This window comes from Dama dama, chromosome 5 (assembly GCF_033118175.1).
Source record: "Dama dama isolate Ldn47 chromosome 5, ASM3311817v1, whole genome shotgun sequence".
In the NCBI taxonomy this organism is placed as follows: domain Eukaryota; kingdom Metazoa; phylum Chordata; class Mammalia; order Artiodactyla; family Cervidae; genus Dama; species Dama dama.
Window position 1 is genome coordinate 54,559,291 of NC_083685.1, and position 1,074,583 is coordinate 55,633,873.

A 1,074,583-nucleotide genomic window follows, 5' to 3' on the forward strand; every position below is an offset into this window, starting at 1 on the left:
AAATAACAATCATCATGTTTTATAGATTTATTTTCCATTTTCTACAGTAGATTCTGTGAATTTTTATGATTCCCATTTAAAATCTTAACTGCTACAAGTACCAGTTTTATTTTAATATTTAATCTTTCATGTTTAAGAATGCAAGTTACATGTAATGTTATGTATTTTTCTTTGAGGAGAACTTTTGATATGTCTACTACCCCATTCTTCCTTTATATTTTTTTTGATAATTTTTCCTTTTAGGTTTAAATGCTTCTTTGATTCAACCACTATCTCAAGGTGAATTTTCTAATTTTTATGCAATAAGAGCTCCCCCCTAAACTTTATATCTTCAGGATTAGAAAACTGATTTGTAAGATTTACACTTTTTAAAGTTTAAAGTTTATTGTTTTTAAGTTAGTAAATAAGATTTTTAGACATTCGGTGAACATACACAAAATACTATTAACTCAAGCTAAAGTTCCATAAATTGCTAGCAAATCTGAGAGTTGAGTGTTATTTCTTATTTATAAAATCTGTTCCATTTTAAAGCAAATATATTAACATCTCCTATAGTATGTCCCCTTCATTTTTTAAACAGTTTTAATTTTATATTTCTGTAGGATTAATTCAGATTTATGCTTTTTAAAAATAAACACTGCTTTTCATAGTTATATCATTTCCAGCATTTTTACAGTTTGCATTCTGGTAAGTGAATGCAACCTTCTCTATGTAATATCAGTACAGCCACTCCTGCTTTTTTTTGGTGGTTGCAGCTACATTTGAATAATATCTCTTTTAACATCTCTAATTTCAACTCAGATAAACTACTTTGTCTTCTATAAACAGCGTAATTTTCAAAAAAGTATAAATATTACAGTCTGCCACTTTAAAGGGAACTTTAATTTATTTGATTTTATTTATTTCACTTTACTTGTATATCTTTATTTCATTTTAATTCTTTTCTTTTCCCCTTATTTCTAATGATTCCATCAATTTATTTATCTCTTTTGTCCTTCTTGTTCATTCTTTCCATACCATCAAATGTTGTATCTTGTCTGATATTCACACAGATTTATCTAGTGTGACCTAAAAAAACAAACTAATAATTCCACACAGGCTACTTTAACTTTCCCATTCTCCTTCCTGCTCTATCTCCTCGCTTCTCTTCTTCTTCTGCCCTGTACACCCCAATTTCACTGTTCTACTAATCCAGCTTTGTACTTTGAGGTTCCTACTTATTGATAACATTCTCTTTCACTTTCTCACATCTATCTTAAGAATTCCTTTTTAAACCATTTATATGTTTAATTTTGTTTTGGTGGTATTTAAGCAAGAATATTTTATTGAATTTTTGCAAAGGCAAAAGCCAGAGAAGTCATTAGAGTTCGATCAAAAGCCTGTGATTCCTGAAGAATTCACAGAATCCATGTAGACCAAAGCAGGAAGCTAGGACAGGCGCAAAGGTATAGTAGGGTGGGTTGCAGTAGCTGTCTGAAGGCACTACACTTCTTGCACATTCCAACCCTTCCTCTCCAGGGGAAATAGATGGAGTTTCTGACAGATCCTGTCCATGGGCTATCAAAGCAGGAGCATGGATCTATAGTCACTTAGATTTACCCTCAAATTACTCCTCTGCCACATTTAACAGGGTGCTATCTGGCAGTCACCAGCCTCCAGAGCTTCAGTTTCCTATTTGTGCAAAGGAAATATGATAACCATCTCACAGGGTGGCTCTGAAAGCATAGAAGACCACACACCTCTGAAGTGGGTATTATTAGGCACACCAGTGACATTTGGATGTCTGTCTTTCCCTTCTTCAGAACTGTGCCTTAAGACAGTCAAACGATTTGAAATTAAAACCTCACATCCCACCTGCTGGGAAGAGGAGCAATTGAAAAATAACACCTCTCCCCTCTAGCCAAGCATGTCTTTTTCCATTTTTGTATGCAGTTTCTGTCTTTATCCTGACGCACATATAGAGTTGAAGGGCCTTGAACTGGCAGGTTTGTGTCTTACAGAAATATTCTTTTGACTTTGACATGCAGATACTTTTTGGCTCACCTCTTCCTAGTAAGAGATATTTATAAGTCACCAGGGTTTTAGATTTGAACCCAAGATCTAGTCAACTCCAAAGAAAAACAAAACTCAAGATAGTCAACAGAAAAACATTAGAATTAAATTTTAACGAATCTCATATCTTAGAGTGTCTCTAGGCAATGCTAACCTCCTCCTTAAGAAATAATTTATTGCCTAACCCGTCAGCTTGGGAAATATATAAGTTTCAGCTCAAAAGGACTCTTATAGGGCAACAGGCCCCAAACTGCCTCCAGGCACAAATTTCGAACATTATCACTATCTAAGTTCCTCTATTTTTTTCCCCTTTTTCTCGGACCTCAGGTTTGGATTTTTTTTTTTTTTCTGGACATATATTAAATAAAAGCTCATTTCTCAAAAGGACTCCCCAGGTGGCGCTAGTGGTAAAGAACCCGCCTTCCAGTGCAGGAGACATAAGAGACATGGGTTCATTCGATCACTGGGTTGGGAAGATCTCCTGGAGAAGGCAATGGCAACCCATTCCAGTTTTCTTGCCTGGAAAATTCCATGCACAGAAGAGCCTGACGGGCTATTGTCCTTGGTGTCCCAAAGAGTCAGACATGACTGAAGCAACTTAGCACCCATGCATTCCTCAAATGTAATTCATCAAAGAGTCTTTGGTTAGCTGCACCTAACATGTTATTGATGGAAATAGTCTCTTCTTTCCCACACAGAGGAAAGAGGCTCTGTATTTTAGTTAACCTTAAAGTCTTTATGAACCCACCTGCCAAAGAGGTATTTAAGTTCAATATCTGGGTGGGGGAGATCCCCTGGAGAAGGGCATAGCAACCCACTCCAGCATTGCTGCCTGGAGAATCCCATGGACACAGGAGCCTGGCAGGCTACAGTCCACAGGGTCGCAAAGAGTTAGACATGACTGAAGCAACTTAGTATATGCATACACGAGGTCCTTTCAATTTAGATGAATGCAAAGGTTTTTTTATTTTGTTAAAGCTCTTCAGTACACAACCTTGTATTAGAATCATCTCCTCCCATTGCTGGCTATGGGAGCTTGTACTGGGCATGTTATTTGGATAACCCCATGTAAGTGCAGTCATCCTCAAAGAGTGGTCCCCAGATAAGCATCATTAGCATCACCTGGAATTTTTTAGCAATGCATACTTTCAGACTCCACTGGAGACCTACTGAGTTAGAAAGTCCCAAGTTTGTGTTTTCAAAACCCCTCCAGGTGATCAGGATGTAACTGAAAGTTTGATTAGATTAGAGACAAACCATCACATTTCTACAGTTTATTTTCCAATCAGTGAAAAGTGCACGCAAAGCAACAAACATATGGCATGGTGCATGGCAAATGCTCCAAATGTTAGGTAGGAGCCTTGTTACTGAAAATCATTTAGAGATCCTCCACGTCCCTTTTATACATCCCAGGTTGGGAATTACCAACTTAAGCCAACAAGACAGAAAATGTTAACCATTTCACAAATTAGTTTATTTATTAACTGCCAATCATACAGACTGCAAGAATCCAGGGATCCCTGTAAGGATGAGAACAGAGTCTGAGATAAGAATTCTAGCCACTAGTAGAACTGTGTTCCCAGATTCTGGAATTAAAGTTAACTGGCCTCTCCACCTAGGAAGTCATCCATTTGGGAAATCAATTAGAATTCTCTTTGTGAAAGGAATAGTTCCTTACTAGTTGGGAAATTGTTGTTTATTTGGAAAATGTTGAAAGCAATTAGCAGGCAATTTTAGGTTTATTTCTTGGAAAAAATAAATGCAGTACTCTGTTAGGTGGTGCAGCCATTTCCTGAAGGGACTAGAAGAGGATCAGCCTATGAGCAGGAGATGGCTTTCTGTCACTGTGCTACTGGTGATTTACCTTCTAACAGCCACTTAGGGGTTTGGCTCCTTAACCCATCTTCAAGTCTCCTGAGCCAGATGTTGTTTGGTCACTAAGTTGTGTCCAACACTTTGTGAGCCCAAGGATTGCAGCATGCCAGGCTTCTCTGTCCTCCATTATCTCCCGGAGTTTGCTCAAAGTCATGTCCATTGACTCAGTGATGTTATCTAAGCATCTCATCTTCTGCTGCCCATCTCTTTTTGCCTTCAATCTTTCCCAGGATCAGTGTCTTTTCCAAAGAGTCGGCTCTTGGCGTCAGGTGGCCAAAGTACTGGAGCTTCAGCTTCAGCATCAGTCCTTCCAGTGAATATTCAGGGTTGGTGGTACAGAAACCAGTCCTTTGAATGCAGTCCCTCCTGACCTACTGGATACTGATTGGAGGGGTCACTTAGCTCCACCTGGGCAGTTTTGAGGATGTATACCCCTCCAGCCTCCAACACTGGATTTAGCCAACAGAAAACACAAACTAAGAGGCTTCACTTATTTTCCATCTCTGCTTTTAATTTTTGTAAACTTCAAACTGGATATTTTCCCTTAAGAAAGTATAGAGAAAAACAAATGGATGGACAAATGGTTATTCTAGTCCTAAAGTTTTTTCAAGTCTTTATAAGATAGTAGTACTTTTGTTATACAAATTTTTCCTCCAATTCATAAGAAAATAGTTTGTTTTACCAATTCTTCTTCCAACACCCTCTCAATCCCCTCTCTATTTTCTTTCTCTGAGAGTCCCTGACACAGTTCGGTTTTTTTTGTTTGTTTTTTTGAAGAAAGAAAAGAGATTTTTATTTGAGTCAATTGAGAATTATAACCTAGGAAACAGTCTGAGAAGCTCTGAGAACTGTTCCATTACTCAGGAGGTAAGATGTAGTTTTATACATCTTTGTGACAGAGAATTTGCGTTTCCTACTCATGTGATATTATTGCACATGACATTCTTCAAAGATATTTTTTGGTCAGTTATGCATGTACAGAGAAAGGCTTTAATCAATGAGTCCCCCTTTATAAGTGAAAACAGCTTAAAATTTTGGCATCTGAAGAAGGAAATCATTGTTCTCAAATGTTAAGTAGAAAAAAATTTTGATTCCTTCTTCATCAGACAGTTTTTTCAATGAGATTTAAAAAAATATTTATTTATTTATTAGCTGCACTGGGTCTTAGCTGTGGCATGTGGGATCAAGTTCCCTGACCAGGGATTGAACCCAGGCCCCCTGCTTTGGGAGCAGAGTCTTAGCCACCCGATCACCAGGGAAGTCCTCCCAACACAGCTTTAAAGATTTTTACATAAAGAAAAATGTATATCCCTCATGCCATCCAAACATTCATTCAATCTACAAACGTGCAAGAATGAGGCTTATTTCATCACAAACGTGGTGAGTAGGCAGCATATATATAAAATAAGAGGGGAAAAGAGAAGGAGTGTCAGAAGCTTGCTTTATCTATAATTCAGACTTGGCCATCTCTTGTTGTGAAAGAACATCTAGGGAAGAAGGAAAATGTCATGACTAATAAAGCCCGTTACTTAGGAAGAAAATCCTGCAGGGACCTCCCTGTGGGCCGGGCGGGAGTAAGAATGATTTCTTAACTTTCTCACTGGTTTTGAAGAGCAATCACTCGAGTCATTCCTACAAACGAATCTTTCAGGATTAAAATGGGCAGGATCTTTCAGAAACCTGTCTGTATTTCCCCCATCTGTGACTAGCCTTTATCTCACCAAAAATCTGAGATTGTTCAACACAGTCAGCTCACCCACTGCCTTAGGCATCCTCTATAGCTTCCAGGCAAAAACGTGGTTGAGTTCTACTCTGATAACAGTGAATTGTTTCTGGTAGAAACTAAAACCTTCTGGGCTTCACTGCTTGTTCCGAGAGTTTAGTTTCTCTCATTTTAGCAGTTTTCCTTAGCCCTTTACTTCTGACATTTCAGATAAGAGACAGAACCAAACCCAGCAGTGAGTGGATTCTATGGAAACCAAGGGGGTAAATGAGTAACTCAGAAAAGGAATATTTTTCTTTCTGATAGCATGTTTGTTATTTAGATGCACCATTACAATTGCCAAAGTATTTCAAGCTGCCCTGCAGGAGCCTGGTGGGCTACAATCTAAGGGATCTCAGAGAGTTGAACCCAACTGAGTGACTGAGCTCTGTAGACCTAAATATTTACCTCTTGTGGTACTGGAGAAGATTCTTGAGAGTTCCTTGGACAAGGAGATCAAACCCATCAATCCTAAAGGAAATCAACCCTGAATATTCATTGGAAGGACTGGGACTGAAGTTGAAGTTCCAATATTTTGGCCACCTGATAGGAAATGACTCATTGGAAAAGGCCCTGATGCTGGGAAAGACTGAAGGCAAGAGGAGAGAAGGGTGGCAGAGGATGAGGTGGTTGGATAGCATCACCGACTCAATTCAATGACATAAATTTGAGCAAACACTGGGAGACAGTGAAGGACAGGGAAGCCTGGTGTGCTACAGTCCGTGGGGTTTTGCAAAGAATCAGATACAACTAGTGATTGAACAACAGCAAGGGACTTGGCTCAGAATTTGGGGAAACAATTAGTTTAGAACTCAACATCTCTCAAAAATGATGTTTTTTTCCAAATTCACAGTTACTTCCTTTATTCAGATTCTCATCACCTGTTGTTTGCATGGCATCGTGAAATGATCTCTTGATGAATCTATAAGACTTTTCCAGTGGTTCTCAAACTGAAATGGGGAAGAATGTCACTACAAGAGCAGAGTCCTGTATTTTATCCCCCCAAAGTGCAAACACCAAGGAAATGCTGATGTAAGATCTCAAACTATAAATTTTATAAAATTACTAACTCCACCTCTCCCTGTCCATTCTTCCCATTGTGCCAGAGCACTCATTCTATAGTGCAAACTTAAGAACGTCAATGTCCACCAAAAATATAGTTGATACTGCCCCAATGCCTTGAAGAATAAGTTCAGACCCTTAATTAGCAATAGTACATATATATATATGTGTGTATATATATATATCTATAAATATAATATGTCTGATATTTTTCCAGAAAGTATTTAAAGACAATTATAAAGTAAATAGGGCTTCCCAGGTGCCTCAGTGGTAAAAGAATCCACCTGCCAATGCAGGAGACACAGGAGGCATGCAGGTTTGATCTCTGAGTCGGGAAGATACCCTGGAGGAGGAAATGGCAACTCACTCCAGTATTCTTGCCTGGGAAATCCAGTGGACAGAGGACCCTGGTGGGCTACAGTCCTTGGTGTCACAAAGAGTCAGACTTGACTTAGCGGCTGAGCATGCATGCATAAAGTACATATACTACTACCAAAGAAATGATAGATGTAGAGTCGTTATGGAGAGAAATGTAAGTAGGAAAAATAAGCTGAAGCTAAGAGTGAAAGTAATACCCATTTGAGATATACCCAGTGAAACTGTACAATTGCCGTGAGTGGGCCCCAGATTTGGTTCTAAATGGTCTAGCAGCAAATACAAAGAGATGTACATTACTGGCTAAGTAACTCACAGTTTTCTGGAAGGGAAAAACATATCTAGTTAATAAGGAGAACTGTGATTCATCTTGATATTGAGACCAGAGGGGATTTGTTCTTACAGGGCCTGAGCAAGTAGTTCCCTTGCAAAACAATGAAAAATATCCTTGAGATAAATACAGCAATACGTTTCCTAGGGCTGTTTGTTACGTTCCTATGTGTTGATCAGTGGTATTACACCTGACAGGAAGCACAGTTCTATAAACACCTTGAAGGGATCCAGTGTTTTCCCCCTTGGCTTAATCAAAAGATACATTTTAAAGTTCCTAGAGGAAAGTGCTACAAAATTTACTAGGAGTGGGTCAAGTTAAACAAATGTATTAAATTCTAATCTACCAGCTGTAACTATTATCACCCTTCACTGACCCTTAGGTAAGTATTAAATAGCTGAAAATCCCAGGTTGTACTCAGAAAAATAGCTGGAGTACAACCCTTGTGGGATATTGTTGAGTGTTGTTTGTTATTTAGTTGCTCAGTCATGTCCAACTCCTTGAGGCTCCATGGACTATAGTCTTCCAGGTTCCTCTAACCATGTGGTTTCCCAGCAAGAATGCTGGAGTGGGTTGCCATCTTTCTCCAGGGGATCTTCCCACCCCAGGGATTGAGCCCCACTCTCCTGCATTGGCAGGCGGGTTCTTTACCACTGAGCCACCAGGGAAGCCTTGAGTGTTGTTTAGTGACCCTCAAATTGCAGGATAGGCTTGACATTCTGTTGTGAAAATTAGTAGTCTAACAATAAGGAAATTAAAAAAAAATTTTTGTTGTTGAAGCATAGTTGCTTTACAACATCAGGCTAGTTTCTTCTGTACAGCAAAGTGATCAGCTATATGTATACATATATCCACTTCTTTGGATTTCCTTCCCATTTACGTCACCGCAGAGCATTGAGCAGAGTTCCCTGTGCCCATTACTTATATATTTTATACATAGCATCAATAGTGTGTATAAAGTGAAAGTGAAAGTGTTAGTCGCTCAGTTGTGTCTGACTCTTTGTGACCCCATGGACTGTAGCCCGCCAGACTCCTCTGTCCATGGAATTCTCCAGGCAAGAATACTGGAATGGGTAGTCATTACCTTCTCCAGGGGATCTTCCTGACCCAGGGGTCAAACCTGGATCTCGTGCATTGCAGGCAGATTCTTTACCACCTGAGTCACCGGGGAAGCCCAGTGTTTATTAGCTCATTCTAATCTCCCAACCCACAGTACTTTTCCCCTTCCCCTACTGGTGTCCGCACATTTGTTCTCTATGTCTGTGTTTCTATTTCTGCTTTGTAAATAAGTCTATCTATATCATTCTTCTATATTCCACATATATGTGTTAACATATGATATTTGTTTTTCTCTGACTTCACTCTGTAAGACCGTCCATCCATGTCTCTACAAACGGCACAGTTTCCTTCCAAGATGTCTTACACAGATGTGAGTGCTATTCTGTGCTAAATCTCTTCAGTTCTGTCCGACTCTTTGCAACCTAATGACTGTAGCTCACCAGGCCCCTTTGTTCATGGGATTCTCCAGGCAAGAATACTGGAGTGGTTGCCATGTCCTTCTCTAGGGGATCTTCCCCACCCATGGATAGAACCTGCATCACTTATGTCTCCTGCTTTGGCAGGCGGGTTCTTTAGTGCCACCTGGGAAGCCGAAGGATACTCACACAACACATGCTGGATGCATGCAACCTGAAGGTCTCCAGGTCTTCTCCTGGAACTATGCAACCAATTCAGACCTCCACCACGTTTTACTTAACAAGCATCTTCACTTCTTGCCAGCTCCAATTATAATTCTTGATAAACAACTCATGTAACTAACTTTGTAGTTTTGGTCTTCATAAGTGTTGGTCTTCCCTTTTTAGTGTGGTGGAACACAATTCAAGTGTTTCTTGAATCTGTTTCCTGAGTTGCAGTCTCAACAAACCCCAGGTAAACATCTTTTTTAGTTTGATCAGGTCTTGATTTCTAAAATTTTGGTTAACAGATGTATATGTTTGTCTTTAATCTATACCATGGGGGTGGTTAGTTAGCATCTTAAAGTGTCCTAATAAATAATGGACACAACAGAGGTAGACATTTAGCACTTCATATATTGTTGTTTGAGTCTATACCAGAGAGTTTGTAAATCAGCATGAAAGGTAATTGCTGTTTAGTCGCTCAGTCATGTCTGACTCTTTAGCGATCCCATGGACTGTAGCTGCCAGGTGCCTCTGTCCATGGGATTCTCGAGGCAAGAATCCTGGAGTGGATTGCCACGCCCTCCTCCAGGGGATCTTCCTGACCCAGGGATCCAACCTACAGCTCATGCATTGGCAAGCAGATTCTTTACTGCTCAGCCACCAGGAAAGCCACATAAAGGATAGTACACTTCTTTTCCTTGAAATCAATGCATCTCAAGATAGGTGGTGAATTAAGGCAATTTCTAAAGGCCACACTGTACTTGGATGAAAGTAGTATAAAATAAAAAATTTGGCACATTAGTGCAGTGTTTAAGTTCTAGCGCCCAGTTGGTCTTATGATCATCTACCTTTCAGGGGCTGACTAGTCCTGCTAACCTGAAGAGATATGTATCTTCCTTTAGAGTGCAACTTTTATCCAATGCTTAAGTCCTAGGAATAAGCTGTATTCTCTTTTGTGCTTTGTTGCTGTTTTTCAGACGCTCAGTCCTGTCCAACTCTTTGTAACTCCATGAACTGCAGTATGCCAGGCTTCCCTGTCCTTTATCTCTTGGAGTTTGCTCAAACTCATGTCCATTGAATTGGTGATGCCATCCAACCCATCTCATCCTCTGTCATCCCCTTACTTGTCAATAAATGCCATAGTCAACAGTAGTCTGAGATTTGTTTTCATCCTAATATACCACCCGGTAGTGTAATTGAGGGTGGGGAAAGTTATAGGCTCTGCTTAACCCTAATCAACCAAGAGCTACTAGATGTTTACTCAAAGAATCAAACTTCACTGATGGGCAAAATTGATGAGGTGAGTCTGTAACGTTGTCTTGGCTTGACCCTTCTGTGTGTAACCCAAATAATGCATTCTCTTTCTACTCTGATTTCCATCTTTTGTTTAATCCCATTAGATGAATAATTATGACTTATCTTACAACAATCTTTCTTGACCTTTTAATACTTTATATCTATCAATACCATAAAGATTTTATTTAACTTATTAAAAATTTGCAAATATAATGGGATATAGTATTACATATGCTTTTTGAAACCTCTTCAAGCTATTACTATTCCCAACATACTTATTATGTTAGATCTTTGATTTAACTTCAGAATGCCTGCTAGACTTACACACATGCACACATATTTCCTGACAAATTTTGAGCACCTGGGAAATATCTTATTCATGCATGCATAGCAAGTAGCTAGAAACAGGTCTTATATATAAAAGACAAGCAATAAATACCTGTTTAATGGGTACATTTTAGAAATAACATGTGAACATATATTCTGTGTCATTGGACTCTTCATCATTATCAAGGCACAAGGCAATGATTCATATTGAAGACATTTTCAGAAGACTTAATGAACCAATTCGTAGGCTGGTTCATTGAACCAACTTATCAGTGAGTCATCATTCTTTCCTTCCTTTGACTTCCCTTTCAGCCATTGGGATCTTTGCAAAATAATTTACATGCTTTCTTCTTAACCAAAGTTTTGACTGTATTTACCTAAGATCTGTAGTATGATGTGTTTTGTAAACCAAAACTCTAGCTAACGCTGAGATTGACATCTTATTACAATTTAATTTTACCAAACCATTTGTAAATAGTAAATGCTATACAATCAATAAATCAGCTAAATGTATGCTACTCAGGTGACTAGATCTAGTGCAGGCAATCAGCAGGTAAATTAAAGCAACTGTTGCCACAGGCATAACTTAGACAGTAATAGTGAGTGCAAAGAAGGGGGAGGATAATAGTGGGCTGAAATTAGACTGTGGTATGTTAGTGGAATGATTGATATCTTGAAATATCTCAAATGAGCAACATGAATGAAGTCAGGGAGTTGCTATACATGCAATAGTTTTCAAACTTAGCTACTCTGAAAAGACCTGCTATTCCCACTGCATCCTAGAAAATTATATCAGAATTTCAGCAATGTAGGCACTGGCATTATTTTTTTTTTTCACTCTCCAGATGATTCCAAGGTACAGCAAAAGGTTTCAGCCACTACTGTTATTCAAACTGACCTAAAAATGGCAAAACCCTGGATTTGGAGAACAGCATACGGTGGGGGTGAGCAGACACACTGAGAAACGTATAGAGTGACTTTGATAATCTTTCCTCAAAAGGTAGAAGTCTCTCACATGTGGGAGAGCTACATTTCAAACTTTATTAATGGTAAACTATTTCTTTTAGAGACTTTATATGGTCTATGGTGAAAAAAGAAAATGATCTGGTTTAGGATGCAGCGGGAAAGCATAGAAGTTGAGTTAGATATCTCAAAGGGCACAAGAGTCCCCTTCCCCTTTATGGAAGGACAGCGACCTGTTTTCCAGGCAGCCAGGTAGAAGGGAAAACACAGCAGATGTAATTTGTGTTGAATAAAGATCACACAATGTCCTTAATCACCACCTTTCCTTTTTATGGAGTAAGTGTAAATTATTTTCAGTTTCATCATTTGTATTGGAGCCTGAAACAGATGCTAAAGGTTTAGTTTAAGATGATATGTGTATCATATAACAACCTCCAATATGCTCTCCAAGGACTATTTACTTTCCACATTCCATAAACTCAGTATAAGGGAATTTATTCTTAAAAGCATTGAGGTAAATTAAACACAATGAACGCAACTTCCTTCAGAGATAACATTTAGTGGAGTTATTACAGGGCTCACTGTGTCTGCTTTGAGTGGGCATTTGCCTTAACGACTTTGTTTAACCAGCTTCCATTTCCTTGCTTATATGATTCAAAGAGCTCTTGCAATTGTTTGTCCTTTGGAGTTTTGCAACCAATATGCGGTAATCACAATTTGGCTTTCTTTCTTGCTCTCTCTCTTTTTCTATTTATTTTTTTAAACAGAATTGTATCTAAGATAAAAATATTTACAGTTTCAATACCAAGGGTAATGGTAAAATTCTTAAGATGGTTGTTTACACTAAACATTCTTTTCTGTCTGAAGCTAGGAGTTAGGGATTAGAATCTGGAATCCATAATATAAAATCCCCCCATCTACAAACAAGTAGCTCACTTTACTGTGTGAGGTGTCTAGGTATAGAAGCCAGTGCTCAGGAAATGATGGCTGATTAAGTAAGTAAGTAAGAATAGGCAGTAAAAAATCTATTTCTGCTTTATTGACTATGCCAAAGCCTTTGACTGTGTGGATCACAATAAACTGTGGAAAATTCTTAAAGAGATGGGAATACCAGACCATCTGACCTCTTGAGAAACCTGTATGCAGGTCAGGAAGCAACAGTTAGAACTGGACATGGAACAACAGACTGGTTCCAAATAGGAAATGGAGTACGTCAAGGCTGTATATTGTCACCCTGTTTATTTGACTTATATGCAGAGTACATCATGCGAAACACTGGACTGGATGAAGCACAAGCTGGAATCAAGATTGCAGGGAGAAATATTAATAACCTCAGATATGCAGATGACACCACCCTTATGGCAGAGAGTGCAGAGGAACTAAAAAGCCTCTTGAAAGTGAAGGAGGAGAGTGAAAAAGTTGGTCTAAAGCTCAACATTCAGAAAACTAAGATCATGGCATCTGGTCCCACCACTTCATGGGAAATAGATGGAGAAACAGTGGAAACAGTGGCTGACTTTATTTTTTTTGGGCTCCAAAATCCCTGCAGATGGTGATTGCAGCCATGAAATTAAAAGACGCTTACTCCTTGGAAGGAAAGTTAGGACCAACCTAGATAGCATATTAAAAAGCAGAGACATTACTTTGCCAACAAAGGTCCATCTGGTCAAGGCTGTGGTTTTTCCAGTAGTCATGCATGGATGTGAGAGTTGGACTATAAAGAAAGCTGAGCGCCGAAGAATTGATGCTTTTGAACTGTGGTGTTGGAGAAGACTCTTGAGAGTCCCTTGGACTGCAAGAAGATCCAACCAGTCCATCCTAAAGGAGATCAGTCCTGGGTGTTCATTGGAAGGACTGACACTGAAGCTGAAACTCCAATACTTTGGCCACCTCATGCGAAGAGTTGACTCATTGCAATAGACCCTAATGCCAGGAAAGATTGGGGGCAGGAGCAGAAGGGGACGACAGAGGATGAGATGGCTGGATGGTATCACTCACTCGATGGACCTGGGTTTGGGTGGACTCTGGGAGTTTGTGATGGACAGGGAGGACTGGTGTGCTGCGATTCATGGGGTCACAAAAAGTCAGACACGACTGAGCGACTGAACTGAACTGAACTGATAGGCAATAAACAGAGGGAGAAACATAACTACTGCTTCCCTTAGATGAATCAGTGAACAACACATATTCAGAAAATACAACACTGTGGGTTTCTTTGGGGAAAGGAAGCCAGAACCAAACTCTGTGTAGGGCTTCAATGAGACTTTTAGTCTGATCTGTAATTATTTGGTTTTTTATAAGAAAATTAGATGCATGTATTTATGTAACTAAAACTAGCTTTTACAACAAGGAGAAGACTAGAAGGAAATAACATTTTAAAAAAAGAAAGAAAGAAAGAGACTTTCTTTCTACCATTGTATAATCTTGCCTCCTTTGTCTTAGATTAATTGACCATAGGTGTGTGGGTTTATGTCTGGGCTTTCTACCCTGTTCCATGGATCAATATCTCTGTTTTTGTGCCAATATCATACTGTTTTGATGACTTTGGCTTTGTAGTTTGGGGGCAACTGGGTAAACATACATGTAAGGCTAAGTCATTTTGCTATACATCTGAAACTATCACAACACTGTTAATCAGCTATATTCCAAGAAAAAGTAAAAAGTCTTTAAAAACAGAAATAAAAAGGAAAAGGCAACAGAGAATTTAGAATCTATCTGCAAATGACTAAATTATAGTCTTCAATAACAAGTACATGAGAACCAAGGCAATCTCAAAAAGTACTCAAGAGAGAGAAAAAAAAAAAAAAAAAAACAAGAAAAAAAAAAAAGTACTCAAGAGGCAGAATTCAAAAAAATAAACTAAAAGGAATTTTTGAAAGGACAACCTAATTTTACTACAGAAATAAACAAAATACTAGATAGCAGCAATTTTGATTCAAACATCAATTTTTAAACATTTTACTTCATTATTTTTATTTATTGATTGATGTATATATAGCGTATATAAACGTTTGCTCTCCTTGCCTTTAAAAAAAAAATTGACCAGGTCATCCCCCCAAAGTGGGTAACTTTAGTATTTTACATTAAAATTATCCTTTAACTGACATTTTATCCCTGTTTTCCACCATTAAGGAAAACAGTTGCTATTTAATAAAGCAGTGTTTACTAGAGAGAGATCACAATTGGTTTATAGGAAGTATGGGGTGTTATGAACTCAATTTTGTCTTCCCAAAACATATATTGACACCCTAATCCCCAGTGTCACTGTATTTGGAGAAGGACATATTAAGAGGTCATTAAGGTTAAATGAGACCGTAAGGGTGGGGTCCCAAACCTCTTGAGTCTACTTCTTGGAGTGTATGCATGCATGCTAAGTCTCTTCAGTCATGTTCAACTCTTTGTGACCCTTTAGACTGTAGCCCACCAGGCTCCTCTTGTCCATGGAGTTTTTTAGGCAGGAATACTGGAGTGGGTTACCACACCCTTCTCCAGAGGATCTTTCCGACCCAGAGATCAAACCCAGGTCTCCCTCATTGCAGGCAGATTCTTTATTATCTAAGCCAGAGAGTTAATTTTAAAACATTCAAAAACCACTACAATATTATAAAGTAATTAGCCTCTAATTAATAAAAATAAATGGAAAAAAAAAAAAAAAGCTAAGGAGCAGACTCCATGGAGAGAGGCTTACCTATACCAATAGGGGGGTTGTAACTGCAATAGGCCAGGAGAAGAGTGACACTTGGCTGCTTCCATCATGATAGTGAAATAATGGCTCAGAACTGCCATGGGACAGTGAGAAAGAGCCTCAGGAAGTCCTTCTGGTTTCTGCCAGCCTAAGCATGTCAAGCAAGGAACCGGGGGTGCCCATGTGCCTGCTGAGGGGACAGAGAATTACTTGGATCTGGTTGAAGAGGCTACGGTGGGCAGATTTGGAAATTGGAGGCACATGGCCAAAATCAAGGACTCCTGTGAAGGATGCCAGTGCATGAAGCTCAAACTGCTAATGGGACCAGTTACACTCAGCAGGCACTGATCCCAGCAAGAAAGAGCCCCGCCATTTTCCAGTGGAGACTGAAGGGTGCTGGGAATTCAGGGCCAGTCTGAGGACTCCATCGCTTCTGATGCTGTGAGACTATAGTAAATGATTTGTGCAGATTGGAGTCCTTGTAGGTAGGTATAAGGAGCTTACGATCTCTTTCCATATCTATCACATGAACACGTATCTGGCCAGACTACCTGTGCTGACTATCTGAGTATTGCTAAAGACAAAATCATTTCTCTCCTGGAAAGTGAATCACTGAGGGTTTGGAGTGAGGGGTAGACCTCTTTGAATTACCTTCTTTACTGTTTTCCCCCTTCTTTTCCCCATAGTTCTCTCCAGGAGGGAAGATTCTTTCATTCTCTTTGTCATAGTCTCCTATCCTATGTCAACAAGTCTCCTGGATTAGCTCTCATACAAAGGACAAAGGTAGGAATTCTCTCCAAAGTCCACGGAATAAACACTTGGTTCTACATCCTCCATATATATTTAACTGGGAGCTGTGGGGTATGATTTTTTAAAAAAATGGATCTCTGAAAATGAAAATAATTTGACTTTTAAATATTATCTCCATTAAAAATAGAAGTAAAGAACTCATGTCAGTTGATAACAATCCCTTCCAAAATCAGAACAGGCTGTGCTAGAAATTCTCAAAGGAAGAAGTAAACCTATTAAATAACATTTAAGCTCACAAATAATCAAAGATGTGCACATTTAAAAGCATAAAACTGTATTAAATTTGCAATTAAAAGAAAAGCATTCCCAATGCTGGAGAAAAGTCTGTGAAAGTGTTTTTATTGTAATACTATTGGCAGTGATAATTTGTTCATAATTTTCACAAAACAATTTATCACTAAGTTTTTGTATTCTCCAAATTATCTCCTTAGATCAAGTGTTTTTTCATCATTAGAAAAGATAATAAATATGCTCTTAAACAAAGCTAAGTAACTCTCCCTAGCATCAGTTGCTGTTTACCATAGCTACCTATGCGGGGCTGGTGAGTCTTTCACCTGGCATTTCATATCATCCTTATCTGCATCCACCAGGCATTTATATCAGTAACTGATGACAGGCCGCCAAAGAGACAGGGGTATTGTGCTAGGACTCTTTAAGTAGCTCTAGTTTTTCTGTTCAACTAAAATGTGACATAAATTTATTTCAAATATATGTATAACAGTCAAATACAAACCAAACCAAACCAATGAGTTAAAAATAAGAATAGTAAAATTATTTTTCAAAGAAAATTCAAAGTTAGCAAGCAAATGAATGGTAGCAAAAGGACCTTTCCTTAAAGGTACAGCAACATGTGGCACATATAAATGTCCATGAAGCAACTTTGTAAAAGAACCCAACAATGGCAGTGACGTGAGGAATTATCAAAATGAAGATAAAATTCCAGATTAAAGTGACAAATGTTCAAGTGAATCACTGTCTCCTCTGACAGGTGACTTCCTAGGGACTGCATTAACATCTTAGAAAAGCAAACAGACCTCCCTTCTTTCTTCACATCCAAGATGCCTTTTTCACCAGGGAATTGGTGCAAAGTTATCCTCACACAAATAAAGAAGAAAGAATTCAGAAGGACTGAACAGAGTCAGAAAAGTACTATCTTCATGCCTTTAACATTTTTCCATAAAACTTGAGCATGCTCTGTCTCTCTCCATATATATATCATATATGTATATAATAATTAAAATTAATTAAAATTCAAAAATATGTTTTCCCTGGGCTTTTATCTGACGCTAATGAAAAGGGCCCTATTAAAAGAAGTGTACATTTAACTGCTATGTAAAATAGGACCAAGAGAACTCTTGTTCCAAAGCTAGCTTCCTTTTACTTTAAATGAAGAAGTATTTTTTTATATTCAGCTCTGGATTTTTCTACAAAGCATTAAAATCTTTGCTTCTCTAGTGTTGAATTTTACTGAAGAAGAGAGTGAGACTGATAAAATATTTTATTGTCAAACTTGAGAAATATTTCTTTACTATTTATGTACATAAATAGTATGTACACAGGATGCTGGAGATCATGCCAGTACCTTTATTTCACCTGTGAGAGCTCAGAGGCTCTCTGAGGCACAAGCCACTATAGGGAGGTTTTGCAGCTGGCCAATGCTCAGACAAGATCTGATGGAACGTATGAATGTAACTCATTCAGTTGCATCACTAAACTAGGGAAATTTACTCAGCAGCAAGCACAATGTCTTCCTTTCCATTTTTAACATCATCAGGCAATGATGTGCATGTTACCCATAACTTCAGGATGGGTCTAATGAAGGGAGGTTAAAGAGCATGGATAGTGTTTCAGGCCATAGGCTTCTCTGTGGTCTTTTCATTCTCTTTCCTAAGATCACTGATGTCAGGATGCCTGTTACTTGAGAAATCTAATACTGATTGCAACTTTATCTCTTATAGAAGCTTGTCATGTCATTCCACAGGATGAAAAAAAAAAAGAAAAATGCATTTCAAATAAACTCAAATCCTTCTGTGACTTTTTCTCAATACACATCACTCAACACCTATTATAATACATATGGGTTTCCCAGGTGGCACCTTCCAATTCAGGAGGTGGGTTCAAGCCTTGGGTCGGGACGATTCCCTGGAGGAGGGCATGGCAACCCACTCCAGTATTTTTGCCTGGAGAGTCCCATGGACAGAGCAGCCTGGCGGGCTACAGTCCATGGAGTGCAAAGAGTCAGACACAACCAAAGTGACCTAGTATATATACACATAATATGTATAGAAGGGTTTAATTTGGCCTATTGGACAGATACAAATCCAGCTGATTGAAAAGAATTTGCATTTATTTTATAAATCTGATTCCTCTTCCAACGGTCGTGAGACTTTGGAATCTTTCATGGCATTTACAATCCAGACCAGGAAGCTCTTACAATATAACTCTTAAAATTTCAGGAGAATAGGAAGATTATTTTACATCTTACTGACACATGTCAAGCTCCTACAACAGAACCAGGTGCAGTGTGGGCTCTCAAAATATAATTCAAAAGAATTCCAGATTCCTGTAAGCAGAGGAGCTATGCATATGTAAACCATGGCTACAGCTCTGATGTCTGAAGTCCAAGTTCACAGATCAGGCAGCAGCTCAGGGTGGGAAGGATGGGAACTTATTGTTCAGGGCCAAGAAGTCTGATTAAGAAACACAGCTTGTGAGAAGTGTTTCTTACAGTGTCAGGGGAATGTGGGAAGATAAGAAATTTCAGGGAGGATTTCTATGACATTGCTTCAATTATGAAATTATGAAAATTTTTCAGATAGTTCCTACTCCAGTCAAGATGACTCATCTTATCTTTGGGGCTGAAATTTTTAATGGATCCTATTTTAAGAAGAATAACACTGGGCTCAAAACCAACAATATCTTTGCTACAGGTTCATTGACTTGAAATCTGGACAATTTTCCTATCCACTAGACCAGTTTTTTCTTTTCTTTTTTCTTTATTGTTCTTTAAAGGAAGTCCTTGAGGACCAGAGATATCTTATTTTTTAATGGCATTTAATTTACCAATGTGAATCAGATTATTTAGAAATTAACTTTAATGAGTAATAGTTCTAGATCCTTGCCTTAAGATAATTTAAAAAGCAATGACTAGATTTACTAAACTAATTTGAATTCCTTGAGTTAATTAGAAATCTTATTAGCAGATATTATTAGGAAGAAATTTCTAATTTTCAATAAAGGTTTCTAAGCACTAATTTTGGTTTTGGCCAAAATTTTGAGATTGTAATGATGCAAATATGACCTGTATTATGGATCTTTATAAAAGGTAATGCTGTATAAAGCAATGCTGTCCATGAAAATAGTAGAATGTGGGCTATAGAAACCATTGCACAATTTAAAATTTTCTGGTAAATACATTAACAAAAGATGAAATAAATTTTAATAACATTTTTTTTATTTAACCCAAATACCTAAAATATTATTATTTCAACAGGTAATCAATATAAAAACCACTCCTCTTTGTCTCTCCAGGCAGCTATAACAAAATACCACATACTGGTGGCTTATAAAAATGTGCTACTCACTATTCTGGAGGCTGAAGTCAGGTATCGGGTTGCCAGCATGGTTAAGTGAGGGCTTTCTCCTAGGTTTTTGTATCCTCACATGGTGGACGGTGTAAGGAAGCTCCATAGAGTCTTTAATAAGGGCGCTAATCCATGAGGCCTCCACCCTCCAAATAACATCACATTGGGCCTTAAGACTGCAACATATGAATGTTGGGGGTACATTCTGACCATAGCACTATTAACGAAATATTTTACATTTTTTTTAGTTTTAAGTCTTCAAAATCTCCCTTCAGATATGTCACATTTCAAGTACTCAAAGCCACAAACAGCTGGTGGTGACCATCATGGGCAGCACAGGTCAAGAGGCTGAAAGATTTTGGAGTTTGACAGCTCTGGATATAAAACCTGGTTCAATCATTTACTAACTATTAGTCACTGAAGAAATTTAAGCATTCCAAGTGCCAGTTCCAGCAACTATAAAAGGGGAGTAATTTATAGCTTGAATATTTTTGTGAAGATTAGAAATAATATATATAAAACATCTACTACAGTGCTGGGAACTCAGGAGCTATTACTTCCTGAAGAAGCTGAAGTTTCAGTGCTTGAAACATAATTTCTATTAAATGCAGCTATTACCATCATCACTTCTTCACCTTTGAAATTGTAGAAAAAAATTATCTTAGTTTAACTTTCTCCACCAAGAAGCCAATTTTGCATTGATACAGGGAATAGACCATCTGACTGTGGACCATCTGCAAGGTGACCTCATTAGCACACAATACAAGAGATAATGCTGTTGGCACTTACTGTTAAACACACATTTATCATGAAGGAGCTCACCTTCTTCATTATAGATCACAAGAAAAGTGACAGGAGATATATTCATTTTGTAGGTTATTATCTTTATCAAAAGGCACACAATGCCTTGGTAAAATAATACATTTCATTCTGGAATATATTAAAACTTTTCTACATGCTCTGAAATTCATTTCCTCTTGTTTCAATTCACATCTCCCATACCTCAGTTACTTCAGTCTAATTAGATAAGCCTGATTCTTCTGGCCATTGCTCTTAAGAATATTCTCAAAGAGATCAATTGTGGTTTTCTTTGGGGAAAAGACTGGATTTACATTTCTAGAAATGGTGGAAAAGATTGGAGAGAAAGAGGCTGAAGATTTTGCTTGAAAATGTAATGGCAAAAGAAAGCACACTTTCCAGTCATACTTGAATACCAGTTGACTTGGTCTACATTACAGAATGCTCACAGTCAATGAAAGTGAATATTTTATGCTACTTTTTAAAGCTCTCAAAGTGTTCTGATGCCAATAATTTCACTTAATCAGGAAAAAATATGTAAGAATCAACACTAGCCGAATTGCGGTGAAACTTGATTGTTTGATCTGTATGAAATTTGTTTTGTTTGCTTTACCCAGACTCTTTGCAACACCATGGACTGTAGCCTGCCAGGCTCCTTTGTCCATGGGGCTTCCCAGGCAAGAATACTAGAGTTGCCATTTCCTTCTCCAGGAGATCTTCTTGACCCAGGGATCAAACCCGAGTCTCTAGTATCTCCTGCATTGGCAGGTGAATTTTTACCATCTGAGCCACCAGGGAAGTCCTTACCCAGAAAGTTAGCTCTATACAGAGGGAAATATTTGTTTTTTCTATGACAAAGCATGTAACAGATTTTAGAAAATCCTACCATTCCCATATAATGATAATTCAAGGGAAAACAGACTTTTAAGTGGATCTTGGTCAGACTCAGTCTATGGGAATTTAACATCAAAAACCTGGATTTTAAAATGGAGAATTACATCCTGGATGCTGCATTGAAGCTTACACTTAGGAGTTTTACCTTAGGAGGGGACAGAATTGTAATAGAGTCATAGCTATAGTTGAAAGTCTGAACTATCCCATCTTATTCAATTTAAAGGTGAGATTCAGAGAAATGGGGTGACTGATCCATAAGCAAAGTGATAGCTAAGGATAGAAAGAGTGAACCTGAGCAATTTGACTCAATCTAGGACTTCTGTTAGAGTTTAGGATAGGTTGATCTCAAATGCACTGAAGTCATCTATTGATTGCGTGCATGCTCAGTCACTTCAGTCAAGTCCGACTCTTAGCGACCCCATGGACTGTAGCCTGCCAGGCTCCTCTGTCCATGGGTATTTTCCAGGCAAGAATACTGGAGTGGGTTGCCATGTCCTCTTCCAGGGATCTTCCTGACCTAGGGATTGACCCATGTCTCCTGTGGCTCCTGCATTGAAGGTAGATTCTTTACTGTTGAACCACAGGGAAAGCCCCATATATTGATTATTCTGAACTAAAGTTAATTAAGAAACAGTCAGTGCAAGAAGAACACCCTGACTCTCCTTTGTCCCCAGAAAGCAGGATATAAATTTCCCACGTGAAAAATACCCTCCCATCACAGGATATACAGAGACATCCTTATTGCTAGAGACACAAATTTAGGGTCAAGAAGCTTGAGCAAAAAAACTCTGCTTAGATTCTTCACTAATTAAGCACCCAAGCTGAAGTTTCCTTGTCTTGTCAATTCCTTACACATCTATTGTTTCTTCATCTAAAAAATGTAAAAGCTGCCTGCCTTGGTCACTGCTTAGGTCCTACATCTATGAGACTTCCATTACATACAAAATTAAAATTTATTTTTTCCTGTTAACCTTTCTTATGTCAAGTGAAAGTGAAATTTGCTCAGTTGTGTCTCATGGAATTCTCCAGGCCAGAATACTGGAGTGGGTAGCCTTTCCCTTCTCCAGCAGATCTTCCCAATCCAGGGATTGAACTGGGGTCTCCTGCATTGCAGGTGGATTCTTTACCAACTGAGCTATCAGGGATGCCCTTCTTATGTCAATGTAACTATTAGATCAACCAAAAAAAAAAAAAAAAAAAAAGCATAGGGAGAAATTTTCCCTTCCCCAACACCTCTGAAGAAAATGATACATATGTTGAGGTGGGAGATAGTTGAGTAGAGTAAGAAGAATGTTTCTTGACATTTTATCCCTTTGGCTGAATATGCTCACTAATAATGAAGTAAAGAAACAATTAAATTAAGCTTTATTCTCAAGTACTAGAAAGCTTCAAACTGAGCTATGGAAATCATGGGTATTTGGAGTGAGAGAGGTGTGATTTATTCAAATAATTATTTCAATGCTGTGTTTTATTTTGACTAGAGATGCCATTGTCATATTTCCAGTCTGACTTTCATTGTCAATTGTTTTGTTATTCATGAATCATGGATAGAGAAAGACAAGTTATTACTACTGAAGCATCTCTAGGAAATTCTTCTGGGCAATTAAACAACCATTTCCTCCCTCATGGGTAGCTGCAAAGCCACAATGCTTAGCAAATGGATTAGATGAATACTGGTTAAGAAAATAACCAGCCGGCATTCTGGATGTCTCACAAGGAACATGTCCTCCTCTGTATTGTTACTTCATTCTGAGATTCACAGATTCATGTGGGCCTTGTGAAGGCATTACAGAACCAGTTCACACCTCGCTCTGCAATGAAGATACTGTTCCCCTCTGGCTGTAGGAATCTCGATGCCCCTGTTGTCTCTCTGTCTGGGGTCCCATTGAGCTTTTTGTATACAGGGGTCACTCTAAGTTATGAGAAGCTTATTTTTCCAAAGCAAATGGTGAGTGACTGTAAAATACTTCAATGTCTTAAAGCCAAGAAATGAAGTAAATTTAAGGCAAAAATTAAAATGCATATATGCTTTATTTTGTAGTAACCTATAAGGGAAAAGAACCTAAAAAGATTATACATATGTAACTGTATCACTGTGTTGTACACCCAAAACATGATACTGTAAATCAACTATACTTCAATTAAAACATTTTCTTAAAAAAACAGAAAAAATATAAATAAAATGTGTATATGTTAAAAAGTACAAAATGGGAAAAGTTATATAGAGAAATGCTTGTGTGTTAGTCACATTCAGTCATGTCTGACTCTTTATGACTCCATGGACTGTAGCTTGTCAGGCTCCTCTGTCCACAGAATTCTTTAGGCAATAATACTGGAGTGGGTAGCCATTTCCTTCTCCAGGGGATCTCAGAGGATCTTCTTGACCCAGAGAGCGAATCCAGGTCTCCTGCACTGCAGGAGATGCAGCAGACACAGGTTCAATCCCTGGATGGGGAAATCCCCAGAGGAGGGACTGGCAACTCACTCCAGTATTCTTGCCAGGAAAATCCCCTGGACAGAATTTCCTTGAGCACTTACCAAATTTCAATTTTCGTATGTGATGGCATTGTCTCTATTAGTAGCTATTTCTTTCATTATTGTTGACAATATCTCTCAGCCATGTTCTCTATTATATACTACAGCAATGCTTATTTGACCCCTCTCTGAGCTCTCTAGGTCATCTGCCAATAGTCCCCTTGACTAGTAGAATTAGAGTTGGTCAAAATTAGATTTTGTAAATGCAACATCTCTCTGTGTCATCTTTTGTCTTGTTAAGCTACAAGCATGTGCATGCTCAGTTGTGTCTCTTTGTGATCCCATGGACTGCAGACCGCTAGGCTCCTCTGTCCACAGGATTTTCCAGGCAGGAATACGGGAGTGGGTTGCCATTCCCAGTTCCAGGGGATCTTCTTGACCCAGGGATGGAACCAGCATCTCTTGCTTCTCCTACATTGGCATGCAGGTTCTTTACCACTGTACCAACTGGGAAGCAGACTGGATCACTAAGCCTCTGTGTTAATTTAGTCCTTCCCAAGATTCTGAGACTCTCCTTGACTGCAGAGAAAGAGGAAACATATGAATATTAATGTCAAAAGCTCTTTAGGGTCGGTACCAAGCCTCTCTTCTTGTTTCTCTAATTCTAGTTCCTGAGCGTGGCAAAGACTGACTAACCCCTCAGCAAAGCCCCTTTTTCTTTCTCCTGGACCCACCCTGGTAGGTCTCATTCTCCATTGTCTCTTTCCCAGTGGGCTTTCATGCCACCAAATTAAGTGTGATTGGAGTCATGTGTGTCCTTTCCATCCTGGGGCTTCCATGCCACCAGGGCTTCCCTGGTGGCCCATTTGGTAAAGAACCTGACTACTGAAGCAGGAGATATGAGACCCACATTCGACTTCAGGATGGGGTAGATCCCGTGGAGAAAGAAATGGACATCCACTCCAGTATTCTTGCCTGGGAAATCCCATGGAAAGAGAAGGCTGATGGGCTACAGTCCATGGGGTCACAAAGAGTCAGACATGACTGAGTGTGCATGGCATGCAGGCCTCCCCACCCCTCTCCCTGGGGGAAAAAAAAAACCCAAAAAACTTTCATCCCTGGCCCAAGAAGCTCTCTTACTCATGATCCCTAAATTCAGTTCTTCCTCCCTTGACTGCTGTGTGCAGACGGGCATGACAGCCTTGAAATCTTCATGATAAAACTGAGTCTTATGATGGAAAGAGTATCTATTTCTGAATCATCCCTTGAGGGAAAGACACTCATCAATCAGAAATATGCATTTAAAACTTAAGTGGAAAATAAAATCCCATAATGAAAAACCACTAATATTTAGTGCTTTATAGATTACAGTGGCTATAACTGCTTTATAGAAAACTGACATGCATATTCCTGCAATAAATCCCAGTCTTAATAGCATGGTTCCTGCCCTGCCCCTGTTTACAGGCCCTAAACGTCAGTTACTCTTTGGGGATCTACCTTATTTCTCAGTCCTTCCAGGAAACTGATTTGTTCTCTGTGCTCCACAACAAGTGAAGCCATAGGAACAAGAAGCCCACTCTCCACAACTAGAAAGTAGCCCCCACTCACCCCAACTAGAGAAAAGTCCACACAGCAACCAAGATCTGGCACAGCCAAAAATAAATTTAAAAAAATTATAAAATTGAGCTGGCAGAATTATTTATTACAGCTAAAAAATAACATACATATTTTTCATATAGTTTTCAAAATGGAAGAAAATCTAAAATCTTTTAAATGTATGGAATAAATTACGATACCTTGAATGAAATTAATAATACATTAATTGTGATGATGTGTTAATCACTCAGTCGTGTCTGACTCTACCTGCCGTGTACTGTAGCCCGCCAGGCTCCTCTGTCCATGGGATTCTCCAGGCAGGAATACTGGAGTGGGTTGCTGTGCCCTTCTCCGGGGATCTTCCCAACCCAGGGATCAAACCCACATCACATGTGTCTCCTACATTGCAGGCAGATTCTTTACCGTCTGAGCCACCTGATACATTAAGTAATCAGCATTAATCACCATAAGATTAGTGAGATTTCCAGCTTTCTAAAACAAGCAATTACAAAATTAAAGTGAACAAACACAATTCTCTCTAATAAACACCCTAATAAATAGTTTCTTATAACAAATGCTTATGTTTCCAATATTACAGTTCATAGTTAAGCCCCCCTGTCCATGTACCAAGGCCCCTGGAACTAGAGTAGTGCCCTTGCTAGTCCATATACACTGAATGTAGACTGACCCCATAAACTACAGAATGCTGCACAAATGATGCTTCCAAGTCTAAGCCATAAGAATCCTTACAGCATCTGCCTTGAAATATGTGCTGGGGGAGACCAATCACAAAGTAAGAAATCTAACTACCAGGAGACCCTCTTTTCTTCTTATGTGAAGAAGGCCTATCTGGCTATGTATGAGAGCCACATGGAGAAAGACAGATGATCTTTCATCTCAGCTGAGGTACCAGACCTGTGAGTCATTGTGGACATCCAGCTTGAGACACTAACTGAATCCAGTCCCTGCCACCTACCTGCAACCATATGAGAAATGCAAGGTTAGACTTGCCTAACTGAGCCCAGTCAATGCAAAGAATCATGACGAACAATACAAACTGTTTTAATTCACTGAGTTTTGAGGTGGTTTGTTACACGGAAGTAAATAACTGGAATACAGGACAACGGTTATTTTAAAACGCAAATGCAAACTTGCAAAAATAATGCAGTTCTTTACCCTTTGCAGTATACGCTAGTGTACTTTTATTCCTTCTCTCTACATGAGTTCAGAATAAGCTGGAAGAAAAATAAAGCAGTAAATGGAAGTCTGATATCACCTTCATTATTCATAAAGGCTAACGTGGAGGCTGTGCAGGAGCCAAATAAATTTCATGACACTAAGGGCTAAATGGCAATGGCACCCACTCCAGTACTCTTGCCTGGAAAATCCCATGGAAGGAGGAGCCTGGTAGGCTGCAGTCCATGGGGTCGCGAAGAGTCGGAGCCGACTGAGCGACTTCACTTTCACTTTTCACTTTCATGCATTGGAGAAGGAAATGGCAACCCACTCCAGTGTTCTTGCCTGGAGAATCCCAGGGACCGGGGAGCCTGATGGGCTGCCGTCTATGGGGTCGCACAGAGTCGGACACGACTGAAGCGACTTAGCAGCAAGGGCTAAATAGGGCCTCCCTGGGGGCTCAGATGGTAAAGCATCTGCCTGCAATGCAGGAGACCTGGTTTTGATCCCTGGGTCAGGAGTATCCCTTGGAGAAGGAAATGGTAACCCACTCCAGTATTCTTGCCTGGAAAATTCCATGGACAGAGGAGCCTGGTGGGCTGTTACTCCATGGGGTCACAAAGAGTTGGACACGACTGAGCTATTAACACAAGTCTAGATAGAATTATCTACCCTTTTACAGGTAACTGGACCTGCACAACTACGCCTACCTGGAGGGGAATTCCTGGGTAAGAGTCACAGCCCAGAAAGAGAAAATAACCTGTGGTTAGGTTTGTTTCCAAGAACAAACGGCATTTGTTTTCCCTAAATTACCAGTCAGATAAGTCACTTATGTCATCTGGGGTGAGGTCAGTAAAAGACCAAGAGTTGCACCAATTTCTTCCCTCCACATGGAAAGATAAACTAGGAGGAAGGAAAAAGATTCCTTCTATCAGTAAACAAATCTGACCAAAACTGAGTTAAATGAGTATATATATATATATAACTGAAATGACATGAAGTATGTAAATACTTTCTCATCGTCTCTATTTTCCTTTAAAGCAGAATAATGGCTATATTAGTGCTTTACACTCTCAAAAAGGCTTGTGACAATTTCTTTGTTGAAATTTTCTGATTAAGTACCTTTGAAACTTGTGCCTCTGATTTTATTTATAATTTTATCCAGGGAAACACCCAAGATCTGGTGCTTATAATTTTTCTTTCTTCATTGCCCATCATCAAGTGCAAACAAGGTATAATAAATGAAAATAAGTTACAGGTGCTTCTGAATAATACAAAGTTCTTACCATCTTAGATCAGTTTTATAACTCCAGTGCACTTAAACTCCACATCATAAACACAACTTCAAAAAGTTCGAGTGAGTAGGGAAAATAAAAAGAATCCAAGGTTCCACTTAGGCTAGACAGAGAATATACCTTAATGGGGTTGTAAGTGAGTTGAAGATAAGATAGTAAGAACAATTTTGCTTCGACAATTAGATTTTCCTTGGGCTACTGAGAATGTAAAATTTAACTAGGCGGTTGCTAGAACTCTATGAGTAGGGATGATTCACTAGAATCATTTAAGAAATTGAGATTCGGTGTATATTTATTTCCTTGATTGTAGGCTTCAAAAATTATGTGAAAATTAAAATTTTGTGTCTTTGACCACTGATCCAAATACAAATTAAACATTACCTAACAGTGGGGGGGGGGAATATATGTATACATATAACTGATTCCTGTTGTTGTACAACAGAAACTAGCACAACACTGGGAAGCAACTATACTCCAATTAAAAAAAACAAGTAACATCATCCTCATGGAGGAAGAACGATAAGAGATTTGCAAGGATACCCATAGCCTTAAAGATTGAATAGGGACCGTTTCCATTTTACATATGCCCACGATTAATATGCATTTAAAGGAAAGGTGTTGTCTCTGCTTTCAAACCTTTCATGTGGCAATTTTGCCCTTAAATTTTCATGCATATCATAGATTTGATAGGCTCTTTACATTAACAAGCACACCTCGTTCAAGCCATAGGTTTATTTACTTGCCATAGCTGTATTTTACTCAACAATATAGTTATATTTCATCACATAAATGACTGCTCTGATATTTCCCGCATTCCCTTATGGCGAACAGGAAATGTAACATTACAGACACTGTTTGAGGTTAGAACAAATAGTTAAAGACCCACTACTTATAGCGTGAGTGTAACTTTTACTGCTCCCAGGCTAAGCATAAAAACTGATCAGAGAAAGCTTCTTCAGTGGTATTAAAAAAGACTGAGTCGTGATGCTTGAATAGCTCTGCGATCTGGGAACAGAGATGTGAATGACCTTCTAGACCTTGATACCATCACAGGCCAGATTATGTGGTGACAAATGTCTTAGAAGTGGTGAAATGGCCAAATCTGCCTTGTGAAGACACCACTGAACAGTAACCCTAGTCTGGGCAACAAACCCTGGAGGAGACACAGAGTTTTTGTAAAAAGTCCATGAATTCTCACAGATACTAAACATTTTGGAATCAGACATGCATGCACAACATAGCTCCCTACTTGGTTATAAAATGCATTTATACCTATTTACAGTTTTAAAATGTATAATACCTTTTGGGGGCTTCCTAGGTGGTGCAGTGCTAAAGAATCCACCTGCTGATGCAGAGAGACATGGGTTCAATCCCTGGGTCAGGAAGATCCCTTGGAACAGGAAATGGCAACCCGCTCTAGCATGCTTGCCTGGGAAATCCCGTGGACAGAGGAACCTGGTGGGCTGCCATCCATGGGGTCACAAAGAGTTGCTACAACTGAATGACTGAGCACACACACACACACACACACACACACACACACACACACACACACACACACACACAATACCTTTTATATGCTTTTTCTCAATCAAGGGATTCTAAAACCCAGCTGCAACAGATAAGAACCTGGGAAGCCATCTCATGAGGGGCAGGAAAAACATACTTAAAAGTATTAACATTTTTTTTCTTCCTAACTTTTGACACTGTTTATCCCTAACTCTTTCACATCCATAGAACAGGTTAAGACTCTGCAACAAAAGCACATTTTTCTTGAGAGGAAGAATTTTGACAGCACCATTAAGCTGGAAATGGAGCCATTAAAGGGAAAAAGTTACCTTTGTGATTCCAAGCCGACCAGGAACCGACCCATGTGATTTCACTGGAGTCTGCAGGAAGGAGATGTGTCTATCTGGGACAATTTGTAGGTAGAGAAAAAAAATGCAGTATGATTTCCAAGAAGCCCTCAAGTATTGATTCTCATTCTTGGCTGCGTCTTAGAATCACCTGGGGAGCTTTTAAAATTCTGGACGCTCGGGCTGCACACGAGGTCAATAACACAAGAAGCCAGAGGCGCGGGGTGGAGAGGGGACGGAGAGCCAGGCGTCAGACGTTTTCAGGTTCTGAGTGATTTCCGTGTGCTCCCAGGGCTGGCGCTGATGGCCCTGAGGGTCCTAGGGAGATGGCCTCAGCTCATCATATCACTTGGTGCCTGACAGGCTCCTCCAACAGAAGCCAACTTAAAGATTTCACACCTGCAGCCCGTTACTCAATCATCCAGTCGCTCAAGAGACAGGATAACAGGATTTGTTGATTTGGCAAGAGAGGTTGTTATGGCCTCCCAGGCAACATTAAGCACATCTCACTACATATCCACAATCACTCTGCCTGGGCTTAATTTCAGATATACTCCCTTTTACCTTTATCAGATACAGCACTTCAGAGCCTGATCTAAATCTGCTGCTAAGTGGACTATGGTTTTATTTTTAAGCCTTCCCTAACAACCTCATTGAACCATTGCATGACCACTGTGTGGAATTCTCTCTCTGTATATGTCTGGGAGCATTGTTTTTCTCCAGTTTTCAGCAACTGTTTCCATTGAAGTGCAATCCAATTGAATGGAGATTGTGGTAGAATCAGATTTCGGTATTTAATGAGTACTTACTGTATGCAAGACGTACTGTTATATGCACAGGAGAAAAAGCATACTGTTACATGAGTTGAATTAGGAAGATATGATTCGTCTTCTTAAGGAAGTCCCACTGTAATCAAGATGGCCAAAGAGCAAAATGTGTAAGTCAAATAAAATACATTGAAATAAATACTTATCCTTTTTATAAAGACATTTTGAAAGAACAGGGTAACTTCTGAGGAAAGGAGGAAGAACCAACACAAGTTATGGTGACAACTGAACTTAGTCATTTAAACATTGTAACTTTTTCTGATTAATGAATATACAGTAAAAAAAAACTAGAAATATAAAAGGTGTAAAGAAGAGAAATACAATATTAATAGTAATCCCACAATCCAGATAAAGCAGATTTATTTTCTTTTTAGGTATGAATATGTGTACATATATGTGTGTGAGTGTGTATTTTTATATGCAAGTTAACAAATCATATATTCAGGTATATATACATTATACATGAGTATATGATATATGTTTATATATGTGTGCATATATAGTATATTTGAACACATCCTCTTTGTGTATTATATATACATATATACTCTTTCATTTATATTTGTACTAAATATTGATGTATTGTATATTCACACACACTACTGAGGTATCTGGAGGAACAGAAAAATAGCAGCCCTCTTTCCTGACGAGGTTCTTAATCAGTTGAGAAATAAAGAATAGAAGAGGAAGTCTGCGATAATTCTACTGCTGATAAAAATTAAGTTGGAGAACATCAGTTCAGTTCAGTCACTCAGTTGTGTCTGACTCTTTGTGACCCCATGGACTGCAGCACGCCAGGCTTCCCTGTCCATCACCACCTGCCAGAGCTCGCTCATACTCACGTCCAAAGAGTCAGTGATCCCATCCAATCTTCTCATCCTCTGTCGTCCCCTTCTCCTCCTGCCTTCAATCTGTCCCAGCATCAAGGTCTTTCTCAAGGAGTCAGTTCTTCGCATCAGGGGGCCAAAGTGTAGGAGTTGCAACCTCAGCATCAGTCCTTCCAAGGAACATTCAGGACTGATTTCCTTTAGGATTGATTGGTTTGATCTCCTTGCAGTCCAAGGGACTCTCAAGAGGCTTCTCCAACACCACAGCTCAAAAGCATCAATTTTTCGGTGCTCAGCTTTCTTTAAGGTTCAACTCTCACATCCAGACATGACTACTGAAAAAACCATAGCTTTGACTAGACAGACCTTTGTTGACAAAGTAATGTCTCGGCTTTTTAATATGCTGTCTAGGTTGGTCACAGATTTTCTTCCAAGGACAGCAAGTATCTTTTAATTTCATGGCTACAGTCACCATCTGCAGTGATTTTGGAGCCCAAAAAATTAAATTCTCTCACTGTTTCCCTTGCTTCCCCATCTGTTTTTCATGAAGTGGTGGGACCAGATGCCATGATCTTTGTTTTACAAATATTGAGTTTTAAGCCAGCTTTTTCACTCTCCACTTTCACTTTCCTCAAGAGGCTCTTAGTTCTTCTTTGCTTTCTGCCATAAGGGTGTTGTCATCTGCATATCAGAAGTTATTGATATTTCTCCCAGCAATCTTGATTTCAGCTTGTGCTTCATCCAGCCATGCATTTCACATGACGTACTCTGCATATAAGTTAAATAAGCAGGGTGACAATATACATCCTTGATGTACTCCTTTCCCAGTTTTGAACCAGTCTGTTGTTCCATGGCAGTTCTAATTTGCTTCTTGACTGCATACAGATTTCTCAGGAGGCAGGTCACGCGGTCTGGTATTCCTATCTCTTGAAGAATTATCCAGTTTGTTGTGATCCACACAGTCAAAGGATTTGGTGTAATCAATAAAGCAGAGGTAGATGTTTTTCTGGTATTCTCTTGTTTTTTCTATGATCCAACAGATGATGGCAATTTGATCTCTGGTTCCTCTGCCTTTTCTAAATACAGGTTAAACATCTAGAAGTTCACAGTTCACACACTGTTGAATCCTGGTTTGGAGAATTTACAGCATTACTTTGCTAGCATGTGAGATGAGTGCAGTTGTGCAGTAGTTTGAACATTCCTGATGTTCAGGCTGGTTTTAGAAAAGGCAAAGGAACCAGAGATCAAATTACCAACATCTGCTGGATCATTGAAAAAGCAAGAGAGTTCCAGAAAAACATCTATTTCTGCTTTATTGACTATGCCAAAGCCTTTGACTGTGTGGATCACAATAAACTGTGGAAAATCCTGAAAGAGATGGGAATATCAGACCACCTGACCTGCCTCTTGAGAAACCTATATGCAGGTCAGGAAGCAATAGTTAGAACTGGACATGGAACAACAGACTGGTTCCAAAAAGGAAAAGGAGTACATCAAGGCTGTATGTTGTCGCCCTGCTTGTTTAACTTATATTCAGAGTACATCATGAGAAACACTGGGCTGGATGATGCACAAGCTGGAATCAAGATTGCTGGGAGAAATATCAATAACTTCAGATATGCAGATGACACCACCCTTATGGCAGAAAGTGAAGAAGAACTAAAGAGCCTCTTGATGAAAGTGAAAAAGGAGAGTGAGAAAGTTGGCTTAAAGTTCAACATTCAGAAAACTAAGATCATGGCATCTGGTCCCATCACTTCATGGCAAATAGATGGAGAAACAGAGGAAACAGTGGCTGACTTTATTTTTGGGGGCTCCAAAATCACTGCAGATGGTGATTGCAGCCATGAAATTAAAAGACGCTTACTCCTTGGAAGGAAAGTTATGACCAACCTAGACAGCATATTAAAAAGTTGAGATATTACTTTGTTAACAAAGGTCCATCTGGTCAAGGCTATGGTTTTTCCAGTAGTCATGTATGGATGTGAGAGTTGGACTGTGAAGAAAGCTGAGCGCAAAAGAATTGATGCTTTTGAACTGCAGTGTTAGAGAAGACTCTTGAGAGTCCCTTGGACTGCAAGGAGATTCAACCAGTCCATCCTAAAGGAGATAAGTCCTGAGTGTTCATCGGAAGGACTGATGTTGAAGCTGAAACTCCAATACTTTGGCCACCTGATGCGAAGAGCTGATTCATTTGAAAAGACCTTGATGCTGGGAAAGATTGAGGGCAGGAGGAGAAGGGGACGACCTAGCATGAGATGGTTGGATGGCATCACCGGCTCAATGGACATGAGTTTGGGTAAACTCCAGGAGTTGGTGATGGACAGGGAGGCCTGGCATGCTGCGGTTCCTGGGGTTGCAAAGAGTCAGACATGACTGAGTGACTGAACTGAACTTGAACATTTCTTTGGCATTGCCTTTCTTTGGGACTAGAATGAAAACTCACCTTTTCCAGTCCTGTGTCCACTGCAGAGTTTACCAAACTTGCTGGCATATTTAGTGCAGCACTTTCACAGCATCGTCTTTTAGGATTTGAAATAGCTCAACTGGAATTCCATCACCTTCACTAGCTTTGTTCGAAGTGATGCTTCCTAAGGCCCACTTGACTTTGCATTCTAGGATGTCTGGCTCTAGGTGAGTGATCACAACATCGTGGTTATCTGGGTCATTAAAATCTTTTTTGTATAGTTGTTCTGTGTATTCTTGTCACCTCTTCTTAATATCTTCTGCTTCTGTCAGGTCCATACCATTTCTGTTTCTTATTGTGCCCATCTTTGCATGAAATGTTACCTTGGTATCTCTAATGTTCTTGAAGAAATTTCTAGTTTTTCCCATTCCATTGTTTTCCTCTATTTCTTTGCATTGATCACTGAGGAAGGCTTTCTTATCTCTCCTTGCTATTCTTTGGAACTCTGTATTCAAATGGGTATATCTCTTTTTTTCTCCTTTGCCTTAACTTCTCTTCTTTTTTCAGCTATTTGTAAGGCCTCCTCAGACAACCATTTTGCATTTCTTTTTCTTGGGGATGGCCTTGACCACTGCCTCCTGTACAATGTCATGAACCTCTGTCCACAATTCTTTAAGAATTCTGCCTATCAGATCTAATCCCTTGAATCTGTTTGTCACTTCCACTAATCATAAGGGATTTGATTTAGGTCATATCTGAATGGTCTAGTGGTTTCCCTACTTTCTTCAATTTAAATCTGAGTTTGCATAAGGAGTTCATGATCTGAGCCACAGTCAGCTCCTGAACTTGTTTTTGCTGACTATATAGAGCTTCGCCATATTTGGCTGCAAAGAATATAATCAATCTGATTTTTACTGACCATCTGGTGGTGTCCATGTGTAGAGTCTTCTCTTGTGTTTTTAGAAAAGGATATTTGCTATGACCTGTGTGTTCCCTTGGCAAAACTCTCTTAGCCTTTGACCTGCTTGATTTTGTATTCTAAGGCCAAATTCACCTGTTACTCAGGTATCTCTTGACTTCCTACTTTTGCATTCCAATTCCCTATGATGAAAAGGACATCTTCTAAGGGTGTTAGTCCTAGAAAGTCTTGTAGTTATTCATAGAACCGTTCAACTTCAGCCTCTTTTGCATAACTGGTTGGGCCATAGACTTGGATTACTGTGATATTGAATGGCTTCACCTGGAAATGAACAGAGTTCATTTGGTCATTTTTGAGTTAGCACCAAAGAACTGTATCTCGGACTGTTTTGTTGATTTGGAGAACATAGTTGTGTGAGAAAACAAAGGGCTGGTTAATTGAATTCCAAAATTATATACTTACCCACTCAACCACTGACAGTTCTGGACCTGGGGAGACCAAATTCCATTAGTAGTTGCCTTGGCCCTGGGGGAGTAGAGTAAAATTTAAATGTGTTGTAAGTAGGCTTGCTCCCAAAAAGGAGAAAAGTATGAGCTAAATTTAGTCTTTACAAATGTACAGATGTATGTAATTACTATGGAATAGAAAGTAATGACTATATATATTCTGTAACATAAATGTAATTACAAATATATATGATGCAGCGATTCAATCTAGTACAAAACACATTCTCAAGTAATTAGCCATTATTAATCTAATCCTCAAGCTGAATTATGTTTACCTATATTGGCCTACATAGGTTATCAGAAGTTTTGCAATGAGATTATATGGAAACACTATGATACTCTAATCACAAAATACATAAAGACCTCCTATTCATAAAATTTCCACAATAAAGATGCCTTAATTTCACCTCTAAGCCCTCCGTGAATATTAAATTTCTATGAAGAAATTAAAATTCAAAGATTAAATACTCTTACAAGTTAAATCCAGAGGAAATAAGGTTCAAAATCAAATCCCCTTGACTTAAAAAAGTAAAGTCCCAAAGTCCTCCTCTCCAATTTGTAATTCTGCTCAGTTAAGTCAGAGAAGTTCACCACAAATGGATAAAAATGCATACAGTTGAGTGTTTTTCTTTCAGCAGCTACAGCCTGGGATGGATGTGAATCCTTTAAGGCCTCAGAAATTTTTAGTTCACTGCCAAGACAAATCATTTTCACTTTAATGTGTGTGCGTGCTAAGTAGCTTCTGTCATGCCTCACTCTATGCAATTCTATGGACCATAGTCTGAAAGGCTCCTAGGTCCATGGGATTCTCCAGGCAAGAATATTGGAATGGGTTACCATGCCCTCCTCCAGGGGATCTTCCTGACCCAGGGATCTAACCTGCATCTCTTATGTCTCTTACATTGGCAGGCAGGTTCCTTACCACTAGCACCAACTGGGAAGCTCTTGCACTCTAATCAGTTCAGTACAGTTCAGTCCAGTTTGGTCACTGAGTCATGTCTGACTCTTTGCATCCCCAAGGACTGCAGCACGCCAGGTTTCCCTCTCAATCACCAATTCCCGGAGCTTGCTCAGGCTCATGTCCATCGAGTCTGCAATGCCATCCAACCATCTCATTCTCTGTCATCCCCTTCTCCTCCTGCCTTCAATCTCTCCCAGCATCAGGGTCTTTTCCAATGAGTCAGTTCTTTGCATCAGGTGGTCAAAGTATTGGAGCTACAGTTTCAGCATCAGTCCTTCCAATGAATATTCAGGACTGACTTCTTTTAGGATTGACTGGTTTGATCTCCTTGTAGCACAAGGGACTCTCAAGAGTCTTCTCCAACACTACAATTCAAAAGCATCAATTCTTCAGTGCTCAACTTTCTTTATAGTCCAACTCTTATGGACTACTGGAAATATATGACTACTGGGAAAACCATACCTTTGACTAGACGGACCTTTGTTGGCAAAGTAATGTCTCTGCTTTTTATTACACTGTCTAGATTAGTCACAGCTTTTCTTCCAAGGAGCAAGTGTCTTTTAATTTCATGGCTGCAATCACCATCTGTATTGAATTTGGAACCCAAGAAAATAAAGTCTGCCACTGTTTCCATTGTTTCCCCATCTATTTGCCATGAAGTGATGGGATCAGATGCCATGATCTTTCTTTTTTGAATGTTGAGCTTTAAGCCAGCTTTTTTCATTCTCCTCTGCCACATTCATCATGAGGTTCTTTACTTCCTCTTCACTTTCTGCCATAAGAGTGGTGTCATCTGCATATCAGAAGTTATTAATATTTCTCCTGGCAATCTTGACTCCAGGTTGTGCTTCATCCAGCCCAGCATTTCCATGATGTACTTTGCATATAAGTTAAATAAGCATAGTAACAATATACAGCCTTGACACACTCATTTACCAGTTTTGAACTAGTCTGTTGTTCCATGGCAGTTCTAACTTGCTTCTTGAGCTGCATACTGATTTCTCAGGAAGCAAGTCAGGTGGTCTGGTATTCCCATCTCTTGAAGAATTTTCCACAGTTTGTTGTGATCCACACAGTCAAAGGCTTTAGCATAGTTAATGAAGTAGACATAGATATTTTTCTGGAATTCTCTTGTTTTTTCTATGGTCCAACTTATGTTGGCAATTTGATCTCTGGTTTCCTCTGCCTTTTATAAATCCAGCTTGAACATCTGAAAGTTCTTGGTTCATGTATTGAAGCCTGGCTTGAAGAATTTTGAACACTACTTTGCTAGTGTGTGAGATGAGTTCAATTGTGGGGTAGTTTGCACTCTAATAGAACTCTTTAAAATACTCAAAAAGTAACTCTAATCTCACATCCACCAAATTTAGAATATAAGCCGAACCCTCACTCCTAGAGCAGTGATCCATGGTAATATTTCTGTTCCCTAAACCCAGTATGTATGTTGTCAAAGACCATCCCACTGGAATCTGAGGAAGAAAGGCAGATGAGAGATAGTGACCACCTTGGCTTGAGCTTGGCTGCTTTGCCAGTCTTCTTTTCTAGAATCCACAGCCTGTGAATGTAATTGGTAGGAACCTCCCAGCAAATGATTAATTCTGTCATTCTGAATTTACTGTATGTGGGATGGGGGACATTCCAGAAGCCTAATGTCTCCTCAGGAGGGTGGTATTGAGATGCTGCTGCCATCTTTGTTTGCAATGGCAGCAGCCCTCCCCACAAGGTATTATTTGAGAATCCTTTCTTTTTTCCTCACACAACCTATTCGCACCCTCTTAACTTCCTTTTCCCTTTATACATATGAGTCCTGAGGTTGAGCTTTATCATTAGTACTGAATCCTAGCTATTCTGTGAAGTGTTTAGTGCCTGTGTATAGCAGCACATTTCCTTTGCCTCTTTTTTTAATAACAAATGTGAATCATTTGTTCACTCAGCAAACATTTATTGAGTAACCTTTGCCTCTTGGAATAGAATTAATTTAGCCTAAAAATACCCTGCCCCTTAGAAAAGGATTTCATCTGAGAGCCACATTTATTTCAGCTGACAAAACAGCCTAGAATTTCTCAGTTGACGCTGCTATCGAGCTGGCCCTGAGGTCCCAGTGGGGACAGATGCCCCAGCTGTGTGTTCCTCTTAATGTCCAGACAATCTCCTTCTTTTCCATCCCATAAATCCCCTGGCTACCATGATACCTACATGTTCAGTGACAATCATTGTTTTGAAACTCACCCAAACATCGTTGGAAAAGGCACCCCACTCCAGTACTCTTGCCTGGAAAATCCCATGGATGGAGGAGCCTGGTAGGCTGCAGTCCATGGGGTCATGAAGAGTCAGACACGACTGAGCGACTTCACTGTTACTTTTCACTTTCATGCCTCGGAGAAGGAAATGGCAACCCAGTCCAGTGTTCTTGCCTGGAGAATCCCAGGGACGGGGGAGCCTGGTGGGCTGCCGTCTATGGGGTCGCACAGAGTCGGACAAGATTGAAGTGACGCAGCAGCAGCAGCAGCATACATCGTTTTCTATTTTCATTTTCTATACGAGGTTTTGGACCAGGCACACAGTTGAAGGTCAAGTGCTCCAGAGTCTCGGCCTGTACTGTGAAGGCAGAAAGGAGCACCGCCTCCTGCTGTTTAAGCCTCGGTCACAGGATATTTCAACGATTTCAAGCTAGAAGCTCCCTAGTGTTCTATGACTCACGTGTGACTTTGCTGCCTGGCCTTGTACACGCAGGTCACAATCTATGTTAGCCTGGCCAGCGATGGCAGGTCAGGCTGTGTCTGCACTGCGATCAACTATTGCCTCCTGCCGCCTGAGGCCTTAGCACCTGCCAAAGGCACAGCTTTGCTGACGTCCTCGCATTGCACTATAAGTTTAAGGTCAAGCTGCAGCAGTCTGCACTCTGAGGCCATCTGTGCTGGCTGAAGGCTTGTGCCTTTGGCCCTATCTCCACAGAAAGTCTTTTAAGGTCAGAGTCACAACAAGTTGCAGCCACCTGACAAAGCCCAAAATACCCTAATGACGAATGCTTCAAGACTCTCAGCTTCTGTCAGCAAAGCAGACTTGGCAAGGTAAAAAGTTGACCTGGCCTGGTATAAAATCTCCCCACCAGGAATGTCAAAATTCCCTGCCTAGGCATTAAACACTAAGGTCCCATCAGAAGTTCATTTCATAGGAAATTTGCTTTACAAATTCTTCTTATAGCCTTTCTCAATGTTCTCAGTCACTAAATATTGGGTTTAAACCTATATATGTATTATATATGCCACAGAACACATATTTCTCATGGTATGATCTTAATTTAGTAAAATAGAATAAACACCTGATATAGTTTTTCCATGTCCAGTGTTTGTTTTATTTAGTGACATTCATTAAGTTGACTGTAGCCCACCAGGCTTCTCTGTCCTTGGGATTCTCCAGGTAAGAATACTGGAACAGGTTGCCATTTTCTCCTCCAGGGGATCTTCCCAGTCCAGGGATTGAACATGGAAATCCCACGTTGCAGGCAGTCTCCTGCATTGCAGGAGGATTCTTTACCGACTGAGTCACCAGAGAAGCCCATGTAATATCCAATTTAGTTAAAATACATTCCAGTTCAGTTCAGTTGTTCAGTCATGTCCGACTCTTTGTGACCCCATGGACTGCAGCATGCCAGGCTTCCCTGTCGGTCACCAACTCTTGGAGTTTGCTCAAACTCATGTCCATGGAGTCAGTGATGCCATCCAACCATCTCATCCTCTGTCATTCCCTTCTCCTCCTGTCTTCAATCTTTCCCAGCATCAGGGTCTTTTCTAATGAGTCAACTCTTCGCATCAGATAGCCAAAGTATATATAGTCAGCAAAAACAAGACTGGGAGCTGACTGTGGCTCAGACCATGAACTCCTTATTGCCAAATTCAGACTTAAATTGAAAAAAGTAAGGAAAACCACTAAACCATTCAAGTATGGACTGACCGCACTCAAATCCCTTATGATTATACAGTGTGAGTGACAAATAAATTCAAGGGATTATATCTGATAGACAGAGTGCCTGAAGAACTATGGACAGAGGTTTGTGGCATTGTAGAGGAAGCAATGTTCAAGACCATCCCCAAGAAAAAAAGAAAAATCCTTTTAATACACATATATTTAACTTAATATTTTAATAAATAAAATGAATATCTGATATATTAGAAAAGACATATACATATATGCCAGGTGTTTATTTTATAAAATTTATATCATACTATAGAAAGAATTATGTATTCTGTGTTCATCCATTAAAAATTCTTTAAAAAAATTTCCTAATATCACCAATTATAAAGTGAAAAATCAAGATATTTTAAATCACAGTACCCCATGAACCTGGTGAAAACACTAAATAATATAGTAAAGCTTTATGCAGGCTCCTCCCCAATTTCCACTTTGGCTATTGACAGGGAACCATGTTTAATTCTTTTAGCTAACCTTCTATTTATTTTTTATTGAGATATAATTGGTATATAATAATATATTTGTTTTAGTTGTACGATGTAATGATTGGATATTCATACATATTGTGAAATGATTACCACAGTATCTAGTCAACATGTTACCTCACATAGTTACAATTTTTTGCTTTTTTATGATAAAAAGCTTTAAAGATCTATTCTCCTAGCAGCTTTAAAATATACAATACAGTATTATTAACTATAGTCACCATGTTATACATTATATGCAGGATTTATTTATTTTACAACTTGAAGTTTGTAATTTTTGATTCTAGCTGATTCTTTTCTTTAATCCTCATACCCTGAATACTGTCTTGAACAGCTATTTTTCAACTATTCAGTTTTTAAAATTATTTATTTACTCTTTTGTCTCTTAATCCACCAAACTTCTAGTATAGTTAAATCATTATATTTAATTAAATCAATAAGCTATGTAAATGTAGTTTACTTGAAAACCATAGTTTATTCTCATGCAACTTTTTCGTTTATCAAGAGTTTCTAATTTCCTTTTTCACCCACTATTTCTCTTTATGCAAACATTGTATGTAAATTGTTTAGCTTATCACATTCAATGGAGTGTTTGCTTGTTTTTTACTGATGGTCCCATGGGACAGTCTGTCTCTCACCTGTCATCTAGACAAGTCACTTTGTAGGATAGCTTCCAGGTGGTCATCCTGAGATTTCTTTTTGGGAAAGAGGTTTTTCCTGGAACTTATCTTTACCTTTCTTGGATTACCGAGTTGTTGTGCTAGAGCAGAGTGTGTGGGAAGTGATATTTCTGAAAACTTGTGTTTATAAAAATGTGCTTATTCCAACATTTGACTGACAATTTGTCTAGATATAGAATTTTCATTCTACATCTGTTTCTTTCAGATCTCTGAAAGGTTTGCTCCACTACTGTCTAGCATCAGTTATTAATAAGAAGGCTGGTGCCAATTTGATCAGTCCCCTGTAGATGACATATCTTTTTCTCTCTGGAAATTATTAGGGCCTTGTCTTTATTACTTTGGTACCAAAATCACACAAATACTTGTCTAGAAGAGGGACTTCTTAATGCATTTGTTTGGCATACAGAAGGTGGTTTAAATCTGGAGACTTAAGTTCTTCAACTCTGGCAAATTCACTTGAATTGATTCTTTGATATTCTATTAGGTTGGTGTAAACATGATTACGGTTTCAGACTGAATTTTAAATCATTATAGTTGTTATTCAGTCACTCAGTGATGTACACCTCTTTGCAACCCCATGGACTTCAGCACACCAGGCTTCCCTGTCCTTCACCATCTCCCAGAGCTGCTCAAACTCACATCCATTGAGTAGGTGATGCTATCCAACCATCTCTTCCTCTGTTGTCCCCTGCTCCTCCTGCCTTCAATCTTTCTCAGCATCAGGGTCTTTATAACTAGGCATAAACATGTCTTTACCAATCAAAATAGGAATCATTACAATCAACATATTTTTGCCAATGAGAAATAAGTTTGTTTATTCCTGTAGCATAAAAATTGATGCTTTGGGGCTCAATGAACTCTTGGAAAGCATTTTCTGCATCCTACGGACTGTGGGAGCATTTGTTCTGTGAAAAGTTGTCGAGATCCTTGAAGAAGTGGTGTCCGTTGGCGAGAGGTCAGGTGAATATGGTGGATGAGGCAAAACTTTGTAGCTCAATTCATTCAACTTTTGAAGCACTGTTTGTGCAACATGCAGTCAGGCTTTGTGGTGGAGAAGAATTGAGCCCTTTCTGTTTACCAATACTGGCTGTAGGCATTGCAGTCTTTGGTGCATCTCATCAATTTGCTGAGCATACTTCTCAGGTGTAACAGTTTCACTGGGATTCAGAAAGCTGTAGTGGATCAGACCAACAGCAGACCACCAGACAGTGGCCATGACCTTTTATTATTGCAAATTTGACTTTGGGAAGTGCTTTGGAGCTTCTTCTTGATCTAACCACCAGCTGGTTGCCCCTGGTTGTCATATAAAATCCACCTTTTGTCGCACATCACAATCTGATTGAGAAATGGTTTCATGTTGTTGCACAGAATAAGAAAAGATAACACTTCAAAATGGAGTTTTGTTTTTTTTTTTTTTTTAATTTGTGATCAGCCCATGAGGCACCTGGGCTTCCCTGGCAGCTCAGACAGTAAAGAATCTGTCCACAATGCAGGAAACCTCGGTTCGATCCCTGGGTCGGAAAGATCATCTGGAGAAGGGAATGACAACCCACCTCAGTATTCTTGCCTAGAAAATCCCATGGAGAGAGAAGGCTGATGGGCTACAGTCCATGGGGTTGCAAAGAGTCAGACTCTACTCATTTTCACTCATGAGGCACCCACCTGTCTAACTTTTTCACCTTTCCAATTTGCTTCAAATGCCCAATGATGTGTAGTAATAAGAGGATCAGCTTTGATGGTGGCTCTCAATTGGTCGTTACCAACTTCCAATGGCTGGTCATTAAGCTCCCCATCTTCGAGGCTCTCGTCTCCTTTGCAAAATTTCTTGAACCACCACTGCACTGTACATTCGTTAGCAGTTCCTGGGTCAAATGTGTCATTGATGTTGTGAGTTGTCTCCTTTGCTTTACGACCCATTTTGAACTCAAATAAGAAAATTGCTTGAATTTGATTTTTGGTCTAACATTTCCATAGTCTAAAATAAACTTAAAATGAACAGCCAAGTAATGAGTCATTACCAAAAAAGCATAAAGAAATGCACATTAAGATGATGTATTATATGGCCGCATTTATTTAGAATGAATTCCAGTATTAAATGGTAAATTTCAACAGTATGAAAACCACAATTGCTTTTGTACCAACCTCATGTAAGCTTCTCTTTTCTAGGTCCTATCAATTTAAATTGCTAGCAATCAAATAAATATTGATTATTTGTTATTCAATAAAAAATTAGAAATGAGGTACAGGTTCCATTTAGATTCTCAGTCATTTTGAGTGTTAGAAAAATAAACTCTCAATAGTTCCTTGAAGGTTGAATTTTCAGACCTTCTCATAGGCAAGGTCATAGAAGCAGTAACTGGATTTCGCCCAGAGGTCAGGTGGAAACCAGCTCTTTATTTTATGGGCATAGATACCTAGATAATTAGGTCAGTTTCCCAAGATCTTACAGTCAGTTATTGGCAGAGCCTGGATTAGACTGAATCATTCTCATTTTCTAGCTGGGTTCCTTTTCTGTCACATATTTTTCTCATCTGTCACAACTCAGTGGCTTGAAGCAGAAATTCACACATCTTAAGTTCAAACATAATGTGTAGGGTTTCCAAAGGAAATTCTAGGGACTGTAATAAAAACAAACAAACAAAAAGTGGAGAAGGGCTACTGAGATGGCAAAAATTAGAGACATCTTTCAGAGGGGTGGATTTTCACCTCCCCTCCTGCCATTCATCACTGCTAACAGCAACTTCTGCAACTGCTGATGAAACCATTTGCTAAGATACACAGTGGTCAGAGTATACATGTGGTATTTAAACATAACTTTGCTGGGAGGGAACTAAGATGGTGGAGGAATAGGACAGGGAGACCAGTTTCTCCCCCACAAACTCATCAAAAGATAATTTGAACGCTGAGCAAACTCCACAAAACAACTTCTGATTGCTAGCAGAGGACATCAGGCACCCAGAAAAGCAGCCCATTGTCTTTGAAAGGAGGTAGGACAAAATATAAAAGATAAAAAGAGAGACAATAGAGTTAGGGATGGAGATCTGTCCCGGGAAGGGAGTCCTAATAGAGAAGGTTTCCAAATACCAGGAAACCCTCTCACTGGCAGGTCTGGGGGAAGTTTTTGAATCTTGGAGGGCAACATAACTGGGAGGGAAAATAAATAAAACCCACAGATTGCATGCCTAAAAGCAACTCCCAGCAGAAAAGTACCCCAGACGCCCGCATCCGCCACCAGCAAGTGGGGGCTGAACGGAGAGGAGCGGGCAGCATTGCTTAGGAACAAAGGAAGGACTGAGCAATTCCAGAGAAGAGCTCACTGGTGGTGGACCGGCCCATCCCTGACGGATGCAGGAGGCAGGGGGGAGGGGAAAGGGGCAAACTCAGCCCCAGAGACGGCATCCCTACCAAACTGCAAACAGGCTTCCAGTCTCTAACAAAAGACTTCATGAGATTCTGGATTGTCGACATCCGCCGGGAGGGTCACAGCCAGAAATCAGCTTCCCAGAAGGGACACAAGGCGCACCAGACCAGAGCACCCGGAAACTGAGGCTGGGACCGTGGAGGGGAGAAGGCGCCCTGCACCTGGGGAGAGTGTGCTTGTCAAGCTCCTGGCTGCCTGAGCTGCTCCAGAGAAGGCACAAAACGCAGGCCCAACCGAGTCTGCGTCTTTGTGGAGTACCCGAGAACCTAAATCTGAGCGGTTTAGGGCTGGGAAGTGCACGCAACTCAGGGCCCACTCCCTGGAGAGCAGCCTGGAGCCTGAGCAGTGTAGAGGGGGAAAGCACACTCCGCAAGCAGGGGCAAACCCAGTGTGGCTGGAACACTGCGAGTGCTCCCCACACAGGCCAGTGACATTTGTCTGCAGCGCCCCTCCCTCCCCACAGCATGACTGAACATGCGAACCTAAACAAGACACCACCTCCGCCCACTTGGGTCAGGGAGGAAATTAGACACTGAAGAGATCTGCAAACAGAAGCCAAATAAACAAAGGGAACCGCTTCAGAAGTGACAGGGGCAACAGATTAAAATATCTGTAGTTAACACCAACTACACCAGATGGGGCCTATAGATATCGAGAAGTGTAAGCTTGAACAAGGAGGTATCTGAAACTGAACTGAACCCACACTGCCCACAACAGCTCCAGAGAAATTCCTAAATATATTTTTAATATTATTATTATTTTTTTAACTAAAAAAATTTTTTCTCTTTCTTTTTTTTTTTAAAGTCCTCTAGAAACGCTGGGCTGGAAGAAGCACAAGCTGGAATCAAGATTGCTGGGAGAAATATAAATAACTTCAGATATGCAGACCACCCTTATGGCAGAGAGTGAAGAGGAACTAAAAAGCCTCTTGATGAAAGTGAAAGAGGAGAGTGAAAAAGTTGGCTTAATGCTCAACATTCAGAAAACTAAGATCATGTCATCTGGTCCCATCACCTCATGGGAAATAGATGGGGAGACAGTGGAAACAGTGTCAGACTTCATTTTTTTGGGCTCCAAAATCACTGCAGATGGTGACTGCAGCCATGAAATTAAAAGACGCTTACTCCTTGGAAGGAAAGTTATGACCAACCTAGATAGCATATAAAAAGCAGAGGCATTACTTTGCCAACAAAGGTCCATCTGGTCAAGGCTATGGTTTTTCCAGTGGTCATGTATAGATGTGACAGTTGGACTGTGAAGAAAGCTGAGTGCTGAAAAATTGATGCTTTTGAACTGTGGTGTTGGAGAAGACTCTTGAGAGTCCCTTGGACTGCAAGGAGATCCAACCAGTCCATCCTAAAGGAGATCAGTCCTGGGTGTTCATTGGAAGGACTGATGCTGAAGCTGAAACTCCAGTACTTTGGCCACCTCATGCAAAGAGTTGACTCATTGGAAAAGACCCTGATGTTGGGAGGGATTGGGGGCAGGAGGAGAAGGGGGCGACAGAGGATGAGATGGCTGGATGGCATCACCGACTCAATGGGCATGAGTTTGAGTAAACTCTGGGAGTTGGTGATGGACAGGGAGGCCTGGTGTGCTGTGATTCATGGGGTCGCAAAGAGTCAGACACGACTGAGCGACTGAACTGAACTGAACTGAACTGATTACTCCTCTATTACTCTTTAATTTTCATTTTTATAACCCACTATAACCTGGCCAAAAAAAAAGACCCTATTTTTAAAGTAAACTTCATATATATTTCTTAATTTTTTTGTGTTTTTGTGGTTTTTTAATATTGTATTTTTAAGAGTCTAACCTCTATTCTAGATTTTTAATCTTTGTTTTTCAGTATTTGATATCAATTTTGGACATTTAAGAATCCAACCTTCAGTACCCATTTTTACTCAGGAGTGTGATTACTGGTTTGATCACTCTCTTCCCCCTTTTGACTCTCCTTTTTCTCCCCCTGATCACCTCTATTTCCTCCTTCCCCCTTCTCTTCTCAATCCAATTCTGTGAATCTTGGTGGGTGTTCTGGGCTGTGGAGAACACTTAGGGAACAGAGAACACTTAGGGAACAACCTAGATCTCTCTCTCCTCTCTTGAATCCCCCCTCTTCTCCTCCTGATCACCTCTATCTCCTTCCTCCCTCTCCTCTTCTTCATGTAACTCTATGAACCTCTCTGGGTGTCCCTCACTGTGGAGAATCCTTTCACCATTAACCTAGAAGTTTTATTATCAGTGCTGTATGGAGGGAGAAGTCTTGAGGCTACTGAAAGAATAAGACTGAAATCCAGAGGCAAGAGGCTTAAGCCCAAAGCCTGGGAACACCAGAGAACTCCTGACTACAGGGAAAATTAATTAATAAGAGATCATCCAAAAGCCTCCATACCTACAATGAAACCAACCACCACCCAAGAGCCAATAAGTTCCAGAGCAAGACATACCACGCAAATTCTCCAGCAATGCAGGAACATAGCCCTGAGTGTCAATATACAGGCTGCCCAAAGTCACATGAAACCCATAGATCCATCTCAAAACACACTACTGGACACTCCAGTGCACTCCAGAGAGAAGAAATCCAGCTCCGCCCACCAGAACACCGACACAAGCTTCTCTAACCAGCAAACCTCAACAAGCCAAACATCCAGCCCCACCCACTGGGAGAAACCTCCACAATAAAAAGGAACCACAGACTACCAGAATACAGAAAGTCCACCCCAAATCCAGCAATCTAAATAAGATGAAAAGGCAGAGAAATACCCAGCAGGTAAAGGAACATGAAAAATGCCCACCAAGCCAAACAAAAGAGGAGGAGATAGGGAATCTACCTGAAAAAGACTTTAGAATAATGATAATAAAAATGATCCAAAATCTTGAAAACAAAATGGAGTTACAGATAAATAACCCGGAGACAAGGATTGAGAAGATGCAAGAAATGTTTAACAAGGACCTAGAAGAAATAAAAAAGAGTCAATTAAAAATGAATAATGCAATAAATGAGATAAAAAACACTGTGGAGGGAACCGAAGATAGGATAAGTGAGGTAGAAGATAAAATGGTGGAAATAAATGAAGCAGAGAGGAAAAAAGAAAAAAGAATTAAAAGAAATGAGGACAACCTCAGGGACCTCTGGGACAATGTGAAACACCCCAACATTCGAATCATAGGAGTCCCAGAAGAAGAAGACAAAAAGAAAGGCCATGAGAAAATACTCGAGGAGATAATAGCTGAGAACTTCCCCAAAATGGGGAAGGAAATAGTGACCCAAGTCCAAGAAACCCAGAGAGTCCCAAACAGGATAAACCCAAGGCGAAACACCCCAAGACACGTATTAGTCAAATTAACAAAGATCAAACACAAAGAACAAATACTAAAAGCAGCAAGGGAGAAACAACAAATAATACACAAGGGGATTCCCATAAGGATAAAAGCTGATCTTTCAATAGAAACTCTTCAGGCCAGAAAGGAATGGCAGGACATACTTAAAGTTATGAAAGAGAAGAACCTACAACACAGATTACTGTACCCAGCAAGGATCTCATTCAGATATGAAGGAGAATTCAAAAGCTTCACAGACAAGCAAAAGTTGAGAGAATTCAGCACCACCAAACCAGCTCTTCAACAAAGGCTAAAGGATCTTCTCTAGACAGGAAACACAGAAAGGTTGTATGAACGTGAACCCAAAACAGAAACCAAATGGCAATGGGACCATTCTTATCAATAATTGCTTTAAATGTAAATGGGTTGAATGCCCCAACGAAAAGACAAAAGACTGGCTGAATGGATACAAAAACAAGACCCCTATATATGCTCTCTCCAAGAGACCCACCTCAAAGCAAGGGACACATACAGACTGAAAGTGAAGGGCTGGAAAAAAATATTTCATGCAAACGGAGACCAAAGGAAAGCAGGAGTCGCAATATTTATATCAGATAAAATAGACTTCAAAATAAAGTCTGTGAAAAGAGACAAAGAAGGACACTACATAATGATCAAAGGATCAATCCAAAAAGAAGATATAATAATTATAAATATATATGCACCCAACATAGGAGCACTACTATATGTAAGGCAAATGCTAACAAGAATGAAGGGGGAAATTAACAAGAACACAATAATAGTGGGAGACTTTAATACCCCACTCAGACCTATGGATAGATCAACTAAACAGAAAATTAACAAGGAAACACAAACTTTAAATGATACAATGGTCCAGCTAGACCTAATTGATATCTATAGGACATTTCACCCCAAAACAATCAATTTCACCTTTCTCTCAAGTGCACATGGAACCTTCTCCAGAATAGATCACATCCTGGGCCATAAATCTAGCCTTGGTAAATTTAAAAAAAAAAAAATTGAAATCATTCCAGTCATCTTTTCTGACCACAATGCAGTAAGATTAGATCTCAATTACAGGAAAAAAGATATTAAAAATTCAAACATATTGAGGCTAAACAACACGCTTCTGGATAACCAACAAATCATAGAAGAATTCAAAAAAGAAATCAAAATATGCATAGAAACAAATGAAAATGAAAACACAACAACCCAAAACCTATGGGACACTGTAAACGCAGTGCTAAGGGGAAGGTTCATAGCAATACAGGCTTGTCTCAAGAAACAAGAAAAAAGTCAAATAAATAACCTAACTCTACACCTAAAGCAACTAGAGAAGGAAGAAACGAAGAACCCCAGGGTTAGTAGAAGGAAAGAAATCTTAAAAATTAGGGCAGAAATAAGTGCAAAAGAAACAAAAGAGACCATAGCAAAAATCAACAAAGCTAAAAGTTGGTTTTTTGAAAAGGTAAATAAAATTGACAAACGCATTAGCCAGACTCATCAAGAAACAAAGGGAGAAGAACCAAATGAACAAAATTAGAAATGAAAATGGAGAGATCACAACAGACAACTCTGAAATACAAAGGATCATGAGACTATTACCAGAAGCTCTGTGCCAATTAAATGGACAACTTGGAAGAAATGGACAAATTCTTAGAAAAGTATAACTTTCCAAAACTGAACCAGGAAGAAATAGAAGATCTCAACGGACCCATCACAAGCACGGAAATCGAAACTGTAATCAGGAATCTTCCAGCAAACAAAAGCCCAGGACCAGATGGCTTCACAGCTGAATTCTACCAAAAATTTAGAGAAGAGCTAACACATAGCTTACTCAAAATCTTCCAGAAAATTGCAGAAGAAGGCAAACTTCCAAACTCATTCTATGAGGCCACCATCACCCTAATACCAAAACCAGACAAGGATACCACAAAAAAAGAGAAAACTACAGACCAATATCACTGATGAACATAGATGCAAAAATCCTTAACAAAATTCTAGCAAACAGAATCCAACAACATATTAAAAGGATCATACATCATGACCAAGTGGGCTTTAGCCCAGGAATGCAAGGATTCTTTAATATCCACAAATCAATCAATGTAATACACCACATTAACAAATTGAAAGATAAAAAACATATGATTATCTCAATAGATGCAGAAAAAGCCTTTGACAAAATTCAACATCCATCTATGATAAAAACTCTCCAGAAAGCAGGCATAGAAGGAACATACCTCAACATAATAAAAGCTATATGTGACAAACACACAGCAAACATTATCCTCAATGGTGAAAAATTGAAAGCATTTCCCTTAAAGTCAGGAACAAGACAAGGGTGCCTACTCTCACCACTACTATTCAATATAGTTTTGGAAGTGCTGGCCACAGCAATCAGAGCAGAAAAAGAAATAAAAGGAATTCAGATAGGAAAGGAAGAATAAAACTCTCACTGTTTGCAGACGACATGATCCTCTACATAGAAAACCCTAAAGACTCTACCAGAAAATTACTACATCTAATCAATGAATACAGTAATGTTGCAGGATATAAAATTAACACAGAGAAATCCTTTGCATTCCTATACACTAACAATGAGAAAACAGAAAGAGAAATTAAGGAAACAATACCATTCACCATTGCAACAAAAAGAATAAAATACTTAGGAGTATATATACCTGAAGAAACAAAAGACCTATATATAGAAAACTATAAAACACTGATGAAAGAAATCAAAGAGGACACAAACAGATGGAGAAATATACAGTGTTCATGGATTGGAAGGATCAATATTGTGAAAATGGCTATACTACCCAAAGCAATCTATAGATTCAATGCAATCCCTATCAAGCTACCAACGGTATTTTTCACAGAATTAGAACAAATAATTTCACAATTTGTATGGAAATACAAAAAAACCTCGAATAGCCAAAGCAATCTTGAGAAAGAAGAATGGAACTGGAGGAATCAACCTGCCTGACTTCAGACTATACTACAAAGCCACAGTCATCAAGACAGTGTGGTACTGGCACAAAGACAGAAATATAGATCAATGGAACAGAATAGAAAGCCCAGAGATAAATCCACGAACCTATGGACACCTTATCTTTGACAAAGGAGGCAAGGATATACAATGGAAAAAGGACAACCTCTTTAACAAGTGGTGCTGGGAAAACTGGTCAACCACTTGTAAAAGAATGAAACTAGAACACCTTCTAACACCATACACAGAAATAAACTCAAAATGGATTAAAGATCTAAATGTAAGACCAGAAACTATAAAACTCCTAGAGGAGAACATAGGCAAAACACTCTCCGACATAAATCACAGCAAGATCCTCTATGACCCACCTCCCAGAATACTGGAAATAAAAGCAAAACTAAACAAATGGGACCTAATGAAACTTAAAAGCTTTTGCACTACAAAGGAAACTATAAGTAAGGTGAAAAGACAGCCCTCAGATTGGGAGAAAATAATAGCAAATGAAGCAACAGACAAAGGATTAATCTCAAAAATATACAAGCAGCTCCTGCAGCTCAATCCCAGAAAAATAAATGACCCAATCAAAAAATGGGCCAAAGAACTAAACAGACATTTCTCCAAAGAAGACATACAGATGGCTAACAAACACATGAAAAGATGCTCAACATCACTCATTATCAGAGAAATGCAAATCAAAACCACAATGAGGTACCATTACACGCCAGTCACAATGGCTGCCATCCAAAAGTCTACAAGCAATAGATGCTGGAGAGGGTGTGGAGAAAAGGGAACCCACTTACACTGTTGGTGGGAATGCAAACTAGTACAGCCACTATGGAGAACAGTGTGGAGATTCCTTAAAAAACTGGAAATAGAACTGCCATATGACCCAGCAATCCCACTCCTGGGCATACACACCAAGGAAACCAGATCTGAAACAGACATATGCACCCCAATGTTCATCACAGCACTGTTTATAATAGCCAGGTCATGGAAGCAACCTAGATGCCCATCAGCAGACGAATGGATAAGAAAGCTATAGTACATATACACAATGGAATATTACTCAGCCATTAAAAAGAATTCATTTGAATCAGTTCTAATGAGATGGATGAAACTGGAGCCCATTATACAGAGTGAAGTAAGCCAGAAAGATAAAGACCTATACAGTATACTAATGCATATATATGGAATTTAGAAAGATAGTAACAATAACCCTATATGCAAAACAGAAAAAGAGACACAGATGTACAGAACAGAATTTTGGACTCTGTGGGAGAAGGCGAGGGTGGGATGTCCTGAGAGAATAGCATTGATACAAGTATACTATCAAGGGTGAAACAGATTACCAGCTCAGGTTGCATGCATGAGACAAGTGCTCGGGGCTGGTGCACTGGGAAGACCCAGAGGGATCGGATGGGGAGGGAGGCAGGAGGGGGGATTGGGATTCGGAGCACATGTAAGTCCATGGCTGATTCATGTCAATGTATGGCAAAAACCACTACAATACTGTAAAGTAATTAGCCTCCAACTAATACAAATAAATGAAAATAAATAAATAAATATAACTTTGCTTTCTTGGAAACGGCAATCAAACAAGTATTCAAATTATGGAAATCATTAAATATATGTTTCAAAAAATTTTTGTAGTAGAACTCAGCATGAAGACTGAATTGTGGTATTAAAGAAGACCCAAAATGTAGATACAGTTTGAGCAGCCAACCCCTACAGCCATGTAACCAAAACATAAATTGCCCTGATTTCCCTGAATGCTAACTCTGTTTTCAAACAAAACTCAAACTTTTTCCCATGAGTCTTTCTAGCCAGTCAGCTACAAACAAGCATATACAGCACTACTACACTAAAAGGAATGTAAGTTTCTAGCAACCAATCACAATGGAAAACAATGCATTTCTTCATTCATGCTTTATAAACCGAGCTAAAATTGCTGAGAGTATGGCACTTTCGGTTTTGATGTTTCCCTGTTTGCAAACAGTTTGTTTCTTGTTCAATAAAATATTCATATCAACTAATACTCTCCAAGTTTTCTTTTGACAATTTCTATCATACCCACTAGCTATGCCAGTATAGATAAGTTAGTTAAATTCTGCAAGTTTTCTCATTAGTAAAATGTGAAAATGATGATAAGATTTATTAGAATATTCTTTAGAACATTGGACAAAATTTTAAGATTTATTAGAATATTTTAAGCATTGGACAAAGTTATGCATAAAACTGAACTAGCATAGTGGTTGGTACATGGAATACACTCATAAATATTTGTTAAATCAATCAATATTAGGCTATGCTGTTTGTCATACAGACTTTGTTTTTTCACACATACAATTACTTGAGGGCATGGGGAATTTTGCTTTCATCCAAAGTTGCTGAAAAATAGTATTATTTCAGTTGACTTGCTTATAAAATAGTAATAAAAAAGTTGTAAATGACAAATTCAATCTGAGAGAATAATTTAGGATATGTGTCATTTTTGCTATTGTAAAAGGTTAGAACATTTTGCACTAGGCTAGCATGTTGTCTTCACTGAATAAAATGATTTTTTCCTCTAATTTTATATTCACAAGACTGTGGAATGTATATATCCTCAAAACGTACTGGAAGAATTGATCATCAGTAATAAAAACAATTGTTTACATGTATGATGTAGGTGCTGCTCAATAGTCATTCAAAAAATTGATTCAACTGGTTGTCCATCAACTCATTTGTTCATTTATTGATTGTGTTTTACTGAGTTTCAAATCAGTAGTGCTGAGATCCTGAAGGGAAAGTCATTGCCCCGATGCTAGCAGTCTTACCTCCATTGCTTAATTCATTTGGAAAAATTAGGAACAGGAAATTAGAGCAGAAGTGGGTGAATGTTCCTTGCTGTTCGTAGTCCCTCCTCTTCTAAGAACTATACCAAGCATATAAACCAGCACTGTCCAATAGAAATAAAATACAAACTACACATGTAATTTTAAATGCTCTAGCAGGCACATTAGAACAAGTAGAGAGAAATAGGTGAAATGAATACTGAAAATATATCTTAACTTCATCTTTTCAAAATATTACCATTTCAACGGGTAACTAATACTAAGGTTACTAATAAGATTGTTTACATTCTTTTTTTCATGCCAAATCTTTGATATCTGATGTGTATTTCACACTAGCCATGTACCTCAATTTGGACTAGCCATATTCAAATGTCCAATAGGTTCATGTGACTGTTGGGTAACATACTAGTGCAGATGATAGGCTTTGGGACGTGGACATCTCTTTTTGGAGATCATCATTCAACTTACTACATTGCCTTAGAGCCTCTAGAAGGAATGCAGTTCATGAACACCTTGATTTTAACCCAATGATATTTATTTTGAAGTATCTAATCTCCAATTCTGATACTATAAGATAATAAATGTGTCTTATTTTAAGCAAGTTTGTGACAATGTGTTACAGCAGCTGTGGGCAACTACTAGAATTTATCTTAAATCTTGTTTCCTCCAGCCAGGGGTCTTTTATTGAAACCATTGAGTAAGAATCATGTTAATAATCTACTAGTAGTAGAGACATGATTATTGTCTTCCCTGCTGAATGAAAAAATTCTGGTTTGGAGCTTGATAGCAAAATAAGAGTTATAAAACCATGTAATTGATTCAGGAATGATAATAATCCAGACATTTGCAGTAAAAGTTGCAGTATAGTTTTGACTAAAGGTCAGTTGGTCAGTATATTGTGTCTTCTGATACATTTCTGTATCTGGCCATTTTTGTTCTAGGGCAGAATATAGCCCCATTCTGGGGCTTTCTGAAGAAGGCACAGATAAACTTGCTTATTCTGAGGAACTACATGGAAAATCAAGGAACAGGGAAAAGGAGGAAGGAGGGAAGGGGAGAAGGGAAGAAAGAAGGAAGGAAGGGAAGCTGGATCTGTGAAAATTCAGAATTCATCAAAATAATAACCCAAAGATCAAGTAGCTATGTCATATGACCTGGTGCCTGCTAAATAATGAGAAGCAATGTGGACCTGGGTTCATAAGATGGCAAACTTTTAAGCCTGTAAAACAGCACTAAAATAAAGAGTATTTTGGTGGTACTTTCTAGAGACATAACATAGGCCTCATTTATAGTGTTTTTAATATCAGTATCAAATCAGTTGCTTAATTCATCTTTGTTGAAAGCAGTGTAACAAAACACCCAGGGATACACTTTTGCTTGGTTACCTAGTGTCAATTACTGCAGAAAATACATTAAAATAATAGTACATAAGGTATAATTAAGAATTAACAATAGGAACCAGTGAAGTTGCTCAGTCGTGTCTGACTCTTTGCGACCTCATGGACTGTAGCCTACCAGGCTCTTCCATCCATGGACTTTTCCAGGCAAGAGTACTGGAGTTGGTTGCATTTCCTTCTCCAGGGGATTTTCCTGACCCAGGGATTGAACCTAGGTCTTCTGTATTACAGGCAGATGCTTTATCAGCTGAGCCACCAGGGAAGCCCAGCAATAGGAATCTAGACCAATTAATAAGACCATAGAACTCATTATTAGACAAAATATTTGCTGTTTCACAGATTGTGGGGAACATTAATTAGGGATAATAGATAAGAAAGAATTTGGTGTTCCTGTTGTCACTTGGTAATTGTTGGAGTCACCAAGCAAGACAGCAGAAAGGACTTTATCAGATGGAGCAAGACTACAGGCCACTCTAGGGGGAGACCAAATAAACACAGAGAAAGAGATTCAAAGGAATTTATTGTCAGTACATCTCTAATTAATATATAATATGATAAACAAAATTGTGGACATATAAAGTAATGGTCATAAGGGAATCAATATCTTAAGGTAGAATAAACTTAATCTGTGAATCCTGAGAATACTATCTTTACCATATAAAACATAAAGAAATGAACATAAATTTTCTCTAATAAGGTTCTTTTCTAAAGTAGAAAAAATTAGATTAGGATTTTTACATTATGAAATGTTTAAAAACAAAGTGTTTATAAATTGAATTCATTGGTTATTTGCCAAAATACTTTTTAAAATCTTCATAAGATAAAAATTAGAAAGTCCAACTCTTTCTTTCCTGACTTTGATCCCAAAGGTATTCATATATAAGCTTGCCATATATAGCATTGACAATTTTTACAAAGTATATTTCAGTCATAAACATAGAGTGTAAAATGAAGAAAACTTTAGTCTCATTTATTATGATACAAAAAACCAAAACATTGATGCAAGGAAGTTTTATAAGAAAATGTAATAGATATTTTTTGGTTTATTTTGTTGTACAAACAGTATTCTTCGGATGTAATGTTGGGAGATGTTTGCAAATTTGGCAGAGTACAGATATCTTTTGGTAAGATTGATCCAAGAAGAGTCTATGTTTGCCACAACTCAGCCCTTTCTTGCAAAGACAAATCAATTCAATTTATTTACCCAGGTGTTAGGAGGAGATTTCCTGGTGACTCAGATGGTAAAGAATCTGCCTGCAATGCAGGAGACCCAGGTTCTATCCCTGGGTCAGAAAGATCCTCTGAAGAAGGGAATGGCTACCCACTCCAGTATTCTTGCCTGGAGAATTACGTGGACAGAGGAGCCTGGTGGGCTACAGTCCATGTGGTTGTAGAGTCAGACACAACTGAGCGACTAACACTTTCATAATTTAGCATGGGCACAAAGGAGGCAGAAATGGAAAATTCCATCTCTCGTTCATTGCAGCAAAAAAAAAAAAAAAAGCTGAGAACTAGTCAACTTTTGTTTTATATCAAGGTAACTACATATTTTTCTGCTTTTTTTATTCTTCCAGTATTCTTAGAATTTTACCACATTTTCTAATTCTAAAGCCAGAAATTTAGTTAAGTCTTGGTATTTCCTTAATTGAACTATTTATGCCAACATATACATAGTTACTTCCTTCATTTCTTCTATAAATATCCGTTCAGTTAGTTTTCAGATGATTGACTGAGATGGGTAGAATAATGGTTATTGAAACAAGTTGAGACAAGATAAGTAACTTGCCTGAAATAGTAGGCATGTATTTTAGGATTTCAATCCGCATCTGGTTAACTCCAAAGCCATCTACTTTCTATCAAGTGCCAATGAGTTTACCTTCATCACAACCGCCCTTAGTTATTTGCAATCATTGAAGTTTAGATGAAAACAGTTGTTTATTGAAGAAATTTATTTTCACCTCAAGTATTTCAAAATTCCTGAGTATAATCCATCTTACCATTATATTTTATAGTTCTTATAGTCTTGCATAGTGCTTACTATGAAACCCAACACATTATCTGTTTCTTCTAGCCAGTAGGAACTGAGAATGGCCATAACATTGAAAAAAAAAAAAAGACTATTTAAATTGTGGTAAGAATGGACTATATTTTCATCATTTTGTTACTTTCATTAAATTAGAAATATGGAAATGCTTGCATATGATATCATTTCTACTGAAATCAATTCTGTTGTGAATGCTGAAGGCATTTTCAAAATTATTATTTGTTTATGCATCTCCTTCCTTCTCGCTCTCTTTTTCTTTTGATTGTCCATAAATTGTGACAGGCTGCTTTCTCAACTCTTTTGATTTAAATGCTTGTTAACTTAGGTGGGAAATTTAAATTGTTTCTAATAAGGAAGTCAGTGTATTAGGTAAAGCGTGCCATCTTGTTTTAGAAATTCTACAAAAATGGGAACGCTAATTACAATTTAAATCCATGGTGGCCTTCAGGGAAGAGAGCATTTTCTATCAAAGAGAAATATATAGATTCTTAGTCTGTATAGGAATTCAGTCTTCAACCCTAAATTTGTCTCTATGGTTTATTATTTTGCCCTCTAAGCAATATGTTAGAGGAAATTAGTAGAAGAGGTGGTTTTTGTTAAAATATTTTCATGATAATGATTAAGCATAATTTGAAAAGAAAAGAAGTGAATCTATGTTATTGAAAAGGTCAAGGTTGCTTTTGTATGATTATATAATTTGAGCAGTTTAAATTGAGAGACAATTTGTCAAAAAGTCAACATTTGGCATGCTTAAACATTTCCTATTAACTCTGGTTAACCCTATTAACTACTTCAATGGAAATAAAAACCACCTATGTTCACAGGAAGCCAAGAAAAGTGGGAGTCACTACACAGAATGCCTTGGTGCTTTAAACCCTTTTACATAATTGAAGATAATTAGGCCTGCCTAAGAAAGCCATTGTCACGATACAAATTTGGCAGGAAATTAATAAAATCAGCTATGCATTGTAAAACTATTTAACTTATTTTTTATTTGATTAGTTGACAAATCAAATGAATTACAGAGATGATAAACTGACTTTAAAATTCTACATTAACATATGCCCTGAAGTCTGTCTTCAAAGTCCATTACTGTATAAAAATATTTCTATTGAAAGAAAAAAAAAATCTAAGTAGGAAACTTACATTTTCAAATGGGTGCTGCCTGGCTAAAAGACAAAAATAGAAATCTGTGGCTCAAAAAAGAATGTCCAACCCACAAATCCTGAGAGATTATCAGGGGAGAGGCATTTCTGACTTTAAAGATGCTGTTATTATAAATAAGTCACATGCATATACTTTAGCAAATAAATTATCTCACATACTAAATAGCAACCCCTCTTAAGGTGCTGAGGACAAGGGTGAAGTCCTCTATAGCATGAGTCCAACAATTGCTCCTTAATAAAAACGATCAATGCGTTGGAATTGACATCTGTTGTAACATGCACATTGATTAAACTAGGCTGCAGGTTAATCAATGCAACTCAAAACATCCTGGTGTGATTATCCAAGTATATGTACAACAAAGAAATCTGGGAGTCACTATAGTTCAAAAGTCAATACCTATAGGCTGTATGGTGCTATTTTAAAAGAAAACAAAGTGATTGGCTGGATATCAAGGGATATAGCTTGTATTTGACATGGGAAAGAAATAACATAGAAGAAGCCCAGCTAATAAGGTCGAAGAAATTAATAGGATTACATAATTGTCATTTTGCAACCCCAAATGGCTTTACTGATCCAGCTAAGGATGATCACCTAAAACAATGAGGTGGATGGTCGATGGGGAACATGAAAAAATTGCAAATAGGGAATGGCAATCCACTCCAGTATTCTTGCCTGGAGAATCCCATGGACAGAAGAGCCCAGCAGCCTACAGCCCATGGGATTACAAAGAGTCGGACATGACTGAGCGAGCGACTAACCTCTTTCTGAATATCACTGGCTTGCAAAAAGGGAAAATTACTTTATTAAAAAAAACAACAACACACACACACACACACACCAATTTGTCAGTCCCTCAGCCTAATGTTTAATCTTAGCAACACTCATGGCTGGCCAACCAGAAAATAAGTTTTCTGCTGCAATTCAATGTGGTATTCAGCATTACTTATTAAGTATACTTACCTCCAAATAATTCTGTTTTTTGGTTTTTGGGAATTATAGGGGATGAAGACAGAAGCTAGACAATGAGAGAGTTTGGAAAACTCTCATTGTCAAAGTTTGGGCAGGATATGGCAGTACTTTCATTTTTGCTTTTGGAAAACTTAGACCAGTGAGGGTTTGAATATATTGACATTGCAGAACCATTTAAGCTGAAGTAGAGTTTCTTCAGTACCTATCTTAGCTCCTCAGTTTTACAGATAAGAAAAGCTAAGTTCAAAGGTCACCAAAGCTAGTAAGAACCAGCCAACATTAGTAATGCCCCAGATCCTAGGCCTGGAGCTCTTTGCAAGACCTCATGTAATTCTTTAGGGACATGTTGGCACCTCATCAAGTACCGTGGTCCCAGTGACTATAGATGTTGCAGAGAAGCCTGGAGGAAAATTTGCAAACGATGCTACAGAGAAAATTAAGCAGCAAAATTACGTCTGTATTAGAAGAACATCTTTAAGGTCTTCTCTGAGAGTGCATATCTTTTTGAGCAATTCACAGCTGGATCTATCAGAGTTTAGAGGATTAATTTAGGAATCTTACCCCCGTGTGTTCTTTTATCCTTAGGAGTAATTTTTGCATAAGGAGTAATTTTTAAGAATACCTGACTACCTTGGACCATATCATAAAATGATGAACTTCTTTTAGTCCTCTGGGAATGGATACAGCAGGCATTACTGTTGTTTATTTTTCATTATTTTCTAATAATATTCACACAGAAAAATGTTATTCTTCTGTCAAATTCAATTATGTAATCACTTCAGCTGTACTTTTCTATAAGGAAAAAGAAATACCACAATCCAAATATTTGTAATCAGTCTATAACCCAGCAGCTACTCATCCTACTCAGGTGAAAGATTGTTTTGGAAACTTGCAAAGTGGGTATTAGAAATCATTTTATTCACTTCTGCAATGACCTTCATAACTGCTTTGTACTAAAGCATGCTGGGTAACTCACACGCCCAAGTGGATTTAAAACTAAGGCCCCAAGTCAACATAGTCCCCCTCAGGCTAATGAGAATCAGTAGCAAAGATGTGCCATGTGTAGTTTTAAAATGTTAAAAATGGTGTTAACAGATTAGGTCCTGAGTTTCCTCATGAGATTATTATTGCCTTTTAAAGCAAACTGTTGTAAGACATGGCCTTTTAAACCATGCTGGAAAATCAATGGCCCAACAGTTTTATTCTCTGTCTTTCACTCCAAGTGTATTGAAGATCTGTCTTCAAGAAAGGATTCTCAGAGAGGTGGCTCTTACACTCATGGAACAGAGGAATGTGGTATCGATCTGTTTATTAAGAGAAGGAATGGCTCCTGAGAACTTTGGGTACAGGCCTACATTTCATTTTCTGCACCCATCAAAATGGAACAGAATAGGCTAAATAAAACCACAGACCACAACCAAGACAAAAATTTATTTTCGATATTAACTATAATCTCTCATTTTATGCTGTACTATAACTATGAATACAGTCCCCATAGGTGAAATGCTATTAAACAATAACATTTTTCTAACAAGGGCAACCAGGGCAGGAAAAAAGAAAGCCAAAAACATGGCTAGTCTACAGTAAGAGATTAAATAGCTTTTCTTTTCCCCCCGCTGCCATTTACAAACACACTACACTAATGTGCCACACTTGAAGAACTGTGTTGGAGGTTAAGCCTTTTGAATTATAAATTTGCCACTTATTTAAAGTGAGATTACTGGCAACTCATTTTGTCTTTATTTTCAAAGTCATCCCGATCATACATATAATAATTCCTATTTAATATCTATCCCTTATGTCCGAGAACATGTTGTTTCTTATTCCATTTAATCCTCACTACTACTCCATGACATAGAAATTATCACTGTTTAACAGATGAAGAATCTGAGACCTTGCTTTGGCAAGATTCACATAGTGGGAAAGTAGAAAACTGGGATTTGAGCCGTCTCCCTGATCCAAAGTTATGTTATTTTCTCTATACCACAGTCTTATTTCCTTAAGCAACTAGATGAACTTACAGTGAACAAACAGGCTAGATTCTATTCTATTTTAACCCTTAAAAAATGTCAATATTGTTTACTTCGAGTTTTACGTTATGTGCATGCTAAGTTGCTTCAATCATGTCTGACTCTTTGCAACTCTATGGACCATAGCCCGCCAGGCTCCTCTGCCTATGGGATTCTCCAGGCAAGAATATTGAAGTGGGTTGCCATGCCCATCTCCGAGGGATCTTCCTGACCCAGGGATTGAACCTGCATCTCTTGTGTCTTCAGCACTGGCAGGCAGGTTCTTTACCACTAGCCCCACCTGGGAAGCCCTACGTTATTAATTAGCATTACATAAATTAATACCTAAGACCATATTTGAAATATAATGAGAAAAAGCTTATAAATAGGTTATATGGAATTTTAAACAAAAAACTCCCCAGATCTTTGACATTGAATTGTACTCTAAAATATATTTTCCCATCATAGTAATATCAGCTTAAATCTATACCCTAGGTATAGTCAAGTGCTCTAACCAGTACTCACTCTAGGAAAAATTAGCTAGTATTCCATCAAAAGGATGTATTCCAGATGTGGCCAACACAAATGGTCAGCTCTATTTATGAATGTTCGATATCACAATCTTCTTAATTTGTGGAACAGATGTTAGAGATTATGTTTCTTTGGTGAGATGAATGGCTTTGAAGATTTGTGGATATGCTGAACCACTGCAGAGAAAGGTGCATGGCTAAAATACAAGAATCTAGTCCTTCATCCCTGAACCACAGTATTGACTACCTTGATCTTACTCCTTAATGGTTCTGTAAACACAGCTAACAAATTTTTGGCCTTGTGACACAGATTAACATGGTCAGCTGGAATAGGGTCAGATTTGCCTTGAGATAAACTTTTCCTGGTAGCTCAGTGGTAAAGAATCCACATACCACTGTAGGAGATGTGACTCAATCCCTGGGTGGGGAAGACCCCCTGGAGAAAGAAATGGCAACCCACTCCAGTATTCTCAGTCTGGGAAATCCCATGGACAGAGGAGCCTGGCAGGTTATAGTCTATGGGATCACAAAGGGCTGGACATGACTTAGAGACTAAACAACAACAAAACTTTTCATGACAAGTTTTGTCAGGACACACAAGGGACTCTTTAAGCATACAGAAGGGCTCATGCCCTTATTTCACACCTGCCAGCAACTCTATGTGTGATGAAAGTCAGTCTGAGATTTGCTTTTATCTTATCAATGCAGGGAAAGAAAGATGTATTTTCTCACCTAACTCTAACTATTAGAAATTACTAGTATTTATCAAGGGCTTCAAGATAAATATTATTCATCTCTGTGTAGTATCTCAGCATCAACTCTCCCACTACCTGGATCAATTTTTCTTCTTTCACCAATGTCACCTCTCTACCAGCAAAATGTAAAGCTAGAGGTCAGGCAGGGTGCTCTTGTATCATTTCTAAACTTGTTTTTGGATGCACTTGGTCTGTGGAAAGATTGAAAATTTAATAGGCTTCTTGAAGACACTTCCATCTATTAACTTATAGAACCAGGCCTCCAAATGGTCCAACAAGCTCTTATTCCCTTAAAGCAAGGACTCAATCCAGAATCAAAAACCAAAATACATATAAATGTGAATAAATATCCTAGATTTAGGAGCTACTCATTCAAAGTGTTCAAGGTTGGTGGCAATATCTCATAAAAATTGGCAGGTATTTTCTCTCTCAACAATCCTTGAACATGGCTTTCTAAGACAGTATGTCGTCATTAAATCTAGAAAAATTACCCTCTTCATTTTTTACCTCATGGTAGTGGAGAAATGAAGAAAAGCACCATAGACTCTTGTGATAGGAAATTTAGATTGATAGATAGACCTGGTATTTCGATGTGTACTCTGAGCTCCATGGAAAGAAACAGTGTGAGCAGTTTTACTATCATAAGGCATAAAGCAGATGAAATCTCACTTTATAGAAAATAAGATTTAGTTAGGGTGTACTTAAACCACTGTCTTACAAGTTGGATTCCTACCTAGAATTTCTGATCTGGGTAACATTTGACAAAAGAACTAATTTAGGACCCATTCGTTATTTGGAATAATATACATTTTTATTATTTTTATTTTCAAAGCTTTAAATTCAAATGACTTCCCTCCTACAGGCAGATATTTTCTTGGTTGTACAGTGGCCAGGAAAATGTATCAGGTCATAGTGAGTTAAGCAGCTTTTAATAATGAATCTCAAGTAATGGGCAGAGAGAAGTTACATGGAAAATATCTGTAGCTTGTTAGTTTTTCACTCACATACATTGTCTGTAGAGGGCAACCTCACTCACCACGTTGTTCATGACTTTGTGACTACTGATATGTAAGAAGTTTGGGAGGAGGCTGCAATAGTTGGGAACAAAACAAGTTCTGAACTCAGACTTGGGGGCAACTTTCATATTTTTCTCTCACTAGTATAGCAACAGTATCTACCTCATACGATTGTTTTGAGGATTGAATGAGTTCATCACCATAAAGCAAGCAGCACAATGCCTGGCATGTAGTAGTGACCTATATGTGTTTACAATAAACAAATATCCAGATTCCCTATTCAAATTCCTTTAAAAACAAATATCTCAAAAAAAAAAAAAAAAAAAAAACACAAATATCTCCTAATTTTTCTATCATAAATTTGGATTTTCATAAATTTTTCTTCATGTGGTCACTGCTAAATCACATCATGGTCACTAACCCTCCATAGTGTGTGATTTTGCCGAAAGCCTCAGAGAGGCAGATAGAATGCAAAGTGTATTGGCCTATAGTCAGAAATCCTGGTTTTCATTCTAACCCTGTGACTGGCAACAGACTTCTTCACTTTTCTAGGCTTCATTTGTTCACCTTACAGTGTTGGTTCTGAAAATTAAATGAGGTCAAGTGTACCACACTGCCTATCACTGAGCCAGCATGTAACAGAGGCTCAACAAATAAGAATTGATTCTCACCAGCTAAGGTTTATATTTTGGGGGAGTAAGAAATAGGATATGGATTTCTCCTCATCCCTGTGTAGCCCATGGATTGGCACATCCCTGATATCTATTTAATAATTAAATATTCCCAGACTTCATGAATAAAATGTACTTCCAACTTTATTTCACTGTGTGACAAAAGACCTGGGCATGTGAATTTGATTGTTTTCTCACTGAAATGTCTGAAATGCTCTTCTGTATCTTATGGCTCTGAGGATGCTATTTTCTTTGTTAATGATGTCCAAACAAACACATTGTTAAAAATAAATTGCAGGGAAGCACAGTGGGAAATGAAACTTACCAGGTGGGAGATCAAGAGGAATTAAGCACAAAAGCTCCAGCCTATATGTCTGTAAAATTGATTTGACTTAATAAGTTTAATGCAAATGGAGTTGTATTGTTTGGAATGTATGAATACACACACACGCACACACACACACACACACACATTTGTAACTGTATGAGTCCATCTTGCTGCTGTCCATTTAGAATTCTCATGAATAAATAAATATAAATAAGTTGTTTTCACTTTTAAAAATCAGCTTTTTATCTGAAATTCCAAACTAAGCATAAATGAGCATATGAAGAGACAGACTTTAAAGAACATGGTAGATTGGGGCATGCCCAAAGACAGGTCATGGTTGCCATATTCTTCTTGGTAAAAGAAGTACAGTATCTCTTATCTCATCTTCTAGATTAAACTTGTTTGTTGTTTACTGTCCCTGTAAATCATTTTGTTGTAGCCACTGCTAGATTTATAACACGCAGTTTCTAGTAATCAAACCAGTTTTTCTCTCCAAAGCTTTGCTGTGTGATTTGGTATAAAATGTTTTAGTCTGTTCTCCTAGCTAACCCTGCATATATTTCAGAATTCAGGTTGCATATCCTCCAGCAAGTTTTCCTTTATTCTTTCTTCCTATTCAGGACCAGCAAAATGACCTTTCCTTGTACTCTTAAATTACTTCTTGTAATTTACAAATTGTAGCTTTCTTGTTCGTCTTTTCCATGCAACCTTGCTTATTCTTCAATCCAATCCCTTGCCACAATGCCTAGCACAGAGGAAATGCTTAATACTTGTTGAACTCAACTGAATCAATTCACAGGTTATTTTGTGTAACTAAGCTTATTCCAAGGTGATTGCCAAGTTTCCACTAATCCGAGAAGAATGTTTCATGTACAATGTCCTAAAGGAAGCATTGATATTAAGAAAGTGGTGTGTTTCCACCTTCTCACTCTGATATCTGTGAAACATCTACTCAACACATGAAAGTTGTAACATGCAACTCCCAGTGGGCTGAGTTCAGGGACGTGAGTTCTTTAGATATGTGAAAATTTCCCCTCAAGAGTGTTTGGTTTTCTGCTTTGCAAAATAAAAATAATGATTACACTTCCTTTTCTCATAGAAGGGACCAGGACAAGTGTCTGGCCCAGTCAGACAAATAAAAGATGAATTCTAAATTGATTATAGTTCATCTTCTCTGAGAGGGTCTTTTTACTTACCTGATGGTCCCACTTATCAAAATTGTAAATCTGTAAAGCAAAGGTAGAAATAACAGATGACTTTAGAACTATGATTTGGTAACACACAAAAGGTGGTTAAGAGGGAAGAAGGATGCTAGCAGATATAAAAATACAATTCCTAGTTAGTACAAGTTCAATATACAACATTTGAACTTTCTTTCATAAATGAAAGATTTCTTTCATTTGGGAAACAGACATCTTATGGACATTTGTAGTGATCTTACAGAAAATCAGAGGATGTATTTTTTATTCTTTATTAGAAGACTAAAAAAATAAAAAAAGCAATTTTAGTTGCTCAAATTGACATAGATCACATCTATCAAAAATACCAGGCAGGGACTGCCCTGGGGGTCCAGTGGTTAAGATTTCACCTTCCAATGCAGGGAGCACAGGTTTGATCCCTGGTGGGGGAGATAAGATTTCACATGCCTTAAGGCCAAAAAACCAAAACATAAAACAGAAGCAGTATTGTAACAAATTCTATAAAGACTTTAAAGAAAAGAAAATATGTTTAAAGAAGTATGCAAAAAGAATTCACAAAGCAACTGAAAATATCCTATTCATAAATGATACCCAATATTCAAGGACTCCAGATCTTTTAAAATGCTATATTATTTCAAGAAAACAAGTCATTCCTTTCTGAGTGTTTTGGATCAACTGTACTAACCCCATTTAAAACTGGAGGAAAATAAGCAAAAGAGATAGAATCATTTCTGACACAGTAACACTAGTAAACCAACAGGAGAATTAACCTAGTTCATCGTTTTACTACTTGCATATATGGGAGTCGCTTTGCTAATTTATTTCAAAATTACACTCAGAATGAACAGGAGTTAGAGCAAGAGTGAATTTCATTTTTGGTATGATTCTTTTAAGATAAAACAATACACACATCATTTTAGGCCAGATGACTCTCTGTCCGAGACAAAACAAACAGACCAAAAACTCCTGAAAACTAAGAAAAAATATTTTATCAATCCCTATACTGAAAGTAATTTTACAGAGCAGTTCAGTACAATAAGCAGTCCTCAGCAGAAAAAGATGTGGCAGTGTTAAAAAAAATAATACAACCATTCCCAATGAAGTCACTTATGCTAAGCCCCACATCACTAAGACCGAGATTTAACTTAATCACAGTTTTGGTTTCCCCAGAAATGAAATCTTACATCAATCAATCAATCAGGAACTGTATGATCAGCTTTAGTGAGGTCATTTGCCTGATAGACTCCTGCCACCTTTTAAGAGAAAGTAACCTTGCAATGACCAACCTACTTTTTGCCTAGAATAATTTCCTTGATCTCACTCCTGTCTTTCCTTTTGTACAGCTCCTCAGATCTTTCTATCTATTGGGTTGGATGCTGCCCTACTCATGTATCACGGGGCAAAGCTAATAAGATCTTTAAAATTGACCCAATTGAATTTTGGTTTTTAATGTATTTTTGTTGCCTTTAACTTGTTTAAGAAGAAATATATTTTACTTGGTACCTTAGCACCAAGGCAGCCTTCACTGATCAAAGGTCAATTCAACTCATTAAGAAGTTATTGAACGCCTAAAATGTATTAAAATTTGCATTGAAGTCTATGCTGAGCTTTCTAGGTAGTTAAAATTGTATCATATAAGTGAGTAACTTCTCTTTGCTAATCTTAATGACTGGATTTAATGCAAGAGCAGCAGGTGCTTTTTAGCTTTCTTGATGATTTACTCCATCGTCTTCGAATCTATTTTCTAGTGCAGCATCTGTGAGCAAAATCAATTGCATATTCCAGGCAGGTTTCTTCTTTTCTCTTTTTGAGAATTCATTATACATCTTAATATATTAAAAAAGTTTTTCGGTAGTCTCTTATTGGTTTTGGGTTCCAAGGTATTAAGAGTCAGATAATGTGTTCACTTGCTTTGTCTAAGTGCTTTCCCCCCTTGTCCAGAACATTTTTAGCATTTGGTCTAAGCTGATCTAAAGATTTTCAACTATTTTATATGCAACATGGGTGAAATTTGAATTAATTTATACAGAAAAGCTTTTTACAGTTCTCTCATTTGTAAATGTTGAGTGCTCATATTCTTTAAATGGAAAAAAAATCCATGCTCAAAAGGATATTGGTGTAGAATTAATGTAAAGACAAAAAAAACAAATGTATGTTTTTCTTAAACACACGAAGTTAAAATTTAATTTCTACTGTCATCCCCCAGGTAGAGAATAAAACGTTTAATATCCTTGCAGCTTCCTCCCTCAGAAGAATATTCTAGGAAAAATAATTTAAAGAAATGCCTCAAAAATATTTTCTTATTTTTATGAGAAAGGTAAGTTTCTCTCATAAGGCATATTTTCCATTAAGAATTTTTAAATCATATTTAAACTATTAATTTTCTCTCAGGTATTTATATCAGATCTCTTGAATCAGCCTATTCCTAAAATATTTAGAAAATATGTTTACTAAAAAGATTTACAAACAGAAATAATTCAAATAAAATTCTCATACAAATCTTCTTAGATGGCCTGCCAGTTTTGAAAAAGACGAGTGATAAAGTTTGTGCTAGAAAAAAAATCACTTCATCTAATATCTGTTATCACATCTAAACTAAGAATTCGAACAAAAGTTATTTTTAAGGGAGATTTTAGGGAATTAATATGTATCTCCATTTCCTGTCCATGTTCTGAACAAATTAGGAGGTAGACAATGAGTCGGGTGTCAGATAAAGAAGTACTGGAGTTTTTCTAAATTCTGAGGTAATTTTAGACTTACAGAAGAGTTGTTAGGGTCGTACAGAGTTGCCATACAACCTCCACCTGACCCTTCCTGAGGCTGACATCTTACACAAACATTGGTACAACACTAGTCACTAAAGCAGAGACTTGATTTACATTTCCCAGTTTCTGTTCCAGGGTCCCACCCGGGATCCACCCCTCGTTCAGTGTCACGTCTGGTCACCTCTTGTATCACACTCTCTGTGTTTCTTTGTGACTCATGAACTTGGCAATCTGAAAAGTACTGGTTAGGTGTTTTGTGATTACCTGATAGTTTTTCTATATTAGACTGAGTTGATAGATTTGAGGAGGACCAGAGTGGTGACAGTTTGTAATGATATTGATATATTTTATCGCTAATGACCATGAGAGTAATTGGGCTTCCCTGGAGGCTCAGTTGGTAAATAATCCACCTGCAATACAGGAGACTTGGGTTTGATCCCTGAGTTGGGAAGATCCCCTGAAGGAAATGGCAACCTACTTCAGTATTCTTGCCTGGGAAATCCCATAGAGAAAGAAGCCTGGAGGGCTACAGGCCAAGGGGTTGCAAGAGTCAGAGACGACTTAGCGACTAAACCACCACCACCACCGCGACCGAGAGTAATTGCTAAGGGTGACTTTCTGCTGTCTTTTCTCCTATATCCATCAATTGGCATCTTTTGTTAGGCTAAGTTGCTTCTTTTCTTTCATTTATTTATTGATGCAATCATTTATTTTTATCTCATGCTTATTTTATTCTGAGGCTCATAATTTAATACTATTATTATTTACTTTGTATTTCTAATTTTTCCAACTGTGGGCAGACTTGTTCAGGCTGACTTTTGTGTTCTCCTGATATCTTCCCACTGTGTTTTGTTTTGATTTTTGTTCTTTTGTTTTAGTTTGTGTTTGTCTTTACTTTCTGGCACCTCGAGATGGTCCAGATTCACCTGCACTTTCTCTGCCCCCACCCTGGAATAAACCATTTATTCAAGTAATCTTGCTTCCTTTTATTAGAAAATGAAATTTAGAAACCAATATCGAGGTGTGTTCACTGCTACTGGTGTATGACTTCTAGGTTGTCTTAGTGCACAGAGTAACGAAATGTATATATGCATACTTTTCCAGGCACATACACAAATCTGTGTTTTTATATCCACCTATCTCTGTGTGTGTATACATGTACATGCATGTATGCTTATGTGTATGTGTATCTGTGGTGGTGGTTTAGTAACTAGGTCATGTCTGACTCCTGTGACCCCACAGACTATAGCCTGCAAGGCTCCTCTATCCATGGGATTTCCCAGGCAAGAATACTCAGTGGGTTACCATTTCCTTCCCCAGGGAATCTTCCTGACCCAGGGATCGAACCCGCATCTCCTGCATTGCAGGCATTTTCTTCTTATCACTGAGCCACCAGGGGTTATGCATATGTATATATGCTTATAAAGATATATACAGTTAAACATAAACTTATATTGATGGTTCTGATTCCAGTCCACTACCACAGGGTTTATTTTATCCTTCCTCTTTCCTTATTTGTAACTATCTTCTCAGGGCGAAACACAGCTTTCATCATCTGCAATTTATTTATTTGTTCAACCACAGTTTTGTGAATACTTCTGGGATGACTTTATTGCCACCAGAGGGTTTTTAAATGAGCCAGCATGGAATATTAAATAACTCCAAGCTCTCTATATTTCACTCTCAATTTTGTTTCCCAAGTTATATCCATCCAGATTGCACGCAATTCTGTAAGATTATTTAATAAGAATAAATAACAATGTAAAAGTGAGCCAATATAAAATGACAACAAATAAAGATGCCCACATTTATTTCCATTACTAAATTCCAGGGGAGATTTAAAATCTACAAATGAAATCCTCTTGTAACTTACAATACTAAGATGTCAAAATCTAAAGAATTTTAAAGTGAAAATTCAAATCATCTTGTCCTTATGAGTTACAAAACCAGGAGAATTTAGGACTTCACCAATTCATTATATGCTCAGTTTTAGCCTAAGGGGTTTTTGCATCTGGGTGAAGTTGCAGTTTCTTCAGCAGCTATAATCTAAGCAATTTTGGCAGGGAATATTTCTTTCATAGCCTCAGAGTTGTTTTAGTTTAACGCCAAATCTCTCAGAGTCTCAATTCTAAAGCATCCAGAGTTAACAGTGGATACATATACAGTTGTCAGTGACCTGCACTTGATTGAAATGCCAGTTTCTCCCTGCCCCTAAGTTAGCATTTAGTACTCACTGTTGTCCATACAGAAACTCAAATGGCATTTAGAGATGAAAAGATAGATGGTGAAAAATCTAGATTTTGGTCTAATCAGCATGCCCATCTGGAGTTCATGAGCTATGAAGTTAAACTCAATTAGAAGTTTTCTTCCTTTAAAGAGTAGTTAACCAGATCTGAATATAAAATTACTATATCTGTGTAAAAATTTACTATTGTATCCTTTCTCCTCTCTCAGAGAATGATGTTTGAGATGTTGCTCTCGGTTTACAGTTGTTTTTACTTTTCAATAGACTTTCTATTTCAGAGCAGTTTTTGGTTCCCAGCAACGTTGAGAGGCGGATACAGAGAATTCTGATACCTCCTGCCTCCCGACATACACACCCTCTCCCGTTATAGATACCCTTCTTCACAGTGATCCACCCAACGAACCTGCATTGACACATCATTATCACCCAAGATCATGCTTTACGTTAGAGTTCACCCTTGGTGTTGTATAGTTTTTTGGATTGTGACAAATGCACAGCGGCATGAGCCCACCATTACTCTATTATTCAGAAGAGTTTCATTGCCCTCAAACCTTCTGTGCTCTCATCTTCCTCCCTAACTCCTGGCAGTCACTTTATCCTTTTCCTATAATTTTGCCTTTTCCAGAATATCATATAGCTGGAACCATACAGTACATACCCTTTTCAGATTGGCTTCTTTCACTTCGTAAGACACATTATTCCAGGTATTTTCTTGATAGTTCATTTCTCTTTAATGTTATACATTATTAAAAAATTGTAAAGTTTTCTTCATTTTATATAGATTATGGATTTTGACAAATGCGTAGAGTGCTCTGTATATTACCACAATCAAGTTGTAGTATAGTTCAATCACCTCCAAAAATTTCCTCATGTTATCTTTTTGCACTCAGACCCTCTTCTCAGGTACAGTTCTTGGCAATCACTAACCTCTTCTCACCAAAATGCCTTGAAGCATACAGTATGTGGTCTTTTGGATCTGAATTTTTTTAATTAGCACAATGAATTTAAGATTTATCAGTATTACTGTACAGGGAAGTAGTATGTTCTTCTATGCAGTTGAGTAGCATTATAATGTATGAATGTATTAGTTTTTTTCTATCCATTCGGTGATTGAAAGACATTTGATTTGTTTTCAGGTTAGGGCCATAATAAATTTCCCATAAACGTGTACAGGTTTCTATGAATATGCACTTTTATTTCTCTTGCGTAAATGCCTAAGAATGAGATGGTTGAATTACACAGTAAACTTACGTTAACCTTCCCTGGTGGTTCAGACGGTAAAGAATCTGCCTGCAATGCAGGAGACCTGGGTTTGATCCCTGAGTTGGGAAGATCCCCTGGAGGAGGGAATGGCACCCCACTCCAGTATTCTTGCCTGGAGAATTCCATGGATAGAGGAACCTGGCGGGGTACAGTCCATGGGGTCACAAAGAGTCAGACACAACTGAGTGACTTTCACTTTCATACTATGTCAACCGTATAGGAAACTGTCAAACTGTTTTCCAAAGAGGCTAAATCATTGTGTGTTCCCAGCAGCAGCCACGTGAGAGAATTCCAGTTGTTCCACATATTTGAACATCTTATAGTGATTAATCATGTCAAGTATCCTTTTGTGTCATTTTAGCCATCATGTATCTCCTTTGGTAAGGTGTTTATTCAAACACTTTGCTCATAATTTTTTTAATTGACTAGTTTTTTCCACCTATTGTTGAGTATTAAGTTACTAAATAACTTTTTAAGTACACATTCTTTGTTTGATATATGATGGACATATATTTTCCCCCAATCTGTGACTAGACTTTTCCTTCTCTTAACAATGTAAAATGCAGAGCAGAAGTTTCTAATCAATAAAATTCAATCCTTCAATTCTTTTTTATGATTTGTTCTTATGATATAATATATAAGAATTCTTTGCCTAACCTAAAGTCAAAAATACTTTAACCTGTTTTATCTAGAAGTTTTATTATGTTTTACATTTACATTTTGAGTGAATTGTTGTATAAAGTTTAAGGTATTCATGAAAGTCTTTTTGTATGAACATCCAATTGTTCCAACACCATTTATTGAAAAAAATCTTATTGACTTAACTTTATATCTTTGTAAATGGTACTTTTATTGTATTTACATTGATCGTTAGGAATACAATTAATTTTTGTACTTGACTTTGTGTTCATAACCATGTTAAATTCACTTTTACATCTAGTTTTCAGTGTAGATTCCACTGGATTTTCTACATCACGTTGCGTGCAAATAAAGATGGTTTAACACCTTTTTTCATAACTGGGCGCCTTTTGTTTATTTTCCTTGTCTTGTTGATCTGCTCAGAACTTTAGAAAGATTTTCAGAAGTAGTGAGAACAAACATGCTTGTCTTATTCCTGATCTCAGAGGGAAACAACACAGCCTTTTACCATCAAGTAAAGTATTCACTGTAGGTTTTGTATAGATGCTGTCTATCAGCTGAAGAGTTTTCCCTTGTACTGCTAGTTTTATGATGGTTTTGTTTTTTAGGAATGAATTTTGCATTCTGTCAAATGATATATGAGATGATCATATAGCTTTTCTTCTCTAGGTTGTTAATATGATGAATTATACTGATTCATTTTCAAATATCAAACTAGGTTATTTCTGTGATAAATCCCACTTGTCGCACTTGATTTGCTAAAATTTTGTTTAGAAACTTTCCATCACTTTATGAAAGATGCTGGTCTGCAGTTAATTTGCTTTGTCATGTTGTTGTCTGGTTTTGATGTCAGGATAATACTGGCCTCATGAAATGAATTAGGGAATACTCCTTCTTATCCCAATTTCTGAAAGAAAATGTCACACCTGTAGGTACATGAATATCAGAAAAGAAGAGAGAGGCTAACCTATGGATATCCCCACACCAATCGGAACAGTGTATGAATTGTTATGTGTATGTGTATTGTCAGTGTATGAATAACAATTTGTACAATGTGTAACGAGAGACCACAAATATTTTCCTAGAGGATATTGCTCACTGGAAAACATGAAACAAAAGTGAAAGGATGTTTAGCCCTCCATTTTCTTTCTCTTTAAAGGCAAATCAATTCAAGTCCGAGTACTTTTCTTTAGACATAAGTCAGGGACCTCTGAAATAAAAGATATTCCAGAGGTGATACATTCACTTTCCTTTCAGGTGAATTCTCTCCTTGTTCATGAAGCTAACAAGCTAAAGGCATAGAGTTATGCCATCTTCAGCTAACATGGGGGGGAAATGGAAAATAACAATGAACTGATTCACTTGGGGTTAATGGCAAATCCAGACCTCATTAGACCTCTTGCCTCTCACTGTGGTGTTATAGTTGTCTCTTCAGTTATATTTATTTCAGTGAAATTGCTTTTCATTTTTATCTTACTAGTGACTTTAGAATCGATCTCCAAGATAAAATGCAATTTTACAGTAAAGTAATTCTTATCAAAAGCAGGCTGCTTTTACTATAGCCCAACCTTTTAATGTTAAAGTTCCTGAAGGCTTGGTCTTAGGCTTTTTCTTACTATACTTACTCCCCAGTTGAAATGGAGGTCCATTTCCCCTCTGGCTTTTCCTCTTGGGAACTGATCTTTTCTGGTGCCATATAAGGGCTGCTCAGGGGACTCAGATGGGAAAGAGCCTAGCTGCAAGGCAGGAGAGTCATGTTCAATCCCTGGGTTGGGAAGATCCCTTGGAGAAGGAAATGGCACTACACTCCAGCATTCTCGCTTGGGAAATCCCACGGACAGAGGAGCCTGGCAGGTTACAGTTCACGGGGTCTCAGAGAGTCAGACACGACTTAGCGACTTAACAGTAACAACGAGGACCATATAAAGGATGGAGAGGTGCCCATTTCACCTGCCACAGGGGTGGAGAGGGGCACAAAAGCGCCCCTCAGAGTCTCCACCCAGGACACACTGGCTGAAGAGAGTCCTTGTGGGGGCTGAGATCATTGTTGAGAAAGGATTTCTTTCTTCTTGTGAGACGTATGCTGAAAACACTGTACTGGCAGAGACTTTCTGGAAAATTGCACTAAGACATAGGAAAGAATAGCAAAAAAAAAAAAAAAAAAAAAAATCATGATGGGAGGGAGTAGAGAGAGTGAGAGAGAGAGGTTGAGATAATGCAAATCACCACTTAAAGATTTAAACATCCTACAGCAGATGTGCCTATAACTCAACCCCTGTTCTTTTTCAGTTTGAGTCAAGAAATTGCCTTTTCGTTTAAGCTAGTGAAATTTTTTTGTCACTTTCAGCCAACAAGTGCTGACTACTATTCTGAGTGTTTCTATTCATTTACTCATAATGACAGCTTACACTGCTCTTCTATTCCCACTTTATACTCTCCCTGGATCCACTTCCATGAATTCCATACTTGAATTTCGGCTTGCACTGGAGGAGTTAGGCAGCTGAACTTGCCATGTTCAAAGCCAAACCACTGGCTTCCCCTCAAACCTCCTCTTGTTCTCTCTTTTTTTTTTCATCTCAGTATGTTACCACCACTTTTCAATGACTCAAGTCAGAAATTAAACTCACCTTAATTACTTGGTCCCTCTATGCTCCCCCACTGCCAGATCATCAACAAGACTAGCCACTCTTACTTCCTAAATATTACATCAGTTACTCTCTCTACTTTTAACTTTTACCGTCTCATCCCAGTCCAACACCATCACCCATTGTATTGCAACATCCTTCCAGTGACCTCACACTTTCAGTTTTGATTTCCTATAATCCAGCCTCCACAAGCACCTGGAGTCAGGCTTTAAAATCATAAACTTAAGTCACTTTGATCTCCTGCTTGGAACCTTGTAATTTCTTCTAATTGCACATAAAACAGAACTTAAATCCTTTTTCCATCACTTTAATCTTGCTTTCTCCATGCCCCAGACTCTGTGGTTCCGGCATTGGTTTTACCACACTGTTTGTCCCTATCTTCCTTTGGTTGGATAATTTCTCCTCCTTTATAGCTTGACCACCTTTTATAAATCACCTACATGGTTACTCTCTGTCAAAACTCCTAGATCAATTACTTCATATCATACAGATTCCTCATAATCACTTATTGTCATTGTTTGGCTTTATTTTTATCTACCTACATCACTAGCGTGGACTGTGAACTTCATGAATTTTAGACCCATACCTCTTGTCTACCCCTAAACACCTGGAATCCACCTTGTCTGCCAGCTACATAGACACCCAAAGTATCTTTTGGTTGTTTGAAGATTCTTTGATGTGGGCCATTTTTAAAAAGTCTTATATGGAATTTGTTATAATATTGCTTCTGTTTTATGTTTTGGGTTTTTGGCTATGAGGCATGTGGGATCTTAGATCCTTCACCAGGGATCAAATCTGCACTCCCTACATTGGAATGTGAAGTTCTAACCACTGGACTACCGGCGGAGTCCCTGCAAAGGATCTTTTGAATGAATGAAAGATGGAGAAAATTAATATGCAAATGAATGAATAGATGGCACAGGGTATATTACAGAAGAATTTGAATGGTGGAGACTAATTCCATTTAGAGTTATATGAGAAAATTGCTCTAGAATAAGAGACATAGGAAATTCCACTTTGAGCAATAGCTTTGGAAATGGTGAGAAGAAAGGAAATAGCCTCAGAGAAAACCTGGGAGAAAATCTGGATGTCGTGTGTGTGTGTGTGTGTGTGTGTGTGTGTGTGTGTGTGTGTGTGAAAGACACCCCAACTCCTAGTGTATATATGTATGGAGGATAAACTGCAGGAGATAGGAAATAAGCCTTGGAAGAGAAGATAAGAAAGATATTCCAAATTGTGGATTTCACTGAATACCAAACTTCATTTAGTTTGAACAGAACTATAGTCATGAAGGTGATGAAGAATGCATGTGAAGAAAATAGCTGTGGCTATGAAAGGGGGAAGTAGAAGATTTGAGAGATATGGTGGTAACATGGACAGACCTTAGTGACAAATGGAATATTATATGTAAACAGAGATAGGAGACGTAAAGCTGATTCACAATTGTCAACCTGTGTAACAAGGATACAGATTCTGTTAGCAGAGACAGGAATCCAGGGAGGGCTGTGTGTAAATTGGGAAGACGGCGATGATATTAAATACATCGTAAAACATATACATACAGAAATAAGCAGCAGCTACTTGGAAAAGGTGGTGCTGAATTCCACCTGAAAAATCAAAGATAAATAAGTTAATGAGCAACAACTCTACAAAGAAAACTGTATTGAATAAGTTCTATAGGCTGAGGCCATCAACCAGAGTTCAGTGCTTAAAATGGAATCCTGTTATCTTTAGCAGAAAATAATATAGTATACGTAATATGGGGAATTTGACATTTATATTATCATTGGAAAGATTAGAGGAACTTCATGTCAGAAGTGGATTCTTATCAGGTTCCTGACATCAAGCCCCTTTGATCCAGCCTTCAGGAACCACCCCAGCCCACAAGTTAGGAAAATGCTATTGCTATGGCATCACCGTGCTGAAGTTACAGTCACTGTCATTGGCAAGCTGCAGGATTGACAACAGGTGTGGGAGTCCAACTGCGCTTACTCTCCACTTGGATGTGTCCACTTAGGTTCACAAGAGGTCACTTCCTAGCCCTTGCCATCTTCCTTCCACTTTCCTGATATGGCATTGGTGGGTGTCATTGGCAAAACCTGTATGATACCCTGAAGTCTCATGGGAAGGGAGCTGAGGAAATGTAGTTTTTAGTCTTCTGGCTCTTATGTTCCAGGAAGTGGGATTTCAGGGGCTTAAAGCACATTGGAAATGGAGGCTGAGGGCCAACAGAGAAGAGGGGCACAGGGCTAAACATATGTGTTCTCACTCACTTTTCACTGAGAAATACTGCATTAAGTCATACTTTTGAGACAGGTCTGGGATCTGGGACCCTTTGCTGCAGTGGTGCAATACTTGGAGCTGGACACACCTCTCCATGAGCGACAAAATGCAAAGAAACTGTATGGGACTAAAAATAACTGTGCATACACCATTAGGACAAATTCTGGACAAAGTTACAAAGATTCCAAAATACCCTACTACCATTTTCAAGAGTCTGGAGCAAAAGCTGGGTACTGAGCATGCCCCCTGCACTCAACACCACCAGAGGGGTGGGCAAAACACCTAAGCCACCCCTCCAGCCAGCCCCCTGGACACACCCCTATCCTCACACTGTATAAGAAACAAGTTCAACCCCCTTGAGGAACAAGCAAGCTGGAGAACATGTTGTTTGCTCCAGCTCCCCCTTGTTGCAGCAGGGGCCCCAGTAAAGCCTTGCCTGAATTTGTCTGGCCTCTGACCAATATATTGATTAAGGAGGCCAAGAACCCTGGTCAGATAACACTATAACCCTCATTTTACAGATAAGAATATGAAGACAGGGAAATGTTAAGTAACTTGACATAAGTCTGCATTATATGTCTGCATTTAACAAAGTAGGGGAATCAGATTTGCACCCAGGCATTCGGATTCAAAAGCCCACATTCCTTAGCCCTGTCCTAGAATTTTCTCCTTAGAAATAACAATTGAAGACCTCAAAGGAACACATTTTGAATGAGAAAAGAACAAAACTGAGTGCAGACCTTTGGGCAATCCTTTGATGTAGGAAGCAAGCAAAGGAAACAGATCACTTAAATTCAAAGGTGAATTATCACCAAGAATGTGGTGGCTTATGATCTATCTGTTTGAAAACTGAGAAGTTATCACTCTAGGCAAGCAGCAGATCATCAGCCTCACTGCTATTGTTTAATTCTGAAATGAAGGGCTATAGCAGTAAACTCAGATGGCTTAGGAGAGAAGGGAGATTTTGGTAGCTCAGTGTCAAATTCTTGGTATTCTATCCCAGTGTGCTTTCCTCTCTCATTTTAACTTCTCAGTTAAAATGTATTTAAAAATCTGTTCTTGGGTCACCCTTACTCATCAGGATCATTGAGAGAGCAGAGAACTCAGTTTTTGTTGTCATAGGGAGTCACAGAAGCATGACCATGTGGCTACTTTGGATTTTATGGGTGCTGGCTGAACACGCTCCAACTATATCCATCTACCCTCCAAACTTCCCTCTCGATAGCTCATATTTTCGGAGTCCCTTGTACTCTGACTTCATGTGCGTGTCATTTACAACACTCAAGGAACCTTTGCATGGGTGTTTAAGACAGAAGAGTATTCTTACTTCACTCACGCTACTCTACTGGTTTTATGGCAGGTAGCATTTTGCTATAATTTGCTATGAATTGTTTCACCATGGAGCTCCCTCTAGTACTGTTCCTGATCAGATGTAGAAAGACACATTAATATGAACATGTACTGATGATGATGACATTACTAAGAGTTTCTTGCTACAGGATCAGATATGCTATTGAATTCTCCAGATGGTAAAACTCCTTTCTTTCTTTACATGTCTCATTGTTTAATTTTTTTTTCTATAACATGGAATTAAAACTCTTTGGGATTTACCTTCTACTATCAACTGCTATAATGAATTATAATTGACCAGATCCAAAGATCCAATAAGGAAAAGTTATCTTCTGTGCTCAAATGACTAATATCATCAGGATTACAAAGATCAGTGATTTGCCCAAAGATGAAGCATCTGGTTATTGCATCTTTTAAAATTATAGTTGATTTTAGTCCCATAGAATAGCAACTCTGAAAGATGCATTCTGCTATTAATAGTTACTAACCTAGTATCAATGTAAAATTTGCACTGCATTTACACTTCATCAGAAAATTAGTCTATGTTTTTTTAAATACTATTTAGGCTACACTTCTGCTATTTTAATAAAGTTTTAGAGATTTCTACATTGACAAAAATGAAAAAAAATGTATAATTTGATATTTGAAATGAAAAAGACAGAAACATAAAAAATAAAAATCACATTTATTAAAAAATATACACAATGTACAATGAATATGGTTTTCACAGAACAATAAAACAAAATTATTTTTCTTCAAATGACAATATAAAGTGATCTAACCTATTTGTGCCTCATTTCTTAGGACTATACATTATTGGTTGATCTGGAATATATATTTAACACTAAAAGAAAACAAATGCAAATGTTTCAGCTAAGTACCACAAGAATCTGAAAATCACATATTAGGTTAAATAAAATAAAATATCCACAAGAGTGTATGTGTACAAAGGATTGCACATGTGAGGTGAAATGGGAGTGTCTATACAGTTACAGAAATGTGGCATCTGCCTTTTAAAATTTGAAAGCTCTCTGACATGAAATGGCTTTTAATATTTATAGTGATATAAAAGCATCATAAGAGCTACTAATATATAGATAATAGAGCAATCTTGCTAATATTTGAGTCAATACTGCCTGCCAGTCAATAAAATTGCACCAAGTCATCATCAAAGATGTACTGTTGAGCTGCACCCTTGTATGACCTTAGAATATTCTGATAATTTAGGAAGACTATGAATGTTTCATACCATGAGTATGAAAGTGCAGCATCTTAAAGAAAGACTAAAAGATAAGTGGCTCAGTGGTAATGACTATACCTTCCAATGATGGAGTTGCAGGAGACATCCCTAGGTCAGGAATATTCCCTGGAGGAGGAAACAGCAACCCACTCAAGTATTCTTACCTGGGAAATCCCATGGAGAGAGAAACCTGGTGGGCTACAGCCCACGGGATTGCAAAGAGCTGGACATGACTGAGCAACTGAGGACAGCATGAAAGATAAGCAACATACGATTTACCAGGCAACAATACTTGTAGTAGGTCTTCTCTCTAATGTTCAGTCTCTCTGGGTACTATACTTAACTGTGAGTCACGTTTTCCTTTTTAAATTTAAAATTCTGACTATTCATGCAATCTATAAAAGTTTATGCTCAGGAGAGCTGGTGGCATGTACATATTTTAAGTTAATACTACCTTACAATGTTTTCCTACCTCCTTGATACTAATAGCCAGATATGATTTCTTTCTTTGACATCAGAAATGCTTTAGATTTCCTCTTACATGCTTAGAAATAAAACTAAGAGTGTTTAATCTGCACTATAACTCAGAAAGAAAAAGCCCAAACTTCCATACCTTAACTTTATACCTAATTGGCTCGCCATATTTTATCTAAAATATTAACTGCATTTTTCTGTTCTTGAAGTTTTTGCTAGAGATAACAGCTGTTTGGAAAGTTGTAACTTAAATTTCTTCCAAAGAAACAAAAGATCTGATACATTGGTAGTTTCTTTATAAAGTAATGAAACATAAATATGGAGGGGAAAAAAGCAAAACTCTTGCAGATTGCAGCTGGGCTAAATGAATGTGGATTCTGTGAATTCACCTAAAATTGTCAATCCACTATACAGCTCTCAGCAAATTATTCTCTTAAGTGGCACATAATCTGTAAAGCCTCCAGCTATTAGAGATGCCTTGTGTTTAATATATTTGCTTCACCATGCAACTGCTGGTCACAGTTTTTCTCAGACCAGTTTCTTAAACCTGTGATGAAAGTTGATTTATTTCTCAAAAGATTATAAAAGGTGGCCTATATAGGCCAACATATGGCCCATAGGTTCAACATATGTTGAACAAAACCTCTGATAGACCATCTTGTTTGGAAATCAAACACCTAAACATTTGTGTGATTTAGCGTACTGCCAGAGTTTAATTTGTTTAATCTAACAGTTTGGTTTCCAATTTAGCTATATTTATTAGAATCTGGGCCTGGTAGTATGTTACTGCTTTTCCAGCTTTTAGCAAATGCTAAAATTATAAACTTAAAACTGATACTGAAGTGCATTTTTACTGATTTTCTAATTAGGCTAACATTTCCCTGAATTTTGCCTGAAGTTGTTATTGCTTACATGAAAGCTGTATTGCTCAGATTTCCCCTGCAGGACATCATAGAGAGATACATTTTTATCTATTTATTTTTAAATATTTCACTTTTTGGCCACACAGTGGGGTATTAGTTCCTTGACTAGGGATCCAATCTGTGCTCTGTGAATTGGAAGCATAGAGTCCAGTGGAGTGGAGCAACTGGGCCACCAAGGGAGTCCCCAAGAGACACATTTTTAAATGAATTGCTATGACTGTTTTAAATATGAATAAACATAAACAGCAAATATTACTGATAGTCTAACAGGAGTCTTTAAAGAGGGCATAAACCAAGTCAAAACTGTAGCCCTCTGAGGGTGACTGCACTTAGTATCATTGTAATAATTTAATTCTGCTTCCAAGCAGTGATTATTTTCTGGAGAAAAAGTGAAGGAGGCATCCAGTTTTGCGCTGGTCAATGTTTAACACGTGGTTTTCCAGGAATTCAAAGTATGGGTTGGTAGCATTTGGCAGTTTCCAGGGTGTAACACCCACCATGGTCAATTTCAAGTTACCTATGTGATGTTACTGCATGCGGAGTCAGGAAGTGAGGCCCAGTTAGCACATTATAAACATCATGTTTCCACTGATACAACTGGCATAAATAACCTCAGCAGCAGATATAAACAGTATAATATAGCAAAATAATTAGGCTGCATTAAGCTTTGATTATCATTTTTAATAAGATTTATTCAATTGTGTTCTGTAATTTAATATTTAATGATGGTTGTGTTTTGAAAACCGGCTTACAGGATTTAACAGTCAAGTATTGTGAGTCAGCACCAGCCAGTTTCTAGCACACCACTATTATCCTCTTCTCAGCACCTAGCAAATTTTACATAGGAGGGGCTTGGATTTGCTTGGGAAGAAAAGCATGAATCTTCTTCTCTCCCACGTCTAATTCTAGGCAAAACACCATACTTAGTTGAGAGAAAAAAAAGGGAAGTATCTCCCACCCAGATGCTTGCTTTTAAGACCTCACATCCTCAGAACAAGAGGTCATAGTCTTATAAAGTAAAGACTGGAGCTTAGTTACCTGGTGTCCTGCTCCCACTGGACAGCTGGTCATTTCAGTACAATCTGTCAGCAGGATCAAATATTTGCTCTGACACATGGGATTACTGGGTTGACCAAACTGTTTACATCAAAGGATTGTTTGGGCAGAGTGTTGACAAAACCCAAGTTAATACTGACAAGAAAGAAACAACCACACAAGAAATAAATGCAAGGGTACATCTAAAATATGGGTCTGCTTCAATAAAATATTTCAAACTTTTACATTGAGCTATTCTGCAGAACATTTTTCAGGCTCTGGATCTTAGGTCACTGGGTCAAACATAACTAGGATTGCATTTTCCCTTGTTTTAAGTATGTTTTCTGTAGGACTTTGTAAATAGCTAATACTGAAGTATTATCTACTTTTGATGACATCAGAGGGCAAACACGTTTCTGAGCAAAAAAATTATCTTGTTTGGAAATGTTTTCTTGGTTCAGTGTCTGACTCAATGTGATCTCTTCAAATAGAATGACTGGTGCATCTTTAAAATGAAAATGGAAGCAGAAAAGCATGACTGAGCCTGTGTTTGTACAAAAGAGATTTTAAAACTTTTTGTATAACATTTCCGCTTTGATTTAGAAAGATTTAGTAACTTAAGAAATAATGAAGTAGTTTTCCAAGCATACTTGAAATATCTCTCAGGAAAGGGGTGACATTATTGTCACTATGAAAAAACATTTGCTTGATGAAATCTACTTTTAGAACATGAACAAATATAGGTTTCCAATAGACAAATACAGAAAACTATGTTAATAATAAATGAGAAAGTACATTACCTTCATTTGTATTACAGTAAGTTCTACTCTTTGAGAACTTCTATAATAGTACTTCATAGAAAAGAAAAAAAAAAAAAAAAAACACAAAACTTTGAAATGTCTTCCACAAACAGAAAACCCTACAGTTGGTTTTCTGGTTAATAAATATTTTTTCCATATTTGAATCAAGAGGTTTCATTTTTAAAAATATGAACAAAACTATTGTTCATAAGACTATTTACAAGATGATAAATCATTTAAGGTAACTTGGAACTCAAGACTGCCATCTGATATACTGAATGTGGCTTCATGGTTACTCAAAGGAATCACTGTCATACCAACCACTTTACCTTAAATCCAGTGGGATAATGAAAATAACCACAAATCCTACCATTTTTAAATGAAACTGAACAATTCGAAGATTATATTTACTCAGTGAAATTGAGAATGAGGTATAAAGGAGAACAAGATAACCTGTCCATGAATAGATCCACAGCACACAGCATCTTTTCATGAAAAACACAGTAAATATTTTGACAACTGCCTCAAGTATAATGCCCACAAGTCCTTAACTAAAATAACAGATAGATAATTCTAGCATTAAAAGCCCCAGAGGGTTATCTAAAATTGCAGCAATTTAAAAAGCCCAACATGAGCCTGGAGATCTGCTTAGAATCTTTATTTCAATAGGTATCTTGGTTGAGGAGCTATCATATCAGCTAGGAAAGCTACAGATGATTTGTTGAATGTGGTCATTGCTAAGAGGTGTCTATGTAACAGGTCTTTGGCATTTCCAAGGGAGACTGATGCTCTGGATCGCAAGCTCCTCTGATGAGAAAAGAAAACATATAAATTCTTAAAATAGGGAGAAAATAAATGTCATTTATTTAGACCTCTGTACTCTGAGTTTCAATTACAGCAATACATGCCAAGGCCTATTTAACTAGTATCCTTCCCAAATTTTCATGTATATATTTAGGGTGGCAATTCACAGATCGGATAAGCCACAAGCTACAAGGTAAGAAGGGATTGTAACCAGGGTTCTGAAATCATCTAGCTGAGTAACTGGGAACACAGCTTCCTTGTACTTTAGTTTAGCCATTTATAATATTTATAACGTTATACATGATGATCTCTAAGGGAATTTCTGACTTGTAGTTTTAGGAAACTCATGGTGTTATTTTACCAAGTAAGGGCAAATTTGAAATTCAGTTTAGGAGAAATAATTGTTTTGGTTTATCATTAACTACGGTAGCATAAGTTTTAAAAGGTTCATTCACATATACTAATCTATGCCAGGCAATGCATACTTACATCATTGATTGATACATATTAAGATAAATGCTAGAAAACACCTCAAAGATATCTTACAGACTTTCATGAACTTGACTACATGAAGTTTAGGCTGATGGGGCAAATCAATCCAAGTCAGAGTTTTGAAAAGATACCATGTTTTCAAAAAGTATTTTTATTGCTTTATTAACACTGTCCATCAACATTTTTAGGAGGACCAGTCACACCTTTGCAGGATGACAGTCTTTACAAGCACATAGGAACTGCTTCTGTAGTCAGGATCACAAGTTAACACTCCCTAATTTCCATTCACTAGAAAAATATTTTTAAAGCCCGCAAATGGGCTCTCAGGTTGTATATAAGAAAGGATGGGGGATATCTCAAAGCCTCTCTCCTCTTGACACTCTCCTATCATCGCTTTGGAGTGGAGAATGCCACTCTCTGAATCACCTCCAGAGCCCCTAAAGCAACTTAGGTTTTCTCAGAACGTCTTCCATTAAAAATCCCAAGAATGAAATGTACACTTTTTGAACTGATCTCAACCAGTGAGGATCAATACACAGAAGCTTGGCACTAGAAACACAATATGATTTAAGATTTGTTTAATGGATTTCTTTCAGAGTCATATGCTGATAACTAATTCAAGTAACTTCTAGATTTGGGTGAACATTCCTGATCACCTCCCTCCACAAATTCATGACAATGAAAACAGAAAAACGGTGGAGATTTTCCAACGGAAGCATATTTGTGTTCCTGTTTATTTACATGTTGATAAACTTAGGTGTCAGCTTTTCCATAAGTCCCCTCTGGAGGTCTGTAGTACTTGGGGAAAGCCATCAGCTGTAGCATGTTGAAAGCATACTTCCTGCATTTGATATTCTTCAGTACATTTTCTATGCGGCATCCTTCTCTGGTGAAAGGGGAAAAAGCACAACTTCATGAAACACAGAATAAATAAATATGCTTTATTTGTTCAATGCAGAGTTGCAGCAACAGTCCGAGTAAAAATAACAAAGATTCAACTCTACATTTTTTTTTTCACAAGTGATGATACATCTTACAAAATTAAATCCTAGGCCAGGCCCAATACCATTATTGCCCTCGGAAAAAAGATGAGTAGAGTCCCTTTGCTCTTAACATATATTTCAGGTTTAATAAACTCTTTAAATATAATTTGATCCACAATACAGCTTCATTTTCATTTCATAAATATATCTGCCTTTTTATAACTTTTCCACAAATGAATTTCTCAGTCTCTTTAAAACACATGAACATCTACACGTAGCCCTAAGGATGTAGGTTCTAGGAATAAGGCATTTAATTAAGTCTGGCCCTATAGATTTTTAAAGGAAAGTTTCATCTCTATTTGACTGCATTATTTTAGCTGTGCAACGAGGAGGAAAATGGCTTTCCAAACAGCCTGGTCCAAGTCTCAGCTTTGTCAAGAGGAGTGCTTGTGGACAGATAGTACAAAAATCACAGGTGCTGAAAATGGGGCATCGAGACGCAAACAAGACTTGGTTAAAAAGAATAGAAAATTACAGTGAGCGCCAAACCAACCCAAACCATAGTTACAAATGGATTCATTTAATTACAAAACAGAAACAGCCATTCTCTCCAGAAAGTTACTTGACAGAAAAAAGGTTAATTGCAGCAAAGAAATCACAGAACTAACAGGTTAAGAAATCGAACAGAGGGTTCTATCAGCTGACGGCGACAATGAGATCAGCACAGTGGAAATCGAGTCTGGATGGAAGGAACCTCCCACATCTGTAGGACTTGTCTCAGGGTTCCGGGGTGTTGTGCAAATTCAGTCTTAATTTCTTTAAATAAATGGAAATGGGAAGAGGAACAGGAGGTGCAGAACTTCAAGCTTTCAGGATTCTGTTCTTTGTCTTATTCCAAAGACAGGAATTTAAAAATTCTTCTTGAGCTAGTTAACAGTTGGGAAATACTTTTCCATGAACAAAGGAGCAAAATAATTCACTTAATGCATAGTACTTCTTTTCTTTTAGCTTTTAGGAAAAACAAATAAAACACAATTCAAACATTTGCTTGTTCTTTTTTTTTTTTAAATTCTGTGAATCTGAAAATGTAGAAATTACAGCATTGTCCCCATAATTTAAAGTCCATTGTCAGTTGTAGAAAAGAAAGGAATGCAACATAAAACTTATTGGTATTTGGCTAAAAGTAATGCAAGACTTAAAATAAGCCACACAACTAGCAGGTGTGAGCTGACAAGCAGCAAGGCGACAGGATAGAAGTGTCGAGAAGTTGGCTTGTTATCAGTTAGACAGCCTGTTTCAGGATCGTCAGATTCATTCAGTGCTCCCTGGGTTTGTCTGCTGTTAAACAGGGAAGGGGGCAAGGAGTTAGGGGAGAAAAGAAAATAGTATAGCATTCACACAGTAAAGAAACTCAACCTTAGATATCCTGAAATACAACATATTATCTTATATCATTTGGAAGTTTCAGATGAAGTTTTTATGCTAAATAGACCCAAATGCATCCTGTGTGCTTTTTCTACCTGGACTACAGTGACAAATATATTTAAAAAAAGAAGATTCTTTTTGCTTTTTGTGCAAAAAGGAGGAGGGAGATGCTATGGTGATATTCACATGGGGCGAATATATATGCACAAGGAAAAACTCAAGAAGCATAACAGCACCAATAGAGAACATGACATGGATAAAACTAAAGTATGGATCAGCCCATAAAAAATAATCTGATAAATCAATACATCTTTGGAAAATGAAATGAGAAACACAGTATGTAGTGAAGGAAACAGATGTGTTTGGCACATTCAAACACACTGTCTATTGTTTATGTACCTATATAATGTATTTAAAGTTATAAAAATGATTTATGGAAATGGTTTAGTATTTTAAATGGATTAAACACCTGACATGTCATCCTTGCCAGCCATAAGATTAGTTTAACAAAACCTGACTCAGCACCCTTCCACTAGTTCAGCTCATAAATTATGTTGTCTCCCGCTTATCTTCCTAAAATGAGGCCAAAAATATCTCCTATAGACTCCTAAGCTTAAAGGAGATTATATTTGCAGAGTGACATGTCAAAAAAGAAAAGATTCTAAATTTCCAGGTTGTGTATTTTCTGTGTAAGTGAAAAACGAGCATTTGTAATTGGGCTGAAAAGCAGTTCCAATTATGCCATATTTGTAATATGCCATACTGATGTGAGTTGAAAACACAAATTTTTTTCTATGGTATAGTTCATCAGTATTCAGAGTATTCAGAATTTCAGTCACTCAGTTGTCAAGGCATTTTTGATCTCTAACAGCTCTTTCAGGTTTTAAAGCAGAAAAACAGGGGTTGCTCAGTCGATGAACGGTGCTATGTATGCAAAGGTACCTTCTAAATAAGCCCGTTACCATCCATGACACCTTTTTAACCAGTGGCAGCCTCTGAAGACCTCCTACACAGAGATTTTTGACCTGGTGTCCACTACAACCAGTGGCTACACATGGACAAACAGCAGTCTTAATGATTTTAAACAGTGATCTGACTTCACTTAAATCAGTCATGCTAGGCTGGGTTCTAGTGTTCCCTTGTTGTTGGGTGAAGACCTAAGGGTTTTTCAGCCAGTGACAAAGTGAAATACTCCTATCTGGAAAATGAGTAGCTTATTGTGTGAAATGGAGTACTATTTAATTCCTATTGTCAGTTGTACTTGGCTACTTGTTCAACTCTTACTGCTTACTAGGTAGGAAATATGTAGTAGATTTTAAAGTATGGATACTCCCCCATCTTTACCCCTTGGTATCCACATGTGGGAATGGGAGATTGGGATTGACATATATTCACTCTTGATACTATGTATAAAATAGATAACAAATGAGAAAATACTGTATATTCCAGGGACGTCTACTCAGTGCTCTGTGGTGAAATAAATGGGAAGGAAATCCAAAAAGGAGGGGATATATGTATATATACAGCTGATTCACTTTGCTGGACAACAGAAGCAGACATGACATTGTAAAGCAACTATGCTTCAATAAAAATTAACTGAAATATACATTTTGTGGCAGGTGGGAGGGAGGTTCGAGGCAGGGGACATATTGCACACTTATGTCTAATTCATGTTGATGTATGACAGAAATCAAACCAATATTGTAAAGCAATTATTTTTCAATTAAATTTAAATAAATTTAAAAAATAAGATATGGATACCTTTGAATGTGACTAACAAAAGCTTCCTTGTCCAATATTATTTCTCTAATATCACCTTTACTAACACTCACTCCTGTCCACTATTAAGATGAAGGTTATCTGTAGCAAATTAACTTTGTTAAAACCTTGGTTCCTTTCCAATGATTCTTGTTAAGAGAGAAGTACAGAGTTTCATGTATCATTTATCTATTATCTACTATTATCTATCTATCATAATATAAATATTACCTTCTGATTACAAATTAAGGTTAAATATTAACCTCAGTCTATCAGTCATATTATAGAAACACTTTCTCTTTCCCAATGAAGCACCCATTGACAGGCTCCAGCTGAGGCACAGACAACTGGTCGACAAGCAAGTTGAAACAATCTTTTAACAGTCCTTACTTCAAATACAAGGGACTCATTCATACCAGATGGCTTTTTTCCCTACAATTGCCAGGGCCCATTTATTACTTTCCAAGTCTTCTTGTTAAACATGTCTTTCAAGTCAAAGTACTACATTAAAAGATTAGGTTCTTTTGAGGGGCAGTTTTATAATTGAATTAATTGGTTGCTTACTAATTTTAGTCTCAGGAGATCAGAATAATATATTACAAATGCCTTTGACATAGTCATTCTATTCTTCAGCTGGAAGCAACATAACCTATGGCTGCCACAGCATGTAGAGCTTGAGGCCCTGACTATGTCACCCAGTGGGGACAGAGGCCCTTGGGGCTGCTTTCTTGCTTCCTGCTAAGAACAGCACAAATGTTTATTTCTTCAGGGCCACAAATGAAATTTTCAGCACTCTGCAAGTGTAAATGCAAAGGATGTGCTAAGTAATAATATTAGTAATTTCCTCCCTGGGAGATTATGACAAATAATTAATTAGTGGCTGCCTGGCATGGTATCCTGACAACCCAGCGTCATTAGCTTTAGCCATCAGTGACGGGTAGATCACCATGGAAGCAAATCACAATGTTGTCTCCACTGAAAATGTGACATGATGAGACATTTAAGGGCAGTTACTGAATCTGCAGGATAGAAAATGATTTTTTTTTCTTCAAAGACCTGTCAAAGCAATCACTTAAAATAGAAACAAGCAAAAATGCGTTTCACTCTTAAACACATCACTGCCTACACGAGGAGACATTTCCTTAGATAAAACCCAACGTGCATGACTTGATGATATTTGGTTTTTCCCCCCTCTTTTCTGTCACTGACTACTGCTGTATCCTAGATCACAAGGGTGACAAGTCCCCCACTATAGGTATCCTCTCAAATCATTCAGACCTCTGAAAATACAAGTTAGAGTCTTCCTGTCTCCCCCTGCTGGGTAATTATTCATGAATAATGTTGCTATTTGATATTTTATTCCTTTAACCACTGTAGCTCTTCAAGCTCCCCCAAAGGAAAATTAGCAATTAAAACTGAATTGAAAAATCTTTCCTTCTGACCAGAAAGCTGATTTCCTCCCATGCTAAAATGAGACCATTTCATTTTTAATTACATTCAAGTTTGGAGTTATAGGCATAGCATCTTGAAATGATGAGCCAAGATTTTAGAGCCAATATCTCACTGGGCTTTATTTGAGTCCACATTCATCTGATAAGTCGATCTTAATAGAGCACCATGTTTCAGGCTCTAAAATGTCGGATTGTGTCAGATTTTAAACTGGCAGACCTGTGTAGAGATGAATATAATGTAGGTCTTTATCAATAAGAGATTTGAGAGTGGTATCTACATCATAGAACAGGAGATTCTCAGACGCTAAGTGACTTTAAGAAGTCTTCAAGTTGAATTACACATTTTATAGATAAGAAAATAAATTTAAAGGCTTTGCCTAGGCTTCTAAAACAGTAAGTTGTAAGAAAAAGGATCCTGAGAATGTAGTTTGCCTAGCTCACAGTTTCATTATACGATAGCCTGGTAAAATAAGGGGAGAAGGGTTTTTTGCTTGCAGTTTAGATTTAGGTCCAGTTTTAAATATAATGACTCAAAATACACTTAGATGTCAAATTACTAAAATTTCCCCAAAATTTAGCTTATAATTAGAATATTGAAAGTATATTTCCAGGACTTCATTTAAAAAAAACTGTGCAACTGTTTAAATTGGGGGGGGGGGGTCATTTTAATAAAAGAATATCAAGGTTGTGATAATTTCCACTGGCTTAAAAGCAAGACTGGGCTTCCCACATGGCACTAGTGTTAAAGAACCTGCCTGTAAGTGCAGGAGAAGAAAGAGACGTGGATTTAATCCCTGGGTTAGGTAGATTCCCTGCAGGAGGGCATGGTAACCCACTCCAGTATTCTTGCCTGGAGAATCCCATGGACAGAGGAACCTGGTGGGTTATGGTCTACAAGGTTGCAAACAGTCAGACACAACTGACGTGACTTAACATGCACGCAGAAGCTGGATTAGCTTTTGTGGCCACTGAATCCTCAGAAACATTTAAAATGCTTTCTTCATTTTAACTGGATTTCAGAATCTAATACAAAATACATTATGTCACCCACAGGAAAATCCCCTAAATTAGGAAATTCCTCAGAAGACATAAGACTATGTCACTGTTTGGAGTGTCCAGATCATAGAATGTTTTCAATAATCATAGACAAGTTTGCTATAAAAGAGAGAGCAGTGTTAAGTGAAATCCCATTCAGAGGAAGCAAGAGCCCTTGGCATAGGACACATGGATTTCTCTGGATGTGACATTCTAAGGGGAGGGCTACTGTGAACTAGAGGATGCCAGAGCAAGGTAACCAGGAAAATGATAGTGGGCCTGGGAACTTGGAAAATGATAGTGAACCTGGGAACCTGGAAAATGATAGTGGGCTTGGCAACCTGGCAAAGCAGAAAAGACTGGAGGCAATGGGAGAGGATTCCATTGGCTTAGAGAAGAGGGACCTTTATGGTTAAGAGGTTGTTGATTTCAGATAGTCAAAGATTCAATCATTTAAGTCTGGGCAAACTGCAAAGCAATGGAAGTGTCTGAAGTAAGCAAAGAGATCTCCATGTATCATATCCAATCATGTGACAGCTACTGAATAGACATTACAGGAAGTCTCCAACATAATGAATGGGCTCCATTCTGAGAGCATGTTCGTAAGTTCAACTTGTTGGTAAGTCCAACCAAGTGAGCCTAGGTACCCAACTAACACAATCAACTATATAGTATTGCTACTGTACTGTAATAGGTTTATAATACATTTCACAAAAGTATACATAAAAAGCAAACAAACACTCAAAAAATAAAGAAAACATTTTTAATCTTACGGTACAGCACCTTTAAAAGTACAGTAATGCAGAACGACAGCTGGCTCACAGGAGCTGGCCTTGAGTGAGCAGGCGAGAGTTACGGACCAGAGGAGGGAGAGGAGGTGGGAGATGGTAGAACTGCAGGATTGTCAGCACTAGGAGACAGAGGGCAGGCTGCGGTCTCACTTGTGCCTAACACTGATGGCACAGGTTCGGATTGCTTGCTGGAACTAGATGGGTGTTCGCATCTTGGTAAGTTTGCAACTTAAAGGCTCATATGTAGGGAACTTACTGTATCTCATTCACTTCTTATAATGGGTTGGTATTATTATCCCCACAGGCTAAAAAGGATTATAAAACCTGCTCAAGCAGCAGATAGGGAATTTTTATCTTCATCTTATTAATAGAAAAACCATATTCCTTTCACCTTATGGTTGGGTTCCTTTCAGCACAGATTTCCCCCTGCCTCTCAGAAACTGGCAGCTGTGATTTCTTGCTAGTTGCTAGATTAGATTAAGCAACCTCTAAAATTACTTCCACCTCTACCTTCCTATGATTCCTTGATACTATTAAGACATAAAGTGTGTCTATTAAGACACACTCTAGAGACGCATATTTTTCTACTAATAAAATAGGTGACAGTTCAATAAGAAATAGTTGGGGTATGGGGCAAAAATCAAAGAATGCAAAGAATGTTGACATTGTATTTAGTCTCTAAAGTCTCTTGCTCATTCTTACCTGTTTTCAGAATTAAAAAAAAAAAAATCTGACCTATTTAATGTTTAATTTCTCCCCCACATCTCTTCTAGCATTCTTCTTCCAATTTCACTCTTTTAGTTTCACAAAGTACCTAGACAATAAGAATGTCTTCTTGTCAGAGTAAGGAAGGCTCTTGGTACTTCGCTGGTGGTCCAGTGGCTAAAACTCTGCACTCCCAATGCAAAGGACTCTGGTTCGATTCCTAGCCAGGAAACTAGAGCCTGCATGCCACAACTACGAGTTTGCATGCTACAACAAAGACCCTGCAGAGTCAAATAAATAAATACACATAAATCCTTATTTAAAAAGAAGCAAGGCTTCAAGAAGTGACACTTTCAGATAGTGTCTAACACTGCTTTGAATCCTGCAGACACCCAGAAAAACAAGATAGCTAAAAATGTTTTATAAAAAAGTTTAAAAAGGAAAAAGAGACAGAATGAATGAGTTCAAAGTATAATTGCTTCCATCAGACCATTTTCAGAGAATTGATACCAGTTTTGATCTTCAAATTTTAGCAAGGAGAATATTTGGATGGGGTCCAGAAAGAAATACCATAAATGATTAAAGGGCTGAAGAAAAAAAGCTTTTGAGGAAGTGTTTAAGGTTAATTTTGTTTGGATAAAAAAGAAGGTTAATATGTGATGTGGCTGCTACATTTAACAGTATGTAAGACAGTGGTAAAATCATTTTTGAGGTATTAAATTGTGTTTTGCTCTCTTACATTTTACCCTGTAGTATAAAGCACGACTCTGGGGATTTTAGCAGTGCTGAAAGCAAGAGCAGCCTGGACTAAATAGATTTGGTGTTCTTTAACCTTACAACAGAGAATATGTGAGGTGTCCATTGAGGGGGCAAAAGGATCTTTGAGCGTTGAAAGAGAAAAGAGAGGGAGAAGGAGAAGGAAGGGGAGGGAGGGAGGGAAGGCAGGGAGAGAGAGAGAGAGCAAGCACAGTGGGGAGAAGGCAAAGGGGCAAATGTTGGTGCTCCCAGAGGAGGACACCCCGTGTGGGGAGGGAGGACCATGCAGGGCAGGGAGAAGGGGGAAGCCAGCACATGCATCGAAGGAGGCTGGCCCTACATCATTGGTCTGCTTTGCCAAAGGTTCCCTTGTCTTGAGCTTGGTTTGGATGCAAGGATATGAAGCAGCTTAAAGGTATCATAATGAATAGGAAATGGGCATATCAGCAGCTGATGATTGATACAGACAAGCTTTCTAGAAGTTTCAGTGCAAAATAAGACTGTGACAAGCAGAGAGCTCAAAACAATAGGAATCGATTTTCCACCAGCCTGGCTGGACAGGAGCTGAAATGTGGAATGAAGTTTATTTAAAGAAATTATTTAAAAAGAAAACCAAGCCCTATTACCTTATATATACCTCGGTTAGTAAACAGGTTATAGGGCAGTTCTACAAAGAAGTATATAGATGCAGATATATGCCTATAACTCATTTTCTATTTCCCATGTGATGTTATTAGCTTTACTTTGTATAAGAGCTCCTACAAGTTGACTTAGTTTTAAGTATGGCTTCAAAGTATCAGTCAGAGAGAAGAAATCAGATTAGCCAATAAAACATTCTGTGAGGGGGAGGAGCCAAGATGGCGGAGGAGTAGGACGGGGAGACCACTTTCTCTCCTACAAATTCATCAAAAGAATAACTGAACGCAGAGCAAACTTCGCAAAACAACTTCTGATCGCTAGCTGAGGTCATCAGGTGCCCAGAAAAGCAGCCCATTGTCTTCGAAAGGAGGTAGGACAAAATATAAAAGATAAAAAGTGAGACAAAAGAGCTAAGGACGGAGGTCCGTCCCGGGAAGGGAGTCTTGGGTGGCATTGCTTGGGGTAGGGTCCGGGCCTGAGTGCCCTGAGGACAATCGGAGGGAGCTTCTGTGAGTTGCCAACTTGAACTGTGGGAGACCAAAAGAGAGAGAGAAAATTAACCGGCCAGAACACACTGCCGGCCGTTTGCAGAACAAAGAGACCGAGAAAGTCCAGAGAAGAGCTCGCAGGCTGCGGACCGGCCCAGCCCCGCCGGAGGCAGGAGGCAGGGGGGAGGGGAAGGTCGCGGCGAGACACAGGGCGCAGGCACCCGACCGGCGCGGGCGGGGACTGGGGCTGGGGACGCGGAGGGCAGAAGGCGCACGCACCCGACTGGCGCCAGCGGAAACTGAGACTGGGTCCGCGGAAGGGAGTGGGCGCGCCACACCTGGGGAGAGTGCGCCCACCAAGCCCCTGGCTGCCTGGACCGCTCTGACGGGGAAGGCACAGAGAGCAGGCGCAGCTTTTCGTTCCGCGCTTTTGTGGAACACCTGAGGGCTGGAACCTCACGCAGCGCGGGGCGCGCTCCATATAGAACAGCAGGAAGCCTGAGCAGCGCAGACGGAGAGAGCAGCGTCAGCCCCTCCCGGCAGCGCAAGCCTCTCCCTGCAGCGCCAGCCCCTCCCCGCAGAGCGACGGAACTAGCTACCTGAATAAGAGTCCACCTCCGCCCGCCTGTGTCAGGGCGGAAATGAGGCTCTGAAGAGACCTGCAAACAGAAGCCAAATAAACAAAGGGAACCGCTTCAGAAGGGACTGGTGCAACAGATTAAAATCCCTCTAGAAAACACCGACTACACCGGAAGGGGCCTGTAGATATCGAGAAGTGTAAGCTGGAACGAGGAGCTATCTGAAACTGAGCCGAACCCACACTGACCGCAACAGCTCCAGAGAAACTCCTAGATATAATTTTACTTTTTTCTCTTTTTTTTTCTTTTTTTCTTTTTTCTCTTTTATTTTCCTTTAAAATCCCCTATTACTCCCCCATTACTCCTTAACTTTCATTTCCATAGATTTTTATGATTTTTTTAATTAGGGGAAAAAAATTTTTTTTTGTCTTTTTTTTTCTTTCTTTTTTCTTCTTTTTTTCTTTCCTTTTTCTTTTCTATTTTCTATTTTTCTTTTTCTCTTATTTCTTTTAAAGTCCTCTAGTACTCCTCTGCTATTCCTTAATTTTCATTTTCAATACACTATAACCTTACAAAAAAAAAAAAAAAGAGAAGCCCTATTTTTAAACCAAAGATTATTCTCTCCCAATCTTGACTCTCTGTTTTCTACCTAAGAACACCTCTATTTCCTCCTTTCCCCTTCTCTTCCCAATCCAATTCTGTGAATCTTTGTAGGTGACTGGGCTACGGAGAACACTCTGGGAACAGACAGCTGCGTAGATCTGTCTCTCTCCTCTTGAGTCCCCCTTTTTTCTCCTCTTGCTCATCTCTATCTCCCTCCTCCCTCTCCTCTTCTTCATGTAACTCTGTGAACCTCTCTGGGTGTCCCTAACGGGGGAGAATCTTTTCGCCATTAACCTAGAAGTTTTCTTATCAGTGCTGTATAGTTGGAGAAGTCCTGAGACTACAGGAAGAATAAAACTGAAATCCAGAGGCAGGAGACTTAAGCCCAAAACCTGAGAACACCAGAAAACTCCTGACTACATGGAACTTTAAGTAATAAGTGACTGTCCAAAAGCCTCCATACCTACACTGAAACCAACCACCACCCAAGAGCCAATAAGTTTTAGAGCAAGACATACCACGCAAATTCTCCAGCAACGCAGGAACATAGCCCTGAACGTCAACATACAGGCTGCCCAAGGTCACACCTAACACATAGACCCATCTCAAAACTCATTACTGGGCACTCCATTGCTCTCCAAAGAGAAGAAATCAAGTTCCACGCACCAGAACACTGACGCAAGCTTCCCTAACCAGGAAACCTTGAGAAGCCAATCATCTAACCCCACCCACTGGGTAAATCCTCCACAATAAAAAGGAACCACAGACCTCCAGAACACAGAAAGCCCACTCCAGACACAGCAATCTAAACAAGATGAAAAGGCAAAGAAATACCCAACAGGTAAAGGAACATGAAAAATGCCCACCAAGTCAAACAAAAGAGGAGGAGATAGGGAATCTACCTGAAAAAGAATTTAGAATAATGATAATAAAAATGATCCAAAATCTTGAAAACAAAATGGAGTTACAGATAAATAGCCTGGAAACAAAGATTGAAAAGATTCAAGAACTGTTTAATAAAGACCTAGAATAAATAAAAAAGAGTCAATTAAAAATGAATAATGCAATGAATGAGATCAAAAACACTTTGGAGGGAACCAAGAGTAGAATAACAGAGGCAGAAGATAGGATAAGTGAGGTAGAAGATAAAATGGTGGAAATAAATGAAGCAGAGAGGAAAAAAGAAAAAAGGATCAAAAGAAATGAGGACAACCTCAGGGACCTCTGGGACAATGTGAAACGCCCCAACATTCGAATCATAGGAGTTCCAGAAGAAGAAGACAAAAAGAAAGGCCATGAGAAAATACTCGAGGAGATAATAGCTGAAAACTTCCCTAAAATGGGGAAGGAAATAGCCACCCAAGTCCAAGAAACCCAGAGAGTCCCAAACAGGATAAACCCAAGGTAAAACACCCCAAGACACATATTAATCAAATTAACAAAGATCAAACACAAAGAACAAATATTAAAAGCAGCAAGGGAAAAACAACAAATAACACACAAAGGGATTCCCATAAGGATAACAGCTGATCTTTCAATAGAAACCCTCCAGGCCAGAAGGGAATGGCAGGACGTACTGAAAGTAATGAAAGAGAATAACCTACAACCTAGATTACTGTATCCAGCAAGGATCTCATTCAGATATGAAGGAGAATTCAAAAGCTTTACAGATAAGCAAAAGTTGAGAGAATTCAGCACCACCAAACCAGCTCTTCAACAAATGCTAAAGGATCTTCTCTAGACAGGAAATGTAGAAAGGTTGTATAAACGTGAACCCAAAACAACAAAGTAAATGGCAACGGGACCACACCTATCAATAATTACCCTAAATGTAAATGGGTTGAATGCCCCAACCAAAAGACAAAGATTGGCTGAATGGATACAAAAACAAGACCCCTATATATGCTGTCTACAAGAGACCCACCTCAAAGCAAGAGACACATACAGACTAAAAGTGAAGGGCTGGAAAAAAATATTTCATGCAAACGGAGACCAAAAGAAAGCAGGAGTCGCAATACTCATATCAGATGAAATAGACTTTCAAATAAAGGATGTGAAAAGAGACAAAGAAGGACACTACATAATGATCAAAGGATCAATCCAAGAAGAAGATATAACAATTATAAATATATATGCACCCAACATAGGAGCACCGCAATATGTACGGCAAACGCTAACGAGTATGAAAGAGGAAATTAATAGTAACACAATAATAGTGGGAGACTTTAATACCCCACTCACAACTATGGATAGATCAACTAAACAGAAAATTAACAAGGAAACACAAACCTTAAATGACACAATGGACCAGCTAGACCTAATTGATATCTATAGGACATTTCACCCCAAAACAACCAACTTCACCTTTTTCTCAAGTGCACACGGAACCTTCTCCAGAATAGATCACATCCTGGGCCATAAATCTGGTCTTGGAAAATTCAAAAAAATTGAAATCATTCCAGTCATCTTTTCTGACCACAGTGCAGTAAGATTAGATCTTAATTACAGGAAAAAAATTGTTAAAAATTCAAACATATGGAGGCTAAATAACACGCTTCTGAATAACCAACAAATCATAGAAGAAATCAAAAAAGAAATCAAAATATGTATAGAAATGAATGAAAATGAAAACACAACAACCCAAAACCTATGGGACACTGTAAAAGCAGTGCTAAGGGGAAGGTTCATAGCATTACAGGCTTACATCAAGAAACAAGAAAAAAACCAAATAAATAACCTAACTCTACACCTAAAGCAATTAGAGAAGGAAGAAATGAAGAACCCCAGGGTTAGCAGAAGGAAAGAAATCTTAAAAATCAGGGCAGAAATAAATGCAAAAGAAACTAAAGAGACCATAGCAAAAATCAACAAAGCTAAAAGCTGGTTTTTTGAAAAAATAAACAAAATTGACAAACCATTAGCAAGACTCATTAATAAACAAAGAGAGAAGAACCAAATTAGCAAAATTAGAAATGAAAATGGAGAGATCACAACAGACAACAGTGAAATACAAAGGATCATAAGAGACTACTACCAGCAGCTCTATGCCAATAAAATGGACAACTTGGATGAAATGGACAAATTCTTAGAAAAGTATAACTTTCCAAAACTGAACCAGGAAGAAATAGAAGATCTTAACAGACCCATCACAAGCAAGGAAATCGAAACTGTAATCAAAAATCTTCCAGCAAACAAAAGCCCAGGACCAGATGGCTTCACAGCTGAATTCTACCAAAAATTGAGAGAAGAGCTAACACCTATCTTACTCAAACTCTTCCAGAAAATTGCAGAGGAAGGTAAGCTTCCAAACTCATTCTATGAGGCCACCATCACCCTAATTCCAAAGCCAAACAAAGATGCCACAAAAAAAGAAAACTACAGGCCAATATCACTGATGAACATAGATGCAAAAATCCTTAACAAAATTCTAGCAAACAGAATCCAACAACATATTAAAAAAATCATACACCATGACCAAGTGGGCTTTATCCCAGGAATGCAAGGATTCTTTAATATCCGCAAATCAATCAATGTAATACACCATATTAACAAATTGAAAGATAAAAACCATATGATTATCTCAATAGATGCACAGAAAGCCTTTGACAAAATTCAACACTCATTTATGATTAAAACTCTCCCAAAAGCAGGAATAGAAGGAACATACCTCAACATAATAAAAGCTATATATGACAAACCCACAGCAAGCATCACCCTCAATGGTGAAAAATTGAAAGCATTTCCCCTGAAATCAGGAACAAGACAAGGGTGCCCACTCTCACCACTACTATTCAACATAGTGTTGGAAGTTTTGGCCACAGCAATCAGAGCAGAAAAAGAAGTAAAAGGAATCCACATAGGAAAAGAAGAAGTGAAACTCTCACTGTTTGCAGATTACATGATCCTCTACATAGAAAACCCTAAAGACTCTACCAGAAAATTACTAGAGCTAATCAATGAATACAGTAAAGTTGCAGGATATAAAATTAACACACAGAAATCCCTTGCATTCCTATATACTAACAATGAAAAAACAGAAAGAGAAATTAAGGAAACAATACCATTCACCATTGCAACAAAAAGAATAAAATACTTAGGAGTATATCAACCTAAGAAACAAAAGACCTATACATAGAAAACTATAAAACACTGATGAAAGAAATCAAAGAGGACACAAACAGATGGAGAAACATACCGTGTTCATGGATTGGAAGAATCAATATTGTCAAAATGGCTATTCTACCCAAAGCAATCTATAGATTCAATGCAATCCCTATCAAGCTACCAACGGTATTTTTCACAGAACTAGACCAAAGAATTTCACAATTTGTATGGAAATAGAAAAAAACCTCGAATAGCCAAAGTAATCTTGAGAAAGAAGAATGGAACTGGAGGAATCAACCTGCCTGACTTCAGACTCTACTACAAAGCCACAGTCATCAAGACAGTATGGTACTGGCACAAAGACAGAAATATAGATCAATGGAACAGAATAGAAAGCCCAGAGATAAATCCACGAACCTATGGACACCTTATCTTTGACAAAGGAGGCAAGGATATACAATGGAAAAAAGACAACCTCTTTAACAAGTGGTGCTGAGAAAACTGGTCAACCACTTGTAAAAGAATGAAACTAGAACACTTTCTAACACCATACACAAAAATAAACTCAAAATGGATTAAAGATCTAAATGTAAGAACAGAAACTATAAAACTCCTAGAGGAGGACATAGGCAAAACACTCTCCGACATAAATCACAGCAAGATCCTCTATGACCCACCTCCCAGAATATTGGAAATAAAAGCAAAACTAAACAAATGGGACCTAATGAAACTTAAAAGCTTTTGCACTACAAAGGAAACTATAAGTAAGGTGAAAAGACAGCCCTCAGATTGGGAGAAAATAATAGCAAATGAAGAAACAGACAAAGGATTAATCTCAAAAATATACAAGCAACTCCTGCAGCTCAATTCCAGAAAAATAAATGACCCAATCAAAAAATGGGCCAAAGAACTAAACAGACATTTCTCCAAAGAAGACATACACAAACACATGAAAAGATGCTAACAAACACATGAAAAGATGCTCAACACCACTCATTATTAGAGAAATGCAAATCAAAACCACAATGAGGTACCATTACACACCAGTCAGGATAGCTGCTATCCAAAAGTCTACAAGCAATAAATGCTGGAGAGGGTGTGGAGAAAAGGGAACCCTCTTACACTGTTGGTGGGAATGCAAACTAGTACAGCCGCTATGGAAAACAGTGTGGAGATTCCTTAAAAAACTGGAAATAGAACTGCCATATGACCCAGCAATCCCACTTCTGGGCATACACACTGAGGAAACCAGATCTGAAAGAGACATGTGCACCCCAATGTTCATCGCAGCACTGTTTATAATAGCCAGGACATGGAAGCAACCTAGATGCCCATCAGCAGATGAATGGATAAGGAAGCTGTGGTACATATACACCATGGAATATTACTCAGCCGTTAAAAAGAATTCATTTGAACCAGTCCTAATGAGATGGATGAAACTGGAGCCCCTTATACAGAGTGAAGTAAGCCAGAAAGATAAAGAACATTACAGCATACTAACACATATATATGGAATTTAGAAAGATGGTAACGATAACCCTATATGCAAAACAGAAAAAGAGACACAGAAATACAGAACAGACTTTTGAACTCTGTGGGAGAATGTGAGGGTGGGATATTTCAAAAGAACAGCATGTATGCTATCTATGGTGAAACAGATCACCAGCCCAGGTGGGATGCATGAGACAAGTGCTCGGGCCTGGTGCACTGGGAAGACCCAGAGGGATCGGGTAGAGAGGGAGGTGGGAGGGGGGATCGGGATGGGGAATACGTGTAAATCTATGGCTGATTCATATCAATGTATGACAAAACCCAAAAAAAAAAAAAAAAAAAGAAATAAACCCCTGGTCGAGGAAAAACAAACAAACAAACAAAAAAACCAACATTCTGTGAGTGCATTTGTGGCAAAGGTACTTAAAAATATAAACAACCCTTGTCTCACCACACTGTCTTGGACTGAGAAGAATTTTTACACCCCAGTAAAGAGAAAGCTAACAAGAAAATATATAAGACTTCTGATTCCATTCTTGATAGGCACCAGGAAATTTTAATGAGGTAAATCTATGGATACCCAGCTTTCCTTGTGGGGCAGGGAACCCGGCAGAGCAGGCAGCCTGACTCTGTTCTTAGCTCTCAAATAAAAATAAAAGTCCATGTATGCCTATGGTATTCTGAAGGTAGCTTGGGAAAATACTGGGTATCTAACAACAGATATGCATTTGGACACACCTAACAGGAAAGAAGGACTTCCCCGGTGGTCCAGTGGCTGAGACTTTGTGCTCCCAATGCAGGGGGCCTGGGTTCAATTCCTGGTCAGGGGAATAGATCCCATATGCTGCAACTAAGAGTTTGCATGCCTCAAGGAAGGTGGACGATCCTATGTGTTGCAACTAAGACTAAGCATGTTGAAAAGCAGAGACATCATTTTGCCGACAAAGGTCTGTATATCAAAGGTATGGTTTTTTCCAGTAGTCATGCATGGATGTGAGAGTTGGACCATAAAGAAGACTGAGCACCAAAGAATTGATGCTTTCATACTATGGTACTGCAGAAGACTCTTGAGAGTCCCCTGGATAGCCAGGAGATCCAACCAGTCAATCCTAAAGGAAATCAATCTTTTTTTAAAATTTATTTTAATTGGAGGCTAATTACTTTACAGTATTGTGGTGGTTTTGAATATTCATTGGAAGGGCTGGTGCTGAAGCTGAAGCTCTGATACTTTGGCCACCTGATGGGAAGAGCCAACTCCTTGGAAAAGACCGTGATGCTAGGAAAGACTGAAGGCAGGAGGAGAAGGAGACAACAGAAGATGAGATGGCTGAATGTCATCGTCAATTCAATGGACATGAATTTGGGCAAATTCCAGGTGATAGTGAAGGACAGGCAAGCCTAGCATGCTTCAGTCCATGGGGTCGCTAAAAGTCAGACATGGTGACTTAGCAACTGAACAATAAAAACAACAAAAAGAACATCAGCCCAGCTTCCCAACATCCATTTGGTTAAGTTTCAATCTTCCCTTTTAAAGGGGGAATGTTAAGATCTATCCAATAGCAATACTGAGAGATTATGTAAAGGCACCTACCATATTCTCAGCAATAAAAATAAGCAAATAGGAAAATAAAAATTCTCTCCCTATCCCTCCTTTTGGGCTTCCCAGGTAGCTCAGTGGTAAAGAATCTACCTGCCAATGCAGGAGTCTCGAGAGATGTGGGTTTGGTCCCTGGGTCAGGAAGATCACTTAGAGAAAGAAATGGCAACCCACTCCAGTATTCTTGCCTGGGAAATTCCATGGACAGAGGAGCTGGGGGGCTACAGTCCATGGGGTTGCAAAGAGTTGGACATGACTGAACAACTAAATAACAACAACAAATCCCTCCTTTTGTGAAATCTCAGTTTTCAGACAAGAAGTATGTTGACCAGATGGACAGTCACTTAGCTCTGGCTATTTCTCCTCTCACTCTCCCTAATGGGGAGATGCCCCAGGATTCAGGACAGCACCCTTCTGCTTCCTGCACTACACATACTGCCTCCAGGTGATCTCAGCCAGCCCCCTGACATAACTACTAGGACATGATGATGAGTCTCAAATTTCTCTCCCCTTCCTTTACACTTCTCTAAATGACAGACACATATATTGCATCTTCACTTGGATGTTTACCTTACAGACATTTTAAGGTAATGAAGCATGGAAGAACACACCACCCCCAAATATGCCACATTGGCATAAGGATCATTTCGCGCTAAAGGCACTTGAAAAACAGCAGGTGCAGGAAGAGTACTCTGACCTCCCTTTTTCTTCCTGAAAGCGAGAGATAAAACCGCCGTATGACAGACGCCCTGCCGCTACAAGGAAGAAAGAAGCATTCTTATCAGCAGAGACGGGGAGTCAATGCCGAGAGAATTCTATACAGCAGGCCTAGATGAGAGAACTCTTATCTCCTTCTAGCCCCTCCCCCGCACGCCCCATATATTTCAGTTATTTTTCCACAATCACTTTTCTTCGTTCAACCTGGTATAAACGCATTTCGGTTTGACATTTCTTTGGATCTTCATTTTCTTTTGAGAATTTCCACGTATATGTACTGTGTTTGCTTTTTCCCTGTTAATCTGTCTTAGGGCAGTTTCATGCTCAGGCCCAGCCAGAGACCCTAGGAAGGCAGAGGAAAACTTTTACCTCCCATCTAGTTTCAAGGTCACGTCTTAAGTTGAGTCTATGTTCTCGGCCATCACTACACACCAGTTCCTCCTTTCCTTCTTATCACAGGAAATGACACTCAGCCACTCTCAGCCATTCATGTTAAGCACCTCAATTCTCACTGATTCTACCCTGCATCCCGCCAACCATCAACAAGTTGGACCACTTGGCACCATCTCCTCTGGTGCGACCTGCCTGTGACCCTCCATCATTGTGCTCTTATACTAATGGAAGTTGGTTTCCTGTCTTCTCCACTCTTGCTCGTCTATTAAATTTTAGTAAATGGCAAAGCAACCAACACACTCTTCTGGTCACATCCAAAAACCATGTCCCCAAGAGCTTTTATGGAATGAAAATCCATCTGCATACCAGGCTCCCATAGGGAGCCAGGCTTGTCAAAATACCAGCGGTGCTTATCTATATGCATGGAGATGCAAATATTTTCAACTGCTCAGCACTGAGACCAAGGCTCCTGAATCTCAAGGAAGAAGTTCAGCTATATCTTCTTTCACTACAATCCCTTGGGTTTTTCAGGTTTTTTCAATCCCTCCCCACTCTTGCCATTTCTATGAGATTCTAGTCAGTGAGATAAATCTTGCCAGCCTTTCAAAGTGATGGACTTTGGGTTTTCTTTGCTGCATCTGGAATGGATGAAGCCGAGTATGGACCAGTTCAACATCAGACATCACCGCCACAGTACTGATATTATTAAACATTCATTTCTACTCCATCTTGGAATCTGATGCTCCAGAAGGATCACCTTAGAGTTCTTGCACCTGGAATTGTCATTTTCTTCTCTAGGATATGGTTTCTTTTTCCCACTTTCAACTTCTCACCATTTCTCGTTCCCAGATCTCTCCTATTCCCACCATCCCAAGCAAACAGCACAATGCTACAATTTATATTGTCAACATCTGAAACTGAAGTCTTATGAAAATCCTAGTGAAAAAGAATAAATACATTCAACAACCATAGAGTGGGTTTTTGGATACAAGTGCATGGCTAAAAACAATAGCTACATAACTATGACAATGACAGAAGATAAAATATAAAGTTCACCAAGGACGAAGAACTCCAAGGTGTGACTCAAAGTGCTTTACACCTAGACTATGGAGATTTAAAGATCAGGGAAGGAAGGCATCTTAGAGAAATTAACTTTTGTGATGGACAGTGAAGGCTGAACAGAATTTCAATGGTGCAAAATTGGGTGGGGTTTTGGGGGATGTAAATAGCACAGAAAGTCATGGAGAAAGGAAAATGTCAGATGCACTTAGGAATGACCCACAGTTCAGTTTGGTTGTAATAATGGGGCAGCAGGGAAATAAATGAAGACAGAAAAATTAAAATTAGTATTTTCTTTCTTGTTGGTTATCTATTTTAGATTTTTTTTCTAAAATAAACACCTCTTTTGTGACAAGAAATTCAACTACATTGTTTTAAAATGAGATAGGGCTACATTGCAAATGTTTGTATTGTCGATAAAAACTTAGACTTTATTTTCGAAATGATGGGTGGACAAACGCTGAGGACCTATGAGCAGTGGAACGGCGTGATGAGCTACACACAGCACCCAGGTGCAGTAGGCAAGATGGCGTGAGCCAGGCCTGCAGGAGGGATGGAATAAACCAGAGGCATGGAGACCAATCAGGGCTTCTCTGGTGGCTCAGACAGTAAAGCATCTGCCTCCAACGCAGGAGACCTGGCTTTGATCCCTGGGTCAAGAAGCTCCCCTGGAGAAGGGGATGTCAATCCATTCCAGTATTCTTGCTTAGGGAATTCCATGGACAGAATTTTCAAATATTTTTTGAAATTCAACTGGACTGCTGGGCTATATAGTCCATGAGGTTGCAACGAGTTGGACACAACTCAGTGACTAACACACACACACACACACACACACACACACACACACACACACACAAGGAGACCAGTTGAAAGTGTTCATTGCTCAGTAACGTCCAATTCTTTGTGACCCCATGGACTGCAGCCCATCAGGCTCCTCTATCCCTGGGATTTCCTAGGCAAGAATACCTGAGTGGGTAGCCATTCCCTTCTCCAGGGAATCTTCCCAACCCAGAGACTGAACCTGTGTCTCCGGCATTTCAGGCAGAATCTTTACCACTGCAGTGAGAAGCCCGCACACTGTAATGAAGAACAGCCCCCACTTGCTGCAACTAGGGGCTTCCCAGGTGGCACTAGTGGTAAAACTCACCTGCCAATGCAGAAAACGCGAGATGTGGGTTCGATCCCTGGTTTGGGAAGATCCCCTGGAGGAGGGTATGGCAGCCCACTCCAGTATTCTTGCCTGGAGGATCCCATGGACAGAGGAGCCTGGCAGCCTACAGTCCATGGGGTCACAAAGAGTTGGACACAACTGAAGCAACTCAGCATGAACACATGTGTGCTGCAACTAGAGAGAGCCTGCACAAAGGCAATGAAGATCCAGCTCAGTCAAAAAAAAAAAAAAAAAAAGAAAGAAGAGTTTAGGGAGGGGAAGATGAGGGAGAGAAAGTTATACAAATATGTTCAGGTTTCAGGAGGAAACGCATTCTATTCAAATATGCTGCTGTGCTTGTCGCTCAGTCGCGTCCGACTCTTGCGGCCCCAGGGACTGTAACCCGCCAGGCTCCTCTGTCCATGGGATCCTCCAGGCAAGAACACTGGAGTGGGTTGCCATTTCCTTCTCCAAGGGATCTTCTCCACCTAGGGATCGAACCCAGGTCTCCTGGGTTCACATCACAGGCGGATTCTTTTAAATTTTATTTTTATTTTTTATGATTTCACGGCTTCCCTCGTAGCTCAGTCAGTAAAGAATCTGCCTGCAGTTTATAATAGCCAGGACATGGAAGCCACCTAGATGCCCATCAGCAGACGAATGGATAAGGAAGCTATGGTACATATACACCATGGAATATTACTCAGCTGTTAAAAAGAATTCATTTGAATCAGTTCTAATGAGATGGATGAAACTGGAGCCCATTATACAGAGTGAAGTAAGCCAGAAAGATAAAGAACATTACAGCATACTAACACATATATATGGAATTTAAAAAGATGGTAATGATAACCCTATATGCAAAACAGAAAAAGAGACACAGATGTACAGAACAGACTTTTGGACTCTGTGGGAGAAGGCGAGGGTGGGATGTTTCAAGAGAACAGCATTGAAACAAGTATACTATCAAGGGTGAAACAGATCACCAGCCCAGGTTGGATGCATGAGACAAGTGCTCGGGGCTGGTGCACTGGGAAGACCCAGAGGGATCGGGTAGAGAGGGAGGTGGGAGGGGGGATCGGGATGGGGAATACATGTAAATCCATGGCTGATTCATGTCAATGTATGACAAAACCCACTACAATACTGTAAAGTAATTAGCCTCCAACTAATAAAAATAAATGAAAAACAAAACAAAACAAAACAAAAAAGAATCTGCCTGCAGTGCAGGAGACCCAGGTTCAATTTCTGGGTTGGGAAGATCCTCTGGAGAAGGAAATGGCAACCCACTCCAGTATTCTTGCCTGGAGGATCCCATGGACAGAGGAGCCTGGAAGGCTACAGTCCCTGGGGTCGCAAGAATCGGACACGACTTAGCAACAAAACCACCACTGAATGAAAGATTCTTTAAGTTCTATGGTGCTTTATAATTCTCAAAAGCTTCAAACACATGATTTCATATAATCTCATAATAACATTTTCTTCCTCTATCAATATATTACCACTCCCTCCTTCCCTGTTCTGACTGGTAACCATGAAATTGTTCTTTATACTGGTGAATCTGTTTCTTTTTTGTTTTATGCATTAGTTGGTCATATTTTTTAGATTCCACATATAAACAATACCACACAGTGTTTGTCTTTTTCTGTCTGACATTTCACAAAGCATAATGCCCTCCAAGTCCATCCACATTATTGCAAATGTCAGAATTTCATTTTTTTACTTGACTAATATTCCATTGTACACACACACAGACACACACACCCCATGCACCACATCTTCTTTATCGATTGGTCTGTTGATAGACACTTAGGTTGCTTCCATACCTTGGCAACTATAAATAATGCTGTTTAAATATGCCGTGCTTGATATAAGACTTTAGATATTCTTAAGAAAGGTAGGTCTAGACAGGATCTATATCATACATCTGGAAGTTACCCTCAAGAAGTGAGTTAATTAGAGGAAGCCACCCACGTAGAAAGTGTAAGATAAGCACAGATGAGGGCTGAGGGTAAAGCTCTGGGAATGCTTGCATTTGTAAGGCCAATGAGGAAGGAGGCAGAGCACACACAGTGACTTGCGAAAACAGTCACAGATTCAAAGAAAGAGAATTAACCTCTGTGTCAACTGAAGCAAGGAGGTTGAAAAGTAAATAAAGGCTACTGGACTCCATAACTTTATGACTTGTAGCCTTTGACTTTCAGTAGAATTTTAGAAACAGAAATTAGTATATAAACGACTGATAAATGAACAGCAAAGAATGGGAGGCAGCACATTATTTTAACTACTGTGTTCAGAGCCTTGATAGTGAAAGGAAGGAAGAAGAAAGACAGCATAGAGCCTCCAAAAGGCAACAGAATCGACCAAGTGTTTTGGGATCTGTGAGATAAGTATGCCTGGAAGAAAAGAGGAAAGAGAATATGGGGAAGATTCAAGAAAAAGTGAGAGTTTGTCATCTTTTTGTTTTCAGGAAAAAAAGTAGATATTTATGGGTTGAGGACTAGCTACAAAATAGGGAGCTTTCATTGCTTATCAAAAAGTCCTTCCTAAGTGTGTGTTAGTTGTTCAGTCGTGTCTACTCTTTGTGACCCCACGGACTGTAGCCTGCCAGTCTCCTCTGTCCATGGAATTCTCCAGGCAAGAATATGGATTGTGTTGCCATTTCTTTCTCCAGGGGATGTTCCTGACCCAGGGGTCGAACCCGGGTCTCCTGCATTGCAGGCAGATTCTTTACTGACTGAGCCACCCAAGAAATCCACTAACCAAAACACTCCCTGGCTCATCTGGACATGGAACCAAAGGTAACCATAACCTAATTAGAAGCTTCATCTCTTTCCTCTTTGTGACACAATCAGTTTTCACAACATATTATCAGTGGTTTAGTAAACAAATGAAGCCAAGGTTGAATTTTTGATCATGTAAGCATTCATGCCACAATTATTCAGAACATATATGCTGCTGCTCCTGTGGTTGGAATAGCATCTTTGTACAGTTTTGAAGCCCAATATCTGTAAGTCCCAAGTATTTATATTTTACATTCACATACAAGTTTCAGTTTATGTTGCTTCTGAACTGTTGTCTTTTCATATGGTTCTTTGGATTGAAGAACCATATGATCATATACATGATCATATACACACAAAAACAACTAATTAGAGCATTTTTATCAACACAAATGACTATCAAATTGACTACACTAGAATGTATTGTTCTGCTTCCCTTTTAATTCTAATACTGCTAGTGACCTGTAATTATCTGGTGCCTGATATTGTATCCAACATGCTATTTCTGATTATAACCACTGGGAAAGCCTTACAAATGGCTTCCCAGAACTTCTGTACCTTGAGTTAGCAAATGATCTTAAAAGATATCCACCTATCTTCTACTGATACAGACAGGTGCTTCCTCTTGCTTTCCTGTTCAAAGCTGAGTATTTCTTTTTCTTTTTAAAATTGATTTGGTATGACTATAAGTTATAGGCAATTGACCATGAATCTTGATTAATTTGGGCTTCCCAGGTGGCATTAGTGATTAAGAACCTGCTTGCCAATGCAGGAGATGTAATAGATGTGAATTCAATCCCTGGGTTGGGGAGACCACCTGGAGAAGCAAATGGTAACCTACTCCTGTATTCTTGTTTTTTAACTTTATTTTTTAATTGAAGGAAAATTCCTTTGCAGAATTTTGTTGTTTTCTGTCAAAACTCCAACATGAATCAGCCATAGGTATACAGATATCCCCCTGGAGAATCCCACATACAAGGAGCCGGGTGGTGACAGTCCATTGGGTCACAGTCGGACACGACTGAAGTGACTTAGCACGCATGCATGCTAGATTGGTTTTCCTTTTTGACCTATACCTCTCAAGTCCTCTAAGAAGTACAGAATACAATGCCATGAAAACACTATTCTCTAAGATATCTCTGATGAAATAAGTTGGGAAAAGAACTGAGTTAAACACTCAAGCAGGACTTTTTATTTACATAGCTATCCAAGGAATATTTTTTGAGTACCAACTTTGTGCCTTAAATAGTTTGAGCTGACTACAATCTAAGAATAAAAAGAAAGAGGAAGGGGTTGTCATATAGAATAAGTTGACTGATCTTGAAGTAAGAGAAGCCTCTGAATTCTAGGCTAAAGAATTTTTAATATTACTCTCTTTGTGTTGGGAGTCATATGACTAGAGTTGAACTTCAGGAAAATCTCTTTGGGAGGAATGTGTACAACAGATTAGAAGGTGGGGGATGAGAAGAAAGAGTAATTAAGAGAGTATTGCAGTGGTCCAGGTCAAAAGTTATAAAGGTCTGGAGTAAAGCAAAGTAAATAGAAATGAATGAGAAATGATATATGTGATAATTAAGTGGGGTTCAACGTCTGGAACCTACCCTATAAGAATGCTAGACAGAAGGAGTGATTACAAATTGCAAGACCCAGGAGAGAGTATTTGGTCTCAGATACATTTTTTTTTTCCTTCTCTGTTTGCTTTTGTAACTACACTGATGCAGATAATCAAACTGAGTCTAACAGAGCCATTACTTCTGACACTTGCAACCATTTCCTGCAATAATTCTTGAAATGGCTGTGCTGTTTGCCAAACAGATGGTTATCAGCGAGAGGACAAAATATCACTTGGAGCCAATCGCAGTAATTGCTTTGAGTTTTTTTTTTTTTTGACTCATCAATATGATATTTCTTTTTTGGTGCTTTTATTATTATTTATTTTTAATTGGAGGTTAATTGCTTTACAATATTGTGTTGGCTTCTGACATACAACAACATGAGTCAGCCATAGGCACATATATGATCCCTCCCTCTTGAACCTCTCTAATACCCTCACCATATCCCACCTCTCTAAGTTGTCACGGAGCACCAGCTTGCGCCCCCTGCGTATCACAGCAACTTGCTGTTAGCTATCTGCTTTAAATACGGTAAGGTGTATGTTTCAGCGCTACTCTTGCAATTTGTCCCACCCTCTCCTGTCCTGTTGCGTCCGAAGTCTGTTCTCTATGTCTGTGTCTCTATTTCTGCCGGGCAAATAGGTTCATCAGTACTATTTTTTTTTTAATTAAAATAAAAAATGTGTCAGTAGTTTCATTCCAGTAGAAGCAAGAGGATCCTAAGGGCCCCACAATTTCTTTTTCTACCCACCTGGCTTGTGTTTTGCCCCACATCTGTTAGAAATTACACTCTGTATCAGCTCTCTTCTGTTCAACTGAGTAAGACACAGAGACACAGAGCTTAGAAAAAGGGGCTTTTCCCTTCTTTTCTCATTGGTGTATGCTAGTCGCTCAGTTGTGTCTACTCTTTGTGACCCCACGGACTACAACCCACCAGGCCCCTCTGTCCATAGGATTCTCCAGGCAAGAATGCCATTCCCTTCTCCAGGGGATCTTTCCAACCCAGGGATCAAACCCGCGTCTCCTGCATGGCAGGCAGTCTACTGTCTGAGCTACCCGAGGAATCCTTCTCTTGTTTAGGCTCCCTCTAAGCTGCTTAAAGTTTTTCTTTGACTCAGATTGTTACTGCCAGAAGGCAACCTTAGAGATTACATCATCAAACCCCTTCATGTTTCAGAAGAGGAAGCAGTAGCTCCAGAGGAAGACCAGGAGCTCATTAGCAGTCTGCAAGGTACAGAGAAGAGATTATGTGCAGAACAGTGAGATTAACTATATACGCTTCAGTTTATACACAATGAAACAGAATCTCCTCTCATGTTCCATCCCTAACAAGGAGCCCTTTTCTTACTCCCCGGGTTTTATACATTGTGAGCACAAGCTGTCTGGCACATTGTTGTACAGAAACACATTCAGGCTTGGGAGGAACCAGAGCTGGAGAACCTCCATATATGACTCACTATGATCTCACTGTTCCTCAGAAATCCCTATGGTCCTTTGGCTCATTTTTCTAGGTAATTATGGTATAAAATTGTCCTTTCTGAACCTGCCACTGTGGCTACTGCTGTTTCGACTTATAAACCACTGAGAAATTCAGGAAGGAAGAAAACTAATGGATGGTTCCTATAACACTCATGCATAAAGCATCAACTAAGCTCATAGAAAGTTAATAATAAAGGTTACCACTTCCTGAATAGTGACTGTTTCACAAATACCAATCACTTCACCCAATGATTTCCTTTAACCTTTATATCACTACTGTGAGGTAGGTACGGAGATTTACTGTGCAAATGGGGAAACGCAGATACTAGGTAGAATATCCAAGCTGACTCTTGGATAGAGGTAGAGCTAGAATTAGAATCTGGTTCCAATGACTCCTGTCTGTTCTTAATTATTGTGATACACTTTCCTTTTCTACATTATGCATTGTGCCAGAAACTATACAAATTACAGTACCTGAGAACACGGCCTTACAGTCTAACCAGAGCAGCCCAACATACCAAGAATTAGTGAAAAATATGTAGTATTGTCATACAAGAGATAAAGTTTTCTTATGTTTGTGTGCTAAGTCGCTTCAGTTGTGTCCAATGCTTTGCGACCTTATAGACTGTAGACTGCCAGGCTCCCTGTCCATGGGATTTTCCAGGGAAGAATACTGGAGTGGGTTGCCATGCCCTCCTCCAGGGGATCTTCCTGACTTAGGGATTGAATCTACTTTTCTTGGGTCTATTGCATTGGTAGGCAGCTTCAAGGGTAATAAAATAATATAGTAAATTTACTATATAGTATATATAGAAATAAAGTATATTTTGCATGCTAAAATGTGAATGAAATGTATGCTAATCAAGATGATAATCAGATGAAGAAGTACATAGGGCGAGATCCCCAGGACAGAATTTGTCCCTTACGGAACTGGGGTGTGTAACCCTCCCAGCATTCAGATGTCCTCACCAACCTGGACGTTCATCAAATCTCTTTGCTCAAGAGCTTAATTTCCAGCCCATTCCCCTGCAATCTTCTACTCTCTTGATCATTCTGGTGACCGACATCATCTTGATGCTACTTAGGGGGTCCAGACTCAGTCATCTCATTAGCATAAATGCCTGTGTTCTCAAAGGATTTTTCTTTTTTTAATTTTTATTTTATTGTATGTAGAATTTGAAAAAGGATAGATACATGTATATATATAACTGAATCACCTTGTTACACACCTGAAACTAATACCAACATTGTTAAGCAACTATATTTCAATATAAAATGAAATAAAGGTTTTGAATCAAAAGAGTTGTCAGTGTGGGCTTAGGTTTAGGGTGACCACATGTGCCAGTGTGCCTGGGATAGCCCCAGTCTACATTGACTCTCCCAGTAGAAGTTAGATGAAAGGAGAGACAACATCTAGGTATTAAAAAAAATAAAAAGAAAAAAAAGATAGAGGCAAAGATTTGCGATTTTTGTTATGCTTGTTACATGTTTGCTGAATGAGTGTGTAGTGGCATATATTTATGTCAAAACATGGTGAAAAGATGAGTGAGAGAAACAGAGAGGGCATGATCTGACAGAGATGAGGAGAAGATAAAATGACACTACAGGATTGTATGGTTCAAACACTATATTTGGATTTTAGAAAAATTAGTTTGAAAATATTATACAGGGTAGATTGAAGCAGAGAGACTGGAAGCAGAAAAGGCAGGAGAAAGAATATTGAAATAATCAAGGTGTGTGGCAAATAAGAAAGGGCCAGGGTGGTGGAGAGAACCTGTCAAAGTCAGAGAAATGTTCAGGGGAATAATTGGCATAATTTCAGTTGACAGACAAGTAACTAGGACTTGCATTGCTGTTTATGATGACATTGGTCCCAACTTTTAGACACTTGTCTACATGAGCAGTGAGAGAACAATGCAGGATTGCCTACTGTCCTCAAGACACTTTGGCACTAAGAGGAAGCAAACTGAAATAATGGTACCTGCTACCCATAGGTTTTATACTTATTTTCAAAAATAAGTGATGGGAGAAGTGTGTCATATAGCACACACAGTATATGCAAACTGAAGTGCTGTCACATGCAATTTAAATTCAGCCAAACAGTATCAAGTCACAGGAAAGGAACTGTGCTAACTCAAATTCTGTTGGTTTCGCTTTGTGTAATTTGTGTATTGACTTTGGCTTTAGAGTTGTATCCATGCTAAAGGCATGGGGAGCTCCTACCTGGTTTTATGTCTGAGTGTATGTAAGCAACATTATACTAAAAAGAATTTATGTCAGAAAGGAATGTATGTAATAATTCTTCTTCTAAAGAGGTCAGCACACGACTCAATTTTGAGACACAGTATGTAATATAAATAAGACTGTTATTTATATCACTGTCTTTGACAAGAGAGTAGTTATCAGTGATATTCAACTGAATAGTCTAAGTGGACACATGAATGGGAGTCAAATGACAATGGGCTAGGAAGAAAATATGGGATTAAAAAGTAACAGCAGCAGTTGGGACCACAATAAGAAGTGTATATCGTATATGACAAATTCTGAAGGAAAACCGTAAACTAAAGGAATACAAGCAGTAAAACCAACCATATAAGCTATGATTGATACCCAAGACCTAGTACAATGCTGCACTTGGCTAAAATATGAGTTTTGTGGTTATGTGGTGAACATTAAATATGTTTCCTTCCAGAAAGGTGAATATATCAATAGGCAGGAATTTTATGGCCAAATTAATAAATGACAATTTGTAAGATTCATTAAAAGGCAAGGTTTAAGAAATACGGAAGACAATCCAGGTGTCGTATGTAATTACCTCAGACCACAAATCAGTTAACAAGAGGTCCATGGATCATACCCATGTGCCATTGATTTAGGAGCTGACTTTATGACTTACAGTCAAGTTGTTGAGCTCTAGAACCACACAGCTAAAATACTGACATTCATTCTTTTAATTTCTTCCACGATATAAATGAAAATAATTTATTGAAAGCCAGTTGCCAAGAAATTAGTTAGGGGATTATGAAGACCTGACGTTGCATAAGTAAAATTCCAAAATTAATCTGGGTATGATCTAAGATTTTTATACAGAAACATGAAACTAACATTTATTAGGAGGCTTATCCTTTGGTTCTACAGAATTATATCCTAATGGGTTCCATGTTAGTAAAACAGGAATTAGCTGTCATTCTCATTACCTTAAAATAATTCCCACTAGAGGGAGATTAATAAAAAGTAAAGAGCCGATTGAAAACCAGAGTACAGATTATTAGCCTATCGATTCTTATTTCTACAAATTATTAGGTTTTCTAAGAAGTTCCCAGTGGATAGAACAGTACATATTATGTAATGATTCTACATTTCTTTATAGCATGGTGCTCACATACTAGTAATACAAACCTGGATTTGAATCTAGCTTTGCCTCTCGCTACCTGTGTAACTTGGACAAGCTGCCTAATTCTGCTAAACTTTCATTTTGTCATCATTAAAATGAAGATGATAAAAATACTGTCCTCTTTCATATAGGTTAACATGAAAGTTAAACACATTCACATACATAAACAAACACACACACCCATGTATTATATTTAGCATACCCAACATATATTATGGGCTTCCCACGTGGTGCAGTGGCAAAGAACCTGCCCGCCAATGCAGAAGCTGCAGGAGACACAGGTTCAATCCCTCTGTCAGGAAGATCCCCTGGAGGAGGAAAGGGTAATCCACTCCAGTATTCTTGCCTGGAAAATTGCATGGACAGAGGAACCTGGTGGGCTACAGTCCATGGGGTCTCAAAGAGTCGGACACGACTGAACACGTGTGCTCTTTTATCTTTTATTCACTTTACTGTTAATATTATACTTTTTCATTATGTCCTATAATACACATACATTGTGATACTCTGAGATATAGACAAGCTTTTCTTTTTTCTTTGAACACTTATTTAATTTCACAAATGTAACTGGTGTTCAGAGGAACACAAATTAGGAAATGGTGACTTAATGAAAGTTCAGAATAAAGTTTAAAGCCATAGACTAAACGGAAAACTAAACCATTTACTCAAGTTAATATCTGCACACCAAGGTCATGATGGCTCACACGTTAAGTAGGAAATCAATTCAATCATTAAATAATTCTGACAAAATGTCTTATTCATCTACACATGTATTTAGAGTAGGTGTCATTTTATTTTCATTTTTAACTAAGATAAATGTCTCAATTTTCTTTTCATTTAGTAGTAAAAGATGAAATCCAGGGCTGTCTTATAAACATTTGTAGATTCAGAACCCATCACTGCAAGAAAGCAATGTGGATATTTTATTATTGTAAGTCAAGATAAAGACCACTTCGCTCATCTCTTCATTTTCTTTGGTAGCTTTGTTTTGAACAAAGTATGAAATAATACACTATACTGAAATAATATGTTGTTCTGATTTCCTTGGAATCAACACTGAGTCTTTTTTGATCAAGAATAAACTATTTTATCATATTCCCGTCATATTTAAAGTCTTTTCTAGTATTTTACAAAATACCCTGAAGACAATTTTGTTATTCTCTAGATATATTTCTTAAAAATATGATTGTTTTTACTGGACTGAATAAAGCATTGTGGATATCAATTGTACAACATGGGGGTTGGCCAAAAACTTGTTCATTTCTATAATATGGAAAAACCCAAATGAACTTCTTAGCCAACTCAATAAATATAAAACATTTCCAAGAGTCAAGACATGTACAGATAACTTATTTTCTCTTGGTTTTCTAAAGATTCTAATAATCATTTTAGAACTTCGTAGTAATGATAGGAACTCTCTTGGTGTTATTTAGACATCGTTATTTGAAGGAAAGTTTCCTCTCATGGAAGAGGATTAAAAACGAGGCCAGGGTACTGGGACAAATATGAACCACATGGTACACAGGAAAGAGACGTAGAGGAGGCATGGGGAAACAGGCGCTGGGCTTAGTGCTCTGACTAGTGGCATGTACTTACACCTAAATAGACTTAATTATTGTGTGTATGTGTGTGTGTGTGTATGTGTGCATGTTCAGTCACTCAGTCATGCCTGACTCTCTGTGACCCCAGGGACTATGGCCCGCCAGGCTCCTCTGCTCACGGAATTTTCCAGGCAAGAATACTGGAGTAGGTTGCCATTTCCAACTCCAGGGAATCTTCCTGACCCAGGGATCGAACTCACATCTCTTGCATCTCCCGCACTGCTGCTGCTGCATCACTTCAATCGTGTCCGACTCTGTGCGACCCCGTAGACGGCAGCCCACCAGGCTCCTCCGTCCCTGGGATTCTCCAGGCAAGAATACTGGAGTGGGTTGCCATTTCCTTCTCCAATGCATGCATGCATGCTCCAAGTCGCCTCAGTCATGTCCGACTCTGTGCAAACCACTAGCAAGTGGATTCTTTCCCATTGCACCATAGTTGAGAGAATTGGCCTTGATACTCTCTAAGCCTAAAGTCTATGTTCCCTCAGGATTTCCATCTGTAGAATTCTGACTCTGCATTTCTAACTCCTCATCCTCTACCATGTACCAGACATTGTGTAAGATGCATAAATATGTACCTGCTTTCAGGGCTCAGAGAGGGAGAAAAGATATCCAAATTATACAAATACCTACATCTCATGATGAATGTCTGTACAGTCAAGCATTGAAAAAGGAACCAGGAAACATCACAGTGGAAGTATGATTCAGGGCAGACATTATAAATGCATGATCGTTTCTTAGGCAAATTAAAGGGAAGAATACAGCAGACACAGACAGTATGTACAAAGGACAGTGGCTTCAAGGACCCAGGGTTTAGGAGGAAAAGAGTTGTGGACAAGGAAAAGGCCAGGAAATGAGTGATAATGTGACAGGCTACTTACATGTTCTTAAGCACACAGGGAACTGATCAGATGTGTGTTTCAACATAAATATGAGCCAGTACACCAAGGATGGGCTTTCAGAAGCACTCTGGGGAGGGAATCTGGGGAGAAATGGTACTGCCTGATCTGATGCAGATACTAATTAGATGCCAACCTTCTGTGTTGCTAACAGAAAGGAAATCTGCATGTTTCTAGACACTGGTAATAGTGGGGCCACTGGTATCTTATTAAGAAACATGAGAGACCCTGACTCATATTTTTTGTCCCAGTGTTGGGCCACCACCTTCTCACACGAAGAAAAGTTAAAATTGTACCTATAGTCATGTGCCTGCTTCTGAAAAACTAGATATGTCTGAATGTTTAACTCAGAATTTGCCTGCATCTTCCAATCTCCAAGAAACTATGGAGAGAAGATAACTGACATGTAGAAAATTGTGGGAGGACAGTAACTTACTAATTACCAAGCTCTCTACCAGACAGTAAAAATGATGCAGTTAGAATTAGAACCCTGATTCAGATCTTGTGTCGATTTTCACATGGTGACATAAACACCAGCAACCTCATCCACTGGAGGCTTAACTTATTCCTACTTGAATTCTGGCCTATTAAATATCTAAGACGGCACAGTCATTCATCCATGTCCACAAAATGTAATTTAGTACTTCAGTAATAAAATACTGAATGATGCCTATGACAGTCAAAGGAATGAATGTGTCTTCCTAAAAGCTTAAATGGTTTTAGGGGACTATTTGGACACTGGGGTAATCTGTTCTTTTTTTAAAAGAAATATTTTATGATTCTAATCAACCTATCACTAAATGTACTTAGTGATATATTATACATGACCAACCTTTGCCACCATGTATTTTCTTTGGATAACATTGCTGACATTTGATGCATTAATTGAGAAACTTCTGATGGGAATGCAGTTCTATAGGTCATTTTACAAAATCCTCAGATCACGCTATAATGCTGTTCTGTCATCCTGTTATACAGAAATTAAAATACAACAAAACCTGACTGGCTGCCCTGTGCTCAGCAATAATTTGGGGAGCCGTAACAACTCTGTTTTTCATCGGTATCTGCAGAACTGAATGCTTTCTGAATGGTATATGGAGACACTGCTACTGTATCTGAACACTTTGATATGCGCATATGAGATAATCACTGTTGCAAGTTCAAGTTCATTACAGCCTCATTTTAAGTTCCAGCTGGGAATTAAACTAAAATTGAGACTGAAATGGGTTTTGTTATCCCTATTGAGCTACTTAGAGGAAGATGGCTCATAATGATAGAGCGAGTGATTGCCTCTTGGGTCTGAAAACACATAGAATTTGAGATGGTTCACTACATACACACACACAATAATCTAAAAATCAGATCATTCCACCAATAGTCCATAGAGTCCTTTTTTTTCCTTTCTTTTATTGGGAGCTAACTTAATTGTGAGTGTCTGCTTGCCCAGATTAAGGATTTGCAACATTGATTTTAATATTTTTCCAATCTATTACCAAAACTAGTGCTGTGATTATAGGAGGCTGCATAGTCACAAAAGATTCCTAAATCATGTTTAAATATATTCACAGACATATAATGACATTGTTGAGCATTAAGTGTTTAGGAAATGGAGATAACAATATACATAAGTGATAATCTTTATTACATACTATTTATAAAAGAGAAATGGGTGAAGTTCTTTATATCAGCTATCTTATTCAGAATGATCTGTTCTACTGAATTTGTGTGGATGCTTCACAATCATCTAATTTTAACTATAATCATTAGCTGAAGATTGCTTATTAAGCATTTTGTGGTATGTACCACCAAGTACACACGTGTGTGTGTATAAGATCCTATTGACTAGTTTGAACCTTTCAGATTCTTTATTAGCCTCATATTTTCAATGAATATTTCTTGTGGACTCACTCGTGTGGCATCTGTAATTCCAAAGTCACAGGAACCATGGAGCTAACTATTATCTATCTATTTTTAATAGCACAGTGCGGTAAAGTTGGATTGATGGTTAAATAAACCACTATCAATACTGACAATCACTGATTTCTAAGAGGCATCTAAATAAAGATTGAAACATTGCATTCCTTTTTGCCACTTTTAATGATACACACGACTCTGAGATACAAATGGACTCTGGAGTTTTCATACGGAAGAGGCCATGGTAAATAAAACCATCAATCCCAAATTCATAAACTAAAATGGGTCTTTGTCAAATAGCAAAGTCATTTTCTCTCTTTTCTCTGATGCTCATGTATACTTTAAGGTTGATAGTATAATGCCTATTAAATTAAATTAAATGCCTATAAATAAATGCCTAGTAAATTAAGTCAACAGCAGAAAGGAGACATTTAATCTAACTACTTGTGTCCCATTCACAAATAGTTTTAAAATAAACATTATTCTATCATGAGGCTATTATTTTTCAGATGGTTTAAATTTTTTTTTTTTCTTAGAGCATTTTTGAGGAAGGTATTTTAGGTCTAATTTGCTCTCTATTCCAACAGCATACGATAGTATAAGAGGTTAGCTCTCCAGTTCAATATTATGTTTAAAGCACTGAAGAATTCATAAATTACTCTCCCCTAACAATTATGAATCAGATACTCAAGAACAAGAAGGGTTTGAGATTTAAAGAAACTGAATATGACAATTAAAGTAAAATTCTATGTTGCAGCAGTGATATTTTTTAAAAAATTAAAAATTTTGATTTAGTTTTACAATAAATGGAGAGGGTTCTTACACAAAAATTCATTCATGATTATCTGTTGCAAGGTGTCTGGCCCTAACAAACTTCTCTTCATTCTTGGAATAAAGGATGGAGGTGAATTTGGGTTAAGTAGTTATGATGTTTACAATTGAGAGGAGGTCAACTCAAACTGAAACTAATGGGAGATGTTAGGTTTGGTTTGCATCATAGATTTCTCTCCCAGATGTACTTACTGTCTTGTTTGCCTCATCAGGCTAATGATGCCAGTTATAAAGGGGAAAGGTGTAGACAGGTTAAAAATCAATGTATTTGGAGAAAACCAATGTATTTGGAGAGGGATAAGGGCTCCTGGACCTGGATACCTGTAAAAGTCATATTTCTAGCCTTTTTAAAGGTCATTACCTTTTCAGAAATCATAACTTGATAAAGTAATCTACTTTTAATATTTACTGTCAATATGTGGCAATCTTAGACCTCTAGCAAAACATACTGAAGATTAGAGAATAATCAATAGCTTTTAAAAAGAAAACCAGAACATTAATGTCTCTTGTGGGTAGAATATGTTCATTCTTAATTTACCCATCTCATAATAATACCAGGGTCACCTTCTTTCTGAAGCACCAACAGTGTTCCACGCTTCCCCCACCACCTCTCTGGGAATCAGCTGCTCTCTTATCTTTGTTTCCAAAGCAGTTTACACATAATATCATAAAAACTTAATCCACAATTATTTATTTACTTGTGTTTCTCTCTCAGAAGGCTATGAAGCTTTTTGAGGACAAAGGACACATCATATTTACAGATATTGGGTTGGCCAAAAATGTTCATTCTGGTGTTTTGGCTGACTTATGGAAAAACACAAACGAACTTTTTGGCCAATCCAATATCTATCTATCTATCATCTATCTATCTATCTATCTATCTATCTATCTATCTATCTATCTATCTATCTAATGTGAAGCATGATGTTCAGCAAATAATATGCACTCAAAAACTTCTTTCTTCTATAAGAGAGAACTCAGAACTACCCATTTCTTATGGTTAGTGGCTTCCACCATAGTGGCATAACAACCCGGGATAAAATGAAATACTTTTATAGGTAGAATTAATAGGGTTCTGGTCAACCATGAATAGCCTATATAGGCCCTGTGTTGCCGAAAGAAACAGAACGAAGAAGTAGGTCATCACCAGGCTGGAAATTTGCCCTTTGTGATATTAAGTAGACCTTGAGGGAGACTTGGCTCCAGCCCAACAATGGTACAAAATTGAGCTTGCTCAGGTGTCCACTTCACTACCTGACTGGTACTTTGGGGCTTTTATGAGAAAAAGTAACTATACAGGCCCCATGTAACTTCAGCTCCTCACTGACACCCTGTTTTTTTTGACATCATTACTCTGCTTGTTCAGTGGTGAACTGAAGTGAACTTGAACCAAATCCAAATTGCATATGTTAACACCTTGCAAACTTGGTTAAGACTCTGTGGTCTGGTTAGGCCAACAGTCAACCACAAATTGGTTTCAGAGTCATTACATGCTATTACACATGAGTAAGTTTTGGTTTTACACCTTGGGTGATTTTTCAATGTAGGTATTTCACTGTATCCAAAAGATTGCTTTCATGAATATCTCTTTTAAATATTCATTTTTTAATTTATTTATATAAAATTTTAAGGTCCTTAAATTACCTATTAATTAGATATCATTGTTTAGAAATATATTCTATTATAAATCTCAGCCCCATTTCTTAAAGCATAGAAAATATACAATATGGCCACCATACTTCTTTGGGTCATTATAGTTATCTCAGAGGTAAGGTTGACAAGAATAAAAATATATATATTTAAATTTACTGCAAAATATCAATTATCCCAGTAGAGCTCAAGAGAAAGCTTGCTAGAGAGCATATATATGAAAAAGGACTACATGTTTCAATTTATTACACAGTGCGAAAAAACTTTTACAAAGGTCATGAAATGTATGGATCCAAGAACAAAGAGGTAAATACAGGTCGGGAGAGACATCCAGGCTCTTAGAAGCATCCACCTGGATTCAGATGGCCTCACACTGTTTCCCTAGCTGAGAGCCACCGAGCAAGTCATTCAGCCCCTCGGGGGAGGTTTTCTCATTTTAAGCCTTAATCCGTAGGCAATAAAATAAAGTTTTGGGAAGTTCATTTTCTTGAAGTGCTTAGAAAAGTGCCTGGTAGATTGTCAGCATTATATATAAAGAAAGGAAGAAAGGAGGAAGAAAGGGAGCGATGAAGGGAAGAAAATGCAGACCTTTGTTCTATTTTATTCTGTGTTCTCCATATTACATTTAGACCACGGGGTTGGATTCTGCTTGTAATCATTTACATAGGGCATTACGTGGAATCTTGGAAAATGGTACAGAGGCACCTACTTGCAGGGCACAAACAAGAGATGCAGATATAGAGAAGGGCCGAGAATGGACATGCGCACACGGCGGGGGGAGAAAGGCGGGGGGAGAAAGGGGAGGGCGGGCTGAATTGGGACATCAGGATTGACATATACACACTGCTTGTGTGTAAAACGGACAGACAGTGGCAAGCTGCTATATATCACAGAGAGTTCCGCTCAGTGCGCTGTAGAGACCTAGAGGGGCGGGATGGCGGTGAGGGTGGAAGAAGAGATGTATGTATACATGTAGCTGATTCATTTAATTGTATAGCACAGACTAACACAACATGGCAAAACAATTACATGCCAATAAAAAAAAGAATGCATTGAGAGATAGTGGCAATATAGTTGAGGAAGGGCAGAAGGAGAAACATCTAATTTTATATCTTAAGTGGATTCACACAATTAAGCAGAACACAGCAACAATCTTCAAATACTTGCAGGCTGACAAAAGACAGGAAATACTGACTCTATGTTGATCTAGGCAGATGAGTGGATTGATGACTGGGAATTCTAGGGTGACAGATTTCAGCTAAATATGAAGGCAAATGTTATAAAACGTATAGCTGTCCAATTATGGCATGGGTTGATACACAAAGTAAGGACCTTCCCACTATTGGACATGTACAAGTAAAGGTTAGCTGACAATCTGTCAGGGATGTTGTATAAAGAATTCCTGCCTTGGTTGGCAGGGTCACTAGGTAATCTCTAAGGTTCTTTCCAAATGCTGAGCCTTAAAATACCATTAGTATGAAAAGTTACAAGTGCACAGAAAAGGAAGTGGTTTGAAAACTGACTTTTGGGAGAATAATAATTAATGTTTGAAAAACATTTTATCCTGTACCAAAAGCTTGTAGTCCTTCACCAACCCATGTAAATATTTAGGGGAAGTTGATATGTCAAGAAATGATTATCTTTCGTTTCTCTGTTTGTCTCATTTTGAGACATAACATGATGGATTTTTTTTTTTTTACTTAATATTAAACTTAGCAATTGAAACACTAGTGTAAGAATGGGTATATCTCTCAGAAGTCATAGTGACTGGGTCACCTGAAGTGAAAGTCGCTCAGTCGTGTCCGACTCTGCATCTCCATGGACTGTCCATAGAATTCTCCAGGCCAGAATACTGGAGTGGGTAGCCTTTCCCTTCTCCAGGGGATCTTCCCAACCCAGGGATTGAACCCAGGTCTCCCACATTGCAGGTGGATACTTTACCAGCTGAGCCACAAGGGAAGCCCAGGTCATCTGAATCAAGATGTAATTTACAAACAAGATCAAATTAGGTCCAAGCAAAGCAAATAGTAAATAATTTATATATGTATATGTGTATATAAACATATATATATTGCTTAATATCTACATCTTTGGCCTTGGAAGTTAGTCAAAGAGTAATACTTAAAAAGTTCATTGCCATTTACTTTTTCATTTCAGTTATTTTATTTTATTTGGATCATAAGTTTTGTAAGGATGACAAACTCATTTTGACCAAAAAAAAACAAACAAACAAACAAACAAACTAGTGACTTTAGTCTATTCTCTGAAGTGGATTTAGACTGTTTCCTCAAACACAGAGATTTAAGCTTGCTCCAGTATATATTCTCACTGTTGCTCAGAGAAGTATATCTTCTCACAGTCGAATCAGTTCAGAATGAAGAAGGAATGTCCTATTTTACTGCAGCATGTCTGTTCTCACCCACCATCACATTAGATACAAGTACAGAACCTTTCCTAGTGGCTCTGATGGTGAAGAATCTACCTGCAATGCAGGAAACCTGGGTTCAACCTCTGAGTTGGGAAGATCTCCTGGAGAAGGGAATGGCTACCCACTTCAGTGTTTTTGCCTGGAGAATTCCATGGATGGAGGAGCCTGATGGGCTACAGTCCATAGGGTCACAAAGATTAGGATATAAGTGAGCTGGTATCTTTCTTTCTTTCTTATCTACAGAAATCAGAAAACTTATTTTTCCCCTGCATCTTGCACACACATAGGTCCAGATTTGTTCAAGATATTTTTGTTTCATTTTTTCTTGATTGTGATAAAATGAATTCAATCAAAGTTTTGTTTCTTTACTAATCAAACTTTAGGAAGAAATTGGCAGAGTTCAGCAACATATTGGCAAAATGTGCTAATACTATTTTAACATTTAGGTGGAGAGACGGATATTCAAAGAGTATTACTTTGGAATTTAACTTAAAATTAAAAAAATAAACACATAAACTATTTTTCATTAGCACTACTAAATCAACATCCCCAGATCCTCACCCCTTTTTAAAGCATGGTATATTTCTCATTTTTCTTTCACTCCAATTTCTGTACTAAGATTGTTAGTATTTCCTTCTTTTCTTATTCAAGCAATGTGAGCAAAGGTAGCAAAATAAAAATACACATATTTATCATAAAACTATGTAAAGCAGATTGCAAAAAAAAATGGCTTTCTTTTATCTTGCCATAAATAGAAACATAATAGTTTCCATCTTCCATTATGATCTGAAACTATAACCTTAGGAACATAAGATTGTAATTTATAAAAGAACTTCAAAGACTGTATTTTGAATTTATAACTGACTACATGAATATCAAACAGGATTACTTTCTAAAAGTAGATTTATTTAACCTCCAAATAAAGTTTCATGATTTAGAATTAATTTCCCATTATCTAGGATATCTATTATCTGCTCAGGAACCACACAATCTATTAGCAACTTTAAAGTTATTAACATAAACAGTAAAATCAATCATATTTATGTAATCCAACCACAGAGGAAAAAGATTAAACTCAGCAAATGCTCGTTGTAGTCTGGACTTTCCACACATTTCTCATGTGTTCAGGCTGAACCCATGGCAAGTCTATAATATAGCTGCCTATGTTGCCCTTTTACTTTATGACCATGTAATATTTGATCACATGGACCCTGTATATATGCTTCCCTGGTGGCTCAGATGGTAAAGAATCTGCCTGCAAAGATCGAACCTGGGTTCAATCTCTGGGTCAGGAAAATCCCCTGGAGAAAGAACTAGCAACCTACTCCAGTATTCTTGCCTGGATTTCATGGACAGAGAAGCCTGGCAGGCTACAGTTCATGGGATTGTAGAGTCGGACACGACTGAGTGATTAACACACACACACACACACACACACACACACTCCCTCCATATATTCATGGGAGTTTTTCTTTTTAATAGGAAAAGTGGTTTTCCTTTTTTTTTTTTAAAATAGGGACTGGAAAGCACTAGGAAGGAATTTTCAATAAATGTATCTATTTCAAGACCAGCTGCTACAAAATCAATTCATTCTTGTAAAGGGAAGGCATTTCCCCCATCTTTTTCTAGCAAAAATAATATCTCTTAACAGCTCTAAGATGTCTTTTTCTCACTTTTGTTCTAGTCTTTCCAAGAGAAAAAAATATTTATCACAAAACCAAATAAAACTGTTATAAAAATTCCACCTCTGAGTTTGTTATAAAATTAAACAGGGGAACAGAAACTGAACAACCGATGAATCTATTGTATTTCTATTTCCTAAAGCAACAAAGCAGTCAAGGTGATTTGCAAACTGAGGCATATACAAATATTATTTTCTCAAATAGTTGAGAGGAGAGACATCACTTTGAAAAGACATAAATTCAGATACTTCTGTGTTAGAGACTAGTTTCTTTCCATTTTTTTTTTTTGCAGTTTAAAAAATCCTCTAGATTGATATTATTCAACTTGATTTGATGAGTGCTAAGAGCAGATCTAGGGAAAGTCTTGTGCCTAGTAGATAAGGAATGCTTTATGTGATTTTATTCTTAAGTATTTACATCCCATCTTGCTTTAAGAAGAATTTAAGGCAATCTAAATGGATATATAAAATGTAGTAAGTTATCAAGAATGGGTTGTGAGAAAGAGCTATAGAGGGCAATGGTTGTGTCATAAAACTGAACCAGAAATGAAGCCACTATATTAAAAATAGAAAGCATATAAAAGAATGCTATACACTTGAAGTGCCCAGAACACTTACATTACTCATTTTAAGTTGAAAATATCATATGTCAAAACTGCATTTAATGCATCTAACCTACAGATCGTTATAGCTTAGCCTAGATTACCTTCAGCATACTCAGATCACCTATATTAACCTACAGTGGCATAAAAATCGTCTAACACAAAGCTTATTTTATGATATAGTCTTGAATATCTCATGTAAGTTATTAAATATTGTACTAAAAGTGAAACACAGAATGGTTTTACTTAATGTGACATCCTGCTCTCTACTATGCTGGCTTGATGGTTAGATTTTTAGATGATTCAGGGCAGTGAAATTCCAAAAACAATTCTGTGATACTTGAAAAGTATCACATGTGATTTGTTACTACTAATCAGCGACCAATTTTGTAAACGATATATTTTATAAATTATACCCTTGATCCCTATAAAGATGTCATTCACAATCCCATAAATTCTGATGGGCTCAATGAATGGAAGAGAATGTAGTGTAATTGTGCATATTATATTTTTGCCCACAGGACTTGAGATCATTATCCTCAGATACAAATGTATTACACAGGGCATTTGAACTCGGTCATCTGTGATCTTCTGATCAGGAGAAAAGTTTGCAATATTTTGACTTCTTTTTTCATAAAGTCTATTGCCTCCCGGTCCAGTTTTCATTAGACAGCCTGTGAAGACATTCAGTTTGTTACCCTGGGCTAGTGAGTGGCGCTCTACAATCAAAATTCAGGTTAGAAGGAGAGTTGAAACTCTTTTAATGAAAGTGTTTTCCTGAGTATAGTAAGCACTTCAACAAAGTCAGGAGTTTTTATGCAGTACAGTGACAATACATTGATTTTAATAGTTTCAAATTTACTCTCATGTGCTTTAGGGAAAACATAAGAAACATAACAAGTGCATAAATTCATGGACATCCTTGCCCTGGTCAAGACTAAAGTAAATGTCTATTCAGGTGACAGCTGTAGAAAAATCATTAGGTAGTTAAATGAATAACTGAGATTTGGGTAGCATTATTGTATGGGAATGGAATGCCATAACAAACTTGGAAAAGACTCATTAGAAGACCCTGATGCTTGAGGGACGAGACTGAGGGCAGGAGGAGAAAGAGATGACAGAGGATGAGATGGTTGGATGGCATCACCGACTCGACGGACATGACTTTGAGCAAACTCCGGGAGATAGTGGACAGGGAAGCCTGGAGGGCTGCAGTTCATGGGGTCACAGAGTGGGACACGGCTTAGTGACTGAACAACTGCAGCAATAAACTTGTAAACTTCAAAGCAAATAGGATTTGAAATAGAACTACGATATCTGTTCCATGTGCATACATATTTTTTATTTCCTCTCTGAACACAGCATTCAAGTTCAACAATATGAGGCTATAGCACTAGCTTCCTTGAGTCTTGTGTTTCAACTTCCTGGGAGCATATATGAACTTACTGGATTTCAGCATAGCCATGGTCCACACCTCATTCAGGCCTGGGCTGACTGTATCTCTAGCTTCTCTAATGAGAACAAGCCATTTCTAGGACTAGTTTCTGCTACACCTCATTTTCCGAGAGCAAAAACATCAATCATCTCCCTAATCGCCAATAGGTTTTTGTTGTGTCTCAGCTGGAAGTTTCCTTCTCTTGTCTAAAAGGGAGCTCTGAAAAGTCTCAGATCACCTCACAGGCTCCTGTCAAAACACTGTGCATTTCACTTTCCAAACCCAAGAGATTTTTCTGTCCTATTTCACTGTGCTTTCATTTTTAAAGAAAATAAACAAAACAAATAAAAATGTTCTTTAAAAAAAACTACCACTTATGAAACCCTCTTTTCTAGAACTTGATTTAAATGCAATAAACCGGTGCTTTATAAATGCTGGGACCTTTTTGGAAAGTCCCAGTTATATGCAAACTCCCACTATATGAAACAATAAGGATCAGCTGTCAAGAGTGAAAACCAGGATGGCCAGGAAATATTTATAAAGATGTTCAATATAGCATGTTATTAAGAAAATACTAAATAAGCCAGGATATCATTTTTTTACCCATTGGGTTGGTAAATAAAAAAAGTCAAAAACAAAACTCATAGTACAAATATGGGGTCATGTAGAAAAATGGAAGCATGTGTATGCCTAATGGAATATAAATTAGTGTAGGGCAATAGGATAGCATCTAGTAATATTGAACATATGAATACCACCCATTTTACTTACAGGTTTACATACCCTTATGCTCATATTCATAATTATACATGTGAATATGTCTCTTACACTATTGCTTATAGTACCAAAATATCAGAAACAACCTAAAATTCAATAGAGGAATAGATGAATTGTGGTCTATGCACACAAAGGAATACTATACAACTATGAAAAGGAAAGAGCAGAACTTATATGTGGACACAGATCTCAAAAAACATGATATCAGCTGAGGAAAATGAGTGCTGAATGTGAGACACACCATGAGAACAGTTTTGTAAACAAAATCTCTAATAAATGTGAGGAATTAATAAATAATACTCTTAGCCTGGACCACTTAGATATTCCTAGTCAAGAACTCTTAACTTTTCTTTGCTACTTATCTAAATTGTACTAATCCTCAAGACACAATACAAATTCTACTTTCCTCTGGACCACTCCAACCCACAATGATTCCTTTTCCCCTTTGATCCACTCTAATAATAATAGCCTTAAGTATGTGACCTCATCTATCTCATTTTCTCATTGTGGTGACTAATAAACATTCCTCATAGAGAATGTTTCATGTAATTCTTCGTGCGCAGCAAGAACTCACTGACTCTTAGTTGTTGGTATTATAAGTTTCTGTCTCCCTTTGTTTAGCCCGGCACTCTGCCATAGTACTCAAGAAATGTTTACATTTGACTGTGACTATGATGGAGACATATTTCCACTAGTGATAATATTTGCCCAGGTCATCTCCTGAGGTAGGGCCCTGGCTCAGGAGTCACTGGATACTCAGTCAAGTCCGTGGGCATTTGGGAGTTGGACGTTCCCAAGTTTCACTGGCCGATGTTGAGGCACTGCTCTGTGGGGATCACCGAGGATCACTAAACTCCTATTTTGCACTCAGGTGCTCCTAGACTGTCCTGATGTTATTAGCTGAACTCTGTCAGTCAGAGTCACTGAGGGAGTTTAAGCGTTTCAGAACAACTATTAATCCTGAGAGTTTTCTTCTAAGATCTAGAACACCTGGGGAAATTCCTCAATTTCAGGAACTTCAGAGGAGGCACTTTTAGAGAAACATGGGACAAGAAAGGTTACACAGGGTAGCTTAAAAAAATGCGGAAATCATGAACACTTACTAAGCGGAGCACCTAATACCCGTCAGGCATAGAGAATTCACATATTTGATCTCATTTAACACGATGCCTCCAGGAGAGAGAGAGGTAAGTTATCCCTCGTTTACAGATAAGGAAACTGAGGCCTGGAGATTAATTAACTTAAAAGCTGCATAGAAAATGATTTCCAGAATTAGGATTTAATCACAGGCCTTCTTGATTTTAAAAATCTATGTTTGTGGCAGAAGTTAAACTTATTTAAGTTAGATTCATTTATATTTCATTTCATTAAATTAAATAAAAAACACATTCCAAACACTTATTTATCTAGGTCCTTAGTTAATAATTTGAGGAACTGAGAGAAATGACTTATTTGGAAAGGTGTGTCTAAAACTGGTAACATGGCTCTGAATGTTAAACTCCATACTCACAGGGTCTCAAGTTACTAGTACTTGAAAACAAAATTAAATATCAATACAAAACACATTAGGGAAAAGAAAGATATCTGAAAATGACTACTTCTAGCAGCAAAACAACCTGACACATATAAATATACGAAGAAGATAGCCTAAAATCAGCACATACATTTTGTTTAGGAAATTGAAAGTTTTTAGGTAGCTCATTCTTTGATTTCTCCAGTAAGAGCAGTTCTTTATTGTGGGTCATCTGTGGACATCTTATTAAGAGATATTTGCTCCAACATGATTTTTATAGAAGTGTACTCTCTGCAGCATCTTTTACCTTACTAGAGGCTGAAGCAACAACATCCTAAGTGGTGTAAGTTTTCACATTATTATTAGCAAGCCTAAGAAGATGGTGACTTCATCTGGGCTTATTACTGTTATTTGTCACAGATACAGGCTGAAATAATGCAGCAGACACACCGCTGAAACTCTCAAGGGAAGAGATAACTCTAAGTGATAATGAAGAAACTGTTCTCACTTGTGCTGTTCTACACAAATATGTCCCTTTCCAATAGTCAAGAGATAACTGAAAGCTTCAATTACCCATGTCTGTGATGCTTCTTATTCACTTCAATATTTGAATTAGGGGATAATATGAAATAATGGAAGCTCTTCTCCAACTAGTACAATCAAACAAAAGCTAAAAAAAAAAAAAAAAGCCAAAGTGGAAAGAAGACTAAGGAAGGAAGATGTGTTTCTATCTAAACACAAGTGATCTCCATGACTTGAAAGTGAACCCCACAAGAGAGTAAGTCATGAGAAATAAAACCTGTACTGACATCAGTAGATTGAGGTCATTTATTTATAAAGCAGAACATTTCATAAGTTATGCTCCCTGACACATAAATTTCGTGTTGAGAATATGACATTCAACAGGATGATAAAACTCAATAAGGCTGATGGGCCTTTTAATCTCTCTCTTGTGAATTAAATATTTACTAAAATAGAATGATTAAAGCCCTGTATCTTAAGAGGGATAAATAGGTTGGATGCTGAAACATACCCTGATTAATCTTACTAAAGGCATCTCAACTATCTTTAGAGTCATTATAGAATGACAGATTGCAGAGTAATATAGCATAAGGAAAATAAAAGTTACAGACTGACAACTAAACAATATTGTGTCACACTATTACACTGCATACACACATAATCCTAGAGTTCCTCTTAAAGGAAAATAACAGAGAACAGGTGTTATCATTTTAATTTACTTTTAAGTGACAATTAAATTTTCCAACACTATTTTTGGATAAAATGTGACATTTCTAGTCAAATTTTGTATTTTTAAATGCAGTCTTAACCGTCTTTTAATCAAATATAAGTTTGAAAGTTCCTACTAAATATGCTTTTTGCAAAAGCATTGGGACAAGAAAGCTTTTAGCACTCAACGGTGACTTCAGTATGAAACAACTGAGCGCTGATACTGCATTCATTCTTCCTTTCTATTTAAAAATAAAAATGCTGCTGATTATTCAGCCATCATTTTATAAATTTCTGCTATAGATATCAAGGAAGAATTTGGCACTACACATACACTTCAAAGAAAGGATAGATACACCAGGTTTATAGTCGTTTCACAAAGTCAATAAAGTCGGTTACTGAAGGGTAGTTGGTTTACCTGAGGCAGACTTGAGTCAAGTGGCTTTCAACCCCAGCTCTATCCCAGATCTTAGTCTGTGGTGGGACTCTGTGAGAATCTCTGCTTTGGTTTTATAATATCGGCAACTGCTGAGAGTTCCTTACAGAGTCATATCTACCCCAACTCCTCATCAGCTTCCTAAGAGGAAGAGGATTTTGTGCCACTTCAGTCAAACAGACTGTAAACAGTGGCACATGTTGGAAGCATGAAGCTGTTAAGTAATAATGGATATGTAGGAAAAGAGAGAGTCTGAACTTTTTGAAAACAGGACAAAGGCTACAATGACAAGTTGAAATTATCATGGAGTAATCATGGTGAAGTCGCTCAGTCGTGTCTGACTCTTTGCGACTCCATAGACTGCAGCCTACCAGGTTCCTCCGTCCATGGGATTTTCTAGACAAGAATACTGCAGTGGGTTGCCATTTCCTTCTCCAGGAGACCTTCCCGACCCAGGGATTGAACCCGGGTCTCCCGCAGTATAGGCAGACGCTTTACCGTCTGAACCACCAGGGAAGCCCTCACAGGCAAACAAAAACTGAGTCATGTGACCATTGAGCATCTAGTGTCAGACAAGTCTCTGCACCACTGGGAACTTGAACTTTCTCTGAGGTATACTAGACCCAAGACCACCACCAGTCGTACTCAGAACAATGCCTGTCAGCTGCAAACTTATGGCCTCAGGGTCTCTCCTTGTAACTGTGCAACCATTTGGGACGCCAACCAGTCCTCGCTTAACAAGCACACTTACTCTTGCCACACACAGTAGTGTTCAGTCATGTCTGACTCTGCAACCCCATGGACTGTAGCCTGTCAGGCGCCTCTGTCCATGGGAATTTTCAGATAACAAGACTGAAGTGGGTTGCCATTTCCTTCTCCAGGGGATCTTCCTGACACAAACCTCAGTCTCTTTTGTCTTGCCAGTTCCAATTATAATTCTTGATAAGCAAATCATGGGGCTAACTGTAACCTTGTGGGTTTTTGCCTTTAAAAGCCTCCCCTATTTTGTAGTCTGGTAGGACACAATTCAGGGCTTCCCATGTGGCTCAGAGGTAAAGAATCAGCCTGCCAAGCAGGAGATGCAGGTTCGATTCCTCGGTTGGGAAGTTCTCATGGAGAAGCAAACAGCAACCCACTCCAGTATTCTTGCCTGGGAAATCCCATGGAGAGAGGAGCCTGGCGTCCATGGGTTTACAAAAGAGTCAGACACAACTCAGTGAATAAACACAACAATAAAACACAATACAGTTGTTTGTTGAATTTGCAGTCCTAAATAAACACCTTTTTATTTCAATCATGTCTGTTTCTAAAATTTTGGTTGACAGATTCAGCCTGTGATGATAGATTGTTTGTGGCCTGTTTGTTTTTGAATTTGTATCCAAACCTCTTAAAACTTTCTCTTTCATCTTGTGGAACTTCTGCTTATAAAATATGTCACAACTGAGTGATAATTTCCCTTGCTTATTTCCAACTGTCTATGTATGTGGAAAACTTCCTAACAGATAGGACCTGAACATTTTAGAAACCTATGCTATTCATTCACTCATTCATTGAATATTTATTGAGCACCTACCGTAACTAGACTTTATTCTAGTACTGGAGATATATAGGTGAATAAGAAAAAAAATCCATACTCTCATAGAGTTTATTCTGGTGAAAGGGCTTCTGAACAAGCAGGGAGATGAAGCTTTATTTATCGATAACACTTCTCTCATCCATAAGTAATTTGAAACTTACAGCAATAATCAGTATAAAAAAGTAAAATTTAATATAGATAGGGGAAAAAAATAAAACTAGCAAAACAGCAATAGTATTATAACCCTGGTAAACTTTTAAAAATATCCAGAGTAAATAGCCTGAAAGGTGGTTAGAATAATTCAAACATAAAATAAACCACAACTGATATTAAATAAAATAATTTAATATCTTTAAAATATAATCAAACTCCATTAAAATGCTAGTTTTTTTTAATCCAGGATTGTGTCCTAGAATATTTATAAAGTTCTTAAAAATTCTGTCTCTGTCTCAATGATGAACTGTGCACAGTCCAAATATAAGTAGTTTTTAAATGCCTCTGAAGCAGTTCCAATGTGCATCTAAAAGTCACCATCTGAAGGGTAGGACTTCTGATCAGGTGGCAGAGCGAAGAGCTCTGCAAATCTTCGTCCTCCTCCCAAAACCATGATGCTGAAAAATATTGTCCAAACCAATCATTTAAGGACCCTAATAATCAGCCGAAGTCAAGCAATGAGTGGAAAAGAGTTTCTACCTGGAAAATTGCTGACTGGGAGGGAAGAAGAGAGCCAGGCTACGGTCTTCCTATCTGGGGCTGCTCCCACTCATGTCCCTCCACCAGAGTGCAGCCACCATGGAAACCAACAACTTTGCTGCCCCAGGCTCTGAATGCATTTGAAGAGGAGTGGGAAATCACACACCCCAGCACTGTCAGAAGCCTTAGTAACCTTGCGCTTGTGCTAAGGTCACTTTAGTCACGTCCGACTCTTTGTGACCCTATGTAGCCCGCCAGGCTCCTCTGTCCGTGGGATTCTCCAGGCAAGAATACTGGAGCAGGTTGCCGTGCAAACAAATGCTTCCAGCCATCCTCACAGCGGGACTGAGGCTGCATTTCCATTTGGGCTACTCCCCAGAGCAAGTGGACTAGTTATGAATGCAATAGGAAAGGAAATCCTGGACATCAAGAGAGCCATGGAGGCCTATGATCAATTTCCACACATCTTGGGTTGACTAGTAGGACCTAAAAAGGCCTGGTGGGAAGAAAAGGTAGGATGGATACAACAGTTCTTGAACTGGAATATGTTTCCAAATTAACACACAAGATACATCAACAAAGCCTCTAACTGGATAGAACTGTTTGAACTTGCAACTTCTATCTAATCAGTGACTGACACTAAATTACAGAGAGCCAAATGCAACCCCAGGAAATAAGGCTGAGACATTAAAAAAACCTGAACTACAGTTTCAAAATGTTATTGAAAACATAATTTTAAAAAGAGATGGAAAAGTTGCTACACAGTTCTGAAAAACATTAGGCAACAGAATGCATTCACATTAATATTTATATTATTCTTCATTTATTCAGCCACTGTTTATATTTATTTAAATCTGGACCAGACTTCTCAGGTGGCACCAGTGGTAAAGAATCCACCTGCCAATACAGGAGACTCAAGAGATGCCAATTAAATTCCTGGGTTGGGATGATCCCCTGGAGAAGGAAATAGCAACTCACTCCAGTATTCCTGCCTGAAGAATTCCATGGACAGTGGAGTCTGGCAGACTACAATCCACGGGTTGCAAACTGTCAGACGTAACTGAGCACACACACACACACACACACACACACACACAGAACCAGACACTGTGCTCAACACCAAGGTATTAATACAACCGTGAACATGATAAGGTTGAAAGCAAAAAGTTTGTATTCCAGAACTAGAGTTTTCTCTTCAAATCTCAGATTTTGGTCAGACGACTCTGGTCTGGTACACAGTCTCAAATTTCTAAAAGTATGTAGTTTTTATGACATATGACTTAAATAATATTTTGAATAACAGAAGTGAAGTAGTCAAATACATAACCAAATAATTTTAAGTGACAGCATTTTGTTTTACTTGGTATAAAGAAAATAACATTAAATATAACTAAGGCAAACAAGGTCTTACTCTACAGCACAGGAAAAAAATATAACTAAGGCATCTGTGTTTTAGTGGCAGCTCTAGTACTTTCTGAGTAGTCTCTGCCAAAACACTCTACCGAATTCCATTTCTTTGCTCTTACGGTGAAGCAGATTTGACTAAATTTCTAAGGTGATGCCTTAATCTCAAATTCTATGACTATTAGTAAGGGCATACAATAATATACATTAACATAAAATATTTATAAGAAACCTATCTAGACTAACTTTAATGAATGCAATCCACTCATAATTAGCTTAGCATTTGTAAGCACATGTACATTTTCAAGGTGGTATTGAAATAGCTTATTTTCTTAAATAGATAAAACATTGCATGAGAAAGCTTATTTATAAGGTTTTATATTAATATATGATATTGGAGTCAAACCATATGTCATAATATATTCACAAAAATATACAAGGGTCATAACTGCCTAGACTTGATTGTCTCAGGAAGATCAAGACCCTTGATATTTATTTTTCTAACAAATACCATACAGTGATTGTTCACAAACATTGTTCTAATCATGTAACACATATCAGTTCATTTAATCCTTGATACCTTCCTAAGAAGGGCTATTATTATTAGCATATTTGTTTTACATAAGGAGAAGACTGAGGTACCAACTTGCCTCAGGTAATAAGGCAGGATGAGATTAACTTCCTCTTGCCTGGTAAGTGGCACATGACCTCGGTTCAAACTCAGGACAGCTGGCTTCCAAGTCCCTTCCTCCCATCTACTCTGCCCTGTGGCCAGAGCTTATAAAGCTATGGGCTTGTAAGATGGTACCCAAAGAGGGAAAGTATGGAAGTTATTTAAGACAATAATATATCTTATTTCCCTTAAACACACACACACAGACAAGTCCTCACACTCTCACACAGTACTCACATGTACAAAAAACCAAAGGATAAATGTGTCAGATTGGAAATTTACATATATATATATATGTATAAAATCACCAAAGTAGTGGGGATATGGAAGTCACGGTCTTCAGTATTTTGGGATTAAATTTCTAGCGCCTTACTTTAGGTCACAATCCAAAACTGAACCCCCATAAATGTCATTAGCAAACATACTGAAGTATAATGTTAGTTCCTCCAGCCTTTATGCTTTACCAAAATATTTAGTTTTATATTTCAACATGTATATGACAGATACATCCTTTATTTACCAGTTGGAAAAAATACCTTTCTAATTTAAGGGTCCTCTCTTACCTCTACCTTAAATAAACAAGTAACAAATTCAACTTCCAAATTATTTTATGTTGGCTGACTCATTCTAGTCCTCTGAGGTCTCTGACCTGGAATAGCACATGCCCTGCCCTCCACACTGGCATCTTTGTTCCATCCATAGTGATATTTGTACTTCTCAAATGCACAACAGAACGTTTCATGCCCAGATCCTGAATCTTCCCTATGAGTGCTGAGAGATAATTTTTGAAAAGAGTCTTTTCTAACAACCAAACGTGTGTGTATGGCTGAGATGCTCATGTCAGGCCTCAAAGACATCCTCATACATTTATCCAAAAATTATGGTAGAACTCCACTGAACAAAGAAAATGCCAAGAGACATGAAATGGGGTAAAAGAGAGGGCTTCAGAAACCTCTCAGAAAACATACAATACAGAAAGATCACAGGCAAGCGTCACCTCACCACGGAAAGACCACAGCCGTTAAAAGAAAAGTGAAGCTAATGACATGCCAGATAAGAAGCAGCCTTTTCAGTGCATCATATGACATTCCTTTTTGCAATCTGGGAGCCTGTCCCATGTTTCCTGTTGTGCTTTTGAGTCAGTCTTTGTAGGAAAGAGGTAAGTTCACTAAAGTTTCTAATTAACGTATGTCCTTGCTGATAGACCCTGGGAAAGAGGCACTTCTTCCTTCCCATTATGGCTTATATTTTAGATTTAATTACTGTAGAAATGAATCAGGAAACATGACTTCAGGCAGAGCATTTTAAATGTCGGCAGAGTGATCATATTAATTCTCCATTTTAAAGGATCCATTATCCCATCTTTATGATGAGTGATGTGAAAATAATTTTTAGGAAAGAGGTTAAAGATGGGGAGACCCTACAAGCCATGGTAGGATGACCCGTTTGTTGCCATTTTTTGGATAGTTGATTTGTTTGGATAAAGACTTAGTTTTATTTTATGTGTACATATAAGGACTTATACATAAAGGAGCTGTACTCTTCAAATGTTATATATGAAAGAACCTGAGCCCTTCAACTTAGGTTTAAATCTGTTAATGAAATATATCCTCCATTCACATGATCAAAATCTGGCCACATTTTTTTATTGCCTAAAATGAATAGAGGAAATACTTAAAATTATTTTCTCTTTCATGTCATGAGCTCAAAGTCAAGGAAATGCAGTGAAGTTACTAAATGCTTGCTCCTCCAGTAAAATATGTATTAGGAAAAAAAAAACTTAAAATAACCATAAAAGAAAAAATAAGGTCTTACTGTACAGCACTGGGAACTATATTCAATATCCTGTGATAAACCATAATGGAAAAGAATATGAAATGAATATATATATATATATATAACTAAATAATTTTGCTGTATAACAGAAATTAACACAATATTGTAAATGAACTACACTTCAATAAAAATTTTTAAAAAAGAAAGAAGTTGAAAACATGTGGGCTACCTTCTCATACAATCCAGTGCTCGGATAAAGAAGTCCTTGTGTAACTGATGCTCATCTCTCAGGATTGAGCACTGTTCAAGCGTCACAGACATCGACGTCCTGTCTTTGGCACTTTTACAACAGGTGAAACGAATGCCATTTAGTTTGCGGCAAATCTGTAACAGACATAGACATGGTGTCTTGTTTATTTGTAGATTACTCTTCGAGCGTCAGAGTCCTCTAAATACTCATAGTCTAAACTTACCAAATTTATGCTAATTTATGAGAGTCAGCTGTTTCAATATGCCCTGTGTAATGGAAAAATAATACCTTTTCATTTCAAAAGTTGATGGAATAGATTTAAGTTATTTATCTCTTTGTACATGAGGTGTGGGGCTGTTGAAGGCATGTAAGATAGTAAATATTCCTCAGAGGCAGCGATGCTCTGAGAGGGTATCTAAGCTGCAGGGGCTAATGATAATAATCACAGCTCAGAAGTAACATCTTACTAGTGAAGGGGGAAAAAAACCTGTATTTCCTGGATAAGCCACTTGATTTGAATCTTAAAGAGCTAATATCGTCTCACATATGTTTGAAATAACCTTTGCTAATCTCTGTGGGATATTATGAGACTTTAAACATCCACATGGTGCCAAGTGCAGCAGATAAGGAAACCACTCATCAATGCAACTAACAAGAACTAGGACACCAACAATGGCCACTGTTAATTGCATATCCACTGTGCACTGGTACAATGCTAATAAATTTCACATAGATCTGCTCTTCTAATTTAACTGCACATGAACCCTGGAGGAAAGCATATTCATCTTATTTTACAGATGAGAAAACTGAACTTTAGATAGGTAAGAAGGCTTATGCAAACAGAGCAGAGCCAGGGTGCTAACATCACTCTATCTAACAAGGACCAAGTTTTTAACTTCTGTCCCATTCTGCTTCTCTCTGTAACTCTTTTTTTCTTGTTATTCTGATGTAAGCCAGAAGAAGAATCTCTGAGTAGCAATAATTTATGGGCTCATTGCCTTCTAGGTAACAGACAAATCACTCCATTCTTTTTTCTTCCCTAGCCCTGGTAATGCTCTGATATGAGATACCAATCATCAACATAGCGTCAACAATGTTAATCAACATGCACTTAAGATACATTTAATGTGATGAAATACAGGTCTGCTTTATTATCTGCCATCAAGGAAGCCCTAACAGTTGCCTGCTTTGAAGAGAGGGTATAATAATACAGTTCATCAAGGGTTTTTACCATGATTCAAATATGACTAATACTTACCTTTAGGATTTACAACTCCTTAATAGACCTTAAGTAAATACTTTCTCACCATCTTTAACGTGGCTAGAGAAATGTGAGAGCATGATTTCAACATATAATCTTTTTTTATTTAGAAAACTCTAATGCTTTTAAATAAACAGTATTTCAAAATTTTTCATATAAAATAACAAAAGCTTTACTAAATTTATAATAACAGTATATAGCCCTCAGTGGTCACTTACGAGAGATGATCTTTAAAAAGAGTGAATATTCTTTAAAATGCACTGCCACAGTCATATGCAGCTGTCCTATTAAGGAGATTTCATGTGTCAAATTTAAAACAAAGAGAAAGCTTGGGCAATTCCTTCAAAGCAGACTGGCTGGGTCTTCATTTCTGTATTTAGAGCTAAATGAGCTTAATTTAACATTTAATTTAACATTAGCTTAATGTAGTGTTTGGTATTTTTAAGTTCTCATTTTCAGCTTTAAAAATTCATTAAGATAAAATCGAATAGCTTTGCATTTTTAATTAGAATGTAAAACAGTAAAAAAGAAAAAGCAGTATTTCATTGCTTTAAAGAAGAAATAGAGACAAAAATAAAAATTTTGTGGAAGATGTTGAAGGGAATTTCTGTATTTCTTGAAGAGTAATACCAAGGTCCCTGGTTTACAAAGAGGATACTGAAACTCATGTATCACTCTACAGACATGCTATTTATACTTAAGCCAATATTCCTACAGAATGTCAAATTTGCACACTATGGGTGGTGTACATTTATCAAGGCAGGCAAACATTCACTCATTCAGTGGGAAGTTGTAAGTAAGTCATATTTGACTGGTATATACATTTCAAAAACATTTTCAGAAACATGTAGGATTTATGGGAAATTTCTTTATATATTCAAATAAGAAAACTACATGTACTAGGAAAAACATACATTTGTGGTTCTATGCATCCTTAATTTACCAATTTACATGACTGCACAATATGTATATAACGACATATGTATATGTTCCTAAGTTGTCAGATAGCCTTGGGAAATGATCAAACTCCTTTTCTGCTATCATGTCATTAGTAATGTTGCAAAAATAACTTATGACCTGTCTTTGTGAAATTTTTCTGAGAATTAGCAACCATAGTAGTCTTTGAAGATGTAAAGAACAGACATGGGAGAAAGAACTATTAAAAACAACCTTCATGTAATGCAGGATGACGCTAAATGGGACCAGTGTAAATGAGCTGCTCAAAAGCAATCTTTCATACTGTTACCTTTGATGTTCTTCCCTGGGGCTCCAAGAGGGCATGAAGGAAAACCAAAGCAGCTTTCCCTCTGCCTTGTTCTTGGTAAATTATTTTATATATACTCATGGTAAATTATCCATTCCTTTTTCCCAGAAGAGAGTACGTAATATTGGACTATAATTGAACTGTTTGCAGTAGGGGAAAGCCTTTGTTTTAGATGCTATTGATAGAAAATGAATAGCACACAGGAGAAGATCTGTTACATTGAACTCCAAATTACATAAGCAGCCCTGTATGTGCAGTAAGTACAAATATGGCATGCATCAAAAATATCTCCAAAGCGTGTCCTTCCTGATGAAAAGATCCTTTCCTAGTGAAGGGATCTCTGAGCCTGAATGTTTAACAAAATTCATACGTTCATGTGAGCTATGCCTGAATGGCTGCCAGATAAGAGCTTAAAAATACAGGCACAATTTTCTCCCCCCTCAATCTTGCAGAAACGTGGGGTGGGAAAGCAAGTCTATCTTTGACCTTGAGGGTGCCATTAAATGAGAAAAGACCATACAAAATATAGCTCATTACCCCAAGAGCCATCCATCAGTGATAAATTCTATGGCAATATCTAGATGAACAAGTGCATTTACAAGCTCATTAACAAAACACTATGTCCAGGAGCCCTACCAAGGCTGTGAGTCAGAGATCTGATAATCACATTCTGTTGAAACCATACTTCTCTAGGGCATCAACTCAAGACCTTATTGAGATGGGCAATTGACATTGTAACACACAATATCAAGAAAATCAAAGACACTTGGTTTTAACCTCAAAGTATCAAACACATCCTGAATTTATAAGAAAAGCCAATGAATAGAATTTTTTCTTGTTGAACACATCTTCTATCTTGTATTCTAGCCTATTGATAAGCTAGATGCCTAATCTCTTGGATGATGGAGAGTGACATCTGGTAACCCAAAGTGCAGAAGTTGGACTCCACAGAGCAGATACCCAATATGTTTGCTGATTGATCATCATGGTGACAAGGAGTAATATTTGACAGGAGAGTGCCTACCGTTGCAGCCAGCCACATGATTTCTACATTCTTTCTCTTTTTGGCTTGGATATTTTGATGGAGATTTTCTAGTAATCCTTTTAAATCATTTTGTTCTTGAAAATGTGAAATGTCTGAAAAACAAGAAAGGAGGGGGGAAAAGGAAATTTGTGTTAGAGTTAAGCTGCCCACAGTGTTTTTCTTAACATATTTGTAAATGCAATTTCCAAAACAACAAATGCCACTTTGGAGCAGAGAGTATTTGAGGATAATCATACCTGGTGGGCTACAGTCCATGGGGTCGCAAAGAGTCGGACACGACTGAGTGACTTCACTTCACTTCATATTTCCTTACCTACTCATGCGTCCGGTTTTATTCTTTACTTAGAAATATGCCTCAGTTTCCCTCATTCCCTACTGTGTATAACTGGTCACATAACACTCAGTAAGAAGGGAAAAGTTTTAATGATGAGGGCTGCCTCACTTCAATGCAAGTATACGATGTGGATGAGGTGTGAGACACAACCTTCCATTTTTGGTGACCTAGCAGCTAGTCTGAATTACCAGATTATATCAAACTTAACATCTCAGACAGAGGTGAAATTTAAAGTTCAGCCAAAACACATGAAATCAGTTTCTACATAGAAAGATTCTTCAACCTAGGCAATACTGACATTTTGGACTGGCTAACACGTTATGGAGAGTGGGCCTATATTCTGTGTTGTGGGATGTTAAATTGCATTCTGACCTCTATCATTTAGAAGTCATTAGTACCCTTGCATTGTGATAATCAAAAATATCTTCAGATATTGCCAACTGTGCCTTGTAAAGTCTATCTTGGTTAAGAACAAGTGTTATAAAGGAGCAGAGGTATGGGTGGAAAGAAGAACAATGCAAAAGGCAAAAGTTAATTATATGCAATAATTGAGGAAGGGAGCAGGAAGTGACTGACTGCTCAGATCTCTACATACTCATAACTAGAGAATGGGTAACCAATGGCATATGGTTCATATTTAAACCTAAGGAAATGTACATTATGACACAGTGTCCCTGAGTCTCAGTGAGATAGGAGTCAAGTTTAGAATATAGAGATGGACACAAAAAGTCTAAGAGAATGGTTGGCTTAGCACCATACTACACTCTACCATGAAATCCACAAGTTGAGGGATGAAGAACTCCTGAGCACTATAACTGAGGCTAAAAGCAGAAGAAAATACATAAGAACAATATGTACTACACACAGGCTATCTTGTTACATTGAAGAGATAGATATGTTCCTGAATTTGATTACATTAAAAATGACACAAATAAGCTTTACTTACAATGAAGCTTTGCACTTTACAAAATTTTACTAGATAGTCCTTTTATTAAAATAATATATCTAAGTAGTTCTTGACTTCAGCTCCAGAGAGTAGAGGAAATACTTCCTAATAAAATGTATTTGCAATTTACATCTACCAAGAGTGGAAGTGGTTGGTGAAATGGAACTAAGCATTGAAAACAATTATATACCATCTTAAATTTCATGTCCACAAAATAGAAGAAGGTCAGGACAATCTAGATTCATATCCTGCTTTAGGGAGGTGAGATTCAAATTTTTAAATAAATATACGCATGATTCCACTTTATTAGTTCCTACATGGGAAAACTGTCAAAAGTCAATCTTTTACTGTGTTCAGTAAAAAATTCAGTTCAGTTCAGATCAGTCGCTCAGTCGTGTCTGACTCTTTGCGACCCCATGAACCACAGCACACCAGGCCTCCCTGTCTATCACCAACTCCCGGAATTTACTCAAACTCATGTCCATCGAGTCGGTGATGCCATCCAGCCATCTCATCCTCTGTTGTCCCTGTCTCCTCCTGCCCCCAATCCCTCCCAGTATCAGAGTCTTTTCCAATGAGTCAGCTGTCTGCATCAGGTGGGCAAAGGATTGGAGTTTCAGCTTCAGCATCAGTCCTTCCAATGAACACCCAGGACTGATCTCCTTTAGGATGGACTGGTTGGATCTCCTCGCAGTCCAAGGGACTCTCAAGAGTCTTCCCCAACACCACAGTTCAAAAGCATCAGTTCTTCTGTGCTCAGCTTTCTTTATAGTCCAACTCTCACATCCAGACATGACTACAGGAAAAACCATAGCCTCGACTAGACGAACCTTTGTTGGCAAAGTAATGTCTCTGCTTTTTAATATGCTGTCTAACTATATATGATTCCTTTTTTTTTTTCTTTTCTAATTTTTTTGGCCACAATGTGTATGTGGGATCTTAGTGCCCCAGCTAGGGATAGAATCCACACCTCATGCATGGGAAGCAAGGAGCCTTAATCACTGGCTGACCAGGGACATCTCAGTGATTCTGTTGAGAAAGAGAAACTTTCCCTAAAGACCTCGCACTGTTAGGTAGGAGACTCTGATACACAGAGATTTGAACAGGACACAGCCTAAGGATAAAGGGGAGGAGGGATAATACAGAAGGCCTTGAAGAGAATTGCTGAGTCAGCTCAGGACTCCCTAGTTAATGGAAAATACTAAGGACAATAATGGTGCCTGCAGGAGGAGTAAGTCAGGTCTGCCATCACTGCTCTTAATGCTGATAAATGGCAAACAAATAAAACCCCAAGAATCCATGACTTAGAATAATAATCAGCAATTTTAAATGATGAAAAGGGTGTATCATTGACTTAGTGTCCTTGACATTGTTGAAAGAAAAATCTTGTCATATTAAAAAATGAATTTATTTATATAACATTGTGTGTGTGTGCGTGAAATTATTTCTGTACCATAGTGTGTGTGCACATGCTTGCCTCTCTATGAAATTGCAGGCAGAATAAGACACCTGTTTAGATACTAACAGTGTTCATCTTTGGGTTGTGAGACTTAGGGTGATTTTTCAACTGCCTTTAAAAAAAAAATATATATATATATATATAATATTGAAATATAACTGATTAACAATGTGTTAGTTTCAGGTGTAAAGCAAAGTGATTCAGTTATACCTAAACATGTACCTATTCCTTCTCAAATACTTTTCCAGCTTAGGCTGTTACAGAATATTGAGCAGAGTTCCCTGTGCTAAACAGTAGATTCTTCTTGGTTATCTATTTTATTTATTTTTTTTTATTTTATTTATTTATTTTTAATTTTTATTAGTTGGAGGCTAATTACTTTACAATATTGTAGTGGGTTTTGTCATACATTGACATGAATCAGCCATGGAGTTACATGTATTCCCCATCCCGATCCCTCCTCCCACCTTCCTCTCCACCCGATCCCTCTGGGTCTTCCCAGTGCACCGGGCCCGAGCACTTGTCTCATGCATCCAACCGGGCTGGTGATCTGTTTCACCATAGATAATATACATGTTTCAATGCTGTTCTCTCGAAACATCCCACCCTTGCCTTCTCCCACAGAGTCCAAAAGTCTGTTCTGTACAACTGTGTCTCTTTTTCTGTTTTGCATATAGGGTTATCGTTACCATCTTTCTAAATTCCATATATATGTGTTAGTATACTGTAATGTTCTTTATCTTTCTGGCTTACTTCACTCTGTACAATGGGCTCCAGTTTCATCCATCTCATTAGAACTGATTCAAATGAATTTTTTTAACGGCTGAGTAATATTCCATGGTGTATATGTACCACAGCTTCCTTATCCATTCATCTGCTGATGGGCATCTAGGTTGCTTTCATGTCCTGGCTATTATAAACAGTGCTGCGATGAACACTGGGGTGCACGTGTCTCTTTCAGATCTGGTTTCCTTGGTGTGTATGCCCAGAAGTGGGATTGCTGGGTCATATGGCAGTTCTATTTCCAGTTTTTTAAGAAAGCAATCTATAGATTCAATGCAATCCCTATCAAGCTACCAACGGTATTTTTCACAGAACTAGAACAAATAATTTCACATTTTGTATGGAAATACAAAAAACCTTGAATAGCCAAAGTAATCTTGAGAAAGAAGAATGGAACTGGAGGAATCAACCTGCCTGACTTCAGGCTCTACTACAAAGCCACAGTCATCAACACAGTATGGTACTGGCACAAAGACAAAAATATAGATCAATGGAACAGAATAGAAAGCCCAGAGATAAATCCACGAACCTATGGACACCTTATCTTTGACAAAGGAGGCAAGGATATACAATGGAAAAAAGACAACCTCTTTAACAAGTGGTGCTGGGAAAACTGGTCAACCACTTGTAAAAGAATGAAACTAGAACACTTTCTAACACCATACACAAAAATAAACTCAAAATGGATTAAAGATCTAAATGTAAGAACAGAAACTATAAAACTCCTAGAGGAGAACATAGGCAAAACACTCTCTGACATGAATCACAGCAGGATCCTCTATGACCCACCTCCCAGAATATTGGAAATAAAAGCAAAAATAAACAAATGGGACCTAATGAAACTTAAAAGCTTTTGCACAACAAAGGAAACTATAAGCAAAGTGAAAAGACAGCCCTCAGATTGGGAGAAAATAATAGCAAATGAAGCAACAGACAAAGGATTAATCTCAAAAATATACAAGGTTATCTATTTTAAATATAGCAGTGTGCACATGTCAATCCCAAACTCCCAATCTATCCCTCACTCAACTGCTTTTTTTATGTCATTTGAGACACTTACAATAAATATGCATTGCTTTAAAATAGTAGTTATTTTAAAAGCAAGGGAGAACAGAGTACACATGTATAAGAAAAGGGGGAAAAAACCCAAATTCTCATAATACAAGGACCTGACCTCCCAGTCTCCAAGGTCAGCAGGGTGGGATAGGTTTTTAAACCATTACTAACTGCAGTCAAGTGTATGCGGTCATATGCTATGACACAAGACAATAAAATAATATTAGGGGTCTAAGAAAAGGAGTGGCCAATTCAATGAAGAATAGTTGGATCTGGAAGGGTTTCTAGCAAAGGTAATGCTTTGTGTCTACTGAGAGCATTTTATGCTGAGAGAGAAGTGTCAGCAAAGGCGTGGACCTGTGAGGCTGTAGTGCAGAAACAGGAAACGTGGGAGTTCACCACATCCTTCGGGAGCATGATCTCAGAAGCAAGAATTGTGAAGAGTTTTGCTACTACTCTGAGATATCTGAGCTTCCTCCTTAAAAAATGGGAGCACCTGGTGAATTTTAAATACGGACATAACCATATTTGAGAGGTCCCTGAGACACTTTCCGAAATCACCTGGTATAAATGACTTTCAAACATTTTTGAAAGCAATACCAAAGAATTTTACTTCATATAATTCTCCAGTTAGGCACATGTTTATCCCTTTGTAACAAACATTTTATGAAATCTATTTATCCTTGGGCTTCACTGGTGACTCAGATGGTAAAGAACCTGCCTGCAGTGCAGGAGACCCAGGCTTGATCCCTGGGTTGGGAAGATCCCCTGGAGAAGGGAATGGCTACTCACTCCAATATTCTTGCCTGAGAAATCCCATGGACAGAGGAGCCTGGCAAGCTACAGTCCATGGGTAGCAAAGAGTCAGACAGGACTGAGTGACTAACACTTTTATATTCACATTCCATGTTATTTTCTTTTGAATGTTGGTCCCAACCCACCAAACTGATTTAACATCTATAGGGTCAACATAAAAAAAAAAAACTAGCAAAGCATGGATTTAAGGCAATCCTATATTCAAGATGTTTAGGTGACTGTTTCATAAGGTTCAGAGTCACAAGCAGACAAGTCAAAAACCCAGTGTCCCCAGTACTGTGCCAGTAATTTTCCTCCAAACTGTGTTAGTGTCTTCACAGTTAGCTGGCAGTATAAAAAAGCAATTCCAGTGTTAACACAATAGACCAGCTTCTTCAGAATTCTGAGAATCCAGAACAAAGCATAATAACTTTTCAAAATGATTTAGTTTCATAGTTGATGTGAAGATTTTTAAATCAGCCACTTTAAACAGACTACAAGACTCCTAAAATAAGTCAAATGGCCATCCTTTGCTCATTTCTACCACAAAAAGACGGTGCTTTCAGATACATAGAAATTATGTTCCATAGAAATTTCACCCCTTCTTCTTATGGCATGCTTTTTAGAAGGAAGACATTTGATGATCTTAAATTTTTCAAGCCACTGTTTCTATTTCTGAAAGATAAAACTTGCTTTATTCAGAGCACACCCCATCAGTCCATCACTTTGATTGCAGCCAATTTTTTTTAACCTGACACAAATCCTGCAGGCCCAGGAATTCCAGTCTGGTTCTAGAAACATGCAAAGTTAGTAATGACTAGATAGGTGAGATTTCAAGATATAATGATAGATCCTGAAATAGCAACTGAAAATCCTGCTATACGTGGAACGTGGGTTGGTTTTGTTACTGAACCAACTGGGGTCTGCTCATCCACTTGTAGGGAAGCTAATCTACTGACTCTGAGTTGAGGTGAAGGTCAGTGCTGTGTTTACTGTGGGGCACCAAGCAAGGGGTCCTGGACGGCTACTGCTCAAAAAGCCTGAACTCCCCAGCTGACCTCAGCAAAGCATTTTTAAAGGCAAAATGAGGGAGTGGCATCCCAGGGTATGTGATCAGCTTGTGCACAATTCTCTGATTGGTTGATGGTGACCTAACAGGGCAGTGTCACAGGGGTTAACATCATACCTTAGGCGTCAATAGGTCTGGGGGTTACATGCTCACGGTGGTCAGTAATTGATTTCTTCTGTTTGGTGGGGGTTTTAAATATTTGTAATACAACTCAGAAATGTGCATCAGATACTGTTATCTGAGTACTTAGGAGAGGAACTACAGCAGAGTGTCTAGGGGAGGGGTGTGTCCCATGAAGGCCTCATATGGAGCATCCTGCTCAGTTACAGTTCTAGACTTAGAATGAATTTCCTCCAATGTAAATATAGCTGATAAATGTTGCTTTTGATACCCACTCCTGCATTACTCTAGGACTGAATTTAGACAGAGCAACTGAATCTCTATACTTATCTCCATAAGAATATATTTTTTTTTTCAAGCAGGGTTTAAGAAAGTAATCAGAAGGTGAAAGGTACAAGAATTTACATTGCATTATTGCTTATATTAAATAGCAGCAAAAATCTAAATGATGATTAAAGAGAGGTAATCTGTCATATATTTGTATATCTATACAATGACATGGAATCTTATTCCTTGTACCTCAGATGGTAAAGAATCTGTCTGCAGTGCAGGAGACCCGGGTTCAATCCCCAGGTTGGGAAAGTACCCTGTAGGAGGGAATGGCAAACCATTCCAGTATTTTCTTTTTTTAACTCCAGTATTCTTGCCTGGAGAATTCCATGGACAGGGGAGCCTGGCAGGCTACAGTCCATGGGATTGCAAAAGTCAAGACACAACTAAGTGACTAACATACATACAAAATGAATAAACATGCTGTATGTATTAACATGAATGCATACTAAAAACTATATTGAGCAAAAAAAAAAAAAGATTCAGACAAGATAAGAGCAATAATATAAAGCCAAATGTGCAAAACTGTACCATATTTTTATGGATACATACATATAAAGAATATAATCTGAGAATATAAAATACCAAATTCAGGATATTGATTTTCTCAGGGAAGGAGAAGTTAGGGATGCGAACCAAACAGGTCACAAAGGAGATTTCCAGTCTGTCTAGAAATACATGTTTCCTATAAAATTTCTGAGACTGACTGATGGGTTCCAACATGTTTGTATTTTATGAATTGTGCTTTTTTGTTGTTACTTGAAACTTTCATAATTCTTTTTAAAGAAAGCACTGAGCCAAGATTCTAGGAAATGACTTCTAATGCCAACTCCATCCCTGCTTTGACATTTTGTCACACACAAGTGGTTTAACCCTCTGTCCCTGCTTTCTGAACTGCAGAGTAAGGACAATAACTCCATCATGCTTCATCAACCTGAGGTGGAAAACAATGAATAAAACTCTTGGCAGAAGAGGTAACATTATTAAATTCTGTGTCAACTCTGAAAAACAGAGGACGATATTTGTGTTCTTAAGAAAGAGCTCATAGTCTCGGACAGAAAGCTACTTTCTCAGTCAAAAGTCAACATTTATCCAAAGTAAGAAATATGCTCTGACGCAGTCACAGGTGCACACACGGTCATGATTCCAAACATTTCCCCAAAGCCAGTGACTGTTCCCTCACCACTCCCTGATGGGACAGAGCAGCTAAGTTCAGAGTCACTTTGCAGTAGCTACTTTTGTCTTGTTTTGTCAAATGGGATTTCTTGAACAACAACAGTTCTGAATATGACATTGACCTGATTCAAAGGCAGGGTGCTGACAAGTGAGAGGAATGAGACCATGAACTCTCAGCTCACTGAACTGTGATGCTAATGAGGCCAAGGCAATAGCTGCATCACCTCACAGTCAAATGACTTTATGTTGCCAGAGAAGGTTCCAAGATGAAATGGAATTTACAACTGCCTTCCCATCACCTTCCACCCATTTCTCCGTGGGGAGCAGGCACAACATTAACAAGGATCCCTCTCACCCTCATTCTGAAGTCAAGTGGTTTAATCTCATCCCCGCTGAAATCAGGACTAGTTCAGGAATGAGCATTTAAATCTCAGCCAATTGGAACTTGACTTTGACCTTGAAAACTGTTTCAGGGTTATGTAAGTGACCTAAATTGTTCCAGATAAGTGGGGGTCAGGCCTCTGTGTGGCAGAAGAGGAGGAAAGCTCTTTTAATCTCTTTACTTTAACATACAATTCACATGGGCTTCCCCGGTGGCTCATGGGTAACAAATCCATCTGCAATGCAGGAGACCCAGGTTTGACCCCTGGGTCAGGAAGATCCCCTGGAGGAGGGCATGGCAATCCACTCCAGTATTCTTGCCTGGAGAATCCCATGGACAGAGGAGTATGGCAGGCTATACTACATAGGGTCACAAAGAGTCAGACATGACTGAAGTGATTGAACAGGCACAGTTGAGGATGGAGATTAGAAGGAGGATAAAGTCAACACTAAGAGTGATGGAAAAGGGAGAAAAGTATCTTTTTAGTGCTTCTAAGGCACTGAACCAACCCTCTCAAAGGGTTGCCTACCTTACCAATGACATTTTCAATTTTTTTTCAGTGATGCCAGGTTGAGTTAGGGTTTCTGTCACTTTCAACCAAAAGCATTCTAAGGTACATATCTGGTTATATAGGGATTTTTAACACTGACCAGCCATATTGCAAATGTGTAATGTTGCATTAGAGGTGAGGAATTACAAGTAAGTAGGCAAGACACTTACTCCTTGGAAGGAAAGTGATGACCAATCTAGATAGCATATTAAAAAATAGAGACATTACTTTGCCAACAAAGGTCTGTCTAGTAAAGGCTATGGTTTTTCCAGTGGTCATGTATGGATGTGAGAGTTGGACTGTGAGGAAAGCTGAGCACCGAAAAATTGATGCTTTTGAACTGTGGTGTTGGAGAAGACTCTTGAGAGTCCCTTGGACTGCAAGGAGATCCAACCAGTCATCCTAAAGGAGATCAGTCCTGGGTGTTCATTGGAAGGACTGATGCTGAAGCTGAAACTCCAATACTTTGACCACCTCATGTGAAGAGTTGACTTGTTGGAAAAGACCCTGATGCTGGGAGGGATTGGGGGCAGGAGGAGAAGGGGACGACAGAGGATGAGATGGCTGGATGGCATGGACGACTCGATGGACATGGGTTTGAGTAAACTCCGGGAGTTAGTGATGGACAGGGAGGCCTGGCATGCTGCGATTCATGGGGTCGCAAACAGTTGTACACGACTGAGCGACTGAACTGAACTGAACTGACTGAGGAGTACTTATGGAAAGCATCCCATCCATCACTTCTACAGCGATGGTTTTAAAACATCTTTGTTTTACATTATTTGACACTGCTTCTATTAAGAAGATGGCATCTTTGTACCTTCATCTGGAAGCTGGGTGGGCTTGTGACTTTGTTGACAAATAGAGTATGGCAGATGTGATGCTCTGTGATGCCGAGGTCATAAATAACTATGAAGCTGCTGCCTTATTCTCCTGGAATTTTGCTGTCTACACTCCCTCTTTGAGGGAATCGCCTATGGTAAATCCTGTACTATGCTTGCAGAGGCCCAAGTCACGTGGATGGTCTTATTTAGGTATGCTAGTTAACAGTTTCAGCTGAGCCCGGCTTTTGAGCCATCCTAGCCCAGGTGTCAGAATGAGTGCAGAAGCCTGTAGACGACTTCATTTCCCAGTCATTTAAAGGACAGCAGTGATTCTTCTTTCCAAGTGACATTCCAGATATCTTGGAGTGAGGACAAACACCCCCACCCGCCCTGTCTGAACATCTAACCTACAGAACCTGTGAGCACAAATAAAATGATTCTCATATTAATCAGTAAACATGGAATGATTCATTACCTAGTAATAAATTACCAAATCAACTACAGTAAGGAAAAGAAAAATTTGGAAGGGACTGTATTTCTAAGTATGAAAAAACGAACATATCAAAAACAATGCTGAATACATGTAAATCCAAGGCTGATTCATGTCAATGTATGACAAAAACCACTACAATATTGTAAAGTAATTAGCCTCCAACTAATAAAAATAAATGAAAAAAAAAAAAACAACAACAGCAAAAAAAAAAAGAAAAACAATGCTTTTATAGGCCACTCTGGTTAGTACTATATTCTGTAACATTGTATCTTTTCTATAATTGATTCTGAAATAATTTACAGTTAACTATACTAGCAAGCAAACAAATGCTATTAGCCAAAAGCCAATGAGATGTCTTAAAATTGGAAATTATGTTTTTGGGGGCTATAAAATCCTGAAAATTATGAAGAAAAAGCCCCACTGAAACCATCTTTCCTTGAATTGTATTTTCAATTTATAATTTATGAAAAAAGCAATATTAGAAATCAAATATCAAACTCCCAACATGATCAGAACTGAATAATACTTTTGGCCTATATACTTTCATTGTTTCATCTTAAATAAACTTCAAGGTTGCATCACCCATAACAAAGAAAAAGACACACTTCAAAATTAATTGTTAAAATATATTAAAAGTAATGTGTTAACAATTCTTTTAGAATTTCCACATTCACTATTGCACATTGAAGGCTTTGGGACTTGGTGTGTAGGGAGAATAATATAACACATTCATATTTTTCTATTTTCTTTCTTCCAAAGAAATCAGTCATGATTTAATTTCAGAATCTCTGAGCAATCTAGAGTCATGTTGAAGGCTGGGAGATGGACTGTTGGCAGGTGATACTCAAAAATTTAAGTTCTGCTTTCCTCTAGACACAGAGATATTTTTATTAATGGAAAATAGAAAATGAGAGTATGAAAAGGGTCTTTATGCAACTAAATCCCCAGGTCAGTCTTCCTGAGAAGACTGGCTGCACTGCTTGGATTATTTTTTGCCTGCTTTCAAGTGGCCTGGGTCCTTAGCACTGAGGAGCATTGGATGGTCACCTTTTCCCCTTTCAACTCAATTTCCAAGTTCCCCGCATTTCAGAAAGTAAGAAAATACCTGTTGAGAGCATGTTCTACACACAAAAATCCGAAGACCAAAGAAAGAATAGATTTCTCAAAGCTTAGGACTGAGAGGGAAGCAGCTTTGGGGGTAACTTCAGCACCCCAGCTCTCCGCCCATGTAAGAGTCAGGCTGCCCCCTCTTAAATACACCAGGGTCAAATGGGAGCCCAGAGGGGCAGACACATAACACGGCCTTCTCCGCAAAAGAAGGGTTCACCTCTGCCACGGCCCTCCTTTTTCTGATAATGAAGAAGGAATTGACTCCAAAACCACCAGAACAGAGGAAAAAGAAAAGAGAAGGTAGTTGAGAAGAATGAGCTTTTCTCCAGTGGTCTCTGAATTACCTCTTTAGGTTCCTGGAGGCAAGTAAGAATGAGATATTGAAACAGACTCACTGACTTAAGGAAAGAACTTGTGGTTACCAGAGTGGGAAGCGGGGAGGGGAGGGACAGACTGGGAGTTTGGTATTGACATATCACACTAGTGTGTTTAAAACAGATAACCAACTACTGTATAGCGCAGGAGACACTGCTCAATATTCTGTAGTAACCTAAACAGGGAAATCATTTGAAAAAGAGTAGGTATGTGTATATGCATAACTGAATCACTTTGCTGACACCTGAAACTAACATGATGTTGCTAATCAACTATGCTTCAATATAAAATAAAAATTAAAAAAAGCATGAATCTTGAACGTTTCACACTATATAGAATAAAATAAAATAAATAACTCCTGAGGTATTTAAAAAGTCATGAATGAGGTAAAACAGAAGAAGCAGATTTCGGAAATGAGGCTGCTTTGCAAGGCTCTAAAATGAAAAGAAGTAGTAAGAATATAAGGCCTTCCTTTTTATTCCTTTTATATAGCTCCTTTTTGGCTTGAAGTGACCTCTAGTTTGATAATCTAGGATTCTCATGTATTTATAATTTATTGACAGTAACAAAATGTATTGATCTATGCACATTGCCATAGTTCCCTTTTCTGATGCGCCTGATAAAGATAATTTTATCTTTGAGTCTTTGATTTGTGATCCCTACCTGACTTCAAAGAAGAGTTGTGCTTTATCTGGAGTTGTATTCTGAGAAACTGGAAGCATGAAGAAAGAAAAGTAGTTGGGGAGGTGAACTGGAATGTAACTGCACTCGTGGTTCTTGGAGAGGCGAAATGGTAGGTAGAGGGGAAATGTTTGGCAGTGATTTCTCAATAGATGAGTGAATTACACATTTGGAAAAAAGCATTTCAAAAGTAAAATAAGTTGCTGTCTCCTCTTTGATGTTTAATTGAAAGTTGGAACTAATTTTTACTTATCTTTATTTGTTGGGCACTTTACAGGATGTGGGCTTGCCTTGTAGCTCAGTTGGTAAAGAATCTGCCTGCAGTGCAGGAGACCCAGGTTCGATCCCTGGGTTGGGAAGATCTCCTGGAGAAGGAAATGGCAACCCACTCCAGTATCCTTGCCTGTAAAATCTCATGGACAGAGGAGCCTGGCGGGCTGCATTCCATGGGGTCGCAAAGAGTTGGGCATGACTGAGTGACTAACACTTACTTATAGGATGTGATACTATCTTGAAACTGAATTCACAGGAAACTGGCATCAAATCAGGTCAAATTCAGATATTTATTTTCAAAAGGGAAGACGAGTCCTAAGATCTCTAATACACCCCTCACACCTCACTGTGGGACCAATGAATTATCCTAACAGTGGTGATTTCAGGAGCTCATCCTTATGAGGGTGCTCTAAAAAAAAAAAATGTACTTTTTAAAAAAAGATTACCAGAGAAGCAATGATTCATACAGATACCTATATGGATAGATCCATATAGAGAGCTGGGCTTCCCTTGTGGCTCAGCTGATAAAGAATTCACCTGCAATGCAACAGCCCTGGGTTCAATCCCCGGGTTGGGAAGATCCCCTGGAAAAGGGAAAGACTACCCACTCAAGTATTCTGGCCTGGAGAATTCCATGGAATGTATAGTCCATGGGGTCACAAAGAGCCAGATATGACAGAGTGACTTTCACTTTCATATAGATTGCTACAGAAAGAGCTTTACAATCAAATTTAACTAGATCAATGTGTGTACACAGGAAAAATAGAACTCTCTTGAGAAGCTCAAAGCACATACAACCATTATCTTATCTGTCTTGCTAATGTTCATAAGTGCAATGTGACAACTTCTCATCCTGGAAACTGACACTGAAAATATTAAGTTCCTTTCTCCAGTGAGATAATGGTAGATGATGAACAGGTACATAAGGATTAATTATTCTCATTTAGCTCATAATGAAATGGAGACACTCAAAGCAGCAAGTGATTCACCTAAATGAACTTTTAATTGAATTCATATCTTTGGATTTCATGCCATTTGGTGCATACTAAATAGACTGGTTTACTGGGAGTCCAGCTAATCTTCAGTGAGTGGTGAAAAGTCTAAAGAAAGAAGACCCCACTGAGAAGAAAGGAATGTAGAAAAATGGAAGGATGACTAAAAGGCTAGAAATCTGAGCCTTGATCCACACAAATTGGAGAACAGGGTTGATGGATCTGATTCGTGAGGGGCATGAAGTGACAAAGAAGATGCAGAGATCAATGGTGACTTGAACAGGGAGGTGGCCATTTGCATGTGTGTATGCGAGGATGTGTGTCTATCTTTGCTATTTGCAGCATTGTTTGTATTTATTGCTGTGATTCACCCTACAAGTTAAGAGATACTAGAAGTCTGTGTCTAGTTTTACATGATATGGAAAATTGAAATTGAATAGTTTTGTATCACTTTTTGAAAAGATACAGGACTGCTTTAAGAGACATATAAAATTTAAAAATTATCTTAATCTATATCAACATTAAAAATTTTAACAGGTCAGTACATCAGAGTCTCTTCTGCAATGAACTGAAAATAAATTTTAAATTCAGAAGATCAGGGTCCTTCAATAGCCGTGGAAGAGTAGCAGCATAAGAAGTGAGAAGAACATTTAAGTGATAGTCAGAAATTAAAGAATTTATCCCTGTTCTCCCATTACCTGGGTGTGTGAATTTAGCAAAAGCTATCCAGGATACCAAACTCTTCATAACCAATTATAGGGTTAAACTACATTAGTGTTAATCTTAACTATGTCCTGAGGAACACATAGTTAAGAAGATGATGAATATTCTATGGGTTTTTTGGTAGTTCTACAATGAAATAAAAATGCTACTTTAAACAAAATTAAATAAGTTTAGTCTTAATTTAATAAGTCTTAATTAAATAAGATTATGGCATAGTGGTAAAGAATCCACCTGCCAATGCAGGAGATGCAGGAGACTTGGGTTGATCACTGGGTCAGGAAGATCCCCTGGAGAAGGGAATGGCAACGCACTCCAGTATTCTTACCTGGAGAATCCCATGGACGGAGGAGCCTGGCGGGCCACAGTGCATGGGGCTGCAGAGTTGAACACGACTGACCACACATGTGTGCGTGCGTGCACATACTTAGATTAGGGTTGGCAAACCATGGCTTGCAGGCTAAACCCAGCCAATTCTGTGTTTTTATAAATACAGTTTCATTAGAATTCAGCCAAGTTCATTAATTTACATATTGTTAATGGCTTATTTTGCACTTCAATGGCAGAGTCCAGGAGTTGTGACAGATCACATGGCCTGAAAAATCTGAATTATTTATCGCCTGATCCTTTACATAAAATGAATGCTTGCTGTGCTATAGATCTTAAAATTTTCAGTGTGATCAAGTGAAGCCCAAAATCATTTGACTATACAATTCTTTCATTCCCCAACAATTATTAGGAGCAAGAGTATTCTTTGGAATACTTTAGATTATTTCCAAGATCCAGCTGTTCCCTGATTCTTCAAAACATTTGTTGTTCACTTGTTGAATTGTGTCTGACTCTTTGCAACACTATAGACTGCAGCACACCAGGCCTTCTTGTCCCTTACCATCTTCAAAACATCCGACTAAACAAATGACCCAATCTATCCCACTCACTCATTCATCATTCAACAAATATTTACAGAGTATAAGGTATGTGCCAGACAATATTTTTGGTTATTGGGAAAAAAAGTCAACAAATAGACAAGGAGCCTTGTCCTCATGAAGCTTATGTTTTAATGAGGAGTTATAGCCAAGCAAGGTACTTCACATATTGTATACTAGATAGTGATAGATGTTAGAACATAGATAGAAAAATAAAGCAAGAAGGGGACCAGGGCATTAGAGATCGGAATTGTCAACAGGGTAGTCAAGAAAGGCCTTACTGAGAAAGTGACATTTGGACAAAGACTTATAGGAGGTAAGTGTTTTAAATGGTGGGAAACATATAAGGCAGAGGAAACAGCCAAGAGAAAAATTCCTAAGAAACAGCTAGAGGTCTGTGTGTGGCAGAGTGAAGCAAGTGATGGAAAGAGGGAAAGACAAACAGAGGGAAGGAGAGAGAAAAAGAGATAGGAGAGTGGAATCATAAAATCAGAGGTTTTGCCAGATTATGAGGAGCTTTGTAAGAATTTAGATTGTTACTTTGTAATAAAAAACAAGGGGCTATTGGATGGCTTTAAAGAGATACATGATCAGATTTTCATCTTTAAAAGGTCACCTTGGCTGCTGTGATAAAAAAAACTATTGAAGGAGGTGGAGAGAGGAAACAAAGAGAACCTGAGAAGGTTTTTGCCATCATCTGGCAGCAGGAGGAACAAGGATTTGCACATAGTCATAGCAAAACAGGTGGAGAGAGCTGGTCATACATTTTGAAAATAGAGCCAATGACATTTTCTGATGGACTGAAAACGGGGTGTGAAAAAAAGAGGAGTCAAGGGTGACTCTCATTGTTTTCCAAAACAAGAAAAAGTTAGAAATGATAAAAACAGAAATGTGGAAGACAGTGGGAGGAATACATTTTTAAGGGCGCATAAGGAACAGAGTTTGAGCTGTTGAACAGGATGGATGAGTTCAGGGACGAGAGATGGGCTGGGGATGCAGGTATGTGTGTGTGTTAGTTGCTTAGTCATGTCCAACTTTAAGTGACCCCAGGAACTGTAGCCTGCCAGGCTCCTCTGTCCATGGGATTCTCCAGAATCCTGGAGTGGGTTGCCGTTCCCTTCTCCAAAGAATTTTCCCAACCCAAGGATTGAACTCAGGTCTCCCTCACTGCAGATGGACTGTATGGAGGTGGATAATGAAAGGATGGTATATAAAGCAATGAGGCTGTTCAACAAGGGAACAGAGTGGACATCTGTGGACTGGAGGCTGGTACCCTCAGCATTTAGAGGTCAAAAAGGTAATGTGGAATCAATAATGGAGGTTGAAACACAGCAGCCAGTGAACAAGACCAATCACAGAAAAGTAGGGGGGTGGCCTGGAAGACCAATGATGAAAGAGGGGAAAATAATCATGTCAAAACTATTACTAGACCATGTAGGATGAGGACAGAGAGGAGTACTGGCTTTAAGAGATAGAAATATTGACAAAATCAGTTCCAGTAAAGTAATGTGGACCAAAGGCTGACTAGAATGGGTTTAGTAGAAACATGAGAGGAGAAAAATTGAAGACAGTAATCTTTGAATTGCATTTTTGCCTGCTTCGGGGAAACATTTTCAACATTCAGGAAGCCCTTCATTATAACACAATTTTCCCATGTACTGCCAAACCCTTTCCCTCATCTTTTTATATGTCTCTGCAATGCCAAACATATGGATAATATGTGAAAAATTCCTCAGCCATCTGAATGTTTCCAAATACACATAAGTTTGAAATAAAAAGCAAAATATTTGGATGACTAACTAGATTTTTCATTTGTATATCTGCATGTCTACATAGTATCAAGGTTGAGATGTCTGGAAAATAGAAATTACTACTAAATAAATTATATAATAGTAATTTATAGTTCCTATTGGAAGGATTATCATGTGTTAAGAAAATTCTTGAATCTTCTGCCATTTTACATCCTTAAGTTTATTAGAAATGCCCAAACAGCCTATAGTATTCAGATTATTCTTTGTGCTTAGGAAACTGAGACACATTAATTCAACTTGACACAATAAATCAAGATCATCTCACACTGAACAGAATCAAGATTACAGCTGAATTGTTCTATATACACATTTCACTTAGGTCAATAAATGTTTGTTAAACAACAAATAAATAAAAGATATTACAGTTTTACTATTCTGAAAATGTTCACTTCCTTCTACGTTCACGGCAAGAGTTTTAATGAAATGCAAAACACAGATTTACACTTTGATAGATAAACGTGTAACATCTTACAAATCTAAGCTAGTGGGTCTCAAATCTTGGGCTTCCCTGGTGGTTCAGATGGTAAAGAATCTGCCTGCAATGCAGGAGACCTGGGTTTGATCCCTGGATTGAGAAGATCCCATGGAGGAGGGGCTGGCAACCCACTCCAGTATTCTTGCCTGGAGAATTCCACGGACAGAGAAGCCTGGTGGGCTACAGTCCATGGGGTGGCAAAGAGCCAGACACAACTGAGTGACTAACACACACACACACACACACACACACTCATATCTTACTGTTCAATACAGAGGGGGCTTGTTAAAACACAAAATGCTGACCCCACAACCCCATACGGATTTGTTTGAAATGATTCTTGCATGGATGAAGTGAGGAGAGGTGCTGAGTGGCAAAGGGTAGATTGTGCTGGTCCACACTGATCAGCTCTCACTATTTGAACCCTTTCCCATTCTGCTGGCAATAGCAGGTAGCCTCATTTCCCAGGCTACTTGCTGCCCTTTGATTTATAATTAAGTTAAGGCAATGAGGATTGAGAAGGAGATTAAGTAGGAGAAAGAAGCCAGAAACTAGGATATTTCTCTCTCCACCTATTTTTCTTGCTGTCTCTGGAACTGGTTGTGGCTTCTCCGTGACTTCAGCTTGCACAGGGCAACTTCTCTGCCCACGGTCCCACCTTCTACTGGACAGTCCCCACCAAGAACCTAGATGGAGGTGGGGAAAGGCAATTTTTGTGCCCTGGGGCCAGTCGACCTAGGTCTCTTCAGGACCTGGGTTAGCTACTGCTAGATTCCTGCTATTGCTAAATGCTGGGTGGCTACATCACCCTGGTTAATTTCTCCTCAGTTTATTCATGTTTATCTCTGATCTTCCACAGTAAATTCCTAAAATGCTCATCTGCATGACTGGGCTCTGACTAATACGGCTACTAAGAAATTTGCATTATTTTTCAAGTTACCACAGGACAGTCTGGGCTAGCATATTCTATCAAATTCAGACACCTTTCTAACCATCTGCAGGTTAGTCATACCCTGATCTCACCCTCGAATTTTATAGACAATGGGAAGGAAGCAAATGAAAGAGATACTCAGAAAAGGAGAAAGGTGATGGGGTAAGGGTCTAACAGTGCGTTTTGTCACCCACAGCTGACACTTGGTTGACAGAATTAAACAGCAGCCTCTGATGTCACTGTTCTGGGAATGCTAAGGGTCTATCCTCATGTTCCTAAAGGGTCTCTCTACATTAATGTGAACTTTTCAGAGGAAGTCTAGTATTACCAGGTGTGGGGAGAAAGGTAATAAAGAGGGAGGTGGGAGCGGGGATTGGGATGGGGAAGACGTGTAAATCCATGGCTGATTCATATCAATGTATGACAAAACCCACTGAAATGTTGTGAAGTAATTAGCCTCCAACTAATAAAAAAATTAAAAAAAAAAATAGAAATTTACTTTGAAAGCTGCAAAATAGTTAACCTGTATCAGAAAGTTCTTTCACTCAGTAGAAACAATCAGGATTGTTGACTTTTAGTTAGGTGTGTGTGTGCGCACAATCATTGCATGTGTGTGTTAACGCCTTCTGAGATATTTGCTTTCCTTCATTTCCTTACTTTATAAATTCAAGTCACTTGCAAAGGCTTCAAAGGACTGGAGTGCTGCGCTCAGATGTGTCTGACTTTTTGTGACCCTGTGGACTATAACCTGCCAGGCTCCTCTGTTCATGTGGTTTCTCAGGCAAGAAAATGAGTGGGTTGCCATTTCTTTCTCCAGGGGATCTTCCCAACCCAGGGATCGAACCCACGACTCCCATGCCTCCTGCATTGTATGCAGATTCTTTACCAAGGAGCCATCGGGGAAGCCCCAGGACTGGAGGCCAGGCTCAATTTAAGTGGTAGTCCAGGGGCAGAGAGCTCTGAAGGGCAAGGACAAGAAACACCCACCACAGCTTATTCTATGAAGTGAAGGCAACGTGTTCAAACTCATAGTGACAGCAAGCCGTGTTGTGTGCATCTATATATGTGGGTTCCGATTGTAAGCAGTAAGTGGATGAATATGCAGAGACAGCTTTCTTTGTTTAGGGAGCACTGCCTGTCGACCCAGAACACAGAGCTGATGCTGTCAGTATTGATTTCATCACACACTTTCTGTTCTGCAACAGAGCTCATAAAATAACCACTAACTGAAGAAAATATCCATCTAAGCAGCCTTAATTTTCACTGATAAACAGAGCAAATGTGGTACAACTCTTCTCTCTGATACATGTTCAGTATTCCAAGAACTGATTTATATGTGGCTCCTTGACTTTATCCATCTGTAACACAAGATACCTGTTAGCATGTGACCACACTCCCTGGTCACCACACTCCCTGGCTGCCAACAGTGTGGAGAATCCAACAGGGTGATAGGTTAAAGACGTCTGCCAAGACCTAGGGCTGATTTCTTCCGGGGCACAATATGTGCTATAAACATTGTAGTTAGTTCTTTTTCAGCAATAATCTGAAGTGTATCCATTTGTAAACTCATTTCATACAAAGTACAATTACGAATGATATTTTAGTGGTTCCAGTCTTTTCATTTCTTCTAGAAACAAAATGCAGTATTACCATTCAGGAAACTATTACCACATATTTGTTCTAGAAAAATTATCTTGATTTACTAGAGAGATGTGTTAAGTTTGAAAAACTGGTTAAATTTTCAATGACGATATTTTCTTTTTTAAAAGATATTTTTCTTGACGTGGACCATTTTTAAAGTCTATATTGAAGTTGTTACAATATTCCTTCTTTTTCACGTTTTGATTTTTTGACCCCGAGGCACGTGGGATTTTAACTCCCCAACTAGGGACTGAACCCGCCCTCCCTGCGTTGGAGGCTAAGTCTTCACCACTGGACTGCCATGGAAGTCCCTCAATGGCAATACTTTAAAAAGACAAAGTATGAGATGTTAAGGGGTGAGTTGATTCATTCTCTGATCTAACAAAAGCCACTTTTATATATTCAACTCTGTATTCACAGTCAAGTTTTTCTTTTTCATTTATTTCTGGGAAATCCTCTCATCTGAAGGTTTTTCTTGTCCCAGTGGAGTCCTATTACTTTTTTTTTTTTTTTTTACTATTTCACATTATTTTGAGTTTTAATATCTATAATAACTTTCTTTCTAATTTTATCCTTAACTGAACAGCTTTGCTCCTATGCTCTATTTTTAAGTGAGAGGTAAGATAAATCGAAAAACTTAAAACAAAAAATGTTAACTGAAAATATAAATTCAAAGCAACAAAAATCAGTAAATTGCACCTTGTTAACCAAATCTTAGCTCAGCAAAAGTGAGCATCGGAATGTGTGGCATTCCTGCACAGCTTTTACGAATTATAGTTAAATAATTAACTATAAATTATTTAAAAGAGCTTGATAAGATAACAAGGGAAACCATGATTGATCTGATTTTGAAAGTTAGTATGGTGGATGTGTGGAGAAGGAAATGGCAACCCACTCCAGTATTCTTGCCTAGAGAATCCCGTATACAGAGAAGCCTGGTGGGCTGCTATCCATGGGGTCGGCCAGAGTCGGACACGAGTGAAGCGACTTAGCATGCATGCATGCACTGGAGAAGGAAATGGCAACCCCCTCCAGTGTTCTTGCCTGGAGAATCCCAGGGACGGGGGAGCCTGGTGGGCTGCCATCCATGGGGTCGCGCAGAGTCGGACACAACTGAAGCGACCTTAGCAGCAGCAGCACGGTGGATGTAAACAACATCTTTTTTCAAGGTTTTTCCTCCGAAGCCATCAGGGGACCATGGCAGACCTGATGACGTTGGTAGACCATCGGGGGTATAAAGACCAAGCCAGAACTTCTCTTTGGACTCCTTTCAAACCATCTGTACTCAGAACATCAAACTAAAGAATTATCTGTGACCTTTGGTTAGAATTCTTCAGGTGTTAAAGGGCTTCAGCCAGGCAGGGCAGCTTTCTTTTTCTAAAAACCAGAGTACTACTCTTTCCCCTTCAGTGAGGGTTCTGACTTTGCTTGCTATGGGAGGCCTGTCCTCTGCTCTCTCTCAGAGCCCTTTGCAGGCATTCTGGTCAGTTCCAGAGGCCTCACCATCGTACCCCTCTATAGAACCTCCAGATAAGGTGGTCAAGGGCATGTGTTTACCTGCTTACCCTCAGCAATTCTATCTGTCTTTATAATTTCTGTTTCTCTTAGGAAACTAAAGCAAAGAGAAAGCTTCTCACTCAATTCTTGCTTTGAGTCTGCTTTTTCATTTCTCTACTTTGCATTCACGTTACGTTTCCTAAGGGTGACTTTTGCTCTGTTTCTTTACTTGTACATCATGAGTTCTCTGCATGAATGTTTGTGATGTGGTTTCAACCCATGCTTTTATTAAAACTACTCCATCAAATATCATCAAATACTCTTAACCACCAAATCCAACAGCTTCTCTTTAATCCTCATTCTTCTTCCTTCAACAACACATTCTTTTTCTATTTTTGAAGTTCTTTATTTATTCATTTGTTTGGCTGGATCGGGTCTTAGTTGCAGTATGTGTGATCTTTTGTTGTAGCACATCGGTTTCTCTCTAGCTGTGATGCACGGGCTCAGTAGTTGTCGCACAAGGGATCTTAGTTCCCTGATCAGGAATGAAACTTGCGTCCCTTGCATTGCAAGGCAGATTTCTTAACTACTGGGCCACCAGGGAAGTTCCCACAATTGTTATTCTTGCTCACCTTCTCCTAGTTGATATTCTTTTCATTTAGCTACAGTGATGCTCGATGACCCTGAATCTAAACATTTCTCCATTTTGTCGTGGGCTCCTTAGTCCTCCTTCTCCTATACTACAGATACTCTCCTCCTATCATGTATATTTTCTCATTTCCTACATGGAATACATAGAAAAGTATTTAAACAATTCCTCTAAAATGAATTATCCATAAAATACTAGTACTATAGTCCATGGGGTCACAAAGAGTTTGACACGACTTAATGACTGAACAACAACAATCCTATTCTCTTATTTCTGAAGATGGAAAGAATTCATAGGCACTTTTCTTTTTCCCCATGCAGAAGTGAAATCTGTGGCAATTCATGACCACACAATGAATGTCAGAAATGATCAAGGAGAAACTAACACTTTTTTGACAACAAAAGCAACAAAAACAAAAGTAAATTATTCACAGAAAGGATCAATACTAAGAAAGAGCAACTAGTATTCTGGAAAGAGGGCTCCCCTTGTGGCTCAGACAGTAAAGAATCCACCTGCAATGCGGGAGACCTGGGTTCAATCCCTGGGTTGGGAAGATCCCCTGGAGGAGGATATGGCAACCCATTCCAGTATTCTTGCCTAGAGAATCCCATGGACAGAGGACCCTGGTGGGCTACAGCCCATGGGGTTGCAAAGAGTCAGACATGACTGAGTGAAGAGATTTAGAGTTAAGATACATGATTCCTTGATCATGCTGAGTCATGAAAGTATAAGCTACTAGGGGCAGAGTCTTTCATCTTTCACCATCCATAGCAATAGGCACAGAGTCTTATACATGATACGGTCTCTCTCAATGTCTGGTAAATTGAATGGGAGACTTACAGCAACCACAGCCAAAAAAATACAGGATGAAATATAACAATGACATTTTACTTACCCTCATCATCAGCCTAAGATTTTCTTCTAAAAAATATTTTGTGCAATTGTTATGCTACAGTTGATGAAATATTATATGTAAGACAGGGACATCAAATATTGTGGAGGTAGTTGACATCAGCTCACTAAAGGCCCTGCCTGATCCCCCTTCTAAGCTCACAAGCTAGAATAGCCCACCCTTAAAGCACTCACACAGGGACCAATAAATGGCAGCCCTCCAACAGAACCGCATGAAAATATCCTTCTCCTTTGCTTTGGAAAAAAGACAAGAGAAGGGCATTATTACCAAAGAGAGAAAAGAGAGATTGGAAATTACAAATTGACACTTGGTCAGTCCTCATTTAAAGGGAAAAGACAGCATTTTGTCTGCTCCTTTCATGAAACTCAGGGGCCTTGAATCATGTGAGATGAGATGGTTACTCTAAATCATGGAGCAGTCCGTGCCAGCGGTTTACAGCAGTACTTTATTTTATTTTGCTAACCCACCCCTCAAGTGTCTTAATGCTTTTGGTAGGGTATGAAAGGGGCCTTGAAAGGTTTCTGAACTCATCAAACCCATCTGGAAGATCAGAGCCAGAGAGAGAGAAACACTCATACCTGCCCCATGGGAGCTTCCCTAGTTGATCAAAGGGGCCAGTGATATCACAGGCAGGACCTGAGGGGAAGTAGCTCCTGATGATTTATCGTACCTTAGAGTCAAGGCAGCAAGAACAACTGTCTGAAAGCTGCATCACTAAGCCAGGAAAATGTCAAGGGAGAAATCCACAACACAAGGTACCCAGACAGAGCACAAACCTCTCAGCCATCAACAACTCTGTCTGATACCAACCTCAGATAAATATATAATACATACATGTGTATATGTATATATACGTTTGCGTGTACATGCATTCATACATATATCTGTATACACGTACACATATATCTACACAAATGTATATACACATATACATGTATCCATTCCATTAGCAGAATACTTGATAGGTGGGAATGGCCTCTCTCTCGGCAGATTCATGGGATATAGGGCTGGGAAGTGCCTGTTACAGAGGAGGGAGCCAAGAATGGGTGATTCCTTTCCTGTAAATCTTTGCTGAAACGTCTATTGGAGCAAGAAATATACATATATATGTAAAAACATATGTGTATATCTAAATGGACACCTATACATACACGTGTATGTACAGCTCTAGATCCCATGAGTCTGCTGAGAGAGAGAGACAGACAGAGACACAAAGAGAGAGAGAGGCCATTCCAATGCACCAAGCCTTTCACTAATGGCCCTTCTGCAGATACAAGGAAGATGGAGTTGGAGGATAGTAATTCTTGAATTTGATTATTTCTTCCAAATGAACTTGAGACTTTCAAATACATCAGTCTATAAATCACCAGACTATGCTGAACACGCTGAAAGGAAATGGGGTTCTGTTGCCTGGCAACTTTAATTTTACTCCCCTCCCCACTAATAACTCCTAAGGGATGTGTGTCCCATCAGTACGGCTGATAGAACTATTACGACAAAAGGATTCTGCATGTGTAGACTGCTGAATTGAGACTATCAACTGAACCTACTACATATTTAACAGACTTGGAGAATATTTGGTGAAGAATCAGTGTTTTAGACCATAAAAGTTAAGTATAAGAAAAGTAAAAGGATGGTACTGCTTGATTGAAAGTGAAAATATAGGCTAAAATAACTTATTCATTAACTCCTGATATTGCAAAACTAGGGGGCATCCCTAAATTTAAAAAAAAATATCTTTGGGGATAAAAAGGAAAGTTTTTATTTACTAACAGAATTTGAATAGTTCATAAATCATAAAAAACCAGGGTAAGTAAATTGATGGATAGGATATCCAAAATGGATGAATAAGTGAAAGTAATATGGTTAGAGGTTAACTTATCCTTTTAACACTACTACAAATTATCCCTTGATTTCACTATGAAAGAAAAATAGTAATTATACGGATTAGGTATATGATCCCACATGGAAATTTTTTCCTCCTTAACAAATAGCCTAACCTTTATTCCCACTCTTAATAAAACTTTTTGGTTCTTCCTTGAATGGAGTGCAATCCAGTGACACTTTGGGTTATAATATTTCTGCATGAGGAATAATCCTATATATGTCAGTATAATTTCATAGATATGGTTCAGACTTTTGTTACGGAAAATAACCACAGTCACGTCATACCTTCATTCTGCGCCAAATCTATGATAGTCCTGTCTCAAAAATATGTTGATGCAACAGGAAACAAAATATCAGAAAAATTCAGTATGTTAAGACAATTTATTTCAACTAATGAAATAAACCTGATTTGATGCAAAAGTCCAGCCTGTTTTCAAGGATGAGATATATTTATATGTTTCTAAAACTGTTATTTTAATTAGCAATATATTATATGAGATCTTATGTTCTTCAAATTTTTAAAACTTACACTCCCATGAAGAGTTTAAATGACTTGAATGTAGGGATTACTTTGTATTTCCTATCTGAGAAACACTTCAACAATTATTTATACATATTTCTTTTTTGGAGTGCATAATTGTTTATGTATACAGTATTGAAATCTTCCAAAGACTTTATCAACAACCTACTTTTTAATATAACATGTGTTGTGATTAGAGATGGTATAGCATTGGTTCTCAAATATTAGTATGGATCAGAAATCACCTGGAAGTCTTATTAAAAGATTGCAGGGCAAATGCAATCTGCAGAGGGCCCTGAGTATTTGCATTGATAACAAATTTCCAGGGGATACTGATGCTGCTGGTACAGGGATCTCACTTTGAAGGGACCCCTATAAATAGAAATCAAGTTGTCTATAAAAATTCTGGGAATTACTTCCAAATTACAAGTAACTGTGAGAGAATTATCCAGAAACATCCAAGTTATAATAAACTTTTCCCATTACTTACTAAAGCAAGATAGTTTTGTTTATATTATTAACCTTCCAAGTAATTTACAAATCTGAAATTCATAAGTATGCTGACTGCCAAAGAATCCCTCTGTACTTAATTTCATTTTGGCATTAAAAATATTTTATGTGAAATAAAACATAAAAACAGCAGTAAAATTTTCTAATGATACATACATGGATGTGCTTATGCCACTGTAATATTCTGAAGTAAAATCACTGTGTTATAAAGAGACCTAAATACTCTGCTACCTAAGCTATTTCAAACTAAGTATCAGAATACAGATCAGCGAACAAATTGCCAGCAGATAGACGACAGGCAGAGTTTAATTACAGCTTTTGGTAACAATATTTCTTACTTTATTAAAACCTAGTTTCTTATTGTGACTATCTAAGTAGCTCTACTTATTTATGTATAGTACTTATGGAAGAGCTCCAAATACATTCTTGAATCTGTGATTTTGGATTGCTAAAACACGTGCTTAATTTTGTGGGGGAAAAAAAAGATGGCAGTACTGAACCATGGCCCAAAAGAAAACAGAAAACAAAATGTAAAATGTATTTCTATAGGTTTACACCCCAACATGTTCACATAAATATTGCAGTGTGTTCAATAATTTGTGCCTTAATTTATACTACTTTTAATTACTTGCAAAATTTATGTTCTGATTTATATGTATAGGAATATATAGAAACATACACACACACAGATTCTGATTCTGGGAAAGATAGAAGGCAGGAGGAGAAGGGGACAACAGAGGATGAGATGGTTGGATGGCATCACTGACTCAATGGACATGAGTTCGAGCAAGCTCCAGGAGATGGTGAAGCACAGAGAAGCCTGGAGTGCTGCAGTCCATGGGGTCGCAAAGAGTCAGACACAATTAAGCAACTAAAAACCAATACACATACATATATATGCTAGAGATATATCTGATGTAGACTACAAATCAGAAACCTACATCTTTATTAAAGTCTTCTATGTAGTTAAGAATTCTACAAAATTTCTGTTGGATTCAATTGAGATTTCTAATTATGAATTCCTTATTTTTCACTTCTGGCACTTTCCAAGGGCACTGAAATTAATGTCCTGGTATGAGCAGCAGGACACACTTGAGTGCAATCAGAACAACGAGGCAGGTGTCTGCGAGGCCACCTTGGCAATCAGTCTCTTTGGTGCAAACAATTTCAAAATCACTCTCACATTCCCACCCCATGCTTTTTTCTTCTGTTGACCTTTATGTCTGTCCTCTCCCAAAGAATTATTAATCAAGAAATTATTATTGTTGTGGTTTTTTCTTTTTTTGGTAACTTGCATACTTACAATCAGGAGGCATCTTTTCCATAAATACTGTGCAATACTCTTTAAGGAGTTCAAAATTTTCCTGATTAATACTTTCTTGCAAAGAGACATCTCCAAACCTAAATATAGAAAAAAGAGAATAGTTATGATTTATAAAACAGGACCCAAAAGTAACTTTTTTTATCTTTCTTTTTTAAATAGATGGTAATAGTTTTGCAAGGGAGGAGTCTGTTTTTTGAAACAACATTGCATAATGGTGAAATCTAACATATTCCAGTTTCCACTGGCCCTGATTCCACCAATCTTTTTTGACATACCAAAGTATTCTTACAATCATCATACGTGAACCTGAATGAAATAAATCTAAAACACTAACCCCATGCCTCTGCATAACTGACACTCTGTCCAAGTTAGTTTCTCCATCTCTGCAGGGCTGTATCTCTAAAGACACAAAAATTCTCCCCTCTCTTTTGATCCCTCCAATCTTCTTCACCAATGATAGCTTGAGGAGCGGTCCAGAAGACCAGGACCAGATACTGAGCTGCATATAGCCTTAAACACACTGCTGCAGGCACACGGAGAGCCCTCCACTCTCCCAGGGACTAGCTCACTTCTGTGAACTGTTTTTTTCTATCCACACCATGAAGGATGCCAGCCTCCTTACTGGTGCTCTTCTGCTGTCTTCTATAAATGTAGTGGTTTTTTAGTTTAGTTAAAAAAACAACAGTAAAGGATTAAAACATTCTTATCAAATCATGGCAAAGAACACACTAGCTAACGATGTGGGTAGGAGATATATAGAGAGTAAATTATAGATAAGGAAGCATTTTAAATACTCTCCAAAAGTTTAGCTTTGGGGAGCTTTTTCAGCCAGGCTTTACAGCAAGACAGTAACTTCTTTCTGTAAGAAGTTTTAGAGAATCTTTTAAAAATGTATTCTGTGAACCTTAACTCTTACGTGTTTTTGATAATCTCTACATGTGAACTGCCGGAAAATTGATGCTTTTGAACTGTGGCGTTGAAGAAGACTCTTGAGAGTCCCTTGGACTGCAAGGAGATCCAACCAGTCCATCCTAAAGGAGATTAAGTCCTGGGTGTTCACTGGAAGGACTGATGCTGAAGCTGAAACTCCAGTACGTTGGCCACCTCATGTGAAGAGTTGACTTGTTGGAAAAGACCCTGATGCTGGGAGGGATTGGGGGCAGGAGGAGAAAGGGACGACAGAGGATGAGATGGCTGAATGGCATCACCGACTCAATGGGCATGAGTTTGAGTAAACATCAGGAGTTTGTGATGGACAGGGAGGCCTGGTGTGCTGCGATTCATGGGGTTGCAAAGAGTTGGACACGATTGAGCGACTGACCTGAACTGAACTGACATGTGAACCATCTAAGATGCTAAAGTAATTCCTTTAACTGCTAAAAAATGGTTTCTTACCATTACTTATGAAATCACAGAAAATCATCTGTCATTTAACTGAGTAAACTAATATGAAAGGATGTGTTCATATAAGGATATACAGGATATGTGTTCATATAAAGGATCCTCCAATAACACTTATTTTAGTAAATAAAGGAAAGGATAACATGTTTTAGGTCCAGGAAATGTTGACAAAATTAGCAGAGTTTACAATGCTGAAATACATGTGAGCATAAAACAATTCTAAAATTTGATACATACACATAGGTATTTGGAAACATGAAGAAAGCTAACCCATGTGAATATTCTGGTATTGACACCAATATTTTCCTTATTATTTTGCAACATTTAAACTTAATAAGAGCCAGGAATCCTTAAATACGAATAATTCTGTCTGCTATATCAAGTAACTTAGTATGGAAGAAAGGAAAATGTTACCTATGAATCCAGCATCTATGTACAGGAACATGTGGAATTACTCAGCATATTCATAACAATTAAAAAAAAGACTGGTCTTATATCTGAACCTTACCTCTCAGCAAGAGTTTGCTGTTCATTGATTCCAACATTAAAAAGTACTGGATACACGTGAAGCAATTGTCCTTCTTTAATCTGCAGAGGCAGCGACTCAAACATTCTCGCTGGAACCTTCACCTCCACAACGTAGTGCTCACTGGAGACAGAGGAGGACAGAGAGAAGCAGCGTTGCTTTATTTCATTCAATTTTATTTCTTTAGATTCATTGTAAAGAAACAACAAAATAGCTGGAACATAGCACTGATTCAGGTTTTTGGTTGTTATTTGCTTATTTTCTATTATTAATTCATCTGATAATCATTTCATTCATTTCACTATTAAATTACTTGGCATAAAGAATTGTTTACATTTACTTCTATTACTCTGAGTTGTTTTAGGAAAGAAAGAACATTTCGTGCATGTTCATATACCATGTACATAAGAGCTTCAGTATTTGTTTTCTTGATTTTAATTATTTTAAGACCAAGTCTCAATGATAAGAAAAGCAATTAAATGATGGATTTTCAATATAGTGAAACTAATGAACGAAATCATTTATAACATTTTTAGCATAGCCTAATTGTTATTATTGATGAACCTCCTGTTTGTGATGGCCTGATGGAAATGCAATAGTTTTATTATTCAAGATGCAACCTTGGTGGTTCCTGATCATTTCTCCACATTATCATGGGAACATTTTTTTCATTGGAAATTTCCATTAAAAATTACTCCTAATGTTTAGTGTTGAAGATTTAAATTAGGATTCACAAAATAAGGTCAAGAAGAATAGCTGCTTATGTATTCTGAAACGTATCTTTTGATCCAGTATGAACTGAGAAAAGAAATGTCAAGCTTCACCTGGAATTAAGGAAAGTCCATGTGTTTCCTGAACTATACAGCATGCTAGTGTTATAATATGTATATGGTGTAAGGAAGAACAGGACAATGAGCGGGTCTCTGTGAAAATCTTTTCAGTTTCTCTAGTATAATAACACTGATGCTTACTCTGAATCTTCAACTGCCAGACTTTTTCACCTCAGCTTTGAACGAGAGAACTGGGAAATACCATCCATCCAGCAAGCAGGGATGTTAGCACCACCCTCAGATGGATGGACACTTCATTTTTCTTTTAAAAATTGCTTTCAGTGTCCTTTACAATAGACTAATAGATGGCTGATATTTACTTATTTCAAAATTTTCTGGAATATGAGAAGATTCAGTGGGTAAAGTCTGCTCTGCATTTCAAGATTGCTCTGAAGGTGAAACATTATACACTTCATGATAGCTTTTTAAAAAACTGAAGTATAGTTGATTTACAATGTTGTGTTAGTTTCAGATGTATAGCAAAGTGATACAGTTATACGCACACACATCTTTTCAGATTCTTTTCCATTATAGGTTATTATAAAATATTGAATATAGTTCACTGTGCTATTAAGTAGGTCCTTGTTTATTTTAAACATAGTAGTGTGTAACTGCTAATCCCACACTCCTAATTTATCCCCCCATTCTCCTTTGGTGTGGTAGCCATTCCCTTCCCCAGGGGATCTGCCCAATCCAGGGATCAAACCTGGGTTTCCTGCGTTTTAGGCAGATTATTTATCATTTGAGCCACCAGGGAAACCCCAAGAATACTGGAGTGGGAAGCCACTTGCCCTGGTGGCTTCCACCAGGTTAAGAATGGTAAAGAATCTGCCTGAAATTCAGGAGACACAGCTTTAATTCCTGTGTTAGAAAGATCGCCTAGAGAAGGGAATGGCTACCCACTCCAGTACTCTTGCCTAGAGAACTCCACGGACAGAGGAGCCTGGTGGGCTACAGTCCACGGGGTCACAAAGAGCCGGACATGACTGAGCTACTAGCACTTTCACTTCCCCTTTAGTAACCATGTCTGTTTTCTATTTATGCTTTTTAAAATAAGTACATTTGTATTATTTTTTCGATCCTGCATATAGTGATGTCATATGATACTTGTCTCTGTATGACTTGTTCCACTTAGTATGATAACCTCTAGGTGTATCTATGCTGCTGCTGCTGCTAAGTCACTTCAGTCGTGTCTGACCCTGTGAGACCCCATAGACGGCAGCCCACCAGGCTCCCCTGTCCCTGGGATTCTCCAGGCAAGAACAAACACTGGAGTGGGTTGCCATTTCCTTCTCCCATGCATGAAAGTGAAAAGTGAAAGTGAAGCTGCTCAGTTGTGTCCGACTCTTAGCGATCCCATAGACTGCCGCCTACCAGGCTCCTCCATCCATGGGATTTTCCAGGCGAGAGTCCTGGAATGGGGTGCCATTGCCTTCTCCGTATGCTGCTGCAAATGGCATTATTTCATTCTTTTTTATGGCTGAGTCATATTCCATTTTGTACATATGTGTGTATATATGTATATACATACACACCTCAATCTTCTTAATCCATTCATCTGTCAGTGGGCACGTAATTTGCTTCCATGTCTTGGTTATTTTAAATAGTGCTGCTATGAACATTGGGGTGTATGAATCTTTCTGAATTACAGTTTCTGTTTTTCCCAGGAGTGGGATTGTTGGATCATATGATAACTTTTAGTTTTTAAGAAACCTTCATACTATTTTCCAACTAACATTCCCACCAACAGTGTAGGAGGGTTCCCATTTCACCACAAACCTCTCCAGTGTTTACTATTTTTAGTTTTTGATGATGGCCATTCTGACTGGTGTGAGGTGATACCTTTTGGTAGTTTTGATTTGCATTTCTCTAATAATTAGCAATTATGGTGAAGGACAGGGAAGCCTGGCATGCTGCAGCCCATGGGGTCACAAAGAGTTGGACACAACTGAGCGACTAAACCACAGAATAATTAGCAATGTTGAACATCTTTTCATGTGCCTGTCGGCCAAATGTATGTCTTCTTTGGAGAAATGTCTGTTTAGGTCTATTGCACATTTTTTTTGATCAGGTTGTTTGTGTTTTATATTGAGCTGTATAAGCTGTTTGTATATTTTGGAAATTAATCCCCTGTCAGTTGCATCACTTTCTCCCATCCCATAGGTAGTCTTTTTGTTTTGTTTATGGTTTCCTTTGCTGAGTAAAGACTTTTGAGTTTAATTAGGTCCCATTTATTTATTTTTGCTTTTACTTCCATTGCAGTCAGAGACAGATCCAAAAAAACATTGCTGCGATTTATGTCGGAGTGTTCTGCCGATGTTTTGTCACTCCATTAAAATATAATTGACATAAGCTCATTGTTTTAAGTATATGATTCAGAGTTTTAGCAAATTTATAGAGTTGTGCAATCATGACCATAATTCACTTTCAGAACATTTCCACTGCCTTAAAAAAAATCCTTTGTTTGCATTCAAACCCCAACTCCATAGTCAGCCCCAGCAAACAACTGACCTATTTCTATGTCTCTGCAGATTTTACTTTTCTACATATTTCATATAAAGAGAATCATACAATGTATAGTCTTTTGGGTCTGGCTTGCCTCATTTAATCATTGTTAGGTCACGTGTGTCAAAGCATGTGTCAGTAGCATGCTGAAGAGTGTTCTGTTGTTTAGGTATACCACATTTTGTCTGTGCATTCAAGTTGATGAACACTTCATTACTTCATGATTTTGGCTACCTGTGTTCTGAAAAACTACCAGTTTTGAATGGACATTTCCTCTTGGGTATATACTGATGAGTCATGCAGCAATTTTAGGTTCACTCTTTAAGCAACTGCCAAATTGTTTCCAAAGTGACAAAACCACCAATCATGAATGAGGATTCCAGATCTGTGAATATGGACTGTCTTTTCATTTACTGGATCTTACTAATTTCTCCAAGCATTATCTTGTGTGTTCTGTTTCCAATTCTTCATGAAAATTGCTCAGTCTTGTCCGACTTTGCAACCCCATGGACTATACAGTCCATGCAATTCTCCAGGCTAGAATACTGGAGTAGGGTAGCCTTTCCCTTCTCCAGGGGATCTTCCCAACCCAGAGATCGAACCCAGGTCTCCTGCATTGCAGGCAGATTCTTTACCAGCTGAGCCACAAGAGAAGTCCAAGAATACTGGAGTGGGTAGCCTATCCCTTCTCCAGGGGATCTTCCCGACCCAGGAATCTGGGGTCTCCTGCATTGCAGGCGGATTCTTTACCAACTAAGCTATCAGGTGTGGTGTGCGTGCTCAGTTGTGTCTGACTCCCCAAAATCCCATGGACCACAACCCACCAGGCTCCCCTGTCCATGGGATTTTTCCAGGCAAGAATACTGGAGTGGGTTGCCATTTCTTAGAGTGCTTTATTAAATTTAGTCTGATGTAGTTATTCTATTTGATGCTATCGTGAATGGTTATCTAGTCACCACTGTTTCTAACAACTTTTCAAGAGTGCGCTTTATTCTTTTTCTTCTCTGGTCCAAACCAAGTCAGCCCACTCTGGCAGGAGACTGCTGGATTTTATGGCCTGCTTTGCCCTCATAAAACTGTGCTGACAGAGTTGAGGAAGATGGGAGCAACTCGGCAAAAACGCCACACACTCCTACTGACTTATCCAATGTACACCAGTTTTTCACGAATAAGTACTTCTAAATTTGTGCACAAATTTAGTCCTTAGTTGTAAGATGGTTGCTTTAGAAAATTCTGTCCAATTATAATGTCACTTTCTGGAGAAAGATTTTGCCAAGCTGCTCACTTTGCCATTCCAGTTTCATTACCATCCATATGATAGCTTTTGAATTTAGATACAGTCTAAACTCCCTCAGTTCTTTAAACTCCCTCAGAAAAAAACATCTGCACTCTGCCTATAGCAAATGACCTGGTAAGCTTCCATTATAAATTGTGATAAAAGTATCAGTTTCTCACTTTTGATAATAATCTTCATAGTAATACAAGGTGGCACTGTTTTCTAGGCATGTGTATGAGCAATTTTATTCCTTTTTCTTCCAATGAATGGCAAATTAAGCATTAGGCTGCAGTTGAGATATTTAGTTTTAAAGGGATGTGTTTTTTCTTTATATATAAGAAACAGTTACCTTTCAATCAACCATGGACTTCTGGGCATTCTTTACACAAAATTTTAAATAATTATATGTTTATTATAGAAAGAAAACAAGTTTAGTTTGAATTTTTATATTTTATACCTAAGTCTCTTCATCTCTCTCTGGCACAAAAAGGGCTCTCTTTAGAAAATTCATTTTTTTTTTAACTCTGATCTGAGAAAGCTTCAAATTTCAAATATCTTCATGCAGCATTTAAAAGTGCTAATGCCAGAATGGTTAAAATTTCGAGGACTTCTGACTGAAATAATTTATCCATAGGATATAATTCTTCTATTGGAGGTCTATTCTACACACCATCATTTTTCTTAATTATTTGACATTTGCCCATCATACAATGACCTTCAAAGCTATTTATTTAAAACTGTTCTTGGAAATCTCAGTCTGACAGTGAATTGTCAAAAATAATTAAGAAAAATGGTGGCATATGCCCCTGACATAGGAATACATCTTTTCTAAAATGCTGCTGCTTTTAACAGAATTTAATACCAAGTCATCTCAAGAATTATGACACTATTAACTAAATGATTCCAGCAAAAATAAAAACACCCAGAGCTTTAGACTAGATAGTAATAAAAAGAAAAATGTTTTTCTCATGCTTGCTATTACTTTGAATTCCTCACATTTCACGGGGGAGCATTATCCTATTTATTTCACTATAGTGCAATTTACAAACATCCATGAGACTTCTAAGAGTGTTTCAGTATCTTCCTCTGTCATGTCACCTACATTTATTTCTCATTCAAAAAAGGAAAAGAGAACAAAAGAAACATTTCCAAGCCAAATCTCAATTCTCCTTGGCTCTGTTGTCAGGGGTTAGTAAGAAACATCTAACAAAACTTGGTCTTTAGGAAATGGGCACCACTCACCGCCTTCCTGTTATAACTGGCAAGACATCATTGGATGTGGCTTCGATTATTTTAAATGCGACTTTTTTCAAATCCGAAATACCAACGGCCATGTCCTCGAGCATTCCAATTTCCTCACCTAAGCAAGGGCAAAGGAACCTAGTTACAAACATACTATTTGAAGAGAATGTCTCTTTGTACTCCGCCTTCCTGCTAGAATTTGTTCTAACAATTTGGTGAATGAGTTCCTGAATGCAGTGAATCCATTCTAAGGACATTTGCCTCAGTCTGAAGGTTTTCAACAGTGAAATCAGAACCGTTTCAATAGACTCCAGCTGTCCATATGCCCTTTGAAGGAAGGAAGGAGGTATACCTTTGCTGGAAGGCTAGAGAGAAGCTTTAGTTCTTTGATGACACAAAGTATCGTGCAAATCTTTCTCCCTTGGCAGGACTGACATTTGATTTCTAGAAAATAGAGATGGTTGCATTGAAGATCACTGACCTAAGCTCATGCTAGTTTTATATTTAATACACTGAAAAAATAAAGCCTAACGAGGAGGTAATTAAATAAGAATCTGTCCTGTGCAAAAGAAATATAATATGAGCCACATACAAAATTTTAAATATCCTAGAAGTCAGATTTTTAGAGTAAAATTTTAAAGGTGAAATTAGCTTTAATACTGTTTTCCTTTAGCTCAATATATCCCAAACAGCATTGCAGCTGTAAATCAATATACAATGATTAATTATTCATTAATTATTAATATAAAACTGTTTTCTACTAGTCTTTGAAATCTGGTGGGCATGTCGAGGATTTATTGATCTGGACTAGATATGTTTCAAGGGCTCAAATGCCACACCAACCTATGTATTGAACAGGGCAGTTCCAGACATTAGAGACTTGGGACTTTAAAAATCCAGTCATTGAAACTAGGTTAGCAAAAGCTTTTTATATTTAAAAAGCCAGATGGCTGCTCAGGACTCCACTGTGAAGTAATCTATAATTCCATTTTCAAAACATAATGAGGGTAAAAGCACAGTGACAAGGAGAATGAATATAAAGAATTGAAAGTTATATTCTTTCTCTAATGCTTGATGCAAGAAAGGTTGACCTCTTATTTTTATGTTTAACTGAAGAATATATGGATCACATAGCTTTACGAATAGGGATATTATTTTAACATGGACTAAAGCAATACTCACTATATGTACTCAGCAGTCCTTCATATTGTACTATCAATCCCACTGTGTGAAGCTGCTCAAGGAAGCCAGGGTCATACAGACTTGTGTGCAATTTGATGATAAAACCACAAACCAATCCAGCAAGCTAAAAAAAGAAAAGAAAAACACTGAAGAAATTCCTGGGGTCAGTGAGCTTTAATTTAAAAATATTTAAGACTTTGAGACATCACAGACTTAATTAGAAATTTCCAAGCATGTGTAACAAAATTGTAACTATTTATATATCCATTTTGAAACCATGGATGTATAAACCTATGCTCTAGGACGGTTTGAGAAAGGCAGCACTGTGAAAGGGGAAAGACCAGGCAGTAAACTCATAAAAAGTCACTTAACACTTCCAAAACGTTCTCAAATATTTTTGCACACAAGGAATAGAGATAATAGTTCTCATTCCACAGAGTTGTAGTGGAGAGATCTGTATAAGGCAGAGCAAAGTGCCTGACACTTTGCTCCATTTACTACTGGGTCATCCATGAAATCGTAGGGGACAAGGGATATTTTGGTTAAATTATTCCCTTTATCTGGATGGTTTACAAAGACAAGTTTCCATCTCTTTCCCTCCAGGTGTGTGTCTATAAAACTCAATCATGGCGGAGCAGGCAGGAGGGGAGTGGGAGCACGGCTAGTGTGACGGAGGCCAACCTCGTTGCCATGGGCTACAGTTGGGTGTCGGCAAAGGTGATACTGCCATAATTCCATCCAAGACTATGGCCTGGCAAACTTCTATATAAACGACAAAAACAAACAACAACAACAAAACAGACTATTATAAGGCCCTGTCCAGAATTCACAAGAGAGCTGTAGAAATAAGGGGTTGCAAACAGATCCCTTTTGCCAGTCCTGGCTGCTATCTGCATGGTGCATGGTGCAGAGACCCCAGGAATAATATGAGGACAGGACAAGGGTCTCTTTCCCTCAAAGACTCTGTATCCTATGAAACAATGGACATTTCAGAGACATGGCCACCTTTTTGCAGAAATAAATATTTAAGGTCTCACACACTGTTTCTATTCAGCTAGGTATCTGTTATGAATAAGAAAAGCTGAGTATCAAAACCTTAAGAACAGGAGACCCTTAAAGAGCAAACTACTGGACTTTCCTGGTGGTCCAATGATTAAGACTCCAAGCTTCCAGTGCAGGGGGCATGGGTTCGATTCCTGGTCAGGGAACCAGGATCTCACAGGCCAGGCAGTATGGCCAAAAAAATAAAATTAAAAGCAGACTATCGTAAGAAGATCTCTTTCCTCACTGAGGATACTATTTGACAGCCCACCAGTGTGCTGGGCTCACAAAAACAAGAGGCACCTACCGCTTGGCTGAAGACAATGTCTCTTCTCAACGTCAGCATCAAACACTGGGGCAGGCTGTAGGCGAGCTCCTGTAGAAGCACGAACGTCAGGGACTGCTTAGCTCGATTCACCACTTCTCCCATGCAGTCCTTCAGGGCGAGGATAAGGGGATACAGCTGCTCATACCAGTCCTCTGCGGGGCGGACGGAGCATAAGAACAGTGGGATAGACAGATTAAGGAAGATCTGGGAGGATAGAACCAATTTATTTACTTTCAGCAATGTTCTACACAGTACTTAGAAGTTACAAAGATAAGAGATTTCCAATCCCAATCTCTCCTCTGAACTCCCGATGTCTATAACCAGCCACCCACTGGATCTCTCCACTTGGATGTATTTCATTTATAGAAGAACTCCTCTCCTCTCTGCTCATCTCTAATCTGCGCATTGCCTGGATCTTGGTGGATGGTGCCACCAAACTCTTCCCCTGCTGGAAACATGTTTTCCTGGACTCCTTCTATAGTCTTCACATATACTGGGTCATGAAATTAGTTCTACCACCATAATCGGGCTTTCCTGTGGCTCAGATGGTAAAAAAATCTGCCTGCAATGCAGGAGACCCAGGTCCTATCTCTGGGTCAAGAAGTTCCCCCAGAGAAGGGAATGGCTACCGCCTCCAGTATTCTTGCCTGGAGAATTCCATGGACAGAGGAGCCTGGTGAACTACAGTCTAGGGGCTTCAAAGACCCATCAAACACTCATCTTCCTTTTGCCCTCTCCCATTATCAGTTACCCATTTCCCACGGATCACTTCCTATCCTGCTCCATAAGTGACCCCTCTTCCTCCAGGCATATCCTTCTCCAATCTTTTCTCAACAGAGTTGCTACAGGGATCTTTCTAATCAGTTTGAATTCCACCACTCACTCTTTCATTTCCTTACTATTTTAAAGACACCAAAGCATTCAGAACAAAGTCCCAAAGCATGACAGACCCTGCATTATCTGATCTCGGCCTATGTGTCCAGTCTCATCTCTCAGAACTTTTTCATTTGTAGCCTTGAGTCCCAGGGGAGCTGAACAGACACATTTCCCCACATCTGTTCTGCTCTCTCATCTCAGTGTCTCTGCAAATCCTATGTGCAATCCTGGAGCATTCTTCCCATGCTTATCTTCCTGACAAATACTTTATCTTCTCTGCAGACTCAATTCAGGGCTTCTCTCTTCCAGGAAGTCTTCTTGATTTCTCCCCTAAATCCCCTCCTCATTTACTAAAATTTGGGTCAGGTTCGCTTTCTTTGTGTTCACAGCTCCTTGCCCATACTCTTCTGCAAGATAGTGAACTCACTGAGGGCAAGAGATTTCTGTTTTAATCACCGGATCTCCAGATTGCAGCATATCAAATATTCAATTTTTAATTAAATGAGTAAAGTTGGAATAAATAGAACAAAAGTCTTTTAACATATAGACATGAATGAGAAAATCAAGTTTTTGACAGTATTTGGAATCTGAATAGCTTTTCTTCAAGTCAGGATACAAAACTGAAACCATCTGTGCTTTCTGTATGCCTAGAAATTTAACATGTTTCAGTTATATAATTATGGCTTTGGCATGTGATATAGAAACAAGTTATATTCTATTTCAGTCTATTTGAAAATCAAACCTTGACAAATGTCAAATATTATAAATTCCAGACTGTGTATTCCATTAATATATAAATTGACAGAGGTATGACAAATACAAATACGATTGAAAAGAAATGAGTGCATGCTGAAAGTTAACTATGAATCAAGATCTGAAGTGATACAATCTTCTCAGTTTACAGAGTGAGTAATGTGAATGGTCAATAACCAGTTAAGACCTTGAAAGAGTTATAGGTAGTGATGAAAAGAATCATAATCACTATCTCACCCTATCTACTGTCACTAACTTGTTTTATGTTCTATAATAGATTAGATGAAATAAACCAAAATGGTTGAAAGGATAATTAATGGTCCCAACTTAATAAAAAGAGGTGCTCTTGTTAATACTCTACGTAAATGCTTATGTGAAGTTGTAATACAAAATACATTAGGAACATTAGGAGTTATTATTTTAAAATATTGTAGACTTAAGTGTTATGACAGGAATAAAAAACACTAGAGAAAAGATAATTCAATGAAGCCCTGTTAAATCTGTAATCATTTAATAAAGGACTCATTTGTGGGCAGCTTAGGATAAAATATGAACAGTGGTTCAGTTGAAATAGGCACCAGGTAACCATTGATTTTTATGTCATTAGTAGACATAAAAGGGCAGATGGAGGTACATCAGACTTATTTTCAGAGTAAAAGACACATCAAGAGACATCAAGAAGGAACACTTGACATTCATATTGTTTTCATAGTTACATTGTCTTACCTTTCACTCTGCTATTTGATTATTGTTCTCAATATGAACAGACAAATACATGTGGAAAACAAATATCTCAATAAATCGACCCAGATGTATATCTTAAAAGATAACAGACTGAAAACCAATTTTGCTTTGTGTTTAGGCCTGCAAAAATGAATTTCTACTGAAGAATTCTCCAACGTAAAATAAAGCCTGTGTGCAGTAGATGGCGCTGCTTTATCAGCCTGAAGTAAAACTACATGGTCACTTACTCCATTCTGTAACTGATTTATCCTCTTTTACACATTTGCAAAGTTCCCAAATAGCAGGTATATGTTGTCCGGGCGCCTTGCATCCTATTCTGTGTCAAGTGATCAATAACCTCGCCAAAAGTGTGATAAGCTCTTTCTATCAGAAAGTGGAAAATTAACTTATTCCCCGCCCCCCGGAAGATACTAGCTCAAATTAAACAGAGCTGATGGCTTTTCTTAAAGATCTTTAAAAGGAGAATCTTCACAGATTTCTTCATCAGCATAATTTCGTCACTTCTAAACCTATCTTCACTCTAATTTAACCATTTGATTCCTAATCAGAAATGCAATGAGATTAAAAAAGAAAGAGATCACCTGATCTAGTCCTACTGGAATAAAACTGAGGATCTGAAAAATAAACAAACACACTGAAATTCTACGTCTAGAAGTGATCTTAGGTATTTGACACTAACCACTTTCCAGTGTCTTTGCTTACTCTAATTATATATACTTCTTATGACTAAAATTTAAGGAAAAGGACAATATAAGAAAACAGTGATAAATAAGAAAATGACAAGTTGGTGAGCAAGGTAGAATGTCTTAAAGATAGCAGTAAGCTTCCTATAAAGAAGTATGAGAAAGCTAAAAGTACTTTTTTTTTTTTTTCTAGAAAAGAAGCAATTTAAGTTTAGCAGATAAAGGTAAACCTCACTGGCAAATGCAAATTGCCATGACTTCAGGTTTTGTTCCCTGTTAATATTCACTCAGTGTAAATCTCAGGTTCTGAAATAAACACAATGGTGTGTGACAGGGCAGAGACAGGCTGAAGGAATCAGTTCATAAAGGGCCTTTTTGCTTCAACGAGCATTCCAAATCACTCTGAGAAAGGCACAGCAAATGCTTGTGTTTTTCCTGAAAAATATTTTTGGGGTACAACAAAAAAAGCAGCAGGTCCTGACAATCCTGAGACCACTGTGACATCATCCCTCACGGCTTCCTGTCTCTCCTTATTTCACAATTTACATGGGGTTTGTTTTGTCCCGATGGGAAAGTCATTTTCTGGGATGGATGAAGATGGAGTTCATTCTGCATTTTCTAGTTCAAGTAAGAAATCTTGAAATGAGATTCAGACTTATCTTTAAACAACTAAAAGTGTGCCTGTCATGTATGAGGGAACCTTCTGAGGCACTCTAAATTATTTATGTCTTTATGTGAGTGGTCTTACATGGGTGTATATAATATGCAAAAATTCATTAAGCTGTCACTTAAGATGTATATACTTTTCAGTATCTGTGTTATAGCTCAATAAAAGGCTTAAAAAAATAAAAGAATCTTGAAATGCACACATCCACACTTCTGAGTTTAGCTTCTTCATGTTTCAGCGGAGATTTTTACACACACACATATACACATACACACCTACGATAAACCCAGAGACGCCAGGTAGCTAAGGGCTTGCCAACACGTAGCCACTGCGCCTACACCTCTCCCAGAAGCTAACTGGCCCAGCAGGCACGTAAGTGCCCACATCATTGATTCTCTCCCCTGGGCTCCTTTTAGTGACAGAGGAAAATATGAAGAGAATGTTTTAGTATCTCTATAAAAACTTGCTGAAACTCCTTAACCCTGAGACCAACAAGCAGAGTCTTTCCTCAGGAAAGCATAAAATGTGTGTGGCTTAGCTGAGCTTTTCCTGAGCTTTGTGAAGTGTGCTGGAAGTCGTCCAAGCAGAGCCTGTTTTCCAGCCCTTGACTCGCTTCTCTAACAGGATTCAAGTGAACTCACTGAAGGATTCAAAGAATGACGGCGGGGTGCCCCCCTCACCTCCTCCACACACCATCTATTTCCTGTTCAGGATGTTCACGTCCTCTGAGCTCAATGGCTCTTATGTCGCTCAGGAGAAAAATAAAAGGGCCAAATTCCAACCGACGGTAGCAGAATATAATGTTTTCTTTCCAATTTCTGAGCCATTTTCTTCTTAGGTGCTCAGTCTCCTTCGTTCATTTAAAATAAATTGAATAATTTAAAATAATTAACTTCACAGAAGCTTGTAGCCAGTATTATTTTTGTTATCACAACTTTTCAGACATTGGGAAAAAAGGAAAAGCTCAAAGCTTGCCGACCCATTAAACTTTATGCAAAGAGACAGAAGAAATATATGAGCCTGGCTCGTAGGATTCACCTAAGTTCAGGAGATGATGAACTGTGGAGCAGAACAATTAGAATGGCCTTTAAGGAGGGCGAAAAAATTCCCAAGGTTGTGAGAGGAACAGAGACCCATTCTACAGCTGACAGGGTTTCTAACAGGATGTCCAAACCTCAGGTGGCATAGAACTGGCAGTGGTTTCAAGGTTGGGGGCTGGGAGTGGGTATATCTCTGCCCATAGAGTCATCGATGGTGTTGAAGGGCCTGTGTTCTATATCAGAGCTTCCCAGTTGGCACAGTGGTAAAGAATCCACCTGCCAATGCAGGAGATGCAAGTGACATGGGTTCAATCCCTGGTTCAGGAAGATCCCCTGGAGGAGGAAATGCCAACCCACTCCAGTGTCCTTTCCTGAAAAATTCCAAGGACAAGGGGGAGCCTGGTGGGCTACAGTCCATGGGGACACAGGAGCCAGACTGAACACATACACACATTGCTCTGCACCAACTCAGAGATGGCGACCTGTGTGACCGTCTATGCTTTGGGCACAGTTTTACAATGTGAATGTCAGTGCTTGGAGGGATCAACTAATGATAAGGTTTCCTCTCCAGATACCTTACAGCAGGACTCCTTTGTATAACACACACGTGCAACTTTGGTCATAGACCCGAGACACCCAGCCATCGGAGGGCTCCAAGGATCAGCCGAATCCCGGGCTACAGAACACAGAAATGAAGCTAACCCAGACAACAGAGGAGTAATTCAGGGAAAGAGAAGCACCTGCAGAGGCTGAGCTGCCTAGAATGACGTCCCTGGCCACTAAGAATGCCCTCCTCCAAGTCTTCCTCACTCCATTTCCATCGTTATGAATCATCTCCTGGCTCTGCTCCAGGAATTAAAAAAAGAAAAAAAAATCTATATTTATCTGTCTTTAACGAATGCTAAGCTGTCTTCCTTGTATCAATTTCCCCTTTTTTTCATTGCCCATCATGAGAAATACTGCATCTGTGGAGGGCTGGCTACCGGGACTCCTTGATATTCACCCCCACGGATGCTCATGTCCCTTCTAAAAAATGGTGTAATGCTATCAAGCCTCCATACCCACAGGTTCTACATCTGGCGATTCAACCAACCACAGATGCAGAACCTGCAGACACAGTGGGCCAACTATACACTCATTTGTTAGACAAATAGAACCTCTTCAGTATGAGGTCCTGGGGTGATATTAATATTAAAACTCATGACCACTACCCTCAAGGAGCTTAAAATACAGAAGAGAAAGTCTCAGGAGCTGTTAAGTAATGCCTTCGGTGTAAGGAGGGTATAAGTGCTAAGCAAGTTGGGACAAGACACATCTAGCAGGGTTAAGGGTTTAGGGGCAAGAGAATGCATCTCTGGTATGAAGATCATGTTCAGTCATGGTCCTGTCGCTTCCTGAACAAGTGAAGGGAGAGCTACGCAGAGGGAGGTCAGGGAAGCTGCTTGGTATATAGGGAGTGAACACCAAAATAGTGAGTCTTTGTAGGAACAGTCGGGGAGGGATGTCTGGTTTGATGATGCCGAGTGCTGTAAACAGAAGCCAGGAACTAACTTGGAGGAGCTCAGAAGCGGGACTGGAGGGGAGAGGGGATGGGGCTAAGATGATGAAAAGACTTGAAAAAGGCAGGAATAAAGGGGAAGTAAGTATTGAATGACAACCCACTCCAGCATTCTTGCTTGGAGAATCCCATGGACAGAGGAGCCTGGTGGGCTACAGTTCATGGGGTCACAAAGAGCTGGACATGACTGAGTGACTAAGCATACACACACCTGAGCTGCGCCTGAAGCCCTGTTAAATGGAAAATCAAGTGGACAGTCACCATGGTAGGCATAGGGAATGGAGTAAGTAGAAGTGGGGGGAGAAACAGGAAGATGTAGATTTTAGATGAGCAGGGAGACAAAAGCTAAGAAGCAAGGCCAAATCTAGAAATAATGGGTATCAGATGCACGCATGCGTGTTAAATTGCTTCAGTGGCATCTGATTCTTTGTGACTCTATGGACTGTAGCCCACCAGGCTCCTCTGTCCATGGGGTTCTCCAGGCAAGAACACTGGAGTGGGTAGCTATTCCCTTTTCCAGGGACCTTCCTGACTCAGGGATCAAACCTGTGTGTCTTATGTCTCCTGCATTGGCAGGCGGGTTCTTTGCTACTAGCTCCACCTGGAAAGCCCCTGGGTATCAGGTCGGGCAAGGCTAATGGTATCTCTGGGAGGAAGATCCCATATAAATGCTGTGTCTTCCTTTGCCTCTAGGAGGAGCAGTCTTAAAGGCACCAAGGGTATTCGCACAAAGGGCAAAGATGCATCTTCAGATGTAATCATCATAGCATCCAGTGAACTATGACCCAAAGTAAGTGACTGATCTTGGTACCTCCCAGATGTATGAGAAATGAGTGGACTGCCTGACTCCAGACAAACTGCCAGGCGAAGAACAAAGCAACCTTTTCTCACGTTAAGGAAACCTTGTTTGTTTAAATCCTGCCAGTCTGAGAACAATGTCATAAAACTTTCCAGTCTTGCTCTTAGCCAAACAGCAAAGGAAATGCATCAACTGCTACCCTGGTTAAACTTCTCATCTCATAGCACAAAGTTGAAAGCTTGAAGTAAATTCTGCTAAGACAGTTTCCAGGAACTAAATCCATTAATCAAACACACTCTGTATAGGTGGAAGCAAAAAAAAAAATTCAATCAGGGCTTATGCTGGAACAGGAAGAGTCACGTGTTCACATTCCTTGGACTTATTTTGCCTTTTGACCCCTCAAAACTATAATCTCAGGACTCTGATCTACAAACATGCTGAAATTGAAGAGTAAGTACATAGGTTATGAGTCAACAAGTAACCTCAAATCACCAATACATATACAACAGAGAGCTCTTGTCATTTAAATTTTGTCCACTAACTATGATTGAGAAGAGAGGCGTGGTGGAGAGTGAGTTGATGAAAGCTTGATTAGAACACCAAGAGGACAGAAAATGAAACACATTTCTACCCTGAAGTGCACTAGGTGAGTGAGTAGTTTCCTAGTTAATTTCAAGGCCAGTGGAATACAGTGCACCCTTAGAAAATTATTTCTACAAATCCAACAAAGTCTGAAGTAAATAGATTCAACTTATAAGTGCTGAGTAAGTAGGCAAGAGGGGCTTGCTTCCCCAGTGGCTCAGCGGGTAAAGAATCCTCCTGCAATGCAGGAGACACAGGAGACATGGGTTCTTATCTTCCTGGGTCAGGAAGATCTCTTGCAGAAGGAAATGGCAACCCACTCCAGTATCCTTGCCTGGAGAATTCCACAGACAGAGGAGCCTGGTAGGCTACAGTCTAAAGGATCACAAAGACTCAGACATGACTGAGCAACTAAGGTAGGCAAGTAACCAACCATAATGAAATACAATACTATTTTCCATCCTATTCTATATTTATATGCCTCACATTTCCCACAAGGGAGATATGAATCTTTTTTTTTTTTTTCTTTTGGTCTATCCCACTTTCTCTGTGGGTATGAATATCATCAGATATATGAGAATGAGAAATATTTTTTCAATTGTGATTATGAATACGTGGCAACTCTTTCTGCATAAGGTACAATTCCATAGTAAATGTTTGAGAGATACCGATGGGATTGATTTTCATGAAGTTATCTCATAATACTGCTAATTTGTATCTGATAAAATTTAACATTTTGTGCCAAGGGTGATTGCAAAAAATTTATCTGTACAGATTTAAGATTTAGCAATGCTTTCTCCCGAAAAGAACAGAAGCAGTGCAGAATTGTGATTGAGGGGACAGGTCCTCAACTTGGACCACCAGGGTCTGAATCCAGGCCAGGCCACTGGACTTGGCATGAAAGTACATGTAACATCAACTGTCTACTTCTTTATCCATTAAATGGGTCGAACTACTCCTATGAGTGTTGCAAGGGTGAAATGATAAAGGCAGCATCTTCAAAATAATTTTGGCACATATGAAGCAACACCAAACTGTTGGCTACTACTTTAAAAAGATGGGAGGGAACAAGCATTAAGTCATTTAGACATATGATCTGATGTCTGTCCACTCACCCACATTTCTTATGCTCTTCCTTCTCTCTTTTTTTTTAAATTAAGTTTTATTGGGGTATAGTTGCTTCACAACGGAACATGTTTCTGCTGAAGAGCAAAGTGAATTGCTGTGCATATATCCCCTCTTTTTTGGATTTCCTTCCCATTTAGGTCACCACAGAGCATTGAGTAACTCTCTCAGCTATTTAGTTATCTGCTTTATACACAGTATCAATAATAAACATATATATATGCGTCAATCCCAATTCATCCCACCCCCGCCTTTCCTCCTTGGTGCCCATATGCTTGTCCTCTCTGCCTGTCTTCTCTCCTATTTCTGAGGACGAACTATTTGTTCTCTAGCGAAGACCAGCTCCTCTATCTGTATACACCAGATCATCCCTCCTCTCACCACTGAAGGGTATCACTCAAGCAGTTCCCTCCCCTGCCTCCGACATCATCAGTATTTCTTTGTTACTGGATTGTTCCCATTAGGACACATGGTTATCATCCCATCTTTAAAAAATAATCCTCTTTTGTCTCTACTTCCCTCTACAGCTTCCACCCTGTTTCTCTGCTTCCTTTCGTGCTGAAAGTCCTCAGAGGGTTGTTCATACATGCTGTCTCCAGTTCCTTTTCTTCTTTTCCTCGTAACCCTCTCTACTGAGGCTTTAATCCCTGTGTATTCTAGTTCAGCCACTCTCAGCAGCATCATCAATGTCTTCCACGCTGCTAAATCCAAAGTCGCTTCTCAGCTGTCATTTCCCTTACCTACCAGCCACACTGGGCAGATGGATCCCTCCTCCTCTGTTGAATACCTTCTAACCCTAGATTTCGGGATGTCATATGTGTTAACCTCCTAAGTCACTGGTCACTCTTTATCCAACCCTGATGTCGGCTCCTCTGCTTGTTAACATCGGATTGTCCCCATTTGTGATCTGTAGGTCATTTCTCTTTTCTCTGAAAACTCAATTCTTTTTTTTTTTTTTTGCTGACATTATTCAGTTTCATGACTTTAAATTACCTGATAGCAATTCCCAATTTGAGACCATTTATCTAACCCTCTCTCCTGAATTTCAGATTTTTATATCTAACTGCATACTTGATACTTCCATGGTAAACAAGATATTCAAAGAGAACATGTCCCTATTCCTGACTACAAAACTTGTTCTTTCCAGAGTCCTTGCCAGCTAGTCCATAGCCACCCCATCCTCCAGCTCATTCCTGACTTCCCCCTTCTCTCATTTTCCCATCCAAACCATCACAAAACTCTGTTGGCACCACTTTCAAAGTAAGTACAGAACCCAGCTACTTTTCATCATGTCCAGGCTATTTTTCTTAGTCCAGGCTACTACCATCATGTCTCAATTAGACAAATATATTAGCTTCTAACTGGTCTATGCCTGGTTCTATCCTTATCTACAGTCTAGTCTGAATATAACAGCCTGGGTGTTAAAATCTGTCAAATCAGGTTAGTCCTCTGCTCAAAACCCTCCAATTGCTTCTTGATTTCCTCAGAGTAATAGTCAATACAAAGGCTTTAAATTATTTAAACTCATGGTCTACACTCTCCCCTTCACTTTTCATATTCAGACCAAATGAGCTTCTTTGCTGTTGTCTGATTGTGGAAAGCACACATATGCCTCAAGGCTTTTGCATTAGTTGTTTTCAATACTCAATATATCCTTACCCCAGGTATCCATATGGCTCACTCCCTTATCTCCTTGCTTCTTCCTTCAAACATCAACTTTTCAATGAAGCTTGCTCTATTAGACATCAACAATATTCTGAAACCCTCTTACTTTGCTCTGTATTTTTCCACAGAATGTCACTTTTAACATATTAGGCAATGTCTTTCTTTCTTATGGTATTTATTTTGTCGAGAGACATGAAAAGAATATAAAATTCAGGAGGTCAGGTGTTTTGTCCGTTTTGTTCATTCCTATATCCTTGTGTCTAGAATAGTGCCTGACACACAGTAGATGCTCAACTAAAATATGCTGAATGATTGAAAAGAAAGAAAAAAAAATTCACAAATTATGTGACATCTTATCATAGAACTTCAGAACTGGAAGAGATCTTAAAAAATTGCAGATGACCTTTATTTTACCAACAAAGAAAGTGAGGTCCAGAGAATTTAAGTGACCTGCCAAAGGTCATGTAGCCAAATAAATAAATTGTGGACTGGGCAAGTACAATATCTTGGTTCTGAGTCAACTGTTATTTCGTTATAAGTCGCTGTACAATTTTTAAGGGACATAGCATAAGTTTTCTGAGAAAGCTGAATGTTCAAAATGTCATAATGTACCATTATAATTGGAATTCTAAGTTTGTAATAAAATATGTTATCATTTTTATTTTTACCAAATATTTTAAAAAATTGTAAGTGTACTTTACAAGTTGTTTTGCTTACTGGCCTATGAGTTTTAAAGACCCTTATTCATTGATTTTTTTTCTTCCCAATGAAATTCTAAATATTCATGTGCAGAAATTCATTAAATCCAAGAGTATTAATATATAATCCTGTTGATGAAAATGATGCTCTGCACTTGCATATTTATACTTTACAAAGTAAAATAGACTTGTTACACATTATAAAACCACTGAAACAATTCTCATGTTAAGTGTAAGTTCTGAGGATATGATGATTTTCAGGCATGTATGCATAAATACTATAGAAGGAAACGGCAACCCACTCCAGTACTGTTGCCTGGGAAATCTCATGGACAGAGGAGCCTGGCAGGCTGCAATCCATGGGGTTGCAGAGTCAGACATGACTGAACACATCACAGCAGTGGCATGCATAAATGTGCACATACACTGAAGATAGTCACTTAGAAATATTGAGAAAATTGAGCATTTCTTGTCCAGTAGCAGTGCAGATCAGAGTGATTCAGCCTTTACCCCACGGTGTTGGCCTCTGAATGATGTTAGGCTCTGGAGATTCAGAGAAAATAAAAAAAAATACTTGGCATATTCTTTCATAGAGCCAAGGCTAGGAGTGGAGATAACATTTAAAATAATGTTTCCAATAAATCAGAAATACAGAGGCTGCAAACCAGTGGCCCAGGAACAGCTTCATTTGACCCTCAAATGTATTTTATTTGGCCTTCCTCACATTATAATGATTAAAAAAAACCTATTATCAACTTTTAAAAATTGGGATATTGTATACAAAAATTCAGATTCACTTGAAAAATCAGAAGATGCGGTAACTTTAGGTCCAGGTTCCCATATGGGAATGACTGGCTGGAGCTGGAGTGGTGGCCCTCTTTTGAAGGGATATATGCTTCCTAGTTTGGTCCAGTGTCCATCAGCTTCAGCTGGCTCATTCAGGTGAACTTGATCATTATCACGCATGATGTCTGTGGGACTTTGTACCTGCAATCCTTGTAGAAAGCATGATTCTATAATTTGCAGAATTCAATGAAAAAATAAAATTGTGAGACTTCTGCTTGAGAAGCAGTAAGCAAGCTTTTTTCTTCCTTCCTCAGTTGTATCTCCCTGACCTGTCATGGTGATTTCTATTTACTCTTTTGTGTCCTAGTCCTTTGGGCATGGTGATAGCCTGCGTGCAGATCTTCAAAGGCACCTAGCCTGAGTCTGCCTCTCTAGCACTTGCACCCAGGCCCCTTGGTAGGTAAGGGTGGGAATGGGAGATGGTCACTGGACTGGGATAAGGATGGGGAAGCTGGGCAGGCACTGGAGAACCAGCGGGGGCAGAACTGGAGATGAACTAAGTCTCCATGTTCCAGACACAGCCTTCTCCACACTACTGGACTTTATTCACAACATCACGGCTAACAGTATTAAAAAGGCGTGATGACCACAGAGCATTAATCCCATGGCATGGGGCCCCACTGAGAGAGGAATCCATGCACTTACACTGCTCCCATGCTTGTAATGCCAGCTGTGGTCTGAAAGATCAGAAAAAGATGCCTCAGTGGATAAAAAGTTAGAGCCTGCGGATGGTAGAGGTGGGCAATCCTTTGAAAGCCCAGCACTGCAAAGCAAAAGATGAGATCTCAAAAGAGTCCAGTGTGACTGGGTAAGAAAGGATGAAGCAGGATGAGATGAAGAAGGGAGCCGAGCACTGTGAAGAGACAGGTGGGAGTCTGGGAGTTGAGGCCCTTGTAAGACAGGGAGAAAGATAAGAAACAAGTGAAGCATTAGCTATGACCACCTGACAAACCATTAATCAGATATTAATAGCAAACATAAAGGAAAGTAAACTCACATGCAAGACTGCTCTTAAGATTTTATACTTATGGCTGATTTATGTTGTACAGCAGAGACCAACACAGCATTGTAAAGTGACCCTCCAATTAAAAAAAATTATTAAAGATAAAAAATTAAGCATTCCTTTTCACCAGTTATTCTACAGCCCCAATTCTTTTCGACAAATTCAATCAGGAAACACTCTGTCTGGATGTGAATCCTTGCTCAGATATCTACCAGCTCTGTGATTTTACAGTAGTGCTCAACTTTCTAATCTATAAAATGGGAATAAAAACAATATCCCCTGTAAGTTTGTTGCGAGATTGAAGGGAGGGATGGATAGGAAATTTAGCAAAGTACATGTCACATAAATGTGAGTGCAGTCAGTTTTAACTATTAAAATGATTATCTTCTCTCTTTGGATACCTTTGTTTAGTATCCAAGTTGCATTTGATTTTCATCCTTTGGGGCTTCCAACTCCTCAGTTGAAGGCAGTTTCCATGACCCAAGGCTCAGCAAGATAGATTTTGCTCATCTTTTCCTATTCTTTCTCTAGTTTCATCTATCTATCTGCTGATGACTCCCAAATGCATACTTCCTCTTTTATGTTCTTTATCTTGCAGAAGCTGTCTTTGGAAAATCTCTGTGCGTCTTCTTTCAAATACAACTGTTTATCCACCAGACTTCAAGAACAGGGCAGTGACTTAATGTGTTTCTAGATACAGTGCCTGGTATAGGACAGATGTTCAAATAATATCTATTGAATGAATGAAAGGATCTTCATCTTTGTTTTTCAACTAACATGTATTTGGTGTGTCTCTTCCATAAGGCCTAATGCCATGAACTATTTTAGATATAGTTGTGTCAACTGATTAATTGTTCTAGTCATTAATTATTTCCAGTGTATTAGGAAGATAGTTACTGTGGCCAACCAAAGATATAAGATAAAAGATGGGAGATTTGCTTAAAACAAACAAACGAAAAACCTTGGATTTGTCCCTATTTGGAGGATGGGGTGCCTTTTTCAGATGACTTATATTTGGCATTAGCAAGCTATGGATAACAAATGGTAATAAATTATTGAAATAAAATGAATTCTTGATGGTTATCAGACAATTTTGTTAACTGGAGACAGCTGGAAATATAATAAAAGATGTGGGAGGAAGAGTGAATTCTCAGGTCCAATAACGAGTGTGTCTGAAAGTTAAAGGAAAATTATGAATTGGGAAAGGACATGAGACTAACCACTAGTAAGTGAACTAAGTCTGTGATATGCCTGATGTTTACCATCTTTGTACGAAGAAAAAGTGATGACGTGAAGGCAACCTGGGCTCATTAGGAAAAACTATGTCACAGGAACCTCATCTTCTTTTTGGCAGGACTTATAGCTGTGTGGATGAGGAAAAAATAGTATTCAATGACATAGGGTATTTGGCCTTTCACAATGCACTTCATGATACCCTTGTGAAAGACAGAGAAATACAGGCCATCTAATAGCATGAATGGGTCAACATATAGCTGGATGAACACATGTTCCCAGAGTAGTGATTAACTAGTGTATTTCAATGCATGCAATTCTTTTTTGAAATGTGCCTCAAGGATCTATATTTAGCTCTGCTTTCTCATCATTTTAATCTATCGCTTCTGTGAGTAGATGGAAATGTTTACAACATGTGAATAAAATAAACCTTAGTAGGGCAGTAGGCATGATGGATGAAAGAAACAGGTATTTTTCAGCTTGTACTCAAAAGTGTATTATATTACAGTCATAGGCTTAGACATCAATCTCTTCGATAAAATTGAGACAGACTGGGTCTTAATCTTCTTGTGCCCCTAATATTTCAAAATGTCTAGCACAGAGTAATGCTTAAATATTACTTGAATTTTGAGAAGCCTGAGGTATAGGTCCAATTTAGCAAGGTTTATGGATTTCAATGGAGCTATTAGTGAAAGTGAAAGTTATTCAATCATGTCCGACTCTTTGTGACCCCATGGACTGTATAGTCCATGGAATTCTCTAGGCCAGAATACTGGAGTGGGTAGCCTTTCCTTTCTCCAGGGGACCTTCCCAACCCAGGGATCGAATCTAGGTCTCCCGCATTGCCAGCTGAGCTGCAAGGGAATAGCTAATAAAAACATAAATATCATTAATAGAATAGTATGTAAAAGCAGGGAGGCAGTCCTGTGTTGCACTGTACTTGATGCTATACCTTTGAAAAGTGAAAATGAAAGTGTTAGTTACTCAATCATGTCTGACTCTTTGCGACCCCATGGACTGTAGCCCACCAGGCTCCTCTGTCTATGGAATTCTCCAGGCAAGAATACTGGAGACCGTTGCCATTTCCTTCTCCAAGGGATCTTCCAAACCCAGGGATCAAACCCAGATCTCCTGCACTGCAGGCAGATTCATTACCAACTGGGCCACCTGCTTATAAGTATGTTTAAATGTACAAAAATAAGAGGACAATCTTGTTTGTTAAGAAAACATATGGATATACATCAGCATGAGAGTTTGGAACAATTATTCTATTACTCGTTCTCAGAATGTACAGAAAGATTTTCTTCTCTCAGCACTATTTGCAGTAATCCTGAAAAAAAATTTATGAAGTAAGATATAGTGAAAAATTCTAGATCTAAAATAAAAAACCTTCAAAACTACAGGTTTAAAACATTATTAAATTGATACACTGTAAAGAGAAAAATCTACATGTTGAGAAGAGAAATATTTGCAGTTATAAAGGAACATTAAAAAATGAAAAAATGTAGCAACAGTTCAGAAGACCATCTGTTTAACCAACAAAGAAACACGATGATTATAATGTAAAAATACAAGATGATGGTAAAGAAAGAAAAACCAACTATCATAAGGTTAATCATGAGATTTCAAAACATATCCCAACATAAAACACACCAGTCAAAAGCACATGAACAAAATTTTATTAAGTTGGTTAACTGATCAGAAATCAACCACAATTATTTTATTGATTAAAATATTTGCAGAACTGAATTCTAAGGAAAAAACTACTCTAATGTTAGGAAAATAATCGCTTATGATGATGTGGCAAGAAATGCCTATCAGTGTTTAGCACATCACACATAACAATAAACTTTAGATGACTCAAATCACTCACTAAATCAGTTTATTAATTAACTGTGGAATGAAAATAATGTGATGGCTTTTCCACCACAGCTATGCACTGAGGATAAATGTGGTGTTATTGAAGAAATGGATTTCATTAGCAAAAATATTATTTTGAAATACAGTATTTAAAAAGTTACATAATGTGTATATGCATGCATGTAAAGTCATGTCTGACTCTTTCCAACCCCATGGACTGTAGCCTACTAGGCTCCTCTGTCAGTGAAATTTTCCAGACAAGAATAATGGAGTGGGTTGCCATTTCCTACTCCAGGGGAATCTTCCTGACCCAGGGATCAAACCAGCATCTCTCGAGTCTCCTGCACTGGCAGGCAGATTCTTTACTGCTGCACCACAATATCAAGACACAAATAATTTGAAACTACAATATGATGATTTCTGTCCAAAATGGCATGGAATCACTGAAAATATCTAAAGCTGATAAGGTAAAAGAGGGCCCGTAGGTACTGCTGTTCAGAGTACCTATTGTTACAAAGAACCATTAAAACATCTCCACCCAACCAAATGTTGGTTTCTAAATGTTATTCTCCAAAAAAGAAACCAGGGTTCCTTGGAAAATAGCTGAACCACAAGCTGGGACAAATACAGATGAACCTAGAATAAGTTTTTTTATGAAACCAGAGAATAAGAGAGTGAATCAAATGTAAAAGTAAGGAAGTAAGTGAGAAACTAAATACATAGTCTATGGCAAGAGAAGCTACCAAAAGGCCACCAAGAGCTCCTAATAGCTAGCCCTTGAACAATTTGAGCCCCAAATAAATAACAACATTAGAGGCATATAAACCAAAGAATAAAGTAAGTATTCATGAGTCCACACTGATTTCAACAAGTCATTGTATAAATAAATACATGGGAGAGAAGGAGTAATTCTTCCTTATAAAATAATTCCACTTGCAGCAATCTGACTTAGAGGATAATTTCTGAGATGTAGTTAAAGATTTTCATGTTCAAAGATGCTTACATTTTACAGTTAGAATTTGACATGGAACAACAGACTGGTTCCAAATAGGGAAAGGAGTACGTCAAAGGCTGTATATTGTCACCCTGCTTATTTAAATCATATGCAGAGTACATCATGAGAAACACTGGGCTGGAGGAAGCACAAGCTGGAATCAAGATTGCCGAGAGAAATATCAATAACCTCAGATATGCAAATGACACCACCCTTATGGCAGAAAGTGAAGAAGAACTAAAGAGCCTCTTGAAGAAAGTGAAAGAGAGTTAAAAAGTTGGCTTAAAGCTCAACATTCAGAAAACTAAGATCATGGCATCTGGTCCCATCACTTCATGGCAAATAAATGGGGAAACAGTGGAAACATTGGCTGACTTTATTTTTTTGGGCTCCAAAATCACCACAGATGGTGATTGCAGCCATGAAATTAAAAGATGCTTACTCGTTGGAAGGAAAGTTATGACCAACCTAGACAGCATATTGAAAAGCAGAGACATTACTTTGACAACAAAGGTCTGTCTAGTCAAGGTTATGGTTTTTCCAGTGGTCATGTATGGATGTGAGAGTTGGACTATAAAGACTATAAAGCGCCAACGAATTGATACTTTTGAACTGTGGTATTGGAGAATACTTTTGAGAGTCCCTTGGACTGCAAGGAGATCCAACCAGTCCATCCTAAAGGAGATCAGTCCTGAGTGTTCATTGGAAGGACTGATGTTGAAGCTGAAACTCCAATATTTTGGCCACCTGATGCAAAGAGCTGACTCATTTGAAAAGATCCTGATGCTGGGAAAGATTGAGGGCAGAGGAGAAGGGGACGACAGAGTATGAGATGGTTGGATGGCATCGCTGACTCAATGGACATGAGTTTGGGTCAACTCCAGGGGTTGATGATGGACAGGGAGGCCTGGCGTGCTGTGGTTCATGGGATCGCAAAGAGCCAGACACGACTGAGCAACTGAACTGAACTGATCTCAAATATCTTTTTTCTGAAATAGTTAAGAGGATAGTATATGTAAACTGCAACTTTAGCTTGTTTGCTTTATAGTTCAGAAAGCCATTATTAAATTCTCTGCTGCATTGTTTAATGTGACAAAGTTCAGGGTAGAAACGAAAAGTGCATTTTTCCTAAATTAAGAGGAAGATTAAAATAAATGAATAATAATTATCATTTTTATTACTTAATAAAAATAAATTTTACTTAAATAACTAATTAACAATCCCACAGCAAATATGCAATAACATCCATCACATATTTAATATATTATAAGTATACCTGAGCACACATTCATTTGCAATACATCACACTTTTATCTGTTAATCATCCCTTTTATGAACCAATATCCTTACCAAAACTTTCTATTATGCATTCTATACACAATCATCCAACACATAAAATGTTAACAGCTTTAACTTTAGAATTATTTGATAATACTACATTATCTAATACTAAGTAATACATTATCCAATACTAAATAATTTTCAGACCAAAGTATGTATTTTATTTTATTAATTTAAACAATATCTTATCTCCTAAAAAAGTTTATAACTCAAAAAAGAATGATTGAAATAAACATGGAAAATAAGATATTAATAAAACTAATAAAGATAATGAAATAAATTATAAGACACTGTGTTATAATTTGACTCCAACTATCCACAAAACTGATCTAGTTATGAATTCGCTTTAGGAGCAAATTCTCCATGGTTTTTAGGCTATATCCAAGCAATATTTTACATTCAAATGAAGGTGATTCATCTAATTGTACAAATGACTTACCTACCAAATATTTTTACTTTTTAAATGGAAACTGATTGCACAGATACGATCTTCTGATAAAATACAAGATATGAATAAATGCATAATTTCCAATACTTTGGAACTCTGTTCTCATCAATAAGCAGTTTTCTGGAACATCAAAAAATGTGGCAAAATTCAGTATCCCTTAACCTCTTAATCTTACTCTGCCCCAAGTGCCTTGAACAGTTAATGGACAGAACAAATCACTAATATGGATTCTGCTTCTTTACCTCATTTTCCAGAGCACAGAACAGTGCCTGGCTCATCGCTGATGGTCAAGAAATATTCAATTAAAGAAAACTGAAGTATGCTATTTCTTTTTGACATAAATTATGATAGGCTTTCATTTTGATTCATGTGAAATTATGAATCTGGACCAGCTTCATTAATAAAATTGATATTATTAAAAAAGAAAATCCTCATATACAGTTAAATCAAGTAGAACATTAAAAAAATCAGTGTAAACTTTCCACGTAAGTGAGTGTACTATGGAGGATGAGAAACATCTACAATAAGAAAACTTTAGAAAGCCACTGTTGACGAATGTGATTTAGAAATGGTTCTACTGTTAATCAGGTGATGAAAGATTGATGGTTCCTGTAATTAAACTCCTGATGAAGCTGTGAGTAATAAAAAATCAGGAAAACAAATTGAGAAAACAATTTAATTTGATAAGCAGCCATATTTTCTTATACTCATTTTCCTTAAGGAAAAGGGAAAGCAGATTTTAGAAGAGGGTAGGGTAGCACTTTTTATCTCCAAACACTTAAGAATCTGGCTGGAACAACTCTAGGAGCAAGTCTTTCTATCACAGAGAAGTGCAGATATCTGACTTAGTTTTTGTTGTCAAAATTAATCAAATTAACAAAAAAATTTTAACAAAAGAAGCCATATTTGCTAGTCAAGCTTGTAATAAGACATACTTTGAAAGTATCTCTCTCTGTCTCTATACATAAATATGTGTGTGTGTCTATAGTGACACACACCCATATGTGTACGCATATATATGCATCAGTGTATGTGCCTATACATGTATCTATGAAAATTTAAGCTTCATGAAAATATGTCTTTGGAATAACACACAAACACATTCTTCTTATATGGTATTAAGACATATGTTTTTGAAATAATTCACAAACTCACTCCCTCGGAATAAGGTGAACAGCATTTTACCATATCACCTTTTCAGAAACCTTTTTAAGATGTTGCATCCTGATAGTCCTCAAAGTTTCTAAGTGTTTTCAGATGCTTGTTTCTGTTCCTAATAAAATTTTGGAGGAATGTGTATAAAAGTAGATTAAACTATATCAGACTCTTTAAAAGAAAACACTGCTCTCCTTTCAAGAGGGTTTTTATGTAGTTAAAAAAAAAAAAATGAGCATTGCAAGCAGTTCTGAAAACACAACCAAGATGCAATTTGATAAATAGCCTTCCATCACCCCAGCCAGAGCAGTGGAAAAGCACACGATCAGCGCTTTCATCAAAAGCACTATTGACTCCTCGTTTTTCTATCTCATTTTATCTTGGCTTTCTCATTTTGTTTACTCAGTCAATGATTGGGGAAAAAAAAATGACTCCTTACCCTTTGGATGAGTTATGATGGAGTCCACCGGAGAAGAGTCCTTTTCTACATCTTTGAGGCTGTCACTGCCTCCCTCGCCACCGCTCTCTCTTTCGATCAGTTTATCCACCATTGCAATAATGCAGTTCAGGCTCTTCCCCACACTGGCCCACACCCTGTCCTGAAAAAAGCATGAGTATCACTATGGATCTTTATTGCAAAACCAAGGTGAGGCAAAATCAGATGAATACACTTGAGGACAGCAGGAAAAGGAGCAATCATGCAGACTGAGCGACTCTAATGCCCCCATTCGTTTGGCCAAATTATGGATAGACAAGAAATCTATTTTCTCTTAATAAAGCATAAATCAAGTGCTATGATCTTTCTATCTAGGTCATTGTTTTTGCCCTGTCATAAAGCAGTGATGAACTATTGTACAATGTGGATCCATAATTGAGCACAAATTACATTTTACACTGGAGATATCTATTTAATTTATCAATAATTAGTATGGAAGCAAAGATTCACCAATATTTTAAAATAATGACTGCTGCTTGCATTCAAATTTCTTGTTTTTGTTTTTATTGTGATAATATAGATATAACGTAAAGCTGACCATTTTAACCATTTTTAGGCATACTATTCAGTGGCATTCAGTATTGATACATTTACACGGGTGTGCAGCCATCATCACCATCCGGCTCCAGCAATTTTTCATCTTCCTAAGCTGAAAATTTGTACCCTGTAACATGAATTGTCCATTCACCCTTTCACCCACCCCTGGCAACCACCATTGTACTTCCTGTTGCTATGAATTTGACGACTCTAAGAATTAAAAGTTCTTAAAGTGTGGTCTTCAGATCATCCTAACAGAATGACCTAGAGAATTAAAATGCATATCCGTGGGCACCACCAAGTTTTCAGAACAGTTTCAGATGAACAGATACACACTATGAATAAAGCAAATGATCAACAAGGACCAACTGTATAGCATAGAAAACTCTATTCAGTATTCTGTAATAGCCTACATGGGGAAAAAATCTGAAAAGAATGAACATGCGTATAACTTCATACATGCAACTGAATCACTCTGCTGTATACCTGGAACTAACACAACACTGTAAATCAACTCTATCCCAATACAAAATAAAAATTAAATTATTAAAAAAAACAATTGGGAACACTAAGTTGAAATTTCAATAAGCTTTTTAGGTGCTCAGAAATGAGGTGATTTTCCAGTGGGAGCCCAGTGACATGGTTTCTACAAAAGTTCTTGGTAAATTTGTTGCAATTTGGCAAAATCACATCCTATCCTCTTTCCTAAATAAATCATACTTGCTTTTCATAACCTTCTATCTTAAGTATAAAATATGCTGTTAATCACAAGTAATCATAGCAAATTTTTCTCTAAACACAGATCATTCCTCCTAAGAATTAAAAGCACATTTCTTTTGCTTTTAATGGAAGGTGATAAGTCCATAAATTATATCATCTTCTGCCTAGTACCTGAAAAAATGAAGTGGAAATCTTGAGACCTAAAAAGCTCATCACTTCCAGGAGGCACTGCTGGAGAAATGTAAGCAAGCTGAGTTTGTGACATCACTCACTGAGATTTGGTGAGGAGTTTATATTCTAGATCATATAACCAAACTGTGCTGTGCAATGCTATGCTTAGTCACTCAGTCCTATCCGACTCTTTTGTGACCTCATGGATTATAGGCTCCTTTGTCCATGGGATTCTCTAGGTAAGAATACTGGAGTGGGAAGCCATGCCCTCCTCCAGGGAATCTTCCCAACCCAGGGATAGAACCCAGGTCACCCACGTTGTGGGCAGATTCTTTACTGACCGAGCCACAAGAGAAGCCCAAGAATACTGGAGTGGGTAGCCTATCCCTTCTCCAAAGGATCTTCCTGACCCAGGAATTGAACCAGGTCTCCTGCATTGCAGGTGGATTCTTTACCAGGAAACTTTACCAGGTAGCTTTATCAGCGACCAGGGAAGCCCATAACCAAACAAAACAGTCCCTATTCTGAATATCCCTTAATCACCACCATCAACCTTATTTTTCAGACTATAAGCTGAAAAATGAAGCAATTCTCCAGCTAATACTGTGGATAAACTCTGTTACTGAGGAAAAAAGGAGGAAAGAATTTCTCTTAATTTTTAGAATAGCTCTGTAGAGGAGATAGGCTTTCAACTCTCTTCCTGTTACTCATGATGAGAGAAACTTTACATTTTGATCAAAGATGAGTAGTATTGCATGCTATCTTTCTTATGTCAAAGGCATATAAAGGATGGATCAACGCTGTTAATCACATCTTTGAAGAGCATGAACAGAAGGATATATAAGAGGGTGATTTTACATTCTCCACCTAGCCATTGTTCTTCTTCCTTCATTGATATGTCAGGTTATACAACTCTGCTGTGAGCAAAAAGTCACCTTTGCAGCCAGTACAGAGATCTTCACTGGCATGAAGAACAAACTAAAGTGTGCTCATTGATTAAGATCAACAATCATATAGCAAACAGTTGTGTTGTGTGTGGCAAACAGTCTTAAAACACTTAAATGGGTGGAGGGCACACAAACTGGGAGGATGTTTTTGGGGGAAGAAACAGAGCAGGTACTTATGTAACTAATACATGATTCATGCACAGTCAGATATTCTGCTGAAGGCACATTCAGCAGCAGACTCAGTCTGTTCTTTATCTTTTGGAGAGCAGATCCTGCCAGGCCGGTGGTGAGAGAACCCTGAGCTTTGCCGGACACTGCTTCCTTCTCTTCTAAGGCATCGACAGAGGAAATTAAAGTCACTGATTTACATCGCTGTCCCTCATACTAGACTGGGAGTTATCTGAGAGGAGAAGGAAATGGCCATCCACTCCAGTATTCTTGCCTGAAAAATCCCATGGATGGAGGAGCCTGATGGGCCATAGTCCAAAGGGCTGCAACAAGCTGGACACAGCTGAGGGACATGTGTCCTCAGTACATCGCAGAAGGTCTGGAAGAAAGGCAGAGAGGGGACGAAAGAGGGAGGAAGAGAGAGGACGCCAACCCAGAGGCAGACTGAGGATTGCTATTTATATTCACCTGATATATGAACATCATATTTAACCTTCAAAAACCACCACATAATATCAATATTATTGACTCAGATTTTAGAGCTCAGGAAACTTCTGGTAAGAGATACTGAATAACATCCAATATTAAAATGGTAGAGGTAGACTAGAAATTCCATTTGATTCCAAAGACTTAATTCATTTTTTATGATTTCCCACAGAATTCTGGTATCCAATAGGAATTCCTCTTCATGAAATCACCAGAACTCTGGGGACAAGCTTCGGGGAGAGGGAGCCCAGGAAGGGTTAGGTATACGTGCGTGTCACCTCACAAAACTAAGATTAGGTTTCAGTTATCTGAGGCTTTAAAATGAGCCCAGTGGCAAACTCTGAACTAACAGAAGATTCTACAAAAAGGTCAGGCTGGTCCCATGTACCCTGAAGTCTGAAATCAACAGTACCACGTAATTAGGGGTGTAACAATCACTTCACTAAAGGACCAATCAGTCTGGGTCAAAGGACATAAGTAGCAAATATTAACAGAGGGCAACGTTAGCAACAAGGCCCCAAATCCATTCGTGGGCCTAGGATGTGAAACAGGGAGTGGCCTACAGGGAGGGAAGGTGATAATTCACTTGTTAGAAGATAATTAAGAAATATTATTAACTACCAGCAAGATAATTATCTTGGAGCTAGGATGCTAACAATGAGTAGCAAACATTTTTGAAGATGTACCTCGAGTATCTGATTTCTAAAAAAGCCATTTTCCATCATGTCTCTGAGAAAGCATACGCTCAGAGGAAAATAACCAGCCAAAATCCTTTCTCATTTTGGTGACTTTTTATTCACGAGGCCAGTCCATGTGGGGGATTCTTTTAGTTCCGATTGCTGGTGTGACTGTGACGTACTCCACTTTCTTTCCCACTAAAATCATGAAGAGGATCGCCCGCTTAGCAGGGAGAAGACAGTGGAAGCATGAAGCCTGGCTGGAGTTCTTCATGTTTCCAGCCTTCCCCCTCCCCATTTTCAGGCAAGAGAAATATGATCTTCCTCCAGATTTTGTTTATCCCCTCAGCCACGTGACAGGTTTAGAAACACATACACACATACACACAACAACAACCTATCAGAAAAGTACATGGCTGGGCCTTCCTTTTTCTCCCCCTCCAATAGCAGTCATTAGCCTACTACTGAAGACAGTAACTGGACATCGGTGGGTTAAAGTCTAACCTTTATTAAATGGAGCTTAATGCTGTCCTCGACCTTAATAACACCTTCAGAAAACCCAACTTCTAGAAGGTGAAGTGGCTATCAACTTTTGCTCAGCAATGAGGGGAAAAGTCAGTGGGGAACAAGCAATACTATTTATTCCATTCTGAGTCAGGTTCTGATCTTGGTTCTTATTTATTTCTGGGTTAGGACCTAAGCTAACATGCAGGTCAAAGCCAATGGCAATGGATACACACATTTGAAGGGTGTAGACATGAGTAGCCAGGGGGCTATTACACCTGGCAGAGTAAACCATGAGGGTAGGGAATGTGGTGCTTACTCAGCATGTCACACATTTATGAGCTCAAGAGAAATCCTTATTGCTTTGGATCAGCAGTTAACTTTAAAAACAAACAAACAAAAAAACTCATTCAGCAATCCTTAGCTGATTAACTTTTCTAGGGATGACTTCTGATCAGCAAGAATGTAAAGGCTAAACTAGAGTTGATAAGGGGACCCTGTTATATCTTTATCTCCATGCATAATTTGCCACTGGTCACTATGAATTTCTGAGCACTCTGATTAGAACCAGTTAGTAAATTAACAAGACTGATCTCATCTTTAAAAAGAAGCTTCAGTCTGTCCTTGAGTTGACTGAGAGTAATCTGCACTCCACAAGCCTGGTTCTTCCACACTGCAAATCTGTGTTCATCCCAGAGCTTGATAACTCTCCTTTCTGAATCCTGGAGTTGCACATATAATACTCTATGGTACAAGATGGCACATTCATGGCCCAAGCTACATAATACACACATACCTACACACATGTATATAAACACCACGCCCATGACATACATATCATGTCCACTAGAATCAGCCAGATATGTGACATCCTTCAGAATTGAGATGCCCCCAACCTTTGCTTCTTATTCATCCTCCTGCTTAATTTCATCCACCTACTCATGCAATAATCCCTGATCTCGGTTTCCCCATGAACACGCTGCTGGCCTTACCCTGAAATTCAGTGCCTCGTTGCATAAGTGAATCAGGTGGTCAGTCACTGTTTCTCCAATAGGTGACCTTTCCAATCCCTGGTTTGGATCTTGCCCAGACCTATTGATTAGCTCTCACATGATCAAGCCTACACACCAGAGCCACATTTATCTTCATTGATAACCACGCCTGTGCCATCACTCCTTGATCAAAAGCAGGCTGAGTACTGCAGCAAGTATTTTCTCTTCTCTCAGCTTAGAGGCACCTCTGTAGTTAGGTCAACCAAGATACTAACTCTACACATGTCTCTTTAGTTTTCAAAATGAAAACTTCATTCAGGTCAGTCTCCTTGTTGCCCTAGAAACATGCTGCTAATTAGCTCAACATATATTTTCTGGGCATAGGCTACCTGCCTACTGAGTGCTGAACATCAAAGATATGACGGAAACCTTGGAGGAACTAGTGTTTCTAACTTGACACATGCTGCTTTTTATGCTTCGAGGGCCTTCTCCTTTACCTTCCCTCAATCCAAATTCGCACCCTTTCAGGTTCCATGTACCCAAGAACTGTTCCTGATATTCTCTCTCTGCTTAATGCATCTTTTCTTTCTAATACACAGTGCACTCTACAAGGGAAATGACTATTATTTATTAATCCTTCTCTTCGCAGGTCCTAGTACTCATCGTGCATGCATGCTAAGTTGCTTCAGTTGTGTCTGACTCTTTGTGACCCATGGACTGTAGCCAGCCAGGCTTCTCTGTCCATAGGATTCTCTAGGCTAGAATACTGGAGGGGGTTGCCATGCAATCCTCCAGGGAATCTTCATGAGCCAGGGATCGAACCCACAATCTCTTGCATTGGCTGGTGGGTTCTTTACCACTAGCACCACTTGGGAAGCCCCTAGTATTCACCAGGTTTTAGATAAATAAAAGAATGAATAAATGAAACAAGGAAGGAAGAAAGGAAGAAAGAAATGATTTTTTCATCCTCTTCCACCTTCATATAACTTCTCTCTGAATTCTTTTGACATTTTTAATGTGTGTCACATAACTACTTCCATTCTGAGAATATCTTTCAATATCTCTGCTTGTTTTATGAGTGCTGGCCATTTACTTGAATTAGATGATATGGCTGTTGAAGTCAGAATCCATTTTTTTTTTTGGACTGCATTTGTTTCCCCCCAAGTATCCATAACATTGCTGTACATTATTGATGCTTAATTACCATTTGTTGATTAACTTAATAGCCTGCTATTTAGAAGTAAAAATAAATTAAGATACAACTATAAGAACTATTATCACAAGTATCTTCAAATTGAAGTTAGAATTAAGCTCATATTCTGAATGGATGAGTTTACCTTAACATGTGTCACATCAAGCTATAGATTCCAATCCATGGAAATATGAAATAAAGCTTTTGTTTAATAATAAATTAAAAATAACTGATCTACTAAAGCTTTTAATTTTAAATTGGTAATTGGGTTTCAGCTGCACACCATCAAACCAGGCATTGTAACAGTCAGGAAAGTATTCAAGGGAGATGATGGTATCCAATATAAAACCACAGGAAAATCAGTCTTACATGAATAAAAATAAAATATCTCTGTTAAAAACAGGGGCTTGAGTTGGAAGATGAATTGCTGAGTCAGCAAATCCATCCATTCACTTCTTCCATCAATTCTGAAAAATACATTGAACTGGTCTGTATCAAACACTGTATGAGGTGCTATAAAACAGGGGGCTGAAGGTGAATGTATTAACTGCATGTGGAAAACTCTTGAAATTGGTAGGATTTCATGAATATGCATGCCCATAAAGATCTCATTTGGGGTTTCTTTTCTTTAATAGAACATTTGTGCATTTTAATGGACAGTCATGAACTTTGCTTAATCACCTTTTGTGGACTTTAATATCAGATAAGATTTCAGAGCACATCTCTCCCGGGTGAAATGGACTGGAGAAGTTCAGGAAGGTTTCCCATCTATCAAGAAAACAGATGATGGAACACTTTCCATTGCTATGCAGGGAACAACTGGTCTAATTCTCCCTGTCTTTTCTGATGGGAAGAATGGATGCTTTCAATGTCCCCTCCTTGTAATAATATGAACAAAACTAGACAACCCTATTAGGCATGACTTAGGAAGGAGAAAGAAAAAGCTGAGACAAGGGTAAAATACCTGCTCTCAATTCATATTTGCTGGGAAATATCTGAAATTATTTCTGTGTAACCAGAACCTTTGCAATCAGCACATAAATAATCAAATAAAATGCAAATTACCACCACTGGGTTTCTGGAAGCTGTTGGAGACCTTCACTCATCATTTTATTAACTTTGGTCATCTCTGATGTTCTATGTCCATCTTGAATTTTACCACTTCTATGCTTGGAGATAAATGTGAAAATGGCGTGAATAGTTGAGAGTTGATTATGACTCTGGGAAATATGCACTAAGGAGAGAGGGATTTAACACTTTGAATTGGAAGAGAGAATTGGAAGAGAGAAACAAAATCCTCCAAAAAAAAAAAAAAAAAAAATCCTGAGTTCTAATGGCGGAAAAGGTACCTGACATGGTGCTGAGTTAAGTTAAATTTAATTATTCCATGTTTCCAAATATGAAGGAACACAAGAATAGTAATTTGAGAGGAAATTTCAAAGTCATTAATGTATTCTACAAATGAGTATTGGGTACCTTTAATGAGCGAGTGCTCTGCTAACTAGGGGGACACAAAAGTGAGAATGGCATTATCTTTGCCCTTAAGGAACTTATAAAGTTGAATATATGGAAGAAATAGACATATAAACAAGTGACTACAGTTCAGTGCTTACGAGACTGTGTGATCATGGGATGCAAGAATAATGCTTTATTATACAAAATACTTTGGAGTTGAATGTATATATAATATAAAATTTGTAAGTAAATGGCCAAATTTTAGTAGACATCTTACTGACTTTAGGTAAGTCTTAAGGTATTGCTTTAGAAAAAGACAGATTAGTATCTAGCTGCCTATAAGATATCATTACCTTTAAAAAATGAGAATGATTAATTTCCTTCTTATTAAGATCAGGTCAATGGTTTCACATAGCATAATTCTAGCCAGTCAGAGAACTGAACAGAAATGCTTTGGAATATCAATTTTCATAGGAACATTATGCATGACCTCAACTATTTTCCCTAGAGGTAAAGTCTAAGATGAACAGAAACTGGCAAGAGAAGTTGAGACTACAGGTCACTGAAGATTGTTCATAGATGAGGAATCTGGCTAGATAAGTTTTGTCATCAACAGTATTTTGCAACCAGGTATGCTCACTGCCACCAATAATGACAATATACATAGCTGTATCAATCATCTGTCAAACTGAAACCTGCATATTTGTTCTACACACCATTAGAGAAAGGTGAAATACAAAATAAACTGTGAAAATTTGGTAAAGAACATATCAGAAAGATGTAAATCTTACTCCAAAATTCAATCCTTGGGAATTTTGAGTTGCAGAGAAACCACATTTTTTTCAGGTTATATAGAGACTTCATTCCAAAAAATACCTGAAATAAGTATTATTGTGAATTTGTGCTATTGTTTCTATATGCTATGAAATTACCAAACACTTATTATGGATTAATGCAAACCATCTATTATGCTTATGTGACATAAATACATTTTGCCATAATAAAGCATAGTAAATGTTCTCCTAGCTTAAGAATGGAAACTAATGTTAAATTTGATTTACATTTACGACAGGAAGAAGGGAAAGTAATTGGCTAATCTGGATGCTGAAATGTTTCCTGATATAGAAAAGTAGTCCAGCTAAAAAAATGAGTTAGGAATATGGCTAAATAATAAAGTTTTCTTAGTCTCACATTTTGCTGGAATGGATCAAATCTAAAAGATCAGAAGTTTATCTTTATTCTTTAACAATTATTGAATGAGAGTAGGCAGATTTAGCCCCAAACCCAACAGTGTTAAATCACAATTTCCTGAGAACAGTATAATTACTGAAAGCCACAAAAACTGGGTCAATTTAATACTTTGGTGGGATGACATGCTTTAATATTTTGGACAAACTAATCTTGGAATCCCAGCTGTTGGCAGCATCTGCTGTAGAGATGTAGAGAAAGAAAAGCAATATGTCATCTTTACCAGCTAAAACATGGAGAATGCTAGATTAGTCTATTTCTTTGCACAGACTGTCACAAAAATCCCCCTATTCCTTCAGGGTTTAATTGTCTACTAACTTTTCAGGAAAATAAGCCTTTAAAGCTCTCAATTATTTAATAAGTAAAATTCAGCAAATAATAGACTTATTTTTGGCCAGTGATCATTTTAGTTTCAATCTCTTCCTTATTGACTAATTATTATCTAGATTCATATGTCATTAATTTTTCCAACAAACAAGTTGAACATTCTCATTCTCACATTGATTAATAGAGATTCTCTCTCCTGACCTCCAAAAGAAAGGTTTTTTACATGCATTAGCTCACTAGAACTTGAGTAACTTACTAACATGAACTTACTTTCCAAATATTTATTATGAAAAACTAAATGCAGTTGTTCAAGTTAGGTAATTGTTAAAACTACAGTCACTGCCAGAAATTAAATAAATCAGATTTTTAAAAAATAGAGCTATTATAATCTTATGTACAAGCCTAAATTAACCTACACGATCAGAGTGTTTTTGTATGCTATCACGGAAACCCAATTAAATTAATTGTTTAAAATGTTAAATTATTTCAGGAAGTTGACTAGACTTGTAATCAGTGCTGAAACTTTTCTAACACCTAATTAACCAAGAAAAGCGGTACACAAAATTATGTTTCCAATTCATTTAATAGTACAGTCTCTAAAGGCATTTCCAATTAGCTACATTTTCATTGGATTTACTCAACTTTTCAAAGTTAGATAAAGATCTGAAAATAATGTTAATTTTTTTTTCATTTTCATTATAACCATTTTTTTCATGGTTATAACTTCAGTACTATTTTTTAAAATAAAAGATTCCCATATTTTATTTCTATTTTTTACATATATTTGCACCTATTCTTTTTCAAATTCTTTTCCCATTTAGACAAAGGGATCTTTCTAATAGAAAGTGGTCTCCAAGGAACAGCAATAAGAAGTTTGATTGTTATATAACATTTTATTGAAGTTGGCCCTCTTGGGCCCTCTTGGCTGGCCCTCACAAGGTCTGGAATTTCTAATTTTTCTCAAATGTTCTAGAAACTAACTTCCGCCACTTTGTTTGGTGTCTATTTGAAACTTCCACCACTCTGCTCAGCCTGCCCTCTCTGCCCTCTTCTGCATATGATTCTGCTTTAATGATAAAAGAAGACATCCAGGTTAATGTCTGAAATATAAAAATAACTTGTACAACTCAACAGAAAAGAGCAAAGCAAATAATTAAAAAACAAGCAGATGAACTGAACAGATATTTTTCCAAAGAAGACATGAAAAGGTGCTCAACATCACTAATGATCAGGGAAAAGGAAATCTAAGCCACAATGAAAGACACCCCACACATTCTAGAATGGGTGTCATCAAAAAGAAAATAGATACCAGGTGGTGGAGAGGATGCAGAGAAGAAGGGAACCTGTATGCACTGTTGGTATGAATGTAAATTGGTGCAGCCACTATGGAAATCAGTATGGAGGCTCCTCCAAAAATTAAAAATAGAACCACCATATGATGGTTCCACTTCTGGATATATATTAGAAGGAAACAAAATCTCTATTGCAAAGAGATATCTGCACCACCATGTTCATTGCAGTATTTATAATAGTTAAGATATGGAAACACCTTAAGTGTCCATCAACAAATGCATGAATAAAGAAAATGTGATGTACATACAAGCATACACATACACACACACACACCAACCCACAGCCACAAAAGAGGAAGTAGGAAGACTGCTCTCTGGGTGCCTTTGTGCAGTTCTGGTCACTCCGAGTGGAGCCAGAAAACCTGAAAGGGCATGATGGCTATGAAACCCAAGCTCCACTAACCAAACAGACAAGGCCAGATGGAATCCGGGTTTAAGATGCTGATGGAGTCAAGTTTGACAAAGAATTTTTATTTTATTTTATTTTTCCCATTTATTTTTATTAGTTGGAGGCTAATTACTTTACAATATTGTAGTTTTTTTTAATCATACATTGACATGAATCAGCCATGGATTTACATGTGTTCCCCATCCCAATCCCCCCTCCCACCTCCCTCTCCACCCTGACAAAGAATTTTTAGAAACAAAACAACTGTTGCAAAAGTTGCAAGATGGTAACCATCTGCTCTTCTAACAAGTACCAATGGTTGAAACTGATGGGATGAAGCTGGTGCAGACCCAGAGCATCCTCCACTACACAGCAGATTAGCACCGTCTCTTTGGCAAAGACCTCAAGGAGAGAACCCTGATTGACATGTATGTAGAGGGGACCCTGGATCTTCTGGAACTGCTTATCAAATGTATCCTTACCTCAAACCAGATGATCGGCAAAAGGAAGTGGTTAACATAGCCCAGAAGCTATAACTGGATACTTTCCTGTGTGTGAAAAGGTTTTATGGAGTCATGGACAAAGGTTTTTTGTTGGCAATCAGCTAAGCCTTGCAGACATAATTCTACTCCAGATCATTTTGGCTCTAGAAGAGAAAACATTAATATTCTGTCTGCCTTCCTTCACCTTCAGGAGTACATGGTGAAAATAAGCAATATCCCTGCAATCAATAAATTCCTTGAACCTGGTAGTGAGAAGCAGCCTCTGCCAGATGACATGTATGTGAAAACCATGTACAACATCTTCACGCCATAGGACAGCAGCGCAACTGGAAGTGAGCGCTGCCCCCAGAGACCGCTGTGTCCACAGCAGTGTCTTAACTGAAGCCGGGCTGCCATGATCCAGCTCTGCTGTGGTGCTGTGTATACTGTTCCCAAGTTGGTCTTTCATATCCTGATATCTCTTCTAGAAACTTTGACCTTTTTTTGGTCCAGTGAGTGATTGTTATGGGACCTCTTCTGAAAACCTTTTGTGGCGAGGCCAGCATTTAGGTCAGAGATGCTCTGTCTACTCATTTCCCAGCAATGAGGATGGGCAGCATCTCATGTTGTCCCCTGAACTTCTGTCCTCTCCTTATCCCAATCTCAACACCCTCCAGTCTCTTCCTATTTTTAGTGTCCAATAACAATGGAGTTCACCAGATAGTAGCTTGCCTCTGAGCTAAAATAGATCCATGGTAGTGATGAATGCCTTTGATAGTCACCAAAATAAAGGATTTACTAATTAAAAAAAAAAAAAGGAAGGAAATTCTGCCATTTGCACCAACATAGATGGGTCCTGAGGGCATTACATTAAGTGAAATCAATCACATAATGGGCATACAAATATTGTATAACTCACTTATATTGAGAATATTAAAAAAAAAAACCAAAACAGATTCATGGAAGCAGAGAGTAGATTGGTGGTTGCCAGAAGTGAGGAGGGGGACAAAATGGGTGAAGGTGACTAAAAGGTACAAACTTCCAGTTATGAGAAAAGTTAAGTCCTGGGGATGTAATATACAATATGGTGACTATAGACCACAAAACAGAACTGTATGTTTGAAGGTTGCTATGAGAATGGGTATCAAAATTTTCATCCTAAAAAAAGAAAATCATAGTCCTGTAAAGTGATAGACATTAAGTTCTTGTGATTATATATGTGGAAAAAATCATTTTGCTGTATACCTTATACTAATATAGTGTTATATGTCAGTTATAGCTCAATAAACCTGAAGAAAACCATTTCAAATAAAGAACAAAGAAGCCATCCAGCCCCACCCACCCTCACAAAAGTAAAATCCATTTTTACACCCTCTCTGCATTCTCAGCCCAGCAGCACACTTCTGCCCAGGACTTATCCCCTGCATGCCTACTGGAATTGATTATCTTCTCTTCTTTGTAAGGTCCTTGTTCTACCAGTCACTGCCTCTCAGCCTCTCAGCCTTAAATGCTTTTTGGAGTAATAAACATAGTCAATTGTGCCACCTTTAAAACAAACCAAGTAAAAAACTAATAAACACAGACACACATCACAACTACCATTGTCAGCTAATGTCTGAAAGGTCACCTCATCCTCCTTTTCATACTGTTATTTCTACTCATATTAAATTCTCAGGAAATACTTCTGGAAATCCCACTGTGACCCCCAGATTCCCACTTCCTCCTATGTACAATCCTAAGTTGCACAATCACTGTCATTGGTATCTCAAGAGCCCGGAATAGGCTGTGGAACCCTTGCATCTGTAGGCAGGTCACCTCTGGGTCCCCAGCACTGGGCACAGTAACCCAGGCAGAACAAGCACTTTGTAACACCCACCGTGCTGAACGCTTCACCATCGACCTCAACTCACCATTTTCTCTCGCTGTCTTCCTTTTTTTCCCATCATAAGTTTATTTAAAATACTGACCTGAAGTCTCTTTAGCAAAACCTAACTTCTTCCACCTGTCTTTCTACATCCTTGTGGCAACATTTTGTGACTATTTATTAACATATTTTTATCTAACACTAGAATCTGAGCTCTAGGATCTAACAACCTAGCATGATTTATCTTGCCATTTGGAGTACCTGTGATATAGAAGGTCTCAAAATGTATCTAAAGAAAAGGGAGGAAGGAAGGAAGGAATGTGAGGGATGACTTGAGCAGAAGGAGGAGGAAGAGGAGTGGGAGGGAGTTTGCATAACACAATAAGGTGAAACTTATGACAACAAAAGATACACAGTTCCAACAATCTCCCTTGATTTAATATAAAAGTGGTAATTATTTGTCAAAAAGTTAACAATTAGTTAAGTCACTCAGTTGTGTCCAACGTTTTGAGACCCCATGGACTGCAGCACAGCTGGGCTTCCCTGTCCATCACCAACTCCTGGAGCTTGCTCAAATTCATGTCCATCACCAACTCCTGGAACTTGCTCAAATTCATGTTCATTGAGTCGGTGATGCCATTCAACCATCTCATCCAGTCTTCCCCTTCTCCTCCTGCCTTCAATCTTTCCCAGCATCAGGGTATTTTCAAATGAGTCAGTTCTTCACATTAGGACCCCAAAGCATTGGTGCTTCAGCTTCAGCATTGGTCTTTCCAGTGAATATTCAGGACTGATTTCCTTTAGGATTGACTGGTTGGATCTCCTTGGAGTTCAAGGGACTCTTGAGTCTTCTCCAGCACCACAGTTTAAAAGCATCAATTCTTTGGCACTCAGCTTTCTTTATGGTCCAACTCTTATATCCATGCATGACTACTGGAAAAGCTATAGCTTTTGACTATAGGGACCTTTGTCAACAAAGTAATGTTTCTGCTTTTTAATATGCTGTCTACATTGGTCATAGCTTTTCTTCCAAAGAGAAAGTGTCTTTTAATTTCATGGCTGTAGTCACTATCTGAAGTGATAAAGTCTGTCACTCTTTCCATTGTTTCTCCATCTATTTGACATGAAGTGATGGGACCAAATGCCATGATTTTAGTTTTTTGAATGTTGAGTTTTAAGCCAGCTTTTTCACTCTCTTCTTTTACTTTCATCAAGAGGCTCTTTAGTTCCTTTCCACTCTCTGCCTTTAGGGTGGCATCATCTGCATATCTGAGGTTATTGATACTTCTCCTGGCAATCTTGATTCCAGCTTGTGCTTCATCCAATCTGGTGTTTTGTGTGATACATTCTGCATAGAAGTTAAATAAGCAGGGTAACAGTATCAGCCTTGATGGACTCCTTTCCCAATTTGGAACCAGTCCATTGTTCCATGTCCAGTTCTACCTGTTGCTTCTTGGCCTGCATACAGATTTCTCAGGAAACAGGTCAGGTGGTCTGGTATTCCCATTTCTTGAAGAATTTTCCACAGTTTGTTGTGACCCACACAGTCAAAGGCCTTGGCATAGTCAATAAAGCAGAAGTAGATGTTTTTCTGGAATTCTCTTACTTTTTCTATGACCCAACAGGTGTTGGCAACTTGATCTCGTTCCTTTGCCCATTCTAAATCCAGCTTGAACATTGGGAAGTTCTCGGTTCACAGATTGTTGAAGTCTATCTTGGAGAATTTTGAACATTACTTTGCTAGTGTGTGAGATGAGTGCAATTGTATGTTAGTTTAAACATTCTTTGGTATTGCCTTTCTTTGGGATTGGAATGAAGACTGTCCTTTTCCAGTCCTGTGGCCACTGCTGAGTTTTCCAATTTCCTGGCATATTGAGTGCAGCACTTTCACAGCATCATCTTTTAGGATTTGAAATAGCTCAACTGGAATTCTATCACTTCCACTAGCTTTGTTTGTAGTGATGCTTTCTAAGGCCTGCTTGACTTCATACTCCAGAATTTCTGGAGTTAACAGTAAGTTCACTTCATGAAATACAAGTTCTATTCTATATCTACTCAAATTCTTTCAAAGTCACAATTAAAATTTATTTATTGGCTATGCTGGGTAGCATGTGGGATCTCAGTTCCCTGACCAGGGATTGAATCCATGTCCCCTGCATTGGGAGAAAAGAGTCTTAACCACTGGACCACCAGGGAAGTCCCACAAACCAAATTTATGATCTATCCCATTTCCTCACTTATCTCAAGGACTATTATTGATCCTTATACTGAGGATCATATATAACTTACACATCTAAAAAAGATAACATACAGCAATAATAGTAAAATAATACAATTCATGTGCCTGGGCCTTTGCAGGACATGGGGCATTATCACACAGGCAAATCGTCTATCTCTGGACCACACAAAGAGCTATACAGAACAGGTGCTGTTATTTTCACTTTACAGTGGAGAAAACTGAACTTCAGAGAGGTTACGAGGTATGCATGTCTCAGAGCAGTAAGTAAATTGAAGTAGAAGGTGACAGTAAAAAGAAGAAATACTAGATTTTCTCTTTTGAAAATGATTCAGTGGGAGAAATGTAATCTTAATCAGTGACAACAAATACTTATTCAGCATTTACCTCTTGGAGCCCAGTGCTGTCTTTCCTGCGATAGTAATTTCATCAAAAGAAAGAGCAGGTATCACTTCATAGCCCTGCAGACAGCAATTTTTTTGAGCGACCTGAGCCTTTCAAATAATTTACTCCCTGAACACTTCTAAATTTAGAGTGGCAGGGAAAATAATCATTAACTCTTTAACATCTAATACAGTTAGCATACAACAGCATTTTCTTGGTTAAGCATGTGATATAGTAAGGAGTTTCTTTGTGTGTGTGTGTGTGTGTGTGTGTGTGTGTGTGGTGTGCATATACTTCAGAAAGTTCTTAGATAATGGAATATGTATTGATTCAGGAGAAACACACTGTTCCCTCTCACCCAGAGAGAGAAACCTTGGTTTTCTTCTGTTTTATTCTGCCCACTTAGGGTTCCTATCACCATGTTGACTTATTTGCTTTATTTGCCTTTGTGTGTGCTTGCATGCTAAGCTGCTTCAGTTGTGTCTGACTCTTTGTGACCCTATGAACCACAGACCACCAGGCTCCACTGTCCATGGGATTCTCCAGGCAAGAATACTGGAGTGGGTTGCCATGCCCTCCTCCAGAGGATCTTCACAACTCAGGGATCAAACCCATGTCTTTTATGACTCCTGCATTGGCCAGCAGTTTCTTTACCACTAGCGCCACTTGGGAACCCTTTATTTGCCTTTACTAGTTATTTTTTCAGATGCTTTCATGTGGCCCTTCTTTTGCCAATTTTAGAGCCACCTGGAGCAACATTTTTTAAATAACAAACTCAATAAACAAAAGAACTTAACAGATCTCTATGTCCACTGCTATTTAAATGTTAATGATTTTTAAGTATGCCCAAAACTAACACACTGGACTGCACCAATGAAAATACTTGTTGTATCCAAGTCATGGATTATGGATGATTACTGACTCTTTTTCTAAAAACAATTTTAATGGTTTGTATCTCCTTAACAAGTAAGGAAAGTATTACAGTCTTGCAATTGTGGCATCCTTGCTTTTGAGAGAGTCAATTCCTACATAGGTTCATAAGAAGTCAAGGGTTCCCAAGGAGGAGAAAGAGGTCCAGAGCCCTGAAGAAGGAGAAAGGGGTCTGGGACTCTCAAAGAGAAAAGGACAAACTTTCTTTTCTATGTTGCTTTGTCTTAGTCAATATAACAATGTATCCTGCTCGAGGACATGTTTCTCCTTAAGAACGTTCTGACTAATTTTGTCGTCTTAAAATATATAATATGGGAGTGGGTCTGGTAAGAACTTTCTATTGTTGGTTCTAATCTTGTTAATTTAAGATGTATATATTGTGGGAGTGGGTCTGAAAAAAGTATATAAGGCCTTGATAAGACTAGCTAGGGGGCCATTCTCTGTCCCCCTTCTGATGTCTGATGTCTATGTCAGAAGCTTTCTCTGTCACTTTTTATACTTTAATAAAACTCTGCTACACAAAAGTTCCTGAGTGATCAAGCCTGGTCCCTGGTCCTGAAGCTAAATCTTCTTCTTTGGAGATCAGGAATCCGACATGGTTCTCTGTAAGCTATCACGTTGATGACATTTATTGGAGATAATTATTATTTGACTACATTATATGTACATTAACATATATAATGTAGCAGTTCAGTGGTAAAGGATCTGCTTGCCAATGCAGAAGATGCGGGTTCAATTCCTGGGTGGGGAAGATCCCCTGGAGAAGGAAATGACAACCCATTCCAGTGTTCTTGCCTAGGAAATCCCGAGCCTGGTGGGCTATAGTCCATGGGGTGACAAGGAATTGGACACAACTTAGCAACTAAACAGCAAGAATCACAACAACATATGTTTTATATATATACATATATATATGCATATATATATTTATTTGCTATCAAATAGGTTATATATATATATTTATATATATTTTATTATATATTATATATATATTTATATTTATATATATATAAAACCTATTTGATATCAAATAAATTTTCACATCAAATAAATGTGGTTGGGTTAAAACTTTCATTTGTAATTTGCCCCCAAGGAAAAAACCATGACCTATTTACCCACAATCTGTATCATGACTGCTTTCCAACATGTTTTGATGAAAAGGAGAGATTTCTTGACACTTATGCTCTGTTTTACAGTACTAAACATGGGGAGTCAAGGTAAGTTAAAAAAAAAATAAAAGACTTACCCACTCCTCCTCATCATAGTCTGAATGGTGTGGAATGGAGTCCTGCCGTCTCATCGGCAGGGGTGGGTCCTGGGAACTGCTCTCCTCTGCGCCACTCTTAGGAGAGGGTGGTTTCGTCAGGACACCTCCCGGCCTGGCGGTGTAAAGTGCTAAAAGGGCACTTCTGACCAGCTGATCCTTGAAGGCATGCACAAAAAGCTCTGTCTGGAAAGAAATTGACAAGGATTAGAAACGCCATGGTAGGCATCTCAGCAGAGAGCTATGGAAAGGTCAGTGGCAGATCTGCTGACACTTAAGCGGTGTGGATGGTGGAAAAAGTACATGCAACAGAGAGAGAAAGTGATTCATACCAATCAATGGAAAATAGCTTGCTTTCAGGCTGCTGCCAAGGCCTTGAGTTCTAAAGCTAATGCTGAGGTTCTATATGCACTATGAACACCATCTGTCTCCTCGAACCCCCTCTCTTTTTTTTCCAAATCCTGTCGTTAGAGATGGATTTCACTGGGGATTATCATTTGAACACCATCTACCTGCTGTGTCTTTCAGGTAATTTCCAAATATGCCTTTAAAGACAATGTTATCAGACTATGTTTATTTTGTGTTTTAAATAGAGTTAAAAGTTGAAGAATGACATATCTTCGCAAAAAAAAAAGAAGAAAAAATAGAGCCAGGAGACCTTGATTCTTTTTAGCATCATGGACAGATTTCACAAGTAGAGATGACACAGGCAGTCTTCCTCAGGAAAACATTTGGCTTTTATTCCCTATTATTATCCTCTAAACTGTCTCCTCCACCAAATGGTTTCAGTAATGTTCAATGTTAACGAGGTTACTGTGAAATTTGCCATGGTAGATTTTTACAAGCTGGTGGTAAATACCAAGTAAGTACTACTGTAATGACGCCTTTCCAACAATAAAGAACTTTACAGCAGTACTTTGCATTTTCCTGATGAAATGTTTAATGGCTTCACCCTGTTATATACTGGAGGGTGCAGTCATTGATTTTCTGTATTATAGTACACTGAACATGCAAGTAGCCTAACAATCTGTTCAGAGTAGAGAAATAACACAAGCATTGACTCACACTGTTATACTTCGTAACCCGTTGGGAAGGGGCCCCTTAACCCACAGCATCATGCTGAAGAACACATCATTTACTGAGATGATCTTGGCTAAAATGTTGTCTTCACCAATGCTATAACTCAAGGTAATCATTTATTGGTGCTCTCTAAATCAATCCTAATGTAAATCAACCCTGACTATTCATTGGAATGGCTGATGCTGAAGCTGAACCTCCAATACTCTGGCCACCTGATGCGAAGAGCTGACTCACTGGAAAAGACCCTGATGCTGGGAAAGATTGTAAAAAGCAGGAGGAGAAGGGGGTGACAGAGAATGAGATGGTTGGATGGCATCATCGACTCTATGGATATGAATCTTAGCAAAGTCCGGAAGATGGGGAAGGACAGGGAAGCCTGGCATGCCGCAGTCCATGGGTTCACAAGGGGTTGGCCTCGACTGAATGGCTGAACGACAACAACAACTCAATGGGTGGTCTACAGTGCCATGCCCAATCACTGTTACTAAATTGTCTCTAAATTTCCCTGTTGTGTCAGCAATTACAGAAAACCAGTTAAACCATGTGCACCTGGTAAAACTAAGTCATATCTGTATAGCTACATCTTTGCAACAGATTGTGAAATTCTAGAGCTAGAAGGGACCTGAGTGGACCTCTTCACTTGTAAAAAAACTAAGAAAAAAGCGTGGTGACTCATCCTAGGGCCGACTGTTGATTGGAAGTACGAATGGAACACAGCCAAGGTTTTCTAACAAATTCAGTTATCTCTCCCCCTTATTCCACAACACCCACCATGACAGTCAGCCTAGATGCTTCTGTCCATTTTCCTCTTCTCTACCCCCAGCTCACCAAGTGTTCCAAACATCCACCAGCTCTCACAGTTAGTTGTGTCTACAACTGAGGATGTAACTCTCTTCCCTGAGAAATTTTAGCAGATGGTTTTAAACACTCGTTTAATCTGTTAGTCATATTGGAGGCACTTTGAAGGTAAGTAGACAAGAAATATGATTAAAACAGGATAATATTTTAAGAATAAGCAGATGGAAAATATTTTATAACAAATAAGTTTTCTTATTTTTAAAAATAAAAAGGCAGTTTTGTTTTTGTTTTTTTTTTTACTAAAAAGAACTGATGAAAAAGTTAGCTACACAAGTACAAATCAGGATAGTTGTAGCAAAATGGGAAACATGCTGTTTACGTAATTTTTCAGAGAGCATGGATGTCTCTGTCAATGTGAATTCAAGTCAATGTAGGCAAAACCAAGGCAATATTGTAAAGTAAAATAAATTAATTTAAAAGAAAAAAAGGAAAAACCATAAAATAAATAAATAAATATTAAAAACATGAATGTACTTCCACTCAACTTAACCAAACTATTTCTCTCCTGATAGTTTCAATAAATTCTTTTGATTTATTTTTAGAGCAAAACAGCTTGACTTCTTTGACTTCTGCTACTATAGCTCTAGTCTCCATAATGCTCACTAATTACTATGTAGCTGCATACTATTCACACCCAATGAAGTTTCCTATGGTTCTTGTAATCACCACTATTTCTTCCCATGGTAGCACACACAGAGTTACTCAATTTATTCAAATCTCATTTGGGTTGATTTAGCACCAATGACATGTGAGCTAATGTATACATTCTTGGAGTTTTAAAAACCTAGAATTTTTTTTGGGGGGGGCAGGGGTAGCTGAATATAATGTTCAAAATCTAAAACAGAATAAAAACCGATCTTCTACTTTGTGTCTATACTGAAACATGTATCTGACTCCCTTGGAAACTCTCTGGATCACCCAGATCCTGAGCATAGAATCAAACTTTGTTACACAATAGCAAAAATATTGTACTGCAATTTCCATGTGACCTGGAAAAATCTTAATTTTCTTGACCAGTGTTACTTGCTACATGTGGACCAATACAGACCCAGATGTTTTACCATCAAAATAAATTAGTTTGAAGAGATTAATGAAGTCATTCAATCCTATTATAGCTGTATTGCATTATCTCAGTTGCTGTCCTTGAGATAATACCAGTGAAGTCAAACTCAAGGAAGGAAGCGACCATGTCTCTCTGAGCTACCTACTGACTCAGAGTTCTGAAAGCCATTTTCCTTTTCTTACCTAGCTCCCACTACAATAAATGAAAGAAGAAAGGCTGTCTAAATATTATTGTAAGGATTGGCAAAATAATTCATTTAAAATATTAACATAAATATACAGTAAAAAAGCATAAACTCTGAACCCAATGCAGATCTATTTCATTTGTTCTATATTAAAAAAAAAGAGAGAGAAAGAAAAGAAAATGTTTTCTTGCCTTTCTGCTGTTTTCCCCATTCATATGCTCATACAAGTATCCTTCAAAGTAACACACAGAATTATCTGCAAGTACAAAACTACTAAAAATTACTTCTCTTGGGGATACATTTGCTAGCTTCCTGAATATTAATGCAGGATGAATACTTAGAATATGTTCATTTAAACTCTCTCTTTTAAACTAGAGAACTCAACAAATTAAGCAAAGTCCCCTTCCTTTTAGAATCTCCTTATATTCACTGAAAAAATCCAAGGCCATGCCTAATCTCAGTGGCAATACGAAATGCCATAAACAAGTAATTATCGTTTTAGTAGTCATGCATATGACATAAAAAGTATCCTGCTTATTTTTAAATGTTGTTGTTCAGTTGCTCAGTTGTGTCTGATTAATTTTTAAATTAGTATGCCTTAATTATTTCATGGGCTTCCCAGGTGGCACTAATGGTGAAGAACCCACCTGCCAAGGCAGGAGACAGAAAAGCCACGGGTTTCACCCCACGACTTCACGGGGCAACAGTGTTTACTTGACATTAGCACCCTGATTAGTGTTTGGGGCGGCTGCTGCTGAGTCACGTCTGACTCTTGGCGATCCCATGGACTGCAGCCCGCCAGGCTCTTCTGTCCGTGAAATTTTCCAGGTAAGAATACTGGAGTGGGTTGCCATTTCCTCCTCCAGGGGATCTTTAAGACCCAGGGATCGAACCCAGGTCTCTTGCATCTCCTGCATTGACAGGCAGATTCTTTTACTACTGAGCCACCTGGGAAGTCCCCTTGATATGTGTTTAGCGTTCCCTAAAGCAAAGAACATTGAGCTTTCAGCCAGGAAAGATACCTGACATCTGGACAGCTTATATAAACTATCCCCTTGACCTTGACTAAAATCACATAACCGCTTTTTCCCGGTATGTACAAAATTACAGTGCCTATCTGTGAAACCCTTATGGGATTTCACTGTAAAGAGTACTCTTCTATTTATTCTTCTTTTTCTTGACCCACCTTTTCAGTTTCTGTTGCTGACTCATAATCCCCTGCTCACTCAAAATGTAGATAAATGGACCCTAAGGGACCGTAAACCACTTTCTTTTTTTAATTTATTTTTTTAAATTTTGTGGCCACACTATGTGGCATGTGATCTTAGTTCCCTGACCAGGGATTGAACTTGTTCTCCCTGTGTTGTAAACACAGAGTCTTAACCACTGGTCTGCCAGGGATGTTCCTAAACCACTTTCTTAAAAGCATTTTTTCTACTGGTGATGTTATTCTATCACTTCAAGAGTCACTTTTTGTTATGCCAAGGTCTTCATTTCTGCCTACCTCCTGAATCAGCATGGTAAAGGGTTTCCATCTGCAAGTCTTCTGAATGTACAACCTCAGCCTGATCTCAAGTTTTTAAAATAAATGTGTTCTTCCCTGTGTTTCCATCTGAGGGGTATCATTACTGTTCAGCAAATCTGAGTCCAAACATCTGGAGCATCTTCAGGAATATTATCTTCTGGGTTAGTGATCAATTTCTACTGGTTAGACCTTTTCAGTAATTTCTAAGATTGACTCTTGTATTATATTCCTACAGCTAATCCTAGTGAATAACCTTTCTGTGTTCCATATTGATATTTCCTTAGTCTTCTTACAGGTTGATTCCATTTTCTTTAACCCTTCTTTTTTTCAGGATGTTATCCAAATAAAATATTGACATCTGAGTTCCAGCTCAGAACTCCTGAATCAGAATTTGTATTTTAGCAAAAGCTCCCCAGAAGCAGTACTGACATTTCGTGATGCTCAATATTCAAATCCCTCTGTTCTTACTCAGCTTAGTTGTTGCTCAAAGGATGATCTTCACAAAGCAAGTCACCGGGTTTCCAATCTCAACAACCTTTCAGTGCCTACAGAATAGACCTTCTCTCAGGTAAATGAGATTAAGAAGGCTAGAACATATTTCTTTTTTAACTTTATGAGACACTGCTGAACTGATTTTCAAGCTGCAAACGTGTACCCATCAATGATGGATGAACGTTCCAGTTATTTCACATCCTTCCCAACTCTTCCTACGCTCAGGCCTATTGATTTTAACTCCTCTAGTGGGTGGTTTTCTGTGCTTAGTCGCTCAGTCGTGTCTGACTCTTTGAGACCCCACGGACTGTAGCCCACCAGGCTCCTTTGTCCATGGGGATTCTCCAGGCAAGAATACTGGAGTGGGTTGCCACGCCCTCCCTCCAGGAGATCTTCCCAACTTAGAGATTGAATCCAGGTCTCCTGCCTTGCAGGCGGATTCTTTATCTTTTGAGCCATAGGGAAACCCAGTGGGTAGTCAGTGGAACCTCATTTTAGTTTAAATTCGCATTTCCCTAATAACAAATGATGATGAGTATGTTTTCATGTGCTTGTTTGCCATCCATCATTTTTGGTAAAATGTCTTTACAATTCTTTTGCTCATTTGTAATGGTTTTATTATTAAGTTGTAAGAATATACACTTGGCTACAAGTCCTTTGTCAGACATCTATTTTACAAATACCTTCTCCTAGTCTAGACTTGCCTTTTCATTTTCTTAATAGTGTCTTTCGAAAATTTTGACAGTTTTTAATTTTGAAAAAAGTCTTATGTATCATTTATGTTCTTATTTATTAGTTCATGCTTTCTGTGTTCTAAGAAATATTTGCCTCATCCAAGATGAAAAAAAATTCTTCTGTTGTATATCTGCTTACTTATTTATTTGCTTTTTTCATTCTTCTTCTGGCTGTGCTGGGTCTTTTTTGCAGCACGGGGGCTCTTTGCTGTGGTGTGCAAGATTTCTCCAGTTGCGGCACAGGCACAGGGCCTTCTCGTGTTGTGGAGCACGGGCTCTAGAGCACGTGGGCTCAGTAGTTGCAGCTAGCAGGCTTAGTCGGCCCATGGCATGTAGAATCTTAATCCCCCCACTAGGGATTGAACTGGCATTCCCTGTATTAAGAGGTGGATTCTTAACCACTGCACCACCAGGGAAGTCCTTGCTTTTTTTCTTTTAGCTTGTATATTAAGGTCTATGATTCATTTTAAATTAATTTTTATGTATGTGTCAGGTGTAGATAAGGAAAGGTTTACTCTGCATGGAGATATCCAATTGTTCCTGCACTATATGTTAAAAAGATATCCTTTCCCCAATGAATTTTCACTGCATTTTTATATAAATTTAATCACCTGTGCTGTGCTTAGTCACTCAGTCATGTCTGACTCTGAAATCTCATGGACTGTAGCCCGCCAGGCTCCTCTGTCCATGGGGATTCTCCAGGCAAGAATACTGGAGTGGGTTGCCATGCTCTCTTTCAGAGGATCTTCCCAACCCAGGGATCGAATCCAGGTCTCCCGCATTGCAGGTGGCTTCTTCACCATCTGAGCCACCAGAGACATCACCAAATGATCAATACTGAAGTCAGCTGATTATAATCTTTGCACCTGAAGATGGAGAAGCTTTATACAGTCAGCAAAAGCAAGATCTCGAGCTGACTGTGGCTCAGATTATCAGCTCCTTAATGCAAAGTTCAGGCACAAATTAAACAAAGTAGGAAAAACCACTAGTCCATTCAGGTACGACCTAATCAAATCCCATATGATGGTACAGTGGAGGTGACGAATAGATTCAAGGTCTGGTAAACAGAGTGCCTGATGAACTATGGACAGAGGTTTGTAACATTGTACAGGGGGCAGTGACCAAAACCATCCCAAAGAAAAGGAAATGCAGGAAGGCAAAGTGGTAGTCTGAGAAAGCTTTACAAACAGCTGAGAAAAGAAGAGAAGCAAAAGGTGAGAGAGAAAGAGACAGATATACTCGGTTGAATGCATAGTTGCAGAGAATGGCAAGGAGAGATAGCAAGGCCTTCTTCAATGAACAATGCAAAGAAATAGAGGAAAATAATAGAATAGCAAGGACTAGAGATCTCCTCAAGAAAATTAGAGACACCAAGTGTTCATGTCATGCAATGACAGGCACAATAAAGGACAAAAATGGTAAGGAGCTAACAGAGGCAGAAGAGGTTAAGAAGAGTTGGCAAGAATACACCAAAGAACTGTAAAAAAAAAGGTTTGGAAAGTGAAAGTGAAGTAGCCCAGTCATGTCTGGCTCTTTGCGACACCATGGACTGTATAGTCTACCAGGCACCTCCATCCACGGAATTTTCCAGGCAACAGTACTGGAGTGGGTTGCCATTTCCTTCTCCAAGGGATCTTCCTGCCCCAGGGATCGAACCTGGGTCTCCCACCTTGCAGGCAGACAGACACTTTACCATCTGAGTCACCAGGGAAGCCCTGACCTGCATAACCACAGTGGCATGGTCCTTCACCTAGAGTCAGACATCCTGAGGTGTGAAGTCAAGTGGGGGTTAGGAGGCATTACTACAAACAAAGCTAGTGAAGGTGATAGAATTCCTGCTGAAATTTCAAAACCTAAAAGATGATACTGTTAAAAGTGCTGCACTCAATATGTCAGCAAATTCGAAAAACTCAGCAGTGGCCACAGGACTGGAAAAAGTCAGTTTTCATTCCAATTTGAAAAAAAGGCAATGCTAAAGAAAGTTCAAACTACTTTCCAGTTGCACTCAACTAACATACTGGCAAGGTTATACTTAAAATCCTTCAAGCCAGGCTTCAGAAGCATGTGAACTGGGCACTTCCAGATGTACAAGCTGGGTTTAGAAAATGCAGAGGAACCAGAGATCAAATTGCCAACATCTATAGGATCATAGATAAAGCAAGGGAATTCCAGAAAAACATCTGCTTCATTGACTATGATAAAGCCTTTGACTGTATGGATCACAACAAACTCTGGAAAATTCTTAAAGTGATGGGAATACCAGTCCATCTTACCTGTCTCCTGAGAAATCTGTGTGCAGGTAAAGAAGCAACAGTTAGAACCTTACATGCAACAACTGACTGGTTTAAAATTGGGAAAGTAGTATGACAAGGCTGTATATTGCCACCCTGTTTATTTAACTGATATGTTGAGTGCATCATGCAAAATGCCAGGATGGATGAAGCACAGCTGGAATCAAGATCGCTAGAAGAAATCAACAACCTCAGACATGCAGAAAATACTACCTTAATAGCAGAAAGCAAAGAGGAATTAAATTAAATTCCACCTTAATGAGGGTGGAAGAAGAAAGTGAAAACGCTGGCTTAAAACTCAACATTCAAAAAACTAAGATCATGGCAATTGACTCCATCACTTCATGGCAAATAGAAGGGGGAAAAGTGGAAGCAGTAACAGATTTTATTTTCTTGGGCTCCAAAATCACTGCAGATGGTGACCGCAACCATGAAATTTTCTTCCATGCTTCCTCCTTGGAAGAAAAGCTATGACAAACGTAGGCAGCATATTAAAAAGTAGACTCATCACTTTGTCAACAAAAGTGTATATAGTCAAAGGTATGATTTTTCCAGTAGTCACGGACAGATGTGAGAGTTGGACCATAAAGAAGACTGAATGCCAAAGAATTGATGCTTTTGAATTGTGTGGACTCTTGAGAGTCCCTTGGACAGCAATGAGATCAAATTAGTCAATCCTAGAGGAAATCAACCTGAATATTCAATGGAATGACTGATGCTGAAGCTGATACGCCAATACTTTGGCCATCTGATGTCAAGAGCCGACTCATTGGAAAAGACTGATGCTAGGAAAGATTAAAGGCAAAAGGAGAAGGGGGCAGCAGAGAATTAGATGGTTTGGTGGTATTACCAACTCAATGGACAGGAATTTGAGCAAACTTTAGGAGATAGTGAGGGAAAGGAAAGACTGGCATGCTACAGTCCATGGGGTCACAAGGAGTAGGACACAACTTAGTGACAGAAATTGCTTTGTGATGAGCAAAATAATAATGTTATTGGTTGTTTAGTCACTAAGTTGTGTCAGACTCTTGTGATCCTACAGACTGTAGCCTGCCAGGAAATTCTATCCATGAGATTTTCCAGGCAAGAATACTGGAGTACAGCGCCATTTCCTCCTTCAGATCCTGACCCAGGGATCAAACCCACATCTCCTGCATTGTAGGCTGATTCTTTACCTCTGAGTCACCAGCGAAGCCCCAGAATAATAACAGGTTTCTTAAAAAAAGGTCTATCCATCTCTATAAACTGGAGACTATCGTGTGTATTTGAAACTAATGTCAGACATACATTTGATTTATGATATATATGCTTACATTTAGGTCTTTATTTTTTTCATTCTGAATTTATTTACATTGCTCTCCCCTCTCTCTCCCTCCTCTTTTTGTCTCTTTTTGGTCTCAGTGCAGTGTAATTTTAGCCTAGGGAAAAGTAAAATGTGTCTTTTATCCCCCTCTATTACTAACCTTTCATATCTTATGTTAAAATTTTGGTTTATGCTTTGTCTTCTCTGTTTGGATTATTCATGTATAGTCAGAATTTGTCTTTTGCTATAATCCTACATCATAACATTAAATAATTTCTTTACTATTTCCATAAACTAATATGTAGCAAACAAAATCCAGTTATCCATCAGAAGATATACTAAGAATTAAAAAATTAGAAACACTTAATTGAGCTTGTCCATATTAGAACATGAAAAATGTATAGAAAATTTTACTGTGGAAATTCACTTAGGTCCCTATTATGTACTGAATATCTATAAGGATGATTTTCTAAGAAAATAACTCAAGAACTTGTTTTCCAAATATGCCAGTTCAGATTCAGTAAAAGAGAAAAAGGGGGCTATCAATAAAGAAAAGATTTATTTTCTAATCCATAGTGTGCAAGTCCCCGAGCTTAAAAGCAAAATATTTTAATTTAACTCTTTCTAATATTAAACTATACTAAAATTTAAAGTGCTATTTATGTGATTTACCTTTTATGTTAGATTTATTGCAGGCAGATTCTTTACCCTCTGAATCACCAAGGAAGCCCTCATGGATAATATTTTATTGTAAACCAAGAGCTAGTAACTGTCTTCATACACTATGCAAAACTCTGTTAACTTAGGTACTTCTTTGAAATTCTGGGCATGAATTCTTAAAGAAATGCATGGCTTGCAAACTTAACCTAAAAAAAAAAAATCCTTCTCATTTCAAGCGCTGACGGATTTATTAGTAGACAAAACTTGTCTACTCAGTAAAAAAAAAAAAAAAGGGACGAAAGTTGGACCAATGCTGAATTAAAGGAGGTGAAAATATTATACATGCCCCCTGCCCCCTCCCCCAAATCACTGCAGCAAGTTGTAAATGATGTATGAAATGACAAAGCCCTACCCAATGCACAGGACGAATATAAATACTGCTCTGAAATCACCACTGTGAGGTACTATTTGCTAGAATTTTCTGCATAGCTGAACCCAGGAAGACCTCACCTCATCTACAAATCCAAAAAAGAAATGAACTGAAAACAATTCTATTATTTTACTTTATGCAACACCCTCCTCCTTTCTTTTTCTTAGCCATAACATATTCATTGACTATTAGAATACTTAAGTATTGCTGAGGAGTTTAATAATTTTTTATTTTTTAACAAAGGAAATATCAATACATATATTACATGGAAAATACCATAAAGGGTTTCCATTCCAGAGTCAACTAGACGCTGGGTCTGACCGCTAGTTTTGTTTGAGTCCTGGGTTTGACTCTACCACCTGATTTTGTACATGCTTTAAACTTCTTTGAGCTTCCATCTTTTTCCTTTGTAAAATGGAGATGATATGGACACACAGTTTGAAGGTTAAGTGAAATAACCTAAGCCACTGAAATCACTAGCATGATATTGGACAATGTAGTTAGTTGTAAAGTTTGGGTCAATTTTTTCCTCTCTTTTCATAATGGAGGCACATATCCTAGCATGAAAGGAAGATTGCATTTTGAACTAGAAGTCTTGGGTTTTAATTTTTAACTTCTTAGTTTATTAGACAATTCACTTGACTTTTCTGAAGGCATCTTAGATATTTTTCTTCCGAAAATAGATGTTGATTACATCCTATGAGAAAAATATATGATAATATAGACTTTAAAATGTTAAGTAAGGGCAAAGTGGTACAAATTAACTTATCTGAGTCAAATATATATATATATATATATACAGATATAGTATTCAGGTTTCTAGGAATCTGTTCTTCAGGGATGCAATGAACTACACTATTTTATTCTAAAATGTTATCATGAGAATTTTCTTTGGTCAGTTTCTTCAAGGGCATATTTATTAGAAATATCTCATAATAAATTGCAAGATGTCCTCAGGATGCAGAGGTTATGAATGAGTGTACCAGAATTGGACTCCAAGACACTTGACTTTGCATTTCTAATCAAGCAGCAATTTGATTTTTTCTATCTTGGTTCTCCATATCATTCAGACGCCCTAATTCATTATGGAAATTGATGTTTGAGTAGCTACCCCATGCCAGACTAGCTTTTCTCTTTACATATACAAATGCAAGTCACCTTTGGAAGAAGGCAGACCTAAGTCCCAGTACATTTCAAACATTAACTAATAATTTTGGAAATTTTTAGAATCTTCTTCCAGGAGGCAATGTTGTAGAAAGCAAACTGAGGCACAAGAATCACCCCATGCTACTGATGAGAATCCACATGAAAGTTCTGCTCTCAAATGAAGTGACATTCCTACTCAAAGGGCTAGCTTCATATGCATAAAAATTAGGTGCTCGCCAGAGGAAAATACTTTTCAAAATCTAATTTAATTCATTTAATACAACCATGAAGCAAAGAAAATGAAAGATGTCAAGGAAAAGAGAAAATATACTTCAACCAATAATAGGTTTCATTTCCTACTAGGAAAAAAAAAAGTGTTCAGTAAGATTTGAAAAGAGAATGAGGCCAATTCATTTTGATCCTGTGGCAATACTTTGAAGCTTACTTTCTAACCTGGTCTATTTTACATTTCCAGATGCTATGAAAGGTAATGTATGCAGAAAGTAACACCAGTGGGGATTTGGGTATTTCGTTTTCCCCAGTGCAGTGACGATTTGGATCTTACTTTTTCTGAAAGCATCTTTAAAGAATTCTTCAAGCTGTCTGGAGAATGCTGGCTTGCAGAATTAAGCAGTAGGTCTGCATGGGTTGCTATCAGAGGTTGTAGTTGATTGATGTTGCTGAGAACTTCTTTTGCTTTGGCTGTGTTTTCAGGTGAATAGTAAATAAACTGGTATCCAGTACTGCAACAACAAAGATAAAGGCGAATTACACAACAAGCAGAAAGAACTGTCAGCACTTAGTACCAGATGCTAAGAGATAAACAGAACTCCTAATAGCACTACTTCCTATTGAACAGATAAGAATTATTCTAAGAGATTTTTGTGATATTCTGAGTTTTCTCAAGTCAAATGACCAAGATATTTTGAAAGACTAGATGAAATGATTCTAGTCCTTGCTTAAGCACTAAGAAGATTTTTCATGATTACATACATCAAGAATTAGCATTCAAAACAAATTTAATTACTAATGAACCTGAGGTCACACAGTACAGGGAGAAGAGTATGAGCCTTTATATTTAGGCCGTTATGGATACAGATCCTGGCTCTTCCACTTGGTAGGCCACATGATCTTAGGGTGACCTTAGTTTCCTCATCAGGAGAGTGGGAATAATTAACCAAACAGTTCTAAGAGGTGGGTAAGGTCGGCCATCATTCATGTGAAATGCCTACAAAGTGCATGACACAGAGCAAGCATTTAATAATTACTATGTATATTTTCCCCATGATAGTTAGGGCAGAGGGCACAAATTCTAATAGCTGAGAAATAGGGAGAATATAAATTAAGGCCAAGTGAGCATATGGAGAATTTTGTTGTATAGAAAAGGGACATTGATGACATAAAAATTCCATTATGCTATTTTTTTCACCACTCTTTTTGTTCACCTTGCAGTTTTCTCATTTGATTTGCAAAAATATCTAAAACTGACTACAAATGAAAGAATTACTGACTTTTATAATCATGTTTTAAGAACTGGACAAACACATTATAGCGGTAAGATTTCCATCAAATGATGAAGTCTTTGTCCAGTTGCATTAAGAAAGATGAAGGAGACATTCCAGCAAAACTTCAAAGAAAAAGAAGAGTGGCCACGGTTGGTACATTTACATGGTGGGTGCAATACTTGGTTATATCCCTTTATATCCAACCATCAGTGCTTTTTTTCATTATACCACTGAAACTAAGTCTTCCTAAAACAAAGTTTCCTTACAGAGTTTACAATTCCTATCTCTATTCAAAATTTGATACCCATTCTTGTCCTCTTTGACTTTAATCTTGCGCTTATCAACCAGTCAGTTGATTAAAATTGCTGTTGTCTGTACCCCTGTCAACATACTATAATTGTTGTAGATATTATCATTAACTTACAAACTCAGGTTGTTTCTCCAGGGCATGATGAACTAACAGGCTCAAGTTATGGACCACCTGGCCGGAGAATCATAAACCAGAGATACCCTGAACTCCCAAAAGTGGCCCTTTCTTCTTCTTGGCCCTTTCTTTTTATTATCCTGGCCCTTTCTTCTTCCCCTTTAAAAAAAAAATCCCAAACTCAAAGACCAAGATGGAGTGGCTCTGAGGCTTGCCTGCCACTTCCTCCTTGGTGTTCGGCAATAAATCCTTACTTTGCTGTCAGAGTTGAGTTTGGCTTTATGACCCATGGGCCCATAAACCCTTTGCTGGATTTCACCTTGCAACCCCTGTTGAGTATATTGAATATTCTCTTTACATTTACCAGCTCAATTATTAACATTCCCATAATTTCATTTTTCTTCTATTCTTTTTTCCACTTAAAAAAATTTATTTTTGTAATTGAAGGATAATTGCTTTACAGAATTGCATTGGTTTCTACCAAACATCAACATGAATCAGCTATAGGTATGTTGGAATATAGTTAACAATGTTGTGACAATATCAGATACACAGCAAAGCAACTCAGCCTTACATCTATACATACCCATTCTCCCCCAAATTCCCCTCCCATCCAGGCTGCCACATAACATTAGCAGAGTTCCTGTGCTATACAGTAGGTCCTCATAATTCTTTCCATTTCTTATTTCAAAATATTAGCATCCAATAAGAAAAATTAACATCTAGGAAGAACTCTCCCTTCCCTTTACACTAATGATTTACAGAACAAAGTATCTGTTTCTTTAGGGAGACAATACAATAAATCTAGTATTTTATTTACTTTTTTCACAATTATATTTAAAATGTCCTTGGTTGCTTGGACTATTTGGGAGACAGGACAAGAAGCTTAATGAACAGGTTTATAAAGGCTAAGAAACATGATGAGAATTTGCTCTTAATTTTGTACTCAAAGTTTTTTTTTTTTTTTTTTTACATTTCAGAAGCAGGAGTTTAAAAATAAAGCACACCACTTATTTTAATGCATACCGAAGCAAATGACAAGTAACAACGGTGAGGAAGAGAGAGAAAACAATAGTCCCTGACAATTATCTCTCTTTCTGGTTCTGATCTCCTGGGAGACTGTGCTGAGGCCTTTAACAAAAATCATGAACTGGAATGTCCTCCTACTCACCTGTACTCAGATTGGATACAAAATTAAATTCACCAGAGTCTTTAGTAAATCAAACAACTCTGTGTTATTACTGCAAAAAAAATTATTATCTAAAGATATTGACATACCCACTCAGTTCATACCCACTACTAAATATAAAATAGATAACCAACAGGGATCTACTGTATAACAACAGGGAACTATTCTTAATATTTTCTAATAACCTATAAGGGAAAAGAATCTGAAAAAGAATGTGTGTGTGTAAATGAATTACTTTGATGTACAGTGAAAAAAAGTAACATAACATTGTAAATTAACTATACCTCAATGAAAAAAATACACAAAGTTACTGATGTGTCACCAGGGTGGGGATGATGTTTAATACCCAGCATTTTTGACAGCTGAGAATAGGACTTATTAAGGACCATATACAGAAAACAGCCTGTGGGGGCTGCTCCGTGGTCTGTTTTAACTGATCTGCTCTTCTATTGCTTTCTGGTTTCATCTTATGGGGATGGACAGGTCTCCCATGCCTTAGCTCAGGAAAGCCAGTGTGGTCTTCCCCCCTTATCTTTCTGAGTGTGTCATTCCTGGCCTCTCACGTGTTCACTCCCATGCACTCTTTTATTATTATTATTTTTACTTTTATTTGCTTATTTATTTGACTGAGCCAAGTCTTAGTTGTGGCACTCGGGATCTTCGATCTTCACTGTGGCATGTGGAATCTATAATAGTTCCTTGACCCGGGATGGAACCCAGGCCCTCTGCATTGGGAACAAGAAGTCTTACCCACTAGACCACCAGGGAAGTCCCAGTCCATGCCCTTTTTTTAACCTGTCACCATGACCTTCCTCTTTGACTCATACCATACTTCCCTGGCAGTTCACTGTTACTTTATTTCTGAACATTTTCCATTTTCGTTATTTTATCTACACATTTCTTACTCTGCAAATTCCCTGAGAGTCTCCTCTCCACTGGAGAGAATACACTGTCAAGAATTATTTCTTGCATATTCTTTCCTTATAGTCTAGTTCAGTGGTGCTAAAATTTTAACAGGCATGATTCACCTGAGGATGATGTCAGGGCCCGGGTATTTTTAATAAAGAATGCAGGTGCCCTGGCAACACCAACAGATTCTGCTGCAGTGGATTGCAGCTTTCCTAACAAGCACCTTGGGAAATCCTGATGCAGGTGAACAGTGAAGCACATTTTAGAGACATGCACTGCCACTGTTTTGTAAGCTGTCCTCTACACCTCTGATCACACTACACAATGACTCTGATCAAAGTTCCTTCTCTAAGGCAACTTCTGTACACCTACTTTATGCTCACAATTCTGTTCAATATTAGTCTTATTTTTACTTGTTTTAAAAATTGAAGTAGAGTTGATTTACAATGTTAATTTCTGCTCTACCACAAAGTGATTCAGTTACATATAGGCATATACTTTTTCATATTCTTTTCCACTATGATTTATCACAGGATTGAATATAGTTCCCTGTGCTACAGTAAGACCCTGTGGTTTACCCATTCTATATATACTGGTTTGCAGTTGCTAACTCCAAACCCCCATTCTACCTGTCGCCTCCACCTCCTTGGCAACCACAAGTGGTTACCAGTTAACAGTGGTTAAGACCTGTTTTCTAGGTCTGTGAGTCTGTTTCTGTTGCCTATATTCAGCACAAATTGCTTTGGTTCAGTTCTCATTATGAGTGTTGGCCCCACCAAACTTTTCCATCACCTTTTCATCTTTTCCCTCCCAATATATTCCTACCTTCTTCCTCTTCGTCCCTAATGCATTCTTCAATCACCATCCCATCATGGGGCATAACCGAACTCCTGTCCCAGGCTCCTGAGTCAGTTTCTTTTTGAACAGAGTTGTGTAGTAGGCATTGGTTCTCCTGGTTAAGCCTTTTAATGATGAGCATCTCACCTAGTAAGGCCGAAAGACTCATTTTCCACAATAAAAGCCAATGTTGGTGTCCAATTTGAAATAGTATGGTATGAAAAAAAATTACAACCCACAAAATAAATTTAAATGCACATAAATCTCATCTACCTATTCATTGCCTTACTCTTTACACATGTTATTTATTTTAACAGTTAAAGCTTTTTAAATAGAAAGTTATGAGTATAATTTAATTATTGAGATAAAAAGAATATAGCTAAATTCTATTTTATAGTGGTCTGAAATTTAAACTGAATCCAAACACTTGAATCAACTATCAACCAGACAAAGACAAAATGTTTGCCTGGACAAAAAATATTGAATAGGATATAAATATTATAGCAAATCATGGGTTGAATATTTGAAAGTAGTATCATAATAGTTTTATATTGATGAAATAGTAAATTAAAGTATATAGATGGATGTATATACAATATACACTTTAATTTAATATATATTTACTTAAATTATTTAATACCCTATTAATTAGCATATGTACATACACATACTCAAATGTTCATGAGCATATTGTTATTAGAGGTAGGTATAAATTTTGAGGTATAAACAAAAATAAAGCACATAGTAAAATAATATTCATATTTATAAATGTGAATTGATAACTGAAATACGATTAAAACAATGATGTATGTTTTTGTGTGTATCCCAGCACAGTCACTTCTCATTGGTCCTTCTTATTTTCCCATCCTCTAGTATTACTTGGGATTCCCAGGTGGTGCTAGTGGTTGAGAATCTGCCTGTCAATGCAGGAGACAGAAGAGACAAGGGTTTGAATCCTGGGTTGGGAAGATCCCCTGGAGGAGGGCATGGCAACCCTCTCCAGTATTATTGCCTGGAAAATCCCAAGGACAGAGGAGCCTGGCAGGCTATAGTCCATAAGGTCGCAGAGTTGGACACAAATGATGCAATTTAGCACACACACACTAGTGTTACGTGTTCCAAGGCTCAGTCCTTGGAAAACTTCCTTGCTTTTATCAACATGTCCCTTCTAAGTAATCTCATTTAAACTTGTGGTTTATAAACTTCAGTTGTATTAATGATTTTCAAATTCATTTATTCCCATCTAGACTGTTCCTTAAGCTCCATTAAAAGCAAAAACTTTTCTCTTGACAGTCCCAACTTATCATATCCCAAACCAAACTCCTGATTTGCTCCCCATTCTCTATAATAGCTCCCTACCGTGGCTCACACCAAGCTCATCTGATGTGGCCAACATCTCTTTCTCTCCTAACTTGTGCCAAATTTTCCAGAAAATTCTGCCTTCTTCTTCCAAACATATGCAGAATCTAACTGCTCATTTCCACACTCACTGCAACCATGCTTTTGTAAGCCACCACCATCTACCACCAGGATTATCACAATAGCCTACAAACTGATTTCCCTCCTCTGTCCTTACACTGACACTTTGAAACCTTTGCCTCATGTTTAGGTTATGTTGTTGTTTAGTCACTAAGTCACATAGGTTGGATGAAGGCAGGAAGCAGGCAAGAAGAGAGAAACAAAACAGTTCTCTCTTAGCCCGTTGCCCATGCCTCAAATTCGGGAACTTGCTCTGCTGTTTATCTGTGCGTTCCTTCCTCCAGGCCGCTGCTATCTCCATTCCTTAACCCATTTACTCGAGTGAGCTACTATTTTGGTAAATGGAGTCATGGAAAAATACAGATGAGACAGGATGAGGTGGCAAGGAGGGAAACATGAAGAAAACAGAAGGAGGAGTGGCATGGCTGGATTAGGGTGGATGAACTTAGGAAAAACTGCTATGGAGTGCTGTGTTTCCACTCCTGCTGCAGAACTAAATCTCCTGGGGAAAATCACAGGACAATTTCCACTTCTTTTTCTCCCCCTACTCAAGGACTGCTTTAGAAAAAACAAAACGAATGATTTCCTGAATCCAGAGAGAGGGATAGACATGCTTTCAGTTCTGAGAAGAAAACCATGTGGATAATAAATGAAAATGTACACCTTAGTGCATTTGAATATACCCTTCTGGCTTACAGGGTTTAACAACGTGCTTCAGGAAATTGTAGAAATTAAAACACACACACACACACACACACACACACACACACACACACAAAATCATAATGAAATCATATGGCTCTGCTTTCGCCCATTCATCCTTTCCATTCTTTTTTCCCTTTTTTTCTTTTTGCTAGAAGTGTAGCTTACAAAAAAGAACCCGAAGGAAAACAGTATTTTCTTTTGTTTACCTCATATGGACTTCACTTTTATAATTAAACGAGTTACAAAATCTAAACTTAAATTGATGTTTGTCTCTGAAAATACTCTTTTTAAAAATATTGTTTCTTGGAAATTTTAGAATCAGTTTTTGAACAAACCTTGATGCTGCTGTTTATTAGCTCTGTGACAAGTAATGCTAATCAAGAGGGAAAAAAAAAAACCACCTAAAATTCATTTTAGCTCAACTTGCCCTCAAAGAAAATGTAACTACTGACTCTGACCACACTGGTTCCTACAATCTTACTTTTCAGTTTGAATGCTCTTATCTGCCATTTTTTGACCATTTGGACCATATGTGTGTGTGTATAATATATGTGTAATATATAACATATATATACTACATACATATATACACACGTTCTTTCCTTAGTCCTATTCTTGCTCTAATAAAAGGCACCAGACACTATTATCTGACAAAGTTCAATGAGTTTTCACTTCCATGGCCTATCCCCATTTATCCATGGTTTTACTTGCCCTGATTTCTTTTTTCCAACTTCCAAGAGTTTGATTGATCTATTCTGCCTAGTTTGGCTTCTGGTATTTCATGCTCACTCATCTATGAACCTGTAATAGAGAAACACCCAAACCAGGTCCCCTGATTTCCTTCCATCCAAAAACTTTCTGAACTCCATCCTGGGCATTATTTTTCATACACCTCATTAAAATACAGAGAAGGTTGTCATTGAGTCTCTCAGTCATTTGCAGCTCTTTGTGATCTCATGGACTATAGCCTGCCAGGCTCCACTGTCCACGAGATTTTCCAGGCAAGGATACTGGAGAAGGTTGCCATTTTCTTCTCCAGGGAATCTTCCCGACCCAGGGATCGATTGAACTCTCATCTCCTTCTTGGCAGGCAGATTCTTTACCATTGAGCCACCTGGAAAGTCTATAAGATAAGGTATAAGAACAGAAACCATCTTCCAACAAACAAAAGCCCAGGACCAGATGACTTCACAGGTGAATTCTACCAAAAATTTAGAGAAGAGCTAACACCTATCCTACTCAAACTCTTCCAGAAAATTGCAGAGGAAGGTAAACTGCCAAACTCATTCTATGAGGCCACCATCACCCTAATATCAAAACAAGACAAAGATGCCACAAAAAAGAAAACTACAGGCCAATATCATTGATGAACATAGATGCAAAAATTCTCAACCCCAAAATTCTAGCAAACAGAATCCAACAACCTATTAAAAAGATCATACATCATGACCAAGTGGGCTTTATCCAAGGGATGCAAGGATTCTTCAATATTCAGAAATCAATCAGTGTGATACACCATATTAACAAATTGAAAGATAAAAACCATATGATTATCTCAAAACATGCAGAGAAAGATAAAAACCATATGATTATCTCAAAACATGCACAATTCAACATCCATGTATGATAAAACCCTCCAGAAAGCAGGCATAGAAGAAACATACCTCAACATAATAAAAGCTATATATGATAAACCCACAGCAAACATTATCCTCAATGATGAAAAATTGAAAGCATTCCCCCTAAAGTCAGGAATGAGACAAGGGTTCCCACTCTCACCACTACTATTCAACATAGTTTGGGAAGTTTTAGCTACAGCAATCAGAGAAGAAAAAGAAATAAAAGAAATCCAGATTGGAAAACAAGAAGTAAAACTCTCACTATTTGCAGGTGATATGATCGTCTACATGGAAAACCCTAAAGACACCACCAGAAAACTACTAGAGCTAATCAGTGAATATAGTAAAGTTGCAGGATATAAAATTAACATGCAGAAATTCCTTGCATTCCTATACACTAACAATGAGAAAACAGAAAGAGAAATTAATGAAACAATTCCATTTACCATTGCAATGAAAAGAATAAAATACTTAGGAATAAATCTACCTAAAGAAACAAAAGAGCTACATATAGAATACTAAAAATGTTAAAAGAAATCAAAGATGACACAAATAGATGGAGAAATATACCATGTTCATGGATTTGAAAAATCAATATAGTGAAAATAAGTATACTACCTAAAGCAACCTATAGATTCAATGTAATCCCTACCAGCTACCAATGGTATTTTTCACAGAACTAGAACAAATGATTTCACAATTTGTATGGAAATACAAAAAAATCTCGAATAGTCAAAGCAATCTTGAGAAAGAAAAATGGAACTGGAGGAACCAACCTGCCTGACTTCAGACTATACTACAAAGCTACAGTCATCAAGACAGTACAGAAATATAGATCAATGGAACAAAATAGAAAGCCCAGAGGTAAATCCATGTACCCATGGACACCTTATCTTTGACAAAGGAGGCAAGAAAATACAAGGGAGAAAAGACAATTTCTTTAACAAGTGGTGCTGGGAAAACTGGTCAACCACTTGTAAAAGAATGAAACTAGAACACTTTCTAACACCATACACAAAAATAAACTCAAAATGGATTAAAGATCTAAATGTAAGACCAGAAACTATAAAACTCCTAGAGGAGAACATAGGCAAAACACTCTCCGACATAAATCAAAGCAAGATCCTCTATGACCCACCTCCCAGAATATTGGAAATAAAAGCAAAACTAAACAAATGGGACCTAATGAAACTTAAAAGCTTTTGCACTACAAAGGAAACTATAAGTAAGGTGAAAAGACAGCCCTCAGATTGGGAGAAAATAATAGCAAATGAAGAAACAGACAAAGGATTAATCTCAAAAATATACAAGCAACTCCTGAAGCTCAATTCCAGAAAAATAAATGACCCAATCAAAAAATGGGCCAAAGAACTAAACAGACATTTCTCCAGAGAAGACATACAGATGGCTAACAAACACATGAAAAGATGCTCAACATCACTCATTATCAGAGAAATGCAAATCAAAACCACAATGAGGTACCATTACACACCAGTCAGGATGGCTGCTATCCAAAAGTCTACAAGCAATAAATGCTGGAGAGGGTGTGGAGAAAAGGGAACCCTCTTACACTGTTGGTGGGAATGCAAACTAGTACAGCCGCTATGGAAAACAGTGTGGAGATTTCTCAAAAAACTGGAAATAGAACTGCCATATGACCCAGCAATCCCACTTCTGGGCATACACACTGAGGAAACCAGATCTGAAAGAGACACGTGCACCCCAATGTTCATCGCAGCACTGTTTATAATAGCCAGGACATGGAAGCAACCTAGATGCCCCTCAGCAGATGAATGGATAAGGAAGCTGTGGTACATATACACCATGGAATATTACTCAGCCATTAAAAAGAATTCATTTGAACCAGTCCTAATGAGATGGATGAAGCTGGAGCTCATTATACAGAGTGAAGTAAGCCAGAAAGATAAAGAACATTACAGCATACTGACACATGTATACGGAATTTAGAAAGGTGATAACGATAACCCTATATGCAGAACAGAAAAAGAGACACAGAAATACAGAACAGACTTTTGAACTTTGTGGGAGAATGTGAGGGTGGGATATTTCAAAAGAACAGCATGTATGCTATCTATGGTGAAACAGATCACCAGCCCAGGTGGGATGCACGAGACAAGTGCTCCGGTCTGGTGCACTGGGAAGACCCAGAGGAATTGGGTGGAGAGGGAGGTGGGAGGGGGGATCGGGATTGGGAATACATGTAAATCCATGGCTGATTCATATCAATGTACGACAAAACCCACTGGAAAAAAAAAAAAAAAAAAGGTGACTTACAAGTTAGAGACAATACCAAATAGAGTGATATAAATATAATGATGCAGAATAAAATAATAGTAACAATAAAAAAAAAATGGATTAAAGATCAAAATGTAAGACAAGAAACTATAAAACTCCTAGAGGAAAACATAGGCAAAACACTCTCTGACATAAATCACAGCAGATTTATCCTCTATCACCCACCTCCCAGAGTAATGGAAATAAAAGTAAAAATAAACAAATGGGACCTAATTAAACTTAAAAGCTTTTGCACAACAAAGGAAACTATAAGCAAGGTGAAAAGACAGCCTTCAGATTGGGAGACAATAATAGCAAATGAAGCAACTGACAAAAGATTAATCTCAAAAATATACAAGTAGCTCATGCAGCTCAATACCAGAAAAATTAATGACCAATAAAAAAAATGTGCCAAAGACCTAAACAGACATTTCTCCAAAGAAGATATACAGATGGCTAACAAACACATGAAAAGATGCTCAACATTACTCATTATCAGAGAAATGCAAATCAAAGCCACAATGAGGTACCATTTCACACCGGCTACTATCCAAAAGTCTACAAGCAATAAATGTTAGATAGAGTGTGGAGAAAAGGGAACCCTCTAACACTGTTGGTGGGAATGCAAACTAGTACAGCCACTATGGAGAACAGTGTGGAGATTCCTTAAAAAGTTGGAAACAGAACTGCCATATGACCCAGCAATCCCACTACTGGGCACACACACCAAGGAAACCAGGATTGAAAGAGACACGTGTACCCCCATGTTCATCGCAGCACTGTTTACAATAGCTAGGACATGGAAGCAACCTAGATGTCCATCAGCAGATGAATTGATAAGACAGCTGTGGTACATACACACAATGGAATATTACTCAGCTATTAAAAAACACACATTTGAACAAGTTCTAATAAGTTGGATGAAACTGGAGCCTATTATGCAGAGTGAAGTAAGTAAGAAAGAAAAACACCAATACAGTGTATTAACACATAATATGGAATTTAGAAAGATGGTAACGATGACAGCAATAGAGACACAGATATAAAGAACAGACTTTTGGACTCTGTGGGAGAAGGTGAGGATGGGATGATTTGAGAGAATAGCATTGGAACATGTATATTACCATATATGAAATAGATCACCAGTCCAAGTTCGATGCATAAAACAGGGCACTCAAAGCCGGTGCACTGGGACAACCTTGAGAGATGGGATAGGGAAAGAGGTGGGAAGGGGGTTCAGGATAGGGGACATATGTACACCCGTGGGCTGATTCATGTCAATGTATGGCAAAAACCACTACAAAATAGTAAAGCAATTAGCCTCCAATTAAATTAACAAATTGAAAAAAAAAAAAAGAGAATAGAAACCATTCCCAAATATATTTTGAGGTAAATGTTCCCCTGACTGCAAATAGGCCTGAGGGATATCTTTAGGCATTATGGAAATGCCCTAAGTTTGGATTGTGATAAGGATCACACAGTTTTACAAATTTACTAAAAGTCCCTGAACTGTACACTTAAAATAGGTCAATTGCATGGTATGCAAATTACACTAAAGGAATAGAGAGTAGAGTGCTGGTTCCCAGGGGCTGAGGAAAGAAATGGGGAAATACTGGTCAGATACTGGTCAAGGGGTATGGAGTTTCATTTATGCAAGATGTTTAGTTCCCAAGACCTAAGGTACAGCCTGGTGATTAGTTAACAATGCTGCAGTGTTCTTGAAACTTGCTAAGAGGTTAAATTTTAAGTGTTCTCACCACAAAAGAAAAGAAAAGAAAATGCTAACTATGTGGAATGACGGATAGGTTAATTAGCTTAATTGCAGTGATTATTCACAATATATACATATATCAAAACATCAAGTTATACACCTTGAATATATAAACATTTTATTTGTCAATTATACCTCAACTAAGCTAGCATCTGCCTGCAATGCGGGAGACCTGGGTTTGATCCATGGGTTGCGAAGATCCCCTGGAGAAGGAAATGGCAACCCACTCCAGTATTCTTGCCTAGGGAACCCCATGGACAGAGGAGCCTGGTAGGCTACAGTCCATGGGGTTGCAAAGAGTTGGACACGACTGAGCGATTTCGCTTTCACTAAGCTAGGGGAAAAACTCAAATGTTCCCAGCAAATGATGTTATAATGCTGGTAATTATGATTCTGGGATAAAAGTACAGGAAAACAGAAGATATATTTAGGATCCATTTCATTTTTTTCCCTGTTAAGTCTGATATTTTTATGGAGGAGCTCTAAAAAAGCCAATTATTTATACAGTAGAATTTATACTAAAAATCCAAGTCTCTCTCTCTCATTTCAATAGCTAATAATTATTGGGTCTATAATACAGGGCTAGAATTATGCTGATTTCCTTTCAGGGATTATTTTATTTAGTCATGACAACAATTTTCTGAAGAACAAATATTATTCCATTATATAGATTTAGGAATTGAAGCTCCAGTAGGTTAAGTAACTTGGTCTAGAACATACAACTACTATATATGTTAGAACCAGGATTCAAATGCAGGTTTGAACATAGGATTCAAATACAGTTTGAGCTGTTAATGATGTTTTACTACCCTTCTCCAAAACCATGTTCATAAGGTAGCAAATGTTCATAAAACATCATTAAGATTTCAAACTCTATAATAATAATAACCTGCATTTGAATCCTGGTTCTACCATCTACATAATAGACGAAGTTACTTAACCTACTGAGGTTTCAATTCCTAAATCTATATAATGGAATAATATTTGTTCTTCAGAGAGTTGATTTCATGAACATGGTATTGATCCATTTTAAGTTTGAAAAAATTATAATCCCTTAGCTAACACAGAAAATATCTCTTAGTTAGAAACATATTGGTAGGTACAGCATATAAATATTGAAACAAAATATAATTGGAAAGTTCTCACTTTCTAATTAAAACAAAGCTCATTAAAAAGATGTATAATTCTATGTTATAACACATATTAGACATAAGAAAGAGTTCGAAAATCATTTCACCATCAATTGTTTTCGACAAATATTTAATGACTGCTACTCGGTCAATGCTCAGAGAAAAGCAATAGGTTGGAGTTGTTCAGCAAGATAATCATTGGATGAGTGTGAAGATGCCTATCCCCTAAATGCTACAGACAGGGCTGGTAGCAGAGAAGAAGAAAAAGGGGGATAAATAGCTGCTTCCCATAAGAACTTGAAAATCTAAGGTTCTACATTTTAAATGTGTGCAAAAATTGCCCAGGTAACCACAGTTTCAGGGTTTGTTTACTGACTACTCAGTACTATAGGTCTTTACATTTCTAAGAGGTCAGAACTCTGTTTAAGAGCAACGAGAGGGAGGGGATATATGTATACTTATAACTGATTCACCTTCTTGTACATCAGAAACTAACACAGCATTGTAAAGCAATTAAGCTCAAATTAAAAAATAAATTAAAAAAAAGAACAATGTAAAAGAATGTCACATTGTAAGTTTTCTAGGTATTTTGTTTTTGGAGATCTTTTTCATGATACCTAGTTTTTGCATATTTGCTGAAAGTGTTAGCAGCAAAGGGTTTGAGAAAGACATTTCTCTTATTCCATAACTACATTAAAAAGAAAAGGAAGGACAGAAAACAAAGGGGAAAGTCCTAAAGGAAATAAGACTCTCTGTCTACCTCTACCACGCTAAGTAAATTTGTTATCCTTTCCAAAACATTCACAGATGCATCTCCCCTGTGTATACAAGATTTCATGTTTTCTTGAAAATACATTTTATATACATCTCCCAGTTCAGTTCAGTTCAGTTGCTCCCCATGAATCGCAGCACATCAGGCCTCCCTGTCCGTCACCAACTCCTGGAGTTTACTCAAACTCATGTCCATTGAGTCAGTGACGCCATCCAGCTATCACATTCTCTATCGTCCCCTTCTCCTCCTGCTCCCAATCCTTCCCAGCATCAGTGTCTTTTCCAATGAGTCAACTCTTCGCATGAGGTGGCCAAAGTATTGGAGTTTCAGCTTCAGCATCCCTCCTTCCAATGAATATTCAGGACTGATCTCCTTTAGGATGGACTGGTTGGATCTCCTTGCAGTCCAAGGGACTCTCAAGAGTCTTCTCCAACACCACAGTTCAAAAGCATCAATTCTTCTGTGCTCAGCTTTCTTCACAGTCCAACTCTCACATCCATGCATGACCACTGGAAAAACCATAGCCTTGACCAGATGGACCTTTGTTGGCAAAGTAATGTCTCTGCTTTTTAATATGCTATCTAGGTTGGTCATAACTTTCCTTCCAAGGAATAAGCGTCTTTTAATTTCATGGCTGCAGTCACCATCTGCAGTGATTTTGGAGCCCAAAAAAATATAGCCTGTCACTGTTTCCACTGTCTACCCATCTATTTCCCATGAAGTGATGGGACCAGATGCCATGATCTTAGCTTTCTGAATGTTGAGCTTTAAGACAACTTTTTCACTCTCTTCTTTCACTTTCATCAAGAGGCTTTCAGTTCATCTTCACTTTCTGCCATAAGGGTGGTGTCATCTGCATATCTGAGGTTATTGATATTTCTCCCCGCAATCTTGATTCCAGCTTATGCTTCTTTCAGCACAGCGTTTCTCATGATGTATTCTGCATATAAGTTAAAAAAGCAGGGTGACAATATACAGCCTTGACATACTCCTTTTCCTATTTGGAAATAGTCTGTTGGTCCATGTCCAGTTCTAACTGTTGCTTCCTGACCTGCATATAGGTTTCTCAAGAGGCAGGTCAGGTGGTCTGGTATTCCCATCTCTTTCAGAATTTTCCACAGTTTATTGTGATACACAGAGTCAAGGGCTTTGGCATAGTCAATAAAGCAGAAATAGATGTTTTTCTGGAACTCTCTTACTTTTTCAATGATCCAGCAGATGTTGGCAATTTGATCTCTGGTTCCTCTGCCTTTTCTAAAGCCAGCTTGAACATCTGGAAGTTCTTGGTTCACGTATTGCTGAAGCCTGGCTTGGAGAATTTTGAGCATTACTTTACTAGCGTGTGAGATGAGTGCAATTGTGTGGTAGTCTGAACATTCTTTGGGATTGCCTTTCTTGGGGATTGGAATGAAAACGGACCTTTTCCAGTCCTGTGGCCACTGCTGAGTTTTCCAAATTTGCTGGCAAATTGAGTTCAGCACTTTCACAGCATCATCTTTTAGGATTTGAAATAGCTCAACTGGAATTCCATCACCTCCACTGGCTTCGTAGTGATGCTTTCTAAGGCCCACTTGACTTCACATTCCAGGATATCTGGCTCTAGGTGAGTGATCACACCATGGTGATTATCTGGGTCGTGAAGATCTTTTTTGTACAGTTCTGTGTATTCTTGCCATCTCTTCTTAATATCTTCTGGCTTCTGTTAGGTCCCTACCATTTCTGTCCCTTATTGAGCCCATCTTTGCATGAAATTCTCCCTTGGTATCTCTAATTTTCTTGAAGAGATCTCTTGTCTTTCCCATTCTGTTGTTTTCCTCTATTTCTTTGCATTGATCACTGAGGAAGGCTTTCTTATCTCTCCTTGCTATTCTTTGGAACTCTGTATTCAAATAGGGATATCTTTCCTTTTCTCCTTTGCTTTTCACTTCTCTTCTTTTCACAGCTGTTTGTAAGGCCTCCTCAGACAACCATTTTGCTTTTTTGCATATCTTTTCCATGGGGATGGTCTTGATACCTGTCTCCTGTACAATGTCATGAACCTCCATCCATAGTTTATCAGGCATTCTATCAGATCTAGTCCTTAAATCTATTTCTCACTTCCACTGTAGAGTCATATACATCTCTAGGTACCTAATAATCCATATACTAATTGAAATGCCTATACAGTGTTCCACTTTAGTGATGCAGAATAGCTTGCATATATATATTCTTTCAAGATGTTTCTAATATTTCACTATTATGAATAGACTCTATGAACACCTGAAATATTTGCCTTTTTAAAGGTTATTTTTGTTATATGTATATTCCTAAATAAGTGGTTTTCCTGAGGTGTATTTTGGAAGGTTGTAGACAGAGAACCGGTGAGGCTGTATGTGTGTGTGTGTGTGTGTGTGTGTGTGTGTGCACGCTCAGTCATGCCTGACTCTTTGTGGCCTCATGGACTTAGTCCACCAGGCTCCTCTGCCCATGGAATTTTCCAGGCAAGAATACTGGAGAGGGTTGCCATTTCTTTCCCCACGGTATCTTCCCAACCCAGGGATCAAATGTGCGTATCTTGTGTCTTCTGCATTGGCAGGCAGATTCTTTACCAGTAGCGCCACCTGGGAAGCTCCTCAGTGAGGCTAGAGTCTTAGAAATATTTTTACTGCCTACTATATAGGAACAGATTAAAATAGGAACTGATCTGCATGCAAAATTACTGTATCAAGTCAAGCATCCTTTTTTATAGTATAGATAATGTAATTTACCTTGAACATTATATTGTTCTCATAAGGGCCCAGAAAGAGTTGAATAGATCAAAGTTTTAAAAATTTCTATTCAATTCCTAGAAAGGTCATCTGTAAACTAACATTATTTGTTTGTTAAGAGCATATACATTTCATGCGGAAAAGCTACTGATAGCATGAGGATGAATGCATACAGAATCTGAGTGACCACAGAAGTCTGCTTTTCCAGCTACATCATTAGCTGCATGAGCAATTCAGTCTTTGAAAATCATTATTCTCACTGATAAATAGGGGAATTTGTACTCTCTGAGATTCTTTGTAAATTCTAAGTCCTAAAAGATTACTGCAAAAAAGGCAGACTCAGTATTTTATTTCCCCCAAGTTCCTTTCATTTTGAATATAGACGACTGATCTTATTAAGCAAGCACTGGAAACAAAGGGTGAAATTTCTAGATTCCCCTTCCAAGTGACCCAGCCATTCACCCAGTGAAATTAACCAAAAACCTAAGAGCCTTTCAACCCTGCCAAGTTACTGCAATTCCTCATCCACTTGCATTTAAATCCTATAAAAATGTCCTTAGATCTTCAACTCCGTACTCACCCATTTCCTCCCATCGGTGCTACTGTAGTAGCCTGTTTGCTCTTGTTAGTTCTCTCCACATAGTAACTCAAAATGCACATCTGATCATGTTCCTCTCCAGACCAAACTTGCCATCCTCTTAGCCTATATGATGAGCTGTCAAGACTTGACACAGCAAACAAGTGTCCTCCCAATCTGGCTCTCATCCTTTATCCCTTCTTTCTCTTTCTCTGCTCTTCTCTGTCTGTCTCTTCCTTTCAGCTGCTCTATGTTGCTAGAGTCCCCAAGCCAAGGTGCAGTGAATGGCACCACCCTGTCCAGGTGCACTGACAGAAGCCTGGGAATGTTCCTTGACACCCTTGGATTTTTACCTCCCATTCCAAACAGACACATGAAGTCCAAACAGTTGCCAAGTCCTTTAAAATATCTCTGCAACTGATCGCCTTCTCTCCACCTGCGCTTAAACCATCCTAACCAAGCCATCTTTCTCCAACAGAAACACTGCAATAAGTACTCACTTACACAAGCCTCCCGACAGGGAAGAAGACATTGGAATAGTTCAGGCAAGGTCTCAGCTAATAAAGATTGTGCAGTGACACTACTTTCCTCATCCCACAAGCCAACTGTGTGATCTTTCCATGACACAGATCCCATGTGTACATATTTTAAAGTTAGTGTGTGCGTGCTGTTGTGTCCAAATCTTTGTGACCCCATGGACTGTAGCCTGCCAGGCTTCTCTGTCCATGGGATTCTCCAGGCAAGAACACTGGAGTGGATTGCCATGACCTCCACCAGGGAATCTTTCCGACCCAGAGATCAAGTTCATGTTTCTTATGTCTCATGCATTGGTAGGTGGGTTCTTTTCCACTGAGCCACCAGGGAACCCCTTTGTAAAGTCAGTACTTTCACTAATAACAGTACTTGCAAAGAATGAGGTGCTCTAGAATTAGTTTGTAAGGTTCTGGGAAAAAAGGGTATTTTTAAGTTTTCTGGTGATTTATGACTGCAGTCACAAAATTAAAAGGCTTGCTTCTTGGAAGAAAAGCTATGACTAACCTAGACAGTGTATTAAAAACCAGAGACATCACTTTGCTGATAAGGTCTGTCTAGTCAAAGCTATGGTTTTTCCAGTTATCATGTATGGATGTGAGAGTTGGTCTATAAAGAAGGCTGAGTGCTGAAGAATTGATACTTTCCAACTGTGGTGCTGGAGATGACTCTTGATAGTCCCCTGGACAGTGAAGAGATCAAACCATTCAATCCTAAAGGAAATCAACCCTGAATATTCATTAGAAGGACTAGTGCTGAAGCTGAAGCTCCAATACTTTGGCCACTGATGTGAAGAACTGACTTCTTGGAAAAGACCCTGATACTGGGAAAGATTAAGAGCAGAGAAGGGGGCGGCAGAGGATGAGATGGTTGGATGATATCACTGACTCATGGACATGAGTTTGAGCAAACTCAGGTAAACAGTGAAGGACAGGGCAGCCTGCTGTGTTCAGTTCATGTGGTTGCAAAGAATCAGACACAACTTAGTGACTGAACAACAACAATTTGTAGATGACTTTCTTTTCTGTTTTCTGACTTTGCGATTATGGCTATAAACATCTAAGCCAATAGAGAGCTTTTAGGGCTTCCCTGGTGGCTCAGATGGTAAAGAATCTGCCTGCAATGTGGGAGAGCTGGGTTCAATCCCTGGGTCAGGAAGATTCCTTGGAGAAGGAATTGACAATCCACTCCAGTATTCTTGCCTCAAAAATCCTATGGACAGAGAAGCCTGGCGGGCTACAGTCCATGGGGTCGCAAAGAGTCAGACACAACTGAACGACTAACACACAGACATAGAGAGCTTTAAAGAACATGTTGGAAATTACTCAGGATTTAATCTGAGTCTCCATATTTTTCCTCAGATTAAATGCATACTAGTTAAAATAACATAACTATGTCATGATTTTAAACCTTTTTTTAGTTTATAGTGAAGAAATGCAATTCCTGATTTATATAAAATAAGTCATCAAACCACATTTTCTTCTCATATTTAGTTTTTTAAGTAACCAGAAAACAATGTTTCTGAGCCTGCTGTATATTTCACACTTAAATTTAAGTTCTAATATTCCTATCAATTAACTTTTTCTTCTGAGATAAAACCAAAAGTCATATCTCAATAACTGTGTGAAATGAAAATATTTAATTGTGAAGTCAAATTATCTTCCTCAGAATGATATATTTATCTTTCCTCAAAAATCTCAAGGTTGTGACCACTGTTTCTAACTATAAAATGATTTCAACAGAAATAAGCTACAACTACAGTGTATATAAGAAGCTATAGGGTAACTGCTCAGTGATTTTCTGAGATCACACCATAAAGATTATGTGTTTTAGCATTTTCAGACACTGTTCTCTTTACTTAATTTATTATCACTCAAAATTCTATTATCATTTAGAAAACTTGCTTGCATTTACAATTAAAGTCATTTTCTTTAAAGGAAAGATTTAATTTTTAAGAAGTTTGAACTGTCACACTTGACAGAGTGCGTCTTGCTTCAGATCATACCTGGCTTCACAAGCTTTTGGGTAGGTGACTGGAAGAAGGTTGCCAAATTTTAAATGTTAAAGTCACTACTGCATGGCCAGTATTGAACCAGATTTTAAGTTGGCTATTTTTATAAAAATAAAAATATCTTTTATAAAATAAAAAAGCTCCTTCTTTCAGAACATATGAAAGTATACTTTCCCTTCTTAGTCAGGCATGAGGAAACACAGACATTGTAATCACCGACAGACGGCCACCTCAAAGTCTACAAGTCATTTGCCACAAGTGTCCCTGTGTTTCTGTCACTTAATTCAGACACAACAGTCTCTTCAAGCACAGTAATTTGTTCTTCCTTTTACTCCTATGACAGACAAAGCTTTCACTTCTTTCATTTACGCCCTGATACACTTACTGCTTCAAGGAACACTTATCAAATCAGTTCCTCGGGAGGCAGACATAGTCAATGCCGTGGCATACACATAGCGTAGAATGGAAGAGAGGCAATTAGGAACACTGGAGGGTAAAAACAGATGTGGCCTTGCGAGAGGTAAGTGAAGACTTCCAGGCAAAGCTGGAAGAGAAGGACTTCGATCTGGTTCACCATGGAGTGGTGTGCGTGGAGCAGATGATGGTGTGAGTGGCGAAAGATGAAGCTGGAAAAGAAGTCAGGGTCAGACTTGTTGTTTAGTCATTAAGTCGTGTCTGACTCTCTTGAGACCCCATGGACTGTAGCTCGCCAGCCTCCTCTGTCCATGGAATTCTCCAGGCAAGAATACTGGAGTGGGTTGCCATTTCTTCCTCTAGGGGATCTTCCCAACCCAGGGATAAAACTCCCATCTCCTGCACTAGCAGTTGGATTTGTTTCCACTGAGATACCAGGGAAGCCCCAGGGTCAGATTCCACACGAAAATATTATGCACCTTGGGCTTTATTCTCCAGGCAAGAGGCAGCTATGAAATGTTTAAAATAATGAAATCACAAGATCATATTTGCCTTTTAGAAATATTATTTCAAGCAAGGTGAGAATAATAAGTGAGATGAGAGCCAGTCTGGAAGATGGAGAGTGATTAAGAGATATGGCAGTAGAATATTTAAAAGATGTTGGATCTACAGATTAGGGCTATCCTAAACCACAAGTGACTATGGAACTTAATGACTTCCTGAGAAACAAGAAGTGACAGAACTGATTTTTTTTTTTGGAAGTGGAAGCAAGGGAAGAAAAGTAGTCAAGGATGTTTGCATTTTGAAGTTGAACATCTGGTGGTGTCTTAATTAAGAAAAACAGTCCCTAAGAAAAGTTTGTGGATAAGAAGATGAGAGATGGCTGCATACATTGACTGTGAGGTGTGTGAATGACACTATTAATGTGGAGCTGTCTACTAAATGGTTATGAACACATGTCTGAATCTCAAGAGCCATGCCTGGGCTTAGCACAAAGATGGTATATGAAGCCCAACGCCTAAGAATACGCGTGGGCAAGGACCTTCTGTATGGCACAGGAACTAATTCAGTATCTTGTAACACTCTATAGTAGAAAAGAGTCTGAAAAAGGATGTGTGTGTGTGTGTGTAAACACATATATGTGTGTGTATGTGTGTGTAAACATGTATATATATATGAAATGTGGTAAAGGGAAGTGAAATGAAAATCATATCCAACTCTTTGTGACTCCAAGGACTATACAGTCCATGGAATTCTCCAGGCCAGAATACTGGAGTGGGTAGCCTTTCCCTTCTCCAGGGGATTTTCCCAACCCAGGAATAGGACCCAGGTCTCCCACATTGCAGGCAGATTCTTCACCAGTTGAGCCACGAGGGAAGCCCAAGAACTCTGGAGTGGGTAGCCTACCCCTTCTCCAGGGGATCTTCCTGACCCAGGAATAGAAATGGGGTCTCCTGCATTGCAGGTGGATTCTTTACCAACTGAGCTCTCAGGGATATATGTATACACACATATATTTGTATAACTGCATCACTTTGTTATACGTTCAAAATACTACAAATCAACTGTACTTGACTAAAAAAAATTTAAAAGAACATGTGGGCAATTAGCATCATATGCACAGTGATATAACATTTTCTGGAGGGCATTATATAGCATCTCTAACACGTAACCACTTCAACTGAGAAATTTCACTTCTAGGAATTTTAAAAAAAAGAAACAAACTTTCAGAAACATAAGAATAAGGGTGTGCAAAGAGAGAATTATAACAAAAAACAAAAAAATCTAAATGACCACCGATATTATATTGGTCAGATAATTATGCTATATTTAATCAATAAAACCCTACTTAGCTTTTAAAAAAATAATGAGATCTACACATATTGAAATGAAAGGTTGTCAGGACATTTTTGAGTAAATGAAATACTTGTTTACACGTTTTATATAATTAATAACTAAGCTCTCATTATGTGCCAGGTATCATTATAAATGTTCATTGTATATGAAGTCACCACATCTTCAGAACAACCCTATGAGGTATGCAGTATTATTTCTATATTACAAATGAGGAAACTGCAGTACAGAGTGGTGAGGTCATTTGACTAATGTCGCAATGCCAGTAAGTGCCCAAGCCAGGATTCAAATCCACACAAGGAGTAGAGTCTATGAATTATCTGAGATGAAAGCTTCTGCCCTGCCCCAGAATGAAAACCAGAAAAACTAACCTGAGTTATAGGAAAGTCAAGAACATTACATTCTCATGACCTGAGTTAGAAGATCAAGAATCATGATCACTGAAAACTCTGATATTTTTACCTAGAATAAAATGCACAGGGAAAAATACATTAAGCTGTTCAGATTGGTTTACTCAGGGGAAGGAAAATAAAAAAGGCAAACTTTTCAAAACCTTCTTCATTCTCTGAATTTGTGTGCGACAAGCAAATATTATTTTTGTATAATTAAAAAGAGAATGAAGCAGGAGAAAAAGTGCATTACAAATTCATTTCAGATCATATATGCTGTGCTGAGTCGCTCAGTCGTGACTGACTCTTTGCAGTCTCATGGACTGTAGCCTGTCAGGCTCCTCTGTCCATGGGATTCTCTAGGCAAGAACACTGGAGTTGGCTGCCATACGCTGTTCCAGGGCATGTTCCTGACCTGGGGATCGAACCCAGGACTCCCACATTGCAGGCCGATTCTTTACCATCTGAGCCACCAGAGCAAAAAGCCTTCGGTTCCCTTGTATTACATTTAGTTCAACGCTTTGCAAATGTCATCATTTAGGTTGTAGTATATGGCCAAGCCTTAGCAGGGCTATTTAATTGTTTTATTCTTTCCTGACTTCACGCTATAGATGTGCAAGACCTAGAACCCATGTATATTTGAAGATTTGTTGTGTACAGGGGCTGCATATAGAAAAGCATATATTGATTGGGAAAAGCCAAGTACACAGTTTTGGCAGATCTAGTGTTGTATTTGTCAAATATGAACAACATTGAACGCTGAGAGTGGTCATGGAGAAACTGATCCACTGGAAGTAAATAAACCTCCAAGGAATCAAGTTATAATAAACACAAAAATTAAATTCCTATCTCCTTGAAGATGATATATTGTCAACTACTAGGCAGAGTTCAAAAGAAAAAAAGAACAGATAAGGCTTTTATTCACACTTCTTATTTCTATAGGGGCTGTATGATTTTATTATATTTAAAATTTTTCTTTATTTTTTTGATGCTATAAAGTGTTTTTTCCAAAAGGGAAAAATGTACTTAAAAGTGAATAGGAGATGAATTTTAGCTAAAACCTGTAAGACTGATCTTACTAAATGGAATACCTTTGTTGTATTGGGCATGACTTCCAAAATCCAAAAACACATAAGGATTATTAAATTAAGAAGACTCAATTAATATACTTCGAAGAATTAGTCATTTTAAGCCATTTTGAACCTTTCAATTTATAACAGAAAAGACACAAAGATATAGATTACATACAGAAAAATAAACTGGATGAGACTGTATGCTCTCAAAAACTATCCTGTTGAGGACAAAGATTATGGGTGATTTTTACTTCCTTCTTTTGACTTTTCTACATTTGCCAATAAACTTATTTTAAAAATTGGAAAACTGTCAATAGCAAGCAATATATTAAAATATATATATATCACTAAAATATCAAAATATTTCCATTTAAAAGATATATGACATGATATATGGATTTATACAGAGTTATGATGTGAGTCTTTAAACTACTCTGCCAGTGAGTAACAAGATGAACTTCTGAAAGAAATCCAGAGACTAAGGTAGAGATAGAAAAAGAGCTCCAAGTAGGGGGGAAAATTGGCTCTCAAAGTTAAACACGGATGCAGTCTTACTGCTTTCAATGAATACATTTGAATCAGTCATTCCCTTTCATAAAAAGAAATAAGAATATTGTTTTAAGCATGAAAGTAAAGATCTTGAAAATAAGTATCTTTGTAACTGCTGCCTAGTCTGTTCATATGTTACTGGAGAAAGTACATAAAAAGAAGAGCTGAAAAACCTTGACTCCTTTGCTTAGACATCTCAGCTTTATACCACTAATGAAAAACGTTAACTTATGTTTTAACTCCTATTAAGCAGCAGTTAGCAATTCTATCCTGAAGAATACATTTCAAAGCTAGTGGTATGATTTTGAATCCAATTCTCCCATTTCTGGTTTACTGGATGTTTCTTACACTCTAGGCTACAAAGAACTTATTTCCCTAATGTAATATTTCTCCTTTTAACCCAAGAAACCTCCAACTTAGAGAACTAGGAAATTATGCTGATTTTTCTGACAATAATAAGGAAAATTGATCTCATAAAAGGTAAGGCTGGTTTGTTTAACTATTCATATTGTTTTACTTTCCTTCAGAAAATTCCTCTAAATTCTAGTATATACTCAAGTGTTGTAGGCTCAAAAACAGGCTATAACATTTCTGTGGGTAAAATTTTACTTTGCTTTCCTTTTGACTTTTCCAAATAATTTCTTTCTCTCTTCAATTAGAAATTGTGGGGCTGTCAATGTTGATAATCAACATTATCAACAGATTGAGGGAGCGCATTGAGGGGGTGAGGGTAGTGGAGAGAAAGACATGGTAGATACTCAAGGTAGGCATTTGACACTAAAATCTCTTGCAGGGAGTCAGCTGTGAGTTTGTCCTTAATGAACAGGTAGATCACAGGGAATTAATATTTTTGAGAAGTGAACACTGCCTGTCATTGGCTTTTCTTCTTCTTTACAAAGGCTCTTGGTTTTCATGAGGTGCCTTTTTATCTTAATGAAAGGGCTATGCCTTCAGGTCATGATCCTGCTCAGTGAAAGTTCTGGCTGAATCTGAGGTTCCAGCTGAATTTAGAAATGATCAAAGCGGGCAAAATATGTGTTGTCATGGTAATTTTTCCCTTTCTTTTAAGTAATACTGGAACTAAAGAATTGATTCATATTTTGATAGAGGAATCTATAAGCTTCTAAACAGTCTAGGTAAATCACCAGATCCAAGAACATGTAAGTGTTTGATGAACAAATGAATACATGGGTTACAAACAATGTGATTTTGGTCTTTTAAGTTAATACACACACACATATGCATATACATACATTATCTACATATACATGTATATATATATGTGTATACATATATTACTAAAAAGACCAAAATTAGGATTTTTGTAAAAAGAATATAAATTTACAAACCGATATGTACATAACTTTTCTGTACATCTGAAGCTAATACAACACTGTAAGTACACTATATTTTAATAAGATTTTTTAATGGTTAAATAGATAAAATGGTAAATTTTATATGTTACCAATATTTTATTACAACAAAAACCTTAAAAAACAAACCCACCAAAAAATAATATATGAGTAATTTGCATTTTGATTCTTAAAACGTCTCATCTCTAAAGCATGAAAAGCTCTATAATATGCTTGGTTTTTATTCATTCATGTTATTCAGACCCAAGCTTTCCCAGATCAAAATTCTTACTGCTTTATCACCATCTTTGGTTCCATTTTATAACAATTTAATGAGTGAGGGATTCTTTAAAGAAAAATTTCCATGTAACAAGATGTAATGCTTTTCCTCTGTATTACAACAAATATTCCTTTGCATAGATTTTCTTTCCTTCTGATAGAGGCTAATTGAGGTTCTATACAGTTTTCAAGTTTAACTCCCCTGTGCCGCTATTCCTGTTTCTAGCCTCCACACCATTCTGTCTTCTCCCAGCACTATTCACTATTTGTATCAATGGTTCTCAACCCTAGGCACACATCAGTCTCACCCGAGAAGCTTTTAAAACTTAACAATGCCTGGACTCCATTCCCAGGACTGACTTAAATATTTTAAAGCTCCAAAGGTGATTCTAATTCGCAGCCAAGGTTGAGCACCCCTACTCTATATAATACTGCCCTTACTGCATTACGATTATTTGTGAAACTTTATCTCCCACTGAAGTTTTTGGAATTTTAAATCAGACTCGTGTGAATTCCAATGCCTGTTGAGTTTGATCTATGGAATCTACTCTGTGGAACACTCCAGAAGATCTAAAATTCAAAAAGACATCATCTCTTAGTTAAGGAAATCACAAACTATTATAAAAGTACTGGACTAAAACAAACCTAGCATGCCATAACTGTGACCTAGGAAACTATATGGGAAGTAAAAATAAAACATTGGGATGAAGAGTCAGATCAACTTGAGAAATCAGGAAGACATGATGGAGAAAGTAGAGTCTTAGGATGGACTATGTGTAGAATTTCAAATAGGATTATGTATATGATTTTTACAGAGAGAAATGAAAAATAGCGGGGAGATAAAAACAGTAAGTTTTTGTAAACAGCAACAGAGTAAGAAAAGGGGAAGAGATGGAAAAGTGAAATCCATTAATAAAATAGTTTCTGTACCATAAAGAAACAACTTCAAGAGAAGGAGGAAATGAATGTAGAAAGTCAGTGAGGTGAAATCATGGAGGTTTTGAATGCTCAATGAATGAGCATGGATTCCTTGATGGTTTCCGAACAGGGACTAATGTACTGAGACATTTGTGCTTTAAAAAATATCAATCTTCCTAATTAATTATCTTGTAGTCTTGAAAATACTTTTTATGTGATCTGAATTACATTATATGAATACTATAAGCAATGCTTTCTTATGTTAAAATGCTTTTCATTATGTGGTCAATGTATTCATCAAAAAATAGATCACGAAGGAACAGACACATAAATTACATCTGTTCCTAGATGATGGTATTTCATTGGCTTAGCTGAGAAGAAAATAAATGAAGGGGAAGTCGTAACAATAGCTGCGGTGGGTCACCTAAAAATATCTAAAAGATGCAGCTATCTCTTTTTGGGCGGGGGAAGGGTTATCAAAAGAAAGAAAAGGTGAAGTAAAGTTTTTTCACTTAATGCTATTTTCTGTCCTGCCAAATGTAAATAAGGTCTCATATCATATAGTCATATGTATTTCTATATTACTGTTTGTGGCTGAAAAATGCAATATTTGTTGCTGAAAAGGCCTGCAGAAAATTATTTGATTAATGTGATATCACTTTAGGTGTGACATGTTTGCTCAGGTTATTGCTCAACTTGATGAAGAGGCTGATACTATACTCATCTGGGTATTGCCTCAACAAGCTGTATTTGTCCCATACCACTACCCTATAGAGAGTATTTTTAAGATCTAGGCTAAGCTATTGTTTTAATTTTAAAAATGGCATTTCATCAATAAAGTCATCAATAAAGCAATGGGATAAATAGCACATATGAAAAAGCTAAAGCAAATCAACATTTACAAGCATTGGACTCACTTTTTTATTTTAGATTTGATCTTAGAGCTCTGTGTGTTTGTGAATGTGTGTGTGTGTGTTTATATATACATAAACACCCCAACGAGAAGTGAAGAACACTGGAGAATTCATATACTCATGCAGATATTTAAAGCTCAAAATATCAATGTTTAAATATACAACTTAACATTTGTCTTTGCCCATAGCATATAGTGATATTTTATGAAATTATATGGATAGATTCCATGTTTCACATACACGTGCTTTATGTGCTCAAGTAAATTCTATGTACCCTGTGGGCATTTTCAATCTTTTAATTGTATTATGCACTTTAAAATTTGATTCCAAAAAATAGTAAATTCTCAAGATAGAGGCTTCTAGTTCTAGACAAGATGGAATAAACACAATCTATTTTACTTTTCCCTTTAACCACCAAAACCAAAACAAAACAAACTACTCTGTACAAAATATATAACTCATTTATCAGAAGACACCAAGAGGTGGAGAGAAGAAAACAGATTGGCTAGGAGCCTCAGGACTTAAGGAATGACATCATAATTATTTCCACATTTGCTTGTTTTTTTGTCCTTCTTTGCCTCCTAAACATTTCACTTTGGATAGAAGGGAAGCCCTCAGTGAAGCAAAAGGTCAAATAAATAGCACCCAAGAAAAGTCAAAGGACTAATAAAAGGGTAGCCCAACAGAACAGTAAGCTTTTAACCATAAAATGCCTGAGGGTGAATATCACAACATAATAGTACCCCTCCACTCAAAGGATGGTGCAGCAAGGGGATAGTGAGAAATATCCCTGCCCAGTAAAGCCCTCAGGCACAAACCTGTATTCCACTCTTCTTCTCATTTCAGTAAATGGATGGCATCCCCTTCCCCATGGGGTCTGTCACTGAACTGACATCCAACCTCCATGAATTAAATAAGAGGTGACCCTCCTCTCAGAGCCCCTAGTTGGAACTCTGATGTCCACTCCCTATTCCAACAGTAATGCAATGGAACCACTTTCTGCAGCAGAAGGGTTTGGGGGAAGAGTGTGACTATTAGGGGATAACACTAGGGAGTTTCTATGTGATAATGGGATGGTTGTTTATGATGACTATGGTGATGGTTAGTCCAATTTACATCTGTGATACAACCTCACAGAACTATATTCCTTACCCACTGAAAAATTAAAACCAAAATAAAAAACTGGAAAAATCTTAATAAGAACACTAGCTGATTTAAAAGTATTGTACCAATAGAAAGATAATTTCTTTAAAACAAGAAAGACATATATATTAAAATGTACACACACACACAGACACACACACACATATATATATATACACATTGCTAGCTTGTACATTTATATAACAGTACATCAGTTGTACAATTCCAACTTATTTTAAATGCTTTCTTCCTGAACATCTGGACAGTGAATAACAAATATGTTATGTGATAAAGCTTTTTAAAAATGGTTTTAGTTTTGCCACTCAGATTATTTAATACTATTACTAAACCAACTATGACTAAACATAACTATTTCCCCCTAACTTTCAAAATTGGAGTTCTTTGTTTTTCTTTTGGCTGCCTGTGCACCTTGTGGGATCTTTGTTTCGTGGCCAAGGACTGAACATGTGACCCCGCCATGGTGGAAGCTCAGAATCCTAACCACTGGACAACCAGGAATGCCCCAAATGTGAGCTCTTAATTCAAGAAGAGTAACTACTTGAAAGGGAAAAGAAAGTTACTCTTCACACTTGGATAACACTCGTTAAAATTTACATGAGTATGGTCATAACCAGAGGATATAACAGGGTAAATTTGGTTGGTACATGTGGGGATAAACTACAGTACTAATGCAATATTTTAAAGTAGCTAAGAACAAAACAGAAGGTTGAGAAAATAAATTAAAATTATAAACAACACTGACAATACTTCGGTTTTTGTGTCTCCTTTTCTGTAAGGAATAGAAAGTTTTCTCTTTTAACTTCATCACTTAAGTAATAGAGTTCTGTATGGATGGCTCTTTTTAAAATGGAATAATTAAATAATAGGACAGTTAAGTGCCTTGCCACAGGCCACAGTGGAAATCACTAGTAGGGTCAGAGTCATAAATTAGGACTCATGCTCTCCATTAAGTGTCTTTGCCTTCACAGAAAATTAGACTATGCTTTCAGCTAAATATCTGTCTGAACATCATTCCATTGAGTTACAATAAATTGATACTAGAATACTATTTATTAGTAGGATGGCTTCCGGAAAACTTTTCTGCTAGCATAGTTCTACTCTATTAGTAATATGCTTAGCCATCACAGCCATTTCATTTATTTTAATTTCTGTTCAAGTTTTTTGTTTTTGAAATTCAACAGCTCTAAGTTCCTGAATGGCATGGTTGGAGATGTCAAGAACTATTCATTGTGATGGATCAAGCTTACTTATCCTAACTTGATATACAAAAAACCTTCCCCAAAGGGAAGATAATATCATGAATGCATTCTGTTGTCACTTACTTTCTTCTTTCTGCTTCAAATCTATGCAGGAGTTTCCGAAGACCACCATTCTTAAATCCCTGAAAATGGGCAGCTGGGGCCCCCACGGTGATGACGTCGTAGAGAGCATCTGTAACAAGATTGGACACGGAGATGAACACTTTGCAAACATTTATCTCCAGCATGCTGTTTGCATTGAAGCATTCACACTGTGGGAAGTGTGAGGAATTATTCTGTTTAATTTTGCAGGAATAACAATGAACTCACATCTCAAGGGGGCAAGACGAGCTAATCAATCTTTCTAAAAGCCACCTGTGCACCTAAACAAGTTATAATATTTGCTTGATTTATGACTACATCTTAATTATATACTACTGTGTTGAACAGCATGTTCTCTCATTCTTCTATATACTTACTGAGATAACACATTAATTGGTCTTTTGTGCATTTTACTTCATTGTGTTTTGCATCATTTAATTTGCAATCATATTGAAATTCAACAATAATGAACAATCTTTCAACCAAAAGTTGCAGAGAAAAGAGCCAAAATATTACAGTACTTTGATTCAAGGACACAACAGTACTAGTGCCTTTAAAATAATCTATACACCACAGTTTTTTGCCTGTGTATACTACATCACACAATTTTGAATGCATGCAATTGAATTTTGCAATTTCCTTAGGTGGCATGGAAAGAATACACAAAATGTCTTGATCTATTTTCCAGTGAGATATTTTGTTTTTTTTAATAATAAAAAACCCATACATTTAAATTAAAACTCAATCCTTTGATCTTGAAAGTCATCAAGTTTGATACATATTAAGTTTACCACTTCAAAACATGCCATCATCTTACATTATAATGAAAAGTATCCCTATAATAAGAAAGACAAAGTGAATGCCCTCTTGTTAAACCACATTTTATTTGAAAAATCTAATTTCATAGTAGATCCTTTTCAAATTGGTTTTGATATCTGACACCTTGGTTGTTTTTCCAATCTCATTTACAGGGAAAACATAAATTATTTTATTAGCTTCAGGTAAATACCATGACTTTTTCATAGTGGTTCAAGCCAAATACATCTGAAACAGTAAATTTTTTAAATAAAATAGGTCCTCAAGTGAAAAGACTTCAGCTGCATTCAGAGAACTCAAGGTCACAAAAAATCCCCAGAAGTACAACCCAAACTAAAGAGCCATTAAGGCAGATACTGAATAGTCACTTAATGGACTGTTGGAGTGCTGAGCTTGTCTTCTTTTAAAAAGTCACTAATCAACTGAAAGTCCTGCTAAGTCACTCCAGTCATGTCCAACTCTGTGAGTCTCTATGGACTGCAGCCCACCAAGCTCCTCTGTCCATGAGATGCTCCAGGCAAGAATACTGGAGTGGGTTGCCGTGCCCTCCTCCAGGGATCAAACCCACATCTCTTACATCTCCTGCATTGGCAGGTGAGTTCTTCACCACTAGCACCACACCTGGAAAGCCATCTTTTCTTAAACTAGCAACATATTAGATTTGTGTGAAATTTAAGATTTCTTAGTCCAAAGGATTTTAACCTAAGACCTAAGAAAAGGATTCTAAGGTGTCCACGAACAGACGTTGATTGTCTTAGTGACTCTGTTCTCCTTCATGGAAGGGGGGATCACAGCTTTCTCAAGTGATCATGGGATCACTCAAAACCGCCAACACTAAATTCTAGTCCACTTTCACTTATCTGATGAGAAACTTGAGGACCCTGAGTAGTTGTCTGCTTCATCTAAAGTCTTAAAGACCTTATACCCAGGGATTTCTGACTTCTAACCCAGGAATGGAGAGTGAAGAGTTTGTTACTGACTGGACTCTAAGTCCATGGCTCCAAATAACAGCTCTGCTAGGTATAAGTTGTGCAACACTGGGAAAAGTATACAATCTCTCTATGACATGGTTCTTCTGCTAGAAGATGGAGTGGGAAGTAGTTATAAGAAGTTAGCATTTAGTAAGTACTAGCTATGATTATTTTCCCTATAGAAAAAAATCCTATCAATTAAGCATAGAAGGCTGATAATTCAACTTTTGCTATTTCTCTAAAAAAAATAAAAATTTTAGTCTGAAAAGGAAAGTGATAGTGAGGCTCAGTCTTCTAAATAAAATCAGTTTGTGCATCAATTTAAACTACCTGTGGGTCGGGCACGGGGGGCATGATGCTGCAATGAATTACACTACATTTCTGCTAAAACCTGGGTGATCAGCAATAGCAACAATATACCAAAGTGACTAAAAACATGTGGATAATTCCACATGTCTGATCAAACACAAATCAAACATATTCCAAACTCAATTTTCCAAAAGAGACATCTATGATTTTTATTAGATCCAAGAAAACTTGTGGCCTTTCCAACAACACCCAAGAAGAGGAGGGAAGAGAGCAGTTTTTGTTTTGTTTTGTGTTTTTTAAGAGAGAAGTTTTAATTGATGGAGATTAACCTGTGGAATGGTCATGTATGGATGTGAAAGTTGGACTGTGAAGAAAGCTGAGTGCTGAAAAACTGATGCTTTTGAACTGTGGTATTGGAGAAGACTCTTGAGAGTCCCTTGGACTGCAAGAAGATCCACCCACTCCATCCTGAAGATCAGTCCTGGGTGTTCATTGGAAGGACTGATGCTGAAGGTGAAATTCCAATACTTTGGCCACCTCATGCGAAGAGCTGACTCATTGGAAAAGACCCTGATGCTGGGAGGGGTTGGGGGCAGGAGGAGAAGGGGATGACAGAGAATGAGATGTCTGGATGGCATCACCGACTCGATGGGCATAAGTCTGAGTAAACTCTGGGAGTTGGTGATGGACAGGGAGGACTGGCGTGCTGCGATTCATGGGGTCACAAAGAGTCGGACATGACTGAGTGACTGAACTGAACTGAACCTATGGAAAATTCTTAAAGAGATGGGAATACCAGACCACATTAACTGCCTCCTGCAAAACCTGTATGCAGGTCAAGAAGCAACAGAGAACCAGACATGGAACAACAGACTGGTTCCAAAGTGGGAAAGGAATACATTAAGGCTGTATATTGTCACCCAGATAATTTAATTTATATGCAGAAACATTATGCAAAATACTGTGTTGGACGAAACACAAGCTGGAATCAAGATTACAGGGAGAAATATCAGTAGCCTCAGATATGCAGATGATACCATCCTTATGGCAGAAAGTGAAGAGGAACTAAAGAGCCTCTTGATGAAGGTGAAAGAGAGTGCAAAAGCTAACTTAAAACTCAACACTCAAAAAAATTAAATATGGCATCTGGTCCCATCACTTCATGGCAAATAGATGGGGAAACAATGGAAACAGTGACAGACTTTATTTTCTTGAGTTCCAAAATCACTGCAGGTTGTGACTGCAGCCATTAAATTATAAAGGGTCTTATTAAGAAGCCCATGCACATGAAAAGGCTTGAACCTAAGCTTTGCTAGCTTCATGGAGAATCTGTCTCTTCAATTTATCCATAGTTTCAGGCATCCTCTGAAGCTACTTTCTAGGAACAGAAACCTTCTCTTTATTCATCCATCTCACTGAAATGTTGGGAATCCTAGTCATCTATGTTGGAACTAAGATACTTTGAAACAGTAGACAAAGGAAGAGAACCAAGCGACTCAAACACGCTCCACTCAAAAAAGAGCCAATTATCTTTAAGTCTAAATGAAGAAACTAGCATTCTTTAAAACTCATCTATAGTTAAGAACCTCAAAAGTTATGAACAAGCTCTTTCATGTTCAAAATTCTGACTTTTACTCTTTTCTATTCTATTTTCTATTTATGAACTCATCTCTTTTAGTTTTAACACTATATTTTTACAGAAGCCTATAAAATCTCCATCTCTGGCTAGTCTGACTTCTTCCACACTAAACTATCCAGTTCCTAACTTGTCTTATGAACATCTTCGAGTGTCAACCAGCTATTAAACTTAACTTGTTCTGGCTTAAAAAAAAAAAAAAAACTCTTAGAAAACATGTATTTTACATATTTAGATTTTATAAAGATGAATTATTAAAAAACATATTAGTGATAAACTGATATAGCCACTATGGAGAACAGTAGGGAGATGCCTTTAAAAACTAAAAATAGAACTACTCTGTGATCCAGCAATCCCACTACTGGGCATACACCCAGAGAAAAGCATAATTTCAGAAGACACATGCGCCCCAGTGTTCACAGAAGCGCTACTCACAACAGCTATGACAGGGAAGCATCCTCAACAGAGGCATAGATAAAGAAAATCTGGTGCATACACACAAAGAAATATTACGCAGCCATAAAAGGAACAAATTGGGTGATTTGAAGTGACATGGATGGACCTAGAGAGCGTCATACAGAGTGAAGAAAGTCAGAAAGAGAAACACAAATACTGCATAATAATGCATATACGTGGAATTGAGATAAATGGTATAGATGATTTTATTTGCAAACCAGAAATAGAGACACAGACATAGAAAACAAATGTATAGACCCAGGGGAAAGGGGAGGGATGGGATGAATTTCGAGATTGGGATTGATATATACACAATATTGATAGTATGTATAGATACAACAGTACAGATGACTAATGAGAACCTACTGTATAGCTCAGGGAACTCTACTCATTGCTCTGTTGCAGCCTAAACAGGAAGGAAATCCAAAGAAGAGGAGGTAAACATATATATATATATGTATATATATATAAGGATTCACTTCATCAGAGAAACTAACACAACATTGTAAAGCAACTGTACTCCAATAAAATTTAATTTAAAAATAAAATAAAATTGAAAAGTGTTATATATTCTAAAATGCTCACTGAAGTCAGTTATTCATTCTATTCAACAGCATATTTTAAATATATCCTAGGAGCAGTTTTATTCCTTTAAATTTAGTTAGAATTAGCTACAACTGATTGCTTTTCTCTAGGACAAATCACATAGGCTACAAAAAAAGAATCAATCAAAACATTAAAATTCTAAGATAATCTGATCAGTGATATTTGTCTCATTTTAAGATGTTCCTCATTTTATCCTCCTTACACTATCTTTTGTGATATGAATAGCCCTTAACTTCCAGATTTTTGGTACTGAGACAATTATAAAAATATAGATGGGGCTTTTATTTTAGAGGAAAGTTAAGCATTTTATAGAAAAAGGTTTCCATTTTATAGGAAAAAAGTTAAACTTTTATAGGAAAGTTATTTTATATAAATGTTATAAAACCTTATTCTCTTTTAAAAAATAATATGCATATTTTCTTTGATATTTTGTATTTCAAAAATTTGTTGGCTTTAGGAAAATGGCATCTCCTGCACCATATAAGGAAAGTGGAGTTCAAGCTGTTGAGTCTCCTTAAGCTAAAGATACTAGGTTGTTTGAAATCTAATAGTAGGGCTACCTTATAGCCTTTTAAAAGCCACTTATTAATAAAATGAGATAATAAGTCTTTTTTTCCCAGAAGATCTCTTTCATATTCCTACAACTATAAAAATCGTGCTGATGAAAAAAAAAAAAATGTAGACCTGCTGATCTCACTTCAAGGAACAATTTAAAACATAAACCCTGACTTTAAAATGGCCCACAAAATAAATTGGATATGAATCACAAGACAATAGGGAATTTTAAGGGAAATCTGTTTCAAAATAGTCCGAGCAGGTTGGCATCACCATTAAATACATCTACAAGATAATTGTGTTTCATTGATAAGGTGATATACCCAGGCTCTTGAGATACAGAAACACGGGAGCTCTTAATAGCTCCGCTTGTGTAGAGATTAGAAGAGGAAGGGGCAGAAAAGTCAGCTGACTCATCCATATTAAACAGTAAATCCAGGCCGATCTTGCACCTGATTCCAACTGCAGCTTTACAGTATAATATAGTAGTTTCTTTCCTTTTTCCTTTCTTTCTTTTTTTCCTTCATTTCTTCCCTCCTTTCTTTCTTCCTTCCTCCCGTTCTTTTCTATGTATTATATACTATTATATATGTGTCACATATAAAATAACTTAAACATAGAATATCACAAGAATCCATAATGTGTAATATTCACAACTATTTTTCTATGAAAGGAAAATGTACTGGAGATGGAAACTGTCTTCTTCATTCCAGGGCTTTGTGTTATTGTAGTCAAAGCTGCTAAGATCCCTATAGTGGTGGCTATTCTATTTGCTGCATATAAGCAATGGATAAGGATGAAAAATTCACTTAATGGGTCTGGGGGCGCCTGAAGTTAAATGAAGGTTATTTCATTTGTCAGTATGAGACATGACAACATTAGTTCCGCTCAGTTAGTTGTTTCAAGAGCTAGACATTAGCCTTGTCTTTGGTGAATCTTCCTGCTACTGTTTGCAAAACTACCTCTCCAAATATAGCAGATAGATTAATCAAATGTGCATAGATGCAATTTACTAATGGTAAGAATGAAAAGAGATGTGTACTACCTCGAAATAATTCACCAGTGAAATACCAAGGCTTGGCGAATCTTACTTGCATCATTACCTTGCAAAATGTTGTCTGTAATTCAGCTAAATGTTCAAATCAGTAACTATAGATCTTAAATACATTTAACTATGATTCATTTAATCTGCTATTAAAAAATATGCTATGTAAGTAGAAAATCTGATTGACTACCATTTATAAACATTATACTTTGCAAATAAAGAAAATCAAAGCTCAGAAAGGTTATGAATTTGGTCAAACTAGGAAAAGTAAGGCGTAGAGCCCCCAAAAAGTCAGTCAAGTTTTTAATTTCTATGATAATATAGAGTTGGTGATCTAGTCCAGAAAGCACCTACTTTAACTGAATTTCAATTTAAAATAATGTTTAAAATTACAAAAACATAAATATTTTAATACATACAAATTTTATAATGTTATATGTAGGACTTGCATGTCTCATATATATATATACACACACACACACACACACACACATATATATGATATGTGAGTAGCCTTGGGGGAAAATTTATATGTAATAGAATTCAGTACTTTCAAATTAATTTTTGATTTAATTAATTTTAATTAATCTCTAGTCTTTTTGCACATTTTTTCCCTTAGGTGTTCAAAGAAAGAAATCAGTCTTTCTGAAAACATGTGAAAAACTCTCTAGTTGATGAGTTGTACCCTATTTCTCTCGCCTGCCAATGCAAGAGACACAGGAGATGTGAGTCTGATCCCTGAGTCAGGAAGAGCCCCTGAAGGAGGAAATGGTAACCCACTCCAGTACTCCTGCCTGGAAAATTCCATGGGCAGAGGAGCCTGCTTGGCTACAGTCCATAGGGTCGCAGAGTTGGACATGAGTTAGTGACTGAGCACGCACACCCTAGTTCTGTAACTTCAAAATCTAGCTTTACTCTCTACTGTTTGGTATTTGTCATCACAAATAAAAAATTCTTTTATATATCTTATTATGGGTTGAATTGTGCCCACCCTCCCCTCAGAAAGGTATTTTAGACTATGACCTTAATTGGAAATAAGGTTTTCAGAGATGCAATCAAGTTGAAATAAGGTAATTAGAGCAGGTCCTAATCCAACATGACCTAATCTGGTATGTCCTTAAAGGGGACATTGAAGCAAACACAGAAGATGATATAAAGACATAAAGGGGAATGACATGCAAAGACTGAGGATCAGGTGATATATCAACAAAGAAAACTAAAGAAAGCTAAAGATTAAGCTAAGATTAAGTTTCAGAGGAATCATGGCTCTGCCAACACCTTCATTTTAGCTCCCAGCCTTCAGACTGTGAGTCATTACATTTCTGTTGTTTATGACGCCCACTTGGTGGTACTTGTTATGGCAGCTGTAGGAAACTGATACATATCTCACTAAACTAATCAGAAGAAATTCAGTTTGCTTTTTCAAATGTCTTTATTTTAGTTGCCAGTTCCTTTTACACTGCAGAAACAACAATTAAATAATTTAATGCCTTGTATCATACCAGTTCACTCTAGTCTATTTTCAGATATTAACCTGGGAAAAAACAGCATAATATAAATGGTTCTTTTGTTTTTAAGAAGTAAGTAGAAAGTAAAAGCCCACCTAGCTAATAATTTCACTTTGTATACTGGAAGTATTTTAAGGATCATCACCAAATATTTGAACGGATATTTAAGTATAAATTCATATCAATTTGTTTCCAACAGACTATTTGGTTTAATGATACTGCTATCCATCCATAGCTGTAACTTGAGTTATCATTTTCTCTCTTCTTTTTATTTCATCTGTCATAGAACTTGCAAGTGATGATTTTTCCAAAATGCCTCTCTAAATCGTCGTTTCTCTAAATGTGGCTACTTTTTTGGTTGAAGATTTCAATGTGTCTTAATAGGCTCTATACTGATCACTTTCCTCCAATTTTAACTGTCATGAAAAAACCGGCAATCTGCTTTGTTCCAGTGATGGCAACTATCACATGTATCACAAAAACTATTATTGTTGATTCTATATGTTTTATATGCTCTCGCTCACTTAATCAGGACAGGAACAACACTACTTAGAAAGATTAAATAACAGGCTTAAGGTCAAACATAAAGTGGTAAAGCTGAAATTCTATTATACTTTAAAATATATAAACTTGGTACTGTATCATAAAAGTCTCTTCATATTGGCTATTAGAAAAAAAAATTATGTTGCTGCCAGATAGATTTTGAATGTCCTAGCTTCTTTATGACTTTGTTTTTGATGATTTTTAAAAACCATTAGTAGGTCAGATGGTAAAGCATCTGACTGCAATGCAGGAGACCCGGGTTTGATCCCTGGGTCAGGAAGATCCCGTGGAGAAGAAAATGGCAACCTACTCCAGAATCCTTGCCTGGAAAATCCCATGGACAGAAGAGCCTGGTGGGCTGTACAGTCCATGGGGTCACAAAGAGTCAGACAAGACTGAGCAAATAACACATGTTCAAATTATTAATAGACACAAGTAATCAAGGAAGAGCTTCTAAATGCCTTAGGGCCAATCCGTCTTGCTTTTAATTCAGTGCTTTCATTTGACATAATTTTTGGTGAACAAGATGCATGTTAAAATTTCAGATACTTGATAAGGTATATGATGATGCAATTACAATTATAATTAAATATAAATAATCAATATAATTATAATATGTTTATAATACAACAATGGGCTTCCCTGGTGACTCAGCTGGTAAAGAATCTGCCTGCAATGAGAGAGACCTGGGTTTGATCCCTGGGTTGGGAAGATCCCCTGGAGAAGGGAACAGCTACCCACTACAGTATCCTGGCCTGGAGAATTCCATGGACTGTATAGTCCAGAGGGTCGCAAAGAGTTGGACATGACTGAACAACTTTCACTCACATCAATAATACAATCATATGTCAGAATGATTTTAATTACGTTTGAACTTGTATGTTAGCTAGTTGTGTATAGACAATCAGTATACACAAACTTATACAAATTTTTTTGATTACAAAACTTCAGGTAATTTTAAAGTAGATTTCATTTTAACTTTTTAAAAAAAGTCTAACCTCTCTATTTTGAACTGTGGTGTTGGAGAAGACTCTTGTTGGAGTCTCTTGGACTGCAAGGAGATCCAACCAGTCCATCTCAAAGGAAATCAGTTCTGAATATTCATTGGAAGGACTGATACTGAAGGTGAAACTCCAATACTTTGGCCACCTGATGAGAACTGATTCATTTGAAAAGACCGATGCTGGGAAAGATTGAAGGCAGGAGGAGAAGGGAATGACAGAGGATGAGATGGTGGGATGCCATCACCGACTTGATGGACATGGGTTTGAGGAAGCTCTGGGAGCTGGTAATGGGCAGGGAAGCCTGGCGTGCTGCAGTCCATGGGGTCACAGAGTCAGACACGACTGAGCAACTGAACTGATTGGACCTCTCTATTGTGACAATGGCTGCAAAATTGTGTGTTAGAATGCTTCTGTAGATGCATCTGTGAATGACTATGTGCGTGTTTGTATGTATATGTTGATAGACTTAGCATGAAAGATTGACAATCTGAAGGAACTTTTGGCTATCTAGGAAGATGAGTAGGATGACCATAGAATTTATTATTCACACAGAGAGAGCTTTGAGAGGTAAAGGATGTGGATGGCATCTTTAACAAAGCTGTTGGACAAATATCATAATATGGTCCTTTTGCTGATAAATAGTGGCAGATGGCTCCCCCAAATATTCACAAAAAATGATACAGCAATAAGTTAAAGAAAAAGGGAAATGAGAAGAAAACTTAAAATATACTTCATACTGAGAAATGGCAAGGAATTATGTAGCAGCAACATCTTATTATTCACTCTACAGCTATTTAAGTATGTTATGAAAATTTATATGTATTTTCTTGAAAAATGTATCTCAAAACTGAGTACATCAAAATACTCTACCACTTTCTGATAAATCCACTTCTCCTAGAGAAGGGTATGATCCTGTTGGTAGTCACCACTAAGTCAGAGAAACAGCCTTTCAGTCCACCTTTGGACTTTGGTTTCTCAGGATAGATACAAAATGAACCAGTCTTGTTTTACCTTTTTTTCTTATTCAAATAGTAGCACAATGGGAGGCTATTAGGAATTGCTGAACATACTTCAGGAAGCTAATACTTATTTTGTGTAGTTACTAGCAACTGAGTCCAAGCACCATATTTACAAAGTGTTGTCCAGAAACACAGCAACAAAAATACAGTGGTTTCTCTCGCAGTGTTTAAGGTCATTATCAGCTTCAATTGTTTCATCTTCATCTTTGTATAACTGCTAGAATTTTAAATTCTTCCAAAAGTCAAGCCATTTAAAGAAGTACACACCAACATGATTTGTCCATTGGAAAAATAAAACTATATCCCTACCTTTCAAATGAGGGCTGTGTACGTGCATTCTTTGCAGATGTAGATTTATTGGAACAAATTCTAATGTTTTTTCTCCTTTGCTGCTGCTTGATTTGAAAGAGGACCCTAGATGGAAAAAATTGAATATCATTAGTAAATAGGTATGTGCATGTGTGTGTGAGTGCACAAACAGGTGTTGAAAAGTCCATCTGATATAAAAGTTCAGAAGAAAAATATTTCCTGCACGAGCTGCTTTTTTTCCTCAGAAATTTAATTTAAAAAATTCTGTTACCCATAAATGATGCCATGAGGGAAAAAAGTACAATTTTTTCTTCTTTGCTTTTCATGCCAAAATGGTAGAGTTGAAAATTAAAAAAACAAAATTGGCTTTTCTACATTCATAATAATACTTATGATTGCTTTCACATAACATACATGAAACTCATTTCACTTTGAATATGTGAAGTCATTGATTTCACACCTGTTTCCTTGCTGAGTTCTGTCAGAATGTCTTGGTACATATTCAGCATTTGATCACAGTGAGTAAGGACGTTTTTTCGTAGATTGTCCCAGTGTGGAGAAAGCTCACCAAGTTCTTTTAGCTCCTGGTTTCTGTTAAGTATGGAAAGAAGAGAAAACATTGATTGTTATCTTAAATCCATCCATACAAAATGCTTTGTCAGGGTTGCCAAACTAATTGACCGACCATCCCTTTCAGGAAAACTTTGTGCTTATTAGGAAAAAATCATTTTAACACAAAGGAAGATATGAATCGTTTAGCTCACACAAAAAATTAAAAGTTCTGTATGCTCAGTCACTCAGTCATGTCTGATTTTTTGTGACCCTACGGACCACAGCCCGCCAGGCTCCTCTGTCCATTGGATTTTCCAGGCAAGAATACTGGAGTGGGTTGTCATGCCCTCCTCCAGGGGATCTTCCCGACCTGGGGATTGAACCCACGTCTTCTGCATTGCAGGTGGGTTCTTTACCACTGAGTCACTAGGGAAGCCCACGGTTCTATATATCAAGAAACAAAGTATATTTAATTTATTGACAAAAATTTCACAAAGATGGCAAAGACGTACTACCCTTAATATATAGAGAGGCCATTCAGTTTTTTTTTTTTTTTTTAAATCATACTAAACCTCAATAGAAAAATAACTAAATTCTAGGCTTTGACTATTCAAACTAAAATTATCTGGAATGAGCTATCTAACCATGTCTGAAGTTTATGTATAATATAGCTATAATTCTTTTAAAGCCCATAAATAGTATGATCAAGTATGATTTTATTGGTCTTAATTTCTGCCAAGGACAATTTAAGTAAATACTATATGCCTATATTTTGTCCCATCTTTATCAAAAGACCTAATCAAGTCATCTAGGTTTTAATTATTAACTTTTATCTAATTCTCTACCCTTTAGCCAAGTTAATTTAAATCATCAGAATGCCTTTTTAAATTATAATGATAAATGATTTAATATGCTGCTTGGTTAGATTTCTTATTCATTTCTGTAACCTTTTACCAACAACATTTTCATGAGGCTAATTTAACCAGCAATAATGAACCATCTTTGCTATTTTGGCTGTGAACCATGCTAAATACCAAGCTAATAAATTCAGAAGATGTAGAATCTTTAACATCCTGTTAAATGCACGAATAATGGATGGTGTGCAAAAATGTGACTTGCTTTCAAATTCCTGTAGCTGCTTTTGCTTTGTTTCAACAGGAATGCAATATAGTATTGCTGCATCTTCCACCTGAGGTCTTTATAATTCCTGTGAACATTAATCTCAGTCTCAACTTTTCCATAGATTAGCTTTCATCACACAACATTCACAGAGGTAATTAATCAATGGACAATTAGAGTAAGGGAAGTTCATGGCAGAAGGGGGATTAGGAGGGAAGGTTGAAGAATTAGAGAGTCAAGTTCTCTGTGTGGACTCAGATGACAGGGTGTTCAAACTCAGCACAAAGTAGCAACAACCAAAACAAACACATAATTTAAAAAGCTAAAGATACCCAAGTCTAGAAGAACTCGGGTGCTTAGGTCAAATCTGAGGTACATAGCAAATGTGATACATCAGCTTACTAGGTAAGATTTTGAGCTTTATTTTCAATATATGGTTCTAATAGAAATATTAACTTAGTATTCCTGTTTAATACTAATAAATGTACCAAGGGTTTACAATGTATGTTGTCCCTGAATCTCTATCAGAAATAATAACTATAAGGGGGAGTGGTGAGAAAGGGAAGCAGTGATTGTAAAGTCCCTGACTATGGTGTGGAATACTACAATGGAGTATACCTCCCTGCCTAAGACAAGTCTGACAGTGTGGTCTGAAAAGCTTAGTGTTCTATAGGAAGTGACTTAGGGAAGCAGGGAGGAAATCTGTAAACTGATATTTAAAATGTATTATATTACTCCAGTATGTCAAAACTTATATACAGGAATACGTAGATGAAACCTGACATTCACTGCATGTTTCTCCCAAGAAAACATTCAATAGATACACATCCTGAAAGTGACAACCAACCAGCGTAAGGTTTCTCTGCATTAAAAAAAAAAAAGTTCAAATGTAAGAGAACTATAGAATAAAGGTGTAATAAACCAGAGCAATGAAAAATGCATAAAACAAAATGGGGCAGAGGAAAAAAATCACTGTAAGTTTTTTAAAAAGAAAAATTACATTGCTTGCTAAGTCACTTTAGTTGTGTCCGACTCTTGGCGACCCTATGGACTGTAGCCCACCAGGCTCCTTTGTCCATGGGATTCTCCAGGCAAGAATACTGGACTGGGCTGCCATGTCCTCCTTCAGGGGATCTTTCTGACACAGGGACTGAACCCGTGTCTCTTACATCTCCAGAATTGGCAGGTGGGCTCTTTATCACTAGTACTACCAAAAAAAAATTACATTAATACATTAAAATAGTGAATATAATTGGGTGCACCAAAATCGGGAAGCTTTTCAATCAGGAAGGCTAGAGTTGTTTGTACCATAGTTTAATTTTGAATCGGTAAGCAAAAACTTTTGAGTTTAAGAGCCTTGCTTTCTCGAAGGCAGGGCCTGAGATCAAACAATCCCAGGACAGCCAGAGGGAGGAAAAAAGAGAAGGGTTGAAAGGAAAAAGCAAAAGCAGACATAAGGTGGTCTGTTAAGGAGCTGGGAAGAACTTCACAAGAAAACAAAGCTGGTTACTTGACCACATGGAACAACTCCAGAGAAGTCATAATGGAATTTCTCCTCTTTGGAAAGATTATCTAGGTGGAGGAAAAGTCGTTTATTTATACCAGTTCCTTACCATCTTCTTTAGTTCACTAATAAAGACCTCCATGGGGCATTAACTCCTTCATACCTCCAGTAGTATAATCTGTCTCCTCTGGGCAGCATCTGGGGAGTAATATCCCAGTGGAGACAGAACTTTCCTGGGTCTGGTCTGGAAAGCCATACAGATTCACTCTGGATATTTCCATGGCAGATATCATTGGGGTCACGACAATGGCTGGTCTTCACCTTAAGGGAGACTGATAAATTGATGGAATTAGGAGATAAAGAGACAGTGGTGGCACTGGCTGTGGCTCTCGATCGAGCAAGTGGTCAAAAGCTGAAGACATGTTGGGGGTGAGTAGGCATCAGTTCAGTTCAGTCACTCAGTCGTGTCCGACTCTGTGACCTCATGAATCACAGCATGCCAGGCCTCCCTGTCCATCACAAACTCCCGGAGTCCACTCAAACTCATGCCCATCGAGTCGGTGATGCCATCCAGCCATCCCATCCTCTGTCGTCCCCTTCTCCTCCTGCCCCCAATCCCTCCCAGCATCAGGGTCTTTTCCAATGAGTCAACTCTTCGTGGGAGGTGGCCAAAGTATTGGAGTTTCAGCTTCAGCATCAGTCCTTCCAATGAACACCCAGGACTGATCTCCTTCAGGACAGACTGGTTGGATCTCCTTGCAGTCCAAGGGACTCTCAAGAGTCTTCTCCAACACCACAGTTCAAAAGCATCAAGTTTTCGGTGCTCAGCTTTCTTCACAGTCCAACTCTCACATCCATACATGACCACTGGAAAAACCATAGCCTTGACCAGACGGACCTTTGTTGGCAAAGTCTCTGCTTTATAATATGCTATCTAGGTTGGTAATAACTTTCCTTCCAAGGAGTAAGCGTCTTTTAATTTCATGGCTGCAATCACCATCTGCAGTGATTTTGGAGCCCCAAAAAATAAAGCTTGTCACTGTTTCCACTGTCTCCCCATCTATTTCCCATGAGGTGATGAGATCAGATGCCATGATCTTAGTTTTCTGAATGTTGAGCTTTAAGACAACTTTTTCACTCTCCTCTTTCACTTTCATCAAGAGGCTTTTTAGTTCATCTTCACTTTCTGCCATAAGGGTGGTATCATCTGCATATCTGAGGTTATTGATATTTCTCCCGGCAATCTTAATTCCAGCTTGTGCTTCTTCCAGCCCAGCGTTTCTCATGATGTACTCTGCATATAAGTTAAATAAGCAGGGTGAAAATATACAGCCTTGACATACTCCTTTTCCTATTTGGAACCAGTCTGTTGGTCCATGTTCAGTTCTAACTTGCTTCCTGACCTGCATACAGGTTTCTCAAGAGGCAGGTCAGGTGGTCTGGTATTCCCATCTCCGTCAGAATTTTCCACAGCTTATTGTGATCCACAGAGTCGAAGGCTTTGGCATAGTCAATAAAGCAGAAATAGATGTTTTTCTGGAACCCTCTTGCTTTTTCAATGATCCAGCAGATATTGGCAATTTGATCTCTGGTTCTTCTGCCTTTTCTAAAATCAGTTTGAACATCTGGAAGTTCCCAGTTCACCTATTACTGAAGCCTGGCTTGGAGAATTTTGAGCATTACTTTACTAGCATGTGAGATGAGTGCAATTGTGCGGTAGTTTGAGCATTCTTTGGGATTGCCTTTCTTGGGGATTGGAATGAAAACGGACCTTTTCCAGTCCTGTGGCCACTGATGAGTTTTCCAAATTTGCTGGCATATTGAGTGCAGCACTTTCACAGCATCATCTTTCAGGATTTGAAATAACTCAACTGGAATTCCATCACCTCCACTAGCTTTGTTTGTAGTGATGCTTTCTAAGGCCCACTTGACTTCACATTCCAGGATGTCTGGCTCTAGGTCAGTGATCACACCATGGTGATTATCTGGGTCGCGAAGATCTTTTTTGTACAGTTCTGTGTATTCTTGCCACCTCTTCTTAATATCTTCTGCTTCTGTTAGGTCCATACCATTTCTGTCCCTTATTGAGCCCATTTTTGCATGAAATGTTCCCTTGGCATCTCTAATTTTCTTGAAGAGATCTCTTGTCTTTCCCATTCTGTTGTTTTCCTCTATTTCTTTGCATTGTTCACTGAGGAAGGCTTTCTTATCTCTCCTGGCTATTCTTTGGAACTCTGCATTCAAATGGGAATATCTTCCCTTTTTTTCTTTGCTTTTTGCTTCTCTTCTTTTCACAGCTATTTGTAAGGCCTCCTCAGGCAACCATTTTGCCTTTTTGCATTTCTTTTCCATGGAGATGGTCTTGATCCCTGTCTCCTGTACAATGTCATGAACCTCTGTCCATAGTTCATCAGGCTCTTTGTCTATCAGATCTAGTCCCTTAAATCTATTTCTCACTTCCACTGTATAGTCATAAGGGACTTGATTTAGGTCATTCCTGAATGGTCTAGTGGTTATCCGTACTCTCTTCAGTTTAAGTCTGAATTTGGCAATAATGAGTTCATGATCTGAGCCACGGTCAGCTCCAGGTCTTGTTTTTGCTGACTGTATAGAGCTTCTCCATCTTTGGCTGCAAAGAATATAATCAATTTGATTTTGGTGTTGTCCATGTGTAGAGTCTTCTCTTGTGTTGTTGGAAGAGGGTGTTTGCTATGACCAGTGCATTCTCTTGGCAAAACTCTATTAGCCTTTGCCCTGCTTCATTCTGTACTCCAAGGCCAAATTTGCCTGTTACTCCAGGTGTTTCTTGACTTCCTACTTTTGCATTCCAGTCCCTTATAATGAAAAGGACATCTTTTTTGGGTGTTAGTTCTAAAAGGTCTTGTAGGTCTTCATATAACCATTCAACTTCGGCTTCTTCAGCATTACTGTTTGGGGTATAGGCTTGGATTACCGTGATATTGAATGGTTTGCCTTGGAAATGAACAGAGATCATTCTGTCGTTTTTGAGATTGCATCCAAGTACTGCATTTTGGACTCTTTGAGTAGGCATAGAAAAGCACATAAACTGGGCCCAGGACAGGCAAACCTCTTGCATAATTCAGGTTCACCTGCATCATTTTATGAAATCCAGATAGCATGTAGAACAACATTCTTCATCTTCCCCAAGAAGGAAGTTCAAGTACAATCATTCCAAGTGATGGCCAGTTGCAATTCCCCAAAGATTTAAATAGAAGCAGTACACCAAGTACAATAGTTGATACTCGTCCTAATTTGGGGGGCCTTAACTGATGTTGATCACCCATCTTTTCTACCACTCATTCCAGATTTGCCTCAGACTCTACTGGCACTTCAGCTGGTCTAGGATGCTGCCTTGTGAGGTTATCTAGATCTTAATCCCAAGAGATTAGGCTCTTAGTTTTCTTTCTTTCATGGAATTTTAGTTGTGGCAGTTTCCCAATTATTTGGACATGGAACATCTCTGAGTTCTAGTCATATTTTTCTTGGCTCAGATTGTGACACAGTAGCCCTGTTTCCTCATGGTGATGAGCATAGTACCTCTTACTATCTCTCCTGGTCCATTTAGTTAGAAGTGTATGGTGGTCATATCACATGCAAAATCAATCACAACTCTCAGTTAATTTTGACTCTTACTGGGTCCTCTGATAGAACTGCCTCTGCCACTACTCTAAGAATCAGTATTCTAACTGGCAAAGTCTAAGGTTATAGGGAAAGGATATTGGGAAAGGATCTCCAAGTAGGGCATTGTGATTGGATATAAGGGCCCACCCTTTCTTCTAGAGGTGGTTATTCTGGCTATGACTGGCACAACATCTGATATGAGCTGTTGGTTTAGTATATAAACTTCATCCTGGAGGTTTTTTGCCCAAGTTGATACCTTAGCTGAGTCTTTCAAGGTGAATATTATTCCACTGTCCTATCAGGTCAATGGCTTTTTGTTGGGGGTGGGGTAGGGGAGGGGCTGAATGGAGTGCCGTGATTACAAACTCGTATTGCAGCTCATTTGATGTAGCAAAGGTCCTTTGGTTGGAGCAATGTCATGTGGGACAGCATATCATTGGATCAGGCATTCTGTGAGCCATCAGATGTGGGAGCTAGCAGTGGCATTGTGAGCAGAAAAAGCAAACACAAATTCAAACTATGTTTCATATCCCAGTATTAACTGTTGCCTTCTCCAAGGTCATAGGGATCCAACTTAATTGACCTGCCACCAAATAGTTGCTCAGTCTCCCCCACAGAATGGTACAATATTTGAGTCCACTGCCAATGTTAATGCAATGTTAATTTAGCAGTAATAGTGGCTACATCAGTCTTGGAGAGGGAGGCCATGCCTTTAGGTTCAAGTATAACCCCTGTGTCTATCACCAAGGCCATTCTATTCTTGGGTCTATTTAACAAACTGGGGTGTCTGAGAGTCTGGCTAATATCAATGGGCAGGTAATAAAGTCCATCTGGTTGTAAAGGGCCTTCTCTGCAGTATTTGTTTTCTGATGAGCATGGCTCTCAGGCATAAAGGTATTTGTGCTAACTCCTATAAGCCCATCCCCATACCCCTGTCCAGACTCCTTGAATCCAATCTTCTAGTCTGATTTCTTCCAGATCATTCACTTTGCTAATACTCAATATATATCCATGCCTGAAGCCATCTCTTTCTCTAAATGAATAACAATTACACTGTTCTTCAGATCTACCCACAGGAAGGATTTTGTCATTACTAACCTTTGTTATCTACCTAACACATCAGCCTGACCCATCTTTTTAAGCATTTGAATTCTTTCCTCCTCCATGAGTCAATCGTATGAGATCTCCCATGGGGCTATAAGTATGAACGAGAGAGAAGCATCATGAAATAGAGGTACTGACATGAGGTCGTGACATGAGACTCTGGGACAGCTCTTTATGAAACATATTCATACCTCCCAGACCTGCTTAAACTCAATTCCAAACGTATTACTCCCATCTCACAATACCTTACTCCTGTATCATAAAATGGGATCACATCAGTACCTATGTCATAATGGGCAGCTCCAGGCCAGAGCTGTGTCCCATCATCAGAAGTTTTGTCTCTTAACTAGGGTCCAGTATTAGACTGGGATGATGCAGGAGGCATCAGCACTTTTCAAAACCCTAAAGGTCTGCACTGAAACAGTCTTCTCTGGATTTGCTGAAGCTTCCCCAGGCTAAAACTATTTCTCACCACAGATACTTTGAGGCCCAAGGCTGGACCTCCATGGTCATGCACTCAAGGGCTTGCAACACAGGATCTTCTGAAAGGTTCCTGTTACTTGGGCTCTATTTGACACATTTGCTTCTCCATTAATGATTTATATGTATATGTAATAATTTATATATATATATATATACACTTTATAGAAATAAATATATATTATATAAATAAGTATATATATATATAACTACTATATATCATATACATCAAATATATATATGATATATAGTGATTATATACTTTTTTGTGTATATGACTTTTATGTATATTAATGATATGTGTATCAGAAATACAGCTCAAAAGCATAGCAATCACTTACGTACATAGATGAAAAAGGTCTTTTTGTGTATGTATATGCATGTGCTGTATTCCTGATTTTCCCCATTATTTGTCATTGAACCAACTTATGTTAGAGATGAAGCAACCCTATGTTACTCCACTGTAATTATTAGCATCTCCTTCATTTGTGAAATATCCCATTAGATAATCCAAATTATAGGATACCAGAATTAAGATATCCTTTTGATATAGACTATAAGAAAACAACTACAAACTCACACAATATCACAGTTGGAAGGAAATTTAGGAAACAGTTTGAAACCTCTTGCTTCACAGAAGGAGGCATCTAAATAGAACTGCTTGTTAGTCTAGAAGTCACTAGAATACTCTAAGACTTTTAGACTATAATCCTCATGTACACACTTTCCTCATCCCATAAAATTCTGCACTATAATGGCAAAGAAATACATAACAAATTAACAAAATAACAAACAATAAACAGTTGCTTGTTTGTTGAAGGTACTCAGAGAATATATGTTGAGTGAGTTGCGTTTACAGCCTGGACATATTGACTTTTAGAAGTACACTTATAATCTTTCATGTACTCTTAATATTAAACCTGAACTCAGGATAAGTTATAATTAGGAACTTTTACTTCTGAGTCATTCAGTTAGAATGGCATGGCACCTAGGTACCCAGTACTAATCTCTAAAATGTGTTCAAGTGTATAGTGGTGTCCAGTATTCTGAGACCCACAGATAAGGCCCCTGTGGTCCAGCCTGCATGTGCCACTTTTACCTAATAGAAATCTGGCATCCACCTTATAATTACATAGTTACCCATCTTTGCTAAGTCTTTGGTATGAATGATAAAGGTGATAAGCTCTGTAAATGTATTTTCAATTCATAGGAAAATATTTTTTAAAACACTCCTTGCCCATCTATAAATTTCATCGTTTTACTCACAGTAACAACAGCTTCTGCTTTCAAAAGCTGTGTACTGGGAAGACCCAGAGGGATGGGATGGGGAGGGAGGCGGGAGCGGGGATCGGGATGCGGAACACATGTAAATCCACGGCTGATTCATGTCAATGTATGGCAAAAACCACTACAATATTGTAATTAGCCTCCAACCAATAAAAATAAATGAAAAAAAAAAAAGCTGTCTCTTTCAATTGTTACCCTACAACAATAAAAACAAAAATTTCTGGAAAATCTCCTGTCCTGCTAGAAAACATACAATTTTTTATGAATTCCCTACTCTACTCTTACTAAAGTTCTATTTTTAAAACAAATCTTCTAGCTAGTCTCTAACTCCTTCTGATTCTCCAAGACTCTAATAGCGAGGCATGGAAAGTTGAAAAGACTGAATATTCAAATATTAATAAGCTTAGGCCGGTTACATGTTAAAGTTCTTTTGGCACTTACTGCCATCCATCCACTTTCACTTGGTTACCTACAAAAATAAAAGGCAGATTATATAAAATAAGTCTCCAAAGGAGACAGGTGATTGCTAAAGCCTACTTGAGAAATATCTAATGCTCTATGGTTCTTGACATTTCAACTGTAAAGTTTGACATTCTTGATAGTTGATGAAATATTCATACAGCACTCTGGAAATAACCTGATGGGGCACTTTTTGTCTATATGGTTTATTTCATCTTGCCTTGTTTAAACATTTCAAAAATACATGCTTTCCCTCTGCAGGAAAATTTCAAGTAGTTCCTGGCTTATGACCTGCTGAATTTTCCAAAATGTGAAACACATAATTAAATATATAACAACCTTGAAAATGCAGGCTATTAAATAACATAAAGAGAAAATGAGACCACCCCCCTCAAGAAAAAAAAACAAACCAAAGGACTCCTGGAAGAATAAAGAGGAATCACTGAACACAAAATGAGTCATATAAACTAAAAGGGAAATAACCAAACCTGCCTTACAACGTTCACATATGATGCATAAAACTTTGGAAAGATAATTAAACGGAAAAAAGTTCTGCAGACTTCCTTACTTACACCCCTGGGTGTCATGGCTAAAAGAGCAGGGAGGGTGTTGGGCAATAGAGAAGCCAAGTAAGCAAACTAACATCAGACCCTTTTCCTTACTCTAGCCACCCACCTGCTCTAACTGAATCTCTCTAATTATACAGAGCTATTAAAAACATTTCTGCTGGTAAAAAATAAAACTAGGTTTAAGACTACCAAAATAGAACAACAGTTAAAAGAGGAGAAAGTTTATCATATACTTAAAGCTTCTATTTTAAAGATAGTTTTAAAGCCTGCTGATAATGTATTTAAGAGGGGGAATTCCAACACAGGGAAATTTGCTCTGAGTCTTTGAGTCCCTGAGACTTGTCTTTGTTATCATTTTGTTCAACCACAGTCCTTAGTCCATGGAAAGTGTGTAATGTAGGCCTGCTGACTGAATGAATGAAAGGACTGCTTGCAGACTGTAGTTCTTAGATTTTTCTGATATTTGACAGAAGGTCAGAATATAAACTGACTCTGTATAGTCAAGGACCCTATAGTCAAGGCTATGATCTTCCTAGTGGTCCATACAGTTGGGAGAGCTGGACCATAAAGAAAGTAGAACACCAAAGAATTGATGCCTTCAAACTGTGGTGCTGGAGAAAACTCCTTCAAGTGCCTTGGACAGCAAGGAGATCAAATCAGTCAATCTTAAGGGAAAGCAACTCTGAATACGCATTGGAAGGATTGATGCTGAAGCTGAAGCTGCAGTATTTTGGTCATCTCATGAGAACAGCTGACTCACTGAAAGAGTCCCTGATGCTGGGAAAGATCGAGGACAGGAGGAGTAGAGGGCGTCAGAGGATGAAATGGCTGGACAGCATCACTGATGCAATGAACATGAACCTGGGCAAACTCTGGGAGATGGTTAGAGACAGGGAGGCCTGGAGTGCTGCAGTCCATGGGGTCACAAAGAGGCCGACACAACTGGGAGACTGAACAACAACAGAATATAAACTAACCCTGAAGTAGAATGCTGAGATCTACTTCAAATACAATGGACACATGTAATATATAAATGTGTCACTGTTGAGTCCTCTAACCTTATATGGCCTAGGTCTGTAACCCTGACTTCTTTAATTCTTCCTCAGGGACAGAGAAAGATTTGAAATATATCTTCATATAGTGTTTCTTACTGCAGTGGTTTATTCTGTGTGTCAGTTTGGCTGAACCACAAGGCATCAGATATTTGGTCAAGTGTATTTGCAGATGTGTCTATGAGAGTGTTTTAAATGATATTAACATTTAAATCTATAGATTGAGTAAAGCAGATTGTCTTCCCTATATTGGGTGGGTCTCATCCAATAAGTTGAAGGCTCACATAGAACAAAAGGGCTGAGCAGAAGAGAACTCCTCTGCCAGACTGATTTTGAACTCGGACATTGGCTTCTCCTGGGTCTCAAGCCTGCTGGCCTTTGGACTAAAACTATATCACAGTCTCTCCTGGGTCTCCAGCTTGCTGACTCACTCTGAAGATTTTAGGATGAGTACACACAGACACACATACACACACCTCCTACTGGTTCTGTTTCTCTAGACAATCTTGAGTAACACACTATGTGGAGATTTCATCACAAAGCTTTCTCTCTGCTTATGTAAAAGAAGTCGAGGGGTAGTGATGAGATATAACTGTCTAGAATATAGTTTAGGCTCTTTCATGACGTTTTTTACAAATACTCTGCTGACTTCAAAAGAAAAATAACCACAGAGACACTCAGCTTGTCTAAGGGACATACACAAAACATTGTTCTAGTCCTGGGGTCAAGCTCCACACGTGAGCATCTATTTTATGTGCAAACCCCCAAAAATAAACATAAAAAAATCTGGTATGTAAATTCAAAAATCTTTGATATTTTGAAAAGTAATTATTGTAAGAAAGAATGCCAAAGAATAACAGTTAATTCATTTATAAAAATGTAGTAAGACCAAATAGCCTGATAAAAGTTTATCTACCAAAGGATACAGCCCAGTAAGAAAAGCATTAACATGTTATTTGAAATTGTTATTATCTAAGCAAATAGAAATATTTTCCCACAGTGAGCTGTGTAATACCATTTTGTAAAATAAAAATAGCTACACAATTTAAATAGAGCTTTTGGTAGTTATCACACTCTAAAACTACATGTGGGTATACAGAGGTGGCAAGTTTAATAGCCACATGACTTTCATTCATTAAGTAAAATTAGACCTCAAATCAAACTTGAAAGAAGTCATAAAAATTTACCCATTAGGAAAAAAATTAAATACAAAATAGTCAATGAAGAATAGACTCCATAAATGACTGGCGGGTGGCTTCATTTCATCAAGTGGTCAGGTGATAACATAAAACTGAGTAAAGTTTGGAAAAAATGACTGGACATTCTGAGCAATAATTTACTCTGGATCTTGCTTGCCATTAAAATAAGTGGCTGTGGTATTATACACTCAAGGTAACTATAGGAATTAGTTGTAATCACAGAATCTGTTTGTATCTGATAACCAGCCAAGTTCTATAATTTAATTTTAGGTAACTTCATTAGAAAAAGAATGAGGAGTGATGAGCATGTTTTATTCCATCCTGAGAGTCTATTTTCTGTTCCTGATAAAGGTGATTTGGTGTTTATTTACTTCTAAATAACATCTCACTTACCCTCCGAAGTTTGTCAAACACATTTATTATTATTATTATTTTTTTTTTTTATTTCTTAAAGCTCAGCATTCCACTTATACTTAAAGTGATGGCATATTCTCTGAAATTTATCCTAAATCCCACATATACTAATACATGTCTTTTCATTTTGGGTAGCCAGGAAAATTACTAACTGTACCTGAAAGGTTAGTAAAGCAAGAACTTGTGCTCACAGTATCATTATCTTTCCATTAGTCCTACCCATTCTTTTAGAAAGTGTAAACATTTGTGGGTATTACCCCTGTGAATTCTCACCCCTGCATCTGGAATGTAGATGTCCCTAGTTCAGTTTCAGAAAGTGAAAGAAAGTGAAAGTGAAGTTGCTTAGTTGTGTCCAACTCTTTGTGACCCCATGGACTGTAGCCTGCCAGGCTCCTCTGTCCATGGGATTCTCCAGGCAAGAATACTGGAGTGGTTTGCCATTTCCTTTTCAGAGGTATATGGTAATCCAAGAGGTTCCACAAAGTTCTTGGCAGCAGAGCTCTCTGAGGGACACCATGAGGTTTACCAGGTCATCAAGGTTACTTTGGTATAGAATGTGTCTCTTTCCTTTTTCTTAAAACAATCCTCAGATATAATTGCTTCAAAGTCCAGACTAAACAAAATAAAAAGTTCATTCCCACTAGGCACATTTCAAGGGCTCAACAGTCACATGGCTATCAGAGTAGGCAGTGCAGTATAGAACATTTCCACCATCGTGGAAGTTACAGTAAACAACACTGCTCTAGACAAATGAGAATTTAAGTGAGCAGAGCAGTGGCTTGTCTGATGCCATATTGCGAGGAAGTGGCAGAATCAAGACTTGTACCACAAGGTCTTGTGAATGCAAATCTTGTCCTCTTTTCAATCCCTAGTGAGTATGATTTCCTCAGCAGCTAAAAGGTAAAGAATCTGTCTGCAATGCAGGAGAGGCAGGATCGATCCCTGGGTCAAGAAGATCCCCTGGAGGAGGAAATGGCAACTCACTCTAGTGTTCTTGCTGAGAAAATCCAATGGACAGAGGAGCCTGACTGACTGTGGTCCATGGGGTCACAAAGAGTCGGACACAACTGAAGCGAATGAGCAGACAGGCATGATTTCTCTGAAGAAAGTTATTCTGCCATAGAAGGACAACATGGGAATCTCCCATGTGAGGGACTCATCTGAACGTCACTTTCACCCAGGTCAACAAAGCTGGTGCAAATAGTTTGCTCAAGTATGCACTTACCAGACAGCCTTGGCTACCAGAAATGTTAGAATCTCAAACAACTGAACAAAACTCTTATATATTTTTTAACAAATATTTACGTAGTGCTTATTACACTTATTCATGCCAAGTATGATAATAAGAACTTTACAAATGTTCACTCATTCTATATGCATAACAGTCCAGGGAAGTAGCTATTATTATTATTATTACTATACTTATTTTACAAATGAGGAGACTGAGACTCAAGGAAGATCAGTAATCTACTCAAAGTCATTCAGATAGTAAGCAGCCAAGTTGGGATGAAACCCAGTGTTTAGGGAGGATGCCCATGTTTTCAACACTGTTAGAAAGACCCTCCACTAGAAACAGCACAATCTCATTCTCACTAGATATCACAGCAAGAACATATATCTGTATACCTTCAACTTGGGGAAAAAAAAAACAAGAAAACCTTCTGCATTTTGGTGTCAATGACACAGCTTGATATCAGCCCTCTTATTCTTTACATTAAATTCCAGTGAGCAGCAAGAAAGGAGGATTTTATGTTATTAGTGCTCTTCACTAAAGATGCTACTGCTCGTGATCCTCGATGAGTGCGGTCCAACAGAACTCTGTGTGATGGGACTGTTCCAAAGTTGTGCTATTTAATTGTGATGGTTACTATCCATAGGTGACTACTGAGCACTTAAAATGTAACTAAGGTGATGGGAAAACTAAATGTTTAATTTCATTTCATTTTAACAAATTTTAACTTAAGTTTAAATAGCCACTGGCTCAATTAAGAGCCACAGAGGGCTCTAGTTTTTCTTCTAAACCTTGTGCCTGACCACTATGTACTGCAAGAATGACTTCAGTCATGCAGATCAGAATGTTTGAATTATTCTACACACCTTACTCCCCGATATAATCCATCACTAAACTCTGCTGAGTTCAGCTCATTAAAAAAAAAAACAAAAACTAAAATGTTTGTACATTTCACCATCTTCCCCCAACCACCAAGGTCTTAGCCACCATCATGATAAGCCTAGGCAACCACAAATGCCCTAAACTGTTTTACCTCTACACACTTCTCTGCCTTTTTCTAACTGTAATCATGTCATTCTCTCACAATTTCAGTTGTTCCTGGGAGAAGATTACATTCCTGAGTTTCTTATACGCCAGGTATTATGCTAGGTTCCAAGAATAGTACAAAAAGAAAATTGACAAGTTCTTCCTTTTCTGTGTCCCAGGAGGCCCTAACTAATCTGAAGCCTGACTATCATTCCAAAATCACTCTCAACTCTAAATACACAAGTTTTCTGGGAGAAGGCATGCCCAGTCCATTTTTCTGACCACTTGGAATTTGTAATGCCGTACAGTAAACATATACATGAGGTATGCTAAGTTGGTAAACTAAAGGAGATTACAAATATATTATAGACTCAGTTTTCTATCTGAAACACTGTTAACATTCAGGCAAGATAAAAACAGTGATAATAGTTTTGATATATTGCATGTCTCCTGTGTATATGGGGCTTCCCTGGTGACTCAATGGTAAAGAATCTTCCTGCCAATTCAGGAGATGTGAGTTCGACCCCTGGGTTGGGAAGATCCCCTGGAGAAGAAACTGCAACCCAGTCCAGTATTCTTGCCTGGGAAATCCCATGGACAGAGGAGCCTGGTAGACCACAGTCCACTGGGTCTCAAAGAGTCAGACAGGTCTTAGCACCTGAGTATGCACGCACAAGAGTGGTTTCTGCATATTAAAGCCCTTTGTACATATGTGGGCTTCCCAGGTGGCACAGTGGATAAAGAATCTGCCTGCCAATGCCAGAGATACAAGAGACTTGGGTTTGATATTTGGGCAGGGAAGCTCCCTTGAAAGAGGGCATGGCAACCTACTCCAGTATTCCTACCTGGAAAATCCATGGATAGAGGAGCCTGGTGGGCTACAGTCCAAGGGGTCACAGAGAATCTGGCATGACTGAGCAACTGAGCATGTATGCATGCATGCATGTACATATATACCAGTCATTTTTCATCAACAGCTCATTTTAAACCTCACAATAATTTTGTGTATTTATTATTTAATCCTTTATTTACAGTTGAGGAAACTGAATATTAGGGCATTTACATAAATTGTGGGTTTGGAAGAGTCAGATTTCAAATCCAGAGTTGCACTTATACACACACATACACACACACACACAACAAATACTGTAGTCATTAAGTGCTAGAGTTTCTTGATTATTCACTTAATTACTACACTAGCCTTTCAGGACAAATGATAACATTGTCTAAAAAGTGATACAGAATGAAAATTGAGAGATTAAGTAATTTTCTAAAATTATAAGTGTGTATCAAATGGTAGATACAGAGATTGTGGACTTATTATTATTCCAATTCTGTGGTTGTATCATCACAACACACACTCTCCCCTACTCAATCCATGTGAAGGAAAGAATCCTGGTACAATGGGCAAACATGCTTCTGAATGAGTTTTGCCTTATTTGTCCCAGAAGGGTTATTATTACAATAGCAAACAGCAAAATAAAACACATATTTCTATCACCAGCTTGGTGATACTAAGCACTCTCCAGGACCTCTCATTAAATGATACCAAGAATCCATAATGATGAACTTAATGGCACACAGCATCTGTCCTCAAAACTAGGAGTTGGTAGAACAAATGTGCTTTCTATGATAAATAATATACCACATGGTATTCCAACTGTGCATCAGCATTGCATGAAGAAAAATGAGCAGAAGAAATAACACTAATCAGGTAGGAGTCAATAATGGAGTCCTGACGGGATATTTTTATGCATCATTGTTAGATCTTTAGGACTTCAGATTTTTCTCAGAGAAAGCAAGCAAGAGAGACAAGAAGAAACATAAAGATAAAACAGAAGAGATAAAACATCTATGAGATTCATCAGCTTGAGGTTTATTTGTTATCTATGAAACCTAAACAGTATAGCTGCTCCTATTGCTTTTCCCATTAATCACTGTTTCTTTCAGGTCAGTAAGGATTTTCAGCGTGCCTCTATTTTATCCAAGTATGCAAATATCAATAGACTCTCAAAAGTTATATGCTTCAGCCAGGCCAAAATAAACAAAGTATAGCTGAAACTGGAGATGTGGGTAGACAGTAAGGAGCCCTAGCTTGCCTTGTAGGCTGGGTAAAGGGGAAACCTAGTGTGGTGAAAAATTTTGAAAAACAGTACATAAATTATACTTGAGATGGTTTAATTCCATGGACAGAGTAGCCTGGGGGACTACAGTCTATGGGGTTGCAAAGAGTTGAACAGACTGGGCTACTAACACACATACAGGCACAACCATGTTCAGTGAACAGGGTGGCTCGCTATGTGGTAAAATTCTACTGTAAAACTTTTTGTGCAATGAGGATATTTCTGAAGTAGAATTTATCTGAATACATTTTAGTTCTAGCTCATAATTCCTAGCGAATGCTTTCAACATTTCTTAAATGGCAGCCCTGTAGCATTATCAGCTTGAAATCATGTGAACCTTTTTGAATACAATAGTCACAAAATATTTTTAAGATAAGGTGCAAGATCAGAAAATTAAAAATCTTCAGCATTTCTTTCAAATTTTATATAATGCTTAGAAAATCCATTTAATAGTATATGGTAATATTTAAGTGAGCATATATTAACAGAACATGTCTCTGAAATGTAACTTGGTGCAGCAAACAGGCTTAAACCTGGGATTTCAAAGTATATTACTATTATTTGCATATATAAGAATATATATTTGCATATATAAGAATATATTGTATTCAAGAAATAGATTTAAGATTAGATATTCAATAGATAGATACACTTGTCATAGGTCGGTAATATGGCTCAAAAAGTGAAGCGTATAGAATATTTGAAATATACAGTATTGAACAAAAAGGTGTTTATCTTCATTGGCAAAAAATATTTTATTATCATGAATTTAGTATATGTACAATATTTACAAACGCTAATACCTAAGAGAAAGCACTCACATTCTCTCAAAGAAGTGCTAGGAAAACTTTCATTTAAAGATGTTATGTCCCAAATTATATCACATTTTTCCTACTAAAACGTTTGGTCCATATGTTTTATAGTCTATTTATAGGATTGTACCTCTGCCTAGTACACACAAAGGTTTATGTCTTAAATAAGACCTAAGAAAGTCTTAAAGTTAATTGTCATAAATTATTCCTATCCTTTCTTTTAGACTCTCGAAATTATACACAAGGAGTTTCACTCCTTCCTTACCCCTGGGACCGATGAAAAAAAATATACAAAGAGAAGAAATGAAGCAGGAGAAAAGGAGAAAAACACATGATATAAATCAAAATAATTTTTTCCTAGGGAGTTTTATGGACCATGAGGTTCATCTTCACTGAAATACTTCATTTCTTAAAACACTGTACCATAATAAGTTTTTAAACATCATACTATAATGTAGAAAAGTATACATTTTTGACAAAACACTCGATGACCACCCAAACCTCCCATCTAAACATACGCATGTGTACATCATCATTTAATATGGTATGTGTAGCTGTCATAGAGCTTCAATGCCACAAGTTCCATCATGTCCTCTAGTAACTACATATTTCAACGTAGACTAAGCACAGCAAACTTTCGAAGTAGCACAAAATCCAAAGATAATACTCAACATAAAATACATGGCAACACTAAAACAAGCTATAAAAATTTTATAGGTGGTAGTTTGGCAAGACCTACATAACTTGCTGCATTCAACCCATGTTGAGGGACTGTAAAACCTGAGGCATGATAAACACAGGCAAAGGTGCACATAAAGACGCACACAAGTGCACATGTACCTTCTATGTATTTAGGATCTCTGCGCTGCCTTCAACATGTCACTCTCTCCTTTTCTCTCCATTATAATAACTCCAGAGTAAACCAGTGGTCTTCCCCCCACCCCACATCCTTCAAGGAGGCTAGGTCAAAGAACTGGGCTGCTTTACAATGCCACATCCCTTATACATCATGATTATGGAGTCATTTAGTAAACTCCTTAGAAGCACGGTGTTATACTGATACTTGGTAATAAGAACCTCCCCCTCTTTCCTTCCCAACACATAATTTCAGTCTAGCTTTCAAGAGGTTACACATGAAGGCTGTCTCCTTGATACTCCTGCTGGAAATCGGCATTATTACAACATTTTCAAACCAATTAGGTGAGTCTGTAAAGAGAACAGTGAATTTTTCTTATTGTTTATTTTTTTTAATTGCTCAGCTGGTAAAGAATCCGCCTGCAATACAGGAGACTGGTTTGATTCCTGGGTCAGGAAGATCCCCTGGAGGAGGGATAAGCTAACCACTCCAGTATTTTTTTTTTTTTTTTTTGCTTTAAAATATTGGAATTTATTACATATATATTTATACATACAAATATATATAAGTGGAATTTATACATATACATATATATTACATATATAATGCATTTGTTAAGAGATCATCTAGATACCGTTATAGGTTAAGAATTAAATATATATAATGCATTTGATAAGAGATTTTCTAGATCTCATTTGTTTCTATTCAGACAGCAAACATAAAGAAATCATAGAGAAATTAAGGTGATACATAGCATAGGGCAAGGGGAGTCAGGAGTCTGGAAACGGGAGGCAGGTTTCGATGAGGGTGGTCAGCGTGGGTCTCATGGAGAAGGTGACAGGGGGGGCAAAATCTTTAACATCTAAAGAAAGAATGTTCCAGGCAGAGGACCATAGGTGCAAAGGGCCAAAGGCAGTACCTGTGTTCAATGGAGGGGCACGGCCAGGGGGTGGAGCAAAGTGAGTGGGGGAGAAAGCAAGAGAGGAAGTCGGAGAAGTCATAGAGAGATAATGATCACATAAGGGCTTATGTCTCAGGCCTCCGACTCCAAATCCAGAGTTATTTTTGCCATTTGCCCTAGAAGAAATCAGAAGGAGCGCTCGGCATCGAGAAACAATCATTACAGTTAAAGATGAAGTCCACATAAGAAAGTCTGGATGCCATTTAGATTCTAATTATTTCCATATTCCACTCATTAACTGTGTAAGTGAAAGCAACTTACACAGGAGACACCACTCCAGTATTCTTGGGCTTCCCTGGTGGCTCAGATGGTAAAGAATCCCCCTGTAATGCGGGAGACCTGGGTTTGATCCCTGGGTTGGGAAGAACCCCTGGAGAAGGGAAAGGCTACCCATTCCAGTATCCCTGCCTGGAAACTCTCATGGACAGAGGACCCTGGTGGGCTACAGCCCATGGTGTCACAAAGAGTCGGACACGACTGAGCGACTAAGCACAGCACATACAATGTCATGTTAATTTCCTTTATAATTTAATTTTTATTATTTTTCAGCCACAATCATGCAGCATGCTGGATCTTAGTTCTGCAACCAGCAATTGAACCCGTGCCTCCTGAGATGCAAGCATGGAGTTTTAACCGCTGGCCCACAAGGTGAGTCCTGGGTTACTTTCAGGTATATAGCAAAGTGATGCCGTTTTATATATATACATACAGTTATTTTAGATTTGTTTCCATTATAGGCTACTATAAGATATTGACCATAGTCTCCTGTGCTATACAGTAGGTCCTTGTGGTTTACCTATTTTATATATGGTAGTGGGTATATGGTAATCCCAAACCCCTAATCACCCCACCGTGATACACCCCTTGGTAACTGTAAATTTGTTTCCTATGTCTGTGAGTCTATTTCTGTTTCGTAAATATGTTCATTTGTATCATTTATCCATAAAAAAGTGAACCATAGATTTTGAGGAAGCAAGGTCACCAGCAGAAAAGCCATAATAGATTGTTAAACTATCACAGGGGAGAAATGATGGTGGTTGGGATTTGAACGGAAGGAGTGAAAATGTAAAAAATAAATGAATTTAAGAGCAATTGTGGAATTAGAAAGATGAGAAATTGACACTTGAATGTGAATGTGGATAGATGTAGTGAGACAAGATAAAAATATTTATACTTTACATTTCTGCATTAAACTGTTGAAGAGTGAATGTTATTTACTAAGATAGAAACTAATTGAGGGAGAATAATTTAAAGGGAAAGACATGGCAAAAAATCAAGAATCTCTCTTATGGATGCTGTCATGAGAACACAGTAAGTCCATCCTCATTTACTACACATTTTCTTGAAGAAGGAAGAAAACTTAAATTCTAAATAGCTGGAAATTTTCCTAAAAAACAGAGTCATCCAAATTTTTTTTTTTAATTTGAAGGAGAGATAAATTTAGAATAGACTTTGATGTTCAGACAGAAAGTAAACTCTAAACAAGAAGAAATCAAGATAAAGCTAACTGGCAGTCTAAGTAGTTTTTACTATTTGTACAAGTTATTGTCAAATGGTAAAGAATCTGTCTTAAATGTATGAGACCTGGGTTCAATCCCTGGGTCAGGAAGATGCCCTGGAGAAGGGAATGGTTATCCACTCCAATACTCTGGCCTGGAGAATTCCACGGACAGAGGCGCCTGGAGGCTACAGTCCATGGGGTCACAAAGAATCGGACGCAGCTGAGCGACTAACTTTCTCTCAGAGGTTATCTCATTTGTTTTCTATTGCTGTGTAACAAATTATATTCTAAATACACCATCCAGAAATAATCTTTGTTTATGTTAGTGTGCATATTACTAGTAGTTCAGTGTATTACTAGTCTGTTTTCCTTCTAATTTATTTATGTATCAATCAAAATTAAGATGTCATAAGTTTGAATAATTAGTAGACTGCATTTTTAGCATTATATAGTAGATTCACAGGTTATTCATAATACAACTCAGATGCGGAAGGAAAATTAACCATGGTACGGGGTCATGATAGTTGTGGGGACCAAAAATCTGCTTTCCAGTGAGGCTGATGAAAATGTGAGTAGATGTAGAAAATAAAGACACAGTATTTCTTCTGGGTAGTGGGTTGAGAGTGATTTACTTTTTACTTTTTATATTTTCTATATTCTCACTGTTGTCTATAGTGAACATATTTTATGGAAAAAATGTACCATATAGTTTACATATTTGTAAAATATGGCTTCAAGAGCAAAGAAGCAGGAAATTGCTAAGTCCACAAGCCTTTCTTCATAGCAGTAAACATAACTTGATATCTATAATTTCTTGCTTGTGAATTTTTTGGACCTAAACTGTAATATCAAACTCAATGTATAGTGTTGTGGAAACCCTTCACAGCCAATGCAAAGGCAGTTAGGCAGCTGAACTTGAACTCAGAAGGCATTAATGCTTAGACGTATTAGAGGGAGGCCCCAAAGAATTTAAACTCTATCACTGCCCTCAGACTCTGTGTGTGTACAATCTCAAATTTAATAAGTGATTCACCTTGAGATCAATGCATACTAAGAGACTAATAGCAAGAGAGGTTTTAGAAGGCTGTTGCATGCGATGACAGACACTGTGGGTGATGGAGTAGCTGTTGCACCATTATGTCCCTGATGACATTTACACTCCATGTCATGATGGGTGGGATACATAACATTTTCCTCTTTATAATTATAGGTATGCATTATGCAAGGAGGTGAACCTGCACACACACGGTCCCTGCAAACAGAGTCACACTTAGTCTGTTAAGTGTATACCAAGCTTGAAATAATAAAAATAATAACATGCTTACATGTATGAGTGGGATATCATTCTTATTGAGCTAAGTAATTTATGAACTACTAATAATCCCTTGTCTTTAAGACAATTGTGACTAGACATATACTTAATACCCCTTTAATTTCCTACTTTACTTGCTATTTTCTTTTATAATTAAATCCAAACTCAAACTCAGGAAATCTCTACTTGCAAGTTTACGAAGCTGATGTCAATCAGAGTAGTCTTTTCAATTTTCCCTTTTCTACCCCCTTGGTAAATGAAGGGAAGTCATGTAACAAAATATTCAAATAATACCCTAAACACTCCTCTGTGTGTGTGTGTATGCTAAGTCACGTCAGTTGTGTCCGACCCTTTGGGACCCTATGGACTGTAGTCCACTAGGCTTCTCTGTCCATGGGATTCCTCAGGTAAGAATATGGGAGAAAGTTGCCATGCCCTCCTCCAGGGGATCTTCCCGACCCAGGAATTCAACCCATGCTTTTCTTATGTCTCCTGCATTGGCAGGCAAGTTCTTTACCATTAGCGCACCTGGGAAACCCAAACACTCCTATAGGGAGATGGCAAAAACACACCAACTTGAAGTTGTAGAGAAGTTTACATCGAGTATGAAAACAGAGATTGCAAGAGTCAATGGATTATGAAAGAAAGTGTAAGATTTTTTAAATCCAGATTTTCACAGAAGGCGAGGGCTTACAATCTTTGTAAATTCATCATCTTGGTAACTGAGAGGGAACAGCTCACCTTTGCAAAATGTTTATTTTGGTTCTTTAAGGAAAAATTTTTGTGACCCCTGTTATACAGCTAAATTCACACTGTATTTACTAACTTTCCTTAAATAAAAGAGAGATAAATGAAAAGGAGAGGAAAAAATATCATATATCTATGACTGTGTGTGTGTCTATCCATCTACAACTATCTCTATGCATCCACAAAGCCTATGCAGAAGAAAATATAAAAAGGGACTTAATGGCAGCTTTTATCTGCTACTCATTTACTTACTGCTCTTCACCAACTAAAATGATATAATTTAGTTAATGGTTATTTTAAAGATTCAGGAAATAATTATTTCTGTTCCTTAGCAATGAAAATGACCATAATATAAAGTTGCCCTGGCAACTTATTTTTCTCTGTTGAAGAAAAGACTCCAAGCTTTTTTAAAAAAATGACTCTTTCATTAGAGATTTCCAAGCTAAAAATGAAGCATTTTGCACCCTTTGCAAGCGCTGAAAGATAAGGGCACAATGGCACCCACAGCCTTCGTCAAACAAGGTAAGGAGACCCGTTAAAGTTGTGCGGTTGGTAGGAAAGTTGAGGCAAGTGAAATACTTTCTAGGATGTGCGTGAGACTAGGGTTAAAAGAAGCCATCTGCAGCACCATGGATGGACCCAGAGATGGTCACACAGAGTGACGTATGCCAGAAAAACAGACATTGTATGGTACCACTTACATGCGGAATCTAGAGAAACAGTACAGATGAACTTATTTATAAAAACAAAATACAGTCACAGATATAAAAAACAGGGAAACCAGTCACAGATATAAAAAACAGGGAAGCCCCAAAACACTTGATTACCAGGGGGAGAGGGGAGAGGGATAAATTGGGAGGTTGAGACTGACGTACAGACACTGCTATGCATTAAAAAGAAACCAATAACAACATACTGTAGACAGCACAGTACTCTGTAATGACCTATGTGGGATAAAAATCTAAGAAAAGAGTGGATATATGTATATGTAAAACTGATTCACTTTGCTGTACAGAAGAAACACAACATTGGGAATCAACTATGAAAGTGAATGTGCTAGTAGCTCAGTCTTGCAAACTCTTTGCAACTCCATCAACTGTAGCCCGCCAGGTTGCTCTGTCCATGGAATTCTCCAGACACAAATACTGAAGTGGGTTGACATTCCCTTTTCCTGGGGAACCTCCCAACCCAGGGATTGAACCCAGGTCTCCTGCATTACAGGCAGATTCCTATCTGAGCCACCAGGGAAGCTCTATCAACAACACTCAATTAAAAATAAAAAAAAAAAAAAAAGAGGCCAAGAAAAGAACTTCGGAGTAAAGTTCTTTTTAGGTTGGAGATTCCACCCAACCAAGAAAAAAGTCTCAAATTCTTTTGTAGGATAATGTCCTATTCTTACATTCTTAATTTGTTATATTCCGCATATTAATTTTATAGAATAATATAATGATTACAGTGTATTATAAACATAATAATTTAAAATATTTTATCAGTTGGATGGCATAAGTAAATCTTCAAGGGCAGATTTTTTAAGAAAGTTTGCTGGATGATATTTTCTGTGCTTTATAAGTATGCCATTTCCACTGTCTTCATTCCTAAAAAATATTATAACCAGACCCTATATAATAAAGTGGAGACATAGCCTTTTTCTCTCAATAATCAGTAGATATTACTCCATAGACTTCTGCAGAGAAATATTAAGGTTAGCCTAATTTTCTCAACAGCATGTAAAGAAATAAAAACTGCATACGTTTTCTTTCAAGATTTTTGCATAAATTATTCTTTCCCCAAAATGCAAAAATTTTCTGGTAGTTTCCAGCTTTTTGTCCTAAACATCTAACATCTTCCCTCTCATCATTTTGAACGTTTTCCCACCTTTGTTTAGTATTTGAGAAGAACTCCTATTTGTGTTCCACATCTCTGATGTGATTTCTCAGTGTCAAATCTGTTCTGATTCTGGATTTTTTTTGCCTGTTGCATTTTAAATTTTCATTATTCTCCATTATTTCTTTCTTCTCAGCAATTTTCCCAAAGGTGATTTTTTTTTTTGGTCATGCTGTGAAGCATGCAGGATCTTTGTTCCCTGGCCAGAGATTGAACCCAGGCCTCCTGCATTTAGAGCACAGAGTCCTAGAGTCTTAACCACTGGACCACCAGGGAAGTTAAAAACGTGATGGCCCTTAATTTAGATGGTTCTGATTCCTTTTCATAATAGGCATCCCTCCTTACATTCTACTGAGATCACTAGCCAGTTTTCTTACAATTTTTTCCTATTTCTCTTTTGAATCTTCAGTATGACTTTCTCCCTACATTTCTTAAGAAAATATTAAAGATTCATTGTTGAATTTTTTCCAACACATTTGAATAATAGGAGATTTACACAAAAAAGGTGCAATGTAGGGAGAAAAAGATGGCAGAGGAGTAGGTGGATGTGGAGTAGCTCTCTCTCCACGGATACATCAGGAATACAGCTTCAGACACAATAGCGCATGCAGAACACAAGCTGGGAGCAGACAGGAGTACCTGAGCAGTGGAAAAGAACATACAGAACCACGCAGAACTCGGTAGGACAAGGAGCTAGGGGGAAAAACAGGAGTGCTAGTAGGACTGGACCTGCCCTCAGTGGGAGGGGGAACTGAAGCAGGGGTCTGATCCCCACATCGGGGCAATTGTCTGAGTCAGAGGAGAAACACTTAAGGCTGAGAGTGAAACAGCTGATCTGTGGCAGCCTAAATGGAATGAGAATCAGACAGTCCTTGCTGCAGCCATGCATACCCTGGACAGGGATGCAGGTCATACCCTGGAAGGGGCAGCGGCTGGGAACTGGAGTTTAGGGATTGTGGAGCCATCCCAGGGTGAAGGCTGCTGTTGACTGCAGACAGATGGCTCGAGGGGATGTGAGGGAGGAGACTGTGGTGGAAAATTTCTGTGGTGGAAAGCCAGGCAGCCATGGAAGAAGGCCATATTGCTGAGTCACACGTAGGGGGTGGAGCCATCACCATAGCTTCTCACTCCCCACACACCAGCATTGGCAGCTGAACAATAGAGGCTGGCACGTCAAACGGCTGATGTATTGAACTACAGAGTAGGACCTCACCCAGGTGCCCCTTTAAGTGACTGATGCACCGATCTACAGAGTAGGACCCCAGCCAGGGGGGCCGCTCTCTGGGCCTGACATGCCGAACAGCAGAGAAGGACCCCAGGCAAAGGAGCCCTCTAAGTGCCTGAATGAGCGGAGCTGCAGAGAAAGACTGGCCAAAGGGGCCTTCTACAAGCTTCTACAAGGCTTCTACAAAGGGGCCAGCTACAAGAGGCTTGAAAAAAGACTCTGATAGGGCCATAACTTTTGCTCTGCCAGGGTCCCCACAAGCCAAGCAGCCATACCCCCTTCACACTCAACTCTCAAGGGGGCAGAGCTGCCACAGGCAAAAAATAAATAAATAAATAAACTTACATCTATGCGCGCAGGGTCTCTTTGGTTGTGTCCAACTCTTTGCGACCCTGTAGACGGGGGCTTGCCAGGCTTCTCTGTCAGGGTGCTTCTCCAGGCAAGAACACTGGAGCATATTGGCCAATACTGGTTGCCATCCCCTTCTAGAGTGCTACATTTCCTGCTGCCCTAGGTGCCAACTCCCCTGAGTACCTGGTGCTGCCAGAACCCCTGAGACCCAAGCAGCTGCACCACCTCCTCCCCTGGCCCTCACAGGGGCAAATCCAAGTCCTCCTGGGCAGCCTCAGAAGCAAACCCCAGTGGACGACCCACATGCAGAGGTGGAAATAAAAGCATAATTGAAACCCAGGGGCAGTGTGGCTAAGGAAGAAGACCCAAAACCTTCCCACCAGCTGTACAAGCTGCAGATTAAATCCACACAATCAACTAGGCAGACTCAGTGTCTATGGAATATATAAAAAGACATTGAGAGCTCCTATAAAAGAAAACACACTAGTTCTGACAGCTGTGGGCATTGGAGGCAAGAACACAGAAGAGGAGGACCAGATTAGAATCTGAGCTGCCCCCACAGCAGGTCCAGAGATCAGCACGGTGTCGAGGGCATCCTAGGGAGGGGAGGTGGACTGTGACTCCCAGCGAGGGAAAGGACTCTGACAGCAGTGACTCAAGGAAAACATTTATTATTCTTATGTTTTGACTTGCTCTGTATCTTCTTTTGGATTTCTTTCCTTTTTTTCCTTTTATTTCCCCCCTCTGTTGTAGTTGTCGATTTTATTTGCACTATGAAATCTAATTAATCTTTTGAGTTTTTTCTTTTCTCAGTCACATTTTTTATTGTTGTTATAAACCTCTGCCTCTACATTGGGCATTTGTAGTTCTGTGGAATCTTCCTTTTCTTTTTATTTTTCCTTTTTTTTTTTAATTTTCACTTAAAATTTTTTTAAAATCTATTATTATTTTTTCTACATTTATTCCTTTGTTTGCTTTTCCTATGTTCTTTTCCCTTTTCAGTTAATCTTTAATGTATATAAATCTTCTTTATCTATCTGTATGTAACTCTGCATATCTATTCTTTCTTCCCTTTCCTCTGAACACATTTGTTAAGTTTTATTTTCACTATTTTATTCCCCAGTTGGCACCTTGCTTAGTTTTGTTTTCCAGTTTGTGCTTTAGTTCATTTTGTTCCTAACTGGTAAGTATAGTTTTTTATTTCCTTTGTTCACCAGGTCAATCTACTGTACTTTATTTTAGTTGGACTGTTTTGACTTTGCTTATGGGTATATATATGTATATGTGTACATTCCATTATTTTAATTATCTTTTGCCTGATTTTGTAGCTGCTATATGTCTGAGGTTCATCTTTGGTTTCTCATTTTTGGGTATTTGCTTTAATCTCACTTAATGCCATAAAAAAACACTTGTGGAATTTTCATTCCTGACCAGAGATCAAGCCCTGAGCCTTTCGAGTGGAAGCACTGACTCCAAGACCCTAGACTACCAGAGGACAAACCCTAGGGAGTATCAGATACAAAAAGGAAACCACTTGAACATAAGAGCCATCATCATCTCAACACCAGTAGCACCCTGTGCAGGATGCCTCATCTAAGCAACAAAGAGAACAAAAACACAAACCCAATCATCAGCAGACAGGAGTACCACCTCATTCAGCCTTTCCCATCAGACGAAAAACAAGCAAACAAACAAACAAAAAAACTCAGCACACATCTCACCCTATAAGAAGCTTACACAAAACCACTGGACCAGCCTTAGGAAGGTAGAAACCAAAAGGAAGAAAGAATTCAGCCTTGAAGCCTGGGAAAAGGAGATCTCAAACATAATAAGTTAAAAAATATATATATATAATGAAAAGCCAGAGAAATACCACACAAATGAAGGAACAAATTAGAAACACAGAAGTCCAAATAAATGAAGAGGAAACAGGCAAACTACCTGAAAAAGAATTCAGAATAATGACAGTAAAGATAATAAAAAACAAACAAACAAACAAAAAAAAACCTTGAAAAGAAAATGGAGAAAATGCCAGATCAGTTAACAAAGACCTGGGAGAATTAAAGAATAAACATAAAGAGACAAACAACACAATTGCTGAAATTAAAAATGCTCTGGAAGGAATCAACAGCAGAATATCTGAAGCAGAAGAATGAATCAGTGAGCTGGAAGATAAAATAGTGGAAATAACTTCTGAAGAGCAGAATAAAGTAAAAAGAATGAAAAGCAAGTCTCAGAGACCTATGGGACAAAATCAAATGCACCAACATTCGAATTATAGGGGTCTCAGAAGAAGAAGAGAAAAACAAAAGGTATGAGAAAATTTTTGAAGAGATTATGGTTGAGAATTTCTCCAACATGAAAAAGGAAATAGTCAATCAAGTCCAAGAGGCGCCAAGAATGCCATACAGGATTAACCCAAGGAGAAACACACCAAGACACACACTAATCAAACTAACAAAGACTAAACACAAAGAAAGAATATTAAAAGCAGCAAGAGAGAAGCAACATACAAGGGAAACCCCATACGCTTAACAGTTGATCTCTCAGCAGAAACTCTGCAGGCCAGAAGGAAATCGCAAGATATATTTAAAGTACTGAAAGGAAAAAATCTACAACCAAGATTACTGTACTTGGCAAGGATCTCATTCAAAATTGATGGAGAAATAAAAATCTTTTCAGACAAGCAAAAGTTAAGAGAATTCAGTACCACCAAACTAGCTTTACAACAAACATTAAAGGGACTTATAGTGAAGAAATATGATAGAAGAAAAGAGATCTACAAAACAACTCTGAACAATTAAGAAAATTAAGAAAATGGCAATAGGAACATATATATCAATAATTACTTTAAATGTAAATGGATTAAATGCTCCAACCAAAAGACACAGACTGGCTGAATGGATACAAAAACAAGACCCATATATATGCTGTCTACAAGAAACCCACTTCAGACCTCACGACATATATAGACTGAAAGTGAGAGGATGAAAAAATATATTCCATGCAAATGGGAAGCAAAAGAGAGCTGAAATATCAATCCTCATGTCAGACAAAATAGACCTTAAAATAAAGAATATTACAAGAGATAAGGAAGGACACTACATAATGATCAAGGGATCAATCTAAGAGGAAGACATAATGATTGTAAATATCTATGCACCCAACATAGGAGCACCTCAATACATAAGACAAGCACTAACAGACATAAAAGGAGAAATGGACAGTAACACAAAAATAGTAGGAGACTTTAACACCCTATTCACACCAATGAGCAAATCATCAAAACAGAAAATTAATAAGGCAACACAAGTCTTAAATGATACATTAGATGAGATGGACCTCATTGATATCATCAGGAAATTCCATCCAAATGCAAAAGAATATACCTTCTCAGATAGACAAAGAATATTCTCCAGGATACTCCACATCTTGGGTCACAAATCAAACCTTAGTAAATTTAAGAAAGTTGAAATTGTATCAAGCATCTTCTCTGACCACAATGCTATGAGACTAGATATCAATTACAAGAAAAAAACTTCAAGAAACACAAACACATGGAGATTAAACAATATATTTCTAAATAACCAAAAGGTTACTGAAGAAATCAAAAGGGAAATAAAAAAATTTCTAGAAACAAATGACAATGAAAACATGACAATTCAAAATGTATGGGATGCAGCAGAAGCAGTTCTAAAAGGGAAATTTATAGCAATACAATCCTACCTCAAGAAACAAGAAAAACATCAAACAGACAACCTAACTTTACACCTTAAACAACTGGAAAAAGACCCCAAAAATTAGTAGAAGGAAAGAAATCATAAAGATCTGAGCAGAAATAAATAAAAAAGAAATGAAAGAAACAATAGTAAAGATTAATAAAACTAAAAGCTCATTCTTTGAGAAGATAAAAAAAATTAACAAACCTTTGACCACATTCATCAAGAAAAACAAAGAAGAATCAAATCAACAAAATTAGAAATGAAAAAGGAGATGTTACAACAGACAATGTAGAAATACAAAGGATTATAAGAGACTATTATAAACAGTTATATGGAAATAAAATGGATAACCTGGAAGAAATGAACAGATTATTAGAAAAGTTCAATCTTCCAAGACTGCACCAGGAGGAAAACAAAATTATGAACAGTCCAACTACAAGCACTGAAATTGAAGTTGTGATTAAAAAATCTCCCAAAAAACAAAAGCCAGGATCAGATGGCTTCACAGGAGAATTCTACTGAACATTTATTTATTTTTTTAATTTCATTTATTTTTATTAGTTGGAGGCTAATTACAATATTGTAGTGGTTTTTGCCATACATTGACATGAATCATTTAGAGAAGAGCTAATGTCTGTCCTTCTAAAACTTTCAAAAAATTGCAGAGGAAGGAACACTTCCAAACTCATTCTACGAGGCCACCATCACCCTGATACCAAAACCAAAGACAACACACAAAAAGAAAACTATAGGCCAGTATCACTGATGAAAATAGATGCAAAAATCCTCGATAAAATTTTAGCAAACAGAATACAGCAACACATCAAAAAGCTCATACACCATGATTAAGTTGGTTTTATTCCAAGGATACAAGGATTCTTCAATATATGTAAATCAATCAATGTAAATCAATCAATGTTTACCCGTATTATGAAAGGTAAAAACCAAATGATTTCAATAGATGCAGAAAAAGCCTTTGACAAAATTCAGCACCCATTTATGATTAAAACTCTTCAAAAAATGGGCATAGAAGGAACCTACCTCAACATAGTAAAGGCCATATATGATAAGCCTCCAGCAAACATTATTCTCAATGGTGAAAAACGGAAAGCATTCCCCCTAAGATCAGAAACAAGGCAAGGGTCCCCACTTTCCTCACTATTATTCAACATAGTTCTGGAAGTCCTAGCTACAGCAATCACAGAAGAAAAAGAAAGAAAAGGAATACAGATCTGAAGAGAAGAAGTAAAGCTCTCACTGTTTGCAGATGACATGATCCTGTACATAAAAAACCCTAAAGATAATATCAGAAAATTATTAGAGCTAATCAGTGAATTTAGCAAAGTTTCAGGATACAAAATTAATACACAGAAATCACTTTCATTTCTACATATTAACAATGAAAAATTGGAAAGAGAAATTAAGGAATCAATCCCATTTACCATTGCAACAAAAAGAATTAAGTATCTAGGAATAAACTTACCTAAGAAGACAAAGGAACTGTACATAGAAAATTATAAGACACTGATGAAAGAAATCAAAGATGACACAAACAGATGGAGAGATATTCCATGTTCCTGGGTAGGAAGAATCAATATTGTGAAAATGACTATATTACCAAATGCAATCTACAGATTCAATGTGATTCCAATCAAATTACCAAAGACATTTTTCATGGAACTAGAACAAAAAATTTCACAATTCATATGGAAACACAAAAAACCCTGAATAGCCAAAGCAGTCCTGAGAAAGAAGAATGGAGCTGGAGGAATCAACCTTCCTGACTTCAGATTATACTACAAAGCTACAGTCTTCAAGACAGTATGGTACTGGCACAAAAACCAGAAATACAGATCAATGAAACAACATAGAAAGCCCAGAAATAAACCCATGCACCTATGGGTACCTTGTATTCGACAAAGGAAGCAACAATATACAATGGCATAAAGGCGGCCTCTTCAATAAATGGTGCTGGGAAAACTGGACAGCTACATGCAACAGAATGAAATTAGAACATCTCCTAACACCACACACAAAGATAAACTCAACATGGATTAAAGACCTAAATGTAAGACCAGAAACTATAAAATTCTTAGAGGAAAACACAGGCAGAACACTCTGTGACATAAATCAAAGCAAGATCTTCTATGACCTGCCTCATAGAGTAATGGAAATAAAAATAAAAGTAAACAAGTGGGACCTGATTAAACTTAAAAGCTTTTTGCACAGCAAAGGAAACTATAAGCAAGGTGAAAAGATAACCTTCAGAATGGGAGAAAATTTCCAAAACATACAAGCAGTTCATATAACTCAATACCAGAAAATCAAACAACCCAATCAAAACATGGGCAAAAGACCTAAACAGACATTTCTCCAAAGGAGACATACAGATGGCTAACAAACACATGAAAAGGTGATCAACAATACTCATTATTAGAGAAAAGGAAATCAAAACAATGCAATATCACCTCACACTGCTCAGAATGGCCATCATCAAAAAGTCTACAAATAATAAATGCTGGAGGGGGTGTGAAGAAAAGGAAATGCTCTTGCACTCTTGGTGGGAATGTAAATTGATATAGTGACTATGGAAGACATATGGAGATTCCTTAAAAAACTAGGAATAAAACCACCACATGACCCAGCAATCCCACTCCTAGGCATATACCCTGAGGAAACCAAAACTGAAAAAGACACATGTATGCCATTGTTCATTGCAGCACTATTTACAATAGCTAGAACATGGAAGCAACCTAGATGTCCATCGACAGATGACTGGATAAAGAAGTTGTGGTACATAGACACAATGGAATATTACTCAGCCATAAAAAGGAATACCTTTAAGTCAGTTCTAATGAGGTGGATGAATCTAGAACCTATTATACAGAGTGAAATGAGTCATAAAGAGAAAGATAAATATTGTATTCTAACACATACATACGGACTCTAGAAAAATGGTACTGAAGAATTTACTTACAGGGCAGCAGTGGAGAAACAGACATAGAGAATAGACTTGTGGACATGGGGAGAGGGGAGGAGAGGGTGAGGTGTATGGAAAGAGTAACATGGAGACTTACATCACCATATGTAAAATAGATAGCCAACGGGAATCTGCTGTATAGCTAAGACACTCAAACAGGGGCTCTGTATCAGCCTAGAGGGGTGGGATGGGGAGGGAGATGGGAGGGAAGTTCAGAAGGGAGGGGATATATGTATACCTATGGTTGCTTCAGGTTGAGGTTTGACAGAAAACAACAAAATTCTGTAAAGCAATTATCCTTCAATAAAAAAATAAATTAAAAAAAAAGGTGTAATGTAAGCTATAAATGAGGATCACATACGTGATGAAAAATTTTCAAGTGCTCAGTAGTCATATTTAAAGAGCAAAAAGAGACACATATAAAATTAATAATATATTGTATCTAACCCAAATATAGCCAAAATGTTATTTAACATTTCATTATGAAATTGGTCTTTTTCATTTGTGTGTAAAGAATTCAAAACCTGGTTTGTATTTTACACATATGTAACATCTCAAATTGAACTATTCATATTGCAAGTGATTAACAGTTCTAGCAGCCAAACATACTGGACAATGCCAGTCTTGATTTTTATGTTAGCATCATACTTTACGACATGAAATAAGTCAGAGAAAGACAAATATATTATACTGCTTGTATTCACAATCTTAGAAAAATAATACAAATGAACTTATTTATAAAATAGAAAGACTCACAGACTTAGAAAACAAACTATGGTTACGAAAGAGGAAAGGTGAGGTATGTGATAAATTGGGAATTTGGGATTAACAGATACACACTGGGTGTATAAAATGGATAAGCAATAGGGTCCTATTATAGAGCTCAGGGAATTCTACTCAATATTCTGTAATAACCTATATGGGGAAAGAATCTGAAAATGAATGGATATGTATGTATATATGGGCTTCTCCAGTGGCTTAGCAGTAAAGAATCTGCCTGCAATGCAGAAGCTATAGGAGACATAGGTTTGATTCCTGAGTCAGGAAGATTCCCTGGAGGAAGGCATAGCAACCCACTGCAGTATTCTTGCTGGGAAAATTCCGTGGACAAAGGAGGCTGGTGGGCTACAGTTCATAGGGTTGCAGAGTCAGACACAACTGAAGCCACTTAGCATGCACGCACATACGTATAACTGAATCACTCAGCTGTACTCCAGAAACTGACACGACCTTGTAAATCAATGGCAGTCCAATATAAAATAAAAATTTAAAAGAAGACTAAAATAAAAAAAGCAAATTTTTATAGAAAAAGTAATTAATGTAAGAGATGATCATAAACCATTTTCTCTTACCTACACAAATCTTCTTTGATTTGAAGAGAGATCAATTCCTTAGGAATATGAAAAGAAAGTATGCTCTCTGACATCTGCTCCCGGATTTGCATCCACTTATTGTCAGATGTGGGAAATCTGTATAATTTACACACTGGGTTCTTTAACACTGGAAAAGGAAACAAAAATCAAGGTTAATAGTCAGATTACAAAGATATGTCCATTAGATAAAGATCAATTAACAAAATCATTAATCAGGCTACCATTCTAATTATTTATTTGATGAAAAATTTTTATTATAATCCATAGTGTATTTGAGTTCCTAAGAATTTTCTCCATACACCTTATTTTTTTCAGTAGCTTCTGGAACATCAGTCTTTATTAAATTAAAAAGTGATACATCAAATTCCAATTCATAAAGTGGCCACTGTGGTTCTCTGATATACTGCCTAATAACTCTTTTCCCTTCTAAAGATTTTCTTATAGTATATGTATTTATAACTATAGATGAAAATATATGGATTTATATATCATACATACTTTGAAAAAATATATTTCTGAATTTCTTCCAATCACTCTTAGTCAACTTTACCCACTTACATAGTAGGTGACAACTGATATGTTATATTAAAGGTTCTAAATGACCCTACTACCAAAAGTGACTTATTTCTTAAATGTCAAAAGGTTTATTCTTAGTTTAAGATCTATTACAATTCAAATATTATTCATACTTCAGTGCCACGAAGTCAATAACACACTTTCCTGAAACCATACATTATTAAAAGCAGAACAGGGAAACTACGGAACAAACTGAATATTTGGGGTGGGTGGGCAGTGATTAGGGGAAAAGTAACATGGTCATGTCATTAAGGATTTTAAAAGATTAAAAGAAAAAGTGCAAGACTAGATATTAAGATAACACTTGAGACACCTTTTATGAGGCCAGTATTCCTGCTGCACTACCAAGCCCTGTATTTCAGGGCAAGGTTTTATCTCCACTGCTGTAGGGCAATGAATGTAAAAGAAGCTTTTGCACAACAAAGGAAACTATAAGCAAGGTGAAAAGACAGCCCTCAGATTGGGAGAAAATAATAGCAAATGAAGCAACAAAGGATTAATCTCAAAAATATAGAAGCAACTCCTGCAGCTCAATTCCAGAAAAATAAATGACCCAATCAAAAAATGGGCCAAAGAACTAAACAGACATTTCTCCAAAGAAGACATACAGATGGCTAACAAACACATGAAAAGAGGCTCAACATCACTCATTATCAGAGAATGCAAATCAAAACCACAACGAGGTACCATTACACGCCAGTCAGGATGGCTGCTATCCAAAAGTCTACAAGCAATAAATGCTGGAGAGGGTGTGGAGAAAAGGGAACCCTCTTACACTGCTGGTGGGAATGCAAACTAGTACAGCCACTATGGAGAACAGTGTGGAGACTCCTTAAAAAACTGGAAATAGAACTGCCATATGACCCAGCAATCCCACTCCTGGGCACACACACCGAGGAAACCAGATCTGAAAGAGACACGTGCACCCCAATGTTCATCGCAGCACTGTCTGTAATAGCCAGGTCATGGAAGCAACCTAGATGCCCATCAGCAGACAAATGGATAAGGAAGCTGTGGTACATATACACCATGGAATATTACTCAGCTGTTAAAAAGAATTCATTTGAATCAGTTCTAATGAGATGGATGAAACTGGAGCCCATTATACAGAGTGAAGTAAGCCAGAAAGATAAATACTATTACAGTATACTAACACATATATATGGAATTTAAAAAGATGGTAACAATAACCCTATATGCAAAACAGAAAAAGAGACACAGATGTACAGAACAGACTTCTGGACTCTGTGGGAGAAGGTAAGGGTGGGATGTTCTGAGAGAATAGCATTAAAACAAGTGTACTATCACGGGTGAAACAGACCACCAGCCCAGGTTGGATGCATGAGACAAATGCTCAGGGCTGGTGCACTGGGAAGACCCAGAGGGATGGGATGGAGAGGGAGGCAGGAGGGGGGATCGGGATGGGGAACACATGTAAATCCATGGCTGATTCATGTCAATGTGTGGCAAAAACCACTACAATATTGTAAGTAATTAGCCTCCAACTAATAAAAATAAATGAAAAAATAAAAAAAAAGTAAAAAAAAAAAAAAGAAAGAAATACATCAAAGTTTAGTGAACAACAAAATATCATGTCCATCACCAGTCAAGTATCTATGATTATTTGGCTTCAGTTTACCAATAAAGCTAACTAAAAACAGAATTTGATATTGAAGTGGATCTAAAACTTTAATAATGCCCAGCCTGGAATGTGGCCCAAGTCTCTTCAATGTATAGAGTAAAACACCTTTCAACATTTCAGAGTTCCAAAAGCCTTGTGCATGCAAGTCACTTCAGTTGTGTCCGACCATTTGCAACCCTATGGACTGTAGCCTACCAGGCTCCTCTGTCCATGAGGTTCTCCAGGCAAGAATACTGGAATGACTTGCCATGCCCTCCTCTAGGGGATCTTCCTGACCCAGGGATAAAATCTGTGTCTCCTGCATTGGCAGGCAGGTTCTTTACCACTAGCACCATCTGGGAAGCCAATAAGCCTGTACCACATTTATTACTTGGATAAATATATATATATATATATATATATATACATATATATATATATATATATATACACACATACATATATATTTTTGAGCATTAAAATGAGGGACGACTCATCCATTCTGCAACCACCATTCTCAGTGGCTCAGTCTGGACATTATCATTGTTAAGAACTGAGAGTACATCAGAAACCTTGACATCAAACATCTCATTCTTCAATAACTAGATTCAAAGCTCCCAGTACACTTCTTTATTTTCTATAAGTGTTATCTAGAATGTGCACTTTTTAAAAACACCAATGTGGTTTAGTCACTAAGTAGTGTCCAGTTCTTGCGACCCCATGTGGACTGTAGCCTGCCAGGCTCCTCTGTCTACGGGAATCTCCAGGCAAGAATACTGGAGTGGGTTGCCATTTTCTTCTCCAGGGGATCTTCCGACCCAGGAATCAACCTGTGTCTCCTGCATTTCAGGCAGATTCTTTACCCACTGAGCAATGAAGGAAGATAAAAACACCAATAGAAGCCAGGAAACAGTAGTATATTTCCAGTACGTTGAGAGACAATATTTTAAATCTAGTATTGTATGTCCAAAAGGATTATGTTTTTTGCCATAAACATGACCTTTAAGTCTTGTGAATCAGATTATACCACAGACCATATATAAAGCTAATTACACTTTCTCATTTTTATGAATTATAATTGACATAATATTATACTAGTTGCAGGTATACAGTGTAATGACTCAGTGTTTGTATAATTATTGTTAAATGATTACCACAATGAGTCTTGTTAACATCTGTTACCATACATGATCACAAATTTTTTCTTGTGATGAGAACTTTAAAAATCTCCCTCAGGAACTTTCAAACATGCAATATAGTATCATTAACTATAATCATCATGCTGCATATTATGTCCTCAAAACTATTTTATAACTAAAAATCTGCATCTTTTGATCCCTTCACTCCCATCCTCCATCCCTCATCTCTGGAAACCACCAATCTGTCTTTGTATCTATGAGTACTTTTTTTTTTTTAATTGGTTATGTTTTGGTTTGTTTTCAGATTTTACATATAGGTGAAATTATACAGTAGCTGTCTTTCTCTGTCTGATATTTCACTTAGCATAATGCCCTCAAGGTCTATTCATGTTGTCACAAATGGCAAGATTTCATTCTTTTTTATGGCTGAATAATATTCTATTCAGAGAGAGAGGGAGTGTGTGTGTGTGTGAGATCTGTATATCACATTTTTTAGGCTAAATAATATTCTATTCAGAGTGTGTGTGGTGTGTGTCGGTGTATGTGTGTGTGTGTGTGTGAGATCTGTATATCGCATTTTTTAGGCTGAATAATATTCCATTCAGAGTGTGTGTGAGTGTGTGTGTGTGAGAGAGAGAGTGTGTGTGTGTGAGATCTGTATATCACATTTTTTAATCAATTCATCTGTGGACGCTGAGATTGTTTCCAAGCCTTGTCCACTGAAAATAATGCTGCAATGAACACTGGGATGCATGTATCTTTTTGAATTAATATTTTCATTTACTTTGGATAAACACCCAGAAGAGGGAATGCTAGATCATATGGTAGTTCTTTTTTTAGTTTCTAAAGAAATCTCCATATTGTTTTCCGTAGTGGCAGTACCAGTTAACATTGCCATCAATAGTGCACAAAAGTTTCCTATTCTCCACATCCTTGCCAACAACACTTGTTATCTCTTTTATTTTTGATATCCTTTCTAACAGAGATGAGATGGTATCTCACTGTGGTTTTGATTTGCATTTCCCTCATGATTGGTGATGTTAAGTAACTTTTCATGTACTTGCTGGCCACCTTTATGTCTTCTTTGGAAAAACATCTATTCAGATCCTCTGCCCATTTTTAATCAGATTTTGTTGTTGTTATTGAGTTGTAGGAGTTCTTTATATATTTTGGATATTAGCCCTTATCAGATATAGTTCCTTTTATATGAAATACAGAAAGCTACAACCCATGAAAGAAACTATGGTATTTAATTCATCTTTAAAGTGACAATATTTCAAAGATGTAAGAATTTTACTAAATCCTCTGCTGTCATAGACTTGGAAAAGAAAAAAATATATATATGTAGGCAATTCAATATATTGTAAGTCAGGTTAAATCACTTATAGGATATTAGGAATTCTAATATAACTAACATGGTCAGGAATATAAATGAATCATTTTAGAGTAAGATAAAAACTCAGCCTCTGTCCAAATTTTCCCTTTGTAATCTAAGTAAATATTCAATTACTTGAGTTATCTATATTTAGTACATGTACTGCTTATTAACCTCTGTTTTGGGGTTTTTTTTTTTTTCAAGATTACACAGAATCTTTGTCTCTTCCAAACGATGGTTAAAAATCCTTGGATTTTTCTTGTCTTTAATAAAACAATAATTATTTTTAGAGGATTTATACTTTTAATTAGGTTGCAAAATATAATATTCTTTATCTTATTTATCTCAAAACCAGCCCTTCAACTTTTGATTCTGCTGTTTTCATTTTAATGCTCTTCAATGTATTCTAAATATAAACCTTTGTTGAAATAACGTAAGTAGAAATCAAGGACAGTATGATTAATGTGCTCCAGAATTCTCCTGTGACCACCCCAGACACAAGGTCCAAGACCCTGTGAAAATGCTGCTAGTTTTTAAGGAAAATGCTTGAGGCAAATAATAGACAAAAAATCAGGCCACTTGATCTACCTCCCAGAATTCCCAATAATGTCTGCTATCTAACTTTCATGCTATACATTCTAAGCTTTTGAAACTCATAAATCTCTAAACACTAATACTAAATTTTATATAGTTACAAGGGTCTCAATGCAGATATAGTGGAATCCACTTTACACCCCAGTTTGATCCAGCAGCATTGCTTATTGAAAACCTACTAAAAGCAAGAACATCTACTCTGTATCCTAAAATGTCATTTAACAGAGTAAGACTTAGAAAGTAAAAATCAGTATATGGTCTGCAGAAACTATGAAACTCTTAGAGGAAAACATAGGCAGAACACTGTGACATAAACCACAGCAAGATCCTCTATGACCCACCACCTAGAGTAATGGAAATAAAAATTAGAATAAACAAGTGGGACACAATTAAACTTAAAAACTTTTGTAGAGCAAAGGAAACTATAAACAAGGTGAAAAGGCAACCCTCAGAATGGGAGAAAATAAAAGCAAATGAAACAACTGACAAAGGATTAATTTCCAAAATATACAAGCAGCTCATGCAACTCAATACCAGAAAAACAAACAACCCAATCAAAAACTGAGCAAAAGACCTAAGCAGATATTTCCCCAAAGAAGACATACAGATGGCTGACAAACACATGAAAAGATGCTCAACACTGCTCATTATTAGAGACATGCAAATCAAAATCACAATGAGATATCGCCTCACACCAGCCAGAATGGGCTTCATCAAAAAACATATGAACCATAAATGCTAGAGAAGATATGGAGAAAAGAGAACCCTCTTGCGCTATTGGTGGGAATGTAAACTGATACAACCACTGAGGAAAACACTATGATGATTCCTTAAAAAATCAGGAATAAACTACTGCGCGACCCAACAATTCCACTACTGGATACATTCCTTGAGAAAATCATAATTGCAAAAGACACATGTAGCCCAGTGTTCATTACAGCACTGTTCACAATAGCGTGGACACGGAAGCAACCTAGATGTCCGTCTAGAGAGCAATGGATAAGGAAGCTGTGTACATATACACAATGTATTACTGAGTCAAAAAAAGGAATGTAGTTGAGTCAGTGATAATGAGGTGGATGAACCTAGAGCCTCTCGAATAGAGTGAAGCAAGTCAGAAAGGGAAAAATACAAAGTATATTAACACATACATAAGGAATCTAGAAAGATGGTATGGATGACCAGCTTCACAGGGCAGCAGTGGAGATGCAGACATCAAGAATGGACTTATGAACAATGTTGTGGGAGGAGAGGGTGGGATGAAGAGAGACAGTAGCATGGAAATATATACACTACCATATATAAAACAGATAGCCAGTGGGAATTTACTGTATGCCTCAGGGAATTCAAACTGGTGCTCTGCAACAACCTAGAGGGGTGTGATGGGATGGGAGGTGGGAGGAAGGTTCAAGAAGGTGTGGCCATATGTATACCTATGGCTGATTGATACTGATGTATGGCAGACACCAACACAATACTGTAAAGCAATTATCCTTCAATTAAAAATAAATATTTAAAATTCAATATATGGTCTGACTTTTAATTACCATGAAGTTTGTTCCACTGGTTACAAACAGATCAGAGAAGATGTTCTCAGCTCAAAATTTTGCTGGGTTGATAGTAGGGAGATTTTTGCCATCCTCACATAAAAGAGAGTCATGGTATTCATGTATCAAACATTGAACAGTGGGCCATAAATAAAGAATGCTTTTGTCATTTTAGAAATGCTTCTGCCCTATAGCAGAGACACAATTTCAACAATTCTGCACACACACTCCAGCTGTGGAAATGAGCCCACCAATTTCAGCTCTGGCTTTCCACTGATGCCAAATGTTTCTTCATATAAAAGGTGCATCGCTGACCATATAATAAGCTCAACTCACTTCCCACGTGGCTCGGTGGTAAAGAATTCACCTGCCAGTGCAGGAGATGTGGGTTCGATTCCTGGGTCAGGAAGATGCCCTGGAGTAGGTTGTGCCAACTCACTCCAGTACTCTTGCCTGGAAAATTCCATTGGATAGAGGACCTTGCTAGGCTACAGTCCATGAGGTCCCAAGAGTCAGATGTGGTTGAACACACTAACAACAACTATTTAACATCTATTACAAGTTATTTTTAGAGAGTCCTGCATATATTATCTTCCTTTTTTCCATTGCTTTTGCCAGAACAACTGCTAAAAATATCATGTGATAGATTCTACCAAGAGAATAGTAGTAAAGAGATTTTAGATCCCACCATGGTTCCAATAATGACTTAATAAGAATAAAGTTCTAAGCTAGTCCAGATCTGAATACATTCCCTCTGAAATCCACCCCCTAAGGTGAACACAGGGACAGAAAGCAAATGACAGATTTGTTTCTCATAAAATTACAGCACAACTCAATTGTCTAGATTGTTTATTCCAGACACTGTAAAGGGCCTTTTTAATAAGGTGGCACACAACCTGCTTTTCTATGGCTTTCAGCAATTGTGGAAGCAAAGTGTTCCACCTCTAAATTATCAAGGTAAAGATGCCAAGGATATGTTCAACAAAGCCCACACTTAGGTGGCACATAAAAAAAGATAGCTGTTCAAGCAACCTGGGGCAGGAAAAGATAAACCAAAGAGGTATCATAGGGTCAATTCTTTTCTATGTCTGTGTTGGGACATCAGAGGATTAGACAAGGAATTTTGTAAATACGGGAGACCCGGGTTTGATCCGTGGGTGAGGAAGATCCCCTGGAGAAGGAAATGGCTACCCACTCCAGTATTCTTGCCTGGAGAATTTCATGGACGGAGGAGTCTGGTGGGCTACAGTCCATGGGATCACAAGGAGTCAGACACGACTGAGCAACTTTACTTTTGGGAATATGGATTCAGGGTGGAAGAGATCATCAAAACATGAAACAGTTATCTCATCAGGTTGTCTTTTTTTTTTTTTTTTTAGAATGTTCCTTTAATAATTTAATTAAATCCTGTAACAGTATAACATAACAGCAATGAATTATTGAGAACTGAGTCTTACTAACACAGACTTTAATTAATAAAACTAGAATTTAATATTCAGTGAAACACATTTTCTTTCCTAAAATTATCCCATTTCTTTTCCTTTTTTTTTTTTTTTACCAAACACAGCCAAGGCTAATTTGTTTTTTTTTGTTGTTGTTGTTGTTGTTGTTGTTTTGGCTTTCTGGATGTCTTTATTTTTTTTCCATTTATTTTTATTAGTTGGAGGCTAATTACTTACAATATTGTAGTGGTTTTTGCCATACATTGACATGAATCAGCCATGGATTTACATGTGTTCCCCATACTGAGCCCCCCTCCCGCCTCCCTCCCCATCCCATTCCTCTGGGTCTTCCCAGTGCACCAGCCCCGAGCACTTGTCTCATGCATCCAACCTGGGCTGGTGATCTGTTTCACCCGTGATAGTATACTTGTTTCAATGCTGTTCTCTCAAAACATTCCACCCTTGTCTTCTCCCACAGAGTCCCAAAGTTTGTTCTGTACATCTGTGTCTCTTTTTCTGTTTTGCATATAGGGTTATCATTACCATCTTTTAAAATTCCACATATAAAAAATAATAAGAAAAAAATAAAATTCCATATATATGTGTTAGTATACTGTAATAGTATTTATCTTTCTGGCTTACTTCACTCTGTATAATGGGCTCCAGCTTCATCCATCTCATTAGAACTGATTCAAATGAATTCTTTTTAACAGCTGAGTAATATTCCATGGTGTATATGTACCACAGCTTCCTTATCCATTTGTCTGCTGATGGGCATCTAGGTTGCTTCCATGACCTGGCTATTATAGACAGTGCTGCGATGAACATTGGGGTGCACGTGTCTCTTTCAGATCTGGTTTCCTCGGTGTGTATGCCCAGGAGTGGGATTGCTGGGTCATATGGCAGTTCTATTTCCAGTTTTTTAAGGAATCTCCACACTGTTCTCCATAGTGGCTGTACTAGTTTGCATTCCCACCAACAGTGTAAGAGGGTTCCCTTTTCTCCACACCCTCTCCAGCATTTATTGCTTGTAGACTTTTGGATAGCAGCCATCCTGACTGGCGTGTAATGGTACCTCATTGTGGTTTTGATTTGCACAAATCACTCTCTGATAATGAGTGATGTTGAGCCTCTTTTCATGTTTGTTAGCCATCTGTATGTCTTCTTTGGAGAAATGTCTGTTTAGTTCTTTGGCCCATTTTTTGATTGGGTCATTTATTTTTCTGGAATTGAGCTGCAGGGGCTGCTTCTATATTTTTGAGATTAATCCTTTGTCTGTTTCTTCATTTGCTATTATTTTCTCCCAATCTGAGGGCTGTCTTTTCACCTTACTTATAGTTTCCTTTGTTGTGCAAAAGCTTTTATGTTTCATTAGGTCCCATTTGTTTATTTTTGCTTTTATTTCCATTATTCTGGGAGGTGGGTCATAGAGGATCCTGCTGTGATTTGTGTCAGAGAGTGCTTTGCCTATGTTCTCCTCTAGGAGTTTTATAGTTTCTGGTCTTACATTTAGATCTTTAATCCATTTTGAGTTTATTTTTGTGTATGGTGTTAGAAAGTGTTCTAGTTTCATTCTTTTACAAGTGGTTGACCAGTTTTCCCAGCACCATTTGTTAAAGAGGTTGTCTTTTTTCCATTGTATATCCTTGCCTCCTTTGTCAAAGATAAGGTGTCCATAGGTTTGTGGATTTATCTCTGGGCTTTCTATTCTGTTCCATTGATCTATATTTCTGTCTTTGTGCCAGTACCATATTGTCTTGATGACTGTGGCTTTGTAGTATAGTCTGAAGTCAGGCAGGTTGATTTCTCCAGTTCCCTTCTTCTTTCTCAAGATTGTTTTGGCTATTCAAGGTTTTTTGTATTTCCATACAAATTGTAAAATTATTTGTTCTAGTTCTATGAAAAATACTGTTGGTAGCTTGATAGGGATTGCACTGAATCTATAGATTGCTTTGGGTAGTATAGTCATTTTGACAGTATTGATTCTTCCAATCCATGAACATGGTATATTCCTCCATCTGTTTGTGTCCTCTTTGATTTCTTTCATCAGTGTTTTATAGTTTTCTATGTATAGGTCTTTTGTTTCTTTAGGTAGATATACTCCTAAGTATTTTATTTTTTTTGTTGCAATGGTGAGTGGTATTGTTGCCTTAATTTCTCTTTCTGTTTTCTCAAGCATTACCCTCAATGGTGAAAAATTGAAAGCATTTCCTCTAAAATCAGGAACAAGACAAGGGTGCCCACTCTCACCAGTACTATTCAACATAGTTTTGGAAGTTTTGGCCACATCAATCATAGCAGAAAAAGAAGTAAAAAGAATACAGATAGGAAAAGAAGAAGTGAAACTCTCACTGTCTGCAGATGACATGATCCTCTATACAGAAAACCCTAAAGACTACCAGAAAATTACTAGAGCTAATCAACGAATATAGTAAAGTTGCAGGATATAAAATTAACACACAGGTTGTCTTTAATATAGTTCTCCAGACAAAGCTTATATGTGATTGTCCTTAGTCACAGAAGTGTTCAACTCTTTGCAACCCCATGGACTGTTACCTGCTAGGCTCCTGTGTCCATGGGAATTCTCCAGGTGAGAATACTGGAGTGGGTTGCCATGCCCTTCTCCAGGGGTCTTCCCAACCCAGGGATTGAATGCAGATCTCCCACATTGCAGGAGGATTCTTTATCATCTGAGCCACCAGGGAAGCCCTCATCTGTGATTATCTTCATGCTATTTCTTGCTTTCAGGAGGTGGTAGAAATCACATATATAAATGGAATCTGACTTTATTAGTTTCAATCTTTATAAAATCACTATTTTAATGTCCTGTAGATTCTTGTAGAGAATCTGTTTGTTTGGCAGCTTTTAATTATGCAGTTGTTTAATAGTTTCACTATTCAGCTGAATATCCATGCATTGCCTCTTCTCCAAATGCTGGATAATACTTAGAGAAGATAAGTCTGGGTAATCCAATTAGATAATGACATTCTCTCATTTGTAGTTGAAAATATCTTAGATTTATATATACACATCTTAAATGTAGATTGGCTTTTTTTAAGATTAAATGAGATCTAAAAAAAAAAACCTAAACAGAAATCATGAAAAGACTGTCCTAAGCATGGTTATAGGAAAGAGAACATAAGAAACCATGACAGGAGTTCTGAAAAACAGCAAAGAGAGACCACTTTTTAAAATAATGAAGATGAAATAAACTGTTAAAAATTAATTCCCCCAAATTTTAAAATTACTTTTTTTAGGTGTGTCATACAATCCATACTATGTTATTGCTTGTGTTGCTATTAAGCATCAAAAAAAAATAAGAACAGAAATAGGATATAAGCTCAGTTGGAAAAGTGCTGCTCCCCTTGTGTAGTCAAGCCCACAAGCCCCTAGCACTCCATCTTCAATGCAAGGCCATAAACAAGAAAAACTATTACAGATGTCAGAATAAAACATAAAGGTAATATTTGTGGGAATTTAGTCTCCAACTGGTGATAACTGGTGAGTTCAGTGTGTATAACTTGTATTTTCAACGTTGGTTGGTCAGAGAAGTGATTTGTTTCATTCATTCTAGTTTCAATGATTTGTTCTGTTTATTCTAATCATCTGGTCCCATCACCTCATGGCAAATAGATGGGGAAACAATGGAAACAGTGACAGACTTTATTTTACTGGGGTCCAAAATCACTGCAGATGGTGACTGCAGCCATGAAATTAAAAGACATCTGCTCCTTGGAAGAAAAGCCATGACAAACACTAGACAGCATGTTAAAAAGCAGAGAAATCACTTTGCTGACAAAGGTCCGTATAGTCAAAGCTATGGTTTTTCCAGTAGTCATGTATGGATGTAAGAGTTGGACCATAAAGAAGGCTGAGCGCCAAAGAACTGATGCTTTTGAACCGTGGTGCTGGAGAAGACCCTTGAGAGTCTCTTGGACTGCAAGGAGATCAAACCAGTCCATCCTAAAGGAAATCAGTCCTGAATATTCATTGGAAGGATTGATGCTGAAGGTGAAGCTCCAATACTTTGGCCACCTGATGTGAAGAGCCGACTCATTAGAAAAGACCCTGATGCTGGGAAAGATTGAAGGTGGGAGAAGAAGGGGATGACAGAGAATGAGATGGTTGGATGGCATCACTGAGTCAATGGACATGAGTTTGAACAAGCTCCAGGTATGGTGAAGGACAGGGAAGCCTGGTGTGCTGCAGTCCGTGGGGCTGCAAAGAGTTGGACACAACTGAGTGACAGAACAACAACAACAATTCTAATCCAGTCACTAGAGCAAAGGAAAAAATCTAGAAAAGCGTCCCTTTCTGGTTCATCTTTCATGCTGAACAACCTGGAATGACCTGCAGTTCATGGAACTCAAGTTGTTTCCTGGCATTTTGCCTCTGTTCAAGGCATTCTCTGAATCTCAAAGGAATGCTCCTTTTTCCTGGCTACAGGTAATTATCCCATAAACTCAGCTCACCTAGTACCTCCTCCAGGAGGTCCTCCTTGAATTCCACCTCCTCCCTCTCTGTAGGCATCTCTCCTTGGTACTCCCCATCCCCCTCTCTGTCACGGTTCTCACCAGTTGTGCTATAATTGTCTGTTTACTGCTCTGTGCCCCCATTAGAAGGTAAACTTTGTGAAGGCCATGACTGTGCTGTTTTCTTTACCTTCATTTTATCTCCTGATTTCCCAGGCAAGAATACCAGAGTATGTAGCCATTCCTTTCTCCAGGGGATCTTCCCGACCCAGGGATTGAACCCGCGTCTCTTGCATCTCCTGTATCGGCAGCTGGATTCTTTACCACTGAGCCACCTGGGGAGCCAAACATTACCTTCCCTAGTAGGAAAACAGAATGGCCCTGACTGTGTAAATTGAGAGGAGAAAAAGCAAGAGGGAAGGACATAACTAAAAACCTCACTTCAATGAAGAGCACAGGCATCAGAATGAAGGAAGGAATACCAGAGCTGAAAGTCCTTCTCATATTTGTCCACAAAATATTACCTTTTTGACTACATCATCTTCCTGCCTTTATTTTCCTTCTAGTTTACATAAGGTGGGCAATAGACGGGGTGATAAAAAACAGGAAGAAAGCTGAAGCATTAAAAGTGTCTGATGATTTCACTGATTCCTATCAATAGATAATGAAATTTACTCTTCCACTCAAGCTACTTAACACTCTATGTTAATACACAGTAAAGAAAACATGAAAATTCCAAAAGAGCAAGGTTAATGGTGTGAACTACTAATGCCACCAACCACAGAAGTAAACAAAAGATGTTACAGATATCAAGCCATCACATGACAGCCACCTGGAGGGGGAGTCCTGAGGAAACTCAGAATGAAAACAAAGAATGCCTGCCATCTAGCTGTCAACTGCCGCAGACACGCCCGACTGTGCACTCTGAGGAAACTCAGGATGACAGAACACAGGATACTGGCCCCGGATAGCTGAGGTGCATCTTAAAGGAACGACTGCAATAAGCCCAGACTTTGCATCTTCCCATACACAGAAAGGACTTCCCTGGTGGCTCAGATGGTAAAAGCGTCTGCCTACAATGCGGGAGACCTGGGTTCTATCCCTGGGTTGGGAAGATGCCCTGGAGAAGAAAATAGCAGCCCACTCCACTATTCATGCCTGGAAAATCCCACGGACAGAGGAGCCTGGCAGGCTACAGTCCATGGGGTCACAAAGAGTCGGACACGATTGAACGGCTTCACTTTCACACACAGAAAAGGGCTGATTTCATTAACTTAAGATTCCTTAATTATCAATAATCTTTTGATATTCTGGCTCCCTGCCCTTTGTTGCAAAAACTCCCATACATCCTGGCTCTTCAAAGCAGTCCCTCAGAGTGATCTGAGACTTCTGTCCCCCGGGCTCAAAGTCCTGAGAAAGTCTGCCTAATAAAACATAGCTCTCATCTTTACGGTTGTGCATTTTTTTCTTTGCATTGACAATGGGCTCCACTGGATTTATTGAAACAGCAAGGAGCAAAGAAATCTAGTGAGTGAGTATAAGGATAAAGGGCCAATGTTATAAGCCAAGATGGTCCTATATTTTATATATCATAGAGTTATAAATACAAGGGCAAATCTGTTCAACTAGTATGAAGAACATATGAGGCTTCCCCAGTGGCGCGTTAGTCAAGAATCTGCCTGCCAATGAAGAAAACACAAGAGATGCAGGTTCAATCCCTGGGCCAGGAAGATTCCCTGGAGAAGGAAATGACAACCTGTTCCAGTAATCTTGCCTGGGAAATCCCATGGACAGAGGAGCCTGGTGGGCTACAGTCCATGGGGTTGCAAAGAGTCAGATGCAACTGAGCAATAGAGAACATACCACAGAGAAACTTTTGTTATTATAAACTGATATGATCTAAAATTTGACAAGGTAGTTAATTTAGTACCTCATGAATGAAAAGGAAAAAAAAATAGAAAAAAAAAGAGATTCGCTTTTTTGGTTGGAATTCCTTAGGACTCAAAATGAACATAGAAATATTTTTTCAAAGTCTCTAAGAATATTTCTTAAAATATTCAGAGTCACCAGTTGCTTTAGATGGGGTGGTATTGAGGAGAATGTTGCCTGTAATTAGTTCAGTTATGTGGTATTGTGAAAAGCAATTAAAATACATGGTGCCAAATGAAGCAGAAAAAAAATTAAAAATGAGAATTTAACAGTAATTTTTAGGGAAAGTAATAAATCATTTTAAACAGAAATAATTCAATTTGAACATCTTTCTCAGGGACAGAAGAATAACAGTGCAGTTTTCTGTACTTGGAGCATAAATTCAAGTGGTAAGATATACCCATTATCAGTCATTTGACAAATATCTGCTGAGTCCCTATTGTTTTCTGTCCCTGGAGACACAGAAATAAATAAGCAATGTTTCTTCTTCTTAAACAGCTCATAATTGGGCAACTGCAGTAAAGCAATAGAGCATGTGTGCTAAGTCACTTCAGTCTTGTTCAACTCTGTGACCCCATGGACTGTAGCCTGCCGGGCTCCTCTGTCCATAGGATTCTCCAGGCAAGGATACTGGAGTGGCTTGCCATGTCCTCCTTCAAGGGATTTTCCCAACCCAGGGGCTGAACCCACTTCTCTTACATCTCCTGCATTGGCTGGCAGGCTATTGACCACTAGTGCCACCTGGGGAAGTAGATGACTTAAGCCTATTTGGGGGAAAAGAAAAAAAGATACAGTGGACTATTTTGAGAATACTTGTGATTCATCCATGAGGCAAGAAGATAAATAGCAATAAACTCTCCAAATAGGGGGGAAAGTATCTGTATTTAGGACTGAAAACAGGATAGTCCTCACATTGAGGTTTAGATTTTTTACAGTCATGGAATTCATCGCTGTCAGATACACCCTCTGTGAAGAGGATGGACAGCATACCCGTTAATATACAGCATGAAACTGGTCTTCAAAAATATCATGGATAATTTCATGACTCAAGAAGTATAGAATTCAACCAGGAAAGATGCTGTATCAGATCAAATGCTTGCTGACAGAGGGAAACTCACTCAAAATGTGAAGATAATAGGAAATGATGACAGGGTCCATTAGCTTCTCAGATTGATCATGATAATATCAAAGTCCATGGGCTGAAGTATTCTGTAGCATTATACTTTAACAAAGAAAATGGGTAGATTTAGGAAATCTAGAGAGAACTGTTGATCTTGACAACATTTTTTAAAGAGTTTACTTCTGGCCAGGCTTGTTAGATATAAATAACTCCCGAGAAAGACAACTGTAAGTGACAAAGAATTGGATATAGGACTCCATGTGAAACTGATGAAAATGAAAACTTTCATGAAATATTTCTAAAATGAAGGAAAACATAGCAAAGGCTAAACTATGCTCTGTAGATTTCAGACATGGAGGCCCAAAAAGGAAATTGAAGACTGTCGAGGTCAGTTTGGTCATCCGAAAAGTACTGATGTCCAAAGAGGCTGACCAGTCCATCAGAGTCACACTGCTGTTAGCAAATCTAGGCTGTGACACCAGTTCTTCCCAGAGCCTGTTCAGCACACTGGTAGGAAGACCATCAGAGCCTGTTTGTTCTTGTTTTGCTGTAGACAAAGGCGCCTCAGTTAATGGACACCCAACTCTGTGACCAGGTAAGAGACTTGGTTGTTTACACTTTCCTGTGTTCAAAATTAACTTTCCCTACCCTCATCCCTGAAGCAACACCCCAACAACACACAGTTTTATGTGTTCTCACTTCCATTTTGCTTAAATGAATGCACCAATAATTAAACAGGTAACTTTTCAACAACTTTCATAAACTATTATAAAATCAAGCAAAACAAGAACCTCACAATTCTTAACACTACATCTTCTAATTCATTTCCTCTTTCAGAGAATATAAAGTCCAACAGCCAAAAGGAATTTATTTTCTCCTATATAGCTAAAGTACTTATATATCTTTTTTATGGAATTGTAAATCCTGCCCCCTCTCCTCCTCCTCATCGTTTTTTCTCCTCCTGCCCTCACCTCTCCAGGCTCCCAACATATACATTCAACTTGAGAGGCAAACACAGCATGAAGACGGTGAGGTTCAAGAGGGAAGAGCTTTTTCCTCTGTAGTCTCACAATAGATAAGTGAATTTTCTGAGTTATTCATTAAACTTCTAGAGATATAAATAGAATAGTGAAGAGCAGCTATGAGCTATGACATCCTCTTGCGCTCAATCAGTAAGAACTTCATAACTCACTTGAGACTGGCAAGTTCCATATAATACATGAATATAAAGGCCTGGGAAGAATGTCAATAGCTCCCTCCGCCTACAGATTGTGAAAAAGTACCTCATGGAAATATAATAGATTAATTCCAAAGTTGCTGAGTTTAGATGGATAAATAAATAGAACAAAAGACCAAGGTACACACAGACCAAAGTCATGGGTGCATATTCCACTTACATATTCTATTCATGTGCAACACATTTTAAGATTACGAACAGAAGCATTTTATATATATCACTTAGTTGTATTTTAAAATATTTTTTTTTAAATCAAGCTTTTAGAACATTTGACAGTCATTTTGTCTTATCTTTCCCTAATATACCCTGGAGAAGGAAAATGGCAACCCACTCCAGTATTCTTGCCTGGAAAACCCCATAGACAGAGGAGCCTGGCAGGCTACAGTCCATGGGGTTGCAAAGAGCTGGACACGACTGAGCGACTTCACTTTCCCTAATATAAGAAGGCTCATAGAACATATCTGTGGGACTTCCCTGGTGATCCAGTGGTTAAGAATCTGCTTTGCAATGCAGGTGACCCAGGTTCGGTCCCTGGTCAGGGAACGAAGATTCCACAAGACACAGAGCAACTAAGCCCATTAGCCACAACTAGAGTGCCTGTGCCACAGTGAAAGATCCCACAGGATGCAGCGGGGATCCCACGTGCTGCAACTAAGACCCAGCGCCGCCTAATAAACAAGGCTGAGTTTAAAAAAATAATTTCATAAAAAGAAAATATTTTTGGCAAATGTTCTAGGCACTTTCAGATTGCCTGGACCAAGGACACAGGAAAAATCATCAGAACAAAGGATAGAATCACCACCCAAACCGTCACCTCCAGGAAAAGGGAAAGCGGTAATCAATCCTGACTCCGTTAGTGAGTGTATTTAAATTGTAGAATGTAGCTGCTCCCAAGATTTCCATGTTGCTTGTCTCTGTCATATTACAAATCAAAGGTTAGGAATCATACCCTAGACACTTGGAAGAGTTAATAGGCTTCCAAAACTCATGCCTTGCAGATTTTATGGCACAAGGATCAGAAGGTGCAGATTTATTTTTCTCATGTTCCCTTTGTCTCATCTTCCTTAGGTGATATATTTCTTTCTACCCCGAGAGCCACTTTTCTCTTTCTCTTTGAAATTTATATTAAACCAATCAGTATTTTAAAATGGCATTTCCCTTTGTGTGCATAAAAAAATTACAAGGTTCACACGAGTGAATCACTTAAAAAGTGTCTTATAATTACAGTGTAGATGATTTTGATGATAATTTGACTCATTTAAACTGTATTTAACATGAGTGCAATATCTCTCACATTCAATTTTACTTCTCAAAATTGACATTTGGAGAATTAAATAGATTATCTAGATATATTGAAATCAAGGTTTAGAGGTTTGGTCAGCTTTTAAAAGAAAAAAACATATATGAAGAAGACCCTTTGAGGATACATTAGTTATTTTAGCCATATGGATAACTTATCAAGTATTTTTATGGTATCTGGCTGGTGTAGATGTGCAGACAGCCCCTTCCCTGTTTAATGCACATTCCTCTTGATAATATATCCTTAATAAACATTTTTTAAAACATGCCATTTGGTCCTAGGTTGAGAAGCAGCTGCTCTTCTTTGGTTTAAGCCCCCATTCTATTAAGTACAATTCATGGGTTTTTGGTTGCTATATTTTATTTTGAGTTCTTTGATTCAAAGTGTTGCATGTTTTTCTCTATCTCTTATTATTACTGGGTTTCTGCAGGGGAAAATTGCTCATTGTTTAGGGGTTCTGTCTTAGTAACTTTGAAGTTTGGTATCACTCAATCTGATTATCATGCTATCCATGTCACTGCTGAAATGCATAACAGAGCAAGGCTACGAAAATGTTAAAGTTTATTTTACTGTTATACCTGCTTGTTAATTAATGGCTTTTTTAGTAACAGCATGATCTAGTAATTAAAAGCAAAGGCCTTGGGATTAAAACCAAATTAAATGCTGGACCTGCTACTGGCTAGGTAGTAATCTTGAGCAATTTCCTCATCTTTAAAATGGAGGTAATAACAGTGCCTTCTTCATAGCACATATTAGAAAACAAGTTAAGGCAAGGCACATGAGGCATTCAGCATCTTGCCTGTCATTGTACTAATCATTATTTGCTAATATCATCATATCACTACTGGTAACACAATGTATGTTATCATTCAAAAATTAGTTCCATGATTTACATATATATATATATATTATCACATATTTTGTAACTGTATCAGATGTCAAAGTCATCATTTACCACACTGTTCAGTGCCTTTTTGAAATTCAAATATATTAGCATTATTAACACTACATATATATGCATATATATATGCACACACACACACTGGAATGTATAAGTGTGTGTATGAATTTTTCCTACTGAATCCATATACATACTGTTTTAACAACCCTGTTTTAAATTCTAGAATTAGAAAGTCAAACTAATTAAGAGCTTCACATTTCTAATACTTCCTCCATCATCTGAAACGATGTCTCATTTCAAATAAAACAAAACCCAATAGATAAAGGGAATTAGTTTTGCCATTTAGCCAAGATATACAAATATATTTTTTATGGAATTTCCAAGTTTACCCCCACACTGCTGACTCCCATGATTACCAATATTTAATAAATGTTTATAACAGTTCTGTGAGAATGGTATCCAGGTTCAGTATCAACTTCTTAGAAAATTAAAATGTATGTTCACATGAAATGAACTTAAGTTTCCAAAACTGAGGTACATACCTGCATTCAAAAAAGGTAGGTTATCTTTTCTGCTCACACTTTCTGGGGCTGAACATTCACAAACCAGTGCACACTAGAAGGAAAAAGAAGAAAGAAAACATAGTTGAACACAATCAAATAAGGAATGAGATTCTTTTATTTGCAAAACATGAGGCCGTGCACACAGTTTCAAAAAGTTTTGAACAAGACATTTTTGAAAAACTATTTTGAGCTGTATCTTTAGGATGAATCTAGTTTAACTTGTGATTATTTACTTACATATAATATGATTTTATTATGCAGTTATAGACTACATTTCAGATCGAGTTAAAGACTTCTTAGGAAAGAAAATTTGTACTTTCTTTATGGAAAAGAACCCTCCCTAACATGCTAGAAATAGGTTCCCATTACAGCAAATCACCTAGGACAAGGTGAATGGCTTTGTATTTCTGTCACCTGGGTGGGTCGATTTTGGATCAATAAAAAGCAAATTATTTTCTAGTTTTTAAGTAAAGGCAACTGTAAGTAAAAGAGAAAATATATTGTAGCATCTAATTTCACAATGCAAAAGGAGACTTTTTGTCTCTGGCAAAAGATACAAACACTTGCTCATAAAGGATGAGGGTACTTTATAAATAAGCTGATGTCCCATTTATGAATAAGTAATTTATACACAAACTAATCTAGAGATAATAGATGATCTATTAACCCATGATAAACAGATTCAGCTCATGACCCTTTACAGAACAGATACTGCTCCGGACAGGAGAGCGGAGAGACAGAGAGAGACACAGAAACCCACCTCCCTTCTTCTCCAGGGACTGGCCCAGCTTTGAGATTCACAGCCACAGAGGTCATTGTTCATGATAGCAAAGTGTATGTCTCTCAAGTATTTTGAGAAGGGACACAAATAATTTAAAACCTTGATTTAAATGCTACTTTCTGTATTCTTAAAGTCTGCTACTCATTCTTCTATCATAACATTCATCACATTACTCAGGAAATTTCTAGATGGAGAAGAATGGTCTTTCCTAAATTTTCTAGTGCTTATATTGAGATCCCACTGAAAGAATGAATAACTGCAAATAATTCTTTAAATTTAGTGTTCTCTAGATCATTTTTGCCACCAACCAGAAGTCAGAGGTGATTCCTTTTTTTAATCCACAGGTATTTTGGATATGCACTTTCCAAATCACCACAGCAATGTGCAAGGATCCTTAGACACATTTAAAGTTCTTTATTTCTCCTATTTTCAATATTTTCTCTACTTCTTTCAGCCTACATAGGGCTGTTAAAGTAATCTTTGGTAAATATTATATTCAACATATCAGTGCTTGGTTCTAGAATGTAAAATGGTTATTTACTGTCCAATCAAGTTCAATATTCTCAGACTGGTCCTCAAATGCTTTTATGCTTTGTCCCTGACATCCTTCCACATAATAACTAGGTACATGGCTCTAAATCATCTTCCTTTCCAAAAGAATATCATCATCTACAATATAACTTATAGGGATGGTTTAGATTAAACCTTTTTAGTGAAAAAGTTCCTAATTCCCAGAAACCAGGCTATTATCCTGAGAAACTGCTTCTTTTTATGGAGGCAGTCCTGCCTCTTTGAAATCAAAGATAACTTTCTGTTTCCAAACTAAAGGCCTGTTTCATTTCACCAAATGAATACAGACATATGACTTTTATATAACCATATCTTCCATCCACACTGGAAAACCGATATTAAGGACATTTTAAACTAATATTCTTATTTTGCAAAGATACTGTATTTTAAAGTTCTACTATTCAGGATCCTCTCAAGATTTAAATCCATCGAACATAAACAGAAAGTATCTAATAAACACTTACTAAATTAATATTTTCATACTTGGACCCTGGTTATTGCTTTCTTCAATTGTTTCCTGAAGTGTACACTTTGTGTCACTATTTAGATTGAAAGTTCTCCAGGCCAAGAATCCTATTTCTTATTTCCTTCAGCTATATTTCAAAAAAAATTTTTTTACATTGACCTTAGAGTCATTGTTACACTGTGCCAGTTGCTACAAAGAATGCAAAGATGGAAATGAGGTGGAAATTGTGCTTAAGAAGGTTCAGCTATTTATACTGTTCATTGCTATTATGATGATGGATATTTGCAGCATTACACATTTGCATGGTGTGCACTTGCAATGTAATGACTCTACATTTGTGATTCTGAGCAGGAATAACAAAACATCACATGCTTTTTGCACCAGATGTAGCACCATAACCCTATTGATTGTGATTAATAATTTTAAAAGTATCTTTTGATGGTAAGTGTGGCCAAGCAGAAGAAACATAAGATATGTAAAATTCTTAGAGCTAAATGATTTTGACTCTCAGCTAATATATCAATTTGCTACGTGTTGATCTAGAAAATTAGCAGTATTGTAACTGTATGAATCCATCAAGACCAACACATCATGGCTAAGTACTTTCACATTTGTTAGTTTATTCCATCAATCACGGTTCTCAATGTTATTCTGGAGTCTCCTGGAAATTCTTGATGACTTTTTTTAAAGACACTTTCACTTAATTTATTATACTTTTTGGCTGGGTCACACAGTATGTGGGTTCTTAGTTCCCTGACCAAGGATCGAACTCATGGCCTCTGCATTGGAAATTCAGAGTGTTAGCCACAGGACCACCAGAGAAGTCCCCCTGATAACTTTTGTCTTGGTAGCCTTTGTAGCATCTAGCACAGGGTAAAGACAATTTTATTTTCAAATTAATACTAAAATATTATTTGTCTGTTTCCTTCTCTTTCTCTTATAAGCATATAGTAGAATTTTCTAGAATATATCACCCAATCAAGTGATAGCTAATGGAATGTGTACTTATATACTCTTCTGTTTTAAACATTTCCTGTTTGACTTTCTAATATGATAAATGTCTACAGATATAATTCAAATAAGTGAATTATATACAGTATTATTACAAATACAGTAAATGTCAGTAGATAAAATCCACCTAAATATAAATTTCAAGAGTGTAAAACAGAATTGCCATGCTTTTGTGATCTCATTCAGTCTCATGACTTAAACACCACCTAAATATCATCTGGTGACTCACAAATGCATAACTCCAGTTTGGACAGCCCACCTGAATTCCAGACTTGAACCTCCAGCTGCTTTGATACATATATACTTAAATATCTAAGAGGAATGTCAAATACAGCATCTCAAAATCTCCCATCTTCCTCCACCTGCTTCTCTCAGTGTTTTTGAGAAGATGGTAATTCTATTTTTTAGCTATCCTTTTCTCCTGGAGTATGGCCACAATTCACTTTCTCCATCAGCATCACCCTGATCCAGCCCATCTGCATTTCTACCCTGAATCTTCACAATCATTGGGTTTCATTCTGCTGTCCATGCCTCATGGTAGGCTCTACTCAATACAGCAGCCAGAGGGTCCTCTTAAAATATGAATCAGACTTCACACCTATACACTCGTCTCCTCAACTGTCTTCACACGTAGCCCAGAGCCTAACGGGCTTCAAGGAGGTACACAATCCGTCTTCCCTGCTTCAAGAATCTGTCCTCAACTCCTATCACTCTCCTCCTTGGCCCTTCAGTTCTAGTCACACTGACCTTCTTGCTGTTCCTTCAACACAAGGAGCTTCCTGGCCATCTTAGGACCTCTGCTTTCTGCTCACTCTGCCTATAATTCTTTCTCCTTTCAGAAATCCACAGTTCTTATTCCTTATTTCCTGCACGTTTCAGCTCAAATATCATACTACTAGTGAATCTATCCTTGACCTTCCAGTTTAAAATGGCCATAGCCTAGGACTCTCCAGTCCTTTTTTCCCTATAGCAAATAGCACCATCTGACCAACAATATACTGCTTATTTTTTACTGCTGCTTCACAAGAAGGAGGCATCTGTGCCTACTTGGTTCACTGATGAACCACTTCATCAGTGGTATGCTCAGTCACTTCGTCGTGTCCGACTCTTTGCGACCCCATGGACTGTAACTGACCGGGCTCCTCTGTCCACGGGATTCTCCAGGCAAGAATACTGGAGTGGGTTGCCATGCCCTCCTCCAGGGGATCTTTCCAACCCAGGGATGAGCCTGCATCTCCTGCAGCTCCTGCACCACAGGCAGATTCTTTGTGGCTGAGCCACTGGGGAAGCCCTTGTACAGTGCTATATGTAGCCAAATATTTTCCCATCTAGGAGACAATTTTGGATTTAATTTCTTCCAAATTAAAATTGACTTCATTTATTCATTGATTCAGTTTCCTTCTGTCAGGCTCAGTTCTGGGCACTGAGGGTAGAAAAGAGAACAAAACAGACAAACACCTTTCTCTCAGGAAGCTTAATTCTAGTGAAGGAAATAAACACTACATGAGATAAATAAAAAACACACATGAGGTTGGACAGCAGTAAGTACTAAAGACAAAACAACTCAGAGGAGAGAGGGTGTTTTCGGCAGGCATTGCAGTTTTAGATATGGTGGCAGAGAAGGCTTCGGTGAGAAAGTGATTTTGTATAAAGACCAGAGGAAGTGAAGGAGTGGAGCACAGATACTGGGGAAATGCTACATGGATAGATTGAATGACAAAGCTCATGGACCCAAGTTGGAAATGTATCTGGAATGTTTAAGGAGCAGCAAAGAAGATAATGTGGCTGGATCAAGATGGACAAAACTGAGGAGCAGAAAAGGAGGTGAAGGATGTGAAGGGGACCAACACCTGTAGGACTATAAGTGAGGATTTAGATTTATCGGGGCTTCCCTTATAGCTCGGTCGGTCTTCGGGAGATGAGAGGCCACCTGAGGAATGACACATTCTGTATTATATTTTAGTAAGTGCTCTGCTGAAAACAGACTATAACGGTGGTGAGGATGGCAGGGAAGGAGGCTGGAGGGAGTAAGGGAGACATGCAAGAGACCACAGTAAGTCCCCTACCTACGAACCTTCAAGTTGTGAACTTCCAAAGATGCAGACATGCATTCTACCAACGTAAGCATGGGTGAAACTGCAGCCTGCCCTCCATCTCCTATTGCTGATGACCCTTCAGCTCTCTCATCTCCCACCTCCTCCTGCTCCTGCAGGCAGTAACTCTTCTTGCCTGTTCACTCGATGCCAGCCCTCCTATGCCAGCCATTGTATGGTACTACTGCATTTTGTAAGGTTAAAAATATTTCCTTATTTAATGTTCATGTTTGTTTTTTATGTATTATTTGTGTAGAAAGTATTATAAGCTGATTACAGTACATTACTACAAGCCGATTGCATGAGTTGGGTACCTAGGCTAACTTTGTTGGATGTATGAAAAATTGGACATATGAACGTACTCTCAGAATGGAACTTGTTCATATGTAGAGGACTTACTGTACTGCAAAAATCTAGGTGACAGACAATGTAGGTCATAGTGCCTTAAGCGGTCACAAGTTGTCAGATTCTGAATTTATTTAGAAGTCAAAATGAACAGGATTTATTGCCATATTGACTATGAGAGGAACGAAGGGTTGAAATATAACCCAAAATTTAACAAAAATTTTTTAAATAAACTTAATGTTTTTCACCTTACACGTTAGCTTTATAAAAGGACAATGTTAGTACTTCTTTTGTGAATTTTTCTTTGTACTATTCTGTCATTTTAACACTTTGTGTTCTATTTCTGTGTTTTTATGTATCAAATAGAAGTTTGAACCAGTAGAATATGGTGAAGGACCCTACGCACAATCTTCCTTTGATTTAAAAACAAACAAACAAAAAAAACCCCCATAATAATATGGTTTTAGGAAAAACAAGTAAAGGTGTGTGAGAGGAAAGAGCTTGTATTTTCATTTACAAAGATTCAAGATTAAAATGTCGTATTTTACATCAGAGGTACTATTATGAACTGAATCACATTCCTTGGAATTCACATGTTGAAGTCCCAATGTTTCACATCACTGTATTAGGAGATAAGGACTTTGTGGAATGGGTTAAATGAGGTCACAAGAGTAGGACCTTATGTTACAGCCCATGTCCTTAACAAGAAGAGGAGGAGACACCAGAGTTCCCTCTTTCCCTCCATGCACGTGTCCCATGGAAAAGCCTTGTGAGGACACAGCAAGAAATCTGCAAGCCAGGAAGAGAGGATTCACCAGGAACTGAATCATCTGGCACTGTGGTTCGGGACTCAGTAGCATTTCAGAACTGTGAGAAATACATTTCTGTTGTTTAAGTCATTTAGTCTATGGTATTTCATTACGGCAGCCCAAGCAGGTTCATATAGGTACTAATTTTTTATCTGCTCAGTATATATAAGGGATAACATGTGCCACTTAGTACACGACTATGGTGCAAAGAGTTGTTCCATTTCTTCCCCCGCATTCGTGCAAACCAGTGAGAGGGATGTGGTTTTAGGATAACCTCAATCTCAGTTACTTTGTCTTTTCATATATTTCAGCCATTGACTAACTTCAAAGATTTAAATCACTATTAGTAACAGGCCATGTGAATACATTTCATAGAGAGTTTTTGATTTAGCAAGTCTGCAAAAGGGTCCTCATATTTGAATTTCTAACAAATACTGTGATGATTCTGACCACACTTTGAAAAGCACTGAGATAGCGTTCTTTCCACATAACTCTTCTAAATATCATGCAGAGTGGACCTTATGACATGCTCTTCATGACTGTTCCTAGGGATTGCCAACAGGGTTTATAGTAACTTTATAAAAAACTTTACAAAAGGTCAAGAATGCAGATAGGATAAAGCTAAAACCAAGAATGCTTGATGTGGTTAGCATTTTAGTCCACTTATGACAACTACATGGTACGTGCTGACACTGCCACCTATTTTTAGAACAGCTCAGTTAACTCATTTTTTTAAGTTCATATTACTAAAGCAGAAACATTATGTACGACTTTAGTGGGGCATATTCCTGAGTATCAAGTTCTCCATTTATGAAAAGAACATGACTCAATTTTTGCTATCCCATAATAGCAACATTGTAAAGGAGTCAAGGGGTGAGCCAGCTTTGGGAAAAAATAGAGGTGGCTGGTAATAGGTTAGGAAAAATGGAAAGCAGGCTTCCTTTGAAATGGGAAGAGTTTCAGCTCCTGGTCTCCATGGGTTCAGGCACAACTATCTGCCTATTTCTGCCTTTAGTTCATCCTGTCCCCCTGACACCCTCCCCACCTTCCTAACCTACAAATCCTCCCTCTCTAATCTTGACACACACAAGCATCCATGTGGCGATGACTAACAGGAGTCTTACACAGAACTCCAGAGTTAACAAGGGCTGAATGACTGAACCTAGCCACAAGACAGGAATCTTAAGAAGATCTGCTGCATAACTTCAACATGGCCCTGCCATTTGCCAGCAACCTGATTCAAACATTGGACCTCATTGAAATATGTTCATGACTTGGAATACATTCTGAGGGAGAGTAGGGAACTGAGAAGAACAAGGCTTGGGGAAGTGCTAAGACCCTAGCCTATGCAAACTAAGAACAACATTTTTTTTGAAAGTCGGTTTAGATTTTTTTTTTGTAATGTTAACAATTTGTTAAGTGCTAGATAAGTACTGTCTCTCCCTTGTAGATGCTTCTTCAGTACCAAAAATTAAAACATGCTCCCAGACAAGGGACACTAAGCCAGAAAATAGGTCACAATGAATCATGTTATTAAAAATGCTCATTTATGAAAAGGCAGACATTCTAATATATAAACAAATTCATTTCCCTGAGGTGGGGGGGAACTATTAGTTTATAACTCAATCCCCTGTCCCTCAGTGAGACAGGCAACTCCCTTCCTAAATCAGGACTTTAGACTAATAATTGTCTCTCTATTTAAAGAAAAGAAAGTAGAAAGGAAATAAAAATCCTGGATACTGACAATATTGGGGCTTTTATTCTGGACTTCAAGGAAGCTGGCACTGGCCCTCCCCCTCCAGAGTCCCCATCTCCCCCACCAATCCTCCCAGCCCATTTACCACTTCCTGCTTATTTTTTTCCACAATTTCCTAAGGCACAGAGTTGTTCAATCTGTCCTCCTTCACGTGAAAACAAAACCCAAACTCCAACTATATCGCTTTCCAAAGAGAATTTTTGAGAGCAGAGAAGTGGTTACATTTGGCAATAGGCCTCCCAGAATGTTCTGTGCATCTCACATAGGGCTAATTACTGCAGGATACAACAGCGATCAATACTTTTGTTCTAACTGAGAAGAGGCTGTGCCAACACAGAGAGCCAGCTGCGAAGAGAAAGGTGTTCTGAATGGTGCGTGGCTTTGCATAGTTTCATGCAAACAGGCCGTCTGGGTTGTGAGGATGAGACACACTTAAGGTACTCCCATTCCAAGGCTGATTTCTCATTTAGCTTTTGAATAATGAGATTCCATACCCCACAGAGGTGATGGTGATCCGGGCAGCTGGCAAAGCTGATCGTTTCTAATTTAATTTGTGCAGTGAGCTGACTGGGAGCCTACCTTTTGTCCCTGCACATCTGTCGTGATGTTGTCGGCTTCCCCATCCTCAATCTCCCCCATCTTCACGACACTGACTTCTATGGTGCCGACAACTTTGCCACCATCTGAGGTTCTGCAACCAAAAATACATGAAAATGAATGAAAGGTAAGACTCTTCTCTTTCCAGAAAGTATATCCAAACATGTTTGTTTCTGAAAACCACTAGGACTGCTTTTTACCTGCATCGGTTGTAATGAACAAATCTGCTTTTTATACACCAAAACCTGTACATCATGTTGCTGTTGTTTTTAATTTCCAGAGAAAATTAGGCATGGTAAGTGCATGGGCTGTCAAAAGCTACCTCATGAAGGTAAAATCACCTCCAGGCTCTCAAGAGTAGCCAAGACTATGGATTCATGCTCCATTTGATAAGCCCATGTCCCTACAGCAGCATCAGTCATGTCTCCTCTGTACCCATCTCATGGGATACTCTCCACATCTATTACAGACACTACATCTGAATAAAACAGAAAAGAGTAAAAATAACCTTCTATTCCTCTATGACCCAGCCGTTGGCTATAAATTCTGATTTTATGCCTTTTCCTAATGTCATTTTTCTTTCTCAGGGACCAGTTAAAGATGATTCTCTCCCAGCAAACATCAGAAAGTTATAGCACAAACAAAGCAGAAATTAACCACTGAAGTCATTTAAGATAACCATTGCTTTTTCAGATAAAGAAACTGAGACTCAAGAAGATAGACTCATTCGTGGAAACAAAGTGGCAAAACCAGAAACCAAGGTCTGTATCCTTTAAGTCTGTTGACTTAAAGTAGTCCTCCCTATTTAATGAAAATGATAATTTTATATTAAGATTTTCATCATAATCACTGTTACACAAATTTTATGGTTAACATCAATAATGAAAACAAAAATAAAGTTAATAACAACAATCCTCTAAGAGTCTCGCATTTATTTTCTGGGCAATTAAAACATACAGAATAAATGATGGCATCATGTCATGGGAACACTGTAAGACATAAGGATGCTCTTCCCTTTAAACTTACTTGGAAGATAGGCAGGTAAGTCATTCATTGGTGGGGTGCGGCTGTGGCTTCTCTCTAAGGCTAACTGACTAATGTTACTTACATAATCTTTCATTTTCTTTATTTAGTCATTTAAAATTTTTATCTTAAATTTTAATCTGAATATAAATGGTATATTTCAACCAATTCCTTAAAAATGTCACTATTTTATTATTAGAGGTGTCAGAAAAGGAATAGGAAGATTATTATAAATAATTTACTAAAATGCTCATTAAAATAATGAACAAGTTAGGTGAAAAGGAAATCCAATTTTTACCAGATCATAAAAAGTTTTTCTCAAAATATACAGAGTACAAATTTAAACACACCTTTTGAATTACGCTTCTAAGAAAACCAAATTAGAAAAATTCTAGAGACTATACATAGGGAATGCAATAATGTAATAAAATGAAGATTATGTACATAGAAAAATAAAAGTGATTTACTTAAATAGTGTATTAAGGTTCTTATTAAGTGTAAAATAAAATGCTTCTTGGTGATTTTTAAATCAGTGTAAATCATAATATTAACTCAATTATTTTAATTAATATGGAAAATTTAAGTATTTAATATAGAGAAGACGTATATGCAGATGACAGCATTATCTATGATATTGTAAAAAAAACTATTTAAACTCCAATTCTGAGATAATTTTAACAATCAATTATACCATTTTCCCACTTGAAAATTATGTAATAACTTATAAATCATGAATGTAACATATCTCTGTCCAATTATTCAGTATCTGATAGTTAAATAAGGAATTTAATAAAAGCCCTGGTACTACTCATAGTTTTTTCTGGAAATCTGCAGACTCCTCCTTCCCACAATTTGATAATCAATAACAATTAAAGACCCTTTTTTCTTCCCATAGGCATTGTTTAAAAATTTTGCTTAAGCTAACTGCTTAATTTCTAGGTATACAAAGCTTGTGTAGAGCTTTCTGAATTTTTTCACTGAACTAAACTAAATAATGTCATAGTGATTTGAAAGAGAGTCCAGACTTCTTACAGCCTCATTCCAGCACTGAGTAACAAACCAATATTTGCAATAGTAGGTGAAAGTCTGAATTCAGGAGTTTGAGTTACCTGCCAGCTTCATGACCTTGGACAAGGAACTTAACCATGTGAAACTTTGTAAAATGGAGATGATAATTTTATTATAAGGACTACTACATGATTTACGTAGTTCTCAGCATGATGACTTACACAAGATAAGTGCTTCTTCCTTCTCCCTCTCCTCTTCATCCCAGTAGCAACAGTAGAAGTATCAACAAAATTGCTATTGTCATTAATGTCTTTGTTGTTGTTTAGTCACTAAGTCCTGTCCGACTCTTTTGTGACCCTATGGACTGTAGCCCTCCAGGCTCCTCTGTCCATGGGATTTCCCAGGCAAGAATACTGGAATGGGTTGACATTTCCTTCTCCATGCCGGTAGCAAGAAATACTATAATCTTTTAATATAGTCTTCGATGCCTATTTTAGTAAAATTTCTGAAAACAACTGAATTCAATTCAGAATTTTACTAAAATGGGCATCAAAGACTGTATTCAAAGATTATAGGATTTCTTGCCACCTGCATCTCAAGAGTGTCTAACTGCTCATTAGAGATGCAAAGAATTCATAATGACAGATGACACTATAAAGTTTACATTCCTAGTAGTGCAAAAGAATACAAGTTCATACCAGTTACAGTGCAACTGAACCTTTCAAAGTGCTAAAGTTAGATGAAGACGCAACACACCATGGGCTTATGGGAATAAGCTTCTGAACTGTAGCTATACATAGTCCCTTTAAAAAACTATCGGTCTGCTTTTTAAATACAGGCATATCTTGTTTTACCATGCTTTGTTTTATTGCTCTTTGCTTTTTTTGGAGCATCACAGTTATTGAGTCAGCTTTTTACAAATCGAATGTTCATGGCAACCCTATGTTAGTCTAGTCTATCAGTGCCGTTCTTCCCCATAGCGTTTGCTCTCTGTGTTTCCGTGTCATTTTAGATTAAGGAATTCTTGAGGGATTCTAAAACTTTTTTTTCTTTTTGGATAAGAATCTCTAAGTACCCTAAATCATGCTTCTTCATCCGAGATTTATGGGAGACAGAGTGGTGAATCTAGATTATAAACTGGAGAGCTGAACCCAAGATACCCAAAAGCAAGGGTCATCCTGCCAGTGAACTGCAATGTGAAAAGTAGAGGCAGTTTTCTATTTATCCTGTACAATTTACTACCCACAGAGCATGGGTATTCAACACTTCTCTTCAATCAGGCAAATCATAATCGAAATACCTATCTCATGTTTCCAAAGGCTGCTGTTTCAAAAGTGATTAAAAGAATTAGAAAATATTCATTCTTAAGTGATTAATGATGCTTTCAATTTATCACTCATTAGGTTTAGGAGGCTACTAATAATTGTGGGCATGTGTGCATGCTAAGCCACTTCAGTTGTTTCCAACTCCTTGCTACCCTATGGACCATATCCTGGCAGGCTCCTCTGTCCATGGGATTTTTCAGGCAAAAATACTGGAGTGGGTTGCCATGCCAAGGGATCTTCCTGACCCAGGGACTGAACCCAGGTCTCCTGCACTGCAGGAGGATTCTTTATAGTCTGAGCCACCACGGAAGCCAGTATTCAATGTATCCGTATATATTTTACTGCCATTTGACACTGCATCTTGGCATTTTCACAAAGATACAAATTTCACTGAACTAAGAAACAAAAGCAATCTTCATACACTTTCCTAGCAATTTATATGGTCATAAAAACAAAATGCATTAATAAATATCTCAATCTATATAAAGAAAAAAAAAAACTATGTCATTTCAGCCTCTTGCCAGGTCATTACCACTGCTTAATGCAGAGAGCTATAAGAGATGTAAAAGATGAATAGTTCATGGCAGCTACATTATTTCAATCACAACATCAAGTTCCTACTTCCCTCAGCAGATACACTTAAATAATTAACCATGCCAACAAGATGGAAGACAGAGAAGGGAAAATTTTCAGCAAAGCAAATCTATACTTCCTTATCACTTAGGTTTTCATGCTTAATGCATTAGTGATTAACATTCTTTAAAACCTTCCTTTAAAATAGCTCCCCTAATGCTTCCTAATGAAATATTCACCCTCACATGCTGAAGCATATAAACATTTTAGAAGACTGAAGCAAAAGGAGTGTGAAACAGTTTTCTAACAAAAGACAATTTAATGACATTTTTCCTCTAAACTTCTTTGTCACCTATTGTACCATCCTTAGTAGAGTAAAAAGAAAAAAATAATGCTATGGAAGTATTAAACAGCAACATGCAAATAACTCCTCTATTTTGGAAATGCCACAGAGATACAAATGGCTCTGTAAACATCCAGGGGAAAACCATCATTAGCACTGCCAATCTCTGTGAATATAAAGTAGCCTTGGGGCTAAGCGCAGGAATCATCATCTGGGAGACATGCGTGCTGGACATACAACCAGGCAATGAAAATCTCACCTGGACAGAAAAACAAGCAAAGGCTGTAAGGAAACAAATGGGATTACTGACTGAGTGGACTCAGACGATCGTTCTAGAGAATGCATTGGGCCTCAGAGAAGTGAGAATTCTACTGAAGTAGGTATGACTAAACACACCTCTCTTCTGGCTGAACTCCACACATTTCAGAAGCCATATAATACTTACAAGCTAACACTCAAAACTTTTCAGTAATTCTTAATATCATAGCTTACACACTTTAAGGTTTAGTCTTTAGTTTTCTTCTCTTCTCTCATTATAAACTTATCTCCAGAAATTTTATCCATTATCATGGGATGCAATTATCCTATCTTTGAGGATCTAGCACATTTCTATAGGTCCTATTCTTTTCTTTTCTTTTTTTTTTTTTTATTAGTTGGAGGCTAATTACTTCACAACATTTCAGTGGGTTTTGTCATACATTGATATGAATCAGCCATAGAGTTACACGAGTACGTGTAACTCTATAGGTCCTATTCTTACTTGGTTTCCTATTCTAGAACTCCAGATTCCTTTTGTCCTGATAGAAGTTTACATTCTATAAGCTTGCAGTCTAACTCGTCCTCTTCCCAAACCCCAACTCACATCAGTAGTGTATCATTCTCCAAAGGCCAAAACCACAGAATATTCCATTTCTACCAGTGCTTTGCCCCTACCATCCAATAAGTCACTACACCCTACTGATTCTTCCCCGAGAATACCCCTTTTTTTTGTCCCTTCCAGTGGCAACGTCTTAATGAGTTTCACCAAATTTCTTTCATTGCACTTGAAGGACCTACTTCCCATTTTCCAGAATCTTTCTCTTCCCTCGTGTTCATGTTGGGCTTTCTTCTTAAAGACCTGCTATCACTATTTTATTTTCTCTGCCAAATTTCCTTAGATACTGACCAACGTCTACCCAGAGAGTTTAAAGTGTAGACTGTCTTTCAAAACTTATCCAGGGTTATGGACAGCTTGGTATTTTTGGTTTAAACTGATCCATGTCATCACACACCAGTAAATGACTGAGTATGATATTAGAGAAAAGCACAGAGATCTTTGAGTGACAGAGTGCTTGGTTACAATGTTGGCTCTTTAAACAACTAAGTGATCATGAGTGGGCAATTCAGCCTCTATTAAGATTTATGAGCTATAAAATATGAAGGTAGTAAGCCATCCTACTTATCTCACAAGGTTTATGTGTCCCAAAGTAAAAGATCTTAAGTTTAAATATAAAAATGCTTTTGTGGGAATTTCCTGGTAGTCCAGTGATTAGAACTTGACACTATCGTTGTTGGGACTGGTTCTATCTCTGGTCAGGGAACTAGGGTCCCACAAGCCACACAGCATGGTCCAAAAAATTGCTTTCATGTATGGTAATGGGCACAACTGTTATACTTATCTGGGCCACAAAGTTCCAAGAGCACATCATAGATACGTTGACTATCAGTTTTTCAGACTACTTGGCTTGTAAATTCCTCTTTACTACTGAAAACGGTACTATCCAAATATGAATAACTGCCTCAGTACCAATAAGCTAAAGAAATAGTTCTCTCCTCATGACTCTATTAAAATATATACATATATATCAACATATAGTGAGTTGTATTTGGAAACTTGATTCAATGCTAGATGTAAAGCACAAGCTATTTCTTTAAATTTTAGAAATAGCCATCTCTTTAAATGCAATAAATACCTCATCAGCAAGGTGAGACAATACCTTGGCATCTTGTAAATGTCCTTGTCAGGATTCCCAGGGAACCAAAGCTACATTCAAGTTGACAGGTCACCATCATCTGTTCTTTGGTACATAAGATGTTGCAAGTAAGATAGAAGAAGCACACATCATACTCTTGTACCCACTGGATAAAGCTTTAAAACCTGGACAGGCTGAAGAGAGCAGCTAATTGAGGACTCAAAGTAAACAGTGCCAGACACACTGGGGAAGAAGATCAGAATTTTAAATACCACTGTCCCAGAAGTTAATTTACCATTTTTTCCCCTATCATACCTCATGATCTAGACTTAATACAGCCCCAAGCCCAGAGATGGTCATGGCATACACAAAGAAAGCTCCAGGAGAAGCTCTCTAGCCTGGCTCAAAGAATAGAAAAGTTGTCTCCTAAAATTCAGAAGAGTGATGAAATCACTTTTCCTGTCTCTACTCTCTTGGATCTTAGCCCCCAAACAATCCAGTGGTGGCAGCAACAAAAATGACAGCTAGGAGGAAGTGCAGGAGCCTAAAAGGATGAGGAAAGGAAGGATTCCTCTCTGATTGGAGCTGTGATCCCAAGGGGATGGAGTGAAGGTCCTTTACTTTCTCTTTCTCTCTGTTGTCCCCTATGTCTTGGCCTCCAGAAGAGGGTGTAGTTGCATGGCAGAGAAGTGAAAATCAAACCCCACCTTTCTGGATAAAGAATCTTTTGATCCTTCCCTTTCAGGGAAGCCACAGGAAATGGGGATGTGCCAGAGTATAGAGAGGAGGGAACTTAGAAAGTTACATCTTAATGTTTTTCATGAACTTCTGGGCTTACCTCAAGCTGTGCATGCATGGATCTAAATCATGTATGAGACACTTTAAGAAATAATCTATGGACTACACTACCCCCAGGCCCCAGACTGTCACCTGGGTGACAAACTTGAAGGATAGGTACGAATAACACTGTGAAAGTTTTGAAAACAGAAGTGATATTGGAACTGTGAAGTTTCATAAGACACAAGGTCAGCATACAAATAACAGCAATTAATAATTAGAAGCTGAAATTTTTTAAAACATATATTAATCATTTATAGTAAGTCCAAAACAAATCTATCCTTAGGTATCGATCTAACAAAAATATACAAGATCTATATGCTGAAAATGACAGATGTTGATGCAAGAAATTTTAAAAGTTCTAAATAAATGGTGAGACATACTGTGTTCATATATGGGAACAAATTTATTAAGATGTCAATTCTTCCTAAATTTATCTACAGTTTTAAGGGAATACCAGTTAAAATGCCAGCAAGGATTTTTTGTGTATATTGACAAGTTCATTCAAAAAATTATAAAGGCAAAGTAAATAGAATGGCCCACATAATTTACAGGAAGAACAACAACAATGGAGAAATTAAATTTACTGATTTTTAAGATTTACTGGAAATCTATAGTAACCAGAACTGTGAGGTAATGACAACAGGACAGATATATTGACAAATGAGACAGAATACAGAGGCAATATAACCAACTGTTTTTGACAAAGTTAATCAGTACAATGGGAAAAAACGCAGTCCTTTCAACAAATGGTACTAGAACAAACATTCACTTGGGGGGAAAATGAAACATTACTTAAAACTTCAAAACTGAAACAAAAGTAACAAAACAATGGTTACTGATCTCAATGCAAAACAAAAAATATAAAACTTTAGAAGGAAGACAAAGAAGAAAAGTCTTCATGAACTGAGCTTTGTCAAATTGTTCTTCAATATGACACCAAAAGCATGCTCTAAGAAAATGATAAATGGAACTTCACTAGAACTGACAACTTTTGTTTTGTAAATGATACTTTTACATGAATAAAACAACAAGCTACTGACTGCAAGAAAAATATTTACAAATCATGTTCTGACAAAAAAAAAACAAAAAACAAAAAACAAACCTTGCATCGAAAAAACACAAGAGCCTTCAAAACTCAAACACGAAGAAATGAACAACGTAAATAGCAAATGGCCAAAGTTGAACAGAAGTGTCTCAGGAGAGGATATATAGATAACAAATAGCCCGTGGAAAATTGTTTAACACCGCTGGCCATTAGGGAAATGAAAATTAGAAGGATTATGAGACATCATGCTATATCTTAGAATGTCTGGTGAGGATGCAGAACCGCTGAAACACTCACACACTGCTAGTGGGGAAAACAGCACAGCAGTTTCTAACAAGAGTTCAACACACACTTAACATCTGACTCAGAAATTCCAGTCCTAGGTATTGATTGACTCTAAAGGAATGAAAACTTAAGGTCACAGAAATACCTACACATGAATGTTTTAGCAACTCTATTCATAATTACTCAACACTGGAAACAACCAAAATATATTTTTATATGAATGGTTCAACAAATAGTTGTACAACCATATCATAGAGTACTACTCAGCAATTAAAAAAAAATTATTGACATGTACCACATCTTGATGAATTTCAAAGACATTAGACTGAATAAATGAAGCCAGTCTAGGAGGGATCTGTAATCTATGATTCACCGATTGTCTCAGAAAGCATTTCTCTATGGTGATGGAGAACATACATCGTGGTTCTGAAAGACTGGCGTGGGTGGAGGCGTGAATCATCAGGGCAGCAGAAGGCGGTTTCTCTGCAGTGATGGAGCAGTTCTGTATCCTGATTGGGGTGGTGGTTACAAGAATCTTTATACGTGTTAAAATTCACAGAACTGTACAACAATAGAACGTCAATTTTACTGAATGTTCATTTACTAAATAGAATAAATGAGAAAAGACATAGCTGTTTTCTATGGTAATGAATAAATAACAAATTAATAGCCATTTAATCTGGGAATACAAAACCAAACTACTAAAGGTTATTCCCTTCCATGTGAACAAAATATTCTAATTTGTGGCAACATTTATTTGTAATGATAGAGTCAAAGTGTCAATTCATCCCATATCTTGGGCTTCTAAAATATCTGGGACATAAAAATGCCATGTGCTAGAGAAAAATGTTCTACCTGAACAATGTGGGGTGGTACTTCAACAGAGACTGGAAAGTAAAATGCTCTTGCGGGAGGTGCAATGAAATTTCCAAGTCAATGACTCTTATTCATGGGGTAAACTAACTGGCCACTCATGTCTGAATTTACTCATGTTTAGACCTACAAAAGAGAAACTATTGCTAAGGTTTTCTGTTAGTTTATGTTATTATATTTATTTGTTTGAATTTTAAGAGAAAGAAAAATGTTGAAAGGAAACGAGCACTACAAAATTAAGCAGAGACCATTGGAAGAGGAAGAGAATAGTAGTAAGAAAGGAATTATAGGGCGTTATATGTAGATTGCTGTGGAAATCCAACTTAATGCTGACATTTTTAAAAGCAAAAAACACAAATATTTCAAAGACCAAGTATAAACAACCTTGAAAGACAGTTAAGCAATATATATATATATATATATATATATATATATATATTTTTTTTTTTTTTACTAACAATGGACATGCTCCTACAGCAAAAACTCTTTATATGAATGGTTTGCAAATGTCACCAAAAAATCAAAATATTCTAAGCCACTCTGAAAAAACTGCAAAGATAACAGGCATGGAAGATTAGAGGATTTGATAATTAAATAATTAGTATTAAATGCTAGTGATGGGTCAATATTTACTATTCAAATTTTGAATTATATATATTTTATTGGATTTGTTGTTGTGGTGGTGGTGGTTTAGTCTCTAAGTTGGTCTGACTCTTGGGACCCCATGGACTGCAATGCAGCCTGCCAGGCTCCTCTATCGTGGGATTCTCCAGGCAAGAATACTGGAGTGGGTCACCATTTCTTTCTCCAGGGGATCTTCCTGACCCAGGGATCAAAAATGCATCTCCTCTGTCTCCTGCATTGGTAGGTGGATTCTTTACCAACTCAGTTACCTGGGAAGCCCATACATACAATATATATATAATGTCTGGATATGTATGAAAGGCCTCTCTAAAACAATGCCATTTGAACAAATACCTAAACAAATACATAAAGAAAGTAAGGAAGTGAACCACATATCTTCATTAGGAGAAGATCTTAAAGATAGAAGAAACAGATGGTCTAAAGGTACACAGTGGAACACAGTATCCATATTCAAGGAAGAACAAACCATACTGTGGCTAAAGCTGGGTAGGCAGGGAGACAGGATTAGAAGACTAAGTCAGAGAGCCATGCATTAATTCTACATTGCTGCATCAGTTCAGTTCAGTTGCTCAGTCATGTCCGACTCTTTGCGATCCCATGGACTGCAGCTCGCCAGGCTTTCCTGTCCATCACCAACTCCTGGAGCTTGCTTAAGCTCATGGCCATTGAATTGGTGATACCATCCGACCATCTCATCTTCTGTCGTCCCCTTCTCCTTCTGCCTTCAATCTTTCCCAGCATCAGGGTCTTTTACAATGAGTCAGTTCTTCACATCCAGTGGCCAAAGTGCTGGAGTTTCAGCTTCAGCATCAGTCCTTCCAATGAATATTCAGGACTGATTTCTTTTAGGGTTGACTGGTTTTATCTCCTTGCAGTCCAAGGGACTCTCAAGAGTCTTCTCCAACACCACAGTTTAAAAGCATCAGTTCTTCGGTGCTCAGCTTTCTTTATAGTCCAAATCTCACATCCACATATGACTACTGGAAAAACAATAGCTTTGACCAGACAAGCCTTTGTCAGCAAAGTAATGTCTTTGCTTTTTAATATGCTGTTTAGGTTGGTTGTAGTTTTTGTTCCAAGGAGCAAGTGTAATTCATGGCTGCAGTCACCATCTGCAGTGATTTTGAAGCCTCAAAAAATAAAGTCTGTCACTGTTTCCTCTGTTTCACCATCTACTTGCCATGAAGTAATGGGACCAGATGCCATGATCTTTGTTTTTTGAATGCTGAGTTTTAAGTCTACTTTTTCACTCTCCTCTTTCAGTTTCACCAAGAGCCTCTTTAGTTCTTCTTTGCTTTCTGACATGAGGGTGGTGTCATCTGCATATCTGAAGTTATTGATATTTCTCCCAGCAATCTTGATTCCAGCTTGTGCTTCATCCAGCCTGGCATTTTGCATGATATACTCTGCATATAAGTTAAATAAGCAGGGTGACAACATACAGCCTTGATGTACTCCTTTCCCGATTTGGAACCAGTCTGTTGTTCCATGTCCAGTTTTAACTGTTGCTTCTTGACCTGCATACCACAAACCCAGTAACTTACAACACCACCCATTTACCATCTCACAGTTTCTACAGATGAGAGGCCAAATCAGATCCTCTACTCAGGGTCTCGTAGGACTGAAGCAAGATGTAGGCTGAGCCACACTCACACATGGAGACTCTTCAGAAGAACCCACTTCCTGGCTCATTGTGGTTATTAGGGAAATTTATTTCCTTGTGGCTTTATGACGATGGTCCCCACTTTCTTATTAATCCCACAACAGGTACAAAAGGCAACCACTTGGCAGGGCTGTGGGGGAGACAGTCAGCTTCCAGTTAAAGAGAAATGATTGGGGATAGGGAATGGAGCTGAGGATGAAGCTCAAGGATCAGAATAGAGTTAGGGAGCAGAGGGCACCAGGGCCAGGGAGTGGACACACAGGCAAAATGATGGGCAGCTATGTGGATGAAAGACGTAGAGAATGGAGTGGTGGACACAGTGGGGGAAGGAGAGGGTGGGATGAATTGGGATAGTGGCACTGACCTATACACACTACCATGTGTAAAATCAGTAGCTCGTGTGAAGCTTCTTTATAACACAGGGCGCTCAGCTCGGTGCTCTGTGATGACCTAGAAGGGTGGGATGGGCAAGACGGGGATGGGAGGGAGACTCTAAAGGCAGGGGATATATGTATACATAGGCTTCCCAGGTGTCGCCACGGTAAAGAATCTGACTGCCAATGCAGGAGATGCAAAAGACTCGGGCTCGATCCCTGAGTTGGGAAGATCCCCTGGAGTAGGAAATGGCAACCCACTCTACTACTCTTTCATGGAGCATTCTATGGACAGAGAAATCTGGCAGGCTACAGTCCACGGGGTTGCAAAGAGTCGGACATGACTGAGTGTACACACAGCTGATTCATGTGGCTGTACAGCAAAAACTAATGCAATGGTGTAAAGCAGTTATTCTTCAAATTAAAAAAATTATTAAAAAAAGGTGACCTAGGAATCCAGGTCATCTTACAGTGCAGGTCAGCTACAATAAGGAAACTCAGTTTAGCTAGGCAAATATACATCGGCAGATAGGGCAGCAGTGATTAAAATTACTCTACAGACCTGAAATTTCTCATTTTCTGATTTTCACTTGTTCTGCTTACCATCTTTATAATGCTTTACTAAATCATCAGGTAATTATTTTCAAGGTCAAAATGTGACTAACCCATAGTTAAAGGAGTCTAAAGATTTCTACAAAACTTTTCTTGTTAAAATGAAGAAAAGCAATTAAAGCAAAATTCAAGACACTGCTATACGGAAACAGTTCACTGTTCACTGTGTGTGTGCTCAGTCATGTCTGACTCTTTGGGACCCCATGGACTGTAGCCTGCCAGGTTCCTCTGTCCATGGGATTTCCCAAGCAAGAATACTAGAGTGGGTTGTCATTTCCTTCTCCAGGGGATCTCCCAGACCCAGGAACTGAATGTGCATCTTCTGTATCAGCAGGCGAATTCTTTACCACCGAGCCACTTGGGAAGCCCCATGGAAACACTATACTGCTTTTATTCATGCTAAATAGATTCTGAAGATCAGCAGAAATAAATCAAATATTCTTTTTTTTTCAAATGTTCTGTATCAGTGTTTCAACCTAAAGTATACGAGAAAGCAATTACTTGTTCTTCAGATATCTCCCTGTTAAAATGTTATTTTAAAATTTCTGATTATAAGAAGGCATATTTATTAGTAATTAAAATGTCTATCACATCATTAAAAAAAAATCCATGTAAGAAAACAAAAGGACTTTGGTATTTGGCAGACTGACATGCTAACAGAAAGTAGAAACACAGTAAAAATAAAGTCACAGAATTAAAATTTTCAATTCGAGTGATTGTTCTATATCCTTTTGTAAATATTTGAGAACTGAATTGAAGTTTGTGTTCCAAATAAGTTTCACTAGCTTTCAACAGCCTTGGATGCAGCTATTTTCTCTTTCATTCTAAGATAACTCCTCAGAACTTAGGATCAGGATTGCATAAAATCAGAGAATGCTTAAAACAGAAAGTAAGCTTAAGAATCACCCAATTCACTCTGTAGAAACTGAAGCTGAGAGATGCCAAGTGAAAGGCTCACAGCCACCTCACAAGTCATCAGTCGTGCTGAGATTTGCCAAAGAACAGTAGAACCCAGAAGCCTCTCTCTCTCTCTCTCTCTCTCTCTCTATATATATATATATATATATATATATATATATATATCCCAGGCCTTACTTGTTGCATGCAGCATCTAGTTCCCTGATCAAACCTGGGCCCGCTATACTGACAGCCTGGAGTTTTAACCATTGGGCTACCAGGGAAGACCCTATTTTTTTCTTTTTTTGGCCCTAATTTTTTAAAAAAATTTATTTCTGAAAATCAAAAAAAGGAAATTGCAGTAAATTTTAAATGTATTTATTTCCAGCTTCTTGGTCAGTAAGTTGCTTGTCCTTATCTGGAAAATCCTTCATAATGTGACATTTTGGTCCAGCTCTCACTAGCTCACTCCAAAGCCTGGAGGAAACTTGCTTTCTGAATTACCTGATCTTCAGAGCAATAGATATTTTGAGATAATTCCACTTTCTTTTTTTTTGGCCATGCCTCACGGCATGCGCGATCTTAGTTCCCCAACCAGGGATCGAGCCTGTGCCCACTGCAATGGTGGTGTGAAGTCTTAACCACTGGACTGCCAGGCAAGTCCCGCCACCTCTTCTTTTAAACGGTTTTCTTAGGTGTCTTCTCACAGCTTGGACCCTTTCCTTCAGCAGCATTATCTTTCTCACACACCTCTGTGTCTGGAGGTACCTTTGTGTACTGAGTGAATTATTTCTTATAAGCATCACCACCTCCTTCCATATAGAATCTGCAATGTTCTGATACATGCCGTGCTTCCCAAATACTTCTGCTTTGAATTCCTTATTTTCCAACCAAGGATTCATTTGGTTCCATGAAGGATGGAGAAGCTTCTTTCCACCACTCTCTTTAGAGGCACCCAAAGTTTCTCTCCAGTGGTAGTTCTCAGGTGAACTGAACTCAATACAAAATACCTTCACACTATACTTTGGAAGTTCCTGAGTATAAGCTGCAGGCTATCACAGTCTCTTCAACACAGGCATAAGAAAGCTGACAAATGAGCTCTCTGTAACATGAACTATCACCCCATATTTGAGTGTACTGTATTTATCTGGGGGCTTCCCCAGTGGCTCATGTGCTATTATGAAATGCTGCTTGCTGCACATTCTCAGCCTCTTCTATAGCTTCAGAATTGCCTAAGATTACATTCTTAAAATTAGTTCCAGAAGGAAACCCTCCTCATCTCTTAGAAATTCATCAGTCTTCCCTTCTGACTCCATCGCTCTGTATGGAAGGCAGCAGGTAGAAAGTCTGTAAAACTTTAATTGAGGAATGCACCTGTAGTATGTAAAGAAGGAAAACCACTCTCCAGAAAATATATACTTCCATTTTTTAAGTTTACCTGAGTCCTGAAACTCAAAGCTCCAATACTTTGGTCACCTGATGCAAAGAACTGACTCACTGGAAAAGACCCTGATGCTGAGAAAGACTGAAGGCAGGAGGAGAAGGAGGCGACAGAGGATGAGATGGCTGGATGCCATCACCGACTCAATGGACATGAGTTTAAGCAAATTCTGGGAGATGATGAAGGACAGGGAAGCCTGGCGTGCTGCAGTCCATGGGGTCACAAAGAGTCAGACACAACTGCGCGACTGAACAACAATAAGCATCACTGAAGTCAAAGAATTTATAAAAATAATCTCTGAGAAAATAAGGACATTTCATAACAAATACAATAAAAACAATTATGTTTTATTTTGTTTTTACCACTTCCTCCCTATAAGGAGACTTCACATAGCCTTTATAATCACAATATATTTTTCAAATGAACTTGGCAGGAAAGAAAACATCACTTGAAAAGTATTTGTTTCAAGGACTAGTGGGGGTTCAAGGGAAGAAGAGACGGAATGAAAAAACGAAAAGAAGAAGAAAACACTTTTTTTTCCTATTAAACTATAAAGGGATTCTTTTCTTAAAGTCCCTCCTATAAATCCATAATCTAAGCTCATCTCAGTGTCATTATTACCATTAGTAGACAGATGAAGTAATGTAAGCAAAGTAATTACCTTTTGGTGACAGTAATGGCATTCTAACTTTCCAGTGTTATAATCACATGCCAATCCTTAAAGTACTTTAAAAGCTATATCACTGGGTCATAGAAGCAATTCATGGTACTAGAAGCAAATCTCCATAGCCCAGAAAGTTAGTGTTAGTCGGCAGTCTGCCCAACAAACAAGCAAACCCCAAAACTGTTAAGAGACAGTCTCCTCCTTATTGTGTAAGTCCCTGGAACATCTTCAATTTGATTCTAGATAAGAGAAAAATAATTCCCACTGTATACCATTTCTAAGTTTAGGATCAAAACGTTTAAACCTGCTTCAAATTAGAGACTACATCAATGTTGAGGGAGATTAAAATAAAATTCTAGTTATCTGGTCTGGTCTTCAGTGGACGGATGAGGATTAGACCAAATTTATAACAGCACCCTAAATTTGGTTTTAGCAGTAAAGTTTATATTGAGTTCTAAAGGAATGTGTTTACTGTGCAATTTGCATGTGTGAACATCAGAAAGAAGTAGTATACAACATGTATCTACAAGTAAAACTGGTCATTCTATTTGCTTATCATATTGTAACACATGCTAAGTAGCACTTAGATCAGGTCTAATTAAACCTGGGTCAATGATTTCAATTGATTTATAAACCTATTTTATATTCAAGACAGTAAACTGTTCCATAATGTAATAAACTCATCAGGGCCAGACAATGTGTAAAAAGAATCTTTAATTACCTAACATTTTCTATCAAATTCTAATAAGCTTAAGTACCTAGGTAAAGGGACCCAATAGGTCACTGACAGGCTGGGCCCATTGCTAGAAGCCACCGACTCCTGTTGTAATACAGACTTGAGAAAAACCATGTGCTTACACTGGTATCAAAAGTAATTAAGTGAAGGAAAATCAGTGGGCCCATTCTTTCTTCCCTTATTCTACATCTTTTTATCTTTGATCTCATCCTTCTCTTCTGCCTTCTTAAATCTTTTATCATATGACTTTGAATATTTTCTAGTTTTCCTATCTTCCATTATAAAATTGTATTAATGCTTGTCTTCCTTTCCCTGACTCAGTTCTTCATCTACCTGAAACCTTACTGCAAACACTTTTCATTCACCCACACTGTTACTCTGAGGCATCATGCTATACTACAGAACAACAGACATTAGTGAATTTCACTTGATGGATTAGGGTAGAGACTCCTAGGCTAGAGGACACTGTTGGGAGAATAGGTTGTAAAGGGGCAGGTAACTGTCTCTGGTTCTGCAAGGACAGTACCTCCAGCTCAGCTCAATCATATACTGTAAGTAAAACTGGCAGTGTGTAAATGGAAAAGCAAAGTCAATCCTAGTTAATCTCACTAGGAGCACAGTTAAGAACAGTGACCTTCAGTGACCATTAAGCCTGTTAACTGCAGCAGGAATAATGAGTGCTGACCTGCTTCTTCAAAAGCCTGATGATAGGGAAATGGCCAATTTGGTCTTAGAACATCGAGGAACCTGGGAAGAAGACCAGCCCCTTTCACTGGCCCTCCTGGGGACTTCTACCTCTCATTAGTTCACTAATGAATATGGAGAGTGAACATGGAGAATACTAGGGACTTCAGATGGCTAAAACCATCCCAGGTAAGGGATACAAAAAGATGGAGGGAAAATAACAGGACGTCAGTGTGGGGAAGAACCGTGGGAGTACCATCTGCACATACCGACAGCACCGTGCTCCTCTGTGACCTGAAGTTTGGAAACCGAGCTCGAACCCCTGAGAAAAGGGGTTTCCAAAGAAGTATGGGGACTCTGACTCTATCTTTATAAAGTGTTACGGGCACATAAGCCACCATAAACAACAAAGGAGGTGGTGATCAGTGTCAAGGGCAATCTGTGTGGCTGCAGATGAAGCTGAAAAAGTACTTGCTATCTTGTATCTCTTGGCTGAAGTTTTTGCACACTTCTGTTCATGTTCATGTGGGGGAGGGGAAAGTAAGAACTACAAAATTTAAGGCAGAAAAAGAGCATAATCATATAAAAATTGTAGAAAAAGATGAATTGAAAATGGATATGACCCAGCAATCCCACTCCTGGGCATACACACCGAGGAAACCAGATCTGAAAGAGACACGTGCACCACAATGTTCATCGCAGCACTGTTTATAATAGCCAGGACATGGAAGCAACCTAGATGCCCATCAGCAGACGAATGGATAAAGAAGCTGTGGTACATATACACCATGGAATATTACTCAGCCATTAAAAAGAATTCATTTGAATCAGTTCTAATGAGATGGATGAAACTGGAGCCCATTATACAGAGTGAAGTAAGCCAGAAAGATAAAGAACATTACAGCATACTAACGCATATATATGGAATTTAAAAAGATGGTAACGATAACCCTATATGCAAAACAGAAAAAGAGACACAGATGTACAGAACAGACTTTTGGACTCTGTGGGAGAAGGCGAGGGTGGGATGTTCTGAGAGAATAGCATTGAAACAAGTATACTATCAAGGGTGAAACAGATCACCAGCCCAGGTTGGATGCATGAGACAAGTGCTCAGGGCTGGTGCACTGGTAAGACCCAGAGGGATGAGATGGAGAGGGAGGCAGGAGGGGGGATCAGGATGGGGAACACATGTAAACCCATGGCTGATTCATGTCAATGTATGGCAAAAACCACTACAGTACTGTAAAGTAATTAGCCTCCAACTAATAAAAATAAAATAAAATAAAAATTACCAAAAAATGAAGAAAAAAAAAGAAAATGGATGCTGGGATTTCTAGTTGTGGCTATAGTTAAGGTACCTAATGGTTCAGGGGCTTCTCAGGTGGGACCAGTGGTAAAGAACCTGCCTGCCGATGCAGGAGACATAGGAGACCCGGGTTCGACCCCTGGGTGGGGAAGATTACCTGGAGCAGGGCATGGTGACCCACTCCAGGATTCTTGCCTGGAGAATCCCATGGACAAAGGAGCCTAGCAGGTTACAGTCCATGGGGTCGCAGAGAGTCAAACGTGACTGAAGCGACTGATCACACAGCACACAGTGGTTCTGAGTTTAACCAAGAAAGGAAAAGCGCCTAAAGGCAGGACTTTCAGAAAAAGGCATAAATTCAGTTTGGGGCAGCTGTATTAGGTGATTGTGAAAATAACTACGTGTGCACTTAGGCAACCTTAAAAACAATCTGTCCATGATATAAAAGAGAGAGTAGGTAAGGTCACTTCTTTCCCCTTTCCACATATTCATGTGTATGAATTTCACAAATACATGTCTATATAGGCCATGACATGGGCGTAAAAAGCCATGGGGTTGACATGCTTACTGACTGGGGTGGGGGATGGGACAATCAGGGGTGGGAACTGCATGTGGGTGGGGCAGAAAGTGTGGAGGTGCAAGGCATGTGTGTAGGACTGAGGGGTCATTTGGAGAAGATCACAGACCTGTCTATAGAGGCACGGATTAGAGGATGGCGGGGAAAAGTGGATGAATGCATATACAAGTCTCTCACAGATTTCTCTGGGAAATGCTTGGTTGTTTCTATTGTTCCAAATCAGCATTTTCTGAACTATGCAGCTGTTTTTCTTTGAACACAGTGTTTATTTGTATATTGCATGCGTGCATGCTAAGTCACGTCCGACTCTTTTATGACCCATGGACTGGAGCCTGTTAGGCTCCTCTGTCCATGTCATTCTCTAGGCAAGAACACTGGAGTGGGTTGCCAGTTCCTTCTCCAGTGGATCTCCCCAATCTCCAGGGATCGAACCTACATCTCTTTTGTCTCCTGCATTGTCAGGTACGTTTTTTTACCACTAGCGCCACCTGGGAACCCACTGTGTCTGATAAGCATTTGATAAGGGGTTGCATGAAGAAAGCTTCTTGGGTTTAAATTAAAGAAAAGTTGTAGGCAACGCTGTCTCTGAGAGTCCCTGAAGGACATGAGAATAATGAAGACTCTGAGAAGTCCTACAATCAGGTTACCTACTTCATTTTTTAAAATATAACATTTCAAACTTACTAGACATAAAACTTCTTCACTCAAAGAACACATACTAAAACTGAAGGGATATCGGTGTTCTAAAGAACATTCTTTGGAAAAAGATGATATACATGCATCCAAAGCAGCAGAAATACAGGGTGACAATGATGAAAGTGGCTTTGGTAAATACGGGCAAATCCAATATAAAATTTTCAGGTCAAATATAATTCCTTGCAGGCCTAATCACTCCTGTAAATTATCTTCAAAGATAAATAAGCTCTCAAACTTCTTAAGCAGGTAGGTTGTTGTGTACAGATATTAACTCTATGTGATTTGCATTTTAAAAGATGGAAGAGCGCAGGCTTTTCTTTACAAATTGAGGAGCTATTGAAGTGTACTCCAAGTACGAGTTGTATCTTCAGTGACTAAAAACTCTAATTTGCAATCTGACAAATACGACATCTTTTGAATAATGCAAACTAAGGAAGTGCTAATTGGTTTCCATGGTCATATCTCTGGCCTCATGAAAATGGATTAGGAACATAAAGGAAAATGCAGACTATAGCACTGCAGAGCCATTTAAATTATAAATGAAAGACAGGCTACAAGGATGAAGAGGGAAATAATAATACTGATGATGGTGATAATTTTAGTAATGGGTGACAGCATGATGAACACCTGCTTTGCATCAGGTACTGTTTCGGATGGGTTGGGTACCATTTATCTAATTCTCACCTGGGTGGGAATAACAAAAACAACATCAAAAACCCTAAGGCTAGAGAAGCTGATCAATAAAAGGAAAAAAAAAAATCCACCACTAACATTTATTGAGCACTTACTATGTGTCAGGAGCTGTTACAAACATTTCACGTTAGTAATTCACAGGAACCAAGGCTGTCACATGGCCACTGTCATCCCCATTTCACAGATAAGAAAACTGAGTCTCAGAGTAATCAATCATGTTGCTAGGCAATAAAAAAGCCTGGATTTGGGCTCAAGCATGTCTCTAAATCCACTATCCTAAGTCCACAATATTTGTATGCTTTGCATTCCCTAATTTTATAATAAATTAATGTCATGTTGTCACTTTATTGCAAAGTGGCTCATGTTACAGCCTTCTGATAATTTTAGGTGGTCTTGTTCCTAAATGGCATTAATACAGTTACATATAAGAACAAAGTCAGCTTCAGAAGCAAATAGCCCTACTTCTGTTTTTGATGTCTTCCTTCCTTTTCACACTCCAGTCCGGAGAAACATCACTTGAATTTATTTCTGTAGACATTTTATCACAGAGTCAGCAATAAAATGCATCAGTCAACTCTAAAAGCAATTGACACTCTGTGTCACTTTTACGAATTTCTACCCTGATTTCAGTGCTATATTGCTAAACTTTCAAGTCAAAAAATTTTTTAGATTTTTCAGAACACTATCAGAACGCTGCCTGTTTTAACCAAATACTTTCCCTAGGTCTCTTGCTGGTATCTGGTATCTGGTATCTGATAAGAGCCAAATCTGGTGTCAGTGTAATTAAAGCCAGAATTTGGATTTCAAGGAAGCACCCATTCTTCAGATAATAAAAACGTAATGTTCAGATTAAATCAATCTCTTTGCCATTGCCCAGTTTAGAGATTTGTAGATGTCACATTTTAAGAAAGACCTTCAACAAACTAAGTAAGCAAACTAAAGAAAATGTTACGCGACGGGTGAAGGAATTAGTAAGCTTAATACAAGAAGAAAGGAAAACAATCTTAATAGAGTGTTTTTCTCTAACACATGGCAATGCATGGAACTTCACTGCCTTTATTAATTACCCAGAGCCACGGTAGGAGGGAGGTTGTTACTACTCCCATTAACAGATGCTAGAGGATAGACAACAGGCCTGGGGTGACACAGCTGGTAACACAGCTGGGACTGGAGCCCAAGGCTGCTGGGGAAGTCAAGTGCTCTTTCTAGTGTTAATATATTACATTACTTCACAAGGAAAAAAGAAAGGTGGGGAGATTTAAAACTGGGCAAAAAAAGCTGCTTTCAAAGTGATCATAGAGAAAACAATGGAGAATAGTCAAGATCTGTGAGAAAGCAAAAGAGCCTGAAAATAATATAACTGTATAAGCATGTCTATCCATACAGTCTAAGAGGTATTTGCATGAATATGCACACCGAAAAAAGTTACATAAAATAGGGGGGAAAAAAGTATAAGTTCACTGTTAATTTCTTTCAGAGCCCTTCCCACACATCTGTATATTACAAAACACAACACCATATGTCTATTGTGAGACTTCTCCTACTTAACAGCAGGAGGGAAAGTGAGGAATAAGCAAGAAGATAAAATCTAGGACAAATAGGAACACTTTTCCAACAATGATCTGTTGGAAAATGGGAGAGGTGTATAGCCTCCTGAGTCTGAGTCCTAGGTCACTAAAGAGGCCCAAGAAGAAGCTGAGGTGTCAATCTCTCTTCTAGCCTCTAAACACATTTCATTCTAAAATTCTAAACAAAATATAGCCTCTCTAGGAAATCTTTGATATCAAGAACTCCTCTTCTAATTACCATGCTGCCCCAGCTGTGTCACCTTAAGAAGTCATACTACTGTTACTCCCTTTCCTTGTAAAATAGGAATAATATCATCTTCCAGGCAAGGTTATCAGAAGATTCAATACGGTAAGACATTTGAAATGCTTAATCCATCATAAATTTCAAAGAGTGTTAGTTATATCTTCCTATTCCCAGGTGGCGCTAGTGGTCAAGAATCCACCTGCAATGCAGGAGATTCTAGAAACACAGATTTGATCCCTGGGTCGGGAAGATCTCCTGGAGGAGGAAATGGCAGCCCACTCCAGTACTCTTGCCTGGAGAATCCCATGGACAGAGGAGCCTGGTGGGCTATAGTCTATGGGGTCTCACAGAGTTCGACATGACTGAAGTGACTGAGCAAATCACACATGGATCTATGAGGTTCGGGTCAGTGTTTTGGAGGAGCTTCGGGTCTTCATTCTGAATCATGTCAAAAGCATGGTGAATAAAACATTCCAATGATTCAAGGCGTTCCACATAAAGGTGCATCTGAATCAAACATGAGCGTGCATTTGCTACTGATGTGCATGTTTTCTTGCTTGCTCACTCCCAAAGGAAAAAAATGCAGTGCTCTTATGCATTGCTTTCAGGGGTTAGGATGGGCATTTTTAGAAAATTCGAGTCAAGCGCATCAATTAACTTTTACATGCTATTCTTATCGTCAAATTTTTCCATTGGTGCCTTTCATAATTTTAGCAAATAATTTCTTTAGTAAAATAATCACTGATACACTATTATCTCTCAAAGCAGGCTTTTTGGCCACCAATCAATGCCCATTGCCTTTATTTAATATAGAGAATATTTTAGATAGGCATACAAGTTAGTGTGGTAAAACCAGAAGAATTTTTTGCTCAAATTCTACTTTCTGGTAACTAGAAACACTAACCAGAAGTGACTTTTAAAAGAGAATAAAACATCTTCAAAATATACGTGACTGTTAAGATACTTGTACATGATCTTATAAATCATCTCTTAAGTCCAAGTAAGTGCTGATAAGAAAAGATGTTGTTATGAAGTATCCATCACACATACAATTTTAAAGACGGCATCTGGTGCTTAAAGTAAGCATCATTTGCATGTAGGAAAAGAGTAATAGTAGGCAACCCATAAAGAAAGTTTAATTTTATTTCAAACGAAAAATACATTTATCAGTTAAAACTCTATGGTCAATATATGGCCAAGGTTGGTCTCAGGTTACTATGGAAGTTCAGATGCATTCATGCCTCACAGTAACAGACAGATTCTGACCCACTGCCCTATAGCCTATAGAACATGCCCTGGTTCCCAACATGCAAGATGCCAGTGACATTTACTCTTTTTATTTATTTATTTATTTTTTTACCACTCTGCATATGCTTGTGTGGAAAACTGTATGTTACAGCCTAAGGAACCTCTCCTTAATATTGCTTCCTGCTCTTAAGTTAAGAGCATGCCTTTCGGAGATTCAGTTTAAAGTATGTGCGCTTTTTTTTTTTTGCTGTTGTTCCATTTTTGGAAACAAAACTGAAACATGTGTACCTGCTGTGTGTGTGTGAGGAGGCTAAATTAAGCAAAACACCAAAAAATAAAACAAAACTTAAAAGACTCCAAAATTTGTATCTTACCATCTCTAAACACATGCATTTAATACTAATGTAAAATAAATAGCAAAGGTTTGTGAGGAAAGTAAAAGTCCTAAAATAATATAAACATATCTATCCATATAACCTATGAAGTATTTGCATGAATATATACATAAAAGTGTTACTTGAAATAGGAAAAAATTAAATACAGTAGAAGTTTATTATCTGTTTCTTTCATAGCCCTTACCATACATCTATACATTATAAAATATAACACCATATATCTATGCAGGATCACTGAAGTCTTACGTTGTATGTTACATGACAGTGCTAGTGTACATGTGGAGGAAGTAATAAATGAAAAGGAAACATAAATTCTATTTTTATGGGTAAACACTCCTCTATTCAAGAAAATTTTCTCACATCTACTATGACAAAATTACATAAATGTTTGCTTAACTTGGGGGGACTACATGTAGGAGATTACAAAAGAAACAACAGAATAGTTGTTAAGATGAGCTGAAAATTTCCCAAGACAAGACAATGTGACCTACACCGAAATAAATGTGAATTCCAAGTAAGGCTTTCAGCTTTTCAAGCCAATTACAATCCATCACTCACTATTACTCTGGAAGTTACATGTCTCAGATATACGCTAATACTTAGGTTGCATAACGTTCACTAATTTAGGAGTCTCCGACTCAGAAATAAACGGCACCAGGTTCATATTTAGCATCCATAAAAATATAAGAAAGTCATCATCATGAATCAAAATCCCAGCAAAATATGTTTGAACCTCTACTATGTCACAGGCATTTAGAACTGAATTTTAAGTTTAAAGTATTAAGAAAAAATAATTGAGGTCCCTAAAATTTTCCAAAAGATAGAATATAAAGTAGAGAACAGGGTAAAGATTCAATGGGATCATTTGCTTCCTATCAGGCAGGAAAACCAAGCAGAGGAAGCTCTGGAGTCAGACTCAACTGAATTCTAATCCTACAATCAGCAGCTGTGGAATCTTAGACAAGCTGCTATAAAACCGGGATGATAAAACTGCAGAAATTACATTAAAAAGTGTAGGAGAAGCACCCAACACATCCCTTGCATGCTAGTAGATGTTCAATGAATAACGGGATTTTTTGTCATCATTCTTATTAGTAGTATCAACTGCAAAACATGAACTCTGCTGCTATTTTTAAAAATCTGTTAAGAACCTATCACTATAGTTAGCATATGAAAAATTCATGATAAATGCTTGCTCAATGAGCAAGAACTGAATGAAATCCGCACTGCATGGAGATGGGCAGCAAAGGTCAGACAAGGTCAAATTATTGGGTTGGCCAAAAAGTTCATTTGGGTTTTTGGTGACAACTTACGGGGACCCAAATGAACTTTTTGGCTAAGCCAATACTTCTTATCTGTCTCAGTTCTGAGGAGGATTTCCTAGGAAAGTATTTTTACCCTTCCCTACTTTTTCTGCCTTTGTGATTGTCTGACTACTTTATGAGCAACGTAATTTTTCCTCTGACCTTTAGCACCATTGCCAGACAAAGATCTGCTTCTCCATTCTGTTGTTAAGTCATTGTTCTAAATTTTGGTTTGTTACAATTCCAAGAGACTCAGGTTAGGTTAGCAGAGCAAGTAATTGTTAAGTGCTTGGGCAGTAAACCAGGTATAGAGTCATGGTTCTGGGGTGAGAAGAGACGGCCCGGGTTTCCCTCAGTCTCCACTTATCCTTAACCCAGGAGGCTGATGCTTGCTCACTCCATTATGGCTAACATTCCTGAGCTCTCCACGGCCACTGGGACTCATCAGGCCTTCATTTGCTATAAAATGAGTGGTGAAAATCAATGTGGAAGACATCTTGAACAAGTGGTCCTTGCCCCGTGTCTTTGCTTTGTCCTGCCATTACTAAGTCATGTAATGTGTGACATGTTTTAACTAGGTCTCAGTTTTCTGTTCGGTCAAAGGAGACAAAAAGTGGGTCACTAAAAGCACAGGTTTGGGACTCCCCTGCCGATCTTGTGGTTAAGATTTCGCCTTCCAATGCAAGGGAAGTGGGTTTGGTCTGAGGTGGGGAGCTAGGATCCCATCTGTCTGGAGGCCAAAAAACCAAAACATTAAAGCAGAAGCAATATTGTAACAAATGGTCCACATCAAAAAACAAAAAAAAAGAAAGAAAGAAAAATTCGAAAAAAACATTTAAAAAAAAAGAGCACAGGCTTTGCAGACAGAAATATGTGGCTTCACACATTGGCTTTGCAATGTAACAGCATTGTAACTTTGTGCAAATTACTTAACTTTTTCTATACCTCAGTTTCTTACTATATAAAATGACAAAAATAGTAACATCATAGGCTAATTTGATAAGGGTCAATGAAACAACATCTCTAATATACTCATCAGAGCATAAAACACATAATGTCTCATTCTCCCCAATATAAGCAAACAGGTTTTAGTCTACAATTTCAGAAATGCACTGTCATATTTCATGAAATTTAAGTCTAAAATAAGGCACACACTTTTTGCCCTTTTTAAGATTTCTGTGGGAAAAAAGTTCACCTCAAACTCAAAAATCCCAGTTCACAGCATATAGGATGCAGTGGCCACATTAAACTATTAAATTCCATGGAACGACTTTGGGAGCTTTAAATCTGAATTATCTGAAATGAAGCAACCCAAAGGGACAGTGATCACAAAAAAACTAGACAGATTTCAGAGGTATTCGCCATCCAAGTATGGTGCCAACAAGTATGCCCTTATTTCTGTGAAGTGTTTTTTAACAGAAATCTGAGAATTCTATTGCTTTAAAAACAATGACTAGAGAATAGAAGGAATAAAAGTGATATATTAGTGTAAAGGCATAGTAAAAATAAAACCAATAATCAAAAAAACACAAAACTTCTTATCCTCGATCAAGTGGGACTGGTGGTAAAGAACCTGCCTGCCACTGCAGGAGATGCAAGAGATGCGGGTCCGATCCCTGGATCAGGAAGATGCCCTAGAGGAAGGCATGGCAATCCACTCCAGTACTCTTGCCTGAAGAATCCCCTAGACTGGCCAGCTACAGTCCACAGGGTCACAAAGAGTGAGACATGACTGAAGCGACTTAGCACGTAAGCATGCGTGCATCCCTGATCTAACACTTTTCTGACTCAGTACCTTCAGAGGCTGCCAAGTCAGTGGAAAGAAGATAAATGACAACAGATGTAAAAACACAAAGCACCAGAAATCAACAGGTTGTAATAAGTGTATAATCTGTCTTGTTCACAGGCAAAGAAATCCACAAATTTGGCAAAACAGTAACCTAGCCATTTCAAAATTTATTTTTTCTAGAAAATGCAATGTTTTGTTGCTAAATTTGGTTTCCTTTTATACAATCAAAATCAAATAAATAAGAATCAGGAGTTTAAAATCAAAAGTGTCTTGATTTCCTGTAAATCTAGAATAATGTTACTTTTTTCAACCTGTAAGTGGAATACCTTAAACTAGATCTTCCTGTTCCTACTCTTCCTCTAATTGTGTGTGTTCAGGTATTTTCCTTCCACTAAAGATTTCTTGGCTCCTGATATCTTTCTCAAAGCCAGTATCTAAACATTGTGCAGTAGGCTGCTGCTAATAACAGCAGTTATGATACAGTCAATACTACGGAGTGTTCAGCAAGGTGAGGAATAAAGTGTCATGTAGCACGCACAGAAAACGTGTAACCTGCTAGTGGTTCTCAGCAAGCCCAATGTCTGCCATCTCATATCACGAATCTGGGGCACTCAGGTCAAATTTAACTGCCACGCTAGATGGATAATAGATATCTTCTAGAATATCAGTGATAATGATAGATAGACATTTTAGCTGGCACTTACACACTTCCTATGGAAAATAACCACAGCAAAATTCTATCAGGAATAACATCACAAAACTACAAACATTTTTAAATGCCTTCCTCAATAAAATACAACAAAAACAACAGCCAAAAGGAAGCCAAAAAGAATACAACCACCTTTGTAGGAGCCATCAAAACTTATTTTTCTATAAGACTGTGAATTACTTTAAATTATTTTAAATCATCTCTTAAGTCAAAATGCAAATCTATAAGGATCAGGAAAAATCAGAAAGCAGACAGCCAGCAGTAGATTCCACCATAAGCCGTGGCATCTACACTGAAATAAATTGGTTATAATGAATCCTCAGGGGCTGGGCAGAGGGCAAACACACTTAAGACACATTGCCTGTTCTCTTATGCAAATCATCCAAGATTTACAAACAGTGCTGTATATAATTTTTATCTTTATATATACTGTATAAATATTGTAAGGTAGTATTCTCCAAGCATACATAATTTTAAAGTTATTATACAATTGGAAAACAGCATATGATTTTCTTTTAACTTATAAGGAAGTTAAGAAAAATGATTACTTAATACTCTCCTCGGTATTAAAACACTGTGCAACTTCCTAAAGATTGTTGTATCGTCTTCTGAAATCTGTGTTGTGTTTAGTCGCTCAGTCGTGTCCGACTCTGCAACCCCATGGACTGCAGCCCGCCAGTCATGGACTGTTCTTAGGGATTCCCCAGGCAAGAATACTGGAGTGGGTTGCCATGCCCTCCTCCATGGGATTTTCCCAACCTGGGGATGGAACCCAGGTCTCCTGCATTGCCACCTGGGCTTTCTACCGTCGGAGTCACCATTTACCATCCAAGCCACCATTGTTATCATCCCCAAAATCATCTCTAAACCTGTTGTGTGTTGCTATATGAATCTGCTTTAACTTATGTTTTACATTTAATTATACAGCAACAAAATAAGCTCAAAAAAGAATAATCAGCTTACCCTTTATTATCATAAATCTGCCAGTTGCCTCTAACAAACATATTTCAAACCAAGAAACCCACCTGATTTAAAACATAATTTTGAAATAGTATTTAATAACATGCCCATCATTTCTATTTACTTTCTTGCTTTCAAAGAGTTTCCTCCCCTTATTTTTTTGAAGTTTCATCATTTTTTGAAGTTTCATTTAAAGTTTCATCACTTTATTTTTTATTTTATACTGAACAAGGGCTGCTTACAATATTATATTGGCTTCAGAGGTACAACATAGTCATTTCATATTTTTATAGATTAAGCACCATACAAAGCTATTATAATACTGACTATATCCACATGCTGTATATTACACCCCTATGGCTTATATAATATATAACTGGTAGTTTGTACTGTTTAATCTTCTTCACCTCTTTCACCCCCCCCCCCACCACCCCGTCCCCTCTAGCCAGCACTAGTTTCTTAATAATATCATTTTCTTCCCCTACAAGAACTGATAACCTTTGACTGTCTGAAACACAAACTTGAATGTGAACTTGAATAATTGCTGTTTCCCAGTAACTTACTGCAGTGGAGAACATAAGCCATTTGAGAGCTGACATCTAACCAACTGTAAGAACTGCGACTTCTCAAACCCAACCAGCATCCCATAAATATGATGGGCTGTTAACTTTAATAGCATTGAGACCTACCTCAGGCTCAGAGCCAGCACTTGCTCCTTGGACTTCAGTAGCTCCCCGACTTTAAAACTGGCATAGCCCAGGAAACTTCGCTGAAAATAAGAAAGAATGGTTTCTATTAACTTCCAAGATTCTTAATATTTTGTATCACGTCAATCACACAAAATTAGTCTTTAGAAGAATGAAATGTTAACTCTATTAGCCCAACAAAAATTCCACTGACTAAAGTACAACCGTCAGTAACATAAATCTACTTCACGGGGTTAGATTGAGGGGGTGTGAATTCATCCTTCTCTCTAAAAACAGAGATGAAGAGCCTGGAAAATAATAAAACAGCCAACAGAGAAGCCAGGACTTTTCCACAAACAAACCCCACATAAGAAAACTCGTATAAAAGAAAAGATGACAAACGGTCAATGTTTACCAATGCTGTGCTTGTTCTTATTAGAATTCCTCAAGGCATGGGCAGCACTAACTATGTATTCCAGATATGAGCAAATCTGTTAGTTGAAGCTATTTTTATGTGGGACTCTGTACGAGCTATAAATAGAAATGCTATATTTCTCCCCCATCACAGCAATGTTTAAAAGTATTTGTTTCCTTTGTTATTTCTACACTATCATGGGACAATTTCATTCCAACACACAAAAAAGAATGGTACTTATTTAGTTACATTTTCTAAAATTGTTTTTTAAATCTATCATACTGGGTATTGGCTATCTATGAATGTATCTACTTTCTACATTCTCTGACTTATAATATGAAGAATAAAACACTAAATTGGTTTTCCTTTTCCAGGATAAAAATCTTTCATCTCTTTTTAATATTCCTAGCTGCTTGCAATTTAAAAGTCAGAATATTATGGTATACCATAAATAGGATTTTTCATTCTCCTTTCAAGGTCAAGATGTAAACATGAAAATATCAAACCCATATTATTACCCATACCATTGCTGCCTAACACTTTGCAATACTTTACAAGAAGTCCACACTACATCTTCCAGAACATTCTCTCCTCATAAGTCTGTTGCTGGCCTGCCCTAAAATGAGATGCCAGGTTTAAGTCAACTGGGTCTTTTCAGAGGAAAGTGTGCAATTATTCCATACATAAAAGGCTGCACCTACACAAAGGGATCACTGGCCATAGGGGAGAAAAGCTTCAGGTCAAAATTTTTCTTCTCTTTTCAAAGCTCTAACTTAGAAGAACTGGTTCAAAAGTCATAAAGGCAAAAATCTGAAATATAACTTGGTTGTCAAGTTGGAGATAGCGGTATGTGAGTAATGATAAGCCCAACTGATTCACATGAATTGCAAAGAGGTGGTTTAGACAACAAGTCCCAAATCCAGAATCACAGAGGACTAAATTATCAGATGAAGAATGTTATGTGAATACAGAAGATTTGTGGAAACAAGGTCTGATGACATGAGTGAAGAGAGTGAATCAAGGCAGAAAAGAAGTCCATGAGCTGTATGAACAAAGGTTCAAGAAATTTAGGGTGACTTTTCAGTACGGGGCCGAGCTAGTTGAGGAGACTCCCAGCTGAACAAAAGCATTTACACCACCTCAGCAGAGGCCTACTAGGCAGTCTCTGTGTAAAAGAGCTCCCCACCCCCCACACTGCTAGTGTCCATTCCTTATCCTGATGTATTGTTTCTATTGTCACTTAAATACTATGCATTTAATTGCCTATTTTCCCTCCCCTCAAAATAAAAATTGAGATTTGAAGTTCCCCAATGAGTTTTGCTTTCTGCTAAAACACTGCTTCACATTTGGTGTGTGATAGTGAGTGACGATAAATCAATGAACAGATGGCATACACACTACCTTTCAAGTAAGTTATTCTATGACACATAGAAGAAATCCTCCTGCAGATATTTACAAACTATTTAGTGGTAAAGAATCTGCCAACCAATGCAGGAGACTCGAGAGATGCAGGGTTCTATCCCTGGGCTGGGAAGATATCCTGGAGTAGGAAATGGCAACCCACTCCAATGTTCGTGCCTGGAAAAATCCCACGGACAGAGGAGCCTGGTCAGCTTACAGTCCATGGGGCCACAAGGAATCGGACATAACTGGGCGACTGAGCACATAGTTCACTGAACTGTGGGAAATCAGAACAATTTTTTAGCCTGCAGATTGTGTACTATGTTAGTGAATTTCACTTTAGCATTTAAGTACTTTGAAGACATGTCTCACTTAACTCTTTCACTGGTAATTAGGGATTTTAATTTAAATTCCACCCCTTACTCATTATCCTCACTCGAAGAAAACGCTTAACTCAGTGGAAATGTCAGTGTCCCCAAAATTCAACTTATTTCCTCCCTCTGCCTTTTGAGATTTTGAAGGTAGAGATAGTTTTAGAATTAAGAAAACAAACTGCACATACCACGCATGTTATTGTGGTCTTTTCAGCAATAAAAGTGGCAGATGTCCCAGATGGGAATGTAGGAAGGAACAGGTGGAGGGGCTATTTTCAGAAATGCTCTACAGACGCACCGAGACACAGCTGCACGTAGTCTGTGACCACAAGCCACTGATGTCTCTCCTGCCCACCAGACCCGGAGCTGCTGAGGAAGCAGGCCCCTGGCTCATGCATCTTCTAGCTCAGGCCATCGTTCAGAACACAGGGACTGTATGCCACGCTCACTGCTGCGCTGTGAGAGCTTGCAGTATGCCAAAAAAGACACTCATGAGTCAGTCTTCTCCATCACAACTCTCACTGCCATGATTAACTTCAAAGAACAATATCCTTTGAGAGAGCTTACAGAAATCATACACGCCATTACAAATCACCTTAGGTGTTATGTGTGCTCAGCTGGTAAGTCATGTCCAACTCTTTGCAACCCTATGGACTGCAGCCTACCAGGCTCCTCTGTCCATAGAATTTCCCAGGCAAGAATACTGGAGTGGAGTTGCCATTTCCTTTTCCATGGGATCTTCCCAACCCAGGGGTCGAATCCTCGTCTCGTCTCCTGCCTTGACGGGTGAATTCTTTACCACTGAGCCACCTGGGAAGCCGAATGGTATTATGAAACCATGTCAAACCAGAGCAAGTGTTATATATTCTAAAATTTTTAAATTTTATTTTAAAAACAACTATACACTAGGACTTCATGTTGCAAAAAATGCACTATGACTACCTAGAGGGTTGGGATGCAGGAGAGTGAGAGGGAAGCTCAAGATGAAGGGATGTATGTATACTTAGGGCTGATCCATGTTTTTGTATGGCATAAACCAATACAACATCGTAAAGCAACTATCCTTCAATTAAAAATAAAAAACCAAATAAAAGGCATTAATAAAATCCCCCAATTTACAGACAGTGCATAATTTCACATTGCAATACTGACCAAAGGACTTGTCCATACATTTACTTTCTAGCAGGTTTTTATATGCTTGCTTCACTTCAATGAAAATATTAATAAGATTATGACCTTCCACACCTCAGAAGGTGGAAAACATATCATTCGTTTACATGAATATTCACTGGAATCTTGGTAAAAGGATGAATTAGAGAAAATAATCTTCTCTATTCCTGAAACTTGAATTCCCATGGAGGGAAAATAGCACAAGTGCTAATGCAAAAGAAAAACTTAATATAGTTACTCTATCTTACTGCCATTTTAATCATGATCATATAACTTAAAAAAATTATTTTTAACAATTTTTTTATATTGCACGTATAACTTAGGGAACATTTTTATCTCTCCTTCAATGTTGTTTCTAAAATTCTTATCCTAAAAGTTTTAAAATAGAAGCTCCAATATTAGGGGGAAAATTAAAAAAAAAAATAGCGTCACTAGAGTCGGAGGTCTGAAGTGCTATTCTAAATTCAGGATTATATCCAAAAATTAAAATCTGGGCAAATAAATCATTTCTCCAATCCCCCAGGCTAGTTGTCCACTGATGGGCATTGAAGAGCTCTGTAGGTCTGTCTTCTCGCTCACAAACCTAGGAACTGCACAATTCATTCCACCACATTAGGCCTTTTACTTTCAATTTCAGTTCAGTCGCTCAGTCATGTCCAACTCTTTGTGACCCCATGAACCGCAGCACGCCAGGCCTCCCTGTCCATCACCAACTCCAGGAGTCCACCCAAACCCATGTCCATTGTGTCGGTGATGCCATCCAACCATCTCATCCTCTGTTATCTCCTTCTCCTCCTGCCTTCAATCTTTCCCAGCATCAGGGTCTTTTCAAATGAGTCAGCTCTTCACATCAGGTGGCCAAAGTATTGGAGTTTCAGCTTCAGCATCAGTCCTTCCAATGAACACCCAGGACTGATCTCCTTTAGGATGGACTGGTTGGTTCTCCTTGCAGTCCAAGGGACTCTCAAGAGTCTTCTCCAACACCACAGTTCAAAAGCATCAATTCTTCTGCGCTCAGCTTTCTTTATAGTTCAACTCTCACATACATTAGGCCTTAGTTTCTATATGAAATAGTTGCATATGATAATAGTTCTTTCTCATAGTTACTGTTATAAGAATTAAAGTAATCTAGGCAAAGCACTTAGTACATTGCTGGGAAAATTGAAACCACTGCATAAATATTAGATTGTATAGTGCTTAAGGAAAATATGCCCAGAAGTCAGATGACTTAAACATAAGTCCACTTTAAGTATTTTTGGAAAAGGCAGAGTATTAAAAAATGTCTGAGAGAAATTCCAGTTATAAAAAAGGAAAACACATGTTTAAAAATAAAAGCAAAATATAACTTGAAATAAACTCTAGTGAAAAATAAGTTTTTCTGCCAAATGGGAGAAAGTGAAGAGGAACTAAAGAACCTCTCGATGAAGGTGAAAGAAGAGAGTGAAAAAGCTAGCTTAAAACTCAACATTCAAAAAACTAAGATCATGGCATCTGGTCCTATCACTTCATGGCAAATGGATAGGGAAAAAATGGAAACAGTGGCAGATTTTATTTTCTTGGGCCCCAAAATCACTGTAGACAGTGATTGCAGCCAATTAAAAGACACTTGCTCCTTGGAAGAAAAGCTATGACAAACCTAGATAGTGTGTTAAAAAGCAGAATCATCACTTTACCGACAAAGGTCTGTGTAGTCGAAGCTATGGTTTTTCTGGTAGTTATGTATGGATGTGACAGCTAGCCCATAAAGAAGGCTGAGCACTGAAGAACTGATGCTTTCAAACTGTGGTGCTGGAGAAGACTCTTGAGAGTCCCTTGGACTGCAAGGAGATCAACCAGTTAATCCTAAAGGAAATCAACCCTAAATATTAATTGAAAGGACTGATGCTCACACTGAAGCTCCAATACTTTGGCCACCTGATGTGAAAAGTTGACTTACTGGAAAAGACCCTGATGCTAGGAAAGATTGAGAGCAGGAGGAGAAGGGATTGACAGAGGATGAGATGGTTGGATGGCATCACCGACTCAATGGACATGAGTTGGAGCAAACTCCAGGAGATAGTGAAGGACAGAGAAGCCTGGCATGCAGCAGTCCATGGGGTTGCAAAGAGTTGGATACAACTTAGCAACTGAACAACACCCTAGTGAAAAGAGATATGAATGTTATGTGGTCCCTTGCAGTTCATAGCGCTGAGTACATGATAGCTATGCTTTCCTGTAACTCAAATTTTTATGAGATCATGTGGAATGTTTATCAGAGACCAAGAAATGTCTGGATGAGATCAAAGAAAGTTAATACTTGTGGAGACATGGCCCACCTGTAGATAAAAATCAGGGACCCATAGGAATTAACTGGCTTACACCCCGTTACAAAACTAGTTAATGTGCAGAGGCCAAGTTAGAATCCAGGTTTCTTACTCTTCAGTCCAGAATTCTTTCATCCTGCCTCATGCTGTGGGCCTTATTTCCAGGACAGGTGGCAATCCCCTTTCCTTCTGACAGGCTCTCTGTCCCCACTCTGTGTAGCTCTGACACTTCTGGCCTGCTCACGACGATGCAATACTCACAATTATCATTCTGATGCAAGCACCCAAAGTAGATGACTATTATGTTGCTAGATGCACGATTTCAATCATTCACCTGGCTGGAGAGTGATATCAAGCAGGGTGGAGAAAGCAAGCCATCTGTGTCAATCCCGAGCCCTGCTCTATGGGGAGTGTACAGATAAACAGTCCCTCCCACCAGTCCCAGCAAGGACTCTGAGTCACAGACATCCAGGGTGCTCAGCAAGGTTGCATACTTCCCTGAAGCAGGTCCTCAGCAGTCTGGTACCCTGGTATTACACCAGGACCCAGTGGAAGTACTGCCCCTATATGCATACCTCCAACAACTATGTTCATCTCACAAAGCCTTTATGCCAAGTAATAGATTTTCCTTATACTTCGACTTGTGTGAACCACCCAAAATTTTTCAAGTGCTGTCCAGAGCTGCATTATCCAGCTTGAGCACTAGTTTGCAGTTATTGTGAATTGTGATGTATTCTACATATAAATACACATCAGAGTTATAAGATGTGATATGAAAACAGTGTGACATATATCATTAATGATTTTTACATTGATTACATTTTAAAATGATAATACTTTTGCATGAAGTGAAGTGAAGTTGCTCAGTCAGTCGTGTCCGACTCTTTGCGACCCCATGGACTGTAGCCTAGCAGGATCCTCAGTCCATGAGATTTTCCAGGCAAGAATACTGGAGTGGGTTGCCATATGTCTTTTATACTCTGTTCTATTCTCATAAAACTATATACAGTAACTGTGGTGTACGTTGTAAAAGGTCTTTGAAAACTTGAAGTTGATATCGTGAGGCTGATATATAACATCTCCTACAAACTTATAGGACAGGGCTTTCTTCATACCTTTGTACAAGTATTTTTTTTTTGCATAGATAGAGTTAAATAAAATATTTAATTTATTTAATTAATTTTAAAATTTTCTAGTAGCCCATGCTTTAATTAAATTATATATGTAGCACACATTATATTTCTATTAGTGCTGGTTTTGAGGTTAAATGTATATGTCTGTTATACTCTGTCCTATTCTCATAAAACTATATAGGGTAACTGTGGTGTACGTTGTAAAAGATCTTTGAAAACTTGAAGTTGATATCGTGAGGCTGATACATAACATCTCCTACAAATAACTTACAGGACAGGACTTTTTTCATACACCTTCGTACAAGTATTTTTTCTTTGATCTCAACCCTAACAGACATGGCTGCACAGTCTCCCACCCCAGAGGGAGGGACAGAGCACAGATGAACTATTTGGGCTGAAAAAATACATCAGAAATTTAAAAAAAAAAAAACTGAGAGGAAATATATTTAACGTGATGAAGAGTCTACAAAAAATATTAAAAAGCACTTTAGGGTGAAGTCATATATATTATAAAATTACAGCTTTATTATGAATATACCTGAAAAGTTCTCACAGCACAAATTGGTATGCACTTGACTAAGTCATCAACAAAGGTGTGGGTGCATCTAATAGATGCTGCTGAAGAATGCAAAGAGACGTGTGGAACATATTTGAAAGATTTATAATAAAATGTTTAGCTCATTTTTAAAATAGGAGTACTTAGTGGCTAGAGTTCTTGACACACTGACCAAGAACTTAAACCCTCAGGAATTTTTTCAGTATCCAAAAAAAAAATGTTCTGAGGAGTGAAGAGATGTATATCAACCAGTGGTCCTTCATAGCTCCTCAAGGTGTGGCAATTCTTCCCTATCAGAATATCAAGTATTTTGAGAATGTTAGAAAGCCAAAGCACGCTTTAAAGTGTTAGTTGCTCAGCCATGTCTGACTCTTTACAACCCCATGGACTGTAGCCCACCAGGCTCCTCTGTCCATGGAATTCTCCAGGCAATAATACTGGAGTGGGTTGCCATTCCCTTCTCCAAGGAATCTTCTTGATGCAGGAATTAAACGTGGGTCTCCTGAATTGCAAGCAGATTCTTTACCATCTGAGCCACCAAGGAAGCCCCCAAGGCATGCTGACTTATTTTTATTTAGGCTCATGCTTATCATGCTTCTGTTCAGCAATATAACTGCCATTTCACTGTTATATGATGTGTCCTAAAACGTACTAGATTCTTACCATGTTATGTGATTATCTTTGGACACATCTGCCCTTTGTATTCTGGTGGTCTAAACAAATACAAGATAGTTGGCAAACCAAAATCTTGGAATGGGAGATAGCACCAGTAGGGAGCAGCAGCTGGGCAGGGAGACTGCATGGGGCCTGCTGGGAGGGAAGCCTGAGGCTGGAAGGACTTGCTGGTCCCTTGGGGAAAAGTATAGAAGCCCCCGTAGTCTTGGCAGTGACACTGGTGGTGGATGTAAGAAGGGCAAAAGAGGCTGAAGGGAGAGGCAGGAAACCAAGCATGAAAATTCACTTGAACCGGAGTTATGCAACCCACCCCAGGAAGAAACCTGAAATCAGTGTTCAGCATGAGCGAGCATGAAGCATCATTTTTCTTCGCCTTCGCTAACAGATGCAGAGGCGGCTGACTCACTTTTCAGCCAGTTCATACTTTCTGGATGGCTCCCTTTCACCAGCTGGAACAGCAGCTGTGGGCAATGAGGAAGTGAATGCTACCTAGAACAGGGTTCCCCACACCCACCGGAAGAACGCTGCTAATTGCATGTAGGACTTCAGGGAATTTCAAATAGGCCTTTCAGTTGGCTCAGCCACAGGGTCTCTTAGACTCAACTTATTTCTGGACTTTTTCCTCCTTTCTGAATGCAAAATCCCCGGGACACGCCTCCTGGGGCTATCTTTTCAAGAGCTTCCCCCGCCTTGTCTAAGCAAAATCACCTATTAACCTCTTATTCTCCCTACTTCTAAAAGCCAGATAGGCGATGATTCTGATGCAGCAGGATAACCTTAGCTGGATCTCCCAACACTGGGCCACACTTTGGTGGCAGTTTCTCTTTGACTTGCACTCTAGGAGATCAAACCAGTCCATCCTAAAGAAAATCCACCCTGAATATTCATTGGAAGGACTGATGCTGAAGCTGAAACTCCAATACTTTGGCCACCTGATGCGAAGAACTGACTCACTGGAAAAGATCCTGATGCTGGGAAAGACCGAGGGCAGGAGGAGAACGGGACGGCAGAAGATGAGATGGTTGGATGGCATCACCGACTCAGTGAATGTGAGTTTGAGCAAACTCTGGAAGATAGTGAAGGACGGGGAAGCCTGGAGTGCTGCACTCCATGGGGTTGCAAAGACATGACTAAACGACTAAATTCAACAGTGTTGAAGCCACAGGGAGCAGAAACGTCACAGTTCCATGGCCAGGTCTCTGTCTCCTTGCTGGACAGGTAGAGCTCACATCTTCAATTTCCCAGCCTCCTGCTGGTCCAGGAATGTTGATTCCAATGGCATCTCAGTTTCCTGCAGGGCAATTTCTAGACTTTTCTCTAGCCAACTAAACTAAAGATGAATTCACATCATGATGATTTTTAGGAGAAAAGGAATGAAGTCCATGCAATTCAGCAAATATGTGACAATATCTCCTTGCATAGTCACACCCAGTTAATTTAACTCAATTTTACTTGTCAGCTACCAGGCAGTAGGCCAGAGAAAAACCCAAATGATTAGCTTAGAAGCAACATGCATGCCTTTTGGAAACAGAAGACACACTTACCCCAACCTCTGGTGGGGGGTCCTTGTGTTCAGGCACAACACTGGTTCGAACCTAAGGAGAAAAACAAGCATTTTCTGAATGACTTTCAGAAGTAGAAACCAGTGAAGAACCACTTTCAGAGTAGAAACCAGTGCAGAAGCGTCATACAGGTGTCCTTTTCATTTTCCTTCATCTGGCATCAATTCAGACTCTGTGGTTAATCATTACTGAAGGTACTTGTGTATAGCTTCGACCGTGGGTAGCTACAAAGCTGTCCTTTTATAGTTCCTGAAATTCCTGATGTCCCTAAGTAGACACAGCTGCCTGAATCCTCAGCTCAACACTCCTTGTCAAATACAGAGATATCAGGGCTTTAGGTGAATCACTTTTAATCTCTTGGAAAAGCAACCTTCACTCAGCATTCCAGGGAAAGAACAGAGTGACCTAGAGAATGCCGTTCCATGCATGCTTATACATATTTATTCTCTGCATAAGAACCAAGATGCACCATCCTTTTAGTATACCCTTCCCACTTAAGAATTGTCAGACAAATTCTGAGATAACTGTATCCAGATTCATTTGAAAACTAATTCTCAATTGTGGAAGAGAAAAAATGAGAGTAGTCGTTTAGTTGCTAAGTTGTGTTCAACTCTTTTGTGACCCCATGGCCTACAGCCCACCAGGCTCCTCTGTCCAAGAGATTTCCCAGGCAAGAATACTGGAGTGGGTTGCCATTTCCTACTCCAGGCGGTCTCCCCAACCGAGAGATCAAGCCCCTGTCTCCTGCATTGTAGGTGGTCTCCTGCATTGCAAGCAGATTCTTTACCACTGAGCCACCAGGGAACCCCCAAAGAGGAAAATACTATAATAGTCATGTGGGGAAGATTTTCTTATGTTTCAAAAGCATTTCAGGTGAAAAAATCAACTCCTTACATAATAAGTAGACATATTTCTTCTACTGAGTGGTGATCCTCAACCCTGGTTGTACATTACAATTACCTGAGGCCCTTTCAAACTATCTTGTGTTCTTTCCTGGCCCAAGATATTGACTCTGATGTATTGCTACTGAGTCTATGATTCTCTATTAAAAATTTTTTTTCAGATAAAAAGAAATCACAATTATCTTTCTCACTTAAGAAAAAGCTACTAACAGCAGGAAGAGAACATAAATCCTAGATCTACTATATCTAAATTTGCAGTAAAGATGTGATAAATAAGTTAAATGAATACAGAGCAATATACAAGAATACTGTGCTTAATTGGAGAGCAGAGGGTTGGTGAGACAGATGGGAGAGAGGAACCCAGGAACATATAATGGATCAACATTTTAGGGGGTCATTTAAACAAAATCCCTTTGGAGGTGCAGCAATGGCAATCATATCCTTTGTTTCTTTATGACAGATCCAGCATTATCACTTGTCAGTCATTACGACTCAAAATCGTTCACCAGAGCACAAAATAATGACAGGAGAGATCCCAACAGAGTAAACAACATAATTTACAGAACACACTCAACTCGGGATTTCATGACAGAGTGCTCACCAGTTAAGAGCATCTCCAGGTTGGTAGCTGCATTAACATTCTTTGGTCCAGAATGTTCAAATATACCTTCAGTCTCATTATCTGGAAATCATTAGCTGGCCTCAAAGGATAAGGAAACTCAGAAACAATATATTAATACATGGCAAGCTGTAATGTAATGTGTGTGCGTGTGTGTATGTACATGTAGACTAAATACAGTCTGTGTGTATATATATATATGTATATGCAGACTATATACTGTATGTATATATGTATATATACACACATACTATATATGTATATATATATATAATAGAAATATATGTAGTGAATATTCACATATATGCAACCCATATACACATACATATATGTGTATCTGTGTCATTTTAAGAAAACATTTGACATCCAAAAAGCATTAACCAAGGAGATATGTTTGAACTTAGAAAGAAAGCAAAAGAAGTAAAAAAAAAATGGTGAGAGTAAACATATATAGGACTGCATAAAGTGAGTGCATGTATAAATATATATACACTATGCAATATAATATTGGACAAAGGTATACAAATACTGACAATTGTTGCAACATAGTCGTTAAAGTCCTAAATTTATACTGGTGTTATCAGTAGAACACTTATACCTTATTAATATGAATAAACTGCATAGAGAAAAAAAGATTCTTAATCCAAAGTTGCAAACTATGAAAATGTCTAAAGCTATTCACAGACCAGTTTGCCTATTCAGTGTGTGTGTCTGCCTGTCTGTCTGTGCACACATGCGCAAAGGGGAGGGAAAGACAGAGTGAACTTCACTTTACATAATAGAAGTATTTTTAAAAAGTATCTGTACGTCATATTTTCCTGTACTGTGGCACGTTTAAATCACAAGCGGAACTCTTAATGTAGAGGAACTTAAAGACAAAATAATAAACCAATTTTAAATTTTATAAAGTCAAATTTGTATAGGAAATGTTTGTTTAAATCAGTTTATATGTAGAGTTTTAATTTATATATTTAAGATCAATACCACTGATGTAACAGTATATAGGTTACAAATTAATCATGCTTTTCTTACATAATATACATCCCTCTTCACAGTGAAAACACTGGGTTTGTCAGTGATATAAGGTCCCATTCCTTCTCTTGGGGACTTTAGAGTCTAGTGGGCAGCACAAATGTATGAATAATCCAGGACAATGCAGTAAGTTCTAAAATGAAAATGTGGGTACATTCCTGTCTTAATGCAGAGTGAGGAGTAACTGATGCAGCCTGTAAGCATCAAGAAAGGCTTCACAACAGAGGAGGTCTGGGTTCTGAACAGTGAGTAGGAGTTTGAGGCAAAGGAGAAGGCAACCAAGCAAAGAAGGTGTTATGTAGCAGGCATGGAGTCATAAGCCCATCTGTGTTTGGAAAAGAGAGAGTATTCAGAAGACAGTCTAACATGGGGCCTCTAAGGACGCAAAAGTCAACTCTGTTTGGGGAGAGAGATCAATCTATCATGTTATGGAACTGGAGTTGTATACAATTTCTAGATAATAGGAAATTAAAAAAAAAAAAAGTGTGTATTTATTTTACTGTGCCAGGTCTAAGTTGCAGCACATGGGATCTTTGATCTTCACTGTGGCATGTGGGATCCTTTGCTGTGGCATGTGGGATCTAGTTCCCCAACCAGGGATCAAACCCAGGCCCCCTGCATTGGGAGCACAGAGTCTCAGCCACTGGACCATTAAGGAAGTCCCCTCCTGGATCATTCAAACTCTGCCCAGAGTCAGGTTGGGAGATTATTTAACCTCTTTATGCCTGCTGTCTTTTCCCTTACAACAGTGATCTCTAACATGGGGTTAGTAAGACACTCCATAGGTGGTTGTGAGTGAGACATCTTTCCAGCACTTAGAACAGTCTGTGGCACAGACAGGAAAGGAGGAAGAAATGAGAAAAAGAAGGGGAAGGAAGAAGAGAGAAGATTGTGGGCAGTGAGAAAAAGAAAGAGAGAAGGAAGAGATGTCAGAGAAAAGATGAGAGGAAGCATAGAGACAGGGAGATAGGAATGAGAGAGGAATATGTCATTAAAAAAAAAACACAAACCCCATAAATAAACCTTGGACAGATTTAGCAGAGACCTCTTGGTGAGAAAGGGATAAGCAATGACTATCTCTATAGCATCTGGAATATTCCAGTGCATCAGCAATGTCATGCCTCCTGAGATTTTCTGGTCTTCTTTATAAATTCATTTTTCCTTTTTTGGTCTTATTAGCAGTTCTTCGCTCTGTTTTGCTTCACCATACCCCTCCCCCACCCCCTCCTGGGACATAAGAATGTCTGCCTGGCTACATATTTAAAGTTCTTACAATTTCCTTTTGTCTGGACTTTTACGATATCAACAAATAAAGCAAGAAAGATCAATTCCTAGGAGTGGTCATGTAGAAAATTATATATTCCATCTTGAATATTCCTTGAGTCCTGTAAAACAAATTCATTTCCTTCTCTATCAACTTTATAAGCTCAACTTCCTACATATTAAATTTACCCTGAAAAAAAGAAACAAAGGAAAATCAGGTAGCATATAGTGAGTGCCACCCTTTCATCAAATCCTTATTGACTCATTCATGAACTAATTGTTCAACTAAGAGACCACTTGGGCTATCCCTGCTGTGGCTGAATAAAGCACTCCACAAGGTGATATAAGAAGTTGTTCTTAAATGAGTCACCCTTGTTACAAAAAGCCTAGGCACTGAGCCCTAAGCGTAGGAGGAAGGTGATTGCTGTATTTTTTCATATGTGAGTGGTGCTAGGCTATTGTTAGTATCCAGATCCAGGGAAGAAGAGGACACGCACCAAGGTGTCCAAGCCTGGACTTCATTGGTAGGTGAAGTAGCAATCTTTCCCTGAAGGGTCTCAGCTGGAAGGAAGAGGGGAAGGCGTTGGCAGTAGTGGAGAAATACACTTGGGACAAGGGGAAAACCCAGATCCTTTCCGCAGACCATTGTCACATCCAGGAAGGTCCCTTGTTATGAATGCGTCATTGAAATATACCCTTTTTTCTAACAAAAATGTTACTATAATTCTCTGTATCTCAAATTAAAATGTATAAAATCATCAGATTTACTTGTTCCACTTGAAATGAGATAAAGAATAACCTTACTGAAACAAACACATGGAAACCTGACCATAACAGCAATGTCTGGCTCTCCTCCGAATCCTATATAAGTTCACAAAAATGCACTGTTTTATGGTCAAAGAGATAGAATATGGCTACATTTTATTTATTTTTTTTATTTATTTTTTATTTTATTTTTTTTTATTAGTTGGAGGCTAATTACTTCACAACATTTCAGTGGGTTTTGTCATACATTGATATGAATCAGCCATAGATTTACACGTATTCCCCATCCCGATCCCCGCTCCCACCTCCCTCTCCACCCGATTCCTCTGGGTCTTCCCAGTGCACCAGGCCCGAGCACTTGTCTCATGCATCCCACCTGGGCTGGTGATCTGTTTCACCATAGATAGTATACATGCTGTTCTTTTGAAATATCCCACCCTCATTTTAAAAATATTGCTTTTTTTTAAAAAAGTTAACAGAATCTCGGAGCTGGAAGCAATCTTAGGCATTATTTATTGGGCAATGTTTCTTAAACTTCAGCATACACAGTCATCACTCTCTGATCTGCAGCTGGTTAGGAGGATGGTCTGAGGACCGTCCTGTGAAACTTGTTGCAGAAATGCAGAATTTCAGGCCCCTTCCAGACATATTGAAAGTGAAATATTAGTCACTTAGTTGTGACCAACTCTTTGTGACCCCATGGACTGTAGCCTACCAGACTCCTCTGTCCATGGGGTTCTCCAGGAAAGAATACTGGAATGGGTAGCTATTCCCTTCTCCAAAGGATCTTCCCAACTCAGGGATCAAACCAGGGTCTCCTGCATTGCAGGCAGTTTCTTTACAGTCTGAGCCACCAGGGAAGCCATCCTGTCAGTCTTCATTTCATTAAGATCTCCAGGTAATTCATATGCCTGTTGAAGTTTGAGGTCTAGTCCATCTAGTCAGAGCTATGGTTTCTCCAGTAGTCATTTATGGAGAGTTGGACCGTAAAGAAGGCTGAGCACTGAAGAACTGATGCTTTCCAATCACGGTGCTGGAGAAGGCTCTTGAGAGTCGCTTGCACAGCAAGGGGATTAAACAAGTCAATTCTAAAGGAATCAACCCTGAATATTCTTTGGAAGGACTGATGCTGAAGTTTAAGCTCCAATATTTTGGCCACCTGATGTGAAGAGCCGACTCACTGGAAAAGACCCTGATGCTGGGCAAAATTGAGGGCAAAAGGGGAAGCAGGACGGCAGAGAAAGACATGGTTAGATAAGCATCACTGACTTGATAAACACGAATATGAGCAAACTCTGGGAGATACTGAAGGACAGGGAAGCCTGGTGTGCTGCAGTTCATGGGACTGCAAAAAGTCAGACATGACTTAGCGTTGAACACACACACAATAGAAGGCTTACGAGTGAAATAGCCACAGATGACAATGGTAGCTATTCATTTGCACTTAAAAATGCCTAATAAGGAAGGGGATTTGTCTTCTGGTTATGAAAGCACTTAGTAATTTTCTTAAATGTCAAGCATCTATAAAAGCTCCAGATACTATTTGCTTTCAAAAATATCCTTTCCTTTGTTATGCTTTGCTGTAATCATGCTATGGAGGAGAGGTTGCTCTGGTCATCAAGTCAGGGATTGATTTGGGACAGAGATGGGCTGGAAAGATTCAGTGTTTCAGACTGAGTCCCTATCTTCTACCCCTAACTCCTAACCCTTCACTCCCCGACCCAGTCTCAGTTTCATCTTCTGAAGCCCTAATCACAGCACCTTGGAAATGACTACAATTGGAGATAGGGTAATTAGGTTTAAATGAAGCCACTAGGATGGGGTCCTAATGCAATAGGACCAGTGCCCTGATGAGAAGAGGAAGACACATCAGAGGTGCAAACACAAAGGGATGATCAAGTGAAGAATCAGCAGAGGACTTCCCTGGTGGTCCAGTGGTTAAGACTTAACCTTCCAACGAAGGCAGGTGCAGGTTTGATTCCTGATCAGGGAGCTAAGATGCCACATGCCTCCTGGCCAAAAACATAAAACAGAATCAATATTGTAACAAATTCAATGATGACTTTAAAAATGGTCCAAATCAAAGAGAAAAAAAAAAAAAAAAAAAAACAATCTGCAAGGAGGGTGGTCAACTGCAAGTCAAGGAGAGGTCTCAGAAAACCTCATCCCTGCTGACACCTTGCTCTTGGACTTCCAGAGGCCAGAAATGTAAGAAAATAAATTTCTGCTATTTAGGCCACTCAGTCTGTGGCACTTTGTATGACAGCCTTAGCAAACTAAGACACTCAGTCTATCTGTGTTGTAGGGTATGGCCTTCAGTGGAGAGCCTAATTCGTCTTTGCTCCTCAACCCTTGAAAGGATGTTAGAGATTCTCAGATGTCTCAGTGGACCACTTTTGCACTGGACCTCAGCTTCAACATCTGTCTTTAGAGACAGAGCAGCCACGCATTTGAGTCCCTTTTGGTCTCTAAGTTTGTTATTTCAGCTACACATGAAAACCCAAATCTCTGCTGGGTTCTGAGCCAGCCGACTGCCACCTTGTGTTTAGTAAAGACCGATACTCTGGCTTCCAGCTACAGAGAGAAAATCTGTTCATTGCCCCAGGTGAGAAATGGCTTTTTAGCTCCTCAGCATCAATTCACCGCTCCCTCTGGGACTGGGGCTCTTGCTTGGTTTTGGTCCCTTTGCCTGGTTTCCTAAACACTGTGAAATGGTGGGAGGTTTCACTCTGCTTTTTTATAAACCTTTGGCCTGGTTCTTTTGCTGCTGCCAGGGTCAGGACTCAGCGAGTCTCTTCTGAGAAAATAATGGCCATTAATTTGAGGACCCTCAAGTCTCAGTTTCTCATGCCATCCAATACAACTGCTGAAAGCTCGGCTAATTTCTCTTTCTCTGAGCAGCAGCCCTCTGTCCAGGTAAAGTCCTGTTCTTTCGCCCACTCTCAGAATCACCAAAGGCCTGGGAAGGCAAATACACATGCTCCTGATAGCTCAACTCTGAAAGGTCCTCCTTTCTCTGGAATTTTAGTTTCTCTTGAACCTGCCTGCAATTCAGCAGATGCAAGTTCAATCCCTGCGTTGGGAAGATCACCTAGCAGAGGAAAGGACAACCTACTCCAATATTCTTACCTGGAGAATCCCATGGACAGAGAAGACAGGCAGGCTACCATCCATGAAGTAGCAAAGAGTCAGACATGACTGAGCATGATCATATTAGTTGTTATTACTATCATGGCTTGATGATGTTTTCAAACATGACTTTTGTAGCATTTGACTCATTTCTATGTGGTGTCAGAGAGAGCTGCTTATCCCAACTACCACATACTAACCCAACTAAATTTTTTAATATCTGAAAGCTACTGCAAAGCTAAGGAATCTTCCAAGCACACAATTACAAAATGAAAAAAAAAAAAAAATGATCAAGAGAGCATAGTAGTTAAATATGATTGGAGGGGGAAAAGGATGCCATTATATGTTGGTCTACTGAGTAAAGTGAAAGTAAAAGAGTTAGTCGCTCAGTCGTGTCCAAGTCTGTGTGACCCCATGGACTGTAGCTCGCCAGTCTCCTCTGTCCATGGAATTCTCCAGGCAAGAATACTGGGGTGGGTAGCCAGGCCCTTCTCCAGGAGATCTTCCTGACCCAGGGATCAAACCCACATCTCCTGTGCCTCCTGAATTGCAGTCAGATTCTTTACAGTCTGAGTCATCAGGGAAGTCCTGTCTATTGAGTGAAGTCTTTAGTAAACCAGTTACAAATGGATAACTGCAGGTAGTTCTCTTAGGAAAAGCAGTTAATCCGAAGCCTGAACGCTATCCAAGAAGGATCCAATAAGTAATGAGTGTGACTTGCAATCTTGGCCTCTGCTAGGCAAATGTGATCATATTTCACGTGTCAAAGCATATCATGTAAATAATGTACACAGGAACATTCTAGAGATTTCCAAGCAAAAAGAGATCACAGTGAGAAAAATGTAAACACTCTTAGTTTGGATGCATCTAATCTTAGAGGTCTTCCAGAAAGAGACTCACAGACTTACGAGCTTATGATTGCTGGGGGGAAGGATGGGGGCAAGGGGAAGGGAGAGTTAGGGAGTTTGGGGTCGTTGTGTACACACTGCTATATCTAAAATGGATAACCAGCAAGGACCTACTGTATAGCACATGGAACTCTGCTCAATGTTATTTGGCAGCCTGGATGGGAGGGGCGTTTGGAGGAGAATGTATATATGTATATGTATGGCTGAGACCCTTTGCAGCTCGCCTGAAACTATTACAACATTGTTTGTTAATTTGCTATACCCCAATACAAAAAAAAAAGAAGTTTAAAAATATCTTAGAGGATTCCCATGTCTCTAAGGCAGTGATGTTCACACCACAGATTTCTGGTAACATGAATCCCTTTATGCTAAATTGGTGGCTCCTTAAGACTGTTAATTTCACCAAATGAATGTGACTTATACTAAATTCTACCAGTCATATAGGAGTCCTGTGGTTCTTTACATTAATGGTGACTGAAACTTGGCTCCGGAGTCATATAACTCTGGGTATCCCTGCCATTATCCACATTTTATACCATTTCCCTTTCCAGCTCTTACAGAGATCTATTATGGGCTGGCAAAAAAAAAAAAAAAAAGTACTGAAGAGCCAAAATATCTTTAGACATTCTCTTCCTTTGTTGGAGAGTCACTGAAAAATATAAGCTCTGCTGAAAATAAGAGATGCTAAAACTGAGGTCTAGTTCTCATGAAATCAAAAGAAGTCTCTCTATCACGGTTCTGTGAGTAAATCCTGCCTTTCAGACTCTTTGCTCCTGGCTCCTCCTAAAAGGGTCACCAAGCTAGGAAAGGCAGCATTGGTCAGACCCCATGGGGTGTCCTGCACTGTGTCTCAGAGTCAAGTCTTGCCCTGGGCACCCACCTAAACCAAACAGGACAAAATTCCAAAGAGCTGTACAATCTAAGGCCAAAGTTGTTTGTTTTTTTTTGAGAGGGGTGTATTGGCATATATACATTACTCTGTATAAGATAACTAACTAATAAGAACCTACTGTATAGCAGAGGGAACCCTGCTCAATGCTCTGTGAGGTCCTAAATGGGAAGGAAGCCCAAGGAAGAGGGGATATATGTACGTGTCTGGCTGATTCCCTTCAGTGTACAGCAGAAACTAACAGAACTTTGTAAAGCAACTCTATTCCAATAAAAAATAAACTAAAAAATAGATAGTTAGCTATTTTTAAAACAGAAATAAAGAATAAAGGACTCTTTATACCACAAGAACAGAATATAAAAATGTGTTTACAGGCACTGAAGATATTAACTAATAATCTGCTAAACAACTGCACATGATAGTTGAGAATTCCACTCCTGCTGACTTCCAAAGCCCCATATGAGAATATTAACATTTCAGGACACAGAACACTCAATTCAAGTATCATATATCCATATTAATAGCCTTTTGGTAAGGTCAAACCTCCATCACTGTTTTCACTTCCCTATCTCTATTTCTCCACTTCTCGAACATACAAAAATAATTGTATCATCATTCTGAAAAAGGAAAAGGAAGTCAATGGGAGCTGATCTCTTGATCCCAGCACTAGACCTGGGTTGACCTGGGTTGAATATTTGCTACCCTAGAAACTTTCTACCCTAGAAAGAAATAATACAAATCTATAATTGATAAAGAAGGATAATGGAATCAATGGAAATAACTATTTCCTTGTCCTATGGGTTAAGTATTTCAGAGGTACATGTATCAGTTTTTTTTACTTGTATTATCTCGCTTAATTCCTTAGTTCTGGGTTATATTATTCTTCTCTGGCCCATTTTACAGATGAGAGAACTCAGATTCAGAAAACGAGTGATTTGCCCACGTCAGTAGCAAGTTACAGCTCAGATTTGAAATGCTCTGCTTAAAGCATCTGCACCCCTTCCATGACAATGTGCCTTTTCTGAGCCCAGACTGGTGGTGACTTTAATTGTCTTCCCTAAGGCTGCTTAATGAGTTTTAAAAACCAAAAATCTATTAGCTTCAGGGAAAAGAAACAGACACAATCCGTCACATTACCAGACTCAAAAACACCATCCTTAATATATTAACAGCCCCCGATTAAGACCAGAGTCATGAGTTAATGAATGAGTCATTAGACAGAGAACAGTAATATCAACACAAGCACATGTCTACTAATATGTTGCTCAGTGAAAGTCAATTAGTCCCAGCATTGTAAAGGCTAAATAATTTCTAGGTAGCTTTAAAACGAAATTATTGTGATATCGCTTAGTATTTTAAGAGTTCATTTGTAACTCAGGCTTTCGTAACCCCAATCAAAAGAAGATCACCAAGCCCAGAGTAAAGAGCAATTGATTGATAAGATCAATTCACAAAGTACATTTTTTTTCAACAAATTGGAAAAAAGTGGTGTACACAGACACAGAGGGAAGAGGCTTTTATTGTATCTATGCAATGAAGTGTTGTGGTTATCTATTCTATTCTATTATCACATCACTTTCTTTCTCTATGGAATTCCACCAAAGTATTGGATTGGCCAAAAAGTTTGTTCAGGTTTTTCTGTATGAGGTTATAGAAAACTCTGAACGAACAAATTTTTTGGCCAACTCAACATCTAATAATTTATTCAGTCATTAGGTCTAAGTATTGGCCGCACTTGAGAACCACCTGAAGAAGCTTTAAAAATGCTGATAAATTCTTTACATTCCTTTAATTAATGGTTTCTAATCACTCAGAATTGTTTTTCATTGCTTTCCCTTCTCATTCGCTCCACAAACCACTGTATGAGATAGCTGACGCTAACACCTGAAGTTCCTTTCAACCTGTCTGAAAACAAAACTCCAAAACAATTTATGTTTCTCCCCAGGTTACATGGCTGGTCCACAAAAGGGCTAGTATTTCAACACAAATCTGTGTTCTGAAACAAACGGTCTCAACCCCTCCATTGCTGTGTTGTCTGCAGCTTAGGCTGAAATGAGAGTTCACATCCACTACAGTGGACTGAAGGCATTGTAGAGAAACTGAAATAAAACTTTGCAGTTTCTCAGCAGCAGAGGGAAATGTGACTGTGGCACCTCAAATTGGGATGAGTGAAGATACTTCTCAAAGAAACACTATTATGAAAGAAATAGAGGAAATCAATAGAAGGGGAAAGACTAGAGATCTTCAAGAAAATTAGAGATACCAAGGGAACATTTCATGCAAAGATGAGCACAATAAAGAGGAGAAATGGTATGGACCTAACAGAAGCAGAAGATATTAAGAAGAGGTGGCAAGAATACACAGAAGAACTATACAAAAAAGATCTTCATGATCCAGATAACCATGATGGTGTGATCACTCACCTAGAGCCAGACATCCTGGAATGTGAAGTCAAGTGGGCCTTAGGAAGCATCACTAGAAACAAAACTAGTGGAGGTAATGGAATTCCAGTTGAGCTATTTCAAATCCTAAAAGATGATGCTGTGAAAGTGCTACACTCAGTATGCCAGCAAATTTAGAAAACTCAGCAGTGGCCACAGGACTGGTAAAGGTCAGTTTTCATTCCAATCCCAAAGAAAGGCAATGCCAAAGAATGTTCAGACTACTGCATAATTGCACTCATCTCACACGCTAGCAAAGTAATGCTCAAAATTCTCCAAGTCAGGCTTCAGCAGTACATGAACCATGAAGTTCCAGATGCTCAAGCTGGATTTAGAAAAGGCAGAGGAATCAGAGTTCAAATTGCCAACATCCATCGGATCATCAAAAAAGCAAGAGAGTTCCAGAAAAATATCTATTTTTGCTTTATTGAGTATGCCAAAGCCTTTGACTGTGTGGATCACAACAAACTGTGGAAAATTCTTCAAGAGATGGTAATACCAAACCACCTGACCTGCCTCTTGAGAAATGTGTATGCAGGTCAAGAAGCAACAGTTAGAACCAGACATGGAACAACAGACCTGGTCAAAATCGGGAAAGGAGTACATCAAAGCCTTATATTGTCACCTTGTTTATTTTACTTAAATGCAGAGAACATCATGAGAAATGCTGGGCTGGATGAAGCACAAGCTGGAATCAAGATTGCCAGGAGAAATATCAATAAACTCAGATATGCAGATGACACCACTCTGATGGCAGAAAGTGAAGAAGAACTAAAGAGCCTCTTGATGAAAGTGAAAGAGAAGAGTGAAAAAGTTGGCTTAAAACTCAACATTCAGAAAACTAAGATTATGGCATCTGGTCCCATCACTTCATGGCAAATAAATGGGGAAACAATGAAAGACTTTATTTTGGGGGGCTCCTAAATCACTGCAGATGGTGACTGCAGCCATGAAATTAAAAGCTTGCTCCTTGGAAGAAAAGCTATGACCAACCTAGACAACATATTAAAAAGCAGAGACATTAGTTTACCAACAAAGGTCCATCTAGTTGAAGCTACAGTTTTTCCAGTAGTCATGTATGGATGTGAGTTGGACTATAAAGAAAGCTGAGCACTGAAGAACTGATGCTTCTGATCTGTGGTGTTGGAGAAGACTCTTGAGAGTCCCTTGGACTGCAAGGAGATCCAACCAGTCCATCCTAAAGGAAATCAGTCCTGAATATTCATTGGAAAGACTGATACTGAAGCTGAAACTCCAATACTTTGGCTACCTGATGCGAAGAACTGACTCATTGTAAAAGACCCTGATGGTGGAAAAGACTGAAGGCAGGAGGAGAAGGGGATGACAGAGGATGAGATGGTTGGATCGCATCACCGACATGATGGACATGAGTTTGAGTAGGCTCTGGGAGTTGGTGATGGACAGGGAAGCCTGGCGTCCTGCAGCCCATGGGGCCACAAAGAGTCGGACATGACTGAGCAACTAGACTGAACTGTAGGTCTCCTGCGGGACACACTCAGGGTTGTCTTAAAACAGCAGAGTGTTCAATTGAGTGCTGTAAAATCTTCACAAGAAGAAATAATGATGAAAAACTATGGTTCTATAAAAGATTTATTTATAGTTCCAAAGACTTCCAGACTTAGGAACACAATCTCGTTAGTGGAAGACATCTCTTACTGTAACAAACCAGATGCCCACTGAATCCTGTGACACAGCAGCAGGGATACAAAATGCTTGCAATTAACATCTTTTATTTTTCTTATTTATTTATTTGGCTGTGCCAGGTCTTAGTTGTGGCACTTGGGGTCTTGGACCTTCATTGTGGCACGTGGGTTTTTTGTTTTTTTTTTCCAGTTACTTCATGTGGGATCTAGTTCCCGGAAGGGGGATTGAACCTGTGCCCCCTGCATTGGGAGCACAGAGTCTTAGCCACTGGACCACCTGGGAAGTTTCCAGTTTACATCTTATTCAAACTCCAGATCAGCAGTATGCTAATGAGGTCCAATCAGGGGATCTGCAAGGTCAACACCGTTTTCATAATAATTCTAAGACAGGATTTTTCCTTTCTACTTTCATTCTTTTACAAATGTACAGTACAGGGTGGAATTTTCTAGATGCGACAAGAAATGTGATTTACCTGTAGATTGAAACATGACAACATAGGTCTCGCCTATTAATCAGACATTAAGAGACTTACACATATGTAAAACAATGGCATTCTCCCAATAATTTTTTTTTTAATTTTTATTATTATTATTTTTTTTTCCAGTGGGTTTTGTCATACTCCCAATAATTTTTTATTTTTATTTTTCCAAAACAATTAATTTTGAAAAACATGTAATATATATGCTAACATATAATAGGTTTATTATTAGCTATTTTAAGTGAATTAATACATATTTTTTAATTCTCTAAGTTTTAATTTTTAATGTGGTCAGTAGCCACAGTTATTAAAATCCACATAAACAAATGCACCTTGAGATTCTGGAGAATATTTCAGTCTTAGCATTTTAAAGAAGATTTCTGCCATAGAATCTCTTTCAGAGACGGATGTGATGTTTACTACATGAACCCACTCATCCAGTCGCTCTGAATCCCCATGGGTTCCTTGAACTTGTCTTTCTTCCATCTCTCTGCATTCCATTGCCCACAATGATCTGTCATTCTAAGAGTGAGGGACAGGACTGTGAAAAAGGAATAATCAATTTATAGGCCTACATTCTAGCAACAGGAAGAGATGGATATATCAAAATGGATAAATTAGTAAGTATGCATAGAAGTAAAATAGGGCAATGGAACGAAGAGTTAAATGGATAGGAGTATTTTATGTCCAGTAGTGAGGGTGAATTTCTCTGAGCAGGTGACTTTAAGACCCACTAAAGAAGAGAAGCCAGTCCAGAGAAAAATAAGGGGGGACAGTGTTCCAGTCAAAAACAACATCAAGTGCAAAGGCCCTGAGGCCAGAGTGGCTGAAAAGAAAGTAGTTGAAGAAGGAGGTAGAAGAAGAAGATATATTAAAAGGAAGGAAGGGCTTTGGTAGAGTCAAGTCTACATTCTAATTTCAATTGGAAACTATAGCAGGGTTTTGAGCCAAGAAGAGATGTGATCTTTCTCATACTTTAGAAATATTCTAATTGTATATGGAGAACAGACTACAGAAAGTCAAGAGTGGAAATAATGAACAATTAGGAGTTATTTGCAAATTAGAGTTTTATTACGACTGCTTTACTTTTTTAGAGACAAGATCAAGTTACATATTTAGGTTTTAGAAGGATAATTGTTTAGGTAACCTTGAGCCATTTAAGTTGTTTCTGAATATTGATAGAAAGTACATTGCTACTGACAGAGAAATAGTTTTTAAATTTCCTGCATGTGTAATTACATTAATCTCTGAGGATAATAATGCTCAACCATCACAAGAATGTCTGTGGATGAATATTTAAATACATTTAGTGCTAAATAATAAATGTACTATTTACATTACAAATATTAAAGAATAGCACAGCTCTTGAAATAGAAGAATCTTCAGAAGAAGCATGCTACCTTAAAGCATGAAGGGATTCAATTCCCTGAAAAGAAGCTATCAACAAACTGAGTGATAACAGAATTATAATTACTGAAGAAACCCCTATGAGTAGGATTTTTTATGGATGGATTCAGCATTTCTGGCAGGTACCCATGGCAGTACAATTTAGAGAATATTTTCATTGTTCCATCTTTGCATTTAAACCGTATCAGTAAGCAAAGATTCAAAGACCCATGAATGGCAAATAATGATGGATGGATGGAAGATCATAAAAAGAAAGAACAGCATCTTCAATTTTGAAACCAAGCCCCTACTTTTCAGCACTGCTGCTGCTGCTGCTGCTAAGTCGCTTCAGTCATGTCCGACTCTATGCGACCCCATGGGCTGTAGCCCACCAGGCTCCTCCGTCCATAGGACTTTCCAGGCAAGAGTCCTGGAGTGGGGTGCCACTGCCTTCTCCATCTTTTCAGCACTGCTGCTGCTAAGTCACTTCAGTCGTGTCCGACTCTGTGCGACCCCATCCCTGGGATTCTCCAGGCAAGAACACTGGAGTGGGTAGACACTTGTAAATGGGACTTCTGAAAAACTACTCTCCATGTAAGCAAGATTTTGCCCCTGATAGGGCCTGACTTACAACACATTACAAACTGGAGGAGTTTGGGATTAACATATACACACTACTATATATATATATATATATATATATATATATAATAGATAATATATATTATCTATATATTATATGTTATCTATATAGTATATATATACTACATATATATAATAGATAATCAACAAAGACCTACTGTATAGTACAGGGAACTCGACTCAATACTCTGTAATAACCTAGATGAGGAAAAAGTTCTGGAAAGGAATACATACATATATATACATATATATATGTATATATATATATATTTGTATAATGGAATCACTTTGCTGTACATCTGAAACTAACAACATTGTAAATCAACTATACTCCAATATAAAAATAAACATTTTAAAAATATATCTAGGAAATCCAACTCTAGATTTTTTGAAGTTAAAGCTCTGGAACATTGTTCATCTGCACTGAAGCTGCCTTTGAGATGGCCCTTTCATTTCCTAATTAGTTTTTCTGTGTATTTTAACCAAAGACACACACATCCATAGGACTGCACACTCATTTTCAGTAAAGCAATTCAATTTAAAATGTAACTATTCAACAAAGAAACTATTTCTTCAAATCATTCAAGGCTTTTAAAATATATCTTCTCAGATGTTGAAGGAATTTACCATCTCAAGGAGACATTTACAACCTAGAATCTTTAACACTTAAAACTCTTTAACAGTTGGGAGTGTTTCCATCATTTATAATGCACATTTGTGCTTAAAATGAGTTTACACTTGCTATACTGGCCTGCCTCAGTGCCCAGAGAGCAGGCTTTTTGGAGCTAAGGAGATTGGGCACTTAAGAGGGAACTGCTTCAAACTAAGAGCGCCGCACACAGTCCGCTCACAGGGCCAACAGAACCAAGTGACAATTTCATGACTTCTTTTCATCAAAAGTTGTGCTTTCACTCTCCCCACTTCTTAAAGTGACTTTCCCTTTGATGTCAGTAGGAAACCTGCAAATATTCTCAGATAAGGGTGCTCTTTATTGGCCCCAGATCATCCCAGACAGAATTCTGCCTTTCAGAGGAGCTGTTTCCAGGTAAAGATTTAACAACTGATTCTCAGAGGCTGGAGATGGGAGGAGAAGCTATGACTTCTAGAGTGTGCCAATTTTCATGGGGAAAATACTCACCCTGGCCCATTACAAGCTACCACTTGGGATAACTGGTCATGGAGTTGGGAAGAGGTGTGGATGATCAGCTCTCCAGGGCTGGTGGAAGCAGGTTCCAGCACCCTACTATGGGATCATGGCAGAGAAGTCTACACGGCAGAGGAACCTGGGACCCAGGTCAACTGAGATCTCAGTATACCGTGAGCCTGACTGTAGTCGGCTTTGGCATCTATTCCAGGAAAAAGTAAGTACAATACCACTATATTAACATTAATAATTGAAAGTAAAATTATCCTTAGTCTCATATCAGAGGGAATAAGACCACATCTCAGAAATCAATGATTTTTTTTTTAAGTATAGTTGATTTAGGCTTCCCTGGTGGCTCAGTGGTAAAAGAATCCACCTGCAATGCAGGAGATGTGGGTTCGATCCCTGTGTTGGGTAGATACCCTGGAGGAGGGCATGGCAACCCACTCCAGTATTCTTGCCTAGAGAATCCCATGGACAGAGGAGCCTGGTGGGTTACAGTCCATGGGGTAGCAAAGACTCAGACAAGACTGAAGAGACTGAGGATGCACACATGCATAGTTAACTTACAATGACATGTCAGTTTCAGTTGTGAAGCACAGTGGCTTGGCTTTATATATATATATATATTCTTTTCAGATTATTTTCTCTTATGGGTTATTACAACATATTGTGTATCATTCCCTGTGTGATGCGGTAGGTCTTTGTTTTTTACATATTCTATATACAGTGTATATGTTAATCCCAACCTCCTCATTTATCCCTCCCCCTCCTTTACCCATTGGTAACCATAAATTTGTATTCTATGTCTGAGAAATCAATGGTTTTAATCAAGTTTAAAACTCAGGGGAACTTAAATATCTGGCTAAGAGGTGAGCAGTACTATCTATTCAATCAGATTCCCAGTAGCTGCTGAGAAATTCTTTAAAAATGAATGGAAACTTTGGCCATGGGAAAGATCCAGAAGCACACAAATAATCTGGCTAACCAGAACTAGTCTCATGACATATCGGGGCTCTAGGGTCAGTTTCTAAGTGCCCTGGTAGCTAGTATTGGGATGCTACAAAATGTTCTGTAACTTTAGAATCTCTTGATTGTAAACATTACAGGACACAGACCATGTTATGTATCAGTGTTTAGAAAAATGTTGTCACTAAATGTACCACAAAGTTGGGGGAAAAAACCTAAGGTTGTCAGTATATGTCCTAATCCATAAATGGACTTATTCAAATAAAAGATTTTTGGAGTTTAAACTCTTAAGAAAATCTTCCATTAAGGAATTTTTAATAGCTGTTTCAGTTAAGCAAACAGACATTTCTTTAAGGGAATGAACATGCCAATAATTCTGTCGCCTTGAGAAAAGCTAACTTTTAGGACAGCTGTCTTGTACAAGTTTTATTTCACAGCTTATTCCAAACCAAGCTACACAATATGACAGTTTGGGCTTGTATTATCATGTTTCAGGGACTTCAGACAATTTTATATTAAAAAAAAAAAAAGAAACTGACAACTCAATGAGACTTTTTTACTTTTTCCCCTTTCTTTGAAATAAAAACCGGGGTGGGGGGGTGGCGGGGTAAATATGGCTAGACATTTAGCACAGGTTTTGTAATAATGGATTAGTGGACTTCCTACAGGGCTGCCCTTGTGGCTCGGTGGTAAAGAATCCCCCTGCCAAGCAGGAGGCGTGGGTTCAAGCCCTGGGTCAGAAGATCCCTTGGAGAAGGAAACAGCAACCCACTCCAGTATTCTGACCTGGGAAATCTCACGGACAGAGAAGTCTGCCAGGCTACGGTCCCCGGGGGTCCCAAGAGTTGGATGCAACTTGTTTAGTCAAACAACAAGCCTTCCTAGGCATATTAATATTCATAAAAAAGAGAAATGGATCAGAAGGGCATTAAAAGCTATTCTTAAAGCAAAGGAGAAATATTTCTTGATGTCCTTGAGAAATGAATAGGGAACCTTATTAAAGAAGGAGAAAAACACTTATAGTGAGGAAATTTAAGAAATAGGGAAAAAAGACAGGATCACATTTATCATCATGAAAACCCCCATCAGAGTGTTCTATCATTTATGAGCTAAGGGGCCTTGGGGCTAGAAAAGACATTAGAAATAATTTAATCCAGCAACTTGAAAAAGTATTGCAAAATGAAAAAAAATTCCATTTCTTCCAGCTTTACTGGATATAACTGAGAAAAATTATATATATTTAAAGTATACAATGTAAAGATCTGATATACATATACATTGTGAAATCATTACTGTTATCAGGCTAATTCACACATCCATCACCTCCCTTTAGTTACCTTTCCTGAACGTGATAGAAGATCATCTCTTAGCAACTTTCAAGCATGCAATACAGTAGTGTTAATTACAGTCACCATGCTGTGCGTCACATCCCTCAGAACTTCATCCTAGAACTGGAAGTGGGTACCCTTTGATCTCATCTCACAATTTAGCTCAGAACATCTCCCTCATCTCACAGTTTAGCTCAGAACAAAATTAGGTCCAGGCTCAGCTCAGTTGGTAAAGAATCTGTTGCAATGCAGGAGACCCTGGTTCAATTCATAGGTCAGGAAGATCCGCTGGAGAAGGGATATGCTACCCACTCCAGTATTCTTGGGCTTCCCTCATGGCTCAGCTGGTAAAGAATCTGACTGCCATATAGGAGACCTGGGTTCAATCCCTTGGATGGGAAGATCCCTTTGAGAAGGGAAAGGCTACCCACTCCAGTATTCTTACTTGGAGAATTCCATGAACTGTATAGCCCATGGGGTCGCAGAGTCAGACACGACTGAGCGACTTTCACTTTCACCCTTTGATCAATATCTCCCTCATCTTGCAATTTAGCTTAGAACAAAATTAGGTCCAGGCTCCATGTTTTTATTTTAAAAACTTATAAAATGGTAGACAAGTAGCCACGAGAAAAACTCTGAAAGATGGAAACAGATCCTGGGGAAGCACCCATCTCAGGTGTCTCTTGAGCATCTGGTCTGACTGCATCAGAGGCGTTTACTCTCTGTGTCCCTGCTCCTCAAAGCCAGGTTGTTGGATTTGAAGCACTGGAATCCTTTAGGGACTTGCTAAAAATGCAGACTCTCACGTTCTGTCCCAGACTGTAACTTAAGAATCTTTGTTTCCCAAGGTTCTCAGGTGATCCCTGAGTACATTAAGCTTTCAGAAGCCAAGATGCAAAGGATGCATTCTTTCAAAATGGAGGAGAGTTTGCTAAATGACCAAACCTTTCCTTTCTAGCCTTTATTTTTCAAATTCTTTTTTGTAAGTCAGGAAGACTGGAAAACAATAGTACATTTAGTTAAAATACATAAAGATGTATTTTATGATGTTACATTACAATGAGGTTCTCATATTTAAGAAAAGGATTTGTACATAAGTACTCTAAAATTCAACAGCAAAACTACATGATCTTATTGTTATTACAGGTACTAAACTCACTTGTTTTTGTTTGGTTTTGCTTTGTTTTATAATGCATACTGCATTTGGGCAGCTGGTGAGCTGCATTTAAATAAAGGATGGATAAGTAAATTATCTAGGGAGCAACCATACCCATGGCAACTGCTCCCCTGAAATCCCATTAGAAATTTGGCTTCCTAAGACCTCCCAAGAAGGATGTCTATAACTCGGTCTGATTAATGTTCTGTCTGCTACTTCCTGGGAAAAAATGCAGGAAAAAAAGTCTCTCTGAGGATCCAAGAATTCCCAAAGCAGCTGGAGGAGTTATAAAAAGAAAGGCATCTGACCATTTCCATGGGAGCTTCTTCACTTCTCCCATTATCTTTATTTATAGTAACTCAGATTACATTTTTCAACACAAAACCAAAAAATGCTAGTGAGCTGGTTCCTAATGTTTGCTTACAGTACAGGATGCTTCTCTTCCCCAGTTCAGCTCTGGTCCTGTTATTTTTTTAGTCCAAACTATCTTGTGTCAAGGGCGTCCCAGGTGGCCCAGTGGTAAAGAATCTGCCTGCCAATACAAGAAACATGGATTCGTTCCCGGGTCGGGAAGATCCCCTGGAGAAGGAAATGGCAACCCACTCCAGTATTCTTGCCTGAGAGGAAATCCCATGGACAGAGAAGTCTGGCGGGCTGCAGTCCACAGGGTCATAAAGAGTCAGACACAATTGAGGCTAAACAACAACAATCTTGTGTTAATTCCTCACCTCATCTATCTTACCCCTTAGGATTTAACTGTTAATAGCAGCCTTGGTTTTCTGCCTCATGACATCAAGTTTCTCATGCATACCCTTAAGGATGGCTTTGCTTTCATATATTGGAAGTGAATAAATATACAAATCTAGTTGACATTTAATATTTGTTCACATTTTTGTTAGGACAGCCATATTTATTTTTAAGCCACTAAAATATAAATCTGAAATTTAAAAATCGTGCCTTAAAACACCCTTGGGAGACAGGCAGAATCAATCATCAAACTGTAGGACATGGAGAATGGAGAGTCAATTGACTTTTTAAAAGTTGTTAATCTATTTTTAGAGAAAGGAGACTGCATAACTGCATAATCATGTGTATATAGTTTAATATGTACAAATTAACACCAGTGTAACCAGTACCACTTACCTTTTCCATGAAAGATAACCATCGTCCTTTTCCTTTCTTAACAGCATAATCATTAAAGATTGCCTAAACAAGAACACATGGACTTTCTTTTTGCCCTATATTTTCACCTATTATAAAATATACAAATGCTATATATATATATCATTGTGACTTGCTTTGCTTACTCAATCATTTTTTTTTTCGATTTATCCAAGTCGTTGCATATAACTAAGGTTCATTTATTTTCATTGCCAGATAGTAATTTATTGTATGACTATACCACAATTTATTTACCCTTATTACTCTAGGTGAATATTTGGATTATTTCCAGGTACTGGCTGGAATGAACTGCTCTTGTGAAATTCTTCACCCATACTCTGGAGCACATGTGCACAATCACTTTCTAGGATAATTACCCAGGAGAATTGCTAGGTCTTTAGAGATCACATCTTTCACTAAACTAGAATGCCAGTTTGATTTTCAAAATGGTTATGTCATTTACCTCCAACTGCATGAAAGTCTCACACCTTTATTGATAGATATGTGAAATGATTAGATGTTTAATTTTTTTGCCATCAGTGGATGTGTAATTATACTTCATCATAATTTTAATTGACATTTCTCGGTTTAATGAGGCTGATTCCCAAACATTTACTGGTCACCTGAATTTTCTCTTTGGTGAAGTGCTGTTCCAAATCTTTTGTCTTTTTTCCTACAATTATTTGTCTTATTTTTATTGACTTGTTAAGATATTAAGAAGAGGTGGCAAGAATACACAGAAGAACAATACAAAAAAGATCTTCATGACCCAGATAATCACTATGGTGTAATCACCAACCTAGAGACATCCTGGAATGTGAAGTCAAGTGGGCCTTAGAAAGCATCATTATGAACAAGTCTAGTGGAGGTGATGAATTCCAGTTGAGCTATTTCAAATCCCATAAGATGATGCTGTGAAAGTGCTGCACTCAATATGCCAGCAAATCTGGGAAACTCAGCAGTGGCCACAGGACTGGAAAAGGTCAGTTTTCATCCCAATCCCAAAGAAAGGCAATGCCAAAGAATGTTCAGACTACTGCACAATTGCACTCATTGCACACGCTAGTAAAGTAATGTCAAAATTCTCCAAGTCAGGCTTCAATAGTACGTGAACCATGAACTTCCAGATGTTCAAGCTGGATTTAGAAAAGGCAGAGGAATCAGAGTTCAAATTGCCAACCTCCGTTGGATCATCAAAAAAGCAAGAGAGTTTCAGAAAAATATCTATTTCTGCTTTATTGACTATGCCAAAGCATTTGACTGTGTGAACCACAACAAACTGTGGAAAATTCTTCAAGAGATGGGAATACCAGACCACCTGACCTGCCTCCTGAGATTCTGTATGCAGGTCAAGAAGCAACAGTTAGAACTGGACATGGAAGAACGACTGGTTCCAAACCAGGAAAGGAGTACGTCAAGGGTGTATATTGTCACCTTGCTTATTTAACTTATATGCAGAGTACATCATGAAAAACATTGGGCTGGATGATGCACAGCTGGAATCAAGGTTTCTGGGAGAAATATCAATAACCTCAGATATGCAGATGACACCACCCTGATGGCAGAAAGTGAAGAAGAACTAAAGAGCCTCTTGATGAAAATGAAAGAGAAGAGTGGAAAAGTTGGCTTAAAACTCAACATTCAGAAAACTAAGATCATGGCATCTGGTCCAATCACTTCATGGCGAATAGACGGGGAAACAGTGGGAACAGTGACAGACTTTATTTTGGGGGCTTCCAAAATCACTGCGGATGGTGACCACAGCCATGAAATTAAACGACGCTTGCTCCTTGGAAGAAAAACCATGACCAACCTAGACAGCATATTAAAAAGCAGAGACATTACTTTGCCAACAAAGGTCTGTCTAGTCAAGGCTATGGTTTTTCCAGTAGTCATGTATGGATGTGAGAGTTGGACTATAAAGAAAGCTGAGTGCCGAAGAATTGATGCTTTTGAACTGTGGTGTTGGAGAAGACTCTTGAGAATCCCTTGGACTGCAAGGAGATCCAAGCAGTCCATCCTAAAGAAAATCAGTCCTGAATATTCATTGGAAGGACTGATGCTGAAGCTGAAACTTTAACACTTTGGCCACCTGATGTGAAGAACTGACTCATCTGAAAAGACCCTGATGCTGGGAAAGGTTGAAGGCAGGAAGAGAAGGGGACGACTAGGATGAGATGGCTGGATGGCATCACCGACTCAATGAACATGAGTTTGAGTAAACTCCGGGAGTTGGTGGGACAGGGAGGCGTGGCATGCTGCAGTCCATGGGGTCACAAAGAGTTGGACGACTAAGCGACTGAACTGAACTGAACTAGATGTCCTTTATATATTTATATTTATAGTGGATTTTAATTCTTTGTAATATATATTTATGCTTTCTCTCCTCTATAACTTGTCTTTTCACCCTTTTTATGGTGTCTGTTCCATCTGACTCTTAAATGTTCATATTTGAAAGCACTATGACAAGAAGAGGAAAAATGAGTATAAAACCATACAACTTTAAAAGGCATCTCAAGAACATATCCAATATCATTATCTCCAATTTTGTATTCTAGAAATGATCTGTCAGCACTTACATACCTGTTTTCAACTATATCATCCTAAAATTGCCTGTGTCAGCCTCTTTGCAGATATTTTCAAGACTCTCCGTATGTGTCTGAAACCTTCCCTGCCATGGAACCTGATACGTCGATACTGACCTATATCTAACACTTATGTTAAAAAAATCCAATTGATTAAGTGACACATGACAGACTACCATCCAGCTGTCTGAGGAGTTTATAACTAAAGGCAACTTTGGAAGAAAATAACTTGCTTGCATATAGAAATCTGCTCCTTTGCCTTGATATAGGCCCTACTAAGGAGTGAGTTGTTATTTTTCCCACCTTTCAAAATCAGAAAAGTAAGGCTCTCAAAGTAAGGCTTTCAAAGCCTCAAAAGTACTAAATATTTGCTATTAATTTATACTGATTATCATTTCCTAATTTCCATATGTTGGAATTTGTACCAAATGTGCCAGGTCCTATTTATTCTTCCACCCTTTCCCACCTGCCCCTGGGAGCTGAGCTCTGGAACATATCTAGGGGCTTCCTTGTCCTTCAACTTTTAGCTGCATTCTCATGGTGGGGGCCCTGGAAGCAGGCTGGCTGGCCCAGAGGGGAAAGGGAGGAGAGGATGACTTACCTCTAACTTCCTTTCCCAGGAAAGGGGCTTCCCTGGGGGCTCAGACAGTACAAAGACCAGACGTGCTAAGTCACTTCAGTCATGTCCAACTCTCTGAGACTCTATGGACCTTAGCCTGCCAGGCTCCTCTGTCCATGGGATTCTCCAGAATACTGGAGAATACTGGAGTGGATTGCCATGCTCTCCTCCAGGGGATCTTCCCAACCCAATCTCTTATGTCTGCCTGCATTGGCAGGCAGGTTCTTTACCACTAGTCACCTGGAAAGCCCTAAAGACCAGATAGTTAAAATCAAAAGATCACTGTTAATTAAAGAAAACCTGCCATCTCAAGGGCCCCCCTGGTGGCTCAGACAGTGAAGAATCCACCTGCAATGCAGGAGACCAGGTTCGATCCCTGGGTCAGGAAGATCCCCTGAAGAAGCAAATGGCAACCCACTCCAGTATTCTTGCCTGAAGAGTTCCATGGACAGAGGAGCCTGGCGGGATATAGTCCATGGAGTTGAAAACAGTCAGACATGACCGAGCAACTAACACTTTTCTTTCTGGGAGGTAACTTTTGGTGGCCATGTTTTTTGACCAAACTGGCTGCGAATGAAAACTACTGCCTGCCAGTTACAGGCAGTTATGTACGTTATAGCAAGCAGGTAGCTAGGTGTGAGCAAAGAACTGGGAGCAGGGGCCAAGTGGCAAGAACTCATGCATCTTGTAAACAGCAGCGGTGCCGGGGCAGACAAGAGAAGGAACATCCTGACTGACAGGAAACCACACCTTCTGGGTGACAAGTGTCCTGGAAGCAAACAAAGAAAGGTGGGGAAAGACTAGAGTTTCCTGTATCTGAATGTAACCTGTTGCTTATTATGCTCTCATTACAATAAAATTAGCCTTGCAGATAAGAAGTATCTGTCAAGCACCTAAGCTATGACACTGCTGATTTAAGCTAAATAGGGACAAAAATCCCTCCTCCTTTTGGGAAAATGGAGTTGGGATGAAAATTAGGGAAGACGACCCCCCAAACTCCTCCTTCCCCAGTGAATGTTCCACCCGTCATCATGCCCCTCATAACTGGCTTGGCTTCCCAAAGCAGCACAGGGCAGAGCTCCTCACCTGTCTGCCTGTTCTCACTCTGAGAGCATATTCTTCTTTAAATAAATTCTCACTTTATTTTCTTTTTTTTTTCCTCTGTAATCACCTTCTGTGTTTTTTTTTTCTAATTTATTTATTTTTAATTAGAGGACAATTGCTTTACAATATTGTGTTGATTTCTGCCACACATCAACACGAATCACCCATAGGTATACATTTGTTCCTCCCCTGTATGTCCTGAATTCTTTCTAATCAGGAGAACACTATCAGTAGACACAGAACGCATTATAGCTGCCCAAAGCGGACTCAGGGTAGAGAAAAGCAGGACACAGGCCCCAGATGAGAGGTCCATAATGTAAGAATGATTTCAGTGAGCCCAGACTCATGTGTATCTTTCCATAAATGATTGAAGTAAGTGAAGTCGCTCAGTCATGTCCGACTCTTTGCGACCCCATGGACTGTAGCCTACCAGGCTCCTCCATCCATGGGATTTTCCAGGCAAGAATACTGGAGTGGGTTGCCATTTCCTTCTATTATAAAAGGCTAAATTCCTTAACTTGAGATACAAGGTTTTCTTTAATTAACAATAATCTTTTGTTTTCAACTATCTGGCCTTTGGGCTTCCCTGGTGGCTCAGATGGTAAAATGTCTACCTGCAATGTGGGAGACCCGGGTTTGATCCTGAGTTGGGAAGATGCCCTGGAGAAGGAAATGGCAACCCACTCCAGTACTCTTGCCTGGAAAACTCCATGGATGGAGGAGCCTGGTAGGCTACAGTCCATGGGGTTGCAAAGAGTCGGGCACGACTGAGTGACTGCACTTGTATTCACTTGTATCAGGTCTAAATTTAGGGCTTTCCAGATGGTGCCAGTGGTAAAGAACCTGCGTGCCAATGCAGGCAGACCCCGTAAGAGATGTGGACATGATCCCTGGGTCAGGAAGATCCCCAGGGCATGGCAAACCACTCCAGTATTCTTGCCTGGAGAATCCCATGGACAGAGGAGCCTGGTGGGCTACAGTCCATGGGGTCACAAAGAGTCAGACACAACTGAAGTGACTTAGCACCTCTGGTCTTTGTTGCAAAATTCCTATATATTCTGGCTTCCCCTTGCCTCTTCAGAATAGACTCTCAGAGTTATCTGAGATGCTGAGTCCTGGGTTTGAAGTCCTCAGAACGTCCACTGAATAAAACATAATCCTCAACTTTTAGATTATGCTGTATTTTCTGGTCGACATGGCCTTCTCTACCCAAGTCTCTCTCACTTTTTTCTGGAAACTGATTCCCCTCCCCGTCCTTTCTTTCAGGCCCAGCAATGATAACAGCTCTGCCATTATTCAACCATGTTACTGCACAACTCTTTGTGGGTTCCACTTCGCAAACAGTCTCTCTGTAAATAAACCCGACTGGAATTATCCTAAATTGCAAGTGCCATCTGTTTTCTACTGGGACTGAGACTGATAGAGACTTAATGGCCATGCTTGTATGCACAAAAGAGAAACAAAACAACGTATTGAGGTAGAGTCCTGTAAACCAGGCTTTCCTGGGCTCCCATCTAAAGCATGGAGAGGCAGGAGGACAGTTTTCTATGGAGCTAATGGAAGAGTCAAGGAACATAAAAGTTATGTTGGGCCCTGGGAATATCAGAAATAACAACGAGCAGAATTACTCCTCCCCTTGGACGATGGGTTGTTTTTACCAGGACTAGGTGGTAGACCACAGTCATGACCTGCCAGCAGAACAGCATTCACAGGACTGGTGAAAAGCACTTCCCTCACACAGCAATTCTTTAAGCCCTCTTGCTCACCTCATTCATTCTCACCTCCACACTTGGAAACTGAAAGGGGACATTACTTTAGTGCAGGGAAGTGAATTATGTTTCAAGTGACCTCCATGCTTCCTGGTTTCATTCACAGTATTTTTTTCTTCCTGTTTTTTTTTAAAATCCCTTTCCCTGAACCTCATTCAGAGTTTTGTTTTGTTTTTTGTTTCTTTTCTTACTGTTTTCTTCTCTTTTCCCTAAAGAAAAAAGGCACTTTCATTGATGCTTATCTACTCCCCACTGCGTAGGTTTCTTATTTTCTCACACTTTGATATCATATTAAATAACAAAGACATTTTTTCCTCTTAGTCGTAGTTCAGGCAAATGAAAAAAAGCAACTATTGAACTGTAAAAAGGGAACAAATTATAATTAGCTACATGAAGAAATACCTCAGGATGCTACAAAAAAATATTTTTATTTTGCAGCTACAAAGCTGTCCTCTGAAGGAAGAGCCTTATTATTTATGTACTTTAGACATGAGAGTCTTTTCATATATACACTGCTATATATAAAATAGATGACTAATAATTTACTGCATAGCACAGGAAAATCCACTCAGTATTCTTTAATGACCTCGATGGGAAAAGAATCTAAAAAAGAGTGGGTGGGTGTGTAACTAATTCACTTTACTGTACAGTAGAAACGACAACATTGGAAATCAACTGTACTCCAATAAAAATTTGAAAAAAAAATAAAATTTCTTAAACCAGAATGTATTTAATACCACAAAAAGCACGTCAGACAGAAGAGAGATTTTCTTAAATGAAATTACTAACTGGAAGTAAATAAGCTGTAGTATCTGGTAGAGATGGGAGCAGAGAGGGGCCTTTTCCTACCAGTTCTCCTACAGGAAAGGCAGCCCAAATTCCATAAAAACAAGAACAGGAAGGCTTAATCTAAGGGTCTCTTATTTCCCAATTTACTGGATGCTGTAACAGGTAACAGAAAAACACTGGATAAGAGAGGCAGTCACTATTTAAGTAAAGATCTTCCCCTTCCTTAAAAAAAGCACAACCCCATGTGGGGTCCTTCTCTCCCCCAGAGTGTAGAGGGGCCTCGGGCTCTATGTTCCTCCTCTCTTAGCCATCAATGCAACTAAACAGGAAGTAATCTGAAGGCCACCTAAAGCAGGCATCAAATCCTGAAGGAATTTTTTTCTAACAGGTTTTTAAATACCATCTGGAGAAAAAAAGAACTGCAGCTCTCTTGCTTACTCATTTCTAGTCCTAAAAAATACCTAGACAGCTAAAACTTCACAGTTACAACATCATACTTTAGGAGCTAAAAGCACAGTTCATAATGCATTTGTCACTACTTTACAGAAAGATTTTAATAAAAATTAAGTTACACCTTTTATGTAGAAAAACACTACACAGGTTCCACTGTGCTTACTAGTGAATATATAAATACACTTATTACATTAGAAAATCTCCCTTGACACTCCTCATTAATTTTTGAAAGCAATAATTGCTCTCTTTATGTTGATGCTATTTGGTATCTAATTCAACTCTATACTTCTTGTTCTAAATAGATATGCTAAAACAGATACATATTTAATTTTAAGGGATAGATTAGTATTGCAAATGTCTCCAAATGTAGAAATACATCACTTAAGTAATACTTTTAAAAACTAATCATGCACAGAGAATATTAATATTAATTAACATTATATTAATAATTAATCATTGACAGTATTCATCAAGTACATGCAGACCATGATCATATACAGTTGTGTTTTAATTCCTTTGGATCTTATGTAGATGGGAAAATATGGTAGTTAATGCATGGACATTTAAGCCCATAACATCTAGTTCTGAATCCTAGCAGCTGTGTGACCTGGTTAATTTACTTAATGTGGTAGACAGACTTCAATGTGCCCCTCATGATCTCTGATCCCTGGTGTTCCTCTCTTTTATAATCCCCTTGCCTTGAGAGTAGACAAGACCTGTGACTTGCTTCTAATCTGGAATATAGCAAAGGTGCCAGAATGTCACTCTTAAGATTGTTATATTACATGACAGAGGTGATTAATATGTCATCCTGTGACTACAGTACATTACATAGCACACTATTTTAGCAGACTGTATTCGCCAACAAAGGTTCATACAGTCAAAGCTGTGGTTTTTCCAATAGTTATGCACAGATGTGAGAGTTGGACCATAAAGAAGGCTGAGTGCTGAAGAGTTGCTGCTTTTGAACTGTGGTGTTGGAGAAGACTCTTGAGAGTCCCTTGGACAGCAAGGACATCCAACCAGTCCATCCTAAAGGAAATCAGTCCTGAATATTCATTAGAAGAACTGATGTTAAAGCTGAAGCTCCAATACTCTGGCCACCTTATGCGAAGAGCCGACTCACTGGAAAAGACCCTGATGCTGGGAAAGATTAAAGGCAGGAGAAGGGGACAAAAGGGGATGGTTGGATGGCATCACCAACTCAATGGACATGAGTTTGAGTGAGCCCCAGGAAATGGTGGACAGGGAAGCCTGGTGTGCTGCAGTCCATGGGATTGCAGAATCAGACATGACTGAGTAACTCAACAACAATAAAGACAAATATGTATCATTTGAAGGTGCCAAATTCATGATGATTTGTTGCACATTTTTCCTAATCCTCAGATCCCTTACATGTAAAATACATATGATAGAACCTTCCAGAGTAGCTGTGATCGTTAAATGCAATTCTTTTTGCAACACACACTCCCAGGACCTTGAGCTCATTCATGGAAAGCTCTCGAAAATCTGTAGTACCATTATTACTACCAATATCCTAGAAAGTTAAATCTCAGAAGAGTGAATATAAAAAAAGGCCTTAGGAAGAGGTGAGAGTACTGATTAACCAAGAACTTGACAAATTTGATTTTATTACACCTGCTATCTAGAACAGTATTAAAGAAAATTGAGAAACAGAAGAGATTGGTCTTGAGCACCCTTCCTTTATTCCTTCAAGCCCTCCGTACCTTTTCCCCACCTCTTTCAGTCCTTAGGTACTTGATTTCTCTTGGTAGCTGTGTACACTGAGGATCAAGGAACCTGTTTTAAGGGTAGGGATGTTTATAATAGCTTAAAGTGCATGAAAAACACAACTGCTTCTTCTGCCAAAATACAAGAATTGTCATACATTTGCAAAAGGAGTTGAAATAAAATTACAGGGAAATTTTATAGGACTATGAACATTTTCATAATACAGAACAATTTCAAAACAGACCACATTTTGTATAGAGAAATTTTGCCGAAAAAGCATTCATGTTTCTTAATGGCAGTCTGAACTATCTTGTTTACTACCTTGATCTCTGACACTGAGCTTTATTTATTACTCTCATTTTGATTTCAGATCTTTTTAATTACCAATAAAAAGCAAGTACCACCACTGAATGGATTATTACTTTTGCGGATGCTTTTAAAACTCGAATAGTTAGTCGCCTCATTCCAAAGGTTCTATAAACCATTTTTATAAGGGAATACTGTCATAAAATTTTTGAGAGAAACCCTGTTATTAGTGGAGAAATGTGAAGCTAAGAGTGACTAGTACTTTAAGTGTTGTCAAGTACAAACCAACATCATTAACTTAAAAGTGAAAAATTGCATCCAGCCCTCAATTTCATTAGAAGAAAAATCATCAGTAAGATGACAGAATTCATTCCCATCCTGTCAGCTCAAAATTCTGAATTAGAAGAAATTTGAATGTTAGCAGCATGGAAGCTGATGTAAAACAATTTTATACCTGTTGAATAAAGAGGATATTTTCCAATATCGCCAAAGAGGTGACACCAAAATTGATATCCTAATTAGTAAATTAACCAGGCATCTCAAGAATTGACTAGACTACAAAGCCCATTCTAAGGGATGCATTTCTTATTGTCATGGCAAAGAGCGTGACGTTCTAGAGATGAAGGGAAAGATAGAAATAGGTCATTTATTTAATGGATTCTAAGAGCAATCTTTGCTTCTGAGTTTATGTAAATCCCTATACCTGTGAAGGCTTAGATATCTGAAAGCTTGTAATAAATCAAACTAACATAAATTGGTTTTTAACTAAACTAGGGAATTGGAATTTTGCCTGTTTTTTTTTTTAATATGAATTTCATAATCAGAGTTCCCAGCTGATTGGATAGAATAATGACTAATAGCTCTAAACCAAGCCAAAGACCTTTTATGCTTACTTTTATTTACTCTATATTCTGATCTACTTATCTCCTTATCAACTGGAATGTTAAATTCCTTAGTTATTACTGATAGCTTAGCCACAAATTAACTGCAAGTATAGTCAAACTACTTAATCTCTTTGACCATTTATCTCTAGGGCTAAGTGCTACGTTGCTTCAGTCTGTCCCACTCTTTGCGACCTCTGGGACTGTGGCCTGCCAGGCTCCTCTGACTGTGGGATTCTCCAGGCAAGAATACTGGAGTAGGTTGCCATTTCCTTCTCCAGGGCATCTTCCCAACCAAGGGATTGAATCTGTGTCTCTTTTGTCTCCTGCATTGGCAGACGGGTTGTTTACCACTAGCGCCTCCCAAGAAAGAGAGTAAAAACATTTCCTTTACCTTTTTCCTTTCATTAGGGCTCAGCAGCAATAAAACAAGTGAAAACACATTGAAAACAGTAAGGCAGTATACACATTTAACAAAATATTATAAGTATTAGTATTACATTTCTGGTCCTAGATAGCTCATTGAGTATCAGTTTTGCTAAACAATAAGCTGCAACTTAATAATATTTATTAACAGTAAGATTTCCAATGCTTCCAAGATGTTTGCATTTAGCCATTCTTAACCCTGATGCTGTGAGGGATTGGGGGTAGGAGGAGAAGGGGATGACAGAGGATGAGATGGCTGGATGGCATCACCAACTCGATGGACATGAGTTTGAGTAAACTCCGGGAGTTGGTGATGGACAGCGAGGCCTGGCGTGCTGTGATTCATGGGGTCATAAAGAGTCGGATACGACTGAGGTACTGAACTGAACTGAACTGAATATTGAGTGTATCTGCTTATCAATTAGTTTTAATCCACCCACATTCTCTAAAATAGCCACTGATTTGTGAAGAATAGCAGTCATTTAAAGAGAAATAACCACAGAAATAAGAAAAAAAACTTTGCAGGTGGAGCAAACATTAGTCTCTTTAATAGTAAAATACTCTAGCCAGACCAGGCTGCAAAACAGGTAAGCTAAGAGGGAGGGAAAAATAAATGTGTATGTGTATGCAAATTTGTGTGTATGTGTGTGTGTGTGTGTGTATGCAAACTTGTAAACTATAAAAAATAATGTATATTTTATATAGAGAGAGTTGTATAGGTCCTTTACCCAAGCTATAAGGTTTAACAACTGGAAGGATGGCATCAGAATAGGAAATGTAGATGTATCAAGTTTTCCTATTTCCATCATATTTGTTCCCAAGTAACTTTGCATGAGCATACACCTTCCGCAAGGTGTAAATTTACATCACTGGAAAAAAAAATATCAGACAGAGCAAGAACATCATCTCCATTTCCAGCAACACAGTCATTAGTCACCCAAGAAACAAGGGCAGAGCTTTGTTTGACAATATGATAAATGCTCGTTATTACTTAAGATGTTGATTGCTTTTCTTTAAAATATAAAGATGTAAAATAACCCTCAATTTCAACTTTTTTTCCTGCCATTTTGTGTCACTTGGTTAGTACACAACAACAGTTACTCTAGGTGGAGTGTTTAAAATTAAACGTCCTCTTTCTTGGTGTCTGTTATCTCATTCTCATTTGATTCATATAGAAGTGCTTTATAAGCTCTTCTTAGCCAAGCTAACTGCTTAGTTCTGCTTATTTCTATGAAGTCTTAAATTCAAAACTTAATAATGTTTAAGTGCACCTAACTCATTTATATTTGGGGAAATGTGCACAATAAAAAAATCTTTATGGAGGCATATATGCATTGCAGAGTCATAATATTACTCGTGAGTAGAGGCAGAAAACATTTACATAGTAGCAGATGTACTCATAACTAATTAGATTCTATTACAAGGCACACTACAGGTGACAGATCTCTAGAAAAAGAAAGCATTTTTTGATAAGGAGGATCAATATTCACTGTTATAGAATTATTTTCTGATTTAAAAAAAAAAGCCAGAGTGGCGGGGGGGGGGGGGGGACATTGTTGAAAAGTAAAGCATTTAAAAAATAATGACAAGAAAAAAATGTAGAGAAACGTACACCACACAGTCACAGAGTTGTGAAGGAGCCTATCAAATGCCAAGAATGATTAAGGGGATGTGCTCACACCACCCCATGTGCATGGCATTTTGGGCTGGGAACAGTACATGTGCGTACTTGGTGGTACATTGAAATACGAGCCACACCAGAGCCACATTAATTCAGAAAAGGTAGAATCTGAGCAGAGGCATATCATTCACTTGATTCCAGTCAAGCTTAAATTGTCCAAGTCCCATAACTTCTGGTGGTCTTGAAAAGAAAACAGAGTCACAGTAATACATGTTTGATTTAACAATGACCAAAAGAACCAGAATAGTCAAAGAAAATAGAGGGCTTATGTTGCCATAGATTTAGAGCTTACAGTTGTCCATTTTCCCTACAATTGCTAATATTTCACCTTCTTAATGTGTACCTAGCTTAGGAAGGGATGTGTGCAAGTTCAGTCACTCAGTCATGTATGTCAGACTCTTTGCGACCCCATGGACTGTAACCCACCAGGCTCCTCTGCCCATGGAGTTCTCCAGGCAAGAATACTGCAGCGGGCTACCGTGTCCTCCTCTAGGGGATCTTCCTGACCCAGGGATCGAGCTTACTTCTTCTGCGTCTTCTATGTTGGTAGGTGGATTCTCTACCATGGAGCCACCTGGGAAGCAGCTTAAGCAGGGAACCTTTGGATAAATGGCATCTAGATCTTTCGTTTTCTGTTATGTAACTATGGGTAGTTTGGCCTAAGTGATTTTCATCTCAGCCGCTCATCTCAGTTTGCTAATGTAAACACACAGCTGCAACTGAGTCACGCAGATACAATCATAACAAGGAAGAAATGGGTTTGTAGAAAGGCACGAATAGCAGTAGCTCTAATTTATCGGACAACGTTATCATCACCGTCTGTGGTCCTGAGCTGAGTATGTGATTTAAATAGACATTGTCTTTGCAGCTTAGGAATTTATGAACTAAAACATAACACACCCTTGTTCCTTTCCAAGAAGAGAAGGTAGATCTGCCCTGTGGGCTTCCCAAGTAAATCCAAGCATTAGAACTTCAACATAAATTGGTCATTAGCTTTATTTCATTTCACCTTTTTTTTATTTTATACTCTTGCCCTCTACTTTTCCCATCATTTAAAGAAACTCTGGAAATGAGAAGGCTTACAGAAGGAATCCAAAGGGCAAATATCCTCAAACATTAAATAGCATGAGAAAAGAAGCCAAAATGAGACTAGAAAGAAAAGTGACATATTGATGCTGTGGAAAATGATAAAAGTCTCTTTCATAAACCAAACTCCCAACCAAATAAACAAAGGAAGTAAGAGATATTTGGATGAAAAATGATAACAAAATAGTTTTAAAAAGGTCAAGAACAGAAAAGGACTCGATAGTATTAAAAAAAAAAAAAAAGCCAGTAAATAATATTAACAAATAAAACAGAGAGCTTGGGAGCTTTTTAGCAAAATAAATTTCCCACAATGGAATTACGGTTCTAGAAACTCAGCAAAAAATACCAAATTAAGACAAATATTAAATAATTCAAGCCAACACTATCTAGATTATTGAAATATTTGGTTTAAACTGGACTCAACGCTTTTTAACATAAAGCTGCCATGTTGAGTAGCATTAGTATAAAAGTGCTGAATAATGACATTCTGAGAGGCAAAGCAAGTTCCGCAAAGCTCCTCCCCACTTGAAACGACATAAAAGGCAGTGCCTGGAGGAGGGCATGGCAACCCACTCCAGTATTCTTGCCTTGAGAATCCAGTGGACAGAGCAGTCTGGCAGGTACAGTCCACGGGGTCGAAGAGTCAGACGTGAACAAGTGAGCGCACACGCACCAAGCTTAAATGCTGTCTGCAGCTGCTCTGACTACTCGTTTCTCTTGGTGGAGCTACGGCCCCAGTCCTCCCTTCTGAGAATGTTGAAGCAACCTCTCTGTAATCCAACGTGTGGTCTAGAAATGCCTAGATCTTTAAAATAGGAGGAAAAAAATGAGTAATGACTTTTGATTTCATTATGCTTAATGCCATTCCATTGTGAGTTCAATATGGTAAATAACACATTTTTCAAATTAAGTAAATGGGTGCTTAAATGTAAATGAAATGATTGATGTCACTTTAATTTCAACTTTCCAAAGATATTCAACAAATATCTATTGGATATTTATCTTGTGTCAGCCACCAGGACAAATATTCTTTACCTAGCAGCTTAATAGGGATAACACAGCGAGTCTTAGAGATTCAGGACTTGTGTGTATTAGTTTTTCAGAGGAAAGTGCTAAATACACTCCAATTACCTGACTATTATTGACCAGTGGTCAGAGGGGAAAGTAGAGTCCTTATCATTATGAAGCATTAGCAGTATTGCATCAAAGTTGAAACACAAAAGGCAGGCTGGAGCATGCCAAGTCAATACTGGTGTGAGCACTAGTCTCAGGGGTCAAAAAAATTCACAGTGAAATTAATTTATTCAATCCCAGCTAAATTAGCAATGATGCTAATATTTTTGTTTAATTTTCCAAGTGGAAAAGTCAAAATGAAAAATATTAAAATTCAATAAAAAACATTATTAAAAGTAAGCCATCAATTAAAATATCTGAACAAATCATTTCCATGTGACATTTCTCCTGAGACCTCTCTGATATCAGAATATAAAAGACCGAAAATGAAGTAGGAAGGCATTTATGAGATGGGGAGAGTGCACTAGGAGAATATTTTTTTTTTCTAGATCTAGGTACACGTCTAAGAGCAGTAGTTCAGAAAAAGGGGACAATCTCCTCTCAAGGGTAGCAAGGGTCACCATACTTGCACCCAGAAGTTAAACATTCCCATACTGCTGCTGCTGCTGCTAAGTCACTTCAGTCATGTCCAACTCTGTGCGACCCCATAGACGGCAGCCCACCAGGCTCCCCGGTCCCTGAGATTCTCCAGGCAAGAACACTGGAGTGGGTTGCCATTTCCTTCTCCAATGCATGAAAGTGAAAAATGAAAGTGAAGTCACTCAGTCGTGTCCGACTCTTAGCAACCCCATGGACTGCGGCCTATAGGCTCCTCCACCCATGGGATTTTCCAGTCAAGGGTACTGGAGTGGGGTGCCATTGCCTTCTCCGATTCCCACACTAAATCACACCAATTTCCTGAACCGTGAGGAGAAAGAGAGGAAGAATCAGGACACTATAATTGTCCAAAACATGATAACACATCTCAACCAGACCATCCATAAACTCTGTTGTATGATTACAAAACAGAATCATAGCTTCATTATGTGGCTGCATACACACCCATGTGACTCAGTGGTAAAGAATCCATCTGCCAATGGAGGAGATGTGGGTTCAATTCCTGGGTGGGGAAGATCCCCTGGAGGAGAAAATGGCAACCCACTCCAGTATTCTTGAAAAATCCCATGGAGAGAGGAGCCTGGTGGGCTACAGCCCATAAGGTCACAAAGAGTCAGACACACCTGAGCGACTAAGCACATACATACATGTCCACACATTTTGACAAAGTGTACATCAATAAGGCAAACGATGAGGTCCATCTTATGAATAATATTCTTTCATCTTGAAGACCTTCTTATCAATAGGAGTGGGATGGGGCAAGGGTTTTAGATGTGAGGAGGGGGCATTGCAAAGACTCCCATCCCAACACTGCACCTGCAAAAAGGTCACCAAGGAGGACCCTTTGTTCCCATTAGCCTCTGAGTCAATTGTTCCACCATTACCTCAAGAGGGAATAAGAGATGGGTTGACTTTTGCCATTTAAATGAAGTTAAGGCATCTTTAGTCTCTCCCATCTCTCAGTTTCTCCCATCAGGAAGTTTCCATATACCTCTTATGTTTATCTGTCAGAGGGCAGACAGAATGAAAACCACAGTCACAGAAAATTAATCAAACTGATCACATGGACCACAGCCTTGTCTAACTCAATGAAACTATAAGCCATGCCTCGTAGGGCCACCCAAGATGGACAGGTCATGGTGGAGAGTTCTGACAAAATGTGGTCCACTGGAGAAGGGAATGGCAAACCACTTCAGTATTCTTGCCATGAGAACCCCATGAACAGTATGAAAAGGCAAAAAGATAGGACACTGAAAGAGGAACTCCCCATATCGGTAGGTGCCCAATATGCTACTGGAGAAGAGCAGAGAAATAACTCCAGAAAGAATGAAGAGATGGAGCCAAAGTGAAAACAACGCCCAGCTGTGGATGTGACTGGTATGGAAATAAAGTCCAATGCTGTAAAGAACAATATTGCATAGGAACCTGGAATGTTAGGTCCATGAATCAAGGTAAATTGGAAGTGGTCAAACATGAGATGGCAAGAGTGAACATCAACATTTTACAAATCAGTGAACTAAAATGGACTGGAATGGGCAAATTTAATTCAGGTGACCATTATATCTACTGCTGTGGGTAAGAATCCCTTAGAAGAAATGGAGTAGCCCTGAGTCAACAAAAGAGTCCAAAATGCAGTACTTGGGTGCAGTTTCAAAAACAACAATGATCTCTGTCCATTTCCAAGGCAAACCATTCAATATCACAGTAATCCAAGTCTATGCCCCAACCAGTACTGCTGAGACAGCTGAAGTTGAACCATTCTATGAAGACCTATAAGACCTTCTAAAACTAACACCCCAAAAAGATGTCCTTTTCATCGTAGGAGACTGGAATGCAAAAGTAGGAAGTTAAGAGATACCGAGAGTAACAGGTAAATTTGGCCTTGGAGTACAAAATGAAGCAGGGCAAAGACTAACAGTTTTGCCAAGAAAATGCACTGGTCATAGCAAACACCCTCTTCCAACAACAGAAGAGAAGACTCTACACATGGACATCACCAGATGGTCAATACAGAAATCAGATTAATTATATTCTTTGCAGCCAAAGATGGAGAAGCTCTATACAGTCAGCAAAAACAAGTTCGGGAGCTGACTATTACCTAGATCATGAACTCTTTATTGCCAAATTCAGACTTAAATTGAAGAAAGTAGGGAAAACCACTAGACCATTCAGGTATGACCTAAATCAAATCCTTTACAATTATACAGGAGAAGTGACAAATAGATGCAAGGGATTAGATCTGAAAGACAGAGTGCCTGAAAACTATGCACAGAGGTTCCTGACATTGTATAGGAGGCGGTGATCATGACAATCCCCAAGGATAAGAAATGCAAAAAGGCAAAATGGTTGTCTGAGGAGGCCTTACAAATAGCTGAGAAAAGAAGAGAGAAAAGAGAGAAAAATAAAGTGAAATCACTCAGTCGTGTCTGACTCCTTGAACCCCATGGACTGTAGTATACCAGGGTTCTCTGTCCATGGGATTTTCTAGGCAAGAGTACTGGAGTGGGTTTCCATTTCCTTCTCCAGGGGATCTTCCCAACCCAGGGATTGAACCTGGGTCTCCCGCATTGCAGGCAGATGCTTAACCATCTGAGCCACCAGGAAAGCCCACCAGGGAAAAGAAGAGAAGTGAAAAGCAAAGGAGAAAAGGAAAGATATACCATTTGAATGGAGACTTCGGAAGAATATCAAGGCGAGATAAGAAAGCCTTCCTCAGCGATCAATGCAAAGAAATAGAGGAAAACAACAGAATGGGAAAGACTAGAGATCTCTTCAAGAAAATTAGAGATACCAAGGGAATATTTCATGCAAAGATGGGCTCAATAAAGAACAGAAATGGTATGGACTTAACAGAAGCAGAAGGTATTAAGAAGAGGTGGCAAGAATACACAGAAGAACTGTACAAAAAAGATCTTCATGACCCAGATAATCACGATGGTGTGATCACTCACCTAGAGCCAGACATCCTGGAATGTGAAGTCAAGTGGGCCTTAGGAAGCATCACTACAAACAAGGCTAGTGGAGGTGATGGAATTCCAGTTGAGCAATTTCAAATCCTGAAAGACGATGCTGTGAAAGTGCTGCACTCAATATGCCAGCAAATTTAGACAACTCAGCAGTGGTCACAGGACTGGAAAAGGTCAGTTTTCATCCCAGTCGCAAAGAAAGACAATGCCAAAGAATGCTCAAACTACTGCACAATTCCCCTCATCTCACAGGTCAGCAAAGTAATGCTCAACATTCTCCAAGTCAGGCTTCAACAGTATGTGAACTGTGAACCTCTGGATGTTCAAACTGGATTTATAAAAGGCAGAGGAACCAGAGATCAAATTGCCTGATCAGTTAGATCATTGAAAAAGCAAAAGAGTTCCAGAAAAACATCTACTTCTGCTTTATTGACTATGCCAAAGTCTTTGACTGTGTGGATCACAACAAACTGTGGAAAATTCTTCAAGAGTTGAGAATACCAGAACACCTAACCTGCCTCTTAAGAAATCTGTATGCAGATCAAGAAGCAACAGTTAGAACTGGACATGGAACAACAGACTGGTTCCAAATAGGGAAAGGAGTATTCAAGGCTGTATATTGTCACTCTGCTTATTTCACTTATATGCAGAGTACATTTCACTTATATGCAGAGTACATCATGAGAAGTGACGGGCTGGAGGAAGCACAAGCTGGAATCAAGATTGCCGAGAGAAATATCAATAACCTCAGATATGCAGATGACACCACCATTATGGCAGAAAGTGAAGAACTAAAGAGTCTCTTGATGAAAGTGAAAGAGGAGAGTGAAAAAGTTGGCTTAAAGCTCAACATTCAGAAAACTAAGATTATGGCATCTGATCCCATCACTTCATGGCAAATAGATGGGGAAACAGTGACAGACTTTATTTTTTTGGGCTCCAAAATCACTGCGGATGGTGACTGCAGCCATGAAATTAAACAACGCTTGCCCCTTGGAAGAAAAACTATGACCAATCTAGACAGCATATTAAAAAGCAGAGACATTACTTTGCCAAAAAAGGTCTGCCTAGTTAAAGCTATGGTTTTTCCAGTGGTCATGTATGGATGTGAGAGTTAGACTATAAAGAAGACTGAGCACCAAAGAATTGATGCTTTTGAACTGTGGTGTTGGAGAAGACTCTTGAGAGTCCCTTGGACTGCAAAGAGATCCAACCAGTGAATCCTAACGGAAATCAACCCTGAATACTTTTGGAAGAACTGATGCTGAAGCTGAAACTCCAATACTTTGGCCACCTGATGCGAAGAACTGACTCATTGTAAAAGACCCTGATGCTGGGAAAGACTGAAGGTAGGAGGAGAAGGGGATGACAGAGGATGAGATGGTTGGATGGCATCACTGACTCGATGGACATGAATTAGAGCAGGCTCAGGGAGCTGGTGATGTACAGGGAAGTCTGGCGTGTTGCAGTCCATGGGGTCGCAAAGAGTCGGACACAACTGATCGACTGAACTGAAGGTATCTTCCTTTCAGTCACTTCCATTTTTACATTGTTTTAGGAGAATCTTTTTCTTCTGGAATATTTTACTTTTAAGGAATAATCATTCACCAGTCATTTGTGGACCCAAATCCATGTAATTTTGGAGCCCCAGTACCAGTCACCTGCCCTGCCTTCTAATTCTATTTCGACACAGATGATCATGGAAACACTCAAAATCAGGATGCAGAAAGCCTTTTGTGTATTCTCCTTTTTTCACCATTACAATGGACAAGTGCAAGTCTGGGATATAAGGAAATGCAGGAGTGTCATTCTTAATATGAGTTTGACAACACATTAATCTCAAGTAACGTAGCTCCAGGGTGGCAAACCAGAAGTGTGCGATGATTGTTTAAAATATCCCCCGTGAACAATTTGAAGCAAGAGTCCTTCGTTCTATAGCCACAGAAGGTTAGCAGAGCAAAGCCTTCTCTGTCTTAAGAATTCCCCCTGTCAACTGCAGTGAGCACCTCCTCCCAAGGGCTGTTCTGTGGGAAGAAAGAGTGAATTCATGCACTTCACAGCCGGCTCAATGCAGGGAGCTGGAGCCTACTGCTTTTGGGAAGCTAATGTTTACAGCTCAGCCTTGCCAGCCCCAGTGAGGAGCACAGAGCAGATGTTATTTTCCTGGTGTTTTTACACTCCTCTGGATTTCTTGCTTCTCTTCCAAATTTCCACCACATTTGGCTCTTTATCATGACTGCTACATATACACTGTCTGGTCATCAAGATTGTTACAGCGATAGCCCTTTATGTATAATGAGTTAAAATAAACTAACTTGGGTCCATTGCCAGCATTAGGTATTAATTTAGACAGAAATTTAGACATCACAGAAGAGAGCCCTTTCTCAACATACCTTTTTTTTTTTTTAATTTTTCCATTTTCCCCTAAGAGAATAAGAGCATCTCATATACAGTGAGAAAAGAAACATTCGTGAATCACTTTCCAAAGGAGGAGAAAAAAAAAAGATGACATAAAAGGGATGTTATTTTTCATGTTGCCTGTTGAACTGTCTTTGTAAGTTAGATCATTAGGAAGAAAGATCTACTTTGTTATAGTAGCTTAGCACTAAATGGTCCTCTAAGAGAGGAAAGTCATATTACTGTCATAGCAAATAACTTAAAATCAAAGAGTAATTTAGACACAAGGAGAATCTTCTGGATCAGCTTTTCCATCTTCTTGCAAAGGCATAGGAATATTATATTTCACTGAAAATATAAAACATAGGCCATTTTTCAGTATTAACAATGCATGAAAATATTTTATAAAGATTTATTATACAGCCACAAAACACTCTTTGAAGTGGAAAATTTTGTGAGAAAAAAGGAAAAATAGTAATCACTCTATCTGAAAATACTATCAAGAATTGTCATTTATAAAACACATTTTTGATCCCCCTACCTCACCACCATGGAATCACACATCACTTCTTTATTTTCAGCTATGGTTTAAAAATAGACAAACCAAGAATTTTACACTCAAATAATTTCAAATATTCCTGAACTCAATATCGTCAGAGAAGTTGTACAAAAAAATCAAGCCATGATCACTACTATCTAACCAGAATATGTTTATTCTCTTAAATGGAAGACAGAAATAAAAGTTATTCTTCTTTTTAGATACTCAATACACTCTAAAAATGAAAATAATCTGTTGTAGGACACAGACTAATATCACCATAATCAGAGTTATTTCCTAGGCTCTTAGATACAATAAGCCATAGAAAGAAAATTATTGTGAGACATGAGGCTGAGGACCTTGGGTGGTAAGTTGTTTTCCATTGTTGAATAGCATACTCTCTGTGTGGAGAAAAGGGAATCCTCCTAACACCATTGGTGAGAATGCAAACTTGTATAGCCACTATGGAAGGCAGTGTGAAGGTTCCTTAAAAAAACTAAAAATAGTTACCATGTCACCCTGCAATCCCACTCCTGGGCATATATCCAGAGAAAACTCTAATTGGAAAAGATACATGCACTGCAATGTTCAGTTACTCCTTGGAAGAAAAGTTATGACCAACCTAGACACCATATTAAAAAGCAGAGACATTATTTTGCCAACAAAGGTCCGTCTCATCAAAGCTATGGTTTTTCCAGTAGTCATGTATGGATGTGAGAGTTGGACTATAAAGAAAGCCGAGCACTGAAAATTGATGCTTTTGAACTGTGGTGTTGGAGAAGACTCTTGAAAGTCCCTTGGACTGCAAGGAGATCCAGCCAGTCCATCCTAAAGGATATCAGTCCTGAATATTCATTGGAAGGACTGATGCTGAAGCTGAAACTCCAACACTCTGGCCACCTGATGTAAAGAACTGACTCATCTGAAAAGACCCTGATAACTGGGAAAGATTGAAGGTAGGAGGAGAAGGGGATGACAGAGGATGGGATGGTTGGATGGCATCACTGACTCAACGGACATGAATTTGAGTAAATTCCAGGAATTGGTGATGGACAGGGAGGTGTAGCATGCTGCAGTCCATGGGGTCGCAAAGAGTTGGACACAACTGAGCGACTGAACTGACTGAATGTTCATGGCAGCACTATTTACTATAGCCAAGACAGAGAAGCAGCCTAAATGTCCATCGACAGATGAGTGGATAGAGAATATGTGGTAAATACATGCAATGGAATACTACTCGATAATAAACGAAATAATGCCATTTGCTGAAACACGGATGGACCTCGAGATTATCGTACCAAGTGAAGTAAGTTAGACACAGACAAATATTATAGGATATCACTTATAAGTGCAAACAAATGTGTTTACAAAACAGAAACAGATTCATAGACATAGAAAACAAACTTATGATTAGCAAAGGGGAAGAGGGATGAAGAAGGGGTAAATTGGGAGTTTGGGGTTAGCAGATACAAACTACTATATATATATATATATATATATATATATATATACACATATATATATACATATATACATACACACAAGGTTCCACTGTATAGCACAAGGAAATATAGTCTATATCCTATAAAAAACACAATGGAAAAGAATATGAAAAACAATAAATACATATGTATAACTGAACATTTTGTTGTACACCAAAAATTGACACACTATAAATCAACTACACTACAATTTAAAAATTAAAAAAAATAAAGAACAGCCTACTCTCTTAGCCTTTCTCTATGAGTTTCAGTTCAGTTCAGTTGCTTAGTTGTGTCTGACACTTTGCAACCCCATGGACTCCAGGGCACCAGTCTTCCCATCTCCATCTCCCAGAGTTTGCTCTAACTCATGTCCATTGAATCAACAATGCCATCCAATCATCTCATCCTCTGTCATCCCCTTCTCCTTCTGTCCTCAATCTTTTCCAGCATCCGTGTCTTTTCCAGTGAGTCAGCTCTTCACATCGGGCAGCCAAAGTACTGGAGCTTCAGCTTCAGCATCGGTCCTTCCAATGAATACTCAAGGTTGATTTCCTTTAGGATTGACTGGCTTGATCTCCTTGCTGTTCAAGAGACTCTCAAGAGTCATCCCCAGCACCACAGTTTGAAAGTATCAATTTTTTGGTGCTCAGTCTTCTTTATGGTCCAATCTTCACATTCATACATGACTATTGGAAAAACCATAGCTTAGACTAGATAGACCTTTGTCACAAAATGATGTCTCTGCTTTTTAATACACTGTCTAGGTTTGTAACAGCTTTTCTTCCAAAGAGCAAGCGTCTTTTAATTTCATGGCTACAGTCAGGGTACTTTATTGTAGCCAAATAAGCATACTATTAATAAGTTGTTGAGCCTCAATCATAAGAGGGCCACAATGCTGTAAATATGAAGTACCCTGCTGTTGGTATGATATGTGAACAACACAGAAGTCATTTAATACCTAAGGAACTATTTTTTTTCAAGATCTAAAACAGCTAAAATATTAATGATTATAAAATTCCATCTTTACCTTTTAAAATTATAATCCACATCTGTACCTTAATTTTCAAAGCAGTATTTTTAAATCTGTTTTACATATAACTGTGCCATGATTCCACCTCTTGGCTTCAAATCCATTGTCTGCACTCTGCCATGTGATGCTGAGGCTGAAAGTCTCATAACCCTGCTTCTGCTTTCCCAACTGGCTCTATGTTAGCCTTTTCTACCAGAGTATACTAGATGGAGTCTAAGAAGTCTGGAGGAGGAAGAAACATATTCCTTTCTGTGAGCTGGTAGTCCTCTTGCTGCTCCTAAGACCTCACATGGGTAAAGAATCTGCCTCAAATGCAGATCCAGGTTTAATCCCTGAGTCAGGAAGATCCTCTGGAGAAGGACATGGCAACCCACTCCAGTATTCTTGCCTGGAGAATCCCATGGACAGAGGAGCCTGGTGGGCTACAGTCCATGGGGTCACAAAGAGTCAGACATGACTGAGTGACTAACACTTTCAAGAGCATGGACCCAGTTACACTTCTGAGCCCCAGGACCATCTGTCTCTTGCTGCAGCACAAGCCAAAACCAGTCTGCAATACTCCAACATCTGCAGCCTGAAGGCAGCCCTCTCGGAGATGCCCACACTAGACCTGCCCTCTGCAGAGTGACACTCAGGCTACAGAATTTTTTGCCTAAGCTCATCAACATCACTAGGTCATCAACAAATTTTAGCTCCACTGGTCCTTTCCTCCACGGTTCTAAGCTTCAATCATTTCAAACCCTTGCCTGAACAGCTGGAGCTGTTCCAACACCTCTAGAGACAACAGCCACCTCTTGTAGCTGCCATCTTCGCGGTAATTTTACCTTGTTCAAAATACTGCATGTGTGTGTATACATATAGCTGAGTCACTTCCTTGTACAGCAGAAATTAATGCAATGTTATAAAGCAGTTATCCTCCAAAAAAAAAAATAAAGATATAAATACTATGCCTACTTAATTACTTATATTCAATATCTGTGTTCAAATAACTGGTGTGATTTCTGTCTCCTGACTGAGCCCCGATCAATTCAATAATTCCACAGGGGCAGTTAGAGCAAGCCTTACGGTTACCATTTCACAAACATTCACAGAGTAACATTTTAACCCTGGGAAAGGATCACCTGGGATTTGAACTCCAATCTTGGCACTATTTTCTTAGAAACTGCTTCTATGTGTAAACTGAATAAAGTACTTCTCCTAGGTACCCCACATATGCAATTAAAACAACATAGGCAAAAATATCTAAGGTGGCTCAGATGAGCAGGGCTATTTAAAAGTCAGATCCTTGGACAAAGCCCCAAGTTAATTTTTAGGTCAAAGTTCTTCAATTTCAATCCATTTTGATAGTTTTGAGAATTTGAGTTAAGAAGTATTCTCCTTCCTGTAGTGTAATAGTCATGATCCACGCCATCAGAGCCCATTGAAGAATGTCAAAACCATGCTTGTGAGCCCATCCTTTCCTATACAGTTTTAAAAGTGGAAATTAAAAAGCAAAACTACGAAATAAAACGTAGCTTTCAGGATTACATTTGCTTGCTGCCAGGTATTCTATAAATATGAAAACGGATCTCGGAAGCTGCTTCTAAAATGAAAGCAATGAGTATTTCCTGGTGGGATGTTCAGCAAGCTTTTCTAGACATGGACTTCCTTACTTTTTTTGGCCAAATAGTGTACTTTATTCCTCCTGTCTGCTCAGTGGATGTGTTTCCAAAGGTTGCTCTGTGTTCCCGTAAATCACAGGGATTCCTTTACCATACAGCTGGAGGTGCTGGCAGGAAAGACGGATTAAGCAGAAAAGAGAACCAGACGGGCTTTCCAAATGGCCTTCTTCCACAATGGCACCATTAAGATAACAACAACAAAAAAGTGAAAACAGAAGGTTCAGAAGCAAATATGCCAACTTTCACTTGTCCTCCCTTATTAGAACCTCAGGGCTGAGACACAGGGAAAAAATAGGCTGAAAGTACAACCACATCTGTCGTTCCTATGCTACATGTTAAAATCCATATCCTATACAATATGAAAATTACATTTTTACTCTTAAAGTACAAATAGAGAGATAGATGCATACAGATACTATTTTTCAACACTGGAAAATATTCTCCAGTCATATGTCCCTCTGTCTCACCAAGAATTTAAGAAATTCACCTGCTAATTTAATAGGATAGGACCCATTTGATGGCTTATGACACTTCACTCATGGAGAACAAAGTAAGAAATGTCCATTAATTAAACACCTATGATAAAGCGGCCTCCCCTCCATCTTTATAGCCTCAATGTGACCATGATTTACCACTGAGAAACTAATGTTGAATGACAGCATCTGATTGTATCTGGTATAGCCTACTGCATGAGAGGCGCATCCTACCACAGTGAAGAGCCAAATGGGCCCTAGGGACTTTAGCTGATGGCAAGTGGCCTATAGAGGGCGGCGTTTCCCAACTCACTACTCAGATAGGTGTTAAGTGTTAGTCCCTCAATCATGCCTGACTCTTTGTGACCCCATGGACCATGGCCCACCAGGCTCCTCTGTCTATGGAATTCTCCAGGCAAGAATACTGGAGTGGGTTGCCATTCCCTTCTCCAGGGACCTTTCCAACTCAGGAGTCAAACACAGATCTCCCTCATTGCGGGCAAATTCTTTACAGTCTAAGCCACCAGGGAAACCCTTCACTACTCGGATAACTATACCAAAATCAATTTGATTTTGAAGATTACCTGATACTTCGTATCAGAGAAACCAAATGTGCTACCACCCAGAACATGTTAAAAGGTTAGAAGTCATCTAATGTTATTTTTTAATGCCTATCATCAAAGAAACAATGTCTATGACTCCAACCTTTAACTCATGACGTACAACTGTGGATATTCTACCTTTATTCTGTTAACATTTATAAAAGTAATGAATACATAGCACGCTGATACATTAGTTAGAAAATTGTCTAGACTGGAACAACAGGGCTTCCTACCGTGAAGTGCTCTTCAAGTTGCATGTATAAATATTAGCCTCTAGGGGGAACTCAAGGCTCTTCACCTTAATGTTCCTAAAGCCTAAGTTAAAAGGAGAAATCTCCATTGCACTATGAGAGAATGATCTGGCTAGCTGGATTCCAGAACATCGATTGGCCCATGTTTTATAGGACTGGAGCTCTAGGAGGGTTAAAAGTTGTCTAGAGGGATTATTTTTCTCTTCATGCTATTTATTTTTTCCACATGGCAAACAGTGGAATCACTGCCCTAGAAAATTCCTCTCCATCTCTTTTGTGTACATACAGATACACACATGTGTGTGCACACATATGCATATGCATATTCAAGTACACTGAGGATTATCTGATTATCATCTTTGCTCAGCCATCCATGTCCATGTTGTGAGGGAAAAATATCGTGCAAAGGAATCCAGCACTCCTGATGCTCTGGTCATCATATCACATCACTTGAGATCTTCCTCCGATTTCTAATAATATGCAGCAATAGTATGGAGCACTTATTTTCAAACTGCCCTGAATACCATTAACTAGTGTGGTGACTCTGGGCATATCCTTCTGCTCTAAGAGTTCCACTTTTCTCACTAAATAGTTTCTGCAGCGCCTTCTGGCTCCAGTATTCTATACATTGCATCTTTATCAATTCCTTTCCGGTCTTAAGAGCAATTACGTTCAACAACTACTGGCAATCTAAGTCATTTTTCTCCACTGGGTGATTTCATTGATGTAATGCCACTCGGGGTCACGGGGCAAAACCCCAAACATCCAGCAAGCATATAGAACTCACATCAAATATATATGACCAGTGGGCTGAAGAGACCTGGAGCACAGCTGCCCAGCCCAAATCAACCTAAACAGACAAATCCCAGCGGCATACTCACAATCTGCCTTTAGTGGAGCATACTGCGTATCGTGTGTGACGAAATTTTCTTAGAGCTTTGGGTCATGGGCTCAGCAAATGTGCACACTGACTCTCACAACTAAAAATTCAGTGGAATGCACAGACATCTTTCATCAATCATCTGCCTGCCTGTGCCTGCAGCTTTTCCCCCCTGTAACTCATGTGGCAATTCAGAAGAGTTTGGGATGAATACAGCTTATCTACATGAAGAAGGAACAAGATTTAAAAAAAAAAAAGGCAGAGTAAAAGCACTCCTGCCTCTCAATATACTTGGAATTCACACCCATTTCTATTTTGGAACTTTCATCTACTACGGATGATCAAGGAATAAATTGGCCAGAACAATTCAGGAAAAGGACAAAAAAAGAACATTAGAAATATGCATTCCACTTCTTTCAGAGAATCCAACTATCAAAATGAGTTGATATTTTGGAAAATAGACCAAAAATGATCTTAAATGCATTTAATGCAAGGCTCTCAATTTACAAATCAGGAAACTGCAACTCAGAGAGGTCCAGTCCTTCATTGGATGATCTTGATTTGGGGTTTATCTTAGATGCTATGATGTGAATAGGAAATTTTGCTTGTGCCCACACTCCAGAGTTAAGAGAATCAAGCTCAATACACCTAACTCACATAAGTCTATTGTATCTGTTACCTATTTCTGCATAGCAACCGTCAGGATACTTAATGACTTTACGTAAGTGCTGCATCATTGCATGCACTGTATTAGTGAACCAGGCAGCTTTGTTCACCTCATCTGGACCCACTCAAGGTGGGTGACTCAGTGGCTTGGCTGGGGCTGGATGCTTTAAATGACCTCATAGCCTGAGGGCTCAGCTAGAATGGGTGGAAAAGCTGTAACACCCAGGACTCTCTATGAAACCTTTCATTTGGGCTTTTTACATGATACTGGCAGGACATAGGCATTCCCAATGGCTCAGAGGGTAAAGAATCCACCTGCAGTGTAGGAAACGCAGGAGATGCAGGTTCAGTCTCTGGGTGGGGAAGATTCCCTGAAGGAGAAAAACTCACTCCAGTATTTTTGCCTGAAAAATTCCATGGACAGAGGAGCCTGGTGGGCTACAGTCCAAAGGGTCTCAAAAGAGTTGGCCACGCCTGAGCAACTAAGTATGGACATGTCCCAAGAAGGCAAAAGTAGAAGTCATAAGGCTGATAGAAACAGGATCTCCCAAGTCCTGTTTGGTCATTTCTGCTGCATTGTGCAGGTCAAAGTAAATCACAAAGACAGACCAGACTCAAAGGGTGGGAAAATATTTAGACTCCACCTCATTTTGGAGGAGTTGCAAAGATGTGTATGTATAAGTATGTGCATGCAATCTACCACACCCAGACAGACAAAAGAAGTTAGGAGGTTAAATAAGATGCAGATGTTATTTCCTTTGTTTTCAACAGAACATCTCCTTAGGGACAAAGGTGACGCGACAGGTCACTGACTAATGCTTTCAGATCACCCGTTATTTTGAATTCCAATAAACGGAAACTATGCCATTGCTACACTTTTATTCAATGTTTACATTCTAACTGGCATCCACTAAATCCCCAGTCATAAAAATGGGGACAGAAGGAGGGGCTAAAATAGATTTTGTCAGTTTATTTTTGAAGCACATATTCTTATCTACTACGAAAAGGCATGACCTTTTCAGCTGAGGAAGGCAATTACGTTTTTGCACAGAGATTCTTTATATAACGACACAAAGGAGATTCACAAGTTACCAGTTTCTGGCAAGACTAAGGAATCCAAGGCAGGCAGAGTGTATCACGCAAACTTTGTGAAGAAGCTCAGTACATCAGAACATGGGGCTATTGAAGTCAAGGCTTTGATCCTCAAATAGGCCAATTACTTTCGTGAAGGGAAACCTTTTTCAATATAACAGTCTGATCACTCTTCTTCCTACAGAATTCTTTACTAACCTCAAGAGAAATTGAGAACATGATCTAACAAAATTCACATTTTGTTTATTTGCCGCATATTCTGGTAGATGCTACAGGGCTGCAAAAATAAGAACTATGTAGTTTTATTCATCCAGAGTTTTTAAGACTACTACCAAAACAAAAAGGACTATTCAAGCAGTTAGTTTACAGTGTTCAAATTGATAAAGTGATGGAGGTATAAATTACAATACAAATTCAAAGGAGGAGGATATTACATTGGGGGATCTAAAAAAAATGTAAAAATATGGTGATGTTTGCACTGCACTTTTATAGACACATGGAGGAAGGCATTCTAGATAGAAGAGAGAGGAAAGTGTTAATTAAACAAAAGTGAACGATCTACCTTTGTAAGAAGGTAGGGTCTTAAAAGAGAAAATTCATGGGACAAGAGTATAAATACAGCTCAGAGCCACATTACAAAGAATTTACCTTGTTTTAGAAGGTAATGAGGAGCTACTGATATAAAGTGCTGGTATTTTATTAATTAGGAAGATTATTCTAGCAGCAATGAATGGAGTTGATTAAAGAGGAAATGAGCAGATAGGAAGAGAGGTCAGGTACCTACTAAGATAAACTACACAAGAACACTAAAGTCAAGGACCATGAGCAGAAAATATCAAGAGTACCAATGCACAGTTTACATCCCTTAAGAAGATGGTTGAACTACTTTTCTTAGAGACAGGTCAAGTCAGGAAGGAATATAAATCTTATACAAATGCTTGAAATGAAGAGGAGAAAATCTGAGCAAAACATGGATAGCCTTAGTATTTTCAGTTATCTAGATTCTAGTTTCTAGAGAAGGACGTTGTGCTTTGTCAGAGTAGTTGATCAGTCTGGAAACTTCACCATCCTCAGTGCACTGGGGAAGTTAGAAGGCAGGAGAAGCAAGGCGAACAGTGGTGAAGGAGACGTGAAGATCAGATGCATGTCTCTGTAGGAGAAGCTACTCAGCACGATTTTGTAAATTTCTCCAGCCATACTCACAGTCTAGGGAGATGAAATGAATTGAACAATGGGAATCACCCAAGCTGGAAATCAGGATGAATCAAGCGAAGATGGTGAGAGACTCGAGGGTTACCCTATATTCTCTGTTGAGGACGTTTTTGAAAACACATTCTATGGTTCTGGCTGAGTAAGGAGTCGGGGGAAGGCAGAACGAGATAGGTAGACTGACAAATAGAGTGGGGTGGAAGTGCTGTGAATCCTGGTCAGAAGAAGGCAAAGACCTGTAAGAGTGATGAGAAGGCTCTGTAAGAGCGATGAGAAGCCGGGAAGACAACGCGGGCTATCGAGTCACTAGAGATTGATGCAATCCTTCACCTCCATGGTGTGGGCAGGGGATGGGGTCACACCCAGCACTCCAGCCTCCTTATCCTCCTTAGTCAAACCTCAAAAACAATGTAACCCATGGATAATGGAGAAAAGACTTCATCTTCCCTTAGGAAAGCCCTTATACTCATGAATATAATATGAGTTATGACTGAGATGATTTTGTGGTCCTTTCTGGCATGCTTTTATGATATAGTGCTTTCATCTATAGTCATTCTCACCCACTGACCTGTGAACTAATTTGTAATTAATATCAAACACACAGAGGATGATGGAGATAATAAAACATAATGCAAAAATATTCCTATATCTATAATTAATTGAATCAAACCATTTGCCATATTCACTTTACTTCTACTTTTAAAGGAAGATGTAGATAAAGAAACACAATAAGCATTATATATGTCTTTTCTTGATCTCATTTATTGTTCTCCAATTTCAAAAATAGTATCTGTCCTGAATTTAGTTGTTAATGTTCCTATGTGTGGATGCATCCACGACTTTTTATTTTTAACTTTTTTGCAAATTATATTTCATTATAGGTTATATCAAGATATTGGGTATAATTTCCTGTATTATACAATAAATATTTGTTGTTTATCTATTTTATGTATAGTAGCTTGTATCTGTTAATCTCATATTCCTAAGTTGTACCCTGTTCCAACTGGTAACTATAAGTTTGCTCTCTATCTCTATTTCTGTTTTGTATATACATTCATTTGTGTTTTTTAAGATTCCACATATAGCTGATATATAGTATTTTTCTTTCTCTGACACTTCACTAAGCTTAATATTCTCCAGGTTCATTCATGTTGCTGACAATGGCAATATTCCACTCTTTTTTATGACTGAATAATATTCCATCATGTATATACATCACATCTTCTAAGCCAATTTTCTATTGATAGTCACTTGGAGAGTAATTTTTATTTTAAAATCTTTTTTTTATAATATACCTAAAGAGTTCATTCATTTTTAACTGCTTTAATAGTGTGAATATACAATTTGCTCATTTATGTGAATGGGCATTTAGATCTCTTGTGATTTTATAGTAATACAAAAACCATATTGCAAAGAAATTTCAGGAGACTGGATGGCAGCCCTGTCTGAACATGATAATTATCTGGAGAGTTTTGTTTTCTTTCCTTTTTGTTTTGAATCCAGATGCCCTGTTCTATGGCTATGCGTACTATTCTGTTTTACATCATGACAGACCTAAAAAGTGATGATGTGTATAGGGTGAATTACAGTAAAGGAAAAATGTTACTCCTAGAAATTTAAAGTAGACCAGTCATTTCTACCTCACCAAACACACACAAATACCCCAAGGGCTAAAGGAATCAATTTTCCATAGATTGAAAATTGTTTCCATTTCCCTGCAATGATGTGAAGGTGACGCTGGCTAAGCAGCCCCATTCTAGAGCAAAGATTCTCAGGTTTGGCTGCGCATTAGAATCTGCTGGGGAACTTAAAAAAATCTGCTCGTGCCCTGTCTGCACTCTAGACCAATTAAATTAGAATTAGGAGTATCAAGACTTCAATTATTTTTTAAACCTCTCAGGCGATGCCTTGATTATGAGAGTCACCTAAAACACTTGTTACCAATATATATCTCCAGGCACCAAACTCTTTAATGGCCTGCCTGGGGAACTGGATGCTTAAAACCATCTCAGGTATCCACCTAGAAACAGAATTCCTGTGTCTCAACCAAGCAGTCATGAGAAGACCACTTTCTTTTTCTTTTGCTACTCACAAGATTTTTATTTTGAGAGTCTTCTAACACACTCCAGAAGCCTGAGGCCATTCTTGAAACAACATTCTTGAAACATCTTTCATCAAGTCAACATTTAACCAATTTCGAAAATGTCTCCAGAACATATGAAATCTCTATTATCTTTCCTCCTTTTATAACGCCAATAAATGACATAGCCCATTTCTTCCAGGTACCCTGACTTAATCGTCCTCCATCCACTAGGACCCCTTCCAATAATTCTTCAGTCTGCAGTCAGAATAAACTTTGAAAATTTGGAACACGATTTATTCATCAAAACCAAAAGCTCCTTTAAGAGCTTCTATTGTATTAGAACAGGTCCTCAATCCTCATCTTAGCCTTCAAGTAATGACACGGTCCACCCTTTACCCACCACTCCAGCTCCAACTCACACTGTTTCTCTTCCCTATGGACTGTTCAATCCAGCCAAATTTTCAGCGTTTTTCTTGGCTCTCACTTAGATAGAGAAGGCCACTTTAGAGTCACTTGAGAGCCTGTATTTGTTGGAGCAATCATTCCAAGTAAGCAATCTTCCCTTTCTAGATAGCATCTGTGTTTAAGTGGTCCCTCTGACTTATGGACTGCAATGGTTGGTCCGATTGGAAGTGAAAAAATTAACTCCCTCAGGAAAATACCCCAGTTGGATATCATTAGCTTTCTGAGGGGCTTCACCTCGTAGCTGCAGCGGACACTGTCACACCACTGCAAGTGGCATATGTCATACTGTCCACTAATCCAGGGAATAACCTTTCAGAATCCAGCCAAAGGACTTCTTACCTTTGTTGATAAGGCAGTAAGGAATACTGGAAAAGAACAGGCTGTGGATCCAGACTGCTTAGGTAAGTCCCCGCGCCACTAGCAACCAACTGTGCAAATGTGGGCTACATACTCAATCTAACCACACTTACTGCCCTTATCTGTAAACATAGTCATGGTAATAGTAGCTACCTTCACATTGTTGTTGTGAAGAGTAAATAAATAAGACAAATAATTATATGAGAGAGGGATGGATTGGAAGTTTGAGTTTAGCAGATGCAATCTATAATATACAGAATGGATAAACAACAAAATCCTACTGTGTAGCACAGGAAACTATATTCAATATCTGGTGATAAACCACAGTGGAAAATAACATTATAAATGCATATATATATATATATATATATATATATATATATACGAGTGTGTGCGTATACACACATATATGTATTTATATACATTTATATATATATACATGTCTACATATATGCATTTATATATAGCTATATAAAACTGAGTCACTTTGCTGCACTGCAGAAATTAACACAACTTTGTAATTCAACTATACTTTAATTAAAAAAATAGAAATGCCTGGAACTTAAGTGCCTAATAAAAGTTTTATTATTATTGCTCTCACCAGTTTACATTTTTCATTTCTCCTTTTATACAGGTATTCTTGCATTTTTGTCATCTAGCATTCTTCCAATTTTCACCACCCACACCACATTCCTTTTTTCCTATTGATTCTAGCAAAGGAAAAACAAAGTAGTAAAAATACTAAAATGACTAAACCTTTTATCAAATAAAAAATTCTGCATGTTTTCCAAAACATATTAAATATCATTCTCTCCATTTGCCACCATCATTAGTAAATTATGCTGAGAGACAAGAATTCAAAAAATAATACCTTAGTTGTGTCTACTTGAGTAATGCTTTGTGTTATTCTGATTCAGTTTTTTAAATGATCTCTGGGTCTTGGAATCCCTAACCCACTTTAATAACCTATACAGTTAAAATAACCCTTTGGCAGGAAATTCTCTTCTGTGTCAAAGTTTATTCGGTCATGCTGAATTTTAGTCCCATTTTCTTTAGGTTTGGCTTTTGTGCCCCTTTTATAAAATAGGACTTGTGATAACTATCATTACTTAGTATTTATTACAAAAAGAAACTTCCCATCTTTAAAATTTACTAGGATGTCACAATATATTTCTTTTTGAGTTCAATTTCATATAGAAAAAGGGCTTTTAAAGAAATATCAAAGGAAATGTTATCTGAGGTAATTTTAACCATAAAATGGACCCCATCATACACCCTAAGATCAAGACTTTGATAACATGTATATGAATTTTGACTATAATATAAACACATTATAAATATATGTTAATATAAGTTAATATAATATAAACATACTATATATGTTAATATAAACATATTATACACCTGCCAGTAATTAAGATGAATAATCCCAAAGGCTACTTTTGGAGGGCAAATGACAGTAAACCAGCAGACATAAAAATGAGATCAAATTATAAAGTTTGTTCACTTACACTTTTTAACAATATTCAGTACTTTGTCTTGTCCCTAGTCACCTAAACCATCCATTCTTGTGATGGATAGAAAGAGGTCAAGAGTCAAGGTGTTAAGACAGTCATCACCACAGAAGTATACATATTTGGAACCAGAGAAATTCACTGCAAGGTACCCTGAAAATATATCTCAGACACTTTTACTTTCAAGGAGTACTTCACAGGACAAAGCCAAGTGTAGTTACTGATACACTGAAAATAATTAACGCTAAAATCCCTCTGTAGGCTGAGAAGAATTTAGGTCATTTCAGGGATGGGATAATGTCTCTCTTAATTCTGCAAATCCCCTGGAATCCAGGCCAGAGATCTACACACTCTAGAGAAAGGAAAATAAAATTTTAGATAGTGGTTGAAGATGGTGATTATGGTGACTACAAAGATGGAAAAAATGCTTACCATTTATAAAACACTGAGAAAAAGTAAATCCCAATAGCCATGTAAACAGTTTGAAAAATCTACCAAAGTGACTCAAAATCTCTATTAGTGACTTAAAAATCTCAAAATCCTTGCAGTAGCTGAATAGAAATATTTATAGAAATGCAGCTGTCATTTTATGTATTGTTACATGTGTGCATATTTTGTGTATATCATTTAGGAGTCATCTTTGATGCTTTCTTTTTATTTCAACTGCTTTATCCTAAGTCTAGTTGCTTTTGTTCCTAAGTATGTCTAAAATACAACCACGTCTCTCCATTTCACTGCCAGCATGGTGGTCCAGCCACAGCATCTTTTCTGTTTACTCCTATCCCCTTTAAGTCCATATTCCACATAGCCGCTAAAGTAACTGTCTAAAAATACAAATAGAATTAGGTCTCATCTCTACTTAAAGCCAATCAGAGGTTACCTAAATCAGATAAAATTAAATGAAAATACCTTTAAGACTGACTTTAAGGCTGGCCCTACACCTGTGTGTGTGTGCTAAGTCGCTTCAGTTGTATCCAACTCTTTGTGACCCCATGGACTGTAGTCCACCGGGCTCCTCTGTCCATGGGATTCTCCAGGCAAGAATACTGGAGTGGGCTGCCATGCCCTCTTCCAGGGGATCTTCCCCACGTAGGAATCAAACCCACATCTCTTACTCCTCCTGCATTGGCAGGAAGGTTCTTTATCATTAGCATCACCTGGGAAGTCCTGACCCTACTCCATCTTTAGCCTAATCTCTAATAAAGGCTATAACTAGTTCAGGTAGATGGGACAGGCACCTACCTATTTGGAACACCTCTTATTAATTTGGCACCTCTTTCTTATTGCCAGAACCCCAATTTTGTTGGAACTGGCAGTTTTCTCAACTTTCCTAATAGTTAAGATTTGGCATCAAATTTCAGTCCATGAGATGAAAGTAGGTATGTTTGCTAAGGGATTTCCTCCAAGTTTCCAACTGTGTATCACCTACTCAAAGATGCTTTCTCTAATAACCCCTGGTAGAATTAAACCCCCTCCTTCTAATCTCTCAAAATCTTACCTCTTCTTTAGCACTGATTACAATTTGTTATCATATTATGTATCTGCTGATTTGTTTGTGTCTCTCTGAGTCCTCTGCAAGTTCTGTGACAGTAATGAACATTTACACCTTATTTACGGCTGTATATTGTCAACTCTCACAGTAGGAGATAAATATTTGTGGACAAGAGAATGAATAAAATAATTACTTTCATGAGCATCACTGTTATGAACTATATTGCAAATCCATTATGTCAACAGACATTTGTCGTCTATTTCTTTTGGTTAAGGTACTATGATTGGTGGTGTAGGAAATATAAAAGTAAACAGAACATGTTCTTAAGAAAGACACAGGGACTTCCCTGCCGGTACAGCGGTTGGGACTCTGTGCTTCCACCACAGGGGGCAAGGTTCAAGCCCTGGTTGGGGAACTAAAATCCTGCATGCCACATGGCATGGCCAAAAAAATTAAAAATAAAGTCTCCTGCCCCTGACCAAAAGACACAGACTTAATGCAAAACAAAAACATGTACACTAATAACCATAAAGGGCAACAGGTGACATAAACACAGCATAGATGCTACGGAATTTGGAGAAAGGGCAATTCCTAATGAGTGTTAGGAGTTTGAAGAAGATACCCTGGGAGAAGGTCTAAGCTGACCATGAATAAAGGTGTTGAGTGTCCAGTTGCGTCCGACTCTCTGCGACCCCATGGACTTAGCCTGCTGGGCTCCCCTGTCTATGGGATTCTCCAGGCAAGAATACTGAAGTGGGATGCCATGCCCTCCTCCAGGGGATCTTCCCAACCCAGGGATCGAACCCAGGTCTCCCACATTGCAGGCAGATTCTTCACTGACCGAGCCACCAGGGAAGCCCATGAATATTGAAGGGGGTAGCCTATCCCTTCTCTAGGGGATCTTCCTGACCCAGGAATTCAACTGGGGTCTCCTGCATTGCAGGCGGATTCTCTACCAGCTGAGCTACCAGGGAAGCCCATATACAGCTATATCATATCAATATATATTCATACAGAGGTACTCAGATATATTTCAAAATACATTGTGTGTCTCATGGACTACTCTTATTTCCTATATATTTGACCCTTTGAGTGCCTCTGAGGGGAAAATAAACCCATTATTCTGCTAAATATTTTTTTTTTTTAAATACTGAAGTAAACATCAAGAGATGACATAACTTGCCTAAAGAAATAGTCAGTGTTCAAAGTCAATAGGAACCATGATGTCAAAGCTCGTTGAATCTGGCTGGGGATCTTTCTATTACATTTAGAAGAGCCTGAAGACATCACATCAGATGGAAGAAACATTAGGGTCGTGCCTCATATAAACGCCACTTAGGTTTATGTATCACATTTCTTCCAAAGTGTTTGCAGATATTATCACTCGTTTTCCAACAACCCTGAAAGATAAGTGGGAGCAGCAGCTCCATCTGCATTCTCCAAGATGGGTTATCTGAGGCGGGGAAGGGTGTTGTCCCAGTGAGCTACTGAGCTCTGCAGAGGTCAGACTAGACTCCAGGTCCCTGTTTCCTGCCCAGGGCTCCTTCTACTGATCTGGGTAACAGACTCTCCCGGGGAGAGGTGATGGGCGATGGGAAGTGAGACTGGAGAGATTCCAGAAGAGGAATATGGTTCTTTCTAGCATCTCTCTCTGGTGCCTCTGCCCACAGGAATATGAGACCAGGTAACAAAATCTTAAATGGGACTTTTCCTAGCTTCAAATTGGTGATTAATGTTTAAGAATGGAAAGAATATAAGTAGCTCATACTCTAAAGAGAACTACAAATAATAAGGGCTTCTCATCTTGGGAGCTTTCTAGAACAGTGTGCATGCTAAGTTGCTTCAGTCACGTCCCACTCTTTGCGACCCTATGGACCTTAGCCACCAGGTTTCTCTGTCTGTGGGATTCTCCAAGGCAAGAATACTGGAGTAGATTGCCATTTCCTTTTCCAGGGGATCTTCCCAACCCAGATATCGAACCCAGGTCTCCTGCGGCTCCTGCATTGCTGGCAGATTCTTTACCGCTGAGCCACCAGGGAAGCCCTTCTAAGACAGTAAAAGGAGTCTTACCACCACCAAACCTCACTTTACCCTCCTGATTTCACCTACCTGTCTACTAAAAAAAGATTGGGAAAGGAGAAAGGAAAGAGGTTTTCCAGAGTGATAGATTCCTGACCCAATGGGAAATTAAAATCTGCCCCCCATTAAACAAGCTAAATACAATGGATCAGAGAGACTCTGTACTAGAGGTTGGGATTCTAGTACCTCACTGGTTTCCCTTATGACAAGGCATCTTGACCTTCCCTGGATCTACCTACAGGAAGGAAAAGGAAACTGACAAAACACCAAGGCGGAAGGAGATGATGTGGGTGTGGTAGCTTGTACATGCAGTACTTGATTCCAATGGTCAAACGGGCATCTTGGAAGACCACTGAAACCGAACTGCAAGTCAGGTGAGAGTCCCAAGCTGCCAGAGGCTATGGGGTACCTGAACAGGAGAAGTTCAGGAAGCCATGCAGAAGGATGTCACCCCCGTACCCCACGGAGACCTTCAGCACTCTCCCACCCCCACTCAGGAGAGAACCAGCTACTAAGTTACAGCCACAGGAAGACAGCCACAGCCTGGGGAGCAGCAGTAATGCACCGAGAGGAAATACAACAGTCCTCATTAGGAAGGGACAACTTTTCTTTTTCCGTTTTTCTTTGACTTTATTTATTTTTATTGGAGTATAGTTGATTTAAAATATCATGTTAGTTTTTGCTGTATAGCAAAGTGATTCAGCTACACATGTAGTGAATTGGCCAAAGAGTGTATTTGGGTTTTTCCATAAGGTCTTACAGAAACACCCAAATAAACTTTTTGGCCGACCCAATACACAGATCCCCTCCTTTTTGGATTTCCTTTTCATTTAGGTCACCGCAGAGCATTGAGCAGATTTCTCTCTGCTCCCACCCAGGCACACAGGGATAACGAGAGGAAGAAAGTGTCCAAAGGCTGGCCAACCAATCCTGCCCTGGGCTGGCAGGTGAAGAAGGGGTAGGGGGAGTGGACAAGCAAGCCATGCCGCTCCCCATGTGTCAAGGGGCTGGAGTCTCATCCATGATGTTGGAAGGGAAAGTTTTCTAAAAGAAACGAGATTGGAATTTTCCAGTGGACAGAATTTGAGTAATGGGAAATGACTTCAGAGTTCAGACATCCGCCTAGGATGTCATTAAGGAATCTGCTACCCAGCTGGGAAGAGGAATTTGACATAACACAATAGGGGAGCAAAACTGGTGAAAAATAAAACCAGTACATGTGTGTTTCCCACTGAGCTGGGCCTTCTCCATAAACTAGATAGACAAAAAGCAAAAATCAACAGGCACCATGAAGGCTTTAGCAGGGAAAGAAGACTATTAATAATATTAATATTTATGCTTCTCTGCAGAGAAGATTTGCAACCCACTCCAGTATTCTTGCCTAGGAAATCTCATGGACAGAGGAGCCTGGTGGGTTGCAGTTCATGGGGTTGCAAAGAGTTAGACATGACTGAGCACACACGCATGCACAGAGATGATTTACTGGAAGAAAAACAACCCATAAGTAAAAGGCAGAAGAAATAAAAAGCGAACATCCACAGGCCTCTCTCTCAGCAGAACCTGCAATTTTCAGATTCCTACTTTTACACTCAGATGTGGACAGGGCACAGTGAGGAATCTGGAGAGGTTTGTACTTAATACTACAAGGAGCATTTATTTCAGACATGTGGCTACATCAATTAAATGCAATGTGTATTCACAACATTAGTCATTTCACACAGAAGCTCATTATAATGTGTGCGCCTTGCTAAAGCAGCCAAGAGTCAGTGAGGCATAAAAACCACAAAACATCATTAAAGATTGTATATCACTATTTTAGAAAAACATTAAATTTTTACAGTGGTTTCCTTCTTCAAATGACTAATGGTCCAAATAATCAAATATTTTCCTTACTGACTCCACTTGACCTCGTATCCTGATTACATAAACTGACCCTATCTTTCTTTAATTCAACAGTGATTTTAAAAAGCGTCTTCCCATATTATAAACTGACAACCATAATTTTGTATAAAATATTAAAGAATAAATGGCTCTAATAAAATATTATTAGAGGCAGCAATTTCTAATTTAAAAGACTCATTAGTTTCTGAATGAGAATAACTAAGGTAAATCATATATGAGAAAAGAAAAACAAAGGGCAATGTGATTATAGAAATAACTATTTTAGGGTTAGGTAGGCAAGCTGTCACTCAACAATCTATGTGCCGTTCAGCATTATTACCCATGGTGTCCAATGCAATGAAAGTAAGAATTTCAGTGTGAATTTACATCAGTTCAACTGATCAAAGATATCCTTAAAGCATCCTATGAGGAATGCAAAGTGCTGAGAGTTGATCCAAACTCAGAAGGGCAAAGATAAATAGGGCATAGTCAGTATGGAGGAAAGAGTGAATGGATGTAAATGTCCTAGACTTTGAAGATTTCGCCATCAGCAAAAGGCTATGTAATAAACAAGACATTTCCTGTCTAAAGCAAGTCATATTTGCTACATCAATCAGGGCCTAGGGAGAACCAGATGGCACACTCACAATGGTTTAACTGAAGAGGATTTAAAAAAAGGACTGTTACAGACTCACAGGGGGGTTAGGAACCTAAGAAGGGCCAGGGGCGCACTGGGGAATATAGCCACAGTTATTGGTTCTCAATACCAATGGTGAGAAAGCTTAAGGAAGGGACCAGATTTTCAGGGGACCTACTGAGAGATGGAGCCTGGAGTGGTTCTGAAGGACCAGACAGGAATGGCAGAAGGAGTGGGGAGCAGACAATTCTAGAACCCCAGCAAGGGTTAAGGAATGGAAATGAGGGCTACATTATCTAAGTTCTCTCTCCCTCCATCTCCCTTCCTTGGTAGCTCATCTGGTATAGAATCTGCCTGCAATGCAGCAGACTCCCGTTTGATTCCTGAGTCGGGAAGATCTGCTGGAGAAGGAATAGGCTATCCACTCCAGTATTCTTGGGCTTCCCTGGTGCCTCAGTTGGTAAAGAATCTGCCTGCAATGTGGGAGACCTGGGTTCAATCCCTGGGTTGGGAAGATCAACTGGAGAAGGAAACAGCTACCCACTCCAGTATTCTGGCCTGGAGAATTCCAGGGTCTGTATAGTCCATGGGGCCGCAAAGAGGTGGACACGACTGAGCGACTTTCACTTACACCTTCCCTCTCCCTTAGTTTGTTCATACATATAGGTAGTCAGGAAAGGAGGTCTAATTTGATTCCTTTATATCTGGTTTTTCCCCTAGTTATTTCCATCTCCACCCAGAAATGAGAGCTCAATACTTCCTGCCTGGTTAATAACTGCATGATTTTTCTTATCTTGATTTGAGTAGATTAAAGATGGAGGAGTGGATTTTCTCTAGCACACAATTTCTTGCAAATTACAAATACAAAATCATCCATTAAAACAAAGGTCATTGTCCTTGATTCTGGAATTAAAACAGTTAATTTTTCATATGTATTACAAGTAACACTGTAACATTACAGTCACATAGAGTTTAGTTTCAAGTGATGATTCTTCTCTGTATCTAATTCCACACATTGAGTTAAATTCCAATGTTTTCATTAGTGCCAATATCAACTTAAACTCAGTGTCTCCAAAACCAAATAATAATTTCTTTCTTTTCTAGTATTCAGACTTTTGGACAATGACATCCCTATTCCGTCAATCATGTGATATTAGTAATTACTGTATTTTTCCTTTATGTTTTATAATAACTAATGCCTGTATAGCATGGAGGGCTTCCCAGGTGGCACGAGTGGTGAAGAATCTTCCTCCCAACACAGGAGACCTAAGAGACATGGGTTTGATTCCTGGGTTGGGAGGATCCCCTGAAGGAGGGCATGGCAACCCACTCCAGTATTCTTGCCTGGAGAATCCCATGGACAGAGGAGCCTGGTGGGTTACAGTCTATAGGGTCGCAAAGAGTCTGACATGACTGAAGCGACTAAGCACGCATGCATATAGCATGGAACCACCTATGAAAAAAAAAGTACATATTTATTTGTTCATTCAAAAACCACATATCTGAGAGACAGTGAGGCTAAGGAATGGTGAAAAATACTACCTGTAAGTCAAAAGGCATATGATCTAGGCATGCAAAGAAACAACATGCTCAAAGTACTCAAGTAATTGCTCAAATATTTGTTTGTACCAACTGTTATGGTATCAGAGAAAATAATGACAAAATAAATGAAAACAGGCATCAAGCAACGCTTCCCAAAGGAGCTTCACAGGAAGTACTAGGCAGATGAGTGTAAGAGGAGAATTGGTGAAAATGTGTCTATAAAGGAATAGATGTGATGGGATGCCCAGTAACCAAGAATAATAAGTCTTTGGACTTACTATTCTTACATTTTATTTGATAATTCAAATTATCTTATTCAGTACAGGACTCCCAGTATGTGTAGAAGAATAAAGGAAAACACTCGCTGAGATAATACACCTGGGTCACTGCTGGAAGAAATGTGTGTGCCAGGTTAAAGAGTCTGGATGCTTCTCACAGGCTTCTCATAGAGAGGAGGAGGAGGAGGAGGAAGGGCCCACAGGAAGGGAGGGAGGGAGGAAGGAAAGGAAAAAGGGAGAAAGATAAGGAATGCTGGAATTTGTCAGCTCCTCTGAAGTATCCAGGGGTGATTCTTGTTCAAGGATACCTAGCTCCTGGTACTAAGTACTGTCTGGACTCTTGGGGTTCTGATTTCCACTCTTGTTCGCAAACAGATTTTTCCCAAGAAACAAAAAAACTTATGAGAATTTCATCTTATGCCCTAAAAATAGGGCTTTTACCTCCAGTATTTCCAGGACAAACAACATCCTGATAGATCAGTTAAAGTTTCATAGGCCTGGCTTAGGCCACATGGCTACAAAACTTTTGACAGGACAAACTCATATGTCAATACAAATAAATACACTGATTATATAGACAATATTAGCTTACATAGAAAATATTGCAGCTTATATCCATTTTCTTATTCATGCCTCGCCAAATGAGAAAAACTTGACACTCAGCGTTAACTGTTCAAGGTCTTCACAGACATCCAATACTCAAATCCAAATCCATTTATCCCCAATCTCCATGCTCCAGATATAAATAAATGCCTTCATAGTAGTCAATTATCAGCCTGGGACAATGTTGCACTGAAAAATCACCTACTCTCATGAAATACATCAACCTCTGCACAATGAGTCCCCACAGAGTTACTGCAGAGTTCTAAATGTCTTTTGGGTTTTCCTGAAAAATATATCACCTTGGTAAAAGTAGTTCAGATTTTGACTAGATACCCATGCCTAATGTTTACATAATACAATACTGTACACTGAAGAAAGTCAAGTTTTAAAGTTGAGATTTAAAAACAACAGCAAAACAGGCAGCAAATATCACTTGGAATTGGTTCTGCAATGGAAAAGGGCAGAGAGGTTTGTCACGGTTTCAATGAAGGGCAATTTTCCCTTCCCAAATCCTTGCTTCGTTTTCAGTCAGGCTTCTGACAAATAGTAGGGATGTGTGTCTCTGCTAAGCTGCCTGACACATTCTAAAGAACAAATAAGTAGGCTGATGACATCCTGTTCATCCCTACCATCAACAAAAGTGTTTCCTCTCCAGGAAGGCACTTTAGCTCCACCTTCTCATATTGGAAGTGAATACCTGAGCGTCTTTACTTACTATTACCCTAAACAGTATCTCACAAGATGACTTAAGTCAGTTTTACTAATACCTTGATCTCAGCCCTGATACCAAGGACTTGCCCTCTGGATCTGCCTACAAGTAAATAAATAAATACAAGGGCATGCAGGGCACTTCTCTCCTCAACTTGAAATATAGAGCGTTTTAAATGGAATCATTTCTTTTCTTTGCCAGAACAGGCAAATAGCTGCAGGCTCTCACAATTGCTATTTTGAAACTCTGAGTCTACACAATGCAGTATAGTGGAAAGAACGATGATTGAAGAGCCAAGACCTGTACGTGTCATAAATTCTACTCTTGCATCTATATTGAATAGATGGGTGCCCTTTCATAAAGCAGAAAGTGTTTGAGAAGATGAATAGAGTAACAACGTTTGACCTTTTAAGGTGCTGAAATCCTAAGATCATAAATCTCGAACACTTAGTGAAAAATATATTTTAGTGAAATTGCTAGAATTTCCCCCTTTGAAACCTAAGCTATACAAGGAAAAATACTTCTGTGGTAAAATATAATAGGTATCTACACAATAAGTATTATTTACCATGCTATTTCTGGTCATTTAAAACATAGTGATTAAGTAGACCACAGATTCTGGAACTAAATGCCCTGGTTTATATCTGGACAGTTCTACTTAAGAGCTTTGTACCTCTCTGTGTCTTATCTTTTTCTTCTGGAAAATGATGATCATACTCATAGTATCTATCTTTCAGTATTCTGTAAAGCTTAAATGAGTAAACAGGGAAAGCCTAGAGAACAGAGCATTGACAGAGCGGTATTTTTAAGGTATTGTTTATAAGGTAAGGATGATGATGACTGCACATACAAAATAGAAATAAAATTTTTCTGCATGTTCACTCACATGTCTTTAAAGAGAAAAATGTAGTCATGTAGGAAATACTAGGCTTTTTATCACATACCCAAATGAGACTCTTTCTGCAGTTATTAAAGCAAACTAACAAAAAGCAACTTTTTCAAAAGTTAATTGTAGTGGTAAAATACAAACAAGTATTATCACCACCACCACTATCACCAGCACCATCATCATAACCACCATCACCATCACCACCACCACCACCACCATCATCACCAACACTGCCATCTCCAGCATCATCACCAACCCCAATACCACCACCAACATCATCACCAACACCACCATCTCCAGCATCATCACCAACACCAATACCACCACCACCAACAACACTGCCATCTCCACCATCATCACCAATACCACCATCACCATCATCACCAACACTGCCATCTCCAGCATCATCACCAACACCACCACCACCATCATCACCGCGAACACTGCCATCTCCAGCATCATCACCAACACCACCACCACCATCATCACCAACACTGCCATCTCCAGCATCATCACCAACACCACCACCACCATCATCACCAACACTGCCATCTCCACCATCATCACCAACACCACCACCACCATCATCACCAACACTGCCATCTCCAGCATCATCACCAACACCACCACCACCATCATCACCAACACTGCCATCTCTAGCATCATCAGCAACACCAATACCACCACCACCACCATCACCACCATCACCACCACCACCACCATCATCACCAACACTGCCATCTCCAGCATCATCACCAACACCAATACCACCACCACCACCAACACTGCCATCTCCACTATCATCACCAACACCAATACCACCACCACCATCATCACCAACACTGCCATCTCCAGCATCATCACCAACCCCAATAGCACCACCACCATCATCACCACCATCACCACCACCACCACCATCATCACTAACACCGCCATCTCCAGCATCATCACCAACACCAAAACCACCACCACCATCATCACCAACACTGCCATCTCCAGCATCATCACCAACCCCAATAGCACCACCACCATCATCACCACCATCACCACCACCACCACCATCATCACTAACACTGCCATCTCCAGCATCATCACCAACACCAAAACCACCACCACCATCATCACCAACACCAAAACCACCACCACCATCATCACCAACACCAATACCACCACCATAACCACCACCACCACCACCATCACTACCACCACCATCATCACCATCACACTGAGAACTCCAGCAGTAGCAGCTAGCCTGCACTTAGCAGCTTCTACATGCCAGGTGCTACACCAGAAAACTTACACCAGTCATCATATTTGTCCTTAAAACCATGCAGTGTAATATTTACTCCTATAATCATTTCATTGCTGAATGAACTGAGGCCAAGAAAGAGTAAGTTACTGGCCCCTGCTCACACATTCAGTAAATATCAAAACCTGGAAATAAACCCTGGTTCAGAGGAGCACAGTTCACCAGCTAAGCCATCATCTTGGAGACTAACATTCCAAACAAAAATGCATTTTCCAAGCTAACATTCTCCTTGTAACTTTTTTCCCCAATGATCTGGATTTCTTTGCAAAATCATTTTGGTAAACATTTTGGAAGATATAGAATAAAGAAGAATATCCCTCAAAAGAGAGAAGGGTGTTCTGTCTTGCACTGTTTTTGAGATACTTTGTGCAAAGAGCATATAAACCATCACTGAATGTAATTTCATATATACTTTCTCTCATTCTTCCATATGATTTTCTTTTATCATAAAATTTTGGAATCCTGGGACTTGCCAAACTAGTTAAAATGTATTTTCATTGAGAAATGATTAGGCAACACTCATGATATGTTCTTTAAGGAAGTGCTATAATTGGTGACTTTCACATAACACAATTTCCTTCCCACTAGAATCTCCAAACACATCATAAAAATAATTATCATTTCCTCTTGTTACCCAAATGAGATAGGTTCAAGCCAAGTATTTCATTATTTCTCATTTGGTAAACTGATCCTAGAAAGAGATTGTAACATAAACACTGCTGCAGAAGAAACTTAATAATTAAATAATAACAAACCAGGAATTTCTAGTAAAAGCAAGAAATTTCTAGCTCTCTGTCCTAGACTCCTATTTCACACAACTCCAGAATTCCTGGGCACTCCTATAGTTTACTTAGGTGGCCCAGATCTTCTTTACAAGTATGTTCAAACTTAGCCCAAACTAAACCATTTTGTGTGTTCATTCACGTCTCTCCTCTTTCTTCTTTTTGCTATCCAGTCTTTACAATCTTAGCACCTCACTTAGTCCTGATTCCTTGGAATCCAACTATTTTCTGAAAGGTTAGTAACTTCCCAATCACAAAATCCAGTGGGCTTTTCTCACCTTTCTTGGTATCTCTGAGAGCTAGGCAACACTGACCTTCATCTCTATATTAAAACTTTCCCCTAATTTGATTTCTAGGGCACTACACTATCTGGTTCCCTTCATTTTTTTTTTTTATTACTGTTTTTTTAAATTGTTTTTCCTATAGATTTTTTTTTTTTATTCAACACAAATAGTGGGTTAGAACCTAAGGATGCAAAGATAACCCAGATGGAACCCCTTCTAAGAGTTCACAGTCTAAAGGAGAGCTAGACTTTACATGGAGGATTCTGAGATTAAGTGGTAAGTCTTACATCACAGCAGTGATTCCCAAAGTATGACCAGTGGACCACCAGTATCAGCAGTACCTGGAAACATGTAAGAATTTCAACTTTTTGGTCCCCAATCCAAACCTACCATAGCAGAAAGCTAAGGTACTGATTAAAAAAAATAATAAGGTGAGGAAAAAACACAAGCTATATCATACCTATTTTTAAGTAGACAATTCAACAGTGTTAACTATATTTACACTGTTGTAAAACAGATCTCCAAATATTTTTCATCTCACAAAACTGAAATTCTATACTTATTAAATGACAACTTCCCTTTTCCCCTCTCCCCAGCGCCTGATAAGCACCACCATACATTCTGTTTCCACAAATTTAACTACTTTAGATATCTCAAATACATGATGTCATACAGTATTTGTCTTTTTGCGACTGGCTTATTTCACTTAGCACAGTCAACAAGGTGCACCTGGTTGTGACATGTGACAGGATTTCTTTTTTTCAAGACTGCATAATATTCTATTGTATATATATTTTATCCATTCAACAATTGACAGAAATTTGGGTTGCTTTTACCTCTTGGCTATTGTGAACAGTGTTACTTTGAACATGGGTATGCAAATATCTCTGAGATCCTGATTTCAATGTTTTGGGCATATACCCAGAAGTGGGACTGCTGGATTACATCGTAATTCTATTTTTAATTTTTTGAAGGACCTCCATACTGTTTCCAGTAGCCTTTGCACCATTTTGCATTTCTACTGACAGTGCATTTCTATATCCTAGCTTGTTATTTTCTGGTGTTTTGGACAGTAGCCGTCTTAATGGGTATGAGGTTGTTCCTCATCTCTTTACTGAAAGCTAGTCAACTCTTATTCATCGGAAGTCATGGTTTCCAACTGTCGGACTTTGATCATTTTCTCCTATTTCTCTTTTTCTTGAGTCTCTCATTTTAAAAAATCACTTCTGTAAAGGTGTCTTCCAAATCTTTGTTCCAAATACTGTGGTTACTGCCTAATGCAAAAGTCATTTACAACCTGCTTCTTTTTTGTACATTCAAGTAAAGAAAGTTGAAAAGAACAGATACTTGTTTTATCAACTTCCCTTGCTACTACTGGGTGACTGTGTGTCACAGTTCTAGCCAATGAGATGCAAGAAAAAATCTGGGACAAGTTTCCTTTTCTGAGGAGACAGATTAAAATAATACTCCCCTTTCTCTTTTGCTGTGTGAGAAAAAATACAAAATAATTTTTAAAGAGATGGTTAGGTGTTTCTAGATTATATGAATCTTGTCACTTTCCACTAATTCTGTGCACCTATTTCCAAATGATTGCTTAAATATTTCTACATGGATATCTCATTCGCATGTGAAACTTAAGATAACAAAAATCAAATTATATAAAGAATCCTGTGCATTTGTCACATTTTTATGTTTTTTTGATATAGCCAACATTTTACAGACTAAGTATAACTGCATTATGTGTATTAATAAATCCTGATATGACTAAACAGTGCAGAGCAAATAATCTCTAGGAACTTGCAACTGGAGGAAACAGCATTAAGATATACAGTTTTCTTCATTTGACTATTTTTATCATGACATTGTCAGCAGCCTGAAATAAGCTCTCATGATCACTTGGCAACCTGGCTTAGCTCCTCTTGGATGCTTGTTCATTGACACGGAAGCCTCACATGCTATAACTCAGCTAACTTGAGACAGGTACCAAATGACACTAACACAGCTATAGCTACTACAGGGTGACCTAAGGTAGGCTTGTCCAAACTGAAATGAACAATAGAAGGGTCGTCACTGCTTTTAGCACCTGAAGTCAGTTACACTGACCCTAGAGAAAGATGCATTAGCTAAGGCAGTCCAGATACTGACAGATCCTTCAAAATGTAAATTCTCCTTCTTCCCTTTCCTGGAGGTCAATGTAAAGAGGAAGTTCTTAACCACATTTACAAGGGTGGTTACCTTCAGCAGCAGATTGATTGAAAGTCATCATCAACTTCAAATTATTCATAGAGTTAGGAAACTTACTGCTCCTGCAAAATCTCCCACAGTCCAACAGATTCAATATCAGAAGCCTGAGAGTTTGGCTGGCATCTCAGTATGACCTTGAGCAAATTGTTTAAAATTACTTTCTAGTTCTCAGACACAACCAGGTCTTTCAGAAGTTCAACGGTAACACTACATGTACAAATTCTTTGTAATTATTAAATTTTACAGCATTTATTTGTTCTTTACGTTCTGTGATGCCCCAATTACAATCAGCACTGCTGTAAAAGGTGAAATAATTTGTATGGCTATAGGGTAAGATAATCCTCCCTTTCATCTGCCATCCAAAAACATTTGTACTCTGGTTTGCTGTTTAATTAATTAATCGCAACATCTTTTCTTATATTTTACCTTTGGTGTTTCTGGAAGTCTAAATGGTTAAGCCATTTGCCTTGCAGAAGAAAACACAGGAAAAAAAATAAGTTTTTTTCATAACTTTTAGGTGGCTATGGTCTCAGAAGTTCCTTCAGACAATTTCATCTAGTTAAGCATTCATGAATTTCATGAGGTCAGACTAGAGAAGAAACATCCTGCTTCTTCTGCCTAACAAATGTTTTGAGACAGAAAGCAAATTGTAAGGAAAGTAGAAAATAACTCTTTATTTTCCACTTTTACTTTCCACTCTATCCAAGGTCAAAGAATCCTATAAGAGCCTTTCATTTTGGGCAGTTCGAATGATGTCTCAAAAATCAAACTGGATGATGACTCAGAGTTGTACGACCGAAAAAGAGGTACAAGGTGATTCATTGGTCAGCCCATCTGGCATAGGTGTGATTTGAAAAGTGAATCTTATATAAGAAGAGGTTTTTGTTTTTTTTTGTTCTCATTCTTTCTCAAGTGTGGTTTCAGAGGACAGACCCATAGATGCAAGGTCCTTTGAAACCCAAGACAGAAGATGAGAGTCAAGTATCAAAATGACTCTCATAATGAAAAATGTGGGCATGTTCCTACGTTATGTTTTGCTGTTTTTCTCCATTTTTGGAAAGAAATACTCAGGAAATGAATATTGGAATATCAAAATACAGAGTACTGGGTTAATAACATATTCAAATAAGAACAGAGAAAATTGGTTCTTATTCAATGCTGCTCACTTGTTTCAAACTGAAACAAAGAGCACAGGCTCAGCACCCACCCACACATCCTCTCAAGAGAACACAGAGGAGATCTTCAGACTGATCAATTCATGGAAACACGGTCAATCTTGAGTAGTCTGATACCAGAAAAGCACTAACCCTTCTCTTAAAAATATACAGCTTTCACTCAGGAAAGAATGCCCTGAGTGCAAGAATAATATCTGCCATAAACAATGAAGACACCTGCATTTCTACTGTATTTTTAGCAGTTCTTAAATTTTAAAGCACGTTTACATGTGTTAGCCTCTTTTCCTTCCAGCAGTAGAAAGAACAGGTACCGGTGCTTCCCTGGTGGTTCAGATGGTAAAGAACCTCCCTGCAATGTGGGAGACCTGGGTTTGATCCCTGGATGGCAAAGATCCCCTGGAGAAGGAAATGGTTACCCAGTCCAGTATTCTTGTCCCGGAGAATTCCTTGGACATAAGAGCCTGATGGGCTACAGTCCATGTATTATAGTCTCTACTTTAGAGCTGGAGAAACTGATATTCCCAAGAAGATAATCTGTCCAAAGCCACACAACTAAGTAGATGATCTGAGATTACAGCATCTGATTCTAAACTCGATGTTCTTTGTTCTCAATGCGGCATCATGATTGGGTAGGGATCCCTGAGGAGACAGGGAGTTGTATCCTTGACCCCAAGTTTGAAAATGCCCTTGCTACATTTGTTTCCGACACTATGTGAACCTGATTTTCCCAGGAACCTTGTTCTTGCATTGTTGGTGTGATTTTCAAACGCTTCTTATGGTCTCATAATAATTCATCTCCAGTTTGGTATAGTCTTTTCTCAGATACTTGTTTAGGTTGCAAGTTCAAAGTCAAAGATGCTAATACCAAGGGGAAGCAACTACTACGTGTGTGTGCTGGGGAAAGCAGAATGGTGAAGCCAATAAAACAGAATTTGAGAGACATGCTTCTGCCTTTGAGCCTACACTAACTGAAAAGCTCTCTTTACAGATAGAAGAAAAATTATCTGAATATTAACACTATCTTAAGCATATTTTTGGCCTTCCTTGGGACCAAATGAACTTGATTCTGGAATTTAAAGTTTGAAGTCTTAGCTAATGTACACATACATACAAATCTGTGTCTATTACTCTATGTACATACTCATGTTTAAAACTTATATGCATAGATTTGAATATACAAGCACACGTCCAGAGTTTCTAAAATGAGCCCTCAGTTTCTCTGCTGCTCAGAGACCAGAGAAAGCCACTATGCACCTTTCAATATGCCTCAACTGAAACTCAGGAATGAAAAGCAAATGCTGTAGCCATAACACACGCTCCAAATTCCCTGAGTGGGAGGAGGCAGGGTGAGGTGGATAAGCTCTTGTTTACCTTTAAATCCTATCCAATTAAGATTTTCCTGAGAAACTGCTTTCCCATATTCCAACATGCTAAGATGACCATCAGTACTCTTTAAAAAAAAATCAAAATGGCAGTTTAAAAAGAAAATCAGTACATTGTTTAAAAGTTTAAATATCCTTAGGATTAAACCAATGCAGAGGGTGCAGGTTCGATCCCTGGTCAGGGAACTAAGATTCACATGCCTCGTGGCCAAAAAAACAAACACACCCCAAAAAAATAAAACAGAAGCAATATTGTAACAAATTTGATTTTTGATAAAGAGTTTTAACATGGTCCATATGAAAAATAAAAAAATCTTGGGGGAAAAAAAAAAAACTATATCCAAGTTTATGTAAAATACCAGTGTCTCTGAACTCACACTGAATTCCTTAGGACAGCTGCCCCCTCGGTGTGAAGCTCAAGAAATTACATCTTAGAAGATGGATTGACTTATTGTCATGAAACCTGAGTCACTCAGCTAATGGCAACTTGAGAAGAAAATCTCTGTGATGTGGAACCAGATGTCCTTTAACTTTTTTCAGAATGTGGCCTCACCTTCTGCTTTGGTATATACTCATAACTTTTCTCCATATGTTTAAAAATACTTTTCACGTGAATTTAAATACCAGCTGGAACCTAGTTGTAAGGATCATTCCATTCAAATGACTCCAAGGAAAGCCTAAATTTCTTTAGAATTTCCCTTTGTTCCTGCTGTGCCACATATATAAATCTAAGGTAATTAAAAGCTATTCTGAGCTGGAGCAGACTAACCTTTTAAAACACTAGATTCTGCTCCTTTCTAACCAGAAGAAATGTTTTGGCAACATATCACATTTCAGGTTTGCAAAAGCAAGCAGGAATGGGAAGCTGGTCAAGACACGTGTCCTCAGGGCCCACGTTGGGCTGTTCAGGGACCAGCCCCATCAGAAAGAATGTTCCCTAAGCTTCCACCTGCCCCACAGCTGTGCCAAGAAGGCTATTTCATGAACGAGACAAAGCTGGCCAGCCAGGCGCCCACAGCATAAGTCACTGGACAAATGGTAACAACCCATAACTGCTTGAAAACAGTCAGAATGAGGTCAGTATCTCAGAGGGAAATAAAGGCAAGCAGAAATAAACTCTCTCTCAGTTTAGGGTGCAAATTAGGTTCACAAATCCCAGTGGTCAGTTATCAGATCATTTGATGGGCATTAGCAGGTAACATAAATAAATAAGTAAATAAATAGATGGATGGACGGACAGACAAATAAATAAGTGTTCCTAGATCTGTTTGGAAGCATGATTTCATTTTCCAGTTTGCTGACTACAACGGCATGAGAAGATGGAGCTCCCACTTGCATCTCAGGTCCTTGAGTCCCCTACAAGTTCCCCTAGTTATTTCAGGGAGTTCCCAGAACCTCATCAAGTAATGCAAATGATGGCCATCTTCTTCCTCTTCTGCTCTGATTGGCCTGATGAGGTTTTCAGCTGCTGCCTTCATTCTCTACAGATGGTCCCCCTGACAGTGGGTCCCTCAGGTCCGCTATCTCCCCCAGCACTGCCAGCATTCCTCTAGGTGGCCACTTGTTCCTGGCAGTTGCCTCCCATGCAAGCTACCGGCAGCCCTCCTGTTTTGAGACTTCAGGATGCAAAAGTGACATTTCTCTGAGAACAATGTATTCTGCATGGAAGTAATATAAATGACACTTACCTTTTAAAATCACATTCATTCTGTTTCATTAAAATAAGGAAGTATTTCAGAAAATCCATTAGCAGTACTGTTTGATTATACTATTATTTTATTTCACACTCTCCTGTTTCTTTCCTTTTTCTCTCATTATCTGCTCATCTCCCTTATTCCACCCACTGCATTTATCCTCTTATATTTTTCTACATACTCTTATCCTCTTATATTTTTCTACATACTCAGGACAGCCATTTACAGTTACATATTGCTTAACTATAAACACAATATATATACATATATAAAGGCATTTTCTATTATTCATTTTCAAAAAATGGAATTCTATTACACACCATTTTCTGCATCTTGCTTTTCCCAAGAATGCAATGCCTCATGGATCTCCTTCCTAGTCTGCTTTTAGAGATTTAAGTAACTAACCATTTTTTTTTTTTCCCTAAGGCTTCATAATATCCCTAGTTCGGGCACACCAGAATTGACTCACACTTTCTCTCTTATTTTTCACTATTATCAGCAATGTTCAAACATTCTCCATATATCCTTAAGTACTGGTAGTTTTGTATCTCTAAAATTGAGAGCTACGAGTAAAATTGCTAAATCAAAGTGGACATTAACCTTTTATTTGCATAGAAGCTGGCAGATTTTTTTTAGGTTGTAAAATTTTGCATTCAATTAACGCTGTAGAAAGGGCACTATTCCCACACCCTTCCAGCAATGGTCTTTAAATTTTTTTGCCGGTTTATAAGCAAAGACTGATGATCACACTGCTCCTTTGATTTTGTGTACAATACAACAGAATACTTTTTTATGTTTCTTGGTCATGTGGATTTATTTTTCTGAGGGCCACCTCTTCAAATACTTGGCTCAAATTTTTGACCCTACTTCTAAACTTGGAAGAACTCTCTAAATCTCACAAGGATTACTACTCCACTAATCTCAGCATTCCATTAGGGAACACAGGGTGGATTATGCTCTGTGATCAACATGAATATAGTTGCCCAATTTGGGAAAGAGAATGGGAAAAAGCCTTAACTAATCAGTTCTACTTAAACTGGAAAAAAAGCAAATCAATTCTAGTTTTGGTTTTTATTTTCTCTTTTAGGCTGAGTTCAAAATGTTTCCATAACTCACACATCTGAAGACAACCAATGGTGAAAATACTGAAACCACAGTTTTGCTGGTCTCCATAAAATAAGGATGTGGCTATTTCACAGTCAAGCAGTCACTCTACTATGGACCCCAAAACTTTGTAAGAAGCTTATTGTGTTTCATGAGTAAACTCGTTTTCTTATTTTATTGTCAAAGGGTCAGACTTCTCCATGCAAACAACATTTTCTTCTGGAAGGTGAAGAGGTATCGATGAATATCCTTTTTTCTATTGTCGGAATTCAAAAACACCCCAAAATTTCTGAACAGATGATACAGAACAAGTACCACGCCCATGCAGAGGCTAGAGGCACAAAGAAAGAACTGGAATATTTGAGAAAAGGAAAAACAATGTAAAGAACAGCACAGAATGGAATGCACTTGGTATGTAAACTACAGAGAAGAGGAAATTAAAGACAGAGGTAGAAATGCAGATATACAGAGAGTAGCCTAAATGCTAATGGGAAGAAGTTAAACAAGCAGCACTTCTGCTTCTGGTTAAGATGCAAAAAGTTGCAAGATTGTCACTCCCATTGTTACACTGAGAAGTCAGATAAGTCACTAAATCAGAGATTTTATTAAAAGCAACAGAAAACAGAGGATGTAAATAAACCAAAATGAAATGAAATCCAGATGATGAGGGACCTTTCATAGAGAAAGTAATGTCCAGGACTGGTGTCACCGTTAGCTGAGCAGCAGGAAAAAGAAGACCTTCCATAGAAACCAGTTGAACTTGTCATGAACTTTTAATGAGCCCATGTGACCTGGTGTGAGAAATCGGAAACCCTAAGCGCCCTAGCCACAGCCTGAGTCTCACCCATCCATCTACTTTCTCCCACAGGACATATCATGCAGGAAGGTATTCCAACGAAGGACTGAGCAAAGACAGCAGAGACAGGGACTTCCCTGGTGGTCCAGTGATTAAGACTTTGCCTTCCAATGCAGGCGGTGCAGGTTCAATTCCTGGCCAGGGAGCTAAGATCCAACATGTCTCATATCCAAAGAGCCAAAACATAAGACAGAGGGAATACTGTAACAAAGTCAACACAGATTTTAAAAATGGTCCACATCAAAAAAATCTTTAAAAAGCAAAAAGAGAGAGATTCACTGCTAAAGTGCACAGAGCTTTCTCCAAGGCAAGGGTTTGATTCACCCACATACTAGAATGAAGTTTGGCAAAGAAGTAGAACAATGAATTGAAAAACAAAAAAAAAATTGCTCCAGGAATCTAAGATTGGTTTAACATACAAAAATTAAGTATTTCATTACACTAACAGAATAAGAGAAACATTTCAGCATCTCCACACAAACACCAAAAAAAAAAAAAAAAAAACCAACAACAATTGACTCAATCCAATACATTCATGATAAAAACACACAGAAAATTATAGATAGGAGAGAAATTCCACAATCTGACAAAAAAGCATCTGTGAATAAACTGCAGTTAAGATCACATTAATGGTGATTTATTAAACACTTTCCCCTTCAGTTTGGAAACAAAACCAGGATTTCCACTGTTACCACCTCTTATCAATACTATACTAAATGTCTTAACTAGTTAGAGGAACAGAGAAAGATAAAATGCACAATGACTGGAAAGGGAAACGTCAATCTTTCATTATTCACAGATAACACAATTGTGTTTTACGAAACTCTATAAAATCCATGAAAAAAATCCTTTAGAATATGTGAATTTCACAAGGCTGCAGCCTTGGATACAAAGTCAATATATAGGAATGATTATATCTCTACCTATTAGCAAATGACAACTAAAATTATACTTTTAAAATGATACCTTATATCATTTTATGATTAAAAAGTCATAAGCCTGGAAATAAGTCTAAAAATATTATGTCTTGTATACTGAGCACAAATATATTGCTGATAGAAGTTTAAAGTCCTAAGTAAATGGAATGATATCCATACCATAGTTATAGATCAATAAACTCAATATTTTTAAGATGTCCATTTCTCCCTTGCTTCCCTGTTGGCTCAGACTGTAAAGAATCCACCTGTAATGCAGGAGACCTGGGTTCAATTCTTGGGTTGGGAAAATCCCCTGGAGAAGGAAATGGCAACTCACTCCAGTATTTTTGCCAGGAGAATCCTACGGACAGAGAAGCCTGACAGGCTACAGCCCATGGGGTCACAAAGAGTCGGACATGACTGAGTGACGAACACTTTTTCATTTCTCCAAACTGATCTATATATTCAATACAATTCAAATCAAAATCTCAAAAGGTGTTTTAATGTGACTGACAAGCTGTAATAAAATTTACATGGAAAGATAAAAGGCTTTCAGTTTGACAAAAACAACAACCTCAATAAAAACAAGCTGGTAATGACAAAAAATTTAAATTACCAAATTTCAGGACTTACTTTGAAGCAACAATAATCATGTCATTGGCATACAGCTAGACAAAGAGATCAATGGAACAGAACAGAACATCCAGAAACAGACCCACATATATTAGTAGACACTGACTTTCCAGTCAAGGTACCAACTAAAATCAGTGGAGAAAAAAAGTAACTTTAATAAATGATGCTGAAATAACTAGGTATCTACACAGGAGAAAATAACTTTAATGCTTACCTTAAAAGGAGTACATCAAGGCTGTATATTGTCACCCTGCTTATTTAACTTATATGTAGAGTACGTCATGAGAAACGCTGGGCTGGAGGAAGCACAAGCTAGAATCAAGATTGCCAGGAAAAATAGCAATAACCTCAGATATGCAGATGACACAACCCTGATGGCAGAAAGTGAAGAAGAACTAAAGAGCCTCTTGATGAAAGTGAAAGAGGAGAGTGAAAAGTTGGCCTAAAACTCAACATTCAGAAAACTAAGATCATGGCATCTGGTCCCATCACTTCATGGCAGATAGATGGGGAAACAGGGGAAACAGTGGAAACAGGGGAAACAGTGGCTGACTTTATTTTTCTGGGCTCCAAAATCACTGCAGATGGTGACTGCAGCCATAAATGAAAAGACACTTACTCTTTGGAAGGAAAGTTATGACCAACCTAGACAGCATATTAAAAAGCAGAGACATTACTTTGCCAACAAAAGTCTGTCTGTAATCATGTATGGATGTGAGAGTTGGACTACGAAGAAAGCTGAGCACCGAAGAATTGATGCTTTTGAACTGTGGTATTGGAGAAGACTCTTGAGAGTCCCTTGGACTGCAAGGAGATCCAACCAGTCCATCCTAAAGGAGGTCAGTCCTGGGTGTTTATTGGAAGGACTGATGTTGAAGCTGAAACTCCAATACTTTGGCCACCTCATGTGAAGAGCTGACTCATTGGAAAAGACCCTGATGCTGGGAAAGATTGAGGGCAGGAGGAGAAGGGGACGACAGAGGATGAGATGGCTGGATGGCATCACCAACTCGATGGACATGGGTTTGGGTGGACATCAGGAGTTGGTGATGGACAGGGAGGCCTGGTGTGTTGTGGTTCATGGGGTCGCAAAGAGTCAGACACGAATGAGCGACTGATCTGAGCTGAACTATTCCTATGTATTACAAAAAATAATTTGAGATGAAGTGTAAACCTATTATAAATGTAAAGGCTAGAACTATAAAATATTTTGGAGGAAAACACTAAAGAATATTCTCCTGGCCTGAGGTTAGGGAGATTTCTTAGGGCAGGACACTTAATGTAAAGGAAAATATTGAAAAAGCAGACTTAATCAGATTTTTAAATTTCTGATGAAAAAATACATTGAGAAAAGTATTAGGCAGGACAAAGATTAACAAAAAAACTGTAACATATATTCAACAAAAATGTCTGTATCCACAAAATATGAAGAATTTTTAAAAATCAACAATATAAAGAAAACCAATCTTTTTTTACATAGGCAAAAGACTTGATCAGAAACTCCATGCTTTTTAAAAAAAGAGATGAGTTGCCAATAAGAACAGGAAAAGGTGCTCAGAATCATCAGTCATCAGGAAAATGAAAATTAAGGCCACAATGAGCTACCACTTCATTCCACTAGAATGCTAAATGCAAAAGATTGACAGCAGCTTTGTTGGTAGAGTAACTAGAACTCTCATGCATTACTAACAGTAGGAGAATAAAATTGCAGATAATTCTGAAAAGTAGTTTCTAGAAAAGTTAAACATGTACCTGACCCACAATATAACTACTATGCTCCTCAGTATTTACCTCTAAAAATAAAAGCCCAATTTCATGCAAATACTGGCACCCAATGTTTGTCATTGTTATTAAAAAGCTGGAAGCAAATAAATGTCTATCAATATGAGAATGAATAAATAAATTGTGGCATATCACTACAATAGAATATCATTCAGTTATCAAGTCACTGAGGAACATGAATGAATCTCAAAAACATGCTGAACAAAACACACCAGATACAAGAGACCACATACTATGTGATTTCATTCACAAACATTTTAGCAAGCAAAACAAATCTATGTTGGTAGATATGGGAAAGGGATTCTGAGGCATCCGGATCAGGGAGGTGGTGGTAACCAACTGCAGAAGGACACAAGGGAGCCTTGTGGAATGAGCTTTCCATCTTGCCTTGAGTAAAGGCCACATGGTCATGTGCGTTGTCAGACTCACCGAACTGAATGCTTAAGGTCTTTCCATTTTATTATGTGTAAATTATACTTCGCTGAAATATAAATATGCTCTTTGTAAATATAAACCACTTATCAACAGGTAGAAAGGAAGAAAAATTATTTATTAATGATGGCAACATGTTGGAACTCTACTTTCATATGGAATAGGTAACTCCTCTTGTGAACTCTGCCAAACTTAAAGGGGAAGGATGTCCTTGGTGGTCCAGTGATTAAGAATCTGCCTTCCAAAGCAGGGGGTGCAGGTTCAATCTCTGGTCGGGGAGTGAAGATCCCACATGCCATGGGGCAATTAAGTCTGTGCTGCAACTACTGAGCCTGGGTACTACAAATAAGACCCAACATAGCCAGAAGTAAATTAATTAATAATTATTTTAAATTACTTAAAAAAAAAAAAACAAAACATAAAGGTGAGCATTCCAAGAGGCCAAGGCTGAGTGAATGAAGAGGTTGAGAAGACCACATAGCACACATAAAAGAGAAGGAAAGAACAAGGCTGGGGTCACAAAAGCAAAAGCTGAGACATAAATCTAGCCATTTCAAAACAAGCAATACAGCTATTTTCTTTCATGAACAGTAGCTGGTCACTCCATTAAAAGTTTTCCAGACATCCGCAGTTAGTTATCTGTACTTAAAAGTGCTTAAAATGTTTGGATATAAGTTTTTAATCCTGTACTTGAATACTGACTTTTTTCTCAATCAAATTTTAGGCTCCAAAATCAAGAATGCTTCTAAAGTTATCAGTTGAAGTAAAAAATACCATATTGTGGGAGTGAAAAATGGGAGAAATCCTATCAACTATGTCTGTTCCATAGTGTAGCATGGAATAATCTACATCTTTGACTTGACCTACTTATACTTTCAGAATCCCCATTTCTTCACTTCTAAAATGGGCATAATGATACTTCCCTCAAAGAAGTTTTATAGAGCTTAAGGAAGAAGCTAAAAGCTAAACATAGCACTTGGTATATACTTCAGTTCAGTTCAGTTGAGTTCAGTCACTCAGTCATGTCCGACTCTTTGCGACCCCATGAATTGCAGCACGCCAGGCCTCCCTGTCCATCACAAACTCCCGGAGTTTACTCAAACTCATGCCCATCGAGTCGGTGATGCCATCCAGCCATCTCATCCTCTTTTGTCCCTTCTCCTCCTGCCCCCAATCCCTCCCAGCATCAGGGTCTTTTCCAATGAGTCAACTCTTCGCATGAGGTGGCCAAAGTACTGGAGTTTCAGCTTCAACATCAGTGCTTCCAATGAACACCCAGGACTGATCTCCTTTAGGATGGACTGGTTGGATCTCCTTGCAGTCCAAGGGACTCTCAAGAGTCTTCTCCAACACTATAGTTCAAAAGCATCAATTTTTCAGCGTTCAGCTTTCTTCACAGTCCAACTCTCACATCCATACATGACCACTGGAAAAACCATAGCCTTGACCAGAAGGACCTTTGTTGGCAAAGTAATGTCTCTACTTTTTAATATGCTATCTAGGTTGGCCATAACTTTCCTTCCAAGGAGTAAGCATCTTTTAATTTCATGGCTGCAATCACCATCGCAGTGATTTTGGAGCCCAAAAAAATAAAATCTGACACTGTTTCCACTGTCTCCCCATCTATTTCCCATGAGCTGATGGGACCAGATGCCATGATCTTAGTTTTCTGAATGTTAAGCTTTAAGCCAACTTTTTAACTCTCCTCTTTCACTTTCATCAAAAGGCTTTTTAGTTCTTCTTCACTTTCTGCCATCAGGGTGGTTTCATCTGCACATCTGAGGTTATTGATGTTTCTCCCGGCAATCTTGATTCCAGTCTGTGCTTCTTCCAGCCCAGCGTTTCTCATGATGTACTCAGCATAGAAGTTAAATAAGCAGGGTGACAATATTACAGCCTTGACGTACTCCTTTTCCTACTTGGAACCAGTCTGTTGGTCCATGTCCAGTTCTAACTGTTGCTTCCTGATCTGCATACAGGTTTCTCAAGAGGCAGGTCAGGTGGTCTGGTATTCCCATCTCTTTCAGAATTTTCCACAGTTTATTGTGATCCACACAGTTGAAGGCTTTGGCATAGTCAATGAAGCAGAAATAGATGTTTTTCTGGAACTCTCTTGCTTTTTTGATGATCCAGCGGATATTGGCAATTTGATCTCTGGTTCCTCTGCCTTTTCTAAAACCAGCTTGAACATCTGGAATTTCTCAGTTCGCGTATTGCTGAAGCCTGGCTTGGAGAATTTTGAGCATTACTTTACTAGTGTGTGAGATGAGTGCAATTGTGCGGTAGTTTGAGCATTCTTTGGTATATACTTAGTGATCAATAATCTTAATTTCTTTTTTCTTAACCAGTGCACCATATCTTCCAGGTAGAGAAGGACAACCACAAACTCTGTCTCAATAAGTACAGTTAGACATAAATCTTGTAAGAAGACAATGGAGAAAATCAAACCAAGTCAAAATATATTAAATAGAAAATGGTTTTATTTTCCTTTGAAAAACATAAAAACTGAACTGGATAATTCTGCCTAGGGAAGTGTACTAGAACTAAACTTATTTGTACATATAACACACAAAATACAATAAATTAATATCCAATCTAGATAAGGTCAATTTTTTTTGAAAGGTACAAATAGGGAGTTGTCAGTGAAAGGCAATTAAAAAAAATCTTGGGACACATGTCCTCACCTGAGACGTGTTCAGTATCTATTGAACATGGGGCTCTGTCCTACAAGCTAAACATCTAGCAATCTGGAGAGACAGCAAACATTTAGTAACTCTAGAGCAAAAGGAGTGAAGTCAATGGACCCTCCTGCAAAACACATCAGCAGTTTAAATTTCTACCACGGACAAAAACACTTTTGTGACCTAATCAGGTGTTTATAGAAAGATGGATGTCCTCAGCTGGGTATTAAAGGAACCTTGTTCAGTACTTTCCAAAACACTGTGTTGCTTGGGAAAAAGAGGAAAGAGAGAAAAGTTTAATGGTGATATTCTTTTCATTCATAAACTTCTCCTTCCTCTGAGTTTTGCTGTAACATATGAAAGACCCAGATTCCCAGCTTGATTCCCTAGGGCAGAACATTGTAAATGATGTGCTAAAAACACATTTGTCTGTCTTGTTTCAGTTTGCAGACTGCTAAAATAGAGCATACAACCAGTATATATCCAGAAGACATCAACTTCACTGTTATAACTTAGGCTCTCATACTTTAGCCATGGGCTTCAATTTCAATCTTCAAGAGTGTTAGTGGCTAAGTCGTGTCTGATTCTTTTGGAACCCCATGGACTGTAGCCCGCCAGGCTCCTCTGTCTACAGAATTTCCCAGGCAAGGCTCCTGGAGTGGGTTGCCATTTTCTCCTCCAGGGGATTGTACCAGTCCAGGGATCGAACCCATGTCTCCTGCACTGACAGACAGATAGTTTTTTTACTGCTAAGCCACCAAGGAAGCCCTAATTAATTTCCTTAGGTAAGGCAAATACCAAAAAGGTGACTCTAATTCTAATAATGAACCCATGTCCCCCCTTCCCTGCCTCCCTACCTGCCAAGCATTATCCATCCATCTGCTACAAAGAGAGACTGATTGCTATGAATGGGAAGGATGAAGAATGTGGTAGGAGAAAACAAGAGTCATTATGAATCAATAGACTCTTCTCATTCTTTACAATGACTGATTGCATTTCTGTTGAAGTTATTATGAAAGATAATCTTATGTTCAAAGAACCTAACAAGACCAAGTAGTTATTAATTATAACTACTTGGTCTTGTTAGGATAATAGCCACATCAAGGGCACAGATAAAATATCATTATCTCTTTAAAACTTCTAATAGTAATATGTATGTAAACAAACATGAGATTGCAAAGTAACAAATCTATTTGACTGGTTAATTCCAAGCCATAATGAATTCAATAGAAAAAGACAAGGAATTTAGTCAGCTGACTAAATTAATTTATACTCAGCAAGTAAAGAATATCTCATTGTCCTGTCCTAATATGATGAATGGTTTACTGGGATCAAATATTTAGACCAACTTTTAAATACATGCACATTATTTGTTGATTTTCCAAAATACATAAACATTCATAATCTCATTTCATAACCCTTAAAAGTACTATGATCTTAAAATATTTAGGGTCATAAGTGCCCCTAATCTAAACTATACTTTAAATTTACTTGTTACCTTCTCCAATTCTGTATTCACTTCCATAATAAAAAAGCAAAGAACAATAACAGAAACTTAAATAAGAGAAAGGGCCCCAGCTATTAAAAAGATGAAATAATGTCATCTGCAGCAACATGAATGGACCTAGATGCTATCATACTGAGTGAATTCAGACGGAGAAAGACAAATATCATATGATATTGTTTATATGTGGAATCTAAAAAAAAATGGTACAAATGAACTTTTTTTTTTTTTTTTACAAAACAGAAATAGAGACACAGATGTGGAAAATAAGTTATGGAGGGGAGGGGCAGAGGGATAAATTGGGAGATTGAGATTGATATAGATACACTACTGTGTATAAAATAGATAATAAAGTCCTACTGTGCAACTCAACAACTCTACTCAATACTCTGTAATGGCCTATACAGCGAAAGAAAACAAACTAAAAGAGTGGAGATATATATATATGTATATATCAGATTCACTTTGTTGTACAGTAGAAACTAACATTTTGTATCAACTATGCGTGTGTGCTAAGTCACTTTGATCATGTCCAACTCTGCAGCCCTATGGATGGTAGCCTGCCAGGCTGCTCAATCCATGCGATTTTCCAGGCAAATCGATTTTCCAGGGTTGCCATGCCCTCCTTCAGGAGATCTTCCTGACCCAGGGATCAAACCAGCATCTCTTCTGTCTCCTGCATTAGCAGGTGGGTTTTAACCACTATACTCCAATTAAAAAAGAAAAAAAGGAAGAAAGGCGCCAGGATAAAGACTAAACATACATGACATACATGGAGACTATTAGCATATTAATGAACTGTGTTTCTATTTACACTTCCATCACTAGAACTAATTGTTAGCTATTTTAAGGAAGAAGTTATACTTTAATTAACAGCATTTCATAAATGAAAGCTGGCTGTATTTCTTAAGTATGTTCAAATTTCACAAGTCTTATTTCACAGCAGGGATTCCAGTTCATTCAATACTTTTATGTGATAACACCTCTAGATCAAGGAAGAAAATCTTTAAAAGACCCTAATTAATAAGTTTCCAGAATAAAAGCCAAAAAAAAAAAAGCATACTTAATGAGTAAGCTAATTATCTATCCCTAGAGCATTAAAATACCTAACATTTTAAACGAGGCAGATTGAAGGAGAGAGAAACACCTTTGGTATTTAATATTTCTAACTCTGCTGTTCCTAAGGACTTTACCAACCCAAGAGCTCAACATTTTCATCTCTGTAGCATAGTGTTTCTATACCTCTGACCCTTCCATATTCTTCATCCTGTCTACACCTTGGGACCTTGGGAGCACTGTATTTGATCATGTGCTTGGAAAAAACATAAAATCCCAGAGTTTCTGCTTTATTTTCCCCATCACCCTGATCACTTCCCTGCTTATTACTTCTCTGCAAAATTGTGCCACCTTCTCCTACTTTTCATTTAAACCATATCTCCCTTTTCCCCAATTTTATGCTTTTGTTCCCCCAATTTCCCTCTCTCTTTGGCAGAAGACAAAAAAAAAAAAGTCATGCTGTAGGCTTTGTGTGTAATCTTTGGCCCAGCTCTCCCAATCTACTCCTTTTCCATGTCACTTCAAAAATCAAGGAAAAGCCATATAAAGGGAAAAGAAAAGAATAAAACTTCAAAGCAAAACCTTTTTAGTTGCCATCTTTAACCCCAAATGTTTGTCTCTTAAAATATTTTTATCTTTCCCTTTCGATCAGAAATAATAAATGTAGGATTACTTAGAAAAACACAGCTAGTAAATTGGATAAAACTTTGGTTAATATTCTTTTATTTGATTTTTACTATTTATGAGAGACGTGAGACAGCAGCCAAAACAATAACTACAGCAATTAAGCTTGCAATTACTACTCTGTAGCTGTTGCTCTTCTACATATTTTACACATATTAACTTATTTAATCTTTACAACACTGCTCCCCCAGGTAAACAGAAATGAGGATCAACTCTCCCAGAGTCACAAAGCTAGTGAACAAAACGGGAACCAGACAGTCTGCCTTGACAACTCTACCTGACCGCCATCACTGTTTCTTTACCACGCACGTGCTGTGCATTTCATTGGGCATTCCTTTTGCATATTTAAAGACATGAACTTTTCTGGGTCTGAGATGACTAGAAATGCCTTCAAGACAGAATATTTTTTCTCTATTACATATCCCCACCATCTACCTATGCTATATATTTTGTGGTAAAGAATGAAAAGGAAAGAAAGACTCATGAGCAAGACAGAAATGCCTAGTGAGGGCAGAAATGAAAGCTGCACTTCCCCTTGACCAGTTATGACTGACTCTCCAAGCCCAGCAGCACCTGTCAGCTTCAAGCAGAATTCTCCCAGAACCTACTGGTCTACCTGCCTTCAAAGTGTTTCCTGACTTGCATTTCATTGTGGATCGTCAATACTCCCATGGCTCCCCACTTTCAAGCTTTGAAAACAGACAAACACTCATTCTCATGGGAAAGATTTAAAGAAGAAGGCTCCTGGCAAACCATCCCCTTCCCAATACCTATTGATAGCATTCTCTCCTGTCCTGAAATTTTCAGAGTGGCCTCCGGTGAGAGTGGCTGGGTACCTAATGGTCTCACTTGAACCACTGATTCAAGAGGAGGAAAATTCAGACCCTGTAGGAAACCTAAAGAACCTAGAACAAAAGACCATCAGGACCCGACATGACCTTCCTGTAATGAGGCCAATTCTGCCTAGTGCTGACAGTTACTTCCTCCTCTGTTTGCTTTGGTGCCACGAACAACATCAGAAGAATAGTGGGAGTTAGGGTTATACGTAAAAGAATAAATTGTGAAAGCAGAACACTATCAATCTCTTTTTAGAATAATGGCAATATTATAAAGTTTTGATGTATTATTTAATCTCTTCCATTTGCTTTCTGCCCACAATGTTACTTCTTCAACAGCACTTAAAGCAGCAACGACAAAATATAAACCAACACATCAAGCCAGCCTCCCTGAAAAAGAAGAAAAAACTGTTCTGAAAGCTTTTGCTCCTAACCAATTGCCAGTGTGGCAGGAAGCCAAAAGAATTTGAAAAAAAAAAAAAAAATCCCAGCAAACTATAAACATAAGACAAGCATAAACAAAGCACAAAGCACCTCTTTGAAAAATGCCAGTTACATCACAAATCCGACGGTTTGGAAAAGCCCATTTCTTTTCCCAAAGAAAAAAATTAAGTTCAAGTACTTACAGTGTCATGAGACTTATCCTTGACATCATAGACTGTTAGCTTTATTTTGGTCTCCTCATAGATGGGATACTCAGATGGGAATGTGACACCAGTCAAGAACAGTGGGTCTCTTGTTCCCTGTAACAGCATAAGCAGACAACTTTGATTCAATGAGGCAGCAACTGCAGTTGGCAGCCTGTGGTGACACAAGAGAATGCAGAGTGTCTGGGTCTGTTTGTTTTTCTAGGAAATGATTCTATTAGAAGAGAGATCTGAATTGCCAAAGAGTGCCCATGGGGAACAGCATGGCCCAAGGCCCCAAAGTACTGATAGAGCTGTAGATAGTAAATACCTTGCATCCTTGTCAAAGCTGCTAAGAATCTTGAAAAACAATTTATTTTAATTACATGCAGAAGCATTGTTAGGGTCAGCTGTCATTACACTTAGCATACATTTAATGGATATAACCTGTGACTTATGCAAATAACCTGAGATACTGACTGATCAAATTAAAATGAAGCTCTTTTCTCAACCACTTGGTAATCTTATGCTGTCCATTTATTTCCTTTCTGTAATGATTCAACTGAAAGCCACGCTCTGATAGCATTCATTTGTTTTTAGATGTTCAGCTGTATTTTTTTTTTTTCTCAGACTGATTTGAAAACTAATGAAAGAAACTAAATATGATGGATTCAGGGCTATGAAATTACTATCTCAGGATGCAGTGCACAGAGTATTTCCACACCTCACTCAGAATTCATTTTTAGAGAGCTGACATCCAACATTAAATTTTGCATCTATATTTAAATATGCACAGTGCTGAATGTTTGCTAGAGTTTTGTAAGCCAGTCATTTTATGGAAGTTTCTGGAACCTGAAGTTATTCATTTATTCATTCATTCGTTCTTCCTTTTATTTAACTAATACTGCTTTTTGTTTGGCACCGTGTTAGACAATGTGCAAAACACACAGTGAATGAAACAATCAACAACAGCTATATATATTCAAATCAATGTGTCAAAATACATAATTTATCTTAAATCTTGACAATATTTTTAAAATAATCAAGTTGGGATAATGCTTGAAACTAGTTTTCATATAAATGAACAATTTTCCAATGTTGGTTTTCTTCGAATGAATAAGATTATTTCTGCTTATTCAACCACAACTTTAACTACAAATGATACCAGCACTGGAACCTAAAGTTTCCCAAGGACAGATTCAGGGTTACGTGTAAGATCCGGGTCACTCCCATTGGTGAAATGTGTGGACTTTTGTCTGAATCATCTATTCCACCAACGGCAGTTAGCAAGCCTGGTCTGGAGTAGACAACTTAAACTCCTGCAGAGAAACTCCTCCTTCAAAATAGACAGGGCTCCCAAGCCTAAGAAAAGTGAAGCTCGGAGTTTAGAGGACAGTTTCTTTAATGCCAGAGACTAAGTAACCCTCATTCAGTAAAGCTGTGAAATATGTGTGATGAGAACAAAATAATCAAAAGGGAAACACTTCCTCTTTTGAATCTGATCCAGCACAATAACAAGTTTCCTCCCAACACATTTTGAATGTTATATAAGCAACAATAAATGTAAATAGGAAATCTCTCATCGGATGAGTAATATTTACACCTTTTGCCTAGAAACATTACAGTGTCTCCAATTAATCATCTACCTTTCTTTGAAAAACACCATACTTTAAATAAAAAGACACACATGAAAGGCAGAGAATATGAAGTTTCCACAGACAGTCTGAAGGAAACAAAAAGATGAGAAGGGCAAAAACAGTTTTAAACGTCTCTAGGTAATTTACAACTTTCTTTTTTCCCTGCAAAGATATACTCATTCCATTTAATTAAAATTTTATATACAGTTTTTTCTCTACTTAGTCCTCTATTCAAAGATTCAAAGTGGGGATTTTCCTTTTACTTACTAAAGAAAAATAAGGTCTTTTATAAAAATTTTTAAAAAGGGCAAGTTCTTTCCCCATTTGTTTATCCTGGTCAGTTACAAATGCATGCTTAGTAAGCTCAGGTATGCCTTCCTAAATGACAGAGGACAGTAACAACACAGCTGTCAGCCAGGATCTAAGGTAATTCAGCTGTTTGCTCAAATCCAGACAGCGACCTGGAGACAGTGGGAGGAAGGCAGGCACAGAGCACGCTCACCTCAACAATTTCGGTGCTGGAGTATCTTGTCAGCCCCTGCTCCGCGGGGTGGATTACTGAGATCTGGACCAGAGTATTCAGCTTCCGATCACGGACAGGAGCCAAGAGATCCTTGCATGCTGCCGACGGCAAAGCAGAAAAAGAAAAGAAACTAACACCGTATATCAAGGAAAACTTCTGTCCCGGGTTGGAAGGAACCTTAGCGCTGGCGCTGAATGAAATCTTCTGGGAGTTCTGGGCAGATTTTAGAGGAAGTCCCTTGGAAGTACCTTACAGAAATAGGAAGTCACGTGCTGCGGAGCTGAACTGAGAATTCATTTCCACTGGCCACATTTGCAGCTCTTGCGAGTCTCTACTGCCCTGGGATCCTCACTCTCCCGTGTGACTGTGCACACAGGGCGCAGGGACTTTGAGTGACTTTAATTAGTCACTAAACCCCAACTTTAACTCACACCCCTAGACTACCCGGGTGGCACTGGGGCCACATCCGGGAAGCTTGCCGCTGCTCCTTATTGACACGGGCTGGATTAGTTCACTTGTCAGAAGGCACACTTGGTATTTACCTATCTATTCACTATCCGTTCACCCTTACAGTCCTACAGATTCAGGGCTGGGTGGTTGCCTTTCAGCTGCACACAAGCTGAGGCAAAGGGCAGAGGAGGAAGAAAGAGGAGGGGTTAAAAGCTCCTTTGTCCAGATTCTAGCCAGGCCTGGGAGGCAGAAAAGTGGAAAAAGGATGGGTTAATTCTTGCCCTTGCCCCGGGGGCCACAGACCCAGAAAGACCTTTCCCTGGAGATAGGAGGCTCAAATTACAGAGGCTCCTCACCATACCATATTTACTTGAATATTTTCTCCACCTACATATCATTCCCACAATTTGGGGAAGAAAAATCCAAAACATATTCCTTTTCAGCAAATCCATTATCTCCTCAGGTGTTTCCCTTCCTGGCTTTGAAATAGTAATTTTACTACCTGCATTTGGATCGTGAAGTATCATGCAAAGTGTACCCTCTAGAGAAAGTGTCACTCACTCAGTCCTGTTGGACTCTCTGCCACCTCACAGACCTTGGTCCTCCAGGCTCCTCTGTCCAAGGAAGTCTCCAGGCGAGAACACTGGGGTGGGTAGCCATTCCCTTGTCTAAGGGATCTTCCCCACCTAGGGATCCAACCCTGGCTCTCCCACATTGCAGGCAGATTCTTTACCATCCAAACCACCCCTTCACTAGATAAGAAGGTTGAAATTAGGTTGTGTTGGTGGCTGGGGGCGGGCTGACACTGGGCTTGGGACTGAAGTGGGCCCCAGCCCTGGATTCATGGCGAATGTGTGCTGAGCTCTATACTATGCACACCTCACACCTCTGCCCGTTGCAAGGAAAAAAAGAGGGAAGGACACAAGTATTTAAAATACATTATTTCTCTTCAGCAGTACACAAGACCTTCAGCCCCTAGGCCAGAGGTACTAGGGCTTAAACTTGAAAGCAAAGGAAATTATAAATGTAATTATCACCTTTTCTTTGCTTACAAATTAGCTCATTTACAGAAGCAGACCGGGACAGAGGAAAAAAGCAACAGTTTTGCAATGAAACAGAGGTGGTTTTCAGCTAGTTCTACTAGCTAAGCAATGCTAGGCAAATTATTTAACTTCTTAACTTCTTGATAAACTTTGAGATCTTTTAAATCCTGCACTGTATTTTTGTTATTTTTTTTTCCCTTATTTAAACTATAGTCTCGAACCATACAAGATAGCTTAGCAAAGCATGTGTGGAAAATAGTAGCAACAGTTTACCTAGCCATCGCTAATTTTGAGTCCTTTTGCCAATTATCTCTTTATTTCTGAAAATGATGCTTTGAACTATTATTTAAGTTTTATGTACTAAGAATTGGAGGCTTAGAAACATTAAGCACTCACATTTGCAACCCTAGAACTCTCTCGTAGTTTGTTTACATCATACCCCGACAGTTCCACTTCTTTTCTTGGCATACTGAATTCCTTTCTGACACAATGGGACCTCTTTTTGGGAGAGTGACTGCCATAATTCTTTATTGTCTAACCGAAGAGATCTAGTTTTAGAAAATACTGATGCAAGGTTTCAATAATGTCAACATATCACCGGAAGGAAAAAAAAAAGATAGATTTAGACTTTACTGTTCTTTGGTGGTTATTTTGATCATTTCCTCTACTTGCCTAATGAATATTTATCACTCATTCTCTTGGCTTTCTGCTCACCGTGTACAGTTCTCTCTTCATTTACTGATACTGACATATATCTGTCCAAGGATTTTGAAGTTGGAGCCAGTTTGTTCCAAACACATGTATTGTGTCCAAGTCCTGCTGGTAGCTTTATCTCTACCTTATGGACTTACCACATTTTCTCAAAGTAAGTTACTTCTTTTCTGATTTTTTATCAGACTTGATTGTGGGATGTGGTTAGTTCTCAGAAGTGACAGACTGTTCTCAATTTTATCAGAGAACCTCTCAGACTGACTCTTAAAGAAAAACAAAGACAATCTCCATTAAATGTTCTGTTGAACCCAATTTGACAGAATTGTCAAACCCAATTGTCAGATCCCCAGTACTGATGAAGTGAAAATAATCTTAATGGCACTTTGTATTTCTTTATATTTTAAATCTAAAGTATGGTCTAGAAAACAACAACTAAAAAGTTACATCTTGACTGCTCATATCTTTTCCTTCCCAACAGACCAGAGATTTTACTGTTCCCTAATCTTATGAGGCAAGTTATCAGGGAAAGACCCTGAGATCAGTTAGAATTCCTGAGCTGTATTCCCAAATTCCTCATTTTCTACTTATATGCCATTAAGTCACAAAATCTTAGAGGCTCAGTTTCTTCATCTATTTCTTGGGGTGGAGGTAAGGAATAAATTAGGTCCCTTTTATGAATGGACTTTTCTATATGAAATAAAGTTTACTAATATCATTATACTAACATTGACAAATATCGATACCAATATTTACCAATACTTAGTATTTTATTCTTCTGTAAAATGGTTTTTATTGACTCAGTTACATTCAGACCACTCCTTAAAAGCTCTCACTAGGCCCCACATTTCTTTGTAAGTACTAAACCAGCACATGAGTCACTGCATTTCACAAAGTGAAACCCATACACGCTATGGATCTATACATACTGAAACTGTCCCACAGGCGGGGTGATAAATGATGAGCGATTGAATTGCTTCATGGAGGTGTAACTCATTGGATCACTGTAAAGAATTATCTGCCTAGTAACTTTTCAGTATCCACTAAAGAAGCCTGCAAAATCTGGTTTTAGAATCAAAAAATGTCATATTAGTTTTCCAGCCACACTTAGCATACTACCCATTACCCACACAAAACTCTACTCTAGGAGGGAGTGACCTGCGTAAATGGCTTTCCTTGATTCACGGGACTCAAAGAACACTCTGGAGTTTCACTTCATTTGTTTGGTTTTATACAAGAATTCTTGAACCAAAGGGTAGCAACAAGTAAATACCTCTCTGCCATCATTCATTCATCATTAGATTTTTACTTTTATTTCTACCTTTTTACTGGCTTTGTTTTGGTCCAGACTATTTAAAAGCGTTCTCATAGTCCACAATGTTTAAAATATACAAGGTGTTGATAGTTGGGGATTCAAATGTGCTTATGTCCACTGAATTAACTTTATTTTTTAAAGTAAAGGGAGCAAAAATCATAATATGAAAACAATGATTATTTTTTTTAAAAAACTTACACTTTTAAACTTTTCTTTAGAAAATAAGTAAAAGAACTACGAGTGACTACTCCTGTTAACTTGTCTATAGTAACTGGCCACGTGAGGCTGCACTTCACACTGTCAGTGCTGGCGAGTGAGATGCTCACAGGCGTCTCCAGCCCAGATCTGTACAGGGCCCAGACAGCTCTCACTCTGCTGGAAGGGAATCCTCAGTAGCTGCTGCTGCTAAGTTGCTTCAGCCGTGTCCAACTCTGTGCGACCCCATAGACGGCAGCCCATCAGGCTCCCCCGTCCCTGGGATTCTCCAGGCAAGAACACTGGAGTGGGTTGCATTTCCTTCTCCGATGCATGAAAGTAGAGGTGTAGTGATAAAAACAAAGGGCATGTCAGTATCTCTGGAGAGGGCTGGGCACCGAGCAACAGGAAACCTATGCTGTGTCAAAAGCCGGGCCATCCATCCAAATCCATTGCCTGAAGAAATAAAAGCCCACTGTGCCTTCATTTAAGGGTTTGTCCAAAGCTTGAAATTTCAGTCACTGTGTAAGTTAAATCCATAGATCTGTGACTAAATTTGGCCTAAGGACTAGAAGTTTCCAACTCCAGTCTACATGCTTAAGCTACTGCTTAGGTTCTTAGGGAGAAAGTTCAGGTCATCTATTGCTCCTATGATTTCTCTACTAGCCAAGAATCCAGAAGCTAAAGGGCAGGGGTTTCTGGGTTCTCATTGGGTTAATAGTCTGTCCACCCCAAAATACTGTTTGTTTGTGTGTGTGTGTGTTTTTATAAAATATGCACTTTTGTTTCATGCAGTCATCATTTTTAAGTCACATCAAGTCTGTTGAGTCACTATATCTGTTCTATCATTCTAGCCAACACGGGCTGGAAGCTGAAAAATGTCTCCTGACTCTTGTCTCAGAGAACTCAGTCCCAGAAATTATCCATTTGAAGTAGAACACAATTGTCAATTCAGGTGCCTTTGAATTCAGCAGCACTGGCCAAATCCTAGTTGTCCTCAGACTTGCACTGGGTAATCAGAGGCGCCTGCCACAGGCTTTCACAAGGGCAGTGGCAGTTCAAGGTCAACTCCCAGCAACTGTCTCTTTCCCCTTAAGAACTTTCTTCTGTGAAGCCAGGTCATTTTTCTTGCCCCATTTCATTTCATCTCTCTTCTTGCCATTCAGTGTTAAGCAGATGTTAAGCAATGGTAAGCATCAAGCAGAGTTTATCCTTTGCCCTCTAGAAAAAAGCAACAGCCACAAGCAGAGGAGTGGACTTTGACAAGAGTTCACACAGCTCTATAATTCTGTTCTTAAATTAGCCAAAGGAAGCTTAGGCTACAAGAAGAAACCACACAGGAGAGCAAATAGAGAATAAAGACGTGTTTGTTTGTTTTTTAAACTCAGGATAAAATTGTATTTGAACCAGGATCTGGCCTAAGGAATTATGTGACTTTGGATACATTCCTCTCTTTCAGCCTCTATTGTCTCATCTGTAAAACAGAAGTCAAAGGACAGATTTCAAAGATTTGTTGTAAAGATTATATGATGTAATATATGTAGAATGCTAGGCACATAATAGGTCCTTTTTAATTAAGATTAATATGAATATAGACTCTTTGTGACCCCATGGATTGTACAGTCCGTGGAATTTCCAGGCAAGAATACTGGAGTGGGTAGCCGTTCCCTTCTCCAGAGGATCTTCCCAACCCAGGGGTTGAACCCAGGTCTCCCACATTGCAGGTGGATTGTTTACCAGCTGCGCCACCAAGGAAGCCCAGCTGAGCTACCAAGATTAATATGAATATAGTTATATGCTGACACAAAAATGGATTGTATCTATTCTGTATTCTTATAGTAATTAAATTCTCAAGATATTCCAAGTTGGTTCTGATTTGATATAACCTCATTCTTTTGTTAATACATTTATTTTATTAAATATATATCTGTGTTATTTTGGTACCTTCTTGTTTCCATATAGATAAACACAAAATAAAATGTACACTCCTTACTGGATTATCTGTTATTTTCAGAAATCATAGTTATCATGAGTATATTGCCTTCTGTGAAACCAGATGTGCATTTTATACTTGTTCATTTCCCCTCTGATGAGGCACTTCCAAATAAGAAGCCAAAAAAAGCAGAAAAGTTTTATTTATTTTCTGTCTGTCCTCAAACGTACTACATGTAAATGGTAAACTCGTGCTCTAAGCATGGATTTGTCTGGGAGGTTAGTGTCCCTTTACTTAGAGACAGCTGGTCCACAGGGAGGCATTGTCTTAATAACTGAGATGTCCCAGGGGGTCATGGGAAGACCTGCTCCTCTGTTCTCTGTATTCCTTCATCAAGAAAGGAAGACTGAATGCTTATAAAGCTTCTTTTTCTTGCAATTAAAAATAAATGTTACAGCTCAAACCCGAAACAAATCTTCTTCTCTGATGAAAGCTCATTTCTTATACACTGCCCCCCTCTCCTGACTCTTTATAGGGAAAAAGGAAGAGACCCTTCGTTTTGTCCCTTTTCCCTCAAGGGACCAAAAGAAAAAAAAAAAAAACAAAAAACCCCAAAACAAAACAAAACCAGGGTACGGAGGATAGGGGGCATCTTGAAGGGAAAAGCGGCCTTATCCAAACAGGGATCTAGGGGAATAACCATCTAGCTCCAGGCTCCACCAATAGCACTATTTGTATTTTCCCATCCTGAAGAGAATCGATCCTTTCCCTAAGGCTGTGAGTAAGCCTCTTGCTGCCGAGAAGGCAGTGTTGTGTTTACTTCTCAGATTCTTAAGAGTTTGGTCAACTTTCTCAAAAATGTCACATATATATATATATCCTTGTTCCTTGTAGTCCAGAAAATTAAATGCCATTTATCTATCAACTGATATGCCACCTTGGGATATGTTTCCAGTCCAATAAATCACTGGACTTTGGTTTCACAGTTACCATTCCATGCCAGTGAGTCCCTCTAGATTAAATCAATTTGCATCATACATTAAGAGAGATCTGTAACATTTTAAAAGCTTAATAGCCCCTCTTATGACTTAGCCAGTACAATATGCTTTCCTGTTCTTAGTTTCTTCTGCATTTCTGTTCTTTATTCTTCCTTCCTCTCAGGAATTTTAAGACAACAATTTTCTGAAGACTAGGATGTAAATCTGTGGTCCAGATCTCCTGAGTGGATTCAGAAGACAACACTGGCTTGTTCCTAGGTCACTGCATTCCATGATAACCAATTGTCTGCTGCAAGATGGCAGAAAGTACAGCGCCGAGTGTGTGTGTCTCGCTCAGCTCTGTGACCCCACGGACTATAGCTCGCCAGGCTCCTCTGTTCCTGGGAGTTCCCAGGCAAGGGATATTGGAGTGGGTTGCCATTTCCTCCTCCAGAGGATCTTCCAGACCCAGGGACTGAACCCGCCTCTCTTGTGTCTCCTGTGTATTGCAGGTGGATTCTTCACTGCTGAGCCATCGCAGAAGGCCAACTCATAGTAATATCCATACCAGGAACATGTGTTGGGAACACACTATTCACTTAGAAATATGTTTTTAAGGCTACTCCTCGAAAACCATGGCTCTATATCATGCTAAGCTGATTTATGCTCATTAATAATATTCTTCCATGTTTATTCTGTTATTTCCTGTAGAATCTTGAAGAATCTGTAATTCATTGAGCCTAGCACTACATCTTGCCCTCACTGTTCCTTTTAGTTTATTTTCAACTGATCGAGCCTACTTTGTAACTTTTCTCATTTGGTATTGTTTTTCTTATTTGTGTGCTCTTCTGCTTTCTCAAATGTCACCTGTGTGTTTTCTCTTCTCTTCTATTTCAGATGATGTCTTTGCTAACCTATGTTTCTCTCATCACTCTGAAAGATGAGGTTATCAAAATCATCACTTGTATATTTATTAGACTTGGGACTACTGGGGTCAGGAATACGTCTCTCTTAACAAACCACAGCATCTCCCGTCAGTTAAGAAAGTATCTTTTTAAGTCTTCATAGAAGTAAAACAAAAATGTGCACTTTTCCCCTTAACTGCAGTGTGGGAGATTTTAATTTACACACAGTTCCCTAAAGAGTATGTGAACTACACATAGCTACCTACATAAGAAATATTTGTTGGGAAAATTAAAGGACTGTGTAAAAATTGGATTGCTAGGTTAGAAAATGTGGACTTATTTTTCTTCCCCCTTCCCCCCCCCCCCCACCTAGTTTTCTTTTCCTTTGTCTTTTAGGATACTGAGTTCAAAATATTAATGTTCCTAATTGAAAATTAGGATCTCACTCTCAAGGGAGGATAATTATACCCATGTAACTTGAACTAACAATATTAATATTAGGTTTCTAGAAAGTTAGAGGGCAAAAAAGCAGCTCAGTGTTTAAGGTTGAAAGATAAGAAATCAATCCAAGGAATCAATACACACACACAAACTAAATAAATAAACTAATAAATAAAGGCATCCTCATGAAAAGATTCCTTAGACATACTGAAATAATCCTAGAATTTTTGCCCCTATACTACATCAATGAAATGCTAATATAGGGAATTCCTTGGCTGTCCAGCGGTTAGGATTTGGCACTTCCACTGCAGGGGGCATGGTTTGAACCCTAGTTAGAAACTAAGATCTCCCTAGCCAAGCAGGGCAACCAAAGAAAATGCTGATATATTACAAATTTTAAGGTTTTTCTCAATTAAGACAATAAAGGAAGCATGCAGAGATGATGAGGGTGGCGGGCAAAAAACACAATTTATTGTACGCTTATTATGTAGCAAGCGGCATTGGACTTAAACTTTGCTTGTGTTAGCTGGAGTCCAGAACAATAACGTGCCTATTGACATTTCATGGTTCCATCAGTTCTGTATCTACATTTTTGACTAATCAGTCAGATTTGTTGATCATGAAGGCTCATTATTTATTTATTAATTTTTTACCCATAGCTCAGTAACCTGAGTTAATTGTTAATGACATCATTCTGTTCTGTCTGGTTCTCTGTTCGTTGGTGATTTAGCTTTGTAATGAGAATTTTAAGACAACCAACACTCTGACAGTAGAATCCAAATAAAACTTGAGGAAACGATGAGACTAATGCCATATTAGGCACTAGGAAGCAGATGACAGAGTTATTGAGGAATACAGGTAATAATTTGCATGAGGGAATTGAAGAGATTTTGTTATAGAAATTTTGCCTCAGAATTCTTGCTACAATGAGATTTGAGTATAGCTTCTAAATTATGTTACAACTGACTCACTTATCTATTAAACAAAAGCCAGATTCAGATTGTTGAGAAATTGATCCTGAAATCAAATTTGTTACTTTTTCCCCTGTAAGAGAACAACATAAAAATATACCACCATATATTATGTGTATCTGTTCATCATATTAGCTTGAACAAAAAAATGGCCAAGAAGATGAAATTCACTTCTACAGTTGGGAATATTATACTAAACCAAACTAACCACTCAATTCTAGTTCTTAATTTAAGTATCACTGAACAATCTATAGAGAAAGAAGAGAGGAACCTCTGCCTGGAACAATGGTGCTCTCGAGAGAAATGCTCTTTGATTGTGCTCTGGAGCAAGGAAGACCGTGTATTTGCATATGAAAAGAGCAAATCTGGTTCAAAACACTGTTGTCAGTATCAAAAGCCTCTCACTCTCCAGTCTGTCCTCAGCTCCCCCGGCTTCTCTCATGTATTTTCCTGTTTTCATGAACAGCACCTAGATGGCTGAGACTCTGTCCTCAAGCAATTGAATTAAAAACAAGTCTGTGCTTGTATCTCTTCTGATTTTGATCTCCAATGCTATATGATGTCAACCCCAAACTGGCCTGGCGTCATTGCCTAACAGTTTGCTCAGACTTGGCTCATAGTACTTATGCTCCAAATTCCTGTTCCCCGTCAGATACAAGGGCTTGCAGCTTTCTGCTGCTCTTTTCAGCAGGAACATATGGGCTGCTTAAGAAGAGATGAAGATGTTATTCCGAGAATAGAGGCAGGTCCCCCTGAATACTAAAAGAAATATTGTGAGTCAGCTCATGGAAGTCTGTAGTGTTACAACTAGGGTCACAGAAGGGGAAGAAACACAAGGAACAACCTTAAATCTTTAACTCATCCAGGGACCAAGATGACAGTATTTTTCCAGAATTGCCATAGGAGCCCTAGGTTTCTGGTTCAGGAAAAGCATGGAGCCCACCCACGGATCCAGCGGTGCCCAAGATGAGTGGAGACAGGCTGCTTCCTTGATTTACCTCTGAACCAAAACATGAAGCCAGAGTGGCTAGTGGAGATGGGCAGTCACAGAAGGAATGGCAGAAAAGTCAGAGCCTGAGTTGCCAAGCGTGGATGTCTAAGAGAAGTGCGCCCAACGTTCCTAAATTCTAACTGGGGATACAGAATGATGTCCAGAAGGAATTTGAAAGTCTGAAGAAGAAAAAAGCAAACTGGGATCTGGGAATGTTGCCTTCTGGGGTTGACAGTCCCCTGAGGAAATCTGAGGTCCATTGGTTTGGGCAGGAAGTAGCAAGCACAGTGGAAAGCAGTTGTTGAACCTGGATGATTTCACGCACAGAACACTGACTCACCATCTGGGTTTCACTAAATCCTGCGTGAGGCAATTTTAGACATGCTTTCCTGAACCAAAATGCCACAGAAAATACATTGTATATACTGTACCCAAGGGCTTGAGGTTTATTTTATTTTTCATAAAGGACATCATTCATTTATTTATTTGGCTGCCCTGGGTCTTAAGTTGCAGCACTCAGAATCTTTAGTTGTGGGATCTAATTCGCTGACCAGAGATGGAACCAGGGCCCTTTGTGTCGGGGGCACAGAATCTGAGCCACTGAACCACCAGGAAAATCTCAAAGGCTTAAGTTTTAAAAGGTGGAATTTAAGGTAATTTTAAAATTTTGAGTAATATTTTTCTCACAAATGTATTGGACTTAGTAGTTATATGTGGGATTAATAGCTTATGAAACTCCCTGTAATGCCAAATATTTGACAAGTAGATTTAAAGTATTAAATCAAAGCCAGACAAGGCTAGATTAGGAAATAAGGAAGGGAAGGGAGGAGTGATGGGAATAGATGGTAAATTAACTTCTCATTGTATTGTCTATCTAGAACATCCTTTGTGGAGGGGCAAGTCAGCAGTCCTCATGTTTCTTGAGTTCCTTGCATCAAGCAAAGGTGTGATTCTTTTGGAGGCAAAAGAAAAGCTAAATACTCATGCTGAATATGAAGATTTAAGAGTGTTAATTCTCCCATCGTAAGATGGTTGACTCACAGGAAATAACACAAGCTTGGTACAGATAAGCTACAGCTAGAAATGACTAGTGAGCCAGGAGACATGACACGAGGAGGAAGACAGTGGATCTGCGGGTGAGGAATCAAATATGGGCTAGCTTGAGGGCAGAAAGTGTCTAGTTATTTGGAGCAAAATCCCCAAGTTCAACACTATGTGGAAATAGCCCAGATCAGACAGCTTGAGAGTGGGAGAGAGTGGTTCTAAGAGAATCAGACTTTGAAGAAAACGAAGAGCACACTTTTCAGAATATCTGGGATCTTTAAGGAGAGCCTCAAGCTCAGCAGAGTGCCTGTAGAATGCTTCAGAGCCCTAGCTATACAGGAAGTTTTAGAACAAAGGAGCCGTTGTGTACCTTACCCCAACTGAACAAGAGAATAACCACCTTCTCAGCAATTTCAAAACACAGGTGGGATTAGATAAGACTATGAGACACCTTCTGTTTGAAGGTCTCCTTGCCAGTTCTTTCATGCTCTGTGTGAAAGGGAAAGTGTCGCTCAGCCGTGTTCGACTCTTTGTGACCCCGTGGACTGTATCCCAACAGGCTCCTCTCTCTGTCCATGGAATTCTCCAGGAAAGAATACTGCAGTGGGCAGCCAGTCCCTTCTGCAGGGGATCTGCCCGACCCGGGGATCAAACCAGGGTCTCCTGCACTGCAGGTGGTTCCTCACCATCTGAGCCACCAGGTAGCCTTAGCAGTTCTTTCTTGCTCTGTGCAGTACAAGATCAAAGGCTCAGAGTCATAGATCTCAGTTCCGACCAAATGACTTTGGATTTGTTATGGAATCTCAGTATCCTCATCAGGAAATAAGGACGATAAATTAGTTATTCTCACTGGGTGCTTGTGAAGATCTAATTAAATATGTAGGGAAAAAAGATACATTAATTTCCTAATGATGTATTAATAATGTGCTTTTCCTTTCATGTTTCATAGCTCAAATACTCTGTGAAATAAGAATGACTATATACAACTTACTTATAGATAAGGACTCACGTGTTCAGAGAAGGTAAGGGATTAACCGAGAATAGTAATTTTAAGATATCACTTAGGCAATAATTTATACCCCTGGCACCATTCTTAGTGCTTTAAGTACACTACCTCATTTAATTCACAAAATGGCTCAGGAAAGATGAATTTTTCAGAACTGCACAGGAAAACAGTAGCAGAAGTGAAGTCATGTCCAACTCTTTGCGACCCCATGGACTATAGCCTACCAGGCTCCTCTGTCCATGGGATTTTCCAGGCAATAGTACTGGAGTGGGTTGCCATTTCCTTCTCCAGGGGATCTTCCTGACCCAGGGATCGAACCTGGGTCTCCCTCATTGTAGACAGACACTTTACTGTCTGAGCCACAGGATTCAAATGTGCTCAGAAAGGCGGCCCAGCCCACATTCTCAAATGCTGCCCGTGGACTGCCTCCATTCAAGGTCACACATGGTTAGGCTCAAATCTCTGGACCTCAGTCCATTTCTGCTATTTAGTTGTCTGTTATGCTTCTCGTTGTATATGTGTGTGTGTGTGTGTGTGTGTGTGTGTGTGTTCTTAAGAGCATCTCATCTAGGAAGATGAGGGAGCTTCCTTGGTGGCTCAGACGGTAAAGAATCTACCTGCAATGCAGCAGACCAGAGTTCAATCCCTGGATCAGGAAGATTCCCTGAAGAAGGGAATGGCTACCCACTCTAGTATTCTGGCTTGGAGAATTCCATAGACAGAGGGGCCTGGCAGACTACAGTCCGTGGGGTCGTAAAGAGTTGAACCCAACTGAGTGACTAATACTTTCACAGGAAATGGTTTACTTCCTGATGCTACCATAATACAGGAATCTTGAAGTCACTTTGTGAAGAATTTTGGGCATAAAAGCCACACAGAAAGTAATTGTCAACTATCCAGTCTAGTTACAGAACCTACTTGATCAACTCAGCCCATGACTGATTCTTCCTGTCAGTTCTCTCTAGGTGAACCCCAAGGGCAGTCAGGTTCTGCCTGTCTTAATATAACTTGCTAACAACAAAATATCAACAGTTAAATAGTTGTCTTCACTGAGAATACTAAAATGAATTGCTTTTTACAAATAATTGTGTTAGCAACAATTATAAAACATTTCAAGGTCATTTCTAAATCTAGAAATTTATTTTATGAAGCAATGTGAGTCAAGAAACAATGGCTTTCATGCCTACATTCAGTTTATGGATATTTACTGAATGTCTCAATGTGCCCAGCATGATTCTAGGTGACAGCCTCATAGCAGTGAACAGGAAGGCAAGTTCCTGGTTTTATGGAGCTTAGAGTCTAGCAAGACATAAAGTTAAAAAATAATGATTTAGTGAGAATTTTAAACAGGGTGATTAAACTGAGAGTGTTGGGGGGAGCATGGATCAGGAAAAGCTTCTCTGATGAGGTAAAATCTGAGTGGTGATCTAAAACATACTGAGAACTAGCTGAGGAGGGGAGAACGAATGTCAAGACTCAAATGTCTGGCCTGTTTGAGAAGCAAAAAGAAAATGCATAAGGATGAGAGTGAGGCTGCAGAGTGAGCTGGAAGATCAGTGCAGGTAAGGGCCTGCTCCCCGAGATTCATCTAGAGTGTGGTAAGATATTTCAATTTTATTCTTTTTAAAAAAATTATTATTGGAGTATAGTTGACTTACAATGGTGTCTTAGTTCCAGGTATAGAATGCAATGATTTAGTTATATATATTCATTCCATTATTTTTCAGATTCTTTCCCATATAGGTTTTTCAGACTGTTGACTAGAATGCTCTGTGCTATACAGTAGGTTCTTATTGGTTACCTATTTTCTATATATTTGTGTGTTTATGTTAATTCCGAGTTCCTAATTTAGTCCTCCCCTGACTTCCCTCTTTGGTAACCATTAAGTGTGTTACCAAAATCTGTGTGTCTGTTTCTGTTTTGTAAATAAGTTCATTTATATAATTTTTTTAAAAGTGGATTCCACGTATAAGTGACATCATATGATATTTGTCTTACTCTCGATTTATTCCAAGTGATTTCACTTAGAAGCCCCTGAAGGGTTTTAACTAAGGAAGTAAAGAGATCCCAATTCTACTTTTAAATGATTTATTCTGGCTCTTTGACTAGGAAGAGAGAGTGAAGGGGCAAGAGCAGATGCAAGCAGACCCAGGAGGACTTTGGTAACCAGCCAAGGGAGAGCTGATAGCGGCTGAAAATTGAATGCTGTCGGTGGCAATGGATAGAAGTGGTCAAATTCCAAATATATTTTCAACACAGAAAATATAGGACTGATGATGGATTTGGCATGAGGTTAGGGAAAAAGAAGAATCAAGAAGGAGAGTTTGAGGATTTGCATAACCTAATAGATGGTGATATATTTTAAGGAGATGGGTATCTTTGGGGAAATGAAACGTTTGGCGGACAGAAATGGGAATCAAGGTTTTACCTATCTTGAGTTTAAAATACCTCCTAGGACATCAAGGGTCTTGAGCAAACAAATGGCTCTGTGGCATGGAGAGCAAGGATCAAAATTAGAGGAAGGAAGTGCTCCAGGGGAGTGTTACTCAACTCTGTGACCACATGGACGGCAGCCCACCAGGCTCCTCTGTCCATGGGATTCTCCAGGCAAGAATTCTGGAGTAGGTTGCCATTTCCTTCTCCAAGTGCTCCAGGGACCAGATCCTAAGATCTGATAGTTTGCCTCTCAGACCCAGAATTTAAGATACAATGAGAAATAGAAAAAGTAAGGGAGAATTTTGGTTAGAAACCTTGGTCTTAAAGGTGTGTTCTCTTCTCATGCATCTTCCTTGATTTACTTAAGTCCCGGATATTTCTTCCCCTTAACAACAAAACGACTCTTGGTGTCTGAAATAGCCAAAAGTACATTTTCCTTCTTTAATTTCTCAAAAGTCGCACAATCCACAGTGACTAAGAGAATGGGCTCTAGAGTGAGCCTGCCTGGATTCAAATCTCAACTCCTCAGGTTCTCCATAATTCAGTTCCAAAATGTAGATGATAATGGTGCCTAAAACTAAACTCAACATTCATGATGGTGATGGACAGGGAAGCCTGGTGTGCTGCAGTCCATGGTGTTGCAAAGAGTCGGACATGACTGAGCAACTGAACTGAACAGTGCCTAATCAGAGTTATTATGAGGATTACATAAGATAAAATTGGTGAAGTACCTGGAACATAATAAATATGCAATAAATATTTGAGATCCTTAAAAAAAAAAAAAGATCTTCTAGATGAGCAAGTAGAGATATTTACTGGCCAGTTGAAAAGGAAGGAAGATTATCATATCAAGTGGCAAATCAAAGACAGAGATCATGATATAACTTAAATGTGAATCTAAAAAAATGATACAAATGAACTTATTTACAAAACAAAAAAAGACTCACAGACACAGATAAATGAATTTATGGTTACCAAAGTGGAAGGGAGTGGGAAAGAGATAAATTAGGAGTTTAGAATCAACAGATACACACCACTATATATAAAATTGGTAACCAACAAGGCCTACCATATAGCACAGAGAACTGTACTAACATATAAAGGAAAAGAATCTGAAAAAAATATATATATATATATAAATGAATCATTTTGCTGTACACTTGAACATAACACAACATTGTAAATCAAGTACATTTCAATTAAAAAAGAAAGAAAAAAGAGAAGTGAAGGCAAGAATTACAAATTTTGGAGCTAAAGACCTATACGTTTTGTTAAAAGCCATGGACTTTGAAACTGTTTAGAGCAAGAAGGTGTTTTAAGTTTTGTGACTATTAGGGTAAAACTGAGACTCTGAATCTGAACAAGTTTTGATGTAGGAATAACTTGCCTGTTCAAGCTGACTTCTGCCACCTGCCCCCAGAGATGATGGCCAAGAGCAAAGTCTCCGTCAAGGTCAAGTAGAGGCAATGGAGGAGCAAGGGGCTGAGCACTTGCAAAGCCGTGGGCTCTCCTGTGCCAGATACAGGAGCTCAGGTAAGTCACTCAACCCTGCTGAGAGTCAATTTCTGCTGTTGTCAAACCAGAAGAGCACCACCATTGCCAACTGCAGAAAGTCAAAGCTCAAGTAAGAAGCATGGGGAGAAGATTGTTCTATACAGTGGACATGCATGCTCAGTCATGTCCAGCTCTTTGTGACCCTATGAACTGTAGCCTGCTAGGCTTCTCTGCCCATGGGATTCTCCAGGCAAGAATACTGGAATGTTTCCTCCTCAGGGGATCTTCCTGACCCAGGGATTGAACCCGCATCTCCCTCATTGGAGGTGGATTCTTTACCACTGTGCCATCAGAGAAGCCTTATGGTGAACATGGGGAGGGACTATTCTTTAATCTCTACCAGGTCTTTTCCCAGGCTTGGTTCCCAGGTAGCCTAGGATATTTGGATGCCATCTGCTCAACAAGAAGCTGCACTGACAAATTTCAGCCACACACACAACAGCCATCATAGGACCTTGCTCCCTGATAACCTCAGTGGCTTCCTAATGAATAAAACTGCAAGGCAGTCCTGATTCCTCAATTACCCATAAGTAGCAACAGATGCTGTAAGGCAGACCTGTCCCAGTGACCAGCATTTTCAGTGATTAGACAATGGAGTGAGAAAAGTAATTGGGTAAATCACACACAAAGATAAATAAATGGGATGGAGCATGTTGATCATGCATGAGAGACAGATAAAGAAGGTAGAATGTGAACGTGTAAAAAACCCCTCTCATTTAACAAATAATTTGCTAAAGCCATGTGGAATAAACAATCCTGACCTTCCTTAACTAAATGTTCCTGTGGTATATTATTTAGAAAGAGATGGGAACAGAACAACAGGTATAGTTGATATAATTCACAGCAACAAAATTCAGTTAAATGGTACACCCCTGGCAAATAGGAAGTGAGGCCAAAAAAGACATTTGTTCTCTTACATACTTTTCGTTTATTAACTGATGCCACGAATCTCAACTTCCTAAGGGATACCAAGCTAGAATTATGACCAGTGGCGATAAGAACAGCTATGTTTCAGAGGCAGCATGCATTAAATCTTGAGTCACCAGAAACCACTACTCACATGATAGTCCTGTCAAGAAGCTCTAATTGAGGGACTTCCCTGGTGGTCCAATGGCTAAGACTCCAAGCTCCCAATGCAGGGGCCCAGGTTTGATCCCTGATTAGGGAGCTAGACCCTGCATGCCACAACAAAGACCCAGAACAGCCAAATACATAAACATTATTATTTTTTTTTAAATAGGAGCTTTAATTGGTTCATTTTCTCATCCTTTAATTAAATCTCTCATTATTTCAGCAGTACAAAAACATGATGCTGGTCTTAGATAACCTTTTCTGGTCTTCCCTTCCCCCATTCTGACCTTTCAGCAATTGGCCACAAAGAACATGACTTTTAGAATTAAGAATCTATATTCCTCCACTCCAAGTCCTATGCCCTTAGGCAAATAACCGACTTCACCTGCGAAAGGGGAATAGTAAGCAGCACCTGGAAGGCCTTTTGTTAGATCAGAGATAAAACAGGAGAAGATACATGAGGAGATTCCCGTGTCTGTAAGCTATGCATAGGTAGACAACTGTCACGGGCACAGCATGGCTACAGATTCTGCTCAGCATGGCTTAAGACTTCTCTGAGTTTCATCTAGTCAGCCTGAAAGCCAGTAAGACTCAACACCAGGCACTTAGGAGCTCAATGTGTGATAGCAAACTGTCATGCACAAAAATGCAGTTCTAAACCCCTGTTCAAAAAAGTACTCGCTGAGTACGATGAAGTGATTTATCCAAGGTTATATCCAAAGTAGCAAAGGTTAACCAATCATCAAGTACAGATATCATTTCAGGTGCTTCTATATATTAATACATTTAATCCTAATAAGAACTATAGCAGGTAGTTACTGACATCCCTTCCTATTCCACAGGAAAGAAAATAGAGAATGACACTGTGTCATTTCTCTAAGGCTGTATGGCCAGCTGGTAAAAAACACATTGATAAAAGGCAAGAGCAGTCTTCCCACTCCCATTACCTCCCCATTCAGATTACAGACAGAAATTTGAACGGGGAATGCAAAATCATTGACTGTTATTCTGGTTGTTGTGCTGATTCACTGTTGTTCTGAAAAAATATCTCTTCGAAAGTACTGCTAGTTACTCGATTCTGTCAAAATTGAGATAGCTCCAAGAAAGACAAGTCAGGCAAATTCTTGTGTCTGTAAGCTCTGCATAGGTAGGCGATTGGCAGGAGCACAGCATGGCGCAGAGCCTGTTGTGTTCAGCTCAGCATGGCCTGAACCTTCCCTGAGTTTCACTCTAGCTTAGCTCCAAAGCCAGTAAGACTCAGTTCTTCCTGATACCCAAATACAATTTGCAAGTGATCCAATAATGTTTAAAGACTTTCATTCATTTAGAATTTTAAAACAAGCTTCTAATGTATGTGTGACAATTGTAAAATATTGCAAAAGGATTTCTAGAGCCTTAATTTATTTTCAGAGTGGGATTATAAGTAATAAAGAGGAAAAAGTAAATGAGCATTAAACACATCACCCTGGGAAACGAGCTGTAGGGTTTTTTTTTTTTCGTGTAGTTAGCTACCACCTTCGCCTGAATTATCTCTTGTGTTTCTTCTAAATCAGCAGAAATCCTTCTCATCTTCCAGACCTGATACAAATGCCTCTTCCTCTGAAATGTTGTCTCTGATGCCACAGTTATAGTTAATCACTGCTTGCTCAGTACTCCCATAGTTCTTGACTTATGTCTTTATTTTGCCCTTATCACAATCTGCCTGATGTTATAGTTTGTTTCTATAATGTCTTGGAAATTTTTTAGAAACAAGGAGGGAGTATAGCCTGGTGGTTAAAATCAGGAGGTTCAGATCACACAAAACTCAACATGTAACTCATCTTCCATAAGATCTTTGTAAAGTTGATCACTGGGAATCTTAGATTTTTCATCTTTCCATTGAAGATAATATGAGAGACTCCTGGGTTCAAATTACTTTACTTGTTTATGTCTAAGTATCTTTTTCTATAAAACAAAGATGATAATAGAGCATTTATCTTACCAATGGAATTGTGAGAATTAAATAGTATATGTAAAGTATTTAGATCAATGTACATTGAATGAACAAGCACCCAATAAATGTTAGCTATTTTTTTTTAATTCCTATTCCTTGATCATAGCCTTGTTGTGGCAAAGGGGCTTGTGTAACTCAATGAAGCTATGAGCCATGCTATGTAGGGTGACTCAAGATGGGTGGATCATCATCATGGAGAATTCTGACAAAATGTGGTCCACTGGAGGAGGAAATGGCAACTTACTCCAGTATTCTTGCCAGAATCCCATGAACAGTATGAAAAGGCAAAAAGATATGACACCAGAAGATGAGCCCCCGGGTCTGAAGGTGTCCAGTATGCTATTGGGGAAGAGTAGAGGGCAGTTACTAAGAGCTCCAGAAAGAATGAAGCAGCTGGGCCAAAGCGGAAATGACGTCCAGTTTTAGATGTGTCTGGTGGTGAAAGTCCAATACTGTAAAAAACAATATTGCATAGGAACTTGGAATGTTAGGTCCATGAATCAAGATAAATTAAATGTGATCAATCAGCAAGGTGAACATTGATCAACATCTTAGAAATCAGTGAATTAAAATGGACAGAAATGGGCAAATTTAACTCAGATGACCATTATAGCTACTACTATGGGAAAGAATCCCTTAGAAGAAATGGAGCAGCCCTCACAGTCAATAAAAGAATCCGAAATACAGTGCTTGGGTGCAACCTCAAAAATGACAGAATGATCTCAGTTTGTTTCCAAGGCAAACCATTCAACATTGCAGTAAGCTGCCTATGCCCTACTGATGCCAAAGAAGCAGAAGTTGACTGGGTCTATGAAGACCTACAATATCTTCTAGAACTAAAACCAAAAATGATGTCCTTTTCATCATAAGGGACTGAAATGCAAAAGCAGGAAGTCAAGAGATACCTGGAATAATAGACAAGCTTGACCTTGGAGTACAAAATGAAGCAGGACAAAGGCTAACAGAGTTTTTAAGAAAACCCTTAAAGAGATGGGAGTACCAGACCACCTTAACTGTCCCCTGAGAAGCCTGTGTGCATGTTAAGAAGCAACATAAGAACCAGACATAGAACAATGTACTAGTTCAAAATTGGGAAAGGAGTATGACAAGGCTGTATATTGTAACGTTGCTTATTTAACTCTTCACAGAGTACATCATGAGAAATGCCATCCTGGATGAATCACAAACTGGAATGATGATTGTTGGGAGAAATATCAATAATCTCAGATATGCATATGATACCACTTTAATGGCAGAAAATGAAGAGAAACTATTTTAAGAGCCTCTTGATGAGGCTATAAGAGGAGGTGAAAAAAACTGGCTTAAAACTCAACATTCAAAAAACTAAGATCATGGCATCTGAGATCTAAGATCTATTTGCTATCACTCCATGGCAAGTAGAAGGGGAAAAAAGTAGAATCAGTGAAACATTTTATTTTCCTGGGCTCCAAAATCACTGTAGATGGTGACTGCAGCAATGAAATTAAAAGACTCTTGCTCCTTTGAAGGAAAGCTAAGACAAACCTAGTCAGCATATTAAAAACAGAGACATCACTTTGCCAACAAAGGGCCATATAGTCAAAGTTGTGACCTTTCCAGTACTCATGTATGGATGTGAGAGCTGAAGCATAAAGAAGGCTGAGCGCTGAAGAATTGATGCTTTCGAATCGTGGTGTTAGAGAATACTCTTGAACTGCAAGGAGATCAAACCAATCAATCCTACAGGAAATCAACCCTGAATATTCAATGAAAGGACTGATGCTGAAGCTGAAGTTCCAATATTTTGGCCACCCGATGTGAAGAGCCGACTCATTGGAAAAGATCCTGGGAAATATTGAGGACAGAAGGAGAAAGGGGCAATAGAGGATGAGATGGTTGGATGGCATCACTGACTCAATGGACATGAGTTTGAGCAAACTCTGAGAGATGGTGGAAGGCAGGGGAGTCTGGTGTGCTATAGTCCATAGGGTCAAAAAGAGTCTGACACGACTTAACAACTGAACACCACCACATTTTTTTAATTGGAGTATAATTGCTTTACAATATAGTGTTAGTTTCTGCTGTTCAACAAAGTGAATCAGCCATATGTATACACATATCCCCTTCCTCTTGAGTCTCCCTCCCACGCAACCCTCTGGATCATCACAGAGTGCTGAGTTGAGATTCTTGTGCTATACAGAAACTTCCCACTAGCTCTACCCCCTCACCTCCCCCACCACATCCTCATATGTGTTCTCTGTGTCTCTATTCCTGTCCAGCAAATAGGTTCATCTGTAATGTTTTTCTAGATTCCGTATATTAATACATATGTTAATACATGATATTTGTTTTTCTCTTTCTGACTTACCTCACTCTGTATGCTATTTTTAAGGTTATTATCCTGTAGAACTGTGGTAGGAAAAACATAGCATCTTGTTTGCAAAGAGATAAGCACATGGTAGGTGCTCAAAAAACAGTAGCTTTTACTGTGCCCATAATGCCTTGTCCTTAGAAGGTGCTCCTCAAAATTACTGTTCAATGGAATGCAATGTTTTATAAGGGAAGTATCATACTACAGGAATAAAGAAAATGGCCATGAACTTATAATGAGGCAACAAAATAGACCAAGTGCATTCTTAACAGTTGCTTCCCTTGCTTGAAAATCATCTGCAGCTTATATGAAGAGGTAATATTTTTATTAATATTTTTTATCAATAGGTTAAATACAAAAATATACCTCTGTGCTTAGTATTCCCTTTAGCTTACCTATAATACCACATAGAAGGTAAAAATACTAAAGATATAGTAAAATCTTCCATTCTCCCTTTGGAGCTTTAAAAAAGTCAGAGCTTCATGATCATTTATAAAACACAGATCAGCAGGAGAGGAGAAGTGTGAATACAGGAGAAAACTGGCAAGTTTGCCTTCCTTAATTTTTTTTTTCTTTCTGAGAAACATATAAAACAATGACTGATTTATAGAAATTCATAAACTATGAATGGATCTGACATGCAGGTTAATGAAAGGCTTAGCAAGCTATAAAAGCCGTCTATATAAAGAGATGAGACAGTTTTTGTGCAGCTTGTCAATTTGGGCATATTTTATACACATTTTCAAATTCTGAACACAGAAAACCGATCACATGATTTACATGACTTTTTTTTTTTTTTCCCTAGCTGGGCTATTAGATATATGGTAGCTGTTTATAGAAAACCTAAAATCAGTACATAGAATCACATATATGATCCAACAGAAGAACAAAGCCTTCAGAATCAGCATTCTCCTTGTCCTATTGAATGCCACTCTAATATTTGAAGTTATCAACCCAAGGACATCTTGCCTTTGTACCATGACATAATGCTGTGGTAGAAATGAATTTTAATCACTGAATTCTAGGCTGGTATACCTCATTTACCTGGTCCAGATATATAGTGGGTTGCCTGTCCACAGACTTTTTTTAAAAAAAAATTCTCTATTTCCGTCGAGAAAACAGAGTTTCTACAAGGGTGTACTTCAGTTTGTTTATTTAGTCACATTATATATGGCAGCGGAGAAGGCAATGGCACCCCACTCCAGGACTCTTGCCTGGAAAATCCCATGGACGGAGGAGCCTGGTAGGCTGCAGTCCATGGGGTCGCAAACAGTCGGACACGACTGAGCGACTTCACTTTCACTTTTCACTTTCCTGCATTGGAGAAGGAAATGGCAACCCACTCCAGTGTTCTTGCCTGGAGAATCCCAGGGATGGGGGAGCCTGGTGGGCTGCCATCTATGGGGTCGCACAGAGTCAGACACGACTGAAGCGACTTAGCAGCAGCAGCATATATGGCAGAACTGACGTGGCTTACAGAGTAAATGTGAAATAATTTTCTATAAAGTACTTGGAATCACTGATTTTTCAGTACATACCATGAGTTCAAAGGACCAGGAGGTATATGAATCAAGAAACCTACTTGAGAATACAGATTTTATTTTCTCCTCTAGGAGGACAAGATGGCTGCCTTTTAATACATAAACTGGTATACTAATACATAAGTACTTACTGCATGGACCTGGTGTGAGTGTGTGTTCTGAATTCAGAGTCTTATCTTCTGAACCAAACATCTGCTGCTGTCCTGGTCTAGAATGTGATTCCTCCTTTCCTCCCAGTTCGGGTGCTGTTTTCTTCCTTCACAAACTGGCTTTAGTTAAGTCTTCCTTGGAAGGGAGACCTGGCTGGCTCAAACAGTAGGAATCCACCTGCAGTGCAGGAGACCTGGATGCTATCCCCGGATTGGGAAGATCCCCTGGAGGAGGGCATGGCAACCCACTCCAGGAGTCTTGCCTGGAGAATCCCACGGACAGAGGAGCCTGGAGGACCACAGTCCATGGGGTCGCAGAGTCAGACATGACTGAGCGACTAAGCATAGCACAAGTCTTCTTTGAAAAGCCTTTGACTACTTTTTCTCATATTAGTTTGATCTTTTTATATTCTCAGAGACCCTGAAAAATAGCTTAGCTTTTAAGGATCTTTTTAATGACTTCAGGAGTCTTAGGCTGAACTAAACTAAGACTAGTTTGATCTCTTTAGCTATACTATGAGTTAATTGAAGGCAAAGAGCAGAATTTTACTCCTTCAAATATGCCCCCTTTTCTTGTTCAGCTTATTTAGGTGTTTACTTAAATAAATGAACAGTTAAGACTATATGAGCATGTTGCAGAAACTTTGGAAGATTAAATAAAATACCTTTATACTTTCCTCTGGAAAAGCATAACAAAGGAAATGGAAATTTTCCCAAGTTGTGAGAACCATGATTAAAATCTATCATGCCTGTTCTTCCAATCTTATTACTTTGTGCACATAGACACAATTAAATAAGGGTTTTGTTGTACATGCAGTTTGTTAACCTGCTTTGACAACTCTTACATTTCCTTGTTGAATAAAACATCCTTTTGACCCATGATTTTTAATGACTATATAGTTTTCCATCTTTAAAATATGTTTCATTACAAAAATAAACAACACATGCTGATTGACTCTGAGTTGGGGATAAAGTCACATGTTTACTCAGTCATGTCCAACTCTTTGCAACCCTGTGGACTGTAGCCTACCAGGCTCCTCTGTCCATGGGACTTTCTAGGCAAGAGTACTGGAGTGGGTTGCCATTTCCTAGAGTGGCTCAAACTTTCCTTTATTGGTTCTGTATTCGAGGTATTAGAAGAAAAGTCAAGAAATGAGATGGGCAAACAGAAATCAAGAAGACTGTCAGAGAACTTACTTCGTGGTTCAGTGGCTAAGGCCCCACTGCATTGCATGCTCCCAATGCAAGGGTCCTAGGTTCAAATCCTGGTCAGAGAACTAGATCCCAAATGCTGCAACTACTTTAAGACCTGGTGCAGCCAAATAAATAAATAAATATTTTTTAAAAAGAGGATTTGCTATCTGAAAATGTATGATGACATATGACTACATTGCAGAGGTAACTCTGCATTGCCTATTATTGATTTTCATCTGATATAGTTCTCACTATATTATTAATAAAATTATAGAAATTAACATGGGTTTATTGACTTTAGAGAAAATAGAAATATAAAGCAAGGATCTATTAAATAATTTGAACCTCAAATTAGTCTTATTTTCTGTGCTAATAAAATCTGTAGAAAGGAACTGATGCATTTTTTCAATTCAAGAGGAAGAAGTCTCTGGAGAAAAAGTCATTTTATCATTCTTAAAAGAGGAAACAGTTTCACAAAAGGCGAGGAATTGAACAATCATTTCAGTTGAATCCCACCTCTCTTCAACCCTTATTCTCTAGAGTCTCAGCAACACCCAGGCACCAGGATTGATCCATTGTCCGGAGGTTCAGTACAGGTGAAGGTGAGGGAGACTAAAAGCCATGGGAGCCGGAACTCGCTGGCTCAGCCCCTCTTCTCTCTTACCATCGTCCTATTCCGACCCTGACTTTCTAGTAGCCCAATAAACAGTCCTTCACTATTTGCAATATCCACTTTCACTTCAAGACCCATTCAACTCATAACTTGGTTTCACGCCTGATCCAACCAACAACCTGAGTTACTACCCTTGAGCCCCAGTATTCTCATTCTTCCAACCCTATTACCTGATGCGTAAGTATCTACTATCGTCTGCCCCTCCAGGCTGGAAAAGTCACCTGGGTCTTATGTTTAGTATGGACACTTCCCAAATCAGCCTCCACACCCTGCCTAAGTCTCTTGGGACACACAGAGGCCTTCCTCGACTCTCTATGTCCAAAATAGGCCCCCAATAGGCCCTCTGTTCTCCAAACCAACTCCTCCCCCAGGCACAGTCTATAGACTTGCCCTGTTTCTGTCTACACGAGACTTAATGCTTTCTGAGAGTGCTTTTTAAGTTTTCTACGCTCCCAGTAAAATTTAGGTGAATGAATTACTTTCATTTGTTAGGGGTTTCTCTCCTGCCACCATGTCCCCACGTTCCTATCATAACTGACACCAAGGCTGTTGACATGTAAAAAAATGTATGTCAATGTACCCTGCAACTGGTCACTTGGCTTTCATTAGGTATCACTCATCAGCATGTAAGTTATTTCAAGAACGTGACCTCATGCTGTGAAATGAAAAACACAAGAATCACATGCACATACACACATGCCATTCTCTCCTATGTATTAAAATGCATTAGTGACTATTGCCTTGGATTCATGATATATGTGGTGTCCATATAAAAATAGGAAAACATTCTTTTAAGTATTCTATTGACTTTGGAGGTAGTAAATGGAGGCATGACAATAAATGTTATAAGCATAATTAGGGAACTAAACTTAAGAAACAGTTCACAGGAATTTCTTTTCTTTCATATCTTTGTCAAATGACTTAATTCTATATATAATTTCCCACAATGGTTTCAAGAAAGAAATGTTATCTGAATGTGAGAAATGATCCCTCTTCTTAAATGCCAGCTTTGTTGAAATAAAACAATTTTACTAAACTGTAAACAAAATTGGTGTTCTCTTGGATTTTTACTTATTTTTCTGTTTGTGAAAATAAAAAGGGTACCTATATACTCAAGCTAAACAATGAAAGACACGTGAAAGTCCAGCTATAAAGGTACAGGTGAATTACACAATTTAAATGCAGCCAACCACTAGAAATACCATTGACGATGGGCATGAGCTCCACATCTTATTAGTACATGCTTATCTTTTACTATCAAGATATTTTTAACCAATCAGCTTGCTCAATTGACTAGACATCTCCCACCTGATTAACTTGAATAAAGATGTAGCAGAGGAACTTCAGCAAGATATATTGATTTTATAGACATACAGATAAGACAGAAACAAATCCCTGATGGAAAGTAACTCATACAAAATAATATGACACCTACAAAATTAGTGTGGCTGTTCCCAATTTAAAAAGCAAGGCCACTGAAACTCTCAATTTATTTGAATACTTTGGTACAGAATCAAGAATCAAATATAAGAGAAAAATTATTTGGATGGATAAACAACACAGTCCTACTGTATAGCACAGGGAGATATATTCAATATCCTGAGATAAATTATAATGGAAAAGAATATATTAAAATGTGACCTAGAAGAAATAAAAAAGAGTCAATTACAAATGAATAATGCAATGAATGAGATCAAAAACACTTTGGAGGGAACCAAGAGTAGAATAACGGAGGCAAAAGATAGGATAAGTGAGGTAGAAGATAAAATGGTGGAAATAAATGAAGCAGAGAGGAAAAAAGAAAAAAGGATCAAAAGAAATGAGGACAACCTCAGGGACCTCTGGGACACTGTGAAACGCCCCAACATTCGAATCATAGGAGTTCCAGAAGAAGAAGACAAAAAGAAGGGCCATGAGAAAATACTCGAGGAGATAATAGCTGAAAACTTCCCTAAAATGGGGAAGGAAATAGCCACCCAAATCCAAGAAACCCAGAGAGTCCCAAACAGGATAAACCCAAGGCAAAACACCCCAAGACACATATTAATCAAATTAACAAAGATCAAACACAAAGAACAAATATTAAAAGCAGCAAGGGAAAAACAACAAATAACACACAAAGGGATTCCCATAAGGATAACAGCTGATCTATCAATAGAAACCCTCCAGGCCAGAAGGGAATGGCAGGACGTACTGAAAGTAATGAAAGAGAATAACCTACAACCTAGATTACTGTATCCAGCAAGGATCTCATTCAGATATGAAGGAGAATTCAAAAGCTTTACAGATAAGCAAAAGCTGAGAGAATTCAGCACCACCAAACCACCTCTTCAACAAATGCTAAAGGATCTTCTCTAGACAGGAAATGCAGAAAGGTTTTATAAATGTGAACCCAAAACAACAAAGTAAATGGCAACAGGACCACACCTATCAATAATTACCCTAAATGTAAATGGGTTGAATGCCCCAACCAAAAGACAAAGATTGGCTGAATGGATACAAAAACAAGACCCCTATATATGCTGTCTACAAGAGACCCACCTCAAAACAAGAGACACATACAGACTAAAAGTGAAGGGCTGGAAAAAAATATTTCATGCAAACGGAGACCAAAAGAAAGCAGGAGTCGCAATACTCATATCAGATAAAATAGACTTTCAAATAAAGGAAGTGAAAAGAGACAAAGAAGGACACTACATAATGATCAAAGGATCAATCAAAAAAGAAGATATAACAATTATAAATATATATGCACCCAACATAGGAGCACCGCAATATGTACGGCAAACGCTAACAAGTATGAAAGAGGAAATTAATAGTAACACAATAATAGTGGGAGACTTTAATACCCCACTCACAACTATGGATAGATCAACTAAACAGAAAATTAACAAGGAAACACAAACCTTAAATGACACAATGGACCAGCTAGACCTAATTGATATCTATAGGACATTTCACCCCAAAACAATCAACTTCACCTTTTTCTCAAGTGCACACGGAACATTCTCCAGAATAGATCACATCCTGGGCCATAAATCTGGTCTTGGAAAATTCAAAAAAATTGAAATCATTCCAGTCATCTTTTCTGACCACAGTGCAGTAAGATTAGATCTCAATTACAGGGAAAAAATTGTTAAAACTTCAAACATATGGAGGCTAAATAACACGCTTCTGAATAACCAACAAATCATAGAAGAAATCAAAAAAGAAATCAAAATATGTATAGAAATGAATGAAAATGAAAACACAACAACCCAAAACCTATGGGACACTGTAAAAGCAGTGCTAAGGGGAAGGTTCATAGCATTACAGGCTTACATCAAGAAACAGGAAAAAAACCAATTAAATAACCTAACTCTACACCTAAAGCAATTAGAGAAGGAAGAAATGAAGAACCCCAGAGTTAGCAGAAGGAAAGAAATCTTAAAAATCAGGGCAGAAATAAATGCAAAAGAAACTAAAGAGACCATAGCAAAAATCAACAAAGCTAAAAGCTGGTTTTTTGAAAAAATAAACAAAATTGACAAACCATTAGCAAGACTCATTAAGAAACAAAGAGAGAAAAACCAAATTAACAAAATTAGAAATGAAAATGGAGAGATCACAACAGACAACACTGAAATACAAAGGATCATAAGAGACTACTACCAGCAGCTCTATGCCAATAAAATGGACAACTTGGATGAAATGGACAAATTCTTAGAAAAGTATAACTTTCCAAAACTGAACCAGGAAGAAATAGAAGATCTTAACAGACCCATCACAAGCAAGGAAATCGAAACTGTCATCAAAAATCTTCCAGCAAACAAAAGCCCAGGACCAGATGGCTTCACAGCTGAATTCTACCAAAAATTTAGAGAAGAGCTAACACCTATCTTACTCAAACTCTTCCAGAAAATTGCAGAAGAAGGTAAGCTTCCAAACTCATTCTATGAGGCCACCATCACCCTAATTCCAAAACCAGACAAAGATGCCACAAAAAAAGAAAACTACAGGCCAATATCACTGATGAACATAGATGCAAAAATCCTTAACAAAATTCTAGCAAACAGAATCCAACAACATATTAAAAAAATCATACACCATGACCAAGTGGGCTTTATCCCAGGAATGCAAGGATTCTTTAATATCCGCAAATCAATCAATGTAATACACCACATTAACAAATTGAAAGATAAAAACCATATGATTATCTCAATAGATGCAGAGAAAGCCTTTGACAAAATTCAACACTCATTTATGATTAAAACTCTCCAAAAAGCAGGAATAGAAGGAACATACCTCAACATAATAAAAGCTATATATGACAAACCCACAGCAAGCATCACCCTCAATGGTGAAAAATTGAAGGCATTTCCCCTGAAATCAGGAACAAGACAAGGGTGCCCACTCTCACCACTACTATTCAACATAGTGTTGGAAGTGCTGGCCACAGCAATCAGAGCAGAAAAAGAAGTAAAAGGAATCCAGATAGGAAAAGAAGAAGTAAAACTCTCACTGTTTGCAGATGACATGATCCTCTACATAGAAAACCCTAAAGATTCTACCAGAAAATTACTAGAGCTAATCAATGAATATAGTAAAGTTGCAGGATATAAAATTAACACACAGAAATCCCTTGCATTCCTATATACTAACAATGAAAAAACAGACAGAGAAATTAAGGAAACAATACCATTCACCATTGCAACAAAAAGAATAAAATACTTAGGAGTATATCTACCTAAAGAAACAAAGGACCTATACATAGAAAACTATAAAACACTGATGAAAGAAATCAAAGAGGACACAAACAGATGGAGAAACATACCGTGTTCATGGATTGGAAGAATTAATATTGTCAAAATGGCTATTCTACCCAAAGCAGTCTATAGATTCAATGCAATCCCTATCAAGCTACCAACGGTATTTTTCACAGAACTAGACCAAAGAATTTCACAATTTGTATGGAAATACAAAAAACCTCGAATAGCCAAAGTAATCTTGAGAAAGAAGAATGGAACTGGAGGAATCAACCTGCCTGACTTCAGACTCTACTACAAAGCCACAGTCATCAAGACAGTATGGTACTGGCACAAAGACAGAAATATAGATCAATGGAACAGAATAGAAAGCCCAGAGATAAATCCACGAACCTATGGACACCTTATCTTTGACAAAGGAGGCAAGGATATACAATGGAAAAAAGACAACCTCTTTAACAAGTGGTGCTGGGAAAACTGGTCAACCACTTGTAAAAGAATGAAACTAGAACACTTTCTAACACCATACACAAAAATAAACTCAAAATGGATTAAAGATCTAAATGTAAGACCAGAAACTATAAAACTCCTAGAGGAGAACATAGGCAAAACACTCTCCGACATAAATCAAAGCAAGATCCTCTATGACCCACCTCCCAGAATATTGGAAATAAAAGCAAAACTAAACAAATGGGACCTAATGAAACTTAAAAGCTTTTGCACTACAAAGGAAACTATAAGTAAGGTGAAAAGACAGCCCTCAGATTGGGAGAAAATAATAGCAAATGAAGAAACAGACAAAGGATTAATCTCAAAAATATACAAGCAACTCCTGCAGCTCAATTCCAGAAAAATAAATGACCCAATCAAAAAATGGGCCAAAGAACTAAACAGACATTTCTCCAAAGAAGACATACAGATGGCTAACAAACACATGAAAAGATGCTCAACATCACTCATTATTAGAGAAATGCAAATCAAAACCACAATGAGGTACCATTACACGCCAGTCAGGATGGATGCTATCCAAAAGTCTACAAGCAATAAATGCTGGAGAGGGTGTGGAGAAAAGGGAACCCTCTTCCACTGTTGGTGGGAATGCAAACTAGTACAGCCGCTATGGAAAACAGTGTGGAGATTTCTTAAAAAACTGGACATAGAACTGCCATATGACCCAGCAATCCCACTTCTGGGCATACACACTGAGGAAACCAGATCTGAAAGAGACACGTGCACCCCAATGTTCATCGCAGCACTGTTTATAATAGCCAGGACATGGAAGCAACCTAGATGCCCATCAGCAGATGAATGGATAAGGAAGCTGTGGTACATATACACCATGGAATATTACTCAGCCATTAAAAAGAATTCATTTGAACCAGTCCTAATGAGATAGATGAAGCTGGAGCCCCTTATACAGAGTGAAGTAAGCCAGAAAGATAAAGAACATTACAGCATACTGACACATGTATATGGAATTTAGAAAGGTGATAACGATAACCCTATATGCAGAACAGAAAAAGAGACACAGAAATACAGAACAGACTTTTGAACTTTGTGGGAGAATGTGAGGGTGGGATATTTCAAAAGAACAGCATGTATACTATCTATGGTGAAACAGATCACCAGCCCAGGTGGGATGCACGAGACAAGTGCTCCGGCCTGGTGCACTGGGAAGACCCAGAGGAATCGGGTGGAGAGGGAGGTGGGAGGGGGGATCGGGATTGGGAATACATGTAAATCCATGGCTGATTCATATCAATGTATGACAAAACCCACTGGAAAAAAAATAATAATAATAATAAAAAAAAAAAAAAAAGAAAAATAGGAGTAAATCTTTGAGATCTTGGATTAGGCAATGGTTTCTTAAATCTGACACCAAAAGCATAAGTGACAAAAGAAAAAATAAACTGAACTTCATCAAAGTAAAAAAAAAAATAAAATAAAATAAAATGTATATATATATATATACACATATATGTATGTATAACTGAATCACTTTTCTATACAGTGGAAATTAACATGACATTGTAAATTAACTATACTTCAATAAAAGGAAATCTACCCCCCAAAAAATTTTAGTTGGAAAATTAGTTGGAAAAAGGTCTCTTACATCCTTTATTCCATTTTCTTTCTAGATTTTTTTTAGTAAGATGCTTTGCCTTCTTTCTCGTTAATTAAATATGCACATTCTTAAACAATGAAAAAATATTTAAGAAAATATTACTCTCTCACTTATTAATTATGAAATGAGGCTAACTATATGATAGATGAAGTCTCGAATAATTTGTAAGATTAAAAAAAACTTAAAGAAAAAAATGGTGATAAAAATATACACTAAAACCTACATGGGTTTGGCTATATGTCTTTGAAAGAATAGTTTAAAAAAAAATCTTCAAGAAATGGTATAGTTAAGGATCTTTTAAAGTGCTGAGAAGCATAGCAAACAGTTCAGGAAATATATATTCCAGGATCAACAACACAATTCCCTGAAGATTCTAGATGACTTTCTTTTGTTTGTGCATCAGGGATTTCCTGCCATATGACAAAATAAAATTACCTGTTGTTAAGAATTCTAGTGTATTTTTTAAAAGACATGAAAAAAGAAAATTAAAGTTTGGTTTTTTAAATGGGAGAAATATTATTATGAATAAATTCTCAGAGCTGCTAATCTCTTAAATCTATGATTCAAACCAGAAATGTAAGTGATGACAGCGTTGTTCCCAAACTTGACTGCACTTTCAAAACAATTAGTATAGTTAGGTCTTTGAAAAAGACAGGTAACTTTAATTGAAATAGAGTGGGTATTTGGTCCATGCATTCTGTCTCCATGCTTGACTAACAGCCTCTACTCCAATTACTTCTGCCTAACTCAGATTTCCCCTATTTTCCAGGCTTCAAGTAAGAAAGCTTTTTTTGTGTTTTGAAATACTCCTAATGAGTCTAACAAATCTTCATTTTTCAGAAGTCTTGCTGAAAGGTTAAAAAAAGCAATAAATATATTACCTTAAAAATAAAAGATGAGTAAGTGAGTCAAGAGGTGCCAAGGTCTTTTTTGATACTTGATTCCCTTTCTGAAAAATGGATTTTTTTCTTTATTTGACAACATCTGAGAATTTTTTAGACAAATAAATAAATAAACAAAGTATATCTTTATCAGTGGTTGCCAGGCATTACCGGAAAGACAGGGCTGAATAGGCAGAGCTCAGAGAACTTTTAGGGCAGTGAAGATACTAAGTATGGTTCTATAATGATGAACACATGTCTATACATTGTCCAAACCCATAGATAATATATAACTGCAAGGATGAACCCTAATGTAAATTATGGACTTGTTGCTTAGTCGCTCAGTCATGTATGACTCTTTGTGACCCCATGGACTGTAACCCACGAGGCTCCTGAGTCCATGGGATTCTCCAGGCAAGAATACTAGGGTGGGTTACCATTTCCTTCTCCAGGGAATCTGCCTGACCCAGGGACTGAAGCCAGGTCTCCTGTGTCTCTTGCATTGGCAGGCGGGTTCTTTACCACTGAGTCACCAAGGAAGCCCCAAATTATTGACTTAGGATGACAATAATCCATCACTGTAAGTTCATCAATTGTAACAAATGTATCATTCTGGCAGGGGGATGTTGATAATGGGGGATGCTATACATGTATAGGGGCAGGGGAGTACCTAGGAAACCTCTATATCTTCTGTTCAAATTTGATGCAAACTGTTCAAAAAATAAAATCTATTAGAAAGAGAAAGAAAAACAAAACCAAAAAAATTATGATTGTTTTCTCAGTAAGTTATGCTTCAAAATGTAATATTTTGAGTGAAGAATATAAATTTGAAACATTTCATTATATAATAAAATACATATTCCTAAAATAATTGGAACTTCAAATCACTACAAACTACTACAGACAGTGGAGATATGTGTTTCAGCTTGCCCATAACTTCATAAAATATGTATGTATCAATGATTTGGATATTAAAATATATCTTGTGAAATTTCATACAAATAAATGTAAAAATATTAGGGACCTTTCAAAGTACTTCAGAACAATGAAAGAAGAAAAGGCTTTCTAAATAGTTCATAGGAACCATATTTTTACCCCCTTTAAATGCCATTTTGCAACTAATTCCCTAATAGCACTTTGCAGTCATACCCAATTCAAGTTCCTACTCACTAGCTAAGTAGTGGGCCAGCCTCAGGGTATGTATTTTTTTTTAAAACCACTGCTACATAAGCAAAAATTGTTTTTATTGAAGTGTAGTTGATTTACAGTGTTGTAGGGGTGCACATTTTTAATTCCTCCTTTGACAAATTTACAAATTTCCAGATGTGACAGATGCTTGGAGTTGCTTAAGCAAGTTAAAGCTTTGAATTAAAATTAAATTCTCAAAATCAGGGATCTTGCCACAATATCAAGATGGAAGAGCAAGGGAATATTTTTGAGTGAGTGAGACCAAAAGGGGAGCACAGACCCTGTAAACGGCATAAAGAAGGACAAAGGAAAACTCTACATGAGCCCAGTCAACAGCCCCAGGAGTGAGTAATTAGACACGTGGATTTTGAGAAATGATTTGCAACAAACTTCAGTCACTGTATTAGAATAAGTGTTGGGCAAAGGACTTGTGGTCAGCAGATCTGATTGACAGATACAAACCCATCACCACTGAAGTCCTCAATCCTTGGGTCATAAACTGACCTTCTCCATAGCTCAAATTCTTCACTTACAAACTGGGGAAAATAACACTTACCTTATAGAATGATTTTTTTTAACAGAACAATATTCATGAAATGTTAGAAACTATATTATAAATAACAATGATATCAGTAACATACCTAAAGTTGTAAACTATATGTACAAAAGGCTTATTACATTTATAGCTATAAATAAATAAGAATTTCTTACCAAGGATGAATTCCAACTGTGGTTCATTTGGAGTCTTCTGAATACCTATGAATAATAGGCACAAATTCAGATTGAAGATATTTAACTCATCAAAATTATGTGAACATAAATAACTTTCTCCCTGCCCACAATGTATAAATACACTATTTGGCAGAACAAATAAACTCAGTTAATCATCCAGACATATATAACAAGTCAATTCTCAGGGCAGGATGTAATATTTATAGAAAAACTAGATATGGCTAAAGATTTGATTGCTGTATTTAGTTCCATGGTCATAAAACAGAAATATTATTTCTGTAAGGCATGAAAAATGCAAAACATATTTTTCAACTGTTTCTGTTTCTTTTGTATATATGTTGACAGAGATGGAAACTTCACAAAGGATGACCTCATCCAAGTCTTCTCTGACACAGATTTCTCTTTCACACCACTTCAACCTTGTGTTAATGGTAAATAATTAAAGAGCTATTTCTGGTTAGGTTACTCAGGACACGATGATGGCGGTTATTCTGCCAATTTATTGATAGCTCAAATCAATATTCTGTTAAATGTTCTTTCCTTTTTTTGGCAGTTAAAAAAAATCTATTAACATGGGTAAATGATTTAAGATGAAGTGGGAGGGAAAGTTAAGTTCGAGAACAAAGGTAAGGAAAAGGGAACATCTAATGGCTAGAAGATAGAAAGGTAAGGCTGTGGCAAGTAATAAAATGGTAGATGGATTTGTTAAGACTACAGTCTTTTTCAGAGCTTCCTAAACAAGAAGGGCTGATGGGATATAGCCATTTTTTTCTTCAGTATCATTAAATGAAATATAATCTATAAAAATAATGAATCACTATGTTGTACACTTTCACCTAATATAATCTTGTAAGTCAACTATACTTCAATAAAAAAAGAGAAAAAGAAATAGATATCATAAAAAATATAAAAACAAATAAATAAAACTACAAAAAGTAAGTACAACAACAACAAAAACAAAGAGTGACTGAGGATTGGGATGTCATTTGTCACCACTCATGGGTGACCAAGAAATAAAAAGAGTATTATATAAAAATCTTCTTGTTTATCTTTACTGGTGCACTCATCAGATAAAACTTAAATTTATTAGCATTTAGTCATGAATATACTGTGTCCACTACACATTGGCACTTGCTATCCACCTCTGCAAGGATTAAATCATGAGCTGCTGCAGCTGCTGACCTTCAGCATCCCCTGAAAGGAATTTAGGGTGGAGATCATAAATGAGGCATCTGTGATTTGGGGGGAAAAAAAGGCAGAACAGGTTTTCAGATAGATATTTTCTGGAGACAATTTTACAAGCCCAATTCTTGCATATCCTCATATATAGGAAAGCACTAAAATCCTTCATGGTGACATCTGCTCCTCATGACTAGCAGTGACCTTCATGAGAAAAGCAGAAACCTTCTGCAGAAATATGTGCTTGATTGCATGGACTCCTCTTTCACCAAAATCACATGTACACTGACCTTTCCCCTACTTATTTGGAGCAGTTTCTAAGAGCTAGCTGAAATGCTGTCTCCCAGGCTATGGTTTTCATTTTGCCCCAATAAAACATAACTCATAACTTATGTTGTGCATTATTTTTCAGTCAACAACTGCTAGAACCATCTCTTTGTATAAAAACCATCTGTTTTTTATGTACAGAGTTCATATTTTTTGCATTTATGTTTACTTTTATTTCCTACTGACATTTAACAAATTTAGACTTTCTAAGAAGGGTTAGATTGACAATTATTATGTAGGTCTTTATTAATTTCAAATACTGTAATTATTTTAAAGGCTATTAACAATTCTGCTGTAAGCTCTGACAATCAAATTACTCAAATAAACTCATCCAACCACTATCATTTTCTCAAGATTATTTTTATAACGTAAATGAAATGAGAGGTTAGGCATATGTTTGCCAGGGCTAAATAACTGGACAAGAATCTTTTGAATAAAACAAAACACAATTTATGCTAAACAATCTAACCCTAACTCTAGAATGTTAAGCATGAAAGAAAACATATACTTCTTCCAATGATTTTAATTACTTGAGTAGCACAAAAATCAATGTTCATGTTCAAATGCTAATCCTGGCCAAATAGCCAAGCTTGCTTGCTCTGTTGATGTGACTTAGGTATGGTAGCAACTGCGAAGCAGCTAGTGTAATCATTGTGCCCTAATGTTTTCAACTGAAATGTCTTTGGTTTTAAAGAGAAAATTTCTAGGTTTCAAAACACAATACCACATGAGAGTAGAAATATGATCAACAGAAAGTGTGCAACCACAGCCTCCTAAATGGTGTCTCGGATCCGCTCTGTGCATCCACAGTCGGGTCTCCATCAACATCCAAAGTGATTTTTTCAAAATTCAAGTACTGCCTTAGTTTTCCAAGTGATCTTCAAATAAAGATCAACATCCTTAACAAAAAAAGAAACTACATACTGTCTTACTACACATTCAAGAAAATGGTTCTATTTGATATTGAACCATTTCATAGACTATCATCTACCTCACCCAGGATAAAAGAGGAGAGACATATCATAGACATAGAACACTGAAATAATAGTGCAAAGGAACAAAGTTATGTAATTTGGGGGTGCATTTATACTCACTTGTGAACTGAAAGTCCCCGGTGTCATTTGCATGGGGTGTAGGCAGAAAGTTCTGGCCTTCTTCTGATGCTCCTTCCTCTTTGATTTCCATGATCAATCTTCACAGTTCCTTAAATCTTCCCAATGTTTGTGCCCAAATGCCACGGCCAAAGATTCCTGGTTTAATATAGGCGTATTTTCAGCTAAAGTCCTGATATTCCCACTTTGAAATTCTGCATTTAGGAAACAGCAACAGCAAAAGTCTCAGTTACTTCAGGATAAAGTATAGCTTTATAGTTTACACTGTATATAGAGAGTTCAGTATAAAGCTAAAAACTCAAAGTAGGTAGAGCCTACAGCTACCTTCATATGAATTTCCTTCCCACCTCTCCCACTTTTATTTGCAGAATCTATCCACACAGTTAATGTATCATAAACTCTGGGTTAAATGGGTATTCTCTATGTAATCATTTTACTGTCATATGAGATACTTCTAAATCCTGAGAGGTATATTCTTTCTCTTCTAATTCATTTTGTAAAATAGCACATAGCTATAGGAGCTGCTAACTTAATATGTACCTAATTTAGCAGCAAGAGCAGATAGCATCTTGACAAAGCATTAGCATGTTCAGCCAAGGTATATCTTACTATCATTCCTTCCATTAGAACTGCCCTTTATGCTTATCTCTCTACCAACTTTTGTTACAACACTATTCATGAGCACATAAAGATCATTTGGCACAACACTCTTCTTCCAAGATGAGCTAACAGGTTGTTCAGGGAAGTTCCAACTTCATCATTATACATAGTCTCTTGCTTCTCTGCCTGATCAAAGTTTAAATGTTTAATGATTGGGATATATGGTGAAAAGAATGAGTAATAATTCTAAAAAGCTAAAGTTCCAAGGCAAACGAAAGGAACAGCAAAATGATGAAAATTAGCATGGGGAAAGAAAGCCTCCAAAAATTTAACACCCTGTGACACAGACAGACTCAAATAGTATTAAATTCATTTTTATTTTTAGTATGTTATACATGACCAAGAATGATATAGGAAAAAAATCAATGTTGTTTTAATTCAAGTTACCACCTGAATTAAAATGTATAAAAATCTTTAAAGGTCTACCCAATGCTATTTAATGAGATAGCAGCAATAGAGTTCGGTTTGGAATACTGATTTGGTTTCCAACTTCACAAGTTCACAAACTCACTCTTTGTTGTTTTTAACAAAGCAACTTCATTTATAATTCAGCTCTAGTGTTTAAATGTCATCTGGCAAAATTAAATCCAGAGAGCATCTTGAATCTTTAGGACATATTACAATAAGGTTGCAGATAAATACATGTTGGCTTCTAAGAATATAACTAGGAATACTTGCTGGGGTAAAAGGCTATAGTACTATCAATAAGACCAAATCCATTAATTTGATAATTATATTTTTTTATTTTTTATTGAGTTATAGTTGGTGTACAATATTACATAAATTACAGGCATACGACATAGTGATTCACAATGTTTAAGGTTATACTGCATCTATAGTTACTATAAAATATTGGCTATTATATTCCCTGTGAGGTACTATATATCCTTGTAGTTTATTTTATACATAATAGTTTGTATCTCTTAATTCCCTGCCCCTATATTGGAAACAAAAGCAAAAATAAATGGAACCTAATTGAACTTAAAGGAAACCATCAACAGGATGAAAAGACAGCCTATTGAATGGGAGAAAACATTTGCAAATGATATGACTGATAAGGGGTTAATAGCCAAAATATATAAACAGCTCGTACAACTTAACATCAAAAACAAACAATCCAATTAAAAAATGGACAGAGATCTGAATAAACACTTTTTCCAAAGAGGAGATGCAGATGTGCCAATAGGCACATGAAACTATGCCAAGCATCACTGATCAGTAAGGAAATGCAAGTCAAAACCACAATGAGAAAAAAAAAAAAAAAAAAAACCCACAATGACCTACCACTTCATACCAGTCACAATGGTATCATCAAAAAGAACACAAACAAATGTTAGAGAGGATGTGGAGAAAAGGGAACCCTCATACACTGTTTGTAGGAATGTAAACTGGTGTAGCCACTGTGGAAATACATACATACATATATATATATATAATTTTGCCATTTGAAACAACATGGATGAACTTGGAGGGTACTATGCAAAGTGAAATGTCAGAGAGAAGAAAACAAATACTGTATGACATTACTTAAATGTTAAGTCTAAAAACTGTGGTGCTGGAAAAGACTCTTGAGAGTCCCTTGGACTGCAAGGAGATCCAACCAGTCCATCCTAAAGGAGATCAGTCCTGGGTGTTCACTGGAAGGACTGATGCTGAAGCTGAAACTCCAGTTCTTTGGCCACCTCATGCGAAGAGTTAACTCATTGGAAAAGACCCTGATGCTGGGAGGGATTGGGGGCAGGAGGAGAAGGGGATGACAGAGGATGAGATGGCTGGATGGCATCACTGACTCGATGGACATGAGTTTGAGTAAACTCCGGGAGTTGGTGATGGACAGGGAGACCTGGCGTGCTGCGATTCACTGTTGCAAAGAGTCGGACACGACTGAGCGACTGAACTAAACTGAACTGAAGTCTAAAAAATACAACCAACTACTGAATATTATAAAAAAAAAAAAAAGCAAACTCACAGATACAGAAAATAGTAGTTTCCAGTGTGAGAGGGAAAGGGGGGAAGGGTAATATAGGGGTAGAAAATTATATTTTAAATTAAGATAATATTTTCTTGTTGGATTATTTAAATTTAGATATCTTTTTAATAAGGAAAGGTGCATATTTATTGTATCACATTCTTTCAAGAACCTATGACAAATGTATTAGCATTAGTGGACTGCATTAGCATTAATATCTGTGGAAGAGCACCATGTATGTGGGACTCAGATACACGGATTTTGTTAACTTTACTACACACTTTGATCAAAGACTCAATCCCTAATCCTGATCAGTCATTTTGAAAATTGTAAAGGAGATCTAAATAAGGCAATATGGATGAATCCTAGCAAAATAATAACCCGGGACACCAATGGTAAATAATTAACAAGTGTCAACTCTATGTGTGGGTTGTGTGCACTTGTGTAATTTGAGGTTGAGTAGAGAGGACTAAACTAAGATGCCCACAACGACCCACTAACATAGTCCCATTTTAAGCATGCCCATTCAAAACTGAAAAATGAACTCAATTTTAGAGAGAATGGAGCCAGTCCTATGAAACAAAGATTATTTGACAACCTCTTATGATTCTACTCATTTCCATTCTATCTTTGCTGCACTTGAGGATAAATTTCAGGTTTGATAGTTATTAGCAAGGCACAGACCTCAGAAGGAATCAGCTACAGTACCGGCAAAGTAAAAACCAAGAATTTCCAGCTGATAAATATAGCCTTTACTTAGGGTTATGGTTAGGTGCAATAGTTCCTTTTCTGTGTCTGTTTGGAAACTTTTTGGTTTGGAGATGATGCATAAAAATAGACTGAGGTTTTTACATACCACACAAAAGTTTAAAACAGCGAGAGACTAAACAATTCTTAAAGCAGAAAGAAACTACATTAAGTATACCTTTAGCAGAAGAATAACATGGTTACATTTGAATTTTAGAAAGTTTACTCTTGTTTAGTGGCTAAGTCCTGTCCCACTCTTTTGCAACCTTATGTACTGTAGCCCACCAGGCCCCTCTGTCCGTGGGATTTCTCAGGCAAGAATAGTGGAGTGAGTTGCCATTTCCTTCTTTAGGGCATCTTCCCAACCCAAGGATCAAACCTGCACCTCCTGCATTGGTAGGTGGATTCTTTACCACTAAGCCACAAGGGAAGCCCCTTTAGAAAGTTTATTGAAAGTCAAAGAGGAAAATATACCAGAATGTGACAACTCAGTAAGGAAATCAACCTGTTTGGAGGCAATTCTAATAGTCTAGAAAAATAAAAAAACAAAAAGAATCCATGCCAACATAGAAGCAGATAACTAGAGAAGAAAATTGGATCCAAACCAGCTGGAATCTGGATTCAAATCAATTACTAAATAGAATTACCTAGACTTGGTGATGGAATTAGATGTGATATCAGAGTTGAGGTAAAGGAAGACAGAAATTTCACATGGGACCCAGTATAGTTTGGACTATTAAGCTATCTGTAGGAAACAGTAAGTCCCCACTACGTGAACCTTCAAGTTGCAAACTCTCAAAGATGTACACATGCATTCCTTCCACATCAGATGTGAATGAAATTGCAGCTTGCCCTCTATTTCCTGTTACTGATGACCCTTCAGGTCAACCATCTCCCACCTCCCCTCCCTCCTCCACTCAGTAACTCTTCTTGCCTGTTCACTCCATGTCAGCTGTTGTGCTACACTACTGTACTTTTCAAGGCACCGCACTGTAAGATTTAAAATGTGTTCTTTTGTGTGTGTGTTTGCTTTCTATGTATTATGCATGAAAAGTATTATAAACCTATTACAGTATAGTACTATATAGCCTATTGTGTTAGATGGGGACCTAAGCTAATTTGTTGGACTTACAAACATGCTCTTGGAAAGGAACTCGTTCATACGTGGGGAACTTGAAGAAAGAATTGCAGTCAAAGATGATGAGTTTAATTTTAAACGTGTTGCTTCTGAGATGTCTTAAGATATTCAGAAAGCAATTGAACACATGGGTCTAGATCATGGGAGAGATATTAAGGCTGTTAAACTATAGTTTTGGTCAGTTATTGTTGTCTAATGGTTGAAGTCAAAGGGATGCATGCAGTCACAGAAAGCAAGTGCATGCAGAGAGAAGGATGACTGAGGACTCAACCTTAAAGCACAGAACTATTTCAGAGCAAGAAGAGCTGTCACCTGGGAAAGGGACCAGCAACGATAGGAAGAGCGGAGAGGAGTGACTAAGGGTAACAACATCATTGTTTCTCAGGTAAACAATGCCACTGGATTAAGAGATGACTTCACCTTTTTTTAAGCATGGGGACACATGTGCATATAATACTGAAAAGGACATAACCACAAGAATAAAGAGGAATTAAATATTAAGAAGAAAGGAGATGATTGATGGGACAAGGAAAATCTGGATGCTAGTATCTGCTATCATGAAAGGAGGGGTAAATAGAAAATTAGATACGATCTGACACGTAAGGGAGAGAAACTTAAGGATATTCGCCCCATGACGCTTTTTGTTTTTGTTTTTCTTTCAAGAAAAGGACATATTTGTGCACTCTGGGTAAGTAAAGATGTGTCAACCTGACTTCAAAAGCACAGTTCATAAAGAAAAATGTTAATAAACTTGACTACATTAAAATAAATATATTCTGTAAGCAACAGATACCATATAAAGTGTGAGATAATTTATATACAGGGAAAATAAGTTTGGAACACAGAAGTTTTCCATTTCTATTTACACAAGGATGGAAAGACTATTACTCCTACCAGAAACTCAAGAAGAAGCTGAATAGTATATAAAATCCTAACTTTTCCTTAACTAAGCAGAGAGCTGAGGTCTCAGAGCAACCAACCAGCCTGAGCTCTTAGCAAAGATAAATACCTCCAGAGAGCAGAGTTGTCTTTCACCGAGGAAGGGATGTCAGGCTCCAAACAAGTTTGAAATGGAAATTCAATCAAAATATTTAATGACTTACTAAAGGTCAGGGTAGGTTACCATGAGCATATACAGCTACTGAGAGCCACAAACTCAAAGGTAATTTGTATCCACCAACAGACTTTTTTCTTCATGAACCTCACCAGACGCTCATAAGAAAGACTGAGAGCAGAACAGGATATGAAGAAAGCATCCTTGGTAATGCAGGACTGTGGGAGCAGAAAAAAACAGCACATCACTTGGACCCGCCTCTCTCCAGAACAAAAATGGCCAACGCTCTTGCCATCAGGGCACAGGTGAAAACTCACTGTGATTAGTGGACGGAAGCAAGAGATGGGGGAGGAAAGTTTCCTGAGAGTGTTTCATTACAGATCCCCTATTTCTAAGAGAAGGACAGAATCGCTGAGAAAGCCCTATCCATAAGGCCCAAGAACTCAAGACAGCAACAGTAAAAACAGTCAGGAGAAAAGCAAATAAGCGATCAAGAAAACCGGACTCATGTGATGCAGAAGTTGGAATTATCAGAAAGAGAATACACTAAAAATTGCAATGGAAAAGGCAGACAACCTGCATGACCAGATGGATATTTTTAGCAGAAACTATTGGAAAGAATCGGAGAAGGCAACGGCACCCCACTCCAGTGTTCTTGCCTGGTAATCCCAGGGACAAGGGAGCCTGGTGGGCTGCCGTCTATGGGATCACACAGAGTCGGACACGACTGAAGTGACTTAGCAGCAGCATTGGAAAGAATCAAATGGAAATGCTAGGAATGTAAAAGACAAAAATATTTCAAGACATCAGAACCCTGATCTAGGATGCGCAGAAACGAGCAGGCAGATACTTGGTGATTTTTCACCAAGAAAATTTCACACACACACACACACACCCAATAATCAAACAAGCAAATTAAAAAAAAAAAAAAAAAACTTGTACATATATCATATTCAAACTACTAAAAAACAAAGTTAAGGAAAAAAATTTTAAGGTAACCAGAGCAAAAAATGCAAAGTACGTATAGAATGACAGAAATAAGACAACATTTTGGACTTGTTAGGAACTATGTAAGTGGCATATTTAAAGTTCTGAAAGAAGAAAAATGATCAGACCAAAATTCTATACAATGTAAAAATAACCTGTAAAAATTGAGAAAGATAAAGACTTTTACCCAGACAAATAAAAAGTGACAAATTCATTACAAGCAGACCTGCACAGCAAGAAATACTAAAGGAAGTTATTCAAGCGTGACATAACAGAGAAATATCTGGATCTACACAAGAAATGAAGAGCACTATAAATGGTGTAAAGGAAAATAAATGTTAATTTCATCTCTTTTTACTTTGAGTAACTATAAAAGATAATTTCCCAAAGCAGAGGTGGGCATAATTTTCCTGTTAAGGACAAACAGTAAATATTTTAGGCTTTTGGAGTCATGGAGTCTGTCAGAGTCACTCAACTCTAATGCTACAGTGTGAAAGCAAATACTGAAAATACATAAACAGGTAGGCCTGGCCAGGTGACACTAATATTTTATTTGCAAAACAAATTGGTATTCAGAGTTTGTTTGACCTGCAGACTAGCATCTACCAAACACTGGTCTAAAGCACAATTAGTAGCAACGTATTGTATGCTTCTAGCATATGTAAAAAATAACATTCGTAGTAAGATGATGAGAGTGAAGAACAGGGAGTTATTATTGCTTTTACACTAAAATGATAGACTTCTCTGGTCACTCAGATGGTAAAGAATCCACCTGCAATGGAGGAGACCAGCGTTTGATCCCTGGGTTGGGAAGATCCCCTGGAGAAAGAGATGGCTACCCACTCCAGTATTCTTGCCAGGAGAATCCCCGTGGACAGAGGAGCCTGGTGGGCTACAGTCCATGGGGTAGCAAAGAGGTGGACATGACTGAGTGACTTTCACTTTCGTTTTCATGCTAAAATGATAGTATACAAATTATATCACTAGAATATATAAAAGTAGACTGTTTGCTCTTAATCCAACCACATCAATAATTACATTAAATGCAAACAATACACACACACACAGATACTTCAATTAAAAGAGTGAGACTATCAGCTTGGATTAAAAAAGTAAGTCCTGACTATATGCTTCATGCTGTTCTATGCTTAGTTGCTCAGTTGTGTCCGACTCTCTATGACCCCACGGACTGTAACACAGCAGGCTCCTCTGTCTGTGGGTATTCTCCAGACGAGTATCCTGGAGTGGGTTTCATGCTTTCCTCCAGGGGATCTTCCCAACCCAGGAATCAAACCTGGGTCTCCTGCATTGCAGGCAGATTCTTTACCAGCTGAGCTACCCGGAAGCCCTTCATAGTTATATTTATGCTTCATATATATATTAAATTTATATATTTTTCCAGTATTCAAGTATGGATGTGTTGGACTATAAAGAAAGCTGAGTGCTGGACTGATGCTTTTGAGCTGTGGTGTTGGAGAAGACTCTTGCGAGTTCCTTGGACTGCAAGGAGATCCAACCAGTCCATCCTAAAGGAAATCATTCATTGGCTGATTGATTCATCCAATATTCATAGTCCTGAATATTCATTAGAAGGACTGATGCTGAAGCTAAAACTCCAATACTTTGGCCACCTGATGCTAAGAGCTGACTCATTTGAAAAGACCCTGATGCTGGGAAAGATTGAGGGTGGGAGGAGAAGGGGACGGCAGAGGATGAGATGGTTGGATGACATCACCAACTCAATGAACATGAGTTTGAGTAAGATCTGGGAGTTGGTGATGGACAGGGAGGCCTAGTGTGCTGCAGTCCATGGGGTCACAAAGAGTCAGACACAACTGAGTGACTGAACTGAACTGAAATATGAAATATATGCTTCATAGTTATATTTAAATAGAATGACATACATCAGTTCAGTTCAGTCGCTCAGTCGTGTCTGACTCTGCGACCCCATGAATCGCAGCATGCCAGGCCTCCCTGTCCATCACCAGCTCCCGGAGTTTACTCAAACTCATGCCCATCGAGTCGGTGATGCCATCCAGCCATCTCATCCTCTGTCGTTCCCTTCCCCTCCTGCCCCCCAATCGCTCCCAGCATCAAGGTCTTTTCCAATGAGTCAACTCTTCACATGAGGTGGTCAAAGTACATAGCTATAGGTTAAAGTAAAAGGATCAAAAAATGAAAACCATGCAAACATTTATCAAAAGAAAACTGGAGTGACTATATTAATGTAATTGAAATAGATTTCACATCAAGGAATATCAAAAGGGACATTACACACATGTGCCTAACAGCAAAGCTTCATAATACATGAAGCAAAAACTTAATTAAAAGGAGAAACAGACAAATCTACAATGATATGCTTGGAGATAGCAACATCCCTCTCTCAGTAATGGATAGAACAAGTAAACATAAGTCAGTGAGGATATCAGTTCAGTTCAGTTCAGTTCAGTTGCTCAGTCGTGTCCGACTCTCTGCGACCCCATGAATCGCAGCACTCCAGGCCTCCCTGTCCATCACAAACTCCCGGAGTTTACTCAAACTCATGCCCATCGAGTCGGTGATGCCATCTAGCCATCTCATCCTCTGTCGTCCCCTTCTCCTCCTGCCCCCAATCCCTCCCAGCATCAGGGTCTTTTCCAATGGGTCAACTCTTCATATGAGGTGGCCAAGGTATTGGAGTTTCAGCTTCAGCATCAGTCCTTCCAATCAACACCCAGGACTGATCTCCTTTAGGATGGACTGGGTGGATCTCCTTGCAGTCCAAGGGACTCTCAAGAGTCTTCTCCAACACCACAGTTCAAAAGCATCAATTTTTCGGCACTCAGCTTTCTTCACAGTCCAACTCTCGCATCCATACATGACCACTGGAAAAACCATAGCCTTGACTAGACGGACCTTTGTTGGCAAAGTAATGTCTCTGCTTTCTAATATGCTGTCTAGGTTGGTCATAACTTTCCTTCTAAGGAGTAAGCGTCTTTTAATTTCATGGCTGCAGTCACCATCCACAGTGATTTTGGAGCCCAAAAAAATAAAGTCTGACACTTTTAGTAGACTTAATAACACTGCCAACAACTTGACCTAATTGACATTTATAGTACAATGACATTTATAGTACAATTCAACAGCAACAGAATACACATATTTATTTCAAAGTATATTTGGAATATTCATTAAGATTATATCCTAGATCATAAAACAAACCTTAACAAATTGAAGATAATTGCAATAAAAACAAGTGTGTGTATATAAAACATACTCATACTCATTAGAATCAGAATGAAATTACTACAGTACATATCAGAATATGTTTGAAAGGAAATTTAGAGTATTAAATGCTTATAAAAAATATATCAAATCAGTGATTTAAGTTTTCCCTTACAACTAGAAAAGGAACAAATAAAACCTAAAACAAGTAGAAAAAGGAAATAATGTGTGCAATTAAGATACCCAATAAAGATTTAGTTTCCAGAAGAGTTTAAGAATGTTAGAAAAACAAACCCAACAGAAAAAACTAGCAAAACATGTAAATAAATAACTCAAAAATATTAAACACAAATTGTCAAGAAACATATTAAGAGATTTTGAACTTCACTAGTTATCATGGAAAGGCAGACTAAAATTACATAACCATCAATAAGTGAAAATTTTGAAGTCTCAATACCTCAAATATTAATGAAGGATTTGGAGTAACAGAAACTTTCAGGCACTTAAGATGTTCTAATCATAATGGAAAATAATTTGGTAATACTAGTAAAGTTGAAAAGCAATTCTACTTCTAAGCATACATTTGAGAAAAATTTAAACAAATGCATACCAGAAGACAGTTGAAAGGATGTTTACAATGAGTCAACTTCTAAAAATAAATATTGAAATGAGCCCATCAATAAGAAACTAGAAAAATATAATGTGGTCTATTCATCCTATATAGGATGAATTTTCATTTCAAGTATCAACACTGATTAACTTCACAAAGCATAGAGAAAAGAGAAAGAGTGAAGAGGGCCATACGACAGAGAGAGAGGGAGAAAGACAAGGGCACTCATAGAAAATTTTAAAACATATAAAATAATATTCCAGTTCTGTATTGCACAGGGGTCCACATACATCATAAGTACAATCACAGAGAAATGCACAACAAACATTAAAAACAGAATTGTGATGATATTTGGGAGGAAGGGTGTGTGAGATGTGATCAGGAGGGGGATCGGAGGTGTCTTCAACTCTACTGAGAAAGTTTGATTTACTAAACTGGGTAAGGACTTGCCTGGTGGTCCGGTGGTTAAGATCATGCTTATAACGTAGGGGGCACAGGTTCGATCCCTGGTCAAGGAACTAAAAATCCACATGGTATGTGGCACAGCCAAGAAAATTTAAAAAAAAAGAACTCTTATGTAAAAAACAAAACTGGGTAACAGGTATAAAACATCTACTATATTCTTCTTTGTGACTTTGGTATGTCATAAATACTCATGAATTTAACTAAATTATGTTAATGTGTTGAGACGAAATAGGAGGAACACAGAGCTTTGAGAAGAGGGATGGAATCCTGTGCTGGTCTTTCTGAGCACTGGGTGAGGAACATGTAGGTGGGACAATTGTATGGATCTGTCTGAGCCTGGAGACACAGGTTTATGGAGACTTCCGTCTAATCAGATGTGTGACTTTCTCCAGCAGGGCTCATCAGCCTGGTGAAGAAGGACAGTTCAGTTGACACAGTGTTGGGGTTCTGTCTACAGATGCAGCGAGAGAAGGGTGAAGCCAAGGATGTAATACTAATGTGGCTGAAAATTTCTAGGCTTGAGTGGGAAGTCATTAAGGGGATAGATGTGACATATTGGAAGCTGAAAGAAGAATTTAGTCCTAAGTGATAAGTCCAGGGAACGTTTATGGGATTAATGGGTAGATAAAAAAGAGTGGTATTCATGGTCACTAGACTCCATAAGACAAATGGTGCCAGGAAGGATGCTAGCTGGGGCTATTCCCATGGACATTGCAATGGCCCAAAAGAATATGTTGGCCAAGAGAAGACCTTGTGTCTGGTAGAAAAGTGTAAACAGAACCGGAGTTTGGCCAATGAGCAGGATCAACAGGGGTGGAGGTGTGGCATAGCCAGGCATAACAGCTTGGGAGGGCTCTCATGACACCTGGAAAACAGTAACCCTGCCTCCAGGCTCTGTATATGTGTCTTCATTACAGTAGACAGCAAGGTAGCAGAAAACTGCAGAAAAGCAGGTCCCCATTACATCAAAGAGACAAAATATTTTCTCAAGAGGTAGAAGGCAGGTGGGACTATTTTTCATAGGAAAAAAAAAAAGACTCCAAAGACTTTATGTAATTTTCAAAAGTGGGAGGATCCAAGGAAGATTGAGTCATAGCCAACGAAGCTCATGGCAAAATGGGAATGACATAATGGGCCAGAATACTTGACAAGAGGCTCTTGTGGTTCAGGATGTACCCCAGGATGACACGGGTGTGGCGACATCGTACCATGGACTGTTCTTTGTTTCTAAGTGAATCTCTGGTGAAAGATGCTTCTTGGCCTGTTCAGGCTGAAGTCCAGAAGGAGAGTATTTGGAGGCTTGATGACACTATATACCTGCGGCTTTCATTTAGGTTTACAAACAGTGCTTTGATGTAATGTGTCAGATGAATTGTTATTTCCCATCCATCTCAAAAAAAAAAAAAAAAAACTAGAATAGCAAATTTCTATTATGTTGATGGAGTGTAGCCTAGGTACTGCTAGTGGTAAAGAACATGTTTGCAATGCAGGAGACATGGGTTCCATCCTGGAGAAGGAAATGGCTACCCACTCCAGTATTCCTGCCTGGAGAATTAAATGGACAGAGGAGCCTGGCAGGCTACAGTCCATGGAGTTGCAAAGAGTCAGACACGACTGAGCAACTAACACACACATATTATGTTGATGGGATAACCTTTCATGGGCTTCCCAAGTGGCTCAGTTGTAAAGAATCTGCCAGCCAAGCAGGAGATGCGGGTTCAATCCCTGCCTCCGGAAGTCTCCCTGGAGAAGGATATGGCAACCCATACCAGTGTTCTTGCCTGCGAAATCCCATGGATAGAGGAGCCTGGCAGGTAAAAGAGTCAGACGCGACTTAGCGACTGAACAACAACAAATAGCCTTTCAGTAACTAAGTTACTAAACTGCTCACTTCATGTTATTGTTGCAAAACCTTCTGGAGCCAGGACTTCATTCTGATAAATCAAATACAATTCAGGATGCTAAATCACTTTAAAAACTTCTAAACATCCACAATTTGCAATATGTACATGGATGGGCTGAACTTCTGAGGATCAGCCAAATGCTATCTGGGGACAAGAAGAGGTGAAAGAAGGAATATGATCCAGGTGGAATTTACCTCTGCCTTCTCAGCTCCTTTCTCCTCATGGGAAATGTCAAGTGCTTTGAAGGCTACCATTACTGCAAGAGAATTACATTCACATTTGTTCAACCAGGACCATATTCTCAGTAACAGGGGTTTATTCTTTGTTTCATCATTCAAAAGTAATTGCAGAACTTAAAATATGACTTCAGGGAAAAATTTTTCTTTGGGAAAAAAATGGCATAAGTTGGCAGGTATTTTACCTAAAAATCAAAATCAAACATATATTTAAGGTCAAAATCCCCTGTCTTCTCATGAGGGTCCTCAACAGACACAGGATAACTCCCATCAGAGCAATGGATACACATTCAGGGGCAATGATTCTGCCCAGGAAAACCAATTAACCAATTGTGTCAGAGGACAATTGAATTCCCCAGGCTATCAGTATGGTTTTACCACTAATATTAAACTTGGTGAGGAGATACTTTGTCATGAGAGGAATAAAGATGCAAACTGTCAGGGCTCCACTTTGATTAGAAGTCCAGCTTTGGGGGCTCAGTACCGAATTAGTTAACTGTGCTTCCTTTAACATGAGGAAGTATCACAGACATGAAATAGAAGACACATGGATAGAACATAACCAAAAAACATTATTTGAAGGCTTTTCCACTTAAAATGTGGTTCCTGGATCTGCAGTATCTACATCACTTGGAAGCTTGTGAGAAATGCAGAACCTGAGCCAAACCCCAGGTCTACTAAATTAGAATTCACACCATAGCACAGATGATTTTTATGAATATTCAAGCTTGAGAAGCACCACTTTAAGGCAAATAATAAGGTAAGAAATAATTCTAAATCACAATGAGTATTAGATGGTCACTGAAACTAGCAAATTCTTGATGTTCAGAAGGACAGAACACAAAGAAGCAATACAGAGAACTCCCTAGAACAATCATAGTCAAAGATTTATGCTTTTGGCTCACCGTCAGAGGTCAGTCTGCCTGCTGCTCATTTGTTTCAGTTTAGGATAAGAACGACATGGATCTCCACTGTATACAAAGTAAGAAAGGGAGGCTCTGTCAATTCCGGTGATAATGTATTCTTAACCCTGAGAACTCAGAACACTTCAGCACCACAACAGATTTGCATCAGACTTTAAAATCTTACTCAGTCATGTCTGACTCTTTGCAACCCAGGGACTGTAGCCCGCCGGGCTCCTCTGTCCATGGGGATTCTCCAGGCAAGAATACTGGAATGGGTGCCATTCCCTTCTCCAGGGGAATCTTCCCGATCCAGGGACTGAACCCAGGTCTCCTGCACTGCAGGCAGATTCTTTACTGTCTGAACTACCAGGGAAGCCCAGAATTTCAAGTTTCTAACAATAATCAAAGATCCTAACAGGAAGCACTTGGACCAGCTTTGGAAATATAGCAAGTCTGCCACCTGACTTGTTAGACCGTGTTCTGTGTCGCCATAAAAAGGAAAGCAACCTGAAGAATTACAAAGTAAATATGTGAAAATATGCTTGATTTAATCTCAGTCAACTCTTGCAAGAGGTTGGTTACATATGTCTACTATCACTACTCTTTCAAACACTGAGATACAATGTTCTAACACAGTTCGGAATGGAGACTTAAGGCAACTAGGGGCCATTCCATTCAAGAGGTGGGAACATTGAGACCCAGGGGTGGGACAGAAAAGCTCCACAGGCTTAGCAGCCACTCTGGGGTTGGCTAGAAGTCCTCTTGTTCTAAGGTGGGCTTTTAACCTCCTCTTTCTTTCTTTTTTTATGATTTTTATGGAAGCATGGTGACAACGCTGTCAGTTTTACCGTGCACCAGCATGAATCAGGCATACGCGCACACAGACCCCGCCTGTGAGCGTTCTCGGCCCTTCCGTCACCACGGCGCACGAAACGGAGCTCGCTCTGCTGTGCGGTGCTCTCTCATTAGCGACCTATCTTACACTTCGGTACCAGTAGTGTACACGTGTCAGTCCCAATCTAATTCACCCCACACCTCCTTGGCATCCATGCGTTTGTTCGCTACACCTGTGTCTCTATTTCGGCTTTGCAAATAGGATCATCTAGACCATTTTTCTTGCCAACAAAGGTCCATCTAGTCGAGGCTACGGTTTTTCCAGTGGTCATGTATGGATGCGAGAGTTGGACTGTGAAGAAAGCTGAGCGCCGAAGAATTGATGCTTTTGAACTGTGGTGTTGGAGAAGACTCTTGAGAGTCCCTTAGGCTGCAAGGAGATCCAACCAGTCCATCCTAAAGGAGATCAGTCCTGGGTGTTCTTTGGAAGGACTGATGCTGAAGCTGAAACTCCAATACTTTGGCCACCTGATGCAAAGAGTTGACTCATTGGGAAAGATCCTGATGCTGGGAGGGATTGGGGGCAGGAGGAGAAGGGGACGACAGAAGATGAGATGGCTGGATGGCATCACTGATGGACATGGTGTTTGCCCATCAATGGACATGGGTTTGGGTAAACTCCAGGAGTTGGTGCTGCAATTCATGCGGTTGCAAAGAGTCGGACATGGCTGAGAGACTGAACTGAAGTGAACTGATACCATTTTTCTAGATTCCACAGGTATGGGTTAACATACAATATTTGTTCTTCTCATTTTGATTTTTCTTCACAGTATGATACTTTCGGTTGCTTCTCACACATCATCCAAAGGATAGGAATTTTCATCGAATGTTCCAGAAAAGGTTGAAATTTCAAGGAAATTTTTCTCTATAAATACTTCATGTGACACATGACATTTGCTTATTTAACAAAAGCTTATAAAACTGGTCACCAGCCCTAAATATGTTTTTTTTTCTTTAATTGCTATCATACAGCAGAGGTTTAAAAAAAAAAGGTACAAGAGAGTTTTATAGAAATTCACTAGATGCTTGGGTATTTTTAAATGGCCTTCTCTGTCATCTGAAAATTATCTAAAGGACAGGAGTCTACTGTCTATACTTAAGATGACAGAGCTTTTCTCCTGATACTATTATTCAGCAGCTGCATATTCCAAATGTAATGGCTCCTAGCAGTCCATCTCAAGCCTATCTCAAGAAGCAGAGGCATGCAGAAAGAAGTTTAATTTTGATGGAGGTTGATTCTTCCTTCACACATACTAAAGAGGGCTTTAAGAAGTGCTGTCTCAGCAACATCAAATACTGCAAAGTCCTTAACATCCCACACATCCACCCAAGGCCAGTTAAATACTATGTGTTTGAGAAAAACTAAAACTGAAGCTTTGGCTATATCCTCAGGCCATTTCTAATACAGACATCAGAAGTTATTCATTCACAGAACCAACTGAATTCCTTTTGCGGCTACATTTCAGGTTCAAATTAGTATTGACTGAATTAGCTATGGTTTCTGATGATTAATTTCTCATTTTCTTTTGAAATCTGAAATTTCAAAGTAAGACAGATAATGAATTTAATTAAAATTTTATCTTCTGCTTTTTATTATGACAGGCAAGAATAAATGCATATTTGTGATCATTACAATTTCGTTCTAACTCTCCAGAGATGTTCAGAGAGTGCCTGAGGTTATCTACAAAGAATATAGTGTGACCTAACTAAGATTTCTCCATCACACTGCTTACTGCATACAGATAATAAGTCTGAATTCTCTCACTCAAAGCAGTTTCTTTACACTCAAATGTGTACACAATCACACATTCTCCCTTAAAATATTTACTCAATAAAACTGCACTACAATAAGAGCAAACAACAGGTACTCAAAAAAATAAAATTTAACTGTTAAATCTGAATTGGGAAGAATAACAACAAAAAGAACAAGGCTGAATAGTGAAGTTTCAAGCCATTGTTCCACCTGTAAATTCATTTAGTTTCTCTGGTGCCTCTCATGCAACTAAAGAAATCATAGATTAATTGAGTGAATTCCGTTTAAAACATGAGCTAATCTAGGATCAGCTATAGTATGTATGTATGCTGAATCACTTCAGTCGTGTCTGATTCTATGCAATTCTATGGACTGTAGCCCGCCAGGCTCCTCTGTCCATGGAATTCTCCAGGCAAGAATACTGCAGTGGGTTGCCAAGCCCTCCTCCAGGGGATTTTCCCAACCTAGGGATCGAACTCACGTCTCCTGCAGCTCCTGCATTGCAGGCAGACTCTTGACCACTGAGCCACCAGAGAAGCCCTTTCAGCTAGAGTATATAAAGAGTTGTTACTGAGACAGTATGGAATTTAAGTGTAGTTTTATGTGAAAGTAAGTCATTGGTTTATGCCTGAATACTGAATAAATCTTTTTCCTTTCCCATCTTTTCAATCTCAAGCTAAGGCTCTCCAACTTTTAGGACTGTTTTTACTTCTCATGTAAGGAAAAGCAAGGAAAGAAAATATCATAATCATTAATTCATGTGACATGTATTTTTTGAGAATCTGCTATAGAGAATAACCTGTTCTGCTATAGAGAATAACCTGTTTAAATGAACAGGTTATTCTCTATAGCAGATTCTCAAAAAATACATGTCACATGAATTAATGATTATGATATTTTCTTTCCTTGCTTTTGGAAAAACTTTCTTTTATATTCTGTCCAAAGTACTAATTTTAATCCTTAAATAGCATAACCAATATAACATCCACCTCTTCACCCTCCTCCCCCTTCTCTCTCCAACCCCCTACTCCCCAAACCCCTCTCTTCCTCCCTATAAACATTTGAGCACTTAATACTGCCTCGTTCCTTTCCCATTAGTGAACTACTCTGGGAATTTCTTCACCAATTGTTTTCCCTTTGTCTGGCAAGTTCTTAAGCGTGTCTTTGTTTGACTTGACTATTTCTTGCTGTTGTTCTAGGGCCTTTTATAATTTAACTCTATGTTACTCTAGTGTGTATATCTGAATCCCTCTCATGCCTGTATGCTCAGATGCTCAGTTGTGTCTGACTCTGTGACCCCATGGACTGCAGCCGGCCAGGCTCCTCTGTCTATGGGATTCTCCAGGCAAGAATGCTGGAGTGGGTTGCCATTTCCTTCTCCAGGGGATCTTCTCTACCCAGGGACTGAACCCATGTCTCCTGTGTCTCCTGCATTGGCAGGAGGATTCTTTGCTGCTGAGCCACCTGGGAAGGAATGGCACTTATTGTTACAGTAATTCAGCATGACTGACATAGCAAAGTGGTGAAGAGAGCTATTCCGGACCCAGACTGCCGAGGTTCTGTCCCTTTGGGATCTAGGGCAATTAAGTAAATCAAATCATTCCTTAGTTTCCTCATCATAAGTTGGGAAAATGGTAATGCCTGTTTAATGAATTGTGGAGAGGATTAAATAAATATATGCAAAATTTTAGGTATTGCATTTCTAGCAGAAATGGACCAAGGAAACTGAATATCATATGCCTCACTGATTACAAGCAGACACAAAAATCAAGCTACTTGAGCATTTTGAAAAATAAACAAAAGCAGGAAAATTGTGAGAAAGAGATAAAATGTAAAGAGGTAAACCACATGCGGCTGACTTTTTCATTTTCCCCTCTCTTTTCTTTCAGTTCAGACCTAAAGGAAGTTCTTATTTTTTGACGTGAGCCAAAAAACTGTGGCAAGCTTAAAAGAATTTAAATCATATATGTATATTTTCAGAACATAATGTAATTAAACTGGAATTCAATAACAGAAAAGCATCTAAAAAATACAAATATTAGGGAAATAGGTTACATACTCTTATATAACCACTGGGCCAAAGAAGACATCACAAGAGTAATTAGAAAATAATTTGAATTATGAAAGTAAAGAATAATAACAATTTGTGGAATGTACCAAAAATAGAAGTACTTATAAAAATTTATTATATTAACATTAGAAAATTTTCAAATCTATGATCCAAGTTACCTTAGGAAACTAGAAAGAGTACATTCTAGTAAAACTAGTTTTCTAGTAAAACTAGAAAGACTACATACTCCCATAAGGGAGGGAATAATACAAATTTAAGCAGAAATAAATATGATTGAAAATTAAAACAATTGAAAAAAATTCAATAAATCCAAAAGCTATTTCTTTGCAAAGATAAATAAAATTGATAAACTTATCCAGACTGACCAAGAAAAAGAGAGAAGCTATACATTAGCAATATTAGGAATGGAGGATGAGACATCACTACAAACCAGAACTTAAACAATAAACAGATATTCTGAATAATATGAAAACAAATGTAACAATAAAACAAGGTCTTACTATATAGCAGAGAAAACTATACTCAGTATATTGTAATAAACCATAGTGGAAAAGAATCTGAAAAAGAATACACATGTGTATGTATAACTGAATCACTGCTATACACCAGAAAGTAACACAACATTTTAAATCAACTATACTTCAATTTTTTAAAGTATAATTATATAAAATTGAACAAATTTCTTGAACAAAAACTGCCAAATCTCACTCAAGAAGAAATGTATAAGTTGAATAGTCCTGTACCTATTACAAAACTTGGATTCATATTTAAAAGCTACAAACAAAACTCTAGGCCAGCTGACTTTCCTGATGAGTGGTACTAAAAATTTGAAGAACAAATAATAAAAATCTACACAAACTCTTTGACAAAACCAAAAATGGGGAATAATTTCCTATTTCTTTTATGACGCCAGCATTATGCCAGTGCAAAATCAAGGATGCTATAAAAAAGAAAAAAAAAAACAGAAAAATATGCTCATGAAATTTGACTCAGAAAAAAATATCAACAAAAGCTTAGCTATAACAGATCTAATTCAACAGTATACAAAAGTTGTTCATTCTAGAGTGAACTGGTATACAGAGGAGTTTATCTAGGAATGCAAAACTAGTTCAACATTCAAAAATTGAACACATATGATCATCTCAAAGATGCAAAAAAAGTAACTGACAAAAATTCAACATCCAGAAAAAAGAAACTCGCATTCAGAAAATTGTTTAATAAAAAAACAAACAAAAAACTCTCAGCAACTTAAGAATGAAAGCCAAGAACTTTGATTATGGAAATCTACAAAAGTGCAACAGTTACCATCACAACTAGAAAATAAAAGGCTCAGTATTTTGATGCTAAGATCAGGAATAAGTTAAGAATTTCCACTCTCACCTTTCCTCTTCAATTTCACAGCAGAAGTCATAAGCAAAGCAATAAGGCAAGGAAAAAACAAAAGACATACAGATTGGAAAGAAACAACTAACATTTTATCTATTTGCAGACAACATGATTATCTGTGTAGAAAATAGCCAAAAATATCTACCAAAAAAGCTAGAAAAAATTTTATCGAAGTTGTGCAATATAAAGTCAATATACAAAAATCAACTGTCTACAAAATAGCTATGAAAATGGAAAAATAAACTTTTTAAAAGTACCATTTATTATAGGACCAAAAAGCAAAAAATTAGAAACAAAACCAAACAAAATATGTACAGAATCTTTATGTTATAATCTACAGAACACCAATAAAAGAAATAAGACAAAATCAAATGAAGATATACACATGTGTGTGTGTGTTCATGGATTGAAAGTCTCATTATTGTTAAGATGTCAATTTTTTCTAAACTGACCACTAGGGGCAGAGCTAGGCTCCTGATTGCAAGGTACATAGCTGTCAAAACTAAGAATACATTTAGAAAGGCAACTGGACTCACAACTGTTGTTACTGCAACCTGGTGCTCAATGGCCTAAATTCATGCCACCAGTAACTCAGAAACCAGTGTTCAATCAAGCAGCAAACACTGTCAGAGGTCCAGGCCCTTGTTGAGCTGTTTGGTAAATGGTAACGAAAAGAGAGTGGAGGGTAAAAGGAAAGAGCCATTAAAATACAGTGTTGCTGGGCTCTCTCATTGGCTCTGTGTTCAGCATCACCTTATATATAAATGAATGGGCAACAAGGAACAGTGCCTGAACACAACACACAAGAAAACAGAAAGCAAAGTGGGTAAGATAATTATCTCAACAGATAACCTGTGACTGCTTCATGGAGGAGATGCTATTTGGCCAGACTTTAAGATATTGTACCAGAAAGGTGGGTACAGATAAAAGGAAAGGGGAGGGGAAGGCAGGGAAGAGGGAGGGAAAATGAGAGAAAATAAGGAAGAAAAATACCGAAAGTGGAGGCAGTGCGAACAAAGACCTAAAGCTACAAATGTAGAATATGCATAAATAACAGGAAATTAGCTAGTCAGATGGGAGCAGAGTGCATGGAGCAGCAACAGGAAGTGGGTTCATTATCATTGAATGAAATCATCCACAAGGAGGCATAACCGCTTGTGTTTCCAATGTTAGACATGGTGTTTGTACACCAGGAGATAGGGCAATCAGGGTTACCTCCTTCCTGTCCTGGTAGTTCACTGCCTCACTCCAAGTAAACAAATAATAACTGAGCAACTATTATGCATATTATTAAACAAATAATAAAAGAGCAACACAGAGGCAAAGTACTGTGAGTAATTCAGAAGCAGTATGTCACTATACCTTCAAGTGGGATTTACAATCTGGACAGCAGAATCCAGACTACTCACACACACACAAAAAAACCCAAAAAACAGATAGCTCAGGTAAAAGGATTAATGAACCTACCTTCTAGTCTTTGCCTCCAAGGCACAGAATCAAAAAGCAGTTTCTGAATCTATGGTATTGGCAATATTCTGTGCTAGATATTAAATGTACATTCTCAAATTTAGTTTTGTTTACTTTTACCTTTTCCCTTTTTTCCCCTTCTTTCTAGAACTGAACATATCTGGTCAGTGTGTAAGTCAAGAGACAAATGCAAAAGAAACCACATTGTAGAATGGATATTTTAAAAGGACATCTTAAAAATATTCATTTTATTAATGGGTAAACCAAGATTGAGAACAATTTGAAATTTTGTCCAGGGTCAAACAGTGAATGAGTTAGGGAGAAGGGATTTAACTCCAGTTTTAACACTTTAAAAATTCATTGTTTTTATATTGAGCAAAATACAGTCCCTGAAAACCATTTAAAGAAATTAAAAGAATTGTCATTTAGTTGTGAAAATTCCTTCTGAAAAAGGAAACAGTAAAGATCAATTTCATGCCAGAAAGCATGTTCCCCAGGCACCAACTCATTCTAAAATAGGTGATTATTCAATCTGGCTGTAATATTACCATCTCTGTTTTCCTCCCTGTTTTATGTTTTCATGTTAATCATTTTACTTTCTTTTCTTTTTTTAAGCCATATTCAATTAAGATTTTTAATTAGTTTTCAAATTTGAGACACATCTCTAGTAGAAAGCAAACAATAAGAGTAGTAATTAAGGGACAGCTGTCTCATCTTTCTGGGGATGAAACAAGGCTTTTTTGTTTCTAAGTTATAAATACTAGGGAAGTTTTCAAGATTTTTTTAAAGAAATAGTTAACTGAGTAGTTAACTGAATTGAAAGATACTGAATTGATCTAAAAAAGTCAACGTTCTTTCCAACACATGCTGAGAACCTTTCTTCTGGGATAACCTTAGGTTAACTCTAACACTATGAGTCCTTAAAACTTTTATTGCTGCAAATACAGAATCTCCACATTTTATACAAAACCAAATCATTTCTTTAGACTCTAAAGTAGGCACCAACCCAAGATATCTTCCTCACTTTTAAAATTCTGTGACTTTTACAAATAAAGGAGAATAAGCACTTTCAGTGGAGAGGAATAAAATTCAGAGCAGCTAAGATGCAGATACTATTTTTTTTGTGGTTTTCCTTTTATTTAAGAGAAGAAATATTACTAACATTAACATTGAAAATTACTTAGTAAGCTTTTATTCCAGTACTCCTTATTGGTACTTTCAGGTATTATTTTCACATGCAAAGTATAATCAGGATTTGAAACAATTAACCATATAATTCAGGTCAAGAAAAATCTTCTGCCTGAAAAGCTAACCCATAGAAGCAAACAGTTGTTTTTCTTTTTTTTCTCTTGGCTTGAATTATCCAGATTCTGGAAAATTATGAAACATAATTTAATGTGCAAAGCCATAAAACAGGTCAGGTTACCTAAAAGCAGGCCAGCCTCAGGAGGATAAGGAACCCCTTAAAATACATATTTCTAAGACAGAAACTTCTAAAACAGTTCCTCATGTAAACCTGGAAATAACGGTTAAGTAATAGCAAGTTCACTAAAGGTGCACACACATACACAAACACATTCACATATGTATATACTACAGAACTTCCCAGAACCTATATGGATGTGTGTTTAAAGCTCCTAAGAGTAGTACAGTATTCAGAAATTTTCAAACCTTTTTGATCCCAAACCATTTTATATAGAACAGATCATAGAACTAGTATCCGGACTCACCGAGAACCTTATTGCACAGTCATAAGCCTTTTATACTGTATACTGGCAGGAGATGCAGGAGGGTGGGGTTGGGTGGTAGATTTGAAAGTTTGTCTTAATACACCCAGGGGACCAGAAGAAAGACCAAATGACATAGGACAGAAATGCCAAGGGCAAAAACTGGCCAAGCAAAGCTGGTTTGAAGACTTTACCATAGTAAAGCTTCTACCATAACCACTAAGACCCTATGGGACTAGGCTGATTGCTATATTCATGTTCATTCATTTACTTTCTCTTTGGCTGCACCACAGAGGGTGTGGGATCTCAGTTCCCTGAGCAAGGATCGAACCTGTATCCCTTGCGCTGGAAGCATGGAGTCATAACCACTGTATCATCAGGGAAATCTCCATCTCATTTTTCAACACATCTATAATAGATTCCTCTCTTCTTTCCCAGTATTTTCCCTACAGAATTTCTCTTCATAACATTTATCACAGTTTTTATTTATATATTGATACTTGTTTATTTATTTCATGTCATGTTCACAGGACTACAAGCACCATGAAGGCAGGAATAGACTATGTCTGTTTTGTCGAAATTTATGATCACCAAATACCTCATAGATGAGTGTTTGCCATATAGCAGGCCTTTTATAAATATGTGTTAATTTAATAATAAATGATAATAATTAATTCCTTCACATATCTCCCTGAGTGAAAGTTGCTCAGTCGTGTCTGACTCTTTGCTTACCCCATGGACTATACAGTCCATGGAATGCTGCAGGCCAGAATACTGGAGTGGGCATCCTTTCCCTTCTCCAGGGGATCTTCCCAACCCAGGGATCGAACCCAGGTCTCCCACACTGCAGGCAGATTCTTTACCAGCTGAGCCACAAGGGAAGCCCATGTCTCCCTTGGCCTGGCCTAATTAAAATCCTCAAAATTGATTTAATGTATACATAGAAATAAGTTCCTCTTTAGGATATAATCATCTATCTAGAATATGAAGTCGCACACATTCTAAAACATCAGACTTGCATTTTTGTAAAATATTTCTATTTTACAAAATAGGGCTGTAGGTTTGAATAAATCATTAATCTAAATCAACATTATGGGTTGATTATTGAGAACCCCTCTCGTACCTGCTTTCTCGTATTCTTCAAATACTTCTACTCTTTTATTACTGCCTTGCTGATTTCAGAGCTCTGCAAAGAACAAAAAGAAAAATATTAGGATTTGTTGTTTCACCAGGAACTCCTCTCTTTAAAAAAAAAAAAATTATTGGAGTATAGTTGCTTTACAATGTTGTGTTAATGTCTGCTATACAGCAAAGTGAATCAGCTATACATGTACACAGATCCCCTCCTTTTCTGGATTTCCTTCCCCTTTTGGTCACCACAGAGCCCTGAGTCTATTTCCTGTGCTATACAGTAGGTTCTCATCCATTATCTATTTTATCCATAGTATCAATAATGCATATGTGTCAGTCCCAATCTCCCAATTCATCCCAGCCCTTCCTTCCCTCCTTGGTGTCCATACATTGTTCTCTACGTCTGTGTCTTTATTTCTGCTTTGCAAATAGCTTCATCTATAGGAATGCCTCTTTCCTAGGTAAAATATTTAATTTGCTTGTAATGCCCATTATTCCAAACTTGAGGACTTATGATCACAAGATCCATGGAATACAGCTATTTCTTATTTGTATTCAAATTAATCTGCTTCATTCAGCTCACAGAGGTCTATAGGAAAGAACTCTAGCTGACTCATTTATTTGCTTACATGCGCCAAGCACTATCCTAAGTTATTGGATCAACTCATTTATTCCTCATAACTACTGAGCAGACAAGGGTTAACTCAGCAGGCTTGAGTTACTGAAATACTACCCTTTCTAAAGAAAGGTCCTCCTTCAGAACTGGCCTTAGTCCAGCTCCTGGAAGATGACCTCTGAGCTCTCGGAATAGGCTGACTGATGAGAGAGTTTCCATACGTGTTTCTGCTGCTCCAGGTGGGCCAGATACATTTATGGTGAACACCTCTTTTCCTTGAAGAGGAGGGGCTGAAGTCTGAACAGTGAGGTCAGTCATCTGGTGCTGCAAGCTTCTGTGACTGACCTCTAATAAAACTCTAGACACCACAGGTCAGCTGAGCTTCCCTGGCTGACCACATGTGACCACTTCACACATGTGGTCACACACGCTGGCTGAGAGAATTAAGGGCATCCCCATGTGCCCTTGGGGGCTTCCCAGATGACTCAGTGGTAAAGAATCTGCTTGCCAGTGCAGGAGGCAAAGGAGACATGGGTTCGATCCCCGGGTCAGGAAGATCCTCTGGAGTAGGACATGGTGACCTGCTCCAGTATTCTTGCCTGGAGAATCGCACAGACAGAGAAGCCTGGTGGACTACAGACCAGGGGATCGCAAAGAGTCAGACACAACTGAGCATGCACACACGCAGGGGCCCTTAAGACACAAAACCTCCCCCCAAAAGATGTCATTTTCATAGGGGACTGGAATGCAGAAGCAGGAAGTCAACAGATACTCAGAATAACAAGGCAAGTTTGGCCTTGGAATACAAAATGAAGAAGGGCAAAGGCTAACAGAGTTTTGTCAAGAGAACATGCTGGTCATAGCGAACACCTTCTTTCTACAACACAAGAGATGGCTCTACACAGGACATCACCAGATAGTCAATGCCAATATCAGATTATGTTCTTTACAGCAAAGATGGAGAAGCTCTCCACAGTCAGTAAAAACAAGACCTGGAACTTACTGTGGCTCAGATCATTGGCTCCTTATTGCAAAATTCAGGCTTAAATTGAACAAAGTAGGGAAAACTACTAGGCCATTCAGGTATGATGTAAATCAAATCCCTTATGATTAGACAGTGGAGGTGATGAATAGATTCAAGCAACTAGATGTGGTAGACAGAGGTTGGGAACATTGTACAGGAGGCAGAGAAACCATTCCAAAGAAAAAGAAATACCAGAAGGCCAAGTGGTTGTCTGAGGAAGCTTTACATATAGCTGAGGAAAGAAGAAAAGCAAAAAAGCAAGGGAGAAAGGGAAAGATATGCCCAGTTGAATGTAGAGTTACAGAGAATAGCAAGGAGAGATAAGAAGGCTTTTTCAAATGAACAATGCAAAGAAAGAAGTGATACAAAAAGGGAAAGACTAGAAACGTATTCAAGAAAACTGGAGATATCAAGGGAACATTTTGTGCAAGGATGGGCACGATAAAGGACAGAAACAGTAACAATCTCTTCTTCTCTATCAGAAGAAGAGATTAAGAGGTGGCAAGAATACACAGAAGAACTAAACAAAAATGGTCAAAGTGAATCAGCTACACATACACATATATCCCTTCATTTCTGGATTCCTTTCCCATTAAGGTGACCACAGGGCATTGATTAGAGTTCCTTTGCTATACAGTAGGCTCTCATCAGTTATCTATTATATACATAGTATCGGTAGTGTATATATGCCAATACCAATCTATGACTGTGAGTATAACAGCTTTTCTGAATCTTGGGAACCCTTCTAACAAATAATTGAGACTAAGGGTGGCCTTTGGGATCCCCAACAAACCACCCCGTGAGATACTATTACCTGCATAATATAGACAGTGAAGTGAAGTGAAGTCACTCAGTCATGTCCGACTCTTTGCGATCCCATGGACTATAGAGTCCACCAGGCTCCTCTGTCCATGGAATTCTCCAGGAAAGAATATACTGGAGAGGTCAGCCATCCTTCTCCAGGGGTCTTCCTGGGAACTGAACCTGGGTCTCCTGCACTGCAGCCAGATTCTTTACCGTCTGAGCCATCAGGGAAGGAATTGGCAAAGAAAGGAACTGGACAATGAATTCTGAGCTAACCCAGAATTCCACAGCTAGTTTAAGTGTCAGTATTTAAATTTGAACCCAATGATCTGGTTTAGGTATTTTACCACCACTATGACATGTGGTTTATCAAAATATTTATTATGTGCCATTCAATACATGTATCAAAAAATGCCACCTGGTTCTTTTTCTTATTTTGTTGTCAGGAATGATAATTTTCAAATTGCAAATGTACCATCAATTACCAAATTTCATTTTGTCTGTCAACAAAAGAGCAATAACTTTTTTGAGTTAAAGTTGTACTTTCTGCTGTATTTTATTCAAAACAAACTTTTTTCCAGTCATGTCAACAATGCAGATGTGATGTTAAGATTTTCTCACTAACATCCTCATATATTTCTTTCTATATGGTTTTTAACACAGGGGGATGAAAACTACAGAGTTAGCTTTAAATCAAACACCAGGTTTTATTTAATTTGGGGAAAACAAAATACCTTATCACAGTTTTTCTTAAGATTTATAATATTTTAAGTCTAAGACATCCAGAATTGCCTTGAAGTGTCAGAAGAAATAGTTTCATAGTAGGAGAAAGCATGAGACTGATTAGTTGCTATTAAAGAAAATGTAAACCATCTACTGATTTCTAAACACAATGGATTAAAATAATATGCCAGTTATGTACAAAAGTCATGAGTTTGCTACATTAAGCTTTTTTAAGGTAGACTCTGCAAAAAGCACTTTGGTCTAATTAATCATCTTCATTAGCTGTGTGAAGTAGCTTTATTGATTCAACTTATTCTAACACTGGAACAAAACCATAATTCATTATCTTATCTTTTTAAATTCACCCTAAACTAAGCATTGGACACTGCTGTACACATATGGATTCCGTGTCTCATTTTCATCACTCAAACAGACTGTACATCTCTTGATATTCTGAAGTGTCATGACATCCGCAAAAGTAAGGAGTCTTCCTTGCAGTGTGGATATTCAGAAGCCAGTGTAGTCTCAGAGTGTCCAAAGAGTCCTTAAAATAACTTCCAAAAGTACAAGTAAAGAATGCAGGGGAAGGGCAATCCCTCACATAGTGATGCTGAAATACATGGAATGTAAACTGGATAACTGTGAAAATGCAAAGAATAAAAGTTTATGATGCAGAAGTATCAATGGTGTTACATGAGCCTGAGTCTTTCATACTTGTTTTGTCCCCTTTATCTTGTTATTTATTAATTCTCAGCTCCCATCACAAAACAAGAACTAATTTACCCAAACCCCCCAAGTGTTGGGTTGTCTTAAGTAAATATCCCACAGAGTGAATGCAAACAAAAGCCTTATTTAACACTTATCATTGCCTTCACAATAAATGATCAAGTAGAATACTGGCCTTAATTAGAACATAAAGTTTTCTTAAGAAAATAGAAAATTCTGTCTTAGACAACTTCAACTAAGTATTCAAATAAATTGAATATTATTGATTAGCAATAAATTAGGCAATATTTTTAAAAATGGAGTAGCCTCTATTGGGCTTTACCTTATGCTTCTTGGGTTCCTATATCCATCCCCTGTGGCCCTAAATGGGGCAGGCTCTCCTGACTCACGTTTTCCCTCCACTCAGGAGTTCTGGTGTGATGGGGATATAGCCAAAGTCCCAGCTGGATATCTTCCTTTTCCACATTGCCCCATGAAAGCATGCTGGGCTTAAGATGCCTTGTTGTTGATCTCAGACAGCCTGGTGACTAAAGGTCAAGAGTCCCATCAGTGAGAGGTTTGGGGATACTATGCCAAAGGCAAGAGCTAAGTGGGGTGGAGTTTAGAAAGGACTAGGAAGAGATGACATATATGTCAGGATGTTGTATAGTACAGAGATCCTCTCTGCTTCTGAAAAACTCAAGTATTTGTCCCCTAAAAGATCCAGCAGTTAAAACCTGTTTCACAGATATTATATATAACATATACACACACATATACACACATAGTAAAATTAGTAGAATTAGTAGAATTTGTCTCTGAAATAGATGTGAAAATAATCTCAAAAGTAGACTTTTTAAAAATTAAACTTTAATTAGAGGATAATTACTTTACAATATTGGGCCTCCCTCTTGGACCTTCCTCCCACATCCCACCCCTCTGGGTTGTCACAGAGCATTGGATTTGAGCTCTGTGCATCATACAGCAAATTCCCATTGGCTATATATCTAAAAGCAGACTTCTAAAATCTTACTTTAGGTCTTCAATTTCCAACCCGTACTGTAAAAACAAAACAGAATTTATAATAGCTAAAAATAAGATTATTCTCAAGTGCTGACAATCTTTACATCAACTAAAAGACTACAAAAATTTTCCTACAATAATTTAGAAAATGACTCAACAAAAGTCTCAGGATACAAGATAAATTTGCAATAATAACTTCTATATAACAGCAATAAGCAGCAAGTAAAATTTTTGAAGTAAATAAATGCAACTCCCAGTGGCATCAACCACCCTGACTCACTATAGCAGTAACAACAAAACCAACAAAGCACTTATGAATAACTCTTTAAAAAAAATTATTAAAAGCTATAAAGGAAATAGGGAACTATAACACATGCATGAGTGGGAAAGTACCTACAACATAAATATCACGACTTCTGAAATTAATTTATATTTTTAGCATAATTCCAATCAAAATTCTAGTAGGGGTAATTTTAGAGTCTGTCAAAACTTTCTAAAGTTTACTTGAAAGAGTCATGGATCATAGAGAAAATTTTTAATGTAAATATTAATGAGATGTTTTGTTCTAGCTAATGATAAAACACATTGTTGTGACACAACATTTAACATAGTACAGAACTGGCTTAGAAATTGACATATAAGATATCCCAGAAACATCTGTTTTATGTATTTATTCAACATATATTTAATGCCCGTCATATGCCAAGCACTATGCTAGTTATTGAAGTGAAAATTCAATTCCTGCCCTCAGAAAATTTGAAGGGGGAAAAACTAGCTATTTTCATTTTGATAGAAATTGATACAAATGGGCATAGGACTTTATGAATGTGTATAGAAAAGAAATCTAAATTCAGGGTATCATAAAATGGGCACCACTAATTAATGAAAAAGAAATTATTTAATAAGTAATGTTGAGATAATTGCCTATCTTTTGAAACAAAAATCTAATATATCCCATTAGATAGAGAGATAAATTGCAAATATCTTATGGAATTAAATACAAATGAAATGCAACATAAAAAATAAATTAAAATGGAATTGATTAATTATATTTCTCTTTGGAGAGGGTAAGTCTACTTCTGAAGTATATAAGTGCTAAAAGAAATTAGAAAGAATATAACAGGTTGATTGGACTATGTAAAAAAAACTTCCCTAGATAAAAAAGATAAAAAGAAAAAATTAAAAAGCAAAGCAGATATGAAATTATTTGCAGCAAATGCAATACACCAAAATATATTTTATATAAATACTAAATACCAAAATCAAAATGAAGAAAGAGCTCATTAATGAACATATGGAAAAATGTTCAACTTCATTAGTACTCAAGGAAATAACCATTAAAACAATGATCAACAATATTTCATCTAACAAACTGGCAATGAAGAGAAAATGTTCATCCCTGGTGTCATTTTGAAATTGTTTTGAATGCCACTTTTCTAAAACCTTTAAGAGCTCTAAAAGTATTCCTATCCTATCGCAGAAAATCTTGAAAGAATTCTCACTATATAAAATTCATACAAGATGCTCATTTCAGGCACACTCTATTTGAATACCCACTAATCCATAGCACCCTTTAGATAACTGCTGGTGAAATATTCATCATGCTATCACAGGTACCATACCCAGTTAACAGGAGGCATGCAAGACATGTCTTGAATATTGAATAGATGAACTAATGGGCTTATTTCTTCATCATTAAAATAAATAAAAGTGGGACTCTGGCTTCTCAAAAAATGTTTTCATAGTCTTTGATCTCAGCTCAGTTCAGTCACTCAGTCGTGTCTGACTCTTTGTGACCACATGGGCTGCAGCATGGCAGGCCTCCCTGTCCATCATCAACTCCCAGAGTTTACTCTAACTCATATCCATTGAGTCAGTGATGCCATCCAACCATCTCATCCTCTTTCGTCCCCTTCTCCTCCTACCATCAATCTTTCCCAGGATCAGGGTCTTTTCAAGTGAGTCAGTTCTTCACATCAGGTGGCCAAAGTAATGGACATCGGTCCTTCCAATGAACATTCAGGACTGATTTCCTTTAGGATGGACTGGTTGGATCTCCTTGCAGTCCAAGGGATTCTCACAAGTCTTCTCCAACACCACAGTTCAAAAGCATCAATTCTTCAGCACTCAGCTTTCTTTATAGTCCAACTCTCACATCCATACATGACCACTGGAAAAACCATAACTTTGACTAGACAGATCTTTGTTGGCAAGGTAATATCTCTGCTTTTTAATATGCTGTCTGGGTTGGTCATAACTTTTCTTCCAAGGAGCAAATGTCTTTTAATTTCAGGGCTGCAGTCACCATCTGCAGTGATTTTGGAGCCCAGAAAAATAAAGTCAGCCACTGTTTCTACTGTTTTCCCATCTATTTGCCATGAAGTGATGGGATCGGATGCCATGACCTTAGTTTTCTGAATGTTGAGCTTTAAGCCAACTTTTGTCATCTGCATATCTGAAGTTATTGACATTTCTCCCAGCAATCTTGGTTCCAGCTTGTGCTTCATCCAGCCCAGCGTTTCTCATGATGTACTCTGCATATAAGTTAAATAAGCATGGTGACAATATATAGCCTTGACATACTCCTTTCCCGATTTGGAACCAGTCTGTTGCTCCATGTCTAGTTCTAACTGTTGCTTCCTGACCTGCATACAGATTTCTCAGGAGGCAGGTCAGGTGGTCTGGTATTCCCATCTCTTTAAGAATTTTCCACAGTTTGCTGTGATCCACACAGTCAAAGGCTTTGGCGTAATCAATAAAGCAGAAAAAGATGTTTTTCTGAAATTCTCTTGCTTTTTTGATGATCCAACAGATGTTGGCAATTTGGTCTCTGGTTATTCTGCCTTTTCTAAATCCAGCTTAAACATCTGGAATTTCTCAGTTCATGTACTGTTGAAGCCTGGCTTGGAGAATTCCGAGCGTTACTTTACTAGCATGTGAGATGAGTGTGATTGTAGTTTGAGCATTCTTTGGCATTGCCTTTCTTTGGGATTGAAATGAAAACTGACCTCTTCCAGTTCTGTGGCCACTGCTGAGTTTTCCAAATTTGCTGGCATATTGAGTGCAGCACTTTCACAGCATCATCTTTTAGAATCTGAAAGAACTCAACTGGACTTCCATCAGCTTCACTTGCTTTGTTTGTAGTGATGCTTCCTAAGGTCAACTTGACTTTGCATTCCAGGATGTATGGCTCCAGGTGAATGATCATACCATTGTGATTATCTGGGTCGTGAAGATCTTTTTTGTATGGTTTTTCTGTGTATTCTTGCCACCTCTTCTTAATATCTTCTGCTTCTGTTAGGTCCATACCATTTCTGTCCTTATTGTGCCCAGCTTTGCATGAAATGTTCCCTTGGTATCTCTAATTTTCTTGAAGAGATCTCTAGTCTTTCCCATTCTGTTGTTTTCCTCTACTTCTTTGCAATGATCACTGAGGAAGACTTTCTTATCTCTCCTTGCTATTCTTTGGAACTCTGCATTCAAATGGGAATATCTTTCCTTTTCTCCTTTGCTTTTCCCTTCTCTTCTTTTCACAGCTATTTGTAAGGCCTCTTCAGACAGCCATTTTGCTTTTTTGCATTTCTTTTTCTTGGGGATGGTCTTGATCCCTGTCTCCTGTACAATGTCACGAACCTCCATCCATAGTTCTTCAGGTACTCTGTCTATCAGATCTAATCTCCTGAATCTGTTTCTCACTTCCAATGTATAATCATAAGGGATTTGATTTAGGTCAAACCTGAATGGTCTAGTGGTTTTCTCTACTTTCTTCAATTTAGGTCTGAATTTGGCAATAAGGAGTTCATGATCTGAGCTACAGATCATGAGTCAGCTCCCAGTCTTGTTTTTGCTGACTGTATCGAACTTCTCCATCTTTGGCTGCAAAGAATACAGTCAGTCTGATTTTGGTATTGACCATCTGGTGATGTCCATGTGTAGAGTCTTCTCTTGTCTTGTTGGAAGAGGGTGCTTGCTATGACCAGTGTGTTCTCTTGGCAAAACTCTATTAGCCTTCACCCTGCTTCATTCTGTACTCAAAGGCCAAATTTGACTGTTACTCAAGGTCTTTGATCTAGTAATTCTAATTCTGGGTTTCTATCTAGGGAGGTAATCCTAAATAGAGGGGGAGAAAAGGTGTACACATAAAGAATTACCACAGTAGATAAAACTTAGAGATTACCTAAATATTCAAGTATAAAGGAATCTTTGAAAATAGTGTGTTACTTTAATTTGGGGGAATAGTATGTCACCATTAAAAAGAAGAGTTTAGAATTCAGGTTTAGAAAGACTTATGCAAAATGTTAAAAGTGAAAAGCAAGTTTTATAGTTATATATCTCTTATATCAGTGGTACCCAAACTTTTTGGCACCAGGGGCTGGTTTCATGGAAGACAATTTTTCCATGAACTAGGGGGTGGGGGACTGAAGCTGAAGCTCCAATACTTTGGCCACCTGATGCAAACAGCAAATTCATTGGAAAAGACCCTAATGCTGGGAAAGATTGAAGGCAAATGGAGAAGAGGGTATGAGAGGATGAGATGGCTAGATTGCATAACTGACTCAATGGATATGAACGTGGGCAACTCCATGAGATGGTGAGGGACAGGGAGGCCTGTCGTGCTGTAGTCCATGGGGTCACAAAGAGTCGGACATGATTGGGCAACTGAACAGCAACAGGGGGTGGGGGATGGTTTTTGATGATTTAAGTGCCTTACATTTATTGTGCACATTATTTCCAGTATTATTATGTCAGGCCCACCTCAGATTATCAGGCATTATTAGATCCTGCAGGCTGGGAACCCCTGTACAGGTATACTATAGTGGGTAAGACTCAGCATAAAATCCTATCTTCATTAACCATAACTCCCTGAACAACTTAACCTCTTCAAGTCTCAGTTTCCTTATTTGTAAAATGGAACAGTAGTAACAATATTGTCTATTTAAAAGACTTTTATTTTTAATTAAATTCAAATTAGATAATTCAAAGTGTTAATATCAAATATTATATAACACATATTCAGTAATCACAGATATAGTTTTATTTGAAGTATTAAACAAAACCAAAACATATGCACACCAGAAAGTCCATATGCTAATACATCAATACATTGGCAGCAATTACTGTGTGATGGATTTGGCTGTTTACTACCTTTGGAACATCTCTCCTACATTTGGGAAATTTTCACATTCCATGTTTACACATCACAATGATGGATGTTTTCATGTTAAGAAAAAGAAGAAACTCTGACCAATTAACATATCTTCAGCCATTAACAGCCTTAAATGACAAACTTCACATGCATATCTCAGAATCTCAAGCTAGAAAGGGACTGCAAAGATCACTGTGGAAAAACTGTCATGTCGTCTTGCCACCCATCTGTCATCTGAAACACCTCCACTTTGCAGTCTTCTTGACATGTTAAGAGTCTTAAGTTATCCATGAATGGATACATATTTGGTGAGGATGCTAGGGTGAAAGCCTGTTATGAAGGCTTTTCTGATAATGCACCCTTGTACAAGTCTTCCATTTTTTAATTTATTTTTAAACAAAGTATAATTTACAATGTTGTGTTAGTTTCTGCAAAACTATTCAGTTTGATATTCTTTTTCACAGTCTTTCCTATTTTAGTTTAGTACAAGATACTGAGCATAATTCCCTATGCTATATAGTAGGTCCTTTTAAATCTATTTTATATATCATAGTGTGTATCAGTTAGTCCCAAATTCCCAATCCATCCCTCCCCCACTTTGTCTCCCCTTGGCAACCACAAGCCTGTTCTTCATGTCTGTGAATCTGTTTCTGTCTCATAGATAAGTTAATTTGTATGATACTATAGATTCCACACATTAAGTGATATCATATGATATTTGTCTTTCTCTATCTGGCTTACTTCACTTAGTATAATAATCTCTAGGTCCACCCATGCTGCAGTAAATGGCATAATTTTTTTTCTTTTAATGGCTGAGTAATATTCTGTTGTACACCTATACCACATCTTCTTTATCCATTTGTCTATTGATGGGCACTTAGGTTGCATCTATGTCTTTGCTTTAAATAGTGCTGCAATGAACACTGGGGTGCATGTATCTTTTTGAATTAGAATTATACACTATGCTTCAGGCACATGAAAATTTTCAGTTTAGAAGCATATGCTTCACAGAATCTATCTGGCAATCCATTCTAAGAGCTAAGATCCCTGCCCACCATCAGAGGTAGTGGGGGTTGAAGATCCACCGTCAGACTCAGGTGAAGGCAGTGGATCCTGTGCCGGGGGGGCGGGGGGCGGGGGGGGGGCAGGAACTGGGGGTTTGTCCAGGAGCAGTCGGTGCTCATGTGTATCCATTGGGCTTAGAGCTCTTGAATGGGCGGCGTCAGAGCCTGAGCCAATGTTCTTTAAGACTATCATGGATCCTGTGCACTTCTGTCTATGTCAGCCTTTTCCTCCATCACACACAGACACACATACACATCTGTATATATGTATATAATCATACTTCAGAACTATGTTGGTATAAAGATAGATACAGTGTCATATAATAAAAATTCTTCCAACCTAAAAATTCTTTCTCCTTCAGATTTTAAAAGAAATTAAGATATTTTCATGGGCCCATAAAATCACTGTTGGTCATTGTCAGCAGGCCTACTGGGCCCCTGATAGAAAAGTCAGTCCTACCTAATGTTTTCAGGTGAATTCCTTTCTCTTAAACTAGCTAAACTCTATTCTGTGTTTGCAGCGATGAAAGCCTGGTAATACAGATGACAAACCTACAGAGAAATTTTCCTTCTTTCAACTTTGTAGGAGTCCTCAAGTTTTCTGGAAAAGCATGCATTAGTCATTAAAGAGAAGATGACATGTTAAGAAAAAGAAGAAACTCTGACCAATTAACATATCTTCAGCCATTAACAGCCTTAAATGACAAACTTCACATGCATATCTCAGAATCTCAAGCTAGAAAGGGACTGCAAAGATCACTGTGGAAAAACTGTCATGTCGTCTTGCCACCCATCTGTCATCTGAAACACCTCTACCCCACCTCCCTGACCAAGTTATTACAATCATCGATACTGAGTTTAGTAGTTCCCTATCTCAGGAAGAAAATGTCAGAAATTCTGTCTCTTGTTATCTTAGACCATTAAAAAGCTCTTCTTTAAAAGTGAATCAAAATATATTTATTTACAAAATTCTCTTTTTTTTACCCGCTGAGTACATCTCCAACATCTGAGAATTCCTTATATTCCCATCTTGGATATGCAATATCAATGCCTTAGAATCACTTTATAGCAACCCAAGTCAAAAGACTTTTATATCTACCGCACACACTTGATACTTTGATTTGGTATCAGTCTATCATTCCCTTCTGCTCCAAAGCAGAGATGTGAATTGCTAGATCATAGAAACTGTCTCTCTTCAGATCACAAACTCATCATTTCTTTGACTTCCATCAGAGGAAAACAAACTTGTACTGGGCCATTGTTTTAAAAGAAATTTGGAACCCAATACAAAATTCACATGTTACTGTTTTGGAAAAGAAAATATTTCTACTTGTTTCTCTTGAAAAAGCTAGGCAAAATTAAATAGTAAAAACTGTTCAAAACTAGGAATCTAGCAATACAGCGTCTAAATCCAGATTCTGCTAACAAATCCTGTATCATCTATAAAATCCAGGTCCTTCCATCCCTTAAAGGATATTTTAGATTCTTAATATCTAATGACTGGATTTCTAATAAAGAATTAGATCTCTAAGTCATTATCAGATGAAGTCAATTTAAAATAAAACTAGTGAGCAATGTCACTGCATTTGTATTTAAGATTTCATTTTAACCAATAAAGAGAAATATTAAATGGGATTGGAATCAAATGCACATCACCATTAGTTATCCATCTGATCACCATCAGGTATGCAACTTTTTGTGTGTTTTCTTGGAAACTGACATCGTCAATAGATAATTGCATTTGGAAGATGTGATATATATAACCACATTACTCAGACATAACTAATGTAATGTTATTCAGCCCATAAAAAATAATGAATACTGCCATTTTGTAGTCACTTGGATGGACATAGAAAGTATTGTGTTTAGTGAAGTTAGTCAGACAGAGAAAAACAAATAACTTTATGATACCACTTATATATGGAATCTAAAATTAATACAAATGAATGTATATACCAAACAGAAAAAAATTCATAGATATAAAGTAAAACTTGTGGTTCTCAAAGGAGAGAGGGAATGGGAGAGGAATAAATTAGAGGTATGAGACTAACAAACTACATATAAAATAGATAAGCATCAAAGATATACTGTATAGCACAGGGAAATCACACCAGTTATCTTTTAATACAGGCTTCCCTGCTAGCTTGGCTGGTAAAGAATCCACCTGCAATTCGGGAGACCAGGGTTCGATCCCTGAGTTGGGAAGATCTCCTGGAGGAGGGCATGGCAACCCACTCCAGTATTCTTGCCTGGAGAATTCCATGGACAGAGGAGCCTGGTGGGCCACAGTCCATGGGGTCACAAAGAGTCTGACACAACTGAGCGACAAAGCACACAGCACACATCTTTTAATACATCAGAAATGGAATATAATCTGCAAAAATACTGAATCACTATTCTATTCACCTGCAATGAACACATTATTGTAGATCAACTAGAGGTCAATTTAAAAATGTTATTGACTCCTTGATCCAATTTTTGGCTGAGGCTGGTAGGGAAGGAGTCCTGTTTTATAAAGCCCTTCAGGACCCGGGCTAAGACAGACCTCACCATCTTTCAAGCAAGTGGCTTAGTCACCCTGAATATGGAATTCCAGCAGGGAGACTAGGGAAAAGAAAGAATGAGGATCACCAGAAAGCCTTATATGAGCCAGGTCTGTACTCTCACATTATGTGCCCAAGGGCAAGATGGCTTGAGCAGCCACACTACCCCTTTCTAAGGAACCAGGATCTCTGCTGGACAACCAACCATCTCCATGACAGCCCAGTATAAAGATTTTGTAGGTTTCAATTAGACCAAGGCAGTTGACAAATATTTGTCTACACCAATGCCAGAGACTAAATAATGAAGGAGAGAAAATGAATGCTTTGGTATTGAGGGCTTTGGTAAAACCGGCATCACAAACAGGTGAAGATGAGGATAATCAGACTGTGGTGATTATTAGCTGCACGCACTTCACAAAGGACAGACAACAGACTTCCAGGAAAAAAGCAGCTCTGGGTGAGAAATGTCTCTGACATTTTATGACATATTCTAATATGACATAGAAGTCATATGAGAAAAGAGAATTTGTAAGATTGTTATTTTCAATCCTATAACTGAACTGCCATCTTTTAGACCAGTACTTCTATGCCATGGTACAGAGATCAAGTTCAGGGATTGGAGGATAGACAGGGGAGGTACAGTCCCTCATTTTGCCAGTGTAAAGCAATCACCCCATTTTTCTTAAAGCAGGGCCAGCCAGATTAAAACCTTTAAAAGTCCTGAACTTAAAAAACATTACCATGTACCATCACCTACCTTGAAGTGAAAGTGAAAGGGAAAGTGACTCAGTCAAAGTCGCAACCCCATAGATTTATACAGTCCAGGGAATTCTCTAGGACAGAATACTGGAGTGGGTAGCCTTTCCCTTCTCTAGGATTTTCCTCCCCCCACCTTATATCATTTGAAATAAAAGCAATACTAAACTATACGATAAGTGTAACAAAGTCTAATAAAATTTTGATTTTTTTCTCAAATACACACACACACACACACACACTTCTCTTCCCTCATAGGTTATTACAAAATATTAAGTAGAGTTCCCGACACTATACAGTAGGTTCATGTTGGTTATATTTTTTATGTAAGTAGTGTGTATATGTTCAGTTCAGTTCAGTCCAGTCGCTCAGTCGTGTCCAACTCTTTGCGACCCCATGAATCGCAGCACGCCAGGCCTCTCTGTCCATCACTAACTCCCAGAGTTTACTCAAACTCATGTCCATCAAGTCGGTGATGCCATCCAACCATCTCATCCTCTGTCGTCCCCTTCTCCTCCTGCCCTCAATCTTTCCCAGCCTCAGGGTCTTTTCCAATGAGTCAACTCTTCATATGAGGTGGCCAAAGTATTGGAGTTTCAGCTTCAACATCAGTCCTTCCAATGAACACCCAGGACTGATCTCCTTTAGGCTGGACTGGTTGGATCTCCTTGCAGTCCAAGAGTCTTTAACACCACAGTTCAAAAGCATCAATTTTTCGGTGCTCAGCTTTCTTCGCAGTCCAACTCTCACATTCATACATGACCAATGGAGAAACCATAGCCTTGACTAGACAGACCTTTGTTGGCAAAGTAATGTCTCTGCTTTTTAATATGCTATCTAGTTAATCCTAACTTATTAATTTATCCCTCCCTCCTGACCTGCCTCTTGAGAAACCTGTATACAGGTCAGGAAGCAGCAGTTAGAACTGGACATGGAACAATAGACTGGTTCCAAATAGGAAAAGGAGTACGTCAAGGCTGTATATTGTCACCCTGTTTATTTAACTTCTATGCAGAGTACATCATGAGAAACGCTGGGTTGGAGGAAGCACAAGCTGGAATCAAGATTGCCGGGAGAAATATCAATAACCTCAGATATGCTGATGACACCACCCTATGGCAGAAAGTGAAGAGGAACTAAAAAGCCTCTTGATGAAAGTGAAAGAGGAGAGTGAAAAAGTTGGCTTAAAGCTCAACATTCAGAAAACTAAGATCATGGCATCTGGTCTCATCACTTCATGGCAAATAGACGGGGAAATAGTGGAAACAGTGGCTGTCTTTATTTTTCTGGGCTCCTAAATCACTGAAGATGGTGATTGCGGCCATGAAATTAAAAGACGCTTACTCCTTGGAAGAAAAGTTATGACCAACCTAGACAGCATATTAAAAAGCAGATACATTAGTACTTTGTCAACAAAGGTCCGTCTAGTCAAGGTTATGTTTTTTCCAGTAGTAATGTATGGATGTAAGAGTTGGACTATAAAGAAAGCTGAGCACCGAAGAACTGATGCTTTCGAACTGTGGTGTTGGAGAAGACTCTTGAGAGTCCCTTGGACTGCAAGGAGATCCAACCAGTCCATCCTAAAGGAGATCAGTCCTGGGTGTTCTTTGGAAGGACTGATGTTGAAGCTGAAACTCCAGTTCTTTGGCCACCTGATGGGAAGAGCTGACTCATTTGAAAAGACCCTGATTCTGGGAAAGATCGAAGGCAGGTTGAATGGCATCACCGACTCAATGGACATGGCTTTGGGGTGGACTCCGGGAGTTGGTGATGGACAGGGAGGCCTGGTGTGCTGCAGTTCATGGGGTCGCAAAGAGTTGGACACAACTGAGCAACTGAACTGAACTGAACCACCTCCCTTTTCCCTTTGGTAGCCATAAACTTGCTTGTTTTCTGTCTGTGAGTTTCTTTCTGTTTTGGAAATAACTTCATTTGTATCTTTTGCGGGTTTTCTTTTAAGGTTCTACAAAAAAGCAATGTCATATGATATTTATCTTTCTCTTAATGTGATGATCTCTACATTCATCCATGTTGCGGTTAATGTTATGTCTTTCTTTTTTACGACAATCTACTTTTTTTGACTCTTCACTATCACATCTCATACATGTTAAGAAATTAAATGGTTATTGAGTAAATGACTGAAAAAGTCAACAGATATATACATTAAACAAGTGGTATTTAAACATGTTGCATACCAGAATTACTTGGGGATTCAAGAGCCTCAGTCAGAATATTTGAGGTATTTTGCATTTTGAAAAAGCTCCCAGATGATTTGATTTCCAGATGATCAGTTTGGAAAAAAATTGATGACTGATCCCATTGAATCTAAGGTAAAACTTTTAAATCACATTTCAGACAAAAATGCAATGTGGCTGTAATTACCCAAACATAAATTGATAGGCCTATGGTTTAGCCCCAGAAAGTTGAGATTATTGGAATCTACTTCGTAGAAGGTGTAGTGAAAACCTTTTAAGGAAGGACATTTGTTCTATTTGTGTGGTCTAGTGTGTGGGAAGTAGTAAAAAAAAGATTCACAGTGAGTGAGCCTCAGAGTAATAATCATCACACTAACATTACCTTTAGTACCCTCATGAGAGTGAGAAAAGAGAGAAACAGTTAAATATTAGAGAGATAAAAAACATGGTGGCAATATGTGGGTATTAGGTGCAAAATCATTTTAAATTAAAATAGAGAAAGTCAATAGCCTACAAGAATCCTAATGACTGCATACCAGATTCCTTACTATAAACCCAGGAAAAATGCCCGCTGTGATTCAAAACTATGGGCATGGCTAACAAAGGGAAACGATGATATTATTGTAGGGGAAATGATACACGCTTTTATTTGTTTAAAGTTCAACCAGCTCTGTCAATTTGGATATAACACAGCTTTGAAATTTTGCTCTTTTGAGCAGCTTCACACACAAGCAGTAAATACTACGAGTCAAATGCCATAAACCATCCCTGTAAAAGATCATCCTTCAAAACGTGGTCAGATGAGCAGAGTGAAGATGACAGGAGAGCCCTCAAAATAGCCTACAGATGGAGTATTATCTAGGAATAAAATGTTTTCCCTCAAAAACAACTTTGAAGATTACCTTTCAAGGAATGTCAAAGCAAATAAAAACACTTTTTTTCAATATATCAAAAGCAAGGAGCCAGCTAGAGATTCAGAGAACCCATGATTACAGTCTGTCAAAGATAACTTAGGACTTAGAGTCTTAAAAAAATAAATAAAAGGAACAGACTAAATCTGATAGGATGCTTTCTTTGAAAGGAAGGACTTTAAGAGATACCATGTATTGTCCCCTAAAAATGTTAGATTAGAGGTACAGAATGAAATAACTATATAAAACTCTTATCGTAGCAGGTAAGCATTTTGAAGGATTCATTATTTTCAAGGCTGATGCCTAAAAATAATATCTCATTATCATTCTTGCTTTAGTTGTTTCCATATTAGAAGAACTGATTGAGATCCAAAGCAGTGAGGCCAGAAGAATAGGATCAAGGACCAAGAATAGAATTATCCTATGGAAGATGGGATCCAGAAAGCTATTGTGATGCATGCTGTTGCAGAGTTCATAACAAGAGCAATAAGAAAATCACACCTTGAAAACACCAATAGCACTAGAAAGAGATTTCAGAAACCGGGGTTATGGTTGAGTAGCAAAGGCACAAAGATCAGTGTCAAAACTCAGAATGTTACTGGGTTGATTTCAGTGTGGTTCCATAATTGTAGATGGAAGGCGGCCACTGTGTTTCCCTAAAGCAGGGCTGTATCAGAGCCGCTGCTCCAGCCCACGTGAGTCACATCTCCCCAGATCGGCACATAGTAGTACCATGTCAATAGCTTGAAATGAGCCATGGGAGTATTTATTTAGAAAATGGACAAATACTAAAAACCAGGACTTTTTGTTAGTTTCGTTCTTTAGAGAGCCAGTTTAACAGCATATCTCTGCCCTAGAGGGACAAGTTCAAGACACTTATGAACAATGACTCCAAAAGAAGAAAAAATTTAGAGGACATACACTAAAGAAAATACAAGGATGATGATCCAAGAGCTCATTTGGGTCTATATTAGATGTTGTCTAATTAGATGACAAAATACTTCTGAAATAATATTATGCCATTCAGGGAGATGAAGATAAACAAAATTAATGTGAATATTAGATGCTTTTAGTATATCTATAAATGGATGAGTTTATCTCTCTCTCAAAAGAAGCCCCTGAATTAAAAATTCTGAGGTGTATGATAGAGAAGCAAAAGCATGGACAAAAGTCAAAAAGAAAAATGACACTTAGATCCAGCAAACCCCATCTGTGCTACTAGAAGTATAGAACAAAATGGTCCAAAGTAAGAACCAGATCTAAAAACTATAAGAAATTGAAAAAAAGAAATTGAAGATGACACAGGTAAATGGAAAGATACACAATGCTCATGACTTGGAAGAATATTGTTAAAATACAAATTCAATGCAATGCATATCAAAAGAACACAGGCATTTCTCACAGAACAAATAATCTCAAAACTTGTATGAGTTCAGTTCAGTTCAGTTGCTCAGTCGTGTCCGACTCTTTGCGACCCCATGAATCGCAGCACACCAGGCCTCCCTGTCCATCACAAACTCCCGGAGTTTACTCAAACTCAAGTTCATCGAGTCGGTAATGCCATCCAACCATCTCATCCTCTGTCATCCCCTTCTCCTCCTGACCCCAATCTGTCCTAGCATCAGGGTCTTTTCCAATGAGTCAACTCTTCACACGAGGTGGCCAAAGTACTGAAGTTTCAGCTTCAGCATCAGTCCTTCCAATGGACACCCAGGACTGATCTCCTTTAGGATGGACTGGTTGGATCTCCTTGCAGTCCAAGGGACTCTCAAGAGTCTTCTCCAACACCACAGTTCAAAAGCATCAATTTTTCGGCGCTCAGCTTTCTTCACAGTCCAGCTCTCACATCCATACATGACCACTGGAAAAACCATAGCCTTGACCAGACGGGCCTTTGTTGGCAAAGTAATGTATCTGCTTTTTAATATGCTGTCTAGGTTGGTCATAACTTTCCTTCCAAGGAGTAAGCGTCTTTTAATTTCATGGCTGCAATTACCATCTGCAGTGATTCTGGAGCCCCAAAAAATAAAGCCTGACATTGTTTCCACTGTTTCCCCATATATTTCCCATGAAGTGATGGGACCAGATGCCATGATCTTAGTTTTCTGAATGTTGAGCTTTAAGCCAACTTTTTCACTCTCCTCTTTCACTTTCATCAAGAGGCTTTTTAGTTTCGCTTCACTTTCTGCTGGAAGAAGCACAAGCTGGAATCAAGATTGCCGGGAGAAATATCAATAATCTCAGATATGTAGATGACACCACCCTTATGGCAGAAAAACTTGTATAGAACCCCCAAATCCCTAAATAGCCAAACACTCTTCAAAAAGAAGAAAGCTGGAGGTTTCACACTATAATTTTGTTGTATAGTTGATTTTGAACTATGCAACAAAAATATAGTAATAAAAACAATATGTTAATACAACAAAAACAAAAACAGATCAATGGAACAGAAGAGTCCAGAACTAAACCCACATTTATATGGTTCTATGAACCATAGAGGCAAGACTATACAACGGGGAAAAGACATCCTCTTCAATCAATGGTTTTGGGAAAACAGGAGGGCTACATGAAAAAGAATCAAACTAGACTATTTTCTTACATCACATAAAAGATAAACTCAAAAAAACTTAAATATGAAACCTGAAATCAAAAATCTCCTAGAAGAAAACATAGAAAGTATGCTCTTTTGACACTGGTCTTAGCAGTAATTTTTTTTTTTTTAAATACATCTCCTCAGTCAAGGGAAACAAACAAACAAAAATAAACAAATGTGATTACATCAAACTAAAAATCTTTTCCATAGTAATGTAAACTAATCAATAAGATGAAAAGGAAACTTAATGAATGGGAAAAGATCTTGGCAAATGATATTTCTTATAAGGGGTTAATATCAAAAATATATAAACAACTCATACAACTCAATGCCAAAAAAAAAATACAGTTAAATTAAAAAATGGGCAGAGAACCTGAATAGATATTTTTTCAATGAAGATATACAGATGGCCAACAGGCACATGGAAAAGATGCTTAAAATTACTAATATTGAGGGAAATGCAAATCAAAAACTCAGAATAAGATAGCATCTTGCACCTATCAGAATAGCAATGATCAAAAAGACAGTGAATAATAACAAGTGTTGCTGAGGATGTGGAGAAGTAACTCTAGTGTACTGTGTGGCAATATAAATTCACACAGGCACTGAAGAAACTATAGAAAATATTTTGGAGGTTCCTCTAAATAAACAAATAAAAATAGATCTATCATATGATCCAGCAATTTCACTTCTGGGTATTTTCTACACGGGAAAAAAAAAAAAAACTCACTAATCCAAAAAAGTATACACTAAGGTCCACTGAAGTGTTATTTCCAATAACCAATATATGAAAGCAACTTAAGTGAATGGATAAAAAAGATTATATATACAATGAGATATTACTCAGCCCTAAAAAGAACAAAATCTTGTCATTTACAACAACATGAACTGAGAGGGATTATGCTAAGCAAATAAGTCAGACAGAGAAAGGCAAATACTGTATGATATAACTTATATGTGGGTCTAAATAACACAACAAACTAGGGACTATCCAACAAAAAAGCAGACTCACAGATACAGAGAACAAAGTAGTGGTTACCAGTGGGGAGAGGTAAGGGGGGAGGGACACTATAATGGTGGGTGAGTGGGAGATATAAGTTACTGGGTATAGGATAAGCTACGAGCATCTGTTGTACAACATGGGGAACATAAACCAATATCTTATAATAACTATAAATAGAAAGTGAAAGTGTTAGTCACTCAGTCATGTCTGACTCCTTGCAAGCCTATGGAATATAGCCTACCAGAGTACTCTGTTCCTGGGATTATCCAGGCAAGAACACTGGAGTGGGTAGACATTCCCTTCTAAAGGGGTTCTTCTAGACCTAGTGGTCGAATCCTGTGTCTCCCACATTGCAGGAGGATTCTTTACTGTCTGAGCCACCAGGCAAGACCCTGAACCGAGCATAACCTTTAAATATAACCACTTTCTTGTATACCTATAACTTAAATAATGTTGTACAGCAACTATACATCAATCAATAAATAAAATAGTCCAAAAAGTGAGTGTGTTTTTGTCTTAGGATCCAGCAAAATCCTGGAGTTCACTAATGCACCACCCTACCCAATTCAGCAGAGTGTTGTCCAACAGATGGTTCTTTAATGGTACGAATATGTCCTAACTCATTCTGTTCTAGAGTGAATCCACTACTACATCTGACTATTGAGCACTTGAAATATGCCTGGTGTTACTGAGGAACTAAATTTTTAAAATCTGATTTTAGTTAATTTGAACTTAAGTAGCCATATGTGGCTAGAGGCTACTGTATATTTTGCAATGCAGCTTTATAAGTAAAAATGAAACCGTCCACCAGATACACAAACAAGCAGCATCATTCTCAACTTTATAAGAACAGGACTTCCTGGGAACCAACAACATCCTCTTGCATAGGGGCCAGATTTCACTCTGGTGAGGCATGGAGTCAATCATCAAACCACATGCATTAAAGGAACAGAAAGAGCCTCATTGCGGTGTGGGATGGCTTCCACCCTTGACGACTCTATTTGGGATGGAATTGCACTCGGTTAATACTCCTGCCCTTCTCCTCCCTCCTGGACTTCTAACTCTGTTTCAAATCATTAGAAACTGTGCATTCTTTCTGCTTCCGACCTTGTGCTAAGCCTCGAAGTGTGGGATCTGCCCCAAGCCAGACATAGTCCATCTGCATTTGTCCAGCTCTGTCTGATTGAGAGGCTAAGTTTAATTTCAGAGTAAAGTATTAGAAGCTCCATCTGGCATCAAGTATGTCACATCATCTAATAAAGCTTTTATTAGTAATAAAGCTGTTATTTAAAGCTCCATTTGTCTGATTTGTGCCTAATACTAAGTTCCTTCCAAAACATGAAGAAAAAAAAAAAATTTATCAACAACCTCTCCTCCTCCCCTCAGAAAGTCAACACTCAATATAGCTGACGTTTAATGGCTTCAAAAGTAAAATGTAAAATGTGTCTTTCTGGTGGACTCTGTTCTGAAACTACTTGAATGATACTGTTTGGCTTACGTATGTATTGGCTTGTATTAAGGCAGCCATGTGTCAGAGAAGTAAATCATATCAAAGTGCTTTGTACTGACATTAAGGTCTTTCCTGACCTCCTTGAGCTGGTCCAGTTCTGCATTATTTGCTTTCATAGCACCTAGTACTTCTCCTTTGTGACATATCATATCCTAATTTGTGCGATTCATTAGTGAAGAGCTTACAATTCCCATTAGGTTGCAAACTCTGTAAGCTTCATAAGGAAGAAGACTTTGTGTACCTTTTAATCATCATTTTATTTCTAGCATTTCGAATAATGACCAGCCCATAGATGATTCGCTCCCTAAATAAATAATGCAATATTTCATTTAACTGCATAAAAGATTATCATCAGTATGAGCAGAGATTATGATGCCAGTTTAATTTTTGGCTTATTTTATGCATCAGCCCCAGAAATAAGGGTGCCATAGAAGGAGAACTCTAGTTTGGAGCATAATAATCTCTAGGAACACAAAACTAATAGTGGTCAAAGGATAGTGACTGGATTCATGCTGTTTTTGCTTCCATTTCACAGGTCAATGCCAAGAGTCTGACAACAGATTAGTTAAATAATTCAAACTACATAATAGTGGTGCTCAGCCAGCAAAACTAGCCTCCACTTGGTGAATGGCATTATGTTCAAAGCACACTAGAAAACATAAGAGTCAAGATTGGTAAAGGTTTGTTTTGGTTTTGTGTTTTTTAAACCACTTTCTCGAAATACCTCCTCTGGCATTTTTGGATTCACAGAGCAAAGGCAAGTAAGAACTCTCTGTGAGTAGATATTATTAATGGACGTAAGAAGCAGTAATACCTGTTATTCATCCTTAAAGTTTCCATGTTTTGCATCATAGTTTCCCTAAAATCTTAGTCAAATTTGTAAACTTGAAATCCCATGTTTTATGAACTTAGGTAGAGCCTGTGTTTATCTTTGGATCAAACTGGAAAGCAGGGAATTAAGACAGGATTAATGCACCTATGTGATTAAAAGCAGTGGGATGGTCTAGAGAAATAAACAGCAGCCAGAACAGTTCTGTGGAATTCAAGAACATTCTCTAGAGATCCTCAGAAATTCTTGCTACTGTATAGATGAAGACTAGAGATTATTACTTTTAGACATTTAAGGAAAATGTGATACTGAAAAGATGGCCAACCCATAGAATATGGGGCCCAAAATTAATTAGAAAAGGCTGAAATGGGGTCTGGAAATCTTTAGACTACTTTTTGAGAACATGAATCAGGAATCTTAGTGACAGAATAGCTGATAAGAATTAGAGATGTTGTACATTATAAGAGGTCTATTGTAAAGAATTTCAGAAAAATATTCCTTAGAACACTATGGACAGTGTGTATTATTGTTTTTAAGAATATTCGAAACTTAAGCAGACCAAGAAAACAGCATCTAAAGCCATAAGGTAAATGAAGTATGAGGGCTTCCCTACAGAGTTGAGTAAAATTTAACACTTTGCTAACTTGGAAACAGAAGCTGAGAAATAATATCAACATAAAAAATGAGCATTTTAAAAGTCAATATAACTTACAAATTTAATATACATTTGTTTAACAAAGTCCATATTAGGACAGACAAATATACTTTGAGGAAATAAAATTATCAGTATTTTAATAACACCAATAGATATATATCTGGAATATTCATATATCTGATAATTTATCTGATAACATATGAAAAACTTAGTTACTAAAGGAAACCTTGGATACAGCCTGTCTTTAGGTCTTAAAGCCACTACTTCCAATAACTATAACTTAAGACGTCCAAATACTACAATAAGAAGGGCGTGAGTATATAACCAATTAAATTCCAGAATATTTTGAAAAAAGCAATTCAAGCAATAGCTGATACGTAATCTTCTAAAAGAAAACATCTGGACATTAAGGAATTCCTCAGAAGAACTTTTCTTTGTTCAGATATTATGAAAACAATTACAATTAGGGGTCCTGTACTAAGTTTTTGATTAATAATGATTTCTATGTTTAAAATATCTACCCAGTCAAGGAGAGAGGGGGCTACAGTTTTTATCAGTTTTTATCAGAATGTTAACTTGTCATGTGGGGACTAAGATAGAGACCCCTGACTACTCTTCAGAGAATCCTGGTTCTGTGTGGGCTTTTAGCAAATGAGTCTGCTCTTTTCCAGAGAATGTAAATAGCTTTCAGAGAAAGCATGCATTGATACATTTTTTGACTTGACACAAGGGGAGATATAAAGTTACTTTGATAGAGAAGAATTTGATCTTAGGCCAGAAAGCTGACAGAAGAGAACAAAGCAATCAGAAACCAGGCACAGTCTCAACTTTCATTTAAATATTTTCAGGAACAACTCATTGGAGTGGGAATTTTCTCATTAAGAGAAAATAAACCAAATTAAAAAACCCTTAGGTATTTAACTTTTAGACTTAAAGTCTGTATTTCTGAGCCTCAAAAACCAGAAAATAATGATACTCATGCAAAAAGGGCTCTTTTCCAAAACCTGAGTTTATGTGAACATCATATAGATTAATATTCCTTTGTCAGCGAAGAAGGAAAATAATTTATTTCTCATAACATAGTTCAAATAGTTCATTTGATCCTCAGGACATTCCTAAAATGAATAGGAACAGGTATCATGATTTATTTCTTTACAAAAGTAAAACTCAGTCTTAAAGGACTAGTGAGCATATCAAATAGTTACTTACTTTATAACATCCATCACGTGAACTGATTTAATCAGGTGTTCAACTAGGTTAAGAAATTGACATTGCAATGAATCTGTCTGATTCTAATCCCATACCCTTAACCCACTATATTTTAAATTCCTTGTCCAAGGGAGCATGTATTTACTACTAGAACTAACGTTTAAACTCCCAAAATAGTGTTTCTCTCATTAGACAAGTGGCCTCCCATATCTGTCCATAACTGAACAGCAGTGTGTGTAAGACTGACACTGGCTTACACATTTTCCAAACCCTTTCCCTTTTTTCAGAAGCACACACCTAGACTATACCTCCAACCCTTCTGTGCAGCTGGGTGTGGCCATATGTCTGAGATCTGACTAAAGGAATGTAGGCAGAAGGTCTGTCTGGACACTCATCCCACACCTGAGCCATAAAATCCTCTTCCACAATCCACTGTGTTCTGCCTCCCTCTCTCCTAACTGAATGAGGAAGACATCAAGAAGTACAGATCCACAAGAAGGATCCTAGATCCCTATATCATGATGCTATACTTCTGTCAATACCTACCACGAATGGCCAAACTGAAATTTATATGAACAAGAAAGAAACTTTTATTTCAATAAGCTACTAAGATTGTGGAGTTTCTAAAGGGGTTGCACCAGTTCTTACGCTCACCAGCAAAATGTGAGAATTTCATTTGCTTCACAGTCAATAAAATGTGGTGGTGTTAAGTCTGTCAGTCTACAGATAGCAATAACTCTGGCTTTAATTTGCATTTTCCTGACAATTTGTCATTTTAAGCATTTTCCATATGTGTATCATTCACTTGTCACATGTTCATTTGACACTATTCCTATCTTTTCCCCATTCTTCTGTCCATAGGATTCTCCAGGCAAGTATACTGGAGCAGGTTGCCACATCTTTCTTCAGGGGATCTTCCCGACTCAGGGACTGAACCTGAGTCGCGTGTATTGCAGGAGGGTTCTTTACCACTTGAGCCACCTGGGAAGCCCCAAGTACAGAAATAGATTTGTGTAAAATTGGCCTTGTGCCCTATAACCTTTTCATATTAACTTATGATTTATAGTAGTTTAACTTTAGACTTGTCAAAATTTCCTACATACATGTGTCTTCTATGAATAAGGGCAGTTTTAATTATTCCTTTGAATTGTTACGACTTTTATATCTTTTTCTTATCTATTCATATTGACGAGGACCTCCAGTATAATGTAGAATAGAATCATATACCTTGCTTATTCTTGATCTTAGCTGGGAAGCATTTAGAATCTCACCATTAACTAAGAATGATGCTTGCCTCAGAGTTTTTCCCATGAATGGGTATTGAGTTTTTCAAATGCTTATTCTGTATCTATTCTGTTGCTCATATAATTTTTTCCCTTTCTTCTGCTAATGTGGTACAATATAAGATTAAATCTTGAATGTTAAACTAATCTTGCATTCCTGGGATAAACTCCAAATGCTCATAACAAATTATCCTTTTTATGTATAATGGAATTGCTTTGCCAATATTGGGTTAAGGATTTCTCATCTCTGTTCGTGACGGATAATGGAATGTTTTTCTTCTAATGCCTCTAGGTTTAGAACAATGATGTCATAAAGTAGGTTGTGAAGTGCTCATTCCTTATATTTTATGTAAGTTTGTATAACATTGGACATTTTTCCTCATTAAATATGTATAGATTTCATTAGTGAAGCCTCAATGGCCTGAAGTTTTCTCTATGGGAAAGTTTTGAATTATAGTTTATCAGATACAAGACTGCCATATCTTTTATTTTTTCTTATGTCAGTTTCAATAAGTTTTCAATAAGTTTTGACTTTTAAGGAAAATCTTCATTTCAACCAAATTGTAGAATTTATTGCCCTGAAGTAGTTCATTTTTCATAGCTCTTTATATTTCTTTTAATATCTTTAGGACATGTACTATTAGCCTCTCTTTCAAATCCAGTACTAATAATTTGTACTTGCTCTTTTCTTGATCAGTCTTGCTAAGGATATATCAACTTTATTTTGAAAAAAGAAAATTTCTAGCCTTTAAACATTTTTGTCTTTTTCCATTTATTTCTTTTCTGTCTTGTGTTTATTATTTTCTTTCTTCAGCTTACTTTGGTTTTAATTTTCTCTCTCTTCTCTAGTTTCTTAATGTGAAAACTTAGGTCACTGATTTTAAGTATTCCTTCTTTTCTAATATAAGCACTTAGAAGTGTTCATTTGTTCCCAAACACTAATCTGGCTGCATTTCACAAATTTAATGTGTTTTGTTTTTATTTCTACTTAAATTAAAGCATTTTCTAATTTCCCCTTGAAAATGCTTCTTTGACCCATGAGAAACTTAAGTCATGTGCTACTTAAATCTTAAATATTTGGTCAGTTTCCAGGTAACTTTTTTTTTCTAATTTAATTCTACTGCACATATTACGGGTCAGAGAAACTATTCTGTAAAAGGGAATTTTGGAAGGTATTGAAACTTCTTCTACGGTTCAGCATATGGTCTATTTTGGCAAGTGCGCCATGAGTACTGGAGAAGTGTGTGTTCTGCAGATGTTGAGAAAGGTATTCTACAAATATAAATCAAATCAATTTGATAGACGGCGTTTTCAAATTTTTAATGTGAAGTGATGGTTGCTCAATCGTGTCTGACTTTTTGCAATCCCATGGACTGTAGTTGGCCAGGCTTCTCTGTCTATAGGATTCTCAAGGCAAGAATATTGGAGTGGGTTGCCATTCCCTTCTCCAAGGGATCTTCCTGACCCAAGGATCAAACCTGGGTCTCCTGCACTATAGGCAGATTCTTAATCATCTGAGCCACCAGGGGAAGAAGCGATTTGGCGGGGGGAGGTCTTTCACTTGTTGGTGGGGAGGAGGTCTGTTAAAAACGCTTACTATGATTGAGCATCTGTGTATTGTCCCTTTAATTCTGTCAATTTATGCTTCATGTATTTTAAACTTTGTTATGGGTGCATAGCCCTGGAAAAGGAAATGGCCACCCACTCCAGTATTCTTGCCTGGAGAATTCCATGGACAGAGGAGCTTGGCGGGCTACAGTGCATGAGGTCACAGAGTCCAACACAACTGAGAGACTGAGCAAGCACTCACATATGGATGCATACATATGCAGTATAGTCATCTCACCTGACCTATTGACCCTCACATCATTATGAAATATTTCTCTCTTTCAAGTAACAATCCTACTCTTGATGTTTACTTTGTCTGATCTAAATATAGCTACATCAGCTTTCTAATTACAGGCTACTGTTCGCATGTTACATATTTTCCCATCTTTTACCATAACATACGTAGATGTCTGTGTAATAAGAGCTGATGTCTCATGCTCAGGCATGTCTAACTCTTTGCAACCCCATGGACTGCATATATATACTTATCAGATTTGAGTTTTTGTTTTCTTTGTAGAACTTCAAAGATATTATTCCATGGCTTTCTATATGCCATTGTTTCTGATTTTAAAAAGCCATTCATAATTCATGTTACAGTTCTCCTAAGTGTAATGTACACGCTTTCGTTGGTTGCTCTCAGTTTTCTTCATCTTTATTTTTCAGCAGTTTAACTATGATTATGATGAAGCATGATTTCTTTTTCATTCATCCCACTTGTGGCTTTTCTGGGTTCTTGATTTTATAGGTTAATTGTGTTATTTTCAGCAAATTTGGGGACTTTTTTCTGCCATTATTTATTCAGACATTTGTCACCCTTTCTCCTCTTATTCTGGGACTCTATTTTCACATACTAGACCTTTTGACATCACTTCAAATGTAACTGAGACTGTGTTCATTAAAAAAAAAAGTCTCTTTGTTCTTCAAATTGGTTTATTTCTGTTGGTCTTCCTTATCCTTTCTTCTGCAGTTTCCACATACTGTTCATCCCATCCAGTAATGTATTTAAAGTTTAAATTTTGTACTTTCAAGTTCTAGAATTTCAGTAGGATATTTTTAGCTTCATATTTTCTGTTGAGAATCCCTGTGTGTTTACTGATTTTGTTCAATTACTGCTTTAAGCCCTTGAGCATATTTATGATAGTTACTTTAAATGGCTATTATAAAGAGACTGCTATAACACCTAATTTTAGTGTTTTATTTTCAACATCTCAGTCATTTAGGTTTTGGTGTCTGCTGACTACATTTTTTTTTTTTTTTTTTCGCTCTGGGACACATTTTCTTCCTTCTTTACATGACTAGTAATGCACATTTTGCTTTACTTTATGCTAAATATTGTACATCTTACAATGAATGCAATCTTGGGCAAGGTGTTTTTCTCTAAATAATGAGTTTAGTTTGGACAGGCAGATAAATTACTGGGTGATCTCAATCTCATCAAACTTGTTTTTTATTCTTTGCTAGAAAGGATTTACTTTATTTTATTTTCAGACCTGTGATGTGGCCCTACCTTCATGGTATGGTCCTTACTTGCAAAGCATGACTTTTCTGGGATTTCAGCTGGTTGAGGTATTCATCAGTATTATTCTACCCTGGACAATTGGACTATCATCTCCTCTAAAACTGCAAAATTTCTGATACCTCCAGTCTACTAGTAGGCCCTCAACACATTTCTGTCTTTGAATCAGATACTTTAGCTCCAAATTCAATCTCTGTCTTTTCCTCTTATTAAATCTCCACTCTCTGCTCAGGATCACTTCCCTGCTTCAAGTCATAAATTTCAAAAGAGTGTGAGGCTCAACTGACTTTCTTTTCCTTTCAGTAAGGACCAAATTCTTGGACTATTACCAATGACTGTAGACAGTTGTTTACTATATTTTGTTCAGGTTGACAGTTGTTTACATCAGGAGGGTAAGTAAAAAACCAATTAATTTGCTATGGATGTAAGAAGTCTTGTATAATAAGCATCTTAATCACTAATATTCTACAAAGTTCCAATACTGTACTTTAAATTGAAAATATTGTATTAACCAATAAATGTTAGTTAAATATTGTACATAAAGTTATAAATGTATCTCTTAAAAACTTTAGTAATGCTTCCTTGACACTGATTCCCAAAAATTGACTGATCAAGGGGTAGGAAAATACTTCTGGTTCTCGAAAATCCTCAGCTCTGCTTTGAGACCAAAAAGAGGGTAAAATTATAAAAGCCATACATATACATATATAATATACATGTATATATCTATATATGTGCATATATATGTATGTATATATATGTATATATAGTTATTTTGATAATAATTGTATCAAAGTAGCACACCAATAGTAATGCAATAGAACATCAGGTTCCACATACATCTGAATGTGCTAAATATTTTATTTTGTTTCATAATGATGCAAATTAGGAATAATATAAATTCAGTATTAATCTTTGATATGGTAGAATATTAAGTTCTGCCAAACCTGGCCAAAAATAGGCAAAAGTTTCCCCAGGTTTCTCTGTCCTCCAGTAGTCTCCCCTGCCTGCAGCCATCTGGGGTTCTCATCCTGGGTTTTCAGCCTCCACTTAGCCCAGAAACCTTAGGTGTGCCCCTCAGCCCGAAAAAAGGTGCTAGCAGCTCTTCACTGTCAAGTAGCCACTATCATTTGACCGCTAGGATTTTCAACTCTTTTAAATCACGAGTTTGAGATGAAAGTAATTTCAAGCTGCCTTTCCAAGGCTTTTGGTATCCTTGCTTTAGTTTCATGAAAGCTTTAAAATGTATCACAACAAGTCCCTAATTTCTCTAACTTTTTAAAGAAGATTTATTTATTTGGTTTTTGGCCGTGGTGGGTTTTCCTAACTGTGCGCAGGCTTTCTCTGGTTGCAGAGAACGGGGGCTACTCTCCAGTCGTGGTGTATGGGCTGCTCACCGCAGTGGCTTCTCTCGTGGAGCTCGGCCTCTAGGCACCTGGGCTTCAGGGGTTGCAGCACGCTGGGCTCTAGAGTATGGGCTCAGTAGTCAGGCGTGGACTTACTTGCTCTGAGGCATGTGGGATCTTCCAGGACCGGGATCTAACTGATGTCCCATGCATGGCAGGGCAGATCCCTGACCCCGGAACCATCAGGGAAGCCCTAATCTCTAATTGTGTTGCTTTGATGCTGAGTGACTACTATGACTTTGTGGGAATAGTGCTTTTCTTCGGTCAATCCTTGCTCCATGGCTTCCAGTTCAGTTCAGTTGCTCAGTCATATCTGATTCTTTGTGACTCCATGGACTGCAGCACGCCAGGCTTCCCTGTCCATCACCAACTCCCAGAGCTTACTCAAACTCATGTCCATCAAGTCAGTGATGCCATCCAACCATCTCAGTCTCTGCTGTCCCCTTCTCCTCCTGCCTTCAATCTTTCCCAGCATCACGGTCTTTTCTAATGAGTCAGTTCTTCACATCAGGTGGCTAAAGTATTGGAGTTTCACCTTCAGCACCAGTTCTTCCAATAAATTTTCAGGATTGATTTCCTTTAGGATTGACTGATTTGCTCTCCTTGCAGTCTAAGGGGCTCTCAAGAGTCTTCTCCAGCACCACAGTTCAAAAGCATCATAGGTGCTCAGTTTTCTTGAGACCAACACTCTCATCCATACATTACTCCTGGAAAAACAATATCTCTGACAAGACTGACCTTTGTCAGCAAAGTAATGTCTCTGCTTTTTAATATGCTGTCTATGTTGGTCATAGCTTTTCTTCTAAGGAGCAAACATCTTTTAATTTCATGCTGCAGTAACCATCTGCAGTGATCATGGAGCTCAAAAAAATAAAGTCTCTCACTGTTTCCATTGTTTCCCCATCTATTTACCATAAAGTGACGGGACCAGATGTCATGATCTTAGTTTTTTGAATGTTGAATTTTAAGCCAACTTTTTCATTCTCCTCTTTCATTTTCATCAAGAGGCTCTTTAGTTCTTCTTCACTTTCACCATCTGCATATCTGAGGTTATTGATATTTCTCCCAGCAATCTTGATTCCAGCTGTGCTTCCTCCAGCCCAGCATTTCTCATGATGTAGTCTGCATATAAGTTAAAAAAGCAGGTGACAATATACAGCCTTGACATACTCCTTTCCCGATTTGGAACCATTTTGTTGTTCCATGTCCAGTTCTAACTGTTGCTTTCTGACCTGCATACAGATTTCTCAGGAGCTAGGTAAGATGGTCTGGTATTCCCATCTCTTGAAGAATTTTCCAGTTTGTTGTGATCTAACAGTCAAAGGCTTTGGCGTAATCAATAAAGCAGAAATAGATGTTTTTCTGGAATTCTCTTACTTTTTCTATGATCCAGTGGATGTTACCAATTTGATCTCTGGTTCTTCTGCCTTTTCTAAACCCAACTTGAATATCTGGAAGCTCTCAGTTCACATACTGTTGAAGCCTGGCTTGGAGAATTTTGAGCATTACTTTACTAGCATGTGAGATGAGTGCAACTGTGTGATAGTTTGAACATTCTTTCATATTGCCTTTCTTTGGGATTGGAATGAAAACTGACCTTTTCCAGTCCTGTAGCCACTGCTGAGTTTTCCAAATTTGCTTCCAGGCCCTGTAGGTAAAAGCTACATGGAAATGGCTGCTGTCTTCAGCTCAAGTTGGGAATGTTTTCCTCTCTCTAGATTTCCAGTACAAAAGCACTCACTGATTCTACAGCTTTCAGGTATCTTTGAAAATGTGATTTTTGTAATTTATCTATCTCTTCTAGTTCTTTTTTAAAATTTTTATTTATTTTTTAAATTAATTTATTTATTTTAATTGTAGGCTAATTACTTTACGATATTATAGGGGCTTTTGCCATACATTGACATGAATCAGCCACAGGTGTACACGTGTCTCCCATCCTGAACCCCCCTCCCATCTCCCTCCCCATCCCATCCCTCAGGGTCATCCCAGTGCACCAGCCCTGAGCACCCTGTCTCATGCATCGAACCTGGACTGGTGATCTATTTCACATACGGTAATATACATGTTTCAAGGCTATTCTTTCAAATCATCCCACCCTCGCCTTCTCCCACAGAGTCCAAAAGTCTTTTCTAGTTCTGTCAGCAGTATTCTTGGCCTCATGTGGCTTACTGCAGTCTTCTTTGAAGAAGAAGCCCAGTTTTGAACTTGATATAAGTGGAATTATATAATATATATCATTTATTTTTGTCTGGCTAATTTTGCTCAGCATTATTCTCATTGTTCTCATTATTCTTATTATTCTCATGTATGGATATGAGAGTTGGACTGTAAAGAAAGATGAACACTGAAGAATTGATACTTTTGAACTGTGCTCTTGGAGAAGACTTGTGAGAGTCCCTTGGACTGCAAGGAGACCCAAACAGTCCATCCTAAAGGAAATCAGTCCTGAATATTCACTGGAAGGACTAATGTTGAAGCTGAAACTTCAAAACTTTGGTCACCTGATGTGAAGAACTGACTCATTTGAAGAGACCCTGATGCTGGGAAAGATTGAGGGCAGGAGGAGAAGGGGACAACAGAGGATGAGATGGTTGGATGGCATCACCAACTCAATGGACATGGGTTTGAGTAAACTCTGGGTGTTGGTGATGGACAGGTAGGCCTGGCGTGCTGCGGTTCATGGGGTCGCAAAGAGTTGGATATGAGTGACTGAACTGACTGAACTGATTCTCATTGTTGTTGAGTATTCCATTGCATGACTATACCAAAATTTATTTATTCCTTCTATTGTTAATGTGTGTTTGAGAAATTTCTACTTTCTGGCTACTATGAATAGTGTTGCTTTGAAAATTCTTGTAAATGTCTGTGAATTGATAAATACATGTTTGGTAAGTGTATAGTAATAGAATTGCTGGATCATGGTACATATGTGTTCATTTTTAGTAGCTATAGTCAAACAGATATCAAAGTGACCATTCTTATCAATATTTACATTTCCATCTGCAGTGTATGAAAGTTTCCACTTATATATTTTTAATTGGCTATATTTTTTCTAAGATTTTTGCCATATTTTTATTAGGGCATTGCTTTTCCTATTGTTTAGATAAATTTTTTATCTAAATATATTTTACATATATTCCCATATATTACATTCTTTCTGTTTTATTTTCAACTATACCAAATATCCTAGAGTAGGAAATGGCAACCCACTCTAGTATTTTTGCCTGGAGAATCCCATGGACAAAGGAGCCTGGTGGGCTACAGTCCATCCACAGGATCTCGAAGAGTAGGACATGACGGAAGCAACTTAGCACACACACATGCCAAATACAATGTGCAAATTCCTTTAGATTACTCATACTGTGAGTTATTCATATACCGACTTCAGTTCATCAGAGTAGATAATTAAACCTTAACTTTATCACAACAGTAAATTCCTTATCAATAGATTTACCTGTCAGTATTCAATATAATGATGTGAAATATCACCTTAAGGCTAATATTTATAAAACAAATTAGGAAAAACCTAGATTCACTGTTTTTCTTTGGAGATAGAATTAAAAGGTGGTAAATACCATTAACCACAAAGCAGAAAGAAAAAGGGATGTTTGTATTTTAGAATTCTTACAGCTATATAATCAGAGTAAGATTGATCTGTAATTAATGAGGTGAAGCTATTTTTTGTTTTGTTTTTGCCTTATGTGGGCTTTCCACAAAATACTGCATATGAATGTTTCTGGCTGCCACATTTCTTCAGCATGCCCATCCTAAAGAGGCTTTTTTCACTCACACTTTATTAGCCATGTCAATTCTATTACCCCAGGTGTGACTAATACCTGGTGATAAACAATGTTGAGCTTCAACTCTCCAGTTCTAACTATAACTATTAGCATCACAGAATGCCAAACTAACAAGTGATACAATATGCCCAAATTATATTTATCTTGATATTCAATAAAACCAATTTCCAGCCACGTGTTTATAACACTGTCTTCTGGAGAGTTTACATTTTTAAAAAGCGCAACAGAGAGTTAAGGCTACATTTGTTAATGATAAAAATCTCAAATTGATATGGAAGAGACTAGCAAGCCCCAACAGTTTTAAACTGGCTTTAAATCCACAAAATGTGTCATACTGTTCTAATGTCCGCCTCAGAGTATATTTTTTTATTTTTTTTTTTACTTAGAGAATATTTTAAGCAAATGCCTTATTGGCTAGACACAGTATAAATAAACCAAAGAGTCAGTTATAAATAATTATATCTGCAAACAAAGTTGCTCTTACAGAAGGAAAACCATGTCTAAATACTTGATTTCCTTTCAGTTTCATTGACTTTTGCAACATTATCTTGAAACAACAATATCTTCCATCAGCAGACTTCTTCTCCTACCAGTACATTATCACTGGCTTCAGTCACTGCATTAAAAGCCTGCAGTATATTTTGTGCTGGACAGAAGGATGCAAAGGCTTACTTCTACTAATACAGGCCCAATCACTACCCATCAGAAGCATGTAGAAAAAATGAAAAAATATTTCAAAATGAGCTGAAGTAGACTACTTTCAGTTATGGCCAAAAAAGGCACAGATCAGATTTGCTGGCACAGAAAATGCTAAAGGTATTTACAAATAAAAAGACAGAACTGTAGTAAAAGGACTTATATATATATGAGCTATGTTTATGAGCTTTAGAGGGACTTGAAATCACGATATAACTTTTATTACTATCCTGCAACTTATTCTTTATCTTCATATTAACTTTTCTTGAGTGATTTCATCAGGGGAGTAAGTCAGTATCCACAAATGCCAACCCAAGCTATATTTGACCAGAACTCAGATCTACCAGGCTTTACCAATCACATCATTCTTCTAATGGATAAATCGCTTCCCACAAAGCAATGTGACACAGAAATTAACTGAGAGAATTATAGCTGCCTTAAAAGTTGAAGATGGCTATGACTGTGAGAAAGTCAACTATCATAACAATATACAATTCATTTGAAACACTCTGGTTTAGATTAAAAGATAATCTTCACAATGTATTATTACAAGGCAAAATTATTAGTTAGAATTGTCAAATATATAAAGAGCAAACTAAAGGCAAACTTGTGTGTCTTTGTAAATATCTAGTCTCCAGTTTTAAGAGAAGAAACAATTTTACAAAATGCACACGGCATTTTGAAAAGTTATTCAGACAGGCTTTTCTCCCTGTAAGGACTAGTTATCAGCATCTTTGAAGTTACATAATGCAGAAGCTGTTCCTTTATTCCTGTGATCTGCCTTGGATCTTTGAGGATAAAGAAAAAATGTCTATTCTGTAAAAACCATTCAATCTATCTAGGGAGCTAGAACCGAGGTTTAATCCCACTGAGAAAAGCTCTGGTTGTTTACTTATCGAGAAGCCAAAAACCCAGCAGTGAGAGACAAAAGAAAAATAATATTTAATAAAGGCCTCAACTCTGCAAAATAACAATAACCGATAACCTGAGAACAGGGAGACACTGTTAGCACATGACACTTGATTAAAAGGAGGTTTAGTCAGGAAACAATGGTTTAAGGTAATACAAAATAGAACTTAAAATAGCTGTTAATTGTGTCACATCTATGGGGCTTCCCAGGTGGTACTAGTGGTAAGGAACCCACCTGCAATGCAGGAGACACGAGGGACATTGGTTTGATCCTTGGGTTGGGAAAATCCCCTGGAGTAGAAAATGGCAACCCACTCTGATATTTTCACCTGGAAAATTCCATTGACAGAGGTGCCTGATAGGCTATAGTCCACAGGGTTGCAAAGAGAAGGACATGACTGAGCATACACACATATATACACACACACAAATGTATCTATACCTATGTGTGTGAGTTAGTTATTCAGTCATGTCTGACTATTTGTGATCTCATGGACTGTAGCCCACCAGGCTCCTCTGTCCATAGGGATTCTCCACACAAGAATACTGGAGTGGGTTGCCATTCCCTTCTCCAGAGGATCTTCCCCACCCAGGGATGGAACCTGGGTCTCGTGCATTGCAGGCAGATTCCTTACTGACTGAGCCACCAGGAAAGCCCCAAACCTCACCCATCATGGGGTTCGAACCCACAACCCTGAGGTTAAGATTCTCATGCTCTACCAACTGAGCAAGCCGGATGGCTGTCTATACCTATGGTCTCCTTTATTGAACAGACTCACTGAAGCCAACTAAGAATGAATTATGTTACTCAAGTTATAAAATAATTTTGTAGGTTTTTTAGTGATTTTATTTACAAGCTATTTTTTGGTTTTGTTTTGTCTGAGATTTACTGCACTGGAATAGGAATTGCTTTCCTCAGGAAACTGAACATGTAATTGTTCAGATAGCCCACGGGGACAGCACTTCTGAGAATGTTGTTATTTATCACCCCTCAGAGGTCATGATTAAAGAAAGATGCCAGCTACCAATTCAACAATTCTCCAAGTATTCCTCACTTTAACCAGTTAAAAAAAGATCAAACTCACAGGCTGTTAAGAAAGTATTTAAATCCCTTTAAGCCCTGAAAGTGTGGTAAAGAACCTGCCTGCAGGAGACATAAGAAACATGGGTTCAATCTCTGGGGTCAGGAAGATCCCCTGGAGGAGGGGATGGCAACCCACTTCAGTATTCCTGCCTGGAGAATCCCATGGTCAGAGGAGCATGACAGGCTACAGTCCATAGGATCACAGAGTCAGACACTATTGAAGTGACCCAGCATACTTGTGTACACACACACACACACACACACCTATATATCTTTACTTCTTTTTCACTACCCTAAGCCTGGACTCTGACCAAAGGCCCATCATGACTACTGAGAGTCAAAAGGCCAAGTCACTTGCCTGCACCTAGGCTTCCCCAAGAATGGCTTTGCTTGAGTCTTAGGAAATAAACTCAGGAGCTCCCCTCTATTCACATCAAGCTCTAAGGTTTTTGTCATTTCTGAGTTAAACCAATAGCTAGCACTCCCAGAAGCTAGGAAGGCCATGCATGGGAGAACATGCATGAATTTTCCTCCGTAAAGGATAAGGCTTGGTGAAATTCTGAGAACTTCACTGAAGGCCAAGAGCAGGACCTAATAAACTATGTTTTTGGAGACAAGCTATGTGGTTAAAACATCCATACTTCTGAGAAGGTTGACTTTAATAAACCTTGGTGTCCCCCATATTTGGGGATGGAGAAAATACATTAGGCATATTGAGTCTCCCTAACCTTGAGGCCAGAAGATTACAGAGAGACTTGAGAACTGAATGGTTTTTCAAGGAGCAATAATAATTATAAATTCTTGCAGTTGTAAATTCTTTCTCTACTTCTTTGATATATTAATCGTCTCTCAGCCTCTGGCCAATTTTACAACCAAAAAAATGTCCTTCTCAAGGATGCAGGAGTCTTCTCTTTGAAATGTAAGCATTAAGAAATAAAGTGCCAAGAAAGGGTAGACAGTTTGAATAAGCCAGAGTCTAGTAAAGAGACTGAATCAATAATTAAAATTTTCCAAAAGAGAAAGCAAAAATAATAAGAGTTCAGTGATGAACCTTCCTACCAAACATTTGAGGAAGAAATTATACTAGTTTCCTACAATATCTTTTAAAGGACAGAAACAGAAGGAATACTATCTGACTCTTTCTACAAGGCCAGCATAATTCTAATACCAACAATAAACAAAGACATTACAGAATAAAAAAAAAAAAAGAAAACTAGACCAATCTCTCTCATGAAAACAGATGCAAAAATCCTCATCAAAATATTAGCAAATTGAATTCAAAAAAAGCATAAAAAGAATTACACATGATAACCAACTGGGATTTATCCCAGATATCCAAGACTTGTTCAACATTCAAAAATCAATTAATGTAACCTATCACATCAATAGGCTAAAGAACAAAAATTACATCATCATATTGATTGATGCAGAAAAAACACTGGACAAAATTCAACTTTCATTCATGACATAAACTCTCAGAATATTATAACAGAGGAAGACTTTCTCAACTTGATAAAGAATACACGCAAAAAGCCTACAGCTAACACTATACCTAATGGTAAGAAATGTGAAACCTTCCCAGATGGGTGGATCGCTACTCACCACTCCTTTCCAACATGGCACTGGAAGCCCTTGCTAATAGAATAAGACAAAAAAGCCAAGAAAGGGTATGAATGCAGGAAAAGAAAGACAAATAGTCTTTGTACACAGATAATATGATCATTTATGTAGAAAATCTAATAAAAAAAGAAAAACTGACCAAAAAACTCCTGGAACTAATAAACAATTATAGCAAGGTTGCAGGGTATGAGGTTAACATACAAAAGCCAAATGCTTTCCTATATACCAACAATGTACAAGTGGAATTTGAGATTAAAACCACAAAATTATTTACATTAGCACCCCACAAAAATAAAATACTTAGGCATAAATCCAATAAAATATGTGCACAATCTATATATGGGAAACTTTAAACTCTGATGAACAAACTCAAAGAAGTACTAAATAAAGGGAGTGATAATCCCTCTCCATGAACAGAAGACTCAATATTGACAAAATGTCAATTCTTCCCAACTTGACATATAGATTCAATGCAATTCCAATAAAAAAAATCTCAGCAAGTTTTTTTTATGGATATTGACAAACTGATTATAATCATTGTATGAAGAAGTAAAAGGCTCAGAATAACTAACACAATATTGAAGGAAAAGAATGAAGTTTGAGGACTGACACTACTCAACTTCAAGACTTCTTGTAATACTATATTAATGAAGATATTGTAGTATTGGCAAAATAACAGAAATAAAATAATGGACTAGAACAGAGGACCGAGAAATAGACCCTCATAAACACAGTTTGACTGATCTTCAGTGAAAGAGCAAAGGCAGGTGCAATGGAGCAAAAATATACCCTTCAAAAAATGGTGCTGGAAAAACTGGATATCTTTATCAGTAAATATTATTCTAGATATAGACCTTTCTATAAATATTAACTCAAAATGTATGTGGACATAAATGTAAAACTCAAAACTACAAAACCCCTAGAATACAACATAGGAGAAAACCTAGATGACCCTAGGCAATGACTTTTTAAATATCCTATACACATACAGATGACGAAAAAAAAGTGATAAACTGGACTTTCTCAAAATTTAAAACTTCTGCTCTGTGAAAGATAATATCAAGAATTAGAAGACACACCATCAGGAGAATATATTTTCAAAACTCATATCTGATAAAGGACTATTACCCAAAATATATAAAGAACTCTTGAAACAATAATAATAAGTCAACTTAATTAAAAAATGGGTAAAAGATCTGAACAGACACCTCCCCAAAGAAGATATACAGATGGCAAATAATCATATAAAAGATGGTACACATTTTATGTCACTTGGGAAATGCAAAATAAAATGGCAATAAGATATCACTATGTACTTATTAGAATGGTCAAAATCTAGAGTACAGACAACACCAAATGCCAGCAAGAATGTGGAGCAAAAGGAAATCTCTCATACATGGCTAGCAGGAATGCAAAATGGTATGCCACTTGGGAAAACAGTTTGGAATTTCTTATCAAAATTAAACACACTCTTACCATTTGATCCAAATACTCCTTGTTTTTTACCCAAAGGAACTAAAAACGTCTATCCATACAAAAACCCATACACAAACATTATAGAAGCTCTATTCATAACTGCCAAAACTTGGAAGCAACCAACATGTCCTTCTACAGATGAGTGGATAAATTGTGGTATATTCACAGTGGAATATTATTCAATGCTAAATAAAATGAGTTATCAAGCCATTTTTACATACATGTTTTTCAGTGAAAGAACCCAATTTAGAAATGCCCACATGCTGGAGGATTCTAACTATACCACTTTCTGTAAAAGGCAAACAATGCAGATAACAAAAACGTTAGTGGTTGTCATAGGAAGCAGAGGGAACAGGAGTTGAATAGGCAGAGCTCAGAAGGTTTTTAGGACAGTGAATCTATTCTGTATAATACTATTATGATGAACATAACTCATAATACATTTGCCCAAACTCATAAAATGTACAATATCAAGAGTGTACTCAAAGGTAAGCTATAGACTTGGGGTAATTAGGATGTGTTCATGTTGGTTCACCCTTGGTAACAAATGCACCACGATGGTGAATGACACTGACAATGGGGGAAGCTATGTGTGTGAGAAGATAGAGGATATATGGGAAATCTCTGTACCTTCTTCTCAATTATGTTATGGACCTAAAACTCCTCTTAAAAATGAAGTCTTTTAAAAAAAGAAGTATAGTGCTTTCTTTTTTTTAAAGCTGAATAGTATTCCTTTGCCAGGCCTCCCCAGGGACTCAGAAGACAAAGAATCCACCTGCGATGCAGGAGACATGGGTTCAATCCCGGAGTCAGGAAGATGCCCCAGAGAAGGAAAGTGACAACCCAATAGTTCATCTAGGAATTGGTAACTGTTGGCTCTTATGTTGCAGACCCAAAGATGTAGAAACTGCAATGCCTGTCACCTTCCATAGAATATCCTAATAAGAAAACCTGAGTCACAATGATATAATGAAGGAAACTTACACTCCACTTTAGGAAATAGGAAACTAGAGACAAGAGAAAATTAGAGTAAATGGAAAATTAGAACTTCTGGAAAAGATAAATGGATATCTGAATAAAATTTATTTAAGCTCAGGCAAGTTTGTGGATGCATGTGGGTGTGTACACACACACACACAGTTAACAAAGTTGATTTCCAAACTAAAGATTTCATTAAATTGAATGAAAGAGTGGATTATCATCACCTGGAACTACAACTGTAGCTTCCAACTATAGCTTGGAAGATCAAGAGTTGCATTACAAAATTCAGAGCAAAACAAGCAAACAAACATTGAGGTGGAAAATATGAGGGAAAAGATAGTAGATATGAGATTTGGAGAAGATATATAACCTAATATTCAAATAACAGAAATATTAGAAAGAGAAAAAAACAGATGAAGGCAAAATGATAATGGAACCATAGTAGAAGAGAATTTTTCTGAGGTGAAGAATAATTTAAATGGACATTTCAAATGCCTTACCAAGTTCCAGACTTTATTGCTAAGAAAATATATATTCCTAGGCCTATGCAACTAAAAACTCAGAAGTCTGAAAACAAACAAAATAATGTATGAGCTTAAAACAATAAGGAACAAGATAGCTAACAGAAAAGAAAACCAGAACAGTATGAGATTTCTCATAGGAATCTCATGGACAAAAGAATAAAATTTACAACTAACTGAAAGGTAAGCCTGGCAACACTAGAATCCTTTCACCAACCACAATATCCATCACCCATTAGGGTAAAAAACAGTATTTGAGAAATGACAGTAATCACCCATACACTATATATGAAGAAAATACTTAGAAAAATACTGTATTCAAATAACTGGATTGGCATTTAAGATGAGGGAAGGTAAGTTGAACAAAGAATACAGAGTGGGCTGAAATAGTTATGTCTTACGCTCTGATTATGGGTTCTGAGAAAGTGAAGGTCATTTGTTAATGATAAAATAGGAGCACAGGGTATTTTGAAGTAATATATAAAAAACAGCCTTTAGGCTTTATCTTCTCTAGCAATAATAAGCTTGAAAAAAATGGAAAATTATAACATTTATAATATATATACAAAATACAGAGAAAAGTAATAAAATGGCAGAAGACATGATATATGAAGAAAAACACACAACTGTATTGAAAGTGAAACTGTTAGTCACTCAGTATATCCAACTCTTTTGACTCCGTGAACTCCTTTGCCCACCAGGCTCCTCTGTCATGGGATTTCCCAGGCAAGAATACTAGAGTGGGTTGCCATTCCCTTCTCCAGGGCATCTTCCCGACCCAGGGATTGAACCTGGGTCTCCCGTATTCCAGGCAGATTCTTCACCATCTGAGCCACCAGACTATTGTATTAGAAGATAGTAAACGAAATCTGAACCAAATAGGGAGGTCTTTGGGTGAGAAGACATAATATCATGAAAATGACCATTTCCCTCCCAAGTTAGCACATACATTTAATGGAATTACAAATCGAATCTCAACAGGAATTTAAATACAATTCAAAAAAATAATTTGTGAATTATAAGAGAAATAGATGTCCAACAACACCTAATGAAATCATGTAACAGAAGAACAGTGATGGGGTCTTAAGAACTTATGATAAAACCAGTGTACTACTACCATATTTAATATGACCTGGTAAACAACAAAACTAGATCAATGGAATGACAGTATAGAAATGGATCTTGCTTACATAGATTATTAGAGAAAGAGTAGATTATTAAATAAATGTGGGCACAATTAGTTACCTAAAAATATAATTATTTATCTCTATTTTATATCATGCGCTGTGCTTAGTCGCTCAGTTGTGTCCGACTCTTTGTGACCCCATGGCCTATAGCCCCCCAGGCTCCACTGTCCATGGGGATTCTCCAGGCAAGAATACTAGAGTGGGTTGCTATGCTTTCTTCCAGGAGATCTTCCCAACCCAGGGATTGAACCCAGGTCACCCGCACTGCAGGTAGATTATTTACCATTTGAGTCACCAGGGAAGCCCAGGGGATCTTCCCAACCCAGGGAAGATTTTATATCATACGCAAAACTCAATTCCTGATTACTTATAAACTTAATTATAGAAAAGTTCAATACTGGAATCCTGCAAATTATGTATATCTGGTTATACTAAAACTATAATCAGGCAAACAGGTCAGTAAACAAATGCCAAGCAAATGGTAGACTAAAGGATTAATTATCTATAATCTACAAATGTATTAAAATTAATGGAAAAAAAGACAAGCAGCTGAAGAAAATAAGAGCAAAAGACTATGAAAGGGCAAATAACAAGGAATAAATGCTTAAATCTACCCATCCCTGGGGAAATGCAAATAAAGCACAATGAAATATCACTTTACACCTAATAGACTTCTGAAGATTAAAAGGAAAAAAGCTATTACACCAAATAATGACAGGGGTGTGGGAGAAAAAGTCCCTCTACCCTATTTCTGGAAGCCCAAAGTGTTACAGGCTTTTTTGAAAGCAATACAGCAACATCTATTAGAATTATAAATGCATTTACTGTTCCCACTCCTGGGAATATGCTCCATAGAATAAAGACCCCAGTTCATTAACACTTATGTACCTGATGATTAGGGCTTCCCTGGTGGCCCAGTGGTAAAGAATCTACCTGCAAAGCAGGAGACACAGGTTCAATTTCTGGGTTGGGAAAACCCCCTGGAGAAGGAAATGGCAACCCACTCCAGTATTCTTGCCTGGGAAATGCCATGGACAGAGTAGCCTGGCAGGCTACAGTCCCAAAGAGTAGGACACAACATAGAAACTAAAGCACCACCACAATGGGATGATTATTGCTCTTTTGTTCACTCTGACCAAAAATAAACACAGAAACAAACAACAGAAGCCTTGTTAAATGAGCACCCATATACAGGGAAATGGCTGAGTGGATGATGACATATCGATATTATTCAGCTATTAAAGAGAGTGAATTAGAGGTTTACCAACTGTCCTAGAAGCATTTCTGCTGAAGAGCAGCAGAACATGCCACCCCGTATGCCACTTTGCATACAGATTATGTTGAGCTGAAGAAGAGACATTCTCTGTTTTCCCCTTACCCACCTGAAAGCAGAATATGCACTCCTCTAGTGAAGATGTCCCCTCCCTACTTCTCACACCAGGAAGGGAATACTAATTTTATCACTGGAGATAAGATCACACTGAAGAGTCTACACAAACATATCTTACTAACTAGACTTATCTATCATGAGCTTCCCCATAAATTTGTCTTCCTTCAATCTGCCACCCCTAGAACTTCAAAGTCCTTTTCCTTTGTCTTCTCCCTCCTCCACAAAATTATTTTGCTTTGACAGGATGCCATCTAAGTCCAAATTCTGGCAATCCCTTTGAGTTACTTATCACTAAGGTTTCTCCCATGTAATGTGAATGGAATGTGTTAATAAACTGTTTTTCTGTTCTTAGTATGTTGTTTTGCAATCTAATTTAAAGAAACCCACTCCAGTATTCTTGCCTGTAAGATCCCATGGACAGAGGACCAGGGTGGGCTACAGGACCCTTTGAGTCCATGGGGTCTCAAAGAGTCAGACATGGCTGAGCGACTGAGCATGCACACACAGGCAGTGAGCCCAAGATGGGTGGAGTAAAAAGTTTTTCTCCCCTACACCATACTGTATAGTTGAATCGGGAAACGAAAGGACATAAAAATGTGCAAAACACAATTATTTGCAATATAAATGATTACAAATATACATGTAAATGATTACAAATCACATAAACATATTTATATTATTCTAGTAGCATATAAAATGGAAACTTGGAAGGATCACTATTAGGACACCACCAAGAATTATCATGCTTTTGTAGGCAGTTAATATGGTGATTTGTGTTGAAGACAGAGGAGAACAGCAAAAAAAAAAATCAGCCCCCCCAAAAAAGAATAAAATAAAAGACCACTAAAAATGGAAATGATTTAAATATGCAAAATTAAATATATGAATATAATTTTAAAAAATTAAAAATGGGAGGAGGAGCTAAGATGGAGGAGGAATAGGATGGGGAGACCACTTTCTCCCCTACAAATTCATCGAAAGAACATTTGAACGCTGAACAAACTTCACAAAACAACTTCTGACCGCTAGCAGAGGACATCAGACACCCAGAAAAGGAGCCCTTTGTCTTCGAAAGGAGGTAGACAAAATATAAAAGATAAAAAGAGAGACAATAGAGTTAGGGACGGAGATCCATCCCAGGAAGGGAGTCGTAATAGAGGAAGTTTCCAAACACCAGGAAACCCTCTCACTGGCGGGTCTGGGAGAAGTTTTTGAATCTCGGAGGGCAATCTAACTGGGAGGAAAAATGAATAAAACCCACAGATTACATGCCTAAAAGCAACTCCCAGAAGAAAAGTACCCCAGACGCCCACATCCGCCACCAGCAAGTGGGGATGGAACGGAGAGGAGCTGGCGGCATTGCTTAGGGTAAGGACCGGGCCGAATGCCCTGAGGGCAATCGGAGGGAGCTAATGTGAGATAGCAACTTAAACTGTGGGATAGCAAGAAAGAGAGAGAAAATTAACCGACCTGAACACACTGCGGGCCGTTCGCAGAACAAAGGAAGAACTGAGCTATCCCAGAGAAGAGCTCGCCGGCGGCGGACCGGCCCATCCCCCGCCAGAGGCAGGAGGCAGGGGGAGGGGAAAGGGCCAAACTTGGCCCCAGAGACAGCGTCCCCTACCAAACTGCAAACAGGCCTCCAGTTTCTAACCAAAGACTTCCTGAGATTCTGGATGGTCGACATCCGCTGGGAGGGTCGCGGCTAAACACAAGGCGCATGCATCCGACCGGCGCTGGCAGAACTGAGGCTGGGACCACGGAGGGGAGAAGGCGCACCGCACCTGGGGAGAGTGCGCCCGTCAAGCTCCTGGCGGCCTGAGCTGCTCGGGCCAGGAAAGGCACAAAACGCAGGCCCAACCGAGTCCGTGCTTTTGTGGAGGACCCGAAAACGGGAATCGCACGCCACGCAGGGCCCGCTCCATATAGAGCAGCCGGGAGCCTGAGCTGTGTAGATGGGAAAGCACACACCCGTGAGCGGGGCAAACCCAGTGTGGCCAGAACACTGTGAGTGCTCCCCACACACAGCGATATCTGTCTGCAGCGCCCCTCCCTCCCCGCAGCGCAACTGAACCAGCGAACCTGAGCAAGAGACCACCTCCGCCCACCTGTGTCAGGGCGGAAGTTAGACACTGAAGAGACCTGTAAACAGAAGCCAAATAAACAAAGGGAACCACCTCAGAAGTGACCGGTGCAACAGATTAAAATCCCTGTAGGTAACACCGACTACACCGGAAGGGGCCTATAGATATCGAGAAGTGTAAGCTGGAATAGAGAGCTATCTGAAACTGAACCGAACCCACACTGACCGCAACAGCTCCAGAGAAGTTCCTAGATATGTTTTTACTTTTTTCTTTTTTTAATTAAAAAATTTTTTTTTTCTTTTTTTATGTTTTCTCTTTTATTCTCTTTTAAAATTCCCTATTACTTCTCTATTACTCCTTAACTTTCATTTTCATATATTTTTACTATTTTTTAATTAAAAATATTCTTTCTTTTTTTAAATTTTTTTCTCTTATTTTCTTTTAAAGTTCTCTATTACTCCTTAATTTTCATTTTCATTTCACTATAACTTTGCAAAAAAAAGGCCCTATTTTTAAAGTGAACTTCATATATATTTCTTAAATTCTTTGTATTTTTGTTCTTATTTTAAATATTGTATTTTTAAGAGTCTAACCTCTACTCTAGATTTTTAATCTTTGTTTTTCAGTATTTGATATCAATTTTGGACATTTAAGAATCCAATATTCAGTATCCAGTTTTACTCAGGACTGTGATGATTACTCTCTCCCCCTTTTGACTCTCTGTTTTCTCCCCCAGATCACCTCTATTTCCTCCCTCCCCCTTCTCTTCTCACTCCAATTCTGTGAATCTCTGTGGGTGTTCTGGCCTACAGAGAACACTTAGGGAACAGAACTGCATAGATCTGTCTCTCTCCTCTTGAGTCCCCCCTTTTCTCCTCCTGGTCATCTCTATCTCCCTCCTCCCTCTCCTCTTCTTCATGTAACTCTGTGAACCTCTCTGGGTGTTCCTCAGTGTGGAGAATCCTTTCACCATTAACCCAGAAGTTTTATTATCAGTGCTGTATAGTTGGAGAAGTCTTGAGGCTACTGGAAGAATAAGACTGAAAATCCAGAGGCAGGAGACTTAAGCCCCAAACCTGAGAATCCCAGAAAACTGACTATAGGGAACATTAAATAATAAGAGATCACCCAAAAGCCTCCATACCTACACTGAAAGAAACCACCACCCAAGAGCCAATAAGTTCCAGAGCAAGACATACGATGCAAATTCTCCAGCAACGCAGGAACATAGCCCTGGATGTCAACATACAGGCTGCCCAAAATCACACCTAACACATAGACCCATCTCAAAACTCACTACTGGACACTCCATTGCTCTGCAGAGAGAAGAAATCCAGTTCCACACACCAGAACACCGACGCAAGCTTCCCTAACCAGGAAACCTTGACAAGCAAATCGTCCAACCCCACCCACTGGGAGAAACCTCCATAATAAAAAGGAACCACAGACCACCAGAATACAGAAAGGCCATCCCAGATGCAGCAATCTAAACAAGATGAAAAGGCAGAGAAATACCCAGCAGGTAAAGGAACATGAAAAATGCCCACCAAGCCAAATAAAAGAGAAGGAGATAGGGAATCTACCTGAAAAAGAATTTAGAATAATGATAATAAAAATGATCCAAAATCTTGAAAACAAATGGAATTACAGATAAATAGCCTGGAGACAAGGATTGTAAAGATGCAAGAAATGTTTAACAAGGACCTAGAAGAAATAAAAAAGAGTCACTTAAAAATGAATAATGCAATAAATGAGATCAAAAACAGTCTGGAAGGAACCAACAGTAGAATAACAGAGGCAGAAGATAGGATAAGTGAGGTAGAAGATAAAATGGTGGAAATAAATGAAGCAGAGAGGAAAAAAGAACAAAAAGAAATGAGGACAACCTCAGGGACCTCTGGGACAATGTGAAACACCCCAACATTCGAATCATAGGAGTCCCAGAAGAAGACAAAAAGAAAGGCCATGAGAAAATACTCGAGGAGATAATAGCTGAAAACTTCCCTAAAATGGGGAAGGAAATAGTCACACAGGTCCAAGAAACCCAGAGAGTCCCAAACAGGATAAACCCAAGGCAAAACACCCCAAGACATATATTAATCAAATTAACAAAGATCAAACACAAAGAACAAATGTTAAAAGCAGCAAGGGAGAAACAACAAATAACACACAAGGGGATTCCCATAAGGATAACAGCTGATCTATCAATAGAAACTTTTCAGGCCAGAAGGGGGAATGGCAGGACATACTTAAAGTAATGAAAGAGAAGAAACTACAACCCAGATTACTGTACCCAGCAAGGATCTCATTCAGATATGAAGGAGAATTCAAAAGCTTCATAAACAAGCAAAAGCTGAGCAAATTCAGCACCACCAAACCAACTCTTCAACAAATGCTAAAGGATCTTCTCTAGACAGGAAACACAGAAAAGTTGTATAAATGTGAACCCAAAACAAAGTAAATGGCAATGGGACCATACCTATCAATAATTACCTTAAATGTAAATGGGTTGAATGCCCCAACCAAAAGACAAAGACTGGCTGAATGGAAACAAAAACAAGACCCCTATATATGCTGTCTACAAGAGACCCACCTCAAAACAAGGGACACATACAGACTGAAAGTGAAGGGCTGGAAAAAAAATATTTCACGCAAACAGAGACCAAAAGAAAGCAGGAGTCACAATACTCATATCAGACAAAATGCACTGGGAAGACCCAGAGGGATTGGGTAGAGAGGGAGGTGGGAGGGGGGATCGGGATGGGGAATACATGTAACTCCATGGCTGATTCATGTCAATGTATGACAAAACCCACTACAATAAAGTAATTAGCCTCCAACTAATAAAAATAAATGAAAAATAAATAAATAAAATAAAATAAAGGATGTGAAAAGAGACAAATAAGGACACTACATAATGATCAAAGGATCAATCCAAGAAGAAGATATAACAATTATAAATATATATGCATCCAACATAGGAGCACCGCAATATGTAAGGCAAATGCTAACGAGTATGAAAGGGGAAATTAACAGTAACACAATAATAGTAGGAGACTTTAATACCCCACTCACACCTATGGCTAGATCAACTGAACAGAAAATTAACAAGGAAACACAAACTTTAAATGACACAATGGTCCAGCTAGACCTAATTGATATCTATAGGACATTTCACCCCAAAACAATCAATTTCACCTTTTTCTCAAGTGCACATGGAACCTTATCCAGAATAGATCATATCCTGGGCCATAAATCTAGCCTTGGGAAATTGAAAAAAAAAATTTAATTCATTCCAGTCATCTTTTCTGACCACACACAGTAAGATTAGATCTCTATTACAGGGAAAAAAAAAAAAAAACTATTAAAAATTCCAACATATGGAGGCTAAATAACACACTTCTGAGTAACCAACAAATCATAGAAGAAATTAAAAAAGAAATCAAAATATGCCTAGAAACGAACAAAAATAAAATACAACAACCAAAAACCCATGGGACACTGTAAAAGCAGTGCTAAGGGGAAGGTTGATAGCATTACAGGCTTACCTCAAGAAACAAGAAAAAAGTCAAATAAATAACCTAACTCTACACCTAAAGCAACTAGAGAAGGAAGAAATTAAGAACCCCAGGGTTAGTAGAAGGAAAGAAATCTTAAAAATTAGGGCAGAAATAAATGCAAAAGAAACAAAAGAGACCATAGCAAAAATCAACAAAGCTAAAAGCTGGTTTTTTGAAAAGGTAAAGAAAATTGACAAACTGTTAGCAAGACTCATCAAGAAACAAAGGGAGAAGAACCAAATCAACAAAATTAGAAATGAAAATGGAGAGATCACAACAGACAACACTGAAATACAAAGGATCATAAGAGACTACTACCAGCAGCTCTATGCCAATAAAATGGACAACTTGGATGAAATGGACAAATTCTTAGAAAAGTATAACTTTCCAAAACTGAACCAGGAAGAAATAGAAGATCTTAACAGACCCATCACAAGCAAGGAAATCGAAACTGTAATCAGAAATCTTCCAGCAAACAAAAGCCCAGGACCAGATGGATTCACAGCTGAATTCTACCAAAAATTTAGAGAAGAGTTAACACCTATCTTACTCAAACTCTTCCAGAAAATTGCAGAAGGTAAACTTCCAAACTCATTCTACGAGGCTAGATATCATCACCCTAATTCCAAAACCAGACAAAGATGCCACAAAAAAGAAAACTGCAAGGCCAATATCACTGATTAACAGAGATGCTAAAATCCTTAACAAAATTCTAGAAAACAGAATCCAATAGCATATTAAAAAAAATCATACATCATGACCAAGGGGGCTTTATCCCAGGAATGCAAGGATTCTTTAATATCCACAAATCAATCAATGTAATACACCACATTAACAAATTGAAAGATAAAAACCATATGATTATCTCAATAGATGCAGAAAAAGCTTTTGAAAAAAATTCAACATCCATTTATGACAAAAACTCTCCAGAAAGCAGGAATAGAAGGAACATACCTCAACATAATAAAAGCTATATATGTAGAGCAAGCACTACCTTCAATGGTGAAAAATTTAAAGCATTTCCCCTAAAATCAGGAACAAGACAAGGGTGCCCACTCTCACCACTATTATTCAACATAGTTTTGGAAGTGTTGGCCACAGCAATCAGAGCAGAAAAAGAAATAAAAGGAATCCAGATAGGAAAAGAAGGAGTAAAACTCTCACTGTTTGCAGATGACATGATCCTCTACATAGAAAACCCTAAAGACTCTACCAGAAAATTACTAGAGCTAATCAATGAATACAGTAAAGTTGCAGGATATAAAGTTAACACACAGAAATCCCTTGCATTCCTATACACTAACAATGAGAAAACAGAAAGATAAATTAGGTAAACAATACCATTTACCATTGCAACAAAAAGAATAAAATACTTAGGAGTATATATACCTAAAGAAACAAAAGACCTATACATAGAAAACTATAAAACACTGATGAAAGAAATCAAAGAGAACACAAATAGATGGAGAAATATACCATGTTCATGGATTGGAAGAATCAATATTGTGAAAATGACTATACTACCCAAAGCAATCTATAGATTCAATGCAATCCCTATCAAGCTACCAATGGTATTTTTCACAGAACTAGAACAAATAATTTCACAATTTGTATGGAAATACAAAAAACCTCGAATAGCCAAAGCAATCTTGAGAAAGAAGAATGAAACTGGAGGAATCAACCTGCCTGACTTCAGGATCTACTACAAAGCCACAGTCATCAAGAGAGTATGGTATTGGCACAAAGACAAAATATAGATCAATGGAACAGAATAGAAAGCCGAGAGATAAATCCACGAACCTATGGACACTTTATCTTTGACAAAGGAGGCAAGGATATACAATGGAAAAAAGACAACCTCTTTAACAAGTGGTGCTGGGAAAACTGGTCAACCACTTGTAAAAGAACAAAACTAGAACACATTCTAACACCATGCAGAAAAATAAACTCAAAATGGATTAAAGATCTAAATGTAAGACCAGAAACTATAAAACTCCTAGAGGAGAACATAGGCAAAACAGTCTCTGACCTAAATCACAGCAGGATCGTCTATGACCCACCTCCCAGAATATTGGACATAAAAGCAAATGGGACCTAATGAAACTTAAAAGCTTTTGCACAACAAAGGAAACTATAAGCAAGGTGAAGAGACAGCCCTCAGAATGGGAGAAAAATAATAGCAAACGAAGCAACAGACAAAGGATTAATCTCAAAAATATACAAGCAACTCCTGCAGCTCAATTCCAGAAAAATAAATGACCCAATCAAAAAATAGGCCAAAGATCTAAACAGACATTTCTCCAAAGAAGATATACAGATGGCTACCAAACACATGAAAAGATGCTCAACATCACTCATTATTAGAGAAATGCAAATCAAAACCACAATGAGGTACCATTACACGCCAGTCAGGATGGCTGCTATCCAAAAGTCTACAAGCAATAAATGCTGGAGAGGGTGTGGAGAAAAGGGAACCCTCTTACACTGTTGGTGGGAATGCAAACTAGTACAGCCACTATGGAGAACAGTGTGGAGATTCCTTAAAACACTGGAAATAGAACTGCCATATGACCCAGCAATCCCACTTCTCGGCAAACACACCAAGGAAACCAGATCTGAAAGAGACACGTGCACCCCAGTGTTCATCACAGCACTGTTTATGATTTCCAGGACATGGAAGCAACCTAGACGCCCATCAGCAGATGAATGGATAAGGAAGCTGTAGTACATATACACTATGGAATATTACTCAGCCATTAAAAAGAATTCATTTGAATCAGTTCTAATGAGATGGATGAAACTGGAGCACATTATACAGAGTGAAGTAAGCCAGAAAGATAAAGACCGATACAGTATACTAATGCATATATATGGAATTTAGAAAGATGTTAACGATAACCCTATATGCAAAACAGAAAAAGAGACAGAGATGTACAGAACAGACTTTTGGACTCTGTGGGAGAAGGCGAGGGTGGGATGTACTGAGAGAACAGCATCAAAACATGTATACTATCAAGGGTGAAACAGATCACCAGCCTAGGTTGGATGAATAAGACAAGTGCTCGGGGCTGGTGCACTGGGAAGACCCAGAGGGATGGGGTGGGGAGGGAGGCAGGAGGGTGGATCATGATGGGAAATACATGTAAATTCATGGCTGATTCATGCCAATGTATGACAAAAACCACTATAATATTGTAAAGTAATTAGCCTACAAGTAATAAAAATAAATGAAAAAAAAAAGAAAATAAAAAAATTAAAAATTAAAAATGTCACAAAGAGTCAGATATGTCTAAAGTGACAGAATGGATGAATGGATCACTGCTATCATTAAAGCTCTTTCCTCAGTGATTAGGAAAGTTTCTGTGGATATGTTCAGGAAATGACTACGAGGCAGTAGGCCCACAGCCTTCGGCATTGACTGCAGAGTTCATGACCCATCCCTACCATGGACTGGAGGTGAGACTTCCACTGCACTGTACTGTTCATTTTTCCAAACTCAAAATTTTCACAATTGTGAGATAAGGTTGTGAAAACATAATGCAAAAATGTAATTAAACTGCCTAGCACACTGCCTGATACATATGAAGTGCTTAATAAACATTGGCTATTAATATTATCATTCTTATTATAAGTACTGCAAATGGACCAGTTGTGGGTCCTTGTTAGACAAAATGAGGAGAGGTGGACAGCAAGATGATTTTGAGGTTCAAGCATTTCTTAGAACCATGCTGCTATATTTTCGATTCTCCTTCCTAGGTTTTGATTGGATAGCAAAGAAAGTTAAAATCTTTTTATATGATCTTAAAGATCCTCAAAATTGGCCTTTCACCCAAGCGCAATAATTCTCCTGGGCCCAGACCTTCTGTTTCTCAAACAATTCTTGCCATACCTACTCAGAGTTGCTACTAGGATCCAATATGGAAGATGGTGACTCACATTTTTTGATAATCTAGTACATGCCAGGCATGATGTTATACAAAGTAATGTTGAAAAGTATGCTCTATCTCCCTCATCTTGTAGATAAAGGAACTAATATTCCCATAGTTTAAATCAATGTTAAAGTTTCTTTTGATGTCAGCTGTGTCTAGTTCCAAATCCCTGGCTTGTCTAGTGCAGCCTGTTGCCATCAACGTACACATGCACTATAAAGAGTAAATATTCTGAAAATGTAAAAGGAGCAGGATATTTAACAGGAGGTTTCAGTTGTCTTAGCGTCTTGGCTGAGGTCCTAAAATTCAGGACAGCAGGTGATAAATGTTCGCACATTCTAAATAGAGGTGCCAGACACTCCCACCCGGACGTGTGGAGATAAATCTAAACATGTCTTTACCTTCTTTGTCTATCACCAGTCTAAATAAAGTGGTTTAAGTAATGGAGCTTTTAAAGAGCTTGTTAGCTGAGGAACTTGTTGAGCTTTTTGCCTCCCTACTTTCAGATTATACTCAAGAAGCATCCCGTTACAGAAAGAGCTGGTGACTGGGCATCTGAAAGGAATGGCAGTGTACCAGATTACTAGAGCCCCAGGCATGAGATAACTTGTTCCTTTCTTTCTGTTTCCTCCTCCCATCCCAACTCTGGAGGATTCATAGACTTCAGCTCTAGGGAAAAAGAGGGTGTAAGAATGAAATGGAGGTAGAACAACAACAAAAATAGAAAATTCATCCATCCTTTCTTCCCCACTGTTGGTCTATGGAATTCTTGTGTCAGAATTAAGCTGGAAAGAGATGACTTTCTAAAGTCATTTTTATAGATGACTTTCTAATCCAATCTAAATTGGATTAGAGATTAGAGGTGAACATTATGTGATTGTAGCATATTCCTAATATCAGAAAATGGCAGTTCTAATATCCAATGTTTGCTCTAATATTATTTCTGGAAAGATATGGGATCTTTCTGAGAGAGTCTCCAGTGGCAGAGAAGGGAGATCCAACAAAATCTGTTGGAGGGCAATGATGAAAGAAGGAATAAGGCCAATTCATGATCATGTCTTACTAACTGGTGACATAAGAAGCCATTACTTCTTCCCCTCTGCTTTGGTTGACATTGTTCATATAGGTTGCTCTCTCAAAAATTTCCCATCATTCCAATGTCATCTTCCATGACCCTCTTTCCATAATTTCTTTCATAATGTGTCTGGATTAATTAATCTTTTTTTTCTTTTTTTTTTTACTGCATTCCCATAGACTTAACACCCAATCAATTATACAGTTGTAGCCATGAATATAGTCAGATTTCTCTGAAACAGTGAGTTCCTTCAAAACAGGCAGAGAGTCTTATTTTTTTCTTCCTTGTTTCAGCTTCCAAAGTGTTCAGTGATAAAGAACCCTCCTGCCAAGCAAGAGATGCAGGTTCAATCCCTGGGTTGGGAAGATCCCCTAGAAGAGGGCATGACAACTCACTCCAGCACTCTTGCCTGGAGAATCCATGGACAGAGGAGCCTGGCAGCCTACAGTCCATGGGGTTGCTAAGACTGGAACTCTACTTAGCAACTAAACAAAAGCACAGCATATTACTTATGATAAATGCTAAGCACTAGTTGATTAAATTGCTGTGGAATGAACTGCTCGTTGAAATCAGTCACAGAATCCAGGACCATGCCATACCTGCTGTGCCCCAATATTTCTCGAGGATATATTCAGACATCATCCTGCAGGCAGCAGGACGCTGTGTCTGCTTTCCTGTGGACTTCCCAGGTGAGAGTCAAGATAACTGACACGGACGGCCATTCATGAAAATAGAGACCCAGGACTTCCCTGACCCAGTTCAGTGGTTAAGACTCCACCTTTCAATGCAGGGGATCCAAGTTCGGTCTTTGATCAGAGAACTAACGTCCCACATGCCATTGGGTGTGGCCAAAAATTTAAAAGAGAGAGAGAGGAAAAAAAAACAGAAGCCCAGATGTTACCAGTGCACAAAGCGAACAAGTATTAGCCATTTGCTGTTTGTGTGTTCAGCCTTGGGAATGAGAGATAATGAAGATGACACCTGCTCTGTTATTTAAACCTATGTTTCGAGCTGTTCAAAGTGGATCTCAGGTTGGAAAGTGAATGATCATCATTTGCTGAGAGCAGTGGAGCTGAATCCCAGAGTTGATGGAACTCTGGCTGTGCAATGGTCACCTCTATAAGATGAATATATGGAACCTGAGGCCAGCATAGGCTGAGGGCCACGACCAGGCCATGGCACCAACATCAGACCCAACCCTTCCACAGACATCCTTTACTGGAGAGTGTGACAGATGCGAAAATCCCAACCCAACCCCTGACTTAATAATGGCATGTCCTAGATTTATGCTAAGTCCACAAGCTTATCAAAATCCTGAAAAAGAAGGCCTTAATATTTTCCTCAGCTTGACCAAACTTCAGATGTTTTCTTTCTGAGGATAGTCCCCTGACTTCTTTTTCCTTATTTACTTTAGAAAACGTGTAATTCTTTCTCTACCTCTTTGATGTGTAAATCTTCTCCCAGCCTCTTGCCAGTCTTACAGCCCAGAAATATCTTTTTCAAGGACCTCTGGACCATCCTCTTGAAATGCAATCAAGACAACCAGTGCCCTTAGCAACCAGTCTCTGTGGGAAGGTGGGGACCTCACTTTCAGTGTTGTTCAGTTGCTCAGTCATGTCCAACCCCCTGCAACCCCATGGACTGCAGCACATCAGGCCTCCCTGTTCATCACCAACTCCCAGAGTTTGCTCAAACTCATGTCCATTCAGTCGGTGATGCCATCCAACCATTTCATCCTCTGTCGTCCCCTTCTCCTCCTGTCCTCAATCTTTCCCAGTATCAGGGTCTTTTCCAGTGAGCTGGCTCTTTGCATTACATGGCCAAAATACTGGAGCTTTAGTTTCAGCATCAGTCCTTCCGATGAATATTCAGGGTTGATTTCCTTTAGGATTTACTGGTTTGATCTCCTGGCTGTCCAAGGGACTCTCAAGAGTCTTTTTTCTAACACCACAGTTTGGAAGCATCAATTCTTTGGTGCTCAGACTTTAATCTCCATAGGCATCAGTTAGTAAACACAGATGGCTTCATCATTTGTACACAGACCAACTGGCTGCCTAGTGTCCTCCAGTACCTTTCCATTAGCTCCAGCACTTTTCCACTAGTGCTGAAAAGTTCTCCAGCCTTTTGTTTCGCTGGAGTTAAGTGTGATTTCTCTTCACAGTTGCATTAGTCTTTATTAGAGTCATTCTTGCCTGTTAGGCCTCACCCAGGGCAACTGTTCTTTGATGAACACTGTAAAGTATTTCAGCCATAGCATACTGATGGTCACAGTTGTGATTAGTAAAATCTTTAATAACATTTCTTGACCCTGTCGACCAGTGGTTCTCAACCAAGAGCAATTTTGCCCAATAGGGGACATTTGGTAAAGTCTAGAGGCATCCCTCCTAAAGGAGATCAGTCCTGGGTGTTCATTGGAAGGACTGATGCTGAAGCTGAAACTCCAATACTTTGGCCACCTCATGCGAAGAGTTGACTCATTGGAAAAGACCCTGATGCTGGGAGGGATTGGGGGCAGGAGGAGAAGGGGACGACAGAGGATGAGATGCCTGGATGGGCATGAGTTTGAGTAAACTCCGGGAGTTGGTGATGGACAGGGAGGCCTGGCGTGCTGTGATTCATTGGGTCGCAAAGAGTCGGACACGACTGAGCAACTGAGCTGAATTGAACTGAGAGGCATCCCTGGTTGTCACAATTAAGGAGGAGGGATAGAGGAGGTTTGCTTCTGGCACCTAATGGGTAGAGGTCAGTGGTGCTGCTTATCATTTTACAGTGTACAAGGAAGCCCCTCAAAACAAGTAAGAATTTGGGGCAAATGTGAAAAATGCATAGTTGAGGAACTCTGCTAAAAAATAATCAGGATTTTAAAAGCACTCTTCCTTAAGTCTCAGGCTTGTCAAGAAAATTAGGTTGTGCCCAAAGGCTTGTGCCAGAATAAGTTAGATTATTGGTCCTAAAAACAACACAAGCTGGCAACTGAAAAATAACTATGAAGACAGTCATCCCGTGGTATCCTCAGGGGATTGGTTCCAGGCCCCACTGAATGGATACCAGAATCTGTGGGTTCTCAAGTTCCTGATATAAAACTGCAGAGTACACTCTGCTCTACAAAATGCAGAACCCACAGACACGGAAGGCCAGCTGTAACTCTGGAAAAGAACATCACTGAGAAACAGGAGTAGAACCAATAAAACTTATTTAATATTGAATTACCTTAATACCAAGTGAATCCACATTTTGCATTGTTGGAGGACATGTCTACAGCTGATGCTGTGCAGGTTCTGTTACTTCCTTACTATGGCAATGTGGACTGGTTATTTAATTCTCAGGGTTAGGTTTCTCATGGGTATAAAAGAGGGAAAATAATACCTGCCTCTCCACGTCACTGTAAAGGCTTGACAAGATGATACACAGTCTGACTTACACTGAACTCCCTGTATATGATGATGACTTAAAAACTGCAATAAGAAAGTCAAGTAGGGACCTCAGCACTGACTACTTAATAAATGAGGAAATAAATGACATCTAATAAAGTCCAAAGTTTATAATTTAATATTTTGAGACCACATTATCTCTTCAAACACCATTATTTTTATGAGAAATTAAGATCCAGAGAATCCAATTTGTGGGCACCTGGAATCACTCTGTACTCATAATCACACGAAGATATTTCCTAGTTAGAAACTAATTAGATGCTTAATTAGCCTATAGGGGCTAATGAACTGCCACCCTGCCATTACCTCCTTTAGAGGACTAGCTCAATCAATTTGGATACACAATAATAATTATGATTAATCTAATACAGGATGCCACCACCTATCAATATCTTACTGACAAAAGTTAGCCCATGGTCCCCTTCAAAGAAATTACTAAATCTGCAAACGTTCTCTTAGTAGCTGGCAAGTTAACTTAAATGGGTTACCTGATTTCTATTTCATTTACTCAAAGTTATGAGTAATTATTGTATGAGCAGTTATTGTAGCAATGATAAAGAACAAATACACATTTAATTCCCTTGGGACACACTGATCTCATTTTATTTGGCAAGCACACAATAAAAAATTAAACACCCGCCCTCCTTCCCTTTTTCACACAGCTAGAGAATCCGTATCAGGACAAACTGTCTTCAAGTGCTTCTACTGTAGTTCAGAGGTAAATGAGTTTAGCTCATTTATTTAATGAAGGACTCTAGTGAATTCTCATCAACTCCACCTTGAGTAATAGACCTAAGAAATTATGCCTTATTTTTATTTGTCCTACACTTAGAGCTTCTATTATTTATGTGGGTCTTGTGCTTTCTTGGCAATATGTTAAAAGATTATCTGAGTTTTCTCAAGAGCTATCTTTTAAATTTAAAATGTATTAGTCTATGAGCAGTGAAAGAGTGAAATCCCTTAAGCTGCCACTCAACAATTCACTACTCAATCAATATATGAAGAATGTTTTTAAACTACCAAACTAAAGGAAACTAAAAATTGAAAACAATGGATAACTTCCTTCCAAATTTTCTAAACTAATTTTTCCTTCAGATAGACTTGTCAGTTCCAAATTGAACATGACTTGGATTTCTGAGATCCTGGGAAATGAGAGAGATCTTGCTTAATTTTCTATTCCTATACAGAGCAGAGTAGAATTAAATTTTCAAATTTCGTCCCTCTTTATGAGCTCCAGAGGGTACATTTTGGTTAGCTCAATACGCTATTCCTACTTTAACTCATAAGTTCATTTTTCAATTTTATTCTAAAAATTGAGTCAATAAAATCTTCAAAGTGCTAGTTCTCACTAATGTACTTCTCAAAAGGGGAACATTAAGGGTAACCTCAGTGAGGTACAGATCAGGACAAACTGCTAAGAAGAATTTTTTAAAAAAGAAATATTAGGAGTAGAAAAGTCCATATCATCACACTTTACAATAACCTTAACATGAAGGCAAATGATTGGTTGGACAGTCCATTTAAAAGGGCAAATTTTTATCATCCAGAAATCTTCCTTAGACATAGGCTGGAAGGGACTTTTCTGTGGGACACTTAGTACCAGTTTTAGCTGCTGAGCTAACCAAAGTCAGGATGTCTGTTTGCTTTAAAAACAATACCATAGTCTAAGTAGAAAAGGGTGTTAACAATCTAATCTGTGAATCTCAGCCTTGGTTGTACACTAGAAGCACCTTTGAAGGCCGCCCCCCAACCCCCGCTAGTTTTTGGCTGTGCTGCACTTCACTGCATGCAAGCTCTTAGCTCCTCAACCAAGAGTTGAACTTGTGCCCTTTGCAGCCGAAGCACAGAGTCCTAAACACTGGACTGCAAAAGAAGTCATACCTTTGAGGCTTTTAAATACTCAAATGCCCATTCTGCCCCCAGAGCAACTGAAACAGAAAGTGTAGGCTGGAAACCAGACATCAGTAATTTTTTTAATATTTCCTCAGGTAATGTTAACATGCAGTTAACATTAATCAATGCTTTAAAGAAAAAATGAAAAGCTTTTTTTTTTCCATGACTTTTTCCACTATGACAGATTTAAGAGGAATATTTGGATGTATTTTCATGATTGGAAACAGAATTGGTTGGAGGAGAAGAACCACCTTTCCATTTCCCACCTATAACATTTAGAATGAGGTGTAAAGCCACTTCTGAAATAGCTTTTTTTAATTTTTATACTTTTTAAAATAATACTGAAGCAGGACTTTGAGATCATTTGCATGTATGTACATTTAAGTTGATGTAATTTGATTTGCCATAGACATTTATAAGTTTCTAAGATAGGAAGCTAAATATTGCAAACACATGCAATCGACTCCAGGGCAAACAGAAGCTTCAGTCACTGGTTATGCAACTTTTTTCACTAAAAGCAGAACAGCAATATTAAATGTGGCATAAGAATAGCTTAATATAACAGAATAAATAATGTTTAGTTCCAATATATTTAATATTATTTTAAAAATACCATAATTAGTATATTAACTTAGTTGAGGATCTTTTAGGTACCATATACCCACCATAGACCCTGGGGATAAAAAGGTATCTGAAAAGACACATCTCCTCCTCACTGACATACAGCTCAGCTGGCTGACTTGTAAGTCAGGCCAAAAATTTTGATCCCATATGTATACATCCCTTTTGGAAACAAAATACTATTAAACTTCAGTGATATATTGCCACAATTTTCCATTTGTCCATATAACACTTTTTCAAGTCATCTTGGTTGACACTCTGTATCTTTCTCTATACCCCAGCTTCTAAAAGATCAAAAAAAGACTGATAATGTGAACATTACTATTTGAGCTTGTGCAGATTTATGCAAAGACAAAATATGGTAAATGATTCTCAAATCTCCACTGCCCCCAAATTTTCTATTCCATTCTTTCTTTCCTACCATTTCTCATCATCATTGTAAATATCATGACTATCTAAGCAGTCTAAAACTTAACTGAAAAATATGTCTGAAAGCAAATCTGTGGCATGAGATCATTATTGTTGACCCACTTTGAATTTTTTCAGTTCTTAATTATTCTATGTTTCCTTATAAAATATTTGTGCTCAGTATACTGTTACATATTACAGGAGAAAATTACTCATAATACACCACCGTAGCAACCATATGTAATATCTAACATCTTTACAAGCTTTTCTCTGTCAAGCTTTTACAGTTAGTCACACTGAATTTAAAATTCTGTATGCAGCTCTTTCATTTTATTCATACTATATTTTAAGAATTTTAAATTTGCATTAACAACTCTATAAACCTGATTTGAATTGGTATATGGCTGAAATTCTTAATATTACAGAGCACTTCAAGAGCTTCAGAGTATTGACTTAATGAGCAAATATTTATACACTGCCTTCTATGTGCCAGGTACTAGATTCTGAAGACATGAAGGGGACAAAAACAAGATTCCTGCTCTGTGGAGGTGATATTTAGTGGGGAGAAACAGACAATGAAAAAATAAACAAATCAAAAAGATAATTTGAGGTCGTGAATTTTAACACTCATGGGATTCTGACTCTGGAAATCCTGGAGGTTCTTAGAGAGATATCCATTCTCCAAGTAGACAATGTTTGAGCTTAGATTTGAATTATAAAGTAAGAATCAGCCATGTGAAACTCTCAAGTGTATAAAAATGTAAGAGGAATGGACTCATGATACTGACCTGGAATTCCTCATTACCAGAAATAGATCCTCCTGAAGGTACAGGCAAAAAGTAAGCAAACTTTGAAAATGCTTCTATCTTGCCAGTCCTCACATGGTTTATCCTGAGCCAGATCTCAATCTTCCTTCATCCTTTCCCACACAGGCATTTAGAGGCCAATTCCTTCATCACATGGCTCACCAACCACAAGAGAACGTATATGACCAAATAGTGTTTAGTTGCTCAGTCATGTCCAACTCTTTTGCAACGCCATGGACTGAAGCCCACCATGCTCCTCTGTCCATGGCATTTCCCAGGCAAGAATACTGGACTGGGTTGCCATTTCCCTCTCTAGGGTATCTTCCAGGCCCAGGGATCAACCCAGCATCACCTGCATTGAGAGGTATATTCTATACCACTGGGAAGTTCTTGAATCTACTGGATATGACCAAATTCCTCCCTAAAGTTCATAACCAAAGATGTAGTTAGAATTTATAATATAATCTGATCAAAATCTATGCTGGACTTTCTTTTTACCATAAATTTACCATGAATCTTTGCATTTTAAGTTTATGTTGCTATTATTGTTGCTCTTATCAATTTTGGAGCTGATTTATGTCAAGCTTGTACGAGTGGTTTAGCATTGCAGTTAAGAGCACGAGCTATGGACAGATTCTAACAGTAAGGCCTGATCTAAGCTACTTAGACCAGCCACAATTTCCTTATCACAGTCAAAATTATGAGTCTGGTACAGAGAACTCAGCTTAGAGACTGACACACAAACTTTTAATTAACAGGTAGGGTAAAAAAAATAAATAAATAGCAGGTAGGGTAGGAGACCTCCTTGGCAGTCCAGTAATTAAGACTCTGCACTCCCAATACAGGGGGCAAACTTTCAATCCATAGTTGGGGAATGCTACATCTCACATGTCACGTGGCATGGCCAAAAAAGAAGATAGAAACAATAATTTAGGGAGTCACTGGCTTCTAATCTGTACACTTAAAAAAATAGGGTAGGTAGAGAGAGGAAGAGAGAAACAGCATAAATTCACACACACACACCCCTTGAGACTATTTTAAATATTGTATGGATGAAGATCTTACTACATGGCAGTTAAAACAAGACAGTCTAGTTATGCCATATTACTCTTTGGCATATTGAAACTTTACAGCTTAGGACACTGCATATGGTCTGCTACGAAGAGCATCCATTTTCACTTGGATGAATTATATAAGGTGGGACTGGGGGAACTGGAAATCCCAAACTTCACTAACCCTTGGTCATAGATGTCACGTCAAGTTTCAAACACAATCACAATGGGGCATTTAAAAAAAGATGCTAAGAGTCCTTTCAATTCTCTTCCATGTTTCCTTCTGTTCTCAAAGCCCCCATTAAGCTATTGACTATTTCCTTCTCACTAACACAAACACTCTCGGAGAAGCCTGTCTTGAGACCCAGAACTCTTCATTTGGAATAGAAATAAAAAAATCAGGGGGAATGACTGAACCCTGTATCCAAGGAAGGGAAGGAATCTAGAAACAGACAAAAACTCCATTGACATTTCCTCAGAGCAGTTGAAAGAGGGTTGACCAGAAAGCTCCATTTTCTTGTGCTTGAGATTACATGATGGGTTTCATGGCTAAAAGGGTTCCATGGCTAAAATAAAACTAGAAAACCACCAATCCAGGAAATGTGAAGGCTTTTTGTAAACTGTAGTGTGATTTACAAATGTTAGTTCCTAATATTATCATTGCTGTTTCTTGTTTCCTGTGAAAATTTAAATGTCTGTTTTATTGGGAAGTTTCTTAATTAGATAATAAATTTCAAGAAAAGGCACAGTTCCAAGTCAAAGATTCATTTTCATCTCTAGCATTCTGTGCAATAAGCACATGGAAAATGCTTCCTAAAGGAATTCCTAACGGGATTCATTTACTGGAGGAAGCAGGAATAGTTGACTAAACTCTTTTCCATCACAAATTTAATTCACATGGGATCAAGTCAGGCAGTCATCTTCTGTAGAAAAGAAATTTGCCACTGGGGACTTCCCTGGCTGTCCACTGGTTAAGACTGAGCTTCTACTGCAGGGGGTGCAGGTTTGATCCCTGGTGAGGGAACTAAGATCCTGCATGCCTCATGGTGTGGCCAAAAGGAAAGAAAGGAAAGAAAAGAAACTGGCCACACCTTTTGGTTCTTGTGAAGATATTCAGGGACATGTTCCCTGTTTTCTTCAGTTGGACATGAGATTCCTAAGGATCTAAATTCAATTACTGCAGCCTGGATGTTTAACCCCAGGTTATAGCCAGACATAAAAGGAATACTGAAAAATAACAACAGGACTCCAGTTTAGCTACAGGATACATGACTACAGGATACTACATGGGATTCATGTAACTAATAATAGAAAAGACATGTCAAACTATGTGTCAGGCACTGGTCAAAGTGCATTACTTATATTAGCTTATTTATTCTCCATGGCAACCTGATGGGCTCAGAACCATAATTAACTCATTGACAGATGAAGCCCAGAAAGTCATCATTAGAACTAGGATTCAAACCCAGGTCATCTCAAGCTCTAGAAATGACCACACAATGACTTAGCTCTTTAGTTTCAGTGGAGTCAGGAAAAAGAGAATAGATTATATTCTGTTCTGATTTCTGCCAATTATAAGTATGCCCTTGTGCTTGATACCTTCCTTTGGTCCCTCTGGGACTGCTCACCACACCTCTCCATCTTGCTCTGTGCTCTGACCTGTATGCCTAGCCTCAGTGATCAGTGGGCTTCCAGTCACGTCTGGCACAAGTTAGAGATTAGAGGTCGATGGGAGGGTAAAGTCAGGGTATTTATTTTCCCAGGTCTCTCAGTCAGGTCACTACTGGTCAGCGGTCTCCCTCTGTTGATGCCACAATTCCTGTCAAATGACTCACTTCACTCTGGATTTCCTTCCTCGTCCTGCCCCCAAAGAGTTAGAGATAACAATAGTTCTGTACTGCTACAACTGCCATAGCACAGAACCATAATTGTTATTTTCCCCAAACCCTGACCACATCTTTGTAAATGGTCTTTTATTAAACTTTCCTCAAGCCACTATTCCAGGATTCTGAGCAAAGAATTCCATTCTCCATCTATTGAGTTGGCCAAAAAATTCATTAGGGATTTCCCCAAACATCTTACAGAGAAACCCAAATGAACTTTTTGATCAACCCAACAGTTTACATATGACTGGACCCAAAAAAATAAAAGACGGCATAACCCTCACTATTCCAACATTCCACTCTCTGCACCTCAGGCCCAGGAGATAAATTCTTCAGCTGTCTAAAAAGAGCTCCATTCCCCCTACTAAAAACCAATGTGAAAATTATTTTTCAATTTTCTTGGTTTTCATAAGAGGCCAGAAATTGAGATCTACAAATAAAAGAGCATTGTTTTTTTCCTAGATTTTCAAGTTTATTGATACTTTGGATGTTTCTAATTTTATTTCTATTGTGTCTACATTGATTTTGCCTTGTCATTTGTAGTTGGTACAGTAGTTAAAATGAAAGAACTAGAAGTACCAGATTAAAGATGTGTAAATCTCAAAGATCTAATATTGATATGAATAAAACTAATTAAGAAAAAATACAATGGTATGAATATATTTGGGCTTCCCAGGTGATGCTAGTGGTAAAGAACCCACCTGCCAATGCAGGAGACATAAGAGACCCAGGTTCAAGCCCTAAGATGGGAAGATCCCCTGGAGGAAGGTATGGTAACCCATTCCAGTATTCTTGCCTGGAGAATTCCATGTCCTGAAGAGCCTGGTGGGTCTACAGGGTTGCAAAGAGTCAGATATGACAGAAGTGACTTAGCACACATGCATGAATATATTTATATAAAAAATTTAAACATGCAAAACAATGTTACATCCTACAGAATAGTATTTTTCTCTAATGATAGTCCTTGGGTCTATTAAAGCATCCTGAGCATCAGGAAGCAGGCAGTAACAGACTATTCATGATGGGTGTTGGTCTCTTTGAGTTGAATAACCTGCCTGACCTTATGACTCAGGTCTCATAAAGCAGACACACTTAGTCTAGTTAAATGCAAAATATCTGATCTATGAAGCTGATAACACTACACAGTTGACTTCTTGGAACCAGGTAGTAATACTTCCAGGAAATGTGATTCCATGATGCAGAAATATACCAGGTGCATCCTTGTTTTTCTTTCAATTTAATTAGCCATTCATCAGCAACAATGCATGTTTATGAAAATGCCTCAACTTTAAACAAAGAGTGTGAGCATCTGAACTGACTTTAACATCTTTTCTCCAAAACATCTCAAGCTGATCTTGTCATTTACTTTAACAGCTCACTCTGTGGTGACAATAGAGGCTATTTCCACTGAAAAGGATGCAAGAATACCCTGGGGCATAATTCAAAAAAAGTATGTTTCCCTACCTACTCTTCTTCCCTAACCCACTTTAACAGTGTTGGTAATCTTCACTGTTCTACCCTGGTTTTCATGTTGAAAGTCTAATTTTATAGCTATAGTTCCTCTGTCTTAGTTAGAAGGATGCATTTCATTTTACCATTATTTGATGTTTGCAAACCTAAATGCTTGCAGAGGTAAATTACTCACTGTTTTAGTTCATCATCAGAAGATTTCACAAAGGTCTTAAAAATCTGTGAGCATATACAACTACTAGTGGGATAGATAAAATGAACTGATATCTCTGAATTAAATCTTAGAAAACTGGCTGGAGATCAACACATAATACACTGACAGATTTCAGCAATAAGCATTTGGGGAATGTGTCAGGGTACTTTAAGCCTGACAGGAAACCATGATCATGACCAAAGGTTAAAAGACAGGAACTGTAGATTATACGCTTCTAATTATAACTTTGCCACCTTCTTGATGTGCCAGAACTCCTACACTACAAAATGATAATTATCTGTATAACCTGGTTGGCAGAGTAATTGGCATTAACAAAAGTGATTGATATATATAAAGAGTAATATAAAAGAAAAAAAAACAAAACTCTGTGCTACTTTGCCTTGAAGAAACAGTCAAAAATTATTTTAAGTGATTGAGAGCCACACTGTCCTGAAACAAAGTCAAGATATAGTGTCTCTTTTAAATTACAGATGCTGTTTCTTTTCCTCCCCACCCATATTAGGCAGCCAGCCCCTAAAGTAATCTCCAGTGATCATCACCTTCCGGTCTTCACACACACACACACACACACACACACACATACACAGAGTTCTCTCCCATACTGGTCAGGTTTGATCTGTGTATCCAATAAGATATTCTAAAATGATAGTGTGTGATTTCCAAGGTGAGTTTATAAAAGCCGTTTAACTCCTGCTTGTTCTTATATCACTCACTCTGGGAGAAAGCAATTGCAATGTTTAGGGGACATTCAAGTAGCTCAGTGGAATAGCCCATATGAGGAGGCATTGAGATGTCTTACCCAGAGCCAGCATCAACTGCCAGTCATGTGATTAAGTCATCTTAGAAGCAGATATTTACTCCCCCATCGAGCTTTCAGATGAATGCAACTTCAAATTAACATCTTGACTTTAACCTCATGAAATCTCAAGCCAGAATCACTCTGCTAGGGTACTCCTAAATTCTGAATCCATAAAAATTGTGTGAGATAATAAATGCTTGCTGGTATAAGCCACAAAGATTTTCTGGGGTGAGGGGTAATTTGTTATACAGAACTAAAATACTATTTATTCTGATTTTCTACTCTATACAAAATTTACCTTGATTGCATACATATTCTTTCTCCCAACCTTCTTACACATACACACACATTTTCAAGCAAGCCCTGTGTCCAAGAGTATGGCAAAATGTCTAGGAGCAACAGGAGGGTGTGCACACTTTGATAATGACACAATTTTAAAGAACTGATGCTCCAAGATATACATTACATGTCCATAGTTACACCTGTATAAATAATGAAGGTCTGTCCAAAAAAATGTCCTCAGCCAAGAAAGTGTTTACAGAAATAAATATCATGTATTTGATCTTCATAATGTATACAACTCTAATGTATTTATAACACAGTAGCTTATTCCATTGTCTTATAGCAGCCTAAGTGGAATACTGGTGATATCATTTTACTACCCAGGCAGTTATAAGTAGTGAGTTAATGGCCTGCCATTAAATCCTGTTAACTTCAGGAACTGAGTCATATTGTCTCAACTGATAGTGAAACAAATAAGCTACATGATTAAGAGGAACATCTTGCTGAAATCCTGTAGAGGTCTAGCAGTACATGTAAACTAAGTATCAGTTTCTTCAGTAGCAGATAAATTTCAAGCAATGATTCACTGTAACTTTGCTATGAAATGTGATTATTAATACATTATACAAAGAGAGCTAAAGGACTAATATTACCAGAAGCACCCAAAGCAGAAAACAAATCACTGTTCCCCACTTGCCTTTAACATTTCAGATCAACACTGAAAAGTAATAAAACTAGAGAAGATATACATTTATTGTTTTTATCACTATATTTCCAAGACTGAAATAACAGATGAAAAATCATATCTCTAGAAACTTTTGAGTACTTGTAGAATTTTTTAGCAAAACCACTTGAAAACTGTTTTCAGTATTAGATTTCAATATAGTAAAACACCTGAAAACACAGATTACTTTGATAGTATTGATGTGACTTTCTCTTAAGAAAATCAGAATTCTAAATCAAAATAATAATATTGAATTGTACTTCAAATGAGGTTTTACTGTACACAAATTTAGTTTCTGCAAAGGTCAGAAATTTTCTCTTATACAAGCCCATAAAATAATTTTTAAAGCTGCAAGAATTATACCAAAATGAAAAGTCTAAAAGAATGAGATTCATTATTTTATCTTCATAAAATAGCAGCAGAATTTTACCAAATAGAAGAATTATTTATTATTAATTAACAGAATTATACCAAAGGATAATGATTATGGAACAATTACAAAATGCTTTTCTGAAACACTCTGATGAGTTTTAACTCCTTAACCCTTTGAACTAGATCTTACACATCTATGGGCATACCTCATTTTACTGTGATTTATTGGATTTTTTAAAAATTGCAGGTTTGTGGCAAACTTGTCCTAGTGGCTCAACTGGTAAAGAATCTGCCTGCAATGCAGGACACCTGGGTTCGATCCCTGGGTTGGGAAGATCCCCTGGAGAAAGGAAAGGCTGGCTACCCACTCCAGTATTCTGGCCTGGAGAATTCCACGGACGTTATAGTCCATGGGGTCACGAAGAGTCGGACACGACTGAGTGACTTTCACCTTGTACCGAGCAAATCCATCAGCACCATTTTCATAACAGCATTTGTTCACTTCATGTCTCTGTGTCACATTCGGTAATATTTCAAACCTTCCCATTATATATAACTGATAATTGTTATAGTGATCAGTGATCTTTGATGCTACAATTATAATTGTTTGAGGGCAATTACAAACAATAAAAACACTGTTGAGACACAAAAATATTCAAATTCAGCCAACTAATAATCCAACAATGGCTGTTAAATGTTCAAGAGAAAGGAAGAGTCACACACCCTTCACTTTAAATCAAAAGCTAGAAATGATTCAGTTTAGTGAGGAAGGCATAATGAAAGCCAAGATAGGCTGAAAGGTAAGCCTCTTGCACCAAATTGTAATTTGCAAAGTTGTAAATGCAAAGGAAAAGTCTTGAAAGCATTCAAAGTGCTACTCCAGTGAACACACAAGTGATAAGAATGCAAAAAGCTTTCTTGCTAATGTGAAGAATGTTTTAGTGGCCTGGAATGAAAAATTAAACCAGTCACAACAGTCCCTTAAGCCAGAGACTAATCTGGAGCAAGGACCGAACTCTCTTCAATACTTTGAAGACCGGGAGAGGTGAAGAAGCTGCAGGAAAAAAGTCTGAAGCCAGCAGAGGTTGGTTCACGAGGTGTAAGAAGCCACCTCCATAATATAAAAATGAAGCAAGTGCTGGTGTAGAAGCTGCTCCAGGTTATCCAGAAGATGTAGCTAAAATAATTAATGAAGGTGGCTACAGGAAATAACAAAATTTCAGCATAGACAAAAAGCCTTCTATTGGGGAAAAAAAAAATGCCATCTAGGACTTTCATAACTAGAGAGGAAAAGTCAATGCCTAACTTCAAAGCTTCAAAAGATAGGCTTCCTCTCTTCTTAGGGGCTAATGCATACTAAATTGCTTTAGCCGTGTCCGACTCTTTGGAGCCTTATAGACTGTATCCTGACAGTCTCCTTTGTCCACAGGATTCTCCAAGCAAGAATACTGAAGTGGGTTGCCATTTCCTCCTCCAGGGGATCTTCCAGACCCAGGGATCAAACCCATGTCTCTTATGTCTCCTGCACTGGCAGGCCAGTTCTTTAACATTAGTGCCACCTAAAGCATTAGTCAAAAAATTTGTGCTTAATCAATTTATTGTTCCCTGGTGGCTCAGACGGTAAAAAACCTGCCTGCAGAGGAGACCCAGGTTCGATCCTGGGGTCGGTAAGACCCCGGGAGAAGGAAATGGCAACCCACTCCAGTAATCTTGTCTGGGAAATCCCATGGACAGAGGAGCCTGGCAGGCTACAGTCCATGGGGTCACAAAGAGTCAGACCTGACTTAGTGACTAAACATCATTGTGTCAAAATTATATCCTTGTGAACCAAGGAATTTAAGACATACCTAGTATTTACAAATCTTTAAATTAATTGCTTATTTAATAAAACTGTGAGTGGATTTATGCTTAATATCATTTCAAAAGGATTGAGTTATTTCACCCTGAGAAATCATTGATGATTTAATCTGAAAACCCTTGTGCATTGGATTGTATCTATTTATATATTCAAAGCAGTTATTTCTCTTCAATAATTTTATAATATCTGTTGAATGAGACAAAAAATTAAAAAATAAAAGTTTTCAGCAATCAGTTCCAGCAATGTTTTGGGATCAATACATTCCATTTGTTTGAAAATTAAAAATCAACCTTTATGTTGATCTTTGTGTTCTTGAGTTTTATTTTTTCTTTCCATATAAAATTTTATGGAAGAACTACTTTTACTATTTCTTCCCCATCAAAACCTACACTGAATATAATGATCTGCACAATAGTTTTTCAGAAAAATCAAGCCATCAAAGAATTACTTATATGTCCATTTTATGCCTAGCTAAAAGGAATGAGACTTAGGCTCTGACATCAAGGAGATGGAAACAGAACCAGAGAAATCAAGTTAAATTACATGAAATGATTAGGAAAAAGTTAAGTGCTATGATGTGTAACAGCATTTCCCCAAAGATCCATGAGATGTTAACAAATGTTTTATTAAAAAAGAAAAAAAAAAGGCTTCCATGGTCAAATAAGTTTGGGAAATATTTCATAAAACATTACAATGTTGGCAATTCACAAAGGCTATTAGCATATTAATGACAAAAGTTTTGTAGCAAATTAAATGATTGTACTTTGATTAAACCAGAATATTCAAAAAGTTTTCAGTCATAGAAGCCTTTGTTAAAATGGTCTGTTTTTGATGATGAAGATTTCATAAGAGGGGAAATAACACAGTATTTGCCACATTAATGTAGTATATTTGGTTCAGATTTTTTTTTATCAAAAGAATAATAAAAGAGGACTTATGCCATTTAGGCTATCCCTCCATCCCTTTTTCCTTCTTCTTTCCCCATTGGTTACCATCATCTTAAAATTGATGTATGTTCTTGTCCATATATTTACTTTTACTTAGATATATAGGATTTCTCTGTGTTTTAAATTTATAAAAATAATATCACTTTTGTACATACTGTAATGTATTGATTTTATTCAATATTATGTTTATGAGACAGATCCATAATAATGCATATAGGTTAACTTCATCTATTTTATTTGGAGAAGGAAATGGCAACCCACTCCAGTATTCTTGCCTGGGAAATCCCATGGACAGAGGAGTCTGGCAGGCTACAGTCCATGGGGTGGTAAAGAGTCAGACACCACTTAGCAACTGAACAACAACCTACACTATCATCTTTAGTCAGTACTTCAAACATCTCTCCAAAGTAATTAAGTTACACACCAGCCAACACACTGCAGGAATTCTCAAGGACTCACACCTGCAGGCACTCAGATATAACTTTATATTAATCTGATGTGTATGAACTTATACAATGCTAATATCCCTTTTTAGTTTTGAAATCTGAACATATTTTCATAACCACCTTGGCCATCTGGCTTTCCTTTTTTGTGAAGTGGGAAGATTTGACAGAGTTGATTCTATATTTCCTAAACCAATCCTTCATTGTTCAAATTTGCTGTGAATAATTTCCCTGGTTTATGGTTTAATTTTCATTTTGTCTATTTCTTTTGTTGTATTTTGATGAGATTTTATGATTTACAATTTTCTAAAGCTTATACTTTGATGTCTTATGTTTTCTTCCAAAATTTTCAGTTTTATCTTTCTCACTGAAGTTTGTATTCCAAGGGCTATTTATTTCTGTTTTATGTCATAGAGACATTTAATTGTCCCAGTGACATTTCTTGACCAATCTACCCATTTCATACCGATTTTCGATGTCCCCTTATCATATACCATGTGTTGTAATACAGAGGAGGTCATCAGCAGTTGAGAGAAGGGAGAGAATTTACTACTGCACTGACAATCACACATGAGTTAACTGCATGAAGAAAGTGGTCTTCAGGTAAGGGCTGAATACTGGATGGAAATAAAGGTTTTGGTGTCAGACAGGTGTTCATTCTTATCTCTTCTGTAATACTGCAAGTTAATCTTACTGCAAAGAAATTTCTTCACCTGCAAATGGTGATAATACAACTTATCTAATAGTATTATTTAATGAGGTATTTTAAATGATTATCACATTCTCTTGAATATAGTGGTTATTCAAAGAGGTTAATAGTAGTAATTGTAGGCCTGTTGTTGCAGTAGGCTTGATAGAAGATTCTGATTGGGTTAGGTGGAAAAGAGCAGATTTGAAAAAAATTTTTAGGAAAGAAAAATGATACAACTGGGGTATTATCTGACTATAAAGGTTAGAACTGAAGATGACTCTAAGCTGAGGCTTGGAGGGAAAGGTCAGAGGGGCTGAAGACACAGAGGTTCTCTTAGTGTGGTTCCAGCAGTAGTAATTTCTGAGAATTTAATACAAATGCAAATTCAAGACGCCAGACCTCCTGATTCAGTGACGCTGACACTTGGCCCAGTATTTTAACAATGCTCCCCACCCCCAGGTGATTCTGAAGTTCTCTCATGTGAGACACAGGGGTTTAGAATGTGATGAGTAAGAGGTGAGCTGAGAAACCAGGTAAACAAGGAGTGCATGAAATCAGAGCTGGATACGTAGATTTCTTACATCAAAGTCTGAAATTCTCCCTTTCTGCTATCTTTGCTTGCTTCCAGTTATTGGTCTGACTTTACTGAATGGCTTCCCAATCTCAGAATCACTTCTCAGCTTTCAGGTTCTCCTTGCGGTCCATCTCCTCAGCAAAGCAATGTCAAGTCTGCAAGCCTTAACTACTCTCCATCTTTCCCACAATCTCCCTCCCACATTGTTCTTCTCCTGCTTTCAGCTCGGAGGTTCCTCAGGGAAGGCAATTTGTCTGGCACCATTTCATCTCACACTAAGTACCATGTACATTTACAGAGCTTTATATATAATAAATGAGGGTAGTAATAGCTTAGAACACAGCTTTAATAGTAGGAATCCCTGGTCATTAAATATAAAATAGTGATCAATATATGCATATCTAGTGACCCTTCTCTGCCCCCCAAAAGACCTGAAAAGAATATGCTGGATCTGTACTGTTTAAGAGTACTTTTATTTAAAAAGCAAATTTCATCCCAAATCCGATAGGTGTAAGTGTTAAAAATAAAAAAGAGGTGAGCAGTAGCCAGCCACAAAAAAACTGTTACCAATTTTCAGATTTCTCCATTGTGTTTTTTAGAGTTCTATTGATTCTTTGAGACAGAAGTAATAAATAATAAGAGATTTCATTACAATAGCCTACCAGGGACCTGGCTGGTATACTAATTTCGGCCATAAAATATGTCAATTCCAACTGCAAAGGATCAGCTCAACCATGGTAACAAAGATCAATTGTGTAGACCTGTGTGATAAGTAAATCTGCTGTGGCATTGTTGGGAGCAGCATGCACATGGAAAAACCACCTTCATTTTAAACTAGTGCTGGCTGCCTTGTAACATCTGGGAATCCATGTTTTGTAAAATAAAATCAATCTTTAGGAACTTGGAACAGGTCACACTTCTTATTCTTAAATATAAGATAATTCCTATGTTTCTTTATGTGTTCTTCCTTTTGCTTTATCATTTGTATATTTGTCATGTTCTATTTGTTATAAGTAAATTGCTAAGTCCATCTCACACTTGAGGGAAGAGAATTACACAAGAGCATGAATCCCTAGGGGCTTGGGATCATCAAGAGTCAGGTCAGAAACTGCCATCTACAGTGGTCATCTCTGGGAAAAGCACTTGTGTGACTTTTGTGTTGCAAAGAGAACTAAATTCTCTCTTCATTACAAGCCATTTTTACTTGGAAGATTCATTAGCCAACAAACTTTAATGATTCACGCTTGGGTATTTTTTATATATTTGCAGAACTGAATATTTACTGAAAATGAACAAAGTCAGTTTTGTCAATTAAGGAAAACAATGTTGATATCCAATACACCGACTCATTGGAAAAGACCCTGATGCTGGGAAAGATTGAGGTCAGGAGGAGAAGGGGGCGACAGAGGATGAAATGGTTGGATGGCATCACAAACTCAATGGACATGAGTTTGAGCAAGCTCTGGAAGATGGTGAATGTCAGGGAAGCATGGGATGCTGCAGTCCATGGCATCGAGAGGAACCAGACATGACTGAGCTACTGAACAACAACGTTCAACACACTATAGACCTTAAATATTTAAACAAATGCTAGAATTTTGGAAAATTGTATCCAGTAACAGTGTTACCAGTTTCTCAATACAGCAAACCTTTGCTAAATATTTTGGCAGCAATTTAAAAAATGTTGAGCTTCATATTGTATAATGAAATGTGTTAATATTTGAAAGTGCTCTGAAAGCCAATGTTTTTCAAATGACCAACAGATGCTTTTACAGAATCATGGATGTATTAACTTAAATGCCAAGGCACACCAATGGAACTCACGGAACAGTATGAAAAGTTCATTAATGTGGTTTCAATTACATCTTGCAATCAGTCTTTAAGAAACTACTACTTCCAGAGCTCTGTTATCCTTCCGTCTCTAAGTCTTGTCTGACTCTGCAACCCTGTGGACTGCATCACGCAAGTCTTCCCCGTCCTTCACTATCTCCTGGAGTTTGCTCAAATCATATCCATTGAGTCAGGCATACAATCTAACCACACAGAGTGCTAGTGTGGTGTAAAAGAAGAATATCTACTAATATCTGAAAAGGGTATTAAAATACTTCCTTTTCAACTATGTAACTGAGGCTGGATCTTTTCCATGTACTTCAACCACAACAATAAATGGCAACAGTCTTACCACTGTGGAAGCAGATAGGATCATCTACCCAATTTCCATTAAGCCAAACATTGAAAATATTTACAACTATATTAAATGCATATCTCATCACATGAAATTATTTTTATTTGAAAAATAGAGTGTTTACATTAAACATATTTATATTGTTACTTTTAAACGAATTATTTAAGATGGCTAGTGGGACGTTGTTGTATAACACAGGGAGCTCAGTCTGGCGCTCTGGGACCACCTAGAGGGGTGAGATGGGAGCGGAGGTAGGAGGGAGGCCCAAGAGGGAAGGGACCTCTGTATACTTATAGCTGATTCATGTTGTTGTACGGAATAAAACAACACAACATTGTAGAGCTATTATTCTCCAATTAAAAATAATTTTTTGTAAAAAAAGAATGTCTCTTTAATTCCCAGAATGATATATATTGATAGATATAATCCACATAAACAAAAGTTCTTTGAGTTCCTCAATACATTTTAAGAGTGCTGTGGATCCTAAGACAAAAATATTTGTGAACCACTGAGCTAGATTTTGCTGTTTTAACAATCATCCCAGAAGCTGAGAAGTTTGAACAAGATGATTTATTTATTAGGCATACTACAAGTTCACTGGTGGAAGCTGAGGGGATGTGCTCATTGTTTCCTCAGGAAACCAGGTTCACAGAGACTATCTCATCAAGCTTCTACCCTCACAAGAATGAGATAAACAGAGCTATGGAAAAATCTGCAAAGGCTTATAAAGTTTACCTGGAAGTTACATACGCAACTCTTACTTACTAGTCACCTTCCTAAGAAAGCTACATAGCCACACCTCATTCAAGCCAACAGAGACGTAGTTTTTTCCCAAATGAAAAGGAAATCCATAAATAAATAGTGAACAATACAAACGACCACTAGATATGCCAACTCCCCTCCACAGACATTAGGAACACTGAGTTGAAAAGGATTATGAGGCTGCTGCTAAGCTCATGAGGCTCACTAATTTCCCAATGCCATTGAAACAAATACCACAAATTTAGTGTCTTAATTCAATGCAAAATGCATTTTATGAGAGCTTTGGAAATCAGAGGTCTTAAAATCTGAGTGTTGGAAGGGATGCCTTCCTTGCAAAATCTCTAGGGTCTAATCAGTTTTCAGTTTGTAGAAAATATGGATTAGAACAATATTCGTCCCTTCAAACAAGTATAACTGCCCACCTGCTAGGTATGAGGCACTATTTTAAATGCTGGAGTTACTGATCAGAACAAAAGGCACAGTGCCAGCTCTGAGAGCTCTCCTTCCAGTGGAAGGAGAAGTAGAATGAACATGTAAAGAACTATGCACATATGTGTTAGGAAACAGGCACAGCAAAGAAAAGGCAAGAGAAAGTGACTGAGCGTGATGCGAAAGGTGCTTCTTTAGAGAAAGGCCCGTCTGAGCAGGCAAGGATTGAGTTGAATAAGAGGAAGAAATTAGGAGGTCTGGAGGAAGAACATGCTGACATTGAAAATAGCAACTGAAGAGTCCTTCAGATGGGAGGATGCTTGGAATATCTGAGAGGCAACAGGTGGGCCACTGTGTGGCTGAGGAGGAGGAGAGGAGGTCAGAGAGAGAGAGCTGAAGTGCAAACAAGGTAGTGTGCCAAGGACCGTGAGGAAGACGGTCTGAGATGGGCAGCCACAGCGCCACTCACTTGTGTTACAAGGTGAATTACGTTTTGAAGGGGTCATTGACTACTGTGGGGAGAATATAACCCCAGATGGTGGTGGGTGTGTGTGCTCAGTTGTGTCCGACTCCTGGGACCCTATGGATTGTGGCTCACCAGGCTCCTCGGTCCATGAAATTTTCTAAGCAAGAATACTGGTGTGGGTTGCCGTTTCCTCCTCCAGGGAATCTTCCCACCCACGGATCGAACCGGAGTCTCCTGCATCTCCTGCACTGCAGGCAGATTCTTTATGGCTGAGCCATCGGGGAAGCCCTCAGGGCAAGGTTAAAAACCGGAAGAGTAATCAGCAAGTCTGAAATAACACAGAAAGGAGATGATATTGATTTGCATTAGAACTGCAATGGTGGAAGTAATGAGAACTGTCTGGATTCGAGATAAAATTTGGAAAAAAAAAAGAAAGAAAAGTAAGTCAATACTGATGGAGCCATCGATACTGATGGATTAGATGATTTGGGTGGGAAAGGATCCTTACCAAGAAAAGTGACCACTCTTCAAAACCACAGGATAGGGAGGGATGGAGGGAGGGAGGGAGAGAGGGAGGGAAGAAGACTCCAACCAACTTTTCAGCTATAAGATTTCTGTACCAGAAAGAATAGGGCTTCTTGGAAAATTAATTCTGGGACTTAGGGAAGCCCTTGGATATTAGTTAGAAGAAAGATGAATTTTACACAAGCAAAACATGCTTACTTAGCACCAAAAACATGAAAGGCATTAGGCAAGTCTGGCAAAAGTAGCTGCTTCTGTACATCTGTGTAGTCTCCAAGAAGCAATTTCCCTTTTAAGAGTCCAAGCTGATGATGTCGCTTTCAATGTTATTACAACATGATTTATTATTATCTAATCCACACTTGACTAAAATGGCCCTGTCCTTCTCTGAACAGAATAAAATTCCTTGAGTAGATATTTAACAAGCCCTTGTGAAGGTCACATTTGCTGTCAATTCCACAGTCTCGGGCTAAAGGTAAAGATTCTACAAAATAAACCATGACACTGGTAAGAAGAGGACTGGTTCTCCACAAAGGAGCCAGAATTTGCTAGTGCCATCTAGAAACTTCTGTTCCTTGGTTTCTTTCCAAAATATTGATATTAAAGCATTGATTAAGCTGAATAGAACTACTGAGCACATATATTATGCATGTGCTTTTTAATGCATGAGAACACTTTAAATAAGTAATATTTTTTAATTTACTTTTGTTTCAACAGCCAAACATTAAATTGAGTCAAGCCGCACTGAATTAGAAAATTGTGTTATAGATAGCCAATCTCTATTTTCAATTTATCACCATGTTAGTTTTATTTTCTGATTATCATTAGATGCATCCACTTATGTCCCTTGCCACTACCACCATCCTGATCCAAGCTAGATCCATCTGTAGTCTGGGAAGTACAATCTCCACCCGCCTGATTTCAGCATGTCTTGCCAGCTCTGATCCTTCTCTGCAGAGCAGTCAGAATCTTCCTCCCCTAAACTCAAGCCACATAATATTTTCCCTCTGCTTAAACACGTATAAAGGCAGATCTTCCCTGTGGTCCAGTGGCTAAGACTTCGCATTCCCAGTGCAGGGAGCGCTGGTCAGGGAACTGTATCCCCCATGCCATAACTAAGAGTTAGCACAGCCAAATGAATAAACATGTTTTTTATAAACTTAATAAAGGCTTACAAAAGTTCACAGCATAAAGAAAAACCACTGGGGACCTATAGACGCCTGCAAGTAGCCTCTCTACCTTTTCAGCTGGAGACCCCTCATTTCTCACTGCCCTTGGCTCTTGTCATTGCTGTAGTAATTTCCCAGACTAGTTCTGCTCCCAGTCATCCAAGATCTTTGCACAGGCTGCCCCACTGCCAGGACACTCTTTATTCCCATCCTCTCTTAGCTCTTCTTTAATTCAACATCTATATATTTAAATAATCAACTGTGATTGTAAAGGAGGAAAAGAAGCTTGGTAAATTCAGATCTTTTAACTCTACTCAAAGGCCATTTATCTGCTGACCTAATGCCTCCTGGGCTTCCTTGTAGCTCAGTTGATAAAGAATCTGCCTACAATGCAGGAGAGCTGGGTTCGATTCCTGGGTCTGGAAGATCCCCTGGAGAAAGAAATTCCAGTATTCTTGCCTGGAGAATCCCATGAACAGAGGAGCCTGGCAGGCTACAGTCCATGGGGTTGTAAGAGTCAGACACGACTTGGTGACTAAACCACCACCAATGCCTCAGGGATTTCCAGAAAATCTTATAATTTTGCTTTGCTGTACATCAGCAGCTGTAAACTCTAATGATAAGTATTAGTATTTTTCATAGTAGTGCTAAGAAAGAGATTCAGATGTCACTAACTAATGAGCTTTGAAAACAAATGAACCATATGTCAAAAAATAAAGCCTCAAGAAATAAGTGAATCAGAAAATCATTTCAGTGCTACAGTGTCCAAAATGACAAGTCTAAAAAGTGATTGTGCTATTCACCCTTTTATCTTTGGAGGTCAATGTTCAACACATATAAATACATCATCAGTCTCACAGTCTGAATGAGCTCAATTTCGGTTGTATGAATATATATATATACAAGACAAAGGTTCTCGCTGCTCTGGAGAAGTCATAAGGCTCTGCTCAAAAGACTGTCTGCTCTCAAATCACTGCAGGACAAATTGATGCATCTTTCTAGAGGGACTGGACATGAACTCTTTGATCTTTATCTGAGCTAAAGACTCAAAACCGTAAGCTTCCAACCTTGTCTCTAGATTATTAACAAACAGAAACCAAGTTTTTCCTGGATTCCAAAATAGACAAAAATACTTCTGAAAAAAAAAACCAAACAATAAAAACAACGCCAAGGGACTTCCCTCATGGTCCAGCGGTTAAGACTCCACCTGGCAATGCAGGGGATGTGGGTTCCATCCTTGGTCAGGGAATTAAGATTCCCCACGCCTTGGAGCAACTAATCCCACGCACCACACCTGGAAAGTCTGTGTGCTGCAATGAAAAATCCTGCATGCCACAACTAAGATGTGACACAGCAAAATAAATAATGTTAAGCTTTAGTTCAGGCTGACCCAACAATTCCCCATGAACATAGCAAGAATTATTTCTGACATTTTTAAGAAGGAGGAAATCCATTCTCAATCACCCTCCCCATACTACACTTTCAAAAATTTCCATATTACACTTTTCAAAAAAAACTAGACTTCGAAAATTAGTTTGACTTTCAGGAACAAAGCGGGGTGAAGCTAAAACTAAAAATTTCACTTTGACCTCATTAGCTAAATGCTAAAGGAAGTGAAATAAAGTGTTCATAGAAGCAGAAGGAATACAACCCACCTTTAAACTGTGATGACAATTCATGAATGCCTGGACCCGACATGTGCCTCTTTGAACACACTGTCAGAACCAGAGCTAGTGCGGTAGTCATCAGTGCCAGTCATCAAATTCCTTTTCTGTGCACACAGTAGGATTGCATTTATTAAGATGGCACAGCCATGAGGTTGCTTTGGCCAACAAAATATCAGAAGTTATGGGTGTCACTAACAGCTCATGCACAGCTGGTAATATTCCTTTCCAACTACTGCTGCGCTGGCATGCTGTAGATGGTGGAAACGCCATCGTTCTGGATCTCTAATTATAAAGACACGGATTAGAGCCCCAGCTAACCCCCTGTGGACCTTCATCTTGAGTGAGAAGTATGCCTTTGCTCTTTCAAGTCTTTCCAAGTTGAACTTGTTCATTTATCTAATATAACCTAGCCCACCCTGAGTGATAAACATCTGTAAATTCAAGTCATCAGAAATAATTTTGAATTTTATACTGTGATTATAGACATGTACATATAATCATTTATTTATATTTATATATGGGTATCATGGGTTTTCCCAGGTAGCTCAGTGGTAAAGAATCTGCCTGCAGTGCAGGAGATGAGGGTTCAATCCCTGGATTGTGAAGATCCCCTGGAGAAGGAAATGGCAACTCATTCCAGTGTCCTTGCCTGGGAAATTCCATGGACAGAGGAGCCTGGCAGGCTACAGCCCATAGAGTCACAAAAGAGCTGGACATGAATGGGAGCAAAGGATACACAAATTGTAGAATGTTATCAGATTTCAATTCATTAAAATTTCTTACTCTGCAGCTCTCTTAAATTTCCTTTTAGGCTTTTTAACCTGAGAGAGAAAACCTGTATGCATTTCTATAATCACTAGAGTAAGTAGTCTTTCACAGGTACAGAGCAATTTCCTGGTTGCTGAAAACAATACCATTTGCTCTTCAAATGCATCCCCTAGGGAAGTCAGAGTTCATTCTCTAGTGTTTTCCAATCTTATGTTCATATTAAAATATCTGAAAGAACATCCATTTTCATGTATTATCTAAAAGGAGTACATCTTTTATTATATTATCTAAAGGAGTACATTTGTACCATCTTGAGAGATGGTACAAATGACTACATTTATGCACAATTTGCTGAGCAATGCCAAACACTGGAAACATCATGAGTCAGCTGATGATTCAACGGAAGTCCCTGAGCACCTAGAATCACATCTTTTGTCCCCTGTCTGATGATGTCCTTTGAATTAAGTAACAACACAGAGACCAAGAAAACTGAGGGAGAGTTTAGTGTATCCACCTACACAGAACAGGGGAAATTTGCTTTTCTTTCTTCCAGAGAAATGTCAACAATTTTCATGGTATTTAAGTAAAAATAAAACTCTGAGCAGGGACTTCCTATATTTCAGGCAAAGCACTATTTCCCTGCCCACGCAAGTCTCTTAACTCTTCTTAGAAGAATCTGGACATAAATGAGAGAGAGATGTATGGCAGTGTAACAAGAGTAAGCAGTTTGCTTTCCTGTGGCTGCTATTCTTGATTTATGAAGAAGAAATGCAAGAAAAGAAATTGAGCTATAACGATTCCCTTTTTTCTAATACAAGGCTAATAATACCACTTACAATTTAGGGTTGTGAGGATTAAATGAGCTATTCCACACAAAATGCCTGGCACATAGTAGGGGCTCCATAAACTGTAGTTGCTATAATAAAATATTGTCTGAGCCCATAAGTTCTTGGCTTATAGACATTTCCCAAGTTTAATTTACAAACACCTTCTTTTTTTTTCCCACTCTATACTCTTTTTCAGTGGAAATCTCATCTAATCTCCAGGCTTCTACTATTAACTCAAAAGGAAGATTTGTAAGTTTACATATTTAACCCTCCCCTGATTTCCAGACCTATATTTGCAGTTCCTTCTGGAACACTGAGTGGACGACCCAATGTTTTCTCAAATTCTTTATGTCCACAGCATCCATCATAACCCCAATCTGGTACTGACTAGACATGGGTGAGGATGGCCCTTGTCTTAAAGTCTGATGTGGATTGGTCTACTTTGACAGCATTCCTCTTCAGGGAACTAGGATTGATTCATCAGAACAAAGAGGTCTCATCACTGTATAGTTGTAATTGCCCTGCTTTCTTCAAGGGCAAATAAAATTATTGACAGATTAATAATATAGAACTAAATTTCCCAATTATCTGTATAAGAATTAAAATAAGCATTCAATCCTTGGTTCATGAAATCTAACAAAGTCTTAAATTCAATATTTCTATAAACAATGCTAGTTGATTTGCTAAATCTCTTTTCTATGTATGACTTGGTAATTAACTGCCCTCCTTTTCTCCATTTTCCACTTCAGAAAGCATTTCTGATTTTAACTTCTAAAAACTGGGACTGAATGACTTCTAAGCAGGGAAAAGATAAATGACCATTAATTCAACTGATAATTAACCACCTGAAAATTAACAAAAGACTATATTACCATCATTTTCTGCCATTCTACAATTTAGGATTTTACTTTCCTCTAAGTAGAAAAATGATTATTTTTTCAAATCCAAAGAAGTGGCAACTGCATGTAGACGCGTATGCCCTGGCATTTCTAGAGCTGAAGTTGCCTCTTCCTGCAACTCACCAAAGAGCTTCTCTCAGAACTTAAGGAATTTGGGCAGTGCTATGCATGAATGGCACCCACTCCAGTACTCTTGCCTGGAAACTCCCATGGACGGAGGAGCCTGGTGGGCTGCAGTCCATGGGGTCGTTAGGAGTCAAACATGACTCAGCGACTTCACTTTCCCTTTTCACTTTCCTGCATTGGAGAAGGCAATGGCAACCCACTTCAGTGTTCTTGCCTGGAGAATCCCAGGGATGGGGAAGCCTGGTGGGCTGCCGTCTATGGGGTCACGCAGAGTCGGACACGACTGAAGCAGCTTAGCAGCAGCAGCAACAGCATGCATGATAGGAAGCGGTTGTCTCAACACCTGGAAGGCTACCGTGTTCCCTGATGACCCCCTCCCTCTATTAGCAATGAACTGATTCTAAGCAAGCAAAATAACCAAGATTGGAGGAAACGATATTGATTTTCTTTTCTGCCTCTGGCAAGGATCTACCAGGTCAATTGGACAGGTCGCTGAAATTTTTTCCCACTTCACGTTCCTCATCTCTCAAACGCACTGCCCTCTGGTACCTAAAATTATGCTTCTATATATGTGACTTTGTGGGAAACTTAAACACACTACAAATCACATTTTTAGAAGTGGTTCAACACGCTTCTTCTTTGCACGTGTATTATGATTCATAAGATCACTTGATTTTGGAAAACATGATGAAGAAAGACAAAAACAGCATGTAAAATCACTTGAATGAGGACATGAAATCAATGATACCATTGATTCAGTGGTTATAGGATAAGGTCTAGTCAAGGAAGTAGATACACATGATATACCATGTACTGATGATCACCAATTATCATTTGCAAAAGTCTACATTTCAGCTCATAAGGGTGCAGTTTCCAGGATTCCTCATATTCTTTCTCATCTATAATTTTGCAAATATTCCCTTTTTATTCTCTTAAGAATTGCCCATTTGGCTAGAAAACCCCTATACCTACTTGAAGATGCCATTCACTTCCTTCTAAGAGCCAACCTTGATCACTCCCAGGAAGGATTAAGAGTTAAATTAATGAAAAAAAAAAGTACTGTTTTGGTACCTGTTTATATGCCTGTGTCTCCTGCTAGACTGTAAGAATCTCAGTATTCCCAGACCTAAGATAGTGTTGGACATAAAGACAGAACTTGATGCAATTTAATAAATAATATAAAATTACTCAGTGAAAAAATTTTTAAGCCTGTATTTTTTCCTTGTCGTTTGACATTTCATTGCTATTTCATGAAATTTTTAAAGGTTAACTTTTTGTCTCACTTGGGCTCTTGTCATTATGATCTTAAAACGGTGTCGCTGTCACAAAATGTAGACAGTCAAGCATTATTTCTGTCTAATGTACTTGAAATGAGCTGAAGATTTTTACCTAATGTGTTTTCTCTGCTGGCACAACCAGTATAAGATCTAGCCAAATTTGATGTTTTACAAAAACCCTTGTATCTTTTTTCAAATCTTCTAAGGATTAAAAACCAAACTATGGTACCCAAATATAATTCTTAGAATTTAATCTAATGTTTATAGTGAGCACTCTTACAGATCATACTAGTCAATAATTACCATCTATAAGATAAATTTTACAGATCAAGTTAGAGGTATTTGAAAAGGATTCACAGTCTAAACAATATATTGTGATATTTTAGGGATTAACTCTGGAAGTATTATTGTGGCTTGATGAACAATATCATGTTGTAAATGTCAACAACCATCATAGTCCACCTAAAGATATGTTTTTATTGAACTCAAATATACTGTTTTAATATTAAAGGTAGAGGTCACAAGCCACTTCCTCAACACTGAAATGAAATTTTCCTTGGGACTTCCCTGGCAGTCCAATGATTAAGACTCAGCTCCCATGGACAGAGGGGCCTGGTGGGCTACGGTCCATAGAGTGGTGAAGAGTCAGACATGCCTGAGCGACTGAGCACGCACATACTACCACTGCAGGGGACATGAGTTCAATCCCTGATTGGGAAACTAAGATCCTGCATGCCACACGGCACCAAAAACAAACAAACAAAATACTCCTTTGGAATTCTTCTTTGACTCCTTGAACTTGGTTAGTACACTGAACTCCAGAGAGAAGACAGAGGGGAAATGAAATAGCCCGTGTCACTTACACATGCTGCAGTCATCTAGAACTTCAGCATACACAGTCAGTTCCCAGCACCTCCATCTGAGGCTTGAATGGGGCCGACCTCGGATGAGTGTAATAGTCGAAACTTGAACCTCTTTTAATGTGACTTTCCACTCCTACTTGCCATTCTCCATCCAACACCACTCCAGCCATCCCAAACAATTTTCAAAGAGTTTGCTAGGCATAGATTCCAGGAAATAGGGGATGATTAATCATGCTTAATTTAAAAAGACAAATTAATTCATAGACAGCAAAGGAAAACTCTCAAAGTAAACACAGTGGTATCCATTTGTACTGACAGCTGCTGAGTCCTGGGTGATCAGTAGATGTAGATATCTAGAGGTGCACATGGGGAATGGGAGAAATAGGGCCTCAGTGGGAAAATGGGCAGGCGGGATTCTTAAAGAGAAGCCAAAGAATATACCGTAGATAGAGGCTGAATACATACATGATGCTGCCTAAATGAACCAAATAGAAGGTAACAGTCTCAGAGAGCAGAAGTTATACACACATACATACACAGGAATGATGAAAACTATCTTAACATATGAACTCTAGAAATATTTAATAATTATTCCAAGATTCACCTATAATTGTTCAAATCTTAGTTTCAAAGTAAGCTAGAGTTCAAGATATATAAATTCTTATTTCAGGAAAACGTATTCTTCCCAGTCCTTTCTTGAAGACATTTTGTACCTTAAAAAACAACAAGAAAACCCTCACCTAAACTTGAGGATTCTGAGAAATGATCATCACTAATGACCTTTATACAAGAGGCACCTAAAAGCTCAGCTTGCTTTTGATTGCTCACCATGCCCCTAAGCCCTTGTGTAAGTGGCTTTCTATTCTCCTTTTCTTTGTAAGCATTATTTTTCAAACATGAACATGTTCAGCACTGACTGCTAAATTGGTTAAATCCACGTGACAAAAAGGGCAGCCAACAATCTGGAGTGTGTTAAAAATGGTAATACTTTAAAAATAATGTCTTGCAACAGAGTAGAAATTTATAAAAAAATAATGTTGACATTCTAACTGTGATCTAGTAAATTCATCAGGATCATGTGAGTGTGTGTATATATACATATATATACATACACATATATATGTACATGAGAGAGAGCTATAATCTATCAAGCAAACACATTATTTTGCCTAAATATCTGTAACACTAGGTATCATAATTTTTTGTGATATCACAAAAGAATCCCTTGAAAGAATATTCCAGTTTAAGAAAATATGACTCAATCTAAGTATAACCTTACAGGATTTGAAGGGTTCTCTTATTATAAATACTGAGAAGCATATAAATTGCACCTTGGTGAATAAGCCAATTTGAAATTCTAACTATTTTCAAGATAAATAATATCCATTCACATACCCATATTGCAGGCATGGGCATGAAGGTCAAGGAAGGTAAAATCACTTTCCCCAGAATTATTTTAACAAAATAATTTCCCTGCTTCCCCAGTGGCTCAGAGGGAAAGAATCTACCTGCAATGTAGGAGACACAGTTTTGATCCCTGGGTCAGGAAGATCTTCTGGAGAAGGAAATGGCAACCCACTCCAGTATTCTTGCCTGGAAAATTCCATTGACAGAGGAGCCTGGCGGGCTATAGTCCATCGGGTCACGAAAGAGTCAGACACGACTTAGCGACTAAACAACAACAACAAATTGAAATAAGACTTCCTTCCACTTAGATACTACAGAAGAACCTTTATAGTTACAAATCACACATTCATTTACCAAGAAACGCAAAAAGAATCAGTTTAAAAAAAAGGAGCTTGAGACAGAGACACACACCGAGGTTAGAAATTAGATGAAATGCTATGAACTTGATCCTAGCTCTGTTCAGGCCTCTTTTCTGAATAAGAAAAAATAAGGTATCAATACATACCCCGCTCCAAAAACACACACAAATATCATGCTAAGGAGACAGTCATTTGTGATAACAGCTCAGTGACAGCTGATGTAGACCAGAAATGTTCCTTCATTCTCCGAGCAAAAAGTTTGGATGATCTCCAGGTTGAGAATACAAGCCCAGCATCAGGCTGCTCACCACACCAGCTAGCTGTTTGCCAAGCTTGTCACCCGGATACCTGTGTGCCTGCAGAAGTCATAAACAGCCAGATGGCATTCACCTTGCGTATCCACAGGACAATATAACAGCAACACAAAACTATTTCCTACTGAAGCAGAACATGATTCAAAGTGTATTCGAATGAAGAATATTATCAGGCAGAATAATTCTGCTTTTAAAGATTTATCTGTATTAAGTCAACCAGTCCATCAATGAGGTAAGTTCTCATAGCTGATACATGATGGAGGTCACAGTAGCTGAGGACAACTGCATTGATGGATTGAACCGACGGATAAAATCAAAAGATTTGATCAGGAGTCAAGTCAAGAACACAGATTACTGTGGCCTCCTTTACCTGGCCTCCTCTAGTCATTATCACACTGTGTCTGGCTGATGTGAGAACAAAACCCAGATTATTTTACATAGACCAGTGAGAATCAAAGTTTCTCCCCTGGTTCCGGCAGTAAGGTTGCCTGTGAGAGCCCAGTGGGGGGACACTGACCAAACTGAATAAACTTCCACACCATTCCCAGCTCCAGGGTTAACATTGCCCTTACGAATCTGGTGTATGTTTTGGACTTCTGTTTGGGATGTTTGATTAATGAGTTTCTCAGGGAAAGTGGGGACTAACAGGGCTTCCGGGGGGGGCTCAGTGGTAAAGAATCCAATGCAGCATTGGATTGCAGTCAATCCTCCTGCCAGTGCAGGAAACACGGGTTCAATCCCTGGGTTGAGAAGACTCCGTGGAGGAGGAAATGGTAACCCACTGCAGTATTCTTGCCTGGGAAATCCCATGGACAGAGGAGTCTCGGGGGGCCACAGTACCTGGGATCACAAAACAGCTGGACATGGCTTAGTGACTAAACAACAACAGGGAGAAGGGGGGTACATGTTTATGGTAAACCAAGTTAGGGCATTTTAGATAACTTTTAGAAACAGTAAAATAATATATGGAAGGAAAATATATTACTGAGTTTTTAATGAAATGACTCATTCCAGGGGGAAAAAAAAACATTGACTATGGAAATAAAACATCTGTGCTCGACTCCGGATCCCCTTTCATCACTTGCCTATGTTTTGCTTCTTGTCAAAATTACTGAACAAAGAAGGCAAAAATCTAACTGTCTCCACTCCCTTGCTCTGATGTTCTGGGAGGCAATGTCACTTCTGCCAAGGAGATGTCTCATCCTGAGATTTGGAGGATGTGAGGGAGACAGTGGCACTGCAAGGGGCAGATGGGCTCCTACACACGTGGGTGGCAGCAGCCTCTCAGCTCCCAGTTCCTCCCTGGCCTGGTGGGTGTAGGGAGGCTTTGGCAGCAGTGTGGTGATGGCAGCAGCAGCTCCTGACCTCTGGAGCTGGGGTGGTGTAAAAGTTTGATGCCAAAGGCACCAGGTGGTTGCCTGACTTTCATGCCTGCAGCCTGTTAAAGATTTTCTAAGCACTGATCTTTGTGTCAAACCCATTTTGCCTAAAGTACCCAGGGTTGTTTTCTTGCACTGAACTCTAATGATAAAATGCCATTATGTAGGAAAAAAATAATGTGTACTCTGTAAGCATGTTTAATGACATTGAAATTCTGTTTACAGAGTATAAGGTTGATACAAATGCCTCTTTTTGTCCTACATTATTTTTCTCTTGTGCCAAAAACCTATCTAAGCATTGTTTCAAATTCTCCAAAAATCTCGCTCTCATTCTCTCTACCCCCACTCCCACTGCCGCTCCAGCAGCCCAAGACTTCTCTAATTTTCTAAAGCTTCCTGCCTTCTTGCCCTCCCCTGTGTTTTTCTTCCTTGTCCTACCTTCAGTCATTATCAGACCTCCTTATTCCTCTAATACCTAAAGGTCCTCTTGGAATGTCAGTATTCTCTCTTCTTCTCTATCAATCAAGATAATCCAGCTGTCCCAGCTCCCAGCCCCAAGCCAAGAAAGCAAATTCTGTCTCAATAATCAGCAAAACAAAAGAATATCTTTACAATTCTGGTGGGGTTTTTGGGGTTTTGCTTTTTATTTTGTTTTTGTTTTTAACATAAGCCTGACATTCTACTCTTTGCCTTAAAGAGCTATCCAAATTTTTCTTCTAAGTGTAATTCTCTTCCTAGCCAGAGTTCTGTTGCAAAAATAACAACAGAAAAAAAAAAAAAAATCACCTCTTCTTTATTAGAGCATAAATGACTAGCTGATTATCCAAAAGGTTTTCTTTCATAGTACAGAGTTGTGGATGGGAAGCAGTGCCCAGGTAGGGGTGACATTTCTGGGTCCTCTTTTTGTTTAAGTCAGCATCATGACAAGTTTTGGCCAAGAGGCTGTAAGATGAGCAATCTATGGGCTATGGTGGCTGTGTATCCAGTGCGCCTTCTCCATAATCTTGTCTTCTTCTGAAATGACCTGTAAGGCCATGGGGTGAGGATAGGGGCATTCAGATTGAAGGTGACAATACCCCTGAATGACTATGTGGAACAGAGTCCTCACCATCCATTAGACAGTGACATAAGCAAGCAATAAACTTTTACTGTTTTAAGACACAAGGATTTGGGAGGTTATTTGCTAAAGCCCTTAGTCTCACCATAACTGTTTCAAGCTCAACTTTTAACTTCAGTATCAAATTAACTTAAGTGTGTGCTTCTAGACTTGAATAGATTGGCCGCATCAACATTAATAAAAATGATGTTGCTAAAAAGCTATGGAGAAAGACTACTGAATATGTGGATGTGCTGAGGAAAATACCATTCCTCATCAAAATACACTTGATTTCTTAATAAATAAAAGTTTAAATATTTACTTTATACTAGTAGATGCTTCAATTTTGAAACCGTAATATGTTATGTGAATCTACAATAAAGCAAATAGTTGTGACATTCTTGCTTCTCAGAGCACCAAACAGTATCTTCTGAATTAGGACATCATTTGGGAAATAATGAGCTTTTAGCATCTATGCAACACCTGGGTTGGTCCTGTTTCATCAAAGAGTCATACATGAGTGAGCAACTAATACACACATATACACATAGAGAATAAGTTTCTTAAATTTACAGGTAACTCGAAGCTATATGAATCAGAAAACGTACTAAAAGACTTGAGTCATGTTTTCCAAAGATTTTAAAAGCTATCATGGTAAACAACTTAATTAATATTCTGATCTAAGCTTTGGTTCTGATATTCAATAGCATATGTATGAACAAGGAAGCAATTTATATGGAAAAAAAATGTACAGGTGTTAGTTCTCCAAGATTTTAACGAGCCAATATTTGAGGCAGCTGCTGACATTAACACAGTATTAGGCTATATTAATAAACGTGCACTCTTCAATTCATGGGCTGTTAGTCTCATTTAATTCTCCCCAACTATATCTGGACCATTTGGTTTGGTTCAGAGGGACAGATTTTAGAGGAATGCTGAAATATTAGAATCTGTGACCAAGAGAAGAATTAAGAGTGAGAAAGACATAGGGGTTATAACATATTTAATAGATTGGCTTAGAGATTTATCTTGCCTAGGGAAGAATTTATATGACAAAACAAAACAAAAAAAAGGTATAAAATTCTTGAATTTATGTTTTTTTAAAATTACCTACCTGACCAAAAAAGCCCAAAGAGTTTGGAAAATAAACAAGATATGCGCTAGGGAAATAAATAAAAGCCCTTGACTTTGTCCTTTTTTTTGCTCCAGATATGTTGGGGAAGTTGAATACAGAGGAAATCTGTGTCCAATATCTTATTGAAATCCTTGGGTGTATCAGGGCATGAAGATACCCCACTGTACTGGCATAGGTTTCAGAGGGTGGAGGAGATTCTTAGGAATATTCAGGAACAAAGTTGTATGGGAATGTCTCAACACAAAAGCTTCCCACATCAGAGAATGGTATAGAAGAATAGCCAGATATTTTGTGTCCCAAGAATAACACAGATCTTAAGAGGGAGGAAGAGAAAGAGAGAAAGGGAAGGAGAGAGAGAAAGAGAGAGTGTTAATGAATCTATAAAGGGCTTTAGCATCAGGACAATGGATACTGCAGCAGAAAATGATATTGGGTCACACTGCTCTCATCAGGCAGCAAAATATCAGATGTGTGCCACTGAGGGTCAGAGAACTGTGTGCACGGTCAGGTCAGAGGCTAAATGAGGAACAGGTCCGCACGGCCCCAGCTTTTGTTCCAGAATGTGATAAAAGTCCTCTAGGACATAAGTACTGCATAGAATGGAGGGAAAAGGGGAGGAGAATGACTAGGACCTGATTGAGTTCAAACTAAAATAGAGTTTATATGGAACCGAGAATGATCAGTGAAAGTGGTGCTAGAGGTAAAGAACCCACCTGCCAATGCATGAGACATAAGAGAATCAGGTTCAATCCCTGGGTTGAGAAGATTCCCTGGAGAAGGAAGTGGCAACCCACTCCAGTATTCTTGCCTGGAGAATCCCATGCGCAGAGGAGCCTGTTGGGCTACAGTCCACGGGATCGCAAAGAGTCAGACACGAATGAGGCGACTTGGCATGACAAGGAGCGTGTTTGCTGCCATGAGGCAGGAGAGAGCAATCTGATAATTGGATATCAGCATATCCAAACTGATAAGCATAGAAAAATAACATTACATTTTTACACCTCTAAATTTTGTGACCAGTAGAATCTAGATCCTCCAACTAAGAGCAAGGAGAGCCCTGCCCTCCACTTTTAATTGGGCTCTTGTGCTTTTATCCATTGAGTACGCATGTGTATGTTAGTCACTCTGTCATGGCCGATTCTGCAGCCCCATGGACTGTAGCCTGCCAGGGTCCTCTGTCCATGGAATTTTCCAGGCAAGAATACTGGAGTGGGCTGTCATTCCCTTCTCAGTGGATCTTCCCAACCCAGGGATCGAACCCAGATCTCCTACATTGCAAGTGGACTCTAACTTCCGAGCCACCAGGGAAGCCTTTTAAAGGGCCCATTATACTTATATCCACTGAGTAGCCAAGAAGGGACTTCTGGATAATCCTGGGGTCAAAGCACATCCAGTTGGATAGGATGGAATAAAAACTGTCCATGACTATTTAATCAATTCAGGATCAGAAAAGACACTGTATGATCACATCACCTTCTGTCCCGAATGTCTTGGGCAGAAATGGAAGTGGAGATCCTAATAAGTGAAAACTCAACCCCCCAAAAGAGATTTGCCTTCTATTTCTTGAGCCTAGCCTATTTCATTTCCAAATAGTGGGGTCAAATTTGTGTGACTCAACAATACCTTCGCATGGAGACTGGATGGGGTGGCCCTGAGAAAACCTCTCATGGCTAGAACCTCACAGGTGTGCAGACTCTGAACCTGAGTTGAAAAACCCAGCAATCCTGCTACTAGACTTTCTAATTTCCAAGCTTGAGCTCCTGCTCCTTTGTCTGCTTTCTGCAACTATTGTAGGGTTCAACCGCAATCTGGGCATAGATATACTCCTGTCATCTAGGTGAAGTCTGAGGCAATCTGTGTCTACAGGAAGTTCTCCTTGATTAAAAAAAAAAAAAGTAACAGATATGTGTTGAGTATCTTTGTATGCTAGAGGTGATATTTAGTGCTTTATATGCATCATTCTATTTAATGTACCATAAGATATGTGTTAACAACTCAGAGATGCAGATGATACCACCCTAATGGCAGAAAGTGAAGAGAAAATAAGACTTTTGATGAAGAAGAAAGAGAAGAGTGAAAGGCTGGCTTATAATTCAACATTCAAAAAAAACTTAAGATCATGGTATCTGGTCCCATCACTTCATGACAAATAGATGGGGAAACAATGGAAACAGTGACAGACTTTATTTACTTAGACTCCAAAATTACTGTGGATGGTGAATGCAGTCATGAAATTAAAAGACACTTGCTCCTTGGAAGAAAAGCTATGACAAACCTAGACAGCATATTAAAAACCACAGACATCACTTTGCCGACAAAGGGGCATTTAGCCAAAGCTATGGTTTTTCCAGTAGTCATGTATGGATGTGAGGGTTGGACCATAAAGAAGACTGAGTGCCAAAGAGTTGATGCTGTCGAATTGTGATGTTGGAAAAGACTTGAGAGTCCCTTGGGCAGCAAGGAGATCAAACCAGTTAATCCTAAAGGAAATATTCATTGGGAGGACTGATGCTGAAGCTCTAATACTTTGGCTATCTGCTATGAAGAGTCAATTCATTGGAAAAGACCATGATGCTGAAAAAGATTGAAGGCAGGAGGAGAAGGGGACAACAGAGGATGAGATGGTTGGATGGCATCATCAACTCAATGGACCTGTTTGAGCAAACTCCAGGAGACAGTAAAGGACGGGGAAGGCCCGAGTGCTGCAGTCCATAGGGTGGCAAAGAGTCAGACACGACTTAGCAACTGAACAACAAGGTATGTGTATGTCCTCATACACAGGTGTGGCTATGTGTATAATGGTGTATGTTTCTTCTTTACACACACGTGTGTATTATATATCTGTGTACGTGTGTGTGTAAAGAAAGAACACACACTGTTACATATATTGGCTTTGTGGCCAGAACACCTCAATTTTCTCTCCTTAAAAAATATGTATGTATATATTTATACACATATATAAAGTAACTACATATGGTTCAGCAGGTAAAGAATCTGCCTGCAATGCAGAAGACACAGGAAATGTAGGTTCTATCCCTGGGTGAGGAATATCCCCTGGAGAAGGAAATGGCAACCCATTCTAGTAGTCTTGCTTGGGAAATCCCATGAACAGAGGAACTTTGCGGGCTATAGTCCAATGGTTCTCACAGAGTTGGACACGACAGAGTGACTGAGCACATACACATAAAGTATATAAATTTATGTAAGGTGTATGTATATATATATATAATGTATATATAAAGTTATTAAGATAAATACATATATACATACAAATTTACTTTAGGGGGAGAGAATTGAATTTAAATAATTTGACAAGATCACTATGTGGAGTACTTTGCTTGCTTCAGTGGGTCAGATTTCAGAAGAATGCTGAAAAACTAGAATTTGTCATCAAGGAGGAGAATTAAGAATGAGAGGGATATAGGGATCATAATATATTTAATAGGTTGGCTTAGAGGCATCTCTTGTCTGGGGAGGTGTTGCCATGACAACTGCATCCAGCTCCTGAAGATCAAGATGGCCAGCACCACTCACCCCAGCAGCTTAACCTGGCAGAACGCTCAGGCTGTTCTGTAGCAGAGTGCCTCTGGGGATCCATCTTCTGATAGAGAAGGTAGATTTCCCGTAAGTTCCAGAGGGCACACGTCTGGGCAATTCTGCCAGCAAGGAACCTCAGCAATTTCTCTACTGTCCTGTAAAGATCTGGTTGTGCCCTCTCCATGGAGGTCTGAATCTCAGGTCTGAAGGCAGGAGGGAGGAAACTCTTGCTGAGGACTCTGTCTCAGCCCTGGAGAAAGTGACTATTCCTTCTGTCCACTATTTAAAAAAAAAAAATTATTCATTTTGGCTGCACAGGATTTTAGTTGTAGAATGCAGGACGTTCATTTGTTGCAGCATGTGAAATCTTAGTTGCTGGCATGCAGGATCTAGTTCCCTGACTAGGGATCGATCCCAGGTCCCTGTGTTTGAATCTAGAGTCTTAGCCATTGGCTCACCAGGGAAGTCCTCACTATATTATTAGTTGTTCCAATTTTCCCTTACAGTTGATCATTCCTTACATTAAACTTTCTTTGTTCAAATTAATGTGTGGTTTCCATCTCCTGATTAGATCTTGACTGAAAGAATAATCAAAACCTTTCTTCTCCATGAGACAATACACAGTCCTATTTATCAAAATGAATAAATCATCTCATTTTCATACATGAAAACTATAAGAAAAACTAGCAGATTATTTGAACCTCATCTCTGATATAAAACTTAAATGTCTGCCCATCTTTAATCTTCCTTAGCCTCAATTAATACACATGCATCATTGTTTAGGATGGCATCTGAAACATAAATCAGGACCATGGAGTCAAATATTAAAGAGTTAATTTTATGGAATACTGTTCTCTTAGGATTCAAATGAATCTTGACTTCCAGATCCACAGCTCTTGGATACATTTTTTAAATAACAAATTGCATATGAAGCTCATTTCCTTCTTGAGTTGGAAATACTATAAACCAATGAAGTCATTTGCCAGATCAATAATAACTAGATTATATTCTTGTAACACGCATAACTCAGTAAGACAAAATAAGATGCTGTGTATCCCAATGAAAACTAACTGAATGAATGAGTCTTTTACCCCATATAAACACTGTAAATTTTCCTTGTTCAAAATGAGCATCAATTGGTTTGATTGTATAATAAAATAAAGGTAGCAGATGTTCAGAAAGAGGAAAGAAATGCATATTTACATGCTCAAAAACAGTATCTTTCTCACTATCAAGAGTGAAAAAACCCCTCTGGAAATACCATATTTCTTGGGTCTGAAAAATTACATTCAGTGGAACTGGAAGCCCATTTCTGGAAGTATCAATGTTTTTTCATGATTTAAAGTGCATCTTGTTTACACTTACAAATTAAAGTATAATATTCTTACATTTAAATGCCTTAATCCCAACAGAAAACATTACAGTTGTCCACATTTCCCATCTTTCTATTTCAATCACTGCATAAATGCTGTTTCCAATTAAGTTTACTGGTGCACTTTGTGCTATGGTTTAACTCTGCTGGTACCATACCACTTCTTTAGCAAACTGTAAACCTGGTAAATATGAGTGCTTCTATTTTCAAGTAAATGAATTTTATGCAAACTATTTCCACTGTCACACGATTAATTTCCCTTTAGCATTATAATCTATTACATTGGTGGATGATAAGCAGAAAATGAAATGGAACTTTTCTTTCTGATGGAGCTAAATCCATTAGTGAAACTTCAAGCTGTGTAGCTAAAAAGGTCACTTTACTTCATTGTAATATGTGTTCTTTTTTCTTAATTTTAGAATCTAATTGTAGAGTCAGCATTAAAAGAAAAAAAAAAAAAAAAGCTCCCAATGATGCTCAGTAATGTTTGCTCTTCTTCATTTGCTGAGCACTTTTTCCTCTTCAGATCTTCAAACACTACCCAAACTTTAAAATACATAGGTTTCTCTGTGGCCTTAGCAAATGTTTCAATAATTTCATGTTGGATAAAGTTATTGAAACATTTCTGAACTATTTTAAAACTGTATGAAAATGTCTTACCTGTTCCAGAAAGAAAGAAAGTGAAGTCACTCAGTCATGTCCAACTCTTTGTGACCCCATGGACTGTAGCCTGCCAGGCTCCTCCGTCCATGGGATTTTCCAGGCAAAAATACTGGAGTGGTTTGCCCAGGGATCGAACCCGGGTCTCCCGCATTGAGACAACAGATGCTCAATATAAAAGGCATCGATGTAAGTGCAGATGTATCCACTGGGGGAGCCTCAGAAAAGAACCCCCCAAGAGCCAGCCACAAGGCTATGGATGCCCCCATTCTACACAAAGGCCTAATATGGGGAAGAAGAAAAGTGAAGAAAAGTCTATGTGAAAGTTTTCTTTAGAGAAAAATGCACCCTGTAACAGAAACCTAGTGAGAGGCTCTTCAAGGGGGTTCCTCAGAAAGTGTTACGTGTGACTGTGTGTGCATGCGTGCTGAGTCACTTCAGTTGTGTCTGACTCTTTGCCACCCTATGGACTTCAGTCTGCCAGGCTCCTCGGACACCTGGGAAGCCTGTAAAGAGTGACTACTGCAGGTTATTTGTGCTGGGTGTTGGGGGAGTGTGGTGGACCAGGGTCTGACTTCTCCCTGAAAAGTCTAAGGAGAGAGAGATGGAATGAGTAACTGTGTTGGCTGCATAATCACAGTGTTACTGATGGGTTGGAATCACCCTCGTTCTCCGAGCTCATCAGAACAAATCTGTGGGTGTTTTCTGTGAATCAGATGTGGAAGAGCTGGCCAACAGGGACTATTACTTCAAGAACAAAAAGACAAGGGAGTAAGAATAGAAAGAGGCCATGTAGCAGAGTTACCATAAAACCACTGGCAGAGTGGTTTCACCAGCTGGATGGATGGAACCCTTTCTCCAAGTCAGGGGCATTGCTATCAGAGGGAACCTTCTAAAGAACCTACAGAAGCATCCATGGAAGAAAAAAAAAATTTTGTAACGCCTCCTGCAAGGACAAAAAATAACAAAGTAAACTGTGATGCTGACACTCAGAAAAGAATGATCTCCATGGGAAGAAAAGGGAACCCTCTTGCACTGCTGATGGGAAAGTAAATTGATACAGCCACTATGGAGAACAGTCTGGAGATTCTTTAAAAAACTAAAAATAAAACTATCATATGACCCAGCAACCCCACTACTGGGCATATACCCTTAGAGAAGCATAATTCAAAAAGATGCATGTACCCCAGTGTTCATCACGGTACCACTTACAACAGCCAGGACATGGAAGCGACCTCGACGTCCATGGACAGATGAATGGATAAAGAAGATGTGGTGCATATATACAATGGAATATTATTAAGCCATAAAAGGGAACAAAATTGGGTCATCTGTAGTGATGTGGATGAACATAAGGTCTGTCACACTGAGTGAAGAAAGTCAGAAAGAGAAAAACAAATATCATATATATATATATATATATATACACATAAACTAGAAAGATGATACTGAGGAACTACCTGCAGCACAGGAATAGAGATGCACACACAAAGAATGGACTTGGGGACACGACAGGGAAGGTGAAGGGGCGGATTGAGAGAGTTGCATTGACATGTATATGCTACCACGTGTAAAACACATAGCTAGTGGGAAGCTGCTGTGTAACAGAGGGAGTCCATCCCAGTGCTCTGGGATGAGTGTGATGACTTAGAGGGGTGTGATGAGTAGGGGAACGGAAGGTCAAGAGGAAGGGGATATATACTTACCGTTGATTCATACTGTTGTAGAGCAGAAAGTAGCACAACATTGTAAAGCCTCCAATTTAAAGTTAATTAATTAATTTTTAAAAAAGAACGATCTCCATGCCCTGATGCTCCCTCCCCCTCTCGTCCTGTTTTGACTCTGGTAGGGTTGGAAGCAACATCAGGCAGGGAAGGAGGGGCTGACATGAAGATGGAAGGGCCTGATCAATTCCTGGAGGCAGGTCACCCTCCAAAACTGTGCCTCAGCTGGAGGAGGGCCCAAATAAAGATTGAGTGTGGGCTAATATATTAGACTAGACAACCTATTTTCTGAATCGAGACTGTATTGTTTTGTATAAAGTGACCCTAGAACTTCTTATTATCCAGGAGTAATAAACGTGTCGAAAGTTTCATCCAGTAATGGAGGAAAAACTTCTCCTACTGAATATATTTTACATGGATGGTGGAAAACAAAGTCCAATGGGTTTTATGGTTACATTCTGGCGGTTGTACTTTTTCAGTTACATATACGATTTATGGAATTCTTTAATATGAATCTGAGAGACCCTGATTACAGGTATGTAGGAAAAATTGGTTTATATAAATGTGTCTATGTTAATGCCCAAAGAGTCATGGGTTTTCAGGATTAGGATGCCACACACTGGGGCCTCCCTGGTGGTCCAGGGGTTAAGACTTCGCCTTCCAATGCAGGGGTGCCGGTTCAATCCCTGGTCGAGGAACTAAGATCCCACATGCCTCACAGCCAAAAAACCTAGGCATAAAACAGAAGCAATGCTGCAGCAAATTTAATAAAAACCTTTAAAAAATAACGCAATATATCAAAGAGGCAGCACCTATAAGGTGAAGATTTGATGTACTTACAGCTCAACCTTTTTACAATAATAATGGTAATAGCTAATAGCTAAGTACTTCTTTGGTGCCAAAGAAATGCCATGTCCTGAAGGCTTTACAGTGGGAATGTGCGTAAATGCTCTCATCAACCCTATGGGGTAGGTCATACTATTCTCCCCACTACTCTTCTCTAAAGAGAAGGTAACCAAGGCACAAAGAAGGTGTCAGAGTAACTCACTCACCGTCACTGAGAGACGACTGTAGAGATGAAACTCTCAACTCATCTCAGTGATAGCCACAGAGAAACAGAGGCGAAGAAGATACACATGTGCACTGTGGAACTCCAGCCCTGACCATCAGGAAAACTCACATGCAGACTCTAGTTCTCAGAAAGCTTCCTTTATCTTCAGTTACATTCCCTGTCACATACTATCCAATCTTGCCCGTGAAAGTAACAATAGATGTTAGATCTAGTACAGTTGCAAAAATGGATTGTAGTTTAAGTAATCGGGGCTGTAAGCTGGAATCGTGATTGCTGGGAGAAATATCAATAACCTCAGATATACAGATGACACCACCCTTATGGAAGAAAGTGAAGAAGAACTAAAGAGCCTCTTGATGAAAGTGAAAGAGGAGAGAGAAAAAGTTGGCTTAAAGCTCAACATTCAGAAAACTAAGATCATGGCATCTGGTCCCATCACCTCATGGCAAATAGATGGGGAAACAGTGGAAACACTGGCTTACTTTATTTTTGGGGCTCCAAAATAACTGCAGATGGTGATTGCAGCCATGAAATTAAAAGACACTTACTCCTTGGAAGGAAAGTTATGACCAACCTAGATAGCATATTAAAAAGCAGAGACATTACTTTGCCAAAGAAGGTCCATCTAGTCAAGGCTATGGTTTTTCCAGTGGTCATGTATGGATGTGAGAGTTGGACTGTGAAGAAAGCTGAGTGCTGAAGAATTGATGCTTTTGAACTATGGTGTTGGAGAAGACTCTTGAGAGTCCCTTGGACTGCAAGGAGATCCAACCAGTCCATCGTAAAGGAGATCAGTCCTGGGTGTTCTTTGGAAGGACTGATGCTGAAGCTGAAACTCCAATACTTTGGCCACCTCATGCGAAGAGCTGACTCATTGGTAAAGACCCTGATGCTGGGAGGGATTGGGGGCAGGAGGAGAAGGGGATGACAGAGGATGAGATGGCTGGATGGCATCACCGACTCGATGGACATGGGTTTGGGTGGACTCTGGGAGTTGGTGATGGACAGGGAGGCCTGGTGTGCTGTGGTTCATGGGGTCGCAGAGTCGGACATGACTGAGCGACTGAAGTGAACTGAACTGAACTGAAACTTCAGAAGAAATGACTGAGATATTCATTTCTCAGAGTCAATTTGTTTCATTGAAACTAGAATTGTTTATTGGATAGAGTAAAATACAACTGATAGAATGTTTTTGACCAGAGTATATATCCCAAAATGAGAAATCTAGGAGACTGAAGGGGCACAGTGAAGGCTCTCCTTGCTAATAAGCCACTTACCAGTTGGAGGGATTCTAATGTCATGTTGCCATAAAGATGTTAAAAGAGTCAACATGAACAGTGAAAGGGGAAGTGCTTAAAAGTTGTTCAGTAGCATATTTGTAATCTATTATTGTTATGTCCAAATAGAATCCTCAATGTTTTGAAGTTTTAAAATGCTTTTTATTAATCCTAAAATAAAAAATGGTCACATAACTTAACAGTGATGCAACCTGGACAAAATACACCCTTAAGTACATAGAAAAAAACCTAAGGGAATGTTGTATTCCCCATACATTCAATTCTCCACTCTATAAAAGTTATACATGCTTTTTGAATAATATGAAAATAAAGAATATAGAAATCACCTATAATTTTACCATCTGATGCAAACATTATTAATATCTTATGCTCTTGTTCAAAATTAAGATTATATGGTATAATCTCATCTGGAGTATTTTGGAGTATGTTCTTTCAAATAATACTTTTGACTGTACATTTCCTATTGTATAGCAATACATATGTTCTTTGTTCCTCTTTTCCTGATTCCATTGCTTTTTTAAAAATACTTTTTGTACATTTTTACCAAGGCAAATAGGACAGCAAATTAGCCCTCGAAAAGCTAAACAGTTACTCCTTACAAAATCAAAGAGAGAATTTACACTCAAATCAATAATGTATATGCAAATATATTTCTGGAGTCTCAGAAGCCTTTGAGAATACTAGGCCGGACCTTTTTAAAATAAACCTTCTGACTAAATACTGCTTATACTCCAACCCTCCCACTGAGCTCCTGGGGCTCTTTCAGATGGATTGAAGGACCTTTCAGCTTCTGGACCCTCAAGACCTTGCAGAATTGTCCAGGCAATAGTTAAACATTAACTACCATAACTACCTAAGGTACCTCCATCACTCTACACTGATCCCCTGCAACCCAATTAGCAACATTTGGCAAAAGAAGAGTGACCTTCATCTTGTGGCTCACTAGCAATTCAGACAGTGAAAGAGCCAAACAGGCCATCAGAGGTCACCGAGTTTATACCTCATTTTACATCTCAGGAAAATTAAAGACCATGAAGGTTAAGTGACTTGGCTGAAGTGACACAGTGCCGAGAGAGGGGCATATTCTGGCTGGCAGGAAAATGCTGCTTTTACCTTCCCTGGAAGGAAAATACCATCGCCAATTATTTTTACTAAAAGAATATCTTCTTGCTTCTATTGTATCATGTTTCCTTATCTGTGGAGAACAAATCTGGAGACCAATTTAGAATCGCATATATTTGGTCTCTTGAGACTAAAATATTATTGTTGTAGTTTAGGAGCTAAGTCATGTCTGACTCTTGTGACCCTGTGGACTGGGGTCTTATAGGCTCCTCTGTCCATAGCATTTTGGAGGCAAGAGTACTGGAGTGGGTTGCCATTTCCTTCTCCAGGGGATCTTCCTGACCCAGGGATAAAACCTGCAACTCCTGTATTGGCAGGTGGATTCTTTACCACTAAACCACCAGAGGAGCCCTTAAATATTATGGGAACCCATAGAAAATCACTGGTTCTGTAATATTCAGGTAGCCACAACCCAACTTCATGCATTGATCACCACCATATTTTATTTGAGAGACTGCATTCTTAAAGATTGAGAAAAAAAGCTGAAACATCCTTTGGTGTTTTTTTTGCAAAGAGATGTAAAAGCTAAGGATTGTTATTAACACAGGTCACAGTTAAAGAGGGAACAGGTTGTGACTCTGGTCAGGGGTAAGTTTGCAGAGAAGCCCAGAGAACAGCTTGGAAAGGTAAAAACTGTATCAAACTCCTCTCTAGTGACCATAGGGCTCTCACCCTGAAAGACTTAAAAACTGGAAGAACCAAGTCATTCACATCAGTCACTACAAAGCAATATATTTCCAGCACTCAGCGCTGAGAGACTAATGACTTGATGGCAAATGAGTGAAAATTCTAAGCAGTGATCTAAGCATTTTAAGCTTTTCTGTCAGTAATGCAACAACAGTCAGAACACTTCAAAGAATATCAATATCCAAAGAGAACACTGCTCTGTTTAAAACAGGTAACCAACAAGGACCTGCTGTGTAGCACAGGGAACTCTGCTCAATATTCTGTAAGGACTTGAATGGGAGAAGAATGTGAAAAAGGATAGAAAAAAACTTTTAAGTCATCAAAGGAAAAATCTCCTTCCTGAAGTAAGTGATAAAATCAATGTATAAATTAGTCAGAGAAAAGGTCAACCCAGGTGGGTCTATCTTGTAGAAGACAGCCAATATGACACGAAAGTAATGTGTTGAGACTTAAAATATGTGTTATTGGTAAAGCAAACCTGATTGCCACCATGGCAATCCATCTAAATTGTTTAATCTGGAAAATTTTTCTGTGATTGGTAAACGCTTTAGTATGAAGCAGTTATCTTGATCAAGTGCTGTATAGATATATTATGCTGCACTCTACAGAATCCTAAAAAGTGTCATCATTCTAGAAAGCATATTTTCAGCATAACAGGGTAGCAGCAAATAGAATATACGCTTTTTCCATTTAACATGCTGACATAAAATCATTCTAAAATGTATTAAACTTTATGAGGTCTTCCTTAAAAGTACATTGGGCATAATGTCATTTTCCTTGATGACCCAGAGTCATTATGGTGAATATTAATTATCACACTGGGCTTCAGTAAAATCATGTCTGTGTGACCCTCAGAAATGTATTCTTTCTATGGGCGCTAGAATGAAATGTCAGCATTAAAGAGGACTTGAGAGCTTGTCTAGATTATTCCGTTAAAGATGAGGAGGCTAATGACGAGACAGGAGCAATATGATGTAATGTGTAACAGTGACCTACCTCAGGTCTCCCAGCTTCTTCAGGGTCCTTTCTGTAATAGGGAAGAACCTTTGTCTTCTACTACAAGTAAATCACTAAAGGGATGTTGCCTGTGAGCTTAAATTCTATTGTATGTAATGGCCCATCTCTGTGAATCCTGCCTCCCAGGTAATGAGCATTAAAATACCTTTGTTTAGCTTACAGGAAACATCGTGACCAGGCCTACCTGTGAATGACCATAAGGAGGATGAAATTAACACATCCCCTTTGGAGGCTGATGGAAACCAGGAAATGTGTGACTTTATTCTCTCCCCTTTTAGTAGAAAAGGAGCCTGAATTCTAACTCACGCAAGACGTTTCTTTGGGATTGGGATGCGAGTTCACCATCCTTGTGGTTTGCTCACTTTTTGGATAAAATCACTGTTCCTGGTCCCAACAGCTTGTCTCTCGATTATGGGCCAGTCATGTGCAAACAGGATGAGTTTAGACTCAGTAACATTTCAAAAACCGCACACTGTACACCACAACCTGGGCTTTTCATTGGTTCCTCTTTTTTTTTTCCATAGTTTTTCTCTATCCCTTCTGTCAGTTCTGTGCTCACCCTCCTCACTGTGGCTGGTTATTCCATCTCCACCAGCCCATGGCAGTGCCCTCTGGAGCTGACCAGTGTGGTTCTGGTTCACAGGGAGGGCATAGGAAGCCCATGGCCATCAGAGGGTGAGGGGTGGAAGTCAGGATCTGGGGAGCACTCAGGGAAAATTTAGGAGAGTGACTTAAAATACAGAGTAAACTAACTGAACCTCAGTCAGGGGGTCTAGCCAAATGTTGGAGCCCAAGGTGCAGAGCCAAAGTGGGGAGGGGGAGCAAGAACCAAAAAGATGCAAAGGAGGAGGACAGTCCAGGAACGAGAGAGCCATGGGAGGCAGACAAGGGGAATGTGAGTGGCAGGGATACTGTGCTGTCTGCTATTCCTGTCCCGCATGACTACACACTAAGTTCCCTACATACGAACCGCCCAGCTGTGAACTTTCAAAGGTGCTAATATGCGTTTCATAAATGTCTGGTGGGAGTGGAATCGCAGCTTGCCCTCATCTCCAATGGCAGTCTTTCAGCTCTTCCCTCTTTCCTCCAGTCAGGACCTCTTCTCGCCTGTCCACTTGATGCCAGCCCCTGTCTGCCAGCTGCTGTACTGTACTACTGTACTTCTCAAGGTTCTGTAAGATAAGATCAAAAAGGTTTTCTTTGCTTTTTGTGTGTGTTTTTTTATGTATTATTTATGTGAAAAAGTATTATAAACCTATCACAGTACAGTACTATACAGCCGATTGTGTTAGTTAGGTACCTAGGCTAACTTTGTTGGATTTACAAACAAACGGGACTTACAAATGTGCTCTCAGAATGGAATTCATTCCTATTCAGGGGACTTACTGTACTTTGAAAGTAAATACAGTTGCAGGGATGGAGGATGCCTGCTTTCTTTTATAGTTCCTCAATCAATCCAAGTTTGAACCTGACTTAGAGAACTCATGCTTTAGATGGTGAGACATGGATGTCACAGAGATCTGGGTGAGTAACCTGATGGTCTGTCTTAACTGAGGAGAACAGGTTTTGGGTATAAGGCCTGGGGCTGTGACAGTTCATGAGTCTTGTTCACTTCCTGAAAATAGCTTTCCTGGCCTCTGAGGTTTCAGAGCTACTAAGTTCCAGGTGGGTAAAGTGTTCCCTTCTGCTTTGGGTCCCATGTCAATAAACAGATAAGCCAACAGCCCAATGTAGTAGTGGGGGAAATGGACTTTTAGAAGCCAGCTGCATTGGATCCTGTTCTAACGGAACAGTGAATTCTCACTTTTTTTTAAAAAAAAATCACCCTTTTGTCTAAAATGAGATGGCTGGGGCCCTCCGGGGGCAAATGACTTGTCCACGTTGACACAATGGCAAGGCCATTGCCTGCGATTAAAACTGTCATGTGTTAGGGGCTTCCCTGGTAGTCCAGCGGTTGGGACCCCGTGCTTCCAATGCAGGCAGTGTAGGTTCAATCCCTGGTCAGGGAACTAAGATCCCACATGCCACACAGGGCAAAAAATAAGAAGAAGAAGAAGAAAAACAAAACAGAACAAAACCCATCAAGTGTCAGAGCTCTGCACTCCCAGCGGTGGTCACAGGACAGGTTATTATCACCTCCAAGAGGAAACGCTCCCCGCCTGGTGGGCAGGGGAGGGTCTATGGCACTTTCTCCCTCATGTTTTCCTGTGGAGGCTTTGCTGTACTGTCTGCAAGACAAATTGGTATTCTCTGTAGGAACAGACAGGATGATTCATGCTGTGTGCTACATAATTAAGGTCTGTGAACTCAAAATGAGCAAGCCAGGATGTTAGTAATCTTGGGAGGAAAGTGGCTCACGGAAGCAGCCATACCTCATTCTTTATTTGAATCCCTTTGAGGTGGGAGAGTTAAACCGCTCTGAGATAAGGGAACTTACCTGAATAGAATTCTTTTCAAGGTTTTTCTCCCCTACCTCTCTCATCTCTATCATGAAATATATATGTGTGTGTGTGAATTTTTAATTTCACAGCCAAGAAACGAGGTTTTCCTCTCATCTCTTGTGCTTTAAAGTGCTTGTTCAAACCAAACAATGATTGAGCTGCTATAACAGACCATAGGACCAAGCACTTCAAAGCCACATATGAAGACTACATGGATTTTGTTTTCCTAAAAGCTCATAGTCTAGGAAAGACAGATGTAAATAATTTACATAGGCACTTACTTAACTAGCTGTGTCACTGTGGCTAAACCATGTAAATTCCATAAACCCGGTGTCCCCAAGTGTAAAGTGACAATATAATACTTATCTTGCTAATGCCATCATATTTTTAAAGTCAAAGTATATAAATCCTGAATGGTGGGTTTTGTATCTCTTAGTAACTTAATATCCACCAGTAAGTGATAACACAAGTAAATAAATATTCTAACCAAGGAAAGATGATAATGAGTCAGAAACACGAAGGAAAGAGAAGGCTACTCTTCCCACAAGTGCACATTTGTTGCTTTGTGGCTGCCCAGCAGGCACAGATCATTTCTTTGGCAACAACATCCAATTTCCTTGGACAAACCCCCCATCTCCCGTGCTCAGCCCATGTGTTTCTGAAGGAGTTCACACCATTTCTGACTGTGTGGCATCACAAGCAGTCCTTTCAAAGCTTCAGCAGAGTCTGGGTTACAAAGGCAGCCTAAATACTAAATTATATTGCACTAAAAATAGAAAGAATGGTGCATTTTTCTTCTGCCAATTTTCTTTCTGATATTGCATAGAAGTAAGTGGGGGGAGAGGGAAGGGCAAAAAGATGAGGCAGGAAGCTGGATCTGAACTGTAAAAATGTCCAAAGGGTATTTTAAGGCAAGGAATGGCTAATATTCTACCATTAAATTGTTCGCATTTGTGATGTAAGTCCTTTCCATTTCCCCAAACCTGTTGTTATTTGTCTTACACACAGAAGGTCTTGTGTGTGTTTCGGTTTGTTTGTTTTTAATCTGTGTTGACACAGAATAGAAGGACAGTACGCAAGGATGGGCACACTGATCCGCAAACTAAACCAACCCAGCTAACACAGAAGCTGGGAGTGGCAGATGGCCAAGAGAATGTCAATTACATGGATGTGTGTGTGTATGTGTGTGTGAGTTGCTCAGTCCTGTCTGACTCTTTGTGATCCTGTGGACTGCAGCCCACCAGGATCCTCTGTCCATGAAATTTTTCAGGCAAGAATACCGGAGTGGGTTGCCATCTCCTCCTCCAGGGGATCTTCTCGACCCATGGATCGAACCTGAGTCTCTTGCGTCTTCTGCATTGTCAAGTGGGCTTTTCACCACTGAGCCACCTGGGAAGCCCCAATTGCATGGAGCAAAATTCAAAAATCTGGATGGCAAGAAGGCATAAGCTAGGACATAGAGGAGTGATTTGAGCCCATTTCATCTACTTTTGAGGGAAGGGATACTTGAGCTGATGCTAGGGTTTTATTTTCAGTCCTATTCAGATTCATCTGAACCCTGATACAATAGACAGTTTGAGTTCCCTGTTTAAATCCCTGCCCTGGTTTTGTACTGGGAGCATATGACTGCCAAACTGTGGGGTGCCTATTTCAAAGGAGAAGGAATAACTCCGCATCAACCAATTAGGTCATGGGATTTCTACTACAGCCACGGAAAAGCTGTGCAAAGAACTCTAAAATCACACTTACAGAATCTGGGTGAGGAAGCTATTTGAGATCGCATGCTTGTGGCAGAAAACCAAGTACACGCAATGTTCTATGGGCTCCCAAGAGTATGTTCCTTAACTCCTTTCTTTTTTAACTTAGGGATTTTTTGATGTGGGCCATTTTTAAAATCTTTATTTAACTTGTTACAATATTGCTTTTGCTTTATGCTTTGGTTTTTTGTCAGCAAGGCATGAGGGATCTTATCTCACTGACCAGGGATCAAATCCATACCCCCTGTACTATAAGGCAAAGTCTTAACCACTGGACCAGCAGGGAAGTCCTTGCTCCTTAACTTTTGATGTGCATGTGAAATGAAAATGCAGAGTCTGATTAGTAGGTCTGAGGGAGAACTTGAGATTCTGTATTTCTAACCAGCTCCCAGACAATGCTAAAGCTGATGGTCTGGGGTCCATACTTGGAGCAGCAAGGCTAGATTCCCTCATGAGACAACAAACAGAGGTCCCTACATGTTTCAAACAAATTAGCCTCAACATATATAATATTCCTTGGACCTCAAAGTCATTACGGAAGAAAAAAGAACATATTTACCGGAACCCTGCACTATCAGGGTTCAGTGTCAGAGAAATTGGATTTCCACAATATAGACTTTGGAGTCTTTGGTAAGCCTCATAAATTACCACAAGCTAGAGATTTTGGAAATGATACCAAGAACTAGGGAGAATTTACAGAAGGAAATGATATTGAGTCTTAGAGAAATAAAGAATAAAACTGACAATTGCTACCATTTGTTTAATGTTTACCACCTGTCAGGCACTGTTCAAAGTGTTTTATCACTTAATTCTTAATATTACAGGAAAAACAGTTACATCTATTTTAGATATAAGGAAGCCGAGACTCAGAGTAAGTTAACTGCCCAAGATCACATGGCTAATATTTAGCAAGACAGGTGTTTAAACACAGGCAGTCCTATACTACAGTCTACACGTGCACGATCCCTAACTTGTCCCCTTCTGTTTCTTTACATTCCAGGTCCACCATCACTAAGTCCTACCAATTCTGTCCGTTCAGTCACTTCAAAGTCAACTTCCCCATCTCCTCTACCACCTCCTACTCTAACTTTCTCTCTCCTCATTGAGGATAGGACGTGCTAAGTCACTTAATCTTGTCCGACTCTGAGATCCCATGGACTGTAGCCTGCCAGGCTCCTCTGTCCATGGGATTTTCCAGGCAAGAATACTGGGTTGCCATTTCCTCCTCCCTAGGATAGTATAACACAGCTCTTATATATATATAAAAAAAAGTAAATCCTCTAACTGGACTCTTGTACTTGATTTAAAAAAAAAAAAACCTTAAAAAAAAAAATTTGAGGGCTTCCCTGGTTTGCAGCAAGACTATTACATCACACTCTGAGTACCTACTATCTAAATCCTTCAATGGCTTTCTGTGGCTTCTAAGCTAGTAACAGACACACTCAACCAGGGGCCAAGGCACTTCAGGATTTGATTTTGTTTTCCTTTCCTGCCCTCTCTTCACCATAGGACCCTTCACACCCTGGGCTCCACCCAGTCTGTACTTTAAACTGACATTTTTTTGTTGCTAATTTTCAACCTCACTGATGAATTTTATTGAGGTGTGAAAATAATTTAGTTGGTCAAGATCAGCATTTTAATGAAATGAGAGAAGAAAGACACATCAGAATGTTATTTATCAGACTTTTTTTTTTTCAATGATACAGGTGCACTTCATGATGAAAAACCTATTTATAACCAAATATCACAGAGAAAAGAATGATGCCTCCTTGTTCTCTCTTGCCGCCAAGCCTCAGCAGATGTCATTTCCTCTACCTGGGAAGCTTTGCCTCGACCCCTATGCCTAGGAATCCCTGTGTACCCTCCTGGGATCCATGGCACCCATGGTGGGATCTGAAGGACCCAGCGGGGCTGTCAGCATCTATATACTGTCAATATACACAAGTGAGGAAGGCTGAAAGGAGAAGCTCTAAAGAATCTAACTATTTGGCTGCAGGAGGGTGACCCAGGTGTCAAGACAAAGAGAGGGGCTGGGAGAGAAAGTGGGAGGTAGAACCAGCATAAGTTCCTTCAGCCATCAGGGCAGCCGATAGTTCCGCAGGACACTCGGGCTCACCGTGAAGGACACTCTGGAGGCTGACAAAGTAGGGCAAAGATGACATATTTAGAAAGCTAGTTCATCAGCCCAGGTGAGAACCCATAAGCACGCTTGTAAAGATAGCAACTGCCAGGGGGACAGCAAGGGCAACCATGAAAGACTCTAAGGAGGGAGGCTCTGCCAAGCCTGGTTACAGGGCAGTCCACCTCCTGCATTTATTAGATGTTGACTAGTGCTATATGCAGGTCAGGAAGCAACAGTTAGAACTGGACATGGAACAACAGACTGGTTCCAAATAGGAAAAGGAGTACACCAAGGCTGTATATTGTCACCCTGCTTATTTAACTTATATGCAGAGTACATCATGAGAAACGCTGGGCTGGAAGAAGCACAAGCTGGAACCAAGATTGCCAGGAGAAATATCAATAACCTCAGATATGCAGATGACACCACCCTTATGGAAGAAAGTGAAGAGGAACTAAAAAGCCTCTTGATGAAAGTGAAAGAGGAGAGTGAAAAAGTTGGCTTAAAGCTCAACATTCAGAAAACTAAGATCATGGCATCTGGTCCCATCACCTCATGGCAAATAGATGGGGAAACAGTGGAAGCAGTGTTAGACTTTATTTTTTTGGGCTCCAAAATCACTGCAGATGGTGATTGCAGCCATGAAATTAAAAGATGCTTACTCCTTGGAAGGAAAGTTATGACCAACCTAGATAGCATATTAAAAAGCAGAGACATTACTTTGCCAATGAAGGTCCATCTAGTCAAGGCTATGGTTTTTTCCAGTGGTCATGTATGGATGTGAGAGCTGGACTATGAAGAAAGCTGAGTGCTGAAAAATTGATGCTTTTGAACTGTGGTGTTGGAGAAGACTCTTGAGAGTCCCTTGGACTGCAAGGAGATCCAACCAGTCCATCCTAAAGGAAATCCATCCTGGGTGTTCATTGGAAGGACTGATGCTGAAGCTGAAACTCCAATACTTTGGCCACCTCATGCGAAGAGCTGACTCTTTGGAAAAGACCCTGATGCTGGGAGGGATTGGGGGCAGGAAGAGAAGGGGGCAACAGAGGATGAGATGGCTGGATGGCATCACCGACTCGATGGACATGAGTTTGAGTAAACTCCTGGGGTTGGTGATGGGCAGGGAGGCCTGGCATGCTGCGATTCATGGGGTCGCAAAGAGTCAGACATGACTGAGCTGAACTGAACTAGTACTAAGGCCTTCCACAGTAGCTCAGCGGTCAAGAATTCTCCTGTGATGCATGAAATAAAGAAGACCTGGGTTTGACCCCTAGGTTGGGAAGATCCCGCGAAGGAGGAAATGGCAGCCCACTCCAGTATTCTTACCTGGAGAATCCCATGGACAGAGGAGCTGTCCTGCTCCTTGGGGTGCAGTCCAAGGGATCACAAAGAGTCAGACATGACTGACTGAGCACACACAACTAACTGTAAATGGGCATTTTACAGTTGACTTTTATATAGTTTCCAGGGCCAACTTTAATAGGGTGAAGACCTTGAGGTTGGTTGGGAAAAAAAAACATTCCTATGTATCCTCCTACTGTCAGAAACTGCATCTATTTTTTTTTTTTTTTTCCTATTCAGTGAGGAAAGAAGAGAGTTCTTATCTGTGGGTGACCTGTGGGGACATGGAGGCAGGATTATAGAGATGGGCATGATTTTAATCCTCTGAGTGGTGGGTAAAGAAACTGATGCTCAGGGTTTCTTTGTCTTACAAGCTAAGTGCTAGAGCTGCAATCAGAACCCAGGGCCTTTGTGAGTTAGGAAGGGCTTTGTCCAGGAAACCTCACGGGGTCAAAGTGCAGTTCCTAAACACAACTCGCAAGAGTCTCCTCTTCACTTCCCTGGCCCCGAAGGTTCTGTGCCCCTTGCCACTGACCAAGAGGGAGCTCCATGAATCACCCCTTGGTCATTGAGACAGGTCACTGCTGAGGTCCATGAATCCAGCATGTATGTGATTAGAGAAAAAGAGTTACTGCTTTTTAAGTGAGGATATGGATGAGGGTTATGGGAACTGAAATAGAAAAAAGGGCAAATGTTAGCAACAATCTGGGGAAAAGGTGAAATAACTTAATGTCTGACTGGGTGGGAGGGATGAAGAGGAAAGAAGTGTTAAAAAAAAAAAAAAAGATACAGAGAACCCAGGACTTGGAGACTGGAAAGAAAGCTGATACCACTGACCAAAATGGGGTCACAGGGGAAGAAAAGGCTTCCAGGGTCACAGAGAGAAAGACCGTTAGCTCCGCCTGGGATAAATTAACTTTGACACCAGGGCAGGATATTCATACTGGAGCTTTCGTACTGATGTGTTATCTGAGGAAAGCATGTTTTATGTCACCTAAGGCAGTGTTATTTTCACTCTGAGTCAGAAAGATGAGCTGAGCGGCTAGAACGAGAAGGGAAAGGCCTGAAGAGGCGCACAAATTGCAGGGGAAAGTATTGATTGCAGTTTGGATTATCTAAGCTAAAGCCTGGGAAACCTGCACTCTCTCCCCATATATTCAGGCAGGAGGAGCAGGAAGACAGAGGGCTGGAAGGGGGTCTTTCTTCTCTTTTTGTGATGTATCAAAACCACACAGAGCTGACCACGGGGCAGCAGCCGCCTCCCGCAATCACAGCCCAAGCCAGGTTTTGCCGCAGCTGCTCAGCCCGAGAGAGGCTTTCAAAGCCGCTGCCTGGAGAGGCTCCTCCCGCAGGCGGAGCACCTTCTCCAGCGCTCAGAAGCCTGACGCAGCTGGAGGGAGGCTGGCGGCGTGCCAGCGGAGGGCTGCTGACAGGAAACGCAGAGAAACGGTGCGGGGGGCGGGGAGAAAAATCGAGAAGAGATAGAAGTCAGGGCCGAACTGGATGTTAAGATCCACCCCGAGAAGAGGCGAAGAGGGGAACGTATTGAGTGCCTTGAGCTCCCAGAAGTGGAACTTCTGTGAAAGGCAGACTCACCACAGAGGATGACTTCAGAGAACTGAAGACACACAGAGGCCGTGAAGTTCACCGAATCCACCCACCGCCGCTGCCTCCCGCAGAGAGACCCGAGGCCTCCGGAGGAGGGAGCAGTCAGGGAGGGCACATGACCCACCGGTGGTGCCCAGGCAGCTGTCAGCCGCAGAATAGGGCCACACACTCCCGATGCCACACACATGCTCCAAGGGACCTTCTTGCTGTCCGCGCAACATTGTGGCAGGTGTGGCTGCAGTAAGCAGAAACCCCCTAATTGTGGACAGTCGCCATAGGTATCTGATAAATAAAACAAACTATAGAACTGGGAATGGGAACTATTCATGATGAAACATAGGGTTTCCCAGGTGGCGCTAGTGGTAAAGAACCCACTTGCCCATGCAGGAGACGTAAGTAATAGACATGGGTTTGATCCCTGGGTTGGGAAGGTCCCCTGGAGGAGGTCATGGCCACCCACTGCAGTATTCTTGCCTGGAGAATCCCATGGACAGAGGGGCCTGGCAGGCTCACATAGAGTCAGACACAATTGAAATGACTTAGCACACATGCATGAGGAAATATAAGATGAAATTGAGATAAATGCCATATAAAATGAAAAATGGAATTGAGATCCCCAAAATAGGTCCATCAGAAATGGTAGGGTGGTCTCTGATATCTGTGCTTGCAGAGCTTCTGGTCATCTGTGGGATCAGCCATCCTTCGCCTTCTAGGCCCTGGCTTTGCCCCCAGACATGCCAGGAACTCCAAACAGGCGATTCAGAGACAAAAAGTCCCTCTGGTTTCAATGAGGCACAGTTGCTCTGGTCTGGGTGTGACTTCACTGCCCAGTTTTTGTCCATCAGAGGCTCTGCTTCCTTGTCAGGCCCTTGATTCATATCCATGGTACCAACCAAGACAACCACACTTGTCTTTTCAATCCTGAAGCACTGTTCACAGTCTTTCATTCTGAATTCTCCACCTTCCTTGTCATCTCAAAACTGTGGATGACCGCACAGCATGGCCACATTCCTCTGAGCCTTCTTACCACCTTGACCCCCAAATTCTAGCCCAGTCTGTGTACTTAGGTCACTGTGATGCCCATGAAGCCTGCTGTAGCTTGATATTTAGACCAACTCTGCTTGGTCCTCTGGATTCATAGTATTTATTTGTCCTGCCCCCTTTCCTTTCCACGGTAGCGTCTTCCAGATTTCATCATCCTGGCCCAAATAAGACACTGACCACAATTTGATTTTGGCAGCAGGAAAGAAGAAAGATGAAAACTGCAAGTTAAGGAGGAAATGTGGCTTCTTTTAGAAAGTTATTACTAATATACCTAAATATGAAGCCTAAAGGTAAGGAAATTATTCAATCCATTGGAACTGTTGGATTGGCCAAAAATTTCATTTTGGCTTTTCTATAAGATCATATGGAAAAACCCGAATGAACATTTTGACCAACCTAGTATTTATGGTAGACTAGGTTGTGCTCCTGTTATCAAATTTCCCAGGGAATCTCAGCAGCTTCACATAAGAAAGGTTTATTTCCACCCCCTCCTATATAGTCAATGGGTGTTTCATGCGTGCATGCTCAGTTGCTTCAGTGATATCTGACTCCTTGTAACCCCATGGACTGTAATCCACCAGGCTCCTTTGTCCATGGGATTTTTCAAGCAAGAATACTGGTGTCAGTTGCCATTCCCTCCTCCAGAGTATCATTCCAACCCAAGGATCAAACCCACATCTCTTGTGTCTCCTGCACTGCAAGCAGCAGATTCTTTACCTGCTGAGCCACCTGGGACAACCTCAATGGGTGTTAGGAGGTGGGAAAGAATTGTTTCAGGTAGGGACTAGGCTAAAAGAACCCTTAGCTTCTTAAAGTTTCATCAGAACCAAGTGTCCTTCTTGATTTCCTGGCAGGTGCGGAGGACCAGAGAATCACAGAGGGTTTTCACACCCTCAGTTTGGAATTGACTCTATCACTTCTTACAACTCAATAGCTAGAGGTGCACATAAAGTTCCGCCCATCTGCAAGGAAGTGAGAATCCCAGTTTTTCCATGTGGTTCAAAGGGCAGGAGACCTGGAGGCTGGTGATGCTAGTAACATCTGGGCCACAATGATTCTAGGTGACACAGCTCTGGCATTCTCCCAATTGCTCTATGAGCTGAAGGGCTAATGCACCTGCGGTTGTGACAGTGCTTCTCATTTTTAGTTGACAATAAGCCAAGCTGTCTGCAATAAGTGTGATAAAAAATGAATGAATCTGCACTGCTGGAATGATGAAATGACAGTGCATGTGTTAAATACTGTGAACCTGAGATATCTGAGCATGATTGTTGTTCAGTGGCTTAGTCAAGTCCAACTCTTTGCAACCCCATAGACTACAGCATGTTATGCTTCCCTGTCCTTCACTATCTCCCAGAGTTTGTTCTAACTCAATTTTATTTCACCCTTCCATTTTTGTGGCTTGAGGAGAATACTTTTTTAAATATTAGTTTGTAATGTCTACTTTGTATTTAATGAACCAAGATTAAAAGTGGAGGATCTGCCTCTGATTTTTATGGATAATCGCATATAACATTCAAAAGCATAAAACACCAACAGTATTTTCTTAACAGCAACTTTTAATGCTTCAATACAGCAGTAGAGTTGCAAATAGAAAATTATATGCATCCATTTTATCAATACTGTGATTTAATTCTAGAGTATCACCTACACTTCTACATATGTTTAATCTTGTAATCATAGCCCTCTACAGACAAATCCATGACAATTCAGTACATATATGAATTACAGCACTAGTTTACCTAGACCTGGCATCGGGGTGCATGCGTGCCCAGTGTGTCCATGGACTATATCCCACCAGGCTCCTTTGTCCATGGAATTTTCCAGACAAGAATACTGGAGTGGGTTGCGATTTCCTACTCCAGGCGATCTTCCCAACCCAGGGATCGAACTCTCGTCTTCCGATTCACCTGCTTCAGCAGGCAGATTATTTACCACTGAGCCAGACCTGGTATTAGGATGCTTTAAACTCTTAGTGCATAAAATGAACAACTTGCCAAGAGGACATTTAAAATAATGAGGAAAGAAAGCTATTGAATTACCCGTTATTACTGCTTGCTCTTCTTCCTCTTATTACATGTTGAAAAAGCTTTGAGTTATTTATTTACATTTAACTCATAGACAAGGCTGTTATACACTTGAAAAGCCTACAATAAGATTAGGATGGCTGTAATTCTGTCCATTAAATTTTCCTGAAGACATCTGAGCAGTGTGCTGGGTATGGTTTCTGTAGCACCTCATCAACTCACATCAGAAAAGCAGCAAGAAATACAAGTAATCAAATGTTTTTTAGTTGCTAAGTCTTGTCTGACTCTTCTGAGGCCCCATGGACTGTAGCCCACTGGGCTCCTCCATCCATGGGATTCTCCAGGCAAGAAAACTGGAGTGGGTTGCCATGCCTTCCTCCAGGGGACCTTCTTGATCTGGGGATCGCACCCTAGTCTTTTGCATTTGGCAGGCAGATTCTTTACCACTGAGCCACCAGGGAAGTCAAGTAATCAAACAGGTGTTCCCTAATTTCCCAAATGGGGTTTATCAAGCAATGTTTTCTCTACTGAGGTCACCAAAAAAGTGAAGTGTTTCAGCAAGACCTAATTCTCAACAGCTGAAGACTGTCATTTGAGAGACATCTTTCAAAAGGCTCCTCTGCCCCTATGCCTGTTCCAAGCATACCCAGCCCCCCACCAGGATCACAACTCTGAGTCCTCCCTTCTATAGCTCTAAGGCTCCATGAGCATAGGGCAAGCAGCCAGCCTGTCTGTGGGATTTAAGATACTTCTTAATCCCAAAAGCTCATAAACACTAGTATTGATTTTCAAAATCATTCTCACCCAGTTTCATAAAATCCTTACTATCATTTTGGTGAAAACTGAAGTGACCTTTTTAATACCACCTGTTGTTCTCCAGGGAATAGTTGCCAAAGCAGCAATATATATTCCAGAGAACAATATTTAATAAGACCACACTTAAATTTACAGACTATATATGTTAACACCAAACTCACTAATGATGTAACTCACAAATATACAGAATTTTAGAACTTATAATTTTTTTTATCAGAGCTAACAGAAGGCCAAAAAATTAAAAATTAAAAAAATTCTCTACTCACTAATTTTTCTATATCTATCTTCTGGTGGGAAAGAATACAAAGAGTAGAAAAGAAAGTGCAGAGAAGGCAATGGCACCCCACTCCAGTACTCTTGCCTGGAAAATCCCATGGACGGAGGAGCCTGGTGGGCTGCAGTCCATGGGGTCTCGAAGAGTCGGACATGACTGAGCAACTTCACTTTCACTTTTCACTTTCCTGCATTGGAGAAGGAAATGGCAACCCACTCCAGTGTTCTTGCCTGGAGAATCCCAGGGACGGGGGAGCCTGGTGGGCTGCCATGTATGGGTTGCACAGAGTCGGACACGACTGAAACGACTTAGCAGCAGCAGCAGCAGCAGAAAAGAAAGTGAAAGGAAGTGTTAGTCACTCAGTCATGTCCTACTTTTTGTGACCCCATGGACTGTAGTCCACTAGGCTCTTCTGTCCATGGGATTCTCCAGGCAAGAATACTGGATCTGGTAGCCATTTCCTTCTCCAGGGGATCTTCCCGACCCAGGAATTGAACCTGAATTTCCTGCATTGCAGGCAGATTCTTTACCACTAAGTCACCAGGGAAACCCAACAGAGAGTACTGCTAAAAAACAAACACAAAAAGAGACTTGAGATGAAAATATATTTCTGAAACAGAAATCAATTCAGAAAATTATTTCACTTGAATAGATACCCATTTTATAAACAGAAAAACTGAAAGAGAAAAACTATATGATGTGTTCAAGTTTCTAAAGTTGATTTGTGAATGGAGCGGGAAAGATAATGCTTTTCTCCTAACTTTAGTTCAAATATCTGAGATTTTTTTTTTTTTTTTTTTTGGTACTGATTCTCTAAAGATCTGTAAAGACTGAAATTGTGTGTGTGTGTGTGCACACACTGTTAAGAAAGATTCTAACTAAAGGATAAAAAATTTTTTTTTTCAAAAAAATTTCTCTGTACACTTCAAGTCTCTAGCATCCTGCCTAGATTTCTTTCTTCTCTTTTCCCGCTTTCTCTTTTTTCTCCTTGAGATTCTCACAGGGGAAAAAGAGGGAAAATGAGATTTCATGAGAGGATAGTTCTGACCTAGAAAGAGAAAAAGAAGATCTTTAACACAGAGAAAAACAGAGACAGATCTTTAAAGAGATGGGTGGGAAATGTTACTGCATTGTTTTGCTTTATGTGGATATAAAGAAAAAGGGACCAAATTTTTGTTGCTTGAACAAGGAGAGGGATTTTCTTATGAGGCCCTGAAAGGTTTTATAGTTGAAAAGTAATGTGAAAAATAATAACTTCTGCCACTGAATGATTGTTATAAGGCTCAACACCTTCAATAAAAAGATGCATCTGTTCAATTTCCAGTCACATCAAATTCTCATTACAAACAGCTAAATCTCATCTCTCCATGAGCCAGACTGTATCAAAAGTAGCAGCTTTATGCATTAAGTTTTGTAACACACACTTATATCCCATATCTCCCAGGTCACAAAGCAAATTCTAGGACCTTTTCCCCTCAGTGAATGACAGGCTTGGATGCTAAGCTTCCGTGAGACCAAGAGCAGGGAAACACTGGTGACCAAAGCGCCCTTGAAAAGAAGAAAGAAATTCTGGCGCTTTTTGGAAACAGATCCCAAGTGCTTGTATAAAAATAATTTTTGTGCTAAAGAAAAAAAAAATCAAATATTGTTGAAAGTTTAATTCAAAATCCATGAGAAGGAAAATAAAAGATGTATTAAGGCCAAAGAATAAATAAAAAAATAAATCCCTATGATAGAAAACTGAAAAGCCTGCTTAATAATTTCCATGCCATTGTCTCTTATGTGATTTGGAAATGTTCGATACTGTTATATCCTTCTAAGGTTTGGGGAGAGAATAAAATGCCAAGGGGTTTAAAGTTCCTAGACAAATCACGAAAATCAGGACAGAAAGGTGCAGACTCTAATGATGAATGCTAGGGTTCAGAGCGAGGGCTCTAATTCAAAGCATAACTTACCTTACCAGGACAGGGGCCAACGGACTTGACCTTAGACAGCTTTGCCCTTTAGAGAAAGGTCTTTTGAGCCATGAAGAGATCCTCCAGTAAGCAAAAAGATGAATATCACTTTTAAAACAGAAAATAGGTCAACTGATATGGCAGAATGAAAGCTGGATATTGTCAATTTTTTAAGGCGGTGAAGCTGAAAATGAAAGGTAAAATTCAGGGATACAGGAATGATATGCTTTCTTTTTGGCAGCATGTCCATTCTCATACCTAAGAGTCTGTCATTTGCTGCGCCTGGGAATGTTGGCTTCATTTAAGACTTAAATCAAATCCAAGTAATTAACTAAATGGTACACGCTTATTTATATTGCTCATGAATTGATGCAAACAGTACTCCAGAATAGGATAATTGAAGAAGAATTAGATGATAGTGCTGGAAAAAAAAATCAACATTTAGCAATAAAATGGTTTGAGGATTAAAGAAATAAGGGTATTTATAAGGCAAGAGCAGTGACAATGATGAAAAATTATATCCATCTTATATTATAATTATATAAGCTCCAGGGTAGACTGTCTATCCATTATGCAGATAATAATTATAACTATAAATTGTGATTATATTAATATAATTAATTTAATATATTATTTTAATTATAATTATATGATTATCATTGTAAATTATAATAATCAATTCATATACATAGACCCATGGAATAGATTGTAAAAGTGGCCATAATACTTTGTAGTGCCTCGAATCAATAAGTGCAGTTTATCTGCTCATTCTTAAATTTGAGCCGGTGTTATAACTTTCTTTGGTGAATAGAAAGTGGCAGAAATGATATTTTACCAGTTCTGAAACTAAACCTTTCTCTGTGTCTCTTTTAGACCCTGCCACCTCCACTTTGAACAAATCCCAAGTCTGGTTGGTCTAGCCTTCTATTCACTGAGGGAACCATTGAACAACAATTGCCATCCCTCCAGCCAACAAAAGCCAATCCTAGAAGCAGAGCCATCGAACTGACCAGAAGCTGACCACAGATGCAGGAGTGACTCCAGTTAACTAGCCAGTTGATCACAGACCAAATTGCCAACCCTCAGAATGATGAGCTTACATAAGCAGTGGTGATTTTAAGCCACAAAGTTTTGTGGTGATCTGTTACACAACAAAAGATAGATGATGGAATCCATATATCCTAAGAAGCCTCATAGAAATGTATTATTAATTTGCCAAAGCACTGTTGAGTATGAACTATTCACTGGGCAAAATGACAAAGTCCTCTAATAGTGCATTGAGGAGACAGAGTTCTCTGGAGCACAGTCCATCCTGGAGATGTCAGGGAGACTTACAACAAACATTCCCGAGTGAGGACTTGAAACTGACTGATGAGTGGGCTGGGTGAAGTAAGGGGGGAGAGTTATTTTAGTTCAAGGAATGGTAAATGCCTACAGAAGTTAAATAGCAAGGTGTAAGAATGAAGATGGGCTTCCCTGATGGCTCAGTTGTTAAAGAATCTGCCTGCAATGCAGGAGACCTGGGTTTGATCCCTGGGTTGAGAAGATCCCCCAGATGAGCACATGGCAACCCACTCCAGTATTCTTGCCTGGAGCATCCCCATGGACAGAGGAGACTGGCAGGCTACTGTCCATGGGGTTGCAAAGAGTCGGACTTAACTGAGTGACTAAGCATGCACACACAAGAAGGAAGATGCAGGAATTTCCATTAGTAGAACATAAGGTTTTAGTTTGGAAATGGCAAGATATGAGAATAGAGAAGGTAATAGGAACCAGAGCATGAAAGCTTTTGGTGGGCTCATAAACACCTTGGATAGAAGTGTCTTGATATAGGCCTAGGGACAGTAGTTCCCAGACATGAAAGCACATGAAAATCATCCAGTGGTGGTGTTAAGAATAGGAATTTCTAGGGCTCTTTCACCCATAAATTTTGATCCAATAACTTGGTGATGGAGCCTAGACTTTGGGCTTCAAATTTTGTTTTAATTTCTGTTTTTAATATATAACCCAGGAGGGTCTGATGTAGGTTGTATATGGGCCACACTTCAAAAAAAAAAATCACTAGGAAATGGGAGGTCTCCTGAAATGATTTCAAAAAGAGAGTGACTCAGCACTCCCTGTATTATTTTCAGGTTGGCATTTAAGACTGATTTTTCTGGCTGGGTTTGGTAGGTAATTGAAGGCACTCAGAGAAAGAGACAAGGACAAGAAAATCTGAATGAGGGCAGTGGAAGTAAAAATTGCAGACCAATATGTGAAATATTTATAAGGCTAAAGGCCAGGGATTTTGGTTGACTGAAGAAATGGAGGTGGAGGAGAAGGGAAGTGTCAAGGATGGCACCTAGATTAGATTAGATTTAAAATAGCTTTAAAATGTTCAGAAGGCACTAGTTTGGAAGTCACAAGTACATATTTAGGAGTCATCAGTGTACAGGTATAAACCAAACTATGGGAGCTAGGGAGAGTTCTGCAAAGCTCCCAGGACAGTGAATAGAGGAAGCAGGGATAAAGCCAATGGCAGAAGCCAAAAGTACAGAAACACTTGAAGGACACATGAAAGATGAATAGCAGGTTAAGAAGCTGGGAGAAAATGCTACAGAGTGAAGAGAAAAATAATGGCTACAGTGAAATTATATTCCCAGTGGCCATAAATTGGCACAGCTCCAGGCAAACTAAAATGTTTGGTCACCCTACTTAAAAATTAAAATGTGCCATTTAAAGTCTCTTGTGATCGCTGCCAGTCTCATTTCACTAGACTTTTGGGTGCAGAAGACTGAAGAGTGTGGTTTCAGTGTTGACCTTGAAATAAAAATATGAAAACAGAATTCATGTAACCCTTTTAAGAAAGTGTATACAGAAAATTATAAATAAAAATGCAAAAAACCCAGACCTACTTATGAACTTTGTTAAAAAACCTTGCAGAGTCTTTCTATCCATAAATAATTTTAAATTACAAGGATCTTTGATTCAAATTGTACATTTTACATACATACATATGCAGCTTCTCTGGTGGCTCAATGATAATCTGCCTGCTAATGCAAGGGACAAGGGTTCCATCCCTGGGTCAGGAAGATCCTTTGGAGAAGGAAATGGCAATCCATTCTAACATTCTTGCCTGGAAAAAATCCCATGGACAGAGGAGCCTGGCGGGTTAGAGTCCATGGAGTCACAAAGAGTTGGACACAACTGAGCGACTGAACATCATATATATATAAACACACACACACACACACGCACACACACACACACACAGACACACACACAGGAGATCAAATCGAGATGACCAGAGCAGGAAGATACAAAACTCATCTTCTCATGAATATATTAAAAGTCCCTCTACAATTCTTACTGAAGACTAACTGGAAACTGGCAGAAAGACTCCTGTACAACCAAGGCTGTAAGAAAGATACATGTGGAGCCAGGTAGGAGGGCAAGAGTAAAAAAAAGAATCCCATTTAAAATCACATCAAAAAGAATAAATTACTGGGTATTTTCTAAGAATAAACTTAACCATGGATGTGAAAGACCTATATTCTGAAACTATAAAAGATTGGTGAAGGAAATTGAAATTGATACAAAGAAATGGAAAGATATCCAATATTCTTGGATTGGAAGAATTAATACTGTTAAAACATTCATAGGTAATATGTGTAACAAAGCAACCTATAGATTTAAAGTAGTCTGTATCAAAATACCCAGGACATTTTTCATATAACTAGAATAATCCTAAAATTCATATGAAACCACAAAAGACCTTGAACTGACAAAGAAAAATATAAAACATATTTTGAAAAATATAAAACAGCTATAGTATTATGCTCCTTGATTTTAGGCTATATGGCAAAGCCATGATAATCAAAACAGCATGGTACTGAACAAAAACAGACACATAGATCAATGGATTAGAAAACTCAGAAATAAATCAATATACCTATGGTCAGTTAATTGACAACAAAAGAGGCTCAAGAATATACAACGGAGAAAAGACAATCTTCTCCATAAGTGTGCTGGGAAAACCAGACATCTCCATGTAAAGGAATGAGATTAGGACATTTTCTCACACCATGTACAAAAATGAACACAAAATTGATTAAATACCTAAATGTAAGACTTGAAACCATAAAAGTCTAATAAGAGAATATACATAGAACACTCTTTGACATAAATCACAGCAATATTTCTTTGGGTCTGACACCTAGGCAAAATAAATGAAAGCAAAAATAAAAAAACTGGAAAGTAATTAAACTTAAAAGCTTTTGCACAGTAAAGAAAAGCATCAACAAAACAAAAAACAACCTAATGAATGGGTGAGAATATTTGCAGATCATATGCCTGTCAAAAGGTTACTATGCAAAATACATAAACAGCTCATACAATTGAGTTGTAAATATACAGTTCATACAACTCAAAAAAATCAAACAACCCACTTAAAAACAGGCAGAAGACCTGAGTATATTTTTTCCAAAGAAGACATATACTAGCAGAAACTTGAAAAGATGCTCACTGGGCTTCCCTTGTGGCTCAGCTGGTAAAGAATCCGCCTGCAATGTGGGAGACCTGGGTTTGATCCCTGGGTTTGATCTCCAGATCCCCTGGAGAAGGGAAAGGCTACCCACTCCAGTATTCTGGCCTGGAGAATTCCATGAACAGTATAGTTCATGGGGTTGCAAAGTCAGACACTAATTATTAGAGAAATGCAAATCAAAATAACAATGAGATATCACTTCACACTTATCAGGATGGCTATCATAAAAAATCCTACAAATAACAAATATTGGAGAAGATTTTTTCTCCAAAAAAAGGGAAACCTTGTCCACTGTTGGTGAGAAGGTAATTTGATGTAGCCACTATGTAAATAGGATGGAGGCTCCTCACAAAACTAAAAATAGAACTACCATCAGTCAGTTCAGTTCAGTTCAGTCCTCAGTCGTGTCCGACTCTGCAACCCCATGAATCGCAGCACGCCAGGCCTCCCTGACCATCACCAACTCCCAGAGTCCACCCAAACTCATGCCCATCAAGTCGGTGATGCCACCCAGCCATCTCATCCTCTGTTGTCCCCTTCTCCTCCTGCTCCCAATCCCTCCCAGCATCAGGGTCTTTTCCAATAAGTCAACTCCTCGCATGAGGTGGCCAAAGTATTGGAGTTTCAGTTTCAGCATCAGTCCTTCCAATGAACACCCAGGACTGATCTCCTTTAGGATGGACTGGTTGGATCTCCTTGCAGTCCAAGGGACTCTCAAGAGTCTTCTCCAACACCATAGCTCAATGATCCAGCAATTCCATTTCTGGGTATATATTCAAAGAAAATGAAACCACTAACTCAAAAAGATACATGTACCACAATGTTCATAGCAGTACTATTTACAATAGCCAAGATGCAGAAGCAACTCATTTGTCCATCAACAGGCATACATATATATATGTATATGTATACATATACATATGTGTGTGTATGTATGTATGTATAATGGACTATTACTCTGCTATAAAAAAAGAATCAAATTATGTTATTTTCAAGAAAATTGATGGGCCTATAGAGTCTCAAGCTCAGTGAAATAAGGTAGACAAATATTTTGTTATAACTTATAAGTGAAATCTAAATAATTTTTAAAAAGAATGTATATAGCAAAATAGACTTACAGATATAGAAAGCTAGTGTATACAAGTGGAGAGAGGGAAGGACAAGATAGGAGTATGAGATTAAGGAACACAAACTACTATGTATAAAATAAACAAGCAACAAGGATATACTGTACAGTATAGGGAACTATAGTCATTGCTTTGTAATAACTTTAAATGGAGTATAATCTATAAAAATAGTAAATCACTATGTTGTACACTTGAAACTAATATAATACTGTAAATCAACTCTACTTCACTTATTTTTAAAACTTGAAAAAATATATATATATACAGATCTGTAGTAATAAATATAATAAAAATGTGTCTTTTTCAGAAAATATTGTTGTTCTGCATGTAATAATCTATATCCAAGTTGGGAAATGTTTGCTGTAAAGGGCCAGTAGTAAATATTTTAGGCTTTGTGAGCCATATGGTTCCTGTTGCAGCTACTGAACTCTGCCCTTGTTCAGGAGCATGCAAGCAGCTTAGACAACATGTAAATAAATGAGCAAGGATGATCTGGCCCATAGGCTATAGTTTGCCAAATGCTGATCTATATCACAATTTTAATGATTTCATACTGCTTATGGCTGTACCATAAATTATTTAACCAACCTTCAAGAAACATATCTCAAGGAGATTTTCAAATGTTTGGAAATGTATGTAGAAATATGTTAATACCACTAATGTATAACATCAGCAGGGGAAATTTGAAACAATGTAAATGTTCATCAGAAGGAGATTAATTAGATAACTTGGGGTATACATGATAATTTCTTTCAAAAATCCTAAGTGGTATATTTAGAATATCAAGTATAATTTTATTTCTCTTCTGAATTATCCTGCCCTTAATTTAGATCAGTTTCTTCAATTTCAGAGATCTGAATTACTTTTTAAATAAATAATAATGTGAATGGTCACGTTATTTTGACTTGACTATTACAGGAAGACAAACATGTACAATATTATAATACAATATGTGCTGTGTGCTCAGTCAGGTCCAACTCTTTGTGACCACATGGACAGTAGTTTGTCAGGCTCCTCTGTCCATGGAGTTTCCAGGCAAGAATACTGGAGTGGGTTGCCATTTCATCCTCCAGGGGATCTTCCCAACCCAGGGGTTGAACCTGAGTCTCTTGCAGCCCCTGCATTGACAGGTAGGTTCTGTACAATATACAGTATTATACAATCTACAGAACTTACATTTCTCCACTTGCCCCACTAATGTTCTTTTTTGTTCAGGATCCAACCCAAAAATCACACTGTATATTTAGTTGTCATGTTCTCTGAGTCTCTTTAAATTTGAAGTATGTCCTCAGTCTGCCTTTGTTTTTCACAGCCTTAACAATTTTCAAGAGTGTTGTTCAGGTACTCTGATATCTCAGTATTCAATGAGCCCATCTACTGCTCAAATCTTGGTTTCTAAACACCATGCTCCAATGAAATAAAACTATTAGTCCTTTAAGTCATTTTGCTAATTGCAAAACTGGTATAGGAAAAGTACAAGAAGGGCCTAAAATATCTTGTGGGGCCAGACAAAATCAAAGTGCTTGAAAAAAAGAGAGAGACAGATAGGTATAATCTAAAAAAGATACAGGAGCCAACAAAACCATGATTGTGATAGGTTAAAACCTGTGGAATAAAACAAATCCATTTGCCCATTCTAGTATAAACAATGTGTGAATAGATGAATGGATGAGTAAATGAGAAAACCTTTCCTTACAATAAATTTCCAACTGGGAAACACTACAGACATAATTGTTTTAGGCAAGAGTCACCAACAGATGCTAAAATCAGTGGTTGGTATTATTCAGTTGCTCAGTCCTGTCCAACTCATTGCAACCCCATTGACTGCAGCACGTCAGGCTTCCCTGTCCAAAATTAGTGGTAAAGGGTGATAAATAAAAGCTACATAGTTACCCTTCAATTCCTTCTCCAGGAGGTTCTTGTTAAAGAAAATGAAATACAGTAACTTTGCAGCGGAGAAGCCTGACAGACCTCACCCTCACCAAGGGATCGAAGTCACCATTTTCAGTAATGGAACAAAGTGACATCATATCCTTTCTGACTTGATGTTTGGAGAAGGTCACAACCTCACTTTTTGGTATCTTTGCCAAAAATGTAAAACCTGAACTTAAACAGGAGGACGTGTCAGAGAAAATGTATCGACTGCCATGGCCTCGTTGACCTAGTAGTAGACATACTAGGGTACATTCACATGTTAGATGTACTTTCAGTTTGGCCTTGATTCAGTTCACAGAGATCCACTGAGAGACTTTTAAGAAGAAAATGACAGGATGACAGCTGGGTCTCAATGAGATTAAGCTGGCAGCACAGGGTAAGATACAAAAGGAAGAGGATGGAAATGAAAGCCAGGGAAGGCACTAATGCCTGATAGGAATCTGTAACATTATTTCAGGCACATGGTCATAATAATCTCCATGGCATTTGAAATGGAGGAGAGGAGAGCAAGCCAAGAAATAATGGGAAGAAAAATCAAAATTAATTTTCCACTCACTGAATGTGAAGGGACTGGAGAAGAAGGAAAAAGGACGCCCGTGTTCCTAGACTGAGCACCTGGGTGTTTAGGTAGAAGGTGGATCAAGGAAGGAGGAGGTCATGAAATTCAGTTCTGTACAGATATTTGAGACTTCTTCAGAACATTCTAAATAAAACGTCGAGCAGGTAGCAGGCAAGATCAGTCTGCTGTCTGTGGGAAGAGATGTAGGCTATAGGAATGGGTGCATCTTCCATTAGGAAACTGAGGTTGAAGAACACATGTACGCTGGGCAGTGTCACGATGCCAGTAAGGGGCAGAACTGGTATCTAAACCCAGTTCTTCCCAACTTAGAAGTTTCCATGACCTAGAGGAAGTTCTATATAAATTGAGACTCTCCAAAGGATTAAAGAGCTTCCCAGGCAATGGTAAAGAACCTGCCTGCCAATGCAGGACACACAAGAGACATGGGTTTGATCCCTGGGTCAGGAAGATCCCCTAGAGGAGGGCATGGCAACCTAGTTCAGTAGGAGTCTGGCAGGCTACAGTCCATAGGGTCTCACAGAGCCGGACAAGACTGAAAAGACTCAGCATACATGCAAAAGATTTTTAAAAACTGCAAACAACAGCATTTATCAATTTCTAAGTCCACAAACAATCAGGCTTTGTACAAAATTATGAGCCACTCTTTTCAAAAAATGTAAAAGAGTAAGGTAAGTTCCCTTTTTGTCTGTGAGTCCCATTGGGCTTTACATGAAAGTAAAGGCCATATTTCAGAACCTCCCAAGACTTCCAACTGTTACTTGACTGGCAGCGCCTAGTCAACCTCAGATATTACTCACTCAAGTACTCTAATTTTACAGATCAGGTATCTGGTCCTGCACATTCAAATATTTATACATAGGCTAGATGGAAAAGCCTGGGTATAAGTAGTTGAATTCCTATCAGGTCTTCTAACCTGTTGTTGTTGTTGTGTGTGGTTTTTTTTTTTAATTTTTTATTGAAGTCTAGTTGATTCTGGGCTTCCCAGATGACTCACTTGGTAAAGAACCCATGTGCCAATGCAGAAGATACAAGAGATACGAGTTTGATCCCTGGGTTGGGAAGATCCACTGGAAAAGGAAATGGCACCCTGATACAGCATTCTTGCCTGGAGAATCGCATGGAAGGAGGAGCCTGGCAGGCTATAGTCCATGGGGTTGAAGAGTCAGGTATAACTAAGCACATGCTCTCTCTCTCTCTCTCTCTGACACACACACACACACACACACACACACACACAACTTCACAGTTGATTTACAGTGTTCTGTTAGTTTCACATGCACAGCAAAGTGGATCAGTTATGTATATACATATGCCCACTCTTTTTTTAGATTCTTTTTCCCTTATAGGTTAATACAGAATCCCCTGTAATCCCTAGAGCTAGAGTTTTAAATCTCAGTGCTCTGTATTAATTGGCAGAAGTGTTGAATCCTGAACATCTACATTGAACAGGAGTTCATTCTCTGAATATATTTGAATCCACAAAAAGCAACATAATTGAGGTCAGCTCTGAGGGTGGACAGGAGACCTATCACTCAACCTGTTGGGTTCTAGGGCATCACTGAGCTGTGACAGGAAGGAGGACCGGGGCAGAAGTTGCTGATCACTAACTATGACCATAACAGCAGTTCCCTCCCACTGGGGACAGGTGTTGTTCACATCCTACACCCCACATACTCCACCCCACTTTTACCCTTCATCATTCTGTTAAAGGCAGGTGATGAGAACAGAAGAATCAGAGTGGCCCCCACCCACTCCTTAGAAAGGGTAGCATAAAATAGAAAATCTATCATAGTTAATTCTTTAAAAGAATTTATATTTATATTTAAAGAATTTATATTGCTGAAATCAGTAAGTTTACTCTCATTAACTATGTTTTCCTGATTTCTGATACCTGTACTGACAATGAAATAAATATATGCACATTGAGAAAAGTACACATACAAGGGCATATCCCTGCATAAACACAGCTCTTCTCTTAAATTGCCATAGCCAAAGCGATCACATTCTTCAATCCTTCTCTAACCACAGTTCATTACATACTCTAGGAAAGGTGTTTCATTATTGTCATTTATTTATTTATGCACCTGAAAAGGAATAAAAACCATTCCTAATTCGGGTAACTCTCAAATCATACTCTACCTTCTTGCAATTAAAACACAAATTTACTTAAGACACTGCTTGCCTAAAACAACCCTGTTTTCAAATTAGACACTCCATGAAATTTGTTAGTAACAGCTGAATGCTCAGGAGCAGAGCAAAGCTTCAATTAAAGGATTACATTCCCAGATTTAAAATGGGAGAGGCTGGAAGCTCAGGACTGAACATTTCTGCTCTGCATTCATTGTTTCTGATTTGAGTTTGGTTTTGATTATTCTTTTGCCTTTTCCTCTCTTGCTTTCTTTTTGCCTTTGGGTAGAATTATAAATTATAGGGAGAAAAAGCATTCTGATCTTACCAAGGAAGTTGTTTTTCTCAAGGTGTTTCTTTTATTTTCAAGTTGGTTTCCAGCCCCACCTTTGTGCAATCTAAACCTTCATTTCTGGTGAGTCACCAAGGTCCAAAGTCTGCCCCACAGTGTTACCTGAATACTTGAATTACCCAGGAACCAGCCTGCTCGCAGGAACTCTGTTTTCCCTCTTATAAAAATGAGCTTTAGAAATGTTTAAGCAATAAAACAATAAAAAATATTTAAGCAAAAGAAAAAACCCAACTAAGTGAAGAAATAAAGGGCCTGGATGTTGGATTTCACTGCTACCAATCAACATGTCCTTTCTCTCTCTCAATAATACCATGTACATTTCTAAGCAACCCAAAGAAGTTACTGAAAATTGGGCACTTAATGGATTTTTCCGAAAACACACAAAACTGACAACTCGTAAAAATCATTGGTCGTTTTCCCATCACCGATATATTAAGAGCCGAAGGAATGCATCAACAATCTTGTTAGATAATAGTACTTTGCTACTGAAGATGATATTATTTGATCAGACACACTTCAATGTGTAATTCAGTGCTACTCAGGATTGAGGCAGAATTGCTTCTCAGCTGGATAAAAAAAATACCAAATAAATATTTTTGAACTTCTCAGTAGGTGATAATCCAGTAACTCTGAGAAACAATTCATAGGCATATGGAAAAAATTACTATGGTAATTGCAAAAGGATTATGAATACTTATAGGTCAGTAGTCTTGACCTTTTCAAAGCTAACCAATCCTCTGAAACTAGGACTTAAAAATAAACGAGATGGTTGCAATGTTCACCGATTTTTTTTTTTCTTTTACGTGAATGAGAGCAAGGCAATGAATTATTTAAAAATACCATCTACTTTTTTGATGGACTCCCAGGTGGCGCTAGTGGTAAAGAACCTGCCTGCCAATTCAGGAGACATAAGAAAAGCAGGCTGGATCCCTCCATCGAGAAGATCCTCTGGAGGATGGCATGGCAACCCACTCCAGTATCCTTGCCTGGAGAATCCCATAGTCAGAGGAGCCTGGTGGGCTACAGTCCACAGGGTGGCAAAGGGCTGAACAGGACTGAAGTGACTTGGCACGCAGACACCTACATTTTTACTTTGTATATGGGTGTGACCACATGTATACCTATGGCTGATTCATATTGATGTATGGCAAAAACTGTCACAATATTGCAAAGTAATTATCCTGCAATTAAAATAAGTAAATTAAAAAGCAAAGAATATTTTAGTTTTACTGGGAACATACCCACCTTCTATCCTGCTGTCTTACAGACTCTAGATGGCCCCTGGATGGCAAGAAAAAAGGGAAAACTACACAGTCTTCCTTTATTTATCTCAATTCTGACCTTACATTTGGAAAAAGTGAAGGATAATTCTGGCCAGTGTTTGTTCAGCTCTGGAACAGACAATATCAATTTCATAGCAATGCCATAACCATTTACTGCCATCACAGCAGGGCCACTTGCCTGATGAAAACATAATTGGAAAAAAATCTTCTTATGTGGCATTGTAAACCATCTACCATATTCAGGTTTTACAATATGTAGCAAACTCAAAAAAGAAAAGAAAAAAGAAACAGAAATTTCTGGAACAACGTCAGCATCTAAGAACTACAAATGATCACATTACTAGGGAAGGAAACATGAAAATAAACAGCAAATTAACATGTAAAAATACCTCCCACTGCAAATAATAATGGATCGTGTTCCTATGTGTGCTTCAATATATTCCCAACCTCTCAAGGAGTGATTTCCTTATTTTTGTTTGTTTACAACCACATAGTGCTATGTGTCCAATCTAAGTACTTTATAACTATGAAATAACTCTATTTGCATAAGAACATTATGCAGTAAGCATTGTTATCATGCCCATTTTACAGATGGACAACGTGAGCAAAACGGCCAGGATTGAAACAGACAGTTTATAAGAGTATCTTTAACCACTATACCATGTGATTGCTTCCTTTCTTTCCTATATAGTCATAAAAATGCCTCTACAGTGTAGGTTATTCTTAAAACTGAGGATCATATTCTGAGATGAATTTCAGAGCTAGTATTAACATCCAAATTCACATTCTAGTACTCTGTAATTTATGAAATATGTGCTTCTTTCCTGAAAAGCTTTCATATAAAACACAGGTCAACATAAAAGACTAAAGATGCTTTCATGCCGCCAGTGATGAAGAAGACAGAGATTAGACCCACTGTGTGTGCTGTATTGATATATACAAATATATGTATATTGTGTATAAAATGAATGCCACCTCTCATACAAAAATATTCTCTATATAGGAAATATATATGTAAGAAAATAAAATCAACATTACTTTCCCTCCTTCCTCCTCCAAAATATAATTTATTATTGTTTGTAGTGAATAGCTATGTGTAAGAATCAATAAGACCCTTCTATCCAAAAAAGAAGGTAGCAAAAAGTAATGAATAAATAAAACTAAGAAAAAAATTAATTATCGTCTCCCTACAGAGAACTAAATATATACTAAAGAAGTCACATCAGTTTTCAGTGACTGTTAAAGAACAGAAAGAAACCATATTTGCTTCTTTAGGTATTTCATTTAGTATCAAATAATGAACCAATTTTTAATGATATTAATAATATGTTCTCTTACCAAACAACCACATCCCAGGAGCCCCAGACTTTTCTCTCTTTCTCTCACTCTCTTTTTTTTTAATCCCTGAGCACTCATTTGAAAATTAACTTAGAGCCCTCATTACACTAGTTCCTTTATCCACTGAAAATTTTCAGTGCATTGTGAAAATTAAAATCATCAGCTTCCTGAGAGGTGCTGGGCACTGGTACACAGAGGCCTAGAGTGAAGTGTACCTGTGCAGACAAGCTCTGGGGTATCTCCCCTCCTGAAGGCTCCCCTAGGAGTAGGTGAGGAGCTACAGTGACGTTGGTGCAACAAAGAGACTCAATCTCTTAGCAATACTGAGGAGTTGCTGGGAAGTCGAAAGACATCAAAGTACAACATGGCTTCTCACAACCACAACACGACATTCTGGGGAAAGCACAAGGAGGTAAGAAATTTGCCTGTGGTTATTGTTTAAGGCGAAGGACTCCCTGCTCCTCCGCTTGGAAGATTAATACAGAGAGAGATAAATAAGCAAGGATTTAGTGATTTGAGAGTTTTTTTGTACAGAATTTTTTATCTGGATGAGACTGTTTCAGCTTCCCCTCTTATTAACTCTCCGACCTTAGACTAGATTGTTATGCTTCCAGTACCTCTCTTTGCTCTACTGTAAAATGTGATGGACAATATTCATGTACATTCCACATTTGGGTCTCATGGTTGGCACTTCATAAATTGTCAGTGAATGGCTGACAAGCATTAAACAGGCACTCAATAAATATTTTATACACACACACACACACACACACACACACACACACACACACATATATATAGTGCTCAGTCACTCTGTCATATCTGACTCTTTGCGACTCTATGGACTATAGCCTGCCAGGCTCCTTGGTTCATGGGATTCTCCAGGCAAGCATATTGAGTGGGTTGCCATTTTCTTGTCCAGGGGATCTTCTGAACCCAGAGATTAAAACTGCATCTCCTGTATCTCTCAGCATTGCAGGCAGATTCTTGACTGCTGAGACACTAGGGAAGCCCTATATATGTATATAGGGCTATATATAATATATGTATGTATATTTATATATACATTTTATATATACTATTATATATGCACAATATAAATATTATATATGGTATACATATTTATATATCATATAATCATATACTATCTATTTACTATATAATTATATGTTACATATAGTGTATAATAAACTGCATATTATATATTATAAAATATATTAATATTACATGTGATATGTATATCTATATACATATGTTTTATATATATATATATATATACACATATGCTTATGTATATTTTAAAGAACTACAGTGGCAGGGAGGGCAGATTGGCTGGTTTGGGTGGGCTACACAAGATGTGACTGTCCCCCACCCACAACTGTCTCTAGCTGTTGTGATCCTTACCCCAAAACTCCCTGTTTCTGCAGGAGGAAAGGAAATGGCAGTACCGTAAGTCCTCTACATATAAACAAGTTCCATTCCAAGAGCACGTTGTAAGTCCAACTTGTTCATAAGTCCAACAAAGCTAGTCTAAGTACCCAGCTAATACAATCGGCTATATAGTACCGTGGTTTGATCCCTCGGTCAAGAAGATCCCCTAGTGGAGGAAATGACAACCCACTCCAGTATTCTTGCCTGGGAAATCCCATGGAGAGAGGAGGCTGATGGGCTACAGTCCATGGAGTTGCAAAGAGAGTCAGACACGACTAAGCATGCATGCACTCTAAATAGTACTGTTCTGTAATAGGTTTGTTGTACTTTTCACGTAAGTAATAACATAAAAATAAACAAACATGAAAAATAAAGAAAATATGTTTAATCCCACAGTACAGGACTTTGAGTACAGTACAACAGCTGGCCTACAGGGGCTGGCATCAAGCAAACAGGCAAGAAGACTGACTGACCAGAGGAGGAGAGGACGTGGGAGATGGTAGAGCTGAAGGATCATCAACAGTAGGAGACAGTTATTGTTGTACAGTCAGTAAGTCAAGTCCAACACTTTGCGACTCCGTGGACTGCAGCACGCCAGGCTTCCCTGTCCTTCACTATCTCCTAGAATTTCCCCAAACTCATGTCCATTGAGTTGGTGATGCCATCCGGCCATCTCATCCTCTGTTGAAGGACAAGCGGCAAATTTCACTCATGCCTGACATGAGATGGAAAGCACGTTTGCATCTTTAGAAGTTCACAACTTGAAGGTTCATATGCAGGGGAGGTACTGGGCCCAATCCCAGTACCAAGATCTTTATCATATAAAAAAGCGTTGGTGAGGCCAGACAAAACCAAACCAAACCATTCTTCGGTCATCTGTTTCATCTACCCTTTTCACTGCTCTCTATGCCCTCCTGCTTTCCACAGTGGAGAACTACATATTTATGTGCCAGTGACTGGAAGTGGGGAGAGGACCACATGGGAAGGCCAGCCAAGCACATATTTGGAAACCTGCAGAATCATTAACTGACATATCAGAGTAATGTGTTATATGCCAACCCACGGAGAACTGCCAAGGGGAGAGGGTTCAGAAATGGCTTCTTCCATCTGTCTGGTCTCTCTTTCTTAGTAGTTCAGCCTGGCCTGGGTCCTCAGGACACATACATGTTTTTCCATAGAAAGCATTCCTCTTGTATTTTCTAACTTGTATCTTGTGCTACCCAGTCCCTTTGTTCTTTAAACAAAACTTTCCCTTTCCTCCATGCATGCCCAAGACCCCACATCCATTTATGGCTTGTTCTGGCACAGGTGAGCAGTGATTCTTTGCTCCTAAAATAACATTGCAGGAAGCAGAGAATTTTGTTCCTGAGGCAGGCTATCATGGTTCCGGCCTGAGGACAGAAATTTTAGAAATCAACCATACACCTGACTACCTGATTAGAGAGGGGTTCCGCCAGCCTGTTTCTAAGCCACACTGGGCGTAAAAAAGTATCAGTCACCATCTTACTCTCAAGGTCTATTTTTTTTAAAACCTCCAGCTATTAAATCTGGCTTGAGCCATATTAGTTTGGTGAAAAAGATGTGTGTGAAGGGAGCGGGGTTTAGCATACCATTATAGACTCCTTGCACTAAACCATAGGCTGACCGAGTTTAGCTTGAGAAGGTCACAAATGATTTCTGAGAGACCCTCTTACTAGATCACTGCCATTGCCACCTATGGTCTTGACTTTAATCTCCTCCTCATTAAAATCTTGAATTCCACTGATAATTACATTCTCCATTGTCTCATGTCTCTCTACTTATAACTTCTTTGCTATACATATGTTTATTTATTTGCATAGAATTCTACAATTTACAAAAATACTTACACACACACACATATATATTTGGTGGCACAGTGGCAAATAATCCACCTGCCAATGAAGAAGATGGAAGAGATACTGGTGTAATCCCTGGGTCGGGAAGAGTCCCTGGTGGAGGAAATGGCAACCCACATCCATATTCTTGCCTGGAGAATCCAATGGACAGGGGAGCCTGGTGGGCTACAGTCCATGGCGTCTCAGAGTCGGACATGACTAAAGTGACTGAGCACACACGCAAAGCTCACACTATTCCTCCTTTCTCCAGTGTGTATATTCTTTTAGTCAATTACTTTAAACATGCTGATAGGAAAAATGGTATTATCCCCATCTTACAGGTGTAAAGTTCAGGGAAATTAGGAAACATAATTGAGGTCACACAGCCAAAAACTGCCAAAGTCAAAATTCTAACCAGGACTGTCATCAATGCCAAATGCCTTAATATGATCCTTATGATGCTACAAAATCTGAGTTCCTCTATATCCAACAGTATACCCAACTGTTTACAGCTAACCTTTCTACTCTAGCAAAGCCAGTCTTTCAACTCTCCTCCATCTTTATCTGGAGGAATGCCTCCTTCCCTTGTACTCTCTGTCTCAACTGGAATATTCTTAAGCCTTCTTATTCACTGTGTCCCCTGATCTAGAATCTTTGATAGCCTTTCATTTGCTTCCAGTCCTGCCCAACTCTTTGCAACCCTATGGGCTGTAGCCCGCCAGGCTCCGCTGTCCCTGGGATTCTCCAGGCAAGAATACTAGAGTGGGTTGCTATGCCCTCCTCCAGGGAATCTTCCCAATCCAGGGATTGAATCCACGTCTCTTATGTCTCCTGCATTGGCAGATGGGTTCTTTATGACTAGCGCCACCTGGGAAGCCCTTATCTGCATATGGTCCAGTTCAAATCCACTGTTCCTCCCAGCTTTCCCACATCACCACAGCTGAGCACCGTCTCTCTTCCTTCATAATCTTTTGCTGTTATTTTCTACCTGTCACGTGGACATCATGAGTAGGCCCTCCTGTCATTAAATGCTGTTTCTACAGTAACTCTCAGCCTTCCCTTGGCTGGAGAAAGTGACACAGAGATTAGGGAATGAGAGGCTCCCCTGAGACACCATACACTCATGTCACCTTCTGTTGAGCTGTCACTGGAGACAGAAAATGCACCAATTTATCAACAGAGTACTTTTCAAAATTGTCAGGACTCAACTCACATATCTTCTCCATGTTGCCTTTTCTGTCTCTTTAGTTAGAACTTAGCAAGCTTTCTTCTACCCTCATATTAACTAGTGCTGGCTTCTTATGGACCCCTTACTACAACAAGCTATTAAGCATTTTGTTTATTTATAAAGAAGTCTCCTGCCTTCACTTCTATAGCTCCCTGGACACTGGAAAGTGACAATCACTGTGACCACTGTGGCCTGGCTCCAGACAGAAAGACTTCATTCTATGTTATGGGGCCAGGTTAATGAATGAATGAACAAATGAAAATGTAGATTTCATGGAAGCCAGAGTGGTCTCCCTAAATGACATTTAGCTAGCACTGAAAGCCTCAGGCTATCCAACGAAAGCCTTGTTAATCCTTAATTTGGCTGAAATAACTCTCAACTCTGATAAGGGTCAGAAGAAGAGAAATTTACTGCGGAACATGGTTTCCCTTAGGAAGTTTTAGCCACGTTATTTTTGGCTCTTTGTTCAGCCTCAAATCCCAGTCCCCTCATCGTGCAGCAGAATCACAATAAGAAGCCAAACAAAAGAAAAAAAAAAAATAGAAAAGGAGAAAAGAGAAAACAAGCAGAGTTTCCACTGGACAGAAGCAGCAGGCAGAGTCACTCAAGGAGAAAGTCAAAACAAGAGCTAAAGCCACTTAAAAAAAAAAAAAAAACCAACTGCGTATTTCTTTTTTATTTTTTTTAATTTGGAGGCTAATTACTTTACAGTATTGTAGTGGTTTTGGCCATACATTGACATGAATCCGCCATGGGTGTACACGTGTCCCCCATCCTGAACCCCCTCCCACCTTCCTCCCCACCCATCCCCCAGGGTCATCCCAGTGCACCGGCTTTGAGCACCCTGTCTCATGCATCGAACTGGGACTGATGATCTATTTCACATGTGGTAATATACATGTTTCAATGCTACTCTCTCAAATCATCCCACCCTCGCCTTCTTCCAGAGTCCAAAAGTCTGTTCTTTATATCTGTGTCTCTTTGGCTATATCGCATATAGGGTCATCATTACCATCTTTCTAAAAAAAAAAAAAATTGCGTATTTCAAAGACCTACTCAAATTTAACAGATGTGACTATGGTGGGTTGTGAGGTAACCAAGATTAATTAACTGAATCAAGATTTCCTACCAGCCATCTGCTTTCTGCACTGTACCTCCCTGCCTTTCTAATATATTTATATTGATGCTATATTATAAATTTAAAAGTCCTATAGTTTAAAAAATAACATAAATATTATTAATAATAGTAATAAAATAATAACATATATACCCCTGAGTCCTATTTCCTCATCAATAAGGTGAGTGATCAGAAGAGCTATGAGAGGAATTCACAGAGGCTTTATCAGTATTAAATAAAAGAATATAAAGTGTTTAGGACACAGAAGGCATATTGAAAACATTCAATAAATATTACTATTATTGGTAACTATCATCGGCCTCAAACGCATGCCTTTCTGAGTAAAGATTGTCCTGGAAAAGTTTGCATGAAAATAGAAGTACAAGCATGAGATATTTGATGGTGATGGTTTAGCCACTACGTCATGTCCAACTCTTGCAACCCTATGGACTGTACCCCGTCAAATCCCTCTATCCATGGCATTTCTCAGGCAAGAATACTGGAGTGGGTTGCCATTTCCTTCTCCAGGGGATCTTCCTGACCCAGGGATCAAACCCAGCTGTCCTGCATTGCAGGTGGATTCTTTACCGACCAAGTCACCAGGAAAAGAAAACTTAATAATACTATGCTCTACCATTATACCCTTGACCTCTGTGGTTACTATGTATTCACCCATGTGGTTGCTAATAATTCATGGTGCTATATGAAAATTACATCCTGTGTGTGCTCAGCTACATTTAAGAGATTGAATCCCAGCCTGTGCCCTTTCATAGGTATTATCAATCCACTATGTTACAGGGCAGGAGCTCTCAGCCTTTAAACCAGTCTGGATATCATTAGTGGTCTCCCAATATTGCACATGTAACATAGCTACAGTTCCACTCAGAATCCAGCTGGGACTAATTCGTTTGTTTAACAAATATTTATTGAGCTTCTAATACTCACCAGGAATATACCTGTGCTGGGAATGTAGCAGTGAACAAAGAAGATAAAAATCCCTGACCTATGAGATCTACATTCTAGTGGAGCATGATCCATAATAGTAAAGAGCAGAAATAAAAATGTTTAATCTTTGGAAATGCCATCTCATCAGCCCAAAGATAAGCTGTCTTTACATTTGAAATAAAGGGATTTTTTCATAAAAAGTTGTCTTTTACCATGACATTATACAATGGTAAGACTGGGGATATGACTTTCTATGTTACGACCTATTGTTTTTCCTGATACACCTTTAACTTCCCTATTTGCACACAGGAGATCAAATGAGAATAATCTATGAAAAGATTACAGAAAAATCTATTGGCAGTAAGAACAGTAATTATAGATAACTTCAAAACTTAAAAGGAAAGCATAAATCCTGCCTCCAGGAGAAATAAAAGGACCAAAGTCACTTTTTAGGCCCAATCTCCCTGTCTCCACCATTCCCACCTTCCTGCCTTACTCTGGTGTCTGAAACTTTTAAAATCGGAAGTAGCACCTGTGGTTACCTATCCACGCTGCTACCTATCAGCCTCAACCCCCCACACACCAGCTGGAATAGAATATCAAATCCAAATCCAGAATTTTTAAATACAAGAGAACAAATTGTTCTTTTGGAACAATTCCAAGAGAACAGAAAGAACCATCTGATCTTTGGCAGAATGTGCTCTCCTTTCTGTTATAAGGCTCATACTCTTTGTAAACATTTTATGTAAAAAGATAGAAATGGGTGATATGCAATGAAAAAAGTGGTGAAACGGGTCAACGCTTATTAAGTTCAAGGTGCTACTCTACACTACACATGGAAACAAACTTGGTTCTAGAAATGGGGACAGAAATGATGCCCACTTTATAGATGAGGAAAGTAGGAACTGAAGACTACCCTAACGTGCTCAAGTTTTCATGACCGGTAGCTGATGGAGCTATGGCTCACTCCATGACAGCTTACTGCTGGCTTCCATATGCTTAACCAACTGTCTTTCTCAACACCATCAGCTCCATCTCAACTCATGATTCCACATATTTCTTTCTGTTCTCTCTTCCCATTTCTGTTTCTTGTGGTTAACAGATAAACTCTTGTAAGACAAGAGTTATGTCATGTGATTTTATATTGACCACAGATATTGAAACAAGCTTAAAAATTATAAATCACTGAAAATCCCCCAATTCTCACAGTTCTGGGGGCTAGAAGTCCAACAGCAAGGCACTAGTAGGTTTGGTTTCTCCTGCAATGGCCTTTCTCCTTGGCTTGCCGATGGCCACCTTCTCCCTGTCTCTTCGCATGGTCTTTCCTCTGTACACATGCATTCCTGGTGTTTCTTTGTGTGTTTAAATCTCCTCTTCTTACAACAGTCAGATCAGATTAGGGCCTACCTTTAACTTATCCACCTCTTTAAAGGCCCCATCTCCAAGGTCCTAGCTTTTGACATAGGAATTTTAGGGAGCATAATTCACTCAATAGCCAATTCTAGCTTTTATAAATGTTGCAACATCAATCAACTTACAATCGGGTCTCCTCTGTCTGCACTCTTTAAAGTGATTTACCCATCTTGACTGTGACCCATTCCATTTTCTTGCAAAACTTAACTCTCAGAGAAATTATGTCCCTCTTAACTTTAAGTTTCCAGCAAACTCATGAGTGTGGACTCACAACTGAACTGTAAACATGCCTTATTTTTGTAATCTATCCCTACCAATATACACACACATACAAGCAATGGCTACAACTCTGCTAAACTCAGGGTGTTAAACATTGTATTGTACATCTGCCTTAGTTCATCTAACACAATTTATTGATTCCCTGAAACAAAGCTACATGGTCTCTCCATGCATGGAGCCAACATCTAAGAAGAGAACATCGGACTAGTGGGGAGGCAGATGATCAACAGGCAAGTAGGTAAGCACACAACACATTCATAATGTGAGTTGTGGAAATCTACAAATGTCAGGAAGAGGCTGTGAATGGGAATGCCAGTGAAATGGGAACACCAGTGGGTTGGGGGAGAAGAAACTTACTTGATGCTGGGTGGTGAAGAATGGTCTCCCAGAGTTGGAGACATCTCACTCGAGGTCATAAGGATAAGAAAGACCCAATCACAACCATATAAAGAGCAAGGAAAAGAGTGATTTCAAACCAGGCACTGCAAGTACAAAGACCCTCAAGGCAAGACAGATGCTGGTGTGTTTGGGGACCTGAGGATAGAATGCAGAAAGCAACGGGTCATAGGATGAAGAATCCAGCTCTTGCTTATGCTGCCTAGCAGCTGACCTGTACAAGCATTAACCAGTATAGCGCTGTGATCAAGGAAGGAGGCCCAGGCGTGAAGGGCCTGGGTAGGGATGACATGCTTGAGTTCTAATCCCATCTCGGCTACTTATTAGCTGTGCTGACCTAGATTCAACTTTCTAATTTCAAAAGCATCAAGGAGCTGTTGCATTTGCAGGTCCCTGCAAACGTGACGTGAGTTAAACAATGTAAGCATTTAGCATTTGGCACATCATCTACATTCTGCAAATATTAGCTATCTTAACATGAAATAAGCCAAATACACAGTTACCTCTCTTTGTGCTACTTCTTGTATTAAACTTGCATCTGTATGTAATTTTAATAGTTAGAAACTTTTTTTAAAATTAACGATCTCTAATTAAGAGATATAGTTAATTTGGGGAAGAGTAAGACTTCAAGACTTCACATGACAGCTGTGGTTAAATTCAGGTGTTAGTTTCTGCCGAGAAACAATATCCCAGTGCAGGTTACAAAGAATATATTTATATGATCTGTTTTTATATTCAAACACTAGAAGATGACAAAAACGTGTTAAATATCCAATTTTCTCTCTTTAGTGTTTTTGTTTTTGTTTTCCCTCTCCCACCCCTCAAATGCCTGAAACATTTTGGCAGACTCAGAGAAGGCAGAATCTGTTCCTTTCTATGGAATAAAGTTAAATCAGAGAGAGATATTAAATAAGGTCACAATCATTTAATCCACCTCTCACACAATTTCAACTTCTGGGGCAGATTAGAAGTTTCACGATTCAGCAAGCCCAAATTCACTCATTGTTACATGGGATTTTATATTATTATATAGCATCCAGACCAGGTTCAGGACATGTCTTAATTGCATATTATCTACAGGATTCATCTTTAGATCAAAGGGTAATTCCGGACTATCTCTCCTCTCACTTCATCACTGTGAGGTTTCTGGAAGAAATATGTCTGAAATAAGTGTAGAATAGGGGCTAGACAGGGCAGAGAGTAGCATATCTTGTTATTATTTGGGGTGTAAAGAACGGGACTGAAGAAAAGAGAGCTGAGAAAAATCCATCAGTTTCAGAAAAATATACTTTTGTTGGCTCTTTGAAGAAAGGATATGAAATCTGGAAGGACAAAAATAAGGACACATTCTATATTCCTTAAAGAGTTTTAGGAACTTTTTCTCCAAGTTTTGTACTGCACAAAGAAAAGCACTCAGGTATTTCCCCAGAGCCGGCATCTCTCAGATCTAGCTCCCAAGTCCTATTGGAAGTCAACGAAGGGCAAGCAAACATAGTACCCAAGTTACTGTCAGATTCACAGGCTATTGATTGATACGCTATCCTGCAAATCATCTTAAGGTCAGCAGGCAACAATTAATTCTCCAGGAACTGTGGGCTACAAAGAAATAGAGGGGAGTTCTGTTCCTCCCTTAGTAATCACTTCCAATAATTTATCTTCCTTCAGATTACCTGGAAAATGGACCATTACAATTATTCTAAATTGGGCATCAGTGCAGGCACATTGTTCTTTGAGTGAGATGATCCCAGAATATTCCAAGGATATGACTTTTGTAACCAGCTGATGCTGAATCTACACAAATTGAGAATGGGGCAGTAGATGCAACTTAAAAATTATTAGAGGCACAGGGGAGGGATAAATGAAGAGTTTGGGATTAATATGTACATACTACTATAAATAAAATAGATAAAGAAAAAGGACCTGGAAGGCACATGGAAGTATATTTAATATCCTGTGATATACCATAATGGAAAAGAACATAAAAAAGAATGCATACATATATGTAACCGAATCACTCTGCTGTACAACAGAAACTAACACAATACTGTAAATCAGTAACTACTTCAATTTTAAAAATTAATCAATTAAAAAAATTATAAGAGGCAATGGCTGGCATGAGTGAGGCTCACCATCTTCAGTAATTGCATTAAAATAAAAGAATATTAATCAAATGAAGGAACAGCCTACTTGAAACAACCATTAAGGGATACACCATTGCTGTGCATTGTGGGAGCCAGCAACCTAGCAAGCATGCATGTACAGACTGCATCTCTTCCCAAACACCTGACACCTACTGTTGCCAATTTGTTTTTACTGCGGAAGCCCTAGTGTTCTTAAACACCTTCTCCACTCACTTCCCTAATTGGCTAAAAAACACAATCATCAAATGGTTAAGAAGATACATCGACTCATGGATGGCTACCGGTTGGGAAAAAGAAGATGCTGCAAAACTATAAGTTCGTTTTTAAAAGACTGAAGATGGACCAAGAATCTGTACCCTATATTTAACAAAGCTGTCAAGTGAAACCACAAAAATATGCACGAGAAAAAAGCACATGCCCTTATGTTTGCTTTACCTAAATCAGTTCAAGTGGGTGGAAAGAAACTCAGGGAACCAGAGGTCTGTGAAACTTTAAGTAGACTGCTCAAACAATATTTTGCCATGTGTGTAGGAGAAGCTGGGCAGAGAAGATGCAAATTAAAATTTATGTCACCTGGAACTAGAGAGGTTCCAAAGAGAACATCAATGACTCATACAGGGGATAGCACTAGTTATTAATAGTAGCAGAATCAGTCTATAAAGAAGATGATCTAACCAAAGAGAAAAGTTCTTTTGTTTTAAAAAAAAAAAAACCTTTTCAACAGAATAATGAGTATAAAGTACATCTCTTCTTCAAATGGGCATGGGCCAAGGCCCTTATGGGAAGCATGGTGCACGGCCCCTATCTGGCATGTTTTAGACTTGTTCATCTGTGACAGCTGAGGAAAAATCAGAAAAAAACATCAACTACTCCCATAGTTCCCTATAAAACCAAAATGAATAATATAGTCCACATGATTGTGTCATAACACATGATGAGCTTGGCAGTTTACTGTACATTTTGCTATCAGTGTTTAATGTACAATTTCTCCTAACCAGAGATTAATTATCATTTATATTGGGTTATACATCTATAATACAGAGAATAAGCCACTAAGATTGAAGCTCTCTTTTACTACTTTATGAGCTGTGTGACCTTCATCTGAACTACCTAAACCTCATTTTCTTTATCTGAAAAATAGATATAATAATAATAGTGTGCCTCTTACCTCTAAGGATCAAATTAAATATATGTGCATCTCCAGCTAGCCTTGCCACTTTTTTTGCTCTGAATGAGGTCATATTTACTTTTAGACCAAAATTACCCTGATTCCCAAGACGCTACCTGCCTCAGTAAGAAGTCAGCCCCTCTCAAAGATGCCATCAATGACTTCCAAGACTCTAGAAAAGGGACTTTATCAACTGCAGCCATTCTCCCTCCCTTTCCAGCTTCCACTCTCCACTCCCGCTGTCCGAATCCTACGGAAAAGGGAGCCTTACCCCACCTCTCAGAACGAGGCCATTGTGAGAGCACTTTTGTGGTGAGCCACGGCAGCTACCAACGGATGCTTGTGAAGCTGCCAGTCTTCAACTTGCTAAACTCCCTGATTCCCTGTGGAGCTGGGTAACACGGTCTTCTTCCCAGCTCTGCAATACACTTTACAGCCCCATCAGCTGGAAGGCCACCTCTCCCTAGAATTTCAGAGTCTCCTAAGCCTTCCCTTTCCTTCCATATGAGATCACAGTCCACAGAACTCCATAGAGAAGCAATCCTTTGTCATCCCATCCAACTATCTGTCTTCTTCCATCCCTCACCTCAAACAAAACCTCTATGAAATCTTTACAGTTTCCATACAAGTGAAAATCACTAAGTTGTATCTGACCTTTTGCGACCCCATGGATTCCTCTGTCCATGGCATTCTCCAGGCAAGAATACTGGAGTGGGTAGCCATTGCCTTCTCCAGAGGATCTTCTCGACCCAGGGATTGAACCTGCCTCTCCTGTATTGCTGGCAGAATCTTTACCATCTGAGCCACCTTCCAGTTTCCAGACAAAGCCCTGAGCAAATAAATGAATGCAAACACATACTAGTGATAATTGCAAGATGGGTGGGATATACAAACAGCAAAAAAGACTCAGCACAATTAACTGAAATACCGATATGTGTATGGATGTATGTATTTATCCAATATTATTCCAAATATTCATGGAACCAGTTTATTGAAATAGCTGGGGATTTGTATCTAAAAACAATAGTATTTGTTTCATAAAATAGCTTTAAAATTCACTCTTTTGGATTATCCTTTCTTCCCTGAATAACACCTCAGAAATGCCCCATAGTCTTTTCTGATTGTGTTCAGGTATTGACAATTGCATCATTAGGTATTAAAAAATTCTCTTTCAATCAAAATGAAAACTTTAATCTCTCAGTCAATTTACGGTTTCTCTCCATCCCCCGCCTGTTGTCTCTGCCTTAGAAACCTGCTATGTGCTCTGTCCTTCTCCCTCCTTGTCTGATATTCTCTGTACTCTCCTTTCCCGGTGGCTTGGTGGTTAAAAAAAAAATCAGCCTGCAATTCAGGAGTTGCAGGAGACACTCAGTCCCTGGATCGGGAAGATCCCCTGGAGGAGGGCAGGGCAACCCACTCCAGTATTCCTGTCTGGAGAATCCCATGGACAGAAGAACCCAGTGGGCTACAGTCCATGGGGTCACAAAGAGTCGGACACGATGGAAGCAACTTAGCACATACTCTCCTATTCTTACAGGTAGAGAGGATGAACAAAAAGTAAATAAGTCTTGTTTTGTTTCTAAAAAGCTTTTTAAAGATAAATTATTTATTTTTTTAACACTTTCACGTACATATAGACAAATTAGTAAGATAATTAAGAGTTCTTTTACTAAGATAATTAAGAGAGTCCCCATGGATCCCCACCCCAGTTTCCACTATGTTCAGACAGCAGATGTGTTATTATTAAGGAACCAATATTGATTGATTGATATTGGGTTGGTCAAAGAGTTTGTTTGGGTTTGTTTGTTTGGGCTTATTGGAAAAACTGGAATGAACTTTTTGGCCAACCCAATATCATCAAAAGTGTATATATTCAGCCTTCCTTAGATTTTCCCGAATGTCTTCCTTAATTCTTAACCAGAATCTCATCCAAGACACTTTTATTCCATTTAGGCATCGTGTCCCCTTAGGCTCCTCTTGCCTAAGACACTGTCTCAGACTTCCCCAGGTTTCGGTGATCTCCTTCAGGGAAGACTGGCCAGCTGCTGCGCAGAGTGCTTCTCAACTAGAATTTGTCCCAACTGTTTTCCACATGATGAGACTGGGATTGAGGGAAGCCCATAAGGTAAAAAGCCATTTTCACCACAGCATATCAAGGATACATGTTATCAGCAAGACACGACTGCTGATGTTGACCTTGATCCCCTGGATAGGGCACCTTTTTGTCAGCTTTCTCGGCTGTAAAGTTACTCTTCTTTCCCCCATTCCATGCAGCAACTTTTTGGAAGAAAGTCACGTTGTGCTGACCACACTGAAGAAGTGAGAGATACATGTTACCTTTTTGAAGGCAGAGTATTTACATAAATCATTTGCAATTCTAATACAAGAAAGATTTATCTACTCTCTCCTATGTATTTACTCAGTTATTTCTTCCTATCTGAATGGATTCATAAGTGCTTATTTTATTGTTTGAGTTATAATCCAACGCTATTTTATTTTGTCATTCAAATTATTCCAGCTTCCGCCATTGAAAGTTCTTTCTGTTGGTCCCTTTGATAGATTCTCAGCATTATGTGTTTGTGTATGGGGTGGGGAGCTGTTCTTGTGGCTGTTGTGTGTTGTTATTGTAGGCTCTTTCTTGATTTCTGGCAGAACAAGACATTCTAGGTCCGTCTTAGGTATGCCTTAGACTCAACCATTTTTCCAAAGAGCCTTGGTTCATTTTATTGAAGACTGATACTAGAAAGAAAGATCTTTAGTTTTGTTTTTTCTCATTCTTTTTAATAACTACACAGTATGTGCTTTATGGATGTATCACAATAATACATTTAACTAGTCACTGATGGGTGCGTTTAGGATTTCCCCAATCAAAGTCCACATCCCCAGTTCTAACCTGTAACATTAAGGAGAAAAACATAAATAAACCTAAGTACTTCAAACATTCTAAATAATGTTGGAAAGTAAAGCAATTGCTATGACAAGGAAGTAATCCTCCCATGAGTATAGATCTTTTTCCTTCTGTTGGGTTATTTCACGAGGTAAATTTTTAGAAGTGTGTTTTCTGGGACAAAGTGGAGAACATTTTTATGGTGTTGCTGCTTCACATTTTAAAAGGTCTGTATCAGTTTCCAATGCCAATAGTAATAAAATAATAGCTAATATTTTTTAAATGTTTATTCTGCAACTGTCATTATTATAAGGGCCTTATTTCTATTAATTTCTTAGTCTCACAAAAACCCTAGAAAGTAGATATTATTATTTAACCAGATGAGAAAACTGTGACATGGAGAGAAAGTAATTTGCCTAAAGTTACATAACTGGTCAGAAACAGAGCTGGATTTGAACCCAGTTCATCTGACTTCAGAAGTTGGGGCACTTTATTATTGCTTTACATCGGCTGATTACATTTTGTTGTTTAGTAGCTAAGTCGTCTAAACTCTTTTGCAACTTCATGGACTACAGTGCACCAGGCTCCTCTGTCCATGGGATTTCTCAGGCAAGAATACTAGAGGGGATTGCCATTTCCTTTTCCAGGGGAACTTCCTGACCCAGAGATCGAACTCCCATCTCCTGCATTGGCAGGCAGATTCTTTACCACTTGAGCCACTGGGGAAGCTTGACTAATTACATATGTCATATCAAATACTTAGATATTAGTATTCTGGCAAGCAAAAAAAGGACATATATGATAGCATAAAACACTGTCTTAAGATTGCTTCACTTTGATTTCTTTGACCCTTAAGTATAATGACTTTCCTGTTTTTGTTGCTGGTGCCATTATTTTGTTTTATATGTGTTTTCCTTTAAGTAAAATGCCCATTTAAATACATTTTTGCAATCACTAGTGGAACTTGCACTTTAAGAGTATGTGAGGTTTGGTACATCTCCTGATTTTCAGTGACAGGGAGACAGATATTGAGTCTTTCCTGTCTTGGGGATACCTCTGCCCTCTGCCTATTTCTTTCTGATTCTCTCTCTTGGATAAAGTTAGTCCCTGGGCAGCTCCAACAAACAGTCTCACTCAATAGCATCCTCTTGCTAACAGTTTCCATAGCTACAAACTATATCAGGGACAGAAGTCCCTGAGATGGTGAACTTTTTTCTAATCTCCCTTCTTCAGATACATTCTTGTAACAAAGTGTCCACTGTGGGGCAGAAATGTCTGAGGTTAGTCAAAATGCTTTTTATTATGGCATGATGGAATCTCAAGGTGCAACATGTATACCATTGAACTATACTTAATGAGGACATAAAATGCATTAACCAAAGTTGGATACTTTGAGAGGGAAAGGGGAACTCTTGTTTTATTTTCACTGTGTTAATATATCTGGACATACAGTCATCCTAGCCATCGTAAAGAGTCAATCCGGCAGTAGGCAAGCCTGACAGTCATTCTAGGGGCCTCTTTCCTTCCACTCTTCACATTAGCAGGTTCCCCTCTACTGGTCATATAGCATCACTTCCCTTGTCAGAAATCTACCCTTTCTCCTTATGAAATGCTGAGATAAGATTTTTTTCCCCAAAGATGGCCAGTTCCAAGAATGATCATTGGCCATGTGATTCTGCCACTTATTCCGAGGTAGAGTTTATTTTCCCTCCCCTTAAATTTGAACTGGTTTTGTCATTTCCCTTGATGAACAATAATATGTGAAGGAAGTGATGTTTTGTGATGCCTAGAGACTTAGCAGTGTAAGCAGCTTTTTTCAGGCAGCTCACTGCAGGCAGCAGCTCCCTGCAGAAGATCCCTGGGTCTTGTCACTTCATCAAAGCTATACTGTGCCTCACTTTTAAACCAGGATTCCCCATGCGCTACTCATCTCCAGCCAAGCACACCTTTCTCATCTTTTGATCATACAATACCTTGCCTAACCTGTAGATTAAATTCTTTAGATCAAAGAAGTAAAAATGAAGCATACATAACTAACAATGGCCAGATCTTCTCCCAAGCTTCCCATTCAGTAATTTCACAAGCTGGGTGAACAAGACAGAATCTAAAGAAAGATCACAAGAAGTCAACAAGTCAACAAACAAGCCTGCACACAGTGGGGGATGGTGATGACTCTGACCCTCTATGTCAATGATTAACTGAGATTTCCTCCCTGTTACTGTTTTAAAAACTTTGATGGCCCAGTAGAATCTCTGGAATTGGTTCTTGGACATGAGTCCGACTTCTTCCCAGGTTGCCACTTCCTGAACAAAGCAACCTTTCCATTCCTACCAATACTTGTCTTGGAGTATTGACTTTTCAAGTGGCAAGCAGCCAAAGCTAAATTCATTAACAGCAGCTTTTTCCTTTCCCCCTCTATTTTTTTTTTTTTAAGAGGATAAGCAATTCACTCTATATCTTTAATTTATTTTTTTAAATTTATTTTTCAATTGGGGGAAATTGCTTTGCAGTGTTGTGTTGGTTTCTGCTGTACAACCCAAATCGACCCTAATTATACCATATCACCTCTCTTTTGAGCCTCCCTGCCCTTCCCCCATTCCACTCCTCTGGGTCATAACAGAGCGCCAGGCTGGACTCCCTGTGTTAAATAGCAGCTTCCCACTAGCTGCCTATTTTACACATGATAGTGTATATATGTCAATCCTTTGTCCTTCTAGAACCATGCACTGAGGCCACATTTACGTGAAGAAGCTCAGAATGAAAGCTTCAGCAGCAAGATCAATCCCCCCCAAGCAGAGGCCAGCACCACCCCCACCACCAACCTACAACCCTAAATGACTAAGCCCAGGAAAGACCAGTAGAAATACCACCCAGGCAATCCACAGAATTACAACAGTGAAAATGAACCATGTTTTGCTTTAAGCCAGTAAGTCTGGTTTCTAACACAATGAGGGAAAATTATAACAAAAGCTTAAAATAAATTATTTTTTCTTTCCACAGTTCCACTCTTTCCACTTTCCACTCTTGTAGTCTAATAACTGCAATAAAGCCAATGGGGATTTATCCAAGGCACCAAATTTTAAAGACTCTGCAGGTTTTAAAACCACCGCAATCTTGAGCAAATGGCCTCTCTGCTACCAGCTAAAGCAGCAAGCTTGCCCCTATCAGCTGTTTGGCATAAAATAGGGATTTTGTACCATCAAGATCCACTCATATCCCTACAGGTTTCACACTGCACAGGTTAAAGGGCATGATTTTCTGCTGTTTTGTTCTGCCCTGCAAAATTAATGTCAACTCAGTTACCCTCAAACAAACACCTTTTACTGCCTGGGCTCCAGAGCCACTGTTCTTTCATTAAAAGCTTCTATTATGATGAACCTGAATATTGAGCTGGAAGAATTACATCATGCCATCCGACTCTTACAACATCAACATGTATAGGACACCATGAAGAATAAATTTCTTGCTCTACTTTTCCCAAATAGATCAGGACTCCAATATAAGGACTGTCTTTTGCCAGAACTTGTGGACTTTTCTGCTTATTTATATATACTTTAATTCCCAAATTAGGAGGGTTTAAATATACCCTGCAGATTCCATGACTCCAAAGGTAGAGAATTATGAAAAGTCAATGGTGCCAACATTTACCAGATTCAGGGCTTAGACGAGGTTAATATCAGTTCTTAAACATTTCACAATAATTTTTATAGGCTTTTCAGATAATATCCAAAGAAAAAATAGTTGAGGTAAATGTGCAGATTTAGATGACATGTGTGCATGCTAAGTCACTTCAGTCGTGTCTGTCTCTTTGTGACCCTATGGATTGTAGCCCACCAGGCTCCTCTGCCATGGGCTACTCCAGGCAAGAATACTGGAATGGGTTGCCATGCCCTTCTTGGGATCTTCCTGACGCGGGGATCAAACCTGCATCTCTTATGCCTCCTGCATTGGCAGGTGGGTTCTTTATCACTAGCCCCACCTGGGAAGCCCTTTATATAACAAAGACCTAGGTAATTTTTTACTTGAGTGAGTCCTTGAGCCACTCAGAACTCCCCTTTACCCTAAAAACTAAACAATCCCCTCTGACACAGGGTTCAATTCTGGAAGGAGACTGTCAGCAGGTTTCAAAAGCAGACTTGTGCCACGGTAAACCCTTTTATCTGAAAGCATCTTCCCTTTGGGGAGACTCAATGAAAATCATGGTAAGTGTCATTTACGAATCAGTTGTAACTCACTACAATTTGTATTCACTGGGGTAAAATATCCACCATCTATCTTTAAGGCTACTATTTACCTTTAAGTCTACCATGCCTTTTTCTGAAACACCAAGAGGTGTAACAGGCAACAGTAACTAAAGTATCACCAGACTAGGAGCTTACTCCCTTTACCAGAACATAGTTTGAAAACAAACAAACAACAAAAAAAAAGTCCCTAACTCCACAGTAAATTTGCTCTGGAAATGAGTACTATTCTAATAAAAAGAGAGAGAGACTGAGGCAAACTTTCTGCATCAAGAAGAACTAAACAATTTAAAAATATCACATTACAACACAGCTAGATGTTCAAATATATATTGTCAAATATTTTGGATCTCAAGATTGTTTACCTAAAGGAATTTTTCAGCCTTTTCACATGCAATATTCTTGCCTTGAAAGTGCTAAATTCCATGAGGAAGCTGCTGGCAAAACGAGCATTTCATTACAGAAAGAATACTGAAATCAGTTAACTCTGAACTCAGATCAAATTATAAAATGAGAAGTACTGAAAATGACAATGTCAACTATCTGTGGTACATGGGTAAGACTTTTAAGTGAAAAGCAGAGGTAAATTCTTTAAAAGAGAAAAAAAAAACTAAAAACATTTTCAAATTATAATTTTGCATTTTTTTTCCTTATTCTAAAAGACTGTACACTCAGTGTAGAATTGGAAAGTCTAAAACTATAAACAAATGAATAAATATAAAAAATAAAACAAAATCTATAGAACATTTTAACAAGATTATTAACTCCTTATATTTTGCAATATTCTTTTTTCTTCTTACAGATACGGTAATACAATGAAAATATACTATTATACTCTCACATTTTTTACTCAATGTTTTGGCATGAGTATATTCCTTATGCCCTTAAATAAGAATAAAGAATAAAAACAACAACAAAAGATAAAAACACAAACTTTAATGCTATGTAAATTCCATCTTATAGCTGGCCAACAATTTAATCATTCTCTTTTTTGTTGAATATTATGGAAATATATAGAATGCAGACAAACATTTTATTTAAACATAAAATTAGGGACAAAATTGAGTATATATGAACATAAACCACAAAAACTACAGTAAAGGCTATCATGATAGTTTTTTGTTGCTACACACTCTGAGCACTCTCTACTTGGATAAATTAATACAAAGCTTTTATAAATTGGCATCTGGGTGTTTATACCTGTGATGTAGCTTCACATGTTCAAAGGGTTTCAGTCCTGGTGGATACAAAGCTTGACACTAACATTGGTCTGGTACTAACTTCTTAGTCTCTAGAGAGTGTACACTGGATTCTGGTCTGTCACTCTGATGCAAAATAAAAATTAGAGAACACTGAATTTGTTTTTTCAGATGTCTATGTACAAAACAAGTTAAAAACTAATAATATGCTAAACCTCTGTGCACAGACTTGCTTATTTTTGGCACATGATATCAGCTGTGTTCCACAGAATAAATATAGAGAAGACAAATTTATAAAGAAGCTATTTTTTAAGAAAATACATTAGCTTTTGCCATTAGGAGGTTTCAAGTCACATATCCTGCTTGGGATGAAGGGAAGGAAAGAACCTTCCATTATTGTCCTCAGTTATTAAATATTTGATCATCTATTTTTCAATATGGGTGGTTATATTTCTAAGGTGCAACTGGTCACAGCCCCTTCTATGGACAAGGACACCATGAAGCATCAGCATGGAACAGGGTTCTATGTCCCCCAGGGAATCCCTCCAAACAATTTCCCGTTACCTATTTACTGCCCCAGCTTCAGGGCACCGGGAAACATTTAAGAGGTTTTGTGGGGTGTTTTGTTTTGTTTGAGGATGAATGAATGAATCACCTAGGGCGTGATGCTTCCTAATTACAAACAGCTGTCGTGACTTCGGCCCCTCCCATTAGATTTCCTAAAATAAAGGTAGAGATTTCCTTTTGCAGTCTGCTGCCAGAATTACCTGGACTTCTTCCCTTCATTGGCCGTCTTGCACTAGGTGAAAGCCAATAAAAGAACAGTTATTCTACTCACTGCCACAGAAATATCACACCTTCAACATTATAATGAGTTTGGAGAAAACAAGGGATGACAAAAAAAAAAAAAACATGATATAAATGGTCAAAAAACAAAATCATCTTTTTTGCCAACATACGGAGGATTTATAAGCCTTGGAACTGTCCTTTGCTTCCTTGCATGTGTGCTCAGCCGCTCAGTCTTGTCTGGCTCTTTGCAAAGCTACGGACTGTAGCCCGCCAGGCTCTGCTGTCCAGGGGATTCTCCAGGCAAGAATAGTGGAGTGGGTTGCCATGTCCTCCTCTAGGGGGTCTTCTGGATCTGGGGATCGAACCCTCATCTCCTGCATTGCAGGCGGATTATTTACCCACTGAGCTACCTGGGGAGCCCCTTTCCTGTCTTACTATCTTGAAATCTTCCACCCATTTCTCTCAAAATCAGTCTCTGATTTGTCTCTATTGTATCCCTTGTGTCTATAACAATGCCTCAAAGAGAGTAGGTGCTCAAAAACCATTTAGAGACTTCCTACGTTAGTAACTACTAACTTCCTACAAGTACTACTTCCTACAGTGGTAACCTCTGGTCCCCATCATTGCTCCTCATCTGATCCACCTTGAACAGCACCCTTCAAAACTCACTGTCCTGAAAGACCAGTTTGGTCATGTCCCTCTCCAATCATGAATCAGCCTGCAGGGAAGGAATGGAGATACAGATGTAGGGAACAGACTTGTGGGCACAGCGGGGTAAGGTGAGGGAAGGACAAATGGAGAGCGTAACATTGATAACACTCAATGTCCATAGCAATATATGCACACTTGTGCATGCTGCGTGCTAAGTCACTTCAGTCTTATCTGACTCTGTGACGCCAGGCTCCTCTGTCCATGGGATTCTTCAGGCAAGAATACTGGAGTGGGTTGCCATGCCCTCCTCCAGGGATCTTATCGACCCAGGGATAGAACCTGTGTCTCCTGTGACTCCTGAGCCACTGGAGAAGCACACTACCATGTGTAAAATAGACAACTAGTGGCAAACTGCTATATGACACAGGGAGGGAGGGGATATATATATATAATTATGACTGATTCACAATGTTATACGGCAGAAACCAACACAAGACTGTGAAGCAATTATACTCCAATTATAAAATAATAAAACTGGAGTGCATTAAAAAAAAAATCAGCAAAAGTTGCTTTGGATAGCAGCATCCACAGCCAACCCACTTGCTCTCAAGCTCTGCTCTATCCTTGCTATAGCCTACCTCTCTAGTCAATGCAATCATCACTAATTAAGCTCACACTTTGTGATCCCATCAGGCCTTGCCAAGGTCTATTCCTAACCTCCACCCTCACCAAAATGCAAGCACATTCACATACATCTACATGACTCTTCATAACTGATCCAGAAGAGCCTATCTTTCTTTCTCTCTCTTAAAATCCCCTATGCTTCAAGAGAAGTTCAAATCTTGCTTGGTGAAATGTCTTGTCTCGCTCTATGTTGAGGTTTTCTTACTCGGAATTCATACTTACTTACTACTTCATTCCTCTCTGTTTTTTCCTGTGGTTTGCCTCTCAACTGGATTCCCTCCTTAATGCTTCCAACAATTTTCCAATGCTTTAATGTAATTCACCTTAAGGCTGCGAGGTTGTGCAGAAGCCAGAGATCACAGAAGCTGCCTAATAAGAGGTGCAAGGCTAATTCAATTCAGCATACAAATATTAGGTCAGAGGCCCCATACTGCCATGTAAAAGTCACAGAAATGAATCTGAAGGTTTCAGCTCAATCAAAATGAAGGCCTGTGAGTATATGATTACACATACATAAATAAATGTATGTTTTCATCCTAAAAGACAGAACTCAGCTTTCTCTCCTGTTCTTCTCTAGGTATTTATGTCTCTTTCCCCTTTTTTCTGAGAGATTAACCTGCTCAACTTCACATTGTTGGGTAGCATATTAACTCAAAGTGTTTAAAACTTCACTGACAGGGACTTGAAATGAACACTGTCCTCAAAATGCTTTATCAGTGATAAAAAATATGATCCAAAAAAAAGCTTATCTAGGGTACCATCTATAAATATCCATTGTGCTGATGGCTTCCTAAAAAAAAAAAAAATAGCATTTATCTGCTTAGTTGCACTTATTATCCTAATTTTATACATACTCATTTTCTCTTGGATAGGAAAAATATTTCTTGAAGAGTCAACTATTTTCTAAACCATTTGATACTGTTAGTTTGTTCGCTGTTCCTGCCACCCCAGTGCACCAGCTTAAACAAGAATTCAATCATAATTCACCTAGCAGTAAAGAATATGATAGCCTTAACGGCAACCCACCCCAGTATTCTTGCCTAGAGAATCCTGTGAACAGAGGAGCCTGGTGGGCTGCTGTCCACAGGGTCGCACAGAGTCAGACACGACTAAAGAGACTTAGCTTGCATGCATGCATTGGAGAAGGAAATGGCAACCCACTCCAGTATTGTTGCCTGGAGAATCCCAGGGACAGAGGAGACTGGTGGGCTGCCATCTATGGGGTCGCACAGAGTCAGACATGACTAAAGCGACTTAGCAGCAGCAGCAGCAGCAACTAACATAACACTGTCCAATAGAACTTTCAATGAGATGGAAATGCTATATAATTTGCACTGTTGGAGACAGAAGTCATTAGCCATACCTGATTACTGAGCACTGAAGTACAGCCAGTGGGATTGAACAAGTGGAGCTTTCATTTTAGTTAATTGAAACAGCCCCAGTAGCTAGTGACCATCATTTTGGATGTTGTAATTCTAATATAATCAACACTGTTAAGATTATGCATTTACTAAAATTACAAAGGATAAATAAATAACATTCAGGATAAAATGACACATATTTTAACAGTAAATGCCTCTCATACTTGAAGTTTGTCTCTTTGGGTAAATAAAAATAGAAATGGAAGATATTAAGATAATAACTTAATAACAGAAGATAGAAGATAATAGATAATAGAAGCAGAAGATATTAAGAAGAGGTGTCAAGAATACACAGAACTATACAAAAAAGATCTTCATGACCCAGATAACCATGATAGTGTGATCACTTACCTAGAGCCAGACATCCTGGAATGCGAAGTCAAGTGGGCCTTAGGAAGCATCACTATCAGCAAAGCTAGCGGAGGTGATGGAATTCCAGTTGAACTATTTCAAATTCTAAAAGATGCTGCTGCTAAAGTGTTGCATTCAATATGCCATCAAATTTGGAAAACTCAGCAGCGGCCACAGGACTGGAAAAGGTCAGTTTTCATTCCAATTCCTAAGAAAGGCAATGCCAAAGAATGCTCAAACTACCTCATAATTGCATTCATCTCACAATCTAGGAATGTAATACTCAAAATTCTCTAAGCCAGGCTTCAACAGTACATGAACTGAGAACTTCCAGATGTTCACACTGGATTTAGGAAAGGCAGAGGAACTAGAGATCAAATTGCCAACATCCGTTGGATCATAAAAAAAACAAGAGAGTTCCAGAAAAACACCTACTTGTGCTTTATTGACTATACCAAAGCCATTGACTGTGTGGATCAGAACAAACTGTGGAAAATTCTTAAAGAGATGGGTATACCAGACCACCTGACCTGCCTCCTGAGAAATCTGTATGCAGGTCAGGAAGCAACAGTTAGAACCAGACATTGAACAACAAACTGGTTCCAAATTGGGAAAGGAGTATGTAGGGCTGTCTATTCTGATCCTGCTTATTTAACTTATATGCAGAGTACATAATGTGAAATGCCAGGCTGGATGAAGCACAAGCTGGAATCAAGATTGCCGCAAGAAATATCAATAACCTCGGGTATTCAGATGACCCACCCTTCCGGCTGAAAGAGCCTCTTGATGAAAGGGAAAGAGGAGAGTGAAAAAGCTGGCTTCAAACTCAACATTCAAAAAGTCATGGCATCCAGTCTCATCACTTCATGGCAAATAGATGGAGAAACAATGGAAACAGTGACAGATGTTATTCTTTTGGGCTCCAAAATCACTGCAGATGGTGACTGCAGTCATGAGGTTAAAAGACGCTTGCTCCTTGGAAAAAAAGCTATGACCAATCTAGGCAGCATATTAAAAAGTAGAGACATTACTTTGCCGACAAAGGTCCATCTAGTCAAAGCGATGGTTTTTCCAGTGGTCACGTGTGGATGTGAGAGCATGTACACCCATGGCTGATTCATGTCAAAGTATGGCAAAAACCATTACAATACTATAAAGTAATTAGTCTCCAATTAAAATTAATTAATTAATTTTTAAAAAAAGCTGAGCGCCAAAGAATTGATGCTTTCATACTGTGGTGTTGGAAAAGACTCATGAGAATCCCTTGGACTATGATGAGATCAAACCAGTCCATCCTAAAAGAGACCAGTCCTGTGTGTTCATTGGAAGGACTGATTTTGAAGTTGAAATTCCAATAGTTTGGCCACCTGATGCAAAGAACTGACTCATTTGAAAAGACCCTGGTGCTGGGAAAGATTGAAGGCAGGAGGAGAAGGGGACAACAGAGGATAAGATGGTTGGATGGCATCAACTCGACGGACATGAGTTTGAGGAAGCTCAGGGAGGTGGTGAAGGACAGGGAATCCTAGTATGCTGCAATGCATGGGGTCGTAAAGAGTTGGACATGACTGAGCGACTGAACTGAAATAAAAATAAATTCTTGGAAAGAATATTTCCCAGGTGTCAGAAGATGTGTGTTTTCAGGTATGTTCCTAGTAGTTGTGTGGCACTGGGAAAATCGCTTCTTGTCTTGGGTACTTAAAAATTTAAAACATGTGATCACTCACTTTGAAGTTATTTGATTCTACATTAGTCTCATACTATTCAAACTACACTAAGAATATTTTTGAGGCTCACTTGAGGAAAAAAAAATACGTCAGAACACTTTGCAAATTGGTAAGTGACACACCAAAGCAAGACTACTTAAAGAAAAATATGATTCAGGAACACTAGTTCTCAGATTTACTAGGATTTTGATGCTGATTCCCTTGTTCCTAAGTTTTTCTGGACCACCACAGAATATATGATGGGATACACAAATAAGAACCTAGAATATTTCAGATCTTGTTTTGTTTGCTCCAAGGAAAAGCAAGTAATGACAAGCATAAAACACACAATAACTAGGAATTAAACACTTTATCTTGCCAGAGTATTTATAAAATAAATATCTTTTATTTCTTCATTTATGTGCAAAACCTTAACAAACTTATCAAATGCTTCAGTTCTCCTCTGGATGGTCACTTTGAAGGACTGGGTTTGGCAGCCCACTCTAGAGTGCAAGCAGGACTGTACACACTCTTTACAAATACAGGTGTGCTATCAACAGTCCCATTCAACTAGCCATGTTCAGGTACTGTCTTCCAGTCGTGGCTCTCTTGAAAATGACCTGTGTATTGAAAAGCAGGTCACCATCCATGTTGTTTCTGCCTTTAGTGTGAGGGCCCACGCATGCTTAGTCATTTAATAGTGTCCTCCTCTTTGCAACCCCATGGACTGCAGCCCTCCAGGCTTCTCAGTCCATGGAATTCTCCAGGCAAGAATACTAGAGTGGGTAGTCATTTCCTTCTCCAGGGGATCTTCCTGACACTGGGATCGAATCCAGGTCTCCTGCATTGCAGGTGAATTCTTTACTGCCTGAGCCACTAGGGAAATGCTTAAGAGGATATATTTGTATACAGAAAGAAAATATGAAACCTTTTTATATTTCAGTTCAGTTGCTCAGTTGTGTCCAACTCTTTGCAACCCCATGGACTGCAGCATGCCAGGCATCCCTAGCCATCACCAACTCCCAGAGCTTACTCAAACTCATGTCCATTGAGTCAGTGATGCCATCCAACCATTTCATCCTCTGTTGTCCCCTTCTCCTCCCAATCTTTCTCAGCATCAGGGTCTTTTCTAGTGAGTCAGTTCTTCCCATCAGGTGGCCAAAGTTTTGGAGTTTCAGCTTTAGCATCAGTCCTTCCAATGAATATTCAGGACTGATTTCCTTTAGGATGGACTGGTTGGATTGCCTTGCAGTCCAAGGGACTCCCAAGCATCTTCTCCAACACCACAGTTCAAAGGTATCAATTTTTCAGTGCTCAGCTTTCTTTACAGTCCAACTCCCACATCCATACATGACTACTGGAAAAACCATAGCTTTGACTAGTTGGATCTTTGTTGGCAAAGTAAAAGTATATTTAGTGTCTATATAAAGAAGCTAAGAGGAAACTCATGCTGCACAACAATGTAATATCCATTGGGCAGACATTACTAATCACCTATAGCAACATCCATCCTTTCTCCCTTAGTCACAAACCCCCAACTTTTAGTTCTGTGTGTCACTTAGAATGAATGTTGTCATCTTCTGATCTTCCTGGCAGCTAAGTATTGGGCACTGTGATTACATCACAGTGCTGCTTAAAATGTGGCTATAATGGCTAGAGACCCAGCAGTGACCTCATACCATGAAGAAAACCCACATGAGGAAAAAAGTTCTAGAAGAAGAGAGTTTTTTTCACCCAATGACCTTGTGGAGTTACCAAATATTCTTCAACTGTCAATCTCCAGATTTCACATGAAAGAAAAATAAAATGTCATCTAGTTTAAGATCCTATTTTTTTAAAATAATTTTTCTATTGTATACAACTGAATCTAAGCTTAACTGATATATACAGATTAGTTAATACTGTATTTTTATACTATGCAAATTACATAATATATGCATGACCTTTTTCTCTGATAGGATGTACAATAAAATAGCATCAAGATTTACAGGGCTCAAGGACTGTTACATGCAACTACCAAAGTCATCTCTACTTTGAATTAATAGTGTTTAATGCTTTAAACCATGGGCTTCCCTGGTGGCTCAGTTGGTAAAGAATCCACCTGCAATGTGGGAGACCTGGGTTTGATCCCTGGGCTGGGAAGATCCCTTGGAGAAGGGAACAGCTACCCACTCCAGTACTCTGGCTTGGAGAATTTCATGGACTGTATAGTCCATGGGGTCTCAAAAAGTTGGACACAACTGAGCAACTTTCACATAATCACAAATGGGTTACCATAGTTCAGACACTAATTTCACTGCAGCAGACTCTTAATACCTGGAAGCGCTATAACTATAGATCCTTGGGAAATCTAAAGTTCACAACATATAGATCCCTGGGGGCTCAGAAGGTAAAGAATCCTGCTGCAATGCAGGAGACCTGGGTCTGATCCCTGAATCGGGAAGTTCCTCTGGAGGAAGAAATGGCAACCTACTCCAGTATTCTTGGAGTAGGAATTTCTGGAGAATTCCATGGACAGAGGAGCCTGGTGGACTACAGTCCATGAGGTCTCAAAAGAGTCAGACATGACTGAGCAACTAACACTAATTTTTCACAAATAAAATTTCTGTCCAGAGTCTCATGGTCCTTGAATATATGTGATGTCCGTCACACATCACAAAGAAAAATGCTTAAATCACTACAAAAAAAGCTATTTAGTAATAAATGATGAATGTAAGAAGTATCAATATTTAGAGCTGGCAGTTGGCTGGATTCATCCATCAGTTAATGGCTTAGTCCCACACACCAGTCTCACAAAGCATATTACTCACATCCATAACTTAATTTGCAGTTAAAAAATAATGTCACGACCCTTAGAGTTGCTTGCAAATGATCGAGTCCTCCAAGGTCGATTCCACAATTAACACGGGTTTGCTGTACTAAATAGACTGCTTCTTCTGCAACCCTCCAAGCTCTAGAAAGACTCTTTGTTAATAGAAACTCCTACTTAAACTCAGTGGTCAAAATAACCCCTCAACTGACCAAAATGTGTTCAGATCAAGAGCTTTTCTACTCCTAGTTTGTTATCATTCAATCTACTCTTTGGCTTTCCTTGGGTACCAGGAGTTTCTAGCCTACCAGAAGGCTCTGCGCCTACAGCCACTGTCAATTAAGACAAACTGACACTAAAATAAGTATACTGCACCCATCCCTGGCTGCAGAGACATGAACGTAGCTGACGTATACTCACTCTAACTTGCACACTTTCATAGCTGCCCTGCCTCACCTCCCTCTGAGTCATATCCTCTCAGTGAGGCAGCAGGGAGGAGGAACACCTGACGACAGGGACCACCATCACTCACTGCCCTGTGCCCCCCACCCCCGACCTCCCCACAGCAAGACCTGCCCAACATCAACGGGAAGTTCACCACAGGGAGCCACCTTCCAGCCAGATCTTCACACCCAGAGGGGGTGCTCACTCACCACCAGGGGAGGCGAAATTTAGTGACTTAATGAGGGAACACTCTGCCACTAATTTCATACAATTGAGGCTGTGAAGCAATAAACAAAAACCTGTTGCTATTCCAGGTGCCAAGTATCTTGTTTCCAAGCAGCATCTCCTGGACTTCAGAAGAAACAGCACAGATGAAAGGCAGAAATTGCACGGACTAAATCGACTGTTAAATTTGTCAGCCACAGCAGAAATCCTACAGAAAACCCGGGATGGAAGACACACACATTTTCCTTCACCTGCATTGCCAAGGTGGATCACGTGAACACGACTTCCTGGAAATGAAACAGAGAGAACAGCACAACAGCTGGATTTTCTCATGTCACTTCTCATTCCTCAGGATTCATCTTCTCTTGTTGAAGACTGGCTACTAGAAATTATTACAATTTATCCATCAAAATATCACACTGAAGTAACAATATAGTAAAATGTCATCACAATGTTGATAGCATAATTCAAATCATACATTCTAGAGGGAATTAAGGAAAATGTGATGCTATACACTTTATGCATTGCATTTTTTCCAGTGGGTAGATAAAAAAATATATATCAACATGAGATTAAAGACTACATTTCAGAAACAGATAATAAAAAACAGGATGGAAAAATATATTTATTTAGCAACTAAAGTAAGGATTGTTTCTGAAATGTCTGGGTTCATGTGATTTAACACAGAATCTTAATTCCTGAATTTGAAACCAAGTGAGAGTAGTAGGGTTTCAGCTAGCCTAACCTCCTTATTTTAAAGATGAAGAAAATGGGGCTTTAAAAAGTAGAGGATATTTACAGAATTATACAGATAATTAACCACAGAGTCAGGAGAAGGAGAAGAACTTAAACTTCATTCAGATTTTGAAACTTAATTTTTCCTTATCTTCACATTCTTATTTGTATTTCTGAGATTAACCTTTTTATTTATTATTTTCCAAAGACTCACTTAAAGCATAACCTTTAAGGGAACTTTTTGGGGATGATGGAATTACTCTGTATCCTGATTGTACTAGTATTCACAGAAGCCTATATATATGCTAAAACTCATTAGAACTGCACACCATAAGAAGTAAATTGAAAACATATAAAAAATAATTTTCAGTGTTGTTGAAGAAGCTGATTTTTTATCTAGTGTATATAAATTTTTCACACTACAATTTATCATTTATTTTCAGGAGAAAACCAAGAATAAAATGAGAATATTTTAATCCCTTTGTCCACTATTCACTAATTCTATTGTATTTGGTATCCTACTATTTTATTGTATGCAATTCCTCTATCATCAAATATCAGTGTAAAATAAGGAAATAAGAATAAAGTGTAAATCTTTCTTCCTGTCATGGACCAAATCTGCCAGAGAGACAGAGGTGGGGGTGGGGGGTGGTGCAGAGGAAGGGATTTTTATGTATACGAGAAAGCAACCAGTAGAGAGGTAAGCTATTTGGTTCTACTAAAAATTTAGAAAATTATATCTATTTAGGTCAATTCTAAATAGTTCATGATGGGGGTCAATTATATCTAGTCCATAAAGTCATTCAGGAGGAAAACAAATATATTTTTAATGTCAATCATCTGTATTTAACACAAACATAAGGGATAAATTCAGAATATCACAGCATAGTAAAAAGGACATGATAATGAGTCTCACAGTGGAACTCAAATTGCAACTTCAATGTCTTTGAATCTTAGTTTTCTCACTCATAAACAAAAAAATCCTCTTTCTCAATAAATAATTATGTGGATGAAATATTATGATGCATTAAAAATAACAATTAACATTTATTTAGGGTCTGCTACATATAAGACACTTCTAAGTGCTGCAAATGGTATATTTATATGTCTGCAGGAAAAGTCCAGCGACAATTGTTGTTCTTATTCTAATCATACAGATAACAAAGACACAGGAGGTTAAGTCAGTAACTTATGGTTGTTGTTCAGTCACCAGTTTGTGTCTGACTCTGCAACCCCATGGACTGTAGCTTGCCAGGCTCCTCTGTCCTCCACTATCTCTCAGAGTTTGCTCAAATTCATGTCCATTCAGTCACTGATGCTGTCTAACCTAACCTCATCATCTGTCATCCCCTTCTCCTTTTCCCTTCGATCTTTCCGAGCATTAGGGTCTCTTCCAATGAGTCGGGCTCTTCACAGCATGTAGCAAAAGGATTGCAGCTTCAGTTTTGACTATATGGACCTTTGTTGGCAAAGTGATGTCTCTGCCTTTTAATATGCTGTGTAGATTTGTCATAGCTTTCCTTCCCAGGAGCAAGAGACTTTTAATTTTGTGGATGCAGCCACCATCCACAGTGATTTGGGAGCCCCCTAAAATAAAATCTGTCACTGCTTCCACTATTTCCCCTTCTATTTTCCATGAAGTGATGGGACTGAATGCCATGTTCTTAGTTTTTTGAATATTCAGTTTTTTTGTTTTTTTTTTTTATTAGTTGGAGGCTAATTACTTTAAAATATTGTAGTGGTTTTTGCCATATACTGACATGAATCAGCCATGGATTTACATGTGTTCCCCATCCCCATCCCCCCTCCCACCTCCCTCCCCATCCCATCCCTCTGGGTCTTCCCAGTGCACCAGCCCTGAGCACTTGTCTCATGCATCCAACCTGGGCTGGTGATCTGTTTCACCCTTGATAGTATACTTGTTTCAATGCTATTCTCTCAGAACATCCCACCCTCGCCTTCTCCCACTGACTCCGAAAGTCTGTTCAGCACATCTATGTCTCTTTTTCTGTTTTGCATATTGGGTTATCGTTACCGTCTTTTTAAATTCCATATATATGCATTAGTATACTGTATTGGTCTTTATCTTTCTGGCTTACTTCACTCTGTATAATGGGCTCCAGTTTCATCCATCTCATTAGAACTGATTCAAATGAATTCTTTTTAATGGCTGAGTAATATTCCATTGTGTGTATGTACCACAGCTTCCTTATCCATTCATCTGCTGATGGGCATCTAGGTTGCTTCCATGTCCTGGAAATCATAAACAGTGCTGCAATGAACATTGGGGTGCACGTGTCTCTTTCAAATCTAGTTTCCACGGTATGTATGCCCAGGAGTGAGATTGCCGGGTCATATGGCAGCTCGATTTCCAGTTTTTTAAGGAATCTCCACAGTGTTCTCCATAGTGGCTGTACTAGTTTGCATTCCCACCAACAGTGTAAGAGGGTTCCCTTTTCTCCACACCCTCTCCAGCATTTATTGCTTGTAGACTTTTGGATAGCAGCCATTCTGACTGGCATGTAATGGTACCTTGTGGTTTTGATTTGCATTTCTCTGATAATGAGTGATGTTGAGCATCTTTTCATGTGTTTGTTAGCCATCTGTATGTCTTCTTTGGAGAAATGTCTGTTTAGTTCTTTGGCCCATTTTTTGATTGGGTCATTTATTTTTCTGGAATTGAGCTTCAGGAGTTGCTTGTATATTTTTGAGATTAATCCTTTGTCTTTTGCTTTGTTTGCTATTATTTTCTCCCATTCTGAGGGCTGTCTTTTCACCTTGCTTATAGTTTCCTTTGTTGTGCAAAAGCTTTTAAGTTTCATTAGGTCCCATTTGTTTATTTTTGTTTTTATTTCCAATAGTCTGGGAGGTGGGTCATAGAGGATCCTGCTGTGATTTAGGTCAGAGAGTGTTTTGCCTATGTTCTCCTCCAGGAGTTTTATAGTTTCTGGTCTTACATTTAGATCTTTAATCCATTTTGAGTTTATTTTTCTGCATGGTGTTAGGAGGTGTTCTAGTTTCATTCTTTTACAGGTTGACCAATTTTCCCAGCACCACTTGTTAAAGAGGTTGTCTTTTTTCCATTGTATATTCTTGCCTCCTTTGTCGAAGATAAGGTGTCCATAGGTACATGGATTTATCTCTGGGATTTCTATTCTGTTCCATTCGTCTATATTTCTGTCTTTGTGCCAGTACCATACTGTCTTGATGACTGTGGTTTTGTAATAGAACCTGAAGTCAGGCAGGTTGATTCCTCCAGTTCCATTCTTCTTTCTCAAGATTGCTTTGGCTATTCGAGGTTTTTTTGTATTTCCATACAAATTGTGAAATTATTTGTTCTAGTTCTGTGAAAAATACCATTGGTAGCTTGATAGGGATTGCATTGAATCTATAGATTGCTTTGGGTAGTATAGCCATTTTGACAATATTGATTCTTCCAATCCATGAACACGGTATATTTCTCCATCTATTTGTGTCCTCTTTGATTTCTTTCATCAATATTTTATAGTTTTCTATATATAGGTCTTTTGTTTCTTTAGGTAGATATACTCCTAAGTATTTTATTCTTTTTGTTGCAATGGTGAATGGTATTGTTTCCTTAATTTCTCTTTCTGTTTTCTCATTGTTAGCGTATAGGAATATTGAATTTTAAGCCAGCTTTTTCACTCTCATCTTTCACCCTCATCAAGAGGTTCTTTAGTTCCTCTTCACTTTCTGCAATTAGAGTGGTATCATCTGCATGTCATATAATTATGTTGGAAACTGAGGTTTGGATCCAACATTCTGATTCCAGAGACCACATGCTTAAACAACAATGCCATCATTATTGCCTCATGTATAAATGACTTGGCACACAGTAGATGCCCAAATAATGGTTGCAACTGTAGTTTTTTATTTTTATGGTAAACTTATCTCTCTGGGCTCCTGGAATCTCAAAATGGGATAGGGCTACAAATGAGAATAATATAAATAAAACCACTTTTCTAACACTATGGTACTTTCCATTCCAATTTTCTTTCACTATTTAGTGAAGTCAGAGATTTCCTTTTAATGTGTATGTTAAACTTTTTAGTATGCTGAAGGTTTACATTCTTTTTAGAAAGCTCCCAGCCCTTAATCTCTCTCTCTCCCAAGCTCTGGACCCAAATGCCCAGCTGCTTCTAAACATCTCCATGTGCTTGGTATACATGTTTACAATGGTTAGAACTATAGGGGGTTGTGGAAGATAGAGAGATAGAACATAAAACAAAATAAAAATGGAAATTTTTGCAGTTCAGTCCTAGTAAATAAATTGCCTTACTTTGAGAAAAGAGCCCAAGAGATTGCCTAGGTAAAGAAGGAGAAAAGAACTCATCAGGAAATCTCCCTGGAAAACCAAGGTTACTTAGAAAAGAATCATCAATGAAGGTCAGTGATGATCCAAGAAAAGAAAAAAGATTAGGGAACTTCCCTGGAAGTCCAGTGGTTAAGACTCTGCCTTCCAGTGTAGTGGGGGCAGCTTTGATCCCTGGTCAGGGAACTGAGTTGCCACATGCTGTGCAGTAAGGACAAATAAAAAGATTGTCACAGCCAATCATGGCCCCTATAGAAAACATAAGGTACCACAGGATTTAGACACTCAGACTCTTATGTTTTAATTAAAAAAATCTGTGCTAAGAATTGGCTTTTACCAAGAAGGATGCTTTGGACCGTGAGACTCCTCTGTAGGTTCCTAAGTGTCCTCTTCTCCCAGACACTCGTATACTTCTGACTGCTGGGGGCAATCTATGGGAACTGCCTCAGACTATGATTCACTGCTCCCTCCGCTTTCTTTGCCTGAAGTCTGTCACAGCCTCATAGTGTGTATATCTCAGCCATCTTCTTTCCTATTGTACCTGCTCTGATTCCAGTTGATATTTTCCATATCCAGGACTACATGGAAGTCCTCTAAAAGTCAAGTGGGATAAATGTACAGAGCATCCACTGCTGCTGCCCACTCCCTTGCTTAATTACAAGGTTCATGCTTGCCTTGGTGAATCAGCACCAGACTCTAGGAAGCTCCCCTCATGTGACGGGAATTGGCACACAAGATGACACCTATCGGTTTTGTCCTCTTACCTGTCTTGTCTATCATTCATACTTCACCAGAATCACCCTCCTAAAACAGAGGTCCTGTGTAACAATCCTAAGATGGCCTCCAACAGTCCCACTCCTAATGCATGTGCCTTGTAGATTTCCTTCCTTTTGAATGTGGATTAACTGTGCATAGGATGGACTATCATCCTCATGATTATGTTAACAATCAGTTGGCTCTGATTTTTTCAAAAGGGAGAGATCTAACTAGGTAAACCCTTTAAAGGGACATGGCCCTTCCCAAGGTCAGAGAGATTTGACATGAGGGAGATTCTCTGATTCAGGCTATTAAGACAGAGAGCCATCTGGCAAGGACTCAAGAGCAACCTCTAGAAGCTGAGATCAACTCCCAACCAACAGTCAGCAAGAACTCAGGGACCTCAGTTTTATAGCTACAAATAACCAGATTCCACCAGCAAGAACAGGAGCTCCGAATAGGACCCTAAGCTCCTAGTAGGATTTCAGCCCATCTTACACCTTGATTTCACACTCATGAGACCCTGAGCAGAGAACCTAGTTATATCATGTCCAGGCCTCTGCTCCAAAGAACCATGAACAAGTAGATGGGTATTGTTTTAAGATATTGAGTTTGTAGGAATTTTTACACAATAATTAAAAAACACTAATACATCTACCCTATTGTTTCCCATTTAAAAATCTCATCTCCCCTAGGGGGCAGAAAAAAAGCTAATTGTTCTTAGCACTTGGTGAAATATCTTCAAATAAATATTATTTAATGCTCTAGGATGAATATTTCTTCCATTCTGCATTATATTTCTTCATCCAATAGCATCCATAAAGCTATGTTTCATCCATACATCACTCATCCAAATGAAAGCCTCAAACAACTAAGGTATGATTAAAGGACTCTGCTTGAGAGACGTGCGCAAGTGGCCATGTCTGCTATCACTGAAGCTTTCAGCACACAGCTCCCTTGTACAAGAGCCCTTCACCATGACACTAGAGCACGACCTGAATGACACTCTTCCATCTTGGCACCTTTGTGGAATATCAGTGCACTTCAGCCAACTCACTACTTTCAAGACATGTGTCAGTTTCTAGGGAGCCATTTTGTTGCTGTGATTATTATCTGTGATTATTATCTGGGTGTTCAGGTTGTTTATGTTTCTCTTTGACTGATCTTTTTGTTCTTTTTTTTTTTTTTTTAATTTTTTTTTTTTTCTCCAGTGGGTTTTGTCATACATTGATATGAATCAGCCATGGATTTACATGTATTCCCAATCCCGATCCCCCCTCCCACCTCTCTCTCCACCCGATTCCTCTGGGTCTTCCCAGTGCACCAGGCCGGAGCACCTGTCCCGTGCATCCCACCTGGGCTGGTGATCTGTTTCACCATAGATAGCATACATGCTGTTCTTTTGAAATATCCCACCCTCACATTCTCCCACAAAGTTCAAAAGTCTGTTCTGTATTTCTGTGTCTCTTTTTCTGTTCTGCATATAGGGTTATCGTTATCACCTTTCTAAATTCCATATACATGTGTCAGTATGCTGTAATGTTCTTTATCTTTCTGGCTTACTTCACTCTGTATAATGGGCTCCAGCTTCATCCATCTCATTAGGACTGGTTCAAATGAATTCTTTTTAATGGCTGAGTAATATTCCATGGTGTATATGTACCACAGCTTCCTTATCCATTCATCTGCTGATGGGCATCTAGGTTGCTTCCATGTCCTGGCTATTATGAACAGTGCTGCGATGAACATTGGGGTGCACGTGTCTCTTTCAGATCTGGTTTCCTCGGTGTGTATGCCCAGAAGTGGGATTGCTGGGTCATATGGCAGTTCTATTTCCAGTTTTTTAAGGAATCTCCACACTGTTTTCCATAGCGGCTGTACTAGTTTGCATTCCCACCAACAGTGTAAGAGGGTTCCCTTTTCTCCACACCCTCTTCAGCATTTATTGCTTGTAGACTTTTGGATAGCAGCCATCCTGACTGGCGTGTAATGTTACCTCATTGTGGTTTTGATTTGCATTTCTCTAATAATGAGTGATGTTGAGCATCTTTTCATGTGTTTGTTAGACTTAGGAGTATATCTACCTAAAGAAACAAAGGACCTATACATAGAAAACTATAAAACACTGATGAAAGAAATCAAAGAGGACACAAACAGATGGAGAAACATACCGTGTTCATGGATTGGAAGAATTAATATTGTCAAAATGGCTATTCTACCCAAAGCAGTCTATAGATTCAATGCAATGCCTATCAAGCTACCAACGGTATTTTTCACAGAACTAGACCAAAGAATTTCACAATTTGTATGGAAATACAAAAAACCTCGAATAGCCAAAGTAATCTTGAGAAAGAAGAATGGAGCTGGAGGAATCAACCTGCCTGACTTCAGATTCTACTACAAAACCACAGTCATCAAGACAGTATGGTACTGGCACAAAGACAGAAATATAGATCAATGGAACAGAATAGAAAGCCCAGAGATAAATCCACGAACCTATGGACACCTTATCTTCGACAAAGGAGGCAAGGATATACAATGGAAAAAAGACAACCTCTTTAACAAGTGGTGCTTGGAAAACTGGTCAACCACTTGTAAAAGAATGAAACTAGAACACTTTCTAACACCATACACAAAAATAAACTCAAAATGGATTAAAGATCTAAATGTAAGACCAGAAACTATAAAACTCCTAGAGGAGAACATAGGCAAAACACTCTCCGACATAAATCACAGCAAGATCCTCTATGACCCACCTCCCAGAATACTGGAAATAAAAGCAAAAATAAACAAATGGGACCTAATGAAACTTAAAAGCTTTTGCACTACAAAGGAAACTATAAGTAAGGTGAAAAGACAGCCCTCAGATTGGGAGAAAATAATAGCAAATGAAGAAACAGACAAAGGATTAATCTCAAAAATATACAAGCAACTCCTGCAGCTCAATTCCAGAAAAATAAATGACCCAATCAAAAAATGGGCCAAAGAACTAAACTGACTGATCTTTTTGATGGGCATTTCATAAGATTGTGCTAGGATGCTTCAGTCTTATCTGACTCTGTGCAACTCTATGGACTACAGACCACCAGGCTCCTCTGTCCATGGGATTCCCCAGGCAGGAATACTGGAGTGCATGCCATTTCCTCCCCAGGGGATCTTCCTGATGCAGGGATCAAATCAGTGTCTCTTACATTGACCTGCATTGTCAGATGGGTTCGTTACCACAAGCCCCACCTGGGAATATGACCCCACTATATCATGGAATTCCTAATGCTTTGTATCTTTGCAGAGAGAGCACATTCATTCTCTATGACACATTGATTCTTTCCAAGGAGTTCCCCAAACACAAACTAAGCACAAATATGTGTCTAGGCTGCACAACAGGAAAGGCATACTGTGGGTAGGGTGAGGTGGGGGTGAGGATGTTGGAGCACCAACAAAATATAAAAGGGATAACACAAAACATGTCTTTCTTGAGCAATAATCTATTACGATTCAGTCAAAATATGTCAGTAAGAGGCAAATTTAAAACCCCTCTCAAATTTCACTTATTACTCTCTTTTCACCCATTTTTTAAAATAAAAGCAGGATTTAACCAACTTTCTTGCAATTAATAACCCAACAAACAATATACACTACTACATATATGAGAGCATGGTGTTCTCTTTCAGGGCTAACGAAATAAATAAAAGTAATTAATGGCTAAAGAGCATGCTCAGTAGCTCCTTTCTTGACCCTAGGAAAATGAGGAGGCTCTTAGGCATATTATTAGAACTGCTTCCCAGGGAAACAGAGAGTCATTCAATGTTGACTGGTTAATGAAAGAAAGAAAGTGAAAGTGTTAGTCATTCAGTCATGTCCAAGTCTTTGTGAATCCATGGACTGTAGCTCACCAGGTTCCTCTGTCCATGGGATTTTCCAGCAAGAATACTGGAAAGGGTAGCCATTTCCTTCTCCCAGGTATCTTCCCAACCCAAGGATCCAAGCCAGGTCTCCTGCAGGGAGATTCTTTAACATTATGAGTTGAATTCTAAACCTTGGAGGATGGTGAGTTTCATTTACTCATTAACAAATGTTTGCAGCCTGTTTTTACAGTGGCAAAGTATATAAGAGATGGCAACTAACTGGAGATGATCAGAATTTGATGTAATAGACTACACATAACAGGATTGATGTCAACAAGATGGATATAGAGGGGCTGCTTCAGCAAGGAGAGATTATTTCCTGAGGAGTTGAAGGAAACTCTAGAGTGGGTGAACATGCATCTGTCTGCGTGTGTGTGTTTGAGTGAAGCGGGAAAGAGAGAATGCATATAGAGGTAATCCTTCAACTGTGTCTTTAAAAATGGGTAGGCAATGACAGGTTGTGTAACAGAAGGTATTTTTAGGCAAGAAAACAACATAAATTCATGAAAAGGCAAAGCAGATTTGAAGAAAAAGCTGACAACTTTACTGTGATAAGGAAAAATTTATAAAAGAAGCAAGAGTAAAATGTGATGTTGGAAGCAAAATGGAACTTACTTGCAAAAGGTTTTATGTGGCAGACCAAAGCAGTCATTGTTTTCCTATAAGTAACTGACCCTAACTGACCTTCTTCCTCATTCTTCACAGAGACCCTAATCACATGGCTGACACCTACTGTAGCCAATAAGAATAAGCCCTTCTAAAGAAACTGACCATAGTGATGGATCCATGATGAACATAGGATCTAAGCCAAACTGGAGAAATGGATGACAGTGATGATTCAAAGATAGGCATAGTACCTAAGCTAGCCATTTCCTCGGAGTCTTCTTAATTGGATGTTGGTGGCAGGGAGGAATGGTGGCCAGGAAAAGTCTCTTTCCCTCTTCTGGTGGCAAGATTTAAGGATATAAACTTAACACTATTGCAAGTTGTGTTCCCAGCCATGATGACAAAGCTTATCTGCCATAGTGTCAAGTCAACATCTAAAGAGCATACAAGGCACAAGAATCAAGGGAAAGTGTCATCCCAATGGCGTTTTGACTTTTTAAGTGTAATCATTACTAAGAGTAAGCTTCTTATAGCCCTTTTCAATAATATGCCAGATAAGCCAATACTTTTATGGCCAAGCTAATTAAAATCATATTTCTGTTATAACTAAGCCAATAACTCTGTGTTTTATTTTGAATCTTTTATTTTTGGCCAAATTAAATGCTTTAAAAAATGGCAGGTACTCATCTCACACCGGTCAGAATGGCTGCTATAAAAAAGTCTACAAACAATAAATGCTGGAAAGGGTGCGAAGAAAAAGGAACCCTTTTACACTGCTGGTGAGAATGCAAACTAGTACAGCCACTATGGAGAACAGTGTGGAGATTTCTTAAAAAACTGGAAATAGAACTGCCATATGACCCAGCAATCCCACTGCTGGGCATACACACCGAGAAAACCAGATCTGAAAGAGACACGTGTATCCCAATGTTCATCGCAGCACTGTTTATAATAGCCAGGACACGGAAGCAACCTGGATGTCCATCAGCAGACGAATGGATAAGAAAGCTGTGGTACATATACACAATGGAATATTTCTCAGCTATAAAAAGAATGCATTTGAATCAGTTCTAATGAGGATGATGAAACTGGAGCCTGTTATACAGAGAGAAGTAAGTCAGAAAGAAAAACACCAATACAGTATATTAATGCATATATATGGAATTTAGAAAGATGGTAACGATGACCCTATATGCGAGGCAGCAAAAGAGACACAGAAGTAAAGAACAGACTTTTGGACTCTATGGGAGAAGGCGAGGGTGGGATGATTTGAGAGAATAGCACTGAAACATGTATATTATCAATTGTGAACTAGACCACCAGTCCAGGTTCCATGCATGAGACAGGGTGCTCAGGACTGATGCACTGGCATGGCCCAGAGGGATGGGATGGGGAGGGAGGTGGCTGGTGGGTTCAGGATGGGGAACACATGTACACCCATGGCTGATTCATGTGAATATATGGCAAAAACCACCACAATAGTGTAAAGTAATTAGCCTCCAATTTAAAAAAAATTGCAGGTACTTTATTTCAAATTTTTAAAAACATTAGTGGCATTTTATGCTTTGGGGGTGGCATGGGGCAGTATTCAGTTTTTTAACAAGTAAATTAAATGAACTTGACCAAGGCTTCTACTTCTGTTCATCACAAACCGATTAATACAAATTAATATCGCTGCTGACAGCAACTAGAAAAGCTGAATAAAGTGTTATAAAAAAAATAACATACTTTAAAACTTTGTAAAGCCAACAAGGAGGCTTCTCTGGTGGCTCAGTGGTAAAGAGTCTGCCTGCAATGCAGGAGCTGGGTCGGAAAGATGCCCTGGAGGAGGGCATGGAGATCCACTCCAGTATTCTTGCCTGGAGAACCCCATGGACAGACGAGCCTGGCGGGTTACAGATGGTGTTGCAAAGAATCGGACATGACTGAAGCAACTTAGCACGCATACACGCAGAGCTAACAGAAGAGTAAAAAATTTACAAGGCCAAGATACAGAGGAGGACAGAGGTTCAGGAAGATAAGTCTGACTTTAGGGCCACTTTTTCACAGAATCTGAAGGGTCATTTAAGTATCACTCTATATAGTTCATCAGCATATGGAAGAATGAGAGTGGATCCAGGTCCTACTAAGGTGGGGAGATGAGTAAATCTGCCTCTTTAGGTTCGGACATAAAAAGGCTTAATGTTGGAGGTACCAGTGAACCACAAGTGAAACCCCCTCACAGGAGCTGCATCTCGGCTCCACAAACGACTGGAATGGATTCAAGGCACTCCTGTCTCATCAAAGCCATTAGGTGCCTGGAAGTAGATAATAGAAATCCTCTCAGGAGGAAAATAATATCATGCCAGGACTCTAGCTATTTTTCCAATTTAAAAATACTGTTTCACTGTATAAACCAACATGATGATACAGGGCAACAAGTCAGTAGGGATAAAACTTTCCAGATACCATTGAAATGGATTAATGTGACCTCAAAATAGCAGAGTAGACTTTCAAGTGACTAGGCTTATATCATCAGAGAGATAAGAAAAAGAGCTCATACATTCTGGCAGACAAGTAGAAGCCATAAAGAATAATAACATAACAATTCTAGAAACAGTAAGTATGAAAACAAAAATTAAAAACTCAATGGGTGATTTTAAAAGCAAAATAGCAACAGCTGCAAAAATACTCAGTAAACATGAAAATGAGTTGGAAGAAGCTATGTTTAATGAAGCATAAAGAGAAAAAAATTAGAAAAATATAAAAAAAAAAGAGAGTAAGTAACTCGAAATACAGAGGGTGAAGATCTATAATGTGGAAAATAGGAGCAAAATAAGAGGAGGAGAAAAGGGTAACTGTATTATATGAAAGAATACCCAGTAAGCTACAAATTCAAAAAACTGTAGAAACTTAAACTACACAAAATGAAATGTCACCAATAGCTAAACACATCACAGTAAACTAACAAAGAATTAAAGATGAAGAAAAATACCTTAAGAGGTAGAAAAGAAAGGATTAACTTTAAATCAGCAATAATTATTTTAACAGTTAACTTTTCAACAGAATAGAAAAGGAAGTTGGAAAAAATAAAATGACATTTAATGTTCTTTAAAATACATGCCAAACAGAGTTCTCTACCTAAACAATATATGCTTCAAAAATGAAGGTGAAATAGAGATGTATCAGACAAATAAAAACTAAAACAATTCATAAGTAGCAGACCCATAAAAAGGAAGCACTAACATAGATCAATGAAAATGAAAGTTTAGAAATAGAGGAAGAAATAAAAAGCAATGAGAATAAGATATATGTGAATATAACAAAATATTGATGCTATGTGATAAAAATAATATCTTTATTAGCTTTAATATATATGAAGAAGGGCTTCCCTGATAGCCCAGCTGGTAAAGAATACACCTGCAATACAGGAAACGCCAGTTCAATTTCTCGGCCGGGAAGATCCCTTGGAGAAGGGGTAGGCTACCCACTCCAGTATTTTTGGGCTTCCGTGGTGGCTCAGCTAGTAAAGAATCTGCCTGCAATGTGGGAGACCTGGGTTCAAACCCTGGGTTGGGAAGATCCCCTGGAGAAGGGAACAGCTACTCACTCCAGGAAACGGCAACCGACTCCAGTATTCTTGCCTTGAAAATTCCATGGACAGAGGAACCTCTCTGGCTACAGTCCGTGAGTGTGCAAAGAGTCGGACACTGAGAGACTAACACATACCCAATTAATAAAAAGCTAGAGGGAATGATAAAATAAGATAAACAAAATAGATGAACTGAAGAAGAAGCATCACTAAAGAGCTTGAAGACATGAAAAGATAAAAAAAGGTATTAGAAATATTTTTATGCAAATAAATTTAAATTAAATAAATTTAATTATTCCAGAAAATGCAAATTACTTAAAAATTTTTTTAATTGATGTATATAATCACATCACTATTAGAAAACTAAGAGCCACAATAAAAACTCCAAAGTTAGATTGTTTCACTGCTTGTTAACATTTAAGTATATGATCTATTTTGAATTAATTTTTGCAACACCTCTAAGATTTGTATCTAGATTCATTTTTGTGTGTGCATGAACCTACAGTTGTTCCAGTACAACTTGTTGAAGACATCATCTTTGTATTACTGTATGCCTTTGTTCCTTTTGGAGAAGGAAATGGCAACCCACTCCAGTATTCTTGCCTGGAAAATCCCATGGATGGAGAAGCCTGGTAGGCTACAGCCCACGGGGTCCCAAAGAGTCGGACACAACTGAGCAACTTCACTTTCACTTTGTTCCTTTATGTAAGATCAGTTCACTATATTTATGGGAGTGTATTTCCAATCTATCTTCTCTTTCATTGATCTATCTTTTCTTTCACCAATATTACACCATCTTGGTTACTGTAGCTTTACAGTAAGGCTTTAAGTAAGGTAATGTCAGCTCTCCACTTAGTTCTTCCTCCTTTAATATTGAGTGGGCAACTCTGGGTCTTCTGCATTCCCATATAAATTTTAGAATCAGTAACTTGCTGGGATTTTTATTGGAATTGCCTTGAATCTATAGATCAAATTGGGAGAAACTGACTTCTTAACAATATTGAGTTTTTCTATCTAATTAATGGCATATCTCTCTATGTATTTAGTTTTACTTTGATCACTTTATCAGAGTTTTGCAGTTTTTCTACATAAAAATTTTATATATATTTTGTGAGATTTATAGCAAGTATTTCATTGTTTTGATTACTAATACAGTAGCAATGTGTTTTTAATTTCAAATTACACTTGTTCATTGCTGATTTGTAGGAGAGTGGTTGACTTTGTATATTCAACCTTGTACCCTTCCACCTTGCCTTAATTGCTTATGAGTTCTAGGAGTGTTTTTTCTGATATTTAGGATTTTCCACATAGAGGATCACATAATCAGAAAAGAAAGATAGGTTTTTTCCTTCCCTCTCTGTCTACCTTTTATTTCCCCTTCTTGTCTAACTGCATTAGCTAGGATCTCCAGTACAATGCTGAAAAGTATAAGTGAGAAGGAGCACCCTTGCTATGCTCCCAGTCATAAAGCCTCTAGTCATTTCTCGTCATTAAGTATGATGTTAGTTGCAGGGTTTTTATTTCCTTTATAGATGCTTTGAGGCAATTCCCCTCTATTGCTGGTTTGCTAAGAGTTTCTATCATGAGGGAAGTTACATTCTGTCAAATGATTTCTCTATATCTCTTATGATGTGTACATCTCTTATGATATGATCATAAAACTTTTCATAATTTGATGTGATGGATGACATTAATTGATTTTTGAATGTTGAACCAGGCTTGCATATCTGGGATAAATCTGCTTGGTTATGATGCACAATTATTTTATGTATTATTAGATTTGACTTACTAATATTTTGTTGAGGAATTTTGCATCCATATTCATGATGGTCTGTAGTTTTCTTTTTTTGTAGTAATGTCTTTGTCTGGTTTGCATTAGAGGAATATTGACCTCATAGAATGAGTTAGGGTATTTTCCCTCTACTTCTACCTTCTGGAAGAAACTGTAGAGAACGGTGTAATTACTTCCTTAAACGTTTGGTAGAATTCACCCAAAAACCCATTTGAGCCTGGCGCTTTCTGTTTTTGAAGGGTATTAAATATTAATTCAATTCCTTTAGTAGATATAGGTCTATTTATATTTTGTATTTTTTCTTGAGTAAACTTTATCAAATTATGTCTTTCAAGGAATTGGTCCATTTCATCTAGGTTATCAAATTTGTGGGCATGGAGTTGTCCATGTTAAAATACCTCTTCCTGAATACTTTCACAGGTATTAATGCCTCTTCTCAAAGCATTGTTTCTTGATAAATATTTTTGTAAGGTATAATTTGTCAAGTATTCTATAGGCACAGAAGGTGCCTGACAAAGACAAAAAAGTCAAATGCCACAATTTCCCACCACCATCCTAGATCAGAGTGTGTTAGCTATTTCTAGCTCTTCATGCTTGAGTTCACCTCATTTTATCAATGACTACTCTGCTTGTTGTCTTTGAGTGGGAGATACTAATAACACTGTAACAGGAATTAGCTGAGAAAAGAGAAGTGGATCATTTATTTACAGATATAACCACAAGTAAAAATGGGAATTCGTATCACTGTATATGTGCCTTATCCAGTTCTAGATGTGTTCATGCAAGAACTAAAATTAAAAAGTAGAAGTCTTGGAAAATTTTCCTGCTTATTGTAATTTAATAATACTAATTAAAAGATGCAAAACTTCAGACAAATACTAAACTACATAGGATACCAGGAGTATAGATGTATACTAGAGGTGTTGCAGGCAAAAACCAGTAAAGAACATATTTTGCAATTCTATGAATTTAGTGTAATTCTAATAAAATATCAATGGATAGTTAACAAACTAGGCTTCCCTTATAGCTTAGTCAGTAAAGAATCTGTCTGCAGTGCAGGAAACCCGGGTTTGATCCCTGGTTTGGGAAGATGCCCTGGAGAAGGAAATGGCAACCCACTCCAGTATCCTTGCCTGGAAAATCTCATGGACAGAGGAGTCTGGTGGGCTGCAGTCTATGGGGTCACAAAGAGTCGGGCACAACTGAGCGACTAACACTTACTTACTTACTGACTTAGTAGTACTAGTAGTACTTAACAAACTAATTTTAAAATATATATGAAAATGTCAAAGGAAGAACTAAGATACTCTTTTAGAAGAATGACAAGATAGGAGGAATTTTCTATTGATAATCAAACCTTATTATAAAGCTACAGTAATTAAGATTATACAGGGGCTTTCCTGGTGACTCAGTGGTAAAGAATCTGCCTGCCAATGCAGGAGTCATGGGTGTGATCCCTGGTCCAGGAAGATCCCACATGCCTCAGAACAACTAAGCCCATGAGCCACAACTATTGATCCTGTGTTCTAGAGACTGGGAACCATAATTACTGGGCCCATGTCCTGCAACTACTTAAATTATTTTAAGAAAAGAGGACGCAGTATTGACACAAGGATGAACTAATAGAGAAACAGAATGAAACAGAGAGCCCAGACACAGAGTTATTAATGTATATATAGTTGAGTTCTGAGACAGTTGATGCTGTAGAGCTGTGGAATACAGATAATTTTTAAAGATAAGTTTCAGTATCTTCTACTAGAATGATTATGTATCTATATTTTTAAATGGTTTAAATATTGAAGCTAAAACAGCAAAGCTTTTAAAAGATAGTATATGGTAATATAACATCAACGACTCAGCAAAGGAAAACATTTCTTAAAAAAATTTAAACAGCACTAAACATAAAATGAATGAGGGATAGATTGGACTGCATCAACATTAAAAGCTTCTCTTCATTAAAATTTACATTAAAAGGGTAAAAAGGCTAGCCATAAAGCTGGAGAAGATTTTTGAAACACAATGAAGAATTCCCAGCAATTAAAAAAAATAAACAGAAGACAACTGACTCGATAGAAAAAGGGTTAAGGGCCTTTAAATAGCATTTGCAAAAGGAAGATAGCCAAATTGTCAATAATTATATGAAAAAGCACCCATGCTCATTAGTCTTCAGGGAAATGCTAATTAAAACCACAAGATATCACTATACACCCAGTCTAGATGTGTTCATGCAAGAATTAAAATTGGCTAAACTTGAAAAGATTCCATTCACCAGTATTGGTGAGGATGTGAAGCATCGGGAACTCTCTTCTACTGCTGATGGGAATATAAATCAGTACCACTTTGGAAAACATTTGGACAATATCTATTAATGTCTACTAATATTGTCCAAGGTATTTGGACAATATCTACTAATGTTGCAGATGGCTGTAACCTAGGATGGAATAGCTGCATTCCTAGGTATGTTTTCATCAGGAATATGTGCACACATGCCCCCAGGAGACAGGCAGAGAACATTTTAAAAGCAGTATCATCTGTAATTTTCCAAAAAGCAGACTAAACAGCTAACACGTGGCATCTTGCATGCCTGCGCGCTTGTGTGCTCAGTCGCGTCCGAGTCTTTGTGACCCCATGGACAACAGCCTGCCAGGCTCCTCTGTCCACAGGTTTTATCAGGCAAGAATATTGGAACAGGTTGCCATTTCCTACTCCAGAGGATTTTTCCAGCCTGAATCATGCAATAAAATGCACCAAAAATTTTAAAAGCTGCAGCTTCTCACAATAACATGATGAATGCCATAAACAAGCAAAAGGGGATAGAATAGTGTTTGCCTCACAGGATTTACATAATAAAGTTCAAAGACAGGAGAGGTTATACAAAACGATTAGTAAGGACACATCAGAGGTAAAACGACAAAGAAAAACAAAGAAGTAACTAAATCAACGTAACTCTAGCGACTGTATTTAAGGGAATGGGGGTACAAAGAGGATGGCTAGTTACAAGAGTAGTCACTTTGATCAGTCATTAAGGACTTTGTTTTGTGTGTGTGTGTGTTTATGTATGTTTGTGCAATTTTCTATATTTTTTCTATATTTCAAAACATTTTTAAAGGTAAGAGCTACCATACCAACAATTCATTTAATCCTCATCTCACCTCAATATTTGGAATATATTAAATTTAGGCTTATTTCCCTGATCTATTTTCAAGGCTTACTTAACAGACAGGTGGGTGGAGGTTTGGGTGAAGATTTCATAAAACGTCAAGTTAAGGCAGAGAGCAACAAGTTACTAAACAGAAAGTGTAATGCTGAGTGACTTTTTTTCATTGAGTCACATGTGAACAGAACATAACCAAGAAAACCAAGACAATAGCAGGATTCTACATCATCTCCCCACATAAGAATATCTACTCCTACTTGTGAACACTACAAGAATATTTTCTAACCAGAGTTTCAAAGATTCAGCAGATGATATTCTTTCTTCTTTCTCATCAAAGTGTTTAAAATTATGAACCAATTAGATGTGAAATAATATCACAGGATTACGCATTGTGCTTAGATTACTAAAACTTAAATTTAAGTCAAGACTTTTTGCCAAATTTTGGTGCTTAAAAGAATATTATTATCAACTAGTTTTAATTAATTTCAACAACAAATCACCTGCCAATGCAGCAGACACAGGTTCTATCACTGGGGCGGGAAGAGCCCCTGGAGGAGGAAATGGCAACCCATCGGGAAGCTGGTGGGCTACAGCCCACGGGAGTCAGACATGACTGAGCAATTGAGCACACAGGCACACAACAACATAAAATGACAGATAATTCAACTCCATGAAAGATTTTTATTTATTTTGTGACCGAATTTAAAGACCAAATAGAACCTGAGCTTTATAGTATTAATTTATCCTATTGAGGGAAAAAAAGTATATGCAAGATCTATTATAAATGATTATATAATTACTGAAAGTTAAGATGTATTAATAATACTTAAAACTGTGTTGACATTGCAAGCTGTTAGTCATCAACAAATAAAAGTATATAGGAGATATTAGATAATAAATCCATTCAGTAATTTTAAAACTTGCCTTTCACAATTATAGCAATATAAAAAAGGGAAGGACACTTGTAAACTGTAGTAGGGATTTTCAGAAAATTTAGTCAATGGAATTGGACAAAATTTCAGTGAAAGAAATTTCCTACTGACCAAAAAGAGGTCACAGGATTTGGTAATTAGGATGTAAAGGTGATATAAGAATGGATAGTTCTATGCCATAGTAGAGGCAGAAGTTTAAAAAAATGTTGAGTGGGCATCAAGGAGATAGTTGTATGTTCCAAATATTCTCTCTCCCTTTTTCCTTTAGTTAAAACCCCCAATTTAAATTTAGCTAAATAGGTAGCTGTGCTATTAAGACAAATATCTTATCCTCTTTGAAGTATGTATATGTGGCCATGAGTCTGAATGGTGGCCAATGAACAGGATGTGATGTTTGAAAATTCACAAGAGCACACCCTCTTCAATTTCCACTTTTAGAAAATTAGACAAGATGGTCAAGATAGAGAGAAGCATTTTTAGACCAAGAAGTGGAAACCAGGTGTTAAGGCTGATGAAACAATAAAATGAAAGGTGTCTGGGTCTTTGTCACTGGAACCATCATATCAGCTCTGGACTTATTCCTCAGACTGCACAAGACAGAAATAAACCCCATTTCTCAAGCTACTACCATTTTGCTCTTTTTTCCAGCAGTTGTATCCATCCTAATGAACACTGCAAACCATAAACCAAGAGAAACAAGAACTTCAGAAGAAAAGAAAAGAAATTGTAATACATTAGGTGGTTCAGCAGTGAGTAGCATGTAAAACTAAACAAGATTTTACCAAAGATTGTGATTCTAACTTTACTAATAGGTAGGAAGAAGGGGAAGATCTGAGAACTAATCCCCAACGTTCGTGGAGATAAATGAGTAAATACCATTTAGACTTAAATGCATAATTAAAGATGTAGCTGTTTAGGCCTGCTGTTAGCAGGGACGGGAGGAGCTACCAAAAGAAACGACTAAAATAGTTGAAGGTATCTGTTTACTTTAAGAAAGTGGGATTCAAGAGCCAGGAGGTGTGGAGCAGTGACCTGCTGAGTTGTTCTGTTTATTTATTTATTTATCTGGTTGTATCTTGGTATACATTTTAACTGTATACATATATCTTTTTTTTTTTTTTAATAAAAACAGTTTAAAAACAAAATGTAGTTAGCATAGGGATTATACATATAATGGCTATATGTATAATGCCTGATGCCAACTCTTTCTTGTTTTTATTGGTAAAAAGAAGACAGGACTAAAGAAAGAGATGCCGAGAAAAAAAAAGTAGAAAGGTCAACAATGACAAGTTGGGACATGAAACAATATTTGTCTACATCATAGTTTTACCTAAATCCTGCCCAGCTGTGTGTGGAGAAATAAAAGCTGACCTCAGAGACGGTTTATCTCTGTCATGGTCTCTGGAGCATATAGTTCAAGTGAAGTCCTGCTGATAACCCTGCATGACTTCAGTGAATCTTCAAATACTTCTTCATAGCTGTGGAGGGAGCACAGTATAGTTGAAGGAGCTTGGACATCAAAGGGAACAAACAGATCTGAATTCTAATCCTCTCTCTTGTCCTTATCACCCCAGTTACTTTAAGCAAGTTACTTCACCAAACCTCAATTTCCTTGTAAATAAATGTGGAGGTAACAGTATTTTCTACCCTGGATAGATATGAGAATCAAGTAAGATAGCATGTATAATACTGAACTAAGGGCCTTGCTCAAAGCAGATGCTGATAAGCAGTTCTTTCTTCTTGTCCTTCATTATTTTCTTTTCCACCATTTGCAGTAAGTGGTTTATTTACTACTTAAGTCCTAAATAAATAATTGCTTAATGACTGTATGCATGCACATGCATTCTCCCTCCCTCCTGCCTCCTCCCTCTGGCCCTCTCTCACACTCATCTCAGTTAGGTTCTACTATGAACTTCCAAATGCCTCACGATTTGAAACAAGGTAAAAGAAAATTCTTATAAAGAAACTCATTACTTCTCAGCATCATCCCTTCTACAAAAAAAAAAAAAAGAAGTTTTTTTTTTTTTTGGTTAGTTTGCTTACTATATTAAATAGCAAAATACACCTTTACTCAAGGCTATGAAACGAAATCACCTCAAATTAGCAGCAAAATACGTAAAATGAGTTAGTAAATTGAAACCATAAAGGGCAATGTTCTTAGCTCTGCTATACACAGTTCCTTGCAAATAGAACAATAATAAGTAAATCTTAACACCCTCTTCCAACAACACAAGAGAAGACTCCACACATTGACATCACCAGATGGTCAATACTGAAATCAGATTGATTATATTCGTTGCAGCCAAAGATGGAGAAGCTCTATACAGTCAGCAAAAACAAGACCGGGAGCTGACTGTGGCTCAGATCATGAACTCCTTATTGCCAAATTCAGACGTAAACTGAAGAAAGTAGGGAAAACCACTAGAACATTCAGGTAGGACCTAAATCAAATCCCTTATGACTATACAGTGGAAGTGAGAGATCGATTTAAGGGACTAGATCTGATAGACAGACAGCCTAATGAACTATGGACAGAGGTTCGTGACATTGTACAGGAGACAGGGATCAAGACCATCCCCATGGAAAAGAAATGCAAAAAGGCAAAATGGTTGTCTCAGAAGGCCTTACAAATAGCTGTGAAAAGAAGAGAAGCGAAAAGTAAAGGAGAAAAGGAAAGATATTCCCATTTGAATGGAGAGTTCCAAGGAATAGCCAGGAGAGATAAGAAAGACTTCCTCAGTGATCAATGCAAAGAAATAGAGGAAAAGAACAGAATGGGAAAGACTAGAGATCTCTTCAAGAAAATTAGAGATATCAAGGGAACATTTCATGCAAAGATGGGTTTGATAAAGGACAGAAATGGTATGGACCTAAAAGAAGCAGAAGATATTAAGAAGAGGTGGCAAGAATACACAGAAGAACTGTACAAAAAAGATCTTCACGACCCAGATAATCATGATGGTGTTATCACTGACCTGGAGCCAGACATCCTGGAATGTGAAGTCAAGTGGGCTTTAGAAAGCATCACTACGAACAAAGCTAGTGGAGGTGATGGAAGTCCAGTTGAGCTATTTCAAACCCTGAAAGATGATGCTGTGAAAGTGCTGCACTCAATATGCCAGCAAATTTGGAAAACTCAGCAGTGGCCACAGGACTGGAAAAGGTCAGTTTTCATTCCAATCCCTAAGAAAGGCAATGCCAAAGAATGCTCAAATTACCGCACAATTGCACTCATCTCACACGCTAGTAAAGTAATGCTCAAAATTCTCCAAGCCAGGCTTTAGCAATACATGAACCGTGAACTTCCAGATGTTCAAGCTGGTTTTAGAAAAGGCAGAGGAACCAGAGATCAAATTGCCAACATCTGCTGGATCATCGAAAAAGCAAGAGAGTTCCAGAAAAACATCTATTTCTGCTTTATTGACTACACCAATGCCTTTGACTGTGTGGATCACAATAAACTGTGGAAAGTTCTCCAAGAGATGGGAATACCAGACCACCTGACCTGCCTCCTGAGAAACCTGTACGCAGGTCAGGAAGCAACAGTTAGAACTGGACATGGAACAACAGACTGGTTCCAAATAGGAAAAGGAGTATGTCAAGGCTGTATATTGTCACCCTGCTTATTTAACTTATATGCAGAGTATATCATGAGAAACGCTGGGCTGGAAGAAGCACAAGCTGGAATCAAGATTGCCAGGAGAAATATCAATAACCTCAGATATGCAGATGACACCACCATTATGGCAGAGAGTGAAGAGGAACTAAAAAGCCTCTTGAAGAAAGTGAAAGAGGAGAGTGAAAAACTTGGCTTAAAGCTCAACATTCAGAAAACTAAGATCATGGCATCTGGTCCCATCACTTCATGGGAAATAAATGGGGAAACAGTGGAAACAGTGTCAGACTTTATTTTTGGGGCTCCAAAATCACTGCAGATGGTGACTGCAGCCATGAAATTAAAAGATGCTTACTCCTTGGAAGGAAAGTCATGACCAACCTAGACAGCATATTAAAAAGTAGACACATTACTTTGCCAACAAAGATCCATCTGGTCAAGGCTATGGTTTTTCCAGTGGTCATGTATGGATGTGAGAGTTGGACTGTGAAGAAAGCTGAGTGCTGAAAAATTGATGCTTTTGAACTATGGTGTTGAAGAAGACTCTTGAGAGTCCCTTGGACTGCAAGGAGATCCAACCAGTCCATCCTGAAGGAGATCAGTCCTGGGTGTTCATTGGAAGGACTGATGTTGAAGCTGAAACTCCAGTACTTTGGCCACCTCATGAGAAGAGTTGACTCATTGGAAAAGACCCTGATGCTGGGAGGGATTGGGGGCAGGAGGAGAAGGGGATGACAGAGGGCGAGATGGTTGGATGGCATCACCAACTCGATGGACATGGGCTTGAGTAAACTCCAGGTGTTGGTGATGGACAGGGAGGCCTGGCGTAATGTGATTCATGGGGTCACAAAGAGTCGGACATGACTGAGTGACTGAACTGAACTGAACTGAAGGAAATTCACACACTCAGAACTTGGGTAGAATTGTATCATTTCAAGGAAATGTCAAGGGCTTCCTTGATCAATTTTTTTTTTTTGGTTTGTTTCCCATTCTATACCCTTTTAGATTTTCTAGTTCTTGTTTTCAAAGCCAAACTTCCCTGTTTCCCAAGGAGGGAAAGAGGGAAGCCTTTATAGTCTCTCCTACCTAATACTACAAAGCAGAAAACCAAGTCTAGGCTACAATTTCATTGTCACTTGAAACTCAATTATTCAATTAAGGTCAAGCTATGGCTTTTCCAATAGTCATGTATGGGTGTGAGAATTGGACCATTAAGAAGGCTGAGTGCTGAAGAATTGATGCTTTTTACGGTGGTGCTGGAGAACTCTTGAGAGTTCCTTGGACTGCAAGGAGATCAAACCAGTCAATCCTAAAGGAATCAACCATGAATATTCACTGGAAGGACCAATGCTGAAGCTGAAGTTCCGATACTGGAGAGGGGGATAACAGAGGGTGAGATGGTTGGGTGGCATCACTGACTTGATAGACATGAGTTTGAGCAAGCTCCAGGAGATAGTGAAGGACATGGAAGCCTGGAGTGCTGCAGTCCATGGGGCTGCAAAGAGTCAGACATGATTGAGTGACTGAGCAATAACAACAACAAATATTTTTAAGGACACGTTGGAAGAACTGTGGTCAGCAATGAGGCAGATAAAATAGGGAGTAAGGAGAAGACCCTGTCCTCAAAATAATGTTCTCAAGTGTGAAATGACACAAATATCCAAAGAAGCACAATTCACAACAGATCTGGACTTCCCGGGTGGCCCAGTGGTTAAGACTTTGCCTTCCAATGCAAGGGTTGCTGGTTTGATCCCTGGTCAGGGAACTAAGATCCCACATGCCTGGTGGTCAAAAAAACAAAACATAAAAACAGAAGCAATATCCATTCATCCGCTGATGGGCATCTAGGTTGCTTCCATGTCCTGGCTATTACAAACAGTGCTGTGATGAACATTGGGGTGCACGTGTCTCTTTCAGATCTGGTTTCCTCAGTGTGTATGCCCAGGAGTGGGATTGCTAGGTCATATGGCAGTTCTATTTCCAGGTTTTTAAGAAATCTCCACACTGTTCTCCATAGTGGCTGTACTAGTTTGCATTCCCACCAATAGTGTAAGAGGGTTCCCTTTTCTCCACACCCTCTCCAGCATTTATTGCTTGTAGACTTTTGGATAGCAGCCATCCTGACTGGTGTGTAATGGTACCTCATTGTGGTTTTGATTTGCATTTCTCTGATAATGAGTGATGTTGAGCATCTTTTCATGTGTTTGTTAGCTATCTGTATGTCTTCTTTGGAGAAACGTCTGTTTAGTTCTTTGGCCCATTTTTTGACTGCAATGTTGTGAAGTGATTAGCCTCCAATTTATAAAAATAAATTAAAAAAAAAAAACACCAGAAGCAATATTGTAACACATCTGATAAACACTTTAAAATGGTCCACATAAAAAAAAATCTCTAAAAAAAATTCACAAAAGATCAATCTCAGCACTACCATAAGGGAATACAATCCTTTATTGCTTCCAAGGAGAAAATAAAGAAAGAGAGAACATGTAATTGAAAGGGTTCCTGAACCTAGTACCTGCGCAATTCACTTTCAAATATATCTTACTCAGTTCTCATAGAAACTACATGTAGGATGAGAAGTTACCAATTTGGTCTAGAATTGAGGGTTTCTGTCTTCAGATCCATTGCATTTCAGCATGGTTTCAGACTTCTTAAAAAACAGTAATAACAACAACAGTAAATAAAAACCCTCCTGTGAATCCTTTTATCATTACTGTACAGCGTCAACTTTCCTGGTTGAAAAGATACTTGTGAAAATCATCTTGCCTAGTGGTCCAGCTCAGTAGGTAAGCTCCATTATCTCCACAGTTGGACAATTCTTGTCATTTTATTGTCTAAACTTTCATCTACAGGAAACAGTAGATGAACATTTTCTGTACTTGGTGAATTCTCATTCTGCTATGGAGCACACCATGGTTCAGATGAACCACATACTCTTTCAAAATTGCCCAAATCTAAGTGAGAGAATCCTCTGCATGCTCATTTTTAATATCTGGCTTGAAAAATTACCTGACAAGTGCAGCTAATTTTGTGTACCCTCAATGTTAAGTGTTTTAAGGCACCTGAATGAGTTATAATTCTTTTTAGAAAATACCTTTCCTTACATTTTCCATAATTAACTAGCATGAAGCTATGGTTAAGTAATAAGACTTAAAAGGATTCTGTAAAGTTAATGAGAGGCACAATTAATTATATAAGTATAAAAATTGGAATCTGTGGCCATATATTGTGGATTATAAATTTAATGTAACTTGATTTTTATCATTTACATGCATTATTCCATTGAAAGTCCACATGAAGGGCATGGGGAGCTTCCAACTACTCTCTCTGCTATTTTATTAGCTTCCTGTATATTTTTGTTGGTTTTCAAAAGCAAGACTTAATGTCATTTAGAAAACTAATATTATTCTTAAATATTGACAGTGATATAATATGAGAATATTTGTTGGATTATTTCTGAAAGGCAAGCTGCAGGTAAAATTGACACTTCAATACTAAAGATTGAGAGCAAAATTAAATTATACTCCAGGAGAAGATTTTAAAATTATCTCATCCAAAGGGAACCCTCCTACATTATTGATGGGAATGCAAATTTGTACAGCCACTATGGAAAACAGTATGGAGATTCCTCAAGAAACTGAAAGCAGAATTATTATATGATCCAGCAGTTCCACTCCTGGGTATATATCCAGACAAAACTATAATTCAAAAATATACATGCCTTCTGTGTTTAGAGCGGCACTATTTACGACTGTCAAGACGTGGAAACCTAGAAGTCCATCAACAGATGAATGGATAAAGAAGACATAGTACATATACACAATGGAATACTACTCAGCCATAAAAGCAATGAAATAATTTCATTTTCAGTGACATAGACGGACCTAGGGATTATGGCACTAAGTGAAGTAAGTTAGAAAGACAAATACCATATGATATCATTTATATGATATTCATATTATTCATTTATAAGACATGACACAAATGAACTTTATGAAACAGAAACATACAGACATGGAGATCAGACTTGTAATTGCCAAGGGGGTTGGGGGCAAGGGAGGATTGTTTCGGAAGTTTGGGACTAGCAGATACAAACTATTATATATAGAATGGATAAACAATAAAGTCCAACTATATAGCACAGAGAACTATATTCAATATCCTATAAAAAATAGTGAAAAAGAAAAAAAATTAATAAATAAAACTATGGTATACAAGAGACTAAGAACATGTTCAATGATATAATAAATTTCAATGGGCTAAATATCATAACCAGCAATTGTCTTTATTCTGTGGAAGAATAACACAAGAGGAAATGAGCTTAATTTCCTCAGAAAAAATTTCAGTCAGATTCCTGACATGTAGTCCTTAAAATGAATTATCAACAAGATGAGGTACACTTTGAAAACAGGCTACAATCTCAGTATTAGCTAAAGTTTGAGAGTTTTTCCACTTGCAATATCATAATTTTTGTGATAAACTATGGGGGCTTCCTAATTTAGCAATTCTCTCACCATTGAAAAATCCTTTAAAAACATAAATAGATCTTTCTTTCATGCTCTGTCAGATCTTAAAGTGAAAGTGAAGTCACTCAGTCATGTCCAACTCTTTGCGACCCCATGGACTGTGGCCTACCAGGCTCCTCCGTCCATAGAATTTTCCAGGCAAGAGTACTGGAGTGGGCTGCCATTTCCTTCTCCAGGGGATCTTCCCAACCCAGGGATCAAACCCAGGTCTCCCACATTGCAGGCAGACACTTTACCATCTGAGCCACCTGGGAAGCCCTTAGGCTTCCAGATCTTAAGGATGCTTATTTAAAATATAAATCTTTCAACTCTCCTTAACCTATGGTGCACCAGCTGCTGACTAAGAAATAGTAAGGCTGCCACTTCCATCTGAAGTAACAGATGCTGGAAGTCTGCAACAAAGCAGGAGACAGTCCAACTGAAGCTGTCAGTAGGTGCTTAGTTGGGGAGAAAATGTTAGGAAATGGGACCCATGAAGTATTGCCTTGAGCTCAAGTCTTCTAAGATGATCAGATAAGGAGAGAGGCAGACAGGATTCCAAAACACAATCAAAGAATGGGAGACTTTGAACACAGTTTGATCCTTTGCACACATGTGGTCATGCTCTTAAAAACTTCCCTGCAAAATCTTGAACCGATCTTGTTACTGCTGTGCTGTTAAATAGCACCACAAGTGTGATTTTTGAAGTATTCATAATTTAATCTCTGATGGAATTGATGACTAACTGCCACCCCCCTCTCCAAAGTTTGCCCTCTCTGTTTCATAGCCTGGTGTTGATTCCAGGATGTACTTGCTCAGTCGGAGATACATTTTAGGTCTGTCCACATGACTAGCTCTCAACAAGGGAAGATGAGAAGGACTATATTATCTCCATCCTGAAGCTTTTAAGAAGCTGGAGATAGATTTGGAGGGAGCAAACTGAGAGGCACTGGAAGATGGTAGAATCAAAAGGCAGAAAGATAGAGTTCTCTGAGTAACCTCTCGGAGAAAAATTGTCTGCTAGCCAGGAATACCCACGTAGGACTCTTACCGAAGTGAGAAGCAAAGAAAATTTGGTGTTTATTAATCGGACTATCTAGAATAACCCTACAACTATGTGTGTGCTCAGTCAGTCATGTCCGACACTTTGTGACCCCGTGGACTACAGCCCAGCAGGCTCCCCTGTCCAAGGGATTTCCCAGGAAAAAATACTGGAGTGAGTTGCCATTTCCATCTCCAGGGGAATCTTCCCAACCCAGGGATCAAACCGGTGTCTCCTGCATCTCCTGGTTGGCAGGTGGATTTTTTACCAGTGAGCTACCTGGGAATCCTACAACGAGAGCAAAGGAAAGAAAAAATACCTAGGTTTTTTTCTCTTTTTTAAAATTCTTATTTTATATTGGAGTATAGATGATTTACAATGCTGTGCTAGTTTCGGGTGTATAGATAAATGATTCAGGTATATATATATTCATTATTCTTTAGATTCTTTTCCAATTTACATTATCACAGAATATCGAGTAAAGTTCCCTATGTCTTATAGTAGGTCCTTGTTGGTTATCTATTTTTTATATAGTAATGTGAATATGTTAATCCTGAAGTCCTAATTTATTCCTCCCCCAACCTTTCCCTTTTGGTAACCATAAATTTGTTCTGTATGCATCTGTGAGTCTGTTTCTGTTTTGTAAATAAGTTCCTTTTTATGACTTTTTAAAGATTCCACATATAAGTAATATCATATGATATTTATCTTTTTCTGTCTGACTTCATATTTATTTTAATCCCTGGCTAGCAAAAGGTCAGGTAAATGGTTACAATCCTAAAATAGATGGGTTGGTCCTAACATTGAAAAATTAAAACAACCGAAAGGCATTTCATAATTACAAACATTTTAAAATGGCAATGGTCATCTTTTTTATTAATGATTAAAAAATTACTGGAACAGGTTGGGAATCCCTTGTTGAGACAGCTTTCCTTGTTGGTAACTGAGAGACTGAAAGAGGTTAAAAATGTGGTTGAGGATAAGAGTGTGAGAGAGCAACAAAGGTCATTAATGTTTTTCTAGTCCAGAAATACTCAAACAAGTTATTCCATCTTAAATTTATTCTCTGTGATATGGTTAATATCTCTCTCAAGTATCTGCTAAAATATTAACTCAGATTAAAGATGTAACACACTTGAAAACTGTCAAGTACTAAGAAATGTAAAGAATATCTTTGCTAATTTTGTTGTTGTTGTTTAGGCACTAAGTTATGTCTGACTCTTTGTGACCCGGTGGACTGTAGCCCACCAGGCTCCTCTCTCCATGGGGTTCTCCAGGCAAAAATACTGGAGTGGGTTGCCATTTCCTCCTCCAGAGGATCTTCCCCACCCAAGGATTGAGCCCATGTCTCCTGCATTGGCAGACAGATTCTTTACCACTGAGCTGCCTGGGAAGACCATCTTTGCTAATAAATTAAGATAATCAGAACAGGTCTGTTAGATAGAAGGATAACAAAATTGCATTAATTTCATTTTTTTCTGATTAAATTGAGAAGTTCAAGGAAATCTGCAATTACACATTAACATAGAAGTCTAGAACTAAAACGAGAGTGAGAAGTAAGTGGGTGATATATTTAAGAATGGGCTGAGTTAACATTTCAATGCAAAGAATGTATCTTCTTTTAGAGAATAAGACTATTTGAACAACTAGATTTTTTTTTTCCAATACAGGAAGCAAGTTGTTTTAAGACATAGCCATTTAATTGTATATTTTAAAAAAGTCTATTCAAATTTGCTGAATAATTATATTTCAGAGTTTTAAACAGACCACATATTACTTCATAAAGAAAAACTAATAAATTTGAGATTTGTATTCATTTATGAGTTGAAAGACTATTTTAATTGTTTTGATCTGTTTCTGAGAATTTCTATAGCAACTGTCACCATAGTTTTTAGATTTTTCAGATAAAGCTATTAAAAAATTAGAAACCTTTCAATCAGTGAATTTTTTTCTCTGATAAAATTAAAGAGTATGGAATATGAGAACATAAAAAAGATGCATTTTTTTAATGCTTGCTTATATCAGCTATTTATCTTGGGAAAGTATTTCCAGATATTCCAAAAAGATGACAAAGAACTAAAATGTATCAGAGAAATGGCTCAGGTTTATGTGTTCTTTGAGGTAATTAGTGGAACTTCATTTTACTTGGGGAATGTCAAGAACCTAACTCTCAACCCTGAGGATTCTAATTCTCCACCCGAGGGGTCCACCAGGCTCACAATAGCTTCAGTTCTAGGCTGGACAGGAAGGCATGCCAGGCCCCTGCCTTGAAAGACATTAACTGAGCATCTTGTTGCTTTTTCCTACACACCACCATCTATGCCATCCATGCCAGGACTCTGATGGTAGAGGACAAAGCCATGCCTCATAAAAATATTTTCATCAAGGCTCTTAGAGCCTGACTGTGGCTCATCTACTTAGTCCTACTGCTCTCGAGGCACGCCGTGTTCTGCGTCTGAGCTAGGCCTGCCTGCTCCCACTGCCAACTATTTGCCTGCTTGCTGGACCCTGAATCTCTCTGCCATCTCTGCTTCCTACTGCATCCATGTAAGCTATGGCCCTCGTCAGCTTTCTATCTAATACTCCACAAACGTCTCACCTGGACCAGGTTGTTGCTGCCAAAATCTGATCCTATAACATAGACAAGCTGGGGAACATGTGGGTCCACCATGGTTTGTCAGACAGAGTCTAACACTGGAGAATAACAGAAATTTTTAAAAATCAGATTAATTCCCTTTTATTCAAAACCATGAAATAGACAACAAAAGAAAATAATAGGAAGTCTTATACTTAGTGTTTATAAATATAAAAATAAAGCTTTGAGCATTTATTCAATTTAAAGGCAAATACTGATAGGATGTAAATATTTTAATTCATGAAGAGAAAATGAAAAATAGAGACCTAAGACTAAACAAAATTATAAGAAAGCATGGTAAACAGAAAATATAAACAAGACAACTATAGTAAGAAATTAACACACATTTTTTTAACCCAAATTCTATATTTCATATATCTTTTTCTCAAAAAGTTCACTTCTAGGATTGTATTCTAAAGAAATAATGATTGCTGTATCTAAGATAGCTACAAAGTTATTCACTGCAGTTCTGTTTACCATTGCAAAAATGAAAATAATGTAAATAGCTAAAGGAATCTATTTAAAAATTATGATATAGTGAGATACAATCTCATTAAATCATACAATATCATTAAAATATTTCCACTAACTATATGAAGTGATAAAAAGTTTCAGAATATTTTATTAAGTAAAAAACAGCACTAAAAACAATAGGATCTCATATTTAAAATACTTTGCTTGCTAAATAAGTATATATGTGCTATATATATATAAAAAATTAAAAAGTATACATCAAAACACGAACAGTTGGGGGGAAGAGGTTATTGATTTACATATAACTGATATATAATTTCTAATTATTCTGCAAGAAACACACTTTTACATCTGTAATAAAAGAATAAATAAATAAATAAATATATATATATAAAATCTCAGATTAGGCTAAAGAAAAACTTAAAAATCTATAAATCACAGCAGGATCCTCTATGACCCACCTCTCAGAGCAATGGAAATAAAAGTAAAAATAAACAAATAGGGTCTAATTAAACTTTAAAGCTTTTGAACAATGAAGGAAACTATAAGCAAGGTGAAAAGACAGCCTTCAGAATGGGAGAAAATAATAGCAAACAAAGCAACTGAAAAAGAATTAATCTCAAAAATATATAAGCAGCTCATGCAGCTCAATTCCAGCAAAATAAACGACCCAATCAAAAAATGGGCCAAAGAACTAAACAGCCATTTCTTCAAAGAAGACATACAGATGGCTAACAAACACATGGAAAGATGCTAAACATCACTCATTATCAGAGAAATGCAAATCAAAACCACAATGAGGTACCATCTCATGCCAGTCAGAATGGCTGCTATCAAAAAGTCTACAAACAATAAATGCTGGAGAGGGTGCGGAGAAAAGAGGAACCCTCTTACACTGTTGGTGGGAATACAAACTAGTACAGCCACTATGGAGAACAGTGTGGAGATTCCTTAAAAAGCTGGAAATAGAACTGCCACATGACCCAGCAATCCCACTGCTGGGCACACACACTGAGGAAACCAGAATTGAAAGAGACACGTGTATCCCAATGTTCATCGCAGCACTGTTTACAATAGCCAGGACATGGAAGCAACCTAGATGTCCATCAGCAGATGAACGGATAAGGAAGCTCTGGTACATATACACCATGGAATATTACTCAGCTATAAAAAAGAACGCATTTGAGTCAGTTCTAATGAGGTGGATGAAACTGGAGCCTATTATACAGAGTGAATAAGTCGGAAAGAAAAACACCAATACAGTATATTAATGCATACATATGGAATTTAGAAAGATGGTAACGATGACCCTATATGTGAGACAGCAAAAGAGATACAGATGTAAAGAACAGACTTTTAGACTCTGTGGGAGAAGGCAAGACTGGGATGATTTGAGAGAATAGCATTGAAACATGTATGTTACATATATGAAATAGATCGCCAGTCCAAGTTCAATGCATGAAACAGGGCACTCAAAGCCAGTGCACTGGGATGACCCAGAAGGATGGGATGGGGAGGGAGGGGGGAGGGGGGTTCAGGATGGGGGACACATGTACACCCATGGCTGATTCATGCAGTGTATATGTGTATATGTGTATATGTGTGGCAAAAACCACCACAATAGTGTAAAGTAATTAGCCTCCAATTAAAATAAATATTTTTTAATCTATTTACAAGACATCTAGAGAAAATAACAGAAGAGTTTAAAAACACAAAGATAAGGAAGATGAAGCTAAAAAGTAATGGAAAATAAAGCCACCACTGGAACAAAAAAAATTAAATGAATTCAAAGAAAATTTAATGACATTATACAGCCATTAAAATCATGGCTCACTCAAGTTTATTAATGATTGTCCTGTGATACAGCAAAGTAAAAAATAAAATACCAAACTATGTGTACACTACAAGCCCAATTAATAAAATATACAATAGATATGACATATTACATTAAACTAATACACAAAATGCACATATAAGAAAGTTTAATACAACTATATTAAGTACAACACATATTACAGCATACACATTTGTCCTACACATTATAGAAACAGCCTGGAAGAAATAAAGTAAAACATTCATAATGATTTTCCTGTGTGATTCATAACTGATTTTTTCAATGTTCATAGCATATTTTCATATTTCTAGATAAATATATTATTTTTATAATCAGAGAAAACCTTTAAAATACAAAATAGGTGTCAGTTATTAAAATCAGTCATTTCATTGATATGAAAGATGAAATTTGAAGAGGTAAATAAAGGAAAAATAACAAAAATTAAGCCTTTAGGGTCATAGCACAGAATCTAGACATAAAGAGAATGATATTTTTAACAGCAGCAGCAAAAATCAATCAAATGAATTTCCTTCTTGTAACATTTTGGAGGCTGTTCTAAGATTTAGCCCTTGGAAAGAAAAATTTTTAATATGCAATTGCTATTCTGTGTGTTTGCAGGTGCTTTCTTTCCTATAATTCATTAACGTCCAATGACATCACCAGCACTGGCATGGGGAACAAAAGGGTACAGATAAGGGCTATCAATCAACCTTTTAATTTGCTAAAATCCCTTAATGAGAACTAATAACCCTTAATATTCATTTGCTTGATAAACAAGCCATTTGCTTTGAATGGAAGGTCAACTCAGCCTGAGGCTATTTTCCTGCTGTTCTGTCAGATTTTAATGGCTGAGGAGTGCAGCTGCTATAAAAACACACACCAAATGCCCACCCCTATAGTTAAGCATGGACTTTACAAATAAAGGAAGTCTCTGAACATGATGTATTTCTCCACAGCAGTCTTCCTGAGCCTGGGTCAGTCTTTGTGGTCAGACAATAAGAGCCAGCGTTCCGGGGGCAATGCTGACCTTCCTGACGTCAAAATGGGCTCAGGAACCACCATCAGATGAGGATCATCAGTAAGACCTGATGCCTACACGGCATAACTGGAAGGTGCTCAGGATCTGTGTGCCTAACTGTAGCCCTATTTCTCCACTCCCGCTATGCTTGTCCAACCTTCGTGTTTCACGTTTTCCTCATTTCCTCATCTGTCCTCCAGTGTCTTACCCCAGAGTCCAGACTCACTTGCTCAGGACTGCTCCACATACTGGAAGCTACTTTCACCATCAGGTTCCTATGAGAGAATCTTGCTCCACAAAGTCCCAACAACCAAGCCTGATAACCATACAGTGCTGTAACTGACTTGTTTGAATAGGACCTCTGCCTGGACATTAAAGAGGTCAGACGTGCAGGTTCTATGGTCAGACTACTGGGTTCCAGTCCTGTGTTAGTAACTGTCATGTCTGACTCTTTGCAACCCCAGTAGCCTGCCAGGCTCCTCTGTCCATGGAATGCTGCAGGCGAGAATGCTGGAGTGGGTAGCCATTCCCTTCTCCAGGGGATCTTCCTAACCCAGGGATCAAACCCTGGTCTCCTACACTGCAGGAGGATTCTTTACCATCTAAGCAACCAGGAAAGCCTTTGGAGATGATCTAGATTTAGAAATAACTGGGTTTAGGAGTACAGTTCAGGAACTAACTGCTGGGATTACAATTCAAGGTTAAATCTTTGTCCTAGGAAAGTCTAGATATCTAGATATGATTAGTGCCAGGAAAAAAGCAAGACTATCCTAATATAAATTTATCTGAAAAGCTATGTGCTGTGTGCTTATTCGCTCAGTCGTGTCTGACTCTTTGCGACCCCATGGACTGTAGCCTGCCAAGCTCCTCTGTTCATGGGGATTCTTCAGGCAAGAATACTGGGGTGGGTTGCCATGTCCTCCTCCAGAGGATCTTCCCAACCCAGGGATCGAACCCGGGTCTCCCACATTGTGGCCGGATTCTTTATGGTCCGAGCCACAGAGAAGCCCAAGAATTCTGGTGTGGGTAGCCTATCACTTCTCCAGGGCATCTTCCTGACTCAGGGCTCCCACACTACACGTGGATTCTTTACTATTTGAGCCACCAGGGAAGTCTAAGAATTCTGGAGTGGGTAGCCTATCCCTTCTCCCGGGGATCTTCCTGACCCAGGAATAGAACAGGGGTTTCCTGCATTGCAGGCAGATTCTTTACAAACTGAGCTACCAGGTAAGCCCAAAAAGCTATGATAAACCTTAAATTTCATTCAACAAAAAAGATAATTAGTTCTAGAACAGTAGATAGGGATGTAAATGTAGATATAGGTGAAAACACCAATGCTTTAGAGTTTGGAAGTGTATTCTATTGAAAGTCAGAGGGTCATTCCACCCACCTTTACTCTTGAGCCATATAAATCCATCCTAAGGACTGCTGACCCACCAGTCTTGCTAAAGTGTGCAAAGACCATCAGCCAACTCATCTTTCAGAGCCCTTGAATGGATTATAGAATTACATATACTCTCTTTTGCATGACATCATCATATGGCCCAACTTTCCTTTGTGTTCTTTATCCCAATATGTTCCTACCTACACTTAATGCTCCAATGAAACAACTTATGCACTTCCTGCATTCACAGTTTGGCTCTTACAATTTCTTCTTCCCAGAAATCCATCCTACTTTGTAAATCTGTTGCAACTCTAGTCATTTTTCAAGACCTGTGTCAAATGCAGTCTCACTGCATGATACTGCAACTTCAATTGGGTAGAAAATATGGGCAGAGAAACCAAGGAATAAAAGTAGTTGCAGTCCTATTTACCATCATTGCCAGTGACATTTGGGAAATAACTGCTGCTTGTCATCCTCATAAGTTTAGGCTCCGAGGGCATGGAAGTCTTGGTTCACAGAGAGTAACATTTTCACCAGGGAATACAATAAAAGTCACATTGAACCAATTAAGATTTTTATTTTACTAAGGTATAATTTACATAATTTACCCTTTTTAGTGTACGATTCTTAGTTTTGTTAAGTGCATATAATCGAAGTACCACCACCAAATCAAGATCTAGAATAATTACATCACTCCAAAACATACCCTCATGCTGATAAGTAATCAAACCCAGCCGGTGCTCAATGCCTCATATCTCAATGGTTTCTGTCCTTACAGATCTACCTTTTCCAGAGTAGAATCATACAGTATATAACCTTGTGCCTGGCTTCTCTCACTTAGTATAATATATGTTATTGCAGGTATCAATAGTTGATACTTTTTTATTACTGAGTAAGTATTCCACTGTATGAATGTACCACAGTCTATTTAGTAACCAGTTGCAAGACATTTACATGCTTTCCATTTTTGGATATTAGGAATAAAGTTGTTATAAACATTCACATACAAGTTTTATTGTACTTATGTGTGAATCTAAGTTTTCATTTCTCTAGAGTAAAACCTCAGAGAATGGCTGCTGGGTGCAGAGGATAAGAGTGTATCTACCTTTCCAAGAAACTTCCAAACTTCTTTTGAAGGTGGCCATTCTCTTTGCCTACCAACAATGTTTGAAAGTTCCAGATAGTCTGGATCCTTGCCAATCCTTGGTATAAGTATAGTCCTTTATATTGCTTTTAATAAAAAAAATTAGACATTCAAATGGATATATAGTAGTATCTCATTGTGCTTTTAATTTGCTTTTCCCTAATTTCTAATGATACTGAGCACTTTTTCATGTACTTAATTTACATCTGTATATCTCTTTTAGCAAAGTGTCTCTTTAATTATTTTGCTTTCTATTGGGCTATTCTGTTTTCTTCCTGAGTTTTGAGAATATTTTATATGTTCTAAATACAAGCCCTGTACTAGATACATGTTTTGCAAATATTTTCTCCCCATCCATGGCCTGGCTTGTCTTCCTTTTCATGAGTGTATTTTGAAGAGCAGAAGATTCTAATTTTGATAGTCTAATTTTCAATTTTTATATAAATCATGGTTTTGGAATATTTTCATAACCAAAGGTCATAAATCCTTTCTATTATTTTTCTACAAGCTTTATAGTTTAGGTTTTACATTCCAGTCCATGATTCATATAAAGTTAACTTTTGTGTATCATATGTGGTACAAGTTGAAGTTCATTTTTTTGCATATGGATATTCAGTTTTTCCAGTATCATTTTTTGAAATGACTACCTTTCTCCAGTGAATTAACTATGCTTTTTTCTCAGAGTCACTTATCTATGTACATGAAAGCCTATTTCTGAAGTTCTCAGTCTTTTTCATTCATCTATATGTCTGTCTTTTTTCTAGTGCCACACTCTCTGGATTACTTATTACTATACTAAGTCTTGAAATTAAATAGTGAGTCTTTTGTCTTTGTCTATCTTTAAAAAAAAATCATTTCAGGTCTTTTAGTTTCCTTGCCTTATCAACTTTTGAAATCAACATTCTGATTTCTATAAAAATGTTTATATTGATTGAGATCACATCAATCTTCTTCTATATAGGATTAATTTTATTTTTCTTCATATTAACATCCTGCTTCCCAGCATTTTAAAAGTTTATAAATAGCTCCAGAATTTACTACTTTTCCATTGTGGATTTTTTTTTCTGTTTTCAATATAGTAACTTTATGATATTTTCTACAAAATTTTATTATAAAATTGCTCAAATATACAGAAAAGTTAAAAGATTAAAGGTGGCTCAGATGGTAAAGAATCTGCCTGCAATGAGGGAGACCTGGGTTCGATTCCTGGGTTGAGAAGATCCCCTGGAGAAGGGAATGGCTACCTACTCCAGTATTTTTGCCTGGAGAATCCCACGGACAGAGGAACCTAGTGGGCTACAGTCCCTGGGACTGCAAAGAGGTGGACACGACTAAGCGACTAAAACTTACACAGACAAGTTGAAAGAATTTTAGTGAACACCCAAATACCCACCACCTAGATTCTGTGATTAGATTTTACCTTCCTGTGCTGGTTCTTAAGGTAAAAATATCAGTGCAACTTAGAAAATATATAAGAGAAAGTTAGTCACTCACTCGTGTCTGATTCTGTGAGACCTCATGGACTATAGTCCACCAAGTTCCTCTGTCCATGGAATTCTACAGGCAAGAATACTGGAGTGGGTAGTCATTTCCTTCTCCAAGGGATCTACTCATCCTAGGGATCAAACCCCCATCTCCTGCATTGCAGGAAGATTCTTTCCTGTCTGAGTTGCCCAGGAAGACCCTATAAAATGTATATAATTCATAAAGTTGCAGTGATACAATTTCTTTCTTTTTTGTGTAGCCACACTGGATAGCTTGCGGAATCTTAGTTCCCTGATTAGGGATTGATCCTGGGCCCTCGGCAGTGAAAGCTATGAGTCCTAACCACTGGGCTGCCACCATGGAATTCCCTGCACTGATATCATTAAAAGGAGTCCTGTTGAATATTAACCTGTAAATGCTGATGGTCACTCTGGGCTCTTCACATCAAAACACCAGTAGACAGGAAAAGAGTCACATATGTGACTCTGTTTGTCTTGATAAGGTAGGGATACTGTTACTAAGTGGGGGAAAAGAATAATAAATTTGAAATCTGATAATGATGGGCATTTCTTTGTCCTCTCCTACCCAGTACTGATGGTGAACTGGCAAATCCATGGTGTACACTGGCCTGTGCAGGGCATGGGAATCAGGGGCTCTGACCCTTCAGGTATAGAGATTAGCTCATCAGGTAAGCCATCTAGAAGCCAGCTAGACTGGCAGATGTTTCAGACAAGGGTGGATGTAATCTAGAATGAGTCCAAGCTGATGGAGATCCTGAATATCAGTCACAGCCACAGTCCTACTGCAGGGGCGGGACTGACATTGACCAGACTAAATTTCTTTTTCTTAATTTCTCCAGGAAAAAAAAAAAGTCTATGATGATCCAGGAGGAACCATTCCTAGATGAGGTGAGTTACTACTTAAAGCAAGTGAATCTGGATGAAGCCAGCACCAAGATAACCTGTCAGGCCCAGGCACTCACCTCCCTAGCTGCCAGGAGTGTTGGCTGTTAACAGCCCATGACCCAGAAGGCAGATGGGAGCTGTATCATCCTAGGTTACACTTCCACCAGGGAAAGTCTGCTTCCAATGACAGCCCTACATCCTTGCCAAATTCAGAATTATTCCAAAGCTCCCTATAGAACTGCCTGAAAGTACGTGAAAGTGTTAGTCACTGAGCAAAGTGGTGGACCCTTTGCAACCCCATGGACTGTAGCTCACCAGGCTCCTCTGTCCATGGGATTTCCCAGGCAAGAATACTATAAGTAGCCATCCCCTTCTCCAGGGGATCTTACTGACCCAGGGATCAAACCCAGCTCTCCTGCATTGCAGGCAGATTCTTTCTGTTTGAGCCACCACGGAATTGTCTGAGGCCTCCCTCTAATGTAACTACATTTCTGTTCAACCTTTCCCCCTGCCCACCCTGATCCTTCCAGTTTCTTACAGAAATTGTTTCCAAGAGTGCTTTCCAGTAAATCCCCGAATATAAACCTACTTAGAATCCGGAACCTGGGTAATCTGTCCTAAGCTACACCTGCAAGCACAGCATCTCTAATGGTGCTCTTTCTATATATCTGAGGTGCAGTCTAGCCCTATGTGGTCTTAAATCTTCCTTGGGTGTTCATGATGTGCACTCCTGATTGGGTACTGATGACCTTATGTATTGAGTTTGGCAATGTTTTGCCCCAATTCTGATAATATTTAAAAAAAAATATTAATATGCACCTGTCAAAGTTGTAAAGTACATGAAGAAAGACTTTTGTCATGTTGAGATCAATGGTGGTAACAACATAAATTTGCTTTTTCAGAGTCAATATCAATATGAAGGCAGATCATCATGACATTATTTATTAGAAGACTATGTTGGTGGTGTGCTGAATTAAACCTAAAAGGCCTGCTGACTGGCCATTAGGAAGAAGAATTGAGTCACCCAGAGAAGTGACTATAGTCCTATAGTTCTGCAACATTTCTGGTTCCTGCTAGTTAATAAAACCAATCTTATTTTGCTAGAAGAAATATTTAATTCTAAGTATCTGATACTGATCAAACTAGTAATAAAGACTTAAGTTCCTCTTGGGAAGCAAGGTTTTTAGATGGTATAGACTCTAGGGTCAGCATATATTATTATTAGACAACTGACTTTGTGTGTGAATTTGGGCAAATCAGTTTATACCACTAGGTTTCGTTTCATTTTCAAAATGTTCGTGGTGAGATAAGGATTCCGTAGGTTCATCTGACTCAAAAAGATGTTGAATCCATGATGGCTCAATCTCTCAGTTGTGTCCGACTCTTTGTAACCCCATGGACTGTAGACCACCAGACTCCTCTGTTAATGGGATTCTCCAGGCAAGAATACTGGAGTGGGCTGCCATTTCTTTATCCAGCTGATTCTATGATGTGATTCTCCAAAAAAGAAGACTGAGTATAAAAGACATTGAAAGCTCAATGTAAGAATGGTTAGTGAAAGGAAAGTTGTATTTGTCACATATGCATTCACGAGATAAATTTTTAAAATGTATTTTATACTGGAATGAATGTTAGACAGCTGGTCCTCAAATGGCTTTACTATAAACATGAGTAACTGACCAGAAGTTAGAGCAGCAATAAGCAAGTTGGATATCTCATCCACCCATGTATGACATCAGATTGATTTTTTAAATTATGAACATAGATAGGTTGCATTATTTCTGAATTTTATTTCAGGATTGTAAAGCAGGTATTCCAAAATAATTGTTATAGAGAGATTTCATGCACTAATTAAAATAAATGCCATTAGAGGGGTAATGTTAGTTGGTGTGTATTTAAGAACAGGCAATCTCCTCCCTGGTACCATTAGCAATCAAACCCATACAGAGGTTTGAGTTCTCATCCTCATCTAGCAAGAAAACACTATTCCAAAGAATAACCCTTCAGGGTGTCTCTATAGGATTCAATCTTTGCACAGAAAACACTAATGATCACACTCATTATACCAAGATAACCTTAAGTCAGCCAAGTAGGAAATAAGAGCCGTACATCCTTCAATTGTATTCCCTATGTTAATACATTTTTTTTTAAAGTAGATACACTATGATTTTAAGGTTGTAATGATGATCTGTGACCTATTTCCAAAGTGCTGTGTGGACATTTTTTTCCCAAAATGTTCAGAACATTCTGAAAGCATTTATCTTGATAACTCAATTCTGAATTATCTATGCTTATGGGAGTCTGAAAATGAATCAATACCTGAATTCCACAGTAAATGTGAAAATTGACTCAAAGCAAGGCCAAATTTTTATCAGTGCTATGAAAAGGTAGTATACAGTAACTGTCTTATCTTATTTTGGAGATACAAATGAGAATTTAAATTATGAGATGTAGGTAGCATTAAGTTTGCGGGATAATTGGAATAAGAAAAAAAATCAATGAATTATTTTAGAAAAAGATAAGTATTTTCTATATGATTGTATAAACTTTTATGATTATTCAACACAAAAATACAATTCTTCAATTAATTACAAAAATAAACCTATCCCTGTTCAGGGAACTAGGATCCTGCATGTCACCTGATGTGGCAAATAAATAAATAAAATTTCCACCGAACAACAATATATCACCTTTTAAAAAATAAATAAACCAAACTTCTGCACAGTGAAAAAACTGGAATATACTATGGTCTTATCTGGGCTTCCCAGGTAATGCTAGTGGTAAAGAAATCTGCCTGCAAATACAGAAGACATGAGATGCCGGGTAGATTCCTTGGTCAGGAAGGTCCCCTGGAGGAGGGCATGGCAACCCCCTCAGTATTCTTGCCTGGTGAATCCTATGGACAGAGGAGCCTGGCGGGCTACAGTCCACTGGGTCCCAGAGCAGGACAAGACTGACGCGACTTAGCATGTACACATGCATGGTCTTTTCTAGACATGGAGACTTTAACGACTAAATTTAGAAATGGATGGCAACTCTTCCTGAAAACATAGCTTCTCTTCTTATTGGTCTATTTTCTTTTCAGCAATGGACTGGCTGGCTGGTTTCAGCTAGCCTTACTCTTCGTCTACTTTGAGTTCTGATTTGGAGCCATAACCTCACAATGCATAAATCTAATTATAGGTCTTCGTTGGTGAATTCAAACTAGGCTTGATTATTTTTAGACTAATTTTAAAATGACATTTTAACATAAAATATTAAAACTTCACAAATTCCTATTAATTTGATTTCCTCACTTTGTGCCAGGAACCCTGGCCAAGAAATCAACAGGAAAGCAAACCAAAATATTTCTTAGCTAGACCACATTCCAAAATTACCTACCTCATGCCAAATCCTATTGCCCATTCTTACCCATCACATCCCCCAAGGGAAGCACTTCAACTAACATGATCATTTGTTTTCGGTTTGCTTCCAAATTAAAAAGGCATTTAGTTCCTCCTGTAAAGTAGCTATTGCCAAACAACCTGAATCTTTATCTATAACTGGTTATTCATCTCTAAATAACCATGAAAAATGAAAAAAAGATGGAAAATTATAGAACCAAAGACTCTTGCTTGATATTAAATGGTTTCCAGTAAGTATATAATTTAAGCCTCTTTTTTTTTTTTCTTTTTAACAAGTTACTTGCAGGCAATTTGAGAATTGAAGTCATTTTAAAAAAAGGTATTTTGGGAAGTAATTGTTTTTACTAGAGATGTGCTAATTCACCAAACACAGTCCTAAAATTATGCTGCCAATCCTAGAAATGTCTTTTCAGTTATCTTCTTATTTCCAATCCTCAGGCAACTCATTTGAGTTTTAGGCTTAGGACTTTCGAACTATCAGAGGCTTTCAAACTCCCAGGACAAAGAAAAGAGAACTGAAGCGGTTCTCCTTCCTTCCTCATGGTCACACAACTAGGTGTACTTAGACATAAACCCACAATCCACAGGAAAATCAGACACTCTTCCCAGACATTCATGACAGTCAGAAAATCCAAGTATCATTTACTCCTTAGTAAATTCTCTTGAGCAAATCCCTCTCCAGAGTTAAGGGGAATAATCCTGTCCAGCCCCAAGAGTATACATTCATATGGAAAGACTGCTGGGACTGAGTTTTTACTTAAATCTGTATACAATGTATGTTATTAACATATAGTTAATAGCAGGTTGCAAGCAGAAAACCCCACTTTTCCATAGTTTTAGTCAGTATATACTCCTACTGACAGTAAGTACACAGCCCTTTAAACAGTCTAAAACACACTTTTATGCTAACATTATTTTTTTCTAGTCTGTATGGTCTTTTAATGAGCCATAGATCTGAAGTCAATACCCTTTCCTAGCACAGGCATTATACCCCTATTATCCTGTAGAGACCCGTCCTGTTCAGAGCAACTGATTCCATCCACTTAACCCAAGGAAGCTAGGAACACGTCCTTTATATAACAAACATGGAAGAGCCCACTGAGCCAAATTAGACTTTACAAAATTCTAAATGCAATTCAACAGCAAGATAAAAGGCATTTCAAGCAACTGCAACTCTTCCTCCTTCTCATTGTGGATACTAATTAATTAGCTGCACTTGACAACTGGGTAAAGATTTAAAAAAAAAAAAGGCAGCAAGAGATTAAAAAGGCAGGAAAGGTCAGGTGTCCAAAGCTTAAAATTAAAGAGTAAATTTTAAAGAGTCATTAATTTTTGCATTAAAGCAAACATCTGGATAATAGACGGCCCAAAAAGAGAGGAGAGAAAGAAAAGAAGGGAAAAAAATGACTTTTCAAGGAGGTGGATGTCTGCAAATGCCAAAGAAATGAAGGTTCTTAATTATGAGAGAAGAAAGAAAACAAAAATGAGAAGACATAGCAGAAGGCAAAGACTGTCGATTTGTTCTAATGTCATTTTTTAATTTGCCTTGAAATTTCTTAAAATTCACATTGTATTAGATGGCATTTTAATGCCCCATGAGCATTCGATCTTAATAAATATGGCTAGCAGATATTGCTGTCTGTGCTTTACAATATTCCATCATGCATAATTACCCCACAGCCAAGCAGAAACAACTCAAAAGTTCAGTCCTAAAGCGCACCATTCTTTCTGCTCAGCGAGCAATCTCGTCTTGCCGTACACCTTGGGGAAGTTCTGCACCCTCCATTGTTGCACTGCTCCGTGAGTTTCAGCCTCATCCTTGAAGCAATATCTGTAGTCAAATTATTTCATCTGCTTCTGACATTTGAAAACAAATATTCTAATGATGTGGAAAATGGTTTTACAAGAAGTTAATTTATTCTTTCCATTTCCACGACTTCTCCAGTTTTTTTGACGCTTTTTCCCTGGAGAGAATATTCAATGTAATTACTTGGCAAGACTCTCTTTCTCTCTCTCACCTCCTCTCTCTCTGTCCCTTTCAGTTTTAAAACAATACCTCCCCAATTTAACCTTGTGCCGGGAATGTAAAATAAAAATGACATCATAAAAAATATGAAATGCTTATCACATTCTTTTTTGAATTAATTTTTTAATTGAAGAATAATTGCTTTATGGAATTTTGTGGTTTCTGTCAAACCTCAACATGAATCAGCCATAGGGGTGTGTGTGTATATATATATATACATACACACACATATCCCCTTCCTTTTGAACCTCCCTCCCATCTCCCTCCCATCCCACCCCTCTAGGTTGATACAGAGCCCCTGTTTGAGTTTCCTGAGCCACACAGCAAATTCCCGTTGGCTATATATTTTACACATGGTCATGTAAGTTTCCATGTTACTCTTTCCATACATCTTACCCTCTTTTCCCCTCTCCCCATGTCTATAAGTCTGTTCTCTATGTCTGTTTCTCCACTGCTGCCCTGTAAATAAATTCTTCGGTAGCATTTTTATAGATTCCGTATATATGCATTAGAGTATGATATTTAACTTTCTAACTCACTTCACTCTGTATAATAGGTTCTAGGTTCACCCACCTCATTAGAACTGACTCAGATGCTTTCCTACTTACGGTTGAGTAATATTCCATTGTGTATATGTACCACAACTTCTGTATCCATTCATCTGTTGATGGACATCTAGGTTATTTCCATGTTCTAGCTATTGTAAATAGTGCTGCAATGAACAATGGGATACATTTGTCTTTTTTAATTTTGGTTTCCTCAGGGTATATGCTTAGGAGTGGGATTGCTGGGTCATATGGTAGTTTTATTCCTAGTTTTTTAAGGAATCTCCATACCATCTTCCATAGTCACTGTATCAATTTACATTACCACAAACAGTGCAAGAGCATTCCCTTTTCTCCACACCCTCTCCAGAATTTATTGTTCGTAGACTTTTTGATGACGGCCATTCTGACTGGTATGAGGTGATATCTCACTGTAGTTTTGATTTGCATTCCTCTAATAATGAGCTATATTGAGCATCTTTTCATGTGTTTTTTAGCCTTCTGTATGTCTTCTTTGACTTTCCTGGTGGCTCAGATGGTAAAGCATCTGCCTACAATGTGGGAGACCCAGGTTAAGGAAACTATAGGCAAGGTGAAAAGACAACCCTCAGAATGGGAGAAAATAATAGCAAATGAAACAACTGACAAAGGATTAATTTCCAAAATATACAAGCAGCTCATATAACTCAATACCAGAAAAACAAACAATCCAATCAAAAAGTGTTTATCACATTCTTTTTGGAAGACTTTGTCACTAATGTCAATAAAAACATAAACACTGGAAAACAAGTCATATTTCTACAATAGGTAGCAAATACAATAATGATCCTTTAAAACTCATTAAATTATGTCAATGATAATATAGTTACAATATTATTTTTTCATTAAAATATTGTCACCATTTCCCCATAATAATCTTTAACTAAAACAGTGTCACTTTAATATAAACAAATGACTGAGACAATTTGCAGAGAAGTCTCACAGGAAGAACTCAGGCAGTTTGATAACTGGATTACCACCCTGACATTTTCATGTGCCTCTCTGTTATAGAATAACTCTCTTATTTAACTGACAAGGATTCAATGTTGGATGAAAATCAAACTTAGTCATAATTTACAAGAAGAAATCAACAACTTATTTTACTAAGATAAAATGTTATATTAAGTGAGATAAATATTACAGTTTAATTATCAAAATGAACATTGATTTTACATAATACAAGGTCACATCAGAATGGCAAACTCAGTATTTTTAATTATCTTAATGAATTAACAACAAAAAATTATTTCCATTTACTCTGTCACAACCCTAATCAGACACCCAACTTGCCTTATCATAGAGTAACTATTTTGATTGTGTAGAAAAACAACCAGATTTGAGAGATGAAATGAGTCCTTAATGTTTAGAAGTATTATACCACTGCATGCTAAAATACAGTTTTCATGCCAGGCATGAAATATGAGGAAGCAAAAGTTGATCATAATTTCATATTTTTTAGTTGGAGAGGAAATAATCAGACTGACAACATAAAAGATAGCCTCAGAATTTTGCATATATTTAAAATATACAATATTTGCTTGGGAATAAAATGTATTGCCTTGCTTCTATATGAAGCTGGACATCTTTAGAGTCTACCCTGATAAACACCAATCTTTTGTGTGTATTTATCTAATACATTATTGATTTTTTCCTTCCAGTAGCACCTATTATTTGACATGCACAGAAATGGTGAAATAGGGTTGTTGGGTGAATTAAATTGTATGCAGAGATAGCTTTGTTAGGAAAAGGTCAATAACCTATATTATCTATGGCTGCTCAAATCTCACCAAGGTTAATCTCAGTAAGGAGAGGTTAAACTCTAGCTATTCCCTAATCTAAGGCAGAAATTTCAGGATAAACTCAGGTTCATCAACACTGAATCAATAATTCATTACTCAATGTGTCTACCCTTCTCAGGGATAAAAAGCAGTGTGGCCACTAATATTTTTCCTTCTTGTCCTCACATTTTTTTATTAAAATGATGTTAAAGTTGATTTAAGAAAAAAATGTTAATTTTCTACTTTTACAATTATTATTAAAGAGATCTGCAAAGGTTTCTAATGAAAGCACCAAACAATGAACAATGAATTTATCAGTTATGCAAAAGAATAATTTCTCTATAAATTAAGTCCCAAGCATTTGGAGGTGAGGAGATCTTGAAGTTCAGCAGAGTCCAAATGAATAAGTTCTTACTAATTTATCAGCACTGCTCTACATCTGATTTAATAATAAAACATAGATAACATATAGAAATAACAATGACTCACTCACTGACAATCTGACTTTTATATCAAGGCACTGATCACATAACCAAAGTGAAACTGGTACCGCTGTTCTAACTGACTGCACAGTTGAACGTCTTTAAAGTAGTCATACTGATGCTTCTCTCCAGTTTTAAGAAAGCTGGCAATGCCCCTGCCCATGTGCAGAAGAGACAGATTCTTTCTTTTTTTTTTTTTTTACTGAAGTTTACAGTTGATTTACAATGTTTCAGTTACACAGAGAAGTGATTTACTTATATGTGTGCGTGTGTTCTTTTTCAGATTCTTTTCCACTATAGGTTATTACAAGATACTGAACAGAGTTCCCTGTGCAATACAGTAGGTCTTTGTGCTTATCTATTTTACATGTAATAAAATTATATGTCAATCCCAAATTCCTAACTTGTCCCTGCTTCCCCTTTGGCAACCATAAATTTGTTTTCCATGTCTGTGAGTCGGTTTCTCTGGCTGGTGGCTCAGACAGTAAAGAATCTGATTCTTCCCCAGGTTGGGAAGATCCCCTAGAGAAGAGAATGGCAACCCATTCCAGTATTCTTGCCTAGAGAATTCCAGGAACAGAGGAGACTGGCAGGATAGAGGCCATGGGATTGCAAAGAGTTGGACATGACTGAGTGACTAACACTTTCACTTTCTCATTTATATAATTCTTTTGATTCCATAGATAAGTAACATTATATGGTATTTGAGTTTCTCTGTCTGACTTATTTCACTTAGTATGCTAATCTCTAGATCCGTCCATGTTGCTGCAAATCGCATTATTTCATTCTTTCTTATGGCTTCTTTAAGAGAGAAGCGACATGCTGCTGCGTAAAACAAAACGTGTGCATCAGTCAAGGAGAAGAGCTCATCCCACTGACTCCTGTACACGCCAAATCCTCCACGGGGTTGGGGACAGCGTGGGGCTGGGCTGGGGACAGATCAGTTTCACTGCAACGTGCTGTGGCACCCAAGGACAAAAGGCAGACTCTCCACATCCTCACTTTAAAACATGATTTGTCCCCTTATCTGTCATTTCCTCTGGTTTCTTTTGAGTGATAGTGAGATGTGGAATAATAAGAGGGCCAAGTGCTGACATGTATGGAAACATGCTGTATGATGATGACTCTTGCAGTATTTTGATTCATACGTGTGATTGCTGAGAATAACTTATGTGCTTCATTTTTTAAATCTTCATTGCATCCTTATGTTGTGAGCCCTTTCACAGACATGAGAAATTTAAGATTATTTTAAGCTCATTCAGTTCAGTCACTCAGTCATGTCTGACTTTGCGACCCCATGGACTGCAGCACGCCAGGCTTCCCTGTCTATCATCAACTCCCAGAGCTTACTGAAACTCATGTCCACCGAGTCAGTGATCCCATCCAACCATCTCATCCTCTGTCATCCCCATCTCCTCCCGCCTTCAATCTTTCCCAGCATCAGGGTCTTTTCCAATGAGTCAGTTCTTTGCATCAGGTGGCCAAAGTATTGGAGTTTCAGCTTCAGCATCAGTCCTGCCAATGAACACCCAGGACTGATCTCCTTTAGGATGGACTGGTTGGATCTCCTTGCAGTCCAAGGGACTCTCAAGAGTCTTCCCTAACACCACAGTTCAAAACCATCAGTTCTTCAGCGTTCAGCTTTCTTTATAGTCCAACTCTCATATCCATACATGACTCCTGGAAAAACCATAGTTTGACTAGATGGATCTTTGTTGGCAAAGTAATATCTCTGTTTTTTAATATGCTGTCTAGGTTGGTCATAGCTTTTCCTCCAAGGAGCATGTGTCTTTTAATTTCATGGCTGCATTCACCATCTGCAGTGATTTTGGAGCCCGAGAAAATAAATCTCTCACTATTTCCATTGTTTCCCCATCTCTTTGCCATGAAGTGGGACCAGATGCCATGACCTTAGTTTTCTGAATGTTGAGCTTTAAGCCAACTTTTTCACTCTCCTCTTTCACTTTCATCAAGAAGCTCTTTAGTTCCTCTTTGCTTTCTGCCATAAGGGTAGTGTCATCTGTGTATTGAGGTATTTTCTCCCGGCAATCTTGATTCCAGCTTGTGCTTCATTCAGCCCAGCATTTTGCATGATGTAGTCTGCATATAAGGGGTGTTCTTGAGGACCCTCAATACTGAAGTGAGAATTTAAAAATACTTATAAAATATTTTATATAAAATAAACATAAATTTGTAAAAAAAAAAAACATTTGATATAAAATAAATATAAATTTGTAAACTCTTCCAGATTTCTTAAAGCTGTCTTTCCATACCAACTTTGAAAGCTTTTGTGAACTCGTTTCAAAGATGAAAGTGAATTTAAATTAATTTAATTTATAAAAAGACCAAGTCTCTTTTCTTTTGTATCCATATCTTAACAAGTTTCAAAAGTTTTAATTTTGTTATTCAATGACTGTAACAACCAATTTCTGCACCAAGTGTGTAATTCTTTGAAAAACTAAAACAAAGTGCTTTCTCTATTACAAGGAGTAGAAAATATTCCTGTAGAGTATTGGTGTGTGAAGTTAAAAATCTCTTCCTCCCAGAGACTCTGAACATGGGATTCTGAGAAACAGACAAGGAACTGATATTTGGTATTTCATCATCAAAGGAAGTGTTCTATTTTGAAAGTTTGATATTAATAGAAAATAATTTTGGTACCTATAAGATATCAATCAGTAGGACTGGAAAGAAGCCAAAAACAAGAATATTTTAATATTTTGGGGTGGCAGGGAAGAAAGTATTATACAATAAAAGCATCACAATGATTATATATTATGAATATATATGTACACACATATACATGATAAATGGAAATCCTCTCAGAAGGATTTAATTCTTGGGTTTTGAGTTAGATGACTATTATAGGTAAATGAAGGCTAACTCAGCCAAAACTTTTCTTATTATTTTTTGGTTGCCTAGCAATATGGCCCTAGAACTTCCTGAGTCGATTTAATAGAGTACATGCATGTTACACATACAGACTGCTTCACTTAAATGTGTCACCTTGGAAGAAGAGAAAATATTTTCTCAGTGTGTTTTGTTTGTGTGTCTGTGGAAGAGAAGGGGGACTAGAAGAGTTATTTCATAAAAACTTCAGTCAGGCACTGACAGCACAAATCAGGACCCTTGATGACAGCGGGACAGACCACAAGACCAGAGGGATGGAAATAACTTTCACCATCAGGGAGCCTTTTGAAGGACACTGGTGCACAGACAAAGCGTGGTGATTTACATAGAACACCAGACCAGCCTCCATGTGGAAGAGAAAAGGAAAAGCAAAGGGTATTGGCCTTTGGTGGTTTCCAAGGGGCATCAGTGAACAAGCTATAGAAGAGAGAAATACTATCTACACCCTGGAAGATAAAAGGACAACTGAACAGGCTTATAGGAGACAACCCTATGCCTATCAACAGCTGGGAAAGAAGTGAGACAAATGCCTTTTCGTCAAGTTACCGTCACCCTACACTTTGTTCTCTAGGCTGGAAGACCTAGGGATATAGGAATCACGTATGTAAACAAACCAGCAGATCGGAATACAATCTATTAACTATTAAAACATGTGTTACTACGGTGGTTTAGTTGTTCAGCAGTGTCCGACTCTTGCCACCCCACGGACCCCATGGACTGTAACTCACCAGGTTCCTCTGTCCATGAAATTCTCCAGGCAAGAACACTGGAGTGGGCTGCCATTCCCTTCTTGAGGGGATCTTCCCAACCCAGGGATCAAGCCCAAAGTCTCCTGCATTGCAGGCAGATGCTTTATTGCCTGATGCCCCAGAGAAGCCCTGTTAGTATAGAGTGACCTAAACAAGGGCGTTCCAGAGCCAAAGCCTGTTGAGGAGAGGGAGGGAAATTTAGGAAACCTTCACAGAGGAACTGGTGCTTTAATTGACTCAGGAAATGTGGCTATACATTTGCCAGACAGCAGTAGGCTTGATGCACATTCCAGGCAAACATACAGAGGCAAAAGAGAGTATGGTATGTTCCTGGACTAGCCATTATTTGAGTAGACTAAAGCATAGGGTATACAAACAGATGAAGAGACAATAAATCTAGAAAGGTATAACTTGGATTTGTCCATCGCAAAGCTCCTTCAATTAGTATGCATCAGAGAACTTTCTTTGGAATTTTTGCAGTTAGCATCCTTGCAAGTGATGGGTGAAGGGAGTTGCTACTAACAAGGTTGCCCTGTGGATATGTTTGCCAAGATTTGGTCGAGTTTTATGAACACACACACACAACTGGACATTGTTAAAAGGCATTTGGCCTTTGTGAGGGCTTTCCGGGTGGCACTAGTGGTAAAGAAGCTGCCTGCCAATGCAGGAGATGTAAGAGACACAGGTTTGATCCCTGGGTCGGGAAGATCCCCTGGAGAAGGGCATGGCAACCCACTCCAATATTCTTGTCTGGAGAATCCCAAGGACTAAGGAAGCCAGGCACACTACAGTCCACAGGGTCACACAGAGTCAGACACGACTGAAGCGACTTAGCACACAAGCACACACACACCATGAATGTCTCTACCAGAAAGGATCACACGTACACGATCCCATTGTGGAGACTCGATTACCACCAAGAGCTTCCATATAGATTGTCCAAGGGCATACAATGAGCTATGTACAGGGCTACAAGTGTTAACAATATTTTCAGACAGGAGTTCAGTCTAAGTTAACCATTGAAGGCTACTACAAAAATTCCCTCCACCATCTCTCCACTCCTACTTAGGCAGAAGACCTCCAATACTAGTAATTTCCAAATAGTTCAACAGGCATAGAATTTACAAAGGCCTGAGAATTTAGAAAAGTGGCATAAAAGTAGTTTGGTAATCTAAAAATAAAAATTCATCATTTAATTATGATTTTGTATCTGTCATTAATATTTCACTGCATTTCCCCAAGTGTTCAGGGACATGAGTTTTAAAAAGGCAGCCTTAATACTCAGCCACAGCCACTTCAGCTTGCAATGAAGAGTCAAAATGTGTTCAATTAAATAAGACCTTTTAGAACTGACAACCAAAAAAGATGTCCTTTCATTATAGGGGACTGGAATGCAAAAGTAGGAAGTCAAGAAACACCTGGAATAACAGGCAAATCTGGCCTTGGAGTACAGAATGAAGAAGGGAAAAGGCTAATAGAGTTTTGCCAAGAGAATGCACTGGTCATAGCAAACACCCTCTTCCAACAACACAAGACTCTACACATGGACATCACCAGATGGTCAATACTGAAATCAGATTGATTATATTCTTTGCAGCCAAAGATGGAGAAGCACTGTACTGTCAGCAAAAACAAGACTGGGAGCTGGTTGTGGCTCAGATCATGAACTCCTCATTGACAAATTCAGACTTAAACTGAAGAAAGTAGGGAAAACCACTAGACCATTCAGGTATGACCTGAATCAAATCCCTTACAATTATACAGTGGAAACAAGAAATAGATTTAAGAGACTAGATCTGATAGAGTGCCTGATGAACTACGGGACAGAGGTTCGTGACATTGTACAGGAGACAGGGATCAAGACCATCCCCAAGAAAAAGAAATGCAAAAAAGCAAAATGGCTGTCTGAGGAGGCCTAACAAATAGCTATAAAAGGAAGATAAGCTAAAAGCAAAGGAGAAAAAGAAAGGTATACCCATTTGAATGCAGAGTTCCAAAGAACAACAAGGAGAGATAAGAAAGCCTTCCTCAGGAAAGAAATAGAGGAAAACAATAGAATGGGAAAGACTAGAGATCTCATCAAGAAAATTAGAGATACCAAGGGAATATTTCATGCAAAGATGGGCTCAATAAATGACAGAAATGGTATGAACCTAACAGAAGCAGAAGATATTAAGAAGAGGTGGCAAGAATACACAGAAGAACTGTACAAAAAAGATCTTCATGACCCAGATAATTATGGTGGTGTGATCACTCACCTAGAGCCAGACATCCTAGAATGTGAAGTCAAGTGGGCCTTAGGAAGCATCACTATCAACAAAGCTAGTGGAGGTGATGGAATTCCAGTTGAGCTATTTCAAATCCTAAAAGATGATGCTGTGAAAGTGCTGCACTCAATATGCCAGCAAATTTGGAAAACTCAGCAGTGGCTACCAGACTGGAAAAGGTCAGTTTTCATTCCAATCCCAAAGAAAGGCAATCCCAAAGAATGTTCAAACTACCTCACGATTGCACTCATCTCACACGCTAGTAAAGTAATGCTCAAAATTCTCCAAGCCAGGCTTCAGCAATACGTGAACCGTGAACTTCCGGATGTTCAAGCTGGTTTTAGAAAAGGCAAAGGAACCAGAAATCAAATTGCCAACACATGTTGGATCATCAAAAAAGTGAGAAAGTTCCAAAAAAACATCTATTTCTGCTTTATGACTATACCAAAGCCTTTGACTGTGTGGGTCACAACAAACTGTGGAAAATTCTTCAAGAGATGGGAATACCAGACCACCTGACCTGCCTCCTGAGAAATCTGTATGCAGGTCAGGAAGCAACAGTTAGAACTGGACATGGAACAACAGACTGGTTCCAAATAGGAAAAGGAGTATGTCAAGGCTATATACTGTCACCCTGCTTATTCAACTTAATATATGCAGAGTACATCATGAGAGATGCTGAGCTGGAAGAAGCACAAGCTGGAATCAAGATTGACGGGAGAAATATCAATAACCTCAGATATGCAGATGACACCACCCTTATGGCAGAAAGTGAAGAAGAACTAAAGAGCCTCTTGATGAAAGTGAAAGAGGAGAGTGAGAAAGCTGGTTTAAAGCTCAACATTCAGAAAACTAAGATCAGCATCCGGTCCCATCACTTCATAACAAATAGAAGGGGAAACAGTGGAAAAGTGGCTGACTTTATTTTGGGGGGCTTCAAAATCACTGCAGATGGTGAATACAGCCATTAAATTAAAAGATGCTTACTCCTTGGAAAGAAAGTTATGTCCAACCTAGATAGCATATTAAAAAGCAGAGACATTACTTTGCCAGCAAAGATCCATCTAGTCAAAGCTATGGTTTTTCTAGTAGTCATGTATGGATGTGAGAGTTGGACAATAAAGAAAGCTGAGAGCTGAAGAATGGATGGTTTTGAACTGTGGTGTTGGGGAAGACTCTTGAGAGTCCCTTGGACTGCAAAGAGATTCAACCAGTCGATCCTAAAGAAATCAGTCCTGAGTGTTCATTGGAAGGACTGATGCTGAAGTTGAAACTCCAGTACTTTGACCACCTGATGCGAAGAGCTGACTCCTTGGAAAAGACCCTGATGCTGGGAAAGATTGTAGGCAGGAGGAGAAGGGGATGACAGAGGATGAGATGGTTGGATGGTATCTCTGACTCAATGGACATGAGTTTGGGTAAACTCCAGGAGTTGTTGATGCACAGGGAGGCCTGGCTTGCTATGGTCCATGGGGTGGCAAAGAATCAGACACGACTGATTGATTGAACTGAACTGAACGGAGATATATCTTGGTTGCATTATTCCCACAAGAGAAAAAAGACATTTCTCTAATACTAATTATTTGTCAAAATTATAACTGGACAAAATTAACATAGGACTATAAAAAAAATTAGCCAGAGTTATAATCCAAACCTCAAAAGGTCAGTTTGAGCACTGTATGCTGGTTATATATTAATAGAAGGGAGTAAATCAAAGAATGCGTGTGTGACTTTGAACATTTCTAAATTTTAATATATTTTAAACTGCTGACCCCCAAAAGTGGATATTTATTTTCTCTGACATTATTCCCTGATTCAGACTTAAGTGTGTCTTCCATAATTCTGAAAGGAATAATGCTGAGTGATATATCAAAGGTACACTGTGGCTTCAGATATGCTGCTTCCCTTTGACAAGCCATGGCAATATTACTTAATAAGCAGAAGCTGACTTCTGCCAACACAGTCCTCTACTTGCCTGAGACAGGGAAATATATAGTACTTTACAAGAACATTTGAATATTTACCATTTTATAGATCCTCCTTTACTGCAGAAAAGAGGGAAAAAGCCAATTGCACTTTAGAACAATTCTTCATTGGGGAGACATTTTTAGTGAGTAATATTTCAAAGACTGTTCAAGGATGAAAAAATGTTTTATAAACAGTAAATATTTTAGTGACTCCATGGTGAAAATGTCATAGTATGGGTTTTTTATATGGGGTTCTTCCATTCTACTATCTGCAGTCATTTCTTAAAGTAAAAATGGTCAAGAGTTTCCTACCAAGCTAAAGTCATCTGTAAATTTCCACATCAATTACACTTTCTCTAGAATCAGATAGGTTTCTATGTATTTGTAAATGTATTTAAAAAATACTTATCAAGACAACTGACTTAAATAGGTAAGTCTATGAAAATTATCTACTGTTGTAACAAGAGATTAACTTTATAGAATAAATGTACCATAGATTCAAAAATAGATTATTAAAGTTAGTAAAACAAACTACAAGGCACATGTCTGCATCCTAGAAAGCCTATTTTCAACATTGGATGCATCTGAACCCCTAAGATGCTGATCTGATTTTCCAAACCCTAGAATTGGAGTTGAGACAGGAAATATCAAGACTTTCAAGACTTTATCTTCTGTTCCCTAGATAACCCATAAGGGTTTATTAAATTCTCTAGAGTGTTTAAATGTTTAAGCAAATATTCCAGTTCTCAATTAATGGAAAGTGGAAGTCAAGACAAGCTTAGGGAAGAAATGAAAAAGTCACCAACTGTAGGTTCAGAACGCTGAGCAGGGGAAACACGGATTCTGATAACCGTGGCTGCCAACTTGAAAAGCAATATAGAGTTGTAACATGCATCAAAGCCAAGAAAAGAAGTCTGAGTTGAGAACCAGTCTGAGTTCAGTTGGCCCTCTGTGGGAGCTGCCCTGGTTGCATAACATGTACCCCCAAACAACTTCAATTATAAATGATTATCTTCATTTATTCCCGGGCTCCATATGCAATCTAAAATTTGGAAAAATAAATCTTTCTTAAGAGAGAATAACCCCAACAAAGAGAAGATTATGTGTCTTCTTTATGTCCTTTCCCTCCAGAAAGGAGAAAGCAGGCCATCTGACCCAAGAAAAACTGGAGAGCAGATAATGTTCATTATGTAGGAGATACAGGATGGTGACTAAGACTTGTTATTAAGAATAAAATAGATTTGAAGAAGAATATTTGTTGAAAAAAAAAAAAAGAATATTTGTTGTAAGGAAAGGTTTTATTTCCTGATCAATGGAAACAGTGATGATTTCAGAAGGAAAAAAAATCAGGATTCTTGAGAAAAGTGAGGAGAAACAAAGTTTTGCAACTAGTAAGATGGGGGATTTTTTTAATTGAAAGATAAGTGTTGAGAGTTACTAAAAAAAAACATCAGATAGAAGATGTGAAATTGACCCACTAACAAAACTGGCTCTAAGGCAGAGAGAAGCTGAGGGGATTATGTGAAAGGACGCATGAGAAAAGAAAGAGCATTTGATTACTTTTACTTATTAATTTTCAATTCATTTCAAAAAGGCTTCAAAGGACTTCCTAAAATAGCTACAATACCAAAGTACAAACTTAATCAATGAAAAAAAAAAAAAAGAAAGACAGAAATTAACCACTGAAAATTCTATAAAGCTCTGATTGGAGTTTGGACACAGAAATACAGAGCATAAGATCTTCTAGAATTGCTTGAGCTGAGAAACAGATTCAGCTTTAATTTTTCTCCTGGATTCAAGCAAAAAGGGATGAGGAGAGAGTGAAGTTACAAATTCTTTCCCTTAGTGGATTGTCCTTCTTCAGTGAAACCCTTGAAGGAAAACAAAAACCCAGGGCTAGTCCAGGTAACATGAGGTGTGAGGGTTCTGTAGGGCAAAGCCAGAAAGGGAGATGACGACCAGAAATAGCAAGAAAGTGGGAGGAGTGGAGGACACCAGGGCCTCTTGGTTGCTGTATCTGAATTGCTAGGAATGGAAGACAAGTCCTGGCAACTAGGAATGATATGGATGATATTCGCTCAGATGTTCCCAACAGTGTGGGATGCTGTGGGACTCTCCATATACAATACCCCAGGTGCCACACTTTTCATCCCCATCAGGCTCAGGAACCCCCTGTCCTACCAGGAAGAGATTGTCCTTGTCCCCATACCAATCTCTGCCCTGCCCGCCCCCATTCTTTATTTCCCTCTCCAGGCAGTCCCTTCCATCCCATCCTAGAGAACACCTCTGACGACTAACTTTAATCTGTGGCTCTTTGCCTCACAGAAACACAACCCTTGCCTGACAGCATAGGTGACCTATTCACCCTCCCATGATCCACAGTCCATGGATGGATAGCAAAGCTACACTCAGCCTTCTCCTACAGACACCTGTCATTTCTAGCCCCTCATCTTGTCTCATCTTACAGTATTTTATTTCAGATAATTTTGTCTTCAGGACATTTTCCTCAGTCATTTTATCACCAGAATAAGCTATGTAATCATTACTGAGTCATCGTCTTTAGTAAATAACTGAAGGCTATTTCCTCATCATGTATCTCACATCTGCTGCAGGCAATACAATTTGTTTCCTTTATGAATATTGAAATAAGAGCAAGATTCTAACAGGAAACACTTCAGGACCATACACACGCCCCTAAGGCAGTGCTAGTGGTAAAGAACTCAGTAGCCAATGCAGAAGATGTAAGAGACATGGGTTCGATTCCAGGGAAGATCCCCTGGAGGAGGGCATGGCAACTTATTCCAATGTTTTTGCCTGGAGAACCCCATGGACAGAGGAGCCTGGTGGGCTGCAGTCCATGGGGTCACAAAGAGTCAGACATGACTGAAGCGACTGAGCTCACACACACAAATACACTAGGATGTTTCTTGACTCCATTGTCTGTGCATGTTATTTTCTTTTCTCTGGGATGTTTTACCATGGCGTTTTTATCTGGCCAATATTACTCTTCCAAGAGTCTCCTCTTTTGTGGTACATGTCCTGTGCCATCTCAGGAAACCAGTGGTTCTCTTTTGTGTGATGACTGCACCATGTATAGACACTAATAGGAAAAAAAATCTCTCATAGAAATTAGTTAATATATTTGTTTGGTATACTCTACTGAGAAGGACTAGTACTTCAAGTGAAGGTTCCAGTACATTGGCAGACAATAAATTTTTGTGCAATAAGTGAAATTTTCTCAAATTGCAATATCTTACACAAAAAATATGTTAGAAGTGCTTTTAATAGGCAGTGCCAAACTACCATGATAATCTACTTGCTTATGTTTAAACCAAGAAATTATGATTCCTTTAGCAGACTCTGTTTCAGGACCATTTTGGACAAAAGGGCCATGAATTATTAATATTTGAAGAACTAGTGATATTACTCTATTTAGTAGTATCAAGTGTCAAGATCTGTGATACCAAACTTCTTAAAGGAGTAGCCCTAACTGGTAGTATAGTTTGTATGGGACACAATATGGTTCACATTAGAGCATTAAAAAGTATCACAATTGTTAGATATACACATTTTGCATAAAAAAATTCAGCTTCACATAAGTGCCATATGTTCATATATGGTGGAGGAATTCTTCAGAAAACAGTATTTATCTGCCTCCTTTCCTGTAGAGCTATGTTCACCAGTACTAAGTTTGGGTTTATGCAATTTTAAAAGTCAAACTTTATTTATCATGCGAAACAGGAAGGAAGGAAGGAAGGTAGGAAGGGACAGAGAGAGAAGGAGAGAAAGAAAAGAAAGATAGATAGATATGAACTACCATCTGCAAGATAAAGCGAATTGACATTTATACATTTAATAATCTTTTTCATGATGTAGTATCTTTTGTATTGTTTTGGGGTATTATTAAGAAAGTGAGTGACATGCTGAGCTATATTTTGCTGATAAGAGATCTGGTCACCATCAACACCATGCCTTTCCAGGTCAGCAACCAATTCTTAATATCTTTTAAAGACACAATAGGGCATTTTTATCGATCCATTAATATATGACTCAGGTGTGCTACAAAGCACGCAGTCACTGCCTAAGAACTTGAGCCAACAAAGTGCTGGCCCATAGGGTAACATGATCTACAGGGTTTTGGCCTAAATACAACACGGAGAAAAATGTTTCAAAGGTCATTTTTGTTCTTTTTAGACTAGAGAAAATATTCACCATATAAAACAAATGGTACAAGAGTGCAGAGAGGAAAAGACATCCAAGGAGAGAAAGATGTATTTTGAAATAAGGCAAAAGTCTTCTAATTTTGACTTCCCACTCCCCAATTTCAACAGTGGTTTCATCTGCTGTCTCCCCTCTTCTGCATCAGCTCCCCACAAGGGACCTGCCTGCCTTCAAAATTTTCTTCCCTTAAAAAGACTAGGTTGGGGCTTACTGTGCTCTTGATTTAGTGTCAATTTAACATTGAAACAATCTTGAAGGAAACTCGGCTCCCCTGCAGGGAACTGCTGGAAAATTGGCAAAAAGGACCAGAGAAGGCATTGTAAATGGTCACCTCCCATCTCTCCAACCGTCTCCCTGGTACCATCAACTTCATTAAAAAAACAAAAATAGACTTTTTAAATGATTCCCAATACTGACTTTTATATCTCAGTGAATAGTGAAATTGACTGTTGTAAAGGACAGCAGGGGATAGAAATTAGTCTGGAGGGCGTCCAGCACCTGCCCACTCACCCACCTCCAGAGACCTGGAATCACAGGTCCCAGACCTTTTCCCTAGCAGCTGTTTTTAGAGATGCATACTCAGAAGGTGTTTACAGCCAACAACTGGTCTCTTTTTTCCACCACTGTTTCAAGTTCTGAATATAATTCTCAGTTATCACAAAGCCTACAATTCAGTCCATGATGACCAGCTGACCTGCAGGACTTGACAAAACGAAGAACTCAGCAGGAGCCATCTGTTAAAATCCATCACCATGAGATGATGAAGCTCTAAGCGCATCTCAGTCCCCAAATGCGTCTCATTTCCTTTTCATCTTGACATGATCTTCAACTGTAACTGTCACCACATTTTCTAGCAAACTCTTAAAAGTCCAGTAAAAAAACTCAGAGGGAAATTATAGCCCTTTTGACATCAAGACTTGCATGTGGTTTTGAAGCATTTTGAAAGAGAAAAAAAACAGTGAGTCTAAAATGCCTACAAGGGCAGGCTTTTTGCTGTTGTGTTTTAGTATTCAGGATCTACAGCATACTACAACAGATGCCACAAAGTCCATGTTTAGAAAACAGACGCTACTAGAAAAATGTCTCCTGATTAATCCTGTGATACTCAGGCTGTGCACTTAATAAGGTCAAATAGTGATACACATTTATGAGAATCACCAAGAGGTGGGAAACCACTGAGGACAATGTCAGAGCAGGTACCCTATGTCTCAAAATCATTAATGAGACTGCACCTACTTATCCATCAACAATCCAGATGGAGAAACACAATCTCCGCATCCTAGTTACCTGACTCAGATAGCCTCAACTTATCCTCTGACTACGGAGTACTCTGCTTGCCATCTCTTCTCTAAACTTCTTCAGGCTAACTCAGGAAACAGAATGTGGGGTGGATACATATCGACTACAAAATCCCAAACTACTGACCTTGGGTTACAAAGACCCCTTTGTCTATGCGTTTAAGTGGGGCTCCACATTCATAAACTTAGGGGGAATCAAAAGGCTTGAGTTCCATGTCTGTCACTCACCAGTCAGGCAGGCCCATCACTTTCACTTTCTTGGGGCCCACTGCCTCCTCTGGAATGGAAGGGATGGATCTGATAACCTGAGAACTCCTTTCAACTTAAAGTTGATGAATTATCCAGTGTTCTCAAAACAACCTAATACTGGATCTTTATACAGAACAGAAAGCTTATGGGCCACAAGAAATGATTTCTCTAACCCACTAAAAACCTCATTCAGAAGCCACAAATTGGACAAATCAGGTTGAGTTCCCACATGACTTACTGTTTAAATGATTACTAGAAACAGATAAACGAACAATACTAGAAGAGAAATAAATATTGAAGACAAAAACAATACAGAATATTAATAGGAAGTATCCTTCCCATCATTTTGTAACTTATTTCCTTCACTTTGCTAACAGATTTACAGTGAACCTAGAGTGTTCTAGGACTTAACAAAATGTTCTCTGATTAAATTACTTAATATTCTTAAAAAATATATTTGCTTTTACTATATGCACGAGGATACAAGCTGAAGTTCCTCAGGAAAATATTTTTTCTCTAGTAGGAGCAAAGTCTTAAGAAACAGCCACTTTCTTCTTTAAAAACTAACTACATTTTACTATTGACCCTATAAGAAAATAAGGTCCTAGGGAAGGGACATGTGTGACTAATTCTGTGTTACCTAGAACATCTTCTTATCCATCTACTGGATTTTTTTTTTTTTTTTTGAGTATTAAACAACACTTAGGCCTGTGCAGTAAAATTTATAAAATAATCTATAAATTGCACAAAGCATTACTTGCAAAATGATCCCCTTTATGAAGACATCAAAATCACTGACTATTTCAGGATTGCACAAAGTTCTGAAATCAGGGTCCAATGAGCCAGGAAACTGAAGAGTCCCAAATATGGAGCTAATTCTCAAACAGACCTGCCAAAGTTGAAGCATGCATTCTGTTAGGCAAAAAGCTCAAAACAAATGATTCTGCCAAAACTGAACAGCTATTTTGTTTCCGTATAAGCAAACTTTAAAAATCAATGCATTGAGAGAAGTCTTAATAATACTGAAAACATTCTTTTCTATGTAAAAGATCTGAATGTCTTAGTCCTTAATGTACTGTTAAGCAAAGGATCAAGTACATGATTGCCACATTCCTCATGCAATTATCTGTAAATTGGTAGCTTATTTTTATTTGCTAATTTAAATTTTATTTTATATTAATGGGAGGATCACTACAACACTGTGGTGATTTCTGCCATACATCAACATGAATGAGCCACAGGTATATACATATCCCCTCCCTCCCCATCCCACCCCTCTAGATGTCACAGAGCCCAGACTTTGAGCTCCATGCATCATACAACAAATTCCCACTGGCTATCTACATTACATATGGTAATGTATATGTTTTAATACTACTCTCTGAGTAGCTTATTTTTAAAATACTATGCTCAAGTCTATGATCAGAAACAACTAGTTGAAGGAAAAACAAGATACTGTATCATGTGGTTAGCAGCATGTCTCAAAGGCGGGAACCTCTCCAACACATATGATTTAATAAACTGTGTGTTAAATCAGTCATATAAGCTCATTAAGACAGCTTCAGTGTTCTGTTCAGCAAAGTACTAAGCTATCCATCCATAGTGCCAATTGCAACCAAACCTTAATTGTTCAACAGAGGTCTCAATGGTTATATGCATGCCATTCACACAAATGAAAGCAATATTTATCAGGATATTAACTCGAAAGTGAAGTGAAAATGTGAGTCACTCAGTCATGTCCAACTCTTTGTGACCCCATGGATGGTAGCCTGCCAGATTCCTCTGTCCAGGGGATTCTCCAGGCAAGAATACTGGGTAGTCATTCCCTCCTCCAGGGGATCTTCCCAACCCAGGGATCGAACCTGAGCCTCCTGCACTGCAGGCAGATTCTTTACTATCTGATGGGATGGACCAAGAAGAACCAAAACCTCGACACTGTCACTCAAGCCAGAGGTCAAGTTCTAGGAGCACAAGCAGGGACTGTAGAGTGAGACAGGTGCCCTGGATCAAGCAGGGAAATGTTGAGTGTCAGAGGAGTGCTTGGAAGACGAAAAGATTAGGAAGATACTAGGAATCTAGAAAGACAGCGTTTAGGGTCAAGGCAAGCAGATAATGACACCGGTCTAATGAATGAACCAAACTGCATTCTGATCCCAAAAGAGGTCATTTCCTCTCTGCCCTGTTCCATGCCTTCTAAGATAGAGGGTGTTCCTAGACTTACTAGCACTGACTATAGTCCTTAAGAGGTCAAAAATCCACAGAAGAACTTCATAAGAGATTCTCATACAATAACCAATCTCATTTCATAACTGCCTAGCAGCTCCAGGAGAGAATTGTAAAACAAGGCTATCACCCTTAAAAAGAATAATACCTAGTTGAGAGGATAAAATATACACCCACATCTGTGCAAGGCAATAACTGACCCAGTGCCTAACTCTGTGACACAAACGCTCACCTAGCCCCAAGATCTGCCTCTTAAACAAATATACCACCAGGGTCTACCCAACTTCATCACTTACTTCTCTGCTTACACCTACTGAAGCTATCTTATCCTGGCATCTGCAGGGCCCACTCAACCCCTGCCTCCCTCTTTCTCACTACAGCTACTACTTACATAGCTCTCTTAACATCTCAAAATTAGGCACTAGACAGTCATCCATTTTTGTGCCTCTCAATTCACCAAGGCTTTTGTCATCCAGCCCACTGAGGGTCCTAGTGATGGGGCAAATTGGGTAACGCAAAGGATACCCAAGCAAAAGTAGATCCATAATTCTATCTTTTTATTGTAAAATTACTTATTCTATTACCTCCCTTTACAGGCTTTACTTGTTTTTATAAAAGCACTTTCCTCCAGCAAGGAAGCGGATAAAATCTCAGTGTGCAGCCCAGCATACTCCATTGTATGCATTTATTCTTAAAATGGTGAGTCTGAGAGAGTGAAGTACAATGGGGAAGCTGGCAAGCTTTCACTTTCTCTTAGTTTAAAAGTGTGTCAGTTAGAGTTTATTATCCCAAAGATAAATTAGAAAAAGCAAAACACAAACTTCTTAGAATCATCTTAAACATCTAATGCTGTTGTCAGTTGTAAGCAGCCTAAGTTATGGTTGTTATTAAATTGTCTGTTATACAATACTTCATAATTTCCAGGAAAAAGAGACATGTACATGGTAGACTTCTAATGAAAAGACATTTGTGACGAAACAGGGCAAACAACTCCAATCTCCCGTCCCCCTCTGATACTGCTAAGTTTTCCTCAACCCACACCAACGCCATCAACCTTACTTCCAGAAAAACTGCCTAAATTTATGGAGTTACCAGTAATAAAAAAGAGTCTGAAAGTGAATTATATATATATATTAGCATTTAAATCAAAATAATATTCTAACAAAACAGGTAAGCCAAGCTTACTCTTTCTGGTACTAGGTGTTAATCACATGACAATTTTCTATTCATCTTCTAAAATTCCCATCCAATTAGATAAAATTATCAGTCAATCTCAACTGAAAAAGGTTTAGACCACATATTCCTAGTGGACTTTTGTATAGGATATACACATATATCCTATAGATACATAACCCAAACTTATTGCTTTTCATTAATTTATGTGGTCAGTTTATACTAGGAACCTACAAGACATGCAGGAGACAAAGGTCAGAGATGTGTGAAGTGTAGAAGGAATAGAGCAGCCACATTTCTTAGTATCATGAGTCAAACACATTTAGATCTCCAAACTGGAGACCAAGTATAAATCCAGATCACTAGGCAGTGGGTTAAAAAAAAATTTTAAGAAGTCTTTATTGTATTTGTTACAACATTGCTTCTGTTTTATGTCTTGGTTTTTGGCCACAAGACATGTGGGATCTTAATTCCCCAACCAAGGATCCACGCCCCCTGCACTGGAAGGTGACGTCTTAACGACAGGGCCACCAGGGAAGCCCCTAAAGCTTCTTACACAGGGATGTGTGTGTGTGTGTGTGTGTGTATGTGTGTGTGTGTGTATGTGTGTGTGTGTGCGTGTGTTAGTCACTCAGTCATGTCCGACTCCTTGTGACACCATGGACTCTAGCCCGCCAGGCTCCTCTGTCCATGGTATTCTCCAGGCAAGAATACTGGAGCGGGTTGCCATTTCCTTCTCCGGGGTATCTTCCTTACCTGGGGACTGAATCCAGGTCTCCTGCAATGCAGGCATATTCTTTACCATCTGAGCCACTAGGTGTAAGACATTACAAATCACTTTCTAGGCAGTGACTTATTTAACCCGCCTTGTTCTTCCCTAGTCGAACATCATTACTACTACTATTACTACTACTGCTAATCATAACTCCCTTCATCCTTATCAGATACACAGAATTTTAAAGATTTTATTCGGGAATTTCAAATTCCCAGAAAATAAAAAGCTATATATGTTAAGACTAGATCTCAGAATATGACACATGCTTGAATTTACAGAGAGTAATGCACGAGAATCGGCTGTCAAAATTCTGATCTGTTTAAAAAACACTTGGTCTGACCTACAGAATGGGAGAAAATATTTGCAAATCATTTTTCTGATAATAGGCTAATATCCCAATCAGATAAATAATTTATACAACTCAATAGCAAAAAGGCAAATAATCCCGTTTTTAAAATGGGCAAAGGACTTGAATAGAGATTTTCTCAAAGAAGACATACAAATTGCCAACAGGTAGATGAAATGGTACTCCATATCATTAATCATTGCAATAGGAAATGGCAAGCCACTCCAGTATTCATGCCTGGAGAACTCCATGGACAGAGGAGCCTGGCGGGCTGTAGTCCATGGGGTCGCAAAGAGCTGGACACAGCTGAAATGACAGCACACTTGCAGCCTGACTAATCATCAGGGAAAAGTAAACCAAAACCACAATAAGCTAATACCTGATACCTGTTAGGACAGCCATGATCAAAAAGACGGTTTATAATATACATTGACCAGGATGTGGAGAAAAAGGAATACTTATACATGGGCGGTGGGAATGTAAATTGGTACAGCCATTATGGAAATAGTTTGATGGCTCCTCAAAAGATTAAAAATGGAACTAACATATGATCTAGCTATCCTCCATCCAGGTATGTCTACAATGGAAATGAAACGAATATCTCTAAGAGAAATCTGTACTTCCATGTTCACTGAAGCATTATTCATGATAACCAAGAAAAGAAGACAACCTAAACATCTTTTCGATGGATGGATGGATGGATGGATACAAAAGCATTGTATATAAATATAGGCAATGGACTCTTAATCAGTCACAAAAAAGAAGTAAATCCTACTATTGGGGACAAAATGGATAAATCTGGAGTGCATTATACTATGTGAAATAATCCAGACAAAGTCAAATTTGTGTGATATCAACTATATGTGGAATCTAAAACAAAACAAAAATGATTTCATGAAATAGACATGCTGGTTGCCAGGGGATGAGGGGGGATGAAAATGGGAGATATTGGTCAAAGGGTATAAACTTCCAGAAATAAGAAGAATAAGTTCCAAGGATCTAACATGAAGAATGGTGACTACAGTTAGCAATACTGTTAATTCAAAGTCGCCAAGAGTGACTTCCTTAGTGTTCCAGTAGTTATGATTTCACCTTTCAACACAGAGGGCATGGGTTAGATGCCTGGTTGAGGGGTTAAGATCCCATAGGCCTCACGGCCAAAAAGTCAAAACATAAACCAGAAACAGTATGGTAACAAACTCCATAAAGACTTTTAAAATGATCAAATTTTTTAAAAGAGAAAGTTGCTTAGAGTAGATTTTAAGCATTCTTCCCACACCCACCCACATTCAAAAGAATTAACTAAGTGAGGTGATAGACATGTTAATTACCTTGATCTTGGTAATTATTCCACAATGTATACTATATCAAAACACCACATTGTACACTTTAAACATACACTTTCTCAAATAGGCGTCAACTATTCCTCAATCAAGGTGGAACAAAAAAAGAAAAAAATAAACCACTCAGGATAAACTGAACCTTGGTTTAAATCAAGATAAGCAACCACAGGCATCTCATAAGCCCAACTGCTAGCAATAACACACCCTGTCGCTAAAGAAAACAAAGCAGTCACAGATCTCACAGTCTGAAAAAAAGTCATAATAAAATGTTATCTTGATTGATTTCAAATCAACAATTTATTCATAAAATATTTTTCACAGAAAAAAAAAAAAACACAGAGGAGATAAATTTTGACGCATCTTAGCACTGAAAGGAGAGGTCATCAGTTTTTTTTTTTCCTTTCCAGCATTTTTCCTGTCATAACTTCCCCAGATTTCAATTTCCACAGAGGTGACTCTGTCTTCTCACTCTCATGATTTTTCTCTCACCTTCTTTAGACCTCTCATTTCTATCACCAGACTCTGGATCTCATCATTACCAATATCCTGAGCCTCCAAACGTCAATTTCAAGCATCTCATTTCCTTACTTTCCACACTCACTCTCTGTAGACTCCAATCAGGAGCTACTGAGCAGTCCAGCTCCTGGCAAAAATTCTACCTGTGATCTTTCAGGCCTGAGCCTGCGCCGTTTCAAAGGCTGCCCTCCACACTCCAGACCGGATGCACAGCTGATGGCTCACAGGCCCTGAGCGGAGGTGTAGTCAAGGGCTCGGTCCCCAGGGTTGGCCACAGGCTCTTTGGCAGGCTGTCCTCTTAGCTCTGCGCCTTCATTCAGAGGCCTCTTTTTCTCTTGAATATTTACTTACCTGGCTGCGCTGGGTCTTAGTTGTGACATGTGCGATCTAGTTCTCCAACCAGGGATCGAACCCGGGCCCCCTGCACTGGAAGCCTGGAGTCTTTGCCATGGACCACCAGGGAGGCCCCCAGAGGCCTCTTTACTAGGATCTTTAGCCAAGACTTCCCTCAGGAACCTTCGCCTAGACCTTCTTACGAGAAGGACAGAAACCTTATTTTTTTAAATTTCTTCCTCTTTTTTTAAATTGAAGTACAGCCGATTTACAATGTTATGTTAAAGGGGAACCTTGAAGGTACTTGTATCCACTCTGACTCTGCTTTTTCACTCCTAGCCCTTCCTTTGGGCCCTCTTCCCCAAATCCGTAAAACTGCAGAAGACTCTTGTTCATGGCTCCCTTGGCAGTAAAGCGATCCTCCCACAACTGTGTTGATCCACAGACTCCTCAGCCAGCCCTGGAAGAAATGGAAAAAGGGTGTCCTTGCTTCCTCATGGGTTAGCGTCTTGCTTACACTCTCCTAATAAGTGATTAAAGCCTTGGCGGCTAATTTTTACTTTAATTTATTGTCTTATTCGGGCTTCCTGGGTAACTCAGCTAGTAAAGAATCCACCTGCAATGCAGGAGACCCCAATTTGATTCCTGGGTGGGGAAGTTCCCTGGGAAGAGACTACCTGCTCCAGAATTCTTGGGCTTCCCTGGAGGCTCAGGCAGTAAAGAATCTGCCTGTAACACAGGAGACCTGGGTTTGATCCCTGGGTTGGGAAGATCCCCTGGAGGAGGGCAGGGCAACCCACTCCCGTATTCTTGCCTGGAGAACCCCATGGACAGAGGAGCCTGGCGGGCTACAGTCCATGGGGTCGCAAAGAGTCGGCCAGGACTGAGCGGCAAACACAGCACGTTGTCTTCATCAGCGGCGGGTCTGATGCCTGGTAGTCCTGCTCAGCTCTCTCCACCTCTGTCTGGTACCTACTACCTACAATTAATTGTACCATCACCTCAGCTCTCCTTCCCTCCTTGTTGCCTCAGTTCTACCCTCACCCAGCTGCAAAGCAGTGAGTCTTTCTATACCACCTCCTATTTACCCCCCAAACGACCTTGACTCCTGCATGCTGTCTCACTTGGGAAAACCACACACTTGGTAAAACCAAGTCCCCATCGGTAGTCCTCTCTGTGCGGTAGAGTCTGTCTGAAGAAAATCTTATAACTACGCTGACCGGTGCCACTTTTGATCCATGATGTCCATCTCAGTAGGCTCCTAAGATAGCCTGGCAATCATACTATAAAGCACTGGTCCATTCACACTTCCATATGCCTTGAGGACTATCCAAACCTCTGTTTCCTATTAAATATCTGAAGCTTTCTCCTCTATACTTCTGTTTCTCTGATGACCTTCCTTCCTCTTCCTTTAATGGGAAAATATGAGCAATCAGAAGACATGCAAGCGCCCACATCATGTTCAACCCCTTAACTTCATCTGTACCTGTACATCCCTCATCTGTTCCATTATTATGGGTCAACTCTACAGGCTCTTGCTTCCCTGATGGCTTAGTGGTAAAGAATCCACCTGCCAACGCAGGAGTCGCAGGAGGCTTGGGTTCGATCCCTATGTTGGGAAGATTCCCTGGGGCAGGAAATGGCACTCTAATATTCTTGCCAGGATAATCCCATGGAGAGAGGAGCCTGGCAGGCTACCATCCAAAGGGTCACAAAGAGTTGGACATGACTGAGCGACTAAGCACACATGCATGGTGATGTCAGGTTGTAACTTCCAAAGCCACAAAATGTGGGGCAGTTAGACAGACAAAAATGAATAATCTGGCTTCAGAAGAGGAGTATTTATGCAAGACTTTTATTATTTAAAATGAACTCATCAAATTATAAGCTGCCCTTTTAACTTAAAAATGCACTAGATAGATTGTATGATTTCTCTTTCGTAAGTGTACAATACTGAATTAAGTACAGTTTTAATAATTCTCTTCTGTAAGGTATCTGGTAGTCTCTCAACTCAATCCTTAGGGAATTATATCTTCAAAGACAGGACCAATCAGATTTCTATAGACCTGTATATTTCTGTTCTTTTTCCCATTGTAGGATAGAGAATTTCTATTCTACATATCAATTTCAAATTCTGTTAACCCCCTTCATTATTTCTTTACAAAAAAAATTAATAAGAGTATTCTTATTTAAGAAAACAGCAAGCCATTGCATATTTGCCCAATTTATCAATCCTGTGACTTTGTTCTGGGTCATTCTCATGAAACTAAAATCTTTAATTTTTGCAACAAGTGCTTTGTTCTACCTTAGATTATAATCTTTTCTTAGAACCAGGTCACATGACCTTTCTGTGAAATAATGTGAGGTTTTGTGTTTTAGCACCAGTGACATATCTTGAATGTATACTTTTGTGTCAATTTTCAATATAAAAACTATCTGGACCAAGAACACTTAGTCAATATGATACCTAAAATATTGCAAAATGTTGAAAGCTCAGATGATCTAAACATTTGTCATCTCAGAAAATGTTAAGGTCACATACCACTCAGAGTTACAGATTGAAAATTGGTTCTGCTATCTTAAGCTATAAAGGAATTTACTGGGGAGATGCAGCTGATGAGAGGCTAGCAAACCAGTCTTGGAGAGCTGGTGGGAACCAGGGGACCCCAAGGAGACAGCAAGAATCACAGAAAAAGTCACAGAACAAGAGCAGTCTGGTCTGCATGCCACTGCTCACACAGCCTCTGCCTGAAAGTGTCAGGAAAATGCAGGTGACCCTTGAGTTCTGTTATTATTACTTCCTGACTGTGGCAAGGCAAGAGGAGAGGAAAATACATCCATCCCACTACCACGCTCCCTCCTATCCAGTGTCTGCACAGTAGGAGTCCCTAATAAGATGTGGTACAGCCAATGAAGTCGTGAAGGCCAACTCCAGGCCATCCTTGAAAGAATGCCTCATAGACTCCATCATACCAAGGGCAGCCACACCCCACCAGGAGGAGTTAGGCTGAAATTATACTCAGAAATACCTGGGAATAAAAACAAAATTGATACGAAGCACAGAGTAGCCAGGGAACAAAAAGGCAATATTACAAAGAAAGGGAAAGGGCTTTGCTTTCTCGTTCACTATACTGAAATATATGAAATAGTGCATCTACTTTTAACAATAACTGGAAATTGACCATTTCTTCAGCTAGATGCCTTCATAAGTCACTTTTTATATTCAAAGCTTTCAAAAATAAGAGGCTGGTACCTCCAATGATATGCAGAAAACAGAGTCAACTATGGAGAGACTAAAAATCTGACACTGTGGGGGTTAGTCCGTCTGAACCTCTATCGTTGTAGGAAAACAGCAAACTACCTGAGTTTCCCAAACATGAGTAAATATAAGGAATATCTAGAATATTATGACAACACAACATAAAATGAACTACATCCAATCAAGTTATTGGGAAAGAGGCTCCCACTAACAGTAAAAGCTCGCTTAAGTCAAGCCTAAGTCAGGCATTTGAGAGCTGTTAACAGCCTTACCCATTCAAGATTTCCCTCTCTTTTAACACCACACATGTCACTTGTCATCTTTTCTGTGCTTTTAGAGCCCTAGTCTCTGTAAGCTTTAGTTCCTTATTAAATTATTCTTTTAAGTTGGAAGTGTCTCTTACTGTTAGACATCTCATATGTGTAGTTCACACAGCTCTTACTGATGGGGCCAACTTTAAAATGATCTACTCCACTCTGCTACTCTAAAGTGATCTACTCTCCTCTAAGGGGAGTAAATCTTACAAGGTCTCAGAAAGAGGAAAAAAATCTTTGTTCTATTTTGTTGATGTTGTATCTGTATGAGATGACGGATGTTCACTAGACTTATTGTGGCCATCACTTTACAGTGTATGTAAGCCAACTCATTATGCTGTCCGCCTGAAACATACTCAGTGCTCTATGTGGGGATGCCCAGTCGCTTCAGACTCTTTGCAACCCTATGGACTATAGCCCACCAGGCTCCTTTGTCCATGGGATTCTCCAGGCAAGAATACTGGAGTGGGCTGCCATTTCCTGCTCCAGGGGATCTCCCTCCCTCAGAGATCAAACCCACAAACCCAGCACCTCCTGCATTACTGGCAGATTCTTTACTGCTGAGCTACCAGGGAAGCCCAGTATGTCCACTATACCTCAATAAAATTGGAAGAAACAGATAATCTCTTCTTTTTACCAGTCTTTGTCCTATTCCAGAAAGCTAACTTATTTATTCCAAAACATACAAAAAGAGACTATTTCTTCAAAAGATGAGTGTTTAAAAACATGGTATTTGGATTTACTTTGGATTGACAAAATATAACTTTTTTGGAGAAAGATGGATATTTGCAAATAATTTTTTCCTAATTTGGTTCCACAGAATTACTAATCTTGTCATGGGCTCCATATAAAGTCAGCAGACACTGAAAAAGTTCTTTTTTTAAAAGCAATGTTTATATCTATACTTGGTTTCCCTGGTAACTCAGTTGGTAAAGAATCCACCTGCAATGCTCTATTCCTGGGTCAGGAAGATCCTCTGGAGTAGGGATAGGCTACCCACTCCAGTATTCTTGGGCTTCCCCGGTGGTTTAGATGGTAAAGAATCTGCCTGCAACATGGGATACCTGGGTTTGATCCCTGGGTTGGGAAGATCCCCTGGAGGAGGGCATGACAACCCACTCCAGTATTCTTGCCCGGAGAATCCCATGGACGGAAGAGCCTGATGGGCTATAGTCCATGGGGTCACAAAGAGTTGGACACGACTGAGTGACTAAGGACATATCTATACTTATTGAAGACTAGCATATCTAGTGCACTTATTTCAGAATCACAAAGATGCACATTGAAGCCTGATTAAGAAACTTATTAGTTTTGCTACTGTGGACAAGTTCGTTAACCCTTTTTAGCACTGATTCCCTTATCTGCAAAAGGAAAATAATGATATTCAATGATTAAAAGGGAGAACTTGTGAAAAGAGCAAAAAACTTTGGTACAGTGCCTATTACTTTCTTTCCTCTCTCTGTGAGCCTCTCAAAGACATACTCATTCTTTAGTTAACATACATGGGACACCCCTGCTGTCCTCAACTGCCAACTGGTAGCGACAGAAGTGTCTGCATCAAACTCCCCCACCTGAAATCAAGATTTTAAGTTCAAGAAGTTTTATGAAGGGACTGCCTGTGGTTTTGGCCATTCTAAACAAAGCCATAGGCTCACAAACCACAAATCTATCTGAAATATGGGATATTTGTGGGGGAGGGGGGCGCTGCATTGGGTCATTGTCATGACACATGGGCTCTTTGCTGGGGCAAGCAGGCTCCTCTAGTTGCAGCATGTGGACTTCTCTCTAGATGTGCCTCATGGGCTCTGGAATGCGTGGGGTCAGGAGTTGTGGCCCACGGGGGCTTAGCTGCCCCACGGCAAGTGGGATCTTAGTTCCCAGACCAGGGATCGAACCTGTGTCCCTTGCATTAAAGGCAGATTCTTCATCACTGGACCACTAGGGAAGTCCCTGGATTTTTAATTAATAAAAAGTTTTCACTTTTTAAAGAGATGAGTAAATATCTTACAATAATAATGTTTTGACGTTAGTTGGAAACAATGGGTAGACCACAAAACTATTATGGCCAGAATTACTGTTAAGGAGATATCATGAGGGGCAAAGATGTCAGGATTAGAATTAAAAGGATTACTAAGAAGCCTAGGAAGAACAAAAGCTTCAGAACAAAAGTAAAATGAGCTCCTAAATTTGGCAATAAGTCTAAACAAACCAGTACAGAGTTTGGTACATAGAGTTTGGTGTTTATGTACACAGTAATTATGTAGCTTATACTCTCTGAGGCAGTTGAATCCACCTGCATCGTATCCGATTGTCCCTAAAAGGATGTTGCAATTACCAACATTCCTCAGTATTGGTTTCCTCACCCAAATTCATATGCTGATATCCTAATCCCCAGTGTGATGCTATTAGGAAGTGGGACATTTGAGAGAGAACTAGGTCATGAGGCTGGAACTCTCACAATGGGATTAGTGCCCTTATAAGAAGAGATACCAGAAAGCTTGCCTGTGGCCCCACCATCTAAACACACAGCTAGAAGGCCACTGTCTGTAAGTCAGGAAGAGGCCCCCATCAGGAACTAAATCATTCACATCACAGCACTGCTCAGCCTCCAGGACATGAGAAATGAATGTTGCTGTTTAAGCCATGCAGTCTACTGTATTTTTGCTTTGGTAGTTCAGGATGACTAAAACATTTATCCTGGGAAATTTAAAATTAATTTGTCACCAATGCTCTGAATGTTATCATCTCTCACTTGTTCAAAAAGTCCAGCCATTTGCATATCCTTCTTCCCTGAATCTTTTACCTTCTTCTTTTCTATTCACTCTTTTCTATCAGCAGGTAAACATGCTGAAGATTCCTTTTTGCTTAAAGGAATGACAAGAATGCTGTCTCCAAAATCCCTATTCCTCTATGCCACTACCCTCATTCCTTCCATTTGCTAATGTCTTAAAATAAATAAATGTCAATAAGCAAATAAATGTTCACTATATGCTTTTTACCCCCATTCTTCAAGCCATGGTAATCTGTTGTCTGCCCCTTGCTATTGTTGTTGTTCAGTCACTAACTCCTATCTGACTCTTTGCAACCCCATGAACTGCAGCACGCCAGGCCCCTACCTTTCTCTGAAAGTTCTTGTCATTGTTACTGTCACTTGACTATCACTACATCCAGTGAATTTCTCAGTTCTTCTCTTACTTAGCGTTTCAGAAACATTTAAAATCATTGACCATTATTTTCTTGAAACTCACTATACTCTTCTGGGTTTCCAACAACTATTATCCTCAATGTCCTTTATGGGCTCTTTTTCCCTCTGACTATTCCTGAATTACTGTTTCTGCTAGGTCATCTTTTATTCCCAATCTAGATACATCTCCTGAGCACTACATTCCCCTGGATTTGGTGAACACTTTGGTGTCTAGCACAGTCAGTTCTCTGTTGCTAATCCAGATCACTCTTCTGTTCTGTAGCTCCCGTAACTTCCTCAGCATCTTACGTCTAACAAATTCACATGAATTTATCATCTCCCACAAACGGGCTCATCACCAAGTTAATTAATACAGTTAAAAGTATAGATATCATCCTTCTCTCCTTTTAACCCTTACCAAGCCCCCTATCCCCCCACCCACAAAAACAAGTCAATCATATACTCCTCACTTCCAAAAAGCTTTTTACCTCTCTCATCAGCCCTTCTATGGACCAAGACCATTTATTACATTGATAGCTGCAGATGGAGGGGATGCGGCCTAATGGTTAAGGGCATAAGGTTTCCAAGCAGGGACTGAATCCTAATTCTGCCACTTATACGTTATGCTACTTGAAACAATTTGCTTCATCTTTCTACACTTTCATTTCTTCACATTTACAACTCGAACACTTATAAAGCCCAGTCTCACAGGACTATTATAAAATTAAGTAAGATAATGCAAGAGGCCTTGTCATGTGTTGGGAAAGCATTAAATACTCAGTATATATTAGATAGTATATTCAAGTTGTCAGCCTTCTCCTTGGTATATATTTTCCACAATGTAAAATGAGTGATTTTCAGAAATAGAATCTAGTAAAGTCACTACTCAAATTTAAACCATTTGGGGGTTCCTGTTGTACATGATATAAAATCCAAGTCCAGTAAGAGGTTTACCAGATTGTCTGAGACCTGGTCTCTGTCACCTTCTCAGTCTTTTATCTCAGTTTTTATTACTGCCCTCTATGTTATAGTCATGGGTAATTTCTGTCACTTCCCTATTGCTCTCACATCTCCAAATTTAGCAAATGCAATTCCCTTCATTTGAACATCTTTTCCCACTCTTCTTTGGTTAATATCAATACAGTCAAGTTCTGGCATTCATAGATAATGCCTTGACTATGAATACCCACAGCATCTTGGAATACCAAGAGCATTGTTCTGTTGTGATTACTAAATTGTTTGTCTCCTGCTCTAAGTTTTAAGTTCTGTGAGGGATGGAAGCATATTCATCTGTCTATCTAGAGATACCTATCTATTTCTCATTTATCTTCGTAAGTCCACAAACTCACATGCTTCTTGACCCATGGTAGATACTTATTAATAATAACAATTGTGGAGAGTGTATCAATAGATGAGTAAATGATTTAGACTGCTGAATGGCCTTACAGACAGGAAAGGGGTACCCTGTTCATCACCTAGCCTGCTCAGGAGTACACATTTAAGGGGAAATCTCTCTTGTATTTGATTGACATGAGTCAATCCCTAGAGCTCAGTCTTCAGGGTTGGTAACTAGACCTTAAGACCCATCTAATCCACTGAGCTGCAACCACCTTAGTCTGACTAGGCTGAGGCTAAATAAGTAAGCCTGCCTTTACTACTTTTTTCAAAGACAAATCCCACAGGTTTAAAGCAGGGATTTTACACTCATAGGCCTACAGGGGCCAGACAAGCATCCTAAGTGAATGGCATGGGCACATGCACATTGGGTAATTGGCAGGGAGCTGGGGAGAGGCGAGAACTACTGAATGAATGGACAATTCAGGCCTTTACTAAAGGAAATAGATATTATTCAGTTCCAGTGAAATATTCCCAGATCTTCTGGCTGTTTTGTTGGTTTTTTTTAAACCTGGAAAGCTAAACTTGCAAGTAAAGCTACTGATTTCAAAATCTGGCTTAATATAATGGGGAACAAACAAAAGAAATTTATGGGCCCGATCCAGCTTCTGTGAATTATCAATTCATGATCTTAGCTTTAAACCAATTGCAAAAAAGAAAGAATTTAAGAATGCAGACAGGTCTGTATCAACCCGTCACATCCCTCAATGCCCTGAACTTGGATCAGCTCCTTCTACTAAATGACAACTCTAAATTCAATGTTATCCTTAAGCACCCTCCAAACAAACACCCTCTCACTCTCAAAAAAGATCTCAAAGAAGATCTTTTTTTTCCATTTATTTTTATTAGTTGAAGGCTAATTACTTTACAATATTGTAGTGGTTTTTGTCATACATTGACATGAATCAGCCATGGTCAACAGAAGATCTTGATTACTAATTTATAAAGAAAACTACCAACATTAGTAAACAATCATCTCATCTTCCCATTCTCCATCTACAAACTTAACTAATACTGGAACCATCCAACCTCAAAGGAGAGGTGATCCTTCCCATCCTTAAGTGGAATTCTTCTACCATTGCTCCTAATATATCACCTCTATTAATTATCCCCTTCTCTCAAAAATCTTCAACATCATCCTTATGCTCAACTTAGCAACAATTTCACGTCTGGGGGGACAAACCTCTTTTGACTGCCTACTATCCCCTCCTCTTATTTCCTTTAAAGTAAAGCTTATTTTTCATACTGTTCTATAAGCTTTACTATTAGCATAGATTTATAGAACAGGAAGCAATCATTATTTTTATTGATCTACACTAAGTCCTCTGATGTCCACCCAAAATATTACTTAATGTCATCTGTTTATTTGATAAATATTTATTCTGCTAGGTAAATATCAAACACTGCTCACAAACAGTCTTCCAAATCCCAGCTGAGGTTAAAGCTTCTCAACACAGTTGACTCACTCTGCCATGAGTAACGGATCTTCTACTTAAATGTCATAGAGACAGAATAAAATAGGGAAACAGGCACAAATGGTTTAATTGGCAGGAAAACAAAACTTATCTATTAGCACAGTCATGAAGTCTTAGCAATAGTCAAAAAAGTGTGAATAAGTTATTCTGTTGATTATGACTACCGATGGAAGAATTAAAAACTCTGTATGTATAAAAGAAAACGTGTTTCTGAAAGTTTCAACACAATGGCCAAAATATGAGACTGATAGTCATGAAGGGAATGTGGGCAATGGTTATAATGGGCTATCGTTTATCTTGATCATGACTGTGTTTTTCAAATCATGAGTCAAGACCCCAGAGTGGGCTATAAAATCAATTTAGTAGATTACTGCTAGCATTTTTTAAAAGAAATTACATAGAAGGGAGTAGAAAATAGAGGACATGGCACATATAAAAAGTAGTAGTTATGTCATGAGAAACTATATAAATTAGTATGTGTGTACATGTACAGTGGACCACATGATAAAATGTATTTCTTACTGTGGATTGGGAAGTATAAATATATATAAAACCATTAGTCTTTGAATGAACAACCTATATTCTCTCTCTACACCTTTTCAATTCCCAGTTTCAACTGGTTGTTTCTGCTCTAGTGAATCCACTAAAATTTTTCCTGATAATGTCACCCACGGCCTTCTACTTGTCAGATTTGAGGGACTCCCTTCAGACACACAGTTGAATTCTCTGCCATGCTGAATAGCGTTCATACCTTCTTCTTATTTGGGTGGCCTTTGACTTTGTAATGATTCTCCTGCTATTTCCCTGGTGTTTCTAGATTTTGTTCCCTCTCTCAGGCTTCCTTGGTAATCCTGGCATTTCTGCAGATCAGAACACAGGCCTCTAAGATGCCATGCACACTAACACTGAACCTTGCCTCTGCCACTTACCAGCTCCAATACTATAATACCTCCCTGGCCCCATCCACTACCATCTCTTGCCTGGATTATTGCTGTAACCTAATGACTGATTTCCCCTTGTATCTATTCTCAAAGGGTAGCCAGAGCGATCCTGGTAAAAGCAAAGTCAGATCAACTCATTCTTTTGATCAGAACCACTCACTGACCCCATGGTCTTTGCTCAAACAGCATCTTCCTAGTGAGGTTTCCAAGCCTCTCTCTTTAAATATGCTATTACAAGACACCTTGTCCCTCTTTCCTGCTTTACTCATCTCCACAGTCCTTGTCTAAAATACAGTACAATTCTTTACTTTGTTTACTATCTGTCTCTTCTTACTGGAATATAAGATCCAGTAGGGCAAGGACTTCATATCCCCTGCATTAGGAATTAGTGGTCCATACCAGAGGTCTTCAACAGTACATGAACAGTAGGCTTCAACAGTATGTGAACTGAGAGCTTCAAGATGTTCAAACTGGATTTAGAAAAGGCAAAGGAACAAGAGATCAAATTGCCAACATCCGTTGGATCATCAAAAAAGCAACAGAGTTCCAGGGAAACATCTATTTCTGCTTTATTGACTATCCCAAAGCCTTTGACTGTGTGGATCACAACAAACTGTGGAAAATTCTTCAAGATATGGGAATACCAGACGACCTTACCTGCCTCCTGAGAAACCTGTGTGACCCCAAGGGATGGGATGGGGAGGGAAGTGGGAGACGGGTTCAGGATGGGGGACACATGTACACTCATGGCTGATTCATGTCAATGTATGGCAAAAATCACTATAATATTGTAAAGTAATTAACCTCCAATTAAAATAAATTAATTTTTTTTAAAAAAGAAGCAACAGTTAGAACCAGACATGTAACAACAGACTGGCTCCAAATTGGGAAAGGAATATGTCAAGGCTCTATACTGTCACCCTGCTTATTTAACTTATATGCAGAGTAGATCATGCAAACTGCCAGGCTGGGTAAAGCACAAGCTGGAATCAAGATTGCCAGGAGAAATATCAATAACCTCAGATAAGCAGACGATAACACACTTATGGCAGAAAACAAAGAGGAACTAAAGAGCCTCTTGATGAAAGTGAAAGAGGAGAGTGAAAAAACTGACTTAAAACTCAACATTCAAAAAGTGAAGATCATGGCATCTGGTCCCTTCACTTCACGGGAAATAGATGGGAAAACAGTGGAAACAGTGACAGACTTTATTTTTTGGGCTCCAAAATCACTGCAGATGGTGACTGCAGCCATGAAGTTAAAGATGCTTGCTCCTTGAAAGAAAAGCTATGATCAATCTAGACAGCATATTAAGAATCAGAGACATTACTTTACCAACAAAGATCCATCTAGTCAAAGCTATGGTTTTTCCAGTGGTTATGCATGGATGTGAGAGTTGGATCATAAAGAAGACTGAGCATCAAAGCATTTATTCTTTTGAACTGTGGTGTTGGAGAAGACTCTTGAGAGTCCCTTGGACTGCAAGGAGATCCAACCAGTCCATCTTAAAGGAGATCAGTCCTGGGTGTTCATTGGAAGGACTGTTGCTGAAGCTGAAACTCCAATACTTTGGCCACCTGATGCGAAAAACTGACTCATTGGAAAAGACCCTGATGCTGGGAAAGATTGAAGGCAGGAGGAGAAGGGGACAACAGAGGACGAGATGGTTGGATGGCATCACCGACTCAACGGACATGAGTTTGAGCAAGCTCTGTGAGATGGTGAAGAACAGGGACACCTGGTGTACTGTAGTCCATGGGGTCGCAGAGTCGGACATGACTGAGTGACTGAACAACAGTAACAACTAGGAAGCCATTAATATTTATTAGAAGAAAGAATGACTATCATCAGTCATGCATTCTTCTTTCGATGGTAGGTAGGCCTGAGTACATATGGCTCTATAGCTTTCCTACACTATTCTATGCATTATCCTATGTATAATATAATTTTTAATAGGGCTTTTCACCATCAAGCAAAAAATAAGAGACATATATAGGAGACTGAAATTCACAACCAGGGTTTCATCTTGTATTGACAATGTTCCTGCTGGTTAACCCTATAAGATGCTAACCCTATAAGCTTCACACTGGCCTGATTGAACAGATAATAAAAATGTCCTAGAAATGCTACTTTGAGGTTCTTCTTTTTTATTTGCTTCATCAGATATACAATCAATTCTATTAGCCTAAAGGATGGTAAAGATAGTTCATTTCCCTTTCTTTATTTCCCAACAATAGCCCTTAATTGCATAATGAAAGGAGAAAAATTATTAATAAAAACTTCTCTTGAATTAAAACCAAACCACAACTTTAGTTTTTCTTGCTATTGTTGAATTTATTATTATATCATTTTAAAATATATTTGCCCCTGTAAAAACACTAATTAACCCATTAAGAATTTCTACCTATTAATAAATAACTACATTTTCCTTCCATTAGGGAAACAAAAAAATGTCAATTTAATCAACTTAATATTCTCTCTATTCTTCTAATTTTTCCAGTTTAATTTTCACAAGCTCACAATAATTCACTTAGGCATTATTATCATCCCCAGTGAACAAATGAGAATTTGAGGCATAACAGACAAGATAGCTTGTTCAAGATCGCTCAGATATCAGGTAGAAGCACTGTGATTTGACTCTAGAACCTAAGGTATGGAAGGAGATGTAGATTATCAGATAGAGGAGATAATATCTTGAGAAATGTGATTGACTAAGGGAAAAGTTGAAGAAGGAAATGGCAACCCACTCCAGTACTCTTGCCTGGAAAATTCCATGGACTGAGGAGCCTGGTAGGCTACAGTCCATGGGGTTGGAAAGAGTCGGACACGACTGAGTGACTTCACTTCACTTCAAGGGAAAGTTAAGAGCTATTCCTAGGCTTTGGGGTTGGGCGACTAGGTAAATAATGGCTCTTCCAATGGTCTACAGGAGGAAGAGGTTTAGAGTATAAGTTTGTAATAAGATCAATTTTTGATATAAGTTTGAAAGTAGGAATGTAATTTGAAGCTTAAAATGAGTGCCCTCGGCTGGAGATACAAATGTAGAACTTGAAAGATGTAGAAACCAAAATTCTAGAGGGTAATCAGTTCACCCAGGAAGAAGTCACTACATTTGGTAAAGAGAAGAAGAAAGAAAGAAAAAAAAAAAAAAAAAAACTAGCTATCTGAGAAAGAGGAGTTTTACTGGAATGAGAAATTGAATGAAAGTTTATTCCAGATGAAAGAGTGAATGGTTAGTGAGAAAGCAAAAAGAGTGATAGGATCCACTATTCTGAGAAACGGTTATTTGCAAAGGGGGAGGAAGTGACTGAACACTATCTGGAAGTCACAGGGGCTAGTAAAATTTTCTTCAGCAAATCACCTACCTTTTGATGCCTTATAAAATTGACCTTCCTAGAAACATAGCTCTCAAAGCCTCACATCCCAGAAAAGACCTTGCAGGAGGTGGTTGGCCATCATCTGACTCCTCAGGAAGCCTCCTGAAATAGCCCTCCTTAGCAAACATGTGCTTCCCAGGTGGTGCTAGTGGTAAAGAATACTCCTGCCAATGCCAGAGACAAGCGACTCGGGTTTGGTCCGGGTCGGGAAGATCCTTTGGAGGAGGAAATTCACTCCAATATTTCTTACCTGGGAGATCCTATAGACAGAGGAGCCTGGTGGGCTACTCCATGGAGTCACAAAGAGTCAGACACAAGTGAGCACATGTGTGTGCACGCACACGCACACAGTCAGTATGGATGGATGCCCTTGGCGACAGTGTTACTCATACCCAGCAATTCTTGTGTTCTAAAGCAAGCCCTCTTAGGAATTCATGGTTTCTTCTAAAGCAACATTTCACAAAGTGTGCTTCCTTGAAACCTAGCCTCTGGGTGGAATGAGTATTACACAAAAGTATACTAAAGTAGAAAAGGTTCCATGGTCCACTAACTCGAGGAAACGCTGGGTTAAACAAAGTTAAACAGGTTTCTTTGCAGCAGGATTTTCAGAGACTAATATTCTAATGTGTGTCATAAAACTACAGGAGGGAGATATAAAATTCAGCATTTTCCAAAATTACCTGATGATAGAACTTTTTTAAAGTGTTATCACATGGATCAGAAATTTAAGAAGATGTTTTCCCATAGGATGAATGCTGATAGAGGTTATTTCAGGCAATGTGACAGACTGATCAGAAATCAAAATCAACACCATTTTAATTGTACCAGGTACCATCCCATGAAGCAGCCATGTCTACTTCAGTCCACCCCAGTTTCAGCACTCTGCTCACACGATGACATTAATTCAGTCACAGTCCCTTTTATAATGGGAATAGAACCTTGCTTGAAAGTTGAAGCATTTGCTTTCCCTTCTGATGAACTAAATTCTATGAACTCCATAATAAAACTAGGATTAGGGCATATGGTACATTTCATTTCATAGTCCTGTGTGACTGACTACATGAGATAGAGCTGATGAATAAACTTGTTGATTGTTGGTATTATTTCCCTGCTTCTATTTTTTTTTTCTTTTATAGCTGCAAGCTCAGTTGTTACCAAGAAAATCAATAAACAAGCTTTCAAGAAAAATTACACCTAGGGAGAAGAAAGGCCCTTTTGCCTGGAAGTTATTCTTTTTCTTTTCTGAGGCAGTAATACCTACTCCACAATCAGAGTTCACTTTTCAAGTCAAAGGAAGCCATGAGTGCTCAATGAGGACTCTCTGCTGGGAGAACACAGCCCTCAAGTATTTTCAGAGTGGTATCTTTTGTTACTAGGATATCTTCTGTGAGTTGAATTGTTCTGAAAGTCAGGCAGGACTAAAGAAAGAAAACTAATGTAGCCAAGAAAATAAACCATTATCCACATATCCAGGGCCTAGAAAAGAATGCAGGACAGGCTACAAAAGGCAGACTTTTCCTGTGAGTATAAATCAAACAGAACCCTGTTAACTAGAGCAGAAGCTCTCATGTCTGACCAATTAGAGCAGTACCATTCAAAAGAACACAGTAAGATGATGGAAATGTTCTACAACTTTGCACTGTTCAGTATGTTAGCCAGAAACATGAGAGAACTCAGCCAAGATCAGCAAAAAGCCACAGCCGACTTTCCAGCAGAGAACATGAGCAATCCCAGCTGAGACCATGTTAAACCACCCATATAATCTGCATACCCGTGCCAATGAGTTTTGCTCATTAAGTGTTTGTTCCACAGTAATAATGACAAAACTGACACAGAGGTAACAGTACACCCTAATGCTTCATATTGTGTTTAGAACAGTGCCTGACATCAAATAAGCAGTCAATAAATATTTGCTGTTATTATTACCCATAATTTGCCAGCATTCCCAGAATGGGTTTCCCAGCTGCCCGAAGAAAATGAGATGTCTACCATAAGTTTCGTGAGGGTTACAGAGAATGCTGATCTATCAAATTTTTAGCCATTTTAATAAATTAGCAAGAAAAGTATCAAAAGTTAAGTATATTATAGTAATGGAAAGTTATTTACTTCCATCACAGTAAAAGGATAATCCATGATCTTCTAAAGCCCTTCACACATCCTGTATTGATATATCTGATATATGCCCAGCTAGCATATCACCAATCAGATCAAATATCAAACTTCTCCCATGAAAAATAGACAGCAATAATTTTGCTGCATGATTAATTGTTGATGTTATGACATTTACATCAGGTCAAAAGTTAGGATGAGAAATGTTATCTGTCCTAGTATTTTCGGACATAATGCTTCTATGTCTGATGCTACTTTCAACTGTGGATTTTAAAAGAAAAAATGCATTGGCTCCAAGAAAACATTATTATACACCTTGTTTTTACAAAAACTGGAGAAACACATGACTGTGAGGTTCACCCCTCTGACCGGTGTGTGTGTGTGGGTGGTGTGTGTGTGGGTGGTGTGTGGGTGGGTGGTGTGTGTGTGGGTGGCGTGTGGGTGGGTGGCGTGTGGGTGGGTGGTGTGTGTGTGGATGGTATTTGGGTGGATGGTGTGTGGGTGGTGGTGTGTGTGTGGATGGTATTTGGGTGGATGGTGTGTGGGTGGTGGTGTGTGTTTGGATGGTGTGTGTGTGGATAGTGTGTGTGTGGGCGGTGTGTGTGTGGGCGGTGTGTGGGTGGGCGGTGTGTGTGTGGGTGGTGTCTGTGTGGGTGGTGTGTGGGTGGGGGTGGTGGGTTCTTTCATAGCTACTCTTCTCTGTCTGCACTTTCTCCTTCAGATAAGTCATTCATTCATTTAAACAGCTTCAAGCAAAACTTCTTCTCAGGTTGTAACTTCTCTTTTGAACTCAACACACTTCCATTTCTAATTGATTTTTGCACTTGCATGTTCTGCTATCTCCTTGTCGTCAATTAAATGTGGATTCATTGCCTCCCTGGACATCATGCATCAAACATGTGTAAGGTGTTATGTGATTACTCAGGGTAGTAAATCTCCTAATTCAGTTCTTTGTACATAAAAAAAGCAGGAATGAAAGATAACCTTGCTATTATTCTTGTTCTCCATTTTGTTTGGGTTTTTTTGGGCCATGCTGCATGGCATATGGGATCTTAGTTCCCTGACCAGGGTTCAAACCCATAGCCCTGCATCAGAAGTGCAGAGTCCTAATCACTGGATTGCCAGGGAAGTCCCTCCAATTGTGTCTTCATAATATCCCTTGGTATGGCTATGGCAAGTATTATTATCTTACTTTTTGATGAGGAAAATAATATACCAAGTTGTACAGATCATCAAATATAAAAATACTGACAGGTAGGCAGGTAAAATTGCAAATATGTGCCAATGAGATTAATAATCATTGTATGAAGAATGATAAGTATTCAGACTAAATTTTATGGAATCAAATTTTGGGACTGACTTGATAGAGTTGATATATAGTAGCTAATATATATAAGTTAATATTAATAAGCTAAGTTAATATTAACATTAACTCAATTATTTAAGTATTCTTTCATAGTTTTGTAGAAGAAACCAATATGAGACCTCCCATGGGTTAAACAGCCTGCATTAGGTCAGGGAGCAACAAGCTAATAAACCACCTATCTGGGATTTGAATACAAACCAGGCCAACTGGCTCCTGAGAAGTGTCCCTACTACATTCTTCTCTCTGAAATTAATAAGAAGTTGGGAGGGGAGAAAAATGTAAGAGCAAATGCAAAGTCATCCAGGTAGAAAAAAGTCAATCATACACAGGCCTGTGTTCAAGCAGGTTGCATGGGCTAGGAGACCACACCTGGAAGAGGAATCAGATGGAAAGGAGGTTGGAAGAATCTGGGATGCACCAGCAGCGAAGTGGTCCTTCTTTTGTCTTTAAACAGCTTTATTCTATGCATTTATTTACTGGCCTCACAGAGTGGTGGCATGCAAGACCTTAGTTCCTCAACCAAGGATTAAACCCATACTCCTGGCGCTGGGAGCACGGAGCCTTCACCACTGGACTGCCAGGGAAGTCCTGAAGTGGTCTTTGAATGTCAGGCTGAGTTGTTTGGGTTTCTGGAACTGCCCAAAGGGAACCTGACCTTCTATCGGCTTTAACTTGACCTGTGACAACACGCAGGCAAATGAACATGCTGAGGAGAAATGCACCAGCGGTGCTGGAAGAGGCGGGGGTTAGTTTCTTAATCCGGAGCTGTAACAGTCTGCGTGAAACTGTCAGCATCTCCACCTCAAAAGACTTCACATACATCTGAGTCACTGAACTATTCCCAAAGGTGAAGAAAGGGACAGACTGAAGACAGACGCCCCAGTCACATGCCATCCCTGACTCCCTGACGGAGGGGTAAGTACTGCAAGTGCGGAATGTACTGTAATGGTGGAGCAAGCCGTGTGCTTCTGCACCAGGTTCAACGTTGCAAGTGCTTTAACTGAATGAACATCTGGCTAGTAACATACCTTCCATGTATCAACAGCACCTACTCCATGTGAAGAAATGACATGGGTCAAGTAACAGCAGCATGATTTCATATGCTTGCCCCATCACCTACAAGCATAACTAGAGTAACAACCACATGCTTGGGGGAAAACCTTGGTTAAGTCTTTTTCACTGGTAGTTCTAAAACAGGAATGTAACAAGAAACTTGCTGATAATCTCTTAAACCAATAGTTCTCAAATATAACAACTTCAATATGAAAGGAATTATTTCCTTAGCCTATGTACTAGTCAAGTTAGCCCCCTCACTGAACCAACTAAAGATATTTTAAATCTTAGAAGTGATAAGGGTGTATCTTCTACATTAGTATTTTCTTTGATAAAACTGGCTTCAGGAAAGGAAATGTTTTCACAGTTCTCTTTTCCAACTTTTGCTAAGGTGTTTTTTAACATGCTCTGAAAGCAGAATTTTTCCAAAAAAGTTGTTCCAAATGGGAATTGTTGTACCAAATAATCATTTAAAAATCTACTTCATGCTTGGTCAACTCATAGCCAATCACCTAAGACTGAATTTCAACTGATAACTAAAATTCAACAGATTATTCTGAATCTTCCTGGTAATGTGAATCTCATTTCACCAAATAATAACTGCATTATTTAAAATAATGAATATGTAATAGTATCTACTGAACACTGGCCCATACTATAATTTATAGTTAATGGCTGGAAAAAAGAATATTTGTGATACTGTAAACTGCTATCTTAAGGATTCAGCAATCATATGTATTATAATTCATGAAAAATAGCATATAGCATTCTTTTCATATTTCTAGATTGTCTTTGTCAACTGGTGAGCAAACATGCATAATGCGCTTTCAGTTCAGTTCAGTTCAGTCGCTCAGTCGTGTCCGACTCTTTGCGACTGAACTGAACTGAACTGGAAGAGTATTATGGGTGTTTGGCATCTATCAAAATGTTCTGAGTATCTTGCAATAAAAGAGCGCAGATCCAGGAAAGTTTAGACATTACTAAGGAAACAGTGCACAGATGTGGATGCTGAAAAATTAATACCACACCATCTTCTGATAGGTTGTAGCTCCAAAAATGCTCCTACACAAACAGAATGAAACATGCCAGAGCACAAACACCCATGCCATCGCAGCATAAATGAATCATAAGGCGTTAAAGCAGAAATGTCAAGCTCTGGCATCAGGTCCAATGTCTGACAAATTCCTCAGCCTCACACATGTGTCTTCATGCCACCTTGTTGGTTGAGAGAATACCAGAAGCAAAAGTAACCTGCCCAAGTATCATATGTTGAGGCATATAGATGTAATCTAGAAAAATGGTACTGATGAACCTATGTTCAGGGCAGGAACAGAGACACAGATGCAGAGAATGAACTCATGGACACAGTGGGGTAAGGGAAAGGGTAGGGCGAATTGCGAGAATAGCACTGACATGTGTCATGTGTAAAATAGATAACTAGCGGGAAGCTGTCATGTAGCACAGGGAATTCAGCCTGGGGCTTTCTGATGACCTGGAGGGCTGGGATGAGGGGGAGGGGGGCTCAAGGGGAGGGGGCGTGTGTGTGTGTGTATCTGATTCACGTTGCTGTGCAGCAGAAACCAACACAACAGTGTAAAGCAATTCTCTTCCAATTAAAAATACATTTAAAAAAAAAAAGAAAAAATGGTAACCTGTCACATGTGAACAAAAACCAGTTGAAAAATAATGTTTAAATGTTATACAGTGTTTTATCTTCCTCACATCTCAAAATATTTTTTAAACTTGCAAAATGAATATTTACTATTCTCAGATAAGCTGTTCTAATCAGGTACCAATTTTGTTACAATTTAAGGCCACAGGAACCCTAGGAGGTTGCTGCTGACATCTAGCGGCATAATTTTTAAATGCTTTAAAAACATACATCCAGAGAAAGAAAGGGACAAACATACTCCTACATGAAACCAAAAAGAGAAAATGTTAGTCGCTCAGTCATGTCCGACTCTTTGCGACACCATGGACTGCAGCCCACCAGACTCCTCTGGCCATGGAATTCTCCAGGCAAGAGTACTGGAGTGGATTTCCAATTCAGTCATCAAATCAGTGAACACAGTAGATAAATATTAAGTTGACTGAGGTGGCAAATTATAATATGACTTTTTTCCCAATTGATTTTGATGTAAGATATGCAATAGGTAGTGTCCTTATAGACCAGTGTTTTGCTCTTAGGCAAAAGTGCCCTGATTGAGTAGCTTGGGTTAGAGTTTTCTCCAGTGGCATGTGCAAAGAGGCACAAAGCCGACAGGTAATTGAATTTGTGCAACCTCTGAATTAGGCAACCTCCCTTTGATGAAGGAAACGTATTTCAACAGTTGAAAATTATTTGCTTTATAAATTAGAATATTTGATTTTATGTATTATTCACATTGAAAAGATATCATAAAGGGAGAGAAAGTTCTTAAGTTAGTCCTGATTAATATAAAACACTGCTAAATTATAATCCTCATAGTACAAAGGAATCTTTGAGCCTTTTTTTTAATTGGAGGGTAACTGCTTTACAACGGTATGTTAGTTTCTGCTGTACAACATGAATCAGCTATGCATATACCCTCCCTCTTGAACCTTTTAAATATTCTTTCAGTGAGTATCTTAGAGATGCAAGAATTTCACTTCTTCAAAGCCTGTCTACTTCACTCACAAGTGGGAGTAAAAGTGGGCCACAGAAGAACCTTCTTTCACAATCACACCAAAGGAAAAGAAAGTCCCATGTCAGTGTGTACCTTTACACAAAATAAAAAAGTTGTATAATGTACGTATACATACATGCATAAATACATGCACACAAGGGAGCTATTATACAGCAATATTCATAAATCAGTGACAGTGTGACAGATAGTGTATCTAGGTTACTTGACAGAGTAAATATGGGTTAAGGAAGAGAAATAGTTGTAGCATGATGAGGAACTCAGACAGCTCCATAAAGAGCAGTTTTAAGGTTATACAGGCTTTGGAATAAGGAAGAAAGAAGACTGGGCATTTCAAATGGAGTTTCCAGCATAAGGAAAGACAGGAATGTTTAGGGTATAGCGTGGAGGAAGAGAGAAACAATCACGGTAAGAAACATAGGTGGGGAAACAATGCAAGAATGTGAACATTCATAGAAGACAATTCTATGGTTTCTATAGGGCTTCCCTGGCGGCTCAGCAGTAAAGAATCCACCTGCCAATGCAGGAGACCTGGGTTTGATCTCTGAGTTGGGAAGATCCCTCAAAGAAGGAAATGGCAACCCACTCCAGTATTCTTGCCTGGAAAATCCCATGGACAGACAAGCTTGGTGGGCTTCAGTCCATGGGGTCTCAAAGAGTCAGACATAGCAAGTGAACAATAATAACAAATGGCTTCTATATGACTATTCCATTAACACTATACATGGGCGTTTTCTTTAGTTTAAAAAAGATAGAGTATCTGCTGAATCTAATTCTCAGAAGAGTAAAGAGTACCAAGAACTTCAGCAAATAACAAAACTCATTTTTAAGAAAAGGTAAATTCATAGAAATTATCATCTCTTCCTTATGTAAATTCACCTTTCAGAATTACTTTTTAATCACTTCTCCATGAAGGTGTTCAATGATTTATTCTTTGACTTTCAGTTTAAATTCTCTTCAGGAGATGACTGTCTGATGTTACAGTTCTATTTCTATAAAGCACTGTGTCTGTTGTCCATGCATTAGTCAAAGCATCACAACAATTACATCACCACTTTCATCACACATGTAGAGGTATTTCGAACTTTCATTGTGATTCATGGCCTTTAATTGATTGATCAACCTGCAAATCTGATGCTTTACTTGCCATTGTTACTTAACAGTAGTTTGCAATAAATAATATAAAATATAATTGTAATAAGCTCTTAAAATATCAAAAGAATTTTATCCTTTAAAAAATGTCAACATGTATTATATCAACAGAATTTCTATTCTACAGACAATAATAATAGACCACAATGAAACCAATCTCTAAGCAATATATTTATCACTTATTTCTTAGTGCCCTAGAGCATAAATAATGCTGTACACTAGCCTTATGATAGTTTATTTTTGATTCTCAAAAAATGCATTTATATTAAGCCAAGATTTCAACCTATTTATAGACAATAGAGTACATCAAAAAATTGCTGAGTCCTTAATATCCCATTTCACTTTCCCATAGGGAAGTTAAATGTGTATGAGACTAATATTTAATATTCCTACATAATATAAATAAATTATAAGCATCAAATTTTCCTAACTGAAACTCAATCTATCTTGAGGACATATAAACCTGTTTAAAATGGAACAGAATAACAGTCTTTATTTTTGTGCATAATCTCACTAGGTACAGAGAAGGGTATTTTAACCTGACTAGGTAAAGTTGTCTCTATTTGGGAATTAAGAACACTGTAACCAACAGACATCTGAGACTTTAATAATAAAACACTACATGAAAAGTTACTTTTAAACCCTTTTTTTAAAAGTCAAATGTAGAACTTTCAGGTATTTGCACACACAAAAGTGCCTGCCAGCCCAATAGATTGCTCTCCAAGCCCCATTGCCAGAGTTAATGGTACTCAAAATGAGTGTGTTAGTCATCACGCGCAACTGAGAAAAGTTGAATGGCCCCATTTGTCCAAAAATAACAGCTTTACTAATATGCCTTGAACTTGTACTATTTAAACATTGAAATTGAAATGCATATATCCCATTTAGGATAATAGAGACAGAGCATCAGAACATTACCACTCTTTGCCTTATTAACAGGAATTTTTTATAAAGTTGCAAACACCCCTATTTCAATGGGTCCAAAGGACCAACCTAGTAAGGCGATGACATGAACACCATTTCTCCCACCCTAGTTTCTCCTTCACACCCCACTCCCAGCCTCCACACAAACACCAGTATCCTATAGCATAATCTCTTCGGGAGCATTATCAGAGCAAAGTACTTGGACTGCCAACATACAGAACTGGTCCAATTTTATTTGCACATTGGGAAGAAGCAAATTTTGTTACTCCAGGTACACAATGCTGGACATTCTGCCACATTAATGGGAATTTCCCTCCTTCGCCTCACCTTTTTCTTGATTACATTCAGTTTGAAGTAAGTTTATCCCTATCTTAAATAAATGAAATAAAAGTCTAATAAGATTGAATGTATTAGTATATACATACCTTTGGAAAAAAGAAACATTTCACATGAGTGCATCCTGGGTAGTCTGTGCATCCTCTCTTCATCCTTATTTTCATTATAAAGGGCGTGGACCCTTGACCCTCTTCATTATCTCCATCTCAGCGTGTTTCCTTCTCTGTCTCACTGTGTCATCTTCCATTAATGCCCTCTCAGTCAGCAGTTTTCTACCCTCCATATCCCTATGCTTATATCACAGTGCTCAGCTTCAACCACTTCTATATACTGTCTAGATATCAATTTTTATTATAATGCTCTTCTTGAGGAGTCACAGTTAATATTTTTGATAAAGCAAAACTTCAACTGATTTCATTAGCCATTAAAAAATACCTTACAGTTTGATTTAACACTTTAGTATAGAGTGCCTACAATCACAAATCTCCATTAGAGGAGAGAAGCTACTTCCTTAAAGAGTTTATGCCTCCCTTGAAGCATTAACTAAAGCCAGAAATAAACAGAAACACCCCAGTTTGTAATTCAAACTAGCAATTTATTTTTGCTCCACTGCAAATTAAAGTTCAGAGCCTAGTTTTTGGCTGATGTCCATTCAATTCAAAGGCTTCCTTTGTTTCAGCACTCATTTTTTTTTAGGAATTCATCAATTTGTCAAAAACAGAACCCAATTGGTTCCAATTAGTATGCAACCTATTATACATTTCAACAAATCCAGTATGTCTGTTCATATATATAAAGTGACATCATATCTTCACAGTTATATAAGTAGATAATACAGATAGATGACTTTAGTTCCCATCATAATTCTAACCTTCTCAACACTTTCTAGTAAAAATTCTTTTGAGACAGGAGTTTTATTCATGAAACATACATTTTATATATGCATCTATGCTCTGCTTTGTTTATGCATATATGTCATTAGAATATTTGCCTGAGCGTTCACATTCTAGGGCCCACGTATGTAAATAAATCACACTCAGTTGGAAAATTTAGCAACTAAACATGCAATCTGTTGAGTATAATCAGGCATGCTATTCAACAACTGCATGATATAATTCAGTCTTTCCAAAGAAAATATATGCTTTGCATAAGAGTGTCTCCATCAAACTCGATGAAGTTTTTCCAGGAATTTGTACTAAAATTTTTTTGCCTATTCCAGAAACAATATATTAAACCATCTGACTAATGCTTAAATAAAAAGAAAATCTTATAAAATATTTACTAATTCTCATTGTTCATTATTTGTAAATATGATACACTAATTGGAGTTATTTCCAAACAAATAGAGTACAACAGCATTCTCCGATCTCTTTGGCACCAGGGACCAAAGATTTTGTGGAAGACAATTTTTCCCATGGAGGGCGGGAGTGGTTTGGGGATGATTCGAGGGCATTATATTTATTGTGCTCCTATGAGAATCTAATGCTGCCACTCATCTGACAGGAAGTGGAGCTCAGGCAGTAATGTGGGTGATGGGGAGCGACTTTGCTAATTTGCCCACCACTTACTCCTGCTGTGCAGCCTGGTTCCGAACAGACCACAGACCAGCATCTGTCCATGGCCCAGGGTTTGGGGACAGTCAAGATCCTACCCACCCATTTAAACAAATCCAAGTATAGTGTCAGAAAATTAATCATTATCCACAATGCATTAAGCTAATATATATTTTAAAATTTACCATCTACTTCCTCAACATGATGATCATCAAAAATCATTCCTTCTACTTTTCAGATAATGATTTACTTTTCTGGTTGATTATCCAACAGCTAAAACAAGGAATCAAGAAAAAACCAACTAGTTGAATGCATCAGTGTTAAACAGACTGAAAAAATATATATCAATTCAAAATAAGCATTACCTTGTTCTGATTTTTCATGAAGTATAGCAAATCTCTTGCCAGGCAACACCATTTCTTTGGGTTCTGTGGGCAAAAAGAAGAGAGATTAATAAAAAAAACCTTTCTTTTCACTCTATAAATGCTTAAAGAAGATTTATTAGTAATAAAGGTCAGAGAAGAAAATCATTTAACAAAATATTCAGCTCCATTCAGCAGCTGCCTTGGGAACCACTTGCTTTAAATGCCAAGTAATTTCCCCAAAGGTCCCCTCTCCCCTGCAGCTGAGAGCATGGGTGACTGCTGCAGATCCTCAGCCCTGTTTTCTTTGCCTGCCTCTCTTTTCTCACATGGGAACAAGACCAGCACTCCAACAAGGAAAAGCAATAGCTTCAATCATTTCTAAAGATAAGATGTAATCCATGTTGAGACAGAACATTTACTTGGAACATAACAGACTGAAATGGAATTTGCAATTATCTAAACTTAGTTTCCTCCCTCCCCTAGTGAGGAGGGCTTTTAAAATGTTCACACAAGTTTGGGTGTTTTCCTATTATGCCTTTCCACAAAAATGATAAAGCGAGATATTGTTGGGATGACTCAGTAAATAATTGCAGATTGCCCTCCTTATGAGCCGCAATTTCAGGGTTTTTCTATGCTGCTCCGAGAAGGAAAGTACTTGATAGGAGTCAAAAGTTATGAAAATATATCTTATTCCCTCCCTTAGCATATAACCATCTTGAGGAGTGTCCCATAAAAGATTTTATTGCATCATTATCTGAATGTTCAGATTGCAGGATAAGAAATTCAAGTCTGAGCAATAGTTCTCCAAAAAGAACTGTCACATAGGTAAGAATTTTAAAATCTCGCCTTAAGAAAGTTATTTGAAGAAACATTAACAGTTAAAAGCAATGTTGATTAATTGACTGTAACAGTCATTAGAAGAACAATCATATAATTGCAATCACCACATCTTACTAGCTGTGTGAATTTAGGGAAGGGAATGAAACTCTATAAACCTACTTTTCTCATCTGTAATATCGGAATGATAATTCTTCCTACTTCATAGAATTGATAGATAAATAAACAAGACAAGTACATAGAAAAGACACAGACCTAATGAATGTTAGTCAATATAATTATGAACATCATTATTACTATTATTTTTTTCAGTAATTTTTATTAGTTGGAGGCTAATTACTTTACAATACTGTAGTGGTTTTTGCTATACATTGACAAGAATCAGCCATGGATTTACATGTGTTCCCCACCCTGAACCCCCCTCCCACCTCTCTCCCTATTCCATCCCTCTGGGTCGTCCTAGTGCACCAGCCCCAAGCACTTATCTCATGCATCCAACCTGGACTGGCGATCTGTTTCACACTTGATAATATACATGTTTCATTGTTCTCCTTTTAAAAAAATCTTGCAACCCTTTTGAAAATCACTGCCCTAGTGAGCCACATGTTGGAATGATTAAAATCATACCATACTGGATAGTTCTTAATTTGTTGATTTATTAATCAGTCAATGAGGGCAAAGGAAATAGAGTTGTTTTAGGACTTTGGGCAGGTAAGGGAAAAAGATTAAGTTGCATTTCAAGAGGATGAGTAAGCTGTCACTCCCCTGCAGTAGCTTCCCTTGACTTTGCTGAGGATTTTAATTTAAAGATGTCCTCCAAGAAACTGGGATACTTCAAGATTCACTTATAGCAGCTGACCCTTGTCTACTCTTGTGAATACTCAATTCAATTAAAAAAAACACCATGTGAGGCCCTACTGCAATCAATACATTTTAGAGAAACCATTATAAACAAAAAGGACTCAAGAAAAACACTGTCAAGTGGAGGAAATTTGTAGACAATTATTTCAAGCAATTCATGAAAATACCGTCATTAAACAGTATAAAATGTGCTGAAGCAGCAGAAAAAATTGAACAGATATTATGCAGTCAGGAAAGGGTAATTTTAAAAGCAATTATAAAATCATATGGTATCACTTATATGTGAAATCTAAAAAAAATGATACAAATGGTCTTATTTACAAAACAGAAACAGATTGACAGAGGAAACAAATTTATGGTTATCAAAGGGAAGGTATAGGGGATAAATTAGGAGTTTGAGATTAACATATACACACTGCTATATATAAAATAAACAAGGACTTACTGCACAGAGAACTCTATACAATAATCTGTAATAACCTATATGGGAAAGGAATCTAAAAAAGAATAGATATATGTATATTCACAACTAAATCACTTTGCTGTATACTGAAAACTACACAACATTGTAAATCAACTAAATTCCAATATAAAATAAAAATTTGAGAAAGAATAATAATCTTTAAAAAATCAGTCAGAATAACTGAACTGATGTACACCGACTGACCATCAGTCCTACTTGGTCCACAAAATTTTTACAAGAGAGAAGGACTTGGAAAGACTGAGTCTGGCAGACAGATTAAGTGCAAATGTAAGTTAAGATGACATTATACAGAGTCAACACCAATCTAATATGACTGGTGTCCTTATAAGATGAGATACAAAAATATACACACAGACAGGAGAATACCACATGAAGACAAAGACACAGAGAGAGATGGCCATGTAACTAGGAAGGCAGAGATGTGCCTGCAATCCAAGGAATACAAGGATTGTAGGCAACAACAGAAGCTGAGAAAGTCATGGAACAAATGACCCTCTAGCGCTTTTAGATACACCATTGCCCTACTGACTAGGTCCTATTGACTTTGGACTTCTAGCCTTCAGAACTGTGAGAGAATAAATGTTTCCTGTTCCAAGCCACCCAGATCATGGTAGTTTGTCCCAGCAGCCCCAGGAAATGAATGTAGCATCTTTTGAGCCAATAAGACAGGCCTTTATCCATACCCTGATCACCTGAGACTTAAAAAAAAAACAAAAAAAAACTTATATTGATTCACCAAACGTAGTCTCAATTTAGAAATCAGAATACCCAGCTACATACAGAAAGGTGACTTAAACTTTATTTTTTTATCTTTTCTTTTTTCATTTAATTTTTAAGGGAGTAGGGCTTCCCTGGTGACTCAGTGGTAAACGATCTGCCTGCCAATACAGAAGACATGGATTCAATCCCTGGTCTGGGAAGATCCCCATTCTACAGGGCAACTAAACCCATGTGCCACAATGATTGAACCTGCGTTCTAGAGCCTGGGAGCTGCAACTACTGAAGCACCCAGGCCCTAGAGCCTCTGCTCTGCAACAAGAGAAGCCACTGCAATGAGAAGCCCTCATACCACAACTAGAAAGTAGCACCTGCTTGCCACAACTCGAGAAAAGCCCACACAGGAATTAAGACCAAGCACAGCCAAAAACACATACATAAAATTGTAATTTTTATGGGAGTATAGTGGATGCACAGTCTTGTGTTAGTTTCAGATGGACAGCAAAGTGAGTAAGTTACACATATACATATACCCACTCTTTCTTGGATTCTTTTCCCATATATGTCATTAGAGTATTGAGTAGAGTTCCCTGTGCTAAAATGTCTACCCAGCTATGCTATACAGTTGGTCCTTATTGGTTATCAATTTTATATATGGTAGTGAGTATATGACAATCCCAATCTTCCAGTATTCCCCCCTACCCCCTGGTAACTATAAGTTTATTTTCTACAACTGTACCTCTATTTCTGTTTTGTAGATAAGTTCATTTTTACCCTTTTTAAAGATCCCACATATAAGCAATATCATATGATTTGTGTCTTTCTCTAAATTGTCAAACCTCCATTGCTTGCTATAGTAGAAACCAACAGCCAGTGAAGAGGGTCCTCTATTGTTTCTGCGGGTCCTTCCTCCCCAGCCAGTCAACCTTGGTTCCAAGGCCTCTGGAACATGGGAGTGGAGTGAAAGAGGGGAGCTGGGGAAAGAAGTGGTCAGTGGAAAAGGAAAATTAACTTTCTGGTCACTGACCTAAGAGGGCTAGCATCTACTTAAAGCTGATTCCTAACCAATGGATGCTTTTCCAGGTTCAGTGACTTATCCCCCTTCTCCAATCACTGGGGACCTTTCTTTCATCTGTACAACCCTTGACAGGAGTCATACATCTCACTTTATCACTTATGACATGCACAACTCCAAGTGACACCTTTAGCTTCTATCTGCTGAGACCAGTTCAGCCTTGGGACAGTCTTTGGCGACAGGACCCGGACAGCCGCAGGGTGACTCTCTCACATTCAAGGCTCACATCTGCTCCACAGGGAACTCTGCAATGAACCCTGGGGAAATGGGCTAACCCCTTTGCAGCATCTCTCGCTTGCTCTACCATGAGCTATTCACAAGCTCATCTCCTGGCCTTTAGAATCATCAGAAATCAGTACTGTCTCCACTGCCACTTCCAAAACTTCAAGGGGTACACATTCAACTCTCACTGAGTCTCCTTGATGCATCTTTTTCTAGCACTAAGAGGGGAAATGTGGAGACGCTATTCAACCTACCTCCTTGTGGACATGTCTGCTGGAGCCTCAGCTCATATCAAAGAAATCTGCCTTTAATTTTCAGGTTCTCCACCCCTTTTGTATTAGGAATGTAGGGGTTATCTAACCAGCTTGAGGGAATTTATACAAGGTAATGTGCCTCATATATCACTTTGGTGTCTGATAGCTATTGCCTTAAGAGTTCAAAATTTTCCAATTTTATTTCCTGTGATATTAGTTTTCGCAATTTGAGCTTTAGAAGACCCGTAGGGGAAGCAGCTACATATTGCAAAATATGTTTACAGGAAATGCTACTCAAAGTTCTGTGGTGACCTCAATGGGAAGGAAATCTAAAAAGGAGTGGATATATGTATACATATGACTGATTCATTTGCTATACAGCAGAAAATAACACAACATCGTGAAGGAACTCTGATCCAATAAACAATTTAATTAAAAAAATGTCTACTGGATTTTTTTTTAAAGTTTCCTGAACATTCTGTGAATTTTACTTTGTTCTTAAATATAACTTCTCCTATTCAGTCAGGCAAAGTGTCTTATGGCTCCCTTATTCTGTCCCATTTGCTTTCTCGATGTCTATTCCTTCTGCTGGTGGTTCAATTCTTTCTTTTCAGCATCTTCCAAAGTTACCACCCTACCAAAGACTTAATGCCAACTTCTCCAGAAAGTGATCCCTCAGATACTTTGAACTCTGCTGATTTCTTCATTATTTGACCCTGTATAGCAATTATAATAAATGCCTATAATTTATATTGCTTTCTTGGGTTGTCTTGTGTTCTCATGTCTTCCCAACTATATTTTAAATTCCTAAAAGATTGTCAGGAACTTGCACCTCTTGTCTATTCCCTTCAGTGCTTAATTCAATATTCAGCACATGTGAAGGAGAGTCCTAATAAGGACACAGCCACTTGTATGTATTAAATATCTATTTATAAATATTAAGAGAAGTAACTTGTGTAGCATAAGTATCTCACCAGGGTCTTTGACAGACATTGCATAACATCCTTACTGTTGCATAAAATTTAAAGAACATTTGAACAAATATGTCAGATAGGAAAGAGGCAGAGGGAGGTAATAAATGAGAGAGAATAAGGCCATCTTATAACAAAGATGCTATTATTTTGAAATAGATCTACATTAAAGATTTTGCATTTTTCTATGTCTGACTCCACCTTTCTACCACCGGTAGCATTTTCTCTACCTAAGGATTAGGAATGTCAGAAGATAAATAAAAGGGTTACCCTGGTGGTATTAGTGATAAAGAACCTGCCTGCCAATGCAGGAGACAAAAGAGGCACAGGTTTGATCCCTGGGTCAGGAAGATCTCCTGGAAAAGGGAATCACTTCCCACTCCAGTATTCTTGCCTGGAGAAGTCCATGGACAGATGAGTTGGGTGGGCTACAGTCCATAGGGTCACAAAGAGTTGGACATAACTGAAGCATGTTAGCATGAATGCATACAATATAGAAAAAACAAAGATGTTTAGAGTTTAACATCCAAAAAGAATTCTGGGTCCAAAGCAAGAAAACAGTATTGTACATCAAGTTTTCCTTAGAGAAACCAGGATCTTTAAAAACACGTTAGTTACCATTAATGCAGTAGAACCACACCTAGAGAAACAGAACACAGAGTTCTGCAATACTAAGAGTAGAGAAAATGTATGGTATGATGTAAATGAGAAGGAAAACTATCCGGGCTCAAGAGCTGTATGGAGTAGAAGACAGAAGAGGGGGTCAAACGCTGAGTCATTATTTTCCTTGTCTAAGTTTAAACCCCACATGAACATGGTCATAGGAGCTTCTGGACTAACAGACTACTTTTCAGGGCACAGACTGGAGAGAACGCTGAGAAAACCAGCATTCTGCATTAACACAACATAGAGGCAATTAGGGGGCTTTAGAGGAGGGAGAGAAATGTCTAAAGCCATGAACCGGGGACTTCCCTGCTGGCTCAGTGGTTAAGACTCTGCACTTCCACTGCAGAGGGTGCCAGTTTGATTCCTGGTCAAGGGACTCAGATCCCACGTGCTGCATGAAATGCGCCCCCAAAGTTTACAAAAATAAAATTAAACAAGAAAAAACTCCAGTATTCATCTAAAAGGGATGCAAAGAGATAACAGAGAATGGAAGACAGTGTCTAAAGAGATAAAAGGCTCAGATTTCCTCAAAACTCATAAGAGTTGTAAAACTTCAGATTCAAGAAGCCCCAGAAGTCTTGAGCATAATAAATAAAATAAGGATAAAAAGAAAAAACAGACATGAACCTGAGACAGAATCCCATTATCCCATAACCAATGTATGGTGCCCCAGGGAGACTGAAGCTCCCAAGAACCCTGAGCAGGGGACACAGGAGTCCTAGGTGGGCATGGCCCCCATACTACATTCACCCAAAATGAGATCATAAGAGGCCCATTGCGCCCCACAGTCACAATGCCATAGGGGAAGAGAAGAAGAAAAGAAAAAGAGTCTAAAAGCACTGACCATTGACCCAAAGGTTGTCTGGGTCATCCACCCTCAAGAAAAAGGAACCAAAAGGTATCAGGTACAATGGCATCATTTTTCAAATGAGAAAACTAAAGACCAGAGTGGCAGACACTTACTCAAGAGTATGACTCACGTGAGGACCGAGCAGAGGCAATAATTGCCATTTTTATAGCACCTTCTGAAATGCTACCACATCTTCCTACATTCTCACCTGGAGTCCAGTTTTTCTTCTTATTATACATATCAATTAATGCTGCTATTCAGTTAATATTTTAAAATAAAAATTTCAATTACACGTTTAAATAAAAATAATAATTAGAGACGGTAATTTTAAATCCATTTTCTTTAATGGGAAATGAAATAGATTTAAAATTAAAATAATAAATTTTGAGTTTGCAGGAAAAAACATTAGATAATTTAATTACTAAATTTAGCAAGATTACTGAATTAGGGTCACTGTATAAAAATAAAATTGTAATACCATGTGACAAGAAACAAACCAAAAATAGGAATTATACTTTATTAAAATAGAATTAAAAACCTCACATACCTGGAATAAACCTAACAAAAGATGTTTATGATCTTTATACCAAAAACTCACAAAACATTACTTAGAGAAAATAAAGCAAACTAAAAGACTGAAAGACTCCATATAATAAGGATATCAATTTTCCCCCAATTAATCCATGCATTCAGTACATTCAAAATCAAAATCCTAGTAGCTTTTTTTATCTTAAATTTTATGAGCCAAAATTTATACAGGATTGCAAAGGGCCAAGATTAGCCAAGGCAATATTAATGAAAAAAAACTGGAGATATCAAACTTCTTGTGAAACTTTTGCAATTAAAAGTGTGTAATTGGTACAAAAGCAAACAGATATATGGAATGAAAGAGAGTCCAGAAATAAACCTACACGAAACATAAAAATTAATTATACAAGTAAATTATGGCAAGTTTGACAATGTGGAGCTGTGGTAAGAAGGCAACCTCTTTACTAAATCATACTGATTGAATTATATATCCATTTGTGATGAAAAGTGAATCTTAATTCCAACATACAAAATTCTGTTTCAGAAGGTTTTGTATCTAAATGTAGATGATAAAACAATAAAGCTTTTAGAAGAGAATAGCCTTCCCTTTGGGGTAGACAATGGTTCTTATAAAGCATGGAAGTGGTAACCATAAATGGAAAACACTGTAAGTTTGACAATATTAAAATTAAGAACTTGTGTATAGAAATATTGAACAACTATGTTATGTACCAGAAACTAACATAGTGCTGTAGGTTCATAATAATTAAAAACAAAGAAACAAATTCATAGGAAAAGATCAGATTTGTGGCTACCAGAGGTGCAGCGTGGGAGGAGGGATTGAATGTAGTCGAAAGGTACAGGCATCCAAAGGACAGCAGCTGGAGACAGAACATCGGTGTTTTTCCCTGGAACACAAGCCATTTCCCTTATTTTTAACATATAACATTCCTTCTCAAATTGCTCATTCATTGTTGACTTCGTTTAATACAAAGGAATCTTGCATAAAATGCATGCATATTCCATTTTAAAACATATTTGCATATCTCACAGTACATATGTTTGAGAAAAAAAGTTTAATTTGGGCTCTGTCAGCCGGGAAACACCTGGAGCTGATTTTAAGTATTAAGCCTGACCTTTGACATTTTCTTTTGCAAATACTAAAATTGCTACCAACTGGATCCATTTCTAATTTCCTCTTGCTTACTATTTTATGAAATAATTATTTCAGACAAGAAAAACACAAACAAAACAAAGGTTTAGAATTGTAGGTTTTTAGAAGTGTCTGCATTTAAATTTTGGAAAGAAAATATAAATATAAAAGAAGAAACACAATTAATACATTTGTATGTGTCTGCAAGCAAAAGATAGAAAAGTCTTTTTCAACTCTGAATTATAATTATACATAGTTAAGTATCAATAATGAAAAACTACAAAGGTAATAATAATCAGGCCCAGGCATTTGAAAGATATGCTTAATCTATGCCAGAGGAAAGGCAGAAATAAAACAGTAACAAAAAAGCTATATGCCATGTTTAAAACATACAAAAGACTGAATACTGGGAGTAATTAAATTTGACCCTTTCGTTTTTTAATATTTTAACTTTTTTCAGTTGATGAAAACCGTCTTCTCTAAATGATATACTTTAATTTCACTGATAATTTAATTTACCTAATCTTAAATTTTCACTTAACTATTGTTTATTCAAATAAATGATCAAAATATTTCCCCATAGGCAATTTAGCAAGAAAATAGACTTTTTGAACATTATTTTTAAAATTCAAGTTTCGAAGTAGAAGTACCTTATTATTATCATTATTGAGAATGCAAAAAAATAAACATTCAGTGTCATCAAATATAAATCAGGCATTGTTCTGAATCGCAGTCTTTTACATTTAACACAGACAACAATTTTAACTTCTAGGTACACTATTGTCCCATTTGATAGATGCGGAAACTGAAGATAGCTTGGTTATTGGAAGTTACCTGAGCCACAGAGCTAGTCAGCAAAAGCAGGATTTGAAGGCTGGTAGCTGTCACCAATCCCATTCCCTTGACTGTTCCACAGATAATGTATCTCTGATATTGAATATTTCCAGTGAGTTCCCATTACTAAACAAATATTCTATCCTTAAGGTCTTAATATTTAAATATATTATTACTACAAAGCTTCTCATTGTATTCTATATGTATGTTGTATAAAAACTTTCTGTGTATATCTTTGCCATTTTTTGCATTTTTCATGTCTTCATTAGAATTGTAAACAAATTATACTTTGAATTTAAAGCACTATCTCCTAAGAGTTTAAAGCAATTTGCATATATCTTGCCACTTATATTTAAACACAGATAAACATTCAGCACTTGTCTCTGAATTGAGTTTTATATATTTTATTGTATATTTTCCCATCTTTTATCTCACGCTGTTACCAAAGTCAAATTCTTAGACTCTAGGCCCTTTATTATCAAAGGGTGGTTCATAAACCAGCAGACTCTCCATGTCCCGAGAGTTTGTTAGAAATACAGAATGCCAGGCACCACACTAGTCCAGCAGAAAACCAACAAGAACCTCAGGTGATTTCCAGGAATATTAAAGTTTAAGAAACTTGCGTTAGATAGTATATTCTTTTAAACTGAAGGCTTCCTTAATCCATGTGCATCTGTGTCTGTGTGTGTGACTGTGAGTGTGTGTGTGTGTGTGTGCTCAGCCATGTCCTACTCTCTGCAACCCCATGGACTGTAGCCCAGCAGGCTCCTCTGTCCATGGAATTTTCCAGGCAAAAATACTGGAGTGGGTTGCATTTCCTTCTCCAGGGGATCTTCCCAACCCAGGGATCAAACCCACCTCTCCTGGGTCTCCTGCATTGGCAGGCAGATTCTTTACCACTGTGCCACTTAGAAAGCCCTTCTTAATCCTTGCTTCAGCTAATTTATTTCTGTAGATTTTGTGAAAGATACTCATCAATTTTATTACTAAGTGTTTTGGTCTGTTAAAATTAATATTGAAGGCTTCACTATCTCTATCAGCTTTATCGCCTGCAGTGTTATTGAATTTTACTGAATTAACTCTTGAGGACTTAAAACACAAGGTTCCTTTCTACGGCTGTCTGTAAAATTATCTGTTTGCAAGGTGTTATATCCCCTACAAGTGACTACAAATGCCATCAAGAGGAAACAGATAGGCAGAGCTGACATGCTTTAGCTCTGGTATGTAGCCTTGTAAATGTCTAAGAGGGTTCTTAAATTAAAAGATCAATAGTGGAATAGCTCCTGTTTTCTCTAAATCCTAGGAGATTTTATGCTATATTATAGTGCAACATTGATCTCAATTCCTTTGTAAATTCTTCTCAGATTTTCTTAGTTTTCAGATATTTATTTATAAGATGCCCTAGGGTTTCCTGGCTTTTTATATAAGTTGACCTGAAAAGGTTCCAGAAAGATATCTTAGCAGTAATGCAGATTTTCGTCTGGCTCAAACAATCACCATCAATAACAACCAAAATCAAACACAATAATTAATAAAACCCTCAAAGAAAAGTATCCATATGGAAAAACATCAAAATAAGCTTAAAAACAGTAAATTACTGAAACACGTAAATTATCATATGTGAAACGAACTGCCAGTCCAGGTTCGAGGCACGATACAGGATGCTCAGGGCTGGTGCACTGGGATGACCCTGAGGGATGGGATGGGGAGGGAGTTGGGAGGGGGGTTCAGGATGGGGAACACATGTACACCCATGGCGGATTCAAGTCAATGTATGGCAAAACCAATACAATGTTGTAAAGTAAAATAAATAAATAATTTAAATTTTTAAAAAATGGAGCATTATGAGAAAAATAAAACAGTAAATTAAAGCAAAAAAAAAAATCAATTGTAAAATAAGACAAATTTTGTAGTACAAAATTCCCTGGTGGCTCAATGATACAAAAAGCCACCTGAAATGCAGGAGACACAGATTTGATCCCTGGTCCAGGCAGATCCCCTGGAGAAGGAAATGGCAATCCACTCCAGTATTATTGCCTGGGAAATCCCATGGACAGAGGAGCATGGTGGGCTACAGTCCATGGGGTCACAAAAGAGCTGGACATGACTTTAGCAACTAAACAACAACAACAACAAAATGCTTTTTACTATTTTAATGAAGCAACAATACACATGTCTTTTAAAAAATTATCAATTATTTACGACTTTATCTCTTTGCATTGGTTCTTGAATGGATTTCCAACATATGAGCTAGCCGAGGCAAGATTAATTTGCTTGAGTACAAAACAACAAGGAAGATTATTCTTTAACATCCTGCCAATGAACAGCAAAATAAAGAATGTTTGAGTATCATCTGATTATTAGATAGTAAAAAAAGAATTATTTCAATTGTGTCAGCTGTGTCAGCTGAGCAGGAGACTTAAACATTCCATTATTAGTCCATTGGATTAAAAGTGATGAAAGAAAAAATAATTTTAAAATGTTCATAGTATCTCTGAACACATTATCTTTGAAAAATGCTATGAACACATTTATTGGCATCTTGCTCAAGTTAATTACTATGATAATTTTTTCATATATATTATTACTCATAATCTTTAAAGCAACAATTTAGGAGAGATATAAAGAGTACTTTGGCCACTTTCATATTTTTGACTTGGCCCGAGAGAAGTTTTGCATCCCTTTACAGTCTTTCTATTTTATCTTATACCTACTTCACCTCCCTAGGATAAGGAAAGATAATTTGATTAGTCATATAGCCATATTTTATTTGTACATGGTTTCTGTGCCTCAATTTATTAAACCAAGTGTAAAACTTTGTTCAAAAATTTGGAAATTAATTAACATTAAAAAGTTTTTGAACTAAATTAACTCTTACTTTTCACTCTCATTCTAGGAATCAATGATTTTGGTGGAGCACATAAACAACAAAACTCACAGCAGAAGAAAATTTTATGATGCTGAAAGTATTTGTGTAAAGAAAACCTGAACAATATCTAAATGCAAGAAAAAGAAACAGTCTATGAAAAAGGAAATTACCATTGACTATCTCCATATTCTACTACCAAAGTATTATAGAATAAAAAAGGGGACAAAAATAAAAACTATATGGTGCTCAATCAGGATATCTCTGCTTCTGGTAACATAGACGCTAGCAATTTTAAAAAGTGCCCTGTCTCAAACCATCTAGAATGTGTACTAGAATACAACAAACATATTTTAAAATGCATTGTTGAGTTCACAAGAAATAAGAATGATCTTACAGTGCCAAAATGAAGACAGAGCTGAAACAGTAGCATCCAAATGCAAAAATCATGAGTACACCACTGGTGTTTACTAATACTAGCATCTTGAAGTCTTGGATTTTAATAGCTTGACAGGAAATAATAGAAAAGACTTTAGGTTTGAAAATGATGAGGGAGTTGAATTAAGAAGGTCAAAAAGTCCAAAAGGGTATAAAATTTTTAATGCCTTCTCACAAAGGACAGTGACAAGGGGAAGTGATCTGTGAAATTCCTAGCTTGAAGTAGAAAAGAAGAAAATAATTCTTCTAAAAAATGCATAAATCATAGTTCTTCCTCCATGGGTTTTGGGCTTGGATTACACTGATTACAAATACTGAAAAATTTCAAGCAGAGAAATTAAATAAGCAAATTATAACCTCATTTCAGACCTCTTAGGATTCCCAGAGATTTAAAAACCAAAAAGAAAAAGAAAAAAATGAGTTCATAATCCAAAATTACACAACTGACGAGAAAATGGGCCTTCAGAAAGGAGAATCCAAAGAAGCATTAAAAAGTAGAATTAGACTGCCAAGGACTTCAGACTTTGTAATTTCCAGATATACCACATAAAATGAATGTGCTAAAATCTCTAAATATATAAAATAGGGAAAACCGTGAGAAAAGAAAATAAGAGTATAAAAACCAACTGAAATTTTTTTAAAAAACAAATTCATGAAAAAATAAAATAAAAATCTCAATAGATACAAGGAAGAGAGAGTTAATAAACTGAAAGAAACATGAAAGAATGGAGGAGAGACCAGGGCCAGACCTACGGTGAGTCGTGAGGCAGCTAGGGCAAAAATATTAAGGAGGCATTTACTCTTCCCAGGTGACGCTAGTGGTAAAGAACAGGCCTGCTGGTGCAGGAGACATAAGAGACGTGGGTTCGATCCCTGGGTCCAGAAGATCCCCTAGAGAAGGACATGGCAGCCCACTCCAGTATTCTTGCCTGGAAAATCCCATGGACAGAGGATCCTAGTGGGCTATACAACCCACAAGGTTGCATATAGTCAGACATGACTGGATCGACTTACTCTAATCTACTGTTCCTAAATTTTGCCACCTGGAGTAGACAGTACCAAGAAAGATAACTGGCCAAAAGTTTTTCAGAACTGACATTGGTATCCAGGAAACAAAGAAATTCCTATAAACACTAGTAAAACTGTTGAATACCAGCAAAGATAAAGAGGACTTAAAAACAGCCAGAAATAAAAGACTGACTACTTTAGAAGACTCTGTTGGTTCCCTGCCCATGTCCTTTTTATCAACCAGTGAACTCACACGTACCCTTCTTTTGATAATTATCTTCAGTTTACTGGGAATATCTCAGCTTCCATTCTCCTTCTTGGGACAGCCCACTTCCAAAGAATGATTAATCAAGGGACACTAAAGGTCCAAACGTGAGACATTTGTCCGGTACCCTGAGAATTCAGAGCTTCTTCTGGAATCAGGTTGTGCGGTGCTGTGCTTGGTTGTATCTGACTCCTGAGACCCCGTGGACTGTAGCCCGCCAGGGTCCTCTGTCATTGGGGATTCTCTAGGCAAAAATACTGGAGTGGGTTGCTATGCCCTCCTCCAGGGGATCTTCCCAATCCAGGGATCAAGCTCAGGTCTCCTGCATTGCAGGCAGATTCTTTACCATCTGAGCCACCAGGGAAGCCCAGGAATACTGGAGTGGGAAGCCTATCCCTTCTCCAGGGGAGCTTCCCAACCAGGAATTGAACTGGGGTCTCCAGCATTGCAGGTGGATTCTTCACCAGCTGAGCTACAATGGAAGCCTAAAATCAAGTTGATCTTCCACTAAATCCATGTCTTTGACTAATTGCTTTTCCTGTCCCATGTGGCTTTCCTAATTCTCTTTTTCTTTTTTTCTTCCTTTAATTATTTTTTTTTTAATTATTATTATTTTTTTTTGGTCATACATTGATATAAATCAGCCATAGATTTACACGTATTCCCCATCCCAATCCCCCCTCCCACCTCCCTCTCCACCCAATTCCTCTGGGTCTTCCCAGTGCACCAGGTCCGAGCACTTGTCTCATGCATCCCACCTGGGCTGGTGATCTGTTTCACCATAGATAGTATACATGCTGTTCTGTTGAAATATCCCACCCTCACATTCTCCCACAGAGTTCAAAAGTCTGTTCTGTATTTCTGTGCCTCTTTTTCTGTTTTGCATATGGGGTTATCGTTACCATCTTTCTAAATTCCATATATATGTGTTAGTATGCTGTAATGTTCTTTATCTTTCTGGCTTACTTCACTCTGTATAAGGGGCTCCAGTTTCATCCATCTCATTAGGACTGGTTCAAATGAATTCTTTTTAACGGCTGAGTAATATTCCATGGTGTATATGTACGACAGCTTCCTTATCCATTCATCTGCTGATGGGCATCTAGGTTGCTTCCATGTTCTGGCTATTATAAACAGTGCTGCGATGAACATTGGGGTGCACGTGTCTCTTTCAGATCTGGTTTCCTCAGTGTGTATGCCCAGAAGTGGGATTGCTGGGTTATATGGCAGTTCTATTTCCAGTTTTTTAAGAAATCTCCACACTGTTTTCCATAGCGGCTGTACTAGTTTGCATTCCCACCAACAGTGTAAGAGGAGAACATAGGCAAAACACTCTCCGACATAATTCACAGCAAGATCCTCTATGACCCACCTCCCAGAATATTGGAAATAAAAGCAAAAATAAACAAATGGGACCTAATGAAACTTAAAAGCTTTTGCACTACAAAGGAAACTATAAGTAAGGTGAAAAGACAGCCCTCAGATTGGGAGAAAATAATAGCAAATGAAGCAACAGACAAAGGATTAATCTCAAAAATATACAAGCAACTCCTGAAGCTCAATTCCAGAAAAATAAATGACCCAATCAAAAAATGGGCCAAAGAACTAAACAGACATTTCTCCAAAGAAGACATACAGATGGCTAACAAACACATGAAAAGATGCTCAACCTCACTCATTATTAGAGAAATGCAAATCAAAACCACAATGAGGTACCATTACACGCCAGTCAGGATGGCTGCTATCCAAGAGTCTACAAGCAATAAATGCTGGAGAGGGTGTGGAGAAAAGGGAACCCTCTTATTTCAACAAGAAATCAACAATCCCCATCATGGGTTTGACCCTTGGAAACAAATTACCAACAAGCAAATGATAAACAGATCAACAGCAGATTTTCAAAACAACAATGAATGCCAGAAGGCTAGAAAATAATACATTCTAATACTGAAAAAAATAACTGTCAGTTAAGACTTCTATTCTCAAACTATAATTTGAGGCAGAGGTGAAATGAATATTCAAAGGTATCAAAACAGTTTACTGCCAATAGACCTATAGCAAAAAAAAAAAAAAATTAAAGAAAAGATTTGGGGCGGAAAGAAAAATAGCAGTTGGGAAGTCTGAGACAAAAAAGACACTAAAAAAAAAAAAATAAGAGGAAAGTAATTAGTGAACATGTGGATAAACTTAACCAATGATGTCTGTTTTTAAAACAATATTAATAATAAGGCCTAATTCAGTGAATGACAAAATGGAACTAATTCTTTTACAAAAAAGAGAGATAATTAAATTTAAGTTGTAATATCTTGCATTGCTGAGAAGTAGTCAATAGAGATTAATTAACTTTAGACTTTAAGTTAAAGTACATGCAAAGGTTTTAAGTTCAACCTCTAAACAACAGAACTCAAATATATTAACTTCAAATCAGCAAAGAGGGAATAAAAGAACAGAAAACCTCACTCAGAAAAGAAGCTTGAGAAACTTTTCCTTCTGGCAACAATAGAGTAACCATCCCTGCATTAGTCCACTCACTATAAACAACAATAAAATTGGACAAAATATATAAGCTAAATCTTTCTGGGCATTATACATGTAGCACAAAACTGCACTTTATGAGTTAAGAAAAAGCTCCATCATTTCCCCATACTCTCCCTAGGAACAATTTTCCAGCCTCAGTAAAACAAGCTGAGATCCAAGCAAAGCACATGACCCTACTGCACTTAGAAAGCAATAATTAGAGGTCAAGGAAGCTGAAGTAGATGCAATATGAAAGGCAAAGAATCAGAAAGGAAGAAGCTATGGAGAAGAGAGATCTCAGATGTCTGAGTATTATTGCCTTTAACTTCTTGGGCACGGACTGGGCTATACAAGTGTAGGAAAAGAATACATGAGACTTTTTAGGGAGTCACTGCTACTGGTTAAGAATGAAACAGATATAGACGTCAAGCAGATATTGGACATCTGCTTGACAGTGGATATTGGCATCCATGCCACCCAGAATGGAGTTAGTTCAATAATACCTCCTTTTACTATAACCATTTAATAACGTCAGTATATACTTATTACAAGGTTTACAAAAAGAAAAGAGGAAAATATGACATACAGTAGAGAAAATACATCAAAGTAAACTAACCCAGAGGTGACAGAGTTCTTGTATATAACAGATACTGACTTAAAAGTAAATATTAAATAGATATTCAAAGAAACAAAGGAAATTAAAGGGATTTCCTTTTATCAGGGAATTAAAGGAAAATACAGACTTAACAAGAGAACAGATAGTAAATCTCAGATGAGAAATGAAAGCTATTTAAAAAGTCAAATAGAAATTCTGGCAATAAGGAGAATAATAAATGAACTACAAAAGTAACTGAATGGGATTAACAGCAAGTTGGAGATGGTAGAAGAGTCAGTGAAGTTGAAGAGAAATCCATAGAAATTGTGTAAGCAAGGAAAACAGAGACAAAACATTTAAAAAAAAAAATGAACAGAATTCCAGAGACCTAGAGTGCAAAGTCAGATAACCAAACATGTACATTAGAAGTCTCAGACAGAGAGAACAATAGGACATATAGGTATTTAAAGAAATAATGGCTAAAAGTAAGCTCACTTTGGTGGGAAAAAAAATTAACTTTCCAGAGTCAAGAATTTAAGGAAACCCCAATAAAGATAAAATAGAAGAAAATTGCACCAAAGAACACTGTAGTGAAACTGCTGGAAAAAAACAAGATAAAGCAGTCAGAGAAAAAGACACATCACTACCTGAAAAGTGATAAAAAAAACAACTGCTGACTGTTCAGCTCATTTGAACAAGGTTGCCCAGACAACAATGGAAGAGCAACTTTAAAATTCTGGAAAAAAAAAATTATTTGAAGATTTTATACCTAATAAAAAATATATTTCAAAAATAAGGTAAGATAAAGGCATCTTATTTTTTTTTAAAAAGTGAAAACATATTTGCAGCAAACATAAACTACAAGTTATTTTAAAGAAAGAAGAGAAATTATGCCACATAAAAAGGCAGATCTCCAGGAAAGAAAGATGAATGCTGGAAAAAAGTAAATAGGGAGTTAAATAAGAAATTATATTATTCTCCTTATTTCTTTAAAAGATAATTGCAATAAAACTGTAAGGCAGAGTTTATAACATATGAAAAAAATAGATGATAGGCAAAGAACAGCAAAATAGATAAGGGACAAGTTAATGGAACTCTACTGTCGAATGGGTATAATATTGTTGTTCCTTCATTTGTTTGGTTAGAGGCTACCCACAGACAGCTGAAGGAATACAGAAAGGAAGGGTATGTTAGAAGCTCAGAGAGTTGTTTTTGTTTATTTTTTTTTGTCTTTTTGGCCATACCACACAGCATGCAGGACCTTGGTTCCCCAACTAGGAATAAAACCCATTCCCCCTTCAGTGGAAGCATGGATTCTTAACCACTGGACCCACAGGGAAGTCCCTAAATGAGTATAATATTTTGAAAATGGAAATGGGAACTGGAAATTAAGAAGCATCAAGGATGAGATAATAAGGTGGAATTGTGAAGAATTGGGTGTTAAATAATATTGTGTCTAAATAGAATCCAAGGCTAGTTAAGCAGATGTTATAAGGACTAGAATACTGTTAATCCTGGAGTGAATACTACACAAATTTTTAAAACAAAGGAAATAAGAAGCAAGAAAGGACATAAACATGTAATTGAGTATTATACTCAATTACACCAATGTAGTCAGGAAAGAAGCAACAAAAGACAAACCTAAAACTGTAAGGGAAAAATGGAAAAAAAGTATGAAGATAAGGACTTCCCTGGTGGTCCAGTGGTTAAGAATCCGCCTGCCAATGCAGGGGACATGGGTGTGATCTCTAGTTCAGGAAGATTCTTTATGCCTTGGAGCAATTAAACCCAAGTGCCACAACTATTGAACCACACTCTAGAGCCTCAGCTCCACACTGAGAGAAGTCACCGCACTGAGAAGCCTGCACATTGAAACAGAGTAGCCCCTACTCCCTGTAATTGGAAAAATCCCACTTACAGCAATGCAGAACAGCACAGCCAAAAAACAGTAAATATTTTTAAAATATGAAGAGAAATTTAAAGACACTAATATAAATAATTATATGAAACATAAATAGAAACAAAATGAAATAGACTAAACAGATTAAACAAGCCAGGCATGCCCTGCAGGATATGATCTGCAGGCCAAATCTTGCACACTTATTTTGTAAATACTTTTTGAAAAATAGCCTTGTCTATCCATTTGTATATTATCAGTGGTTGCTTTAGTGCTACACTGGCAGGGTTCAGTAGTTGCAACAGAAACCATATGACTTGCAAAGTCTAAAATGTTTATTGTCTGGCCCTTAACAGAAAATGTTTGCCAACCCTTGGACTAAATACTCCAATTATATAGCAGATTTTACAAGACTGAATTAAAAAGTCAGATCCAACTACATGCTGCCAACAAAAGAATTCAATTTAAATTTAAAGAAGACAAATAAGTTGAAAGTGAAAGAACAGGGAAATGTCTCCAATATAAACAAGAAACATAAGAAAGCTGCTGTCATTATATTAGTAAGAGACAAAGCAGATCTCAAGACAAAAATACAACAAGATGGATATTTCACAGTGTTATAAGGGTCAGTCCATCAAGAAGATGCATGTGTGCTGAGTTGCTTCATTTGTGTGTTCCAACTCTTTGGGACCCTATGGACTATAGCCCACCAGGCTCTTCTGTCCATGGGGTCCTCCAGGCAAGAATACTGTAATGGGTTGCTATGCCCTCCTCCAGGAGATCTTGCAGACCCAGGGATAGAACCATTGTCTCCTACATCTCCTACATTGGCAAGTGGGTTCTTTACCACTAGTGCCACCTGGGTAACAGAAGATAGATAATCAAGAAGATAGATAATCTTAAATATGTACCCACCTAATAATATGGGTTCAAAGTTCATGAAACAAAAATGATAGAGCTAGAGGGAGAAATAAGCAAATTCATAATCATTATTGATTTTAATATCCCTCTATCAATAACTGATATACAAGAAGATAAACAAGTCAATAAAAAGATAATCTTAGCAACACAACACAACCATCTTGACCTAGTTGATAATTATAGAATTCTATATACAACAAGTTCAGCACATTCTTTTCAAGAACATATGGAATATTTTCCATGATTTATGCCAGTCAGGAAATAAACCTCAATATATTTTAAAAAACAAGAAATGTCAGACTGTGTTCTCTTCTCAAATTGAAATTAAATTTAAAATATATAACAATTATCTAATATAGAAAAAGAAATAATTAAATAACCCACTTCTAAATAACCCATGGGCCAAAGAAAAAATGGTAAGGAAAACTACAAAATGTGCAAGTTGTATGAAAACACAAATATAACATATGAATATTTATGGTACATAACTAAAGCATTAATTAGAGATTTATAGCTTTAAGTGCCCATATGATAAAATAAGATCTAAATTTCTGACTTAAGAATCTGAAAAAGGAAGAGTTAAACTCAAAGAGAAGAAAAGAAATATTAAAAATCAAACATTAAACCAAAGCAGCATTAAATAGACAAACAGTAGAGAATATTAAACAGGAAAAACTAAAGAACCACAGAAACCACAGAAATAAAAGAAACAGTAAATAGACAAACAATAGACAAACCAAAGAAACATTAGACAGAGAAAAAAATTTTAAAAACACAAGCTGGTTCTTTAAAAAGTTTAGTAAAATTGATAAACCCCTAGCCAACTAATAGGAACAAAAGAGGGGACCAAATGAAGAAAATTAGTAATGGGATAATACATATTGCTAGAGATTCTATAGATTTTAAAGGAAAAAGGAAATATGAGCAACTTTATGCCAAGTAAATAAACATCTTAGAGGAAATTCACATATTCTCTCAACACCTCAACTTACCAAAACCAAATCAAGAAGAAATAGAATCAGAGCAGAAAAAGAAATAAAAGGAATCCAGATAGGAAAAGAAGAAGTAAAATTCTCACTGTTTGCAGACGACATGATCCTCTACATAGAAAACCCTAAAGACTCTACCAGAAAATCACCACAGCTAATCAATGAATACAGTAATGTTGCAGGATATAAAATTAACACACAGAAATCCTTGCATTCCTATATGCTAACAATGAGAAAACAGAAAGAGAAATTAAGGAAACAATACCATTCACCATTTCAACAAAAAGAATAAAATACTTAGGAGTATATCTACCTAAAGAAATGAAAGACCTATATATAGAAAACTATAAAACACTGATGAAAGAAATCAAAGAGGACACAAATAGATGGAGAAATATACCGTGTTCATGGATTGGAAGAATCAATATTGTGAAAATGGCTATATTATCCAAAGCAATCTATAGATTCAATGCAATCCCTATCAAGCTACCAATGGTATTTTTCACAGAACTAGAACAAATAATTTCACAATTTGTATGGAAATACAAAAAAACCTCGAATAGCCAAAGCAATCTTGAGAAAGAAGAATGGAACTGGAGGAATCAACCTGCCTGACTTCAGACTCTACTACAAAGCCACAGTCATCAAGACAGTATGGTACTGGTACAAAGACAGAAATATAGATCAGTGGAACAGAATAAAGCCCAGAGATAAATCCACGAACCTATGGACACCTTATCTTTGACAAAGGAGGCAAGGATATACAATGGAAAAAAGACAACCTCTTTAACAAGTGGTGCTGGGAAAACTGGTCAACCACTTGTAAAAGAATGAAACTAGAACACCTTCTAACACCATACACAAAAATAAACTCAAAATGGATTAAAGATCTAAATGTAAGACCAGAAACTATAAAACTCCTAGAGAACATAGGCAAAACACTCTCTGACATAAATCACAGCAGGATCCTCTATGACCCACCTCCCAGACTACTGGAAATAAAAACAAAAATAAACAAATGGGACCTAATGAAACTTAAAAGCTTTTGCACAACAAAGGAAATGATAAGCAAGGTGAAAAGACAGCCTTCAGAATGGGAGAAAATAATAGCAAACAAAGCAACAGACAAAGGATTAATCTCAAAAATATACAAGCAGCTCTTGCAGCTCAATTCCAGAAAAATAAATGACCCAATCAAAAAATGGGGCAAAGAACTAAACAGACATTTCTCCAAAGAAGACATACAGATGGCTAACAAACACATGAAAAGATGCTCAACATCACTCATTATCAGAGAAATGCAAATCAAAACCACAACGAGGTACAATTACACGCCAGTCAGAATGGCTGCTATCCAAAAGTCTACAAGCAATAAATGCTGGAGAGGGTGTGGAGAAAAGGCAACCCTCTTACACTGTTGGTGGGAATGCAAACTAGTACAGCCACTATGGAGACCAGTGTGGAGATTTCTTAAAAAACTGGAAATAGAACTGCCATATGACCCAGCAGTCTCACTCCTGGACCTACACACTGAGGAAACTAGATCTGAAAGAGACACGTTCACCCCAATGTTCATTGCAGCACTGTTTATAATAGCCAGGTCATGGAAGCAACCTAGATGCCCATCAGCAGCCAAGTGGATAAGGAAGCTATGGTACATATACACAATGGAATATTACTCAGCCATTAAAAAGAATACATTTGAATCAGTTCTAATGAGATGGATGAAACTGGAGCCCCTTATACAGAGTGAAGTAAGCCAGAAAGATAAAGACCAATACAGTATACTAACACATATATATGGAATTTAAAAAGATGGTAATGATAACCCAATATGCAAAACAGAAAAAGAGACACAGATATACAGAACAGACTTTGGGACTCTGTGGGAGAAGGCGAGGGTGGGATGTTCAGAGAGAACAGCATTGAAACAAGTATACTATCAAGGGTGAAACAGATCACCAGCCCAGGTTGGATGCATGAGACAAGTGCTCAGGGCTGGTGCACTGGGAAGACCCAGAGGGTTGGGAGGGGAAGGGAGGCGGGAGGGGGGTTTGGGATGGGGAACACATGTAAATCCATGGCTGATTCATGTCAATGTATGGCAAAAACCACTACAATATTGTAAAGTAATTAGCCTTCAACTAATAAATATAAATGAGAAAAAAAGAAGAAATAGAAAATTGAATGATATTCCTCCTTCTATTAAATAATTTGAATTCATTATCAGAAACTTTCCCACAAAAAGATAAGACATAATAAAAAGAGGGGGAAATAAATAGGAGTATAAGAAAAACAAAGACAAATATGAAGGACAAAATAATAACAGAAGGAACTTCAAATATATTAGGAAACAATAATGCATAAAAATACACTAAATGAATAAAAAGACCGGAGGCAAGTGGTATAGCCATATTACTACCTGATGTCAGACAAAATACATTTTAAACCAAAGAACAGTATTAGAAATAATGAGATCTCTACTTAGTGAAAAAAGTATCCAATTCAGCTGAAAATATGACAATGAATAATTCCAAAATTGTATTCACCTTGCTATATAAAATAAAAATTAATAGAATTACAAGGACAAAATGAAATAGTATTATCACATTATCATAATGGGAAATTTTAGCATACAACATATTTTAAAATGTCTGAGTACTTTAATATAACAAGGAAACAAAAATGAATAAATATGCCAAATATTTGAAGAAAAATGATAGAAATATATAATATATATTTAATAACATGCAAATGATAGAAATATTATAATAAAGCCCTATAAATATAAAAGAGATATGTTTTTCTCAAGTATACATGGAATACTTACCCAAAGTGACTAAATATTAAGTTCTTTTTAGACTCTTACTCTAATCACAATAAAAGTAGAGATTAACCACAAAGACATCCAAAAAAGAAGCCAAAACAGTTTCTGATATGTGTACCATCATCCGTGCTAAGTTGCTTCAGTCACGTCCGACTCTGCAACCGTATGGACTGTAGCCCACCAGGCTCCTCTGTCCATGGGATTCTCTAGGCAAGCATATTGGAGTGGGTTGCCATGCCCTTCTCCAGGAGAACTTTCTAACCCAAGGATCGAGCCTGTGTCTCTTGCATCTCCTGCATTGGAGGACAGGTTCTTTACCACTAGGGCCACAAGGGAAGCCCCTCTTCTATATTGTTTTTAAAAATGACAAGTGTCAGAAACAGTGCATCTACCTCTTAGCACTTACACCCATCATTAACTTTCACTCTCATTTGTCAACAACGTTTTGTGTGCTGCCTAAATAAACGTGTCTCAAAGAGTACCCTCTATCTCTTTTCTTGCTTCGACTTTTTCTCATATTTCCTTTTAGACATTTTCTTTCCCTTTTTTCCCTCAAAATAATTGTCTTTTTTTATATGAAATTAAACAATGTACTTCTTTCTTAAAATCTTGTCTGCTCTGCTCTAATTCCCAGGATGAATCCTTGCCCTCTTTACTATTAGTGTTTGGCATCTGGTCCTATCACTTCATGGCAAATAGACGGGGAATCAGTAGAAACAGTGGCTGACTTTATTTTGGGGGGCTCCAAAATCACTGCAGATGGTGATTGCAGCCATGAAATTAAAAGATGCTTACTCCTTGGATGGAAAGTTATGACCAACCTAGACAGCATATTAAAAAGCAGAGACATTACTTTGTCAACAAAGGTCTGTCTAGTCAAGGCTATGGTTTTTCAAGTAGTCATGTATGGATGTGAGAGTTGGACTATAAAGAAAGCTGAGCACCAAGGAATTGATGCTTTTGAACTGTGGTGTTGGAGAAGACTCTTGAGAGTGCCTTGGACTGTGAGGAGATCCAACCAGTCCATCCTAAAGGAGGTCAGTCCTGGGTGTTCACTGGAAGGACTGATGCTAAAGCTGAAATTCCAGTACTTCAGCCACCTCATGCGAAGAGCTGATTCATTTGAAAAGACCCTGATGCTGGGAAAGATTGAGGGCAGGAGGAGAAGGGGACGACAGAGATGGCTGGATGGCATCACTGACTCGATGGACATGAGTTTGGGTAAACTCTGGGAGTTGGTGATGGACAGGGAGGCCTGGTGTGCTATGGTTCATGGGGTCGCAAAGAGTTGGACACGACTGAGCGACTGAACTGGCTGATCCATCCACAGCACTGTGACTGGGCTGAGACATAGATAAAGAAACAGAGAACCAGGTAGAAGCCATATGCTTTTTGTGACCCGGCTTCAGAAGACACAGAATTATGCTTTTGTCACTCTATTTGTTGGAAGAGTCGTAAGCCCCTACTCACAAGTTCAAGGGAAAGTAACAGACCTCATCTTCAATGGGAGGCATGCTAGTCAAATGAAAAAAAAAAAAAAAAAAACATGTGGGATGAGATATCTATATGTTGGTGTGATCAAAATATCATGAACTGGAACAAAGGAATGGCAAATACATAACCTTATAGTTGATATTAAATTATGAGACATTACTAATGCTCTCAAAAATGTAAAAAAAAAAAAAAGTGCTTAAAGCTTCTCTTTTTCCATGATTACTGGAGAGTATAACAGGTAAAAAGCTTCAGTGTGTAGTCAGACAGAAGGGTAAGTTTTAAATAAATTACATGGCATGCAAAATAGGGATAGAAATATTTACTTTATATGGTTGTTGTCACATAGTCAGGGTTTGTTATTGCTATAAATACTAACTGCAATATTTTTTTTAGCAAAGACTATTTAGAAAATACAAAAGTATACAGAGAAGAAAATTAGTCACTCAATTGCACCACTCAGGAAAAATGAAACATTTTAAAATGACCTTGACAGAACAAGAATTCTATTTTTTTAAAAAAGAATGTATTTCAGTAAGAAAATGGTGGGGGAAAAAGCAAAAATCTTGCTCTGTACCATTTTATGATACTTACCAAATGGCTCCAGTATTCTTGCCTGGAGAATTCCATGGACGGAGGAGCTTGGCGGGCTACAGTCCATGGGGTCGCAAAGAGTCAGACACTGACCAAGTGACTATCAGTTTCTACCAAATGGCTATGGCTCTGCAGGGCAGATACAGGCAGAGCAGGTGGAGTTCTAGGGGGCAGTGGAGGGAGCAGAAGTCTCCTACACAAGGTGACAGGATGGGATGAAGCCCCTGAGGGCAGTCAGGGGAAATGAGCTAGGACAAAGTCAGGGTGGGCTTCAGATCACCGAGAATCAATGGAAAGGGTCTGAGAGCAGGTGACGACAACGGCTTAGACACAGGAGGCAGGCTGAAGGATCATTTCTAAGGTGCCCCGGGCAGATGAGTCTGATCAGATTGTTCGGTTCCTTAGGGGAACTAGTGAATCAGGAGTCTATGAAGTCAGATGATGAGCATGGATGCCATGAGGAATTTCAACATTATTCTCATAGGTAGCGGGAAGCTTTGGAAGTTCGTAAGGAGGGAAGGGTTATGACCTCTGCTCCTGTCTTGTAGATCATTTAATTTGTGAAAACCATGGGACAGTCTAGAAACAGGGAGATAAAACGTAAAATATCAGATGAGAGGAAAAGTGTTTAAAAAGTAGAAGAGTCAGGAATTAATAGAGTTCCCTGGTATCTTAGATTCTGCAAAGAATCTGCCTGCAGAGAGGGAGACCTGGGTTCAGTCCCTGGGTCTGGAAGATCCCCTGGAGAAGGGAATGGCTACCTACTCCAGTATTCTTGCCTGAGAAATCCCACGGACAGAGGAGCCTGGTGGGCTATAGTCCCTGGGGTTGCAAGGAGTCGGACACGACTGAGTGACTAACACACACACAAAAGATGTAAAGTGCTAAGACTGTAGAAAAACCCAGATGTGGTTTATAGACACAGAATATACTTGGAGTACTTGTAAAAATAACATGATGTGGAGAAATATCACAAAGGAACATGATAATAAAAGGGGGGCCAGGATAGGCTTTATAATCAGAACTTGGTGGGGTAGTTTCACTTGTCAAGTGTTAAAAGTGAGGATTAGGAACAGTATAAATTACAGGGTAAAAATAGAAGTTTTGATGTTGCTGTTGTAATTTTTAAAGTAATGGGGGCTGACAGAGTCAAAATGTAAGCCCAATAATGACAATGGCCTCCAAGTATACGGAGAGAGCTTGGGAGAAATACACTGATTAGCTGATCTCTGCAATAAATCTGTAGTGGTTGTTGTTCAGTAGCTAAGTCATGTTAGACTTCTTGTGACCCCATGGACTGCAGCAGGCCAGGCTCCTCTGTGCTGCACTATCTCCTGGGGCTTGCTCAAATTCATGTCCATTGAGGTAGTGATATTATCTAACCAGCTCATTCTCTGCCACCCCTTCCTGGATCACAAAGAGTCAGACACAACTTAGCAACTAAACAACAACAACATACATCCTTTTATGGGCTCTTTGCTAACTTTCAAAATTCCGTGTTGAAATCTAACCCCTAGTGTGATGGTATTGGGGAGGTGGGACCTTTGGGAGGTGATTATGTCATGAGGACAGAGCTGTCATGAATAGGATTAGTGCCCTTATAAGAAGAAACCAGAGAGCCAGCTCACTCTCCTGCCACATGAAGATATAACGAAAGGTCAGCGACCGGCGACCTGAAACCAGAACCCAACCATGCTGGCACCCTGATTTCAGACTTCCAGCCTCCAGAACTGTGAGACATAAGTTTCTGTTGTTTATAAACCACTTAGTCTTTGTTATAATAATCCCAACAAAGATGCATCTGAAATATATTTTAAAAAATAAAATTTCTCTTCTAAACAACTTCAATTTTTAGGGTGGCACTAGTGGTAAAGAACCCACCTGCCAATGCAGGAGATATGAGAGACATGGTTCAATCCCTGTGTCAGGAAGATCCCCTGGAGGAGGGCATGGCAACCCACTCCAGTATTCTTGCCTGGAGAATCCCATGGACAGAAGAGATTGGTGGGCTATAGACCATAGGGTCACAAAGAGTTGGCCACGACTGAAGTGACTTAGCATGGACGCATTTCTACCTGGGGGCCTGCCTCGTGATGCAGAAGTCTAAAACATGAAGAGCACAAGCCTTTAGACATCCAAGTGGAGGTTTCTTGTAAGACCTGCTTAAGGATATAGAGATTTTTCAGAGCTGTAGAATGGAAGCTAGCCAAGTAAGGTATAAAGATCAGTGACTTGCATCACATGAGGCTGAGAAAGAAAATTAAATTGTTCCATGTGGAGTGCCGAGATTTAGGAGGTTCAAGTTGCCTTGTAGTCAGAGGGATGCAGGTCTGGGAAAAGAAATTCTTATCCAGGAGCAGGCTATCCTGATAATCTTCTCCTGAAGATCAGCATTAAATTTGCCAAGTAGAGACAGTCCAGGGGCTAGGCATCTCCTCAGTTTCCCTGTCTATATATCTTTTTCAGCTGCAGCTTGTCTAGATTCAAGCCTGAATCTCTACCCAAGTCCCCATCCCTGAGGCTTGGAACCCTGTATCTTTTAATGTGTCAGAAGTGAAACTCCCTGCTGGTTGCTGGAGGAGAAGGAAGCGTCATCCTTTCTCAGTTTTACTCTCTGATTTTAAGCAACTAGCTGGGGAAATACTGGATTTAATGAGCCCTTCTTTTGTCCTTGGAAGAACCACAGAATGCAGCTGTTAGATTTCAAGAATTGTACAGGAATCTTACGGATCCACTGTAATTCTTCTGATAATGTTGTACTCAACATGATCACTTCTCGATGACCAGACAGCTGAGGTTTTACCTCCTGTAAATTTCCCAGCAAAGAAGGGCCAGGTGTGTCTTCTTTGTTGGCCACATTCTCCTTCATATTCTGAGAGTCTTTGAAGAACAGAAAATTTTCTCTTTATTTTTTTCCTATGAAAAATGTAAGGAACAGCAGGCAGTAACATTACAGTCTTAGAATTCAGTGATCCAGGAGGCATTTCCTAAGTATCTCCCTTGGGCCAGGCACAGAGTTAGGATTTAGAGATCCAGTTCAGAATATTGTCAATTATTCCTGTCACCCCCTGCCCAGGTGGAAACAGTTCCGTGCAGACAAGAGCTTTAAGTCTCAGGGCATGTGATAAAGCTTTTATTCTGGCAGCTGCTGCTGCTGCTGCTAAGTCACTGCAGTTGTGGCCGACTCTGTGCGACCCCATAGATGGCAGCCCACCACGCTCCACCATCCCTGAGATTCTCCAGGTATGAGTACTGGAGTGGGAACACTGGAGTGGGTTGCCATTTCCTCCTCCAAAGCATGCAAGTGAAAAGTGAAAGTGAAGTCGCTCAGTCGTGTCCGACTCTTAGCGACCCCATGAATGCAGCCCACCAGGCTCCTCCATCCATGGGATTTTCCAGGCATGAGTACTGGAGTGGGTTGCCATTGCCTTCTCCGTTTATCCTGGCAGACCTATGTCTAAATCAAGAATTCATTAGTCAGAATAAACACTTTACTAAGATGCAACCATTTCAAGATACTCATAGCACTAGTTTTATATGGTCATGCTTACAACAGAGTTGGCCTAACATCAACCAGTCATTCTTCGCTTGAATAAAATAAAGTAAATTTTCTTTCAAATCTTTACTTTTCTTAAGGTTCAACTTTTAGCAGTACATGGCAGTCAGCAGTGATGATGTAGTGTGTTTTTGGCCGTCCTTGTCAAAATAATTCAGTATATCCAGCACCACTGGGTAGCCACCTTGAGGCTCTTAGATTATTTGTTAGGTTTCACTTTATAAAAGTGAAGCCAAAATTGGTTTATTGTCAACTTGTTGACTGTCCTGACATCAGCAGTCCAGCTGGCATGATGAAGCCCGGGTCAGCCCAGGAGAACCTCTCACAACAAATTTACACATCGGTTCTTCTCTCTCCTATCCCTTTCTGGCTCCATTTGAGGCTTGCTGGGATCTAGGGACAGTTGGAAACACACATCTTTTCAAAGAGAGAAAATGTCAAATCTTTCACAAATTTCTTTTCTAGATAAATTTTACTATTGAAAGTTCCTCTAGGGTAGAATATGCTTCTCAGGGAAACAATGAAATGTTTTTCAATGAATTGTTTCCCCCATGGCAGGGGGGGGGGGTGGGGGGCACAAAAAAAGAGAGATGAACTTGATATCAGTATTTGTATGATGAATAATATTTTATTAGAACTGTATAGAACTGTATCCATATCATTTTCTCTTTGTATAAATTGGTACAAAAAATCTAGAATGCTTTTTATGTGTATAGTTCCTGAAAAACTGCCCAGTCCAGGTCCTACTAATTCCTCAGAAAACCCTAGAAGGCGCCACGTTAGTGAGTGATTTTCCACCTTCAGCAATTGAAAATTAAGAAGAATAGCAAGGGTACAAGTCCAAGTAAGGTCATATTTAATGGCCTCTGTGGAAATCGTGCTTCTTTCCAAACTAGCTGATCTGGAATGAAGAGTGTGAATTTTTCATTCGGAATTTCCTTTTATAACTCTAACCATTCCCCTGTATCGTCTTTTCTCAAAAATAACTCCAAAATATTATTAGCTAGGGATTTCTTTTGCATGTGATTTCTCAAGTAAATGAGTCGTGCTGTTCTCTGGGACATCTTTTACTAATGAGCTTCTTTATTTGGGCTGAAGCAATGGTGACCCTGAGTGCCGAAAAGCAGTGAAAATAACTGTTAGGAACCCAAATACCACGTTTGTATTGGAATGAACCAAGTGCAGTTTGAAATGTATACCTACTTTTTCTCTCCTTCTTTATCCACCTCTCCCCTCATCCGCACCAATATTTACCATCAGTTGTATGTATCTTTTTTCTACTGTTACGCCACATCTACGCTTGAATACTCTTGGGGCAGGGTTTTAAATGCTGCTCTATGCTAATTAGCAAAATGTATTTCTTTCCAAAACAAACAAAAAAAATTCTTAATACTCCAAAAATACTGAAGCATTTAAGGGATTCATATACTATTTGCCAATTTAAAAATACGTCTCTCTGCAGTATGAAAGGATTCAGTCTCAAGGCGTGGTATGGCTGTGAATTTCACTTTGGAAGTCATTTCTGCTGAACTGGATTTATTCAATACAATGAGGTTTTAAGGCTACGTATCAGGTAAAATTGTGTAGTGATTCTCATATAGCTAACCTCTGACCTATGCATGGGTTTTTGTGCATTCACCTTAGAATGGAGGAGAGTCAGTACACCCAACAATAGACTGACATGGGGTGCAAAAAATACTGGGTTAAAAATATCTTGCATTTGTATGGCACATTACAATTTAAAATTACATAATTCTTCATAATTACACCTGTCTCATATTGTACCTGTCTCAAAGGGTTGTGAAGATTCAATGAAACAATGCAAGTAAGTTTTTGACACATGCGAAGGTCACAGTAAATGGAAACTCTTGTTCCTGTTACTTATTTCATTTTCTTTTGTGGATAACACACATTTCGATTCTATCTGTTCTCATAAATCTGTGAGTCTTTTCTCCAAGTTAGCGATGAAAGCAAATAATAGCCCCAGACTTATATTCACCTAGGGTTTTCTTTCCAAATGGCATTGAGTAATTTATAGTTCATGAATTCCTCAGACTGTAAGTCTACTGCAATTTTTCAGTCTCCAGACTCTAGATTTCACTGGGATCAATTGGAAATAATATTACATTTACTTTTTATAACTTTTGAAATAAATTTTTAATTTGCATTTAATTATCCAACTCTTTGAAGAGTGTAATATATTTTCTCTTCCAGATTCTCTTCCTCTGTCAGGGATCTCAATTAGTCCTTTTTCCCCCATTACTTCCCAATTGTAAAGCTATAGTTTTAATTCCTTTTAAAAGAGTTGTTCTAAGCCTGTCAGACTGAAGGAAAAAATTAAAAATGGAGGAGTTGTTGCTTCTAAGAGCTGAAGGTCATCCCTTCTCAGCAAGGACAGAGCATGTGTACATACGACTGACAATCACAAATAGACGAGTAATTTGGAATCATGCACAAGTTATTTTTTAATTAGGTTTTAATCAATTCGCTTTGGAGAAAAAGAAAATGTTACCACATGGTCAGCAGAATGATTTGTTCTGTTCCCTTTGCCCTGTAAAATGGTCATCTGATCTTCAGCAACAAGCCAACACTCTTAGCATCTCACTATTCTGGTAACATTTTCAGTGACACAATAACAACACCTACTCTATAAAAACAGAAAATGCTGTTGAGCTTGGGGGGTATAATAGACACTAGTACTTGCTTACCGAGAAATCATTTCCCACACCAACCTTCTTCCTCGCTCACAGAATCCCAATTTTCTTCATGTCATGCTTATTAAATCTCAATAATGACCAAGTCTCAAACCCTCCATCAGCTTCAGGGGAATTGGCCTCCTTTTTAGATCCAGCTCCATCTCTAGATGGATGGATAAACCATAATTTATCCAGTTCCCTTTGCCAGTGTCTGCCTTACACTGGTTCAGGTAGTAGAGAGTGAGATAGGACAGGACACCTGATGAGAGGATTCTAAAGAGACAATGGAGGAGAAAGGGCTCCTTTTTGCTCCTACATACCATCACATCTCCATATTGTTCTAACTGCAGCTCCCATCTTGGGACCATGAAAAAAGTTAGTCTGCAAGGAAATGCTGAGGATGGCAGAGTGCAAAGAGGAAAGTAAAGTCGAATTTTGGTGACATTAGAAAACTGCTGAATTAACTAACCTTGGGAGTGCCCTGCCCCTGGACTTCTTGCTATGTAAGATAATGAATATCCTCATTATTTAAGACACTTTAAGTTGGGGTTCCTGAGGCTTGCAGCCAAATTGTTATAGCCTAACAAAGCTACAGAAATATCATTTTATGAGATGCATGTGAAAGGCTAAAAGATGATCGGTACTTTAGTGCTAGGCTGAGGGGTTCTGCCCTCACTTAACAGCACCCCAAGACCTATTCTCCATCAGTTTTCAACTCTATTAGCATGTGTTATCATAACTTAGGAAAGGTGACTCAAAGCATTAGGCCAAATAATAAATATGCCAAAAAATGAAAGAGTGAGAGCAATACATAATACTCACTAGAGAAGAGAAGTGATAAATAAGGACAGGCCCAAATTTGTAGCTTTTATCATATCATTCTGCAGTGCCTACCCAGAACAAATGAATCTTAAAGGTTATCTGAATATGGCATGTGAGATTAAACACACTATGGATCAACAGAATGATAGCGAGAAATGCCCAAGATGGGGTGTAGTAGAAATAAATGTGAAAGTCTTAGATCTAGGTCCTAGAAAAGGCAGTGTACAAACTTGGGAAAGAGATAAAAAGGAGCTTTAGTAGTCTTAGTTGCTCCTAAGCTCGGGGCACAGAAATAATGCTTATGTGATCACCATAAACATCATGCAATCTGCCTTCTAGACACCACTGAACTTGGTGACTGGGGCTTTTAGCCCCAGCTAGATATCAAAATTATCTGTGTCCTTTAAAAAATTAAATGTATGGGCCTAACTCCAGGCCCAGTGAATCAGGATATTTTGGAGTTGGCTCTCTGGCTTTGTGCATTTTGTAAAATTCCATGAGTACAGTCAATGAACTGGTCTAGACTCCAGATCAAGCAAGATCGGCTGAACTGATCTCTATATAGGTCTCATCAGTGGAACTTTATATACTTCTGGGAACCACAACTTCAAAGAGACATTTAAAAGTTGAAATGCACACAGAGAAAGCCAACCAAGAGAGTAAGGAGTCTTGTAATTATGTCATGATGAGTAGATGAAAGACCCAAGGATATTTGATGTAGAAGTGGAAGTACTCAGAAGGAACTCATGAAAGGAAGCTACACACACACATTGGATATTTCAGATTTGACCTGTGAAAGAGGTTTAGTGCTTGATAGCTCTGAAATAAAGGATTAGAGACTAAAACAGGAAGTTAGAAAATGACAGATTTCAGATCAATATAAAGAAAAAATTTCAAACCATTTAAATGGACAACAATGGAAAAGACTGCTTTGAAAAACAGCAATTTTCTCATAACTATAAGTTCGCTCAAGAGGTCAAATGAATGACATTGTGGAACACAATTAGGAAGGCTACAGAGGAAATACCTGCCCTCAACAGGAAGTGGAATTTAAGTGACTTGCCCAAGATCCCAAAAGTAATTTCTATCAAACCTGAGCCAACATATTCTCTAGAGTTTCTTACTATTTTATTTAAGCATTATTTATTAACTTATTACTATTATAACCTAATTGTACCATGAAGCAATTCTGCTGTGAAATTAGTTAACTAGAAACAAGAAAAGAACACGTGCACTCTTGATCCAGCTCTCCAAGGGGTAGGAAAAACATTCAGGCAAATATTTTTAAGTATAGCTCTCTGCTTTCTTCTCTAAAAAAAGAAAACCAGAAAATGTTTGTTTTCATATATTCGAACAATACTTAAATAATGAAAGCCAAGCACAGATCTGTCAGTGCAGTCACTAAATATTCAAATGCCAAAATTTGCAAATATCCAGAAACTTATATTTCTAATTAAGTAGATAGTATCGTGGAGTTGAGAACACAGTCCCTGAACAAATAAATCTGGAAAGTGCTGTTCATATGCCATGATATTAAGAACCAGCAATAAATCATTTTAACAGCTTCTCTGCATGTCACATATGAAAAAGACTAAAAAAAAAAGTCTCTCAACTCACAGAAGAGATACACAGAAAAGAATGTAAAATCAGAGAACTTGGTAGAGAAGCATAGCAAAATATGCAAATTATTGTGAGAGGTTATTGTTTTAAATAAATTGGCAATTTATACGAATGACCAGCCATATACTTGAAGTTAGTGTCAACATTTATAAAAGCCTTCACAGCCAATTCCATCCCTAGAAGGAAATCAATTATGCTGAAGAGCCAAGATACTCTTAAGAAGCAATAAATTATGCTGAAAATACATTCGACGATTAACTCAAAAAAATGAAATAGTCATGGTATAAAGAAATCCAGTATATAAAGACAGTCCATTGCAAAAAATAAAAGTGAAGCTTGTGTTTTAATTATTCCAACTGTTCTTACAATAAATGTGATGTAAAACCACTGAAAATACATTTTTTGAAAAAAAGTGTTACCTGAACAAACTGTACTCTCTTTTTTTGCCTTTGGCCCAGTAATGGTGTTACTACAGCAAGAAGCATTATTGTCAATTACCACTCTCCACTTCCACTTCTTCTCCTCTGCTTGAATTGCACTTACCCTTTTTTTTTTTTTTTTGCATGTGTGCATTTTTTAAAATTTATTTTTAAGTGGAGGATGATTGCTTTACAGTATTGTGCTGGTCTGCCATATATCAACATGAATGAAGGCCAGGTATACATGTGTCCCCTCCCTTTTGAACCTCCCTCTCACCTTGCACTCCATCCCACCCCTCTAGGTTGTCACAGAGGACCAGATTTGAGCTTCTGGCATCATACAGCAAATTTCCACTAGTTAGCTAATTTTACATATGCTAATGTATATGTTTCAATGTGACTCTCTCAGTTCGTGTCACCCTCTCCTGCCCGCCACCTCCTTGTCCACAAGTCCATTCTCTATGTTTGCATCTCCATTGCTGCCCTGGAGGCTCATCAGTACCATCTTTCTAGATTCCATAGATGTGTGTTAGTATGTGACATTTGTCTTTCTCTTTCTGACCTATTTCACTTGTATAATACGCTCTAGGTTCATCCATCTCATTAGAACTGAGTCCAATGCATTCCTTTTTATGGTTGAGTAATATTTCATTGGGTATATGTACCACAACTCCTTTATCCATTCATCTGTGGATGGACATCTAGGTTGCTTCCATTTCCTGGCTATTTTAAATTGCACTTACTTTTTAAGTTTCAGATGACAAGTTTGAGAATTTTCCCTGAACATCCTCCCCAAAACCAGGCTGTATGCCCTCTCCAATATGATTATTAGCCCTAGCACTCTGTACTGACCCTAACATAGGACAAAGCAAACGTCCTTCCATTTCTTATTCATTTGTACTGCTCCCATCTTGTACACACACAGATAGACAAACAGACACACACATAGACTATAAGAGCCTTCTAAGCCAGAACATAGCATCTAGTAAGTTTTCCAAAACACAGTACGACCGTAACATCTTTTTCATTGCCATTAAAAAAAATACACATCTTCAACAGTTTTAACTGTATCCTGCAATATTCTCCATTTAATCTCAGGGCCATGATGGCAGGAGACCTCAGTTCTTTGGACAAGTTGGAAAGCTGGTTGAAGTCTTGTGCACAGATCTCTTTGGATATTTTTTCACACTGATTTCCCATTTTGAAAACAGAGAAAATGTATAATATCATATGGTTTATTTTAAATCGTTACCATGAATGCCTTTTTACACAAATACATCACAATGGCATGTGGCCAAGATAGAGAAATGTATCTCCATTTTAGCATTCATAACAGAATGTCACATGACTAGGTCTTATATTTTCAAATAATTCTGTATTTAAAAAAATGTACACAGTGGATCTCATTGTAGTCATTGTTCTGAGAGATTTTTAAAGCTCATTCTATATGAGGAAAATTCATTTGAAAGTTTGTTTCTGTTTTTCACACATGGACATAGGTAGACAGATTACACACTCTTTTTGTCAGGTATTATATTAAGTGAATTGCATTATGGATGCCCTGTTAAAATGGAAAGCCAGGTTAGCTCTGACTTTGTGTCCATTCAAATATTAATCAATCACACACAGGTAAAGACATGAAAACACAGTATTAGCTAATGGTGGAACATAAACCATTTCAAAATCTTTCAGAACACAAAGCTAGCTGCATAGACATGGCAGCTAGCCAGGTACAGCATGCTCACAAAAAAAAATGATCATTTCTGATCTTCTATTTTGAACAAGAAGCCCTGACCCAATTGAATGCAAAACAGAAATGTGTTACATAACTTGAGACCATGGCTTAGGGGGTCAGAGCCCTTAATTGTCTCAGTCAGAGAGAGTTCGCTGTAACAGACATCAGGTGCACACAGACATGCCCACACTTTTCATTTGTTTATAGCTATGCACTCTGCATTTCTGTGTCAGGCGCTCTGCTCTCATCCTGCATCCTGCTGGCATTCTGGAAGCATGTGAGAGGCCGTGGGGCTTTTGGCAACACTCTGGCTGATAACCAATCAGAGTGAGAGAAATCCATGACCACACTCACATCAGTTCTCCAACTGCATCCCCAAATGCCCAGGCTCAAACGCAGATGCCTGGGGTTTGTTAAAGTTTAGAAGAAGAGCCTTGGGAAGGCAGATCCTCTTAGTGATTTAAGTTCTCAGTGTAACTCTGGGAGTCTCCATAATCTTATGAGGTGACTACATGTGTGCGTGTCAGTTGCTCAGTCATGTCTGACTCTTCCCATGGACTGTAGCTCTTCAGGCTCCTCTGTCCAGGGAATTCTCCAGGCAAGAATATTGGAGTGGGTTGCTGTTCCCTTCTCCAGGGGATCTTCCCAACCCAGGGACTGAATCGGGGTCTCCCGTGTTGCAGACAGATTCTTTACCATCTGAGCCACCAGGAAGGCCCAAGGTGAGTTTATTCAAGAGTTAAAAAACAGCTGCCCTGAGCTAACTCTCCTCCAGTTAAAGCTGCCTTTTGGCACCTTGTCAGGAGTGAAGAAATTCTGCAGAAACTCTTTGTAGCCAGCCACCCAAATTTTTCCATGTATTTCCTTGCCTGGATAGAGTAGACCTAATCTACTGCTGCATACAGTTCTATGAGAGAGGGATAACAACTATGTTATCTCTAATCATTGCAGTCTTGTGCAATTTATATGGGTGGGTGAGGGAAGATACAGAGAAGGCAATGGCACCCCACTCCAGGACTCTTGCCTGGAAAATCCCATGGACGGAGGAGCCTGGTAGGCTGCAGTCCATGGGGTCGCGAAGAGTCAGACATGACTGAGCAACTTCACTTTCACTTTTCACTTTCATGCATTGGAGAAGGAAATGGCAACCCACTCCAGTGTTCTTGCCTGGAGAATCCCAGGGACGGGGGAGCCTGGTGGGCTGCCGTCTGTAGGGTCACACAGAGTCGGACACGACTGAAGCGACTTAGCAGCAGCAGCAGCAGAGGGAAGATATCATACATTTCAAAAGATTGTGTACTCTGGAGAAAAGAATATCAAAGCAAGAATGAAATCTTAGCCTCCTGCTGTGTCCTCTTGGAGAAGTCATTTAAATTCTCTAAGCATGTTTTTACCTGTTTGCAACTACACTCTAACTTGCACCCTACATAAATACTGTGAATATTGGTTGAAAATTCATCATTAAATATACTCAAGGTCTTTTCCCAAGTATACTAACTTGTCAGCACAAATGGTAGACTTTCATAATTTTGTTAAACTCATCAACACATTTTACTTATAAAATAAAACAGACAGTATTTAAAAGAAATACTATTTCTTTTATTATATTAATTTCTTCCTTGTTTGGATTTAACCCTCAGTAACAAGGTGTAAGACCAAAAGAATAAACAATAGAACACACTGTAGAGAACCCAGATGCTACCCTTGGAGATTAAGGGTTCAAGTTTTCCCAGAGAAATTGATACATGATTAAGAAGGGAAACTGACCTTGAGAATTACAATATAACATCGTATCTTAAGGAAGAACTCATAAACATATTCAACTTGGACTTGCTGCTCTACCAAAGGAGAAATAAAGAATATCATGAGGAAGTAGGAAACTCTTTATGACAATTCAACATACTACTTATGTCACCAGAATAAAAATTATGCCAAAACTAGGTTTAACCAAGTTTCAATTGTTATGCTCTCCTCAGCTAGGACATTTTCCAAGTAAAATAACAAAAGTTTTGCTTAGGAAAAGGGAATTTTAAATGAAAAAATCAACAAAAACTTTCAACAAATTGTCAAGAGAGATGAAATTATTCCAATCTTATAGAAAAGAAACAAAAAGAAAGTTCCGTAGGAAATTAGTAGTTAAACATATTCACTGACAGCTTTCTGAAAGTTTTATCCTGCTGTTTAAAATTCTTTGAGCTTATTCAGTTTTAAGATGCTTTATTTCAAATTCAAAAAGTTATAACAAAAGGCTAATTTTATTACTTAATTTATGAGAGCATAAATTGTTCTTCCTTAGAGAAAGCTTTATTACATTTTCAAGATATTTCCTATCTCCCTTTTCCATGTGTCAGACAAAATTACACATGTGCACATGTGTATGCAATCAAAAATAAAGAATTCACATCCAAAACATAAACTGAATTACTTCTGTACTTTGTAAGTAAAAAAAGTACAAATAAACCCAAGACAACAGTTAAGGACTCTTTTTCTGACTAAAATTGTTGTGCTCATTTCTTGACCCTTTTAAAATGGTGGTTGAAAAAGTATATGAATGAACACATACATCAAACAGATACTGAAACCCTCAAAGGTCATTTCTTGCTTTATACAGTCATGAAAAATTCAAGGCAACTGTCAAAAAATAGCTAGCACAGCACCATACTGTGCTGACATCAAAGAAGCTATTGATATTATAGCTACTTTCAAACAAAAATAATAACTTAGTTGGGGCTCTGGTTATACTGGTGTCCCACCCTGTGAATATAACCATCTTATTTTGACAAGAGCAGAGAGGAACCAGCTGTTCTCCACAGAGCATATTAGAATTCAGAGCCACTATCCTCGGGAGGTGTTCTTGATCGCCAAGGGTTTCCCTATTAGCATCTCTCTATTCCCACCCTTTCACCTCCCACTATCAATGATGACCAGAACCCATCCTGAGATCCTTCAGGAAACTTAAGAAGCTGGAGACCCTCAAATACACACACCAGAGCATGGACGTTGGGACTAGATCATGAAGGGCCTTGAATGTGCAGAAAAGAAGTTGGATTCACTGAGAAGGGCAGTGACGGACTGCTAACTCATTAAACCAGGGAAGATACAATCCCACTCCTGGGCATATATCTGGGGAAAACCGTAATTCCAAAAGACACACGCACCCTCACTGTTTATTGCAGCACTATTTACAACACCCATGGAAGCAACCTAAGGAATGCTTAAGAAGATGTGATATATAAAATGGAATATTACTCAGCCATAAAAAGGAAAAAATTGGGTCATTTGTAGAACTGTGGATGGACCTCGAGACTATTGTGCAGAGTGAAGAAAGAAAGAAAGAGAAGAACAAATGCCCTATTTAAAGCATAGATGAACTTACTAGTAAAACAGAAATAGAGACATAGATGTAGAGAACAAACATATGGAAACAAAGCGGGGGAAATGGGTGGCGGTGGAATGAATTGGGAGATTGGGATTACATATATGCACTATTGGTACTAGGTCTAAAATACATAACTAATGAGAACCCACTGTATAGTTCAGGGAACTCTACGCAGTGAACTGTGGTGACCGAAATGAGAAGGAAATTCAAAAAAGAGGGGATATATGTATACAGACAGCTGATTTACTTCACTGTACAGCAGAAACAAACAACATTGTAAAGCAATTATATTCCATTAAAAAAATTAATTTAAGAGTAAAAACAGGGGACACACTTAATCTCAAAGTGGAGTACATCATCTGTGCTGGGAGCAATAAGGAATTAAGTGTTTGAAAAATAGGGAAAATTATTTGGTGCAACTGCTCATAGAAATAGTCTAGAAAGGCTGTGAGAGATAAATAGGAGATTAAGACGCACCGAGGGCTTCCCTGGGGACACAGTGGTAAGGCATCTGCCTGCCAGTGCAGGAGACGCAGGTTCAATCCCTGATCTGGGGCAATCTCACACCTGTCACGGAGCAAATAAGCACCTGGGCCACAACTACTGAGCCCGAGCTCTAGGGCCTGGGAGCTGCAGCTGCCGAAGGCCAGGCAGCCTAGAGCCCGTGCTTCACAACAAGAGAAGCCACCACAAGGAGAAGCCTGTGCACTGCAACTGGAGAGCAGCCCCCGCTCGCCGCAACTAGAGAACAGCCACTCAGCAACAAAGACCCAGCACAGACAGTAACCAAATAAATGACACACCAAGGACACAGCTGAGAGGAGAGGGCATGAAAATGCACAGACCCCAGTCCAAAACCTGTCATGGCCTTCTGCAACAAAGCTTGGTTACCTGGCAGTGGAGAGAGCACATAATGCAGTGATCCAACATTAGAGATTAGCCAGGCAACAGAAATGCAGAAATGACTAATTATAGGTCCTGAGGGACAAGCGAGGCAGGTGAAATCTATAAGGTGTGTATGAGCCAAAATGATATCAGAGGGAGGGGCTGAAGGACTGGGATCTGAAATACTGTGAAAAATAATTCAAGAGTCATGGTCACCTAAGTATGCCCTGAGTCCTAAGCCACACTGAGTGGTGGATTACCTGCAAACAATCTTCCCAAACAGAACACAGAAAATCGGACCGGTCCATGCAGGAAGAGCTGTAATGGAGCATCAGTAGAACGGTGGAAGGTGATCCCTATGGTTGGAATAGATGGATCTCCTCACCCTGCTCCAATCGACCTGAGATCCAGTGTGGTATAAAACCAATCTAACAAAATAGAATTAGTTTTGGTTAGATTCAGAAAAAGTATACAGGATTTTCATTGCTATGTATGTGCTCACTCACTCAGTCGTGTCTGAATCTTTGCGACCCCATGGACTACAGCCTGCCAGGCTCCTCTGTCCATGGGATTTCCCAGGCAAGAATAATGGAATGCGTTGCCATACTCTCCTCCAGGGGATCTTCCCAACTGAGGGATTGAACCTGTGGCTTCTGCACTGGCAGGAAGATTTTTTACCACTGCACCACCTAAGCCAACGCCATCACAATTTCTATCATTCTGAAGAGAAACAATAACTAAACCAGTACAATAGCATATTATGCCATCTTTCTTTTATTTATTTCAACTGAATTAAAATTGAGCATTGTTTTACTGATCATCATTATCTCTCTTTTTTAAGCTAAGATTTCAGCTCATAAAAAGTGTATAGGAAACTGTCAGCAAAAGCTACCAGTTTTATGAAAACACAGGGTGAATACAATGTAAATCAAAACTACCATTCATTTCCAGCTAATGAGGTGCTCTGTTTTTTTCAATAAATATATTACTTCATCGAGGTTGGTCTGTTGCTTTTTTCCAGACCATTAGATTCTCACTTAATGAGATTTTTCTCCCTAAAGAAAATAGAGATATTGAATCAATATAGCCTCCTATAGAAAAGTACAGAGCAGACCAAAATTTCCATGAACATCCTAAATTTAGACACTGGATAGAAATATATGAGAATACCTTTTTATTTATTCAATCACAGTCTTCATATTTTTAAATTCACATATATTGTACAGCAAATATTATTTATATGGCATAGCCCATCTGTCGGTCATTTACATATTCCAATGCCATGGTTTAAAAAGACATTTCTCCAAAGAAGACATACAGATGGCTAACAAACACATGAAAAGATGCTCAACATCACTCATTATCAGAGAAATGCAAATCAAAACCACAATGAGGTACCATTACACGCCAGTCAGGATGGCTGCTATCCAAAAGTCTACAAGCAATAAATGCTGGAGAGGGTGTGGAGAAAAGGGAACCCTCTTACACTGTTGGTGGGAATGAAACTAGTACAGCCGCTATGGAAAACAGTGTGGAGATTTCTTAAAAAACTGGAAATAGAACTGCCATATGACCCAGCAATCCCACTTCTGGGCATACACACTGAGGAAACCAGATCTGAAAGAGACACGTGCACCCCAATGTTCATCGCAGCACTGTTTATAATAGCCAGGACATGGAAGCAACCTAGATGCCCATCAGCAGATGAATGGATAAGGAAGCTGTGGTACATATACACCATGGAATATTACTCAGCTGTTAAAAAAAATTCATTTGAATCAGTTCTAATGAGATGGATGAAACTGGAGCCCATTTTGCAGAGTGAAGTAAGCCAGAAAGATAAAGACCAATACAGTATACTAACACATATATATGGAATTTAGAAAGATGGTAACGATAACCCTATATGCAAAACAGAAAAAGAGACACAGAAATACAGAACAGACTTTTGAACTCTGTGGGAGAAGGTGAGGGTGGGATGTTTCAAAAGAACAGCATGTATACTATCTATGGTGAAACAGATCACCAGCCCAGGTGGGATGCATGAGACAAGTAAACAAAAAAAAACAAAAAAAAAATAAATAAATAAAATAAATAAATAAATAAAAAGATATCCAAACATAGAAAAATAAAAGAATAAGATATAAGTAATATACAAATGTTTTCTTCTTCTTGCTAATGTCTGTTTAAAAATCACCTGGACTTTTATTAGTAAGTTGTTCATGGTGAGTCTGGTAGTTAGCAAAAGGCATAAATTCTTTTCCTAGAGAAAAATCTTAAACAGGGTGAATTCAAAGTGCTTCCTTACCTAAGACCATAGAAAGCTAGAGTTGAAATGGAACTTAGAGGTCATGTCTGGGTTCTTAAACCCAGAAAGTCCACAGATGACACCAGCTCCTCAAATTACATGGGGGAATCATTCCTGCACTTGCATACGTGCATTTGGAGTCAGGGAAGGGTCAGTGGGGACAATATACAGAGATTGCAGCAGATTCTTAAGTGAGTCCAATGACTCCAAAAGAATGTAAGAATAGCCACTTTATTCTGCCCATGAGATTTAGTCTCTATAACCTACACATGTAGAATAAACTCTTTATTCTTCTGCACCTTAGGAAATGGAGACCCAGATTGGGGAATAGAAGAGTCACCCAAGGATATGTAACTATTTAGTGCTTCAGATGCTGGCTTCTCAGATGGTGATCTAAATGCCTACTCTTCTTCCCCCACCACTATTCAGAGGCCTCCACCATGAAATCTTTAAAATGGAGCTTTTAACTCTACTGCAGATTCTAATATCAGGGTTAACGGTTAACAACACTGCCCTAAAGGGAGAAAGGAATTCAAGAGAAAGCGAAAATAATAATATGAAAGAGCCAAAAATTAATGAGCAGTATAAATAGTAGTTTACATATTTTTTTCCATAAATTTAAGACATCCAATACATGCATCTATAAACCCATGTATGCTCATTTCGGTGGGATCACCGATGATATTATTGAGAGAGAATGTAACAAAATAATAGCTAGGTCTGGGTGTAACTGCATACATACCAAATATTTCTTTGTTTCTTTATGTTTTTACTCCTTTCAAGAACACACTTGTAATTGCCAATTGTATAATCAGGAGAGAGAAATTTCAAAGACACAAGGAAAAAATGGCGTTTTTAAGAATGGTAGTTATAATACTTTAATGTCTCCTCGGTCACTCTTCTGTACTTTTTCCTCTGGAATAGCTCAGGTGATAAAGAATCTGCCTGCAATGCAGGAGACCTGGGTTTGATCCCTGGGTCAAGGAGATCCCCTGGATAAGGAAATGGCAACCCAACTCCAGTATTCTTGCCTGGAGAATCCCACAGACAGAGGAGTCTGGTGGGCTACAGTCCATGGGGTCACAAAGAGTCGGACATGACTGAGTGAATAACACACGCTGCCACTCTTCTGTACTCTTTTCCCTCTGGAACAAACACTCTGGAACTTAATATTGGGAATTTACCTGGAAAGGGGAAAAAAGTCAAAGAAGCAATATACTTTCGTACTCTAAACCTAAGGGAGGAATATAATCTATCAACAAGTTGTAAACACAATTAGTGTAGGTGACTTATATCATTCGATCTGAAAGCCCTAGCATCTGTTAGAATCCTTTCTCAGGATGGAAGAGAGCTCAAGAAAATGAGCTCTGTGGAGAAACTGAGTTCAAACCCAGTCTCTCTCACTTTCCAGATGTAAGACATCAGACAAGATATTTAGCCTTCCTGTGCCTCTGTTTCCAATACAATGAGGATAATAGTAGCACCTGTCTTATTCTGGATTTCCCGAAAATAGAATCTGATGAGATCTCCTGTGTAAGTTATTTACTTGAACGATGCCTCTGGAAGGAGTGAGAAATAAATAACTAGAGTGAGACAGAGCTATGCAAGAGCACATTATCAAAGCTGCTTCCATAAGCCACAGAGGCTTGATTCAACAGAGACTTCTGAGAGCATACAAAATGCCTCTTAGAATTGGAGGGGAAGCTGCAGTATTTACCCACCAGCTCTTATGCAGCTTCTGTTGAGGCTTGCCCTGACCATGTCAAATCCCATTCACTTTTGTGCTAGGCTCACAAACACATCTAGCGGCTTCCTGCAGCTGTGGAGAAGGCCTGAGACGGGAAGGAGATGGGCACATACAGCGCTTGAGGTGAGGCACTCAGCACCAGTCTGAGCTCTCACAAAACTATCTGATACAGCGATGACTGAGATCAGAGTCAAGTCAAAAACACTGACAGGGCGCTGACAGCACCGGCTATATTACTCACCTCCAATCATTGTGGCAGGGATTTAATAAGTCATCCACGCTGAAATGGTCAGAATCACATAGTAAGACATCAACTCATGTTAGCTGTGATGATTAGTCTTTTAATATTTGTGAAGCACCTACCAGATGCCAGCTATGGTGTACCAGGTTATACAAAAATAATAAATAAATAAATATCACCGACTCTGCTCTTGTTACTGAGCCGACTTGGGATTCACTCATCCAGACACAGGAAAGCCAACCTACTGACATCAGGCTGTGGTGAAGGGAAGAGCAGCATCGATCATAGGTGCCAAACAAGGAGTGCAAGCAGCTGATGTTCAAGAAACACCCAAACTCTCCAATGGGTTCCAGGGAAGAATTTTTAAGGACACGTTGAATGAAGGGAGTCACAGGGTGTATGATGAGCTTATGCAAAATCCTCTGATTTGTGATGATGAGGTAACAGGGTCGTATCACAGGGGTTCAAATTATCAGTTCTCAGGTCCCAGTGGTCTGGGGACTGCATGCTCATGGTCATGCAAGCTGATGCTTGATGACCATGAGCATGGCCATACTCATGAGAAGAGCATGAAGAAGAAGGAAGCAGGCTTCTTTCACTTGATGGGGGGTTTTAGTATCTGTAAAACAACTCAGGAACGTGCATCAGGTACTGTAATCTAGGTACTTCAGGGAGGAACTAAAGATTCTGTGACTGCTATATGGCTGATTTACAGTTTAAATTCTTACCAGTTCTACTGGCCCAGCTGCTACTTTTGTCAGTACGTGTTCACACCCTTTTATTCATTAATTTTTGAGCCAATTATTTTTTGACTCAGGGGAAGCCTGGGAGATTACAGTTTTTCTACAAACAAGAGGCAGGCAGAGGACATGAGGGGAGGGGTCTGTCCCAGGAAGGCCCCAGAGTGTCCCGTTCAGTTAGACTTTCAATCTCGTTAACGTCTACTAGAGGCAGCAAAGAATCAGGCATTTGTCACCCAAAGCAATGCATTTTTTGATAAAGGCACACATTGAGTCTAGGAGAAACCCACTCTGTCCAAATATCAGAACGGTCAGGTTTCACAGAAGATGTTCTGTCTGCACAGAATCTTGACAGATAAGTAGGAGTGGGCTCAGGAGGAGAAGAATTTCATGTAGTGAGAATGTCATATATAGAAGAGTGTCACAAGGCAAGAAAGAACACGGAAATTTTAAAGAACACGGAACTTTTAAAGAACAGTAAGGGGTCAAGGGGTGATTATGGAATGGATCACCCTTGGGAAGGGAATTTTCTTTAGTAAATAGCACAATTCTCTTTCCTTCTTTACCTACAATTATTTGAACCTAATAAGGCCCTTAGCCCTGTTGTTATCTAATTTATAATTGGACTGAGGTTTCTGGTTCCAGTAACCATACTATCTATCAATTTTGACTTTCTGTGTCATAGCTACACATGGGGACAGCTTTGCTTACATCTGGAACAAGGCAGATTAAAAGTCAGTAACAGTTCAGGCAAAACCAAAACACCTGGAATATACATTTTTCCATGGATGAATGTCAGGTAACAAAGCCGTGCCATGTAGAGGCAAAGCAAGATCATGAAGGATCAATGAGAGCTTTTGCTTTAGTTTCGTGTTAATTCTACAGGCGAGGAAAGGCTATTTCAACAGCCCAAGGTCAATGTGAGGAAGGTCAACACTAGTCTAGATGAGCAGCACTGAGGATAAGAGGTAGAATTTATAAGTTTTGGTGAATAGATATATCTGGAAGTTGAGAAAGAATCATTTTTCTTAAGATGACCTCCAGGTTTCTGGCTTAAGTGGAGGACGATTTGCTGATGTTTTCAACAAAGACAGGAAATAAAGAAGAGACTATGTCTCAGATGGGGCTTCCCTGGTGGCTCAGATGGTCAAAAATCTGCCTGCAATGCAGGAGACTTGGGTTCCATTCCCGGGTTGGGAAGACCCCCCCTGGAGAAGGAATTGGCTACCCACTTCAGCATTTTGCCTGGCGAATCCCATGGACAGAGGAACCTGGTGGGCTACAATCCATGGGGTCACAGAGAGTCAGACACAACTGAGCGACTAACATATGTCTCAGCAACCAACATATATCTCAGAGAAAGGAAGAAAAAAACAATGAGTTCATCTGGCATATGTCAATCTTGAGGGCTCTACCAAGCTCATGGGGCCCATAGCTGCTGCGCTTGTTTCCATATTTAACTTTAGAGATGGCCATGCTGATGGGAGAAGGGCACAGAGCTCCCCATGATGACTGGAGGACATTTTCAAGTACTTTTCTGGGAATCAAATTGAAACTGTACCTTAATACAGATACCTGTGATATTTTAATAAGGTAAACTACATGCAACTATTTTTTAAATCTCCACTAATTTACTCTATCCTCACTAGACATTAGGTGCATAATGGGTGTTTCAAAATATGATATGGACTAATGTGGTGTCTAAAATTCCACCACTGATAATTTATTACTCTTAAAATATTGTTCCCGCTAGGAATTTTTATTTTAAAAGTGCAAACACCTTTGGATCCACACATGAAGGTGTCATTACTCATTGACAAATCTACTTTTTTCCTCATCTAGTTGGAAGAAAGACACTAAGGAAACAGGAGCTTTAATATGGGAGTGGGGGAATGAGGTTGTCTGAAGCACAAAGGGGAGGACAGCTTGGGAAGAGTTTCTAATTTTTCTTTGGGATCAGAAGTCATTAGCCCAAGGCCCAGAACCTGTCTGGAGGGAATGTGGACTTGGGTGAGGTTCAAAAGAAATGAGAAATAAAGCTCTTTGGGGTCAACTTCCAAAATCTAGTATAGTGCATGATGTGAGAAAACTAACTTGAAAACACTAAAAACAAACTGGGCTATGCTTGCAGAATATTGATAATAGTCTATTTGTTGTTTTTTTATTAACAAGATCAGATTGCTTCTTGGTCATGAGAGTTTTCCAAGGAACCTGAAGTCATTCCTTTGGTTGGGAGTAAAGCCACTGATAAAGGTCCAATGTCATCGTTTAATTTAAAATATCAAGTGATATGATATAAAATTTTACAATAAAGATAAATCTTCATTTAATCACACTCATATAAGTAAAAGGGCTGCAATTTGTGAAAATACCTAAGCTGGCCTCTCAGCTTATAGAGCAGATGAACTCTTATGACAGATCACTTTTTCAATGAACTGATAGCACTGGTTTTCCTGCCTAATAAACTGCTACCATGGGCATCAAATCTTCATCTTCTCCATTAAGTGAAACTATTCCCAGTGTCCTCCTACTACATTCTTTCATTAGGCAGGCACCTCAGGTCAGAGTTTCTTCTACCAATTATAGGCCTCATCAATTCTCCAATCTCAGTTTTAAAAGGCTCTAATAGGAATTTAAGTTTCCTATAACTAACAAGCAATTCCATTAGAAAAAGAATGAGGGAGAAAAAAGTGATTATGGGATTAAAGGGGAAACATACATGCTCATCTATTTCAGTACAACTCTGGGCCAAGTTCTCTGACCAACAGTAGTGAGACAAGCATGGTGTCTACTTCTAAGGGGTTCACGGTCACAGGAAACAGCTGTGAGGTGCCCAAATCACCACAAGACAGGGCAAGAATCCTTAACCATGAAAAGGGAACCAACTACCTAGAAATGTAAGATGGGCTGCCAATAGATGAACTTATCTGCAACGCAGACATAGAGATGCAGATGTAGAGAACAAACCTATGGACTGGGAGACTGGGACTGGCATGTATACACTGCTGCTATGCTTAGTCGCTCAGTCGTGTCTGACTCTCTGCGACCCCACAGACTGTAGCCAGCCAGGTTCCTCTGTCCACGGGGATTCTCCAGGCAAGAATACTAGAGTGGGTTGCCATTCTCTTCTCCAGGGGATCTTCCCGACCCAGGTATTGAACATAGGTCTCCCACATTGCAGGTGGATTCTGTACCAGCTGAGTCACCGGGGAAGCCCATAAATGTACTGCCAGGTATAAAATGAATGACTGATGAGAACCTACTGTATAGCACAGGCAACTCTACTCAGTGCTCTGTGGTGACCTAAACGGGTAGGAAATTCGAGGAAGAGGGAATATATGCACATGTGTGACTGATTCACATTGCGGTACAGCAGAAACTAACACAGTATTGTAAAGCAGCAATACTCCAATTAAAAAAAAAAAAAGACAAACTGCCAACAAGATTGCATTAGCCTATCAGTCAACCAGTAAAACAAATTAAGGCAGGTGCTATTTTAGATACTAGTGATCACAGCCTAGTAGGGGAGTGTCCTGCACCCAGTAAGTGCTAGAAAGACATGAGATCATGGAAGAGGATGATTGAGGGGGCTTATAGTCAGGACATGGTCGTACGAGGCTCTGAACTGAAACCACAGCAAAAACAATATTCCCAGGCACGAGCAAACTACCTAGCCATGTCTGGAGGACAGGAAGGAAGTATGTCATTGAAGCACAGTGAACAGAGGTCAGAGAAAGAAGGAAAGTCAGAGGTATTCAAGGAGAGATTATGAGGGCTTTTAGGTAACGTAAGCAGAAGTCTTCATTTCATTCTAAGTAGAAGCCATTAGGGAGCTTTCAAATGGGAATGCTATGGTCTGATGTATGCCATAGAGCGCTTTCTCTGGCTACTGTGCGCAGATCCTATTTCGGGGGGGACCAATAATGGAGGCCAGGACACTGATTAGGATCTTGTGTAGTTGAGGTAAAATGATAATGGTGCTAACACAGGGGCAAGATCACAGTGGCTTGGACCAGGGAGATGGTGAAAATGTACAAGATTCAAGATATATTTGGGTAATAAACTGACAAGACATATTAATGAATTTGGTATGCAAGATGCTGCTACTGCTAAGTCACTTCAGTCGTGTCCAACTCTGTGCGACCCTATCCCTGGGATTCTCCAGGCAAGAACACTGGAGTGGGTTGCCATTTCCTTCTCCAATGCATGAAAGTGAAAAGTGAAAGTGAAGTCGTTCAGTCATGTCTGACTCTTCGCAACCCCATGGACTGCAGCCTACCAGGTTCCTCCGTCCATGGGATATGCAAGATGAGGAAAGGGCAAATCAAGGCTTACTGTCAGGCCTGGCCTGAACGGCACTACAGGTGGTACTCACTTATGCTGAGATATGGAAGACTCAGTAAAGAAAAAGGGGGCTTCCCTGGTGGCCCAGACAATAAAGAATCTGCCTACAATGCAGGAGACCTGGGTTCGATCCCTGGGTCAGAAAGATCTCCTAGAAAAGGGCATGGCTATCTACTCCAGTATTCCTGCCTAGAGAATCCCATGGACAGAAGAGCCTGGCAGACCATAGTCCGTGGGGTTACAAAGTGTCGGACACTACTGAATGAGTGTGCATGCACACACACACAGTTAGGAAAAATAGCAGGAGTTTTGGTCATAGTGAGTTGGAGATCCTAATTATAAAGCCAACTAAAGACAAGCAGATAATTGAAGAATGAGTACAAGATAGGTAAAGGGGAGGTCCAAGCCAGGGATAGAATTTTTTGAGCCATTAGAGAATAGTTATTAACTAGATGCTGAGTTGTGTCATTCAATTCACATTTATGAGGCATCTGCAATGTGTAAAGCAGATACTAGTCCTTGTGCTGGGATAAATAGGATGGCTGTCTACAAGAAGCTGCCAACAGAGTGTGTGCATGTGTGTGTTTCTGGGGTGGGTGTGAGACACAAATAAGTAAAATACACAGCAGAAGGGAAAAGCTATAAAAGAGACCAAAGAAAAGTAGAGTGGGAATACAGTGAAAGATGTGATTAATTCCAACTGAACAAGCTGTGTCTCAGAGGCTATGACATTTCAAGTGACCCTTAAATAATATGTGGATAATAATAGGTTGATGAAGAGGGAAAGGGTTGAAGGGCCAGGCTGGGCAATAGCAGGGAGGTACAAAAACCAATACAAAACACCATCATGGACCTGGAAGGAATGAACAAATACACACAACACTGTCCCCAGTGGTAAAGGAGTTTAAGTCTATGTAAGGAGAACTACAAGGACACAAATAATGAAAGTGACACTCCAAAGAGGTCAGGGAAGGGTGTGGATGAAGTATGAAAGCCTGTTGATACCATGGGAGCTGATGCTTTGAAGACCTGCTAGGAGTACCATTGCCCCTGGGGTCTGAATCTAGGAAATGGATCCTCTTAGAAACTGATGCTGGAGATAAAAAAAAAAAAAAACTCTCTTAGACTAGAGATAAGAAAGAGATGGGTCAGAGAGGCCAGGTTGTTATGCCTGCAAATTCTCAATAAAAAACAAGCCTGGACTGTCTTTTGCCCTTTGTCATACACCATAACATTAATTTGACTATAATTGATATCAGCAAAGAAATTAGAATACTAGTATAGAATGAAAGTAGACATAAAATCCAAAGGTCAGGATCTTCTACTAAAAAATTACCTTATTTACATTTACCATTGCATGCAAACCACTGCCAGGAGATACAGAGTCTACAAATGACAGACTATTTACTGTGTACTTACGTACTTAAATTTCAATGTGGTACAACTCTCTAGTTGAATAGACGCTTTTATTATTAAAAATCTCACAGGCTATTCATACACACACCCATTTACATATGCAAATGTTACTCTCTCTATAGCAAATATACTGAGATATTTCTCTTTTTGAACTTTTTAGCCACACCATGCAGCCTGTGGGATCTTAGTTCCCCAATCAGGGATTGAACCTGCACCACCTGAGCTGGAAGCACAGCGTCTTCACCACTGGGCCACCAGGGAGGTCCCCTGACATACTGCTTGATCTGAGATCTACTGGCTAAATTAATTTTTATGTGAAAGCCTCCACTTTGCCTGATATTCAATGTATACATTTGTTACAGAGCAGACATGATGGAGGGAATCTGCCTACAATGCAGGAGACCCGGATTCAACCCCTGGAGGGAGAAGATCCCCTGGAAAAGGAAAGGGCAGCCTACTGCAGTACCCTTGCCTGGGAAATCCCATGGATGGAGGAGCCCGCCAGGCTACAGCCCACGGGGTTGCAAAGAGCCGGACACAACTGAGCGACTAAGCACAGCACAGCAGAAGGGCAGTAACCAAAATTTCTGCTGGTGCTATTCATTTCAGAAGAGAATGAAATTGACTTGAATTTCCAGAGGCTAAGTGCCATCTGGTCCTATGTAAAAGAGTAGTGAATGCCTTCCCTTCAAAAGGTTTCCCCTCCGTAGCTCAGCAGTAAAGAATCTGCCTGCAATGTAGGAGCTGCGGGAGACACAGGTTCAATCCCTGGGTCTGGAAGATCCCCTGGAGGAGAGAATAGCAACCCACTCCAGTATTCTTGCCTGGACAATTCCATGGACAGAGGAGCCTGGCAGGCTACAGTCCATGGGTCGCAAAGACATGACTGAAGCAATGACTTAGCAAGCACACACACCCTTCAAATGTTATCCCTCGTCAATGGAGATGACCTCAAACATCATTATTGCCAGTAATCTTGAAAACTGGGATGATAATACCCAGTATAAAACTACTGTGGGTAGTTTGTTTTATGTCTCCATTCTGCTTTCTTTCACATTTTGTTCACTTTCTTTTTAAAAGAAGAGTGAAAAAGTGAAAGCATTAGTCGCTCAATTGGGCCCGGCTCTTTGCAACCCCATGGACTATAGCCCACCAGGCTCCTCTGTCCATGGGATTTCCAGGCAAGAATACAGAAGTGGGTTACCATTTCCTCCTCCAGGGGGATCTTTCCAACCTAGGGCTTGAACCCATGTCTTTTATGTCTCCTGCATTAGCAGGTGGATTCTTTACCATTAGTGTCACTTGGCCCATTTTGTTTTCTTTCCCTTTTTGTTAGTGTTATTTTTAAGGGAGGACTGCAGGTCCATAAATGTAATCTCAGAGGCTTTCCTTAAACTCATTTCTCACAGTGCTCAACAATCATTTCTCCCTTCCTATCTAGAGGGTGTAATTCCAAGACAATGAGAGAAAAACTTGCCATCTGGACATCCTAAGAAAATAACTTGCTTCGGAGGCCTGCCTGTAGCCACATGAAACCAATGCGATTGCACTGGTGTTGGGTAACACACATGGACTCACTGCATCTGTGATGAAGACACCTTCGGGCTCATTCTCCTCCAACTGTTCTTCACCATGACATTCCTTTAGCCTCAGCTTGAAGATCAGAAGGGGGAAGTGCTCTGACTCCCTCTAAAGGCAGATTAGTCATGTTTGGACAGCTCAAATCATCCAAAAAGTCTTCTTTCAACCTGAGTTGAAATCTGCTTTCACATAACTTTAATCAATTTATTCTTATTGAGCCACTGGAAACTACACTGAGCATGATGCCTTCACAGTCAACATCTGAAATATCTGAAGGCAAAAATGACCAGTACTCCAATTACAATTACTGCCTACACAAGTATTCAATTATCAGTACCCCATACATAATCTCTATTTTTTTAAATCAGCCATTCCATCTATAACCTGGCTACAAGAGTCCCTCACTGATTTTGTCTTCTGCACTTTTTCTTTATTAAAATGAAATTTTTCTCTTAAATGTAGTTTAGATTTCAGAAAAAAAATGCAATGGTAGAGGAGAGATTTTCCGTATACCATGCATACCCAGTTTCTTGTATTATTAGTATCTCATGTATAATAATATGGGACATTTGTCACAATTCATGGACTTACAGTGATGCATGATTATTTACTAAAATCCAGATTTATTCAGATTTCCTTAGTTTTTACTCAATGTCCAAGATCCCGTCTAGACATAACATTACATTAGGTTCCTCATGACTGTGATAGTTTCCTTTTTTTTTAAATGACCTGGATACCTTTGAGGAATACAGATCAAATATGTTGTAGAATGTCCTGTCCTTCAGTCAGGATTGTCTGAAGATTTTCTCATAGTTAGACTGGGATTACAGACTCAGGGATAAAGACAAGGGAGGTAAAGTGACACTTTCAACACAGCAGGTCAAAAGTACATACTATGAACGTGACATCAGTGTTGAAGCTGACCTTGATCACCTAGAGAGGTAGTGTTTATCATGTTTCTCCTCCACAAAGTCACTCTCCCCTCACCTGCCTCTCCAGACTGTGTTCTTTGGAAGAACATCACCATGCAGCGCCCATATGTAAAGACTGGGAGGTTAAGCCTCATTTCTTTGAGGATGGAATGTCAACATACATTATTTGGAATTCATTTGCATGGGATGTTTGTCTTGGACCCTCATTTACTTATTTATCACATCATTTATTTACATCTTTATGGACTCATGGATATTTATTTTATACTTTGGGTTATAATTTAGTACTGTTTTCTTTATCTGGTTTCTAGAATTGTTCCCGCTTTGGTTACTGGGAGCTCTTTCATTTGGCGGTTTTATTTCTTTGAAATAGCCTCATCATTGGGGGCTTTTATTTACTTGATTTTATTTAAGTACTTCCTTATTTTCAGGCATTATAACATTCTCCGGACTCAAACTGTATTAATATATCTCCTACCTGAAATCTAAAATCAACCATTTCCCCTAGGTGCCCTATTTTATGTATTTGTCTGTTTATTTATTGAAGAATAGTATTAGCAACCAAGAACTAAGAGTGAGGTCTCCCCTGGTGGCTCAGGGATGGAGAATCCACTTGCCAGTGCAGGAGACATAGGTTCGATCCTTGTTCAGGGAAGATCCCAAGGCCGTGGGGCACGAAGCCTGTGTGCCATGACTACTGAGCCGCTGCTCTAGGGCCCGGGAGCAGCAGCCACTGAAGCCCCAGCACCCTAGAGTCCGTGCAAGCCTCACAGCAAGAGAAGGCACCGCAGTGAGAAGCCCGAGCTTCGCATCCAGAGAGTAGCCCATGGAACAATGAAGAAACAGCACAGACAAGTAAATAAATAATTTAAAAAAAAAAGAACTAAGTTACGCTTGGTGCTATTGGGGTGAAGTTGCTTCTAAGTCCTTTCAGCTCACAGAGCAAAAAATACGCGTGTATACTTCACTCATATGCGTATCTAAAAATACTTCTCTATGTAACTATCTGTATCTATATCAAGCTAAACAGGAGTTCATACTGATGGTTCCAATTCTAACCCATTACATTCATCATTCTAGCTTCCTTCCTTGCTTATCTGTAAATTTCCACTCCAACTTTGAGAAATCTGGCTCCCATCATTCTTCCCCCACTTACCTAACTGCTCAATTTCAGTATACTTGTAAAGCAACACTCAAATTGTAACCTGTTCCCAGGTGAGAAACAACTTTATGCAGTGCTTATGCATGATAATTTTTAACTTTAGTTTTATGAATTCAGCTCATTTGGAAAGTTGCTTAGTCAGTACCTTTTCCCATTACCCCGTTCAGGGAAGCTATTTCATACTTTTATAATACAGTTATGTGTTTTGTTAAAATCTTCATTCTATGCTGAAAATATTCCCAACATACTAACAATTTTTTTTTTAATTTGCCTACATTAAGGTTAATTTGTGCTGGAAAGTTCTATGGGTTTTGACAAGTGCACAGTGTCAGGTATCCACCCTTATAATTTAATTCAAAACTGTTTCAAGTATCTCCCACACTTTATCTCCCAATTCAACCTACACACCTTAATGCTATCTCATTTCTGTTTTAACTTGCAATTTCCTAGTGTCAAGTGACGTTGGGTTTCTTTTCATACCCTTATTTACTATCTGTATGTTTCCCTTAGTGAGGTATCAGTCTGGATCCTGTGCCCACCTTAAAAATCAGATTTTTGAATTTTAAAATTCACTATGTATTTTAGATGAAATAATTTTATCAAGTATGTGTTTTAAAAATATTTTCTGCTTATCTATGACTTGTCTTTTTATTCTCTTAGCAAGTACTTTTTGCAGAGCATAAGTTTTTAATTTTTAAGAAATCCAACTGATAATACTTTTTTTTTTAATCTATGGATCATGCTTTTGACACTTCATCTCAAAAGTCACCACCAAACCCATGGTCACCTAGACATTCTCCTGAATTGTTTTATTTTATTTTTTGGCCTTACCGAATGGCTTGTGCAACCTTAGTTCCCCTGGCCAGAGACTGAATCCCAGGCCATGGCAGTCTGAGAAGTGCTGAGTTCTAAGCACCAGACTGCCAAGGAATTCCCTCCTATGTTATTTTCTAAAAGCTCTGTAGTAAAAAAAAAAATAAAATAAAATAAAAGCTCTGTAGTTTCACATTTTACATTCTGCACTTTTACAATTTGAAATTAACTCTTTGATCTATTTTAATTTTTGTAAAACTTGTAAGGTCTGTGTTTAGATTGATCTTCTTGTACGTGGATGTCCAATTGTTCACGCACCAATTTGTCGAAGACTACCTATTCTCCATTGAATTGCCTTTTTTTCTTTGTCAAGGACCAATTTATATTAGCTTATCTCTGGGTGAGATAAATGGATATTCTATTTCATTAATCTATATGTCTATTCTTTCACTAATTCCATGCTTGCTTGATTATTGTTGCTATATAGAAAGTCTTGAAATCTGTTGGTATAAGTTCATCAATTTTGTTCTCAGTGTTATATGGTTATCCAAGGTGTCCCATCTTTCCATATAAACTTGAAAATAGATTTCTGGGATATTGGTTGAGATTACAATGAATGCATGGTTCAAACAGAAGAACTGATATCTTGACAATATTGAGTCTTCCAATCTATCAACACAGATTATCTCTTTGTTTAGATATTTTTTAATTATTTCATCAGAGTCTTATGGTTTTCCATTTGTAGAACCTGTATCTAGTTTTCTTAAATTTATACATTTATGCATTTAATTTTTGTTGCTATTGTCAAAGAGTAGTGTAATTGTTGGCAATTAGAAAACAATTGATGTTTATCCACTTTGTATCCTGCTAACTTGCTATGCTTGATTACGTCTTCTGGGCTTTTTTTTTTTTTTTTGGTCAATTCTTTGGAATTCTACATAGACAATCATGTCATCTGCAAACAAGTCCTTTCCAATCTCTATACCTTTGATTATCTCTTATTGTCTTACTGTATTAGCTTCCAGTATGAGGTTGATTAGGATTGGTAATAGTGAACATCCTTGTCTCGTTTTAAATCTTAGGAGGAAAGTACCCAGCATTTCACCATTAAGTAAAATGTTGACTGTAGGTTTTTTGTAGATGTTATTTATCAAGTTGTGAAAGTTCCTTTCTATTAATAGTTGGTGAGTTGTTTTTTTTTTTTTAATCATAAATGGGTATTGGATTTTGTCAACTGCTTTTTCTGCATTGATAGATGTGATCACATATTTTTTTTTTTCTTTAGCCCATTGATACAGCAGCTCTTTATCTTTTAGAAATAGGGCACCTCTCCTCCTTCCATATAGAGCACAATGTGAACTTTACTCCTGGGTTTCTAAAATAAATATAACACGTATTAATTTTCAAATTTGATTAGAAATTTGTACTTGCTATCAACAAAAGCCCCAAGTTTATTTTTCTCTCATGAATTATTCTTTATTTATAGAGGTTGTTTTTCATCTCTCAATATATGATGTTATGTATATTCTTAAATTTCATTATAGATTTATGCAACAAATATTTACTGAGTGCCTTCTTTGTGCCTTTTTATTCTAGGTGCTGAAGACTGAGCATTGAGTAAAACAGGCAAGGCCCTCTTGTGAAACTTGTATTCTGGTGGAGGTGACAAAACATAAATAAACCAGTAACTACATACAAAGGATACTGATAAGAAAAATAGGGAAAAACAAGATTTGAGAACATAGGATGATTTTGGAGGCTGAGATGCTAGTTCTCTGAGTGTGGTCAAGAGAGGCCTCTTACACTTAATGTGAACTAAAGAGCCTCTTGATGAAAGTGAAAGAGGAGAGTGAAAATGTTGGCTTAAAGCTCAACATTCAGGAAACTAAGATCATGGCATCTGGTCCCATCACTTCATGGCAAATAGATGGGGAAACACTGGAAACAGTGGCTGACTTTATTTTTCTGGGCTCCAAAATCACCACAGATGGTGACTGCAGCCATGAAATTAAAAGATGCTTACTCCTTGGAAGGAAAGTTATGATCAACCTAGATAGCATATTAAAAAGTAGAGACATTATTTTGTCAACAAAGGTCCATCTAGTCAAGGCTACGGTTTTTCCAGTGGTCATGTATGGATGTGAGAGTTGGACTATAAAGAAAGCTGAGTGCCAAAGAATTGATGCTTTTGAACTGTGGTGTTGGAGAAGACTCTTGAAAGTCCCTTGGACTGCAAGGAGATCCAACCAGTCCATCCTAAAGGAGATCAGTCCTGGGTGTTCATTGGAAAGACTGATGCTGAAGCTGAAACTCAATACTTTGGCTACCTCATGCGAAGAGCTGATTCATTTAAAAAGACCCTGATGCTGGGAAAGATTGTAGGCAGGAGGAAAAGGGGACAACAGAGGATGAGATGGCTGGATGGCATCACTGACTCAATGGACATGGGTTTGGGTAGACTCCAGGAGTTGGTGATGGACAGGGAGGCCTGGCGAGCTGTGGTTCATGGGGTCACAAAGAGTCGGACATGACTGAGTGACTGAACTGAACTGAAAGATGAGATATCAGTTTATTGAGATTTTCCTTTGAATCCTACCATCCAGCATGTGTTATCATTCACAGCTTTGCATTATTGAAAATAATCAGTAAGGCTAAGAACAAAGCTTGCAACTGGTATTAGCTTTGAACTGTCAAGTTGGCTAAGCAGAAACTACATATTCCAGAATTCCTTTCCCTCATGGTTCCGAGCTGATTAGCCACAGGAGGGGTTTAGGTGACATCAGAAGGCAAAAGTGACACAGCAACCTTATTTGAGCATGGAAGCCTGGGGTTGGGTCAGATGCTTTTGTAGCTCCTACAGATAGGTTATGAATCAGTTGGCTGAGTCCATTGGATGCAGCACCTTCCAGAGCCACAACTCCTTCAGCTTCTCCTACTTCCAGGCCAGGGGCTCATTTGGACCTCTGCTTCTCCTGCCAGATATCTGCATCACAGAAACTGGAAACCTAGAGGCTGAAGCAGGATTCAGACCATCCTCCTCACACGTTCCTGTTTGTCCGTGTTCTCACCAACTTCTCATCCATATTTTCTTCCTGACTTCTTGTCACGCTGACTTCAGATCCAGGGAAAGTACATAAACACTTTAACCAGTTCCCAGAATTATGTAAGGTCAATATATAATAATCAGTGCCTATAATCAGTGCCTTATTTCATATCATTCCTAGGAGTTCTTCTATAACTGAATCGTGATTGACATACAGACCTACTCTCAACACCTTCCCTCATATTTGTCATTTAACTTACAGTAGATAATCATTCAGGCCTTCCTGGTGGCTCAGTGGTAAAGAACCTGTCTACCAAAGCAGGAGATGCAAGTTTGATCTCTGGGTTGGGAAGATCCTCTGGAGGAGGGCATAGCAACCCACTCCAGTATTCTTGCCTGAGAAATCCCATGAACAGAGGAGACTGGTGGAGCTATAGTTCATGGGGTCACAAAGAGTTGTACATGACTTAGTGACTAAACAACAAGATTATCTTCAACAAGCTATGAATTTGGCTGTACTATTATCTGTACATTTCTGCACATGATCTATGAAGATATTATTAGATTTGTAAATACCTATCTAAAACCATGCCTATGTAAGCCTCCCACTCTTAGAAATACATTATAAGAAAAACAAATGAAGTTAATTTAGCATAATTCCTGGTAATCACCACTTCTATTTCTAAGATCTGACAAGTTACCTGTTTAATAATTCCTTCCAGAATATTGTAGGAAATTTCTGTCAGATTCATTACCCAGTGATTTTCAGAATTTATCTTTTTCTTTCTTTGGAGAAAAGAATGGCACCTCTATGGTTCCCTGTGATTCTTCAGAGATTACTGATGGTGTTTCTCTAATCACAGCTATAAATTTTTTTCTGTATCCCAAGGATGTAATTTGTCTGACCCTGGAAACGTGTATTAATTTAAAGCAGCTTGACAAGCTCTTACTATTTCTTCTCAAGATTGTTACCAGCTGTGGGTTAAGGTCTATTACCCACTTGCTCTGGCCAAAAAAAAAAAAAAAAAAAACGAGCTGGGTGCAGCCCACAGAGGAAGCAATGCTGCTCAATGTGTGACATACCATGGTGCTTCTCAGAACACTAATGTGCATATACATTACCCAGGATCTTACTAAATGCAGGATTTCCTTTAGCAGGTGTGCATGAGGCCTGAGACCCTGCATTTTAACAAGCTTCCAGGGGTAGCAACACTGCTGGTCCATGAATCACTTGTTGAGTAGTGAGGATATAGTGAGAAACAAAGGCATTTTTCCTGGTAAGCTAACGAAGCTTCCATTCTGTCTGCCCTTTGATGGATAAGGATAAGAGACTAGTGGAAGCTTCCTAATGGAAGGGACTGGCTGTGGGGGAAACTGGGTCTTGCTCTGATGGGTGGGGCCATGTTCAGTAAATCTTTAATCCAATTTTCTGTTGTTGGGTGGGGCTATGTTCCCTCCCTGAGTCCAAACTATGGTAGGGGTACTTCCTTCAAAAGGACTTATGCCAGGACTATTTTATTCAGTGTCCCTGACCCCAGAGCAGTTCACTGTCAACCCACGCCTCTGACGGAGACTCCTGGGCACTCAGACAAGTCTTTTCCGTCTCCTGTGGGGTCACTGCTTCTTTCTCCTGGGTCCTAGTGCTCACAAAGACTTGTTTGCCCTCCAAGAGTCTGTTTCCCCAGTCCTGTGGAAGTTCTGTAATCAAATTCCACTGGCCTTCAAAGTCAAATTCCCTGGGGGTTCTCAGTCCCTTTGCCAGATCACCAGGTTGGCAAATCTGTTGTGGGCCCTAGAATTTTTCCAACAGTGCAAGAACTTCTTTGGTATAATTGTTTTCCAGTTTGTCAGTTGTCTGCTCAGTAGCTCTATGGTGGGGTTCACACAACACACCTCCCAGGTCTGCTACAGTCATAACCCCTGTCCCCGCAGCAGGCCACTGCTGACCCATGCCTCTGCAGGAGACACTCAAAAACTCAAAGGCAGGCCTGACTCAGTCTCCTGTGGGGTCCCTGGGTCCTGGTGCCAATAACAGACTGGTTCCAAATTGGGAAAGGAGTCTATCATGGCTGTATATTGTCACCTTGCTTACTCAACTTATATGCACAGTACATCATGCAAAATGCTGGACTGGATGAAACATAAACTGGAATCAAGATTGCCGGGAGAAATATCAATAACCTCAGATATGCAGATGATACCACCCTTATGGCAGAAAGTGAAGAGGAACTAAAACGCCTCTTGATGAAAGTGAAAGAGGAGACTGAAAACAGCTGGTTTAAAACTCAGCATTCAAAAAACCAAGACCCTCAGCTCCAAAAAGGAACACAGCCTGGCCAACACCTTGATTGCAGGCTGGTGACACTTTGAGCAGAGGACCCATCTAAGCTGTGCCCACATTCCTAACTTACAGAAATGGTGAAGGTGAAAGAGAGTGAAAAAAGCTGGATAAAACTCAGCATTCAAAAAACTAAGATCATGGCATCCAGTCCTATTACTTCATGGCAAATAGATGGGGAAAATGTGGAAACAGTGTCAGATTTCATTTTCTTGGGCTCCAAAATCAATATGGATGGTGACTGCACCCACAAAATTAAAAGACGCTTGCTCCTTGGAAGAATAGCTATGACAAACTTAGACAGCATATTAAAAAGCAAAGACATCACTTTGCCAACAAAGGTCCATATGGTCAAAGCTATGGTTTTTCCACTAGTCATGTATGATCTGAGAGCTGCACCATAAAGAAGCCTGAGCGTCAAAGAATTGACACTTTCTAACTGTGGTGCTGGAGAAGACTCTTGAGAGCTCCTTGGACTGCAAGGAGATCCAACCAGTCCATCCTAAAGGAAATCAGTCCTGAATATTCATTGGAAGGACTAATGCTGAAGCTGAAACCCCAATACTTTGTCCACCTGATGCAAAGAACTGACTCTTTGGAAAAGACCCTGGTGCTGGGGAAGATTGAAGGCAGGAGGAGAAGGGGGCAACAGAGGATGAGATGGTTGGATGGCATCACCAACTCAATGGACATGAGTTTGAGCAAACTCAGGGGGAATAGTGATGGACAGAGAAGCTTGGCATGCTGAAGAGTATGAGGTCACAAAGAGTCGGACATGACTGAGCAACTGAACAACAACAGGGCTGAGGAGTTTTCAGTATGTATCCTTAGGCACCTCCATGGAAGACCTCAACATAGTCAACCAGGAAGACTGGCTGTGTGGTTTCTAAGGCCTAGGGCAAAGCAAAAATATTGGGCCTCATGTTAAAATTTTTTTAAGAATTTCAGGATGGTGACCGCAGAGTATTAAACCAAGCATGCAGCCCATCTAAGGACAGGGCCTATGCAACTGGTCATGAAGCTGGATCTCACTACTGTATTAGGTGTGCCTTGAGCAAATTATTCAAACCGAGCCTCCATGAACTCTGCAAAAAATGCAGGCATGCAGCAACTGGCAGCACATAACACTGTGAAATGCGAGTCTGTGGAAGTTCCAAGTCTAGTGGCAGTAGTCAATAAATATCTGCTTTTTACATCTTCCTTTCTGTTTGACTGTTATTGAGCTACTAGCCTCAAAACACACACATGCTTCCTTGTTCTTTTTGTTTTTTCCCTCCAAACACAGATACTGGAGTAACTTCAGTTGTCTCAAGACATACTGGTGACAGGTAAAGCCAAAAGGTGATGATTTCTTTTGAGGCTTGTTTTTCAGAATCTTCATCCTGCCTTATTAGTTTAAACAAACTGGTACCTTACATAAAGATTCACAGCACAGATTCAGGAATACCTCAAGGTTTTCCAACATAGATCTATGTCATCTTATGACCTTCCTTGCATAAGCTGGTATTTAGAAAGTTCTCTTCCACCCACTACTCCCAAACAATGTGACACGCTTTCATCTGTATCAATGACACCACAACAGAGATCCTTGGCTGGGTAGTGAGGGGGTTGGAAGGCGGAGCTGTGAGAAAGAAGGCAGGTGGGTAGACTGAAAAAGACTCTGCCTGGTGATTCTGACAAGGCAAGCATACAACTCACCATTATTCATTAAGAATCATTATTTTAAAAAGATCTCCATACAGCTTGCCTTCCAGGGATGTACAAAGTTATGTTTGTTTCATATATCATTTTTTCCTGAGTCTACAGTATTTTATAAACTGCTACTCTTGACCTCTTCGGCATGTAAGTTTTTGCACAGAGAACATATGACTTTTAAGGTTGAGTGAGAGAGGGTTTCATACTCAAAAAGATGACTGAGCATCTAAATTCAGAGCATTTATACTTGCCCAACCCCATAAGTGTAAGAACCAATGTATCTTCTGGCAAGTAGCCTAAATTACCTACTTATTTTCTTTCATGTAAACAGAAAAGGTAACTTTCTTTGTGCATAAGTAAAATTAATGTGCCCTTGATTTTTCTGTGACCCACTATCATAACCCATTCCAACCCAGTCACTTAGTTAGTGACAGCCAACTGTCCCTGGCATCCTAAGACAAAATTTATTTTATTTTCTAAGATGATTTTATAAATGCCAGTAACAAACATGGAAATTATTAAAATTATAGCTTAAGTTCATTATAATCAGTTAAACGGAGTTTTATGGGCTGACCTAGGATCCTAAACATTGTAACAATGTTTTAATTATATAAAGTCCCAAATAAGTCATTTATGAATAAACTCTGAATACAAACTTCACATAATCTGGAGTCCACATGAATCTATTGGGCTTCCAGGGTAGCTCAGTGGTAAAGAATCTACCTGCTAATGCAGGAGATGTGGGTTTGGTCCTTGGGTTGAGAAAATCTCCTGGAGGAGGAAATGGCAACCCACTCCAGTATTCTTACCTGGAAAATCCCATGGACAGAGGAGCCTTATGGGCTACAGCCCATGGGGTCACATAAAAAGTCAGACATGACTTAGCAACTAAACAACAACAATCAGTAGTACAGACCAAAGGAGATTATTAAAAAAAAAAAAAGACAATGATGCATTAATGGAATATGTTTACTACCCTAGCAGAAAATTTTTCTTTCTATTCTTTCTACACATCTACAACTACCAGTTTTATGACTACTACAATAAGTTCCCTACATATGAACTTTCAAATTGTGAAGTTTAAAGATGCAAAATGTGCTCACATATCCAATCATGTAAGCTAGTTCACGTGTTCAGCATACATCGGCATATGCAGCTCGCCCTCCGTGTCCTATACCCTCCTGCTGACGATCCTCAGCTCTACCATCTCCCACCTCTTTCCCCTCCTCCAGTCAGTAACTCTTCTTGCCTGTTCACTTGATGGCAGCCCCTTAATGCCAGCTGTTGTTCTGTACTACTGTACTTTTCAAGGTACTGTTCAGTTCAGTTACTCAGTCGTGTCCGACTCTTTGTGACCCCATGGACTGTAGCATGCCAGGCCTCCCTGTCCATCACCAACTCCCAGAGTTTACTCAAACTCATGTCCATCGAGTTGGTGATGCCATCCAGCCATCTCATCCTCTGTCATCCCCTTCTTATCCTGCCTTCAATCTTTCCCAGCATCAGGGTCTTTTCCAATGAGTCAGCTCTTCACATCAGGTGGCCAAAGTATTGGAGTTTCAGCTTTAGCATCAGTCCTTCCAATGCACACTCAGGACTGATCTCCTTTAGGATGGACTGGTTGGATCTCCTTGCAGTCCAAGGGACTCTCAAGAGTCTTCTCCAACACCACAGTTCAAAAGCATCAATTCTTTGGCGCTCAGCTTTCTTTATAGTCCAACTCTCACGTCCATACATGACTACTGGAAAAATCACAGCCTTGACTAGATGGACATTTGTCGGCAAAGCAATGTCTCTGCTTTTTAATATGCTGTCTAGTCTGGTCATAACTTTCCTTCCAATGAGTAAGCGTCTTTTAATTTCATGGCTGCAGTCCCCATCTGCAGTGATTTGGAGCCCCAAAAAATAAAGTCTGCCACTGTTTCCCCATTTATTTGCCATGAAGTGATGGGACCGGATGACATGATCTTAGAATGTTGAGTTTTAAGCCAATTTTTTCACTCTCCTCTTCCACTTTCATCAAGAGCCTCTTTAATTCTTCTCTTTCTACCATAAGGGTGGTGTCGTCTGCATATCAATGTACTGTACTGTAAGATTAAAAAGGTTTTATTTTTTGTGTTTCTTATTTTATGTATTATTTGTGTAAAAAGTATTATAAACCTATTACAGGATAGTACTATATAGCCAATTGTGTTAGTTGGGTGCCGAGGCTAATTTTGTCGGACTTACAAACAAATTGGACTTAGAAACATGTTCTCGGAATGGAACTTATTCGTATGCAGGGGACTTAACTATAATCATTTTGTACCAACACAGTACACTGAGGTCAATACAATGTGGCATTCTTTCACTCCTTTCCTATGTTCCATGTTCACTGAATAAAAGGTAGGGGCTGAAATCATGAGAGATTGGTCCATGCTCCAAAATTTCATGTTCTAAGAGATCAGGAAGCTGTATTTGGCTTTTTAAGGTATAACTTGTTTATAATAGTATATTATATTATATCAATAGTATACTGATGTACAAGTCAGGTATACATCATTATAATTTGATATATGTATATAATGCAAAGTCATTACCACCAGGTCCATTCATCACCCCTTCTTTTAAAGAACAGAAAAGTAGATTACAAGAAGAGAAAAAAGAACAAAGGAGAAAAAATGAAAGCCAGAAAACAGGAAAGATTTAAAAACAAAGCTAGAGGATTGTCTAAAGGCATGTGGCCATGTCAGGGTCACAGTGGCAGAGAGCAGAAAAGGGACAATAAAGCAGAAAAGAATAGACTTGGGGAAAGTTAAACCAGAAACTAAGCAACTAAGGCAGCTCTGAGAAATGTCCACAGCCTGCAGTGCCTTCAAGAGAAATGAGCTTGTATTTATTAAATAAATACCATTACTTTTATATTCACACAAAGAAAGAAAGAATAGGGCAACTTCTGTACCTCGATGACAGCTCAAACAAGTTCAGGGGCATTTAGACAGAATTACATTTTTTCTTTAAAGTGAACATGATTTTCACAGTTTATTAATGTCAATTTCATAAAGTTAAGTAGCTGAATCTTTACAGCTGATTACAATCAAGTAGGACTTCTCATCTCTGACCTTCAACAAAATTCCAAAAGTGTAGTAATGAGAATCTCAACTAAGGCTGAATATCAGGGAGAAATGAGAGAAGGAGGTGGATTCAAATAAATTTTCAGGCATATAATCAAAAGGACTTGTTCAAAATAAAAAATGGTGAGGAATGTAGGACAGATAAGCAAAATTATGTTTGATTTGATACACATTGAGGACACATCCATTTAGCACTAAGGAATTAAAGCATTAATAAACTCCAGTAACATGATTTTCAGTTTAAACCAAAATTCAATTCTGTCTAGACTGAATTTGGTCTTAATGTACTTCTCATAAAGGTGTCAGAAGCTGTGCGATTGTTTCTTTTTCAGTTGCGAATATGAAATTAATGAGACTAGAGACAGAGTCTATGAGCTCATTTATCTCAAGGCCTTAGAGGCTTTGGAGAAATCAATCTCATAAAACTCACAGAATTTGTGAACTAAAAAAAAAAAAATGTAACAAAGCATGGTGTTGTTGCTGTGGTTCTTTACATGTGTGTGTGAGAGTCTTAAAACTCGGCAGATTTTCCACAAGATCATGGTGGGGTTGAATGTTGGCATAAGAATGGCTGCTAGGAAAGCAGGCTTGGGTTGAGGTTGTTCATTTAGAGATATACCCTGTAGAGATGGCTAGGTGGACACTTCTCCCCCTCTCCAAATGACAAAAAAACAAACCAACCACAATAAAAATACGCACTCTGCCCGTCCCTCCCGAGTTCTCCTGAGGATGAGTCATCTTCCCACTGCTCATCTAGTCTGGTCGGCAAGGCTCACCTCTTCCCGCCCCACTGGCTGGCCTGCTGTGAACAGACACCCACTCTGCGCAGAAAGAAACAGGAGGCGACCACTCTCCGTCACTTTATGAAGGAACCTCCATAGGGAATGGATCTTCTTAAAAGGAGGTGATGTTCAGTATGGACTGGGCTATCTTATTAGGAGGTGATGTTTAATATGGAGTGGGTTGTCTTATAAGGAGGTGATTTTCCTGTCAACAGAAACCCTCAGACCCTTCACTGGCACATATAAGAGGCAAATGGGAAATGTTTGATTGTGGCTGGATTAGATAAATATTTCCCATCTATGATTTAATGATATAAGATTGGATGGACGACTTAGCAAGGAGAAAAGAATCAGTGAGATTTCGTGAGACTGCATCTGTATCAATTAGGATGTGAGCCTTCATCTAAGCTGTGTACCATTGGCGGGAAATGTACATTGGTGCAGCCACTTTGGAAAACAGTACAGAGGGTTCCCAGGAAAAAATAGCTACCATGCAATCCAACAGTTCCACTCTTGGGCATATGTCTGGAAAATGAAAACACTAATTTGAAAAGATACTTGCACCCTGATGTCCACAGCAGCACTATTTACAATAGAAAAAATACGGAAGCAACCCAAACACCCATCAAGAGATGGCTAGATTAAACCCAAACACCCGTCAAGAGATGGCTAGATTAAACCCAAACACCCATCAAGAGATGGCTAGATTAAACCCAAACACCCATCAAGAGATGGCTAGATTAAGAAGACATGGTTTATATATACAACGGAATATAACTCAGGCATAAAAAAGAATGAAATAACACTATCTGCAACAACATTGACGGACCTAGAGAATATCATGCTTACTGAAATAAGTCAGAAAGAAAAAGCTATATGACATTTACATATGGAATCAAAAAATAATACAAGTGAATGTATATGCAAAACAGAAACAGAATTCCAGATAGAGGAAACAAACTTGTGATTACTAAATAGGAAGAGGAAAAAGGAGAAGGACAAATTAGGGGTATGAGATTAACAGATATAAATTAGATAAGCAACAAGAATGTACTATATAGCACTGAGAGTTATACCCACTATCTTGTAATAACCTATGATGGAGTATAATCTGTCAAAATACTGAATCACTATGTTATCCATCTGAAACTAACACAATATTGTAAATTAACTATCATAATATTGTGAATCAACTATACTTCAATAAAATATATATAAGGTGTGTATTATTGGTGTTACAACATTAAACATGTAGGATATAACAGTGAAACAAAAGATAACCTCATGAATATGGACTTAACATTAGAAAACAAGCACTTACAATAAGAATTTAATTACTATCCTTTAAAGAATTACTGCAGAAAGGCCATTGCTTACTTGCTAGTCAGTGGTTCAGCTGGACTGACTTACTTCCTTTTTTTTTTGTTTTTTTGCTAACCTTTTCAAAAGCAACATTATTTTATTTTGCTGTTGTTTGTTTGTTTTGCTTATTTGTTGGGGGGAGGGCCATACCACATGGCATGTGAGCCCTTGGTCCTCTGACCAGGGATCAAGCCCACGTCCCCTGCGTTGGAAGTACGAAGTCTTAACCACTGGAATACCACAAACTTATTTTAAATGAAGTTTGGCATCTTCTTTGTTAGAAATATTTATGTTGAAGGAAGGACTAAAGAACCACACAGAGATGCTTTTTATTGACCTGGCTTTCTTTCCCCTCATCTCAGTTCTTAAGTTTCCAATTTTACTTTTTATGCATCCCTTGTGGCAGATTATTTTTTAAACACCACATTTTGCTACCCTGGGATTATGATAAACAGAAATTTAGGCTGCTCTGTGTACTCTGCAAAAGATTAAAATGGCAAAAAAATATGCATTCAGAAAAACCAGAGAGTTTAATAACGCTTCATGTAGAACGGTATATGCTTTCTCCCAAACCTCCCCACCTCTTTGTTGCCAATTGCTCAAGTGGGCTCAGCATCATAAAGTGCTAAGTCTGGGTGGCAAACAGTCAGTGTAGAATGGCAAGGAAGGGACTTCCCTTGTGGTCCAGTGGCTAAGACTCTGCATTCCCAATGCAGAGGGTCCTGGTTCAAACCCTGGTCAGCAAGCTAGATCTCGTTTGCTGCAACTAAGGGTTTCCATGCTACAACCAAAGATCTCGCATGCTGCCACTAAGACACGGCATGGCCAAGTTAATTAACTAAGTAAAGAATGGAGAAGAAGGAATGGCAGTGTGGTTGAGGGCAAGTAAAGGTGTATCACTGAAAAAGAATAGAAATAAATTGCTTTCAAAGAAGAAGAGATTTTAGGATTTTTAAGGCTAAGGGAAATGCCAGAGACTGTTGGTTTCTACATGTAAAGAGCTTAGAAATCATGGGTTCCATGGGTTCCATGCTTCTAGAAAGAAAACAAGCTGGGAGGAGTGGAGAACTCAAAGTCATCAACTATTCTTAGTCCAATCAGAGAACTGAGGTCACAAGCCACCACCCCAAAATCTTTAGAGACAAGAAAGACAGAGAATCACAGCCCCAAGCCAGCTTACCTAGAACAAAAGTTGCTGGAGCCAGAAACTGCTAGAAACACCTTAAGTGCACATTGCTAAGTAAAAGAAGATAGCCTGAGAAGGTTATATATTGTATGACTCCAATTACAAGATATTCTGAAAAAAGGCAAAATACAAAGATTTTTTTTTTTAATTAGTGGTTGCCAGGAGTTCAGGAGGGGACAAGAAGGGATGAATAGGTGAAGCACAGTGGATTTTTAGGGTGATTAAATTATTCTGTGGGGCTTCCCTGGTGGCTCAGTTGGTAAAGAATCTGCCTGCAATCCAGGAAACCCAGATCCTATCCTTGAGTCAGGAAAATCTCCTGGAGAAGGGAATGGCAACCCACTGCAGTATTCTTGCCTGAGAAATCCCATGAACAAAGGATCCAGCAGGCTATAGTCCTTGGGGTCGAAAAGAGTCGGACATGACTTAGCAACTAAACTACCACTAACCACACTGTTGTGTGTGATATTACATTGGTGGCTTTATGACAGAATGCATTTTTCAAAACCCATGTACCATACAGATGTAAGTAAAATATGAGCTTTAGTTAATAATGACGTATCAGTATTGGTTCAATAATTATATCAAACATACCGCATTACTCTAAGATGCTAATAACAGGGTAAGTTATATGTAGAAGTATACAGGAACCCTCTATACTATCTTCTCAGTACTGAAGTAAATCTAAAACAGTCCTAACAATGAAAGTCCTATGAAAATCAATGTCAGGGGCTTCCGTGGTGGCTCAGAGGTAAAGAATTAGTCTGCCAATGCAGGAGGCACGTGCTCAATCCCTGGTCCGGGAAGATCCCACAGGCTGTGAAGCAGCTAAGCCCACGTGCCACAACTATTGAGCCTGCGCTCTGGAGCCTGGGAACTGCAACTACTGAAGCCGGAGTGTCCTAGAGCCCGTGCTCCAGAGCAAGAGAAGCCACTGCAATGCGAAGCCGGAGCACCGCGACTGGAGTGCAGCCCCCGCTCATTGCAATCAGAGAAAGCCCTTGTGCAGCAACGAAGACCCAGCAGAGCCTAAATAAATAAATAAATAAACTTATTAAAAATAAATAAATAAATGTCAGGTTGAGGGTGACTAGAAGTCTTATGTTCTAGGTTCTATTCCTATCCATGCTACCAGCTTAGTTTTTTACCTTGAACGATCGGTTGTGCCTCAGTTTACACAACAGTAGTTGGGGATTAGAGTTGTCAATGACAAAGCTTTTTCTAAATCCTACTTTGAGAAGAATCTTATATTGGTGTTTAAAGGATGAAAAATCCTATAGGAGATAGCGACTGGCCTAAAACAAACAAACAAACAAAAAAAACCTACTGTCAAGTAGAGGGGTAGAGGAAGCGACAGACTCATACAAAAGAAAATAGTAAAAATACAGTAAAAATCAAGTAAATATAAGTGCTGTGTAAGTTCAGAAAGACTGGCATAGATTTGAGCAATCAGAAAATGTGCCATAGAAGCTTAACATTGCAAAGCAACTACACTGCAATAAAAATTAATTAATAAAAAAATAGAAAATGTGCCACAGAGAAATCAGTACAAGATTCACAGAGTTGAAGGGAAAGAGGGCAGGGATGTGACAAGTACAGAAAGTAGAGAAATTCAGATGGTGTGGAGAAAAACCCTGAAACTCACATGGGAACAACTGAAGCACTTGTGAGTATAGAAAGTCTCAAAGTCAGCATAAGAAATCTGAACATTACCCCCACTTGCAATGTCCCCAAGAATGCTGACCCATGGGGCCAAAAGCATAACAATTATGATACCCCAGCCAATAAACACTTCGTAAATTCAAAGCCAATGTTAATAACTTTAATCATGTATCTTTAATCCATAAAGCTCAAGATGTTTTTCAAATATAATGTTACTTAACCTTTCACCATTCTTGGAAGTAGTAAAAGAATGAGCTCCAAAAGGTCAATATTAAGAAAACAGACCCTAAGATAGACCCAAGACTAACATTTGAGTTCCCAGAGTCTTACACAAGAACAATTGTCTCTTGGTTCTGCTGCATCTTTTAGTAGGTAACCCTTGAATGTTCTTTAAAAGGTTAGAAGAACTGCAAAACTTCTAATAAATATACTTTCACAGCCAGTGGGCCTGTATGGGAAAAAGAAACACAAACTGGGACAGAAAACTGATATTTTGAGTGACCATTAAACCACCTTATTTATTAACATTTATACAAATGTCTATTTCTGTATGGTACAAAAGAGAATATTGTTTTTGACTGAGATCCTTTGGGGACTACCCTATTTTCCTTTTTCCTTTAAAAGCTTAAAAGGGAGAAGTACAAAACCCAAGTGGGCACAGTAGTTAATAACAAATACCACACTTTAACACTTAACCTCAGTCCTACATCCCCAATGCCAATCACTAACTCCATTACACGCTCTTAGAAACATGCCCACATTTCAGAATGTGCTACATTCAATAACAATAATACTTGACATTTATGTAAATGTTACCATGTGTTTTCACATACATTACCATCTTTGACATTAGACTTCACAGCCAGAGTAAAACATATCACGCTTTTACAGAAAGGAAAAGAGAAACTTGGAACAATGACATGATCTGCTCAAGATCAGAAGCCTAAGAAATGGCATGAGTTACTAGTTTTTATCACCAAGCTTAATTTCATATCATCGAAGACTTTATCTCAGGAAAGTACTGCTGTATGGAGTGGGACTTTTAAATATTACTGCTCTAGACAGGCTTGCACTTCATTTCAGCAATTCAGCAAATACCTTGTTCTTGGGGCAATTAACCAGGAAAAGGAAATAGTGTTATACTAGAAAGTCAGAGATTATAGCAGCAGCAATTAAATGCTGTAGGGATTCCACTGACAGCACTGCGTACACTGCCCACACAGACTCCAGGGTGGATTTTACCATGGGTGTATGTACAGGGTGGCCAGCAAGGCACAGATCAGTTGGGAGGAGTTTGATGGAAGAAGTCTGTGATGTGTAGCTGAGGACCAAGACCTCCATCCAGGAGGCTTGCTCCATGCTCTTGTCAGCAGAATGGCCATTTCTTCTTGATGACTAAGCTCTAATTCAGTGATTGGTTCAACATCTCGCCCACGTCTTTCTAAAGAAGAACTCTCTAGTACTCTCTAGTATCTTGGCTCCCTGCACTATGTCCCAAGAGATTAAGAATGGCCTTCTTTTTGAATTAATGGCTTTCTCAGGGTAAATGCCCAGGAGTGGGATTGCTGGGTCATACGGTAGTTTTCTTCCTAGATTCTAAGGACTCTCTGCACTGTTCTCCATAGTAGCTATATCAATTTACATCCCCACCAACAGTGTGAAAGGGCTCCCTTTTCTCCACATCCTCTCCAGCCTTTTCCATTTGTAGACTTTTTTGATGATGGCCATTCTGATCAGTGTGAGGTGATAGTCTGTAGTTTTGATCTGCATTTCTCTAATAATTAGTGATGTTGAGCGTCTTTTCATTTCCCTCTTGGCCTCTTGTATGTCTTTGGAGAAATGTCTGTTTAGGTCTTCCACCTGTTTTTTGATTAGCTTGTTGTGGAATCTTAAAAAAAAATGGCACAGATGAACCTATTTGCAGGGCAAGAACAGAGACAAGAGACATAGAGAATGGACAGGGGGTGGGGTGATGAACTGGGAGACTGAGATATGTATAAAACAGAAAGCTAGTGGGCACTTGCTGTGTAACATGGGGACCTCGGCTTGGTGCCCTGTGATGACCTAGAGGGGTGGGAGGAAGGAACAAGAGGGAGGGGATATATGTATAAAATAGCTGATTTACTTCATTGTACAACAGAGACTAACAACATTGCAAAGCAACTATATCCCAATTAAAAAAAAAAAAAAAAAAAAAAGGCATGGTCTGCTTTCTGTCTTCCTTCTCAGCTAGAATCATTTCCAGAGCCCCAGCCCCACATCAGAGCCTGGATCCTGAGACTTGGACTCTGCTACTTACCCACCCATTGACTGTTTCCTAAACCAGCTACCATCAATATGACCCTCCCAAACACTGATTCCACACCCAGATGCCCTCGTACTGGCTCACTCTGCCTTCTTGCATTCATTAGCCTACCTCCAATAACCCTAGTACCCAAGGACGGTTAATAGAAACTATAAAATAAACTTCAAATAGCAGTGACCAAGAGAAACTTGTTTAAAGTTAATTTCAGATTTTTTTTTAAGTTCTAAAGTAACTAACCCTATAATGTCTCACATATAATCTCACTGGTTGTAGTTGTGTCTGTGTGATGGGCTTTTAAAAATATATTTTATTAATTTTGTTAGAAAATTTCCCCCCAATTGTCAAAACAACACATCCAAACTAGAGAACTTGGTTTGAGGGGCAACAGAAAAATACTAAGACTCATTCATTTCTCCTTTAGTGCTTTATCATAAACATTTTCACTTGAAATTAAAAATTTCTTGAAAATGTTTTTAGATGCCACATGATTTTTCATTAAATGGAAGTATGATTATTGAGTTCATCATGTCCCCGAGGTCTTTTTCCTTTTAGTTGAAGAAAACTGTTTTCAGGTGAGGTTACACAGAATCATTGCCTAAGAAATGAAAAGCATTACTTCATGGGCTCAGAGAAGGTAACAGATTTTTTGGCCATATTGTCACTGACATTAGAGTGGTTGATATCTTGAGACATGCCAAATGGAAAAATCACTCCATATTGGAGCATAACAGCCTTTCCAAGCCACAGAGCATAAGTAGATACTCTGGTAAAGTGTGGACGTGACAACAATACCAAACTCAATTCAAACATTGCTCTGAAGTTCAATACTTACAATGAAGTGCCTGAGATATTTTTAGAAATACAAGATTTAAAATCTCCAAAGGTGATTTCGAAATGGATTAGGCTCTGCAGGCTTTCTGCATACCCAGTCTTCACACCAGACAAAGTCTGTGACCAAACCCAGGAGCTGAAAGATCCAACTTCTCTCTGGCAAAAGACTGATCTAACTTTTTCGAGTGTCCCAAGATGCCATATGAAATAAAAAAGTGAAAGGCAAACATGCTCCAGAACCCGATATGGGCCAACACCACACACATTTATTTGTTTAAACATGAAATTTTAAAAAGCCTGAAACACCCACACAGAGTGTTTTGCTTCCAGTAACTGCTCATCAGAAACAGAGCTCCCTGAAGAAACTAAATTACCCTTTGCAACATAGAAGAATTAATCAGGAAGAAATCTCTCCAAAAGCCCACCAGTCCACAAATTACTGGGAAGACAGGGACAGATTTCACCATTCTTGTATCCTCAGCACTCAGCCCACTGTCTGGATCAGCAGAACAGAGACTAGCCACAACAGAAACTCGGTAAAGGTTAAACTGAACAGGGAAGCAGAATTGCTCACAGGCCACTTCTTTTAAGGTAACTACTATGTTGGTAACTAACATCACTAAGGTAACAGGGCACATATTTTAACAAACATTAAGGACAAAACAAAGCAAATGATGTATTTGTTGCAGCTGTTAAGGTGCAGACCTTGCAAGTAACAAAATGTAATCTGTAAGAATTTCCTCAGAAGCTTCAAAGTCCTAGAATGACAGCAATCCTAAGCATTCTAATCCACTGTGCACAGAAAACTGTGACTCCAAAAGTCAAAACCAGAACAGGCAAAATAAATAAATGAGGTGCAGTGCTTAGTAGATTGTATTTGTTACTAAGATTAACAAAATATTTTAGCAAGGTTGCTGAAAACAAAATCAATATACAAAAATCAATTGCATTTCTAAACACCAGCAACAAGGAATTATAAAATGTAATGAAGGTTGCATAAAAAACACAAAGTATTTAGTAATAAATCTAATGAAATGTATGCAAAACTTTTATGAAAAATATTAAAGCTTTATTCAAAAATTAAAGAAAACTAAATGAAAAAGATCTCAACAGATAAGAAAAAAAAAGGTATTTCTTAAATTCAACAACCTATACATATATAAAAAAGAAAATAATAAAACATTCCCTAAACTTGATAATGAGCTTCCCTAGTGCCCTAGGGTAAAGAATCTGCCTGCCAATACAGGAGACATGGATTTGATTCCTGGGTCCAGAAGATATCCTGGAAAAGCATATGGCAACCCACTCCAGTATTCTTGCCTGGAAAATCCCATGGACAGAGGAACCTGGCAGTCAATGGGATTGCAAAGAGTTGGACATTACTTAGTGACTAAACAACAACAAACTTGATAATATGCTTAATTTCTAAACACTACAGTAAATATCACACTTTTTAAGAGAATATTTTTGACCCAGTCTTTAATTTCAGAAGATAAAGATAACTATTATCATTATCATTTACTATAAAAATGAGATATAAGAATTGGAAAGAAAGAAGCAAAACCCACTCCAGTGTTCTTTACTGGAAATCCTCTGAACAGAGAAGCCTAGCAGGCTATAGTTCATGGGGTCAGAGTCGGACATGACTGAATTGACTTAGCAAGCAAGAAATCTTATATGTAACAGAGATGATCATCTACATGAAAATCACTAGAATCAATAGGAAGCTCTGAATTAATATAGAGCTTAGCAAGGTTTTGAAATACACATTAACTTACAAAAATCCAGAAATGTTTCCAAACCACTATAAAATTTCATTTAAGAATAAGATATCAATCATTATAGTGAATAAATTAAAAGCACTAAAAACTTAACTTAGCACAAATTATACAAAACCTACAGAGACAAAACTTTAAAACTTTCTTAGATGGACAAAAAAAAAAATGTTGTCTGTCATTTTGATAAGCAATAAATGCTGTCCGCCATTGAGTCTTCAAGCCATCAGCCCCAATGGTGCACCCTGAGGGGAATTTACGAGGAAAAAACATGATACTGGTCTTAGGTAATTAAGGTGCATTCTAAAATGTGTCTACAGAAGAGCAAAAGGCCAAGAATAGTGAAAGAAAAATAAAAGCAAGGTAGGACAATGTGTCTCACCAGATACAAAGAACTAAGTATATTTAAGCTATACATGAAGTATTAAGTTTATCAAGTTGTAGTTGAAGATGGTGTGTACTGCAGATACACAAATAGGATAAAGCACCTAGAATCAAAGATATGGAAGCTTGATTTATTGCAGACCTCGACTGAAGATCAGTTAAGAAAAAAAAAAGAACTTTTCCATTAAAAGGGCTGAGGCAAAATGAGAAAAAATATATATATATATAACATTAAATCTGTACTGATACTATACACAAAAATTTCTGTGTATATAAGAACAGAATATAAAAGACCAAAGAATAAAATTTTAAGAAGATAAGATAGAATATATTTAATACTCTAGGGCAGGGAATGATTTCTTAAGTTAAACATATAAAACCCAAATCATAAAGGAAAATATTGATGTGCTAGATTATTTTAAAATTAAGAAATCCTGTTCAGTGAAAGATATAAAAAGAAAATGAAAATTCAAGTCACATCCTGGGAGGTAATGTGTATAATATTTTTAAATGTGAGGATAAAAATTACAAAGCGCAAATGCAAATCAATCAAAAAGACAAACAATAAAATACAAAAACTGGCAGCATTTGGCAAAAAAAGGCAACAAAAAATAACCTAAAAATTTGGAGAATGTAATTTAAAAAATAATTTGGCATTAGATAGTAGTATTAAGTGTGTACATACACTATAAGCTAAAATTCAACTCCTGGCTTTATATATACACACAAAGATATAAGTACATATGAAACCAGGAGTTAAATTCTTAGCTTAGATAGATAGACATGGAAATACACAAACACACATCTTAAAGAACACTTCACAAGAGTATTCATTTAACATTCTTTGTAGGGGCAAAATATAATCCAAGAGTAAAATGGGTTAAATAAATAAGTTTTTGGTATATTCATTCTGTGGAACACTGTATAGCATCAAAAATAAACAAACTACAACTGCATGTAACACCATGAATGCATCTCAGGAACATAAGGTCCAGTGGGAAAAAAAGTTATAGAAGACACAGGTTTCATTTATATAACTCCAAACACATGAAAAGGTGAACAATATAGGTTTAGAGATAGAAATATATATGATAAAACTATGGTGAAAAAGCAAGAGAATTATGACAAAAATCCATGGTAATACATATTTATTTCTTAGGAAGCATAGATGGTGATGACAATGGGACATGCATCCAAGGAGCCTCAAAAGCAATGGTCCTCTTACTTAACTTGAGTGGTAGGTATGCAAGAGATTGTTGAATTTTCACTCTCTACAACATTATGCATACTTTATAGCTTTAGTTTTGTGTGACAGGTAGCAAAATACAAAAGAGAATGCTATCTAAGGCCCCCTTAATGTCCTTGCAGTGATAACTTGCCCTTTTAAAATCTGCTTCCATAGTTGGGAGAAAAAGTTTTCATAATATCTACCTCACAAGGCTGTGTGGAAACACAGCAGATCTTAGAATAGTATCTGGTATATAGTAGGTGCTTAATGATTGTTAATTATTATTATCATCAGTGGTAAAGAACCCGCTTGCCAATGCAGGTTAGGTGTAAGAGATGCTGGTTCAATCCCTGGATTGAAAGGTCCCCTGGAGAAAGGAATGGCAATCGACTCCAATATTCTTGCCTGGGAAATCCCATGGACAGAGGAGACTGGTGGGCTCCAGACCACAGGGTCGCACAGAGTTGGACACGACTGAGCGACTTAGCACATTATCATCATCAATATCATCATATCTACTATTACCAAGGCAACTATCAATGTGACCAAAACAATCTATGGCTTTTCTGATTACCCAATGCTTTAATCCTTTCTACAATACCACAAACCAAATGTGGAACTTCCCTGACTGTCCAGTGGTTAAGACTCTGAGCTTCCAATGCAGGGGGCATGGGTTCAATCCCTGGTTGGGGAACTAAGATCCCACATCCTTGCAGCCAAAGTAAAATAATTTTTAAAAATCAGCTGATGAATTATGACTTTATTCAGCTACTTTTGAAATTTAATATATCCTACTGGTGTCCCTACAAACCCTCTTTTTAAGCCTTCAACAATTACTGCCTCTATTCAATAGGTCTCATATACTTTCACCTAATTTAGACCATTATATTTAAAGATACTTTCTAAGATGAAGGAAATGTACAATGCTCCACATTCATATCCATTCTTCCCAAAAAAAGGTCCCTCATCTTTGAACTATGTTTTAATAATCATGTACCATGATTGTGAGCATCTTGAGGATAAGGGTCACATATCATCAATGTTCTATCAGTCAGTCAGTTCAGTTGCTCAGTCGTGTCTGACTCTCTGCAACCCCATGGACTGCAGCATGCCAGGCCTCCCTATCCATCACCAACTCCCGGAGTTTACTCAAACTCATGTCCACTGAGTTGGTAATGCCATCCAACCATCTCATCCTCTGTCAGACCCTTCTCCTCCCACCTTCAATCTTTCCCAGCATCAGGGTCTTTTCCAGTGAGTCAGTTCTTTGCATCAGGTGGCCAAAGTATTGAAGTTTCAGCTTCAACATCAGTCCTTCCGATGAATATTCAGGACTGATTTCCTTTAGGATGGACTGGTTGGATCTCCTTGCAGTCCAAGGGACTCTCAAGCATCTTCTCCAACACCACAGTTCAAAAGCATCAATTCTTCAGCATTCAGCTTTCTTTATAGTCCCATTCAGCTTTCTTTATAGTCCAACTCTCACATCCATACATGACTACTGGAAAAACCATAGCTTTGACTAGACAGTCCTTTGTTGGCAAAGTAAAGTATCTGCTTTTTTTTTTTTTTAAGTATCTGCTTTTTAATATGCTGTCTAGGTTGGTCATAACTTTTCTTCCAAGGAGCAAGCGTCATTTAATTTCATGGCTGCAGTCACCATCTGCAGTGATTTTGGAGTCCAAAAAAATAAAGTCTGTCACTGTTTCCACTATTTCCCCATCTATTTGCCATGAAGTGATGGGACCAAATGCCGTGATCTTAGTTTGATCAATGTTCTATATCCAACTTTTTGCTCTGTGTGACAAAAGCATTTATATGTGCTCAAAAAATGTTTGAAGAATGAATGATGGATTTAAAAATGAATGAACTAAGGGGTACACAGACACGGAGGATTCTTGTTTAAGTTATAGGACAAGGCAGATATGTTTGCCTCTGTCATATTGTTCCAAGACAACAGTGCCATTAATGTGACAAAAACCAACATGAAAGGGACTAAATCTTTAGAAGGAATCAGGGTTCAGCACTCAAAAGATTTCACCAAAATTCTGAGAGTTGGAAAGTAGCTGAGAAAAGTGCTTTGCATGAAACAGAATGGAAAAATCCACAGCCAGGGAGTGGGAGTCCTGAACATGCTCTGGGCTAGAAATCAGCAGGGATGGATGGTAGGGGGAAAAAATGTAGGAGAAAAAATGCTGAACATGGAAGTTAAGTGAAAGTCTGACTAAGGAGACCTCCACCTCCTGCCAAGGCAGAGAGGCAGAGCTTCTAGCAGCATAACATTTACAGCCAGGGGAAAAAAAGAAAAAAGAAACTAAGAGAGTTCTTTCTGAAGATTTGAATAAGTGCTGCAGAAACTCGACTACTGGTGTTGAAGCAGGCACTTACCCACCCTGGCATTCATGAGTGCTTGACTTAAGAGGAAGCTATCATTTCATTCACCCTTGAACAGAGACTGTCCATTTATAAGACTCATTCCTGTACAAAGTGTTTACAATAAGACCCTTTCTTTAGGAGAGACCAATGTTGAGGGGGAAAAAAAGTTTCCACAAATGTTAAAATCATTACCAGGAGAAAAACTAGAAGGCAAAGTCAAGGAACTTTCCCAGAGCAAAGAGAAAACAAAAGATCTACAGAAAAGGGTTGCATGGAGGTGGGGAGAGAGGAAGTCTATATCTAAGTGACACAAGTTTGATAGGATGAAGACAAGATATGCATTTTCACAGGAGCAGTGGTCACCAAACTTTCCAGGTCAAGAAATAACAATAGAAAAAAAAAAATCTAGACATAATTTTATGGCATTTTATACTCCACAACAAAAAGAGAATATCCTCAATATTTCCAAAGTGAAAAAAAGAATAAAAGTTCACTAAGGAAAAACAAAAGCCTGACAGTCATTCTGCCATTGTCATCATTAAATGCTAGGGAATAAATTTAGAGCAATGTTTTCAGAGTTTAAGGAAAAACTTTTGGCATGTAGGTTATCTATTTCCAAATATTTGAAGTTAAAGAAATATATGTTCAGACGGTGATAAATTCAGAACATTTATCTCACATCCACATTTCAGAGGAAATTATTAAGGACGCTTCACCAAAACAAGAATGGAAATCAAGAAAGAGAAAGGTGTAAGAAATAGCAACAAGAGAAAAAGCAAAGCACAGTGAAAGGGAAAACAGCTCTGCAGCAAGTCTAGAAAGCAATTCGTCTCAGGACAAGAAGACACAGGCCGCCAGTCATTGCTGTTTAGTTGCTCAGTAGTATCCGACTCTTTGAGACCCACAGACTATAGACCGCCAGGTTCCTCTGTCCATGTGATTTTCCAGGCAAGAATACTGAAGTGGGTTACCATTTCCTTCCCCAGGGGATCTTCTCAATCCAGGGATCAAACCCACATCTCCTGCACTGGTAGGCGGGTTCTTTACTACTGAGCCACAGGAAAAGCCCACGGCCACCAGCAGAAAATCTCAAAGAAGAAAAATGAGGTAGATTCCAATCACTATAAAAATTAGTCAAAAGAGATTAATGATATAGTGAAAAGGTTGTTTACAATTACCAAATGGAGCAAAGGAGAGGGAGGAATAGAAACATCAGAAAAGATAGAAAACTCTACAAGAGAGCAATTTTTCATATAAAAGCAAAGCTAAATGTGCCGTGACTTTTAGCACATAGTGGAGTTTGAGATCACAACAGAACTCATTAGCCTTAATGTTAGGCTAATTCAAGAGGCATGAGGGATGGGTAACTGGGCCCTTAGAAGGAAAAGTAATTTAACTCATCATCTTTAGAATCTAGTTAGATTCTTAAAGTAAGAAGGAACTGATTGTGGTTTCAGAACAGAATGTAAATACTATCTGCCTGGATAATATACAAGGAAACTTAGAGCCAACAGGTTGGCAGATGTAACTGGAAAGAAGTATACAGGCAGAGGTATTAATATCCTCCATAGTCATCATGAGGAATAAAGAGACCTTATCAAGACTAGAGAAGAAAAGTAGAAATTAAATGCATTACCAAAATTATACAGATACACAATTGAAAAACCTTTCTAAAATACGTATTTGAAATTGAAAGGGGAAGGAAGTTGTATAAATGAGGTAAACAACTATATTTCACAGTGAGAAGTAGAAGCAATACCTAAGGTTGGTAAATCAATTAGTATTTAAGCATGTTAAAGTTATAGTGGGCTTCCCTTGTGGCTCAACTGGTAAAGAATCTGCCTGCAAAGCAGGAGATCTGGGTTCGATCCCTGGGTTGGGAAGATCCCCTGGAGAAGGGAAAGGCTACCCATTCCAGTATTCTGGCCTGGAGAATTCCATGGACTGTATAGTCCATGGGGTCACAAAGAGTCAGACAGGACTGAGCGACTCTCACTTTGTATCTCTATGAAAGCAGTTCAGCAGATAAAGATTCAGAGTCAATGGTAAAGCACCAGTGCTTATTTACAAAGCTGTTAAAAGGATTCCTTTAACAAATCGTGGTTCTTCTTTGATTCTCACAAGGTATAAAGTCAAAGTAGCAGTGTGTATAACTAATCAAATGGAAACTGGATCAGCAGATGTATTACAGTCATTTTTTAAGAGATATTAAAGAATTGAGGTTTATATGCAGATTTCTGAAAGGAAAGAAAGCTATTCAATGAACTCTTAGTGTTTTAAGTTCTAACTGATCTCATATTATTTAGCTTATAACCTTGAAAACACCATAGGATGTTGGCAGTATGATGTTAACATCTGTTTCAGGGATTTCTGCTAATTACTTAGGGGTTCTATGTTAGGAGTCTCTTTTAGCATTTCTGCCTTGGTACTATGCTTGGCAATTCTGAAATTCTCATTAAGTGATTAAAAGTATTTGGATAGTAGTGATAACTCAAAATGATGGAATGAGTAAAAAATAGGACATTGACTCCACATTGGGAGTATATAACAAACAAAGAGGATGTTTAGGGACCCAGTGTCTGCAAAGTACATCACTTGCAGGATCTAAAAGTAGACCCACATGACAGGAAAATGGATTTGGTGAAGAAAAATTGTTCAGAGATAAAGATGGAGAGGTTCACAAAGGGCTTTGTATACCAGGTTAAAGTAGTAAAAAATATGAATGTGAAAGACAATACATCAGGCTGTTTTGATGACTATAGCTTTGTAAAAGAGTTTGAAATCAGAAATTACAATGCCTCCAATTTTGATGTTCGTTCTCAGGAATGATTTTGTAATTGGGTTCTTTGGTGGCTCCATGTGTATTTTAAGGGCTTTCCTGGTGGCTCAGATGGTAAAGAATCTGCCTGCAATGCAGGACACCTGGTCAGGAATCCCTTGGTCAGGAAGATTCCCTGGAGAAGGGAATAGCAACCCACTCCAGTATTCTTGCCTGGGAAATCCCATGGACAGTGGAACCTGGCAGACTACAATCCATGGGGTCACAAGGAGACAGACACAACTGAGCAACTGACACTTTCACTTTCTTTTGATGTATTTTAGGATTATTTTTCCTAGCTCTATGGGAAAAAAAAAATGTCAATGGCATTTTGAAAAGGATTGCCTTGATTCTGTGGATCCCACTGAGTAGTTTAGACATTCTAACAATATTGATTCTCCCAATCCATAAACATGGGATATCTTTCCATTAAAAAAAATATTGAAAATGTTTAAACACAGGGTGTCATTTTAAAGGACATTCTAGCTGAAGAATTTTAAAAATAAATGGAAGAAAAGAGTGGTTTCAGTCAATAATCAAGGCAAGAGAGAATGATGGCCAAATTTAAGATAGTAGAACTGGAAGAGTGCTATGGGCTAAATTGTGTTACCGAAAATTCAGATGCTAAAGCACTAAATCCTCGTACCTCAGAATGTGATGCATTTAGAGATAGGACCTATAAAGTGGTGAACAGAGTCAATGAAGCTGTTAGTGTAGGTCTTAATTCAACCCTACAGGGATTCTTATAAGGAGAGGAAATACGGATACACAGAGAGCCACCGAGGATATGTGTGCACAGAGAAAAGATTACATGAAGGCAGTGAGGAGACAGCCATCTGCAAGACAAGGAGAGAGGCCTCCACTCTGACACACCTCGACATTGGGTTTCAAGTCTCCAGAGTTGTGAGAAAAGAAACCTGCTTTTAAGCCACTCAGTCCACAGTGTTTTATTATATCAGCCCTAGCAAACTAATACAGATGGCCATAGGTGACTGGACCTGAGAGAGATTTAGAAGTCCTGAATCACCAAACTCAGTGGCTAGATACAAGTTCTAGTGGAGAGACAGGAGTCAAGGTGACCCCAGATAGCAGAGTCATTTTCTGCAGTAGGGACTCCAGGAGGAGGAGCAGAATAGAGTAAAAATGAATAAATCCAGTAGTTTTTTGAGTTTTTGTAATCATGATCCATCCTCAGAAAGCCTAATTATGAATTCAGTTCAGTTCAGTTCAGTCGCTCAGTCATGTCCGACTCTTTGTGACCCCATGAATTGCAGCACACCAGGCCTCCTTGTCTATCACCAACCCCCAGAGATTACTCATAATTAGAGTGGAATTATGGAATCTGAGTTCCAGAATGGATCTGGAACTCGGAGAGAGAGCTTGACTGGAGAAATGAGGTCATGTCCATCAGGTTGTACAATAGATTAATGAAGACCCTGCTGGGGAGCAATAGAATGATCTCTTGAACTTGGTGACCTGTGGAAATGAAGATATAGAAATGAAACAGAGAAATCCGTCTTCCCCTCGCAAAGATCACTAAGGTTTTGGCTCTTAGTACTGAAGCAGGCACTTGAACGCCCACTCAGAAGACATTTCTCTTTGTGGGATCCCTTAAATAGGAGCCTACTTTGGTTCAGATTTGGGCTAGAAATCAAGCCCCAGAGAATATATCATGATTGACATTTGGAAGTCATAGTTTTTTTTGCTAGAGGATGTTTAGTAGGCATTTGATCTACTCATTTCCAAGGAAATATATCTGAAAAGATTTTCTTCTTGATAAAAACAGAAAAGAAATGTGTAAAGAAATGTTCACCTCTTTCTTCTTGAAAACTGGTAAAAAGATGTTCATGCTTGGTACTATGGCAGCCACATTGTGAGAATGAGGGAAAGTTAAGAGAATTGAAGAGAAGCCTCCCCAGAGGTCTGGACTTGCAGAGTTGCTGAACCCAATCCTGGAGTCACCTATCTCGTCAGCTGTCACTGGAGAAAAATAATCCCATGTTGTTTATTCTACTTTGGTCGAGAATCCTATTTGTGAAACTGAAAGCATTCCAGTAGGTACCAAAATTTTCCTCAAATAGTTCACCTATTGACATGGAAAGTATTTTTTCCCCAGTTTTATTCAGATGTAATTGACAAATAACATTGTGTAAGTTTAAGGTATACAACGTGATGACTTAATGTACCTATAATATTACAAATAAAGTTAGTTAACATCTCCATCATCTCATATAATTATACCATTTTTGGGTTATAACATTTAAGATCTCTCTTAACAATGTCCAAGTAGACAAAACAGTATTGTGAACTAAAGCCACCATGCTGTACATTAGATTCCAAGAACTTATTTGTCTTAAAACTGAAAGTGGATACCCTTTGACTAACATCGCCCCTTTCCTCCCACTGTCAGTCATCTGTTCTCTTCGTTTATGAGCTCAGCTTTTTAAGATTCCACGTGTTAGTGAGATCATACAGTATTTGTCATCCTGTGTCTGGCTTATTTCACAATGTCCTCTAGGTTCATCCATGCTGTCCCAAAAGGCAGGATCAGGATCTCCTTTTTTTATGGCTGATAAACATTTCTTTTGTTGTTTCCATATCTTAGCCATTGTGAATAATGCTGCCTTGAATGTGAGGGTACAGATATCTTTCCAAGATAATGATTTCATTTTATGGATAGTATCTTGAAATGTGAGCCAAGATGTCAGCTTGCTCAGACTACTAAAGCTATGAGCCTCCAGCTTTTAGTCTGGGGGTTCCCTTCTCCTCTTTCAGTTTCTAAACAGAAACTAACAATAATTTTAAAGATAGTACTGACCATCCTCTCTGTGCAAAAATGATAAAACTGAATGAAGGAATTGGTAGGATGTAAGGTAGGAAATATCAAGAACTGGTTCTTTAAAGCACCTTATATAATATACAAGTTTTAAAATGGGTTTTTGCAATACTCATCAATTGGCCACAGGTATAATATAATTTCAGCCTATATTAATTTAATAATCACACAGATGTTCAAAGACTTTCTATTGATTGCATTTGACATGAGAATCATTGAAAAAATATCAGCAAAATCATTTTCAGTTTCCTTGTATAAGGAAAAAACTCATGGATTTTTCTTTGTAGTTTTTCATTAAAAAAAAGGTTTTAAACCTAACTATCCACACTCTTTACTTTTGAATCTGTGACATAGAACCCTACAAAGTGAATTCCCTTCTGTGGTCTAAGACAGGAATAGAGATAAGAAATCGGTCTCTGGTTTCCCGGGGGAATGCCAGGAAACCTTTTTTTAAAAAGAATAATGTCAATTCTCTTTAAGCACTGCAATACACAGAAAAACAAAACCTTTCAATTCTTTTTATGAAGTAAACAAAATTCTGAAATACTGAGTATACATTTACTACTCAAAATATACATATACACAAACACACAAACACACACACACAAACTCCAAAGACCAACCTCAATGTAAAAGTCCTAAAGAAAATATTAGCAAACAAAATCCATCAATACTTCTTCAAAAAGAAAAGTAGTACATCACAATCAAATATGGCTTATTCTGAGATCATGGAATCTGAGCAAATGTACTAATAATACTGCTTATATTAAACACATCACTTTAGTATTTAAGTCAGATCATGTCACTTCTCTACTCCAAAACCTCCAAAGACTTTCCATTTTACTCAAAGTAAATTCTTACATAATCTAAAGGGTCCTCAGCCTCAGACCTGACGATCTGAGATGGGGCTGTTATGACAGTAATAGAAATAAAGTGCACAATAAATGTGATGCACTTGAACCATTCTAAAACCATTCTCTCTACTCTCCAGTCTGTGGGGGGTGGGGGTGGGGGAGTCTTCCACGAAACTGGTCCCTGGTGCCAAAGAGACTGGGGGCCACTGGTTTATCTAACCCGGCAATCTATTAAACATGTTGCCTCTGTCTCTTACCCTCTCTACTCAGGTCACATGGCTCCAGCCACACTGGACACTGCTGTTCCTCAAACAGTCCAGGGATGTTCCTGCCTAATGGATGTGCACTGCTATATTCCCTTTGCCTGGAACTGTACGCAAGTTATCTATGGGGCTTAATCCCTCACCTCCTTCCATTTTCAGCTTAAATGACACCCTCCTCATAGGCTTATGCTGCCCACTCTGCCTAAATTTGCAACTGTTCAACCCCCACCCCTGATGCTTCTGATTCTTTTTTTTCTACAACACTTCTGTATCTCCTTCTACAACTGATTCAATGTATTGATACATCACAATTTTTTTTTTATTGTTTCTTTCTCCTGCCACAATATAAACTCTAAAAGAGCAGGCTTCTGCTTTGTTCACCAATGTATCCTGAACGCCAACAAGAGTACCTGAAACATAGTTAGCATTCAATTGATTTTTTAAAAAATGATGAAATGATTACTTAGTATATCTGAAGAAAAGCCACATGGAATTCTTTATCAAAACTGAAAATCCATTGACAAATAAATATATGTTCTTGTTAAATACTCAACAAACTAGAAAGTAATGGCTAAATCCTTATATTTACCTCCAGAACATTCTTAGTGGGGAAACACTGGACACATTCCACTACCATCAGATAAAAGGGTGCTCACTATTACCACTAACACTTAACATTACAAGGGATGTATTAGTGGATTCAGTTAAACTAGAAATTATTAACACAAAAGGAATGAGTAGAATAAATTATAATTTTCTGGAGATAAGAGCATTATGGACTTCCTGGAAGCCTCAGCAGGTAAAGAATCTGCCTGCAATCTGCTTGACACAGGTTTGATCCCTGAATCGGGAAAAACCCCTGAAGAAGGGAATGGCAACTCACTCCAGTGTTCTTGGCTGGAGAATTCAATGGACAGAGGATTCTGGTGGGCTTTAGTCCATGGGTTCACAAAGAGTCAGACACAACTGGGTAACTAACACTTTCACTTTGCGAGAGGATTATGAAACTGGAGTTTAAAAGTCAAATGAAAAACTACCAAAATGAACGTAAGATTTAGAGAGGTATAACGTAACACATAGAAAGCAATAATCTTCATATGTACGAATAGTTTAAAGATATAATGGAATAGAAGGTCCAATTTACTAGAGAAACAATAATACAAAATAACAGATAAAATACTTAGGCATTCTTTTTCAAATAAACGTGCAACACTTTACTAGGAAAACCTAAACATGAGTAGAAATGGTAGCTGGAAGAAAAAAAAGAATGCATGTTGTAAAAATGTCAATTCTCGCTAGATTAATGTATACATTTAAAATCATACACCATGACCAAGTGGGCTTTATCCCAGGAATGCAAGGATTCTTTAATATCCGCAAATCAATCAATGTAATACACCACATTAACAAATTGAAAGATAAAAACCATATGATTATCTCAATAGATGCAGAGAAAGCCTTCGACAAAATTCAACACTCATTTATGATTAAAACTCTCCAAAAAGCAGGAATAGAAGGAACATACCTCAACATAATAAAAGCTATATATGACAAACCCACAGCAAGCATCACCCTCAATGGTGAAAAATTGAAGGCATTTCCCCTGAAATCAGGAACAAGACAAGAGTGCCCACTCTCACCACTACTATTACTATTCAACATAGTGTTGGAAGTTCTGGCCACAGCAATCAGAGCAGAAAAAGAAGTAAAAGGAATCCAGATAGGAAAAGAAGAAGTAAAACTCTCACTGTTTGCAGATGACATGATCCTCTACATAGAAAACCCTAAAGACTCTACCAGAAAATTACTAGAGCTAATCAATGAATATAGTAAAGTTGCAGGATATAAAATTAACACACAGAAATCCCTTGCATTCCTATATACTAACAATGAAAAAACAGAAAGATAAATTAAGGAAACAATACCATTCACCATTGCAACAAAAAGAATAAAATACTTAGGAGTATATCTACCTAAAGAAACAAAGGACCTATACATAGAAAACTATAAAACACTGATGAAAGAAATCAAAGAGGACACAAACAGATGGAGAAACATACCGTGTTCATGGATTGGAAGAATTAATATTGTCAAAATGGCTATTCTACCCAAAGCAGTCTATAGATTCAATGCAATCCCTATCAAGCTACCAACGGTATTTTCCACAGAACTAGACCAAAGAATTTCACAATTTGTATGGAAATACAAAAAAACCTCGAATAGCCAAAGTAATCTTGAGAAAGAAGAATGGAGCTGGAGGAATCAACCTGCCTGACTTCAGACTCTACTACAAAGCCACAGTCATCAAGACAGTATGGTACTGGCACAAAGACAGAAATATAGATCAATGGAACAGAATAGAAAGCCCAGAGATAAATCCACGAACCTATGGACACCTTATCTTTGACAAAGGAGGCAAGGATATACAATGGAAAAAAGACAACCTCTTTAACAAGTGGTGCTGGGAAAACTGGTCAACCACTTGTAAAAGAATGAAACTAGAACACTTTCTAACACCATACACAAAAATAAACTCAAAATGGATTAAAGATCTAAATGTAAGACCAGAAACTATAAAACTTCTAGAGGAGAACATAGGCAAAACACTCTCCGACATAAATCAAAGCAAGATCCTCTATGACCCACCTCCCAGAATATTGGAAATAAAAGCAAAACTAAACAAATGGGACCTAATGAAACTTAAAAGCTTTTGCACTACAAAGGAAACTATAAGTAAGGTGAAAAGACAGCCCTCAGATTGGGAGAAAATAATAGCAAATGAAGAAACAGACAAAGGATTAATCTCAAAAATATACAAGCAACTCCTGAAGCTCAATTCCAGAAAAATAAATGACCCAATCAAAAAATGGGCCAAAGAACTAAACAGACATTTCTCCAAAGAAGACATACAGATGGCTAACAAACACATGAAAAGATGCTCAACCTCACTCATTATTAGAGAAATGCAAATCAAAACCACAATGAGGTACCATTACACGCCAGTCAGGATGGCTGCTATCCAAAAGTCTACAAGCAATAAATGCTGGAGAGGGTGTGGAGAAAAGGGAACCCTCTTACACTGTTGGTGGGAATGCAAACTAGTACAGCCACTATGGAAAACAGTGTGGAGATTTCTTAAAAAAACTGGAAATAGAACTGCCATATGACCCAGCAATCCCACTTCTGGGCATACACACTGAGGAAACCAGATCTGAAAGAGACACGTGCACCCCAATGTTCATCGCAGCACTGTTTATAATAGCCAGGACATGGAAGCAACCTAGATGCCCATCAGCAGATGAATGGATAAGGAAGCTGTGGTACATATACACCATGGAATATTACTCAGCCATTAAAAAGAATTCATTTGAACCAGTCCTAATGAGATGGATGAAGCTGGAGCCCCTTATACAGAGTGAAGTAAGCCAGAAAGATAAAGAACATTACAGCATACTGACACATGTATATGGAATTTAGAAAGGTGATAACGATAACCCTATATGCAGAACAGAAAAAGAGACACAGAAATACAGAACAGACTTTTGAACTTTGTGGGAGAATGTGAGGGTGGGATATTTCAAAAGAACAGCATGTATGCTATCTATGGTGAAACAGATCACCAGCCCAGGTGGGATGCACGAGACAAGTGCTCCGGCCTGGTGCACTGGGAAGACCCAGAGGAATCGGGTGGAGAGGGAGGTGGGAGGGAGGATCGGGATTGGGAATACATGTAACTCCATGGCTGATTCATATCAATGTATGACAAAACCCACTGGAAAAAAAAAATAAAAATAATAAAAAAAAAATAATAAAATTAAACCAATAAAATAAAAGCAGATTTTTTTCCTGGAAATAAATAAGATGATTCTACAGTTAATATAAAAAAAATAAGTATAAGAAGAAAACTCTTTAAATTAAGAGCAGTGAGAGAAGACTGTTCAGATTTTAAAACATTATAAAACCCCAATAATCAAAACAATATAGTATTGGCACATGATTCAACCAATCAAAGGAGCAAAATAGAAGTCCAAGGAGTTCAGAGAAAGAAATACAAATTGTCTTTAAATATGTTAATCTCAATTACAAAAAATTCAATTAAAACTATAACAGGATACAGACTCCCCTGATAGTCCAGTGATTCAAACCCTGCTCCCAATGCAAGGGACCATGGTCCAGTCCCTGGGCAGGGAACTAGATCTCATATGCCACAACTAAGAGTTCACATGCCACTACCAAAGACGCTGCATGAAAGAAAATGTTAGTTCCACTCAGCCGTGTCCAACTCTTTGCAATCCCATGGACTCTAGCCCTCCAGGCACCTCTGTCCATGGAATTCTCCAGGCAAGAATACTGGAGTGGGTTGCCATTCCCTTCTCCAGGGGATCTTCCCGACCCAAGGATGCCCCCAATGAAAATCAAAGATCCCTCTTGCCATAGCTAAGACCCTGGCACAGCCAAATAAATAAATAAATAGTTTAAAAAAAAACTATACCAGTATACCATTTATACCTCACAGATCTGTTAAGTTCCAGAAGTTTTGATAACACATTGTATTATTGGTAAGCATAAAATAATACAATCTCATGTGTCACTGGTGTAAATTGGAGGGCAACTTAACAATATTACAAACATTGCAAACATTACAATATTACAAACATTACAAATATGTGTAGCAATGATTCAGTAATTCTACTGCTCAGAATTTACCCCAGCAAGGTGCTCATGCTCCTGAAATGATGCCTTTCAGGACTATTGTAATAAGATTAAAAGAAAGCTAATGTCTATTAACAAGAAGCTAGTTAAATTATATTGCATCTATTTAGTGGAATGTGCTGCAGCTGTAAAAATGATACTTAAGTCTTTAATACTGATTGGGGCAGACTGGGTCACCATTCACCAGTTAGTCAAAACTCCCCTACTGTGATGCTTCTCCCTGGAGAATTAAAAATCCCCATTCTTATTGAACTTGGGGAAAGGTATGACTTGCTTTGTTGAATGAAACGTAGGCATACACATCATGTGTCAGTTTCAGACAGAAGATTTAAGAGCAAAGACATGATTTTTTTTAAGCTATCCCACCACCCCCCCACCACCCCCCATCTTTAACTGGCAATGTTCCAGATAAATGTTGCTCAATCAGCCGGAATTCTCAAGAGACAGTGACCTTGACCAAGGTTACAGATGACTCACAATAGATACGCAATGTGAGTGAAATATAAATCTATGTTATTTTAAAGCACAGAGATTTTAGGATCAACATAATAACCTATACTGGCCAAAGCACTCATGCAGAAAACTGTCCAAGATATATTGTCAAGTAAAAAAGCAAGGTACAGAAGAGTGTGGATAGTATGCTACATTCTGCTTTAAAAGGAAATATTTGTAGCAGCACTGTTCACAATCGCCAGGACATGGAGACAACCTAAATGTCCAGCAACAAATGAATGGATAAAGAAGATACGGTACACTCAAATAATGGGTTGAAGACCTAAATAGACATTTCTCCAAAGAAGACATATACAGATGGCCAGTAGGCCCATGAAAAGAGGTTCATCACTAATTAGTTAGAGAAATGCAAATTAGAGCTACAGTGAGATATCACCTTATACCAGGCTATCGTCAAAAACTCCACAAATAATAAATGCTGGAGAGGGTGTGGAGAGAAGGGAACCCTCCTACACTGTTGGTGGGAATGTAAATTGGTACAGTCACTATGCAGAACAGTATGGAGGTTCCTTAAAAATCTAAAAATAGAGCTACCTATGTTATGACCCTGCAATCCCACTCCTAGGCATATATCCCAAGAGAAACATGATCTAAAAAGATACATGCACCCCAGTGTTCACTGCAGCACTGCTTACAAAAGTCAAGATGTGGAAGTAACCTAAAGGTCCACTGACAGAGCAATGCACAAAGATGTGCTACATGTGTACAATGGAATATTACTCAGCCATTTAAAAAGAATGAAATAATGCCATTTGCAGCAACATGAATGGACCTAGAAAGTGTCATACTGAGTGAAGTAAGTCAAAGAGAGAAAGAAATATTGCATGACATCCCTTATGTGTGGAGTCTAAAAAGAAATGGTACAAATGAACTTACAAAACAGAAACAAACTCACAGAGAACAAACTTAACGGATGCTAGAGGGTAAGAATAGAGAGGAAGGGATAGTTAAAGAGTTTGGGATGGACATGTATACACTGCTCTATTTTAAATGGATAACCACCAAGGACCTACTGTATAGGACATGAAACTCTGCTTGATGTTATGTGGCAATCTGGATGGGAGGGGAGTTTGGGGGAGAATGTATACATGTCTATGTATGGCTGAGTCCCTTTGCTGTTCATCTGAAACTATCACAACACTTTTTGTTAATTAGCTATAACCCAATACAAAATAAAAAGTAAAAAAAAAAAAAAGGATGCAGTATGATGAAATACTATTCAGCCTAAGAAGGATGAAATAATGCCATTTGAAGCAACATGGATGCAACTACAGATTATGAATCTAACTGAAATAAGTTAGAAAGAGAAAGACAAATATCGTATGAAGTCAGTTATATGTGGAATCGAAAATACGACCCAATTGAACCTATCTATGAACAGAAACACTGACACAGAGAATAGACTGGTGGTTGCCAAAGGAGAGGGGGTTGGGGGAGGGTGGGGGGGAGGTGGGGTTAGCAGGTGTGGGCTTTTATGCACAGAATGGATGAACAACAAGGCGCTGCTGCATAGCACAGAGAACCATGCTCAATATCCCATGATAAATCATAATGGAAAAGAATATTTAAAAGGATGTGTGTGGGTGTGTGTGTGTGTGTATATATATATATATATATATATATATGTATAACTGAATCACTTTGCTATACACAACACTGTAAATCACCTATATACACATCAATATAAAACATTAACACTGAATAAAATAGAGGGGAAAAATAGCATATAAACATATGTGTGTACTAGTTCATACAAGCATAAAATTTCTCTGGATGATGTTTATCTCTTAGGGCTGATGGATCTGGACAAACAGAAAAGACAATTGAGACTTTTGATAGAATATTTTATATTTGCTGACACTTGATTCTATGTAAGTATTATTGAGTCAAAAACTTAAATTCTTAAGGAAAGAATAACCTGTCTCGAAAACATATGTTGGTATGATATCTTAAGAAAACAAGTAGGAGAGAGAGCAAAGAGCATATTATCAAACACCTTAACAGCTTATACCCCCCATCCTTGGAAGACGGGGAACCAGAAAAGCTTCCAGCAGGGAGAAAATTAGGACCAGATTCATGTGCCCCCCCAGCCAAGCAATGGGTAAAATTTAGAAGGAACAAAAATGAAAAATGCAATTGTCCACTGACATATAATGAGAATGATATTTCCTTCAGGCTCATCTTGGTGTCCTACTCAGCGACATGCATAGTAAATTTCCTACAGTGCCACCCAATAGCCACTGACGATCTGCAACATCATCTACCTTTTCCCAGATAATACCTTAGCTTGAAAAATAAAATAGTGTAGGAATCAATACACCTACAGTGCTAGCATTTTGGAACAACATTTTATAGGTCAACATTTATACTAGAATTACATGAAAACCAAGATTTATCTATATGTTATTCAAAATCCATTTGACTCTGGCTTCTGTAGATACCCAGGTGGCACTAGTGGTAAAGAACCCACCTGCCAATGCAGGAGACGTACGAGACATGGGTTCGATCCCTGGGTCAGGAAGATCTCCTGGAAAAGGAAATGGCAGCCACTCCAGTATTCTTGCCTGGAGAATCCCAAGGACACAGGAGCCTGGCAGGCTACAGTCCATAGCGTCGCAGCGTCAGACGCGACTGAAACGACTTAGCACACATGCTCTGTAGATACCAGAGATGGTATTTTGATTTTTCAACTTTGTTATAAATACTTAAGTTGCCAGGTTCATCATCTCTCACCACCACCTAAAATAAAAGACTTATGCATTTCCCCAGTAAAGGAGTCTTGTCACTTACGTTCATGATCTCATACATACACACACATCCACATACACACGCCCAGAAAACAAACCATCCACCTACTAACTAGATTCTTTCTTCAAGGGGAGTAGTTTTTCTTTCTGTTATTTTATTCTATCAAATAAGAAGTGCTGAAAGAATCACCAAATAGGGTTTTATAACAGGCAAAACTTCCTAGGATTCTTGCTTGAAAGTTTCCAAGTGGAAAGTAAAAGTGCAGAGAAATCCCAAGACTTCTCAAATTGAATCAGATGAAGATACATAAGAAAATGACAGAAAGTCTCTCAGAAGATTTATAATATACCTGTTTTAAGATTCAAAGAATCATCCAATAATCAGGAGGAAAAAATTATACAACTTTTAATGAGAAATAGGACCTAATCTCAACTATACTCATCTTTTTTTCAGTGCAACAAGATTACTGTACTTTAGATGACTAATATGCACACAAAGTTAATAAAAATATAAACTGAGTACATTAGGAGATAGTGATGCTGAAGGAGCTAAAATTTAGATTTTTCTTTTTTACTTTGACAATGTAAACATAAACTCCTATCATGCTTTCCAACTAATTTGTTATCATGATACTATAGGACTTGCCACATAAGAAATTTTTTTGGAATGCATTCTTTTTGAATGCTGTTAGAATAGTTATTTATACAATTCACTACTGAAAATAATGAAGATTTTGAAGATCTAAAGAAGTTCAGAAGGAAAATCATCCATATCATTTACTATGAGACCACAATGCCTAAGCAGCTAACATTTTTATCCTAAATATCTGTGGATTTATAAATATAACACAGTTTTCAAAAATCAAGACTTGAGCATTCAGATTGGTTAGCAAAAAGGACACAAGGAATTTAATTTTTTTTTAATTTTCAAAAATATTTACATAAGAAGTGACTTTACCAGTCATTCTGGATGAAAATCTTATTACTAAAGAAGGAAATTTTCATCTTCCCAGTAAGCAGATTTTTATCAATGATCTGTGATCTGAAATCCAGTGCATATTGAAAGAATTCTAATGTAATAAAAAAGAAAATGGCCAATGTTTTTGTTTTAAGAAAAACACGTAAAAATTTTAAGATTCTAAAACAAAATCTCATGTCTTCTCATTTTATTTCCACCTATATAGTATAAGAAAAGATAATTAATAGGACTAAATAGGAGTGTCAAACTTTAATCACAACTTTGTATATTACCTTAATACCTATAATTAATGTTCATTTCACTCTGACAAAACACGTCTTCTAAAAATCCACCTGTTCTAAGAAGCACTCCAGAACTTCATTAGTCTTTAATATGTACAATATTATATTCAGGACAAACGTTTATTCCTTTAACAGACTTCCTACCCATCTCCATGTATTTCCTGATGCAGTAAAATGTATCAGGCACTGCCATTTGATATATATGTAGATTACTGAGGATGGATTCATAGACTGAATTTCCATCCATAAAATATTAACAGTATCTGTCATCACCTGAAGAAACTACTGGCTCGGATGCAAAGAAAAAAACTGCACTAACATCCTAGAATATATACTAGAATTTATTTCAAAGTGCTGAAGTTTGCACGAAGTTATCTGTATTCTTCCCGGGTATCCTCCTCATGACTGATGTTCCTGGATCAACAAGATTCAGTCGAGCTGTAGTCAGTGACTCTAAAAGACTTAGTTTTCCCATATTAAAAACAAAAACAAAAAACACCTACAGTATATAATATGACCTTGGTCTTAATAAGCATTTACCACCAAATTGCATAACAATATAAATGAAGTTAATGCCACAGAATTATAGACTTAAAAATGGTTAAATGGTAAATTTTATGTTCCATATACATTACTACAAAATAAAGAATTTATCATCAAAACATTTATTAATAGTGTTGTCATTTAACATTTAATTATAAATTAGTTCACATTTTCCCGCTATGTATCCACACATAAAATTTTGTTCCTATTGTATTAGCTTCTTTTACTCATAACCCTGAACTACAATCTTGATCCATCAGGATTATTTATTCATTGATTTAGGATATAAATATTTCACTACCATAAATATGAACAGTGATCTACTGAGATTAACATTTCAGTTATGGGACCACAGCTAATATATACAGTCATATTTTCAGTGCTGTACCAGTGGCTTCATAAAATCAGCTCAACCAACATCTACTGAATTCCTATAGAACACAAAGGACTCTCTCAGACACTTTTATTGTCACCTCAATATATGGCTGAATAACTTGAAAGCTTTACACTCATACTGTAAGCATATTTGTATATAAAGCTGCTATTAACCCAATGCTATGATCCCAACATCACTATGGAAATTTACTAAGACCAAATCTTGCTCTTATCTTATGTATCCTATACTTATATCAAACCCTTAATTCTCTTATCTTCCCTCTCAAAACATGCCTTGAATACAAATTGTCATTCAACAAAGATACATTAATTTAACAGTATTTCTTCCTGATTTTACTATTATACATGTCCAGACCAAAAAAAAGCTATTTGCTAGCAATTTAAAAATTAAAGATATTATATAGGTACTGGGCTTCCCAGGGAGCACTAGTGCTAAATAACCCACCTGCCAATGCAGGAGACATACAAGACATGGGTTCGATCTCTGGGTCGGGAAGATCCCCTGGAGGAGGAAATGGCAACCCACTCCAGTATTCTTGCCTGGAGAATCCCATGGACAGAAGGGCCTGCTGGGCTACAGTCTATAAAGTCACAAAGAGTCAGACACAACTGAAGCAACTCAGCAGCCACACATGTATATAGGTACCAGTATATAATACACTGGTTGTTAAAATATTAATCTACTCTGACTCCAATTGTTGAGTTCTACATAATGCTATATTAGGAGCTCCCTAAGGAACATTTCATGCAAAAATGGGCTCAATAAAGGATAGAAATGGTATGGACCTAACAAAAGCAGAAGATATTAAGAAGGGATGGCAGAATACACAGAAGAATTGTACAAAAAAGATCTTCATGATAATTACAATGGTGTGATCATTCACCTAGAGCCAGACATCCTGGAAAGTGAAGTCAAGTGGGTCTTAGAAAGCATCTCTACGAACAAAGCTAGTGGATGTGATGGAATTCCAGTTGAGCTATTTCAAATCCTGAAAGATGATGTGAAAGTGCTGCACTCAATATGCCAGCAAAATTGGAAAACTCAGCAGTGGCCACAGGACTGGAAAAGGTCCGTTTTCATTCCAATCCCTAAGAAAAGCAATCCCAAAGAATGTTCAAACTACCACACAATTGCACTCATCTCACACGCTAGTAAGGTAATGCTCAAAATTCTCCAAGGCAGACTTCAGCAATACCTGAACTGTGAACTTCCAGATGTTCAAGCTGGTTTTAAAAAAGGCAGAGGAACCAGAGATCAAATTGCCAACATCCGCTGGATCATCGAAAAAGCAAGAGAGTTCCAGAAAAACATCTATTTCTGCTTTATTGACTACACCAAAGCCTTCGACTATGTGGAACACAATAAACTGTGGAAAATTCTGAAGGAGATGGGAATAACAGACCACCTGACCTGCCTCTTGAGAAATCTGTATGCAGGTCAGGAAGCAACAGTTAGAACTGGACATGGAACAACAGACTGGTTCCAAATAGGAAAAGGAGTATGTCAAGGCTGTATATTGTCACCCTGCTTATTTAACTTCTATGCAGAGTACATCATGAGAAACGCTGGGCTGGAAGAAGCACAAGCTGGAATCAAGATTGCCAGGAGAAATATCAATAACCCCAGATATGCAGATGACACCACCCTTATGGCAGAAAGTGAAGGTGAACTAAAAAGCCTCTTGATGAAAGTGAAAGAGGAGAGTGAAAAAGTTGGCCTAAAGCTTAACATTCAGAAAACTAAGATCATGGTATCTGGTCCCATCATGTCAAGGGAAATAGATGGGGAGACAGTGGAAACAGTGTCAGACTTTATTTTTTTGGGCTCCAAAATCACCACAGATGGTGACTGCAGTCATGAAATTAAAAGACGCTTACTCCTTGGAAGGAAAGTTATGACCAACCCAGACAGCATATTAAAAAGCAGAGACATTACTTTGCCAACAAAGGTCTGTCTGGTCAAGGCTATGGTTTTTCCAGTGGTCATGTATGGATGTGAGAGTTGGACTATGAAGAAAGCTGATCGCCGAAAAATTGATGCTTTTGAACTGTGGTGTTGGATAAGACTCTTGAGAGTCCCTTGGACTGCAAGGAGATCCAACCAGTCCATCCTGAAGGAGATCAGTCCTGGGTGTTCATTGGAAGGACTGATGCTGAAGCTGAAACTCCAATATTTTGGCCACCTCATGCAAAGAGTTGACTCATTGGAAAAAACCCTGACGCTGGGAGGGATTGGGGGCAGGAGGAGAAGGGGACGACAGAGGATGAGAAGGCTGGATGGCATCACCGACTCCATGGGCATGAGTTTGAGTAAACTCCAGGTGTTTGTGATGGACAGGGAGGCCTGGCATGCTGCGATTCATGGGGTCGCAAAGAGTTGGACACGACTGAATGACTGAACTGAAATGAACTGAAGGATACTCTCATGGGGCAGTGTCAGGAGAGGCTGGGAATGCGGCCAGGTGTAGTGTTGGTGAATACATGGCCCCTACACCTACTCATATACCTGCCTAGTGCACCGAGGGTTGACCATGGCAGGAAGTTGTGGGCCATGGCTGTCACTGCCTCTGAGTAGCACCATGCAGGCAGGGTGGGGAATGGATGGTGGGGCAGGCAGCATTGGTAGAAGCGCTGTTATCAGAGCCAAGTCAGCATTTCCCCAAGTCTGGGTCAAAAAGAAATGGTTTGATATCCAGGTGTATATTCTGCTTTGACCAAAGGCCATCAGGCCAGCTGCCCTTCAACTGCATAGATGTGCTGACTAGGGGAGACTTAATCAGGAGGTCTTAAAGAGATGGGAATACCAGACCACCTGACCTGCCTCCTGAGAAATCTGTATGCAGGTCAAGAAGCAACTGTTAGAACTGGACATGGAACAACAGAGTGGTTCCAAATTGGGAAAGGAATATGTCAAGGCTATATATTGTCACCCTGCTTATTTAACTTCTATGCAGAGTACATCATGTGAAATGCTGGACTGGATGAAGCACAAACTGGAATCAAGACTGCGGGGAGAAATACCAATAACCTCATTTATGCAGATACATCACCCTTACGACAGAAAGTGAAGAGGAACTAAAGAACCTTTTGATGAAAGTGGAAAAGTTGGCTTACAACTCAACATTCAGAAAACTAAGATCATGGCATCTGGTCCCATCACTCCATGGCAAATAGATGGGGAAACAATGGAAACAGTGACAGACTTTATATTTTTTTGGGCTCCAAGATTACTCCAGATGGTGACTGCAGCCATGAAATTACAGGATGCTTGCTCCTTGGAAGAGAAGCAATGACAAACCTAGATAGCATATTAAAAAGCAGAGACACTACTTTGCCAACAAAGGTCCATATGGTCAAAGCTATGGTTTTTCCAGTAGTCATGTATGGATGCGAAAGTTGGACTATAAAGAAAGTTGAGCACCGAAGAACTGATGCTTTTGAACTGTGGTGTGGGAGGAGACTCTTGAGAGTCCCTTGGACTGCAAGAAGATCCAACCAGTCCATCCTAAAGGAAATCAGTCCTGAATATTCACTGGAAGGACTGATGCTGAAGCTGAAACTCCAATACTTTGGCCACCTGATGCAAAGAAGTGACTCCTTGGAAAAGACCCTGATGCTGGGAAAGACTGAAGGCAGGAGGAGAAGGGGATGACAGAGAATGAGATGGTTGGATGGCATCACCGACTCAATGGACATGAATTTGATTAAGCTCCAGGAGTTGGTGATGGACAGGGAAGCCTGGCATGCCGCAGACAACAGGGTCGCAAAGAATCAGACACGACTGAGCAACTGAACTGAACTGACTGAATAAGGGAGTCACTGGAAAAGTTTGATGTGATTCACTGTTACTATAATCTAAAAATGAACCGATGATTTGGGAACTGTTGGAGTGATTTGTTAAAATTAAATGAATTTAAATTATAACTTGCATCACTAGACAAGCTATATTTTGATACATGTCAGTTAAGTTAGAAAATAAAATAATTATATATAAATATTTTTCTTGTAGATTGGTTTATAGATTAATTCATCTGGTCATCTGATTAGTATAAGTATTAATTTTGGGATATTATCTAAAATATGATTCAAAATATTAGTTATTTTAATATTAATTTTTTCATTTAACTGTCAACTCCACACTCATATCTACACTTGCTTACCAGAATATCCCCAAAGAAAAGCATGGTGCTGGCACATGAAAGGACTCAAAATATTATACAACATATGATTAAATAATTGAATAAGTATATACTCAACCAATAGTTAAAATTTGCGAGTAAAACTATTAGTTGCTCAGTCATGTCCAACTCTTTGTGACCCCATGGACTGTAGCCCACCAGGCCCCTCTGTCCATGAATCCTCAAGGCAAGAATAGTGGAGTGGGCAGTCATTCGCTTCTCTAGGGGATCTTTCTGACCCAGGAATCAAACCCAGGTCTCCTGCATTGCAGGCAGATTCTTTACCATCTGAGCCACCAGGGAAGCCCTCTATAATTCCCCAAGCCCCCTAAAATCAAAGTCAACAATTCCTTTTCACATGCACACACAGAAATTACGGAGAATCTACTAAGTGTAGGGCACTCTGGGAATTTTGTGGAGGGTACAAAGGTGAAAAATTACCTGGTCTCTGCTTTCCAACAAACTTAAAATCTAGTAAGAGAATTTCTTGATAAAAATTAAAATCCCAATATTTATAGTACACTTCTCTGTTGAACTCTCCATTCTAATAACAATGGGCTCTTCAAAATCTGATATACCTAACAGTATGCATGTGGCCACACACCTGTGGTATTTTAGCCCTGACAGTGGATAAAAACTTCAGCATTTCAGGATTGTGCCTGAAAGTCCTACACTGCCTGGAAGCACTGCTCCCCTCAGCCGTGGTTCGAGAAGACATTGCATTTTCTGACTCACTAAGCCATGAGGTTTGCTTCATCACCAAATTTCTTGGCTTTGCTTTGTTTTTCCTCCTTTAAAGTTAAAAAATAATATTATGGATTTTTAATAAATATAGACATTTCATTAATGCCAGTATATTCTGTTTGATCCCATTCTTGCACACATATTGGTCTTCTTGCCTAAAGTGTGGTAACAGACGTGAACATAGCCTGTTCATTTTGAGAAATAAACAGCAGGGAGGCTTAAAAGGTTTAATCAACATCTAGGCTACCATGAAAGGAAAACAAACAATTACGCTACCTCATTGCTGCCTTATTTATATATATTAATAACAAATAAAGGAAAAAAGACATCAGTACACCTGATTTTACTAAAGCATTTTTGAGCAATAAAGACTTTTCAACTCCATAGACCACCCCCAACATCTTCTGCTGTAAGAATCAGACATATTGTATATATGTAAAAGGGTGACAACCCTTCATAATTATCAGAAGAACACCCTTCTGGAACATCTCACCAGTCACAGATGGAGGATTTTCATCTAACATTTAGATGTCAAGAAATGAAAGGCTTTCCCATGATCAACAGCAAATTCATACCCATAACATAAGGTACATGCAGGTATTTAATGCCAGATGCCCTCCCTCAGCTTCCCCTTGTGCGCTTGTGATCTCACTCCCAAAAATGCTCAAAGCGAAATTTCAAACCAGGCTCACTTTAAGGGAGTTTCTTCCACTCCACTCAAATGCCCGAGACCTTCTCTTTGAATCTATCGAGGAGACTTATACATTTCCCAAGCCAATAGTAAGTAAAAATAATACTGCCATGCAACCTTTAAAATTTTCATAAACATTATGTCATTTCAGAATGGAAATTAACATCATTTTCTGAACATTTTATAGCAACCTGCCCTGTCATTCCTCACCATCCATTTGATAAAAGGTAAAGAAATGTTAATGGGTCTTTTAGGGAAAACCTCTCCTGACAAGTCATCACATGGAGCTAAAAAATCTCAGGATAAACAGAGCCCAGACTTGTTGGGTTAATGAAGTAAGTATTTCTCTCACAGTGTTTCTCTAATTTCAATTTATCCATGTCTTTCCATCACCCTTGTGTTACTAAGTGATGTATGGGCCTCTTGTGCTATTCAGTTGAGCTTTGTTCTGTGCCTTGTCACTGACAATAAAAGGATAAAAAAATAAACAGTAACACATAAAAGAAGTTGGAAGTGCTTTCCTGTGACACAGATTATAGATCCAAGCTAATAAAAAGTTTCATTTTCAAAGATCATAGTGCCAACAACAAAATAAATGAATACTAAATCAATGATTTACAATATATCAGTGTCCTATATACTGAAAAACAATAAAGTAACAATGGAAGAACTCCATCTCTGATCTCTCGCTTGCTTTTATTATGTTGCACTTTGTATCTTTGGGCAGTATTTATATTCTGAACTGATATCCTAATATCACATAAAGCATGGCAGTAACTACTTTAAAAATCAGGATACCAATTTCTCTATAAACCCTAAAAACACTCTGCTCCAAACCACTGGTTTGTTCCCAATTTGGCTTTGCCCCTGAGAGAAGGAAAAAATCACCCACCATAAAGGTCAAGACCTTTCCCCCAGGTGGGGCCAGATTGCCAGTGCTTTCAGCTGCAGACTGAGGTGGGGCTGCAAATGGGCAGTGGCTGGAATATAGGACATAATCTCTGCTCTAATGAGGTGTTTCCTCTTCATCGTGCAAAAAAGAAAAAAGGGGAAACAATGGTAAGAAAACAGGTGAGGGGAAGAGAGGAGGACCACACGTTTTCTGTTTCTATGGAAGAGATCAAATTTTAACTACAAGATCTTCAAGAAAAAACACAATGTCAGTGGAAGACTAGAGGGAATTGTGGTGAAGCTCTGTCTAGACAGCTTATTAAAAAGCAGAGACATTACTTTGCCAACAAAGGTCCATTCTGTCAAAGCTATGGTTTTTCCAGTAGTCATGAGCTAGACTATAAAGAAAACTGAGCACCGAAGAATTGATGCTTTAGAACTGCGGTGTTGGAGAAGACTCTTGAGAGTCCGTTGGACTGCAAGGAGATCCAACCAGTCCATCCTAAAGGAAATCAGTCCTGAATATTCGTTGGAAGGACTGATGCTGAAGCTGAAACTCCAATACTTTGGCCACCTGATGCAAAGAAGTGACTCCTTGGAAAAGACCCTGATGCTGGGAAAGATTGAAGGCAGGAGGAGAAGGGGACAACAGAGGATGAGATGGTTGGATGGCATCACTGACTCAATGGGCATGAGTTTGAGTAACTCCCAGAGTTGCTGATGGACAGGGAGGCGTGGCGTGCTACAGTCCATGGTGTCACAGAGTCAGACACGACTGAGCGACTGAACTGAACTGAACGCCCTCTAGTGGTAAAGTTCACTTTACAGTGAGGAAGGTGAGGGTCCTTCACTGTCAACTTCCCCAGTCTTTTAGCCAACACCCAAGACATTTAAAAAAAAAACAAAACTGCCTACTGTGTGACTTAATTGACAAACATACATTAACATAAATTGCAAAATTTTATGTATTTTTCTTGAAAGATGGTATAAATTAGCAAATGCTATGGTAAAAATAAAAACAAAAATAAAAAATAGACATTACTATCTGGTTGAGTTACCCACTAACACTATGGTGAAATCAATCTGTCCTCTATTAAAACTCAACTTGATCTTCCTACAACTCCACACAGGACACAGGAACCCAGTGAAAGAGTACTCAGTAGCTTAAGCTGAAACAATTTGAGGAAATACATTTATAAAGTAGTATGGGATTATAATCCAAAGTATAAAATAAATATCCACTAGTCCATGTGTGGGGGTGCTCAGTCATTTCAGTCCTGTCCAACTCTTTTCAACCTTATGAACTGTAGCCCGCCAAGCTCCTCTGTCCATGGAGATTCTCCAGGCAAGAATACTAGAGTAGGTTGCCATGCCCTCCTCCAGGGGATCTTCCTGACCCTGGGGTTGAACCCAGGTCTCCTGCATTGCAGACTACTCTTTACTGCTGAGTCAGCAGGGAAGCCCATCCACTCGTCTACACTGATATAAATAAGTGATTGAATAAATCAATATATAGAGGAGAAGAGACAGTTCTCCTGTGCAAGAGGTAACATAAGTAGATACTCCATCCCCAAGAAGATGGAGCACCCCCTGAAGATGGGTAGCCCTGCTGCCACACAGGACTCCTTAAGTGTGAGCTATACATAGCAACTCCCTTCCAAAGAATACAATATGGAAATGGGGATGGGAATAAATCTATCAGTGGAGAAAACTGACAAACACCACCTCAGCAAATGATCAAGATTAACTCAACAGTGCTGAGACATAGATAGTATAATATGATGAGAATGGCATTTCACTTCTATGGCCTCCCTCCCAAGAACCCATATACACAGTGGTATCATGAGAAAATGTCAAATTCCATCATAGGGGCATCTTATAACATACCCCACTAACACTCCTCAAAATTGTCAAGGTCATCAAACAGAAGCAAAGTCTGAGGAGAGTGTCACAGCCAAGTGAAACCTCAGGAGACATTACAACTAAAATGTAGTGTGATATCTTGAATGGAATCTTGGAACAGAAAGAGAACATTAGATAAAAACTAAGGAAATCTGCATAAAGTATGGACTTTGGTTAATAATAATGAATCAGTGCTGGTTCATTAACTTGAGCAAATGTACCATAATGTAAGATGCTATTAATAGGAAAAACAGTTATGGGGTCCCTGGGAATTCTGTATTACCTCATAATTTTTCCATAAATCGAAAATTGTTCTAAAATGGTTTATTTTAATGAAAGCCATACAAATACAAATCTATCATGCCCCTCATGTTTCAGTTGAATGAAGCAATTTCCTTTCATGTTTTTTATTCTATTAAACATAAGTTGTGATTAGAAAAACAAATCTGATATCCCAATAGAACTTTCTATCTAGTTGTCGTTAGATATTTAAGCTTACAAAGACAAATTAGGTGAGCTTGACAGAATGTTGGCTTAATTCCACACATGTCTTTATATGTATTAGCTTCATTATCTTTGTCCTTTTATTTATTATAAGTCAGGTGTATTTTTCATAGATGTAATTAAAAAATTAAGATATCCGGCTTTAAAAGATAGATAAAAATCAACTACAGAAAAACTCATTTTTCCCCATAGGTAGTTATTCGTTTTCTCTTCACTTTTCTAAATTGTTGACTTTGTACTCAAAGCAGATACCTCCCCGCCGCCCCCGCCACAGTTGATCTTGTCCATCTACTGTGTAAAGAAAGGGAAGTTCTACTTTCTGCTGGGAAGTCATGATGCTAAATTTGTGTCACCATGATTATATCTATAGCAACAGACTGATGGCAGAAAAGTTATCAGAGCAGAAACGCATCTGCTGCTTCTCTTTTGGGTGGGCCCTCTTGGGGAAATACTGTCGCCACCTTTGTACCGTGATAGAGTCTTTAGGCACAGGTGTCTTCCTGGAGGAACGTTTTGCCACTCTCCAGGCTTCCCAGGTGGTGCTAGTGGTAAGGAATCCACCCGCCAATGCAGGAGACACAAGATCCCTGGGTTGGAAAGATCCCCTGGAGAAGGAAATGGCAACCCACTCCTGTATTCTTGCTAGGAAATCCCAGAAACATGGTGGGCTAAGGTTCATGGGGTCACAAAGAGGTGGACACAACTGAGTGATTGAGAATCCATGAACACACATTCCTAGGATAGTAACTTGAGGAGGTCATTCTCAGAACAGAATAAAGCAGATTAAACTCCAAAGTAGCCAATTTCCATTTCACACAAGATTATTTCATCAAGAGCATTATGATGATACTCTATAAATATTTAATCAAGTATGTGTTCATACTTTCCATACCAGTATGTTAAATATGTTGTTATAGGAAAAGTTAAAACTTAGGGCAAGAAAGGAAAAGGATCCACTTAGTCATTTCCTTCAAGCTTGAACTGTTTTTCATCATAAAAAGAAAAACAGTAAAAATAGTAACAATATTCCATAGTGCCTAACTTCTTCAAAAAATCATGTATAAAAATATTCATTATAATCTGTATATATATGTATATATCTTTGTGTCTATTACACATAGAGAAATGTTCTTGGGTACCATTTGAATCTCTGGTTATTTTTTCTTCATGGTACATTTGAATGTTCAAAGTAAATCTGTTATTTCATTTAACAACCATTTATGCAGCATCTACTGAGTTTCATGTGCCACTGTAGATATACTTAAAAAATTAAGGTATAGGCCTGTCTTTCAAAAAGGCTTATACTCCAGTGGAATGGGGGTGGCAGTTACTGGGTTGAATAGAGTCCCCCAAATGTCTACCTGAATCTCATGATGAATTTGAAAATATTCATCCTTCTTCGAAACTAGGATCTTTGAAGATTTAATTGGTTAAATTAAGATGAAGTCATACTAGATCAGGGTGGGACCCTGGCCCATGACTGCTGTCCATGTAAAGAAGAGAACCCACACAGATGGACACACACAGGGAGAATGCCCCGAGACTGACAATGGGGCCAGAGGTCAGAGTGATGCATCCACAAACCAAGGACACCAAGGACTGCCAACAACGACCAGAAGTGAGGAAGGCAAGGATGGACCCTTCTACAGAGCCTTCAGAAAGAGAAGAGCTCTGCCTTGATTTTAGACTTCTAGCTCCAGAACTGTGAGCAAATAAATTTGTATTGCTCTCAGTCATCAAATTTGTGACATTTTGTTACAGAAGTCCTAGAAACTAATACAGTGGGCCAGATAGATATATACACAAAGAAGAATTTCTGTAAGGATGGATTCAGTTTGGGTAGCTTTTTTCCATATATTTTACTGAAGTATAATTGATTTACAATGTTGTATTAATTTCTACTGTATAGCAGCAAAGTGATTCAGTTATAGACTCAGTGGTAAAGAATACATCTGCCAAGGCAGGAGACACAGGTTCGATCCCTGGGTTGGGAAGACCCCCAGAGAAGGAAATGGCAACCCAATCCAGTGTTCTTGCCTGGGAAATCCCATGGACAGAGGAGCCTGGTGGGCTACAGTCCATGGGGTTGCAAAGAGTTGGACATGACTTGGCAACTGAGCATAAGCACACATTCTATTATCTATTCTTTTTCATTTTTTTTCCCATGTATACAATCTTTTTCATATTCTTTTCCATTATGGTTTATTGCAGAATATTGAATATAATTTCCTGTGCTATACTCTTGGACCTTGTTATTTATCCATTCTACATATACTGGTTTACATCAATTCAGTCACTCAGTCATGTCCGACTATTTGCAATCCCATGGACTGCAGCCCGCCAGGCTTCCCTGTCCATCACCAACTCCCAGAGCTTACTCAAACTCATGTCCATCGAGTCAGTGATGACATCCAACCATCTCATCCTCTGTTGTCCCCTTCTCCTCCTGCCTTCAATCTTTCCCAGCATCAGGATCTTTTAGATTCAGCTTAAATAGTACTTTTTAAAATGCTGATACTCACTAGGCTTTTCATATCAAAATATTTGTCTTTGATGTAAAATTATAAAGCACAAACAACAATCTTTGAACAATCTAGGAACATCCAATCTTTTCCAAGTCAAACTGCATAGAAAGTACTTTTATCTTTGAATATGCAGCTGCTTGAGACATTCTGCAGTTGTTAAACACCTTTCATGCGTCCAATTCATCCCCGTTCCAAGAAGCACATCCACGGAGGTGACAGCATGACTATAATAACCCTTGGAGCACAACAAGCCCTTCTGTAGAATGATGACTAAGTGATTAAACGCTTAGCATGCCAACCCACAGAAACCACGGAGCCAGGGATTAAGACTCTCGCAGCACATCACCCAGGAAGTCAGCTTTCAAGTAGAACTAAATCCGTTTTAAACAACATTAACATTTCCCAGGTCTCTTCCATCATCATACTTGTGCCACTTTATATTCCGGATGTATCTGAACTAAAAAAAAAAAAAAATTAAAACATCCAAACCTCTTTTACGACTGCTATATATTGATATAAAAAGGAAACCAAAATAACAACAAAAGACACCAGGAAATCGGAACATCTTAGATAAACTTATCCCTGGGGATTTTGGGGGTTTATTTTTACTAGAATGAGAAAGAAAGAAATAAACAGCCAACTTTCCATAAAGAGAAGGGAAAGGGAGAGAGAAAGAGGTGGGGGGCGGGGAGGGAGAAAGAACACAAATAAAAAGAAAGCAACAGGGTAGGGAAAAAACTCATAGTCAAAAATTGCAAAAAAAAAAAAAGGAAACCAGTGCTGCTAAAGAATAAAAAGCCGATAAGAAAGCAGCTCCTCCTGGCACTACATGTGAAAGTGGGAGAGAAACATCTAGAACTCTGTGTAGCCCTGGGGTCTGCTCTAACCCCCTTCCCGTGCCAGCATTTCATTTCCCCTCTGACATCACCCAAATTTCAAAGGCCATCATTCCTTCACTGAGCAATGCCTGCTTTGCCAGAAACAGCATGAGGCCAGCTTTTGACTCCATTATTTGCATTTCTACCAAGTAAAATTTCCATAGCTTTTTCTTATCAGAGGTTCTTCAAGGCCCTGGTTTTTCTACAAAGCAAGAAAAGCAATTTAAATATACATGTGTGGATTCCTGCCTGCATGCACGCCACGTCGCTTCAGTCGTGCCTGACTCTTTGCAACCCCATGGACTGTAGCCCGCCAGGAGCCTCTGTCCATGGGATTCTTCAGGCAAGAATGCTGCAATGGGTTGCCCTCCTCCAGGGGATCTTCCCAACCCAGGGATCGAACCTGCGCCTCTCATGTCTCCTGCATTAGCAGGTGGGTTCTTTATCACTAGGGCCACCTGGGAAGCTCTCACATGTGTGGACATGCATGACCAATTAAATCTACACTTCAGTAAATTACAATTGCTGTAGGAGCCAAAATTTAATTGTGTACCTCAAATTTTATTTGTAAGCCTCAAATTTTAATTGTAAAAATGGCAGGACAATATGACAAGAAAGGGCAATATAACTTTAGCAGAGAAAAGACTGTGATGCTGGGCAAACTCCTGGGCTTTGCCCCAGTCCCACTGCACGCTGGCCGCCCAGTTACTCTCCAGTAAGGCGTCTCTCTCTACTTGCGTGAGCTGTGCCCGGCGCTTAGAACTCTCTTTTCCCCGAGGCCCTGTGGCTCTGTCAGTCACCCCTCAATCATTCCACTAGTCTATCTAAAATTATAACCCCCCAACATTCCTTAATTTTTCAATCTGCTTCATCTTTATCACACCGTATCTCTCCCACTGATACACTGTGCTTTTGAGTTTCTGGTCCACTAGCACACGAATGCCATGAAGACAGGGACTTGGCCGCATCCTCAGCACCTAGACGGAAGCAGCTGGGCACACACGCACACACAGTGCCTGGCTCTCGTGGCCTCACGATGAATCTTTCTTAAGGAAACTGCGCCTCTCAGCTCTGCCCTCTGTGCTGGGATTACGCTGGGATTTACTCTAGAGGGAAGAGGGACTCAGACACACGTGTTCTCTGCCGTCCTGGACTCAAGTACTTTGGAGTAGAAGCTAGATCCGGAAATGAGGAGGGACTATACCCTGAGAAGGGGACAACAGAGGATGAGATGGCTGGATGGCATCACCGACTCCATGGACATGGGTTTGGGTAAACTCCGGGAGTTGGTGATGGACAGGGAGGCCTGGCGTGCTGCGATTCATGGGGCCACAAAGAGTCGGACACGACTGAGCGACTGAACTGAACTGATACCCTGATGACAGTAAATAGATTCTGAAGTCTGAATAAACAGCTTCACATGAGGCCTGAGGACCTGCAACCAGGGCTCAGCAACTTTTATCACATGGCCTGGGGAACAGGTACTGAGATGTTTGATTCATTTCTTTCAAATCAACTTCTAAAGGCTTAGACCCCATAGAGGCAGAACAGAGGCTCTGGTTAGCATGTGAGTCCCTCACCAAGCAACAGGGAAAGAAATGAGGCATACAAAGTGGGAGGTCTTTAAACGGCAATAGAAAGCGAGTCGCGGGGGATTATCAAACCAGAAATCTAAATGAAGACTTTTCCCACAGCATCCAAATCCACAGCTCTCTACCAATGTACATGAGACACCAGTATCACTTTTAGGTTGAAAATTCTAGCTGCTTTCCTTCTTCCTCAAGCAAGATATATGGGAAAGGTATTTCTGCAGACCATCGCAAGTTGGTAAAACTAAAATTCAAATGTATATGCAGGGACCTCCCTGGTAGCCCAATGGTTGGGAATCTGCCTTACAATGCAGGGAACATGGGTTCAATCCCTGGTCAGGGAACGAAGATCCCCCATGCCACAGAGCAACTAAACCTACATGCAGCAACTACTGAGCCCCTCCCAGAGCCACAAGTAGAGAGTCCGTGCACCACAATAAAAGATCCCACATGATGCAATGAAGATCCTGAGTGCTACAACTAAGACCCAGGCAGCCAGATAAATACATTATTTTAAAATGTATCTGTGGCAAAGGCTATGCTGATGACCTGTCTATCCTTACTGGACCAGGATAGATAGGAGGCACCTCATTAAGGAAGTTCTCACATGCCCTTCCAAGGACATATGCATACACACGCATACACACACACACATACACAGTCCATAGTCGATGACTTGCATCCTTGGAGGATCACTCAAGGTGTGGTGAGATCTGTGTTGTGGCTTATACCCATACAATCTCTCTTCTCATTTCCACTGTGAGTCAACACCTAGCCAGGTTAGAATTTACCCCACATCTAGCCATGACTAACATTTACCTGAAACCCCCTCTTTTCTCAGGTCTTCTCCCTTCCCTCACCTCCTCCCCTAGTGCTTCTTCCAGAAAAGCATCCCATCAACAAGTCATGGCACCTGAGTCCATGTGCCAGGCTCTGCTTTTGAAAGCCCAACATAAAACAGTCCATGTCTAGGTCAGCTATTGACTTCAAACCCCAAATTAGAACAGTTTATTGTTTTTTTTGTTTGTTTGTTTATTAGTTGGAGGCTAATTACTTCACAACATTTCAGTGGGTTTTGTCATACATTGATATGAATCAGCCATAGATTTACACGTATTCCCCATCCCGATCCCCCCTCCCACCTCCCTCTCCACCCGATTCCTCTGGGTCTTCCCAGTGCACCAGGCCGGAGCACTTGTTTCATGCATCCCACCTGGGCTGGTGATATGTTTCACCATAGATAGTATACATGCTGTTCTTTTGAAATATCCCACCCTCCAAATTAGAACAGTTTAAATTATATTAAACTGGAATAAATCCTACCTCATTTTAAGGTCACTTGAATTGATCAGGTTCTGAGTAATGATATCATCATCTATGATGATACTGTATGCAGAGGAGGAACTCTTCCTATTTCAATAGACAAGTTCACTTCCCATTTGCTGTAACAGTATTGGGGAGGAAACTGGGCATGCTCAGTTCCAGTGAAAGCCTGCAGTGTACTATAACACAATTATTTTTTGCTCCTTTTCTGCACATATAGTTGGTTGTTGACTTTTCCTTGTGCATTTGTTTTATTTTTTTTCATTTAAATTTCTTTTTTAATTCAAGTATAGTTGATTTACAATGCTGTGTTCATTTCTGGTATGAAGCCAAATGATTCAGTTGTGTGTGTGTATATATATATTTTTTTCACATTCTTTTTCATTATGGCTTTTGACAGGTACATTATTTTTTAACATCCTCTTTTTTAATTTTTAAAATTTGTATTGGAGTAGAGTTGATTTACAATGTTATGTTAGTTTCTGCTGTCCAGTAACGTAAAACAGTTACTCATATACATATACCCACTCTTTTTTTGATTCTTTACTGAGTGTAGAGTTCCCTATGCTATACAGTATGTCCTTAATAGCTATCTATTTTATATATAGTAGTGTGCATTTGTTTTTAATTCTTTAATGTAGAAAAATTGACTCTAAAATAACTTAGCCAACTCAGAGTCCCCTGATGCTAATTTAACTTTTTTTTTGCTTGTTTTATGAAATTGGCCTTGGGTATCTGATGGATTTTAAGAGGACTCTATTTCACGGTTTCTATTATAACTTTATATTGGGTTATAGTCAGTTAAGAATTTAATCTGTCTCCTCCAAATTATTAGCAAACCATGAGAATTATCTTCACAATATGCAAGACTGCTTCTGTCTGGTCAGTTATTTCCCATAGGAATTATAATGCCTCTTGAGAACTTGATCAATTTCTTTTTTTAATATTTAGTTCACATTTTTTAGTAACAACATAAAAAGCGTCCATGAAAATATAGCATTTATTACATTCTCTTGAGCCTAGATTCTCTTCAGTGAATTTATTTATTTGATTTATATACCACTTGCTCATGGAAAGTTAGGTTCATGTTTCAGTCAGTTTTCTATTTTCACACATTATGTTAGAAATACACACTGCCTTAATTAAAATGACATCACAAGGTGGCTATATTCTTTTTGGAGAATGTTGGAGAATGGTGGAGAATGTTCTTTCTTTGCTGCTTAGAATAATCCAAGAAGTTACCAATCTGCCTGATAATAATATACACTTCTTATATTATTGGCTTATCTGATTAAATTAATATGTCATTATTTTCATATTTTCTTTTGCAAATTGCCATCAACTAGGTAGTCTTATTTAATATATTTTTTATTTTTACAGTTTCTTCTGTGAGTTGCCAGTTATAAGTACAAATTGTTTCTTATGTAGTCAACAGCCTTGTGAATAGGTAAAATGATGTACTTTTACTTTTTCTCAGTTTATTAAATATAAAAGAGAGATAATCATAAAAATGACCTCATAGAATTGTGGGGAGGACACAGCATGGCAGGTAGTAAGCACTCACTAAATGCTAGCTTGGCTACTAACAGGCAGGGCTGTTGCGTGTTCAGATGTCTTGTGTGTAGGTCATCAAAGCACATCTGAAGAAGTAAAGGCAAAAAAAAAAAAAGAAGTAAAGGCATCTGGAAGGTTCATTACCTAAACACTGACTAATGCGAAACCTCTGTGTAGCAAGGACTTCCCTGATGGCTCAGATGGTAAAGAATCCAACTTTATGCTGGGGACCCAGGTTCAATCCCTGGGTAAGGAAGATCCTCTAGAGAAGGAAATGGCAACCCACTCCAGTATTCTTGCCTGGGAAATCCCTTGGACAGAGGAGCCTGACAGGCTAGAGTCCATGCAGTCACAAGAGTTGGACATGACTTAGCTACCGAACTACTACTATGTATAGCACAGAGAACTCCACTGCTCTGTGGTGACTAAACGAGAAGGAAATCCAAAAAAGAGGATTTATGTATCACTGTTGTTTGGTCGCTAAGTCATGCCAACACTTTTTGTGACCCCATGGACTGTAGCTGGCCAAGTTCCTCTGTCATGGGATTTCCCAGGCAAGAATACTGGAGTGGGTTGCCATTTCCTTCTCCAGGGGGTCTTCCTGACCCAGTTACTGAACCCCAGGTCTCCTGCTTGGCAGGTGGTTCTTTAACACAGAGCCACCTGGGGAGCCTGGATATATGCACACGTAGAGCTAATTCATTTCGCTGTACAATAAGGCAACAGGAATAGCTGAGCTATTTCAAATCCTAAAAGAGGATGCTGTCAAAGTGCTGCACTCAATATGCCTGCAAATTTGGAAAACTCAGCAGTGGCCACAGGACTGGTAAAGGTCAGTTTTCATTCCAATCCCAAAGAAAGGCAATGTCAAAGAATGTTCAAACTACCACACAGTTGCACTCATCTCACACGCTAGCAAAGTAATGCTCAAAATTCTCCAAGCCAGGCTTCAACAGTACATAAACTGAGAACTTCCAGATGTTCAAACTGGATTTAGAAAAGGCAGAAGAACCAGAGATCAAATTGGCAACATCCATTGGATCATAGAAAAAGCAAGAGAATTCCAGAAAAACATCTACTTCTGCTTCATTGACTACACCAAAGCCTTTGACTGTGTGGATCACAACAAACTGGAAAAAATCTTCAAAGGATGGGAATACCAGACCACCTTACCTGTCTCATGAGAAATCTGTACTCAGATCAAAAAGCAACAGTTAGAACTAAACATGGAACCATAGACTGGTTCCAAATCGGGAAAAGAATACGTCAAGGCTGTATACTGTCACCCTGCTTTAACTTATATGCAGAGTACATCATGTGAAATGCCAGGCTTGATGAAGCACAAGCTGGAATCAAGATTTCAGGGAAATATATCAAAAACCTCAGATATGCAGATGACACCACCCTTATGGCAGAAATGAAGAGGCACTAAATAGTCCCTTAATGAAAGTGAAAAAGGAGAGGGAAAAAGCTGGCTTAAAACTCAACATTCAAAATACTAAGGTCATGGCATCTGATCCCATCACTTCATGGCAAATAGATGGGGAAATAATGGAAACAGTGAGAGACTTAATTTTCCTGGGCCCCAAAATCAGAGATTCTGCAGATGGTGACTGCAACTATGAAATTAAAAGACGTTTGCTCCTTGGAAGAAAAGCTATGGCCAACCTAGACAGCATATTAAAAAGCAGAGACATTACTTTGCCAACAGAGGTCCATTCTGTCAAAGCTTTGGTTTTTCCAGCAGTCATGTGTAGATATGGGAACTGGACTATAAAGAAACCTGAGCACCGGAGAATTGCTGCTTTTGAACTGTGGTGTTGGAGAAGACTCTTGAGAGTCCCTTGGACTGCAAGGAGATCAAACCAGTCCATCCTAAAGGAAAGCAGTCTTGAATATTCACTGGAAGGACTGATGCTGAAGCTGAAACTCCAATACTTTGGCCACCTGATGCAAAGAACTGACTCATTTGGAAAGCTCCTGATGCTGGGAAAGATTGAAGGCAGGACGAGAAGGGGATGACAGAGGATGAGATGGTTGGATGGCATCACTGACCCGGTGGACATGAGTTTGAGGAAATTCCAGGCGTTGGTGATGGACAGGGAAGCCTGGCATACTGCAGTCCATGGGGTTGCAAAGAGTCAGACATGACTGAGTGACTGAACTGAACTGAAGGCGACAGAGAATGAGATGGTTAGATGGCATCACTGAATCAATGGACATGAGTTTGAGCAACTCCAGGAGATAGCCAAGGACAGGGAAGCCTGGCGTGCTGCTGTGCATAGGGTCACAAAGCATTGGATATGACTTAGTGACTGAACAACAACAAAACAAGAAGCTGATACATCATAGAGCAACTATATTCTTATAAAAATTAATTTTTAAAAATTTATTTAAAAAAGAAAGGGTGATTAAAGGAACAGGCACTATTCTGTGGAAGGAAGATTAGATTTGCCCTGAGTGTCCCATTGGGCCAAGATGAGAACCAACAGGTAGAAGCTATGGGAAGCTACCCTTTCCAAGAGAAGTTTCTGCCTCCTTCAGAAAGCAGCAAGTTCCCTGTTACTAGAGACTTCAAGGAAAAGCAGAACAACTACCTAAGATGTAATCAAAATGATTCCTCAAATGGCCAGAAGAATTCAAGGTCCTTACACCTGTAACAGTAAAAAATAATAAAAGCTTCCTGCAGTTTATCATGTGGCACTGAATGAGGCACTTCAAGTGAATCAAGTTATTTAATCATCACAACAACTTCAGGAGGTGAGTACCAAGACAGTACTCATTTCATAGCTCGGCAAATAGTGGCTCACCCTCTTAGAGGACCTGGCAGCCCTTATTCTTGAGGTTATATTGCCTCCTGGGACACAGTAAACCTGAGTCGGGTTCTCTCAATTATACCAGTGAAGTTGGACATCCCATCATTTTTTTTTTAACATAGTCTTCTACAGTTTAGAATTCCTTCTGCATACAAATATTCAAGGTTGTACTCTATGAACAAACAACCCTAAATGCTCTCATCTTCTTACAAAAGTTTCTTTCTCATTCACTGTGCACACTCATCATGGGCTGGCCTGGGCACCTGTCTGCTTCTCATCTCCTAATACTGGATCTGGGCTGATGGAGTAGCTACCATCTCAAAATATGCTACTGGCCAGAGCAGAGCGAGAAAGAAAGTACATCTGAAACACAGTATTTTTTTTTTTTACAATATTTTAATTATACAACTTTTTAAATGAACAAGATAATTTTATGTACTCATACAAACCCTTACCCCAACTCTATAAAAATAGAAGTTACAAGATACAAAGACTGAAGATCAAAGTATAAATTTCCATCTGATAGAAGTTCCAGAAAGAAAAAAATAAGACAATAGAGAGGAAAAAACTTAAAGATACCACATCAGTCAGTTCAGTCACTCAGTCATGTCCCACTTTTTGCAACCCCATGGACTGCAACATGCCAGGCTTCCCTGTCCATCAACAACTCCCAAAGTTTGCTCAAACTCATGTCCATTGAGTCGGTGATGCCATCCAACCATCTCATCCTCTGCCTCCCTCTTCTCCATTTGCCTTCAATCTTTCCCAACATCAGGGTCTTTTCCAATGAGTTGGCTCTTGGCATCAGGTGGCCAGAGTACTGGAAATTTTGCATCAGTCCTTCCAATAAACATTCAGGGTTGACTTGTTTGATCTCTTGCAGACCTTTAGGATTGACTGGTTTGGTCTCCCTGCAGACCAAGGGACTCTCAAGGGTCTTCAGCACCACAATTCAAAAGAATCAATTTTCTTGGTGCTCAGTCTTCTTTTTTTTTTTTTTTAAATCTTTTTTTTTTTTTATTAGTTGGAGGCCAATCACTTCACAATATTTCAGTGGGTTTTGTCATACATTGATATGAATCAGCCATGGATTTACACGTATTCCCCATCCCGATCCCCCCTCCCACCTCCCTCTCCACCCGATTCCTCTGGGTCTTCCCAGTGCACCAGGCTGGAGCACTTGTCTCATGCATCCCACCTGGGCTGGTGATCTGTTTCACCATAGATAGTATACATGCTGTTCTTTTGAAATATCCCACCCTCACATTCTCCCACAGAGTTCAAAAGTCTGTTCTGTATTTCTGTGTCTCTTTTTCTGTGAAACACAGTATTGATAATCAAGTATACTTCAGTAAAAATTAAAAACAAATTTTTAAACCTGACATCTTACAGTTTCCCAAAATGTTTTCTCCAGATAATTCACGAGAGATGAAACTTTCTGCAGCAGCACAATATCATGATGGCGCTGAGCCTTTGCTTCACTTTCACAGTATTCATACCTCTTCTGAAACTGTAGGGTTTCTTCTAACTTGAATAAACACACACACACACACACACACACACACACACACAATTAAGAAATAAAATACTATGAGAACATGATAGGGTCTACCTACTGCTGAAACAGTCCACTGGAGTAGAGCTAATGACACCATTTTAGTATTTAGGGTTTGAAATGCTTTGACCAAATTTCTATCAATCTTGATCATTTTAAATGAAGATAACTGTTCATTAACATGCTTTATTGTTGTTTGCAGCTTATCTAAATCACTAAATAGTTTCTCTTCCAAATGACCTCTACCTTCAACACTAATTCGCTAACACCTATTCTGCCTTGAGGACACAACAGACTTTGGGTTGTTGCATTTGCACTTACAGTGTTTTAGGATAAAAGCTGATCCCCTGCTCTGACAGTCTCCTGTGAGAATGGACACTTATATGTATGGCTGAATCCCTTTGTTGTTCCCCTAAAACTATCACAACATTGTTAATCAGCTACACTTCAATATGAAATAAAAAGTTTAAGAAAGAAAAAAAAGAGCAAAGTCTGCACCAGGCAGGAGCAGTTAGCCCTCTGGGCTCTTACCCTAAGCCATGTTTTCCTTCTTCCAAACCCTCTTGGCTTTAAAACACTCCAGAACAGGTTAAAGCAGTTGGTTGTTAAGTGTCATCTTCAGCCTACTCAGTTAAATAAGTGACTGTTTTGGAATTCAGAATTAACCCTAACTGCATCCTCAAGAGCTACTGCTTATCTGGTATGAGTCACCCCCTCCAAAGGCACAATCCAAAAGCCATCTCTCCACAATATCAGAAGAGTGAATTTCTTTGGTTATGAGCTGTCTTGGCGATCTCATGCTAATTCATTTTCCCCATTCCCTTTTCAGATATGGAAGTTCAATGCCTGTCTCTCAAAAAGATGGTTTGATAACCCCAACATTATTCTGTCTTGTACTGCCAACTAAAAAGTGTCAGTTGCTGACCTTCAACACAACCTAAGAGGAGTTCAGGGTGGAGATCAGGAATGAGGTACTCTATGCCCTAGAAAAACTGGGAGAACAGACCCTCAGATAGTTATTTTCAGGACAAGGTTTTATAAGCCAAATTTCTTGCATCTTCTCAGCTCTAGAAAAGAGCTAAAATCATTAACAGTGAATCTGCTGTTCATGACTAGTAGCAACCTTCTTGTGACCAGCAGCAAGTTTCTGCCAAAACACGAGTCTGACTGCACATACCCCTCTTCATCAAAATCACATATATACTGACCTCCCCACTACCTCCATGGAACAGTTCCATCTGAGAGGCTCATCTGTCTCCCAGGCTATAGTCCTCATTCAGCCTCAGATAATACAAAACTCATAATTCTCACATTGTGTAACTTTTTTCAGTTGATAATGGAAACAATTCTTTAAAAAAAATAGGATCTTTTATTTGTTTAAAGAAAAAATTCAGAACTAAAAAAATATATAAACCTTAATTTTAATGATATAAATTAGAAATAGCTCAAAATGGAAATCTTTCTGCTTGGATTTGGAGATACATTTCTTGACAAAGTGTTGAGGACATTCTTAAGCCATCCCTGTTTCATTTCAAAGAATTTAAAGCTGGGAAATATACCAGAGCGGGGAAAACAAGGCAATTTTATGTAATAGAACTACAACCTTAGATTTGTGTGCTCATCTCTTTTGATGGGCTAAAGTTCATGTCAGATTTTTCCAGGAACCATGTTCCTTTTGACATAATTTAAAGGGCAAGTTATTGCATTTTGTGAATGTGATACCTTATTTTCTTTCTTTTGACTTCTAGAAGCCTTAATACTTTTTCAAGAGGTGAAATGGTTACTAGAATTACTTTAATGTGAGTAATGATAATCCAACTTCTCATCATCTGGAAATGCCAAAATAAATCCCATTTACTTATTTTAGAGTCTAGACTATAAAATTTGATTATTTTCACTAAATGTATTACATAAATTTAAGATTTGGCTATAATTTTATCTAGTTGGTTTTAATCTACCAGCAAATCACTCTCTTTATTCAACTTTTCAATTCACTGTATAAAGAGAAAAGGCCTATTATGTACCAAACGTGATTCTGAGAACTGAAATATTTCCTGCCATACCAGTAAACAAAGGATTTTCACAGTCATCAGCAATGTGGCCACCATGGAATGTGAGCTGGTGAGCCCTGAGGAGACTCAGGGAGGAAAGAACGCCCTGCTCTCCAGTGGCCATCGCGCTGCAGCCGCTCCCCCTGGGGAGCCCTGAGGAGACTCAGGGAGGAAAGAACGCCCTGCTCTCCAGTGGCCATCGCGCTGCAGCCGCTCCCTCTGGGGAGCCCTGAGGAGACTCAGGGAGGAAAGAACGCCCTGCTCTCCAGTGGCCATCGCGCTGCAGCCGCTCCCCCTGGGGAGCCCTGAGGAGACTCAGGGAGGAAAGAACGCCCTGCTCTCCAGTGGCCATCGCGCTGCAGCCGCTCCCTCCGGGGAGCCCTGAGGAGACTCAGGGAGGAAAGAACGCCCTGCTCTCCAGTGGCCATCGCGCTGCAGCCGCTCCCTCCGGGGAGCCCTGAGGAGACTCAGGGAGGAAAGAACGCCCTGCTCTCCAGTGGCCATCGCGCTGCAGCCGCTCCCTCTGGGGAGCCCTGAGGAGACTCAGGGAGGAAAGAACGCCCTGCTCTCCAGTAGCCATCGCGCTGCAGCCGCTCCCCCTGGGGAGCCCTGAGGAGACTCAGGGAGGAAAGAACGCCCTGCTCTCCAGTGGCCATCGCGCTGCAGCCGCTCCCTCTGGGGAGCCCTGAGGAGACTCAGGGAGGAAAGAACGCCCTGCTCTCCAGTGGCCATCGCGCTGCAGCCGCTCCCTCTGGGGAGCCCTGAGGAGACTCAGGGAGGAAAGAACGCCCTGCTCTCCAGTGGCCATCGCGCTGCAGCCGCTCCCTCTGGGGAGCCCTGAGGAGACTCAGGGAGGAAAGAACGCCCTGCTCTCCAGTGGCCATCGCGCTGCAGCCGCTCCCTCTGGGGAGCCCTGAGGAGACTCAGGGAGGAAAGAACGCCCTGCTCTGCAGTAGCCATCGCGCTGCAGCCGCTCCCCCTGGGGAGCCCTGAGGAGACTCAGGGAGGAAAGAACGCCCTGCTCTGCAGTAGCCATCGCGCTGCAGCCGCTCCCCCTGGGGAGCCCTGAGGAGACTCAGGGAGGAAAGAACGCCCTGCTCTCCAGTGGCCATCGCGCTGCAGCCGCTCCCTCTGGGGAGCCCTGAGGAGACTCAGGATGTGAAAATACAGGATATTGGCCCCATGTAGGTGAGGTGCATATCAAAGGGATGATTTCAGTGAACTTTTGCATACATAGAAAAACACTAAATTCCTCGTCTGGATTTAATTTACAATAATCTTTTGATGTTCAGTCTTCCTGCCCTTGAGTTGCAAAACTTCTATATAATCTGGTTCCTCCCCTCACCTCCTCAGAGCAGTTCTCTCAGGGTTACTTAAGATGATGTCTCCAAGGCTTGAAGTGCTAAAAATTTCCACTGATTAAAACATAACTCTCAACTTTTACGGTATGAATATGTTTTCAAGTCTACAATGCTATATTATATTATTAAGAATCTAACAATGGAATCTCTGACCTCAAAAAGTGTATTATCTAGTCAATGGGAATGCAAACAAATAACCAAAAAACAAAGACGCATGAGAAAAGCATGACAGCAGAACCACCGTCCTTTGGGGCACAAGCTTTTCAGAGGTCACTGGCAGCTGGAAAACCAGGGGACAGCTTTGTGGAACAAGGACAGATGACCTGGGTTGCACCTTAAAGTCGGAGTAGATTTTCGAGAGACAGAATTGGGAAGGAAGAGCCCTCTGTGAGAAGGAAGGATGAATAAGCAGGGGTTATGTTTGGGAAAGATTAAGTAACCCTGTGTGCTTGTGGTGTAGGGCACAGCAAAGGAGAAACAGGAAATAAAATGCAAACTGGAGACTCTCAGAGCTATATTATGCTCAAACTGGAAGGGAGCTCAGTGATCCTTTGTCCAAGCTCTTGTTTTTACAGATGTGGAAAGTAACAACCTCTTTTCACATGTTTCTTTGTTTACGTACCCTGCTCTAGACACTAAGCTTCCTTTTTAATTTGATTACGTGGCCTATTTTCCATGAACAGGCTCAAATTTCATTTCAATGCAAGTAGCTGGAATGAAAGTTAACAAATTCATCTGCGAAATATACATATGTATGAGAAATAATTGCCGCACTTTCTTTTTTCTTTTTCCAGGTCTCACAGCCAAAATTTCAGGATGGTAAATCCTTTCCCCAAACTTTAGTTGATTAAATGTATTTGGCTGCACAGGGGAATGAGGCTTACATACTCTTCAATTTCATTTTGAATATCTTTATGCATCAGGAAGGGCTTCCCCAGTGGTGCTAGCGCTAAGGACCTGCCTGCCAATGCAAGAGACATAAGAAATGCGGGTTCAGTCCCCTGGTGGAGGGCATGGCAATGCAACGCCAATAATCTTGCCTGGAGAATCTCTTGGACCAAGGAGCCTGGTGGGCCACAGAGTCACAGAGAGTCAGACGTGACTGAAGTGACTTAGCACGCACTCACGTATACATCAGGACAACGCCACCAAAAAATGAATAATGTGAATTCAGTCATTTTACTGGAGAGGTTAATGTCCTTCAGGTTTGCTCCTGGAGATCTTGCCAGCTATTCCCAAAACCCTCTGTCCTAGTCCACGCTGAGCCCCACCCCGTTTCCATTCTCCTAATGCTAAACTGTTTTCTTAAGCTCAAACACAAATAAAATGAATGGAAAACTTTCCCACTCTCATCCCTTAAAATTTTGCAGTATCTGTTCTCCTGAACAGGCTCGAGCTCTCTGATATTTTGGTTACAGTGTCTTCATCTTTAATACTGTTATTTTCAAATGCTGTTTCTCTAGAGAAACTTTCAGCAAGCTAAGCCCGTGTTTCTATTCACTTTGACAAGAGCTGTCTCCATTATGGTCTTCACAAACTCAGCTTACCAGATTCTGACATACAGAGAAAATGAATAACCCAGCAAGCTCTTCAACATAGCCAAGGTAAAGCACAATGATGATTTTCATCTTTAAAAGCTCCTGGAATCTTGTCGCTGTTGTTGAAATAGCTTTACTTTTGTAGATGCTGCTGAAAACTATAGCAGCATCTCTTTGTCCATAAACTTACTGGTACCTTTCTCCAGGACCTGTGACTCCTGAAGTCAACATCCCACCATTATTTTCAAGGCTTGTTGTAGAATACAAATCAGATCCTGTGTTACTGCTTTTAATAGTTACCCACTTTCAAGGTCAGTCACCACTTGTTTGGAAAAACCAGAAGTTCTTCATGTTGAGGGTAAGTCATCTTTGGTTTGTCTCTGCCAAACAAGAGCTTGTTCTCCATCCTTTTCTTTGTGAGATTGATCTCATAGATACAACCCAGTCCTGTGTTGTTATCATAGAAAGCAACATTGATCAAGACAGATTTCACCCTAGCCTGCTACCTCTCTGCATTTAAAGTCCTTTTTTCTGTATATTCAGGTGTTGTCTGCTCTGAATATTAGCAGAAGTTAATTTTATTTTATCTGCTCTACTTGAAGCTGTCTTCAAGCCCAACCATCAAATGTATTAAATTTAAAAAAATTAAAATGTGTGCTCAGTCGTATCCAACCCTTTGCAACCCCACGAACTGTAGCCTGCCAGGCTTCTCTGTCCATGGAATTTCCAGGCAAGGATCCTGGAGTGGTTTGCAATGCCCTACTCCACGGCATCTTCCCAACCCAGGGGTCAAACCCACATCTCTTGTGTCCCCTGCATTGGCAGGTGGATTCTTTACCACTAGGGCTATCCGGGGTCACATGCAAACTAGAAGGTCTTCACACTAATAGGAAAAAAGGCCAACTGAGTTACAATTAACCTTATGATATACCAAATGGAATAACATTGCCCTCAGCAGACAGAAAAATCCCACTACCAACTAAAGCTGTTAAAAATTCTACATGTCCATGTTTATTATGGACAAACATATATTTAAGAGAGAGGTAAAAATGCTCAATATGAAGTTGAGTTCATCGCCTGCAGCATGAAGGTAGAGACAAACCCAAAAGTAAGATATATTTCCTCAAGAGAAGTGAAAGAAAGTTAAGTAAAATGAAGGTATTTATCCATCATAGTACCATAACTATTCCAACCCCTTTCACACAGTACAACAATCTAATCATTCTCTATGGAGACCACATTAATGGTTCTTCCCTTCACTCATTCATTTACAAATACAAACCAGACACTTACTACTGTGCTACATATTATGCTAAACACTAGGAAGATACTGGTGAGAAAATATCAACAAAATCCCTATCTACAGAGGGATTTCAAAGCTTGTGAATTAAAGTAATAATTGATTTATACATGTAAGATGATGCAGGAAGAGAGAATTGGACATAACTCTGAAGTACCTCGAGTCTGAAGGAGAGGCAAGGAAATGACTTTGGGAAGGATGACAGGGCAAGACAAGAAGCTTTAAAAAAAAAAAAAAAGGAGAACTGGAAATCTCTTTCTACATCAAAGTCTTAGATGTCAGATAAACTGCAATGATATTTACAATGCTGAATCCACAAGACATGAAAGAAAACCCCTCAACAGCAAATAAAATAAACAGTATGACAAAGATTAACACCAGGGAACTAGACCTTGGAAAATCCAAGGTCCAGGTTTAGGCAATAGATGTTAAGTACTGGGACCTGCGTCCTGGGTGGAGGAGGACTCTGAGCCCCACACAGAACTGCAATTCTCAAAAATGAAGTACTGTTTGTAAAACATGGGCTGGAAAACTTCCACACATCAACAAAGAAAAAAACTATTTGTATTTATAATTATTCTTTCATAAGACTCTGAGGTTTAAATGACATGCTCATACAGAGGAGGCTGTGGAGGTCCATGGTATGTAGCAGAAATAAACGCAATTCCTCTTTGGAGAAAAGAGCCTCCACTCAGGTCCCATAAGAATCACATTGGGACTTCCCTGGTGGTCCAGAGGTTAAGAATCCACCTGCCCATGCAGGGGGTACACAGGTTCGATCCTTAATCCAGGAAGATCCCACACACTGTGGGGCAACTAAACCCACGCACCCAACAAATGAGCCTGTGTTCCAAAGCCCGTGCTCCACAGCAAGAGAAGCCACTGCAAGAGAAGCCCACACACCGCAACTAGATCAGCCCTGCTCACTGCAACAGGAGACAGCTAGCACACAGCAGAGGGGACTCAGCACAGCCCAAAATAAATAATAAAATTCAAAAAATTTAAATAACCCCACAGATTTTAGCCAAGATGTGCTCATGTTAAAAATGAATGTAAATACATTTTTAAAAATGAATATAAACTTAAGGGGGAAAAAGCCATCATGGCAAGAGTTAGCAGAAACATCAAAAGCTGTAGAACCTCAAGGCTTAAGATATCAAACCTAACAGATTTAATATAAACAACTATGCATGAGATGCCTAAAGAAATAAAAGATAGGACTGAAATTTGAGAAAGGAACAAAAGTGGCTGAAAATGACTAGACAGATGTGAAAACTAAATACAATGGACTAAAGACCCATGCTGAATCCTCCAGATCCACACTGTCCACCCTTTTCCACCAAGCTCTCTGCCCCCTACACTTCTCCGATGTGTATTCATCATTAATGTTAATTATATTATGACCCTTGGCTTCTTTTTGGGTTTAGTTAATGTTAGCACAGGCAGGGGTTTTGGAGGAGGGGGAGTGAATAGAGGTGTATGGGGTATTGGCTCTTTTTCTGGGAAGCCCCAGGGACTGGCGATGCCTTTTAACAGAGGGTTAGGGATCTTGTGCTATACAACCCTCCCTTCTTCCAGTTCCCAGTAGCACCTTCCTCTCTGATAGCCCTGTTGCTGGTATTCCTGAGCATCTGCCTTCTTCCTTGTGGTTTCTTTTTATCCTAACCAGAAAGAAGAGCTAGATCACTACAAAGAAATGGCAATTATACTGACAGCAAAATTTTCACTAGTTACAATAGAAGCCAGAACACTGTGGAACAAAATCTTCAGAGTGCTGAGAGGAAAGCGATCAACTTGGAAGTGTACAGCACTATTATTCAATAGCATGCCCCAAATAAAGGCAGCTTAAGGTAAACAGCAACCAGGAGCGTTTACCAGCAACGGTCTCTTATTGCAATAAATATTCTTAGAAAATAGCATAGCTACAGAAAATAAAATGTCAGAATAAAAGACTTTGGCAAAGTGGCTGATTATAAGATCAATACCTTAAAATCAATAATATTTCTGTACACCATTAACAAATAGTTTGAAAATGTTATTTCAAAAGAGATACCGTTTTGAACAACTACAATAAAAATGAGATACCTAAAAATAAAACTAACACAGGATGTAGACAGCATTTATGGAACAAATGTTTAAACTGTAATAAAATTCTCTTAAGAAGGGAGAGATACACTGTGTTTGTGAGTACAAAGATTATAATCAGTATTCTAAGAGGTCAAATCTGATCTAAATGACTCAACTTGAATCTGATTGCTGTTCCAGCCAAACAGAGTGACAGAATTGGGAGAGAGGTGTACAAGCATGTTAATTATTTCTTTCTTATAATATACAGACATTTGGGGGGACTTCGTTGGTGGTCCAGAGGTTAAGAATCTGCCTCCAACGCAGAGGACACAGGTTGGATCCCTGGTCGGGAACTAAGATCCCACATGCAGTGGGGGCAACTATTCTCTCACGCTGCAACTTCTGACCCCGTGAGCTCTATCAAGAGAATCCCATGTGCCGCAGCTAGAGAAGCCCCTGCTCACCACAACTAGAGAAAGCCTTCACCACAATGAAGACCCAGCAGAATCTATCCCCCAAAATACATTTTTTATACATTTACATAATCTAATGTGTGCTCAGTCACTCAGCCATGTCCAGCTCTTTTCAACTCTCTGAACGGTAGCCCGCCAGACTCCTCTGTCCGTGGGATTCTCCAGGCAAGAACACTGGAGTGGGTTGCCACGTCCTCCTCCAGGAGATCTTCTATACCCAGGAGTCACACCCGCGTCTCCTACATTGACAGGCAGATTCTTTACCACTGTGCCACCTGGGAAGCCCACATATAATCAAATACATACATACATACATGCATATATTTTTTTACATATATATTCAGTATCAAGAAAAACAGAAAGACTTTTTTTTAAAGGACTAGTTAATAGATCTGATACTGCCAAGTGGTCAAAGACAAGAAAACCACTTGTGAAATATAACCCAGAGTCTCTAAGTGACTTTGGCCAAAACAGTTTCTCTGGAGCTGTGGGGATAAAAGCCCAGACTACAATGAAATAGGAAAGCATAGGAAACGTTAAATATCTCCTCTAAGATGCTTGGCTCTCTCATGGAAGAGAAATGAGCACGGCTGGGGCAGAATACACAGTAGAGAGGCATATTCTACCTTATTTTTGAGTTTTTATGGAGCATAGCTGCTTTACAATGTTGTGTTAGCATCTGTTGTACGGCAACGTGAATCAGCTCTATGTACACATATGTCTTCTCTTTTTTGGATTTCCTTCCCAGTTAGGTCACCACAGAGCACCGAGGAGAGTTCCCTGTGCTACACAATACCGTTCTCATTAGCTATCTATTCTATACACAGTATCAATAGTGTCTATATTAATCCCAATCTTCCAATTCCTCCAACCCCTCCTCCTCACCCACCTTGGTATCCATTCATTCTCTACATCCGTGTCTCTATGTCTGCTTTTCAAATAAAGTCATCTATACCACCTTTCTAGATTCAACATATAAACGATATTATATATTTGTTTTTCTCTTTCTGACCTACTTTATACTTCATGCCAGTCTCTAGGTCTATCCATGTCTCTGCAAATGGCAATGTTCTATTCTTTCTAACATGTGAAAATCTTGTGTGTGTTCACTGCTAATTGGAAGGAGTCTGAGAAGCAAAATTACAGGAGATAAGAAATGATGGCCAGGTAGAGAACCCTGAGATTTCAGAAAGAAACAGGATTGAGTGCAGAGATATGGTGTTTAGTTTAGCCAGGCAGGAAAAAGGAAAGAAGGGTGGTAAGATGCAAGAGTACAGTATATAGGTGGCGAGTTATTAAAGGTCATGCTTTCATTGGCTTTTCCTTTTACTGGAAATTAGTGGTAAAAGAGCCTAAAAACACACCCTTCCCTAACATCATTTTCCAGTGCCTAACTCTGATGCTGGTAAATCAAGTAGTAAATTCAAATGGATGAGCAGGAAAAATCTCAGTATCTTCACCTGGCCTTTTATTCCACCAGAACGAAGTCACAAATAGCTTGGTGGTGCCATGGAGCAGAGTCCACAAGTCTAGACCAAGGATATGACTTGGCATCAGTGGCTCTATTTGAGTCTACGAAAGTGTTTAGGCAGATGAGCTTTTTTGGGAAAAATAAAGCAGTAAGACCATGCAGTTCCAAGTGCCATGGCGTAAAGGAATTGAGAGTTGTCTGCTTTTGCATATTAAAACATTAATCTCCCCACAGGGGCGCAGCTCCAGTAATTTCTCTGTAAATGTCTTCTACAAGGATTCACAAGGGTGAAGAAAGACTTCTCGTTCCCCATTAATTTCAAGAACATGGTTCACGCAGGTCCCCTCGTGCTTTCAGTGAATTATGATCAGGCTGAAAAACACCAATTCCACCAAATGCATATATTTCCTCTTCCCAAGATTAAGCCTCTATGTTGGGTGATCAGCGAATGAGCCGCTCCATGGAGACCAGCAAATAAATCTGCAATGGTCATGCAACGCTGGCTCGCAACACCACCTTCCATTAAGAAACACAAGATTCCTCATAGACTGAGATTTAATACACGTTTATCTTAATGAGGAGCTGTCACCCAAGGTGTGTTCATGTTCTTCCAATAAATTGTTCTTACAGTGCAGATAAAGTCCCCCAGTATCTGTACTATAAGCAGCCGTGGCACAAATAAACCTTAGCAGCATTGGCACCATACGGTGTAAACAAATCCTTCCTAAAAATAAAATACATTTCGTGCTCAAGATATATCTTCTAAGACAGCAGGAGGGAAAAACAATCCAGCCAGTGCAGTGGTTTTTCTACCTTGAGCTGCCAACTTCTACGGAGGGCTTTCACCAGCAGATTTTACAGAGGTGAACACTGATTTCTACGTATGGGAGATGTTCTTGTAGAAAATTCAGTAACAGGTTAAATTCTTAAGTGTGCTCAGAGAACATAAAATGACCATGTAAATGAAGCAGACTGGATGCCACAGCTCTCATGAAAAACACAGCAAGTGTCCCCTTCCACCTAGGATGCTTTTTAGGCCACAAAAATGTTGGCTAGAATATTCAGTGTATGGATGGCTAACAAACACATGAAAAGATGCTCAACATCACTCATTATCAGAGAAATGCAAATCAAAACCACAATGAGGTACCATTACACGCCAGTCAGGATGGCTGCTATCCAAAAGTCTACAAGCAATAAATGCTGGAGAGGGTGTGGAGAAAAGGGAACCCTCTTACACTGTTGGTGGGAATGCAAACTAGTACAGCCACTATGGAGAACAGTGTGGAGATTTCTTAAAAAACTGGAAATAGAACTGCCATATGACCCAGCAATCCTACTCCTGGGCATACACACTGAGGAAACCAGATCTGAAAGAGACACGTGCACCCCAATGTTCATCGCAGCACTGTTTATAATAGCCAGGACATGGAAGCAACCTAGATGCCCATCAGCAGACGAATGGATAAGGAAGCTGTGGTACATATACACCATGGAATATTACTCAGCCATTAAAAAGAATTCATTTGAATCAGTTCTAATGAGATGGATGAAACTGGAGCCCATTATACAGAGTGAAGTAAGCCAGAAAGATAAAGAACATTACAGCATACTAACACATATATATGGAATTTAGAAAGATGGTAATGATAACCCTATATGCAAAACAGAAAAAGAGACACAGAAATACAGAACAGACTTTTGGACTCTGTGGGAGAAGGGGAGGGTGGGATGTTTCAAGAGAACAGCATGTATATTATCTATAGTGAAACAGATCACCAGCCCAGGCTGGATGCATGAGACAAGTGCTCGGGCCTGGTGCACTGGGAAGACCCAGAGGAATCGGGTGGAGAGGGAGGTGGGAGGGGGGATCGGGATGGGGAATACATGTAACTCCATGGCTGATTCATGTCAATGTATGACAAAACCCACTGCAATGTTGTGAAGTAATTAGCCTCCAACTAATAAAAATAAATGAAAAAAAAAAAAAGAATATTCAGTGTATGATTAAGGGTTTCCAATCGCTGGGCAATTTTGTGCTCATAATCATTATAGCATCTCTAGGTAATGTGTGTGTGTGTGTGTGTGTGTGTGTGTGTGTGTGTGTGTGTGTGTGTGTGTACAAGGGCTTCCCAGGTGACTCTAGTGGTAAAGAACCCACCTGCCAATGCAGGAGACATAAGAGACACAGGTTCAATCCCTGGGTTGGGAGGATACCCTGGAGGAGGGCATGGAAACCCACTCCAGTATTCTTGCCGGGAGGATCCCATGGACAAAGGAGCCAGGAGGGCTAGGTCCATAAGGTCACACAGAACAGCACGGCACAACATATGCTCAACAAATGGATCCAACTAGAACTAAATCGGGCTCCCCCGTGGCTCAGACAGTAAAGAATCTGCCTGCAATTCAGGATACCCAGGTTCAATCCCTAGGTTGGGAAGTTCCCCTGGAGAAAAGAATGGCAACTCACTCCAGTATTCTTGCCTGGAGAATCCCATGGACAGAGAAGCCTGGAATAATCACTATTTTCCCCAACTTGAAGAAACAAATGGCAAAGAGAAGGATCCTTGAAGATATCTCCAATGAAGATACCTACATTGTTTTTAGCCAGCCTCCCTCTTCCATGTCTAGAACAATCACCTCGGCCACTCCTGACCACAAGGAGAGTGTGCCCTGATCCTGGCACTGAGCCTCAAAGGTGCATTTTCCTGTCCGGTCAACTGAAGCTGAAGTGAAGAACCCAGACATGGAACTGGCAAGAACATCAGGCTTCCTCTTACTGCTGCAGCTGATATTCAAAGAATCAGACTGCAAGAGCAGAGTCCTGAGGGGTGGATGCTTAAGGAATTTGCTCCATATTCTGGGTCTACCATTTCCTCAATGAATGACTGCAAGCATGTTTGTTCCACTTCCTCTCTGGCCTCACTGTTCTCACCTGTAAAATGGGGGTAACATCAGTGCCTAGCTCAGACAATTGTGGGATGTGAAAGAGTTAATGGAAGTAGAACACTCACAGTATTCAATAAAGGCCACCAATTATTATTTTTATCAAGATAGAGGAAATATGTGAGTTCCCATGAGGATTTACTTTTTTCCAATTTAGTTCAACCTTTTCTTGCTGGTTCTCATGGATAAGACAAGGATGATGAGGAATTCTACAAATTACTTAGCCTCAAAAAGACAGAATGCAGTTGACCCCACAGTTCGACAAATAGTTTGTAATTGTTTCCCACAGACTACCTGTCAAAGCATGATCAACATTTCCCTGGGTGTACTTTAGTAGGTTCTGACGCAGCAAAAATCCCTAAGAACGGATAATATTCAAGGCAGTGTGCTTGGCGAGCGCCTGGCTCATGGTGGGTTCTGCACAAACGTTCTCTCCCTTTGTTTCCTCCACTCTCTCCCTCATCTATTCTCATAAACCCACATGCATGAAGGAGGACACAAATGCATGTATACACACACACAGAGCTTACAAAGACCAGAGTCTTCCCTAGTGCAGCAAGAACCTTACTTATAAACTTCTTGGAGACCTTCATCAAGAAGGAATTATTAAAAAAAAAAAAAAAGAAGGCTTTATTTTTAGATTAGTCATTTTATTGTTTCCTTTCCTTTCCATACCCTAATACCTTTAAAAACACAAGGCCCTTTTCTGCTAAAATAAGCCCAACTATGCTGATTATTCATTCATCCACAAAATGTTTTTGAGACCTACCATATGTGGTGCATTCTACTGGGTACTGGGTCCAAAAGATAAACTTAAGATACTCCCCATTCTTGATAAATTTATAATCTAGAGGAAGAAACTCTATAAAAATGAAAGACACAGAATAAAAACACCAAATAAACCAAAATCAAAGACATCAAAGTATAAAAAAGAAACAGGCAAAAAATAAATTTCAAGATGGAGTCAGTATCATTGTGCAACTATTATCTATAAGCCTAGATTTAAGCAATTTGCATTCCAGAAAGGAACTTCCTTGTTTTCATTGATTGACCTTGTCCATAAGCATATTTTTAGAATGTGACCTCACAAAATACATCTATATTAATAAAATATTATTTTTATATCTACTTTATACAATAGGATTTCATTTAAAATTTAACTGCAAAAACTTTGGAAAATACCATGTTAGATAACTATAATATATCCATTCCTCATTCATTCATATAAGATAAAAGGTATTAATTATAGTAATAAAATAATTTGAAGATTTGCCACTCGTTGAAGACTCACTATAGCCTGACACTGTGTGCTTTTATTCTTATTGTATTTAATCCTCATAACATCTTTATGTGTGTGTGTGTGTGTGTGTGTATGTATATCAGTCGCTCAGTTGTGTCTGACTCTTTGTGACCCCATGGACTATAACCCGCCAGGCTCCTCTATCCATGGAATTCTCCAGACGAGAATACTGGAGTGGGTTGCCATTTCCTTCTCCAAACATCTTTATTAAGGTGGGTGTTGATGAATCAGTTTATAGATAAGGAGGCTATGGATTAAAATTCATCAGAGTGAACTGTGAAGCTACATAGTTTTCTTGGTAACTGAGTCCCAAATGATCACTCTGAGTAATAGGAATTACATAGTTCAGTTCAGTCACTCAGTCGTGTCCAACTCTTTGAGACCCCATCAATCACAGCACGCCAGGCCTCCCTGTCCATCACCAACTCCCGGAGTTAACTCAAACCCATGCCCATCGAGTCAGTGATGTCATCCAGCCATCTCATCCTCTGTCGTCCCCTTCTCCTTCTGCCCCCAATCTCTCCCAGCATCAGGGTCTTTTCCAATGAGTCAACTCTTCACATCAGGTGGCCAAAGTATTGGAGTTTCAGCTTCATCATCAGTCCTTCCAATTAACACCCAGGACTCATCTCCTCTAGGATGCCCTCTTCCAACAACACAAGAGAAGACTCTACACATGGACATCACCAGATGGTCAACACCGAAATCAGATTGATTATATTCTTTGCAGCCAAAAATGTAGAAGCTCTATACAGTCAGCAAAAACAAGACTGGGAGCTGACTGTGGCTCAGATCATGAACTCCTTAAATTGAAGAAAGTAGGGAAAACCAGTAGACCATTCCGGTATGACCTAAATTAAATCCCTTATGATTACAGAGCGGAAGTGAGAAATAGATTAAAGGAACTAGATCTGATAGAGTGCCTGATGAACTATGGATGGAGGAATTACATTAATGGTTGTCAATACACTTCATACCATGCATTTATAAGTGTATTTTATAAATTATAATTTATATTTTTTGCATACAGTCCTACTTAATTTTAAAATCTGCGAGATAATTATTACTATCTATACTTAACAGATGAGAAAATTGGCTCAGAAAGGTTACAATGACTTTATCAAAATCACTGTAGTCTATTTTTGGAGGAACAAAGGCTTACAGTAAGTCTTTATTTAACAGCATTTTAAAATACTTTAGCTGAAAAATTGATGCTTTTGAACTGTGGTGTTGGAGAAGACTCTTGAGAGTCCCTTGGACTGCAAGGAGATCCAACCAGTCCATCCTAAAGGAGATCAGTCCTGGGTGTTCATTGGAAGTACTGATGCTGAAGCTGAAACTCCAGTACTTTGGCCACCTGATGCAAAGAGCTGACTCATTTGAAAAGACCCTGATGCTGGGAGGGATTGGGGGCAGGAGGAGAAGGGGATGACAGAGGATGAGATGGTTGGACGGCATCACCGACTCAATGGACATAGGTTTGGATGGATTCCGGGAGTTGGTGATGGACAGGGAGGTCTGGCGTGCTGCGATTCATGGGGTCACAGAGAGTCATACACGAGTGAGCAACTGAACTGAACAGTATTTTCCAAGCAACACAAATGTATCTATAGCTAGAATGTGTGGAGACAGAAACAAAAACATGCCTGTGAAAGAAAGCCTCCAGTCTTGTTTGGATGGGCCCAGAATTCTTGTCTGTTGGGTCCTACCCATGATAGTTCACCCAGACAGTCTGATGGAAACCCTATCACATCAAGTAATTGTTACGTGTGTATCCAAAATCATGGGACTTGGTAGTGATTTTAAATATTCCAATATGTGTTTCTGCCTACAGCACCACAGATCTTGTACTGATTAGTATTCATATCCTCAAATTTAATTTTTAAGGCATAGTACTTTAAGCCAAGTTCCAAAACATGTCTTTTACATTAGTATTGAACTACTGTAAAAACTCAGTATTTTTATATGTGGTTTTACTGTAAACCATCTCAAATCATTTTTGGAAGTATTCAGAGAATAAATTATGAATAAATAAGTACATAAATTTTTTAAAAAAATCAGTTTCTGCCAGCAAAGAACAACCTGAGTCTAGATTTTGTTCCTTCTCTGGAGTGATCATTATTCGTAGAATGTTCAAGTAAAACTTTTACATACCAAAAACTCTCTCTCCTTTTCTACTGAGTACAACAGATTATTTGAAAACTTCTACCTATTAATCTCTCTATACTTTTTAAACGTTTGTGATGATAAGGTAAACAATCAGCCCACTTGTCCAGGTCTCTTCAGATTCCTGCACTGAAACACACATTGGTCTAAGCAAATCAAAACATTAGTCATCCTCATAGACAACAGACTTGTGGTTGACAAAGGGGAGGAGGTTGGGGTTGGCAGATGTAAGCTACTAAATAGTTCAGTTCAGTTGCTCAGTTATGTCCAGCTCTTTGCAACCCCATGGACTGCAGCACGCCAGGCTTCCCTGTCCATCACCAACTCCCAGAGCTTGCTCAAAATCATGTCCATTGAGTCAGTGGTGCCATCCAACCATCTCACCCTCTGTCGTCCCATTCGCCTGCCTTCAGTCTTTCCCAGCATCAGGGTCTTTTTCAGAGAGTCAGTTCTTCACATCAGGTGGTAGCTTCAGCTTCAGCATCAGTCCTTCCAACGAATATTCAGGACTGACTTCCTTTAGGATACACTGGTTTGCTCTCCTTGCAGAATGGTTAAATAACAAGGTCCTACTGAACAGGACAGGGAACTACACTCAATATCCCATGATAAACCATAACGGAAAGACTATTTTTAAAACAAATGTATATAAATATATGTATGGGGCTTCCCTGGTGGCTCAGTGGTAAAGAATCAGTCTTTCAATGCAGGAGACTCAGGTTCAATCCCTGGGTCAGGAAGATCCACTGGAGAAGGAAATGGCAACCCATTCCAGTAATCCCATGGAGAGAGGAGCCTGGCGGGCTACAGTCCATGGAGTCATAGAGAGTCAGACATGACCTAGAACTAAACAACAACATATATATGTATAACTGAATCACCTTGCACTATAGCAGAAATTAACACACTTTATACTTTAAATAAATAAGTAAAAATCCTTGATCATCTAAAATGGTGCATGGAAATAGTTAAACTAAAGGTAACTTCTTGCACTGAGAGAGTATTTTTCAGTGATTTTTTTTTGTCATTTTTAAAGTATGATTAATGCTTATACGCTGGATGCAGAAACACTATGGAGATCTAGGTCTGTAAGGGTTGGAATCCCAAGTCAAGTGTCATGTGATTTATGATCCCCATTGTAGTGTGTTTGGCCTGCCCTGTCTATGTTGGTCAATCTTTTTCTGTCTCACACACACACTTTCCTCAGTATCACATTACCTGAGAAATTTTGACAGGGAAGTTTAAACCAGTGGGAGAAAGACTCTCCTGAGGCTTTGAGAGGATTTTCATCCCTGCTAGTGCATCATTGCTTCAAGCATTCAACTGAAAAGAAATACAGAAACCTAAGCGTGGAAATCAGAAAGTCTTAACAGAAGCAAATGATAAGAAACGCTTTCACTTGTTTTCATTTGTTGTTGAGCTCAATGATCTAGTCTATGAAATGGAAAATGAATGTTACTAGAATCTGACTTAGTGACCTGTCCATAGAGAAGTCCTTATAGTTTAAGCACAGAGATGAACACCATTCTTACCACAACCCAATGTCTGTAACTTGAATGTAACTGACATGTACAGGTCACTATGCAGAATAACCGCCATTGAAAATAATATAACTGGAATCAGAGGTACGGATGAGCAGGGCTAAAGACACCCCCTCCCCTTACCATACTTCTCCCCCTTGTCTGTCTGCAGCTTCCTGAGACAGGGCATCAGCAGACGTGTGGTTCATTGTGCACGCTCAAGTGCTCTTTGCAACCCCTTGGACTGTGACCCACCAGGCTCCTCCGTCCATGGGACTTTCCTGGTAGGAATACTGGAGTGGGTTGCCATTTCCTCCTCTAGGGATCTTCCCAACCCAGAGACTAAACCCACGTATCCTGCACCTCCTGTCCTTAGCCTGAGATAAACAAGTCTTGGCTTCAAGAAAACCTGGAGGACTCATGTTCATAAAAGCAAGGCTTTCTCTTCTGCATGATTCCAATAAGCAAATTGTTTTACATACCAGGGTCAGTGAAAGAAAGCTGGAGTATATAGCTATATAGCATTTTTAAAAGACAGAAACTAATTGCATATATGAAAATCTTTCTGGACATTCACTTAAAATATATATATATAACTGGAGTACAGACCTAAATAAATAAGCTACAACTCAGGCTAGTTACCCAACCCTGTCAATGCATTATAATGTGCCAAACCTGATGATCTTGGAGGTACTTTAACCAGCTTTGACAACTGGGAACCAAATATTAAACTGAGCAATGTTTGCTGGATTGTATTTTTTTATATACAAGATATTACATATACATTACATTTGAACAATTTTCTAATAACTCCTTGGTGAGCTGCTGAAGAAGTAGAACTATGGCATTTTGATGTTTTAAAAATTTACACTGAATGTATCTTCTTAGGGTAATTTAAGAAACTAATTTAAAATAAAAATATGTTTAGAGAAAGGTTATAGCCCAGTCATGGGAAAGGGAAGCTTTCAAGCCTCATGTGCCCCTCCCTTTCCTGGACAATGAGATGCCATTAAGCCAAACACGGAACAGGACTGGGCAAAGCTCAAGTGGGTCCATGGTACACAGTACATGTTGCCTAACTCCCTAGTCACTTTGAAGAAGGAATCTTGAAACAGGAAAATACTTGCACAAAATGACTGACGTCTAGTACGGCTCTTAGGGATTCCCAGGTGGCACAGTGGTAAAGAACCTGTCTGCCAATGCAAGAGACGCAAGAGATGTGGGTTCTGTCCCTGGGTTGGGAAGATCCCCTACAGGAGGAAATGGCAATCCACTTCCAAATTAAGGGAAGAATAGGTAAATGTTAATCTGTTTTATAAATGAGAAAGTATTGTCTAAGTTAAAAAAAAATTAATGGAAGAAATATGCCATTCAAGCCACACATTTTCAACTTTCACATGTTAAAAAATATAAGAAAGGAAAGCAATACAGATAACAAATGACAAAAATACAGTATCATAAAAAAAACACTAAAATTGATTAAAAGAAAATCAAGGTCCCAATATGCAAACAGGAAAAATATAAATTAATATTTAAAGTACAAATGAAAATACGCATTTCAAAAATGTTCAGCCTCAAACAACAAGGCCCTAGTATATATAGCACAGGGAACTATATTCAATATCTTGTAATAACCTGTAATAGAAAAGACTATGAAAAAGGATATACATGAGCATATATATTTTATACATATATATGAATCACCTTGTTGTATACCTGAAACTCACACATTGTAAATCAACTACATGTAAAATAAATAAATCAAATTAAATTTTAAAAGCTGGATCTTTGAAACAAAATTATGTTCAGCCTCACTTAAAAAAACAATAGTGGAAGAATGCAGTACTTTAAAGCCTAGACTTTACAGTAAAATCAGTCTTGGTCCAAGATCCAATTCAACCACTTACTAGTTATGTGACTTTGGAGAAGTCACTTAACCTCTCAAAAAAGTAAGTTCCTAACTTTTAAAATGGGATGGTAATAGTGTCCTCCTCTTAATAGCTGTTGCAAAGATTAAATGAGATAATATAGATAAAGTTCTTGTGTGATGAATGGCCTATACAAGGTGCACAATAAGTGTTCTTATTCTGTTTGATGGTTACAATTGTCTTCCTCAATCCAAATAACAAACTTAATAAAAAATAATCATATCCCTCAATGCCAGTGAGGATGGAGCTGTACTATTTTACTTCCAGGGAGAATGAAATGGGTGCAGTCTTAAAAAAAAATACAGTTTGGCAATATGTATGATGAATTTTTGAAAGGTTCATACTTTTATTCAGTATATTATTTCTAGGAGTCATTCCTAAGAAGACAGTAAAATGATAGACAAGGGATATTAGAAAATGAGGTCATACAGAAAAGATTTATCACAGTGTGTTAACGGAAAAAAATGCCAATAGTGTAAAAGTCAAAGTTGCAGAAATAGCTACACTAATGAGTGTGATTTGTATGCCTAACCACCAAATAGCAACCAAATAATAACAAAATTTTTAATTAAAAAAGAGGTTAGAGAAGTGTTTACAGGCACAGGCAAAGTGATTTTCTTTTTCATTCATTGCTGTCAACCAGAATAGAGCTTAGCATCGTACCTAGCACAGAGGCGTGCACGCATGCTAAGTCTCTTCAGTCGTGTCCCAACACTTTGCGACCCTATGGACTGTAGCCCACCAGGCTCCTCTGTCCACAGGATTCTCCAGGCAAGAATACTGGAGTGGGTTGCCATGCCCTCCTTCAGGGCATCTTCCTAACCCAGGAATCAAACCCACATCTCTAATGTCTCCTGTACTGGCAGGCTGGTTCTTTATCATTAGCACCACCTAGGAAGCCCAGGACACAGGAGGCGCTCAATCAAATTCTACACTGAATTGAACAACAGAATTCTAAGTGGAACAAGTCAGAAGACATTCTCGCGCGCACACACACACATGCACATACTATAATCTCAACTTTTGTAGAATGACAAAATTCTAGAATCACAGGGTTCTAGGAACAAATACAATAAAATGTTAACAATATGTCCTCCAGTGATTTTTTTTTCTGCCTCTTAAGAATTTTCTCTACTTTCCATCTTTTTTTCCCCAATAGAGAACTATTACATTTATAATCTGGGGGCAGCAGGGGGAAGAGTAGAAAAAAAAAAAAAAGAAAGAAAGAAATCAACTGGAAGCCAACTGGCTCAATTATTTCCTGTTACACTATTCTGAGTTTGTATCATTCTTAACTCCCACCCAAAACATAAAATGGGAAATCGGAATATGAATAGCACAAACAAATTGGGAGGCAGTCTTTAAAACACAGTCCAGGAAAGAAAACATTATAGTAAATTTCAAAACAGCCAAAACAATTGTGTGTCTAGTATTAAGAAAATTATACAGGGGCTTTTTGCCTATATAATTTATACATAAGAAAAATATGGCATGGCATAAACTATTTAGATACAAACTACTTGTTTTCTCTACCATGGAATTATATTTTCTCTTACATAATATCACAAAGATTTATACATAATGGTTACTGTCAATTTTTTTGAAATCTGAAGAAATCCTATTCATTTAAAATTTCAACTCAACACAAAATTCAACAGGTACATTTTAGGAGATTCATGATATTTTCAAAGGCGGGGATCAAACAATTTCTCAGATTGCCAAATCCTTAAACACACTCACCAGGGGTAATTAGTTCTAGAAAGTGAACTGCCATGTCACCTAGACCATAAAGTAACCTGGTGGTATGATTGCTGGGCCATTGACTGGATTCACTGAAAGATGTTTCCAGGACTGTGTGATTTAAATTCACACTTCAGCAAAACTATAGATTACTACATGTAAGTAATTTCAGACAGATGGTAAAATCTCGACTCATGCAAGCTAAATTCTCGCATGCCAGGGGTCTGCAGTATCTACACTCTGCCTCTCAAAAGTAAAATGTTACATGAGAAAACAGTGATGACAAGGTATGCAAACAATCAGTATTGGTTTTAATCTAAGAAGCCTAATGCAGTCTTTGGTCTATCAAGCACATACTAATAGCTACCTAACTACCTACCATGTTTAAGGAACATTACTGCATGCTTTTTGAAATATATATATTTATGTATTTATTTTTGGCTACAGTAGGTCTTAGTTGCTGGATGCAGACTCAGTAGTTGTGGAGCACTGGCTTACTTGCCCCATGGCATGTGAAATCTCCCAAGAGCAGGGATTAAACCAGTGTCCCCTGGACTGGCAGGCAGATTCTTAACCACTGGACCACTAGGGAAGTCACTATTGCACACCATTGTTGATTAAAAAAAATATGACCAAGAACCTAAGTTGAAATCTATTCCTTAATTATTCAGTCTGCCATATTTTCATGAAACAAATTTATAATTTGTGCATCATTTATCTCATGCCGAGATTCCTAATTTTTTTAGGTGAAATATGTAGTGTTCTTACTTCAGTAATTTTTTAAAATTGCCCTTCAGATGATACCTATTTTTGTAAATAACAGCTTCACAAGTATATTTGCTTTAATAAAACTTCTAGGATTTGCTTCCAAAAACTGCAGGGAGGTGAATAGTGAGTGAAATTGTAGATGAAACACAAATGGCCATGATTTGACAATTGTTGAAGCTGGCTGATGGGAACGTAAGAGCTCAAAGTACTCTTCTTTTATTATGTTTAAAATTTTACATAGTAAAATGCTTTTTCAAAGAAGTTTATTTCTTACTTACATCACTTTACGTGGATCAGTTTGTCCCTTGGTTTCCATTCCCACAACTGCTGCATTGCAATAAACATGGTTGAAATACCTACCATGTTGATCTTGAAGAGGTTCGAATCCGGTGGCTATCCAATGCATAGGTCCCCTTCCGGTGCACAGATGATGGAATAAATTTTAATTCTGCCCTGGTCCATTATTTAACCATTCAGCCAAAGAAAGGGACGCCGACATCCAGATTAACCAACAAGAAGTGGGCTGGATAAATTTCAGCTGTCACAATAAAGTAAATTACACTGCTACATGGCTAATCCAATTTGGTCACTGTGGTGGCCAGGCCATCACTATTATAGAGGACATTAGAGAACTGCCAAAGTGTCAGTGAGACAATCTGCAGCTTTTTTTTTTTTTTTTTTTTTTGCTTTTCTGCATTGTCCCAAAGGCAATAAGACAGAGAAAAATAAACAATTACATCCTTTAACACCTAGAAAAAGATTCTGCTCAGCCCATTTAATGAGACAATTGAGATTAATGCAAATGGTTAATACAACGTCTGTTTTAGAATGACCATTTGCTAGGGTTGGGTTTCTACCATGTTCACTTAATGTTCTCTTTCCCTTTCTCTTAGCCAGTCATAAGCAGAATTCTGGCACGTCTAGGTCAATTAACTCCTAGCAATGCCTCACATAAGCAGACCTCACATAAAAGCAGAGTGTGTTAAATATTACAAACAAATCTTTAAAGTATTACAAACAATAGATCTTCTAAATATACTGCTACTGCTAAAGATTCAGCTGTCTGTTGATTTTAATTTCATTAACTTGCTCATGATATAAATAAATTCTGTGTAAAAGAAACACTTTAATAATAATATATTGCAATTATTAATAGAAGGACCCATGGCTACTGAGCATTGCATACTGCCACCTAGTGGTAACTGTCTCCTCTCCAAATGGACGCCTTCTGGAAAAAGGAAATGCTCTATTTTAAAGCAAACTTATCCAAAAGACAGCTCTAGAACATATTTATTCATAGTTGCTAAAAAGAAGAAGGCTATTAGGGAGAAATGAAATTACACATACCATAAAATCATCACTGTCTCATAAATTTAAGTAAAAAAGATTTGATTAGATTAGTAAATATAAAAAGTTATGGATTTTGATAATGAAGACATGAAATTTTTAAAAGGTTATTTTTTAATACTATGCATCAAGTATGTAACATATTCTATTATGAATGTGATATACACCAGTACTCAAAGTGGAATATGTGGTTATCTAGCAAGTTTGGCATATGAAAATATTCAAATGGGCTTCATAGGATGTTAAATAATCACAAATGATACTTTCAAGCTGTCTTAAGGTCATAGACCCCCTCATCAATGGGTTATCATTTCAGTTTAAGATGTCTTTGGTTTTTAGTTATACTTTGTTTTCACAGCAGTGAATAATTTTTGTGGTTCAGTTGTGCTAATTGCTCAAGCCTGTCTCTGATCTTTTGGCCAGAAGAGTAAAGACCCAAGAAAATGAAATGAGAAACATGTGAAAGACTGGATTAAAGAAAGGGTTGTTATAGAGAACTTGGCTATGGTTAAGTGAGTACATTTTATTTGCTTTACAATGGTAGTCCCCAGTTTGGTCTACTTAATGCACTGTAACTACTCATCTTAAGAACTTAGGTGAAAGGTAAAAGACTCATATTTCTGTCACTTGTTCATTGCAGTGAAAAATGCTCAGAGGATTCCCTTTAAATCATTGCTGCTTTACTTTAAAAAAAAAAAATCACACTCTCTTTTGAGACCCAGAAAAATCTCAGGTTTTCCTTTTAAAGTACTTATCATCTACAAACAATGGCTGTATTAAGACAACTCATACATGGAAGTTTTAAAGAGCTATATTTTATGTTGATCTGGGGAAACTTTTTTCATTGTTGTTGTTACTCTGATCACTCAAAATCAGAGTGAGTGTTAGGGCTTGCCTGTATAACCCAGGAACTTCTCCATTCTTGGAAACGTTGAAAATAGAGCACATAGCTCACTAATTTCAACAAGAGGCCTGTTGCAGGGCTGCATGTTAACAACCAGAAGGGCCGGTAAAGACGGAAAGAAAGGTAATAAACAAATGAACAGAGGGAAGGAAAGAAAGAGAAAGAAAGGAAGCAAGGAAGACAGAGAGGGAAGGAAGGAAAGGGAGGGAGGGAGGGAGGCAGGCAGGCAGGCAGGCAGGCAGGGGAGGGGGTAACAGAGGGAGAAGTTCTCCTTGCCTCCATCCTCTTGAAATCATTAATTTAGATAATTCCCAAAGGAATCTCTGATCAAAGCCACATGATCTAGACAACTTCTCACGACTTCCTTTAATCAGCTTAACCAAATAAATGCTGCCAAGTCTGTTCCACTTAGTCATTTTGAGGTCTATTTTGGGGTCTATTTTGAGGCCTCCGCCGCACAGTAAGGACACCTAGCACGCATGGCTGCCAAAGCAGGAGACAGAATTTACTCAAAATATTGCAATTTAAGAAACTCAGTTTGGAAAACATGATTCAAGAACTCATGTTACATTGAAATTCAACTCTTCATACTATGCTGGGCTTATATCTGTCAGTGTTCAGTAAAATTACAAAGTCAGTTGGAAAATTCGAAAGTCTGAAGTTGCAACTACTGGATAATCCACGGGCCTTATGGTATACCATGTATGACAAGTTACTTCTAGGAGGTAAGACAGAGGTTACAATTGTGCCTTATTATGTAAGGAAAGTTCCACAGTAGATGCAGGTACACAAACAAGATAAATAATGAAACTTCACAGGTATTTTAATATGCTCCTATTGGGTCTACAAGGTCATAGAAACATATAAAGTAAATGAACTAACAAGTCTTAATTCAAATGACAATTATACCTGAGACTCTGAAGATTCCTTAAAATTTTCTCCCATATCTTAATGTTTTTAGGTACATGCATACTACATTTAAAGTTTTCGAAAACAAAAGCTATGTGCATCTTGCATTCAAAAATGTAATCACAGCATCATCATTTGGATTTACCTGAAAATAAATGTTTAAACTAAAATTATTTAGTTTAAATAATGTCTGATAACCTCATTTCTTGGCCTGAATATGAAACTGCATATATTTATGTGTCCTAAAGAGCTCTATAATCAAAGATTTCTAACTCAATATTAAAAAGTAGTAACAAAATGGCTATAAAACAGATTCCCTGGGGCTTCAGAAAGATAAATAGGACATGTTGAAAAATTAAGGTATGGAATACAGAAGAGACAAGTACAGCTTTCAAATAAATGAACATTAATATTAAACTTGAGATTATTTAAAATGGCACATTTCTAGCTATTAAAATTCCCATGGTTATGGAAGACAAGAATTTACTCCACACAGATTACAAAAATTATGATATTTGTATATATAATAGTAGTACTGGCTGGGGATTTTGCACTATGAAATAAGAAAATATAATAGATATTCAGTAAGCATTTCACTCACTAATTATCTCATAATTTTTTTAACTTTGTATTCTCAGATGTCACCTGATAACTGACATCTATTCGGTTGCTAAGAGATACAAGATCAGTCTGCACTTTTTTCTTTGTCTTTAGGAGAATTGCCCTCTTGGGTTTTGTCTTGAAGTAGTGAAAGTTACTTCTGTCACCATATGGGGATTAATATTACTTGTACTAGAAGAAACTCCCAGGTCTCAGAAAGGAAATGAGTTACTTTCCATTTGCACAATTTAGAACAAATATCTGTCTTTAAGCTTAATGATTTTTCCATTTCACACAAGTCAAATATAATAGCATTATTTTATAATCAAATTTAACTGATGAGTCTGTGTTATGAGTATTTTGACAAAACTCTTATGAGATATGAAGTCATTCAGTCAATTTGCATCCCCAAAGTGAAGCTCAAACCCAACATTTAGAAAGTACTTTCTGCCTATAACTTTGACCATGTGTTTCCTTAAATAGCTGGAAGAACAAGACTAAGCTTGGTCTCTCTGGTTTTTCTTATACTTTATCAAAGGATCAAAAGCAAAACACAGTTATAAATATGTACATCCTAACTGGTCATTATCACAAATAAGTATTGATCTGCCTAATCACAGAGAATAGTCTTCAAAAATAAGAGCAGTATTTCAACCAGCACATAGTATTCCGAATAACACTGAGGATCTAGACTCTCTTCCCATGCACATTTCATAACCTTTCAAGGACAATGTTCTAAATCACATTTTAAAGAAATACCCTGAAAAAGCATTCCATTGTAGTGGCATTTTACATGACTACAGATCCAAGAGGCTCAGTTTTTAGTGCTCAAGTACATATCAGGAAGCCATTGATCATTTACTCTAATTTTACATCAATGCTTTACCTTACCGGAGTACATCAGAAAGAAACACAAGGTAATGCATTTCTTTGTCTATTAAGTAAGGCAATGCCCACTTACCCAGTCCTGTTTTTACTTAACTTCTTGCACTAGCCAGCTGCCCTCCTTGTGGTTCTTTGCACCTATGTGCCCGCTTTAGCATAGACAGGTTACTACTATTGTTGCTCTAGGATCCATTAAGAAAATCCCTATTACAAGCAGGGTCTTCGAAATGTAAGCCTACGCTTACAAACAAGGTACCCAGTGTCCTTCTTGAGGTGAAAAGGACAATCTACCCCCCTGTCTGCCAGGTTTTCACTTAGTTCATACACCTTTACAAACAAGTTCTATCAGGAGAAGAAGGAGATATGCAAAATGTTTTAACACCTGGAGAGTAGTCGTAATGTAATGACCTCACAGAACACACCTCAGAAAGAGGGAAGAAACCTAGCTCCGGCTCCGGGGGATAGGGGGAGACAGGCAAAGTGAATCTGCATCTTTAAGACAAGAGTAATAGAAAAACCTCCCAGGTTTTTCCAGTAAGTTTGGGGCAGCAGCAGCAGCAGCAACAATCGAATCAATATGCACATCCTCACCCTTATAAACCTCTTGTCCCCAGACAGTAACTGCCAGTGCCTCTCCACAGCGTAAGGGCAGAAACCACCCCCTAAAAGGGAGATTTCAGAGGCATCCGGAGAGGCAAAAGCAGGTACCTGGAGCTCCAACTTCCTGATCTTAATCCCAGCTGCAAGCCCCAAAGTCCGTTCAGGAACCAGCCCCTGGCTCCTAACATCCCCGGCCTGGCGCTCTCTGCCAGAGGGGCCAGCGCGACCCTGGACTATGCAGCGCAGTTTTCAGGCGCCAACCAACCATTCTCCCCTCCGCACACACGACTCTCCCACGACCACGAGCCCCCGCCCTCGCTTTCTAACCCTTTTCTTGAGACCTCTCAAGAGATGCTTGGTGGCCAAGAAGAGACGTACCCCGGGCTTCTTTGCCAGAACTGAGTTTCTTGGAGTGGGATGGGGGTGGTCATGGAGAGGGGCTCTTTAGGAAAAAACAAAACTTGGGCCAACCGAGAGCCCAGTATCAATCATCTTTACTCCCACCTCCCACCCCCTGCCTTTGCCTTGAAGCCGACTTCTCCCCAGGCGGGCGGCGGCGGCAGCTTAGCGGCCGGGATGGGGCTGAGCGCGCGTCCTCCCCCGGCGGCTGCAGCCGGGGACCGCGAGGGTGGGCGCAGCCTCGGAAGGTCAGGGCGCTCTGAGAGCTCGGAGTTAACGCAGGGCCCAGAGAGCGAGGGTGAGGGGGTGAGGCTGACGCTGAACCTGGAGCGGCGCGCGGCCCCGGCCAAGGGGCTCCCGGCCAGAGGGTCCGCGGGCGTCAGGGGTACCCCGGCAACCCAGGACAGGCACCACACCACACCCCTTAGGATCGAGGTTCTGCATGGGGCTATCGGGGCCGCCAGGCGGAGAAACTTGATGCCAGACAGACAAGCTCTGCCTCTCCCCCGCACCCCAGCCAGGACGTGCCCCCCGCGATCTCAGTCAGACCCGCTCCCTCCGCGGATCCCCCACCATCATCCAGCCCACCCGACCAAAGCCCCCACCCGGCCCTCGGGGCCCCGGCGGGTAATTACCTCTCCCGGAGGCGGAGTGGGGGGCGGCGGCGGCAGCAGCAGCAGCAGCAGCAGCAGCAGACACTTTTAGTCTGACTTTCCGGCGTTCGCTGGTGAGCCTGTGAGCGCCGAGCAGGAGCAGTAACCTGCTATTTATAGACCGGAGCCTCAGCACCCAGGGCTGGGAACCCGGAGGAAGCGAGCCGGAGGCGCGGCGGCGGCGGCGGCGCAGGGCGCAGGGCGCGGGCGGCGGCTCCCGAGGCTCCCGGGTCCCGCCGCGCTCCCAGCTCCCTCACCGGCCGCGCGCGCCCGGGAGAAGTTATCGCCGGCGCGGCCGCCTCTCCCGCTGCTCACACGCCCCCTGGCACAACCGCTACTTTCTGCCCCCCGCCCCACGCCTCCCTGCTCCTGCTCCTCCTCCTCCTCGGCCCTGTCCCAGCGGTCTCCTCCCAAAGTCACCGGCGGCCGAATAGCGGCAGCGACGGCAACTGGCGCAGCTCGCTTCCCGCTACCGATGGAGTGGAGTTGGTGACCCGGCCGCCCAATCCACGACGACCCCGACACGCGTGCTCCGTGGGTGGCCTCCCCGCCCCCCGGCCCTCTGCTGGGCCCCTCTGCGAGCGGGGACGGTCCCCAGGCTGGGCTGCTGGGTTCGCAGCTGCGGAGCGCGTTAGGGAGGGGTGACCCGAGGCCGGCACACTGCTGCCGGGGCCACCGAAACCGCAGGGTTTTTAAGCCGCGGGAGGAGGCGCCCCGGATCCTGGCTCAGACCCAGGTGGGGTCGGGAGAGAGTGGGAGGAGGTGTCCCCTGTTCCCCGGACTCCTGCCTGCCACCGCCCTGGGACCCCTGTCTCTCGCCACTGCTCCGCCGCGGCCCGGGATGAGGTCGAGGGCAGGAGACCTGGGCACTGGCGAGGCTTCCGACTCTGCTCGGTCCCCGGCCACCCACCAACAGCCCCCACGTCGCGGCTCGGTGACTGAGGCCGAGCCGCTCCCAACAAGCATGTGACATGCCTTGAGCAGCCCGGGCGCTTGGGGACAGATCTACACTCAGCGTTGTTTGGGGTGTCGGGAAAACAGGGGACGTAATCGCGCAGTCTGTACGGAGGCTAACTCTCCTCCACCGCCTAGCCGACAAGCCCGCGGGCGAAGGCACGCAGCCGGGCTATTCCGGGTTGTGGGGTGTGGGGCAAACCGCTCTCCCCATCTGCGCCTTACAGGTGCCACCTGGCGGTTCTCTTGGAGAGGTTTCCGCTCTGCGGCTCAGAGGTAATGGGGCTGCCGGGAAGGCGAGCGCCCGTCCAGACGGGCACCCCTCAAGGCTTTCCCCTCCCAACCAGCACTTTAAATTTACGTTTTAAAAAAGAAGTGAGCATGCTGGTACGGCTTACAGTTTGTTCGGCAGAGAGACCGGACTCCCCGAGTTGGGATGGAGAAGTCGATTTGGGTAAGTCAGGACTCAGTTTGACAAAGCGCGAAGCTGCAGCTGCCCTAGCTGTTAGCCCTGCGTCCAGGCGTCCCTTCACTCCGCAAGCACTGAACTGCCCCTCGAGGCGAAGCTCTACCGATGACAGCAGAGACTTGGGTGTTTGGTTTTGACTCCCCCCCACCCCACCCCCGCCATCAGTCTTCCTCAGAACTTGGAACAACGTTTAACATGCTGTCGCTTCCATACATGTTTACAGAATGAATGAATAAACGTTATGGACCAGAAAGTGCTTGGCCCACTCTCACCCTGCGCCCTTCCGCTTCTTTCTCTTCAAGCTCTTTCTGCCACACTCAGCTACCATCACAGGTGAGGTGGATGGAGAGAAGCCGAAACAAAATAGGCAGCAATCATTGCAGGCCCTGCGAGGATATGGATCACACCTGAGGAGCCCATTACACAGTGAAATGTCCCCTCCATGGGGTAGTACAGAACACATTCCTCTCAAGAAAAGAAAAACAAAAACCTCTGTCATACTTGGGACTTGATGCAATGGATAAATCCTGTTTGTAGAGATCTACTGGCAAGACGAGGCAACTTTCTCACTGGGCAAGAGTTTCAGCCTTTTTTTTATTAATAAAATACAGAAATAGTGAAAGAACATCAGAACATCAGGGTGTCAGAGCTTTGCCACTAAATTGAAAAGATGTTTGGCACAGCTGTCTTCTAACTTTAAATGGAGATTTGGGTGGATGGGTGTGGGTGTGTGGGGCTGGGAGGTGGGTCCATGAAGACTGCCACAGTGCCAGAAGTATTAAACCTATCCTTCTAAAAGACAGAGCTGTAAAATAGATGCAGCAACTGTCTTTGTGGAAATGAACACTTAAAGTGAGATACCCAGAAAACCCTCTTATAATTAGAACCAAGACATTCATCATGCTGACCAAGACCTTTTACAGGCCATTCACAGAGCTGCTGGGAAAAAGGCAACATACCTATGCACATCATCTAGGAAGTTTAAATTCTAGGCAGAGAGGATGAAGCAAATACATGTACCACATGACATTTTAAAAATCCATCCATCAGCCTGATATTTACCTTTTTTAGTTATTTGGCAGTGTTTCTCTTGAATAAGCCTAGCAGATTCAGATTCTTCTATGGCTTATTAAACTCATTCAGCATCCACTTTTACAAACCTTGGACTTTGAGCCACTTGTGCCCTCAAAACATAACTCCATTTGCCAATGAAGGACAAAATAGTTTTCATTTCCTTTTGATATAGCTTTATAGAGACACAGGTCAAAGATGATTCCCAGTAGTTACCTTACCGTCTAAAGCAATAAAATCACCACAGAATCTGCAGGGCTGGCATCACACCCTCCTTTTTCAGGGAAGTAGCTCATGCTTTTTCTTTGTATAGATTCATTGTTCCTGGAGATTTTTATTTCCGATGAGATAGCTATGGTACAAGGAGGACTCTCCACTTGTGTGAGCCTTCACCATGAAAAGTCTCCTCTAAAATATAGCACCAAGTATGGCATAGTGGTTTTTTGTTTACCACATCAGTTTATTTATACTAATGGTAACTTTGTAGGTCAAGTCAGTTTTCATCCCAATTTTTAAAAACTTAGTATCAGGAGAGCTGTTTTGATATTCCAACAATATGATCATCTCTTGTATGTGCATATGGGTAAGTAAGTAAGTAAAGTCACTCAGTCGTGTCCGACTCTTTGTGACCCTATGACTGGAGCCTACCAGGCTCCTCTGTTCATGGGATTTTCCAGGCAAGAGTACTGGAGTGGGTTGCCATTTCCTTCTCCAGGTTATCTTCCCAACCCAGGGATCGAACCCGGGTCTCCAGCATTGCAGACAGATGCTTTACCGTCTGAGCCACCAGGGAAGCTTGTGTAATTAAATCCATGGAAGATGTTATTAGAAGTAGAAATTTGACCCAACTTCAGTAAAAGGGGTGGAACTAATGTAAAGACACTTAGCTATCCATGGAACCCAAGGATAAGAATGCAACTTGGTGTCAGTGACAACTTGGAAATAGAGACATGCATTAGTGAGTTTCTCTTTCCTTTTCTCCCCCTACCCTACAGGCTCCATTCGCTCTCCTCCTTCGCTCTCCCTCCCCCCATACACTTTCTCTGCTTCTCTGGTGTGCACTAAATTACATGATTACTCACACATCTTGAACTTCATGACCCATGGGCCAGTTCCAAATTCTCCAGGACGTACCATGATTGACTCTCAAACTCCAATCCAGACAATCATGGCTGGGGGCATGGTCAAGTTGCATTCCCATAGCAACTACTGTAGCAATCAGGTGGATAATAGTGGTGGGCTGAGGCAGGAAGGGAAGGAAAAGATTCCCACAACACGGTGAGGAGTTCCTGACCCCCTCCCCTGACCACTAGCACCTCTGAACATTTGCGGTTCTCTGAATAATGGCACAAAGGCAGAAGGAGGCGCGGAGGAGAGTGTGTATGCATGTTTAAATCCTGAGTGACAGAGAATGCCTCTTGCTCATGGGGGTACCCTAAGATACTGGTCCCACTAAATGTAACAGAATGATTTTATGATCTCTCGATGTGGGACTAGATGAGCATGAGGACAGAATCAAGCATTTCACAGAGAGTTTACTTTAGCACCTCTTTTCCTGGAAAGTTAAATAAGAGATTTTTTCTTTAACTGAAGGAAATGAGTGTGATATCATTTCCATTTACCAGAGATAAACATTCTGCATTCTCATTTACGTAACAGTTATTTCTAAAATGTATATAAATCATATATTTGAAATTGAATCATTTATCAAATATAATTGGATGGTGAATCGTAACATTTTTTTCTGGTCAGAAACCACTTTGAGAATTTGAAGAGGGCTGTGGACTTTCCCTAGGAAAAAATATGAGCAGATGCATGCATATTTTTTTAAATTTTATTGAAGCAGAGTTGATTTACAATATTGTGTTCACTTCAGCTGTGCAGCAAAGTGACTCAGTTATACATATGTTCTTTTCCATGTTCTTTTCCATTATGGTTTATTACAGGGTATTGAGTATAGTTCCCGCTTCTACACAATAGGACCTGGTTGTTGATCCATTGTATATATACTAGTTTGCATGAACACATATTTATAGTGGGGTGATAGATAACGTATTTATTTGACATCTGTAACTTCACATATCATGTTTCCTTTGACTTCCTCCAATCAATCACATCTGAATAAATGAAACAAGGACTCCAGATTCTTCAACAAAAGATTCTAAATGCCCAGTAAGTCGAAAAATTGGTCAGGAGGACTTTCCTAGTGATCCAGTGGTTAAAATTTCGAGCTCCCAATGCAGGGGGTGTGGATTTGATACCTGATGGGGGAATTAACATCCTGCATGCCATGTGATGCAGCCAAAATAAATAAATAAAATAGTTGGGGGTGGGGAGTGCTGGAGCATATGTGAACTTAAGGACAGAATGCCACCACCCCCAGCTCCTGCCCTGAAGAATCCAAATAAGTGGAGGTAAGGAAAGACAGAGCTCTGAGGACAGAGAAAGTAACAACGGGGAGAAGCTAGGACTGCTGTTGCTGCTGCTCCGTCACTAAGCCATGTCGGACTTTCTTTGTGACCCCAAAGACTTTGGCCTGTTCAGCTCCATGAGAATCCATGGGATTCTCTAGGCAAGAATACTAGAGTGGGTTGCCATTCCCTTCTTCAGTGAATCTTCTCAACCGAGGGATCAAACCTGTGTCTCCTGCTTAGCAGTCAGAATCATTACCACTGTGCCACCTAGGAAGCTCATTGCTAGGACTCTCGCAACAAAATGCTACAAACTAGCTGGCACAAACAAGAGAAATAAATTTCTCACAGTTCTGGAGTTTGGAAGTCCAAGATCAAGATGCTGGCAGAGTTGGCTTCTCCTGGAGCCTCTCTCCTTAGCCTGGTGAAGACCACTTACCTCTGTGTCCTCACATGGCGTTTCTGTGTGCCAGCACCGCTGTGTCTCTTTTTGGTCTCAATTTCCTCTTCTTAGAAGGGCCACGTAGGATTGGGTTAGAGTCCATCCTAACAGCTTCATCTTTAGTCTGACCACCTCTGTAAAGACCCTCTCTCCAAATAGACAGCCACATTCTGAGGGGTTAGGGCTTCAATATATGAATTGGGCAGGGGCACAATTCAGCCCATAATCGACATGAATCAAACTCCAGAAAGAGTCTGGGAATGGAGGTGAGATAGAGATCACCCCTTTATATTGAGAGCCCAAGAGTAATGAAATTTGTGACCAATTTTCCCATTGGAATATTTGGAAAGTCTCAATCTTCAGAAAAACCCAGAACACAATGGTATAAAGTAAGAATATAAATGTTACCAGAACTTACATGCGTGTCACTTAAGTCACTTCAGTCATGCCTAACTCTTTGAGACCCTATGGACTGTAGTCCACCAAGCTCCTCTGTCCAAAGGGTTCTCTAGGCAAGAATACTAGAGTGGGTTGCCATGCCCTCCTCCAGGAGATCTTCCCAAGCCGGGGATTGAACGCACGTCTCTCATGTCTCATGCATTGGCAGGCAGGTTCTTCACCACTAGCATCACACAGCCTTGCCAGCCCCCTGGGCTTTCTCATTGTGCCTAAGTGGTGATGAAGAGGTGCCTGCAAGCGGCAGGAGGCTTGGAAGTTAGTGGGGAAAGAGAGCCAGCAAGACATGGAAGAGGCCACCTAGGAGGGCAAACAGACACAGGACAAGCATCAGAGTGGTCTGGGGACTGGTATGCAGAGATGTGGCTACCGTTCTGTGGCATGGCGCAGAGCAAGCATGGGGCCAAAGCGGGGATCTCGGGACAGTCCGTGGCTGTGCCCTAGAGCAATGTCGTGTGCACTCACACCTGAGAACAGAAGCCAAGTCATCTCTGCAGAAGAGGAGAGAGATCACCAATACCCAGACGTATCCCCCCATGTCATGATGCTCCAAAAATCTCCCCAGGACCAACAAACTACCCAAGAGGTGAGAGAGAAAGAAGAGAGGGAACAAAACTATCTCAAACTGGTAAGTTTTAAACCAGGACAGGTTTGGTTTAGATGACTGGAGAGGACTAAGAAAACTAGATGAAGTTTTCTGTTTCTGAGTACAAATGAGTGCCTCTAAGTTAATTCTACTTTAGAAAACTTTCACTTTTTGTACCTGAGATGTAGGGACTATTGACTTTTAAGAACAGACCCTTTACACGTCACATTTTTAACACACTTTCAAGAAGTCTGTAAATCTCTTGGAATAGCACAATGAGGGCTTCCCAGGTGGGTCGGTGGTAAAGAATCCGCCTGCCGGTATAGGAGATGCAAGAGACATGAGTTTGATCCCTGGATTGGGGAGATCCCCTGGAGAAAGAAATGGCAACCCACTCCAGTATTCTTGCTTGGAAAATACCATGGACAGATGAACCTAAAGTCCATGTGGTCACAAAAAGTCAGGCATGACTGAGCAACTGAGAACCTATGCATGCACGTACCATCTATGAATGCAGACTAAGAATGTATGCCCTAGGGGATCTGGTTTTATCAATCTGGTTTTATGAAGAATATCTTTTAACTGAAAAAAAAATACCTGTTAATATATATAATTTTCCACTAATGTATTATTTGAAATTCTATTTTCTGAAAGAGTAGTGTCTGTAAGTTACAGCTCATGTGCTTATGTTTAGTAAATCCAAGGAAGGAATAGAATCATAAATGGAGAAATTATAGACAATCACTGGGTAAAGATAGCTATATTCCCATGGAGGTGACAGTACTATGCTGCTTTACTTTGAGAAATAAAAAGCTTTTTATTTTAACAGAAGTCTTCAAAATGAAAATATCTGTTAATTATTTTTCTTCTTCTCCATTTTCAAGCAAATACCTTTCTATTACCTACTATGTCACTAGTGTCATAAAAATGAAGGAGAAGCTTACATGTCACACATATTTGTAGGGAAAGCTTGTGGTAATCAGGGCCATTGATTGCAGTGATATTTCTGAATATTTTCTTATATCTTGTTCATCAGCATCTCTCTCTTGCATTCCACTCTTAAACATACAAACAGATTCTTCTCACCCTATTTTCAAAATTTTCCCTACATCCAATATGCCTGTCAATTTCCTATCCTGGATCCCTTCTCCCTTGGTATAATCAAGCTCTGTCATCTCCTTGTGAACTGGCTTAGGCTGGAATAGACCAATTTTGATCACCAGAGTAAGGCAGAATTGGACCAAACTATATCTCCCAAGTAAACGTGTATGTCCATCTCCAGAGATCCCTCACCATCAAGACTTACTCTGTGGGACTTCCCTGGTGGTCCAGTGGTTAAGAATCTTGTTCCCACTCCCCATGCAGGGCGCACTGGCTTTGACCCCTGGTCAGGGAACTAAGATCCTCAAGCTGCTCAATGTGGGGGAGAAAAAAAGACAATTGGTTTTTGTTCATCAAGACAAGATTTGTACTTTGGAATCAAATTAGGGCTCAATCATGGTGTTCCCATTCACTGGTTGTGTGACCTTTGATGAGTGCCTTCAAATTTTGGGGTCACTTTATCTGAAAAATGGGGACAGTAGTACCTACCTCATAGAGAAACTGTGAGACCCCCATGACACTACAAGGACACAGAAGGAGCTGACACCCATCCTGCCCATGCATCTACCAGTCTTCTTCCCAAACCGGAGAACATGGACAGGGAAGGGGCACAATGAGAGTTTCAGTGTGAAACCTTCTAATGTACTTGTTTGCAACTCGCTATTTTCACTATTGCCTATAACCTGATATCTGTCACAGAGATATTGATCGGCACCTGTAAAGAGTCACACGGTTCTGAAGAATCTGCCTAAAATCTATGGCATCTGAGAGGAGAATCTTCCAAAAAGCTTGAAATATAAACCTTCTGCAGAACCACTTCTAACTCCCAGTTTATCTTTACAACTCCCTTCCCTATTCAGTTCTAACAAGCATTCCCAGAGCACCTACTATTTGCCAGGAATTGTGCTAAATTCTGGGAATTAAGAGGTGAAGAAGGAGTAAAATTTGTCTTCAGAGAGCACATCATTCACTAGGTTTAGACTTGACTTTTCTAAACCTAGCCTCTCAATTTCTTTCTTTACTACTCAATTCACTTGAACATTACATTTATTGTCTTGTACACAGAGGGTACAGGGGCAACACAGGGATGAGCATAAAATTTAGTTGAAAGGACAGGGTAAGGATACAAACAGGCATAAAACAAGTAGAGAGATTAAGCTGACGTGCCATGAAAATCAAGAGACGAGAAATCAAATCTAGTTGGAAGGATCAGAAAAATCTTCACGAAGGAGGTGCTGTTTGATATGTGAGAGATTTCAGGAAACGAGGTTGGCACAGATTCCACAGGGAGGCCTTTCAGTACGTGGTGCATGGAGAAAGCCTCACCCATCAGAGCAGTTCACCTCACCCCCTCCCAGGAGTTGTTCAGTCGCTCAGTCGTGCCCAACTCTTTGCGACCACATGGACTGCAGCACGCCAGGCTTCCCTGTCCTTCACCATCTCCTGGAGTTTGCTCAAACTCATGCCCATCGAGTCAGTGATGCCATCCAGCCATCTCATCCTCTGTCCTCCCCTTCTCCTCCTGCCTTCAATCTTTCCCAGCATCAGGGTCTTTACCAATGAGTCCTTTCTTTGCATCAGGCAGCCAAAGTATTGGAGTTTCAGCCTCAGTATCAGTCCCTCCAATGAATATTCAGGATTGGTTTCCTTTAGGATGGACTGGTTGGATCTCCTTGCAGGGACTTTCAAGAGTCTTCTCCAGCACTCTGAGGAGACCACGCCTCCCCAGCACCATGAACCAGCCTCAGTTGTACCACTTATTGCATTCAATTTGTTTATCTGTGTATCTCCCTCACTGGGTGGCAAGCTCCTCCTAAGTGGAGAAACCATGTTTTATACAGTTTTATACAACAGATACAAAAGTTCCAGAAAACTCTGAGAACTGGGAACCTAGAGGATTTTACATCTACCTATTTATTTTTGGCTGTGCTGGGTCTTCATTGCTGCTCGGGCTTTTCCCTAAGTTGCAGTAAGTAGACTACTCTCCAGCTGAGAGGCACAAACTTGTCATTTCAGTGGCTTCTCACCGCATGGGCCTTCGGCACGTGGGCTTCAGTCGTTGCAGCGCCCGGGCTCTACAGAACAGGCTCAATAGCTGTGGCCCGCCGGATTTAGCTGCTCCATGGCACGTGGGATGCTCCAGGACCAGGGATTGACCCCACCTCTCCTGCACCACAGGCAGACCCCCACCACTGAGCCACCAGGGAAGCTCACATTTATTTATTTTTAAATCAAGTTATATCCAACTGGAGCCTCTTCCTACACTTGCTGAAAAACCTCTCAGTTTTTAGGGTCTGCTTCACCTCTCTTGGACCTTCTGCTTAGAAGGGGGTTTACTTAGCCCTGAGACATCTCTGACCCACGGTTCTCTCAGCACTTCTGTGTTCCTCGCAAGGTCATCAGGAACTTTAGACCCGCATGTAGCACATGAAGGTCATGAGAAACCATGGCCCATCCATCTAGAACCTTCCTCTGTCAAGGCTTTCTAACATGTCCCCCTAGTGTGGAACTTCTCTGAGAGGGGCCATGTTGGGCTGTTCTTCGGAAAATGTATCTACTCCCTCCCTTGAAGATTAACCTCTAAGGGAGGAGCAGGACAATCACATGTGTATTCCTTCCCCTTTCTCATCTCCTGCCCTTTCTCCCCTCCTCATTTTGTACTTTGCTACCCTGTTCATCAAGGCTCCTATCTCATAGCCTCCTCTTTTTCTGGTAGCACTTGTACTTCCCTTTCTTGGAACAATAATGCCAGGGAAGAGACAGAGAAAGACTTTGAGTTACCATGAAGAGTAAATTCATATGGGTTATTTCCAAAACCTCATCCCATGTTACACAAATTGATGAATGAATGTGTATATGCTAATGCATGTGTGCGTGTGTGTGTGTGAGATCACTAACTTTTTGAAGATTTTAGAAATTCCAGAGTAACTTTTTCATGTACACTTGAGTATTGGTTTCTATAACATATTCCAGCAAAGCATAAAGTTACAGATATTTTTCTTTGTAAATAGAATATAAGCTTCTCACGCAGAACGCATTGCAATATTCTCTAAGGTAAAAGCCAAGAAATCATTATAGATAACTCAAAAGTGCTCTTCCTTTGAAACACAGCACTTGTGGGCAAATAGGATCGTTTGAAACCTTAGGAAAAGGTTGAGGAAATTCATCAGTGTGAAAAGACAACCATTTTATTTGGTCTAAAATGAAGTAACATTTTATAAGGCTGAATTTCATTTTCCTGAAAGTTATAATGAAAACAAATGATTGACTCATTTTATGCTTTCTATAACATAAAAATAAAAACCTCCCTGAGTTAGCCTTTTCTGGTTGTGTAATGGAAAGCTTCAGCTGAAAGTAGACTTGCATGTTTTATTTAAAAACAAAAACAAACAAACAAAAAAAAAACCTTGATAGGGTACTCAGATGTTATTGGGAGCAGAGAGCCAGGAAACACCACTATTTTAGAACTATGAACATTTTATCAAGTTCTCCAAATAGAAGCTTAACTTCAACCACATGATCAGATTGCTTTTGATTTGGGGGAAACAAGGTACTCTGGTGGATTTCAATAAAGTGGTGGTAATCCACTGGTGGTAATGATAAAGCCAAAAAGAATATTATTCTACAATGGGACATTCAAAATAGAGAGGAAGCAAACAGCTCTACATAACAATGAAAAAGGTCATCTTCATTCCAAGCCCTACTACATCTCTGAAGAGGATTATGTTTCCTGGAGGCTAGCTTTGAACTGGAGGTGAGGAGTGGCAGATGAGAGAAACTAGATCTGTCTCTTGTTGGACTCAGAAGACTTTGGGGCGACTGAACTCCAGACAGGAAGCTCAAGACCAAAGGCACTTTTCGTTCATGGATGCCGAGTGCCCTCTGCCCCATGTTGGTCTACCATGTCACCTCCCCTGTCCACCCGATTCTGTCCCTATGCCCACATCCCAGCTACCCCCATGGAAGGATGTGGCCTTCACACTTTAGAGGAAGTCCTAAGAAGTCTGCTGTTCTTTGCTTGTTCTTTATCCGTCGTCATTCTTTTCTGCGCCCATCGTGTGTCGTGAACTGTAAACACCACAGCAGGATCTTAGCTGAGCCTGGGTGACTCTGTCCTGTCTCCGGGTGGATCCGAAGGCAGCAACAGTGCGGAGAAGCCAGAAGATACAGAGAAAGAACTTGAGTTACCATGAAGAGAACCAGAAGATGATTGGTTGAAGGGATTCGCTAAACGAGAACAAACTGGTAGAACAGATAAGCATTCTTTGGATCAAAAAAATACTGGACTTTGAAATATCAAGTGGGATACCAGCTCCAGCTATTCTTTTTAAAATTTTTTTCATTGAAGTATAGAGTTGATGTGCAATATTATATGTTACAGGCACACAGTGTAGTGATTCATAATTTTTAAAGGTTATACACCCTTTATCATTATTATAAAATATTGGCTATATTCCCTGTGTTGTACAATATATGTTTGTAGTTCATTTTACACCTAATAGCTGGTGCCTCTAAATGGCCCTCCTCCGCTTAATTGCAAAGAAGTGTGATCCTAGAAGCTGGAGAAGCCACATGCATTTGGGTGATATTTAAAATAAGCAGAGGTACATGCGGCAGATGTGAAATACTAGGAATCCATAGTGCTAGCCTGTGTGATGGGTCCCCTGTCTGTACCTCTCATGTTTCTCTACCAGAGAAGCCACTAGGATGTCTGCTTCTTGGATCCTAGTCAGCTTATACTGGACAGCTAGGAGTGGAGGGGCGAAGAAAACTTGGGGGATTCCGCCATTCAGAATCACAATTTTGCTCTCTTCTGATCTGAATCCTTCTCTTTGAACATTAATACTTCTCAGCAACTTTCATTCACTGTCTATGCTTCTTTCTGGAGGTTCCTCTTTGTCCTCCTACCACTAATTGATCTTCTGCATTCTCAGTCCGAATTGCAAAGGATAGCATCAGATCGACTGATGCAATTAATCTCTCTGCTATTAAGACAGACCAGCAGACTACTTGGTATACTGCTGATGTATGGTTAGACTAGTCTTCCATCAGGTATCCATGCTTCTCCAGAGCATATAAAGGGCAACCTAGCATCATTTCCGAGAGCAGGGAACCATGGACTAGGGAAATTGGGCACCAGGCTAGCAAAGATCCTTAATGGAACAAATGCACATTCAGGTATATGAGAAAATGACTTTGGTGAAAACATACACACATACAGTGAAATACATTTCTATTAAAGGTCATGAAATCAAAGAAAGTGGTTCAAGTACCTGTCATCACTACTGACCACACTTACAGATGGGGTTAAGCCAACCTGGCAACAAGAAAGTCAAATCTCTTACTGTTCAGGTCAAATTCCTATTATGTTGTTCATTGTTGAGCTTTGTCTTTCTGAAATAAGAAAAACACTGGCCAGTTTTTGTTCTGTTTCTTACAATAAAGCATGCAGTTGTGGCTTTTACTAGTTTTGAAAGAGAAAGCATCCTACATGAAATAGCAAAGCGCAGTATGATGGTCCCCTGATAATCTATATTCCAGGGAGGCTGCCATTTATTTATCCAAGTATTGATAAAAGGCTAAATTTTTATTATGCACAAACCAATTTAAACTGTTCTTAAAATGAATAAAGAAGAAAAGTCATCTCTGCTTGTACAACTACAAAATTATATGGTTTTCAGCAATTTCTGAATGTTTCTTTCAAATTCCCTAGGAACACAGCTATTTTTATATTACCTATGTGTAGGTATCCCCCCCACCACCACCCCAGGAATCTGAGGAATAAAATTCAAGGCAAGTTTTGACTTCCTTCTATCCCAGTGTCAGACAATACCCTCAATCAAAATGGCTAACTGGTGAAAGAGGTTCAAAATCAATACTGCAGGGACCTATTTCATCAAGTGCCTGGTTCCCAGCCACTGAATTTCTCCTTGCAGCTGGAGCCACTTGACACCTTTGTGTAGACTTGGCCATTTCTCTTCCAGAGGCCTTCGGTGAGAAGGGTTCAAGGACAGCCACACCACACGGGAGAGGCCAGCTTCAAGACACACTTACTGTTCATCCTTCTCAGAGCTTGTGTCTGGGGCTCCTGCAGGGTTTTCCCAGTTTCTAAAACCTAGAATGAAAAACAGCTTTCTGAAAATCAGCTCTGTGATTTGGAAACAGGCCATGGAAGTTTTCAAGGACTTCTCTTCCATTTTTTGATATCAATATGTCTTACCGAGATATCCAGGGCTACTTGCTGTCTTCTAGGTTCTTAATTACAGTTTGATCAATGTCGTAGAGCAGAGTGGCATCCTATGGACTAGAGAGATGGCTAAGCAGCCCAGGAACCACATCAGGGGCCAGCAAATTATGGCCTGAAGGGAAAATCTGCCCTGCAGCATGCTTCTGTAAAGCTTCTAGCTAAGAGTAGTTTTCACTTTGTTGAGTTGAGTAAAAAAATAAAAAGAGGAAGAAGAACATGCAACAGAAACTTTGCGTGGTCCACAAAGCCTAAAATATTTACTGTTTGGCCCTTTACAGGAAAAGTTAGCCAATCTCTGAACTAAATGACCCCACAGAGCCAGAGAGTTGATGCAGCTGGTTGTCCATTGCTCCCCTCTGCTAGTTAAAAAGGAAACTGCATCTATGGTCTCTTGGTTAGTAGCTAAGTTGTGTCTGACTCTTTTGAGACCCCATGGACTGTAGCCTGCCAGGCTCCTCTGTCCATGGGATTTCCCAGGTTGGAATACTGGAGTGGGTTGCCATTTCCTTCTCCAGGGAATATTCCTGACCTAGGGATCAAACCCATGTCTCCTGCATTGGCAGGCAGATTCTTTACCACCAGGCAAGCCCTTGGTCTCTGGTATTTAATTTCAAAAAAGCATTTGCCAACTTGACAATTCCACATCAGGCATCAGGGTCTGTGTGCACTGGCTTCAGAAAATCAACCCCATATGGAAAAGCAGCTTTCATTGGAATCATCCTCTCATTAAGTTTCTGATAATCCAATAATATTATTCTCAAGACCCATCGATCTTCTCACTGGTCAGACAGGAGAGCTTAATGAGGATGCGGGAGGGGGAGTTGGGGAATGTAATAGAAATTATAATCCCCGCCTTACTCAAGGGTTTGATATTAACACTCATCTCTACAACTCCTCCAGGGGTGTGTGGTATTGCTTTAAGTTAACTAATGTGATGCCATCTGAGAACAGAAGCTTCCCCTTGCTCATCTAGAGCCTTCGTTCCACAAGTCCAGAAGCCAGCATGTAGTTGTTGATGAGGACCTCTATTCCAACTATACATATGGGAACTGGGACAGTAATCACAGAATGAATCACGGGGAGGTCCCTGCTGACCCACTGTTGCTGCTGCTGCTGCTGCTAAGTCACTTCAGTCTTGTCCGACTCTGTGCAACCCCATAGACGGCAGCCCACCAGGCTCCCATCCCCGGGATTCTCCAGGCAAGAACACTGGAGTGGGCTGCCATTTCCTTCTCCAATGCATGAAAGTGAAAAGGGAAAGTGAAATCGCTCAGTTGTACCCAACTCTTAGCGACCCCATGGACTGCAGCCCACCAGGCTCCTCTGTCCATGGGATTTTCTAGGCAAGAGTACTGGAGTGGGGTGCCATTGCCTTCTCCGGACCCACTGTTGAGGTAAACCCAAACCAAGTCTCCCTGTAGACTCCATAACCTCAGGAAGTCCCCTCTGAGTAGGGGACCACACTGGTATTTCTGGGTCCTGAGGAATTATCATTAGCCACAGCTCATGTCAAACCTCACAGAGATCTGGGTGGTTCCTTTCTCCTGGACACAACCATTTTCCTGACAGATGACTGCAAGAATATGTCAGACTGCCTTTTTTAGGGGAATAGAAAGATGAACAGTGATTGTGGCACTATCATAGAGTACCTGCTCTATGGGCTGTGGGTCTATAAACCAGTAAAGGGTGAGAATTACTCAGGTCACCTAGAATTTTGCTTTTGTTTTGGTGTCAGTTTACCCAGACCAAGGAGGATCATAATAGGTCTACACATTTCTTTCAGTCTTAGGCACATCTTGTACCGTTTACCACTGCCAAACATCAGTGACATTCAAAACCCAAGATCATTGCTTCAGCTCTGCTGCCTATTATGGTAACCACAGCCATTTTGCCTCCGTCTCTGGTCCTGTCCTTGGACTTTGCCTCCTGGGACCCCGTCACCCCCAGAGAAAGCAGGGAGCCATTACCCTCAGAGGATGGTCACCCTGGCATTTTCCAAGGTATTTCTTTTTAAAAAATTTTATTGAACTATAGCTGTTTTATGACGTTGTGTTCATTTCTTCTGTACAGCAAAATGACTCAATTATATACACACACACAAACAATATATATATGTGTGGGTACACATACACACACACACACACATATTCTTTTTCATATTCTTTTCCATTATGTTTTGTCACAGGATATTGACTACAGTTCCCTGTGTTATACAGTAGGACCTTGTTGTTTATCCATCATCTGCAGCAGCATGGATGGACCTAGAGATTTTCTTACCAAGTGAAGCACATCAGAAAGACAAACATCCTATGACATCACTTATATGTGGAATCTAAGATACAATCCAAATCAACATATCTACAAAACAAAAGCACACTCACAGACCTAGGGAACAGACTTGTGGTTGCTGGGGGGAGGTGGGTAGGGAAGAGATGGAATGGGAGTTTGAGATTAGCAGATATATATATATATATTTCTTGATGAAGGTAGTGCCTCACTGAAGGAATAGTACTTTAGTCTCACTTGGGGGACGTGACTAGATGTAGATGTGTGATTTACACATTGTAAAGATACCCCAATATTTCCTTATCTTTACATCCATTTCTCTACATCATCCCAAGAAATTTCTGGCATCACAGCTTAAGCATTGGCTAGGGCTGTGGGTATGGCTATGAGTATGATAGCTATTGGCTACCATTTCCACATTTCTATCAAATATGCTGAGCTGCTCAAGTGAGCATATTGAACTCAGAATCTCTGGCAAGTACACCCGATGCAAAATAATCAACCTGATCTAAAATTAAGCTTCTCTCTTCTTGGTCTGACATCCTCAGAAATCACTTCCGCACAGATTGCAGGTTTTTGCCATCGCAAATGAGCAAACTCCTATGATTCTTTCTGTTGTATAAACCTTTCTCTCCAGCTTTGACTGTGTCTGCCACCGCACAGCAGGCTGGGGTTGGAGTCTAGCTCAGGCTCTGGAGGCAGTGCTGGGGTGCAGGGCTCGGGCAGGGCTGGCATTCCTACCCACGGAACTTGCTTGCATGAAGACATCACAAAGACTTCTGGCAAGGAAGAGGCAGCCTCAGTGAAATGGGAAACAGGTTTGCTTCTGCTTTCCAGGAATACTTGATAGGATGCGGGCTTTTCAGGTATTCAGAGTCATAAGATCTACCAAATTCTCTATTTCAGTTTTATTGGTCCCATTCTTTTCCCCAAATGCCTTGTTCTCATGAGACATGAAGTCTGTGAACCCACCCTGCACGTATATGGCTGTTTCTAACTTTTGGCCTTACCTTTTGGGCAGTTCAACAGTTACAAAACAAAGGAGACTCCTGCAGGTAGCCATGGAAGTTCTCTGATACTCTGACCATACCTTAAGCAGAACACTCTAAATCTTATTTTATAATTTCCTTCAGGGTAAGTAGATGGGGAATAACAGAAACAGTGGCAGATTTTCTTATCTTGGGCTCCAAAATCACTGCAGATGGTGACTGCAGCCATGAACTTAAAAGATGCTGGCTCTTTAGAAGAAAAGCAATGATGAACCTAGACAGTGTATTAAAAAGCCGAGACATCACTTTGCCAACAAAGGTCCATAGTCAAAGCTATGATTTTTCAGGTAGTCATACATGGATGTGAGAGTTGGACCATAAAGAAGGCTGAGCGCTAGAGAATTGACGCTTTTGAATTGTGGTGCTGGAGAAGACTCTTGAGAGTCCTTGCAAGGAGATCAAACCAGTCAATCCTGAAGGAAATCAACCCTGAATAGAATATTCATTAGAAGGACTGATGCTGAAGCTGAAGTTCTAGTACTTTGGCCACCTGATGCAAAGAGCTGACTCACTAGAAGAGACCCTGACGCTAGAAATGATTAAAGGCAAGAGAAGTGGACAACAGAGGATAAAATGGTTAGATGGCATCATCAACTCAATGGACATGAGTTTGAGCAAACTCTGGGAGACAGTGAAGGACAGGGAAGCCTGGCGTGCTGCAGTCCATGGGGTCACAAAGAGTCAGACATGACTTAGTGACAGAACGACAATTTTACATTCTATGGAAGCCATAGAAGAATCCATTACATGTACCCACAACATTCCTTACATCCCTTTTTTCCCCATAATTACTAGCATCACTTAAGCCACCAAAACCCTGACATTGATAGGTCTCTTATTCTACAAAACCCCAGGTGATGATTGAAGTTAATACATTACCAGTATGCACCAGTGTCTATCTCATGATACTAGCAGAATCTTAGCTGCCTTAATTTCCAACTAGTGAGTTAACCAACCTAAGAATCTCATTTCTTTGAGAGTCTGTTGCTTACAATCATGATAGCCAGTAATAACCCTGTGAGGGTTCAATTATAGAGAACAAAACCTACTCCAGATTGTGTTAGCAGAAAGGCATTTGTTTTACAGGGTATTAAATGGCTTATAAAATTGTTTATAAACCAAAGGGAATTTAGTCTGATCATTCATATAAAAACTCTTAGGTCATAATGTAGAACTGCTGTTGCCCTGGCCATAATCAGGAAGACTGATGAAGCAAGAAGTCATGATAACAGCTGCTAGCTCAAGATCAAGTCACTTCCACTTCAATCTACACCAGCAAAAACAGGAGCCTCATGTCTCATTCCCTCCACTCTTATTTCAGGTCTGGATTTTAGTCTTCTGTAAAGGCATTTGGTTGGTTAGCAGAGAATAAATCACATCCAGAAATGTGGGATATGTAGATTTTAGCTCACCAGCCTCCAGAATATAGGAAGTCACACTAGAAAGATGTGGAGTTGGTTCTGAAAAAGCCAGTCTGCAAAACCCATTTCAGTACTTTTTCAGGGGTCGGGGGGTGGGGGTGGGGTCCTGTGATTAGAACTCTGCTACCTGATGATGGGGCCTCTTGATGTCAACCTGCCTGTTTTCCCACATTCTGTATACTGACTGCTCCTATATTGTCTCCTTCCTCAGTGATCAATGCAAAGAAATAGAGGAAAACAATAGAATGGGAAAGACTAAAGACCTCTTCAAGAAAATTAGAGACACTAAGGGAACATTTTATGAAAAGATGGGCACAATTAAGGACAAAAATGTAAAAACAGAAGCAAAAGATATTAAGAAGAGGTGGCAAGAATACACAGAAGAACTAAACAAAAAAAATCTTCATGACCCAGATAACCATGATGGTATGATCACTCACCTAGAATCAGACATGCAGGAATGTGAAGTCAAGTGGGCCTTAGGAAGCATCACTACAAACAAAGCTACTGGAGGTGATGGAATTCCAGTTGAGCTATTTCAAATCCTAAAAGATAATGCTGGGAAAGTGCTGCACTCAATATGTCAGCAAATTTGGAAAACTCAGCAGTGGCCACAGGACTAGAAAAGGTCAGTTTTCATTTCAAACCCAAAGAAAGCCAATGTCAAAGAATGTTCAAACTATTGCACAACTGCACTCATCTCACACGCTTGCAAAGTAATGATCAAAATTCTCCAAGCCAGGCTTCAACGTGAACCATGAACTTGCAGATGTTCAAGCTGGAGTTAGAAAAGGCAGAGGAACCAGAGATAAAATTGCCAATATCCTTTGGATCATCAAAAAAGTAAGAGAGTTCCAGAAAAAAAAATCTGCTTTATTGATTATGCCAAAGCCTTTGACTGTGTGGATCACAACAAACCGTGGAAAACTCTTAAAGAGATGGGAATACCAGATCACCTTCCCTGCCTCCTGAGAAATCTGTATGCAGGTCAGGAAGCAACAGTTAGAACTGGACATGGAACAACAGAGTGGTTCCAAGTCTGGGAAAGGAGTACGTCAAGGCTGTATATTGTCACCCTGCTTATTTAACTTGGATGCAGAGTACATTATGAGAAACGCTGGGCTGGAGGAAGCACAAGCTGGAATCAAGATTGCCGGGAGAAATATCAATAACCTCAGATATGCAGATGACACCACCCTTATGGCAGAAAGCGAAGAAGAACTAAAGAGCCTCCTAATGAAAGTGAAAGAGAAGAGTGAAAAAGTTGGCTTAAAACTCAACATTCAGAAAACTAAGATCATGGCATCTGGTCCCATCACTTCATGGCAAATAGATCTGGGGAAACAATGGAAACAGTGACAGACTTTATTTATTTTGGGGGGCTCCGAAATCACTGCAGATGGTGACTGCAGCCATAAAATTAAAAGACTTTTGCTCCTTGGAAGAAAAGCTATGACCAACCTAGACAACATATTAAAAAGCAGAGACATTACCCTGCCAACTAAGGTCCGTCTAGTCAAAGTGGTGGTTTTTCCAGTAGTCATGTATGGATGTGAGAGTTGGACTATAAAGAAACTTGAGCCCCGAAGATGTGATGCTTTTGAACTGCCGTGTTGGAGAAGAATCTTGAGAGTCCCTTGGACTGCAAGAAGATCCACACAGTCCATCCTAAAGGATATCATTCATTGGAAGGACTGATGCTGAAGCTGAAACTCCGATACTTTGGTCACCTTATATGAAGAACTGACTCCTTGGAAAACACCCTGATGCTGGGAAAGATTGAAGGCGGGAGGAGAAGGGGACAACAGAGGATGAGATGGTTGGATGGCATCACTGATTTGGTGGACATGAATTTGATGAAGCTCCGGGAGTTGGTGATGGACAGGGAAGCCTGGCGTGCTGCAGTCCATGCGGTCTGACTCACCAAGAGTCGGACACGACTGAGCACTGAACTGAGGTTGCTCCTCTCCCTCCACGTGTGCTCAGCTGTGTCTGACTCTTTGTGACTCCGTGGACTGTACCCCGAGAGGCTCCGCTGTCCATGGAATGTTCCAGGCAAGAGTACTGGAGTGGGTTGCCATTTCCTACGTCAGGGGATCGTCTTGACCCAGGGATCGAACCTGCCTGTCTTGTGTCTCTTGCACTGGAAGGTGAATTATCCACCACTAGTGCCATCAGGATAGTTCATTTCCATCTATTAGACAAATCTCCTCCTATTTGATGTTAAAACTGCCCCTTGATATGAACCACTTTCCTAGACTATTATTGCCTGCTTCTCCTTATTTTAGTCTTTCCATGCAGTTTTTTGCTTACTAGCTTGGCCTTTTCCTTCCCTTACTGCTTGCTGCCTTCTTCATTACATCCACCAAAAAGACTCTACCAACATTCCCAATCCCAATGCAGGCAATTTGGACATGTCGCAGCCAATCTCATGACATACTGACAAAGACTTTATAATGTCATCGCTTTGGATCACTATTCCAAATTCTTAAAGAGGTCCATGTCATCTCAGGAACATAACAATATTAACATCTATCAAATTCATATCTAGAAACTAAATACTTTCTTACATCTTCCTTTTAAATCAGGTGCATATACAAGACTGTATACTTTTTCTGATTCAAATATTTCCTCTCTTCCCAAAAGGGCATTTATTATGCTGGTCAGTCATCCACTGGTAACCAGATTTACCCTAACGAGCTCATCTCTTTTCTTCCAAACACATTGACTCTGGAGGCTTTATGTTTGAACTTAAGATTTTTCTGAAGAATCTAGTGCAAAATAAATTATGTATCTTCTTTCTACACATAGTTATATTTCATAAAGTTTTTTTCTGTCAGTGATCACATAAAAATCACTCTTACCTTCACTAGTCCATGACCTTTCTGTACAAGTCACAGCAGAATTTAAAAGGAGCCCATTGAAAGTGGTAGCTTTGTCCAACTGTGTTGAATCTTCCTAATTACTGGTCTATTACAGAATTTTATTCTTGATCTTGTACATAGTTTATATCACATTTAATATACTATGATAAAGGAGCTCTGTTTTATGTCCATTTGAGATTTTTGTTGAATTATTACATGTGCCACCAATAATATAGAAATTTGGTTCTAAAACAATCATTGTATATTTCTTGGAGATGACATATCCAGCATGTAGTTCCAAGGTTTCTATCTTTGATGAGTTAGGAAGTTGGTTTTGTGGAAATGTGTCTGACACTTCTGATTCTAAAAACATATTGTGGATTGCTCCAAGGGTAGCCTTCAGAAATTACATAATTTTCACACATTATTAATATCACTTGGATTTTCTCTTGCCATGCTGCTTTAGAAGTCAACACATTGTCTCCCCTGCCCCACTATCTCCATCACCCCTAAGTCTTTCTTTTTTCTTTTAAGGGAGGCATTGCCTTTGTCTTTCTGACCAGGAGTAATACACTCCCAAGCCCACCCTCATGTACTTTCAAACCTTTAAAAGCAGACCTTTCTATTTGTTCTGAATTCTCTTTTTAATGATCGCTGCACTCTCTTCCAAGGCGGAAGCAAACCACGTGGCAAAGCTACATCCCCTAGTAATTCCACCCAGGTCCGCCAGGCACATGTTTACCGAGGTGTTCCAGAGCGGGCTGCATCGAACCATGGCTTCAGTTCTCTGCAGCTTGTCTCTCGGATCGATGGATTATTGCAGCTGGGCTAATTATGCAGCAATTTATATCGATTGTTTAGAGCAGCAGTGGTGAATCCTAGTAACTGAACTTCCTAGAGTAAGATTTGCTTCTTCTCAGGCTGTAGAGTTCAAGATACTAAAACACCTTGTGAACTTCCATATTTTTTAGATGTCTGCGATTGCATGTGGTTTAAACAAATCAGAGTGGACTTAGCTTTCTTAGCGCTTACGTATAACTTTAATATGTGACTTATTGACTAAGGTGGAAGTGGCGAAATCCTTTCTTAGCACTTTTCTATGATTATCAATGCCGAGATTAGCCATGCCCTTAATTTTATATATGAGCAAGCACAATATTATTGTGCTTACAGAGTTCATTTAATATCAAATAGACCTTAGGCCTTTTTTCCTCCACATTAAAACACTGAACTAGATGGAGCCTCAAGGCTCTAGTTAGTTTACATTTAAAGTCAAGCTTTGAATGATTCTTAGTTTTGAAGAGTATGTCTTTTCTGAGGGAGAAAGAGGAAAATTTTCACACATTAGGGTAGTGTTCTTTATAAGGATAGCTCACCAGCTCCTGGACTGCTGTCACATAGGGGTGTGTGTGTGTGTGTGTGTGTGTGTGTGTGTGTGTGTGTGTGTGTGTGCATGTGTTCAAATTGCTAGCTAAGAGCCACTAATGTTTTAAAGACAAGTACAATAGTTTTCTAAATGGAAAACATTACAAAAGACTATTGACTGGCAAGCCATAGGTGACTTCAGCTGCTCTTGAATTACTGAAAATAGCCAACGCTCCATTTGCTCTTTACCTAAAATAAATGAAGTTCTTCCGACTCATGAATGCTGCAATAAAAGGTCAAAATCTTTTATTCTCATCTCAGGAGCAATGTCTCTAAAAGATTGTGCCCTATACCTTTGCTGAGCAAAACAGCTAAAGGAATAGCGATTTTTAATTATAGTCTACAAGGCTTTTCTAGCGACCTTATGACTTTGGGACATTAAAACGCCAGTTCACTAACAAGACACAAAAACAGAAGAAACATGAGTGAAAATGTCAATTTAAATGTTACATAGGAGTTCATTTAATAGTGTATGAATGAAAGAAAATGAGCTGTATGTCTTTTTCAAAATAAAATTTAATACCTGAATTGTCTTTGCTTCCCTTATTTATGTTTTGTTTGTCTAAATATGTTAATATGCATTTCCTTTGATTACACTACAGAAATTGCTACTGGAATGGCCTTTGGTTTGGGTAAAGTAATACAAGATTTAAATGTGAAAGTTTGATTACAGTAATAGATTAGGTATTTCACAGAGAAAGAAAGATAAAATGTTTTAAAACTCATTGGGTCACCACTGCTGACTGAATTTCAGGATGATAGGACAGGTAAGGAAAAGCATTCCAAGTGATGGAGTCCACCACTGAATTATTTTATGATACTTTCAATGTTTTTTCTATCTATAAAAGTATTCACACTCATTTAGAAAATTCCAAAAAGTGTTTTAAATTAAATTATTTATGGTAACCTATTCAGAGATATTTAGTAATAATATTTTGGTAGATTTTATTCCAATATTCAGTGGTTAAGAGCATGGAATCTAGAGCCAGTTCAGATTACTACAAGCCTTGAGACCTTGGGCAAGTACCTTAACTGCTTTGTGACTCAGTTTCCATATCAATAAAATGGGCATTATAATAGAGATAATTCATGAAGTCATTGAGATGATTAAATGAAGTGATATATGTAAAGAACATAGGAAAGATTCTTGGTATATAGTAGGAGTGTAGTATATAATTGCTTTAATTACTATCATTAAGGTTTTTCCTTTTACATATTTCCTTTTACATACTGATGATTTATTATGTTTGGGGGCATCACTAACTTTACAAAAAGAATTCATGAAACTTCTGGAAAATTTGGAAAATATGAAGAAAATTTTAAAGTAAAACTATACTACTTGTTATTACATTATCAGACATAACCACTGATCATATCTAAGTAACCATCTCTGATCATGATAGATCCCAAATACTCCAGTGAGATTTTAAAAATTATATAATACATAGAAATAAATTTAACAAAAGTGGTTGAAGACTTGTACACTAAAAATTATAAACATTGCTGAGGAAATTTATAAATGGTTGGAGAGACAGTCTATCTACATTAAATGAAATACTCATTAGTCATAAGATGACAATTGTTCCCAAGTTGGCCTATAAATTCAAGACAATATCTATTAAAATTCCAGTAGGTTTTTTTTGCCAGAAACTGATGAAATGATCCTAAAAGTCATATAAAACCACAAAAGACCTAGAATAGCCAAAAGTTTTGAAAAGAAGAACAAAGTAGGAAGACTTTGACTTCTTGATTTCAAAACTTAATTTAAAACTACAGTTACCAGGACAGTGTGGTGTTGGCATAAAATGGACATATCATTTTTTACATATAAAACTCATTTTCCTTTTGAACAAATGATTTTGGGGCAAGTGGATATCTACATGCAAAACAGATGAACTTAGATCTTATCTCATATCATACACAAAAATGAACACAAAATGGATCATAGATTAAAGACCTAAATCAATAAACATCTTAGAAGGTAATATAAGAGAAAATATTTGAGAACTTAGGTTACGTAAAGATTTCTTAATATAACAGTAAAATTATGGTCCATAAAGTTTTTCAATAAATTGATTTTTAATAAACTTCCTCAAAATTCAAAACTCTTACATTTCAAAATATACCAGTAGCAAAATGAAAAGACAAGCCATAAACAGAAAAAATATTCACAAAACACGCATCTGATAAAGAATATGTACTAGAATACATCATTGTAAAGAACCCTTACAACTGAACCACAAAACAAGCCAATCAAAATATGGCCAAAAGATTTGGATAGAGATTTCACCAAAAACAATAAATGAATGAACATGAAAAGATTCTCAATGTCATTAATCAGTAGGGTAAATTAAAACCACAATGAGATACCATTATAACAAAAATACAGATAATGACTGGTGTTGCCTAGAAAGTGGAGAATCAGGAAACCTCCCACACTGTGAGTGGAATGTTAAATAGTATACAGCCGACTGGAAAATCATTTGGTAATTTCTTACAATATTTAAAATAAACTATGAGGCCCAGCAAGTCCATTCTTAGGTATCTATCCAGGAAAAAAGAAAATATTTATCTACACAAAAATTTGCATATGAATATTCATATCAGTATTAGTCATAATAGCCAAAAACAGGAAGCAATCTGTGTCTGTCAATTAACAAAGGATAGACGCAATGTAGTATACCCATACAACAGAATACTATTTAGCAACAACAAGGAAGAAGCCATTGATATATGTCACGATGTCTGTCCTGGGCCTTTTCTTTCACTTGTTATTGACATTTCAGTTCTTAAGCAACCAGTTGTCAAACACTACACTCAGGGAAAGGAGCCAGGTAGAAGAAACCATATATTGTAGAATTCCAGTTTTTTGTAATATTCAGAAAAGGCAAATCTATAGAAAAAGAAAGTAGAGTATTGGTTGCCTAGAGCAGGGCAGTGAGATGCAGATGGAGAAAGTAGAAGTAAGGGACATAAGAAAGATGATCAGGGTGATAGAACTGTTCTAAAATGATTCGTGGTGATGGCTGTTCAACTTGGTAAGTTTAATTTAAAAAATCAAGGAGTTAGGGACTAACAGATTCATACTACAACATATAAAATAGATATACATTAAGAACCTACTGTATGGCACGGGGAACTCTGCTCAAAATGTTGTAATAACCTATTATGGAAAAGAATCTGAAAAAGAATATACATATACATACATATATATATATATATATATATATATACACACACACACACACACACACACACACACATAAGTTTATATGAATATATGTATATTCTTTCCTGGCTCAGATAGTAAACAATCTGCCTGCAATGCAAGAGACCCAGGTTCAGTCCCTGGGTCAGGAAGATCCACTGGAAAAGGGAATGGCTACTCTACTCCAATATTCTTGCCTGGAGAATTCCATGGACAGAGGAGCCTAGTGGGCTACAGTCCATGGGGTCACAAAGAATCAGACACTACTGAGTGAACAACACTTTCACTTTTCACTTTCATGGGCTTCCCAGGTGGTGCTAGTGGTAAAAACCCCCCTGCCAACGCAGGTAGACATAAGAGACTTGGGCTTGATCCCTGGGTCAGGAAGATCCCCTGGAGGAGGGCGTGACAACCCACTCCAGTATTCTTACCTGGAGAATCTCATGGACAGAGAAGCCTGGCGGGCTACAGTCCATGGGGTCTCAAAGAGTCGGACACAACTGAAGCAACTTAGCATGCACATACACATATATATACATACACATGTATATACACCTACACATATACAGAAACATAAACCTGAATCCCTTTGCTGTACATCTAAAGCTAACACAATGTTGCATATCAACTATATTTCACTTTAAAAAATCATAAGATTGTGTTTTAAATAAGTGAATGATATGATGTGTAAAATATACCTCAATAAACTTACACTGAAAAAAATATCCTAATGGATTCCATCCTCAGCGATGTATCTCTATGTTTCAAAAACAGTACACGGACTACATATTACATACACAGAAGCATAATTTGAGCTCATCAAAATGACTCATTTGTAAGTCACCCACTAGAAGTCCTATAGGTAAGACATAGAAATCTACATTTGCAACAAAGTCCCAGGTAATTAGTATTTAATAAATTTTAATGACACTGTATCAGAGAATTACTGTGCTAAAAGTAATGTAACAAATGGCATCCCTGGCTGGAACAAAGTAAAAATCTAACAACAGATGGTCACTGCAACAAAAGGATTAGTTTATGAATGTGAAGGCAGGCAAGGGTGCATAATGAAGAAGGTAGAACTCCTTGAGGATGTACGGTTTGAGTTGAGATCTGAAATATGAATAGGATGAAATAAGGAGAAGAGTGAATTTCAGGCCCATCGGCAGTTGGAACATGATAACTAACTATTTTTTAGAAAGTTTCTATACATCTTCTAGCTGCAAAGGGCATAATCTGCCTGGGTTTATAGCTGCATCCTGCAAATGTTGATGAGGAGAGAGACGTTCTGATGGAGGCTGGGAATCATTTGGGACCTGTAGGAATATTAAGATTACAAGGAAGTTCCAACAATAATACACCCAAGTGGATATCAAGATGACATACAAGACCTAGATTTTACTTGTTTTAATCATTCACATGCTTTTCCAAAAAAAATTATGGAGATATGATTTACATACTTATGTAATTCACCCATTTTAAGTGTGCAACAATTTTTTAGTAAATTCACTGAGTTGTGCCACTATTATTACAATCTAATTTTAGAATATTTTCATCACACCAGTAATATCCCTCATGCCCGATAGCTCTTAATCCCTGTCTTCACCCCATATCTCACGTCCCAAGCAGCTAGTTATCCACTTTGCATCTTTATTATACACTTGTGATGGATCTTTTTCACATAAACACACATTTAGGAGTATGACTTCTCTCACTTAGCATAATGCTCTTGAGGTTCATCCATGTTGCATCACATATCAGTACTTCATTTCTTTTCACTGCTGAGCAGGATTCCATTGTATGAACATACCACATTTTCTTACATTTGCACTATTTCCACTTTTTGGCTATTAGGCATAATGATGCTGTGAGCCCTTGTATGCAATTTTTTTAGCATAGATATATGTCTTCACTTACCCAGGATAGATGTCTAGGCATGAAATTGCTGAAATGTACGATAAATGTATGTTTAACTTTGTCAAAGCTGCCAAACTGTTTTCAAATTAGCCATATAATTTTATATTTTCACAGAAATATAGGTTTTCTGACCCCCCACATCCTTGACAGCATTTGTTATCTTTTTAATTATAGCTATGCTAGTGGGAATAAGGGCTTCCCTGGTGGCTCAGCTGGTAAAGAATCGCCTGCAATGCAGAAGACCCCAGTTTAATCCCTGGGTCGGGAAGACCCCCCCTGGAGAAGGGATAGGCTACCCACTCCAGTATACTTGCCTGGAGAATCCTCAGGAACTGAGGAGCCTGGCAAGCTACAGTCCATGGGGTTGCAAACAGTCGGACAAAACTGAGTGAGCAAGCACAGCTAAGAAGGCAAAAAAGTGATAAAAATTGGCATGTGCTTCTTTATTTGATAGATAATATTGGATGTTTACCACTTACTTATGAATATATTGTCCCATAAATCTTTAATGACTTTTTTATCTGTGAGAGAAACAAAATGAGCATAGCAATCTCAGCAGGCAGAAATACACAGCTACTAAGAACAAGGGAGCAATTTTCAGACTCAAAACTAGCCTGATGATTCTGGGGCAGAGTCTGCTATTAAAAAGCCATGGACCACACTTATACACAATCATTTCAGAATCCTACACTAGCTCCTTTAACCAAAGGCATCCTGAAGCTATGGGAAATTTTCTGGCTACTTTTCATATAGAAAGGAAAATTTCCCCATATAACCCTGTGCTAATGTTGACTATGCTGAATCATGTTACTCATTGTGAGGGATGATGGGAGATTTCCTTCTACATGGAGCTTCAAGACAGATAAGAAAATAGGACTTTCTTGTGAAATTTGTCATTGGATGGTTCGGGAAATAACAAATTTTAAGCAGCACCAATCACTCTTTGACTAAACTCTATCAGCTTCCTTATGTCCTTCACATGTCCTTCACTTACATGTGAACCAACTGTGGCATGCCCATGGTCTGCCTTGAACCAAGGCAGATATTACGCATCACTCCCAGCCACTCACATGAAAGATGCTTACAGCAGGGAATACACTTGGTGAGTACTTTTAAAAACTGTTTTCAAGGTCTTTACATAGGATAACAATGACTGCCCAGTTTATGGATATACAGGAAGCCCAGCTGCCTGATCTCTTTCTCAAACTGCACAGAACCTATATAAAGATTTCTACAATGTTAAGGTCAACTAATTTACGAAGAAACAGCTCAACTTTACATATCATGAAACCATCTGGCAAAAGCCATCTGTTACTTCCATAACTTTCCCAAATCTGGAAAGCTCTCAGGTATGCTTTGTATGTCCAATGAAGAAGAAACGATAAACCAATTGGCATTAAATACTAATTGACTGGCAAACCCCTCAACTTCCTGAACAAGGCATTTCTAAATCCATCATTCCCCCCATACTAAACATAGTCTGCTAATATTTGATCAATTAGAAGCAAGTTCTTTTCCTCAGTAATACAGTTAACAATATCAACCCCACACAACTTTAGGATAACTGCATTCTCTCAGTCCCTAACCCATGTGTGGAGGGGGCAGAGAAGCTCATTCTGATACCTTGAGTAAGTATGGTAGAATGGTGTTTCTCAAACGTTAATGTGCGTACAAATCAGCCAGAATCTTGTTAAAATGCAAATTCTGATTGAGCAATTCTGGGGTGGGGTCTGAAATTCTATACCTAACAGGCGTCCTAGGTGATACCAAAGCTGCTAGTCTGTGGACCACACCGAGGGAAAAAGATGTTGAGTTCTTTAGGGGAGAAAACATACCCGTAAAGATGACAATATCCAGGTCAAGAATGCTTCCATTCTGTCCATAGATTACACACAAGCAGTTTAGGAGTGATAATATCATCGGAGAGTAGAACTCTAGGAAAAAAACAAAAAGAGTAGGAGGTATTTGTAAGGCCAAACATTGTTAATCCCCAGCACAGAGCTTTGAAACCACAGGTTCATTCATTCATTCATTCTTTATTCACTTACTCATTCATGCATGTGAAGTGTATTGAGCATCTCCTCTATGACAGGCACTGTGCTAGATACCAGAATACAATGTTGAACAGAAAAAACTCTAGTTTTAAGCAACACACACTCTCATCTTAGAATAATACATTATGAGACAAAGGCAACCATCTTTGGCTGTACACGAGGAAGAGTGAAAACATTACACGGAAAATACTTCACTCTGCAAGATGGGATGAGGCAGACAGCTCAAGGAAGCCTGCATAGTACAAATCAATAATGGTTTTTTTCTGATAACTCAACTTGTGCTAAGTTCTAAGCACTTTTACTGTCATCATGACCCTGGTCTTATAGCTGGGGAAGCAAGGAAGAGGTAAATTACGTATGTTCCCAGTAAATAAGTTGCTGATGATAGTGACAATAGCAAAATTTCCTCTAGGGTCCCCACAAACACCATTTACCAATATATCCCCAAAGACAAAAATGACTAACAATCACTAAGATTTCTGGTTCTCTTTTCCTTCAGGGCCCTTTTCTCTTTGAACATATGCAAGAACACATGCCATTGAAATGTGATCAGAAATGACAGGTGTCACTTCCAGGCAGGAGCATTTAAGAGCCAGTTCACAATTCTCCATTCAGTCTTTACCTTTCCCAGTGTTTCTGGAAGTACTTGCTGATGTGGAATGGATACAAGATGGAAAGATCCTGAGGGATACTGAACCGCCACAAAAAACATATCATCCCAAGATCATCTCCCAGACCTATACAGACCCAAGAAATAAACTTTTGTTACGTTAACTTACACAGATTTTGATGATGTGTGTTACTTTAACTTAACTTTGTCTATTTTCACAATACACTGTAGTTGAGGTGATGTATATTAATTATCTTGCAAAATAGGAGTGAGTTTAACTCCCCAGAGGAGGGGAGAGTGTGTTGGGAAGGAAGCTCAAGTTGGGCATAGGAGGCGTTGAGAAGATTTAAACAAGATGGCACATTTAGGACACTTCAGGTAGTCGGACTTTGCTGGAGAATAAAGCTAGGATGAAGTTGCAGAGGAGGAAAGAGGAACAGCACAGGTCTGGGGCCCCTCTGAAAAGAGGAGAAGGCATGAAAGTCTGGGCAATGCTCATCAGGGCTGCGTATGGAAGAAGTTAATTAGATTCAACTCAAATTTAAATCAAATAAATGAGTTTCTGTAGAGGAAATCGAAGGAAGCACTGTGCTGGGAAGAGAGGTCAGCCATAAACGAGGAGGCAGAACAGAGAAAAGGGAAGAAAAGCAGCAAAACAAACCAGGAATTAAAAACCTAGGCTAGAGCTGGAGGGAATGAGAGAGATGGGAGTGGGAGGATGTGCTCAAATCAAAGAAAGGAATGTGTGTTTATCTACAGGTGCTGCTCCACGCATGCAGCACGGGCTGCTCTGAGGTCTGCCTTTCCTCGAAGCCCTCACCTGGGTGATGTCCACTAACTAGGCTCAAAGATGTGGCTCTGAGACTTCATCACCTCCCCATACTCCCACTGCCCTCACCCCCCAGCCCACCTGGCACACCTTCTACCTCCTCACAGAGTCCCTTCCCTGTTATCACTACATGAACCCAAGGGCATTTTAATTGTCCATTCATCTGTCCGCCTCCCCAGCTATGACTGACTTCTTTGGGAGACTGACCGCATCTGATTTTTTTTTTTTTTGCAATTCCAAGGCCAAGCTCAGAGCTTGGTCCATATTCACATAAATCTAGAGTAAATTTATGGTAAATCCGGGAAAGAATTTTCCCTGAATGTTTTGAATGTTTTATGAATGACATAAGAGCTCAGAAGTAGGTCTCAAACAAAGATTAAAATTTGTCCATCTTTAATGAAATCACTCATTCAACAAACATTTACAAGTGCTTATTAAGCTAAATGATGGATATTCTAGTGACCAAAGCAGATACAGTGTTTTGATGATGATAATGTGTGTGTGCTTAGACACTCAGCAGTGTCCAAATCTTTCTGACCCCATGGACTGTAACCCACCAGGCCCCTCTCTCCATGGAGATTTTCCAGGCAAGAATACTGGAGTTGCCATTCTCTTCAGGGGATCTTCCCAACCCAGAGATCAAACCCAGGTCTCTCACATTGCAGGAGGATTCCTTAGCATCTGAGCCACCAGGGAAACCCAAGAATATGGAAGTGGGTAGCCTATCCCTTCCCCAGGGGATCTTCTTGATCCAGGAATCAAACCAGGGTCTCCTGCATTGCATGTGGATTCTTTCTTTACCAGCCGAGCTATCAGGGAAGTTTGTTTTGATGATACTTGGCTACTAATGGAAGAGAAGATGCTCAGTAAATAAAAACATACACTTATTATTTTTTAATTAATTCTATTTTTTTACTTATTCTTGGCCACACCACACAGAACGTGGGATTTTAGTTCCTAGACCAGGCATCGAACCCAAACCCCCTGCATTGGAAGCATAGAGTCTTAAACACTGGACCACCAGGGAAGTTCTACACCTGTCACTATAAGCAGCTCTTTTCAAGATCTCCAAGGACCTCTACATTGCTAACTCTAAGGCTCAATACCCAGTGTTGGTCTTATGTGACTCATCAGTAGGATTTAACACAGTTGATCACTCTTTCTTTCTTAAAGCAGGATTTCACATTCCCTTAGTTTTTCTTTTGCCTTGATCCCTCCCATTAAATGGTCCCTGTCTACCTCTCAAACTCTGAAACTGGATGTGCCCAAGGATTTCTCCAGTTTCCTTCCACATACACTCCCTAGCTGTGATCTCATTTGTGGCTTTAAATGCCATCTCTAAGCCAGAGGCATCCAGAATATATTTTCAGTTCAAACGTCTCCACTGAAACCTAGATCCCTCTGTCCCATTAGCTTTTCAACCTCTCTACATGGATGCCTACTAAACATCTCAGCAAAGTCTGTCCAGAAGGGAGTTTTCATCATTTTCCACATGATCGGTTCCTCTTAAAGTCTTCCCATCTCAGGTCATTGCACATCCACTCTTGCATTTGCACTGGACAAAAATTTTTATCTCATCCTTACCTTCCATATTCCTATACCCCTCATCTTGTCTACTAGCAATCTTACTTTAAAATATATTCCCAATTGTACTACCTGTTACCACCCTGGCCCAAGTCAGCATCATTTCATACCTGAATTACTTCAGTAGCATGCAATTGATCTTCCAATTTTATATTCATTCATAGAATATATCTATTCTCTATATACATCAACCATAGTGACTTTGTTAGGTCAGATCATGTCACTCCTCAAAACCCTAGAGTTATTCCTTATTTCACACAGATGAAACACTAAAGCCCTGCCAATGGCCCGTAACCCTGCAAATGATTAGGATGAAATATGGTCTATCTGAAAAGCATTCTATGACTTTAGTATTTAAAGTACTTTTCTAACATTCAACTCACATGAAAAAAATGAAAACCAAAAGAACTATTCAGCAAAGATACATGATATCTTCTTTTCATCTATATTTTCTGAATGACAGTATCAGAGCAATTGAATAGAAATGGATCTATACTTTTTTAGAAATATCTTTTAAAAAATTCATTGTCATTGTCTGTCATTGTCTTTCATTCACGTTCACTGTCCTTCAAAGGATATTGCGAGTCCATTTACATAGGTTCCCAAATCTCTTCCTTATTTAGGCAACATCAGCGCTGCAAAGTAATCAGCTGGAACAGAGATTTAAAAAAGGGAAAAAGCCCACTTCAGCTGATAGAGTTCAAAAAGCATTACTTAAGTCAGTCCCAGCAAAAATTTTTGTGCTACTTATTTCCTCTAATTCTGCTTCACCACCAAATCAAAGAGTTTTTCATTGCTAACCTAAAGTATTTACGACTTGCGCGTGGGTGCTCAGTCACTTCAGTCGTGTCTGACTCTTTTCAACCCCATGGACTGTAGCCTGCCAGGCTCCTCTGTCCATGGGATTCTCCTGGCAAGAATATTGGAGAGGGTTGTCATGCCCTCCTCCAGGGGATCTTCCTGACCTGGGGACTGAACCTGTGTCTCCTGCATCTCCTGCATTGCAGGTAGATTCTTTACTGCTGAGCCACCAGGGAAGCCCATTTAGTACTTACCTTATACTAAATAAGAAACTTATTTTCTATTCTGATCTAACACTGGAGTGAGTGTATATATCTGAGCATATGTATTAAAGACAGAAAGAGACAGACAGAAAGAAACAGGGAAAAATGAATCCAGAAGAAGAAAAGGTAGAAAAGAAGAAGAAAAGTAGTTTGGTCTCGTCTTTGTATAAGATGGATAGTCAGCCCCCTAAAGACCAACTTGATGATAGCAGGGTGTTGCAGGGGGCGGGGGGCGGGGGGGGGGGGTGGCAAGAGAGAGATAAAACAGAAGTATAAAGTGAATTTCTCCCACCATTCCACTTACTGATACCTAGAGAAGATGACAAAGATTAAAAATAGAAAGAGTGAAAAAAATATTGATACCAGAAAGCACCATAGCCTCAACTCAGAATCTATATAAAATAGCCACCAAATTTGAAACTAAGTCAAGAAAGGATATTAAGAAGAAACATATTTCCATGCAGATCTCAGGCATCCTGAGGAATTCTCCAAAAGTAAGTGGCAAACCAAGAGGAAGCAAGCGAATGGCGCTTGCTTGGAGTCTGGAAGGTAAGAAGACTAGCTGAGCATCTTTGACCCTGCAACCCAACAGCCCAGGGGGGCAGAGAGGCACCACTAAACCAGGATCCTGACAGACAGGCCACCTTTGCAGGAAGCAGGTGTGGGAGAAGCCGGGAGGAGGCAGGAATGTAGCTGCTGACCCAGATCTGCTGAAGGAGAGCAAATGCCAAATCTTGATGCAGAAGAGCTGGGGACTCAGGTTTCTCTCTGAGTTCTAGGAATCCTGGTCTGATGAAGCCAGTGATCTCTATTCATCCAGCAGATTCTCAGCCTTTGCCCTGAGTTACCGGCACAAAGAATTTCTCTTCCTGAAGCTTCTTTGTGTATCTCAGAGACAGAGGCACAAGCCACAATATAGATGACTGGTATGGCATCACCGACTCAACAGACATGAGTCAGAGCAAACGCGGGGAGACAGCGAAGGACAGGGAAGCCTAGCGTGCTACAGTCCGTGGGGTCGCAGAGTCGGACATGACTTCGTGACTGAACAACCAAATGGCCAGCAGAGGCAACAGCAAAGAGCATTTCACCACCACCACCAAATACCAATGGGGTAGCATGTCTTGGAGAAGGCAATGCCGCCCCACTCCAGGACTCTTGCCTGGAAAATCCCATGAACAGGGGAGCCTGGTGGGCTGTGGTCCATGGAGTCGCTAAGAGTCGGACACGACTGGGCAACTTCACTTTCACTTTTCACTTTCATGCACTGGAGAAGGAAATGGCAACACACTCCAGTGTTCTTGCCTTGAGAGTCCCAGGGACGGGGGAGCCTGGTGGGCTGCCGTCTATGGGGTCGCACAGAGTCGGACACGACTGAAGTGACTTAGCAGCAGCAGCAGCATGTCTTGGAAGTTCATTCCTTTTTATTGTCAAATAATATTGCACTGTTTGAATGTGCTGTGTGCTGTGCTTAGTCGCTCAGTCATGTCCAACTCTTTCAGACCCCGTGGACTGTAGCCCGCCAGGCTCCTCTGTCCATGAGGATTCTTCAGGCAAGAATATTGGAGTGGGTTGCCATGCCCTCCTCCAGGAGATCTTCCCAACCCAGGGATCAAACCCAGGTCTCCCTCATTGCAGGCGGATTCCTTACTGTCTGAGCCGCCAGGGAAGCCCATTGTTTGAATAGATCACATTTTGTTTATTCATGTGTCAGATGATGAACATTTGGGTTGTTTCCACTTTTTTTTTTTCTTTTAGCTACTTTGAATAATGCTGCAATGAACATTAGTGTGCAAATTTTGAGGTGGACATATGTTTTCAAGTCTCTTGGATACATAACTAGGAGTAGAATTGCCAGGTCAGATGGGCTTTCCTGGTGGCTCAGACAGTAAAGAATCTGCCTGCAATGCAGGAAACCCAGGTTCAGTTCCTGGGTCTGGAAGATCCCCTGGAGAAGGGAATGGCAACCCACTCCAGTATTCTTGCCTGGGAAATCCCATGACAGAGGAGCCTGGCAGGCTATAGTCCCTGGGTTTGCAAGAGTTGGACATGACTTAGCGACTAACACTTTTTGCTTTCATGGTAACTCTATGTTGAACATTTTGAAGAACTGTCAGACTATTTTCCAAAGCTCTATGCCATTTTACATTCACACTGAAATGTAGGATTTTGGTTTTGCTACAGTCACCAACACTTGTTATTATCTGTCTTATTTTATTATCATCATCCTAGTGAATGTAAAATATTTCTTTATAGGTTTAAAGGTTGTTTATGCATTAAAGATGTTAGTTCTTTTTCTAAATGTCTTACTATTAGCTTCCTATTTATCATTTTTTTAAAAACTTAATGGTGTTTTTTACCATACCAAAGTTATCTACTTTTAGGTAATCAAATTTATTTATCCTTTCTCTATCACATCTAGATTTTGAGCCATAGTCAGAAAGCTTTTACCTATTCTCAGATTACAGAGGAAGTCAGCCACTCAAACTTACATGGTTTCACTTTTCACACTTAAATCTCCCATCCATTTGGAGTTGTTCCTAGTGTGACACATGAAGCAAACTTTATCTTTTCCTAGATGTCTATACTATTGTCCAAGCAGCATTTATTAAAAAGTCCATCTTTGTTTCATCTTTGTCTATCTTTTGCCATCTCAAGTCCAGATTTGAGATGACACCTTTATCATCTCCTGTGTATTTGGGTCTATCTTAATTTTCCATTTGATTCTGCTTGTCTATTTATAATTTACTGTTTTAATCACAGAAGTTTTATTTTTACATTTTAATGCCTGAAGGACTAGTCCCACACCTTTCATAACTTTTCTTTTTTTAATTTACCTTTTATAAAAAAATATTTATTTATTTGGCTGCACAGTGTCTTAGTTGCAGCACTCAGGATCAATAGTTGTGGCATGTGAACTCTTAGCTGTGGCATGTGGGATCTAGTTCCCTGACCAGGGATCAAACCTGGGTCCCCCTGAATTGGGAGTAAGGAGTCTTAGCCATTGGACCACCAGTGAAATCCTCATAACTTTTCTATTTTAGTATTTTCTTAACTATTCTCTTATGTTTGTGTTTGCACACGAACTTTGGTATTAACTTGTCTGGTTTCAGAACAAAAGCTGGTTGTTTGGGTCATTATTGGAATTTCACTAAAATAATAAATAACATATTTATGATGCTAAGTAATCCTATCCCAAATCAAGAATTGTCTTTTGATTTATCAAAGTCAAATTTTGTGGCTTTCAAAAGTTTTATTTTTCATATAAATTGTACATATTCTTGTTAGATTTATCTTAACTATTTTTATCTTCTTTTATTTTGAATGAGGTTTCTCAACCGCTATATCTTATCCTGGCTATAATTGATGTATGTGAAGACTATTGATCTCTGTATGCTAATTTTTCACCTTGCTGCATATGTGAATTATTTTATTGTTTTAGTTATTATTGATTGTCATAAAAGATGAATTTATCATTGATTCTCTAGTAGAATTTTCAGGTATGTTGCCATATTATGTGCAAATAAAATTAAAATAGTTTTACTTATTTTCTAATTTTTATGCCACTAATAGATCTCTCTTATATGATTCCATTAGCTAATATGTCCAGTACAATGTTAAATAAGAACATTCTTTTCTTCATATTATTATGGAAATGCCTCTAGTGCTTCAACATTAGGTAAAATTCTGGCTTTAGGACTAAGAAATATAGAGATAGGTAGATAGATATAAAATTATATATGTACATAATTTATATATCAGATTAATATATAATTTTACATAAATCATACAGTAAGTAAGTATAATACATCAATTCTTATTTTTTATGCTTTCTGCTTTTATCTAGAATGGGGGTTAAAGACTTTAAACATTTATGGAGATGATCATATGGCTTGTCTTCTCAGAACTTTATATGGTATTGTCTGTGACAGCTCAAGTAAAAGAATATATTTATTAAAATGTTCTTGAGAATGTATTTGAAACTTTCATTTGCCAGGAAAAATATTTCTTAGACATTTCTCTAGTCAACAATCGTTTCTTAATTGAAATTGATGGTGGAAATGATTTAACTTGGCTATCTTAGACCACCAAGTATGTAACTTCAATGAATATTTTTCATGTTCTGTTTTTGGCTGCTTTTGTTTTCTAAAGTGATACACTCAATAACTTTCAAAATCAGATTCTTTGGCTACCTAAGATAACCATTATTTAAATTGTAATTGAACGGTGATCCCTCAAGAAACAGTCCTGAGATGAGGCTGTTCACAATGTGTCATTATTCAAGAAGCTCACAGCATGAGGAAGATGATTTACACCATGATAGATTGCATTGTTTTTAAATACTGAGCCGATATGGGATTTTTATGAGTAGAAACTGAAGCAAATCTCTTACTAAAGTTAAATGGTATGATTATAATAGTATCACCATCCAAATTCCATCTCACTCACACTTCTGAAATGCCAGTGGCCTAAAGTTACACCTGATTTCACTTTCCTAATAAATACAGAGCTGGCCAGGAAGGGTCTCAAAGGTAGCATTTAAAAACAAGTTGCATGGAAGTGATGCTCTAATTGAAGAATTCTATATGTTTCTGGCCCAACCGGCATTTTTCTAGTTTGTCCTCCTGGTGTTTACTTAGCAGCTGAGCATGTTTTGGAGTTTTCCTCAATGCACAGCTGATCTAGGCAGCACTGGCATTATCTATGAATTCATCAGAAAGACAGAACTGCATTTTAACAAGATCCCTAAGTGATCTGCAGGCCTATTAAAATTGGGGAAGCACTCTTTTAAAGAACTATCGGAGAGGACTGAGACACCTCTCCAAGGGCCCAAGGTCTCTACCAGCAGTGACACCATCGAGGACAGAAGTCCCCAACCGTTTTGGCACCAGGGACTGGCTTCGCGGAGGACAGTTTTCCATGGACCAGGGCGGGGTTGGGGGATGGTTTCAGGGTGTTTCAAGCACATTACATTTATTGTGCACTTTATCCTGTTATTATTGTATCAGCTCCACCTCAGATCATCAGGCATTAGATCCCAGAGTTTGGGGACCCTGACTAGGAGCTTATTAGGAATGCAAATCCTTAGCCTTTCCCCAGAAGTACTGAATCAGAAACTCTAGGGTAGGGCCCAGGAACCTGTGTTTTCACAAGCCTTCCAGTTGCCTCTGATGCTCACCAGCGTTTGAGAGCTGCTGGCCATCCAGGCAAGCTGCCAGTAATCTATGCAGGGGCTGTAGGTCCATGGTGCAGTGAGAGGCCAGTGCCATAGCGAGGCAGGTGGATGAGGAGGTTGGAGCCCTTGCCAGTTGTAATTAACTAGCTGCATGACCTCAGGGTAGAAACTTGGCTAATTACCTGGATCTAGATTCCATAGCCTCAAAGGGAAAACTGTATAAGTTCCTTGGAGTAAAAATCCTCAAAACATGGTTTGTGGGCATCTGCTCAGTTGGTAAAGAATTTACCTGCAACATAGGAGACCTGAGTTTGATCCCTGGGTCAGGAAGATCCCCTGGAGAAGGAAATGGCAACCCACTCCAGTATTTTTGCCTGGAAAATCCCACGGACAGAGGAGCCTGGAGAGCTACAGCCCATGGGGTCACAAGAGTTGGACATGACTTAGCAACTAAACCAGGTGGTTTATTAAAGACCCAGTAGGTGATTCAGTTACTATGGAGATAAATAGAACATATGAGAATCATAGGCAAAGATGTATTTTGCTTAAATGTAACATGAATGTCACAAAACTGTGATTTTGAGCAATGATTTGGAAATGTAAGATTTGGATTCTACAGAACCATGATTTAACATCATTGCACACATGCTGTGAGGTCTGGGCTGAACAAAACTGATCAGTTCATCTCAGCTAACTTTTAGTTAACAGAGTACAGCTATTTTTTGAATGTGTTTTCACATCATTTACTTCTTATCATTTATATTTGTTCATCTCCCATCTTTGATTGTTGCAATTACACTATATTATAATTACAAAAATGGTTAAAAATAATAATAATAATACATAAAATAAAAAGTTGCAGAATTTAGAGTTAGGGAAAATTTTAAAGATCATTGAATCCAACTTCTCCATTTTAAAGAGACTAGGGTCCAGGAGATGTGTACAGTATATCCAAGGCCACACAAGTAAGTCAGCTTCATTTGACTCCAAATCCAGGCTTCTTTGTATTCTCTATGGTAAAGCTGTGCTTTGTATTGTAGGCTCTTGTTCATGTCTGGATTCCAATCTCCTAGGAATGAGAGTGTACACCTAAATGTAGACAGTCCAGCACTGAGACAAGCTAACTAAGCTCTCTCCCTAAGAAACAACTGGTGCATGCCAAGCCCAGCTAAGGATCCTGGAGGCAGGGAAGTCTATTCCTCACTGTTTATTTGTAGCCATATACATTTCTGATACAACTTCACACATGCGAAAAGTGTAAGTTTATACTTTTTTCTTTATACTAATCTAAATACAACATCCCCCATTCATTGGTAGAGTCAACTGTCCAGTAATTAACCTTGGCATCTGCTACATAATCTTTCTTACAATGAAATGTGCAAGGATTATTGTTTAATTAGATTCTATAATTGAAACAAATGAAAAATGAGCTAAGAATTCCAGAATCAGCAAAGCTGTGCTTTTTTTTGTCTATGCTCTTTTTTTCCCCTCAAGATATACCATTATTTTCCCTAAGAATAGTTTTTGAAAATAAAATCTACATTTCCAAAGTATGGATAGGTCATTCATCAAAAGACAGACAAATAGCACATAAATGCTTAAACCAAAATACAAATCCAGAATGACTTTCTTGTGATAAAAAGCTGTTATTACAGACTTGAGCATGGTGGTAAGATCCATTGTTTCTAACAGAGGAAAACAGAAACTACCCAAGTTGTCATGGGACGTTGTTTCTCCCCCAGCGCCTTCCTTTTTTAACCCTTGAAGATATATTAATGTTGCAGTATTTTTTCCAAGACCCCACCGTATTTATTTTGTCTTCCTTTCCCTTATATTTTCTTTGCAAATATACTGGTTTCATTCTGCTCACTGCATACACTTCAGAAACCTCATTTTTTCCCCTAACAAAGCTATTGGTTCATATTCAACATTTAAATGCAGCCACATATATGTATATAAGTCAAAGCACTCCTGTTCTTCATATTTTCCATAGTTATCCACTTCTTTTATAACTGCCTAAGCTCTGCTACCAATTTGCATAAGAGTCTTTAAAACTGCCAGCTAATTCCATGAGAATTTATTTCTTTAAGAAAGGAAATCAGCAGTCAACATTTTAAGGAAATGGAAATAAAAGCTCTTTCCCTCATCATTAAGCAACAAGAAGTTTGATTGGCTAGCGAAGTTTCTGATTTTACTGTTATCAAGTGAAATTGCCTGAACGGGTGGTCACTATTTTGGTATGAAAAATACGGTTAAGAGGAATAAATAAGTCAGCTTATCAAAGTTACAGGAATTGAGATACTATGAAAGCTATATTACAATAGCCAATAGAAGATATTTATCTTTAAGTTTGAATCTCTTAACCCATGGAGCTTGAATATAGCAAGTATTTACCATAATAAGTGATGAGGCAGGAGGATAACATTAAGGTTTGACTGTCATAACAGATCAGCCATGCTTGAACAGAGGCTTTGTTAAACAACAGCTTCTAAAAACAACCGTCAGTGGAGCAAAATATTATACATTTTCTGTCTGTGCTTCATTTAAGTCTAGATCTATAATAACAAAGTCAAGTGGAATGTTGAACATCAAGACACAATGCTATCATGACAATAAAAGAAGACTTGGGAGACTGAATTTTCTACCTGGATTTAGATTTTTCAACACAAACTATGTAATTTCTTAACCTTCCATTCTGAAGATGTAGGTAGTGAAATAATCTGCCAGAGTTTCTGCTGGCATCTCTCCAAAGTCCAAATCTAAGGATGCTGAAGCCCTTTCCTTTCAGTATCTTCCTACTCTGGAACCAGTATAATTCTTATTTGGGAAGAACTAAAGCATCCCTATGGGCTTCCCAGGTGGCCCGAGTAGTAAAGAGCCCACCTGCCAATGCAGGAGACAGAAGAGATGTGGATTCAATCCCTGGGTTGGGAAGATTCCCCAGAGTAGGAAATGGCAACCCACTCCAGTATTCTTGCCTGGAGATCCCATGGACAGAGGAGCCTAGCGGACTACAGTCCATGGAACTGCAAAGAATCGGATGTGACTTAGCAAAATCAAAGTAACCTTTCCTTAGTCATTCATCAGCATACAAATTTTGAGAACAGTGATTTTCTTCTGTCTTGCTTAACACTGTGTGTATTCTGCCCTAGTTTTTACCACGTAGGTTGGTACTCTATAAATAAGCACTGAAAGACTGAAAATGAAAGAATGAGTAAATGAATGAATTAGTGGACTCTCTGGTGTCCTAGCTGAGCTCTAAAATCACATCCTTCTTGTAACTGAATTCAAATTAGTGAATCTTGATGTGCCGCCTGATGTTTCTGAGGTCTTGCCTTGTTCTGCAGTGGTTCTAGGAATAAGCACACTGCTCCTGAACTATGGTCCCATGGTTGAGCTCTTCATACTAGTGCTTCCTTATCACCCTTGTGCCAAACAAATTTTGATTTCCTTCCTATTGCTTCTTTCAGATTTCATAACACCATGCTCCACACATCTAGGATACTAGTATATATGATTCCTCCTGTGTATCCCTAACCCAGACCTTCTCTGCTTCTCCAATCACCATATTCTTCTCATGATATTTTTTTGGTAGTGGAGGGAAAAAGAAAAAGAGTTGTCAAGTTTGTATGTAATAATGAACAATTTTTTGCTGGAATATTTGAAAAGCTGACACAACACCTACACCTCATTGAATGTTACAAGTGAAAATTATTAGTAGTCTGGTGTTGATCTTTCTGCTTTTTCTGTTCTATAAATATCATAAAAGGCAGAAAGAGGAATAATGATAACCAATTTGTAATCAAGAGAGTTAGACCAAAGGCTGGGGCAGAGGGCAGTGGGGGTGGGGGTGGGGTTGGATTTGTAAGAACAGAGTTACTCTCAGCTGATCTGTTGCAATCTTATGTTTATTATCTCCAGAGACCCTTCAAGTCATGGTCAAACTTGAATGAAATGTACCAACAAGTGAAGAATATAGTCCTGAGCTAGGGTCCAAGACAGACTAGTGGCATCCTGTGCCATTTTATCAGTATTGTTTATAATAAACAAAAACAGTTTGCTCTTGGTTTCTGTTACTGAGCCTTGTCATAAAGCTGGTTTAAGCTACATGGCCAGAGAGGCATAAAAGTCATCTCCTCATTTGAAACTCTGATTTCCTTGAGATCAAGGGAACTTAGATTTTAAGACTAAGAAAGGAAGCTGAGAGCTGACCAGAAAGTATTACGCATGTCTGATATTTGTGCATTTTCCCTCTTGCTGTACCATATTCTTCATCTTTATTTAAGCATAAGTGAATATACCATGGAGAATCTTGTAGGCCCTTTTAATTATCCATCCAACTCTGAAAATTAATGCACTTGACATAAATCAAAGGATTTTTGTATTACTTCTCTTGACGTATTTATCTGTGATGGTGACCTCAGTAGCAGATCATGTTGACCAAGTTTTCAGGTCAAACACGATTCATCTTGATGGAATAAATGGCCTGGATATGTCAAACCAAACTGCCTTCCTGTTTCTTTGTAGGGTAGATTCACAATGATAGAGAGCTTCAGTATCTTTTAAAAAGTCAGAAATTTCCTTTGTTAAAAAGAAATGACAAGTCTTTGTCCTCCCACCCATCAAGTTACACTTTTTATTTTTAAAATAGATATAACTACTCAGCCATAAAAAAGAATGAAATAATGCCAGTTGCAGCAACATGGATGGACCTGGAGATTATCATATTAAGTGCAGCAAGTCAGAGAAAGAAAATACTATGTGATATCATTTATATGTGGAATCTAAAATATGACATAAATGAGATGATCTCAAAACAGAAATAGACTCACAGACAGGGAGAACAGATTTGTGATTGTCAAGAAGGAGAGGGGTGGGGGAGGGATAAATGAGGAGGTCAGGATTAGCAGACACAAACTATCATACATAAAATAGATAAGCAACAAGGCCCTACTGTATAACACAGGGAACTATTTTCAATATCCTGTAGTAAACCATAATGAAATATAATATCTATATACTTGTATAACAATCACTGTGCTATATACCTGGAATTAACACAACATTGCAAATCAACTATACTTAATTAACAAAATAGATCTAGAAAGGCAGTCAGAATGAAAAGATATCAAGGACTTTGGATTTTTAGATCTTCTCCCTTAGTAACTGTATAGCCTTCAAATCCTCTGGACAAACATATTTTATCTGTAAAATAGGGATAAATATTCCAAACTCATAAAGTTGTTTGAGGATTAAAATTAAGAGAGTATTTTGAAAATTCCTAATGCTAATTAAGGAAGCTTAGGCTTCCCTCATAGCTCAGTCACTAAAAAAATTTGCCTGTAATGCAGGAGACCCAGGTTTGATTCCTGGGTCAGGAAGATCCCTTGCAGAAGGAAATGGCAACCCACTCTAGTATTCTTGCCTGGAGAATCCCATGGACAGAGGAGCCTGGTGGACTACAGTCCATGGGATCTCAAGAGTCGGGCACAACTTAGAGACTACACCACCACCACAAAGACAGTCAACCCTTTTGTTCTGATTCTATCATTGCAGTCAAGATAGAACACATGAGCCAAAATTCACTTGCATTTGGTTCTAGGTGCTAGTGAGAAAGCTACCAGCAAATGTTGTCCCTTGAAAATTCTTCTTCCATCCAAATGTTGGGCTATATTAGGGTAAACATGCCAAGCTGCTTTAATAAGAAACACAAAATGCAATAGCTTAAATAAAATAGAAGTTTATTTATCTTTTACGTGACAGGATGTCTCTACTCTCTTCAGCAAATAATTTCCATCACTGACTGCAGGTTGGATGCTCTGGTGTAACGATTTATGGTTGAGTGGGAAGGGGGAAGCAGAAGTGGAGTGCAAAGAGGCCTTTTTAAGTTCACGACCTGGATGTTGCACATGTGACTTCCACTCACACACCAATGGCCAGTTGCAAGATGGGTAGAAAAGGCAGTTTCTGGCTGGGTGAACCATATGCCGAGTGAAAAGTCATGCTAGGTTCTATTAATGAAAATGAAGATAAGCCATTGATAATAACCTTTATAACTATTTGCTTTTGAATTGGCTGTTAAAGAACAGCTACTTCCCAAGCCTACATGGATCCCAAGATGCAGCAGTAGATATAGATGAAGAAAGTGGTTTCCAAAATGAGTGTGCAGACATTCCAAGAAGTGTGCAAAATGATACATAATAGTGTGTGGGAAGAAAATCTTAGAATCATTGCTTTGTTTATTTTAAAAAGAAAAAGGAAAGAAACTAAGCCTTACTGATAATTAACATGTGGCTTGACACTAATTCTGAATCACATGACTTCTTGAGATAAGCACTGCATGAATGCCCATGGTTCTTTCACTCATACTTTCAATGCCTTTGGATGTATCACTTTGCATCACCATTCATGAGTGGCTAGTTAAGTGAATTCACAGATTATATAATTTTGACAAGCTAATTTTCATAAAAATGAAGTGTCTTGAAAAGACTCCTGCAAAGAAGCCATATATTAATGGTAATACTATTATAGAAAGCACAAATAAATATGAAGAAAGCAGTTTTTTAATACAACATTTATGAAATTGCCCAGTAGGCATAAAAAATTTTATCAAAAATTTTAAATATAGCCCAAATTATACTTCCTCCTTTGGGATCTCTATATCTTTGTGAGAAAACATTTCTACACAGGTAGAACAATCCATTAAAACCAATTATCAAAATAAACTGAAATTAGAACCAATCCTTTTAGTCCTTGTATCACAAAATGTTGACCATAGTTTTCAAAATTAATAAAGTATATTTAACAAGACAGAGCTTAGTAAAACACTATACCTAAAGATAAATATTTGAAAACACATTTTTGTGTCAGTAATATGAAATATTTTTAAAACATAATTTACTTTGTTTTTATTTATAATTTTGTGTCGGTTTTAAACGTACATAAAATTTTGGGAGAGAAGTAAACATATAAAATTATCATTAATAGACAGACATTTATAGTCAAGATTTTACTGGAAAGGGTGTATGATTAAAAGAGCGTGGAAAGCACTGTTCTAATCCAAAATTTCTCAAAGTGTGTTCTTCAAAATGCCTCTATGAATAACCAAGTGATCTGCGGGTGATTTCAAAGGAAAAATTATGTTTCTTTGCATCCATTTCACAAAGATTAGATGTAATATTATCTATGAATTTCAAGAGAATTCAAGTTCTTACTTGCTAACAAGAAGTCTCTAAAGTTCTTACCAATTATTATGGCATTAAGTGTACACATACACTACAAAGATTATGCTGATTGGTCACCAGAACCAACATCCAGTTAACAGATCGCAGTTCATCTCAACTAACATGTTTTCACATCAACTGTGTGCTTATTACTTACATTTGTTATTACTGGATTTTTATTATTTTAGTTGCATTTCTATTGCAACTAATGTGAAGTTGCTAAGCCCCAAGAGCAGATAATATTGTTTAGAGTTAGTTTATTGAAGCATAATAGTACTAAATAAAATATTAATCTACATATTGTAGAGAATATCATAAACATACATAATGAATATGACTGCAGAGCAAACACAAAATAGGCTTTGGTAATGGTTATTTTACATACGTCTTGATATTGAATTTTATTGGACCTGTGTTTCAATTCCTTCCAATCTCCATGGCAGTTTGAATTATAAAACATTGTCAAGGCTTCTGCTTCATCTCCAAACAAAGCACAACAGCATCTTTTGTAAACCAATTGTGGGTTGTTTTTTTGTTTTGTTTTTTCAGAAAAATTACAAAATAATGTTCCTGAGGAAAATATTTAGTGAAAGCTAATGCTAAAGAAGGAGAGGAGACAAAAATATAGAAGCAATATACATTATTGCACACTTTCTTGCAAAAATACAGAAATCATGTTGGTGGAGAGAAGTCTCTGAAGCTGGTGAAAAACTTTGTGCTAAAAAGGAAACAGAACACATTTCTCTTGATCAGTTCAGACTGCTGTAACTGAGTAACCAGAGACTGTATGGCTTAAATGACATTTACTTCTCACAGTTCTGAAGTCTGGAGGTCTAAGGTCAGAGTACCAGCATGGTCAGGTTTTGGGTGAAGGCCATCTTTCTGGTCTACAAGTGACAGCTATCTTATTATACCTTCATACAGCAGAGAGAGCGCTAGGGTTCCTGACTCTTCTTATGAAGACACTAACCCTATCATGGGGGCTCCATCCCACCTGATGACCTCATCTAAGTCTAACAACTTCCCCAAAGCCCTGCATCCAGATATTATGACACTGGGCATTAAGGTTTCAACATGTGAATCAGGTGTGACACAAATATGCAGTCCATAATAATGCCACTAGCCGATTCCTTTAACCCAGTGAACTTGTTGTCAGTCACCAAATATTAATAGCACAAAATGTAGAATTACAAATATATACATATCCTACCACATATTTCAGCTTGTGTTTGGAAGAAAGCATTGATGTTTTGTTTGGTTTTTTTCTTAGCCAGGAAAATCTGACCTTTTATTTCTTAAATACTGTGATGGAAGAAGTGGGAAATGTTCCCTGATGATGGAGGGCCATAGAGCAAAGAGCTGGGGATCATCAGCAAAGGCCCCGTGGGTGTCAGGGAAGCACTGGGGGCTGTAGTTCGGGTCTTCCTGGAGTTGCTTTTGTTTATCAGCCTGGAGCTGCTGTCAGCAGCTCTCCTGAACTTGTGGTGCCTTCAGGTCAGAGCTCAGGCTCTCAAGGCTCCTCAGGGGCCCAGCTCTGCTGCCTCAGCTGCCTGGCTCATGGCCTGGGAGAGAACTGATGGCAAAGACGTGAAGGGGAAATGGTGATTTCCTGTAACATTTAGCGCTAAAAGTTCATACTTCAGGAGAAAAGGCCTTTTAAAAAATTTTAGCTCCAAGTTTTTGAGGCATGATGTAGCCAGAAATAGTGTATTGGATGACATAGTTAAGTAGCACTGACTATCTGTGCAGCCAGAAAGAGTGTTATTAAGTTAAGTTTCTGCACTAAAATATCAAACATCTTGCTTCATCGATACAAGAAATAAATAATCTGGAATTCATTCGATGTTGCAGGAAATGGCAATAGTTTTTTAGTATAATCAGGTCAAAGTTCTTTTGTTACAGTCGACCAAACCAATTTCTGGCCAATTTAAATAAAAATAAGCTTATTAGAATGGTAACAGGAGCTCAAAGAATTAAGAAATAGCAAGCCAGAGAAATAGCCTTGGGAATGGGCAAGGCTGAAAGCCCCAGAGGCTAAGAATTGGGAAGCCCAGCAGTTGTGGTTTATCAGAGCCAGGCTGGTGGAAGCTGGCCACTGGTGTGGCACTGGAGACCAACTGTTTAACTTTACTGTTTTCTCTGCACGGGATTCAAATACTTCACCTTGAATAGCAAAGGAAAAGGCCTTGATAAGAGTCCCACCATATTATAACTGGCAGACAAAGGATAACCTATGTCCAAAACTCAGAGTCTCTGAGAGGCTGACTTTCAGCATGCTACATAAAGAATGGGGCTTCCTGGATGGTGCTACTGGTAAAGAACCCACCTGCCAATACAAGAGGCATAAGAGACCCAGGTTTGATCCCTGGGTCAAGAAGATCCCCTGGAGGAGGGCATGGTAGCCCACTCCAGTATGCTTGCCTGGAGAATTCCATGGACAGAGGAGCCTGGTGGGCTACAGTCCACGGGGTTGCAAAGAGTCAGATATGACTCAAGTGACTCAGCATACATATAAAGAAATGGTCAGCTAAGACAGAAGATACTTGTCCACATAAAGTGCAAACTATGAGAATGAAGGGGTCACATTTCAAATGAGGAGTTTGGTTATGTCAAAGAGAACAACGCAAACTATTTGCTCAGTTGACAGGTATATACTAAATGATACAGGTTTGACTTTCACTGACCAATGTATATGTAGATTTTTTTCAATAGTAAGTAATACACTTCCTAGGTGATGCTAGTGAACCCACCTGCCAATGCAGGAGATGAAAGAGATGCAGGTTCAATCGCTGGGCTGGGAGGATCCCCTGGAGGAAGGCCGGACAACCCACTCCAGTGTTCTTGGCTGGAGAATTCCATGGACAGAGGAACCTGGCAGGCTACAGTCCATGGGGTCACAAAGAGTCAGACACGACTTGGTGACAACAACAACAACAGAGAAAGAAAACAAAACCTGACCGGTAACTCAGACTACAGACAGAACCGGGTGTTTTTCTTCTGGGGAGAGGTAAAGCAAAACAATCTCACGGAGAGTATTACTATAATTCCAGAAATGCAATATTTTATGTTTAATTTCTCAAATGTTATTACAGTGTTTTAATTTAGACTTTTTAATGTTTTTAACTTCTGGAAAGTTGGTGAGTTTTACCTTCTCATATAGAACACTCCCTAATTCTACACAGATGCCACAACTAGAGAAACATTCTACCAGCAGCTGTTCAACTGCACCTGTAACTCGAGCATATCCATTTTTGCCCAAAGTTCAAATCAGGAGATACAACGGATAGCACTTAACATGGATGGTGAGCATGAGAATATTTAATAACTATTATAGAAAGCTAAAGGGCTGACCTGGTGGCTCAGTGGTAAAGAATCTGCCCGCCAATGCAGAAGACACTGGTTCTATTTCAGGGGATCTCCTGGAGAAGAAAATGGCAACCCATTGCAGTATTCTTCTTTTTTTTAATTGGAGGCTAATTACTTTACAATATTGTATTGGTTTTGCCATACATTGACATGAATCAGCCCTGGGTGTACATGTGTTCCCCATCCTGAAACCCCCTCCCACCTCCCTCCCCATCCCATCCCTCTGGGTCATCCCAGTGCACCAGCCCCCGAGCACTTGTCTCATACATCAAACCTGGACTGGCAATCTGTTTCACACTTGATAATATACTTGTTTCAGTGCTATTCTCTTGTATCATCCCACTCTCACAGTATTCTTCCCTAGGAAATCCCATGGACAAGAGGAGCCTGGTGGGCTACAGTCCATGGGGTACCAAAAGAGATAGACACAACTTAGCAAATAAACAACAACAAGATGACATAGCTAAATACAAGAACTTAGGCATTCCAGGTTCTCTTTTTGGATATTTACACTAGAAAATAAAGTGATAAAAATAGGCAACAAAGATTTACTGTACAGCACAGGATATGTAATATCTTGTAATAACCTATAACAGAATATAATCTAAAAAAATAGGATAAATTGAGTGACTAGCCAGATAACAGGTACTTTTTCAAAATATGAATTATCATGTTTATCTGTCTACTAAAATGAGAGGCAATGCGGTATAGTAGAAAGTGTATAGGATTTGGAGACAGAAGTTGCCTTATTCTTGATTTTTTTGCCAAGTAAATATGTGTTGCTGAATGAGTTACTGCACTTAATATGTCTAAACCTGACTTAATTCTTCTGCAAAATGGAAGAAGTAATAATATCCTCATGATACCACATGAAAAGTAAATAAGGTAGCACCATGTACATGGTGATCTGAAAATATTACTGACTTTTCTACATAATTTCTCAAGTTTTCATTCTACTTAGCCTAGAGAAATAAGATTAAAAAATATGTTTTAATCTTATGAAAAAGACTAACCTTTCCTCTTGCCCTCCAGAGTTAAAATGATAAGCATCATCAGAAATGATAATGTCAAGTAGATGTGATACGTCATTCTTATAATATTTCAAGTGTCAAAATAATCTCTTTTTGGCACCAACCCTAACATCAGCTAGAAAGAGTAACGTCAGAACGACCACTGCTCTTTTATCATAGTGCATGCCGTATTCTTAATATTGCCTTCATTTCAAATTCTTATGAATTACCTTCAACAGCATTTAGATTTGCATGAATAAAAGTAACATGTTTCCCCACTATGTATGAAAGGCAAGATATCAGAGCTTGAGACCTTTAAATGTACATAATAAAGTTGTTTTGAGACCTTGAAAGTATTACCCATGTTGAATGAAGTAAAATGCAACTGGCCTAAAACAAATAACCCTTCTAGAATTTTTGTCTATTCATAGCTGCAGATGTTAATTGAAGAGGCTAATGTAAATATAAAGTAAACTCACAAAAATAAATCATGATTGGATAAGAGCACATATTAAAATGAATTGTGTCACAATGGGCTTAATAACAAAAGAATAGCATTTACTGCATAATTTCTCCCTGAGCAATAAATGGGCCTTAGATTATTGAATATTTACATCAAAATTCTAAGCCAAATGAAATCATGAACTTACAAATTCAGTCTTCAGTCAACTTCCCCAAATATAAGATATATGGATCCAAGGCCATATATCATGTCATACCTCCACTTGTCACTTTAAGTATTCCCTGCTAGATACTGCCACCTCAAATGAGGTGGTGACAGCCTTCTTTTTACTAGTAAACACCACAACATTTCTGCCTGACATGTGACCATCCAGACAGTACCTACATTTCCAGCCTTCTTGAAGCAGGGTGTGGCTAGTAACATTGCTGGCTGATGAGATAACAGCAGAAATTATACAGGTAATATCCAGGTCATCTCCTGAGAAACATCACTACTTGCCTGGACTGTGCCTTTGTCCTTTCTTATCTCCTCAGGAACTGGGAATGACTGGGAAAAAGTTGGAAGCCCCCTGAAAAAGTTAACCTTTTCTATTAGCGGTGGATCACTCACTACTGTATTCTTACATTGGAAAGAAAGAAACTGATCTCTTGACTGAGTGAGGATACTTTGGGTTTCTTAGTTGTAGCATTGTGACTAGTGTTCTAACTAACAACCATCCTATCAACAGCTGCAAAGGATGAAATACATGGGTCTCAAAGTCGTAAGCCAGTCATTCTCAAAGTGTATTCCCAGAACCAGTAGCATCAGCATCACTTTGGAATTTGTTAGAAATAAAACTTCTTGGCCACAGGACTGGAAAAGGTCAGTTTTCATTCCAATCTCAAGAAAGGCAATGCCAAAGAATGCTCAAACCACTGCACAATTGCACTCATCTCACACGCTAGTAAAGTAGTGCTCAAAATTCTCCAACTTAGGCTTCAACGGTACGTGAACCGTGAACTTCCAGATGTTCAAGCTGGAGTTAGAAAAGGCAGAGGAACCAGAGATCAAATTGCCAGCATCTGCTGGATCATTGAAAAAGCAAGAGAGTTCCAGAAAAACATCTATTTATGCTTTCTTGACTATGCCAAAGCCTTTGACTATGTGGACCACAAGAAACTCTGAAAAATTCTTAAAGAAATGGGAATACCAGACCACCTGACCTGCCTCTTGAGAAATCTGTATGCAGGTCAGGAAGCAACAGTTAGAACTGGACATGGAACAACAGACTGGTTTCAAACTGGGAAAGGAGTACGTCAAGGCTGTATATTGTCACCGTGCTTATTTAACTTATATGCAGAGTACATCATGAGAAACGCTGGGCTGGATGAAGCACAGCTGGAATCAAGATTGCCGGGAGAAATGTCAATAACCTCAGATATGCAGATGACACCACCCTTATGGCAGAAAGTGAAGAGGAACTAAGAATCCTCTTGATGAAAGTGAAAGAGGAGAGTGAAAAAGTTGGCTTGAGGCTCAACATTCATAAAACTAAGATCATGGCATCCGGTCCCATCACTTCATGGGAAATAGATGGGGAGACAGTGGAAACAGTGACAGACTTTATTTTTCTGGACTCCAAAATCACTGCGGATGGTGACTGCAGCCATGAAATTAAAAGACACTTGCTCCTTGGAAGAAAAGTTATGACCAACCTAGACAGCATATTAAAAAGCAGAGACATTACTTTGCCAATAAAGGTCCATCTAGTCAAAGCTATGGTTTTTCCAGTGGTCATGTGTGGATGTGAGAGTTAAACTGCATGGGTCCATGTATATGCAGATTTTTACAGTGAATATTATTACATCCTACAGTCTGTTGAATCTGTAGATGCAGAGCCACCAATGAGAAGGGGCAACTGTAAAGTTATACATGGATTTTTACTGGTACCTTTAGTCTTAGTTGCTCAGTCATGGCCGACTCTTTGCAACCCCACGGACTGTAGCCTGCCAGGCTCCTCTGTCCATGGAATTTTCCAGGCAAGAGTACTGGAGTGGGTTGCCATTCTCTTCTCCAGGGGATCTTCCCAACCCAGTGACCGAACCTGACTCTCCCTCATTGCAGGCAGATTCTTTACCATTTGAGCCACCAATTCAAGAGCCAGCTGTAACCCTTTTCAAGATAGACAAAGGAAATTTGTCATTTCGGCTATTTGCTCAGATGCTTCTGGTGTTTTGTGGCCTCAGGGCTTCAGAATTGAAAGATTCTGGCTTTACTAGACACATACTAGACACAAACTGCCCTCCTCAAGTTTATCACGGAGAAGGCAATGGCACCCCACTCTAGTACTCTTGCCTGGAAAATCCCATGGATGGAGGAGCCTGGTAGGCTGCAGTCCATGGGATCGCAAAGAGTCAGACATGATTGAGCAACTTCACTTTCACTTTTCACTTTTATGCATTGAAGAAGGAAATGGCAACCCACTCCAGTGTTCTTGCCTGGAGAATCCCAGGGATGGGGTCGCACAGAGTCGGACACGACTGAAGTAACTTAGCAGTAGCAGCAAGGTTATCAGGAAAATGCCCTGAATTCCATGACTCCTACAGGTTAAGAAGGCAAAGATAGTTGGGTGGTGGATAGGGAGTGGGTTTTGTTTTGTGTAAGAAAATTCAGTTCTTCGCATCAGGTGGCCAAAGTATTGGAGTTTCAGCTTCAGCATCAGTCCTTCCAATGAATATTCAGGACTAATTTCCTTTAGGATTGACTGGTTGGATCTCCTTGCAGCCCTAGGGACCCTCCTCATTAGTGGTTCCACATCTACAGATTCAACAAACTGTAGGATGTATTAATATTTACTTTAAAATTCTGCATATAAGTGGGCCCATGCAGTTTAACTCATGTTGTTCGAAGGGCAACTATACTGTACTCTTCTAGCATTGGATGTAAGTAGATGAACTTCTGAGTTGGAATGGGGTTGAAATTATTAGATCATAGAAATTTGGGCTGAGAGAAAAGTGTTTGTGAACTTCATGTGTATTGCTAAAAAAAAAAAATTATAAATCATTGACTTCAACCTCTGGAAATGAAGTGGATTAGAATCTCTGAGATCTACTAAAGTACAGCCAGATCCCAGATGAAGTACTATAATGCATTGCTGAGTACAGAAAGGAAGTTCAGTCTATTGGAAAAGAGTTCAATAAAATTAGAAATGTCAGCATCAAGGAAACATAAGACCAGGGTTACCCTGTAAATATCTGTTTCAGTTCTGGGACAGGAATCTAGTTTGGGGCCTGCCTTGAGGTGGTGGAGCTAAACCAAGAGTCTCACCTGGCCACTTAAATGGGGCTCAGGTGGCCTCATGTTAGATGCATCACAATGGTTCCAAGCTAACAAAGGAAAATTTCTCTCGAAGAAACATAAATCAAGGCCGCTAAGAAATAGCACTTTACAGCTGCCAGACTGGCAAAACAGTAACGATAACAATAATCTGATCATAGAAGTACTGATGAGGAAGCATGAATATTCTCATATGTATGAAAAGAAACAAACAGTAACAACTCAAATGTTCACTGAGAGACTAAATTTTTTTTTAAGTTATATAGACAATGAAATGTTAAACAATAGGGAAAAATCAAGAACTAAAACTACAAGTAGAAATAAAATTCCTTTAATTTTAAGGTAAACTCTTACATCTGATATTAAGCTTGACAAGTTTCTTTAGAAATATGATAGAAATTATTTACTCTGGGACTCTCAACTGCATTCTGGAACTGAGGGCATGTATGTGCCCTACAGTACCTCTCTGTCCATCTTGAATTCACTAGGTGATTTTTTTTTAATTATTTCTGTATCTGGAAGGGAAGAATAGAGTAGTTCCCAACCAATATTTGTTGATTTTTTAAAAATCAAGTCAAATCAACTCTGTATGTATTTATTAATAGATCTAAGAACTATAATTATCCAAAAGTTTATACTCTTAAGAGTTACTCAAGTACCCAGGACCACCATCTCAATGGTTATTTTCAAAATAGAGAATTATTTGCTATTTTTGCTATAATTGTGTCTAAGACACTAAAGACCACACATCTATTTATACATACATATATATATATATATATATATATATATATATATATATATATATATATATATACACATACACTTGCATATTTCTTATCTCTTGTCTGCCGAGCGGGCCTAAAATCAGTCACATACAGCAGCAATGAGCAATCTTGAGCCAAGTTCCTGCTTTTCAAATGCCATCCTTACTTCAATGAACCAAAAATCCTTCAAAGAAATGGCTGGTTTCAGGAATGTTTCAGGAAAAGTGCAGGATGAGCCTGGAGCATTTTGTTGTGCCAAAAAGTAAGGAAGTATAGAAATAACCATGGGGATTTGGCAAAAGATCACAGGAATCATTTAGAAGGAATCCCACTGGCCAAATCTGAGACAAACCGAGCAACAAACTAATCATAATAATGGACTATAACCCAATGAATAAAATAATAATCATGGGTTTGCTCTGATATAAGTTAATAATAAAATAGGTGGAAAAGAGGCAATCTCTTATAGTCAAATGACAACTAATACAGAAAGAATTATGGAGCAGCAAAATCATCAGTGGATGACAAAACTAGGAAGTAAAAACGTGGTGAGGGACATGATTTTTATATAATTGCATAATATCTTCCTATAAATTACTTGTTACAAAAATAAAAAATAGCTTACAGTGTAGAAACCTAACATCACCAATAATGAACAAACTGACATCACGTGCCTCTGAAGATGATGGTCTAAGAAACAGATAGCATTTCTTTAGTTGCTTTCTTACCAAAAATACCTAAAAACAAAATTTTAAAAATCTGAAATTAGGAAAAAATTCAGTAACTAAGTTAAATGTCACTCGATCAAGTGCTCTTCAAAAAGTCTAGAAAAACAAAGAAAGACTGAGGAATGGTCTCAATGGATTAAAATTAAATCCATCATAAGAACAACCATGCTTATAGATTTGATCTTAGGTCAAGAAAAAAAAAAGCTGTAAAAGACAATGGATAAATTTGAACAGGCAATAAATAGATAAATAATGGCATTGTCTCAATGTCAAATTTCTGGATTTTAATAATAAAAATTAAAATATTATTTTTCTGAGGACATACATACAGAATTATTAATGTATAAAGAAGTATAATGCCTCAACTTACTATCAAATCGTTCAGAAAAAAGTTTCCACACACATGAGAAAATAGAGAGAAGGAGACAGAAAGACAAACAAAAGGGCAAAACGTAAACCCTTGGTTTATCTTGGTAAAGAGCTTATTGGTATTTCATGTACAATCCTTGAAACTTTTCTGAATGTTTGAAATTATATAAAATCATCTCCTCTCCTTTTGATTAATTTGAATTTGACTTTGCAAGTCTGGAATATATGCCTTTAGCACAATCTCTTTTGGTGCCTGGTTACATCCGACCACCATCTCCAGCCTCCCAGCTGGTCAGGTTCCTCTCCCCATTCCTCAAAAGCTAATAGGCAATATACACAGGGTCCACATCAGATTGACTTGACATATCACTTTTCCTTCCTTATATTCTTTTCTTTTCCTTAAGGCCGTCACCTTCGATGGAGTCAAATATCCCCATTGACAAAGGGCCCGAGCTCTTCCCTTCCCTTAACGCAGAAAGCTCATATATGTATGTGTGTGTGTGTGTGTGTGTGTGTATGTGTGTACATATAGTGTGTTTTTTTTTTGGGGGGGGGGTGGTTCTGTATATTACCACTGGCAAATACAAAGGGGAACTCTGAGATAAAATGGGAGCTTGAGCCCACAGTCTGATACTAGGGTATTAGTGGGTTCCCCTCTTGTCTGGCTTTCCATTGGTTTCAGTTAACAGAACTGTAAAGAGCCGAAAGAAAGGAAAGTAGGGTTGTGGTATCGGTTCGCTAAAAGCTTTCTTGCTGGGTCGATGCGCACTGGATGCCTCCTCCACTAAAGGGTCCTGATCAGTGGCCATCCATTTACAGCTTCCCCTGCAGCCCTTCATGACCCCTTTAGATCTATGATGGGGAAATGCCCTTCTGAGATTAGCCTTGGATTTGTGTACTATCCTAAGTGCTTTCTTCAAACCCTGCCCAATCCTTAAATAATCCCTTTATAAATGCTTACCAAATTACTCACTTGTAAACTTGATCTTAAGGAACTGTATCAGCAATCAAATGCTCAACACTTAGAAATATATGTCCCTAATGGAGAAGGAAATGGCAACCCACTCCAGTATTCTTGCCTGGAGAATCCCATGGACAGAGGAGCCTGGCGGGTTACAGTCCACAGGGTCGCAAAGAGTCGGACACGACTGAGCGACTTCACTTTAATGAAAAGGGAAGAAAGAGGACCTTGAGCTATGGGATAGGATATAAGCGTAGATACAGATGAGGCTGAAGATTTTGAACCCACAGCCCTCTGAGCATCCCTTGTAGAGCTCAAGGAACTCTCTCCTTTAAGAATACTCCCTCCCTCCAAGGGGATTCACTTAATCCTTAGTAAAAGCCTTTCAGTGACTAACTGGGAAGAATTATTCCACCAATCTATTCTTAGAATACACCCAAGCCACTCCTCACTGACTCTGGATACTAACAAGAGTTAAAGGCCCTACATAGTGCAGACAGAGGAATGCAAAGTCAGCTCCAAAGGAGGTAATCTATCCAACAAAAGAGATATGCCAAGGGCTAGTATAGCTGAGGAGCATATATAGAAGCAGATTCTGAGATCATCAGATCTAGTAGAATGAAACATAAACCTCCAGCTGAATTCACTAACTAGCATCTGTTCACACAGGACTCGAAAATAATGTATTAAATCATCAACAGCAGTGTTGACAACTTGCTAAATTATTTGTAAAGTGAAAGTGAGAGTCGATCAGTCATGTCCAACTCTTTGCGACCCCATGGACTCTACAGTCTATGGAATTCTCCAGGCCAGACTACTGGAGTAGTCTTTCCCTTCTCCAGGGGATCTTCCCAACTCAGGGATCGAACCCAGGTCTCCCTCATTGCAGGCAGATTCTTTACCAACTGAGCCACAAAGGGAAGCCCAAGAATACTGGAGTGGGTAGCCTATCCCTTCTCCAGCGGATCTTTCCAACCCAGGAATCGAATTGTGGTCTCCTGCATTGCAGGCAGATTCTTTACCAACTGAGCTACCAGGGAAGCCCTTACTAACTGCAGCTAGACCTATAAGCTATCTACATCAGGGGCCATCATACTAGGGCCTGTCAGCCAAATCCAGTTCTCCATTTGTTTATATAAATAAAACTTTATAGGAACACAGTAAAACTCATGTATTTTCTATTGTCTGTAGTTGCTTTTGAGCTATCATGGCAGAGCTGAGTAGTTGTGATGGAGACTATATGGTCCTCATGAGTGAGTGCATGTGTGTTCAGTCGAGCACAACTCTTGGCAACCCCATGGACTATAGCCTGCCAGGCTCCTCTGTCCCTGGAATTCTCCAGGCAAGAATATTGGAGTTGGTTGCCATTGCCTCCTCCAGGGGATCTTCCCAACCCAGGGATCAAACCCTGTTGTGTCTCTTGTGTCTCCTGTATTGCAGGTGGATTCTTTACCACTGAGCCACCAAGGGTGTAAGATATTTGCTATCCAACCCTTTACTGAAAAACTTTGCTGATCCCTGATCTATGTCACTGAGGTCAAAATGTGGGAATGCTCAGAAGTTGTAAGAGAATAAGGAGTCCTACTGGGAAATAGGAGGCAGGAATGAATCCATTATAAGGCAACTTGCTCACCACCCCAACCGTACCTCATAGGACGGTGCAGAAAATACTTCCTCTACCAACGTATTGATGAGAAAAGCAACAGAAGGTTGAAAATCTCTGTGTTAGATATCCTCTGCAAGCTGGAGATAACAGTGAGGATGCTGCATTAAAATTGAGTTTCCTGATCTCAGTGGAAATAATATGATCCCAGAGGGGGACAGACCAGGTGTTGGCAATTAACTGTCAGCGATAAGGTGCTGGCAATTAAGCAATAAGCCTCTGGGGAAAATGAAGTCAGCCTGTTTCAACCCACAAGGATCAAAATTGGTGAATGGACCATGGAATCATCAGGGATCCCTAGAAATAAAGCAGACAACTTACCCATTAAGGCATTTCTATGTGTACCTTGGCAGAAAAATTCTAGATTTAGTCATCAGAAACTTAAATCCCCATAGTGAAAATGTATACCTTATCCATCCAGAATGAAGCCAGTTCACAAACCCAGAGGCCCTTGACTGCGGGGATGGCCGAGGTCTTTCAAGGAACATGGAACCCAGCCAGAGGCCTCTATCCTAAATCTCACCCCAATCCTTCCCACAGGAACATGGAGTCATTTTCCCAGTTGACTTTGCCCTAAAGAAAGGAAAATACTCAGAATTTCTGAGGCTTATTAGAATCCAGCTCTGCAATGGTGCCAATCCCAATACCTGTCCACCACTGTCCTGAGAGGGTGCTTCTGCAGTCTTGGTCCGAGTTCATCTAACAGCTGAGCCAGGAGGACCAGCGGGGAGAGTTAAATGAGGGTTTTTATTCCGGCCACTCCCTCCCTGCAATGTAACCACAGGCTGGCTGCCTTCCTTAACTGAATTTCACAGCTCTGATCTCCAACATCCCTTTTTCTCTAAACTCCATCTGGTTAACCCTTTCTCCCTTTGTTCCTTCAAACCTAGTTGTGATAAGTGCACCTGGCTGTTATCACTCCTGAATTCTGGTTTGCGTGTGTGCTAACTCGCTTCAGCTGTGTCTAACTCTTGGCAACCCCACAGACTGAAGCTCACCCGGCTCTTCTCTCCATGGGATTCTCTGGGCACGAATCCTGGAGCAGGTTGCCATTTCCTTCTCCAAGGGATCTCCCCGACCCAAGGGATTGACCCTGCATCTCATCTGTCTCCTACATTGGCAGGCGGGTTCTTTACAAGTAGCGCCAACTGGCTCCTGGTAAAGAACTCTCAGTTCAGTTCAGTTCAGTTCAGTCGCTCAGTCGTGTCCGACTCTTTGCGACCCCATGAACCACAGCACATCAGACCTCCCTGTCCATCACCAACTCCTGGAGTTTACTCAAACTGATGTCCATTGAGTTGGTGATGCCATCCAGCCATCTCATCCTCTGTCGTTCCCTTCTCCTCCTGCCCCAATCCCTCCCAGCATCAGGGTCTTTTCCAATGAGTCAACTCTTCACATGAGGCGGCCAAAGTATTGGAGTTTCAGCTTCAACATCAGTCCTTCCAATGAACACCCAGGACGGATCTCCATTAGGATGGACTGGTTGCATCTCCTTGCAGTCCAAGGGACTCTCAAGAGTCTTCTCCAACACCACAGTTAAAAAGCATCAATTCTTTGGTGCTCAGCCTTCTTCACAGTCCGACTCTCACATCCATACATGACCACTGGAAAAACAATAGCCTTGACGAGATGGACTTTTGTTGGCAAAGTAATGTCTCTGCTTTTAAATATGCTATCTAGGTTGGGCATAACTTTCCTTCCAAGGAGTAAGCGTCTTTTCATTTCATGGCTGCAATCACCATCTGCAGTGATTTTGGAGCCCCAAAAAATAAAGTCTGACACTGTTTCCACTGTCTCCCCATCTATTTCCCATGAAGTGATGGGACCGGATGCCATGATCTTAGTTTTCTGAATGTTGAGTTTTAAGCCAACTTTTTCACTCTCCTCCTTCACTTTCATCAAGAGGCTCTTCAATTCTTCTTCACTTTCTGCCATAAGGGTGGTGTCATCTGCATATCTGAGGTTATTGATATTTCTCCCAGCAATCTTGATTCCAGCTTGTGCTTCTTCCAGACCAGCATTTCTCATGATGTACTCTGCATCTAAGTTAAATAAGCAGGGTGACAATATACAGCCTTTTCCTATTTGGAACCAGTCTGTTGTTCCATGTCCAGTTCTAACTGTTGCTTCCTGACCTGCATATTGGTTTCTCAAGAGGCAGGTCAGGTAGGCTGGTATTCCCATCTCTTTCAGGATTTTTCCACAGTTTACTGTGATCCATAGAGTCAAAGGCTTTGGCATAGTTGATAAAGCAGAAATAGATGTTTTTCTGGAACTCTCTTGCTTTTTCGATGATCCAGTGGGTGTTGGCAATTTGATCTCTGGTTCCTCTGCCTTTTCTAAAACCAGCTTGAACATCTGGAAGTTCACGGTTCACATACTGCTGAAGCCTGACTTGGAGAATTTTGAACATTACTTTACTAGCCTGTGAGAATAGTGCAATTCTGCGGTAGTTTGAGCATTCTTTGGCATTGCCTTTCTTAGAGGTTGGAATGAAAATTGACCTTTTCCAGTCCTGTGGCCAGTGCTGAGTTTTCCAAATTTGCTGGCATATTGAGTGCAGCACTTTCCCAGCATCATCCTTTAGGATTTGACGTAGCTCAGCTGGAATTCCATCACCTCCACTAGCTTTGTTCATAATGAAACTTTCTAAGGCCCACTTGACTTCACATTCCAGGATGTCTGGCTCTAGGTGAGTGATCACACCGTCATGATTATCTGGGTCATGAAGATCTTTTTTGTACAGTTCTTCTGTGTATTCTTGCCACCTCTTAATATCTCCTCCTTCTGTCAGGTTCATACCATTTTTGTCCTTTATCGAACCCATCTTTGCATGAAGTGTTCCCTTGGTATCTCTAATTTTCTTGAAGAGATCTCTAGTCTTTCCCATTCTATTGTTCTCCTCGATTTCTTGCACTGATCACTGAAGATGGCTTTCTTGTCTCTCCTTGCTATTCTTTGGAACTCTGCATTCAAATGAGAATATCTTTCCTTTTCTCCTTTGCTCGTCACTGCTCTTCTTTTCAGTTATTTGTCAGGCCTCCTCAGACAGCCATTTTGCTTTTTTGCATTTCTTTTCCATGGGGATGGTCTTGATCCCTGTCTCCTGTACAATGTCATGAACCTCCATCCATAGTTCATCAGGCACTCTGCCTATCAGATCTAGTCCCTAAATCAATTTCTCACTTCCACTGTATAGTCATAAGGGATTTGATTTAGGTCATACCTGAATAGTCTAGTGGTTTTCCCTCCTTTCTTCAATTTAAGTCTGAATTTGGCAATAAGGAGTTCATGATCTGAGCCACAGTCAGCTCCCAGTCTTGTTTTTGCTGACTGTATAGAGCTTCTCCATCTTTAGCTGCAAATAATATAATCAATCTGATTTTGGTGTTGACCATCTGGTGATGTCCATGTGTAGAGTCTTCTCTTGTGTTGTTGGAAGAGGATGTTTGCTATGACCAGTGCGTTCTCTTGGCAAAACTCTATTAGCCTTTGCCCTGCTTCATTCTGTACTCCAAGGCCAAATTTGCCTGTTACTCCAGGTGTTTCTTGACTTCCTACTTTTGCATTCTAGTCCCCTATAATGAAAAGGACATCTTTTTTGGGTGTTAGTTCTAAAACGTCTTGTAAGTCTTCATAGAACCATTCAGCTTCAGCTTCAGCTTCTTCAGAATTACTGGTTGGGGCATAGGCTTGGATTACTGTGATACCAAATGATTTGCTTTGGAAACGAACAGAGATCATTCTGTTGTTTTTGAGACTGCATCCAAGAACTGCATTTCAGACTCTTTTGTTGACCATGATGGCTATTCCATTTCTTCTAAGGGATTCCTGCTCACAGTAGTAGATATAATGGTCATCTGAGTTAAATTCACCCATTCCAGTCCATTTTAGTTTGCTGATTCCTAGAATGTCGACATTCACTCTTGCCATCTCCTGTTTGACCACTTCCAATTTGCCTTGATTCATGGACCTATCATTCCAGGTTCCTATGCAACATTGCTCTTTACAGCATCGGACCTTGCGTCTATCACCAGTCACGTCCACAATTGGGTATTGTTTTTGCTTTGGCTGCATCCCTTCATTCTTTCTGGACTTATTTCTCCACTGATCTCCAGTAGCATATTGGGCACCTACCGACCTGGGGAGTTCCTCATTCAGTATCCTATAATTTTGCCTTTTCATACTGTTCATGGGGTTCTCAAGGCAAGAATACCAAAGTGGTTTGCCATTTCCTTCTCCAGTGGACCACATTCTGTCAGACCTCTCCACCATGACCTGTCCGTCTTGGGTGGCCCCACACGGCATGGTTTAATTTCACTGAGTTAGACAAGGTTGTGGTTTACCTAAACTCTGTCCATAAAGATTTGTAAAAGTTACCAAAATGAAACAGTCAGGTTATTGTCCCAATATTGTATTACCAGCCCCACAAAGCTTCAGGAGACTTGAGAACAAGTATTTATTGCTCACAAGTCTGGTATCAGCAGGATGGTCAGCTGGTCTGCCCTTGGTCAGGCTCACTATGTCTGGCAGTAGTCTGAAGGCTGATCTAAGCTAGCCTCAGACTTGTTCTGCCTGCTTTCTGACCTCAGAAGGTTACTCCTGGCATGCTGCCATAATATTAGTACCAGTAGAGGCATAAAAGAGCTTCCCAAATGGTGCTAGTGGCAAAGAACCCACCTTCCAATATAGGAGACATAAGAGATGCTGGTTCAATCTCTGGGTTGGGAAGATTCCCTGGAGGAGGGCACGGCAACCCACTCCAGTATCTTGCCTGGAGAATCCCATGGACAGAGGAGCCTGGGGGCGGTTGGGGGAGGGGGGAGTGGGCTACAGTCCATAGTGTCACAGACAGCCAGGCACAACTGAAGTGACTTAGCATGCACACATGCAGAACCACAGAAAAGGAAGCCCCAGTGCATACATCAATTCCAAACTTTGGCTTATATCTTTTCTGCCAATGTTGTGCTGGCCAAAAGTCACAAGACTGAGCCCCGTGCCAAGGGGAGGGTGGGTGGGTATAGCAAGGAAGGCTACGTAGAGTATAAAAGTTCAGGAAAAGCTACATCAAAGGGATAAAAGGAAGAGGGCGAAGAATTCAGTGAGGTTTATTACCCACAGACAAATCAGAGGTGGGAGATGTTCCCAGGCAAGTTAGTCATAGTATCCACAACAGTAACCATCATCTTATGTTGGGTACAACTCAGGCAGAAGTAGGTCCCACCAAGAAACAGAGGCAAACTGGAAAAGATAAACCAACTTTCAGCAGTAAAAGAACTGGGCAGGTCCAAACAAGTGAGCACTGGAAAACAGAAAATGAGGCAGTATCCAATAAAGGTAGGATGGAGATGCATGGAGCAGAATTATGAAAATCTAGAAGAAAGGCTCTGAGATGTTAAACATGAGTGATAAAGGAAAGTCCCAGAATTTACACTTATTGGCGTGAGCAACGTAGTATTTCCAGTTGATCTAAAGGTACAGATTCATCATGGACAGTAGAGAACAATAAAACTCATAAACATGGGGATGTTGCAAAGGTCATATAGAATATTGCCAAATATTCTTTCAGTCACTGCATCTATAGTTGCTGGATCACTTTCTTGATCACTCCTTTCCTGCTTCCCTCTTTGACATTCCCGGGTTTGTGTCAAGATGACCTCCCTTCTCCTTGACTTCCTTTCTTGTCCCCCTTTTAGCTATTAGTATTAAGACATGACCAAATGAAATAATGAGTGTGTCTGAGGACTTACTGATGTGCCTGTTTTATCTTCAGGAGATGCTTTGCATTTCACAAGATGTCTGGTTTGGCTGCCACCCATTGCAGTAAGTTTTGCTCGCTCATCTTCTCACTAGACTAGAGGGATAGTTTAAGATTCCTTAAGTTAACCAGTGGTGTCAAAATAAACTGAGGAAATGCAGGAAGCCAGGTGAATACAAGGAAGCCATAGCTTACAAACCCAATTATTGCCTTATCCAAAGAAAATGATTATCTAAATGTTCTTTCACAAATCTAGTATGGTAAATTGAGGGAAACCACATGTATCTATGTTTGGGTCAAAATACTGATCTAAAAGGGGAAACAAAACCCATCTCCTATCCTATTAGGTCAGGAGTGGTGGCAAACTGGGAATAAGGCAAGTGAGGTACATGTATAGAAAGAGTATCACTAAACAATACAAAAACATAAGCCAGTATTTTGGAAACACTTTATACAGAGGTTTCTAAATTTTCTTCCATCATCAGAGACACATACTTCTGCAAACATAACACACCACCATCTTCTCTACGCTCTATTAAAGTTTGATTTAATGGGACACTAGGTACAAACCACAAGAAAATGTCATCTTGAACAATATAGTAGGATTAAATTCTTTAGAATGCCTACACGATGACCCAATCTCCATATGAAATCTCTCCTATAACAACATTCTGTTTTCTGTGTCATAGTGTGCATTTTGCATTCCAGTCACTGTAGCACACATGTTGAACCAAAAATAATGCTGGCAGTCAGAAAAGTAGCAAAAGCACTGCCAAACACTGTATTTTTCTAGACACAAATAGCCTCTTTGATTAACAAAATTAAACCTAGAACCTCCAGGGCTAGTATTTGAATAAGGTTCCAGGCATGTAAGGATGAGCAGGTGGACTTCATGTCCCACCTCGATTCTCTCTAGAGTCGCTTTCTCCTTTTCTTATTTTCAGTGCCACCGCCATGCGGGGCTCGGGCAGAAAATATTAGTGTTCCCCATTTAATGCTCTGGTCTAAACTACAACTGAAATCACACTGGAACAGTTAAATAAAAATTTTATGAAACTTGAGGATCACAAAAGGGAAATCCACATATAAAGTAACATTAAACTAGATATATATGTAATAGCTATAATATTTTGAAAATAATGGAACCATGTATTTTTAATTCCCTATGGCTCTCTCAGGCATGGAATCAAGGACTTTCACTGCTTGCAGGGAAGAGCCCATAATACCTAGAGAAAAGGAATGGCTCAGATTTGAGTATTAAATCAGATTTGTAAAGTTCATAGGAGAAATAGTCTTGGAAGTCCAGCTTCCTTGAGCAAGAGAACTGCTCTTCCCCAACACACATACCCCTGGATTTCCAAAACCTTCTCCTCAGATATCAGCAAACAAAATTTGGAAGGTTTCCTACATAGCAGATCATCGTGCAGAGCAGTCAAGATACGTACAAAAGGAAATTCTCATTCAACTGCTAAGCCTCTCTCTGAGGAAAAGGAAGAGAGGGGAGAGGAATGCAGAGTAAATAAATCCATTGGGGCCAAACCGACTTGTGCAGGAAAAGTCCTCGGGTGGAGAGAGAGTGGCTGAAACATGAAGACAAGTTGTGGGGTCTCTCAGAGTCAGAGGCATCTTTGCTTCCCTTGCTGGGCAAGTTGGGAATGAGCCTCTCCAAGAAACAGGTTCCTCTGTGGTATAGCTTCCAACATGGCACCACAGCCAAAGCATAGACATGGCTGAGGGAAGTTGCCTGGAGAATCCTTATATTCCTAGCAATGGGTAGAGGACAAATTAATTAATTAACTTATTTATTAATAAGGTGTATCCCGTCTTAAGGGTGGCATATGGGCTCAGGAGTTGTAGCTCCGGGGCTTATTTGCTCCGCAGCACGTGGCATCTTAGCTCCCCAACCAGGGTTCGAACCATATCCCCCGCACTAAAAGGTGGATTCTTAATGACTGGACCACCCGGGAAGTCCCGAGGATGACTTTGTACATGCCTGAGGAAGAAGGAAAACCACCTGAGGATGTTGACTTGAGCTGTTGCTGCAGGGGGAGCAGGTGAAGGGTTCAGTTCAGTTCAGTCACTCAGTCGTGTCTGACTCTTTGCGACCCCACGGACTGCAGCACGCCAGGCCTCCCTGTCTATCACCAACTCCCGGAGCTTACTCAAAACATGTCCATTGAGCTGGTGATGCCATCCAACCATCTCATCCTCTGTCATCCCCTTCTCCTCCTGCCCTCAATCTTTCCCAGAATCAGGGTCTTTTCCAAGAAGTCAGTTCTTCACATCAGGTGGCCAAAGTATTGGAGTTTCAGCTTCATTATCAGTCCGTCCAATGAATATTCAGGACTGATCTCCTTTAGGATGGATCTGGTTGGATCTCCTTGCAGTCCAAGGGACTCTCAAGAGTCTTCTCCAACACCAGAGTTCAAAAGCATCAATTCTTCGGTGCCCAGTTTTCTTTATAATCCAACTCTCACATCTATACATGACCACTGGAAAAACCATTGCTTTGACTAGACGGGCCTTTGTTGGCAAAGTAATGTCTCTGCTTTTTATTATGCTGTCTAGATTGGTCATAACTTTTCTTCCAAGGAGCAAGCATCTTTTAATTTTATGGCTGCAGTCACCATCTACAGTGATTTTGGAGCCAAAAAAAATAGTCTGTCACTGTTTCCATTGTTTCCCCATCTATTTCCCATGAAGTGATGGGACCAGATGCCATGATCTTAGTTTTCTGAATGTTGAGTTTTAAGCCAACTTTTTCACTCTCCTCTTTCACTTTCATCAAGAGACTCTAGTTCCTCTTCTCTTTCTGCCGTAAGTGTGGTGTCATCTGCATATCTGAGGTTACTGATATTTCTCCCGGCAATCTTGATTCCAGCTTGTGCTTCATCCAAAGGGTGGTCCCTCTGAAAAACAAAGTGCCCCAAGAGCAGAGGCCCAGGGTAAATGCCTAGGGATGAAACAGCACGTCTGACCATGCGTCAGAAAGTGGACCACATCAGGAGGACAAGGGAGGAGGCGTTCAGTCAGCAAGAGAGGAGTAATGACCGTGATAACACTAAGAGGAGGCCCTCCCCCACTACCATCCACACCCTATTAGACACATACAGCAGAGGAACCAGTCTGCCACCTCCCTGCCCTGAGGATCCCCTACCTGCCTGTCTTGGGATGCAGAAGCGGAAGAATACTGGATGGAAGCAACCTCTTTAAGAAGTTTGACCTCTGAATCAAGTGAAAACTGAAGTGAACTCTGCCTCAACTGCATATTCACTGCTCTAAGGGAGAAGGTATTGGGAGTGCTTTAGGTGGCGGAGGCAAGGAGTGTGCCTTTCCCACCATCAGCAGCATTATGGGCCCAGGAGAAACTGATCTCAGATATAAGAAACAAAACTCTATCGTTTCTACAGGCTGACCTGCTGTGACTTAAGTTTCCACCCTGTAAGATAAAGAACACAGCTTAACAATTCTTAGCTCACATAGTCCAGAAGATGTGGTGATCTCCCCGGAGCATGACGGGCAGCACTCACCCCCATCCTGGTCTTCCGTGGGCCACTGTTCTGTACACCATCCCATATAACAGTTAAGAGCATTGGTTTCGGAGTCAGGAGTGCAAGGGTCCAAACTCAGGCTATAGTATTCTTTTCAACTTATTTATTTTTGGTTGCACCAGGTCTTCATTGCTGTGGGTGGGCTTCCTCAGTTGTAGTGAGTGGGGGCTGCTCTCCTGTTGCGGAGCACAGGCTCTTGGGTCCATGGGCTTCAGTAACTGTGGTGCAGTGGCTTAGTTGCCTTGCAGCATGTGGGGTCTTTCTGGATGAGGTATCAAACCCATGTCCCCTGTACTGGAGGATAAAGTCTTAGCCACTGGACCATCCAGGAAGTCCCCTGGCTATACTATTTAACAGCTGTTGGATCCTAGGTGACCCAAATGTCCGATTTTTCATCTTTGAAATGAAGACAATAATTAGGCTTGCCTCACAGAATTGCTGTGACGGGTAGGTAAAATTATACACGTAAAGAATTTAACAGACTGTGTTTCGTGTAGTAAGAGCTCGCTCTGTGTGTGTGTGTGTGTGTGTGTGTGTGTGTGTGTGTGTGTGTGTGTGTGTGTGTGTGTCTGTGTGTGTGTGTCTGTGTGTGTGTGTCTGTGTGTGTGTGCAGGCAGGCGTGCATTTCCCACAAAGAGGCCCGAATATATTACCAAAGTGTGCAAGATTTATACAGCCTTGCACTAAAGGCTCCCCTAATTTCACATCCTCTAGAAGGTGATCTGCTGTTACTCTGGCAGTTCCTCGAATAAGGAGATGCACTTAGGGAACTCCCTGGTGGTCCAGTGGTTAGGATTCGGCCCTTTCACTGCTGGGGCTCAGTTCAAACCCTAGCCAGGGAACTAAGATCTTGCAGAGTGAGGTGAGGCTGGGAAAAAAAAAAAAAGCTTTAAAAAAAGGGATGCATTCAAGGACTATTGCAGGTCCCCACACTCTGCACCCATGGCTTTTGTGCTATGTGTCTAAGTCAGGGGGAGGCAGAAAAGCATATATGTTCAGGTGCTATGTAAGTACCTTCATCACAATAACTAATAAAGGTTCCAACTCACTGAGCAATTTTACTGAGCATTTCATGCTGTTCTAAGTGCTTCATCTATATTAACTCATAATCTCACAACAACCCTCCTAGATGAAGACTGCTATTCCCATTTTACAGATGGGGAAATTTAGGCAAACAGAAGGTAAATAACTCCAAGGTCATGAGAACTGTAATTTGAAACCAGGTAGTCGAGCTCAATACATCCAGCTCATAACCACTTCACAACTCTGCTTGGGAAATATTTCTTCTTTCTGCCCTGTGGCATTTAGCTCCTGTCTATCTAGCATCCCCATCTCTTCTAGGGTGGCTTCTAACTGATCTCTTCCTTCCTTCTCTTTTCTTTCCCAGCCTTGGCAAATCACCAGCCCTGCCAGCCAACGAGGACTCTGCTTCCATAAACAGACCAACTAATCAAAGTCCATTTACTTTCATTGTCAGGCCTGGGTCTCTTCAGCAATAAAGGCACGTGCTCTAAGACTTGGGTTCCTGCTGAGTTCACAGCTGCCCCAGGCAGCTGAGCCAGCCAAACATCTCTGAACTCCTGCTGCCGTGGGGATAACAAAAATGGATCCAGATGTGCAGATAGGTACCTCTTGATCCTGAAGCAGAAGCACACGGCTCGTCCGTGGATGTACAGATGGCTCGGGGCTCTAGCTCTGGCTCCTCCCTTCCGGTGGACCTCAGGCAGGTCTGCCAAGCAGCACAGATGGCTCTGGCCATGTCACAATCTGTTTGCAAGGCCAGCCCTCTGCTCAAGTGGACACCTGGAGCGAAAGCAGATTTCCCTCACCGATTCTGAGGACCCAGAGCAGTGCTAGCTGCATACGCGCATTATGCTTAGTGCTTGTCTTTTTTATTGTAAATATTTTATATTTATAGTATAAAGGCACATAGCTTGTGACTTGAGTGTTTCCTTATGTGTCATTTTACGGTTTCGGCAGTGATGCCAAGTCAGAGTGGTTGTCTTATCTCCTGGGCCTTGCTCTGGCCTTGCTGTCTATGCCCAGGTCATCTGTAGGTAACATTTTAAAAAAGAAGAAAAACTTATGATCAAAATCTTTGAAGAAAAGTGAAACTCAAATTTGGATGGTTTAAACTAAGCACTTGGCTTCCCTGGTAGCTCAGCAGTAAAAAATCCCCCTGCAAGGCAGGAGATGTGGGTTAGGAAGATCCCCTGGAGGAGGGCGTGGCAACCCACTCCAGTATTCTTGCCTGGAGAATCCCATGGACAGAGAAGCCTGGCGGGCTACAGTCCGTGGTGTCACAGAGTTGGACACGACTGAAGTGACTGAGCACACAAGCTAAGTACTTAGTATGGAAATGAAATATTTTCCTGAATTATCTAATTCCAGAGTCAATTTTTCTCTGAGCTCTAGCTTCAGAGGGATCAACTATTGTCAGAAAACTCTGAGGGGCATAAACTCATTTTTATATTTGAAAAAAATTATCTGGATATATCTAGGAAGTAAGGAAAATGCAGTTCTCCATTTTCCATTGGTGACTATACTTATGGTTAGCTACCCAGGAAACATGTGTTTTCCTCATAAGCAGCATTTATGTCCATGTAAAAGACTAAGTTTTTTCTATGATTAAAAAGTGCTTTAAAAACTGACTATATTTTCATTTTATGCTTTAATTTTTGAGACAAGGTAATTTCAAAGAATAATTCTATTAACTATAAGTAGTAAGATGTTATGAATATTTCTATATTCCTCTAAGTGGCTTTTAATCCTCACTTCAGTGTTATGATTTTTATTACCAATAAAAATTAAATGTACATAGTAAGTATCTAACATATAATTATGATTTAAATAAACTACAAAATTTTTATTATCGTGTTCTAAATTCAACTAAAAATCAAAATAGTTTGAATAGTTTAATGCAGACCTAAGGACATTATTTGTCCCCTATTTAAATATGCCATTTATAGCAAATAAGTTAAACTATCTAGGAAAAAGACCACATCTCAGATATCTTTTTTAGAAAACTTTCAATAAACCTCAGAGCAGGAAGAAGCTCTGGGAGACAAGAGAAAGCTGTGATGTGTAGGCATCCTGGCAGTAGCTGACTGAGACAGTGTCGACAGGGACAAGACAGCAAGAAAGAGGACAGAACCCTGAGACACCAACATTTGAAAAGGAGCTGGAGTGAGGCGGGGAGTCCATGAAACAGACTGATGAGAACTCTTCAAACTTTACAGGGAACATCAAGAAACAGTGGGAATGAAACATAAGGGAATGAAAATGGCTGAGGAAACCGGGACAAGGACACAGGATGACTGAGCAGGCTCTTTATGTGTTTAAAAGACAGAGTGGGCAGGGCACGGCCTTCATGTCATGCACGCATGGATGGCTAAGAAAGAAGCTCTGCTGCCCTGTGCCCTGCTGATGGTTGATGTGCAATTAGCATAGATTAGCATAGTGGGCGGTGCTTGGCCAAAGATGCGGCCTCTTTTCTGTCCCAGCTCGGCAGGTCAGCAGGTAGTAAATGCCAATAGCAATAGTAATAACGCACATGACTTTGGCCCCTGTCATTCCTCAGGCATCTGTACTTGCTTAGGGGTGGGTTCTGCAGCACCTGGTCAGTGAGCCTCCTCAGAGGCTACTACACTGGGCACCACAAGCCACCACTGGGGTCACCTGTTGCCACAAGCATCCTTTTACACTTAGTCAGGAAATGAGAACTTCTGTTACTTCTCCACAGCACAGCTCAGTCAAGCTGTAAGTTCTCACGATGATTCACAAAGAGTATGGAGATAACCACGTGGCCCAATCCAGAGATTAATGCATAACTTATTTCCTGATGTGGCTTCCCCTGGGGTTCACAAGACCATCTTGTTTTTAGAATCTCTTTCAGGATTTCCCACTCTCTCCATGTGGCAGAGGCACCTTGTGTGTCCAAGCTGTGGAATCCAGGCCCAACGTTCGCAGAACCGGAATGAGGAAGAGTCAGACCGGCCCTCTAGTCCATGGTTCACTTTCCCAGTAAAATCTCTGCTGTCCCTTGCAAAGATGGCTGTCCTCCAGTAACCTTCTTCTAGAACGTAAGAACCTAGTCTTTTACCAAGAGCTCATGTGTACTCAGGGCAGGGCCCCCCAAAATGGTATTTCACAGACAAAGCGGTGCAAAGTGTATAGGGGAGCATTCCTCCCAGCACCCCAGGCAGAATGCATAAGGATCTAGGCAGACAGAAATCTCTCACCCTTCATGTCTCTGGGAACTCTTTACTGACCCTCCTCTGGCCTGGGTTTGGGACCAGGATGTGGGTGAGGCATCCTCTGCCAAACCTTGTTTAGGAGTTCTGGGCACAGCTAGCCCTATTGCTCCCCTTCCCCAGTCACTTGGTTCATGCTGGCATCTTCAGCTTTTTTCCAGGGACTCATTTACCTTGATCTATTCAAGGGGTCACTGTGACTTATCTCTACAGTTCCCATGAAGTTTCCTGATCCATCTAAGGAAATGGTCATTCCTTTAGCCAAGGCTAAATGGGGGATATTTCCATTGTATAGGCACCTAAGAAGAACCTTAGGAGCTCTTGTCTTTAGGTGTTGAGCACTTCCCTTCCAGACTGGGATGGAAGCTGAGGGTCCACCCTGAGCAATGCTGAGCTGTAATCAGTGGCCAAAGTTCTGCAAGGAGTCTTATGGAGCTTCTCACTCTTGCTATTAAGTATTATCTGAATTATTCTTTTAAGCTATTTAATTGGTCTTGTTAGGGTGAAGGCACTTGAAGTCCATGTATGAGTTGGAAAGAACTTAGAATCTGGCTTCTGAAAGTCCAGGTGCAAGCATCAACTTTCCTTGAATTCAATGGCCATAGGCAAGTCTCTTAGTCCCTTTGAGTCTCAGTCCTCACATCTGAAAATTGAGGGTTATAATAAACTATCTTGAATGTTCTTTCAAATGATAAAATTCCAAATTTTTCATAATTATTCTCTGCAGTATCTAGAGACCTGAAAAGAAGATAAAATAATTATCCAAAAACTTCTGCCATGTGAATAGCTATGTAAGTTAGCTAAGGAAAAAATTAGTTCAATCCTATTTGAGGTTAAGAATAGCTTATACCTTAAATTAGGCACTTTAAAAAAAAGTAGAATAGAAGCTCTTTGCTAAAAATTATCCATTTTGGGGAAATAGAATTCATTTTGTAAGTCTGGCAGAAATATATGCTGATGGAGTTAAGGATGTTAAGGAAGTCAAAACATCTTGCAGTGTTACAACTCATTAAAGTACTTACTAGACCATAGAATGCAGCATCTGAGAAGCAAATAGGGCTCTGAACATTGTTTTCTTAATTAAAATTCTCTATTTAATCCATTTGAAATATATAGTGAAAAAAGAAATAAAAAGAAAATTCAAAGCAGAACTATCATTGGGAAATATTACTCTAAGTACTGGCTATTTGTTTTTCAACTTGTAGGGAGTTCAAGTTGTATAATCATGATGTAGTTAAAAACATAATGAAGAATGGGCATGGGGAGTTTTATAGAGTTTGAAGATTGGTTTTCATGCACCATGTTTTTTTGTTATTTAAACTTTGTTACTGTCATCATTTTTCTAGCTGTTGAGTTTAACCTTTGTACACGATGGCTGCAGGTCCATCAAGCGTGCTCACAAATAAATGAAAAATGTTACTGGGCCCAATGATCCAGGGGGTGTGTCATTCCACAGGGAAGTTTGCCTAAAATGAGGCCTCTTTATTTGTTCATGCCTTCTTAAGCCAAGCATAAACAGCCCAATTTATAAACCACTATGATTTCAGTTATAGGATTCCTAACCACCACCACTCCCCCCACCGCCAAAATCGTTTAAAAAATGAATCTACAGTCAGATAAAGTAGAGAATTAAATTATTTGAATAATCTCAGAATCTGAGGACTGGATCATATCTTAAGGTCTTCTAGATTAATTCTTCTCATTTAAGCCTGAAAATAAGAATCATCTGTCATCTTGCTTTAAAATTGAAGTATAGTTGACCTACAATATTAGTTTCAGGTGTGCAACATAATGACTTGATATTTTTGCAGATTATACTTCCCATAAAGTAATAAAATAATGGTTATATTCCCTGTGCTGTGTATCACATCCTTGTATCCAATTTCTTTTATACCTAGTAGTTTGTACCTATAATCCCTTCATCTAACTTGCCTCTCCATCTACCCCTCTCCCCACTGGTAACCACTAGTTTGCTTTCTGTATCTATGAGTCTGTTTCTGTTTGGTTATATTCATTCATTTGTTTTCATTTTTAGATTCAACATATAAGTGAAAGCATACAGTATTTGTCTTTCTCTGACTTATTTCATTAAGCATAATACCCTCCAGGTCCATCCATGTTGTTGCAAATGGAAAAATTTCTTTTTTTTTTATGACTGAGAAATATTACCTTATTTTATATATATATATATATATATATATATATATATATATGCATATAAAAATACACAAATCTTAATTCATTTGTTGATAAACACTTAGGTAGCTTCTATATCTTGGCTATTGTAAATAGTGCCACTATGAACATTGGGGTGCATATATCTTTTCAAATTAGCACTTTTGTTTTCTTTGGATACATAACTAATTATAAGAAGAGTACCTGAATAGGCACTTTTCCAAATAAGACACACTGATGGTCAACAGGTATATTGAAAAGATGCTCAATATCACTTATCATCAGAGAAATGCAAATCAAAACCATGAACTATCACCTCATACCTGTTAAAATAAAATGGCTGTCATCAAAAACACAATAAATAAGTGAGGTGAGGAAGTGGAAAAAAGGGAACCCTAGGACTGGGAATATAAATTGGTACAACCTCTGCAGAAAATAGTATGAAAGTTCCTCAAAAAAATTAAAAATAGAACTATTATAGGATCCCAGAATCACCTGGACTATCTTATTAATATTTTCTAAATTAAAAAGTGGAAAAGGATTATTGGGTCCCAACCACGCACAACTGAAATAGAATTCCCAGTGAGAAAAGCCTTGACTAAATAATTACAAATGTTCTCAGGTAGTACCTGATCTGGTCCAAATTTCCATCTGAAATCTGAATTCCAGTCTTACGGTTCTTAATACTTTACCTATGTGAGAATCACCTGAGGAGCTGTCTTGTCTTGTTTTCAATATGGAATCCAATACTTCCACAGGTGTGCTTCCGAAATGCGGACTTGTGATCTGTTTTCTCTTGTTCTCTTTTTTTTTTTTTTTTTTTTTGAGTTTTGTTATTTATTAATGTTTTCAGACAAGGCTGCTGCCCAGGCTGGTTTAGGAAGTCCTCAGCTTTCCTTTGTCTGATAGAGCATTTCCTATACCTGCCTGAACACCTCCAAGCCGGGAGCCCAAACCACTTCCACCTAAAGTAATTACAAACATTGCTATTTTCTCTACCTAGGAAAACTGATATTTTTTTCTACCACTTTTTATACACAGACTATAAGAGGACACCCAATCTATAAAAGGAAGTAGATCCTTTGATTCCTGTTATCAATATATTGACAATGAGTGGGATATAAGTTTTTTTGTGCTATGACAACATTCTCACCAGGGCAAGATGGGAGGGGTGGAAAGAGGAGGAGAGAAACATAGCCAAAACCTGTTATTTTGCAGCATGAGCACAAAACAGTGAGTTCACTAGCTAAACTATTAATGCTAACTGATTAAACCCATCAGAAATATGACTTTATACATTTTGAATACTGGAAAGCTCAGCTATGTAGGAATCACTTTAAAAGAAAATTACTGTTCACTTAATGAGCACATTTCTTATTCTAAATCGACATTTTGAGCCTTGCTAATATTATGGGAAATCATTAGAAATATTCTAGACTGAATTTTTTACATTTGTTACCACAAGCATGTATCTTCAGGGCTTACTGTGTACAGGCACTGTTCTTGACCCTGGGGATACAGCAGAAAACAAGACCATTCAAAGACTGTACCCCCTGGAACTTCTCTATGGTAGGGGCTAAGAAGGAAATGATCTATAAAGAAATAAATATATCATATCTGGCAAAGATAAGGCCGTGAAGAAAATAAATCAAGAAAAGCAGATAGCAAATGACTTTAAGACTTATATGGAATACAGCCCATCACCATTAGCTGGTATTCATTAGTATAATTTATGGATGTGCATCTTCTCCCTTCATATATGATTATGATGATGCTGGCAATGTTACTTTCCATATTTATGGATATGGCTTTAAAAAAAAAAAAAACAAAACTGCAATGGCTCTAAACAGAGAAGCTTAGCTGGTCGAGCCCTGCCTTCGGACTCCAGGCACCAATACAGGGCCTGTCACTGTTTGCTGATGTTCCCAGCTTCACAGGCTGCTCAACACCTTGAATCACAATGAGCCCCCTCTGTCACATTGCCGCGTCCATGTCTGTCCACAGACTGTACCCCTCATGCATCGCCAGCAGCAGCTCCAACTGCTGCGGGCTTCTCGGGGAGTGACAGGCTGGAGGTCTCTGCCTGGGTCTTGCAGGAGAGCAGCTGCTCCACTTCCGGCCGTCATCCATCCTCAGCTGGGGTGCAGCTGGGCAGAGCGGCGCACACGGCTTCTTCCGTGTTTGCCGACTGGCTGCTTTCCAGGGCAGCCGGGAAAGGCCAGTGCGATGCAGAGTTGCTCTGCATTTATATAGTGATTATCATCCTCACAGCATAACCACAGGCTGATCAAACAGTATGTCCACGCTAAATGGGGCAATTTCCCTACCTCTCCCTACCTCTTTTTGAAGAGGGAAACAGGGAAAAGTGAGTCACAAATAGCCATTAGAAATGACTGGCTTATAAAACAAAGAATGAGCAAGCTTAGATTGTCTTTTACAGCATTACTGTGTGTGCAGACAAACAGGGCGGCAAAGAGGCCTGCCCAAGGACGCTGGGCATTTTCACCAAGTGGGTGAGGAATAGCCACCATTTGCTACATACGCAAACCACATCTTTTATTTTCATGGCTTATTTAGGTCAATAACTCTTTTGTATATATTAAGTCATTGTATATTCACTGAGTTTTCATTGTAAACATTTTTCAAATGAACGATACAAATTAACTTTTCATAAAATGATATTTTAAAATATGTTTAGAAAGCTTCACTTTACCACTCCAAAACGGACCACGTTTGCAGTTAACTCACAATCATCCGTGTCCATGGATGGAAACAATGGGATAAATTGCGGATAACTCCAAATAATCCAAAAGCTAGTGATCCCACAGAATTTAATTAATTGCATAACTGATGTATCAAATGTTTCGTTCCACCCATTCACAACAGAGCCTTACTGCCCCACTGATGAGTACCACCCTCTCCCCAACTTCCACAGCACCACTCGGGGTCCTTCTACCACCTGTTGCTTAACTCCTTTTCTCCCTCTCTCCCTCCAAAGAAGCACATGTCCTAAGCTTCAGGATGCCATGCTTGGTCCTTCTTTCTATCTACCCCCCCCCCCAAATCTCATCCACCTTTACATCTTCAACTTTCACCTCTTTGTGAATGACTCTCAAATCTTTATCTTCCACCTGAAGATGGGCATACACAAATCCCATCTGAATTGTCCCATAAAGGGTATTAGAACATCTGACAATTCATTTGGAAAAAATTTTTTAAAAATGTAGATCCTACCTTCACACCATATACAAAATTTAACTCTAGATGAATCAAAGAGATGAACATTTTAAAAAGATCTTTTTAAAAAAAGTTCAGAGTAGTTGTAAAGTTTGTGTGTGTGTGTATATATATATATATAATATACATATTTATTATTATTTATGTTGTGTGGTTTAGTTGCTAAGTCATGTCTGACTCTGTGATTCCATGGACTGCAGGACACCAACTTCCCTGTCCTTTGTGGTCTTTTGGAGTTTTCTCAAACTCCTGTCCATTGAGTTAGTGATGCTACCTAACTATCTCATCCTCTGCTGCCCGCTTCTTTGGTCTTCAATCTTTCCCAGCATCAAAGTCTTTTCCAAATGTGTTGGCTCTTCACATCAGGTGACTAAAATATTATTATTATTTACAATGTAATATAAATATAAGTATATATTTACAAACTGAACCTCTGATGATGTCTTCTGAGATGCACTAGAAGCACAGATTTACCCAGTGGAAAACCAGAGATACAAACTAGTGCATCACAGATGCATGTGCAGGGACTTCTGAAAATTTCATGCTAATGTATCACATTTCCAAATTTGTGGTGCATTGAACTACGCAACACTAATAAGGAACAACGTGTTGAACATATCATGAATGCCACTGAACAAATTTATTGTAACCCAATATCAATAAGCCATTTATTATGCATATTTACTTAAGCTTCTAGAACTTCTAGGTCATCTTGTTTAAGGAAAATTTATACGATTATTTTGTTTAAAATCATGGGATAAGGGAGGCCTTTCTACATGTGTACTAAAATTCAAAAAGGAAATAATTTTAATGTGTTTTTAAAAGGCCCCCAAAGAACCCAAAATGTTTTCAAAGATTATGAGTGGGAAATTTTTCTGTTTTACTTTAATAATTTCTGAATTGTCAAGTTCTTTAATAACAAGTATATTTTCATAGATTATTTGTGTAAATTGTGTAAATTTTAAAATAAAAATGAAAAGGCACTGTACAGCACTTACCTAAGCCACTAATAATCAAAGTATTTACTGGATTGATAAATTTCTACCAACATACTTTTTAAAACTGTTGATGAAAATACAAAATATCACATATCTTCAACCAAGCAAGAATCAACATGCAGAGAAAAATTACTCTCCAAGAGTTATCCTCAAGTTAGCCAAATCTAGAAGTCTGTACAAAATGACAGAAATACAGCTATTTTGATTAGAAGTGTCAAAAAAAAAACGAGAGTGTGTTAGTCGCTCAATGGTGTTCAACTCTTTGCAACCCCATGGACTGTAGCCCACCAGGCTCCACTGTCCATGGAATTCTCCAGGCAAAAATCCTCTTCAGGGGATCTTCTCAACCCAGAGATCGAACCCAATGCACAAGAGTGCATTGCAAGAGGAGTCTTTACTGTTGAAGCCCAATAAGAAGTGGTTCCAAAAATTAATGGAAAAATAAATTATGGATTAAAATAGCTGTTTCCCAAATTTTTTCCCTTAGAACCCTACCACTTCTGAATACAAATCTTCTATAGGGGAAACAAACTGCTTCATCATCCAAAAAGTTGGGAAGAAATCTAGGCTAAGCACAAACATGTTTCATAACTTGCAGTCTTCCTGAAGCCCTTAACATATGTTCATGCAGGTGGTGACTCTCTAACAGAGGGAGACAGTATCCGATGCATCCCACACTGACGTGATTGCAAATCCTTTTTTCCATGATAGCTATTAACAGCTCATGTTGTGCAAAATGCTTATCAACATGTCAAGGAAGTTTCTAAATTTAAAATACTTGGTTCCAAAATTAGAAATTGCAAATTGTACCCCAGATTCCTTAGTTAACCAAATAAATCTAGACCATAGATAGACTGCACCGTATGTTTCCTTAGACTAAATGGCAGCCGAAAGTTTTAGAAATTCTTGGGGAAAAACAGCCTATGTATTCATCCTGACTTCTCCTCCAGATGTTTGGATTCATACTTTGTGTACCTCAGCTGTATCTGGGTTTGGGGAATATCCCTATTAGTCCTCTTTTACTGTTTGTAGTTAAAACATCTATAATGTTTTAAATAATTAATAAAATTGTCCTCTTACATTTAAAAGCTTCAGATCAATAGCTTTTGATTTCAGAACTTGTATCTTCTGGATGTAATTATACTAAAACACTGCATATCAAAAAGTGTGTAGCAAAATTTCCATAATTCAAATTATTTAGACTAATGATTAGTGCTTATATTCACAAATAACTCAAATTAAGCCTAATAAATGCATTCTATGGTTATATTTAAGAAACATAAGACAGTGGAGTAGAAGAACACGCACTCATCTTCTCCTGAGAGAACTCCAAAATTGCAACTCACTGCTGAACAACCATCGTCAGGGGAATGTTGGATCCCACCAAAAAGATACTCCATGTCAGAGGGCAAAGGCGAAGCCCCAGTAAGATGGTAGGAGGGGCGAAATTATGTTTAGAGTCAAACCCCATACCCACCACAGAGATGCTCAGAGGGCTCAAACAAAACCTTGTGTGCACCAGGACCCAGGGACCCCACAAAGATTGAGCCAGACCTGCCTTTGAGTGTTTGAGTGTCTCCTACAGAGGCATGGATCAGCAGTGGCCTGCTGCGGGGACAGGGGCTCTGGCTGCAGCAGACCTAGGAGGCACGCCATTTAGCGTAAATCCTCTGGGAGGAGGTCACCATTAGCCCCACCATAGAGCCACCGAGCAGATGACCAATAAACTGGAGAACAATTAAACCAAAGAAGTCCTCACACTCTTGTGAAAACTCTACAACCCACAACAGATTTCCTGACCTGGGGAATCCAGCAAAGGACTGAGAACCCCCAGGGAATTTGACTTTGGAGGCCAGTGGGATTTGGTTACAGAACCTCCACAGGACTGGGAAACAGACTCATGGAGGGCACAAACAAAACCTTGTGTGCACCAGGAGCCAGGAGAAAGGAGCAGTGTCCCCATAAAAGACTGAGTCAGTCTTGCCTGTGAGTGTCCAAGAGTCTCCCTGGTGGAGGCATGGGTCAAAGTGGACTGTGGCTGGGTCAGGGGTGCTGACTAAAACAGTGCTGGCATAAGTCCTTTTGAAGGAGGTTCACCACCATTACCATGGTTTGGCCTCAGGCCAAACAACAGGGAGAGATCACAGCCCCCACACATCAACAGATAATTAGATTAAAGATTTACTGAGCATGGCCATCAGACTGCAAGGAGATCCAACCAGTCCATCCTAAAGGAAATCAGTCCTGAATATTCATTGGAAGGACTGATCCTGAAGCTGAAACTCCAGTACTTTGGCCACCTGATGCATAAGAACTGACTCATTTGAAAAGACCCTGATGCTGGAACAGAATGAAGGCGGGAAGAGAAGGGGATGGCAGAGAATGAGATGGTTAGATGGCATCACCGACTCGATGGACATGAGTTTGAGCAAGCTCCGAGAGTTGGTGATGGACAGGGAAGCCTGGTGTGCTACAGTCCAGGGGTCACAAAGAGTCAGAAATGAGCAACTGAACTGAACTGAACTGAACTGAGCATGGCCCCACCCATCAGAACCAGATTCCCCCACAGCCAGTCCCTCCCATCGCAAGCTTCCACAAGCCTCGTCTCCTGACCCATCAGAGGGCAGACAAAATAAAAACCACAATCACAGAAAACTAACCAAACTGATCACATGGATCACAGCCTTGTCTAACTCAATGAAACTGTGACCCATACCATGTAAGACACCTGAGACAGATGGGTCACGGTGGAGAGTTCTGACAAAACGTGGTCCACTGGAGAGGGGAATGGCAAACCATTTCAGTATTCTTGCCTTGAGAACCCCACGAAGAATATGAAAATGCAAAAAGATATGACACTGAGAGAAGACCCCCCAGATCTGTAGGTACCCAATATGCTATTGGAGAAGAATGGAGAAATAGCTCCAGAAAAAATGAAGAGATGGAGCCAGGGAGAAAACAATGCCTAGTTGTGAATGCGACTGTGATGAAAGTCAAGTGTGATGCTGTAAAGAACAATATTGCATAGGAACCTGGAATGTTAGGTCCATGAATCAAGGTAAATTGGAAGTAGTCAAACAGGAGATGGCAAGAGTGGTCATCAACATTTTAGGAATCAGTTAACTCAAATGGATCAGAATGGGCAAATTTAATTCAGATGAACATTATATCTACTACTGTGGACAAGAATCCCTTAGAAGAAATGGAGCAGCCCTCATCGTCAACAAAAGAGACTGAAATGCAGTACTTAGGGGCAATCTCAAAAATGACAGAATGAACTCTGTTTGTGTCCAAGGTCAACCATTCAATAGCACAATAATCCAACTCTATGCCTCAACCACTAATGCCGAAGAAGCTGAAGTTGAATGCATCTATGATGAATAGGTCAAGACCTTCTAGAACTAACACCAAAAAAAGAAGTCCTTTTCATCATAGGGGACTGGATTGCAAAAGTAGGAAGTCAAGAGCTACCTGAGTAACAGGCAAGTATGTCCTTGGAGTAAAAAATGAAGCACAGCAAAGGCTAATACAGTTTTGCCAAGAGAACACACTGGTTATAGCAAACACCCTCTTCTAACAGTACAAGAGATGACTCTACACATGGACATCACCAGATGATCACTATCCAAATCAGACTGATTATATTCTTTGCAGTTAAAGAAGGAGAAGCTCTATACAGTCAGCAAAAAGAAGACTGGGAGCTGACTGTGGCTCAGAACATGAACTCCTTATTGCCAAATTCAGATGTAAATTGAAGAAAGTACGGAAAACCACTAGACTATTCAGGTATGAACTAAAACAAATCCCTTAGGATTATACAGTGGAAGTGACAACTAGATTCAAAGGATTAGATCTGATAGAGTATCTGAAGAACTATGGATGGAGTTTTGTGACATTGTACAGAAGGTGGTGATCAAAACCATCCCCAAGAAAAAAGAAACACTAAAAGGAAAAATAATTATCAGAGGAGGCCTTACAAATAGCTAAGAAAATAAAAGAAGTGAAAGGCAAAGGAAAAAAGAAAAGACATACCCATCTGAATGCAGAGTTCCAAAGAATAGCAATGAGAGATAAGAAAGCCTTCCTCAGCGATCAATGCAAAGAAATAGAGGAAAACAATAGAATGGGAAAGACTAGAGATCTCTTCAAAAAAATTAGAGATACCAAGGGAACATTTCATGCAAAGATGGGCTCAATAAAGGACAGAAATGGTATGGACCTAAAAGAAGCAGATGATATTAAGAAGAGGTGGCAAGAATACACAGAAGAACTATACAGAAAAGATTTTAATGATCTAGATAACCACTATGCTGTGACCACTCACCTAGAACCAGACATTCTGGAATGCCAAGTCAAGTGGTTCTAAGGAAACATCTCTACAAACAAAGCTAGTGGAGGTAATGGAATTCCAGCTGAGCTATTTCAAATCCTGAAAGATGATGCTGTGAAAGTACTGCACTCAATATGTCAGCAAATTTGGAAAACTCAGCAGTGGCCACAGGACTGGAAAAGGTCAGTTTTCATTCCAGTCCTAAAGAAAGGCAATGCCAAAGAATGCTCAAACTATTGCACAACTGCACTCATCTCACAGGCTAGTAATATTCAAAATTCTCCAAGCCAGGCTTCAGCAATATGTGAACCATGAACTTCCAGATGTTCAAGCTGGTTTTAGAAAAGGCAGAGGAACCAGAGATCAAATTGCCAACATCCTCTGGATCATAGAAAAAGCAAGAGAGTTCCAGAAAAATACCTACTTCTGCTTTATTGACCATGCCAAAGCCTATGTTTGGATCACAACAACCCGTGGAAAATTCTTCAAGAGATGGAAATACCAGACTACCTTTACTGCCTCCTGAGAAATCTGTATTTCTCAGGTCAAGAAGCAAGAGATAGAACTAGACAAGGAACAACGGACTGGTTTCAAATTGGGAAAGGAGTACATCAAGGCTGTATATTGTCACCCTGCTTATTTAACTTCTATGCAGAGTGCATCATAAGAAACGCTGGGCTGAATGAAGCACAAGCTGGAATCAAGATTGCTGGGAGAAATATCAATAACTTCAGATATGCAGATGACACCACCCTTATGGCAGAAAGCAAAGAGGAACTATAGAACCTTTTGATGAAAGTGAAAGAGGAGAATAAAAAAGCTGGCTTAAAATTCAACATTCAGAAAACTAAGATCATGCCATCTGGTCCAGTCACTGCATGGCAAATAGATGGGGAAACAATGGAAACAGTGACAGACTTTTTCTTGGGCTCCAAAATCAGTGCAGATGGTAACTGCAGCCATGAAATTAAAAGACGCTTGCTGCTTGGAAGAAAAGCTATGACAAACCTAGACAGAACATTAAAAAGGAAAGACATTAGTTTGCTGACAAAGGTCCATATGGTCAAAGTTGTGGTTTTCTTTTTTTTTAAATATAATATGTTATATTTATTTATTTTATTTTTTTATTATTTTTTTCCATTTATTTTTATTCATTGGAGGCTAATTATTTTACAATATTGTAGTGGTTTTTGCCATACATTGACATGAATCAGCCATGGAATTACATGTGTTCCCCATCCTGATCCCCACTCCCACCTCCCTCTCTATCCCATCCCTCTGGGTCTTCCCAGTGCACCAGCCCTGAGCACCCGTCTCATGCATACAACCTGAGCTGGTGATCTGTTTCACCCTTGATAGTATACTTGTTTCAAGGCTGTTCTCTCAGAACATCCCACCCTCTCCTTCTCCCACAGAGTCTAAAAGTCTGTTCTGTACATCTGTGTCTCTTTTCTGTTTTGCATATAGGGTTATCGTAACCTAGATGTCCATCAGCAGATGAATGGATAAGGAAGCTGTGGTACATATACATGATGGAATATTACTCAGCCATTAAAAAGAATTCATTTGAATCAATTCTAATGAGATGGATGAAACTGGAGCCCATTATACAGAGTGAAGTAAGCCAGAAAGATAAACACCAATACAGTATACTAATGCATATATGTGGAATTTAAAAAGATGGTAACAATAACCCTATATGCAAAAAAGTTGTGGTTTTCAACAGTTGTGGTTTTCATGCATGGATATGAGAGTTGGACTATAAAGAAAGCTGAGCACCAAAGAATTGATGCCTTTGAACTGTGGTGTTAGAGAAGGCTCTTAATCCCTTGGACTGCAAGGAGATCCAACCAGTCAATCCTAAAGGAAATCAGTCCTGAATATTCATTGGAAGGACTGATGCTGAAGCTGAAACTCCAATACTTTGGCCACCTGATGCAAAAAGCCAATTCATTAGAAAAGACCCTGATGCTGGGAAAGATTGAAGGCAAGAGGAGAAGGGGATAACAGAGGATGAGATGGTTGGATGGCATCACCAACTCAATGGACATCAGTTTGAGCAAGCTCAGGAAGGTGGTGAAGGACAGGGAAGCCTGGTATGCTGCAATCCATGGGGTTGCTAAGAGTCAGACACGCCTGAGCAACTGAACTGAACTGAACTGAACAGTTATATTTGGAGAGAAGAGTTAGTTTTCAGTGTGTTTACAAAAAAGAAATAAAAGTTTGTGTTAATACATAGGATAATTTTTCATATGTTAATGTAAATACAAATGTATGCATACACACATTTACATATGAATACATATATACATTAGGGATCTGATTTTCCTTTGCCTCCTCATTAAGAAGATATTGAAAATCCTTAGTGCAATATGGTCTAAAAATAATCCTCTGTTCTTTCTGGGATTTATTTCTCCTTTAGTCTGCAAACACTATGAGGTCAGGCACCAGCTTGCTCCTTTGGGCAGAGACATAGATGTTTTCATAATTCTTGAATAACATTAAGCATCCTTCCTTGTTGCAATGAATCAGAGCCTTGCCATTTAACCATTGTACATCCATAATTAAATGAGCTACATGGTTCAAAAATGCTTGCTTTTCTGAAATTAAGGAAAAGCTCTAATCGTATAGAGAACTACTGGTTCACTTCCTAAAGAAATAAACCTAATGAAAGATATACAGTACTCTGTATAGAAATACATAAGACAGTACTAAGATATTGTTCAAAGACAGACAGCCAGAGAGAGAGAGATTCCATTCATTGAAATGCTCAATTTTTAAACTTATTAATTCCTTCCAGATTAATCTATAAATTTAAAGACATATCAGTAAAAAATTCTACTAGACATTTTGGTAGAAACTGACAAGTTGATTCTATCATTTATATGGGAATTCAAAAAAACACAGACTAGCTAAAACAAAGAGAGAACAAATTTGGAGGATTTACACTTACTCAGCTATCAAGATGCATTATAAACCAAAGTAATAAAAAATATGATTTTGCCACAGTAGTGATAAATAGGTCAATGAACAGAAACAAGAGTCTGGAAAAATAAGCAAACATATTCATTTGATGTATGACAAATAAATTATACTGGGTCAGTTTTTTATTCACATAAAATAAAAATAAATCTTAATCCTTACCTCACATAAAAATCAATTCCAAGTAGATTGTGACTCTAAATGTGAAATGTAAAATAGTAAAACTTCTAGCAGATAACATCAAGAAACTCTTCCAGACTGTTAGCCAGACTCTAGGGTAGCCCCCATGCCATCACCCTTGAGAGCAGATAGCACCTGCGAGTTGCTTCTAACAGAATACAGCAAATGTGTAAGGCTGCATGACTGGTTGCATGTTCAGTCGAGTCTGACTCTTTGCAAACTCATGGAGACCCCATGGACTATAAACTGGTAGGCTCCTCTGTTCCTGGAATTTCCCAGTCAAGAATGCTGGATCCAGTAGGTTGCCATTTCCTTCTCCAGGGGATCTTCCCAACCCAGGAATCGAGAATGCTGGATCCAGTAGGCTGCCATTTCCTTCTCCAGGGGATCTTCCCAACCCAGGAATCGAACCCAGATCTCCTGCTTGGCAGGTGGATTCTTTACCACTGAGCCACCTGGGAAGCCCCAAAGTGGAAGGTATTCCAATGTAATTAAAGTCTCAAACAATCTGATTTGAAGTTATTATCAAAAAAGGGACTATCCAATATGGATCTGACTTAATCAGGTGAAATCCTTTAATAGCAGGACTCTCCTTGGGGGCCTGATGAAGTCAGCAGCCGTGAGAAGAAGCCCATGAGATAATGACCTGCAGGAGGCCTGTAGAAACTGCAGGTGGCCTCTGTGACCTGAGGTGGCTGATAGTCATTGGAAGGTGACAACAGATGCCAACAAGGACAAATGACAGTTGCAGAACAGATGTTCCACCCCTCTGGTGCTGGGCACCGGAGAAAGCCCCTCAGAATACACATAATATATATTCTCTTAGGCAGGAGTGAAAGGAGAAAATCCTGAATGGACTGAGAAATTGCTGAATTAACTAAAATGACCATGGTTAAACTGGTGCCACTAGGCAGGGGACAGAAATTAATTTCAGTTGTAGAAAAATAAAATTATATTTTTGAACTCCCAAATTTGTAGAAAATTAAATTAAAACCTATATAATTACTTTAAGCTTTGGACCTTATTGGTTTGATCACTTCAATTATTCATATACCACAATTCAGAAATAACTAACTCTGATGAGTAATTTTTCTGTCTACTATTTCATTTTTCCTGAAAGCTTGATATTCTTCTTAATATCTCACAGCAAAGAATGAACTGCCTTACTATTTGCTTCAATTCCATAGTCTTGATGACTTTTAAAATCCAATTTGTCTTAGACATAAAATATTTACTATTTTAAACACTTAGTTAATTTCTATTGACTCTTCTAAATATTACACTCCTGAGATTGCCTAGTCCATTAGTCCTGGGAGGGCCCCTAACATAATACCTTTCCAAATTCATTATTATTAGTTTTAGGGAAGTTTTTGTCCTTGAGCAGAGTTAAAATATTTTTCAATGATAGTTGAGCAAATATTCAGTGAGATAAGCTACCAGGTATAACTGATGCAAGAAGTACTTTTGAAGGACAGAACTGCAAAGAACAGAATTTCAAGGGACAAAGATAAATTCACAATTGCAGGTTTAGTCACCATAAGCATACGAAAGGCGTAGAGATTCAGCAAACACCACCAGCACACACGGCAGACACAAATGCACCATAGCCTTTGCGCAAAGAAATTCTCAGTCATCTTTTCAATTGTAGTTTCCCTATTGCATGTGTACTAAGTCGCTTCCGTCGTGGTGTCTGACTCTTTGTGACCCCATGGACTATAGCCCGCCAGGCTCCTCTGTCCATGGGCTTCACAAGGCATGAATACTGGAGTGGGTTGTCCCCTTCTCCAGGAGACCTTCTCAAGCCAGGGATCAAAGTTGCTTCTCTTGCCACTCCTGCACTGTAGGCAGATTACCACTAAGCCACCAGAAAAGTTACCCTTTTGGCCCACTCCATCTGTACTACACTCAAAATTCATATACTTTCTAGCCACAGAGAAGGGTCTACTCATGCTTAGATGATAGCCCTACTTGCATTTTTGCCCCCCTTCAATTTATTCCCAACCAAGAGCCAGACTGATCCATCTAGACATGTCCAGTCACGTCACTCCTTCAACAGTATAAATTGCTCATGGAGGATCAATCACAAAGTCCTTACAACAGCAGGATCTCTTTCCACCTTTCTGCTCTCAGCTACTACCTATAGACCATTCACTTCACTTCAGCCACATTGGTCTCAATTTGTTCATAGAAGCACATGTCTCTTGGCCTGTGACAATCTTACTTCAGATTTCCACAAAGTTTATTACTCTCCTGTGTTTTCCAAATCTTTGGTCACATGTTCTCTTCTTAATGAGACCATCCCTTTAAAGTTTCACCCTCCACATGCATTATTTTTTTTCATAGCAGTTATCACCTCATAACATATTAAATGATTATTTATTTCCTTATTTCCTGTTTCCACTCATCAAAATGTAAACTTTATGAGGGAATTTGTTTTCTGTTTTGTTCACTGATGGGCCACTAACCCCCAAAACACTGCCTGACACATAGTATGTCACCAGTAAATACTTGTTGAATGAAGGCATGATAACATAGCTTGCAGGCATAACTACAAAAACTAAGTATTTGTTACACTGCTTTTCTTTGATATATTTCATTTTTAACTACCAAATCCAGGACTTCTGCTATGAATAGTATCACAGCAAACTTCTGTCTATCCTATGTCCAATATTTTGTATTTTTACCTCCATCCTTTTCTAAGGGCCCATGACAGCCATTAAATATTCCTGGAGATTTGGCCTTAGGTTCCGATTTCTATACCTTAGCCAAGTGTGATAATGTCGCTTCTCTGTGTGTCTGTAAAAGGTAATAATTACTGACACTACTGCCTAGAATTTAAGATAAATATCAAGATGGCAATGGAAATCGGTTAAAATTTCTTCAATAACTGTAATGAATAAAAGAGAATGATAGTATGAGACCAGCAGTAGAGAAAATCAGCTGCAAAATACAAACAGAGTTGCAGACTTGGATCTTCTTTCTTCCATAGATGATATCCTATATCTTGACATTGGTTTGATTTTAACAAGTGTATTCATTGAGTGGGCTTCCCAGCTGGCACTAGTGGTAAAGGAACCCATCTGCCAATGCAGGAGATGTAAGAGACACAGGTCCGATCCCTGGATCCAGAAGATCCCATGGAGGATGGCATGTCAACCCACTACAATATTCTTGCCTGGAGAATTCCATGGACAGAGGAGTCTGACAAGCTACAATCCACAGGGTCGCAAAGAGTCAGACATGGCTGAAAAAACTTAGCATGCACATTCATTGGGCAAAACTCAATGCCTGAGCTGGTAAGGCTTGTATATTTTAAAAATAGTAATTCAGTATTAAATTCTGGTTCATTATATATGCATGCTGAAATATTTAGGGGTAATTGTACTGATATCTGCAATTTCCTTTGAAATACATTAGAATGAAAAAAATGGATTAAAGGACAGATAAAAGATATATAAATAGGTGATAAAGGGCCTTCAGAAAAATATAAGTGAGAATTTAGGTTGTGGTTATATATGGTGTTGTTTTTCATTGTAAATTCTCTCAACTTTGCTGTATATTTGAAAAAGATCATCATAAAAATGCTTTAAAATTGAGCATCTCAGCTCCTACCATGTCTTATTAGAAACACTGCTCTGGATCAAAGACCCTTGTGATTAATGCATCTCCTTGGGATGGAAGAGCCTGAAGAAAGACTTCGAGGCCCTAAAGGCTGTGGCCAGGACCTCCAGCAGCTTCTTCCCCATCCCTGATGATTTGTTTGAACTGAACTCGAGGTCATAGGAACCCTGGCATCCAACTTGACCTAGAAATATGCTTTCCCCCCAAAAGGATGAAATATAAATACATCTTTACACTCACTGGCCTTGTGATCACTAAGTTTCACATAAACTTATAGTATAAATGTTTAGGTATAAAAAGAAAGTATTTCAGCCCCATTGCAATTTTATCCTTTTGTTCTCCTTGTAAAAAATACACTGAAATTTATTGCAAGGACCTTATAAAAGTAGTAAAATAATGTAAAGTGATCATAAAACCAATCACATATTTTATAGAAAATAGCAGAATAAAATCACTTTTTTGTGAGATGTAAAATGCAAAGAAACGTATGATTTAAGACAACTTTCTGCTGTCTTTAGGCATCTAAAGTGTTCAACTTCTTGTGTTCTTGTAGGACTGGGAAGACATTTATTACTGTCAATTTGAAAAAGCTCTACTGACCACTCTCCATGCTTATAGGAATGTTCAGCGTGAATTCTGTTAACTGAAAAACCTTTTTAATAAATGCCTTTCTTGTCTTTTCCATTATGTTTACTTAGACTGTATCCCTCCCTATCAGTCAAAAGAACAAACAAAACAAAAAATATTTAGGCTTCCTAAAATCATACCCTTTGAAACAAGTTGCTATTATGACATACTAAGGTCTACTAACTTCAGTCTATGCATAAATGTAAACAAAATAAATCCAGAGATAATCAGGCAATCCAGGTTGAATATGACCCAGGAATTCAGCATGCTTCCAAATAAACAACTGCTATCTTGGAGTGAATTAATAAAAGCATAATGAGATCAAATGAAGCATTAACTCAATTAGTAGGACTCTGTCAAGATAAAGATTCAATAAGGAATTTATAGAAATTTTTAAAACTAGAGTACCTTTCTGAGAAGACACACAAAATAATATTTAAAAGAATGGAACTAGGACTTTCTTGATGGCCCAATGGTTAAGAATCTGCCTTCCAAGGCAGGGGAAGTGGGTTCAATCCCCGGTCAGGGAACTAAGATCCCACATGGGGGAACTAAGCTGGAGTAACACAACTAGAAAGCCACTGCAATGAAGACCTGAAGCAGCCAAATAAATATTTTTTTTAAAAAACCTCACACTGCATTAAAATAAATACATAAAAGAACGGAAGTGAATGGAAAACCATGGGGAAAAAAATAGACAAAAAAAGTGACACAGCTGGTGACTGTCTGCCCTCCAGCTTTGCTGGAACAGAACAAGATGGAACAATTGACAACAATAGGTTAAATAAGACAGAATACTCACTCAACACCCCCTTTCAGTCTTCAGTGAGGTTTTTCTTTCTGAAACATTGTAACTGTCAGTTGCTCCCTCCCTTAGGATGAGTCTCCTCTCCTTCTTAAAGTAGAACTCCATTCTCATCTTATCTTGATAGTCACTTTTTATATCTACGGTCTCCAAAGTTTCAAGGTCATAAGAAGAAGGCAAGAGTTTGGAAATGAAATGGGTTAGTCTCCACATAACGTTTTACTTTTACTGTGTTCCTTTGCCTTTACTTTTTTACTTTTACTGAGTGTTGTAAAATGTGGATGTTATTTAAAATTACACCCTTTTTTTTGACCCCCTTTTCTTTTTATTCTCTTTCTCCTTCCTGTATAATCTCACCCACACATGCTGGCGACTCTGAAAATTACATTCTAACTTGAATCTCTTTTGTAAACTCCAAACTGAATTCTCTTCTTCTCAGGTATCTTGCAGGTACATAAAACTTTATTATGTTGAAAACCAAACTTATCATTTCTGCCTAAACCTTCTTCTTGTATAATATTTTCTATTAATGGCATTCCTATCAAAGTCATTGGAGAAGCAAAGGGCAACCCACCCCAGTCTTCTTGCATGGGAAATCCCATGGACAGAAGAGCCTTGCGGGCTGTAGTCCATTCCCTGGGGTCAGGAAGGGTCAGACTTAGTGACTAAACAACAACAATATCAAAGCAATCCACCAAATTAGCAACCATGAAATGATCTTAAGTTTCTCTGCCTCGTTCTCAACCTCCCACATTTTGGGGTTCTTCTGTCTCTCCTTTCTGTACTGATGCTTCTTGAAAGTAAGGACTTATTGTATACCTCCTTATCTTAGTGCCTAGAAGGGTGTCTAGTACATATAAGGTGTACCAGGTAGGATGGAAAAAAGGAGAGAAGAAAGGAAAGGAGGGAGAATCAGAAGAAAGAATAATGAAAAAAAATGAAAGGAGAGAGAGATGTAAGGAGGAAAGCAATTAATAAAATAACTTAGCTATTACTCATAATAGGGTAGTTTAAGTTTATAAGAGCTGATAGCTGAGGCTGTAATTCTTCTGTGGCAGAGAGCTCTTTTTGCTGGAAAGACTTATGAAAAGTCTTTAGAGTAAAAGTTAAGCCCCTCAAGGCCTACTTATCAATCAATGAAAGCTTGGAGGGAATGCGGAATACTCTATGTAACAAAAAGAGTTTGGAGAATTCCAAGGCAAAATAAGAGTGATACACAGAAAAAATAAGGCAAACACTCATGAGGACAATGCACTCATCACCATGACTCTCAATATTCCATCAGTTCTAGGAAATCCATTAAAATCTTGGTGTGAGTGGATATTTTCATTCTTGAAATGCAGTGAAAAGATGGAATTTAGAATCTAGGTTTATGTAGGATAAAAAATGAGACAAATTAAGGGACGCAAAAGCCAGAGAGTTAGGGAATCCTTGGTCAAAACTGCCCAACTTATCTTGGCACGATGATAACCACCTGCATGAGCTATTTCACAGCAGGAGGTCCCGGTGAGGAACATGGTGCTGTCATGGAAAAAACTCTGGGAAAATTCAGAAGGGGCCAAAAAAAAGAGAAGACACTAGCCCATAATATGCCCTATGAAACTCCCAGAATCCTTTACACTGGAACCTGTCTTGGCTGAGAGCTGCATGCACCACCAGGAATGACTCAGTCAAATTAAGGCAAGATGACCAGCCAGAGAAAACTCAGAAACTCACTCCATCACCATAAGGCCTGAGACTGTAGGCCACATGGCAGAGCAGGTCTCCTGGTTTCCCTTACTGCATTGTTCTCCATCCGGGCACACCATTCCAATAAGGTCTTTTGCTTTGTAAGCACATGTATCTCCTCGGAAAGTTCATTTCCGAGTGTTAGACAAGAGCCCATTCTGGACGGGGTACCTCTCCTGCAACAAGAGGAGAAGACAACAAGCAGACCTGGGGTTACATTCACAGTCACACGTTACAGTGAAAGTACTTAGATTTGCCGTGACCGTGGCAGGCGAAGCGTGGCCTCAGCCTCTGCCAGGGACTCTAACAGGGATTATCGGATCACAAGGAAAATGATTATATCCAAAAATCAAACCAAGGTTACAAAACTAAATGCTCAAGATTGTACCTGACATAGCTCTAGTTCAAACTCAGAGACAGGGCCAAATAAACCAGCTTAAAATTCTTATTTTAAGTCAAGAATTTCGGCTTTGATCTTGGGCCACTACTTTTTCCTAGAGCCATCTAGAATAGTGGTATGATCCCTAAAGAGGTTTAAATACTTGAAGCTAGTACAGCCTTGAAAACAGATACTGCTTCCTATTGCTCAAATAGAAGGAAATCTGTATAAGCTGATAATGCACTTTGGCAGGAGGCCAACAACTTCAATATACTCTTTTTTTTTAACTTCAAGGGGCTCAGTAGTCACCAATCTACACCTGTATTCTTATAGTTAAGTGAGATGGGGAGCAGAAGAAGGAAAGGGACTATCTGATGGTTTGAGGTAGAAATACTTATGTCTGCCAATATCTGGTTCTAAATATAAAAAATTTCTTACTACTGGACCACTACACCCTTCACACTCATTTTCATGCTATATAGGTTAGTTTATTTTCTTTATATGCTACAGTCTGAGCTTTATAACTTGTAATTATATGTGTTGTTATATAAAAAATGAATGTAACTACTCATTTTGACAGGCTAATGAGGTGCAGGATTGCAAAATGGTAGAAGTATGTGATTTCATAGAAAATTCTACTACCATACTTGTTTTATATAATAAACCAAATTGCAGACCTCCAAAACATGCTGCTGTCTTATAATAAAACCATTCACAGCCATAGCTAAGAGAAGAGGCTTCCTAGTTTTCAATCAGTGGCAGTCACCTCAGCTATAAAAGAAAATACTCTGGGTGGTTTTGTGGCAGAAAATGAGTCAACACTCAAGAACACTCCAAAAACTGTTAGTCATCAAAATAAACTATCAAATCCTCAAAGTCACTAGAAAATATCAAATATTAAGGAGTTATAACGATCTTAGATACTGCCTACTCTACCAACGGCAATTATATAGCATTTTTTCACTTCACTCATTTTCTTGGTTATTGGCATTGTTCCCAGATATTAATAGTATCTCCTCTTCACTCTAAGATGCTCTCTGTCACTTATACTTTACATTAAAAACACTGTCCAGAAACTTTACACTACATTTTTCAAATGCATATTCCCTTACATAGTATTAATACCAACTATCCACATAAGATAAACACTTTTCCCCTTAACCAACAGAGGACCTTTTGTTTCTTTAAATCAGTCATATTTGGAAACTTTTATATTATATATAAAACTTTATATATTATATTATATAAAAATATATATTATATATACTATTATATTATACATATTGTATTATACATAATAGTATATATATTATACTTTATATATGTAAAATATATATTATATTATATATAATACTTTTATATTATATATTATAGCACCAAAGAAAAACACCAGTGACATTCTCTAGACTTTTCCTTTCTTTCTTTGAAACTTTCCCTCTGACATCCTGGTGACATGAACAGTCAATATGTGAAACAGCAGCTTCACATGGACTCCAGGTCAAGAGCCAGCAAATTACTTGGTCCACTTAAAAAAGAGAATGAATAGGCTTCTAATTACAGTGATGTCAAACATAGAAGAGAAGAAACACTGGATTTCACCTCTGAATCCCTGCTTTATAATTGAGCTACTCCGCATGGTATGGAGTAAGCTCCCTCACTGTTTTCCGACATAACTGGCCATATTACCTCACCTTTGTGGAAGCTGTCTTCCTTTCAATTCCATCTCCCTGTAATAGAGCAAGGAGAGAGTGTCCTAATGACCAAAAATGCTATTTTTGCACAAGTACCTCTCACCCTTTTTCAGAATCTATTTATTCTTAATTCAAACAGAATTTGAAGAATCCTAAAGGCAGGACAGTATCATTATTAAGAGCATGGAGTCAGACTGTCTGAGTTGAATCTTGGCTCTGCTGTTTACCAACTCTGTAACCTTAAGTTACTTAAACTCAGTGCTCTGTTTGATCACTGGTAAGATGAGGAAAACAATACCTTTGATAGAGTTCTTTTAGAATAAAATTAATTAAAATATGTAAAATACCTAGAACTGTTCCAGGCATAGTTTTTGTTTGATTTCTAAACCTACAGTCCTAATGAGATGGATGACACTGGAGCCCCTTATACAGAGTGAAGTAAGCCAGAAAGATAAAGAACATTACAGCATACTAACACATATATATGGAATTTAGAAAGATGGTAATGATAACCCTATATGCAAAACAGAAAAAGAGACACAGAAATATAGAACAGACTTTTGAACTCTGTGGGAGAAGGTGAGGGTGGGATGTTTTGAAAGAACAGCATGTATATTATCTATGGTGAAACAGATCACCAGCCCAGGTGGGATGCATGAGACAAGTGCTCTGGCCTGGTGCACTGGGAAGACCCAGAGGAATCGGGTGGAGAGGGAGGTGGGAGGGGGGATCGGGATGGGGAATATGTGTAAATCTATGGCTGATTCATATCAATGTATGACAAAACCCACTGAAATGTTGTGAAGTAATTAGCCTCCAACTAATAAAAAAAAATAAAATAAACCTATAAAATATGCAATAAAAAGAAAAGAGACAAGAGCTTCTGTAGGCATTTACACTGACACCAGCAAGCATTACCAACTTAAAGTCTTAACAGCAAAGGGAAGAGATGGGGGTATTGCTTTAAAACAGATGTGAGAACTGGGAACACGGAGTATGGGAACTGAGAAATGGAATATCTCCTGCTATATTAGTAAACAAGGCTGTCACAGTCATCAGCGATTACAGCCCTTCAACAGGAGCTGATGAGGCCTAAAGGCACTCAAAAAGGAAAAGAATACCTGTGACCTGACAGCCATCAGACTGCAGCCATTCCCTGTGGTGAGCCCCAAGAAAACTCAGGATGTGAAAAACACAGGATACTGGCCCCGATAGCTGACATGCATATGGAAGGAATGATTGCAGTGAGCTCAGACTCTTGCATCTTCCCATACAGAGAAAGCGCTACATTCCTTAACGGGATATCATGTTTTCTTTAATTAACAGTAATCTTCTGATGACTACCTACCCTTTGTTGGCAAACTTCTATATAATTTTGCTCCTATCCCTCCCCTCCTTGGAGCAGTTCTCTTAGGGTTACTTGAGATGCTCCTGGGCATAAGTCCGAAGAATTTCCACCAAACAAAACATGACTCTCAACTTTTAGGTTGTAAATATTTTTTAAGCCGACAGAATAAAAGCCTGGTGAGTATCCAAGGGCATCACTCTATTACATTGCAATGGAGCAGTGAATATTTATTAAGAAGAACCTGAACCGTCATGTCTGAGGACCTCTATTTCAGCTCAGTAAAATAGTTAATGTTTGTAAAGATAACCCTAAGCATTTAAGAAATGATTGAAATAGGCTTAACAATTTCACTGAAGCTACAATAAAAGTTGAAAGATTTCTACTCAAAATACTCAAATAAAAATTTTTAGTGCCATATACATACTTAACTAGCCAAAATACTCAATTATTTAGAATGATTTAATCTAAGTGATCTAGTTATAAGAAGATACAGAGAGAATAAAATCATAGTATAAAATAGCAAATGACTTCATGAGGAGGTGTGGCAAAGACTGCTAATTATCCTCTAATCTTTCATTTTCTGAGTCTTCGTTTGGACATAGAAAGGTGCTGAGTATATGGTGACATGACTTTCCACTCATCTAGAGGCTACATGTCCTTGTCTCCCTTGTAGTTCAGTGTGGCATGTGATTAACCTCTTATCATTAGAGTGTCAGTGGAATCTATTTTATTATAATCTAACCTATTGTGGTGCTTCCTTGGAGAAGGAAATGGCACCCCACTCCAACATTCTTGCCTGGAGAATCCCAGGGACAGAGGAGCCTGGTAGGCTGCCATCTATGGGGTCGAGAAGAGTCAGACCCAACTGAGTGACTTCACTTTCACTTTTCACTTTCATGCATTGGAGAAGGAAATGGCAACCCACTCCAGTGTTCTTGCCTGGAGAATCCCAGGGATGGGGGAGTCTGGTGGGCTGCCGTCTATGGGGTCGCACAGTGTCAGACACGACTGATGAGACTTAGCAGCAGCAGCATTGTGGTGCTTCCTTATTGGAAAATAGCTTGGCTTCCACTTCCTCATCCTCTCCCCACAAGCTGTTTGGGGAACATGAAGCAGGTAAGCTAGCTTCTACCATGCAGATGAGGTAGCCACCAAGGAAATGGAACAAAAAGAGGAAACTGGGTTCCCAGATCTACTCATGGAGGGACGAAGGTGACTGCCTCCCCTCAAGGCAATTAATTTCTATCTCAATCAAGCTAGAGCAATTTGGGGTCTTTTTGTTGTAGAAGCCAAGTATTATCTTAATAAATTTAGAAAAAGATAACACAAATTAAATTCAAATGCATTTTGAGTGCAAGTATTATTCAAATTATTATGTGAGGCTTTATAAAGATGCAGTATTAATTAGATGCAGGTTCTGCCTCCAGAGACATTATAACCCAGAAAAGATGAGCCAAGTACCCAGACAATTATATTACCACATAGTCTATGTTGCTTGTCATCTGAGAGCTATAAACAAGGTGCCATGGGATTAAGGTAAGAAACAATTCTATCAACTTGGACCAGAGAATCTCAACCAGGAAAATCCTCATGAAGAGAGCCTTTGAGAAGGACCTATCATTGAAAGGATTTCAAAGGCAGAGATAAATAATGATAAGAAAAAAAACCATTATAAATAAAAGCACTAGAGCAGAAAAGTGGATACATATTCATGTGTCCTATTAGAATGGAGGGTAAGGTTAAACAGGTAAGCTAAAAGAGTAAGTTTAGAACCATATTGAGAAGAGCAATGAATTAAATTATAAAATATGTATTAAGCTCTTTCCATATGCAAACATTGTGCTAAGTGTTTTGTGTACTTTTTCAGCTGGTCATCAAAATAAACTCTGATCTTTTTTGATGGTACTGATGAACCTATTTTCACGGCAGCAATGGAGATGCAGACAGAGAAAAGACTTACGGACATGGGTTGGGGGAAGGAAGGAGAGGGTGAGACGAACGGTGTGAGTAGCATGGAAGCATATACACTACCATAGGTAAAATAGACAGCCAATGGAAATTTGCTATATAATTCAGGGAACTCAAATCGGGCCTCTGTAACAACCTAGAAGGGTGGGAAAGCATGGGTGGTGGGAGGGTTTCAAGAGGGAGGGGACATATGTACACCTATGGCTCATTCATGTTGATATGTGACAAATCAAACCCATATTGTAAAGCAATTATCCATTAATCAAACAGAAATGAATTAAAAAAAATAAATTCTGGTCTTTCACACATCACTTCTAGTGTGAGGGGTCTATACCTAGTTCAGCAAGCAATGGACATTTTGATGAGCCACGAGAAAGTGGGTGGCACTCCCCAGCTGCGCTTCAGGAAGGTTGTTCACCATGTGGCAGTGTGCAGTGCAGAATGCCAACGACAGCAGTGAGGATATGTGTGTGTGTGTGTGTGAGTGTGAGTGTGTGTGAGTGTGTGTGTGTGAGTGTGTGTGTGTGAGTGTGTGTGTGAGTGAGTGTGTGTGTGTGTGAGTGTGTGTGTATGTGTGTGAGTGTGTGTGTGAGTGTGTGAGTGTGTGTGTGTGTGTGATAGACAAGGCAAAAGATGAGGGGTGAGGGCAGTGTGGCAACACTGGCCCAGGAAAAGGGGGGGTGGCTGGACTCAAGACATTATGAAGAACTTGGCAAGTAATTATGTGACTGTGTGAAGAGCTCTGTGAAAAAGGAACTGGGGGAATAACTCTAGGGTTTAGGAATTAAGCCTTGAAATTAAAAAAATAAGGAATTAGACATATGATTAACAACAACAACAAAAACAGGAGGTCAGGAGGTCTCCTGGGCTTACTGAGATGTTGAGGAAGTCTATGCAGAGAATCTTCGCTTTCTCTCTACCATGGTTCAGTATATGCCTTTGCAGAACATAGTTTTATGTTTTTAAATCCTTTTACTCTGAAAAATAGAAATAAAAACATCCCTTATAGACTTCTCTGAGATTGAAATAAGATTTTTTTTTTTAAAAAAAAGGTATGAAATAGTACCTGGCACCATAGCACTATAGATAGCACATAATAGGCAGTGTGTACGTGCTAAGTCACTTCACTCATGTTCAACTATTTGTGACCCCCTGGACTTCAGCCTACCAGGCACCTCTGTCCATGGGGATTCTCCAGGTAAGAATACTGAAGTGGGCTCCCATGCCCTCCTCCAGGGGATCTTCCCAACCCAGGGACTGAGCCTGTGGCTCCTGCGCCGCAGGTAGATTCTTTCACTGCTGAGCCACCAGGCGAGCCCCAGGCACTGACCAAACAGTTAGTGTTTGCTGCTGCTTCTGCTTTTTCTCCTGACGTGATGGAAACTTGGGAGCAAGAGATATAGGTTTCAAAAGTTTCTGTGTGTATATGCTTATGTGTGTGATCCATATATATAAAGAAGATGCAAGAGATGATGGAAACACCAACAAAAAAAGGAACAGTTTTTTGTTTTTTTTACCTCATGGCCTGTGGCTTAGTTCCCCAACCAGGGTTTCAACCCACCCCTTGCATTGGATGTGCAGTATCTTAACTGTTGGACCAGCAGACAAATCCCCAGGGGAAAGTTATAAGGGGAGAATCTTGGTAAATACCTCCATTTTAAGACACTGTAGAAAGATGGGAGCTGGTGAAGGAGACAGAGGAGGCAAGAAGCAATGAGGTAAGAAGAAATGAGAGCTGAGGAGAAAAGAAAATTCAAAGGGTGATGGTAATCATGTCAAATGCTGCTTAGAGGACAAAAAAGAATTGCAATCTGAGAGAAATAGTATTGATTCACGTGTCAGAGTAAAAAAAGAAAAAAAACGAAACTTGTCAGGAGATGGAGACCAAAAGGTATTTATCAACATGTGGGAAAGATCTGGTAAAGAGAAGGATTACATTTACAAAGGAGAAAGAAAAATCGAAGGAATGAAACCTCAGAGGAAGGAAAAGAGTTTTGATGAGGAGCATGGGTGCAAAGATCAGCCTTTGCCAGGAAGAGAGATGCACTTTCCTCAAGGAGGGAAGAGAGAGAGGGCAGGCATTGTGGGGGCTGAAGACAAGAAGACATCGCAGCAACTCTGCCTCTGATAGAGCACCTTAAAGCCGGCTTTTTAGTAAAGTAATAGGTTAAGTCAACTATTGAGAGGCAGTAGTTGCTTAAAGACATCAGTTCCCCTCCCGTCCCCGCCACCGCCCCCACAGGTAAAGGGCATTTATTAAGTGTGTGTTAGTTGCTCAGTCATGTCGGACTCCTTTGACCCCATGGACTGCAGGCTCCTCTGTCCATGGAATTCTCTAGGCCAGAATACTAGAGTGAGTCCAATCCCTCCTCCAGGGGATCTTCCTAACCCAGGGATCAAACCCAGGTCTCCTGCATTGCAGGCAGATTCTTTACCATCTGAGCCACCAAAAACATTATTTATTAATGTTTCCACTTTAATAATATTTTGCCAAACCCATTTTTCTCCTCAAAGGATTCATTTTTCTACTGTTCGGTGAGAGTCCTCAGAGAAAAGCATCTTGAGTGACTGAAATGAGTCACTCCCAGTCATTCCCACTCCTTAATGTCAACTCTGCATATAAAAGGAATAAATGGTGGTGGCTGCAGAAGGGATAGAAAATTCCACAGAACATCCTGAAACAGCTTCCTATGGAGTATAGGAAGGTGCACTGTAATGCAATTTTGACAGTTCGTTCTGTATCCACTGTACTGGCATGAATGATGTTTGCTAAAACTTCATGTACACCCAGAATCTCAGACTGTGACCTTGCTTGAAAAATAGGGTCTTTGCAGATGTACTAGTTAAGCAAGGTCATTCTAGATAAGGGTAGACCCTAATTGGTATGACTTTTACCCTTCTAAGAAGAGGGAAATTTGGACACAGCCACAGAAGGAAGACATGTGAAGACAGGCAGAGTTTGGAGTTAAGCTGTCTCAAGTCAAGAAATGTCTAGAACATTCAGATGCTGGAAGAAGCAAGAGAGAATCATCCCCTATAGGCTTCAGAGGAAGCAGAGCTCAGTCAACATCTTGATTTTGAGCTTCTGGCCTCCTGAACTGTGCGTACGAGCTGTCACTTCAGTCCTGTCCGACTCTTTGTGACCCTATGGACCATAGTCCACCAGGTTCTTTTGTCCACGGGATTCTCCAGAGAAGAATACTGGAGTGGATGGCCATGCCCTCCTCCAGGGGATCTTCCCACCCCAGGGATCAAACCCACACCTCCTATGTCTTGTGCACTAGCAGGCAGGTTCTTTACCACTAGCACTACCTGGCAAGCCCCTCCAGAACTGTGCGGATCATAGAAAAACAACAACAAATTTCTGTTGTTTCAGACCACCTAGTATATGGTGCTTTTTTATACCAGTCCTAGGAAACTAATAACACCCACCAAAAAGAAATAAGGCACTAAGTCCCATGACTAATAAATTCTTCCTTTATTGGACCTCATAAGTATCACCTAAAAATCAAAAGTACCGTTTTCTATCAGAACTTAGCTTTGTTGAGCCTGAATCTCTCTCCAGAGGCATCAAGAAAAAACCTCTAAGTTCTTAAATTGTCATTGTAAGCAGAGTAGCAGTTTATCTGAACACCCTGAAAATATGATGGGAAATGGACATGAGAGAAGAAAAGCACTTTAAAACCGATTACATAAAAAATTACCCAAGTGCCACTAGTCCCAAGGTTCTACAGAAGAGGTCAGTCAAATGAGGATGAGAACTAATCATTCAGAATAACCAATTAGCAGAGGAAAAAATAATAGCCTAAGGCCCTAATATGTGTCCCTTTAAAAGGAAAGACACCCAATTAGAACATTGAGCCTAGAGCGAGGTACAGTGATGAAAGCAGCAAAAAAAAAAAAAAGTATGAGGGTTCCATCTGGAATTCCTTGATAACACATCAAAAAGAATCACATGGGTTTAGACGGCCAGAGGGACCAAAAGGACAAAGGCCTACCCCGTGTTTGAAGACTGTGTTTCTGAATCCTACCACACATTTGGATTAAAAAAAAAAAAAAAACTGACGCTATGCTTTGAGCACGGAAGATATCACAGGAGGAAATAAAACAAAATTTAGAGATCAAGGTCTGAGACTGTGGTCCAATTACTCTGGAGAGGTGGTGAAAAATACTACAAAGAGCCATAGAAAAGCACAAGAGAAACTTCAGACCTAAGCTTCTCCTTTCACATGAGACAATGAAATCAGTGGGAGATAAAGGGAGAAATCTATTCCTTTTTTATTTAAAGAATTCCTGGAAAATATGCTGTGTTTATCTGTGCAAAATGAAACAAAACATAATGGGGAAAAAAGGGTGACAGCAAAAAGTTATAACGATATTATTTTGTAAGAACACCAAATTTTGATTTTAAAATGGACTAGGATCATTACAGACTTCGAAGAATTTGACTAGCAAGATCAAAATGAGTCTTCAGAAAGATGTTTCTTCCTGCTCTGTGAACAGGATAGTTTTCAGAACAGAGAAGGTGATAAAAAGAATTTGAACATGAAGCAAGTGAGCAGCCAGACCGGGCTATGTATGTAAAAGACCAAGACAGAATTCAAAGTAGATTAGATGAAACAGACCTGCGCTTAGATCTGCTTTCCTCCCATAAGCCCTCCAACCAAACCTCCAATCTTATTCTCCGGCCCTCAGGCAAACATTCCATCAACCCTTGGCCTACAATCCCTTGATCCGAATAACCTTTTCATTGTCCCTCATCTCCCTGGTGTTCCTGCCTCCCTGCTTACACAATTTAAATAAAGCCATTCATATTATAATCACCCCTTTCTGCTACCAACTCCTGACCTCCCTTTCTTTCCATTATACTCAACTTGCTAAATCCCAGTGTTTATTAAGCCTAGGTCCCCACCCTCTCCACTCCTGCACCCAGACAACTGACTGGAGATAAAGAAAAATACACAACCATGCTCACCCTTCTCCCTTCTATTTCATAATCCCTAACATTTCATATACAGCCTTGACGTACTCCTTTTCCTATTTGGAACCAGTCTGTTGTTCCATGTCCAGTTCTAACTGTTGCTTCCTGACCTGCATATAGGTTTCTTAAGAGGCAGGCCTGGTGGTCTGGTATTCCCATCTCTTGAAGTTTTTCCACAGTTTACAGTGATCCACACAGTCAAAGGCTCTGGCATAGTCAATAAAGCAGAAATAGATGTTTTTCTGGAACTCTCTTGCTCTTTCTATGATCCAGCAGATGTTGGCAATTTGATCTCTGGTTCCTCTGCCTTTTCTAAAACCAGCTTGAACATCTTGAAGTTCACGGTTCACGTTATTGCTGAAGCCTGGCTTGGAGAATGTTGAGCATTACTTTACTAGCCTGTGAGAATAGTGCAATTATGTGGTAGTTTGAGCATCCTTTGAGATTGCCTTTCTTTGGGATTGGAATGAAAACGGACCTTTTCCAGTCCTGTGGCCACTGCTGAGTTTTCCAAATTTGCTGGCATGTTGAGTGCAGCACTTTCACAGCATCATCTTTTAGGATTTGAAATAGCTCAACTAGAATTCCATCACCTCCACTAGCTTTGTTCATAGTGATGCTTCCTAAGGCCTACTTGACTTCGCACTCCAGGATGTCTGGCTCTAGGTGAGTGATCACACCACCGTGATTATCTGGGTCGTGAAGATCTTTTTTGTACAGTTCTTCTGTGTATTCTTGCCACCTCTTCTTAATATCTTCTGATTTGTTAGGTCCCTACCATTTCTGTCCTTTATCGAGCCCATCTTTGCATGAAATGTTCCCTTGGCATCTCTAATTTTCTTGAAGAGATCTCTAGTCTTTCCCATTCTATTGTTTTCCTCTATTTCTTTGCATTGATCGCTGAGGAAGGCTTTCTTATCTCTCCTTGCTATTCTTTGGAACTCTGCATTCAAATAGGAATAGCTTTCCTTTTCTCCTTTGCTTTTCGCTTCTCTTCTTTTCACAGCTATTTGTAAGGCCTCTTCAGATAGCCATTTTGCTTTTTTGCATTTCTTTTCCATGGTGTTCATTGGAAGGGCTGATGTTGAAGCTGAAACTCCAGTACTTTGACCACCTGATGTGAAGAGTTGACTCATTGGAAAAGACCCTGATGCTGTGAGGGATTGGGGACAGGAGGAGAAGGGGACGACAGAGGATGAGATGGCTGGATGGCATCACCGACTCTATGGACATGAGTTTGGGTAAAGTCCGGGAGTTGGTGATGGACAGGGAGGCCTGGCGTGCTGCAGTTCATGGGGTCGCAAAGAGTCAGACATGACTGAGCGACTGAACTGAACTGAACCTTTCATAAGACACTTGCACAGCAACCTGTCTTCCTGGTCCATTCACTCTTCTGCTCACTTAAATAATTATTTCATGTCATCTCTGTTCTCAAATCTCCAGGACCATTTCTCCTTAGCTGATGATCTTGCTTCCTATTCCTCTGAAAATACAGATGATATCTTTAAAAGAAATTTTTCAAGCTCTTACTACCATATCTGCTTTTACATCATTCTTTCTTTTTTGATGATAAAAAAGAATGACCCAAGCTTTTCCCCAACCCCTTCTGTTGTCTCTAGGGTCCATCTCCTCTTAACCTGCTCAAAGACATCACTACTCCCTCTTTTCCATGATCATTTTCCTCTCTTAGATCACTATCACTGGCAGACAAACATACCATCTTTAAAAAAATTCTTTCCATACTCTTCTTCAGTTACTGTCCTATTTTCCTATTCCAAACTGCTCAGAAACTTAATTTTCTGTCCTGAATTTTATTCTGCCTTCAACCTAGTTCACACGGCTTTTGCTTTCACCACTTAAACTGGACTCCTATCTTATACCACTCACAAAAGCAACCTGAAATAGATTGAAGGAATAAATGAAAGACCTGACACCATAAAACTCCTAGGATAAAACACAGCAGAAAAGCTCAACACTGGTCTTGGCAACAATTTTTTGATATGACATCAAAAGCATAAGCATCAAAAGCAAAAATCAACAAGTTGGATGACATAAAACTAAAAAGTTTCTGCACAGCAGAAGAAATAATCAACAAAATAAGGAAGCAACCTATGGAATGAGAGAATATATTTGCATACCATAGAGCAAATAAGGAATTAAGATCCAAAATATATAAGGAACTTACACAACTCAATAACAAAAGTAAAAATAAAAAATCCTCATAATCCAATTTTACAATGGGCAAAGAGCTTTAACAGACATTTTTCCAAAGAAAATGTACAGCTAACCAACAAGTAGCTGAAGAGATACTCAACATCACGAACCATCAGAGAAATGCAAATCAAAACCACCATGAGATATTATATCACATCTGTTAGAATGACTTTTATCAAAAAGATAATGATAACAAGGATGACAAAACTGTGGAAAAAAGGAAACCCTTGTGCACAGTTGGTGAGAATATAAATCAATGCAGCCACTATGGGGAGCAGTTCCTCAAAAAACTGAAAATAGAACTGTCATGAAAGTGAAAGTGTTAGTCGCTCAGTCGTGTCTGACTCTTTTCGACCCCATAGACTGTAGCTACCAGGCTCCTCTGTCCACAGGATTCTCCAGGCAAGAACACTGGAGTGGGTTGCCATTCCCTTCTCCAGGGGATCTTCCTGACCCTGGAATCAAACCCAGGTCTCCTACCTTGCAGGCAGACTCTTTACCATCTGAACCACCAGGGAAGCCCCAAAAAACCACCAAATGATACAGCAATTCCACTTCTGAGTATATATCCAAAGTAAAGGAGATCACTCTCTTGAAAAGATATCTGCACTCCCATACTTATTGCAGCATTATTAAAAACAGCCAAGATATGGAAGCAAATTATGTTGTGGTATATGTAGATATAAAATGGAACATTACTCAGCTATAAAAAGAATTGATTATATTCTTTGCAGCAAAGGATGAAGAAGCTCTATACAGTCAGCAAAAACAAGACCGGGAGCTGACTGTGGCTCAGATAATGAACTCCTTATTGCCAAATTCACACTTAAATTGAAGAAAGTAGGGAAAACCACTAGACCATTCAAGTATGACCTATATCAAATCCCTTATAATTATACAGTGGAAGTGAAAAATACATTTAAGGGACTAGATCTGATAGAGTGCCTGATGAACTATGGACAGAAGTTCATGACATTGTACAGGAGACAGGGATCAAGACCATCTCCAAGAAAAAGAAATGCAAAAAAGCAAAATGGATGTCTGAGGAAGCCTTACAAATAGCTGTGAAAAGAAAAGAAGCCAAAATCAAAGGAGAAAAGGAAAGATATACCCAACAGAATGCAGAGTTCCATAGAATAAAAATGAGAGATAAGAAAGCTTTCCTCAGTGATCAGCATAAAGAAATAGAGGGAAAAAATAGAATGGGAAAGACCAGAGATCTCTTCAGGAAAATTAGAGATAACAAGGGAAAATTTCATTCAAAGATGGGCTCGATAAAGGACAGAAATGGTAGGGACCTAACAAATCAGAAGATATTAAGAAGAGGTGGCAAGAATACACAGAAGAACTATACAAAAAAGATCTTCACGACCCAGATAATCATGATGGTGTGATCACTGACCTAGAGCCAGACATCCTGCAATCCAAAGTCAAGTAGGCCTTAGAAAGCATCACTATGAACAAAGCTAGTGGAGGTGATGGAATTTCAGTTGAGCTATTTCAAATCCTAAAAGATGATGCTGGGAAAGTGCTGCACTCAATATGCCAGCAAATTTGGAAAACTCAGCAGCAGTGGCCACAGGACTGGAAAATGTCAGTTTTCATTCCAATCCCAAAGAAAGGCAATCTCAAAGGATGCTCAAACTACCGCAGAATTGCACTATTCTCACAGGCTAGTAAAGTAATGCTCAACATTCTCCAAGCCAGGCTTCAGCAATAATGTGAACCATGAACTTCCAGACGTTCAAGCTGGTTTTAGAAAAGGCAGAGGAACCAGAGATCAAATTGCCAACATCTGCTGGATCATAGAAAGAGCAAGAGAGTTTCAGGAAAACATCTACTTCTGCTTTATTGACTATGCCAAAGCCTTTGACTATGTGGATCACAATAAACTGTGGAAAATTCTTCAAGAGATGGGAATACCAGACCACCTGACCTGCCTCTTGAGAAATCTCTATGCAGGTCAGGAAGCAACAGTTAGAACTGGACATGGAACAACAGACTGGTTCCAAATAGGGAAAGGAGTCTGTCAAGGCTGTATACTGTCACCCTGCTTATTTAACTTAGATGCAGAGTACATCATGAGAAATGCTGGGCTGGAGGAAGCACAAGCTGGAATCAAGATTGCCAGGAGAAGTATAAATAACCTCAGAAATGCAGATGACACCACCCTTATGGCAGAAAGTGAAGAAGAACTAAAGAGCTTTTTCTTTTTTATTTTTTTAATTATTTATTCATTTTACTTTGGAACATTGTATTGGTTTTGCCATACATTGACTTGAATCCACCATGGGTGTACATGCGTTCCCCATCCTGAACCCCACTCCCAACTCCCTCCCCATCCCACCCCTCTGGGTCATCCCAGTGCACCAGCCCCGAGCATCCTGTATCATGCATCGAACCTGGACCGGCGATTTGTTTCACATATGATAATTTACATGTTTCAACGTTATTCTCCCATATCATCCCACCCTACCCTCTCCCACAGAGTCCAAAAGACTGCTGAATACATCTGTGTCTCTCTTGCTGTCTCACATACAGGGTTATCGTTACCATCTTTCTAAATTCCATATATATGCATTAGTACACTGTATTGGTGTTTTTCTTTCTGGCTTACTTCACTCTGTATAATAGGCTCCAGTTTCATCCACCTCATTAGAACTGATTTGAATGTATTCTTTTTAATGGTTGAGTAATATTCCATTGTGTATATGTACCACAGCTTCCTTATCCATTCGTCTGCTGATGGGCATCTAGGTTGCTTCCATGTCCTGGCTATTATAAACAGTGCTGCGATGAACATTGGGGTACACGTGTCTCTTTCAATTCTGGTTTCCTCAGTGTGTATGCCCAGGAGTGGGATTGCTGGGTCACATGGCAGTTCTATTCCCAGTTTTTTAAGGAATCTCCACACTGTTATCTAAAGAGCTCCTTGATGAATGTGCAAGAGGAGAGTGAAAAAGTTGGCTTAAAGCTCAATGTTCAGAAAACTAAGATCATGGCATCCAGTCCCATCACTTCATGGCAAATAGATGGAGAAACAGTGGAAACAGTGACTGGCTTTATTTTTTTGGGCTCAAAAATCACTGTAGATGGTGACTGCAGCCATAAAATTAAAAAGACGCTTGCTCTTTGGAAGAAAAGTTATGACCAACCTAGACAGCTTATTAAAAAGCAGAGATGTTACTTTTCCAACAAAGGTCCATCTAGTCAAGGCTTTGGTTTTTCTAGTAGTCATGTATGGATGTGAGAGTTGGACTATAAAGAAAGCTGAGTACAGAAGAATTTGGACTGTGTTGTTGGAGAAGACTCTTCAGAGTCCCTTGGACTGCAAGGAGATCCAACCAGTTCATCCTAAAGGAAATCGGTCCTGAATATTCATTGGAAAGACTGATGTTGAAGCTGAAACTCCAATACTTTGGCCACCTAATGGGAAGAGCCAACTCATTAGAAAAGACTCTGATGCTGGGAAAGATTGAAGGCAGGAGGAGATGGGGACAACAGGATGAGACGGTTGGATGGCATCACTGACTCAACGGACATGAGTTTGAGTAAACTCCGGGAGTTGGTGATGGACAGGGAGCCCTGGTGTGCTGCAGTTCATGGGGTTGCAAAGAGTCAGACACAACTGAGCGACTAACTGAACTGATAAAAAAGAAATCTTGCCATTTACAACATGGATAGATCTAGAGGGTATTCTGCTAAGTGAAATAAGTCAGACAGAGAAATACAAATACCTTATGCTCTCACTTATATGTGAAATTAAAAAAAAAAAAACTCATAGAAACAAAGACAATAGGAGTTCTATGGGAACTCATATTGATAGAAACAGGGAGTAGAATGGTGGCTGCCAAGAACTAGGAGGTGGTCAAAATGAGATGATGTTCAAATGGTCCAAACTTCCAGCCAAAAGATAAGTTCTACGGGTCTACTATACACTGCAGATCTAATACACTGTATTATATACTTGAAATTTGTTGTGAGTATAGATCTATGTGTTCTCACCATACACACAAAAATAAGTCTAGTCACAGAGGCGATAGAGGTGTACACTAACCTAATTGTGGTAATCTTTTCACAATGTCACCTGTATCAAGTCATCACATTTATACCTTAAACTTATATGATGTTATATGTCAACTATATCTCAATAAAGCTGAAGAGCAATTAAAAGTAAACAAAACATAACATGACCAAAATAAATTTTTTAGGTCTGTTTCATCCCTACCCCAAGATTTCTGCAGTATTTCTCATCCATTCTTCCTGTCTCTCTGACCAAGAACTTTGGACTCATCTCTGGCATTCTGCTTTCTCTCTTTGGTGAGTATGCTAATATGATGGTTTTCCAGACCTGAGCTAGTTGCCATACCAGCCTCTATTACCAGACAAGGATCACACATTTATTTAATGACTTCCTCTTTCCATGTGCTCCAGGACTCAGTAAAGAAAAATTCTGTGCAGTTACTAAACAAAGACAGTGAGAGAGGATTAAGAAATTTCAGTCAGTAGGAAGAGTTCCAAAACAGTTTTTTAAATCTTGGATTTAAAATCACAAGGACTTCGGCTGCTTAAGGAAAGTGAACATTGCTGCCAGAGTGTTGGTAACAGCTTGGCAAAGGAGTGGGTTTATTTTGTGACTTTATTTGCTCTCTCAAGAGAATATTAAAACTGCACTCATGTACAGATACCTTAATTCAACTCCAGAACTAAATGCTGAGTTAATTTTTTCAAACAAACTATTAAGAGCAACACAAATTTAGATCATTTAGGTTGGTTCTGATCCCACAGTAGTTTTAAGAACATGTTTAGAATCTTAAATGACATGTGTACTATCTCATTTTTTGTTTCTTTCTCCTTAATGATTTACTTTGTTCAGTAAAACATTTTACTGTATGTAGAAGCAGGATTGGAAGCTTTTTTGCAAACCGAACGCTGTTTCCCTGCCAGGTACCCTTGGCATTTTGAGCTATAATGATTTTTTTTTTTCAACTACCCAATTAATTGGTGAGGAAATATATGAGATTACAAATATATTTTCTTATACTTATCAATGCATACTGACATATAATTTTAAAGGATTAAAGGGATACTATATTCCTATAATAAGTAACTATTAGACTCAGCATTCTTATCACCGTGGCTTGAGGTAGAATTTGTGACTTCATTACAGTCTCTACTGCGAAAGCCTTCTACCTCCATAGAATGTCAAAGTAATTATGGTATCACAGGTACCATGAAAACATCACACCCTAAGACAGGAAGCTCTACCCCAAGCAGTGACCCATCTTATCCATATTCAACAACTGTATAAAGTGCATGGTGCATTTCTGGCACTATATTAATAATGAATGACATTTAAAAATAAAAGGTTGAGAGATCCATGATAAAGCAATTAAAATGAGCAAAATCACAATAATTGAGAAAACATGGAGCACTGAAAAGTAAAAGGACAAACTAAAGCAGAAGCCAAATGAAAAACACCCTAAAGCAAAAAAATGACAATTTTGTAATGTAATTATCTAATAGCTGATTCAATAGAAAATAGCTAACTTATCAAAATATAACATCATGGAGTTTCAAACACAAGATTAGGAAGAATATTTCTGTCAAAATTAGACGTGGTTAAAGATACACAAAGAAAGGAAGATTCTGAATTTTCTTTAAAACAAAATACAGAAAAATAGTTAGAAATTCTCCTATAAATATGTTAATATATTTAAATTAAGATCACAGTGATAGTTACATTTTCTAACAGATTCATCATTAACTACTAGTCACTATTTCTCTTTCCTGGGTTACGGTTCTCTACTCTGTTTTTTCCCATATATATTTATAATAAGTGCTGACTGTTCAAGATGAAGCTCACCAGTTATTAAATGTTATGCCCTTGCACCTTCATGACTCATTGCTCACAAGAATATATTATCAACATCCCAAACAGGAAACATACTAGGACAGGATGGTTTTTATGTATTTTTCATGGGAGTGAAAAATATTATGAGAATAGGAATTATTACTGTTATCCAAAAAGAATTCTGCAATTAGCTGTCAGACCATCTAAGCAGAGATAATACCCTCATCTTAAAAAGGGGTGAAATAAGTTTACCAAAGTAAGAATTTAATTTCATTAATACATCAGTTTCCCAGGAATAAATATCAGATCTTGCAATCCTCTTCTTTCCTACCCCCTCTTTCTCTACCTAATGATACTTTTAATTTGGTAGTTTTACTACTTCTCAGGCAGTGGAGGGTGTGATATAACAAGGAGACAATATTCTTCAGTAATCCTTAATTTGAGGAAGGAGATACATGACTGTGTGGTTTTGTGTTAGATCCTGAGGCAGCCAAATAGCTGGAAATGCAGAGTCCTTTATTTCTGCAATACTGAGGTCTCTAAAGAAACTGATAGAGTTTGGAGAAGTCATAGACATATGAGCATGATGGAAAACTACATATGCATTTTTTTCAATTTGAATAGTAGTTAATTTTTGGACACAGTTTAGGATATTTTGTAATATCTATTATTTTGTTAAACTGTGTTATAATCACACACACACACACACACACACACACACGCCTAAACACACATAAACAGTAAATACAAATTCATCAATGGTATTGTTGTTCCAAGACTTTCAACAGTTGAGACCATAGAATTAAGAGTGGAGCCAAATTCAGGTAATGAAGGTACAGTTTGGACAGAATTGAGAGGTCAGGTACCAAAAAAGGCTGAAAATTAATAACCAACTTGGAACTAAAGATCAAAATTAAACAAATAGGGATTGAGAAACCACAGTTGCCAAACGATTAAGACAAGTCACTACATCAAGAACAAGGACTTAGGTGAATGTGTAAGAATAAGATAGTAAAGAGAGAACTAGACCCGGATTAACAAGGGAACTGCTGCTAGAATAAAAGCCAGTTCTACAATGTGACAGTTCAGTATCTAAACACAGACGGTAGTTCCCATTTGAAAAATACTATATGGATTAATCTGATTAGATGAAGAATATGATTAGGTGGGGCTTCCCAGGTAGTACTAGTGGTAAAGAAGTCGTCTGCCAATGCAGGAGATGTTAAGAGATGTGGTTTGGATCTCTGGGTCAGGAAGACCCCCTGGAGAAGGAAATTGTAACCCCCTCCAGTATTCTTGCCTGGAGAAATCCATGGACAGTGGAGTCTGACAGCAATAGTCCATAGGGTCGAAAGAGCTAGACACAACTGAAGTGACTTAGCGCGTGCATGTGTGCACACACACACACACACACATATATGATTAGGTGATATTTAAAACCAGGTGAATAGATTCTTTCAATTTCTGGAAATCTTCTACAAAATCTGTAAGTGATGCTGCAAAGCCTATAAGTGCTTTTGAGAGAGAAACATTTAAAAGTTTGAAGACAGTGGATATGGATTATGATTAAGCTGCTTGCTAGAAATGTGTGTATTTGTCATAAGCTTCTAATACAATTTTGCTTTTGTAGAACTACTTGTGTAAAGACACCCTAAGTGGTCATTTTCACACATTACTTAATTCTGGGGAGACCTAAAAGACAGTCCCACTACCCAGAGTGAGATGCAAAAATGTGTCTATAAATTTTCATGAACATTCAGAAGATTTTCAGACAAAATAAGTCTTTTTCACAGGCAATTATGCACCTTTGGGAAGGTCAATGCCAGTTCTGCACAATTTTGAGCTTGATGTTTGCATCAATTCATGTTTTGTTTAGTTGAAAAAATAAGAACTTTTCTCTTCAAAGCATAAAGAGACTTCAAACAAAATTGAGGTGAAATATTAGAACATTTAGGTAACGATGCTGACTAATGGAAACTGATGCATATTTCCTTATCTTTACATAAAATGAAAAAGAAGGAGAGTCATAAGAGAGAAAAAAAAAACCCATGTAAAAAATTAATTATTAGGACATACCTGGTGGTACAATGGCTAAGACTCTGTGTTTCCAATGCAGGGGTCCTGGGTTTGATCCCTGGTCAGGGAACTAGATTCCACATGCTGCAACTAAGAGTTCACATGCTGCAGCTAAGAGTTCACATGCTGTAACTAAAAATCCCGCATGACCACAACCAAAGATCCTGCACACCACATCAGATAGAAGATTCTACATGCCACAACTAAGAACCAATGTCGCCAAATAAATATTTTTTAAAAATCAATTTTTGATGAATGATTTACACTCTAATTATAGCTTCAATAGGTTCTTAAATAATCATTGACAAGATCTCTGAAACAGCTATTTCATTTTACAGGAATGGTTTGGAAAGGGTCCTCTCAGACCAGTTTACTTAATACTGATTTTCTAGCATGCTTCCCTTTGCCTCTCTCCATCCATTCAGGGAGCATCCATGTCTGTGTTGAACACTTAGTGGAGGACAGTGGGTAGTGCTTGCTCTTTGCTGATAAATAAAAATTTCAGTTGGAAATTGAGTTAGAATAAAAAATTCAGTTAGAAGAATGAATGTCATCTACAAATTATACTGGTCATGTACTATCCAGAGGAAATTAGCCATATTTCAAAATATTTTTTAATGCCAAGAATAAACTTACTTTCTCACATATTAAGAATCAAAAACCAAGAGCAGAAGAAATTTCTCAGTCTACCAACAAAGTTATCCTAAATGAGTGCCTGCTATACACCAGAAATTTGCTGGAGGTTGTGTTCATGAAGTTGGTTGTCAGCTTAAGAGCAGATGGGGGAATTCCAGCAATAAAGGTGTGATTAATATATAAACTCAAAGGGAATAAAGCCATCGTATTACTTGACAAATACCAGGCCCAGAGAAATAATTCCTCATTCAAGTTTAAAGAAATCATCAAGAAATGGGAAATAGGGGAACTTTAAAATAACAGCCAACTGTGATCTATAAGAAAGAACACAGCTATTACCCTAAAAAACATACAGATGTATACCTCTTAATAATATTAATCCAAGAAATAAAAGGAAAGCTTATATCTTTTCTTTTTCTTTAATCTCAATAAAATATAAGAACTCATGGACTCAGTGAAATAAGAGATATGACACAAATGAAAATCGAGCTGGCAGAGAAAAATTAAAATGCAAAGTCCCCAAGAAAGCACAATAAAATGTTAAATAAAATATGCATTGGGACAAGTACAAAATTAAGATTGTATAAAATTTAAATCAGTCAAAATCTAGAAAAATTCTCTAAGAAAATGATAGCTACAGTGAAAGAGAAAATTCAAAATTTAAATAGTCACCATAACTGAGAAAGGGAGAAGTAATTGTCAGGGATTTATTAGAAGGAAAAAATAGTAATACCCTGAAGTAGAAATAAAGAAGCACAGACATTGGTAGTTCTAAAAGGCTTACAAAAAATTCCAGGCAAAACTGATATAAAATAGGATAAGTTAAATATAAACTAAATAAAATTTTAAATTTCAAAATAAGATTGTTTAAAAATTCAGGCAGAAATAGGTTACATTTGAAGAATTAAAAAAAAAAAAAAAAAAAAGAAGTCAGGTCTGTTCTCTCATTGAATCCAGAAAACCAAAACTGTCTGGAATGAGGAGAAAAATGATGTGGCAATTGTTTTATACCCAGACAAGATAACATGATGAAATGTTCTAAGGAATATACTGTCCCTATATATCTACCTGAAAAATAAAACACAAAAATGTCTTCAATATATTAAGAGAAAAATTAAAAAGCATGAGAAACCAGAAATATAAAAGGACTATGTCAAGCAATTTAAAATATGAAAACAATCAGGGAGGAGTTTAAGAAGTATAACAAGAGACTTGCCAAATGCAGCAGCTCACACAAGATTGCAGTTTACTTCTCTCTCTTGTAAGAGTCCCAGATGGGAAAGGCAAAACATCCATTAGGTCATACGTGGACCCAGATTCCTTCTATCTTTCTCAGCGATCTCCTGAAATGTTGACCTCATCTACATACTTCAAACTGTCAAGGACAATCGTATGCACATTCTAGGCCATGGAAAACGGGAAATATTAATAGAAGGTGTGGAAAGCAAGTCATTTCCTTATACAAAATAAAACTGGTAATCGCACACACTACTTTGCTTACAGCTAACTGGGCAAAACTTAGTCATGTGGCCTCACTTAGCTACAGGGAGATTAGGAGCTAAAATCTCTACTTGAGTGGGTATGTGGCCAATTAAAATGTGCTGGGCTTTCCTCTAAATCATGCTGTGGAGAGAGCAAATTAGCCAAGATGGTGTGCTCAGGCCCTCTCGCCCCATGTTTTGTAAATAATGCCCATGTAACAGCTGAGAGCATTTGTAGCACTGCACATGCGCATCACGAAGTACTCACTTGGTCATCGGCTACTTTGTGTGGTTCAGACACATGAGCTCCACCTAAAGAAAGCGGGGGTATTTTACTGCTGCGTCATGGCTGTGCCTGTTGGGTCAATCACTAGAGGAGAGACTATAGCATGTCTACTGCTACGGCTGCTGCATCAGCCAGGAGAGAATAAACGTGTCTGCAGTTCCTACAGCTCCTCGAGGCTCCTTCCAGCCTCTTAGCTCACACATTGCTACCTTCAGCTTGCACCTTCAATGAACAGTGCAGACAGTGTGAACAGTGAGACAGCGGGCGTCACACACAGATCAGTAATACACACACCCAGTTAAAAAGTCATGTGGTTCCCAACACATCCTCATCCAGCAATTTAGCTGCCTTTCCCACTTGTGCTAAAGTTTTCTCTCACCTGAAAGTCATTTTACTCAAAGAAGCACATATTTCATCACTTACCAAGTTACTATTGACAAGGAGAAGACAACAAAGCCACACAGAGATAAAGCACTGCACTCAGACCCAGCCTGCTTCAGTCCACATTCTTAAATCAGCAAACTTCAATGTTCTTATATCATGGCTCTTAGGGGCCAAATGTGAAGAGCTGAAACCAAAGTATATTAAATCTGCTAAATAAATATGTAACATGAATCAAAAGCACAGATGACATATGATCTTATAAGAAAATTATATTTTTAATTAAATCAAGAAAGAAAAAACTTAAATAGGGTATCTAATTAGACTTTTCTATGGTCTGAAAATATTGGATAAAAGTTCAAACAAATTTCACTCTAAAGAGAAGACCAAAGAGCTGCCAAATATCTCCTTTGGAGCTTACTAAAAGAAATCAAAACCAGGTATGATTCCTTCACTCCCCCTCTACCCACCTCAAGTTGATTTAAAGGGAAAGCAATGCTACAGAAAGGACTTCCCAGGTGGCACAGTGGTAAAGAATACTCCTGCCAATGCAGGAGACTCAGAAGATACGGGTTTGATCCTTGGGTTGGAAAGATCCCCTGAAGTAGGAAATGGCAACCCACTCTAGTAGTCTTGCCTGGAAAATTCCATGGACAGAAGGCCACAGGGTCACAAAGAGTTGGACAGGACTGAGCATGCACATGCACACCATGCTAAAGAAAGTTTCTGCAGTAGAGAATGATCTGAGATGTGAGCTGTGAGCCTACAAGAGTATTGTGGGTTTCCCCCTCTACTCCCCCATTTCAGTCTTGTTGAGGACAGTCTCCAGGAGAATCAGTCATAGAGATCAGGGGTGCCTGGAAGGGCAAGAAAGTGGCATCCCCACCTGTATGGAATATACAGTCCCTGGTGCTGCCAGTGCTGAGTAGGTTAAGGAAAGGGAGCTCTTGAGAGAACCTGACCTATGTCCCCTACAGCAACATGAGCAGATGCAAAGAGCAGGATGAGGCAAGAGAAGTGCCGGGAGCCGGCCTGAACGTACAGGCCCCTTACGGCCCTGAGAGAGAACAAAGGGTCTCTCTTTGTCCTGCCACCCCTTCTTGTTAAAGTATAGACTGGCATTTGTCTCCTTCAGGGAAAAAACACACCGGTGACCTTTTTGCCTGTTTTTCTGGTGCTGATAAACTCATCATGCTCGAAACCTGTTTTCTATCTAGATAATGTTCTATTGATGAAGCCTGTTTTCTATCTAATGTTCTATTGATCTTAATCATGTTGGGCGCTAGGGTAATTAATGCGTTACTGATCTTAAGTGTGGGAATTTAAAACATCTGTAGCTCTGCACGTATGCAAAACCCTCGATCTATTCTTAGTAACTCCTGTTAGCGTATATATAGGTGTGGTATTCTTCAATAAAGCTGGCAGAGTCAGACGCAGGCGGACTCCGTCCCTCTCAACCCCATCTTTCTCTTTCTGAGTCTTCTTTTTCCTAGGTACTCTGGTAATTGCGTTCTCGACCAGTTCGTTTGCCGGCAGGCTCCGGCAGAGAAGAACAAGGAGGAGCCTTCACTTGCAGCAGTTACAGGAGGTGCTACGGTCTGAAGGATGTCCTGTGAGAGGGCTGCCTGAAGACTTCAGGTGTGCTGGTAGGGTGGCCAAGATGTCCCTACGGTGTCCCAAAGCACTAATCCCTGCATTATGGAGTCCACAAAGACATCAGTGAAAATCACAGTTCAAGCTCTAAGACTTTTGACACCTTCTCTTATCCCCCTGCACCCCAGCCAAACTCTGTGGGAACCAAAAGAGGTAGATGGGGGGAGAGGAGAGAGAAAAACAGGAGGCATCAGGAAATGACACCTTGCCTTGGCTCTCACCATGCATCTCCAGCCACAGGCCATGCCTGGGATTGGGCCTGAGGCAGTGGTCAGAGGGGAAAGAGTTTTGACTCTGAGCTACAGTTAGACAGAACAATATATTTCAAAAATGAACTTGGGGGGGGGGGAAGGAGAGGGTGGGACGAATGGACAGAACAGCATGGAAACATACAGTACCATATGTAAAATAGATAACTAGTGGGAATTTGCTGCATGATTTGGGGAGCTCAGACCAGTGCTCTGTGATAACCTAGAGGGGTGCAGTGTGGTGGGAGATGGGAGCAAGGTTCAAGAAGGAGGAGACATATGTATCCCTATGGTTGATTCATGTGGATGTATGGCAAGAACCAACATAATACTGTAAAACAATTATCCTCCAATTAAAAATAAATGATCTAAAAAAAAAAATTTGTTCATATACCCATGAATAACTAGAAAGCCATGGAACCTGACAGATGTCTTCAAAGAGGAGGAATGGAGATCATCAGAATCTCCTAGAAGCCCTAGATGATCCAAACCACTATCATCTACTGCCTGGATTTTTGCAATCAGTTATTTAAAATCACTGCGGATGGTGACTGCAGCCATGAAATTAAAAGACACTCCTTGGAAGGAAAGTGATGACCAACCTAGACAGCATATTAAAAAGCAGAGACATTACTTTGTCAACAAAGGTCCGTCTGGTCAAGGCTATGGTTTTTCCAGTGGTCATGTATGGATGTGAGAGTTGGACTGTGAAGAAAGCTGAGCACCAAAAAATTGATGCTTTTGAACTGTGGTGCTGGAGAAGACTCTTGAGAGTCCCTTGGACTGCAAGGAGATCCAACCAGTCCATCCTGAAGGAGATCAGTCCTGGGTGTTCATTGGACGGACTGATGCTGAAGCTGAAACTCCAATACTTTGGCCACCTCATGCGAAGAGCTGACTCATTGGAAAAGATCCTGATGCTGGGAGGGATTGGGGGCAGGAGGAGAAGGGGACGACAGAGGATGAGATGGCTGGATGGCATCACCGACTCAATGGGCACGAGTTTGAGTAAACTCCGGGAGTTGGTGATGGACAGGGAGGCCTGGCGTGCTGTGATTCATGGGGTCACAAAGAGTCGGACACGACTGAGCGACTGAACTGAACTGATTTAATACTCTCCCTGCTTTTGTCTTTGCCCTCCTCCAGTCTCTTCTCAACACAGAAGCCAGACTGCTGCTGCTGCTAAGTCGCTTCAGTCGTGTCCAACTCTGTGCGACCCCATAGATGGCAGCCCACCAGTCTCCCCCGTCCCTGGGATTCTCAAGGCAAGAACACTGGAATGGGTTGCCATTTCCTTCTCCAGAACCAGACTGATCATGTAAAAAATTGTATCAGTCAGCTTTTGCTAAAATAACATTGAGGAGGAGGGAATGTGCAAGTTTCACTTTAAAGTAAATGAATAAAGTGAGCATTTGAAATAACACTGTATATTGCTCAGTGTCTAAGTGATGTTATTAACAGGGTTGGTATACATGGTAGCCAATCTACACATTTAGTCCCACGATGAACCATGCCCCCCGGTATGTATTTCCTTCTCCAGTTCTGCCCCATATTGAATTTAATGTTGGTGGTCAAGAATGTAAACTGAGATTAATCGTATATTTGTGAGTGTGTATGAGTATCTTTTTTCACAACTGTATCTTCGGCTCCTAGAATAGTGCCCTGCACATACTAGACTAGGAATAGTCAAGTAAATAAAAATGTAATATAATCCCACTGCATGCTTTTAAATGATGCTTTTAACATTGATGGTATACATAATACATAATGTTCAAGTATGGGCTTCCCAGTAACCTGAGAATCCTTTTTAGACAAGTACAGTGCCCTTCTACATTGAATATGGGCTGGCTGTTTTAACCACTGGGCCGTGGTGGAAGTGGTTCTGTGTGATTTCTGAGATTGGGTCAGAATAAACCAATAGTTTCTGCCTTGGTCATTAGGACACTTATTTTGGTGGAATCCAGCAACCACAGCAAAATGCCTGACAATTCTGAGACCCACAGGCTATGAGGAAACTCAGTCTACCATTGTAGAAAGACATATATGACAGGCCAGTCCTAACCTCTCCAGCCTTCCCAGTAGAGGTGCCAGACATACAAGTGAAGAGGCCATCTTGTACAACATCCCATTTAAGCCTGCAGTGATTCTAGCCTGAGCACCATCTAACTGCAACCTCAAGACATTTCCAAAGGAATAAGTGCCCACGTGACCAGCCAACCCACAAAATTCTGAGAGAGAACAACAAATTGTTGCCTTAAGCCACTAAGCTTTAGGGTGGTTTGTTGCACAGCAATAAGTACCAGAACAGTTTATCTAGGGTAATGAGAAAAAAAGAGAATGTTAAATCAAAGATTTAAAATTCTAAGGAATAACACCAACATGGTAGTTTTTAATGTATCATTTCCTACCAAAAAGAATAGAGATCTTTGAAGAAATGGCCAATCCCATAGCTAGGGAAGAAATGTACAAGATTAGTGTGAAACATCTTATCCAGAAGACAAGCAATTATCAAATACTACTACTAGGACCGTACCATAAGGATTCAAGATTCGACTTGAAAGGGTACCACTGTTTACAAATGGAGTAAGTTGAGCAGCAATAGGATTATTGACTATAACAGTTTGAAACATGTTCCAATACTCAATGCTTTATAAAACAAAAGGAAGAAGAACTAATTGGTCACCACTTGAAGATGAAGAAACAAATCATTATTCTGAAAACAAGAAAGAAAATCATGACAAGAACAAAGCACCCGTGGCAGTCTGTATAATGAAACTTACCCTCAGAATCTCCAGAGTTTAGATTCTCAACACGCAGAAACAAATTAATAAATGCTTTTAAAATGAAGGTAAAGAGGAATAATGTCAACAATGTGACAGAATAAGACGTCCTCTAATCTCATTTCCACCAGGGATACAAAGATTCAGCAAAAATACACAGATTCTCTATGAGCAGTCCAGAAACCAGCTGAGAAACTTCTAGCAAGTATGAAAACAACCTTATTGAAACCAGTGGGAAAATTTGATATTCCCTAGCACCATAAGCCCACCCCTGACACAACATCACAATCATGAGGAAACCCTCAACTCCCAGTTTCAGCATGGGGAAGGAATGAAACAACTGGGCCAAAGATCTGATACTTCTGAACTTATTTCTGCCTTGCCTGAATCTGAGCACTGACAGGAAAAGGTCATATGTTGGGGGCTGTTGAGAACAATACCAGTTTGGAAGAGCATGCACACACTCATGTAACTCAGCCTTCAGCAAATGGATGAAAACCTCCAAATCCCAGCTTCTCCCTGGGAAATGAAAGAGTTGAACTGTGCATCCAACATTCCAACTTTTCTGGGGGCTGCCCAAGGGACTGACTTCTGTCTTGCCTGTCACTGAGCACTTCCAGGACCTGGCATATTCTAGATGCCTGAGACGTGCAGAGAACAGAGGTGAAAGATGTGGTTACAGAAGGAATGTATCTCAATATAATAAAGGCTGCATATGACAAGTCCTCAGTTATCATACTCAGTGGTGAAAGGTTGAATGTTTTTCTTCTAAGATCGGGAACAAGGTAAAGATGCTCACTCTCATTCACCATTCCTATTCAACATGGTACTGGAAGTTCTAGTCAGAGCAATAAGGCAAGAAAAAAATAAATATATAAGAGGCATCCAAATAAGAAAGGAAGAAGTAAAATCGCCCCTGTCTTCAGATGACACGATCTCATGTATAGAAAACCTCGACCCCAAACTCTACCTAAAGACAGTTAGAAATATTACTCAGCCATAAAAAGGAACAAAATTGAGTCATCTGTAGTGATGTAGATGAATCTAGAGTCTGTTATATAGAGTGAAGTAAGTCAGAAAGATAAAAATATTACATATTAACACATACATATGGAATCTAGAAAAATGGTACGGATGAACTTATTGGCAGGGCAGGAATAGAGATGCAGATGTAGAGAATGGACTTGTGGACACAGTGGGGGAAGGAGACGGTGGGATGAACTGAGACAGTACAATTGACATATATACGCTACCATGGGTAAAATAAACAGCTAGTGGGAAACTACTGTCTAGCACAGGGAGCTCAGCTCTGAGCTCTGTGATGACCAAGAAGGTTGGGATGGGTGGGTGGGAGGGAGACTGAAGAGGAAAGGGGTATATGTATCCATATAGCTGATCCATGTTGTTGTGCAGCATAAACTAACACAACACTGTAAAGCAATCATACTCCAATTAAGATAAAGAGAATACAAAAGTAATCATTAAAAAAGTGCTATCAGAATCTCAAAAAACAGAAATAATAAATGAATTCAGTAAAGTTGCAGAATATAAAAATCAGTATACAAAAACTAGCTGTGTTTCTATTAACAACAGTCTGTAAAAGAAATTAATAGAACAATCCCATTTATGATAATATCAAAAATAATAAAATAATAATAAACTTAACCAAGGAAAGGAAAGATCTGAACACTGAAAACTATAAAACATTGCTGAAAGAAAATGAAGACAACCCAAATAAATGGAAAGACATCCCATGTTCATTGATTGTAAGATCTAATATTTAAAGCAATATGTAGAGTCTGTAAAATCCCTATCAAAATCTCAATGGCATTTCCTGCAGAAATAGAAAAAACAAACCCCAAATTCATAGGGAACCACAGAGGACTTCGAACAGCTGAAACAATCTTGAGAAATAATAGAGGCATTTACAGTCAAATATTCTTCAACAAGCATGCCATATGGAGAGACATGCTCAGGCAAGGCTCAGCTATGCACAGTGAATAAGTCTGAGAGATCGCCTCTACAACACGGTCCTTGTAGTTAACATCACTTTCCTTGTACATAAGAAAATTTGTTAAGTGGGTAGATTTCATGCTGTGTTCCTAATGTTCTTTTGCTACATTTTTTTTTTAAAGCATGAAATGAAAAATAAAGAGATTAAAACATCTAAGAAAAATATAGGTAATGGAAGAGAGAACTCCCTTCCTCCCCCAACCAAACTGAACGTTGGACACATGTTCTAACTCTTTCCCTCCCTAGGGAGAAGCCAGGCGTAGGGGATTTCCTCTGCATTGAGCTAGTCCAGATCATCACCTAATTCTCAGCTTCCCTGAACCTGGCACCCTTTCTTGTCAGCACTTAGCTTCAGTCAAGACAGAAACTCCTTCAGGCAGACTCCCCACAGAAGTCTGAACAGTTGGATATACGTTTCATTCTTCTCTTTCCCTCGTCAGAAAGAAGCCAAGAGTTGGGAGTTTTCTCCAGATCCAGCCTGGCAGAGTGGGTGTCATAAATTTCCTACTGACTTGGTTGCTGGCTGGTTTCACTGCCCCCCTGGGGTGCAAGTGCCTCTTAACTGGTTCTGAATTTCTCACAGAGGGAACTGGTTCATGTATTGTTGAATGGATGTCTCTGTTGGGAGGGTCTGGGGCTCCCTAGTCTCCGCCTTGCTGATGTCATCCTGAAACTTACTTTTGTAACTACAAATCAAAGAAGTCCTGCAGTCCCTGGAAACCTTTGAAAGATCTTTTTACATCACTGCTTTTATTAGAATTTTCTAAATAAAGAAAAAAGTAGTGTGGCTGCTTAAATTTCTATGACCTCTGAAGAAAGCGAGGATTCACACTAAAATGAAATGGTTTTGCTTTAATTTTATGCACTTTTTAACGTGGGTGGCTCAGAGGTTATAGCGTCTGCCTCCAATGAGGGAGACCTGGGTTCGATCCCTGGGTCGGGAAGATCCCCTGGAGAAGGAAATGGCAACCCACTCCAGTACTCTTGCCTGGAAAATCCCATGGGCAGAGGAGCCTGGTAGGCTACAGTCCACGGGGTCACAAAGAGTCGGACATGACTGAGAAACTTCACTCACTTCACTCACTCACTCAAGATCTTTATGGGAGCAACTGGGGAAAATTAAATGCTCTAACAAATGTCAAGTTTATATATACATATATTTAAAAGCAGAGACATTACTTTGACAACAAAGGTCCGTCTGATCAAGGCCATGGTTTTTCCAGTAGTCATGTATGGATGTGAGAGTCGGACTATAAAGAAAGCTGGGCACCAAAGAATTGATGCTTTTAACTGTGGTGCTGGAGAAGACTCTTGAGAGTCCCTTGGACTGCAAGGAGATCCAACCAGTCCATCCTAAAGGAGATCAGTCCTGGGTGTTCATTGGACGGACTGATGCTGAAGCTGAAACTCCAGTACTTTGGCCACTTCATGCGAAGAGCTGACTCATTGGAAAAGATCCTGATGCTGGGAGGGATCGGGGGCAGGAGGAGAAGGGGACGACAGAGGATGAGATGGCTGGATGGCATCACCGACTCGATGGACATGGGTTTGGGTGGACTCCAGGAGTTGGTGATGGACAGGGAGGCCTGGTGTGCTGCGATTCATGGGGTCACAAAGAGTTGAACACGACTGAGCGACTGAACTGAACTGATATATACATATACACACAAAACTTTATGTGCATATATTGCATATAGGTGGGTTATAGATAAATACACACATATGTTTGTATGTGCACATACAAACATTCAAAAGCAATAAAGCTAACTCTTTTCCTTTTAGAAAAGACAGCCAAAATATAAAGAAAACTAAAAGAAAAATATGAACCAATATATAAATACTGTCTTTCAGGGATAAATAAAATATGCAAAGTGTCTGTTACAGAATAAAGTAAAATTGTTGTCTTTGATATACCAGGAAAACGCTGGTATATCATCAACCACATGACACCCAGTTATGGAATTTCAAGGGTTTGGGACTGTTCAACATCATCTAGGAAGGATCATAGCTCAGAAACTTTTCTTTATTGACTGACAGAAGTGAGGGATCATGTTTTTAATGTTTCATTTTTACTTTATGTTTTGTTTTGTAACAACATAGAGAAGTATGTGTGCTCAGTCACTTTGTCGTGTCTGACTCTTTGTGACCCTATGGACTGTAGCCCATCAGACTCCTCTGCATGGAACTTTCCAGGTAAGAATACTGGAGGTTTCCATTTCCTTCTCCATAAAGAAGTATAGACAATACTAAGGTAAAACATCTTGGGTCTTGAAAAATACATTTCTTAGACTGCTTTCATTAACAATAAGAAAACCTAAACCAGGGTAGCATAAATGTTTAAAGGGGACTTTAGCATATAAGACTGTAAAAGTATCTCAAAGACTCAAGGATGTGGCTGGGCTCAGGACAAAGGGAAGTCAGCTGTTTAAATCCATTCATGATTTTTCTCCCTCTATCACCATTGCTATTCATTAAAGTCAGCTCCAGTCTTTTTATCTTTTTATCTCCGCAGCCAGTTGTCTGCCTTTGGCAGAAAACATGGCAATAAAAAAAAAGAAATCTAGGGTTGAAAATTCAAAAGACCCATCAGAGTAAGACCTACACTTAACAGCTTAATTTCAGATAGATTCTGATTGGACCAACACAGTGCAGAGGCCAGGAGGCCAGTTCTGTTTTATTAATATGGCTGTTCTCTAACTATGTAGCTTGAATTAGTGTGTCTGTGTGTTGGAGGGGGATGAATGCCCCAAGGTCAATCAGTGGGGCAAAAAAAGTCCCATGAGTGAAAAATTATCTCATATTGAGGTAGTTCAAAACATTGGGAATACACCATGTGATTTGACAACTTCTAGATTTTGCTGTTTGCTGTTGTTTAAGTAAATGTTGTATTTGTTGTTAGTGAAATAGAGAAGATAATAGAACCCATAGTAAATGTTTAGACTAACAGTCTCTTCTATTTGCCAGTGCCCCTTTAAAGAAAAATAATTAGTCCAGAAGCAAGAAATCAAGCTAGCAAATAAGCACTAAATGGGACAATCATTTAGCACAGTGAACAGGGAAAGGATGTGACTGTTACTGTGGGAAAAACCATTGAAATAATCAGCCCATGCAAAAGAGCAATAAAGAAAAGAAAATGAGATACTGGGATATTCTTAGCTGAAGAAACAAATGCAAAAACAAAAATGGGGCCAAATGTTCTCCAATAAGGTGTCTGCTTGTTCCCATTTGGAGAATTGAGTGGAGAACTGATCACCAGAATGCAAAAAGACACTGACTCAGTAAAGTGTATATATTTTCCAGCCCAAGCACCAAAGTACTAAAATCACTTAGACAAATTTGGATAAGAAGAACTTAGTATTTCTTAGTGACCTGATATTTCTTATAACAAGTGAACAAATACATTGTAACAGAGGCATTACATTTATAAACAAAAAAGCATCAAAAATTTATTAACTATCAGCAAGTAAGTGTTATAACCAGCAATATTATTCCCCACAAAGTCTAATATATTGAAAGGATTAGTATGGAAGAGCAAATGGGAAAGAAAGATCCTATGCATCCACGTTAGTTAGGGGTTGTTATGGCAGACTAATGTCATTTCCTTGAAAACCTATCCAATACTTCCTAGGAGTAGCATTCACCAGTGAAACTCTAATTTATGAATTAGAAACATTCATTCATGGAATAAAACATTCAATTATGGAATAAAATTATTTTATTCCTTTATCCTTAATAATGTTGTCATACTACTTGCCCTTGATAAAAAAACAACCAAATTCAAATATCTTTCTCAGGCTTCCAATTCTATGTCCTTTGCTACTTCGAGAAGCAGAAGTCATTATTATTCATTATAATTTTCTCATAATTCCTGATCAATTAATATGTGCACAGGAAAGCTTAATATGCTTACTATAATATACATGTAGTTAAGCCATTGTTTTCTATTTCATGATCAAGGAGTCTATATGAGATATTTACTAAGACAAATTTCTATGCCCTTTGCTCTGTGAAACCAATCACTGCACTTAAAATGAAGATATCATTTCAAAACCTTCAGTAGAACACCTACGTTTTATTTTTTAAATATTTATGACAAATGCCCATTTTTGTTGAGGGTAAGTTATCTTAACAAGCAAGATGTCAATCAGTATTCAGATATTTTTGTAATGTCATTGAAGTTAAATTTCTCACAAGCAACTATTTGGGGACATAATATTTTCCAGGTCATGCTTTGAAGAACTGTTCTCTAACTGATTTTTGCATTGCAAGCTTTCTTTATTAAGGCTCTTTGAACAACAGTGACTTTAATATTATTAACTTAAATCACATGGAGTCCCCACCTCTACCAACTTGATGTGGAAAAAAAAGTTAATTTCCTTTCGTTATATTTCACCTATGAGCCTTTATGTCAGTGCAATAGACTTTTCATCATTTTAATTATGATTTAAAGCTCACTCTTCAAAAAAAAAAAAAATAAAATAAAGCTCACTCTTCGTGTGAGATTTTATTAGTATTTTGTCATCTCTAATGATTTTACTTTTGTTCGGAACTGAGAGATCTTACAATTATAAAATGATACAAATAATGCATGTCTTGGTAATCGTTACTAGTAGGTATGTTCCTCTTGCACAAGATTCTAATTAAGCTCGAGATACAAACAAGCAATGAAATCATTAATTCGTCCTACAAAATGTTAAGTGCAATCATCATGAGATGAAATCTAATTTGGTGATTGTAGTATATTGTGTATATTCCAGAGTATTCGATCAAAAACATACTTTTAAAGACAGCAATTTATATACCATTGAGCCTCTTGAAAAAATACTACTGGATACAAGTAGAACACAAAAATTAGTGGGTTTTTTTTTCATTAATAACACTACCAGGCAATACCTTGAGTGCATACATATCCCCTTCATATGGTTAGCAGTAATTAAAATGTTTCTTACTACTAATTTCCACCAACTCAGAAATATGAACAGTGCTGGATTTCCAAATAGAAACATAGGATGCTAGTAAAATGGAGTGGTGGAGCACAATTGAGAAATATCAAGTCTCTAAAATTTTAACTTCCCAGGTACCTTTCTGTAAGAAGCTACTGAAGAATATATTACAGTAAAATTAAGTAAATAGGCAAAAAAGAAGACATGAAATCCAGAACAAGGTTCTAACAGAGGAAAGAGATGAAACGAATTTGTATGAACTTGCCAAAAGGAAGTCCCAAGATGACAGCGGGGCAGGCAGTCTACACCACATGCCATCATGGAACAGAAGATGGAGCGTTCCAGAAAGGATACTGTTAGCAAAACTAAGTAAAAGATGGTGGTGAAGCTACTGGCAGATTATCTTAGAAGTTTAACTACTTAGAATATTGGATTCATAAATATTTTACAGAACTGTTAAAGAATATAGAAAGACAGCTTTTAATTAAAAGAAAACTAAATAAATGGGGAAAAAAGACAATTATCAACTTCAAAGGGAAAAAGGTCTAACAACAAACTTTTTATATTAATACCTGACTTCAGCAGTGACTACCCTCTCCCACCCACACACACACTCATAACGAAAACACCAAAAATTGGTTTAACCAAAAATTGGAATTTTATATTGGGGAGTAGAAAAAGGATAGAGAGAAAAATGCTCACCTACTATAATAAGTCAATAATGTTTTAAAACAGCTTGCACATATTTAAAAATATGGAAATAAATGCCTCAAAAGTTGAAAAATGTAAAGCAATTGCCCCAAGGATAGGAAGTTGGAAAATGAAGGACACAGGTATATGATGGAAGAAAACTTTGGAAATTCTAGGATAATAAGTAAGGTGACCATATATTCTGCTTTGGCCACAACAGTCTTAGTTTATGGGAAGTTTTCCCCCAGGATCCTGTTCAATTTGGCAATTTTATCTTGATTATTCCTTTTCAATGAAGTTTTATCTTTAACAGTTGCATTAAAAGAGGATGCCTGGGTTTAGTAGACCTCCACTTTGACTTTCCCAATTCTGTCATGGTTTTATCTAATAGCCTACAAGACTTGTGTGCACTAAAGAGAATTCTCACCTTAATGTGTAGTTAAATCTGAAAGACAATCAGCAACAACCTGCCTTTCTCCACTGATCACTTCCAGACTCAAAAAGAAACCATGCTTCAAGACAACTGTACGACTATTGCTTACGAAATAGATTATCTTTTGAGGTACATGATTAGGACAAGCATCTCTTTCAAGTGTCAGGTAGGCATCAAAAACAACATTCTGTGCTGCTCTCCTATGAGTCAGCTGGTGTCCTGGTCTGCAAGATTAATGAAACCATCAAATGACCAGTTGGAGTCAGAGGAATAGATCAGTTGGAAACATGGGAACATACAGCCTAGGTACACATGAAATACATGCAAGAAAGAGCAGAGCAGTTCTTTGGCAGAGTATACAGAAAACAGCCTGAATAGCACTGCTACATGGTTCAGCCATTTATTAGATGACAGTAGTATCTTTAACTTATTGGCAATTCTTATTTCACATACTCTTTCAGCAGCCTAACCTCAAAACTGAATTTATTTAATGAAAAGTCATGTACTAAATTTCTGACTCCTAAAAAGGTGATGATAATATATAACTTTTCCTATTTGGAATGAGTCTGTTGTTCCATGTCCAGGCCTAACTGTTGCTTCCTGACCTGCATACAGATTTCTCAAGAGGGAGGTCAGGTGGTCTGGTATTCCCCTCTCTTTCAGAATTTCCCACAGTTTATTGTGATCCATACAGTCAAAGGTTTTGGCATAGTCAATAACACAGAAATGGATGTTTTTCTGGAACTCTCTTGCTTTTTTGATGATCCAGTGGATGTTGACAATTTGATCTCTGGTTCCTCTGCCTTTCCTAAAACCAACTTGAATATCTGTAAGTTCACGGTTCACATTTTGTTGAAGCCTGGCTTGGAGAATTTTGAGCATTAGTTTACTAGAGTGTGAGATGAGTGCAATTGTGAGGTAGTTTGAGCATTCTTTGGGATTGCCTTTCTTAGGGATTGGAATGAAAACTGACCTTTTCCAGTCCTGTGGCCACTGCTGCTGAGTTTTCCAAATTTGCTGGCATATTGAGTGCAGCATTTTCACAGCACCATCTTTTAGGATTTGAAATAGTTCAACTGGAATTCCATCATCTCCACTAGCTTTGTTCGTAGTGATGCTTCCTAAGGCCCACTTGACTTCATATTCCAGGATGGTTCCAAATAGGAAAAGAAGTACGTCAAGGCTGTATATTGTCACCCTGCTTATTTAACTTATATGCAGAGTACATCATGAGAAACGCTGAGCTGGATGAAGCACAAGCTGGAATCAAGATTGCTGGGAGAAATATCAATAACCTCAGATATGCAGATGACACCACACTTATGGCAGAAAGTGAAGAAGAACTAAAGAGCCTCTTGATGAAAGTGAAAGAGGAGAGTGAGAAAGTTGGTATAAAGCTCAACATTCAGAAAACTAAGATCATGGCATCTGGTCCCATCACTTCATGGGAAATAGATGGAGAAACAGTGGAAACAGTGTCAGACTTTATTTTTTGGGCTCCAGAATCACTGCAGATGGTGACTGCAGCCATGAAATGAAAAGACGCTTACTCCTTGGAAGAAAAGTTATGACCAAACTAGACAGCATATTAAAAAGCAGAGACATTTCTTTGCCAACAAAGGTCCATCTAGTTAAGGCTATGGTTTTTCCAGTAGTCATGTACGGATGTGAGAGTTGGACTCGAAAGAAAGCTGAGTGCTGAAGAATTGATGCTTTTGAACTCTGGTTTTGGAGAAAACTCTTGAGAGTCCCTTGGACTGCAAGGAGATCCACCCAGTCCATCCTAAAGGAAATCAGTCCTGAGTGTTCATTGGAAGGACTAATGATGAAGCTGAAACTCCAATACTTTGGCCACCTGATATGAAGAGCTGACTCATTTGAAAAGACCCTGATGCTGGGAAAGATTGAAGGTGGGAGGAGAAGGGGATGACAGAGAATGAGATGGTTGGACGGCATCACCGATTCAATGGACACAAGTTTGAGTAAACTCTGGGAGTTGGTGATAGACAAGGAGGCCTGGCATTCTGCAGTCCATTCTGCAGTCTGACTCTGCAAAGAGTGACTCACAACTGAGTGACTGAACTGAACTGAACATATACCTTATTTAAAATATTTACTATCTACCATGACACGGGTCTTTTCTGGTAGCTCAAAGGGTAAAGAATCTGCCTGCAATGAAGGAGACCCAGGTTTGATCCCTGGAGATGATCTGGAGAAAGGAATGGCAATCCACTCCAGTATTCTTGCTTGGAGAATTCCATGGCAGGCTATAGTCCATGGGATCACAAAAAATCAGACAAGACTGAGCAACTAACACACACACACACATGACATAAGGATAACAGAGATACCAATAGCTATATAAAAATCAGAAGTCAGAAATCTAAAGAAATTCCAGGATCTACTTTACTCTTGATATTTAACATCTCTGTGTGTACAGGGATGAAAACAGAAAATGCAGCCACAGAGATGTAATTACCTATTATTCTGTGAATGACTTTTCATCTAGATCAAATGACACTGCTTTTATACTAATGTAGCTAATTTTCTGTTCTGTTTTCTTGTACATAAATTTAAAAAGTAAAATGATAGCAGTTAATTTGTTGGTTGCATTAGCAAATCACAAATGATTAATTATACCTGTTTCATATCTATGTCATCAGAGGCTTCAAATAGAAAACAAGCCAATCCTAATAATATTTTTTTCATAAAATTTATGGACTCAAAGTGTAACTTAAAAAATCATTCCATTTAAGGTGAAACATCTGAGATTATTATGAATCCTATTGTGAAAAAGAAGAATTTATTTTTCTAGTAATGATATATATGCAAATTTTGATGGCACACACCATCATGATAAGAACAACATTCTTACTAAGACATATAACAAAGAAATATACTTAGAACTGATTATGGTGCACATGTGATTCATAACCAAATTCAAATATGTCATGATAGTCTACCAGTTAAAAAATAAGTGGAGGCCTTAAAAATTTACAAATATTTTATATATACACTAAAAATGACTACAAAGTTTTGCAACAAAACTGATGTGGAAATAAAGTAACAGAAGAAAGAAAAAGAGCTTCCAATGGTAGTATAAATTTTTCTTTGCTACCTGTCTATTTAAGCCCTTGAAGAAAAAAATTGTAAAATTAAATGTTTTTTAAAAACATTAAAGCTTTTTGTTAGAAAGTTTTTTACATTTAGATTGCATCTTGTTCAGGGTAACTCAGAAATCAATAATTATAGATTAAATAATTAACAGGCTAACGTCTTCAGATTTTGGTGCTTTTAATTAATTGCAATGGTTATAAGGGAAGTTTGTAAGCAAGAAGATACTGAAATGTATCACTATGAACTAAAGTAAAGGAAAATATGTGTGACCTAAAACTTGGTGATAAGTCTTCAGATACAATAACAAAAGCACATTTCATGAAAGAAAAACTAGATAAGTTAGGTTTTATTAAAAGTAAAATTTTCTATCCTGTGAAAAAAACTTTTAAGGGAACAGAAAGGCAAGCCACAGATGAGGGTAAACGATTTGAAAAACACATTATCTTCCTCTGACTAAAATACAGAAGGAAATTTTAAAACTCAACAATAAAAAATAAATAAATAAATAATGGGCAAAATGCCTGGACACCTCACCAAAGACAACAAACAGACGGCAAATAAACAAAAGAAAATATGCTTGAAACCAGTCATTAAGGAAATGCAAATTAAAACAACAAAGAGACGCCACTACACCATAGAAAAGCTAAAATCCAAAAATTAAACAATACCAATTGCTGACATGGATGCAAGGGAACTCTCATTCATTGATGGTGGGGATGCAAACAGTTTAGCCACTTTGGGAGAGTTTGACAATTTCTTATAAAGCTAAACATACTCCTACCATACAATGCAGCAGTCATGTTCATAGGCATTTATGCAACTTATTTGAAAACTTATGTTCACCAAAAAGCCTGCAGACTACACGTGTAAGGAGCTTGGAAGTCACCGCCCCCATCCTAACAACAAGTAAAAAGCTGAACAGAATGAGAAACCAAGAACTCTTCTAGGATCCATAAGAGAGGGGAGAACACAGGGTAAATCACTGTCCCCAAGACTGGAGAGTCAGACAGGTGAGTACAGAAAGTCAGGGGACCTGAGCAGAGACTCACAAGCAGAAGCTGCCAAGAGAAATAGTGAGGCAGGAGAAGAACTGCACCATAATTGGTGAATTGCTGGAGGCTCTGTGTGGACAACTCTGGCAGTTAAAAAACTCAGGGAACCCAGTCACAGGGGGATTCCTACACTTCCGTGTGTTTTACCTCCAGTTCAACCAGATCCTCATAGTAAATATCAGAGAAAAATCCCCTTGTGCTACCAGGACCAGTAGGGAAAGGAAACCATTTTGAAATATATCAGGACAATCTGTTCTTCTTAAGGCCTGCCCTCAGGGGAAACTAATTAACCTGAGCTTAACTGGCTGAGGTATTATCAGAGTCTAACTCACCTGTAGGAATGTGAGAGTTGGACCATTAAGAAGGCTGAGTACCAAAGAATTAAGGCTTTTGAAATGTGCTAGAAAAGACTCTTGAGAGTCCCTTGAACAGAAAGGAGATCAAACCAGTCAATCCTAAAGGAAATCAACCCTGAATATTCATTGGAAGGACTGATGCTGAAGCTTCAATACTTGGTGACCTGATGTGAAGAGCTGACTCACTGGAAAAGACCCTGATACTGGGAAAGATTGAAAGCAGGAGGCAAAGTGGGGTGACAGAGGATAAGATAGCTGGATGGCATCACCAACCCAATGGACATGAGTTTGAGCAAAAGTGAAGGACAGGGAAGTCCGGTGTGCTGCAGTTCACGGGGTTGCAAAGAGTTGGACACGACTTACTGACTGAACAACAACAACTCACCTGAGAGTTACCTGAGAAATACTCAGTTCAGTCAGCTAGCCCAACAAGTAGGAGAAGGGAAATACTCAACCCGAGCCCACGCCATCTGCTTCCACCCAAGGGGACAGAAAAACGCAGAAACACTTGTGAAGTTCATAGTCCAGAGCTCACTAAAACACTCAGGTCCAATCATAGGACCTTGAAACACTTCTCTTTGCCCCTCCCCCCACCATATTACTAAAAGCCTATTTACAACAGTTCTTTGTTCATGTCTATCAAAGAAAAAATTACAAGGCATACTAAAAGGGGAAACGCACAACCTGAAGAGACACAGGAAGCATCAGAATCAGACATGGCAGGGACATGAGAATTATCATATCAGAATCTTGAAAGACCTATGATTGATATGCTAAAAGCGCTAATGGATAGAGTAGACAGCATGCAAAAATAGATGGACAATGTATGCAGAGAGATGGAAATCCTAGGAAGGAACCAAAGAGAAATGCCAGAGATCAAAAACACTGTGGCAGAAATGAAGAAAGCCTTTAATGGGCTTACAAGCAGACTGTTCATGACTGGGGAAAGAATCTCTGAGTTTGAGGACATCGCAATATAAATAAATCCTCAAAACTGAAAAGCAAAACCAACAAAGACTGCCAAAAAAAAAAAAAAAAAAAGATTATCCAAGGACTATAACGTGCTTAGTTGCTCAGTCATGTCTGACTCTGCAACCCCATGGACTGTAGTTCACCAGGCTCTCTGTCCATGGGGATTCTCCAAGCCAGAATACTGGAGTGGGTTGCCACGTCCTCCTCCAGGAGATCTTCCCAACCCAGGGATCAAACTCAGGTCTCCTGTATTGCAGGCGGATTCTTTATCGTCTCAGCCACCAGGGAAGCCATCCAAGGACTATAGAAGAACTACAAAATGTATAATGTACATATATGAGAAAACCAGAAGAAGAAAGAAAGGAACAAAAAAAAATATCTGAAACAATAGACTGGGAATTTCCCCAAATTAATTTCAGACACCAAATCACAGATCCAGAAAGCACAGCGATCTTCTAGCAGAATAAATCCCAAATAACTATATGTAGACCTAGCATTTTCAAAGTAGAGGAAATCAAAGATGAAGAAAAAGCCTTGGAAAAAATCTAGAAAGATGGGACAGATGAACCTATTTGCAGGGCAGCAATGGAGACGCAGACATAGAGAACAGACTTGTGGACACAGTGGGGAAGGAGAGGGTGGGATGAAATGAGAGAGTAGCATGGAAAAATACACATTATCATATGTAAAATTAGATAGCCAGTGGGAATTTGCTGTGTGATTCAGGGAGCTCAAATCTAGTGCTCTGTGACACTAGATGGGATGCGACGGGACACTAGGGTGGGATGGCGCGGTAGGTGGGAGAGAGATTCAAGAGAGGACATATGTATACCTAGAGCTGATCCATGTTGATGTATGGCAGAAACCAACTCAATATTGTAAAGCAATTATCCTCCAATTAAAAAAAAAAGCCTGCATGCAAATGTTTATAGTAACTTTACTCCTAATTGTGAAAAGCCAGAAGCAACCAAGTTCTCTTTCAATAGGTGTGAAAAAAACAACTGTAATACATACAAACAATAGGATGTCATTCAGTGATAAAAAGAAATGAGCTACGGAGCCACGGAAAGACATGGATAAACTATAAATACATATTGCTGAATGAAACAAGCCAATCTGAAAAAATAAATAATGAAAAATTGTATGATTTTCTGGAAAAGGCAAAATGATAGATATGATTTTTTTTTAAAAAAATCAGCGGTTGCTTTGTGCTTGGGGACGCAGGAGATGTGTTAAATAGGTGAAGTACAGGACATTATTTTAGGGCATTGAAACCATGCTATATGATATTGTAGTGGTGAATACATGGTACTCTGTATTTATCAAAACCCATAGAAACTTACAGTACACAGAGTGAAAATTAACAAGAGCAAATTTTTTAAAAAGTCATTTACAAGGTTGGAAGAATCCCACAATGGAATGCAGAATGTGACAAAACAAGCTAACTGCATTACAAATGCATGAAACAACCTCACTTAAGAGACTGGGAAAGAAAAGGTGTTGACCTAAGTAACTACCGAAATGAGTGGAGGCTGTTAAAGTAAAAGCCAAAATAAATCTACATAAGCGCTGTACTCTAGTTGATAACGTTGTTTGCCACAGAGGTACGGATTGACAATTCTGATACTGCTATACTAAAATTAAGCAATTAAGTAAAGAGAAAACAGATGGTGGAAAGCCAGACGTCCCATTGTGGAAGGTACACATAAGCCAGGGGAGGAGACCTGAAGGATCCAGGTGGTAATGAACCAGGGTTGGAGACACTGGTATGAAGTCATGTTTAATGTTAACACAACACTGATAGCTACATATAGAAATATTTCTATTTCTGGATATTTCCAAATTTACATATTTCCATATACATTTGTAGGTATTTATAGACGTGTATATTAATCTCAGGTGGCACAGTGATAAAGAACCCACCTGCCAATTCAGGAGATGCTGGAGACACAGGTTCAATCCCTGGGTTGGGAAGATCACCTGGAGAAGGAAATGGCAATTCACTCCAATATTCTTGCCTGGAGAATTCCATGGACAGAGAAGCCTGGCAGGCCACGGTCCAAGGGATCACAAAGGGTCTGACACAGATTAATATGCACTCATCTATTTCCTTCTTTTAAATTATTTTTCCTTGCTGAGACAGCCAAGAAGTAACATCAGCCCCATACCAAAGAGAATGTCTATGCCGATCTTAGTTTCTAATACTATTCCCCAATAAAAGGAGTCAGGGCTCCATAGAGGAATGAGCAGGTGCAGAAAATATACAAAATAAGCATGTAGTAAGTGTTGGAGAAGGCTCTTGAGAGTCCCTTGGACTGCAAGGAGATCCAACCAGTCCATCCTAAAGGAGATCAGTTCTGGGTGTTCATTGGAAGGAGTGATGCTGAAGCTGAAACTCTAATATTTTGGCCACCTCATGTGAAGAGTTGACTCATTGGAAAAGACCCTGATGCTGGGAGGGACTGGGGGCAGGAGGAGAAGGGGACGACAGAGGATGAGATGGCTGGATGGCATCACTGACTTCATGGACATGAGTTTGAGTAAACTCCGGGAGTTGGTGATGGACAGGGAGGCCTGGCATGCTGCAGTCCATGGGCTCGCAAAGAGTCAGACACGACTGAGTGACTGAACTGAAGTGAACTGAACTGAACTTGCACTTTCAGAGAGTAAGAAACATCTTTTAAAAAAGAGCCAAAAAGCAAACAAACAAACAAAAAAAAAACATAGACAATGATTGAGGGATATGTCAAAGAGATATACTTTAAATCTTTAAATATTATATATTCTGTTACTATCATCCCATAATTAAAATATGAAGATAAGTAATCAATTTTATAATAAACAATATCTGATTTCTATGTAATGCTAGCTTCTAAGTTTTGTCAAGAAATTTATTGGCATTATTTATTAACTTTAATCATAGCCTTGATATTGATGGATATAGTGATTAAAGTTTTGGGGACACAGGACTAACAGCCAAATTTTACAATTACCAGTTGTTTGACATTATAACATACTTGAAATTGATAGTTTTTACATTTCAATTCTACTCCCATCAAACTTTATGTTCTTAGAAAACATTGAGGGGCAAACTCCTACTCAATGCAAAACAGTATTCAAATTTATGCAAATTTAGAACACTTGGTTAAGATCCCTTTAGTTAAAAGAAGAAAGAAAATATATCTTGGAAACATTCCAAAATGTTAAAAGAAAACAAAAGCCAATTGTTTAGCAAAGAACTGGAAATGGGAAAACAGGAAATTTTTATTTTATTTTATTTTATTCTATTCTATTTTTTTTGGCTGTGTGGCATGAGGGATCCTAGTTTCCTGATCAGGTCTCAAACCTGTGCCCCATCCAGTGGAAGTGTGGGGTCTTAACCACTGAACCACGAGGGAATTCCTTAGAGTACACCATGTTTTAACAGTGACCCTCCTTCCAATTGGTTTTTCTACCATGAAGAACACACCACTACACACTGGTACAGATATCTAATATGAAATGACTACAAGTATCTGCTCAGCTCCGAAACATTCCTGGACCAAGCTCTAATTCAGTCTCACTGTTGTATTCCTCATCTTTCACCCACCATGATTGCCTCCTTCTCTTAGTTTGATACCAGGATCCATTCTTCTCTGGTCAACAGTCACAAATTAGGAGACCTCTGTGGGTGCCTTGGGCAAGGAGTACCATTCATATATTCTCTGCTTTGCTTCTCAGCTAAATTTTGTTTGGATTGGAAAACTGAGACTCTGGCCCCACTAAAATCTCAGAGCACTTCCTCTTTAGAATTTCATTTGCTCTGCCTCCAGCGCACCATAACTGAATTTATGAAATTCCCCATGCTGAGTTACAATCCAAATGAGATATATTCGCAAGTTAGTTGGGAAGAAAATTGGTCACAAATCTTTGAAGGCCATTCAGCAATGCTTCTCAAAATTTTTAGTTTAAATAGAAAAAGAAGTATTAGCAGTTTGGCAATTTAAAAAGATTAAAAGACTAATCAACTCTAACATCTCAGCAATAACTAAATCACTCCTATAGCTGGCATCTCTACCCTCTAGGATTTCCTTTCTGGTAACAAGCAGGCAGTCATCCTGGCCAACCATACCAGCAAGAGAGGTTACAGACACCACTCCCAGGATACTCTTGGCAGACTCAGTCAATCTCTTATTTACTGCCTGAACTCTTTCTTAGCCCAAAGTGCTCCTGCTTTGTTTTCCATTTAAAAGCTTCCCAAACTCCCCAGTGGTCTCTTCTTCAAGGTGAAGCTCTGAAGACCATATGTTGTTCGGCCTTTAGCTACATTTCTACTTGCCTGTTGCTTTGTTTATTACACGTTGACAAATGGGATGAAGATGGAGGCGTCCCATAACCAGGTGGCACACCAGTGATGTCAGCACATTTTTAGTTCAGTTCAGTCGCTCAGTCGTGTCTGAGTCTTTGCGACCCCATGGACTGCAGCACGCCAGGCCTCCCAGTTCATCACCAACTCCCAGAGCACAGTGTAGTTTCAGACAGTTTACTTTGCTCTGTTTGGAAGAATCACATGTGTTTTTTTCACTCACCAAATTTTATGATCACAAGAATGTAATCTCTAGAGTTCTCCCCTTTGTCTCCTGTATCTTCATATTCTTTATTGACCAAGACATGGTCTCTTAAATCCACTAGTAAGAGGCCTTCCATTCTATTGCATTTCTATTATATGCTGATTATTTCTAAGCATAAATAACAATAAACCTCTTGGATAAGCATGTTTTATATGTTTATTACACTTACAATAGATTTCCCTTCTAATTATAACTGTCATACAATGTTACATGGATCTTTAATTATCTTCAGTTAGTTATTTTGCTATTCAGTTGTCACTTGAGGGGACTATTTTGTGCCCTAACCACAGTTTCTTAGATACTCAAGAGGCAAAATTCTCACAAATCACAGTAAATTCACTATCATTATTAGGCATTATTTGGTCTTAAAATATGCTTCTAACTTCTTAACTCTATAATGACTTTTACCCCAAGGGACTTCCCTGGTGGCTCAGATGGTAAAGAATCTGCCTGCAATGCACGAGACCCAAGTTCGATCCCTGGGTTGGGAAGGTCCCCTGGAGAAGGGAATAGCTACCCACTCCAGTATTCTTTCCCAGAGAATTCCATAGATAGAAGAGGCTGGTGGGCTACAGTCCATGGGATTGCAAAGAGTCAGACATGACTGAGCAACTAACATTTTCACACTCTTTAACCCAATCTTTACAGTCTCAAGTAACCCATGCAATCAATTTTCCATCTGACATACAATCTTCACAGTAACTGTTAACACAAAAATTTTTGCATACTGATGGAAAAATTAAAGAATTCACTGTGACCTGTTAAGACTTAGAGTTTATTAGCTATATTAGTAAAAGTTTATTACACACACAATAGATTTCCTTTCTAATTATAACTGTCATACAATGTTACATGGATCTTTAATCATCTTCAGTTAGTTATCTTGCTATTCAGTTGTCACTTGAGGGGACTATTTTGTGCCCTGACCACAGTTTCTTAGATACTCAAGAGGCAAAATTCTCAAAAATCACAGTAAATTCACTATCATTATTAGCCTAGTAGTGATAATAAATGTGTTGATGTTGTTAGGAATCAGAATTCTTATTGTAGAAGGGTGATAAAATTATGGATTAGAGGCTATAAATGAAGAACCCTAAGGTATTTGGAATCAGATGTATCAGGAATACATATTTCATTCAGAGGAATGAATTATCATCATTATTAAGACTTAGAGTTTATTAGCTATATTAGTAAAAGCTTATAGACTCTATTCACAGTAAAATGCTAAGAAGTGATGACTTTCTCCTCTTATCTAATCCTTCTCATCACTCCAGGAGTGTTAGTTATTACTTCAAGCATATGTAGGTTAAGTTCATTTATATACATTTTGAATAGGGTTTCTCCTAAATGAAATCACTTCCTCTGAATGAAGTATGTATTCCTGATATATCAGATTCCAAATACCTTAGGGTTCTTCATTAATAGCCTCTAATCCATAATTTTATCACCCTTCTACAATAAGAATTCTGATTCCTAACAGCATCAACACATTTATTCATTTATTCTATTTAAACTACATACAAAATAGTTTTGGAACTACTACAGTACCATTATCATAAAAAATCTAAATAAAATGTAGGATTTTCCTGTAGCTCTTTTTGCCCTTTTATTTGACCTTTTAATATAGTCCTTATAGTATAAGATGCTGCAGATCACTCCATCTTCTCAGTCCTTTCACACAAGATCCTATCAAATTAAAACAATATTTATATAATCTCATATTCCAAGGGATTTAAACATAAGATCATATTGGTTATGTATCTGACAATGGCTCCCAGAACATATTATATCTCCCTGGTTGTTCAGAAATTCATGTCATCAAGTAAAGGGGAGAGCTTCACTCATCTTCTGAATCAAGTTTGTGTCAAGGGAACCAGAGTAATGAACCATCAGAACCTGAACTGTAATCTCTGCTTACAACTCACTGGGGTTTATTCAGGCCCATAAGGATAAGGGCCAGGCTTATTGGTAATTCAGTCAGATCTTCTATGCTCCAGCTATCAAATAATTGGAAGTTAACTGACCCTGAGGCAAATAAAAAAAAAAAAAAACCCATATCTAAGCAGAGTGCTGAGAGTCACGCAAAGAAGCAAATTACATGTCATGTCCAAGGTCAAATTCAAGAAAAAAGAAAACAGGGCATAAAGCCAAAAGTTCAGGAATCAGATAAGTTCAGAACCTAGCAAGATGCAGGAAAGAAACAAAAGCCCAGAACTTGTGTTGTGCGTTGGGTACATGGTGTGTGGGTGCATCACCCACACTACAGACACAGTCTAGGAATAATGGCTCATTTTTCCAGACACAGCAATGTTTCTATGAATATCACATAATGTGATGATTGTCAAAGAACCTACCTATAGGAAAATCAAGAACATACACCACACAGGAAAAATCATAAGGTACAATCTCCCAATATTATAGGTCATCTTTGATTTATTTAAAAAAACTTTATTAAATTCATTTATTTTTAACTGAAGGTGAATTGCTTCACAATACTATCTTGGTTTCTGCCACACCTCAACATGAACCAGCCACAGGGATGTATGTGTCCGCTCCACCTTGAACCAGCCTCCACCTCCTACTACACCCCACCCCTCTCACTGCCAGAGCACGGGTTTGAGCTCCCTAAGTCATAAGCAAATTCCCACCGGCTGCCTATTTTACAGATTATAATGTATACGTTTTCATGCTCCTCTTTCCATTCACACCACACTCTTCTTCAATTGTACCCTATGGACTGTAGTCCTCCAGGCTCCTCTGTCCATGGATTCTTCAGTCAAGAATACTTGAGTGGATTGCCATGCCCTCCTCTAGGGGATCTTCCTGATCTGGGAGTCAAACCCGAGTCTCATGTCTCCTGCATTGGCAGGCAAGTTATTTACCTCCTGGCACTTCGCAGGGGTGCCACCTGGGAAGCCCATGGAGATGATCTGTCTTTCCAACTTAATTATTAGTGTAAGTTTATTTTTTGAGCATTGGTGTAAACATTTAGCTATTTTTGTGTTTGTCATATGCCTAGTATTTCCACCACTGAAAATGACAGAGGCTCTATTCCTGAAAGCACCTTGATAGATTTAATTTCCAATTCTAAATCAACTGAGAAATGAAAATCCACTCATCATTGAGAGAAAATAAGTTTTTTCTTTCTAAAAAACATGTTCTTATAGATACCCAGCAAATATTGAAAAAAGTTTCTTATACATCCTGTTGCACATCACAAATCTTTTACAGAACACTGGCATGCTCTGTCATCTATATTAATTTTTCTAAAGTAAATGAATTCTTATGTAAATGAAGAATCAGATTAATATCTTTGATATATTATCTAGTTAGTTTAATTTAGAGGAAATAGAGTATTCATGACCCATGGTGCAAATCCTGAGGCAAAAAAATTTTACCTGAAATTAGCATTTAGGTAAGGTTAGAAACATAATAAAACAAAGACTCATTATGTACTGTAATTTTGCAGTTTCAATCTTTTAATCATTTAAGTAACTCTGACTTCCTTCAGTCATCACTTTTTTCTGTTTTCCAACTAAATAAATATTGACTAAAAAATTCTGCCTCTTACTTTTGTGGCTGCTTTTGTAATTCTAAATGAAACCTTCTACATGTAACCATCTTTTTAAAAACTTTTTATTTGTATTGAAGTATAGCTGATAAACAATGTTATGATAGTTTCAGGTGAACAACAAAGGGATGCAA

The 1,074,583-nt window shown here is 38.7% G+C and overlaps 1 protein-coding gene, 1 long non-coding RNA gene and 1 pseudogene across 5 annotated transcripts; 1 reads left to right on the plus strand and 2 right to left on the minus strand.

The window, feature by feature from the left end:
• Positions 1 to 79,999: 79,999 nt before the first annotated feature.
• INPP4B (inositol polyphosphate-4-phosphatase type II B) lies at positions 80,000 to 931,445 on the minus strand. Of its 3 annotated transcripts, XM_061142404.1 has the most exons (27): positions 931,362 to 931,445; positions 784,028 to 784,090; positions 528,004 to 528,066; positions 503,686 to 503,897; positions 501,065 to 501,109; positions 466,454 to 466,572; positions 464,315 to 464,431; positions 375,560 to 375,610; positions 365,992 to 366,071; positions 336,810 to 336,921; positions 328,379 to 328,451; positions 308,563 to 308,710; positions 273,559 to 273,689; positions 273,099 to 273,203; positions 262,304 to 262,412; positions 232,140 to 232,317; positions 219,791 to 219,994; positions 201,428 to 201,587; positions 180,898 to 181,070; positions 179,550 to 179,673; positions 178,368 to 178,485; positions 172,497 to 172,637; positions 170,567 to 170,664; positions 143,015 to 143,127; positions 139,445 to 139,599; positions 85,843 to 85,987; positions 80,000 to 84,612 (listed from the first exon to the last, which is right to left on the minus strand). In XM_061142404.1, the coding sequence occupies exons 4-26, from the start codon at positions 503,774 to 503,776 to the stop codon at positions 85,855 to 85,857; spliced, it is 2,778 nt and encodes a 925-aa protein (XP_060998387.1). In that variant the 5' UTR covers positions 503,777 to 503,897; positions 528,004 to 528,066; positions 784,028 to 784,090; positions 931,362 to 931,445; the 3' UTR covers positions 80,000 to 84,612; positions 85,843 to 85,854. The 3 variants fall into 3 exon arrangements, with proteins under 3 accessions (XP_060998387.1, XP_060998389.1, XP_060998388.1); XM_061142406.1 differs by lacking the exons at positions 501,065 to 501,109; positions 503,686 to 503,897; positions 528,004 to 528,066; positions 784,028 to 784,090; positions 931,362 to 931,445 and adding an exon at positions 467,486 to 467,507 and having other exon boundaries at positions 80,000 to 85,987; XM_061142405.1 differs by lacking the exons at positions 375,560 to 375,610; positions 464,315 to 464,431; positions 466,454 to 466,572; ... (3 more) ...; positions 784,028 to 784,090; positions 931,362 to 931,445 and adding an exon at positions 366,404 to 366,459 and having other exon boundaries at positions 80,000 to 85,987.
• Positions 205,897 to 213,886, plus strand: LOC133057942 (glutathione S-transferase A4-like; annotated as a pseudogene).
• A 10,571-nt stretch (positions 931,446 to 942,016) lies between the features above and the next one.
• LOC133056738 (uncharacterized) lies at positions 942,017 to 962,049 on the minus strand. 2 transcript variants are annotated; one of them, XR_009692891.1, is made up of 5 exons: positions 961,963 to 962,049; positions 961,122 to 961,220; positions 944,924 to 944,984; positions 944,143 to 944,263; positions 942,017 to 942,984 (listed from the first exon to the last, which is right to left on the minus strand). It is a non-coding gene; the product is annotated as an uncharacterized LOC133056738 (long non-coding RNA). The 2 variants fall into 2 exon arrangements; XR_009692892.1 differs by lacking the exons at positions 961,122 to 961,220; positions 961,963 to 962,049 and adding an exon at positions 945,090 to 945,212 and having other exon boundaries at positions 942,017 to 944,263.
• Positions 962,050 to 1,074,583: the final 112,534 nt, after the last annotated feature.

Excerpts from the sequence above, each read along its gene's own strand:
- INPP4B (XM_061142404.1), bottom strand. The coding sequence starts at position 503,776 with ATGGAAATCAAAGAGGAAGGAGCATCAGAAGAAGGCCAGAACTTTCTG. Across the intron at positions 464,432-466,453 it reads CCAGCACCGAAATTGTTGAG|GGAACAAGAGACCCACTGTT; the intron begins GTGAGCGTGCTC and ends ATGCTGTTACAG. Across the intron at positions 179,674-180,897 it reads ACATTGTCTTCAGCCAAGCG|CTTGCTGGATTGGTTTGTGG; the intron begins GTAGGTGCCTCT and ends TTCTTTTTTTAG.